Raw genomic sequence first — 947,643 nt, 5'->3', positions numbered from 1 at the left:
CTTCTTCTGTTAATTGATTGATACATCCATTCATTCTTTCAAATAAACAAAGGCCTAGAAGTTCCTAATATTTGCCAGTTACTATATGGAAGACACACACTCTTTACTCAAGTGATTTCAGTCCACTCTGGCCAGGATAAGTTATTGTGGTCAGCATCAGTGACAACTAAGGCCCAGTGGATTGATTTACTTGTGCAAAAGTTTTATTGCATTTCTTTGATTTTTAGTGGGAAGACATCCTTTCAGTTTGCTGATTTCTTTTAAGACTTTCCTTGCCCCTCTTTGTTTCCCCTGCCTACTGCTCACCCAAATATGTGCTGTCGGGCAAATTACTTAATCTCTAACCTTGTTTCCTTATTTGTCAAATGAGAGTAATGATTGTACCAGTGTCATAGGATTCTTGTCTGAACTTCAGGAGACATTGTATACTTAATGTCTCCATGACACTTTGTATATCATAAGTCAGTGCCTAGCACATTGTAAACACTCTGAAAACATTACCTGTTACTGTTATTACTTCCAGGATAAAAGTGAGATGAATCTTCTGTCAGTTGACCCAAAGAATGGGCAAGGTAAGAACTGTGTGTACTTTGCTCTGGCGCTCCAAGTCAATTTTTAAACAAGCTTTTTGCATGTTTAAACAAACAAATCTACCAGGTCATGAACTTTCTTCATCTTTCTTTCAAGAGTAGAAAAATAGATTAATTAGTATATGGATGGTGGGCTTTTGTTTTTCCCGAGGCATATTGCTGCTAAATTTTACACAGTTCTGCTGAGGCTTCAAAAGGAAAATATATGTCCTTAAGTTTTTTGTTCCTAGGATTTAGGAATGTTTCTCAATCAAAGAAATAGGAAGAATGATGTGCTAACAGTTATAGGTTAATGAGTTTAAAAAGATTCTAGGTTGCACCCTAAGGAAGAATGGATTTAGCTATGCTGGAATGAATTGACAAGTGTTGGGCTAGTCAGTGTGCTAATGAGCCAGCTATAAGATTCCAAATTCTGTTTAACCAAGCTTCTATTCTTATTTTTTCAGAGTCTTTCCCTTCAAGTTTTTATATACATATATATGTATATAAATTTTTGTCCTGTTCTGTCATAAGCCTGGTCATTAATTCCATATATTTAATTTCAATTAAAAATGCGTCAGTAAATTATGGGAACGTTATATTAAATCGAATTTTGCATTGTCTTGATTTACAAAGGCTAAAGATGTCTGAGTGACTGACAGATGTCAATCAATAGATTCTATTGTTCTAAGACTTGTATATATGACGTCAAAATTGTGAATAAAAAATTATGGTTATGCAATTATGACCACATCTACTTTACTTGATATTTTGCAAAAATGAATAAAGTATGAACTACATATACAGTCTTTGCACAGAAGCAAGTAAGGGTGGCATATGGTGAAATCACTTCAAGCTGCTGAAAAAGTAGCAAACTAAAATACTTGACTGCATTATTTTCCTCCGCGTGAAATCATCCTTTGCTGTTTTCGTTGTCGGGGTAAAGTCCTTTTGTTAAATCCTTGTCTTAAATAGCTATTAGATACTGAAAACAAAACCAAAACCCTCTTGTCCTCCAGCAGACCGGAGTGCAGGGAAAGAAGAGGAAGCCCTGATGTAGTTCCGAGCTTCCTCCTGAGGGAAGAAGTGCAAAGAGGCCGGAAGGTTTCAGAACAACCAGCAAAGTCGGTGAAGTAGAGTGAATCCAAAAATTCAGCAAACGACAAACCCGAAAGGAGACACGCCAGCTGCTCCCACTGGAAAGTTACCGAACGTTTATTTTGGTTCAAGTTTTATTTTTATATGAATAAGGAACAATAAGTTTTCTATGGGGGTGGGGAGTCATTCCTTGTGACATGAATAAGGACAGGGAGTTTGCAGCGCAGGTGGCTGTCCCCTTAGAGGCTGCCGCGCTCCCCCTTTTCCTACCGCCAGCCGCGCGGGGGGCCCTCCGCCGTGGGGACGGAGCCCCGGGACGCCCCTGCTCGTCCTCTGCGCTGGGGCCACCCTGCGCACCAAACTCGCGCATCTCAAACTCCGATCTCGGCAGCGGGCCACCAGCGGCGCGAGGACCCCTTTCCCGCCGGTGCCCCGAGGGAGCGGGAACAAAGGCGGCGCGGGGCGCGGGCGCGCGGCCCGGCTGCGCGCGGCTCTCCGGGGGAGGCGGCGGCGGCGCGCCCGAGCCCGCATTCCTCCGAAGCGCCCGGAGCCCGCGGCGCGACGTCACCCGCGGCTCCGCCCCCGTCCCTCCCCGAGCAAAGTAACTCTTGCCGAACGGGAGCCGCCTCGGCCGAGCATGGAGAGCTGCCGCGGCGGCCGGCCGGCGACGCGGGCGACGCCGGCGCCCCAGAGGTAGTCGGGCGACCGCGAAGCAGGCACAGGCGCCGGCGGGCGCCCCCCGGCCTCGGCCCGCGCGGCCCGCCGCCCCCCGTCGTGGATTGCGCCGCGATCCCCCCGGCAGCTCTTTGCCAAGCGGCTGGAAACTTCTCCCAAAGTCGACATGGATACGGCGGCGGCGGCGCTGCCCGCTTTTGTGGCGCTCCTGCTCCTGTCCCCGTGGCCTCTCCTCGGGTCGGCCCAAGGCCAGTTCTCCGCAGGTGAGTGGCCGGGTGGCGCCCGGAGCCCCGACGAAAGCCCCCGGGCTCGCGAGGCTGGAGGCGGCTGCTCGCCAGGGCCGGGGGCATGGATTTCGGGGCAGCTTTCGCGGCCCGGGGGGCACGGGGCAGAGGGAGACATGTCCCCAGAGTTGGTGCCAGGTGGGACGCGGGGCACGGGGCTGGGCGCGGCTTGGCGCAGGTAACTTTCCTCTTCGCTCCCCATTGTTCCGCTCCCGCTCGGGGCTCGGCCGGCCGGCTGTGCGGGTGCATGGGGGACAGGGCTTTTAGGGGACGCTGGTGGCCTCGGCGTCGGGCGCAGGCTGCACCGCGCTGGGCAAGAGAGAAAGAAAAAGTAGTTACGACTCCGAGGACGGCTACTCTGTTGCTCCTGGTGCGGGCTTGTTGCTGTCTGCTCCTAGAGCGTTCCAAAAACATTTCCCTGGGAAGCCATTGTCAGAAACGTGGAGACTCCGAGGGACTGACCTCGGCGCGCTTTGCCAGGTGCTTTTTGTCCCGGGAATAACCTCCCCGGACTATTGTCTAACTACTTCCCCGTCCCTCCCCCAGTCCCTTTCTCCTCCCCCGGCGTGGGGCTGCTCCCGGCTTTGCCCTGTGGTTCGGGCGCTGCACGGAGCAGGTTCCGTGTGTGTTGGCGGAACCTGGAAGATGTTTTGAAATACGATTCTAAGGATCCCGCCGAGCCATCCTGGGCAGCGAGGTCTGGGCGCCGGGTTGGGGAAGCCTGACTCCGGGGCCGGGAGCCCGCTCCTCGGGCAGAACCGCGGGGAGGCTGCCCCAGCTACTCCCGGAGGCGGCCTGGGTGATGGGGCTGCGAACGGCTGCCGCCCGCCAGGAGAACCCAAAAGGAGGGATGTGTGCGGTCTCGCCCGTTAGCCCTTGGGGATCTAGATGAAGCCACTTGGAGAAGTCCATGAGGCGCCGTGGCTCGCCGTCCCGTCCTCTGTTCCCTTCCAGTTTTGTTATCTTTCCTCTTGGTTGCTTCTTTCCTTCTCTCCTCTGGGGGCTCTGAAGTTTCACCAGGTAGGCGCTGGGGAGCGGGCTCCCGGGCGCTCGTCTGCCTCCCGCCGGTCCTGACAACTTTTCTGGCCAATCCGCCCAGCTCAGCTTGGCTGGTGAGCGCATCTGCTGCCTTGGTGCGCGGTGCAGATGGAGACGCAGAGGTGGCCGAGGGGTGATGGAGAGGACAGGGAAAGCGACAGCCGCGCTCCTGGCTGAGGCCGCAGGACGCGGAGAGCGAACTTATTTTGCACTTGTCAGTTTTTCTCGTTATTGTGGCTGCCCTGTTTCCTGGAAATAAACTCGAATTGTTGTGATCCGGAGTAATGTTTATTTCCCTTCCGTTCCCTCCCTCGCCCCCCTTTAGAACTCTATAAAAGGAGTTAGACAACAGACTCCGGTGGCGGCGTGTATTGTGCACTCAGGCAGATGATAAAATGCAGCGTGTAGAGGAAAAGCTTTGTATATCGGTGATGTATGCAGAGGACCACAGCTCTATGCAGTGAAGGATTCGATGCTTAATTCAATTCTTTCTGGCGTCAGCATTACTGCATGCATCTCTGACATACGCTGCCGTTAGTATTGGAACCGTGCTTGATGTTAGTCATTATATGCAGGCAAGTTGGAGTGGGTATTGATTTCTGCACAGTGTTTGTCGCTGCACAGAGGCTACGCTTGAAAAGACGTGTAGTTTGTTAATTGAAAGTTTGAATTCTACCAGTTGCATGATTAAACTTACACGTATTCAAGAGTGGCGACTATTAATGTCTCAACGGCTGATGGATATATTTTTAGCAGTAAAGAAACTTTTCTTTTTCTCTTTTCAAATGTTATTTACCCTTTAATGAGCAAGCAAATATTACGTTTCCTCCAGCAAAATGTGCAGATGAGTTCTGATCCCAGGAGTTCAGATATCTCTAATGAGCAATTGTATTCTTACCCATCCAGTTCCAAGTAATTTAACCAAATATGCCTGGCTTTTATTTAGCAACAAAGCAAAACATTTGACTTTGTGTTCTATTTAAGTAAAAGAATGTGCAGTCCTAATAAGTACAATTCTCACAGGACTGGATCTCAAAATTTTGCCATTCAACATTTACATATATGCTCAGAAATGAATGCTTTTTATGCCTATAGTTTACCGTCAGATTGTGGATCTGCCTTTCTCCATAGATTGAAAGTTTGTTTTGTAAAAATTTACATTTTCTTGGTATCCATAGTCATTGGGTATTCTATCATCAGCTTTTATGGCAGTCAGATTTGTGGCAAAGACAGAGATTCAGAGATTGGAGGTGTATCCTTTCTTGCTGTTTTTCCTTATGTTCAACTTAAAATGATGAACTTTTATTTCTTTAGAGAAATTTAAGTAAAAAGGATTTAGAAGTCCTAAACAAACGTATGTTCAGGATTTTTAAACATCCTGTTAAATACGTCTTGTAAATCACATTCATTAAGGCCAGTTTACCACTTTGAGATGTTGTGTGGTTCCTAATATAGTAAGCTTCAAAAGCAAATTTTGAAAGACTGAGGAGTGTTGGATCTTTGATTTGTCATGTGCTCATCCAGTCTGCTTTGCTTAAACCGCAAATTTAAGAATATTTTCATCATTGTGACTTTTTTCTTAGCTTTTGGAGTTTGTGTAAAAATTCTGCATGGTGAGCCTCTTTAAAACTAGAACTTCCTATAATATCAACTTACATTTGTATTCTTTCAGTTTGATCTCTCACTTAAACTGACCCTAGTGTCCTATCTGTGTTAGATTTGGGGAAACTGAGGCGTAGAAGCACAAAGATGTGCTAAAGTTTATTCACTGGGTTGTGTAGCTGTCATCTCTTGATATCATCGTGTAAGAAAGTTTTCTGTGCTAGGACTCAGATGATAGACAAAACGAGTCACAGATGAGGTAACTTGGAGACTCAGCGTTCTCATCTGTAAAATGGGGATAATAATACCCATCCTGACCTCTTCACATGGTTTTTATGAGGATGGTGTGAAATAATTTATGTCAACTGGCACTGTAAATTGTAAAGCGTTACACAGCTGTCTGGGGTGTAATCATCATCCATTAAGGCAGCTGAGCGCCTTGACTTCCTGTGCCTGCTTTCACACTCACCTCACGAGGCCAGGCTGTTCAGGAGTCTGTGTGTGTGTGTTTCCCTTGGCCAGTCACTCATTTATTCATTATTAAACATGAACAACCTCCCTTGGCCAGACCATAAGTTTATCAGCACAGTGAAAGAAATTATCCTTTATTTTTCAATTTTTTTTTACTTGCCTATTCTAAGTCCTTCCTTGAGCTGAACCTGTGGAAGAGTCACAATTAACATTCCTGGTATTCTAATTGTACAAGAAATATGTTTTTAGTCAGTTTCTTTGGCTGTTCAACTATTGGTTGTGCAGCTTTTTCATCTCAGTGTGGAGAAAAATATTCAGCTTTTTAGATGCAGTCTTATCAATGACCTAGAGAGGGACTATTGTCTCTCTGGTGTGATGTGAGCCTGGAAATGCAGCTCAAGATCCTGCTTTGGATGTAGTTTCTGGCATGCCATACTGTAAGCGTGCACTCATTTGATCCCATAGGACCTTGCAACTCATCGAAGCAGTGCCACTTTCTTAGCATCTGGTTCCTTGATGTCTCTGTATGTGAAGTTAATTTCTCTTATACATGCTACCTACCAGGAAGATACATCAGAGACAGCTTGTTTTACGGTTTGCCTGTTAGTTTTCTAGTTTTGATTGGCCAGACTCTCTCCAGATTTTAATACTGGTAATGGTATGTAACCAGACATTTCCAGGACTGGTTTTTCTCTCACAAGTCTCCTTCTATCTGAGGGGTAGATTTTCCTAGATCACAAGATGTCGTTTTTGTCTGGCCTCCCAGAGGGGAAGAGGCAGCGCTGGCCGCTGTTTGGGCTTTGGCATCTGTCTGCTGACAGCTCTTCTCTTTGTGCTCATAGATGTGAATTTGAAAAATAAATCAACCCCTCTGCCACTCCACCCCTCTCCCACACTCCTTCCCGCTCCTGTCCAGCAACAACAAAGCCCCCCACGCATCTACACAAAATCACAGCCTTTTTATTTTCGCCAGATATCTTTTGGTGCTGGACATGTTCTTAAAAACTGGAAATATGACTCAGCCACTACCCAGAGCAAATGCCAATCCTCCCAGCAAACCTCAAATTTCTAGCAATGATGATTTACTACATGTTTTTATGGTCTTTAAAAAACATTTAGTTCATGTGATATGGTCCTATTTTATAGAGAAACCATGTTGCCTACTATTACTTTTGAAGTGCACTGTTCTACGTCTGCTCAAGGTGGTATTAAAGACAGTGCAAATCATGCTAAATATGGATCTGCTTCTCAGAGGCATGGAAAATTCTGTCCTCATCTGCCCTGTGCTGTTCCCATACCCTGACTTCTCTTCATGGAAGGCAGGAAGAGGAATACTGGAAGATCGCTCAGGAAACATCAAGAGAGTTTACAGGTTGTTCTTAAAGACAAAACAAAGAGCACTGGGATTGTGTGTGTGTTTGATCTTTTATTTTATTTTATTTTCTAAGGAGGGAAAAAAGGCCTATTTTTGACTTGTTTATTGGAATCAGCCCTTGCCTTTGTCCAAACACCTTCATTTCTTCTTCTGTGGATGTAAAGATTCTCCTTTGGGTATTCCTCTCAGACTTTACCCTTGGATCATATCTGATTTCTGTTCCTTTATCAAATAGCGTTTCTCTTTGTCTAAAAAGGTTATAACTGCTTTTGAACATGACTTGTTTTTTCATCAAAACTCCTGCCTGCTGTTTGTTATAGTTACTGAATAATGGTATTTTATTAGTTCATGATATGTCTTCAAATGATGTTTGATGACAAAGTAAGTGAGTGAGTACATCACTCAGGCTAATTTTTTTTTCACTTGAAGCCAGGAACAGACTCGCAAATCCATGAAGTAATCTTTTAATGTCCGGAATATTTGTTTGTTTCTGCTTACATATCTCTGAGTGGAAGAGAGACTTTAAGTTCCTTTTTGTAAATGTGGTAGAAAAAACTTGGGTACCTTATTGCCTGATATTTTAAGATAAGTGGGAGAAGTTAATACATCTATGCTTTGGAACACTTAAAAAAATTATATTTGAATGTTTGATATCAGTGAGAACTCTGGAGGTAGATGGTTTACAAACTTCAGACTCCCTCGCAGTGGGAATGTGTTTATATGAAAAATGCTCTTAAAGAAACATAGTTCCACATAAAAGGTTTTATTAGTCCCATGAAGATTCTGTTGTGAGATGTATGTTTATTTTCCTGTGGTATTCTTGTGGGAATTCTTTTGATTTGTAGTTAATATTTTAGTAATAAATACTGAGCTTACATAATTAAATAAACTTAGTTTTATGAGGTTTTGCAGATTGTTGAGGTTCTGGGAAAACATTGGGCCTGATGTAAGGATCACATTGATCCTTTTGTGGAACAGTGCCATTTCCCCACTTAACTCTGGTTGAATTTTTTGGCATTCTCTTCTGTGTGTTGATAATCCATAAAAATTACAAGTGGCTTATTTTGTCACTTACAATTGTTTTAGGAGCAAATTAAGTACTCCTGAATGAAATTATCTGTGTTTCCACTTAATATGATTGTAGAGTTCTGTTAATAAAAGTGATGAACAGGGCGGTGCTGGCTGATTCCTTCTACAGGTGTCATTCTAGGAATTATTTTCATAAGAGGAACTCAGAAATAAAGCCAAATAAAATAGTGTCTAGTGGAGTTATAGTTTGCATTTATTTTGTTGGGAAGGCTGAAAGAAGTAGGTATGTAAAGATATAAATATGTAAATTTGTATCAGCAAATTCAAGAGTAGAGAGGGGAAGTCTTTCTAGGGCCCTCACTACCCACCTAGGAGTTGATGGCTGGTTGCCTCATGGTCACTGGATTCGTTAACTTCAAGGTGCCCTTGAATTTTGCTACTTGAATTTTGGTCCATGGACCACATATACTCACATCTTAACAATGATACACCTTTTTTTTTTGTGAGGAAGATTAGCCCTGAGCTAATATCTGTGCCAATCTTCCTCTATTTTATATGGGATGCCACCACAGTGTGGCTTGACGAGTGGAGCTGGGTCAACGCCCAGGATCCGAAACTGCGAACCCCAGGCTGTGGAAGTGGAGTGTGCAAACTTAACCACTATGCCACCGAGTGGGCCCCAACAATGTTAGAACTTGATATTTAAAAGGTTCAGGTGAGAAGGAAGCTAAGGACATCTGCAGATGGGATCAAACTCCTATACTTATATTCTGGAAGGAGTATTGAAAATAGATAATTATTTTGTCTATTTCATAGATGAAGAAACTGAAAGGGAAAATAAAGTATACGCTATATAATATATTGGACTCTACTATACTTTTAATAGGAAAATAATAAATCTTCCTCCAGATTGGTGTCTATTTATATAAACCCTTGTCAATGCAGCCGCTCCTTAACCAGCTGCTTGTAGGCTGATTCTCCAAACCCTCCCCAGGGCAGCAGCTGACCAGCTACAGAAATTCCCCTAATCCTTGTCCGGTGGTGGGGTGACCTAGCAGCTGCTTAACTGGCAGACTGGCCACAGCTCTGTGATGTGATTCGCCTTAGGTCATTCCGCAAATTCAAGAGTAGAGAGGAAGCCTTTCTAGGGTCCTCACTGCCCACCTAGGGGTTGATGGCTGATTGCTGCGAGGTCATTGGATTCATCAACTGCAAGGTGCCCTAGAATTTTGCCACGTGAATTGTGGTCCATGGACCACCGGCATCAGCATCACCTGGGAACTTGTGATGATCTTGTGATCACCTGTCAGAGCCCACCACAGACCTTCTGACTCAGAATCTGCCGCTTAATATAATCCCCAGTGATTTGCTTGAACATTTAATTTTGAGAAACACTGTTCTAGGACGAAGAAAGCATGGTTTGAAATGTTTTTCCACATGCACTTTACTGTAGAATTGTAAAAGTATTGCAAAAGGATTAATTACAACATGAAAACAAATTTCCCTGGAATTGTATTTCTGATCAGTATTTACTTAATTATAATTTAACAACTCAGACACATCAAAACAACACTATTCAAATTTTTTTAAAGAATACCTACTCAGACAATTTTGAAAGAAATATTTTCGTAAGACAATAAAAATAGGCTAAGTAGTTTTGGTTATGAACATGCTGTCTAAGAAGATTTAAAGATAAACGTATGAGGAATTGAACGTGATATATGCCAAGTCATTTTTACTTAGTATATTGATATGTTGATACAGGAAACAGTATTCCCTCTGACATTGCTAGTAGCAGCAGTTTCTCGTTTTACATTTCTCTTTTTCTCCTACGTGTAATTTAAGGATCTCTGTAATAAGGAGCTCATTTATGGGACAATCAAATTTAATGAATGGGAGTTAGGTAGAATGCATTAAATATCACTGGTGTTCTTTTTAGTATCTTTCTTGCTCATATTTAAGAACAGATAGTCTTGTCAGTTTCCCAAGAGAAAAATTATGATGTAACAGACAGTGTACACTATTCATGTCAAAACACAATTTTACTTGCATTTTATAGCTTGCTTTAGCATTCTTTTAGAAAATGAATTTTCCCAGAAGACCTAATTGCCTTCTTATTAATGAGCCTGTAAGTGTGTTTTGTTACCCATTTACTATTCTAAATGTGTCTACTTTTGCTGGCTGTTTCAACACTGAAGTCTCTGATTAAATCACGACTGCTAGATTGGTTCTTGCCATTGACTGGCAATTCAGAAAATACTGGCATAATGACATGGTTATGGCAGAGACTAATGAAAAACGAGAAGTATAAATTAGTGTTAACCCATAATAGTTGGTTGTGTTGTGTGATACTGGGAGCTGGAGTTTGTGGTGATACACAGCAGAATTCTGTGCTCATTTGACTGTAAATGAAAGTCTGCTTAACCTAAACTGTTTGAATTACAAAAACCATAGTTGCTGGATTAATGATTTCCATGGTTATTTGACACACTGGCATTTAAGAAGAGGTTTAATTGGAGACAGATCAGTGTTGGAGGAGAACTTGGAGATGGCGAGAAACTCTGAAAGGTACTTCCGTGTATCTTCAAGAGCTTCAGAGTCCGAAGGCTTTGACTCCTCGCTTTTTCCAATTTTACTCCAATTTCTAGAGTTTGCCTTTTGTGCTAGTTCTACTTTTATTCTTGTCAGCAATAAACAGGCTCGTTTATTCTCTCGCACATTGGAGAGGGGAGATTTCCCCAAAGCAATTGCAAAAACAACAATGGGAGCTGCCATTTACTGAATTCCTGCAACCTGCCAGGCCTTATGATCAATGTTTGACATAATTTTAAATGCTCACAATAATCCTTTAAGATTGGAATCATCTCCATTTTATAAACGGAGGTCCAAAAGGTTAAGTAACAACTTTCCTCGGGTGGTGGTGTGAGGAACTACCAGAGCCAAGATTCGTTATTAAATAGAGACACATATGTGTAGTCATTAGACATTCTTTTTGGTTGCATATTGGCAGAAAGTGCAGCCCAGACTGGTTGCAACAAAAGCAGAATTTATTGTCTCTCCTAGCTGACAGTTCAGGTGGCGCTTCCTTTAGGAGTTCGCACAATTCCTTTGGGATATGATCTCTCTGTCTGCTCAGCTTAGCTCTGGGGTGTTCAAGGAGCTTCATTTTTAGGCTCCGTGTGGAGGCGAGGTGGCTTTGGCAGCTGCCACATCATAAGATTCCAGTTCGGGTCTATTAGGAAAATGTGATCTTATGTGCTGGTTGCACCTGAAAAGGCCCTGAGATTCACTCTGATTGGATCCGGTGAATCATGTGTCCAGCCCCTGAATCAAAGGCTCTGACTGAGGGGCAGTAAGTGCCCTGATTGGCTTGGTCCACTAGGATTATGGGATCAGCCCCGCATCCCCACCCAGGTCACGTGTACTGATCAGTTGTCAACAGTAGGGGCACGGGTTCTCAAAAGGGAGCCAAACTACAGTGTAGTTGTTCCAGATGAAACTCAGGTGCGGTAAAAGCACAGAAAGAGCAGCGTGCACCTGTGTGTATTTATAATCCTTCTGAGGGGGAAGAAAGGAGATGGTAAGGAAGAGACACTTGGATGAGACGGTTCCCAGCTCTGGACCAATATAGGTGGGAACTCCAGGAAGATTTGGTGGTCTAAGCCCTCATGTCTAAGATGAAGGAGTTGGAGGAAGAAGGGAGGAAAGAGGCAACTTGTGCCTGGCAGGGTTGTGTGCATTGCACATCAGCCGATCATAATTTAGGGAGTGTTTCTTTTTTGGTTTTCCCTTTAAGCCCTGCTTTAAAACATAATTTTATTATTTTCATTATTTTATTCTCTTTGCCTCAGTATCGAAAAAGTCCAACGTTAAAAATTCATAGAACTTTGTGTGCTGAAAGGGACCTTGGAAATGAATATCCCTTCATTCAGTAAACTTGCCCAGAGTCATACAGCCTGGAAGAACTTGAACTCAAACTCAAGATTTTGATTTATAGGTCACTGTTTTTTATAACATATATGTCGTTTGCTTAACAGTGATTTATATAGATAATTATTTCAAGTTTTATTTAATTATTTTGGTTTGTATTCTGTAGTTCTAAAAGAATGTTTCCAAATGCAAAGCTGACTTAATGATTAGCTTTAGTTAGATCAGTAATCCAAATATAAGGTGATAGTAATTAATATAGCTGAGACTAAAAGAGACCATCTTCCACAACTGCTTGGTTCCCAGCTGTCCTACAGGATTTATGTATATATATATGTGCATGAATAGGTATTTGCACGTATGCATTTATTTTTAATAGAAGCCAAAGGGTAAGTCACACTGTGATAAATGATACTGATTGATACAGAGGATAAAACCTAGTCACTCTTCACTCTTTGGAAGGTAATTTCGAAAAACTCAAAGGAGGTGAAGGTGAACTTGTTTATCATTTTGATCTTCTCGGCTCTGCTGCCTAACTTTATAATACAAACCTGAGCAACACAGGGTATTCGAAAGAGTTGTTGTAAGAAGGTACTGAATAATGACTAAAAGGCAGGGCAGTAGCAACCTCCTCCTCTCACGTGAGGGATAGCGGACTGGTATTAGATACCATGTTTCTGCCAGTGGCCCAGAGCTGGGTGTGACTGAGGACCAGGGGCGCAAATGTGGCTGTGCCAGTTTAGACCAGAGTGTCATCCCCAAGCCCTTTCACGGTTGTGGATGGCGCTTCTCTGGCCAGAGCTGGCCCGGCATGTAGGATGCAGGCAGCGGGTGTGGACGAGGCATGTAGGGTGCAGGCATCGAGTGTGGAGGAAGGCTTGCTGAGTAGAGCATGCTTCCTTCTGTCACTGGGGCTTCTTTTCACAGCCTTTGTTTCTTATCTTAAAGAACTTAATGAATAATGATTTTCTTCCCTGTGTTTTGCCTGCTTTCTCTGTGACTCTTTTTTACCCCTTATTATATCCTTATCAGGTGTGATAAGTGTGACTCCTGAATGACTAAGTTGTAATAATTTGTCTGACAACCTGGCTAGTTGAAGCAGAGGGCTGTCTGGCCTCGACACATTATTGCCCCTTCATCCAAACTCACATTTAAGTACTTAGGGAATAGATGAGGTGCAGGGGTTGGCAGCCTCCTGCTTCAGAGAGAGCAGAAGGCTTCTTTGGAGATCCATGTATGAAACCGTTTTAGTGCACAGAGCATGGGGCTTGCTCTAAGACTGTGTTGTCCCCGTCTTCACTCTGTCACTTTCTGGCTCTGAGATTTGGAGGTAATTATTTTCTGCTTGATCCTTAATTTCCTTATCACTAAAACGGGACTATTACAATGAAGAGTGATTTTAATATCTTCTCTAGTTACTCAATAGGACACTTTTAAAGGTAAGATTAGTAAAATATGTGAAAGTACTTTTATAATGGTAAACTACCATAAAAATGTAAATTATTTTTTTGGGACTATAAACTTTGATAATAAGGAAATTTATTGTTGCTGAAGGCACAAAGTATATGCTGAAGAATGAAAAATGAAAACAGTAGATATCTGTTTGCACATCTAAGTTATGCACTGCTTATCTGAGTTGTTTGCATATTGAAGTTTTTGAGGAAAGTGATATGATAAAGAAGAGTCAGTAAGGATCTTGTGAATAGTGGGTAATCTTGTTATGTATCATAAAATGTAGCCCCCCAAATTCATTTTCACATATATGTATTTCTTATATATTTAAGTAAATTTTTCTCTGTAATGCTACAAAATAGGTTTTGTATTCTCACCAGATACGTTAATAAAAAATATGTGATTATAAAATATTTTTACTGTCAATTTTTAAACATCTGTTTTAAGGACTGAGATCACATATAGCAAGTTGTTTGTATTGATTTTCTTTTTGAATATTTTCATGAAGAGAGAAAAAATGCTTTTGCTGTCTGAGCTGGTTTGCCTAGTTGGTGAGAGCATGATTCTGTCAAGGTTTGTATCCCTTTGTTTATTCTTTGACTCCATGTATCTTTGAGCATCTACTACGTGACAAGGCTGCATCAGGTCCTGGGTATGCTGGCAGGTAGGCCAGGTATTGTCCCTGTGCTGTGGGAGCATATGTGAGTTTATTGAAGAACAGTAATCTTTGCATAGCTTCACATGTAGTAATTCACGGGGGAAGCCTGAGGTTATTTTGTAACTGACCATCCCCCTGTGGCTTGGCAAGTCTCAAAGCCCAGTCTGTCTCTCACAATTTGCTGGTCCACTTTAGACCTTGCCTGGGAGAATGCAGTGGGTCAGCCCTCCTTCCGCATCCTTGAGTCTACACACAAAAACCTAGGAGCCTACCAGAAAAGAATTATGTAAAAATTTGCCACAACCATAGTAAAATTCCACCAAGTGGAATTTCCCAAAAGTTGAGTAATCGGAAGTGTATAGACAAGTCGGGTAAAAGAGAGAGCATGTTTGTTTTCTGGAAGCTCGCAGTCACTGACTCTCCCTCTGGGAGCAGGAGCAGGAAGGTTGGGGGCATCCTCATAGAGGACAGTGCATGTAAATGTGCATTCACAATCTGAACGTTCTTACGCAGAGGCCGTGGTGGTTTGGCTGCATTCATATTTGCTGTGACCTACAGCTGCTCATCAACTGCCACTGTTGCCTCGACAGCGGTTTCAGCGGAGCGAGTTGTTCTGAGCAGTGGGCAGGCCCTAGAGAGGGAGACCAGAGGCCAACAGAGAGGCCTGGCGGCCGGGAATGAGCGTAGGCCATGACCATCCCTGAACTGCCCCAGTACCTCATCCCAGAAGCAGAGCAAGTTCTGTTCCTGGGGCTTTGGTCATTCATTTTGAGGGAAGCAATGGTGTTGTCATTTAAATACGCCCATTGCCCTACTAGAAAATCGAGATTTTGAAAATCTCTATGAAGGGAGGCCCACATGACTTGCAGGGTGTGAATTAAGAAGAAAAGTAATTTTGGAGAAGCGTAAATTTTTTCTAAGCAATATCAAGTGCCGAATTACATAGATGAAAGCTTCGGAAGTAGAAATTTAGAAAACTATTTTGCTTTATTCGAATCACTAACATTTTGTTGCCTCCTTTATGTTTAAGCAAAGGGCACTCATAGACTGTATAACATAAGGTTTAAGATCACAGATTTTGGAACCTGACTGCCTGAGCATGAATACTGATTCCACTGTTTTCTTGCTCTGTGACCTAACCACTTCCCTTCGGTTTCCACATCTATAAAATGGGATTATCCAGGAACCTATCCCAGACATTTGTTTTGAGGAATACTGAGTTAAAGTGCTTCAAAGAGTGCCTGGCACACTAATAAAATTCATTCACTTTAGCTTTTATTGTCATCATCATCATTTACTGGACTAAATTAACCGGTGTTTGCAAAATATCTAATCCCATGCTGTTATCTCCTAAAATTTCTAACTGCATTATCTTTTACTTTAAAATAAAACCAGCAGAGAGTAGAAATAGGAAGCCTGAAATAAATCAACTCAATATGTTGATTAACAAAGACCTGTGGAAATTAATAAACAGAAACCTCATTAAGATGGAGTTGGGATGCCAAAAGGGGGAGCTCTCACATCCTACCTTCCATAGCAGAGCCAAACAGGAAGAAGAAAGACCTCCTCTTCTTGACAAGCAGGAAGCTCAGCCAATGAGAGACTGTCACAACAGGGCCAGTGAAAAGCCCCTGTCCTTCACACTCTTAATTCCTCCGATCGATTCTTTGTTGACAACAGCCCTCCCAACTTCCTCTTCCCCTGTAAAAAAGAGTTTCTTTTCTTGCTGCTGGAGACTTGCACTTGGCTCGCCACGGTTGCATACTCTGAATTGCAATTCTTTGCTAATCCTAAATAAACCCATTTTTGCTGGAGAAATAACCGGCTGCCCATTTGCCTACAGTCAACAGACCACAGCAAGCACTGTAAAGAATATAATTGAATGTTTATGGAAACGAGGCAATTTTACATTTGATTCCTAAGAATCAGAATCTTAGGATGAAAGACAAGACAAAACAAAACATCCAGAAAAGTGATGGGTGGGGGAGCTCAGGTGAATGTGCCAAAAGCATCAAGTTTTAGGTATAAAATACCTAAAAAAATCTTTGGAAAATGCATTTAACGTTTCTTAGGTAGATTGGAGGAGGTGGGAGATTTTGGGCATTCATGAAAGTTTTTACCCCCTGGAGAGATTCAATCTCAGATAAAATATGAAAACTCTAATTTGGGAATAAGATTAAAATGGGAATTGACCAGAAAGTTGAGGAGTGAGAACAAACCACCTTCAAGAAGTGTCTGTCCCCATGAGACTAATGTCCTGTCTCGGAGTAGCACTCAGATTTAGAAATCAGATCGTTAGAATTAAGCAGAAGAGAGACCTCCTTAGCTCCTAAAGAATGTTGTTTCCCCAAAGGTTATAGGGTGAGAAAAGGATATTTGCACTGCTCTATTTGCATTTGACACCCAGCGAGTAAACGCGGTACTGGCATTTAGAACGTCCATTTGCCTATAAATTCTAGATAACGTGTTTTTGTTTTCTTTTCTTCCTTAGCCCAGTTAGTTTCAAATCCATTTAAACCCAAAGACTTTTTCAAGCCACTATCAACAAGGTAAAGCCATTTTAGAGTCCTGTGTACAGAGCATGGGGCTGCCTAAACTTTTGACAACTGTTAGCTCACTTGCAGAGTTGCTCCCTGGCCAGTGTCAACCTACAAAAACAGAAACCAGTTAGAGGCAAGGTATTTGGGATCAAAGAATTGCAATTCGGGGAGCACAGATTCAGATGGAAACTCAAATTGTGTCCTGATTACAGGAGAAAGGCTCAGAGTTGTTATGGGAAGAAGAGGGGAAGATGAGGTAAGTTGCATTAAAGAAGAGTTCATTGGTGCTAGATGAGGTAAGGCTAGGTGTGTACTTCATAGATTGTTTAGTGATTCGGTCATCAGCAAAGTCCAATTTTATCAGTCCTTATAAACAGGATATTCTCATTCTTACTGACTTATTGGAATGTTGGTGGTTTGGTCCAGCTTAGAAGGTAAAGAAAACAAGACGTGCAAGCCAATTCCTCTGACATGGCTGCTCTGGCTCTATTTTAATATGGCTTCATGCATGTCATCTTTCACGCCAGTCAATTCAGAGGAAAGCCTAAACTTCTCTAAGCTTCAATGAAGATTTCAGGTTTGATTCAGGCTTTCCATTTTGTGTACTCATTCTCTTTCTTGATGTATGTCTTCTAGCTTTAGTTGAAACAAACTTTCCTTTTCCATGTTATACTTCTGAAATTATTTGTTCTCCAGATGTAATTAAAAATTTCTGTCAGCTTTTGTATCAAAGAAACTCTTTGCACTGAAGGTTTGAATCTCGCTGAAATAAACGCACTTATAATATTCAATTTACCATAATAATGCCATTTTGTATCCTGACTGGATGCTCCCATGACATAGTTCTTTGTGATTGTGGTGGCAGCAAGTGTCTTCATATGCTCTTCTCCCTTTAAGGAGTCCGTTTCTTAAGATGCTGCATTTTGGTACACTGTTTGAACAGGTTCATAGTCTTAATATGAAGGAACAATAAAAAAAAAAAACTTCTGTAGCACATGTAAATTTAATTATGGAACCATTCGAAACAGGGGATGAAAACCTGGACTGCTTGTTTTGGGCTCCAGAATTGTGACCCAGTTATTGTTTGGAAAGCACACTAGCCCTTATATGTCACAACAAATATCTAAAGGATACTCAATCAGAAAAAGATTAATTGAGAATGTCAGACCTATTATGGAATGAAAACACTATATAACAGACAGTATACTTAAATATAACAATATATACAGGAACTATAAATTCTACCCAGTGTGGTTCAAACTGTGGCTTCCAGTGTTTTTTCATGAGGCAGTTGGAGAAGCCCTGAACCAGGCAATATTAGAGCAGATATCTCCCGAAGAAGCCAGGGGTTCTGAGTCCTCCCTTTTAAGGCAAAGTCACCTAGATCCTGCAGATCAGATCTTGTCCTTTTCTGGCCCCTTCCTGTCAGGAATGCAGATCCCAAGTGAGGCCTGGGAATTGCGTGGAGGGCTGTTTTTCACTTCTTAGCTTAGGTACAGGATTTTCCGCAGTTAACGTGCTGTTCATGTAAGTATCCATTTAAGATCTTTTCTGGTCTCTCAGCAGTTTGCTCACAGTTGGGAGTTGGGATACCAGGAGGCAGAAGCACTCTGTCCAGCCCCATCACTCGTTCATAATTGTACCACAAACTTCCCCAGTTGCTAACGCATTTTAGAAAGGCATGTAATTTTATTAAGATGTCTCCGGTTGCTTTCAAATATAGTCAAGTAAAGGAGAGGAGAAATGGGAGGGGCAGGATGACATATCAGCATTTACTTTTTCAGGTGTCAATGCCTTGAAAGCAGTGAGAGGCTTCCTTTGAGGTGGAGACTTTTGTTGTTGTTGACATCCCCATCTATTGTGGGGATTACAGTTTCATCGAGCACTGTCTTTGATGTGAGCACTGACAAAAAGGATATATCTATTCTGTACATTATGGCAGTGGACTGGAACTTTAATGACAGCATGTCAAATGTAATATACTTTCGAGCTTGTTAAAATAGGTGATACCAGTCTAAATTATTAGCCCTTTCTTTCTGGCAATACCTTGTCAGGGCAGGCAGCATTGATTTGTGCATTCATGTGATTGATTGGAATCCCTGGTAGAGAGCCGGTGAGCTAGTGGCCTCTTCTTTCAATAAGATATGTATGGCAGAGCTTGTCTGACTCCTTTCATGTTAATTTGGTTAAATTCACCAGGTATTTAATGGCTCTCCATTTAGTGCCTGGCAGTGCATTTAGCACAGAGGGCAAAAAGATGGAAAAGTTGATTAAGCCTCTGCACCCAAGGACCTCATAGACTCATTGGGGGATCTAGAAATAAATGTTATAATTCAGAGTGGGAGGAACAATGAGAGAGTGCCATCAGGACACGGAGAAAGGACAGTCACTGACTTCTAGGGTGATTTGTTAGGCCTTTCTGGAGCAGAAGGCCATCAAAGGCAAATTTCCCAAGAATTGGCACACAATGCTCATGGAAAAATGAGGAAGTAATGGTGATGGTGGTAAATGTTTAACAATGGATTCTCACAAAACAGACCGCCCCCATATTCAGTTTTTAGCATTTGCCCATTTCCACTGTGTAAACAATCCCACTGTGGCTGATTTCACATTACCACTGTGACATCCCTGAACATAGAGTTGGGAAGAGATGCATAATAGCACACCTTTGTTTAGTATTTCCACCATACAGATACAAGAGAAGTAAATAACCTCAAAACATAAATGTAATATAAGAGTAGTAAAATAATTAGGAAGTGATGAGTTTTGAGTTAATACCTGTGTTTTAAATATAATTTATTCAAATGTAAGTTTCTGTAATTTTTAAAAATGGTTGTGATTGACAACTGGCTTACAAAAGTGCTGAAGATTTTAACAATTGGCTGTCAGGTGCTGGTCTAGGCTTGCTCCAGCACACCACCCGATGCATTATAATCTTGGATGTGGGTGTGAGGGGCCCAGGGAGTGACTCCTCTTTAATTATGGGGTCTTTCTGTAACACTCTCCTCAAAGAGCATAATTTAATGTGAGAAAGACTAGTCCATCTTGAAACCCATTAGCAAAGACTTAGTTATCAACAAGGCTTGGGTTCATTGTTATAAAATGCTGATGTCAGAGGCTTTTGGAGCATCTGCCATGGAGCCTAATCTCAGGAAAAGTCCCAAGAAGACTGGCTTTCTGCTTACCTCAAGTTTCCTCACTGCACAGGGTGAATATTGTTGGTTGTAGGTATTGGTGTCAGTAGTCAAGCTCTCTTCAAGGACTGTTAACTTAGAGTCCTGTTAAGTCTACTTAAAGAGTAAGCTCTTAAATGCCTTTGAATTGTGTACATTTTCATGCTAAGCACCATCTTTTCCAGAATATTACACAGTAGGTGGTGTTTTTCCAGCCAATATAGCTTGAAAATTATTTTATAATCCTTGTAGTAACGTCCTGCCTGTGGCCCACAAGAGCAGCCAGCATTTGAGTTATTTAGAAATATTGGAAGAATAAACACGTCACTGAAAGTGAATGGATTTGCATCCCATTCTGCTTTACATTAATGATCTTTTATTATTATTTTCCACTGAATTCTACAGTTAGCTACAGTTACTTCTGACTATTTTACTTGGTTTAAAAAAGTTTTTCATTATTTAATCTATCCTAATGTCACATACAAGTGGAATGTTGTTTTAACACCTGCTTCTATAATCCTTATTTGCATAAGACAAGAATATTCCATGTTCTAAAAAATGTCCTGTAGGTTAATCCTGCAGTGCTAGATGAAAATTTCTATGCCTCATAAACGATATTCACACTTCAGAGTATGTTGTAAGGTATTTTTGAAATTGGCAGATTGTGAATATGTTGTACATATATATATATTTCTTCCTTTTAGTATGAGGGTGTGTGTGTGTGTGTGTTCATTGAATTTAGTAATATGTGACAAAGTGCTGACAGTCCCCAAGTGACTTGTTTTGGCAAAATGGATTTCTCTGTATGATTTCTCTCTGTATATCTTACATAAAATCTTTCATCTCATATCTGGAAAAAGAAATCTGTCTTCCCTGATATTGTTCATATAAGAACAATTTCAAGAATTTGGAAGCATTCCAAACTTCACAACTTAAAACTAGATTCCATAACAAAATTTTCCCAGTGTGTTCAAAACAGAATGTGGATTTAATTCTTCTCAATTGCTGGTCTCACTTCCTTGAAGAAACCCAAGTGGGAAAAGTGGTAGTGACAGATATTACTCAGTATTCATAAAGGTGTAGTACTAAGTTGACTGGACTTTGTATTTTCTGCACTTACATGGTTATAGGAAAGAGGCGTATGTTAATATAAACTCTTAGGGATTTACTTTATAAAATCACTTTCTGCTGTATAACCTGGAATCAGCAGACTTTAAAGTCAGTCTCTTACCTTTATGCCTACAATACTATAGGAATTAATTGATATTCAGAGTGATGGCTGAATTAGCTAATTGTAATCAAAGATTTAATTATGCTAGGTATATTGTAATTCATAAGGCTGGAAAGCTGACCAATAGTGGCCACAGTGATTAAAATGAAAGAATCTTCCCTCAATTCTGAATTAATCACATGATCATATTACGCAGGACAACCCATTTTAGAGCACCTGTTTCTGACAGACAACTTCTACTTTATCTTACTTTGTATCTCAACACTGTTTATTCAGCAGGGCCTGATGAAGATCTGTAATTCATTTCTCACTGTATTTACCCACTTCTTCATTGAAGCCCGATGACATGACACAACAATGCCTGGGCATCAGGGTTTTACCTGGTTGTGGATCAGAAGCTGGAGTCATTGGTATATATTTCTCTGGGCTGTTTATATGTCTTGTCTCGACTGTCATTTCAACGGCAAAAAATATACCCTTTTTTTAATGTTTTAGGTCCACTGGCCTATAGTGACATTTAGTTTTAAAGATATCATCTTCAGGGGCCAGACTGTTGGCATAGTGGTTAAGTTCACGCACTCTGCTTCGGTAGCCCAGGGTTCGTGGGTTCGGATCCTGGGCATGGACCTACATACTGCTCCTCAAGCCATGATGTGGCAGGTGTTCCACGTATAAAATAGAGGAAGATTGGCGTGGATGTTAGCTCAGGGACAATCTTCCTCAAGCAAAAAGAGGGAGATTGGCAACAGATGTTAGCTCAGGACCAATTTTCCTCAGCCCTCCCCCCCACCCCGAAAAAATTATCTTCAATAGCTAACATTTTAGTGTTCACTGGATCTAGCACTGACTAAATACTTTATAAACATCAGCTCAGTATTTTCAAAGTGCATGTAACCACTGATTTTGTGAGTACTGATTTCAATTCAGTAGGTAGCAGCTTAAAAAAACATGAATTAGAAGAGAATATAAGAATAGCAATAATAAAAGCAAGCATGCGTCTCATAGAGGAAGTATTGTTTCATGACAGTTTGGTTTTAATTAAATAGATTTATACATCTTTATGTCTCTGTGTACTGAGTCACAATGTGAAATGAATTTCTCACTATGGGTCTGACAAAAAGTGGGAAAGCCACTATACTTTTTCATATACAGTAATGCTCACTACAATCCTCTGAAGTAACCCAAGGTCTGTGATGGGCCCAAGGTCACACAATTGATAAACTCCAAGGTCATTCTTTATTATGCTCTTCCACTTCTGGTAGACTATAAAGAGCACAGGGTTTGCTTAATTTGTGAGTGAGGGATTTAATTTCCCCGTGCCTGTTTCCTTATCTTCAGTTTGGGGACAGCGCCACCATTACCCTAACTATTTACAGGGTTGTAAGGATCAAATAAAGTAATTGGTGTGAATATGCTTTTCCACCTTTGAAAGATCTGTACAAATGTGTGATTATTACAACGACTTACTCTTTGGCTCTTCAAACACTAGTTGATACCAGGTTTGACTGGAAATAGTTGGATTAAGTGCCTTTTGAAGTATTTTTCCAACTCAAAAGTCTACAATTCTGTTTCATGAGTAGAGATCCCTCCTGTTGAGTAGTTTTTTGTTTCTTGTTTATGACAAGATGTGGTGCTGAATGAAGAAGCTATGGTTTTTATTTATATTTACTTTTCCTATTTTGGTGTTGCTCTTGACACAACCACAGAAGGCAAATGTACTTTGGACATACCTGTACAAACTCATTATTCACATTTGTCTTCAAATAAACTTGCATCTTGATTATAAAAGAAAAATAACACTGTAAATAAAACTTGATTTTTAAAAAAAATTTCAAATACCAATAGTATACTCAATGGAACATCTAAAAAATTCTGAGTAAAAAGATATCCAAGACTTAAAGAAAAACAACAACAAAGGAACAAAACAGGACCACAAACCCTCCAATTGATTGTAAAAATTGTGAGTTGAGGTATTTCAGTGAATAAAAGTAGCTGTCTTCTATGTTTCTATTATTCTTTCTCTCAGTCATAGATCTTTCTATCTATGTGGCCATCTAGCGAAACTTCTTGTTAAGATATTTGTTTTTATTCCATACTTATGTTGTGGCCTAATTCCAGAATATATTGATAAAAATCTACATATTTTGCCTTTTGTTTGTCAGTATGGCATAACTTCATATTGCAGTATACATCCTGAAGGCTTAGAGTTATGAACAGTATCATAATTAAACGTATTTTGCAGTGGTTAGAGGAAGAGGCAGTTATCTGGACAGAGGAGCATTGATGCCTCTGTTCTCCATCAGTCCATGAGTCTAGTCTTACTAAAAGCAGAGGAGGATATTGGGATGCAAATTAGGTGGAGGAAGGCTCTTTGCCAAGTGTTGTTTATTGAACTGAGCAAATCTCTCCTCCATGGCTTGGAGGGAGCTGGTCAGGTTAAGCGGGCAGGAAGAGCAACATAGTATCCAGTGCTGAGGTTTCTCAAAGGAATATAGCCCAAATGTAGATTCCCTGGGCTCCTGCTGGAAGGGACAGGGCTGGAGGCCCCTCCCCATCCAGGAGCCCAGGTTGGGAAGACTGCCTGTTTTGAAACTGGGAACTGTCCACAGTTTGAAAGTTGGGGTCCTTGGAATGGAAGCTAGGCTGTGATTTATCTGTTAACAACTTGACAGAAAGAGAGTGAGTGTTAAGGAAATAGAGTGAGTACAGTTTCAGGAGGTTTATTTACAGTTCCTAAGAGAACTAATTGTTTTACTTTTTCACACTTCGGATATAAACAGTTCGTGTGCTAATAACACAGCATCCATACCTATTCATGAGAAAAATTCTCTAGAGGACTTACCTTAGTCACTATGTTAAAAAACTTATTGTTAGAAAAAATACTTCAAAGTGTAAGAAACATGTTCTTTTAGAGTGTCCTGCAATTCAGATCTTAAAATGATTCACAAAATCCCCTTACTCCACTTCCAGTTAATGAGATTTTACTGTTTATGAGTTAGCTACATCTAATAGAAAGAGAAAAGAAGAACCTTTCTGATAAGTGATAATCACTTAAACTTCAGATTGGAACTAACAGAACAGGGCTCATCAAAATATGGATGAGTTAACACTGAGAGGGAATGTGTAAGAGTGATGGAGTAAGACATAAAGGAGGGGAAATGGGAAGAATTCAGTTAAAACAAGAAAGCCGACATATTTCAGTGTATGACTCTTGTTTTGATGTTTACTTAAGTCTGAAATTTTACATTTACTCATTTCAGAGCAAGATGAAAATCTCAAGTATTTAGAGCAATTTTATTTCTGTCTAGTTTGTGTTAAAAGTACTATTTTTTCAGTGCAAAGCCAGGGATAATTAATTAAAAATATTTAAGAAAGAGAGCTTACTTTAATGTTATTTTCCTCATTCCTTCGCATCTTAAAACTATTAATATTAAGATTAGTGTTCTGCTAGTGACTGGCCCTTAGCTTGTTTCTTTTGTCCCTCTGAAGTGAACACTTACTTTGGACAGCTGGTAGTATAGATTCAGTCATCTCCAATTCTAACAATTGATAGAAGGCCACGTGATTGCTCACATCCTGTTGTGTATGTGGGAGGGCTGTGGCATAGTGTTATTTTGCTATCCTTTTTGGACGTTGCCCTTTTTAGTTTATAACTAACCGAATGTTTGTTCCCTATAATGTGTTACTCATTTCCGAGCCAGCTTGGCCTTCTTTAGTTTACTGTGCTGCAAGCACTATAAACGTATTCTGAGTAAAATTTTCTGAGGGAAACTATAGTCTTCTCTGTTTATAAAAATTTTTATTATAAAATGAGAACAATTCCACAAACCACACCTGAAAATGTCACATTACATCATCATTAGTTCATCATCACACCTTGTGTGACATTTACGCTTTCTGTAAATCTGGAAGCAGTGAGAATTGGTTTATTCAATGTTTATTTCCTTAGAAGATAATGAATTTCACAGGATGGTAATAATTTTAAAGGCTGTATGTGTTGTTACTAATGGTGAAGCTGAAGGAAGTTACATACTTTCGAAGATTGCTGTCTTTCTGATCCTCTAGGACAGGACATGTAAGGATTAAATCTTGACCTGGTCTCAGATCCCAAGATGCTAAATTAAATATCTTACTTCATTTTGGCTTAATATTTGTGTATTTAAGAATAGTCTTTTATTGAATACTAATTGTACGTATCGCGTATACCTAGAAATTGTCAACATATAAATTGTATGATAAATTCCTTAATAGATAAAGTATATAACAATCATAGACAAAATTTCGTTATTAATATTCTGTTTTCCATTTTACTACTGGATAGGGTCTTAGGACTAGCACCCTGTCTGTCTGTCCTCCTTTCCACCTCAAGATCTAGGAAAAGGTTTGTTCAGCCTCGCACGTTGCTGGACCCTAGGATGAGACTGCCTCGTTAGGCCTGCTTCTTCTCCCAAGGTTCTGGGGGCACTCACTGCCTCTTTAAGTATACATTGAGCTCCATTACTGTGGCGTGCTTTAGGGACTGACGCGTGGTCCTTTACATCAGGGTCCTTACAGTCTAGCCTTATAAGGATCATTCTGAGCACCGTGTGAAAAATGGTTTGGAGGGGGCCATGTGGATTTTGGTGAGACCAGTTAGGAGGACCTCTTTGTAACGTAAGTGAGGGATGCCGGTAGTCTGGATGAGGGTAGGGTGGGAGAGAAGCCAACACGTATTTCGAAGGTAGGAACGATAGGGCTTGCTGATTGATTTGTGGGGACTCGGTGAGAGGAAAAGATGAGAGGTGCTTTGTAAGCACGTGGGTTGAATTATGACATTTACCAAGAAAGAGAAAATTAAAGTTGAATTTTTGACCTTTGTCTTCGTGAGAATTTAAAAGCAAATTTGCATGTTGCTTTTTTCCCTGCATAATTCTGTTTTAGGCATCATGGCTGAATATTCTTATTTTTCAAATCATTTCCCTTTCTATTATGGTTTAAGGTATGTGTGTAAGTGTACGTGCACGTGTGTCTGTTGAAAACTTAAGTTGTTTAAAATTACCCATTTTGGTTCCAAACAACTAACTGATCCTTGCTCTCAGGCACTTTGCTATATTAATTCTCTCTCCTTTATAATTTAGCTTCCTTTAGTGATAAGCTTTACTATTTCTGGAGTTCTTCCCTTGGTAACTTTCTCTTCTTTGGAATATACATAAATACATATATATATGCATATGTATACGCCCACCCCTCCACACTTAGACACTTTCTTTTAGACTGCACTGAGTTGGTGTGTAATAAAATATGGAGAGAGGAAAAAAATTAAAACAAATTGTTTTTAATGGATTGTCTTAGAAAATGGACACATACTAGAGGGTTGAGAACTGAGAATTTTTTTGCATGTGAGAATAGCAAAGATTTTACCATTTGGCTGCTTCCTAAAGTCAGAAAAATTGGAATTCAACACTTATTTTTCCCCACATACTTTGAGGGCATTATGACAGTTTTAATGTGAATTGTAAAATGTAGGAGGCATACTCTAATTCCCTTTCACGCACATAAATCAAGTTTCAGGCTCTTTCGGAAATGTTTACTAGAAAACATCATGGGCAGATTTTAAAATGCTTTTGGATTGCATGACGGCATGGTGCCACTTCGATTGAAGGCTTGTAATATTTTTTCTTTCCCAAAGAGTCAAGATAAATCCTGTAAACATTTTTTCTCATTTTGTTGTTTCTGTTGGACCATTGTGTTTGGCTCTAACCTTTTACCCGCCAGGAAACAAAAGTGTTTTCTTACTCCAGGGCCCTGCTGAGGGCCCGCTGTTGGGCAGCAGTTTCAAGGTTGTTCCCTATTTATACACCATAATTCTGGCTGATCAGAACACTTCCTAAGTCTTATCCGAAGTGTAATACACTAATGTTAGGGGCTGTATTTTGAAGGGAAATCTTTGTCAAAATTGACCAGAATGCAGCTCATTTTATTTTTTTAATATAAAATCTAATTTAATTAAATTATTATATCCTTTAAAAAATGGTTATGATGAACTTCAACATAAAACTTAGTCTACCAAACCTCAAACAAATTCACCAAATAGCAGGTTCCAGTAACTAGTCTTTATTCATTCACCATTAAAACTAACAACAAATGTGTTAAGCCACTAGGATATGGTAGGTACTGGGTTAGGTTCTATTTTTGACGTTGCCCTGCAGGAGCTTCAGTCTGTTGAGAGAAAAGGATATGTTGATAAATGTTGTAACTACTTAGGAATGAGCTGCTGAGAGAAGACAGACCAGGGAAGGAACTGACTCTACCCGGAAAATCTGGGAAAAGCATCGTAGATGGGGGAACAGTTGTAAGTCTTATCCTTGGAGTTTCCGGATGAAGAGCACAAGAGTGGCTTAAGTATTTGCAGCATAACAGTATGATAAATTCGATAATAGTGTTAGGTTTGGGGCATGGTGGGAACACACCGAAGTGGCAGATTTCTCAGTTGGGGGTGGATGGATCAAGTTTACCTAGGAAGGGGTACCAGTATTGAGATCTGAAGATGTGCAGGAATTGGAAGAGTAAGAGAGAGCCAGTCAGGACTTTCTAGGCAGAGAGGGCAGCCCGTGAAAGGCCCAGGAATAAAGCAATGAAGACTGCTGCTGCGGTCTTCGAAGACACTAGGGATGAGTGGGGCAATTTGTTGGGTCAGGTTGTGAAAACCTTGGGTCCCAAGGAGCGTTGACTATCTTGGAGGCAGCCTGATGATGGAAAGATTTTAGGCAGGCGAGTGATAGGATCAGACTTCCACAATTAGAAGATTATGTTAAATTCTTTAAAAAATTGGGAACATGGGTGAATCATCCCCAGGGAAATCTTCCTCACTTAGAACTCTTCCTGCCTTGATGCTTGGGCTGTTAGTTACCTACCTAGCAGCCTTAGCTTTTGTGTCCTGTGCTTGTGGTAATTTTTACTACCATTGTCCTTGTTGCTGCCCGACATTCTCTTGTGCATCATGTTTGTGGTTCCAAGGCCCCCAGCGAGGATCAAGAAGGGTGGTTGAAAAAGGAACAGGGGAAAAAAATTATGTATCAGTGTAAGCCTAATGTTAATTTTGGTAGTAGATTTTGGTGTTCATATGAGTACTTGAGTCTATGTAAGTTAATCTGACATTCTCATCCCCGTTTTCCAGCTTGGGAATTAACCACGGGTAAAATAATTGGAAATTATTGGTATAACCCAAACTACATTACAGCTGCCAAGTGTAGATACATGGGAGCCAGGCTGCTTTTGTCTGCTTCCTCATAAACATTCTTTCCGCATTCTTTATCAGCACATAATCCTGAGGCACAAAAAGCCTTTGTGTCCCACTGGGAATGTGAGAAAATCAAACCTATATATTGGTTTTGTTTCTGGTTGGGAGCCACTAACATTTCTATGTTAACCACCCAAGTTTTGAATTGAGATAAATATTTTCAGCAAGATGTCTCCTACATTTCCCCCAAAGATATCACCATTCCAATACAAGATATCTTAAAGACAGACTATAAATGTTTTTCATCCACCTGATGCTGTGACTTGTGGGTCCTTGTTAGAAATGGAAATTTAATGGAGCTTGGCCTAATAGTAAGCACTTATATTGCACTTCCTATGTGCCAAGACACTTAATGTAAATTAGCACATTTAATCTTCAGCACAGTCATCTGAGGTGGGTATTATTGGTATACACTCTTATGGTTTGAACTGTGTGCCCCCCGCCTGTCCCCCCACCCCCCAGATTCATGTGTTGAAGCCCTAACCCCCAATATGACTGTATGTGGGGATAGAGCCTTTAAAGAAGGAATTAAGATTAAATGAGATCGTAAGGGTGGGGCCCTAATCCAATAGGACTTGGTGTCTTTATAGAAAGAAAAGAGACACCAGGGATGCATGCACATAGAGAAAAGGCCATGAGAGGACACAGGGAGAAGGCAGCCATTTGCCAGCCAAGGAGAGAAGCTTTAGGAGAACCTTGCCAGCACCTTGACCTTGGACTTCCAGCCTTTCTTGGAACTTCGAGAAAATAAATTTGTTGTTTAAGCCACCCAGTCTGTGCTTTTTTGTTATGACAGCTCTATCAGATTGATTCGGACAAATTTTGCACATGGGGAAGTGGAGGGCCAGAGAGAGATTAAGCAGCTGGCTCAAGGTCACACAGCTAGAAAATAACAGAGTCGGGATTCACACTTGGAAAGTATGATTACGTAATCAGTGTGGTTAACTGGGTCTCATGTGGATAGAGCTTCCCAGTATTTGGGCCTGAGTGGTGTGACTACAGATGCCTCAGCATTTTCCCTCCCCTCCTTTCCTTCACCCGTCCCACTGCTTTCTAGTCCGCCATATCCAGGGACTGGTCACTTTGGGCTGTACTGTGTAGGAATGATCCGTCTGCAGAATCCCTTACTCTTATCATGGTTGGTAATTTGCTGTGGCTCAAGCAGTTTCGTGGTTCGGAATGAGCAGGGTCAGCAAACACTGCTAAAATTTTTCTTGTCATGCATTAACTTTTCAAATAATAACAAAACTCACCTTCGTTTTTTCCCAGCGTTAATCTCATTATTTCTGTTAAAGGCTGCTTTTGTAGTATATCCCTGACTGTCGTCTTTTGGAAAAAAAATTCTGAGAAAAGACAGCAAGAGGGCAAGGGAGAGGAAAAAGAGAAGTGGTTTGAATTAAAGTGGCCATATTAATGCCCAAGACTGGTCTAACTGACGAACCGAGCTCTTTCTAATTATTTAAAAATATGTTTAATATGTTATGTGTTTTAAAATAGGTTAGTGTTTTGGTGGATACTTTTTTTTTTTAAATGTTTTTCCTTTTTTTTTTTTTCTTCTTAAGATTGGCACCTGGGCTAAAAACTGTTGCCAATCTTTTTTTTTTTTTTTTCTGCTTTATCTCCCCAAACCCGCTCTGTACTCAGTTGTATATCTTAGTTGCAGGTCCTTCTAGTTGTAGGATGTGGGACGCCGCCTCAGCGTGGCCTGACGAGCGGTGCCATGTCCGTGCCCAGGATCCGAACCCTGGGCCGCCGCAGTGGACCGCACGAACTTAACCACTCAGCCACGGAGCTGGCCCTTGGTGGATACTTATGCCTCAGTAAACCAAAGAAATGGTGCAGTTGTGAAAATGCAGTACAGTGACCATTGAAGGTAACTTGTGGGATCTTTTCTGAAAACACAAATACAGAATGGATTACATACATATTTACATTGAGATTGGCCTGGGAAATAATAAAAAATTTATTTCTGAGCTTACTAAACATTTCCCATGAATGTGCAACTGTGTAGGTGGTATAGGAAAAGAAAACTTACAGTGAACACCTGGACTCTTGTCCTGATCTCCTTTTAAGATGTAATTAAATGAAGACTAGTTTGTGTTCAGTGTCAGGGGCCTTTTATATAAGTGTAATTTGATACAGATATTTAGACACATACAAAGAATAAAATTACATTATATTAATCTTTACATTTTATATTTTATTTAATTTCATATGGTTGAGAGTCACATGGTAAGCATAGTTTAGTTTCTGAAACCATGTTGATATCACTTCACTTGTTATTATGCTAGAGGCTTGAGAATAGCATCATTTCGTAGTGAGATTTGCTCCCAGTTTATGGGCCAGCCCACTACCTGCTCTGTGTACAGGACTCTTACCAGGATTAGAAAAAAACAAGAGAATGTACTTTACTATTAAGTGTGAAACTCTAAACATAAACTGCCTTTGGAATGATTTATGAAGGTTTTTTTTCCTATCATGGAACTACTTTGTTATCTTGGTATTTCTGTGTATAATTCAGTAGAAAATATATTCCATTTTTCAAAATAAGACAATTGTCTTTTTCAGTTATCTTATTTAATACCTGCATGTACACTCCTCAATTTATGGCACTGAAATCGGTTGCTGTGAAAATATTTTCAAAACCCTAGGCTTATGGTTTGTGGAAAGTATATCAGAGAATCACATCAATTTTTTTTTTTTTTTTTTAAAGTATGCTCTTCTCTCAAGCCTACTCACAATAAAAATAAAGGATGTAAATTATGAGAAAAAGATTATTTTCATATATGGTAGAGTTTTTTCTTTCCCATTAGAGATGAATGGCTTTATGTCTCAGTGTAAATTTGTTTTATGTCTGTAAACTTGTCCTAGTTTTAAACTATTTGCCAGTGAAGGGTGAAAGAAAGTAATTCTTTCATTATAGCTGAAATTCACTTTTATTTTAAGAACTGACATCAGATTTTAAAGAATTAAATGACATTTACATATGTTTGTTGAAAGACTTCAGAACACACTATACTAATACAGGTGTAATGATTTTCTTCTTGAATCACACCCCTCTCAATCCCCACTCTCAGAAACGATAGATTCAGCCTACTTATTGGCAAATCTAACTGTAAATAGGAAGTTCTTCTCTGCATTTAAGCAGTTTTAGGGTGGAATTATCTAACATGCTTCTGATTTTGACACCAATTCCGATGTATGTTTTTTCAACACCACGAAGCAATTAATTCTGACACTATCTACCTGGAGATGTCTTCTACCTGGAGTTAGTCCTACAAGACTGGACCCCCCCCCCCCCCCCACTGCCTACCTTCAGATGGCCAATTGCAAATCCAGGTTGTCACCTGTGCTGCTGACAGACTACAGATTGGAGGTTCCCACAACTTCCTTCTTGGGTTCGATTAATGTCGTAGAGTGGCTCACAGAACTCAGAGAAACATTTTAGTTACTAGATTACCGGTTTATTATAAAATGGATGTAATGCAGGAACAGCCAGATGGAAGAGATGCATAGGGCAAGGTAGGGAGAAAGGATGGGGAGCTTCTATGCCCTCTCCACGCCACTCTCCCCAAATCTCCACGTGTTCACCAACCTAGATGCTCTCCAAACCCTGTCCTTTTGTGTTTTTATGGAGGATTCATTACATAGGCATGATTGGTTAAATCATTGGCCATTGGTTATTGAGTCAACCTGCAGCCTCTCGACCCTCCCAGAGGTGTGTGTTGGGGGTGAGGGTGGGAATGAAAGTTCCAACCCTCCAATCACACACTTGGTTCCCCTGACAACAAGTCCCCATCCTTAGGTGCTTTGCAAAGGTCATTTCATTAACATAAACTCAGCTGTGGTTGAAAGGGGTTTGTTATGAATATCAAAACCTTTATAGCTCTTACCACTTGAAAGATTCCAAGAGTTTTAGGAGCTCTGTCAAGAAATGGGGACCAAATATATATTTCTTATTATAAATCACAATATCACAATGCTCAAGATGAAAAGTGAGGTGGAACCCTGGTTTCAAAGATAATCATCTGCTTTTGTTTAGGATCCTAGAGAAGGCAGCTGTGGTTTGTGGATGCCCAGCGTCTTTTCCCCCTTCTGATGGCAGCATCCGCATTTTGCATTGGGAAGCTATACCTCCTGATTGTAGGCAGTCTTGGAGGAACTTTCAGTCAAGGTGTCCTACCTTCCTTTATCCAGGGCATAGGTAGCTGAGCCACACTAGAAAAATAAAAGCCCTTCCCTAGAATTTATTAAACTGGACGAGAAAGTCATTTACTAAAAGGTGGTGAAAACTCTAAAATTTAAAATATGAGAGCTCGTGGCATCCATCTTTCCTGCCACGTGGAGAAAGCAGTAGAAGAGTGTTAGAGAGAGGAACTAGAGATTTCACATCGTGTTAAAAATCCCTAATTCCAACTGTTAAAAACGAGACAGCAGGCCCAAAAGTGAGTCTCTTATGCTAAGCCCCACATCACCAAATCAAGACTTAACTACAATTTCCACTCTCCCAGAAGTGGAATCTTAAACTGGTCAATCAGGATTTGTCTGATAAGCACTAGTTAGGAAATCTGCCTGGTGGATCCCTGTCATTTCCTAAAGGAAGGTAACCTTACAGTAACCAATCCGCTTTTTTGCCTAGTATAGCTTCCTTGTTTCTGCTCCCTTTTGCCTGTAAAGGTCTTTCATTTTTTATATCTCTTCCTCCTCCTCCTTTCTATCTGCTGGGTTAGATGCTGCCTGATTCTTAAGTTGTTCACAAAGCCAATAAGATCTTTAATATTTACTCAGTTGAATTTTATTTTTAACTCAACTGTTTATAAGAACCGGCTTCTTTCTTGCACATCTTATGGTTTAATTATTCACTCTTTTCTTTAATTGCACCAGTCAATACATTTCTCCTTTTGCCTAAGCGAGTTTGAGTTCAGTTTCTGTCACTTACAACCAAACTGATAGTCACCTCAGTCAAATTTTTTTGTGTTCATTTTTTCCCCTCTCCTTTTCCATTTGCCTAAGTTATTTTCAGTAGTTACAATCACAGAACAGATACAATTTGTTTTCTGCTTTTTTCCCAATTAATACATCTAATAAATGCATTCTTTTTTCTGAGTTTTTTTTATATTTGTCATAAAAACCTGTATAATATATGAATTCATACTATAGTTTGCCATTTAACCTATGTTAAACACTTAGGTTTCCTTTCACACTTAATTTTTTTTTAATAATTAAAAATAAAGAACTTTGTGCATTTTTAGTAGTATTCCTTGGGTTAATTTCTAAAACTTTGATTATTGAGGAAAAAATGAGACTATTTTAATGTTCTTTAATGTAATTCCATACTGGATTCCTAAATGGATCTTTCACATTTGTATTGACAATGACAATATATCTTTCCATCATTTACCTACAACTGCACCAGCTTTGTTGATTATAATTTTTAAAATTAACACAGCATTTTAGTAATACAGTCTGTGTTTACTTACTTGTCAAATCCATGGTAGTTGTTTAGATTCTATGATCTCTCCTGTACTTTTAATTCTTAACTACCTGCACCCTATTTCAACCCCTTATCAATTTACTTATGTATTATTTCAATAAATTCCCAGCTATTATTTAATGTATTCTGTCTCTCCCATGCCACTTGTATTTCATCTCTATTACTTATTTAGTGCATAACCTTGAACAAGATATTAAATTCTCAATTAACTCATCTGGATGAGCTAATGATAGTACCTACCTTAGAGTGGTATAATGCACGTAGAATGCTTAGCATGGTGTCTGGCACATAGGATGTAAGTTAGTTGTAAGAAATGCACTGGGTATATCCTTCCGTTGGAATCAGTGTAATTGGCCTGCTTGAGGGACTCTGTCCTTGCTGGCTTATGACTGGTTTTAGTATTCCTGGGAGTCTCTTCTCTCTTTATAGGCAGCATCTTTACAGAACCCCCTTCTCTTTTTTGGGTACGCTTGGTTCACAGTCATTTGGAGGATAAAGACTCACTGACAACCAGAATATAGATATGAGGCAAGTATTAAATTTCTAGAAAGAATTCTAATGGTCTGACAGAGTCCTCATTCATATTAGGTGCACTATGTCGCCAAAGAAATACTGACTTTAGAGAGAAAACCAAATGTAGGGCAGAGCAGTGTTGGGTTGGGGGCCAGGCACTTCTTGATCTTATCACAGAATTCAGAATAATGGAGCGAGCATGGACTTTGGAGCCCAAATAAAACTGAATATGAATCTAAACTGTGCCAGTCACTGTTTAAGTTACATTAGTTAAAACCTTGTTTAGCTTTTTGTTCGAAAATGATGATAATGGTACCTGTTTTCTGGCTGTAAGAGTAAATGAAAAAATATTACCTAGATTTTTAAAAAGTGTCTTCAATATCTAAGAAAAACTGCTGATTCTTCTTCATTTCTAGAAAGTATTTTCCATTATTGCTTGTCTGGTTATTATTTATTAATTTATTCTTTAATAACATGTTTCCAGCAGGAGTGCCATTCTGTTGTTTAGGTGTATATTCTTTGTTGTGGGTCCTTCTAGTTGTGGCATGTGGAACGCTGCCTCAGCGTGGTTTGATGAGCAGTGCCATGTCCGTGCCCAGGATTCGAACCAATGAAACACTGGGCCGCCTGCAGCGGAGAGCACGAACTTAACCACTTGGCCACGGGGCCAGCCCCTCTGTTTTTTCTTGGACCTTGTCAACTTCCCTTTTCTGCTTCTGCATCCTTTCTGTGGTGATTATTTCCAATGTTGGTACCCTCGGAAGAGCTCCTCCCAATTGCTCCATGAGATCTCTCTTCGTTCACACATATCCTCAGTGTGACAGCCATTGTACCTTAAATAGTCTTCTTTTCTTTTCTTGTCTTTTCATTCTTCTTTTGTTTTACTTCATTTTATTTATTGTAACAACACGCAGGACTTGTCTGTGTGTCTCTTCTCCACGAATGGGACCTTGTCTTTGTAATTACAGTGCTTGCCATATAGTAGGCATTTCTGTGTATGTGCCTTTTTTCCTTTATTGATATATTTTTAAATAAAATTGTATCTATTTAAGGTGTACAACATAATGATTTGATATATGTAAGGAAATGATTACTACAGTCAAGCATATGCTTATGAACATACCAGCTCCTCACATCGTTACCATCTTGTGTGTGTGTGATGAGTGCATCTGAAATGTCTCTTACCGTATTTCCACTGTTCCGTACAGTATTAAGTATAGTCATCTGTATGCATTTTCAGTGAATGATTTGCTAGATGAAACATTTTAAAAATACTGATCTTCATAAGGTTACGATAGAATTGCATGCCAGGCAAGTTTTCTTCTTCCCACTCTATTTTTCCCCCATTGAAAGGAATTGTTAGAAATTTGATGGCAGCAGAACTGAGTGAAGACTAACTAGCACGAGCACTGGTTACTTGCTTAGAACCTGGTGATAAATGTGTAATGTGTGCTATTATAAATGATTGTTCTGTATTTAGAATGTCATTACTCAAGTTACTTAAAGTATCATTATGAGCTGATTGCAACAACCCATAGGTTAATATTTTTATAGACTGCTAGGTACTTCTGATAATTTTCCTAACCATATAGTTGGATTGTAATTATATGGCTTGTATTTATTTGTGGGTAGCATTAAAACTTCACGTAATTGACATTGTTATGTGTAGATCATTCTTTCTTTTTATTGTGGGTTCAGAGACTCCACTCTAATGCCTTTGATCCTGTGAGCATCCTGTTGAGATTGTCTGCTTGTTAAAATGGAAATTTAATTTTTATGAGGCTTGTATGTGTTTTGAAGCAAATTAAAATTACAGCAGTTAGGGTTGTGGATTTGATTTGTATTTTCTGAAAGGAAGGAAACTATTGAGTTTAAAAATGTGATTCGATTTGAACAAACTATGCTAATTAAATTTTTTTGAGGACACCATTAGTAGAAAAAATATAAATGGGGATAATTTTCCATTGCCTCTTTTTGTATTTCCTAAGTATAACTCAATATTTTCTTAACACTTTGTTTTTTAAATAGAGTATTAACAGAAGGTCATTTACAAGTGACTTATTTGTGTTTTAAAAGTTTACTTTACAAAGGATTACTCAGGAAATATTTTATTTCCTAGTTTACTTCTGACCATGGGCAGAAATATGTGTTAGTATTATCATTTGATAACCGGCTCAACAACAATGAAATCAGCATCACAGACTCAATCTTATTCAGATTTGTTGAGGCTAGTATTAGATTCTTTTACTTGTTACAAGTTGGAGGTCGATGTTTACTGAAGGTTAATAATTCACTTGAAAATTTAACTAAGATTATAAACAGGATTGAAAATAGCTGGTAGAAAGCATTATTTTTCCAAAAGAGTTAGATTATAATTTTACTGTTAGGAATTTAAAATGTTGCTAAGCATTTACTGTTAAGGCTTCTATAAAAGGAAGTGGAAAGAAGAGTTACTGGAACGGAAACCCACTATTCCAGAGAAACTACAGATTTGCTAACAGGTTACTGCTCATTAAACCTGCTTTATACTGTCTTGGAAATAATTTAAGACCAAGCATGATAGATAAGCTCATTAATACCATGTGAGAGAAACCAACTTTCGTTTTCTTTTCTTTGATAAACATGGCAATAGTAACATGTATATTTAGGATTGCTCAGTTACTCCATGTGAAAGACACTTTGATCAGTTTTTAGGATATGTTTCTGAGGAAGCAAGGGGCCTTGGGATGTATAATAGAACCATGAAGAGGGGAAAATAAATGGAAAAGGAAATGACTGACCCTGGAGATTACCAGGACATCCTGCCCAGGATGTCATTACCAAATCTGTGTTCCGTTATTTTTATAAAAAGATAAAATCCATACACGCAAGAGGACAATGGCAAACTGAGACGTAATTGGCCTGTGATGATAAAGGACATTGCATATCACATTAGTCTAGTACTTTTAATTAGAGTTTCAGTTTAATTACAGTCTAATTCTAAACTAGTTGTAAGCAGTGACTGTCTGATCATGGAGTACAGAGATTTTATTTAGGACTGGTTCTTCATATTAAGTGATAGCCATGCTTGTGTGCAAAATGGCATTGAATGCACAGATAGTATTCATGACCTGAACATTAGGGAAATGTGTGAGTTCCTTTAGTACATTAGATTTCTGTTACTTTTTATTTTCTGTTCCCTTGTTCATCTTTATGAATAAATTGTTACTCAGAAAGAGTCAGACTCGATATTATTATGCTTAAACTACACTCATTCATAAAATCCAAGGAAAAGACGATGAGAAAGAAAAGGACATGAAAAATCAGAATTATATTATTTTTGAATTATATTCTTTTTATGAAAGACATGCTGCCTTTTTGCTTTTAAACATTCAGCGTGGTGGAAAACAAGATGTGAATGAGTCAATAGGATAAAAATATGTTGGTAGAAAAAATACTGCTCTTGTAGGTCTGATAATGTAATACATCGCTCAAGCATTTAAAAATGAATAAATAGAGAAATTTCTGGGCTCAGTGTTGGTGGCATTTACTACACTATTGAGAACCCAAGTCTCAGTACTTAATAACTAGACGTTCACATTAGTAAAGTTTTATTTTGTCAAGAATCCTGCCTCTAAGGAAGTTAGTTCTGAGTTGGCTCAGCTATGATAAAAGCATGATGTCGATGCATCAAGTGGTTTCAGGAGCAGGATACCACCTGGTTCCTCCTTGCTCTGACTTCATTTGTTGTTGTCTGGAATAATGAGAACTCGTCATTGGCTTAATGCCTTTACTTGAAAGAGGCAGATGCTATCTGATCCCTCCTGTCAGAAGAATTCCCAGAATAAGCCATTCAACCAAGAACAATTGGTGTCTTGTTGATTGCAAACAGTAGGGAATTCTCTGCACTCTCTCACACCTTGCTTTTTCTGTTGTGTGTCCATTAGTGGCAGAAACAGTTCACTGACTGACTAACTAATGTGGCACATTGGTGGCTTTTGAGGAGATACTGCTTTTCTGTGATCTGGCTGTTCTTTATTACTTTGATGTAACCACTCAGTATCTAAAAACGTCCACATTGCTAGTTCATTTTTAGCATTTTTATTGAGCCTCTCGCCTACAGTGAGTTTCTGTTTGTCTCTTCTGAGATATACATGTGTTTTTGTTTTAGTGAGGAAGATTCGCCCTGAGCTAACATCAGTTGCCAGTCCTCCTCTTTTTTTTGCTTGAGAAAGATTAGCCCTGAGCTAACATCTGTGCCGCTCTTCCTCTATTTTGTATGTGGGTTGCTGCCATAGCATGGCTGACGAGTGGAGCAGGTCCTCACCTGGGGTCTGAACCCGTGAACCCGGGAACCCGGGAACCCGGGCCCCTGAGGCAGAGCACCTGCAGGGAACTTTAACTACTTGGCCTCAGGGCTGGCCCTGAGGTATATGTTTTATTTTAACCACGTCTCTATTTCTAGTCCTCTTTCTCTTTCCCCACCTCCTTCTCCTCTTATTTCTCATCCTGTGGCCACACATTATTCACAATTAGGATTTTCTTCCAGTCTGTTCCCATTTCAGAGTTCTTTAAGCCATACACTGTGGCCAAAAACAGTGTGCAGTGCAATATGAACTATGAGGAAAGGTAGATGGAGCCCGACCACCAGGAGAATATTTTTGATTTCACTTGTTTGCTGGGGTGGACATTATAGCCCTGGCTGTTTCACTTGGTACTTCATCTCTTCAAAGGGCTGGGGAATATTGTTCATTGTCATCCAGCATGGGTCTTATTAGGGTGCTTGAGTCCGTTTTCTTGTTTGAAGAAAGCAAGAACGTGCTTCCTGCCACTCGGGGTGAGTGTTCAAAACAAGCAAACAAACAATAACATAGAAGAAATCCTGTAAACTGCTAACTTGTGTTAATGCCTGAAATCCATGTAAGCAGGATTTATTTATTTATTCATTTATTTTTTTATATTTTAATTTGACAATGATTCCATTAGACAAAATTAAATTATGAGAAGAAAATACACAGCAGCCCGATGGTCCATTTTTAGAACCCGTCTTGAGTTAGTTAAGAAGCCTTCATTGAACACTTGTCTTCTGGAAAATAGTATGCCATATAGCACTAGAAGAGGTAAAATCCTGTAAGATTCAGTTCCTTTAAGTATGTAAATCTTGTTGGAGATTCTTGAGCTGCATATTTAAAAAATTCTTGGTAGAAACTGAAGACTGGCTCTCACTCACTTAACAATTAATATTAAAATTGAAAACAAATGAATTGAAAGGATGCATTGTTATCAAAATCTCTCTAAGGTAGCTGAAGAATGATTATTGAATCCAGTCAACAAAGAAGGAGCTAGAATTTGAACTGGAGGAGAAGTTGTGAAAGAGTTTCTCAGTAAAGGGGGCCTTGAGACCATGGTCTCTGTAATACAATGTTGCAGATGTTGCAAGGGCAAATAGGAAACTAATGAATTAATCCATGCTTAAAAAGTGAATCTCCCTTCATTCATTTTATCTCAGCCCACTGTCTCAAGGTCTTGACTCGGTAGTCTCTTTGGGATTGCCGCATGTTGTAGGCATGCAACACAATAAAGCAATAAAAATACAAAGCATTTGGTATGCAAAATTGCAAAATTTTAAAAAGATAAAGGTTTCATGTTCTAAATCATGGTGGAATCATTGGTATATGAGGTAAGTAAGACATGTCCAGTTAACAGTTAAACTTAAGTAGTTGGCTATATATTTAGTTTTAATGGTAAAACAAAGTTAAAGAACATGTATGAGATGATGAAAATACATTTTCAAGATTATTTCAAAGGATAAGATGTAATTAGAGCTTTTAAATGAATTCTTTGCTCTCTGAAATTTGAATTGGAAATGCAAACCTGTTTGACTCTCATGTTTGTCTTAAAACTGTTGTCAGGACTCAACCACATGTCAAAAAATAGAAGATTGTCTTTGTAGGATGTCTGTGTACTCTGACTCAACAGCAGGGTGAAAAATTATGTTGGTATGGGTTTGACAAAGAGAGTGACTTAGAGAAGAGGGCCATACTGATGAACACTGAGAAGTGGATTTGGGGAAGCAGTGAAAGTATTTTTAAGGGCTTGAATGGTACGGTGTAAGGTTTTAGGCCTTGCAAAGAGTGATGCATGAAGGCTCAGAGTGGGCCTTGGCCGATGGGTGGTTGATGTGATAATTAGAAGCATTCTTGTGCAGCGGGTACAACACTGGACAGAAAATCATGAACCCTGTGACTCCACCTCCACCTAAATATGTAAACCTCTTTGTGCCTTTGTTTTCATCAGGAAAATGAGTGTTTCATCTGTAAGTCGCCTTCCATGTTTTGTGTAGGTTATTCTGAGAATTCAGTGTAGTGGAAAAAACTGAAGGTGAGCGGATGAGCTAGGGACTTACTGTGAATTCATGCCTGAGGAGTAAGGGCTTGGGCTGGAGTGACATTGAAGAATGAAAAGGAAAGGATGGGTCAGGGAGATATGGCAGAGGGGGAAGTGGCAGAGTTTGTAGACAGGTTGAATACTGAGGATGTAGAAGAGGGAGAGAGTCAAACATAACTTGAAATTTTGGCGCCTAGGGGTTTGGGAGGACAGAGTTAACATTGACAGTTACAGGAAATTTGTGAATGCTTCCTTATTGTTGGGGGAAGATGAGCTCAGGTTTTCACTTCTCAAATTTCAGTTGACATCTCAGTGAGATGTCCTGCAGGCATCTGGAAGGACCAGAGTGAATGAGGAATGAGTGGGGTCAAGCCTGGTGGTGGCTCCTGGGTGTCAGCCACAGACTGTCTTTAGCACTGAAAGTGAACGAGTTCACTGAGGAAGGAATGGGAGAGGAAAAGAGCATTGGCTTAAGGTTGGAGTGAAGATGGGGGAAAATCCTTTGTGTAATTCATAGCCAATGGTGTGGAAGTCAAGGACAAAAATAAGTTAGAGAAATGGGAAAAGGCCAAGGGGACTGGAAAGGTTAAGAAAGCTGCTGGTTTTGATTATGAGATGGTAGGTGGCCTCAGGTAGTTTCCTTGGACTATTTCCAGAATATTGAAGTAGAAGGAAAAATTTTATGGAAGAAATGGAAATAATAAGAATAGATTTCTTATTTTAACCATGAGGCAGAATATAGAAGTTCTAATAAATAGGAAAATAGTGTTAAATAAAACCTGACACTTAATTTAATAGTGTGCTGAGAGAAAAGAAGAACTTTTTCCCCCTTTTAGCTCTGTCGTCATTGAGCAATTAACAATCCTTTCTAATCATTCCTCTTTCAAATCCTACTTTAACTGCACTAATGTCTTCCCAAAGAAAGCATATCCCTTGCAGGAAGGCAGAAAGAGAAAACCTTTGTGTGAAACCTCCTCTTTCACAACTGCTGAGATTAAAAATACACCCCTTCCCAATTTGTTTACGACAAAGAGGCCCTGAGCCAGCTGGGTTCGATCACCCCCATCTGTAAACACTATGTGTGAGTGAAGATGGATTTTGTTACAGTGGAAATTGGACAGTGGGCTTGAGTCAATACAGGATTTCATGCCTCTGTTTAGTTTGTAAATAAGAGCTTAAAGCATGATGTTGTAGTGAGAAACGTCTACCTGAGGAAGGCCAAGTTGACTGTTTTCTTCCCATAATTTTCAGTGCCATAATCATTTCAGAAGGACAATGTGGATTGTATTGTCCGTCTGAGACATCTAATTAGTTGCAATGACTTAGCGCCAGAACCATACAGTTTCATTGAAGCTGAGGTGATGAAGCTCTAGTGAACGATTGGACCGTTGAGTACACCACTAACACTGTGTAGGACCAGAAGTCTTCGGGGTCTTGGACTGGGGCTAGCCACCGAGAGCAGCTTTTCGTCGCCTGGAACAATCCCAGATGCACTCTGGTATAGGCAGAGTTTGCTGAGGCCTCACACCAGCTTCAGACCCACCCATTCACCACCGAGAGCATCTGGTCTTCTCTGTAGGCGGACGTGCATTCTCTGTAGATTGGGAACCCAACTGCCTTGGTGAGGAAGATTAAGCCGGGAGCATGGTGAAGGGGAGGCTGGTGTGGAGCTGGATGCTCCCCAGAAGTGCTGTAGAGAAGGCTGCTGAATTTTGTGTTTTATGTCTAACAATTTATCTTAGCCTACAATTGAAGGCCCTTCTTAATTTTCTTGCATTTAGCAAAACTTTAAAAATATTGTTTCACTAACTTTTTTTCTAGCTATAATACACCTTTTCTTTGATGCGGGCAGGTAAAAAGCAAAATAACTATGAAAATGTTCTCCAAACTACTGACTCCCAAGGCATGATGATCTTTCCCTTTGCTGAAAAACAAACAAACAAAACCCATGTGCATTTGAGATCCTGTCTCATCCAGAGTGGCAAAGACATCCTAAAATTGCAAAGTGGCCTGTATCCACACTCTTGTTTTGTAGCATCGTTTTTTTTGCCCTTGTCAGGATGAAGGTCATGTTAGGGTTCCCTGAATACGTGTATTCCACTTTCCAGAGGAGACAGGTGATGAGAGGCACGTGAGAGCAGTCCCGGCACAAGCATATTAAATAAAAGTACACAGCCGTACTTCACAGTCGAGGCTGTTCACATGGAGGGCGAATAAACCACTAAATGGCTGCCTCCGATGGGCGCATGCATCCCATTGCAGCCACCAAAGCAGACACGGTGATGGCTCGGGCCTGGCTCCGTGAGCAGGGAAAAGTGAAGGTCCCTGTATGCTGGTGTCCTTCTCAGAAAACAACAGCAGGGGGAGGAGAGAGGTGGGAAAGGTGGGAAGGAGTTTGTGAACCACAAGGAAGATTGTGCCGGTTCTTAAACTCTTCAATCTTTGTTTGACTTTTTTTTTTTTCCACTGACCACTGACATCAAACAGTGTCTCCGAAGATTGCCTGCATTCATTAATTCCAAGTTGGGAGGAATGCCACGCCCCCTCTTTCCGTTCCTTTCAAATAGCATGCACACATCTGCCTAAGGAAGGTGATCTGAAACATCCCATTACAGGTTGTGCATGGTTCTTTCTCAAGGCCCTTTAATTTGGTGACGGTGGCGATGGCATAGGGAGAATGATGGCAGGAGGAGGAGGAGCTGTTAATGCCTCAGAATTGAGCTGTGCCTCTTCTCTGACGTATGAAAAGAGGATGGTTTTTACACAGGAACTTTGTTACCCTCAACTTTGCTTTCTTTTTAATGGGAAAAGTTGTTTTCTGTGTCTAACTTGTATCTTTGAGTATGTTCTATGTTTATCAAGTTTGCATCACAAATATCGGGTGCTTTTTACACAAAAGAATTTTTCAATATCTGAGTGTTTTAGAAAGAACTGGGTAAGTGTAGCCTTTTCTTTGGGGCTTTTATATAATGTTAGTTGATTTATGGTGGTTACTCCTTGAAGTTGAGCTTTTAGACTTTAATTTATAGGTTACAGAAAAGAGATTGCAACTTCGTGGTAAATGTTGAATGCAACGACAATAATGTTCTTACCTTTCTTCCTCTTTCAGCTATAGTACGTCTGCCAGAGATTCGTAAGTGTCACTGTGTATATTTTCTTTAATAGAATTTGTTAGCTTCTTGAAATAAAATGGGCTTGCTTTATTTGTCATAAGTGTGTTACTTTTTCTAAAATTTAATTCAGGGTAATTTCACACCAAAATGGTAAACATTTTTATTCTTCCTGACTTTTCGTGATTGCTCTGACTTCCTTGTAAGATTTGGAAATCACATTTTAACTTTTTATTGCCTCTTTATTAATTTTTTTGGAAATTAAACACATGGAAACATCTTTATTTTACATATTGGTGGTAACAACCTAGTAATATTTGATTTTTTTCAATGTCAAATTGAGTTTTTAGAAATCAGTTTAAAGGGGCTGGCCCCATGGCGAGTGGTTAAGTTTGTGTTCCGCTGGGGGGCCCAGGGTTCACCTTTTCAGGTCCTGGGCGTGGACCTGCACACCACTCGTCAAGCCATCTTGTGGTGGCATCCCATGTAGAGAAGCTAGAGTGAGTTGCAACTAAAATGTAAAACTATGTACTGGGGCGTTGGGGAGAATTAAAAAAGAAAAAAAAAGGGAAAATTGGCAACAGGTGTTAGCTCACGGCCAATCTGCCTCACCAAAAAATAAAATAAAGTAAAATCTTTGAAAACTCTTTGTAAAAAAAAAAACCAGTTTAGAGAGAACCCATGCTTGTTGACGCTGATCATCATCTAGACGTTAATATCACCTAGTCTAAGTTCCTCAGTAATTGTTTGCAGGTTTCCAGGACTTAAATAAGTAATAATCCATAAACCTAAAAAATATGCAATAATTGGCTGAATCAAACCAAAATGATATTGTGCTTTATGAATGAAACTAAATTATTTAAAAAGACTACCAAATCATAGTACAAAGAGTGTTGAGATAAAACTAAATCTACATATTTTATACAGTTACTAAGCTAAACCTGCTTTAATAAAATGACTTTATGCGTCTCCAGTGTATTATTTATACATATTTTATCCGAAGAGTCACATCTGGCTGACAATACTGTTTAATAATTTTGCGTGAGTTGAGCTCAGACGCAAAGGATGTTCCCCAACACACAAGACCTGCTGGACATATTCATAACCAACATCTTACGTGAGATGTTTTTGAAGGCCTGTTTATATGACCCCAGTAAAAACTAGATCACCTCTGGATATGAGAGGAAAAGGTTCTGGTGAACACAAGGATTGCCATGGGGAGGTGTAGTTCTTGGGCAGCAGAATTAGATTAGCTCTATGGATGTCCTCTTTCAGGAATTATGGAATGATATAATGAATGAAACATAGCGGAAAACTGGTTGGTAAAACATCTATTCTAAATTTTTTAAGAAAAGGATTTGGTCTGTCAAAACCAGTGCTGATTTTGAAGAATAGATGCAGTGTGGATGGAATGACTTTTATATAAGTATAAAATACTGTACCAAAATACTTGACACTGAACATTATACTAGGGTTTGGCTGTAAACCTTCTCTTGTATTAGGCAGTGCCGTCTGTTTTTCTCTAACTAAATTTAAAAAATGTTTTTCTTATCAGTGCAATAAGATTGACTCTCAATCAAAATGGTGTCCCCACTCCGCCTCTCCTTTATGCTTCAGATCTGTTTCAGGCAGTAACCCCCAGGGCTGGCCAGGAGTGTGCCTCAATCTCAACAGGTTTAAAAGCACTTCTATTATTTGCTCTCAAGCATGCTGCATACCAGTCCTTTAGAGTTCCAGTTACCCAACTGATTCTTCCTCTTTAACTCCTTACACCAAATCCTGTACTGTCTCTTTAAAATTTTCCATTCCATGTACCCTCCTGCATATTTCAATACTGTTTTACTTAAGCCTCTCAGAATATCCTTCCTGGACTATTGCAGTAGTCTCTTTATCTGGTGTCCTGCCTTGGCTGCACATACGACCTCCTCTAATCAATCATCTTTTGCTATGCTCCCAAAGTGACTTATCTGAAACAAAAATCTGGTCATGCGAGTCCCATCTTAAATGTTCACTGCCTCCCTGTTGCCAACAGAATAGAGCTTTATTTTTACGTGGTTTCTGTGTGTGAGGCACTCTTTAAATCTATTATCTTGTATAATCCTCACAGCAAGTAAATGAGGTACTTACTAACCCTTATTATCTCCGTTTTTCAAATGAGGAAACAGACCTAGAGAGATTAAGTATCTGGCCCAGGGACACATAGCTGATAATAATGGGCCGGGATTTGGCCCTGGATCTCCTGTTTGTGAACTGTGCTATGATGCTTCTGACTTAGCTTCAAGAAAGGCAGGGTTTGAAATTCAAAGCGAACAGAGAGAAGAGGTACTCATTTTATATCATCATATATCTAGGTATGTAGTCTGCCTTGCCACTGTCAGTAAAGGAGATTGTTTTAAACTTTGAGTATAAAATTAATGTTGAAAGGCAATGATTCTTGGCTGGTATGTCATAAGTACTAACGGTTCTTAAGCTATTAGGTGCATTGTATGGCTTCAATTTTAGTTGTCATTTTTAAATGTCTTGCAACACCCCTACATGATCTCTTCCTTTTAGCCCTGTCTTTTCCTGCCCTTGTATCATTGACAGTTTGGGGCATACATTTTGCTCCAGAGAAAAATATAATGACACTGAACCTTGGTATGAAGATATTTCACTTCTTGCTTCTGCCTGAGGCAATCTTGAGTTTTCAGTTGTTGCAGAAAGTCCAGAAAACTTTTAAATTTTGATGGACAGAGCCACTGAAAGCATTCTGTCTTAAAGTTAAGTTTGTTTGAGAAAAAGAATATACAAATGTAAATATACAGCCTTGTTTTGCCAACTCCTTGCCATTCTTTCAATCCTCAGTTTATTCTAAGCATTTATTCTATTTTCTGAGGTCATTGATTTTTCTTCTAGTGTCAGATAAGTTAGAAAGATCATTTTTTCCATTGAAAAATGTAATCTTTTTTTGTCATATTTCAAACTATTGTGAATGACTTAAGTCAAGTTCTAATGCATGTTCTGTATGAGTCCTTCGTCTATTTCATGACAGCCATTAGGTCCCCCTGTGTGTCACCTCTCCTTTAAATGAATATTCAGGTTCCTCCCACAACATGACTTTCAGGCTTTTTACTATCATGGTCCCACTTTGAATTGGAAGACCCAAGTATATAAGTAGATATGGTTTAGTGTCACCTAGGAAATCAGTGGCAATTATCTTAAATAGAACCTGATTGTTGGCTCCTGTTATGAGCTGAATTGTGTCCCCTCCAAATTCATGTGTTGAGGTCCTAACTCTCAGTACCTTAGAATGTGTCTATATTTGGAGATAGGGCCTTTAAAGAGGTGCTTAAGGAAAACGAGGTCACATGGGTGGGCGTTAATCCAATAGGAGTGTTCTCCTTCTAAAAAGAGACCAGGACACAGATGCTTACGTCTGTGTGACCATGTGAAAATACAATGAGACGGTGGCCATCTGCAAGTCAAGGAGAGAGGCCTCAAAAGAAACCAAACCTGCCAACGCCTTGATCTTGGACTTCTAGCTTCCATAATGGTGAGAAAATAAATTTCTGTTGTTTCGCCCATCCAGTCTGTGTATTTTGTTATGGCAGCCTTAGCGAACTAATATATAATTCAGTTCCTAAACTTTGTGTCTTAGTTCCTCACACCCAAGATAGTGGTTATTGAACCATGATTCGTGGCCCTGGTAGGTTAAGTGGAAAGGAATGATTTGTGGGCAGACTCAAAATTGATATTATACAAAATATGTTAGGTTTCGTTTTTGTGTTGTTTTGTCTTGGATGTCTGTTTTCTACACTGTACTGCAGAAATGAATGTTCATTCTAGGGTGAAAATAATGGAAGTTTAAAAATGTAGCTTTTTAACATAAGTGGTAGCTTCATAAGATAAGTTTTGTGTCCTGATGAGCAAGAAATTTTGATGATTTGAGTCTTGAGAACATTTGTCTGAAGTGATATTCTGTAGCCTGAGAGACTTTACGACCATCAAAGTTCAAGAATTTTACAAGTTCTAACATTCTCTAAGAGATCCTTGAAGAATGGCTAGCAAAACATGAGTCTGATTTCTGATCATAAACTGATACTATCTTGGATTCTGTGATATTACGAATGAATTAGGAAAATTATAATTTTGCATTTATAATAGTGAAATTGATTTGGGAAAGAATCATCAGTGGGGACAGGAGAAGTTTGATGGAGAGCAGAATATTTACATGGTCTTAAAGTATCTCCCTACAGATTTTTTAATGAAATGCAAGGACAAAATATAGTACCTATATAGTGGAGAAACAGAACATGAAAATTACCATCATTAAGAAGGGGCAGACAGTTGTCCTCTGATCTGGGTATGATACCCTAAGAAGAACATAAAATCCCTTTTAGAGTGTTCTGACAATGAATGCGTTACCTGAAATTAATCATGAGGCAACATCAGATAAACCCAAATAGAGGAATATTCTAAAAAATACCTGGCTATTCTTCTTCAAAATGGCAAAGTCGTGAAAGATAAAGAAAGGCTGAGGAACTGTTCTGAATTAAAGGAGACTCAGAGATGTAACAATTGAATGTAATGTATAATCCCTGATTGAATCCTAGACTGGGAAATACAGTTAAAAAGGACATTATTGAGACAACTGACAATGGAATATGGACAATAAATTATATCAGAATCAGCAACATTTTTTCTGTAAGGGACCAAATAATAAATTTTTTGGGTTTTGCAGACCATATTATCTCTCTTGCAACAACTACCCAGCTCTGCTATTGTTCACATTCTTGCCACGGACTTTACAGAAAAGAATGGATATAACTGTGTTCCAGTAAAATTTTATTTACGGAATCAGTTGGCAGGCCAGATTTGGCCCACAGATTTGCTGAACCATGCATTGTGTAATAATATTGTATCAATGTTAATGTTTCTGAATTTGATAATAGTATTGTGCTTATGTAAGAGAATGTTCTGTGACTTGGAAATATTCACCATAGAATTACTGAGTGGTAAAGGGCATGTCATATGCAGCATACCATCAAATTGTTTCGGAAGCATAAATAAATTCTATAGAATTAAATAGAATAAAGATTAAATATATGAGAAAGAGAAAACAAATCTGACAAAATGTTGAAGATTGGTTAATTTGGTTAGCACAGGATGCACAGGAGTTCTTTCCATTATTCTTGCAACTTTTCTGTAAGTTTGAGATTATTTCAAAATAAAAAGATAAAAGCAAATTAAGAGAGTTCCCTATACTAAAAGGTGACAGGGAAGCAAAAAACAAAACTAACAACACGCACATGCACACACACCCACTCGCTGCATTTGGCTGTGTGGCACCATCTGTGACATACAGAACCATGTGAATAAACAGAAGCTACAAAACCAGGCTCCTGGGGGACTATTCAAATAAAAGGCAGAATTCATGAGGGGAAACAACAAAGAGCAGAATGAGGAACAAAGGCTCAGCAGAACCTCCTGATTTCACTTGCCTTTTCTGCTCTCTGGAGGGACACAGCCTTGGGGAGGAGGCGGGATGTGGAGGGGCTGAGGCTCCTGCTCTCCTTCCTTCTCCTCTCACCTGCCTCTCTCCTCTGCCCAGTTTCTTCCTGTTCTTGGCCTCTTTTAGTCTTCTCCCTCTCTTCTTCTGCTCTTCACGTCTCTCTCATAAGAAAGCATATGATTTGCTTCTAATATATTCTAATTACGCATGAACTCAGTTAAAATCATTGTTGAGAAACCATAATCAGCACAACTATGTTCAAATCATTTGATCCCAGCTCCAAAACTGCAATAGGCAAATATCCAGTGGGGACCTCACACCCACTCGTGTATACCTGTCCGACCTGCAGCTTGTGATTAAAAATAGGAAGGCATGTGCTTCACCCGAGTCCATTAGCTGGTCCATTTCACAGCCAGGCCACTTGCTCCTTATTGATTGGCCTATTTTTGTTGTGTGTATATATGTTTTGGAGGTTGTTTTGTATCTACTAATGCATTTCTGATTTCCTTTTTTTGCTTATTTCTAATTGTTTCCCTTTAAGACCTCTCTTTTCCCCACTAATACAGTCCCTGTCACATCTCTGTTGCCCCATCTGCACCTTGCCCCAAACTCTTCCTGAAGCTTTCTGTTTTTTTGCGTGAAAAGTAGTGTTTATTTTTAAAAGTGTACACCCTGATGATTTAATATACGTATACATTATGAAGTGATTACCACAATCAAGTTAATTAACACAGCTGTCATCTCACATAGTTACCATTTTTTTTGTGTGTGGTGAGAACACTTAAGATCTACTCTCTTAACAAATTTCAAGTGTACATTGCAGTGTCATTGACTGTAATCACCATGCTGTACATTAGATGTACAGAACTCATTCATCTTATGCTGAAATTTTGTGTACTTTGTTCAACATTGCCCCGTTTCCTCTGTCCCCCAGTCCCTGGAAACCACTGTTCTGTGAGTTGAACTTTTTTGTCATCAGTGGTTTTCTTCTGGAACAGGATTGTTCCAACCTTTGCTGCTCATCTTCCGTAATATCTAGAATCCTCTGCCCAATTCATTTGTCTTTTTCATATTCATTTCCTGCCCCATTGTCTGCTTTCAAATGTATTGAAAATCAAACATTTTATTTTGTCCGGTAAAATTTTACACAAAAAAATACCTCACGCTTATCAGAAACTGGATATCTTGCAACTCCCTGTACTATTTGGCATATTTACGACCGTGGTTGGGAAAATGTTAGATTTATGCACCCACAATGTTTTTAACTACTGGCGTTGACCGTCAGTTATTCTCAGGCGTATTCAATTCACTTAAGGCCAAGAGAACATTGTTGCATAAAGTTTACTTTTTCTTTTTTGCTTGAGGAAGATTGGCCCTGAGCTAACATCTGTACCAGTCTTCCTCTGTTTTGTATCTGGGATGCTGCCACGGCATGGCTTGATGAGCAGTGTGTACATCTGCGCTTGGGATCTGAACCCATGAACCCAGGGCTGCTGAAGCGGAGGACGTGAACTTGACCACTACGCCGCTGGGCCGACCTGCATACAATTTGCTTTTAAATGCTGTCCCTCAGTGGTGTTTCTTGAAGGCACTATCATGTATTCTAACACTGTTTTGACTCTCCAAATGAAAGGTAGACTTAACTGAACCCTTAACCTACAGCTTTAACTTTCCTTGTCTGGTTTCTTTTCAGCTTTTTGACACACTCTCTCTTTTTTTAAGAGAAATAAATTCACTACGTGGTTAAAAGCAATATATTTTTTTTTAACTGTACATGTTAAGCCATATAACCAGGATGTGTAATATTTTACAGGAAAGGCTTTTTAGCCATTTAAAAAAGAGATAGATTGTTTCTTCTCTAGATAATGCCTTATTGAACCTGTAAAGATCTGTTTGTAAAGAATTATTTAAAAGCCAAATTCTGTACTGTATTGATTTTTTTTTTTTACCTTGCCTCTTCTGAGATCACCACCACAACAAAAAAGCTGCATGAAATTCCTGTCTGAAGCATTCTTTTACTTGAACTTGGTCTGTTTGAAAGATGAGAGAAGTGCCGTGGTAAAGCAAGAAAGTTGCTATGAGAGACCTAGAATGAAGAGCAGTAGGTTATTATGAATAACTTGGTGGACTTCTGTCAGATTTATTTCAACATGACTACTTTCGTTAAGAAGCTCATCAGGGGTTAACAAAATGATTTCATAGAAAAAGTCAAATCTCGAAGAACACTTCATAATTAGCATTCGTAAGACAAGGATGCAAAGAACTCTAGAGCTCAAAGGAAACTTAGAATGTCTCAACGAACACCATTATATTAGAAAATAAGAAAACTGAGACCCAAGGAGAAGTAATTTAATGAATTGGTTTAGTGAGGTCTGAAGTAGACCATGAGTTTTTGGGGTTTTTTTAAACTACAAAGTATATAAAGTAAAATGATTAGTTTATTATTAGGCTTAGAAATAGCAGGATGTATAACATTTTTCATAGTTGTGAAGTATTATATTAGTTTTCTATGGCTGCTGCAACACTTTGCAACAAAGTTAGTGGCTTAAAACAATGCAAATTTATTAATTTACACTTCTGGAGGTTAGAGGTCAGATGGGTCCCACTGGGCTAAAATCCAGGCAGGGCTGGGTTCTCTCTGGAGGCTCCTGGGAAAGATCCATTTGCTTGCCTTTTCTAGCATCTAGAGGTTGCCTACCTTGCTTGGCTCATGGTTCCTTTTCTCTGTCTTTAAAGCCAGCAAGGTCAGGCCCAGTCCTTGTCACATTGCTGTCTCTCTGGTTCTCCTCTTCTGCTTCCTTCTTCAATGTTTAAGGACACTAATGATTACAGTGGGTTTACCCAGGTAATCCTGGATAATCTCCTCATCTCGGAGTCAGCTGATGAGCAACCTCGGCTCCATCTACAACCTTAATTCCTCTTTGCCATGTCATCTAACATATTCACAGGTTCCAAGGTTTAGGATAAAGACACTTGTGGGGGTGGGCATTATTCTGTCTATCACAAGTACAAACCTAAATACTCACGTTAAATTAAAAACATGACTAGAAGCATCTAAATGCTTATTTTTTTGAGGCACAGACCTAGATTGATTTGCTTATCTAGTGCTCATTTCCTCTGCTATCCTCAACCCTTGTGTGAGAGCGTCTCCTTAAAGCTACCCTAGGGTCTTAACAAATAACAACAATAGAAGAAATGGCCAGCATTTTGTTTTATTGGATTTGAAGTGAATTCCCAGGTCAGCATACAAGTTATTTTGGAGGTATTTTCAGATTATTGGGAGTTGAGGAAATCAGGCATGCTCTCCTTGTGTGCATTCTTACCTTATTAATTTGTAACAGCAAGTTCCCTTGGCTTACATATATCTACAGCTAAGTACACAAGATAACCTTTTGTTTCTTGATAGATGGCTTAGTATATGCTTTCTAGCTAGATAAAATAAGTAGAGGAAGCACTCATTTGTAGTGGCCATTTCTATTTTTTCAAGATGAGATATTGGTCTGGTTTTGTTAATCTTCACATGGATATTGGGGTCTTACTTTTCCACAAATGCGAAACGTACATTTATCGTTGCTGTCAAAACTACGTTGTTTTACAGTTGTGAGTTTTATTTATCACAGGGAATTTCTGTGGAAAAGGAACTTACACTGTGTTGGTGAAATCAGATACATTAAAACTTTGTTTTTAAAAGGTGTTTAATGTGTATATTGAATTTTCCTGGCCTGAGGCAGTGTTTCTGTGCCATACAAAGAGTTTAGAAAATTATTTCTGATTGAAGTAGAAACATTGCAACTTTTCAAAGGGTTGGAGAGACCTCCACTTAAGGGAAAGTGACAAATACTAGTTAGATGAAAGGTAGTTATGAAAAAGTAAAACAGAACTAATAGTAACCTGTTTCTTGGGGGTAGTGGGGCGTGGACATGTCTATAGATGAATGACGAGTGAGGAGGTTTGGGTGCTGTCCAGGAAGTCATGGAATTACTGCTGGATTTGTTGGGAAATCCTTTTCTGTAAATTTATTCCAGAACAATTTTATACTCATGAAACTTTATATCAAAGATAATAGGTTCAACAGTAATATGAACTTGGGCACTGAAAAAAAGGAGTCAGTCTAAACAGAGACAAATTATACTACTTGAAGATAAGCATTACATGATAAGAAATGTCCAGTTCTGGTATTCATAGGCAGTTAAATGAGGATCATAATAAACTCCTGCTGAAGGGTATAGTTAACTAAAAGCTTGAAATTCAAGATTTATGTGATATTTCCAGACTTAAATTTTGTCCAAGATAGTGTGTGTTTTGCATATATATTTAGTAAACGTAGAAATATCAACCTGTTAATATTCCGAGAGACTATGACTTCCAAATTAGTTTGTCCTAGTGACTCAATAACCAATGAAAAAGTCTTGTCCTCTCCATTGTCAAGTAAGATATCTCAAATTAGAACAGTCTTTATTTATTTGACAAGAACTTGAAGAATGTCTATGCATTGCCAGCCATTATGCTAGAAGGTAGATGCAGGATACTGAATATAAGCAAATTCAGTCCCTGACCTCATGGAGTTTATATTCTAATGGGGAAGAAACATGTTAATCAGTTAACTGCATAACATTAAGGTACATGATGCTGTGAGCATCTGGAAAAGCTTCCCTGAAAAGGTGAGCTGTAATCTGAGGGATAAATAGAAATTAATAAAGTGAAGAGAGCTGAATTGTGGGAGAGAAAGCATTCCCGTTTGAGGGAACAACCTTTACAAAGACTGTGTGGCTGAAGGTACGAGAGTTCACAGGGCACATTGGGAGAATGTGTTGAGTGAGATGAGGATGGAGGGGAAGGAGATGCTCAGGTTGAGGAGAGGCAGATAGGAACTCATTAAAGGATTGCAACAACGGGGGTGACGGTGGTGATAAAATTGGAGTTCTGTTTCAAAAGATCATTTTGGCTTCAGTGTAGAAAGCAGAATGGCAGCAGGTAGGAGTGGCACAGGAAACGAGCTGAAACCTCTGCAGTTATCCAGGTGAGAGAAATTGGTAACTTGGTTAGTGTTGGAGGATATGGAGAGGAAAGTTAGAAGGTAAAAATCTCAAGATTTGGTGATGGATTGGATGAGAGGATGAGAGAGAAGGTGGAGTCAAGAATGTATCCTGGGTTTTTCTGGCTTTTAAATCTGGATGAGAGGAGGTATTGTTACTAAGAGAGGGACCATGTTTGAGGGTGAGGATAGGGGTGTAGATCATAAGCTTGGACATGGATGTGTTTGAAATGCCTTTGTGACAGACAAATTGAGAGATCACTTAGGTGGTTGGATATTTAAGTTTAGAGTGCAAAGGAAATGCTTGGATTATGAGACATCTGCATTACCTTGTAATTGAAACTATTGATACTAATGAAAACTTCCAAAATTTAGTTGCCAATGAGAGGACAATGAATCTGCAGGGGAAACCTACCTAGGAGTGGCCAGAAAGATTGGAAGAAACTAATGGGTATACATCATGGAAACCAAGAATGTGAAGAGGAGGGCGTGGTCATCAGTATTGAATCGTATTGTATTCTGCTGAAACTTCAAGAAAGAGTTGAAAAATATGCATGGCATGGATGACGTGAAAGTTATCGGTAATTTTAGCCAAAGTGGTTTCAGTGGCATGAACCTGCAAGATTTCTGATGGTGGGGTGTACTTCTTCTGGGAGTGGATATGTAAACTTGCCAGAAGTGGTCATTTACTCTTTTGTAGAATTCTCGTCTATATGCAGGTTTACTTTCTTCCTCTTTTTTCTCCTCCCTCCTCCCCCCTCACCTCCTCTCAAAACTAAAATAGGATTTGCCAGTTATGAGCATAACTTTTTCTTGTTCCTTTTGCCCAAAATATAATAGTAAAAGCTTCTTTTGTTATTCTTAGTATCTTTCAGGAGTCTTAGTTCATTCTCAACTTTAGTCTCCCTGGCATTATTTGAGGATACTTTTCATTTGTATAATTTTACTCTCTTAAGTTTTATTTAAGTTTTATGCATATTAAATACCTTAGCTCAAAGAAAGTACTGTGAGTATTGCTTTTAAGTATACCCTACCTTTTCTAATTGATTCATTTTAATTGCATGTTTAGTTGTTTCTTTAATGAGCCATATTCCCTTCCTCTGTACTCATAAAATCATTAGGTTTTTTCCCATCCCCAATTAAAGATAATTCATTTTTTAAGTGTTGTATATCTGACCATACCTATTATTCCCCTCTCTACGAAGGAACCGAATTCTGTCCCATGTTTCTGATCACTTTGCATTTCAAAGATTTTCAAAAATTTCAAAAAATTTTGGCCATTTTAAGGCCTGTAATGCATCTACTGCCAGTTGTTACCCTGGGGCCAGTAGGAGTCCCTTGTACATTGTGCATAGGAAGCCATTCAACTGTAATTGTTTTATTTTCTAGATTAAAAAAAATTTTTTTTGGTATATTCTCTTTGCCGTTCTTTCCCGTACTATTGTCTTCTTTAAATTTCAGGACTAACTTGCATTGTGGTTTCTCTGGATTGTCTGACACATGGATTAATAGATAAGATATTGTATATCCAGTGTATTTTTCTTCTTGTTAGATTTCTCCTATTTGTAACTGTAGCATTGACCAAGACTTAGAGGTAGATATTATGAAGACAGAGTCAACCAAGAAAACCTGCAGTAGCTGCTACAAAAAAAGTTTGATAGTTTTCCTTCTTTAGTCTGAGTCACAATTGTCAGGGCTTGCTTCGTGGCCAGCAACCAGTGCAGTCACACAGGGCTTCAGTTTCAGAAGAGAGCAGACACTGGGGGTTTAATGCCCTGTGATTGCTGTCCTGAAATTCTTCTTAATTTTATCTTTGATTTGAGTTTTGAAAGTGATGCTCCATAGGACAGTGGAGCAAGAGATTGAGGCTTGGGCCCTCAGCATCAATGTGGTCCACCTCCCATTGCTTCTCACCCCCTTGGGATGGCTTCTTGGCCACCTGCTGTCTGGCCCCTGCCCAGTCCGGTGACTCTTCACCTTCTGTCCCCAGAGGGCGCTTGGGTGCCTGTGTGGGGTTGTTGAATCTAGTGTGTGCCTCCTGCTTATCGAGGTAGAGTACAGGGCCCTCGGCACCTGAGAGGGGCTGTAATTACCCCATGAGTGTTCCCATGCCCACCAGAGCTTGACATTAAATAACAAATAATAGATATTATTACAAGTTGAGACACCACGGAAGAAAGGAAGATGAAAGAATTTTTTCCTTCTTTTTGAACAGAGGTCTTACATTTTCCTTTTGCTTTTGTCAAATGATGTAGTTGGCCCTGACAATCATTAATAGTGAACTAGTGCCTAGAAACAAACTTCGCCTTTGCAACTTATTGACTGTATTATTAGCAACAAGGTAAAAAGAAGTTTTCAACATTTTCAGTTTTTTTGAAGTATGGTCTATCAGTGGATTTGGCTGTACTTAGAACCCAAATAATTTACAATAGTAGTTGTCTTCTGGTACATCATGCTGTTAGTCTTTCAATTTACTTTTCATTAAAAAAAAAGATTTTTGAAATTGAGCTATTTATACCCTCACAGTAGTAATAAAAAGAATTTGAATTTAAAATCTGGATGTACAAAATTAATACCAAATATTGTACAGTTATTTTTACCCTTTGTTGAAAAATAAGCTGCTTGATGGTAATTGTATAATAAATATTCTTCTTCATGATCTTATTTTGTTATCATTGCATTTCATGACTCAGTATTGGAGACTTCTTTTTAAATTGATCTTTTCCACACCATCACTGCCCCTCCCTGGCCCCCACTGTGCATTTCAGCCTTTCTTTCACCCTCAGTTGACTTGTTACCAAACTGCTTTTGTCGGAAGATATACTTTTTATTCGATTGTTTTGCTGAAAGTCATATTTGTTTTGCACAAGGCCTTTTAATACATAAGAGTCGTGTAGGGGTGCCCATGGCAAATTCTCAAACCTTTTTTCAGCGTAAAAATCAAACCCAAGAGAGAGAACAAATTGGATTTAATCTTTCCATCCATAACTTTCGTGACCTCTGTTATTCCCACTCCGATAGACTGGCAATCTTTTTGTTGTGTTGGTGGTGGTGCCTTTTTTTTTTTTTTTAAATCTCGATGACCCTATTTTCTTCTAAATTAAAAAATAATAATATTGGTGTTACTGTTTGAGTTTTCTTCTTTGTCACAAGTTGGAAGAGTTGATCTTGCTGGCATTATAGGTACTCCCTGCGGAATGTGCTGGAGCCATTGGGTGTCCATCTGTTGTCTTTTTTTAAAAACTAAAATAAAGCTTCTAAAGTGTTCCTGGTGAAATACATAATAATGAGATGTTCAAAGATTGCTGATTTATCACTTTTGATTTAGAATTGTATCAGTACAGCATCTTTTTTTTTTTTGTTTGAGATTTCAGAGATCTACTTTGTTGCTTTTATCCAAATTAGCTTTTAGCTTTCTTTAATGTCTGCTAAGGCAGATCACACAAATGGACATTTTGGGTTATTAATGCACTCCTTTCTTTCTCAAAAGTCCTAGAGATCTTAAGGAATTTCCTTTGGTTTCTCTGCCAGTATTTATCTAGTTTATGGCCTAGCTTTTTGTTTCCATCTAGAGGTTAGACTCCCTCTAACTTAATAGTTGAATATGTGACTTTTTAAATGATTTCACAGTTGAAACCACTGTTTAGTTGTATAAAGATATGTAAAGCTTTTGTGTTTATTGTAATTTGGCTTTTTGCCTAAAATACTATGCAATAATGAATAGGTGCTTGCATTCCAGGCATAATTTAGTTTACCTCTAATTTTTATGGAATTCAAGGGTGAAATCATTTATTTAAAGATCAAGTTTGACTTTTATAGAGAAGGCCAAATTATTTTGTAGAAACTGTAATAAAATTTGAATTAAAATGCTTCAATTTTCTTGCTTTCTAATAGCTACCTTAGTTTTATGTTGTAGTTATCTAGAAGGGCACATTATTTAAAGTGTAGATTTGTTTTATATCAAACTACTTAAGATCGAATACTAATGATGTAGAACTATCTAGTAATTAGGTGTCTAGAGTGGTTGATGAATATTGGCTACATGTGGCATGAAGGTGCAGTTCACAGATAAACTGAGGCTTTAGTAGTTTGAAGGCGTGAGTGTACATCACAGACATGCGACATAGGGTAGGAGGCAGAGCTCCACATCCCACACTGATTGTTAACCCTGGGAGTAGCGTGCTAGAGGCTACCAGGTGATGAGAACACTAACATCAAACATCTTTTCATTTTAACTGTTCTAATAGAGACAATTCAAGTATAAAAGAGCACAGTGCGAGTATAAGACAAACTTTCGGAAGGGCAGTGCTGGATTCTCCCAGGTGTGAATTGCCCACCCCCTTTCCCTATCACTTTATCTGCATTTGTCACATAGGGGGCATCACTTTCCAACTTAGAGTTTTAAAAGTGTTTTGGCTCCCTTTCTTAGTGATATTTTATTGAGGACAGACATATATTTTACCTTTCTGTATAGTGCCCTCAGTAACCTAGTCAGTTAATTCTACCATGTGCATGCACTGTGATAGGTACTATAGATGTGGGGCACAAAAAATGTTTACTGTCGAAATTGAAATCTGCCTGTTTTGACCCTTTTCTTCCGTTCTCCACTCTCTTTTCATTTGTGTTCCTCAATCCCTATGCTTTTTAACCATTCTCTCTTTTCTCTAATGTCCCTCTACTCTCTAAATCTGTGCTGTCCAAATGGTAGCAACTAGCCAGCTACATGTGTCTTTTGAGCCCTTAAAATGTGGCTAGTCCGAATTGAGATCTGCAATACGTGTAAGTTACACGGTGGATATGATATGAAGAAAAGAATGTAAAATATCTCAATTTTTATATTGTTGCATATTGAAGTGATAATATTTTGGATATATTGGATTAAATAAAATATTGTTAAAATTAATGTTATTTGCTTTTTACTTTTTAAAATTCCATTAAGTAGAAAATTTAGAATTACGTACATGGATCTAATTATATTTCTATTGAGGACTGCTGTTCTAGATTCTCTCATTGATTTTTTTACTAATCCTTCTAGGACACATCCTTCCTATTCTGTCCTCACCAGCCTCCCCCCATCTCCCTTTCCACCCCCAAATATTTTCTTAGAGGCCAGAAATTAGAAAAATGGCAAATATCCTGAAACTGTTTTTAACAATAAATGTTAGATGGAATATTCAGCAGTAGCAAGCCAGGAAGTACTGACCCACGCTACCACATGGATGAACCTCAGAAACATTATGCTAAGAGAAAGAAGCTCGTCACAATAGAACATATGCTGTATGACTTCAGTTCTACGCAATATCTAGAATAGGTAAATCTGTAGAGACAAAGTAGACCAGTGGTTACCCAGGGAGTGGGGAGGAAGGGGGTTGTGAGGAATGACTACTGGTAGGTAGTACTAGGTCATTTTTAGGAGAGATGCGATGTAAAATCACATAGTGGTGCTTGTTGCACAACTTGGAATGTGTTGAAAACCACTGAATTCTATACTTTAAAAGGGTGAATTTTATAGTATGCGAATTATATCTCAATAAAGCTGTTAAAATCATAAATATTAGATCCTTCTCATCACCTCAAAGTGTCATGGGTCAGTCTTGTCTGGTGTTCTGCTCTCCTTTTCCTGCTGCTTAGGGCAAATTTGGCTTATCCTTTATTAATCAATGTAGCCTTAGAAATTAAGTATGTTCTTGTTACTGTTAGTAGTAGTCAGGTACTTTTGTCTTAAAAAGTGAAAAACTAGGTCAATGTGTTTTGGAACTTTTGTAAGCAGTTACAGTCCCTTTTTAAAATTCGAGTATGTGCAAAACAAGTTATTTTAATGCAGTTTCCCCCCTAAAGGAGACTTGTTAGGCAAATGTATTTAAGTATCATTTTAATGCATTTTTATAGCTTTTTAAAATTCCTTTATATTTCCATGATATTTCAACATCTGATAAATTGTGGCTTTCCATTAGGACATCTGGATTTCATATATATCTACAAAAAGAATAACAGAAGAGAAAAAAGTCTTTTTTTCAAGATGGTTACACGTATCTATTTATACTACAAGTGCATAAATATGTATTTTTTTCTAAGGAACTCCGGACAATACATGGGTCTGTGTGCTGAAGAGAAACATTTTGATTAAATTGGTCCATTATAAGAAATGAAAAAAGATTAGTGTGAAAGAGTACTTTTAAACAATTTCTTTCAAGCTGCACTTTTTTCCTTTCACTGTTTTCCTTTAAAGATGGCTGCAAATTGCAGTATCTTAAGAAAGTATTATTTTTATATTTGTGCCTCTAAGTGTTCATTATTTTGTATCTGTCCTCCATTTTGAGGCACTTACTGTTCTGACCTTCAAAATAAATAGATGAGTAAATAGTTAACAACTAATATAAACGTTGATGGATGCTCCCTGCCCCTTTGATCCACTTGAACTTGAGTGAGAAAAAAGTGGAGACATGAAACTTTGATGGAGTTATCATTCCTTACAGAGGTCCATCGTCTTCAGGGGGGAAGTTTTTTCTTCTTGCATCTTTTTCATCAGCTGCAGTTGTGTCTCCATTAAATTAGATGGGCTTTGTTTCTACTAAGTGAAGAAATTCATAATCACTTGAATTGTGCCAGTGACTTAATGGGCAGGGAACTTAAAATTTACAGCTATATTCGTCCTTAATGGTTACTTCTTTTGGAAAGAAAAGGGCATTCTTCACAGGTTTCAGGCCACAGTTGGGCCATATAACAATACATAATCAATAACATATTATGACTCTTCACCTGTTTGCATCCCATTAATTGTAGAGTACTTGCTGTAGATGGAATGTCCATGTCCCTGTCAAAGTCATATATTGAAACCTAATCCCCAGTGGAATGGTATTTGGAAATAGGGCCTTTGGGAGGTGATTAGGTCGTGAGGGTAGAACTCTTGTGAATGGGATTAGTGTCCTTTTCGAAGAGCTCCCAGACAGCTCCCTTGCCTCCTTCCACCCTGTGAGGACACAACCAAAAGACGACCATCTATGCACCAGGAAGTGGGCCCTCAGCAGACACCATATCTGCCAGTGCCTTGATCTTGTACTTTCCAGCTTCCAGAACTGTGAGAAATGAATTTCTATTTTTTTGTAAGCCACCCAGTCTGTGGTATTTTGTCACAGCAGACCGAATGTCCTGAAACACTACTATTATCTTCTATGTAATGTCATTATTCTGATAGATAAGCACCATTATTGCCTTATTTATCAAAAATGGCAACTCGTGAAGGTTTATTACTTGGAGAAACTTAAAGAATGATAGTAACAGACTCCTAGTAGCTTCTTGTAGTCTGTCGAGAGTAGGGCCAGCCTGAGGGCCTGTGCTTTTGTCCAGATGACTCTGTTGTTGCTGTGATTGTCAGTTTGTCTTTTAATGGGAGCTCTGGATACAAAGGTTTCAAATCCATCTGTTCAGAGTCCATAGAAAGGGCTCAGATGGTGGGAGGATGGCCTGTGTCATTTGCCTCCAAGGTGCAACTTGGTGAGGTGAAATAAGGTGCACTTGTGTCTGTGGATTTCCTGCCTTCTTCCTTTTTCCTTTTGTCCCATTGTTAACAGTGGGCTTAAAAACTATAGGATATGATGAACTGAGCCAAGTTTTGGTACCATGTTGTGACGTTTCTAGAAACTAGGTATATTAATTAGTGTGATAATCTAACTATAAGGAGATGTTTTGATTTATTGGATATTATAACTTAAGGAACATAGAGACAATGAAATTCATTCTTCTCATTTTCTAAATGAGTCTACCAGAGGTCCCGACACCCTTAACGTTGATCCTTTTCTTCCTTCCTAATACACTGCTGATAATTTTAACCCATGGTACCTATCTTTAAATGTCCCAATCTTCAAGCTATGAGAATGGCTTTTTATGTACATATAATTTTAAGGTAAATGTATGTATTTCCAAAATTCTCTGGGCTTTAATAATCAAAAGAATATATAATTTTTAGTGGCCATGAGAAAAGTATTTGATCATTCTCTGTGTGTCTTTTTATTGGTGATAGAGATAGGTCCAGGGAATAATAAGGAGAAGATGCGCATAATGGATTTCTTTCATATGTTTAACAATTCCATGTAAAAATGCTCTGGTTCTTTCAAATGGTATGAAATGAGGTAGCCATTTATTTCTCATCAATATTCAGATATCTGGTTTATGATCTTTCCTGAGGTTATATTTTTAGTTTCTTAGTGTAGAGTTTATCTGCCTGTCTATCTATATATCATGGGTATATCTATCACGGGTATCTATATGGGTATACTCCTAATCTATGAGGAGATTTGTATCTCTTCATTAACTTTATTTTGCCTTTAGTTTATAATGAAGAAAATAAACTGTTTGGCTTGATTTCAAGGATAAGCAATGCCTGTCAGATAATTTACTCTTCATCTTCCCTTCTTTCCTGGCTTTGTTCCCATCTGTTCCACACAACATTCACATCTTTTCCAATTTTTAGTTTTGGTGGAGGGAATGGAGTGATTTTTTTTGTTGTTGTTATTATTCGTCTTTGCAGCTCACACCATTAAACCAAGGTGAGATGGAAGTAAATTGTCCAAATGCTCAAGTCCCTGTGGAGGTCGTGGTGTTGCCTTGGTAGAGAGAGTCGAGAATACAAATCAGGAGACTGATTTTCTTGCCTTGTCTACCACTTGTACATTTGACAGTATTAGGTATTTGAGGGCAGTCCATGTGGGAATGTTAAGGAGTTAACATTAATAGTACTGTGGCTAAACAGATGGTGTAATTAGCCCACAATGGGGAAGAACAACGTTTTCGTGTTTGGATAAAGAAGGCTCGCTGTAGGTGGGAGAGTAAGAGGTTCCAAATGATGGTACCTTCTGAAGATTAGGAGAGTGACAGTTTTATACATGTATATGGTGCATGCATGCATATATACATGATCTCCCAGTGTATTTTAAGTGTACTATAACCCTTGTTACTTTTAGGAAAAAATTCTCTGTAAGTGAATGCACAAATGCCTATTAATTCAGCTTAGTCCAGGAGATGTGGTTAAGTATTGTGGAGCATACAGAAAGGAATTTGTTCTTTGTATTCAAATAGCCAATTATCTGGAACAGATTTATGGGACAGTGGCAAATAAAGGACCTGACAAACATTATGACAGCAAAAATATATTGTAAATGATTAGCTGTATGAGTTACTTAGCCAACTTCTGTATTCTTCACAAAGAAAATATTTTCCTTTAGATGGTGGAAAGAAGTTAAAGCACTAAGTCTGTCTCTTTACTCATCTTACCTTGTCACCTTCTTTAGTGGAATAGAGTTTGCTTTTGTCAGATCTGATTTATTCTGAACTTGGTTGTATAAGTTTTTATGCAGCACAAAAGTGATGCAACAAATAAGAAAACAATCAAATGGATAAAAGAATACGGCAAGCCCTTCTGTTTGTGTCACGTGAAAATATTTTCCTCGGTAAAAATTCAGAAGTGGAAATTGGCTATGTTCTGTGCTGTTCAAATCAGTCTTTCTCAAGTTTTTATAATAATGTGAACTTAAAATAATACCCAACACTTTGGTTAATTATTAGAGAGGTATTTGCAAAGATTTTTCCCCTTGTCAGCCCATCTGCTCCTGTGGTACAGTCGTAATGCAGAAACATTGACATCTCAATTATTTCCATGGCAACAAATTGATGTCAGGATCTCACATTTGACTTCACTGCAGGACCAAATAGAATTTGGATTACAGGGGTGGGTTGGGAGTTCTTATTGAAGCACAGGTCTTTAAGAAAGAGAAATAGAAATATCTTTGGGAAATAATATTAAGTTAAAAAAATTTGTTTACTTTTAAAGAGGAAACTATAAAACTATACATACCTGAAACTAATATATTATATATCAATTATATCTCAAAAAATGCTATATATAAACTATAGAAATACTCTTCTGTCTATGTGTGCAACGACACAGTGAAGAAAATTTACTTTCTCTGTGACAGTTGGAAGTAAGAGTTTAAATCTGATTTAATAAATGTTTACTCAAAAACTTAGAAGAGTGAAGATTCAGGCAATTGTCAGTACAGAATAATGAAAATCCAGAACTACACTTTTATTTTATAAGGTTTTATTATTAATAAAAACCTTACTTTTATTTATGTAATGTATATAAACCACCATTGTATGGTACTTAAGCTTTAAATTATGGACTCTCTCTGTCTTTGGTTTAGGATACCATAATTACAGTTACTCTTCCGTACTGTATGATGGCATAGCTTCAGAGATTTTGTGGCACTTTGCCTTCCTTGTGTCATTTTGTGCTCCCATGAAGAGTATTTAGTATTCTATGACTTATTCCGGAAATGATTCTACTCATTCTTTATTTCTAACTCTCAGGGGAAACAATTAGATTTGATTCCCATGAACAAATTTCTGATGGAATCGAAAGTTATTTCTGATACTTCTCTGTTCTATAGCCCCTTGTATGTAAGTTGCCATGAGGCTGCTCTCATTTTATTCAAGGTCGTCTGGGCTTCTGTCTGACTCAGTCGTGAAGGCAGGGACTGAGTCTTCCTTATATTCCCAACGTCTGGCACATAGTGGGTACTTTAAGTCTGTTTGTTGCAGAATAGGTGTGATCTCACGGATTGTCAGGGCATTACAGATTCTCAGAATTACTGATGGTGTCACCCAATTTCACTGCTGGATCTTGAGTTTTGCAGGTTTAAAATTTTGATTTTATCTGTTTTGAGGAGACTGATTCGTCATAAGAGAACTGAAAAGAGACTGATTTTTGTGTAATTGGAGATAATTCCCTGATTCTGTCTAGCTATTAACTTCTTTTGATGACCAAGTCCATGCAAGGGATTACCTTACAGATTAGATGGCTCCTGGGTGAACCAGTCCTGCCTAGAGCTGGGTGCGTTAGGTTTTCAAAGGTATTTTGGTTGCTGTATAAGTTGTCTCTGGACATTTCTGTCCAGGAACGTGATAGCCATTTCTAGGATGAAAGGGTTCTCTTGCTTTGAACTGTACTGGACAAACACCACTGTGTTGGTTAATTTTTTTTTTTTTTTAAAGATTTTTTTATTTTTTCCTTTTTCTCCCCAAAGCCCCCCTGTACAGAGTTGTGTATTCTTCGTTGTGGGTTCTTCTAGTTGTGGCATGTGGGACGCTGCCTCAGCGTGGTCTGATGAGCAGTGCCATGTCCGCGCCCAGGATTCGAACTAACGAAACGCTGGGCCGCCTGCAGCGGAGCGCGCGAACTTAACCACTCGGCCACGGGGCCAGCCCCTGTGTTGGTTAATTTTATGTGTCAACCTGAGTGAGCTAAAAGTGTGCCCAGAAAGCTGGAAAAACATTTCTGGTCGTGTCTGTGAGGGTATTCCCAGATGAGATTAGCATTTGAATTGGTAGACTGAGTAAAGAAGATAGCCCTCACCAATGCCGATGTGCCTCATCGATCCTTTGAGGGTCTGACTAGAACAATAAGGTGCAGGAAGGCAGATTTGCACTCTGCTTGAGTTGGGACATCCATCTTCTGCTCTCAGACGTTGGAACTTCTCATTTCTGAGGCTTCTGACTCAGACCAGGACTTACACCATTAGCCCCCCTAAATCTTGGGTTAAATCTAAAACTCGGACTGGGACTTACACCATCAGCTCCCATGGTTCTCAGGCCTTTGAACTTGGACTGAATTATCTGACTGGCTTTCATGGGTCTCCAGCTTACAGACAGCAGATCATGGGACTTGAGTGTCCGTAATTGTGCAAGCCAATTCCTATAATGTTTCCTCAGATATGTATACATATATATATATTATACATATATCCTGTTGGATGTATGTAATATATATCCTATATAATATATATTATATTAAATTATATATCCCTGTTGGTTCTGTTTTAGAGAACCCTGACTCATCCAACCACCAATAATTGTGTTCCCCTAAAATGACTTGCATATCTTCGCCCTTCCTTTAATTATTACTTCAGACAATAGAGAGGGATCAAACGTGTAATAGTCCGCTTATGTCCTCATGTTCTAACCTTTCTGAGATTGCACCCTCGGACTCTGCCAACATATGTCAAAGGTTTACTCCGTGCCTGACATTGTGCTAAGTGCTGTATGTGCATCATCACATTCAAACTGTTTTGACAACCCTGGGAGGTAACTACTGCTCTCCCCGGATAGCAGAGAGGGAAGGAGAGGTGGAGAAACGTGCGGTGACTTGCCTCAAATCACATCCTGAAAGAAGTGGAGGAGCTGGGATTTCAGTCTGATTCTGCGATCAAGGCACTTGTCACTGGGCTCATATACAGATTGATCTTTTTTATTTTTAAGATGTGATATGCTACTTATGTTTTAATTTTTATTGTTTTCAATAAGCCATGAGCTTATTTCCAAATTCTGAGAACATGTCACTGGAGCCCCTCAGTGGTAATGGTCGCTTCCTATCTGCAGTATCCCTGCTTTCAAGGTCACAGAAGTGGAGAATTGGCATGAGGCTAAGAAGAAAATGAGCGTACTAAATGGTAAGAATTTGTAATGAGATTTTAGATGAGGGAATATACCCATTTTGGGTTCATTTAATTTTTTCCTATGCAGCTTAATAGCACTGCAGTAAAAACTTGCTAATTTAGATGAATTGTGGGCAACACCTGTCTGAATTAACAGACTGAATCACAAAATGATTTTATAGAAATTAAGGTTTATTATTTTTCTGAAACATATAATTAGCTTATCAATTAGGAGCTGAGGAAACTAAGCTTCCGAGTTACTTACTAGAATAGTTTATTTTACATTGGCACTCTGTCTTCAATCTTGTTTATACTGTTGTTTGACTTTTAAAATACTTGAATATTTTTACGTAGAGATCAGTTCATGTACAGTACCACCGTTAATCTTCAGCAGACCCTTCTTTGTGAGGCTAGTCAGTTTGGCGTGAAAGGAGAACAGTACAGTGATGTCTTTAGGATAGCATGGCTGGTTAGCCAGAGCCTGGTCTACAACCTCTGTTTTTTGACAAAAGACAGTTTATTGTCACTACACAAATCTGTACTGTCTAGACCATCCTTTTTGGATTAACGTCAAAATTTGTTTAGCAACATCTGAACTTGTGTTTTTTCCCACTTTCCCTCCTTCCCTCTTATCGTTTCTTCTCCATTTTCCTTCCTTTCTTCTTTACGTCCTTCCTTTCCTTCTATCTATCCATCCATCAATCTAGATTTATATTTCTGAAATATGCAGAGAATGTGTTGGTCTTGAGGAAATTTTCTGCTTTTTAATTTTTTTGGTGGTCATTTAAAGTTTTCATTAAGTTCTTGTGACAATTCAAATTTATACTCATTGGATTGAATCATTTCAGAATGTGGTTTAGTCATTGATTGCATTCAGCTTCTAATGTTTTGTCATTTGGGATATCTATCAATAATCAATCTGAAATAGTCCCTATTAGTAACTAGTAATAGTAATCGACTATTGCAGTGTTTTAAGTTAGGAATAAAGTAGATCCCTCTTTTGTTCTCTGAGTTCTACTTATATTCACAACTCTGAAGATTCTAGTAATAGAACTGGCATGGGCTATCCTGAGAAAATGGAAAAATTTGTTCCAAGGAAACTGGGGTGCCCAGTTATTAAAGGACAAAAACATGGTGAGTCTCAGCGTCAACAAGTCAGGAACTTCTCTGTTCAGCTTCTTCTGCGTCTCTGCTTCAATCATACCCTCTCTTCCCTCCTTACCCCTCCTGTCCCTGTTTACCCTTCCCATCCTCTCCTCCTTCCTGCCCTCCCTTATTCCTCCCTTCCCCTTTCTCCTCTCTCTACCTCTCCTTTTTCCCTTCTCCTTTCTCTTTCTGTCTTCTCTCTCCTCCTCTCCCCAAACCCCTCCATCTTCCCCCTCAAGTACTTTTATTGCGTTATATCTCAATGAATACAGTGACTAATTGTCTCACATATACTGGTGGTAAAATTGACCAGTGGCTTCAGGTAGTAAAAGCCTAATCGTTTTATTACAGGATTCCTCATCGACCTTATACCTAATGGTTTTGTCATTCATTGAGGACCATTGTCTTATTCTGTTAAGGATTGAAAAATGGAGATTTCCTTTTTATATCGTTCCTTCTCCATATATTATCTAGAATTATTTTATATAGAAGACCTGTTTGTCTGCTATGGTTACCTTGAAATGCAGTTGATAATGCGAAGGTGGGACAGTTGTCTTCCTTGCCTATCCATTTTCAGCATACTAAGTTGGATCCTCAGTATGCATTGTATTTTTAAAAATCTCTCCAGGTGATTCTTCTGTGCAGCCAGGGTAGAGAAGCACCAACTTAGAGCTTGGATATATTCCCAAATCCCGAAGTTTTATCACTTATTATAAAAGCAAGTTTACAAGATAGCTGTTGTTTTTACTACGTGATATATTCTTTTGCCAAACTTTATCACAATATATGGATTTTATTCAAAGCAATTTATGTAGAAGTGTTCTGGGTGGTGCTTGCTTGTTTTTGTTAAATCATAAATTAGAGTAAATGAACCATAGAAGAAACACTACAAAGGCAACCTGAAAATAATAATGCACTTTGTTGTTAGTGCTGTCCTGCGGATTCTGACTCCTAGTGACCCTGTGTACAGCAGAGTGTAATCTGCCTGATCTTTTTGCGCCATCCTCTCACCTTCCAGCGCTGATTCGGACAACACTCAGCTGCTATTCCTAGGGTTTTCATGGCCAATTTTTTCAGAAGTGAGTGGCCAGGTCCTTCTTCCTAGTCTGTCTTAGTCTGGAAACTCCACTGAAACCTGTCCACCATGGGTGACCATGCTGGTATTTGAAGTAGTGGTGGCAGAGCTTTCAGCATCACAGCAGCCTGCAGCCGCCATAGTGTAACAACCAACAGATGGGTGGTGTGGTTCCCTGAGCGGCAAAGGAACCCGGGCCTCGGCAGTGAGAGCCAAGCCAAATCTGAACCACTGGACCACGATAATACACGAACTTACGCTTATTCAGGGCTTATTCTGTGCCCTGCTTTGTGCTTAGCCCCTTACAGTCATTAGCTCTTTTGAGCCTCATAAGACCCATAAAGTAGATAATTTAATTCTTCATGCAACAGAGGAGGAACCGGAAGCTGAAATTCACCTAGTTGTCTAAAGGTGTGGGACTAGCGAAGGTAGGGCTGGGGCTGAGGGGTGCAGACACTTGGGACACCCAGAGCCTGTGCAGTGGATCCCAATTCTCTGTTCCTCTCACAGTGAGATATTTCATATGTTTGGTCACATCCTTCGTGTGGGTTTTTCCTGCTTTTATTCTGAGTCAAAGAAATGGAATGGCTCTGTGTTTTTAATTTTCAGAATCTGCCGTAGGAAAATGGACATATGTACAGTTGTATATAATGGTTGGAATTTTGATTAGAACATGATAGCTAGCATTTTCCAAATGGTTAAAATGTGGTTACTTACCTTTATGAGATCATTCAGTCATAAAATCTGCAGATTAGTTGTTGTTAGCTCTTTTTTTTTTTAATGTCTGAGGAAAATGGTTTAAGGAGGTAAAGTGCTTAATGTCACACAGGGAACTTTGAACGGAGGCTCCTCTGACTGCACGGTCTTTATTCTTAGCCACCTTATGCTGACTAGGTGGAGGAAGAGCTCATAGGAATGAAGAATGGTTTGGAGAGTAGCACATAACAGAAGCCATTTAGGTGGTTTCTCAACCACACCGGAGACCTACATAGCAATGAACAATACAGATTTTAGGGAATATGTTCCAGCTCACTCTCGCCATGTCAGAACTTGGTCATATCTCTGTAGTCTGTTATCATTGTTCAGTTACTGCCTAGTGTCAAACAGTGAAGGAATAAGGTGCCAACTAATCACGATCAGCTCAGAATTTTGCTGTGATTTTTCAGTAGGTGTTACTCATGGTTTGGAAATAAGCGCTCAATAATAGATCTTGTTGTTTCTTATTCTTGTATGGTTTGCCCCATTATATGTGCAGAATTTGAATTTAAGAAAATAAGTGTGTATTATTTTCTCCAGTTATTAAAGTTTAGGTTTTATAGGGACATAATTTTACCTTATCTAAAGTTTTTAAAATCTGAAAGCTCAGAGGATACAGTGATCCCTGCAACACTCTTTGTTAGTGAAAACACAATCAGTAACCAGCAACAAATTAACTCAGGGAAAAAAAAGTGATCTGAAGGTTATACCAAACACCCTAGTGTATACATTAAGTGGAAAGAAGGGAGGACTCAGATGGATGGCCTTGTTTGTTTAAAAGGGGGCACCTTCTATGTGAGAGTTCGAGAATCCGAAAAAGTGAAAGGAGACCAAAACAATCAAAACGTGGGAAATGTGATAAGCAGAAATTAACGGTGGCACTGAAACTGGTAACAAGCCTTCTGAACTGGTAGGGAACGGTGGCACAGACTTTGAGAGTGGGTTCAAGCTGCCACATGGCCTGTCCCCACATAGTCCTGGGATGACTAGGACATCTCCGTGTGAGACAGTAAGGCACTTGAGGATGAGAACCAAGCACTTCATCCTGTATCATGAGGAATTAACATGCTGCTTGGCATTTTATAGGTGTCTTTAAGTGTGCATAGGAAGAGCCTTATTTTGATTTTATTAGAGATTTGGTAAAAATCCTACTGAGAATCAGGCTGTCAAGTAGATAATGACTTTTTAATTTAGGTCAGTGCTTCTCAAACCTTTTGTACTAAGGACCCGTTTACAATCTTAAGAATTATTGAGGACCTAAAATAACTTTTATTTATGTGGATTATGTCTATCAACATTTACTATAAAAGGATTTAAAATTGAGAGATTTAAAAAACAATTAAAAAATCCATTCTATGTTAACATAAAGTATTTTTTTTTTTTTTTGAGGAAGATTAGCTCTGAGCTAACATCTGTGCCCATCTTCCTCTACTTTATATGTGGGACGCCTACTGCAGCATGGCGTGCCAAGCGGTGCCATGTCCGCACCCGGGATCCGGGCCGGCAAAACCCTGGGCCGCCGAGAAGCAGAACGTGAGCACTTAACCGCTGCGCCACCAGGCTGGCCCCAACATAAAGCATTTTTTGTGGGGGGAAAACCCCCCTACATTTCCAAAACAAAAATATTTAGTGAGAAGATGGGCATTTCTTTACATATTTTACAATTCTCTTTAGTTTACTAGAAGACAGCTAGGTTTTTGTATCTGCTTCTGCATTCAGTCTCTTGTGATATGTTCTTTTGGTGGAATATATGAAAGAAAAGGGAGGTATATTTTAATAGACTTTCCAAGTAATTGTGGATATTCATCTTTGATACTACGCTAGAACTCTACAGATTGTAATTTCTTAAGAGTTCGTTTCGGGGTTGGCCCTGTGGCCGAGGGGTTAAAGTTCCGCCTGCTCGTCTGGTGGCCCGGGGTTCGCGGGTGCAGATTCCCAGCATGGATCTACTCCCCTCATCAGCCAAGCTGTGGAGGCATCCCATGTACAAAGTAGGGGAAGATTGGCACAGACGTTAGCTCAGGGCGAGTCTTCCTCTCTCACACACAAAATAGTTTCAATGAGGAATCAAAAACTTTATTAGTGGACATTTTGTACTTTGCTACATTAAAATACATTGTTTTTTTTTGTACTTTGCATAGATCTCTTATTCATGCCTGGTTTTCTAACGTCCTGCTTTGGTCACTTGGAAAATATGGGCTCGGTACGTTATGCAGATCTTCTAGATGTTGATTCATTTCATTGTATAATATCAAACACTTTACATTTGTTAACATCAGAAAATGTTTTAAGTGTTGGAAAGCTGTCAAGCTCAGGATGGTGGATAAAATTTTCGAGATACTAATTTTCACTTAAAAGTTCCGTTCTTATCATTGGCAACAGATACTGTCAGTTATTTTCCTTGAAATGACAGGTACCCTTGCTCTTTTTCCCGAAAATGTCAGTCATACCCAATTCTGAATAGTTGGTCTTCAGTCATTCATTCAAGTAAAAAAACAGTGTTTCACGAACAGAGGGGCTAGTTCACCCCATATCTCAGTCTCATAAGTGCTTTTCCTTGAGACAGCTGTCCCATCGTATTTTGATAAGTAGCAGAAATGCTTTATACATGCTTCCCTTTTGTGTCATGTAGAATATTAAAACGGTATGTACTCAAGGATTGTGATTTTAAAAATTAACTAACTTTGCAGGTTTGTTACAGACGTTCTTAAGTGACACTGCATTTCATTTACTATGATTGCATGTCAATGAAGAGTAAATTCTGCTAGTAAAATTTGCTGCCCCTGCTTGGTTCATGCTAATGCTATCAACAGCTTGACTCACCATTGCTTTTGCACTATCAGTGAAAAAGATAATAATGTCTTAGTATCATTATGAAAATAGCTTTGACCTCATGATTCCTAGAAGGGTCCTGGGAAACTCAACACTTCAAGTATCATTGGCTTGGGGAAGTGGTTGTATGTACATGTAATGCAATTGTTCTTACATATAAAAAAATTATCTTGGTATGTATTTCTAACAGTAGGATTTCTTCCATGCATTAGAATAAGTGGTTTTGTTTAATTGGTTCTTTAACAGCTTGAAAAAATTAAACTGCTATTACAGGGAAGAGGATAATTTGTTTTTAATTTTCAAATAAATTAAGTACAATAATGCCTCACAGTGAATTTCTTAATAGTGATCTCACTCGTCCTTATAACAGTGTGTGTATCCTTGGAAGGAAATACCATTTGAGCAGGTAACATACTTCTTCACTGTCAAAGTATTAATCATTTCTCTGCTTTATAGATTTCTTGGTTTTTGTTCATGCTACTGCAGTTCCATCTTACACAGTACGTGTGTGGGCAAAAATAACTTAAGGGTGAATGTATTTGACTCTTCAGTTGTTGAATTCACATAGGGTCTATTCTACACACACTAGTATTAAATATTTATTTGTAATTTTGGTTAACAGTCAATTTAATAAATGGCACCTTGAGGGAAAAAAATCTTTTTTTTTTTTTTAACCTGGGAAAGAGAGATGAGATTATATAAGTCTCTTTCTGGTATTTTCTGGTTTTACCCTTTTCTTTCAGGTTTGTTTCTCTTTTTTTGTAGAGAAAAAAACAACACTGAAGTATTAGATAGAACCATGAGAGAAGTGTCCTTCTCACAATAATAATGCCTATGGTGCATTTTCTTTCCAAGTTCTGTAGGTGTGCTAAGAACTTAAAAGAGTTCTATAGATTGACATCAAACACTAGTAGTGACCAAAATAGTAAATTCTAATGAAATAATAATGTATAGGTATTAGTCTCTGTTTTAAATAATACAGTTATGTAGACAAAGGAATTGATTGTTAAGAGGGTTTTAAAGGAAGCTGTTTTCAACTAGGTACAGTATGAGATTTTGTGAAGCCCCCTCCTGATGGATGCACGTATGTGTTTTTGTTTAAAAATTACTTGAGTACAAGCAAACACATTTATAAAACTGAGATACCGTAAGAAAGAAACTGACAAGATCTTTGTTACTTAGGCAAGGCAAAATATTTTGTTAGGGGACCAGTTCTAAATGTTGTGCTTGATTAATATTTTTGAGTTAGGTTAATGATTAAAGTTTAGTAAATGATATTCCTAATTTCTTGTCCCTACCCCAGTCCAAACACATAGAGAACACATCTTTGATTCCCGATGGCAAAGAGCTAGCATCGTAAAGAGCCGCATCCATAAATAATTTATTTCCAATAATTATTTAGTGCCTCATAGATACTGTGCTCTGTGCTGGGTGCTCAAGATAAAAGAGGAGTAAGATAAGGTCTTTATAGTTTAACAGAGGGAGACGGTAGGGAATGTAAGTGGGGAAAGAGTGTTGTGAGGTCTGTAATAGGAATATGTGCAGGGACTCAGTAAGAGTTTAATTCTATGGAGAGGGGAGGACAGGAGTCAACCCTTATCCACGGTGGTTTTGCTTTCCGTGGTTTGTTACGCACGGTCACTTGAGGTCTGGAAGCAAATGACCCTCCTTCTGACATATCCTCAGAAGGTCAGTAGTAGCCTAAAGCTACATTACAATGCCTGTGTCATTCACCTCTCTTCATCTCACTGCGGAGGTATTTTATTATGTTACATCATCTCAAGAAGAAGTGTGAGTATGCTACAAAAAGATATTTTGAGAGGGAGCGAGAGACCACATTCACATAACTTTTATAACAGTGTGTTGTTATAATTGTTCTATTTTATTATTAGTTATTGTTGTTAATCTGTTACCGTGCCTAGTTATAAAATAAACTTTATCCTAGGTATGTTTGTATCAGAAAAAACATAGTATTTTTGTTTAGAGTTTGGTGCTATCTGAGCTTTCAGACCTCCACTGGGGGGTCTTAGAATATATACCCTCGGATAAGGGGGCACTAGTGTACATGAAATGAAAAGACTGGGAAACTCTTTGCAGAACAGGTGACCGATTGGAATTGTGTGTAACTCAGGTGACTTAATTATGAGAAGCAATGGTGTATTGATTCTCTAGAACCAAGGTTATAAAAAAAATTAATAGTTCTTCATTTAGTCTACAAACATTTATGAAGCATCTATAGCTTCTGTTATGTGGCAGGCCCTGGTGGTGCTGGCTTGAATGGCTTTGTCCTTATCATTGACGAGGCCACAGTCTGGTGGAGAGTCACATAATTTCAATCGATGTAGTAAGTACCCTGAAGGTGAAAGCACAGAGGGGCATCTGACATGGCCAGTGGCTGGCCAGATCAACAAGACATTTGTGCTTGCCACGTTGTAAAGAAAGATGTTTACTGAATCATGAAATAATTTCTGATGTACTTGGCACCAGTATTTCTAAACAAAGAGGGCTTAGCTTTTGTGCCGTACATATTTCTTATCATTAAGGAGCGTGGTCTTGATTCTGCGCACTAGAAAATGGCCAAAGTTGTCCCATACCTTCAAATACCCAGAACAGGTTCAAGCTGGTTCAAACTCTGGTCCCATCGCTGAGTAGCTATTAGGTTCTTGAGTCAGTTATCTAACTTCTCTGAACTATTCTTTCTTGAGCTGTAAATGAGAGAGAAAAATCATAGCTAACTCATAGGGTTTTGGTTAGCAAGTAATGAGAGAATTTATGGAAAGTGCTTAGTACTGTGCCTGGCATATAGTAGATGCTTGTTATATGTTAGCTATTATCATTTTGTCTTAAATAAAGCGCTTTAATAAATCGCATGGCAGCTAGTCCTGAAAACAAGTCCGCAATTGAATTCTTTCTTATTTCGGAGGTCAGGTGGTAATCTTGGCATTCCTGCCTGGCCCTGTGCTACCAACCAAGAGTAGCTTGCCCGCTCCAACCAGTGTTGGTCATGATTTCATAGAGAGCAGTGCTATCCAACTCCTGCCCATTGCAGTGGGATAATAAAAGTTTTCTAATCCCTCACTGCATACAAAGCACTGTGCTAAGTATTCTAGAGATAAGCAACTGGAAACTGAAATGATCTTTGTCCTTAAGAAGCTTACACTTATCATGATAAATAAAGCAGATATTCAAATGACCATGCATAGAACACAGTAAAAAGAAAAAGGATCAAGTATTGCTTGGCTTTGTCTCATTTAAGCTTTAGATTTTCTGAGGGGTAAAAAACACAAGATTGCAGTAGTTAGAAAAGGCCTTTGTTAAAAAGATGTTTTGAGCATTTTCCCCTACCGTTTTCCTTAGTTTTATTTGCAAGCTGGAGCAGGTATTAAAGATGAAGTGTTCTGGTGGGAGCGGTGGCCCGGGGCGCTTGAAGCATTGCTAATTTCAAACCTTGTAATTTAGTTAAATTGAAACATAACTGCATTTAGATGAATGGGCCGCTAGTTTTCCTTCCCAAAGCAAACATGCCAACCTTTCATTACTTCCTGTCTGTGCTCTGGCTTCTGTGCTGTTCAGATCTGCTCGTTTACACGTAATTGACATGTTCCGGTGGTGCAGATTTTTTTAGTTTGAAATAAGAATTAAAGAAGTTAGGGATGCTTTCTGTAGCAGATGCATCAATCATTTTACATTTTGAAGCAGGAAGGAGCAAGTGATTCCAGGTAACTTGGCATTCCCGGGGAAGGTGGTTTGCAGTTGGCTTGTGCTGTTACAAACCTGGGAGTAAGTGACACAGTAGGTCTGATTACAGATACAGTTTATCTTCATTTGGAATCCATGACTTCTATTAAATTTAATTACTTCCCCCGTGGCTTCTATTAAATTTAATTAATTTCCCCTGCAGCTGGCATAGTGGAGGTGCTGCTGCTAAATGAAGGTGATTGCTAATTGAGGGAGTTTTCTGAGAGTGGTTTTACTCTCGCTCTTGTTTATCTGGAAATCGCTTATCCGGCCACACATCTCAGAACGCTAGTAGAAGTTGCAGGTTGCAAAGTCATATGTGAGTTCATCACCATTTCTTAGGGAAATCTTTAGATTTATTTATTTATTTTTGTCTGATCCTTCAGTTAGCATTTATTTTTGGTGAGAGGCCAACCTGGGATTCTAAGCAAAGAAAACTGGCCCGTTCTTAACCTAGACAAGATGGAACGTGTTAGGCCTATCTACACATGGAGGTTTCTGGCAACTGTACCAAGGTTAATTGCTACTCAGTTTCGAAAACACAGAGGAAGAGAAGCAAAGAATTCAGCATTGTGAGCAGTGTTTTACCCATCCAACAATAGTTATTTGGGGTACTCTCAAACTAGAATCAACAATCTTATTGTTAATATGGTTTTTCTTACCATACAACTATAGTGATAATGTAAACATCAGTCTACGTTCCTAGTTCCTAAACTAAAAATTTCAAAGCATTTTAAAACATCAAGATATATAAATGTTACATACCAATTGCCATTGCTTTGTTTCTAAAAGTTGGTCAAATGTTAGGAAGAAAAAATTTATACCGTAAATAGATGCAGACTCATTTAATGCATTTTTATTCTCAGCCCTCTTTTTAGATTTGTTTAGTACTTTTTTGGTTGTTGTTTAGTATTTTTGTTGTTGTAGTTTAATATTTTTTTGAAAAAAATTTTTATTGAGTTAGTGATAGGTTACAATCTTGTGAAATTTCAGTTGTACATTATTGTTTGTCAGTCGTGTTGTAGGTGCACCACTTCACCTTTTGTGCCCACCCCCCCACCCCACCTTTCCCCTGGTAGCCATTAATCTGTTCTCTTTGTCTACATTTTTAAATTCCTCATATGAGTGGAGTCATACAGAGATTGTCCTTCTCTATCTGGTTTATTTCACTTAACATAATTCCCTCAAGGTCCATCCATGTTGTTGCAAATGGGACGATTTTGTTCTTTTTTACAGCTGAGTGGTATTCCTATTCTCAGCCTTTTAATTTATAATAGAAAGGAACTCTCATTTTTTGGGTATGTGGCAGAAATTATATATACATTATGTATACGTACATATTATACCCATATAAATTTTCTAGCAGCCCAATGAAGTATTCTTTACACATGAAGAGTTGGGTCTCAAGTTCTTGTTTTTTCTGTCGGTAGTTACTGCCCATTTAAGTGGTATGTGAAAATCCTGGCTTTGAAGGAGATACTATTGTTCTTTGAATGGACAATCCTCTTTTGGCAACAAGTTCCTTAGAAAGCTACTTCTTGTATTTTTCATAATCTCATTCTCTGTTTTCTCTCCTTGATAGTTTTATCTAGTATCTTAGCTACTAGTACTATCTATAAACCCATTCATTCCTCTAAATTTAACTCCAGTGCTGACCTCTCTTCTGAGCCTCTTAAAGAAAACCAGAACTGGAGAGTAGTTAAAGTGGTAAGAACAGATTTTCTTCAGGAACTACTGCGATAGGGGGAAGGAGAGCTCAGGGTAGAACTGGGCTTCATTTCAAATATAGCACAGACAAGTGGGGACTCAATGCCAAGGAGCAGGGTGGGTGTCAGTGCATGGAGAAGTACTAAAGGGGAACATCAGGGCTAAGGGGGATTCTAGTTGAACTGATTTGACAGGATTCAAGCTGAAGGCAGCCAGGGTGATCAGACACCACCGGGGGGATGGTGGGAGATGAGGAATTTGTTCAGGTATTGAGGTTGATCAGATTTCGAGGATGAGGGAGTCTCACTAAACTGACGTAGCAGAGTTTTTGCTAAAATTGGGCTGTGCAGGTCTGGCAAACATGGAGCTTAGTCGAGAAGAGGGCTTAGAGGAGCTTGTCTGAAGTTTGGTCAAGAAGATAATCTTTGTCAAGCCCCAGGACCTTTCTTTCACTTGTTCTGTATCTCAGTTTGGTTATATCTTAGGCGTAGCAAATTGAAATAATCCGATTCCTGGACAGATCTATGTTTTCTTCCTCTAGCCCTGCCTGCTAGCCTTGACTCAGTGGTTACTATCAGAAGCCTGGGAGTCATTCTCAATATCCCCCCTCTCCCTTATGCCTCTCCTTCAAGCATTGAGCTCTAGTTAGCCAATTGTCAGATCTTTCTTACATTTACCCCAACCTCACCATTTTAGTCTATGCCACCTAGACTTCTAGGTTTGCTCCCTAATTTATTTAGAGTTCCCTCAAATCCATTCTCTTCGTAGAGCATGCATCTTTGAATGTAATTATGATCATTTTTCTTTTCTTCCCCTCCTACTTTCCTCTTTCTCCCTTTCCTCCTCCTTTATCCCTCTGTCTACTCCTCTCCTATCCCCTTCTTTCTTCTTTTTGAATTCTCTTCGTCACTCCTTCTCCCTCATGTCCTTTTCACATCTCCTTTCTCTAGCACCTGGTAAATGGAATGATAAAGACTTACGTGTTTAAGTAAATTGTTTTGCTTATTACTGATTTAGACTGAGCTTATTTAAAGACAATGTACAAATTATCTGTGTTTTTTAAGAAGGACCAGAATGTTTTTCCCTGCCACCGTTTTAAAATTAATCCCTTTGTTTTTTGCATGTTTTTCTTTGTGAAATGCAGCTTCTCTTACTATGTTATTATAACTTGATTTGCCAGCTTTATTTTAAAATTGCAACCAACTTCTAAAGTTCTGAGCTTTAAAGTTCTACTAAAAATACACGTGTGTGCTGTCCACCCATGCTATCAGAATTTGAATTGCTTTTAGATGAGTCTGATTCTTCTTCACAATTAGTCTTTAAGGTTCCTGATGCCATATTAATGTACTGGCTACACTAATTAGAGCCATGAAGATGCAAGAGTCAATCAATGAATGAATTAGTGCTTTTCCTTAACCCTCTATGTGCATGTGACTGTCCTCAGTTGCTCTACTCAGGACCTGCCCTACCATTTGGGCACAATTTTAGTTTGAATGTATTTCTTGCCATAGATGAAAACATACTCTTCTTTGGAATCTCACTACTGTGTGGGAGAAATGACATAGTAATTGGTGGGGTACCAAGTATCTGACATGAGAAATGAGTTGGTATATTTTATGGGCAGGGATGGACCAGTTTTCTACAAAAGAGAGGCTTCTGGGTGGCCATGTGGTTGTGGGTGGGAGACCAAGGGGCCTGTTTTGAAGCTGCATTTGATAGCAAGCAAATGTTTATTTATTTGGAGTGTAGTTTACTTGAGGTGATTTTGGAGGCTTGAGAAAAGGGGAGTGGGATGCTAGACCACATATCCCTAATATATTCTGGTCCTGCCAATGCTGAAGGAAAGAAAGAGAACTATGGACAGATAAAATAATGAAAGAGGGAGCTACAAAGGGAATATAGTACAAGAGGGCATAGGCAGTGTACAGAGAAATGAGGTGGCTGTCGTGGTGGGGCTACAAGGATTTTATCTGGCATTGTAGGGAGAATTCAGTGAGGAATGTCCACCTCCCTAATTTATTTATGGCTCCAGAACCAGCTTTTGCATATGTAAACCTTTACAAAGCTGCATCTCTATTCAGAATTGTAAATAGTGTTATGAAGTATTTTGAGGACACGTCCACCAGTATTCATCTTTGCCTCTCTCTTTTGATATTTATTCAAATATCGATTCGGCACCTGAGGTCTGACCTTTGCCAACTCCTTGGTTGGTCTGGGTTTGGAAGTCTGAGGACTTTGAAGGGTTAGTTGCTTGTTCTTTAGACGTGGGACTTACTGTAGCTCCCGCGTGTTGGTGCTGACTGAGGTCTCTTCTTATCTATGTTTCTGTTCTGATGGCCTCTCTGGGGATGACGAACAGATGATCTGAGTTTTCCTAACCTTTCTCATTGCTGTAACAGTGAATAATACCAGCTGCCTGCTTTCACGTGTAACTGCCCGTATATGTCTGCTTTAATGGCTCATCTGGTGATTCCCTCCTAGGAGGTCAGTTTTAGTACATCTGTCTTGTTAATTCTTTTTTTGGAACTGACTGTTATCCCTTTATTATTGTGTCTTTCTTTACGGGAGATAGATCTGTGTGACTCCCAGGCTTACATAGATTAGTGCTTTTCTAGGTTGCCTGAAGGAGAGATGGAAGGCCTTCAGGTAAGGGAGGGAGAACGGGCCTTGGGGAGAGGAGCCTGAGTGTGAATTGTGGGCCTCACTAGCAGGAAAACAAATGCTCTTTATCAATTGGCTCAATTTTCTAATCTTTGGAGAGCACTTCAACAAAACCCCTAGGCCAGGTTGAGCTCTTTGCTGATTACTTCTGCCCGATAATATGTTTCCTCTGTCCTGCCTTAAGTTTTCATTTCACAGTTTCATGTTGTCTGAAATAGCACCAATTAAGGACTAATTTGGGTGATTAAGTCTTCTGAAAAACATCAGATGCTTTTCAGGGGTTTAAGTGGTTACCCCTATTAATTCATGAATATCAATATCAATATGAACATCAATTGTAGGTAGGATATGAACAAACCGTTTGTGGAAAAGGAAATACAAATTTTTAAGCAGATGAAAAGATGCTCAGTTACCCTTATAATAAAGAAATGCACATTAAAATGACAGAAGAAAACCTTTTTGTCACCTATCAGATTGGCAAATATGCAGAAACTTGATAATCCTCTCTGTTAGTAAAGCTTTTGGAAGCATGCATTCTCTTACATGCTGTTGTTTGGTAAGTGGGAACTATACGTACTATACCATAGAGGATAATTTAGCAATATCTATCAAATACAGATGGGTATAGCCAATAACACCTCCCCTGGGAATTTATTCAAAATATCCATATACAAGATGTTCATCGCAGTACTGCTTTTAATAGCAAAACATTGAGAAGCAACTAGATGTCCACCAATAGGGAACTACTTAAATCAATTATAGTCCATTCTATTGAAACTTAAATTAAAAAGCCATACTTTTGTGTGAGTTACTTTGTTTCTTTCTCAATACTCATGTGAAATCAGTTCTAAACAGGGAGAAAGTTCTGATTGGGATGGAAGAAGGGACTGAGCAATTGCAGAGCTTTCAGTTCTCAGGGGAGGCAGGATACCACCCATACGCCGCAACAGCGACATCTTGAAGCCTTTGGGAGACTTGAAAACGAGGTAGTAGGAGCTTTGTAAGAAAATGGAGCTAAAAGGATGCCCAATGGCTAATTTAAACCACTGAAATTTTGCCTACAGCCTGCTAACTCCCAGCAAAGCAAAAGATAGGATGGGGACATCCTTCCTCCTTATCCATCCGCCTGCTTCTTGTATGAATCCGAATTTAAATCAGACTCAGAACCAGAATGTAAAGTAGTGCTTTGAATTAGCACATGGTTGAAGTATATTACAGGCCAAATGTATTTCATTATCTACTCTGGGAACCTTCCGAAGGTTCAGAAGTCTGCATCTGGTTGCAAGTGCTTTTTCACTTTCAACAAAGTAACCCTCAGGAAACTTTTGGGAGACTAATTAGGAGCAGCGTGTCATCATCTGCAGGGTCATCGACCCTGTCTTCATTGTGGACTTTACTCCTTGGTGTTTGGCCTGTTTTCTTGGTACTTTCTGTTTACCCTAAAACAGAGATTTAAAAATTCTGAAATCGTAGCAGACATGAATTTAGAGTGTTAAAGAGATTCAATTATCATAAACCTCCCATATGTGATTCTTTTTGGGTTGAATTAGCGCTACATACTAAGGCTCATTGTTTCAAATGACATCAGTGTGAATTGTCTTTCTTGATTCTTTTATTAAAAATATATATCGACCACTTGCCATGGGCCAGATTTTATTCATGACTCAGGGGAACTCGCTGGTGAATCAGACAGTTTCTGCCTTCATTTAATTTGTAATTTTATAGATAAAGGTGCTATCTTCTTCCTTCATAACCACCCAACAACCCCTTTGATAATTTCATTATAAAATATTGTGAAATAAGAGGGAAGCGGGAAGATGTTCAACTGTTGTTTCTCTCCTAAATATTCAATTCCCACTTAGTAAAGAACTTTTCACCATTTATTGGAATCTTGGTCTCCTAAGAAGTGTTCCCGTATTTTTAAAGCAATCGCTTGATTGCCGCAAAGTACCTTGTGAGCAAATCTCAGTGTGCGCCTGGTGTGAGAGATACATCATTCTGTAATGGAAAGAGCATGAGATTTGGAGATCTGATTGGAATACTGGTCTATCACTTAATAATTATATGATCATATTTATTTTTTTCTTTGAACTTCAGTTTCACTGAGAAAGCAAAAGTTACCTCCCAGAGTTGATGCAAAGATTGGAGCTATCTCCTGTGTTCCTGGCACACAGTAGGAGCTCTGTAAATGCTAGCCTTTATTTGGGGATTAATTCAGAAGCAGCTGATCAGTAAGAGCTTAAGCGGTGGTACAAGTATTTGGGAATGTGTTCAGGTTTCCTTAACTTCTTTTTCTTTAGGCTTTTCTCATCCTAACTTGGGACCCGGGGCAGTCCTAGTTCACTGTTCATCTCTCTTTGTAAGTTGATAATACGTTGCATCTGAGGTGGGCAGCAGCTCCTTGATTTGGTCCCAAATCAAAGGAGGTAAGATGAAGGCAGATGAAGAGAGCCAGAGGTAGTTAGTTGAACAGAACTACAGAGATGAATGCTGTCTGGCTCTTACTTCTCCATTCCCTGCCTGTGGCAAGTAGCCAGCTGTTTCCTTAATTCAGACTTCTCTATGCCCTGGCAGTGATAAAGCACATTCTTCTCAGAGAAATCCCCACTGGCAATTGCCATTTCAAAGGAGAAACTTACAGTGGAAGAATTATTATGGCTTAGAGTGTGTTAATGTGTGTGTGAGAGCAGGTAGAGGGAAGAGCCAGGGATTGGCATCTGTTTAAAAGTTGCATGCCAAATCTTCACATATTTGCTCACTCCTGAGCAGAGGTGGAAGTGTCAGTGGAGGTCACCCACAGAAGCCTCTCTTTTGAAACCCCCGTGGTGTGAAGTGGTTTACAGCGAATCAGCTCTTACATATACTCCGTTGAACCCTGCGGCTCTATGAATAGCGACACCTTCTGGCCAATGGGAGGAGCTCTCTTTTTCAAGTTCTACTCATTCACTCTCCTCTTGGCCCACATGCTACATCCTTGTGGCCCCACCCAATAGGGATGACACTGCTTGTACTGTTGCTTTTGGGCATGCTTTCCTTATTTATCCACTTTATGTTCACTTAATTTTATGTCATTCTGTTTCTTTCCAGCAAGAATTTATTTAACTCCATTTTTTTTCACTCTTGCCACTTTTGGCCAGCTCAACTTTAGGAAAATCTTTCACAGAAGCAATATAATGTAATGGTTAAGGCTGTGGAGTCTGACTGCATGTGTTTTAATCTTCTGCCTATCTGATGATTTTTGGGCGAGGTAGCTTGTACTCTGTGCCTTTGCTTTCTATAAAATGAGGAAAATAATACCTACTTTACAGGCTTGTTTTGAAGATAAAATAATGTATGTGAAGTTCTCAGCATATCACTTTATTTGAAAAAGTTCTTCAATGATTGTTAGTTTTTATTATTTAGCTGCCACTGTGCCCTTTCATTTATGTGCCATAAGCAATCTCAACTGATGAAATTAGTGTCAGAATATACTCAAAGCATGGGAAAGAAAAGGTGTTTTAGAGAAAGTAGCTAACATCATTTTCCACAGTGAGCAAAAATGTCAAAAGTTGTCTTCAGAAACTTCGTATATCTAAGTATTCCTCCTCCAGAAATTTTCAAATTTGCTTTTCTTTAAGCTCCAACAGGTGAGATACATTTTAAAAGATTCCTTTAGAGGCCGGCCCCATGGCTGAGTGGTTGAATTCACGCGCCCCGCTTCAGTGGCCCAGGGTTTTGCCGGTTTGGATGCTGGGTGCAGACATGGCACCGCTCTTCAGGCCGTGCTGAGGTGGCGTCCCACATGCCACAACTAGAAGGACCCACAACTAGAATATACAACTATGTACTAGGGGGCTTTGGGGAGAAGAAGAAGAAGAAGAAAAACATTCAAAACAGATGTTAGCTCAGGTGCCAGTCTTTAAAAAAAAAAATTCCTTTACTTAGATTATTTAACTTTTTTAATTGCTAATCTTGCTACTTTATTATTTTCTGTCATTTTCCAATTCAACTACAAAATTTTAAAACTATGCTTTAAAACTGGACTTAAACTACCTACCAATCTTTAGGGGACTATCCTAGGAAACTAATTATTGTTTTAAACAATGTTTTAGAAATATTTTGGTTGAGACCCCAAAGAGCAACTTACAAGTTATCTTTTTGTATACAGCCTAAGGGGAGGTCCTTTGTCACTTTACCTGTGACTCCAAAAGGTCTAAGAAGTATAATTCTTGTTTTGTATATTGCCTGTCTTTTTTTTTCATTTTGGCAAGCCACTTAGTTGGCTTCTCAAACTACATTCAGTCGTAATGCCAAAATCCTGATTTCTGGTATGGTTTATTTGAGAGCTTAATTTTTTTTTCTTTTTTTGAGGAAGATTAGCCGTGAGTTAACATCTGCTGCCAATCCTCCTCTTTTTGCTGAGGAAGATGGGCCCTGAGCTAATATCTGTGGGCATCTTCCTCTGTTTTATATGTGGGATGCCTGCCATACCATGGCTTGATAAGTGATGCATATGTCCCTGCCCGGGATCTGAACTGGCAAACCCTGGGCCACCAAAGCAGAACATGCAAACTTAACTGCTCCGCCACCTGGTCAGCCCCGAGAGCTTAATTTTTATTAAAACACTTTTGATGACTAGAAAGCACATAATGGCTTATTTTCATTCTAATTTCTGAGTAATGGCTTTTCTGAATATTTTGGTCCAGCGTCACATAGTGACCAAGCTATTATAATACTAGAGGGGTGAACGTCTTAAAATACTAAAGAGATTGACTTCTTCACAGTCACGATTGCTCTCCTGCCCTTTATCAACTCTTTGTGACCTGTCTCTTAAGAGTAGTCTCTAATGATTGTTAGGGTCAGCATTTCTCTTTCAAGTGACAGATAAGGAACTGCTTTAAAAGCACCCACTAGCAAGATGGAAAACTATCATTTTCTTCAATTTCATCAGCCGACCCAGGCTGCTCTGTGCGACTCTTCGACTTTGCCCAGCCTCTCCCTGAATGCTGTAGTAAATTCACATCTAAGCCGTTGGCTAGTTATGTTGAGATCATTTCCACATCAAGAAAAAAATAAAAAAAATAGGCCCATACTCAATGATACGTGTATTATATACTTCCAGTCAAACTATTTCATCCTCAAAAGACCAGTTAATTTAGAAGAATCCATTTAGTTACACATTGGTGGGAGTCATCTAACATTAGACCCTGTCAGGATGGCCATTGCAAGCCAAGCTTTTGGAATTTTCAAGCTTTGAAATTGTTTTAAACAATTGGAGAACCTATTTGGGAGAATCTCAACTGTGGGCATTCTCTCCATTTTTATGATAAAGACAGCACACTGGCGAGGTTTACACATGGGGAATATTTAAATTCCTTTCTTGAAATGAAATAATTCTATTTATTCAAGTTTAGTTTGGAATGGGCCAGCATAAGAGAGATTCCAATACTTCAGATTTGCTGTTTTTGTTTTTAGCTAGTTAATATTTATTGAGTTTTTAAAGTGTCAGTCATGCTCCACATACATGATCTCATTTAATACTTCCATATATATATAATACATATAATATTCCATATAATACATACACACACACACACACATATATATATATATATATATATATGAGGCAAGTTCTGTGCCCCACCTCTAAAGCAAGTAAATAACCTGGGATTTCAGCAGGTGAAGCAATTTGCTCAAGGTCACGTAGCTATTAAGGGGTGATCCATGCTGCTATTGCTCACAGGCATGCTCTGCTGCCCTCTGCCTCGTGCATCTCTCCAAAAAAGGTAGAAGGGAGGTCCAGAAGTATCTAGTTACGCTCTAGTATAAGTCGTTTTGAAACTGAGTAGAAAGATTTATTTAGGAAAACCCCTTATGCCGCCTTGTTTATCCACGACTGGTTTGCCCAGGAGAAAAAGCCCAGTTCTGTGCTTGTGCTCAGAGACCGTGGGTTTTAGTATATCCACCTGCCTCCTCAGAGAGGCTGTGAATTGTCCTAGAGATGAGATAATGTTGTTGCTTCAATTCATCAGGATGTTTTGTTGGCTGGTTTGTCATCCTCCTGGAGGGGCACTTTTGCCCATGTAGTTCCTAGATGGTTGTCTAAATAGTTAAAAAATAGGTCTGTCAGCCACACCTAGCTAATGATGGTTAAGATGAAATATCTTCTCTAGGACTGCTCGGGAGATCTTGGACTTGGGATGTGGGCGGCTCCACACAAAAGCTCTCAAAAGAAAGATGTCCTTCTGTCTTCTCTGTTACGGGTTGTGGATTGTGTTACCGTGACTCTATCTGGTATGCTCGAGTGCCTTCCTCCTGTCTATTCCAAAGGGGACAAGAGTTATTTAGAAATTTCACAATAAACTATAAGAAAATGCTATGGAAATTAAATAATTGAAGAATAAAAGAAAATATTTAAAATAATCTTAAAATCGGAGTAAAATAAACAAGTTACAAAGTCAGAAGACAGTGACATGAATGGAAAGGATTAAGGAAAGAAAATGTGAAATAGTAAGGTAAATCCTAAATAAAAGTTCATAGTAAAAATATAAAAGTAAAATCAAAGAAACTGTGTTGAGTTAGATATGTACGTGTGTGTCCGTGTGTCTCTGAACACAATATACCGAGATGCTGGAGGCAACGTTGGTTTAGACTAATCTCATGCTTCATATTTTTGGTCAAATGACTCAACTGAGTCCTTTGTGAGAATATTAAACTTTGAAGATCTTGAATTGAGCCACCTGAAATAGTTTCATCCTGAAAGTGAAATACGCACGTAGGCATATTTTTGTGTGGTTCCGATGAGAGCTGATAATCTTAATGGTTTGTAATGGGTTTGAATGGGTTCTACTGTTTAGATAAGTGTGTTGAGTTGTCAAGGCCCATTGCTGCATAACTGTAAAGGGACAGAGTTCCAGGATAACAACTTGTATTTGTTTAGCCCTTTGTCTCTAAGAACTGCTCTCAATGACATTATTGCATTTGCAAATAACACCAAAGGTGCACTTTAATTTTACATATTACAGTAGCAATTCCTAAAAGGTTAGTTTATATCAGCTTTTTTAAAAAAACTGAATCATGTTTAAAATATACCCGAGTATTCATACAATGAAAAGTTATCAAAAGTTACCTATTTTGTAAGTGAGGAGCAGTGTTTTTTTCCAGGGGGATTTTTGAATTTCTGTTTGAAGTTTTAAAAACAAAATCTTTTGAAAATAATAGTTATAAAGGTGATCTGTGGTGGTTTATGACAATTCTAACAAATTATATTAGATAAAATTGTAAGGAGCTATGTTTTCTAACAGGCCTCCTTTTCTACCCTCCCCCCTTCCCTTTCTTCCTTCCTTCTAGTGTCAGAGGTAAGAGAATATATAATACATCTTCCTGCTATTTCTAAAAGGGATGGGGGTGGAGAACAGTACATTTTTTCATGGAGAATATCAAGCTACCGTGATAGCTCCATTCCATCCTTAGGACAGGTCTCACTCATTTCTTTTGGCTTTACAAGGACACAGTTTTACTGTTAGGTATCTGTGATTTAAATGGAGGTCTCATATTAAGCTTTAGTGTGTTCCAGGCACTTAAATGAGGTTTTAGAAGAGACTGTTGTTTTATTAGAAAAGATAGAAGGAAAAACAAACAATTGCATCCAGTAGAATGCTGGACTGTTTGTTGGTTTAACATGGGCACGTCTTGAACTTTTCCAGTGCTGATGAGTCTTACCTTAAATGAAACGGCATTTCATTTCAGTTGATACGCTCTTGATATTATTTGTACTGTCTGACAAATTTTAAAGCATATTTAAAGAAAATCGTTTCATTCTGACATCATCACCTGTGACCACTAGTTGCGCTGGAGAGATTGGAATATGCAATGTTTCAGACTGCTTTGCTCACAAAGATAGTTTGTATTGTTTTTCAAAACGTATTTTAGATGTAACAGACACTTGTGTTTTAAAATTGTATACTTAAAATTTATACATAACTTCTCTGGAGAAGATTTCTAACACAATGCAAAATATGCACATTTGTGCAGTAATTGAGAATAATTTAAAAATCCCCATGCTTATTCATACTTATTTTTATGTGGGAGTGTGTGATAGGCATTGGGGAGGGAGTACTAGCGTACTTGCTAGAGTACTTGCTCTTTCTGGAAGATCCCATGTATATTCACATCTCTAGACCTCTGCCTGGGCATACTTGGTGCCGGTCCAGAGCCCAGCAACCACTAGGCTGATGAGTCAATATTTATTGAGTTCATGTCTCCTTTTTCCTGATACAGCCTTCTTTGTCTTTTTGCCATGGTAAATTCTTGCTTATATTTTAAGGTCAGACGTAAAAGTTATCCCTTTGTGGTTTTCTTTCTTTTTTTTTTTTTAAGCAGCATTAAATTTTTATGTGTTTTATTACACTCTCGGGATAGTACATACCATGCTGTGTGAGTTATTGTGTCCTTTCTATCTTTTCTATCATTAAAGTCATGTAACATGTCTTGGTCACCATTGCATCACCAGTATCCATATGCTTCTTGACACAGACACTCAATAAATGCTTGTTGAATCAAATGAAATTGAACAGGGTTCCAAAAAGGATGACGTGGAAAGAGAACTAACCAGTATTGACTTCCTAATATACGTTAAGCTCTGCCTTAGTTACTTTAGAATTCAATGCCCATATAATATTGCAAATAATCTTGGCAGAAAGGAGGTATTATCCCTATTTTCCTTAGATGAGGAAACTCTGTGGCTAACAAGTGTACTGTCCAGGGCTTTCTCCTCTTACTTCTCCTAAAGCTTCATTAAGCTGTCTCATGAGAGGTTTTTTTGCAGCTTTTTTCTTTTTCTTTCTTAAATCATGGTTAAGCTGAAATGGTAGTCTACTGTTTTCAAATCTAAGTTTCTTCACTTAAATTGCTCATATTATAAAACATTCCCATTTTTGCACTCATTTATTAAGGTGATTCCATTATTTCTACAAGTAATAGGAGTTACTTGTAGTAATTCCTACAATTCCTTTTTGTTGTCACAATCACATGTAAATCTCTTACAAACTACTGAGGTTTCAGTTCTGATTTTTTTTATGCCTAGAAGGCTACACCCAAGAAGTGGATTAAAAAATGCAAACAACACTTATAATTTAAATTAAACTTTGTTATATAGCATTGAAAATTATGCAGACGTATCTCATCATGGTGGATGTTCTCAGTTGTGTTTGGTTTTCATTATTCTAAGTCTTTCAAGGCAGAAATCATCTAATTAATAATGCACACTTCATTGAGTAGAGCAAGTGTACATTCTGAATCATTAAGGCCAACTTCTAGAAGAGCCTCTACAATATGGTATTTTTTTTTTTTATTAATAGATGCCTCTTTAAAACACTTCTTTCTTTAAACATTTCTGCCCGTGTGTCTCACCGCTAGAATGCACTGGAATGCGTGATAAGGGGATACATTTTATAGATGAGTTGGATGTGAATATGTTTTTAGTTGTTAACTTTATTTTGCTATTACTTTGGAAGTGGCACTATTACCTTTGTTTTGTCATAGTGTAGCCCTTGCTGTTAAAAGGGTAGCTTTTAGTGCCTTATTTCCAGATTATTCTAATTTTTTAATTAGTAGAACAGGATTGGGGAAAATGAATCTTTATTTTTAAAGATCTCAAGCAGGTTTTGATATTGGTACTCAGCTCAGTTGCTTGGAATAATGTAGTAGGGTTTGAAGTCATAGGTCTACCAACAGGTGTACCATTTGGTGACCCCTGAAAGGTTGCTCCCACTTCAGGCGTTTTGTGCTTGATGTTTGCTCTGCCTGGAATGACTTTTAGCCACAGATCTTCACATTGGCGTCCTTCTTCCAGTCATTCCAGCTCCTCCTCCGGGAGGCATCTCCTCTACCACTCTGTCTTACATTCCCAGATCTACCCACCCTTGCTTGTGGAATGTAGACTCTCAACATTTCATTGTCTTGTTGATCTTGGTGTGCTCAGAACAGTGCCTGGCATTTAATAAATATTTACAGAACAAACTGAAAGCTTGTATAGCTAATGGTGTGCATCACATCTTTTCAGTAGTCTACTAATGCTGTACATCTTAGATTGCTAAGATTGCTTTCCCCTAGGCTCAGGGTGCAGTGCTCTGTGATAGGGCAGTCCCCTCGAGAATTCCAAGCAGCTGGTTCTTCAGTAGAATAGACTCAGTGTTATCCCTGAGCAAGTACGTCCATTGAAGCCTTAGGAAGAGGATTCGTCAGTCCACAGTGTCTACTGATTCTTATATGATTTCTTCTTTTACCGTATATGGAAAGGGCAGTGCTAAAAGTTTTTTTATATATTGTCTTGCTAGCTGATGGAGGTGGTTGGTACCAGAAGTGGGGAGGCTGGCAGAGGGAGAGGTTAAGGAGAGAGGACTGATTCTGGTGTAGCAGTTATCCAGGAATTGACAGTTTTCCAATTTTACTTGGAGGAACACAGAGGTAATTGATAAATTAAATCTATTTAGTTAATCTAAAATCTATTAATTCAATCACAAAAGTTTTGAAAATCATGTTCATCTTTACACTGTGTCTTCTTCCCAGCAGACATCCTTCACTTGTCTATGACAGAGCACAGACATCATTGGTTTCCAATATCTTTTTTTTTTTTTAAAGACTTTATTTTTCCTTTTTCTCCCCAAAGCCCCCCGGTACATAGTTGTGTATTTTTAGTTGTGGGTCCTTCTAGTTGTGGCATGTGGGACGCCGCCTCAGCATGGCTTGATGAGCTGTGCCTTGTCCACGCCCAGGATCCGAACCGGCGGAGCCCTGGGCCGCCAAAGTGAAGCATGCGAACCTAACCACTTGGCCCTGGGGCCGGCCCCCCCAATATCTTGACATTTCTTCGGACTGTCAGTAATGGCGAGAAGTGTGCTGGGTAGTAGGAGTGGTTCTCCAAACCGTGAATGTAACTGTCTTAATAGAAGGCAGGCAGGAAAGCATGATGGCTAAGGGTTTTGGCTCTGGAGTCAGACCACCTGGATTAAAATCCTGGAACTATCATTACTAACTGTGGGAACTGGGATAAGTTATGTAAGACCTCCCTAGGTTTTCTTATTTGTGGAGATAATAATAGTGCTTTCTTCATAGGGCTGTTTTGAAGTTGAAATGAGTTAGTGTCTGTAAAGCACATAAGCAACCTCTGGCACACTGTAAGTGGCAGTAAGTGTTAGCTATTATTGCTGTTATTATTAATACAATCAGTGTGAGCCCTACACCCTTAACATGTGCCTGTTTGGTGCTAACGCACATTAGAACATATGATGGGGAAATACATTAAAGGAGGGGCATCATCTTTCAACTTCTTGGTGTTTTATGCTTTGAAAGGAGAACTTGTGCCTCACCAGTTGTGCTGCTGGCCATGTGGGGCCTCCTCATGGAAGGTTGAAATTGGTGAATAACCGGAAAAGTCATAGCTCTGAAATCTTCAGAGTATACTTGCTTCAAAAAAGAAAAATATTTCCTTGACAGTTCTAGCTTGAAATAGGAATGTTGTGTATTTAATTTCAGGTAAATCAAGAAAGAATGACTTTATAAGGTTATCTTATGCAGAAACAAATGCTTTCCTTTGTTTTCACCTCCTCTCCCAAAACATGGGTTATAAAGCCTTTTTAGTGACAAATGACAAGATGAAGTAACAGAGTGTTCAGTAAAACTTTAAAGCTACCATCTTTTCTTTTAAAAATATTAGATTTTGTTCCTATATGATTTTAAAGATGTGGTGAGTATTGGAAATGCTGACTCTTTCTGTTCATTTTCTCAAAGCAGGGAGCATTTGGGGGAGCATGGTGCATGATAGGGTCATAGGGGGTTATCAGAAGTTATAAAAATTAGGCTACATTTGAATTTTTCACTTAAGAAATAATTAAACCCCACTGTTGGGTGCTGAGAAGAATAAAAAGAGGAATAAGGCCCAGATGCTGCTTTCAAGGAGATTATAGGGATAAAATAAAATACTAGAAAAATAGTTTTAATGGAAAGTAGAAGGTGGTAGGTACTGAAAGAAAAGTAGAATCGGTGTTCTCTGGGAGGTATTCCAGCTAGGGGCCGCAGGCAGAGCTTTTAGAATGAATGAGCGTTTGAACTGAGCCTTGAGTTGATAAATACCAGTGCACATTGGAGGCCGTGAGAGGGGAGTGCATCTTCAACAAAGGGACTAGAATGTGCAAGGACTTGAGACAGAAAGCAGAGGAATAACTGTGAGGAGCAGTGAGTCCTAGTTTATTTCCCCAAGAACGCTAGTCTCCAGAGATCACATGCACGAAGAGGTTTCTATGGTGAAATTAGTTTGGGAAACTTTGGATACTATTCATGCCTCTTAGAGATGTTCAAACATTAAGGATTCTGAGAAGTCTTAGGTTAAAAAATGTATTCAGTGTTATTTATAGTCACTTCTTTAATCATAAAACTCTCTTTTTTAGTAAAATGTACAAAAATGCTATGAAAGATTTTCTTGCAGACCCTTCCTGGGAAATGTTGCTCCCCACATGGGGGTTGTGGCAAGGTGGTGGAAGGTCTGGACATCAGAGCGAAGCTTTCTCGTGTGGGTGAACCATGATCTGGTGTTCCCTTTAGGAGAGTCAATCCGGAGAGTGTGTACAGATGAGATGGATTGGACACTGGGAAGAGATGCGTGGAGGGGCCTCCAGCAGTAAGTCTTTCTCAGCAGACATAGGTCTAACCTGAGGTGGTTGTGGCAGTAAGAGGAGGAAAGGTTTGAAAGAAAAGGGTCTTACTGAAGTAGACCCAGCAGGTCTTTGACGTCACTTGGTTGTGGTGAATGTGAGACAGACTACAAGACTGGGTTTTTGATTCTAAAACACACATTTCCTCCTCAATGTTTAAAATCTCTGAAATCAGGAAGTATTTTACCATTTAATCATTGTTTAACTACCAATGCCTTTCATTCTTAGCGGTATATAAATTTAGGTTAGTTAAAATAACCCTTGTTGTCAAGGATGCTTTTGAGGTAAAGGAATAACATAGCATGAGAATAACTTGGGGTTTAGCAGTTTCTAACAGTATGATGTTCTCTACTCCTTTTGGAAGAGAGGGGATGCTAGAAGAGTGTCTTCCAGTCAGTTGGGCCAAAGGGAATGTGGATTTGATTCAGAGAAAAAGAGACACTGAGCGTCACAACCACTTTCCCTTGTGACTTTTGCCATAGGCTCTCTTGAGCTGTCAGTAAAAGGGAGGGAACCCTGCTCAACTTCCACAGGGATCACTTACTTATTTACTGACTTAGTCCTATTTTCTCCCTCCTCTGTGAATAGTGCGACTTTAGGTAAAATGCTGCTTTGTTGAGAAATAGGACCTTACTCTCAGTCTTCCAGATACTAACTTGACAGGGTAAGCAGACCTGAACTTCCTGTCTCAAAGTGAGTTTTCAGTGGCTGCTTTTCTTTCTCTTCAGTAGATCTTTACTCTCTAACTATAAAAATAAAACATTTTGTACCGCAACATTTCATTTGCTATAGTTCTCTTAAGAGTAGTCTGTTATTTTTTCTTACAGATTCAAATTAATTGAAATGTATGTTCTCTGCTATGCATTTTCTTCTGATAGTCGAAAGATCTCAAGAAATATTTATTAAAGAGAGAGCATCAGAAAAACTCCCCAAAACAAAAATAGTGATCCAGCAATTATGAAAAGCCATAAGGTTTATTCAATATATAATTCTTAAGTTTCTCTGAAGTATATTGTTTGACTCTATATACCTGCATAAATGTTAATGTCATGAAACTCGTGATCATATTTTTTTCTTCTTTTAGTCTCCTGCCCCTGCCACTTTGATGAAATAAAACAAAACTGATAAAAAAAAAAATAACGAGAAACTGTCCAGAGTGGTTTGATAGAGTTTAGGCATTTTTTTAATGTAAGCTTTTTTTATTTTTAGGATGATAATGTTCCTAGGTCATGAGAAGAGTCTGAAAATACATTTTATTCATTGCTAGTCACAGCTGTTATTACTAACCAATGGTGAGATCCTGCATTAAAAAAAGAAAAGAAAAAAAATTTACAAATGATTTCCTCTTTTTAAATCAGAAAAGCTGGACTTTCCAAGGTTTTTCCTCCAGGCGTTTTAATTTGATTTTAAGTGCTCAGAAAAGACCACCTCCGACTTTACTCATCAAAAGATTTTTAATTGCCAGAGAAAGATAAACTTGTGTTAAGATGACAGTATGCTTGTCTTGACTTTGAACCACACAGATAAGGAGGAAAGAAGAGTAATTCTGACAGTTTTGGTTTTAGCGCTGTATGTGTATACCACTGATGCCCAGGTTATTATGCTCGTCGCTTCACCTTCTTAACCTCTGTTTTGTAGCATTTCTAAAGAACAGAAATGCTCAGTTTATTTTTTTTAAACAACATCTGTGATACTTTTTATTTTGAGTTCTTTGGGAAAAAAGCATTCTCCCATGCCGTAACGAATGGGACCAATAATGTGTTACTTAAGAATCTTTTGATTATAGACAAAGATCTGACTGTTTGGAGGGGAAAAGGAATATATTAGAAAGCTATGTGGGAATCTAGTGAAGTCTAAGGATGAACGGAATAATAAACAACAAACCATGGGGAGGTCACGCATGCAGTCTGACCTCTGGAACAAGGAGAACTGGGACACAGAACCCCTGAGGGCGCCATCGTCATTTCCTTCTCTATTTCTCTTTGTGTGTTGGCTTCATTTTTCTTTCTTTGAGTTACACTCTTTTTCTCCACATAATAGTACGACCATTGAGAGTTCCAAAATTTCATATCCTAATTTCTCTTGATGGAGTGAGTCTCAACCAGGTCCAAAATTTCAGGCAGGAAATTCTGATGTGTTGGGTTAAGTCCCACCCTTGTGCCAATTCACTGTGGTAAGGGAACAGAATCTGTGGAACTAACATGGAATAACCATGTTGATTAAGGGTGAGGATGCTGTAGAACCATCTAGAGATAGTTGCTGGGCAAAAATCCCATGAGAGGCCACTGGAAAAATAATGACTTGCGTACGTTACTTGATTTGAAGTTTTCTGAATAAATCATCAGTAATTGTATCTGGATGAATTGCCGTAGTGGCACATGTTTTTCAGAGTAAGTATAAGAAGTTTCTTTGGTACTTCAGATCTTTCACAGAGAGAGACTTATGTTTGTTGGGAGAAAGTGGAGGGGAGAGGATTTTTATTTTAGAGTGATTATAAGGTCTCAAACTCAGTTTATACACACACACATGCACGTGCACACACAAGAATGACAACATTAAATTTATACCTTAAATAACAGATTAAAAACGTGTGTATGGGGAAAAATAATGCATCATGAAAAAGTAAACATAACCACTTATTAACACACTTAGACGATCTACAACATGAAACAAGGGTTGTAGGCAGGGGGAACTCTGAGTAGAAGTACAGAGCAGCTCTCTTGGCTCCTGGTTGCTGGCCTGGGCTCTGAGGTGGGTGAGCCTTTGTGTGTTGCTTAGTGTGCGTGTTTTTTTGTTTGAATGGATCCGGCCTCATGAATCATGAATTGTTAGTTTACAAGAGTAAGGTGTTCTTTCAAGCCTGCCAAAACGGTAACCAAACCCAGACTCTTTTTACACGAGAAGGATTAAGAACAGAATTTTAGCTTCTCAGATTTATTGTGGAGCTTAAAGAAATATTATTTGATGATAATTCTGTCATTATAATCAACCTCTAACTCTCTACTTTTTGTATACAGATCTTTATGATTCCAGCTAAAAAAGAACAACAGTACTAATTCTAATATTTAGCAATTCATTTTGGGTGTATTGTGTGGGGTGGGGGGCGGAGAGGGGCTCTCTTGTGTAGTTACTGAATCCTTTCTTCCTGAAATGGATGGTAACTCTGGAAAGGCGAATCCTTGTGGAGTCTTGAATGCTTTGTAAAAAATCCTGTTCTTACTAGTCAACAAGTTTTGAATCTTTGTCAGAAGAGTATTTCTATTCAGTTTAAAAAAAGAGAGAAGAAGAAGGGAAGGAAAAAACCCAACCAAACAATAAACACTTTAATTTTCCCACTCCTATCTTATTTGCACTCTTTTGGATAAAACGCTGACTGATATCTTCTGCCACAAACACCAGTGTTCTTTTTAAATACTTATGGGACAGTTTCTGACAGCCAGTCCCCCTCTTCTGTTTTCATATCCCCTTTTGCTTCCACCTTTCCAAACTCATAAACTCAAAAATTCTATTTTCCGATTTTGTTCCGTGTGAGACTTCCCCCCAAAAACCTTTGTTGCTTTATCATTTTTAAGATAAAATATTGTAATAGTTTTCTTTACCAGTTAATGTCCTAAAAATCCAGTGAACTTTTATTTGTTTAAAAATAACAGCAGGGGTGCCAACCCTGTGGCCCAGTGGTTAAAGTTCCGTGTGCTACACTTCGGTGCCTGGGTGTATGGGTTTGGATCCTGGGTGCAGACCTACTCCACTCATCAGCCACGCTGTGGAGGCATCTCACATACAAAATAGAGGAAGATTGGCAGGGTGTTAGCTCAGGGCAAATCTTCCTCACACACACATACGACATAAACATAAGTAAATAAATAAATAAAATAAAACAAAAATGACAGCAGGAAAAACAAACCTGTCAGATTTGATAAATATGGATTTAAAGAATCTGAAAATGAATAATTATATTGTTTACAATAAGCAACTAGAAACCGATGTAGCAAAAGTGATGAAGGTTGAGAGTGGCAGATGTACCACTGAGGTAGGAAGGTAGGGTATCTTGCCTGGGCACAGGAAGGCTTTGAAATACCCAAATCGGATTTTGTCATGTTCCCCACAGTTGAAGATGATTATCTTATACTACGAACTGCTATCTTATTTCTGTCTTTATCTACCACTGTTTTTCTGCTTCGAATACAAGCTACACAATGCACTATTCCCCAGGCACACCTTTGGCTTCTGTCCTATGCTGTTCTCGATTTGAATGTTCTCCTTAGGCTCTAGTATGGCTTTTTCCTAGTGCTTCCATTTCCATCACATCTTCCTGACCATAAGTGGCAGGTGTAAAATTGAGTGACTACTTTCTTCTAAGCACTTACATGATCTTGCTTGTACTTTCTGTTGTAATTACCACAGATTGCTCTGTGTTGTCATCTTTTGTATCCATGCCCAGTCTTCGCGGTGGAACTCTAAGCTCTCTGAAGGCCATGACAGGCTCTCATTTGTCCAACCATGTTCCACATATCTAGTATAGGATCTTGGATTTAGTTGGTGGTAATTAAGCATTTATTGATTTAAAACAACAGTAGATTCACAGATCAAAAAAGGAAAAAATATGCATTTTAGCTTTTTACTAGGAAGACTTTCAGGCAAAATTGGGCAGATAATTCTGTTTAGAGCCTTGTGCTTATTTTAAACAATTACTTCTACTATGTGTAGGGAAAAAGTCTGTTCTCAGAATTTTAGCCTCATTGAGCCAATTTATGTTTTTTCTTTTTATTCGATGTAGTCATTTGAGATGACTGTCTTTCTCTAAACTTCATAGCTAATGACAATCTTCCCTTTCCTCTTTTGGGGAGAACAGGCATCCTATTTTAAGAAATGTGTGAGGCAGACCAAGTACATACGATCTGAGTTTGGAAATGTAATGGCATAAACTCACAACAAAGTAGATCTTATCCACGTTCCGTGTTCTGTATGATTATTCATTTGCTCTGTGCTCACTGGGCTTCAGTACTCAGCAGCTATTATGAAGGATTTCACACCTAACTAAACCAACCTCCTGAGTTTCCACAAGGGAAACGGGTTGTCCTGGGAAGGCTGGAAGCACAGTCTTTGGATCTCTTCATACTTTCTTTTCTGGAGGGAAGCCTTTGGAGGAACACGTTTTTCTAACCGTATTTGCTTTTTGTTGGGAATGCAAAGAACATGTGATCCTTTCCAACACCAGAATCGTTCTTGCCATGGCTTCTCCGCCCTGGCAGTGAGGGACACCCAAGGGCAGCAAGCTTTCTGGAAATTGAAGTCTTCAGTGGGTTCTCAGGTTAGTTTCCTATCGAATTCCGGTTCTGTGTTTTTTCAGTTTCCGTTATTTGAAAGAGGCAGCTAAAGGTCACATCTACTCCTTTTAGCCTTCATTTTCTTCCTTCTTTGGTCTGTGATACACAAATGAGTCTTATGCTTCAAGTAATGAACCCCTGCCCCCAAATGGTTTTTACCCCCAAATATTTTCTGAGCTTCAGGTAGTAAGATCAAAAAGAACCCTGTTGCTACTATTTCTACTTTATTTGGGATTATTGGATACTAGTTATTTGTAGACACTTGGAGACTTCTCCATAAAGTGCTGATAAGAATTTTAGAAGAGAAGAAGGGCAAAGCCTTCATGTAATTGATTGAGTGTATTGAGGGAATGGTGTGGATGAGTATATTACAGAGCTAGCGAGAATCGTTAGAGTGAAGTATTTGTGAACAGGGAGACACATCAAAAATAGGGATAAGAAAAGAGAATGGTGTAGACAAGAAGTGGTTTGTTTAAAAAGTCAGAGACACCGTAATGCAACATTTAAAATTTGGTAGAGCTATGATGTGTCCAGGTTGGTTCCTTGCTGCTTCTTTTTAGTAGTGTTCTGGTACTGGGCGGGAGACAGGCTGATTCCCAGGGACATGTTTGCAAGGCAGGGGTGCTGCAGACATATGCTTGTGGTGCATGCTTGAGGACATGCAGAAAAATGTTTTAATAAGGACTATGGTTTCTGGTTCAAACCACATTTTTTCCTAAAAGAAAAATTTTATTTGGAGTGTTTGGAATTTTGAGGAGCCAGAGTTTGAAGGAGCTGTGACTATGTTAAGAAAAATGGTTATAACTTGGTAATAAGTAGAATTCATAAAATTCTAGTATTTTTGTAGTATTTATTTTTTTGTGACAAGATACACTGTCTTTACAGAATGTTAGCATCCATTTTTATATTTTTTTTTTTTGAAATCTTAATTAAGAAACAAACACACTCACTTGTACCTGAGCCATTTTTACTTGCCCTCTCCTCTCTGGACGGGTGTCGGTAGCAGTAATGCAGTCTATTACTCCAGACTGTGAAGAGTGGGAGAGAGATTGCTGAGAATGTCTCTGGGAATTAGAGATGAAAAGGACCATGTTCTTTTTGCTTTTTTCTCACATCAGGTAACTGAGATTTACTGTGGAATGCTGTTTGTTCCTCCGGGAGGCAAGGTGAACTGTGAATTCATGGCAATATTATTAGGAATGAGAAAAGTAAGGAAGAGGGACTGGGTGACAAAAATACTGCTATGATCAAAGAAATTATCTTGTTATTAAGCAAATCAAGATGGAAGGCTCAGTGTTATTGCCTAATTATTAAATATTTGTTTGTTGGTGAAGTTGGAGTGATTTATAATAGTGATAGATACAAAAAGAACCTCTGATGATACGCCAACAAATTAGTTTTCTTGTATTACAGTGATCTGTGCCTGTTAGCATTATTAAATGGTTCCCATGCTTTCCATTATAACATTATTGTTTTTTGAATTTGCATTATTAACCGGTACATTTTTTTTCTATGTATAAACAGTATATTAAACTTCTCTTTGATATTTAATGGCCTATCCTTGTGTAAGGCTGCGGGGAGAATTGAGTTATCCATAGAGCAGTTTTGAAATTAGAGTTAACTCTCTAACAATGGCTCATCCTTGTCATAGTATTTTAATTCCTAGGCTCTCTTACCCCTTATACATACCACATAGCTTTAATCGTGGACCACTTGTTAAATCTAACTAGTTCGTGGTCTGAAAATGTAAACATTAACCCAAGGTAAAAAAAGAAATTATTTCTTCATTGTATGTTGGAGTACTATATAAAGCAAAAAAAGAGGAAAATAAAGAATTTTATATAAAATTTTCTGCTTTGCAGGATTTATGTCTGTATCTATATATATAGGTATGGTATATGTAAAAGTATGATTTGTCTTTACTTAGTAAATATCTACTGAATGATGTGAACATTCTCATTTGTTTTCAAGTGTTTTTTCCTCTAGTCTGAAAGTGGAAAGAATAAATGTATGACATCTTTATTTTAAGATAAAAGAATTCATAGGAAGAAATTTGGAAAATGTGAAGAAGCTTGTAATCCTACTAGTCTGAAAGAAATACTGCTAAATTTTGTGACCCGTCCTTTCCATCTTTTTTGCATACACGTGTATATGCATACATGTGTATGTTTTTGTGTATCCATGCGTTCTCCTCTAATTTCAGTTTTAAAGGAAAGCCAAGACTTATTGGATGTGTAAACTTCTTAATTTTTAAAAAAATAATGCCTATCAATTTATGGTTTTATGTTATTTTCCCGTCACTTGCAAAAAAGAAACATCTGTCCACCACCGTTCTAAAAGCAGGTCTGATTTTACACCTGTTAGTTCAGACCTTCAGCAACTCTCACCCAGACTATTGCAATCACTTCTTCATATCTTGTCTTTGTGTCTCGTGTGTGGCCCTCTACAATCTGTCCATTACACTACTGCTGACATGGTCTTTTTAAGACACATGTTTCACTTGCATCCCTTACTTATAAGGTAAGTCCTGGGTCCTCGGCTTGGCATACAGTGCCATTTGTTACTGACTATTGTTTGCCTCTCCAGCTCTTCTCTTAGCATCCGTCTCTTAAACCTGCTACTGCCCCAAAACAAAGTTAATCCCATTTTAGTTAGCTCTGTTTTTGTATGTGCTGTTTTCTTTGTCTGTCAGTCTTCATTCTTCCTTCAAAACTTAGTTCATATGTCAGATTTTTTGTGAAGTCTTTGTCGAACACCTACCCAAGTATAGAGGTTCTTAATCACTTATCCTGTTACTATATGCACGGTGTATATTCCTCATATTGTAATTATTTACTTATATTTCCCTGCCCCCTTTATGCAGCTACTTGTTCTTCTCTGTATTCCCAACCAGTGCAGTAATGGTGCTGCTGGCGGTTCAATAAATGTTTATTGAGTTGAGTTCTTTACTGGTAACTAGGTTCATTGAGCTCTGATGTTACTGACAGATATTATTAGCCCCAAATATTTAATCCCAACTGTCACAAATTTAACACAACCAAGTTTTTTTTTTAGTCACACATACAAGAAGGAAGTTTTTCATCTTATATTTTCAGTCATTTGCAACAGCTTTCGTTAAAGCCTTCCTTTGTGCCTGTACCTTGCTTTATTCACACAGGCTACTGTGATTGAGTGAATAAACACCTAGAGTATTTTACAGATGGGGACTTATTATAATCATAACAATTGTTGGATTAGGGTTCATTTTTTCGTGGCATTATCTTCTACGTGGCTCCTCGGCTGCCTCTTGGGTTCAGGTGCTTCTCCTTAGTCTGTTCTCTCAGTAGAGAAGGGGACTTGACACGTGGAAATTATCCTCAAGAATCATCTCTGCCTAAGTGATTTGTGAGAAGAATGTTTTTTTCTGTCAATATACATTTCAAATGGCACCCTTTTCACTACTGAAATACGAATGTTCTTTTGTGTTTATTAAAATAATAAACTGTTATTCATTCAAAGGAAAAGCTTGGCAATTGTCTTGTGGCCTTGGACACTAAACACAAGTGAAGTTTTCATATGATGCCTCATCCAGATTTTTCTCAAGAATAAATACCAAAATTCTTAGAGGAAAATCTCTTTTCCTTGTATTTTTCACGTAGAAGCCTTGGCGTGGGAGAATTCTGAGATTGTTGGGAAGCACGTCTGGAAGGTGACGTGCAGAGAACAGCTCTGTCAGGCTGTGCTGACACTTGAATCATGTGAGCAAATGAGCAGAAATTGAAAAAAGCTTATCAAAGCAAAACCACAGCTGCCTGATTTAGTAACACTTACCTGATCTAGACCGTGTGCTCGTGAAGAGTCTCCGCCGTTGCCTCATGTTGCCTCATGTGGTCAAGACCCCAGTTGCCGTTGTTTTTCAGGTGGATTGGAAAGTACACAAGCTTTGGAATCAGAGATACAGGTTTCATTTTACCAATTAGTAGCTTTGTGGTCTTAGCTAAATCAATGAAGTGTACTGCATCTCAGTTTTCTGAATTGTAAAATGAGAACATTTTCACTGACTCTATTTGTAAATATTAAATATCCGTATTAAATGAAATAGTTATGGAAGTGAACATTTGTAAATATTAAAGGAAATAATAGAAAAGCAAATGAAATGTTTGTAAATATTAAATGAAAGTGCTACCTATGTTGTCAGACACACAAGATGTGATTTACAAAAGATACTTAGGTTTCTTTCTTTTTAAAAAAATCTGATCTTTTCTTGAAGCGTTTGCTTTCTCATATTCTCAGCCACATCTAGAAAAGCTTAGAAATGGCTTTATTACATTAGATTGACTGGACAGAGCAAGAAAAGAACTAATCTCCAGAAGATGAGGTTTTGAAAATAAGTAGTGGCAAAGCAATCCAAGTTCTGGCCTATTTGATTCATTTTCTTTTAAATTAGGTGAATGACATACTATATCTGCTGTCTTTAAAAAATCTTCCACTCTGAAGAAACGTCATATGTGCTCACTCGTAAAAAAAAATATTTTAAAAATTAAATTGGCTAATGGAGGCAAGCTGAACAATAAGCATTGCAAGGTGGTGTGTGATGGAGAAAAAAGAATTGGTGCACTAGGGGTAGGGGCCTGGGATGGAGGCTCTCTGTCATTATCTGCTGAGTCTGGGAAGGTCAGTTAACCTTAGGGAGTCCCCCTGTGAGAGGAGGCACCACCTGGAGACAGGGAGCGGATTCCGGTAAAATCTTACATCCCTTCTAGTTCTGCTACTTCCATACTGGGAGTTGGAGAAAGCGCAGCCTTTTTCTATGAGCATTTATTTTACTTAATATTACAAGCATGTTTAATATGAATAGGGTTATACCTTAGAGTTTGGGGAGTAGCACAGAGAATTTGTTTCTCTGTGCAGTCACTCTTAAAGGCTGAATGGAGCCAGTTTCTTTGTTCTCCAAGTTGTGACCCATGAGACATCACAATCCCAAGATTGTACTTTCTGCTTCCTTTAGTGACCTACTAACTTTTATTAGTCTTTTTTTTTTGGTCAGGATTTTTAAGGTCAATTAAATGGGCTGGAAAGAGAATAATTAAAAAGTCGATATCAGTTTGAATAAGAAAAAGTCCCCAGAAATGAAGCTTTGTTTTGAAAAGTTGGCTCAGTATGGGAGGGTAATCCTCATACAATGATGATTATAACTTAAACCTCCTACTTAAGTAAACCTAAATTGTGGGCTAGGTTAAATGAAAACTGACCTGTGCTTAAATGACCCTTAGAATCCTTTCCAATTCTGCAGTCTAATGGCTGAATTAGACTTGATAGGATGCAGTCTTGGGGAAGATTGGATTTCTCAAGTGTCATGCCATTCCATCTGAATTGTCAAGTGAGTTCAAAGCCATCATGGTGGAATACCATTGATAGCAAAGAAGTCCTGCCTTAAGATGAAGGGCGTGAAAATATCCAAGCAGATGCGGAGAAGCCATCTGTCCTGAGATCTGGGGGACATTCCTGTACTGGGTGGAGAATTGTACTCAGTGGGCTTGAGGATCTTTTGCAACTCCTCACATTTTCAAATTCCTTCATTTTAAATAAATGAGTGTTTAGAACAAGTGGAGCCCTGCATTTTCCTGGAAAACTAGGGTGGACTTCATTGAGGTGAGGGACAAATGAGTGTTCTTTTATACACTGGTCTGAGGAGCACCGTATGCAGGTAGACACTTGGCAGATACCCTTGATATTTTGTTTCTTTCTTTATGGGATTACTTTGAACTCAGAGTCAGGTTAGAATGTCACTGCCTTGTCCTGCTTTAGCGATATGTAGGCGGGCTTAAATACAGTCACCATCCTCAAATAGCTGGTTCTAGTAAATTAAATGCCCTCTACTACTGAGGAAATGTATGGGTTGTAGATGCTGAAATAAACCAAGTTAAAAATATTTATTACACAAAAGAGATGCTAACTGAAAGAGGCCTGTATTCTTGTTCTCCCAACAATTTCTCGCTTGTAAATGGCATGTCTGAAGAGATGTCAAATTCCTGGTGTGTGCATGTGGAGTAGACAGCTGAGCCACAGCTGCTAAATGAGACCCTGCCTCCTTCCCCTTCTCTAAGAGAAGAAACAGGGAGAAAGAAGTGAAAGAGAACTAGTGCCAGTGGCTTACTTAAAATTCATTGACTTGAGAAGTCTGTGAGTTTGTTGGGCCAAGAGGAAGCCATTATGCATGAAATCTGCTTTTCCTAAGGGAACTCTTGCCATTGGCCATAGTTTGTGCAAAAACGTATTTTCTTTCTCCAGAAATCTTTTCCTGCGTTTGTAGAAATGCCCATGGTATCTGCCTATGGTTTGTGGCTGCTTGTTGAGTCTGCATTTTTCACTTGGTAATACCTGGCTTTCCTGTTGACTTTCTCCTCAAATTTGATGTTCATCTTCCCTTTGAAGTGCTGATTTCTATCCATTTCAAGAAAGTTCAGAAATGCCAACTTTGCTTGGATTTGGATCCTGGATTGGAACCTGACTGGCATTATGACCTTGAACAAATCACTTGAGCTCAGTAAACTAAGCTTACCTTAGTTTCTTCATCTATAAAATGGACATAATGCTACTACCCATCTTTTTAGGTTGTTGTGAGGATTAAATGAATGACTTCACGTAGAACAATGCCTGCCGCATAGTAGCTGGTCATCATTAGCTGCTCTCATTACTATTGCTGCTGCTCCTGCTGCTGGGGTTTCATCTCGACCAGAATGGCATCTATTTCTACATCCATTTCTGTCACCACTTCTGACACTATTACAGCTTCTGTCGCTACTCTTACCTTGAGCCTAAATATGCCATTTTGGAAGGAGCATTGAAGATGAGTGGAGAGAGACGTTGATCTACTAATAAAGCAACGGTCTAATAGGAACAGCACTAGAAATTAACATGTGTTCAATGTCACCATTATTAATACGATTTTAGAAATTCTTATGGATTCAAATAAATATACACACACATACATACACAAAGGAGAACAAACAGCATTATTTAGACATTATGAATTTATATTAGAAGTCCCAGTAACATCAACTGTAACATTATTAGATTTAGATGATTAGAAAAATGACTGGGTATATAAATTTTCAAAAAGTGGGTGGCTTTCCTAAATATCAGCAGTTAGCAGTAAGGAAATATAATGTTTGAAAACCTAGAAAGAAATATGCACCAAAATGTTAGCATTGATTATCTTTGGTTGGTGGGACTGTATGTGATTTTTTTAATTAAAAAAAGAAAACAACTAATGTTTATTTAGTACTTACTATGTGCTGTGAACTGTGTTAAATATTTTTTGTATATTAAAAATAACTGTTGGCTTTACACTGTATTTGTATTCTGATCAAATATTTTCATTAATCCCCTCTGAGATCCATACAGCCTTGCTGTGTTTTGTTTGTGAATTCTAATGCTTCTAAAGATTGTAATTGCAAAACTGCAGACCAAATGGCACATATTGTAATTTGTTGTTACTTATATCTGCTTGAAGCTGTCAATATGTAGAGAATAGATTTGATCATAGGATTGAAATAAAACTGCTCTCAATTTAGGAGTGGAAACTTGAAAAATCTCCTCCTCCTTTCTCTGTGTGAAAATACATGTTTATATGTTCTGGTGTATAATGTATACGATAATGTTGACTGCTTTAGATCTGACTTTTCTCCATGGTAACACTGAGATTTGGAATAAATGCCGTATGCCTGGCACGCTGGGTCCTTGGAGAGATTTACTTTGTGTCTCAAATGTTTAAGAGGGGGCGTGTGTTCATTTGGTTGTCTTTGGAGGCTGTCGGTGTTATTGTGATTATAAGTTTAAGACTGGGAAGAAAGTTTTACCACTGAAGGCTAAGCCAAGTTAGTGACTGGGCAGCAAGTCAGCTCTCCTGCCTCTAATTACTTACCCTGCAGGTCCCTTCCCCTGCGACTTCTCGACCAGTGTTTTATAGTACTATAAAATTTTATTCTTTGACTCACACAATTCTCACTTCACCCTTGGAGGTGTAATTAATGCCATTGAGTCAGATTCAATAGCCTTTCACTCATTGTGGTCTCTAAAAAAATCACACATACCTCAGTTCAGGACTTCATTTTGCAGACGTTGCCACAGCCTGGTGCAGGGCCACGTGACCAGTCGCTAACTTTTAATGGCTTTTAATGTTTTGGTAAAGATAATTTTTCTTGAAAACATGATCATGTGATTGTCAATATCTCTACAGCAAAAAGAAATCTTTTTGTCTGTTTTACAAGATGCTTCGAATAAATGAAAAACAAATCCTAATATGAAATGTAGCCAGTCCTTTTTATGGATTACTAGGGGGAGGGGTGGGGTGGACTGCAGAATCCTATAAATCTATGATTGTCATCTTATGGGGGGATATTTTCTTGTAGACCTGATCCCAGCAGGGAGAAGCTTCCTAACCTCACATTTCCTTTTAGATGAGGCAGTTCTTAACAGGTTGGGGATTAAAACCTGTTGAGCAAGAATCTGAATGCCTCTTACTTATCTAAAAACCTTTTGTGTATTATACTGGCAGTTCTTAAGGAGACACAATTCATGGTATCATGAGTGGTTACGCCAATTACCTCAATTATGGTTTTGCCACTTAGGTTGTATAGGTCACAAAGTCCACTCTCATGTCCATCTGTGGCTCACCTCACTGGACTCTCACCCCCACCCTCTGCCCTCTTGGACTCTTCAAGCTCTTAGTCTTTAGCACAGCTTCCCCAGGGCCCCACCCCCAAGTCTCTCCTGTTCCTACCCCAAGAGATGCTTTCATGCCCCTGGGGCTCTATCATCTATTTTCTCTAGCCCAGCAGTACTTCCTGTTACTAGGCACTCTGCAGAGCTTTTCCTGAAGGAATCTTAGTCAAATACAATTACTTGGAATATCAGCGGATTGCTTGCTCAGCACCGTGATTTTCATTTTCATGCCTCACGTCCTCCGGCACTACCTCCTCCGCACGTCATCTTGATCTAAGTAAATCTATGGTAAAATCCAAATTTTAGGCTAAAATGAAACATAAAATTGAGTGATAAAAGGAGTGATTAGGAAGGTACTTGAAGTTGAAAGATATGTTTGTGTTTCCACTAATAAGTTTAACATGTGATTTCACCAGTTGATTGAATTGTCTTCCACTAATTGAAAATGCTGTTTCTAGGAATAGATTCTGTTTTACTAATATCAGATTATTAGAAAAATGTGGAATTAAATAATGTTATGAGTAGTAGCTAGACAGTGACAATCATGGTCCAGGCCTTTCACATGGAAATACACCTGTATATGCATTCTCTGACAAAGTTGCAAACCCATTCATTGCAGATGAAGTAGCACGGAAATGCTTTTGACCTGTTTAGTTCTCTGTTAGGCCTTAATCTGTTTTTCATTCTGGTTGTACCTTCAGATGAAGCCTGAAGTTACCGACATGATAAGTGAAAAAGTGCTAAGTTATGTTATTAAAAGTCAGGAGAATACTAGGAAGTTATACTCAAAGCTATTCTTTTAGATAATTTTATTTTTGGCTGACTTACAATGCTATTGCTATAATCAATCTTATCTTGAGTGTTTTATCATAAAATGTTACTTCTCATAAGTAGTTTCCTTTTGTTTGTTTTTTCAATCTGCTTAAATATCCAGTTGAAGGAGTTGGTGGCTGGGGAACGATACTTGTATGTCATTAATCTTCTATGACATTTTCTTCTTTCCATTTGTGCAATTGGTTCAACATTTCTTTACCTCTATAATATCTTTGGATCTTTTTATTGTCTCAACATTTGCCAAATACTTGCTGGATTCTAGACTGCCTTTTAAAATATGTTTTGTCTTCGTCTCTGCCAGTTGATAAAGTTGAACATTTAGGTGCCTCATGTGAATTAACTATTATAATACCCTACAAGTGTTCATTCTTCTAAAGTTTGTGATTTTATTTGCAAGCAGTTTGGCTGTAAGTGCCCTTCAAGCTTGAAGGTAGCTCCGCTGTCTTTGGGTGTCATTGAAAAGACCCATAGATAATTTGTTTTTGTTTTCTGTGGGGGTTGGTAGCTGTAGCCTGTATTTATAGGATTTAGGACTGCACATATGTGAACATTTATATAGGGTAGATTGCTAGAAGTGCAATTGCTGGATTAAAAAGGAAGTGATTAAAATCTTCAATAAATAAAACCAAATTGCTACCCCTAAAGAAAGTGCCTCCTTTTGCTGCCCCGTGTACTGTCAACTCTAAATGTTATCAATCATCTGACGTTTTGCAAATGATATGGACAAAAGTGCTCACTTTTGTTGTAATTTACCATTGCTTGGTGAGTGAGGATGACAGACTTTTCATAAATTTATTGGGACATTAATTAGGGACAATTTGTTTTCACTAATTATTTGCTAAGATGACCTTGTAAACTCCACGTTGTAATAACGTCTTTATTTTATCTATTTTTAGAAGATACTATGGCTTGAGGTGCCAGCCTTCAAATGCCACCTTCCCACTGTGACTGATTGTAATCTATTATTCAAATCTGATTTGCCAACTTCTCACCCCCCCATATGTTTGAAATGAAAGATTTTCAGGTTTTTATGTTTCATTCTGAAGAAGCGTGTTTGCCTTTTATCAGTAAACTGTACAGTTTGATAGATTTAAAGTCCATCCTTCTGTTTTAGAGCAAGAACTGGAGGGAAAAGTAAAGTGAAGAATGTTAAATAAATGAAATACAGTGCTTCGGCTAATCATCTGAATTTGATAAGGCAGGGATATTTCAAGTCTGTAGATAGTTTTATACCTCCTATTCTTGGGAACTGTAAGCCCCTGATCTGCATGGCATTTTCAGCAAAACAAAGTTAACTTCATATCTCTATTAAATTATTCTTCCAGGCCTAGACTGCTTTTCTGCACTGAAGCATTTTTCGTATTTTTGAATTTCATATGAAATTCTAATCTAGGCAGAGTCAACATCTTTAAAATATTTTTATTATGTAAGAATAGTTGAATTGTGATCGTTTACATTTTAGGAGTTCTACTGGGGAGTGGAGTCAGTGGTGGCATGAAGTTCTGACATACACCTGAATTTATTGCCATAGAGCCACTTTATCTTTGCACAAAGGCTCAGAAATGATGGACTATTGTTGTAGGCTCATCTTGCGTTTTATAATCCTCCAAATTATTGGTCGCATTACTTTAAAGCATTTATGTAAATATAAAACAATAATAAGGATCTACCTAGATGTTTTCCTAACTAAAATCCTAACTTAATGATGCCTTCAGTGTGTATAGCATTTTGCTTTAATGTGATAGGATATTGTGGAGAGATTTTTCAAATTAATTGGCACAGTATTTGTATGTAGTAGGTGGAAGTAGAGATGGGAAAGTGAAGCCAAATTGTTTTTCTGTTGGTCTAGAGATGAGAAAACAAAGACACAGGGAGACCTCGATCTTGATGAGGCCTTGTGTAAAAGCTTAGTCACCATTCTCTTAATTAAGACTCTCTCCATTAGGTTAGAATGGCCATTGGCTTAGATGTCCCTTAAAGGTCTGTGTATAGCAGTGTTTTTTGCTGCTTGAGATATCTTTATTTTACGTGGTGATTCCACAACATGGTAGCCATATGCACTCTCCTAAGAAAGGCGATTTGAGAAGAGAAAGTTATTGTGATTCAGGCTTTCAGCACTGACTTGGTCAGAAGTTGACGCTTTTAAAGGCTATAGCAAAAGCCTCACAAAAACTTTGGTTAAAGCCCAGAATGCTGCTTTTACGAGAAAAGGGGCAGAGATCCCTGACAGCAGGGTTTCTGACATCACTCAGTATTAACGTAACGATTTGCGTGTGTTTGTGTGAGTGGCTTGTTTGCTGTGGACCTGGGAGAAGGCCAAACTGACTCTTCAAATGATGCTTAGAAAGAGAAGAACTGGTTAATACGTCCGATATCAGTAGTTAATATACCAATTGAAATGATGATATCCAACTTTCTTTTTCTAAATAAAGAAAATGGCAGAAAGAACCATAATTCTTTACTCTTAAGAATGTGTTTTAAGAACTATGAAAAACCCAGACGTTGATCTGTATACCTTCTACATTACAGCAAGTCTAGAAGAAACATTTCGATTAAAAAAGGGCTTCATATTAATGAAAAAATAGACAGATATGTATTTTTTTGCTTTTGAGATGCATTTTCATTACCTACGTTAGCTGATTATCAGTTCCTTGAAGTGTATTTTGAAGTCTTACAAAACTGAATTGTTGACCTTCTTAAAATGTAGTTGAGTATATTTGAGATTCCTTTGCCAATCTGATATAAAACTTTAAATGCACAGCCTCATGGCAGCTCTTTTCCCTTCTTCTCGGAGGCCGGGTTATGGAATTCTGTTTTACATGGTTTCAGCATTTCTCAGAACTCTCTTCGTAAATGAAAGTGATCTATCACTCATCATGCTCGAGCTGAGTCAGGAGCCACTGCTGAAATAAGCCAGGCTGGGTCTGATATGGGTGAAGTGGAGCCCACCAGGATCTCTCCACGAGAAACAAAACAAAACAAAGACATGTATAAGTGTGAGCTTGGGTGGTTTCCAATTTTACTAAAATGTAAATATGGCTTCAGTTGGGAATTTTATTTTTCAGTACATTTACTCTCTATTACTTTGTTCAATGGGTTTCTTTAGATTGTATATCTAATGCAAAGCAAAAAAGATGAGATTCTAGTGGAATAGATAAAAGGAAAAAAAATAGGAAAAGAGACTTGGGTAAATACATTAACAATCTTTGGAAATACACCTGGTTTCTGATCCTAGGATTAGAAAGACACCCATAAATTACCCAGAAATGTGAGGGCTACTGCAATAAATTGCCAGAACAAAATTACTTTTAATTTATTTTAATGTTTTTGAAGATAGAAGAGCCACTTGTTTATACATGTTTGGGGTGGATGAGGTGCAAAGTGAAGGTTATGAAGCAGGGATGATAGGATAGTGTTCTGATCATACAAATTCTCAGCCTTAAGTCACCCTATTTACATAAACTTTCTTGCACAGGTTAATCAGCCAGCCTTTTGTAGCTCTGTCCAATAAAGACCCATTCCTACCTGTGACGTAAAGCCTGAGAGACTTTGACATGTGATGGGGTTCAAAGTTCACTACACTTTATCCTCAAAGGGGGCAGCACCACCATGCCCTCACATGGCTGTGTGGATAGTGGTCTCATGGCTTGAGGTGATGCCCACTGGGGGAGCTGTACTGGACGATTCCGAAAATGTCTATTCCCACCTGATTTTGAGGAGTTTTTAGTGTAGTGGCTAAGAGTGAAGGACCCATAGTGCCTGGGTTCAGATCCTGGCTCTGAGACTTTCTTGCTCTGTGACCCTGGGCAATTTTTATTTTTTCTGCTATAAGGTACCTTTCATTAGTATGTTCCTTTTATATTTTAATAAACCTCTTTTCATCTGTGAAATCACTTCTATGGCTGTTTGGCATGTAATCATCCATTAGGTCCGTAATGAGGTTGGATGAAGTCACATACAGACTGTCAGGGCCGTCTAGGTCTCAAAAGCTTATTTTTGGCGTCCACTTGTGCCTGAGACCTGAAACTTGGGTATAGGGACTTGCATTGCTCTCACCTGTCTTCTGGGTCTTCTCCCACAGTGGACGTGTGCTCACAGGTATTGGAAACAGAGGATTACTGGCCTGTTTTCTTTTATCTCCTTCCCTGATTCACACAACTTCTCTTCATTTCATTTCACTTCTAGAAAGAAAACTGGACTAGTGACCCACACTAGGAGATAATAAGTGGTTGAGTAAATCAGTGTATTTGTGTGTCCACACAAACTACCTGTATAAATATTTGAATTCTTGTGTGCATGTATTTGTTGTGTCACAACGTGAAATGTATTTTCCTTTGTGGTCTTAAAAATTTGAAGCCTTTAGACTTGAGGACCTTGAAAAGTGTCTTTAGCTCTCTCATATTCTCACTTTCTGACTTAACCTCTGCCCAGACAGATAATCTAATTTGGTTTCAGGCTGCCCTTCAGACTCCATTTCTAGTTCAGTTTCCTGTCTGTGTTTTGATATGTGGGAAAGAAAATTGAGTCATTTGGAGGTAATGCCGAAATCAGAGACCCTTGGTGGTAAGCTTTTAACCAGACTGTGTACTACCTATAATTTTCAAGTATACTTCAGATCCGAGTGATCTAAACCAGGGGTTGGTGAACTGTGGCCCAGGGACCAAATCCAGCTTGCCACCTGTTTTTGTAAAGAAAAGTTTTGTTTGAATATAGCCATACCATTGGTTACCGTTTGTGACTGCTCTCTTGCAACAATGACCAATTACGGAGTTGTGGCAGAGATGGTATAGCCTGCAAACCCTGAAATATTTATTAATTGGCTTTTTACACATTGTTTGCTGACCCCTGATCTAAAGGGAGGTATTTCCTGACTGAAAGCGTGTCTGGTAAGTGTTGGGGGACATCTGGGTATGGTAATATGCTAATATTGCCTTTCTGGAAACTCTTAGTCTTTCTGGGTAAATTATATGGGAGCCATTTAAGTTTTTTTTCTCATTTAGACTTTAGCTGTTGAATACATGCATAGGGTTGCATCTGTATAGCATATATACAGAATAAACTGTGAAGAACGGGGCATGAAACAAAAATAAGGGTGCTGTTAAAAAAAACTTGTTGAGTGTTAAGGGCTTTCCATGCATTATCACTAATCCTCATACCACCATACTGTGGCTATTATTAACTTGATTTTGCTGTGGAGGAAATTGAAGCTCAAAGCAGTAAAATAGCAGAGCTCTATTTAACCATCACTCCATTGCTGCATCTAGAAACACTGTCTCTCTTCTGCCACCTAAGTGGGTAGTGTGTGTCGGTTCCTTAAAATTCCTTAAGTGTTACTGATTGACGTTTGGGAGATTTTAATATTGCCTTTCTGCAAAGATGGAGGGGAGTGCAGCTGGACTTGCAACTCTGTTCTGGTTAATTCAGTCTTATTAAAGGAAGATTACTCAGTCAGTTGGAATATAGTGTTTGCTTTGAATCATAGACAATTTGTAAAGAAGTCTTTTGAGTTAAATAGTCTTGTATTATATATATTAAACATATATTCTTGGCTAGAAATGGAAGTCTAGGCATGAATAATTAGATAATTTATGGGTGTGTTTGAAATGAGCTCTTCTTTCCTCATTAAGAGTCATTTGCATCTATCAATAAATGATGGGTTTAGATTTCCACAAATGTTTCTCAAGTTCCTTTTGCTTTATGAAGGAGCCAGGCTCAAATAATGTTTTTGCATACTAATTAACCACTAAAAGGGCAAAGGTTTTTTTCTGGGTGTGAAATGGTTATCCTTTTACAAAGTTTTATTCATAAATTTTCTTATTTTGGTGTTTAACCAGAGCAATTTATTATGACCAGTGACTCATACTTATGCCCTCAAAGGCATTTGTTCTTGCATCTTCTTGGGTTATCTTTTCCTATTTGAATTTCAGTACTTTAATTGAGCAAGAGTGTTGCTTTTCCTTACAGCAGATGTAAACTACCTCAATATTGATCGTGGTATGTCAATTCTTATTTTGTATGTTTAGTATTCCCAGAAGTGCGGAGTTGAAAGGGGGAAAAATCTATTAATCCCAGTAGATTTCAGAGGAAATATGAACTTTATTTAAAAGTATCAATTTTTACACTTTTTCCAGTAATCTCTTTTTCTGGGAGTGGACTATATTGACTCAGAATTTAAATGGAATTACATTTAAGATAGTCGGTAATAAGTTCCTTTCCTGTTCTTTTGAGTTTTTTGTGAAGTATTTGCAGCTTTTTTGTAATAAGTTTTAGGGATTATAGGAGTGAACTTAGTTTATAGTTTCTCATTAGCATAGATAAAAATGACCTATTCAGAATGACCTACTTTAATTGTGTAGTGCGTGTGTCTTAATGTCATGTATTCAACTTTTTTTGTGTCCTTAATGCAAGAAAGATCATTCCAAAGTTGATGATCACTTACACAAACAAATTTGTGTTTCCCAGCTTAATTTACAATTGGAAAATATTGTCCATTTTTGAGGGTCATAAAACAACTGTGCTAAGGAAATTGTATTTGTCAACATATTTTGTCCAGAACTCTCCTCTTACTTTTTAAAACCCTGCATATTTCAAATGATTTAAGAAAATAAAAAGAAAAATGGTCTGTATTTTTAGCTGAATGAAGCTTGTTCTTTACGAACAGTAAAGAACTGTGAAAGATAATTCTGTATGTTTCTTGCTGTTATTCTCAGTCATGAAATTAAGACTGCCTTAGTGCCCTGGAGGGGAGAATGTGGAAGATCCTAGTACAATATCTTTTGAAAGAATGTCCTTCACAAAATGTTCAGAGCCGTCCAGGACCTTAACTGACTTTTTGCTTTTCTCCAGTTCAACTTTGTTCTAAATTAATCTGACCCTTGGTTTTATTGAAAGGTTTGACTTCAGAAAGAGTTTGATTTTAGTATTCAGTCTTTCGTGAGTTCAGAACGGATCTCTATTCCATGCTTTCTCATAGAGCTACCACCATCTGTTTAAGTAAGCACTCAAGACTCTCTCCAAGTGCTAGATATTTAGGCAGTATAGTTTTGGGGTAGGGATGCTTTTTTTTTTTCTTTTTTGCTGAGGAAGAGTCATCCTGAGCTAACCTCCATTGCCAATCCTCCTCCTTTTTTGCTTGAGGAAGATTAACCCTGAGCTAACATCAGTGCCACTATTCTAATACAATGTTTTTTTGTATGTGGGACACCTCCACAGTGTGCCTGGTGAGTGGAGTAGGTCTGCACCTGGAATCCAAACCTGTGAACCCAGGCCGCTGAAGCGGGAGTGTATGGAACTTTAGCCACTCAGCCATGGGGCTGGACCCTGGATACTTTTCTTTTTTTTTTTTCCAGTTTATTTTTTTTATTGTAGTCATAATAGTTTGTGACGTGAAATTTCAGTTGTACGTTATTATTTGTCAAACACCATGTAAGTGTGCCACTTCACCCCTTGTGCCCGTCCCTCACCTTCCTTCTCCCTGGTAACCACTAAACTGTTCTCTTTGTAAGTTTGTTTATGTTCCACAAATAAGTGAAATCACATGGTGTTTGTCTTTCTCTGTATGGCTTTTTTTTTTTTTCAAGATTTTATTTTTCCTTTTTCTCCCCAAAGCCCCCCAGTACATAGTTGTATATTTTAGTTGTGGATCCTTCTAGTTGTGGCATGTGGGACGCCTCCTCAGCATGGCCTGATGAGCGGTGCCATGTCCATGGTGAGGATCCAAACCTGTGAAACCCTGGGGTGCCACCGTGGAGCACACGAACTTAACCACTCAGCCACGGGGCTGCCCCCTCTGTCTGGTTTATTTCACTTAACATGATGCCCTCAAGGTCCGTCCACGTGGTTGCGAATGGGACTATTTTGTCTTTTTTTACGGCTGAGTAGTATTCCATTGTATATGTGTGTGTGTGTGTGTGTGTGTGTGTGTATAGCACAGCTTCTTTATCTAATCATCAGTTGATGGGCACTTGGGTTGCTTCCACGTCTTGGCTGTTGTGAATAATGCTGCAGTGAACATTGGGGTGCATAAGCCTCTTTGTATTGTTGATTTCAAATTCTTTTGCCAGGGTAACATTTCTTTTTTAAATTAAATTTTAAATTTAAAGATTTTTTTTTGATACCTAATCTTTTTTAGTACCAGTCCTTTCAGAGAGCAGCTTAAGAAGGGAGAGAAATTTGGCAAATCCAAAATAGCTGGATTTTTCTTTTCAGGTGAGCAGCTTGCAAAGCCCTCTAAGTGGTTTGCCATAGTGGAAGGCAGACCACTGCAATGGTAAATCTGTCCCTCAACTGGCTGATTAGCAGAGAGGAATTAGCAATCTGTGGCATGGCTCTTCAGAAGTCATTTTCTTCCAGAGGTCAAGGAATGTATGGTCACCATTCTCTGATGTGATTTGCTGCAGTAGTCTTATCACCAGTAGCAAATACAACAACTGGAGATATAAGATGTTTTCTTGCTCATTTTTCATCCCCTCTGCCTAACTAAATTTCTTAAACATCATTTCAGTATTATCTCCTTTTGTTTTGCCATCTAGCTCAGTGAAACTTTAAATTCACGAGTTATGTTTTTATTTATGATTTATAACCTTGCTAAGATATTTCTCTTTTACATAGATTACGATACTGTATATGAAGATGTCCTGAACTCAGGAATGTGTATATAGAAGGCTTTGTTTTTAGGGCTTTCTAGTGAGCCTTAAATGGTAAACATGGATTGTATGTAATGGAATTAGCTCAAGATGTGTTATGTGCTATCTGTATGTGGTTGAACCAAATTACCACCTTCGTTTCCCCCCATTTCTCTTTAAACTCAAAGTGGCTGCTAGAATTGTTATTATTATTTTACTTTTTATTTTTAATGTGGCTTGGACTATGTCATACTCCTGGGTAAAATCCTTTAATGGCTTCTGTATAACTATACAATGAAATCTACACATCTTATGATACCTAAAATCTTTCATATTTAGATTTGTTTCTGCCTCGTTCCCTGCATAATTTTCATGCTCATTGCACAGAAGTTTTTGAGAATATTTGAGATTCCCCAATATATCATGTTTCTTTAGGAAATTGCAGTCTTATTTTCATTCTGGCCTGGCGCATCCTTATTCATCTTTATAGGCCTAACTCCATGAAGCCTTCCTAACCAACCTGGGTGTAGGTAGCCAATCATTTGTCATTTGTATTCTCTGTGACTTTGGACATACTGTTACTATCCTTTATAGCACACTGTATTTTATTTATATATATATAATTTTCCCCTCTTCCTCTCCTACTTGTCTGTCCATGCCATACCATTTATTGGGCCAGGAATAGTATCTTGTGTATTTTCTATCATCTTCTCCAGTACACTGTATTAGTCCTTAACATTGAAATATAAAATTCTTTACAAAAAGATAATTAAAAATATTTTACCAAAGTTTTATCGATATGTTCTATATGTGGTAAACAGATGTACGGTACCTCTTAGATTAGAACTTAGTTTAAACTGTAAAATCTTCTTTTAAAATTTTCTTGTCACTCAAGTCAAATAGACCAGTAACTGTTTCCAAGACTCTTGACTGATATGGCAGTGAGGTGCAACAAGCAGCAGGGGCTGACCCACTTATTTTGTATGGCTACTCCTAGTTGTTATTGCTAATAAGAATCTTGGAGTCTAAAATTAACAATGGCTATGAAGGACAGCAATTAAGGCCGTTTGTCTTCCAAATGAGCCAACATAGGTTTGACTGGCACTTTAAATTTATAGACAGAGGGCACTCACACTGTTATCAAGGGCAATGGGGACCCTGAAGGCATGTGTTGCAAAGCATAAGTCATTTTAGGGTTGTGAGAGCAAATTGTATTTTGAGAAAAACTTTCCCTGTGCCATGTGAAGATGCATTTCCTAGCATCCTCTTTTCATTGATTAATTTTAAATTAAAAAGTACATCATTTTTCATGAGAGCATTTATAAAAAGGCTGTTTTAGACAAATTGAAAAGACAATATTAATCTTTCAAGGTGCTAAAGTTTGGTTATTTTGTAGGATTGATGTGGTTTAAGTGATTCAAGGATAGCCACATGCATATTCTGCTTTTGAAAAGGTCATTAGGACTACAATGTCGTCTGGACATCCCTGATTTTAACTTCTTTGCCTGACATGCTGGCTTGTCTCCGTCATTGATGAGGAATATAACTTATTCATATTCAAATTCACAAACTTTTGATGAGGAAAATGAATTCCTTGTTTACAGAGAAGAATTTATAGTCCTGAAGTTTACCACTCCCAGAGAATTCACTGAGTTTCTTGACAAAGATCCCCATGGAAACTAAACAAATAAACTGCTTGAAAGGAGACAAGTTATTGGTTTTTCTCATTAAACCCACTGCTGGATTTTCATTAGTTCTAATCCATTTTCTTTCAAGATTAGACATATAGGCCAGTTCTTATTTTCATGATTTGAATAAACGAAATGTGTTGGGTTGTGCATGCCTGTATGTGTAGGCTGAAAGGCAAAAGTAATCATTCTAGTTCTACCATAAAATTATCCCTGAAAATAAAGCCAGAAAAAATGACTGATGTAAAGAGGAAAAGCTACCTCCATTTTTAAAAAAGAGGTTACTAAATAAAGTGGAAGTGGTGAGAGTGATTATAGCTAATCTGATTGGTTATAGACTTCAGGTTTTTTCCCCCTCTGTTTAAGTCATAATTGTATATGAAAGTAATCTGAATAAGGTATGGAAGAGTGTATCACTAACTTCAAATACCTTAGACTCTATGAAGCTTTATATGTTTCGTTTGCTATTAGGAGTAGATTTCAGAGTGTTCCTTTAAAGCAAGGAATTTAATAAGACTTATGTATTAACTTTACCCTTTTGAACTTACATTACAAAGAAAGACACTTTTCATTCTTTTCCTCCCTCCCCTTCTCCCCACTAAAGTTGTTAAAAACTATTTAGATTTTAGTTGGTTTGTATATTTCAAGAAAGCCTCACTATATGTGTATCTTCTATTATTTTTAATATTTCAAAATCTGTGCCTCAGCCTTCTGAGGCTTAAACTGGTTTCTTATTCAGACAGAAGCTACTGATAGAAATTTTATATTATGTGAAAACTTAATGAGAATAGTGATATATGGGAGTACTATTTATTATTATACTTATGAGTACCACATTATGTATTTCAATGTAACCTTTCCCTCTCCAGCGCCTTCTGCATTTTTAGCAAATGTGTTTAGAATGTACCCATGGTTCTTCTCTTCTCCATTTAGGTGGCTGTACGTTTGATGATGGTCCAGGGGCCTGTGATTACCACCAGGATCTCTATGACGACTTCGAATGGGTGCATGTTAGTGCTCAAGAACCTCATTATCTGCCACCCGAGATGCCGCAAGGTGAGAATCATTTTGGTTACCCAGTGTTGGGGGAATCACTTTGGATTATGTAGCATTTTCTTATAATATTTTATTTTTTTCCTTTTTCTCCCCAAAGCCCCCTGGTACATAGTTGTATAGTTGAAAGTTACTGAAGGAAAGGTGAAGAGTACATTAAGGCTCCTTGATGTGGTCAAGGAGCTTGACCACAGGAGAGTATTACAACGAATTATTTTGTTGTACCTAAAATAAGAAAATATGAGGCCGGCCCCATGGCCCAGTGGTTAAGTTCTCGCTCTCCATTGCAGGCTGCCCAGTGTTTTGTCGGTTTGAATCCTGGGCGTGGACATGGCGCTGCTCATCGAGCCATTCTGAGGCAGCGTCCCACATGCCACAACTAGAAGGACCCACAACTAAGAATATCCAACTATGTACTGGGGGGCTTTAGGGAGAAAAAGGAAAAATAAAATCTTTAAAATGTGAGATCAGCAACCTTAGTTTCTATTTGATTAAATTACACAGGTTTAATCCTAAAAGACGAAGGGAAGGACTTCTATTCCCTGGTCGGGGGAGTGCTTCTCTCCATGTCCCTCTGGTCAGGAGCATGCCAGTGAGCATGCCAGACTGAAGACAAAATTGTCCGATATGGGAGGTCTTTTCTGAGTAAATTGCAGAAAAATAGGGCTGAGCCCTGTTCATTCTTCGCCTAAACTTTGTCATAGGCTTTGATTTTTGGTTTTATGAAATAATGCATTTTCTTATTGTTTAAACCAGTTTGAGTTGTTTTCTCTCTTACTTGTGAAAAACACATTAACTAACATAGGATAGCAGCAGATGTATACTGTTTTATATACTATCAGACCAGTATATGTGCCTTCACTTAATATTAATTTGAGACTAATTCCAAGCTCTATGTATATATGTTTGGCAATAACTTATTAAATTGTAAAAATTGAATATGTAAACAGGAATATTAAAATATAATAATGAAGAGAATGCACTATTTTCATTCCAATATTTAGAAATGTAATATATATTTATATAACAATTATGTATATATAATATACCATATAATAATATTTAATAATGTAAAATATTAATATATTATGGAATAATGTAGAATCATTATATAATTATGGTATATAATCACATGTAATTGTTGGGCTGATTGCCTATTATTAAGTTTTAAAATATATTTTCAATATTTTTATTATGATTATTTTAAATACTTTATAATTAATTTTTCTAAAAATTCAGAAAGACTTTCCTAAACTGAGTGTGATTTTAGATATGAGAATATTAGACATTGCCATTAGAGATAAAAATGTCAATTCTGGTGATGGAAGGGAGGAGATTTTATTGGTAGTACCCCTGAACTTACTAAGTAATATGATATAAAAAAACCAAAAGGAAAAATAAGTCAACAGTAAACAACAGACCTCAAGGGCACAAAGTAAACAAAAACCAACCTAAAAAGTTACATTTTCCAATTACAATTTGTAAATGCATATAGTAAATATATCCTTTGGAGAGTTTTTTATTGGTTCTCCCTGTGATGTGTTCTTTGAGAGAAAGGTGAATTAAGTCTGCTTTCTATTCTGAATTGTCCCCTTCCGTGGCTGAGTAGTCAAATGGTTGTTTCTGAAGCTGGACTGAGCTCTGACTTCCTTTCCAGAGGAATAAATTGGTACTAGGCAGCTGGCACGCTTGCTTCGTATCTTTGCCCTATGTTGTCAGCAGACTCATTTAGTTTTGTGCATAGGTTTGTATTTTTCTTTCAAAGGTACATAACCTTATTTTCCTGGTACATTTTAATTAAGGAGACTCTTGTAATATTTCACCTGAGTTTTCTCTGTGGTATATTTAGACTGAAGTTTTTTATATAAAATTAAAAGGGGTGGGCTGGGATGCACACATTTTGACTGTTTATCATCAGAGAATAATCAGAAAGATGTTGATTTATGGAAATGTTACCATTGTTAATTACCGTTGAAGATGGGTAATGAAAAGCTGAAGAGATGCTGCTCAGATGACCTTGTTGGCTCACCTTTGATGAACAGCTTAATCGGTGGTTACAGTACAGGATGATATGCACGGAAAATGAAAGTGTTTGAAATTCAGCCACATCTTCCAATTAATAGGACATTAAGTAATTAATCATGCAGAGGAGGGAAAAAGGTCATGGCCACTTTATTTTTGCCGAATGTAACTTGTATTTATCTCAGAGAAGGTGAAAGAAAGCACTCATGTTTATAGTCCTCTTTTACTGTTCTCTTTCTACAATTTATACTATTTTTTTCTCCATTTTCCTTCTGATATTGCTTTAAAATGCTCACTGAACATTATCTGTCATAAATTAGAAAAGAGAAGACTTTTAGGTTTATTTTATTAAAATTTTATGAATAATCCATGTATTTTCAAATAAACAGACATGCTTTTTCATTTATTAAAAATAAATTAAACATTTGGTAACTAAGTAAGAAGGCTGGGTCTCTGATGCAAACTTGTTATTGAACTATTGAACTCTCTAAACAGTATTTGGACTTTGTTAATTGCCTTCTGCTTATTCATCTTTTTTGGACTGGAAACATAGAAGGGAAAAAGAAAGACGGTGAATTAGTAAATTAGAATCAAGGAAGAATGAAGGAGGGTGGAAGAGAGGAATAGTGAAAGAAAGAAGTGAATTCTCCTCACTTGAAGGCATATGCTATCGATAATGGCTTAAAATGTCCCTCAGCAGTTCCTAGCCCTGTACCACCTTTGTCAGGTGACAGTGATGGTCCTGAAAGGCTTGCCAAGTATGTTTAAAACAGCATACAAAAGAATGAGTACTATATTCTAATAGCTGAAAATCCTATGAAAATATGAGTGCCCACTCAACTCAGTCTTCAAGGAGATGCAAATTAAAACCACGAGGAGAAACTGCTATACGCTCAGCAGAAAGACGCAAATCAAAATTTCAAGTGATGGTGAGACTATGGAGCAAGTGAAACGCCCATAGCCTGCTGGTGGTGTATAAATCTGTACAACGACGTTGCAATCCAAATGACCCAACAGATCCACGCACGGGTCTAAGCCCAGCAGAACTAAGTACACGTATTCTCCAAACGACATGCACAAGAATGTTTACAGCATCAGGATCCATAATAGTCTCAAACTGAAAGCAATGCAATGGATAAATCAAAGATGACATATTCATAGAATGGAATATTACCCTGAAATGTAAATGAACAACTTTATATAAATTTCAAAAACAGGCAAAACTAGATGATATTAGAAGTCAGGATATTATTTACCTGCAGGAGGGGTTGGCAGGGGTTGGCCATGATTAATGCTTAGAAGGTGGCGTGAGGGAGCTTCTGGATGCTGGCAATACTCTATTCTTGATCTGGATGGTGTTTTCACAGGTAAGCTAAAACTGAAAAGTCAGTGAACTGTACAATTGTGAGTCGTGTACCTTTGTCTATGTATCTTACATGTTAATAAAAATTGGCAAAAAACAAAGTAAAATAAAACCAATGCTCACAGGGATCTATAGGGAAACTAAACTAATAATTTAAAAAGATGTTATAGGTTAGAATAAAAGCTATATATATTTCTTCTTTTCCACCAACCTGGACCCCCGACTCCGACACTCAAAGATACTGCGCTCTTTTGACATCTCTGTTCTCTTCCCTCTGCTTAGAAACTTTCGTGTCCAGTTATCCACTCACCAAACTATTACGCCTTCTTATGCTACTAAAGATTTTCCTGACTCTTACATAATAGTCTACCCTCACATCTAAATGTGCTCCCCACTGTACTTTGTACATATTTCAATTGCAGCTATTACAGTATCATTTTTTAAAATGTCCTTCTCTCCACTAAACTATAATGTCCTCATGAACGTAAGCCATATTTTTCATCTTTGATTTCCCAAGACATTATTTCATTTTACTTGGGCAGAAATGTCAGCTTATGTAATGTGGTTTAAAATATTTTGGTCAAGGGTTAAACAAAAAAGGTTTTTCTTTCTCTCACTAAAAAATTAATTGAGTAAAACAATACCGCATTTCCCAGGCATCGTATTCAGTTCAGATTTTAATGTAATTAGAAGACCTGCACATAATTCTTAATATTTGGCCTTTGCCTTTATAAATGATTTCACCTATTTATTTTGGATATAATTTTAAATGTAATTAGTGCTACCAAGAAGGAGGTCCCTTTTAGGATTTCTCCCTCGCCCTCTCTCTCTTTTTTTTGTCTTTTGCTTTTCAGATTAATCCGCGTCTTCTCAAAGTCTGGTATATAAAAAAACAAACCCATAGAGACTGAGAGATGTTGCATGGAACTAGAAATTGTGCTTTGATCTCAAATACATCTGTGCCCATGACCTTGTTTGTCAGGTATTCTTTTCTAACTTATGACCTCATGAAACAAATGGATTGGGCCGTTTTCCTATATATTCTGTCCTAGATCTGAGAGTAGGGATCATGATTGACATCTCGATACATTTACCTTCTACTGTAATTATAAGTGCTTTTTCTTTTAACAGGTTTTTGTAAGTGACTAATTGAATTTTAGTTGAGAGTCTCTAGAGTACCCATCTGACAGTATTTAAAATCATGACTGCGTCGTCTCCTGCCTTCAATCTGGTACTTTTCACTGATAGTAATGTAAATCACTATGCAGAGTTCCTCTATAAAATGCACACACACACACACTCACACTCTCTCTATATATATAAAAATACACATGATAAAAATAAAAGCCCTCCGTCATTAAATTAATCTGAAGATTGAAACTATTTCTCCTCTGTTATGAAACTCAGTGAGGTGTGATTCAATAGCTTAAGCCCCTACTGGATCTCAGTTCTGCCCCCACACTAAAATGTGGAGAGCAAATGACCAAACAGAGGACGATGAGGAATGAACAGTGCTGTTCAGGAATGTGCCTTTATATTAATTTATTACTTTTAGAACTGTGTATACTTTTTTTTATCTCAGAGTTTAAAGATGAATTATTAGCCAGGTTGTTAAAATAAGGCTTGCCTTCTTCAAATATTTATTTGGAGAGACTTACTGTGATTGTGTATTCAATAGGGGGTGTGCACGGGTCACCTGATTTTGTGCCTGGCTCTCTTCTGATAGTGTAATGTAGTGAAAATCAAATAAAACATTGGTGTCCACAATTTGATTCATATGACGTTTTATAGGTAACACAATTTCAGCTAAGTTTTCTATTTAATGATACTAGTCTCTTAGTTTTACAAGAGAAGACAGTAAAAATTTACTAAACAATATTATGTAGGTAGTGTATCACCTTTTAATATATCTGAGGAGAAATTTCAAGGGACTTTTTGTGTTGACTTACCATTTCTAACGTATACTCTATCAGTCTAGGAACCTTAATCGCTTGTTAAAATGAGTGGATCACTTGGCCTAATATTTTCATCACTTTATTATAGATAGTTGATAGGAAGACATATGTTTCTACAGGTCATAACTGCCAAAATTTTACACATCTGAACTAACAGACTTATTTGACAGCACATCTACCAGAGTCAAACATGGCAGAGAGTGGGAGAACAAAGTTATGTACATATAGCGTTAGTAATGTGATTTTTGAGTTAAAATATTATGGCTAGTTTTGTTTGTGTGAGAGGATAGAGCAAATCAGACCCAATGTTGGTTTATTTTCCTTTTGTCATCTAGTTAACATTGTCTGTTAATACAACCAAAGATAGTGTGTGTGTAAGCCTGTGCAGTTGTCTAAGGAGAACTGAGAGATGTGTGGTCATGGAGAGAAGAAGGAAGGGAGACAAGAGGGCAAGAGAGGGATAGGTAGAGAATAGCTTGACATCAGTTCATTACACAGGTAGGAAAACCTCTAAGTGTGGGATACAGGCATTCGATTCCAAGAAGGTGAGAGAGCTCGAGAACCTCAGAAGTTTAAAGCTGGAAGGTTATGCAACATTTGGTAATTTTCAGATGTTTTTTAAACAGTAGAATTCTGTTTTTGAAAGTAATATTCCCCAGTACTCAAATATATAAAATTGGTAGCAAAGAACCAATTGTCCTGGAACGTGCTTGCTTTGTACTCCCTATATCCCTACCCCAACCTCTTTCCTTCCCGCCATCCCAGCTCACTCGATGTGGCTTCTGTGAGAAACAGTTGGAGATGTAAGGCACCAAGGGACAGTTGGCAAACGATGGTTCCATGCACACTAGCACTTTCAGGTAAGCATCTCCGAGATGAAGGTACTTGCTACCATTAGCTATGGCTTACTGGTAGCTTCCTGGGTTTTACTATCCCAGGGACATGATCTATTCTTTTAATCCTCACATGAACCCTACAAAATCAGTGACATTTTAGGGGTAAGTAGAGTGAATAACTTATGTAAAGCCACCCAGGGTCAGGATTTGAAATTAAGTCAGTCTGTCTAATATCAAAATTACTGTTAACACAATACCATCGTGCTTCATAATTATGGTGTAGCTGACAGATTTCCTTGACTTGGTCATGGACATTTAAATCCACTGTAATGAGCTGCATATTCGATTTGATCCACAATGATTTTCTCCTACTTCATCTAAAATACTATTTCTTTCCAAAATCTAAAAGCTTTAAATGACTGTCTCTTTGGAATCTGAGACTTGCCGTTGTTTGGGACTGCTGCTGAGCTCCAGGGTTTGCTCATGATACTCTGATCCCCCAGGGAGATGCTTTATCTTTTCTTTGGTTTACCTGAATGCTATTTTTAGTTACTTGATGAACACTTGCCACCTGTCTGTCTAAGCAAACCTTTAGAAACACATATATTATCTGCCGTCTCAGAGCAGGTATGGTAGGAGAGAAATTCATGGACTAAAGGACTCAGACTAAAGTTTAGGGTTTGAAAATAATTTAAAGACTTTGTTTGCAGTGGGGTATTTTTGGACTAGAATTATGGGCTTATTTCAGTGTGCTCTTCCAAACCATGTTATCATGTGTCTGTTGGTGCTTTTTGCCCTCAGCACAGCCAAGAAGGTTTACCACATTTGAGTTGCTTATTAAGAGCAGTGGGAGTCGGAGGCAGTGCGGGGTCAGAGAGTGAAAGGCTGTAATGGACCACGTGAAGGGGAAGCCACTTCACGAAGGCTGGGTCTTAATGTAAGGACTCTTACCCTTTTGGACGTAAATGCAGCATGAAGAATGTCTAAATTACAGTGAACAGAAATGGCATGCTGAGACAGGAATATTTTCCTGATATTTCAGGTACATAATATATCTAACTTAGATGTGTCCCAATATATCTCAGGTGGAAAAAAACAGTCTGGTATTAAAAAAAGGAAAAAAATTAATATTAGTGTCAGTGTGGGAGAACTTCCAACCTCCTAAATGAATTAGGGGTAAGAATACAGAGTAATTTCAGAGACTAGACAGTCTCCCTTCACAGGGACCTTAAAATCAATACTGGTCCAAAGTAACAAAATTACTTTTCCTGGGGGAGTGAGAGCAAAAGTACAGTTACAACGTTGTACTTCACTTCTCCAAAAATAAACTTGTCTCAGGATGGCTACGGAACTCTCAAAACGTTCTCCGTTTCAAAGGTCTTGTCTTTCAAACACAGAAAGAATGACAGCAAAAAAATCAATGACAGATACGTGATTAAATTAGGGATTATTTAAAAATATGGGATGTTAATTACCTCATGTAGTTAATATTGTTAAAAATATAGAGCTAGGCTTATAGATTTAATTATCATTACATAAAAAGATGCTTTTAAAATCTTGGAAGACTCTCTTCAAACCTAAATTCTGCTGAGAGTACTGTGGTATGTTGTACAGACTTCTTCCTCTCCCCCAAACAAGAAATTATGGATTGAGAAATATTCGTCAATAAAAAGTGAATGTTTTGTATACCTAGAACACATGACAACTTAGAAATGCCAGCACCATATGAAATCTTCACCTAGGGAAACAGGTTAAAAAGATATGCTGACTTGCTTCTTGTAGTTATGAGAATAAAATTAAATAGGACAGTTTCAGAAATTTCATCAAGTTGATTATGTATTTCTATACCTTCCTCCAGTTCTTAAATAGTTGGTAAATTAAATAGAAAAGTGGGGGCCGGCCGGGTGGCACAGGGGTTAAGTTCACATGTTCCACTTCTCGGCAGCCCGGGGTTTGCTGGTTTGGATCCCGGGTGCGGACATGGCACAGCTTGGCAAAAGCCTTGCTGTGGTAGGCATCCCACATATAAAGTGGAGGAAGATGGGCATGGATGTTAGCTCAGGGCCAGTCTTCCTCAGCAAAAAGAGGAGGATTGGCAGTAGTTAGCTCAGGGCTAATCTTCCTCAAAAAAAAAAAAAAAGAAAGAGAAGTGGACTAGCAAATTTGGCTATTCAGAAATTATGTTTTGAGTGTGTGATTTTTATCCATCCCAGGCTAGACTTTATTGGATATTTAAAAAATTGCTTTTCTATCTAATTCCAGGCATTTAAAAATGTTACTTCACTAAATTCTCATAAAAGCCCTTTGAGATCTGTATTAACCTCATTCTATAGATAGGGGACTGAGGTTCAGACATGTTAAGTAAATTGCCAGAGGTTTCACGTCTTGGGAAAGTCAAAGTTAGGTGTCTAGGTATGTAGAGATATAGGAGAAAGGTTTGACTTTTGGACTCTGGGTAAACAAGTATAAGTAGAGATCCTTCTTTAGAGACTACAGAAAAAAGCTTCAGGGCTGACTTGGAAGTGTGGTGAAAGTTGTATCTCATAAGAACTCCAAGTTCTATCTCCAGCTCCAAGTAGTGAAAAGCCCAACTCAAAATATCTTTAAACCATAGAGAAAGCTGCTTCCACGCACCAAGAGATCCAGGATTGGCTGATTCAGGGGCTCCAGGATATCCTCAAGTATCCAGGTTCTTTCATCCCTCTGCTCCTCCATTCTGATAGGTGCTCTTTTGACTTCAGGCTAACTCCCCTCATGGCTATCAGATTGAGAAATATTCGTCAATAAAAGTGTATATTTTGTATACCTAGGGCACGTGACAACTAAGATGTTCTAGCACCAGCTATTCTAGTTATTAACTTTAGACATGAAGAAAAAGAGATTGTCTCTCCATTATTTTATTTTATTTTTTTAATAAACATGAAGAACTTTTCTGAGGTGCCTATCAACAGATTTATCTTCTTGTCTAATTGGCCAAAATTATGTCACATATTCATGCCTAAACCAATCAGTGATGGGGAGAATAAGACATGATTGGCTTTACCTTTGGCCCCCCCGCCTCCAGTTGGAGCCTCCCCTGATGCACATGGCCAGTCAGATTGTAATGGAATAAGGATGGGGTAGATATTGGGTACGTAAACAACAGTGCCTGTCCTAGAACTATTGGATGCAGATATGATAGGATGGATATGTAGGTAGTAGAGCTGAGAAGCTGTCAGATTTAGAAGAGTAGACACAGCATTTATTAGAGGAGCATGATATTCCCTAACTTGAGGAGCAGGAAATCTTCTTGCCATTAGTAAATTTGTTTTGGCTTTCTAACCTGCAACTGTTACTATTGAGAACTTTTGTATTCTGTCTTCTCTTCCTCCTGAGTTTTATGACATCGAAGAAATAAGGTAACATACTTTATAAAAAACTCAAAAACTGTAAATGAGTCAAGTGTTACACAGTGTGGATAAACACACATGCTAAAGATATATTGAATTCGTTAATGAGGGAAGCAGCAGGATGATAAGGCTGATTCAGAAGATTACAGGTGCAAGGAAAGCATTTACAGTCACTGAAAGAAAGATTGCTAGAATAAGATTCCTAGTTTTTTTGGTGTTTTTTTTCAATTTATTTTATTGAGTTCATAATAGTTTACATCAATGTGAGATTTCAGTTGTACATTATTTCTTGACTGTCATCACATAAGTGCTCCACTTCACCCCCTGTGCCCACCCTCCACCCCCTTCCCCTGGTAACCACTGAACTGTTTTCTTTGTCCATGTCTTGTTTATATTCCACATATGCGTGAAATCATCGGGTGTTTGTCTTTCTCAGACTGGCTTATTTCGCTTAGCGTAATTCCCTCTATGTCCTTCCGTGTTATTGCAAATGGGATGAATTTGTCTTTTTTTCTGTCTGAGTAGTATTCCATTGTATATATATTATCACATCTTGTTTATCCAGTCATCAGTCTGTGGGCACTTGGGTTGCTTCCGTGTCTTGGCTATTGTGGATAGTGCTGCAATGAACATAGGGGTGCATATGTTACTTTGGATTGTTGATTTCAAATTGTTTGGGTTGATACCCAGTAATGAGATAGCTGGGTCATATGTAGTTCTATTTTTAGTTTTTTGAGGAATCTCCATACTGTTTTCCATAGTGGCTGCACCAGGTTGCATTCCCACCAGCAGTGGATACGGGTTCCCTTCTCTCCATACCCTCTCCAACATTTGTTATTTTTAGTCTTAGTGATTATAACCATTTTAACAGGCATAAGGTGGTACCTTAGTGTAGTTTTGATTTGCATTTCCCTCATGGTTAGTGATGTTGAACATCTTTTCATGTGTTTATTGGCCATCTGTATGTCTTCTTTGGAAAAATGTCTGTTCATCTCCTCTGCCCAGTTTTTGATCGGGTTGTTTGTTTCTTCATTGTTCAGTTGTGTGAGTTCCTTATATATTATGGAGATTAACCCCTTCTCAGATATATGATTTGCAAATATTTTCTCCCAGTTGGTGGGTTGTCTCTCTGTTTTGATTCTAGTTTCTTTTGCGTTGCAGAAGCTCTTTAGTCTGATGGATTCCTACCTGTTTATTTTTTTTGTTTCCCTTGTCTGAGAAGACATGGTATTTGAAAAGATCCTTTTTAGTTCAGTGTGAAAGAGTGGGCTACCAATATTATCTTCCAGGAGTTTTATGTTTTCAGGGCTTATCTTCAAGTCTTTGATCCATTTTGAGTTTATTTTTGTGTATGGCATGAGATAGTGGTCTACCTTCATTCTTTTGCATGTGGCTGTCCAGTTTTCTCAACACCATTTATTGAAGAGACTATCTTTTCTCCATTGTATGTTCTTGGCACCTTTGTTGAAGATTAGCTGTTGGTAGATGTGTGGTTTTATTTCTGGGCTCTCAGTTCTGTTCCATTGATCTGTGTGTCTGTTTTTGTACCACTACCGTGCTGTTTTGATCACTTTGGCTTTACAGTACATTTTGAAGTCAGGGATTGTGCTACCTCCAGCTTTGTTCTTTTTTCTTGGGAGTGCCTTAGCAATTTGGGGTCTTTGATTACCCCATATGAATTTTAGGATTCTTTGCTCTATTTCCATGAAGAATGTCATTGAGATTCTGATAGGGATTGCACTGAATCTGTAAATTGCTTTGGGTAGTATGGACATTTTAACTATGTTTATTCTTCCAATCCATGAGCAAGGAATCTCTTTCCATCTCTTTATGTCATTATCAATTTCTCTCAGTAATGTCTTACAGTAAGATTCCTAATTTTATCCTAAATAGATTAACGTCTAACAGGGCAATAAAATAAAAACTTTTGAGGTTATCTTTACTACAAACAGGAATCTTTGCCTCTATACCAGACAAAATTTATTTACATTATTATCATATAGGTATCATTTGTATTGCATGAGCTTTCTACAAATTAACATCTTCTCTCAGAGATTTATAAAATATGTTAATCAATAGGGAATAGTGACTCAGACAAATAGTATCAAAGGTAGACACACAAAGAATTAGCTAATCTTTGGGTTATAGATATACAGTCAATTTTTGCATAGTTCCAAGTTTTGAACTTTTTCTCCTTAACAGTTTCCCCTTATGACCATAATTAATCTCTAAGGATAATTCTTGTTAAAAACAACCAAAAAAGATGGTTTTGTTTTGTTTTGGTCTGATTCATTTACATAGGTACAGCAAGAAGTGCTTATTAACAAATGCAAACCTTGCATAGGATCCAAATGGCTAGTGCCATACAGTGTGAAACAGCTACTAAGGGCAGGACATTGACTTCTGTTTGGAGATTTCATTAGAAATCTAGGACTGTATTCTTAATAGTTTCTACTACTCTAAATTTTTTTCTGAAAAAATCTCTTTTATTTACTCTTCTATTCAGAAGCTAAGAAACCAAACTCTAATTATTCATCTCCACCTGGGTATCACCTAAAGTACCTATAAATGTGAGTGATCTCTCTCTCTTTTACGTCTCCCAAATCAGCTGAGATTCCTAGCCTGCCAGGAGCTAACCTTCTTTATTTCCTGTCAAGCTGAGAACCTATAAACTTAGACCAAGTAACAGACAGGATTACTGAGAGGGTTTTGTAGGTGTTGGTTCCACATATGAAAAATAGCCTTTGTCCCTTTGGAGGGCTTGTCATACATGTTTCAGTAAAAGTTATTCTTAGATATAACACTCCATAAAAGTCAAACAGTTTCGTCACACAGTTGATTTGTTAAATTACATTCTGGTAGAAAGAGGGGCAGATTCTTCTTGTACTTATCCTGTTAGCTACTTTGCCATTGAAAGTAAAGAAATTTAGGGGCTGGCCTGGTGGAGTAGCGGTTAAGTTCTCATGCTCTGCTTCAGCGGCCTGATGTTCGCCAGTTCGGATCCTGGGCATGGACCTAGCACCGCTTGTCAAGCCATGCTGTGACAGGTGTCCCACATATAAAGTAGAGGAAGATGGGCACGGATGTTAGCTCAGGGCCAATCTTCCTCAGGAAAAAGAGGAGGAGTGGTGGTGGATCTTAACTCAGGGCTAATCTTTGTCCCCCCAAAAAAAAACAATAAAATTAAATAAAAAATAAAAGTAAAGAAATTTAGAAAAAGAATGTATTCCTGAACTTCTGAGGATCAGTGAGAATAAGATATCATTTAAGGTTCTGTCAAAGTAAGGGTTAGAGGTCAAGAAGAATGAAGAACTTTATCCCAATAAAAAAATAGAACATTAAAAATATACCAGTGATCTTCCATACAGAAATTCCAATTAGATTTTCCTTATCAGTTATTAAGTTGTACTTAACTCATTGGTAGTGTCTTGAATTTGGGGATTGCCGTCTATTTCAGGAAGTCATCAGCCCTGGAAGTTCTGGTCTGTGTCCTGCTACAGTCTGCTGATGTGTAAAGATTATCAGCGCTGAAGCCTGTACCCGTGAGGCGAGTCCTTGAAGACATCATAGTTAGAAGTATCTAGTCCAGTCCAATCCACTGAGGCCATTAGTTGAGGACCCAGTTTCCAGAACCTATAGTTTATAGCGGAGCCTTTAGTCAGAGTTTGGGAGAAATGCAGAAGCCACTTGCAGATAAGCCTGAATGGCTGTGATTAATTTATTATAGTCACCAACAATACCTGGGTGGAGAAGAGAAAAGTTCTCTGTCGGGTACTGGACTTAACTATTTCATAAGGATTTGGTTATTGTTTCCCCGGAGAGAAAAGATATATGGACCATGTGGGTATTAATAATTCTCAGGATCTTCCTGTAAATTGTATGATCTTGGGCATATATTTTATTTTAATAACATTTACTTGAAGAAAATTAATGTACAGAGGTTGAACTTTTCTGATTTGAAGCTCTTCCTATGCAAGCCTTGCAAAGATGTTGAGCTAGTTAAAATATGTGGAGCACACCAGACAAACTTAATTATTTTTAGCTTCCCTGGGCTCATAAGGTAAGGGAACAAATCTTTTTGGTTGTTCAAAGCCCTATAGGAAATTCCACAGTTTATAAGAAAAGGCTTCTTGACATTTCTATTTTTCTGAATTTAGCAGGCAGAATCAAAAGTTATTTGTAGGAGATTGGCCACTTGACTAAGATAGTAGCATAGGTGCCTGAGAACAAAGAATAATATCAATATTTTAATGTAACTATTAATATTTGTTATGATAGTAATTGTATTAATATAGTAATTGCTATTAATATTTAGTATTTAAAAGTAAAATAGCAGAAGGCAACGTAATTATAAGAAAACTTAATTGTTCCAGTAGTAATGAAGTTGTGTTTGTTTTTAATGATGAAAACAATAATAAAGTCAACTTAATGCACAAGAAATTGCTCTGGAGACATACAGAGTCTCTGCTCAAGTTAAACAGAAAGTTAGGATAGTTTTTACAACCCCTTGTTAAGAGGGGATTGAAATTACTGGGATTAATTTGTTATTTTAACAGAAAGAAAACGTAATTCCAGTCTAACAATGTAACATTTGGAAGTAAAAGTTTGAAAAAAGAAAAGACAAAAAAGCCTATCCAAACCAAGCCAACTTTGACAAGAGTTTTAACACAGTCCGTTGCTCGTTTTTCAGACTCGTTATTTGCAGGTTTTGTACTCCAAGATAAATAAATTTCTCTCTGCAAACTTGTTACAATTTCTTATATCCACTGAAATTTTGTCTTTGACAAGTTGCTTTCACATTCTGAAACAATCGTATTTTATTTTCTTTAAGACAAAATTTGTTTCTTTTTTCTGGCACATGATAGGTTATCATTTAGTTTACAGGAATCTCTCACTTAATGTTGAAAATCTGTTTCTGAAAATCATATATTCTGTGTGAAAATGCCAACAAAGAGTCAGTTTCCTGTTATTTTATTTTATTTTTTTTGAGGATTAACACTGAGCTAACTGCTGCCGATCCTCCTCTTTTTGCTGAGGAAGACTGGCCCTGAGCTGACATCCATCCCCATCTTCCTCTACTTTATATGTGGGACCCCTACCACAGCATGGCTTGACAAGCGGTACCCTGTTCGCACCCGGGATCCAAATTGGTGAACCCCGGGCCGCTGAGGAGTAGAATGTGTGAAATAACCACTGTGCCACCGGGCCGGCCCCAGTTTCCTATAATTTTAAATGGGAAAAATTGTGATGTTAGATCGCTAACCAAAATGCCCAACCAGTTAATTAAAATGTAACTAAAACACAGCATACATAATAGATTTTCAAAGTAGGCGGAGTAATACTTAAAACATTTTTTCCTAAGCCAAACAGTTGATGTGATCCAGACAATTAGATTTATTACAGAATTGCTTTGTATGGAATACACGGCTTTGTATTCATTATATTCTGCACACACAAACCGTTTCTAGTTACTCTGAGATTTTAAAAATATTTACACAATTCTGATGTTTTACTAACTGTGTTTGAACGTAACTCATAACTCTTTCCATGCATAGTTTTAGTTATATCCTGTATTGAGTTTTTGAGTCATTAGTAAACATGTTTTTTCAGAAAAATAGTATTGACTAAATATCTTTGTATTGAGAGATATCTCTAAGTTGGGTATTAAACCAAAAATCATTCTATTGATAAAAATGTTAACAAGGGAAACATTCTGTGGAATACCCCTTGTATGGAATGTATCAATTATAAGTTAACCTGAAACCCAAGTATCAAGACAAAGTTATTCTATAATGAGAAAGGAGTAATTTTTAAGAAAGGAAAAAGTTGATTTGAAATTCCTGATTTTACTGTTGGTAAGGAGCAAGCCTATTAAGGTATGAATATATTTCCTAAATTAGTATTTACGTTAATAAATAGATTATCCTTCTCTGAAATGTTTAAGAAATAAATTCAATATTAACTGTCAATAGCATTTGGATATTTAATTTCTCTCATGGTTCTAGTGTTTTACTCTATACATGGCTAAGAAATAACTTAGAATTTTATAGAAAATAAAAATTTGGTTAAACTCTAAAAAGTCTTCTGAATGTAACCCTACTAATGTTTTTGACTTACCAGTTTTGTGGCTTAAAACAATGATATCTGAAACAATGCTAAAGGATGTGCTAGTGTTCGTAAAATGACATCGTTCTTGAAAATAGTTGAGACTGATACTTAAAATGGGAGGATAAGATGAAACAAAACCACCATGACTTTTGTGCAGTTTAGTGCTGTGTTTGGCACATAGACCTGCAATTAATCATTGTTGAATGAGTGACTCAGAATCTTTTGAAATATGAATCAGCTTCACTCAATTTTTTTTCTTGAGACCATATATTAATTAATCTTGTAATTCAGATTATTTTTGAATGGTGATATTGATGAAAAATAAAACCGGGGTGTTTTAGGAAATGATTCAAATTACCAGCTGTTGTTAACTGGCCTTTAAGCATTTCCGTGTAGATGAGTGGGAGGGGTCTAGTTACCAGGATGGCCTGAGTGAGTTTAATTCCAAACTTTTTTAGGTCTTCCTCTTTCTATATTTAGAAATGATCTCTGGTACTCTCTCTTTTCACTTTTTATGCTGAACAATTTCTAATGATTAACACTATAATACTATTTCATTGTTTGTGTTTATGCTTTTTTCTATGTGGTATGTGAAAGCTTTGAAATTTTAGCTCTTTGCAGCAGTATTGGAAGGTGATATTTTGTTTTATGTCTTAGAGTTTAACTTGCCTATTGAGAGTATAATTGTGACAGTAAAACCTTGGTTGATGTGATAGGTACTGATTTTGATTTTTTTTTTCTTTTACCGGATTACTGAGGTATATTCATTGCCACTGAAATCAAGAAACAGCATCTCTTTAGCTTGTAGAGGTGACTGTTTCTTCTCTTCTCTTTTACTCAAAACTAAAATCAATGAAGACAATAAGCCAGTGGGAAGAGCTAACCATCGCTGTTATATGTCACATTCCTCATCATAAAGTCCAGGTTTCTCTCTCATCACAATGTTTATACCACCCTTTGTACTGAACTCCATTTTAAAAGATAGGACAGCTTTCATGTTATTCTCTTAGCTGTGCAGGCTGTGCAATTTTTTTACTAGACCAATGGCAGTGGTTCAAAAGTTACTTGGAATTTTAAATGCTCTATATCTGTGTTTAGAAACTGGACATCTACAGGCCCCAAGAAATCATTAGAATGGAATGTATAAACAGAAATGATTACCAACAAAAATGATTTATAATTTTCATATAGGTTTCCTTCAGGCTGCTTTTAAATGTTTGCTGGGGTTTTTATGGACGCTTGGCAATACGTGGTTATACTATGAGACTATACTAGACTAATGATAGTATAGCATAATAGAAGACACATTCCTTTGTGCTCAATTTTCCTTGTGTTTTGACACATGAAATCCCAAATTCAGTGTATCCTATAAACTTGTTGGGTAGTAGAACCATAATAGTGTCCTTAACATCATGAAAATGAGTTTCCATTAAATCTAAAAGAGACTTTAAAAATTATCTCTAGTGTAACCTTTCATTTGCAAAGAAAATAATGTAGAAGTAGGTAAACTGACACAGGAACCAGAGTAACCTGAATTCAAATCCAGGTGCTTTTGCTTGCTATTTGGTCATGACACATAACCTTTCTGAGCTTCCGTTTTCCCATCAGTAAATTGGGAATAATAAAACCTCTTTCTCTCTCTATTTTGTTGTACCAGTGAACGGAAATAATGTTTATGTACCATTTGGTAGTATCTAGCATGTAGTTGATACTTAATAAGTATTATTTCTCTTCTTCCCTCTGGTCCAGACTGACGTGGCTGGTTAGTAATCTCATTAATCTGTGAGAAATTGATTTGAATTCCTTTCACTTACTTTTTAAGCAAGTAATAAATTGCATTTCCCCACTGTAATTTTTCATCAGCTCATTAGGAATTGTTTTATGTACAGTTCAGAAAATTACTTTTCCTACATAATTGTTCGCTGAATGCAGGTGCTTTGCACTATGACACATAATGGTATTTGAAAATGATTTCCATAGAACAGTATTGTAGGTTAACCTGAACTTTTCAAATATTATTCTTAACAAAGATAGGATGTTTAAGACATGGAAATAATTTGGAAAAAGGTTTTATTTCTCAATTCCTTAAGACTTTTTACATAAGTTTTTCTTTGGCTTACTAAATTGCTTTGTGATCATTCTTATTCTAACATTTTTTAAATGAGATACGTCATTTTACTTTGGATTTTACTTAATGTGGAAAGCAGCCGCAGCCTATAATGTCACAAAGACATAGGAAGAAGACATACGGCAACATTTGAAACGTGGAGAAACTGGAAAAAATGGTTAAAGGTATCTTGTGCTACAAAAACTGCGTGTCTGTTATTATACAAATATCTTCAAGCAAGCACCACTAAATATGTAGATTTGAAAAATTGAATCTCTGTCTGATATGGCTTATTATTATTTTTAAAATCTGCATTTTTCTATCATGCAAGCTGATTTTGGTTTTATAGCTTAAACTAGAGCTTGTACAAGTGCTTATTTGACATCTACATATTTGGGGAAATTTTTAACCTTTTATCAGAGAGTAGAGATATGCACAGGTTGCTAGTTGTGAATTCTTGTTCTAATGAGAAAATAGATTATGCTGGCTCTTCTTATGCTTTGGTTCCTCTTTTCAAGAATGAAAAAAGGGTAAGTTCAATTCTCTTTGCTTTTTATATATCTCATCTACATATTGTGTTAGTAATGAATTTTTAGGGGGTTTATGAACCCTTTAAATTGAAAATATTCTATTTGTGTGTGTTGGTATGTATCTGTGTGTAGGGTATGTATCTGTGTGTAAGTATGTATATGGTTTCCCAGGAAAATATTAGATACTGACTATCAGAAAAATGACACAGAATAGTATAGAATTCTGCAGAGTCCAAAATTGGACAGTTCTGTAAGGCACCGTCCTTAGGGGAAGCTTGAGTTTGTAATGGGGAACGAAACTCTCAGTTTACTCATCTCCTGGTCTGGGAGCTTGTACTGACTCAATCAAAGATGATGTCTGTCTGCAAAATCTCCCCTGTGTCATTTTAATTTCATCTCCACTACCTCAAAGAGAGTCAGTCATCTCTAGAGTTTAAAGGATTTAAAATTCCTTATTTTTGAGATTTTTCTCTGAATTTTTTTCCCTCCCAAGAATATATTTGTGGATTATTTCTGTTATTAGATGAACCCATTTTGTGATCGTTGTCCTGCCACACAGTTGGGATTGACGCTCCGTGTGCAGGGGTTTACGTGTGGGATGAACAGGAGTTAGAAAGTCCCTGCCCTATTTTTTCTTCCAGGTACTTGCCTATTGTCCATAAGAAAGTGGGTAAATTACTTTGAGCTTCATTGTATTCTCATTTCCTGCAAATAATTGTTGATTATTCTAGGTAAAGCTGTAAGTAAAACAAATAAAATAAACAGGCACAAAAGCTTTGTTAAACAGCAAAATATTAAATAGCAAACATTATTAAACAAGATAAACACCCAGGCAGTTTGCTCTCTTCTCTATGAAGTGAATACCCTACAAGTCCAAAGCTTTTTCTCCCTGATCTAGCCAACTAGTGTTAGGGGGAACATATGACTTACTAAGCATTTCCCAAGAGTCTGAGAATGTCTACAACCTCTTAAGGATTTGATATTTTTGAGAGATATACCCAGTACCTTATGAAGAAGAGGAAGCCATCAAAGCATTTTCTACTAAGAGCTTATTATTTTGGAAGACTCAGGCTCTAGATTCAAACATTTACCAGTTGGACGTAAGTCCACATGTTGTAGACAAATGGTCCTCTCTTTAAAGGTAAAATCAGGACATTGATAGTTGCCCTTCCTTTCCCAGAGGGTAGTTGTAAGAATCAAAATAATACATGGTTGTGAACATACTTTGAAAACAGTGAAAGTAGATTTTAATAACCCCAACAAGTAAGAAGTGTATCGTGTTGGTAATGTAAGAGGATTGGAGCTTGTATCTTTAATTATTCCGTGTCATTTTTCTAGCCAGTGCTTCAAAGAACGTGAGTGAATTTTATGGTTCCTAGCACTGCATTCTATAGCATTTAACTGATTCACCGTATTCTATCCTATGACTGTAGTAGCAATGGCGGAGAGTAGGAAGCAAGAACTGGAGTATGTGGAAATAAAGCAAAATTGAGTTGACCAAGTTCCAAAAGGAACATAGTAGAGCTTTTAGTCAGAAACTAGACAGACTAGTAGAAGAGTATCAGGGAGACAAGGCAAGTGGCCAATAATTAGGTACTGTGTTTTAGTCTTTCCTTTCCTGATAGTACCTACAATGGTACTTTGCTGTGATAAATACTCAATAATTAAAATAGCCTCATAAGTTTAGTCTCTAAGATCATTTTAGCCATAGGAAATAACTCATCATTTCCTGCTGTTATTTCCAATCTTATTTGAACCTTAAGTAGTGTAATAATTATATTAGAATGGAGGTAAAGGTAGACAGATAGTTATATATAGGTAAAAATAGCATTTTTAAAAAGAAAATAGATGACACCAGAAAGTGACTAAATTGTGTCCTGTAAAATTTCCCCCAAAGTGAAATATACATAATTTCCAGTTATATTAGCATATTTCACATGAAATTCTTTGGGCTTCTTTGAACAAAAGAGATTCAGCGTATACATTACGGTAATTATTTTGGAGTCCAGTCTTTGTTTTCAGATTCCTGATAGTTTTCTCAAGATTTCTTCTTTATTTGTATTTTCAGTGGAAATTCTTGTCATGCTCATTTTCCTCAGATTCTAAACTAGTACATGTTGGGCCTGGCCTAGTCATGTGGTGGTTAAGTTCGCGAGCACCACTTCAGCAGCCTGGTGTTCGCTGGTTCAGATCCCAGGCGTGGACCTACACACCACTATTCAAGCCATGCTGCAGTGGCATCCCACATACAAAATAGAGGAAGATTGGAGGGATGTTAGCTCAGGGACAACCTTCCTCAAGCGAAAAAGGGGAAGATTGTCAACAGATGTTAGCTCAGGGCCACAATCTTCCTCACCAAAACAAAACAAAACAAAACAAAACAAAAACAAACCCTAGTACATGTATAGTATACAAAAATTTAAATATCAGAAAACCGTAAAACAGTCACACACAAATCTCATTACCTAATACATTATTGGTATTTCCTCATCTTCCAAGATAATTTTGGGATGAGTACCACATAAAGATTCTTTATCATACAGAAGTGGCATACTTTTTAAAATGTTTCCACAATACTATGCATATATAATTTCTTTCTCTTTTTTCTCTCATAATTAATGCTGCAATAAATATCCTGAACTTCTATAGTTTATAATTGTTATCTTTGAGAAAGTTGGTTCAGTAGGAACTACTCAGTCTTGTCCAGAGGCAAAACAGAACTTATATTTTATTTATCTTACTTTATTATGTTCACTCTCTAGTACGTAAATGTAAAAATTTCTTAATATATAAATGAAAGTAACTTCTGATTCATAGTTATTAAAATATAACTTTCACTTTAACATGTGTAGTTCATTTGTTGCATTTCTGTCAAGATTTGTGACGCTGCACATCCTAAAAGGCAAACTGTGGAGATGGATGACATCTTGACTGTATTGGAGTTACACAGAACAAGGGCCAAGTCCTCTTTCTCACATTGAGAAAAAAAGAGTTTTAATGTGTTTAAAATATAACCTAATTTATATGCTTATAACAGTTCTGAAGTTGATTAAAGTCTGTAGAGTGAATGAAAATTGCATGTAGTTCTCATTTTAGTTGACCTTCCATGTTAATTAGGACATTTTTTTCATTTATTTTGGAGCTAAGTACATTTTCTTTGTCTAGTAAACTTTGATTCTGTGTGTGTGTTTTTTTTTTTTTGGCTTCTTGCTTTAATGAAGTTGATCACCTTCAGATTCCTTTTAACTTCCCTCGAGATTTTTGAATAACAAATCAAACTACTAGGGTGAAGGTAATTTAGTCAGTTCTGGTCACGTATTACTTACCAACTCATTCATTCATTCACTTCACAAATATTCGTTTAATAGTATATGTGCCAGACCCTTAGGATAAACTTATGAGCAAAACAGATGAAATTTCTGCCCTCAAGGAGCTTATATTTTGATGGGAAGAAAGATAATGAAAAGTTAGAAGTAAAATGTACAGTGTTTCTGAGTGCCATGGAGAAAATGGAAGATTTAAAAGGTGTGAGGGAGCGAGTCATGCACCTCTCAAGGGGCAGAATATTCCAGGCAGAGGGATCAGCAAGTGGGAACTCCCTGAAGGAGGAGTGCACCTGGCATCGAAGAAACAGAAACATGGGCAGTTTGGCTGAGGGAGGGTGAGTGTGAGGGTTTCTAGTAGGAGATAAGTCAAGGTAGTAATAGTGATTGGAGAGGCCCATCAACAGGACTTTGTAAGGTTTTAAGTGGAGTACACGATCTGACATATCTTGACAGGGTCAAACTGACTGCAGGCTGTAAAGAACAGACATTGGGATAGAGCAAGAGTAGTCACAGGGAGCCCAGTTAGGAGCCTGTTTTGATAATCCAAGAGAGACAAGATTGTAATTTGGGACCAATATAATCAGAGGAGGTGATTAAACATTAGGGTTAATTGGATTGGGTGACAGATTGGATTTGTGGTGTCAAATCTGAATAAAAAGTGTTCTGGCCTGAGTACTTGGAAGCCTGGAATGCACATCAACTGAGATGGGGATGTGGGAGGGCCAGATGTTTGGAGAAGAACAGGAGTTTGGCTTCAGAGATGTTAAATCTGAAGTACCTATTTGATATCCACGTCTGATATTCAGAGGAGAAGACCATGCCAGAGATACACATGTGGGAGTCTTCAGGATATAGATAATACTTGAAATCGTGAGACTAGATATGATCACAATGGTAGGTATAAATAAACAGTTCCAAGGACTGAACCAAGCATTACTCCACTGTCTAGAGATCAAAGACGAGGAGAAATATACACAGGAAACTAAGCACTGAAGGCCTGTGTTGTTAGCGGAATATGTACCATATTGAAAACTCTGGTGACAGATATTGGGAATGATGCAGGTGAACTTAGAGCACAATAGAATTATCACAAATCTGTCTACTTTTCTATCTTTATCGATAAAAGAAGGAAAATTATATGAAACAAGGTGTGAAATTAATATTAAAAGGTACCCTGGAGAGGTCCTGGAAAATTGTAAGATGGGGACTATATATTCATTTCTGAGATTTTCTTTCTTTTTTTTACGTAGCAAGTGAAAAAAAAGAAATATAATTAATTGCAACATACAAGAAAAGATAATCACACATACAGTAGAAACAATTTTTTTGCTTAAGAGAGTGATAACTACTTCTAGCACTGAGACCTAGGGGTGCCCCTAGGCGGGCAAAAGTGTTGTCCCATAAACAGAAATTCGGAGTGACTAACACAAGGACAAATGGATCATGAGAAACCTACATTCTAGACCGCTATACGTGGACACATTTATTGTATAATTGCCTTTAATAATTTGTAATATTATATTATTATTTGGATAATGGAAAACTAGGATACTCAGTCTGGGAGGAAAGATAATTTCAAGTAACATTTAAGTTTTAAGACAATTGTGAAAGACTGTTTTCAAAACTGGCAGCATTTTAGAATAGCTGAGTATTCTGTATGAAGGATTGATCCCATACCCTCAGAAACTTTAATTGGCTCGAGTTAGGGCCAGGGCATAGATACTTAAAGTCCCCCAGGTGATATTAATGTGCAACTTCAAAGTAATAAACATCAAAGTAATGGGAGCAAAGGAAGTGTGTATATGTGTGTTTTGTGTAAATCATTTCTAGCACTTTGTGTTACAATAGGTCATCCTGTTTTTGTTTATGATGTGTTGAATATGCATTAGTGCCTAATCGATGTATATACTGCACTTCAAAATGTGAATGAACACAGCTTTGCAAGGAATATAGTCCAAGGCCTAAGCCTTGAAATGATATTTAATTATATAATCATTTGGTGAAAAATCGTAAAAATAACATGAGAACATTAGGAATAAATTGCGTTGGTTGACTAGCAGCTTTAGTACAAAATCTTTGGAAGGAACTTATGGTGTTTCATGTATACCTTACTTTTGCTTGTAAAGACTAATAAATATATTGGAATGTTTCCATTCTTAGGTCACCATTTCCTTGAATTTACCTCTCATTATTTTCCAACCTTTACAGTGTATGGTGCATCCATATGGCATTCTATACACACCCAAATTCATATACACATAGATACATGAGTCTTTTCTGTTCATTTTCCCATTCCATGTTTGTGTTCAAAATTTGGCAAGGGGGAGTGAAAAATTTCAGGACACTGACTGACCAGAAAAGTCTTTGTGATGTTCCAAGAATCTAGACTTACTCTTCTGAGAGCAGGGAGGGGTATATTCTGTGTCCCGTGGAGTAAGTCATTCGTGCTCATCAGCGTATCATGTGTGAGCACTTAAAATACAGCCTAACTAAAATTATCTGTCTTCATTATCATTATCCATCCTCAATGACTTAAAACCAAGCAGGAAAGACCAACTACAGATAGTCCTTATTTGTCTTTAGGTTTCTGGCTTACATCTCAACTCTTTTGAAATTCTCTTTAAGGGTTACATGAACAACGGATACAATGTGCCTACATCCGTTGGTTTTCCCAGATACACTGAATATTGGAATGGATTGAAGTTTATTATTTGGCTTGATTCTTTTGTTCTTGGATGATTGTGTGGATGAATATCGTTTTAACCACCACATCCAAAGCATTAGAAAATCCTTTCCTTTTTACAGAGGCTCCTTCAATTGTACTTCTTCATTTCAAATTTGCGTTTGTCCTCATTCTCTGGTATCCTTGTGCCATGCCTCTGAAGTCCATTCCTTTGTTATGATATAAACAACTGGTAGCACAGCTGTTCCTAGAAAATCTTACCTGATAGTTTAAAATAGAAGTCATCTAGTTAGAACTTGGACATAGAATAAGAAGACTTTGCCTTAAGACTAGGTAAACCACTTAATTTATGTGAGAGAAAGGGGTGCTAACTGGTTAACTGGGCCAGTGTTCATTTCCTGCAGCTGTGTGCCCCTGAGTTGCTAATCTTTAAGCAGCTTCCCTTGCAGTAAAATGCCGTTGAACTCAGAGCTTAAGCAGATTCGTTAAAGAGCTGAGAATTTGGGGATGAAGAATGAAACCTGGAACAACTTGTATTTCTTGGGATTAAATATACATTTACTTGTTATTTGGGGAAGTAAAGTTTGGTGGTTGGTTGGGTGAGTTAGTGGTTATGGTGCTCCCAGTATCCCATTTTGAGCTTCTTTTGGAAGGAAGGAGGCCGTTCAGCGGAGAGAGAAATGAGCTAGAATAGAAATTTGCCGATGAGGCATGAGAAGGACAGCAGCAGATTGTAATGGATTTTGAAGTGTTCCAAGTTGTTATAGTAACTACCAGTTCAGACCTATAAGAGTAGTGACAATGTTAGAACTGTAGTCAAAATCTAAATAGATTGCACAAAAATATTTCTATTACAATGTATAAAATGAACATATGCCAACAAGCTATCCAGTTTAGGTTAGAAATGCTTTGAAATAAAAGTGTTATTTCATGTGATTGTTATTGAAGTAGCTATTTATTTTTACTAACTCCACATTGTAGTCTAAAGGCCAAACTGATTAAACAGATGTAACTAATAAAATGAATTGGCAGGATAATAACCGTGAGGAAGAAGAATTGAAGACAAAGCAAATGTTTTTTGAGTTTCCTGCTGATGGGGGTGGTGGGAGTGGTAGAGGGTGGAAAAGCATGGTATAATTCATAGACAAACCCCAGTATTTCTGTTTATTCAGTTTCAGTTCACTGAGTTGTCTGATTATAATTGAATTGTTCATCTTGTGCTCTTGAAATGTTTTGAGGCAAATGAAATCTTCCAAAAATTCAATTATACTGAAACAATAGCCACAAGACATGGTAAAGTCATTGCCCATGCTAACAAAGGGCAAAATGGGAAAACGTGGTTCGTATTTAGTTGTGTTGGAGCTACTGCTTGGAACCAAATACTTAAAATAAGACTTATTTCCAGGACAAACTTCAACTTAATAGTGAATTTTTTGTAATAAATCATGAAGGTAATCTTTTCATTCTTAAAGTAATAAAAGTTCTCTTTAATGAGGCAAATTGATTCTTCTTTTTCTGATGTAGTAACAAAAGACTAAAACTAATTTACAAAATGATGGGTTTTTTGGGGTGAGATTTTATATAGAAATTTGGAATGTTTAGGTGATAATTTTGAATTTAATACTTGAGTTTTCTTGAGTGGAAAATTTTCATCAGAAAAATAATGTCCATTTAAAGTAGGTTTTAAAATAGAAAAATGAAGACTTGGTATGATGAATTATCTTGATGTTAAAAAAAGCACTGCTTTATGAATATTATTATGAAAAACTACTTAATACCCCCGAAGGCCTATAAAAGAGAAATATTTTATTTAGGAAATGAAAAAAAAAAATATCTGGAGCAATAGCTTGGGGAACCCTGAGTTCTATTCCCTATTTTACTGTTAATTCTGTAGCTGTGAGCAACTAATTTAGCCTTCCAAAACCTTTTCCTCATTTGGATAAAGAATGAATAATACTTTCCAGCTACATCAATAACAGGGATGCCCTGTGGAAGATGCTGTTTATTTAGTACATTCAGCTCTGTAGGTTGGAAGGCAAGTACCACAATATGAGCAGAAGCTGTTGTCGTTGAACTGCTTGTTTTTTTAAAAAAAATGTTTTCCTATAAAAATATTTATTTTGAGTCCGTTATGTGCAGGGGACCAAATGACATGTCCTTCCCGGTAGATGTTATGCCTCTGAAAAGCAGCTTCCATTTTTTACTCATTATTGTATCCCATTCATTCAAGACCTTGTTTTAAATCTTCTACATGGGAATAATCAGCACATGTTTATTGAGACCGTAAATCTGAATGATGTTGTCTTATAAATATGCCATAGACATAAAGAGTGTATGTGTGTGGGGGCGTGTGTCTGTATGTGGGGTGGGGAGAACTGAATTAGAAGCAACTTCTGTTTTGAATAAGAGCTCTAAACTTTTGTTTGCCTTCACTATTATTTCCTTCATGATTAAACTGTTTTTCCCCCTCAAATTTTCAAAATCCTGTGTGCTTTTTTATTATTCTGAGCTTTTGTCCAATTTTGAGTGGTTTGTTCCTCTACAAGGTTGTCAGTTTTAGAAGAAAAGGACTCATGTTCCCTCCTTTCTACTTACCTTCCATCATCAGATCAAAGGGCACAGTCCTGGAATAGATTTCCCCATGAGAGTAGCCATAGAATTGTCTTCAGAATCACGACCTCCCCATCTGTGTGGCATGTGCCCACTGGGTAGATATTAAAATGTAAGAGAAAACAGATAAATATATTTTAAAGAATTTCTAAAGCTTGTTTTTTTTTTTTTACAATTTACTAAATTTTAATCTAGCTTCTCAATAAATGTACATTGAGTTTGGAAGAAAGTACTTTCTATAGGTTTATTAAAATTTGATCTACCAAATTTAATTCTTTGGACATGGACTACGCCTGAATTGCTTTTAAATATCCACTTCTATGTCAAGCATTTAAGAATGAAGAATAGTTAATTTTCATCTGTAGCATTTTATTTCGCCTAGTGAAAGGCAAAATTAAATTTAGATTTATCAGACCAGGGCCTGATATAATTTAAATGTCTTGTAAGACGTCTATCTATACTGTGCTTATCTACTGAGGTTTTACTTAAAATGCTCAGTGTTTGAACCTTATTTACATATGGAACCTTTTCATTTTCTCTGCAGAGCTCTTCGAAGCTAAACTGTACTTTGGAAGAGCCTGCTCTCTAAAATCATTATGATTGGACTTCTGAAAACTGCATGTCTTCTTCAGGAATATAAAAATAGAAAATGATTCAGTGAAACTTAGGTTAAGAGTGGTGGGACAGTGAGGGGGCAAAATCAGTATATACATGTACTTTCAGAATAACTTTTTTCCCCTTGGTGAAATGCTTACTATATCTCAATGGCAGAAAGCTTGGCTTGTAAAGTGGTGGTGGAATTTAAATTTCATGCAAGGCCAGCGTTCCTTAAAAGAAAGTGAACTAAGTCAACTGTGCAGTTTTGCACTTTGGTGATTTTTGTTCTTTTGAAGAAGTGAAGAGTTTTATTCTTATAGCTTTCCTGAATAAGGGAAAGATTTTCTGGTACCTGAATTTTAAAAACCATTATTGTAATCTATAATCTTACAGTACTTAGGAACTGGGGAGTTCTTTAGAAACCAGTTCGATTTCCTTACTTTACAGACCTGAAAACTTAGTCTCAGAGAATTGACCGTACTTGCTTGGTGAAGAGCACAGAGCTCCTTAGATTTGGGTTCCAGGCAGGGTGGCTGGTCCCTCACTCTGGTCCTGTGACCCTAAAGAGTTAAGGAAAATGACTTCTGACTCAGATACTCCTCATTCCAGTAGTTGCAATCTTGGGTCGGTAGCACTTACTTTGTGTTAAAAATAAATGGGAAGTAACTTGAAAAGAATGATAAAGCTTCATTGGGGGAAAATTAGGATTACTCAAAGGAAGCTGCAACTAGTCAGAGGAAGCAACCAGTAAAGACAGGATCTTGGTCATTGGCCTTGTCACAGATTTGCCTGCATTATTTATTTGTTTATTTATTTTAAACAGAAGGGTTAATTGTTAAGGCACTTCTCCCTTAAATGGAATTGTCTGACATTAATTGATTTTGTTTTGTTTGTTTAAATAGAGTAAGTGCAGATCATGGGCCTGTCCTTTATTTTCTCATCCCAGATCCTCCTTCAGTTTATTTTCTCTGCTCTCTGTCACCCTAAATTCAGTTGTTCTCTCCTTCAGTCTCTGCTTCCTGTTTTCCCTGCCTCCTCCCAACACCCTTCCTTTTCCACATCTAAATTTCAGTGAAGTTAGTTTTCTAATTTCCTGACGTCTGTAGATTTAAACTCAATGACTTATAAAATAAGCTCAGCAATGGAATGAGATGACATCTATGCGTTTTGTATTACTTTGGTTGTGGACGTGGGGAAGGCTAGGTATGCACATTAGAGAGTCAAATCTCAAAAATTAGGTAATGGATTTGCTTCATTTAATTGCTTTTTAAAATTGAACTAACATTGTAACTCATTAAAGTGAGAATATTTTTTCCCCAAAGGTTCTCTCAAACTCTCAAGAAGGGCATTACTCTGTATTTTTTATAGTGGTTAATGGTTTCCATTTTAGCACTGCTGTTATGTGCTAAGAGACCTGGGTTGGATGTAGGGACCTAGTATTAATGAGGCCCAAGTTAGGGGTTTGATTTATATATGAAACAACTTAGAAGGAAAGACACTCTCTATTGCCATCCTAACTACTATCGTTTATTTTATTATGGGCCTTCTGTCCACACTTAACTCAGAGATTCAGCAAAGGGCAGTGGTGATCACACCTGCTCAGACTCTTTGGGATCTTAAAAATACCTGTGCTGGTCCCACGTGTGACCAATTAAATTCAAATCTCTAGGGGTAGGGCCAGAGTACTGCTATTTTTAAAACTACTCAAAGCTGTATCAGGGTGGAGAATATTGGATTTATTAGGAAAATCCCTGGATTCAGCATGATTTGGATTTGAGAACGCTACTGTTTTGGGTCCAAGTGGATGTTCTAATGAGTGATTTTACATATCTCTAAAATTCTAGAATCCTGTGATATTGATAATCTCTCTTTAAGTAAATGTTATCAAACTGGATAGAATTAATGGTGGAGGGGTTGTGGGGGCCCCTGGATAATTCAGTATTGTCTATTGCCAACGTTGGAAAACCAGCAGGAAGAATACCACATACAGTAGACTTGCATTTAATTTAACCATGCATCAACAAATATTTACTGAGGCCCTACTGTGTACCAGGCAGGGGAGTTTGAAAAGTGAACAAAATAGTACATATTCTCCCCTTATGGAGTTTAGATCCTCGAGGAAGATGCCACATAGCAACCAAGGTACTCTTGTACACCAGATGCAACAAAGCTCTTATCCCCAGTGTTGGAACACTTTAGCGTCAGATGACTGATTAGCTTGGAGTTAGAAGCCCACTTCTGTGAAGATACGTATCTTCTAACACTTGGAGTCATCTCCTGCATCTAAAGAAGCTGATGCTGTGAGAAGTGGCAAGGAAGTGACAAGATGACGGGAATAGCATATCCGTGTCTGTTGTCTCATATGCTTGCTCATTAAATCTGAAAGCAGGCAAACTGCCACCATGACTCTAATTCACTCTCTTTCCTGTTTCTTGGACCCACCCAGTTGATTTTATATAATTTAAATACATACATGAGGTGCTGCCACATCCTCATTGTGTGTCCTTATTGCTGTAAAACTGTAAGGCATTGTGGACATACAGGCTTGGGGGCAGAAAGACCTGGTTCATTTCTGAACTCTTGTTTCCTACAGTGGAGAAGTTACCTTAAACTTCTTTAAGCCTTTATTTACTCAGCTATAAAGCTGGTAAAATGATACCCACTTTGTAGGGATCTTATGTAGGTTCGACATGTGTAAAGCCCTTAGCCCAGTACTTGGTATATGTAGATGCTTAAGGAACCGAAATTTTTGTGTTATTATGAAAAGGGGCAGCAATTTTTATGTAATACTTAACATTTAGAAATAGGGAAATTATAATAACTTTACTGTACCACAACAAAAGAGATGTGAGGTATAATTTGTTTTGTGTAAATCCTTTAGTCCAGCTTTAAGTGTTTTAACTAAATCTGTTGTATTAGTTAGAACTGCTTTGGATAGCTACAATGTTTTTGCCTAAGTGATTCAAGTTTTCTTTTTTGCCGACTTCTCCAAAAGTATGCCCTCACATCTACAGTGTAGCAGCTGAAGAGCTGGTCAGAGCGATAATCTACTCCCAGAAGCTTCTAGGGTTCATTTCCCTTCTGTGCTTATCTTGGGCTTCTCTGTTTGACCCCTGAGCCCTTCTAATGTAAGGGCTAGTCCACCAGGTGGACTCTGTGGGAGCTTATCTGTCTTCTACTTAAATAACTCATTTCTTGTGACGGATTGGAACACACAGGAAATCTCCTGGCTCACTTCTCCCACAATGTTTGCAAAAAGATTCAGAGACTGGGAAAACTACTCTCTGTGGCTTACAATGTGGGTGGCAGGTATCATAGTGACAGCACTACTGTTCTTTTGAGAGTACTAATGAATGCCTTAGCATTTGGATAGCAAACCTGATTAGGTTTTAAACCAATCTTATCAGGTTTTCTCTGTTCTTGATTTAACCGTTACATAAGACCATTGTCTTGGAAAACATCCAACCCTCAAACTCAGAGAGGGACCTTCTCGCTCTGTTCTAAAAGACTGATATTGACAAGTTGCATAACAAACCCATATATACAGTCCCATAGTGCCAAAATGCTGTCAACGGCCGAAGCTAGGCACACCAAGGCTGATGGGTATGTACCATTGAGGTACTTGTGGCTTGTGAGTGGTCATGGTCACTGGCTAGAAGAATGCCAGTTCCACTTGAGGTCAACTGTAAAGGCTTTGGAAGGACTCTTATAATCTAATTTTGATTCTCTGAAATTATTTACATTTTGCCAGTAAATTTGTTCGTAGTTAAATATGACCTCAATTCTCCTTTCACCTCAACCCCTATTCAAATGAAACTAGCCTCAAATGACACATTAGCCCTCAAACTTTAAACCCAGAAATGACTTTTAAACTCACTAAATATCTTTGATTATTTATGGCTGTGAAGATTTAGATAAGATTGTTAGGAAAAAGAGAATTGAGCATGCGGATTATATACCTGACTAGCGCTTGAAATTGGCCTATGATGTTTGCAAGTTTTTATTCACAGCTGTGTCTACCTTGTGTGGCATAATGAGTGAGGTTCTGTAGGAGACTTCTAAGAAATTAGAGATAGGCTTGAAGCACAGTGTTCCTTAGACTTTCTTTGCCATTTTCAAAGTATATCTAATGCAGATATATGCAGGTACAGCATATTTATAATAACCTGTTCTCAGATTTGCCTCTAACAATACAGAAATATAGCTCATCAGAGTCATACCATGACTAGGAAAAGATGAAATCATTGATTTCACCATAACAGTCCTGTTTAATAAACTCAGACTTGGATCTATGAGATGGCAGGAAAAGGAAAGTGGTTGCTTTTATAATTCATTTAGGATATTATAGACTTTATAGGCCTCTGGGTCACCCTAATAGGAAAACCAGTATGCAGTAAAAAGGATGAGACTATTCATTAGTACATTTAAATTACAGTGTGCACATTTAAACATATTAAACATAGGTGAAAAGAACAAGTGAGATAGCTAATTATTATCTGTATACTTTAAAATAAAATATCTAAGCATTGCTTCTTAGGAAAAAGTTTATTTATTTATTTGTTTAATTCATTTTGAAGAATTCATTGATCATTATTGACTCTAATGAAAAACTTAATAGTGTCTTCACTGTCCTTTTCAAATGTTGCCAACAGCTTATCAAGATGTGAGAGATATTCATGACAGTAAACTGAACCTGTTTTCATGCAGGCAACAAATCAATTAGGTGTTTCTAATGATATGTTTTTATAGTTACCCTGTATAAACATACAATACATGTTGAATTCAGTAGAATAGTAGAAGCTTCTATAAACTATCTGGCAAGTTTATGTATGGATCTTTTGCCTTCCATAATAGGACAAGTAATAAAAGGCAATTGTTTGAATGGCATGTGCATCTAAGAAAATACCAAAATTTGGAACTTAAAATTGAGGACATATAAGAAAAATTAGGCCTTGAGCAAATCCTTCATGACTCAGAATCACAATATGTTAGACTTTTATTATATAACAGTATAAAATGTTTCCACATTTGAGTACTATATATAATAATTGAGATAAAATTTGAATATGGTCTGTTTATTGGATAAAGTGCTAGCTAATTTGGAGGCTACAGTAACACCAAAAAGCAGGATTTTGCTCTGCTTATTACTAACTCTGAGGCCTTGGTTTCCTCATCTACACAATGGGAGAAGGATTGGCTAAATGATCTGTTCTACTTCTGAAATGCTGTCACTCTGATAAGAGAACTAACCGTGAGTGTGAGTATGGAAATGCCATTTGGAAGGGTGTTAGCTATCAAAAGCAGCGTGTAAAAAGACGGTGTTATAGCCTTAAATTCTGGGCCCGAAAGAAACACACAGGACAAACAGATTTACAAAAGAGGACTTTCCTCTTTGATGGGCTTTTTTGGAGGACTATTTGAGTTGTTTTGTGAATATTTTTACTTTGCCATGATTTGATCAGCCATTAGTGGTAAAAGTGGTAGATAGAAATGAGTGATCAGAAAACTGACCCTCGGAAAAGGAGACACAATAGTTATGACTGTTTCTAGTGAGACTGTAATTTATGAGTCAAAATATAGGGGCGTGAAGGAGGCTTCCACACATGGAATGGAATGGAAGCACATACTATTTACCAAGTAGCTTAGAATAGACCGTTGTTATGACCGTCTCTTTGATTTTGGAAGTTCTTTTAGTTGAGCCTCAACTAGATTTTGTTGTAGTTCGTAATTCACTGTGCATTCAGGGACAATAACAATTTATTTCTTCCTTATGTTACGTGTCTGTCGCACGTCCTTGAGGTCTTTGTATCCTGTAGTCATTCAGAGACCCATGCTGCCTGAGGCTGTCCATTTTGGTAGTTGCACCATTTGGAACACAGAACTTTCTCCAGCTTAGTGGTAAGAGAAGATAGGGAGTAGAAAATCTTCGTGGGTGTCCTGCTGCTTTATTCAGGAAGTGACACATGTCACAGCTCCTTGGTCAGAAAAAGTCACGTTACACCATCTAACTACAAGTGGGATGGGAAGTGAGGGCAGTGAATGGAATGCTTATGATGCATGACACAAAGAAAAGCTACAGAAGAGGTTTCCTGTCTCTGTCTATCTTTTGTAAATTTAAAGAGTTGTAGTAACTAAAACAAATTTGATTTTTATTACGGTATTTGCAGTAATTCTTTTCTTCTTATCTTGACTTCTCTGTTTTGGTACCAGTTCTCTTTGGTTTATGATGACCTATTTCATTACAGTCAAATTTTTGGTTCATACTGTTTCCTTAGCACACTGACATCTCTGTGTGAGGGGAAGGTATGTGTACGTTTGAAACTTACATTTAAATTTATTGTCCTAATTTATGTTTGGTGTTCTCTTTGTAGAAAAAGTATAAATATTATACTCTGCAATTTTTCTTTTTTGCAATTTTGGCGTGAAAAGTGGTCTTTACCTCTATTTGTAAATGCTATTTTATTTGATGCTAGCCCTTTTAGAATTTTAACTTAACGTTTAAAATTGATGTCAGTAAAATTGGAGATTCCGAGGTTCTCAGTCTGTTCTCAGTTTTAAGCATAGGAACCAGAGTTTCAGTGGTGCTGTGGTAAAAGTTGCACAGCTATTCTTTGTCTTAATTTTTGGTTAAGGAGGAATCAGAAGAGTTACCTTGATAAATCACTTTAAGAAAATAAGTTAGATTCTGGTTTATAAATCCTTTCCAGAATAGTAACGTACTTAAAATGAAATGACCTGATTATACCTGTGGACTCATCATAGACTTGAAGACAAATGAAGTACACGAAAGATTTCCTTCTGTGCTCTAAGATATGGAAGATAGACTTATTTCAATAGGAGTCTGCTTTATATCATACTCTGTTGAAATGTTGAGATAGTGTATGAGTGGGAGTAAGCTGCAAACTATGAAATGTGTTATTTGTAAGGCAGTTATTTGATTGACGAAAACTATCTTTATTTAGATGAATTAAACAATTCCTTAATATATTATTTAAATATACAAAATGTTTCATATTAATTGAAAATTATACATTTTATGACTTAAAGGATCATCCAGTGTGTTTAATGGCCTGCATAGTCGCAGCTGTCCTGTAAAAAGATAAAAACAAAACAAAATAGAAGGCCAACCCCAGGGGCATAGTGGCTAAATTCCATGCTCTCCACTTCGGTGGCCTGGCTTTGGTTCCTGGTGCTGACCTACACTGCTGGTCAGTGGTCATGCTGTGGTGGCTGCCGACATACAAAGTAGAGGAAGATTTGCAACAGATGTTAGCTCAGGTTGAATCTTCCTCAGCAAAAAAAAAAAAAAAAAGCTAGATTCTGGTTTTTAGTTTTTAATGGAGAAATATAGGTTTAATTTCACAGAAGAAAACAGGTAACCATTCATAGGTACAAAATGGGAAAGCAGATTTTCTCATAGGCAAGCCTTTTTCTTGCTTGACATAGTAATTTTATGAGTATGGTTTTGTCCAGGGACTACCTTTATATAGAGTTTATAAACTGAATAGTTGAAACAAATTCTGGAATCCTATAAACTGTACTAATTATCAAGCACTCTAAATAACTGAAAAACTAGTCCTTATAGACTTAGATACTTGACACTTAGCCATATTCATTTCAAGTGGTGAATGATTCTCAATTGGCTCTGGATTCTTAAGTGTAAGAAAGCAATGATGGGTAGTGGGTGTCCTAAGTCCCATTTTCAGTATTTCTGAAAAATCTAAAGGCTGTTGTATATTTATCATTGTAAATTTGTTCATTTTGTCTAAGGCGTCAAAATTCTCTGATTTTTATTGAAATTATATTATATCAGAATGGTGACATAAGTTATTTCATGTTACTCAGAAGCTCTGGACTGGCAGTAGTTATATATCTGAACCTGAAAACCTTTTAGTGCAGTGATGGTATGTTGAAAACAAGCTCAGGCTAGCTTTGGTTGTAAGGGAAGTGGAATGCTATTGCCGTTCCAACCCTGCTTCGTTTCCTAGCTGTTAGTTTCATCAGTGTTTACCTAAAAGCATATTAAAAGCACATTAAAGTTTTATCGATGCTGAAATCAACATGAAGGTAGTCACATGGGGTCCTGTGGATCATAAACATTTTGGAGAAGTAGTCTAGGAGTTCTGCCAAGGGAAGCAGAAGACGTAGAGTAATGGGTTTGGAGGTGAATTATGGGCTTCACACTCATCGTACATATTAGGTTACTACTCTGGATGTGTTTTTCAAATGCTAATTAGTGACTCACCTTGACATTATGTAATAGCAGCTGTCATCACATCTCAATGTGCTCTGACTACTTCTTTGCCTGTGATTGATGAGATTTCAAGAAGGTAGTGTTGAATAGGGCAAAGTTTTGGAATCCTGTCTGTGCCACTTCCTGGCCTGTGACTTTAAGACCATTGCTTCCTCATCTGAAATACAGAGATTAAAGGAGAATTAAATGAGATAATATATGTCATGGTTTAGTACTCAGGCCTTATAAACAGTAGGAGATCAATAATTGTTGCTTGTTTTTATGATAGTAATGTGAACCATCCCTGGAAAATAAAAGGAGTTTACTTTTCTTAAACTTTTTAGATTTATCTTAAAATGATGGAATTTTATGAGATGTTCTCTTAAGCCTTGTCATTCTCAAAAGATCATGCATTTTCTCAAATGGCTTTTTCTATTGCAAAAACTCTGTAGGATCTAACCTTGAGCAACAATGAATGCAAAAATGCTTACATTTGAAGAGAAATAAGAAATTTCTCTTTTATTTTGGATAAATGTGTATTAGTGAAGAAGGCCTTCTCCTAACTTGCATCGCTTAGGAAGCAGTGAGTTGAACTACAACAGTGGAAAATGTCTGCGAAAGAGATCAGCCTTCCTTTGAGTCTAGGCTAAAGGATGTTGCCAGCTGAACATCTCCTGAAATCTTCCTGTGTAGCCTATGGCTCATTCATCAGCTATCAGTTGAGCTAGCAGACACTCACTCACAGGCGTGTTATAGATTTTGTGTTGAACTGAAACGAACAAAAAATAATTTTCACTTTTAGATTACTATTAGATGTTACAAAAAATTATTCTTTAGGGAAAATTGAATTATACCATTATTTAGAGATTAACAGATTATATTCAAAGATAGAAAATACTTTTAAATTGAATAAAATGAAAATATTAGTAAATTTATAGAGCATGAGTACTGTTGCAAATTTAAAACAAGAATTTTTGCAGGCAATTGAAATGCATGGTTCTTAAATATTTAATCATGTCTATAAAGTACAATAGAATATAGTCCAGGAGGCACAAAATGCAAACATAAAATAAGTGAAATAATATCGTGTGGCTATCAAACTGAAAAATGGAAACCATTTCTAAAATTAACTGTTTCTTACTTGATAAAACTCTCTGAAGTTCAGCAAGGTAGTAATTTTTCTAGTGTTACACAAGCCGGCTTTCTTAAAACTTCCTTTAAATTATCCACTTTTTGTTTTCTTGGGCAGCCAGGGATGGTGAGGGCATAGAGTACCAGGGAATCATGTCACTCTTGCTCAAATCATGACCCAAGGACGCCAGACATCAGAATTTCTTTGGATGCTTAGTTTAAAAGGAAGATTCCTGGGCCCAAAAACCCGATTGTGGTAATAGGAAATTGTACTTTTTAATGAGCAACCGTTGGGTTGCGTGGTTGCCCTCCAGTAGAATTCCGTGCCGCATTTGAGTGCCAATACCCCGAGGGAGTATGCGTCTCAGTGAAAGCAAGCTAAAGAGGATGTTGCCCACATTGCACATCCTTTCTAATTAGCTCATGCAATGGGAACCGTCAGTGTAAACACCACATAGGTAAAGACTTTTATCCATATGTATATCAACCTTCCCACTTTTCTCCTTCTGCCTTCAAATCTGAGCAGTCTATTATAATTTCAGGAACTACTCCTCCCAACTGAAACATATTGCTGCTCTCCAGCTGCTGCCTACAGATATTTGAAAATTGAAACAAGCATCTCATTTCCTGTTATCTCTCTGCCTGCTCATGTGTTGAGATAATGCACTGGATACTTTTGTCATTCAGCTGAACAAGTTCTATTTGCATGACTTATCAGGATAATTATTTGCTTTGAAACAACAGATTTAGGAAGACATCTCACTTCCAGGTGATCTGCTACTGAGGACTGAGGACGGCACAGAAGCACTGAGTTATTCCGTTGTCCAGTGAGAATTTTTGGTAGACTAAACCTCCCAGTCTTTGGGAAATTCCCCAGAACTGTGCTCGAGGTTCTCTGGCTGAAACCTAGGGATGTTCAACTCCCTCCAATAACCTCCCTCTCTGGTCGCAGCAGGGTTTTCATTCAGCTGCGCACAGCTGGTTGTTCTGAGTAGGTAGCAGGTAGTGAACTCTTCCAGTGCCCAAGAGCCATGAGCTGTTTGTGTGGAGAGGAGGGGTCAGCTTGATACAAAGGTGTCAGGGAGCACTGCCACCCCCTCCACTGAGGGCGTCTGAATGGGATTATAGGCTCTGGCCTGAATGTGGCCTCTCCTCCAGGCTAAGGACCGTTATAGTAAATAGTGATTATTATGGGACAAGTGGAATTTGGTCTCTACTTTATTACAACTGCTTAGAATATCATGTGGCTGCTCTTATCACTCTTTAACTTTTGAATAAGTTAGTCTGTTTTGATGTGTTTGAGTATTCAGGGTTATAAAAATACATTGAATTTAACTTTGAGATTAGTTTACAGGACTGAAATAAAATTATAAAATTGGTACTGGCTCTTTGAATGTGCCTATTCTCTGTAATTATTCATGTATTTCACAGAAGTTTGATAAGCACGTAGGGTTGGCTGAGAGAGGTGATTGAATAGAGTAATGGTTACATAACATTGCTACTAGTTATTGTTATAACATATCAACACATCATCTATTCATAAATGTGATACTGTACCTTCAATTTGTAGAAAAGAATGCACTGATGAAGGAAATGTTTACAGCCAAGTTAGACAGACAGATATAAACACTAGTTATAGTGCAATATGATATATTGCCAGTATGATATGGTCAGTATGGTAATTCTAATACAGTGCTTGAAATGGAAATATTGTATCATTTTTCTATCATTTTGAAAAATAAAGACAGTTGCTCTTGAAAATTTATAATTAATTATAATTATGAATGATAGGTATGGATTTATAATCATTCACATAAGTATGAATATTTACAATTATTTGGGTGGTGTTGATCTCCTCCTCTGGTTACAGAGAGCTAGCTATTCTATAAATATAAATAGACTGAGGCTGGGAATGGTGTGTACTGTGACAGTGGCAGAAGTGCTGAATTCTTAACATTCAGGGTGGAACTAGGTATCGGGGAGCTGGGGCTTCCCAGCCAGGTGCTGAAAGATAGATCTCTCCATACTTCTTTCCTGCTCCTGGCTTTTTTGCCCTCTTATGGAAGTGACTACTTCCTAGGTCATGTTGTACAACTTGTAAAAGGCAGTTAGTAATCAGGGGTCCATGATCTCTGTCTTTGCCTCTTTCCTTCTGCTTAGTATTGTGGTATCATATGAGACTATTAAAATGTGAATTCATAGCTGATTAAATAGTTCCTAGGTTACAACTATATAATGAACATGCTTAAGGCTCAGATTTAATAGCATGATAGTTACAACCTTGCATTGCTTTATTCTGTAATTGAAAATACAGCAAAAAGAAAATGTAGGAGATGAAAAACAGTCTCATTTTCTTGGTTTATGAAGGATGGATCCTTGTGCCCTGTCTCATTTGCAACACTTCCGAGCCTCCTCTCATTCTTAAATTGTGTCTGGAAATTTTAAACCCCCGTAATTTCCAAGCTCCAGCTTCATCATGAAGTACTACCCTCATGTAAAGTCCTGACATTCAAATTTTTTCTATTGCTTCTTTGAAATTCAGCATTTCCTCCCTTGTAGAACTAGGGAAGCTATGCATTGTGTTAAGAAAAGCATGGAACTGAAGTGGAGTCAGGAGGCACAGCTTACAATGTCAACTCTGCTTCTGGTTACCTGTGTGACAGAGAGCAAACTGAAGAATTTCCAGACCTCCGTTGTCCATAGTTGTTTGGAAAGTGATCTGAAGTAGAAATATAGATTTGTACATCATCAGCACAAATTGGTGGCTGAAGCCATGGGTGTAGAAGATTGTCTATGAAATATTGCAATTTTTGGTGTGAAGAAAGACAGAAGAAAGCCAGATGAAAATCTTTAACTGAGGGATCAACAGAAAAAGAGGAGGCCACGAGAAAATTGAGGAGGGTCATCAGAGCGGAAGCAGGACAAAATAGCACTACTGTTAGGGAAGTGCATACGGGTAGAACTGCAGGTTGGTGGAAGAATCATTAATGGTTCTTGTTACTGTGCAAAGATAGAGTTAAGATGAGAAATGAAAAATGCCTCATAAATCCTTAATTGATGACTCATTGGTGACCTTGGTGGAACAAGTTTCACCCACAGAAGGAGACAAGAGCAAGGTGGCAGTGAAGTGCCCCATTGACTATGCCTTCAATAAGCTTGGGTTGGGGAAGGGAGAAACAGTAGATGGAGAGGAATCTGGACCTAAATGAGGGGCTCTTGCTGTTGCTAAGATGGAGGAGATTATATGCAGATCAGTCAAAAGGGATGGACTAAAGAGACAGGAGAGAAGGGGGATAACTGATGGGGAGAGGACCCGGAAGGGAATGCGATCCTGCACCTGGAGAGAAGGCCTCGCCTTGCACAGGATGATTAACACCGGTGGCTTAGATGCTTCTCTCTTTGCCTAAGTTAAACACACTGTGTGGACTGATTCTCTGTTTATTTACTCCCAAAGCTATTTTCCTTTTAGTTGGCTCACTGATTTTTAACAACTTCAGAGAAGGATGGTTTGAGAAGGATTAGGGAAAAACTGCATTCAGCAGCATTCTCAAATTGTGAAATTCTAGTCGAAAAAATGTTTGTGGGTAGAAAAATTGGGAACTTTGGTGAAAAATATTTTTTACAATTCACTTGAATCTTTTTCTTTGCTCTCCCATTGCTGGACTTTTACAATATGATACATACACACACACACACACACACGTATATTTATGTGTGTGTGTGCATAAATACGTATTATTGGTAAAGAGAGGCTGCTCCACACACATGAGGCCCTCTATAAATGTTTGGACTGTGCCTTATTGAAGGCGTTAAAAATCTTCTTTCTTTAGGTAAGAAAGGAAAGGGAAAGTAAAAGACTGACTTAGTAATCAGTCTTAAGTATTTCACTTCTACTACTTTAAATTTCAAATAATTATCCATCATGGATAGAACTGTACTTTTCTGTAATCTTTGGTAAAATGGTTTGCAAGCAGCTTCAGCCTCTACTCTCCCACTTTTGGAAACAGTGTCACTTACTGAACTCCATTGTTATGCACATAGGTGTAGGAAAACTCTTTCATCTTCACAGCGTAATATTCAGACTGTAAATATTACTAAAAAGAGAATGTTTAACCATAATGTACAATAACGAAGTCAATATACCTTTAAGAGCTTTAGAGTTAGCTGTTACCACAAGGAAAAAACAAATTTTTATTTCTGTAAAAATAATCCTAACCCTCCAGTAAAGTATTAAATTCATTCAAATGTTTACTATGCTGTGTGTCATTCCTTAATTTTCATGAAATATTTGCCAATGAAATAACTGTATTTATTTTAAAACATGCTATAATTTGGACCTAATTAATTCAGTCTGACCTTGAATATGTTAAGGGCTGACTTCCAGAGACTGAAGGCATGTGGTTGAAAGCCCGAATCTGCGCTCCATCATATATCAGCTGTGTGATCTTAAGCAAGACAGTTTAAACTCTCTAGGCCTCATATTTCATGTAAAACAGGAATAATAATAGGACTCTCACATTGTCATAAGAATTGGATGAGTTAATACTTATGAAATGCTTAACACGTTGCCCTCCTCTTTCTAATGATGTTAGCCATTCTTATTGCTGTTTATATTGATTCCTATGTTAGGTAGTAAAAGAAAATTGAATAAAAAATGTAACATTCAGAATATGTTATGTAAAGAAATGTGGTTTATAAGAATGAGTGTCCTAGGAATCTAATTTTGTTTGAGGGAAAAGTATTTCCATATATAGAAAAATCAAATATGTTAAAATGAAAACAGTGGTTATCTCTGGGTGGTATGATTATGAATGCTTTTAATTTTAGCTTTTTTGCATTTTTCATATTTTCTATGAGGAATGTGTATTACTTCTGTAAAATTTATATAGTAAATGTTAGGAAATAATACAGATCGTTCTACATATGAAATATTTGGAAATTAAATGCACAGTTAACAGGAATACAAGATGAGTCTTTTTATACGTGGGATGCAATTCCCTTCTAAGAAATTGGAGCACTTTCTGGATTTAATCAATGAGAATAGTAATTAAGTGGACGTTTTTAGCAGATTTTACATCCTGGGATAAGATTCGTTTGCCACCCTGTAGCTCCCTTTGTGATGGCTCATCCTGATGTGAGTGGGTGTCTGTTCAAGGAGTGAAAACCAACACTTTAGCATGGAAATTAGTGGGTAAAGAAGAGTGAAGTTAAAACAAGACCAAGCCAAACCAAATCTAAAACCCACCAAACCATCTATAAATTATTTCTGCAGGACTTTTGTTTCCTATTTTATTAACAATAGATAATCTCGAGGTAATATTTGTACAGTTTGGTGTTAACGTGGTTATTAATACCAGTATGCTTGTGTGTGTGGTTTCTTTTTAGGCTTATGTTTTCATAAACACTCCTCAGAGCTTCTCTAGATGTTTGCATAAGGAGGAAATAAAGGATCGATAAAGAATGATTTGGTAATAATGCCAGGAAAGTAGGAGATCATCTACTAGGTGGAATATGGAACAAGTGCGAGCATTCCTCGCTTTATTGTACTGTTTGCTAGTCCTGCAGCAACACACCTCAAATTTCAGTTACTGTGGTCTCTTGACCATGAGTAATTGCATAAAGCACAAACCTTACTGCTAGGTCGTCAGCCCGCAAAATCACCGCACGAGTCACAGAGGTGCAGCGCGATCAATGGATTGGTTGTCACCTCCTTCAGAGTCTCTTGCTGAGTGGTCGCTGCTCATCTGTCGTACACTCAAAGCAGACAGCAAGTGTGTAGTTGTGTTGCTTCCTTGTCTTGTGGTAAACCGACTTGACAGTTTATAGAAATGGGTAGTTTAAAGAGGAAATTGGCTGACAAAGATGAAAATGCAGCGATGAAAAAAAGGGGTAATGCTGGAAGTCAAATTTGAATCAAACCTAAATGGAGTTATGGAAGGTATTGCCGACCATGGGGATGTCGACCTTCTTGCTATTCAAGAGCTTCTGGATATGTGGCCAGAGAAACTGTGTGAACATGAACTTAGCAGCGTAAATGAGAAACATGGTTGTGACCAAAATGAGAATATGTCCCAGAAGAAGTGACACTGGCAAATTGTTCACATTAAAGGAATTCTTGGAGATATTTTATCATGTTAAAAGTGCAAAGGATAAAATGTTGGAAGCAAATCCAGATTTGGAAAGAAATATGACAGTTTGTTGAGGCATAAAATAGATGCTACCTCTATATTGTAAGTTTTATGCAGAAAAGAAGGCAAGCACTGTTCACACTACTTTTGACCATGTTTTTGTTATTTATTATTTTTTATTGAGGTAACGTTGGTTAATAACATTATATAAATATCAGGTGTATTTCATTATATTTTGATTTCTGTGAAGACTACATTCTGTCACTGTACACATGTACCCTTTTACTCCTTGAATGTTATTATACCCCCTGATAACTTTTTAATTCTGTTTTTAGTTTTGACATAATTGTAAATTCACATGCAGTTTTAATAAATAATACAGGCAGCCTTTGTGTACTGTTCCTCCACTTCACCCCAATGACACCCCCTTACATTTTGCATAACTATAGTACAGTACCACGTTGATACTGGTACAGCCTGACCTTTTTCAGATTTCAGCAGTTTTACATGGACTCCTGTGTGTGTATATGTGTTTGTGCACCTGCGTGTATGGATATGTACTACGTTCTGTGCAATTTTTATCACGTGTAGATTCACGTAACTGCTGACCATGGTCATGACATTGAACATTTTTGTCACCATAAAAATTCCTCAGGCTACCCTTTTATTAGTCACTTCCACCTCTCCTTGTCCCCCTTGTCATTACCCATTGGGAAACACTAATCGTTTCTCCTTGTCAGTAATTTTGTCATTTCAAGAATGTTATGTAAATGGAATGTGTACCTGCAAGTGTGTGTATGTGTGTATATTATGTATATATGGTATGTACTTTCTGGATTGACTTTTTTCACTCTGCATAATTCCCTGGAGATCTGTGCAAGTTGTTGAGTGTGTGGACAGTCTGTTCCTTTGTATTGCTGAGTAGTATTCCATGTCTGTATGTACCACTGTTTCTTTAAGCATTCTCCCACCGAGGGACATTTTTATTCTTTGCTCTTTGGCTATTATGAATATAGCTGCTACGAGCACTTGTCTACATATTTTTGTGTGAACATAAATTTTTTGGATAAATATCTAAGAGTGTAATTGTTGTATAGTATGACAATTGCATATTTAGTTTTGTTAAAAACTTGTCAATCTATTTGACAAAGCAATTTTACGTTCCCACCAGCAGTATGAGTCATTTTCTCAGCATCCTCTCCAGCACTGAGTATTAACACTATTTTTTATTTTAGCTGTATCAATAGTTGTTTAGTAATTTTGTTGTGGTTTTGATTTATATCTCTCTACCAGCTAACAATATTGAATATTGTTATTGAATGCAATATTCAAATGTTATTGAATACAATATTTAAATGTTATTGAAAAACAATATTGAATATCCTTTTGTGTGCTTATTTGCCATCTGTGAAATGTCTTCAGTAAAGTGTCTGTTTATGTCTTTTGCCCATTTTCTTTTTTTTTAAATTTGAGAAGCATTTTTATTTTTTTTTATTAAATATATGTATATATTATTTTTTTTTTTTTGAGGAAGATTAGCCCTGAGCTAACATCTGCAGCCAATCCTTCTCTTTTTGCTGAGGAAGACTGGCCCTGAGCTAATATCCGTGCCCATCTTCCTCTACTTTATTTGTGGGACACCTACCCCAGCATGGCTTGCCAAGCGGTGCTGTGTCCGCACCTGGGATCCGAACCAGTGAACCCCAGGCTGCCAAAGCGGAATGTGTGAACTTAACTGCTGTGCCACCAGGCCGGCCTCCTGCTCATTTTCTTATTGGCTTGTGTGTTTTTTAAGTGTTGAACTTTCAGTGTCCTTTATTAATGTTTTCTCAACATTTGTAATGTTTTATATTTCAGTGTAATAATTATTCCACTATTTTTTTCATTTCCCTATAAAATTATGAATGAAAATGAGTTATTTACAATTTTGACAAAAATTTCTAAAGGACATTGAACAAATATAAGTCTTCTCATTGATTATACCAATTTATTTGCACAGTTTCAGCTTGCGTGTTCATTTTTACAGTCCCATGCTACCGAGCAATGCGAGGACTGCAGTTATAAAACGTGATGTGTGCTTTGTTAGGGGATGTCCAAGATGCTGTGGAAGCACACAGCCTTTGAGAATGTGGTGTCTCTGTTGAGATGTGCACACAAATAGGAGCTAGCCAGACAAAGATAGGTGGGAGGGTGACCTACCAGGCAGAGGGAGCTGCATATGCAAAATCTGGAGTTAGGCGAGAGCATGGCACTTTAAAGGAAATAAAAGAAGTTCTGGATGGCTGGAGCAGAAAGTGCAAGAAAGACAGTGGAGCAACTGCAAAGACAGGAGGAGGCCAGGTCATAAAGATATCATTATCTGTCTTAAAACACATGCTTTTATACTAGGGTGGTGGGTGAGACCCAGTTCAATCTGGAGTTCACAGAGATCGCCCTGACAGCAGTCCGGAGAAGCTACTGTAGGACAATGCAACTAAAGCATTTAGTACTTCATCGAAGTGTTTGACTTTCAAAGGTATTCTAGTATTGGTGTTTGTGTGTAGTGGATGATTTTTATTAGCAGAATCTTTCAAATGATTATATACTAACCTGAACGGCCAGTACCAAAATGTAAAACTGAGTAATTTGAACTACTCTGCTTAAAATTGAGATGGGTGGTCCAGACTCAGAGCACCAGCTGATTCCCCATTCCCACATCCAACCAGATGTTGACTCCATCTCTCCAAACCCTGAATACAGTGTCCCTTGTAAGCTGGAGGGCAATGCAAAGACGCCCCTGACCGTTTCAACCTTGACATAGTAGCTTTTACTTGCTTTGTGTGAATTTCATTACGTAATTTCATTTTTACAGAAATTCTCAGTGAAGAAAATATTTGAAAGTCCTTGTTACCCTTTGGGTTTTGGGAATTCAGCTTGGTAAATTCTAATTTAGAGAATGGAAATTTTAGGCTCTGGGGTACATTTTTAGTAAGAACTGGGTGAGAAAATGCACTATCAGGGACTTTCATTTAATCAATTTGACTTGCGAAAATTATCTGAGAAGCTGATGATCTGTCCTCAGAGATATTTTTTCTTTTTAAGTTTGTTCCCGTGTCCTTTGCAGTCATCTATCAAACGTTCCTTCAGATCTTTAAGGAATTAATACAGGGATGATTTGCCTCTGTCCTACCTGTCTGAACACGTCGTGTTTAAATTCACACTTCATTTTCTACCACATAAAACACACCAATTTCCTTGCCTATATAAAAAGTAGGAGTACTGTTGTTTTGGATTTGCAGGTTTTTTGTTTTATATTTATGTCAAGTCACCACTCATTTTGACACAATGATGCTGCCTCTTATTTCTTAAAGTTCTGAGATTCCTCACTCTTGATTGAATTCCTCATTCTACAGGCCCTTGGACTTCAGCGAGTAGGAAGTGGTAGAAATTACTCCAAGATTGAATGAGTTATTTTTCATCCACAGGCTCGATGCAGTGTCTTTCAGATTCCTGGCTAATTTCAGGGTTTGCCTCTCTGGGATGACTCTCCACCTAGCAAAGCATCACACGTATTTGCATGTACAGATGCCTGGAATTGAAAAAGTAGACAGAGCTGAAACCATCTTTGCTCTCACTTTTTTTTTAACTTGTAGGTTAGAGGATTAGGGACAGAAGTGTACCTCGTTAAACTGGAGATAAAAGACTAGCTTTCTGCCTCCAAAGAAGTTAATTTGATTTAAAATTCAAAGTTCTGCCAGGCCAATAGATAATAAAAGCTGGCTTAGTGATAATTTGTCCGTTTAAAGTTTAAATACGAAAGAGTATTGCAATCCACAGTTTCTTGGCACACAGAAATGTAGGCCCGGTATTTCTATAACTTTTAGCTATTCTAGAGAAGCTAGAAATCTCGATTTTTATGTTGAAGTTGCCTTTTGAAAGTATCGGCTTAAGTGTTTGTAAAGCAGTGTGCAGGCCAAGCAAAACACTTCTGTGGACAGATTGCACCCTTGATCTGTCGGTTTGAAAACCTTGATCTGGTATAGACATGACTGGATTGTATCAATGTTGGTTAAATCCATGGTTGCCTCTGGGGGCCCTCATTCTTACCTTCTGTCCTCTTTTTCTTTAAGGGCATTTCGATACTGTTGATAAGCCTGCTTGTCCTTGAATTTTAACAAAGTTAACTCCCCTCGATCCTCTGCGTTTGCACCCCCAACACGTATAGTATCTGCTGGCTTGCTTTTTACAACAGACTGAAGCCTTTGAAGTTTAAGAACATTTTTATATCCGACCCTGATTGGTACCTTTAGTACCTTCTACCTTGGCTGTGAGCTAGTCCATAGGTACCCTATAAAAATTGAATGTCTTTGATCATCTGACTCCTCCTCCTGGCCTGTTATTTCTGGCTCCTCTCCTGTTGCCTGGAATTTTTATTTTTTCCTTTCTGCTGTCCCCATCAAGTAGATGCACCCACATGGACTTACGTGATTTTCTTTTAGTACTGGCCACAACGAAAACGCTGCTTCTTGTTCTGAAACTGGTGGGTAGATTGCCCACATGGCCTGCTTTTCCTGGGTGAGTCTTGGTTCATATCTGTTGCCTGGGCGTCATTGTTACTAGTGCCCCATTTTACTCTGGGTTTGGGTTTGGAGGAAGACCAATCTGGTCACCCAACCTGTAGGCTTTTTATCTTCCAATCATCTCTAAGTTTCCACTGTTGGAAATCTAGCCCAAATCCCAGTGCTCCCGTAGATTTCAGATGCATAAAATCTCCTTGTTGCTTAAGTGAAACAAAGCAGACAGAATCTAACACCTACATCTTTTCAACAGCACTTCCTTTCATCAAAATTCTACATGTATTTTACAAATAAAGCCTAGTATGCACACTGAGTTTTGTTGAGTAGTGTGACTGGTTCTGCTATTATTCTTTCCTTCTTAGCAGCACCGGCTTCTGAAGATACGCTCATTTGTTGTTAACTAAGGCAGTAAAACAGCAGAAGCTCTTTACCTAAATTGTCGCTGTGGGCCTCACCTCACGTTTCATTTATTCATTTGTTTATAGTTGATACAAATAAAAAGAAGATAAGGCAGAGATCATGAAAGCATGATGCTATAATGAATTTCTGTATTTTCCTGTTGATAAAATCTCTCATTCATCTGCAATTGTACATTTAATTATAAACCACTATCCGAGAGATTTAATTCTTGAAAAAACAAATTCACTGGGGAATATTTATGGGCAAATTTATTTCTGCATTTTGTTTCCTGCTTACGTTTGATTAAGTGAATGAGCCTAAGAGGTGTGAGGAATAGTAACATCCCCTGTTTTTGGTTCTGCTGTAGTATTTCTCATTGCCCTTAGTTGGCTGTGAAATTTTTTTTCTTTTTCTGAGTCTCACACTTGAATTCTTTGGGACTCTCGTGAGAATTTTCTCTTATGCCTCCTTCATACCTCTTTATGATTTCTCATTTACCTTCATTTCTTTCTTTACCTGTAATTGCCTTCTTGTGTAGTATAAGGGAGGGTGGGTATGGTATGGAAATCTCTGTTTGCAAAAGCCCGTGGCAATTACTGGCATTCTTAGGTGGGTTTTCATTTGCTTTCTCATTTAATAGGGATATAGTCATTCCTTTGCTATGGTGCCCACATATTTTTATTCATAATCACCAAATTAGTGATTATTTTTCTTATCAGTGTTCAACAGGATGTTTGATTTGCTCCACCTCCAATTTAGAAGTTAAGCAAATTGTTATAGAGCTTCCAAGTTTTCATACATGACTTATTAAAGGCATAGCTGAAAATACTTAATGACTAACTGAAAAGTAATTCTCTTCAATTGACTGTGAGGATTATATTGCCACTAAAACTTCCCATATAGTGGGAGTAGGAGAAAATAAAAAGTGATTGTATATTTTGTTAAAATAAATAGAAATATTTCAATTTACAAACTGATATTTGGATTGTAATTCTCATAGAATTTTTTTTAGTTGTTATAACTTTAATATCCACTATGAATAAAATATAATACGCATAGGTCTTAACTGCAATCATATTTTAAAGATTTGCAGGAGGATTTTGTTATGTTAACGTAACTAAGAGAAATTAGTTTAATATATCTAACAACCATTTTATTTGCATGTGGAAAATACTTTTTCATTGGCTTAGAGAAGGGTAGGCATTGAATTCAAAACTTTATCTGTCTTCATCAGCATTTGCCTAAAATAACTCATTTTTGGCACAATTTTGTAATTTGGGGCTCTGTTTAATCAGACGTGTTAGTTAATCTTACATTGTTTTTCATATAATGAGTTAATTGGAAAATTTATTTGCAAATTCTGTAAATACAAATTTGGAAATAATATACCTTCGTTTGATGTTTCCATACTAATAATGCTATGGTGACTTTTGAATATTATTCTTCACAGCTTTTTTCAAAGCATCTATGTTTGTGTGAAATCTACACTAGATGACCTATATTGAGACCCATGTCTTAATATTTTTTGTTATAATCTTTGGGTTATTGACATAATCTAATTCCCATGGGTGCTCTATTGCTGACAAAGCAAAATTTCAGGAACTTAGAATAAACTTTTTGAGCAACAGTGAAAACAGCTAATTCATGGACTGTTATGTTTTGATGCTGGATTGCACTTTTAAATTTTAATTACATTGTAGAGATTGGAGTGTTATAAATACATAAAACGTGGGAAACTTTTAGATTTCTTGAAGAGTTTATTTGCAGAGAATGGAATTCACTAGCTGCATTTGTAATGGGTAAATATGAGTATACATATATTTTAACTGTATTTTGTATGAGGATAGGAACAGTAACTAAGCTTAAAAACATATGAGATAGGAAATCCCTTACGTTTGTGTGCCCCTGCTGCCCCCTCCCTCTCACATACATCCTCAGATACAGACTTTTACAGATTAAATGAAAAACTTAAAGGTCTCTGATAGAGGGTTGACTTTTGTGGTTTTAAAAAACAGATAAGCAAACAAATGAAAAAAATAATCTCAACATGTTATATTGACCTTTCTTGATGATAGATTTATCTCCAGTTTCTACCAGTTCTGAGATACTCAGAATGGCAGTTGGCTCTACAGTGAATTTAGTTTGCCTTTCAGTTGCCTGAATTAGCAACACTTTTAAGGTACCGTTTAACAAGGAAGAAGGTATAAACACTCCCTTGATGATATTCTCATTGTCTCACGCGGACAAAATCACACTTCGCTCAGAGTCAGTAGACAGTGCCATCATGATTGAAATGATCCGTCTTCTCACCTATCTTCCCATTGCTCCCACTGTCCCACCAAGCTTGCTGGTGAATGGCTAAAGTTTCTTTCACAGTCATAGATCAAAGATTAAAATATTAATTTATATTGTTTCTGGTGAGGTAACATTCTAATGGTTGTTAGGAGCCTCATTGACTGTTTCTGGTGTGCTTGAGAGTCAAAGTATATCACTTAAGGTCAGTCTTTTGATGCATGTCAATTAATATTTTTTCATTTCTTTCCTGTTGTTACAGGAATAGCAAGCATGGCATTGTCGTTTGTTGTAGACTTACTGTGTGCCAAGCCTCATGTGAAATGCTTTGCGGGTGCTCTCCAATATATTCTTCATGCCAGTCCTGTGAGGCAGGCTGCATTTTCCCTGTCTGATAGAGGAAGGACCTGTGCTTCAGAAAGGAGACATAATGTACTCCAGATCACACCCTTACCGTGCGTTAAACTGGTTGGTCTGAGCCCATCCATGTCGTTGGGAACAATCGTAAGCTTTATAAGTGTTTTATCTTTCCTGAGAGCTGTCTGTTTCCTGAGGGATGAGAATCTGCACAGGATTAAGTTGTCAGGCAGCTGAAAAGGAAAACAATTCTATTTCATATAATTTATGAAATGTTTTGGATTGGGGCTTTACGGCAGACTGTCTATTAATAAGATCGTTATACTCAGGAAATTAATTATTTGAAGTTTTATTATGCTATAGGATGTATCAGAAAATTGGCTAAAAGTTTCAACTTTTTATGACAGGATTACTCACTATCAGGCAAAAATAAAAGACTTTTCAGTTTTCATCTCTGTGTTTTAGTTTCTTTCCTTGAATATTTACAATGTTTGTCATTGAGATATGTCACTTAAATTCAGTGTTTTCCAGATTTTTAATCTGTAAAACATGGCAAATGAAATGATCTGTAAGCTCTCTAAATCCTGCACAATTTCATGAGATTGTGGCCACTCACATGACAGAGAAACATCAGGAATGTAGTATCCTTGTATCTCTCTTTTCTTTCCTGCTTCTGATTGTTACTTATTGGAACATTTTTGAGACAGCAGGTGTATACTAAGGTGGAAGTATGTTCTTTTCCGCTTTTCATTAAGGTGAAAGTAGATAAATAAGGCATTTATTGCCTGAGATATATATCTTTTTAAAATGTAATTTAAAAAAAATAAATACAGTGGGTATTAAAAAAAACCCTACCACTTTCCTTTGTAGTTAAAATTGAGTCTATTTTGAGGATTAGATATATATAAGTCTAATGGAAATAAGGCTTATACATTTCGATTCATTATCTCAGAACATTTGGTATAACAGGCAAGGTTGTATTAAACACCTTCATGGTAACAAGATGTGTCGGTGAGAAGGGATAAAATGCAAGGAGTGTAGACTTCCCTTGCATGACAATTAGCACATATGTTATCTCTCCAGTCTCAGTTATGTACTGAAGAGGAATCCTAGACAGTGTTGGAGGAGAAATAAATTGGAAAACATTCTTGTTTCTTCTGAGGCTGAGCTTCACATCATAACTTAATTATTTGTGTCTCAGATGTTGGGATTGTCTCAAATGTCAGTGATTCAATTAGCCGATCCTTATTGATTCCTGACCTCTTCTTAGTACAACGCTGGATGCTGTGGCTTGAAGTAGAATAGGATGTTGTCATCAGCAAGATGACTTGTCTTCTTGAGGAGATGGCAAACACACACAGAATAATTAAAAAATAGACAGCAGGATGAATGCAGCTACTGCTCACTTGATACCTACTTTGTGCCAGTCTCAGAGTTAAGTATTTCATGTATATAATGGGAACAAAAATGCTTCTTCTTTCTCATACCTAAAGGCTCAATTCCCTTTGGTGTCACATCAATGAGAATCATATATTCCTTATCAAAAAGTGTGTAAAATAGCATGCATTCACTGAAGACTCCTTCACATTTATGCATATGTATATATGTATCAATGCGTTTGTGTGTGTGTATGATGTATATCATAATAAGCGGCAAACTTGCTAAAAAAGGAAACCCTCTTTCTATGACTCCTCAAAGTTCCTTATCACATAGTAGTTGCCCTAATTTTGTGTGTCTCTGCAAAAAGTAATCACTTGGCTTTATATTTAGAGACCTACCTTTCTCCCCATTCCTCTACATTAAGGATAATTGTTTTCTGTTCCTCAGGTAACTTTCTGCTTTTTATTAAATAAACAAATTTATAGTTTCTCTAGATTAATTAAAAAATTCCCCCCCTTCATTCTCCCGGTCCGCAGAGGTGTGACAAAAGGTGAGGAATACAAACAAAAATCCTCCTTAGAAATGAGAGGTGATTGGAGAGAGTTGAAGAGAGACTGTGAATAGTCATGGTTTAATTTGGTTGAGTCTGGCAGCATATGTCTTACATTATAGTGTATCAGCTTATGTTTTACAGAATTTTGGCAAACACAGATCTCCAATTGTTAGCGAATTCAGGATAAGGATCCTGATATAACTTCAGTTAGTTTTTGAAAGATGAGTGTGATTTCTTTGGGTAAGTGATGATGGGAGGGTTTCTAAGAGCAGGAGCAGCATCGGTGGATGTAGAGAGAATGGTGTAAGAAACATCTTCACCTTGGTCCTATTGATCAGGATACAGTTGACTTGTTTACAACAGGGGATCCACGTGAGGGAGTTAGGCTTCCTTTTGAGTGAGAAGAGTGAGGAAGTATTTTTGACTTAAGAAATCAAAGCACAGAAATTTGTTGTTGTTGTTTTTTGTATGCAATATTTGAAACATTTAAAGGGATAAGTATATTCCATGTATGCCTCCCAAAATTTCTATAAGGCAGGTAATTATCTTTATTTTGCAGATAAAGAGCCCAATTCTGTAAAGTGGAAGTGAGTTGTGAAGATCACTTAACTTGTAAGGGGTAGAGCCAGGATTTGAACTAAGTTTGATCTGACTTCAGAGTTCATTCTCCTAACTATATGCTTAGAAAAATAGACAAAATTGCAGATGTTTCTTAGTTTAAGATCTGTCTTGTTTATTTCAACTGGACTTGGGAGAAATAGGAACTTTGCCTTTGTATGTTTTGTCAAGCAGCTAAATATGCAAACTTTGTTTCACATAATTTATGAAATGTTTTTGGATAAAGCATTTAAACAGCTGGAATTTCCATTTAAATTTTTTTATTCTAAGGAATTGTTAATAGAAGCCTTACTGTGCTGTAGAGTTAACTTATATGAATAACCTTTTTATGTAAATCAGGTCATCTCCTATTTCTTCGTTTTATATTTTTCCTTAAATGTTACAAAACCTTGTATTATTTTTTTTTTTTTATTTTAAAGATTTTATTTTTTCCTTTTTCTCCCCAAAGCCCCCCAGTACATAGTTGTATATTTTTCGTTGTGGGTCCTTCTAGTTGCGGCATATGGGACGCTGCCCCAGCGTGGCCCGATGAGCAGTGCCACGTCCGCGCCCAGGATTCGAACCAACGAAACACTGGGCTGCCTGCAGCAGAGCGCGCGAACCTAACCACTCGGCCACGGGGCCAGCCCCAACCTTGTATTATTTTTATTGATAGCAATCTATTGATTTTTTAAAAAAATTTTATATAGACATTTATATCATCTGTCTGACTTCATTGTTCAGGATATCCAGAACAAAGTTTGATAGAAAAATAGGAGACATCTTTCTTGCTTTTCTGAAATTAAAAGAAATATTTGTGAATTTTCACCAATGAAAAATGATGATCTATGTAGGTTTTGAATAACTGTGCTTTTTCAAAATAAGAAAGATTTCTTCTAATCGAAAGATTTCTTCTTTGAAAATGTGCTAGAATGAAATTGTTAAAAAGATGACTTTTAAAAGTCTCCTTTAATTTATAACAGTTTTTCCTGTAGTTCTACCATTTTAATTTTGTTCACAGTTTGAATTTTCTGCTTTACTCTAAAAGTGGGGATCACTTTACAATTTATAATACATTTTCATACAATTTATAAGACCCTATCATTCAGCCAGTACCCAGCTATTCAAGGAAGATGAGGTGGTGTTGGGGCAGAGCTATATGACTACGTGATAGGCTTTTTTTTTTTTCCTTGGCATAACTATGTTCAGTTTTTAATATTGAGATAAATAACCAGTAGATGATTTTTCTTCTTCTTGGATATAGCTTAGCAGGCAATCACAATTGAGTGTCTTCTCCATTCACGATTTTATATAGACTCGGCTTTTGGGCTGTTGCCAAGATGGTATAGGCACTTAGGGAAAACTTGTTCTTAGTAACAAGTGGGGGCTGTCTTCATTTACTAATCATTCCTTATTTAATTCATCTACTTTCTTAAACCTTACGTTGTCACGTGAATAATTTGAAGTGACTTACTTCTAAGATAGTTACCCAAGTGGCGAAGATAAATAAGGAAAGAAGATACCTGATATGTAAGAATGCAAACATGATTGTAAAATCAACTTTCCAGCAAATAAACGTAAATTTTCCAGCCACAAAGGCCTACATTGCTGCCCTAGTTGAGCCCAAGTTAGATGCAAGTTCTGGCACCAACTTGAAAAGGAAACACGTCGTTACTTAGGTTTTACTTTACGACTTTAAGGGGGAAGGAAAGCCTTTCCTGGTATTAAATTCTAAAGTTGAGGGTGAAGAGAAAGGCATAGAACATCAAGTGGTGGTTCCTATTTTAAGGGAGTGAATCCCTCCAAATGTGTTTTTTAAAAAGTGTTTTTCTTCAGAAAAATTAAAGTCCTGGGTATTCTTCCAAAAAAAAAAAATGAATTTAGCTTCATGTAGATGTACTTTTGTTCCAGTGTGCTTTTGCTCCTGTTTTCTTACTTTCAGTTCTCTGGATTGTAAGTGATAAGTTTTCTTTGGGGCTGAGTTTATTATTAAGTGAGCTAGGGCAGTGCTTCTCAAACTACAATCTATAAAAATGTTCTCTGAGTTCTATGAAAGTTTTAAAAATTGTATGTTTTTATTTTTGTGAGTCTAAAATTTAATATACACATATTGAAGAGAGTCTGAGTGAATGAGAAATAATTCAGAGGTATTATTTCCATTTGTGTTGATGTTATGTCTGTGTTAAATGGAAGTATGAACTGCATATTTGTTTAGAGCACATAACAAAGTTTAACAATGGTTCACTTAGAGAAAAGTAATGGGAGACTTTAGTTACCGCGTGGCAGATAATACCTGCCACAAACATAGGAAATTTGTCATAAACTGTGATAGTTATGCCAGCCAGTATCACTGTTTTTTACCGTATATACTGTGCGGCTGCTGAATTTGTACACATTAACTTGAAAAACCTCGTTAATAAATAAGTAAACACTTGAGGAGAATTTTTATTAAGCAGCTTAAAATTTTTCCTATGATTGTATTTTAAAATGCATTATTAAATTTATTGGTCCATCAAAAGCATGAATCACTGGCTAAAAATCACTATCCAAGAAAAATAACAAAGATTATAATATCATTGACTCAAATGATGTTTTCTCATGAGCAAAAAAAAAAAAAAATCAAACCCAAAAGTGAAATGTAAAATATAAAATAAATATATATTGTTCACTATTTAATCTAATATTTGCTACTTTGATTTCACAAAACATAATTTATGTTAAATAAGGATTGATTTAAATACATTGATTTTTACATTTGTTTGTATGAGTGAACTCTTACTCTTAAGTTAGTACTCAGATACTTATCTATGCATAGTTTAAGTTAACGCTGAGGTCTGTGAGAAAGTTTTCCTTTTTAAAGATTGGAATTTTACTCATGTTTGAGAAACACTGAATCAGGGGTTTACTCTTAAACTGTTTTATGCCCACAGGGATTTAACAGAGCGTGCTTTCTTGCACATTTGGAGGTTTTTAAGATAAAAGTAATGATGCTTATCCACTTTCTGGGTCTCTTAGAAAGCAGTGATTCCATAAAGAAATTGTCTTGAAAGAAATGTTCATCAACAAAGAAAGTCCTGAAACCCTATCTGCTTGCCGTGTTTATGTTATGAGCCATATGGGTTTACTCTGACAGTTCAGACCAGCGAATTCTTAGCTATTTTTACTGATTTGACAGAGATCCAAGAAATAGTTTATACTTAGACAAAATGACTTATCTTAGGAGGAAATTCTAGCCACTGGAGAAATCTTATCCTTCTTGTAGGTCATCTGGACAAATCTATTTAGTTTGTCTAAGAATTTGATTCCTCGGGCTTCTGCCTCTTCCTTTTGCTCAGCCCCTTAACAGCTTGCATCTCTCCCACTACCACCCTCCTCCTCTGGTTTTGTTTTGGAGGAGGCTAATGGTAGTGATTTTGAGCTTTGGATTTCATCCCAAATGTGATCCTGGACAACTAGAAAGGTGGATGAAACCACTCTCCCCATTACTATCCTAAGGACCTTGACCATGAGGTCATTTCTACCTGTAAAAGAAGAATCAGAGGGGCTGGCCCCGTGGCCGAGTGGTTAAGTTCGCGCGCTCCGCTGCAGGCGGCCCAGTGTTTCGTCGGTTCGAATCCTGGGCGCGGACATGGCACTGCTTGTCAGACCACGCTGAGGCAGCGTCCCACATGCCACAACTAGAGGAACCCACAACGAAGAATACACAACTATGTACCAGGGGGCTTTGGGGAGAAAAAGGAAAAAATAAAATCTTTAAAAAAAAAAAAAAAAAAAAAAAAGAAGAATCAGAGGCCCTGTGGTATGCTAGTGCCCCTTGTGGGACCTTTTCTAAATCTAAGGACCTCCTTGGCCCCAAGTCCTTCCTGGACTCCCAGTGTTGGTATCAGTATGAAGTTCTTCACACAGCAGATGGCACTGCAGCTGGCTGATCACCGTGCACTTGTTTGTTACCTTCTCATTTCTTTCATTTTTCAGGTGTGGAAGGATATTTATGTGCTTTTCTGTGTTCCAGGAAACAATTTTAGGCCCAAAACTATTGTGGAGAGGAAAATCACAATGGTATTTCCATCACAATTAGTTCAAATTTTGTCTCTCCGGATACATATGTATGTTTTAGCGTCTTGTCAATTTTTTCTTCCCCAGAACACATTGTCTTTTAAATCAAATGTTGATCAGGATAAATATACAACACACTCAACAGGGGATTTTAGTTTTGTATTTGAAAAAATAAATCAGGGGATGGCTGTTCAGATTCAAACATGTGTTTAGTGAGGGTCAAGAGGTGAGTATACTTGAGATACCCACACTGGTGGTATGTGCTTGTGAGTACATTATTAAGTGGCTTTCAGCCAGCTGCAGACAGAGTCTGTTGTGGGGTCTTGGAAATCACCCAAATTGTTCATTGCTGTTGAAATAACATTTTGGTAAAAGATAGTAAGAACATTTTTAGTTATCGGAGTTAGCCGTAAAGTTAGAGGTTTAAAATGAATTTCTCCTGTGTCTTCTGTAGTATTTCTATCACTCTTATTGATAAAAAGGTTTGCTACTAGATTGCTGCATTCAGTGTTCCATAGTAACGTACAGTGTGGCATTAATTCAACTAATTAAATTTACTCTGTTATATTTGTAAAAGATTTAAGATTTTGTTGAAAAGTTTTAAAAAAGCAAAAAACATCGTAGTATTATGGAACTTACATGTGTAGATATATGTGCAGATGATTCACAAATGTGTTTATGGTTAAGATCTTTCCTCTGCAATACAGATTCATATATCCAGCTGCCTACTTGACGTCTTCTCTGGTATGTCTCAACGAAATTAATGTCCCTTCTTCCTTAGATAATATTTATTATTCTTTTTGGCAGCCTTTTCTATATTTGGTGAGTTTCTTGCCTTGTGAGTTCTCATGGCCTGAGAAAGAAGTCAAACGCTTACCTTTTCAGCCGTCTGTATAGCACAAGATATCGACAGATGACCAAATCTCCGCCGTTCAGACCACCCAAAGGAGCTTTGACTAGGAAACTGTTGACTGCAGAAAGGAGGCTTCTTGAGGATATCCTTCTGCAGAGATTGGAGGCCTAGATATCCAGGGACAGCAAAGTACAGGATCCAACCTGGGTGTTGGGAGCAGTGTTATGTATGTCCAGCAGTGTGTCTCCATTGGAGGGATCCTGGTATATTTTGGTCATTTTGGGGGCTTCCTAATGTCCTTTAATAAGTTTCTTTTTTTTGCCAAAAATGATACGGTAGATTCTACTATTTACAGTAAAGAAGTGGAACTGACCTTTTCCCCAGGGTTTATCTTTGTCCAGTATGCTGACTCTCAGGGAATGACACCACTGTCTATTTGGGTCTATAAGCAGGAAATAGTTGTACATTCTGGACACCTATCTCTTCTTCACTTCTGTGTCTTATCATTTTTTCTTCTAAATCTTCTTCTATGTCTTCACTTTTATATGTAACACTAATTCTTGCTGATTTTTACCTCTCATTTATTTCTTTATTTTTTTGAGGAAGATTAGCGCTGAGCTGACATCCGTGCCCATCTTCCTCTACTTCATATGTGGGTTGCCTGCCACAGCACGGCTTGGTAAGCAGTGCGCAGGTCCACACCTGGGATCTGAACCGGCGAACCCTGGGCCGCCAAAGCAGAATGTGCAAACTTACCTGCTGTGCCACTGGGCTGGCCCCTGATTTTCACCTCTCATATAGGCTTTGGATTGTTGCTTCACATCCTCTCCATCGTCTACTACCATCATTAAATACAGTTTTTCTCTGCCAGAATGGTACCACTATTTCCTAACTGGTCTCCTTTATCCACTGTGTTCACTACCTCATCACCGTTTTGTTGTCTACACGGTCGCCAGAGTATTTTTCCAAAATGTAAATCTGATTTAGAATAGCAGCCTCCACTTCCCTCAGCTTAAATCTTTCCTGTGTCTTTCTATAATTTTTAAGATAAAGGCAAAACTCCTTATCTTTTCCACAAGGCCTTCTTGGTCTGTTTATATCCTGCATCTCCATCCTCCTCTCCCATTTTCTTTTATCCAGCCAAACTTTCAGTCTGTCTTATTCATTATAATCCACCCTATGCTAGGTCCCGTGCACAAGTGGTTTCTATTGCCTGAAATGACCTTCCTCATTCTCTTCAGTTAATAACCCTCTTTCACTCTTCAGTTCATAGTTCTAATCTCACTTTCCCAGAAAGATCTTCAGACCTTCTGAATGAGGTCATCTCTTCCCATTATGTGATCTCATAGCCAACCTCTCTCTTATAGTGGTTTCCACAGTTTTGTTTTGACATATATTTGTTGATGCTTTGATCATTATATGATGCTTCATCCATGTGGAAGAAGCCCCATGAAGGCAAAGTGCTGAAATGGTATTTGTTACAGCATTTTAAATCCATGCTCACTAGGTTTTCCATGCAATTTAAAAATATTTAAATTATATTATTCATTTGTAAACTAGACTTGTCCACTTTGATAGATAGTATAATATAGAAGCTAAAGAAGATAATTTTAGTATTAGATTTGGATTGACTTGTAAGCAAGTTGCTTAACTTTTCTAAACCTCTCATTCTTCTGTGTAATATTTAGTGTTTTACATATTCTATATCTCACTAGAATGTTGGATGAATTAAATAAGGTATTTTTACTGTTTTATGTAGTTCTATTAATTAATATAATCCAGTTAGCCTCCATCATCATTTCCATCAATGGAATATCTGCTGTGTGTAGCTCACCATGCAGACAGGCATGATAGAAGCAATAGTTTTTCAGTTTACTATTGAGTTTGGAAAATTCCAGACGTCTAGCCCTACAAGGTAGGAAATGTAAGATTTGTTAATTATCTACTAAGTGTATGATCAATCATAGGAATTCATGAGAAGGTGGGAATTGAGCTCCCTGGGGAGAAAAAGAGAATACAAGCCTTCTAAGTAAAAAGGAGGGGTAAAACAAGGCAAAAATGTGTATTGTATCTTTATGAATTGTGAACTGTGAGTTCACGCTGGTAATTCATGGCAGGTAAGCACTGCAAGGTTTGTGCGGACCCGACCTGCTAGGACTTTGCGTTCCAGACGGAATGCATGGTCTTCTCTGTGTCTGGGCATGCAGTCGATTGCTTCGCCCAGTAGATCGTGCTGCCTCTAGTAGTTAGCGTGATCACTGCCCGTTCACAGTGCTTGCAGAGTTTAGTCACTGCTTGTGGTGCCATTCAAGAGCAATCCTTTTTTAAAAATTTAAGTCACTTAATCAATTATTAATGAGATAACTTGATAATATTACAGTTAGAAAAAATTGTTGGAGACATAGCCTTCTTTCTGGTTATTCTCAAGGGAGAGAGATTTGATTCTGTTCTTAAGGTGTTTCCATTTATCTTATGAATCTAACTGAAATTCTGAAAGTACATCTCAATAGTAAGTTGAAAGATCTGAAAGTCGAATTGTTGAAATTACTGAAGTTCCCTCTTCCTTTCCATAAAAGAAGGGCACTCCCCCTTGGGGGAAGGTGGGGAAACACCTGTGCTTGATTGTTGGTCAGAGCTCCCACTGTTCCCTGCATTGGCTGAAACTATTTCCTATTTTAGCTGCTGCAGTACACCCCAGAGGGAAGCTTTAAAAAGGCTGTGTGGGAACTGAAGCTCTGCAGTTTCTCAGTGTTTGTGTTCACCCATTGAGCCTTAAGTTAGCATTTGTGAAAACATTAAAGTACAATCTCTGGTTGCTCTCAGGGCAGAAGGAGTGCTGTTGGAGTGGAGGTCACTTGCATCATGCAGCTTTCCTGGTTATGTTTCAAAGGAATGTTTTGTTGGAGGACTATCCTTGGGTGATTGTGTTTGTTAAGAGGAAGTTGACGTAATTGTATGCCAACAGTCAGAGGAGTATTTGCATGCTGCTCCTTTCCTCACCATTGGCGAACATGGCATTTCACAATTGACCAAGTGTGTTTGGTGATTTTTTTAAAATAACAGCTGGATTGGCACCACTGGAGATGCAATAGCTTATCCTAGAGAACAGTGATATGACTGAGTATTATCCTTTGCTCTAGTATTGGGAACTAGTAATTCTGTTAGAGCTATCTTAAATTAGTGTAGGGTCAGGAGACTTCAGAAGGGTCTCAGTTTTTTTTTTTTTTTTTAATTTTACATCAAATCTTTGAATTATAGTAGATGAATCATCTTGTGACTGAATGCAACAATCTTAACGTTTGAGGTGATGATACCATTTTCTCTTGCCTTTTTATTTTCTGGGACCTTAGTTTCTTTTTTCATATTTGGATGGTTTCATACTTGGAAGCTACTTGGGGAGACAAAATAAATTATAGCCCCATTTTGTCTACCACGCTGTTCTTCCTTCTTTTCTCCTGTCTTCCCAGATCTTACATTTTAACGTGTAAGCACGTAATTCTTCTCTTTTTCTGCTCTCACTTGGACTCTTTAGTGTTCTGTGCTCAGTTTCTCGTTTTTTCTCATATCATATGCTCTCAGCCTCTGCTTTTCTTTTCCTTTGTTTGTCTTAGGCAGTCTAAGGCAGGCACTGTTTTCAAAAACAAGCAGACACATTTTTGGTTTAGATCATACTTTGTAAATAGAAATATAAAAAGATTTTTATTTTACTTTGATAGTTCCCATTTCTGTACTCCTTACAACAACCTCTCAAGCAGTACTTTTATTATATCTGAGATGTTTCTCTTTTTTCTGGGCCTGAGATTTTCATCAGTAGAGGAGAGGTGGATAGTTGGATTTGGTATTCTCAGAGCCAGGCTGCAGAATCAGGTCTCTGGCTTCGGAGCCTGAATTCTTAACCATTTCATAGACAGGAATATGATTTCTTTTGGATGATAGTGGAATATATGTCATTCCTTCCACTCAGGTCTTTTATGAAGTGTCTTCTATTGTAATGAGGAACTTTAATGGTCCAGGAAGCAACTTCCTTGGTTGGACTGCTCCTTTAGCCTGATTACCCTTGAAACTGAGAACCCGGTTGAGAAATTGATCTTTAACCGCCATTTGCTTATTCAAGAGTAGTTGTTGTCTCTTATTATTAATTTTGAGTCAAAACAAAGCCTAGCTTTTCTAATATATTAAAATAGATTTTCAGTCCCTTTAGACATACTGTAACTGCTGAGTAGAATATTTTGACTTTGGGAATATCCAGTTATATGGAAATATAGAAACACTGTACGCTCATTCTCTGCTGACCTTGAGTTCTGGCCTTCCATTATTAATGGTGCTGAAGTATATCCCGACAACACGCTGGAATTGTTAGTATGATATTTAGTCTTCAGGCACTTTCCAGAGACTGCAGGCTGTACTACCTTCTCTTACTTTTCGTTGTTGTTTCCAATCTTGGTTCCTTTGAAGAGGCAAGTGGTGATTGCGAAATTGTCCGCAGAACAACATCTTTCTTGCCTGTTGGGGCAATATAATTCTGACTATTCTCTCTCAAGTTGCTTTTCATTTTAGCAGCTCCTTCTCAAAACATTTCAGTACCACATCACATAAGAACTGTGCAGATTGGAGAGCCCTGGGGAGAGTGCTAAGATTTCAGAAATTGGGGAAATCTTAGAACAGGAGATCTTAAACTTAGGGCTGTGAATTCTTTACAGTTGTTGGTAAGGTGGTGTGTGTATGTGTGTTGCCAGGTAGAGTATTCTCTGTTTACCTCAGATTTCAAAGAAAGAAAGGGTGAGAAAGGAGGGTTAGAAAGGAATGGGAAGGACAGAGCTCAGAAGGAGGGTTGACACATTGGGATGAAAGGGTGGAGGTGGAGTTGGGAAGAAATGAAAGGGAAGGGTTGAGAAAGGTTCTGCTGTCATTGAACTGGAAGTTTCTATGGGTACTACTCTTTAACATCGTCATCTTATTTTTTACCTTTGAAAAATATTCTTTTCATACATTTTTCCATGTTATCGTCTCTACTGTTCGATAGGAAAGGAATGAATATGTCCTAAGGAACAAATGTTAAGGACTTCTCGAATCAGTGTGCTTCAGCACCTCATGCAGACAATCTCATTTAGTGCTGACGGCAGAGCTCAGGAGTTTAGGCATCTCAAGATAAGGAAACTAAGACAAGGAAAGGCTAAAGTATTTGCCTGAGCTAGACAGTTAAATAGATGGGTAGGAGGTGGCGAAAACTGCAGTTTTGGAAGATCCTGGAGAGAAAAGCACAGCAGATTATGAAATTAGCCTCTTCTAAAGAGGAGGTAGAGGATGTTACCACTTGTAATAATCATCTTGCACAGGTTTTCTACATGATACAGATGAAAATGAAAATTTGTGTGGTCAAAGTAGGAGCCAAGTAGATTCATGCTTGTGCTTTCTAAGATATTGTAGGAGGAGGAGATTGAACTATAGCACAACGTTTGACTCAGTTCCTAAATCTTAACATGTATCAGATAAACTCCCTAAGGGCACTAGTCTCCCAAGACAGAGAAATATTGTGCTAACTTGACCTGAAACCTTTGTAGTGTTTTGTGTTGTCTGAAAGTTTTAGAAGCTGCTCTCTGAAATCAAGACATTTTTCTATTTTCAAATGTAAGTTGGCTACTTAGACCGAATAAATACGAAGTCCTTACTCTCAGGGATTACAAGAAATTTTATTCCTGTAGAATGTGAATGAAGCAGTTTCTGTTTTGCCAGGGCGATGAGTGGAACATTATAGGGAGAATAAAATTGGGAATAGAATCCTGTGAAGAGGCCAGTTCAGTCCTGTTGTGTTGAAGTTTGAGGGCTAAGTTTGCTTTTTCTAATCTGACATTTTATAAAGTGTGCCTCATTCTGCCTTTTGGAAACAAACTGCATGATATAGGGGGTGACCTCCCTTAGAAGAGAAATGTTATCTTAAGAAGTAATAGAATGCAAAAATTTGAAGAATTAATCATAGACTGTGCAAAAAAGTGAGAGAACTTGTGTCAACCTTACCTAAATAATGGAATCTCTTGGGGAAGCGTCAAGATTGAGAGCATTGTTGAAAGTAATTTCAGATTCTATGATTTTTTTACCTTTTTGTTCTGTGGTTGAAAAATCAATACTGTTATTATTTTTGAAATTCTTCATTTTTGCTTGCCTTCAGTTAAGGTCACCAAGAGTTTACAGGTATGAAATCCCTCTGTCTGGTGCTAGGAGGAAATGAGGTTTCTGGTCTTGAAAAGCTTGCACCAGGGCTGTGTGATGCGCAGGTAGATATGGTATATTTGGTACGTAAGAGAGCATTATAAAAAAGAGAGAGAGCATTATAGACATGATATGGATATGCAGAGCAGGAACCACAAATAGATGGTTATCAGATTTTGTCATAAAAACATTCCCCCCCATAGAAGTCAATGCTCCAGACATTGTGCTAGATTTTTCGATGAACAAGATAAATGAAATCTGAACCTTTTGTGAAGTTTTTCAGTCAAGTAAACAAATAAATTTAGTAAGTTGCAAGTACTTTGAAGGAGATACTAAAGAGTGACACGTTAGAAAGAATCTTCAGGGGCTGTCCGGGTGGTACAACGGTTAAGTTTGCACGTTCCACTTTGGTGGCCCAGGGTTTGCTGTTTCGGCTCCCTGGTGTGGGCATGGCACCGGTTGTCAAGCCATACTGTGGTAGGCATCCCACATATAAAGTAGAGGAAGATGGGCACAGATGTTAGCTCAGGGCCAGTCTTCCTCAAAAAAAAAAAAATCAATAAAAATAAAAATAAATAAAATTAAAAAAAAAAGAAGGAACTACTTTAGTCAACAGACCAAGGGATACTTCACTAATAAATGGCATTTGAGCTGAGACCTGAATGATGAAAATAAGGCAGCTGAGGAGAGAGCATTCCAGGCAGAGGGAAATCCAGTGTAAAGACCCTGGGCAGGCAAAAGTTGGATTTTTTTTTTTTAAGATTGGCCCTGAGCTAACATAAGTTGCCAATTTTCTTCTTTTTTTCTTTTCTCCCCAAAGTTCCAGTACATAGTTGTATATTCTGGTGGTTAGTCCTTCTAGTTCTTCTGTGTGGGATGCCAGCACAGCAGGGCTTGATGAGCGATGCGTGGGTCCATGCCCAGAATCCAAACCGTCAAACCCTGGGCCACTGAAGCAGAGTGCATGAACTTAACCACTATGCTACTGGGCTGGCCCCTAGAAGCTTGGATTTTTAAAGGGCAGATGGAACTTCCACTGTATCTGGACCGTGTTGAGCAAGGGGAGAATGGCGTAGGAGATAATGTGAGAGAGGAAGGCAGGGGCCAGATTATGTTGAAGCTGATAGTCGAGCAAAGAGTTTGGATTTTATTCTCGTCGCAATGTGGGGATGAGAAAAGATTAATGGTATGTTTTGAAAAAATTAGTCTGGCTGCTTGTAGAAAACTATTGTAGGGCTGCTAGTGTGGAAATCTTGAAACCTCTTGGGGTGTGTTCTAGTTGTCCTCCTGAGAGGTGACAGGAGCTTGATAAACTTGTGAAATGAAGAGAAGAGAGTGGATGGAGGAAATAGTTTGGAAGTAGAGACAATAGGAATTGCTGGTGGATTCCAAGAGCAGAGTGAGGGAAAGGGAAAAATTAAACTGATTCCTAGGTTCTTAGTTTTAGTAACTTGGTTTATTATGTTACCACCTAATCAGATGAAGAAAAATGAGGTGAGGAAACGAAGCTCGTAAAAAGAAAATGAGAAGCTGAGAGATACTATGAACGATAGGTCAATGGCATTGCCTTCAGAACAAAGGTAACAGCAACAGAAATGCTGAGAGATGTTAATTTTACAACAAAGAAAAAACTCATCCCAGATGGGCTGGGACCCAAATCGTGAGTTCACTTGCCGCTCTTCTCTGTACCCAACAATCCTGATTATTGCTTCTTAAGCTGGCTGGGCTGGAAACTGTCTTCCTGCACAGTGTTTTCAGTTTTTTCACACCAACAGTTTCTGGCATGTTCTCTGTTTCTACTAGGAAAATCTTACTCAATGCCAAAAACTAACTGTTTTGCACAGTGTGTTGGTGCTTTGGTACCTATTCAGAGTGGTCTTCGGAACATATAAAAATGCTTTTCTTGTTAGGGTAGAATAAATTAGCCTTTGGACTCAAACTAGAACTATACCATTGACTCTCCTGGGTCTGGACTTCTCAGCCTCCATAATCGCATGAGCCAGTTTCTTGTAATAAGTCTCTTTCTGTGTGTGTGTGTGTGTGTGTGTGTGTGTGTGTGTGTATACCTTATTGTTTCTGTTTCTCTGATGAACCCTGACTAATATACCCTTTATGTTTATACTGATGTAAACATATTCAGGTTTTTCAATTTTCATTCTCTAGACATCCACCATACCGGGGAAGAGTTTAGTTTCATAGAGTACATCTTTATACCCTGCAGAGACCAAATGAGTGAAGTAGACTCAACAGAAATAGAAGCATTGATATTGTTCTCATTACAGCATGACGGTAAAAAGAGTTATATGCAGTAAATATAGTGGTCGCCACATGTGCTCCAGGTACCACTTTGAGTCCCCAAGACCCTTTCAGGGGACCTACAGGGTCAAAACTATTGTCATAACACTAAGATGTCATTTTTCCTTTTTTTCTCTCCTTTTCTCATGAGTGTATGGTAGAATTTTCCCAGAGGCTACGTGATGTGTGATATTGCAACAGACTGCATGCAGGAGTAAAAATGAGAATCTAGGCATCTTCCGTTAAGTCATACATTACAGAGATTTGCAAAAATATAAAACAGTGCCTCCCTTCCTACTAGTTTGCTTGGTTGTTTTGGAAAACAGTAATTTTTCCATAAAAGTACGTTATGTAAGTTAACATATACTGGGTTTATTATTGTTGATATTAACTGAATTAATAAATGTTTTAGAAATTTCTTAGCTTGAATTCCTAATATGGTCAATATTGATAGATACAGGTTATGGAAACCAAGGCTCCTTAATGTCCTCAACAATTTTTAAGCGTGTAAAGGGGGTCTGTCCTGAGGCTAAAATGTTTCAGAAGTGTTCCCCTAATAGAAAGTTTCTTATATGCATAAGAGTGGCTCTGACACAAAGGTTAAGTGCGTACTTCCAAACATTATGCTCTTCCATCAAATGATTCTGTCTGCAAGCAGCGTAAAGCAGTTCCAATAGTTTGTTTTATTTTTGTAGTTGTTTTGATGTTTTCTGATCATTTATTTCACATCTAGGTGAGACTGGTGCTGCCTCAGCAGTTCTATGTCGTTAGTCTCTTTATCTCCTTCTTATTCGTTCAGTCAACTAACTACCCAACTAACCAATTGCCGAGTATTTATTGAACTTCTATAATGTGCAAGGCCCTTGTTAGATGCTGTGCCAATTATCAATTCATGCCTCACAGCTCCAAATTTGCCCTTCATGGACTGCTCCATGATAGTGGGGCTTGGCCCTGTAAGCATTCTCTTTTGTAGCCATCCCAGTGTTACGCTTTGCCAGTAGAGGGTGCCGAAGGGGCATTTTAGTGGGAAGGAACTTCTCCACCTGGTTGACGAGTGCTTCTATTTTAGTTTCTTCTTGCTGGTACTGCTGAGCTGACAGTTGCCCAGTGATGTGCCCAGTGCCTGCAGTCCCCATGTGAGGTTGCAGTCCTAGTCCTGGCCTGGTGACCACTTGCTGTGGCCCTCCCAGGGTGCACACAGCACACCCCCTGCCTCAAGGGAGTGTTTCCTGCTTGCCCAGCAGCTGTAGACCAGCTCTGGCGTGAACGACCCAGCAAACTTCTTCACCATGCAGTGGGCTGCAACCACACTTCAAGGCAGTTCTGCTTCTCAGTGATCTCACTCCCGTTCCACAGCTGTTCCTTCCTTGGGTACGGGGGTTATTCTTTAGTGTTCTCTTTACAACTTTAGAGTTTCTACCTTCTTCTAGTTAGTAATTCTTTATATGACACTTTCACTGTTAGATTTCCTGTGCACCTTCTCTTTTCTGATTGGACTCTGAATGAATCGAGTGCCTTCTAAGAGAACATTATTACTCTTCTCAGGGAGATAAACAGTCTCTATATATGTTATTTAAAATTTGTACCAATTTTAATTTTACATAATTAAAGGCTAGAATCAGAGAGGCAGAAACCGTGTATCAAAGGGCTTAAGGCAGAGAAAGCTCAGCGTGGGCTGGGGCTGAGGTGGAACCATGGCAGAGACTTGGCTAGGGGCTGAGATGAGGGGAGGCTTTCTGATAAGAGCTTGGGCCCGTCCTGGAGAAGCCAGCTGGCACGGTGTGTGGAGAGAGTCATGAGGACTCTGTCCAAGTGGAGGAGATGGTTGGGAGGAGAAGTAGTGGGAGGTAGTCACAAATGCACTTTGGGGCAAATCATGCAGGCTTGTCAATACTAAGCTGAGAAGTGGAAATTTCTCTCGGTTTAGTTTATAAGGCACATTCAGTGGATTTTGAATAAGAACTGACAATAAAAATCTTATGTCAGTGTATAACAGGATATATATAAGTAAGGAAGTTTTAGGATGAAATTTGGGAACCTACTTATTCATTATTTTCTTTGCAGTTAATCCTGTTTCCTGTGTTGCCACGTTATTTCTAGAAGTATAGCTTAAAAGATAAAATTTCCATTAATACATAAGATCCATAGGGTATTATTTATTCATCTAGATACTAGACTATGGTGTTTATGAATATGGGACTTGCTTTCTTTGGCTATCCTCTTAAATAAAAACTGCTGTTTACTCTAAGTACTTGCTACCTCTCTCTCTTTTTTAATGAATTGAAATAAGAAGTTCCTGAATTTGTATTGTGTTTTTTGAAAGCCAGGATGCTGCTAATCTGGAGGATGCAAATAGGATTTATTTTCAAAAGACAAAATACCTGTGTTTATTTCCTAAGTATTTATCATTATTCTTTTGATGTTCCTCGTGTAAGATAGCATTCATACAGTCTCTCTTCTAAAAAAAAAATGCAATTCTAATGCATGTTTCTTGTAGAACAGTCAGGCAATGTACATAAGCAAGAAGAAGAAAGCAGAAGACAATTACAGCTGCTCCCAATAATGTACTTCACATTTTACTGTATAGTCTTTGTTTTTCTTCAGTCATATGTGCTGCATGTCTATGTGTACCTATATGAATGCACACACATTTACACAAATGTATTTATTTAACATAAATATATACTTATCATAAGTGAGTATAATATTTTATAGCCTGCTTGTTTGACTTAACATATTGTGAATATCTTCCATTACATGGTTTGAATAATATCGTTCTTAATGACTGCCTAATTATTCATCAAACTGACCATGATTTTACCAATTGCCTATTATTGGATATTTAAAATACTTTTGTTGTTCTCTATTTTAAACAGTGTAGTGATGAGATGAGCATCTTTTCTAAGCTATACTTTTGTACATACACATGACTGTTCATCCAGTCTATATTCTTAGCTTTGGAATTGCCAAACCAGAGGATATATTTGTCTTTTAAGGTTTTTGATTCTTATTGCCAAATTGCTCTCCAGAAAGGTTACACTTTTTAAAAATTATTGTAAGCATGTAAGTTTTTCTCTTCTGTCTTAAGTGATATATTAGAGAACTCCATTGCTCAAGAGACTTTAAGGAATGTTTGTAAGGCCACATTAAAGAAGTTACGTTAATTGCAAGTTAGTAATTATCTGTGTGTGCACACAGATATTTCATTACTAATTCTCAGGAGAGCTAAATCACAGCGAAATAGAACTGAACTCTTGTTAGAATTTTGAGGGATTAGTTGGCTGGTAGAACAATAGTAAATAAGCTTAAATTATAACGTAAAGAATGAAGGAAGTGTATGTTGCAGAATTTCCTGACTATAAGGGTTGGAAGCTATTCTGGGAGACTGTAGAAGTCATTTTCAGGAGTTGATCAGAATAGCGTAGTGTTCTCTGTGTTTGAGATGATGGAAGGGAATCTTGTGTCAAACCAGCAGCTCCCTCCACGGGGCCTACCGGGGTAAATTGCGGCTATACGAAGTCAGTTGGCAGCAGGATTTAGATAGCTTTTTGTTGCTAGTTCTTGCTTCTTCCTTTCTGGAACTGTGCAATATTATAATGCATATTATTTCATAGCACTCGGCAAATGCAGCAATAGTCAGATTGAATTGAAAGAAGCCCATTTAGCAGAAACATTCTATAGAAACGAAATATCAGCACTTTAAAAAAAACTTATGTAACTTGCATTGAATGCCCTTGAAATGCTAAATAGTTTGGACAAGGTTTTATTTTGTGACTTTTTGTCTTTCTAATGATCAAATTGGTAATTCCTACAAATTAATATACTTTGCTCATTCCATTTTCTTAATAGGAAAATTATTGTAGCTTAAAAGTGCAACTGGCTGAAAATTGCTAAATGGTCTTAATGGTAAATATCATACTATATAATTAAAATGTGAGTCAAAGTATATTTTATTCCAAAGTTTATTTTATAATGGAGGAAAATAACTCTTTGAAAGCATGTAAGTCATTTAGAAAGCACTACTTTAAACCTAGCAATCAGAAGCCATAATTGATGCAGACTTGTAAAAATAATTTAAAGCCACTACTGCCATGCCATGTCACTGAAAAAAACTGTTGTAGCAGGGAAGAAATAGATCACAGTGTTGTGAAGAAGCTGAGGCCCAATGACGCTAAGTAACCTATGCAAGATCTCAGGCCTGGTCCTAGTTAAAAGCAGTAATTGGCTGCTCTGCTGTGGTGAATGTGAAAGACGCCGGGGCAAATCAGCCCTGGACTTCCCAGTGTGACCATAACCCAGGGGAGAAGCATCCTGATTCGATAAATTGGGTTGGGATCCAAGATATCCTGTTTCAAAAAAGACATCATTTCTCCAAAAATATACATGGCCGATTTATTTGTTAGTGTATATCTGTGAGAATCCAGAAATAAAGGAATTCCAGGTTACATGAGAAGATGAGGACTGGGAAAAATGAAGTGAAAGTAATGTCAGTAACTATCACTGTAGTAAGCTTATTCTGTGCTTTAGCTGAAAGCTCGTCATAGTGTCATCATATGAAATCTTCACAGAAGCTCTGGCCCCTAGTGACGCCCTCATGGGAACTGGTCAGACTTGAAATTTTGGTTTCTTGTGTAGTTGAAGCCCTCTTACCTGCCATGATTTGAACCTGCTGTTGGGGGTTAATTGGACTAGTTAGAGTAGTGTCAGTGAGAGTTTAGTATGTGATGGGTGGAAGGTTTTATGTTTTAGGGAGCACACACAGAAGGTTGGTTCATTCTACAAGTTGGTCAGGAAGAGAGGTGCAGGCGTCATCCTTGTAACACTGGGTTCTCTAACAGTACACCTAATGCGTTTCGGGTAAGTTACATCTAAGGCAAAAAATATTTTACAATAAAATTTGTGTTCTACTTTAAGTGTGATAAATAGGCATATGTACATTTTTTTGTGATGTGTGTCTTTGTTAAAATCCACAGTGATGTGGGAAAAACCAGTGGTTTTTCTGCAGAGGTCCTTGGGCTAACAGCAGCTGATGGTCAAGTCCCATTTGTGTGCTTGGCGCTGGGTGACCTCTGCCTGCAGTGCAGATATCGTGCTGAGGGTGGAACTATGAGGTGTTAGCAGGTTGGGACTCTTTATGTCCTGTGCCTCCCCATGACACATAACCAATGAATACTTATTAAATCAAAGGTAATGGGGTAGATTAATGAGTTTCAAGCCAGGTTCTTGCGGCTCTAGAAGAGCATAGGAACTATTGCAGAACTGTGGCCAATGGCAATGATGATTAGCTGATAGTTTCGTGGGCGAGGCTCCAGGTAGGTGAAGCTACTATGTGTCAGATTCTCAGCTCTAGGAATTTGACATTTTTAAGTTCAGTCCTCACACTTACCCTGCAAAGTATCTTTATTCCCCGAACTGAAGTTCAGAGTGGTCAGTACATTACAAAAGGTCACACAGCTTGTATAAATGATGATCTCGGGATTTGAAATCGGAAATGATTCCAGTGCCTGAACTCTTAGTGTTATGGATAGTCAAGAGGAAAGAGGCACCCTCTATGAAAACCAGGCCAAGAAGTTGTTGCTTTTGTTGGTTCGTTTGATAATAAAACACCTCTGTTTAGTAAGACCAGGGAGTTTTTAGAGTGAGATCTGGATTTGAACGAGGCTCTACCTGGTCTGTTGACTTTGAGTAAGTTACTCATTATACCTCAATTTCCTAATTTGTAAAATAGGAATAATAACAAGTTGTTTTGGAGAGTAAATGAATTAGTACATGTTATGTACTTTGAACAATGTCTGTTACCTACTAAGAATTCAATTCACTTACTTGTTTTATTTCTTTCTATGGGTCTGCTCTGGAGGACATAGTCTTTTTGAGTTACATTTAATACTACTCAGAATGGATTGGTATCGTTTTTAGTATTCTTTCTACTACTATACATTCCCTTTTGCGTATATATCTATTTAGCTTAATTATATGTAATGTCATTTCAGGTTCCTATATGATAGTGGACTCTTCAGATCATGACCCTGGAGAAAAAGCCAGACTTCAGCTGCCTACAATGAAGGAGAATGACACTCACTGTATTGATTTCAGTTACTTGTTATATAGCCAGAAAGGGCTGAATCCTGGCACTTTGAACATATTGGTTCGGGTGAATAAGGGACCTCTTGCCAATCCAATTTGGAATGTGACTGGATTCACCGGTCGAGACTGGCTTCGGGCTGAGCTAGCAGTGAGCACCTTTTGGCCCAATGAATATCAGGTAATCGTCTGTGCTTTTCTGCTTTATGCTTTGAACTCGTTGTATCTCACTGTGGATGTAATACTTGGAGATAAATGCTAGCTGCTGCGAATGAGAGATTGTCTCTTTAGCCCTCCTCCAGCCCTGTTCTTGAGGAAATGTTTGAATACATTGGCACGATATCATCAAAGCAGAGAAAATATTTCCACATATAGATAAAAGTAGCTTTAGGTACAAAACTGGTTGGTTATTTGCCAAAGAGCTACTTATTGATGGATATTTCTGTGTTTCTGTGCAGGAAGAAATAGTCTTTTTGAGTTGAGTGCAATATTCAGACTGAATTGATTTACTGGCTTCTTGAAAATAAACATGAAATAGTGTTTCATGAAATATGTTATCTGAGCGGGAATCATTTTGAATAATTATTTATATTTTTGTTAATTATATGGAGTATAAAAATAAGCAAACAAAAATAAGGAAAATCTGTCCATGTGTCTTTGAATTTTTTTCCCCCAGAAATGTTTGATTTAGTTATGATTAAACCAGATAGTGAATAGTGTAAGTATCTACTTTATGTTTTGTGTGACTGATATTATACGATTTAACCAAAAGAGACCATTTCCCAGTTTGGAGAATCGCTCAGTAATCCTCACTGGGAGGTCCAGTACTTGGAAACAGAAAGTTACCTGTTTTGAAAGTTCACTTTTGTGTTAGATCTTGAGATTTAAACTTTTAAAAGACCTGCCCATTTGTAGTTTTTTATAGAGCCTAATAAGAATGCATTTACGTAAAAGTGTATTTTATTATGATAAGTGAGTAATTTGCAAACTAAGAACAGTTTCATGTCTGTTTTTTAAAAGTGAACGATTGCTTCAGATTAGGGTTGTCTTTATTCCTGAGGAGGGACGGGGCGGGGGGGGGGGGGGATGCAATGCATTGTTTTAATTGCTTTGTCTTGAGTTGACTTTTCTATTGTATTAAAAGCCTCTTACTTCATAGCTGTGGTTCCCCAGGTAAGTTCTCCGTTCAGGATTATGTGTCTATTGAGATTTCACTGGATTTGCAGCACATTCCAGTTGGTTCCATTATTCCTGAACTGAAGGATGTTTTTCTTTGGTTTGGGAGAGCCCTCTGCTTTTTCAGGGCCCCCAGCTCTGGGAGAGCTGCATATGCAGGAGGTGGGTGGGTGGGTGGAGGTGTGTATACCTAATGCTAACGTGCTGGGTGCAAGATAAATGGGCTCCTCTCTGACAGCACTGGGCTAATGGCTGTCATTGCTGGTTCACCCTCACATCACATTGTCATTATACCGACTTCATGAGAATCTGTTATTGGAGCTTAGCATAACACTGAAAAGAAAAAGCTCTGATTCAATAAAATAAAACTCTTGATGGATTCAGCCTCCTTAAAATAAACTAACACCCAATAACAAATCTAGCAAAATTGTTAAAAATTTCGATTCTGGAGTCACATTGCCTGTATTCAACCCTGTTCGCTATTTGCTACCTGCATAGATCATTCTCTAAGGAATCAAATTGTTAGTTGTACCTAAAAAAAAAAAACAAAACACAGTCATAGAGTAGATTTTGATAAATCGAAAAATAATATATCTGTGATGTCCTACTTCTGTTCCTTCATAACTAAGAAATGGCGTACATAAAATTACTTTTTCCTAATTTTCTGTGAGCTCTTAGAATCATTGATATTAATAATATTTTCTTAAGGCACAGATTTCTCCAAAGTTAATTCTAATGTTGAGTTAGAGCACCTGGAACTAGAGGAATGCTTCTTTGTTCAGTCCATTTGCATGACAAAGCTCCCTGGGTGACAGGACCTGGGGTGTTTTTAAGCGAGCAGTGCAGAGTGCCTCATGCGTTTCAACTTGACCAGGGAGATCTCTTTGGAAATCTCTTGTCAGAGAACAACATTACTAAATACACAGAACCTGTGGATAAATGTTGCCTTGTTGCAGATTGAACTTTGAGCCATAGATCATTTCTTAAGTGATTACTTTGCTTCCACATCTTTTTCCTTAACTTGCAAAACTTTAACAATCAATGAGGGCAAATAACAGAGCAGAATGTTTTTTATTCATGTGCTTCGTGGTCAGTAAGTTACTGATTGATGTTTGCATCGATTCTGTCCTTTAGATAGCTGGTTGTACCTGGACATCAGTGATTAGAAACAACCAGGATAACATAAACTGTATTTATGGAGCATTTTGCTATTAGGAAATGACATGAAAAACTTTTGACTCTTGCTTAATGCAGAATCTTTATGGATTTTTAAAAGTTAAAATATAGCCATTGCAATGTGCCGTGTTTGAAGCTTATTTATTTTCATTTTGAAAGAAACACTGCCTGTTTTTTGTTTTTTCCAGACCCTAGATTAAGTAGAGTTATGATATGCATAGAAATCATGCTCCTTGGTTTCACAGTTTACTCAACTTCTCTTCTCCAGAGAATTTACACTCTCCAAAACTTCTTTTTCACTTTTTTCTTTTTTACCTTTTCATTTTTCTAATTCCTTTTTCCTTCATATTTCTGGTGGAGAATCCTCTCTTTTCTTTGTTGGAATCATTCCTTATCTGACCACCCCTCAGATACACCCCCTTCTTACTCAGCTTTAACGAAAAAACAATCAAAAAGAAAATAGCCCCAGAGTGCTACTACTTTAATTGGTATAGGATAATTTCTGTATAAAAATAATACTCCTAGAAGTGAAAAAAAATCCTCTCTGCAAGCTAGCTCTTCTCTTTTCCATTTTTCTCTTGGACTAAAAATTTGAAATACATATAGTGTATTTTGCTGTGATTTGCCTTCCCAGAGAGTCTGTCTTACCAGATGCCTAAATAGGAGATTGGTGTGGTAATTAAATTACTTATACTGTGGACTAGTCAATAATGAGGAGATCTCACTTTAACCCCAAGAAGCTTAAGCTCTGATTTGAAAAAGGAAAAATTAGCATACATGAAGTTGAGAAGTAAGGCAAAATGATCCTCCAAATAATGAGTTTTGGTTCTCTGGCAGATTAGGATGAGGCTCGTGGCCTTTGGGGCCAGCCTTTCCCCTGTGACTCTTGGCTCTACTGCTTAGCAGCTGTGCAGCCTTGGGCATGTTCTCTAATCTCTTTGACTATAGTTTCCTCGTCTGAAACATGAGGATCACAACAGTACCTGCTTCATTGGGTTGTTGTGAGTATTGAGTGAGTTAATATATATAAAGTGTTTAGAGAAGTTGAGAGGAGGATAGAGATTTCCCATATACCCCTTGCCCCCACACATGCATAGCCTCTCCCATTATCAACATCCTCCACCAAAGTGGTACATTTGTTACAAGAATGAACCTACACCTGACACATCATAATCACTCAAGGTCCGTAGTTAATCTTAGGGCTCACTCTTGGTGTTGTACATTGTAAGAGTTTGGACAAATGTGTACCTGTATCCATCGCTATAGTATCACACAGAGTATTTTCATTGCCCGAAAAATCCTATGCTCGGCCTATTCATCCCTCTCCCTCCATGCTATTCTTTTCAGGTTTTTTATTTATTAAAACGTCTACTTACTTGACACCTTATTAGCATGAAGTCACACCATGCTAACCCCTGGGGATAGCACAGGCAATGTCCCTCTTCTCCTGAAGCTTACGGTCCAGCATGGCATCATAGAAGATAAAAACGTAAATCAGATGTGGTGTCTGCCCTTAAGGGGCCTAGTCCAGAGGGGAAATATGAGATAGACATAGATAAAACTTGAAACGGTACAGCAATTGTTAAATGACCTAAGAGAGAGAAATATAAAATGTAGTGGGGAAAATGAAAATAAAAGGCAGATTTGATTCCGAAGTAATTTGAGGCAGAATGGGACTAGAATTCTTGCCTCTTGATTCCTCTATTCCTGGATTAGTATGCTTTCCACTGAACCACATGATTTTCTTAAACCGCAGTTGTTTGGAGCCAGCACTTTCTATAGTGAAACAGAACAGGCAAATGTAAATTTTGTTTATGACATAAGAATTGCAGTGATACATTAATATATAAGGAACTCTTTCTCACCTATGTCTTCAGAACAATAGGTGTCTTTTCAGCTCGGTATACTAATTATAGAAAGTATCATATTTATTTTATTTGCCATGGTTATAAGTTTGTAATTCTACCTATTTTTATAGGCCTCAAGTAAATACTGTAACTTTTTAAATTGATCGTTAAATAGAAGTAAAAAGAAAAAAATCCCCAAACATTGTGAGAAATTATCTCAATGTTAAATTTCAATTGAAGATCAGCACACCTCTAAAAGTGTAATGTTCTCCACTCTGGAAATCTGACTTGTCTTGTATGCCTAAAACTAAGTTCTGCTTTGGGATTAAATCCATTAGTTTCTTACTGAACAGTGAGGTTGTTACCAAATGAGGCAGGCAGACATAACTTCCAAAACTATTAGTGGAAACCTAATCTGCTGTTTTCCATTAACTGGGTGCACATCATTAATCACGAAAATGATGCGTGATGAAAACTACAGGGGTTTGGCCAGAAATTGGAAAATGATAATATAGCAGAATGTGCCCTTTTTTTCTCACCCCCTAATTCACTGAGAAACAAACACTGAACTTATGCAACCCATTTTCTTCTTAACATTTTCTATAGGTTTGAAAAAATCTAAGAACTGGACAGGCATGGGCTTTTCTGTTTTTGTCTCCTTTTTAAAGGTTTCTGTTAACATGTATTGCTGTCATATTTTGGCAATAGAATGACTTTTACACTCCAGAGATACTGCTGGCTTTCGATCTAAGAAGATTGGGACTTACACCAAGTGACTGTTTACTCAAATAAAAAGTCTCTAAAAGATTGCTCTTTGGGGAAAGAGGCTGAAGTAAGAGCATGCTCACGAACCAGCCATGCAGAGAGTGAGGAAAAGACATCACGCCTGTGCGATCGCTCTTGCAACTTCCAATTTATCCTGGTCCTCAGTCAGCCATGTCAAGCCCCCCTGAAGAAGGGAAGGTGGCACGATTTTCCTTTCCTAGATGTATTAGTTAGTCTGCTCTGGCTGCCCTAACAAAATCCTGTAGACTGCGTGGCTTAAACAATGGACATTTATTTGTCTCAGGCTGGGAAGTCCAGAGGTCAAGGGCTGGCCTGTTTGGTTCCTGATGAGAGCTCGCTCCCTGACTTGCAGATGGTCACCTTCTTCTGTGTCCTCACATGGTGGAGAGGGAGACCTCTCGTGTCTCTTCCTCTTCTTAGAGGGGCGCCAGGCCTGTCAGATCAGGGTCAGATTGTGGCCTCATTTAACCTTAATTACTTCCCACTGGCCCCATCTCCAAAAACAGTCACGTTGCGGGTTAGGACCATAGGAATTTGGTGGGTACACAGTTCAATCCATAGCACTAGATTAGATCCATAGCACAGATCCTAATGCTGTAACTTTATTTATAAGCATTATAAATGCCTCTGGCTCATTATCTTGTATAATGGTATTGCAGATATTGTTAATTATCTATTCAACAGTCATTTTTTTTCCACTTTCTTCCACGTTCTCAGGACTCTCTCCCACCTTACGTACTTTCCTAACTTCCGTTGCAGGTAAAACAGGCCTGTGACAAAATTTTGGCTAATGAGTTGTGAGAGAAGTTCTGCTAGGGGACTTCTAAGAAAGATGCTCCTCCCAGTTAAAAGGAGAGGGACATGTCGTTGCATGAGAACATGATGCTTGGTGCTACTGCAGTTATCTTGTAACTATGAGGAAGGAGGTGACAAACTGAGGGTAACAGAAGAACGTGTGGAAGGATCCAGGGTCTTAGTCTTAGGCAATAATAATAATAATAATAATAGAAATAAAAACTATTTTTTAAACAACTTGTAGATGAGTATTCTCCTATGCAGCCAAAAGCATCCTAATACACCATGTCACATCTTTCTTGAACTTTCTAGCAATCCCACCTATTAACTCATACTGTTATGGATAGCACATGTGAGACATATAGTAGAATGAAGAGTATAGTACATATCTGTCTATGAAGGAAACAAGTCATATTTGTGAGTCCAGTTGTAGAGAGAAGACAGAAGTGTACTTGAAAATTAGATAAGGCTGCAAGACAATGAATCGATGACTGAAGGGAGTAGAAAGAAAGGGAGGGAAGACCACCACCTGTTGGGTGTCTACCGTGTATAAGACACTGTGCTGGATACTTCCATGTATGTCACCTTTAGTTTGTTTTAATATTTGATCAAGTGCTAAATGAATGTTTCTGATCTTCACGCATGGACTGAACTGCTGGTTATTTAGTGGTCAAAATTATTCCTCCTTTTCCTCTTTAGTAATTTAATCCAGCTATTAAAAATTTGGACTTTAGCCGCATCAGTGACTTCTGAAGTTAGTCACAACTAGATAGACTTATTCTAGTTGTGGCATCAGTAATTGCCTACCACTGGCACTTCGGCTCATGTTACACTGGCAAAATGCCTTCTGTTTGATAGGCTATTTACAAAGCAGACTTTTGCTGCTGATTTTTCTTTTTTTAAAGATTTTATTTTTTTCCTTTTTCTCCCCAAAGCCCCCCGGTACATAGTTGTATATTCCTCATTGTGGGTCCTTCTAGTTGTGGCACGTGGGACGCTGCCTCAGCGTGGTTTGATGAACAGTGCCATGTCCGCACCCAGGATTCGAACCAACGAAACACTGGGCTGCCTGCAGCGGAGCGTGCAAGCTTAACCACTCAGCCACGGGGCCAGCCCCTTGCTGCTGATTTTTAATCCTAATGATTCCCTATTTGTTTCATTTAAAGTACCCCAAATGAGTTTGGAATCACTCCCAGGTTATCATAGTCATTGTTTTCTTAAAACTTAGAACCTGTGCGGGTGACTTCTCTCTGATTCCTAAAAGTGATTTGCTTTTATTATAAAACACCTACTTTACTTTTCTTTTAGACTCTGTTTCTATTGATTCATTGATGAAACTTACAGTTTGTAAATAAATGTAAACAAATGAAGAGAAGAGTCCTGCTAGATAGCGCAATAATTATTACAAGTATCTGAGAGCAGTCTCTTTTTATTCTGCTAAATCATACTTGTTTTTATTTGGTGTAGCAGGAGCTGTCGAGTGTCCCTTCACTAATTCTTTTGAGAAATGTTTCTGTGAAATTAATTCACTTCCTTTTTTTTTTCTTTTGGTGAGGCAGATTGGCTCTGAGCTAACATCTGTTGCCAATCTTCCTCTTTTTGCTTGAGGAAGATTGTTGCTGAACTAACATCCGTGCCAGTCTTCCTCCATTTTGTATGTGGGACCTCGCCAGAGCATGGCTTGTTGAGTGCTGTGTAGGTCCACGCCTGGGATCTGAACACGTGAACCCTGGGCAGGCAAAGGGGAGTGTGTGAATTTAACCACTACACCACCCGGCTGGTCCCTGAAATTAATTCATTTCCTTTTGAATAGAATATTAAAAAAATACTGAGCAGTAAGGAGAGTTGGGCAGAGTTTGTTCAATTTATGACACTTTTTCTTTAGGAATTTGTTTTATCGAGACTGGGGAAGACAGAGGTTCCAAAGAATAGTAGGAGAGATGCCTGTTCTTCCCTTGCTCTCTCACTTGCATTCTGCCCAGCACGTGGGATCTGAATTAACGTACTTCTGATTCCTTGTTTTCCATACTTCTGTGTTAATTATTTAGCATACATTTAATGGGCTGATCTTTATGTACCAAGATTTTTAAAATGTATCCTCCTGGGGCAGGAGTCCTACTCAAACTAAAGAAAAATGCAAGAACCATTTCCTTCCAATCAGTTTAATGATGTTTCTGTAAGTGCTGTACCATATAAGAAAAATATAGATAGTTTAAAATCAGTTCCTTCTTCAGTTACTTTGGTAGTTAATTAGAACTGGTCTTTTTTTAGGGCTTTTGAGTTTCTGTGCAACTTGAATTTCCCTGTGACCTCTTTGTCCATTTCCATTTCAAAGCCTGCTTTTTCCTCCTTCTAGACGGCATGTGGTATGTGAACAAAATATTGGCTATTCATGAGAAAAACAAAACTGAGTGATATTATGTTTTTATCTAAGATTTAACTTTTATGCTGTGGTGATTTCAGTTCAATTGTTAGAACATAATGGAAAAATAAAAGGAGGTAATTATCTATTTTAGTACAAGTTTTTCAATTGAGAGAGTATAGTAGGAAGGAAATATAAGGGAAATGTCAAAAATATTTATAATCTGTGTTTATTTTACTATTCCTTTAAGTAATATTATACAGAATCTAATTATTCTGTTGTCAGTAATATAGGCTGGAATATAAAGGAAACAAACTTTGGAGACTTAAAATCAAACATCCACTTATGTATCCTAGTGGACAATTTATGGTTAATTTTAACTATCTTGATTTTCAAAAGGTGTTTTAAAAACTGTCATTATAAAACTAGCTGCTACATTGTATTTCTGCACTTAGTTATATAAATAACCATTTTACACACCACTAGAATTCTCTGATGAGATTTAGATTCTTAATATTCTTTGAATGATCTTTTAAAAAATCATTCTTCTTAGCTTTCTGGAAGCATTAAATCAGTTTTCATTTTATGTTTAAAAATAAGGTCTGTAGTCATAAATTTATACCATATAATAATTCAATAAAGTATTAAAGAGTAGAAAATTTGTAGCATCTAAAGATCAAAGTTTGGTTCAATCATCTTTAGATCCTAGTGTTTTTCAGGAACAGCACAAATATAATACTTGGAAACAGTTGCGATGACTGTCTGGGTTAATATTTATTGAAAGACACTTTGGTTTGGTTGTAAATTTTAGTAATGTAAGGCTTACAGAGGGGTGAAGTCAATTTAGTCCCCAAAATACCAGGGTGAATTTCTATTTGTTTTTGTTTGTTTGCTGTTTCTTTTCATTTTCTTTCATGGTTCTCTCTCTTCTCATTTGTTTTTTCCCCTTGTTTTAGGGAGAGGGCACTTGTAAGCAGAACAATAAACACATAACCAGGTAGCTATTCATTTACTGAGTATGTATATTATATTAGGTTTTGTGGCATGCTGCATGAGAATCAGAAGTAGAAGTTCTCATTTTTTTTATGTTGGTAGAAAATAAAGTTGAGGCCATTTTATGTATTGGGTAAAGGTTTAAACCAGATGTCACTTGGCCTGTGTTCAATCCTAGGTCCATTGCTCAACACCTCCTTGCGCAGAGTCACTATTTTGTGGGATCTTTTGCACCTCAGTCTCTGCAATATGGGATGATAGCTAGTCTACTCAATGTTTGTGTCTTGTATGAGCTTGAAGGAGGCAGTGAAAGCTGCAAAGTAGCCTATTTAAAGCTCTTATCTACAAATGAAAGACACCAACTAAGCTAGCAAAGTCAAAAAGAGACAGAATTGAAAAGATGTGGGATTATCTCACAGCATGTAAGGGAAGTGGAATATCCAAGCCTGAAGAAGACTTGGGACCCAGAGTGGCCTTGAGGACAACTGCACTGTTGACTTTCTCTCTGAAGGCCTGCTATGAAAGACTGCTTGACTTATCCATTTGACAAGCAACCGCATCTCTGCCGTCCGCTGTTCTGGCTGCTGGGAACACACAGTGCTGAATTAGTCTCAAGGTTCCTGTTCTCCCAGGAATTCCACTCCAAGGGTTGGCGAGGGAGCGGGGGAGGTGGGCGGAAACCAGATACATAAGTAAATAGGAAACAGATCAGAATGCAATAAGTGCTAAGCAGATAATTAAAATAAAATAATGTGAGAGTTAGAGTCTTGGAAACCACCTCAGATCAGGTGATTCAGGAAGAGCTGTTTGAGAATTGGCCTTCACCTGGAAATCTAATGACAAAAAGGGTGGGGGCATACAAAGATCAGGGAAATGCATCAGCAACAGAGCAAACAGCTCCCAAAGGGGAGATTGGCATCCTGGAGGGACAGGGACAAGCATACTGGTCAGAGGGGACCTTTTGAAAGATGAGATGAGTAGGTTCTAGTTATGTGGAGCTTTTTAATCATACTTTTTTCAGGAATATAAAGTCCATTCAGGATTGGACCTGTGTTGATAAGTTTTGATGGTAGGTGATGGTTAAATGGGGTTTTGTTCTACAATTGTCTCTAATTTTATATGTTTTAAAATGTTATAGTAAAAAAAATGGGAAAGAACTGAAAGTCCTCTGAGGGAGATAAAACATCCCTATTGGCTGCCTTTATTGGTATTTGATTAAATGCCCAAAAGAGTGAAGAAAACAGTACTTTTAAAGGAACTTCAAGAAGGAAGCAACACATAGGCTAGCTCTGTGGTCAGACAGAAATGGAGCAGGATCTGGGTATGTAAAGGCAAGAGTGAAAGGGGTTTTAGGTTTTCCATTGACAGGGCATAGATAACGCCCTCGGCTGGTTGGAAAGGCGAATGAGCATACCGTGTGAGGGGACAGCCACACTGGGCTGGCTGAAGTGGAGGGATTGAAATGAAGGGGAATGGATAGGTTCCATTGAATAGGTTGGGCCCTATTATTCAGAAGTTTCCAAATCCAGATTGTGAGGTTTCTTTGCTAATTTGATTCCTAAGTGCTTGTGGACCACTCAGAAGAGTCTAATCGGTACAACAGTGTGATGACAGTTGATGATTTTTAAAAGTCATTCTTTTAAGACTGAGCTCAGCAGATCAAAGGTGGGCCTTAACTCAGCTGTTATTCAGGCCCCATCTGTTCAAACTAGACTCTTTTTTTGTTGTTGTTCATTTTTTTTATTGAGTTAATGATAGGTTACAGTCTTGTGAAATTTCAGTTGTACATTAATGTTTGTCATTCGTGTTGTAGGTGCACCACTTCACCCTTTGTGTCCACCCCCCACCCCACCTTTCCCCTGGTATCCACTAAAGTGTTCTTAGTCCACATTTTTAAATTCCTCATATGAGTGGAGTCATACACAGATTATCCTTCTCTAGCTGGCTTATTTCACTTAACATAATTCCCTCAAGGTCCATCCATGTTATTGCAAATGGAATGATTTTGTTCTGTTTTGCAGCTGAGTAGTATTCCATTGTATATATGTACCACATCTTCTTTATCCATTCGTCTGTTGATGGGCACTTAGGTTGCTTCCATGTCTTGGCTATTGTAAATAATGCTGCAATGAACGTTGGGGTGCATAGGACTTTTGGGATTGCTGACTTCAAGCTCTTTGGATAAATACCCAGTAGTGGGTTGGCTGGATCGTATGGTAGTTCTATTTTTAATTTTTTGAGGAATCTCCATACTGTTTTCCATAGTGGCTGCACCAGTTTGCCTTCCCACCAGCAGTGCATGAGGGTTCCTTTTTCTCCACAACCTCTCCAACATTTGTTACTATTATGTTCAAACTAGACTCTTGAAGTTGTGACGTTCAACATTTTTGGATGATGACCTGTCGGGGACAAGGCATATTTTTATTACTTAGTTCCCTTTCTGCTAGATATTTATTTATTATGAAAGGTGATCAGGTTTTGGCAGACAGACTCATATTAAAAAAAAAAAAGGTCTATTCAAGGATTTTGCCTTTGTCAACAGAATTGCTAAATTTTGTTCTTTTAAGCTTATTCTTTCTGCTGGGATCACTGGGGAACTTTCCCTTATTATAAAGGATGAAGGATGTCCAGATGATGCTCTTCTCCTCCATCTGCCCATTAAGTCCTTAATCTCCTACACCTGGGTGGCTTCTAATCCTTTATTTGCTTTGTGTACCAGTGGTTCCAAGTTGGACAAGTTCTTTGTCACATATGCCAAGTAAGTTTCCTTATGCCATAAAAGGGCATGCTGTGCCCCAAGATCTCCTGGAAAATAAAGTGGGTTGCTGTTCACAAATGGACCTGGCCAGTTTTAATGCAGCCCAGTTAGTAAATGGCATTCACTCTCTACACAATCAAGAGGGCCCTACTCATTGGCAGCAGGGAGCTCCTTGTTCACGTTGAGAGTTCCTTTTGCAGCGTAGCCAGCCCCTGAGAATTGTCAGTGTGCTGCCTTTGTGATCCTTTCTGCTTTTCTCATTGCCATTTGCTTCTGAGTTTGGAGCCAGTTGAGTTACTTAGTCAGGGGCCTGAGTTATAAGGCACAGAAGTTTTAAGTGAGTTTGTTCTTGGATCTTCCTTGGTCAGGGTTCTTTTGGAAAGAAAGTCAAGCAAAGAATACAAGAGGCAAAGTTATCCCAGGCTTCTTAGTTATCATTGTACTAAGTTAAATTCAAGGCTACCTTGTCAAGAGGTTATGCCCTGAATTGAATTTCAGCCTTGAACCCCACACTAGTTCAGAGAGAGCTCATGTTGCAGAAGCAGTTCTGTCACCTCGGTCACATAGACTTTCCTGACAAATTATCTCTACACCCAGTGAGATCATGTGTGGCTATCAGCTACCTGGGGAATAACTGGGAATCAGAAAGAAAGGCACAATCCACTTCTTCTGTTTTCCAAGTAAAAGCCTACAAAGGTTATCGATAATTAGCTTAGTAAGGGATGGTGGTTGTTAGGTCAAGACAGGGTATAGCTCACTAAGCTTTAAAAAAAAGAAAGAAAAGAAAAGAGCTGTTCATTATCCAGTACCTGTGCATCTCTGATTAGCCGTCATATGAAAGGGTGACAGTGGTTTGTGGAAGCAGACTCTGGAACTTTTTCTTTTCTTTTTTCAGTTTCATGGCCACTACAAGAAGGAATTGGGTAGGGAGATTACTGAAACCATAAATTGTGATCATATTGCCTGGAGAGAGTAAATCGGTATCAGTCTGAAAATGGGAAATTTTCTGTGAAAATGATGCTTATTAACTTTAAGAAAGAGAAAAACAATTATGAATATTTTAATTTGGAGGGAATTATTTGGAAAATATGCATTGAGAGACATTTGTACTTTTTCTCACAACCCACGGAAATGCTTTAATTTCTAAGTGTTGTTACAGTTCTTTCCTTCAGCAGTGCAAAGAGGTTAGGCCTATGAGAAGTTACTTACAGCCCCTGCTGTAACAGACTTTTGAGGCAGTAACCCCCGCGAGAGGAGGAGCAGCTGGCACACCCCAGTATGGCTCTTGCTTTGCATAGGGTCGGAGCCCTGCTCACACAGGAGGACTGCTGCATCTGGTCTCTGACACTATTGCACTGTTTGGATGGTTTCTGAAGACTTATGACTCTCCCTAGACTCTGAATTCCCTCACCTCTCTCCATCTTTATCCTTGCTCCCAAGGGCCCCATCTACACCACCACTCTTGTTCTGTCCCTAGGGGAGCACTACCCTCCTTAGGACAGAATCTTGTCCTTGGAGCAGACGGTGGGAGAAATGAGGAGTGGGAGAGGTGATGCATCTCTGATACCCTTTAAGATGACCCTTTAAAAAGTCTAGTGAGTGCTCAGTTGGATTAGACTTTACGGTGCATTTTTAAAAAGAAAGGAGCAAGGTTAACTCAAGAGGCGATTCTGCAGCAGAGTTGTAATTTATAGCCTGTTGACTATTTTCTCACTGTTGAGTAAGACATTTGATATAGGGAATAGCAAGCTTATCATTTTTAATGCCCAAGATTAGAATATTATTTATTTAAAAGTGACAAATAATCTCTACAGTCATCTCCTTTCTCCTCATCTTTGGTACCTTTCTCCAGGCCACCGTGATACATACCATCTGCCCACTGATGCCTGCCTCCCTCTCTGCAAACATGTAAAGTTTCATCCGGCTGAAAAGAGTTTGCACTGGCCTTCCATGCGCATCTCTTCCTCATAGCCCAACTTCTGCAGAGGGTCTTTTGTACTTGCTGCCTCTAGTTCCTCTCAGGATGCTCTCTTATGCCTTGTGGCTTGGTTGTTATTCCTTTCATGCATCTGAAAATTAGTATCTCAAGATGACGAGATATCTCTAACTTTTTCCAAGTCCTTATTTCCCTTGGCTTCTTTGTGACATTCGACATTGCTGGACTCTGTTTTCCTTCCTTAGCTCTAAAAGCCTATATTCTTCTTTTTTAAAATTTCTTTAGTTTTTTATCTCCCCTTCTCTAATCTTCCTTTTTTTCTCATTCTTCTAAATGTAAGCAGTTCTGAGTATTTAGTCCGTTTTCTAAGTATTTATTTTTAACAAAATATTTTATAAATATATGACTATGCACAAGATAAAAAACCGTAGAACATACACATACCCACAGACCAACTGAAATAATATCACCAGAATTCTCTGAGAATATCTTTCCATTAAAACTTTCTTTTTTCCTTAACTTACTTAAAACAATTATTATAACTTTTATATGTTTTTGACATATTATATAAATGTTATCATGTTTGGTGCATTTTTTTGGCCACTTGATTCCTCCCTCCCCAACTCAACTTACGTTTTTTTTGTGTGTGTAGCTGTAATTCTTTTTAATTGCTGTATAGTATGCTATTTTTGAGTATGCTAAAATTAATTATCCGGTCTTCCGACTATGGATATTAGGGTTGTTCCTGGATTTTCTAATTGGTATATCAGAAAATAGTGTTGTATGTGTGTCTTTGTGCACATGTATAAGATCTTCTCTAGTAGTGAAATTGTAGAGTCATGGGGCATATACATATTTGACTTGATAAGACGACACTAAGTTGTCTGCAAAAATGATTGAACAATTGGCATTCCAACCAGCATATTGCAAGCATTTGCATTGTTACCTATTCTCACTAATGTAATGATATTTGTAGTGTTAGACTTTCAGATTAGTATTCTTAGATTTTTCAGATTTTTTTTATTAAGTCGATGTAAAATTGTTATCAAACTCTGTATTTCTTTGACTATTTGAATTTCTCTGATTACTGTTGAGGTTGAGTGTGTTTTCAAATGTTTGTCATCCATGTTTTTAAACTTTTTTCAAGGGTCCATTTAGCACATACTAGATAATTAGTGCATATTGGTGGATTGATTAGTAGAAGGATACTAATTTTATGCAGTTGTATTTGGATTGTCCTAGGTGAATTTTTAAAATTTTATTTGATTTGGGGAGTTGGATTTTAAAAATTTCTACATGAAAAATATTGCTTAGGAAAATTGACAGATTCTGTATTTTTCTGAGAGATCCAATTTTTCAATCTCCATGGAGAGTCTTTCCTTCCTAAATTACGTGTATTTTTAACTATTAGTAAGTGGTTATTTTCTATTTTTCTTTTCTTGATTTCTTTTTTATTTATTTCTGTATCTTTCTCAACTTTCTCAGTACCACTAGAGGAATAATACTTCCACATTCTAGTGGATTTCTTTTCTTTTCTTTCCCTTTTCTATAAACAGGCCCAGTAATAGTGAAAATGCCTGGACTAGCTATTCAAGCCAGATAGCGGAAAAAAGGAAACTTTGTCTTCTAAGCTACTAATGATGTAGAAGGTGAAGCCAGTATTCTTTGTTGATTCATGGAAGGTAGGAAAAAAGGAAAAGAAAAAGCAAAATCTGGTTCAAGCCTCTCCATCAGTCAACTTTATTTCAGCTATTAATTGGTCTGCACCGAAACGACAGGGATAAATCAATGAAATGGTGGCTTTGAAAAGGGGGTTCTTAAAAAATCTACTAAAAGGCATATCAACATTTCTTTTCTTCTTTGTCAAACTTACTGTTTAAGTCTCCTCTATAGCAATCAAGAAGGAAATACTTAGAAGACAAGTAGAATAAAGAGCTATTTTTATATTCAGAATCATTTTTATTTAAGAAAAGAAACATAGAAATAGCAAAATAGGTATAGAGCTGTGCTCTCCAATCCATTCCTTAAATTGCCATGGTGAGTTAGAATGACTTCTCATAAATTTTGTTTTATACAACACATGCTTCTTCTCTTTTTCTTCTAGATTATCGGTCCGTTACTGTCCTCTTGGCAGAACTGAGGAACATATACTTAATTGTATGTTAAATGAATTCCCTGGGAATTTAATACTCTTAATTCTCTTGAACAAATAAATCTTGAAATGCTTTTCTTTGTGCAGAGTCGCATTTCTTAATAGAGGTAAAGATGGCTTTTAAACTTAGCAATTGGTGTAGAGTTATACATGTTTTAAACTGGAATGTTTTAATGATTATTTGATCCAACCTGATTTTAGAGACTCATAGAGGCCACATAATCTGTGCATGTCACACACATAAAGATGTCTGAGTGACTCAAGATTTCCTCTTTGTTCAATTTCTTTCAAGATAACTTAAGTCATTTTATGCTTTTCACAATCAAGTAACTTTTTTCCCCTTAAGCAAAGAAAAGAGTGTTTTGTGTATTTTTATCATGTGCATACCTGTTCTATACGGTATAATAAATCATGGGTAATTAAGTAAATTAAAAATAATTGGTAACATTTTGCCTCCCTCATGTTAAATGCTGGTACCTTCAGTAGTAACATTAATTAAAGGAAACATTACTTTGAGGGTCATCCTAAAACATTTTTTCTCATAAAGAAGTGTGTTCCTCCCTCTTAGTATCATACTTTGGTTTTGCTTGGCAAGATTATGCAGAAAGAGCTCTTACCTCACCCGCAGTTTACTACTGAGGAGCAGAAGGCACCAGCGTTGCTCGTAGTCTTTTCAGGTGAGCCACAGGCAAAATATGGAAGCTTCTTTGTAGTAATTTTAATGCTCTAGAGTTGCATGAGTCATGGGCTATGATCGGCTCTTCCATGATGGTGTTTTATTCTGACTACAGTGCAGCTTTTGTTTTCTGAGGGTGAACTCCTCTGTTGTTTCAAAAGCTATCTAGACTTCAAATAATTGTTAAATGAGGGCTGTAATTGAGATAATTGACTCTTGGAGCTGCAGTAATAATGGAAATCTTCTGTTCTTTAAATTCTATGTAAAAACAGTGCAGGTGTTTCAACTTTCCATTTTAGAAAGAGAAATTTGCTCGAACAATTTATTTTAATGGAATAAAATTAAGCAATGAATCTTCATGCCACAGCTTTAACTTACGTCTTCTTGCTTAAGAAAATCACTTATAGGAGAGATTAGGTTAACCTCTTGAGGCAGTAAAGGGTCAGAGTCATTTCTACTTAGAGAATATCTGATTTATAATAGTGTAATACGAGTGATCATTGAATGGTCCAACTCCTATTAAATCACTTCATTGCAAAAGTAACCCAGGCAGTGGCATGGAAGAGAACTGATGAGAAATATAATGGGATGAATACAGTAGTGGATGTGATCTCCAAGTATTTATTCTCTGTTCCACTCTTCACTCGTAGAGACACCTTCACACATATCCCCTCCACGCACCAGGGCATCTTCCTATAGACTGACAGAGTGACCCCTTAAAGGAATTCCAGTAATAGGTATCCCAAGTAGAAAGTCCCAATGAATCTAGAGGTAAAGTCAGTGGACGAAAAAGGGGGGCTAACTTTGGATGATCTAGTTGGTAATGGGGAGCTGATAAGACATCCTGGAATTAGCCTGCTGATTTTGTAAAGTCCTTTAGTAGAGAGATCAGAGAGAGAGACAGAGGACCTGAAATAGGTCACTAATAGTTCAGACTTGAGTGAAATCCATTGATTTCAGAAATGGCTTGGAGATGGAATGGATAGGAGTTGGAGGTTAATTTGACTTGTGCGGTTAGAGAAAAAAGATAGAAGTGATGTCTAGGTTTCTAATTGTGCAAGGGTAGTGGATTGTTACACTCTTTACTGAGATCTGGGTTATTTGAAAGGAGGCAGATGGTGTGTGTTGTGTGTCTGCTGGGAGTTGTAGGGGTGGAAGATGCTGATTTAGGTGACTGTGGGCTGTCCATGTGGAGCTGATGCATAGTTTGGATAGCCTAAAGGTCAGGAGAAAGATCTTAAGAGAAAAAGATTCGGAAGTCATCAGCGTGAAGATGCTGACAGACATCAGAGGAAGCTAGTGTTGCCCAGGGAGAATAGACAGAGTAAGAAGAGGGGGGTCTCATGAATGGCCAGCTCGTATGGTGATCTGTGGAAAAGTCCAGCAAGTCAAGCCAGCAGAGGAGACAGAAGGGAGATACTAAGAATTAAGAGAAAACCATGAACCTGAGTGACAGGAAATGTAAGAGAAGAGAAAGTTTTAAGAAGGGAAAAAGTAAGAATATTAAATCCTGCAGAAATCTCAGAGAAGACGGGAAAAAAGGGGGGGTTTATTGACTTTAGCATGGAAGACTTTAGTTTTAACTTCTTCCAAGTCCATGTTTTGAGTAAATAGGGTGACTAGAGCAAAGGAGGGTAGATAGTTCTGGGCAGAGGGTACTCTGGTTTTTTCCCTGGCTTCTTATAAAACTGAGAGATTTTTTTGATTTGTTTCTGTTCGTTTTTAATTTAGTAGCAGAAGCTTTGAATGAATGAAACTACATGCATTATCTGTTTAGTAGATGTTTTTGAATGTGCTACAAAATAACCTACCTGTGGCAAGGAGGACAATGTAAATCATTTTATTATAGCTTAGCTAGATCTAAAACATAAGTCATTGAAATAATATCATTATTCTAAAAGGCAGAATAAAATAATATAATTTTCCAGCAGTAGAAACAAGGCAGTCTAGTTAGTGAAGAATATATCAGCAATGATGACTCCTTCTCTAACTCTAAAGTGGCCTCAGACTATATATATATTAAGACAATATTAAATAAACTGTATTTGTAATAGTTAGATGTGCATTTGCAGAATTGCACTTTCTTCTAAAAGGAAGAAAAAAGGCTTTTTCCTTTTATACTTTAAGTGAATCAATATTATTGTCTAAACGAAGATACTACAAGCCTGAAATCATAATGTATTTTTGTGTTCAACATTTCTCTTAACTTTTTATTTTTTATTTTATGTTTTAAAGCAAATAACAATTAAAACACAAAATTTAGCTACTTTTGAATATGATATGTACTTTTACTCAACATCTTTAAAATATCAAGAGAGTGATGAAAAATATTTTGGTTTCTGTACTTAGCACCAAGCATCAGGGCATTTGAGAAAACTGACAAGAAAATTTCTAATTTTCAGATCTAAAAAAGACAGTGTGAGCAAAAACATTATTATTTTGGGAAAGATAGAATTGTATTAAAAGTGATGCTAAATTTTTTTCCAGTCGTACAATCGGTATATTTTTATGCCTGTGTTAAAAAATTAGTGATATTTACCTTTGAATAAGGCAAACATCAATTCATTTATTCAACAAATATTTTTTAAGAGCCTTCCTCATCCCGGTCACTGTTCTGAGTACTTAGAATGTACCAGTGAATGAAAGAAACAAACAAATCACTACTCTGAAGAAGCCTTTGTATTATGGGTGTCACAGGAGACAGAATAAACAACTAATGCTATAAGTAAGACTAAAAGGTGGTAACAGCTGTGGAGAAGAAGATAGAGCAGGGTGGGAGGTTGTTGAGAGTTGAGGGGCAGGGGCAGGTTGTAATTTTAAATTGAATAGTGTAGATTTCACTGAGTTGGCTCTTGGGCAAAGATGTATAAAGAAGATGAGGGTGTAAGCCACATGGGTATCTGCCAGAAGAGCATTTCAGGTAGAAGGAGAGCCAGGACAGAGGCCATATGGTGGAAACATGCCTAGTGTGTCCAGGAGTAGCGGCTCTGGAGGCTCCTGTGGCTGGAGGGCAGTTAGCAGGGGAAGAGGAGAAAGAAGTGAGGCCAAGAAGCGACTTGGGTCAGGTCACTTCAAAACATGTAGTGCCTGGGAAGGACTTGACATTTACTCAGAGGGCGTGGAGATTTATTGGAAGCTTTTGAGTAAAGGAGAGACTTGATTTTGGTGAATTTAATTGTTTTTCATGTTCTTTGGCACACACTCTGTAAGGATGTAAATTTAAATTTTTTTTAAAAATTTAATGTTTATGACAGTGTGCTATAAATAATTGCTACAGTGTAGCCTACTGGCCATGTGTGGAATTGCCAAGTGACTTTACAGGGTCCGGAAGTGTAAGTTATGTGGGCCTTGCATTTGCCTCATTTTCAGAATCCTGAAAGTTTAACTTTGGAGAATTAAGATTTTACTTAAAATAATAACCTTAATTTGTAGTTGTGGAAACTAAGTTGCCTAAGATCACTCAGCTGGATTTGCTAGAGCTAGGGTGAGGGTTCATGTTTCCTGACTATAAATGAGAATGAGAAGCAAGAACTAAAAACTACTTACTGTGATCAGGTTTGTACGCAGTGCTTTACTTATTTTATTCTAATCCAGGCCATTTTCCCCACTGAAATGACATTGCTGCATCGTTTACACATCTCTTTGCCCAGGTGTGAGGATGTCATTACTTTTACTGCTGAGTCTTTCCTGTTAATTACTGCGTAAAAATCAATCCTTTTTTTTCTGCCTCAGGACCAGTGTGCTTCTTGATAGGTACTTATAATCTCTTCCTGCCCTATGATTTTTCCATATCCTTCAGCAGAGGTTAGCAAATTATGACCACATCTGGCCTATGGCCTGTTTTTGTATATCCTGATTCAGTAAGCGTTTTTGCATTTTTACATGTTTGGGTAAAGAAAGAAAAAAGAAAAGAAGAATATTTCATGACATGAAAATTCAGTGTCCATAAATAAAACTTTGTTGGCACATGGCCAGCTCATTCTTTTCTCTATTGTCTCTGGTGCTCTTGTGCTACAAGGGCAGACGTGAGTAGCTGTGACAGACAGCATGTGGCGGATAAACTCTTAAATATTTTCTATCAGGTGCTTTGTTGACCTCCGTCCTGGAGCAGTGCTTCTCAAACTTTGCTGTGCATGGAATTGCCAGCTGGGCTTGTGAAAACCCATGTTCCTAGACATCACTCCTGGTGGTTCTCATTCCATCAGGATAGGGCAGGGCCTGAGATGAGACTCTGCATTCTGCTCCCAGGTAATCCAGATCTTGTCAGGCTGCAGACTGGTCACACTTTAATAGCATTGCCCTAATGAGGGCCTTCTGGAACTTATCTGTTTTGGAGGAGGGAGGTAGAAGGGGTTGTCTTTTTTCTTTTCTTTTTAGGAAGATTAGCCCTGAGCTAACATCTGCCACCAATCCTCCTCTTTTTGCTGAGGAAGATTGGCCCTGAGCTAACAGCCCTACCATCTTCCTCTGTTTTATATGTGGGACACCTGCCACAGCATGGTTTGATAAGTGGTGTGCAGGTCGGCGTTTGGGATCCGAACAAGTGAACCCCAGGCCACCAAAGCTGAGCTCGCGAATTTAACGCTACATCACTGGGCCAGTCCCAAGGGGATTGTCTTTTAATGAACCTTAAAACAGCCTAGTCCAAGCAGCAGACCTAATGCAAGCATATTGAATCTTAGAAGTTTATACAGACTATGTATTGTACTCTCAACATATATCTGAGTGTACTTTCATATAAAAATATCCATTCCTCCTCTTCTACTCTGTCCTTCATACATAAAATCTTGTATATTTATAACTTAGATGCTGTTATAGAAACTTCCTGATTGTCTTATGTAAGTGACTCTGCTAGACTGAATGGGGGATCACATTACTGATACTTTACATTTCATTTTTCTGAACTATCTCATACTTCTTGGACTCGTCAAGGTTTCTTTTGTCTTTTTAAACAGTATCTACAGCCTGGTACTGTAAAGTTTTTATTAAACTTTTAAATTCGAAGAGTAATAGTTAAAAATATCCATATGTTGACACACATAGTTTATTGCATAGTTTGTCTCAAATGCAGACTAATCATATGTAACTTACGGAGGAAAATCCAACATTAATAACTAAAGGACTCCCAAATAGTATAATGAAATCACATATGGGATTATGTACCTGTTTATGTAGGACATTATATATTCCTGTTTCATACTGTAATTCTGCATAAATATGTTTTTTAATGACTCTAGCTTTATTCCCGAAGGTCTATGATTTCTTTTTGAGTTGGTCTGCCCTCTGTCACTTATTCATATTTGCAAAATTATAATAATTTATGCCCTCGTAAATTATTTAATAAAACTTAATTGAGTTTAGGATAAAGCAGAGGCGAGATATATATTATACAAATATTATGTAAACTCTGCTTAACATGTCTGAAGCCATCATAGTAGATAAGCAAAACTTGGGCTCGTAGCCAATGTGATTCTTAGCTAAATCTTAAAATTTTGTTGGTTACTGCAGGTATATTTCAGGTTATTTTCAAATGTACTCTCTGTCTACCAAAATGAGACAGGAAATGCAATAAACTTTATCTTTTGCCCCAAAACTTTAATCTAATAAATTGACTTAAAACTCAGTATGCAAAATGCAGGCAGATATTTATAAAACTCACTAATTACAGGCAGAAACAGGAAGCTAGAGTCTGTGAAACCCGCTGGGACCCCAAAGAAGACCAGCTTGATAATTCAGGTGACAGAAGAGAAATAGACATCAAACAGAATTTGTACTTCAGGGTGCACTGGAGGGAAAAAGAGGAGAGGGATTTCTTTACACATGATACCAAGAGAGGTGGGGAGAAAATGGTGTCTTGAGGAAAGGCTGTCATTTAATCTGTATTGGACACCCTAGAAAGGTTATTAGAACCAGGGTTAGGAATAACAAAATGCTCTGTTCATGTAGCAAACATTTATTGATTGACTGTTTTTAGTAATATTTGTTTACATATACTTAAATTTAGTAAAATAAACTAAAATTATGAAATTAAGGAATGTACTTAGTATACTAATGTATCAAATAGAAAGATTTTGATTATCCTTGTGGAAAATATGTAATATGGTGGAGACTGGGAAACATGTAAAAGTAATGATTAAAAAATAATAATAGGGGCTGGCCTGGTGGCATAGTGGTTAAGTTTGCACGCTCCACTTTGGCAACCCGGGTTCTCAGGTTCGGATTGCGGGCATGGACCTACACCACTCATCAAGCCATGCTGTGCTGGCGACCCACATGTAAAATATAGGAATTAGACGTTAGCTGAGGGACAATTGTCCCCACAAAATAAATAAATAAATAAAAATAATAAATAATAATAATAATAATAATAGTGATCCACACCTGCTAATAGAAAATCTCCATCACTGGGATATCAAGTAGGCTTTCTCAGATTCTGTTGGTTGCATTATTGTCTGCTTGTATCCGTCTCATCACAGTGCATTGGCAGGGAACTGAGTCTACCTTCTGTTTGTGCATCTCCCCTGTGATTTTTGCACATGAGTTACCTGTGCTAGGAAGTCACAAAAAGATTGCTGAAATGAATTGAACTCTACTTTCATCAGTGGGGTATCTCCTTGTTTTTCATATAGTTTGATGATGATTATTATTTAATTTTAGTAGACCCAACACCTTGTAACTTTTTTGATCTGGTTTATTGCTATGGAAAATTTTACTTTCTCTAAAATGTTCGTAGGCACTTTCCTTCTGTCATGCCATAGACTGGTAAATGATGTTTCGCATTTCTGTTAAGCTTTCAGAAATCTCAGCCAAGTGAAAGAGAGTAAGATCTGTGAAGGTCTGAAATACAGAATCATTATTATTATTATAATAATTATTATTATATTATTATAATAAATATTAACCATTATTATTATAGCAGCTATCTCTCCTGTGTACTGATATCTTTACTTACATTATCTACTTTGACTTTCACAACAACTGGATGAAGTGAAATATTAAGTCAAATTTATAAAGAAGGAAACTAAAGACTTGGTGAAGTTTACTTAACCAGGGTCACAAAGCTAGTAAATCTAAGTTGTACGTTGAACCCCAAACTATCTCACTCCAGTGGCTATTCTTTGACCCACAGGATATTTTTTTTTTCCTTTTTTCTCCCCCAAAGCCCCCCGGTACATAGTTGTAGAAGGATATTTTTGTTTAACAAAGGTTTTTGGTATTCTTTCTGCCAGATAGGCATTTGTGTTAGGTGTTGGGATAAAAATATGGAGTACCCACTGCTGTTGTCCTAGAGTGGCTTCCTGTCTTGTGGGGGATACAAAGGAATCAAGAAATAATTACAGCAAAATTCAAGTGCTGTAATGGTTGTTTGTGGGTGTAGTGGGGAGCACAGAGGAGGATTATCTATTGCCTGAGATTCACGAAAGAGGAATTCACAGGGTAGATACACTCTGTCCTGAATGGGGCATTATATTCTGTCTTTGGGTAAAGGGGGAGGTTCATGACAAATAGAGAATATAGCACCTCTAGATCTAGAGGTGTGGAAGAGATGTTTGGGAATTGTATTTCTCTGTGTCTGGAGCCTGGGAAAAGTAAACGTAAAAGACTATTTGACATAGAAGTCAGTGTTTCAGAGAGAAAGATATATTAAGTTCTCATTTATACACGTACTACTTTTTTTTCTTGATAAAATTGCAATTATAATATCAACAGGAGTGATCTTTAATATGTTTAAAAAATATTTGCTCCTCATCTAAACCAGTAATTTTCAAAGTCTTTTTTACAAAAATGCATTTGACACTGCTCATCAAACCACGCTGAGGCGGCGTCCCACATGCCACAACTAGAAGGACCCACAATGAAGAATATACAACTATGTACTGGGGGGCTTTGGAGAGAAAAAGGAAAAAAATAAAATCTTAAAAAAAAAGAAGATTTATGTTTATGATATATTGCATAATTCCATGAGAAATATATGCATTATAATCATGAAGTCAACAACACTGGATTGTCTAAAACATTTACATATGTTTTCACAATATAATTCACAAGAAAAATAAAACAAATATTAGTGTATTTCTAATGTAGTGTATATTATATCTAATTATCTATTAGATAATATCTAATTATCTATCTAATTATATCTAATGTAGTGTGTATATATATATTAACACATTGCTTTGTGTATTCTCAATTACTTTTTGCAAGTCCATTAAGTATATGCTAAGATTTCTTATGGACATCTGAGAAAACAATTTATTTAATTCAATTTTTTTTTAGTATTTTATTGGTAGCTAATGATATGTTTTGCAAAGAATGCCATTAGAACTTTTCCTTTCTATCAGTGCTATATTTTATTTCTCTTTCATGCTATATTGCATGGGCATGAACTTCTAAAACTATAGATTTTTCCCAAGTGGTCAAAGGAGTTAAAAGTTCTGGTGAGAGAACTTCACCCTTTATCTAGACAAGGATGGTAAAAACAGGGCCCGGCCCAGTGGCCAAATGGTTAAAGTTCCATGTGCTCCACTTCGGGGCATAGACCTACTCCACTCACCACCCACACTGTGGAGGTGTCTCATATACAAAAAAAATAGAGGAAGATTAGCAAGTTCTTAGCTCAGGGCTAGTCTTCCTCAAGCAGAAAAAGAGAATGATTGGCAATGGATGTTAGCTTAAGGCAGTCTTCCTCAGGGGGAAAAAAAAAGAACAGTAAAAACAAATGCCTATTAGAGCCAAGCTGATAGCATAAATGTGTGAACTGGGTCAATTGTAATAAAATAAAAAGTGACAGAACCAGAGAACTAAAGAGTATTCTTTAAAACACCAGGTCTGCAAGCTTGGTTCAGATAAAGGATTGCTGATAGGTAATCGCAGCTGGGAAAGAGTGTAAGACTCCTTAAGAGATCGCTAATTGTAACCAGAGCAGCAGTAGAAATATCAGTATGCTGTAAGAGCTACATTAAATATAGGATATAAGTGAGTATTGTTGGGAAGACAACAGGACCCAATGGAAAAAATCCGAATTCAAATTATATAGCTCACCCCCCTCCTAGTGATGTGGCCTTGAACACATTACTTACTGTATTAGGTTTCTATTGATGCCATAACAAATCACCACAAATTTAGTGGCTTAAAACTACCGAGTTCATGAACTTATCCTTCTGTAGGTCAGAAGTCTGACATGGTCTCACTGAGCTGAAATCTAGGTGTATTCAAGAGTGTGTTTCTTTCCAGAGTTTCTAAGAGGGAATGTTTCCTTGCTTTTTCCAACTTCAAGAGACTATCTGCCCATATTCTTTAGCTTGTGGCCCTTTCCATCTTCAAAACCAGCAATAGCAGGGTGAGCCCTTCCCACATTGCATCCCACTGAGCTGTTCTGTTACATGCCTCTGATTCTCATCTTCCTCTTCCACTTTAAGGACTCTTCGTGATTACCAGAGTAATCATGGGCCCATGGGCCCACCTGGGTAATCCAGCATACTCTTCCCCATCTCAAGGTCAGCTGATTAGCAACCTTAATTCTCCTTTGCTGTGTAACATAACGTGTTCATGGGTTCCAGGGGTTAGTAGGTAGATGTTTTCTCAGGGCCATTATTCTGCCTACTACACTTATCTTTTATTTTCAGTTTCCTTGATTGTAAAATGATACTGTTGTGAAGATTAACAACCAAAAAATTAAAGTATATTTAATGCCTTATCTAATGCCTGTGTGTAGTAGAAATTCAGTAAGTGGTATCTGCTGTCGTTTCTTGCTTCCTGCATTGCATTTCCTAATACACTCTCACTTCCTGTCTTACTGTGCTCTCTATTTCTAAACTCAATCTTCAGATATTTTCTCTGGTGTTTTGGATGTGTTGCTTTTATACCAATAAGCATAGAGAAGGGCTTAAATAAGTGAGAAATTTGGGGAGCTTAAAAAATTAAATTGCTTATATGTAGAATCCTTTAAAGTGTTTTCTAATTCTCTATCCTACAGCCTAATGCTCCTTTTCCACTAAACTCTACACCAGTGTTCTCAAGCTTGAGCAGGCATCAGAATCCCTGGAGTGTTTGGTAAACTTAGATTACTGGGCCCCATCCCCAGAGTTGCTGACTCATTAGGAAGAGGGAAGGGCCCAACCATTTGCATTTCTAACAAAGTCCTAGAGAATATTGAATTCTGTTTGTCTGGGACCGCACTTGGAGAATGACTGTTCTAGAAATAACCATGAAGAAAACGAGGTTAATTTGATTTTCTTCCAATGTGTAGTGAAGTGTATCTCTGTATTTGGCTTGTTTGTTTGTTTTGTGTTTTGGATGCTAGCTCCCCAAATATTGAAAAGATCTAGATGGTAGTGGAAAGTGGTAATTTCTTTGGAAATGCATAAGCATTTTTCTTTATCCTAGAATGCAAATCTGCTCTCTAAAACACTTACCTGAAGTAAAGCTGATTTTAACCGTAGAGTAGAACAGAGGGTGCAGTGGAATCAAGGTTACAGGTAAGTGAGGAATTGAGGTGATCAGTGGTTGGGTTTAAGGTAAACAAAGGATTGGAAGTCTCTCTGAGGTGCAAGAGCAGAAGATGAGAGGGGGTTTTAAATGATCATCCGTGGGAGGAACTCTGCTTTTTCTCATGAAGGATTAACTGCTGCAGGAGTTGCAGTTCTGAGCACCAGTTTCCAGACACTGGACATCAGGCAACACAGTACTATAATCCCTGATGGAAGAGAAAGAAATGAGGTGATGTGTAAGGTTGTCCAGGTTTCTAGCCTGGAGGTAATATGCAGGCCTGGCACAGGGAAGGGAACCTAAACAGAATCCAGCACTTTCACCGAGTGGGGAAACTGAGATCAGCGTTTGGGAGGCTGAGGTGGTGAGAATTTGTAGGACAGAGAAGTGGAGGGAAAGATACACAAAAAGAGACAGTTCTGGAGATTTGCAGAGGGGTCTTTTCAAACTGACATATACATGGGTGAAACTCTAAGTGGCAGGATAAAGGACTACTGAAAACAGCCGGACAAATAATTCTCAGAATTCACCCAGAGCTGAGACTAATCTGCGTTCCCACCAGCCAGGGCAGAGCACCTTCATTATACTCGGAGAAATGGGTAGTCCTCAGAACAATATCGCCTTATTTAAGGCAGTAAATTGACCATATTGTAAAGGCTGCTCTGGATGCACCATAACAAAGCTTAAAACTACCTCTTCTGAGGATCATATTGCTTCATACATAATAGTGTGTCAAAAAAAAGCTCAATATTCTTTAAAGGGATACAACAAAATCCAGCACCAAACAACGTGAAATCCACAGTGTTTAGCATCCAACAAAAAATTACCTCGCTTGCAAGGAAGCAGGAAAATATGAACTATAGTAGTGGGAAACAATAATCAATAGAAACATACCCGCAAGGACAGAGATGATGAAATTTGCAAACAAAGATGTTAAACTGCTATTATATGCATATGTGCCATATGCTCAAGAGACAGAGGAAAATATGAGCATGACAAGGAAAGAAATGGAAGACTGCAAGATGAACCAAATGGAACTTTGAGGGATATTCCTGTTGTTATGAAGTCATAGCAATAGAAACTATTGAAAACGAAACATAAAGAGAAAAAATGTGAAAAAAAATGAAGAGAGTCTCAGTGAGCTGTGGGTTGGTATCGAGTAGTCTAATAGGTGCAGTTGGGGTCCCACAAGATAAGAGAGAACTGAAAAATATTTGGAATGCGATGACCAAATACTTTCTGCATTTGGTGAAAACTATAAACCCACAGATCCAAGAGCACAATGAGTTTCAAGCCGATTAAATGTAAAGAAAACCACGCCAGAGTACATCATCATAAAGTGGCTGAATACCAGTGATAAAGAGAAAATTTTAAAAGCAGTCAGAGAGAAAAAGGCATAGCCCCCACTCTCTGCTGTGGGAGGGCAAGTGCACAGCAGAAGCTGGGCTGGAGCCCAATTTTCACCCTGGGATGGGTTGAAACAGCCGGCAGCATCATGAGGTAGGTGACTCTGGGTCCTACACAGAGGGGAATTTAACAATGGCAGGGGTCTTCCGGAGGGCATGTGGAATAGGGTTTTTTTTTGTTGGAAGAGAGAGAAGGGAGTCATTGAGATTGAGCAGAACTGTGAAAACTAAGAGGGATCCTCTGGTACCTGGATGACCAGAACTATGATGAATGGCTTCAATGTTCCTAACTTTGCTTTGTGACATTTTGATGTTAAAACTGGTTAAGATTCTCAGACAGTGACCAGTGTGACTTAGGACATTAATGTGATTTGCTAGAACATTTGCACAGGGATGGCAAAAATCAATTTTTAGCTGTGCTTGTGAAATTTTGGTAGGGAGAAGAAAACTATCTGCCTCTTAGTATTGTGTGTGAACAGAGAGTATTGGTATGGAGACCCAGAAAAAAGGACTACATTTATTCAACTTTATATTCTCATTGCCTAGCACAATGCCTGGCCCATAACTTAGGACTTAATAAGATATTTAATGAACTTTTCCATGCTGTCTCTTAATTGGTGGCAGTTCTTTAATACCAGAAACAAATTAAGATTTTAAAAAAAATCACAACAAACCCTACATACTTACAAGCCAAGCACAGTAATGATAGCCTGAAGGTCTGTTAAATAATTGTATGGTAGAGCCTTATGGAAATATTATTTGCAGTCTACTTGCCTTAGTTTTAAAGACAAGATGATGCTTCTGACCTACTTTGTTTGTATTATGAACAATAATTATAAAAAGTCATGTACTTTATAAAATGTTCTGTAAATGCATCTTTTCTATAAATATGCAGATTTTTTAAAGTAGGTCATTGTGTTTTTGTCCTTCTAAACTCTAGTGAAATTGAGAATAACCTTTAGAAGTTTTGTTGCAAAGTAGTAGTTTGTTGCATTTGACAACATTGTTGAGTGAACATTTTAAGCAGGGACCACATGAGACCTGGAGTTGTAGAAGGCAGTTTCTGTCCTTTCAGAACAGACAGATAAAGGTCAGTATCTAGAGTCAAATCAGAGTAGGAAAAGTGTCATGTGATTAGTGCAAGATATGTGCTCTGACTGAAGGGGCAGGGAGGTTGAGGATGGAGCTGGGCATCTAATCACCATGATGTGGAAAGATTTTAAGAATGTGGAGGCCTTTAATTGTTAGGATTTACTCCTAGGAACAGGGAGTGGCATTTGAAAAGGTGTTTTGGGAGTTGAGAGATAGGCTTTTTCAGTGAATTACAGAAGTTCAATCGAAATAGAATTTAGGATTAGTTTTGGAATGAGAGTGAGAACATAAAAGACTGAAGGGGGCCAGATTGTGAAGAGCTACGAATGCCAGGCTAACAAGTGTGAGCTGTATACAATAACAATAAAGAGAAGCGCTCTGAAGGTTTCCCCATAATGAAAATCTTTAGAGCGTTGCTTTAGGGAAATATAACTTTTGGCCATATCTAGGCCACAGGGAACTTCAAGGAGTCAGACCAACTTGTTAGTGGGCTGGGCTGTTGTCATAGTCTAGGTATGATGTGCTAAAGGCCTGAGAAGAGATGTGCGGGAAGCAAAGTCAAGCGTGGGTACCAGAGATATTGCCAGGAGCTGTGGATACTATATGACAAAATGAGGGAATCCTTGGATGAGTGGCTGCGTTTTTGCTGCCTTCAGTTTAATTATTTCTATAGCTGTTTAGTCTATTTTCTTAATAAATGCTATTGATTTTAATCTTAGTGTAAATATGCGTTTTGCTTCTATTTATATGGTTTTTCAGTCCATATTCCTCTGTCTGATAATGATCGTTTAGGAATGATTAATTTATGGAGTAGAACATTGAAAATTATTTAACATAATAGGCAATGTTTATGAATTTACAATAGTAAAGTAGTGATTTGCATATAAAACTACATGCTTTTTAAAATGGTCCCCCTCATCCTCCATAAAAGCAATATTACTCATATGAGAAGAAAAACTATTTTATATGTGCCTTCATAACTGTGAAACACTTCTCATAAATCAAAAATGTACTAATTGTATTTTTAGCTCCCCTAAAACCTTCTACTCCAAGGTTAATATATATTTCTGACTCCTGTTTGTTGGCCGGATTGGGCTCTCTTGCAGAGCTTCTCCTTTTTGGTTCCCTGTCACCTTTGTCATTTTCTAGATTGATTGGGGCACCCCTGGAGGAAATGGTCTGTGAAGGACGTCTGCACACTCAGGACTCTGTGGCCAGGGCAGGTAGGGAGTGAGCCAGGGGGAGGGCAAGTCGAAGACAAGCTGGGTTCTGGCTGCACTTGTCCTCCAGGAGAAATCAGGACACTTTGTGAGGGAAAATCTGGCCTGTTTTAACCCCTTGTGGTGGGCTGGCTTGTTGCAATGCCCATAGGAAGCCCTAGCCTTTGTTACATTTGTGGGACCAATGTCACCATATTTCTTGTATTTAGTCTTTTCTCCAACCCCTTTCAGCAGTTATCTCGTTCATTTTGATCCCAACTGCCATTTCTTTTTACTCTCCTAGCTACATTATTGCCTCTTTTCTTTCTAGTATAATAAATACATGGTGTTTGTGTGGTATGTTTGGAAAAGAATTCATAATGCTTTCTGGAGGTATCTACTAATTAATCTTTACAGAATCCCTCAGAGATAGAAAGGCCGGATAGGGTATTCAACACACAATTCTCTAGACTATGCTGTCTCTCTATTCTGATAGAAGATTATTATTATGTTAAAATGTTTGTACACGGAGTACATAAATTTGTGGAGATTGATGTAAACCGAATCCCTTGGCAAAAATATGAACAAGCCGGTAGCATAAAATTGCAATTGTAAAGCATGCTTTATCAGCTTCTGGTGTTTAAAGAATTATTCCACACTAAACCTCTGTTTTCGAGATTGTTTCCTTTATCTTGCCTCTTGGGGAGGGATGAGGGGGCAGTGAGCTACTGAGCTGGCATTCCAGCAAATGACAGACTCAGGTTCTGATAGCATTATTAAAAAATTACAGCAGGCTCCTCTGGTGTGTGTGTGACTCATTTGCATGTATGTAATAGCTTGACTGACTTGCAAAATTAATATTTTTATGTTGATATACTGGTAACATGTATTGAAACTGAGGTAGATGTTTTATGCTTTTACAGAGTTTGATGTGGCTTGTCTGGATTGCCTTTTCTCCAAAACAAGAGAAAACACCCTCAAGACTTTTCCCCTTAAGAGAGGAGGCTCCACTATGTTTCTTAATTGAAAGCAATATATAGTTCTAAAGTATCTTAGTGTTTCCTGCTCTTTATCATATGGGTTCACTGGGAAAACAGCAAATAAGCCAGGGGGTGGAAGGGAGGCTGGAGAGGAGCCCTTTCCTATGGCTTCTTTCCCCTTTTTTCTCACTGTATGCATTTGTCTTTCTCTCCTCACTCCCTTGTCTACTTCTTCCTGCTATTGAACAAGGAGGAAAGTACTGTTCTTGAATTCCCATTCAATCTAAACACACAAAGATAGCAGATCAGTTCTGGTGGGGACTTTTGGGTGTATCAGAGAAACTTGAGTTAGAAGAACGTTGAGTTTGTGTGTAAGTATATGGCGCTGCCCTGCACCTCTCTGTCCTCTGTTAGGGTCACAACAGAAGGGGATGTTTGATGGGTTTGCAGACAGTGGGATGATAGTGCAGAGGGATGGAGTTATAATTCGCAGGCACATGGGCTCCAGGTTGATGAGGGTTGTTCTCTTATCACTGAGGTACAGTCTGTCTCCTTTCTGGGAAGGACTAATGGAAAATGGGATTCCAGCATTACGTGAGTCCCTGATTCTGTACTACTAAGTGCCAGGCATAGGCGAGTTGCTGGAGTTTTGTAAGGGTGATGAAAGTGGGACGATACAAGTGAAATTAAGGCAAAACTAGTTTATCATCGGCTTTGCCTCTGAGAGCCTTCCTCTTGGGCTCCTGAGCTCCCTTTCACATTCTCTTGGAGCGACCATTTTGGGAGGAGGGGTGAGATGGGGTTATATTCCATATTAAATATGCCTAAGATACAGCTTATTTCTGAATAGACAAAAGACTAAAGATTCTCTTCTCTGCCCTTAGACCCTAAAGCCCAGCCCTCGCCTCCTGCCTTTGCCTTGTTAGGAGCAGTCCCATCTGGACTTGCCCTGTTCTCCCTTGCTCTCAGCGGCCTGGGCTGGGGAGGAGGGCTGGAGGATCCCGGCCCGGCTAGGCAGGGTTTCCGTAGGGGGGCTGTTAGTGGGGTCATCGTGACGTCAGAGGCCTTTCTGTTTTCATGGGAGAAATAATTGCTGCTCTGCTGGGAATGTGGCAGGACTTTTGCAAGTAAAGATTTCTTTTACCTCCTTTAATCCTCTTAAAGTGTCATAATATGAAATCAGTCTCACCTAGATTTTTTTCCCTAGAAGTTTAATTTGCTTAAGTAGCAAAATATTTTTTGGAAAAGGATTGTCCTAGTATGATACAGAAAGTACGGACAGTAGATTTTAAAACTGTTCGAAGTCCCAAACATCTAACATAACTACAATTAATATATTAACATTTTCTGGATGTTTCTAAGTGTTTTTCACATAGTTGTAATCATAGTATAAGTACAGTATCATATCCTGTTTAAAAGTTTAAATATTTTAATATAATAAAATTTTTCTGCCTTAGTTCAACATTTTTTTTATGATCATAGTTTTCAGAATGGAAAACATGCTTGAGAAAATGTTATAGTTGACTTAATTCTGTTGATTCCAATTTTCTCTTAAATTTTACATATATATATATTTTATTTTACTAAATATTATTTTCTTAGATGTTAATTCCCCAAGGATGGCATTTGAACTCAGAAAGGATGGCTCACGAAGTATGTTGTTAAATTGCTTTCTAAAAGTAGGGTGCCACCACCAGGTATTTTTTAAACTTCTGTTTTATTAGCTAATATTATTTTCTTCTTTGATAAAATTTCCTGATGGTATATTTACAAAAAAGAGAAAGATAGTGACAATTTTATGGCCACTAAGGTCATATAGAAACAGTGTTTTCAAATGTTTTTACTGACATTGAGAAGCTACTATGTACCCATCACTGTGCTGGGTGCCAGGCCGCCAGGGCTGTGTCTGCGTTGGCCTACCCCTAACCCTGCGAGCCTGGAGGGACACTGGCCAGAAAAGACTAATGTAAGAGATGGAGATGAGGTTGGTCTTTTTTAAACCTTGAAATTTATCTTAGGTACATAATTTTTCAAATGTTATTGCTATTAATAAAGGAAAGCTTCAAAAGCTTCTCTCTCTCTCTTTTTCTCTGGGTCTCTTCTAGTAAGTCAATAATTAACAAAGCCTTTCCTGCCTGATCTTGGTCTTGTTCAGGTTGCTGGTAACTGTTATTTATACATATACTGGCAGTTAAATGCTGGGAAATGGGTTGGGAGGGAATGTGAGAAGGTTAATAGTAAAGGCTTTAGCTTTTATCCACGAATTCTTTCCTCTACCAGCCAACTAAAATTTGGGAAGAAAACAAATAGCAGAAATCATATATGGCTATTCTTGTCAAAATCAAAATAAATAATATTTTAATAGTCGCTTTGGAAAGGCATTTTTGCATTCCCTTTTATGCTTAACTATTTGAACGTTTCAAAAGAAACTTGGTGAAAGTACTTTCTTCCAATGGTTTCAATTTAAAAAAAAAGAGGGGGGAAACCGCCAAATAGCTCTTGAGTCTACCATGGGGGTATATATTTACTTGGCTTCCAGCTCCATTGATCCCTATCGAAGTGGCTGTGTCTGTGGCTGTAGCAGATGGACCTGATAAGCAGTTCTGTAGTCAGCTAGGGAAAGCCATTCATTGCAGAATGAGTCCATTTACTTTGCGTTTTTAATTAAAGGTGTCTAATGCTAGAGTACCTGTTGCTTTCCCATTTCCTCAAAGATCACAAATCAGTTCTTTTTTTTTCCTTCTTAATCTAGAGTCTGATTTATATTATTTTTTTGTTGTTGTTGTTAATTAGAATCAGGCTGTAACACATTCAAAGAACAGAGCTTAGTCCTAAGCAATTTTTTGGCATCTTTAAAAAATCCGCCCTCAGTAGAAATTTGGGAGAATTGTTCCTCCGGGGGATTGGTATGATTCTCAGCTCTAAATTCTGTTATATTCAACTTCTAATGGCTCACAGCGTGAGGTACTTCTCAGTCTAAATAAGTGCTTAGGCCATATCTCAGGGTGATTAATCACCCAGTGGGAAAGGTAAACACAGCGCTTTGAGGACTGAAGACCAGCACAACCCAGTCTGATTCTGCTCTCACCCCTGGCCTCTTGGCCCAGAGCTCCTTCCTGGATTATTCGTATGACTGATGAGAAGTCTCCACTTTTTTATGTACGAATGTGATGGAGTGTAACAAGAGCACTGACCTGAGAAATCAGGAGGTGTGTGTCTGAACCAAGGATTGTACATTGTTGCTAATACATTTTATCTTGTTAAATGTATCTCATTATCACAGCCTGTTAAGAATTTTTTCATCCTAATTTTCTCAGCCAGGGCATTGGGTATTCTTTTCAGTCTTGTGTGTGTTTGATCAGTGTTAGTTATGTTCTCTTTCAAGTGTTTGATAAGAATAATAAATACACTAAGGCTACAGACCCAGCCCTCTGACCCTGGGCAGGATGGCCCTTCCTGGTTGGTGACAATGCATTTGTCAACTCTTTTTCCAGTATAGAGGTTAGACTAGTCAGAGAGTGATAATACTGCATTATAACCATCTCTCATCTCTGCAATTTGCCCATAATGGGAGCGTGAGAGATTTTGCCAAATGCTTTATTGAAATATGGACAAGTCAAGAGTGGCATCATTTCCTTTATGTACTATTCTGATACTTCTAGATTTTCTTTGGGAATACTCAGAAAATATTCATTTAAAATATTAATAGAATTTCACTGAGACCTTGGAAACACTGGTTTGTAGGATTTTTTTTAACTCAATTTATTCAGTTTTTAAAATAATGGGACTGTATTTGTCCCCATTTTCACGTCATGCTTGTTTTTATTATTCTCAGTATGAGCAAATAGCACATTGGATCATTCAGCCATTCATTCAACAAATAGTTTTAAGTACTAGAGAGGCGATCAGGTACTTCTGCAAGTTTTCTCCATAACTTAGGATATACTTTGTTTGGACTAGAAGGCTGGAGTTAATTTAAGATAGCTATTAATGTAAGCCCTAAGCGAATGGCTGAGGTCATTTCATAAATCATGCTAGAATTTTATTCTAACCACACAGAAACTAATGTCTGCCCTTTCCTCAACCTTTACTTCTTTGGTCAGGAGTCTGTTGTGAGCTATACCAGAGCTTAACCGAGACCCCCCACCCCAGTTATTGATCTCATTTCAGAGTCTGTGTCTGCGTTACTATTTAGAGTCGGGGCCAGCAGGAATATTATTTTGAGAGAGCGGGTCACATATTTCATTAGGGTAAAATATGATTGTATTCTGACCTCTCTTCTCTTTAAATTGATTCTCGGTGTTTTGACAGAGCTCTTGCCTGCCTGCTCTCTGACAGCGACAAAAGATAACCATTTTCTTATAGAGAGTTTCATAGTTTTGTTATATCAATCTAAAAGTGGCATAAATTGACAACTGATCTGCCGCTGATGTTATTTTCTTTGATCAATGTACTGTGGATGACTTTTCTTGAAAGACCCGTCCAAGTTACCTTGGTTTACACTTCACAGGTAGTATTCTTAAGCTTAACTCCAAGTTAAACGTTCAGTGTGTGTTTTATTAAATTACTTTCTTTAAATCCACTTAAGCAGACTGCTGTTTTCACGTTAGTGCAGCTCTTTTTCAGAATCAGACTGTTGTGCCAGGCTAGGTGGAGTAGACTTTCCAGGAAGCAGGTGATGCATTGTCTTTCACTTAGAGAAGATTTAGAAAAACTTTTCTAAGGAAATCTCTGTTCTTGTGGTGTTGCACTCAACAAAGGAAGGACACCCTTTTGGACACGGTCACGTCTTTTGAAGGCTAGATTCCTTAATTCTCATAAGAGTATATGAAGTCTGTATATGTAATTTCTTCAGATTTAAAGTTTGTTGAAATATGTGCATCTGTATTTAAATGGCGTTGTTGAATAGAGAAACAATGTTTGGAGAAGATTGCTTGAAAGATATGTGATCCTTTATGTTTCCCTCTTTATCTAAAATCTTTCCCTAAGTCAAACCAGATCTCTGGAGCCTGGCACAAGGAACACATTCATTTGCCTCCCGATGGAATTGTTTTACTGAATGAAATTACACCGGGAGCTGCATGCTGCATTTCTTGCTAGAAAGCTCAGAGCCAATTTATGGCTATTTAATAGGAGGTATATAAATGTTTATGGTAAACATATTTGAGTGTTATTTCTGCCTCTAACTCGAGTCTTCATTCTCATTTTTCTCCTTTTTTCCCCTCTGATTTTACACTCGTGGAATTTTCTTGTGGTTAATGTATCCTTTTAGCTGACTTAAGTCTTTTCTAGAATGGAGGCAGAATCTAAATAAACAAATACAAAACATCTGTAAGCAGAAAAGAATAATTCAGAAAGATAAATAAATTTGTTTTCTTTTTGAACTTCTGTGGTTAAAGACAATAGTTTTGTTGTCTTAAATATGATGTCCTGGTAAATGCTATTAGTAGACATAAACAAGGGAATTTGTGTTTAAATTACAGGTATCATAAAACGGAATATATGTTGCCTCCAGCAGAATCTTATCCTCTTCTGTATTCAGTAATTATGTGCATTGGCATTTGTAATTAAGATAGTACTGTCTTATATTAACAAATGATTTTAATCATTTAATATTTTAAAGATTTAATATTATGTGCATATTTTAAAATTTCAAAAAGGTTTACATGTACCATCACACTGATTAAGCTCTACAAAATAGTCAAGGTTTATATATATTACCTCCATTTTAGAAGCTTGATTGGGTTATGACTTGCCAAAAAAGAAAATAATATATATATCACGTGGCAAAGAAAATAAGACATAATTTTGAAAGAAACTTGCGTTATAATTCATCAACTGTAACAAGTTGCCTTTTAGACTTATCAAATATTACTGCTGAAAGGAACCTCAGAAAACATTTGTCCTGCCTTCTCATTTTATGGGTGAAAGCAGTTGGGGTCCTGAGTTTCCACTTATGTGATATTACGCAATCAGTTATTGACAGTGGGACTTGCAATCGTACCTCTCAGTAACTGGTCCAGTTCTCTTTGTGTTATGCCAGGTCTCCTGTTGTCATAACCCGTACTAATTCCAGAGCACCCAAGTGAATACTAAATCCCTGTGTAAAGTATACTCGTCGGGACCATGCTTACCCCCTGGATAACTTCAAATAGGGTTGAGTGGTCTAATCCTTATTCCTGATGATTACCATCAGGACCTTCAACTCCTGGGTCAGTATTTGTCTCCTTTCAGCCCCTCATTATTGCAACTGTTCTTAACAATAACTGCACTGTGCTCACTTATCACTTTATTAGCTCTTTTCTGTTTACAGCCAAATAGACCCAGAGGGGGCTACAGACCCTTAAACTCCTTTACTCTTTCCAGGGAACGTTATGGAGTTTGCCTGTTGGTTATGAATAAATAAACAGATTAAAAAGCCACAAGTAAACAAATAAATATAAACAGAGTTAACCATCTCAGGGCTCTGAACACTTGGCTTTACATTGAAAAAAGTAAACCGACATATATAGAGATAATATTGCAGCATGGTGTGCAAACAGGAGCACAGGCTTTGGAATCATTTGAGTTCATTTACTGTTGAGTCAGTCAAGTTAGTCAACATCTGAGAAGCTTAGTGTCTTCCTCTCTAAAGTAGGGATAATAGCTACATTGTAAGTGTGTCATTATGAATGAAATGGAACAGTGTCGTGTGTTGCCCAGTGCTACTGAAGTGCAAGGTAATGTGCTTGGTAAGTGTTCATACTACAGTCCAACATGTTGCAGTCCCACAGACTGACTTATTCTTCACTTTGGAAACAGGAACATAACTTGGCTTAGGGTGTGACTGAATTGATAGTATTGCAGGGTGTTTCAAATGTGAGTCTATTGAATAATTTTAGTTGTTAGACCTCACTAGCAACAAAAAGGCCATGTTCATTCATATTGCTTTTGTTGGTTAGCTTAAACCAGAAGTTTGCCTTTTGACTTTTTCTGTGATGATCTAGAATGGTGAAGACACACATTCATTTTATCCGAATCAGACTATTTCAGTTTATACTCTTCTGTGAGCTGGCCTACAAATTTAGTAGTGAGACAACCTATTTGTAACTCTTGGGAGGTATTTCTGAATCATTTGTCTGGACCCAGAAGAAAAATCCTCTCATGTCTGTTTCTGTGATGACCAATGGAACAACCTGGGCTTTTTTTTATCTGAATGTGAATGCTAGTGATTACCTCTGTAGATATATCTGCCTGTGGGACTGTGACATAAAATTTTAAATTTATTTTGGTGAGTTGTAAATCCGAGAAAGTGCTTTATTATGCTATGGATGGTAAATTTTAAAATGCTCTCAAAAGAATTTTCAAATTATGGTTTTAATAATTTCTAAGTTATCTTTATAGACCCAAGTAATAATTTACTTAGCCAAACACTTGATTATAGTTGTAGTTTTCTGATTTTTACAGAATGCCAGTTTCTTTAAGAGCTGGAAAGTGCGCTGTAGTTATTCAGAGACAAAGGAGGATGCACCCTATGTCCTGTGTCCTAGAGATACAGTTCTTCCAGGAAATTAAAAACGATAACATTTAGTGTTGTAATTTGTCAAAATCTTATTAGAAATGATGGGTCATTATTTAGGCTTGCTTTTCTATTGCCCTAACATTTTTTCTTATACTTACATGATAAAGGTAGAATTCAAACATTTTGAAGAGGGGAAATTTACACCTTGCGTAATGAAATCTTCATCTTTTAGTGATGTTAGTCTGGTAGTTTCTGTTGTTTTCACTCTTACAATAATAAATTCAACAAACTATGTTCACTAATAATAAAAAAAGGAGCCCTGGCTTATCTATCTGTATATCTATGTCTATATTTGGGAAAGAGAGGTGATATAACTTTATAATAATAATTTTTATTTTTTTGCTGAACAATTATTTGATTTTGATGATGAGAGGAAAGCTTGATAAAATTCATACTATTACAGGGATTTTGAGACATTACAATAATAAATTGCTACTTCTGTATTGATTAGTATTCTCTGGATCCTTTTTTTAGAATACTTTTTAACTGGGGACTCCATGAGTGGTTTTAGGTTTTTTTGCCTTAAACATTTTTGCTGCAAACATTTTATCACCTACCTAATTGGCTGTAAGGCAAGTTTGCCGTAAAAGATAAAATCATGAAAAATAAAAAAGGGACATTAATTAAAAAGGATGTAATGAAACATGAAAAAACGAGTCATAAAATTGAAAAGACTTTGTGGCAGGGGCTGGCCCCGTGGCCCAGTGGTTAAGTTCGCGCACTCTGCTTTGGCTGCCTAGGGTTCTGCCAGTTCGGATCTTGGGCACAGGCATGGCACCACTGGTCAGGCCACGCCCACATAGCACAATCAGAGGCACTAACAACTAGGATATACAACTATGTACAGGGGGGCTTTGGAAAGAGGAAGAAACAAAAAAAGAAGATTGACAACAGATGTTAGCTCATAGCCAATCTAGAAAAAAAAAGACTTTGTGGTGAAATACAAAATATTTGAATACATTTAAAATGTGTGTGTGTATCATGGTAATACTGCACAAGTAATTGATTTTATTTCATTTTTTTCTGGATTGTACCTAACTAAGCACTAGTCTCTGTTCAATGGAAAGTGTGGCTTCAACCCTGCACCCTCAAAGATGTGCTCAGCCCTCTTTCTCCTCCAATGTAGTATGTTTGAAAATAAGAAACCAACTCCTGGGGCAAATCATTGTCATCTATCAGCTTGATAAAGCCATCAATAAATGTGCTAACTGGAAGAAATGCTAACTGTTTTAAGACCGCCACCACCACCACCACCATGTCTACTTGGCACTGTGTAGACCAATTACTAAGTTTTGTATCATATAAAAGTGGGAATAGCTTCTAGAATTTTGTCAATAGAGAAATGAAACGACAAAAACCAAAGTCAGCCAGTTATTTTACCTTTTATGGTGATTGATTCATCAATGGAGAAATGAAGCAAACAGAAAACCAAACCGTTGACGAGTTATTTTATCTTTTATGGCAAAATTGCCTTACAGCCAGTTAGTTATGCGGTGAAAATATTTGTGGCAAAAATGTCTATGGCAGTAATGCTTGCAGTGAAACTATCAGATATGTCCACGAGTATATGCAAAGGGGATAACCCTAGACATGCCTGTGTCCAAAATAGAAGGACTCTTGGTCCGTGACACCTAGACATGCTTTGTGTTCAGTCTTGAAGTGATTATAGGAGAAGATTTTACATATTAGACTATAAATCTGAAGGAATTTTAGAGATTCAGTTTCATAATCTGGGATCTATGGATCACTAGGTTGTCCAATTTTGAGCTTCAAAGGCTTGTGAACCCAACTTTACATACTCCATTAGGATGGTGGATCCATGGTTTCCGTAGAATGGGTTCTGGGACTTCACAAAGATTAAAGTATATTTCTTTTTGGTGAGGAAGATTGGCCCTGAGCTAGCATCTGTTGCCAATCTTCCTCTTTTTTTTTTCTCTCCCCAAAGCCCCAGTACATAATTATATATCCTAGTTGTTAAGTCATTCTAGTTCTTCTGAGTGGGATGCTGCCAGAGCATGGCTTGATGAGTGATGTGTAGGTCAGTGCCCGGGATCTGAACCGGTGAACCCTGGGCTGTCAAAGAGGAGTGTGCGAACTTAACCGCTTGGCCATGGGGCTGGCCCCACAAAGATTAAATACCACTGTTTTTTGTAAGCATTTGGTATTTCCTTTAACTTCATATTAAAAATTCCATTATCTGTTGTTTTTTTTACTTTTAATGTCTAATTCGTATGTGGATAAATACATTATAATCAACATGAGCAAAAGTTCATTGCAGTTGATATTAAAGTTGTTTTAGGAAATTGAATTATTAATATAATGAGTGCCATTAATATGATAATACTTATTTTCCTGATAAACTTCATGTTAAACCTTTCAGATTGATAGTAATCTTAAATGCATTTGTTCCAACTCTTCCAAATAAAGCAAATAAACCAACTTTGCTAAGGACGCACAGCATTGGCCAGAAATTATGCATCAGTTATCTGGGAAGAGAACCAGAGATATTATAATCACAGTTTGCCAAATCCGAGTAATGATGTCTTCAAAGTTGAGAACCCCCGGGTGCTAGTGTTCTGTGACTGCTTTTTAAACTTGGGTCAAGGAGGGGGCTTCCGAGCTTAGGCCAGGGTGCCAATAGAGACTTGTACCTGATCAGACCTTTCTTTTTTTTGAGTAGATAATAGCTGCTTCTGCCAAAAAAAAAAACAAAAAAAAAAACAGATCAAAGCATAGCAGGGGAGATTACTACATCGGTTTTATCAACCGTTTTCCAGCTACAGCTCTTATAAAGCTGATAACAGGGTGGGGGTGGTAAAATCATCTGCTTTCAACCTCCCTGTGGTGCTTTCATCTTGATTTGTTTAAGAACCAGGGAGGACCTTTTCTACAGAGTGGACACCTGGTCAGTCCCTTCTCCAGCCCTGTCAAAGTTTAAAGCACTTAGCTAGTAATCACTGCTCTGACTCTGGGGCAGGAGGGTACCATGTTTCCTTTGCTGGTAACTTGGCAGCTGCTGTGGCTTCTTTGGCACCTGGTCGTCTGCCAGCCATCTCGGTTTGCTTGGATTGGACTACAGAGACTATTTTTTTTGAGATTTTGTTTCTCCCACTATTGTCAGGGCAGAGTCGCAGCTTCTATTTTCTCCCTCCATGGACTACAGCACTCATGCAGCCTTTGTCTGCTCTTTATTCCTTTAAGGCTGCTTTTGATGTTAAGGACCTGAGTAAAGCAAGTCTTACTTGCCAAAAATTGACAATTGAAGCCAGAATCATAGCTCTTTAAGATAAGAAACAAAAAAGACCTTACGACCCAGTCCTGTCCTCCCGTTTTGTAGAGCATATATGCAGCAAAAAAACAAAGTGGGAGTTACAATCTTGGCTCTTGATGCCTGACTGGTTCACTGATTCCTCTGTGACAAGATGCTACACTGGTTACATTGAAACAGAGTGATTCCAAAGATGGTTTTATTTCTCTTTTTTCATGGAGAAATTAGTTAAAATTTTCCTGAGTAGCACTTTGAAGAAACGTACAATATGTAAACATACAATATATAAATAATCTCCAAAAGTGCATTCTAAACATTGACTATTGGATGCTGCATATTAGACATTCTCTAAAGACACATGTATAAATGATGTTTCCAAGATGCCTAGTGTCTGTACTCTATGTGGAAGATGCTCAGAATTGAATATGGTAGAATTGCCTCTTTCATCTGGAATGTGTTTACTTTGTGATATATTGGATCTTCTCTTGTAGTTATTGTGTACTTAATATTTATGGTCATTGTATGTGACTTCGTAAGACTGGGGAGTGAAATGTAATAGAATGTTAAATACCTTGACTTTTTTTTTTTTTTAAAGATTTTTTTATTTTTCCTTTTTCTCCCCAAAGCCCCCCGGTACATAGTTGTATATTCTTCGTTGTGGGTCCTTCTAGTTGTGGCATGTGGGATGCTGCCTCAGCGTGGTTTGATGAGCAGTGCCATGTCTGCACCCAGGATTCGAACCAACGAAACACTGGGCCGCCTGCAGCGGAGAGCGCGAACTCAACCATTCGGCCACGGGGCCAGCCCAATACCTTGACTTTTGAACCAGTAGAACTCAGATAAAGTCCTGTTTCTGTCTGTAATACACTGAAACCTTTTGGAATTTAGGCTATGTATGTCTTTTATCTGAAAAAATATGGTGTTGCAGTTTAGGTACTTTCTAAGGTTTCCTCAGTACAAAAATACTAGGAGATGACTTGGAATGTAATTTTACCATTTAAAATGGTTATATTTTTGTATTATTATATATTTGCATTTTTTTGTTTTAATAATATATAATTGTCATTGTCATAATTTACTGATGTCAGAAACTCTACCCAAATTATAACATCTTTCCTATGGGAAAACATAATCCCCCTACAGCCATCTGTAAGATGTGGTTTCCAGGAAACCATCACGGCCCAAAAGTAAGGACTACCTGCTATGACTTAAGGATAATCGACTAGCAAGTACGATCAGCAGAAGGGAGAGTTAATTTAATTGGTTTAAAGACTTTCTTGCAGCCACAGAGAATGCTAAATTGATTTTGCTTTATTACATAGAAAAACTGCAACAGACTCATTATACAGGAGGAGTTGCTTTTGGAGAATATATTACCTTCTACATACTATACCAATGATTTTAAGAAACTTGAAAACAACTATTCCAAATTTAACATCTGTCACTTCTTATTCCTTGCACTTATTCAGGTAGTAAAAGAAATGCATAAAAATAAAGAAAGATTTTACATAAGTATAGCTGGCTATTTTATGTTTTTAACTGTCAATAAACACAAACTATTTATATTTACTCTTTATACTCCAACTGTGTCCCACTTTCAACATTTCTATCAGTGATGCTTGTTCTCAGAATCTCTGTTGCTGGAAACTTTGTAGTTGGAACTGACTCAGCTTTCATCACAACCCAAACTTCACATTTTTTCATATTAAAATCAGTTAATGAATGACCTTGTCTATGTGTAATGTGTTTCATATGTGGGTAAAGTTCTCTATTCCCACCACCATCTTGATTTCTGTCTGTTTTCCCCTTGATTAGCTGGCCTCTCTGGCATCATATACAAAGTTAGGGCATTCTGCAAACACTTTGGGGAATCAGAATCCTTTGCCTGATTTTCACGCCTCTCTAATCATACCCTTTTCTGCTTTCCTGTTAGTCACACTGTAACCTTCCTTTGAGTCTCTCCAGCTTCACCTGACACTTAGTCTTTCCTCTGCATTTCCGCAGGTTTATGTAGCTACATCTGTCATAGTCCATATAATGTCACTTTGTAACTACCCTTGTTCTACTTCGTCTCTGGTTCCTGGGCTATTGGGATTGTCTTCGTATTAGCCTTGTAGCCCAGTGCCCTGATGCACTGCCTGACACATTATAGGTAGATGCTTTTTGAGATCATTCTTCTGCTACTGAGGACAGGATCTGTGTATTCTACTTTAACTTCTGTTCTCCATGTTGCCTTGCACCGTGCTGGGCACAAAATAGGTGCTAAAGTTCAGAATTGCCCCTTGAACCCTTACCGCAATTTAAGTACTTATGTATTCTTGATTCATTCTATGTAATGACTTTTGTTTCAGAGATATTTACCTGTTCAGAACATTATTAGTTTTATTATTTAAAATATCACATAATACTTTTTATACATGTAATCGTGGAAATTTAGTTTTTCTTCATATATTTTCAGTAACAGGTTCACAGCATTTACTTGTAGTTGTTGGCTTACAACTAGGCAATTTAATTCTCATTCTAATAATGGAGAAATTAATGAATTTAATGAATGAAGTAGTAACATTTTTGCAGAACAGATAGATTCCGGTTTCCTTTTCTTATAAGATTGATAAGCTCTGGAATTTTAGAGCTGAATTTTGGAGGGCATTTTGTTAAACTGCCTTTATTTTATCAAAGAGAATAAATTCCTGGCTTCTGGGACTTTTCTGTAACTAATTAGCCCTTAGCATGTGAGATATGAGACACTTATTACCACGTTGTTCTCCTGTCTGATTTTAACTTGACAAGGTTATTACTGATTGATGTGGTCTCTCTTCTGTAGGTGACATCAGAGTGATAGCTTATTGCTTATGAATTCACCTGCATTGTGTCTTTTGCTGAGGATTATAGCACGGGAAATGATTGAAGAAGATCACATGATATATGGACAGTCACAAGTCATCTTTATTAAGAGTTCATATTTACATTTTATTGATGGCAAGCAAATGATAAGACTAATGACTATTCCCTTCAGGAATGTTAAAAATATAGTTCTATCTTTCCTACCAAGGAAAGAAACTTGAAAAGTATCTCTCAAGGCAATATATTAAATTTTCTGCTTTTGTTCATACACTCATTGATAAACACTTTAATGATCTTATTTTGTCCTCAGAGAATATATAGCCAGCAAATAATAAAATAGTAGGGATAGGTTCAATATACTGAAAATATTTTCCTTTAGAAGATGTTTATATTTAAAGATTGCTTAGTCCTACAGATAAAGGACTGATTCAAAGGTAGATGATCAAGTTATTGTAGAGTAATTTACCTAGAGCCATTGTGTTTTAGAGGTTGTAAAACAAATGAATTGTTAAAAATAATTTTACTGTTCACTGGGGCACAGTGATTATTGCAGAATAACGATTTTCTAGGGTAATGCAGTGGGCTAATGTAAGTAAACTGTTTTACTCTTTTTGTCTGTCTTTGAAGATTATTTGTCTTTCTGAATATGGACCCTGATCGCAAAAAAGGCTGAAATTGCAAGTATTTTTAATGGTTCTCTGTCTTCTTTCATATAAACTTTAATTAATGGTTCTCTCACTTTCATTGCATTTTATGTTTCTTCTCAGGTAGAAAATATGACTTTTTGTGCTCAATAATGGATGACCCTTGGAATTTAGTGACAAATGTAGGGTTAATTTAAGTCATCATCATCAGTTTAACAAGCACCTCTGGTAATACATTTTCCACTTCTAAAAAATTGTATCATGAAGCAAAATGTGTTTCTCTGGGGAACAGCAATGATGATAAGATAATCACACACCTCCAGGGCATAAGCGTGGGAAAGGTACAGACAAATGTATCTATTCCTTTGACATAATGATTATTTCACAGTACCTGAGTGCTTGCATTCTAGTCTTCCCTGCCACCACAATCCCATTTTTCCCCCATTCTATTAGGCTGAAAGAGGAATAATAGGATTTTTCTTGTGTGCTAAAATATGATTCTGGTAGTTTTATGATGGCTCAGTATATGTTTCAGCTGAACTGTACATTTCCTTATAATCACTAGAAAATCGGAATGGCCCATTAGCCCAAGTAGTTGATATAATAGAAGAAATAGATTTTTCTTGAGCTCTTTTGTTCATGCCTTTTCCAATGACTTACCAGATCTCCTTTTTTCAGAAATCTCCAATTTGAACTTATATTCTATTGCTGCTGACAATTTTGATGTACAGTCTTGTGTTTGTGGTCTGGTACTGTCCTTGGGTTATTTAAGCTAGAAATGCACATTATGCTCGCTGTTTCAAGGCTGTACATAGCCACAGTCCCAAGACCACAGAGAGGGGAGTTTTTATGTTGTTCTTGTTAACTGTGGAGTCTTCTGGGTTGTTTGGCCAATTACTTAGTATAAAATTTTCCAGGAAGCTGTTTTGTGAATTATTGGTAGAGGCTAAATGTTGGAGGAAGAGTTAACAGTCTTTAAGATCATAGGCTTTAGGATCAAATCCAGTTATAATAAAATCCTAGCTGAATTGCTTGCTGTCTCTTTTCTTGTACAATGTATTTATTGTGTCTAGGCTTCAAATTTGTTCAAAATTGCCTCAGGCACTGTCTGGCAGCTATTGCTTGGTGAAGAGCAGTTGTTTGTTTTTTCCATCTCATGTTGCCATCTTGTCCATGAGTTTGGTTGGAGTTTGTGTGTTGGATGGGTGGGTGGGTTCAAGGTGATGGTTAATAGCTTTGTATAAGAAACAGGAATAAGGACACTGAGGCATTGTTCTTTTCCTAGGGATAATGTGAGTGACTCAAGAGATTGCTGAGTGAGGTCAGTGTAACTCTTTCTTGTCAACAGACTAGAGGCCTTTGCTGAGACCGTGGTGTGTAGGAAGCCTCACTGATGCCACGACCTTTGAGCAGGACTCTAAGAGGAAATGGATGTGTCGAATGCCAGCTCCACGTTAGAACAGTTCACATGTTATCACACGACCCCTTCAGGTCAGCCCTGTGTTTCAGAGGATGAGAAGGGCTGTGGGAGGCTTATGTAGTGTTCTCAGAGTCAAACAGTAAGCGAGGACCTGGGATCCCAGCCCTGGTGTGTCAACCTGAATGATAAACTTAGTAGGAAATCTAGGCTTTATTTACAAGGTCCACTTTAAAGGTTTCTCTTTTGGTTAGGATGTTTTCATCACTTTAGAAGATAACATCTCATGTGCACTAAATTACCTGATTGCAGCTGCTTTTGGTTTGTATGTTTTACGTAGATACGTGCCCACATGTCTTTATTGTGGATATGAAGAACAAATATAAATAAGGGAGAGTTTGTTTCCCCCCATGGAATACGTGAGTTTTAAATGTTGTAGCGGCCAGCAGCTTTTGGTGAAATAATAAATGAGAGAGAAATAAGGGAGAGAAAATAAAATAATTCATATTTTATTGACTCACCTAGTGATTTCAATTCTTGGTAAATTGGTTGAAGAAATGCATTACATTTTTGCCTGTTCAAAGGTGCATTTATGGCATGTAGATGAATCGGAGACTTTTCTTCTTTTTCCGTTTGCTTTGTACTGACTCATCACTGACACTGATTTGTTATTTTCTGGGTGTGTGCATTAATATGTGGATACTTTTGTTTCTGCTTGTTCCTGAAAACCAAAAGTAGCATTTAATTGGCTACACTTTTATGAGATTAATAACATAATAGCCAATATCATAATAAATTATAAAATGTTATGATATTTATTGATAATTTCTACAACAGAGTGAGATATAATTTTCACGTGGATTGCTTAGCAGTTTTTTTCCCCCCAGAAATTACTCTCGTCTATATTCCTTCACACCTTACTTCAATTTCATATTTTCACTTAGTTCCACCTGCAAGCCCTGTTGATTAGGCAAGCTTGGAAATGCTTGGAAACGTGGTTTTTAGGAAGTGCGTAAAAGCTTCTGAGGGGAGAGCTGGTTTAGCACAAGTTTGTTTTATTTCTGGTACCCTGTAAGCCTTGCCTGAATTCTTCCCTTTGGCATCATTGTAAGCTTAGATGTGTAATCACTACGTTCCTCTTCCAGACATGTTGCCTTCCTGGTTGGTGAAATAGACTCATGATTCTAGAATTCTAGACATTGCGGTCCAATGATTTAATTTCATAGGAGAATCATGACCTGGAGAGATTGTTTGACCCAATATCACATAACTGTCAGTGGCATAACGAGGATTAGAACCCAGGCCTGACTCCTAAAGCCAGTGCTCCTTAGCTGATACCAGCTGGGTAGGCCTTTGAGTGTATTCAGGTTTTGGCTTTTAAGTGAGCTTGTCATTTCGTTTCTCTCAGCTTCATTTTTACTATCTATAAGACGTGACTATCAATAACTGTTCTGTCCACCTGGCAACTCTTTTGTGCAGATCAAATAAAGGAACGTGCATTCAGATACTATAGTGTTACTATTCTTAATAATGATGACTTTCATATTTAGAGCACTTTATGGCTCTTCGCATTAGATGTCAATCTATGATGGAGAAATGATGCCCACACAAAAATGGAAAGACTACATGTAGCACCATTTGCATGATAACAGTATTTAAAATAGACTGTTTTTCTTTAAAGGAAAAGTTGTCTTTGTTTATTTTCATTTTCTTGTTATCAGTGGATATCTAACACAGTATTCTAAGTAGTAACACCTTAAGCTTGTATGTAACTGGTTTGTTGAGAGGTTTCAACTCAGGGAGGATTTGACCTAATTTCCTACCTTTGGCCGTTATTTTCAATGCACTCTTCCCTGATTCTTAATGACGTGTTGGACAAATGTCATAGTTTTGGGTCATTTTCGGTTATTAAAAGCCAGGTCAGTCCAGCATAAGTGTATCTGCTCTTATTATTTCCCTTCCCTCCCCCTACTGTCACCCAGACTTGCAGCCTGGCCCTTGAAGGAGAGGAGTCAGTGCACAGGCAGCTGTTTCTTTTGTCTTCTTGCCAGGACTGGGTTTGGAAGCAGACCTAAAGGAGGCAGGTTCTTCTTCCTTAACTGGACTTAATGTCACATGGCGGGAAGAAGGACTGCTTTTACTCTGACTTTTCTTCTTTTATAGCTTTTTAGCTTTGCTGCAAAGCCCCACCGACGGGTGTGGTCCTTCCTTATTGCTGCTATGGGGATGGCTTCCTTGGCATGGCATTCTGCTTCACACCAGCCCCCTCTGTCCTCAAGGACCCCCTTGGAAAGGGGCTGCTGTGTCCCTCCAGGACTTCTCCTACCTTTCCAGCAGGGGTGGCCCCTCACTTAGCCACTGGAAAGACCTTAGAGCCCCAGTACCGCCTCCACAAGGTGCTCCATGTCGAGAGACGAACCTCCTCCAGGTCCTTAGGACAGCAGGGAAATGCCCAGTCACCTTCTCGGCACACTCGTGGTGTGCAAGAGCTGGCTTGGACTGGATCACAAGAGCCGATTGTTAAATGTTCAGGAATTTTGTGATCTTGCTGTTAACACAGCCATTACTAATTACATTATGTAAGTGAATAATCAAATAAATTATATTAAAAACAAGGTAACAAATACTCAAAGCTTATGACTTCCTAATTGTTTTACTGTGTTTTATCATCTATGCTCTTGATGCTGTTTGTGTCTGTTGTCCTTTTATGTTGAGAAATACTATGTAATAGCGTGCTGCCACATCTCTTCGCACTCTGCATTCAGTAACTTCACATTGGTAGCTTGAAATTGGCCATAGTGGGAGGATTTCTATTACTGAAATCAACAAGAGCTGCAAACCAGGATCTGTCATCCTCCCCTCCTCCCAGTCACTTGTTGAACATTTACCAGTAGACCACTGGGTGGGCAACTTTATGGACCCTTCTGGTCCTACTGCTACAGGCCACCATAGCAAATGTCTCTCCATTAACAATCTCCACAATGAGAAAGGAACAGCCTCTTTGTTCTTAGGGGATTTTTGCCAAGTCCTCTCAAGGGATCTCTCATGGAGCATTTGTATGGGAGCCACTTGCCAGCCTCCCCTTCTCGCAGACACTCCCAATCTTGATGAGTGATTCTTTTGGAACCTTCCATTTACTTGGCCCTGGAAAGGTTTCTGTGGGGTCAGCACCTGCCTCTCCTCCCTCCCGGAAATGGGGGTGCCCATCACTGTCAGTAATGCACTTCTCTCCCTTGTCCTGTGTTCTGCCGAGATTGGGTGTCAAAGGTGGTGGGCTGTGGTGGGCCTGGGTCTGCCACCGCTCACCAAATATTGAAGAAAGGCCCCAGTCTTTCACGAATTCTCTAGAATGTAAAGTGCTTAGAACATTTTTTGCCCTCGGTTTTGGACTGCAGCTGCAATTTCTTGGAAAAATGAAGTACCAGTTAACTTCCTATTTTACATATATACACATATATAAGAGCCCTAGTCTTTTATAGTTTTTACTTATTTCACAAAATAGACTTTTCATGTTAGTGCTTCATATTGACATATAAACTAGTGAAAGTACAAGGTGGGAAGGTGGATATTCCTATTATCTAAGGCTCTAGTCTTAAACTGATTTTCCAAAGCAACTGACAGTTTAGATGGTTTGGGATAAAGTGTCTGTTACCTCTCTCCCTCCTTCTCTGCCCTGCACCCCTCCACAGCCCTGTAATTGGGGATAATTTAGGGTTTATCTTTCTAAAGATAACTTAAGTAAATAAGCACTCTAATTTCTTTCCTTGGGAAGTTAGGATTCTCTTTGTATGTGGAGAGTTTAACACTTTTCAAAAGAGTTCACTCCTGCAGTTAAAAAAAAAAGGCCAAAAGTTTAGGACTGTAAAATACTGATATTGATGATCAATATTTGTTTTAATTTAAGACTAAGATTCTCAATTTGATTTCCTTAAGGTCAAAATCCCTTTTCAAGTGAGTATAGTTTATAATGCATTTTATTATATATTGCTATATGAATATATTTGGTTTCAATAATTTAATCTTGAGTTTGTCTCATACTTTTTGAATCTAGGGAGAAAACATACTGGAAACTGGACATTGGTGGATCCACAATATTGTGGTGTAGTATAACTTTCACCATGTAGCTCAGTTTGTCTTCCATAAAGTTGGGGTGAAATCCAAACATGGAAAGTTGTATTTGACTATTAGTGAACTGCACAGCATTGCGTGATCCAGAGAAAGCACCCGTGACCGGGTCTGTCATTTGCACACAGAGGGACCTTCCTCAGACTGAGGAACTCCTGGGATTGGATTCTACAGTTAGTCATGTCACCCTTGCTTCTTGATGCCATTAAATAATTAGTTCATCATGTGAGGGCTCAACTCAAAGCTTTCCTTAAGAGTAGAACCTACATCCTTGATTCTTATGGAATATATATTACTCTTCTATGAAAATTTACTAGGACACTCCAATTGCTTCTTTTGACTTTTGATTTTACTATCATTAATACACCTCCTAAATGCTGTTCTCCAAAGTTGTTGAAATTCATATTTCAGAGCTCCACTGTCCAGTGAGGTAGCAAGTAGTGAGATGTGATTATTTAAATTTAATTAAAATTAAGTAAAATTAAAAATTTATTTCCTCAGTTACGCTTAACACATTACGAGTGTTCAGTGCCCACATGTTGCTGGGCCTAGGACGGATAGAGAACATTCCATTGTGGGACACAGTTCTGTTGGACAGCTTTGTTCTAGACTCAGAAGGTCCCATGTAGTCCCTGTCCTTTAGTAACTGTAGACATGTGGCTACATTGTATTGTATTTTAAACATTTTACTAACTCAGAGTTAAGGACATAATGTATCTTATAAAGAAAGTATAATAAAAATAAGCCTGTTACCAGTGTACAGTATACTGTTTCACCTTTGTTATGGACTAAAATGTCTTAAGGGTTAGCTTGGGAAATTAACTGTTATTTGTAATATTATTCTTTTCCCTCTAGAAACATTATCCTCAAACTTCAAATCCGTATAACCTATTGCAAAATCTTTATGAATATTGATTTCTGCTTTTGCATCTTTAATCATATGAGCCAAAGGAAGTAAAACAATGAATCACCTAGTCTGTTGAAACAGAAATGGAAGTTTTTGGGGAATTTTTATTTTAAGAATTAGGCTTGATATATAGAAAAAAAGTAATGACAAGATGGGATTTATATTTGTTCAGGTAGAATAGAAAATGAAGTTCAGATCTGGACAGAGTGACAGATGTACTGGGGTAAAAAGAAATTACTGCTAAGCAAGCTCAGGATAAAAACTGATTAGAGACCTCAGCCTATGGCTAAAATGAGAGATGGGAAAGCTAAGAGAATGCAAATCAGTTTTGTAATTTAGGTTAATTTTGTTTCAGATTTTAGAGAGGAACTATACCATTAAATGTTAAACTATTAAAGCAATATTTCTCGGGTTCTTCGAGAGTAACTCATTATGACTTCATATTTTTTGTGGTATCTTCTAATGTATTTGAAACTTCAGTGACAGCATGTTTTCATCCTGGAGTTGAACTGAGAAAGAGGTTTGTTGTAAAATAATTTTCACCTCACTTCCAAAATAAATTATAATTATTACTTTGCTTGATTTAACATTATGTAGTGGTCTAATACAGAAGTTTTAAGAGATTTCTCAGAATTTTTTTGCCGGGGGGGGGTGGGTGAGGAAGATTGGCCCTGAGCTAACATCTGTTGCCAATTTTCCCCTTTTTGCTTGAGGAAGATTACCCCTAAGCTAACATCTGTACCAATCTTCCTTTATTTTGTATGTAAGATGCTGCCATTGCGTGGCTTGATGAGTGGTGTGTAGGTCCGCACCCAGGATCGGAACTGGCGAACCCTGGGCCGCCGAAGCAGAGCGAGTGAACTTAACCACCACATCACTGGCCCGGCCCCCATCAGCTATATTTTTTTTTACAGAGGAAAATAGGTACAAACAGGATAGACATAGGTAAACTAGTGTTATTGTAAAAATGAATAAAACTATAGTTTAAGTAAAAAGGAAATGATTTTATTTCCTGTAACATTCCTTCCTGTGCATCTTCTCAAAATAGCATATTTAAATAATTCTCAGTGGTCCTAACTGACTTCTGAATAGAATATATTCTGGCTATTTTTCTTTCTGCCAAGATTTGTTATGAGCTTATCACCAGTAAAGTTTAGGTCTGTTTACAAATCAGAAAACCCTTTGTTCTTTGAGAGTGGGAACTTTGAATTAGATTAGTTCAGTAAATTGTTGTTGGTTTTTTGGTGACATGTTAGTATAGAGAAAATTAATGATGAATTTTCACCACTCTCCTGTCTATGAAAACTGGATTTAACAGACAGTGAAAGGAGTAAAAAGTCTGCATTTTATTACACCAGCCTCACTCACTGTTTTATAAATCTTGCAACGAAGACAATATTTATGACTTTATTTTCTGTCTCATATTAAATTTAAGTAAAACTGCTTTAAGATTATTTACCTTAAACACTGTTGCCTTGTTAGTAACATTTTGGATTTAAGAGAAAAATGAGCAACATGCACACACACATACACCTGTTTTCCTGGAGATGTAGTAACACATACTTGTTCACTCCGTAACTATATGTATATGAATGTAGAGATGGAGTCTTCTCACATCATTGTACGTAGTCAGCGTGCAATAAATATTTCTTGACTGGCCAACTAATACCCAAGCATGTTTAGGTGTCACTTTGGATGTTTAGGTCCTTCTGATGGGATTCCAGTCCTTCAGTCTGGCTGTTGGTACCACAATGGCCTTTTTTTAAGATGCAGATCCACATCATCTCATTTGTAAAACCCTTCAGAGAAGTTACAGCACCTTCAGGATAAAGAGCAGACTCCCGCTTCTGGCATAAAAGTCTCTGCAAGATAAGGGTGCAGCCTCCTATCTCCCAGGCCTTATCTTTGTTCTTTTCTTCTAACTATCCCTAAAATGTCTATAAATTCCCCCTGCCAATAGGTCAAGAAATTTCCTATTGTCCTACTTTTGCAAATGGACCTCATTTGATCTGTAATATGTCTGTTTCTCTTTGTTTGCCTTATGTTTTAAAACTCTTCTCTGGAATCATTTCCTTTTGAGTCATTTTCTGCTTTCCCGGAGAGAAAATAATTTGTCAACCATTTCCCTTGTTGTCTGTTACACTCTCCATAAGTCACAGATCTTTGCCTCCTGGTAATTGTGGCCCTGCCTTTGATGCATCTCGGTATCCCTAGTGGCTGGGATGTTTAGAGCGTGCTCACTAAGTGCCTGGGGGATGGAGAAGTATTCCTTTGACCACAGAATCACCCAGAGATCACTTTCTCTGAAGTCTTTTGTTCAGAGGAGTAGTTTTCTCCCTCCTCTGAATTCTCTCCTATCTTTCTAACTCGGCTTTATCACAAATAACTATGCTATAGTTGTTTCCTAACACATCCATTTCTTTTGCCGCATTGTGACTCTTTTGACGACAGGGCTTAACAGTTAGATCTTTCTCTCTTTCTAATGTCTATCAAATATTAAGCCCTTCATATATTTTTTGATAAATAAGTGAGTGGCCAATTATTTAAACTTCTAAAAATTAGTGTTTTATATAGTCGTATCTGTATCTATAGATTTATTTTAGCTGGGTATCTGAAAAAGAAAACCCATGAATCCAATCATGAATTGATTTTCCACACCAAGAAAAAGATATGAAGCAAGTAGACTGGTTCTTAGAACCTAGTCTTCCGTTACTAACTGTAGGACTAAGACAATGACTTCTGGCTCAGTTTACCTCTTAACTATCCTATCGTGGGTCAGCTTAGATGAGTGCTTCTCAGACTTTGGCCTGCATCCGAATCACCTGGAAGGCTGTGGATCAGAGTTTCTGTGGGTGGGGCCCAAGTATTTGCATTTCTCACAAGTCCCTCGATGTTGCTGATGCTGCTGGTGGCAGGACCAACATGCTGGGAACCATCCGCCTGGTCTCTCCAAGGTCTTTTGCAGCCTTCAACATCTATGTGATTTGTTGATACTTTAATGCCAATAAGTGGAAGCACTGCAAACTTTAACTAGGTTAAATGTCTCCTGAAGTCTCTGGAAAGGGCCTTTGCTTTTCATGAACTACTTCTAAATTCACCTGAGTGACTCTTTCACATCACCTGAGTCACTTTATGTTGAATATTCTCTTCTTCATTAAAGAAGTGTCATTACACTTGGTCATTACAGTGTATGTCACGTTCCCTCATCTGTAACTAAATCCTGCCAATAAAACTAAGACTCTCCCTCCTTGGCCATTCCCTGTTCACGATGAAGATAGCATTTGTCTCTCCCCATTCGTCCTTAAGGCCCAATTTTGTTCCATTCCTTTTGTCTTCTGTGGGTAACAAAAATGGTTCATGAATCAGTCACATTTTTTATATAGTTTCAGGCTTTTGTCCTGTACAAAGAGTTGTAAGGATTTCTTTCTCATCACTATGGTAATTTCAGAAATTTTCTGCCTCAAATAACCCATTTTATTGATTGCCAGGGACCCGGAGAGGTTATAGGTATTCTTCAAAAATAATGTTGACTTTATGATAAGGAAAAGGATGTCATTTTACTTCCTTTTGACTGAGATTTCAGAGTTCAGTCCTAGCTAACTTCAGATCTCTGAATATTCTAGATAATTTTTTGTTTCAAACTTTTTCGCAAGAAATATTCTTAAATTTACTGTGCCCTTTGCTGATTTATGACATGTGATCATTTTATTAAACATATTAACAAATATTTGAGTTGATATTCTGCAAAGAATTAAGTGAAATGTATACTTTTAGTTAATTGACCTTAAATCCATTCTTTTTCTTTTTTAGGAAAAACAGTCAAGGCAGATATAGCTGTGCATATTTATTTGTAGGTACTCATTTTTTAGCAGTGCTAAGATATCTTCTAAAGTTCCCCATTATTTTCTTCTGTGGAAGCTGACTGTGAAATGTATTGTCCACTACTTCACCTAGTCAAAGTGTTTGAGTTTTCCCTAGGCTTTTTACTAGCTAAAAGCATTGACATCTTAAATTATATAATAATGGCTAGTTATATAGGTGGTATTTAATCCTTATAGTCAAAGATATCTTTGTACTTGCCCATTTATTTGTAAAATAAGATAGGAAAAAAAATTCATGGACTTTTCCCCCCTAAATTCAACTGAGAATATACGAACTGGTTACTCTAATTAACTTTGTGTAAAATTCTCTCCCAACCCTAACCCTAACCTATTTGTTCAAGAGGGAAAGCTATTACTTAATTCTTGAACCAATGTGGTGAAAGTAAAGAATTCTCTTTTTACACGTGGTCTTAACCAAACAATTACATATTAATATGTTTGCATTTGTGATAATGAGAGCTCAGAAGTTTAGCACCCAGTTGAACCTGGCCTCTGTGTAGACTGATCTGGTTATACTACCTGTTGGGAAGAAATTAATCACTGAGCTCACTTAAAGCTTGCCTTTCTCTATAACATAAATGCATGCTATCAACAGATTTCATAAGTTAATAGCTACTTTGTGTGATGGTACATATAGGTTGCATATTAATTTTAATTTTTTTAATTGAGCTCCATGATTATAAAGTAAAGCTCTTGAGAGTCCCTTCAGTTTGGTGAGGAACAGACTTAGTGTGTTGGTTTGAAAGTATTTTTTCAGATACAGTTGTGCAAGTGATCTACTTCTGCTGTGGGGAAGATTGGACTGTTGGTGCTAAAATTTAAAAGGTTCTGCCTGTGGATGTAGGAAGACAAATGGCACATCTCTAGAAGCGAGGAAAAATAGTGCTGTAATTCAGTGTCATGTTGATAGAAATAGCAACCTTAACCAGTCATCTTTTATTTTTGGCTCAGACAACTGACTATAAAATATAACCCAGATGGTGGAGCTATGATAGTAAAGATACAGAAATGACATTTTGCTGATGAATTTTCTGCTACCCTTTGCTTCTCCACTTTCAGTTTTACATCAAACCTTTTATGGTGTAAGTTGCTTGCCTGCGTGTCTATGGACAGACCCACAGAATGAAAAATATGTTTCATGGCATTTTTAGATCTTGGATTATTTCAGTTAACTTTTGTTTCATTTCCCTCTTCTAATTGTCTTTTTGATTTTTCTCTCTTTTGCTGAATTTATACTCTAACATAAATTAGGCTGTGCCATGAGTAGTTGGTCCTATTTCAATTTATTTCTGAATACGTTATAGGCATTTAGAGTGTAGCATTATGTTCTGTCTGTCTGCCTGCCTCTCTCGAAATTGGGGATACCTTTAAAGAGAGCAGAGAGTTAGGCACATTATGCTGTGGTCTCTGGCCTCAGCCATCTTCATCATACTGGGCTTTGAATTGAAATGATAAAGGAGTCAGTGTAAGGGTAGGTTAGTGATGTGGGTGTGGGGTGCTGGAAACGTTTTACATTAGAGATTAGGAATGGGGAAGGTGGTCTGAATGTGTGGTGCTGAGTTTGTTGCAGTACTGAAGAGCTGAGAGGTGTTTTCTCATGGTCTCCAGCATCAGTGCCACCTGGAGCTGCCTCCTTATTTCTCACCGGCTCGGATCTTAAGGTACTACCTATGATGAATAAGTCCCTGGAGAAGGACAGGAAAGTGAGAAAGGGGTTAACATTTATGGAGAACCTCCTAAATTGTGTATAGTCTCTTTCAATCCTCACAATGACCCCATGAGGTCAGCACAGGGATTTAAGTTGAGATCTATGACTCAGAGTCCAGGCCGTGCTTGATGCCAGTGGCCACTTGTCTGTGCTGTGTGTGCATGCAGTGCATGTGTGCGTGTATCTCCATTATCATAAAGGCTAATGTCAAACCCTTTGTTGGGAAAGGAAGATATACCTTTTTTCCCCCAAAGGCATCTTAATGGTGTAGAGAATGTGCAGAGAGCTCGAAAACTCTTGGGTTTATTTTGTGAGTGTTATTTATTTTTGGTTCAACTTTTAAGTGTATTTGTTTTCAGAAATGAAAGGTTTGTCTGGGTCTCTCTTAGCCACATTATGGATCATGCGTTTTTAATGCATGTTAACCTACGTCAATATCTATTTAAAGTAAAAAGACCATTGACAATTTTTTGCAAGTACAAGATTTCAGGAATGAAAATTAATTTAAATAACTAATGGACTATAATTATGAACTTATACATTCTAGCATAAGCTCTAAAAGTGATTATTGTTAGTTCCTTTATTTAGATCTAGATACTCTTGGTGATTACATTAGAGATAGCCAACTCCCTGGGCTAATTTCAAGTGTAGGAGTGGACTGTGCTTGCATCTGCATTCCACTGTGGAGCCTTCTGTAAAGCATCTTCTTTGGGCTTTTATTTTGTACAGTCTACTTTTGTGTGAAATCTCTTAGGTTTTATTTTCTCCTTTTGATCTGCGGTCCTGCATTTTTAGTGTTTCGTGCACACTGGCGTGTGCTTTGAGTCATGTTCTGTTGTTGATCAGGCACACACAACATCACCCTGAAAAAGGTTTCAGTTGAATGGAAGCTCTTGTTCTTCATGCAAGTGCGGTCTTGGTATACCCAGTATATTGCAGACCTGGTATATTGTCATCCTAGTATACACCTAGTATAGTGTATACCTAGTGTACCTAGTATATACCTAGTATATTGTCATCCACGTTTGGTAATGTGGCAATCTCTCTCCTCCCTTAGGCAATTGATAATGCCAAACCTCAGGATATTTTTGTAACGTTGACATTTTATTTAAGAATTCTTGGCTATACTATACATAGAATTTGCATTCTAAAATCAACTTAAGTCACCATTATGTTATTATAATTGTTTGGATAGATAGGACTGTACATGTGTGTGTTTGTATGAAAGAGAAGAGAATATTTAAACTCATACAGCAGCTTCTATTGAGTGGCAGATCCTATAACTATACGAAAAGTCTGTATATATTCAGGTAACAGAGAGTAGATTTTAGAATCTCTGGAACCTTAATTATTCTCTGCAGAGTGTAAAGTCCTAATGTAAAGTCTTGACAGGACTAATCCTTCTAAGAAACTGGCCATATTTAATCTCAGGACATCTTAAGGAAAGTAATAACTGATTTTGAATTCTTATGCACCTGTAAGTCATGGAGGTGCTAAGGATAGCTAAAATCTGAAATATGAAAGGGTTTTAGATGAAAAATCTATTTGGGCTTGATTATATGTCTTAACTGCCTTCCCAATTTAGTTAGCATATAATTAGAATCCCCTAATTACTCTCTCAAGCAGCTTTAAAGCTGAAGAATGTACCAGTATTTCCATGGCTTATATATTTTATCTGTGTACCTTTTTCAGTGGCAGGTGTTTATCTCCTTCAGGAACTACACAAACAGGTAGGCAACCGATAGGCAAGGGCTGTGGAGTTCATTAGTTTTCAAAGCCCCACGGCCTTTACTGAAGGCATTTTCATGCGTTGCACTCTTACAGATCAACTATTCCAGGAGTCAGTTGGCAAGCCAGCCTGGCTTGCAGAGGTCTGACAGGGAGAGGCTTCTTTTCTCTAACACATTCAGTGAGTCTTCGTTGAGAAAGTAGAATTCCCGATTGACAGCGCCTGTGAGAGGAGCTACAGTGAGTGACAGCAACTGGCAGTTGTGCGTTGGACTTTTGCTATCGCCTGCCAGTTATGTGTATGTTAATCTTTAAGTATGAACAGAAATAGAATATTCACATTTGAAAAGAAGCTAGATTCTAGATTTTGAAACTTCCACGTAGATATTTGACTTACTCGGTATAAGATCTTCTGAGGCCTATAAGTAGTAATTTATTCCTTACAGCACTATTTAACTATTCAAGGGAAGTAATTATGTTTTCATGATTTCTAAATTAGCTTGGGAAAGTTATCTGGGACTTTCTCAAGGAGGAGTCATTTTATTATGTCAACAAATTTTATAAGTCAGGTAAAAGTGAACTAAATGCCTTATCCCATATTTCCCCTTGAGGCAAAACTATGAACTAAACTCCACTTATATTATTAACTTGTTTTCTGTGACATACCGGAACTCTTTCCAGCCCCAGCTTTCAACAGAATTCCTGTGGTTCAGTGATGCTGTGGGAAGTAAGACATCACCGCCCTCAATGAGCTTATGTTTTAGTAGGGGAGTGGAACCTTGAAAACTTATTTATACAATTAATCAGGTAGTTTTAATCATACTCTGTTTGTGGCTCTAGCTTGAGGACGCTTCTTCCCTAACAAGAGCAGATAATAATTCCCATGTAACTTAGGATCAGTTCAATGGATAGGAAACACTCTTGCTCCTTTGAGGTTCTTTTCTTTCAACCATGCCATCATCCTCATTGTTGGCTTCCACTGGACCCCAAGTCATTTTCTTCTGTTCATTGTAAACTTTAGTGCTAGTGTCAGAGTTGCTCTGTCCACTCCCAAGGCCCACCATCATCCTGATGACTTCAGTGTCTTTGTACTGAAGAGAGTCCCTTGATAGTTGCTTCCCCTTCTTATCTCCAAATGCCACTGTCCTTCTTTTGCCTCATCTCCCAAAATCACCTACTTTATTTTAACCCACTGCTCTGGTTAAACAGATCTTGTAATATCTCACAAGTGTCTGACTTTACCTGTAAACATCTCACTTTCTGACTATATCATAAACTCATCTCCTTCTCCTTTATTCATTTTACTGGGATCATCCATCAACCTCATAGGGAGCACTAGTTCATCAAACCATCTGTCTTTTGCCAATTCATCAACTTGCTTATCATATCAAAATTTGATTTCATCATCATCTTTATTGTTACATTTGCCATTCCCACTCTTTGCTTGCTTTTTTTTTCTGTCTCCTTTTTATGGACTTTAAATCAAACTCTTTAAAAAAAATCATACTTCATGGTAGATTGGGATCCCTAGAAATTCATAGTCACCAACTTCAAATGCACACACAATACTCTGAAATCCTGCTACATTTTTCTGTTCAATTCCCTTTCTCATTCTCCTCTCCATTTGATTCTCTCCAAACTCCAACCACCCCTCCTTTTCACTAGCCTATCCCTTATAGCTGAGAAAATTGAGGCCATATACTAGAAACTCCCTTATCTACCAATCCTACAAATTTACTCATATCCTCACTCATCCTTTCCTTCTTTCTTCAAGTTATAAAAATAATAGAGTTGGGGCTGGCCCAGTTAAGTGGTTAAGTTTGCACAGTCTGCTTTGGTGGCCTAGGGTTTGTGGGTTCGGATCCTGTGCGCAGACCTATGCACCATGAGTTTCCATTTCCCTGTTATATCTCCACATACTTTTTCACCCCCCCATCCTCTCTGTCATTTTTCAGGCTTATGTTTCTTTATCCTACCAGGGTAGAAAGTATGGCAAAAAGAGAATGCCTAAGATGGATCCTTGAGAATCCAATGTTTAGAGTTTACTTGAGAGAGAGAAGTCAATTGTATTTAATGATAGTGGCATACTTTGTTCATATATTGTAGATTGTGTATATATTTGTATATGTGTATGTTTGTGTGTATATACTTTGTTGTTGTTCAGTTTCCCTCTGTTGCATGTCTACTATGTGCCAGGCACTATGAATAAGCTTTGAGAACACAAAGTTGAGTCCACCTCAGCTCCTGATTTTAAAGCCTCTCATTGTAATGAGAGATGTAGACAAATGTGCTTTATCAGCACTGATATGGATGGACCCACAGCCTTAGTTATCTTTCTGTGTGTTACAGATGACTATTTTATTCATTATCAAAATTTGGACATGAATATTTAGAAATAGATTTTTATTCTAGTACATTTATTCTTTGAAGGCAAATGTGTAATTTACTTTGAACTTTATATTAGCATCATTCAATGTTTAAAAATTCAAATGGCAGAAACACAAGTTTAAGGAAGTTAATGAGAATAAAATACCAGTTTATTCTATATTTTTTCCATTTGGGGCAGGGGTTAAGTTTTTGATGAAAGAGAGAAGGGAATGGGAAGAAATTTCACTTTAGTGCATGTGTCCTTTATGGATATTTTCTTCCCATGATGGCAGGGGTGCCCGTTAACATGGAACACTTACTGTGTGCCGGGAGCTGTGCTAAATGATTCATGTGCAGTGTCTCATTTAATCCTCCTGGTAGCCCTGAGGTGGATACTAATAGTTTCTTTTTACACAAAAATAAACTGAGGTGTAGATTTTACATGTTAAAAGTTACGTAAGTAACTTTACACGTGTTTTTCCGTAAGTTAAAGTTAGACTTAAAGAATGTGAACTAGATGTATATCTGACTTTGGAGCCTACACTTTTAACACTATGATATATTGAAAGAAAATTAAGAGCAAAATATTTTGAGATTTTTCTCTTATCCGTAATATCTTGTATTATGGGGTACTTCGTATATCATTTAATCATTTCACATATACCATTTAGTCTTCACAACAAACCTGTGATATACGCAAGGCCAGTATTGTTTAGATGAGGCCAAGAAGACGCAGTTAAATAAATTGCTTGGGTTACATGTGATAGCAGACCAGCAACTAGGTCCTGGGCTTCCTGACTTCGAGGTCAACTTTCCATTATATGAGGTACTTCCTGTCATTGATTCAGTTTGCCAAAGTATAAAGTTGTGCTTGTTCTTTAGGGTTTGCCTTTCTTTCCTCCCTCTACTTGAATTTGACTTTATTTCACTTATTTAGTTAATAATCCAAGAATGTTGCTAGAGTAGCAGAAATTTGATTAGAATCATCACCTTCAGTATTTCAGGTAATGGAGTGGAGTGAAAACAGCATGAAAAGCAGAGCCCATTCGTTCTGTTCCCAGGCTGGCCTCCTGGCTGGGTTAAAGTTGACGTCTGGTATGGCTGCCATTGCTCTCTTCTCCTGGGAAGCTCTAGTTGACTACTTGACACCAGGCATTAGAGCTGACCCAAGCATTAACCCAAGCAAGCTTTGTGCAATACAGCCACTGAGATTTGTTTCCCCTGACTGGACACAAGAGCCTTACAAGGTGAAGGCTCTGTTGAAGTGATAAAGCTGATTAGATCTTAGCTGTAGAGGAATCTGATCTTCGAAATTTCCTCTACCTCTCGTTAATGAGGCAAAGACAACACTTAGTAGGGAAAATGAGATCACTAAGAAAGAGACGCATTTTTTTTTTCTTTAATAAAGAACTGATTGTTTTTGCTGCTTTTAAATCAAGACCTAAATTTATTGTCCAGAATAAAGCTCCATTTAGGTGAGCAAATAAGAAACTTTTTCTCAGGGGTATAGTAAGCTTGTTTAAATTTATCCCGTATATGAAATAAAGGAAGTTAAACAATTCAAGAAAGTAAAACTAAGAGAAGCCTAGAAATTAAGATAATTTAATTAATGCTGACTGTAACAAAACTGAAATAACTAACATTTATTAATTACATGTATAGACTCGTGGTCTAGTCATACGAATGAAAACAATTTTTAAATGATCTTCCCACTTTTTCTTACTATACCTTCCTTTTCCTTGACCCACCATTCAAGCAAATCAAACTTCTTTTCCTGGGATCCACCTCTACAAATCTCACATCCTGACAATACTGATAATCTTACCTTTTGGTTTCTGTAGCACTTTTAGATATGCTTCTGTTTAAACCTCATAAAACTTCGTAACGAAAGCTGTGTTAGATTCATACTATGGAGTTGGAACTTGGCGCTAAAAGGTTATGCGATTTGCTCTAGAATTCGTAAACAGGAGAGTTGGGAGTCAGATCCAAGTTTTCTCACCCCCAAGAGAGTGGCCTATACCACAGTTGCTTGAAGTTATACATTATTTAAAGTCTCTGATTCTCTCCTCTATTTCTTGTTAAGCCTTTGTTCCTATATTTAGAAAGTGACATGACACTTGTTTTCATATCAAATACATTTATATGAAATGTAAGTCACATGTGCACACACATATATGCATATATTTATTTCTGTGTTCATAGATTAGCCATCTTTGCATCATGCAGCATGTCTCTTCCCAGAGAGACCCCATTCTCCTATTTCTTAGCTTCAGCTTATTCCAGTGAAATCAGTAGACATAAAGGGCAACTTGAAGTAGGAAAAAAGTAACGGTGGAGAAAGTTTATGATGGGAGTGGATGGATGGGAGATGAGCCATCCACCCAGCCTACTGTGTCCCGTTGTCATTGACTTTGGGGCGGATGTAGGCGTATGGTATGAGAATGGGGAGGATGTCACGCTGATGATACTGCTACTTACTCACACTGGAGAGACTCTGTCCTCCTCAAATTTGGCTTCATCTCCAAGCCATTTTTTATGCAGACATCCAATGTTTTTAAATTACATTTTTTAAATTGGTATTGTAATTTACCCGGCCTTTTCTAAGGTGGGAATGTTGACCTACCAAAGTCTCCTGATACTTCTCTTCCTTCCTTGACTATTATGTCCAAATTGTGCTTTTCGGGCTTTACAGAGGAAGACGGAGGATGACTGTCCTCTTGCCTTCCATTTCAGTGGTTTTTTCCTTCTTTATCTTCCTCTGCCATCTTACTCACCTCTCACCTTAGCTTCCAAATCTAGAGCTTTCTCATTTCCGTGATGCTGCTTTCCAAATCGGTAGTTTTATTTTAGACCCATTCCTTCTCTTCCAGATGTATCTGTCTAGTTGTCTCCTAAGCGTTTGCCCCATATGTATCCTAGGCAAATCAACTTTGAACTGTCTGAAATGTACTTAGTTATCTTCTCCCTCATATTTGTAGCATTTTCTGTATCACTAGACTTGGCTAGGGATCCTGAGAGCATCCTCCTCCTAGTCGCCCAAGCCAGGAGTCAGAATTGTCCTATATTTTGCCACAATTAATGAGTCAATAAGTTCTATTTTGTCTATATTCCTAGCATTATTTTTTACTTCTCCTTTTTCTTCTCATCTCTCTGTTCCCACTGCTACTAGCATAGTCCCTGACTATTTCCAGTCTTAACTGTCTATTTCCAGTCTTATCTTCTTTTAGGCCATTCTCCACCTTACAGACTAATATATATATATATAATTTTATGTGAGGAAGATTGGCACTGAGCTAACACCTGTGCCAATCTTCTTCTCTTTCGTATGTGGGATGCCACCAAAGCATGGCTTGATGAGTGTTGTGTGGGTCCACATCTGGGATCCAAGCCTGTGAACCATGGGCTGTTGAAGTTGAGCGCATAGACTTAACCACTATGCCACCGGGCCGGCCCCACAAATATATTTCTAAAAGACCGCTTTGATTATATTATATTCCTACTTTAAGTATCAACTTCGATTGCATTTCCTAAAATGCTTTGCAAAATACTCCAAAAATAATCTATGTCCACTAATAAAGGAGCCCGTAGTCAAATAAAATGTTGAAATGCGGCATGCTACATCTATTTTGTCTTGAAAAGTCACAGCACACGTTATGTGTTAAAAGAAATGCTATATGAAGTTCTGCTATTGACTGCAACAACAAAACTCTAATGTGAGCTCATATTTGAACGTGGAAATTTTTGTTTGTTTAGTATTTGTTAATGTGGAACTATTGACAGGATATGCTCCTGACTTCACTCCCAGGATACTTAAAGCCTTCCATGCCCACCTCTCTAACCTCATCTCTCCCTTTTTGAGCATTTGTAGCCATACTTAGTTCCCCAAACATGCAGCTCTATTCTGTTCCTTGGAGTATTATTATTCCTTTTGCCTGGAATACCACCAATCTATCTGATGACTTCTGTCTTTGAAAATTCAGCTCTTTAAAAGCTCAGATTATTTCCTTATTCGTTTGATGTCTTCACTGGTTAGAGCACTGCTTGGCACATTGAAGATGCTCAACATATGTTAAATAAATAACAAAAATGGAGAAAATCAGTAAGAGAAAATTTAGGAATATGAGCTTTGCTATATCTGCCTATTTCTTCTGCCTATATATTGCCCATTCAGGCAATCTAACACCACGTAATAGTAGTTGCTTAAAAAATTTAGTAAGAGTTGCTTGACCTCAGTAATTTAATTGCTCTTCAAAAAAAAATTCTTTGGTTTACTTGTACAAGGTTTAGGAAATTACTCTACGTTATAAGATAAACTTTTAATTCTTACGGGACAGAAATCAAATTTAACTTTTTTAATCGTATTATAGCTATTCTTCTTCCACTGTGAGAATTTCTTAAAAATGATTGTTGTAAATGTTTTCTATTTCTTCCTGACAGGTAATATTTGAAGCTGAAGTCTCAGGAGGCAGAAGCGGTTATATTGCCATTGATGACATCCAAGTGCTGAGTTATCCTTGTGGTAGGTTGTGATTAAGAATTGTATTTTTCTGTGTCCTTTCAACACGTGTCTTATATTGGCAGTGACTGTTTATTACTTGGTCATTGCTCTCTCTTTGTTGTTGTGACTCTTAGCCTTCTGTTCAATTTTAAAAGAATACTGAAATATTTGTGGTTTTTGAATCAAATATTTTTCAGACTTGCAACTAATTGTTCACACATTAAAGGATGCATTTAAATTGTTCAATTACTGAGAACAAAATACAAATGTAAATGAAATTCTGGGTAGGACTTGTTCCATCTTTTTGGTATTATTAAATTGTCTAGGAAAGCAAAGAATAACAAATCAGAGTTTAACGGAAAGGAAAATCAAAAGAAGCCTCAGTACCTTATGTGATCTGCGAAGTTGAAAGTTGGAGTGAAATGAAGAGAATGAACTAGTTCACCTTATTCCAAATTTAGGACTAATTTTTTTAATAATAGAAGTCTGGTTAATCCATATTAGACAACAAAACAATAGAAAGCAAACAAAACAAGAAGCTTGGTTTACATAGTTCTGTTATGTCCTTAGATGCACATTGATTGGTCTTCAGATGGCGCGAGTGTTTGTGTTTACATCACATTCCCTGAAAGACAATTATTGCATGCGTTCAGTAGAGCCAGGCAGAAAACAGCTGGTGTAAATTCAAACTTTACCTGTATTTCCCAACAGCAGCATTTTATAGAGCCCATGAATTCTGGATTATCTGTTCAGTAATTCTCCTGGTAGAAATTCTCTAACTCATTGTAAGCAGCGTGCATGGGGGCACCATTGCAGCTGGGGTAAGGGTGGGGTTGGGGGAGGAGTGGGTGGGTGGCGGTGGGCACGGCTTGTGCTCCTCCTGAGTGGTTGCCACACCCTAGCCTGATCAGAATCACCTTCAGGTTGTGGCAGATCACAGATTGCTCCATCCCTCCCCTGGTTCTGACTCAATACTTCTGTGGTGGGGTCTGACAATTTGCGTTTCTAAGAAGTTCCTAGGTGATGCTGCTGCTGCTGGTCTGGGTCTGGAGTTCACAGTTTGACAACCACTGTTCTAGCTCATGTTCTTGTTTGAGCATTCATTTTTTCTCAAGTGCTTACTGAGATGAGGAACTGGAGAAAGACGTTGTAGGCAAGGGTCAAAAGATTTATTCCATGTGGTATATTCTAAGAAAAAAGAGAACAAAATTATCTCATTCAAATTTCAAGTGGTTTACTAAGTTCTTTCCATCTATTAGCATATGTGAACGGTGTTTCCATCTACTGTTCATTTTCACTTGTTGAAAGAGATGTTAAAGAAAGGCTTTCATGAGTAAACAGATTAGAAAAATATGAATTGAGCACCACAGCAGTTTCATTGTGACGTGGTCCTCCATGAGCTTTCTTTACTCACTGAGTCTTAGCTTTTCCTGTCTATATTTCCTTTCAAAAGTTGAAAACATGCATACAGCTTCAGTTTTAAAAGCTACTTATAGAGCATGCTTGCTTGACAGTCATATAAGCCATGCATATTTTGACTGCAATCATCATTTTTTGTTGGTCTAATATTCCTTTTTGGGTAAATTTCTTAAGGTTATAGAATCATAGGAAGTGGATTAACAACAGTTAAGTCGTTGTTCTATTTGAGAGAAATAAAAATATTCCCTTGTCCTTTGAAGTATGAGAGGATGGTAACTATTGACGTTAAAAAAGAAAAAGAAAGAAAGATCTAACGTCTCAAAGTGTGGCTTAATCGTTCACTGGTCATGTGTATGTCAGTATTTTAGATATCATTATATGTTTTCATTATATTTTTCTCTGATGCTCTGGTTTGTGCCTATGTGATCTCCTTGGCTTGCTTTGACTGGTAATTGTTTTATTATCACCCATATGCAACATGCTCTGGCGGTCTTTCTGCAGGAGTTGTTGAGTGCTCACTCTGTATAGAACAGAGTTTAGCAATTATGGGGCAGTAAGTAATGGAGCGATTGAAAAAAGAACTGTGAGAGGGAGAGAGGAAATGGTATCTTTCAGCAAAAAGAAAACTCAATTTTCTTCCATATGATATTAGTCTTGGCCAAAGGTAAAAGTATTAACAACATTATTGTGTTGGGAAAAAGTAACCCGGCATGTTTTCTTCGTGTGAAAAAAATAATTTTTTTCCTGCCTCCACAGATAAATCTCCTCATTTCCTCCGCCTGGGGGACGTGGAGGTCAATGCAGGGCAGAATGCTACATTTCAGTGTATTGCTACAGGGAGAGATGCTGTGCATAACAAGTTATGGCTGCAGGTAAGGCCAAGTGGGCAGCAGAGCTAATGGGTACCCTTGATTTAAAAAAAGTCGCCAATGTACTGTTTGTGGTCTCATTCTTTGTGTGTGTGAGACAAGTTGTCTTATGTGTAGGTTTCATTTAGTTGGCTGCAGATTCCTTTTAGATATTTCCATTTTTGGAACATGAAAAAAATATAACAGTATATAGTTAATAAGTATTTGGATTAATTTCTAGTGAAACCTGATTCTCTAATGTTATGTATGAACTGTAAAAACCGTTTTTCTATATCCATTTGAAATAGGAAAAACAAGCAAATTTCCTAATTTAATGTTTTGAAAATTCAACTTACAGGAGCACAGCGTTTAAGGAGAAACTGTCATACTCTCATAATTTTTTAGAAGTATTTTAAGAAACCTTTGGGAGTAGTTCTGGAAATGTGAATTGGAAGAGAGCAAATTAAATTTTTTTTTTCAGAATTTTTGTGTATAAGGGTTAATCACAGATCTGAGGTCAAGGCATTTGCCTTGCACGTATTAAATCTCAATGAATATATTTTTAATGAATTGCAATTTAGCATATGTTTTAGAGAAATGTAAATGGTGCATATAAAGGGCTTTAAAAGAATCAGAGAGAAAACAATAGACTAAAGAATGTGCAAAGAGCAGCTCTAAAGCCACGAGGCAGGACCTGGGACAGATGGCTGTTGACCTAAATATTTGAAGCTAGAAAATAAGTAATAATATTCTCTGAGTACCTTTATTATTATTATTTTTGGTTCTATTCGTATCAGGATGAGGAAAGGCATTTAATTAGTTGGAATTTTAAATTACTGAGAATGCCGACAGAGACCAAAAGGAAAAATCATTGTAAAATTATCTTAGTTCCTTGAACATAGACACCAGGATTTATTTTACTATATCTTTAAAGAGGTGAAATTAGTGTTGGGGATAATTATTAGTTTGCAGGTGGTTGGGGCAATGATTATAATAAATGATTATCGAAATCATACCTAATGTAATGCCTAATGTTTCACTAGATGTTGTGTTATTTCATCTAATTCTCACAATCCAATTGGATGTTGTAGCAGATGTATTTCATATAAATCTAATTATCACTACTTTATAATTTATTTGAAATGCAGGCATCAGGATACCATCCTGAATATGTGAGAAGGAAATGATGCCCCTCCCTTTTTTTCTGTGATTATGCTAATTTCCCCTACAGATATTGAAATATAACATTATTATTCGTGGAAAGTGTATTGTATAATGTGCAGCCTGGTTTATCAGCTAAATGTCAAGTCAGAATCCCTCTTTCTTTTTCTCTCTCTCAGCCTAAATAAATTAGTTTTAAAATGTTTTTAGGCATATTTTCTAATTATTTTGCTAATTATTTTTCATTAGGTAGGAACATTTGACTTTTGTTGTGATCCATATAGTTTTGTCTTGGAAAACCAGGGGCTCTGCAGTCTGCCCCTGGTTTTATGCCCCAGGATGTAATGTGACATTGAAATCAAAAGGGTTTTGTGTACTCAGACAGCAGCTGCCTCTTGGCGACAAAGACTTTCTGGCCCTGCAGGTCTGAGTGGGTTGCAGTCAAAAAACTGCTTATTTGTTGTTTGTTTCCTACTTCATAGATTGGCTCATTGCACAACGGTTTCTTAATATTTTTCTCCTGCCATTTTTCAAACAAACATGAGGGAGAAAAATATTCTGTGAGACTTCTATTCTGCTTTCTTTTTTCTATTCTTCCCTGTCTTTATATTTGCCAAGGTGAATTTGTGTATTTCTCTTCTATTTTGACATTGAGATTGCACAATTTCTCAGCAGTTTACATATTCACCTTATTCATTAAAAGGCTTTCCTACCTTTTTCAATAATACCACTTCCGTTAACTTACTCTCTTAAAGAGTCTTCTCCATGTTTAAGAAATATTGAAAACTATCAATTACTTATTTTAGGGATGTTTTCAAATGAATAAGACTGGTTATTATACATATGTAGAATGAGTCAACCAGAAAGTGGTCTTAAAAATCTTAACCCATCTTTTGCTGAAAGCAGGAAGAATCTTGCTTCCACACTGAATCTACAAGCCACCTCATAGAAGTAGACATCAGGTCATGTTTACTTGGTGTAGAATAACTTCCTGGAAATCAGGAGGCCCATCTTAATTGTAACCTTACTTCTAACCCAGTTAGTTGTGTGAGTTTAGACATTTCATTGAACTCTTCTGGGCCTCAATTTCCTTATCTATAAGAGGACATGTTGGATAGAGACTAAAATCCCTTTCAGCTATAAGCTGCTAAATTAGGTCTTTAAATTATTTTTAATGGCCTGAAACATGGCCTTGATTACCTTTTTTGTTTGATGGAAGAATGTATAATTTTTATGTCGTTAGTTCTGTATGGGAAAAAATTGTCCATTAAATTAAGTATCATTGTGAGAACAACTGTTTAAAATACCTGCTGACAGTACTGAGAATGAATGTACTCGAAGCAGCTCAGTGAAAGGCCACTGCATCTTATCACGGAAGTAATGAAATAATGAAGTAAAAAATGGCGATCAACTTTTTGTGTCCTCCAAATCACTTACATTATACAGCATTGTGCTTCAGTTGGTAAAATGTTGTCTAACTGTGGGATAAAATAACAAAAACTAGAAAAGCAGCCAATTTTCCATGTTAAAGGAAAAATGGTACAGGACAACTGCTATGAAAGAAACTGACCGTTATAGCTAATAGTATTTGATATTTAGAATAATTTATGTATGGGAATACATTTAGAGACTAAATTCTCTCACTTGTTTATTGTCTTTGGCTTGCAATTCATATTTCAACCATTCTCTTGTTTAAAATAACATACAAATTAGGTAAATTAAAAACTGGAGCACAAAAAAAGCAAAGAAGTTACTTGAACTATCTAGGATACCTTATATAGCATATCATAGTGGTTCTGGATGCCTCTTTAGGGAGTGTTCTTTCCTGTAAGATCTCAGATTGTGTAATTATAGTCTTGGAAGTAGTTCATTCACTCTAGACATTTAGGAAACAGTGACAAAATATATAATCCAAATTAACCTCCTCGTATATGCTGAGTGAACTACTGATACATAAAACAACATGGATGAACGTTTTCAGAAATCTGTTGAGTGTCAGCAAACTAGAAATGTGGTGAAATCATGAGCCTTTCTGAACATAGTTTTAACAAGTGTGTTATGCAGTTCATTCATGTTGGATAAGGGAATAAAGTCTTCAGTTGCTCTTAGAGCATTTCCAAATTCCCTTTCTATCATAAAGCTCAACGAAGTAGCTTGTATCTAGATATAAACACTTAACAGTTTTTGGTCAACTTAGGATTTGCAGTTTTGTCCCACTTGAGTAGATGTTTTTCAATTCTTACAAGTTTTAGAACTAAGCCATTTTGTGTCCCTAAGGAACTCCCAATGGTAGAGAATTTATAGTTCATAACTTAAGGCTAGGGTAAAGCACAGGTTATAGGAAATAAGATCACAAATGAAATTTAATGTATAATTTATACTGATTATATTACCAAGTAAAATAATATAAACAGCTGGTTATAGTTCTGATGAGGTAATTTTCTCAGAGGAAAAAGAAAAATTAGGTTATCTAGTTTTTGTAGGTTAAAAATTTTAGTCGTTCTCTTTATTCTTACGAAAGTGAACAGTAGATAAAGTGATGACAGGAAAAAGTAAATGTATAAGCCAACAATTAACATACGACACAGCAGTTCTACTCCTAAGTATTTACCCAAGAGAAAGAAAGGCATGTGCTCATAAAAAAAATTTGTGCAAGAATGTTTATCGCTCATAATAACCTATAATTGTAAAGATTCCAAATGTGCGTTAGCAGGAGAATGGATAAACAATTTGTGGTTCAGTCAAGCAATGGAGTGCTACTCAGCAATAACGAGGAATGAGTGATACATGCGCTGGCATGGGTGCATCTCAGCAACCTTTTGTTTTCAGAAAGAGGACAGACAGAAAAGAGTGCATCTTGTATGATTCCATTTATGTTAAGTTCCAGGAGAGACAAAATCTATGGTGAGAAAAATCTGAACAGTATTTGCCTGTGGGGGATGAGGGTAGACTGGAAGTGGGCAGGGGGAGAATTTCTGAGGTAATGTAAATGTCATATATGTTTATTGCCGTGTCGGGTCTATAGATGTAAGTGTGTTTGAGAGAAGTTAAGGTCTGTCAAATTCACTGAATATGAAGTTTACCTCAATAAACCACGAATGAGAGAAAAAGTGAGTATATGAAACATTTTATCAAATAACCAAATTACTGGCAGTACTAATCAAGCTATAGATGGCAGTAACCTATAAACATTACCTGCATTTTTGTCCTTCTTGGCCATTTGAAGTGATTTGATTAGGTTCAGAGGTAATTTTTAATCATGAGTTTAAGCTGAAATATAGATGCAAGCATGTTCTGAGTGTTCTGTCATCAGAACATATTATAACTTTTGGGAATGTGAAAGAGTTGAAGCAGGGGTTGGACTGTAACTTACAAATTAGTGTTCTTTCACGAAGGGCCAGTATAAGTGGACACCTATATGGCAAATCAAATAGAGCCCATTGCTGGAACATCTGTCAGACCATATGCTTTGGCTTCAGGTTCAGTGTAGAAACTAAAATGCTAATGACTCCATCCGTCATTACAGAGCTTGGCGGGCATGCATCATTGGATTGGACAGAGAAATTCAACGGTGGAGTTGTTGAATGTAGGGAATTGTGTGGAGAGCTTTGGTGGCACCATTTGTTTTGGTGAATTGAGACGAGGCTGTTTAATGTGTGACTGGTAATCCTATGCAGATTGCCATCAAAGCTGTGGCAATTGGGCCAATCTGTCAGCAATTGCCGCAGGTGCTGGCACTGTGCCTCCTCAGTGGGGCTGCCAAAACAGGAAAGTCAGCCACCACTTTGCCCTTCGTGAAGCTGGTCACCACTAATGTAGTGTGATACGTCTAGTTTCTCGGCCAAACGAAATGTCATTCCTTGTGGAGCAATCGATAATTTAAGCTATGGATTGAGAGTAATAATTGGAGAGTAAAATTAGTAAAATGAGATGCAAATTGCTCTAAAAAAAACAACCAGAGAGAGGCCGACCTCTTCCAGTACCAGCTGTTGTCAGCTGAGGGTCAAAGAAAATGGTTGGTCTGAAACTTCTGGTCACGTAGAGTTTTATCTGTCCAAGCAAATGTCGTAGCCTTGTTCCTTTACTACCTGTGAACATCATCATGGGACAGTAGAAATCTGAAGCATAATTTTTAAAAGGATGTGTTAATTTAAAAGTAAAAAAGATTAACTGATGAAATATATCACTGCACTGTGTCAAATGCCAACCAGTCACTGCTAACAGAGCTCCTTCTGATGCCCAGTGCTATAGTATTTTCCCGTGCCTATTTATACCATCGTATGAAGCACCTGGCTGTTTGAAGCATATTTGATTTCCACAAGAGATTTTGCTATCTCTGATACTGTCTCTTGTTGAGAAAAAATTCTTGTAATTCTGCATTTATTATAATGAAGGAAAGTTCTTGGAAGAAATTAATCTATGCCTAGAAACATACAGTTTGTGGTGGAGAATCCATTGAAAACAATTCGAGAGGAATTTTTCAAAGTTAAATTGATTAAACATGTAATATATGATCAGCTCACATGGGATACCATGAAATAAAAGAAATACAGGGCTAAGGTATAGGGAAAATTGTCCTAATGTCTAGACTTGGTCAAACTTGTGAGATTTTTCTAGGTCATTAGCTTTAAGAGTATCTGACGTATATCTAAAATATTAAAATAACAAAAGGCAGTATATAATTACCAGGACAGTGAATAAAGTTGAAGAAAAGATGTCAGAATGTCTAAAAGGATATATTATAAATATATCTTGAGATTTGTGGGAGACTGGATAAATTTCTTAAAATCTTAGAAAATTGGGAATATAAAAGAGGGATTTAATTTGTTCTTTATAGATGCTAAAGCACAATAAGAACTAATGGTTTGAAGCAATTTGGTGGGAGATATAAGCTGATAATAAGAAAGAACTTCGTAATTGTAGGGCTGTTGAAACCTAGAGTGAGCTACTCCAGGAGGTAGTAAAATTACAATTAGTAGAAGTACCCAAGCATAATCTCGATAAGCACTTGCTAGAGATGTAGAGGATGTACAAGCATGGGGCTGAATGCTTTTTAAGATCCTTGCAGCCCTGAGAGATGCTTCTACAATTGCGTAAGAAAAGACCATATAGAATCTAAGCACTCTACTATTTCAGAGTTGAGAGAGAGCAAGACAGAATGGAGTGTTTGCTGAAATAATTAAGGAAGATTTGATTGAGTCTTTGAGGGACATAAAAAGGACTTGAATACGCAAAGATTAAGTGGGCATGGTTATCACTGCAGATTAGTGTATGCATCAGGGTGGGATAGGAACATTACGAGATGGATCTTATTGAAGTGGAAGGTTCAAAATAGATAGCAGAGGTAATATGGTTTAAGGCAGGGTTGGGACTAGGCCATGATGGAGACAAAACTACTGTTGGCAATACAGACATCAAATAGTGAAGGCTTGGGATTGGTCAGTGCTGGTGGATTTGGAAGATAGGTGAGTAGGGAAGGAGAGGGCCAAATGAAAGAAGACAATAGAATTTTGAATCTGATTGGTACCAGTTGAAGGAATTTGGGAAGATGTGAGAACGAAACAATAGAAACAGCTTTCTGAATTTCCTCAAAAGCTTATTTTGTAAAGCCTGTGTAAAGTCGATGAGTTTGTTTTCTCATTTTCTGTCTTGGAACTAATTTGTCTGTTAGATCCATTTATTTGCTTTTTTCCTTTCTATCTTCATAATTGCATATAAATTATCTTAAATTAGAATGAAAGATGGGGAGACATCCCCTTTCCTTTCGGCTCTTTTTAGCCTTAATAAAAGTTTACCAAGACAGTGTGAAGCTTATGGCCAAATTATACTCCTGAGTGGTCCTGGGTATCACTTAGGAGAATTAATCTATGGGAGGGCTATTGGCGCTTTCTGTCTCGGCTTCTGTTCCTTGTGGCTCACAGAATGGGAGTAATGTCAGAGAGGAGTGCTAACCATGTCTCTTGTGCTTTCCTGACTTGTAAACTGCTCTTGAGTAAAACTGATAGATGAACACTAGCCTGCTATTTAATTCTAATTTTCTCTGTTTATCCTTAGTTTAAGCAGTTTAAGCGGTAGTGATTTTTTTTGTGTATATGCTGATTTACAGTTAATTCTGCTCTACTTAAGAGCCACTGTTCTGTTTGGTAGCTAATAGCTATCACTCTTGTCAGTCCTGTTTTTCTTCAGGACGTTGGTTTATTCAAGTGCATGGCATTATATTCTTCCTTCATGGCTTCATGTAAAGAATTATGATCATTGGTCTTGAATTAACATCACTGACCAAGTATCACGGATTATAATGTTTGTCTTCTACCTTTGGTGTTTTGCGTATATGTTTGTAACAATGAGAATCAGAAAGTTTAATCATATTTAATTTTTAGGATTGTTAAATATTCCTGAGGTCATTTTGGTTGTCTTTATGTGAAGAGCTCAATGCCTTAAAAATATAGGGTGTTATTTTTTTCTTCAATAATTCATAAACTCTGAGTTTGTTGTCTACAGATTACATAATTGATTATAGATGAATAATGTGTGAAATATTCTTTATCTTCCTTATCTATCCCTGGAGCATGACTGTAAAGCCTGACAGTCATAGAAGCTCAAGGATTTCTTCTTATCGATATCTATAAATAACAGTTTACTGCTTTCCTGTGCAAGAATAATGCACTCTCCTGCTGTTCACAGAGCTGCCCTTTCAGTGTTTTCCAGATGTGTCATGTCAAGCACTTAACTTTCCATTGAGCTGTGATCAGTGTTACAACATGGGGGCTCTGGCAGCAGGTTGAATTTCTTCTTTATGAAAAGCAGTCTGATATAAAGATCTAATATTTATAAAATCACTTTATTGCAATATAAAACATAGATATAAAAAGCTACCCCAAAATGAAAACTATGACTCAATGAATTTTCATAAAGTGCATACCACCCAGGTCAGGAAAGAGACTTGCCAGCCATTCTAGAGGCTCCTTACAAATGCTCTATCCCAGTCATAACTGGGGCATCTCCCTACCCCTGCAAATAACAATGACCATGACTCTTAGCCCGTGTATGTTTTTTTCAGTTTTTTCAACTTAGATGTATGCCCCTACACACTATAGATTGTTCTCATCTGTCTTTTTAAAACATATCTTTTAAAGTCTCTTTTAATCGGTGGGTTTGTCCTCTGTCCCTTTCTTTCCCTCACAATTTCTCTGTTGAGGAACCCAGGCCATTTGACTTGTCATTTCCTAGTCTGCATTTTACTCATCGCATACAAATACCCTTTTCTAGTTCAACATGTTCCTCTGAATTTCCTGCAAATTGGCAGCCAGAAGCAGAGTCAAGTTTGATCCTTTGGCAACACTAGAGGTGGTATTTGGTGTGATTACAGGAGGCACAAAATGTCTTGTCTTTCTTTTTGTGATCTTGGTAGCCATTGATACTTAATGCCAATATTCATTCCTGGAGGCTGTAAATTGTGATATTCTTTCTTTTGCGTTTGTTTAGTTAATGAAAAGATACTTCTCCTTGCTTACTAATTGGCTACCCAGTGACAGTTCATTAAGGAAAGGGAAGATAAATGCTCAAATCTTTGCTTTATTTGCTAGTTTTTAATATAATGAGGTGGTTTCCTATCATCCTCCAAAGGTGACTGATTCTTATTTTTTAAAATATTGTGAACTCATGGAGTTAAACATATTTGATGGACTTCATTTCAGTGCAATTATTACTATTATTAAAACTCATATTATCTCATCTTTGGCCAGTGGGAGCCTCTTCAGAGTCCTTTAGACATGATTTCAGTAGTTTTGAAGCTTTTTTGCTTTCTGGTTTTGTGAGATGTTCTAGTGTCATCTTGTGCGTTTTCTTCACCAGACCTGGCACCCTCTTTCGTTTTAGTGAGAAATTGTATTTCAGGACCATCATGTGGATGCTGAGGTGGGGTACTCATTGCTAGACCTTTTCAGTGAACAGAACTAAGAAAAACATATATATATTTAAAGATAAAATACCTATGAATTCATATTGATATTGCAAATTCAAGCCTAAAGATTTTCACTTAATATTTTCTTTGTTACGGTTTGTCAGTTATATCTTCTTTTTTCCACCCTAATATTCTTGGTTCTCCATGACGCAAGGAAAGAGAGAATTAGAATACCCCATAATTACTTATGTTTTTAAATCTCATGTGATTTTGAATGCTTGTACCACATCTCCACTGTTAGTATATAGCCATTGTATTCTGTACTCTCTCCCACTTTGCCCTTATTTAGTGTTAATTCTATGTGTAGCTATGTTTTAATGTTCATCATCAGTCCATATGTCATGTCTTCCTAGTAATTTTAGTTGTCTGAAACTCATTGTCTAGTAGATTCCTCAGAAATAGCTCGTGGAATTAATTTCCCCTGAGTTCTTGGGTGTTGATAATAGTTTATTTGTGCCTTTGATTCTTAAGTCAGTTTTGTAGGATATAACATCTTTCATTCACATTTTCTTTCCTTGAGTAACTTAAATATGTTACATCATTTTCTTCTGGCATAAAGCCTTCCTGTCAAAGTCTGATGATAAATTTACTTTTCCTTATAAATCATCTACCTGCTTTTTCTAGCTATTGAAAGTGTTTCTTTTTTTCTTTAAAGATTCTAGTCTTATCAGAATATGTATCACTGTGGGTCCTTCTGGGTTACTATGCTCAGGTATGCAGTGTGTTCTTCTATTATGTATTTTATAACTTTTTTTAATCTTTGAAAGTTCTTTTTTTAATTAAAACTTTAGTACTTTTTCTGTTCCCTTGCTTCTGTATGGACTTCCGTTATCTCTGTTTCATCTTTGTGTGTCATTATTAGTCACTTTCTCTCAAATACTTTTTGTTCTCCCTATTTTTTAAATTAAAATGGTCTCTGTTTTTCACATTCTGTTTTGCTTAAGACATCATATGTTGAATTTATTCGCTCTTGTTAATCACAGTTTCTAAGATGATGTTTTCTTTCATTTCTAATTTTTCTTAAGTTTTGTCTCCTCCTTTATCAGTTTTATCAATTCAAATTTGTACTGTTCTTTCATGTCAGGAATAATTTTCTTAGTATATTTTAGCTTTTCTTGAAATATTAGGTTCCAGTTTTGATCTCTTTTGTGGACATATTCTTCTGACTTATTTTCATTGACGTTAGGGATCATACTCTGCTCCTTAGTCTCTGTTAAACTTAGAGTAACTTTAGATTGGATTTGACCTTGATGCTGTTAAGTTGTTTATTTTTAAGTGAAATAAGTTTTCTCAAAATTTTAAAATGAGGTGGGGTTCAGGAGAGCATTCCTGATTTCACAGAATCCCTCTTCTGTTGCTTTGAGTTACCTTTAAAAGTATGGCTGCTTGCTTTCTGGAATTTCTTTGTTTTCACCTTCATTTGGTCTGGACCTTCTCTTTCCTTACTCTCTCTTGTTGTCCTGTCTGTTTTTATGTAGCAGATTCAAAAAGAGTGAAAAACTATGCTACTGCCACCAAGTTCTCAAAATCCCCCAGATGTAATGGTTTAATACATTGGCCTCCTTGCTCTACTCAACTTCCCTCTTACTATGAATTGTGTAGTTTTATAATTGTAAACTCACATTCTTTACGTTCCCCACTTTCTCCAGTGCACTTTGAAGCAAGCAGCCAATTTGTCTTTAGCTGAAAATGATATTTAAGGTAGTGACTTCGGCCGTTCTGCCTGAGTTGCTCCACTTTCCTTGGGGTTTTCCCATGTATACATGTTATAAAGCTTTGCCTGATATTTCTCCTGTTATTTTGTCTCATGTCAATTTAATTCTTAGACCAGCCAGAAGGACCTAGATGGTAGAGGAATTGTCTTCCTCCCCTACACCATTATATTCCTTAGTTTGTCTGAAATGTTCTAAGGTAGCGAACATGTGGTCATCCAGAACTTTACCTTCTATAAATATTTGATTAGGAATACCTAACAGTGATATTTTGCATATATATATTACTACATCATGCTATGGACTAGCAGTGTCTTCTTTACCACTGGCAGTAGACTTATTAGTGGCTTTAAATCTAATCAGATTAAACAACCAGTTCCAGAAAACCCAGAACGAAACCACATCAGAAAACTCATCCTTAAAAGTCTGTTCATCTAGAACAATTTCTGGTAACAAAATCATCACTATCAGTCAGGGTTTAAATATGAAAAGCAGAACCAGTAGGATATATAAAAATATTTTTCAAGTCATGTATTGCAAGGAAATGGTTTATGTGATTGTGGGGCTGGCTAGGCAAGTCTGAAATCTATGGGGCAAACCCTTGGGAAGGGCAGGCTGGAGGATTCAGGCACAGACTGAAATTGCTGTTCACAGGTGGAATTTCTTCTACTTTGGGGAACCCTCGGCTGTGCTCTTAAGATCTTTTCAACTGATTGAACTTTCAACCCAGATTATCTAGATAATCTCCCTTCTTTGTGTCAATTGGTTATGAACTTTAATCTCATTAGCAAAATACCTTCACAGGGACACCTAGTTTAGTGTTTGATTGAATAGCTAGCAACTGTAACCTAGCCAAGTTGATAGATCAAAAGACCATCTCGGTTATCAAATGTATTACTCACTTAGATATTGTTTAATTATTGTCTTCATAATATTGATATTATCGGCATTTGCAATTAGAATGTTTGCACATTATCTCACCTAATATTCTTAGCATCCTTGTTGAATAAACAGGTCCAAATTGATACGCCCATTTTTAGAAGAAAAGTTGGAGATCTTGAGAAGTAATGAGAAATAGTGAAGCTAAAAAATACTGGTCAGGGCTGGAATGTAGATGTCAGCCCCCCCGGCCTGGTTCAGTCTCTGCTCTCTTTGTGTGGCTCCTCATATTGGTTATCTTCTCCCAACACTTCTTAGGTTAAAACTCCTTTTCTTGTTTTATAGCTAACTTTATTTTTTGTTGCAATTGAAGGAACAAAGTTAATGATCCCGATTCTAATAATTTGCTATCCTCAGCACATTTTTACCCTGCTTTATTTCAGAATTAGAATATTTGCCACCTGTCTCTTTTTGTGTGCTAAATATCATCCACCCTGTTTAATCCTTTCATTGCCAAATAGTAAATACTTTGGTGAACTTAATATTGTCATTTTCGTGTAACTTTTTCCTAGAGGAACACTATTTTCTTATGAAGTGCTTAATGTATTGAAATGAATATATAATAATTATATCAATAAATCATATATTAAATATAAATAATTATATAAATAAATAATTTCTAGTGGATGTAAATGGATGCTTTTCTCAAAATAGTAACATAGTGTTTCTAATTTTTGAAATTTCTAAATTTCTGAACCTTTATGTTTGCCCTGATACCCTTTCATGTTTCTACAATTCTTCAATTTAATTGTTCAATAATAATAAGGGTGATGATGATAGCTTTATCATCCCTGTGAGAAAGCAAAGATTTCTTATGGGAGACAGGTCTTGGTAAGGAACCCTCATGTATTTGGGATTAATTGGGTTGAATTGTGTGATTCATTCAACCTCAGGTAATTAGAGTGTGCAGGTTTACTTTGGGATTGGTTTTGGGAAAAAAAGGACAAGTCCTGACAAATCATATACAGTCCTCTTACTGCTATTCAACAGGGACCTAAATACCAAACGTACGAAAACACTGTCTTTCCACTTTCTCCAATTCTAAAAGGGTGGAGGAGCCATATATCATGATGTGCCCAGGAAAAGCAGTAAAAAATAAATAAAACAATAAATGTAATTTAAGTTTTTCTTTAAGTCCGTAGAGTGAAATAATCTCTGCAAGTGTTCTAGGTGCCACATTATTTAATTTAAAATTAAATTGGATTAATTTCTTTCCTCCAGCTTTGAGAAGAGAAGCTGAAATAAACTGTAGCATATTTTAACTGTACCATGTTAACTTTTAGGATTTCAAGCTGAAAGTAATAGAAAACCAAATGTGTTATGTCACTTAACAGGAAGTCCAAAACAAAGGGGGCTCTAGGAGATGTTGACATCATTTCAGACACTTGATCAGGAGCCTGATTCTTTCTCCTTGATGTGCATCTTCAATGTGTCAACTTTTCCCTCAGATCAGGCTCTCTTATACTGGCAAGGCAGCTCTTCTGGTTTTTAGGCATGAGAAAAAGAAAAGGTGACACATTGTGTCTTCTTTAGTAGTAAGGAAACCTTTCTAGAAATGACTTGGCCTATTCCTATGGTGTCTCATTGACCGGAATCAGGGTACACATCCGTTTTTAGACCCATCAGTGTTAATGGGAATAGGACCCACATGATTGTTCCCAACCAGTGTGTCTCAAGTTGTAATATTTTCATGCATAACCTAGGGATTGTGTTAAAAGGCAGATTTTGATTCGGTAGGTCTTAAGTGAGCTCTAGACTTTGCGTTTGTAACAATCTGAGAGGTAATCTTGATGCTACTAGTCTGTAGACCACACTCTGAATAGTAATGGGTTTAGTTAATACCCTGGTTATTATAAATGTTGGGAATTAACCAATGTTACTATTCCACTACTTTATTCTGGGAACTGAACTTGTTACATAAACGCTGCATGCACCCTGCATGATGAAGCTTACTTAGGTTAATAGAGGAGTGATAATGCTCAGGGATTCTGTTGATTTGCCCCGGGTTATTTGGTAAGAGACAAGTCTCAGCAACTCATACTTGGAGGCAAAATAAGAAGAAAACATCAGAAGGACCCTGGGGGAAGAGGAAGAGGAATAGAAGAAAGCAAAATGCTAGGTTATAATTCCTGGAGCATATAATTTTGTGATTCATTTCTTAGTATTTCTCAGAGTTGGTGATATTTGCAATGGAGAAATCACATAATAATCTCAAAGCAGGATAAAGAACCTGGAAATGAAGACTATAAAGGCAGAAAACTATACAAACACTGCTGCATAAGAGAGAAATTTACCATTACTTCTTATTTCCTTCTTTGTGCTCCTGCCTACTCTGCTAAATTGATAGCTTCTTGTCAGCAAAGACCTATTATTTTGGATTATAAAAGAAAAAGTTATCATTTTTTCTGACTTCTGAAATGTACATGTCATCAATTGCTACTTTTAACTGTAATGCATTACTGGAAGCTAAGTAAATAAAACAATGTCTAGTATAGTGCATTATATTTTCTCATTGCTACAATGCACTGATCAAGGCCCAACAACAAATCATCAACTCATGGGACTGGACCTATGATACAAGTGAAAAACAGCTTTGATTTAGTTTAGAGGAAACACTGCTGGATTTTGTGCCCTCAAACCTAGTTTTGAGTTTTAATACTCCTACTAACAGGCTATGTATTACATTTCTAATTTTTCTGAATCCTGATTTTACAGTCTTTAAATGGAAATGACTATCATAGTGGATTTGTATGAGAGAGCTGTGACAGAACCAAGATAATAGGTAACATAACATGAGGTGCAAGGAAGTTCTTATTAAATGATCATTGATGGTAAACCTGAGTATTATGACTCTATAATATTTCTTTTTAAAGATTGGCACCTGAGCTAATATCTATTGCCAATCTTCTTTTTTTCCTTCTCCCCGAAACCCCCCAGTACATAGTTGTATATTCTAGTTGTAGGTGCTTCTGGCTCTGCTATGTGGGACACCACCTCAGCATGGCCTGATGAGCAGTGCTAAGTCTGTGCCCAGGATCTGAACAGGTGAAACCCTGGGCTGCTGAAGTAGAGTGCACAAACTTAACCACTTGGCCATGGGGCTGGCCCCTATAATAATTTTAATTGTTATTTTATTTCAAGAGATAAATAGTGCCTGTCTGCTATACTCATTAATTATATAAATAATGTATATCCTATATAAGCATATATATATTATAGGTATGTTAGTATATTAATACACACAAATGTCACATGATGTACTGTAAGCAGCTTTGTGATCTCCTGATAGGATCACCTTAAGCAGGCCCCTCAACATCTCTGAGTTGTGATACAGTTCAGAAATAGCTTGGTATAAATGATGTCTAGATGTCCTTGAGGTTCTGTGTTCATGTAGCTTCCCTTTATTATTAATTTAATTAATATGTATTATACATTTTGTTATAATAATTTTTGAAAGTCTAAGGAGGATTTGTGTAATTCTTGAAATGGTTCAAATCCTATCCTGGCAATGAATAAACAATGTAAAGTTAAAAAATCTAGGAATCTTTCAGGCTAGTGAAAACCTCTTGACATGGCTGCTTATAAAGTAAAAGGTCAGAAAGTGAGGTCTCACTGATGATGCCAATTATTGAAGAAATAGGAGATGGCATCACCTGGGCAGGTGTGCTTCCAAAGAAAACTATCACAGCACAAGAAATTGGGTGTTATGAGGTGGTAGGAAGTCTGGTGGGTCCCACTGAGGGTGGGGTGAGTTTTGGGATCACTGAAAATATTCACGGGACTGTGGTGGAGAGGATAATTTGGACTGATAGACAACTGTGATAGGAAGGAGATTTGGGCATGCTGGGCGTTGTGGAAGTTGCATAGTTGTTGAGTGGGATAGTGGAAGAGTGATCTGACAGTTAGGAAATAGGATAATGGCAGCCTTCTCCAAAGGGAGGCTCAGATAGCAGAAGAAAATGTGCCCTCCTTGGAGAAAAATTTAGAGAAAAGTGGCATTGTGAGATGAATGGCAATTAAGATGAAAAGCTGGAATAATGATTATTAAGAGGGAAATATTAAGGGTACTTAGAATCTCTTCACAAGTCAAGACGAGTTTTTGAAAGGCATGGTGTTAAAAGATGTGGATGTATGTGTGCATGTGCAAGATGACTCAGATGACTCAGAAGGAACGGTAGGCAGCAGGAGTTGGCTGGTCTTTCAGAAGAACTGTGAAATACAAATGGTAGGGAGAAAGGTGACAGAAGGTTGAGAGCACAAACTGGAGGGGTAAATTGGAGGAAAATGAAGTGAGGGTGTGTACAGCTATACGGAGTGCCGAGTCATGGTCAGCCTTCCATTTAGAACTATTGTATGCAATGATGTGATAATTGAAAAAAATACAGTTTGAGATGTGCATGTGTAATGATTTTTTGTTTATGTGGTTTGTAGGGAAAGAATTTAGGCTGGATTTTATGAATGTATATTTAGGGCTTTTGGGTATAAGCTGCATTTTCTCTTTATTATTATCCAGGGGAATGAGCAGGGGATCTTGGTGCAAAAATCATGGAGTTGGGTGGGTAAGGAAAGAAGAGCTAACTAAACACTGAATGAGTGAAAAATTATAAAGTCATAATTGGAACTTTATGTCCTAAGGTATATATGTATTCATATGCTTACGCATACACATATATACTACATGATATGCACATATATATCATTTCAGATATGGAGAAGGCTGGCTAAAGATACTGTGGATTTTAGGATTTAAAATATTAAAGTAATAGAATGATCCCTTTATTATTTACTCCTTTAAAAAGTACAAAAGTATTTCAAAAATACAAAAAAATTATAGAAAACAACAAAATAATCACTGATGTACCCAGCACTCTGAATTAATAGAAGTCAGCATTTTGCATTTTTATCTCATATCTTAATTTTTGTTAAGGATTCTTTTTTTTTTGAGATTTAAGCATGCATACATGTATTTCAAGTTAGTGGCATGCTGGCGTTGTTCAACCTTTCTACCAGCACACTGCTGGTCCTAGTTTGCTTAGTTGAACTGCTACATTGTATTTTGTTGAATGGATACAACTCAGTTTGTTTATGCACTACTCAGGAATATTTGGATCTTTTTCATTACAAATGATGGTGAGTTCCACATTCCTGTTCGTATCTGCATGATCGTGTATGCAAGAGTGATTCACACGTAGAAAGGTAGAAGTGGAACTGTTGGGCCTTGAGGTTTATGCATCGTCAACTTTACCAGATAGTAACAAAGTAATTTCTAAAATGACTTTAGCAGTTTACACTTCCACTAGTAATTTTATGGTTTTCTTTTCTGTAACTAATAGTATGAAATGATATGTCTAGTAGTGTGAAAGGTCACCAAGGGTAACCTTTAGCATTTCCCCAAGAAGAAATGAGGTTGAGGGTCATGACCAATTCTTTCTCGTAGCTGTGGCTTTTCTTTGCCTTTTGTGCTGTCTTTGACATAAAGAATTTTTAAATTTGGTTGAGGATCTCTTTTCATGGTTATTAGACATATACATTTCCTCTTTTTATAGCCTGGCTGTTTTTTGATAGGGTTATTTGTCTTTTTTCTTATTGAACTGTAGAAGGTCTTTACATAACCTGGTTATTTATCTTTTGATGGTTATTTCCATGACAAAGATCTTATCACAGTTTGTGTCTCATTTTTTTTCACTTTATTTATGATGTCTTATAACATATAGAAGTTATAAATTTTGTTATAGTTGAATTTTCAACCATTTCCTTTATAGTTTACCCTTACTGCTCTTGTGTGAGGCACCCTGATATCGTAAATATGTTTTCTGATATTTCGAATGTTGACAGATATTCTTTTAACATTTAGGTTCTTTTGATTACTTTTAAAAAATTCCATAAATTGGCTATTATTAATGTCAAAGAGATAAAAGTTTGCAAAGAACACAGAGTTTAGTTTGATCTAAATTATTCATCAGTATTTTATTGTCATCCTGTGGCTATCACGTGCTACAATTTAGAAGACTGAGATGCCTCCATCATGGTCTCATTCTTCTGGAGGGGACAAACCTGTTGGAGCCCATGCAGTAAGGTATAAGGGCTAAAAGAAGCTTGTACCTGTATATACTCTGGGAGAAGGGGGATAGTGAATCATTTACCCCAGAACCATTAACTGTCCTGTTTTGTTTGTTTTTTTAAGATTGGCACCTGAGCTAACAACTGTTGCCAATCTTTTTTTTTTTTTTTCTGCTTTTTCTCCCCAAATCCCCCCAGTATATAGTTGTATATTTTAGTTGTGGTCCTTCTAGTTGTGGCACGTGGGATGCCGCCTCAGCGTGGCCTGCTGAGCAGTGCCATGTCCATGCCCAGGATCCGAACTGGCAAAACCCTGGGCTGCCAAAGCGGAGCGTGTGAACTTAACCACTGGACCACGGGGCCGGCCCCTGTCCTGTTTCTTCATATATGCTGTGCTAACAGCAATTTTATGGAAAACTGAGATTATGACTATAGTGTCAACACTGTGCTCCTTAAAGGATACCAGTATTTGCTTACATACTTCTCCTGATTGAATGGCAATGGTAAAAATTTGTGGGCTTACGTAGGCATTTTCCTCCTAATTTAATAACAAGAATAATTTATCACAGATGTTGGTTACTAAGATACTTTAGATTTACGGAAATGTTAAGAACCTGTTTTTTAAAGATTGCTTTCTGTTTGCAGAGACGAAATGGAGAGGATATACCAGTAGCCCAGACTAAAAACATCAATCACAGAAGATTTGCGGCTTCCTTTAGATTGCAAGAAGTGACAAAAACTGACCAGGATTTGTATCGCTGTGTAACTCAGTCAGAACGAGGTTCTGGTGTGTCCAATTTTGCTCAACTTATTGTGAGAGGTAATGTGAAGTTGCTTTCATGTCATGAAATTGCATGTCTTTAGAAGAACAAAAGCAAATCTGTAGATAATTGGATTGAGTTTTAAACCTAGTGTTCGAGTCACTAAAAAAATCATATTATTATAAAAGTTCTGGTAATATCTTAAGGTAAAATTAAGACTGTAGTTGTATGGTTCGCCAGACAAGTTTTCAGCAAGTGTTTTCCATCCAAAGGAATCCATTTTAGGAAGCTCTGATAGAACTAACCTTGTAAAACACTTTGTTCCCTATTGCTATCATCTAGTTTGCATTTTAATTTAATTTGTTTTTCCTTTTTAAAACAGTTCCCCAGATATTACATTTGTTCTTCAAAGCTTTGTGGCAATGAGGTCAATGTCAAAGTTTCTATCCCCGTGTAGACCTGTAAATTTTACCAGTATCAAAGGCCAGTGGTGGATGTTCACCAATTCTGGCCCCTGTAGAATCTTAGATGGTTAGACTTGCTAATGTTCTTTGGATACTGAGATGACTAGAGAAATTGTGAGGGATTATGACACAGTACATATCTGAGGTGAAAAGTGGAAAAATAAGTACAAGTGCACAGTGCATATTACATCATTCAGAATTTACTGAGTCTTTGTTATATTCCATAAACTGTTCTAGGCTGTGGGGATATAATTGTAAATAAAATACAAAGTCCCTGACCATGTGGAGCTTAACACTAAACTGTGTTAGGCACACTATATAGAAAGATGTGGAAAATGTATTATCAAGTCATGGTATATGTTATGAAGAAAAATAGACACACAAAATGGGGAGGACTGATATTTTAGTTAAGATGCTCTGGAAGGCCTCTCTGAGAAGGTGACAACTGAGCTGAAACATTAAAAAAATGAAGACATCAGCCATGTGAAAATTGAGGAAAAGCAGCTCTGTTGAATAGACTGTCAGGTGTCACTCAATAAGGACCCAAATGAATATAAACCAGGAAGTGTCTTCAAGGAGAAGTTTGGGAGGTCCTAAGAAAAACATCTACACTGGACTGAGACTTGTCAGAGGCACCAGGGAAGGCCTTTGTCAGTGAGTTTTCTTTGAGATAGCATTTGAAGGTGTTGGTTCACAAACTGGTCCCCATACACGGGGGGCAAGGAGACCAAAGAAAGAGGCACACCGCTCCAGGTTGGTAGGTGGCGGGTTTAATAAGCAAGGGAACTTATTGACTTACAAGGCTTGTTTTGGGCGGCCACAAGACGAGTAGATCTCTGTACCCGCCTACCACAATCTTAGAAGTTTATATAGCGGCTGTAATTGGGTTCAGTCACATATACCATCCAGATGGTTGCAACAACACCTTACTTCCTCAAGGCTACGTCTTTGGAATAGCTCCTTACTGTGGGAATGGTAGGCAGAGCGTACATTCCAAGGGCAGAGGAGGGGGTGAGAAGCCTCTGATTGCCCTGGTCCAGCTCGAGGGTCAACCAGTGGTGGTGTCCTCTTGATTATCTCTTCCAACAGAAGGTTGGGAAAAAGCTGCCCAGGTGAGGGATGTGGATGTGGGGGCAGGAGTAAGAGAAAAAACATTAGCAGGCAGAGAGCAAGGGATGTGTCAAGGCCGAGAGGCTGGAAGGAGAAAATGAGATACATTCATATTCAAGTTAATATATTTTATATTGCTTGACATCAAATGTCTTTTACATGTATTATTTCATTTTAAGATTTACTGGGTTTTAATGCTTTAACCTTCAATACTTTTAGAGAGAAGAAAATTAAAATTCAGATTATTTGATAATTGCCTAGAGCCACAAAGATCTAATAATTGAGCCAGAATTTAACCCCATGTTTCTTGACTCTCAGTGACACAGCTGTATCTCACATTAACATTATTAAGTACTGCTGTTAGCTGCTTGTAATGCTTTTTTCTTGAGAGATCCTATAGCTCATCAAAAAAAAGTTGATCTTTATAGATTGGATATGACTCTATTTTAAATAAAACTTCCCTCATGTCTCCAGAGTCAGCTCATATCACCCGTCTAAGCTCATGAAATCATAGCCCTAATTAATTGAATAATAAGAAAATATGATAACATTTGGCTCTGGTATTTAGGTAGAGAGACGGTTTAACTGTGTTCATACATGCTTGTATATTCATTTTTGTTGAGCCCGGTCCCAGCAGCTTTCTCACCTGAGCCTAGTTTGAAAGCCTGCGGGTGTCCTTGGTTTTCTTCAGAGTGACAATATACTGTGGACACAGGACAGTAGGTGTGCTCTTGAGTCATCATGCTCACTGTATCTTCATGGTACTGTATGTGCGTTCACGACGTGCGGCCCCTGAAGAAGATGCTGGCTTTTCATAATGCAGGTAGACTGCTTCTGAATACCGGCTGGTTAGATAGAGATAATTTTTTTTGAGGGAGTGGCCCTATGATTTGTTCAGCAGTTTATAGATGGCAGAGTTGAAGCTTTTATCCAGGCGCTCCCTTTAAAGATCTTTCTTCTTTTCTAATGTCATTTAATGCCTGTTTATTTCAAAAGAAATTACCTGTTTATCTGAAGCGAAAAGTAGATTTTACCATTTTATCAAAGTTTGGTTTTCTTTACCCGGAGACAATTGCATTATGGCTTTTCCAAGAGTGTCACTTGTGGAAGAAATAATTATTTCAATGAGATTTATAAAGGGAGAATCCTTGAATTTCATAGAAAACTTTGGCTTTTTTTCTTTCCTTTTTCTTTTTTTAAGGAAGTCCTGCCATTTAGCCTATATTCTGTTTTAGATTTTATATTGTACCTGTTGGGTAAAATATGATGGGGCTTTGGATGTGCTATCCAGAGTCTGTTAACATTTTAGAAACATATTTTGATAGTTTTGGCAGTTTAATTTTTCTTTTCAACATTTTAGTTTGTTATATATCTAATACTTACAGGTGATACTGAGCTTGGTGTTTTATTTGAAAACTAAGATAGAGCAATAAATTTTCTTGTTTGTCCAGATAACCACCAAATAAATATTGCTAACCAAAGAACATACCCTTCGGGGGCAGCTGTCCCGGTGTTGACATAGTGCTGAGAATTAACTATGGTGACAGGTCCTGTCTCTCATTGGCACTTCCAAAGCTGACATTCTGTTATGTGGATGCAAAAGATGGTAATTTTAAAGGAAATTTTGGGGGCAGTGATATGACTAGTCTTTAATAAGAGCTGGCATAGTATTGCCTGTTGCCAATGATGACCCAAGGGTAAGAGTTTATTAGTGCATTTTCTGCTAAACTGAAAGTGACAGGCATGCTGAAGGCTTTTTTGTTGCTGTTTGTTACAAATGAAAATTTCACTGCAAAATTCTCGTGTTGAAGAGTATTGATCTCTGTGTTTCCACAGCCAGAGGAGGAAAAACAAGAGTTGAAACACAATTTACTTGGTCATGACTTTAACATTGCTTCCAGATCATTTTGAGTAATGATAATGTCTTCAGCCTGTGGAAGCCAATCTTTATTGACAAAGAAGTTTTTACAGAGATGAGATGAAGAGCAGATGTTTTTGCTCGATGTTTCTACAAAATTGAAGTGTAAAAAATGTGAAATACAGGTTGAAATGGTGTTTACAAATTTCAAACTAAAAGCACCAACTTTGTAGCCTGAGTTACGTTATAGATTCTCATTTGCTACCTCATTTGCGATCTGCTCCTGTCCTTTCCAACTGTCTGAATCAAACACTCACATTTCTAACCAACTACCCACAATAAACTTAGACAAAATTCTCTGATTGCTTCAGTGACAGTCAATTTGTCTTCCCAGTTGTTAGTTATGCTTTTATATCTATTATTTTTATCTGTGAAATTCCAATTACATGTTATTTAATGTGAAATCGTAGTTTTTTTGTTTGTTGTAGGTTTGATTTTTAAATTTTAGTGTCAACTATTAGCCAGTATCAAACTGCTCTGGACATAAAAAGTGTTTAGGTAATATTTATATCTATTCCTAATGATTACCAGTAACCTCTAGCTATAAAGTAAGGTGAATGTCAACTCATCTACCCAGTCTTTACTCAGTGTAGCTGGACCTGAAAAACAAAGTTCAGTGTTTAAAATCATAAAGAATGTGGATTGTTGTTAATACGTCCCTTGGTAAGACAACACAAACTAACTTAAAAATAAGGGTGTGTAATGACCTTCTGTAACTGGAAAGTGCAGGAATAAGCTTCAAGGTTGGTTCATTTAGTCATGAAGGATCCAGATCTTTCACATTCTTCACCCTGCAGTCCACGGCTTTGGCTTCTATCCTAAACCAGGTCTCCTTATGGTTATAGGATGACAACACGGCTACCTACTTCCTTAGTCTCATCCACTTGGGGTTGGAGAGGTAACTACCTCCTACAAGTATGAAAAATTGCATAGCTGCATACAATGACACAAGGAGAATGTACAACTTAATCTTGAAAGACATACAGAGTTTGGAATTTGGTAATATGGGAGAACGGTGTTAGAAGAAGTCAGATAACAGTGGGATCATAGCTTATTTGGTGAATGGCAAGCTGTTAATGGAATCGGTTGCTTAGTACCAGCTATCGAATGAAGTTGTGAAGGAGGGAAGAAGTCCAAACTAACCCTAGGTTTGCATTTAAACCTTCTGGATTCTGCTCTTCTTGTACTTATTTGTAGTTGATGTTCCATCAGAGCCTGTCTAGTTCATCTTTGTTTGCTGCACCACCTAGCACAACTTTACGTAAAGACAATTGATAATTTTCTAAAAATTAATAAATACAATCGTTTAGTTGAAGACAGAGCTGTGGGGCTGACCATAAAAGATGCAGGGTATGGATGATGAACCACATACCCACCCCTATCTATAGCTGGAGTGAAGATTGCTGACATACAGGAAAAAAGGATGGCAATTGTTTGTTCTAGTGTCTGAACCAATGTCTCCTTTCTCACGTGGACTAGGAGGGTGACTTTAAGTTTAGCATGACATTGTTTTCACCTGAAAAATAATCTTGATTTGCACAATAAGTTGTATTATAGTCTTTTTGTATATGCTAGTTAAAAATTAGGTCTGAATATTTCATTTTAATATTTTTACATGAGAAGCAGGGACATTTGGGAAGTGGAAAACACAACATACTTTATTAATACTTTTGTTAGCTGGTAGTTAAAGGCCGTGGAATTTCTAGCTTCAGTCCTTCAGCAGTTTGCTTAATACCACACACTGTTGACTTTTACTAGTTTTCATAGGACAGCTCTCAGACTCATGAATTCATGTAAAGATCTTTTTTCTTAATGGTGATTTGAAAATCCCTTTTCTTTGCTTCTATTGTAAAAACTAGTCAACTTGACAGAAAATTTAGTTATCTGGAGGATTCAATTTAAACGTCTATGTTTTGTAAAATCTAAACATAATGAAAGTCTAACCACATGCATAAACCACGTACTAATTTTCCCCAACTGTCCCTACATAGTTAGGAAAGCCCATGCAATCCGTCAGGGGATACCAAATGTCTCAAATTTGGAGGTGACTCCAAATGTTGCATATCAAAAAATTTTACTTTGCGACCTTGAGTATGATAAAGGAAACATTTGGAGTCTCCTTTCATTCACAGTAGCTACTTGTAATTCAGGTGATTCAATATACAAGATGTCTGGTACATTTTTAAATTCTAAGTGGGCGAAAGGATGCCAGATGACCTTATTTAAGGTAATGTCTTATAACTGAAACTCCATTCTGTCCACTTTGGTACACCATTATTCCAAATACTTTTTCCTATTTACTTGCTGCTCCTCTGAGTTTCCTTATGCTCCTTCATGCAAATTGTAGAATGTAGCACATGTTTTGCCTGAGTGGTTATTTTCTTGTTATTTATTTTCTCGTTGTTTTAGAAATGAAAATGCAGTGAGAATTCTTCCCCGAAGGGTCTCTGAGTGTGTCTGCATAGGTGATTCACATGGAGAGCTCTATATAATGTTTAGCAGTTGAGGAGCTGGTCGCTTTTTTGGAGTGACTCTTTGGGGATTAAGCTTTTGTTGGAGCTTCCTCCTAAGGATTTGAGAAGGATCAAAGAGGAAGCAGAGTGACTCGCAAGCCAAGTCATGCTTTCTCTTGAACTCTAGGGAACTTGATTTCAGAGCCCTGATAGTAGGTCTGTGCTTTCCTTCTGAGCCTATAATTCTCTTCTCTTGGAGTTTGTTATAAATGTAATTTGGGTCCACTTATTCCAAAGGACTTAGATCAACTTCATGGACTAACAATGTCTTCATAATTTATATTTCCCTCCCTGTTCACTATTTTTCTTTTTCTTACCCCAAACCAAAAAGGAAGCAATGAAGTCCATTTGCAACTTCATTGAAAAATCAGCTAGCAGCTTTTATTGAGTACTTACAATGGTAAGTAGTAGGCACCGAGAAATTACAAAGAAACAGCATGTGTAGTCTCAGCTCTCAAGCAATTTAGAATTCACTTAATTTTATAGGAAAATGTAGAATTATTGAATATTTTGGCATCAAGTTTCAACTTTGATTTTGGTCATATTTTTAATTCTATAGGAAAAATAAGATCCCCTAACAAATAGAAAATACCACTCCAAAGAAGCTATTCCATTAAAAACTCTTTGTTAACCATAATTTGGTAAATAATGTTGTAATGTGAGAGTCATATAGAGTGTTAATTAAACAGAAGCTCTATAGCTGACAGACTGAAATCAATCAGTGAGGCAGAGAGCTAATTCATAGTTTTTAGTGGGACACTGAGTAAAGATGGCCATGTAGGTGTTGTGGTGGGACATTACTTCATTAGTTATAGTTTTTGAGTCTCTCACACTCTCCATCACTTCATATTCAAGAAAGTCCACAATAGCAGGCTTCCCTACCAGGGTATGACTGACAGGTGATTTTTTTGGGTTGAGCTTTTTGCATCTATCATCAACTGTTTGCACTTAGATGGTCACATCTTTTTAAAAGCTAGCTGATACACATTCTGCTTACTAGGAAATACACAGAAAACAGAAAACACTCCTGAAGTGTTAGGTAGAAGTCTTACAAAGAAGACAGAGGACAATATGTATGTATTTATTATGAATAAATCAGTCAAATCAACTTGTTCAACAAAGCTTTATTGTAGTACCGCAGAAAGCACTTTCCTTTCCATTTGAATTAGTATAAACCATGTTATTCCCTTTTCTAAGAAACATTTGGTGTAGTGAGAATTAAAAACAATCATAAGGTCAACACCAATAAGTGCAGATAAACATTTATATTTTGTTAGTCCTCAGCATGGATTGTATTTAGTTCATAGTTATTAGTTTTTATAAAAAAGGAAAACTTTTACCTTTTTAGTGTTAAAAGTGAGGATTTGGGGACTGAGGATTGGACAGAGATTAATTAATTTTGGCACAATATGTGGCAGCATTCCTCAACACATTGAATCCATAACAGCCTCTCCTTATACGGCTTTATCTTAGCTATGATCCTTGTTTTTTATAGACATTATGGCCTACAGATGTGTTCTCATCTCTTGTGAGGTAGAGGGACAAGGTTACTTTTTAACTTTAGGATATAATTTGGAAGAAGGCTTTGTTTTGCTCTCCATTTTCTGCTTTCTGAGCCTTAAACTAGGAAAATATTTTGTTGTCTTTCTGTTATGTTGCACGATTTGGAATCAGATTTAGTTGTGATGGCACAGAATCTGTCATTGTGTTAAAACAGAGGAACAATAAATGAATAATTACCTTACCCTTCTTAGGAAGAAATTGTACCCACATGGTTATTTACATCTTCCTAATTGCCATTGACATTTTCTTTCATCTTCATAAACATATGGAGGAAACCATTGCTACGTTCTTGTTACTGTGTCACCCCTTCCAATGTCTTCCCTTCACATTAAGGAAAAAAAATCAGTCTTTTTCTGGTCCAGAAATCCTTAAATGAAATATCTCCCAAGTACCACACAAAATTTATTTCTTATCCCTAACCTCCTTCCTTATTTCATAGCAGGCATACCAACTCTTCCACGCATACTCCTGCCTTAGGGCCTTTCCACTTGCTGTTGCCTCCACCAGCACTTCTTTTTCCTCAAATATATGCATGCTTCCACATTCATATTTCATTCAGGTTTCTTCTCAGTTTTTTCCAAAACACCTCTAGGCCAAATGATAGTTATTTTCTAGTACAGAAGAAAATCCATCGATTTAGTTTTACAGTTTTTTCTCCAAAGTTATTTAGCTCTAAGCTTTCAAAAGATATTTATCTAATACCTACTATTAGTATGTGCAAAAAAAATATTTGTACAAGACAATGGTTTCAAATATTTTTGCGTTGTTGATGTGGATATAGCAAATAGAAATAAATATGTTATTTGACTGCTTCATTCATTTGTCTGAATTTTATTGCATTTCGTCTGGGTTCCCAGAACTTTCTTTACCTTCACTACCATCAATTTCATCCATGTCACCACCTTTTATTTCCTATTCTTCTATAAAAAGCCTCCTATGTGGTTCCCCACATCAGCACTTGCCTCCTCCAAGTCAGTCTTCACTCAGCAGTAAGAATGATCATATTACGTAGAGTAAATCAGAATGTGCTCTCCTTGTTCGTGCAGTCTGAATCTTGTGTCTCATCACAGTCTCCAAGGCCCCTCGTCATCTGGCTTTGCCCACCTCTCCAGTCCTTCATGAGATTGCCCTTTGTTCACCGAGTTCTAGCCACAGTGGCTTTCTTTCACTTGCTTTAGTGCACCGTGCTCTCTTCTACTTAGGACCTTGGCTTTTTCTGTCTGCAGTGCTTCTTCACCGGTCTTCAAAATATTGCAGCATTCCTAACATCTGCCTCCACCACTAGACTGAAAAAATCAAGGACTGTCCCCGTTTGCTCATTCACTGTTGTGTTCAGTAGCCAGTACCATGGCCAACACCCAGCAGATATAATCAAATAATTGTTGTTAAAGAAACAAAAACAGCATGGCTTGTAACGTGCCATGTGAATGGCGTGGTCTAATGTGGAGAGCAGAGGAGGACAGCCTCCTCCCTGCCTTTGGTCATCAGGGAATGTGTTGGGGAGGAGGCGAAGTATCATCTTACCATTGATGGATGGGTAGGATTTGGGTCATTAAGTAAAGGGCATTCCAACCAGAAGGCATGATGTGGGAAGACACATTCTCTTGAGGAAAAATAACATGCTCTTGTGGACTAGTATTAAATATTGACCATAACAAAGTATTTTCCAGGGAAGAAGTCTGAGACGAGCCTGAAAGTATACTTTGAGGCCTAACTGTGGGGCAATTTGAATGCCAGATTAAGAAATATAAATTTATTGAGTCATTTGACTTGGGAACATTTGGGCATTTTGGAATAGATTATTCATGGCTTCATGTCTATCTCAGAAAACCAGGATGGTAGATGATTTGGTGAATGATGAATTTGTAGGGAGTAAGTTTAGGGGGCTCTAAAAAGCATAAAAGCTTGAGACAGTGAGGCGTCCTTGAGAGGGGTTGTGGTGGAAAGGACGGGTCAACGCAGAGAGATTATAATGGAAATCTCATTAAGAACATTGTGGAATGACAGGAGAAGGAGGAGTCAGCCTGGCATACTAGGTGAAATACGGTATTAGGGATAGAAATTTGGAAGGCTTGTAGAACTTATTTGAGAGCATAGATGGTAATTTCAGTTGTAATCTCTTGATTGGGGTACTGGAGAGACAGATTTAAAAGCTTTAGGCATCTGGGAAAGGCTTCGACTAATTGCAGGGTATTAAATAAGGATTCAACACAAGATGAATTAAACAATAGGTACTTAGTGCATAGAAATTCTTTGTATTTTGTAAGCTTCCATTTCACAGCCTTTAGCCAATATTATTAGAATTTTTCATGTTGTTAAACTTAGGATAAAAGCAGATGTATTCAATTAAATGAAAATTTAGAAAGAGAACCCTGACATAGTTAAGTATAATGTCTTTTTTTCTTTATTCCTGGCATTATCCACATATAAAAACATGTAAGATATATCATATGTAAATATCTTTTCCCTGCTGCTTCATGTAGATTCTTGGTTGGATTTGAGGCTGTAAAAAGAAAATCTTTTTTCTTTTCTTTGTAAAAAGTTGTTACTTCATAGAAATAAGGGAAGTTGTCTAAAGACTTCTCTACTTTCTCTGCTCTTCAAAAATTTGATTGCCCCTGATGATAATGCTCCTAGACATGTCTTTTTCTTACATCAATTTTTTAAAGTGTTAGAAGGAGGGGGATTTTCTTTCTAAGACTTTTGGCCCAACAGCGTTTCTTGAGCCTCAAAGAATGTCATTCACTGCATCGGGTAGTTTAAAAATATTTACTTAAGGGTAGATAAAGAGTTCCCGCCTGCCATAATTTTCCTATGTTAAAATCCCCGCTAGGTTTGACATTTCTTTGTATTGTTCAGGACTGTTAAAAAGTAGTTACCATGAGCAGACTGGTTGATGCATGGTAATGATGAAAAGCAGGGTGTTTGGGATTCAACATGGATGGTAGAAATGCAGGATGTCAGAGAAGCCATATATTAAACAGAATTTGAATTGGAAACCGAATCCCAATCTGCCACTGGGAACATTTTGATCATTTTGATTTATTAAACTTTTATAGCAGCATTCAGATAGAGCGGAATTAAAACCCGTTAGTCTTGGATAGTTTATGGTATACCAACCACTGTGTAACTGGTATTATTTTTGAAGGTTTTCTTAGCAATCAGTGAAGAAGGAAACAAATAGGTGAGTGAGAGATTCTTTTAAAAGGAAGTTTTCCCAAATATTCTTGCATCTGACTTTAAATCTCTCTCTTTTGTTTGCATTATGTCAAGGGTAAACACACGTTTTGCAATTTCAACATACTGAGTACCTTAAAGATATGAGTTTTACTATCAAACATATTGGAAACTCTGATTAATACATTTCAGATTGAAATATGGCATTTATATACATGTTATAGGTTATCTTTCCTTTTTGGTGTGTGTACCTTTGCACTCAGAGGCATTTACGTCTGTATTTAGGTTTATGTGTCGGAGTTTTATGAATAAATATTAAAATTGAAATACAAATGCATTTCTGAAGCCGAACTTGCAAAACAAAACAAGATAATGCATTTCTCTACAACTATGGGGATTCTGTAACTTGGGTCTTTTAAAAATCATCTTTCAGCTTTAGCAAGCATGAATGGTCTTTTCTGAACAGTGACTCCATAGTAAAGAGAAATCAATTACTATTAGAGAGGCAGTGCAGGTTAAAGGCATTACAGGTTCGCATTTAGTTTTGCAGCCGGGAGAGGGTACTTAGCTGTGAATCAGGAATGATACAAAAGATGGATGAGACAGAGTTCAAGGAGCAGTAATGCGAGGGTCCAGGACTATCGTTCCAAGCTGTCTCCGCAGTCATGATGGATGGTTTGGTGGCAAGAAGTAATAATACCAGATGATGGAAGATGCATCTCAGCATCTTGAGCCATTGCATCCCAGCTACCTGTTTGAGTTCGGGGCATAATGATTCCTGATTTGCAACCAAATGGATTTGCTGCATTTAGCAACCCAGATTTTTGGCAGCTGTGAAGGAAGCAAGTAGCATATCAAACACTCCTGCACATTGTAAATTTAATTACCTCATATTTATGCATAGTAGTTGTTGACAGGATCTTGTAAGCTATGCTAATAATGGTAGGTAATTTGTTACCTCCAGAAATCACTTTCCATGTGTCTTCTGATCATTATCGTGGAACATGATAAATGATCTAGCCTATGAGGTATAAATGGAAATGAAATGGATAATTGGATTCTATGTCTAAATTGTGGCTGGAATAGTTGCAGCAATTATGTTTGAATTCATCTCATAAAAATGAGTTTGGCAATATATTAGTGACCTTTCCTCATCTTGAGCCTAAAGTATTATATGAAATTACTCTTAAGATGATTGTAAAAAGTTTATCACAATTATCTTTTAAAAATTCTCTAACACTCTACATTTCTCTTTTCTTGGCTTACTTGCCTGTATTTTTAAAGTCACTTGTTTATCTACAGTTGGTTTAAGCAATTGATACTGATAATCTTCTTTTGATGTTGAAAATAAAGTGTTTTGTTGTTGCCAATGCCTTGATTGAATGACTTAGGAAGAGTGCAAGATATAATTGAAGTTGTTTTTATGAATACTTTTTATCATTAGCAGCATGTGTCTTTCTGCTGGGTGATGGAAGTGTGCCCTCTTGCTGAATGTGTGTGTTTTCTTAGATTCCGGTGAGAGAATGTGTCTGAAATACCAAAACCAAATAGTTTGTTTTGAAGATCATCAGACTTTTATCCTTTCTCTCTCACTTCTCTTCAATTCACTTTAAATAACAAAAACTATCTTATTATAAACATAAAACTTTTATTCACTGTTTTGATTAACATTGTTGAGCACTTACTGTAAGTTAATCATTATATTTGTTGCTAATAAAAATGACTAAGACGCATGATCTTTAGGGTCTTATAATTCCATACGTAGCTGTGGGAATATCTAGTGTTTAAATTATAACATGAATAATTTCTTAATCTAGTTCTTTCCTCTCCTCTAGTTTCTTTCCATAAGGATCTAAGAAGCCATTAAACCCTCTGTTTATACTTTTTCTTTCTATTTCCAGCTAAAAGTAACTGTTCCAGATTTAGTTAATCACAAGTATATGAAAATTAAAAAGTTACCTGCAAATGAGACTTTTCTTTGCAATGAAAAATGTCAATAAGCAGGGCATGTCCCAGGGATTTGTTTTTTCTTCTCAAATTTTTATGCTTGAAATTTCTTCACTTACCATATACATTTGTAGTGAGCGTAGCTTAGCACCAACTCATAAGCTTGTTTTAGTAACTGATTGACGTAACAGGAGATAATGACCGCGGAATAGCTAGTTCTTCTTTCTAGTAAATGTGAACTTAATAAAACAGAATATAAATGTTTAGTGTAAGTTGTAATAAAAAACACCTATTTATATTACATTTACAATGTGCCAGGTGCTGTGATAGATGGCTTACATACATTATTTCTCTGGTTTCATGACAAGAACTCTTAATATCCCCATTTTATGCACAGGAACCTAAGTCTGATGGGTAATTTGCTCAGTTCAAGTAGCTCAAAGGCATTGGTCCCAGCAGGTAACTCAAGTGTGACTCCAGAGCCCACACTTCTTTCACAAAATCAGGGTCTAACACTGTGCTATACATAACCAACTAAATTGACATAGTGGCTTTAGCAAAATGCTACTGGAAGCAAGATTTAAATAAGTATCAATAAGAAACAGATTTTTGAGATTTTCCCCATAAACTTCCAGGATTCTAACTACTATGTAACTATGATTAATAAAATTTTATTGTCACTTTAGAAACAGTACATTTACTTTGAGTTGGTTGGCTACTGTTTTTAACTGTTTCCTGTCCTGACAAGTAGCATTACAGCTCTAACCTACCACTTTACAGCAGAGATTCTCAATAAAGGAGCAGGAGATATATGGCCCTTTTTAAATCAAATTTAGGGTATTTAAAAAACTGTGATCTCCATACATGGCCGTTTCCCCGATTCTGATGTACTAACAGAAGCATGTGCATGCACCCATGTACGCACAAGCACATTTGTGTCCTTACTCTGCCTAGATTCCAGCAAGCCTGCCAGGGCTTTGTTAGAATCTAGGCAGAAGCTGGCACTGTGTGGGTTCTGCAAAGCTAAGAAACTATTTGGATATTCTTCATGCATTCTTCTTCCCCTCTTCCCTAAACATTCTTCTTGGATTTTATACCAACAATTATGAATTGCCTCTGTAGCTCCATAAAATCCTTGGAAATATTTTAAATGTCTGTAATAATATCGTAAGATTCTCTGGATTTCAAAGCTTCTCTGATTATGGAAAAAATAAATCATTCAGAATTTAGTGGTCTAGCCTCTTTCTGAAGTCAGTCCGTTAGCACTTATCCTTAATTTCATATGAATATTAACAGCTTGAGACAGCCTCCTGGACAACACTCAGTAAGGTGGATTTTTCTATGCTCCAGCCATCTTTGATCAAGTCAGTTGAAAATCTCAGACTTTCTGGCTTGTTTTTTCTTTTTTTTTGTTTATTTACAGACTACCTCTATCATCTTATTATTTTCAGCTTGGTGAAATAGGATTAGAAAACTTCTAATGTATGCTCCAAAGGAAATTTTCTCCTCCACTTAATCTATTTTTATGTTCAAGGTAGGGATGTGCTCTGAGTAGCTCTTCACATTGAAAGTCAAATCACTTTTTCAAATGACTCGCTTGTAGAGTAGTTCCATTTCTGTGTCTGCTACCTGAGTCAAACTCTAGAGAGATGCTGTTAGGTGGGCTCACAGCGTTTTCCTGTGATCAGTGGCAATGCAATCAAAGTTCAAATAATGTCAAGACACTAATGACCTAAAATTGGCATGATTCCAGAGTAATGTTAAATAAGAGGAAATTAGAGGGATGCTATAGGAAATGTATGAACTTTGTAAAAAAAGTATATCCTATACAGATGAATTCAAATAAGTAATTCTCAAGAACTTAGAGTTACAAAGCAGAAAAAAGTTTCCTTGATGCCTTTAGATGATGTAGTCACTTCATAACACACTTAACATACAAGGTGACTGTGGAGCTCAACTCCTCCCTCCGAGATGAGCTTGACCCGTCTTAAAGACAAAGATTTTAATGGACAAACTTTTGCAGATTGACATCCTCTTGTTTCTTTGAATTCAGAGATTCTCACATTTTGGAAGTCAATACTGGTGCAATGAAGCATGTAAGAGAAAAACAGATAAGCTACTCTTTGTGAATGATTTAGGAATTTTCAAGAGAAATTTTCACCAAATTAGATTTTTGCCATAAAAACTGACTTTAAATTGCAAAGCTCAGTTAGGATGAGATTCTAATCATAATAATGGTTCTTGAGCTGTGTGTGTGGGGAGATGTGTCTGGACAGGAGTTTGGGACCAATTAAATACATAATTACCTTTCTCTTTTACTTATTTTTTAATTTCTTGTTTATAGTATAGACATACAGAAAATTGCACATTAAAAATGTAACTTCATAAATGTATAACGATGAATTTTCACAAACTGAATATATGCACAATCCACCATCAAAAAATAAAATATTACCAGCACCCCCAAATCCCCTCACTCCCTTCCCATCACTAACCCCACTCCCCCAAAACTACATACTGTCCCTGGCGTCTAACAGTAATGAATAACTTAGGGCAATGGAATTCTATAGTTGGTACTCTTTCCTCTGTCTTCCCTCTCCAACATCAAGTTTGTGAAGCTCATGCATATTGTCGCATGTAGCTGTAGATCACTTGACATCATTATTGGAAATCGTCTATCTTGTGATGGTGCTTAATTTATCCATTTTACTGATGCTAGGCATTTGATTTATTTTCACTTTGAGCTGTTTATAATGATGGTATGTGAATGTTCTGGTACCTGACTTTTGAGGAAGAGATCCTCTTTTTGGGGAAGCCTGTACCTGGAAGCGGAATTGCCGGGTAATAGAGTATGCTTATATTCAGCTTTAGTAGGTACTGGCAAACAGTTTTTTGAATTTGTTGTATCAATATATATTCTGACTTGACGTGTGAAAGTTCTAGTTGTTCCATAGCCGCACAAACACTAGATATTCTCCTACCTTTTGTTTTTAATTGCCTCTTATGTCCCTTCTTTCCTTTGTTCATAAATGCATTCATTTAAAAATCGTTGATTGCCTAATATGCCAATCACTGAAGACACCAACTCAAAGACAAACAATATGAAGTTCTTGCCTTCAAGGAGCTAAGTAACTAGAGAGAGAGAAAATATAGAATAATCCATTACAAGAAAAGTTGCGTTTATTTCAGGCTGGAGAGAGTGTGCTGAGGAAGGTTTATCAGAGGCACTAATAAAAGATCTGAGATTTGAAGATGAATGGTTTTCTAAGTCTGTAACTGGTGAAAGGACACTCCAGGCAGCATCTAATGGGTAAATGTGGATGAGAAGAAGATTTGCCTGTAGAAAATACAAATTGTTACATATGAACATGTGATTGGAGTTGGAGAGTAGTAAGACATGAGGCTAGGTAGGTAAGCAGGGGACATATGAAAGAGCAATGTATTTTATGTTAAGAAGTTTGCATCTTTCATTGAAGTTTACCTTCAGCCTCTTGATGAGATAGAGCGTCCCATTTATCAGCTGTGTGATAAAATACTCCAAAACTTACTGGCATAAAACAATACCCATTTTATAATGATCGCAGATTTTGTGGGCCAGAAATTCAGAAAGGCACAGCGGGGATGTCTTTCTCTGTCACATGATGGTTGTGTCCTCAGCTGAGAATGCTCAAATTGAACAGTTGAAGGAGACTCAAACTCCTGGAGACAAGAATCATCTGGAAACTTCTTCATGCACTTGCCTGGCAGCTAGGCTGAGATTATTCCGCCACCTAATTGAACTTTAACATGATGGGTCAGGACTTCAAAGGCAAGTGTGTCAAGTTCCAGTGAAGAGAGGGGAAGACATATCTTCTTTTGTGACCCAGCTTCAGAGTCTCATATATCACTTCCTCTGTACTCTACATGTTGAGGCAGGTTCAGGCAGAGGGAGCACAGACCCAACCTGTCAATGGGGAGGGTTCTCAGAGAATTTGTGGCCATGTTTTCAAACCACCACAGTGACTATATTATTTTATGTTTTCTTTTTGGAATTTTCTGTATGTCATCCATAATATTGTGTTAGTCACGAAAGCTATCTAGTTTTTTTTCCCCCCCTGGTCATTTTGCCTATAATATGAGTATCTCCCAATTGGCACCATGTCTTGGAAAGCACAGGCTTGACCATTGACCTGGTCCTCACCACCTAATTGACATTGATTTTATAAAGAGAAGAACATAAATTTATAATCAGTAAAATATCTATTTAACATGTTTTGCATTTATATATTAAAATAAAATAAATTTTGAAACAAGATAAAAAATATCCAGGTACCAATTAGTGCCTTAACATTTTACACTTATCATTATGCCTTATGGGAATAATATATGTGCTATACCTCTGTGATTAATTTCCAAAATAACTTTCTTGACCTTTTCGCAATGTCAGACTCTTAATTGAAAACTTGGACATAGATATAGGCTTATACTTATACTTGAAAATATATTTGAAAATATAAGCGTAAGGCTTTGGAACAAGAAATGGTACTCTCTTCTCCTCTTTGTATCACTTAAAATGGTAGGCTTTCCTACCCAATTTTTATTCATCACAAGTCCACTGATGGAGGTACTGTTTACAAAATTCTTCAGTGGCCATGAAAATGTCTGCACGTTTTACTTATGTTTTCTTTTCCCCTAGAAAATTTTCACTTGATCTGGCTAAAGCGGGAAAGTTTGAAGTTTGCAAAAGAATACATGAACAGTCCGGGTCAGTTGCTGTTTCATGCGCTTATTTTTAAAAGGTATGATGTTTATCAGAGTAGAATAGAGAGGTTTCTTGTCACTGAGTAGCAGTAACTGTGAAAGGAGGATTTAATAGCATTACTTATGGTCTTGACACCCTTTATTTTACTATTCTGGAAACTTTCCCTTGCTGTGCACTGAGTGGCACAACTAGGACTGCCTTCCAATATTTTGTGGTGTAGATGATGTAATTTATTTTGATATTCTGAAGGTCTAGCTGTCCCTTTATGGTGTGGAAGTGGGCGTGGTCGAAGGCAATGGAAATAAAAGTTCTCTTGCTGGCTGAGCTGTCACACTTGTGTAAAATGTTCTTGAGCACGTACCCGTTTACATGGTTAAGTATCTTTAAAGTGTCACTGTCTTGTTATTTCATCTGATAGGTCTGGAATTATTCTTGTCTGCCTCCTGTTTCCATCTGATTATAAAACTAGGTGTGGTGACTTTATTTTTGATGGCACTTTGACTATTGGGGACAGGTATTTTGGCCCCTAAAGGAATGCTAATGGAACTGGATGAGTAAAATGATTATTCAGAAGTCCTTGTAATTGTGGTGACCACATTGATGGCTCTATTTTTATGGCATTGTCTTTTTTTCTTCATTATGCCTGTACACTCTCGAGTTACCCATAAAAATCTACTTTTCTTAGTTCAAGGACTTAAATGGAAGTGCACAGAAATCTGTCCTCTGGTCCCTTGTTCAAATATCCTGAGTCTTTTATTTAGTTTCTATCAGGAATAGTTGATGTGAAGTCATTGACCGCTTCTGCTGATCTCATTCCACATTAAAAGTTCTCTATCTCCTGATTTAATCAAGGGCATCTAATCCAGTAGGACACATAATTGTTTTTTGTTTTGTTTAATCTAAAAATTGAGGAAATGTTCTCTAATTGCTAATTTATATCATGTGTGCTTTGAAATGAATATATATTGGGACTCTCCACATTACAAAACTGAGTTGGATCTGTATAGGCTAATGACACAGTTTCTTTGCTATAAGATTTTTAAAATTTCTGAAGGTTCATGCTTTTTGAACTGAAAAATGTCCTAAAATTACGACTACTCTGGAGTTAGTATTGCATACATAGAGCCTATTATCTAGAGGAGTTCTCTATATGATTGAAGACATGTTCGAGTGTTTTTACTATGTCATCATAAATTCTCTTTCATAAAAAAACTAAATACCATATCACTTGTATACGTAGAGGAATATGACTGGCTAAAAGATGGCTGCTCTGTCCCCTGCAGTCATGTACCAATAACAGGTAAATAATAATTCTCCTGATTAACTTGAGGTAAACAGAGTCTTGAATTTTACCTGCCTGGAAGTCAGCCGTTGAGTGGAGAGAGCGGGTAGTAGCTCCTGATTCCATGAATGCACTGAGTCATTACGTTGAAGAAATGGCCATCTGTTGTGGCTACATATGCATACAAGCTCCTGCGTCATTTTGAATTGATTTGGAATAATCACAAAGTACGTATTCATAAAGAACATATGCTTATTACGAGTCAACACAACAAAGTATTTAGACCCCAGGATCAAGCTGGCAAACTTGGATTGTGTTTGGTTTCAATTAAATGTTGGGAAATTCTTCAAATTGCATAGTTTTAAAATTCCTTAAGATTTGGATTTTTTTAATGTTCTTATATTCTACATGTGGAAGACTCAGAATATTTTTAAATAATATTTTTTCTTGCTTATGTTATACATATTACATATAATGTACATATATATGTGTATATATAGATAGCTAGATAGATAAATATAGAGAGAGCGAGGTATGATAATCTCATTATAGAGATTTTGCAGTGGAGTTTTTTTCTTTTAATTACTATCTCTTGGTTTACTGGAGTCAGCTATTGTATCTTAATACATATTAATATAAAATGAATATATGGTGTTACTGCAACTCCCTTGGGCCGTAACCTAGAATGGAACAGTAGCCTGTATAACCGAGGCATATTAAACATGTTACTGGTGCATACATTGTCATTGCCAGACTCAGTTCCCCACCTTTCTTCTACCATTTTTTTATATTCTCCTCCCTCAGACAGGTGACTGCTGGGATGGGGAGGCGATTATCTGTTTATGGTCCTAGACTTGAGGGAGCCAAACAAAGAGTTGAAGGCTTTCCTGGTTTAACTACTGACCTGATTGTTATTCTTGGAATCAACTGGATGTTCTTTCCTTGAAATGCATGAATAGTTTGAGCTCTGATCGAGCTCAAATGAGGGATTAAACAGCCATAAGAAAAATTTTCTGTGTTAGCTTATGACTCAGTCAAAGGGATCCATAATTTTCATCATAACGTATGTGGTTTGCTGCCATATGAATTGTGGTACTGATAGAGGTCTTTGTAAAGTTGTTGAATTATTGCAATAATTCAAAATTCTGAACCAATTTATTGCATAGCTGTCAGTGAGGCAGAGTGTAGTTTTTAGACAAAATGAGACAGAAATTTGTAGTTTTCTCATAGTTAGATTATATAGGCTAAAAAGCAAATAAACTTCATTTTTGAAAATCTCTTCACCTTTTCATATACTCCAAATATGAAGGCTAACCTTGTTTTTAGTTTCTGCTGACAGATCTAAAACAGTGTGCTGCTGCTGTGCCTTTTTATTTCAGCAGGTAATAAAGTTATTGCTGTGGTGTTTTCAAATCAAGATGAATAAAATGCCATGGTAATGCGTAGGATATAAACTTCAATATGCAAAATTTGCAGTTTCATTGCTGAAATGATTCTTCTTATTTCAGCACTTTAGGCCACAGGAAAGAGCCGTGTCATTGAGATTAAATACTGTAATTCCACAGGTCTTGCAGTTAAAAAAAGTGAATCTCTACCACACAGGGATTAAAAGACAAAGTAAGCTGTTTAATATGAAGAGTGGCATATTTAGCATCAGAATTTTCTCCTGCCCCAATTAAATTTTTGTTCAAGAAACTCAAGTTATTGGTATTTATTCTAGTATTAGTGCAATTGTATATTTTGATAATATTCTTGATCGATAATGTGTATTCAAATTTATATATATGTGTACTTTTTATTTTTAAAAAAATATTTAATTGATCTGATTTGACTAAAAGACAAAAGAGAATTGTTATATAGGTTTGTAGCTGTGCTTTTTTACAAGCTGTATAAATAATTTGATGCCACTTGGTCACTAAGCAATTGCTTAGAAAGTATTCTTTTGTTCCAGTCAACTAACTTCTTTAATTAAATAGTAACATTTTGTAGGTGCTGTGTATCAATGTCAGAGCAAATGGCTAGCTCCATGGTTGAAAGCATGAGGTGGTAAATCTTGCATTTTAAGGACTTAATTTCAGCATCTGAAAATAAATAAATAAATAAATAAATAAATAAATAAATAAATAAATAGACAAAACTTTACTATTGCTGTCTCCAAATGATGGTTCTTACATTTCCTTGTGTGGCATTGGTAGAATTATGTAGGTCATGTTTTCTTAGAGTGGCATGGGTAACTTTTTGTGGGGGGGGGATTGTTGAGGCAGTCATTTACACTAATACAATATTATTGAACTTTGTCAGGCACTGTAACAAATGCTGAGAATGCACTGATGAGACATTTTTGTGAGTGCATTACAAATTTTGCTGGAAAACAGAGACAAAAGAAAAGGCAAAGCCACTCCTGGTCTCACAGTTCCCTAATCGTTGCTGTTAGCTTTTTGGTGCATTTCCTTCTGGTGGTAGTTGTTGGTTTTGTTTTTGCTTTCCCTAGGGATGCACTTTTACCTTTTAATTTTTTAATTTAATTTAATTTTATTTTGAGGAAGATTAGCCCTGAGCTAACTGCTGCCAATCCTCCTCTTTTTGCTGCGGAAGACTGGCCCTGAGCTAACATCTGTGCGCATCTTCCTTTACCACACTTTTTAAAATGAAAGCTGCAATAATCTTAAACTTTCAAATGTGCCCTGATGTTTGTTGTATAATTTTCACAACTTGAGTTCTTGAAGTTTGTGTATAATTATTTTGAATAGATATACCATAAAGTGCATCACCATTTTCCTATTGTTGAACATTTTGATTGTTTAATTTTTTGCACTTCTGAACAAAAATTATCTCCTTATAAGTAAATTCCTAGAAGTGGGATTATTTCGGTTTTGAACACATTTTTATTTCTTGATATATATTGATGGATTGTTTTCCAAAAACGTTATTGGTTCACTTCCTATGAGCAGACTGCGTACTCAAATGCCCATTTGACTGTACCTCATTGGCCGTGGTCAAGCCTGTGTGAATGTGGATAAAGATCACCTGTTCAGGGTTTGTAGCCTCTTCCTCAAAATTCTGCTCCAATACTTTTATGAGAAATGGAATTGTAAGTGATGTAATTTTGGGTGAGCATAAGCCCAGGATTGCTGAAGAGAAATTATTTTTAACATGGTTGTGGTGTTTCTCCAAAGGAGCCTCTTGGTGTTTTGAACTGGAGAATTCTTCACTGTGTGGGATGACCTGTGCATTTTAGGATCTTAAGTACTCCTGGGCCCAGCCCAGTGAAAGCCAGTAGCATTCCTCAGTCATAAGAACAACTGCCCTCAGTGGAGAACAACTGGGAGGGGGCACAGAAACTGTTGTTTAGCTGGATATAATTAATGCTGATAAAAATATGTAGTATAAACAAACATATTTCATTAAATGAGGGTTTTGTTATTCAATTGCAGTGTTTTTTTTTGTTTTTTTTTTTTTACCTACTTCCAGCTGTGGAATCATGTATGCTTATTTCATGGTTCTCAGAGTTTTTTGAGTGAAATATTCTGAGCTGGGGTAATGGGGCACAGTGCACTTTCCAGAGACAACCATGACTATATGCTAACACCCGTCTAGCATTCCATGGAGCTGATACTAGGTAACAATAACTCCTTTTGATCGATACTTGGTCTAGGTGCTGGCATAGGAGCCTTGGGTTCGACAAAATCCAAACTTTGTGGTGTCATATCATTAACTTTAGCTGACCAGTTCAAGCTTGTGAGCCACCTGAATGATAGGATTTGAAAAAGCTATCTACCGACTGGATTGTTGGATTTAAAAAGGAATTTTAGTATATTAAATTTAAAAATTCTTTGACTTAAAACAATCTGTCAATGCACAAATGTGTGAACATAATTAAAATAGTAATTTATCTGAAAGATAATTTATAGAATTTACTGACTGCCTCATTGATATGAGCAAAAATTATGAGATAGTAGCTAGACAGAGGGAAGGGAGAGGTATTCGATGCCTATGGAATTTGTTAGGACTGGAAATCTGAAATATCAGAAAAATAGAGTGAAAAATCATGAAAGAACTATTATTCTTTTAATAAATATATTTGCATTACAGTTTATAAGATGTGGGTGCAAGAGAAACCTTGTTAAATAAGTCTAAAAATTTTCAAGTGTGTACTTCATGTTTTAACATGTAAGGAAAAGTGAAACAAATTACCTTGTCATACATGCAATATTAAATGTCCAAAGAAAATGCTTCTAGTTATCTATAACCTGCTTTCTGTTTCTTATGGGAGGAAAAGCCATCTCCCTATTCATCAGTGTTACTGTTTCAATTTTCTTGAAACCCTCAAGTACCGTTAAACTATACCGTTATCCTTTTGAGGCGTAATTTAAAATCATTTAAAATTATTATAGGGCAGCTGATAAATAAATACTTGCATCATTTGGTACACTGAGGTCATCCTTCCAGCTTTCAGTCTCTACTGTCTACTCCCCTTTACTTCAGCTTTCAATAGGTGATGAGGAAGAAAATTAAACATGAAGCATGAAGTAGAGAATCTTCTTTTTTAACTGAAACTGGATCAAAATTTTAATGATGGAAACAATAAATAAAATACTGATTTTGAGGTGATCCATTCATTTAAGTAAAAAAATAAAAAATAAGAAAATATCTATCTCTAAGGCAAATATTCTAATAGAGATTTTCACAGGAGTTTAGATATGGCAAGGGAGCATTGACTACTGTAGACATTTGAGTACTAATTTGCATCATCTGTATTTTCATTTCATTTTGCAAAAAATAAATAGAAGAAAGAAGACAATGTAGATAAATTATTAGCTCTTTGATAATTTCCACTGCTCTGAATCTTGCTAGGAAACTTGATGAGAAGTATTTTCTGCTCACAAGCTTCCTACCAACTGGAGAAAAGGTGGAGCTGAGATGTCTCCCAGGTGGAAGAATGAGATCACGGTCTGTGTCTGTGGGAGGCTGAAAAATGGTCCCTAAGATTTCAGGTCCTAATGCCTGGAACCCATGACTGTCACCTTCTCTGGAAAATGGTCTTTGTGGGGTGATTTTTAGGGGTCTTGAGATGGGGAGAGCATCTTGGATTATCCATGTGGGCCCTGGATGCAATTGCAAGTGTCCTTATAAGTAGAGGGCAGAGGGAGATTTGACTACAGATAGAAGAGGAGAAGGCAGTGTGAGCAATGAGGTAGAGATTGCAGTGATGTGGCCAGAAGCCAAGGAAGATTGGCAGCCAGCAGATGTTGGAAAAGCAAAGAACTGATTCTCCGCTAGAACTTTTGGAGGAATGGGCTGCTGCCTTGATTTCAACCCAGTGATGCTGATTTTCAACATCTGGCCTCTAGAACTTTGACGGAATAAATATGTGTTGTCTTAAGCCACAAAGTTTGTGGTAATTTGTTACAGCAGCCATAGGAGACAAAAGTAATATCATTGCCTGCTTCTCTAGTGGGGAGGTTGATCTCGAGATACTTTGTGTCAAAGACTCTTTGACAAACACATAAAACAATTTGGAAGGAGCTGGGATCGAGTTGCATTTAGTTTGTTTAGGTGGAAAGCTGAATGTAGCAGTGTCGTTACCTTGATGTTTTCTTTGTTAACTGACTTCTCTGGCTTTGTGGCTTCTATTTCTGATTTTGCATTTTATTAATTAACTGAATTTTAATAAATGACACATATGTTTGTAGAAAAGCAGTGTAACAGGAATAGTTGGGTGAGAATATGCTTTTGTAATGGCTTATCTTGATTTCAAGACACTTGAAAATTATTTGAAATAAAAAGCAAATAAAGCAATGTGAATGTATAATTGCAATTTTATAATAGGTTTAGCTCTAGAATAATGAATGTAAGTCATTAATTGAAAGTTAATTGGTAACATTGGCAAAGTTTATCTTGTACTTTGGGGATTGTACGCTTCAGTTGATACCTAGTGTACAACCGGGATTTATTTGCACCACACCTCTGAGTCTGAGAGTGTATTAAGTTATGAAGAATATTAATATTGCTGCAAAACAATTACTTGTTCATTTGCTAACTGATTAAAATTCATGCATAATTTATTGAAATGAATAGAGATTTTATAAATAAGCCTCCTTGTTCTCAAGGGCCTAAAAACAAAATACATATGCTAATATGAGGCTACTTTTTACCTCCAACATAAAAAATTTAATACGTAGTGATATATTAGTCTCATTAATGGTAGATTTCACTTCTTCTAATCATGCTGTTTATCAAGATATATGCTTCTGAGCCTCTCTGAACATTGGCACGGCTGCAGATTTGAGCTATGGCTTTGGTTCCTGGGCTGCCCCTCTTGTTCGCTTGACCACAGCAAGTGAGATGTGAGGCTGCTCGGAGTGGAGTGGCGCCCTTCTCTGGACTGAAAACCTCATGGCATCAAGCTCGTACATGAAACACTGGTGTTGAATATTAATTTTCAGTTTTAAAATTTGTGTGCTTTCTGGCAAAAACAAAACAAAATAGATCAAAAGTAGGGCTTGTTGACATATTTAGAAATGTAAAGTCTTTTAAAATTCTGAAAATAATGCCTAGTTTACCAATGAAGAAATTGTAACACCAAGGAAAGTTTACCTGGCTATCAGCATATGCATTTTTTGAAACCAAATCTCCTGACTTCAAATTTCATTTTCTTTTACATGTCATATCCTTAAGAATAGAAATGAAATAAAAAACACTATGCTTTACTTTTTCACTTGTTTCTAATACTACATTTTGCTGTAGCTCCCACCCCTTTCTCCCTCCCATCTTTTGCTCTCTTCTTGGGTTTTCTCTTCATTTTCTGTGGCAATGATATGCAGAGTTTGATGGGTAAGATTTAGCCTTCACTAATATGGGCTTTTAGGTCAGGTTTCAGAATACCTATAAATTTATAGATTAACCAAGTTTTGTTATTTATAATTCATTTGGCAAATTGTTCCATCATGTTAAATATCAGACCTCTTCAGAGTATTGTTCAGCTATAATGTGAGGCATCGCTGCTCTAGGCGAGAACCCCAGTAAGCTGTGAATTTAGCAACATTTCCTACTTAAATTAGTCAGTATATGAGCCATCTGGAATGAAAACAAACATTGCACATCTGAGGCAACTCAGTTTATTCGCGAAATACAGACTGCTTCTTAAAATATGTTCAGCATTTAGATAGTCTAGGAAGACATTTGCATTTTTTCTATCATGCTCATTTCTCTATTCAGTTTCATTTTAGTTTAAGGTTTAAAAAATGTATCTACTTTCTCTTTTCCTCTGTCTACCTAAACTTTTGTAAACTTGGAATATAAAAGATGTTAGGCTAGTTGGTGAAATTTCATGCTATGAAATGTCTAATTCTGTTTGTCTTTAGCTGATAAATGAAAATTCTAAACTATTTTTGGTTTTATTTCAGCTTTTTCTTCTTGAGTGGCTTCTCAAGTGAAGTCAGTTGTGGCATTGAAATAGTTCACCCTCTACACAATTTGACTATAAATTGTTGAAACAATTTTCAAACTATAAGGAACAGATTTTGTAGTTAAAGTTTATAAATCAGGTGTTAAGAACTACTTTTCAAAAGAAATAGGAATAATCACAAACATAAACAGTTTATATAGCACACATTATCTTATTCAAGCTTAGTTTTGTTTTCACTTTAAACATGAGTGTAGGGAAACACAAGTTCATACGATTCTACCAATAGCTGGTGTGAAAGCTATTGCCATAATGAGCTCTGATTAATGATGGGAATAACTTATATTCTTCAAATGATTTTGGATAGAAAAATAGTGTTACTCACTAGATACTCTCCCCCCATCTGTTATTCTTTATCACAGTATGTGGTTTTTTTTTTAATATAACTCTCAATTTAAAATAATGAATTTGTTGATTTATGGTTCCTCTGTCTCCCTTGCCATATTAAATGAATACTCAATGTGTAGAACAGCCTAGCCATTAGTAGTCACTCAATAAATATTTGTCACATGAACTTTGGAGGAAAATTCTTGAAAATGACTTTAGCTTGTAGAGATCTCGGCCAGCTCGGCTCATCCCTTACGGCAGAGATATTTGTAACTCAGGGGTACATAATGTGGAAACTATACTTTGAAACAATCAAGGTTTAAGAGCGAATCCTGGGCTACAATGGAGAACCTTTGCTTCACTTACACCTATATCAGAAGGTAAAACCTATCTATGGGGTTTTTTGCATTGTTTCTTATGACAAGCATGCATTATCATTAAAAGAGAGAATCCAGTTTGAAAGCTCTTGGCTGTCTGTTCTTACCTCCCCTGTGTCTGCATCTTCTCCACTCTATCCCTACCTGGGGTGAGGCTGAAGGGGGGATTGTGGAGTTGCATCTAATAGTTTTTCTTTATATAATTTACTTTGACTCTTAAAAAAAAACCTTTTAAAACAATTTTTGGGCAGTTATCACTTTATTAAAGATTAACACTCTCCTTTAAAGTCTGTTGGCTTCCCAGAGAAGTGTTCTTGTAGATGTTCAAACAACACTCCGCCTGATCACAATGTACCAATTAGAACTTTTTCACGACACAGCCTTGCCCGTGGACAGACCATAAGGACAGAGCTAGAGCTGTGGAGTCCTTCATAAAGCCCAGGATCAAATTTCAGCTACAGTGTTGTTAAGGAGGAAAAAAGGGCTCTGATTCATCATTCATCATTCCCATAAGTTCAAATATTGAAATAATGTTTCCCAAAATTTCTTTCAAGCAAAATATCTAAGCTATCTAACGTTAAATTGCTGCACACCTTTGATATTTGAGTTTAATATTTGATGCATTGCCTTCTCACATGCCACTCCCAAAAGCCAATGATACATCATGATTTGCGATTTTGCCTTGGTGAAAATGTCAACTTCCTATTCCCAGAGGTGGGTGTATGGAAACAAGTCAGCACCTGGCATCAACTTCGGAGTTCTGCTTTGCTGTGCCTTCCTCCTTATCTCATCTGCAGGAACTCTGCAGAAGTAAAAAGCAAAGCAAAAGCAAAAACACCAGTTGGCCATCTTTCATGAATGAAATAAGGAGTTACAGCAATATTCATCAATTTGAAGATTTGTAGAGGTCTTAGGACCTCAAGGATGTCAAAGATCAACTGTACTCTGTTAATAGCTATCCATGTCTAAATATTTTCTCATTATTTCCTTTGGTTACTGTTCCTGCACAATTTTATCTCCTGGAGAGGCAGGTTTTAAATAAAAGAAATCTGTGGTAAAAGGGTCATATCCCATCTGGGAAAGTGTTTGCTCTTTAAAAGTACAGTTGTCAGACCACTCATGTCCTACTTTTCTTTTAAGTATTTATTATGTACTCCTAAATAAATTATTCATTAAACTTTCAGGCTTTGAGAGACATTAATGTATCTATGTACTATAGTCTTTTGGATTTTTAACTAATTAGATTGCGCATTCGTCTCTCCTAGAACCACCAAGACCCATTGCTCCTCCCCAGCTGCTCGGTGTGGGGCCTACATATTTGCTGATTCAGCTAAATGCCAACTCCATCATTGGCGATGGTCCCATTATCCTGAAAGAAGTGGAGTACCGAATGACGTCAGGATCCTGGACAGAAACCCATGCAGTCAATGCTCCCACTTATAAATTATGGCATTTGGATCCGGATACTGAATATGAGATCCGTGTTCTACTTACAAGACCTGGTGAAGGTGGAACAGGGCTCCCAGGACCTCCGCTAATCACCAGAACCAAATGTGCAGGTAAGACTGGCTAGCAGGCCGCTCTGCCTGGTGAAGGAATCTAGTATAAGATGTACAATATACGCACAATTCTAAAAGTTCTAATTTTTGCTACATGATATATTCACACTATTCCAAGAGTTCCAGTGAATTTGGTAAGTCATAGCCTTGATTATGTCATAATTTAACTCATTTAAGAGCCATGTGACTGTTTTTCCATTATTGTTCAGTATTATTATGAGTCCATATCTTTTCTCTCATGGTAATTTTGCTCAGCTTGCTTGTACTAAGTGCAAAATCTCTGAGAGATGCAGGTGAAAGGATTATTGAGGGACAAAAACCTTGCAGTTCAAGCAAATTCTGAATACCTTTCTGCTACGTGGAAATTGTCTTCCTCGATAATTTTGTTCTAGTCAGTGCAGAGGCCGTATCTGATAATATAGACGAGAAAAGTTACCCTGGAGCAAGCCTCTATGAGATAACTCATCTCTCAGAAAATCCTGTTGTTGGAGAGTAAATGAGCAGCTTGACAGCCAGCTGTATAGGACGAGAGGTTTTCCTATGTTTTTAAGCCTTGTTACTGCCCTCCCCATGCCGGACACAGAGGGCTGAAAATAATAGTGTCTGGAAAAATCACAAAAAAAAGAATAAAAAGTGAAATAAAAGGTGCTATATAAACATACATCCTAGTTCCTTATTGTACTCTGCTGTCATAATGGGAGAAATTGTTAGCTATTTGTTAAAAGCCACTGAACAGTTATTAGAGTGCTTTTTTTTTAGTGCACTGTTTATTTTAGTATTGAAAATAGTTTAATTTTTAGTTTAGTTGAAAGAGACATTTTCTTATCCATCAAGCGTTATGTTGAAATATCTGCAGAGCTAGCACATGGCTCTGTGCATCTTGAACATTTAATGACGTACGTTCTGAAAATTGAAAACTAAGACTGTGGGGATCATTGAAAATGTAAATGCCTATAAATATCTTCAGTTTCTTGAACATCTCTTTAGCATATATAGTATTCTGGGGCTATCCACCAAGAGTTCTGATCTAAAATCAAAGCACAACCTATTCAATTACCAGATACACTATAATCCTTAAATATTTTTAAGTCCAGCTCAATTTTTAGATATATCAAGTGTGCCTATTGAAAGATGTTCACTAGGAAGTCTAACCGCTCGCTCGGTCGTCTAAGACTTAGACAGTGTACTGATTTGCTTGGTGTCGTGCATTGATCCTATGGCTGAAAAGCACTCTAACCTAGAAGGCATTGCGTAAATTTCCACAACTCAGCTAATTCACAGTTTGCTTTTTAAATTTTCTGTACTGCTGAGTCCTTTCCTTTTAGGTAATGTGACACATTATTCTTACTGGAGTAGATGAACTTTCTGAGAGAGAAACAAGTTGACTCCACAGCTTCAACGAGTCAAAGAAATAATTTAAAGCAGAGACAGTGTAGAAACTGGAAGTCACTCACTCTGTCTTCCAAAATTAATATCCCCTGCTAACAGAAAAAGGTGGTCAGTGAGTCTGTTTTACTGGGGATATTGCTGACATATGTTTCCGAATAAATTTAGCTTTCTTTCTACATTTAATCTTTGTAAGGTATAAGCAAATTAAAATGACATATGGTAATTTACTGTTCCAGTGGTCTTCCTCCTGACTTCCCAAAAAGGTGCTCAAACTTTTTATTTTTTTCCTAGTGAGGAAGGTTGGCCCTGAACTATCATCTGTGCCAATCTTCCTCTATTTTGCATGTGGGATGCTGCCCCAGCATGGCTTGATGAGTGATGTGTAGGTCTGCACCCAGGATCTGAACCTGTGAACCCCAGGCTGCTGAAGCATAACTTGTGAAGTTAACCACTGTGCCACCAGGCCGGTCCCCAAACTTTATTCTTTTAAATATCTCATCTTCCTTTTTTTTTTTTTTTTTTTTTTGAGGAAGATTAGCCCTGAGCTAACTACTGCCAATCCTCCTCTTTTTGCTGAGGAAGGCTGACCCTGAGCTAACATCTGTGCTCATCTTCCTCTACTTTATATGTGGGATGCCTACCACAGCATGGCTTTCCAAGCGATGCCATGTCTGTACCTGGGATCCGAACCGGTGAACCCCAGGCCACTGAGAAGCAGAACGTGCCAACTTAACCGCTGTGCCCCCGGGCCGGCCCCTACCTTTTTATTTTTCAGTTTCATCAGAATACACCATTTAAAGTTAGCAGTCCCAAACAATGTATTCTTAATAGAATGTAATTTTTGTTTAACCTAGGAATTATGTGAAATTGGTCATTGGTGTGAGGCCCAATGGAGATCTGAAGTGAATGAGATTAGGTTTTAAAGCTAGTTATGCTATATTAAGTGGATGAAAACAACATGTTAATGAGCATTGATTTATCCCCCTCAAATGCTTGAGTTCTGAATGTATATTGAACTGCGGTAAGTAAAGATATGACTATAAAGTGCTTTGAGGTATTTTATTTTGAGAATAACCTTATCTGTGTGGGAGGGGCTAGAGTAAAAATAACTTACACTCATAGCTGCTTTCAAATTTATAATGTCTTGACATTTTGGAATTATGTTGGTCTTTTTTTCTGATTCTTTATTTGAGAAACATTTAATTTGTGGACTCTGTGGCATAAAATGCTGTGAGGTTCACTCGTAGCTTTACTTCCAGCTGTAGAAAGTTTATTTGTTTCTAAAATTATCTTTCACGTGTCGTCTTTGTCACATATGTTTATTAATTTATTAATGTTCTCATAAGGTGTGTTTGGTGGGGGTTTTTGTGGTAAAACAAAAGTGCTTATAGACTAAATTTTTAAGTACATTGTAGATTTAAGAGAAACTGTGGTTATTGTTTTATTATTTATTTATATTGTATTTATTTTTAATCAATCTCTGAAAAGCAGAAGTTGACTATGAGATCCTTCAGCCTTTACCAGCACATCCCTGGGCTCAGCCTGAGGTCCTCTAACAGCAAAGTAGCACACAACTTAATGCTAGCTATGATGTTAGCTGATATTTAGTACAGATTTCAAAAGCCTAATAATTCTTCATATTCTGGGGAAATGACTTCTTTGAGACCCCACACATAACCTTTGGAGAAGTTCCCATGTAACCGTGTTAAGTTGTGCAAGCTCTGCATACTGGTTTTACAGGTGGCACTGAATACTGGTTCCATACAAAGACTGGGAGAATGCCACGCCGTAGTTGTAGTGTTTTACCGTTAATACCGTCAGATTGAATGAATGTTGATTATTTTGAAATAGCTATTTTAATACACCCTGCATGTTACACCACCAGAGGAACGATTTTTGACTACTAAGTGCCAAAGAGTAAATCAGTATTCACTGTGTTAAAAATTTCGTCTTAATGGATTTAAGCCTTTGAAATCCTTTTTTTTTTGAGGGAGATTAGCCCTGAGCTAACATCCGCCGCCAGTCCTCCTCTTTTTGCTGAGGAAGACTATCCCTAAACTAACATCTGTGCCCATCTTCCTCTACTTTATGTCTGGGACGCCTGCCACAGCATGGCTTGCCAAGTAGTGTGTAGGTCCACACCCGGGATCCCAACCAGCGAACCCCGGGCCACCTAGACAGAGCACGCAAACTTAACCACGATGCCACTGAGCAGTCCCCAAACCTTTGACATTTTATTTCTGGCAATAGTAAACTGTTTTCTTGGTGGAAATCTGTCAATAAATAATTTTACAGCAAGTCAATTAAATGGCTTTTCTTATGTGTATTAAGAGTAAATTTTACATTTTCAAATGCAAATGTAGATTTCCATAGTTAAGTATTGATTAATACTGCTTTATAATCAGCATATGAAGTGGATCTATCTTGATATTTTATTTTCACAACAATTCTGTGAGTTAGATGTATTCTTATCCCAGTTTTATAGCTGGTGAATCGAAGACTCAGGAAACACAAAACAGTGACTTATCTAGTATCAGACAGATGGCCAGCGGGGTCTCATACCCATTGTCTGGTGCTTGAAAAGCGTGAATTATAACCCCTCTTTCTCCCACTATAGGTGATGTTTTTTCCCTTTTATAGTAGTATAGCATGAATAAATGAAAATACAATAGGTAAAATCGGGGAGGGTTGTTCATTTTTAAACGTAGTATCTGCACGGCTAACTTACTTCCTGAGAAAACATGGCTTCATATTTACCAGTTCACTTTTGTTGAGAGCACAATTGATTAGTGTGCTTAACCCTCAAATATATGCTGTGTCTCAAGTATTTTAAACAATTGAAGAAGTATAAAAACAAGTTTCACTTTATTCTTTTTGAAAATACCCTGCCTCGTTGCCAGAGCTATTTTTTTCTTTTCTTTCTAAAGTACATTAAAATCGCTTGGTAAATATAGTTACCTGCTTCAGGGTCTCCGAAGCCAGGAAAGATGGTAATTACAGCCTCTGGTGGCTGTGGCCACCTACGCTTGCCTCATGCTTCTCTGTGCACCTGAGGGGTATGATTATTTCACTGTTAGCTTACAGCCTGACCCATGTTATTGTTCACATAATGCTTCTTCAGGCATTTTATAAATTTTAAAAAAGGTGTAAATGAGAAGTTCTCTTAAATTGGAAGTAATTCAAAAACTCCACTGAACAGTCAAAGAAAGTCTACTTGTTTTTTCCCATGTGTATGTTTCCTCTGGGTATACCATCTGGTGTAGAAGCTAAGAAAATAGTTTCTCTTTCTCTTATTAAATGGAAATAAAATATGCCATCATCAGAAATTGACTGCATTGCATGCTTTGGCAATTGCATGTTAAAATTGCTCTTTTAAATTGCCTTCTGCTTCTGGGTAACCCATCATGGCACTGCTTTATGATTAACTGACATTTTAGCAGCATCTCCCTCATAGGGAAGGTCAAGAGTTCAGGGTGTCCAGAACATAATATATTTACACAGTTGGAAAAACTACTCTCTGCTCTTATATTGAAGTTCAATGCTCTTGGCAGTTTTCAGTGAAACTTGTAGATCTATGAAGCAGTGAAAAGGCGACTGTCTTATTTTAAACGTAGACATTTACTAAAAGTGCATTTTTTCTCTCCTAAATCCAAAATGGAAGGAAAAAACCAAAACAAAACAGTACTCAGGCACATACCAGAAACCACAAGGTAAAGAATTAAATTTTGCCTTTTTGGTTAGTTTCATCAGCAAAATGGAACCATATATTGATTTTTACTGTTGTCCAAGATAGTTATCAATCACAAAGGCTAGTTATCATTGAAACTCAGCCTTGAGATTAAAAAAAAATAAATAAACAACTCTTGTAATAATTGGTCTGGTTTAACAGTGTAAGGAGGACACACTATTTGGTTTAAATTGAAGGCTTACATCAAAGCTTGTTTCAGAATTTTCTGAAATGTATCAATTTCCTATATATGATCTTTATGTGGCTTCTTTATTGCTTTTGAGCAAGAATTTTAAAAGGCAATGCTATTATTATTGAAGTAAAAAAAGAACTATAGATAAAAAGCCATAGGAAAGTGATGAGAAACAATTCTTCAGTTTTCTCAAAAATCTGAAAGAGTAAAACCTTTTTTTTTAGATTTCTTTCTTTGTAGTGAATAGTAACCTGATTTTGTTTTTGAAATTCTGTAGAGAATATTTCAGTTTGAAAGACATTTGTTTATTAAATATTCAGTATAAGAAAAACTTTTATCGACTTCTTTCTTTGTTAACAGCACTGGGTTCCGTCTCAGGTCTTCGAAGCTATGCAAGCAATGCCTTGCACTTAAGCCCCTTGAAGTCACCAGAGACAGACCTATAAACAAAGAGTAAAATGCAAAGTGATAGGAACTTAGAGGAAGAAGCTGTTCTTTAAGAGAGAGCATTTCAGAGACGCCGTCACCAGGAAAGGATAGCTTTTAAACTGGGTCTTAGAAATTGACTATGAGGTTTTGAGGCAGAAAAGAACAGAAAATAGAATTAAAAACAGAGGGAAGCACATGTTTAACCCAATTGCAAACATTGCTGATGTTTTTTGGGTTCAGAAAATAGATGGAGCATTGGCTAACTCTAGGTTGTGATAGAATCAAGGCCGCAGGTGGGATGTGGCAGGGCCTCACATGATCCAGGCTGCTGTTCCGTTGTTCGTAAGAAGCTGACTGACTGCTAGATTTGCCTTTAGAAAGATCATCTCATCTCTGTGGAAGACGAGTTAGAGCTAAGGAAAGACTGGGGGGCAGAGAGATCATGAAAACAATCTTATAATAATAAAAAAAATACACTGGCTATAATCTTCTCTGCAGCATGTCTCTCTCATTTTAGATTAGAAAGAGGAAATCTGTAAATTCCTGGAAAATATCGTCATCCGTAACAATCAAGAAAGTTCCTTTCAGGGGCCGGCCCAGTGGTGCAGTGGTTAAGTTTGCACGTTCCGCTTTGGTGGCCTGGGTTTCGCCGGTTCAGATCCCAGGTGCAGACATGGCACCACTTGGCAAGCCATGCTGTGGCAGGCATCCCACATATAAAGTAGAGGAAGATGGGCACAGATGTAAGCTCAGGGCCAATCTTCCTCAGCAAAAAGAGGAGGATTGGTGGCAGATGTTAGCTCAGGGCTAATCTTCTACACACACACAAAAAAAAAAAAAAAGAAAGAAAGTTCCTTTCATTAAAGGGATTGTAATGAGATTTTATAGGTGATCTAACTTTGTTGTTTGATTTACTTTTCTTTTTAAAATAGATGGGTTGTCGTTAATATGCATGTAAAATTCATAGGACAACCCCTTATTTTAGAAGAGAAAATTATGAAAGATTGGAGAGAAACTCAAGAGCTACTGTGTATCTGATGGGATATTTATTTATTTCGTAAATTTCATTGAGGGTCAAAGTTGTATACATTGCCACCTTTAGGACTGCAGAAGATACAACGTTAATAAAATAGGATTCCTACTCTTAAGGAACTGACAGTCAAGTGTTAGAACCATAATAAGAATAAAAATAATAAGTGATATAATAAAACTACAAAGAACTTTGGAAATCCAGAGATAAGGGGGAAAATTTCTGACCAAAAAGTAATTTTTCCCAAGCAGTGTGTTCGAAAACAACATTAACTTTTCTTCTCTGAAGAGAGTTGGATTGACACTTCTGTTGATCAAACCCATAGCGTTGTCCCTAATTTCTTAATTCTGAAATAGTGCATAGAACAATATGAAGCCAGTAGCCACTGTAAGGATGACTTACCTTCTCTTTTCCTTTCCACAGAGAGGAAATGTATATACAGATGGAAGAATTAAATAGAAAATATAATTCATATCCTCATTTAAATCATCATTGTAATTTGTTTGGTTGGTTTTGAATTCTTTGGGGCCCATAGACTATAGAAATGTTATTCTAAATTTCTGGGGAGCAATATATTCTAAATTTCCATAAAGAAGAGAGAGCTATAAAATAATCAACTTCTGTTAACCCTGCTAATGATCTATAGTGCTAAGAAATCCCAGCATGAGTCATGAAATTTGAACAAATATGAAATCATTTTTCAAACTACCTTCTTTGTTTTCTACCTCAGGAGTGAGATGTACAGTTAACCATACATATAGTTCACGGCACACTTCCTTGTACGGATATTAGTAGCTGTGTAATTAACTCAGTAGAGTTGGTTGCTTTTGGCTTAAAATTGATTTCTTCTGACTGACTTTGTTGCTAAAAAAGCACGTGGTAACCAGTGAAAATGACACTATTTTTATTTATCCATTGTACTTTACCACATGCTGAGTCTGTTAACAGTATCATTAAGTACTCTTTTTATTGGCTTCATTTGTTTTTATTGAATTTTGCATACTGCAAGAAAGCGGACAGGTGGCAGTGATTTGAATAGCAGCATCAGTCCCGTTAAATGTCCTGGATTTCCCCTCCGGTCCTAGGTCTTTTATTTGATATCAGAAAGTAGAAATAAAAATAAAATGGCATATTAATAATATCTTAAATGATAATAACACAAGACTGTCTGAAGAAGAAAATGACCTAGGTGGGATTAAAAGCTGTGGATCAATATGTCAAACACTAGGGGTTGTGTTAATTGTGAAGCTGAGTTCGAAAGACTCAGCCTGTGATGCACGTCTTCAGACCTGTCTCCCATGGTGCCCTTGTGGTTACATTAGTGCATGTACTTGTCCTGATTTTCTTTCTTTTTACCCAGAGAATCTACCTCTGCTTTCAATCGTCAGTCCTGCTTATTTCCTTACTTGAATTATAATTTGTTTTCTTTGCGTTGGAATAAGAAAGAAAACTCTTAGAACTCAGGTTTTCTGGCAAGAAAAAAAATTGCAGACACATTTTCTTGGGCAGGGGTTGGTGGGAGGAGTTCATGCTTATTTTTGGAACTTACATGCTTATTTTGGTCACTTATCCAGACCCAACCTAGTTATAATTAGCATTTTTGGAGAGTGTTGGTCACTCCGTACAACTTCTTGAATGGAAAAAATGACTTTATCAAGATGTATCTCGTTATTTTCATCGTTTAACTTGACTCTCAAAGATGGGATCATCATCTTAGAATCACTTTCTGGTCTTCCTGCAGGATATGGCCATATTATTATAGCTAATAATTCCTGTAGGGACAACTGCTCCATCCTCTTTCCTCTCTACCAACCTGTGTATAAGCTGCAAAGGGAAAGAAGCATATTCACAGGAAAGAGAGAACGAGTGAATTCTAATCTCAAGTGTTGTAAGTTATGCTATACTCTGTGAACCCAATAAAAAATGAACTTCAAAGGAAAGAAATTCATGCCGTTCATGTCACCCTAAGCAAGATGTGTGCAAATTCAGCTGTCACTACGTATGATATGGCCTAGAAATCATTGAGAGATGTCCATTTTAATTGTCTCAGTGAAATCATCTAGGTGAAGTTTGAGTTTCAATAACTCATCTTCCATTGTCTTGCTTTGTTAATATTTCATACCTACATAGTCCTTCACAATAAAGGAATAATAATCAGGAAACAAAGATTTTTACAGGTTAACTTACTTTATTTTTAAACAAATACTGTATTGTCTTGTTAAATCTACCTCTCAAAATATATAAACTTCATATTTTTTGTACTAATGGTACATGTGAATCTATAATACTTTATTGTCAAAACAAGGTTTTGTACATTTATATATATATATATATATATAATGGGCTCCCCCTTTTTTTTTTAAAGATTCTATTTTTTTTCCTTTTTCTCCCCAAAGCCCCCCGGTACGTAGTTGTATATTCTTCGTTGTGGGTCCTTCTAGTTGTGGCATGTGGGACGCTGCCTCAGCGTGGTTTGATGAGCAGTGCCATGTCTGTGCCCAGGATTCGAACCAACGAAACATTGGGCCACCTGCAGCGGGGCTTGCGAACTTAACCACTCGGCCACGGGGCCAGCCCCAATAGGCTCCCCTGTTAACTGTAGTGATAGAAGGAAAGTGAAATAAATTCTGTGCCAATTATTAGGTGTTTCTTAAAGTCAAGAGCACCTAAAACCCTTGCTCAAGATTCAGTGTAACAGTTATTGGAAATCATAATCTATTGCTTTGCTGGAAGTTTTTCTTCTGTGAGGTAGACCTTACAGGTGACTAAAGGAATGGATATCTAGTTTTGAAATATATATGGCAGTAATCATTGAAAAGTTTGCTTAGATACTTCATTAACTTTTTACTTCTTTTTTGCCATCCAGTAAATTATAACAATATAAGTATATGTTTTAAAATTTTAATTTCTCCACTACGAAACAATATTATCTTAAGCTGTTATTCATTTTATCACCCTTATATGGTGGCCTTTTAAAGCACAATGCTTTTGGGAAAAATCTAACATAACTTAAAAACAAACTGGTATATTGATGAATTTTTGATTTTGGGACAACGTATCAGAGCTCTCTCTAGTAATTGAAGAACTACAAAATGAAGGCAACAACAGCTGTTCTCTCACCAAGGAGATGACCCCTTCTTGTGCCCTCATGAAACAGTAGTGCTGTAGAGCATGAAGCTTTGTCCTTTTTAAACAAAACCAATTTGTTGCTATCAGATGATTAACATGGACTCTCATGGGTTGGGCCAGTGATCCTGTTTTCCTTGATGATTTAGCCCCTGAATTTTGGACTCCTTCCAGGCTCTGTGGTAGAGCTAGGCATAAGGTGGTGAAGAGAAGACAACGGTTCTCATTTATCTTGTTTTTAAAAGTAAAGTTAGCAGGTAGCTTAGTTAATATGTACATCCCCTTCTAACAAGTGAACAGAATGTGGAAACTGACTCATCATTCCACTTAATTTCACTTAAATGGGTTTTTTCCCTCTGTTTTTCCACCTCACGTAAAGTACATCAGTGGAATACAGAACTCTGCTTGTTTTTGAGAGCAACTGGGAGAAGAGTTTTTCTCTGAATCCTCCTTCCAGCTGGCTCCAATAATCCTTGAACTTCTGCCTCCTCCTCACGTCTGGCTTGCTCTCCACCAAGGAAAAATCTCATTGTTTTAAGGCTAAGTTCCATCAAAGACCAGTTACTTTTTGAAAAGGCTAGCTTATTACATTACATTAATATTTGTGTTTTCAGCTTAATTGAACAAATGTAGGCTTTCTTTTAAAATTTTGCAGTCAATTTTAGCAATTTGGACACCACCTGAAAAATTATATTACTGAGGAATACTGAAAAGGGAGAATCCCTGTGACAGAGTTCCCTTTTGTGTTTCTCCATTCTCTCTGGTGAATTCTGCATTGCACCTATGTGTGTGCGTTGTGCATGCGTCTGCTCTCTAAAACAACCCACTCCACTCTGCTCAGGAGGAGAAAATGTGACTGTGACGGGGTGCACTAGCTATCACTAAGCTTAATTTTTTTGGAGGTCCCTTGCTGGAAGTTCTAGATTCGTTAAAATTCATACACCCAAATTGTTTTGATAAATTATACAAAACAAAGCATTACACTAAATTTCACAAATAGAATCTTTTTAAAACACACTTATAATGCTACAATGTTTCTACACCTGTATATTGTAATTTTTGTCAATGCAGTTTTATTTTTCTCTGTGCCTGTGGTTTTTTCTGCCAGTTGTAAGTATGAGATGTATATAGTTTTACGTTCTGCTTATTTTACTTACCATCATATTAAGTCATTTCCTGCGTTTCTACAGGACATTCTAACCATCATCTTTAATGATTGCTTGGTATTCTATTGGGTATATGTACTAGAATATATTTAACCATTCTTCTGTTAGTGGAAGTTTGGACTGACTCTGATGATTAGCTATCGTAAATGCTGCAATGGTGATTGGGCATATATCTTTCTCTATATGGTTGAAAAGTTCTTGACACACACTACTCTGTTAGTCTGTAGGTGTTGTATCAATGCACTTTACTGGCACCAGCAAGGGCATGTGTGCAGTCGTGCAGTTTTAGCACAAGAAAGTACTTTATCGTTAAGCAAATCCAACTCCCCCATTTGTCACCATTCTGGGCACTTGGACTCAGTAGTGAAGAGGTTTGATCAATATCAAACAGCTCTTTGACAAGAAAACCAAGACTATCCTTCATATTGTGTTGTCTTGTTTTCTCTGACGGGAGGGTCTCCTATATGCGAGACACTGCCTTAAGAGCTGGGTATTCTAAGAGGAAGACTGCCCTGCAGCCTTGCAAGTCTAGGGGCTCGTGGTCGTGGCAGTTCACATGTATTGAGTGCTTACCACGTGGCCGGCACTAGTGTAAACTCTTAGATGCAAATCCAGGCTGCCTGAGTGCATTTCTATGCTGAGCTGCCTAGACCGATTATAAGATAGGCATGTACGTAAATAATTAGACCAATAAGTGGTATAATAGATGTGCTTTAGGCTGTCTGGGAACACAAAGGGGCCCTGAAGTATGAGTAGAATGTCATCAAGCAGCATATCATGAGATTAGCGGTTGAGAGTTAGGATTCGTGAGTCAGTAAAATCTAGGTTGAAAGCTCGCTCTAACACTTAGTACTGGGCGAGTAACTTAATGTCTCTAATGTTTCGTGTTGTCATTTGTAAAAAAAATGATCAATAGTTGAACCGGCCCAGCTTGATATTTGTGAGCTAGTCAATGATTTGCTAAAGCTGAGAATTGATTAAGTTTTAACAATTATACAATTATATTTCAAACAAAAGTAATACATATCTAAAGCTTCCTAATTATTTTAATATATTGCACCATTATCTATGTTCCTGAGGCAAATTGTCTATTTAGTCTGTATTTTGGAGATACTACATAATGATACACTAATGCTCATCTCTTCCAATTCTGTCTTGGGAAGCTTAAAACTGTTGTGGGACTGTTACAGCATAGAAATTGGCAAATGCCACAAATCAGAGCTTTTTTCCCTCACCACCTCCTCTGTTTTTTTTTTGAGAGCTGACAAACATGTTGGAAGTGTTAGACGTTTTCCTACACACCACTAGAAATAATGTGTGCAAAATGATTACTTAGCACATAAGAAGCCCACAGTAAATATTAGCCATTGCCACATTATAAGCCATTTCATTAAAAATAACTTTTCTCTGATATTTTCAAAATTACATTCAAAGAATTATGCGGTGAACACCCATGTATCTACCACTATAACTTCACTGTATACACAATGTCATCTATCTATCCACCAATCCATCTTTTTATTCGTTCATCAGCCCATCTTGATTTTTTTAAACTAATACATTAAAATATTTTGTTCAAGAGAGTGACTTTTAAAGGATGATTAGTTTGAAGGATTTTTATTAAAATGCTAGAATGATTTGCTTTTTAGAAATCTCTCTCGAGTGGTAGTTTAGGAAAAGGATTGAAAGGAGATTTCAGGGAGACCAGAAGGCTGCTGCATTACTCTAAGCAAAAACTGATCAGGGCTGGAACTGAGGCGGTGGGGATGAGAACGTCAATGAGGAGGCAGCGTTGAAAGAGATTTGCAAGGTGCAATCAGTAGTTTGTGACGCATTGGAAGTGAAAATTAAGGTATAGGGACAGGTTTTAACTTGAAGTGGTAAAACATGGGGGAAAGTGTTAGAAGGGAAGTCACTATGTTAGTGTTGGAAATGAGATATTAGCATTTCGTTCATGGTGTCAGAGTCATGGGTATGCTTTTCTTGAATTAGAAATTTAAGTAGATTTTATTCAATCACATTTAAAAAATTACACTGTTTTTGGGGGAGGTGAATTATAGTGTATGTATCAGTATCTTCTTGCATGAACTATTCAGATTACTCAAACTGTTAACGTTTTTACAGAGAAACAACTTAAAATATAGAGCGCTCAAGGGCAGAAACTGTTCATGTTTTTCCCTAGAACCAATTTTAAAATGTCCAATGGCTGTCTTATATTTTCAATTGCATTAAACTTGTTCCGTCTATGCTTTATGAAGACTGATTAGTTTGTTGGATTGTGACATCCACAGGTGCATTTTAAGTGTTCCCAGTATTGGGCAGCTCAGAGCATTAGGCCAAGGGCAGAACTAAAATAGGATTTAGTGTTCTTTTTCACCAGCTGATCCTATGTGCACTTGCAAATAGGCTAACATCATTGAGTGCCCTTCTCTCTTTTTTCCTGAATTGCTTTCTGACCTCTCAGGGTACCTCATCTCAAAGATTCCTGGTGCTCTTCTGCAGAACGTGCCCCCTTCAGGTGTCTCTACATACCACAGGAGAGGATCCTGAGCGTACCTACGGGGAATTAACAGCAGGGCTGGCGTGCTCGTTCTTGGGGATGCTACTCTGAGACAAACAGTGTGGCGCTGATACCTTACCAGAACTTTGAGTTATAACAACTTATTTTTTCTACTTTGTATCAAATTCTACACTTGAGTGCTTTGAAAATGAACTAAAATAATTAGTCTGATTCTGTAAACCCTGAAGTCAGATGCATCTGTAGGGCAAACTTAAAAATCTATACATTCCTAGGATTTTCACCAGAGCAGGGGAAATAAAGCACCTCTCTTGCTTGAGTGAAGAGCAGCAAATAAGTGTTTCTACTTTGTCAGGTTTTAGTGGAATGTTCTTATAAACTAAAATGTAGGTCAACAAGACTGAGATTGTATTATAAAACAGCAGGACAAATATCATCTTAAGGAAATGACTCTACAATTGCCTATTATTAAAACAAAAACAGGGAGAATTTTGTGATTCATTCCTTAAATATTCCTTTGTCTTTGAGTATAATGCTAATTATATGGACAAGGTTAATTGGATTTCTACTTTTTTAGCTGATTGCTTTTTCTTGAAGTTACCTTTATTTCTTTTTTTTGCTGAGGAAGTTTTGCCTTGAGCTAACAACCATTGCCAGTCCTCCTCTTTTTTTGCTTGAGGAAGATTAGCCTTGAGCTAACATCTGTGCCAATTTTCCTCTATTTTTGCGTATGTGGGACACCACCACAACATGGCTGTTGCGTGGAGTAGGTCTATGCCTGGGATCCAAACCTGTGAACCCAGGCCACCAAAGTGGAGCACGTGGAACTGTGGAACTTAACCACTCAGCCACAGGGCGGGGCCCTCAAAGTTACAATATTTTGATAATTGTAATTTTGTAAGTAATCAGTAAGCCCTTTCTTTTTTGTTTCTTTCTTTTTTTTCTTGTGAGGAAGATTGGTCCTGAGCTAACATCCATTGCCAATCTTCCTCTTTTTTTGCTTGAGGAATATTAGCACTGAGCCAACATCCATGCCAGTCTTCCTCTACTTTCTATGTGGGGTGCTTCCACAGTGTGGCCAATGAGTAGAGTAGGTCCGCACCCAGGATCCAAACCCGTGAAACTGGGCTGCCGAAGTGGAGGCCATGAAACTTTAACCACTTGGCCATGGGGCTGGCCCTGAGTAAGCCCTTTTTAAAGCTATGTTTAGTCTAGTCAATTATTTTGTTGGGTACAATATCAGTGAAAAGATTCTCAAAATACATTCTAAAATTAGTTGATCAATTTCTGTAATATGTTTTAATAAAATGAGTTATTATCACCTCTATTATGAAAATGGCTGTGAGAGGAAGTGTCAGATTTGGATATCTGCTAAGCTGGAAGTATGCTTTGACAGAAACATGTGTACATATATTTGTAACAGTAAAGTTAAAATTGGATAATATTATTAATATATTAAAATCAAAAATTGATCTGATGAAGAAATTCAGAGTTAGAAATATTCTTTTAAAAAATAGAGGATGTAGTTAGAGCCCTTTAAAATACCAATAATCAAAAGTCAGAATAATAGGGAAAATACTGTGTGCCTGCATGTAGCAGAAGAGTGGAACAGAGCTGCTCCTCTATTACAAATAGTACGTAATATTTTAATTTTCATGGTACTAGTAAAGCATTTGTTGTATTGTGATTTTTAGCAAGGAATATGGCATATGTGTTCAGTTGAAAATATATTCTCAGCTTGGACAGGTGGTATTTAAGGAGTTTGGAGTGAGAAATGGTTTGGCACCCTAACAAGGCATATTACAGGTGCCTACCTTGAAAGGAAAGAAAAAGAGATAGACATTTTCCATTACTACCTACTGTTAAGGTGCTTGCATTATCCCCTAAACAACCTCATGCTTGTGGCAATAATCATGTATGGTCATTTTTATTTGTACTAATATGAAAGTGCAATTCAATCTTTTTGACAAACACTGCATCATTTTTGGCTTGGCAAATTTTCATCACTCAAACCCAGTTGATGTATAAGTAGGTTGTGACACACTGGCTGAAATGACTTTGGATTAGCTGTGTTGAGGAAAGTAAAATTTTACTTAAGGTGTTCTTTTTCTCTCCGTTTCCCTTTCCTTCTCTCCCCACCCCACCCTATCGTCACTCTTGCCCTGTGTTCAGATTCATCCTACCTCCTTGTCCCGTTAGAAGCTATATCGTTATACTAAGGAAATGGCTTACACTGAAACTGAAGGCGTTTTCCATGCAAGTGTGTAGTTTGTTGCTTTGTTTTATTATTTTCTCAATTTTGTGTGTACATAAATGTTCACGTACTCTAGTGCACAATCTAAGGGATTCACAATTTTTTTGCTTTCTTGCAGGGACTCTGGTTCTAAAAAGCCCTATTATACAGTTTCTATAACCCTTGTCTCTTGAAGTCATTCATAATCTATCATTTGGTGTGAAATATGAATCTTTTGCTTTTATGATGTTATAGCTACAAGTTTTGTACTCCTAAAACGTCCTTTGCAATCATGCGTGGTGTAGAAGTAGTTGTTTTAATTTTTCTTCTTTACTTGTTATGTCTGTGTCACTCATGGAGTGGAAATGAAAGGTTTATTACATTATTACTTTAAAAGATGGCACATGAATTCTCAGTGCTAACTCCCAAAGTGGCACTCCTGAGAAAGAGGTCATTTCTCTGGTAACTTAATTTGTCAGGTCAGACCTGTTTGTATTTTAAATAAAGTTCCTGCATTAGGAAATATTACCTTTAGAAAATGCAGACTAAAGTCAATAGTTTTTCTAACCCTCCAAATACGACTGCAAAGGAATTACCCATGTCTTCAGTCTCTTTATCATTTTCTCCCAGGAGAATAGGCTATGCTGAGTAAAAGCATAGAAAGAGTTATAGATATGGGTAGATAGAATTTAAAGGTAGCTATTGATAGTGAGATGTAGATATCTTCCCACTCACCCTTTTGTGACCTCAGGGGCGTTCATCCCTGCCTGGTACTCGCATGCCTTGTGGGCATCACTCAGGGGCAGCCTGGTCTACTTGGTGATAGTTATGGCATACAGTTTCCCATTATAGTTCATTTTGTGTTATTCAAAATTAAGATTTTACTTATTATATCTGAACTCGTACTTCAAGAAAACCATATTACCATTTAAAATGTTTGTTCACGGTCTAAATAAATTTTGAGTAATAAAGCAATTAAAACAGAAGAAACCTCTTACTATAACTCGAAGACATTCATTCCCTAGGATCCCAGCATTTTTGTCACTGATAGTTTATTTTGTGTTTCAAATCAGATGTAAGTGGTTTTTTCCTATATTGTTCTGGAAAGTGCGTGACGTTTGTTATCAAAATGTTTATATTTGTCATCTCGATTGCGGTATTAGTCTTAAAATTGCACACACATGCATGCATACACACACACACAGGCATCTTTTTAAAATAATGTGGTATATAGTAGTGGAAATTGGAAAGAAACTAAATGCTCAAAGGGAAGGAATGGTTTTATAAATTATGTTATCCCCATATTAAATAATGTATAGCCATTGAAATTATATATTATAAAGTCTTAATTTGAAATATGAATATATAATATTAAGTGAGAAAATCAAGATATGATGAAATAAGAATAAAAGTCAGGTAATAATTTTATAGGTAATTTTGTTATTTCTTGACTTATTTGAAGACATTTCATTTATAAAAATAAATATTTGTTAAAGAAGAAAATTTAGGGGCTGGCCCCATGGCCAAGTGGTTGAGTTTGCGCGCTCCGCTTTGGCGGCCCAGGGTTTGACCAGTTCGGATCCTGGGTGCAGACATGGCACCACTCATCAAGCCATGCTGAGGCGGTGTCCCACATACCACAACTAGAAGGACCCACAACTAAAATATACAACTATGTACCGGGGGGCTTTGGGGAGAAAAAGGAAAAATAAAATCTTTTTTTTAAAAAAAAAGCAGAAAATTTACCAAAAACAAAGTAGAAAGAAGACATTGGGCTTTAGCAATGGATGTGAATTTAACTAGTTTATGGTTCACTTAAGCCTCTGACTTCAGTTTCCATATCTTTAAAATTAGGATGATTACACTAGCATAAAAGGTCCATTTAAGGACTAAATATGGTAATGATATTGCAAGTTAATATTGAAAACTGAGTTCAGGATACACATACACACACATATTTTTCTGAAAGTGGATATAATTGAGGGCTTTATAAATTTATGTACTTGGAACTACGCAATTAATTTAGGCTTGCGGCTCTTCTTATTTTGAGCAAAATCCTTTTCCCTTTCATTTCAGTCAAAATGTGTGAGAGAATGAGATTGAACTGTTACGTATTTAGGAGATGTCGCAAGATTTACTAAGATTCCCGCACTTGTGGATCATCCAGCAGCATTTTCATTCCAGTAACTTAGTCTGAAGGGGATTTCAGCTTCTGAGGGCCATTTTCTGTTTTCAGGTTTTAAAAATATCACTTTCCTCTGCTTTTTGAATGTTGTTTTAAGTTAGATTTTTAAAAATTTCAGAACTGAAAATATTTGGCCCCAGGCTAGAACTCAGTTAAACTTTTATTTAAAGGTAGCTTGTTGGTGACAATAAGTGCATTGACAAATCTTTAAATCTTTATTTAGTACTTAATGCAGTAAAATTCTTGGACGGGTGCAGCGGGTAGAATCAGTTCCTAAATTGAATTTGGAGAAGACATATAAGTAGAAATAATATAAGGAAGCAAATGCATCAGTTATGGGATGGGAATATTATTAATAAGTACAGCGTATGATAATAGCAAGAAGCAAGTTTATGAAGTGTCCTTTCTGCTTTTAAATTTTGCCCTACTAGAATACTTAGTAGAAGAGAATCTTACTACATTTGGACTGCTTGATAATGAAATTTCTCTGAAAATTACCTAGGAATAATTTCTTTATAGGAAATTTTGCTGTAACCCACATAGTTGTATGATCCACTTACCTTTCATTAGGCACCAAGTAATGTAAAGTGTATTTTAACTCTCTTGGGGAGGGGAGAGTGATATGGAAATACTGAATTGATATTAAACACAGTCAGTGCCAGAATATCTCAGATGAAAAAAAAGACACCAGAATAGCAAATAGGAAAATAATTTTATATGTTTTTTTTGTTCAATTTAGAAATGAATCATCACAGTCGATTTTCAGGGGAAATAGTAATGTAACAAACTTTTTTAAACTTCTGGTATAATTTTCTATTTAACCTTGTATATTTAAGATTTACTTCATTTGTTAGACTGTTTGCCATCAAATAATATGTTAATGTAATCTTTACTATTAAAAATTGGATTAGTTTTTCCTGGATGTGTACATATTTCTGCGCCATTTTGCTTTTTTCTCATCAACCAAGTTGTCATAGTATTTTGCGTTGTGGTGAGTTTTTCATTTGTATTTGTGTATAAGGAATAGCACAGGCTATGTCTCCAGTAAAACATTGGACTGATTTCAAAGTGATTCTTTGTTGTTATTATTATTGATTAATTTGGGGGAAGTTGAATATTTTATCCTAAAGGGATTATACTTTTTTCCTAGTTGTTGCCTGATGCTATTGATAACCCAAGAGATCTTAGGTAACAGAAAACATAATATCAATGTTAATTTTAAAGGATGTAAACATTATTCAAATAGCCTTTATTTTATTATTTATATATTTACATAAGGATATATGTATTGTTTACATTCCTCTTGATTTCAAGAATAATTTGAGGTGGTTTACTAAAACATACAAGATTGAACAGAAGTATACTAAATTGATAAATAACTTGGGGAAAAAAAAGACACACCGGGGGAAAAAAATTCATGAGGTAATAAGAGTAATCAAACGTTATGGCATGGATCTGGTGTTATTAGAGGAGACCATACAGTTCATTTTGAGCTTAGTAGTAGTAAAAGCAAAATCTGTATCAATTAATAGCTGTGATATTTATTATTATTTATAATAAAAGAACTAATGTTTATCAATCACTAATAGCATTCTAAGAACTGTGCTCAGAATTTGGCACATGATTATGTTGCTTAATGATTGCAATGATCTTGCAAAGTGGTAATGTTCTTATATTTTACATATGCAGAAAAATCTCAGAGAAGTTAAGTGTTTTGTTCGAGGTCACACACAACTATTAACTAGTTGAGCTGGGGTGCAAATCCACGCACTTCTGATTCCAAAATCCATGATCTTATCCACGGAAGTCACAGTTTTCATAGGATAAAATAAATCAGTTGCTTCGGAAAAATATATCTTGTCTTAATTCTGAGCATAAGAAAAAAGTATCTTCTGTGGGGCTCGGGCTTGATTTAGGGATAAAATGAAGCCTGTCTAGGGCAATGTCTGTAATGCATATCCTTCAGGCAATCCTTGTGAATATCTCTTTGCTCTTTGTTACTACCAGATTATCTTGTCTTGAGGCTCTGAGCAAATTGATTTTCTAAAAGCTATGTCTCCTATGAGCAGTTAATATTAAAGCCAAGAGGAAGACTTGCTGGTCAGAATTTTGGTAGCTTTCTCCTTATCAGGATCTAGAAGAAATACTCTTATAACTGAGAGCTAAATCCAGGAATTTATCTATGACATAGAATTTCGATAAATATCCAATGCTATTTTTCAATAGTTTTAAAATTTTTTTTGTATCTGTTTTACTTTTCTATCATCTTTTGCATACTATTGAACTACAATTGTTCTATGATATAAACTTTAACAAAGAGGATAGGTTAGGTTTTATTTTCATTAATTTTTAATAAACGCTTGAAGATTCATTCATAGTATATGAATTTATAACAAATTTATTACTGATTTTATTAAGGCAGAGATAGATTTAAAAATTTAAGTGAAGGTAAAAAATTTTAAATCATCTTGTTAGTTATAAAAATCTCAGTTTATTTACTTTCTTAACTGTGTGTACATTTTGGGTCTGCTTTGTACTACTTTATATATGTAAATATTTAAAAAACAAAGTTCATATCTCCTAATCATTTTCAGTGCCCATTAAGTTAGTTTTATTTTTCTATTGCATTTCTACCATAGTGTTAAAGATAGAAAGCAAGTATATGAAGAAGAAAAAAACAAAATCACCCAAAAGTCCTGTCAAGCAGAAAAAATGATCATTAATTTTGAGTGAAATTCATTTCATACATCTCTTTCTCTTGCCGTGTGTGTATGTATGTGTATGTGCATAAAGAGGAGAAAGAGAAGGGAAGGGTTAATAGTTGGATAAAGTAATTTGCAAAATCTATTCCATATGCACTTGTTCTTAACAATAAATATTTGATTTTTCAAATGATAATAAATAGGAAACGAAGGTAAAACTGAAATTACTGTCAGCCAGGTACAATTTTCCCATCGCAAGTGTTTCCTTCTTTCATTTTTTTCTTTGGTTCCTGTCTTCATTTAAAATTTTTTAACGCAGTGCGTCAAAAAGTCCTGGGTGATTTCATAGCAATTATAAACATAACCTTGCACGCATAGAACTTGCAGGAGATATATATATATATCGATGCAAACATAAGTAAAATTGCATCTGTGAGATTTGTATGGAAGAGAGTTATGTTTGTGATAATATGGGTAAACTAATCTAGTCAATGAGGTCGGGTATATTTTAAATATTGGATGTGTTAAGAAAGTGTATTACGAAACATCTTAAAGGGTCAAAATGATTCTTTTTTAAATTCAGTTTTTATTTTGGATGGTAACTCTTGACTTTTTGGTATAAACATGAACATCCTAGTTCAGTACCACTTATTTATTAAGTAATGAATAACATATTAGGTACATTGTTATTTTACATTGTGATGTTATGTGACATTTGCCTTCCATTTTGTAGCCATAATTCTCACTGCTTTCTCATCCTGCTTCCCCATTTAAGCACTTATCACAGTCATTTTACCATGACTTATCTACCCCTGTGTTCTTTATTTGATCTATCCCTTTTGACTGAATTTTTTCCAGTAGATTGTTTTGGAGAATGTAGTGTTCTGAAGGAATTTTTTTTAAAGTATTAAAGTATAAACAATTTTATCACATAACTTTTCTCTTAGTTTTAGGGTTTTGATATTTATCTGTATAGAAACATTAAGCTAGTTTATTAGTTTCATGGCTGAAAAATTATCTCACTCTGTGACTTGTCATTTATGTATCATTTCTGTATTGGTGATCATTTAAATTATTTCCAGTTTTTCGAATTATAAACAATGCTGTTATGAACATTCTGTGTATATATCTTTTGTAAACATAAAAGACTTTCTGTGATATATAACTAAAATTGGAATGGTAATGTCATTTGTTATATTTATATTCACTTTAACTAGAAATTGTCAAATTACATTCTAAGGTCTCATAGTTGTTGATACTCTCACCATCAATTATTAGAGTCCTAGTTTCTACACTTCTTCACTGGTATTTGGTATTGTCAGACCTTAACTTTTGGCAGCCTGAGTGTAAAACTGAATTTTTGGTTTTTTATTTACATTTATTTTAATTATTTACCTAATTATCCCAATTTGAACATCTCATTTGGTTGTTAGCCATTTGGATTTCCTTCTTAGTAAATTATGACAACTTATTTTTCATCCCTTTTGTTTTATATGCGCTTCTTTGAACTATGATTGTTTATAATTAGAGAGTTTTTATTGTCCGAAATGTATTTTAAAATATGAAAGACACTTAAATAATTCTCTGTTTTTCTTTGGCTGGTTTTGTTTTTATGTGTTTTGTCTGCCTTCTTACAAATATTCCTTTCCTCTAGCCTTCCTCCCACCTTCAACAATGTCTTAACATATTTTTAATCTTCCACAATCCCCAACTGTATCTTTATTTTATGCTTGTTTTAAAAGCAGTATTTATTATATGAACATCAGCAAACCAGTTCATTCCAGCTAGTGATTAAAATGCAGAAATTAACTTGACACAGTTTTTTATTTAATAACTTTTTAAAGATGGAGATATTAATTCTGTATTAATGGTTTTGAAGCAGGGTCATTATATGTTTTATCACAAGTTAGAGGTTTTGGAGAGTTGTATTTTTACCAGAATAAACCGTAATAAACTGGACAGCCAATTTCATAGTAATGTCAGGTACAAAACCAAATTAAAGTGTAAAGCAATTAGTAATCCAGTATAACCAGTGGGTAAAGATTTGTTTTATGAAGAAAGCAGCTGAGAGCTAAACATAGGGGCATAAGTTGTCATAACTAAGATTACAGGATGATGCCTCATTCAAGAACAGTAGTCGTTCTTCCTCATGATGAAAGCTGTATCTCTGAATTTGAACAATTATCTCAGAGTATTGCGTGTATCTCTGACTCATCATTAATGTTCCCTTTCAAATATCTTTATTTATACATGGATGTGTATATATGTATATAAGAGCTGCCATATAATGGCATCAGTGATGTCCATTATTAGGGGGTGTATAATTAGAGTTGGTTACAGGTTGTCTTCCAGAAGATGATGAGGAGTGAGGGATTTGTGTGTGTATGAGATGAGAGTGAGCTGTAAGGGAAGGTGATGGAGGACACTTGAAAGTATTCCCCTGAAACAAGGGTTCTTAACCTGCATGTCCTTGAATTGATCTCAGGCCACTGGAGAACTTGTACATGAGAAAAAGTACGTCTTATTTCTGCTAATCTCCAACTCTAGTTCAGTATTTCCTTTAATTGTGAATATAGGTCACAACCTATGATACTGTTAGTAGCGCTCATGACTTTGTCTCCAACGAACATCACAGATATTCTCCTATGACATTATAGATGTTGCAGTTACCTTGAAAATATCATTATCACTACTATGAAGTTACGGTAGTTATTAGACCTGCCTCTATTGAATGCATTACTAAATTAACACATTTATTAGTGTATCACATATTTAAAAGATAATTTGATAGCTATGTTCCCTTAGAACTCATTTCAGTGCAAGTGTCTGTATTTTCTCATTTGTACACCTTGTTCTCTCATAAGAGGACTGGACTTTAGTAGATTGCCAAAGGCGGCTAGGGCATAAAAAAGTGTAAGAACCTTTGCTATAAGAGGTAAGCTAGGGGCCGGCTCCATGGCCGAGTGGTTAAGTTCGCGCACTCCGCTGCGGCGGCCCAGGGTTCGGATCCTGGGCGCAGACATGGCACCGCTCGTCAGGCCACGTTGAGGCAGCGTCCCACATCCCACAACTAGAAGGACCTGCAACTAAGATATACAACTGTTTACAGGAGGGGTTGGGGAAGATAAAGCAGGAAAAAAAAAAAAAAAAGGAAGATTGGCAACAGTTGTTAGCCCAGGTGCCAATCTTTAAAGAAAGAGAGGTATGCTAGCTCAGCTTGCTTATAACCTTCCTTCTTTTCCAAATATGACAACATCTCTCCATTTTGCTCTGTCATCAAGCATAAAGTTCTAAGGGAAATTGAGAAATATTTTTCTACTGAGCTGTCTAATCATGTTGTTGTCTTAATTTTATGGAGTAAATGTACCCCGTATAATGGGGGAAAGGAAAAAATGATAAATTATTTACATCTGTTCCAGCACAAAGACATTTAAACATACGGTGAAGAAAAGGCAGAATGGTAACTGCATTTTCAAAAATCTCTCCTTAGAAGAAAAGGATTTTGTTTTGATAAATGATGGCGTAGAAACATTCCCAGGTTCTATTCTTTAATAGTCTTAAGTTTCAGTCTGATGGTTTGAAATAATTCTAAGAAGAATAACTGATACAGTGATAAAGTAATAAAGACAACTAAAATTGTTCTAATCACATAGAAAAGAAAACAGAAAAGCCTGTCAGTGTAGACGTCCACGTTATGTTTTTCTCTGAGGTCTTGGTCACCATTTCTAAGAAGGATACTGTGAAGATCTTGTCAATAGTTGTGGCTTCCAGCAGTTTATCTCACTGCTCAATTTTCCACGTTAATGGATCTCACCGAGATAGAGTTAACTGGGAAGAAAGAGTCTACTCTTTCCTTTATTAATTGAACACATAAAAAGATAGTTGGTTCATTCTTGAATTGAAATGCAGCCTTCACTCAGGATTTGACAATTAATTATTTCTAAATATAATGGGATCTATTACTTTCACCTCGGGCTCTTTCTCTATATGTGAAAAGTGTAAGACAGTATCAGTGAATATATCAGCTGTGCCCACACTCAGGCTTTCCCACCACATACAGCTGTGGTAAAGCCTAGAAAGATCTAGCCCAATGTCTTTTCTTTCTCTTGCACACACAAAAAACACCTACAAAGAGAAGAAAATGAGATAAAAAGAGTAAAGTTAGAAAAAAAACGTAAGATTCAGCTCATTGGTAGTTGTGTTATATGTCATACATTTTTATTCACACATGTAAGATTTATGTCTTGAATAATATCAAAAATTATTTAATCCACTTGTAGAACATCACAGTCTTACAGTTCTACATAATAAGATAAACATCAAAACTAATATCTCCGTTAGGTTGTATAACAGTATATTGGCACTTATTGTTATTTATATGTCATCTCCACTTTCTTATTGTAGTGCTGATAACCTTGTGAGCTCTAAATTGTCTGGAAGTTAATGGTCTGTTATATGAGTATTATAGTTCTTAGTGAAAGAATATTAGATTATATTATGCAGTTTGAAATGTAACTTGATCTCTATCTCATAATCATAAATAATGACATAGTCTTGGTTGAAATTAAGGACATTTGTTTTTTTCTGCTGATGCTATACTTAGTGGAAGTGAAGGATTTTTATTTTTTATCTTTATCTTGGTAAACATTTATTTGCCCATCATCACACTGTGGTTTAGGGGGAAAAGAAGAGAATGAAAATGAGCATATGTTCTAAACGGATAATGTTCTTTGTTAAAATCAAAATTTGACAATTATTACATTAAAGTTGGTAAATTTAGAAGCATTACTTTCTGTCAGGACCCATATATGCCCTTGTCAGGCTTTGTGAGAGTTTTATTTTTTTAAAATTTTATGAGTTAAATTTGAATTGAGGCTAATGTAACTGACAAGAGGGAAATAGAAGCAATTGGCTTGCACTAAACAAGTTTGAATGGTTGTTAATGTGAATGACTTTCAGGCAGCGAATGTCAGAGAACAGTAGATTACTTTCTTTACCTCGGGCATTTTAAGCTATCTCCTGTGGTAGACTGACATAATTTCTCTCCCTCTCTCTTGAAACTGGGAAGCAAAGTAATTGGAGGCTGGTAATTTTGGCCTATGGCTGATGAAGATAAATCATAATGAACTATGGAATACACACTGACAATTCACATAGGGCTACTAGAACGTGAACTTTCAGTAATGCATTCATCAAATATTGTTTCTTTCTAATTTCTATTCAAGAAAGCCCTGGAACTGTTAATTACGAATGCAACCATCATTTGTTGTTTTTGACAAAATTTCACTTACTAAATAAATTGTTTCAAAATGTAAGCTATAGTGTCCTTTAGAACATGGGCTCGAAGTTCTTATCCTTTCCATTGTATCCACTATAAATGATTTTAAGCTGGCACATTGAACACAAACTATTTGAAGTTTGAAAATAATAGAGGTGGAAGAGAATTCAAGACCATCTGGTCTAACCCTCTCCTTCAGGCTCAGGAATGTATAAGCCATCTCGAACAGATGGAGGTGTAGTCACCTAAAATTTTATAGAAATAGAAGTTCCAAAGCTTCCTTCAATAACTCATTTTTTGAATTTGATCACTCTGATTGCTAAGGGAGTCTTTTATATTCAAACTATTTTAATTTAAATCCATCTTCTAATCTCTATTTTCTAGGCTTTTGAAGACTAAATCACCTTAGTGTTTCAACTGGTCAATATAAATCTGTTAAACTAGGTGCTTGTTAATATTTATTTCTTTAATACTACATATTGATTGTTTTCAATGTGTTAGACTCTGTCCTATGTATTCATTTACATTATTGCATTCAGTTCAACAATCTGATGAGCTTAGGTATTATATTCATTATAGATTTAGGGAAGTGAGGTTCAGGAAAGCTAAGTAATGTGGACAAGCCACATGTCTAATGAAAAGTTGAGTTGTAACTTAAATCCAAGTTTCTTTGACTCAACTCTTTTTCCACTGAACTATCTCCTCAGTGTTAGAGTCCAAATTCCTTCTTCCCTCCTTGAGTTAAATTTCCATGGGTTTGTGGTTCCTCCACATTGTATCATGTTACTGACTCCTTTCCTTAGCTGATGGTGGTACATTCAGTGTTTCTCAACGTTTTTTTAATTGTCACCTACTCCTCCCAGAGCCATTTTAGAATTTCTTTTATCTCATCACATGAAATCTTAATTTCACGAATATACTGTATATTTGTTTATGTACTGTATATAAAAAAGTAGTATTTTTTGTCCCCTGCAAGAACCAATATTCACCCCCTTAGGGGTGAAGTTACTCCACTTGACAATGAATGTGGTATATCTCTTATTACTCTACCTTTTTGATTGCCTAAGTGTACCTTTCTTTTACTTAATATGAACAATATGTTTATTTGTTAATGTATGAGGAGTCTTAAAAAAATCAATAGTAATCATCATCTTTTTCAAATTGAGCTTTTCAGGGTCGTGAAATAAGAATAAGTTTGAAAAATTGTGTATCAGTGCATAAATGCAATATAATACTTCTATAGCAATATATAATTTGTACTATTGATAAAATCCTCAAGATATAAATAAATGTGATCTGGCCTGTTTTGTGTATTCTGTAGACCTTATGCTAAATTTTGTTTTTATCTCCAAACGTCCCACTCTAACTATAAATGCGTATTCCTCTCTGTTTTGACATCACAATCCATTGCCATCGAAATGATTGATACCATACATTTATCTTCCTGTCTTCACAGCAGGTTCACAAGGAGATTGTCAGGAAAAAAAAATAGACTTTATTGGCACCAGCAGACTTTTAAAGATAATGCTCCTCTTTTTATATTCATCTTCATCTTCCTTTAAAATACAAGAGTTGCAAGTTGGTACTTTAGAAAGTATATAAACTTGGCTTTTCATTCTGTGATTTCTTTCAAAAACCATGTTGGATTATGGTGTTTTATAGAGAATTCAGATAATGGGTTTTGTACAATTTTTACTTTGTACCTTAACTATAAAATGAGCTTGCAGCCACTGGCTAAGAAACTGTGGTAGCTGGACATATCCAGCTTTATCTTGTTCTGGGAAAATAGAGCAGCAAGGAGTAAGCCTCATTGGTAGATTCTTATACTGGGAAAGAAACTGGAAAATGGCAGAGGTTACCTGGAGCTTCCTTATGTAGTCTGTGGAAAGTTTCTAGTCTGGAACTTTAATCTACTTCATTTGCTCAAAAACATGAAAAATGGAATCTTAGAGCATTTTCATACCTTCTTGGAGGAACAGTCAATATTCCTGTATTCAGATAGATGACACTGACAACTTAGGTTTTAGAATCTCTTCCTTCTTTAATAGTCTCCACTTCTTTTTTCATGAAAAGTATTTTTGTTTTCTACTGAATTTTGAAACTTTTCAGATCAAAGAGAGGTATTTCAATAGTGTCCTTTGCCACCCAAAACTAATTTTGACCTCCCTGACTACTCCATATACGTTCAAAAATGAAAAGGAGTGTTATATGAATAGTAAATCTAGTGCTGTACACTTGGCCCCAAAATGATTTTCACGTGTATTAGTCCTGATGAGTTCAAAGGAGCTTCAGAAATGATCACCTGAGAGGGGAGACTTTTGCCAACTGCTGAATTTTCCAGGTACCTGTAGAAAAGAAGGATAGTATATATCTAAGTGAATGAAATAGAAGAATTAAACAGTTTTCTAGTTCAAATAGAGAGAAAGAAAAAAGATGTAATAAATGACTCTTTGATAAGGTGTGGAAAGAGGCAAGGAGAAACCTGAAGTGGCCACAGTGCCGATGTGTTTTGAGTCACTCCAAGAATCTAGTCGGTTTGAGAGCACTGTTGCTTCACGTAGAATTAGATGAAGAACAAGAACGAGAAATGGGAACTAGGAACTGGGCAGTTCATGTAGACTCTGTAATGTAACTCCTGGTGATTTATTTGGAAATGTCTGCGTGCTGTGGATGAAGCGTTCAGACTGTCCTCAGTGGCCTGTCCGTCCGCTATTAGATGTGTGCTTTCTCCGCTTTCCAGGGTGAACACAACTCAGTCAATACGAACTAGACAGAGAGGCCATACGTTTAAAAAGGTCTCATTTTATCATGGATGCTTCAAAAATTATTTTTCTTGAGTTTTACATTTAATGCCTTTGGAAGAAAGATAAAGTTAGGTATTCAAATGATTGTCAAATGTTTTTGACCATTCACAAGCTGCATAATAGTCCAAAACAAATAATCAGGTCACTCAGAGGAATTTTTGCTGCATGTGTTTTTTACTCAGATGTGATGTACTTCAAATATTTACTTTACATTTGTATGCCAATATGATATACATCAATAAATGATAATAAAGAAAATAGTATCATTTATCTGTTTTAAGAAACGAGATAATCTTGACAAGTCTTGAAGTACCTTTCCCATTTAAAAAGAAAAAGTGCTAGACAATTGTTGAAGGGACACAATAATATTCGCAGGATTTAAAGAGGCTTTGTGAAAAATCAATAGCCTATGCTCTGACATGAGAGCATAAGAATTCTCCGGTGGGGTCTAGAGCAACGTTCTGTGATCAGACACGGTAATACCTTTGCAGAAAAACTAAGGGGGGTGGTATTAAAAACTATAAACTGCCTCAGCGTAGTTCAGAATTTGGATAAATGTTTATGCATATTAACTCATTTAAATTCTCACAATAACAGGATGAGGTATTATTTTCACCCTTTTAAAGGCAAAAAAAATGAAACAAAGAGGAGTTAGGTGAGTTCTTTTGAGACATGCAGTTATTAAAAGAAGGAGCCAGAATTTACACTGAGACAGCCTGGCTCCACAATCCATGTCTTAACCATGATGCTACGCTGCCTGGCTGACATACATACCATATATGTGTGCATGCGTACAGGCAGGCAAACTTATACGTAAGCAAGCAGTTAATGAAGAGCTATTTAGAAGTGGATCCTGAAAGTTCTATGCATTTATGTGATTTTTTTAAATAAAGTTTATATTCTCATAATAACTATTTTATGTTGTGTTTAATTTTTGTTGCTAAGGGATATTAACTGAGTTTTCTAATGTCTAGATTAAACAATTTTATTGATGCTTGTAAATACCTCACATTTAGTTTGTTTTTCTATAAGCTCCACATTTGGTATTTTTAGTTTAGGTACAATTTATAAAGTATTAGCTTACACTAGGACTTGCAACTTTGAGATGACTGAACACAAAACACTTATAGTAAATCATGAAGAAAACAAATATAATCAAAACTGTAAAACTTAAGACTTTACAGAATTGCTACATGGGCATAGAACTCACAGTTCTTAAACCTGGTGTTTGTACCCGGGGACATAAAGACTGCTCACGGAATTATGCTTCCTGATGTCCACCTCAGCACTTAGGCCTGCTTCCTAACATTCACGTGGTCTGAGTGACATCTTGCTGGTCTTGCACTTTTTGATTTATCCCAATTTTTGTGGCTCTTTGGAGAAATGACTGATACCACATCTGGAGCAGGAAATGCAGTTTGAGCTTGGCACATCTTGTAACACCAGAAAATAAGGAAGCTGTCAAAGATCACCCAGGTTGTGTCACAATGACTGAAAAGCCAGCTTGATGTCGCTCCCACTGGTCAAAATGGGAATATTTTGAGGAAAAAGAAAAAAGAAGGAAGGAAAGAAAGAATAACGTTTAAGAAAGGGAGGAAAGAAATGCAAGATATTGAATCACATGGAATATATTAAAATGTGTAAGTTCATAATAATACCTAAGAAATTGATATCCTTGATAATCTTTGGATGATCCTAGGAAACCAACATACTTCTCTGAAAACTTGTAAATATAGGAAAAGAATCAAACATTTAACCTGTATTTTCTATGTTAACTACAACTCAGGGTAGCTAGCTGAAGAGTGAGGGCACTCTTTATAGAATTATTTCAGCTAATGAATAAAGAAGAAATGATAGAACTATAATATCTTCACGTTGCAAAACTCAGTGAAAAGAATGGATTTAGCTGATGATCATTGATGGCTATTAACATCACAAAAGGAAAGACCATTGAACATCCCATGCCTCCTGATAGACATATACAACATCTATGATATATTCTTGCCAAAGAAGTCAAACTGGGTCTGATTGAGCTCCCACAGCTAACCACCAGTTTATAGGAAATTCTGGGCATTGAGAGATGTGTAAATAATGTTAAGCATATACAAGCAGAAAAATCTAGAATGTAGGAAACTTTATAGGATAAATGACCTAGTTGCTTTGATTATTAAAATGCAATATGAAAGAGAGAGCAAGGACTTACAGATTGAAAGGGATTTAAAAGATATATCAACTGAATGCAACATGTAGACAGTGTTTAGATCAAGATTTGAACAAATCAACTAAGTTATTGAAGCTAGGTACATGAGGGTTTGGTACTTCATTCTCTCTACTTTTCATACGTTTAACATTTTCCGTAATAAACATAAAAATGAAATATAACTTTGTGCATATAATTGTATTTTCATCGTGTATCACTACCCAAGCAACAAATTATGAGAATTTTTCATAGCGGGAAATTGGGTTATCAATTTTGTTATTTTTGAAATTATCTCTAATTGCATTTTTACTTCCTCTTTGATGAAGTAGTTTCTTCGGTGAATCATTTATTTTTTCAAATCTCCAGTTAATTTCAATTATTTGCATTACATTGTGGTCAGAAAATGAGGCAATGCAATTTATGCCTTTTCAGAATTTATTAAACTTTTCTTCATTAACCAAGTAAATGATTTTTTTGCACAGATATGTAGTCTCTTAAAAGTGGAAATTCTCTTTTAAAATGTGGTATTTTTATCATTATTCAGTCTTCCTTGTCATTGTATTATTAAGGTACGCTATATAATTTTTGATTACAGTCATCTTTTAGAGATGCTAATGATGGAATTATCCATAAAAATGAATTTTGATCAGTTTCTTCCTTCTTCACCAGTTTTGTTTTGCTGTTGACATTCTGATGCTGTATAGTCTTCAATACATAAATATTCATGATGGTTATACCTTTATTATGCATTGAATTGTCTTTTTTTCAATATACAACATCTCAAAGTTATTAATACATTGATTATGTATTAACAAATGCCTTTAAGAGATGTGATATGCAAATGAAATCACTAAATTATACACAGCAACTATGACCTATGTGTTAAGTCTTAGCAAATAACCCTGACTCAGCTTTCTCTGTCTTTCCTATGGAATTTTTCTGTCATACTCATAGCCTGCTCCAGTCATAAATCATTTCTTAGCTAAAGAACACATGCTTCTGAATTCCTAATCTTCCATCATCATTATTGATAGCGTTTATGGAGTTTCACTTTTTTCTTGGGACCATGGAGAGTGAAGCTTATTTTGATAAATGGAGACCCTCACTACACCTTTATACTGGTTATCGTAAACCCTTTCTAGCTATTTTAATATATCAGGGGAAGAGGCCATTTTTTTCATGGGAATATTGAGTGAATAAATTTCCATCACATGAAATCATTAACAAGGCCTTGCTGAATTTCATATTTTTCATTTAGCAGGCATTGTATCTAAAACGTTGTCATTGTCTGTCAGAACACCAATATGATGCCTTTATCTTAAATTCTTTTTAAACTGGCTGATTCTTAAAGGAGAGGATAGTGTATTTACTTATATTCATTGTGACTTGAAAGATGGATTTCAATCTGTAGAGCTGTGGTGAAAAATGTAATGCTAATTGTAGTTTGAATGGTCCATCACTTTCTGATAGTACAGTTTTACACCCAAGTAATTTAAATCAAATTCTGGAAAACATATTTTCTTTCCTCTGATAGTAAATATATAATATGCTCTGACTAATAGAAAAACCCACATGCTAGAGAAAGATGAACATGATTAAATAGATTTAATTATTTTTCTGATACTATATATTAATAGCTTTCTCGACCATGCCCCAGTCTCTGCGGCACATCGTGCTATTTACCTTAGTAAGAAAATCGTCCCTTTTTATCATATGGTCTTCACTATCTTGCTGGTCTCACCTTTCCAACTTCAGCTTATTGAAATCCTCTTTCTCTTGTGTCTCTGATACTCTTTTGATTTTTATTTAACACATAATACACACACTTTGTCTTGGTAATCCACTCATTTCTTCACGTGTTTTATTTTTCTTCGCAAACATTTTTGTATTTTTGTTTTCTTCGCAAACATATTCTCTACTCCTTGGAGGCAAAACCTGTCATAGATTCTGGGCCATGTTCCTCAGTATATTCAGTTTTTGAGAAATGGAAAGCACATGACAAATTCTAGTTTAGTTGAATATTTAATTTTAAAAGGAGCAGTTGGTGTTGTGAGGTCAGTTTTTCAGATGTGTTGGAATCCTACCCTGTCCCAGGCAGCTCACTAAGTGCTTCCCCTGAGACTTCCTCGATGCCTGTTGATTTTCTCTCACCTTCTCTCTTCCCTGAGTTGCTCCCCGTTCATTAGTCAGGACAGCTCTTTGATCGTGACCCGCCAGCTCTCAGACTTTTACATTCTCAGTCACCATGTTGCCATCTAGACCACGCCTTTTCCCCTAACTTTCCCTCTACTACCATCATAGGTGACTTAACTAGCCAAATAAGTATTTCATTTCTTAAGGTATTTCTTTTTCAGTGACCACCTGTGCACTCCTTGGACCTTTTGATTTCTAGCATTAAACTTATCCATTCAACCTCTTGCTCTCTACTACTCTGATTTCTGTTTTTTCTAGTCCCATTATAAACCCCAATTCCTCAGTTTCTCTCTATCTTTCTCCCCGAGTCTCCCACCACCCAATCTCATTCTGCTACTTGACTGTTTATTTCACCACTGTGCTCACTCTGTCTAGGTTGCCCCTCCCTCTTGCCAGGCCTCATCCTTGAATAAACCCCACAATCTGCCTTCATGGTACCATGTGCCCAGAAGTCCCCACAATCCCCCTTCGTGATACAGTGTGACTAGAAGTCCTTTTACTGTGCTGATAGGCTAAATTTAGTATAAGTCCAGGTTACTCTCAATGCTTTCATTCATCTCTGTTTGACTCCTTATTTCTGGGACCAGCTGGTGACCCTAATAATGTCCCTTTCTTTCAAACACCTAAACACTCTCTTAACTCTCAGTTGAAAAATCTTTTAGTGAGAAAAATTAAAGATGTGTAATTTAAACTCTGTGATTGCTCCTTCTTTCCTGAACAAAACATTTTTCAGAATTTACTCCCTCCTACCTTCCTCCTGACCCTGTGGCAAGTCCAGCCTATGTCCTTTTCAGGTATGGTACCCCCTTCCTAAATCCACTTAATCCTAGCTGCATATCTTTCCACTGACCTTTTCCTTCAAATAGTTCATCTTATATATTTCTCTTCATCCATTACATCAGTTCTTCCAAACCGGCTACAAATATTCGTGTTCTTAAATCTCCTTATCAAAGGAAAAGACCGTTTATTTTTGACCCCAATTTTCCCTCACTGTGCTCTAACCTTTTTTTCGTTTACTAATAAGGATCTCAAAAGATTTGCCTTTTTATACTATAGTTTCTGTCTCTATAGTATTTACTCACTCATTAATCATCTGTTATTCTGTTTCTTTGACCGCTCCATTTAAATTCTGTTTTCAAAGTTTGTAATAACCTTCTAATGGGCAAACCCAAGTCATTCCTCTTAAATACTATCTCCTCTGCAGCAGAAGTTTTTGTGTAAAATCCAATAAGTATAGAATTATAAAACATGCGTATCACTTGTATTATGCTACTTTTAACTATATATTCAAGCACACACACATATGTATATAGAGAGAGAGAGATGGATTTTTGAAGAGATATTTGATCTAAGATTTTCATCTATGAAGAATTTATTGTCTTTTCTACTGCTTGTTGCAGATCACCTTATTAAGTGAGTGTTGATCTCTGTCATTTATATTTCCTTCTCATATCTAATATGACAAAACAATCTTCTAAAGAGATGCCTAAAGCTACAGATTAGAATTAAGGACTGTCTTTCTTTAAGAATGTCTTAATTTGCTCTCTCTCTTTCCTCTCCCCATTTTGATTAATTATTTTTTTATGGCTGTATACATCCGTAAAATGAAATAGTATAGTAATCATATAGGATTTTCTTGATTTGTTATAGTTTAGAATACCTTAAAAATGACAGAAGTAAACCTGAAATCCATAAAATGGGGAAAAATCTTTCTTCCTATTTTGCTTTTCAAAATTCTGCCCTTTAACTCCTAGTTTAATTTCCAACAGATCTGAAATTCAAGCCAATTTAGTAAACATTTACTGAATTCCTGAGTGACAGTTTTCATATTTCTGACACACCTATCAAAATTACTTTTTTTTACCTTGAATCCCTTTAGTAACTTGTTTTTCTCCTACCAAAGTGCTTATCACGTGATATTCCATATTTGAGTATTGACAATAATCAAACTAATAACTGACATTTTAAAACAGAATTGTCTTTGCCAAATACTGCACTAATCGCCTTACATGACTTATGCCAATAAATTAGACCTAATCCTCAATACAAACCTGAAAGGGAGATGTTCTTGTTCTCTTGTAATGATGAGTAAACATAAAAAGTTCAACTAAATTCTCCCAGATCATATAGATAGAGTCAGGCTTTGACCTTGAAACTGTCTTTTTTGTAGCCCTGCACTTCGTTCCTCCCATATTTGTATGTTATAAACTTGTGACTCCTCAATAAAAATGTGTGATCAAAGAGGGAGGGGATAGATAAACAGATGTTTATGTAATGTGATAGCAGGGCATGTTTTCAAAGCATTGATAGCAGTCAACTGTTTGAAAGTTGCAGTGAAGCAGGGAAGGCTGAACAGAAGGAGTGGCATTTGGAATGCCCCTGGAAAGATAAGCAAGACAGGCAGAGGAGGGAAGGCATGACATACTCCCAAGAGAGGGCGTGGTGAGTGCAAAGGAGAGACCCTGCAGAGTTCAGTGTATCTAGAATATAGGACGTATACCAATATAGTTGTTTTGGATTATTTGCTTCACAAATAATGGAAGAGTTATGTAGCTTCTCTCCACATCTAGTTTTTTTGGGAACACTCAATTTGTTTGGCCTCTTGCCTCGTATGTATTTGTGTAAGTCAAAAGGAATAAAATCAGAAATGATTTTATGTGCTATTAAAAGCTTATAAAAGCAGCACTAAGCCCAGTGTAGTAATTGTGGATGTGTTACCTCATCTTCACTCCAATCCCTGGGGGTTTATATTTTGGCTTGCTGCTAGATTGATTGTAGCAAAAATTACAGCCGAACCCACGGAACTTCTTGGCATTCCCTGTAACCCAAATTGAAACTAATGAATGTCTTAAGACCACATCCTGCCTCTGTCCCATGAGCAAGCAATCTCTCTCTTTCACCGCCCAGGAAATGATAAGACTCACTGAGGGTTACTGAGGAAGATCCCATAATTCCTATGAAATCCTGGCATGTTATAAGTCCCAGAACACCATTCCACCTAGTTGAATGTCTACAATTGCTGACAATGATCTCAGTTTTAAAAGCATTCAGCAATGATTATTTCTTCTCTTACCTATCATTTATTCGCACATAAATCCAAGCTGATTTAGCTTGGGCAGAAACAAAGAAAGAAGGGAGAGTGATGACAGTAATACAAATGAGCTCCAATGTTTCAAAATGGAAAGTTATTCTGCCAACATTATATAGAGCTTCCATTTATTGAGACTTTACTTGAGTGCTAGGTTCCTTACCAAGTACTTTGCATACCTTATCTATTTTGATTCTTACAACTTCCTTATCATGTACATATTATTAACCCCATTTAAAATAAATGAAGAATTAACCTTAGTGAGATTTGGTGAGTGTCACCCAGTGAGTACTAGATTGAATTTGGACTCTATGCCCATCAGATGCCAAAGTTGTTTATTGCATTTATGCAACACTATATTGCTACTGCAGCATAATAACTTCAAAAATTAAAGTATTGTTCTTAAATCAGACAAGTCTAAAACACCAATATAGTACATTTTACATTTGGTGTATTCTATTTTAGTGTTATTATCAATGGTATTATTATTTCATTAGCTGTGCTGCGCCATAAAGATTTTGTTTGATATCCAGTGACAGCCTGCACCATAATATCAAACAGGCTGATTCAGTTCTTGGTTCCCTTTGATTAAAATGCATCAGTCATTTATGTAAGATATGGTAGATGAATTCCCCTTGAAATCATGGAAACAGGTAATTAAATCCTGTCATTTTCCCAAACTTTGGCTTTGTTCTTTTTCTGGAACGACATTATATAATCTTAGAGTAAACCAGGTCTCATTCCCCCAAAGTTAATTAACATGCAAATAAATTTGCTACACACTAGTGATTGTCTTACTAAGTAAATCAGTGTTGCTGGAAACATTTTTAAGCAGAACTTAAGACATTTTTTTTCATAAGACTAAAATGTTTTGGAGGATTTACAAAGACAGAAATGGAAGGCTAATGCATTCTTTTTGCACAATTAGCCAATTCTTGGTTTCAGGTCTGATTGTACCTTGAAGAAATGCTAATAATGTATTGGTAACCTGTTAAGGAAGATCAAGTCACCTCAGGAAATGAGTAATAAAATGCTAATGGTCAGCATTAACCATTTGAGTTGGAAGAGATTATAGTGGACCATTTGTATATTCTTCCTACCAAGTGAGGATTGCCTCCTACAATTATCCAACACAGGAACTACCTGTACTGCCAGATCATTGCTAGAGTAGAAATTCTTCGATGGAATAACTTTTTTTTATTATTACTAACCGTCATTCCATACTGCCTTACATAGCCTTTTACATAATATATGCTAATGAAATTCTTGAATGAATGAATATATTTAAATTCCAATAATCAGGATTTTCTACTTCACAAAGCAACCCTTTTTATTTTTAGACAGCATCTACCTACTTAAGGAAAATGTATTCTCATTCATGCTTCTGGCAGAGATAGCAAAACCCTAATTCTTCCACGATGGTCCTGCAGATGTTTGTCATTCAAACAAGTTCATTGGCGTCCCTCTTAAAATATGGCATTGAGAACTGAACTCCTCGTGTGGTGGTTCAGCCACTACTGGATGTAATGGTTTTCTCCTCCCTTTTTCTGGTCACGAAGATTACATTGCAATTCTTGGCAGCCATTCTTTGGTTCAAGTTTAGCAGCCAACTCAAATTCCTGTGTGTTTTGTGTTGTTTCTCTCCATCACGGTATTATTATATAAATTGACTTTTTAACCATCTCCACAACAAGGAAGTTTCCATATATTGTAAGAGCAGTGAAATGGGGGGTAATCAAGCAGGCAGAAAAGCCTTTGCTTTAGTGGGTGGAGGGAGGAAGGAGGATTGTGAACTTATTTTAATGATTTTAGGACCATGGGCTGTTTTCTTAGGCAGAATGCATTCTCATTCCTAGAGTTTTATTGTTTGTTTTGTTTTGTCCTTTATCTTACATGGTTTTCATATGAACTAATGTTGAGCCAGGGCAGCCTCATATTTACTTGCATGAGAGAATTTTAAAAACATAACTACAGCCATCTGTGCTCAGCCCTCACACTCAATGAAATGCTACTCATAGGAAGATTTCTCTGGATGAGTATTGAAAACTTTTGAGATTTACTTTTTTGCATCCATTTTCTTTTTTTGTTTGTTTGTTTTGAGGAAGATTAGCCCTGAGCTAACTGCTGCCAAACCTCCTCTTCTTTTGCTGAGGAAGATTGGCCCTGAGCTAACATCCATGCCCATCTTCCTCTTGCATCTGTGTTCTTTATAAGATTTGGTGTTTATTCCTAATGATATTATGTTTTCTCAACTGAAGTCTTAGTACTGTATGAAATTCATAGATATTTGGAAATAGCTTCTGCCTTGGAAGAGAGGCATTGATGAACTTGTTTGATGAACATCTGAAGGATCACCCAGGACAAAGAGTTAGTTTTGCTGTTGAGTGCCCAAAGGATGAATGGTTTCTCTGAAACCATAAAATCCCCCTGGTTTCTTAGAATTTTAAATACAAAAACTATTTTAAAAAGTGTACTATTTAGCCTTAAGCAAATTATTACTTTACTAGACTGTTTAAACGTTTCTAAATGTTGTCATTTTTATTCATAAATATCTCCCATATCTATCTGCATAAGTCATGTGTAAATTTCTTATTCTATATGGCATACATTTTTATATATGGTAAGTAACAAGATAGTTACTACTTAAGCAAATAGTTAAAAATGGAAGTAATATTCTTTTTATACAAAGCAATACCTCAGAAGATAACAGGAGAGCAAACTGATGTGGAAGAATGAGCTAATAAGATTAGAATAAGAGAAATGTTCCCACTTTGGTTCTCCAGTGCCTGTTTTCTCAAGCTATTCATTTGTATTAAAACATGTTCCTAATCGAAGCAATTATATGATGCTTATAGATTGTGCAAACGAGATATGAAATTGTTGAGTATTATACACTGCTCCCCAGAATGATATTAAAGTATTAATTTTAATACCTTGTCATGGCCTCTTATATCATATTTGCAAATTAGAATGCAGAAAAATACTGTTTTGCTGAATTGGTGTGTATATTAAAACAATATGGGAAAACACAACTCCAACAAATAATGAATTATGTAAATCAGTACATTGGATTTTTAAATTTTAAAGTGAGGTTAACTGAGATATAGTTAATATAGAGTAAAATTTATCCTTTTTAGTATACAATCATGTGAGTCATCACAAACCACTACCATAATCAAGCTGTAGAACATTTCTGTCACCCCAAAAATCTCTCTGCCTCTTTGTAGTCAAACTTCAAAGGCAGTAGCTTTACTGTCTCCCATCTTACATAGCCATCCCCAGAGAGGGAAGGAACCTCTAACCCCAGATCTGGTGGAAGGGCCCTGATTTGCCTGGCCTAGGTCAGGGTCACCGGTCTACCCATCATCCGCCTTTAGAGGGCTAGGGTACCAAACCTGACCCAGCTGTGGCTAAGGCTGGGTTTATGAGGAGATGGAGCGCCCATCAAACCAAAGACAAGGAAGAAGGAGCATTTCCCAGAAGATGGGTGCTGTTCCCAAAGGCACAGGCTTAGAGTGCTGGGAACATAAAATAATGAATGTCTATCATTATACTAATTTGGTAAAAGTTAATTAACTTTCAACAAGATAGTTACAATTAATGTTTTTTAAATAAGAAAGACTTTTTAATATGTTAACTGTGAGATACCTCTGTTGTGAGGTAACAGGGTATACATTACATCTAATGCAAAAGAAAATTTATTTATGGCAAAAATACAGTCTGAAAGGATTTATGTTTAATATTTATTAAAAAATAAGCGAAATCTATTTTGATCATTTTTAATTCCTCCAAATATAATAGGTTTTTCACTCTTGCTTCTTTACCTCAAGAATAAGAAATGTGGTGTGATTTTTAAATTTTAATTTATTTTCTTATTATTCTGAATTTCACCTAAATATGTTGATTGTTTAATGTAATGAGTTCACAGTAAAATCAGCTTGAACTGAAATCAAATAGACTCAGCTCCTTTCATAGTAAAGGAGCAATAATCTTATGAATTCTCCTCTAATTTTCTTGAAAGGAATGTGTTTTAATTGTCCATGCCTTCATTTCATCAGGCATTTCTTCTGTATAAAAGCTTGTTACAGTTGACTTCTTCCCAAGTATCTTAAAGCAATTGTAGATGCTTGTTGTTGTATAGCTTTTGTGAAGTAAACTTTATTTTAACAACACACCTAACAGTTAATATGGAGCCCCCACCACCACGGTACCATGTTTCCTGAGAGTCAGAGCTGATGCTTGGTATTTTTTTCCTAATTTTGGAGCACATGTTAAAAAAGAATTAAAAGTATATTATTGTGAAAGAAACTGCACATCAGCATTTACGAAATCACAGAAACTTTTTCCATTATCCAAACACCTGTGATAATACCGTACTAGTTATCTTTGGTTACATCTTGGGTGAAATTCCTGCTTTCAATACCATTGAACATCTACTGTGTGCCAGGTAGAATTTAAATGTGGGGAACTCAGTAGCAGAAAAATAGTCATTGACTTCATGGAATTGTCTTATATTCGGAGAATAAACATTAAAAAATCATTAGGTAAGAATGGCAAGTAAATTATAAAGCTTATGAAGAAAAATAACACAAAGGGATGGAAAGTGACAGCAAGGTTTTATTATTTATTTTTATTATTTTTGCTGAGGAAGATTCGCCATGAGCTAACATCTGTTGCCAATCTTCCTCTTCTTGCTTGAGGAAGATTCGCCCTGAGCTAACATCTGTGGCAATCTTCCTCTATTCTATATGTGGGTTGCTGCAACAGCATGGCCACCGATAAGTGGTATAGGTCCACGCCCTGGAACCTAACCCAGGGTGGCTGAAGTGGAGCACACTGAATTTACTTAGCCACTAGGCTAAGGCGCTGGCCCCAGGCAAGATTTTATTTTGCTAGATAACATAGGAAGGTCAGGGAAATCCTCTCTGAGGTGGTAAAATTGGAACTCAGGTGAATAAGATAAGGAGCAAGGCTCTCTGGGGGAGGAATATTCCAGCAGAGGAATCAACCAGAGTTAGGCAGTGCTGCTCAAAGTATGCTCACTGGGCTGGGGTCTGTGACAAGCTATTTATCAGTGATACACAACAAGAGAAACAGAACTTGAGAATAAGATCTTGTAGCAATTTTATATAGTAATTGTGTATGTTAAATCTGATATTTGATACATAGCACGTCTTTATTTTTTACTTTATTATTTTGTAGTTTATTTTTATTGTATTTTACAAAGTAGAGAGTCACACTAGATTGGGGTATAGGAGCTGGTCCTTTGCCACAGATGATTTGAGAAGCACTGGGTTAGAGGAAGAGAACCACTGGGGTGACTTAGGAGAGAGAGGATCACACAGCTGCTGTAGGATGATGACGATGTTCTCTTATGAGTGAAAGAGAACCAAGCTATAAGCAGCTAAGAGTGAGAGTGAGGAACAGAAGAAAATATGAGGAGGGAGATTCACATGAAATAACCCTCCAGGAGAGTGACTAGATCACAAGAAATAGTATGGTTGCCTGGCTGTGCTGAGGACCCGCCTCAGATTTGTGGTCAAATATTGAATGTGAAACCAGTTGTCATGGTTATGCTTTTTTTTTTTTTCCTTCAGCAACTTTCAGCTACTTCATTTCAAGTGCAAAATAGTCAGAGAATAGGATTTAACTAGGAATTGGGATTTCTCCAGGAAAGTATTAAGAGGAACAAAAGAGTTGAGAGTTTATGAAAGGATGTGATTATAATGATGTGCTTTGAATTCAAGCTGGGTGAGGAGGGAAGGGAGGTCATAGAGGATGAGAACCAATGAAAAGATGGCTGGATCAGTAGATTAGGAGTCCCAGTGAGGTGAAAGAAATCCTGGAATGCGAGCATTGGAGAGCATGAGCTGATTGGTGAGGACATGAAGTCACTGAGAGGGAGGCCCAAATTGTTATGGAAATGTTGCAATTATTGGTAATGATCGAGGTGGGAAAGAGGTCCTCATAACTGTGGGAATATGCTAAAATGCTGATAGAGAGCCTCATTTTCAGATTTGCGTAGGACAGGATAGCATTGCACTACCATGTTTTAGGTGAAGTCAGTCAGATTAAAAAGAAAAATATTTATGTGTACTAACAGCATTTAATGTTTCAAAGCATTTAGTTAAAAAGGATTTCATGCAATGCTTTTCTTAAGTGAATAGCCAGTCCCCTTCCAGTGCTGTGTCTGGTGAGAGGTGAACCGTGTCGTGTGTTTGGTGATAAGTCGAAGAACTGGAAGAAAGGAGAGGGAGAGAGAGGGGCTGAGTTACAATATTTGTGTCTGTTAGCATGGAGCTTGATGCCCATCTCTTGCTGTTTCCTTTAGCTTCTCTGTGTCTGGGAGATGCAGAGGAGGCATTTATAGTGGGGGGATCTACTTTATAGGAGAGAAAGCGGGGGGCGATGTAGTAAAAGTCAGGATCAATCGATTTTGGAAAAATAATACTGAATGTTCTGATTCCTTCAACATGAATGAGTTTTGAAAAGTATTTGAGAAATGTAACTGTTTTAGATCAGAGACCAAAAATATCTTGAATAGTTATATTACAATGATATGAAATTATCTTAAAAAGCAATGTACCAAATTATCTCTATTTGGCTGTGGCTTAAAGTGTAGCCTATCCTATATATGATAGTACCAGAGCTTTCCTGTGTGTGAAACATGCATTTATATGTATGATAACAGGATTCCTTGGTGCTGTGGTCTCTTACAAATAGAAGAGTATTCACATCTTATTAAATTGAGACTGTTTTTGTGGAAAACTAAGATTTACTGGTATTTTTCTTTTTGTTTACAAATTCTAATTTTCTTGAGTTCACTTCTCTATGAAGAAGAAAAAACACTTTAAAATTTTCCTCTCTATTACCATCTCCAAGAAATGCATTTGCATTTGGAAGATGTATGTCTATGAAAGCAATATATATATACTTTGTGGTATTTATATTACAGCTTCCAGTGGAATGTTATATTCATCACTTCCAATGTACTTCCAGTGTTTGACTGCCTGGGCGAGAGTTGTGACGAATTTGTTCACCTTAGATGATATTTATTCCTTTTACTTCATTACACATAATCCACCTGTGCAAGATCTTAAGGCCCGTGCTAGACTTTATACTCTACTAGTCAGCTTATCAGCTTCTCTGCAGGCTTCTCAATTTGAATTTTAAAGTAAAAATGAATGAATTTGTGTTGCTCGTTGAGCGCATGTTCTGAGCCAACGTCTGCCCTCTGGTTCCGCGGTGATAACTAAAGAATGGAAAGCAAGTTCATGGGTTGTCAATTACAATGGCTGTATTATATCTATATAGTCTTTAAATATACATACACACATATACGTATTAATAAGATATATAACAGTATATAACTATGCACACATATGTTAATGTATTTTTTGGTTTTTAAGGAGTAAAGGAGAAGAGCTGGTTATTGATTATCAGAATTTGATGCTTGGAAGGAAGAAAAATTTATCTTAATTTAGATGGAGCAATATATTTCACCAAATCTGCTTTGCAAAAATGAGCCGTCTTATAATATAAAATGAAAGTAAAACTGAAAAATCATTTAAATGTTTTTCTTCTGGCTTCTATATGAAGAATCAAAAAAGATGGTTAGAATACATCCCACTACATAAAAAATGGGGAAAGTATCAGAGACCCAAGGCCAAGATGAGATGCAGCAAATTTTTTTTTTTTTCTTGGTGAGGAAGACTGGCCCTGAGCTAACATCTGTGCCCATCTTCCTCTGTTTTGTATGTGGGATGCCATCACAGCATGGCTAGGTAAGTGGTGGGTAGGTCCACACCCAGGATCCAAACCTGCAAACCCCAGGCTGCCAAAGTGGAGCACATGACTTAACCACTACACCACTGGGCCGGCCCTGAGATGCAACAATTATATAATCAAAACAAATGAACATAAAATGCTTTTGCAACCAAAATTGAATTCATACATCTCTAGCCGCTCAAAATGGTTACTTTAGCACATAGAACAGCTATTTAAAATATAGTCAAAAGGCTGTACCTCAGGTTTGCCTTCAGATCTATATCTTTGTGATACTTTTCTAGCTGTTCAAAGACTGTATTCCCCAAAGCTCCATGGGATTTTAGTTGAAGAGTTTTGTTTTATTTATGCTTTTAATTTTTTTTTAAAGTATACTTTATTGACTAAAAGTATTCTAAAATCATCCTCTCACACTCATTTTGTTTAGAAGAGCTTATTATTTAATATGTTGTTTGCAACTTTTATGGTGGTAGTTGGAGATAAATAAGGATTTGTCCTACTTTGGTTTATAATACATATGTCTCTTTCTCAACATATGTAGAAAGATACTATTTCATCTTTGGAGATATGACAATATTAGTTACTAGTTTGTACTGAAATTTTAAGTTTCTTGGTCAAGATTATTCCTTTGAGCTATAAAGAAATTTATATTACTATAATAAACAGAGTAAAATGTTAGTTATACATTTTCAAAGTTCTTTAATGGTACAATAATTTTAAGTGCTATTTAGTAAAATAGAGTGCAAAATAAAATAATCTAGATCCTCCTTTGTAGTTTAATTTCATCAACACTCAAGCCTTCATGGGCTTAAGTTTTTCTCACCAATCGAGAAATCAAGTTGTGTTTAATAGACAATCAGAATGCATTGAGTGTAGACGTGCAAGTTCATAGGCTTTCTGGAAGGAAAGAGAGAGACACAGAGACAGGCTTCCAACCACAAAACCAGTCTCCTGTGTGATATTTGCTTCTGAGTAGAGTTTTCTGCTGTCTGGTAAAAGCAGAATCCTGTGGTCATCTTTGGATAAGTAATCTTCACGTTTAAGGGCTATAGATCATTTCTGCCAATAGAAGCTTATTTCATTAAAATCAGAACTAAGCTTTTGTATGAATTTTAAAGTGTTTTCAATTGCAAAAGCCAAGGAAGAAATTAAACCTGGAAGTCCAGTTGCATTTATCTCCCGACTTCATTTGGAGCTGGTCTTTTCTCCTGAAAATGTTTACCTATAAAATAGACATCCTAAATTCTACCCATAATAATTCTGAGTGTATTCATTAGCTCACATAATAAATTTGCTCCTCCTTGAAAAAATAATTTTTCTCACCAGTCATTGAAAAATTACATATCTGTGACTCAGTGGTCAGTGTATTCAAATCAGTTTTGCTGTAGCAGTCAAGGGATCGAATGACATCATAGCAACAATTCAGGCTGGGCATGGGACTAGTAAGACTAGCATGTCTTAAGCAAGCTCTTGACATTTATTGTGGGATATTTGACTACTGTAATGTATACTTTGAGTTATTTCAAAGGTGATGCTTGAAATTAAAGGAAAAAATGCATATATATTTCTTAATTTACCAATTTCAAAGTCCTTTGCACAAATTATCTCTCGCTCCTATAGAATTTTAATATAGTCTTCTCATTTTGTTTATAAGACTCTAAATGATGACTTGTGGTTAGGGTTATTCTTCAAAGTGGTGTGAACAATAATATATAGAACTGTCATAAATGTTGTTCATTTACGTCTAGACTGCCAGGTATACAATGAATTCTACAGAATGCCATTGTTAAAGAGCCAGGAAGCAACATTATGCGTCTGGATAGAAGATGAGGGTGCAGTAACATTTTAAACAAGAAATGAGGAAATATCTTCCTTCACTGCAGAGAAGTGAGGATGAGATGACAGTGTCTGAGTGGTCCATGATTGTTCACAGCATTTGTTAGCATCTTGCTTTCTGTTCTCTCAGATTTTTTTTTTAAATCAATGGATGTTCATTATATCTTTGATGGTGTCAAATGATTTGATTTGCATTTTTATTTTTTTATTTTTATTATTATTATTATTTTTTTAAGATTGGTCCTGAGCTAACGTCTGTTGCCAGTTGTTTTTCTTCTTCTCCCCAAAGCTCCCCAGTACATAGTTGTATATTCTAGTTGTAGGTCCTTCTGGTTGTGCTGTGTGGGACACTGCCACAGCATGGCTTGTTGAGCCGTGCCGTGTCCTCGCCTAGGCTCTGAACTGGTGAAACCCTGGGCCACCGAAGTGGAGTGTGTGAACTTGACCACTAGGCCAGGGGAACCAGCCCCCCAATTTTATTTTTAATTACTCAATGCCAGTTTACTTGCGTTAAAAAATTGTTGTTAGAGAAATAAAAGCAAACCACTGTGACCTAAAGTATGGAATTATAGCCAAGCTATTGGTATCTGACAGCAGTTGAATTTGGAGAACTGGAGCAGAGTCTCCTCTCATTATCTTTTCAGTACCCCATAGTTTACAGAGCTCCTGGATGTGGATCCTGAAGTCCACACTGCTCATCAGAAACTGTCAATGAAGGACAGCCTGGATTTAGACATGTTTGTAGAATTAGTGTTAGAAAGACAGAGAGAGAGAGGGAAGAAGGGGAGAAGTGAGGAGAGAAGAGAGATTTATTGACTGCATTAACTTTACGATAAAAAGGAACCCTAATCATTCAAAGGACCCCCTCAAAGTTTCATATTTCTTTGTTAGTGTAAAAGCCTATTTTCCTAACTATAATGATCTCAATAGGGGATCTTTGAGAGCAAAAAGAAGATAGGAGTTCTTTAAACCATAGTTTCATGCAATTCCACATTTTATATGTTAGTGACATGTCTTTTATGTGACATTTTATTCTTAAAATGTCTGAGATAACTATAAAGCTATTTAGGCTCTCATCACTTCACACATGGACCACTGCAGCTGCTTCCAAGACAACCTGTCCTTTCTAGGCTTTCTTAGGAAAAAAAATATCTGTTCTGTAGACCAACAGATTCATCTTTTTCTTATATTGCTTTTAACATACTTGATTCCCATGCTCAAAACCTGCAACGGCTTATCACTGTTTGCAGGGAGTCCAAATTCTTCATCCGCTGTTTAAGATTCTCAAGGACGTGGCTGTTCCCTCTCTGTCTAATTTTACCTCCAATTGCTCTCTGACCAAAGCCTAAACTCCCAGCAGATATATTGTCTTCCTTCCTCACTGTCTCCTGACCACAGGTTGGCTCAGCCTGTTTCTCCAGGCTGCTCCAGCTCATGCTATTCTCTGAAATCTCACTGATGGATACTCCTGCATGAGTTGCTAGTTGCCCACCCCTCACCCTGTTTGATTGAAGTCTCTTGGGGAGATAGAAGCCTTGCCATTTCTTTTGTATTTCCCACATCACTGCTGTGATGAGGAGTGCTGTCTGCAGAGAAAGCACTCAAGTGATTATAGAATCTGTCCATTAAGTTTCCCCAGTACAAGACCCTTACTTTATCTGCCATTATGCTGCCACTCTGGAAACTAAGCAGAGGGTCTGAAAGGCTCAGGATTGCTGATGTTCCAAAGGCAGGATGCCTGGTTCCCTGGAGTCCTAAATAATGGGTGGAAAAATCATTGGTTCCATATAAAACTAAAATTGATTAGCAAATCAAATGGCAATAAAGATAAAAGAGGATGATTTAACTTAATTGAAGGAGATGTGAAAATAAATCAAAAGTAGCAGTTTCAAAAAGAAAAAGAAAAAATCAAGGTGATAAAAGCACCACGGAGAATTTAAGAAGAAATTTTGCATGAGTCAATTGAGCAGTAATCTCTGAGATACAGCAGGTGTGCCAACCATTTTGAAAAAGAAGTGAAATTATGGAAATGTCATACAAATAAGTGAGATTTCATGAGATTTCCCCATCTCTGTTCAGGAACCCACACCCAGTTGGCATATCTCTTCTTCCCTATTGAAAGGCAGGAAAGAATCAAAAAGGTGAAGAGAGAGACATGTAACCTAATTGTATGGCTTGTATAACTACTTTATATTCATCTGGGATTGGCCAGAAAACAGTCTCTTCTAGGCAAGATGAAATTGTTCTGGCCAGTGTCAGGTATTTAAAATGACAGTACATGTTCAACATCTCTTCCCTGTTTCTTTATTTCTAAACAAGAAGAACATGTAGATGATTTCCATTTCTAACTTGGGGACTGAGTATGTATTAGCTCTTTTAAGAAAAGTAATTTGGCACAATCCAGATACTCATCTTCCCTTGATAATAATAAGCCTTTATGTTTATAAAGCTATATATTTTGAAAATGAAATATCTATTGCTTACTGAATATATTCCAGGTGTTTATATTTCAAATGGGCAAGAGAAAACCCAAAGTGGCAGATGCTAATTTTGTGGGATGATCCTCGTTTGTTTTCTTGATTAATGCTAGGTATTTTTGACATAATTCATGAGAGATATATAATCTTTGCATTCACTGCTTGGGAAGTTTCATGTGATCTAGTAAATTTTGCATTACTAAATTATTTTAGCTTGTGGGAGCATTTAGTATAATTGCTTTGGCTGTTCACCATTAGATTGTAAGCTTCCCTTTGCTTCATAAAGAGCATCTTGGATGCTGTTTGGGTTTAGTAAGTAACGATTTGTTACTATTAAGAGATTCTGAGATTTCTATTTTTAGATGGTGTTTGGCTGGCAGCCCTGGACTTCCACTAAATTGACTATGAAGTCCCAGAAAAAGATGACGGTTCACAATATGGAAAACGTAGACTGATGATCAAGTTACTGCCAGAATTTGGGAGGAATTCTGGATTTTTAAAAATTTAGTTAGTTACATAACATGTCCAGACCATAGCAGTTGAAGTAATTTTATAGTGAACACCTTTATAACCACCACCTAGATTGTACTGTTATCATTTCACTCTGCTTGCTTTGTCACACCTATATTCATATCTCTGTTGTTGGAACTGGATTTTAAAATGCAGTTGGTGGGTTACCTGTGCCATGCTTCTGGAAATAGAACTAACTAAACTCACCTTGAAGCAGGAAATAAAAGCTATATTGAACCTGGCTTAAAATAAAAGATTTCCTCAAAGTGAAAAACTGGCCAACTACTCATATATTGTAGAGATTTTGCTGTTCAAACTAAACCCCATCTTCAAGTACCCACCGATCAGTTTTAAACTCCAAGAAAGTAACTGAGAATAAATGAGAAAAAGGAAGGAAAGAACTTATGGTTGCTTACGGAGTATAGTTCCCACAAGTGGCACGCTACAACCAAAAGAGACGGGAAAGGCCAGGTGGCAGTTTATGGAGGAGCTTCTAGTTTTTTAGGTATTCCAGCTGTTCTGAACATTAGATCACTGGGCCATGGGAGAAGAATTAGATCCACCTCGGGGCTGTGGAGCTTCACCAGACTATAGTCTACTAGATTCTGAGGCTTGGATAAGGAAGCATGCATGTCAATTAGTCATTCGGTTGTCCATCTGAGGAAAGGATGCAGCCATCACAGAAGGAGTATGGAGTAGGGCCAAGAGCCAAGGATGAATTGTCTTTCTTAGCTGTCACCCCAAATTCAGTCTGGTTTCAGACTTGTCCAAAGCTGCATAAACTGAAAGAAGTAGCATAGGAGCCTTTTTTTAAAAAATAAAAATACTGCAGAATTACTCGACAGCAATAAATACATGAACAAAATGCAACGGCGTCTACTATGTTTTGAGGAAAAGTAGTGAGCCAAGAATTTTATACCAGATCAAATTAGTATTTGTTTGAGAAGGCCACAAAAGGACATTTTTATTAAGCAGGAGTGTAGAAAATACCCCTCATGCAACTTCTCTGAAAAAAGTAAGAGCCTGAAGGTGCCTTGCTATTCAGTGAGTTGGGCATCTTCCCGTACATATTCAGAGCCCAGATCTCAGGAACTTACTTGGGATGTGTGTTTGATAGGTCCATTGTGTTGTCCAGGAAGAACTTTGAGCCCTGTCTGTAATGCCTTTCTCACACACATACAGAGAGAGAGAGAGTGAAAGAAAGATTTATTTTAAAGAATTGACTCATGCAGTTGTAAAGGCTGGTAACTCCAAAATTTGCAGGGCAGGCTAACAGACTGAAAATTCTGGCAGGAGTCGATGTTGCAGTGTTGAGATCAGAGGCAGTCTTGAGGCAGAATTTCTTCCTTTTTGGGGGACATCAGTCTTTTCTCTTCAGGCCTTCAACTGATTGGATGTAGTCCACCCACCTTATGGAGGGTTTACTAAAAATCTACTGATTAAATGTTAATCACATCTAAAAAATTCCTTCACAGCAACATCTAGATTGGGGTTTGCCAAACAGCAGGGCACCATGGCCTAGCCGAGTTGACACTTAAAATTAACCATCAGAGGTGACTATGAAAGGTTCCTGAAATTTAATTAATGAAAAATACAACATTCACAATGCAGGAGTAGAGCATAGTGTTGACAATATTATAAAAAGCCACTTTGGAAAATATCATATTTGTATTCCTTAGTAGAATTTTTAAAAATAATGGCTGTAACACAAAGAGCAGTTAAAACGCAGGAATATTTTTTAAGATTGTGCATGCCTAAGAGAAGCCATAAATATGCATCTATGTTTGTTTTGGCATCACATAGATGTATTTGGGAACAGAAATGGAAATATATGCATCACCACAAATATGGTTTACTCTGTTGCCATCACTGGCCAATATTTTTGTTAATGGATATTACAATAATATTATTGTTGGAACAGTTCAAGGTAAAACATCAGAACTCATAGTTTGCCAAATTTGTTTTCCCAATTTGATTGCAAGGGGCAGTGTTTGAATCTTAAAATATTTTAAATTTTATGCCATTCTAATGATTTGTAGGTAGAAAAAGCTAGATGGTTTGACATCGGGACCATTCTGGGAAATAAAAGACCTAGAGTTGCTATAAATATTTGAGATCCACAACATCAAATGTATTATTTTTTTATTGAAAAATTTTCTTTAGTCATTATTCCATACAGATATTTATTTTATATTTGCCCTGTGGCTTTGCTGTTTAATGGCATACTTATTAAGACATCCAATTTGAATTTGTTTTTTGTTTCTTGTTTTGTTTTTGGCTAGGAATATTGACCCTGAGCGAACATTTGTTGCCAATCTTCCTCTTTTTGCTGAGGAAGACTAGCCCTGAGCTAACTATGTACCTGTCTTCCTCTATTTTATATATGGGATGCCGCCACAGCATGGCTTGTTGAGCAGTGCATGGGTCTGCACCCAGGATCTGAACCAGTGAACCCTGGGCTGCCGAAGCAGAGCGCACGAACTTAACCACTTGGCCAGGGGCTGGCCTCTCATTTTTCAACATTTGATTTTAAGTAGCTGTTTTGAATTTCTTCCTATAAATACCCTGAGCTAAAATTTTCAGCATGCTCCTCTTTTCCTTAAGATTGCATTTTTTCACTAATGACACCTTGTTAGAAATGTCGTTTTCACTTCATTTTGTAACTGATGTGATAATGTGAATAAATCTGACTCTCTCAGTAACTTTTGAATGTCTCTCTGTGGAGAGTTGCTCTCTTACTGGAATGGGAGATGTTGACACCTAGGTGTTCAAATCTGGCTGATGGGAAAATTATGACCATTCACTGGTTTATATGGCTTGAGAAGGCTATTAATGTTTGCCATTTTATCATTTAGACTTGTGGTGGCATAGGTAGAATTCAGGTTGTGTGGTGGAAAAATTTCAGTGGAAGATAGAATTAGTATGATATTCTTATTCTAAATGAAAATCTAGAATGCCGTAAGTTTAACTAATATTGCTTATATTTTGTCTGTATAGTAGTGGTATCATCTGTCTGATTCAGGAAAGATCTGTGATAAAGCTCAATATTAGTAGTGTTCTCCAGAGAGGGTCTTAATTGGCAAAAGAGAATCAGAACAAGCCACTATAGCTGATGACGCTAGTTCTTGTTTTAAAAATGAATAACCTGTAACTATTTCTATACTTGACCTTTTATCTTACGCAATATTTTTAGTGTGCATTTTATTTCATCGCTTTGATTATAGACGTAGAGTTTTTTGTAGTGCGGTGATGTATAGTTATTTGTCTCAAAAAGATATTTGGCCTTTGAATACATGATTTATGTACATCAATGGCAATAATTATTTAAATAGTTTATATACAAATTGTTCACCGGTATAATATTTTTCTTTAGTGTACAGATCAGAGCTAAAATGAAAACACTAATGACTCTGTTTGCAACTTTTGAATCACATTCTCCCAGCATTAGTGGCCTCAAACTTAACATTATTAAATGAATATAGTGAAAAATTACTTGTTGAAGAGTTTATCATGCTTTCTTGTAAACTGGGAAATGGTGGTCTGGAGATATCTCTTTTACAACTCAGTCTCATTAAAAGAAGAAAAGGCACTATTATACAACTCAACTTGACTTGAAGGAGGGCATTCTATTCTGCAGGTGTCCTAATTTCGCTGCTGGCTGGAGGGGCATTGGAAGATTTTCAGCCAAAACTGCAGCGAGAGTTGGATATCTATCCTATACTGAGATGCAGAGATGCCTGGCAACAGAAGAGAGCTAATTTTACTGTCGAGCAGTAGTTAATAGGCTACCTGTGGCCAGACGCACACCTGCCATCCGCCCTCAAGCAGATGCAGACTAGAGCATGCTTAGTGGTGGCCTCTCACCTGACGTGGCTCCCCGTAGATTTTTATTAGGTCATGTGACCTTTGCTCAGCCCCCACCTGATCACCCATGTTTTGCGACCACAGAAGTAGTTTTTCAAACAACACATAGCTGAGATTTGGAAGATTGCCAAAGTCACAATTGCTGCTTTATCTTCCAGTGACTTTGAAAGAAAGCCATGGCATGAATTGAATGCTCAAAGCTCTATTCCGGCGCAATCTGCAGTGTATTATTTCACTTATGCTTTTTACTGCTTCATAGGGAATTGATTTTTCTTTTCAATGTGCCACCCTCTCCTCAATTCTCTCTTCTTAAAATGGAAGCAGGAAAGGAAAAAAACAGTGCACAAGGTGTTTGGGAAGAGAAGCAGAAAGGAGACATTTACAATCCCATGAGGATGTGAAATGGATGGAAATTATAACACAGAAGACAACAATTGGTCTCTCATGCAACAGCAAATTATATAATTCTGGAATGGAGAAGCTGACCCCAGAATGTTCTGTCTTTCAAACCAGGTTCCTTAAAATATATTCAATTATTCAGTTGTTCAAATGGGTTTCATATCAAGTGTTTCCTTATTTGTTAATGTGTCTGTATCCAGAGTCTTGTGTGTCTAAATTAGAGGTGAAATTCTCTCCCCATTTCAATATATTTTCCATACCAGTGCTATCCTTTTGTTTGTGGAAAAGTAATTCATTGTTTATTCAGATACTCCCCAAGCGTTTAAAGTAATTGCCAAATGAATTTTCCAGATGTGGTTTGGGGAGTTACAATGACAATAACCATGTTCAATTGTTTAATGAGTCTTAAGGTAAATAACCTTATTTAATTTGTCTAACTGGGCATTCCCTAAATAAAATCCATTACTCCATAATACCTATTTTTATCTTATTATCTTGGATTAATGTGTGGGTAAGAGAATTGCAGAGATTCAAAAGATACAGAAAGAAAAATTGATAGGACTTGGTGAGAGAGGACTATAGAGGTAAGGTGAGCCAGACTGCTCGGTTTCCAGCTTGTAACTCAGGGTTCATGGGACCATTCACTGAAATGGGATGCTGGATATATCTTACAACATTCACAGGTGTCCTGGCAACGAAGTGAGACTATTGTTCTTGCTTTGAAGAAAAGCAAGTCAATCTGTACATTGCAAGATTTGTTATTGAAAGCACATCCTTAGAAGAAATGCAATGTTTGCAGAAATAGATTTGGTATTCTAGCTATGTGAGGAAATTGAATTTAAAAGTATGAGAGAGAAAAATTATAGCCAGCATAATTAGAACAAATTATCTTCTGTGTTAAGGTGCCTTAATCTTTTGACCTAAGCAATGATTTAATTTCTGCATTATTGTCATCTGAAAGTGTTCTATGATTCAGACAAAATATACCATATCATAGTTCTTACTGCATTCTTAAATCTTCTTGCCCAGCAATAGGAGCAGAGTTGTACATTCAGAACTGGCAAGATGGTTGTTTGAATGTGACATTATCTGATGACACTCAGAAAGCCTTTAAACATAAAAGATATAGAGAAATGCCTCATTGCTTTCATTGGATGGCATTTTTTTTTTCTTTGAGTCTAAGCAAGATTAATGTTCTCAACTGACATGATGACACATCTGGTCGTGAAATGACAATAAAGTGTATACAAAATGGGAGTAGGGACATGCCTAATAAAATGCACTACCTTAATTTTTTTTATAAATACTATTAGTTTGAGATTGTTCTGAAGGTAATGATGTTCAACTTGTAAATGGGTTGAATATGCCATTATGTTTTTACATTTATGTGCATATGCTCTTTTTGTTAGCAATGATAGATCGCCTCACTTTTGCCTCCATTCCTATAACTCAGAAAAGTGATGGCATTTCTTATTCCCTTAGTTTCAATTTAGCAAACATTTATTGAGTAATTTCCCTGTTTAAGGTACTGTGAAAGTGCCTCTTGTGTGAATGTAACAAAAAGGAAGAGAAGAACCTGATAGCATCAACTTAATTTAGGCAAATACTTAATTTCTGGTGATCAAAGCTGATCGGTGGTCAAATGGAAAAAATGGCTAGCAATATTACATTAAAGCAATAGATTCTAGAGCAATAAGGCAAGACACAGTTTTTTTCATACAAGTCAATTTATTAATGAAAACATGCACTACACAGGAATAATAGTGATGACAATTATCTTGAGTAGCTATGATTAGATAGCTTACTCTGAGAGGTATGGAAAAATCATTTGAACAGACACTGAGCTTAAGTGTGGAATAATCAGAATTAAAAGAAATAGTTATAGACAAAGTCACAAGCCAACTTAAACAGTTAAAGGATAAATCAAGGTAATGTAAATTGTATAATTTTCAAAGCAAGAAAGAAGACCTGGACTAAATCAAGATCTCTGGCTCTACAAATCATGAGTCAAATATGCAGCATATGCAATTAGTGGGAATATTTCCTGATGAAATCAATAGGTCCCTTTTAGCCTCGCTTTTCCAAATGGTCACTGGTAGCATCTTTTCTAGAAAGAATGCCTGTTGCAGTACATTGAAGTACTGGTTCATGTCATTTCTATGGCTTATTTAGCTCTCATTTATCATTCATTCCACAAATATCCATTTGGTATTTTATATTAGCTTGTGAGTAAACAAAAGTAACTTAACTGTCACACTTTTCCATCAAAGATCTCTAGCATTAGAGAAGAAAGGCTGACTACCTCTGGGAGAGTTGTGGGTATAGCCTGACTTCTTCATCTCTAACAGGACAGTTCCTTTGAAAGTTTTTACTTTATCTTAAAAATTCATATGAATTTTTCATTCTTTCTCCTGGCATGATCACCACAAATGGTGAACCCAGGTGGCAAGAAGTAATCATAAAATTTCCTGTATTAGGTGAAACTTTGGCTCTGAGTGGTCATTTGGGGTATATTACTTTCATGCTATTGGCAATATTGTCTACATGGGTTGAAAAGACACATTGTCCAAATATGATTTGTTACTTATTATTAATCCTTATAGTCTTGACTCTTCCGTCATCAGATTTCTTCAGGAGTTGTGTAGTAGAAAAGTATTGATTTCAACTTACTTGAAATATTTTAGTACTAAAATTTAAATAAGCAATACTTACATATCCAGTAAGTATTGAGGCCAGTAGATTTATTCATTCTGCAAGTGTTTATTGAATCTCTGATATGTACCATGAAGTTGTTCAAGGTGTTTGGGACACAGTGAACAAAACTAAGATCCCTGACCTTTTGAGGCAATAACATAGTAAATTAATCAATTATATTATATATTGGAAGGTGATAATAAGGGAAAAATTCTTCACTGTGAGAAGAACATGAGCCGAAGATATGTGTCTCAGTTTGATTTGAAATTTAAATGAATGCCTTGAATCATATAATAGTTCTATCCTTTCCTTAGGATTGACAACAAGGTAAAGATGTCCTTTTTACCACCCTGTTTAACATCATACTAGAAATCCTGGCTAGTGCAGTAAGGCAAGAAAAAGATATAACATGTATACAGATTGTAAAGGAAGAAATAAAACTATCCTTTTTAGCAGATGACATGATTATCTATGTAGAAAATCCTAACGAACCTACCAAAAATCTCCTGGAAATAATAGTTAGTATAAAAATATCACACAATGCAAAGTTAGTATAAAAAAGTCAATTACCTTTCCATATACCAACAATGAACAATTGGAATTTCAGATTGAAAAAATATCATTGACAATAGCACTACCCCAAAAATGAAATACTTAGGAATAAATCTAACATAACACATACAGGATCTGTATTTGGAAAACTAGAAAACACTGATTAAAGACATAAAAAAGGACTAAATAAATAAATAGATATTCTGTGTTGGAATAGAAGATTCAATATTGTTAAAATATCAGTTCTTCCTAGCTTGATCTGTAAGTTCAACAAAATCCCAATCTAATCCCAGCAAGCTATTTTGTAAATGTTGATAAACTGATTCTAAAATGTAAATTGAAAAGCAAAAGACCCAGAATAGCTGTCGTAGTTCTGAAGAAGGAAAGCAAAGTTGGAGGACTTCCACTACCCAATTTCAACAATTATTATTTAGCTACAGTAGTGAAGATAGTGTTGTATTGGTGAAGAAATAGACGCACACATGGAAAGAAATCTACCCAAATGTAGTCTACTGCTTTTTGGCAAAGGCACAAAGAAAGTTCAGTGGAGAAGGCATAGTCTTTTCAACAATGCACATTCATACAACAATGGAATACCAATACACAGTTATTAGAATGCTAATATCCGCAAAAAATGAAAGTACTAGTTGTTAGCAAGGATGTGGAACAACAGACATTTTATTCATTACTAATGAGAATGCAAATAGCACAGTTACTTTGGAAGACAGTTTGGCATTTCTTACAAAGTTAAATGTAGTCTTACATACTATCTAGCGTTTAAAATCTTACCTATTTGATTGGAAAACTTACATCTGCACAAAAGCTTGCATGCAGATGTTTATAGCAGCTGTATCCATGATCATCAAAAACTAAAAGCAATCAAGATTCCCTTTAATAGGTGAATAGATAAAGAAACTATGGTATATCCATGCAATGGAATAGTATTCAACAATAAAAGGGAATGAGCTATCAAGCTACACCTAGACATGACTGAATCTTAAATGCATATTGTTCAGTGAAAATGGTCTGAAAAGGCTAAATATTGTATGATCCCAATTGTACAACATTCTGAAAAAGGCAGAACTATAGAGACTATAGTTGTTATAGTCAGCGTTCTCCAGAGAGAGACTGAACCAATAGGATGTGTATGTGTATCTATATATAGAAAGAGATTTGTTGCAAGGAATAGGCTGGCACAGTTATGGAGGCTGGCAAGTCCAAAATCTGCAGTTTAGGTTGGCAGGCTCAGGTCCCAGGAGAGCTGATGGTGCAGTTTCGGTCCAAAGGCCAGCAGGCGGGAGACTCAAGAAGAGCAAGTGATGCAGATAAAGTTTGAGGCAGTCTCCTGGAGAATGCCCTCTTGCTCACAGAGCCTAATCTTTTTGTTCTGTTCAGGCCTTTAACTGATTGGTTGAGGCCAACCCACGTTATGGAGAGGAATCTGCTTACTCAAAATTCAATGTTTAAATGCTAATCTCGTCCAAAACATCCTTCAAGTTGACACATGAAATTAACATCACAGAAGGTTAAGAGATTGGTGGTTGCCTGGGGTTTGTGTAGGGGAAGAGGTTTGAATAGATGAAGCAGGAGAGATCTTTTTTAGGGCAGTGAAATAATCCTGTATGATACTGTAATCTAAGTATATTACAAATGTATGAAACAAACTCTACTAAAGAGGATGTGGGGAAAAGGTGCTGACCTAACTAACTTTGGAAATTAGTGGCATCTGTAAAACTAAAAGCTAAAGGAACTGTACATTATTACTGTACTCTAGTTGATAAGGTTTTGTCCTGAGGGATAAAGGTTAAAAATTCTATATCTGCTCTACGTGCCTACAAGAACTGAGGAATTATGTATGTAGGTGGCAGATGGGGGAGCCAGTTTTCTCACTGTTGGAATGGGAATTTTCAGATAAGCAATGGGAGGAGGTGAGAATGATCTATGTGGTGATAGATTAGAGTTGGAGATGTAAGTATGAACTCATCGTTAGGTTAATGTAGATACAGATGGTTACACATAGAAATGTGTAAACAGAATGTGTATGTACATGGGTTAGCATACACACATATATTTTCTTGCTCTGTCAGCCAAGAAGACTTAGAAGCAATGCCACCCCAGTAGTCATGGGCATCCTTACCACCGAACACCAATCTCCAGTAAAAGGAACCAGGACTCCTTGGAAAAATGGCTGATTCTAGGACTGGGGCAGGAAAAATACAAGATGATTCTGGAGCCTCTTATAGCGCCAGAAAGTAAGGAAGTGCTCAAAAAAATCCCGCTGTGGTGGAGAGGTTATGTCGGAAGTGCTCAAAAAAATCCCGCTGTGGTGGAGAGGTTATGTCAACGGGACATAGGAGGCACTGAAAGAGCTCTCAATTGCCAAAACAGGAACAATTCAAGCAAGACAAAGTTTCGTTGGATTATAACTGAGGAATGAAAAAAAATATTTGTGAGTCCCTATTGATATCAATGATTGAATAAATAATTGAGGAAGAACAGATAAGTCTCCAGTGCAGAATAATTCCAAATAATTTTTGTAGATAATTCTGCCTTCAAGGAGGTGGAGGGTAACTTCCCCACTCCTTCAGGTTGAGCCTTACCCAGTGACTTCCTTCCGAAGATTATAGTACGCAAGTGATGAAAAAAACAGTAACGTTATAGTGGAGAAACCTGACGAACACTGCTGCAGCCAGGTGGTCAATGTCAGCATTAATAGTGATACGTTTTGTTGATACTGTGTACCCTTGACATGGTGTGGTGAGAATGACACTGTACCTCTCCCCCACCCCCCCACCCCCCCACCTGCCCCAAACCCATAGACCCAGTCTAATCCTGAGGAAAACATCAGGCAAATCCCAGTAGATGGACCTTCTTCAAAATATCTGACCAATACTTCTCAAAACTGTCAAGGTCATTAAAAGCAAGGAAAGTTTAAGAAACTATCTCAGACCTGAGAAGATGAAGGAGGTATCATGACCACCTGTGATACAGTATCCTAGATGGGAACCTGGCACTTAGAAAGGGCACTGGGTTTAAGCCAAGTAAATCTAAGTAAGACTGAATGAAGTAAGGAGTTTAGGTAATAATAATATATTAATATTAGTTCATTAATTCTGACAAAGGTGCCGTATCAGGGTAAGACATTAATAATAGGGGAAACTGGGTATGGGATCTATGATAACTCTGTACTACATTTGCACTTTTTCTGTAAGTCTATAAGTTTTCTAAAAGAGTAAAAAGTTATGATGGTGCTTGGGCAGTGTTATTGAAATGGATGGCAGGGCTGACTTGAAAAAGACCAGTGCTAACAAAGCACCTCCTAACCATGTGTGTTGATTTTCTAGGGCTGCCTTAACAAATGACCACTAACTGGGTGGCTTAGAAACAGCAGAAATTTACTCTCGCACAGTTCTGGAGGCCAAAAGTCCGAAGTCAAGGTGTTGACAGGGCCATGTTCATCTGTGGAAGTTCTGGGGGAGAAGCCTTGCTGGCTTCTTCAGCTTCCAGTGACTCCTGGCTCTCCTTGGAGTTCTTTGGCTTGTGCCTGCATTTCTCCGCTCTCTGCGTCCATCTTAGCCTTCTGTCCTGTGTTTCTCTGTTTTCTCCTTTTCTGCCTCTTGTAAGGACACTCATCAGTGAATTTAGGACCCACCCTAATCTCATTTTGGGATCTTTACCTTAATTAACCTCTTCAAAGAGCCTCACTCCAAGTAAGATTCCATTCTGAAGTGCTAGATATTGATAGCTGTTTTTGGGAGCCACTGTTCAACCTACTTATACCATGCCATATCCGTAAGGTTTTCAAACACCTGCATAAACCTTGCAAAAGAAGCCTGTAGAAAAGCAAATTAATCTGCAGTAATAATGAACATACTGGTGGTCTACCAAGTGTTAGAATTATCACAAAAATGTTGATTATAATAATAATAGGTACTCATTATTGAACCCTCACTATGCTAGGCACAGATGTGAGTGTTCTACCTGTGTTCTCTCTCTTAAGCTTCATACTTCAGTTATCCTTAATGTATAGATGATGAAACTGAGGGAACTGGGAAGTGAAGAAACTTTCCGAAAGTCACACAGCTGGAAAAAATTTCAGACCTGTGTTAATAGTGTTCATTACAGTTAGAATATTGCAAATAAAATGCATATCAAACATTTGCTATGTTTCAGTTAAGAGTTCTGTATCCTTCTGTGGAATCTGAGGAGTCCACTTTAAGGCTTAAAGCCATGAGGAGCGTTGAATGTTTTTTCAGTTGCTTGGTGTGAAGAAGATTTATCAGTCCCTTTTGCTGGGGCTTCCTTGTGACAGAGATCAATAGTGCTTTTTTAACGCATAGGATTTCAGGTTGGATTCTGTCTTAATTATCCAGCTCTCTTCCAATCAACTCTCACCTTCTCTATTAAATTTCTATTTCCCTCTGACAGTGTTTTACTTTCTTATTTGAGTTTCCCTCTCCCTAGAATAATTCTGCCCCCCTCCCAGCACGTGCACACATCTGCTTTTTTATCCATTTTAATTTCGTCTTCCCCGAAAGACTTAAAAATTCCATCCTAATAAAGACTTACATACCCTGCTACAAGCAAATGTAGCATTTCTAGAGGCTAGTAGAAGTATGTAGATGCCAAGTAAATGTATATGATGAAATAAGTGATTCAAATAGAACAATTAACAGATGGCCGGAACAATTACGTATTCATACTCCTGGCCAACAGCATTTGGTAGATATAATTACCTTACAGGTGTTAACTGCCCTTCTCTCAAAGAATGAGATGTCTCTGAACACCAGAGAGGCACAGTTAAATGACTGATGGCCACAAATTAGTAAAAATTTTATTGGCTCATTTTTTAGACATGAATCAGAAAGCTAAATTCAGTTCTTGGAGTCTAGGGCTAAGTTCAGAATAAGTGAAACTTGAACAGGCGAGCAGGTGTGGTGTAATCTTAGCATTGATTGCTGGGGTAGGAAAAAAACCCTGAATGTTAAAAGACATTTAAAATTCACTCAACATTTGGAAGGTATAAAGTCCAAAAAGGCAATCATTTAGGAAAAATGAAGCAGCTGTTATGAAGTATTCCTTTGAGTTTTTTTTTAAATTACCTGTTTCATATGCAAAATAGTATTATAATACTGTTTTCAAGAAAAAGTTTCTGTGTAGATAAGTTTGTATATGTTTCTTTATAGCCTTAGGAATATTATTGTAGAATGAGGAGAAAATGTAATTTTTAATGCTATTATTTTTTGGGTTTTAATCACTTTGACAGGAAGTATTTGAAAACTTAGACATGCACACACAAATTAGGTCATTCAAGCATTGTCACTGTTATTTTGCTTTTGTATCATGAAGAGTAAATATTGGGTACTTCCATTTAGCATTTCTGTTAGTTGGAGCTATCAGCCCAGGGACTTGGTAAATAAATCTCAGTCTTCATGGGTAAAGATAGAGTCTCATTAAAATCGGGAGACTTCCTCACTTCTTTTCTACTTTCCCGTCAACTCGGAATCTCTGAATTTGAGCTATACTCACTACCAGAAATTAATGCTTATTTATAATACTGTCATTTATCTTTTCAAGTTATGCTTTTTTAATTTTTGATTTCATTGTTTTATAAAGTAATGATTTCACAACTATTTTGTAAAGTCCTTGAACAAAAGTATGAGTCTTCTCAAGTATCTTATTGCTGGACAACAGTCATTACTCGATAAATAATTTTTTGTTCTCTTTTTTTAAATGTATTTTTTTATTGAGGTAACATTGGTTTATAATTATATAAATTTCAGATGTACATCATTATATTTTGATTTCTGTGAAGACTACATCATATTCACCAGCAAAAGTCTAATTGCCAACAACAGTTATTACTCAATGAATAATTTTGATGGATTGATAAAAACCTATTTTAAATAACGATTTTTTACTACATTTCTTCTTTTCCAATTCTGTAGAAGAAAAAGAGAATGGAGTTTTTCCTCTTGAAGTTAGGAGAAAAATATTCCTTTATTTAGTTTGGTACTTTGAAATATATTGTTTGGTAACACGCTTTTAAATGTAAGTTGTGCACCTAACATACAGAGACATTGTTACAGGGGAAGTGTTTCTTGTGCTATATTCCTTTTTTCCTTGGAATGAAAAGTTTGTTTTGAGTAGCATAAGTGCTGTTTTGTTGAAATACATTATAATTTTTCTTTAGCATTATATTCTTCATGATAATAGTTGAAATCAAGTGTGTCTTGAAATAGTTTTTCAAAACAAAATTAAACTAAAAAGCAGATTTTCACTTTTCTTTCTCCCACAAACCTGAGTTTTAGTTTTCACCTTTTTCTTGTGCAGGTAAGGATATGATACTTTTCTGACTTGATCATGGTGAATATTCAATAAGTAAAGAAACTTTTTCACAAACGTTACATACGTGAAATACAATCATTAGCACACATCGTTAGCGCACGTCAAGAGCTCCAGTCTGTCCTGGTTTCTAGGTTATGAGTTTGATAATGCATTAGCATTAAAAAATTATCACGCCCCTCACGCAATGTGTATCCAGTGTCTATTTGATAACTTTTGAAGAATGGAATTACTGTATTCAAAAGAAATAATCTATAATTGATACAAAAATGTATGTTCAATGACACTCTTGTTTTAGGTCAGAAATAGCTCAGATGTTTCTAAGCTGGGAATTGCTAAATAAAAAAAAGAAGAAAGTTGCACTGCACGCAGAGACCTTCACAACTAATATTTTCAAATATTTCTTAATATTAAGAGCAAAATACCAAAATTGTTATTGCAAATATAATCTCGATTTTTAAGCCTATGAGGAAGAGATTTGCATAGAAAAAGACTAGAATTAGTATGCAAAAAAAATTAATACTAGTCATCCTTGAAAGTAGGATTTAGTTTAAAATAATGAGTGCAACATCTGAAAAAATTGAAGTCTCTGGCAAATTAGTTAAGAACATTTATACTGTAAACATTTTTCAGATTTCATTGGATTATAATATTGAAGAATCAGACCTCTTCCTGCAATACTGAGACCTTGGACAAAAGGTATAACCTTATTTCTCATATGGAGATAACATGAGAAACAATCTTATATCTTGTTGGAATTAAAGGAAATGACAGGGGCCGGCCTGGTGGCCCAGCTGTTAAGTGCACGCATTCTGCTTCAGCGGCCCGGGGTTTGCCAGTTGGAATCCTGGGTGCGGACACGGCACCGCTTAGCACGCCATGCTGTGCTAGGTGTCCCATATATAAAGTAGAGGAAGATGGGCATGGATGTTAGCTCAGGGCCAGCCTTCCTCAGCAAAAAGAGGAGGATTGGCAGCAGTTAGCTCAGGGCTAATCTTCCTCAAAAAGGAAATGACATGTAAACAATTAGATAGGTTCCTGGTCTGGAGCTGTTGCTTCATACGCGGTGTCATTAATTAATTCTTAAAATGTGTCCATTATTTCAGTTGAAAATAGGGGATGTCTAACATGAATATATTAGACACTGTTCCCATAAGCACTGTAGTTACTGGTTTTCCATTGTACTTAAGCCCATCATGGTGTTGTGAAATTAATATGGAAACAGGAAAAAATCACGATCATGAAACCTATATAGGGGCTAGCCTGGTGGCACAGCAGTTAAGTTTGCGCATTCTGCTTCAGTGGGCTGGGATTTGCCAGTTCAGATCCTGGGCGTGGACCTATGCACCTCTTGTCAAGCCATGCTGTGGCAGGTGTCCCACACGTAAAGTAGAGGAAGATGGGCACAGATGTTAGCTCAGGGCCAGTCTTCCTCAGCAAAAAGAGGAGGATTGGCAGCAGATGTTAGCTCAGGGCTAATCTTCCTCAAAAAAAAAAAAAAGAAAAGAAAAGAAAAAAAGGAAACCTATATAAAACTGAAATCTTTCTCTTTTGGGATAAAGTCAATTTGGTCCTTGAGTAAAGTTACCTTTCCAGTTATCATTTTCTCATGGACAGCTTTAACTTCTTTCTGGAAATAACTACCAAAGTCAGCAGCACTATTAGGAACAAATCCTTTGAGAAGATATTTTCAAGCCACTATTATATAGTTCTGAATTTTTTCAATATGCCTAAAGAAGTTTGTGAAATGTTTTTTATCAGAAAGTAAATGTTCACAACCTTTTATATTTTAAGAGACTTTGTATTCTTAATTAGAGGAATAAAATTTGTGTAAGTATCAATCCATCTAAAAAAGCATGTCATTTTGAACTTTGAAAATTTGATTCAAAGCAATAACAATGAAGAAGAATAAGTTTTTTTAACAGATCCATGACCTGTTAATTTTTTTGTTTAGTTATGTTTTTATGCTAAAATTTTTTAAAAGTATGATTTTATTACTGGAGAGAATCAAGCCCATTTAAGTATGCTTTACTAAGATAGTAAATTTCATTTGATTAATGGATTATGCATTAGGCAGCAGATGGGTGAAATTTAAATTTACTCATGTCACTTTAATTTGTTTGCCTGGCTTTTTCAAAACAGCTGATTTGTACTATTAGAATATTTAAATAATGTTTCTGACTGTTCTGTTTTAAGACTAAGTAAACCTTTACCTGAGAGAAATCCAATAAATGAAGTGGCTTGACAAAAGTTATGTATGGGGAAGGGAAATTCTTCTGTGGTTCAAACTTTTGATAAAGCTCTTTACAAGGAAGACATAGCTAAGGAAAGCTGATGCCCAAGGACCAACAGGAAAATTCCCTTCTCAGATTTCAAACTGTGGAATGGATGGAAGCAAGCCTGGAAATAGATGGCTGATTTTTCAACTGGAAAGAGGTTAATAGGGGGTACCCTCAGGATCAATTTTAGTACTGAGGGTATTAGACTTATTAACGATTTGGAAGACAAGATGGAGAAGTTTTGCTAATGTCATCGTTTTGTTTATCATAGTAAAAACAGGAAAGATTAAGAACACAGCTAAAAAAAGTACACTTTTTTTTTAACTCATAGGTCATTATAAATGTAAAAATTGAAAGAACCAATTCCAAACTTCTGGCTGTCCTATACTTGCATTTTAATAGCTCAAAGGACATTGATGGGGGAAACCTTTTCAAGTTTTGTTGTTAAGAGAAGTTATATGTAATTCAGCTTTCTTCTCACTTTTCTGAATTCTGTATTTTATATTCATCACAGGAAGCCTTCATATTAGAGAAAAATAATATTTACATACATATCAAAATTTCATTGAGAGCAAAACTGCTTGTTTCTTTTACTTCCAGAATTGGGCCTGGAGAGCTGACACTAGTGCCATGGTTTTTACTCACACAGATGTGCCACAGTACAGATCTGTGGTAACCTAGGTTTGTTACCATTGAGTGCAAATTGAGTCAGAGATCCCTTTACTGGAAAGTCTGATGGATAGAAGAATAAATGGAGTTATTTTGAATCATAGGTCATTATGACTATTATTTTTTAATATCGTTATTGTTTGCCTGTGAATGTTGTTATAATCAAAAACCTTTGCATGCTGCGTGAATTCCTTCTCCTCTCCACCCTGAAGCAGTTTCCTTGTGGAATTGGTGCATTTTCGGGCTCTTGGATCATATTTACTCAATCACAAATAAATAGCTTAACTATGAAAATACAAGAATCTTTAGAACAATATGAATACTTAGATCCTGAAAACTAGACAACATTTTTTTTCAAAAGCTGCATAAATCTTAATGGATAAAAATAAATTAGACTGGAGACTTAAAGAAAGCTGCAGAATGTAAATATAGCAGATAATAAAATGTCATCTTTAGGAAATACCTATTTCTGTAGCCAGTGCAGTCAGAAGTATTAATTTAAGATTCTTCCTTCTAAAGCTTGGAAGTCTGCACAGGTAAAAATATTATACCCCTTTCACTGTTATTATCTAATCGATTTGTTTTGCTCAATTGTTATTGAATACATACTGATAATCACCCCAAGTTATGATCACATGAAGCTTAGCATAGAAAATCGGTTTTCCAACTGCATTTTAGAGACCTGTGTCTCCCTGGAGGAACTGTAGGGATCATGAATGCTGTCATCCATAATTCCGGAATTCAGACATAATTGTCCATCAAAACAGCTTTGCTATTCCCATTTGTTAATTTATACTTAATAATTCAGTGTTATAAGTTTGAAATTTGAAGCTGAGTTTTAATAATAACAGCTTTATCTTTTCTTATATTCTTGCTCAACACAAGATCCTCTCTCTACCAGCATTTTACAGACGAGGGAACAAGAGCTTGGAGAAGTTATGTAAGTTTTCCGCAGTCGCACAGCTAATCCTGGATCTGGATTTGAATCCAACAGTCCAAATGCAGAAACCTTGCTCTTATCGACTGCATCCTATTGTGGCTTGCTAGCTTAGGTATAGGACTGTGGATTACCTTTGCAGCCTTAGAAAGAATAATTTAATTATTTTTAATTCAAGTTTTGGAATTGTACTTCTGTGGTTCTGCTGCATTGTATCTGCCACATCCTATCTAGCCCTCTTTGGTTGTGCCATATCTTATTGCTTGAAAGATTATTGTTGAGAAGACTCCTGATTTTCCCCCAGATATGTAGCTATCAATATATTAATGTGTATTTGTAGCATGACCTTCCATAATCAAAGAATAAATTAAATGGCTTGATATTTTAAAGAAGGTATCAGATAATATCGCTACTGCATTTCAAAGATTAAATATAGATAATATTATAAATTCTTATAAATTTTATTTTTAAATTATTAAAAAATAGTTTTTTAAAAAAGACAAGAAGTGTATAAAATTTCTAAGAGGTTATGGGTTCTAAATCTAAATTTAGATAATTCTGTATCCCAGTTAACCGTAATCCATCCCTCACCAGCAGCAGATACTGTAGACAGAAGAGGACAGATTAGAGCTCAAGTAGAGAAGATAGAATTAAAAGCATCATAGATTCTCTAAGAATACAACAGAAATAGAAGAAATCTTATGAAAGGCAACAAATCACTGAGACAAAGCTGTGACTTGCAGGTATGTTAACAGTAGTCTGTCATTAGATTTAGGGAACAAGGCTGAGGGAGGCTAGGAGAGGGAATTCAGAGCAAGAGTGGAGGAGGGTTTATTTGTGTCTGTATACCATGCTATATATTTGTTTTGCAATTAAAAAAACACTTAAACAAATTTTGTTTATGACTAGCATGCGTTAAGCCTGGAAGAGAGAAAAAGATATGCATTGCATAGCAAATTCAATTATTTCCCATCTACAGTATCTTTACGATAAAACTTGTTCAATATAAGAGCATGTGAACATTGAGATTTTTAATTCTAAGCTCAAAACTAATAATAAAATACACATTTTGGACATATTATATTTTTAAAATCCCTTTCATTTATATTGTTCCATGTCATAATCCTATCAACCTTGAGAGTGTTGTAAGATAGATATTAATGTTCCCATTTTAGTGATAGGAAAAAGCTTTCTTAAACTTATAGTGTGAAATTTCTCTCTTTGCTCTTTTAATTAATCTTTCATGGTTTCTATTATATACCAGGTACTTTCAAAGTTCATTTTTATAATGATAAAATCATTTCTCTTGTGGCTGTTTACATTTCTGTATATTTTTGGCATTCTGCACCTTTTTACCTAAGTGTGTTTGAATTTTGCCAGGGAGACGCACGTGGGAAAATAGAGGCAGGCAGGGTGGAGAATCCTAATTTTATATGTAAGCACAGAGGGTGAGTTGCCTGGAGGACCTGCTGCAGGAACTGGGACCTTACTTCTGGTTGTCCTACATGTATGAGCCAGAGGACCCTGGGGGACAAGTGTGTTTGACTCAGACACACAGAGAGTAAGTGATTGTGCCCACTCAGAGACACAGAGCCGTTCCGGTTAGGCTGGAGCCCAGCATGATTGGGGGGTGTGGTGAGAGGTGCAGGCCAATAGCCAGAACTCTCCCACCATGCAGAGTTTGTGATGTGCTTTCAGGGCTCTTTGACATTTTCCTGAGTGTGATAGGGAGACGAGGAGCGACATGAGGGGGTTACATTTTAGGAATATCACCATGGAGAATGGCATTTTCATTTAATTTTTTTCAACCACAAATGAAAACACATGTATAAACAGACTGGTGATTGCAGAGAAACATCAAGACTGTAATCGTTTACGTATGGCATAGCTTGACGTGGGCACCACCTCTTTCACAAGCCACATTGCCAGCACTCTACTCTCCTGTTTCTTTGTTCCTGCCACACCTGACTTTATTTCCCTGGCCGCTCTGGGCTGCACTGTGCTCTGCTTCTGGGCCTTCACACTGAGCTGCCCGCCTGGAATACTGCCCCCAACAACTCTGTCTGATCAACTCCCACGCATCCTGCAAGGTACAGCTGATGTGCTCCTTTTTCAAGGGAGCCTTTCATGATGCCTTATTACCCATCAAAGCTCCCTTGTTGTATGTTGTCATAATTCCTTTTAGTTTTCCTTTATAACACAAATCACAATTCTCATTAGATAATACCAGTAGGAAATGTACATTATATGATTAAGGGTAGTATGTATATGTGTGTATATGTATATATGTGTATCTGTTATTGTGTGCACATAAAAAACAACTAACAACAACATTTTGTGATTCTTTCTAGATGTTTTTCTCCTTTCTGTGAGTAGGTATGTGCATTGTATTGGGGTGTAGTTGATTGGCACAGCACCGTAGACACGTTTTTGTGTCCATCTTTCAGTGACTATTATACTAAGAGTATTTGCCTCAGTAATTAGAAACAAGGGGAAGACAGACAGTACTGGAGGTAAGGATATTAGTTAGGAGGCGATTTCATTGTTCTAAGTGAGACCTGGGAGTAATGAGGAAGGGATGAATTTTAGAGTAGCAAATAGAATTGGGGTTTGATTTGATGTAAGTGTATGGAAGAGGGGAAAAAGTATATCTAGGGGGACTCTTGGGTTTGATCAAATGAGTGGGTGACTGTAGGGTGGGGACCAGTTTGGAAAGAGAGAGAGCGAAAGAGATGATGATTTCAGTTACTGACATGAGTTTGAGTGGCCTGTAAGAAATCGAACTGCATTTACCCAGTGAATGAGGCTATTGTAATTCTCCACTAAAGTGAAAGCAAAGAATATGGCCTCTGAACTCTATGTGTTAAACTATATTTAGGTACCATGTTTGGAAAAGCCTTAGTGAATTATTAAGGGAGATTATTACTCCTCTTCCCCTAGAGGCATTTTTTAAGTACACAGAAGCATTTGTCTGCTGTGTTTTGAAAATGATCTTGCCGGGGCAAGGGAATTGCCAGCCCAGATAACTTGTCAAAAGAGAGCTCTGAACCTGTGGTACACTTACTTTTATGTTGACTCTGTTACATGCTTCTAGTGTGCCACAGTTTTCATAAACAGATGTTTTCCATTGGCTAAGCCAATAAAAATTCATTGTAATTTACTAAAATATGTTCTCTCCATCGTGAAAATAATGCTGAGATCTCATATTAACTTAAAAAGTACTAATTCTTTAATACCGTGGTTTACTTTTTAATGTGTTTTCATCCAAGAAAGTTATAATATATACTTCAAAAAACAGTATCATATATATTAGTCTTGAATGCAGTTATTTTTGCATGTTTTACCCCGGTCTCTTCATTAAGTTTCTCTTTAGTAAATCCAAACTAAGTCCGGAAAGCAAGGGCTTGGTGCCATTAAAATAAAATACAGGGGCAGGCCCGGTGGCACAGTGGTTAAGTTCGCACATTCTACTTCTCGGTGACCCGGGGTTCCCCGGTTCGGATCCCAGGTGCGGACATGACACGGCTTGGCAAAAGCCATGCTGTGGTAGGCATCCCACTTATAAAGTGGAGGAAGATGGACATGGATGTTAGCCCAGGGTCAGTCTTCCTCAGAAAAAAAACAGGAGGATTGGCAGCAGTTAGCTCAGGGCTAATCTTCCTCAAAAAAATAAAATACAAATTGAGAATGGTGTATTAAAAAGTTTGAATATTAAGTTAAAGTCAATTTCTAAAAGTAATTTCTTTGTTAAGAAAATCTATGACTATCCTTATCACCAGCTGTCTAGCTCATCAAGATTTACTTTACCCTGCTTCTATGTGGATGGTGAGAATAGTGACTGGAAGAATAAACTTATTAAAGCTATAAAAACCTTTACCAACACCCTCTCCCCCATCCTCACAGGTAAAATGGAGCAGTCATTCAGTCATAAATCATTTATGGATGTACCTACTTTGTGTCAGATATTGTGCTGGATTCTGAGATATAACAATAAAAAAAGTTAGAGGTGCTCACGTTCCACTTGTAGAGATAAGCATATGCATTGATAATTTAAAAGCCTAAGTTCCATGTTATTAGTATCACAAAACATTATAAAGGCATGTAACTGAGCAAGGAGAAGACGTGAGATTAGGGAAGGAATTCCTGGAGAACATCTGAGCTAATATAAAAATAAAAAGCCAAGTGATATTATTGGGCTAAGTGATATTAAAGGATAGCCATGAGGAGTTAGCCAGATGGAATGGTTGAATGAGGGAGGAGGTATCAGAGAGGGAAGTATCTTATATCAGGGAAAACAGAAACAGAATTATGGAAGTAAGAAAAATGCATGTGGATATGGAGAATGACAGACAGTTTGGTATTCGAGAAGCATGAAGGAGACAGTGGTGAGATGATGACGAGCGAGGCTGAGCTGGGATCAATGAGGGTATTATCTGCTTTGCTAGGGAGTTTGAACTTTACCCAATATATCAGTGGTTTTCACAACTTTGGTATCTACAGATGACATAATGGAGGTTAATGAAACTTGGAAAACACAGTTATAGGTAAATTTTTAAACAAAAGTAAAACTATATATATATTGTTTTTCTTGATGTATAGTTGACATACACTATTATATTAGTTTCAGGTATACAATATAGTAATTCAACATTTATGTTCATTACGAAATGATCACCTTGTTAAGACGAGTAACCATCTGTCATCATGCAAAGTTGTTACAATATTGTTGACTATATTCCCTATGCTGTACGTTACATCTTGTGACTTATTTATTTTTATGACCAGAAGTTTATACTTCTTAATCCCCTCCACCTATTTCACCCTGTCCCCCACTCCCCACCCCAAAGTAAAACTATATTTTAAAGTAAAAGTAATATTTGTTTCATATCAGAAAAAATGTCATTAATTGCAACTTTCATTGTTATTTGTATGTAGATTTAAGATGAATATTCTGAACAGAATCTTAAGTTCTAGATCTGTTCCATGTTTTCTCTTTTCCTTGTTTCCTCTAACTTAGTAAGTACTAACTCCTAATTATAAGTCAATGGGAATGATCTCTAGTAAGTGTTTGGTGACTATGAATTGTGGATGTTTGGATCTAATGTGGAACCAGAAATGATGAATAGATATTTTATTGGTAAATACTTTTAGCAAATTGTCAGAGTCTAAGTTGGCAAGCATACCCTACTCAAGCTAGAGAGTTAAATGTTTTAGGACATACTGCCAAATCAATTTTAATGTAGTCGTGTTGAATTCAGGAGTAAAAATTATTTTTTCATGTTTTGTTGCAGCATTGGATATGTTTTTAAATATACCTACCGATGGGATATGAATCCCTTTCTCTAAAAATAGAGAAAACTATTGTGTTTTGAATTCAGTTAATCTGGCAACAATTTGTGTCATTTGAATCACTATTCAGTCATCTTAAGAAACCTTTCTGATCCTCAGAATTAAGTATGGTGATATTTTGGCCTGATGTCATAGGTTTAGGCTTTTAAATAAATTGAATATATTGCTGAAATTTGGCAATTTGGGCATACCAGTTGAGATCATTGAAATGGTCTTTAATAGCATGATCAGTGTCAGGAAGAGATGTGTTTATTGCATCCATTGTTTTGAAAACCTGTGTGAGCCTCTTTCCCCTTGATAGTCAGCATACTTCAATATGTCAAGGCAGTCTTGTATTCACTTCTTGTTTCTTCACTCAATACATGAAAAATACAAGATGGTTGTATTCACTATTTTATTATTTCCTTCAGTACTGAATCAAGGTCGGGCAGCATTATGCTTGACTCTCGGCTATTCTCAAGGAAAAAATATCTGTATTGACATTTGAGTTTTATTTAATTCTCTTTTCAAAATGCCTGCCGGCTTTCCCCTCTGCATACATAGGTGTGTTCCACTAGTGTTGAATTCACTGCCTTGTTCCTGCATGTTGTGGTTTTCGGGGATGACTGGTACCAAACTTATCAAGTACTGTGTCCTCAAATTTATCCCACACATCCATCAAGAGCATGTCCCCTGCACGTCAGTGGTTTGTTCAAATGTTAAATGGAATGTCTGCTACTACTTCTGAGAGACAGGCATTGCTCTCCTACATGGTATGGCTCCTCCATGTTGACGTCATGCAACATCTAACAAATGTTCATTGATGTAGACATTTTGTCAATAGCTTTTCCTGATTTTTTGAGGGCATAATATTTATCATTAACTTTCTTAGTGGCTTGACAAGCCTCTCAGAAATAGTGTGAATTTGAAGTCTGCTTTTGGTCCTTCTCATCTTTGGTGACAAGAATTCTTGAAATTTTCAGTGCTAGTGTTTAATGCTGTATTGAAAATTTCACTTGTAGAGAAAAAACGTTTGCATTCACATAGGAAAATGAGTGTGAGCTTGAGGGACTCGGTTTAGCAGAAAAGCTTTATACTCAGCAGCTTTATCTAGTCTTTGGTAAAGTTTTCTGTTTGTTAGATTTCTGTTAGATTATAGGGCTCTTTTTATTTCAAGTTAGATGTTTTCCCTGGTATCTTACACATGTGTTCTTCAAGCATCTGAAGATGGACAGAGTAATCCAAAAACCATGCTTTTTTTCAAAAATTATTTAGCTCGACATTTTGAAAATTATAAATGAATGCTTTTACTTTCTTCGTGGGACATAGAAGATAGATAAATAGCCATAGGTGACAGGGAATTCAGTTTAGACAAAAAACCCTCTTCTCAACTCTCTAGGGTTTTATTCTTATAAATGGTAATGATAGTAGATCACTAATATAGAATTATAATAGAATTAATAGTTACATTTTGTTTGTAAAAAAGGGCAGATATTTTTCTAAGCACTTTACATATAGCATCTTATTTTATCATTACTACAATTCTTTGTAGGTACTATTTTTTTTCACCCATTTTGTGGATTTGGGAATGTTACGCATGGATGTTACGTAACCTTATACTTAAGTAACCGGAAGTCCGATTCCACAGCCCATTCTCTTTCATCTGTTTCATTCATATATGTGATCGTTTCACGAATGGAGGTTTCTGCTCTCCTATTGTGCTTGCTTTCAGTAATTTAGGAAATGTACGTGTCAACTTGTGGCCGAGTGGTTAGGTTCCTGTGCTCTGCTTGGGCCACCAAGGGTTTCACTGGTTTGGATCCTGGGCATGGACCTGGTACCGCTCATCAGGCCATGCCAAGGCAGCATCCCACATAGCACAACCAGAAGGATGTACAACTAGAGTATGCAACTATGTACTGAGGGGCTTTGGGGAGAAGAAGGAAAAGAAAAAGCAAGAAAATTGGCAAAAGATGTTAGCTCAGGGCCAATCTTTAAAAAAGAAAAAATATATATACCACATGTAGAAATACATAAAGGCTAGGAAATATTCTTCTAAAACTTGTTGTAGGTCACTGAAATAAACAGGCTAGTGTAAGTAAAGCAGTGCCCAAAGATTCTTGACCCTGGGCATCAGAGAACATGATTGACAGTAAAGTCTTGGAAAGCAGTACCGATGCAGGCTCTAATTAAAGAACTAATTCTTTAGGTCTCCATGTGAGTGAAAAAGATGTTCAATATGCGTTTAATGACACCATCTGTTCTACAGTGTAACCCAAAACAAAATCAATTGTTCATAAATTAAACTCAATTTTTACAGAACATCTAATTTTTAAGCTGGAATATCAAATAATCTAAGATACCGAAAGTTTATTCTTTCTGTGCTTTGAAAATAACATCCATTGACTTCAAGCATTTTTTTCTCCATCTTGATGAGGTTATTTTGATATTTAATGTTCAAAGCCCTTAGATTTCATAACAACTCCTTTAGGGTAAAATTGTTTAAAGTTAATATATTCATTGCTTTCTTACTCTCTGCTTAGCACTGAATAAGAAATAAGTGAAGTAGTAAATATGTTCCTTGCCCTGCAGAAACTTGCTCTCTAGTTGAGAAAATAAGAAAAATACTTGAAAGAGCAAAAAACAATAAAAGGCAGTTCGAAATGAGTGTCATTAAAGCAGCCTGATATTCATGCTAGATAAAATTTTTAAAGTACTTTTCAAATTTCCAACATTAAATATATACTTCCTTCTGTCAGAGATTTTCCACCTTTGTTTTTTTCTCAGGTCTACAATAACCTTTTCCTCTCCTGTCACTTGTTTTCTCCTAGTCATTTGACATTTTTGTTATTCAAATTGAAATCTTTACTTTGCTTTTTAAGCGTTAAAACATATGAAGCCTATTTCTAGAGGATACATATGGTCAGTAGTTTAAATTTCATTTTATAACTACATTCAGACACAGAATTTTAATGGTGGCTTTTCTCTTATTAAAAGTAACCTTCAATTAGCAAGAATTTGTAGCTCATTTATTATATTAGGAACTTGCTGACGGCAGAAGATAACAAAGATCCATTAATTTATATATTCATTCTTTGATTAATTTATCAACCCAAATATTTATTGAGCAGCGAATTATGTACCAAGCTTTTTAGTATGAGAAGACAGGAAATAATAAAGATAAATAAGTGAAATGTAAATGATATAAGATGACAGTAAATGCCAGAGAGGAAAAAGAAGCGGTAAACGTACATTGGATTTTAAATAAGATGATCGAGAAAACCTCCACTAAGAAGGTGACATTTGAATAAAACCCTGTAGAAGGAGAGGGAGGGAGACAAGTGGATATCTGAGAGAAGAACCTTCTAGGCAGAGAGAAGAGCAAGTGCAAAGGCCCCACCAGAGGCAAGAATGTGCCTGGCATATTTCAGTGGAGTGTGATGGGTGGAGTAGATGGAGATAGTGAGAGATGAGCCCAGACAGGGAGTGAGGTTGGGGGTGGGCTGGGTAGTAGAATGTGCAGGACCTGAAGCCCATCGTGCTGACTCTCACTCTTACTCTGACTTAGGTAGACAGTCACTGGTGGGCTCTTCAGGGTCCCTCTGAGAACTGTGTGAAAGAGGGGCAAAAGGAGGCAGGGGTTCATTTTGGTTTAGTTTGGAGACAGTTTCACTGATTGCAGCTCCAGGTGATGGTGGCCAACGTCAAAGAAATAACAGTGGTGGAAGTAGTGGTAAGGGATCAGCTTCTATGTGTACATTGCTGAGAGAACAGATAGCATCGATGATGAAGTGGATGAGGAATATGATGAAGGAAAGCCTTTGGATGACTCTAGGGATAACTAAAATATGCAGTTATTTTATTGAGATGGGGAAGACTACTAGAGGAACAGGATGTGGAAGAGAATTAGCTCAGTGTTGCAGATTTTGGTTGAGATGCCCGTTAGACAGCCAAATTAGGTGTTTGGTAGGTAATTGGATATATGAATCTGGAGTTCTGGGAGAGATCCAGCTGGAGATTAATGTTCAAATGTTTTTGCCTTCCCCATGCACGCTTTTCTCCTCACTGGATGAATACGGAGATAGAGAAATACTGGACGTGTGGGTGGAAGTTCCCCACTGTCCAAAATGGCAGCGAGGATTCCTTGCAGACCCCGTTTTTCTGAAGGCCCTTCATATCCACTCCCTTCACAATGAGAACACCTAGTCATCCTTTCAAAAGAGGTTGATTGTTACTACTATGGTGACATGACTTATTGTTCCTAGCATCAGAGTCTTGAAATTTCCTTTACCTCCTCGGTCCGATAGTGCTTTTATTCTTGCATTAAAATACAATTTACCTCTGTGTGGGCCTGCACCTTCACCACATTGTGAGCTGTGCAAGGAAAGGAGTCATGTCTTGTTTTTTTTTTTTTGTTATCCCAAGGAACTAGTCTAGCCCATTTGTATTTACTTGCTAAATATCTGTTAAAGTTAATTGTTCTAGGAGGAACTGATTTTGGAGTTTATTCTATGGTTTAAAAACTACCTATATATTGCAGACATATTAGCTGATTATTTTAATATGTATTTATTTAGCACTATTTCTTCAAGGCCCATTTTACGTGTACTATTTATGTAGTATATAGGACATAGTTTCTGATTTCAAATTTACATATTAATTAATATAGGAGACCTGAACACACAGACACACAAAATGAGTGGAAGATATTACGCATTAAATGCCTTAATAGAGGTGTAGATAAGTGGCTCTGAGAATTAAAGATCACTTACCACCTTGTCAGGCTTCCTGGGGCAAGCTGTCACTGGGAAGATATGTGTTTTTAACTGAACATTAAAGTGCTTCAATAGGGAGGTCTACGGGGAAGATACTCTAAGTAGAGAGAATGAAATGGACAATGGGACATATATTGGGCAGTTTACGTTAGCTTTGGTATCTGATGAGCAGCTTGCATGGAGTGCAGGGTGTTGGCAGCAGTATATGAGAGAAAGTGGTATTAGGAGACCCTTTATACACTGTGTACTGGGAGAGCCTGGGGGTCTAGGACAAGAGTTTTGGTTTTGGTTTTGGTTTTGGTTTTGTTTTTTGCTATATTTGGTTAGCCTAGGAAACCTCCAACAGTGTTTTGAATGGGCAAATCATGGAATTGCAACTGCACTTTGGAAGGCCTGCATGAAGAATACATTGGAAAGTATTGGTAGTAGCAAGAGTTTCTAATAGTTCAGGCGAGAGAAGAGTAGGCCCTGGATTAAGAGGTTCAGAGAGCTGCCATAGATTTTATGAAATGATGTAAACAGATTTGGTAACTGATGAGGGGCTGTGTGGGGAACAGTGGAGCCAATGATATCACCAAGGTTTTAGTCTAAGGCCTAAAGCCTTTAATAGAAATAGGGAGGCTAGAAGGAGGCACTCATGAAAGGAAGGTGATGAGGTTTGTTTTAAGAGTATTGTGTCTGAGCAACAATAATCTTCTCCAGGGAGTTTGAGTTTATGAGCCAAAATTCAAGGGATGATTTGGAACTGCTCATACGTATTTGGATATAGAAAGAATGTGATTATGAAAGGAGCATATACACAGAACAAACATGAAATAATTTCTCAGTGCCTTTACACTTTTGACACTTTCTCTTTCATTTACTGTTCTTCTGTGAATATCTAGAGATTAGGAATTTCTACATAATACTTCAAAATTTACCCTTCCTTGATGTTATTTGTGGAAACAAAGGAAAGCATTCTCCTAGGTTGTCATTTCTAGGTGTTATCACCATTTTATCCTCTCCTATGGAGTCATCTGAAAATATTAGTAATAGAAACTATCTTTATCGAATATCTTACATAAAGAATTTAATGATAAATAGGTTACATTTTCATTTATATGGTTTAAGGGGGTTTCATTTCCTTTCAAGGCCAATATAAAACACACTGGCACATTGGTCTAACCCTGTGGACTGGCTCAAGGCAGTCCATGCTCTAGACTTCATTGTTAAATAGCTTTTTGAAGGTAGGAAAATGAATTCTTCAGAATGAATGCCAAGATGAATCACCTTTCACTTATTTCTGCCTTATGTATCATCATATATAGGACTTATACAGATCAGGGACACACTCAGAATAATGAAAGATATTTCACAAGGAACAAAAGTAAAATAATATTCATAAAACCATAATAGAACATTAAAAGAGAAAAGTAAGATTTTGAAGTTGGCAAATATTAGCTTCCCTAGGATTTGTTGATTGTATAGATGTTTATTAATTTTTTTCTGAACAACTTCAGGCTTTAAAGTTGTGGACAAAAAATATACAGCAGTGCTTTAAAAATTTTTAAGGTGGGAATATTTATAAAGCAGATTTGGTTATGAATTTTATAGTCACTAGGTTATTCGCTAACTTTAAAACGATATTTCTTTTTCTAGTAATTAAAAAAAAGATGTCCTCATTCTTTTATCTTAAAAGAAATCGTAAATCTTCAGTTTTAAAATAAGCTTGAGTTTTCCAGGTAGAGTTAAGGAGTTCCTTATTCTTATCTCTGTCAATTTCCTAATTTACTAATGAGCTGAAACAATTAATCCTTGCAAGTTTCCTGCATTAATTATAGACTTGGGCAGGTTTCCTTGTGGTTTTGTAATTCTTTCTGTCACATTTCCACTGTGTTTACTATCTCAGCTTGATGCTTGTTGACATGCTGATTCATGTTTTGGTACACTAGATAGATTTTATTCATCTAGAGGAATGAGTATAAAGAGGTCACAACTATAATCACACTGGCATTTCTAGTGTGTGGAGGCCATATATCTCCTTTTAATTTAATCTCTGAAAAATGTACAGGGATTTCTGCAGCTAAGCTGTACAAATCGATAAAATTTATAATCAAGGCTGTCTAATCTCTAAACCTAATATAAAACTTCACAACTATTGATTACATGTGAAGGATCTGCAAGCTGTGAATCATGCATGAAAGCATAGAATAAATGGTGGCTTCAGAAGAGGAAATGGACAAATCATCAGCAGCCCCGTGCTCCTTACCTGTCTTTCTGTGCTCCCGAAGCAAGCCTAGTACCAGACACTTACATTTATAAAGTCAAATGATGTGTTAAAGTGTGTCAATAGCCATTATCACTTTTGAAATTCATATACTATTGCTTTTTTCTATGATAATTTAGAATAATTTTCTTTTTTCTTCAGAAATGTGAACTAAAGCAAATTAATCTATTTAATAAGTGTGCAGAAGGAATGAAAGAAGGACCTAAATCGATGTCTTAAAATCCTAATCTGGGGCTGGCCTGGTGGCGCAGTGATTAAGTTGGCATGTTCTGCTTCTCAGCAGCTCTGGGTTCGCCGGTTCAGATCCTAGGTGCAGACATGGCACTGCTTGGCAAAAGCCATGCTGTGGTAGGCATCCCATGTATAAAGCAGAGGAAGATGGGCATGGATGTTAGCTCACGGCCAGTCTTCCTCAGCAAAAAACAAGGAGGATCGGCAGTAGTTAGCTCAGGGCTAATCTTCCTCACAAAAAAAAAATCCTAATCTTTGTAAGGAGCAAAATGAGCCAGATATACTTGGATATCACTGTAATGCAATTGTTGTAGGTTTTTTGGCGGGTGACGTGGGGGACTTCATGTCATAAGATAACTTCACGTAAAATGGGCCCTCTTAACATTTCATTAACTGAGTTTATAACAATTTTCCTAGTTTAAATTGACTGATTCATTCAAGGACAGGTATAAGATGTTGACAAAGGAGTTATATAATTGGGGAAAACGTACTATTTCTGCATCTAAGCAGTGTTAGAGGGGTTTGAATAAAAAATGTATATGTAAGTGTTATTTTTTCTGTCAGACATCCACTTGAAAGTAAAAAAAATTTAGACTCTTGCAGATTCACTTTTATATATACCTGCAAAGTCATATTGATATAAAAAATTGAAGTATTTTAATAAGTGTTATGTTGCAATGATGGAATAGTGTACTAGAAAACTACTATCTCAATTATTATAGCTTAGAATAAAGTATTGACATGTCTTATCACTCATAGAATTATTAGTCCAACATTTAATAGATTAGTATCAGTGGGAGCATAATGAGGAAATGAACCTACCTTGAAAGAGCATTTGGAAACAAAGACAAAAACAAATTCATTTAAAGTCATTCTTTTAAAGCGTCAATCATTCTACCAAAGTATCTGGCATATGTCAAGCACTTAATAAATGTTTCCTATTATTACAAAAATAGTACTAAGCAAGCATGTAGTGGCTCAGTACAACTCATTAATGGAGAAAGAAAATTTGTATAGTACTGTTCTATGGAGAGATCACAGACACAGTCTTCACACAAATATTAAGGTAATTTACCAAATGAGGAGAGTAGGAATATAAACTATTTCAAAATGCTGAGCAACAGCTATCCACACAATCTCGTCAGTGGCATAAAGCAGGCATGTATTGCTCCCACTTCTGGAATGGTTGGCTAGCAGCCTCTGATGATCTTGGCTGTCTCACAGATCTACCGCTGTTGGATGATCTAGACTGAGCTATGCTGGTACAACGAGGACAGCTCAGCTGTGCTCCACATGTATCCTTTATTCTGGAAGTGATGGTGAGGTGTAAGAGCAAGCAGGAGCTCACAGGACTTTTTGAGATATAGCCTGAACTGTCACACCATCACTTTTAGCTCATTCTGTTGACCAAAGAAAGTCACAAGGCAAGCCCAAAATCAAAGGATGGGGAAATAGACCCCACTTCTTTGGTGTGAGGAATTGCAGAGTCACATGGCAGAGTGAATACGAGGAGAGGTGAAGAGTTGGAGCCATCACTGTAACCGCTACACAGAATTAAGTTCTTAGGTTCTGTTTTCATTAGCTCTTGAACTTAAAACATATTAAAATTATTTGCTGTATTTTTCAGAAAATAAAATTTCCAAGCATGTACAATGATAAACACTGTGCTTGGCATACAAAATATTTACCTCATTTTTTAGGACAATCTAAGCGGTGTATCATTATCTTCTTTTTAGGGATGAAGATGGCACTGAAAATCACCTCTAAAATTTGTCATTGTTATATACAGCTCCTCTAAAGTCACCTTGTTTTTAATCTGTATATTATGAAGCATTGTTTTGCGTATTACTTTTTTTCAGGGTTATATACAAGTCACTCTTCCTTTTTGTGTTCAATTAATGCTGTTGCTAAAAATTTTTATGAAAAATAAAACTTGTTTTTACAATTGGAGTAGATTATTCTTTTTTGTTCTATAAATTACGAAAATTTTGTTTCTGTTTTCCATTTTGTTTTATCCAAGTTCAGGCAGTTATGTATAGAGAATGTTTTATTTTTTTAAATTTTATTTAAGTTATAACACATAAGTGGAATATGCAATATCAGAGATGAGTTGAAGTGGATTCATGAATTGTAATTACATGTTTCTTCCAACACAGTCTAATATTATTACATAAAAATTTAAGTGAAAAACTTTAGAGTCCCCAAATTTTCAACTGCCCATATTTTGAAAATTGGGTTTCGTGATAAGACATTAGGATAGTAGGATTTATCTATTGGAGAAAAAATTATCTTTGTCTTTTTTCCCTGGCACTATGGTATTATTGTTCAAAAATCAAATGATTTCCTTAGCGTTATTGTAGAGAGGATGCAGTTTAGTTTATCAGAATTAGCTGATGAACTTCGGTCAGACTCTTGAGAACAGCGAAGATGACATGTTTTGGTTTAATTTGATGATGTGCTTAGTATTGTTCTGATGGTACTGGGTAAATATTACTGTGACTCTGCATAGCACTGAGTGAGCCATGCACTCCCTGTCATTCTCTGTCCCCTGAGTCCAGGCATGTCATTTCAATAACACAGCCAGAAAGCCAAAAGAGCTGACAGTTGGTTTGTGATTATTCCTGGACCCGAGGCTCCCTCATGTTACAGTATTAATCAAGTCATCTCACCAACTTATCATTAACTCAATTTGACCCATGGGAGCAGAGATGAAATCTTTTTGGCAAGACTAATGATGCTACAAGATTGAAAAGATGTGCAATGTAAAACCTTGATTATCTTCCATCCTCACCACGAGGAAAAGAATAAAAATACAAAGCATCAATAGGGAAAAGTGAGGACAGTGTCTTCCAAAGACCTTAAGTGTTTTCCTCCCCCAAGGTATGCCAATGTGTTTTTCCTTTTCCCTTTTTAAAATTCTCCTTTGTTCAGAAATTTTGTCTCAATTATTTTTTATTTTTCACTAACAAATATTTTCCTCTAGCAGTCAGGAGATTCACTCTTCTGTATTTGTTTTGATAAATGGAATGGAAATTGTGCTTTGCAGTCAGCTTCTAAGATTTCTGATGAAAAGGCAGCCAGGAGCACCAAGCTCCCTGTCATGCTTCAGTGTTCTTAATTTGTGTACATCTTTGACAAGATCTTGCTTTTTTTCTTGGCATGAGCTTTGGGACTTCTTCTATTTTTCTCTGACTGACAGCTGGATAATAAGTTTTATCATTAAAAACTGATTCTAGGGAAATATGATCCCTGCCCTTGGTTCTCTTGTAGCTAGCTGCTAAAGCTTTTGTTTTCACAACTCTTTCAGAATTAACTAGAGATTAGCACTACAAAAGGACATGGATATTGACCTGTCATGTCACGTGTTGTTTAGCAAGTACCAAAAAATTGAATTCCCTTTTATCTGTTATCTAGAACCACTTATTAAATCATCTTTCTATTGAGAGGTGACTCTAAGTCAACAGGTTCTGTCTGTTTATGTTGCCTTTATTTTTCTTAACCTTCAGAGAATTATTAAATATTTCTTCATTTTATCCTATCAAGTTGGGTAAAATATTTGACACAAAAATTATTATGGGCAGAAACCCCATGCTGGATCTGTTTAGAATTTTATTGTGGGCGGTGATGTGTTACTTCCTTATTTACCTGCTAATTGTATAATACTGGTTGTAAATTTGATAGGTAAATTTTCTGCCATATCTTTTTATTTCTTCTTGATTTCATGTGTCCTTGATCCCTGTAACAGTTAGGAAATAGGTGAACAATATAAAGAAAAATGGAGTGGCAAAAGTTAGTAAACCTGGCTAATCAACATTTTGCAGAAAGGATAATGAAAACCAGCTAATACTGACATGTCTTATTGCATATATATTTATACTTTTTAAAAAATCTAATAGTTAAGTGTTTTCCTAGGATTTATTGGAAATGAATGAAGGCATGGAAGAGAGAATGGGAAAGGACTAGATTTTGCCTGTCAGTTCTTTCACCGGCTTCTTAGTGTTCTTTCTGCGCCACTCCCACCACCACCACCACTGTGTTCTCCAAGTATATCACACGTGGCCTTGAGCCTTTCTAATTCCTCTGCTGGTGTCCTCAGTCCTTTCACCCAGTCTGAACCCCTCAATTGATGATTTAGGGGAAGCAGTTAGATTAAGTTCTGTACTGAACACACAGATTTCAAAAAGTAAAATGATCTAGGGGCTGGCCAAGTGGCGCAGCAGTTAAGTTCACACATTCTGCTTTGGCAGCCCGGGGTTCGCTGGTTCAGATCCCGGGTGTGGACCTATGCACTGCTTGGCAAGCCATGCTGTGGCAGGTGTCTCACATATAAAGTAGAGGAAGATGGGCACGGGTGTTAGCTCAGGGCCAGTCATCCTCAGCAAAAAGAGAAGGATTGGTGGCAGATGTTAGTTCAGGGCTAATCATCCTCGAAAAAAAGAAAAAAGTAGCATGATCTAGGAAGTTTGACTTCATGCTTTTTCTTTTACTGTCTTTACTGAGCTGTTCTTGACTCACCAATTTCCAACCTAAAGTTACCTCTATTCTCTATTGAACTCACACTCCTTCTTGGCCCCTTATTCTCCTCTAACACGTTGCAATCTTTGGATTTCTCCACCTCCAGTGTCTGCACATTTGACACAACCTCTAAATGAATTTTCCTGAAGAAATTAGCTGATTATGTTAATTTCCTACTCAGTGACTTTCTGTAGCACATTAGATCAAGTTCGATATCTTACCATGACGTCCAAGGTTTTCCCAATCTTTTCCCAACCAATTTTTCCTACATAATCTTCTACTAGATAACTTGCATAGCAAACACATGGATTACATGTTTTTTCCAATTGTGTTCTGCCTATTTATTCACCTTATTTCCTCTGCTTTTGTATCATTTACCCGAACTATGTCTCTAGATCTTGTTGCCTTGTCCATTGAAGCCTAATGCAGATGTCTCTTCCATTTGACAGGTGAAAGTTATTTCTCCCTCTTTTATTCCTATAGTATATTGTTCCATTCATATACCATTTATATCATACTGTTTTAATTACTTTTCTTTTTTTCTTAGCTTATCTTTGCTAAGTAAATGTTAAGCCCCTTGAGGTCTATTATTTTTTTTTTTAAGATTTTTTTTTTTCCTTTTTCTCCCCAAAGCCCCCCAGTACATAGTTGTATATTCTTTGTTGTGGGTCCTTCTAGTTGTGGCATGTGGAACGCTGCCTCAGTGTGGTTTGATGAGCAGTGCCATGTCCGAGCCCAGGATTTGAACCAAAGAAACACTGGGCCGCCTGCAGTGGAGCGCGTGAACTTAACTGCTCGGCCACGGGGCCAGCCCCAATGTCTATTATTGTTTTATTCATTTTTGCATTCTCCACAGTGTCTGGTGTTGCATACTTTATGTAATAGGCAATCTATTTTTGTTTTGTAATAGATGGATGACTTGTTCAGAATATTTCAGTGTCATCCTTTGCTGCATGAAGGTCCCTCCCTTGCTGTATTCCTTCCCAAGTTTCTGCCACAAGTTTGCCCCACAACTTTTTTCAATTTCTTGTTTCTTTCCCAAATTTCCTTTTGCTAGAAAGGCAAAAACAAGAGAAAAAGAGAGAAAACTGTTTTATAAAATCACATGTATGGAATACCTAATAAAAATTTGCAAATAGAAAGTAAAAAATTGGGAAGAAGAAAGAACATTTAGTAAATTTGAAAACATTTGACAGACAGTGCATTGATGAATGTGACCTCCATTGTTTTATCATCATTATGGTTATTTATGTTGTTTGTTGTAAATATTATTTACTGTGATTCGTTTATGTGCTATTCACCCTACTAGGTCATGTCTTTACCTTATTTAATCCTTAAAACAGCACTTATGCCCAGCTTGTATATAACATAGTGACTTTTGAGCAATATCATTCTGTTTCCAGTTATTCTAGGGCAATTTAAGTAATTATTCCATTTAGAAAATTAAAATTTTTATTTATGTATTGATATCTTAGAAATTCAATGCAATTATTGGTAAGGGGCAAGAATAATGGATCAGGGTGATGAATTTAGGTAATTTTATTGTTGACTTCTTTGATAGAATTTTCTCTGAATGAATTTCATAGTAGTAGAACAATCTCAAGGCTCTGCTGTTTATACTCTAATATAAGGATCCACGTGTATGTAGTTGTCAGCCCTAATGGAATTCAGAGGAGTTGCGTACCAGAGTGCCTATCATATGTGTGTATGTATATGTGTGTATATATATGTATATGTATATAAATGTACATGCTTGAATACATATATGTATGCATTACATATATATATATATCTATATCTATATCTATATATATAGATATATATATATATAGCTGAGAAGGTCTCACCTCAGTAAAAACTGGAAAAAAATATAAGGCACATGCCAATTAAGAGAAAGTGTAATTAGACAGTGACTGCCTCTAAGTTATTGGAAATGTCATATAGCTCGAAATAACAGCTTTGACTTTGGATGTGTCTGTGTGTTATCTGTGTGTGTTTACTTTGCTGTGTGTTTGTGTTTCTGAATATTGCCCTAGGTGACACTCAGATTATGTTTTAAGGCACTCTTTTAGTAATAACAGTGCCGTTCACAGCATTTATTCAGGCCATTGTGAAAAATATAGATATTAAATACCATATTGACCTTGTGGAAAGATTCTTTGCCTCTTAGAAGACTATTTCTTTTCACAACTCTTTGTGTTTTTTGTACCAGTTAATAGAGTATTGTTACTGAAGTTATGATGGTGGTTTATACACATATGTATACCATGTGTAAACCTGCCCTTTCGTCATTTTAAATGAAAGTTTTTAAATATAGTTTATGTGAGTGTCATAGTAAGCAGCATTTAAATACACCAAAAGAAAATTCTCAGAGTGAACCCCGTGTAGTTTTGTACATAATACACAGTAAATATGTCTTTTACCAACTCTTAGAAATGTAAATATTGAGGATGTGAAACTACTACTCTGTCTTCTGTCACGGCCTGTGAGCTATCTAGGTGTGCTTTGATTTCCATTTATTTATTTATTTAATGTGGGAATGAAAGAGTAGGGGCTAATGAGTTGCTTCTGCTTTTGGCACTGGGTCCCCCAGTATGGACATATCTGCGCCTCTTCTTGCTCTTCCAAGGCTGGAGAAGCATCAAGTTTGTGCAAACTATGCCTTCGCTCCAGGGCTGTTCAGGACTTCAAGTAGTTCCAATAACTACTCAGCTAGCTGCTGCCGCGGAGCAGAGAGATTAAGTAGCGCATCCATTCCTGTTTTCAGTGTTACATAGAGAGGTCGTGTGAAGGAGGCCAGAAGTCAAAAGAAATTGGATATAATGAGATTAGTTAGGAGAAGAAAATTTCTATTTATTTCTATAATTATTTTAGTTTATAAATTGCGAAATAAATTATTTAATTATTTTATGATTCACTTAGGAGAAAATGTAGAAATATAATCAGCGATATAACAGGCAGATTGAAGAGGCTTTTCTTAAGGTTCTTAGAACATAAAGTGTTAAATAGCTTCTTTTTCTTTCTTTGCCACTTTTCATTTCCCCTTTGTAACATTCATATATCCACTTTCTTTTTTTTGAACAAGCCTCTAACTTTGCTGTTTAGAAATATAGTCTGTCTATGATTATTCCACCTTAAAGTCATGTGTGAACTTTAAATCATTACTATGAATATCCACTGTTTTTTTGTTCGGTGTTGTTTTGTCAATAGTCTCTACTTATTTCCTAGGTTACTTAGGTAAATTTTTCCTCCACTCCCTTAAATGAAGTTATGTCATACATCTGTAACACAGATTCTTTTTTTTAATTTTTAAAAAAATTTTAATAAATGTATACCCCCTTCACCCATTTCTCCCACCATCCAAAACCCACCTCGGGCAACTACCTATCTGTTCTCTGTATCCATACGCTTCTTTGTTTGTTTCTTTGTTTTAAATTCCATATATAAGAGAGATCATACAGTGTTTTTCTTCCTCTCTGACTTATTTCACTTAGCATAATGCCCTTGAGCTCCATCCATGTTGTCACAAATGGCAAGGTTTCCTACTTTTTTATGGCTGAATAATATTCTATTATGTGTGTGTATATATATGTATTATATTGTGTATATATATCGTGTATATATACATCTATATACCACATTTTCTTTATCCATTCATCTGTTGACTGATACTGAGGTTGTTTCCATATCTTGGCTATTGTAAATAATACTGCAATAAACATAGGGATGCATATACCTTTTCAAGTTAGTGTTTTCATTTTCTTCAGATAAATACTCAAAAGTAGAGTTGCTGGATCATATGGTATTTCTGTTTTTAATTTTTTGAGGAACCTCCATACAGTTTTCCATTTCCACCAACAGTGCACAAGGGTTCCTTCTTCTCCACCTCCTCGCCAACATTTACTTCTCATCTTTCATTTCTTGTCTTTTTTATAATAGCCGTTCTACCGTGTGTAAGGTGATGTTCATTGTGGTTTTGATTTGCATTTCCCTGGTGTTTAGTGATGTACATCTTTTCATGTACCTGTTGGCCATCTGTATATCTTTGGGGAAATGTCTGTTCAGATCTTCTGCCCATTTTTTAATCGGATTGCTTATTTTGCTGTTGAGTTGTATGAGTTCTTTATAATTTGCATATGATTATGATTGTTTTCCATTTAGTAGGTTGCCTTTTCATTTTGTTGATGGTTTCCTTTGCTGTGCAGAAGCTTTTCAGTATGATGTAGTTCCTAGTTATTTATTTTTGCATTTACTTTTGGTGTCAGATACAAAAAATCATACAAAGACCTATTCAAAGAGTTTACCACCTGTATTTTCTTTTAGGAATTTTATGGTTTCAGATCTTATGTTCATCTCTAATCCATTTTGAGTTAATTTTTGTGTATGGTATAAGATAGTGGTTGAGTTTCATTCTTTTGCATGTGGCTGCCTGGTTCTCCCAACACCATTTGTTGCAGAGACTGTCCTTTCCCAATTGTAAATTTTTGACTCCTTTGTTGTAAATTAATTGGTGATATATTTGTGGGTTTATCTCTGGAATCTCTATTGTGTTCCATTGATCTGTGTGCTTATTTCTATGCCAATACCATGCTGTTTGAATTGCTGTAGCTTTGCAAGGTAGTTTGAAGAGGCAGTGTGATGCTTCCAGCTTTGTTCTTCTTTCTCAGGATTGCTTTAGCTATTCAAGGTTTTTGTGGTTCCATACAAATTTTAGGATTATTTGTGCTATTTCTTCAAAAATGCCATTGGAATTTTGGTAGGGATTGCATTGAGTCTGTAGACTGCTTTGAGTAGTATGGACATTTTCACTGTGTTGATTCTTCCAATCCGTGAGCACAGAATATCTTTCCATTTATTTGTGTCTTGTTCAGTTTCTTTTGTGCTTCCTTTCTTATGCTTTTAAAATTGTATTAGAATGCAAGTGAAAATTTTTCAATTGAAAAGTGAAAACTGAATAATAGGATAAAATCAAAAGATGGATGAAAGCGATCACTTGGAAATGGAGAAATTTATAAGGGGGGAAAATGCCAGATTCAAAATGAGGGGCGTATGAAAATAAGAAAATAAGAATATAAATGCTAGACCTAAAAAAACTAAACCAGAGGAGTAAATATTTATTGATATTTTCTCTCATTGCTGTATGGGAGATTTTTCTTTCATATATTCCGAGTATTTTCTGGGGAAATCTTACTTTTTCATTCTAGATAATTTTAGAAAAAGTATGGCCTAACCTGAAAATGGCCACTAACTTGTATGTGCTTGCTGTCTAGCAGGCAGCAAAATGATGGTTTATCTGGGAATTTTAGGATGATCCTACCTAACCAACCACCTAGTCAGCTGGTGGACGATGGTGCTGAAGACTGTGCTTTCAGTCTAAGTAGGCTGAAGTGAAAGTGTCATCACCTCACTCTTGTGCCTGGTGGGGAAAATGTTAGCACAGAGCTGGACGTGTAAAGAGATTTCTTAAATGATTAGAAAACCACGTCTGTCTTCCAGCTGACTTTATCAGCTGACTACAGTGCTTCAGATAAGACACATGAAACAAAAGTGGTAAAATAGCGAGACTGGATACTGTGAACAATCAGAAGACTAGCAGACAGCATTTAAAACCTAAGCGTTGGATTCTACCAAAGATTAATTTGCATGTATATATATATGTAGTTTTGAATTTTTAAATTAAATAGCCACCAGCGTGTATTTCAGATCTCACCTTAAATACATTGAACTAGAATCCCAATTTGGGCTTGCCATCTGTGTACCATGCTGATTATTTTTACAGAACTGAGATTTTAATCTCAAAAATGAAAATTTATAAAAACATCCAAACTAGACTTTTGGTGTTAATTATTTTCTTCTTTTTTCCTGACTGATTTTCCTTTAGCAAGAGCATTGTCTGTCCTTAGTGAGTTAAGGGAGGCACTAACAAGGTCTTGACCTTGGCCTTGACATTAATCTACTGGTCAAGTCAGTGTATTAAAGTTTTGCTGTGTGTTGGTTTGTTTACTGTGTAAACTGTGCCATGGCTGTGACTTTCATAGAGTAATTATTTTGATTAAGTTAGATTATTAAAGTTAGTCTTGCATGAGGAAGGAATACACTTGGGAAGCAGTGACGGATGGACTCCAGTCTTTGGAGTGTTTAGTTCTACCAGCATTTTCCAGTTGAATGGAAATTTACCTCCCAGTTTGGTTTGGGTGACAGTGAATGGATTGTCAGACTTGAGTGTTTCCTAGAAAGAGATCAAGAAGGATAGATGACAATGTGAATATCCACGTGTGTTCTAGTAATTTTTCTCAGGTTTTCTTTTTTGCTTTGATGAACAGCATCATTACTGAAATAATAAATGTTCATTAATATCAGCATCATTTTTCATAAATGGTAGTTTGGTGTTACAATTAGACTAATTAGTACACAGCATAGCTTGGTGACGTGACAAATCATAGAGCAGAACGTGTTGACTCTTATCAACTATGATATATTAGTTAATTCACTTGCTCAATAATGATAAAAGAAAAGAAAAGTGGAGAATTGGACCATAACAACAGCAACAACTGTAAAGGCATCGTGGCCACATTTTCAGGTTTTTATTTTTCTGCCATGTTCCTGAATACTATGGACGGTGGACATTTTACTTTCCTTTTCTTTTTCTATTGGTAAATCACGGCCCCTGACCGAAACCTTCAAGAATAAGATCATGAGTATATCAAGAAAATGAGGATAAAAGATGGTTTCTGGGGGGCCGGCCCAGTGGCACAGCAGTTAAGTTCGCGTGTTCTGCTTTGGCGGCCCGGGGTTTGCCAGTTCGGATCCCGAGTGCGGACATGGCACAGCTTATCAGGCCATCCTCTGGCAGGCATCCCACATATAAAGTAGAGGAAGATGAGTACAGATATTAGCTCAGGGCAACCCCCCTCAGGAAAAAGAGGAGGATTGGTGGCAGATGTTAGCTCAGGGGTAATCTTCCTCAAAAAAAAAAAAGAAAAGAAAAAGATGACTTCCAGATTTTCCTAGGTTTACACATGCTATGTCATGCTCAGTGTTTTATTTTTCCAAGATTGTTTATTGTAAAATTGACAGCAATCTATGTCTTTGATTTATTTTTCAGAACCTATGCGAACCCCAAAGACTTTAAAGATTGCTGAGATACAGGCAAGGCGCATTGCTGTGGACTGGGAATCCTTGGGTTACAACATTACTCGTTGCCACACTTTTAATGTCACTATCTGCTACCATTACTTCCGTGGTCACAATGAGAGCAAGGCAGACTGTCTGGACATGGACCCGAAGGCCCCTCACCATGTTGTGAACCATCTGCCGCCTTATACAAATGTCAGCCTCAAGATGATCCTGACCAACCCAGAAGGCAGGAAGGAGAGTGAAGAGACAATTATTCAAACTGATGAAGACGGTATGCTCGTACTTCGTTATTTTAAAAAGTGGGAATTATATAACAAGAATTATGTAATTGCTTACAGTTTTTCCTAGAGTACCCAACCTTGAAGTGGATTCTGAAATCTGCTAAATAACTCTTGACATGGTTAACGTTGGAAGGAGTCGCCTTTAACAGAAAAGCTTAATATTCCTCAAAGTAGCATCAAACACTAGAGGAAATGTACCCTCTACTCTTTTCTGTTTTTATACATTAGGGGAGTGTCAACTACACTGAAAGTTTAATAAAGTTTTCCTTATCAAATGTTCAAAATAATTTTTGCTATTCATGACACTATATCGATTACCTATTGGTGAAATGCACTTACTTAAAATTTAGTTTTTTGCATTTTACAGACCAATAGAGGGTACTTTCATTTTCCTTAACATTTGAAAATAGCATTGTTTACCTATTCCATTCATTTTTAGACGGTTTTATGTGAATCTAAATATAAAAGAAGGCCAAAGTTTATATCTTTAAGTCTAAATAAAGGCCCTTATCACATACCGGCTAGCTATCATCTTTTATCCCTCTTATTACCACTCAAGTAATTGAACTGTATTTTGTCCAATTTCTATGTGTGTGACTTCTGAATTATTAAATAATAGGAGCAAACATTTATATTAATATTATAACATGCACACCACCTGCTATAGCACTATAGTGTGTCATTAAAGCAAACATGAATACATTTTCTCATTTAACAAAAATGTACCCTATACAAAAAAGTGTACAAATGGTGATCTAATAATAACAGTGATGTATTCTTTCAATGTAACACATTTCATTTTCAAAATTTCCTTTTATGAACGAAACCATGTGGGGAAAAATAAGTGTGCTTTATAGTGAATTGAGGCAAAACTGAACTGCAAGTCACGAATCATGAGTTTTCAGCCCTGGCTCTAATAATTCTGTAACCTTCCCCAATCTTTCACCCTTCTAGTTCTCCCTTTCTCATCTCTGTGAAAAGTTTAAGTTAGATGATCTCTATGCTTCCATCGGCTTCTAAAATTCTCCTTGAATAGTTTGTCAGTAGGACTATGTTTTTATTTGGGTTTTAGAAAATAGGATGTATTGCATACCGAAGTGTTCCCAATTTCCCTAAAGTTCTGAACTTTAGGCTCAGATGTATCTTTTGATGCCTATCAAATATGAGATTGCCATAAAATAGGTCAATGTGCCGTAGTTTCCAGAAATTCTCCTTATCACTTCAAGCTCTCTCACTCTGAAAAGTGGAAATGACTCTGGTTCTGTTGTTTATGTTGTAATAAAAGGAAGTGAGAGCTTTTTAACATCATTTAGCTGAGAGTTTGAAGGAAACAATTAATATTGTCTCAAAATGATTCATGAAGTTATTCCCATATTCCTAAAATTTCAAAGAAGAAGCCTAAGACTTATTCATGATAAATGTACTTTTGTCATGTTTGAGGTCACCAAACACGATTACTTCCACCATCTGGTTGGAACTGGCACCTAACTGAAGCATTAGCAAAAATAAACACAAACCCTGCTCTAATAGAAAAACACGCAAACACTCATATTAACTCCCCCAAACACACCATGCCCACTCAACACACACCTCAACACATGCATATCCAACAAAGAATGGTCAGCGTACTTGTGTCATAGGTGGATGGTAGAAACGGGAAGTCTAAGCGTAAATTCAAAAGCTGTGAAAAATCTCTATCTCATTTCATAATGTGGGATGAATATTAAAATGTCTGTTTTGCACTAGACATTTTGTAATTCGTGTTTTTGGTAATAAGAATGTACTCAAGTGGTTTCTTGCCTGCACTTAAAATTTTAAAAAACGTGATATCTTAATTGGTAATATTAGACTTAATTACATGAATTTTGTGCTTCTTCAGCAAATCACTCTACAGTGTCATTCATTTGATGGTATTCTTTGGTATGATTTTTTACTTTGCCTTTCTTTCCCACAAACAAAAGAACGCAGTCAAGCTTATATAATCTTTTTCATATTCCATTAAGTTTCTGACTGTATTTTTGGGGACACGTATGACTAGGTTAATAATCAAGAAGTGAATTGCTATGAAAATTTAAATTATGTCCTAAATTGGTCAAACTCATGACTGTGTGTATTTATTTCATCTAGAAATAGTATTGTAAAAGTAAAGTGACATTCACTATATAGACTAATTCTATCTTATTTTCTATCCTAGTTTTATTTTAACCTCTGTTTTGAAGAATTTTTTTATTATTTGTAATGACATTGAGTTGCAGATTATTTTTCATAGTACAGTCACAAAGTAACTTCTTCCACTGTGAGGGTTTTTTTCTTTTTGTTTTATATAAAGACTAAATGATTGAAGTACCAACTTTCCGTGAAGTATTTGCAAGTAACTCAGTCTTCACATCTGCCCATGTGAGCTCTAGTTTCTACATGGAATGCTTGATGTGTCTCAGTGTTCCTGAGAGGGGGGACATAATATCTAAATCATAATCTATTGTTGCGAAGATTGATGGATTATGATGATCTAATTAAGTCAGTCTTACTAAATTATTGCTGCCCTATATACATAGAAAAAGAATAAATTATCAACCATCTAATAAAAGAATATAATTTCATGAAAAGAATTCTTGGGACATCCATAAATCATGAGAGCAAAGCTAGAATGATTTCCCACCAGAACCCTAAGGTAGAATTTATATTTAATTTATTGCATGCATTTTTTAATGCATGGGTAGAATTTTTTGTATGAGATTTTGTTTTCATTTTTTATTCCAAGCATTCATAAAAATCAATATTATGAAGTTGGCTCAGCAGAAAAGCCTGGTTTGGGGACATTTTTTGCTAATACAAAGCTATTTTTAAATGTACATTTATTATATTTTAAAGGCTATCATGCTTATTTAATATAATCTTGCCCCACCCACATTTCATTTTTCCTCTCTTTTTCATTTTGAGAGTTATATTTTAAAGGACTTTCTTATACACACAAAAATATTAGCTGAGACAGCTCTCAAATAAATCACAAGCAGGGGAATTAAAGTCAGCATTCTGTCTCCATTAAAAGTTGTTGACGTGGAAATGTGAAGTAGCTGTCCCTGCAATGTGAAGACTGCTGTGATGATGGCCTTGGTGACTTCCCGTCGTATTTACACAAATCATAAGTGCATGTAGATATTGTCTGTGTGTACACAGACATCGTTTTCCTCCACACGTAGAAAGTTATTGAATGGAATTTGCCTCTGCCACACCCCCTGCCCTCACATTTTTGTGTGTCTGTTTTGTTGTTCACCTAAGTGTGGTTCTCTCTCTTGTCCACTGTACTAGTCCTGGTACCAGGTCCACAGTAGGCACTGTCTTGTCCGTAATTTTCCCACACCCTTCTCCTCTTACAAACGTGACATGTGGGTACTTTAAGGGAATCCTGTTGACAGCGTAGAGCAGGTATAAGAAGAGCAGAGAAATGCACAGATTCTAGGGAGACTTCTTTCCAGGTCTACCTCCTTTCCAATGTAGAATCGTGCAGACATTTTAAACTGTCCCTATTTGTGAACAATTTGAAATACATCCATGCCATTTTGTAGTATTTGCAGGCCAAACTGTGTTCGGTGAACACAGGCAGTAATTATAATACCATCAAATAAACATTTATAACTAATTGGGATTTTGTCTCTTCCTTCCCCCAATAGCCATCTTCTATGAGAGGTATGGAAAGGTGGAGAAATACTTTTCCTTAATTACAGTCACAGGCTTATGTCACTTGAGTGGAATAGAAACAATAGGTACCGCCCTGGAAAACAAACTAATGCCCATGGCAGCCTCAGTAGGTGCCACAGATTGCACACAGGGGCCATGACGGCTCCTCTGCCTTGATTGACTGCATAGCCTGTGCCAATACTGTGGACCTAGGGCAGTGAGGGGGCAGGGCCAGGCAAGGGGAGTGGATGTCTTTGGTTAACTTCTCCCTGAGTCCTCAGCTGACAGATGCATGAACATATCTTCTGAAGTTAGTGCTGGCCTTTCTGTTTACTGTAAGTTTCTTTCCTTTATGAATTTATTATTAATGCACCAAATTATGTTGGCTGTCCCAGAGGTCATAACATCATTCATCATCTCCTTGTAGATTGAAATAAATCTTACTCTTTTGACATATCATTCAGAATTTCTTGATGCTGCTAGCCATGATGCAATGCATTTCCTTTGATCCAGTGATTTTTAATTTATTTCAATCCTCAGAAAATTGCTGTATGCTCTGAAACTACATTCCTAGATAATGTCATGTATAGAGTTCACTGAAATGTTAGATTAAGGGAAAATATTAATTAAAAACCATACTTACCCAATATTGGGTGAATATTTTCAAAAGAAAGCATATTTTTTAAGCAAAGTAGGATGGAGAAGCTGTATTTTTTTAACATTAGCAGAATAAGAAACTGGATATTTATGTGAATAAATGGCAACTATGTATTAAAATATATAAAAGGAGAATACACAATAGCAGAAGTATCCCATATATTGTGTTTTGTCAGTAGAAGCTGACACATCATTCATTGCTGCCACTGAGTATTATGGTATATGACATTTGCAAATAAGACCTGGAATGACGGTTCCTCGAGTCTTGTCATACCTGGGGACACTTCAAAACCAGTTATGCTGATTGTTGAGTTCTAAACAGGTCTGATATGATTCTTAGCTTTGAAAAAATGAATTTCACTTAAAAAACTGATACGATATTTGAACCTATTCATCTTAAACCATTTTTTTAAAATTGTGATAATGTTATCTTTTTTTAATTATAGAGAGTAAGTATAGCTGTAAAAGTCAGATTGACTGTTAATGGGAATTTCAATTCAGTACTATATGATTTGGGTTTTGAGTCTAAGGAGTGTTAATTATTACTATAATTCATTATTTTATGAACTTCGTTTATAGAGATTCTTTAGGGACTTATAATCCTTAAAAAATCTTTCAGGGAAATACAGCTCTGTTCTTGAAACAAATTACAAATGAGATGTTCATTTGTTATTAGAGGTATACAACAGAGGAAACTAGACTACACAATTTATTCAGCTCTCTAAGGTGATAGAGTGTTCTTTTGAATAGAAATAACTTTGCAGTTATACATTTTCTGTATTCGAAGCTTAGAGACTTATTTTGAATTCCCATTCTCAGAAAATTGGTCATATAGCTTATTTTCTTTTCAAGGACACATTTTCATTTTATTTATTTATTTTTTTATTTCTTTTTATTTATTTATGTTTGAGGAAGATTAGCCCTGAGCTAACATCCGCCACCGATCCTCCTCTTTTTGCTGAGGAGGATTGGCCCTGAGCTAACATCCGAGCCCATCTTCCTCTAGTTTATGTGTAGGACGCCTGCCACAGCATGTCTTGACAAGCGATGCGTAGGTCCACACCTGGGATCCGAACTGGCAAACCCCTGGCTGCCGAAGCGCAACGTGGGCACTTAACCTCTGTGCCACCGGGCTGGCCCCCTCATTTTCTTTATTTTTAATTTAGCTTACCTAACTTACATGATTTACTCTTTCTGTTTCTGATGTAAGGAGTCTTATAACCAAAAATGTATATATTTGCAGTGCCTGGCCCTGTACCAGTCAATTCTCTTCAAGGCACATCCTTTGAAAATAAGATCTTCTTGAACTGGAAAGAACCTTTGGATCCAAATGGAGTCATCACTCAATATGAGGTATTGGGAGAACAAGGAATTTAACTGAAATGTGGATTGAAGGGAGAGTAAAAAAAGAGAAAGGGAAATGATGGAAAAGAAGTGAGGATTAGCGCTTTGAAGTCATTATTAGTTCTCCTCTGTTTTAATTTACAAATTCCTTGATCTCAAAACTGAGCACCCAAACGCATATTGTATAACACCTAGAATTCTCAAATTCTTAAAGTAAATATATGTTATTTTGTTGTTTTAGAGATGCAAGGTTAGGCTTGTCAACCAACTGACTCATGGTTGTAATGAATGAAGTTTTATAAAATTAACAAACTCATGTTTCGTCCTGTAACAGGATGGAGGCCATTGAATGTCAGTTGAGTGAGTGAGTAGAGTGAGGAATTAATGTCAAAAAAGCTAAATACAATATAAACCTGACATCCCAGAGCTTCATCTCAACTCTGAATGTAAATCATTTTCTTATTTTTAAATGTGAGAAGCTAAAAAGAAGACAAAAAATTATTTTAATCGTGCAAATGTCTAGTTCTGTTCCTGTGTAGTCGGTGTTGATTAGAGCAGAAAATGCTTGAATTTCTAGCGGCTACAGAGTGCATCTGGGGATGGGAATCACCAGTGCAGTCTTATCATTTGTGACTATATTAGCATAGTTGAATACTATTGACATGAAATTTGTTATGTAACTTGGACAAAGTATAGAATAATGTTAATTTGTTGAACCCTTCTTTTTTTCTTTTGGTGAGGAAGATTTGCCCTGAGCTAACATCTGTGCCAGTCCTCCTCTATTTTGCATGTGGGATGCCTCCACAGATGGCTCATGACTAGAGTAGGTCTGTGCCTGGGATCCAAACCTGTGAACCCAGGCTTCCAAAGCAGAGTGTGCAGAACTTTAACCAGTTGGCCATGGGGCCAGCCCCTGTTGAACATTTTTTGTGTTTCATGTGCATTAAAGTATATAACCATAAATTTTTGTATGTATATCTTTTCTTTTTTCTTTTTCTTTTCTTTTCATTTTTTTGGTGAGGAAGATTGTTCCTGAGCAAACATCTGTGTCAGTCTTCCTCTATTTTATATGTGGGACACTGCCACAGTATGGCTTGATGAGCAGTGTGTATGTCTGGGATCTGCACCTGTGAACCCTGGGCTGCCGAAGCAGGGTGAGCGAACTTAACCACTGTGCCACTGGGCTGGCCCCTAATTTATCTTTTGGTGGAAAAAAATAAATGTTTATTGGTCCACTCAGATATAACTCTAGGTATATCTGTGGATGACTAGATCGATCGATCGATAGATAGATAGATAGATGGAAGATAGATGCAGAATGACAGTGAATTAACTGTATCAAAATGAGAAGGAAAAGAAGTGAAAAAAAGATGTGATTCACTCCATAGAGATGTCCTTGAATACTACCTTATTTAAAAGGGCTTTGTTTAGAATTCGTTATCACTTATATTGGATATGTAATAGGACATGTATTTCTTAAAACAGGTCAGCTACAGCAGCATAAGGTCGTTCGATCCTGCAGTTCCAGTGGCTGGACCTCCCCAGACTGTATCAAATTTATGGAACAGTACACACCATGTCTTTATGCATCTTCATCCTGGAACCACCTACCAGTTTTTCATAAGAGCCAGCACAGTGAAAGGCTTTGGACCAGCCACAGCCATCAACGTGACCACCAATATCTCAGGTATGCCAATGAATAAAGTGCAAACAGGACTGGTTTACAGTAGTCTGTCCTAGAGTCTCATATACTCTGAGTGTAATTCATCTCACTTATTGAATGTTTAATACACATAGTTATTCATGATTGAAGGTACTTTAAAGAATTATTTGAATACAGATTATTATTAGTTATATATCCAAACCCAAACGCATCTCAGATAATTGCTTTTAATTCACAGTGGTGTTTTTAAAAACTGCATTACATCTTTATTAGAAATCTCTCAAAGTTCATAATATATGCTAATAGACCTGTTATACTTTTGAGGAATTGGTAATTATTACAGTTTCAGATATGTACTGTAAATGGATTTTATCAAAAGAATAGTAGAAGATCCTTGATCTACTATTACTGTGCCACATGCCTTGTCGCTGTTCCATTTTCCCTGACATTCTGATAATTTTAAACAAATACGAGCTTTTCTTTCTCATAGGAGTCTCACATAAATTCATCTAAATTTCAGAAGGCAAAAGTGTTAGGTTGATAAGCAAATACTATTAAATTTTATATTATGTTATGCATATAATTTCATAGTTTGCATTTGACTAGATTGTTTACAGATGTGATTTCTCCTTCAGTCAGGTCATCAGTTTAACCTGATTAAACTTTTGCCAGGAATTAGCATTGTTGATATGCCCTAAATCTACTCCAGCTTATGGAATGTTTTATCTTATTTATTTAAAGTTACTAAAGTAAATATGTTATATATGGAACTGAAGAGTTAAATTTGAAAAATACCTGTTTTAAAGGACCAACCACTTAATATGTTAAAATACTAATTTTGAGTTTCTAAGTTCTTTTTGTTCCTTTATGTTCATTTTTTATGCTAGTTCTACATGGTATGATATTTTATTATATATGTATTATAAAATGGTATTTTACTATATAACATAGCATAGATATGTTATATTACATCCTTAAAAATTTCTGCCATTGTTGTGAATTTGTAACATTTGCATCAAAAGGAAGCAATACTCTGTAATTTTTTTTGTCTAAAATTTTATTTGGAAATATTTTGAATATAATACAAAACCTTAAAATTTATATCATGAAAAAATTAGCTATTTCTGTATGAGCCATGAGTCCTTTGCATAACATTTGATTTATCTTAATATTCTTCTTTTTCTTTTTTTAGTGAGGGAGATTGGCCCCGAGCTAACATCTGTTGCCAATCTTCTTTTTTTTTTTTTTTTTCGCTTGAGGAAGATTGTGCTGAACTGACATCTGTGCCAATCTTCCTCTATTTTGTATGTGGGTTGCTGCCACAGATGGCTTGAGCAGTGCATAAGTCTGCACCCAGGATCCGAACCCACAAACTCTGGGCCACTGAATTGGAGCTTGTGAACTTAATCACTATGCCACCGAGCCAGCCCCATCTTAATATTCTAATAAAAAAGAATTTTAAAATATCATTGCTTATGTTAGAAAATAGCAATGCATTGAAATTGTCAATTCATTTCCTGATGGAACAATTCTAACCCATCAATTTAAAATATTTATTGAATCGCTTTAGTAGAATCTATGACTTAGTGATATGGTGATCATGTTTCCTCCCCTTCAAAATTAGCAGTAGTGCTAGAAATGAGGAAGATCCTTTAATAGAGATATCTCCCAAATTCACATAAGCTTGTAGAATTGAGCAAATGAACATTACTGAGAGCAATATTTTCTTATGGGTCAGGCACAATCTTTTTTATTCAATAGAAAATTTATAGTTAAAGGCTGGAACATGCTAGATGCATTTTCTTTGAATTATTTAACTGCAGTTTCAGTTGCATCAACCTGTATACATGAGTACTTGATTTGAACTCTAAAAACTTGTTTGCAATCCCTGTATCTCGGAAACACGTAGTAATCAAGCTAAGAATTATAAAATTTATGGTTAGTTTGTTTCTGAGAATCACTTGAACTTTTAAGGGAATTTATTGTTATTTTATCCCTTGAGTCCAATAATTATATTTCTCAGCATTTTAAGAGCCACTTAAATAAGTGGGAAATCAAGTTATCTGAGGCCTGATGCTTGGGGGCATGATTTATATGTGTGTGTGTGTGTCAGTAGAATATACATACTATATACAATATATGTCTATAATACACACAAATATATAATACACATATACATATTGTGCATATTTAGTATCTGTTGATTCTACTTCTTAAATAACTCTCAGATAATTTGCCTCTTTCTAATGTCTGTTTTTTCATTTCCATCTAGACCATATTTTAAAAAGATTGTTGACATATGTTTCTTACCAGTGTCCTTCTCAGATCATTTGCCTCTTTCTAATGTCTGTTTTTTCATTTCCATCTAGACCATATTTTAAAAAGATTGTTGACATATGTTTCTTACCAGTGTCCTTATTTTCAGACTCCCCTTGCTTCGCTATATTTTTCTACTGATCTTTATACAACATATATTTCCTACTTAAGTTTTTTCAAAATCTAATAGGATATTATACCCAGTATCATCAAGCCTAAACATCTATGCATAATTAACATTTGTGGCCCTTCATCGTGTGGCTCCTCCCATCCTCCACCCCTGTTGATGAATCTGAAGGTCCAGGCATAGCAGACTGCTTGTAGCTATTGAAATACACCATCTCCTTTCAGTGATGATGTCTTCAAATGTTGTTTCCTCTCTCTGGAGTTTTATTCCATGCTTGCTCTTCCTGGTGAGTTTTGACTCTTCCTTTAGCATTCAGCTCTAGCATCACCTAACCCTGTTTCATCTTCCCACCTCCCAACACAAGTTGAGGCTAGTGGTTCTCCAAGTGTGGTCCCCAGACCAACAGCATGATGATCATGTGGAAACTTTTAGAAATGCACCTTACCAAGCTAGCCCTATGGAATCTGAAACTCTAGGGGAGAGGGGCAATAATCTGTTTTAAGAAGCCGTCCAGGTGCTTCTAATCTCATTCATTTAAGAACCACTGCTTTGGCAGATTAACCTTCTTCCCGTTTGGGTCCTCTAACATTTTGTTATATTTTTGTTGTACTTTATAAGACACTCACTTCTGATAAAATGTGAATCCCTACTTTTAATTCTGTGAATGTCAGACACCATGCTTCATTTATCTTTATATTTATAGCACTTCTCATAAAATTTGACACATAATATGGATTCAGTAACAGTTCAATGAATGAATGAAATACTTTAAAAATTTTTATTAGATGCCATTTGTTCTCCGATTTTCTGACAATGCACACATGTCACTGGTTATACACTCCTTTCAACATCTTTCTAGATGGAAATAATCAAAAACCGTTTGAGGTTACATTTGAGTTTACTTTTTCACCCAGTTCAAGATTAGGAAGGCCCCCTCCCTAAACATTAGAAAATATTTTAAAAATTTATGTTTCTTCTTTTCAAGAATCTGGCAACTAATGCACTAGTTTTTGGTAAATAAAAACTAAGGTTCCTATTCCCATTCACCACACTTCCTTGATGTGTTTCTATTGTGACCACAGCAATGAAAAAGGTCCAGATGTGAATCTGGGTCATTCCATAACACTAGATCACAGACGGCACTGCCTCACCGGGACCCTTTACTGTTCCTGCTGTTCCCATGTCCACATCTCCAGTTGCAACTACAGCCAGTACCCCCCAGAGTCTACACTGTTACTGCCTTCCTCCCATCCCGTCAATGCTGATTTCAAGGTCTCAGGATGCTAAAAGCTAAAGCATCTTCACAAAATGTTTGGAGTCTGTGTCACAAGTGGCCAGATTATAGTTTAAATTTCAACAACAAATCTTGGCTTCATATCCCCCGCTGCTTTAGGTTCCCAGGGTTAGCATGCAGTGGCATGTGTTATTCTACCACATATGGGATAGTTTTAGATAATTAAGTATTAAATTGATTTTTCTCTCAGTCAGGATCATGTCTTCATCCTGAACCATGATATATTCCTGTTAATTGACTGAAACTTTTTTTCCTCATTATTCACTTCTCAGCTCCAACTTTACCAGACTACGAAGGAGTTGATGCCTCTCTCAATGAAACTGCCACCACGATAACTGTCTTGTTGAGACCAGCACAGGCCAAAGGTGCACCTATCAGGTAGGAGGGGAAAAATAATACCTACAGGAAAACACACCCAGTAGAGAGCTATTTTCTCACAGTTGCTAAGCAGTCAATATAGTGGTTCATTTCTAACAGAGATTCATTTGATAATTATTGTCAGAGGGGTTTTATTTTTGTTTTGTTTGTTTTTCATTTGGACAAAGCCTGCAAATAGACTTTAAGAGTAAAATTCTAAGGGGATTTTTGAGATATTCATGAACTGAACCATTCACCTCTCTGCTTGGTTTGATTTAAGAGTGTTGCTCTTTTTATTTTTTTCTCAAGTCCCATTTCATTTCACTTCCTCTGTTGGTATTGATGGTATATGAGCTTTGAAGGTATTTTTCAGAAATGGAATGAGAAAATAACTCCTGTCCAATGCAGTAAATCTGTAATAAAGAATTTCATATGAGTGATTGAAAAATAGGAAGCTTTGAGGAAATAAAAGAAGAGTTTTAATGAGTGCAGCCTCTGTGACCTTTTAATTCCTAACTTGTTGTTTATCAGGAATTCTATAATAAATATTAAAATGCAATTTGCCATTTCCTTTATCTTTTCAGTATTAAATCTCCCGTATTACCTAATATCCCTCATCTTGCAGAAAATTATGAGCCGTGTTTTCAGGAATTGAATCGAATTATTATAATGATTTTAATTTCTGCACATGTGTAATTAGATAAATGCCCAAAACCTTAAACAAGTTTCCATGTGAAACTTGTAAATTTTGTGGATACTTCTGTTTTCATACTTCTACTGAGAAACAAATCGAGGCACAGGAATCAGCCCAAGCATTTCATAATTGAATCATCTCAGATTGTTTACTTATTCAGTAAAAAAAATAAAATTAATCTTTGTTCCACGGGTAAAATGAATACATTTGACCTTATGAGCACTTATTAACCATCCAAATAATCCTATATCTCTGGAAAGGAAGAAATATTTTCCTTAATTAAAAAAAAAATTGATAAAAGAACATGAGTCCATAAAGGAGACTCTTAAGTCCTGTGGCTAAAATCATGGGAATACCACACCAGAGAAAAAGAGGGATGACTGAATACACTTGTAATATAAACACTTGCAAATCCCTGGCCACTTGAAATTGCAAAGTAAGTATATAATGCTATTCATGAATCACTGATCTGTGAGTGAGTCTGATTGCTGATCCGAAGGAGAAAGAGAAAATGCCTGCATTCAACATCTTTGTCTATGGACAAGTAATCAGGTCAATCACATGTTTCTTCCTGTGATAAAATTTACTGTGTAGGTGTTCCATTCTGCTACTGCTGTTTAAACGAGTGGCTAGGTACTTGCACATTATCTTTTAAGAGCTAGATATTTGAGTGAATTCAGCTTTACTTAATGTAAGTTGCAAACACCATGTATTATTATTGCGTAATTGTGCTACATGACATAACTTCCACTAACTCTTTATTCATTTAATCAATTTATTACACAAACATTGACTGACCATGTACTGTGTGCCAGGCACTGTGCTGGGCACTGTAAATTAAAGATAAAATGATCACAACAAGACACAGGGCCTGTGCCCAGAGTTGTCATGGATGATCAAAGGTGCCTGCAGTCTTGTAAATCCTTTGCTCATAGCTGGCCTTCAGGAACTTTGTTGAATTAATGACTATGTTATCAATAACACATTTTTAAATCAAAAGTTTTTCTTTTACTTTGTTGACATTTAGTTCCCACAAAATTTCTAATTACCAAGAATTAATATAGTCTGAACTAATGGTTACACAAAAATCATCCTGGATAGTCATATATCCTCTTTTTCGGACACAGAAATGAACCTCTTAGTGTTTGTTGGAAAGACATATGACCTTTTCTGGAATTGATCCCAGTGGCTGAGAACTCTAAATTTTACCCTGTAGGAGATTAGTGCTCAAAGAAAGAAATTTAAAACCTGGAATTTTACAAGAAGAAATGATTAAACGATATATGAACAAATAAGTATTTTTAAAAGAATGTTATTACCAGGAAAAAAGTCAATTCTCCAATAGATTGATATTCTAATTGCACCTTGTCCGTCTTTAGTTTTTTGTGATGACTTGCCCAGCTATCTGGAATCACCCATAGGTGGAGGCCAGGTGGCAGGACCAGACTGGTCTAGTCAGGTGATTTGGCCCTCAGATGATTCCTGCCTCCTTTGTTTTCTGAATCCTCTAGTCAAGAGCCCTATCTAGGAGCCGGCCCGGTGGCGCAGCGGTGAAGTTCACATGTTCTGCTTCTCAGTGGCCCAGGGTTCGCTGGTTTGAATCCTGGGTGCGGACATGGCACCGCTTGGCAAAAGCCATGCTGTGGCAGGCATCCCACATATAAAAAGTAGAGGAAGATGGGCACGGATGTTAGCTCAGGGCCAGGCTTCCTCAGCAAAAAAGAGGAGGACTGGCAGTAGTTAGCTCAGGGCTAATCTTCCTCAAAAAAAAAAAAAAAGCATCCTATCTTCTTTCCTCTGACCATGTTCTTACCGTTGGTATTGCTACTAGTAACTGGAGCCTTACCTTGAAGGTTATTTTGTCCAGTGCTCTAATTTCTTTGCAGATTTGACCCGATCAATTTTCATAACGCTGTATTTATAGTCTGGTACTTCAAATCTTTGATCGGATCCTCATCACTACCTTCAGATTCTTGAAACTATTTGACCTAATTTCTTCTTTATTTATGTCAGCCTATCGGAATTTCTTCTCTGCTAAAGCTTGTTGCCAGTGCATTCTGTCTATGGCCCATCTCCTCCCCTCCAAGAGAAGCCAGATGTATATACCACCTAGCTAAACCTCCTCAGAGCATCCATCTGTTAGGTTGGTCTGCTATCATAGGCTCTAAATATTAGGTTCTATCTTTCCCTACTTTATAGTGTAACTAGCCTCTGCCAGATGGTGTTTCACCATCCATTTGTCCCAACTCCAGTGGAAATATCTAATTCTTTCTGCTCTGGTCTTCCCAATGTCAAACAAACTCTAATTCCAAAAACCTTTGTCATGGCACCTGGAAAATCCTTGTTGGGTATAGTTTGATCATTTAGTTTAGTTTTATTAAGAAATCTAAAATTACCTCTCATTTCTAGAAATGCATCCATTCAATAACATTCAGTCTGTGCCAGGAGGTGAGCTGGATACTTGGAATAGAAATCCACATAAGGTGATTTAGCATGTGCCCTTAAGTGGTATATTACAAGGGAGATAGAACATGGTTAAAAATCGAACTTGTTAAAGTTAGTGCCAGGATTTTGAGCTTTGTTGATTCAGAAACTGATAGTTCCTCTTACAGAAATAGGTAAGTCATGAGAGACCTCGCTTGAGCATTTAAGGAGCAAAGAGATGGAGAGCAGGAAATACAATGGTAACCAAAATGATAATCAAACCTTTATTCTGTGGATCATCAAAATGTTGGCAATGGGGCAGTACGAGCAATGGTGGCTGTAGGATCTTGGGAAGTCTGTTTATAAGAGAAATAGCAAAACATTGGAGCTGGGGAATTTCTCCTGAAGCTTTAAGGAGACATTTCAGATAAAAAGTAAGAATAACAATTCTATGATTTGTTATTTGCTATCACTAAGAAGTTTTGGAAGCTAAAACTACAACAATTTACAGAGGGTTTACTTACTATTGGGTTAAAAAAAATCCATGGAAGGCTGTTATACGTAATTTTGGGTTCAGCTCCAACATTTTTAAACATTAAATCAGGAAGACTATCTATCACATGTATCACGTAATCGCTTTTTGAGCTAATGGCAAAATCACCTTATGTATTTTCTTATAATCATATAGCTGAAGGGAAATTGTACGATGAGAAGTCATCATTTGGCCTCCCACAAAACAACAAATGACTACATACCAGTGTTTAATCAAATTAGATTATAGTATAGTGAAATCATTTTTAGTTTTTTAACGTAAGGAAATCATATTTTAAGTATTGAGTGAAGATTCATAACGCCGGTATATTGATTTTAACTTAATTGTGGAAATATTTTAAAATTTAATTAAAGGAATGGTGAATGTATGAAATATGGGTAGAGTGAGTAAAACTCTTCGGGTGGCTTTGGAATATTTTAAATTGCTGGAGTACTAAGCTCAAATAATATTTAGATCTAGCTCGCCTTAAGTACCATTAGGTAATTAGACAACCACAAGGCTGAATAAGCACGGGCCCATTTCATGCAATCAGTCAAATCACTTCTAATTTGATTTCTCATTCCTTATTTTCTGTCCTTTAATTAATTTGTATTGATAAATAAGAAAGTAGCAGGAGAAAAAACAGATTAAAAAAGTGGAAGCATGTGGTTGGAAAACCATCTGCCCAGACAAATTGAACAATGAGGGCAAGATAATTTCTTTTAAAAATGAACTTTATAACTTTCAATTTGGGGCTCCATCTCAAGTTCGAGTTCTTTCCCAAAGAGCAGATTGCATCTGTTCATCATCCACTCCTCTCCAACAGCAGCAGTTTGCTTTGCTGCTGGTAGATCTGGAGATACAGGCTGTCTTGCCTGAAGTTTCCTAATGTGGAGTGTACAACCTATGTCCATGTAATAGAATTAGTTAAGACTGAATCTTCACTAGATTGTCTGGATTTTCCTAGAGGTATGGGATAATTAACAAGGAATTTATTTTTTTAAGGATCAGGCTAAATGACTAACAAGGGTGGGTAATTATCATTATTGTGCATTAGGGCAAGAATGTGAGGTGCGACTTGTTTGGGAGGTATGCATACGTGAGTTTATCTGTGTATATGTATGTATCCACAGGATTTGCAAATATGCAACATACAAAGATGGATTCAAAATGGAAAATAAGCAGAAAAAAAAGACTAGGTTTGCTTCACATGGCATATGTCTACCATGATCTTTTCTTTTTTCTCTCCAAGGGCCATGCTTATGTATTTCCTGTATTTTAAAATTGACAAGTGTCTGCTCCGTGACCCCCTCAGAGTACAGGTATCTTGTCAGTAGCATTCCTAGGAGCTTAGAGACCCAGCTTGGCCGAGGTCCAGAGAATGACGCAGTACACATAATTCCAAATAGCATAGACTTCTGCCTTAGTTACTTGCCCCAATCTCGACTTCTGACATTAATATAATTTCTGTACTTTTCCTAAAGGAAAAGAGATGGATACCACCCTACCAGTTTCTTAGCAATATTTTAATGAGAAATGGGAACATGAATAATTAGGGAGAAAAGAAAGTTTAATTTGTAAGGCTCCTTTCTTTTTAATCTATGAAGCTCTTCAGTTTGTAGGGCTGACAGAGTTTATATTAAGTGAGGGTTTTAAGCCAGATTCTAACCTGGTATTTTTCTTGGTATCTAAACTGGTAATTCTATTTTTAATTGTCACAGATGCAAATTCAATCTCTCTTCCTCCCCTTTTCTTTTTCTTTTTATGGAAGTTCATTAAGGAAAATATTCTATTCCTGCTGGAGAGCCATTGAATAGTGGCTCTTTCCCCATATAGAATGAGCATATTTGCCTAGAGACTCAAGATTCGAACATACAACCCTACACACAGCTTATTTATATTCAATTTATTTCAGCGACCGCAATGCATTTCCTAATAATTTTCAGGAATTTTGAAACATAATTCTTTCAAATTCCTTAGTAATATATAAAAATATATTAATAACATCAACTTTATTAGGTGTACATTACCTACAAAATGTTTGCCTAAAGAATGCCCTATGAAGAAAGAAGATTATGAATATACTAGTTTCAGAAATTGATAAAAAAATTATTAGTGATTAGGCAGATCTTTATTTTAAAGTTGCATTATTCTTTCCTTTCCTCTGTAAAATAGCAGCTCTCGTAGAAAAGTTTTTAAGAAAGGCATTGGAAGGTTCAGGTTTGAGCTTTAATAGGCCAAATGCCATCTGTTTCTACAATTTGTAACATTTTATTATTAACAGCTCTAGAAGAAGGAGGCAGTCTATTTCGGTGGCGAGGACAGATTTCTGTCCATCTGTGCCCGTATTGCAGCATGTCACTTGTGCTTTAGATCTGCATAGCTCTGAGCCAATGTTGATGCCGTGGCAAGGTCAAGAGGTGGAAGAGCCTGTCAGCACATTCTGTCTCTAACACGTTGACAAGGCAAACTGGTGCTTCAAGCTCCGCCCTGAGGCAGCCATTCTGCTGGGCCTTGGAGCTGGGCCTTCCAGACCCTCGTTTCAAAAGAAAATGTTAGCTTTAAACATTTAAAAATATCAGACAAAGAACTTAATCTATTATGTGTCTCTGGTTAATGTCAGGTTCCTTATTAAAGTGGCTCATTTCTCAACATTTAAAAATGTGTCAAGTTCTGTGGTGATTTTTCTTACTTTTTTTCAGTTCCTTAGTGACTACGATGGGGTTGGAATCCATGTGAAATTCTCTTTTATTGCAAAATGGCCAAAAACAAGAATGTAGTGGGTTTGGACTGACTTTAAACTTTTACCTGTTACACGTTAATATTAAGTACTTCATTTTTTTTTTTTTTTGAGAGATCTTAATGTCTAGAATCTCTGAATGTGTGCTTTTTTTCTTTTTCCAAAAAGTGCCTATCAGATTGTGGTGGAGGAGTTGCACCCACACCGAACCAGGCGAGAAGCCGGAGCGATGGAATGCTATCAGATTCCCGTGACCTACCAAAATGCCATGAGTGGGGGCGCCCCGTACTACTTCGCTGCAGAACTGCCCCCGGGGAATCTTCCTGAACCTGCCCCATTCACAGTGGGCGACAATAGGACCTATCAGGGCTTTTGGAACCCCCCTTTGGCTCCCCGCAAAGGATACAACATCTATTTCCAGGCAATGAGCAGTGTGGAGAAGGTGAGCTGCTTCCAGGATTTGCTTTTTCATTGCCCTGAGGAAAAACAGCAGTCAAATTTTATAAATCCTCGGTAGCGTTTGTCAGGGGAAAAAAACGCAAAAACAATTGGTGTGTAGGGGGTGTTTCTGTTCCCAGCAGTGTGCACGTTGGGGCCTACTGTAGGGCTGGGGCTCCGTGTCAGTTACACCGCACGAGATTGCTGTTTCCTAGTAACTGTTTCTACTTGCGCCTCCTTCGGGAAAGTCCGCAAGAGCAATTGTGAGTCAAATGATTTGAAAAGGTGGGTGTGCTGCTGCTGCGTGCGACTGCAGCCCCAGTAAGTGTTGGGCATTGTTCTGTTGTCTTTGCTCAGTAGCGGCACTCTTCAGAAGATTAAATTTACTGCAGGATAAACAGAATGGGTGTTCCGCAGCAGGCTAATAAACCCTTATAAACTTTTCAGGGGGTACAAGCCAAATAGTAAATAACAAGTAACAATTCTCTGATTACAAAGTAATAGGGCGCCTGTGGTACAGCTGACAGCCTAAACAGAAGGCTGCCTGGAGATGGCGGGTTCCTGGGCCGTAGAGGAGCCTGTTTTCGATTCCCCTGGCTGCCCCTCCTTTTCCTATTTTGGACACAGTTGTTTTTGAACACTGCCGCTGATCCCAAATGAATATTGAAGAGGAAAACACAACAGGAAGTTAGAAACTACCAGTGGTTCCATATGTAGGCAAATAACCTGGCCTTTCATGCTTCATGCTGTTCTCTTTCAAAGATTTTTCTTTCCTAAAACTTACTTAATTTAATTTTTTTCAGAGACGAGTAGAAAAAAAATGTTAATAGAAAACTCCCACAATGTAAAAATCTTGTAGAAGCGTGACATTTTTGTGTACTTGTAGCTATGTAGGAAATTGCTGGGTTTGGGTAATTGAATCCCTGAGGTGGGTACCTGGGACATGATGTGAAATATGTGATATCCGATTGCAACAGTTATATCAGATCTCAGAATAGTTGAATTGGAAGACATAACAATCCATTTGCATTTCTGCAGAGGCCATGAGAACTTAGGGTATTGACTGGCTGCTCTTGAATGAAAACTGTCTCTCTGCTTACCTACATGGTTGGCTTACAGTATTTGCCAACGAAAAATGCCATGGCATCTTCTAAGATGTACTCCAAAGCCAGAGGATGCTCATGGTTGAAAATATTCTTCTCATCTTCTAGTTTATTTCTACATAAGTGGGAGTGTTTAAAGGCAAGTCAGCTACCCACTTCCTACCTACGCATCATTCCGTACCACTGGTGCAATTGGGCTGCTCAAAAAAGAGAAGACTATGGATGTTATTTTTCCAATTTGGGTGTAAACTAGCGTGGTGGTGAAAACTTAGTTCTGTGTTTGGGTATTCGTCTTTAGAGAGGTGAGAGACTCCAAATTAACTTTTGTTACTTGGTCTATGGTATGAGAGGAGTGTTAATGAATGTCTGTTACTTATAAAGGGTTTTCTCTGCCTCTCTTTAAAAGCCTTGATAGAAATTTTCTCTTCTAATTGTTAATGTATCTTCACGTTGTTTAATCAAAGTACAGAGTAGCAACAATATATTTCAGTTATCTTGGCAAATAGTTTCAAAATTGACATGACTCCCAACCAACAGAGGCTGGTAACCCTGATACTGTTAACAGTGATTGCTTTTCAGAAATCAAAATCCTTTTGGGCCTTTATGGGAATAGGAGACAACTCCTGGAGCTTTCTATGAAGGCTCCAGGTCACAATCAAGTAATAGAAGTGCAAACTTTCATTTTTAATTACTAATCCCCCCTCAATGCTTTATTTTGTTCAATTTAAAAATAATAAATGCTTAAGAGAAAATTATAAACTCTTGGTTTATCAATATATAGAACTACTCAAGATGGAGTTACAAATGCATCTTGAAAACAAATAGCCTCTGTTTTGTTCACTGGCTTTAACATATTTTCCGACCTCTCGTGTGTTCGAAGATATAAGCTGAATGAAGGAAGTCCCAGAGGTGTGGGCCCAGAGGTGAGTTCCACCTCCTAGTGCCACCCCAGAACATTTAAGAAAGAAAAGATAAGAAAATAACATAAATTGAAATAATTCTTGATCTTTCCGATTTTGACTTCTGCTTCCTCTACCAATTTGTCTAGCAAGAGGACGAACATAACCACACTAAGAAATATTTAACCCCTAACAACTGAACTACAAAGGAATAAAGAACAGATAAATTATAGTGCAACTGTGATGCAATTTTTTGTTGATCTTTCCTTCTGTCATATGGCTCTTTAGTCATGCTAGGATTCAAGTGAGAGTATGTGATGTTCAGCTTTGGTTTGAGTCTACAAGTATGAGGTGAAAATGAAGTTTATATTTGTGTCTGATTTGTATTAGCTTTGCAAGTACATTTTTCTTTCTGATTATTCAAAAAGTATAACAAATGCACATAGAATGCCCTACCACTTGTTCCAGACAAGATAGCCTATTTCATTAAGAGGTGAAAACAGATTCCTAAATCTTTAGGAAACACGGAAAAAAAATTTCAAATTTTAAAGTTCTTATTTCATGTCTTTTAAAAATCTCCCTGAAAATACATATTTAAAAAAAGCAGTTTCCTTAATTCTGCAGTTCTGTTCTGTATAAACCTACTTTATAACCCCAAGTTGATCTTCATAGCAGTTATAGTTTGTGAAATAGGAAACATTATCTATACACTGACTACTTTCTTTCACTTTTATTCCATCAGGAAACCAAAACCCAGTGTGTACGAATTGCTACAAAAGGTAAGAGGTTTGCTTTTGTTCCAAATTCCATTTGCCCGCTTTCTAAAATGAAAGAGCTTTGTTCCCTGCTTCAGGGCTAATCACATGTGGCACTTCTATTCCAAAGTGTTTGTAGTCGGGCCCCGTTAAACCGCCAGCCAAGTTCTCTTACTCACTTGGGTGTCTAATTTAACACAAAAGGGGGCTGCTTTCCGTCCTCTAATGCTCGACTGGAGGAATCTTGTTATGAGAATAGGAAGGATTTAGAAAACCTTAGAAGGGTTTATTTCTGCTATTTAGTGTCTGAAAGGTCTTGTGCTACTGATCAACCAATGTATTAGGAAAAGCTCAGCAATATCAGCTCAAACCAGCAAGTTCTTGTTTAAAAACGTGTGTTCCTTTCTGTGGTAGACACTTAAAGATGAAAAGAACCGAGCTAGTCTATGCAGATATAAGAGTAGGGGTGAGGGGACTGGTCCTTCTCCTCATTGGTAGCAGTGCGGTTTGATTGAAGATATTTTACTAATTTTTTACTTAAAAAAATGTGTTTTTTAATCCAGCTGATGCCAAGAAATTAGATCTGTGATGGCTAATGGCCAGGGCAATTCCTGCTGACTTTGCATATTACAGCTTAGTTGCCTAGTTTCTTTAAGGGAAAACATGTTCATCTTTGAATGAGTATTTGGAGTTCAGAGTGGGAGAAAATCTCCTGCATTCACTATGTTTATAATCCTTCATTTAAGAGTTATTTGATTGTGCCAACAAGGGAGAGAGAGCTACTTGGTGTTTTCTAGCAAGAGAAACAAGAAAAAGCTGTCCGCATGCAGACGTGGGGCTCTGCAGAGGGTTGGTGCTCAGGGTCATTTGCTGCCAGAATTAGTATTAGACCCACATTCATGAGCAGTAGTTGATTCATTTGGGATATAAATGAATGGCCATATTCTGTTTGTGCTGGCATCTTTCCTTCCATCATTCTTCTCCATCTAATCACCAATCTGCTCAATTAGGCATTTGTGTTTTACTCTTGATTTGTAAAGGCAATAAAGACAGACTTCCCCAGACTCATGAGAAGTAATAAAAAAGCTTCACAGGAAAGGAAAAAGAATACACTTTTTCAGTTCAGATACTAAGATTTTTCATGATATTTTAAGAAATAAAGCAATCCTTAATAAAGGGAAAAAAGAAAATATATAGAGATGCACATAATGTATAATCATTTATTTTATTTTAAAAACTTAGCTTATGGATCGAAAGTTAGAGTTGAAATTTTTAGAACATAATGGCAGAAGGCGTTTAGGTATACATCACGTGCTTTTCCAGATTTAAAACAGAGCCAGAAATGTGAAATGGTCTCTCATTAGTTTCCAAGAAGTCCTTCAATATGGTCATGTGGCATTTCTGTAACTGAGAAAACATAGCTATAAATTATTCTGAAATTTTAAATTTTCTTGTTCAGTTAATTGTTTGCATGAACATGAGCTGTTTAAGTGTCATTTTGTTCCCCAGTGCAAATAATATCATGATGACAAATATCATATGGTCTTTATACTGCAAGAGAGCTGAGATTATGGAAATTGAATTTACCGTGTTGCATAGAGTATTTGCCAGAAACTCACAGGTGGTAAGAAAGAGTCTATCTGTGGTAGTTTCTTTGTCTAATAATCTAGCCCTGCTATACTTCTGGATCTCAAGTTGACAGTGTGGTTTAATGAGTCAGATAAAAGGACTCTGGCCCTAGACTATCTGGGTTCAAACCCTGACTTTGCCCCTTACTATTTTTTAGCATTGAACAAATTATTTAACCGCTCACTCCCAAAATAAGAATAACAGAGTACTTACCCCTTACTATCATTGTGAGGATAAATATATATATGAAGGGCTTGAATAGTGCCTAGTATATTGTGACTATTGCATTAGTTAACTGCCTTTTCATCATAATTATTATAATCATTTTGTACCTTACTTCAGAAGGACATAATTTGTGTTATGTGGTTACAAAAGAGATATGTATAAAAACAAAACTGCATTTTCATGATAGAGATTACATGGAGGGAAAGTAAGTTTTTAAATTTTTTTTAATGTTTCTATCCAGATCAAATGTAATTCTTTCTCTGAACATTTAGCGTTTTTCCACATATGAAAAAAAAAACACATTTATTAAGGTAAAATCAACTTATTGCCTAACTATATTTTAAACTAACACCTTACAGTATGGTCGGCTTTAGTATAAAATTCTTCAGTGTGAAAATGAAAAGTTTTCTGGCAGGGCATTTTGAAGATACAATTAATATTTAAAATGGCATAACCATACTGACTAGGAAGGGGCATGAAGGAACCATATGGGCAAGGAATGGTTCAGTATTTCACAGGTGTATATACAGGTGTATGGATTGTGTGAAATCCATTAAACTATATACTTAAAATGTATGCACTATGCTGATTTACAGCACTGAAAATTCTTGTGAAAGAATTGAATGTGAAAGGATTTAAAAGCCAAGAACAATTAGCATACAGACTAGAATAGCATGATCACTTTGAAAATTTTTAACATGTAAGAATTGTTCTAGAAGCTTTCCTGGGTAATAGATTGTTTCCTGCCTTCTGAAACTCATACCTGATGGCAGCCAACACATAAAGAGGATATAGACATTGGCTTGACTGTTAAAAAAAGATATGAAGTAAATAATTTCATAATGTCTAAAATAAATAGTGATGTGAATATATATTATGAGACGAGTAAAAGGGTTTGGGAGTTATATCCATTGCAGTTGAGATCAGTGGTGCTCCTCTCTGACTTGTATTTAGGTAAGAAGTCATTAAGAAGATGTGTGTCAGGAATGGAGTGGAAGGGTTTATCGAAATTATATTGGAAATCATGAAAGTCATTCCATTTATAAAAAAGCATATATCCAAAACCAGAATTGTTGTAACCACAAGAAGAGGAATTTAGTTAGCTGTATCTTTGAAAAGCAGAAAGGAGAATAAGTCTTAGGAAAAGTTCCTGTGATACATCAGGAAAAAGGGGCAACACTGGAAGGTTACTTAGACAGTGAGGTGGGAGCTGTGCAACTTGCACGCTCAGCGTGTTTAGGCACAAGTCTCTCTAACCTCCAGTGAAAGAATACTGTTTTAGCTTGTTTGATATTGGTTTGCTCTCTGTCTTTTTACATGTAATTTGTAATACTGCCCTATATTGGTATACACACACAATTATTTTTAAATTGGTAGCTAAGAATCTTGTGCCATGGTATCATAAAGAATTTATACTGCAATAGCTTTATTTTTTCTTAAGGAAATTATTTCAATGAGTAACATTTCTATAGTTAGATTTAAACATTAATGATTCATGTAAATATTATATAAATTATAACAAAATTTACTCAAAGGATTTTCAAAAGTACTTCTCTGTAAATATGCTTTATCCATATTAAACTAACAAGAGATGCATTTCAATTGAATTTTATTTTGTCCAATAATATTTAGCATATTATGCCATTTAAAATTTTCTCAATGGATAATCATTTATGGAACCATGTACTCATTTACAGAAAATAACTCTTAAGCAAGCAAGCATTGATAAGAAATCAAGATGTTGAATAATTCCTTGCAATAAGACTAAAAAATCAGACCAATAGTATGTGAAATTGAAAGTATTATAATCTGTTTATATTAAGTAGCTCACTTTTTTTTTTTTTGGAGGAAGTAGTTAGCCCTGAGCTAACTACTGCCAATCCTCCTCTTTTTGCTGAGGAAGACTAGCCCTGAGCTAACATCCATGCCCATTTTCCTCTATCTTATACGTGGGACGCCTACCACAGCATGGCTTTTGCCAAGCGGTGCCATGTCTGCACCTGGGATCCAAACCGGCGAACCCCAGGCCACCAAGAAGCTGAACGTGCGCACTTAACCACTGCGTCACTGGGCCGGCCCCAAGTAGCTTACATTTTGACACTATTTTTGTCATTCTAACGGGTGTAAGGTGATATCTTAGTGTAGTTTTGATTTGCGTTTCCCTGACGATCAGCGATGATGAGCATCTTTTCATGTGCCTATTGGCCATCAGTATATCTTCTTTGGGAAATGTCTGTTCATGTCTCCAGCCCATTTTTTGATTGGGTTGTTTGGTGTTTTGTTGTTGAGTCATGAGAGTTCTTTATATATTATGGATATTAAGCCTTTGTCAGATATATGACTTGCAAATATTTTTTCCCAGTAAGTGGGTTGTTTTTTTGTTTCAATCCTGTTTTCATTTGCCTTGAAGAAGCTCTTTAATCTGATGAAGTCCCATTTGCTTATTCTTTCTATTGTTTCCTTTCTCTGAGAAGGCATGGTGTCCGAAAAGATCCTTTTAATACTGATGTCAAAGAGTGTACTGCTTACGTTTTCTTCCAGAAGCCTATGGTTTCAGGTCTCACCTTTAGGTCTTTGATCCATTTTGAGTTTATTTTGGTGAATGGTAAAAAAGAATGGTCAATTTTCATTCTTTTACATGTGGCTTTCCAGTTTTCCCAGCACCATTTGTTGAAAAGACTTTCTTTTCTCCATTGTATGCCCTCAGCTCCTTTGTCAAAGATAAGCTGTCCACAGATGTGTGGTTTTATTTCTGGGCTTTCAATTCTGTTCCATTGATCTGTGCACCTGTTTTTGTACCAGTACCATGCTGTTTTGATTACTGTAGCTTTGTAGTATGTTTTGAAGTCAGGGATTGTGATGCCTCCGTTTTGTTCTTTTTTCTCAGGATTGCTTTAGCAATTCGGGGTCTTTTGTTGCCCCATATGAATTTTAGGATTCTTTGTTCTAATTCTGTAAAGAATGTCATTGGGATTCTGATTGGGATGGCGCTGAATCCGTAGATTGCTTTAGGTAGAACGGACATTTTAACTATGTTTATTCTTCCAATCCATATACATGGAATGTCTTTCCATCTCCTTATGTCATCATCGAATTCTCTCAGAAAGGCCTTGTAATTTTCATTATATAGGTCCTTCACTTCCTTAGTTAAATTTACCCCAAGGTATTTTATTCTTTTTGTTGCAATTGTGAATGGTATTGTATTCTTGAGTTCTTTTTCTGTTGGTTCATTACTGGAGTATAGAAATGCTACTGATTTATGCAAATTGATTTTATACCCTGCAACTTTGCTGTAGTTGTTGATTACTTCTAACTGTTTTCCAGTGGATTCTTTGGGGTTTTCTATATATAAGATCATGTCGTCTGCAAACAGTGAGAGTTTCACTTCTTCCCTTCCTGTTTGGATTCTTTTTATTCCTTTTTCATCCGGCCCCGACATTTTTAAAATAGGGAATCTCTTTTTGGTGTCAGTCTAGAACATTAGAAACACGTTTGCTGCCTTGGCATAGGTACTTTGGTGGGATTTATTCTCCCTGGGCTCCAGAGAGAGCCGGAAAGGAGGAACCCGGATGGTTCTCCTAGAAGCCATGGAAAGGAGGGAAGTCCACTATCTAAGGCATGCATAGCTGCATTCCCCCATTTATTTAATATCAGTTTATTTATTCTTTTGATACCTGAAGTTGATGTGTGATTGCAAAAGATGCCTGTAAACTGGGTTTAATTCTTTATTTTATTTATCCCCATTCCAGGGAATGGTCTAAGTCAGATTGTTATTAGTTAAGCCTATTATTTATTTTGAACAGTGATGATATAAGTCCTTCCCGAATGCCTCAAAAATATCTTGACTTCAGTGCTAACATGCATTTTAAACATACATTCCAATATTAAGAAAAATTCTCTTGTCATAAAAGAGTTGATGTATGTGGAAGATTTTATCCAAAATATATGATAAAACATGCTGACACTATTCTTTCTTTGCTCTTTTGCTGTCTATTCCCTAATTACTGGATAAAGAGTAGGGGTTTTTTATAACGTTTTCTTCATAACCTTAGTTTTGTCTCATGCTGCTTCTGTCAAGTCTTTCATTGGTGCCCTTTTCTCTGAGTGTGCAGATGGATCTAGTGCCTTTTCAAGTGATCAGACATTCAAAAATAAACATGAGAAGAAAAAGAACACTTAGTCTGTCAAGAAGTTACAGTGAAACCATGGAAGCTCCGTTTGGTTGCACCATGTGCATAGAAGCTACTTGACTGAATTCATTCTCACCGTATTTACCGCAGATGAACTTGAACTTGAGTCCAACTCAACAATCCAACAATCCCAGCTCTTGAATTGCAACTTTTTTTTTAATTGGCTTTTCTTTCTTTAAAGATTGGCACCTGAACTAACATCTGATGCCAGTCTTCTTTTTTCTTCTTTTTCTTCTCCCAGAGCCCCCCAGCACGTAGTTGTATATTCTTGTGGTAGGTCCTTCTAGTTCTTCTGTGTGGGACCCACCTCAGCATGGCCTGATGAGTGGTGCTAGGTAAGCGCCCAGGATCCGAAACAGGGAACCCCTGGGCCACCAAAGTGGAGCGCATGAGCTTAACCACTCGGCCACAGAGCCAGCCCCGACTTGTACTATTGTGCTTTATCCATTACAGAGCTGACAATGTGGTGGAGAGTGGTTTGAAAGCTGGGGTGAGGTCTAAAGAAAAAAATATATTTCCTTGGGTTTCAGGGTCTAGAATTCTAACCTTAATTTCTTAAATTGCACTGAGATACTTTATATTTTGCCAGCTACATGTTGAAGGAAATGGTAAAGCATGAAGAAAAGATTTTCTGATTGTTCTATACCCCTTTTTTAAGCTGGTGGAAACCAGCATCAACTATGATAGTTTAGTCTGGCCATTAAGAAACTCTGGGCAGAGGTGTGACTTGGTCCCAGGATGGGGTTAGCTTTGAGGAAGCTGTTAGCCCTTCTGAAAAACTGTAATCAGTGAGAATAACCATCTTGCTTTTCCTCTGAATGCCTAAGCACTCTTGCTGGTCTTCACACATCTTCCTCCTGCTAGGGAATGCGTGTGCATCGTTCTTCCTGCCTATTGGATCTATACATTAGTTTTCAAAAATTAATCTGATTTGGAGTTTCATTTTTCTTGAACTCATAAGGGAGGAAACTCCAGAGAAGTATATTAGTAATAGAGTAATAGAGTAGAGCCTGAGGGAAATGAAAGCATATCTAAGTGAAACCAAGCTGAGAACAAGTACAATTTTAATAAAGCTTAAATCAGTGGTTCGTGGCTTGGAACTAACCTCTGTTAGGCACCACTATTTCCTGATGCTTTGTCAAAGGCCTTATTGTTGTAAATTCTTTTTTTAAATATAGAGAAAGCTACTAAGAGATTAACAGCTAGTAGATTTTTTCAACCTGTTTGCAAAACTATCTCTTTGATTTTGAAAAAGAGTAGAATAAAAAGGTAATATTTCTACAATGGATTCAAAGGCTAATGATTGTTGAAATTCTTTATTAGTCAGAAATTTCTTAGGATGAAAAACTGTCTGGATGGACTTTATGAGGAAGGGGTGACAATCTGCTTGTATTCCATAAGTCCATGCCTGATATTTAATATAAATGCAGTCAGTCTCTTTGGGATGAATGAATGAATGAATGAATGAATAATGACTATTGCTATCCAGAATTATTCCACTCTTCAATGCCCTGAACGTATATCAGTTGTCTTTTTTTCACTACATTTTTACCTTATTAACATAATTTAGAAATAATTTTAAGTGCTTATTTTCTTTTTAATCTTCCATAGAAAAAAAAAAATGAATAAAAATCTTGCTGTCTTAGTGTTCCAGTCAGCTTTTGCTTTCCTTCCATCTAAACTGTAGTACACTCTTAGAATGGACAAAATGAAGAAGACAAGTTTTGCCTGAAATATTAATTTCATTATTTCTTATATAAATATTCACCTTTTTTTCTGCATGAGGAGAATAAGCTTAAAAAGTAGTTAAACTTTTACTCTCCCCTCTACTGGGTAGGGTACTTAATTACTGGGTAATCGTTTGTAAGGAGCAAATGATACATAAGCCCTTAACTTTGAGAAGCGTATGGTCTGATTCATGACACATATAAAGACCTGAGAAAAATTAAAGACTAGAAAAAAATGCCATAAAATTTGTGTATGTAATGTAAGTATGTATATTAGATAAATATTCTACTAAAGTAATGGGGAGTTTGCAAAATCAGTAAAGTTACTTATGGGAAATTTCTGGCAAGTGGTGAATTCTTTGTCTAAGAAGCCAATTGAACTTTACTTATTATATTCATTATTTTATTATCACTTTAAGCAATTATTGCATATGTTACAAAGATATTACTAGTTTATTTTGCATACATTTTAGGGATTTCAAGAGCATTTACTCTACTTTTGTAATAAACTGTTTTTAAAATTGAAGACAACTAACATATACAAACCGGTTATACACAGATCTCTTACAAATATCTTTCCTTAAGTTTTGCTTATTTGTTTCTATGTTTCTTTGTTTCTGAAAAGATGTAAAAATAAAACTTCTCCTTTTACCTCTGTTTTTAAGTGTATCTTGATATTGCAAAGTGAGTTGCTATTGAAAATGTGCAACCAAAAGAACATTAAAATAAATAGGTTCCTCAAATACTGCAGGTACCTCTCATAACCCCTGATTTCAAATCTACCCTTGAACATCTCTCCTGTTTTCACTGATTGGCTTTATAATAAGTGATGCAAATGGTATTGGTAATAAGTAAATTTGAACTTATGAACTTATATCAATAAAATACTAATGTTCCATTTAGTATTTCTTTTACAAAAATGATTTTATGCTAAAAGTTTAGAACCCCTGACTTAAGTCATGCCCTCATTTTATGAATGAGAAAACTGGTGTTCGTTGATGATTCAGTTTTTTCCAAAGTAGAATAAACTGTTGAAAAGTGTAGAACTAGAAACCAGTTCTCTGTGCTTTTTTCAAAATACCACATTTATTCCAAACTGCCTGTCTGGAATCACCAGTTTAAATACTAATATATGTTCAGTCTTCATCTTCATGTCAACCAAGGCTGTATGATTACCAGAGGTCCACTATAGTCATCATTTCTCTAATGTGATTAAAGACTGTTCCAGAGATTTTTACTTGATAGGTGAGGAGATTTCCAAGCAAGTGTTGAAGGTGCAGAAGTTGTAAAAGCACACACACTTGTGTGTATGTGTATACATATTTATATATACATGCATATGTATGTGTAGAGACAAATATACACATTCACACATACATATAATTATATACATATATAATTTGTTGATATTATTGTTATCTTTATACAGTGGCAATACAGATTCCCTAATTTAATCCTTTGATTTTGAAGAAGGCAAATGCTAGATTAAAGAAAACTTGAAGTATTTTTTATCCTTAGCAATTAAAAACAGGTCTTTAGAGTGAATGCCCACATCAAAAGATTATATTCGTTTTATTGCAATATTATAGTACCATGAGCTCTGCCTCTCTTTTTTCTATATTTATCCTATTGTAGGGAAGAAAAGATTAAAATCCAGTTTGGCCTCATTGAAACACATTTGCAGAGTGTTAGAGAGCATTGGTTTATGATTATTGCTCCATAATAGACAAAGTAGTCTTTATCCCCTGTCAGTTTAGTGTCTGAAATTATGCATTCTATTCAGTTTTTAATGAAATGTGGATTACTTTAAAGATTATCTCTCCGATTTAATAAATGGCATTAGAGTACAAAGTTAATTGGATCTTTCTGGAATGAGCAGCGACCGCTATGTGTGATTGACAGAAGGCAAAGATAGTAAATGACATTTAACTTATGTTTAAAACTTTTAGATTAGTATTTTTTGTGATCAGTTTTCTCAAGTAAATTATGTAATCCCTATTACACTTATAAAAATCCTGGAGAAATTCTAATTTGTCTTAAAATAAAAATTCCTCAGATTGTCTGAAAATGAGATATAAAAAATGCCACATACGTGAGCACATAGATAGATTAGTGTGTTTTTATTGTAAAGGCAGAAAGTGAATGTTATCACCGAAACATCTAAGTAAATCTCAATTTGTCACCTTCTGTTTTTGACACGTATCTTGACTGAGCTTCAAACTTTGGAATCTTGTTCACTTCTTACATTTTCTATTCTTTATTCAAGAGCTCCTGCTGAATTTATTGGTAAAGAGATTACAATTTCTGCTTCATTGTTTAAGGAAATGCAGAAATTTGTTTGCAAATATGATGGTGGAGGTAAAAGTGATCCCTGCCACATTTTATATATCTCTCGTAATAGCAGGAAGAAGTTCACAGTTTGAGTATCACTGACCCTTAAATAAATAAACAAATTGTCCCTTTAGAACAATGCTACTCTTCCTGATAGATGTCTGTGTGTGCAGGTGTGCCTTCCATATTGCAAATTCAGAAAGACGATGTTTTAATTGCTGGCTGCTGCTGTTATTTACAACACCTGGCTTTGCATCTGTGCCTCTTAAAACCCCAGTCTTTGCCATTGAGGAAACGCCAATTTTTGTATACCTCCTGCTTTCTTGGTTTGTTTGCTTATCTTATCTTCCAGATGAAAATCCAACTGGGCTATTGCTTTTGAGGTAGGGTTTCACTGTACTGGTAAAACTTTCCTCCGCTCACTCTGATAAGCATCATCTCGGTTCTGACTCCTTTATCACAAGCTGCTTTGTATTGGCCAGTGATTATTTTTCTGACAAGTTCAGCCACTAGGGGAGATAGTTTGATGAAACGTGGTTCATTATAGGTGGTCTAACAGTGTTCTAAAGACTAGAGCAAATAAGAAAATTTTGGGGGAGAGGTAAGGAAGAAAGAAAATTAAAGATTCTAAAAAGTATGGAGCTCAGACATCACCTCATGCAGTTCAGGCTTTTCTCTCAGCTTTCCTGCCACATCATTTCTCAGAAGTGATACTAGTGACAACTATTTTATTAGTGTGTAATTTATTTTTTAAATTTGCATTTCACATCATCATGGTGAACAGCATCATCCCTTGAATGCATCTTTGTCCATTGCTTCATTTCCTATAACTAACTCCTCCACTGGCTGCTAAAGAGTGGGAGTTTGGTCATCCACTCGGAGTAGATTTAATGTGTGCTTACTCTCTGTCAGGCACTAAGCCAGATATTGAGCTCCAACGAAGAGAGTTGTGGGATGGAGGATGTGACACCTATATGCAGTTACTATGCAGAGCAGGTTTGGGGCAAAAACAATGATTGGCCACATCTGTCTTAAATTATGGGTTCTCATCTTCCACATGGAGATTCCTCAACTCTGCAAGATCTTTTCTTGAAATAGTATGCTTCCCTTTTCATTTTAGTAAAATATTTCTAGTCTGTGTTATATATTTGCTATAATTTATAATAATCTCCATTAAACATATATATTCTTGTCTGAAAACTACGTAGACAAAACAGATCTTATAAAACAGTTTTTATAAAACAAATCAGCAATCTAATGTTGTACTGTAGAGTCAAAGTTTTATGTATTTACCTAATGTGGGGGTGGGTTCTCTTGCCGACTTATTTATGGTTAGGGAAGCATATCTATATTTCTGTTTCCACCTAGAGATTGAAACATATGCAGATTTTTATATTACTATCATCCTGAAATGGTGATCTGAAGCCTGCTTTTTTTTTAACCTAAAATGTCTTGGACTTATTTTCAAGTTATAAAATACAGATATTCCATTGTGTGAATGTATGTTCAATCCTTCCTCTATTGATAGACATTTGCATTGTTCAAATGTCTTGCTATTACATGCAGTAATGGAGTAAACATTCTTAGCTTCACATTGTTATAGGATAAATTCCTAAAAGCAATATGTCTACGTCATATGACATATATATTTTAAAATAATTACAGTCAAATTACACTCAAAAAGAATTATACAAATGTACATTTCAAACAATCTATTAGAATGCTTGTTTCTCCATACCCTTCCCACTAGTAATTGACACCAGTCTTTTAAGATTTTGCTTATCTAATGGGCAAATACGGTTAACATTTTATGTTTTATTGTTAAATGATTTACAGAATGATAACACTGATTGTTGTTTTAAAACTGTCCCATAAAGAATGGAGAATCACATGAACACAGCTAATTATTCAGTTTATGTGGTGCATTTTGTTTCAAGTTGATGAATGAAAAAAATTAACAAACATTCCCAGCTCTTTTATCAAAGGCCACTGCTAAGGGAAAGTGTGGAAATAGTTTATTTTGCTTTGCAATGTGTTTAAATGCATGGGGGTTCTGTCACATTTCTTGAGCTGCAATAGATTCTGAATCATTTTGGTTTATCATCTGCTTTTATTAATTACCAACCGTCTCTGATTTCAGAATTCTTTAGACATTCTTACATTGAGTGTGGCAGCATCGCTAGATGTTATAAAACTACTTTTTATTCATTGAAAACAAACTAAATGCATCAAAAACTAATCAGTGTGGAAGAAAGCATGAGTAGCCATAGGAATAAGTTGGGATTCGTTAGGTGAGCCAGTTGGCAGAGGCAAATGTAGAGAGTATTTCTAAATTCATTGGTAAGAGAACCTTTTTTTAAAAAATCCAGTTTAAAGTAGCCATTTGAAAAATTAACATAATACTTTGCAGAATGACAAGATAAATATCATAACAACCATAAAAAATACATAAAGTAAATTAGTATTTTAAATTTCTTCTGGAAAAAAATAGTTACATCTCTTCTAAGATATATAACCAAGTTGAAAAAAAAAGTTAGAAAAATATGCACATTGCCAGTTAAGTTCAGTGTGACTTCTGTTTACCAGATGTTTTGTTGGAAGTCTTTTTCAGTGTTCAACATAATGATGTCTGTGAAACATTGCTGTGAAACATCTAAACTATGTATCCTGTTTGTTGATAAAGAACATATGGTTTTGGGAATCAGTGTTAAAACCACATGGAAATTTTTTTTTGAAGCAAAAATTTCAATTTTCCTCTGAATATAATAATTATTTTAAAAATCTTAAAGAATAAAGTCAAGTTTCACCTTAACATATATGGTGTCTCAAGTAATATATTGCAGAGAAAATAGAATACATCACACTGCTAAACTATGGAATACTTCTTTTTTAGTTTCAGATGAATTCAGTTTTAGAATTGACCAAATAATCAGTGATGTGCTCATCTCCCTAGTCCTTTGTCATGATCACAAAATATTTATTTATCAAAATGATGCTGAAATGATTTTGGCAGATACCCTAAACATGACTGACTTCTCTCCATTTTTCTTTATCTAAATAAAGACTTGATTGAAATAACCATGTAGTAAAATCCTACTTATGCTAGACTTACTTCCTGAATATTTTAGGGTTATATGAATCATAAAATCTAAATTTGAGTTTCTAGATATTATTTTAAGTTATACATTCTTAAGCCTTGGTAGGCAAATGATCCAGGAGGCTGAGAACTCTGGAGCTTCAATTGGGTAACTCTCTCAGAGGACTGCCTTGCCCCACATTTGCATCGTGCTTTTATTTGGATCCTTTCACAGGAACAGTTGCTCTTCATGCAGGGTATCAGAAAATGACCTAAATTAGCTTTTCTGCAGGAAGGAGAGGGACCTCAGGATAGGAGACTCCAGTTTCAAATTTCCTCCGAGATGTAAATGACTTAGTATATAATGTCTCTTGTTTCTCCCAAAAAGGATCCATCAGGGGCAGAGACCAGGTCCAGTGATCAAATATACAGGACTGCTTACTGAGAAGAGGCAGAGGATCTGATTGGTCCTGAATAAAAGGGTGGGTGTAGGTGGTGGCACTGTTAACAAGACTCGCTTCCAACCACAATGAAAAGAATGAGTTAGGGAGGAGACTGAAAGAAATCAAGTCATTTACTTACCAAAAAATCAGGGATCATTGGTAGACCTTTTCAAGGAACTGTTATAATTTTGTGATGTATCTATTTTTTGCCGTTTTGTTCGTTCTTTACTTCCCATATTTATTTCAATATCTTCTTTTATTAAGTACTTGTCATGCTGTGTATTAAGTATAAAGAGTCTCAAGAGAACAAAAATGACTAAGATGTTTATTGACCTGTAGGCACTCCTTCTCTACAATCCTTTTCTTGTCATATTCCATTGATGAAGGTTATCTTCTCTCTTTTGTTTATGGCTAATAACTATTAATTCCCCTCTGAAATCTTTTTTAAGTAATTATTTCTTACCTAGAAGGTTAGTGTTCTCTATACAACTATGTTGCTGGCAACCACCTATAAGATGGTTTAGTTATCCCAAAGATTAAGTATTTGTCTCCAAAGATCTCTCAGATTTAACTGCTCCCAAGGACATGTGTGGCCACCACAGGAGAGAAGATCTTGTAAAACTCAGGGGCTTTGCTGGACTCGGACTCCTGGAGCCGTGGTTGCCTGTGCCTCTCCTTGCTCACACCTTGAGGCATGTTTATGAAATGGATTCTCCCCAACCCTACCGGTCCCCAATAGAACCGCTATTTTGTAAGACCTTCTTCACTCTCATGAAACAAAATCCATTCAGTGTCCCAGTGTACATAATTTCAGAGTAATCTGTAAAATTCCAGAACGTTAGTACAAAGAAAAGCTAAAGGAAATCACATGAAATGTACTTCATTACCTAAACGATGGGATACAGCCACACTAGAGGGTTTCAGGAGTGCCCCCAAGTCTGCTGCTAGTCTTAGAATCATGGAATGCAACAACTCTTACTGCGGTCTCCCCTGCCTTCCTCCCACTGAGTATTATAGAGCCTTAGTCACTGGGAGACCTGTACGTCCCTACACATTTTCTAGATGCCTCCAGAAGTCACTGTCTGCCCTATTGAGAGTCACTGTTCTAGAGCTGACCCTTCAGTACCAGTGCTTATTTTTGACATCTGTCTCCGTTCGGTTGCTCTGAGGAAGGTTTTGCTATGGAGCTTTCATGAGCGCAATCTCAAAATATTTCCTTTTTTCCTAGTCCCCAAAATAGAACCCAGACCTGCCACATTTGGGCATGATATTATTTAGTGAGTTTATCTTCAAGTGGCAGATCATACGGTGAAATTGCTTGTATTGTATCATTACCATATTGCTGTCATGTGTCCAGATGATATTGGCAGAGACCACTCACTGAAGGATTTGGTAATGGTTCATAAAAAGGGAATTAATATAATCATTTTTAATAGGTAATGCCCTTTGGGAGGACAGCATTTTAAGTGACAGGAAACGAGAACTCCATGAATTTTCTTGAACCAGCACAAACAACATGAAATAAGTAGTTTCAAAATCTTTATGTCTATTTCACTTGCATCGTTTTCCTTTCTAACATGTCTTGTTCACATAGCTCACGTAGCTATGAAACACAGTATTATTTCAGATGTGTGCTTCTTTAACAAATTTTCACTGTATACCACTTTGCCTTAAACATTTCACTCAGTTCATCCCCAGGTATTTATTAAAGACTTATATACTTTACATAGCTCCAGTTCACGTCTCAGCCATCAAGTCTTGCTCATCTGCTTCTGATTTCCCAGGCCTTTTTCTTCATGCTAAAGATAAGACAAAAATAGTATCCAACACAACTACTCCATTCTCCAAAGAGGAATTGTAAAATACAAAACTTTCCGTTTTAAATGCTAAAACTGTTGACGTTTAAAAATGTTAAAACATTTTGATGGTCTATTTTAAAATCCATGGGGACTGTAGGTTTCCCAAAATTCAGGACCCTCTTTCTTTTCATTTGTATCAGGCTCTGCATCACCTCCTTTACTTTACGATACCGTGGATCATTAATATTTTTGTACTAACTACGTGAATAAATGAATATAACTTGTTATATAACAAGTTGTTTTATATATATATATATGTATATATATCAACTTTATAAGGATTTAACAAGGAAATATATTTCTTTTATTTTTTTTTAAAGCTTGGCACCTGGGCTAACAACTGCTGCCAATCTTCTTTTTCGTTTTTTTCCTGCTTTTTCTCCCCACATCCCCCCAGTACATAGTTGTATATTTTAGTTGTGGGTCCTTCTAGTTGTGGCATATGGGACGCCGCCTCAGCATGGCCTGATGAGCAGTGCCATGTCCACACCTGGGATCTGAACCAGCGAAACCCTGGGCCACTGAAGCTAAGCGAGCAAACTTAACCACTCGGCCACAGGGCTGGCCCCGGAAATATATTTCTTCAATGAACATTTTAATGATTTGTTTCCTTTAGCAAAGGGAAGCTTGTAGTAAACACTTTGGTTGGAGTGCTACTGATCAAAAATTGGTCACCAATTTGGAGCCGGCCCTTTTGTGTAGTGGTTAATTTCATGCACTCTGCTTCGGCGGCCCTGGGTTCTCTGGTTTGGATTCCAGGCGAGGACCTACTCGCCACTTGTCAAGCCATGCTGTGGCAGGTGTCTCATGTATAACGTAGAGGAAGATGGACACAGATGTTATCTCAGGGCCAATTTTCCTCAGCGAAAACAGGAGGATTGGCTGCAGATGTTAGCTCAGAGCTAATCTTCCTCAAAACAAAAAAGGGAAAAATTGGTGACCAATCTGAATGCATGTTATAGCTTTACTTTCACGTTGTTGGAACGTTCCCAAAAACAGGAAGGAGATGTTGATTGGGCTGTCTTAGCCACCTTCCTCTGTGAGGCACAGTTAGGCTTTAGTTACTTTAACTGTATGTACAGTTCTGTTTATTTTTTTTAAATGCACTGCCCTTTGTATAAAAAACATAATATGGTTAACAATTTTGAGGATGGTTTAGTTATGCTGTTACGTAGTTATTGATCAGGACATAGCTCATACTGGAGGACCGGTCTGGCTTCAAGGAGCTGCTCCTAAATGTAAAGTATTTCTTTTTATACAAAGATGTGTGATACTTAAGGGGTTCAAATCCTCATTGGCATTCATAGGCTCCTAATCAGAGCCAATATTGTGTACAAAACTATTCCTGACATGTGAAATTGACCGTTAATCACTAATTTTATCTTATAAAACAAAATATTTCATTAAATGTAAAATCACCATTTCATTTAACATCTAAATCTGTTTGTCAGTAAAATAAAACAAAAATTGATCTTATTGCAGAAATAGCAGACTCATGCTGTTCTAAAATCCTCAGAAATCTGGCAAGATGAAAATTGTGAGGACAACTATGATCTCATGAGGTTTGAGTATAGTGCTAAACACTTTGGAAAGAGATTTGTCAGCTGGGTTTTCATGCTCCAAATCTGACTTCAACAATTACTGCCTTCGACCACAATTTATCCATTATACCCCAGTAGCTCCAGATAGTCCCCATCAAAGTCCACCTTCAAATTAAGAGCATGGCTCTGGCATCCATGCCAGGCTGCAAGGGTCACCCTCATGTCCCCAAATCAGTAATGCTTTGCTCAGTGACTCCTCAGGGAATACGAACACCTGGAAACAGTTGGGAAATACTCAAAATGTGTTCATTCTTTTCCTACCTTCTTCACATCTCCTGCCTTCTCCACTTCAGAAAGCAACGTATTGTCTTCACCCACATTCCCAGCAGTTGTTCAGACATAGAAACTCAGCTGCTTTCTCCCTGGGAAGATCACATAGCTTAGAACTGGTTCAGGGTACACCTCTGGGTTATTGGCATTAGTCTTTTAAAAAGTATTTATCATCGAAGGGAATAAAGTCTGGTGTCAGGGCCAGACAACACTGTCCCGGGTGTGTTTCTACTCCTCTCACGGTGAACCTCACCGCTGCTTGTGTTCCTTCAGTCACCAGACCTCCATCTGCGACACATGCTACTGATTCCTTTCTTCATGGGATTGATTTAAAATATTAAAAAATATAAAACCTGTGGAACCTTTCAGCCCTTGGAAACCAAAGTTAGTACATCGATTCATCCTTCTTAAAGAGGTGAATGTTATCATCCCGATAGTTTGACTCTTCATATTTGGTGTCTGATTTTTTTTTTAAAACCTACTTGCAATCAGTTCCTAGGCAAGTAAGACATAATAAATAATGGCCCATATATTTGGTTGAAGATGTCTTGAATTACAACCAGAGCTTAGAATTACTGTCCTAGTAGTATAACTTGATGAGGCTATTAGAGCCATGACCTTCACAAAACTTTAACAAAACAGCGAATCTCCTGTTACTTATCTGAATTTGGTGACTGGCTAAGCTTGTGAGAAGCAGTCTGACCCCCCACATGGAGCCAGAAGCCAGAAGGAGGAAAACCACAAGATCGCTGAAAAACACAGCAGAGAACCCAGAAGCAGGGGGTAGGGTGGGACAGGAACCAACCAGCGTTGACTTGGAAGGGAAGATTCAATTGCTGTGCACAGCTTACATGGAGTCCAGAGGTGAGAGACCGCAGCCAGAGCAAGCCTCAGCTGTCTGCCTTATGCAGAAGCTGGAAGTTAGGAACAGGTCAGAGGTCAAAGTCAGACAGGATTTTGAGGTCAGAGCAGGCCCAACAAACCAGAAACACTTAAGCTGTTCAGATAACGCCTGCCTTCCACAGGAAGTCCTTGGCTTTTGTGGCTGCTGGAGCCTGAGACAAGTGCAGTGTGGCAGCTTGTCACACCTACCCAGCCGTGACTCTGGGTGAGGCTGCAGAAAAAGACAAGGCATGAGATGGAAGACGTTGATTCAGGCAGGTCACTACACCTTCTGACCGGTCTGCTGCTTTTCTTATAGGGAAAGAAAGTCGCAGGCAATGCATCTCTTTGTCATTTTAAATTTTAGTGTTTCTTAAGCTATCTTAACTTCGTTCAAAATCTACCAATTAAAAGATCAAGGAAGTGCATCAGGCTTGGAATCAGGTGGCCTGGGTTCCAGGAACCACTTGTGTGGCCTTAGCCACATCACCAGTTGGTGTGTAGGTTGTCTGGACTGTCAATCAGTTAGATGAGTGGTTTTCAAGGGTGTGGGGCAAGATGAAGGCAGAGCATTCAAGGCTTGCGTTCCTCATCACTGCTTCAACTACCGTGTCTGCCCTCTCATTTATTTCAGATCAAATTATGTCATAGTTTTTAAAAATTTCTCCAGCTATTAAAAGTTTCACTGATGTGGTGAAGTTTAGCATCTCTTCCAAACTTGAAGTTTCATTTTATTTCATCATGTTATCTACCATATCTTTTACATGTTTGGACCTGGTGTCTAATAAATATTTGTTGGGGGAGAAAATGAATGCTGTGACTCAGTGTTGCAGTGTTCAGATGTTCATCACAATTTCCACAGTGAACGACATCGTTGACTCTTGAGGAGAATTCTTCTCAAGTCAGCTTGAAGTTCTTCTTGAACATGATTTTTGATTTAGGGAAGTAAAAAGCAAACGGTGTGCACATGCTTTGTGCAGAGAATGGGCTGCTTCTAAGAGAACGATCCAGCTCTATCTGATCAGCCATGTAGGACTTATTCTGTGGAAATGAAAACACCTTCCTTTTTCAGTTCGAGTCACACACAGGAAGGTTTTGATAAGATTAAAATAACCCAAGGAAGCAATTTCAAGATGCACAGCTAGAAACAAGAATGAAGACACGTCCATGTCTCACGTGGCACAGTCACCTAATGGAAGAATCAGGTTTTAAGGACCTTCTACAGATAGTGTCAGGATATACAGATAAATATGAGCAACTGCTGGCTGAGCTGGAAACACTGCTGGTTAGGTCAGAAATCTTATGATGTGTATCTTTCAAAATGTCTCTTTTCTTGCTGCTTTATATTCTTTTGTAAAGAGACAATTATGGTGTCACTTTGAGCTTAGAGGTTGTGCTTTAGGAGCTAGGCACTTTTGGAGCTCTGGCCAGATCCCTTTTGCGAACCTTGTGGACCCATTCCCCAGTTTCTGTGAGTGTGAGCTGCTAAGGGCTCCTAGCTCTCCTCTTCAGAATCACTTACAACTGAAAAGCATTTTCTTTGCCCAGGGCTTTATGAGCCCATCTCTCAACCCTCTCTGCTTCCAGCCAATGACTTACTGCCATGGGGGTACAAAAAACCAGCTCTCTCATTTCAAGGTGAGGTCAACTCTGGGGCAATTCATGCTCCAGTGCTCCCCCATGAGATCAGGCTGAGAGTAGACTCCATCTGAGATCACATTCTTACTTAGCCCCTTTCCTCTCCCATCGTGCTTCCCTCTCTCCTTTCCTCCTGAGAACACTCTCTTAAATCATGTGCACCTGAATCCTTGTCTCAAGCTCTGCTTGTAGGGAACCTAACCTAAGGTAGTGATATATGTGAGGGAATAGGTCCTATTGTCTTTTTTCTTTCATCCTCACTCTCCAGCACATCTGGAACTTGATGCTAACAAGTATTTTGAAGAGTGAGCAAAGTAAGAAATTTGACCTTCCATTGGCCAAGTGCTCACAGAGAAATGGGGATAATTGAAGTCACAAGCAGTCCAGCACAATTCTAATCTTACTTTGAATCGGAATTCTTAGCTCACCAAAGAATCAGCAAGTTGGCAGAATTATTATAATGTCAACGTGGAATCCAGTTAACATCCTAACCTGAAATTGGAAACCATCCAAACATCTTATCAAATAAAAAATATTCATACTTATGAAAGTATGCAAGAATATTTAATTAACACTGTTTTGTTGCACACCTACTCTCTGCCACGTTAAGAGAATAAAAATAGGATGTGGCTCATGCTCTCAAGGAGTTGTGAGCAGTGAGAGAGCCTGACAGATGGGCTAATAACGTGATAGAATGTGCCTACACATAAAACAGATTTCTGTACAAAATGACATTTGAGATCAGCCAGCAGAAAGGACCAGAGACCATATCTGTCATAAGGAACAGTATGAGCAAAGGTACGTAGACAGGAAAGTTAGTGGAATGTTCAGAGAAGAATTTGTAGAGAAATTAGGCTAAAAGATGTGTTGGTTAGGGTTATGGAAGAATGATAAGACTCAGGATTAAACTTCATCTTGAGAACAGGGGCCAGCTACCAATACTGCTTCAGCATTTCATTTTCCCCTCTGTTGGAAAAATTGTTAAAACAACATAGTAACATTAATGTTTTGAAAAAATATCCTAAAACAATTCTCATTTTTTGCTTTTTTTTCTTTTGTCTTATCCAATGCTTACATAAATATTTTCCATAATTGCAGCAATTGTAATTTCTAATTATTTGTAGCTACTTTTGTATTGTGAACTTTTCCAACATTATGTGTTTTCATTTTAAGTGACTAAATACTGTTATAAAAAGTATATTTACTTTAATTTACATTCCCACTTTCATTTTCCCTGAAAGTTTTCTAGGCTATTAAACTGGCCAGTCATAGGATCATATTTGGGTTGTAGAAAAATCACACATGAAAGCTGCAGATAGATAGAGATGAGTGGGGTGTGGAGTCAGAAACTTCAGTAACGGAAGCTCTGCCAGGTGGGCTAGGAAAGAGGTGATACCAACCTCTCTGTCCTCGTCGTCATCTATAGAAGAAGATGCAAATACCTCCCTCACAAGCGTCACAGGTGCCTGTGAAAGTTAACTGAAATAATATATTAAAAGAACTCAGCATTTATGAAGCTCTTAAATAATCATTCATTCAACAGAGGAAGTTGTGAACAAATGTTTCGAAAGGTCACTTTGACTTTTAGGCATGCAATTTCCTGAAAGACTCTTTGAACTCTTTGAAGGCGGGTGCTGTCTTATTCATGTGCTATCTATACCATTTGGCTTGCCCCAAATACATATTTCTTCAGTGAATGAACTCATGAACAGCCAGACAATAATTACCTGTGTACTAGACGAACACACAATTATGTCTGGTGGTACGCATGCTAGTGGAGTCTGCTTTTAAAGGAAATGATATATGCACTATTGCAAGAAAGGATGAATTCATGAAAATACTTCAGTCATCACATGGTGATAGATATTTTCTTCTCTTGCTAGTGAAAGTATGTGTTGTCTGTGTACATTAATGGGGCCAGACAAGGGATTCTTGTAAATTACGTGATAAATGATGAGGTCCATCAAGAATCCAGAAATTCCCTGGGCACTGTGGAATACAAGTCAACTCTGGAAAAGGAATGAGTTTTCGTTTTCCTTTGTGGCACTAAATTCAATTATAACTTTTTTGTTTAATGTTGGTCTGGTCTTCTGGACTGCAGACTCCACGAGAGCAGAGCTTGGGCCAGACTTGAAACTGTTTGCCCTTAGCAGCTGTCACAGCAGGTGCTCGAAAATATTTATTATATAAATTAATGAATACAAACTGAATGAATGAAATGGGACAATGGTTAGAATGTTGGATCAGCCACAATTTCAGTGTGAGGATATGTTCTGCTTATTGCAATGGGAAGGAAAATAATAAAAAATGAAGAATAACTTCTTCATCTACTACTGAATCCCTGCTCCATTTTAAAAACAACAAAAAAAAGATTTTCATAAGACACGCTATGCAAAAAGAATGCCAATAATATTTTCCAAACTTAGGTAATCCTGCCAAGGTATGTAATGTGTTGCATGCCAGTAATTTTTTACTCACTTATATTGATACTAATAACTATATATTACGTCCTGCTATGTGCCAAGCACTTCCAGGTATGTTAAACACATAATCAGTAATCTTCAAAACAAACCTAGAGAGCAGGAATTATTTATCTCATTTTAAAGTTGAGACAACTGGGCCTCAAAAAAGCAGAATAACTTGCCCCAGAGTACACAGCAATTTTTTCTGACTCAGATTTTTCCTGCTGTCTCTCTGATCTGTAGAACAGTGTCATACCTCATCCCTTGCCTATTGTAACAACAGAAAAACAAACCTGAAACTGATTCTGAGATATTTAGAAGAGAGCTCTCATAAAAATCTAAGCTAGTCATAATATGATTTTCAAATACAAAAGCACATATGTAGATAAATTTTTCAGAGACCTTATTAAACTTTGGGGAAACAATTGATAATTTATCACTGCTTTTTCAACTTTGCCCCAAAAATGCTCCATGTCAATTTCTAGTTGTAGTCTGTAAGTGGATTATAGGTTTTAGATGTTTCATGCTTAGTAATTTATTTATTCAGTGCATGAGATTTAAAATTACGTATCTATTTTTTTCACTTAACAAAGAATTTAAGCCTTTTGTTCAGTTTGGAAATGTCCAAATAAACATGTCCTTTGGCCTCTAGTACTTAAAAATAACAATTAAAAATAACATTTTGGGTAAATACTTCCCCTGTTTATCCAAACTTAGAATAGAACTAAACCGAGAGTTTTGCTTTTCTTGGCTTCTTCCATAATACCCTACTATCTTGGGTTTTTCTTTTTTCCATGCATAATTTCTTCATGTTTTCTGTTAGCTCTTACTCCTTTAGAGTTTCTCACGGCTTGGATGTGGGCCCTCTTCTCCTCTGACTTACGTTTTTGCTACAAGATTCCGCCATAGCTGTAGTCGTGTTTTGTCCTAGGCCGGCTTGCCAACCTGTTCCTCTTATCTCAGACATCTCTTCTGAGTTGTCTGTAATTGCATTCTCTCTCTCTCACTGGCACATCGGACTCAAGAACTTCAGGACTAGTCTAATCATTCCTGCCTGAAACCTGCTCTTATTCCAGTGTTCTTTATCTCACTGCCATCCACTGAGTAGCTCAAATACTTGGGAATTATGGTTGACTCCTCTCTTCCTAATATCCCCTACCCAACCAATCATCAGGCAATATTGAGTCCACTGCCTAAACTTCATAGATCTGTCTGCTTTTCTCCCCCGTCTCTACTGCCACTGCTGCTAGTTGAGTCCAAGCGCCCTTCATTTCTTGCCTGGACCACTGTAATATCAGTGCAGCTGGTCCTCCTGCGTCTGCCATTGCCTTCTTCCAACTGATTCTCCGTATGACAGTCAGAGAGAGCATTTAAAAATGCAAATCTGATTATGTCAGTTGTTTAAAATACTGTCGTGATTTCCAAATGCTCTTAAAATAAAGTTTAAAATCTTTAGTCTGGCCTACAAAGCCCTGTATTACGTGGTTGTAACCAAGCTTTCAAGTGTGGCTTACGTCACTTTCCACTAGTTAGCCATGCTAAGCTGTGTTTAATTGCTTACTGCAAGAAAGCCTTGAACCTGTCTGAAATGCTTACCCAGCCCGTTACCTTCATTTCGAACTACTCCTCAGGACTTGGATCTGGGTCCTCTTCTCTTGTACTTTTGCTACAAGATTTCCTTATGGCTGCAATCACTATGCTATACCAGGATGGCTCGCAAACCTGTTTCTCTTATCTCAGACGTCCCTTCAGAGTTACAGCCCAGTGACCGCAATACCTATTTATTCCACACCTTTGTCTCACTGGCACACTCTTTTTAGGCCTCACTATAATTATCCTTTCCTTATTCCCCAAACTAGATTAGAGTTTTATTTTATGTTTTCTCATATTACCCTGTCTTTTACATCAGAGGATTCATTACAATTAGTTATAAAATTTTATTTACTGTCTCTTTCCTCCTTTAAGTTAAAAACAAGTTCTGCCTCTAACTGGCTGATATTTCCCCAGCATCTCCCCAGTGCCCGGCATATAAAAAGCAGTCAAGTACTTGTTCAACAAATAAAGATTTTATACTTCTTGGCTTGAATAAAATAAATTTATCTGTGATCTATATTTTGAAATACAAAAATAGAAATGACATAGTATTTGAATAGCATGTATTATTTGAATATACACTTAAAATCGTTTTGATTTTTCCAAAGAAATAATATCATTTGGAAGACTAAAGCATACGCTTTAATGTACTACTTGAACAGTTATTTCTCCTCTTTGAAAGGATAATTTTTGTTCTGGATAGCTATTTAAAATACCGGTTTCAAGTATAAAGTTTGTTTCTCTTTAGAAATTCAAACCCTTAATAAATAAATAAATACAAATAAATATTATGCCTCTTATAACTCTTTTTTTCACCAGGAATTGGAAGAGATAATCTCTCTCCTTTATAACTTGACTGGAGAAGCGAAGTCATGTAATCAGAAAGTTTGCCCAAAGTAGAGAATGAGCTTAATTAATTGAACAATTATTGAGCCACAGCTGTATGACTGTCTCTCTAGCAAGATGCAGATGGAGAGGGAGGGGGATCAGAGCAGAGCATCAATTTGGAGTAAGACACTCCTTGCCGTTAAGGAGCTTACAGTGTAATGGGCAAAATGTGCGTCTGTTTAACTAAGAATAAAACAAGGAATAATCAAGACTTTTTTAAAAGATTATGAGATTCTAATAAAAAAATGACCATGAGATTCTGATATATGAAGTGATAATATATAGCCAGGGCCAGTGGTGAAAGCTTCATGGAAAAGATGGGTTTGAGGTAGACGCTGAAGGAAGCAACAAAGGAGATTGGACTTGCAGAGGAGAGGCAGGGCAGGACAGCAGCCTTGTTAAAGGCTGGAGATGCAAATGAGCTTAAAACATGTGAAGAAGCAAGAGAAACTGGGGCATTGAACTCCTGCAGTTTCAGTGAGGGCTTTGTGAAAATAAGATTGGAGTACATGAATGATTCTCATACTCTTCCAAATGTAGCCCTTCAGTTGTTGAGATACAGCTGTTGTGACTGGATTGTGTTATCTTACCTGATGAAAAGGAAAGATCCCATACACATAGAAGAGTAAAGTTTTGAAGCAAATTGCAAGCCCGTCTGAGTCTACTAGGTGCAAAAGGATGTGGAGGATGAGGAGAAGTTCTGTTAGCGATAAAAACAAATCACTAACAGTGGGAAAGAAGAGAAGTAGACTTGCCTACGACATCTGTCAAATGTGACAAATGATACTCTGTCTTCCCTTGTTCCTTGTCACTCAATACCATCATCTTGGTCTCTCTCTCATGGGATTCTCTTGATTACTTAAAGCATGTATCTTGAAAAATACTGTTTAAAACATGCTGCAAAGCATACAGATAGTAGTAGGCTGAATAATGGCCACCTAAGGATAATGTTGGGCCCTAATCCCTGGCACCTTTAAATGTTACCTCATAAAGAAGAGTATTTGCAGATGTGATTAAGTCAAGGATCTTGACATGGAAAGATTATCTTGGAATTAACTGGGTGGGCCCTAGATCCAATTCCCTGTATGTGATAAGAGAGAAGCAGAGGAAGATTTGACAGCAGAAGAGGAGAAGGCAGTGTGACCACAGGCAGAGACTGGAGTGATGTGACTCCAAGTCAAGGGCTGCTAACAGCCACCAGAAGCTGGAAGAGGCAGGGAGCTTATTATCCCCGAGAGCCTCTGGAGGGAGCGTGGCCCTGCCGATACTTTGATTTGGGCCAAATGATACTGCTTTTGCACTTCTGGTCCCCAGAACTGTGAGAGAATAAATGTGTTATTTTAAGTCCTCAAGTTTGTGGTTAATCTGTTACAGTGGCAACTGGAAACAAAAATGTAGACAGAAAGTTCTATTATGACCGTGTTGTTTAGGTATAAGCTGTTTAGTCAGCATTTTATCTTATTTGAGCAAAGATAGAACCAGGGTTTTCTAATATACAAAACCATTGATTCTCATCTTCATTTAAATATGTTTATTTATTCTGTCTATTAGATAGAACAATTTTGCAAAAGATTTATAAGAACGCTTTGGTCTCCTTTGAGGTTCAGCCTAAATAACATAGGTATAAGGAAAGTTGGAGAAAACGATCTGTCTGAATCAGAGACTTTGGAATATGAACTCATAGAAACTAATGAAGAAAAACAAAACTTAGCCTCATAGGGAGAGAATGTCTTATGCAAATCTTTGTCATCAGCCAGCTTCATACATGAAGAGTGCAAAACTTTGTTTCACTGTTGGGGATTTGGAAATAACTTGAGATAATCTAATTTAAAAGGGCTGGCAAATTCCTTTAGCTTTGTAGAATTTATTCCACATATGTCAAAGTTATACTTATTGTACCGCGAAATAAACTAGCATTGTACGTGACCTCAGTTAAAAAGATAAATATTGCAGTTTCCATTTTATTTTCTCATATTCATTTTATTGGTGCATGTTAATGAACTGCAGCCATATAGTGGTATGCTGCAAAGTCTAGTGATAAATTCTGGGGATTATCAGAGGTTGGTTAAAATGTAGTTCTGGTTTTGTACACTGAGAAAATATTATTAATTTCCATACCTGATACTCAATTTACATTTATTAGAAGTGCAAACATATAATAGGGAACCATTATATTTTCTTTTTCCTTAAAAATGTTCCTGGTAAAGACGAGGATTCTTAAGATCGTGGTTTGCTGGTGCCATACCAACATAATCTTATACTGAGAACATCATCTGTTATATGCAAGTGGTTGTGGTCATGTGCTTAGAATAGACTTTCAGTTGCTAAAGTACTTGGTGGTGTGATAGGGTAGGATGTATCCAGATGTTTATATGGCTCTTACAAGGAATTATGTTAATGTGTTCATACGGATTGAAATGTTATGTGTTTAAAGGATTGAATTACTGTTGTGACTTGGAATATTTAAGTAGCTTTGAACTTCAGGAGTAGGTTAAATGCCTATTTTGAAACGAAAAGTATGGGTGAACGGAGATTGAGATCTGTGAACTATCTGATTGCCCTAGAGATGTTCCCTGTTCGTAAAAACAAGAGCTCAAATAGTTCTGTTTTAAAATATACTAGATGGGAAGTGATCGTTTCTTTGTCTTTATCATAGTTTTGAAAAAAATACTTTCCAGCGGAGTTTTAATGGGAAACCACAGGCAAAATATGGAACATGCAAACAGGCTGGGAGCAAATTCAGTGGTGAAGATAATATGAAGGGTACTATGTAAGTCAGTGTTCTCCAGAGAAACATAACCAACAGGATATAGATATAGAAATGATGTATTATGAAAAGTTGGTTCACATGATTATGGAAGCTAAATCCCACATCTATTGTCTGTAAACTGGAGACCCAGAAAAGCCAGTGCTGTAATTCCGGTCTGAGTCCAGCCTGAAATAGAGGAGAATTGATGATGTAAATTCTAGCCCCAGTCCAAGGGCAAGTGAAGACCTGTGTCTCAGCTCCTGCAGTCAGGCAGAGAGATGGAATAGTCAGGCAGAAAGAGGGAATTCTCCCTTCCTCTGCCTTTTTGTTCTAGTCAGGCCCTCAAGGATTGGTTGAGGCCCACCCACCTTGGGGGACCACCCAGCTGCTTTACTTGCTCTAGGGATTCAAATGCTAATCTCTCTGGAAACACCCTCACAGACACACCCAGAATAATGTTTAACCAGATAACCAGGCACCCATGGCCCAGTAATAGTTGACACATAGATTAGCCACAACAAGTAGGAAGAGAAAGGTGACCACACCAGGTCTAGGGCTGAAAGAGAGTGGAGAAGGTTAGGAGGGCTGAGACTGTGAATCTAGCTTCCAGAGAGGTTTGATGGATAAAATTTGACTTTAGGAAGGTGTGAATTCAAGGTCAGAAGTTAGTACCTGCAGAGAAGGATGACAGAACAGATGAGTGGGTCTGAGGTCGTTGGTGCTCTCTGAAGAGGGGTACTGGTTTCCATGTCCATGTTCGGCTACACAAATTCCTGAGGGAGTGGTGGCCACTGATCTCAGATGGAGGCTCTCTGCCTTCCTAGGAACTCAATTCTTAAAGGAACATTGACATAGCTGGGCATCCTCTCAGTTCCTGTCCAGAAGTGAATCTTTTCACTTAGCTATGCAAAACAGTTAAAAATATTTATTCTTACTGTCGTGTGCTTCCTAGAAGTCCTGGGAAATTCTCTGGTAAATTCTGGTAGTTTGCAGAGATTAGTTAAAATATAGTTCTAATTTTGCACACTGTGAAAATATTACGACTTTTTAAAACTTGATACTAAACTCACATGTTTATTGTATTGCAAACGTATAATAGGGAACCATGAATGTTGTCTTTTTTCTTAAAAATGTTCCTTGGAAACAAGAGGATTCTGAAGGTCAAGGTTTGCTGATCCACTTTAAGAGCCAGAAGGCTTTCTTATATCCAAGAAAATGGAAAATTCAGACCCATCCCTTCCCAACCATGTATCCACCCCATCTTGTTCCACAAGACTAAGTGGTTCAGATTGCAACATAGTTATCCGAGGTCCTGTCCTCAAGGAAGACTGTAGAAGTATGTAAGGGTGAAGAAGGAATAAATAGGGGATTTTCGTTGACTTAAGTGTCCTAGTTCCTTTACCACTAGTGAGAAGCATCCTTCTATACTTGCACTTGCCGTAAGAGGTTTCCTTTTAAGGGCACTTCCTCCTTCTCTCCCCATTCCTTCTTTCTTAGCCATACCCTGAGAGTCTTCAGACTCACTCCTTCTTTCAGAAATCATCAAATATCCCCTTCAAAGAATGCATCACACTTTGGATCCTTCTTTCATGCAGCAAGCTAGAGCTCTCAGTCATTGGCCACATGTTCCATTTCTTCAGATCTGTGGGGCAGGTTAGAGGATGTAAAGAAGGGAAATTGAGGTGGGTTATAATATCATGAACCTAATCCCAGCACAGTTTCCTATCCAGGGATCTCCTGTGATATAAGGATACCTTGCAGATCAGAACATTTTTTTTGCTTTGAATACAGTACAATTGAAACCCAGGATAGAATCTTACTCCTGTCGGCATGGTTTTGGCCTCACCATTTAGTTAAATCAGACCTACCATTCCCACTGTCCATTAGTAGGTAAACATGTCCACCACTGTGCAAAGAAATGTGAAGAAATGTGAGGCCCTGTTCGCACCACCTGAGTCCTGCCTGTTCACAAGAGAAGTGACACTCCTTGTCATTGCTCATTTGCTATCAGGGAGGGACAGCGCCAGCTTTCATTTGCCAATTTGGATGAGATTCCTTTGACTCTGGGTCTACTTCTGCTGAAAGAGATGGAATTTTGCAAGTTCGTCCCCCCCATAAATGGAGCTTGGAAATGGCAGATGCAGCATGGGTGTGCAGGTGAGAGTGGGGAGCCACTGTGAGGCACCCTCCACACGGCTGCTCTTGTTGGCTCCAGACACCAGACCAGGTTGTTTGGAGTCATCTCGTAGATCTGATTTGCTGTGGAAAGGAGATGGAGCACACAGAGTGAACATAATCTAGAGGAAATGAAAGGAAAGGAAGCCGAAAGAAGGAAATGAGAGAATTCGAATGAAAAGTAATCTTTATTCTTGCAAAATTGAAGGAATACTTGTGGTGCAAAAGCTGATAAAAAATAGAATAGATCCTATATTTTCATCTGATTCTTCACTTAACTTCAGCTTGTTTTTTGTCAAGGCAATTAGAGATCAGTGTCCAGCTAAGAATTTTGGAATAATTGTTAATATGCACACATGATGTAATTAATAATTTATTGAGTGTCTTTACGGATCTCTGTTTCTCAAATTACACTTGGCTTTTCAGATTTAGTCTTGCTTTACTTCTTTTGCCTCTTTCCTTGCTTCTGCACATCCCCCTACTCAGTTCACTGCAGGTCAGAGTTGTTGTTCAGTGTTTTTAAAGCAGAAAAATGTATTGAGGCCGGGATTTTATAATACATATAAGTTTTTACTCTCTGTGTCAGGGCTTCTTGGTTTATGCAGTGATCTCAAGTCACTAAAGTTAGACGGGATCTAGCCCCTGATCTACCAACTATGTTAAACTTTGGAGAAGAGCACAATTTTCCCTTAAAATGCTTGGCTGTCTATACCCCCAAAATATGAAAGCGTGTTAGCTTGGTGGGCTTGAAAAGAGAAATATGCCCATAAAATCTAAGGCTTAGTGAAGCCCATGAGAAAGAGCAAGCTTACTTGGAGGTTAATGGAAGAAGAGTTGATCACCATCCTCCAGGAAGGTGGGTCAGCCAGGAAATACTGAGGACTGGGAGCTGAGCTGTGTGACCTGGTGATACTGGGGGACCATGCCTCAGAGCTCTCTTCAGAATAAACGCAAGTTTTCTCTTTCTCTATAAGCTAGGAGTCCTTGACGGTAGCAGGACTCGTTTGGAGTGGGTCACTTAGAAACCAGCTTTAAGGAATTCAAAACAGTAAGTGGAAGAAGTCTGAGAAGAGTGGATTCAGTGAGCTCGGAGGTACAGTCATGTACCACATAATGCTGTTTTGGTCAAAGATGGACTGCATAATATGACAGCGATCCTAAAAGATTAGTGCTAGATAGCCTGGTAGGCTCTCCCATCTAGGTTTGTGTAAGTACACTCTGTGATGTTCACACAACAATGAAATCACCAAAGACACATTTCTCAGAAGATATCCCCTTTGTTAAGCAACACATGACTGTAATTGAAAAAGCAAATATACTAAAGGCCAAATAAAAATGAAGCCACTTGTTTGACGGCTGCTGAGAATTAGATTTTAAGAGAAGAAAAGTAAGGGGTCAAAAGTTGGATGACAAAAAGATGCAACAACAAACAGCCTCACAGTGTTTTAAAAATTGGTCGCAGTAGAATATGAAGCAGAGATAAAGGAGAAAAGGATATTGCTCAGAGTATGGGAGAGCTAAAGGCATGTCTGATGGGCATTCTTCTGAGAGTACATTTATGCCAACTACCCAGCTTTTGGAACAGTAAGCAAAAGGTTAAGTAGCCTATTTGCATTTACACTCTGTTTCCCGAACAGTAGCAAGCAGATTATTGGTGGTTAAATCCCTAACGTAAGTGAGGGATTTGGAGATCAAATATTTCTGGAATTCCTGTTCTTTGCCAGAGAGTGGAGATGCTGGTGTGCCCTCAAAGAAAAAAGATATGAAAAACACACACAGAGAGCAAACTTTTATAGCTGTTTGAAAGATTGTCTGTTTTAATTCTTAGAATATGTATGAAAGAATATTATTGCCCGTTTTGTAGAAGAAGAAACTGAGATTCAAAGAGGTTATGTAACTTCCCCAGATCCATATAATCAGTGAATGGTGACCTCAAAAACCCTTGTTCCTCCTAAAACTGCCCCCTACTTCTATTAGGTCATGACTGAGAAGACAGATAAGAAATAGAACCAATAAGTGCCTAGAAGTTCAGAAGAGAGACTGAAGGATGGGGGAAGTCTTCACTGAAGAGATGGAAATTTCCTGTTGAAAGGGTCCTATTTAGACAAGGGGAGGGCTTTCAATATAAAAAGAGGTTTGTTATCTAGAAGTGGACAAAATGTAGTCAATTAAAGTATCTTGGATCTAAGTGTTTGCTAAACATTTTGAGGAGAAATAGTGAAAAATAGCCAGTGTTTAGATAATTTTAGACTATCAAGAATCATTTGAAAATGTGGCTCCTATCTGTTCACTCAAGGCCAAAGATATTTTAGGTTTAAAAACCAATCTCAAATTCTAAACCATTTATTAATAATTTAAACTTTATACTAAATTATCTTGGAAAAGCTGGAACTCAAATACAGTCATTTTTTAATCTGGCTCCTCTGTACAATATTAAGGCAGTCTCTAATTTAGTAAATAAACACCTGTGAAAATTGCAGTGCAACCTCTATTAATATGATTTAAACCATGTTATGTGTTCTCCTGAGATATGCCAGATTAATGAATTATCCAAGCCTTGGTGGAAAATGACCTGCTGAAAATGAAAGTAGAATTCATAACTAAAAGCAGCCAAAAAAGCAGCTAATCTTAACCCTTCATTTTACAAATAAAGAAAGTGGAAATAGGTTAAAAGGTAGGTTGTATTTATTATTTTAGATCACGTCACATCCTTATAACTTGAGTACTATTAAAGGCTTTGTTTGATTTCTATTTTATTTCAAATTATATTACAGTCAAATGTGGGAGGTTTGGGGTTTTTTTTCCTGTTTATGCTTTGAATGGCATGTTTGGATGACTGGCCTAGATCTGGCATTCTGAGTTCTGTGCCAACAAAAATGTCAAGTGCATTTGCCTTTTAATTACATGCAGTGCCTGGATTTTAATATTCCAGTTTTTTCCCTGAAGAAGAGACTTTCCTGGTCCTGTAGTTTATGAGAGGCAAAAAAAAGAAAAAAAATCACTGACATTATCATGAAGCTTTTTTCCCTTAACATCTCCAGATAGACACATATATCATTTTATAAACATTCACCTTAAGGTTCAAATTTATTTGTTCTGTGGACTACTTTGTTACAAACTCTGTGTGGATATGTGATTCAGCATTGTTTGTTTTAACTTACTCCTTTTATTTTTCAGTAATCTTCAGCTCACTCTATTTTACTCTGAATAGGCCGTTGCTCCTTGGATGTGCCACACGTAATAATCAGTAGAGGGAAGATGTGATTCCTGATCATTTACACTTTCCTTTCCCTTCCAATACCTTTAGCATAAATGTGGTCCAGCTCGTTATTCCCCAGGGTCATGGCATTATATTATTGGTCTTCTTATTTTTTTACTTCCCCAAGTTAATTTTAATTCTACTCTATTGTTATTTTCTCATCTCCTTTATTACTTAAGGTTAAAAAAAAACTTCTTTATCGACTAGACAGCCCCATAGTCTCTGAACTCCCTTTAAGGCCCAGTCCATAGACAAGGCATTCAAAGCATTTTGCTATTGATATGCTACACTCTCTCATCGCAATAAGAAGTCCACCATCCACCTCCGTGTTTTCTTCGGAGAGGTTTTCCCTCCCATTTGAATCACGATGAGAGCTCACTGTGTACACTATCTCATCCCCCATTTTAACTCCCAGTATAGAGTTTCTCACGATCACACGATGCTTGTTTCCTTGTGCATCATCTGCTTCGCAGCACAGGCATGTAAACTGCACAAGAGCAGAGTTATTCTCTGTCTTGTTCACTGATGATTCTGTAGAGCCTAGAAATATGCTGGGCACGTGCCAAGGACAACAGATAATTTATTGGTGAAAGGATGGAAACCCATGCCTTCTTCATGGATTTAAGATGGGGCATGGAATTTATATTTTCCTCTTTTTTTTTCTTCCCAATCTTTTATACCTTCCTCTAAGAACCCTCCCAGATTCCATCCATCCATCCATCCATCCATCTATCTTTTTTCTAGAAAGGATTTGATCTAACTGCCAATTTATTTGTATTTCCCTGTCTCCAGCTTTACTTGTTTCTTTTTGTTGGGTAGTGTTTGAGGTTGCTGCCTCTCTGGTATCTCTCTCTCTCTTTGAGAAGATAGTGGTGAAAATATTCCCAATGCGGGTGACTAATCACATTTTTCGCAAGTAAAAGTGCCAGATGGGAGTTAGGAAGCATGGGCTACATTTTTAATTGTGTTAATAACTAATACTGTGACCGTGAAAAAGCCGTTTACCTCCTCTGAGTTTTCTTTTAATCTAAAAACCAGAGTTGGACTTTGATGCAGAATGATTCTAAGGATATCAGCAAACCAGATACAATTTTATCTCCCTGTGCAGGAGCCCTGCTGGGACCTCTTTTTGGTACTTGCCATATTCTGCTAATAAGTCTGGTTATTGAAGTGCTTCGCTCTGCTTCTAGATTAGACACTCTCTGAAGGAAGAACATTTGTTCATCTCTCTAGTTTTCAGCCTAGTACAGCCTTTCGTACCCCTGAGGTGTTCAGCAAATACGTGATAGATGATGAAGAAGAACATTGATGTCTCTGTATTTTTAGAAATTGCACTTCTCTCCATCTGATGCTATTTATTTGAACCCATATCAGCTGTGGTTCAGATCTCTAGATTTGGAAAAAGAATTTCATCTGAATTGAATTATATACACCCTAACACTCTCTGAGACATTATACCATGTATCACATATTATCTTAAGCACTTTATATATTGTAACACTTTTAATCTTTCCATCAACCTACAAGGTAGGTAGGTATCTTTATCCTTTCTATCTTACTCATAAGAAAACTGAGGAATGCAGTGGTTAAATAACTTATTCAAGGCCACCTGGCTAGTTCCACCTGGCAGAGCTGGAACTCAAGCCCAGATCAATGGTTTTATTATAATAAAACTATTTAGTGCCACCTGATTAGAGTGTTCCCCATTAGTATATTTTCCAGATATGTTGAACTTCTTTACCAACTTCTACTCTGTAGAACAGAATTTTCCTTAAAGCACGGTCATAGATTTCATAAATTAATTCAGTTAACTCTAGCATTAATGTATTTGTTTCAAAAATGTTAAAACTTTAAACAATATATTGTAGTTGATGTATGCTTTTATGTAGAAAACACACTTTGACAAATGTACATTTTTACTTGTTATTCATTCATTAAACTGAAGTGTTGGTCACTGTGTAAATCATTGGATGTAAAAAAGATGAATGAGATTATATCTCTGTCCTCAGTTGTCTCCCAATCTAGTATATGTTGCAGACATTGAAAGATATTTGCAACACAGATTCACATGTGGGTTATGGGCAAATAACTAACTGGTGTTTTACAAGTGAGAGTGTAGGTAAGGATAAGGTCTTGGGAAAAATAAAAACATAAAATCCCATGATCTGGGGCCAGCCCGGTGACTGAGTGGTGAAGTTCATGCACTCTGCTTCGGTGGCCCAGGGTTTCACTGGTTTGCATCTTGGGCGTGGACATGGCATCTCTCACCAGGCCATGCTGAGGCAGCGTCCCACATAGCACAACCAGAAGCACTCACAACTAGAATATACAACTATGTACTGGGGGCGCCTTGGGAAGAAAAAAAAATAGATTGTCAACAGTTGTTGGCTCAGGTGCCAATCTTTAAAAAAAAAAAAAAAATCCCGCAATCTGACTTCCACTTTTGGAAGCCTGGCAGGTTAGGTGCTGGGAGGACCTCTGCAGAACAATCCTACCCAGATAGGACACACCTTTAGATACACTGCTGGGTTCATATCACCCAGGGGAGGTCTCTAAGGACCCATTGTTCTGCCTCTTCCCCTCTCCCCTGCAAGGTAGATGACCGAAGCTGAGAACAGTGAGCAATAGGCAGAAGGAGGGGTTGGTAGTCCCTGAAGGGGGATGCTGAAGCACAATTGCTCCCGAGACACTGATCTGCGGGCTGGTAGTAAGGGGGTTACCCTGCCTGGGACTCCCATGTAGTGCTGGTGCTCTTGAGTAGTGCAAAGGCAGTCTGAGTCCTGTGGTACCTCATGGGTACTGGTAGAAGCTGATGCAAGTTCTTTTTTAAATGAAAGCATCATCAATTTAGGCCTGCAGGATTCCCAGAGACTAACATAAAGCAATTAACTCTCAATCAAAGGTCACCAAGCATTCAGGAAAGTAACTCACTGTGAGAGTTAGCAGAAACAACAGACCTAAATCCCCAAAGGACGGCAGGGACTGGGGTTATCAGGTACGGAATACAGAAAGGCTGTGTACAAAATATTTAAAGAAACAAAGTACAAATCATAAAGCTTAGCAAGATGCTGTCAGGAGTAACTAAACAAAGAACCATTTACAAGGAACCAAATGGGAACTTTTAGGAAGAAAAGGCATACTGGTTCATAAAAAATAACTCTTTGGATGGACTACCTAGTGGCTTTGACAGAAGTGAACAGATAATTTATCAGCTAGACTTTAATCTGAAGAAGTTCCCCACAGCAAAATATAGAGATGAGCCGAGATGCTCAAGAGGAAGAGGCTAGGCATGGGAACATGCCCATCATATATTAACAACATATTAAAGGGCTATAGTAATTAAAACCGTGTTATATCAGCACAGAATAGATATATTGCCTGTTGTAAAATAATGGAAAATCTGGGAGCTAAATTCATGCATTTATGTAGTTTGGATATAGGACAGAAGTGGTTTTGTAGATCATTGGATCGATTCAAAACTTATCCACAGGTAACTGGTGGCTATTTATGCAGGTGGGAATGGGGACCTGAAGTCTCTTCCTACTGCATATCGTACTCAGAAAGCAATTCCAGATGAATCCAGGACTACATATGAAATGCACAGTTTTAAAGCCTTTAGAGAAAAAAGAAAAGATTGTTTTTATGAATTCAAATAAATGACTGATATATTTGGCTTAATTAAAATTAAGAACTGCTATTCATCAAGATACCATAAATAAAAGAAAAGTCACCCATTAGAAAGTATTTGCAGCACATATAAGTGACAAGGGATTAGTATCCACATATAAAATATTTCTATAAACCAATAAGAAAAAGATGAGAACCAAATACAAACAAATGGGTCAAAGTTGTGCACTGAGTATTTCAGGGAAGAAATAGGCATAAATATTTTAAATAAGTATCTCAAAAGATAAATTCAGTAATCAAATGCATATTAGATATCATTTTCTACCACTAACTTGGCAAAAACCACAAAATCTGATAATACAAAGTGTTAAGATGTGATTTAAGTGAAGTTGACATGCACTTCTGTGAGTATGTAAGTTGGTAACAGCTTGATGTTATCTTGTGAAGTCGAATATTTGCAGTCATATAATAGTTGCAGTCAAAATCTACTGGATACAACCCATGGGGCAACAGTTTGTCAGACCCTGAAATAGATGGAGGAGTATTTGAGTAATTGGGGAATGGCTGATGCTTTTCAGTGACTAGGGTATATGATACCCTAAAGGAATTGTCAGTAGATGAGATTGAATAGGTTGATTAAAGCCTAGTTTTGAAAGGCCTTATATGTCATACCAAGAACTTTTCCCTCTCCTCTTGAATGGAAAGCAGTTAAAGGAGTCATTTAATCACATTTGCATTTTAGAAAACTCTTTCTGGTGCCATTATAAAGGATAAATCTGATGGGGCCTATGTGTGAAGCAAAAAGTCTTAGTAAAAAAGCAAGATGACGAGATCTTGATCTAAGTCAGTAAGAAGATGGAATGAAGAATTAAGGACAGATTTCAACAGTAGCTTAACAAATAGACACAACTGTTTTAAGAAGTCAGAGAACACACTAAGGCTCTATTTTATCCAACTATGTAAATTTAACTAAGTGGGAAACTTAATGAAAAATTCATACATAACAAAATATTTGCCCTTCATTAAGATACTTTGAAGCAAAAAACATATTACATTTTTTTAACCTTTAAGTACATTCCTGAAATGTGATAATTATTTATTGCTTTTTTAAAAGGTGTTTCTAGGGGCCTGGGGGGAGGGCGAAAGGGTTTGTAAAGGGGGACATTTGTATGGTGACAGATGGAAACTAGACTTTTGGTGGTGAACCCAATGTAGTGTATATAGAAGTCAAAATATGATGTACACCTGAGAGTTATATAATGTTATAAACCAATGTTACCTCAATAAAAAAGTATTTCTATCATTTCTTCAGAATTGTATGTAACATTTTGAACTGTGGTTTTAAACCACAACAAATTTAGAGAATCTAAGACTACAAGAAGATGCCTTAAGCAGTGTGAAATTAACTTTAAATATTTGTAATATGAATCTATACTTTTATTTCATAGTTGTTTAAAGTCTTCTATTTTCCACATCAGAAATTTTCAGTTAATATCCATATCTTTATTAAATAAGAATAAACTATATTCTAGTTACCGTTTAAACAAAATGTGTGATGTGTAGCTGTTTTCATTTTTCACTAATATAAAACCCTGATAGACTCTGTTTTTTATTGTCAATAACCTAAGACCAGACAAGTTTCATAAGATCAGGTGACATGATGAAGCAAAGTGACTTCAAAGAATCGTTGACTTGAATAATACATGCTTCAAGATGCCCGTAAGGCTTAGCCATCCACTGTGGCAGACTATTTAATTAATAACATGTACTTTACAAAACTCATCATTATATATTTATACAATAGACTGCTAAGATTTTTTTCAGTAGTGTCAGTTCTCTTCTTCATAATTTTTAATTTTTATATCTTGGACCCAAAGGACTAACATCTAAGCTATTTCCAACCAGGGCAGCAGCATCTACTACTCCTGCTACTATTACCACTGTTTCATAGTTTATTAAAACTTTTCCCATCATTATGTCACTTAATATTCCTAAAAGCTATGTAATAAAGGTACTGTTATTATTTTTATTTTTTGATGAAGTACTAATTCTAAGAGATGTTGACTTGCTCATTGTCACACAACAAGAGAAGAAGCCAAGAATTAAAATAGAGTCTTGCTGATATCAAATCTCTTGTATTTTCTATGCTGCTGGAATTTCCCTGCATTTGGATTTGGTGGTAGACTGTGGCAGATAGTAGAAAAGGTTAGTCTTGTGAAGGAATGGCTAGCAGAGAACCTTGAAATATCTGGAGATAATTCAGAAATGTTTGTACCAAATTCATCTTATGCCAGTATCCAAAAACCTCCAAGATTTGGGTCTGATCAAATATATCCTTGTGTTTTTTTTTTAAGACAACTGATTTTCTATATGCCCTTACAGTCTATACCATAGGCAGGTTTAGTGTCATTCTTTCATTCATTCTACCAGTAGTTTTTGTACTGTTGCTCCTTTCCAGGACCTGCTAGAAACACAACGGTAAGCAAAATAAACATGGTCCTTGCTTTCATGGACTTTATCTTGACAGCAGTGGGAACCCATGGGAGGGTTCTAATCAGTGGGGTGACGTGATACAATTGAAGTCTTAGAAATACTCTGTGCTGCAATGTGGGTTTTGATGTGGATTAGGCAGAGAATGAAGTCAAGGAGATAAGACAGGCCGCTGCTGTGTAATCTGGTGAGAGATGATGTTGACCTGAATTAACGTAGTAGCCGCAGAGATGGAAAAAGTAGAGACAAGAGATATTTAGGAAGTAGTATTAGGAAAAGATATTAGGAAGTAGTAGTACTTTGTAACTAATTGTATGTGAAAACAAGTAAAGTGACCAAACATCCCAGTTTGCCCAGGACAATTCCAATTTTTGCCTTTTGTCCTCTCATAATTATTAAAGATATCCCCTTTCACTTGCAAAACCATCCCAGTTTGGATGATAAATTACAGGTTAATTCTAGAGATAAGGAGAGAGAGGAGGATTCAGGATTGATGCCCAGGTTTTTGGCTTGAACAACTGCATAGGGAGCTGTGCCATTTACTGAAAGGGGATACATTAGAGGAGGAACTGGTGTGAGGATTAAGAGTATGAGTTCAAGTTTGGATGTGAGGTATTGAAGGTGACTGTCCTACATTGAAGTCCAGACATGTAACAAGTGTCAGATAAATACGTGGTCAAGAGTTGACGTTGGAACTCTTAGTTAGAGATATTTTGATTTGAGAATGATCAGCATGGATGGTAACTGAAGTGATGGAAATGGATGAAATCACCATGCTAGAAAGTATGAAAGGCAGTGTCAAGAGGCTCAGATCCTTTAGGAACTCAAAGAAGCACCTGTTTTTAAAGGAAGCAAGAAGGGCTCACAAAAGAAATCTGGAAAGGAGAGGCCAGAGTCATAGGAAAACTGGGAGATGACCGAGTAATAGCAGCCTCAGGAAAGGAATATTTGAAGGAGGAGAGAGTGGACAGCAATGTGAAACGCTATCCAGTGGTCACATAAAATGATATGAGAAAACTGCACATTGAACTCCATAACTAGTAAATCATTAGAAATGTTGGTGATGGTGAGTTGGTGGCGTTGGGGGACATAAGCTTGATTATAGGATTTTTAGTAACAATTAGGAAGCGTGTAAACAATTTTCCAGAATTATAACTGAGAAAGAAAGAAAGCGCTCATGAAATCCCTGAAGGCTTTGCAGAATTTGCAGGGTGCTTGGGTCTCTGAAGCCGCTATGCCATCACCTGATATATTGTACTTAGAGGCTTCCGTCTCTGCTATCCATCATGAAAGTGGAGGAATGGTTTTGTATGATTCCAGCTATTACATAATTTTAATTTTTAAAGTAAATTTGTGTATTTTTTAGGTATTTATGTACTTTCTACTTAAATTTTTTAGGTAGATTATTTTTAAGTAGTGGGAGCAAGAACACAATTTATAAAGTTACTTTAACTATTTTTGCAAGGAAAAAAGCATCTCATAAATTTGCTGAATAAAAATGAAATACTGCCTTAGTTTTTTTCTCCCTATCCAAAGAATTATGCTGCTCTTGGCTTGAGGACACTGGGGACTCTTCGAATATTCTTTGACAGATAAAAAAGGTAAAGATTTATGGCAAAGGAAAGCATTTCTGAAAAAGGTGCTCCACATTGCCTTTGTGTGTGTGCATAAATTATACACAGGGCTCAGAGGCACAGTCATTATAATAGCTTTTGCTCTCTTTGAAGAAAATAGAAAATGCTCACTTAGGGCCTACTGCTTATGTTTCCATTAATGAATCTTCTGAGCTTGAATGATTTTAAATAGGATATTTATGTTCCTTGGTTCTAGTAGGCCAAGAACTAGAAAAATACACGTGATTAAAGTATCTAAAGTAATAAATTAATGCAGACATTTAATTAAAAATACTGTTAGTAGTAGTAGTAATAATGATAATAAAATACGTCATAGCTAAAGACTTTGAGGAAGATTCACAGTCAAGGGAAAACAACCACTAAATCGTATGTTTCTAGAGAATTTGATAACCTTCTGTACCCAAGTTTAATAGTGATGTGGAAACATCAATGAACAAGTCTTTGCACAAGAGTTGTAATCATGACAGCCAAGCACCTTACCCAACCCAAATGAATGAACTTGGTGTTTTTTCTTTTTTTCTTCATTTGGTAAATATTAATTGAAGTCCTGTGCTTAACAAAGACATATGACTATGACTTCAAAGTAATAACACTGTTTTACGTAATAGATTGTAAAAGTCTCACTATTTTACACCCTGAATACACCTGCAGGGTTGTATTTTGGTCGGAAATTTACTTTTGGATTTGGCTTTTTGCTTCTGGAAATATACTTAGATTAATTCATTAGCAAATCTATACACATACTATTATCTGATAATTTTCTGAAGATTTTATGCCATAGTATGTGTTTTATTGAATTAAAATGGGATATTAAAATATATTTACTCATTGAACAAGAACTCTCCCAAAGAGTTTCAGAAACATTTAATTCTGTGAGATGTCAGAAAACCACAAAGGGATTATTATCATTACCCTCAGAAAGCCAAGTGTCACATAGAACCTAATGAGAGTAAGCTTTAATTAGTGAGTAGCGATGTCTTGCAGGCATTGAAGTTTTTGCTAGGAATTTCTACATAATTTTTTTCTCTTCCTAATGAGGCAATAACTGTGTCAAATCAGTCCAATTTGAGAGTTACAAGCAATATATATGTTCTTGTTAGACTTTATATCCAACTTTGGAATATGTTCCACTTGGTTTTTTGTGTGCGTGCCTGTGTGTGTGTGTTTTGGAGAGGAAGATTGGCCCTGAGCTAAGATCTGTTGCCAATCTTCCTCCATTTTGTATGTGGGATGCCACCACAGCATGGCTGGATGAGCGGCCTGTAGGTCCATGCCCAGGATCTCAACTCCTGAACACCAGGCTGCCAAAGTGGAGTGCACAAACTTAACCACTATGCCACTGGGCCAGCCCCTCCACTTGTTTTCATTTTATATATATGTATACATCATATATGATGAAGTATATATATAGATGGATATATATACAGATTTAAATTTGATATATATATATATAGATATAGATATATGGATATATATATATTATATATAGGTATATACATGATATAAGTATCTATTTCTAAATGTGTAGTTTGGAATGTGGTAATCATCCAACTACCTCTAGTCATAATTAATGAAATTGGAAATTCCCTGAAGCCTGGGTATATAGAAAGTGTGAAGTCAGAAAAGCAAACTCCCTTGCTTACCAGAAAAAACAAGCTGAAGCCCTGCTTTTCCTACTTGAGAATAACAGTCATCAAATACTGGTCCATGGGGAAGCTTTGTTCTATCCAATTGCAGCAGGATAAATTCAAACAGTTATTGTGAATTGTTTTACAAGGTTAACTGTGTTCTCTCTAACACTTTTCTTCAAACTCTGTTTCCTACTTGTTTAGCTTTAGATTACCATTTTATGAAATAGTATTGATATTACTTCTTTTTAACGTCCTACTTGGAAAAATTAAAAGTTAGCAACCTTGTATCAGCCTGCCTTTTGGGGGACTGTGGTGGCTGGGAAACTGGAGCAGATATTTAAATGTGCAGAACTGGGGGTAAAAGCCGGGGGTGGAGGTAATGAAGCCGAGAGAGAAGCTAAAGAAGAAAGAATGGGAATGTAGAAAAATGGATTTTTTTTTTTTAAGGGGGATTAGCATATTATCCTTTGGAGAGGTCTGAGGTTAGACTTAGGGATTCATTTGTTTATTCATTCAGCCACCATCTCTTGACCCTGTGATGGGTGCCTTAAGGCAGTTCCCCAAATTTGGCTCATCCTATGAATCACCTGTTCTCTTGTCACACAGATGCTTAGCAGGAGGGGCTGTGGATCTGAAGACATTGAGAAATGCTGCTTTAGAAGATAAAATATGTGTTAGATTTTGTCTCTGTTCTTGAGCAATTTATCATCTCTCCTTATCTCTCTAAGACTCAGTTGTTTCATCTGTAAAATGTAGATGATGATACTTTCCTTACCAGTTTTCAAGGTAAACGAGGTGAAACAAAAATGTCTTCAGAGGGCTACTGGAGCTTGTAAATTGATTAGAGTTTATGATTTTAATTGTGTGTGTCTATGGGGATGGTGGTAGCATTGAGAAAGAAAGGAAGTGAGGGGGGATACAAAGAATTAACAACAAAAAGAGCAACGAAAAAAGCCGTTCGTCTTCTCAAAAGCCTATTTCTCAGGTTTATTATCTGGGTTTTATTTGTTGAGAGAATGTGAAATATTCCTTAATGTGTCTGTTTTTCTTTTCTTGTTCTTTTCTTCCTCCAAACCAACTATTCATTTCAAATCTTCCGCATCAAATCATAAACTCACACCTCTAGCACTTAGACTAGACGTTTACTTAGTGTCACCCCTTGTGTCCCAGACAAGGGCGGAGACACTACCTTAAAGTGCCAAAGCCAGCACTTTGCGCCTGAGTTGAGGTGTTTGCTGCTAAACAAGTGAGTCTCTAGAGCAACCCCATCTCTTTCCAATGTACAATTTGCTAAAAATCTTGTCTTCTGACTTTTAAGCACATTTGGAGAAAAATAATTTACCATTCCCTTTGATAGTTATTTCTAGGTTTTTGTTTTATTTTTTGCCTTAACAAAACCCCTATTCAGAAAGATTTCCCTTATCTTGACCCTAAATCTCTCAGGCTGTGGTTTAGCTGGCTTCTGTGTTTATACTTTCAGGATATTTTTATTCAAATAAAATAAATAAGTTGTCTTTTGTAGTTAACTTCTAGCTGGGAAGAAGCTTCCTTTGTATGATAATTAGCTGCTTTCAGTAACTCATTTTTTTTGATTCATTTAGCAGCAGCAACAGAAGAACCAGAAGTGATTCCAGACCCAGCCAAGCAGACAGACAGAGTGGTGAAAATAGCAGGAATTAGTGCTGGAATTTTGGTCTTCATCCTCCTCCTCCTAGTTGTCATATTAATTGTCAAAAAGAGGTAAGGCCTGATTTTGTTCTGTCCCACTCACTTACCACTTATAATCGCTAGTTTTTAAACACTTTGTGTTTCCTTGAGCTCTTTTAAATTAGAGCAAACAACAAGAAGAATTTTAGTTTAACCATGTTGCCAGTATCTGAGTCTGTTTTTCATGCTTTTAAAATAAATTCTCATTGGTATTTGCAGTTTAATTTCTGATATAAACATAGATGTTTTGTCAAGTTAACCTTGAAATTAATGTATGAATTTAAATTTCTCAAATGCACAGATACTTGAGATATTAATTTATCTTATATTTGAAGTGTTACTTAATAAGAGTGGCAGAATAAGGATTTAGTATGATAGTTGGGTTATGGTCTATGAATTATTTTGTATTCACTCTATTTTTCTAAATGTTGGCTACAAGTAAGGTATGAGAAGAATATAAACATTACTTTGTGAAATTGTATATTAAATATTCACTGACTAAATATTTCAGTACTTCAATATGAAGTGTCAGTTTTTAAAAAATTGAGCATTATTAGTCTTTTAGACTATATCAACCAATATCGCCATCTTCTGGAATTATATGAAGATATTAAGACTTAATGGAATTTAAACTGAACTTTGTTGTGGAGATTAAAGTATACTCCTGCTGAAAAACATTTCAAAGTATACAGATTTTATAATTTGAACTTTTGTCCATCTGTAAAATGTCATTATCTGTAAGACATTGTCTTAGAAACTAATACAACTTTCCGGTCCTTCCAATCATGTGTTTTAGATAATACTACAATTTGGAAGAACTTTTAAAAAACTTAACATACAGAGTACAGTCCTAAAATAGTTTTGTGTATAGAAGTGTTTGTAATTTATGAATTATATTGAATAATATAATATTGATGTTGATTACGTTACATTAAATCATATACTATTATGATTGTTATTTTGTACTCAAAATAAATCATTAACATTATAGATAAGACTCATACTACGTGTTTAATGATTCCATCAGAGTTTATTTTAATGTATTGCCTCTTTACAATTATCCCCTGGAGATATATATGTTGGAGAAGACACATCTGCATTAGAAACATTAGGTATGCATTATAGTGTTCTGTGTTAAATTAGCTACATACGTGCTTCCCCCAATAGTGCTTTCTCTTTTTGCTGTTGTCTACCTCTGTGGTTGGAAAATACATCATATTTGAGGCAGGAGGATTAAGGAATTTTAGTACTACAAGTTTATCAATCGAGATCAATAAATTTATTGGATATAACCTTCAGATCTGATGTCTCTATTTAGTTGAAATATATATTTGGAGAGTTAACTGAACTAAACACTTTAGAGAGTTAACTAAACTTTGCTTCACAATTAAAATTATTCCAGTCACTTCAGATCGGATATGAGAGCATGAAGATGACCTCTGATTATGTCCTCACTCAGTTAGAATTGGGTTAAACTTTCGGTTTTTATTTGTTGCTTATTTGAAAACATTTGTTATTGTAGCCTTCCTTATCCATGGCCCTCTGTTTTATAAATAGCAAAATTTACTGTATAAATAACATAAATTTTCTAAAGTATACCAAAACAATCTACACATGATTTTCTTGTGGGTAAAATGCTGTGACAACTCTGGAAAATTGCATAATGTAACAAATTCTTTTTCTGGTTCATATTTTAAATGGGTGGATCAATGAGCCTCTCTGTTAAAATGTTTACTGTTTGAGTTTTCATAATTATGCTTTAATTGATTGTCTTCTGATAGAAAGTATGGTGGGGCTTTTGTTTCTCTTCTTTACCACTACCTCTGTGACTAGGAAAAGTGGCAGTTGTATAGATAGATAGAGTTACATATTTAGATATATTACCTTCTGATATACAATAACTAAATTATTCAAATCCCTTATCTAAGCAACTTTTTAATGAATTTTAATCATATGCAGTGTGTCACACATGTATGGTGTATGATTTAATCACAAATATGTTTATTATACACACACAAAATCATAGAAATTATAACATTATTGGATAGTATCAAGTTTAAATAAATTTTAGTATGTAATATAGTTTCCCTTTTAATATACAAGTTTATAATAAAAATAAAGGAATAGCAAATTATTTTAGTGTCTTATGATCTTTAGTTTTGTGGGAAATTATTAGGTTTCTCAAGACTTTAATCCCTCACTGGGAATAATATACATAGATATATTTCTCACGTTAAAAAAAGTTTTGTGTATTTTTGGTGGTGGTGAAAAGAAATGGTTTGGAATTCAATTTAGTAAAATTCTACAGCTGAGGGATATATATATATATATATATATATATATATATAAAGTAAGTTTATAGGCTGAGAAAAGGGATATTGCATCTTCCAAAACGCAATGTCATTTTTAATTTAATCACTGTTGAATTATTTCCAAATGTATGCCATTTTTTTCATTGATTATGTATTATATTTTAAATGCACAGCATGAATACATTAATAATTCCAAACATAAATTTGAAATTCTTTCAATACAGTAAATGTTTGTGAATTATAGTCACATACATCTACTGTAGATATATCTTTGTGTATTTATAGTATATGGTTCATATATATATTCACATAATATATGTATGTACCTCTGTATCATTAAGATATAATGACTTGTTTATAGAAATTTAGGTGTCATTCTGCATATATTCTATATTAAACTAATAGATCTTTATGTTTATATATAAAGAAAAGTAGGTAATTTAGTCTACAAGTTCTATACGCAGCTGTTACATCTATCATGACATTTAGATGGTAATGGATGATATTATGCTTAACTGCATGTTGAAAATACACAATCCATTTAATTTTTCAATTTTTTTGGCAATAAAAGAAATGTCAGCATGTTATTTTTTTCCAAATTATGTATTTTAAATTTTATTTTTCTATTGCATATCTGTTTAATTGCATGGCGAAAGATCTCTAACCAATGCATGAGCAAATTGAAATGCAAACCAAAAGAACATGAATTTTATTTTATTTTATTTTATTTTATTTTATTTTTTAACGCACATTTTTCTGCTTTATTGAATGTGACAGAGTCACGCTTTTCATTCACCATTGCTTCTCTTTTTCCACTGTCTGTGATTTGCTTGCCAGGAGGAGCTACTATTCTTACTCCTACTACCTGTAAGTAGAAAATGGGTGATATACGACTTTACGTGTGTTAAAGATGCAGTATCCCTTTTCAAAAAAAACAAAAACAAAATGCTTGTGATTTTGGTGACATTTCAAAAGATATGTTTTTCTGGACTCTAAAACTATAAAGTTCACCTCTTAATTTATTTTGTTAATCTTTTTAAAAAGGGATATTGTATATCTGTATGTTCAGCTACTTTTAATTTTTATTTACAATTTTCCATAAGTAGCTTTAGTCTGCAGCCCAAAACATCATTTATTTACTTAAGTCAACCTGTACCTTATCAATATGATACCTCAGTCATTTGGTAAAGTGGAGATAATAGTTGTAACTTACTGATCCCTATCTTTAGGTAACACTTATATTTGACAGACTGACCCAACTGATGTATTCATAGAAGAGCATTGAAAATGCTTCCCAGTGTGAAAATCAGGTCAGGTCTGGCTGTGATAACGTCTTTCCACATTTCCAGGAATCCAGGATGAGTTGTAACCTCAGAACACCTTTGGTCTGGCCATCTAGGCAATCAGTATGCTCTTGTAAAAATAAATGGACACAATCATAACGTTGCAATGACAAATAAATAAAAATTCTTTTTAGAGAAGAAAAATGAATTTGCTTATTATAACTTAAATAGGACAATGATTTTATAAAACCAAGACCGAAAAAACACCCTGTCAACCTACACAAAACACACATAGGTGTCACATATCTCCTTTTCTCTTCCAAAGTCTTAGCTCATCCTATACTCAGATATGGAATGCTGTTTTGGATAAGGATGGAGAGCATTAACCACTTTATTTCCCTAGTCATTTTCAGTTTATGACCTCAGATGCCAGGGTATTCATCCAATCCAAAGGACTTTTACAACAAAGTATTCTTGGAGCTTGCTTGATCAATATTTGGTCCACCGAGTTTTAAGCCTTAAGGATTGTGATTAAGTATGTTTGGGGCATATATCTCATAGTATTTATTTCACTGGGTAAATCTAAGCTAGCTTTACAACAGAATTTGATAAGAGTCTCAATGACTGTAATAGAATTCTATCAACATTTTAAATGTTATAAGCATTTGGCTTCTTAAAATCTGCTAAAACAGGCAGGTGTAAACTAACAGTGCTCCTAGCTTATTGTGATGAATCATAATACCCTTGTTAAATCATGTTTGATGAAGCCAAAAGTAATTAACTGTACCATTTCATACAATGATGGAGCACTTTTCCTCTTTATAGCCCACCCATATATCCACCTGCAGAAGTTTATGCTGTTGGCTGCTTTGATAATGAAAGTCATTTGCACATCTGTCAAACTCAAGTAGTTGCAAAATGAATTGCTTAACTGTCCTGAAGTGCATATTATATATGATGGTTGCTCAGAGCAAGACAAAGCATCAAACCTACAGGAATCAATAAGTATTTAATTACCATTAACCATTGATGTATCTATAATTTTAGAATGGGATTGCTTTTTGGTGGATGGATAACATTTCTGTATTCTAGACAATGTAGTAGGTTATGATACTGTTATTGCAATACTTAGGGCTGCTGGCATTATCAGTCGTAATTACAAAGAATGTCACAGAGATACGCTTTTAAAGGCTGCTTAAACATGCCTAGTGAAGCTAATCTCAATTAGAGATTTTTTTAAAATAAAAGTAGAGATAAATTAGAATAGAACTTAAAAGAAAACCAGATGCGATCTTTGAACTAACATTCGTAATAACTGTCAGTTCTTGATCAAAAGACTCAACTCTGATGTTAATTTTTTTATTTGTTTTGGAATAAACTGAATTAAAGCCTACCTCACAGGGTTGTTGTGAGGATTAAGATATAAACCAAGCTGATAATGCATGTCTGGCAGATATAACAAAGGTTATATGCCCCCATAATTTGTCAGCTAACAAAGGTTCGTGAATCTGAAGAGTGAAAGGCCTTCATTGCCATGAAATCTTTTACCTGTCATGCATTTGACAAATTCATTACTTCCTATTTCTCCTCAATCATTTCCTTTATATGTATAAATTATATATGTTTTAAACTAAAGCCTCAAAGTTTAAACACATCTTTTCTATTTGCTTTGAACTGCCCATCTTCAAAATTTTAACATAACTTTTAATCCAAATTTCAAGTTGTGTTATTTTTATCGAATTCAATCTCTCACATTTTTGAGGAATGAATTCTTTCTCTCTTCTTGCCCAAGAAACAAAGATTGGAAGTTATTCCTTAAGCTGTTTTAAAATTTTAAAATGGAAAAACATTTGTGCTGTATTCACATTCTTATTCTCAAATTTAAAACAATGAATGTTTAACTCCTAGATGCTTTATATTACAGTACACTTTGTAAAGTGGCAATTAAAAAAAAACAGGTCAGCCACCAGATATAGTATAATAGCTTAGTCCTTGGGACCAGGTCATTCTTCACTGCTTATTAGATAAAGGACCTTGGGCAGGTTATTTAACTTGTCTGAGCCTCAATGAACTCATCTATACAATTAGAATCCTTATGCCTTTTTCAGTAGGTTCATGTGAGAATTAATTGAGTTAACAAAAGAAAAGTGCCAAGCACAAAGCGGGCCTAATTCATCCATTCAACAAGTATTTATTGAATGCCTGCTTTGTGCCACACACTGCTCTAAGTGCTGAGGGTATACAGATGGTCCGTCCCTTCATGGAACATACAGTGGGGAAAACAATGAAAAGGATACTTGTGATGATATGTGCTGAGTGTTATTCTGGGCAGAGAATATAGTGCTACAAAAACACCGAGCAGGGAAACCTAACCTGGGACAGGTTGCATTGGGATCAGTCGGAGAAGCCTCCCTGATGAGGCGAGACGGAGTGAAAGTGAACAGATAGTAGAGGTACAAGAATGTTGTAGGTCAAAGAACTAATATCCTATATGACAGCCTAGAGGTAAGTATGAAAAGTGAAACCTATAGACTAAGATATGACCTGCTGATGTTCAGTTTGCCCCGTATACTGTTTCAGAAAATAGGACCACTTGAAAAAAATCAGGAATTTTAACAAAAATATTCAGATTCATGGCTTCTCTTTAAAAGTAATTTAAAAATCAGAAGCTCAACACTGGGATCAAATGCCAATAGTCAGGAAGCAGGTTGCCACCTAGACTGCTCTCCAGTTCTCCATAGTACCCTCTACGGTGGTGTCTTACCACTGGCAGCAGCACTCGCTTATATTAACTGTCTGAAACCTGTAAGATTTTTACAGGGTTTTTACCCCCTAGACTAGAAAAAAAGAGCTAATAGCTCTCTAAGTGAATAGAGCAAGCATTGCTAATAAATGATGGCGGTGGTGGTAGTAGTGGTTGTGATGGTGTAGGGGTAGTGGTAGTGATGGTGGCGGTGATAGAGGTAGTTCTTGTTATACTTCTGTCACTGTTTTCTTATTTACTAGTACTGTCATTATCATCATCATTATTTCAAAAACGAAATTAATGCCATTTCCATCCCTAAAGCTGACTAGCATATTTAGGTGTCAGATCTGCTGTGTTGATATGTTGGATGCGTAGGGTATGTACCCCCTGAGACCAAGTACTAATAATTCTTAGAAAAATATCCTACACAGGAGCAGCCCTCAAGTTGCTAGATTAATTTTTTAAGGGAAAAGCCTTTGGACATAAACACAACTATTAAATGAGCCTTTTAAAAGTATTTGTAGTATATTTACTACAGATACTAATGAGAATCAGAAGAATACGTCCTAGCTCACAATCTTGCTGAGAAATGGTATTCTGAAAACAACTAAAGAATATTTCCAAGGCAACAAGGACTACTGCCATAAACTTAGAAACGTAGTCTGGGTACTCCAGGCTTTCAAAATCCCTTTATTTATATCATATATAAATTGCCTTGTTAATGTGATGTAAATGTTTTAGTAGATACCGTCCATGGTTATTGTCCTCGTATGTTTAATGTGTAACATTCACAAAGAACCAGAATGTATTTCACATCCTTGAAATGTAAGATAAAGACGTCAATAGTTGAATAACTCAAAAATGTGACTCTGGTAATTTCCAAATTCCCTAAATCATTTGCCCTGCTGCATTTATAAAACATTTCTGTAGTGGATAGTTTTCCATGTGGTTCTAAAACACATTTTTAGGATTTGAACATTTCCAAAGTTCAAGATTATGATCATATGTATAGTGCCTCTACCTAGTATTTTCCAGGCTTTTCTCGGAGTTATTTTCTTAAACAGTCTATAATTTTCCCATATGTTCATGTGTATTTGCTTTATATCTAGCTGTGATTGATTCTATAAGTCTCTTAAGATCAGATTTGGATTAATGTTGTAACAATATAACAATTGCTAAATAAGTTGATGCTACACATGTTGCATTTTTACTTAGTAATACAACAGAGAATGAAGAATAAGACATTTCTTTGTCTATTTTAGTTGGATGGCTCTAGTAAAATAAACTTGGAAAAGTAGTCATGTTATTCCCCAGAAGAACTTCTAAAAGTTGATCAATAGAATTAATGACCCAGGAGGAAAACCAAAAGTTAGCTTTAGCTTAAGTTTTCTTTGAACAGCCTTACTAGGGAAGTATTTATTTATGATTTTAATAAAATATAGTTGTATTTTATGATATATTTATTTTAGTGATAAAATATAGGAAATGATGAGAGATTTGGGTTGACAGCTTAAATGTGAAAATATCCATATGGCAAATAAAGTAGTTTTATAGCAACCAAAAATATTGTTTGAATGTCAAACTTAATTCCTACAATTATGATCAGTTCTTAGAGTTTCTGAACGACAACTATATCCTTATCCTTGGGCTCTCCTGAACTGCTTACTGCAGGTGTCAACTCTCCTTCAAGCCTCACACTAAGGTTTCCATTTTGTATTTGCCTTGGCAGCAAACTTGCTAAAAAACGTAAAGATGCTATGGGAAACACCCGGCAGGAGATGACTCATATGGTGAATGCGATGGATCGAAGTTATGCTGATCAGAGCACTATGCATGCCGAAGATCCACTTTCCATCACCTTCATGGACCAACATAACTTTAGTCCAAGATGTAAGTTCTTCATTAAGATTTTAATAAATGATTTTGAAGCTCTTTAAGTCCACTCTGAATTCTACACATTACATTTTGAATAGTGAGACTAAGAGAGAGAGAGAAGAAGCATCTAGAAAAAGAGAGAATATTATGGAATTTACAGGAAGGTTTATTTTCAGTATTGATATTGGATTTAGTTTAACTTCAAATTATATGTTTTATTACTATATCATAAGAGATATTCCAAACATATGCCATTCAGACCAAATGATATGTCATTGCTTTAAGTTAAAAATACTTGATTGCCTACAGAAAATTAGTTCATGTCAGAATTTATTTATAATTATTTTGTCATTTGAGTCTTCCTTTGTGTAAGATAAAGTTCCTTTTGAGACAAGAGGAGACATCATAATTCTTTCTGGGAATTATTGGCATGGGTAAAATTATTCTATCAAAATATTCTGCCAGAGTCTGGTGAATTTCAGTAATAAAACGTTAACTAGGGGAAAGATCAATCTGCCTGCTGTTAAGTGTCTGGTGTGAAACCCAAAAGGTTACTTGAATTGAGGGATTGGCAGGGAATGGTGAAATCCATTCATCCATCCATCCATCTGTTCATCCATCTTTCCATCCGTATATACACACATAGAATTCTAATGTTGATCTATGAAGATAAGACTTTTAAAATATGTCCACTGAAGTACTGTCTAATAGATAATTTTAAAAATTGCCCCACAATCACTATTACTGTTTATCTTCAAATTTCCTATGAACTTTCTATTCTGTTCTATAGTGCTGTGTTTAAGTTACTAAAATTTAAGTTAAATTAACTGACTTTGTTTCTTCAAATTCTTAAATAAAATTGATGCTTAAGGAAGGCAAATCCTGTTCATCCTTGGCCTTGTGTACATTAGAGGCATTCGGCCACATATCCCAGAGGTTTGCTTAACCCACTTTGGAAAACGTGTATAAGGAAAGAAGTAAATAATAGAAGCATTATTTTCTGTACAGATTATAAATATATGTTAGTGATAAGGTTGAAAAATAAAGTATTTGTAGGTTGTATGCATTTATGTCTTTTCAGAAAAGAAAGTCTTTTTCTGAAATGTTCAGCCTGTGAAATTTTTCAGTAATTATTGGCCCTAAATGCAGACCAGCATTTTCCCTGATATGTATCTACACCAAATTAGAAGTTAGAAATTCTGTATGAGTCATTTTGGAATTAAGTTTTAATCATGATAGGGCCTTTTTGATCTATTTTATTTTTATTTCACTATAAGCTAAATGATAGAGAAGAACATAAAATACTATCATTATTGAAAGGAAGTTCTGCTGAAAATTTGATGTACCATCTCTCTAACCACTTGATTTGATATTTAATCAATTAAGGATTTGAAAGCACTTTTGTCCCCCAAACTTTTCTATCTATTGTCTATGTTAGTACCTTATTAAGAAGCTTAAATCCAGGAGTGTGATAATAAATATTCACTTATGAACTTGGAGAAAGTATTAAATCCATTTCTCACAGTTAACTGAAAAAATTTATTTCAAGTGAGTATGAGATAATTATTTCTCTACGTACCTTGCACTAATTTTATAATCTTTATAATGTCAAGTTGAATCTTGCTGCCTTTTTGAATTGAATAGATTACTCACCTATAGTTATAGATGTACCTTTCCTGGTGTTTTGAGATAACCCAAGCCAAAAAAGAGAATTTTACCTCTGCAGGGTATAGTAATCAAAGAAAGTTTAATAATTATGTTTCTTGAGAAAGCATAAATCTATTTTAAAGGAAAGAAAGAGTGTAAAATACAACTTTAGGGTAGTACATTCCTTCATGAGCTCTGTTTTCCTGCAGTGCCCAATGATCCGCTTGTGCCGACTGCTGTGTTAGGTGAGGCCCTAATTCTTTATCACCCTTTTTTGCATGGATCATGCCTCCTTGCATGGGTTATAGTTTGTCTACACAGTAATTATTTACAGTGCAGGAAGCAGCTTAATTTTGAAAACGTAGTCATGATCTTATCAAAGAACGCAACTGCGGTCTACCCAATCAGATCTAGCAAATTTCGAATTAGTAAGCTATACTTTTTTAAAGCAACATACTTCTTTAAATTCTTGGTTCTCTTAGATTTGGAGCAAAAGTACAATGGCCCTTAATATATGACTAATGTTTATATATCCACATTAGTAGAATAAACCCAAATGCACACATCTCAGGCCAGTGCTACCTGAATAATTTGTTTATATATAAAAATCTTTATGATGGAAAGTGATTTTCTAAATCCTCCTAGTTTTATAGCAACTAAAGAACACATTTACACGTAGACATTAGGAATGTGTGCATTTGCTTTAGTTTTGTCTTTATTAAGAATGTATAAATGCAGGTAGTTGCTGTAATATTGATGTGGAGTTTTGCATTCCATATACACCTTACATAGTAAGTGTTATCTTTCAAGAAATTTAGAATAAGCCAAGATTTACCACTATATAACATCAAAGACAGCTGGTATTGCTAGTGATGAATAAGGACTTTTCAGATGTTAAAATTACATTAAATTTTAATCTAACTGTATATTTAAGAGTAAAACCAATTTCATTTCAATTTGCACTCTCGTCTTTGACTAATTATCCACCAATGGTTCAGGACCAGCTTGCTCATGCTCATAAGTTCTGTATCACTTTACCCCAGTGTTGCTAATATTTAAGATTTAATCAAAGAAATATGGAAATATATAAATGTATCTTAGAAGTTCCCAGTTCTTATGTTTTATATTTAAATTTCTTGTGAACATAAAAGTTTAGCTTATGGTTTATGCATGCTTTTGTTATCCATGTATTCAACATTTCATTACATTTTAAAGATATTTTGGAACAATTCAACTAATTCAGTTAAGTAAAATACAACTCTTTTTCACCAAAATAATTATTCAAAGTTATAGTTTTATAATATAAAGAATATATATTCTAAAAGAATCTGAAAGTCCATGTTCTCCGATTGCACTGTCCTTTTGATGTCCACGCGAATAATGACAGGGACGTGAACTGGGAAATTTGTCCCAAGGGGGTGGCCTGATCAAGAAGGGAGGGAGCTAGGAATCATGATCTTTGGGGAGGCACCAAATCCTCTGAAAATGTCATCATCTGTGGAACGCTGTAGAATGCTGTCTGTCTGTTGAACACTATAGAATGCTGTCAGCATCAAATTAATAAGCAAAATTCAATTAAAATGTTAAAAACTCACTGGAAAAAAATTAGCTGCCCAAATGTTAAAATTTCATTACAGTGATATTCTGAGAACATGTACATTGGGTCCAAGTGCCAGTCCTCCTGTTGACTCACAATATGAACTCATGAAAATACCTTACATCTTTGCTTCCCCATCTGTAAACAGTGTAATAATTTCTACCTTACCTTTTTCACACAGTTTTGTAAAGAGATAATGAGATAATGTATTTGAGTTTTACAAACTATAAAGTTTAGTACTTTATTGCAGTAATTTTCCCTGTGAAAAGGGATATTTATGTTTAAGGAAGGCTAGAGTTAACACAATAGAGCCATGAAATCTAGTTGTAGAAACAGTCATTATGCATTTTATTTCATTTGGAAAGTCAAGCTGGTTGGGTTTTATTTTTGTTTTTTAATATTTTTTAAAAGCTAACTCTCTCATTAATCATAGCAAATGTAGAAAAGATTTATTGCATTCTTCATCATTCTTGGAATCATGGTGTTTATAGTTGTTTTGCATCCAATTGATTTTATATTTATAAAGCAATTTTTGAAATCACTTAAGATATTGCTTGATATTAATGTCTACTTACTGATTAAAAAGGAGCTTAGAAACTTTTCATATTGATTCATATTTTTGTTTTTTGTGTTTTACTGCTTCATTGGGTTAAAGTCCCTATAACTGGTAAGTGTATTGCAAAGAACTCTAGAAAACCTTTTCGTCGAGGAAATATTCGAAGTTACTATTCTTAAATGTGTAATAAGGATAATGATTAGTACATGTACTCTCACTGCTAGTCACATTATTAGGTGATTTAATAAGATGGAAATGTATTAAGATTAATAATTCATATGTGATTATTTTAAAGACTACTGATCGTTGTACTACTGTATTAAAGCTTAATGCAAAATGAAAGGCACTGTCTATTTTATATTGGGACACAATAATGTAAGATTTGGAATACGGGTGAATTCTGTGTTTCACACTCAGCCTTTTACAATTGTAAATATTCTGCTACTCTAGCAGGTACAGTGTGAGCTCTGGGGCTGCTCCACAGAGCCCTGGCTACCTTATTCCAGCTTAGGTGATTGCGTTTGCTTCTCTGACAATATCTGTTCTCACTTCTCATCCTAAGCTGTGTATTCTGTGATAGTGCCCAGACTAGTGGCTTCTGAATTTAATTTTGCTGGGGAGATGTATATATTCTTTATGTCAGTTTATTGATTGTAATATTTTAGCAAAGGTAGATCAGTTGAATATAGTCTCATAGGAAGAAGAGAAATCTCTCATGCATCATGTTTGCTAGTAAATGTTTGTGTGTAGAAGGGCAGGCAGAACCTGAGTGAAGGGCATACATTCAGTTGGGTGGTTAGGTCACAGCAGGGTCCATGAGGGCTTTTTTTTTTTTTCTTATTCAGTGTGATATTTTTAGAAGTAAATGCAAAAAAAGGGAAAATGCATTCAGCCTAATAAGAGAAAGTAAAGTAAATGCAATCAAGCTAAATTATAGAAGCACGCAAATCTGATTGTGGGGTTCTTTTTTTTTTTTTTTCCCTTCTCCAGGAAGAAAAAATGTTTATCATGGGGACAACAATTCATTTTTTGCCATATCCTATCTGTAGAGTTGGTGATAGAACAGGCAAATGTACCAGCACTTGAAATATGTTTAACTGTTAATTACATATCGTTCTCTACAGTATGCATTATCATTAAAAGCAAAAGTTCCCCTCAGAGTGTATTTTCTCTTCTGTTAACCAATATGGCAGTATAATGCTTTTCAAAGTAACATCCCTTAAAACATTTGTGTTTTTTTTTTAAAGTGGTAAGTTTAAATGTGATAAATATAAGCATGCTTCTTCTCATTGTAATGATTAGTACTATGGTCATTAAAATAATATTTATTCTTCATAGGTAAAATGTTCTTGTTCTTTTCTTCCTTCTTATGACAGAAAGAGACTTAAAAGTTTGTTTTCATTTTAAGCTAATAACACAGTCGGGATGGGGCCTACACTTAAATGTGGGTGGTGAGAATTCAGTTGATTTTAACTAATTCATTCATTGAAATATTTATTGAGTGACTGCCTTGAGCCAGGCACTAAGAATAAAAAGAAAAATATGACTCCGTATGCTGTAAGCATTCAGAGTTTAGTGAGGAAAATAGACCAGTAAACAAAAGATTAAAATCCAGAGTCAGTGAAATGACATGTAGAACAGGAGGCCATGGGAACAGAAAGCAGGAGCTGGGTAACGCAGCCTGGATGAGCCAGGGAAGAATTCCAAAGGAATTACCTACGGATTTTACCCCAGAGACATACCCTGGTTCCTTTCACACAGTAGCCAGAAGAGTCAAAATAAATTAGCAATAAAAACAACAGCAATAATAATAAACCAAGGCAGCAGAGATTGAGTGTAAATGCACGTCCCCTGGCTAGCAGACAGAGCAGCGCCGGGGGGTGATTCTGTAGAATGCCCACAGTTCCCAGTCTGGAGTGTATCATGGTAAGAAACCCAGGTGGTAGGTCACAGTAAGGCCACACGGGTGAGGAGAGCAGCCCTATGCAGATGCGTGGCCTAGATCTGGTCCATGAGGGAGGTTGGGAAATGGGTGGGAAGGAGTTTGACCAATTGAATCAACAACGAAAACACCTCTCCAGTTGACAACTTGATCTTCTGGTCCCACTCTATACTGCTGTGACTGCACATACAAGGAAAAGCAAGAACTTAGCAAAATCTCCGACTTACACTTTTTAAAAGTGGGTCAGATGTCTCTCTCTGTCTCACAGCATCTGTTATCTTACTGATATAAACCTAGTGCACTCTGACCTCACACCTTGAGCTGAAGTGAAAGACTTTGTTTCTGTGGGGATGCTGCCTTGGACCTATACTGTATTTCTTGCCCTTCTTCCTGTTATCAGAAAGATCTTTAGGTCGTAAAATCTTTTTTGCATAGATATATATTAAACAAGATAACTTTGTCTCTTTTTTAATCTTCTGGAATCTGAAAAATGCCAGATGAGAACCACAGTGCCACGGCGGAGTCCAGTCATCTTCTGGACGTACCTCGCTACCTCTGTGAGGGGACGGAATCCCCTTACCAGACGGGACAGCTGCACCCAGCCATCAGGGTGGCCGACTTGCTGCAGCACATTAATCTCATGAAGACGTCAGACAGCTATGGGTTCAAAGAGGAATATGAGGTGAAGGTTTCAATACTATGCTGAAGTTTATTTCTAACCATGATACTCAGTGGAATTTAACAATTTGTCCTCGCTTTAACCTAACAAGGAATGGAATACTCTGTAGACCCTCTAATCTTGTGTTTATGAGTGTACAATCAAGTGTGTATATGGGGAGAGCCGGTAGACACAGTGAAAGAAAAGGGCACTTCCCAGGGAAATATCTGGGTCCAAATTTGTTTTAAGAATTAAAAAATGTTGGATTCCATAATTTATCTTACTATGTTATTTAAAAATCACTTTGTTAGACCTTATGTTTCCCCACTCAAAAATCCATGGCGAGATACCTTGAGTCCCGTTGTATCATAACAGGTTCTATCATTCAAGTGACTTCAGCAGTAGGTACTTGGCTGCCACTTTGCTCGTTGACCCTCTGTTGAAAAATGGGGTCAAGCTTTGTGTTCTAAATGTACTGCTGGTCACTCTTTGTTTTATTTTGTGGATGGTTTGTTGAGGGTGGCTGGGAAGAAAACAGAACACCACAAATCCAAGCAACATTAAGCCAAAAGAAGGATGTGTAAAATTCTTCTGACCTTATTTCCCCTTCCTACTCAAGCAAAAATACCAAGATTTAAACTACAAAGGAAGTGATTTAAACTAACGATCCCAATAAACATAACATTAGCAAAAGTGAAAAAGTTCCTTTGCCAACCTTCACTTCCTGAGAAATACCAGTCTGGGGCGTACAAGGAAGCTCCTCCACTGGCATATGTGTACCACTGTACAGGCACATTTAAAGTGAAAGAATCCAGCAATACTCTACTTTGAAACATCATTCAAAATATGTCCAACTTCACGAAGAATCTTCTCAGCTCTACATTTTATTTATAGATTATTTGCATACCCTAGTTTGGGAATAACTAAAATCATCTTTGAATTTTGAAAGTTGATCTTAGATATATGCCGGAAACACTATGCTGTGCTAACAAAATAGTGCAAGGAATTATAATATTCTGCCAGAGATGGTTCTTTGTGTTCATTTCAAGTGTATTCTTGTGTACCTCACTTCAAAGACCGTTGACTCTTTGAAGACCCCATTTCCTGTCTTGAGCAAAGTTTGAGTTTTTCTGCAAAAAGAAATCTATAGCCATATTTTAAATTGCTGCATATGGTAATTAAGCCAATCAACAAATTCATCTGTTCCAAGATTCTTAGAGATGGTGACTCTTTTTAATTTTCATATGGTCCCTTGTCATAGAGATTCAGTCCTTTTCATGATCTTCAAAGAAACTGAAATGTGATGTATTGCACACAATTTAATGAGTAATTATGGGGGAAAACAGGTTTTCTTTTTCCTGTTATAAATGCTAAAGAAAGTATGTTTGAAAGATACTCATTAAAAGTAGTTTTGAAGTTTTTGATGCTCTCTCTACTTCTGTCTCACAAAGTTATAGTGATCTTAAATTTGAAATACTTTCAAGGTCCTTTTTTTCTTTAAAGTGTTTTCTTGCCCTTAACTTGAACTCAGTCCAATCCAAGACGAACAAGTGGGAGTCCAACAAACAGGCTCTGTGGTCTGAAAATGGAATTGTTTACCACTGGAGGACTCCCTTCCTCCCTGAGAAAGTGGCTTTACTATTTTGGTCTTCAGAACAGAGAAAGCTGATTCAAGAAAAGGCATTAAATTCAGTCTGCTTGTTAATTTTTTTTCCAGAGCTTCTTTGAAGGACAGTCAGCCTCTTGGGATGTAGCTAAAAAAGATCAAAACAGAGCGAAAAACCGATACGGAAACATTATAGCATGTAAGTTCTCAGACAATTCTTGGTGAGTGTAAGTATGGTGTGTAGAAGATAAGTAGTAAGTTGCACTTCCTCTCTGTATGGTTTAAAACCTTAAGAGAATCCCAGATGGTGGCACATCTCTTTATAAAGTAATCTATTTAATATTAAAACAGCATTGGCTATTAGCAGTGACTCTGAAATTGTCATCATCCTCATTAATTAAATTGACTCAGACTCTTCACCCTGTGGAGATGAAATTCTGTTTGATTTTATGTTTGCACATAAATGCATGAGGGTATTATTAAACAGCTGAGAATATCAGGATAATGAAAAAAAAAGATCTTTTCAGTGATGAATAGCTCTAAGACTTCCGGGAAATGTATTCAAGGTGGGAGTGTGTTTCTTTTCACATAACTTTATTCCTTCCTTGGAGCCAGTGTCTGAATTCCAGTTGCTCCTTGTTATTTATCATTAGGGACTTCCTCCTCATTAAGTCTTCAAGATGTATACGTGGGACAAATAAATTGATTATCATATGAAACCACGGAAGCAGTAAGGAAAGTAACATAGTTTAGCTTGTCACTAGCTACTGATATACTTAGAACACTCTATTCTCAATTTAAATTATTTTAGGGTATCTTATGAATTCATTAAAATTTAACCTTGACTCTCGGGAAATAGAAAGGTTTCACATTCACTCCCTAGTTCTGTGGCTCTTTTGCTGTAAAATGCAGGCAAAAAGGATCCCACCCATTTAAAATCATGCCTAAGAAGCAAAATTAGGAGTTAAGGCAAGTTCAGTTCTTTAGACAAGTCCATGACTCAAATGATGATTTATCAGACATTGTCATTTCCCCTAAAAGCTTCCTAACTATGACGATGCTGGTCATTGAAGCTTTATTAACAGAATATTATATTGTAATAAGTAATAAGCTCATTAAGGTTCTTACGTTTCTTCAAATGAGTGATGTTTAAGGAAATCTTGATAGTATATTATGAATAAGCTCTTACCAACCATTGAATTATTTTAAGTCTCTAAGTGTCATCAGGGGGGATATTTAATAGCTTTTATTTTATTATTTAAAAATTTTAGATGATCACTCCAGAGTAATTTTGCAACCTGTTGAGGATGATCCTTCTTCAGATTACATTAATGCCAACTATATAGATGTAAGTATCTTGATAGTTCAGTAAGTCCAATTTGTTGGCTTATACATGCGAATCTTTTTGCTTGTTATTACCTATAAAGTAATTGCTAGTTTTTTAAAATAAAGAACAAACTGTACACTTTTCCTTGTTCTACGTCCTAGTACTTACTGACGTTGTTGTGCTTTCTTTCACACCTGACTTTGGTTTGGGCTGTAGATTTGGCTGTACAGGGATGTAAGTACCACTATATGTAAATAACAGCACCCTATTATAAATATTTATTGTAACTAGTCTTAATTACAGTTATTACTAATGCTTACTACTAGTTATCTCTGCATGCTTCACCTAACTAGTCTCATGCAGTACATCTATGTTCATTTTTTCGTAACTCCTTTACATGTGTAAAGATCTCTTTTACTTCCTTCCTTTTCTATGTTGAGACAGACAGGACCATTTTTAGCTTTTGACAAGTTCTTATGTACTCGAGTTTTATTTGTTGATGATTTCTGTTTCTGGCTTTTATTCTTACCCTTCCCCAAACACATGTGAGAAGCTGGATAGTATGATGTGTATTAGTGTTTCTGAAATTTTACTTTTTACCTTTCACTTCTGATGTTAAAAATGGGTGGAGAGACTATTTTGTGGTGTGTGGTATTGGTTTGTAAAGTATTAAAATTACTTAGGCAAAATAATTACTAACTTGCATTTGTAAAATACACATATCACACATATATATCGAATCATACAAATCAAAAAGTTTGGTTTTTTTAATCATATACTCAACTATTAAATTTTGGTTACAAACATATCTACATGTAGATTCTTTATTTAATGGAAAGTTATTATCAGATAGAAGATAAAATATTGTTAAGGAGGCAATATGTTATGTATACATATAAGAAGGACAGGCTCTTTGTTCATACTTTCTGGTTGAAAATCACACTGGAAATCTTGGGAATGTTACTTCATCTCTCTGTGCCTCAATTTCCTCATCTTTACAGGGGGATAATAATAATAATAGTACTAACCTCATAACTTTGTTGTGAGAATTAAATAAAATAATGCATGTTGAGCATTTAGCACAATGCCTAGCACATATTAAGCACTCATTAAACATCAGCCATATTTTTTTAATAATTCAAACCTAGGTGTGCTAAAATTTATCAATTCAAAATATGCATTAATTGTAAGGTAAATGGTAGAAGCATCAAAAATTGCAGCATATATGTAGACATTTATATATATCAAACATGAAAACTAGGACCCAACTTTTTCCAATTTCCGTAAACAGGGAAATAACTTTCATCACATTTATTAAGTTCATGGTTTACAGTTATTTAGTGAGTTGTCTTCATTTATATATTTGAATTAATGAATATTATTAAGTGTAGACTCTGAGTATATTGGTTAAATTTCTGATCATCGTTTTACTCTCATTCAGTATTTTAAATTTATCAGACATCTCAATATGGAAAACTAAGCTAATGGTCTACTCTTTAGAATAAAATAACCAACAATTATCTGATAAATTTGCACTTGTTCTTACTTGTTTAGTTGAACCTTGGTTTCCTGCCAAAACATACACACTGGAGCCCTGTAATAATACTACGTTACGGTTCCTACGCTGAGGCTGTGTTCTAAATAAGACTGTGTCGCTATCCAGTCTTCCTGTTAAGACCCCGGTGTGTTTTGGCTAATTACTAACAATTTCATAGTTTTCCCTCTCCCGTTAGTTTATTATACTTAGAAGACATCTTCTGCAATTGGTAAATTTTTCATGAAGAACAGGAGATGAAATGCTTATAAAGCTTAGAAAAGATTTCTTCATAAAACATTGTGCTATGTTGGTATATTAAGAAATGGAAAGCTTCCAAATTGGCAGCATTGTAATCCTCAACCTATTAAGTTTAGATTGCGGATCTCAGTTTACATGCGTATATGTCTATTGAGTTGCCTGCACCAGAACGTGGACAAATTGTACCACAGGCTTTTACTAAAGCACTTTGATAAATACGAAGCAAATTCAAAGCTTAACCCTATTAGACCATTAACATTTTTGCTATTTATGATCTGTTGGAATTCAAACCAATTGAGAGCAACTAACAGCTTATCAGGAATAATCTCTTTATTGAAACTATATTAAATGTTGAACCACATAGAACTCTTGGCACACTAAAAAAAGAGAGAAAAAGTTCTAAACTTTTTGTTCAGGATAAGAGGCATTTTATAAAACTCTTCTTTCCCTATATATGTGTGTACCTATAATTATGTGTGTGTAAATTATCAGCGCACGCAAAATAGTTTTGACAGATTCCTGAACATATTATAGTAGGAGAATATTCTCTAAAATATCTCGGCAGGACTTTGACTTCATGCACACATGCATTGTCCAGCTCTAACATTGGAATGTTCTGTTATTTTTTTATGGTTCTAATATGTCGTTGTCCATTTGTAATGCAGTGTGTTGTACTTTTGGATGATAAAATGAGAATTAATATTTTTGAACACAATTTTGCCAGGAATGAATGACTAAAGATTAACATGAAGGCATAAACATGTTAGTGAAACCAAACAAAATCTATGAGGTTATTCCCTAGCAAACAAAACTCAATTATGCAATATATATTGTAATCAGAGCCCTTAAAATATTTAATTTTTGTTTTATGTTTACCTTTCAGATAACTTAGGTTTGAGAAGTGAACTATGAGTTCACTACTCATTTCTGGACTTTTTACTATAACTTAATCTTAACAGGTGGTTGTCTTCATCTTTTTATGCCTTCATTCATTTCTTTCTGATACTGATGTAAAATGATAACCAATCTGTTGTCCTATTTTAGGGCTACCAGAGACCAAGCCACTACATTGCAACTCAAGGTAAAACTTCACCTTTTTAAACAATATTGAGCAATCAGACTTGCTTATTCATCCATATGGTGTTTTTTACAATTTTATCTGACCTCACTGAAAGAAAGATCAGCTCCTCTGAGTAGCGTTGCTCGTTATTCATTTGTAGAATACAAATTGTTTATCTATGTAAAACGTATAGAAGTTAAAGCTTGATTATTTTTTAATTAAAAGTAAAAGAGAAGCTGCTGATAAGTGATTTGGTTCTTGGTGTTATGATGGCCCAGAGCACTAGCCAATCGTGCTGGAGAGAGGAATTACTTATTTTTGACGAAAGCCAGAGAGGTCCCATCTTATGTAAGTTGCCTGCTTTCTTGTAAGGTAGTCTGTCGGCTGAGACTGTAATGGTACCCAGACCGTTATTGTTATAATGAGATGTGAGACTGTCTTCCAGCAATTTTTTTACAAGTCAAGACTGAGACAAATAATGGTCTAAAGAGAACTTAGTCAAGTTCATTCTTCTTGGAAAATAAGAAAGTTGGAAAATCTTGTTACAGTGACACACTGAGGAATAGAAGTATCCTAAAACACCTTTAGTTATTGCTCCAAATTGACCACTGGCCATCACAAGAGACCCCTCCCATCTATTTTATAAAAGAGGAAAGTAAAACAAAAGCTGTTTCCTCTTTTGACAGAGGTCATTTTCTAAGCATTTTCACATACCTTTGGATTAATTGAGTTTAATTGCAAACTCTTTAAACTTAGAAAGATCATCCGTGGTGAACAATATTCTAGGTTTTTTATGGTACTGAGTATAACCCAGTGGATGCTTTTGCAATTTGGAGGTGATAATATAATAAAGTAAGGGTAGGCTGTGTCCTTATATGTGTAGATTTTTCTTTATTAACCCCTAAACATGCACTGTTTGTAAATGATGTGGGTATATTTAATTGGTAATATTGCTGTTTGGTTGATGGTAGTATAAGACTTCCTATCGGGGCCAGCCCGGTGGCACAGCGGTTAAGTATGCACGTTCTGCTTCAGCGGCCTTGGGTTCGCCAGTTCGGATCCCGGGTACAGACATGGCACCGCTTGGCACGCCACACTGTGGCAGGTGTCCCACATATAAAGTAGAGGAAGATGGGCACGGATGTTAGCTCAGGGCCAGTCTTCCTTAACAAAAAGAGGAGGATTGGCAGCAGTTAGCTCAGGGCTAATCCTCCAAAAAAGAAAGACTCCCTATTTTTCACATATATCTGTATCTTATATATATATATAAGATGCATTAAACTAACTCAGTGACAGATATAAATACCTTAGAAACTAGTGGTACTTCCTTTTGAATTGGGAAGTATAGACAGCAAATTGAAAAAAAAAACCCCAAAATTTGTATATACCTATAGTTCTTCCTATAGTGTAAATTTATTTAGATATGAACTGAATTTAAGCATTTTCAGTGACATTTTGTGTTAGACATTTAATTTTCTTTTTTGGTTTATTTAGTTTACTCTGCTTTCACTCTTTTCTATGCTTCTTACTACTTACTTCTTCAAACAACAAAATTTATCTGATTATATAATATTCAAATTAATTTCTTCATAGGCCCAGTTCATGAAACAGTATATGATTTCTGGAGAATGATCTGGCAAGAACAGTCTGCCTGCATTGTGATGGTTACAAATTTAGTTGAGGTTGGCCGGGTAAGAGAAAAAAAGACTCTTTTTGTCATAAAACATGAGTGTAAGTTGAGTAGCAAAATATAACATGCTTAAAATAGAATATCATTTAATTCTTTAAATAAAATTCATAGGCATAGCATTTCAAATGAGTGCTCCCAAGTAGACTTTCAATGATTGAGAAATTATTTGATTTCTTGTTGAGTGATAAACTAACCTTTGATTTTATACTAGAATCTACTTACATTATCAGGCTTATATATTTTTATGGGAGAATACAAAATTTTTCTATTTATCATGTAACAGATTCTTTTTTCTCATTTATAGATTTTTTTTAGCTGTATTTTAACTGTGACTTGAAGAGTTATCACTGAAATTAGGTCATCTTGGTTAGGGTATATTCTATATTCACGTCCACCTGTATGTTCTTTTTGTCATTTAGGTTAAGTGCTATAAGTATTGGCCTGACGATACTGAAGTTTATGGTGACTTCAAAGTAACTTGTGTAGAAATGGAACCACTCGCTGAATATGTCGTTAGGACATTCACCCTGGAAAGGGTAAGTACCTTAAAGTTCTGTTTAAAAATATGTGTATTGAAAGTGTTTTTTCTCTTAAAGTCCTTGTCAAAGTTTGTTTTGATGATGCTATAAAATCCATTCATGCATTCCACAAATATTTATTTGAGAGTATACCATGTGCCAGGCATGTTTCTAAACCTTGGGACACATATTAAATCCATAAATAATTTCTATTTTGAAAGACAGTCTAGAATCATGTAAAAATCATAAAACTAGAAAATCAGAGAAAAATTAGTAGAAAAGAAAAATTAAATAGAAAATAGAAACAAATAAAAAAGAATAAATTAGATCAAAAAGCTAGTTCCTTGAAAAGATCAATAAAATAACTAAACCACTGCCAGTTCTAAATGAGGAACAATAAAACAAAATATGCAATATTAGAAAACACAACAGGGATGTAACTACAGTTATACTTGCTATTGGGAAAGTTATAAAAAGATTGTGTGTAAATTTGGAGATGTAGATTTTAGTCAAAATACACTCATATTCTAACAAATAATAATTCTCAAAATTTGACCCAAGGAGAGTTAGAAATCTGAACAGATGATAGAAGAAAATAGAATGTTAAAATTTACCATTAAAATTGCACTATGGTTTTATAGTTGAGGTTTCTCTAACCTTTAAGGAATGGCTAAAGCCTATGTTAGTCAAACTATGTAGGCCATAGAAAACCGTGAAAACCAATGAAATACATTTTAAAAGTTAGCCTAACTGTAATAACAGAACCAGATAAGGATAGCACTCTCTCAAGCTCTTCTCTCTGTGTCTCCCATTTTTTTGAATTTTCTCCCTCCACCCCGTCTCTCACTTAATCAAGTGTGCACACACACACATTATAGACCAACTGCATTCAAGAAAATGCTTGAAAACATTTCAAAATAAAAGATTGAAAATGTGAGCCTAGCAGTGAATTAAGAATACATCACATGATCTATAGTAATTGTTTTTTTAAGAATGTATGAATATTAGAACTGTGGTAGCAAATCTGGCAGGATATTTCATTATGTCAGTACATTAAAGGAGCAAAACCATATATTTTATTAATAGATATTGTAGTGCACTTAATTTTATTTAAATGACATTTATAGTAATACTCTAATTATATTAGGGAAATAAGGAGACTCCCTAAACATGACAAAGGAGATTCAACAATAGCTAGTATAGCACACATGTTAAGGAGTGAAAACCAAAAGGCGTGCTGTTACAGTTGGAATGTGCACATGTTAAGGAGTGAAAACCAAAAGGCGTGCTGTTACAGTCGGAATGCGATGTGGATAATCATTCTCACTCGTATTCAACATTTTTGGAAACTCTATCAAATGAATAAGACAACAAAAGGAAAAAATTACATAACTATCAGCAAAGACAAAATTATTTTAAGATGAAATGACTTATACCAAGAAAACTAGAGATAGTATTTTTTAAATGGAACTAATAATCATTTATTTAAGTGACTAATTCAAGATAAATATTCATAAATCATAGCTTTTCTTTATGTTAGCAATAAACAGAAGTAGACATTTAAAATTCTCTGTAACAATAATAAAAATTCTGAAGTATCTTGGAATCTACTTAACAAGAAAGATACAAGTCCTAAGTGAATAAAACCACAATAAGTGTATCAAAGGACATAAGATAAGATGTGAATAAATGGAGACATGTGCTGTGCCCCGGAATGGGAATACTTGATATTAATACTACTTTATGGATTAATGCAATGTTAAATGGAACATGATTGGGTTTTTAACTTGTTTTCTTGTTATTTAGAACTGGAGAAGAGTGTCATGGGGGTTTTTTGGGGTTTTGTTTTGTTTTTTTTGGTGAGGAAGATTGACCCTGAGCTAACATCTGTAGCCAGTCTTCCTCTTTTTTTGCTTCAGGACGAGTGGCCTTGAACTAACATCTGTGCCTGTCTTCCTCTATTTTGTATGTGGGACCCACTGCCACAGCTTGGCTTGATGAGTGGTGTGTATGTCCGTGCCCGGGATCCAAACCTGCAAACCTTGGGCTGCCAAAGCAGAGCATGTGAACTTAACCACTATGCTGCTTGGCCAGCCCCAAAGAATGATTTTTTTTTTTTTTTTTTTTTTTGAAAAACCACATATTTGAAAATTACTCAGGAAAATTTAAATAGGAAGAATGATAAGGGAACATGTGCTGCCAGATATTAGAATTTACTAAAAAGAGCAAGGCTCTCAGAGCAGCTCCAGTAAAAGGATTAGTGTAAAGGAAGTGAAATAATGTCTAAAATCAGGTCTTAGAACAATTTATGACCTTCCTCACTAGAGTTGACTTGAAAACTGGTAAAATAAAAAGTGACTTTTCCTTTTATGTGATTCCATGATGATGTTTATCATTGTCACTGTTATAATTATTTGTTGAGCCCTGCTTTGTGTAGAGTACTGTGCTAGGACCTGGAACTAAAATGAGTAATAAGATATGATCAGTGGCTTCCAAGGTTTTGGTGATATTGGTCCATATAGGATAGAATCTAAAGTGTAACTTTCTCAATTTGGTTCATTCCATACGATTTTTCTGCCTTTCCTGATTGAGCAGGTGAGATTGAGATTTCACAGATAGCTCACCATAGAGTTGGAATCATATAGATTATAGTGGAGGGTTCTTTTTGCTACAAATATGGATTCTTCAAAATAAATTCTGTAGCATTTCATCTGTGCTCTCCAAGCTGTGCTACCACAATCCACAGGCTTCTTTAACAAAAAGAAAGGAAAAAGCTTTGAAATGTGCATTTAAAGAGTTCTCTTTAATTAACTCAATAGGAGAGGGTCACAATAATGGATGCTTCGCCTCTTTCATTTTGTATTTCTGATACTATAAATAATGCTCTGTGTGCTGAATTATTTCAGAGTTAAGAAAAATAGTTTGCCCAAAGAACAGTTTAGCTGTCTGTATATTGTTACAAACCAATCTGGAGTAGCAGTGTCCTGGAAAATCCCTACAAGCTATGTTTCAAAACCATTTTCAACATGGGTGAGCAAGGAACTGAAATCTCTTTGTGAGATGAGAAGCTAGAAAGTTGCTTCTGTATGCCACTGGAGAACTCAGTGCATTGGGTCAGTAGGGCAGCATTTGAGCTTTCCCATTTCTTCCTTTTCCCCTAATAATTTTATGTGTTGTCATTCCCAGTAAGGAACAAACTGTCAAAGCACATAAAATTTATCCAGACTTACAGAACTGAGCAAGGCTTCTAAGTTTCTTTCTTTGCCAGTTCTCTGACAATAACGGTAAGCTCCTAGGCCAGGTCAGGCCAGGATCCTTTTTCAGAAAAAGCATGATCTTGGTCGATTTTTCATTTTTTTCATTGCCAGGCAAGTCTAGTACCCATGATTGTGTGTAATGGTTTTATTGTGGTTCTTTGGAAACCCTGTTTACACAGAGGGGGTACAATGAGATCCGTGAAGTGAAACAGTTCCACTTCACCGGCTGGCCTGACCATGGAGTGCCATACCATGCCACAGGGCTTCTTTCCTTTATCCGGCGAGTCAAGTTCTCCAACCCTCCCAGTGCTGGCCCCATCGTTGTGCATTGCAGGTGAGTGGTGGTCCAAATGGTGTTGACTCTCTGCAGCCAGCTTTCTAAAAGTATCAAGACAAGGCTTTTAAGCACAAAAACTAACACATGCTTACAAGGTTCCAGCTTGCATGTATTACAGATAAGGTAAAACAGCAATAAAATAAAAGTTAGCTGTAAGGAGGCTATAAAATAGAAACTTAAATAAATGTATTCATCCTAATGTGTGGCAGAGAAACTCTAGTGTCTAGACACTAGTCACTAGACACTAGTGTTTTAGTGTCAACATCTGTGTTTTGTTTTTTATCACTTTTGCAAATCCCATATTGTATGGAATGGTATGTTAAAATAAAGATTTCTTACCAATTTAGTAAATTTCCAATTGAGTCCCAGCTTTTAAAACTAAATTTGAGACATACAGAGTTACTAAATGGCCTAAATTGCAAGAATTTACACTGTAAAACAGCTATTTAAGAACTTTTTTAAAAACATCCATCCATCAGTGGACCTTGAAAACTACATCAGTGAGATCCAGCAAATATATGCCAGAAAAACATGAACATTATATCAGACTTTCTTCTGATTAGAAACTTCTCTTAAAACAAGCATTCAGACACGCTAAAGGCAAATTACATGGTCTGATTTTGAGATGTGAACAGAAACAATATGTACTGAATCTGAAAAGCTTTTCCTCACTGCTGCATACCATTCTCAGATATTGTCCCCTCCAAGCTATATAATAGACTGTACTTAAGTATTTTTTTCTTCCTGAAAATTCAACCTATTCACTATTTAAATGACCATGTACAAAATGGGGGAAAAAAACCTCAGAGAATGAAATAGAAGTAAGGCATCCCGTAAGGATCAGATACTGTGTACCTTAAAAAAGATCTTCAATTCGATCCTTCTCAAGAAATCTGATGTACTTTTCAATTACTTTCCTGTCTTAAACCCTGGGAACAGTGATTGAGAAGATGGTAGGCAAAACAAAGAAATAGAGATAGCTACAATATCTTTTACTTAAATTTCTTAAAGAACAGTGGGTTTAAGAGAAGTGACCATATCTGAACAACAAAGAAATGTTAATAGCCCATCTGTGCAATTAGAAAATGAGATAAACAAGTTTTCAGTTCAGGGATGTCTTGACTTATCATAGAGGTTTACTTCCCTATGAAATGCTTGCTTCAGAGGTGCTCCGAGATTCTCAGATACTCTCTTGAAACACAGGTGTCATTTTCCACTTACACTCAGGTATCTCTGAATTTATGGAAAAGAAGAAGCTGACTACAAAGTGAACTCCCCCCCAGAAATCCCAGCTATATCTTGTTTGGTCCATTGACTTCTATTATAAAATTGGAGAAACATTCCCAAGGGGTGAAATAATCAACGGTGTATTATGATTCAGTTACTGAATTAAATACAGTAAAATAGTGGCTATCTTTGTGACCTGTTAAGAATTACATTCTGTACCTAACAATTCATTTTCATTTTTTTCTTCAGCTTGCTATTCATATGTTCTTTCTACTATTGGTCTCCTCCCCATTGATAACCACCATTTTCTTCCCCACCCTCACCATTAGCACTTCCCCTGACGTGTGACTCCTCAGATTTTCCATTTAAAGGTTTTGGAATTAATTTTCTTTTACCTTGGTATTTACAAAAGTCTGTTTAAGATGTTGAGCCAGCATTCTTGCAGTTTGCCAGAGGACCCACAACTACATGAGTATAAGAGCCTTTCAATTTGAGGTTAAATTTTAAAGCATGAATCCACCCTTTGATCAGTTCTGTGAGCTTGAAATTCTGTGTATTTGATTTACATAAAATGAAGACTGTGTAAGCAAGCTATGGAACATGAACAACGTATATACAGTATTTTCAAAACACAATTTAATTTACAAAGTTTATATCTTTTAATTTGGAACTCTTGTTCCAATCTTCACTTGATAGCAAAGCAGATACTCTACCTGAAGTTATTTGTACACTGGTAAGTGTTTGCACAGTATGTACAAATGTTGTCTTGTACTTTGTTAAATCAATTTGATTCACCTGTCTGAAAGTCGAAAGGATCTTATTTAGGTTGCATAGACGTGCTTCCTGCAATTCTTCAGATTTGTTTAATTTTTTTCAGCGCTGGTGCTGGACGAACTGGCTGTTACATTGTGATTGACATTATGCTGGACATGGCTGAAAGAGAGGGTGTTGTTGACATCTACAACTGTGTCAAAGCCTTAAGATCTCGTCGTATCAATATGGTTCAGACAGAGGTATGTTGATTGTTGATTTATCACTAGTGGCCTTTTTTTTTTGCCCTCCAACATTTGTCAAACTAAACAGAAAATGTTTTTCACATAAGTCAATATTAGCTCATCAAGTCGTATAGAAAAATATTGATATTTTATTAACATTTCCATATGGAGAGAATTATTTGTATTCTCCACCTTTGATGTCAGAAAATTTTTTTTAAAATAATACGAATTTTTTTTTTCTTTCTTTTGATAGGAACAGTACATTTTTATCCATGATGCCATTTTAGAAGCCTGCTTGTGTGGAGAAACTGCCATACCTGTCTGTGAATTTAAAGCTGCATATTTTGATATGATTCGAATAGACTCCCAGACTAACTCTTCACATCTCAAAGATGAATTCCAGGTATTTACTATTTCTAGAGCCTCTTTTATGAGCAATTCGTTACATGTGTTCTGGGCATTATTAATTCTTCTAAGGAAGGTCTTTCAAGTCAAATTTATAATATTTGACCCTATTTTAAGTATAATGCGATACCTGTCTCTTTCATTATACATATTCTGGAATCACTTTTGTATTAATGAGCTCATATCTGCTGTATCTTGAAGGGCAAACAAGTTCAGTCTCAGGGAACAGTATGGAGAAAAGGTATCATAAAAGTCAAATTTGGTGGTGATTTGTGTGTATTTACAACTTGTTTTGTGCAGTCTTACGGATTTTGGCCTTGTTTCTTGTCACTTATGATGTGAAGTCAAGCGCATTGATGATAATAGCTGAAGTTTGTACTACACCTTGTCTCTAAATAACCCCAAATGTTTTCACTGCCCTTAAAACATCCCTGAAAGTATGTGAATGTGAAGTCAAGAGTAGCTCTAGAAATCTACACTTTGCTTCTTGCCCAGTGCTCTTTCCAACATGTCGCAGCCTATCTTCAATTATGGCATATGCCAAAATGTGATATAAAGGATAGTTCCCAACTTTGAAGACAGGGCATCATCATGGGCCGCTCTAATTCTATTTCCTTTGGTTGGGCAATGCATTTTGCAGGTAACTGTGTTTATCTTTCCTTTTCCTTTAAGAAGCAGCACGTTGAACAATGTGTAGATTGTTTCTTTGTCACTTCTCAGGCTTCATTAGCTTTAACTACAAAGTCTATCAGCCTGTCATCATGGCAAATGCCGTTGCCTGTACAAATCCTTCACTTTCTACTTGGCCTCCTGAATACTTGATGGATCTGTGTTATGCCATCAGATGGGTCACTGTCTTTTAACCTGGGTTCCCTTTTCCTTTCAGACATTGAATTCAGTCACCCCTCGACTACAAGCTGAAGACTGCAGTATAGCATGCCTGCCAAGGAACCATGACAAGAACCGTTTCATGGACATGCTGCCACCTGACAGATGTCTGCCTTTTTTAATTACAATTGATGGGGAGAGTAGTAACTACATCAATGCTGCTCTTATGGACGTAAGAGACTGCTCTCTTTGTTAGTGTAAAGTGTCATAAAAAGCTACATAATACGATGAACACTGGCTAGTTTTATTTTCAAGAAAATTGAAATGAACTAAAAAGGAAAATTGGAAACTTTCATTGAAATACCTTTGTTCTTGGAGAATGATTTTGAATTTCCCCTACAGGGATTCTTAGGAACCGTAAGTTTCAGGCTTTATTGTAAACTTGGAGTTTGATTGTCATTTACTGTATTCTGTACAGGAACTATCTGCAGGTAATATTTTTCATCTTAATTATTTTCAGAAAAGAAAATCATGCTTACATATTTTGAATACAGTTAGGAATGAATTTTTAAAATCACAGAATGCCATCCTACTAAAGTTGTGTTAATTTGCAAAATTTTTCTCTCTGATATTTAATGTTCAGTAATTTATAGCTTATTTGTTTTATTTCCCATCAATTAACAGAGACTATTTATAAGTAACTAGGGAAGTCATGGAAGATATCATGTTAAGGCATCCATCATAACAAAAGAACAATCTGGCCCCACTCCACACTTCATAAACTGTAGATAGAAGAGCATGCATTCAGCATGTTAGCATCCCGTAGACAGGACAACATGGAAAGAGAGTTTTAAATTATGTCTTTGGCCACCTTGCTTTGATTACCTTGGGAAGAAGCAAGAAGGGTATCAAGGTTCAGAATCCTTTTAAGTAGTTTATCACCTTATTTCATAAACATTTCTAGTTTTTGCCTTTAGCCTATGGAACCATAGCAAGGAGAAATTAGAAGTCAGAGTTCATTCTTTTGTGACTAATAATGAAGCTTTCTAAGTTATTCCTCCTATTGTGTTTTCCAAAATTAGCTTCTGATAGTAGAGGCTTAGAAAAGCCCACATTCTACTTCTAAGACTAATCTTTTAGTCAGTTACTTTGCTCTTTTTTGTGCTGCAGAGCAGAATAGTCTAAAGGCAAGCTCAGGAGAGAAGTTCTCACCTTTGCCATGATGAGAGTCTTGCCCAGCCATTAATCATAGCCACTGAAATCAGATTGGATCCTCATTGTACCATTTCTTCCCATTTTAGTTGTCTGGAAAGGCAAATATACTAAATACAGAGAAAACACACAAAATCTTTTTGCTTCTGAGTCTAGATTTGGAGTGAATAAAGGAGGTGTGAAAAAAGTAAAGAGAAAATAATAACATTAGGAAAGATATTGATGCCTTTCAATTTTGTCTTTGCCATCTCTGTCAAATTTTTCTTAATTTCCAGGTGGTTTTCTAGTTAATATGAAGACTGAACTTTGTACTCTGCCTATTCCTCCTCTCTGCTTAATTCCTGTGATTCAACACAGATATATTTCATAGTGGAAACTGTGCTGTGGATTTGTATAGTAGTATAGTTGGGACTTCAGAAAAGTAAGGTTTGGTTTGGCTTCCAAGAACAAGGCTCATTGGTCAACACTCCCTGCTTCTCCTGCCCTCTCTCCCACCATTCCTGTCATACACCCTTTTGCCATGCCCGTGAAGATTTTGGAGGAGGGGCCAAGGATTCTATGATTTAAAAGCCTTAGATGTGCTCCTGTACTTAGAGAGGAAAAAAATAGGAAATCTTCAGTCTTCTCGCATGTCATCTCCTCATCCATCTCCCCTCCACTGTGACTCAAAAAATGGAGAAATAGCTTTTAGCCTCATTTGACTTACCGTCCATGGAGCAGACATTTAATTGAAAGAAAGCTTCCTTCTTTCTTCTGATATTTCTCATGAGCCTTCATACCTTTCTTAGGAAGCACTCACTCCAGCTGCAGATGTAAGATCTTGAGATCCTTTAGAAGCAACCAGGTGAATCACCATCTACTCAGATTTATCCTGCAGTCTTCCATAGAGTGGAATGCCATGGTTAGAAGTATCTCCCAAATGGTGATAGGATCAATGAAGTTCAAGGATCAGTTTCTACACTGATGTTAAGACACTTGAAGGACTTAAAGAGTAGTGTGATACAAATGAGTTAGGAAATCACTGACAGTGTTTATCAACATTAGGGAAATCTATCTCAGGCAACTGTCAAGTTATTTTTTAGAAACCCTTAGTTTAGGTTATTACATAGAAATATATATTCCTATTTTAGTGTAGATCATCAGTCTACAGAATGACAGATTGCCCAGGCCAGATGAGCATTGCCTTTACTACTCCCTCCTTCTGGAAAGATAATGTAGTGTGTCCCAATCAAGGGATGCTTGGCAAACAAGGAGCCACTCCCTCTTAAGTGAGGCCAAGAAGTGCATTGATTTTATTCTTTGGCACTTGAAAAATCCTAAATGATTGATACTATCATTCTGACCATTGATATACATTAGAAATGCCCAGGAAACTATGGGAAGTGGATTCCCTCCAAGATGTGCAGAATGTGCTCATGATATCCATATAATGTAAAAACACATGAGTTTGAGGCATGTGTGGTTTTTCTTATTTGGAGTGGAGGAGAGCTGAAAAGTTATATATATAACAGTCGATAGATGATTGCTAGATAGATACACACACCCACTACCCCCAGGGAATTTTGTGCCTACTTTGCCTTCAACCTCTCAGGCAAATTAACTTTAGAAAACTGAAACAGCCCAACAGGTACTTCATGGAGGATCTTAACCTCAAGAAGTTCTTCAGTTTCTTCTTTTGTATTCATCCTGTATTTACTTTCCTCGACAAAGTAAAACAAATTCTTGACTTAAATTGCTATTGAGGCATCGAAGTCTTACCATGAGATTGACTAATTACTAGTCCCAGCACATTTCAGTGGTCCAAATCTGTTATTCCATGGCTTCTGCAGCAGTCTGGCTCCATCTCCATGTGAAGCTATTATGTCTTACTGATCCTACACTGAAATTTATTGAAGCTGCTTGTACAACTGATCATGCATTTTAAGTTCTTTGTTTCTCCATCTACCTTGTTTCTTCACAGAGCTACAGGCAACCAGCTGCTTTCATCGTCACACAATACCCTCTGCCAAACACTGTGAAAGACTTCTGGAGATTAGTGTATGATTATGGCTGTACCTCCATTGTGATGTTAAATGAAGTCGACTTGTCCCAGGTTAATGGCTATGGGTTGCTTTTGTGTACTTACGCAGAACTTAATAAAGTAGTAATAAAATGCTAAATCTGCTTTATACTTACTTAGAAAAAATCATGCTCATTTTCTTTTTCTTTCAAAATGTTCGTAATCTAGGGCTGCCCTCAGTACTGGCCAGAGGAGGGAATGCTGCGGTATGGCCCTATCCAAGTGGAATGTATGTCTTGTTCAATGGACTGTGATGTGATCAACCGAATTTTTAGGATATGCAATCTAACAAGAGTAAGTTAATGTTTAATCGTTGTAACTGAGCTGATCCAAAACAGGTGATCCTAACCATGATGGGGCATAATTCCATTCAGACAAGAGGGAGAGTAGAATTAATAGACATTATGTAATCAATCTCAAAGCTAGTAACCAGCTTATACCTTAGTACTAGAACAAAACTGCATTGTAAAAACAGGCAAGCAGAAGTGCTGGAAACTAGGTTTCCTGGTCAGTTACTGGACTAACATATTCCATCTATAAATCTAGATTCAGATGCACTGGTTCAATTGAGTTTGATTGCCTGGACCTGGCTGCTGATCATATGTAGACTTATCTCAAGGTTGACTGCATGTGTTATTAGTATAGACAGCCCAGAAAAGGCGTGCAATTGAAAAATAAGAATATAATAATAATAATAATAATAATGACAGAGAAGATGCTTGACCTCGGGAGTAAAGGTTATGTCAGATCCACCATTATAGAAGGGTTCCATGTCACTATTGCAAGTCCTACGTGTGAGAGAGAACTCCAGCCACCATTGATTCTCCTCCCACCTACAATTTCATTTTCTAGACATCCCAACATCTGGCTCTGCCCAGATCTGTAGACAGAACCAGTGCTGCTGCCACTTTGCCTTTCCCCAGGAGCTAAGTAGCAACTGTGTCCTTCAGGAATCTTCCTTTCCTTACTTTTCATGCGCTTTGAGCTAAGTGACAAATTAAGCTTGGAGTCTCTCTCCTTCCAAAAACAAAAAATACTAATAAAAAGTGTTTAGATTATGTAACCAAATAGGAAGCAGAATTTGAAAAGAAAATATTAGTAACTTCCATGTAATGACTTTTTTCTTAAAGAGAAAGCCTGCTTTGATTTTTAGAGCAGCAGCTCTATGTATGTGTGTTATTTTAAGCGTGTGATTAGGATTGTGGTGTTTCAGTGTTCCTCATATCAAAATGGCTATATGTGTTTCTGGTTAATAAGTCTATATGTATATAACTATAAGCAGAGGATAAAATTATATCCAATTCTCTTGCTCATTTCGGTGGAGAAAAAAGGATAACTTCAGTGTCATAATATTCATGCATATCTTAGATGTTAATTTAAATGGAATCTCATTATGTCTGCACATCTGTGACATGATTCTTGTAATATTTTAGCTGAGAAACTGTAGCTGCTAAACTAAGAAAGTAAGACTTGGATGTTAATTGAGCTGTTTTGTATGAAAAATATTCTGGGAACAGGAACTGAAATCTGTGCTACATTTTTTTGTCAGCGTATTTGTTTATGTTTCTCTGTATTAAGTGTTCTGGTCGTTATTAGTGCATGCTTTTTTTCTGTTCTAAATCTCATTATTTAGTGTTATTTACTTCATCAGACATTTAGTATGCACCAATGAGAGTTTGGGTGTTGTACTAGGTAGGTCCTTGTCCTACCAAAGATTTATGAGCCCTTACCATGTGGAGCTTCAGATCTGATGCCTTATGGTCTGGTTTACTCATGTATTGCATATTCTTTCTTACGTTTTCATTTGAGGGTTTAAGCTTTGGGCTCATTCATTCAACAGTACTATTCTCTGGATAGTATTTTGCTAGATTCTAGTGACACAGAGTTTAGGGGAAAAAGAGAGATTTCCTGTCTTTAAAGAATTTTATTTTATCAGGGAGCACAACTGTGTAATCAATTATTTATAAATAATCGTTAGTTATGAGTAATTAGTTGATTAAACTAATTGTATAATCATTTATTCACAAATATGAGAAATTTTATAGAGAAAAAATACAGAATACAGAGTGTTTGACTGAGTGATCTGACATAGCTGAGTGATGGTGATCAGAAATGACTTCTTTGGGGCTGGCTCCGTGGCTGAGTGATTAAGTTCGCGTGCTCCGCTGCAGCGGCCCAGGGTTCAGATCCTGGGCACGGACATGGCACCGCTCATCAGGCCACGTTGAGGCAGCGTCCCACATTCTACAACTAGAAGGACCTGCAGCTAAGACATACAACTGTGTACAGGGGGGGTTTGGGGAGATAAAGCAGAAAAAAAAAAAAAAAAGGAAGATTGGCAACAGTTGTTAGCCCAGGTGCCAATCTTTAAAAAAAAAAAAAAAAAGAAAAGACTTCTTTGAGGTAGTGATATTTAAGCCAAAATTTGAAAAATCAGTAGAAGCTATTGGGGGGTGGAATAACCAACTATCCTGGTTTACACAGGACAGAGAGTTTTCCCATGACATATGAGTTTCAGTGCGAAGACCAGAAAAATCCTCAGCAGACCCAAGACAAGTTGGTTACTCTCTTTGGGATTGAGAAAGGCAAACAAGAAGGAAATGTTCAAAGCAAAAGGGAAAAATGTGCAAAGTCCCCAAAGCAAGAAATGAAGTTGATATATGGATTAAAAGGCCAATGTGTCTAGAACTTGAACAGTGTGTTAGAATAAAGGGATGGTTGGAGAAGGAGGCGGAGCCAGATCATGTTAGGAGTTTTAAGCTTTAGCAGCAATTTGGATTTTATGCTAAGATCATTTGGAAACCATTAAAGCGGGGAAATGACAAGATCCTATTTGCATTCCAAAATAATCCTGATGCATGCAGTAAGAGCCGTTTGGAACGGGATCAACTAGGAGGTAATTATATAAGTTGTGATTGGGAGTGCAGTGGTGCCAGTAGTGGAAAAGAGGAGACAAATTTGAAAGTTATTTAACTAATATAATCATACAAATTGATTATTGGATAAGGGTATGAGAGAGAAGCTTGCATAAAGGATAATTCTCATGTTTCTTGCTTCTGTAACTTAGAATGTTTCTGCACTAGTATGTACATATTTCAAAGTTACATCAGCTAGACTCGTGTAAAGGTCATTTATATCATGGTGTAGGTTAGTATGCACTTTTTAGTAAAAATTCTAGTCCCAACTTATTTACGTAAAAATACTTTTCTCTCAACAGCCGCAGGAAGGTTATCTGATGGTGCAGCAGTTCCAGTATCTAGGGTGGGCTTCTCATCGAGAAGTGCCCGGCTCCAAACGGTCATTTTTGAAACTGATCCTGCAGGTGGAAAAATGGCAAGAGGAATGCGAGGAAGGGGAAGGCAGGACGATCATCCACTGCCTGTGAGTGCGGCAGCGTGGCCTGGCTGTGCAGGGACGTGGGGCTCACTTCCTCATTAGCCTTCCCATTGTCTATGCCAAAGAGTGTCTGACTCACGTCTTAACAGACCTTTGTAGATATTATTTTAAAATAAGCTTGTGTCTCATTAAGTCGCGGCCCTCTATGCCCATGGCGTATTCCTAGGCATAAAATACTGAGCTAACGTCATCTTCATGTGTCCTTCCTCTCTGCCCTGTATGCATACATGCACACATATGAAGAAAAATTAAGACACAAATGGAAAAAAATTTAGAAGATAATGGAAGCGAATTTCTTTGCTTTCAGAAATGGTGGTGGGCGAAGCGGCATGTTCTGTGCCATAGGCATTGTTGTTGAAATGGTGAAAAGACAAAACGTTGTCGACGTGTTCCATGCGGTCAAGACACTAAGGAACAGCAAGCCCAATATGGTGGAAGCCCCGGTGAGTCACAGGGTTTTAGATGGAGAAGGGTGGATAGAGACTGGTCACTCATATAGCTGCTTATTGATTTGACTTCATATACACATCAAGAATTAGATGTGTCAGTGAGTCTTTTGGGACTTTCTTGCCTAATTGATAAATTGCTGAGTATCCCCATCTCCCCACATGAGCTTAATCACATATCACATAAACTGCTAGTGATGAAGAAAACTGTTTTCACTTAATTTTGGGAAATGTATAGGATTTTCTTTCTGTTAGAGGCAATAAATATTTGCAGCAGTTAACTTTGGTAAATGGTTTTATATTAAGAATAAATCCTGCTATCTAGGCTTTATTCTTGTTTATTTTTATTTCTTAAAGCATCTTGAGTTAACTGGTAAATATTAATCTGAGGGATATACTCATAGGTTGCATCAGCACTTTAGACGCCCGAAGATTTTAAAGGGCAACTGAAATTTATTTTTGTCATTATCTATAATTCTTCATTTCTGTTTGATTTATAAATTTTTACACCGTTGTCCTTGACAGTTTTCAGCTTTTACCAATTATAGAGTGTAGTTCGTATGATGCTACTTGAATTTGCCAGGGCTCATAAAATCAGAACGCAGCTTAAAAAACAAGAGCAGGTAGGGATGTGTATGTGGGAGTTCATCCGGGTGAAGGTGTATGCAGAGTAAGAAAGAAAAACTTCTCTAGCATATTTTACTTCTAAAAAGAGTTGTCTGTGGCTTACACATCTGTGCATGGTGGGATAAGGTCAGGAGCAGCTGTGTAGTGTGTGCTCACAGGAAAGTAAACCAGAAAAACCAAGGCATCATTGTTGCTTGCCCTACATTTATCGAGATGATCAGATAACTAACATGAGCAATTCAATAAACCTTTAAAGTATTTTCACCACTTCCTGCTCATGGATTGTTCACACAAGAGCTGCATTGCTTCCTGAGACAAAAATCTAAAGAGTTACATTTATACTGTTTCACTTTTAAGAGTGGTGACAAACTTCTTCCCTCAAACCCCCTTCACCCTACCTCATCCCTCAGGCTACTGCAGTCATCCAGATGAGAGGGTGTTGGTTTTGACTGGGGTATCGGCAGTGGAGGTGGAGAAAGGGGAATGGATTTGAGGGAGTTTTTGAGGTAGAATTCTCAGGTCTTTGTACAAAATGGATGGGTAGTGATTATGTCTTTAAATTGTTTGCAGTCTGCAGATTTCTTAATGTAAACTCTGCCTCTCTCGCTCAGATCAAATCTTAAAATCATCAATGAGGTCACTTCTGGCCTCAGAATTCAAATTTTACCTCCAAATTTAATTCTGATTTCCCACCGTTACTTTAAAAAAAAAAAATCTCTGGTTAAACTCTGCCATTCTAGAACCTTCCAAAGAATTACTGTTTACCTTTATGTTCATGTCCCCTGAATTCTGACTAAACACCCCACCCTCTGATTTGGGTTTGATCAGGGTTAATGATTAGTTCAGTGTGCTGTTGAATTGAACTGTGAGGTTTGGTAAGGAAATTTCCAGTGTAAACCAAATTGCTGGAGGCTTAACTGTTTTCAAGCACTTGTTGGTCCTTCAGACACACTTGCCACAGAGGCAGGCTAATTTAAAATCACACCTGCTTGATATTTAGGGTAGGATTGATAAAGACCTCTTGGGGAAAGTTATTACCCTAGTTTATTGCTGGAGACACCTGGAAGTTCTCTTTAGAAATAATACATGTTTTAGATTGGGAAGTTTTTAATGAGTTACATGTTGTAAGTCATAATTTTTAATACAGTCTCTGAATTTTTCTAAATTCTTCATGATGGAGCAACAGACAGATGGACTTAAAAGGAAAGGCAGTTTTAACTCAAAAATTTTATTGCCGATCAAGTTGTCTGAAATATATAAAGCAGCAGAAATCAATTTTGAGGTATAAATAAGCTCAAAAAAATTTAAGAACTACTAACTACTCTTGAAAAATTTACTTAAATACTTTGATGAACCAAAAACTGTTTCATAAATTAAGAATTTGGAATTGTGAAGAAAGGCAGTTTGAAATGACTGGCTTTTTTCACTGCTAAGAAAAAAAATCTGAAGTGTGGAGAAGAATATTTGCACATGTTCACTGCAGCATTATTTATATTAGAGAAAAAATAAACCCAGTTTAATAGTCAAACAATCCATATGTTAGACTTTTATGTAGTATTAAAAGAGATGTTAATGACCTGGGGAAAAGAGGCATAACAATGTTAAACAAAAGAAAACAAAATATAAAATTATATCCTCAAGTGCATGTATGTAATTATATTTCTTCTAAAATAATAATTTCAACAATGCGTAAAAAAGGACTGAAGCAAAACTAAGTATTTTGACAGCAGTTGTTTCTGATAATAGAATTATAAAAACTCTTTTTTCCTTTACTGGGAGATTTTTCTGTAGTGATCAGATACTACTTTTATAATCAAATAAAAAATACTGGAGATTTAAAAAAAGTGATAGAAAATATGAGGCACAGCTAACCTATCTTTTATATCAAGTTTATTTTTCTTAAGCAGTAATCATTAGACTCCAATGTAAAATACATATGCCCAGATATTAAACTTGTATATAGAAAAAATAATTTTGTAATTCTTGAATAATCTAAATTGGTTGCCCAGTGTTCTTTCGGTAGCTAGGATTCACCATCAGTCTCCTCTGTCGTAACTTTCCTCAACCCTCTTGTGTAACGCCTTTCAGGAGCAGTACCGCTTCTGCTATGATGTGGCTTTGGAGTACCTGGAATCCTCGTAGAAGGTGAGACTTCACAGTGCGTCCAGCTCAAACCTGCTCGTCTGTTGAGCCCGCGGCTGTTGCACCTGTGAGACCTGTGCAGAGAGATTTTCCTGTGGGGGGTGGGAGACTTTTACATTCGAGAGGTGAAAGTATTTTTCTTATGAAGTTGTGTATCTTAATAAAAAGGACTCAATTAATTTCTATGACTGTATGAAAGCATCAACATTTCGTGCCACATAAATTATATTTAATAAGAACCAGATTCAAACGAGGACTGATCAGTGTTTGTACAGTGAATATGCAGCCTTTTCTCTCCTGGTTTTGGTAGAGCCAGCCACCATGTTGCATGAATTAATACTTTCTATGTGGCATTTTTCTCCCTTTTCTAGATAAAAGATGTTAAATCTTTAAAGGAAGAAGAAAGAAAAGCTGTGCAAATTCATAGTAAAGTTCATTTTTTTATATGTTTCAAGTGTAGCAGATCTCTATATAAATATATAAATATATAGAACTGGCTTATTTTCTTTTAATGTGCAATGATGGCTGGATCATTTAAAGTTCTTTTTAGAAAAAAACATAAGCCAAAGACTCAAGTGTAAATATGTCTATATGGAGAAAGCACATTCTATTTATTGGTTACTTACATTCCTTTTTTGATGGCTAAAATACTACCACCACACAATCATTTTTTTTTCCTGAGGAAAGCTTTTTCTTTCACTAAAATCAATTGTAAACGATTTTTGTAGATTATTTTTTGTATGTTTTAGTGTAAGTAGAGGATAAACTTTTTATTCATAAACCAGGAAGCGATGTTCTTTATAGTGATTCTCTTGTGTACATGCTTGTGAATTAAATTTATGTAAAACACCTTGGTGATTGGGTCTTTTAATATAGGACCAAATTAAAACATTTTGCTAGAAATGAGTAATTTTTCACCATTTCACTAGGTAAATAATGGTTTGGTGATCATCTATGAGAATTGCACACATTCAAAGGCCTTGCTGATGACTTGTACAATGTTGAACATAGCCTTGAAGCATCATTTACATTTTAAAGGGATTGATCTTTTCAGCCTATGACCGAGCACGGGTCAAGAAAACAAGATGGCAACATTTGTGCTTTTAGCGTCAAGTTTTAGCAAACTGTAAACTGGCAAGGTGATAAAGTGTTTCTTTTGATGTTTACATACACAAGGTTTGGTTCTGACCATAGGAAGCGTGAACAAATCAGTGCCAGATTCCTGTTTTGTGCATTGTTACGGGATCTCAAGTGAACCTTTCTAAACGTGGTCTTGTTCACATGCTCCACGTAGCCGTACCTTTCCATCATCAGCTTGCAGTGTGTTATTGACTAAAGCATTCCAGTCCCCTTTCTAGATTGCCAGTACATGACATGGTGCTTATAAAGATTTAATTAAAGTAAGAGTGAAATAAAGTTTTTATAATTACAATAGCTATTGTTTGCACACCATTTTCTCCTCTTAATTTTCATCCCTTCACTCCCAAATGAATAGTCTATTCTCATTGATGGAAGTAGACCGCAAAAATTCTATTAAAAGTAAAACGAATGTCCAAGCACTAATTTCTTCCATTTTTATTTCTTTAGTTGAACGTCCAAAAGTCCAGATGAGTGGAGGGGGGAAAGGCCAGGAGATTGACGTCAAATTTCTTTTTTGTATTTCTGTATTTTTGTGTCTCTATCCTTTTATGTAATATACATTTCCTTACTTCTTTCTCATAACAAACTTGGCAAATAATAATAATCATCCCTGTTTTACCAATGATGAAACTGAAGCTAATGAAAAAGTAAATGATTTGTCAATAGATTCAAATCTGGGTCTGACTGTCCACTAAAGACACTGCTTCCCAGTGACATGACGAAGAAATCTGGCACTTCATTCTTATTGTTCCTCATTAATTGATTTTCTCATAAAATGTTATCATTATGGGCATCTTCAAACTTCCATTCGCTGTGTACATTATTGGAACATTTGTGACTTTTATTAGTAAGAACTTCGATAAGAAAAATTTTATCTTTTCGTAGGAAAACTTACTTTTCATTTAAACGTGGATGCATTTAACAAAAATTCCACAAACTCACCCACAGTTTCTTTCCCTGGTGCCATTCACGATCTTAATCCTATGGAGGATTCTGCTTTGTTGCGTGACCCTGATTTCGTTTCTACTCACGATTGCACCCACATACCACCAACATCACCATGAGCGCCACTGTCCACAAGACTCAGGAGGTCCGTGTGGCCCCCGAAATTCAAGCAAAGAACAAAAGGAGTCCTCTTTCTCTCTAACAGGAAATGCAAATGTCATGCTTGCTTTGTTTGGGCACCACAGAGGCCAGTTCATCAGGAGACAACGGAGTGGGGAGACCAAATCTGTTCTTCTCAAAGCTTGTATTCAACAAGTCATAGTTTATACCCTTGTGGAGCTCCCTGAGTAGTCCCATGCGTGGTCATGTCCCACTCAGTTGTGGCCCTCTGGGCAGGAGATGTTCTGGCAGAACTCTTAAAAAGTGGTCGTGCTTTCCCAAGGTAAAGGCCTCCTATCTCTGTATCAGTTATTCCTTAAATGGCTGTCATGAACTTGAATTTTATAGATTCCTTTCCCATACATTATCACTAGGGAAATATTGGAAGTATGTGGGCTAGAGACAAGCAACTGGGAATTTATGTATTTCAGCCAAGTACTTTTGAAAATAAGTGTTAACCATCTAATCTGAGCTGCCTAGCCTTTTTCTAAGGTTTAGTCTTTGGAGAAAGGAAAGGTTTTTGCATGAATGTGTTGCTGTATTGCAGCCAGATGATCTCTGACCTTGGGAGATAAACAACAACAGCAAAAAAGATATTTTTGCCTGGACAAAGGAGAGCACAGTCTCACTGTTGACCTCTACACTGATGTGCTGATGTGCTCTTTCAGCATTCCCCTCACTGAGACTCTCTTGGGTTCCAGGTACTCATGTAATAAGCTTAGGAGTCAGATATCAACAGCTGCTCCCTCTGAATTCTGCTCCGTTGTCAGAAAAAGATATAGATAAAGAAAGGTTCGTAGCATCTAAAAAACTTATAGACACCAATAAATATTAAAATGCAGGCAAGAAATGACTGTAGCTCAACTAGAAATATGAGATAGTCTGTTAGCCTTAGAAGATCGCCTTTGAGATTTGCTTCACTTTCACAAGGGAGTAACAATTGTACATTTGTATTTAATTTCTGTGTGCTTCAGCAAGCAGTCTTTTTTCATAACAAAATAGCCAGAAATCAATATTCTGTCTCATACCCGAGTGTAATATGTAGAATATTTACTCTATAAAATATTTCCATGGGCAGAAACTCGACAGCCTCCCTGGAATCATTTCAGTGTTTTAGTAAACAGCCCTATTTAATGTAGGAACAATATGCTATTTTATGCAATATTATCCTACGTGAAGAGAGAAGACAGCTCAGCTGTGCCTCCTGTAATAATTTCTCCTTAAATATTATTTCATAAAATCTCCCCACAGTTTAGGGAGCCTTGAAGTGGGAGACATATTATCTGAATCTCTTCACAACTCTTGTCTGTTCAAGTGGTCTGCAGAGGATTAGAATATTATCTCTCTGAAGCTAAAAGGAAAAGCTCTGTCCTGGGATCTATTTTAAGTAAGCTATAAGTGGCTTTTGGAATATAAATTGTCCAAAAATCAATGGAAATGTGGTAGATATATAAGACTTCTGAACTTCCAGCTTCCTCCAAAGTGAATTGAAATGCTAACCTGGAAGATATCAAACACCATAGAGACACTGTTGTTATCATATCCTGAAAGAAACCGACGGAAGGGGTTTTTTAAACTATTGAAACAAACATAAAGTCCCTACTGAATATCTGAGTGCTCTTTCTTTAATGTTCAGATCTACTCAGGGAGTGGGGCGGGGGTGTGGGGTGGTAATTTTATGACAAATACTATCTCTCATGATGCATCACTGATAGAATGTCTTCATTCAATACCTAAAATCTAACCCAGAAAATTGAGTGTTGATTTATTCTGATGTAGTTATGTTCATTTTAACATAGTCTTACTAGACTTATAAATGTTATTAGTCTTGATTCAGTTAGAGGATATATAGCATTTAGGCCAAAAAGAAAAAGCCCAACAAAAATCCCTCAGTACTTAGATGCAGTCTAAGTAGATGCAGAATATAAAGAACAAAAATGTCTAAATTGAGTCAGCAATGAGTTCTTTCTTAAATACATGTTAGAATGTACACACGGGCGAAGTCCATGCATTCCCACTATGTTGCCTGGTCTGAGACAAAATCAGTTTGGGAAAGTAGAGAGAGCAAGATGGCCATGGCATCCATTTGCTATGTGCTTAGAAAGAGAAGAGGCAAACTCAAATGTCTGCAAGGCCACTGGTACTGTGAGTGAGGGAAATAGGCCAGGTATGTTTCAGAATGGCCGCTCAGGTTGTACTATTATAGCAGACATCCTTAGCTTGTGCATTTTCGACTAGGAGTATTTTTCATCTCTATGAAAAATAACTGTCTCCCATTTTTATTGTGACATATATATCCCTCCTGGTCTGTCTTGCATTTTCCCACCTTTGATTGAAAAATGGATACTAGATGTTCTGCCATCTTCAGTTCTACTACTGGGAACACAGTAACAAGGGACTGATGACAAATGACAACTGTTGTTTCATATGGGGACCAGAGGGAACAAAGTAGAAAGGCTGCTCCTCTTTGGACTGGAAAGCATTTATGATGCCCAAGAGAATGGCACACTTACTTCCCAGCAGCCCTTGCTGCATGGGAATATGGACCCAATAGTGTCTCATCTCTCGAGTGTGAAAATGCAAATTTTTATGTGAACTCCTAAAATGTTTGAATGTTGGCAACCAGTTAAATACAAAAACAAAAATAAACTTCTGGCCCAGCTCTGTGGAAAACAAAACCTGTCAGAGGGCTGTATCTGGTGTGGTTGTAGAAGGGCCGCAGGCTTCCGGTTTGTCACCTCCATGGTAAAATAACTGTTATTTTCCTCTTTTGACCTTTTAAAAAAGTTTTTAAAGAAACAAAAATTTTGGTTCTCCTAAAATAACCATCATAATTATTTTTTCACACTTATTCTTTGGTTACTATTTGCCTTGCTTTCTCACGTACTTTTTTCTGTTTTAAAAATATGTGTAGATGGATCTCAACACCTAAGATGGGAAAAAAACAAGGTTAATGTCTTTCTACTCTCTCCTACCTGGACTCAATTCAAAACAGCATATTTCAGAAAGTAATTCACACATTTCACCTAGTAAGCACCCCCAAAATGATGACTAGAAAATAATTCTTCTGGAAATAATAGTATTGAGAACTCAAAAGAGGAGTGCTTGTTGTGTAAGCCATGGGGTGGCCTGAACCATTTGACTCACAGGTGCAGACAAGCATCTGTGGAAGCACCACACTTCCAGATTGTGATGGTACATGCTGACTTCCATGGCAGGTGCAAAACAGTATGGGCTCTTGCCAGCCCACAGTGGGAACTTGGACTTCGGTTCCCTAAATCTAATTACCTAAAGCACAATCAGCAGACTGAAATTGATTTCTTTTCACCTTCGTGTTATATTCTTGGTATGATAAAGCTAGTAAGTATTCGTTAATTGCTTACTTTCCAATGTCAATTTCTGTATTTTCTGAATTCAAATGTGGTCATTCAGGGAAAAAATCTACCTTCACATAAGAAATGAGAGGGTTGCTTTTCCTCATGAAATGATAGCAGTTAGAGGGATATTTGAGATTATCAAATGCAGTCCCCTTATTGTTTAAGAAATTAAATCCTGGAGAACTCATATGTCTATCAGTAAAGGGCCAGATAGTAAATATTTTAAGACTTGCATGCCATTGGTCTCTGTTACTTTTGTTCCTATACCTACACTTAAAGAATGGCCAAAGGAAGTTCTTCAAACAAAAAAGAAGTGAAAAAAGGAGAAATTTTCAAGCATCAGAAAGGAAGAAAGAACAATGGAAAGAGCAGAATTATGGGTACGTACAATAGAACATCCTTTTCCTCAAATATTTGTTTTATAAATTATTTTTGATGATGGAAACATGAATTATAACACCATCTGATATTCACAAAAATGGTATTTAAAAGTTATGAAGAAAAAAGGATCTAAATAGAAATAAGGTTTCCATACCTTACTCAAGGTAGTAAAATAACGATACTCTAGATTGTAATAAATCACATATCTATGTGGTCATGCCCAGAGAAACCACTGAGAACTAAACCAAGATATGTGATCAAAAACACTATAAATGAATCAAGATGGAATCTTAAAACATGTTCACATAAACCACAGGAAAGTACAGAAAGAGAAACAGGAATAAGGACCAGAGAAAATAAACAGAAAACAAATAATGACAGACTTACAGGCTAACATATCAATAATTGCTTTAAATGGTCTAAAAATGCCAATAAAAAGACATAGATTCATTTATTGGATTTTTTCTTTTTTAGACTTTTTTTTTTTGGAGGAAGATTGGCCCTGAGCTAACATCCATTGCCAGTCTTCCTCTTTTTTTTTTCCTTTTTTTCTCCCCAAAGCCCCAGTACATAGTTGTATGTCCCAACTGAGAGTCAATCTGGTCCTTCTCTGTGGGAAGCCTCCACAGCATGGTTTGATGATTGGTGTGTAGGTCCACGCCCAGGATCTGAATTGGCCCTGGCCACTAAAGTGGAGTGTGCAAACCTAACCCCTCAGCCTCAAGGCCAGCCCCTATATTCGATTTTTTAAAAAAGCATGATTCAGCTATATACTATATACAAGAAATGCTTCATATTCAATGAAACAGGTAGGCTGAGACTAAAAGGATTGATAAAAATATATCATGCAAACATTACATCTAGCAAATAATGAGTGGCTGCAATTAACATCTGATAAAGTAGACTTATGAGCAAATAAAACTACTACATACAGGGACATTACATAATGATAAAAGGATCAATTCACAAGGAAGACATAATGATGTTAAGTGTGTCCACACCAAACCACAGAGCCTGAAAATGCATAAAGCAAAAACTGATAGAGGTGAGAGGAGAAATAGGCAAATCCACGATTATGGTTGGGAACTTCAACAGCCCATCCCCAACAGTAACTGATAGAACTAGTAGATAGGAGCTCAGCAAAGTTGTAGAAGATCTGAACAACACAATCAACCAGCAGGATCTAATTTAAAAATACAGAACACTCTACCCAGCAGCAGCAGAATACACTTTATTCCAGTAACCATGGAACATTCACCAAGATAGCTTACATCTTGGGCCATAAAACAAATTTAAAAGAATCCCATAGAATTCACTAACAGAAAGGCAAAAGGAAAAATCTCTAAACGTGGAAATTAAGTTGTACACTTCTGAGTAATTCACAAGATAAGGAGAAAGTATCAATGAAAATTTTTAAAACAGACCAGAAAAGAAATGAAAGGACAACATATTAAAATATGTGAGATGCGGCTAAAGCAGTGCTGAGAGGGAAACTTATAGCATTGAATGCTTACATTTGAAATGAGATAAGATCTCAAATCAAGTCAAGTATCTAAGTTCCTTCCTCAAGAAAATAGAAAAGGAAAGACAAAATGAACCAAAAGCAAGCAGAAGAAAGGAAATAAAGATAAGAGGAGAAATTGATGGCAATGAAAATAGGTAAACAGTAGAGAATATCAATGATAACAAAAATCTGGTTCAAGGGCTGGCCCTGTGGCCGAGTGGTTAAAAGTTTGTGCATTCTGCTTCAGGGACCCAGGCTTCATAGTTCAGATCCTGGACGCAGACCTACACACCACTCATCAAGCCATGCTGTGGTGGCATCCCATGTAGAAGAACCAGAACGACTTACAACTAGGACATGCAGCTATGCACTGGGGCCCTTGGGAGGGAAAAAAAAAAAGAGGAAGACTGGCAACAGATGTTAGCTCGGGGCCAATCTTTCTCACACAAAAAAAGCATACCTTAAAAAAAATCTGGTTCTAAGAAAAATCATTAAAATCGAGAAGCCTCTAGCAAGACAGACAAAAATTATAAAGAGAATACGTAAATCACCAATATCAGGATTGTAACAGATGGCATCATTACAGATACTGCAGCCATTAAAAAGATAAATACTATAAAAAAATGTATTCTCATAAATTGGGCAATTTAGAAAAAAGGGTCAATTCATGAAAAACCACAAATTGAAAACTCAAGATGACATAGATAATTTGAATAGTCCTATAACCATTAAAGAAATTGAATTTATAATTAAAAGCTCCAAAAAGAAGAAATCTCTAGACCCAGATGATTTCACTGTAGTATTCTATCGAACATTAAAAAATTAATGCCAATTTTATACAATCTCTTCCAGAAACTAGAAGAGGAGGGGGCACCTTAGAAGTCATTTTATAAGGCCAATATAAACCTGTTACCAAAACTAGACAAAGACAATATTTTTAAAAAACTAAATTACAGACCAAATATATATCATGAATTTTACAAAAAAATTCTCAACAAAATATTAGCAAACTGAATCTAACAAAGTAAAAAGGAATAATGCACATAACCAGCTAAGATTATTTCCATGTATGCAAGCCTGGTTCAACATTTGAAAATCATTGTTCTACACCAGATACCAACAAACTGAAGAAAAAAAAGCATATGACCATATTAATTGAGAAAAAGCATTTGGTAAAATCCAGCACTCATTCATGATAAAAACTCTGGAGGGAAACTTCCTCAACTTGATAACATCTAAAAACTTACAACTACCTTCATACTAAATGGGAAAAACTGAATGCTTCGCCCATAATACAGGGAAGAAGACAAATACAGTCTCTCTCGCTACTTTATTCAACATAGTGCTGGAATTTCTAGCACTGCAATAAGGGAAGAAAAAGAAACAAAAGTCAAACAGATTTGAAGAATAAAATGGAACTTCCGCTATTTGAGATGAGTTGATTACCTATGTAGAAAATCCCAAAGAATCTTAAAAAGCCCTAGAACTAATAAATGAGTTAAGTAAGTTCATAGGATACAAGATCAACACAAAAATATCAATTGCATTTCTGTATATTAACAATAAACATGATGAAACTGAAAAGCATAATACTGTTTACAATGGCTCCAAAGAAAATGAAATACTTTGATATATACTTATCAAAACATGTATAATATTTGTGCTGAAAATTACAAAATGCTGATAAAAAATCAAAGTATAACTAGATAGATATATTTGTTTGTAGGTTAAAAGATTCAACATAGTAAAAATATCAGTTTTTCCCAAATTATAGGTTTAATGCAATTCCTATAAAATCCTAATGGAATTTTGGTAGATATAGACGAGCTTATTCTAAAATTCATATGAAAGGGCAAAGGCCTTTTGATAGCTAAGACAGTCTTAACAAAGAATTAAAAAGTAGGAGAAATCACTCTACCCAATATGAAGACTTACTATAGTGCTATATTAATACGAAGAGTGCAGTATTGGTTTTAGAAAAAAAAATAGAAGAAAATTTTCTGGATTTAGGGCTATGCAGAGTTCTTAAATTTGGTCCCCAAAGCATAATCTCTAGAACTAGAAATTGATAATTTGGGTCTCATCAAATTAAAATCTTTTGCTCTGGGAAAACCCACGTGAAGAGGACGAAAAACAAGATTAGAAGAAAATATTTGTAAAGTACATATTCGATAAAAGGACCAGCATCTAGAATATATAAAGAACTTTCAGAACTCAATAGTGAGAAAACAAACTATGCAATTAGAAAATGGGCAAAAGAAACAAACAGACTTCTCACTGAAGAAGATATACAGATAGCCAATAATCACATGAAAAGATGTTCAACATCGTTAGCCATTAGGGAAATGTAAATTAAAACTACAATGAGATATTACTACACACCTATCAGAATGGCTAACGTAAAAAATAGTGACAATACCAAACACCAAATGCTGGTGAGGATTCAGAGAAACTGGATCATGCATATATTGCCGATAGAAATGTAAAATGGTAGAGCTGCTCTGGAAAAGAGTATGGCAGATTTGTATAAAACTAAACATGCAATAATATAGAACCCAGCAATTAATCGCACTCCTAGACATTTACCCTGGGAAAATGAAAACTATATTCACATAAAAACCTGTATATGAATATTCATAACAGCTTTATTTGTAATAGCCCAGAGGTCTTACAATAGGTGAAGGGTTACACACACAATCAGTGAAGGATACACACTGTTGTACATCCATATTATGGAATACCGCTCAGCAATAAAAAGCAACAAACTATTGATATAGGCAACAGCTAGAAAGAATCCCCAAGGAATTATACTAAGTAAAAAATGCCAATCCCAAAGGGTATATGCTGTATGATTCTATTTATGTAACATTTTTAAATGACAGAATTTTAGAAATTTAGAACAGATCAGTTATTGCCAGGGATTGGGAGTGGGGTTGGGATGGGTGAATGGAAGATGGGTGTAATTATAAAACACAACACAAGGGATCCTTGTAGGGATGGGACTGTTCAGTAGCTTGTCTATGGTAGTGGATGCACGAACCTACACGCGTGACAAAACTGTATAGAACTAAATACACACAGACACAAATGGGTAAAAGCAAAAGAGATTGGGGGACTCTGTCAATGTCTATATCCTGGTTGTGATAGTGTACCTAGTTTTGAAAAGACGGTTCAAGCTTCCACGAAGGTGAAACTCAAAGAAAGGGATTCTTCTGCTGACCAAGGATATGTATGCCACAGCACACACATCACCTATGAGGTGACCCAAATATATCCAACATACAACTATAAAATTTTCCACCACTCCACAGGGGCAAATAATCCAAAGCCATCTCCCCATTTATTGAATCAAGAGGGAAATATTAGGTAGTCATTAACTCCTGAGTCCATAATCTCTCTTTCCAATGGAGAAAGTACCCCTTTCCAGCATATTCCTTCTCTTACTGTTGGAGTGTAATAGGATCCAAAAGAAAGAGAATATGAGACAGATTTTAAGCCAAATCTTGCATTTGTCGAAAACCGGGCCTAAGAGAGTGAAACCACATAGAGAAGACAGAAAGGTGAACAAAATATAAAGAGTAAATAAACACTCAAAACAGATGGATAGTAATGCGTGCTATGCAGAGGACTACAATAGATGATGTTACAAGTGACTGGGTAACTGCAGAGAATAAGTGAGAGAGTCCTTTCAGCCCAAGGATCCCAAATGGGACAAAGCTGGATGTGTACAAGGAAGAGAAAGTGACCAGTGAAGCTGGAGCACACTGAGAAGAGTGGTACAATCTGAGGTCAGTGAGAGTGGTCTACAGCTTGTGGGTTTACTAAGCCAGAGCCAAGAGTTTGGATATATATTCGGCTTGGTCCTCCATTCTCTCCACCCTCACACTGCATAATCCAGAGCTTAATACATGGCACTGTTACATGGCAGATTTCAATAAATGTTTGTTAGATATAATTTAATCCAGACCTAGAATCCGGGCTGCTTCTTTCTTCTCCTGTTTTCCACAAAACATCATACTGTGTCTCTGCTTCTGAAAAAGCAGACAAAGAAATGAAACCCACAGGCATCTGCTCCTGGGAGCTTTCCAGGATTATCCTTTGAGTATACTGGGTAGCTCATTCACTGAAGTACTTTGGAACTTCATTTATAGTATTCATGAATTCAATGGGCTCTTTAGTAAGTAACTCGACTCAGAAACATGAGAAACAAAAAATAAATCTGGGTCTAAGGAGACTATGGCAATTCAACCAGTTCAATATCACTGATTGAATATGAGCAACATCTTTATCCATTCCAATCCAAACACATAAATGATAGCAACGTATAAACATATTTTATAAACACAGAACCTACTATGAAAAGTAGAGATAAAAATTTCATCAATAAGAAATGGAAACGCTTGCCTAAAAAGCATGTAAAAAGCCATAGCAGTAAGCAAGCGATTGAGCTGTGTGACCTGGGTGTGGCAGGTGAGATGAGCAAGACCAGAGCCAAACTGAAGTCACAGGGCTGCCTGACAGTGAGAAATGGGCTCCTTGACCACACCATGTCTGCACATCAGGCCCTGAACCATACCAGTGCAGGATAAGAATAGACTGCCCTTGACTGAAAGATGCAGTTGTCCACCTCTGCCTAATGGGGCCTGATAGCCTAGAAGCATGTCACATACCCTAGGTAAGAGTCCTGAGGTTGTATTCAACTTTCACGGCTGCCACAACAAAGTACTGCAAACTGGGTGGCTTAAAAACAACCGAAATTTATTGTCTCATTTCCGGAGGCCAGAGGTCCAAAATCAAGGTGTCAGCAGGGCCATCCTCTCTCTGATACCTATTCAGGAGCATCCTTCCTTGCTCTTCTAGCTTCTGGGGGTTTGCCAACAACCCTTGGCATTCCTTGTCTTGCAGCTGCATCTCTCCAGTTTCTGTCTACATGTTCACATGGTACTCCCCGTGTCTCTTCTCCTTTTATGGTACCAGTCATATTGGAATGAGGGCCCACCCTACCATACTATGACCTCATTTTAACTTAACTTATTGCATCTGCAATGACCTATTTCCCAACAAGGTCACATTCTGGGGTATGGGGGTTAGGACTTTAATGTATCTTTTTGGAGGGCACAGTTCAACCTACAAAATGCAGCAATGGATAACTAACACACCTGGCCAAATTCTTCAAGGGTGGGGGTAAAATAAAGATATTTTCAGACATAGTCAACCCAAAACAGTTATGTTTACAGAACTGCATTCCATTGGTCACTACTAGAACATCCTTTCCCTACATATTTATGAGTCCATAAAATATGGTTTTATTGGATTTTTAAATGTTATATAAATGTTACAGTGTGGCTATCCTGCTGCTGCTTTCTGTTTTTCCACTTACGTCCTTGAGATATTTATTTATGTTGGAAAGCTAGTTCATTTTGTAGGTTGCTATATGGTATTCGATGGTAGAGATACAACCTATTTTATCAAAACTTTCTCTTGTGGATGAACACGTATTTTCTATTTGTTTTTCTTCCTTGGCCTCTTAAGAGCCTTTCTCTGCCCGTCTCTGCCTGGCCGTGTGTTGTGGGAGGCTGACCTCTTGGGACTGCATCACTGGGACTCCCTTGTTCTCTGACTTAGGGTTTGGCCAAGGCAAGGCACCAACTGAGAGATCAGCTGGCAGGAGGCCAGGGAAGTGGTGCTTTCTCTTTGCTGGTGCACACTTATTATAGTGGCTACATTCCTCTGCCAACCTCCTGGAGCTCCGCCCCTCACCCTGTGGCTTCAACTCTCTTGATTCCAGCAACACGGCTTCCTCCTCTGTCTCCATCAGGTCTAGGGATGGCAATGACTTTTAGCCCTTGCTATTTCCTGCTTCATCAATGTTTGTTGGTCCCCTAAACTTGCTAGTGCCACAGTAAGTAGTCTTTTAAAAAAAAAAATCCCTCAATTTACCATTTGAGTATGCCATTCGTTTGTTGCCAAAATCTTGACTGATACAGTAATTGGTTCCAGAAATGGCCCTAAGACACAATCCATCAAATTGGACTGTGGGATTGGGTCCCTCCTACATGTGATGAGCGCATAGATAGATTCTTTGCCAGGGGAAATGGGACCTTGGTAACCTGAGGCAAACAATAGCTGGTATCTTTACAAAAACAATTCCACCCCTGGCATGTGATATGTACCTACTACCTAGCAAACGCTTTCCCTTTAGTTTCCATTGGTAAATGTATCCTGCAACATCTCACCTTTGCCCAGAGGTTCAGCAGTACTCTTTCACCGTCTTTTTATCAAAGCTATGTCTGATCTCTGTCATGTTACAGTCTAGACTAGAGCAGTGATCCTCAAAGTGCCATCTGTGAGCGGGTTTCTGGTCCATGTTTCTTACTTGTCCCCAGTGACTTAAGGAGTTTGCACCAGAATGTGAACTATGTCACTAAGCACACGGCTTAGCTCAGCGGACACTTTTTTTCTTAGCAATACTTCTTTGATAAGGAAGCAGTAATTGATTTACATTCCAGTGCCAGCTCTTTACCTCCTCATTGCAGACAGGTAATTTGAATAGCTGGTATTCTGATCTAGAGGGACCTTGATCATCTCGATGAGCAATAGAATATTATGTTGGGGCATATTAATTTGACCATGTCATCAGGAAGAAGCTAACAACCAGATGCCTTACGAAGAAAAGGCATGAGTGAAGAAGGGAGACAACCAAGCGAAAGTTCACAGACCTGTGAGATTATGAAGTTTCTAGGAGGACCATGATGTGAAAATGTCAAGATATTCTCCTTAAATGAGAGATAAGTTGCCTCAATCAGCACAGTTGACAGCAGAAAGAGCCCTAGCTCTCGGTATGTCTAAGGGATTATATTTGGATACACTGCTCTGATCCATCCACCAGGTAACCTGTAAGGCTTCCTGTTCCAAGAGATGTATAGAGCAAGAGAAGGTCGCACAAGCTGACCTGCCACTTAGGCCTATGACTCAGCAGACTGAGTGGTACTTGAATAATTTGTGTCAGAAAGGGATGAAGTATGTAGCCAGCAATAGTAACATCATAATGCAGATCCCTGAGGTTTGGGGAGAAGGCTAATTCGTCTTCTGCCAACTACTATTTTCCATTGGTAAAGCTGCTTTGGGTTTGCTACTTAGCCCTAGTAGAAAAGGAAGAACTGAGTATGGTATGGAACATCAAGTAACTATGAGAATGGACTATAAGAATGGCTAGCATTAAGAGCTGAGTGTTACCTGAACAAGGAATTATAAAGTCAGATGTGTGCAGCAGCATTCCATTATGAAATGTGGTTGGTTTGGGTAAGACTGAGCCTGAGCGGGTCAAGAAACCACAAGTGAATTTCAAGTGTGGTGGCTCAGACTCCCCTGACATCTGCTCCTACTCTTCACTTCCCCTCCCCTAATTCACACCCATGGCCTTGTTGAGATGCTAAAACCATTGTGGTTTTATTAGCTAGGGAGCAGATTGTCTGTTGGCATGTCAGCACCATTTTCACTCTTCTTGTTTTGCAGGGTGTAGAATGAGGATTGGCAAACAACTGCCTGTGGGCCAAATTGAGCCTTCCACCTGCTTGGTACTGCTCCCCTGTTGAGAATGCTTTTTATGGTTGGGGGAAAATCCAAAGAAAAACAAGAGTTCATAGCAGTAAACATTATCTGAGATTCAAATTTCAGTGTCTCTCAATGCTTTCCATGCTATAATGGCAAAGCCTAAAATATTGACTACCTGACCCTTTACAGAATAATTTTGTCGATCCTGATCTGGAAGTCTGGGAACTATATTACCTAAAATTCCTAGTAAATTAGATTCCTAATGAGAAGTGCTCCGAAGAGATTTAGAAGGAAGAAAAGAAGCAGAAGGTAGTATTCCCCAGGGGTGTAAAGAAGCTTCGTGGGCTTTGGCAGGCAACTGATAGGAGGTTTTGCCAGCCGCTTCTAGGCGTCCTCTTATGAATCAGCCACAAAAGTCCAGCAGAGATCACAAATGACTCCTTCACTTTATGATCTTCTGAATTCTAATGGCAGTTTTCCCACAGGCTTCACTGTTCCTTCTCACCCCCAAAGACTTGCGTAATCTTTACATTCCTATATTTAATCGCCTCTTCCTGGAAATACCTGCAGTGGGTATTTCTGATCTTCTACGCAAGCCTGGACTGAGTCAATAAGAAAAGCTCTGAATCACTAAGAATGGGTGACTAGCACAAAGCTGTAGCATAACTGGAATTATGTGTTCTGCGAGAGCAGATAATAAAGAAATACTTGCCTCTTCTGGGGAGTCAGATCAAGTTTCCCTGAGGAAGTGAAGACTGATTGTACAAAAGAATAAGAATTAACTAGGCTAACGACTGAGACTTTCAGGCCAGAGGAAGTGTTATAGGAATGAGGCCTGGTATTCAAATCACCCTGCAGGAGGAAAAATGTGGTGTTACAAAGAGAAAAATGCCAGTCAGGTTGAAACTTAGAGAGCGAAGCGCAAGATAGCGTTGAGGCACAAGAGAGGCCACGCAATACAGGACCTCTAGGCTGTGTTAAGGATGTCTTTCTCCCATGAGCAATGGAAATATTTTCATGACCTGTGTGGTCATGAAAACTTTATGAAAGAGATGACGTGAGAGATGGGGCTTGACTATCTGGTGGGAGAGCGGTGAGAGAGGAGGGCACTCCAAAAAAAAAGACAAGAGATGGTAGTGAATTGTCTATCAGCCCATTTAACTGCAGCAGAGTGGAGTGAAGATTAATTTAAAGATGAAGGGTGGAGGGCCCAACCTGGCAGGCATTTGGACTTTATTTTGCTGTCAATAAAAAGTTATCCAGGCAACCATAATGACACTCATCTGGAGATTTTTTTGTGTGATAAACAAACTGAAATATCAAATTTGAATTTAATTTGAGAAATACTGTTGGCTTTTGTTAATGATAGTGTTTTGTGGTTCTTGAAATGAGGCAAAGAGGCTTAAAGATACAGGAAATTGGTGGCTTTGGTAAAGACTTTGCATTGTTTCATATTAAAAGGAGCTGTTGCAGGGTTTTTCTTTATGCCATGGCTGTAGAAACAGAAGAAATACATTATGGCATTTTTGAATGTTAGGTGGGTAGATGTCAGATCTCCTCGGCTGTATCTTCAGCTACCCAGCTCTGGCAGTCTTATCTTCTGAAGAAGCAAGGAAAAGGATGCTAACTGAAATTTGACGCACAGGCAGTCAAGCGACATGAACGAATCATTCAAGTATACATTTAAAAGTCCTATTCCTTGTCTTAGAAGGAATAAAATTAACAAAATAATTTAGTATACATTTATAACAGCCAGGTGAGAACAAAAGAAGTATTATTCTAACAGAGTTGGGAAATGTTGTGGGTCAGATTCCCTAAAGAGAGACCCTGACCTGAAGATTAGAGTGCAGGCAGTTTATTGAGGGAAGTGCTTTTGAAAACTGCGGACGTAAGGGCTGAAGAAGGCAGGATCGGCCAAGGGAGGCGTTTAACCATGATGCAATTGCAACAGAGCTGGGATGGCCCTGCACAGTTGCAGGTTGCCCCAACTAAGGCAAAGAACCCAGGCCTTCGTATGCTTGCATTGACCCATCATTGGCTGAAGCTACCTAGAGGGAAGGGGTATAACGTTAGATGAGGAAGTCTCCACAAACCAAGGGTAATTTCTAGAGAAGCCCTCAGTTAAGAGCTGCCAATACTCAACACTTCTGACAGCTGGGGAATGGGTGCATAGGCTCTGAGAAGGGATCTGGGTGGGACACCACAGCACTCATTACAGTTCACCCCCCATGTGGCTCTTGGAGCCATTTGCTTCATACAATGAATTCATGCCATATGGAATCAGCTCTTCCAAGATTCTGGTTGGCCTCTATTACCAGGAAAACTTACAAGAGGAAGATTGATAGCACAAACTGCAGACCCCACTGCTACAGCTAATTTCAGGGATATGTGCCATCTTTGTCTACTAGTCATTCTAGATTTGCCTCATTCTTGACTAGCTCCTCTTCTGGTCTTGACGGCTTTTGTGGTTGAGTGATGCAAACTCACATCCATGAGGGATGAGACCGCCACTAGTCCCCATGCATTTCCCAAGCCATAGCTTCTATGCTCAATTATTTACTGTCAATAATCAACCTAGGAGAACCAACAGATGCCCCAGTGGATCACTTGGGCACCAAACGAATTCTTCCCTGTCCTATTATGTACAAGCAACCTTGCCTCACCATGAAAATCAGAATCAATTATACCTACCATGATGGTGACACCATTGTTTGCCTGCTGAACTCTGAGTACAAGGAGTTTGAAGTGGCCAGGGGTCAACTTTGGCTTAAAGTTTGATAGGACTCTTACTGTGTCCTCTTGTGAAAGTGTTCCCTCTCTGGGAACTAGAACTCTAGAGCTGTAGAGCCTAGAGTTGAAGGTACAGGAAGCAAAACTCCAAGTAAGTCATTAAGATTAATCATTATTAGATTACCTACACTCTTACCTACACCCCTTGGTTCCTGTACCCATGTATTTTCATAGTGGGGACACAGTGCAATGTAATGGATGTTGATGTTTTAAAAATTTTTATTGAGTTGATGATAGGTTACAATCTTGTGAAATTTCAGTTGCACATTATTGTTTGTCAGTCGTGTTGTAGGTGCACCCCTTCACCCTTTGTGCCCACCCCCACCCCACCTTTCCCCTGGTAGCCACCAATCTGTTCTTTTTGTCTACATTTTTAAATCCCTCATATGAGTGGGGTCATACAGAGATTGTCCTTCTCTATCTGGCTTATTTCACTTAGCATAATTCCCTCAAGGTCCATCCATGTTGTTGCAAATGGGACGATTTTGTTCTTTTTCACGGCTGAGTGGTATTCCATTGTATGTATATACCACATCTTCTTTATCTAATCATCTGTTGATGGGCACTTAGGTTGCTTCCACATCTTGGCTATTGTAAATAATGCTGCAATGAATATTGGGGTGCATAGGACTTTTGGAATTGCTGACTTCAAGCTCTTTGGATAGATACCCAGTAGTGCGATAGCTGGGTAGTATGGTAGTTCTATTTTTAATTTTTTGAGGAATCTCCATACTGTTTTCCATAGTGGCTGCACCAGTTTGCCTTCCCACCAGCAGTGTATGAGGGTTCCTTTTTCTCCACAATCTCTCCTAATGGATGTTGATTTTGAATAAGTTTCGCATCATGAAGGATAGTGCCTTGTTATCCAAGATGGTGTCTCATCTGCACATTCAGCAAGCGATTCCAGCACTCCATCAAGCTGGTAGTTTCCAGGTAATGAGTAATGTAACGGGACCAATGGATTCCATGACCACATGCTCACTGCAGAACCACTTTTGCTTTAAAATGCTTCCTTTGGTTTTATTTGTTGTTATGAGAGACCTCATGTTAGTAGACCAAAACTTTATAAGTAAGGTCTTTCTCTTTCTTTTTTGTTTTTGTTTTGAAGAAGATTGGTCCTGATCTAACATCTGTTGCCAATCTCCCTCTTTTTGCTTGAGGAAGATTGTTGCTGAGTTAACATCTATGCCAATATTCCTCTATTTTATGTGGAATGTCACCACAGCATGGCTGGGCAAGCAGTGTTAAGTCCATTCTCGGGATCCCAACTGGTGAACTGGGGGCTGCTGAAGCGGAGAGCTCAAACTCAACCACTACACCACTGGGCTGGTGCCAAAACTATGTAAGTCTTTGGATAGTGGATAGTGGCCCAAAAAGCAGTAAAGGTAACCCATACCCAGGATAACTGTTGGTTCTAGTCTACATAAATCACTGGTTTTTGCAGTGTAGATGGAATCCAGTGTACTCAACTTGCCACCAAATGACTGGTTCATCTCCTCAAGGGATGGTACCACATTGGAGGCTCAGCATCAGTCTCAGTTGCTGTCAGGTTGAACATTTGCCAGTGGCTAAGCACAAAGGCTGTGTAACATCAATTAGCTGTTTAATTCTGACCAATGGTTGTGGTGGACATTCTCTGGTATTAATATGCCGTACTAAGATCTTTACACTCCACGTCCTCTCTGATAGATGTAGCCACATGGATCTTCCAAAATCTCCTTATCTGCAAGCTTCTAATTTTCTTATTCCAGGACCCCAAACAAATAGCCAATCCATTCGTCCCTATCTATGAATTCGGGTGTATTCATACATGGCCGTTTCTCTTTCTGTACAAAGTGGATAACTAGGAGAACGGCCCAAAACTTTATTGAATGCTATAATTTTCTCTAGCCACTGTCTTTCAAGGCCACCACTAAGTGGGGCTGTAGCGGAAGAGCAGTTTATTTTCAGCTTGCACCCATGTGCTGAATCAACCAATTTATGGACTTAGCTTGGCCTTTTTCTCCCCAGCATTAGCTAGTCACTCCTCATCAGCTATAGCTATTCAATGAGAGAAGAGTGCTGGTGCAACAGTAGAGGATGACGTGGGGGTCCGCGCTGCCTTATTTTGCGGTTTACTTGTCTTTGTTTACTTGTTCCAGGTGATACCACTTCCATCTTATAATGAATTGATTACAGCTCAGCCTGTCTGACCTTATTACTTGGTGGGTCCAAGAGAATCCAATTCAAGGTGGATAGCTCTGTCCTCTTTATTGCTTTGTGTCTATGGTCAGATGCTCCATTTCTAGCAGGGCCCAGCTGCACCCCAAGAGTTGTTTTTAAAATGATTAATTCTTCGCCGCAGATAACATGGCATTGCTCCAGAACTCATGCTGTCATTCTCCTATTTGGTTACCCCAAATGCTACATGGTATCTTTCCCACCACACATAACGTTAGTACAGTGAGTCTGCCAGGTTTCAAGGCCCAAGCAATTGGGATGCCTAACTGTGGCTTGGACCTGCTTGAGAGCCCTTTCCTTCTCTGGAGCCCCCTCAAAGCCAGCAGCCTTCCTTATCACTCAGTAAATACACTGATGCAGTTTCCAAAGCACGTGGTGTGCTGTCTCCAGAATTAGAAGAGTTGCCCTAGGCATTGCACTTTCTTCTCCTTGGGAGGTGAAAGATGCGCTCTTTTGTTCTTTACTTTGGACAGTTCTTTGTTATTTACTTTTGGATGTCTCAGCTTGCCCTAGACCATTGGAGTCCTAAAAACCTTACTGATGTGGCATGCCACTAAATCTTTGTAGCGTTTATCTACCACACTCAGGAGTTATTATTTCTCACCAAGGCCTACAATGTACTTGCCGATTCTTGCTCATCAGGTCTGATTAGCATTTTTTTTGATTAAATAGTGAACCAATTTGATCTTTTGAAAAATGTACAATTGTCCAGATCCTTTCAGACAATTTTATGTCAGAGAGCGGCAAAGAGCTGCAGCTCTAGGGCAAGACCGCACAGATGTGCTACTGTTCATCCCGTGTGGCTGTGAACCCCTGGTTGTCCTCTTTCCCGATAGGCATGGAAAGAACTAATTTTCCAAGTCAGTGGCCACATACCACATTTCCAAGCCCACGTTAATTTGCTCTAGTAAAGATAATATATCCGGAGTGCCAACTATAATTGGAGTTACTACGTAATTGAGTTTGTGGTGACCATTGTTTCTAGAGGATCCATTTCATTTCTCTAGGTGCCTGATTGGTGAGTTAAATAGGGTTGTGATAAGGACCACCACTTTTGCATCCTGTACGTGTTTAAGAGTGACACTAATGTCGTCTATTTCCCAAAGTTGCAATATTTTTTAACAGTTTTATTGAGATATAATTAAGATACCATTCAGTTTACCCATTGAAACTGCACAACTCCATATTTTAGTTTACTCACAGACTTGAGTAATACTGTTTTTGACTTACCATATTATGAGGAAGTTTCAGAGGATTGACCTTGTTTTTCTCTGCTACAATAGATTTTACCTCACAGATCAAGGAACCAATGTGGAGATGCCATCATCTCATAAGATATCTATTTGAGTCAGACATTTGGTGACTAGAGAAATGACCACTATGTGTGTCCATGGACTTAGGGAACTTGCTATGAGTGGAATTTGGGCCAGACTCCATTTACCACTTGAGCCCATTAGCCACCAATCTAATGGGGGTAGGGAATGAAGATGCTTCTGACAGGCCTCTAAGTGTTTGAGTATTTCTCTTTCTCCAATCTACAGTAACAAAAGTTATGGTTCCCTTGGGGAAAGGACTGGGAGACTTATTGTCTATACACCTGTCTTCATGCTGCAGGTTCCTTCCTCATGGTTAACCAGCCTCTTCTACAGTTGATGAGTTCCCAGCTCTGAGAACTAGCTCAGGTCTGGAAACTGGATAGTGATCATGACTTGTCATTGGGGTAGCCTTCTGATAGTGAACCACTGACTTATTTGAGTTGCATGGATTGAAGACCCATGTGGACTGTCTACTTATCTTGCTCTGGTAACACCATGTTTTGTTAACTACCTTCATAGCTCTTTGTGTTTCAGGCCTCCCTCCACCTCTAGCACATTCTACCGCTAGCTCCGGTTTATAAAAGGCAGCTTCCAGTAAACTCTTAAGATGTCACTACCCTTCTCCCAAGCACATTTTTTATCTTCATTGGAGGTTACTCTGGGACCTCCAATAGAATATGGTCATCTGGTGATTTTCTTGGATTTATGTAGACTATCAAATCTACTATGCCAACTTTTGAGCTCTTTAATTCTTTTCTTCACTATTCATCCTGACAGTCTTGATATTTCCACTTCACTTAGTGTAGGCCATCATTTTCCAAGCCTCCTATAGTCAATCGAGCAGTGTAATAGCATTTTCCCAAGTTCTGGCCAGTGTATTAAGTCTTGTAGTGATTTATAGCAATCTCATATTAATAAAAATGCTGTTATCCACCTTTGCATTCCACCCTCTTTGCATTCCATCCACGTCTATATGCATTCTCAAGATGCAGTCTCATATGTACTTACAGCTCCTATCCACACATGTTGCCTAGGTCCCTCAGTGCCTTTGGTATCTAGTGAGTGTCTTCTCTTAGCAGGCCTAGCACTTTCTTGGTCTGGTTATATTGTGACCCAATACTAGCTGTAGGAGAGAAGGTGGGGCTGTGTCTTGAGCAAGGAAGCTGTTGCCCTTCAGATCAGATACCTATGCTTTGTCTTCAAGCAAGCGGAGAATGCAACCATTAAGAAGGGGGAATGAGATATTGCTGCAGCCCAGATGTTCAGAGGATTCTGGTGATTCAGGATCCCTTAGTATATTTTCTCAGATGTCTCCCTTCCAAGTCACAGGGTCCCACTCTTTCTCAATCTGTGTCTTGACCTTGGCGTATAAAGCCGCCAGGGTTAAGAATTCAACCTGTTCTGGAGCAGGTCCTCTTATAATTAAGCCCTTGGTCTGACCCTCAGCTTTTTCTGCTCTCTAGCTGCAGGAAATGAAAGTCTCTGCATTGTGTCAAGGAGACTCACTGATTTTACCACCCTATCTTATGCTGGTGATTAATCACCTTCAGCTTTTCATTGCCTTTTCCCATTATGTTCATTGTCCCAGCAATGACCATTTGATTCCATCATTCTTATGATTATTTCCCCCCAAAACTCACCAAATCTTACGATATTACACCTGCCAGGACATTCCATATTACATTTCACCAGTTATCTAATCCCAGTTCACCACTGGTAAACATTCTAGGAATTGCACTGCAAGTGATGGTGTCCTTATTGCCACTCGGCCAACAGTGGATCTAGTTCTAAAATCATATTTTTGAGTTTGCTTCCTAGATATACTCTTGCTACAAACTGTCTTAGGTTAGGTTCCCCGGGAAATAGACTCTGAGACTTGCATGCAGGTTTATCAGGGAGTGCCTTTCCTGGGGAAGAGCACAAGTGAGGGATAGAGAGGCAAAATAGGGCAGAGGATGATACTGAACTGTGATGAGTTGCAACAGAGGTCTCACCTGATCCTATGGAGTTTCTGAAACCGAGATAGCCCTTCAGAATCACCTCAATTGAGTTTAGGGCATCAAGAGCTTTGTACCACAACTTTGACTACTCATAAAATTCAAGCAGCCCTTAAGGAAGTGTCTTAATATTGACAAGGCTGTTTCTTTCAGTCAAGGATAATTCCTAGAGATGAACTCAATTGGGAACAATTGGCAGCACAACTCCTAGTAGCTGAGGGAATGAATGTACTAGTTCTGAGCACTTAACATTTATTTCAACTGGAGTGTTACTAAAGTTAAAATCAGAATTATGAAGCCAGTATATATTTAGGCTCTTAAAACAAGGAAAATTTGCAGAAATATATAATCTTGTAATATTTGTATTACGAGAAGTAAGTGTAAAGATAAAAGAACTGAAACACTAAGCCTTTGGGGCCAGTCCACCTTTAATGATTAATATTTCCCCTCCAGCTAAATTTGACTTTAAAGAAATCCCTGCCCACCATACTGGGTTTGAAGACCCAGAAGAGACAAGCACTGAGAATTTTATAATAATGCTATAATCAACTTTGGGCAGAGGAAATTTTTCAAAACTGACACCTCTGGCATTAGGAGGGCCGGGTTCTTAAGGAAACATGGGGAAACAACTCTCTTATAATTTCATAACTACTTTAAAAAATTTTTGACTAGTTCTGTTTTTCCCCTTGAGGCATTTCTTTTACAGAAATATTAGAGGAAGCATAGACTGAATCCGGACTCCTTGGGTTCAAGTCCTGTCTGCCGCCTACTAGTTGGGTTACAAACAAATTTCTTAATCTCTTTTTGTCCCAGTTTCTTTACATGTAAAATAGACAGGAATGATAATGAACCTCCCTCATGTGTGATTGTGACAGTTAAATGGGTTTAGTAAAGTATTTTGTACAGTGACTGGCATCACTCAATCAATGATCGTGGTTATTATTTTGTCATCTAGTAGATGTTTTGCTACCCCTTCATACATAATCTTGATAATCTCATGGTCTCTTAGCAGACTGGATATGCCACCATGTCTTTTTACTGTATCAGTCTTTCCCTGTATACTGATACAGGAAAATACAGAATTCTGTATCAGTATATAGTATACAGTATTTCACATATGTATACAGTATTTATATATGTATACAGTACATGTATACAGTATTTCACACATGTACACTGTATACTGTATTTCACAGTATACAGATTTCACATATGGCTTTGGGTACAGATACAAAATGGTTGGCTGAGATTGGGTGTGGAATCTGTATCAAAAATAATCCAGTTATGCCAGGATTGACACTACAAACCTAGATCCTTAGTACCAAAATAGGAAGTAGATTCCCAGCCCAGATTTTGCCATATTTCAGTGTTTTTAGAGATCATGAAGATTATACTATATTCCTTTGTAATTATGTGCTTTCTGATATAGTTATTCTACATATAGTCTGAGCATTATCATCGTAACTTGTTTGTAGAACAATCCAATCTTGGTAGGTTAGAAGAAGGAAAGTTTAATTTTTCTTCACCGCTGCTTTCAACATGTTTGGTTTGATCTTGCCTTCTTCCCTGGATATTTAGGGCAGACAGATCCCACAGCTTTCTGAGAACTTTCAATTAAAAGAAGTTGTTATAAGTTCTAGAATGGACTACAGCATGCCTTAAATCTTGATACAGTTAAAGGCCACTCCCTTCCCTATCCCAACTCACGCTGACCGGGGACTTTGCAGTTAGTAGAGGGTCTGTTCATTTACTCTTCCTCTCTCTTACCTGACATAAAGGAAATCTGAAGCAGCATAGTGAAGGAGAGGAGAGATTAGAACTAAGGTGTAACCTTTTTATTTATTTATTTTTCACCTCTTTTGGCCCTGTCATTTTATTTCCTCTTGGCTACTACTGATAGGCAGTCAATGCCTGCTCTGCTACAGACATCCAAATGCTAACTTGTGCTGCATTTCATTCCTTGGACAACTTGTAGGGAGTTCTGCATTGGATGGTTTCCTAGTATCTATGATGTCATCTCTGACTGACATCTGGTCAGGCCCAACTCAGGTCCTTCACCTGGCAGGTTTATCCCTTGGTCTCTCACTTCTGAGCTTCCACTGTCCCAGCAATCCACTTTGATAAATGGGGACCTTCAACATGGATTCATCCTGGCTCTGTCATGGAAAACTTCTGGGAGTGATGGCTGTGTATGGCTCCCTGTCTTTGGCCCTGCTATCAGGGGCAGCTTCAGCTATCAATTTACCTTCAGCATTGTCCAGGTGAGAACAGATATCTGATCCTATGTCCATGCATGGTCCCAAACTCCAAGGACACAGGTTAAGCTATTAAGAATTCTCTCATTGCACCTCATGTTTGGTGCAATGAGCTAGGGAGAGTCTGTGAGTTTCTGAAGCTCAGCAAGTATGAGAGTAAGATGAGCATCTCCAGATTGTTCTCTTGTACAGCATAACCCTTAAAAGGAGGGAAGATGAGGGAAAGAGGAGAGGAGATGGGAAACCCACAGCCCTTTCCATCAATCTAGTAATGACTACCAGGAAAGAACTACATTATTTCCAAGAAACCTCTTCGAAATTCCTGGTCTTTTGTTTATATACTTATGGACATGGGTGATGGTCAGATGATGATAGGATTGTTTGACATACCTTCTAAAAAAATCCTACAGAGATATGTATATTGGGTATTCTTTAGACCGAATGGATTCCTATCATTGATGGATGGTAATTTAGCCAAAATTCCAAGAGATCAGAAAAAGTCCAGTTTATCTGTGGGAGATGTGCTATTGCTTATAGAAGCATTCCTTCACCTTTGTTACTCTATAGTATTTCATTGTATGAATATAACATTATTTATCTGTCCATTCTACTGTGATGAACATCTGGATTGTTTCCTGCTTTTCTCTATTAAGAACAGTACTACTATACACCAGTGCACATGTCTTTTCACGAGCATATGTAGTCATTTCTGCAAAGTGTATATCTAAGCCTATACCTAGCAGTGGAAAATACACATTTGCCATTAGTAGATAATGAGTGCCAAGTAGATTTGCAAAGTGGCTGTACCACTTTGAATACTCCTGAGCAGCATTTGAAAGTTCGAGTCACTCCACATACTCACCAATACTGGTTATTATCAGCCTTTTTCAATTTAGTCGTTGTTGTGGGTGTGATGTGATAAAAATAGCTGTTAATTATAAATATTGGCTGCTTGAAATCTTAAACTCCAAGTTTTGTTTCTCTAGCACCTTGATATTTTTGAAAGTTCTCTGCCTCTTTGTAGTTGCCCCCTGACCAAACCCTGTGTCCAGATTCTCGGGGTCTCATTGTGCTTCAAAAATTGCCAAGTGCCCTGAAGGAAATATCAGTTTTCCATCTTTTTTTGTGCGTGGCTTAAAATAACAATCATTATTTTGTTATCTCTCACAGTTTGTGTAGGTAAAACATTTGGAAATGTCTCAGTTTGGGGTCTTCCTGGAAGTTGCAGTCAGACAGTGATGCGGACTGGAACAGCTGGGTGCCGGCTCCTCAAGTCACCTTGGGGCCTCTCTCTTCATGCAGTCTTGAGTCTTTCCATCTGAAATCTACATGTGGTCTAGCTTGGGCTTTCTCACAGCGTGGTGGCCTAAGGGCAGTTGAACTGCTTACGTGGTGGCTAAAGAACTTGGATCCTCAAATTCTGTATGCCTCAGCAGTTCTCTGCTGAGGACCACTGCTGAGTGTACATGCATACACACACACATTGTAGTCAGAAGTAGAAATAGAAGTCTTACTTGATGAGCTCTTGTTCATTTGTTCCTAGGAAAACTTGCAAGGACTTTTCCGAAAGAGAAAGGATTTTTACTATTTTGTTTGTTTGCTATGTTTGTTTTTTCTAGAGAGAAAATTCTAGCCAACATAATCTCCAAAGATTATACCTCTTCCACAGGAGAACTGATATAGAATAAGCTATTCTGAGATTTGTAGACTTCCAACTCTAAATGAAGCATCATGAATTCACGCTTATGGCTTTTGGTATAACCCATTTTAGAAGGGTTGAGGACAGCACTTATAATCCACGGTATACATCACATACCCTGTGTTGATCTACAGTTTAGTAGAAAGGCAGATAAATGTGTTATCATTTTGCCATCCACAAACCACTAAATGTATTTCTGAAAGTGTTGAAAAGAGCACTGCAGTGGTAAGTACTGTATTTGCGTTGAGCACTTAAGGCGGAAGAGAAGAAAATAATCCACTCTAAATTGCTTTAACCAGGAGAGTGGGTTTTTTTTAAGAAAGCAAAAAACATTAAAGGAGTTAGTTGCCTTAGAGTCACAACATTCAAAGAAATAGTGAGTCAACAAGACAAAAAAATAAGATGAATCATCAAGCGGAAGAAAATGTTGAAAAACAGACATAGAATTATTTTTTCGTTTTTTGGTTTTGCATTTTTTCAAATAAATTCTTTGGAACTTAAGTAAATTCTACTCAAAGGGTAAAGAAATGTTCTATAATTTTTTAAAAAATCAAATGTCACACACTGCTATTCTATTATCAAATTCCTAACGCCAGTCATATCCAGGAGTTGCTAACAACTTAAAACATGCTGTACTGCACGAATAAAAAAAATAAAAATAATCTATGTTTAGCTTCTAGAACCTAAGAAAAAATGGATCAGGTGCTGAGAAAGGAGACGTAGGGGTTGCGTCATTTTTTTCTCTGATCAAAATGGAAAATATAGGAGGCATTCATATCAGCGATCTACAGAATATATGTTGTTTTCCTCTTCTTACCCCAGTGATGAGCATCTTCTTGTCCTTGGTCCACAAGTACCTCTGCTCCTTACAGAAAAAATATTTGAAGTTGCTATTTTCTTATCTGTGCCTGTCTAACTGAGTGAGGAGTACCATCCTTTGAGGTGGTGGCCTAAAGCGTAAAGTTCAGACAGACGTCTGCCCCGGTCAGGAGCTCCCTCTTCCCCGACATGTCCAGTAATCCTTATGTGTTTAGTATCGGCCAGACTTGCCAGTCCTGTTCACTCCCAGATCCCAGAGCTGGTACTGGCCCCCAGTGGAGGCTCAGAGATTGGAGAATGCTCTGTACCCACCATGCCATTGGCTTTCTGAGGTGCTCTGGCATTTTGCTAGACCACTAGGCCTGAAAACTGGCATCAGAATTACTGGAGCAGGCTGGAAGAGCTAAGTGTTTCCTCCTACTGCCCAGCACAGATGGGCCTTCAAAGAGGGGAACTCCCTCTGACTCCCTCAGTATGGTGTCAGAGAAGTTCAAGGCCAAAGCTGTTTCGGGCTCCCAAGGCTACAGCTTCTTTTATTATAATAAAGTTTTGTCTCTGCCTAATACAGTGCCTACAGTGAAAAATAGGCAATATTAACAGTAAACATTTATTATATTGTTATTTAACCTCAGCTTATACAACAGACATGACATGGGTACCATTATTAACCCCATTTTAAAGATGAGAAAATAGAGGCACAGAGATGTTGAGTAAATTACACGAGATCATATAAGGTAGATGATGAATTGCCCACAGTAAATAAGTACCATCACTGATGGTCAAGTTCAGAGATGTGGTTGGATTACTCCACTTCTCTTGCCACTTTGATAGCTGCAAGTACAGATTTCTGGCCTGAGCAAAGGCGATAACCCTACCCCTCCAGAATTACTGTGTGAAGAGATCTCCATGCAAAAGCTGGCCAGGGCCGTCAGGGCCACAGTTCTTTAGATGCATGTACTGTCCCAGAGCATTAGTCTGTTTTGAGTCAGATCACCTTCCAGTTTTTCTAGCTCAGAGGTCAAAAACTTTATTTTTTTTCTTTTTCTCCATTCCAACCCACTGCTTCTGCCTCTTGTGGCAATTTTATTTTAGGGACTCCATTGTCCTTCTCTGTGACTAAACCTTAGTCAGGTCTTCTCTTGCTCTTACTGAAAGGTTTCCTTGGTTTTATGATTTTCTCACCGAATGGAATCCTGGAGATGATGCAGTGTGCAAATAAGTGTAACATGATGATAATGGTGATGATGATGATTATGATGATGACCATGAAGAAACCTTCCTGCCATAAAACAGCTTTGAGTGAAACTTTGGTCCATAGTATATAACACTCCACATCTGCTAGTATCCATCGGTTCTGTCTGTTTAGAACTTCAACATGAATAAGCAAGTAGTTGAAGTATTTACCTAAGGCTTGGATATGGGAATTTTATATTTCTTTCTGGTTGTAGAATAAAGAAGAGGGTTAATTTCTGAGTTGCCAAACAACTACACAAAGTTTTTGATGCTTCATGTTTGCTGGACACACCATTGGCAAATATTTCCTCACCGCACAATTCTTCCCTCTGAAGGACTCCTAAGAACTCTTGACTGCTTTTCAGCCCAGAAGCATTTTTGGAGCGCCCGTGTATGTTATATAGAGAGTTGGGAGACACAAACATGAGTGAGACAAAGTCCCTTTCTCCAAGGAGCACTTTTGCTCAGCTTGGGTAACAATCTGTGAGTCTAAGGATGAGAGAAATCTAATACAAAAGCATGTTTCTTCTCTCAACTAAATTTCATCTAACAAAAAAAGGCATAAGTGTCAAAAGGCCAGCTATCTGATTTTTAATGGTTAGCAAAACAGCCAAAATGTTTTTAGGTTTAACAGCAAAAAAGACATTGGGTTGCCAGGTAATTACAAAACACTCTATTAAATGTGAATTTCAGATAAGCAATGAATATTTTTTATTTTTGCTTGCTAAATCTGGCAACTCTAATAAAGTGAGAATGTGTGTTAATTCCTGTTTATAGTAAATATTATCGTTTTTTTCAAGAAGGTATGAGGTTTGAAATCAACCAGATGTAAATTAAAGTCTGACTTTATCGGTTTCTTGCTAGGTAACAGTGGGAAAATAATTTGTCTCTGAACCTTGGTTTTTTCATAAAAATGATACTAATTATGATTAAAGGTTGTTGAATGGCTCACTAATAATATATAAAAATGACCAGCATGTAGTAGGGACTGTATTATTTGTACTTGCTAGTGGTAATAATAATAATTAACAATAATAATCACGGCTAACATTTATTCAACACTATGTGCTGAGGACTTTACATGGATTACCCCATTTCAATCTCACTACAACTTCTTGAGGTAGAGGAATAATTAGTTTTTGTTTGGAGGATAAGACAACTGAGGCAGAGAAAGTCGCATGGCCAGTCTGTGTTCGAAACAGGATTTGAATCCAGTCTTAAACATGATGCCACAGTGTCTCCCCTCTGTATGCTATTTAGAAACAATGATTTTAGACAGACCAGTGTGACTTACAGCAATACAACTATTTGGTGGCTGTTGAAGGTCAAAGATGCTCGAAAGAACATCAGCATGAGAGGCAGAAGCACGAGCGTGGAGTCCTCTCCCAGCCAGGGCCAGCAGAACTAACCTCAGAGTTACTGGTCTTTTCAGTTACATCTTGGGATGGAGGTGTTTGTCACTGCTGCTGCTGCTGCTAATCACCATAATAATAGCAGCTAATACATATTGATCATTTACCTTGGGCCCAACCATATTCTGAATATTTTACGTGATTCACCTATTTAATCTTTACAGGATTTACAGATAAAGAAACGCAGGCTCAGAGAATTAAAGTAACTCACACAGTCTAACTCACCTCTCTTACTTCAGCAATGAACCTTTTATCAAACCTGATTCTAGTTATAATTAATCCTTTATTTCTCTATGTGCCTGTAGAATTAGTCACTTTTAAACTACTTCTCATAACATTAATTAAAACTCTTTTCTACTTTTTCCTTGAGAGAGTGGTTCTTGTTTTCTTTTCTTTGTATCCTCCCAGTGCGTGACATTGGGGACTGTTGTTCTGGTTATTTATTGCCATGTAATAATCCATTCCAAATTTAGTTGCGTAAAACAATGTTGTATTTTTTCTTTCCTGGGTGTTGACAGGCCCCATGGTTGGTTCTTTCTTAGGGTCACTCACATGGTTGCAGTCAGTTGGCCTGTGGCTGGAGTCATCCAAATCTTCCTCACCCACATGTCTGCCACCAGGGCTAGTCAGTCGTCTCTCTCCACATGGCCTTTGCATGTGGCTAGCCTGGGCTTCCTCCAACGGTGCTAGAGTCTGGGCCATCGAACTTCTTGCAAGGTGACTGACTTCCTTCAGGACGAGCATTTCAAGAAATAGGAAGAAGAATCTTGCAGTCTTTAAAGGCCTGGTCAAAAAATGCAACAACGTTATTTCCACTTTGTCAATTGTTTTAATTGGTCAGAGCAGTTGTAGAGCCCCCCTAGACTGAAAAGAAAGGGAAATAGACCCCCAGCTCCCAATGTGAAAAATGTCAAAAAATTTGTGGCCATCTTTAATGTACCCTAATGGCATTTCTCAATAAGTGTTGGGTGGATGGATCAATGGATGAATAAATGAATAAGATCTAGGCCAAAGAAAGCAAATGGATGAAAAGAAATAAGGGGTAAAGATTAAAAGTGAAAATACTTACAAAAAATATTACTATTTAAAGTTTAAAAGTACATACCTGGGAATATGTATCATAGTCTAGATATTATGATGTAGAATATACAAATAAAATATATAATGCATATATATGCTAACAAGTGGATGTAAGGCAGATCTTTCCTTTTCATACCAATACACTGGAATGGAGGTATCTGGAAAATTTTAACAGACGTAACGGCTCTTGGCATTGCCTTCTGATCAGATCAGCTTATTCTTCTCTCCTATTTTCATTCGAGTATTTCTTCTCCACTTAACAGACTTTACTTTTGAAAAGTCAGAGACTTAGAGCACTTTATCATTTTTCTCCATGACTTTCCAACTCTTTTGCCTAAAAATTTTAAATAATAAATTGGTTTTATAGATTTATTTTTTTGTTTCCCTAAATGTTAAAACTGATTCCAGTCCTCAGCTTGCATTTTATTTTTAGGACTTCTCCATAGTAGGTAGAAAAACTCAACTATTTTATCCTCATAGTCATCATAACCAGAACAAAATTCCTTGACTCCTGATATCTTCATCAACGCTTCCTTCTCAAACCTTCATCTGTCCCCAGCTCAGAAATTGCTTTTTAAACTCAGATGAATTATTTCAACTTTCTCACTGCTTCCTAGAGAGGAATAGAGGCAAATGTGGGACATGAACGGGGATATAATGAGAGAGTAAAAACCACCAGGACTTTAAATGTTAAAATCAACAAAATATGCAAAATGCCTTGAGGCAATGTAATATCACTGTCTCACAGAAGGCAGAAAATTACTAGGAGAAATTTAAATTATGTGCTGGAGAATGTCAACTGCATTCGGAATGGAGCTTTGAATTTTTATAGGAATTGAATACACATTTCAGTCATTAAAATGAAACACTTGGAAATTGTCTCAGATTGAACTTTACATAGGCCGAGGAAGAAATTACAATTAAATATATCATGCCAAGTTTTTAATTTATGAAACGAGACATGGGGTTTTCTGAGAAAGGAAGTAAAATGCAAAGTTTTTCTCTAGAACTCCTTCGATTCCTAAGGTGTCGAAGTTGGGGACCACAATTGCACCTCCACATTCACCCCATTAAAATCTCATGGGGAATGATGTGGGTATGATCTTCAGGGGTTTCTAGAGGGTGAATTATAACCGAAAGCAAATAGTATTAAATCCTGTTTGCAGTCATCTGCTTTGGCATGTTCCTTATTAATCGCCCAGGAACCAAAGTCACGATCTTCCTTTTGCCTCATCATACCCTTCTACTGGGGTTATGGGCTTTACTTGGTCACCACATTCTGCTTCTCTATTTCTGATATCATTGTGGTTCTATTTTGTTGTTTTTGCTTCCAACAGAACACCAATGTGTATGTGGGTTTCTAACCTAAATCCAATTCCTTGTTGCCCCTCTAATTGATGATGTTGATGAGGCATCCTTGACCTTGGACAGTAACTGGTTGAATGACACACCCAGTTAACAAAAGAGGCCCAGGCCCTTCCTCGGGAGTCTCATGAGACATTCGCTTGGGAACTGGGCCTTTGGTGCTCCTGCCCGAAGAGGCACAGAATCCCATGGACAAACAAGGGGCTGCCAGATTATCACTTCCTTTGCCCTGCAGATGGTAGGAGCTTAAACCTGCCTAACAAGAACAATTCTCTGAGTAACACAGGTAACACTAGGGATTCTTGACTATGGTGACACGATCTTTTATGTCCAATCATCCACCTTCACAACAAATCTTAAAAGTTCCTTCCTGAATGCATTGTCAGCATGTTTCTTCCCCCTTGTTTCTGCCAGACTCCATTTGCTACCTTGGGTTGTCTCAAGGTTCTACTCACCACGTTTTTTAATATCATTTGTTTCAATAATACAACCCAAAACAACAATTAGAGATTTTTCTTTAACTGGGGAAAGTGAGTAATTCTGTCCGTTAAAAAAAAAAAAAGAAGTGTAGTTGCTTACCGCATTATGATGTAAGAATCTGGCTGCATAAGATAATGGTCCTGCTTCAGAAAGAACTTAGTCCTTTCTATGACTCTTCCTTTTCTCCATCCATCCATTCTTCTCTCATACCTCTGACACCCAGGATACCCGTTATCATTGCCTTACTCTGCCAGGGAGTTTTAGAAAATCATATCAAGAGTAATTTAACCACATAGAAATTCTCCAGATGCAATAAGAAATCTGGCAATAGGTAATCCAAGATAGGTACAGCACCTCTGTGATACTCTTGGGGCGATCCAGGTCTTTCCGTATTCCTTTTCTTTTAAACAAACTTTTTATTTTAGAATAGTTATAGATTGACAGAAAAATTGCGAAGATCATACAAAGAATTCTCACATATGTCCAATTTCCCTTTATTCATATTTTACTTTAGTATGTGCATTTGTCATGATTAACAAATCAATATTGATACACTATTATTAACTAAACTTTATTCAGATTTTATTAGTTGTTTCCTACTGTCCTCTTACTGTGCCAGGATCCTAGCCAGGATACCATATTACGTTTACTCGTTCTGACTTCTCAGGCACCTCTTTATTGTGGCAAATTCTCAGACTTGCCTTGTTTTTAATGACTGGAATAGTCAGGTATTTTGTAGAATGTCCCTCGATTGTGATTTGTCTGATGTTCTTCTCGTTATTAGGCTGGAGTTACAGGTTTTGGGGAGGAAAACTCCAGAGGTAAAGTGCTATTTCTATCACATCATATCAAGGGTACATGCTATCAGCATGACTTATTACTGTTGATTTGACTTTGATTACCTATTTAAGCTAGTGTTTGTTACGTTTCTCAACTGAAAAGTTAACCTTTGCCCCTTTCCAAATTGTACGTTATGAAGAAAGTCATTACGCACGTGACACACTTAAAACATGGAGAGTTATTCTCCACCTCCTTGAGGGGGAATGTCTTTATAAATTATTTAGAATTCTTCTTCAGAGGATATTTGTATTTTCCTCCATTTATTTATTTATTCAATCATTTTTTAATATCAGTGTGGACTCATGAATATTTACCTTATACTTTGAGTTATAATCCAATACTACGTTATGTTATTTTTTTCAAATTTTTCCAGATTTGGCCATTGAGACTCTTTCAGTTGGTGCCTGTGTCTCTTTGACATACCCTATCATTGTGTGTGCATGTTCTCTTTTGTTTTTTGAGTACTTCCTTTCTACAAAAGGAGTACTTCCTGTCTACTACAAAAGGCTCCTGCTCATCTTCTCATCTTACATCTTTTTTGTCTCAGTCTTAAATCAGTCATGCATTTACTTAATTGTTTAATACCAGTACACATGTGCAGCAGTATCAGAATTCTTAACCCATATCCTCATGGGAAACAATTAAGTAAATGGATAGTAGTAAGAACCACTTTCTCACTGTTGGATTGGGAGGTTAGAAATAAGCAAGGGAGGAAGCTAGAATGATCCATGTTGTAATAGATTAGCATTGAAGACATAAAACTATGAACTCATGTATAACAATATAAATTCAAATATATACAGAAATATTGATAAAGATGTGCATATATGCAGAATACTATACACACACTTGTTTCTTTACTCTGTCTTCTGAGAAGGCATAGAAGCAATGACATCCCAGTAGCAATAAGCACACCTAGTACTTGGTGTCTAGTCCCATCCTCCAATAAAAGGAACTAAGACTCCTTGGAGAAATGACTCATTTTAGGACTGGGCCAGGAAACATACAAGATGAGCCTGGAGCCTATATTTGTATTTGATTAGTTTTATCATCTTGCTTCCTGCCTTTGAAAATTAAAGAGTCCAAAGTCCTCTTTTAATTTTCAATTTTCTCAAATACAATTCTTTCAAAATGCTATAGGCTTCTTGTGTATTAATTTCTAATTTATCTCACTAGACAAAAGCCACACCCCCAGATCTTTTCAAGATAAATGCTTTTCTACCTTGGGTTTACCTGTGAGGCTGCTGAGGGTTCATGACCTTAAGATTCTCAGAAAACTTTTTGTTTAACTAAAAGGAATACACACCCTTTAGGTCTTTTGAGGCCTTTTTGTCTGAAAAGTGCCATGAGGCACTCCTTAGTTCTTTCATATATTCCTACACTCACATTTTAGCTTTGATCTTTGGCCTGAAACCCTTTTCATTTTGAGAAGCTTTTATTAACTGAAAAGACTATTTGGGGAGCCTTTGCATACTTTTCAAATCCAATTTAAAACCTGAATAGTTTGTTTTATAGTTCATCTCTTCTTTCATTTTATGATAGGCAGCTAGAAGAAACCAGGCAGCATTCACAACATTGCCTGGAAATCTCCTCAGCTAGATCACTAAGTTCATTGGGCACATTTTCTATTTCCCATGTTATCTCAGATGGCAGCTTTGCTCAACTTTCTGTCACTACATGAAAGGATCTCCTTTCCTAAAGCTTCTAATAATGTTTTCCTCACTTTCCTTCAAGTTTTCACAGACTGCCTCCTTCAGGTGTTTTAAGATTCTGCCAAATTTTTCTCCCGGCTCTTTAGACTTTCTTTTTCTTTTTTTTTCTTTTAATTTTTATTTTTTTCGGATGTACATCATATTTCAAATTCGGTGTACATTATATCATGTTCACCACCCAAACACTAATTATAGTGCATCCCCTCACATGTGACCCTAATCACCCCTTTTGCCCTCCCTCCTGCCCCCTTCCCCAATGGTAACCACCAGTCCAATCTCCAATGCTATGTGTTTTTTTTTTTTTTGTCGTTTTTATCTTCTACTTATGAGTGAGATCATATGGTATTTGACTTTCTCCCTCTGACTTATTTCACTCAGCATAATACCTTCAAGTTCCATCCATGTTGTCACAAATGGCCAGATTTCGTCATTTCTTATGGCTGAGTAGTAGTCCATCGTGTATAAATACCACATCTTCTTTATCCATTCATCCCTTGATGGGCACCTAGGTTGCTTCCAAGTCTTGGCTATTGTGTATAATGCCGCAATGAACATAGGGGTGCAAGTATCTTTATGCCTTTGTGTTTTCAAGTTCTTTGGATAAATACCCAGCAGTGTAATAGCTGGATCATATGATAGATCTATCCTTAATTTTCCGAGGATACTCCATACTGCTTTCCATAGTGGCTGCACCAGTTTGCACTGCCACCAGCAGTGAACAAGGGTTCCCTTCTCTCCACACCCTCTCCAACATTTGTTGTTTCCTGTCTTGTTAATTATAGCCATTCTGACCGGAGTGAGGTGATACCTCATTGTAGTTTTGATTTGCATTTCCCTGATAGCTAATGATGTTGAGTATCTTTTCATATGCCCGTTGGCCATCTGTATATCTTCTTTGGAGAAATCTCTGTTCAGATCTTTTGCCCATTTTCTAATTGGATTGTTGGTTTTTTTGTTGTTGAGCTGTATGAGTTCTTTGTATATTTTGGATATTAACCCCTTATCTGATATGTGGTTTGCAAACATCTTCTCCCAATTGTTAGGTTGTCTTTTCGTTTTGTTGGTGGTTTCCTTTGCTGTGCAGAAACTTTTTAGTTTGATGTAGTCCCATTTGTTCTTTTTCTTTTGTTTCCCTTGCCCGGTCAGACATGGGACTTGAAAATATGCTGCTCAGACCAATGTCATAGAGCATACTGCCTATGTAAGACATTGTTGAAAGAAATCGAAGAAGACACAAAGAAATGGAAAGATATTCCATGCTCTTGGATTGGAAGAATTAACATTGTTAAAATGTCCATACTTCCTAAAGCAATCTATAGATTCAACGCAATCCCTATCAAAGTTCCAACAACATTTTTTACAGAAATAGAAGAAAGAATCCTAAAATTTATATGAAACAACAAAAGACCCCCAAATAGCCAAAGGATTCCTGAGAAAAAAGAACAAAGCTGGAGGTATCACACTCCCCGATTTCAAATTATACTACAAAGGCATAGTAACCAAAACAGCATGGTACTGGCACAAAAACAGACACACAGACCAATGGAACAAAATTGAGAGCCCAGAAGTAGACTTTTCTTAATAGTCTCTTCAAAGCTCTTCCAACTTCTGCCTGGTCCTCCACCCAAAGTCACATATTTTTGGGTTTTGTTATGGTACCTACTTTCAGGTACCAAATTCTACTCCAGTTCTCCATTGCTGCCTAACAATTTATGGATCAAAATTGACAACAATAACTTTATTAACTCTCATGGTTTTGGTGAGTCTGGAATTTGGGAAGGGCTTGGCTCTGTAGTTCTGGCTCAGAGTTTCATGCAGTTGCATTCAGAGAGCGACTGAACGTGGAGCAGCCGAGGACTCGCATCTCTCTCTCTTCATGTTGTGCTAGGGCATCTCCACTCGTGTCTCTGTGGGGGTTGGTTTGGGCTTCCTTACAGCATAGTGACTTCAGGATTCTTGGACTGCTTATGTGGCAGTTGAGGGAGCCAACACAAGAGTTTGAGTAAGCAGGAAAGAAGATGAATTGCCTTTGGTCATCTATCATCACAATGTACATAGCATCATATCTGCCACATTTGATTGATTTCAAGAGAGTCACAAGCCCACAGACATTCAAGGGGAGGGAAATTTATATTCCACCTCTTGAAGGAGGAGAGAAAGAGTGGAAACACACAGTTTTATTTTGTATACCTGTGATTAGCACAAAAAGCTTTTAACTTTTGCACATAAAGATGTAGAGATGGTGGACCTATTGGAAAAAGAAGGCCTGGGCCCACTGAAAAGCAAGGCCCTCTGCTACCTAGGAATAAAAGTTAGAGATAACTACTTCTCTGTGTGATAAAATATACACAACATAGAATTGACCACATTTAACTGTTTTTAAGTGTACAATTCACAATGTTGTAATAAGTACATTCACAGTGTTGTATAACCATCACCACGCTTCAATAGAGATCGTTACTTTTGAGGGAGGACCAGGTTCAGGAAGACCCAAACCAAGTTCAATGACAAGAGACCATGAATTCTAAAGAGGAGCTGTGCTAAGATAGAAAGGAGGTTTGGGGCTGGTGGCCAGGGCTTAGTGGGAGGGTTGAGGGGTGCTTCATCAAGTGCTTATGTGTCTCTGAGAAATCCTGCTGTTAGCAGCCACGTGGCAGGTTCTGGGCTATAGAGAGGAAGAAAAGTAGTCAGACAAATAAAACATATTGTGACTATATTTTATTCTAATTTTGTATAACTCATTGTACTGATTACTTAGAGTTGAGTTAGTATACTAATCTTCAAAAACTAGAGAAAGTTGACTTTGAATTTAACTTTCAGTTTAATATATTCTTAGAAACTATTTTCACGAGAGTGGCAGTTATTTCATTTCTGACTCCCAGTAACTCAGACATTAGAACAGATAAGGAAAGTGACAGACTTGTTTTCATTCTAGTATTATTATAGCTCTTTGCTGTCAGGAAAGCCAACCTGTTTTGCTTCCCTTCTGTAGGAAATTGTCAGTTGATAGGCAAAACTTCAAGAATAATTAAAGAAATAAGATATGTACACTTCCTTGGGAAAATCAATCTTTTGCAAATGTATTTAAATGAATTCAGAATCCTTTCCTTTTAATAGTGCTTATCTGGGCAAAAACATTTATTTTAGATTTTATTATGGCACCCTGAAAACTATGATGCCTCTTTAAAAATAAATTATAGTATAAAAGACACAGAGGGAGCTGATTGAAAAGAAAAAATCTCAAGAATATTTCTTGTGTATCTCCCGCTGTCTTATGTGCACTTAAAGGATGCCAAATAAATCTCAAAACACTTCCTGTTACCTGAGACTATCTTGAAGTGTCTCAGTAAATGTTTAATGCATCCCTATCTCTTATTCAGCATGGCAGGAGGAGAGAGATTTGTTTCTGGCAGAGGTTGGCTTTGGCAAATGCCACAGGTTAATTCAGCAGGTACCATTGCATGTGTGTAGACTGGGAGGTTTGACAACTGCCCAGAAATACTGGCCATTCTCTTTGGGAAACCACGTGGATACTTGGATTAGGTCACAAATGAATGTCAATTCGTCTGTTCACCTCACTTCCTCCTCCACAAGAATGCTAAAAGATTGTTTTTGTCAATATAAATATCCTTGGTTTGAGAATGCTCAAGGCTGAGGCATTTGTGCTTAGAACTGGAGATGGCATGGCAGAGCTGTGTGGTGGACTGACATGGGAAGAGCAATTCTAATAGCCCTAGTCCCATCAAAAGTTTTACCATGCACTGGTGCACTATGGACATCGTGTGTGTGCAATATGTCATTTCACTCTCATGGCAAGACTGTGTGGGTGATACAATTACTATCTTGTTTTAAATAGAAGAAAATCAAGACTTGGAGAGTTTAAATGACTTGCTTAGGGTCTGCCTAGCGAGGTGCAGAGCCAGAACCATGTGACTTCATGGTCAATGACTCCACCTACTATATTATGTTGGAAAAGAAGGAGACAGAAGGGAGGAGGGAAAGATGTGGGCCTTCAAAACGCTATTCATCAATCTCATTTAATACATGTTCATTTGGTGCAATTTACCAATTAGTAAAACATGAAAGGAGTTAGATTTGCATAGCTGATTTTAGTTGCTCTCAAGGCAGAGATAAAATGAAGTAGAAATTGCTCAAAACCAGAAGTCAAAAGGTTTGGATTTCAGTTCCACCTCTATTACAGACTAAGTGAACGTGGGAGGGTTACTTAGACTCTTTTATGACGTGCAAGGAAAATAAAAATGAAAGATGGATAGAGAACACTTTAAGTTCCAGGTAGTTTTTTAACTTGTGATTCTAGTTTTTACCTGATCCCCAGTTGCAAGCTTGCCTTTAAACAACTCTGAAACTTTATAAAAATTTGACTCTTCAGATTCATCTAACTGGAATTGGTTACTGTTACTTTCAGCTAACACAGCAGGAAATACTGAGTCTGGTCCAATTTGGGTTTAACCACATCAATATTTAAGAGCTCCACCCTCTTTGTAGACACACCAGGTTCACAAGTGGAGCATTCTGAAGACTCAAGGTTTGTATTTACATTTACAAGGTTTATATTTACCGTAGCCTCCTTGGCTGGTGGTGGGGGGGAAGGGCCCTTTATGGCTCCCTTCTTCCCTGCAGGAGAAGAGGAGAAGATCTGAGTAGCTCCAATGCCCTTATGCAGATAATAATCCTGAGCATCAGTCTCTCTGATCAAATGTACAGCTCTTTGCAAGATAATCCTTCTTGCGTAAGACTCAAGGGCCACAGTTATCATTGGTTTTGTATATACTCTCAGAGTTGTCTTCTTTCAAGTAGCCAATTACAGAGACTTAGCCAAAATAAAAATACTACTGTTACAGCAGAATCAGGTTGATAATCATTTTCTTTCTTTAGGATTAAAATGTCAATCACAGGGCATGTGTTATTCATGGGTTAATTTATTTCTAATGATGGGAGTCTGCCCATTGGAGTCTTAAGCACCAGTTTAGAGTTAATGATGAGGTACTCTCTGTACTGGGATTAGGGCCTATCAAGAAAATTGCTTCTAAGGTTAATTTCAGCCATGCGCAATTCTTAAAAACCATCACTGAATCTCGTAATAAGGACCTTATCTAGACAGTGTAGTGGTTAGTGTCTCTCAGATATCAATGAGAGAAGCTGACATGCTAACTCAAGCAGAAAGAGGAACTTTATTAGAAACATACTATGATACCTCATGAAATCCAAAGAAATGTTGAACCATTAGGCCTTTAGAATGTGGAAACCAAGAAAAACAGGTCTTAGGGCCAGGGATTTGTGGCTAGTTCTTTAAAAGTTCTCACTTTAATGACACTTAATTCCCAATTTCCAGCATGTCTTTTAGTTCAAATTCTAAATTTTCTGGGGAAGAAAATCCGATTGGCCCAGATTGTCTCAGGAATTGGTCTTGCTTCAACGGACCACCGTCCACAGAGTGATCATACAATGCAAATGGTGCTGAGAGGGGCTCCCCTCCTGATCATTCCAGGAGAAAGGGAATTATGATCAGGCGCTGGGCAGATAGATGTATGTGAAACACCGGTCATCCCTAGGAGCTCTGAGGCAGGAAGCATTTATAACTGCTGATTTGGGAGTCAACATGAAAGACTAGGTATAGCGCCCATACATTCTGAACGCTGCTGCCCTTGTTCTTGTCTTGTTTCAGCATCTTATCAATTCTATATACATTATCCTTCTAATAAATTCCATATAAAGCAATAAATTATTGCTTTAATTAGCATTTCATATGTGTTGCTTGCAATCGAAGGACTATAAATGATACAGATGTTGGTACAGAGGCAGCTGTTGTGTAGTACGGTCCCAAAATGTAACTAGAGGACTGGCTGCATTCCGCTCTCTTGACTTTGACTTCCAGACCACATCTGAGATAGCTTTGGGCAAGATTTGGGGACCATCCCCCTTTTGTAACCCTTCTCCTATAGTTTGTGAGATTTGGGATTATTTTAGAGTTTGAATAATCCAACACTTCGTCATTTTCGAGGCTTCATTTTCTCTAGAAATACAACTCATAAGTTTTTTGGTTACTTGCTTGTGTCTATTCCCATTTTCCAGACTCTACGGACTAGATTTCAAAACCAGTGATCTTGCGAATCAAACTCTTTGATTCCAGTCCTGGCCTGGGAGTCTCTGTTTCTCATCAGTGGCCTTGAGACTAGGTGTTCTGACCTGTCCATCCTCTTAATAGCCTTCATCTAGTACTATGACTTGGTGAAAATGAAACAATTGCCTGGTGGTACGTTATTTAAGTTCCTTGGCTGCAAGCAACAGAAATTGACTCGGGCTTAAGCAAAAAGAAAATTTATTCTAAGCACATTGAAGAGTTCACTGACTCTTCTAGAAGATGAAAGTGCCAGATTTAGAATCTAACTGTGAAGCAGGAAGTCATTAACTACCTTGTCTGAACATTCCTAACTGCTGAAATGAATGAACTCCATCCATTTTATTTTTCTTCCTTTCTTTGTCTTAATGTTCTCAAAATGTAAGGTTCCCGCAGAGAGGATGTGGTTCTAACTTTGGTCTTCCTTCTAACTCTTTCCTTAGGTTTATTTTTTCAATAAAGGTATTTAATTGTAACGTAAAAAAATATAGAAATTTTTTCTAACGTTTTCTCCATATTTCAAAATAAGAAATAATTTTTAAATTAAACAAATATACGGCTAATTTTCTGACTCTCTCTGGATTTCCATTTTTCATAAAATAGAACCTCTATTTTAAGTGCTAGGAAAAAAGTTTGCCCATTCTTCTTACTTGTTCCTCCCTTAGGAGAAACTTCTTTTCTGGTAAGATTGGGATAAAGGTTGATGTGTGGTTCAGTCTCTCTCTCCAGCCCCCAGGCAGACCACTTTATTTGTCTCTGTCTTGCCTTTAATTAGTAAGCATAGCCAAGTCAGCGCCCCAAGCGCTGTTTTCCAGAGATAGGCCTGAAAGTCTGACTTGTGAAGGAGGCTGTGAATTTTCTTAAGTTTCGAATATGGAACTTTCTCTTTGAGAGAAGGTGATTGGAGGCTGTAGTTTTAGTGCCTAGTCTCGGATATGTTCTCTAGTCCAGCTGAACCACAACAAACAACAACAAATAAGTACTATACTATCATCACCATTTTGCTTCTTGTCTGTTTTCAATTTTGTTTGTTCCCAAAGAGGGGGTATGATAAGGCCCATTCAACACTCCCAACAAAAGCTTTAAAAGGATTTTCTAAAAGTACATTTCCTATAAATAGGGCAAAACATGGATCCATCAGTTATGTAATATTATAATGAGGCTTTAATATATGTAAAACTAAAATAATATGGACTTGAGAATAAAATGCTGAGGAATAAATTTAACCAAGGTGGTGAAAGACTTGTACACTGAAAACTATTAAACATTGACAAAAGAAATTGAAGAGACACGTAAATGGGAAGATAGCCTGTGTTTATGGATTGGAAGAATTAATATTATTAAAATGTCCATTTAACCCAAAGTGATCTGCAGATTCAATTCAATCCCTATCAAAACTACTATGGCTTTTTTTCACAGAAATAGAAAAAACCATCTAAAATTTATATGAAGTCACAAAATACTCCAAATAGTAAAAGCAATCTTGAGCAAGAAGAACAAAGCTGGAGTCATCACATTTCCTTATTTGAAATTATATTACAAAGCTATAGTAATCAAAACAATGTGGTACTGATATAAAAAAACAGGCACATAGACCAATGGAACAGAATAGAGATCCCGGAAATTAATCCACACATATACAATCAACTAATTTTTGACAGAAAGGCCAAGAATACACAATGGGAAATGGATAGTCTCTTCAATAAATGGTGTTGGAAAAACTGGATACTCACTGTGAAAGAATTAAACTGGACCCATCTTACATAAAATCAACTCAAAATGAATTAAAGACATAAGACCTGAAATGTAGAACTCCTAGAAGGAAACATAAGGGAAAAGCTCCTTAATACTCGTCTTGGCAATGATTATTTGAATCTGACACCAAAAGCACAGGAAACAAAGGCAAAAACAAACAAGTGAGACCACATTAAACTAAAAAGTTTCTGTACAACAAAGGAAACCATCAACAAAATGAAAAGTGAATCTACAGAATGGAGGGAAAATATTTGCAAACCATCTATTGGATAAGGGGTTAATATCCAAAATATATAAGGAACTCAGACAACTCAATAGCAAAAAAACTCCAAATAACCTGTTTAAAAAATGGGTTAAGAACTTGAATAGCCATTTTTCCAAAGAAGACATACAAATGACAACAGGTGTGTGAAAAGCTGCTCAATATAACTAATCACCAGAAAAAGCAAATCAAGACCACAATGAGATACCACTTTAAGTGGGTTAGAGTGACTATCATCAAAAAGTCAAAAGATAACAAGTGCTGGCAAGGATATGGAGAAATGGGAACCCTTTTGCATTGCTGGTGGAAATGTAAATTGGCACAAACATTATGGAAAAAGAGTTAGGAGGATCCTCAAAAAATTAAAAATAGAACTACCATGTGATCCAGCAATCCCCAATTTTGGGTATATATCCAAAAGAAATGAACACAGGATCTTGAAGAGATATCCGCACTCCCATGTTCATTGAAGCATTATTTACAACAGCCAAGATATAGAAGCAACTTAAGTGTCCAGTGGTAGATGAATGATAAAACAAATGTAGTATATAAATATATACACACACACATATGTATTCAACACTAAACAAGAAGGAAATCCTGCCATTTGTGGCAACATGGATGCATCTGGAGGACATTATGCTAAGTAAAATAAGCCAGACACAGAAAGGCAAATATTGCATAATCTAACTTATATGTGGAATTAAAAAAAACAAAAAGTTGAACTCATAACAGAGACTAGAATGATGGTTACCAGAGGCTTGCATGGGGAGGGGCGGGCCGGGAAGGGAGATATTGATCAAAGGGTGAAAACTTTCAGTTACAAGATGAATAAGTTATGGAGACCGAATATACAGCGTGGTGACTATAGCTAATAATAATGTATACTTGAATGCTATTGTACACTAAGAGAGTAGATTTCAAGTGTTCTCACCGCAAAAAAAGAAAGAAAAGGTAATTATTTAGGTGATGGATATGTTTGTGATTGTGATTACCAATGATTGTAGTAATCATTTCGCAAAGTACATATTTATCAAAACATCACTTTGTACCCCTTAAATTTCTCACCTTAAATAAATCTCAATCATACCACAAGAAAGCTAGAAAAAATAATATGGAAGTGAGTCTAAAAATGGTTCAATATCAACAATGAACAGGTCCGTGGGTTCACTGGTTATATATAAAATAAAGTCAAACTGTGTTTCAAGTCACTTGCTCTTCTGCTAACCAAATCATATACATCTATAAAGTGTTATACTTTGAATTTTATCTGTAATATTACTTCATTTCAAACAAAATAAGACTCAGCAGAGGCCATACAGTTATGTCTTGACTCCATTGTAGAAAATGTTCCTTTCATTCCTTAAATTCTATCATTATATGAAATGATATATAGCATAAGGGATTCATGCCATAGAGATTTACAAGGTGGTAAGGAAAAGGAATATAAATTTTTCTTCGTATCTTCACAGATATGCCCTTATAGGAAGAGTAGTCTAAGACTCAGCATCTACCATTTCTCTGTACTGTGCAGTAACGGGTTTGAGAGCAATAATTCCTCCAGATTAAGTCCTAGGAAGCACACAGTCCTTGATTGTCATTACCAATTCAATACTGGTAGTCCAGAAATGTTGTACACATGACTGAATTCTAAGGTGTGAGCTATAAAATTTCACTCAGGAGAAAAATATTTAGCCTCTTCAGGTGGTCGATATTTACTTCAAATACAGATTAAATAATGCTTTGGGATTAAAAGGCTGAATTTATAGTCCTACGTCAACTGAGAAGTCTCTTGGTGAGATAAATGCCCCAGCATCGGCCTGTGTCCAGGTCTGGTCATGATTTCCTCTGTCATCTTGAGGAAAAGAAGAAAAAGGTGGAGCAGAACTTAACCTGGTTCAGTTCCAGATTATTCAATTAAATATGACAAATATGTGAAGGCCATTCATTTGTTCTTCTAGAAAATACTTCTTAGCACAGTGTTTGAAGCTGTAAATCACATGCAGCTCAATTAGACACTGACTCTCCCCTTAAGGAATTACAATCCAGAAACAGAAAAAAAGCATAAAAAGGTCACATAATAAGAGATGTTCAGCTGATGAGACTTCTGTGAAAGAAGAGAGAATTTTGAAAATGGTATAAAGATCAGAAAAGGCTCATGGAGGTAAAAGAATTAGAGCTACAACTTAAAAGATGAGTGTAGGAGAGTTATTTTTTCCCACCCAGTATCTATTTGCCTTTCTCTGAGGAATCACTTCCTACTTCACCCTCCATCCAGGTGTTTTATGTCCAGCGTCAGAATGAGCCTGCGACCTAACCTGACCAGTCAGAGCATTACAGACACCTGGCCACTGGACGGTGTTCAGGGATGGACGTCTGATCAGTCAGACTGCTGAGAAAAGCACACGATAACAATCTTTCTTCACTGGATTAGTGACGTGTTCCTGGAAGAACAAGTGGTTCCCTTTGCTTAGGCAACAGCATTCATGGCAGAAGTGCTGGAACGTGGTAACTTCAGGCTGGGTTCTGGAGACCTTAACTTCCACACTGTGTGGGTTGGACTTTGTAAGACAAAAAACACCATTTTGTGTGAAAGGCACTATTACAGAACACCAGAAGGCGATGACAGTTGTCATATTTTCAGGAAGATTATGGCTTTTCCTCTTACATTGACTTAATGCTTTTAAGCTTTTTCAGTTATATATTGTGTCTATTAATAATTCACTTTAGACCACAGAAGTTGGTCGTAGTCTACATTAAGGGATTAAGTTTTCCCAAGGAGGGGTTTGGTCTTCCAGTGAGAATTTCTCAGACCAGTCCTGGACATAACGGATTCCTGACTCTGAGATGATATGGAAATTTGGGAATAACCAGGTGACTTCCAGAGCTTTTCTATGCCCTTAGCCGAAGCACATGCCTCTGGGCTTGAGCAAGGAGCGGACTGGCTTCCAAAGGTGAGACAGGCCATTAAGCTCATGACATTTTTGGAAAAAATTTCATATTTCCCATTGCTGGCAAACAAGCAAACTTCAATCTGTCAGCTCCGTGGGTGAAGGTATCATATCTACTTGAGGTCGGCAGAAAAATTTACAAAAGCTGGTTCAATGCCTGGCAAACGGTAGTGCAATAAATACCTATTAAATAAATGAATGGATGAGTATACTGTGTCTGTTATTTAAACTTTATAATTTAAAGTAGATAACCAAATCCAGTAACATATGTACTTATTTAATAAGTTTAAATAATAATAAAAACAGCTATTGAGCTTAAGGAATAGACCATTACCGCCAACTTTGAGGTCCTTGAATACGTCTCTTTCCTTCTTCCCACAATATTTGTAGTATCCTGACTTTTGTGTTGCTTATTCCTTTGTTTATATTACTGTGCCTTAATTGAAATATACTTTTTCCTGTTATATGTAATCATATTTATATTATTTTGTGACCTCTTTTATTCTTATTTTTGAGATGCAGTCATGTTGATGCATGCAGCTGTGCATCATTCGTTTTTCACTCTGCATAATATTTCATGGCAGGAATAGGCCCCAAAGTACTTCTTCATTCTACTATTGTTTTTGATTCTCTGAAATTTTTTCAATTTCCATACACGCATTTAACATGCATTTAAGTATTTCCGGACAGCAAAAGATAATTATTTACTGGGAATTTAATATTCATATGTACTTTTCTGTCTGTCTTCTGTATTTTAGAAAAGATAATTAAGCATCTCACTGCTAAGTGCTACAGAGCTTATAAAAGTGATGACTGCCAGGGGAATGCCAGGATGGAATTGAGACTGTGATGAAAGAATCCAACTGTATTATTATGTATAATATGTGTGTTATGTAGACAGTTATTACATAACTGCATTATGTATTTATGTATAAATGTATGACATAACTTTAATGAAGGAGGTGGAGAGAAAGAGGTGCTGACCTAAAGTAAATTTGGAAATAACTGAAAACCGTAAGACTAAAGACAAAAGGAACAATAATAAATTGTGTACTCTAGTTGATAAAGTTGTTTCTCACAAAGGTACCTGTGTATGGGCTAACACTTCTGAAATCTCTGACACATATGCTGGGATTGAAAAAGTAAGTAATTGAATGGCAGATGGTGGGAGACAGGTTTCTCATGGTTGGAGTGGAAGGTTACAAATAAGCCAGAGGAGAAGGCTAGAATGGACCACATCACACACTGGATTAGAGTTGGGGACATCAGTATGAAGCCATGTTTAGCTTAATGTAGATACGGACGGATACTTATAGACGTGTATATACAACGGTCAATGCTGGAACAATTTGAGCTACAAAATGATAAAAAAAAACAGTATTAGATTATACCCCAAAGTATAAAATAAATATCCATGAATCCATACTGATGAAAACACATGGTTGAATTAATACATAAATGAGGGAGAAGACACAAGTCTCTTGTTCAACAGAGTCCCAAAATATTTATATAGATACTTCTCCCTGAAGCAGCTGGAACATAAATTTCCACCACTTAAGTGTAGACTGTGCTTAATTACTTTCTTCCAAAGATAATAGTATGAAATGAAGGGAAATGTGACTTTACTGTGGAGAAACCTGGCAAACACTACCTTAGTCGGGTGATTAAAGTTCATTTTATCATTGGTGACAAGTCGTATCAGCAGCACATACCCCTGATATGACGGAATGAGAATAATACTTCACGTCTGTGGTATTCCTCCCCAAGCCCACAAGCCCAGTCCAACCACGAGAAAAACATCAGACAAGCCAAACTGAGGGAGGTTCTGCAAAATACCTGACCAGTATCTCCCAAATTTCAGTCATCAAAATCAAGGAATGTCTGAGAAACTTTCACAGCCCAGAGGATCCTAGGGAGACATGAGGACTAAATGTGATGGAGTGTCTTGGATAGGATTCTGGAACAGAAAAGGGACTTCAGTGAAAAAAATAATAAAATTCTAGAAAAGTGTGGAATTTAGTTAATAATCTCTCAATATTGGCTTCCAATTTGTGACAAATGCGCTATAGTCACGTAAATGTTAACAAGAGGGCAAATGGGTGTGGGTGTGGGGTGTATAGGAAATCTCTGTACTATCTTCGCAACTTTTCTGTAGATCTACAACCTATTCTAGAATTAATCATTTAAATATTTAAAAAATGATGGTTGCTCTACTTTCTAAGCTCTATTTTAAATGTGAAGTCCCCTAATCTTTGAGGCGTGGTCAGAGTAGGAACAGGTTTCCCAGTGCCTTAGTCTATTCAGACAAGTTTATTCCGGGAATAATGTTGCAGGAAATAGATAAAAATATTCAATTACTTTTGAATATCTACCACCAGAAAACAAATACTCACATAATGTGGTTGTAACTGTTTATGATATCAAGAATTGTCTTCCCTGACAACAAACTCTGGAAGATAAATTCATGATTCCTAAGAACGAAATATATACATCTAAACAATGAGCTTGGAAAATGATGAGGCTGGCTGCAAGGCTCTCAGAGTTTAATTGGAAAACACAGTCACTGAGAAGGTAATTTGAACTATGACTATAAATCTTTGTGAAAAATCATCATCTATAACAAACTTTTACTCTATTTATTCTTAGCTAGTTCATGTATACAAAAAAAAAAAAAGAAATTGGATGCATTAGGAAGTAATGAAATCTAAAGTCATTCTTCTTCCATAAAGTGGTGTGTAAATCTCTCCCGTTGCTACTCTCTTTCTTTGAGATTGTTACTTGGTGGGGGGCGGGCTGCGGGGACGCAGTTTCTCAGCAGATTGGCTTCTTTCCGTAAGAAGTTCTTACCCCAGGTTTTCTTGTCACTAAATCTATAACTTTTCCAACTTTGAAAATGATCTCAGTCAAATTGTGGATCATGTTCTTAGTTGTAAAATAGAGGAAGTTTGAGAAACATAATGTTTTCAGCCATGTCTTACTTATCTGCCAAGTGAGCAAAGTACGTTCTTCAGTTATTAGAATACTTGAGGAGAGTACACCTGCTTTATCCTAAATAGGAGGCAATAGGCAGAACCCTAAGCAAAACAACCAAGCAACAACAAAAATACCTCATTTGAATAAAGCCTCCACAAGGTTAGCAAGTGCAGCTACCTAACTGCCTCCTTAAGGTTAACCTCAGAACACTGTTCCTCAGGAAATTCATTCCTAACTCTTCAGGTTCCTGGGTTGGGTGTCTCTCCTTTATGTTCCCACAAAGTAGGCTGCTCATCTCTGTGGAGAAGTTTGTGCACTGGATTGTGATTCTTAACTGGTGTGCATGGTCTGCCGAAATGTAATCTCTCTAAGGGCTTATTTATATTCTCAGCGTCTTGTATAACGACAGGCGCAGAGCGAGGTTCAACAAATGTTTGCTGAAAGAACAATTAAGTATTAGAGTAGCAAAAAGGATGATCAGAATGATAAACCTACTTGGGAAGAAATGTGAGTCCTACAATGAGCTTCGTTCAAAAGGAGAATAAAAATGGCAGGAGGCAGGCGCTTCTTTGAAAACGAGGCCATGATGAAGGCACGCGCTCACAGGGCTTACACAAAGGCTCACTGGGGAAGGTGAGAGGTTTTGATTTAGCAATGCTTTTAAAGATATGCCCATGTGGATTTTGACAAGATAAATAAGTTGTTTTACAGCAGGTTTAACTTTCTTTCTGGATTAGTAAAATAATTCATATGCATTCTTATACATTAAGCATATACATAATTATACCTCCAGTTGGAGATGGAAGAGCAAGGTGATCAAAATACTGCAAATAGGGAGCCATGTAGCCATGGGGACACATAGGGTAGGCATAGTATGATTTTGCCCATCAAACACCGATTTCTCCTTTTTTCGGGTAATAGCACACTGATTTTCCTCTGAGACCTCTCCTTTCCCATCTCTATCTTCATGATTTGGCTAGGGCACCGGCCTAACAAAATCCAAAGTAGAGCACATGAATCTAACCTGGGCAATTAGCATATTCCATTCCCTTAGTCACAGTGATTGATTGAGAGATAGACATGTGATCCACGTTGAATTAATCAGAGCTGATCCTGGGACTTTTCCTGGTATAACTAGGAGAAGACAGTCTCTTCTATTGCACTCGGATCTGGGAAGATATAAGTCTCCAGTTGGCAGGGGTTCCCATAACAGCATGAACTCCCAGAAACGCAGCCTGTGCAGAAGAAAGCTGAGCCTGACTCTCTGATGGTATTGTATAATTTCTCCAAATATGTTTATCTTATAGCTAGAATTGCTTCTTAACTCATCAATGGCTTGAAACAATAAATCCCACATTTTAATTAAGCCAAACTTACGAAGTAATTCCTATTTTCTGGACACGGCCTAATTTTTTTTTTTTTTTTTTTTTTTGAGCAAGATTAGTCCTAAGCTAACTACTGCCAGTCCTCCTCTTTTATTGCTGAGGAAGCCTGGCCCTGAGCTAACATCCCTGCCCATCTTCCTCTACTTCTTTTATATGTGACATGCCTACCACAGCATGGCGTGCCAACCGGTGCCATGTTTGCACCCAGGATTCGAACTGACGAACCCCAGGCCGCTGAGAAGCGGAACGTGCGAACTTAACCACTGCGCCACCAGACCGGCCCCTAATTTTTGTTTTTTCAAAAAGAAATAATGAGGGGAAAGTTTCAGAAAATGAAGAGATTTAGATACCAGTCAAAATGATCGATCTCTAAGGTTTAGTTTTCACTCAAAGAAATACTGTTATACTCAAATATTAAAATATTGCTTTTAAATCCCTGCTTTGTTGTTTATGTAGTGAGATTTTTTTTTCATGTTCAGCTAGTTCTGCTTATTTTTTAAGAAAGTAGCTACTGAGAGTTTACAAAAAGAATGGCTATCTTATGCAAGGCTCGTTTTTAGCTTTTCTTTATTTTCTTTATTTTTCTTTTTTCCTTCTTTTTTTTCAACAGTACGTCTCTTAGGGCGGAAATCATTGGCAAGGAGGACACTATAACTCCCTCATCTCTTTTCGGGGGGTTAATGGGCAGGTCCGTCTCTGTTCTTTAGTAAAAGCATTGAGGAGCAAGTTCAGTGTTTGAACAGAGATTTTTCTCTAGAGGAACTTTCCAAGCATATTTAAGTTATTGGAATAACGTGAAATGCGTCTTTCTGAGAGAGAGGCCCTCAGACATGGTGATGCTTACCTGAGGACAAAAGCTTTCAGTCACAAGTATTTATTCCTTCTTTTCCTCAAAGAAAGGACCAAATATCACACGTAGGATGTTAAATCTCTAAAGGGGTCAATTTTGGCCACAAGTCCTGTGGAGCAGACTGTTTGAGTTGAGTTACTGTCACTTGTAATCTATTTTAACAGAGAGACTTTAGAACAAAACCACTGAAGAATAAACTGCTGAGGAGTTTTAATAAGGGGAATGACTTGGTCAGATTCACACGTTAGAAAGCTCACTCAGGCCTCACAGCGAGGAAAGAAGTTGTGAAAATTTAATAAGCTAAGAACTTTCACCCTGATGTAGGCAAGAGATGGCGGTGGCCTTTATTATGTAGGTGCAGTAGGCTTGGGGAAAGGCGGCAGACTTGAGAAATGTCCCAGCAATAGACTTGGATTTCCTCAGTGACTGGTAGAGGGGATGGCAGAGAAGAAGTGTCACTAATAAGATGCAGGATTCAGGCTTGGAAAATTGGATTTGAGGGTGATGCTATTTATTAATGAGAGAATATAGGAGGCGGCAACAGATATTGGAGAGAGACATGGACGGGAGTGGGGAAAGCAGAAGAAACGAAATGTTCAATTTGGGGCATGTTGAACATAAGGTTTGAAAAATATCCAAAAGGTTTTATGTAGATCTGGATCTCAGAAAAGAGTTTGGGCCAGAGACACAGATTTAGAAGCCATCAACATACCCATACAGGTCAGAGGTCATAATGGGCAGCCCTTTGATTTATCTATTTTTGGCCAGCATTTCCTTTTCCAAGAATAAGCTGCACACTTTTAGTAAAGATGAGGTAATTTCACATAAAAATATTAATTTTGCCATCACTTTTAAAAGTGAGAATTAGCTGAAACATATAAAGGTGATTTCACAAGAAGAACATTTTGAAAAACTAGCACCATTGGGCTTATGTTCTTTCCTGACTACAATTGGCTAGAGATGTTCTCCATGGGGCCCATCGCCCCTTGACACCATGTTCCCTTAAAATCAGCCCTTTCAGAGATTTATGTTGCCTTTTGCAGCACATGTAAGATAAAAATTGTGTTTGAATACCCAAATAGATGTTGTGAGTGAGAATACAACAATATTTAAAAGCAGAAAAAAAGGGGGATGCAAATTTCACCTAGCAGGAGCAGATAGAAAAATAGAGTGAAAAATGAGGGAAGCCAAGTGAAGATAGTATTTCAAGGAAAAGAGTGTGGTCATGAATATGAAGGTAAGATAAGGAATAAAAAATGTCCCCAAGATATAATAAAGAGGAAAAGGTAATAGGTGGCTTGAGTGAAAGCAGTGCAAAGAAAGTACTAGAAATGACAGAATTAATAGTCACCTCTATTTGCTCAAGAGAAAAAAACAATATTTCACTCACTTTCAATCTTTTTAAATTTTTCAAAATAAAAACACACTCAAGCACATTAAAAATATAAAATTTAGTAGCTATTCTAGATTGTGTTTTCTATGCTGCTTCTCCTCTAGCTCTAATTTTTAACATTATATTGTTAGCATTTTTCTCATGGCAACAATTTTTTCTTTGAAAACACGCTTTTTAGTGGTGTCATAGTATACAATTATGTGTATAATTGATGTAAATAATCTCCATTCTTGTCCTTTAGGTTTCTTTCCTTTTTTTGTTCTACCATTAAAAGTAATAAGTGCTTTAATTAACAGTATAAGTCAATCTTTGTGTGTATCTGATTATGTTTAAATGTAAACTCACTAGATCAAATTGATTTCAAGGCAGACCTCATCAGTTTGCAGTATATATGAGTGGGTATATACTGCACCCTCAGCACCATGGATTTTATGATTCTAAATATTTCATTGTTCTATCAGCAATTGAACATATGTGTAAATATTTCTTACTCTGATGGTGGATTCTCTACCTTCTTTTCATGTGGTCAACTTTTCTTTAGATACTTTGGAGCTGTGTTATTGGGTGCATACAGGTTTAGAGCTGTCAGGTCTTCCTTGTCAATTGATCACTTTTTCATTATTAAATGTCTAACAATGCCTCTTGTCTTTAAATCTACTTTATCTGATATTGGTGTAGTTTCATGAGCTTCCTGTTGTTTAATGTTTTCTTGGTGTATCTTCTTCCATCCTTTTACTTTTAGACTTAAAGCCTTCCATTCATTTTATCTCTCTGTAGATAAGAGAGTACATATTTTCTATTCTTCTATTTCCAGTTCAACTATCTTCTCTATCTGTCCAAAGTACTGTCAAATCCAACTACTGAACTCCAAATATCAGTTCTTGTATTTTTCAGCTCTAGAATTTTCATTTGATACTTTTTATACATGGCAGTCCTCCTCTGAAATTCTTCTTCTTCTCTTCTAGTTTTGAACGTGTTAATCAAAGTTGTTTTAAATTGCATGCCTGATAATTCTAATATCTGAGTCACCACCATGGATTTGTTTCATGGCTTCTTATTTCTCTTCTTGGCCTGTTTTCAGGTATGCTTTTTTTTTTTTTTTTTAATCCTAGATGCTGTGTTTAAAAAATTATACAAAATTCTGGTTGATTTTCCCCTAAGGGAGGATTTACTTTTGCTTTTGTCTGGCAGCTAAATGGGATAAATCACCTTCATCCAATCAGAGATTGGGCTAAATTTACCTCAATTTTGGTAAGCCCTGCTGTATTTATAGTCAACCCTTTCTTTCAGGGGGTGGCCGTCAGGGGCCCTAGCTGAAAGCACTGAACACTTACTGGAGCTCCCTCCCCACTCAGCAGGCCCAGTCTTCCCAGTTCTATAGATGGATGGAAAGCACGGCTGGGCTTCTTCAGCTTCTCACCGGCCATTTTCTTAGTGGTGACTCATACAATCCACCTTGTACTGCTTTTGAGTGGGTAAAATCCCCAAGGAGAAAAGTGCTGAACAACTCACTTCTCTGGGTTCACCTGGATGCCTTGCCAGCTCCAGATTCCAATTTTTGTCTCCGTAGCCACGTGTAAGGGCTAAAGACTCAACTTGGCTTCTCTGCTGCTTAACGACCACTTTTGCTCTTCTTCTCAGCCTCTCTCAGTGCCAATTACTAATCCACAAGTGCCTTGAGGAGAAAAGAACTGCAGAATACTGGGTTTCCCTCACTGTGTTTTCCTGCTTTTCAGGATCTTGGCCTCTGTGGTCATGGCTGCCCTGGTAGCTCTCCTGCTCCTTAAAACAGGTTTTTAAAAACTCATCCACTTTTTGAGATGCCCTTTGTAGGAGAGTTGGTCACATACAAGCTCATAGCCAGAAGTCGAAGTCCTTGAATATATTTATTTTGAGTATCCATTAATAAGTGATTTTTATAGATCCCAGACATTAATTCTTTATTTGAAGTATTTTTTTCTATTTTGTTAAAGCTCCTTTTTGATTTACAGAAGGATGTCATATGTCTGTTGTCAAACCTGTTAGTCTTTTTCTTTAAGACTTCCATTAATGCTTAGAAATAGTTCTTTTCTTACTCTGTCCAGGCACCTTTCTGTTTTTTTAATTTGGCTTATTTTTACTTAAACTTAATATTTAGATTTATTCTAAACTTAATTTTGTTGCATATAATTTTGGGAAACTTTTATTTTAAAAATTATTTAATGACTATTTGTTGAATAAAATATTCTTCCCTACTGCATTACAATTTTACCTTTTTCATATAGTAAATTATTATTTATGCTTTGGTTTGTTGCCGAACTTTCATTAATTTGACTGTTGTTACACCTGAAATGTGCTGTTTCAGTTGTTGAATTTTTATCATTCATCTTATTACCTGGTGGTTCAAGTACCTTGACAACACTCTTATTTGTCAATTTTATCTTGGCTGTTTGTGCCAGGATTTCCTGGCCTACAGTGTCAGAAGTGATTCCAATCTGGACTGAAGTAGTAACAGGGAGGATACAGAGCAAGAACAGAGTGAGTGATGGTGATGTTGCCATCCATAGGGCTGGAGGGGTGTGGAGGCTGGAGATGGCATCTCCATGACGCAGCCCTCTGCTTTGGGAAACTAAGAGAATAGCAGTGTCTTAACTAAGGTCGAGAATATAAGAGACTCAGATTGTAACAGAAATCGGGGGTCATCTGTTGAAAGAGCAAAAGCAGGAGTAGCATAGATACTGGTAAGATATTGGCGATACTTCGAAATGGCTTCTTTGGCTAGTAGGGTAGAAAGTTGACTTAGGAAAATTAAAAAAAAAAAAAAATCAAGTGCCATCCAGCTTGGATTAAGTATCGAACGAAATCTGTTGTAGCACCAATTCTAACAGATGTATGATTTTTAAGGAGAGGTCCACAGCAGCTTTTTTCAAATATTCAACCATGTGAGATATGCTGCTAGGCCATAAACGATGTTTGTAGTCGGCTGAGGAGCCTAAACGTGAGGGGAGGGTTGCAGAAGGCAGACTATTTAAATTTGGGAGATTTGGGGGCAAAAAAATTTGCAAGTGGGAAGGTAAAAGCTACTGGTGAAAAAACTATTGACGTGACCCCATAAATTCTAGTTTTGTAAAGAAAGCAATGAAGGCAGGCAGATTACTATAAGTGTCGAAAGGACTGCAACAGCTGAAAGAGTTTTGTAAGCTCTATCAAAATCAAGCAGTACGTTTATTCCTAGGTCATTTCCCTGAAGGAAATGGTGGAGGTGAGAGGCGCCCTGACCCTCTCCACCTGGCTAAGCTCTCTGCAGCCCGACACTAAACAATTCCTAGACAGGGAGCCTGGAGTCCAATTTATAAGGAGAATGTGCAGCTTCTCAGCATCTTTCACCTGTTTCTATACCAACCAGTCTTCCTTTATTCGCCCCTAAAAACAGTACAAAATGTCACCTTCAGTTATATACTCTAGCTCTAAAACATTGTTTCAGCCAAACACAAAGAATCGAGAGAGGAATGTTTTTAAGAGATGTGTTTTCATGAGGTATCTCTTGCCTCCTTTGACTTTGGGCATTTTTCTTCCCTAAATTTGGACCACAGGGTCAGAATTGTAGAAGGTGGGCTTTGGAGGAAATTGTACAATTTGACTCCTTCTACTTTTTTTCCATGTAATAAATGAAACAAATGAGGAACAGAGAAGACAAGGCTGAAGTCATGTGTAAATCAAAATCAGAGCTAAACCCAAGAAACCCAAGCTTCCTAATAACAGATTTAGATACTTTCACTATAGGGTGGTGATTACAGAATTCATATTAACTTACTGAATTAATTTACTGTATCGCTTTGCATATTACTCCCTTCCCCCACCCTCCTTTAAGATTCAGCAAAATTTTTAATGTGGAAGAATAAAAAGTGGTTTCGATCCTCTCTCCAGAGTATCAGATTTCTGAAAAGAGCTGACACAAAGCACTTTCATAACCAAATTTAATATAAATGCACTGAGTATATGCAAATAAGGCCCAAAACCAAACTTTAGAAATGAAGTAAAGAGATAATTAACGTGGTGCCATTTTTAAGATGAGACTTCAGTCCTGTACTCCTGTTCTTCTCTGGCCGACAAGTCACAAGCAACTCTGACCCCAAACAGACTTGTCCCTGCTGCAGATGCACACCTGGACCAGCAACAGACAGAGTGAGCTGCTTATCACGTCTCAGTTTTTTGATAGTGTGTGTTCAGACATGCTCACCCCACCCCCATCCTGTTCTACTTCTGTGTCAGAAGGAAATGAAGCCACAATGAGAACAAAAAGCTGTAACACCTTTTGTCTCCTGCCTCCTCCCTCCTCCACTCTGATCTCCCTACATAGAGCTACTCCAGCTACTCCACTGCAGTTGGGCTTTAGTGTGACATCCCTGCCTACTTGAGGGAGGAATGATGAACAGGGACTGCAACTGCAGACCAGTGACACCTAGAAGCCCTAATCCTCTGTAAGTACCAAGTCTGCACACCATCCAAGTCAGAGCAATGGCATTGTCGCTGGAAGAATTCATCCACGCCCTTGACCTCAGGACCCTCCCCAGGGTTCTCGAAATCCAGTCAGGCATCTATTTTGAAGGTAAGCACCCTCTTGTCTCTTGGCTGGCTAGAAAGTGCTTGTAGGAATTGGAGGAGGAGATTTTAATAAAGACTAAATGAGTTCTGAAAGGTCATTGTAAAAGAGAGACAGTAACTAAGTGACGCATGGTCAAGACCCAGTAGCGTTGGAGAAGGGACCAACTAGTTTGGACTCTGGAGTGGATGGGGACAAGGAATTAAGTGAAGCTTCTTGAGCTTTCATAGGCCTTCAAATGGTTCAACAAAAAAGGCAAATTATTTCTGCCTTTCCTTTGAAATTGGTTGTAATCAAGACTAAAAGTTATCCGTATTTATGTTTCTAGAATATAAAAGATAAAATTTAGTTTTTGTAACACAAAAGCAACTATTAAAAGCACAGTGTTCAGAAAGAAAAATTTGCCAAACTCTTAAATCACTTCTAAATGTTGCTTATGTCACCGCTTCTCTCGCTCTTTCTGTAGTGGCCTAACTCTTAATTCCTTAAATAATGACATTCTTGTTTGAAGGTATAGAAATTAATGTCTACTAATGACAGGATAATTTTTAAGAATCTATATTGATAAGCCAGAGTTCAATTAAGATTACTGAATTTATTGAATTATTTATCGAATGATTGAAGCTAACGTGTTTAGATGTGCTTACCATGTTAATTTGGTAAAAGAACATTAAAGCCTATGAGATATACCCTAGAATCTTTAAGCTGTTAGTTTTAAGCAGGCAATCTTTTAAGCAGGCCAGACAAAGTCAGTTTCTAGGCAAATATATATTTCTGCTTGCAAGAGTGGTAGAATTGAGGCAGTAGTCAAATCAGGTCCAGACAAACTTCTGGGAAAATAACTCAAAGAACTGTTGGTAGGCAAATCTGTCCCATTCATAGAAAAAGAATGTATTAGCTATCATATTATAAAATAAAACAAAGGTTGACAAATGTCAGACTTGGTTCATACATACATACACACACAAACCTGCAGGCGATGAATTGGTGCAGGCTATTATCAGTTTAGTATAGGGTTTGGTTTAATTCATTTGTAACTGGTTATTTGGAATGAGACCATGTTTTTCCATGTATACAGTATGATGAAATGTCTCTGTGCTCTTAAGCCAGCTCCAAATAATTTCTTGTCTCTTGGTTTGTGCTTCTGAGGCTTTGTCTAAGAAGTCTTTCCATATGTCCAGGTTGCAAAGATATTTTCCTACATTATTTTATATCAACTTTACAGTTTTATATTTCACTTTTAGTTTTTAATCCATTTGGAGGATCAGTTTTTTTCCGTATAGTAAACCTGACTTCCCAGTATCATTTACTGAGCTAGCACCCTTTCTCCATTGATTTGTGTTGCTGCCTTTAGATCATGTTATATGCTCACATCTGGATTAATCTGTCTCTGAAAAATCTCTTCTAGTTCTGCAGTTTATTTTTTCTCAGTTGTGTCAAAATCATACTATTTTTGTAATTTTTTCTCCAGAATAACTCTTAATACGTAGTTCATGTATAGACCAATCTCTTGTTTTCCACTCCTTTTTTTCCAAGTTGATGTAGCTATTCACAGACCTTTCAAATACGTTTTTAAAGAAATCAATTACTTACTTCAGAAACCCAACTGGAATTTGTATTGGATTATGCTGATTTTATGGATTAATTTGGGAAGAATTAACATTTTTATATTATCTTACAAAAGAACACAGAATGTCTCTCCATGTGTTCAGACCATCTTCATTCCTTAATACTTTACAAATACGTCATACTTCAATTAAGAGAAAAAAAAGTGTACACTCTGATGAATTTTCACAAAATAAGCATATTCATGTAACCACCACCCTGGTCAAGAAATAGAAAATTGCAAGTATTCTAGAAGTCTCATCTTGTGCCCTTTCTCAAGCATTATCCACTATCCTTGCCAAAGGTAACCCTTATTATTATGACTTTTGTCCACTTATAAACTAGAAAAGTATAGAATGTATTCTTTTCTGGTTGGCATACATATTCAACATTATCTTTGTAAAATAGTCCATGCTGTTCTATATAGTTTATTTCAGTGGGTATAATATTCCATTGTGTTAACATACCATAATTTATTTATCCACTCTACTGCTAATAGGCTTTCAGATTATTTCCAGTTAGGAGGTGTTACCACTAACGTCGTGAACATTCTTATACATGCATGTTCATTTGTATATTTGTTCACTTGGGTATGTAAATAAGTGGAATTGCCATGTCATATGTGTGTGTTAAACCTTAGTAGCTAATAAAAAACAATTTTCCTAAGTAGTTATACCAATTTACAATCCCACCAGCAGTATATGAGAGTTCTGATTAATCCTTATCCTTGACAACACTTGATATTATCAATCTTCTTAATTTTAGTTATTCTTGTAAGAGTATAGTGATAGCTCATGGTTTTAGTTTACAACTCCCTGGTGACTAATGAGACTGAAAATCTTTTCTTATGTTTATTGGTCTTTTGGAGAGGCTATTTTATGAAAAGGTTGTTCATTTCTCTTGCTTATTTTTCTATTGGATTTTATAAATTTTTATCATTGACTGGATGAAATTTATATGTATTGGACATATCTATCTATCTATCTATCTGTCTATCTATCTATCTATCTATCTGTCTATCTATCTATCTATCTATCTATCTATCTATCTGTCTATATAAAAGAGATACTGACCCTTTGTCAGTTATCTGTGTTGCAAATGTCCTCTCTCAGACAATAGCTTGACGTTTCATTTTTTAAATGGTGTCTTTTGATGAATGGAAGTTTTTAATTTTATTGTTAGTGTAGTCAATTTATAATTATTTTCCTTTTTCTGTGTTGTCAAAGAAATTTTTCTTTACCGTAAGTTCATGAAGATATTCTATATTATCTTCTGGAGATGCCATTTATTGACTCTCTCCTTCAGATCTGCAATCAACTTGGCATCAATTTTTTTGTATATGGTATGAGGCTGAGATAAATGTTTGTTTTTTCTTCTATGGAGCCAATTGGTGCAGTCACATTTATTGAAAAACTGCCTTTTTCCTACTGTGTTACATTAGTCACGAACAGTGTCCATACACGTCTACGTCTCTTTCCACAGCTTCTATTATGTTCCATTCACCTACTTGCTATCCTTATACCAATTTCACTCCATCTAAATTCAGGTTGGCAACAATATATAACTTATATTATATTTAATACAATAATATGCTACCAAGCTGTGGTTCTCAAACTTGGTTGCACATTGGAAACACCTGGGAAGTATTAAAAATATAGATGCCTGGGTCTCTCCTTAAGAGATAAGGATTTCACTATGTAAGCAATAGGAAATCACCATATGTGTTTAAAAATCTCCTTGATGATTATAACATGCAGCCAAATTTTGGAACTACTCTTGTAGAATAGGTTTTGATTATTATTCTCCTTTAAGTTTCCCGTTTGAATTTTCATATATATTTTAGAATTTACTTATCAACTTCCACAAAAGTCCTTTTGTCGTTTTGATCAGCAGTGCATTGGTTTGGAGAGAACTGGCATCATCTTAAATTAAGTTTTCTGATCCATGAACCTGGTATAGCTATCTAGTTATACAGGTCTCTTTTCATTTCTATCGATAACATTTTATAATTCTTTTGTGGAATTCTTGCACTTTTTCAGATTTATTCTTAGTTATTTGATTTTATCATTCCATTATTTTGGATTTGTTATGTACACATTCATGTTTTCTGTGAATATTGATGGATCTTATTTCTTCTTTCTAATGATTATACTTTTTTCTTTCTTCACTTAAAGGACTGGCTAGTACTTCTAGGATGATATTGAATAGGAGTAATGATAAGGGACGTCTGTGTCTCATTCACAACCGCACAGAGAAAGTTTCAAGTATTCGTTGTTAAATATAATGTTTGCTTTAGGTTAAAGACATTTCTAGTTTTCTAAAAATTTTAAAAAAAAATGTGAAAGTATGTTTACCTTATAAAATATTGTTTCTGTAACTTTTGTGATGATTATATGATGTTTTTTACATTGATTTTTTAAATGTTAAACCTTTTACTTGTGGAATAAAACCAATTTGTCCATATAACACTAAATTTGGTTTACTAATTTTTTATGCTAGGATTTTTTATGTCTTTTAGTGAATGACATTGGCTTATATTTTTTATTTCTTGTAGTGTTCTAGCCAGGTTTTTGTATTGAGTTATATTGAACTTATGGAAGTTCTTGAGTGGAGTCTTTCTCTATTCTTTGAAAGATGTGTAAATTTGGTGTTATTTCTTATTTAAATATTTAGTACAATTGCAAATGAAACTTTGCTGAACTGGAATTTTAATGTAGAAATGTTTTAAATTATAACCTCAATGTTGTAAATAGTAAGGTCTTCCCATCCATGAGCGTAGTTTCTCTCTCACTAAAAACAAACAACAAAAACAACAAAAAACAAAAAAACTCATCTTCCAAATCATGTATCAAAGTTTAATGCAAAGTCTCCATAGAGATCTTGTGTATCCTAGACTAGTTCCTAGAATGCGCACACATACACATGGGTGTATATATATATACATATAAAGATTGCTATATCGACTGGTGTATCTCTTCCATTTTCTCATTGGTTATCTCTGAAGTGGAGAAGTACAAGTAACTATTATCATCAGTACAATGACCTTTCTTCTTTATTCTAATAGTTTATCTTTTTAATTTCATTGGTTGACTTTAAATAGATATTGATATTGTTAGAAAATATCAAGAGTTGTGTCTCTTCCCTGCTAAGTTTTACAACTGTCCATTTTTTCTTACCTTTAAGTTTTTTCTTACCTATAGACCAGGACCTCCAGTACTATGTTAAGTAGTAATGGAAATCCTTGTCTTGTTCCTAATCATAAAGAAAATGCATCTAATATTCCTCCATTAAGTGTAGTGCTCTAAAATTGGAATTTAACCTTCACTAAGTTAAGGAAGTTTTCATCTATTCCTTGCTTTCTAGGTGTTTTCATAATAAATAGGTATTGAACTTAATCAATACTTTTTCATCATTGATGAAGATAATAATGTACATTGCTTTTTTTAGTCTGTTAATGTAAATTACCTTTAAAGATTTTTTGAGCTGAAGAATCTTTTCATATTATATATACATTTTCAAAATACAATGTAGGAATTTGACATAATATTTATTTTTTGTGTTTAATCATAATTGAAATGAGCTAATAGACTCATCTGGTTAGATTCAAGATAACACTAACTTCCTAAAATGAGCTAAATAGATTTTGTTGTTTTCTATTTTCTGAGTTAACTTGCAAAAAAAGAAAAGGTTTTAAACTCTTCCTTAAAATTTAGCAGAATTTTCCTGAAAGAACTACTGACGTGGAATGTTTTGGAGGGAATTTAAAATTTGACTTTATTAATATTCTCTGTTGTTTTGCTTCTTCCACTGATTTCTGACCTGATCTTCAGCATTTTCTTTTCTTGTTTCTCTGTCTGCTCCGTTGGTCCTTTTCTAGCTTCCTAGATTGTATCGGCAGTCATTTTAAAACATCTTTTGCTTTTTGATAAATGTGTTTAAAACTATATTTTTTCTCTAAATACTTCTTTGACTGTTTTTCATGAATTTTGCTATTTAGTGTTTTCTCTATCACTCAGCTCAAAGTACAATTTATTCCTTTTAAATCCAATGCTATTTATTTTATGACAACATAGGTTTCCCTCAACTATCTTTTTGCTTTTAATTAGTAATTTTATTGTATGTTGTTAGAGAATAATAATCTGTATTATATTGTTTCTTTGGGATTGATTTGAGGCTTCCTTTACACTGTGAAATGTTCTATTTTGGAAATATTTCATATATGCTCAAAAAAAGCATACATTGTGTTGTTTGGTATAACATCTCTCTCTATATACCAAAGACTTGAGTTTTTAATTGTTTTGTTCAGATTTTGCTCTCACTGCTTATTTTTAATCTGCTTTACCCATCATTTTCTGAGAAGGTCATGCAAAATATCCTTCACGGTTGTTCATTTATCTAGTTCACTCCTCATTTCTGTCATTTCATCATATTTTTGAGGTTGAGATGTTGCATGTGCTTATGTTAATGAGGGTTATATCTTCTTATGCTATTACTATCATCCTTTCTTCTATATGATTTTTTCGTTAAGTTCTATTTTGTTAGAAAATAATATTACCACTCTAGTTTTCTTTTGAATATCTTTTTCTAAGCACTTATTTCCAATATCTTGGTGTCTCTTGTTTTAAGGGCAAGGAAACACGCGCTTCATCCTCTTTCTGCCTCTTGCGTCAGTGCAGGCAGTGGAAGCAGGTCTCACCCATCCTGTAGGGATGACTCCACGGCAAGAGATTTTCGGAGAAGGGAGGTTTGAGGGAATTTGAGAAGGGCTGACATGAAGTCATGTAAGGTTCTGGAGTACTGGATTGAAGGCTGCCAATTCACAACCACAGTGATAACAGGCAGCATGATACTCTTAACGTGGTGCTCAAGCACTTATTAAATTGCCCTGTTGATATGAAGCAAAGGGTTATAAGCTCAGGACTGTGCCTCCTGGCTGTTACCAATGAGCGGTGATTCCATGGTCAATTTATAACATTAAACACTTGCTCAGTTCCTCTCTTAAGAAAAAGAGACTTCATCATAATCCTGAATGTTGATGTGAAGATTAATTGAGATATTGTATATAAAATATTTAGCAAAATGACTGGCCCATAGAAATCTTGCACTAAATCTTAACTATTATTATGATTGTCATGATGTTGGTATATTGTGAGGAAAACTGATCAACCATTTTTAAAAAGTAAAACCAAACTAATTTGAATTCCATTACTGCTAACATAAATTAAATATAGAGAGAAAATATAAAAAGTTATAACATTAACAGTCAAAATACTCAAAGAAAACATAGAATAATATTAAGCTAGGGACTTAAAAAAGTGAAAAAGTTGAACTTATGAAATAGAAAACTTCCTTATTGAAAAAAACCCAAAATACATAAACGTGGATGAAAGACGAACTACAAACTGGGAAAATATTCACAATCTGGACAGTAGACAGAATGTAAATATCTTAAGTATATGAAGAATTACTGAATAACAATAAAGAAGGATGAACATAAAATTTTAAAATGAGAAAAAGATATAAAAGGCAGTTCACATGCCAGAATCATATAAAAATTTTTCAAATTTACTAACAACAAATGCAAATAAAGCAATAAATCACTCTTAATTATCTCTTAATTCACAGATATTGAAAAGATTCACAAAATCCAATGTAGGTAGGAATGTGCAGAAATGAGGGGAGGCACAGCTGGTGCGTGTGTAAACTGCTACAGACTTTCTAGGTATCAACTGGGCAATATTCATCAACACACAACATGTGCATAAAAACATCTGACCTCTAGAAATTAACTTAGAATATAATTACAAAAAACAACAATAACGATTGTTTTATAGACAAACATCAAATGAGCCTCAGCATGGAATACGTTTTTTAAATTACAATAATACAGTATCAAGCATTGTTCAAAAGGCTAGAATTACAGTGGGGGGAGAAAACAAAGACCCTAACCTATTGGAGCTTATATTCCAGCTTATATATCAAACAAATGATAGATTTAAAATGTATACAAGTGCCCTGAAGAGCTAAATAGCTAGAAAGTAAAGTGAGGCAGAGGGAAGAGAGGATCTTTTGATTGGACGATCAGGGCAGATATCTCTGATGAGATGAACTGAGCAGAGGCCAGAATCAACTGAGGAAATGAGCCTTGCACATATCTGGAAGAACATTCCTGCTGAGGACAGAGCAAGTGAAACCACCTTAGAGCTTTCTTCAGCTAGTTAAGAAACAGGAAGGAAGCTGGTGGGGATGAAGCAGAGCAACTGAAGGGAAGGATAGTGGGAGGGGAGGCTGGGGACATGGCGGCACAGATTTTGTAGGCCTCAAATGCCATAGTGATAGGTAATTTGGTACAGAGTGCAGCTGGGGCAGCAGATGGCGACCTGTAAGATACGGTGGTCAGGGAAGGCCACATACGCTAAAGAGCTGAATTAGGAGCAGAGACATCAACGCTGAGAAGGAATCAGCCACGGAAAGATCTGGGAGATGAGTGTTCCAAACAGAGTGAACAGCTAGTGCAAACGTCTGGCGACCAAAAAGAGCTTAGTCTGTTTGAGGAAGAGAAAAATAGCTGTGTACCTCATACATACAGAAAGCAGGAGAGGAGAGTCGTATGGGAGGAGGTTTAAAGAGTGGGCAAGAGCATTTCAAAATTTTACAAGTGTCAATGACCAGTTTGAGACAGGAGATAGACAGGATCTTATTGCCATTTTAGGAGAGCCATTGGCTGCTCTGGGGGGATAGGCACTGGTGGGGCAAAAGTGGAATAAGGAGACACAATGGAAGCTGAGCAATGATCCAGAAGAGAAAGCGTGGTGCCTTGATTTAGTCTGAAGAGAAATGACCATTCAGGATACACTTTGGAAGCAGACATGTGAGGACTTGCTAATGGACTTGACAGAGGCGTGAGGAAGGAGACGACTGAAGGATGATTGCAAGGATTTTGACCTAAGCCACTAGATAGATTTTGACAGAGTTATGAAGACCAGGAGAGGAAGAGTTTTGGTGAAGAAAGCAGAAATCCTGTTTTGAACATGTTATTTAATCACAAACCTCATCAGTTAAAAAAAATGAACATGCACCTTAGATATATGTATTTCTTTATTGATATTTATGCTCACTCTAAAGTACACATAATAAAAATTGTAAAAGGATAAAGATAAAATTAACAAAATTTTAAATAAGTTTTATTTTTTGTCAATAATAAACCCATTTTTCTCTCATGAAAGTTAACTTTATTATAATATATTAACTATTAATATATTTTAGTGAAAGCAATATTACCAAAAATTATTGAAAATGTTAAATATTTTCATTACTGACTGCTTCAATATTTACGAAAGTGTTGACTTAGTATCATGTATAAATGATTCAAAGACATGATTCTGATTTATTTATTTCAGTACTTGTTTTGAATGATAGCTCTTAAAGATACCTCACAAAGATCCAACATACACCAAATACAATATACACTTAGAGCAGGTTTATCATTAATGTTGGTGGCTATCAATCTATATATGAAATAATCTTCTTCATAAATCTTATTTTGGCAGTTTCTTTAGATAGCAATTGTATGCAGCTGATGACAAGTTTGTACCAGGAATAGAAGTGTCACTCTGCCATCTTCTTCCTGATAGGCTCTGCAATCTTCAATTTTCAAAGGTCTTTTAGGCATCTTGCAAAGTTATTGAGTATTTTGTGAGAGTTAGTATAGTTAAAATTAGATTATAACAATTCTTAAATCAACTTAACTTGACATATGTAAAATGTATGAATTAAGACAATTCTTTTAACTCTCACTTTTTGGAATTCCCAATCTGTCTCAGTATATTGTGGACTATACATGTCATGTGACCATCTGATGTAGGAATAAATTAGGGTTTTTAAAATATTAAATACTAGTAAAGTTTAGAATTAAATATTAGAAAACTTTTATATTGAATACTAGTATATTTTAATTTTCTTATTTGTTCTATGTAGAAATGAATATGAATTGAAGCCTAATATTCTTTTCTCTTACCTCACATCTTGTATGTAGGTAGCCCACTTTAGAGATCCCTTTGTGAGATAACAACTGCCATCATAAATCCCAGATTAAAGCACTGAGTAAGCCAGCTCTTGAGTAATTATGATATACATCGTAGATAACTTGACCTGTGTCATCATATCATCTTCAGTTCTTTGAAAGAGCAGTTTATAGCCAAGGATCAAATCTGAAGAATAATAAAAAAGATTGGTGTTCATTTATTCCAATTTTCTCCTTATTTTGAGTACTTCATAGGATTGTACTTTCTGACCCTTTTGTAGCCATAGGACTTGCATTGGCCAACGTCATGAGAGAAGCAATGTGTATCATTTGGAGGCAGACACTTTAAGAACCAGTTCATAAGTTAACATATTTTATCCTGGTAGACAACTTCAAAATGGAGCCTTCAACAGCCTGTGCCCCTAAGTGACAACAATTATTAGAGACCCTGCCCTCACCCACCTGCATTGGACGTGTATGGAATAAGAAATATATATTTTTATTGTTTAGATCTCTAAGACTTTGAGCTTGTTTGTTTTCTCTGAGTATGTTTTAAGGATAACTTAAACTTTCCTGATGGATAAGAGTTATATTTATTATGATTAGAACTGCACTTATTATCAATTTAAAAAAATTAGACATCAGACATATTCTGGAGAGAATCATATAAGGCCAGGAAAGTAACTTGGGTAATAATGCTACCGCATGTTCATGGGAAAGTGAGTTCACCACTCTGTATTCAGGAAACAATATCTGTTGCTTCTTTGACCGCTCCCCATATTGCTAACATTACCGTTTATCACTCTTTACTTCATATGTATATAACCACATTGGCGTTGACTTAAAAATTTGGCAAAAACATAGTTATTATGCACTATGAGCCTGTTCAATGAACTGGATATTGAAAAATTATTTTTTGCTTTATAGAGATAATACAAGCACATGACTGACAAGTTGGAAAATGCAGAAGCACAAAATTACCAATATCTTCATCAAACAGAGAGAAATACTACTAACATTTTGATGTATTCTCTTCTAATTTTTGTGAAAGTACAAATTAACTTTTAAAAATAGAAAAATGGATGCCAAAATTCCTTGCCCTGTGCTTTATGCAGTATCTCACCACTCACTACAAACTCCATCTACCCCCTTGGTTCAAGCCCTCATAATTTATTGCCAGGATGATCAAAATAGCCACCTAACAGGTCACCTTGCTTCTGCTCTTTCACTTCCAAAGTCTGTTTTCAACATAGCATCCAGAGTCATGCTTTTGCCTCGAGATAAAAGCCATACAATGGGTAGTAAGGTCCTATATTTTTTTCTCCTTGCTCTCATTATTTATCTGAGTTTATTGTTTACTAATCTTCTTCTCCTTCCAGTCACACTGTTCTCCTCTCTGTTCCTCAAACTTGGGGATATTCTTCTGCCTTAAAGCTTTGATCACGCTCTTCCCTCGGGCTGGCAAGCTCTTCTACCAGATGTCGACTTTGCTAACTCCTTTCTCTGTGAGGGTTACCCTGACCACTCTATTTAACGCTGCAAATTTTCCACCCCCTACCTCGTATTCCCAAGCTCTTTATTATGTTTTTCATTTTTTTTTGTACCAAGCACCTATTGCCTTTTACATATCATGTAAGTTACTTATTTATTGTTTATTTTTCTATCTTTTCTCATTAAACTTTTCTTATAGCTTCATTGAGGTATAATTTCCTAAACTGTAAAATTCATCCATTATAAGTGTACAAGTCAATGATTTTTAGTAAATTTATAGAGTTATGTAACCAGTGCCAATTTTAGACCATTTCCATTGTCTCAAAAAAGCCCCTTGAGCTATTTGTCAATAGTCATCATTTATTTTTCCAGCCCCAGGCAACCACTGATCTGCTTTCTGTCTATAAATTTGCCTTTCCTGGATATTTCAAATAAAATAAATCATATAGTACATAGTCTTTTGCATCTATCTTCTTTTATTTAGCATAATGTTTTGGAGTTTCATCCATGTTGTAGAATGTATAAGTACTTTGTTCCTTTTTATTGCTAAATAGTATTGTGTCATATGGATATACCACATTCTGTTGATCTAACATCAGTTAAAGGACACTTGTATTATTTCTATTATTTCCCCTTTGGAGATGATATGAATAATGTACCATTTTACGTTTCCACTTAAATGTATTAGGATTCTACTTTCTCCAAATCCTTACCAAAACTTAGTATTGCCTATATTTTATATTATAGCCAATGACATCTCATTATAGTTTTAATTTACATTTTCTTAATGATAAATGATGTTGAGCAATTTTTTCTGTGCTTATTAGCCATTTATTTGTCTTTTTTGATAAAATATCTCTTCAATTTGTTTGCCTATCTTTGTTTGTCTTCTTGTTATTGAGTTCTAAGAATTATTTCTATATTCTGTAGGTTTGATTTGCAAATATTTTCAGATATGTAAGTGAAAGTATTTCTTCCCTTCTGTGGCTTGTCTTTTCATTTGCTGAACATTGTCTTGAGGCAAAAATGATTTAAATTTTGATGAATTTATCAATTTCGTTTTCTTTAGGGCTTCTGCTCGTGTTATCAAGTTGCCTAACCAAAGATCATGAAAGTTTCCTCCTATTTTCCTCCTTTGTTTCCTCCTATGTGTTGGGGTCCTCCAGATCACCATCAGTTCTGATGATTTTCTAGAAATATAGGACTCAGAAAAGTGATCATACTCAGCATTATGTTTTATTACAGGGAAAGGATACAGATTAAAGTCAGCAAAGGACAAAGGCATAGAGGACAGAGTCCATGAGAAGACAGTTATCCTCTCCCAGTAGAGATATATGGATAGTGCTTAACTTTTCTAGCAACAATGTGTCACAACGTGCACAAAGTTTTTCCAATTAGGGAAGCTCATCTGTGCCTTCACGTCCAGGGTTTTTACTGGAGCAGTCAGAGAGGCATAGAATATTTGTGTGACTGACCTTAGCTGCTGAATCTCCAGTCCCTTCAGAGGTCAAGTGGTACTCTGTGATCCAGGACCCCAGGTGAATAAAAAACAGGCATTCACTATAAATCACGCTGGTAGCATTCACTATCTGGTGTGGCCCAAGTGCCCACATATACAAAAACACTCTTATCTGTCAGGATATTCCAAGGGCTTAGATGTTATCTCTCAGGAGCCTGTCAAGGGCTGGTCCTTTCTTTGGAATGTGCAGGGTTTGAGCACCCCAAGCCCATGGAGTTAACCCTTTACTGCACAGTTTTCTTTTAGAAAAGTTTCATTTCTTATCCTTAGGTCTCAGATACAGTTGAGTTAGCCAGAATTTTCTAAAGCCTTAAATCCAAGTAATGGAAGAATTAACCAACTTTGTACACAGTTACAAAGCATGTTGGGAATGACTCAGGTGGAAAAGGCTCTCTCTAGTTGACAGAGTTCGTCAAATAGGTATCTACGTGAGTGCCTTTCCAAGCTGAGAGAACATCCTCAGCAAAAGGTTATGGCAGGAATGTGTTGGCATATTTTAGAAAAAGTGAGAAACCAGTGAGACCGGAAGGAGGGAGAGAGTGATCAGAAATGATATCAGGGAAGAAATGGTGGAGAACCACATATAGTCCTTTCTGACATCGCAAGAGTTTCACTCTTAGAAGAGTGAGGAACTTGAAGATACCCATTTAAATTAGCAAAAATAACATTAATGCTAGAACTCTTATCTTTACTATGAATTTAGATACCATGAGCCATTTCTTTTCCCTGTTTATCAAAAAGGAGAATGCTGATAAAACCTTACATACATTTGCAGAAGTCAGAGAATAGTTTTGCTTAAATGAGTGCATAAATATAATGTTCAAAAGTATTTCTTATAGGGATTTTTAAATACCATGAAGATATTTTCCCCCCTTGGGAGGTAAGATTTTTAAGTACCGTGTTTTGAATATATTAACTATTATATTTCTTTTTCCTGCCAAAATATGTTAAAATCATGGAAATTATTCCCTAAAATTATGTACCTATCTCCCTTCATTTCTTCCTTCTATTCTTTCTTCCTTCTTTCCTTTTATAAAATGAATAAAATATGATTCTTGCCCTTAAGGACTCCATGGGCCAGTGAAAGGAGAGATTTTTTTAAAGATTTTATTTTTTCTTCTTCTCCGCAAAGCCCCCCGGCATATAGTTGTAGATTTCTAGTTGTGAGTCCTTCTAGTTGTGGCATGTGGGACACTGCCTCAGCACGGCCTGATGAGCAGTGCTACGTCTGTGCCCAGGATCTGAACCGATGAAACCCTGGGCCGCTGAAGCAGAGGGCGCAAACTTAACCACTTGGTCATGGGGCCGGCTCCGGGAGATAGATTTTTTTAAATCAATATTTACGATACAATGTGAAAGGTGCTTTAATAGATGTAAAGTGTTTTGAGAACACTGGGACAAGCACAGCTTACACCCAAGAAATCAAAGAAAGCTTAACAAGAGGTGGTGATGGATTTCGCTGGGGTTTACAGCCTGTACAGAAGATGAACAGGTAAATAAGAAATTTCCAGAATGAGAGAAAAGTTTTTAGAAGGCTATACAAATTTGAAAATTCAAAATATGATCCAAGAACAGCTCAGGGAATAGTAGGTAATCAGGTAATTTGTGGTCGTATTTTAAATGGCTTCTGAACTATAATAAGGATATTGAATTTATTCTGTAAGAATAAATTCAGGAACCTATAAAATGATATTATTTTTATGATGTGTTTTCCAAAGTGTAAAAGTAAAACATGTTCATTGTAAAACGTTTGAAAATTATAGAAAAAGCCAAAGGACTTCTGAGCTATTTAAGGCAAAAAGTTGAGTAGATAGACATCCATCGTAGTAGAGGTTTACAAGATGGATATGAGACAAACAGCGAGGAGCTAATTGCAGCTAGAGAGAAGGGAAGAGACAGAATTCATGGTCTTTTCAGGTAGAATCTTCTGAACTTGACAGCTTATGAGAAGCAGCGAGCAAGAGGGAGGAGCTGATGACAAACCTGAGGTTTCTGGACTACGTAAACGTGGTAGATGATAAAATATTACTTGAAAGAGTTCCTACAAGAGCAGCAGAGGTTTTCAGTTGGAGGCGTGATTCAGTTACATTCTTACGAACGTGAAGCCTTATAGGACATTCAGATACAAATGAGCATTAGACCACCAAAAATGCGCATCTGAAGGAAAAGGAGTCACGAATTTGTCAGGTTTAACAGTACAGATTGGTAAGTGGGTGAAAAGAAGCCTTGTTATTTCAGGGATGACCCTATGGTCCGTGTGACCGGTCAGAAGAAATATGTGGGTCTCAAAGAACAGTGACATAGAGGAGGAGCCTGTCAAGCCAAAAAACCCCATCTCTGTTGGAGAAAAAGGAGAAACGGGGGTAGTGCATTGATGAAAAGAAATGACATAGCGCTAGACCAAGAGAGAAACGTTTGCTTCAGGACATAGTTTGTAGTAGATTATTAATTATATTACAGCCCTAGATATTGAAGGCTTATTATGTGCCACGCTCTCTGCATATAGATTTGGGTGTGTAAATATACATAATACATACATGAATATATTTTATATATGTGCATGTCTCTACATAAATATATGTGAATATATATAATGCAACACACGTAATTAATACTTTATACATGCTCATCTATACATAAATTTAGTGTTCATATGTGTATAGGTACAAATATATATTTAATCTTATTTAAATTATTTAATTCATTATATTTATAAAAATTTTTAATCCTTGAAGGTATCTTGTGAGAGTATTATTTCCGTTTTCAGGGTCACCTATTTGCCGTAGGACCTACCTCTACCCCAGGGATGAAACTATAAGTTTATTCTCGCTCTGCCCACCTGAAGAGTTTACAAAATTCTATAGCGAATTCCACCCTTATAGAACCATCAATGATTTTAAGAAGTTTTATAATAATTAAATGAATGTAGTTTGACTATACAAATTGGGTTGCTAAAGTAAACACAAACAAGAAATAACTAGCATTAGTTACACGTTTGTTCTGTCTTTTAATAACATCCATTATTACTGATTTCACCTTCAATTTGATAGGTGTGACATTGGCGAATTAACTCTAAAACTGGCTGAATAAGTGTATTGAATAATGATACTTAGTGAATTATGCATTATATGAAGATGACTTTTACAGATTTGATGCATGTATGAGAATTCATGTGGCAAAAAATTATGCCTATTTTAATGCCAACATAATTATTTTATGGCTAATTGAATTTAATTTTCTTCAGGCTTAATTTAGTCAGCCAGGGACTTGGTAGCAAAATTGAGAAAATCTGAAAATTATAGTGTAGTATTCAACTTGCATTTATTCATATTTCATAGGTTTTAAATATTCAGACAAAACAAAAACTTTTTCCACTTTTTATGTATTCACAACAAAGATATTGCTTCATACAGACTCAAGAGGAATGAAATTATGTAAAATTCTAATGAAATATGGCCTGTCAAATTTTTTAAAAAGAATTTTAGCCAAATGAAAACAGAGCACTAGAATCTCTCTATGTGAGCTTACATTCATAAAGATTTACTAAAAACAAGCATTAAATGTCTAAAGTAGAGTTTTTCTCCATGTTTACAACGTGTTCTGGTGAGCTTCATGGGTATGAAGCTGCTCTTGAGATCCAGGACAGCCAAAATCCACAGATGTTGCATTTTAAAAAGAAGTCAAACTTATGATGTCCCCAAATTTAAAATGGATAATAGTTTATTAAATAAATATAAATTTTCTCTGTCTGTGTCAGTGGCCTGTGGTTGAACACTTTCAGAATGAAATTTGGTAAACTTAGATACTGAGTTTCATTTAAAAAATTTACTGGAATTATATTGATTTGTTAACATGCAAAAACTAAATGTGTGGCTACATTCTTTAAGGCATAATCTGATTTGAAAAAAATGTTGAATGTTTTTTCTATAAAAACTTTGGAACCGGGACCGGCCCATGGCCAAGTGGTTAAGTTCTCGCGCTCTGCTTCGGGAGCCCAGGGTTTCGCTAATTGGACCCTGGGTGCAGACATGGCACCGCACATCAGGCCACACTGAGGCAGCATCCCACATGCCACAACTAGAAGGACCCACAACTACAATATACAACTATATACTGGGGGGCTTTGGGGAGAAGGAAAAAAAAAAGATTGCCAACAGATGTTAGTTCAGGTGCTAATCTTGAAGAAAACAACAACCTTGGAAACATTTTTTGTTATTTAAGATCTGACACCTCAGCTACTATATGATTTGGCTTCTAGCATACCTTTAGGCCATGGACTACAGGTCAATAAGAAGTTACCTTTTCAGCATAATTAAACATTAGTTTAAAAAAAATATTTGAAGTTTAAAATGTAAAAGAATTTTAAAAGTTTAGGGCAGTTTTGTGTGTGGGCTTGAATGGAATGCTTTTTTTCCCTAAAATTTACTCAAGCAGGCCTTATTTAGGGAAAAAGTTTATAATAGGTACATGAAAAATAAGCTAAAGAGGTTCAGATAAGAGAAAGTTCAGCTGGATTATTTTCAAAAGCTGTAGAGGAAAATAACTGCTAGAAAAGTTTTCGTGTTGTTTATCGAAGTGGAGATGTTCCAAAATGTGGACATTTTTGCACAATGAAGTACATTATTCATAAGTATAGTGGGGTTGCACACTTAAAAATTTCTAACTTATTTGTTGTTAAGTACCAACCTTGACTACGCAATGCAAAGTTAGAAAATGGAGTGCTGGCACATGTTTTTGCATATAATCATATAAATATAGATTATTCATATGCTTCCTTCATTTTATAAGCAAAAAGAAATGACTGAGCAAGAGACTAAGTAAAAATTATATTTTTTATTGGCTGCTAGATTTTCAAGTGCTGTGGAATGGATTTCCATTTTAGTTAGCAACATTAATTTCCTAAATTCATTTTAATGGGTACAAATTATTGGTCAATTATTTAACACTGAACAATATTTACTAAAGGAAAAAAAATTAAAATTTTTGCCTTAAGTTTAGTAGGTTATGTTTTTGTATATTATGATACTGATAAATTTTGTAGGCACTGCTAAATGACTAGTAAGTGTTGAAAATGGGAGAGAAAGTAACTTCAAATAAGGTGCAAAAAATTCTGAAAAATTATTTTTAGAAATGTCTATCTTTGATGCAATATTCAAGCTCTTGAATTTAAAAACTTTACATTTTAATTGGGACATCTACTTTGTTTTAGTCCTAATAGATATTTGGAACCATTGCACCTTTTTAAAACTAAGATTTTAGCAACAGCCATGAGATGAAATTTATTTAAATAAAACATACCTTTTTCACATGAAATAATACTTCTAAAATGACAACAGATAGTTATTATTTTACAAGATTTTGTCGTTATTTTAAAGAAAAGTAATTTATTAGGAAACAGGGCAAGTTTTCTACTAAGCTATGTAATGAAATTAGCTGTCCAGCTTTCTGATTCTCATAAAGAATACTCAGGTCTAAAGAGTTTTACTCTAGGTTAGAAGGGTTGGTTTTAGTGATTCAGCATATGCGTCAGTTAAGGAAAGAACACCTGCCCCCTTACCATGTGTGAACTCTAACCACAGATCAAAGGACATTTTTTTTTTTTACTTCTCTATCGACATCAGGAAAAGTTTAAAACATTTTTTCCCAGAACTCCTGAAATCAAATCACTCGAGTTTTGAATTAACTGTTCATTAGCAGAAAGCACTCTGATTTTGAACATGAGTAACGGTTACTAATGTAAACATATTCCCATTTAAATTCCTGTTTAAATATAATGTACGTATTTATTCCAGTAATTAAAAAAAATCCACAATGATTTAACGTGTTCAAAGAGTCTATAGAATCTTCACAAGAATGGAAATCTGAACTTGTCTTAGATCAGACACAGGCTGGCCCTTCCTCTTTCCCTCCCTCCCTCCCTTCTATGCCCCTCTACTCAGTCAGATAAGATTGGATACATTTACAGATGCTCTTTGACTGTAACGTACTTCGAGTACCCGTTCTGGGCTGTAGTAAAACACGAGGAAGTGGGTGTAAAAAATAAACCCCACTGCCATCAAGTTTTTCATTTAAAGAAAGGACAAATAATTAAGAGGATAGTAATAAAGACGGCACCTAAAAAAAATTCCAGATCAACTCTACACGCACTGCATACTTTAAAAAATCAGAGGGACGAGGTGGCTGCGACCCTAGGGACCAGGCTAGACCGGCGGCAAGTTCGGCCAGGAGCGGGCTCCGGGGTCCCGTTAACGCAGGCGCACCTCCCGTTGGCTGGTCGGGAAAATACACCGCCGTGGGACCGGCCTGGAGATGGCGGGATGCAAATCTTGGGAGACCAGCTCCTCAATACACCTCGGGTCAGAACGGAGGGGCAGCTGCAGCTCCTGAAAGGTCAGCCCACGCTGTGCAGACGCGCTGCGCCGCGGTGCACGCCTGCGCCCAGGTCCTCGCCGCCCGCGCTCCCGCCGCCGCGCGCTCTCACCACCCGCTGCCTCTCCAGGTGCATCGGGGCCGCCACGGCAGCGGGGGCTCACCCAACCTCCCTCCCTAACCGCCCTGGGGATCCATTTTCTTTTTTCCCCTCCACCCTGCCCCCGCATAATTTGCCCATTTCATTACAAAGTAACTTTCTACATTTCTAGTAAATCTGTTATTTTTAGAGTGAGGCAGTACCCTAGATCAACGGAACTAAGCTCCTCGTTTTATAAAGGCAGTGAGCTATCCAAAGGCATGTTTTTGTGCAATTATTCCCCTCACCGATGATTAATAAAAACATTAGAAATTTCTGTTTCAGAGTTATTTTCAAATAGGATCAACTTTTATCATTCTTAATGGTAGTTACATATAGGGGAACAGATAAATAATCAAATGAATAAATGAATCTCCAAGAATAGCCATTTATTCAGCTAACACTGTGAGTGTTAATACCTGCCTGCACTGGCAGCAGTCGAGATGGGTAAATCACCGTGGCTCTCTCAAAGAAGTCAGGGTGTCCTCAAGAAGTCAGACATAACACTTACAGTGATGTTATGACTTGCTCTGCAGTGACCTGTGCTCAACAGATTTTGTGATCATTCCTGGACTGATACAGTTTTTGTCAACTGTTAATTAGAGCATCTGAATTTTCAGATAATATATCTAAGATAATTAGGTATCTGAATTTTCAGATAATATACCTAAGCTAATAACCATTAAAGATAAAAGGAAGAATGGAAATTTTAATTTCTGCTATTAAGAAGGTTCTCTTCTTACTTGGAACAATAAACCATTCATTGGCAAGTCCTCATTAAAAAGTTGACAGTGAAATTAAACACTGATAGAGGGCATTCATCTGACAAGTGATCTGTAGCGTTGTGTTTTTACTGTTGGCCTTCGTGCTAGTTGCTTTTCTAATTCAGATTCCTTTGAAAAAAGCAGAATTATTCAAGGAAGCATCATGTTTTTAAAAAACCACAGGCTCACTGCTCAGTAAAATTCAGCAGCTCCTTTTTACTAAAGTAACCTGTTGATGAATGTTATTTTCATCCTATTTATTAAGAGCAACTAAAAAAAAGAAATCGTGCCAAACTTTCTGGAGAAAATAACTTTTGTTGCAAACTGACCAGAATTGATTTGGAAATTCATTATTATTAGGTTATTTTTGGTAGATATTGATAGCCTTCAGTCCTTGGAAATACATGATCTCATACAGTGAAAGAAAACCTTAGATCAAATTTTGCCAAATGTAAAACACTTATTTGCAAGCGGGCCTGTGTGTCAGTTTGATGTAGTCTCAGTTATTTGTCTTTTTAGATGCTCTGACAGCACCTTTCATGAAAGGTTCATTAGAGACTTCTGCAGCAATATTCCAGCAACAAGATCCAGCTACCCTTCTAGTTAGGTGAAAAAACTGCTTTGAATCAGCCGCTGAACCAAGACTGTGAAGCATAGCGCCTTTGATGGGCTCACTCAATTCTGGTACCCCTTTGCAAGATCAGGAGCGCCTCTGCTACATTTGGAACTAAGCAACACATCTCGAACACCACTCATCTCACCAATGAAGCAGTCTTGCTAATGCCCATTATTCTACTTAAGAAAACTTCTGTGTTAATAGGAGATAAATGTAGGTGGCATTTGTGGCAATTGTTTCAAGAGTATGGACTTCCAATTAATCTTTTTTATTTTTTTTTTAAAGATTTTATTTTTCTCCTTTTTCTCCCCAAAGCCCCCCGGTACATAGTTGTATATTTCGTTGTGGGTCCTTCTAGTTGTGGCACGTGGGACGCTGCCTCAGCGTGGTCTGATGAGCAGTGCCATGTCCGCGCCCAGGATTCGAACCAACGAAACACTGGGCCGCCTGCAGCAGAGCGCGCGAACTTAACCACTCGGCCACGGGGCCAGCCCCCCAATTAATCTTTTGAGTGTTAACTAGTCACTCTGGGTTTATATTTCTGATTAGTGTACTTCAAATATTAACATTTTCCTCATCTCTTCCCCAGGGCTATAGTTTAAAACTATCGAATACATACAGATGTATCTCATTGTCTGTGTTGAAGCACTGTAACTAAATTACACACACATTATGATAATATTAAACATTTATCTTGGCACGTGTCTCAGATGTTCTATTTATCTCACTCTTGGTGGAGCAAATCTATCCATAGAGTTGCTTTTGTTTTGTTTTGTTTTTACATTTATAGTTTAACTAACTCCTAAATTTGTAAGTTTCCCAGGGTGATATGTAGTTCTGACTTCCCTTTATCTGTTTAGTGATTTGTAACAATATTTCTCAAATCTAAGCAAATTTTGGAATCTACTAACGAAATTTAAAATAAAAAATTCCTGGGTTCCACCCTGGAGAATCTGATTTAGAATTTCTGTAGTATAGCCCAAGAATCTGTATTTTTATATTTTTCCCAAATAATCCTGGTCCAGCCTGTTGACAAACAGTTGTTTAAGAGGAACCAGGTAGGACCATCTCTGCTTAAGGATGACCATTTGCTATTAGAAACAATAGATCAAGAACTGAGCTTGGGTTCCCTTCCCAAGTTTTCCACATCTTAGTACGCCTCACTCTCTTCGTGCCCCAGCATAGCAGTCTGGAAGTCATTTTGGTCTCATTTTCTACTTTTCCTTCACCAGTTTGTGGAAGGCCATTTCAGTGTGTGCAGCTGCCATGCCACTCAGTCCCTCGTCACTGTGTACTTACATCACCGCAGCACCTGTCACACATCTCGTTGCCGCTGGTGTCTTTTGTTACTCTGCAAGTAGCTCTCAGGAGAACTTCCATAGCACAATAGCACTATATTGCCTCCAGTTTGAATCCACTCTCTTTAAGTACTCTTCAACCACTCACTTTTTATTTTGTAGTCAGATCATCTTGGAAGGACCCTTGATGCCAGATAATCCTTTAACATACATTAGTTTAAATCTAATAAGTGATGTTTTTACTTTCTGGAATGCCTTTTCTATCAATATTAATAACCAGTCTTCCAGAGCAATCCCATTTGACCATAATCACGCGTCAACTACTACATACGTAAGAGGTTATACTTCAGGTTGTGCATTGCTGACTTCATTAGCTTGAGAGGACCATCAAGGTGACTTGAGGATGCCCAAATTACCAAGCTTTAAGCACGTTACCAATAGCGAAACCTAGGATTGCATTTAAGCTTCTCTTTTTCCTTTTAGTAGAAAAAGGAAATGCTGTTCAATACAGTAGCTAGTAGCCATATATAGCTACAGTAATGCTTCTCTTAATGACGGAGATGCTTTCTGAGAAATGCGTTTTTAGGTAATTTCATCATTGTGCGAACATCATACAGTGTACTTACACAAACCTAGATGGTACAGCCGATTACACACCTAGGCTATATAGAACTAGTCTTATGGGATCACTGTCGTATATGCAGTCAGTTGTTGACTGAAAGGTCGTTATGGGGAGCCTGAATGTATCTAAATTTAAATTACAGGTGAACAAATTAAAAAATTCGGTTCCTTAGTTACATTTGAAGTGCTCATGAGCCTCATGTGGCTATTAGCTGCAGTGTGGGGCAGCTCAAAGCATATGTGCACCATTGCTGAAAGTCCTATTGGACAGCGCTGCTCTAGAGTCCCTCTGGGAGTCCCAAAGGTGGGAAGAGGCCACATCTATCAACATCACCCACTGCCTCTATCTCTGCTTTCATCACTCTCTTAAGGATTTATGCAGTTTGAGGGTTGTCAGTTTTCCTCAGCCTGCTTCTACTACTTCAGCTGGTCCATGCGTGTTTCTGTGTTTGATTCAGGCTTTCTCAATCTGTCCCTAGTGTCAAAAGTTGTGCTGCAGCACATGCATAGTACACGCACACACGCTTATTTAAATTAAACTTTATTTTGAGAGGATTGTAGATTCATGTGCAATAATAATAAGCAATAATATAGAAAGATCCCATGTGTCCTTCACCCGGTTTCCTTCAATCATAACATCTGACAAAACCATAGCATAACGTTACAGCCAGGATACTGACATTGATACACTCGAGATACAGAACATTTCTACCGTCATGTCACTCCTGTTGCTCTTTTATAGACACATTCACTTCCTTCTCACTTCCCCCATCCTCTCCTTAACCCCTTTCAATCATTAATCTGTTTAGCATTTTTCTAATTTTGTCATTTCAAAAATGTTACATAAAGAGAATCATACAATATGTAACCTTTTGGGATTGACTTTTACACTCAGCACAGTTCTCTGGAGATTCATCAGGTTTTTGAATAAATTAATAGTTCATTCCTTTTTATTGCTGAGTAGTATTTCATAGTACGGATGTACCTGATTTGTTTAACTATTCATATGTTGAGGAACATTTGGTCTGTTTCCAGTTTTGGGCTATTATGAATAAAGATGCTATAAACATTCGTATACAAGTTTTTGTGTGAAAATAATTTTTTATTTCTCTGGGATAAATGCCCAGGAGTGAAATGCTGGCGGTTGCATGTTCAGTTATTTCTTAAGAATCTGCCAAACTGTGTTCCCAACCGGCTGTACCATGTTACATCCCCACCAGCGCTGTACAAGTAATTCAGTTTCTCTGCACCCTCACTGGCATCTGCTGTTGTCATTATTTTTTATTTCAGCCATTTTGATAGATATGGAGTGATATCTCACGGTGGTTTTAATTTGCACTTCAGTGCTCGCTAACAATGTGCTCATGTGCCATCTGTATATCCTCTTCAGTGAAATGATTTTTCATATCTTTTGCCCATTTTCTAATTGGATTGTTTGATTTTTTTTACTGTTTGATCTTGAGAGTTCTTTATAAGTTCTAGATATAAATTCTTTACCAGATATATGATTTGCAAATAGTTTCTCCCAATCTGTAGTTTGTATTTTCATCCTTTTCACATTGGCTTTTACAGAGCAAAAGTTTTGAATTTTTGTGAAGTTCAATTGATGAAGTTTTCTTTTTTGTGTGTGTGGATCATGCTTTTGGTGTCAGTTCTAATAACTCTTTGCCTAGCCCTAGGTCCTAAAGATTTTATGCTTTTTTTTGTTCTAAACGTTTTTTAGTCTTACATTTTATTTCATGATCCATTTTGCGTCAACATATATATATTTACAATGTGAGGTTTAGTACCAGGTTTATTTTTTTTTTGCCTGTGAATATCCAATTGCCCCAGCATGGTCTGTTTAAAAGGCTATCTTTCCTCCATTGAATTGCTTTTGCAACTTTGCCAAAAATCGGATGGGTTTATTTCTGTGGGGCTGTTTTTAGGTACTACTACATTTTGTTTCATTGATGTATCTATCTATGCTTGGGCCCCAGTATCACAGTCTTGATTATGGTAGTTATACTGTAAGTCTTGGACTTGAGTAGTGTAGTTCCCTCTACTTTATTCTTCTTTTTCAAGTTTTTTTCCCAGCTTTTCAGTTTCGTTTCCTTCCCATATGCATTTTAGAATAGTCTTGTCTACTTTTACAAACAATCTTGTTGGAACTTTGATATGAATTGCATTAACCTTTATACCAATTTGGGGAGAATTGACATCTTTGTTATATTGAGTGTTCCAATCCATAAGCATGATACTTCTCTCCCATTTTTCAAAGATCTTCTTTGAATTCTCACATCAGTTTTATTTTTTTACTTTTCAGCATACAAGTCCTGTACATGCTTTGTTAAATTTACAATTATTTCGTTTTTTTAAGAGATTATAAATTATATTTTCAATTTGAGTGTCCACACATTCGTTGCTAGTTATAAAAACGCAATTGACTTCTGGATGTCAATCTTGTATTCTCTGACTTTGGTGAATTCACTTAATAGTTCCCAGGAGTTTTTCTGTTGATTGCTTGAGATTTTCTAAGTAGATAATGATGTCATTTGCAAATAGGGATAGTTTCGTATCTTCTTTTCTGAGACATATGCCTTTTCTTTTCTTTTTTTGTCTTATTTCACTGGCTAGACCTTCCAGGACTATGTTGAGTAAGAGTGGTTAGAGCAGACAGCCTTGATTCATTCCTGATCTTAGGAAGAAAGCATTTGGTCTTTGACTATTAAATGTAATGTTAACTGTAGGGGTTTTTCGTAGATTCTCTTTATCAATTTGAGGAAGTTGCCCTGTACCCTAGTTTTCCAGAGAGCTTTTAAATTATTATTATGAATGGATAGTTAATTTTGTCAAATATTTTTTCCGCATAATTTATCTGGTCGTATTATTTTCCTTCTTTAGTCTGTTAATATAGAGGATTACATTGATTGCTTTTTGAATATTGAACCAACTTTATAGCTCTGGGACTAACCACATTTGGTCATGATACATAATTATTTTTATATATTGTTGGATTCCGTTTGCTAATATTTTGTGAAGGATTTTTTTTTCTTTTGCCTGTATTGATGAGGGATATGGTCTGCAGTTTTTTTGTAATGTCCATCTGTTTTTGCTTAATGGTAATACTAGCTTCACAAAATAAATTAGTAAGTATTCTCTATTCTTTTATTTTCTGGACGAGAGTATGTAGAATTGGTGAAAATACTTCCTTAGAAGTTTGATAGAATTCTCTAGTGGAAAAAATCAGGGCCTGGAGATTTCTTTTTTGGGAATTCTGTAATTAGGAATCAATTTCCTTAATAGTTATAGGACCAAAACAGTTATCCATTTCACATTGGATGAGTTGTAGCATATTGTGTTTCTTTCGAGGAATTGGTTCATTTCACCTAAATTGTCAAATTATGTAGGTTAAGTTGTTCATAGAATTCTCTTTTTACCTTTTTGATGTCTGGAGGGTCTATAGCAATACCCTCTGTTTTATTCCTCCTGTTGATAATTTGTACCTTCTCTCTTTCTTTTTCAGAGTTGCTAATGTTTTATTCCTCCTGTTGATAATTTGTACCTTCTCTCTTTCTTTTTCAGAGTTGCTAATGGTTTGTCAATTTTACTGATCTTTTCAAAGAATCTTTTCTTTGTTTCATTAATCATCTTTTTTTTCTGTTTTTCTTTCGAAGTTCTTGAGGAAGGAGCTTAGATTATTGATTTGAAAATTTTGCTGTTTTTTAATACAAGCATTTAGTACTACACATTTTCCCCTCAGTACTTTCTTATCTGTGTCCCACAAATTTTGATGTGTTGTATTTGCATTTTCATGCAGTTTAGTGTATGTTTATATATATGAAATGAAAATGAAAAATATATATTTCATTTAGTTCAATATATATATGATTAAAAACAAATTTCTCTTGAAATTTTCTTTTGGCTTGCAGATTATTTGGAGGTATGGTGTTTAGTTTTCAAGTGTTTGGAGAATTTCCTGTTATCTTTCTGTTATTGATTTTTAATTTAATTCATTGTGATCAGAGAATACTATGATTCAATTCTTTAAATTTGTTGAGATTTGTTTTATGGCACAGGATATCTTGGTGTATGTCCTGATGGGCATTTGAAAGCAAGGTGTGCATGCTGTTGTTAGGTACATGTTCTGGAAATGCAGATTAGATCCTGTTGTTTGATGGTGTTGCTGTTCTTCTCTATCTTTACTGATAATCTGTCAAGTATGTCTATCAATTGTTGAGAGATGGATGGTGAAGTTTCCAACTTATAATTATGGATATGACTATTTCTTCTTTCAGTTATATTAGTTTTACTTGACATATTTTGTATCTCTGTTGTTTGGTATATACACATTTAGGACTGCTATATCTACTTGGTAGATTGACTTTTTTATCATTAGGTAATGACCCTCTCTGTCCATAGTAATTTTCTTTGCTTTGAAGTTTACTGTATCTGATGTTAATATAGTAATGCTGCTTTCCTTTCATAAATGTTTGCATGATACATCTTTTTCCATCCACTTTCTTTCCACTTGTCTATATTTAAAATGAGTCTCTTGTAGATAGCATATATTTGGCTCATGTTTTTTAACCTACCCTGTCAATCTCTGTCTTTTTATTGATGTATTTAGACCATTTACATTAATGTAACTACTGATACATCAGGGCTTAAGTCTTTGATACGTTAAGGCTATTATATCTTTGGTTTTCTGTTTGGTTTCTGTTTTTCGTTTCTTCAGCAGGGGATGGGGTGTGTTGCCTCATTACTGCCGGGTCAGGTAGAAGTTCAGGTTCTCCCTTCGGTCTCTGTTGACACCTGAAGGGGAGAGCATCCTTGTTACTGCTGGTCAGAGTGGGAATACTGGCTCTGCACTAGGTTTTCACCAATACCACCCTTGACGAGAGGGCTAATATTACCTCATTACTTTTGACCTCATTACTCATGTTCCACACATGACCTCCATTTACACCACGTGGTGGAGAAGTGCCTCATTACATTGAGCAGTAGCAAAAGTCTTCAATTTTTCACTGGACAGGCTCTGCCATCATGCCAGGGGGGAGATGAAAGAGCATCTCAGTACTGCTGGGTGGGGGTGAAAGTCCAGACTCCCCACTTGCTTTCCCTGACAGAGGATGGGGCTTATTACTGGCTGACAAGGATGCAAGTCCCGTCTCTCAGTTTGCCTTTTCTGACACCATCACAGCAAAGAGTGGGTGAGCGTCTTAAATACCTCATCAAGGGTGGGGTTCTAAGGTCTCTACAAAGCCTTTCCTAGTGTGGGTAGTTGCGAAACCAAAATTTTTTCTGTGGTATTTGGCTTGAGTAGAGCGTTTATTGTAAAAAAGTTTGCTGTCTTACTAGGCTATTACTTTCCTGATCTTTTGGCTAGAGAGAAAAGGATTTGTTGGAGTTTCTTTCTGTTTTTTTTTTTTTTTTCTGTCTGTACCCAGTGGCATTTCTAGGTTGCCAGCTTCTTCAGCTTCAGGTCTGGGATATATGAGGCTAGGAAAATGTATGTCTACTCCATCTTCCCAGAAACCAAAGTCCCAGATGAAGCCTTTTAATAAAACTTTACTGCAAGTTTGAGATTAATATGTCTGACACTTAATAAATATTTGTTGAATGGTTTAATAAATAAATAAATAAAGACATACTCTTCGTGGAGCCTAGAAACCCAGGCCCTTTCTCCTAGTTTCATGCAATTTTCTTTCATAGTAATAATCATTTTGTAATCATATATATGTATGATTCTTGATTAATATCTTTTATTCCAATATATTAAAGGTTTCATGAAACCTGAGACTACATATCATTTGTTCACCATTACATCAGTAGTACTTTCCATTGTTCTTTTTTTTTGGCACATAGCATGTGTTCAGTTAATTTGTTGAATAGATTAAAAATGAATAAGTTGATAAATAAATGAAATATCTTTCAGGGCTCCTTTCTGAATGACTATAGAGCTGTATCCTTGCCTGGTGTAACAGTTACTTTTCATGCAACCTCCATATGAAAGAAAGCAGCTTATCTTTTCCATTAGTAGTGCTCCTGGACCATTCCTCCCAACTCTTTAAATTATGTCAGACACATATACACAATAGAAATATTTGTTTGGCACATGGGGTAAATGGACAAGGCAACTTGCAGCCAGAGGTCACCAGCCAAACCCACCAGTCATTCCAGACTCACCTGAGTTGGTTACTTCAAGGAATGAAAAGTTCAATATGGTAGCACATTTGTAACCTATTTGTGGCATACCAAAGTTCATTGGTACAAGTTGTGAAAAAGGTGAGCTTGAATGTATCTTTATTCCAAGTCCAAGTCCACCTTCTCAAGTCCCTATTTTCTCTTCCATAGCTTCTCTTTCTTAGGATTATTGACAAAGAAAATGTCAATGTTTTGTTCAGGGAAAACCTCATCCCCATAAGAGGACACTTATCTTTCATCTTGACCAAGAAAATCACACCAGCTTACAACAGTATAACATTATACTGAATTATTCAGTCTTAACCAACATCATATGAAATAATTATGACACCAACAATGGCTAACATTTATTAAGCCTTAAATAGATGCCAGGTGCAGGCTATGCACTTAAAAATTATTTAGCTTTTTTGATCCTCAGAACAACTATTTGAGGTAATATTACTATCATCATTTTAAAGATAAGGAAATTGAGGCACTATTCTAATTTACAGATGAAGATATTACCTGTACAGATGAAGAATACAGGTCACACATCTATTAAATGTAGATCCTGGGTTTGAACTTGACTCTAGAGAAGGCATTCTTATCTGTCATATTTACCTAGTTAAATGCCTAGAAATGAATGGAGAGAGGAAGTGTGTGCGTGTTTGGCAGTTGTATCTCTTGAGTGGAATAAAGATCAGCCCTGAAATTCCATCTTGCAGTCTCAACCTCAGGAACAGACCTCCTGTCTTTGGTGTTTCAAATAAAAATATACATTTTTTCCCCCATAAGCCAATATAAGAGTTACAGGTATAGTGTGGCCTAATTTAAATCGTGATATATACACACCTTTCTCTCAACTTTTGGATCAGAGACCGTTAGCTGTTCCCCTAACTATGTCTGTTCTCTCCTTCTTCCGTAGTAACAGAGGTTAAGCTGTGAACACAGCTGCATAGCTAAAAATGATATTGCACAGCTCTTTTGAAGCTTAATGTGGCCTCTTTAAGTTTTGGTCAACGGGTGGTGTTGGTGTTCGATGTGTGAAATTTCTATTACATGCCGCTAAAACAAGAAGAATGTTTCCTCCTCTTCTCCATCTTTCTTTTTCACTAGTTGAAATTCAGACATGATGATAGGAATTGGAGCAGACATCTTAGAACATAAGACAGAAGTCTGATGTTAAAGAGGCCAGAATAGCAACATAGACAAAACCTGAATCCTATGAGGATTCCATATAAATGTTGACAAGTCACCACTGCGTTGTTACTTGAGGGAGAAATAAACGTATTTCTTGTTTAAGCAACTGCTGTTGGGATTTGTTTCAGCAGCTGAATTTGGGTTCTTGGGGTGGGTTCACAACCATTTGTTATTCTGTTTATCCAAGTAGAGAAAGAGTTTTGACTTAAACATACCAATTAATATTAAAGAGAAATCGCTTGGCTAAACACAGCTGCATTCAAGTCAATGGTTGCCTCAACGTTTTCTCAAGAGCAAGGATTTATATTACCAAAGGAACTCTAGGTTTTTTCCCACCAGAAGAAAGGAACAGTCTTCAGAAAGCAGTAGTCAAATCTCCTTTTCTATAGCACAGAAAACCATTTTTTCTTGGCTACTATCACTTGTATCAAAGATTCAAAAAACTTTAGTAGACTTAGCCACCATTCTTTGTGCTTGGCATCAGTGTCTACTGGTTTACTTGTTTTTGTTGTTTGCTATTTGTATGTGACTTCTATCTTCAGCTACCTAGAATGTAAACTTCTCAAAGAAGAGGGATCCTTTGTTTTTGTTTGTTTGATTGATTGATTGTTTTCTTCTGCCATCAGATGGTTTGTGGTATTATGCTCTGCATTGTGTAGGATCTCAGTGTACTATCTCAGATGATAGTGACGGATTAATAAGAGTACTGAAAATGCTTTAAATATTATACGTGTCAGCTCAATTTGGTGAGAAACTTTCCTCATTGTTTTCACAACTTTATAGAAATATGTGGACAGTGAGTTCTTTCACAGAAGGGTGATTCAATATTCAGAATGCACTTTAGAATTTTATTGTATTTTAAAATTTCTCAATCTGACTCTTTTGAACATAAAGTTTAAAAATATTTATCATTCTTAAAAATAAGTGATATTGAAATTTTATCTGTTGCAGATTTGTTGTGATGAGAAAAGCCTTGTAAGAAAGAGATAATGTGATCTGCAAAAATAAGTTATGCTATTAAGTCACATAGCTATAGAATGATGTTAATCAGTGTTTATTTTAGAATTTTTCCTCACTGAATAAAACTGTAGACATTTTGGGTAGGCGACTTATAATGAATATTGTACTTTATAGAAGGACTTCAGTACATTTAATATATTTTGAAGACAAGATAGATCTTTAATCTTCTCTCTTTACTGTATCAATCATTTTTTAAAAAATTCTTCAATAAATCAGAAAACAAGGGAAGATAAAGTAAGGCAAAAAAAAAGAAAAGAAAAAGAAGAAAACCTACAGTATAAATCAGATACAATATTTTACAAATGTAAGAGGGATGAGTTTCAGGACTGTGCATTTCAACCCAAATACAGATAATGAACACTTTCCTTATCAAATCATCAGTGCGCTTCTGGGAACCAAGGATCCCACTGTCTGTTACAAATGACCAGGCATATTAAAAAGAGAATGCAAATGCTGTGTAACTAATGTGAAACTGAAAAAGTGAAATTTTTCACAAAGTTAAAACATCACTCCCATATACACATAAAATGAACATGTGAAAGATTTTGTTTAACTCTTTAAATGAGAAAACAAGTAAGATATTAACACCATTTCAAACACACACACACACACACACGCACCCAAAAATACAATCAGAAACGCTGAAATGAATTTTCCAGTATTCAAACCCAATTATCATCCTCAAATATAAAATATTTAGGGTTATCTTTTCTGTAAGGCATAGGTCAATTGTATATATACTGGAAAAAATTATTTTTGTTTCAATGAAAAATAATCATTTGCACTGCTATGGCTAAGTATCATTCACATTTCTACCAATTTTCTATAGGTCAGTATGATGTCTCAAATTTGCATACCTCCATAGAATCAGATAATTCTCAAAATGTCTGCTAGATAATATATAGTTCTCTAAGGAAAGGGCATCTATTATTCTTTTTTGCTCTTTACAAGTCTTGGACAGCTTTTTCTTGACAAGCTTTAACAAAGTCTTGAGACATGGTATGCAGTAAAGCGTTGACTCCGCAGGCCTTGGGTGTTCAAACTCTGTACGTTCTAGAGAAAGGACTGGCCTTTGCTCCTTGGAATATCCTGCCTGATAAGAGTGTCTTTGTATACCTTGGAACTTGGACCACTCTAGATGGCTTATGTTAACAATATGACTTATTGTGAATGCCGGTTCTTGTTTTACTGGGGCCCTGGGCCATGCTGTATAAGTTTGACCTCCGAGGGGCTTGCTGAACATTCAGTAGTTAAGATCAGTCATATGGGCCCTCCATGACTGTGTGACTGACTTTGAATAAAATCCCTGGAAAGCAAGGCTCAGGTGAGTTTCCCTGGTTGGCAATAGTTTGTATATGTTGTCATCTACGATTGCTGGGAGAATTAAGCTCTGTCCATGTGACTCCACTGGGAGAGGAGTGGAAACTTGTCTTGGACTCTGCTCTATGTGCTTTGTTCCTTTGCTGATTTTAATCTGTTTTATCTCTCTGTAACAGACTATAAGTGTAACTATAACAGCTCTTCTGAGTTCTGAGTCCTTCTAGTAAGTTGTCAAACCTGAGGGTGGGTGTAGGGACCTCTGAAATGTATGGTAGATGCATCATTTTTGTGGGACATTCAGGCAGCCATTTAAGGAGGCCCTCAACAGACAGAAGTGAGAAGATGAGAAACTGAGCTTGTTTTTTCACATTAATTCAGTGCTTCTTAGAATGCTCATTTGTCATAGACTGCAGTCACAGCTTCCTGAAGCTGATCGTAGAGGATGTGGGGTAAACTATTTACAGCGGTCTCTCTATTTCTCCACGTGATGTCTCCACATTAGACCCAACTAATCTTCTCCAAGAGTACTCACCATTGAACTCACTTCTCTCCTTCCCAGCTGGTCTCCCAGAAGATAACCCAGAGAATAGACTCTTCTATTCTCTTTATGAATTAATTTCAAAGTATAAATTCCATAACCTTCTTCCTTAGGACCTAGCTTTTATTACTCTCAACAAGAAATAGCTCTTGTAAATCAAAAGCTTTGATTTACAAAACTTTTTTTTCTTGATGTGTCACAAAGAGCAAATTTTGGAAGTAAAAAATAGAATACTGGATTTCTTTTCATCTTTGCAATTTAAAAAAAATCCTAATTTTCTTTGCAGCCAGAAAGAAAATTCTTTTATGTCATGCGCTGAATCCTTGTCTACTATGTACTATGTGATATCTTCCATTATTTGATTCTTATATTTATATAAAAAAGATTTTGGCAATTGTGAAATACATTTTCCCCTTCCAGTAAAGTGTATCTTTTCAAGATTATTGTCTCCCAAGTATTCAAAAATTTTTTGAGTCTCAGAACTAAACAATGACTAAATCTCTCTCCTTTCTTGGGGAAATAATCTTCATGTCTTGTCTTTAATGGTGGAAGGAATTCAGGGGAAGAATCCAGCTGCTAGTAAGGTATTATTTCCTTAAACTTGGCTTTAGAACATCTTCTATAGGAATTCCTTTGACTCATTGGTTTGCAAAGCCAAATGTTGCTAGTATGAACTGTCTGCCTTATTCCTCATACAAAGATTTTTAGTTGCATACCAGGAAACCTCCTTTGAACATACCTATCGCGCCTCCCCTGGAATGCTCAAGGGCACACATTTTTGAGAGGCATGATACCATGTTGCACACCTCCAAGAAAGCCATTCAACTCCATGTAAATTGTGTTTCAAGTAGTTTTATAATGGGCAACCTGTGCTGCAAGCCTTGGCCCTACACGTGTTTCAGTTATTTGACAGATTGATTTGTTATAAAGGACAATTGGTGATAACTATCTTCAAACATTTTAAGTCTGCTATGTAGAAGAAATAGTTGTTTTCTGTATGATTTCAAGGGCTAAAAATAGTTCTACTGTGCATCCTTTTTTCTCAAGGTATGATTTTTGATAAAGAAGATTAGTCCTGAGCTAACATCTGTTGCCAATCTTCCTCTCCTTTTTTTTTTTTTTTTTCCCTCTCCAAAGCCCCAGTACATAGTTGTATATCCTAGTTGTGAGTCACTCTAGCTCTTCTGTGTGGGATTCTGCCACAGCATGGCTTGATGAGCGTTGTGTAGGTCTGGGCCCAGGATCCAACCTAGCGAACCCCAGGCCGCTGAAGTGGAGTGCGAACTTAACCACTCAGCCACAGGGCCAACCCCTCTAATGTGTATTCTGTAGGAACACATATAACACTTAACAAAATACAGAGCTTTTCAGCAGTGAGAATTGCTCTAAAGTAGAGCAGGGCACTTTAAAATAGTTGGATTTCCATCAGTGAAAGTGTTCAGATATAGTTTGGATAACCACTTGGTAGAGATATTGTATAGAGACTCAGTCATTGTAACACATTAGTAGGGTTAAATGGTATTTAAGCTTCTGTCTGCCTCTGAGACTCAGTGATTCAAGAGACCATTAGAATCAATGGCACTTTGCTTACAGATGTAAATGAAATGGAAACTCATCCTACAGCTGCTATTGGGCTGTATAAAGTTGTGATTATTATCAAGTTAGATGTTTTATGCCTCAGTTGGGAGAGCTGCCCTGAAAAAAATGATGGATTGAGGGAGTCTGTTTTCTTCTGCCAGATTTCTTTTAACTAAGCCTTTGGGAGTAAATTAGCCCAATCTGAGGATTAAAATCTTTGAAAATAAATATCAGCCAAGGAGGTTTAAAGAAAGCAAGATAAGTCATAATGCAGGACTGGGCTGGGAATAATTTATACCTGGCATGCCATCTTCAATTGATGGATTGTCACCAGGAACTTTATGTTGAGGAGGATTATTAGTCCTCATCTGGATTCAGCTGGAAATGTGCCATGGATGATTAGGGAGGGGAGGGAAAAATGGCAGAATATAATCTCTCTCACGGAGAATACCTAGAACACTAGTTAGACAGAACTCACAGAATTCATCTCCTAGAGGATTGCACCTGCTTGTGGCTTTGGACCTTAGCTGTGTAGGTCCAACAACTCAAAGCATCCAGGGTCAATTAGGTTCAAGCGCTGCCTCATACAACTCAGAAGAGTATAACATACAAATCAGAATGCCAATGTAATAATTTGCAATTAGAACTATTACTGTCAAGTTGATTAAAATTTCTGTGTCTTTTAGCCAGGGTACTCATGCTACTGGTGACATTGAGATAGATGAGTTAATAATACTGATTAAGACTTTGTGTATTAGGTCATAACTTTTGTTTTGCAAGTGTGTCCAAATTTTGCTCTCTCTAACTCCCTGAGACTACGTCTTAGCTCCTTGCACTGGCTGTGGTCATCTATTTTTACTTAACGTTTCAGGGAAGTGCTTCTCAAACTATGTGTGGTGAACGTCCAATTTATGTTCTTTTCCAATCCATTATGGACTGATACTTTAATAAAATGCAATATAAATTAATTATTATAAAATAAAAGTGAAACAATAAAGACATACAAAATAAAGCTTATGTTTTATTATTTAGTTTAATGGGCATAAAATAACCTCAAAATTCCTATAAAAATTTCCAAACCTTTACTCTCAATTTCTAAACTGCATTTCATAAGCAGAATAGTTAATGAAGTGTTCCATGCTGATGAACTTAGGGAAGTTTATAACATACTGAAGCTTTATTTTGTATGCGTTGGATGAACATATCATAGTGCTTTGGAGCCCATGTGTAATCAATTCAATCAGTATATTTTTATTCATCAAATGGGATGTAGAGAACAGGTTTATGATTTTAAATGGATATAGAGGTCTAAGGTAGCTTTGTTTAACATTTAGGATATGAAACGTAGGCAAGTATATTAAAGTATATAAAATGTGCTTGAAACCAAATCTTTCCTAAAACAGTAAACCAACTCCTAGTGCAATGTTTTTTATATAAGAAATTATAACATTATTTATGATGTCATTTTGAGGGTTAAAATTTAGGTAAAATGTGCGTAATATGTAGTTAATAATAGCTTCAGGAGATGCAGAACCACTGAATTGTTCCATTATCACGGGAAAATGTTTCGTAGATGTGTAGGAAGGATATGCATTTCGTACCCACACATCCCATATCGCTTTGCTCTGATAATTGTTAACACAGAGAGCTGCAATGATGACTTATATCATGACACCAACTTGCAAACCCTCTTAGCAGTTTTATTTAATCTATTAAACTGATTCTGCCATTAAACAAACATCAAGTTGTTAGCAGGTGTATGAAACTGTGAATCCTCCTTCCTCAACCACTAACACGTAGTCATTTCAATGCGACACCCTTCATTCAGAGTGGTTGAAAAGTCCCGCAATTCCTGCTTTCTGGCCTCACTTCTATTTTAATCCGCTTTATTGACTCTCAGGCTCCAGCCTTTCATTGTTTCCCTATATTCAGTCCTTTTTAAGACTCACCAACATTCACTATAGTCTCTAGCACATTCCTTTCTTTAAACTTGACTTCCTGTATAACAGTTAAACCCCCAGTTCACAAGAAGAACCCCATATTCTTAGCGGTAAGAGAGATTACATCTTAGCTCTTCTTAGTGTGGCCATGGTTTTTCTTACTACCTGTTGCCAAGGTTTTGCCCTCTTTATACCTATATTTTGGCGAAAGGGAAGAGAGTTTCTATGACCTTGAAAGACCATTTCCTATCAGTGTTTAGCTATATCTCTTGTGGTATACCCAGTATCTAACTGGTAGAATTTACCGCTAGGAAAGTTGCAAGCTTGCTGTTTAACTCTTACTTATTTGCACACTGCATTCAAATATCTATTTGCTCATCTATTCTTAGATATATTCTTCACATAGTGGGAATGACTTTGTCTCTGCCTTACAGGGGATGGAGACAGCTGTTTATGGAAGCCTGGCCATGTATATGTCTGTTCCATCCATGGCTCACTTCAAGCTTCATTCTTATGTTGAACTATCTAGAGATTCATTCAGACAATTGAATGTAGCACTATAACAGTCTCTTAATGCCTTATCAACCACCAAGTCCAGGGACAATATGGCCAATAAAATAAGTTCACACTTACATGTTTGCTTTGTGGAAATTCTCCTTCTTGGTAATTTATCCTATTCTTAAGCAAAGAATAATCATACCTGATTGTGAGGAGCAAAGATACATCGCCACTGGCATCCCTAGTCTCATGTGATTCTATACACACTGTCGTACAATATCAATCATACTTTACAGATATAATTTCCTAACTCCTCCAAACGTATCTCAGACCATTTCAGGAACCTCACCCTCAAGTCCTGCAATATAAAAATAGTGAACATATGGTAAGGTAGCAAACGTAACAAGTAGAGATGTGTATTATAGAATGACCCACCTTGATGCTCCTTATCTAGGGAGTTCACAAGGTGACCAGCTAATTTCACATAAGCTTGCACATTTGATACTAGACATACCAAATGAAGACAGAATCCATGTCAAAGCCTTGGGTTGACCATGCTTTAACCTCTGGTGTAGAAGGACTTCTACTATAGTCACAATAATTTATTGTCATTTTACAGTAAAGCTAAGTTATAGCTTAACATTCACTAAGGATTTACTAAGTGACAAAACCTGCTGTATTAGCTGTGTGTATGTGAGGAGGTGTATACACATAGTTAAGATGATGTCTCTTCTCTAGGAACTCATAATAAATCCTAAAATATACATAATATCAATGGTCAGAAAATAATATCCTGATAGCAGGCTGTGATAATAATCGCACAGTTGCTATAATGGAGATATACACAGAATGCTATTAGAGCACAGAGGAAAGAATTAATTCTTTCTTAGGTCTCGAGATCAAGAAATGCTTTGAGGAAGACGATGAATATGAGCCGAATCTGTAGGATTGCTTGAACTTTGACAGGCTGTTGAGGGATGAGTGGTCTGGTATGTCAGGGGAGGGAGATGGAGAATGGAGGGAATGGGTGCCTCTTGAGTAAAGGGAACAAACCAAACAGTGTAAGTTTCCTCTTTCTGACTGCCACGCATTTTTAACTTTGTAGAGGAAATGGAAGAATCTATTGAACCAATTGTTTTGGCTGTTCTGATGTGATCACAGTGTTGCTTATGTGGATTGTCAAATAAGGGATGAGCTCATAAAAGAATATTAATGTGTCATTTTTATTGAGCAAAGTAGCATTACAGAAAAGGTGATTTCAAAGGCACATGGATCTTTCATTATAGCCCTCAGGGGCGATGTTTGATCACTGAAAACAGGCTGCTTTGTTCCAGTTTCCTCTGATGTCTGGCATTATCCTGAATACATATGCTCTGACTTGGAAAGAATCAGTCTGGAAAGATTTAATAGATTTGAGATTCGCATATTCAAAATACATGTCTTGTGGTTAAAATGAAACGAAAACTATTTTAATGTCTATACCTACATATACAAAAACGTAGTTCAGATACACATCTCAGAAAATTTTTAAAAGGCAATTACACATAATATATGTGCTTGTTCTGAGATTATGAAAGTTGGCTATTTTTAAAATTAACCATATTTATTTTCACTGAGGAGAAAATATGTTTTAAGGGACATCATATTGATGATAACAAAGTACAAGAATCCTTCCAGTTTCAGGCATTTGAGATTTGCTGGATTTTCTTGTCACCTATCATGGATACCACTTTTAGTGTTGGGCATCGCTGCCCACACTTTATTCAAAGTGAATTAACAGCTTTCTTGCTTGGAGAAAATTAGAAGTCACAAATAATTAAAGATAAATATTAAAGATTAGCATTTGCATGAGGTTCTTTTTCTTTTAAGACTGAAAGAAATGATTTTCTTTTTTCAAAAGGAGAAAGATGCTTGGAAAGAGAACTGAAGAGTCAAAAGCTTTTTGTGTGGTGACTAAAACTCACAGTATTTTCTCTCCATAGAATTCTCTGGCTTCTATTCCCTGTGAATTGATGTGTAATCTCACATAAATTCATCTTTTAATTTGGAATTCCAAAGGAACCTTTGAAAGAAAAATGGCACACCAAGTCAGTCAGTTTGATATACATTACGTCTACAATTAGACGCTTATTGCATTGAAATTAAGCCAAACAGACTTCAGCTGAAACGGGATAGGTTAAATTACATTCTATTTCGCGTGACAAAGAAAAATCTCACCATGTCACTTTCTTGTTTAAAATTCTTCCCTTCCCCTGTCCCCATGTACAACACCCTCCACCTCAAGGACACTGAGTGCTTCCTTTGCCTGGCCTGTCCTTCCTTCTATGGTTAGTTTTGCAACAATCTCAGAACAGAAACTATTTCAGTTACACATTTGTTGCCTAGACCAGTGCTTTTCAAACCTTAATGTACTTATGAATCATCTGGGGATCTTGTTAAAAATGCAGGTTCTGATTCAGCAAGTCTGGGGTCTGGCCAAGATTCTAACAAGCTCCCAGGTGATGTAGCAGACCGCATTTTGGATAGCCAGCACCCAGATACATATGACCTCTCATTAAATTGGTATTAGTTCCTGGTCCCTGATAACTGAAAATGTAGATTCTCTGACTTAGGTTGCTTCAGACTCCAATTGGCTTTTTTGGTCATTGGTAATTTCATAAAGACGCGGCATGATCTGGACTCTTTCTACTTTGCTAGTCTGCTTTCTTACCACTTCCCCTTTCTTACTTTACATTTGAGGTGTAAGAAACTACGTAAAGTTTCCAGATTGTATCAGGCTCTTTCGCATCTCTGTACCTTTTCAAATACTATTTCTTCTGCTTGTTCTAACATCTTGTGATGGTTCCTTTAAAACCCGGCTCAGTTGTCATCTCCTCGAGGAATTCTTCTCTAATCTCTTTCCCATGTAACTGCCTAATTAAATGTTTCCAATACACTCTCACAATGCCCTGTATTTCCTATATCACAACTTTCTCATAATCTGTTGCAATTTTCTGCAAACTTGTCTGTTCCCTTCAAGACAGTGCTTCTGTGGGGGAAGAGATTATACATTTTGTCTCTGATACCTATTGCCAATCAAAATGCCTGACACATAGTAGGTTTTCATGAAAGTTTGCTGAATGAATGAGGAAGGGAGGTTGACGTAATTATGCAAAAATATAATGTAATATTTTCTTTCCTGAAGCTTAAAATTGAATTGGGAGTAATGAAAACTAGAAGTCATAAAAAGTTAAGCACAGGATGAGATAATACTGAAGATGTAAAATGTTAGTATGTGATTAATTGCCAAATGAGGATCGTAGAAAATAACTATTCTGAGTTCATTGGAGGAAAATGTCACTACAGATTTATTACTCTTTTTTAATATCCCAATTTGTTCCACAAAGCATTTGAGATGGCTGACAACACTATGTATTGGATTTAACGAAAAGTATGAATACACGTGTAGTGAAAAGAATAGCATGGAAAAAGGAAGGAGTTATGGACGTTTATACTTAAAACTTGAGGAGTAGATATATTAGCATGTCTGCAAAATGGTCTCCATTAAATCATGGACAGTAAGGTTGGTGGCTGGATTTTCATTTCCACTCTCTTCTTGGGAGGCTTATTTCTTCAGGGGCATCAGCAGCTCCCTTGTGCTCTGGCTTCTGGCTGAATTTGGCCAATGGGGTGCCCTGGCAGAGGATCAAATGGAGGGAGAAGGGTGAGGTCAGGACATTTATATTCTTGCTTTGCCTAAAACCAACTGTGCCTCTGGGTAAATTGCCCCTTTGTTAAAACCTCCTCAAACTATTCTCCTTTGAGTGTGCCCCTGCTCCCTGTTGAGACAGATACAATCACAGAGTTCTTTAAAGCTAGATTGGATGCTGGTTTTAATAACTTTTCTGATAACCGTTAATGCTCTAAAAATGTTTTAGGTGCCTGCTATATATCAGGCAAAATTCTGTGACGAGGGGGCTCAATAGACAAAAATTCAGAAAGCAAACCAACCTGAAATCTTGTGCTCATATTGTTCCTGTTTTAGCGTAGTAAAGAGGATATAAATCATATTGGAGGTAAGGAAAAATTGGTATATTTCAACCGCTATAGTTCTGTAACATTTATGTACATCAGCCTTTAGTTTACTCTTCAGTTGTAAAGTGATAATATCCCAGAGATGTAGTTTTCCGGTTGTTTCTTTTTACTAGGGATGGATTATCCAGAACTTTTGCCTTTCTTCTTTCCCATTGCTTACTTTCTGGTTATTTCACTGCTCACCGTTCTTCCATCAGGAGATATAAAAAGGAAAACAAATGGCTGAAAAGCTTAACTTTAGCATCTATGATAAAAAATTTGTTAGGAAGGAGACTGCTATTCTGAACTAAAATGAAGCTTTTCAGTTTATCTGGGCTGGTCTGCCCCCTACTGCCGTAAAGATTTTGAGAGTTGTTTCCAGCTTGTCAAAAATCAAGAAATAAAATGGACAAAAGGCCTTATATTCACGACGATGAATAGAACAAGGTCTAGTAAACAGATATGATGAACCCTGGTGTGTAAACTGTCAGGCTTTAGATCTTGGATTGTATTACAATCTTGTTTGCAGTACTTACTTAGATCATTGTTGACTCATACGAGCCTCATTCTGTGACCCAGCAAAAATAGATCATAAATCCCAGCAGGGGAAGACATGTTTGTAGTTTGACCTTGGAAAGATGAGCTAAAGGTGCTGAGAAAACCATAAATTCTATTTACTCTAATAACAAAAATACGATTGTTTATATTTTGCCCAGTGGATGAAGTGCAAATCTAATATTTTTCCTGGGACGTGTTGTACATTTTGCCAAGGTTGATTAAATTCCTATTAAGTAGGTAGCTAAGAGAGAAACTGAATAAAATACTTCGTATGAGGCTTTTGACTCCAACTTGGTTCTTCACTATTGAATCCTTTTTTTAAAAGCTCCTTTTACTCCTCTTTTTTGCAGGTTCTATTTATGAAATGTTTGGAAATGAATGCTGTTTGTCAACAGGAGAAGTGATTAAAATTACTGGCCTCAAAATTAAGAAGATCATAGCTGAAATCTGTGAGCACAGTGAAGGTTCTGAGTCTCCACAATCGTTCGAACTGCCTATGAATTTTCCAGGTACACTGTACTGTCACCATTCCTTATTTGCAAAACTGTATTGTTAATAGATATAAACATCCATACAATGGAAAACAATGAAAAAGTGGTCTTCTTTTTTTAATTCTACAGCAGTGAGTGAAAAAAATCAGAATTCTTATAGTTCAATGATTTTAAGGACTAATAGAAGGCAAATATTTTTCCCCCTTAAAAAACATCCTTTATATAGGACTTAATCTTTTCTGTTAACAAGTATTTAGTGGGTTCCAACTATATGCACCGCTAGCTGTGTGCTACGTAGTGGGAATGAAGAAATTAGAGGTATACTTTTGTAAGTTATGCAGAACGAATTAATATCTCTTAAACATATCTACCTTCTTTACTCTTATTTCATTATTTTGGCTCCCTGGATCAATGCTAAACTTACCTGTCCGATCTTACTGGCGAGTTGGTTTGCTCTTATTTGCCTGGTTAACTCTACTCAGTCTTCCAAAATTAGCTCAAATATTATCTCCTGGAAAATTTGCTGACCCTGTAACCTATTCTAGATATTCTAGATATTTTTATGTTCCCATAGTATCTTGGGCACCATAGTTGTTGATGATTTTCTTGTTTTTCTTATTCTCTAGACCACGTGTTACCAAAGTTTTTAAATAAAGGAGCAGGTAGTAAATATTTTAGATTTTGCCTCCAGATGGTCTCCATCACTACTCCTCTTTGGTGTTGTAACATGAAAGAGACTATAGATAATACATAAACCAATGTGCATGGCTGCGGTTCAATAAAAATGTCTTTATAAAAGAGATGGGCAGCAGAATTTGGCCTGAGAACTGTAGTTCGCTGACCTCTGCTCCAGACTAAAACTTGCTGACAGATAAAATATGACATATCTGCCTTTGTGTTTCCAGTCCCAAGCACATTTTCCGGCACAGAGAATGTGCTCATTAATTATTTATTGAGTGAATGAATGAATGATTAGTGGAAGAGAAAAATCTAGTAAATATTTACACTATAATGTGATTGATGGTATGATTGAAGTATTCATGGGGTCTATGAGAGTCTGGAAAAGGAACATCTTACTCCAGTTGGTCATGTTTCAGAACATGGATTTTGGAGTCATTATATTTGAATCCCAACTCTGCCACTTCTTAGTTGTGTAACCTTGCCGATTTATTCACTCTCCTCTCACTTGAAATGGCAACAATAATATTATCTATCCTCTAGTTTTGTTGGGAGGATTAATATTGAAATATGTTTAAAGTGATTAGAATGGTACTTGTTACATAGCAAGAGCTATAAAAAGTGTCAGCTTTTATTACCATTATTATTATCATCATCAATGGAGTCAAGGAGAGCTTTTCAGAGAATGTTATACTTGATGTGAGGTTTGGGGAATGAAATAAATTAGCTATATGAGGAGAAGATTCTCCCAAGTGCTCCAGTATCTTCCCCCTTTCAACTGAAATCTTATTCATTGTTCAATTCTAACTATTCCTGACTCACCCCCATCCTTTATAGCAATGGTACTCAAACTTGGCTCCCCATTGGAATCACTTCAGTAGTTTAAAAAAATCCTAATGCTCAGACCTCTTGTCTAAGATATTCTGATTTGTTTGGTCTGGGATTAAGTCTGGTTATCAAAGTTTCCTAAAGCTCCCAGGGTGATAAGAATGAGCAGCCCATGTTGAGAACCATTGCTTTAGAAGAAGCTTTTCCCAAGTACTCTAATTGGATGTAACAACTCTCTTTTGAACCACTATAGTCTTTCATGCTTTAATCATTGCATTTATTACATTTTGCACGTAATTGAAGTTATTTGTGTGCTTGTCTTGTGAGCACCATCTGCTTAATAGGTCACAAGCTTGCTGAGGACAGAATCTGAATCTCATTTGTTGCTCTAATCCCTACAGTGTTTAGGAAAAGATATACATAATAAATATTTAGTAAGTTAGAGTAACTAGAATCTTCTGGTGGAAGGAGTGTTTCTTGTTGGAGTAGTTAAAACACTTAGCTTTTGACTAACAGTTTAATTTGGAGAGTTACTATTTAGAATATCCCTTTGAGCTTTCGATTTACGTGATAAGATTGCATTAACTGAGCAACAATTTGAAAAATGTGTTTACAAACTGGTTTGCTTGTAAAGATCAGGGTTAAAATGAAGGGGTAAAGTGATCGGTGATGATTAGGGAATACTTTCAAAGAGGATCTTAAGTGATGATGAAAGAGATCCCAGATATAGGAGTAATCCCTGTACATCAGCAGTAGGGACGAAGACAAAAATCAAGGCCACTAATATTTTTCATAAATTTCAACAGAAAATCTCTTTATTTGTACTTTACTTAAATCTTTCACTTGAAGCTCTTAGATTTTAAACTCAAAAAATCCAATATATTTTTTAAAAAATCTTTCTTTATTGTGAATTTCCCAAATTTCCTTTTGTTATTGATTTCCATTTCATTCTATTGTGGTCAGAAGACATACCTTGTGTGATTTCAATCCTTCTAAATTTATTGAGACTTGTTGTATGGCCTAACGTATGGCTTATCCTGGAGAATGTTCTGTGTGCACTTGAGAAGAATGCATATTCTGCTGTTGTTGAGTGGAGTGTTCCACAGATGTCTGTTGGTTTGCAGTGTTGTTCAATTTTTTTATTTCCTTGTGGATCTTCTGTCTAGTTCTATCCATTATTGAAAGTAGAGTATGGAACTTTCTAATTATTATTGTTAAATTGTTTACTTTTCCTTTCAACTCTGTTAGCTTTCGCTTTACATATTCTGGGAGCTCTAATGTTAGGTGTATATGTGTTTATAATTGTTATCTATTCTTGATGGAGTGACTCTTGTCATTTTATAGTATTTTTCTTTGTTTCTAGTAACAATTTTTTTAAAAAATTTATTTCGTCTGATATTAGTGTAGTCACTCTACTTCTCTTTCGGTTACTGTTTGCATGGTCTATTTTCTTCTATTCTTTTGCTTTCAAACTGTGTCTTTTAATCTAAAGTATGTTTTATAGACAACAAATAGGCAGTCTTTTAAAATCTATTCTGCCACTCTCTGCCTTTTAATTGGAGTGTTTAATCTACTTATATTTAATGTAATTACTGACAACATAGTATTTACATCTGTCATTTTGCCATTTGTTTTTGGTATGTCTTAGGACCTTTTGTATTCATCTATTCCTCCATCATTGTCCCCTTTTTTGTCAAGTATTTTCTAGTGTATCATTTTAATTATTTTTTTTATTAAGACAATTTTTTTAGATCAGTTTTAGGTTAACAGCGAAATTGAGCAGAATGTACAGAGATTTCTCATATACTACCTACTCCTAAATATGCACGTCTTCCCTGTATCAAAATCCCACAATGTCTTTTCATGGTATGATAGCTTATTTCTTTTTAGTGCTAAATAATATTTCAGTGTCTAGATGTACCACAGTCTATTCAGCCGTTCACCTACTAAAGAACAACTTGGCTGCTTCCAAGCTCTGGCAATTATAAAAACAGCTGCTATAGACATCCATGTTCAGGTGTTTGTGTGAATATAAGTTTTCAACTTGTTTGGGTAAATACCAAGGAACATGATTGCTGGACCATAAGATAAGAGTATGTTTAGTTTAAAGAAACCACCAAACTGTCTTTCAAAATGGTGTATCATTTTGCATTCCTACCAGCATTGAATGAGAGTTCCTGCTGTTCCACATCCTCAGCAGAATTTTATGTTGTCAGTGTTTTGGATTTTGGTTATTCTACTACGTATACACCTATGGTATCTCACTGTTTTAATTCTCAGATCTTTAATGACGAATGATGTCGAACATCTGTTCATATGCTTATTTGCCATCTGTATATCCTCCTGGGTGAGATGGCTGTTCCGATCTTTTCCCAATTTTTAATCAGGTTCTTTTCTTATTTTTGAGTTTTAAGAGTTCTTTGTATATTACGGATACAAATCTTTTATCAGATAATTCTTTTGAAATATTTTCTCCCAGTCTGTGGCTTGTCTTCTTACTCTCTTGGCACAATTATTCACAGAGCACAATTTTCTGCTTTTAACTCGAGTCTGGCTTATCAATTATTTCTTTCATAGATTGTGTCTTTGGTGTCCTGTCCAAAACGTCATCATTAAACCTAAGGTCACCTAGATTTTCTCCTATGTTCTCTTTTAGGAGTTTTATAGTTCTGCATTTTACATTTAAGTCTATGGTCCATTATGAGTTAGTTTTTGTGAAAGGTGTAAAGTCTGTGTCTGGATGTCCGATTGTTCTAGAACCATTTGTTGAAAACACTACATTTTCTCCATTGTATTGCCTTTATTCCTTGGTCAAAGATCAGTTGACTATATTTATATGTGTTTATTTCTGAGCTCTCCATTCTGTTCCATTGATCTATTTGTTTATTCTTTCACCAGTACCACATGGTCTTGATAACTGTAGCTTTATAGTAAGTTTTGATGTCAGATGGTGTCAGTTCTCTCCTTGTTGAACTACCTTTCATAATGTGATAAATCCCACTTGCTTGTGCCATAAATTTCTTTTTATATATTATTAGATTCAATTTTCTAATAATTTCTGGAAGATTTTTGCATCTGTGTTCATGAGAGATATTGAGCTGTAGTTTTTTTTCTTGCAATATCTTTGCCTGGTTTTGGTATTAAAGTAAGACTGATCTCATAAAATGAGTGAAGAAGTATTGCCTATCCTCTATCTTCTGAAAGATGTTGTAGAGAATTGGTACAATTTCTCCTTAAATGTTTGGTAGAATTCACCAGTGAACCCTTCTGGGCCTCGTCCTTTCTATTTTACAAAGTTATTAATTATTTATTCAATTTCATGAATAGATATAGACTATGCAAATTGTCTATTTCTTCTTGTGTGAGTTTTGGCAGATTGTGTCTTCCAAGAAATTCGTCCATTTCTTGTAGGTTATCAAACTTGGAGTATAGAGTTGTTCATAATATTATGTTATTATCCTTTTGATAAGTGATGTCTCCTCTTTCATTTATGATTTTAGTAATTTCTCTTTTTTTTCTTAGCCTAGCTACAGGCTTATCTATTTTATTGATCATCCCAAGAGACAAGCTTTTGGTTTTGTTGATTTTCTCTATTGATTTCCTGTTTCCAATTTCCTTAAATTCTCTGTAATTTTTATTATTTCTTTTCTTCTGCTTACTTGGATTTAATTTGTTCTTCTCTTTTCTAGTTTCCTAGGGTGGAATTGTAGATTATTGATTTTAGATCTTTCTTCTTTTCTAATCTATGCAGTCAGTTCAATTTCCCTCTAAGCACTGCTTCACTGCATTCCACAAATTTTGATAAGTTGTCTTTTCATTCTCATTTAGTTAAAAATATTTTTATATTGCTCTTGAGATTTCTTCTTTGACTCCAAGTGTGTTTTTTAATCTCCATGTATTTTGGAATTTTCCAGTTATCTTTCTGTCATTGATTCTAGTTTGATTCCATTGTGGTCTGACAGCAGATATTGTATGATTTATATTCTTTTAAATTTGTTAAGGTCTGTTTTATTACTCAGAATGTGGTCTTTCATGGTGACTATTTCATGTGAGCTGAAGAATAATATATAATTTACTGTTGTTGGATGAAGTAGTCTATAGATGTCAATTATATCCACTGATTGATGGTGCTGTTGAGTTCAACTATGTCCTTACTGTTTTCTGTCTGTTGGATTTATCCATTTCTGATAGAAGGGTCTTAAAGTCTCCAACTAGGATAGTGGATTTATCTATTTCTACTTATAGTTCTCTCAGTTTTTGCTCCCTGTATTTTGACACTCTGTGGGTGGGCACATTCCTCTTAAACATTGTTATGTCTTCTTGGAGTAGTGGCTCTTCCTCATTATGTAAAGCTCTTCTTTATCCCTGATAACTTTCCTTACTCTGAAGTCTGCTGTGTCTGAAATTAATATAGCTACTCCAGCTTTCTTAGATTAGGGGTAGCATGGTATATCTTTATCCATCCCTTTACTCTTCCGTATTTGTCTTTACATTTAAAGTGGGTTTCTTGTAGACAATATATAGTTGGGTCTTGTTTTTTGATCCAATCTGACACACTTTGTGTCTTAGTTGTATTTAGACCATTGACATTCAAAGTGACTATTGATGTAGTTGGATTAATGTCTATGATATTTGTTACTGCTTTCTATTTGTTGCCTTTGTTTCTAATTTTGTCTTCCATACATTTTCTGCCTTTTGTGGTTTTCATTGAGCATTTTATATTCCATTTCCTCTCCTTTCTTAGCATATCAATTATACTTATGATACTCTCTTTTTAAATATTATTTAGTGGTTGCCCTAGAGTTTGCAATGCACATTTACAACTAATCCAAGTTCAGTTTCAAATAACACCATGGTTATTGCTTCATGGATGGTGTAAGCACCTTAAAATAACAAAATATTACTAATTTATCTCTCCTGTCCCTTGTATCATTGCTGTCATTCATTTCACTTATACATAGGAATATATAATTTAATACATTTTTGATATTATTATTTTTTATTGAGTTATTGACAGGTTACAATCTTGTGAAATTTCAATTGTACATTAATGTTTGTCAGTCATGTTGTAGGTGCACCACTTCACCCTTTGTGCCCACCCCCCATACCACCTTTCCCCTGGTATCCACTAAACTGTTCTTAGTCCATAATTTTAAATTCTTCATATGAGTGGAGTCATACACAGATTATCTTTCTCTCGCTGGCTTATTTCACTTAACATAATTCTCTCAAGGTCCATCCATGTTATTGCAAATGGAATGATTTTGTTCTGTTTTGCAGCTGAGTAGTATTCCATTGTATATATGTACCACATCTTCTTTATCCATTCATCTGTTGCTGGACACTTAGGTTGCTTCCACGTCTTGGCTATTGTAAACAGTGCTGCAATAAACATTGGGGTGCATAGGACTTTTGGGATTGCTGACTTCAAGCTCTTTGGATAAATACCCAGTAGTGGGATGGCTGGATCGCATGGTAGTTCTATTTTTAATTTTTTGAGGAATCTCCATACTGTTTTCCATAGTGGCTGCACCAGTTTGCATTCCCACCAGCAGTGTATGAGGGTTCCTTTTTCTCCGCAACCTCTCTCACATTTGTTGCTATTAGTTTTAGATAGTTTTGTCATTCTATCGGGTGTAAGGTGATATCTTAGTGTAGTTTTGATTTGCATTTCCCTGATGATCAGCGATGATGAGCATCTTTTCATGTGCCTATTGGCCATCAGTATATCTTCTTTGGAGAAATGTCTGTTCATGTCTCCAGCCCATTTTTTGATTGGGTTGTTTGATGTTTTGTTGTTGAGTCGTGAGAGTTCTTTATATATTATGGATATTAAGCCTTTGTCAGATATATGACTTGCAAATATTTTTTCCCAGCTAGTGGGTTGTTTTTTTGTTTCAATCCTGTTTTCATTTGCCTTGAAGAAGCTCTTTAATCTGATGAAGTCCCATTTGTTTATTCTTTCTATTGTTTCCCTTCTCTGAGAAGGCATGGTGTCCGAAAAGATCCTTTTAATACTGATGTCAAAGAGTGTACTGCCTACGTTTTCTTCCAGAAGCCTTATGGTTTCAGGTCTCACCTTTAGGTCTTTGATCCATTTTGAGTTTATTTTGGTGAACGGTGAAAAAGAATGGTCAATTTTCATTCTTTTACATGTGGCTTTCCAGTTTTCCCAGCACCATTTGTTGAAAAGACTTTCTTTTCTCCATTGTATGCCCTCAGCTCCTTTGTCAAAGATAAGCTGTCCATAGATGTGTGGTTTTATTTCTGGGCTTTCAATTCTGTTCCATTGATCTGTGCACCTGTTTTTGTACCAGTACCATGCTGTTTTGATTACTGTAGCTTTGTAGTATGTTTTGAAGTCAGGGATTGTGATGCCTCCGTTTTGTTCTTTTTTCTCAGGATTGCTTTAGCAATTCGGGGTCTTTTGTTGCCCCATATGAATTTTAGGATTCTTTGCTCTAATCTGTAAAGAATGTCATTGGGATTCTGATTGGGATGGCGTTGAATCTGTAGATTGCTTTAGGTAGAACGGACATTTTAACTATGTTTATTCTTCCAATCCATGTACATGGAATGTCTTTCCATCTCCTTATGTCATCATCCAATTCTCTCAGAAAGGCCTTGTAATTTTCATTATATAGGTCCTTCACTTCCTTAGTTAAATTTACCCCAAGGTATTTTATTCTTTTTGTTGCGATTGTGAATGGTATTGTATTCTTGAGTTCTTTTTCTGTTGGTTCATTACTGGAGTATAGAAATGCTACTGATTTATGCAAATTGATTTTATACCCTGCAACTTTGCTGTAGTTGTTGATTACTTCTAACAGTTTTCCAATGGATTCTTTGGGGTTTTCTATATATAAAATCATGTCGTCTGCAAATAGTGAGAGTTTCACTTCTTCCCTCCCTATTTGGATTCCTTTTATTCCTTTTTCTTGCCTGATTGCTCTGGCCAGGACCTCCAGTACTATATTGAATAAGAGTGGTGATAGAGGGCATCCTTGTCTCGTTCCTGTTTTCAGGGGGATGGTGTTCAGTTTTTGCCCATTGAGTATGATGTTGGCTATGGGTTTGTCGTATATGGCCTTTATTATGTTGAGGTAGTTTCCTTCTATGCCCATTTTGTTCAGAGTTTTTATCATAAATGGCTGTTGGATCTTGTCAAATGCCTTCTCTACATCTATTGAGATGATCATGTGGTTTTTATTCCTCAGTTTGTTGACGTGGTGTATCACATTGATTGATTTGCGGATGTTGAACCATCCCTGTGTCCCTGGTATGAATCCCACCTGATCATGACGTATGATTCTTTTGATGAATTGCTGAATGCTGGTTGCCAAAATTTTGTTTAGAATTTTTGCATCTATGTTCATCAGTGATATTTGGCCTGTAGTTCTCTTTTTTCGTGGTGTCCTTGTCAGGTTTTGGTATCAGCGTGATGTTGGCCTCATAGAATGTGTTAGGAAGTGTTCCATCTTCCCTAATTTTTTGAAATAGCTTGAAAAGGATAGGTATTAAATCCTCTCTGAAAGTTTGGTAGAATTCCCCAGGAAAGCCATCTGGTCCTGGGGTTTTATTCTTTGGGATGTTTTTGATTGCTGTTTCAATCTTTTTCCTTGTGATTGGTCTGTTCAAATTGTCTGCCTCTTCTTGAGTGAGCTTTGGGAGATTGTAGGAGTCCAAGAATTTATCCATTTCCTCTAGGTTATCCATTCTGTTGGCATATAGTTTTTTGTAGTATTCTCTTATAATCTGTTGTATTTCTGCAGAGTCTGTTGTTATTTCTCCTCGCTCATTTCTGATTTTGTTTATTTGAGCTTTCTCCCTTTTTTTCTTTGTAAGTCTGGCTAGTGGTTTGTCAATTTTATTTATCTTCTCAAAAGACCAGCTCTTTGTCTCATTGATCCTTTCTACTGCCTTTTTCGTTTCAATAGTATTTATTTCTGCTCTGATTTTTATTATTTCTCTCCTTTTGCTGACTTTGGGCTTCATTTGTTCTTTTTTCTCTAGTTCAGTTAGGTGTGCTTTAAGGTTGCTTATTTGGGATTTTTCTTGTTTGTTAAGATGTGCCTGTATTGCGATGAATTTTCCTCTTAACACAGCTTTTGCTGTATCCCATATGAGTTGGTATGGCATGCTATCATTTTCATTTGTTTCCAGGTATTTTTTTATTTCTTCTTTAATTTCTTCAATGATCCATTGCTTGTTCAGTAGTGTGTTGTTTAGTCTCCACATCTTTGTGCCTTTCTCAGCTTTTTTCTTGTAATTAATTTCTAGCCTTATAGCACTATGATCTGAGAAGATGCTTGTTATTATTTCAATTTTTTTAAATTTGTAGAGGCTTGCCTTGTTTCCCAACATATGGTCTATCCTAGAGAATGTTCCATGTGCACTTGAGAAGAATGTGTATTCAGCTCTTTCAGGGTGGAGTGATCTATATATGTCTATTAAGTCCAATTGTTTTAGTTTTTCATTCAGCTCCACTATTTCCCTGTTGATTTTCTGTCTGGATGATCTGTCCATTGATGTGAGTGGGGTGTTGAGGTCTCCTACTATTATTGTGTTGTTTTTAACATCTTCCTTTAGGTCTGTTAATAGTTGCTTTATGAATCTTGGTGCTCCTGTGTTGGGTGCATAGATATTTATAAGCGTTATTTCTTCTTGATGAAGTGTCCCTTTGATCATTATATATTGTCCCTCTGTGTCTCTCTTTACCTGTCTTATTTTGAAATCCACTTGGTCTGATACGAGAATTGCAACACCTGCCTTTTTTTCCTTGCTATTTGCTTGAAGTATTGTCCTCCACCCCTTCACCCTGAGTCTGTGTTTGTCCTTGGGGCTGAGGTGTGTTTCCTGGAGGCAACAAATTGTTGGATCATGTTCTTTAATCCATTTTGCCACTCTGTGTCTTTTTATTGGAGAGTTCAATCCGTTCACATTGAGAGTGATTACTGATGCATGTGGACTTAATGCTGTTAATCTGTCACTCATTATCTTGTTTTCCTGTGTTTCTTTTCCTGTTTGCTTTAGACTACCCATTTAATACTGCAATTTCTTATGCTGGGTTTCTTAGATTTTTCCTTATGTATGATTTGTGACTCTGTTCTGTACTTTATTTTAGTGTCTACCTTGAAGTTTGTATTTAGAATCTCGTGTATAATATAGTCTATTCTCTGGTGGTCTCTTACCTACTTGACCAATACTGATTTAGACCCTTTGCTCTTCCCCTCCTAAATAATTATTTTCATTTTTTATTCCAACTCGTCTTACTAATTTGTAGTTCGAGTGCTAAGATCGTCTTTGCTTTGGTAGTTTCCTTACCTTTACCCTAATGCTATAATTGAATATTTGCTATCTTGTTCTGGTTCTATCCATCGGTCTCCCTAGTCTGTGGATTGTGTCCCCTTTCTCCCTTTTTTCTTTTTTCAGGTATGAGAGCCTTCTTGAGGATTTCTTGTAATGGAGGGCTTTTACTTACAAATTCCCTTAACTTTTATTTGTCTGGAAAAGATTTAATTTCTCCCTCATATCTGAAGGAAATTCTTGCTGGATAGAGTATTCTTGGCTGAAGATTTTTATCCTTTAAAGCTTTGAATATGTCACTCCATTCTCTCCTAGCTTGTAGGTTTTCTGTAGAGAAATCCACTGACAGTCTGATAGGGGTTCCTTTATAGGTTATTCTCTTTTTTTCCTTTACTTCCCTGAGTATTCTCTACTTATCTTTCCTATTTGCCAACTTTACTACTATGTGCCTTGCAGTAGGTCTTTTTACATTGACAAATCTAGGAGAGCTAAAACCCTCCTCTACACACATTTCTCCGTTGATCCCTAGATTTGGGAAGTTCTCTTCAATAATTTCGTTAAGCACACTTTCTGCTCCATTTTCCTTTTCCATATTCTCGGGAATTCCTATGATCCTTATGTTCTTACTCCTCATTGAATCCATTATCTCTCGGAGATTTTCCTCATTTTTTTTAATTCTTAGTTCTCTTTCTTCCTCTGTCTGGCGCCATTCAGACTATCTTCGATTATGCTAATTTTCTCCTCTATATTGTCTACACGGGCATTCAGGGAATCCGTATTCTGTTTTATCTGGTCCATTGTGTTTTTCATCTCAAGTAATTCTGTTTGATTCTTCTTTATGATTTCAATCTCTTTTGTAAAGTAACTCCAGAACTCGGCTTGTTTCTCTATCTTTCTCTCTACCTCATTGAGTTTTTTGATTATAGCTGCTCTGAATTCATTATCACTTAGTTTACCTAATTCCAAGTCCTCAGGACTTAATTCTGTGTTTTTATTGTTTTCCTTCTGGTCTGGGGCTTTTATAAATTGCTGGATGGTAGAGGAGCGGTTTTTTCTCATGGTGGTAGAATTCAGTTGCAGTTACAGCCTGTCACCACTAGATGGGGGTCGAGAGCGGCGTGTTAGCTCTCCGCCTTGGGGCAAGATGGCTGCGCCCACTGGCTTTGCCGGGGGGGAGAGGCTGTTACTCACACGCGCTGGTCTGGGTTCAGATCTGTTCTGTTCTCTGGTCTCCCAAGGCCCTTGATTTATGGGGTCCCCGTGGACGGAAGCTTTCCCCCCGTCAGCGGGTCTCCACTGAATCAGCTGGCAGGAGTCCTGGATGATCCCCCGGTCGTGCGGCCCCTCCCCCGCTCCTTCCCGACCCGCGCCGCAGCGATCGCAGACTCTAGGGGAGGGAGCGATGTTCTCTCCTACCGTTCCAGCGCCTCCGAAGGTGTAAGCAAGGTTTATGATCTCCACCTTCTTGGTACTGTAGGTCTCTAACGAGCTGGCATTATGTTTATTCTCTGAAATTCAGTTCTTCCAATCTTTTGTTGTATTTTGGAGGGGAGAGAATCCCAGGTCAGCTCACCCCGCCATTTTGCTCTGCCCCCTCCTCTTGATATTATTATTATGAATAAACTTTTATATTTTAGATCAATTAAGAATAAGAAAATAAATGTTTTTATTTTACCCTCACTTATTCCTTCTCTGATGTTCTTTTTTTTTTTTATGTAGATCCAAGTTTCTGACCTATATAACTTTTCTTCTCTTTGAAAGAACTTCTTTTTACCTTTCTTATAAAGCAAGTGTACTGGCAAAAAATTATCTTCATTGTTGTTTGTCTGAGAAAATCTTTAATTCTCCTTCACTTTTGAAGGATAATTTCTCAGGATACAGAATTCTAGGTTGGTGACTTTTTCCCTCAACACTTTAATTATGTCACTCCACTCTCTTCTTGCCTGCATTATTTCTGAGGAATAGTTGGATATACTGCTTATCTTTGTTCCTCTGTGAGTAAGCTGTTCTAGTCCTCTGATTATTTTTCAAGATTTTTTCTTCATCTTTGATTTCCTGCAGTTGGCATAGGATATTACTGTGTAGCGGTTTTTTTTTTTGTTTTGTTTTGTTTTTTTGGTATTTATCCTGGTTAGTGTTCTTTGAGCTTCCTGGATCTGTGGTTTGGTGTCTGAGATTAATTTGGGGAAATTCTCAGTCATTATTTCTTCAAATATTACTTCTACTCCTTCTTTTCTTTTCTTTCTGGTATTTTCATTATGCATATGTTACACCTTTTGTTGTTGTCCCACAGTACTTGAATATTCTGTTCTGTGTTTTTCTCCTGTTTGCTTGTTTTTTGTACTCTTTACTTTTCTGTTTTGGAAATTTCCATTGATATATCTTCAAGCTCAGAGATTCTTTACTCAGCTGTGTCCAGTCTACTAATGAGTCCATAAAAGGCATTCTTCATTTCTGTTACAGTATTCTTGATCTCTGTCACTTCTTTCTGGTTTTTTCTTAGATTTCTATCTTTCTTCTTCCATCGCCCACTTGTTCTACTTTATCCATTAAAACCCATAGCATATTAATCATAATTGTCTTAAATTTCCAGTGTGATTATTCCAACATCCCTGACGTATCTGAGTCTGATTTGGGTGCTTACTCTGTCTCTTCAATTGTCTTTTTTGCCTTTTAGCATTCTTTGTAGTTTTTTCTTGGTAGCCAGGCTTGAGGTACTGGGTAAAAAGAACTGTAGTAGATAGGCCTTTAGAAATGTGGCAATAAGGTGTGGCAGAAAGGGAAATATTCTATAGTTCTATGATTGGATCTCAGTATTTTTGTGAGCCTGTGCCTCTAAGCTGTGAACTTCACAAGTGCTTCTCAGTCCTGTTCCCTACCCCTTAGGTGGGACAGAATGGTTAGAGTGGGTTGGAGGTGGGTGTTTCCCTTCTCCCATGTGGAAGACTAGAGTGGGTTAGAGCTGGGTATTTCCCTTTCCCCAAGTGGAAAGGCCAGAGTGGGTGTTAGTTGTGTATTTTCCTCTTCCAGGGCAGTTAGTCCTAATAAAACACCAATAGTTTCTCTTGAGGACAGGCTTGTTAAGAAGAACAGAATGCTCTGGTTTACTTCAAAATGATTTCTTTAACCCTTCCCCTGCCTGAATCATGAGGGGATTTTCTCTGAAATTCACTGTGAGAGCCTGGTCAAGTCCCTGGAGGTAAAATTTACAAAGTTGTGGGAGCCTCTATGAGAGGGCCTTCCTGATGTTTTTACTTTCAGACTTGTCTATTCTGAGTTTCTAGCAATTTATCAATTACAGTTCAGATTGTCCTACCCTGGTACTGGTTCTTGTAGAGTTTTCTTCTTTGGTAAGTCATAATTCTCTGTACTTGCTTGTCTGTCTCTCCAATTTTGGAGGCAGTAGTTTGTCCTCTGATATCACTTCTCTGATGGATCTAAGAAGAGCTGTTAATTTTTCAGTTTGTTCAGCTTTTTACTTTTTGTTGGGACAGAGCAACAACTTCCAAACTCCTTATATGCCACATCAGAAATCAGAAGTCCAATGCTTTTTAAAAATATAGACATATTTTTAGTATTTTTTTCAGTGGTTGCCTGGGAATTACAATTAATGTCTTAATTCATAACAATCTAGTTTGGATGAACTAATTTAATTTTAGTAGTATATAACATTCAGCTCCTCTATAGTTCCATTCCCTACCCCCTCCTTTGAGTTGTTATTATCACAAAAATTACATCTTTATATGTGCCCATCAACACAGATTTATAATTATTCTTTATGCAATTATCTTTTAAATAAGGTAAGAGAAATAAAGATTTGAAAACAAAAAAGTACATTTAAACTTTCTTGTATATTTATCTCTGTAGTTACTTTTACCGGTACTCTTTATTTCTTCTTCACGTAAAATAGAATTACTGCCTTGTGTCTTCATTTTAGCCCTAAGAATTCTTTTTAGTATTTCTTGTATGGCAGGTTTGATAGTAACACATTTTCTTGGTTTCTGTGTATCTGGAAATGTCTTAATTCTCCTTCATATTTAAAGGATAAATTTTCTGGATTGAGAATTGGCTGATACCTCTTTTCTTTCAGCAATTTAAATTGTCAGCCCAGTGATTTCTGACTTCCATGGTTTCTGAGTAAAAATTAGCTTTTAATCTGATTGAGAAATCTTCTACATGATAAGTTTTTGTCTTTCGTTCTTTTCAAAATTCTCTATTTGCCTTTGGTTTTCAACAGCTTGATCATGATGACATGAATCTCTGAGTTTGTGCTACTTGGAGTATATTGAGCTTCTTGAATGTGTAGATGAATGTTTTTCATCAAATTTTGGAAATTTTGGCCATTATTTCTTCAAATATTCTTTTTATGCCTTTCTCTCTCTTTTCTCCTTCTGGGACACCCATTATTCACATATTGATATGCTTGATGGTGTCCCATACATCTTTGAGAATCTGTCCATTTCTCTTCATACTTTTTTCTTTCAATTTCTCAGAATGGATGATTGCAATTGACTTATCTTCAAGTTTGATTTAGATTCTCTATTTGATAAGACTTCATTTTCCTACTTCTTTTTAGTTCTGTGGAAGTAGTTTCCTTTAGTTCTTTGAACGTATTTAAAATAGCTGATTTAAATTCATGCTCTGGGAAATCCAATGTCTGGGTTTCCTGAGGGTTATTTTCTATTGATTATTTTTTTCCCCTGGTTTATAGGCCGCACTTTCTTGTTCCTTTGCCTGTCTTATAATTTGTTGTTGAAAGCTGGTTATTTTAAACAATGTAATGTGGCAACTCTAGAAATTGGATTTTTCCCCCTCCTCAGGGTTTGTTGTTATTGCTGGTTGTTTAGTGACTTTTCTGAATGAAATCTCTAAAGTCTGAATTCTTTGCCATATTCAGCCACTGAAGTCTCTGCTCAGTTAGCTTAGTGGACAACTAATGTCTGGACAGAGATTTCCTTAAATTGGAACTTAGAAGTCTCCTAGGCTTTTTTGAGGGGCTCTGTGTTCATTTGGGGTCATGCCTTCAACACTCAGCCAGGCAGTTGAAAATTCTTGCTTAGCCTTTGCTTCTTGCTCATGTAAAGCCTCAAAGTCAGCCAGAATTGGGAGCTTAGAACCTTATCAGGTCTTTCCTAAGGATGCACACATGCTTAGGGCAAGTGCACAGTCCTACACATGTATGTGGTCTTCTAGATTCCTGGGAATATACTGGAACTTTTCATTGTCCTTATGGACATCTCATTCCTTGGCTTTTCCTTTTAAGCTTTTAGATTAGCCTGTTGTTTTTCCCGACTGTTATACACCACTGCAGGCAGCCACAAAAATTAAATAATTGTCTTTCATTGTTTTTGAGAAGTGCCCTGAGGAAAAGTCTTTTCCCACTGAGTAAGCTCAAAATAAAATTAAATAAACACAGTTTCACAAGTGAATCTTGCAGGGAGTCACCAGACATGTCAAATAATGACAGTTCTCTGAGAATAAACTTTGGAGGAACTCCAGCTCCCTTCTGCCCCCTCTTGTGACTGCCAAGCTGCTGATTTTGCCATAATTGCAGGCTGTTGGTTTTTAAGGCTACTGTGGCATTGAAGGGGGTGGGAGGAATGGAAATACAGCAAGTTAAAATGTCACAAGGTTTGCTGTTTTTGCCAAAATTCAGCCACTTTTCTGTAATAAATGGTCCCCAGATTGCTCCAATCCTTTAGTTAATTTCTGGAGTTCTGAAGAAATTAATTCTGACAATTTTTTAAACCAGTTTCTCCATTGCTTTTATGGAGGAAACAATTTTCAGAGGTACTTATTCCACTATTTTTGCTGGCAACATCTACTCTTCTGTGTTAAAGTAAAGTATATTAACACAAATCCTTAATTTCTCATGGTATTTCAAAGTTTTGTTGAAGATGATTATAACCTTGACAAAGTGCCCATAGATGATTTCTTTGCAAATAAAGATGCTTTATTGAAGAAAGATAGCCAGCCTTTGACCACTAAATATAGCTTTACAGAAGAAGCTCCAGCAAATGGAATCTCAAGCAGCAGTCAAGAAAGGAAAGCTTTGTAGAGATTTGGTAAGGAGCCTTTCAGGGGACAAACTGGAAATTGAGTTTTTGCTAACATGCGAATGGAGAGCTAAACTTGGAATATACATCCCTAGTTGCATCCCATATTAATATTATCTTTTCATATGTCTCTATTTTGTCAACTCAAAAAATGTTCAATACACTAAAAGAGATAAAAAGTAATAATTTCAGTTCTTTATGGAAATAAACACACCACTTTAGAAGCACAATTTGTTCTCTTACAAGATAGTTCTCTTGGCTGAGCGTTTTTATGAGCTAGAAAATGTGCTATTCTTGCCAAACACAACTAGAATATATTCTGATGTTTGGTAGTTGATTGCGTTATCCCCATAGATTGGTATATCATGTAATGTTTGGGTTATAGCGAAGTTCCAAATTTCTGGATTACTTCTGGAAAGATGTATTCTTCCTCTGTATTGTTATAAAGCATGAATAATAAATGCCTTCTCTTTAAACATGAGAAATATTCTGCAAGAATGTGTTTCAGTACATTTTTCTGACAATCAGGGTTTTTTTCCCCCTCCTCCTAAACAGCAAGGTTATATTAATGTCTCTAAACCATATGTCCAAGGAAGGTTGTGTTTGCATCTGTAAAACCATCATTAAAATTACAAGCCTAGACTGAAATTTTTCTGTTTGAATTTTTAGATCATACTCTATAAATTTTATTACTGTGTAGAAATTTTGTTGCTGGAGGAAGAGACATAAAAAATGTGACAGTAGAGCTTAGAGATGGCATATTCACTACCACCCTACACTCTATCCTGCCAATATCATCCACTCAAATGAGAAGCCTCATGATGTGTCTAAATACTTTTACATATAAAACTGTTTTAAACATTTTTATGTATATCTATAGGTTACTAATTGAATTCATATTTTGCACATGAGAAAAAAAGTGACTTACCCAAGATCACCTAGTTAGTAAGTGGTTGTGTCGAATCTACACTAGCACCGTCTGGTAGAAATATTTGTGAGGCCATATGTTCATGTTCATTCATCCAAGTTCATTTATGTAGCTGTTCCAGGAGGCTTCAGTTCTTTGACACATGGTTCACTCCATAAGGTTCCTCCTAAATGAATGATCTGAGGGCAAGAGAAAGCCCAAGATGAAAACCATAGCCTTCTACAACCTAAGCTTAGAAGTGACATACTGCCACTTCTGTTACATTCTTTTGATCACAGACAAATGCTGGTGCAGTCTGGGAGGGGCCTGCACAAGGATGTGACTTCCAAGAGGCTATCTTGGAGGCTACCTAGCACAGATATTTAAAAAAGTGAAAAAAAAAGTGGAATTAATTTTAATAATATATTTTATTTAAAATATTATCCTTTTAACCTCTAATCAATATAAAATTATTGAGATATTTTACATTTTTCTCACACCACGTCTTTAAAATCCAGCATGTTGTTTTCTACTGATAGCACATCTCAGTTCAGGCTATGCTAATGTCAAGTAGCCACATTTCAAATACTCAATACAGTGCCTCTGATGGTGGCTCTCTCTTGGAGAGCACCAATACAGAACTAAACAGTGTGGTTCCAAAATCTGTGTTCTGAAGCACTTCTTGCTTAATCATAGAAAAAGAGCGAAATGGTCTTTTTGTCAATCAACATCAATGTTATGATGAAAATACAAGATCCTCTGGATCTGTGGCATCTTTTCTAATTTTTCTGATATAGGCAGTAAGCGTTGCAATGTTAAAAGGATTTAAACTGATGCCACTCCTAAAATAACATGAAATAGTAACTTTTAGATAAATGTTAGAAAATTCACTAAATATAAAATTTCTGTCATACGTTTAATGGATTTAAATCATGCTTTAAATATAAGCTTCAGGCAGTGCTTTCTACTTAAACGAATTTCTGCTAGATAAATGGATAAATGGATTTTACCTGTCAAGTGGTCAAGCCATCCCTAAGCAGCCGTGTAGCTGCCATACTGACTTGCCATACTTTCGTAAATTAGGTCCGTAATGAAAAAATGAGCCCAAATGAATGTAGCAGTTTATTTCTCATGGCACAGCAGACAGCAGGAGCTTCACACCTTCGCACTTCTTGAGCCCTATGTCCCAGGGGGTGCTATAGAGCAGGGTCAGGTGGGTGCCAAACACACAGTGGAGGAGCCTAGGGAGGGAATCCCAAACGTGTAAGAGGCTGCTGGCAAACCTGCCAATCTTTGCCCACTAGGAAAGCATTGTCTTTATTACCCTGGAATGTAATAAAATTTCCTTCGGGGAGAAGAGAGAGTCTTTACTATCCTAGAATGTCTCTCAGGAGGGAGATATTCTGTATAATTTTTATACTGGTCAGGAAACAAATCTGTTCCCTCCATCTTCTGAGACATGTAGAAAATGCCATGGAGAATTCCCTCCCAGCATATCTATATCCCCTAGCAGTGAGATTCTTTTCGAAATCATTTTACTTATAAATGTGAAAGATAGAGAAAAGTATTAAGAACAATCAATTACAAAGATTGGATTAATAAAAATTATTTCTTCAAGAAATTTATTAAGACTCAATGACTAAAATTTATGCAACCTGCTCCTTCAGGCCTGAGTACCAAAATAGCTAATACATTAATGTTTTCGAGATGAAGTTCCCCATGGTTTCATTTGGTAAACTATATACTTAACTAATAAAAACATATACTATTATATTCAATGGTCATTCATTTTATGTTTCATCTACCATTGAAATGGCTAAATCTTTCATGTTTAGCCACTTTATGATCATAGCTAATTTTTTATTTGACTAAAATATATCTGCTTCTAAAAGGACCTGATAAGAAAATTGTTATGCAAAAATATTTAAAATATATAATAGCTTTATAGTGAATAACCTTTTTACATTCTGTTTTTTTGAAGATCTTTTGCTAAAAGAAGCAAGATATAAGGCAGAATTTGCTCCTATTTTTCCATCTGGATGTTATGATGACACATAATTCAGACAAGCCCTAAATAGGGCTCCCTGCCTTTTGGATAATTTACTATTCAAGGAATCACCAGCTATTCTTCCAAATTTTCTGGGTCAACTTCTCTTAAGGCATCTTTTCCCCACTGGGCTCACTTAAGCAAAATAAATTCTCCTGTGTCTATTATATAAAAAGGGGTATTCTGAATATACCATGCAAGAAAATGTGAAGTAATTTAAAGGTGCAAGAAATTCAAGATTTTACACTAATTTCCAATTCCCTTTTTTTGGTCTATTTTTTCTTCTACTCTTTAGTATATGATCAGATTGTTTCCCTAAGTCCTTGGTCCTTGGATAACTAGAATGTGTATTATCTGGAAAACAAATAGACTACAGTCCTAGGTTAAAATGTTCTTTTCACCCACCTGTGTACTTTTTAGCATTAGACTGGAATTCTGTCAGAAAGATTATTTTAAAATAGGCTTTTCCATAACTGGCACTGGTCTATAAGTTTGCGTAGTTTTACATTTTATGCACATCTTCTAAAAATCTATCTCATCACTTTTTGCTCTTACCATCCCCCTTTCCCACATATGCAATTCCTCTAACACTCTTCATGGTGTTACATCAACAGTATCACCACAGAGGGTCTCTCAGGAGAGCAACCAGACCATCCTTAGAAAGCTGTCTACTCGGGTCTTCAGTTCTGACTCTCTGAACTGGACGTTGGTAAAGCGCTTTACTATATTTATGCACTATTACATGTCAGTGACTTAAAGTTTCTGCCACTGGAACAAAAGCTTTTTTTTTTTTTTAAAGAAGACTTTTTTATAGCAGTTTTAGGTTCACAGCAAAGTGGAGCAGAAAGCACAGAGGTTTCCCGTGTGCCTCTTGCTCCTACATATGTACTCCCTCCTTCATTATCAAAATCCCCCACCAGAGTGGTACACTTGTTATAATTGATGAACCTACCTTTATGCATCATAAGCATCCCAAATTCATGGTTGACGTTATGGTTCACTCTTGGTGTTGCACATTCTATGGGTTTAAACACATGTGTAGTGACCTGTATTCATCATTATAGTTGCACTCTGAGTGTTTTCACTGTCCTAAGCATCCTCTGTGCTCCTCCCGTTCTTCCCTCCGCCCTACAACCTTTGGCAATGACTGATCATTTTACTGTTTCCATAGTTTTGTCTTTTCCAAAATGTCATAAAGATGGAATCCTACAGTATGTAGCCTTTTTCAGATTGGCTCTTCTTTCACTTAGTAATATGCATTTAAATTTCCTCTCTGTCTTTTCGGGGCTCAATAGCTCATTTCTTTTTATAGCTGAGTGATATTCTATCCTCTGGATGTACCACAGTTTATTATCCATTCACCTATTGAAGGATATCTTGGTTGCTTCCAAGTTTTGGCAATTGTGAATAAAACTGCTACAAACGTCCATGTGCAGGTTTTTGTATGAACATAAGGAATATAATTTTTTAAACTTATAAAATGTATTGATTTTTCCAAATACCACATATATCTTGTAGAAAATTAGAAAATGGAAGAAAATGTAGGGAAGTAGATTAAAACTCCCAAAATCTCATTCCCAGAGCTACCTGGCATTAGTATTTGGTATATTTCCTTTTATTGTTTTCTGTATATTTTATACCCAGACACATATATACAAATGCTTTATTATAGTGGAAAACAAGCCTATTTCTGAGGACTTGCCTATGTTATTATTCTTCAAAACATAATTTTTATTTTCTCTGTAATAGTCCGTCACATGCATATATCATAATTAATAAATCCACCCTGAACGTGTTCATTTATGCAATTTAGGCTATAAGGAGCAGACTTTTAACTGGAATTTTGTCTGCACTTCTGATTATTATAAGAGTTTCATATACATGAAATTATGACTTCAGAAGTAAAAATGTTTTTAAAGCTTTTGATGCATATTGTCAAATCACATATCATAAAGACTCTGCCAATTTATGTTCCACCACGAACTAATCAGAGGGCTAATCTAACTGCTTTTTTGAAGCTTTTACTTAACTCTCCATCTTTCTCCCTTCTCTCATTTTTAAAAATTAGCAGCTTTATTGAGCTATAATTGACATAGCATAAAATTCAGCTGTTTAAAGTATATAATTCAATGGTTTTTTTTGTAACCCTGCCTTAGATTTTTAGGAACATAGTTTAAAAACCTTCAGATTCCTGGAAATTGGCAGAGCCTGACACAGAGGGTGGCAGCAGGTCACACTATTAGCTGTGCACTGGGGGAGTCAGGTATAGGCACCAAGTGGTAAAACTCAGTGAGTCATGCAAAGAAAGAGTTGTTTTTATAAGGGTGTTTGTTTTACCCTTATTTAACACATCATGGAATTAAAGTAAGTAAATACATCCAGACACAAATAAGTTAGAAAACTTTTAGAAATGAGGTTATAATCATTATTTGCAGTAAGACTGTCCAGAAAAACCAATAGAATCAACTGAGACAAAAATTTTAAATTTGTTAGAATTAATGTGTTTAGTGAGATAGAATAAAAAGCATACAAAATGAGTACATATAAGCAAATATATATAAAATATATAAATAAAATATAGACATAAACAAATATATATTTGTATATAGACATATATATAGTCATAACTTTCCATTTATAACTATTTAGAATATATGAGTAATCTATTTTAAAAGAGTAAGGTAAAAGCATAGAATGACTAGGCTTAATATCTTTATACCCAGTATAAGGAATATTATGAAACTTTAACTCCTTTATTTACTTAAAAGTATTATAAAAGCTTACTTATTTTTTAAAAACAAAGGGACATTTTAAGTGCTTGTATCAAAAACCTGAATATTGTGTATATATCAATTGCACATGATTAATTTGTGAGATTAATGCAATTATAAACATAACTCTCATACTATGATCATAATTATTATCATGTTAGCTCTTGAGAAAGTAATTCTAAAATTCACTTGGGAGAATAAACAAGTGAAAATATTCAAGCAAATATTTAGAAAACAGAACAATAAGGGAGGACTTGTCCTGCCAATATTAAAACCTATGACAAAGTTATAAGAAATTATTCAAAATGTTACTTACAGAAAATCAAAAGCTGAATCAATAAATTAATAATAGTGGTGCTAATTGTTATAGAAGCGTCGGAGTGGTGTATTGAATTTAGCTGTAGTGTCCATGCACTTAAACATTTGCTTACGGCACTAAAACAAGACCGTAGAATAAAGCATTACTGTCTGTTTGATGAAGTCAGTACTACACGTCTGGGGTTAAAGGAAGAATTATTTAGGAGACAATTGTAATATAGTTATCAATTTAGAAAACAATAGGTGAAATTGGACCTATTTCTTACACCACATAGCAAAGGAAATTTGGAGTAGATGAAAAAGTTACATTTTACATAAAACTATTTTGTGTTTGTATTTGAAACAAGTTTCAGATTATAAATGTAATGAAAAACCATAAAGAAAAAACAGATTCAATTACATAAAATGGAACTTTCTGTATACCAGGAAAGTAAAAACAAAAAGAAAAGTTTAACAGTAAAGTGGTACAATTTAAAAAAGACTAGATAACACTAAAATGTAAAACAAACAAAAAAAATCAGTTAAATAATTGAGTAGAGCACTAACTGGGAAATGGACAAAGGACAAAAAAGTTCAGATGGCTTATTACCACATAGAAGTTAGTTCGGACTCAATGTAAATTAAAACAATAATGACAACTTTTCCACATATTTATCAGCTAAGCTTTTACAGTTATGACAATAAAGTTGAGAAAGCTATTGTCAAGTGGTCACTCTCAAACCCAACTGAATGGTATATGGAATATTATAACCTTACCGAAAATAAATTTAATATTATATTTCAAGAGCCATCTACCAGTCAATTGGCAAATATTTCTTTTGTGCATGTGCAGAGATAACGATTGATGACAGGGACATCCTTACATCTCAGTCCCTACCTTCCCAGAACCAAGAGTCTGCTGAGAAAAGGGTCTTTAACTCAGTGGTTCTATTTATTAGAAAAAACTCTAAGGAAATAATCATCCTAGAATTATTTGTAATAGTAAAATAATGGAATCAATTTAAATGCCCAACAGTGCAGAAAAAGATAACTTTTGATACATCTTTTACAACATATTATACAGCCATTAAAAATCATATTTGTGAAAAATATTTTAAAACATGAGGTTTAATCACGGTTCAATGTTAAATGAAACAAGTGGGATCCAAACGAATGTATATGGTACAGTTTCAATGTTGTTAAAACATTTCTATCTATGTATATGTCAAGTTTGAAAAAATACCAAAATTTTAAAAGACTGGGGACCTCCTTGATGTGTTTTAGTGCATCAGTTTATTAATTTCCTCATCTATAAAGTTGGGAAATACTAATACTATTTATCTCACAAAATTCTTCCAAGAATTGAATAAATGAAATGAGGTGATCATTAAGTGGTTGCTACAAACCTTAGCCTATAGAAGCACTCAATGATAACTGTTGTTCCTATTTTTCAAAAATCTAAAGAGGCGCCTCTGTTTCATGAGATGGAGCGTGGATAGACCTCCGATGTTCTCATTTCAGCTCTATCTTCTTTATTATGAAAGTAACTTCTGGCGTTTGGGGCAGTTGGTCTGTTATTCTTAGTTATTGATGATGCAGTAAGTTTTCATCTTTTTCTATCAATATTCTGTGTGTTTTTTGTGAATACTTTATTGGGAAGTCACGGACTGTCATGACTAGTCTGCTAGACAGTTGATGTTTAAACCCCTCTTGATCAGATGTAAACCATATGAAATTCCAGTTTGTTTACCTTCATTGTCTAGCAAGTCCAGTTTCTCTGGTCTTTCCTGCAAGCTACTGTTGGGGCCAATCTTTGAAGAGTCTGAGGCAGTCCACAGATGTTCCCTGCCCCAGATGTCCCTGTGCTCTGAGGAGGCTCATCTCAAAACTGCTCTTGAGCTCTTGCTAACCAGGTACCAGGTACCAGCTACCAAGTACCAGGTCAGATCTTCTGTCTGGGGTCCAGCAATCTGCTTTCTAGAACAAATCCAGTGGGAATAGTGGTGGGCTAGCCAGTGGAAGAACCCACTGCCGATTTTAGTTGGGACTTTCAAATTCATGTTATTTGAGTTAGTTTTTTGTTGCCTAGTAATATGGAATCTAAGGGATGCGCTCAGGAAGAAAATGTTCCTTTTTACATGCGGATGAATTTAGAAAAATAAGAGTACAGTCTTCTTTATATTGCAAATCAAAATCTACTTAAATCATAAGCTCTGAAATCCATTTAAAACTTATGGCTACATCAGAAAATCATCTCTTCCTAATTTGAATTTAATGTAAACTGATTTTTAATTGTTTGTAGAACCATGGGTAACAGATTTTTTTGAACACTGCATGGTAAAAATCAGCAAATATGTCAGACAAAGCACAACATTAAAGGAAACATTGCAGCATATGTTGACAGTTATAGAAGAATTGCTGCTGTTTTCACCCTTCACACCAGAATAATTTTTTCAATATTTACCTCCCATGCGTAGAGAGGGAAACATATGGGACTTTACATAATCGTAAGCATAAACAGGTGGCTACTTAGGTACATTTAATTTGCAGGCAACATCAATACTGAACAACGCCATCAGTGCCACATGGGCTCCCAGGCTCTTTCCACTAACATTCCATTAGCGAAATTTAGATCATTAAAACAGAGGGAGGATATACTCCTCCCTCAACTGGCTTCAGCTACCTTTCAGAGCCATGAATAAAACACCTTTTCAAAAATGTCTTGGCAGTTTGCTGTTGCTTTTTTTCAAGGGAACTTCAGCAATTGTGTATAATGTATACCTTGAGAATAACTACAAGCAGTATGATATTTGCATTTAAAATGTGCTTACATCTCTCTATAATCTGCTTATTATGGGCATGAAATTATGATGGTTAAATTCTAAGCAATTTATCAAAGCATGAGGTCAAACTCCTCAAAGCAACTTTGAAATATTTTCTCTAGGTAGTCCACATAAAGCGATCACCTGAGGCTCATTTCCATATTCAGACACTGGTGAAATCTATCGAAATGCTCATTGCCAGGATTTTTTGCTCAGTCTGTGTCAGACACTGAATTGTGGATTCTATATATTTTGTCTCATTTAATATGCTCTAGACTGGAATGTCTGGTTTGTCCACTTTGGCCCTGTTAGTGCTAATCTCTGACCTTATATCCATCCTGTAATGGCTGAGAATTCCAGAGTGAAAAAAAATGAGGAGAAAGAATAACGATTATTTTTCGTTTCTTGCTCTTTTGGTTCTTGCTGTGTTTTAAATACTGTCTAAGCATTTCATCATCACATTGACTTTGTGAGGTAGATTATATCATTTTCTCCACTTTACAGGAAAGGAAATTGCAGCCCTGAGAGTTTAAGTTCTCAGGTTTGCACAGCAAGGAAAGGGCTGAGGCCAGAGTTAAACCCAGGCTGTCTGAACTAACAATTCATACTTTTAACCACTCCACTTTACCGTTGGGATACTTGTGTGTTTCTGGCCCTGAAAATTCTATTGCCTAAAGTCACTCAGCGCTGGAAGTAGTAAATGTGTGGTATTTTGAATATTCTCCTAACAAGCTTAGTCAGAGATATGGGGTGCCGAAGGTCTGTGGGGGTTCTTTCCAGTCCTGATGCCTGTATGTGTCTTCCCAAAATGCAAGGGGTCATGCTCTGCAGAATGAAGAGTCCAGGGAGCTGTGCTCTCCCCAAGGTTTATGAGAAGAAGAATTTCTCACATCCTCTCTCCTCGCCCGAGGTCTCTTACTCCTTCTCATTGCTTGGGAGAGAGAAAGCTTTAACATGAACAAGTATGTAGGACATTTATTAATAAGCTATGATTATAAGAGAGCTTTAGGCATAGACATCAAGTTATATCGTTTGATTTCAAAACCTGACATTATTAATGTAAATTCCATGTTAAACATCCCAAATGGTTGGATATTGCATACTCTTTTCAAGGAGTTTAAATGTTATTGGGAAAAGGAGGGTGTTTTTTTTTTTCATGCAATGATTGAACCAAAGAGGTAAAAATGAGTTGAACTATGATTTGTTCTTTTTACCTCCAGGTAAAAGATCTATCAAAAACTGTTAATGGCTATTATAGACAATTCCTACATGTAAAGACACTCAGACATAGGAATTTTCCAGCCTCACTTCCTCTCCTCTAACGTTGAACAAACTTGGTCACCATCTTCAGTATGTCTTCTCTCCTTTGAAATACTCAGTTAATCTGCCGTGCAAAATTTTCTTATCATGAACTTTGACTTTCCTCACATTCCTTGTTTCTGTTCTTAGAGACTCTTCTATCAAGATTGTTGCAATTGCTCATTAGTTGATGATGTTCACTAATCCTATAATTGACTCTCAGAAATATGGGGAATTTTCTTGTAGTTTGGACATTATTATTATATGTTCTAATACTTTGCTCAAGGATTTTGAGTTTTTCGCTTGGATAGAGCATTTCCTGCACTCCATTTCAATGTAAACTTGAGTAGAGATGCTTGAGCTACGATTTGGAAATATTGGATTTGGGATGGTCTTTAAGAAGATATTTTTTGTAGATATGCTGACCTAAGAATTGTCTTAGGAATGTAAAAAAGTGATGGAAAAGTCACAAGAAGCATGTGAAATGAGAAATCTATAGAGGCAAGTATAAAATAACAAGGATGGTTAGGAATTTGGTTGCAGAACAAACATAGTGCAGTTTTTTAAGAGGCAGAGGCACACAATCACAAAAAGAAGTGAGACGCACTTTGTTTTCTTGGCAGAGAGATAAGACACATGATCCAGAAATATGTAGCAGTCTGATTTGTCTGCAAATCTTCACATAGCTCAAACCACTAGAAATTTTTGAACATGTATCTCAAATATATATTATTTAAAATTGTGTGTGTGTATTTGATGTATCTTTACCTATATCTCAAGGGCAAATTTCCTTATAATGATAGTGGATATGAATCTATATTTTGATAACTTTGAAGTGGCAAAAATGTTTCAGTAACTTTTCATATTTTATTAGACTAGAGTATCATTGTTTTATCTCATAATATGGCTGAAGGAAAGCTTGAGAGGGAGTAGAAATGTCAACTCTGCCATTTTTTTGTTGTTCACTTGTGTTTATGGTAGTTTTATTTTTAATACATGGTTTCTTGGCAATTTAAAGCCATTTATCCATTTTGTAAGAATTGCTTTATTTAAAAACTATGATAATACATTCTGGAAACCCACTTATAAATGGCCAGGTGAGCTGCAGCACCTGACAGTGTATGAACCTGTGTGGGCAACACTGTCAACCCTTCCCTTTGTGTAGTTCCCCGGCCTCCCTCGGAGGCCTCACCTGCATCTTCAGGCACAGGGCCTTCTGACGTACGAACAGATGAGACTAGTGCCGATCAACATCTTAAGTATCAGTGAAGTTGACTCTCTTATGTTGTTTGATTTAAACAGTTCTAAGACTTTCTGCACCCAGAAGGAGGGTGGACTCTTACCTTGGAACCCTCCCTGTTAGCTAATGAAAGGCTGGACAAACAATTTATGATGTATGATAATAGCAAAAGGTTGAAATGTGTAACTCTGTGATTAAGCCCTTGATCTTTAGAGACACAAAAACCTACCATGTGTCTTGTGAGCTATGTGATGATGGAGAATTTATGCTATCTCTTCAAACCTTCATGTGCTTATCTGTAGCATGTTTGTGTTTTATTTGTAGCTGCCTCATATTGCTATTTGGAAAACTAAATTATTATAAGTGTAAATTTCCTGCACATTCTAAGCTGCTAATATTTTAATAATCTTAATTTTGATGACGGGAGAGGAGGAAGAGAAGTGGTAGGTAAAGTTCACTCTAAGATTCTTCATCTCAGAGATAGAGGGTATATATTTGGTTGGAACTGAGAAAGCAAGCTTGAGATTTGACTAGGAAAAAAGACTGCAAGCTCTTCACAATGATCTTATGCTATGTATATTAAGTGATATTGTAATACACAGTTGGAAAATTTAATTTTTAAAATTACTCCCTATTTGGAAGGGAATTGATGAGATAGAAGAAGAAAAAAGTAGAAAAAAATCCAACAAGCATAAATTCTGCACAGTGAACCAGGAAATTATTCTTGCTCTTCTCATATTGGAGGGTCTGGAAAAGTTCATCCATGCAAAGGGAGGGCCAGCTCGTGAAATCTATATACGTGTTTTGTGAAGTAGAATAAAAATGTTTTTATAAGCAATGTCCTTGTAAGTCATATGTATGACAGGGGGGCAGCCTTAAGCATGAGATTTAGGTCTGATTTGAGATTCTAGAGTCATGACTATGAAAATCATGACCATTTTTATACCCCCCAGCAATAATATTTGTTTTACTGTTCTTAAAAGATTATTGTGAGGATAAATGATACATATGAAAAAAATCACTCAAATTTGTAAATTTCTAAATAAATTTCACTTCTTACTATTAATAATAATGATTACAGAGTATTAGGAATTAATTGAAAATATAAACTCTCCCCAAATCTAGGATTCATGGATGTAAAATCAAAGCATAAATTTACTCATTGACTAATTTTCAACAGATTAATTGCATTTCTTTGTAATCTTTGTTTCTCAAGTGACATGCTCTTTATGAACAACTTCTAATTTAAAAATAACAATAATATCCATTTTAATAGGTGACAATCAAATTTGGAAATGGAAATCTATTTTCTTTCTGCTTTTTAACTTACTTTATGAAGATTACATATTGGCTTACTTTATAATTACCATCATGATCACTCAGCTCCTGAAATGGGTTTTGTTTTTCCTTGCAAGTATAAGAAGTCATATTTTCTCCAGGATAAACCTATTACACTCTTTGTGAAAAAGATGGAGGAGATAATGGTAAAATTTAAAGCTGATCGGGCCTATGCTGCTTTAGTTTATTGTAAAATTGAAGTTCCAATATGACATCATATTTCTATATATCAAAAAAAACCTCGCCCTTGTTCGTATGGCATTACGTGGCTGTTTATGGGAGGGACTCTTTAGATTGGCTGCAGTAGTATATGAAGAAATGTTTATCATATAGTTTTTCCTGTTCTCTGCCACTTAGTATGTTAAACTGTGTATTTAATCATCTTCTAAGGGAAAACACATAGATTCATAGATAGATTCTTCTTGCAATAGAGACATTCAGCAAGATAGCTCAGAAGTGGGTGATTAACTTGAAATAATGGTGGCCCTAAGGGTTTCAGGCTTTTTCTACTTGACGACATTTTAGGTCTGTTATTATCTTAGGTGAACTCAATTCCCCAAGAAAGAAGATGCTGAATTAATTCTTCTGTGACTTATGTCGTCAACATAGCTGGGACAGAAATAAAGCTATGTGCCTCTATCATTTATGAGATTCTAGGTAGCTATTTTTTAAAACTTATTTCACAAAAAACTGCTTAGTTTCCTATACCCTGATAATGATTGTGGGCTCTTAGAAATAAATCTTCACACACAGACAAATGAGATTAAGTATGTGCACGCATGCACACACACACACAAATTCATTTACTGTGGAGAATTCAAGAGTACTATTTTATTGGATTTTCCCTGATACAAGACATAATAAAAAAGAAGTTCCTTCAAAGTAAATGTTTGCCTCCCCGTCTTCAAGCATCCCATGCAGTGGATGAGCCCTATTCAATCTCTTCAGGTTTTCAGGACGGACCACACAGGCTACCTGACTCATTCCTTGCCAAGATTGCGTCACTCACATTTTTTCAGGAAGTTTAAATCTAAAAATAACCAAAATCCTATTTTTGTGTGTGCGCAAAGATCGACTACAAAAATAACTGATCGTAAATGTTTGTACAGTGACCCAAAATATACATAAAAGATGTTATAACCTGGTTAATAATGATTTGATATATATAGATGAATTTAATTGGAATGTATTTCTTGAGTAAGCTAATGCATGCTTTTTCCAAGCTGTATGATTCTAGTGTTTTTTTTATACATTGTCTTCTTGGTTCATGTTGGTGTATAATATTATCATTAATTTACTTTTGGATTAAGGAAGCAATTATTTAATTTCTTATTTGTTCTTATTTTGTCTGGAATTATTAAAATCTACTCAATAAGTAAATTTCTGGAAGTTCTACAAAGCAAATACCCCCATAGGATAGAAGCAAAATAATTCAAAGAGGAGCATTAAGCTTAAACATGTGTTTCAGCATAAAAAGCATAAAAAGCTGTGTCTTAAATAGTAAAAGTTCATTGTATTAGTGACTATGCCGACTGTATCAGAGGGAAAAATTTCAAATATTGAAACTGGTAAAATGAGAGAAGCAAAGAAAAGAAAGGATATTATATAATCAAGAATATTCAATCCAGAGCAACTACCTAACCTGGCATTTTCCAAGGAGAGCTATGTGGAGCACTAATCTATCATGATATGCTATGCTGTAATTTATTAGTGGATGTTTCCACAAGACTTTTATAATCAAAGAAATCTGAGAAATTCTTCATGTTCTGAGTCACAGTGTATCTAAAGTTTCCGAGAAGTCTTAAGTTAATTGGAAATTTGTAGACATTTTTTATTGTGGTAACATACACATAACATAAAATTTACCATTTTAAAGTGCACAATTCAGTGTCATTAAGTACATTCACAATGTTGTACAAACATCACCACTGTCCAGTTCCCAGCTATAATAGCTTTGTAATTGTTAATTTGGCCTTGGAATAGTTTCTTCTGGAATATTTAATAGTTTCTTCTAGAATATTTAATTTAATTTTAAATATATTTATGGAAATGCTGATCTAATCCAGTTCTCTCATTTTAAAAATTAAAAATATGAACTTGAGAAGGGCTGGCTCTGTGGCCTAGTGGTTAAGTTCAGTGTGTTCTGCTTTGGCAGCCTGGATTCAGTTCCCCAGTGTGGACCTACCCCACTTGTTGGCAGCCAAGCTGTGGTGGCATCCCACATACAAAACAGATGAAAATTGGCACAGATATTAGCTCAGGGCAAATTTTCCTCAAGCAAAAAGGAGAAGATTGGCAACAGATGTTAGCTCAGGGTGGATCTTCCTCAGCAAAAAAAAAAAAAAAAAAAAAAGATCTTGAGAGATTAAACACCTTGCTCAATATCATGCAGGTAGTTGGGACACAGCCAGTATCTCATTCAGAGTTTCCGTTTCCAAGAAGAGGGTCTTTTCTCTTTCAAGGTATTTTTCTCATTTCCATTTATCTTGCTTCAATCTAACGATCAGTAATCTACAGAAAATACATTAAAATTTTACCTGGAAAAATTCAGGATTAAAACAAATATCTCTAATCTTTAAAAAGGTACATTACTTTAAAAAGCTATATTGTACTTGTTTTATAACTCTCTGTCTGTGATTTTCTTATGAGAACTTTCATTGTAAGAACTTTCTTTAATTCACACAATTCTATTCTTAGGTCTTTTTAAGATTGTGGCTGATAAAGCTCCATACCTTACCATGGAAGAAATTACAAGGACCGTCCCTATTGGACCAAGTAGACTAGGGCATCCTTGCTTCTATCATCAGAAGGGTATAAAACTAGAGAATCTCATCATAAAGCAGAATGAACAAATCATGCTGAACTCAGTTGAAGAGATTGATGGAGAAATAATGGTGAACTGTGGAGTGGTAAGAAATCACCAAAATCACTCATTTACTTTGCCTTTGTCACAAGAAGGAGAATTCTATGAGTGTGAAGATGAACATATTTATACCCTAAAGGAGATTGTCGAATGGAAGATCCCCAAGAACAGAACACGAACTGTGAAACTTACAGATTTTTCAAATAAGTGGGACTTAACTAATCCATTCCCTAAAGGTTTCTATGGTACTCTGATTCTCAAGCCTGTTTATGAAATTCAAGGTGTGATGAAATGTAAGTATCCAGTGCGAATAATGCTCTATGGACATGAGCATTGTGGGGTTTGGGGAGGAGAAAGTATTTAGAGTCTGAAGAATGAGAGTCTGTTCCTGACTTGTCCATTAAGGCCCCCGGGAGTTAGATTCTCATCTATAAGTAAGCAAACCATGTATTTTGGGCAAGGATCCAATTGAATAATGTATATGAACGCATGTTATAACTTTGTGTGGTGCTATCCAAGCGTAAGGTGCTGCAACCGTCAGGTACAGAAAGATTGAAATGCCAGTTCATTTTTATCACCTCCAGTTACACATGGTCAGAAAAGAGCTGCTTTTTAGAGTATTCATGGCATAAAGCATATTTTGTTAGATAGAAGCTTTCTTGTATGGAGGTGGTAAACAAAGAGATAAGGATGCACAGTTTTCTTAATGTGTCCCTTACTCCTATTTTTGGGACAGACCCCCTCCCACCTTATTTTTCCTTCCGGCATCCATTACTGGTCATAAATCTTCCTATTAGCTGGGAGTCTCTTTAACTTAAGGGAAAACGATGTGACAAATTAATTCACACAAGAATGTGTTTTAATATGTAATCTTCATCGGATTATTTGCATTTTAAACTAGGAATAGCTGAAACGAGCATTGTTACCCCAAAGGAATTAATACTTTAAATTTTCAAGATTATGGCACATAAGTGGAACAAGAATGGAGCAAAGAGTTCTGTATTTGCAGTCAAAATTCCTGGATTCTAACTCTGGGTCAGTAACTTCCTAGGTGGCGACTTTGGGTAAGCCATTTAGACTGTGTCTATGCAGAGGGAAGGATGAAACCCCTCTTGCCTGCTTCTTGGAGTTCTTTTGAGAAGGAAATAAGGTTCTCTTAAGGTACTAAATATAACACACTTGAGAAAGAAAAGCACTATGTAAAAATGTTTGGTCAAAGGTTACCCTTGGATATCTCAAATTCTATTTATCTCTGCTCCCGCTAGTCTCTTATACAGCTATGAAAAATATTGATATGAACCTTTGAGTAGGTTTTAGAACTGCATGTTAAATTTTGTTACAAATATTTAACCAATAATTGATTAATTCATTTGAACTAAATGTATACGTAAGGAATCCCACTCAAATAGAGATTATTTTTTAATACTACAAAAAATTGAGGCCGCAGCATAATTGTTTTTTAATAGGATAAAGAATTGAAGTCACAGCAAATTTTAGACCTCACATAGTGCTCTGTTAGCTATCCCAAAATGTGCAATCGAAATTGACAATTGAGTTTTCCTCAATTTTCATAAATAATGAATAACGTTTTCCTGCTTTAAAATTTGTTAATTTTCTGAAACCACTGGCATCTCCTGTCACACAGCTGCTTGTGAAGGGCAACCCAGAACATAAACATGTGAGCAAGGTGGTTACAATATCGAAAGAATTTAGATTAAGGATCAAGAAAGTCTTCTTTGAGGAAATGGCATTTAAACTAAGACCTGACGGATGAATAGGAGATAGTCAGGCAAAGAAGGAGGGGACAACGTTGGAGGAAGCTGTAGCAGCTTGCATGAAAGCAGGTAAGCAAGATTGGACCTCCAGTGCAGCTGGGGTGCAAAGAGAGGAGAAGGCAGGTTGAGACAATTATCAAAAGATGCAGTGAGGGAGTAGAATCAGTCCTGGAGGGTCTTGAAATATATGTTAAGTGGCTAACATTTGTCCAAAGGACAAACCAATAAAGGTTTCAGCTGGGAGGAACAAGGTGAAAGGAGTGTAATGAGGCTATTGAGTCCGTGGCAAGGTACCTTGGGGTTAATACACTCAGAAGGATATTAGAGGAGCTGTTAGTCTCAATGGGTATTGAAGAAGTACAACCAGCAAGATTTAGAGGTCTATTGGAAGGGAGAAAGAAGTCAATCTGATTCCCAGGCACTGGCTTGATCTACTGGTAATGGTGGTGCAGTTTATTAAATATAAACATTGACAGAAGAGCAGGAGGTATTAACCGAATTGTTTAGATGGAGCTAAATATGGTTTCTGCTAACCAAGGTCCCAGAAGAAAGCCTTTAGTTGAAATAAAGTCCTTCCCCAAATGCATTAGTACAATTTCCATTCTTTCCTGATATTAAAATTGAATTTTGATTTTAATTGTTTTGGATCTTTAATTTCTTAGGGATTATTTTAAACATTAGTTCTTATTGTTTAGCAATTTTGGGACAGACGCTGTATGAGACTGTTTTGTATGTGTCCTGACTGCAGAATATCCCTGGAAATAGAGGACGGGTGTCCAACACAATAAGCCCAATTTTAAAAATAATTGTCATTGTAAATATTTTTCTTCTAAATGCAGACTACTTTTTAAATCAACTATGGTCTTGTTTTCCAATATTCTTTCTTATATTGAAGATTCAAACTTGCCTTGAGGTCAAGGGCATGTTGCTTGCTAAGTTACCTAGAGGTCAAGAGCGTGTTGTTTTCCAGTGGCTTTGAGTGTCAAGCAGTTCAAACCCCTCGTGGCTCGAGTTCTTCCTTTCTAAGGTGACAAGAAAAAGCACAGGTCTGAGCCAGGGATAGGAAGTTTTAGAGAAACCTTAGGGGAAAAAGCAAGACGAAAAAGATTGAGAACTACAGGAAGCTATGAAATATTGATTTGCTGAAAAGAGAACATAGCAAGTAAATAGAGAAAAGAGAGAATATGAAACCTTTACTCCTAATGCTAGTTTCTAATATGTTATTAACGTGAAAATTTAGGTGCCATAAAGAAGAAAAGTAGCAGAAAGTGTTTAAATGAAATATTTGTTCCTGGAAATTCTTGGTTATAATCCCCGTGACAGGCCTGAAGCCCCTCTAATTGGCACCATACATTTAATGATTTTTAAACTATTTTATGTCTTTGGGAAATAGATATAAATAACAGTCCAAGGCCTTTAATTACTGGTCTCATATAAGTCATAGCAAGATATTTTTGTGTCTTTCATAGGAAGATAAATTTAATATTAATGTAATAAGTGAAATATAGAATGGTTGCAAATGAAAAATTGAGTCAACTATTTAAAGTTGCTTTCAAAACATCAGAAATCTTGATCGTTAAAACTTTTTAAAGGTGTTATGTTTCGATGTATAGATTGATAATTATTTCTTCCTTAACAGAAATTTTAAGAGTTGGAAAGCTGCGTATCAGTTTAGGAAAAAACTCAGGGCCTTCCAAAATTTGGAGGTACAGTTTTTGCTCAGATATCTGACATATTAATTCATTTATAAGCGGAGGACTGAAATCACGTGAGCAGAAAGGAGATATCAAAAAGTCAGTATGTGAATGTCTTATAATAGGTGATAAATGAATAGGAGAAAAAATACATTGATCTTTTAGTGTTCTGAGACTTCTTCTTTCTCTCATTTTATTTAAAAAATTAATTTCAATTTTTGTCAAAGTCAAAAAAGTCAAATAGTGATAAAAAGACTTATAACAAAGTCATCAGCAAACCTTGTGCCCTTGACCAGTCCCAGATTTCTCCCCCATTCTGCTACTTCCTCCTCCCTTTCCTCATTCTCTCGATATATGGTAAGTTGCGGTTAAGCATAAGTATTTTCATTATTGTGACTATTTGTTGCTCAGTCAAGTGATGTAAAATGTCTAAATAACTCTTTGTTTTTCTGTAATGATGACCTTATTGTTTCACTGTTTTTTTCAATCGTCTCCTAAATCTTGTATTCTCTAACATCTTTATGAAAAAAGCCATTCAATGCAATTTTCCACATAGCCCAAACTGTCAGGAGATCTACCTTTTCTGTTGTTTTTCCTCCTGAAATACCTCCTGGAATCCTCCATACTCATGCTCCAATCTGAATTTGTTCCTTTCCACTGCGTAAGTGCTTGTCTTGGTCAGCTTGGGCTGCTATAACAAAAATACCATAAACTAGTAGGCTTATAAGCAAATGAAATTTGTTTCTTGTAATTCTGCAGGCTGGAAGTCTGAGATTGGGTACCAGGATGGTTGAATTCTAGTGAGGAACCTCTTCTAGGCTGCAGACTGCTGACTTATTGTATCCTCACACAGTGGAGAGCGGAGAGGGGAAGCAAGCTCTCTCCCTACTTTCATAAGGGCACTAATCGCATTCATGAGAGCTCCACCCTCATGACCTCATCTAAATCTAATCATCTTCCAAGGGCCCCGCCTCGTAAGTCCATCACATTGCGGAGAAGGATTTCCATGTGTGGATACCGGAGGACACAAACATTTAGTTCATAGCAGTGCTGTCCCGGGGCTTCCATTTAAAACCATCCTGCTGTTTCCACTTTGACGTGATTCTGTGTTCGCTAGCAGTTTCTGGAATCAAGTAACTTCTTCCTTGGTTTTCTTCCAGTTTTGAGGAGCCCATCCTTCACTTGCTTCCTGATAAAGATGCAGAGAATATTAATTAGTTAAGTAAAGGACCTGCGTCTTTGAAAAATATTTATTTTACACTCGTAAGATTGGTAGTTTGGGTACTTATAGAATTCCAGGCTGAAAATAACTTCTCAGAATTTTGAAAACTTTGCTCCCTTTATCTTCTACCTTCCAATATTGCCTTTGAGAGATTATCCAGGGCCTTGAGAAGTGTCCCAGTAATGTGCTCTGTGGCCGGTCTGTTCTTTCATTGTGACGGCATTTTTCAGTCTGGATATTCAGGTCCTTCGTTTCTTGGAAAATTTCTTTGGTAATTTCCTTTCAACATGTTTTTCTCTTTTCGCTTTCTGTAACTTCTAATCTCACGTTGCAGCTCCTATACTGATCTAAGACTATTTTCTTTTCTACTTTATGTCTGCTTGTCTCTGGTTTACCTTTAGGGAAAATTTCTTCACTACATTTCCAGCTGCTTTAATAAATTTTTCATTTCAGCTATCAAATTTTTAATTTCCAAGAGTTATTTCTTGCATCATTTTTAGAATGTGACTGTGTTTTTGTTTTGAGGATGCAATATCTTATCTCTCTCAGACTATTTTACAATTTCTTAAAGTTTTCAACTGTTCCTTGCATTTTTCTGCCTCTTTTGGGCTTTTTTTTTTTTTTTTTAAGTTTTGGTTTGTCGTTCTTGTTAAGTGTTTTCCTCAAATGCCTGGTGATTATCTGCCATTTGTTCCTTTTTACATGTGAGACACTTTTTTTTTTTTAATTTGTAAAGTAGGCACTATTTATATACAAGCTTTTGGTTTATGAATTGTAGGTTTCATTTTGCCAGCTTTTTCATTCGAGCGTTACCCAAATTCACTTTCTGTGAGTCTTTCCTCTAGGACTTGTTCAGTTTCACCTGAGAAGAATCTTCTTGATATCTTCTGGGGGTTATGAAACTGTTGTGGCCCAGTGGGGAGTCGCTGAGGGTTTCACCATCCCACAGGTTTAGGGGGTACCTCCCTCTCTCTCAGTCCTATGCTTCTCCCCTACTCACCTATGTCCAGTTTCCAGAACCTGAGACCCTCTGTCTCCTGTTCACTGCAGAGACAGAGGCAGAAGGGGTGGTTGCCCATCTTCCCCAGGTTAGAGTTGGAGACCTGGGTTTAACCATTCTTCAGACATTCACACAACGCCCTTGTTTTTTCCCCTTAGCTCCTCTTCCACCTTCAGAGGGGCCTTATGCCTCCAGTTTGTAAGCCTTTTGGGGGTCCTGTGGGGCCAAAAATGCTGACTTATCATCAGACTCTGACTCCTTAGGCACGTGGGCTTTCCCTTCTACTCTGCCAAACCATTTCCCATTCTGCCATCTGAGTTCTGTCTTCATTTAGTTTAAAGATTGCAGATGTCTTTTAAGTTCATTGGAACTTTTTCTCTTTTTTCTTTCCTGTTTTCCTTTTTACTTTTGTAAATTTGAGAAGAAAGGGGTAGAAAGCAACATATGTCACCCATCAACCTCACTGCTTAATTAAATTAGTCCTAGCCCAGACTTTTTCCTGGACCTAGTATAATCCTAAAAAAACTGGTTGCTAAAATTGCTCAATGATAAGTGTAATTTATAAATAATATTTTTAATAAAACATAATTTTCAGTAATTTATAAAAAGACTAGAGTCAATTTCTTATGTATTTATTTTTGTCTTCTCAATGCTTCAGATAAAGTTCAATTTTCAATAAATCAAATACATGAATAAGTGAATGAATGAAGCAACTAAAATAATTGTTTCTGTGTAAAATAATTGTACAGTACAAAGTTCCTATTTAGGTAACGAAAGGGTTTTCTCACTCACCATATCCAGATTTGACTTATTACAGTGACATAGTTATGAATTTAATAGCTAAGGAGAATGAATATTCACTTCATGGCACCAAGGTTGATATTATTTATATTTGTCTAACAGGTTCGATTTTTGTCAGTGATGCTTTTCCTAACATGTCTGTGAAAATATTGTTACTTAACATGGTATTTAAAACCAAGTGGATACTCTAGTCAGCTCCCATTTTGTTTTCCTCCTTTAGGCACTAGTCTTATTGCTAATAGAAAAATCAAACAGCAAGAAGAAGAAAGCACAGTTTTTACTCTGTATATATATTTATTTATTCTTACACTACCAACTATTAATGTTTTATCAGTCAGAGTTCTCCAGGGAAAGAGAATATGTATATATATGTTTAATGTTATATAAATTTAATATTATATATTGTATATAATTATACATAGTTGCATAGATTAATTAATTAATTTTAAAGTCTTGGCTCATGTAGACTTGGGGGTTATAAGTTCTACATCTATAGGACAGGCTGGCAGGCTGGAAACTCAGGCAGAAGTTGATGCTGCAGTTTTGAAGCAGGATTTCTTCTTATGTGGGAAACCTCAGTTTTCGCTCTTAAGGCCTTCAACTCATCGGATGAGGCTCACTTACATTATCGAGGGTAACGTCCTTTACTTAAATTCAACTGATTTAGATGTCAACCACATCTACAAAAATACCGTTACAGCAACACCTAGATTAGTGTTTGATTAAGTAATTGGGTGCTATAGCCCAGTCAAGGTGACACATAAAACTAACAAACGCAAATGTCAATGTTGCAGTTTATTATCCAGTATAAGAAAATGGCTATCCACTTTTTTTAGCTTTAATAAACCAAATGAAAATGTAGAAGACAGAGTAGTGTTACAAATAAATCCATATCAAATGCAAGTATATTCATTTTAAATGATGCTTGATTTTTCTGCTATAAATGTTTGAGAGGAATCCAAAAGGCATTTTCTCTATTTATAAATACAAACAGCAGAAGAACCAGAGAAGAACCATCTAACTAAGGGGAAAATTCACAGTATAGCTTCTCTAAGTTGAAACGAAGCTGAATAAATGGAAGAAAGAATAATTCATAGAATATTCATAAAGAAAACTGAGACCAAATGAATGAACTGGAAAGCATATTTTAGTTTAGAAGTCTAGAATAAGACAGAGCTCAGAAATTATTAGTGCATCTAATAATCACCATATAATAAAAGAGTATAATGTGATGCAGAAATGTAAACAAAACAATTCACTGAGTCGTTGAGAGCTGGAGATGAAATTCGTGAAAGCACTTTTGAGAAAAGCAATTATATTCTTGGAAAGTAAATGACAAAGAAATCAAACTTAGAAAGGGAACATTTTAGTGAATATATGAATTATTATTATTGTTAAAAAATAATATCAAAGGAACTAGAAATTGAGAGAAATTGCAGGGCTAGAATTTACAAAATGTGTTTAGAAAAAAAATAGGTAGAAACAATCACCTTGCCTTAAGCCTTGAATAAGATTATCTCAGCAGATTTCCAACTCTGTACTACTAGCTCAGGTCCAATTGCAAAGGATAAGTCCTCACATGCTGAGTTGAGACTGAGAGTATTCCAGAATTGAATATTAATTATCTAAGTAAACATGCATTGCCATCATTAACCAAGCATAAACATAAAAATTTTCTTTTTAAAGATAATTTTTAGTGGGGTCCCCAAAATTCACCCTTAGCTAAAAGAATTGTTGCAGAGGAAAATGCAGAAAAGCACCACGTTCTGATTAACATTAGCCCTAACTGTAAAGGGAGTTTCCCTGAAAGAAGAGGCAGAAAGACAAAGTTTAGTGAAATGACTCAGCAGCATAAAGGGAAAATCTATGCTATCGTTTTAGAGAAAATAGAATGGAAATTTTTTTCATGAGAGCTCCCTTTGGATAACCAGTAAACACACCCAAGCAAGCACAATTCATGTTCCCCTAGAAAGAAAATTTGGGAAGTCTAAACTAAGGTTCTCTGAATAAATATTGTTTTTACTTCAAATTAATTTATCAGAAATTTTGTAATAGACACCTCCAGGAATGTCTCTCGTGCTCTGAGTTGCTGCCTTCTTGTTTCTTCATCATTTTGAAGTCAGGGTAACTTTTTCTGGAAATTTTTGCAGTTAGCTCAACTCCATAGCCGGCCTTTTTTGGGGTGGAGGCAGTAAGAGGGAGGATTACGCTTTCCCAATTGTTAAATAGTAAATGATGTTTAAATAATTTGTAACACACACACAAACACAGCTGGAATTGTATATACCAAAATGTAAGCAGTGATAATCTAAAGTTGATAAATTTATAAAGCATTGTAATGTTTTTTTTTCCCCACTTATTTATTTATTTATTTTTTTGAGGAAGATTAACCCTGAGCTAACTACAGCCAATCCTCCTCTTTTTGCTGAGGAATACTGGCCCTCAGCTAACATCCGTGCCCATCTTCCTCTACTTTATACGTGGGATGCCACCACAGCATGGCTTTTGCCAAGCAGTGCCATGTCCACACCTGGGATCCAAACCAGTGAACCCCAGGCCACCAAGAAGCAGAATCTTCGAACTTAGCTGCTGTGCCACTGGGCCAGCCCCATCCCACTTATTTTTTAAAATATTTTTATAAGAGCATGTAACTTTTTGTTTTATAAGAAAAACAAAGCAAAAGATGTTGATTTTTTAATCTTACTCTTGGACACTTACATAGAGATAATAAAATGTGTCACAAAAATTAGTTAAGCCTATTCCAGTTTAAAACCTTGAGGATGTCATTTCCAAATTCTAGGTCACTTTAAATGAATCTATGTTTTTATTTTAATTGGCTATGGAGAACTTAAAACCTGCAAGAGTAAAGAGAATAGTTTAAAAAACCAAGAAGAGTTTTGTTTTAATGTATTAACAGACATGAGAGAAAAATACATAAAATTTGAGGTTGATGCAAAAGTTATTAGACAGATTGAGTTGTCACTATCCTTGGGCTTCATGCCAGTTAGTAGAAAAAGACAAATGCTCTGATTTCACCTTCTCTTCCCATTATGCTGTCAAATTAATCTACCAAACTCCTAATTTAATTTGGTCATTCTTAATCTCGACTATTTTGAGTTCCTGTTGAAGTAGTTATACCTTCCTCTGCCTGGCATTTGGCAGTCGATTCATCTTCATAGCCTTACCTTCAGCGGGTCTCCTGTCTAGACCTTGTGCTTTAGTTTAAAATCCTGAGCCTGGATTACACTCTAATCACTAACACCCTATTTTTTCTGCCTCCTTATCTTTGATCATGCTGTTCTTACCATCTGGGATATTCTCTCTCCTATCCTATCTTGGATTGGAATTTCCTCCCAACCTTAAAAACTCATGTTGCAGCCACATCTTTCTTAATATCTATTTTTATCCCCATCCCAAAACTAGATGTGTTATTTCTCTTACTCTTTTTCTGCCTACTGTGGTTTTAATTAAGCCATTTATATGATTCCACTTTTTCTCCTCTCTTAGCATATGAATTATGCTTAAACAATATTTTTAGTCATTTCCTTGGAGTTTGCAATATATATTTATAATCTAAGTCTGCTTTCAATGGCTGCACCACTTCATGGGCACTGCAGCTACCTTATAACAGAGTATTCCCAATTCTTCTCTCCCATCCCTTACAACACTGCTGTCGTTCATTTCATTATCCATGAGCTATAATCATCAATATATTGTTTTTATTATTATGTTGAACAAACTGTTATCTGTTATATCAATTAAAAATGGGAAAACAAAATATATTTTTGCCTTGACTTATTCCTTCTCTAATACTCTTCCTTTTTTTTTATGTAGATCTGAGTTTCTGAGTACCTTTAGCTCGAAATAATCCTCATACCAAAGTGGTGTTATTTTTAAGTGGCATATTCTTGACTTTTGAAGGATAGCTTCACTGGACACAGAATTCTGGGTTGGTGTTTTTTTCTCTTTCAACACTTTAAATATGCCATTTACTGTCTTTCTACTTTCACGGTTTCTGAAGAGAAGTCTAATGTGATTCTCGTCCTTCTTCCTCTATAGGTAACATGTTTTTTCTTCTGACTTCTTCAATTTTTCTCTTTTCCTTGATTTTGAGTCAAAGTTTGAATATCATATGCCTAGGTGTTGATTTTTTGGTATTTATCCTGCTTATTCTCTAAGCTTCCTTAATTTTGCGACACTCTCAGCAATTATTACTTCAAATATTGCTTCTGTCCCTTTCTCTCTCCTTTCTTTCTGGCATTCCCATGACATATATGTTACACTTTTTGTAATTGTCCTACAGATCTTGGATATTCTGTTCCATTTTTTTTCATTCTTTTTTCTTTTGCCTTTCAGTTAGCAAAATTTCTATTGATATATCTTCAAGCTCACTGATTCTTTCTTTAGCTGTGTCCAGTCTACCAATGAACCCATCAAAGTCATTCTTCATTTCTCTTACCGTGTTTTTAATTTCTAGCATTTCCTTTTGATTCTTTCCTAGAGTTACCATCTTTCTGCTTACATTACCCATCTTTTCTTGCAGTTTCTTCCATTAGAGCCCTTAGCATATTAATTGTATTTTAAATTCCCAATCTGAAATTTCCAAAATCTTTGCCATATCTGAGTCTGGTTTTAATGCTTCCTTTGTCTATTCAGACTATACTGTTTGCTTTTTAACACACCTTGTAATTTTTTGTTGAAAGCTAGACATGATGCATCAGGTGAAAGAAACTGAGGTTCATACTATAATTAGGTCTCAGCTTTTTTGAGGCCCTGTTCCCCTGGCTTATGACCTTCACAAGTGCTTCTCAGCTTTTCTCCTCATGCCCCCTTAGTGAAACAGAATAGTTAGCAGGGGCTAGAGTTAGGTGTCTCCCTTCCCCCGCGAGGAAGGATAGAGGAGGTTGAGTTGGGTATTTCCATTTCCCCACACGGAGGGCTAGAGGGGCTGGAGTTGGGTAATTCCCTTCCCCCACGTTGGCTAGAGGCTGGTAAAACCCATTGGTTAGGCTGTGGTAAAGAGTTTTCCTTGAGGGCAGCCCTTTGTTAAGGAGACCCTAATGCTCTGGGTGTATTTCAAAATGGTTACTTTCCCCTGCATCCTGCCCAAACCATGAGGGGATTTTTCTCCAATTTTCACCCTGAAACCCTGGTGAGCTCCTGGAAGTAAACTCATGAAAACATGGGGGGATGTCCCTAAGACTGGCCCTCCAGAAGTTTTATCTTTCAAGCTTGTCCATGCATAGTCTCCAGCAATTAGTCAATTACTCTTAAAATGTTCTCACCAGTTGCTGGCTCCGGCAGTGGTTTCAGCACCCACTTTGCTGTAACTCTCTCTATTTACTTATCTCTCTAGTTTTTACGCTGATGGTTTGCCCTGTACCCTTGCTTCTCTCTGATGGATCTAAGAAGAGTTGTTGATTTTTCACTGCATGTGGTATTTCCAGGTATTTCCATGAATCTTCTCTTAAGGCACATGCATCATGATGGTTTTTATACCTTAAAATGTCTAGATCATTATTTTGTAGAGATTAAACAAAAATATTTATTGCATTGAAAAAACCGTTAAGTAAGATAACTACAACCTAAAGGGACATGTCTTAAATGCAATATATAATATTTTCTATGGCGTATAGCAGGAGTTTTAGCAGTAGAAACTATTTGTTTCCCAATGAAATTTTACGTGGAACTCCACTTATTTACTGGATCACATCCTTTAGCGCTCAATCAAGGACATTGTTCTGGCAACTGTTTTTCATTTATTCAATTCATTTATTGACTACCTACTATGTGCCGGTCACCATTCTAGATATCGGGATATATTGGTGAACAAAACAATCAAAGACTTCTGTCCCTGTGGAGCTTATGTTCCAATCTTGGGAAGCAAACAGTAAACAGTGGTTATAATAAATAAACAAATTATATGGAATGGTTGAAGGTGAACCGTGACATGGAAAATGAAGAAATAGACAAGGGCAGGGGATAGAGATAGTTGTAATTTTAAATAGAACACTGTCTTAATCCATTCGGTAACTATAACAAAATACCATAGATTTGGTGGCCTATAGACAATAGAAATTTATTTCTTACAGTTCGGGAGTCCGAGAGCAAGGTGCTGTCAGATTTGGTGTCTGACGAGGATCTGCTCCCTGCTTCACAGACAGCCATCTTCCCACTGTGTCCTCAGGTGGTGGAAGGGCATGGGAGCTCTCTGTGGTCTCTTTTATAAGGGCACTAATCTCATTACCTAAATACCTCTGAAAGGTCTAGTGTCCAAATACCATCACACTGGGCGTTAGGTGTCAACATATGCATTTTAGGGGGGACACAAACATTCAATCTATGGCAAGCATTTGTTGAGTAAATCTCATTGAGAAGATGATATTTAAGCAGACTTGAAGAAGAAGAGTTGACCATGAACATATCAGGCTGAAGGATGTAGCAGGCAAAAGAAACAGGCCATGCAAAGACCTGATGAACAAGAAGGAGGCCAAGGAGGCAGCAGTAGGTTAGAGTGAGGTAACTCAGTGGCAGGTGAGATCCAAGTGATGCGTAGGAACATGGCAAAGGCTCTGACTTTTATTCTGAGTGAAAAAGACTGCCATTGTGGGGCTTTGAACAGAAGAGAGACGTATCAATTTGGCAGTCCTATACAAATTTGACTGTAAGAACTCTACTTAGGAAGCCCTTGCAATAAACCAAGAAAGAGATTATGTGGTTTAGATCAGGGTAGTCCTGATGTAATAAATGTTAGATCCTAGAAAAGGAAAGAAGCTCTGAGATTTCTGACTGAACAAGGAGAATGGAGTCCCAGTAACTGAGATGGAAAAAGCAAATAGACTAGGTTTTGGTTGGGAAGATCAGAATTTTGGTTTGGGCATGTTAATTTTGAGACATCTATTAGACATCCAAGCAGAGATCTTAAGTAGATATCTAGAGTGTGGGAGAATTGTTTGGCTGGAGACATACTTTGGAGAGTCATCAGCATACAGATGGTACTTAAAGACATGCGACTGACTGTGTAAGCTCACGGTGGGCGTGAGTGTAGATAGAGAAAGGAAGAGAACCAAGACTCACTAAAAGGTGTGTGTGTGGGGAGAGTGGGTGGTGTGTAGACAGAAGAAACCAGCAAAGAAATTGAGAAGAATCATAAATAAGAAGGAAGTAAGTGAGGAAAATATAGCAAAGAGGAGAGTCCAATCCACTCTGTCAAATGCTGCTGACAGATCAAAGAGGATGAGATAGGCTGGCACACCTTCCATGGATTTAGGACAGAAGTATTGAAGATAGGCCAGGAATTACATGCATAAAATTTAACAGAGGTTAGACAGCCTGGCCTGGAGGTTTTCTCTGGCAGAAATAAAGTCTTCCTAAGGTATTAAGACAATTTCTTTCCCACAGTACCCACTATGCCCAAATATAGATTGGCATCCAGCTTGCTTTAGAGTCCCTATGTTCTGATGGATCAATTTAGATCTCCCAGAAAGTTCTTAATGGTATCTATTCAACCAAAGTCTAGGTGTTCCCTAGCTAGCTCTACAATTCTTATACCTAGTTCCTTTTGAACCACATAACTGAGATTTCAGAGTTTCTTAAATTACCTTGGGTTCTGTGGCAACAATCTCAAAAGTCTGGATATGCTAAACTTTATAAAATGAACTGATAAAGGTAAGAAGTGTTCTTTTAGCCCCTCTCTCTTTTTTTTAAAATGAGGAATCTTTACAACCTGCAGCCTACAGACAGTAATTGATTTCTTCTTTTTTCTTTTTTATATTCAAGACAATAAGATGACACTTTTTTTTGTGTGTGAGGAAGATTGGCCCTGAGCTAACATCTGTTGTCAATCTTCCTCTTTTTGCTTGAGGAAGATTGTTGCTGAGCTAACATCTGTGCCAATCTTCCTCTATCTTGTATGTGAGATGCCACCACAGCATGGCTCGATGATCAGTGTGTAGGTCCACACCTGGGATCCGAACCCACGAACCCTGGGCTGCCTAAGTGGAGAGCACAAACTTAACCACTTTGCCACCTGGCTGGCCCCAATAATACATTTTCATGCTGTGTCTTCAGGAAGTTGTTACACAGCATGTACAAATAATATGACACAAATTATAGAGTTACAGTTTTCAGATGCTGCACAGTTAATAATATAAAAAGTAATAATATAGGTAATGTTTTATAAGAAAAAATTTTGTTTTCTAAATCTTCCAAATCGTTCATTTTCAAAGGCATGCAAGGAAGAAAGAATGTTAACAGAAGGGTGGCTAGAGATACTGGGAAACAGTGGCAGATCATGAAAATGCTGTAAAATATTAAGTGTTAAGAAACTGTCGAGAAAATAGAAACCACTATAAAATCCTGTTAATATTAACATGTAACTTTATTTTTTAATGTAAGATCATTCATAAGTATATAATGTGGGAAAGTACATGGAGAGCAGATTGTTTCAAGACAATGCATTGAGTCTCTGTAGTCTCAAAGAATGACTTCTGGGACAGTGGACTGTTGGAAAGAATATAGAGAGTCATTAGTGCAGAGGGACACATTAAGCAAAGAAGACATTGATAAGCACCCACCAGCGTACCTAGGGCTCCTGAGTGGCTCCTCCCATTGCGACCCATCCTATGCCAGTCCTTTTTCAGGTGTTAATGCAGCACTGTTGGAGAAAGAAATAGCTTTCACATTGGAAAAAGATTCCGTCTTAGTATCCATTTCCATATATTAATCTTAAGTACCTTACCACCCTGATTTTACAACGTGGTTGTACCCAGAGGCCAAATTTTTGTGTAAAAAACGTATGTTTTGGCCTTATGCAGGAAGGGTCTTATTTGATGTACCAAAACTTTCTTCTAAGATAATTTTACATATAATGTCTAGATCTCAAGAGCATGACTTAAAATGATATAATAAACCTTCTGGAAAAAATGCATGGACATATGCATTTACACCCATGCATATATATTCCTGTATGTTATGTATGATAAAACTATGAAGAAAAACAAGGGGATGATTAACACTGGAATCAGGAGAATGGTTACCCTTAGGCTACAGTGAGGAGGATATGATTTTGGTGAAGTTCATACGGCCCCAAGATGTTGGTTAATTTTTTAAGCTGAGCAGCAGGTTTATGGGTATTGGTTTTATAGAAGATCTATTTGTTTTTAAAATTTGAAAAAAGGAAAGTCACGTATAGGAAAGGTTATATCATGAACATCTGAGTTTGTTTTTTTAAATGAAATTTCTCTCTAGCACTTGGAGAGATTCTTATATCTCCCCACTGCAACATTTTGATGCACAAAATGTCATAATCTATTTTTTTTTCTTTCAGTCCGAAAGGATATAGTCCGCATCCTCCCCAGTTTAGATGTTGAAGTCAAAGACATTACTGACAGTTATGATGCCAACTGGTTTCTCCAGCTCTTATCTACACAAGATCTTTTTGAAATGACCAGTAAAGAGTTCCCCATAGTGGCCGAAGTCATAGAAGCATCTCAAGGAACCCAGCTACCCAGAAGCATCTTACAGCCAGGAAAAACCATTATGATCCACAAAAAGTACCAGGCATCAAGGATCTTAGCTTCAGAAATTAGAAGCAATTTTCCTAAAAGACACTTCTTGATCCCCACTAGCTATAAAGGTAAATTCAAGCGACGACCTCGGGAGTTCCCAACCGCCTATGACTTAGAGATAGCGAAGAGTGAAAAGGAGCGTCTCCACGTGGTGGCCACCAAAGCCTTTCATCCTCCTCATGAAGAGCTGTCATCCGTATCTGTCGGGGACCAGTTTCTAGTGCATCACTCACAGACGACTGAAGTCCTCTGTGAGGGAATCAAAAAAGTGGTGAACGTTCTGGCCTGTGAAAAAATCCTCAAAAAATCTTATGAGGCGGCACTGTTCCCTTTGTACATGGAAGGAGGTTTCGTCGAGGTGATTCATGATAAGAAACAGTACCAGATTTCTGAGCTTTGTGCGCAGTTCCACTTGCCCTTCAATGTGAAGGTATCTGTGAGAGATCTTTCCATTGAAGAAGACATTTTGGCTGCTACCCCAGGACTGCAGTTGGAGGAAGCTATCACAGACTCTTATCTACTCGTAAGTGACTTTGCCAACCCCAGGGAATGCTGGGAAATTCCTGTCGGACGCTTGAATATGACTGTTCAGCTAGTTAGTAACTTGTCTAGGGATACAGGATCACTTGTAGTCAGGACTCTGGTTGAAGAGATCACAGAAGAACAGTATTACATGATGCGGAGATATGAAAGCTCTTTCTTGCACCCTCCACCTCGCCCTCCCAAGCATCCTTCAGTGGAGGAAACAAAGTTAACCCTGCTCAGCTTAGCAGAAGAAGGGACAGTGGGTCTGCCCAAGTCTTCCAAGGTAAGGCTATCATTTTACTGTCGTTCCTCTCAAGTGTTTTTCTTGAGGCAATTTATTTCAAATCTCTTCTGAGTTTGTGTTTTGCTTACTTTTCTCTTTCATGCCATATTTGAAATGAGCCTTTCTGATGCACAGTAGATGAATGAACACCAACAGAGCATGAGCTGTCACAGCATTTTGTATTTTGATGCTTACCCAGTAGATGTGACAAGAAGTTGATATTGGATTAGAAATAGCAGGGATGACATTTGGATATGATGACCCGAATTGCCATTTCAATGGGTTTTGGTAATTAGGAATGTTTTCTAAGGTGCCTCAGAAGCAAATCTCTTTTATTTTGAAAGTGCTGTTCATTTTTTCTAGATAGAGTTGTTTTAATACTTCTTCCAGGAAATGAGCAGACAATAAATCCCTCCTTCTCCTGGGGGGTTACAAATACCATGCATCTATAACACATGTCTTCAGTTTACTTTATGTGCAGAAAGATGTAAAAATATCTTGGCAGAACTGTGTGTGAGCATATGAGCATCTGCCCACATTCTGCCTATCTGAGAATTGTAATCTTTAACAGTTCTATTGAAAAACAAAATCAATAAAATCACATACAGTATGAGATCGTTACAGAACCAACAACTCCATAACCACTCCAAAGATTCTGGGAGGGGGTGAGTTGCAGCTTCATTTCTACTTGAAGTCTTTGCCTCTCGAAGACTGCCTGCTGAGGGTTGGAAAGCACTTGTCCTTCCACTGGGAGCAGAGGTCGTTTATCTGGCCGGGAGTGGTTCTATGGTGTGTGGAAGAAGTGCATTCTGGCCTGGCAGATGTTGTGATGGCAGCTTGGGGAAACAAAGCAATTAGTAAAACAAAGAGAGGTGCTGTGTTTACTCTCTATATGCAGGAATGATAGCAGCCTCAGGCTTCAAGCACTGGATATGGAAATGGTTTTAATTCTACATTTCAAAGATGGCATTCTGATTGTATGCTGGGGAAATCCAGTAAGATCTTCAAACTCATCTTCTGTCAAAGATAAAACCAGCAGAAGTTTCCTTTCCAGAAAAACAATTTTGAAGGAGTTATTTCAAATTAAGTTGTTCCCAAATAATGTTGATTAGCAGGCTGCTATTAAGGTGGAGGGTGTCTGGCTTCTTTTGTTTAATATATTTTTACTACCGAGTTGAACGTGGTGAGAGATGAAATGCTCTTCTCATTTTTAGTGGTAGCAGAATTATGTCCTGTCCCCATCTGCACCCCTTCACCCCTCCTAAGGTCCATGTCTCAACCTCCAGAAGCTGTGAATGTGTTCCATGGGATGGCAAAAGAGATTTTGCACATGTGCTTAAAATTAAGGACCTTGAGATGAGGAGATTATCCTGGATTATCCAAGTAGGTCCTTAGAAGGACCTTTACACAAGAGGCCTTAAAAGAACCTTTTCCAATTGAGGGCAGGGTCAGAGAGAGCTGTGACTACAGACGAATGGTCAGAGGGATACAACGTTGCTGCCTTTGAAGATCTGGAAAGGGAGCATTAAGCCAAGGAATGCAGATGGTCTCTAAAAGCTAGAAAAGACAAGTAAACTTTCTTTCCTAGAACCTGCAGAAAGGAGGGCAGCTGTGCAGACATCTTGATTTTAGCCATTAAGACTTGTGTCGGATTTCTGACTCATAGAAGTCTAAGATAATAAATTTCTATTGTTTACGGCACCAAGTTTATGTTACAGCATCAAAAGAAAGCTAATATAGGACATGAAGTTGGGAGGGAGGAATAAGTACAAACTTTAGATAGAAAAACCTATATTTAAGTTAGCACTTGTTTTGTAAGCAAAGTAGCTTATTTTTCTTTTTCATTTTGAATTGATTAGCTCATGGAGAACCTAAGGGTGCAGCTAAGCTTTGGGGACAATTGGAGACAGGATCTTGAACACGGCCAGAGTGGTCCTTACTTTTCATCACATATTTGTTTATTTTCTCAGGCTAGCTTTATTCACAAGAGGCATGCTACTGCTAACAGTCCTGCATCTCATAGTTTCATCACTAGAGAAGAATATAATCTCTTTGTCTGTTTCCAATTTAAAGAGAGAAGGACTTTGGGGTCCAGCCCAGTGGTGCAACTGTTAAGTTCCTGCCCTCAGCTTCAGTGGCCCTGGATTTGCCAATTTGGATCCCGGGTGTGGACCTACATATAGCTTATCAAGCCATGCTGTGGCAGGCGTCCCACATGTAAAGTAGACGAAGATGGGCATGGATGTTAGCTCAGAGTCAATCTTCCTCGGCAAAAAGAGGAGGATTGGCAGCACATGTTAGCTCAGGGCTAATCTTCCTCAAAAAAAAAAAAAAAGAAAAAGAGAGAGAGAAGGAATTTGGGTCACATTTTCATCTCTTGGTTCAATCAACTCCTTGGCTGCTCCAACTCCAGCCAGTTGGTGAGGAAGGGGATAAGGACGGGCTTTCTCAAATAACAGAGATGTTGGAACAGGACATGAAGATCTGGAGACGCAGAAGAATAGATGTCCATTACAATCAGAACTGAAGGAATCCAAAATCCTGAACTATTAAGAAAGCATTCATAGAAGCGCCTCCAGTCCTCCTCCTGGGTTTCTTCTTTACTGTCATGCTGCTACCACACTCACAACACTTCTGACGCCAGATGTGTGGGGCTTTTCCCTCCCCAGGCAGTTCTTCAACGCCAGTTGCATGTCCAACTCGGTTCTGTCACATCTACCTGGAGATAGTGTTAGGTCTCACAGGTTAAGGGCTCAGTCCCACAAGACTGCCCCCTCTTCAGAAGCCAATCGCAAATCGTAGGTCCCCAGATTACCCACAACTTCTGTCTAATTTAGCTACAAATCAGAGGTTCTCACAACTTCCTCCTCAGGTTTGACGAATTTGCTAAAAGGGCTCACAGAACTCAGGGAAACACTTATGTTCACCACTTTATTAAAGGATATGATAAAGGTTACAGATGAACAGCCAGATGAAAAAATACATAGGGCGGGGTCTGGGAGGGTCTCCAGTGCAGGAGCCTCTGTCCCCGTGGAGTTGAGATGTACCACTCTCCCGGTATGTGAATGTGTTCACTAACCTGGAAGCTCTCCAAACCCCATACTTCTGGGATTTTTATGGAGACTTCTTCACACAGGCATAATCTCCATTTCCAGTCCTCTCTCTTCTGTGGAGAATGGAGGGAGGGGGGAGTTGAAAATTCCAAGCTTCTAATCATGGCTTGGTCTTTCCTGTGATGAGTCCCCCTCCAGGAAGGTTCCAGGAGCCCACCCAGAGTCACATCAGTAGAACAAAAGATACTCCTATCACCCAGGAAATTCCAAGGAATTTAGGAGCCCTGTGTCAGGAACTGGAGTCAAAGACCAAACGTTAGAACAAAAGACGCTCCTAGTGTTCTTATCACTTAGGAAATTATAAGGGTTTCTGGAGCTCTGTGTCAGGCACCAGGGACAGAAAACAATATACATATTTTCCATTATCTCATAGCTAGTAAAATGAAACTAAGGCAGTCTTTAACTAAATTCATACATGTAGGATTCTAGATCAACTTAATGATTCCTGACTGCTTGTTCAGTTGTTGGACCCCATGTGGATTCTTATGTCCAGTTCTGAGCCCCACTTCAAAAGAATATGGGTAACTGAAGGTTTTTAAGATGTTAGGAGTTGTTTGTTAAGATGTTAAAAGGTCCGGGAATCATTTTTCATCCGAGCTTGAGAGAACTGAGTAATAGTCTAAACTTAAATGACTTGGTACTAGATGATATTAGTTATTTTATACGTTTAAAGAGCTACTCTGTGGCAAGGAGTGCATTCTTATTTTCCATTATAACATTGGTAGAGAGTCAAAGGGAGAACAACTTTGGTGTAATGTGTTGGAACAGATTTCTTGTCTCTGAAAACGTCATAACAGATGCTAGGAAACCCTGGGTCAGTGATGTTGTTAGGAGACTCCTGCTTGGTTCAAAGTTTATCAGTCAGTTGAGAAGGGCCTATGATTCTTTGTCTGTGATTAGTTCCTTCAATTCTACTGTGGTAGATAAAGAACTATATTTTTTTGAAATCATTTAAAAATGTCAGAGGATGCTATAATTTACCTGTGTTCAGATCTGCTGACCTTCTCATTTTCGACAATTTTTCTCACTGTGAAGACAGACATCCACTTAGTGGATCGTTTTTGGAATATAAACAGAAACTGTCGGTTTCCTCATAATATTCTCAAAAGTCTTGCAACTATTTTTTATTATCACAAAGCCATCCTTTCATATATTTCTTTTATGTTTCTTCTGACATCTACGTTAAAGCTCTTCTCTCTCTATGTGCTTTTGAAGTGATCAAATAGAACATTTTTTATACTCAACAGGCAGGAAGCAGCCATTGAAAACAAGTCTCTAAGATTTTAGATTGTGTGTGGAATACTTCTTTACATTTAGAGAACAATTTGTAAGGGTTATTCAGAGTTTAAATGTTCAAACTCACTTAACTCACTAAAATATCATATTACATACGTAGAGAAGAGTATCGGATGCTTCATTACATAAATTTACTTTTGCCTTCCCAGCAGGTCATTAGCGTTACTAGATCATTTCTTGCGCTGTTGACTAACAGGACAGATGTACAGGCTGTCTAAGAGCGAGAAACCAAACTCACTCGGCGTTAGCCAAATTCACTTGTGGCAGGCATCCATTGTCAGTTATGAACCCTACAGTTCATCTAAGGAGTTTAGAAATTAAGAATATACGAAGACAGGTTATAGGAACTAGGATAAATAGAAAGAATTGTTTTCCAAAGTAAGATTGCCAACTGTTCCCTAGCTTTAGAAAAACCTAAATAAGAAAAAAACCAATTGTAGTAGAAATTTGAGAATTCTAATGTGGATATGAACAGGGGCAGGTGAGGGGGGGATGGATATCAGCAGAGACGACAGCACATCGTAAGGCCGTGAAATTTTACACTGAAGGATTTTGTTGTTGTTTTTAAAATGTGATTGTTAACTGTTTGGGAGAATAATATATGGGGCCCAAACAAAGGGAAGAGAATATACCAAGTGATCCCTTAAAATTCCTTTTAGGCTTGTGACAATGTGACAATGTAGAAATAGTGTCTTTCAAGATGTGTGCATTCTGACCCTTTATTTATTTTTTTTGTGAGGAACATTAGCCCTGAGCTAACATCTGTTGCCAGTCTTCCTCTTTTTGCTTGAGGATGATTGTCACTGAGCTAGCATCTGTGCCAATCTTCCTCTATTTTATGTGGGATGCCACCACACCATGGCTTGACAAGGAATGCTAGGTCTGTGCCTGGGATCTGAATCTGCACACCCCGGGCCGCCAGAGCAGAGTGTGTGAACTTAACCACTATGCCACCGGGTTGGCCCCCTGATTCTTAATCAGATGAAAACAATATTATAAAAGGTCTAAATCAATGAGCTTGGGCCTAAAATTGTATCCTAAATAAGAATGTTGTGGGGTAGACTCTCCTTCCTTAAGGGTTAGTTTCTATGTCAGAAGTAGTTTCAGATAGTTTGAAAGAACATATACTCACTGGGGTTTTTGCCTGTCCTGGATATATATGGCTATGATTTCTGAGTGCCACACAGGAGAAATGTAACTTCTGTATCCTTATGAAAGAGCCTATAACCAGATAGGAAAAACAAACCGTTGGTTGAAAGATGAGATATTCCACTCCTTCAGAGACTGCAACAGGGAGCAGAAATCTTGCATTTCACTAACTCTGTTTGGCCATTTAATGCCCAAGTGTCCACTTTGCTGCCAGAATTTCTAGACTTCTGTCAGACAAGAACACCCACAGGAGACATTAAGGCAGAGAGCAAGGGAGGCAGTAATGGCAAGGTACTGTGAATTGAGCAGAAAACAAACCCTGTAGCGGAATGAGAGTGAGGGCTGGAAAAGACAGAAGGAGAGCACTAGTTTTGGGGAAGTGTAGAGAGACACTTCAGCAGCTGCTGCTGCAGGGTGTGAAGACTTGCTTCTGATCTGGTGTGACAGTTAGAGTGGCTCAAAAGTGTTAAAGAAACCCACGCTCCTGGGCTAAATCCTGATCTTTAGAGAAGAGTGTTACAATCACTCATGTGTCATCTATAGAATTCGGTCATAGATAGTGTGATCTGGTCTTGTTTTTGTTAACCTGATGTGCTGTAAAGACATTAAGAGTGTTTGGATTTGTAACCAATGCCGAGCTTCTGAACACTGATGTGGATCTAACCTGGGTGTCCTCTTGGTCTAACATAGAAGTTGGAAGGCTGTTTCCCTGTGAACAGGGAAAATTATTTTAGCAATTTTAAAAGACCATAGGCGATGAAGGCAGACGGTAGGCTTACTTCGAATATTGGGGTTTTAGAGACCAGCCCAGTGGCATAGTGGTTAATTTCGTGTGCTCTGCTTAGGTGGCCTGGTGCTCACAGGTTCGGATCCGGGGTATGGACCTACACATCACTCATCAAGCCATGCTGTGGCAACGTCCCACATACAAAGTAGAGGAAGATTGGCATGGATGTTAGCCTGGGACCATCTTCCTCAAACACACACACACAAATATAAATAAAAATAAAAATATACTTAAAAAATGGGGGCTTTAAATCTGGATAATAAGAAACGTAAAGGGAACAAATGATTTTCCTTTAAAAAAGTTGACATATTTGAACTCTGAGATACAATTTCAGCATATTTTTGGCTGATATTTGAGCTGTTCTTAAAGCAAGACACATACAGATGAATTCATCATGGATTTTTGGTTGCCTGAGGTTACAGTTTAGTAAATGGCATGAGCCTGTAAACAACCAGCTATAATAGGCGGAAGTGAATAAGATGGGAGGAGAGGGCAATGGATGATTAAAGGAAGTACTGAGTTTAAAATTAGCCAAACTTGAGTTCCAACGGAAACCTTGCAGGTAGAAGTCTGTGCGGAATGGGAAGTGCAGAATATTTATAAGCTCTTTTTGTGCTTCTGGAAGTGGGCAAGTAATCAGAACTTTTAAAGTTTTACTGTAAGCATGACTTGTACTACATTAATACCTCTAGCTGGGTAGCTGAAGAATGGTTTAAGAGTTTTAAATGAAAAAGAATTGGGCAAAGTAAGGCATTAGGAAACATTGCTTGATTTTAAGAGAATTTCAACAAAAAAATGAACAAGTTCTTAAACTATTACTAAAATACTCATCTTTCTCCAGAAAGTTTATGTCCAGTGAACTTTGTTTCCATTCTGGGATGACTAAGTACACTTCTAGTGGAAATACTTGAATGAACCAAAGTTTTGGCCCTCTTTGAGCTTATAACCAACTGAGAATGTTCTCACAGGGAGAGTGAGGAAGAACTGATGGAAAACATTAATTAATACTGTTCCTTGCCTCCTTCTCCCATCTGTGGAGTCAAGAGCTAAAATATCACCAAACACATGATTATCATATTTTCAGTGTTAGTGAGTTTTACTTTTTAGCTCCAAAAAAGTGTGAATTAAAAAAATGTGCTTATTTTCCCAGCAATTGGCAAAATGATTGAAAGAAATCTGGAGCAAAGCATTTCACATTAGATTTCTGGTTTTTATGAAAGTTAGAATAGTTTTCATTTTCTTAACTGTCTATCTCCTGGAAATCCCTCTTTAGAAATGACCAGCTATAGCAGGAGAATTAACAGTTTGGAACGTTCAATGCACAGTATGTATAAAGTGAGGGCATTTCAATTGCCAAGTTCTTATAATCCCTCTAGGGATTTTAGTGTCCAGAACCATTGAGTTGAGTGTGGGCTCACTAGATATTTACGTTCTGTTCTTTGAGCTCGCTACCTTCAGTTTTGTTTTTTAAATTAAAAAAAATCTAAAGAATAGTTGGAGAAATCTATAGAAGGTAGGTTCTAACTAGCTTTGTAGTTTTCAGAACTGATTTATCTGAGTTTTCCATTACTATATTTATCAGTTATGAATTTATTTTAGAATAAAAACTTTGCCTAAAAATAAATTCATAAGATAAGCTATATATTTGGGCAAATAAGTTTTGCTACAACTCCCCACTTTCTTGCAAATCAACCATTACTTTTAATCTTTTGGCAGTGTTTTCGTTGATGTCAGACTTGCCTAAATGAAAACATTTGTGCTTTGCTTCCCAAATGAAATTTCCTGAGTAAGTGTTAAGATAGAAAATGAGTATAAGATGGCTATGAAAGAATGCATAAGGATGGGCTTCTAAAAATAAGTATTTTTTTCAAATTTTGATGAGTAGAAAATGTAAGAAGAAAAAGATTTATATGAAAAATAGAATAGTAAGTAAAAATTAACCTTGAACTTAAGAGACCACAGGGTCCATAAAGACTCTAAAAATTTGTAGAGAAAGAAAAGATTTATACAAATGCCTTAGCCAACATTTTACAACACTGAACTCCTCATATAGTACTTCACGCAGAATCTAACTTCAGTATGATCCTGTCTTAGAATGCCTCCACCCAGTACTCATTATCAAGATACACTTCTAATAGAACAAGTTGCTCTTAGCTATTTTGTAAGATATGCCAATTGTTTAAGACATTTACCATGAACCAATTACATAGTTACTTTTAAATTTGATGAGGAGAGAAAAAATTAAAAGAAATCCTATAAAATCAGAAGGCCATTGACTACAAAATTAACAAAACAGGAATAAATTTAGGTATCAAATGACCACAGCAACTATATAGTAAGTCTCTGTTATTTATGCAGACACAGTTCAGGGTTGATTGTAAGATTATGGACTTACATAATATATAAAAAGCAAGAAATATCTGTTCCCCTAGTGTAAGAGATAAGGACGTAATTTTAACTTGTAACATTATGCTTATTTAGATTACTAAACTTTATATACTATTTGTCCTTAATGGAAGTTTGTTGTTTTCAACTGCCTTCCCAATCTTAACTAATGTTTAAAAAGTACACAGTTACTAGTTGTGAAATAAGGTAAAACTCCAAGTCATGTGAAGTGTGTTCTCTCAATGGTGATCCAAGGATGGGAATTGCCTCCCCAAATTATTTTTCTCCTCTTTCTCTCTGGATGCAGTTTCTCCCCTGAGCTGTAGTCATTTCTACATTTTCTGTTCAAACTAGGTTCTTCCCCAGCCAAATTCTCTCTCGTGGGGTTGTCAGGCATCCTGTGTTCAATAAAATATTGTAAGGTCTTGGATCCAGACTGGTCTCAGACTTCTGTAATTAAAAAACCACCTGCCCATTACTGAGTTCTTCCTCTGTCTCTGGCATTATCTAGCTGCTTACATGTATTGTTATCTTATTTAATCCTTCACACAGCTTCATGAAATGGTGCTGTTATTATCCCTATTTTGCAGATGAGGTCATTGAAGCTGAGAGGTACATAATGTGTCCTGGTTACCAGAAATACCTAGGTTGACAAATTTTATGGTCGATCCTCAGTCCTCATATTACTTGAATACTGAGTGGTAAATGGCACAGTTGAATAAGACTACTTTTTGAAATCCTTTCTTTGTCTTCTGGAACATCATGTCCTCCTGATTTCCTTATGCTGCAGTGGTTGATTTTCTCTTGAATTTTTTGCTGGCTCTGCCTTAACTGCAAACGTTCCAGTGCCTTAGGGCTTAACCCTCAATCTCTTCTCTATCTATGTTCACTTTTTAAGTTCCTGTCCACTCACAGATCCCTTATTTTATACATACAAAATAGCTCTCAGTAGAATAAGTCATATATCTGGATTCATTAAGGAAAGTAACTGGAAATGATCTCATATCTTTCTTTTAAAATCTATTTAAATGTGCTTCAAATCTGTCATCTTTTAAAGAAACTTCAATGTCTGAGAGATGCCAGCCTATAACACTGCCTCTGGTCTTTAGCAGTTACAAAATCTTCAACTGTACCTCTGGGTGATATCAAAGCTCAGGGAAGTGATCAGGTGAGGAAAGACACTTCCTTCTGATATGCTATTCTTGTAAATGTACGTTTTTCACGCTAAGGGTTTTTCTTTCCTGATCCAGTGATTAGAAAAAGCTGGAGAATACTTTAACTATCCAAGAGCTGTTATAATTTAAAGGAAGGCCTAAGGCCGTTCCTGGCATCAGCAGAAAGCCCTTCGGTAACAACTCAGCTGTGGTTGAAATAAACTTTAAGAACTAGAACTAAGAGTAGGACTAGCACTAGTAATTTTAGAATTTCACATCAAGTGAGTGATAACATAAGATCCGGAGAGAATACGAAGCCTTTTCTTCATTAAGAGAGATGTGGATCCATAAAAAGAAAAAGGCTGATAAGGATTAATATGTTAAGGAGCTCAGAATAATGGACACATTCTTAATAAGCCAAGAAAAATTCAGAATATATGACTGCTACAGAGAGGAAAACTGGAACTATATACTTAGAATAAAAGATTGAGGAGGAAGATTTAAAAATCTATTGGTTTGCATTTCTTTAAAATTACTCTAATTGTACATTGTATTTAAAATGCTTTTAAATTATTTATATCTATAATTATTTTAGATGATAAAATTATTATTATTATTACAATTGTTTGCACCTATTTTAGTTCCATAGATATAAATGCTTAATTACGTGTCATTTGCTGTGTTAAGCACTGGAGACACATTAGGTGAATGAAATACAGTATTTATGCTCAGGGGGCTTCCTGTCTAATGGATTAGAAACAGGAGAGCAGACAATTACACTATGGAAACCGGAGGGAGGAGTGCTGTTGGAGGGTACGGGAATTTGGGAGACAACGGATTAAGACCTCCTTTGGAAATTTGAGACTGAACTCAGAAAAGACTATTTAGATGTTCAGGTTGAAATAGGTAAGTTTAGACAAGTAGAATTATTCAGCTATAGAGTGATGTTTAGTGTGATACAGCCGGAAGGAGCATCATGTGTTGGCCATGGTGTGTAGGCACAACTCTGTCAGGATCGGGGAGAGGTTTAGAATGGCTGTAGCACAGAGTAATAACATAAGGGTGGAAGAGCAAGAAGGTCGGATCAGGAGACGTGTGTCATTACCACATTTCTTAGCTCAGGGTTCACTTAATCATTCTTTTACAGACGGGCAATGAGACTTCCTCAGAAGCAATTTATTAGGTTTCCTGCCACACCATGCTCTCCCAGTGGTCAGAACTCAGTTTTCGCCTGTCCTTTACCTAGTTCAGCCATCAGGTAATTACATGACTGTGGACCCCTCTTTGGCTAGTTTCCTAAGGATTGCTACTATGTTCTTGGGGAACTCACCCATCATCCCTTACCTTTCCTCCTTTTAGTCATTTCTTTTCTTTTTATATTTCGAAGAGGTACCTTTTTTTCTGTTACTTTTACCTCTTCTTTGACAATAAATCCTGGTGCCGTATTGACCCCATAGCTAAAACTTTAGCACCTGAAACAGACTGGTTCTCATTTTCTCTTTATCCTCCTTGGATTTTCTACAGAGGAAAAATTAAGGCTATGTAGCATTTCAAGTAGAGAAATAACAATAAAATTTCTATTTTAAATACAAAACATCTAGAAGAGGCAAGTTTATAGGGACAGAAAACAGATAAGTGATTGCCTAGAGCGGTGGGTAGGAGCAGAAATGAATCGCAAACAGGTGTGGGGCATGATGAAAAAGTTCTAAAACTGGAGAGTGACCATGATTGCACCACTCTGTAAATTTATTAAATTCATTGAATTATACACTTAATGATGGTGAAAACATTGATTATACCTCAACAAAGAAAATCACTCTAATTATAGAGCAGATGATTGATTCAAATACAAACAGGCAGACCAGCTGTAAAGCTAAAGTATTCATATAAGAGAGAGAAGATGACTGCCTTCACAACCGGAAGAGAAATATTCAAGAGGATTTTAGGAGATGGTATCTGTAGGATGTGCAGTGGATGAAATGTAGGGGATAAGAAAGGCACAATATGGGGAAAATATCTAGATTTCTGATATAGGTGTCAGAATGAGTAAAGGTGGAATTCATTAAATCAGGAGCACAGGACATAGACGGGAGGACGGTTTTGCAGAGGCAAGGTAGGAGTTTAATTTAAAGTATGCTCGGTTTGAAATATCTGTAAGATGTCTAGGTTGAGATGTCTAATATGAAGTTAATGATGGTCTGTAGTTTAGGAAAGAATTCCAGGCTGAAGTTGATGACTCAAGTGTCAGTAAATATAATTGGTAAATTATATATATATATATATATATATGATTTATATATATAAATTATATATAACCCTAACCCTAACCCTAACTTCTGTGAGAAGATGAGATGAAGCTGGAGAGTGTGTAGCTCATGAGAAGCAAAAGATAGATTTTGGTGAGAAAGTCCAAAATATAAGGAATAAAAAGAAGTAAATAAAAAGCAATTAAAAATTAAAAATAAGCAACTGGAGAACTTTATTAACTAAGTGCTTCAATGAATCAGTCACTATTCTAAGCTTTTTAACTGTATAGGCTCACTTAATCCTCACAAAATCCCAGTAAAGTTAGTGCTAAAGTCATTATCTCGATTCTACAGATGATTAAGGCTCATCAACTTTGGGTAACTTTCCAAGACCAAAAGTCTGGATTATTGCCCTTCAGGTAGAAATAATGAGCAATGTTTTAAGAGACTGAGTACCGTGGAGAATATTTATGATTTTAGGATTAAAATTCACACTGTAGTTGATTGATGCCTGTTGTTTTTCCTAAGAAAAATTGTGGAAATCATTAATGTACTTAATTTATATGTAACTTAAAATTTCATGAAACTGTGAGTTGTCAAAGGAAAATTTTCTGAAACATGGCATCCTCTGTTAGGGACTCACACTGATGGAGGCTCCCTCTTCTGGAACGTGACCAGTTGTCGCTGTGTAGGGAAGTGAAGGTAGAGAATCACGAATGGACAATAATGCACTGATGAAAGATCTCTCTCTAGCTCTGTCCACTGCACTTATTTAATTGGCCAGAGAAAATTATAGTCTTTATGTCTATTTTGGGGTGAGAAAACATAACTTTCCATTACGCCTCGAATTAGAAAACCGGGTACTAGTGAACAATATAAGAACTAGTCTACTGTCCTAAAAAAAGTAGTCCCAATAGTCAGTCCCACTAAGCCTCCTTCTGTATTTCTTATCTTTGCAAATGCGACCACCATCCGCTGGGTAGCCTAAACCAGCCATGTAGGAACAGTCTTTCCTTTTTTTCCCTCTTCTCATTTATCAATCATTAAAACCTGTAGATTCTACTTTTTTAACATGTCTCGAGTATACACCTCCCCATTTCAGGTCTTCATCATTTCTCCTTTGGATTATTGAGACCATCTCCTAACTTGTCTTTTTATTTCTGGTCACACTATATTCAAATTTATTATCCACATCACTGACATATTGATGACTCTAAGAGGAAAATCTTACCATGTAACTCTCTTGCTAAAAATCCTTTGTGGCTTTCCTTTTAATTTTTTATCATCTGTACCTTATTTATTTCTCAAACTTTACTTCTTTTCATACCACGCCTCACATTTATACTTCAGCCATACAAAATTTGCACTTTGCAAAGACTTTATTTTCTCCTGAGTTCCCAATCTTTCCAAATTTTTATTTTTAGCAACCGTTTATTGGGGACTTAATAAATTCTAAATAACTAAATAATTCTCAAATTCTTGGCATCCCTATGAGTGTTATTATTATTCCCAACTTACTTTTGTTAATTTTTATTTTTTAATATAGAACAACAGGGTGACATTGTACAGCATTTTGAGGCAAAGCTTTTTTTTAATGCTTTTTCTTTGTTGAGGAAGATTGGCCCTGAGCTAACATCTGGTGCCGATCTTCCTCTTGTTTTTCTCCCCAAGGCCCCAGTGCGTGGTTTTACATCCTAGTTGTTAAGTCCTTCTAGTTCTTCTATGTGGGATGCCACCACAGTGTGGCTTGATGAGTGGTGCATAGGTCCTCCCCCAGGATCCAAACCAGTGAACCCCAGGACACGGAAGCAGAGCAAGCAAACCTAACTGCTCAGCCATGAGGCTGGCCCCCTAATATTCTCAACTTATAGGCAAGGAAACTGGGGCTCAGAGAATAGTTGCCCAAGGAAAGAGAGCTACCTGTAAGTGTTAGAGCTAGAATTCGAAAACAACCTTTATGCTTTATATCTAAAACTACTCTCTGCTGTTACTCTTCTAAGGAAATTTCCTTCGCGCTCCTTACCTCCCATCCCCCAGCTCACAATCTGTGTTCACGGCTTCTAACTTGGGTTTTCATAACAGGACTTACGAACCGCTGTCATAACACTTACTGTAAAGTGTTATGACGGCTCTTTGACTCATCCACTGTACTGATTAGACTCTGTGCTTCTTTAGGCTGGGAATGTAAATCTGTGCTTTCTTCCTTAGTGTTTTATTAAAGTTCCTGGGACAGAGCAATCACTCAGTAAATGTCTATGGGTGGAAGGAATGAATTTTATTTTATTTATCTCTTACTAAATTCCTTTGCAGTCCATATATTTAAAAAACTCTGCAAATCTGTCACATTTTGGGGTATTTTCAGACTACTTGTTCTTAGTACTTCTATGTAGTATTAAATTTTTGTGCAGCCAAATGTGTTAACCTTTTCATTTGTGCTTGCTTTTATTGCTTTTAAATTTATCCCCATTCTAGTAATCCATACATGTTCATCAATTCTATTTACTTATAATTCTTTTTATAACTTGATTTCAAATATATATTTAATGTATATGCATACATACATAAGTATGTATGTACGTATGCATATATGTGTATACACGTGTGTGTGTATATATATATATAGTATGTGTGTATTATACACTATTAAACCTGATTTTTATTATGAAGGTGATTCCAAAATGTGTCAGTACCATTTATTAAGTAATTCATCTCAATTTTATGACACTTTATCACATAATAAATTTCTTTATATAAAAGTCTGCTCCTGGGGGACTGGCCCCGTGGCCGAGTGGTTAGGTTTGCGCGCTCCACTACAGGCAGTCCAGTGTTTCATTGGTTGGAATCCTGGGCGCAGACATGGCACTGCTCACCAAACCACGCTGAGGCAGCATCCCACATGCCACAACTAGAAGGACCCACAACAAAGAATATACAACTATGTACCAGGGGGCTTTAGGGAGAAAAAGGAAAAAAATAAAATCTTGAAAAAAGTCTGCTTCTGGGTTAGTCATTCTTTTTCAGTCATCTATTACTTTATTTTTGAACTAAGATCACACTTTTAAAACAAGATGCATTATCATGTGTTGATATAGATATGCTTTTAAAATGGTTTTAAGAGTAAGCATGCTATTTTAGGAAATAGAGAAACCAAAAGGAGAAAGGAAAATCACCACTAATATGATCACGTTAATATTTTGTTCTATAAATATTACGTTTGCATTATTCATTAACATATAGACTCAGACACACATGTATGTATGGTTCTGTATGTATCTGTGTCTGTGATAAAGTGATGTATGGACATTCATGCATATGTACCCATGTGTGCAGTCCAAAGATTGTTACACTTGACTCTTGGTCTTGGAATTGTTCCAGAGGCCCTAAACCTGAGAACTAAATGTGAGCCCATGAGCCTCAACATTTTAAAGTGAGTTGTTAGACTATCGATGAAGGACTTGGAAGATGAAAGTTCTACAGTCATTGCCAACAGCATTACCAGTCTCACATTTTGGAAGGCAGGAACAAATGTTCTTTAAGTGCAGGGGCATTTCTCCTCATCTCAGGTCAAGAAAGAGAAAGGTTAAGAAGTTAGCGAGCTGAGGAAAGAAGATTTGTTTTGCAAAGAGTTAACCATACCCTGTGAATTTTTTATCCCCAAAGTTATGGGTAAAGGAAGTTGGGTTTTTCTCCCTCACCTTAAGTTATGTGATGGAGTATTCAGGTGACCCATTTGGGCACCTTGTCAGTGGGCTGTGGGAGTTTGAGGAAAACAGGAACTGGCATTTGGCCCACATCTATGAAGTCTAAAGGTCAGAGGCTATGACTGGAGAGTCCCCCCTCCTGGGATAAGTGATATTGAGAGTAAACTGCACTGCCATCAATGGCAGAGCAAATGTGTGGGTTCTTTGGGACAAGATGTGAACTTGGGAGAGAGGAAGGGACTCTGACCAATGGATGTATTTCTTGAAGTCTAGGAGCTGAGGGTGACAGTTGTAAGTGGCCTTAGACAGGGAAGCTACAGTGTGTTTCCCATTTGGGATGGTTTCCAAGTAATCTGCAAAAGTATCCCACGAATGAATGGCTCGGCTTTTAACATGTGCCATGTCCAAATTTCAAAAACATCAGCAGTCCGAGACTGAGTATCCTTTCTCTTTACTCCCTTTTCCCCCTAGACTCTATGCTGGAGAAGTGAAAAAGAGAAGTTAGTGAGTAGGGGAGGATGCTAGAGAGTTAATAATTAAGAAGTCTACCGTACTTTCTTCTCTTTTGTAGATTTGGAAGCCTCAAAGGGGCTTAAGCTACTACAAGAAGCAGCCTTAAATTAGGGAAGGTCTCTGAGCTCTGGTTATTATACTAAACAGGCTGGGAGTTAAGTGGTTATTACACAGATGTGGATTATTATGAACCATTTGTTCACTAAAAGCTATGGGATTTCCCAAGATTTTATGCAGAGTTAGAACAACCACTAGTTCACAGAAATTTGAAGGGATATGAAAGAACAAGAATGAAGTTGGTTCTTGCTTATATCTTATCAAGTCCAAGTATGCAGGTGCGTGTATATATTTGTATATGTATACTACCCATGTATACACCCATGTGTGCATATCTCTGTATATGAGTAGGTATGTGTGGGTGTGTGAAATGCAATTATCTCCTGTTATCCTTTTGGATGTCAAGTTTTTCTTTTTGTTTTTTGGGGTTTTTTGGTGAGGAAGATTGGCCCTGAGCTAACATCTGTTGCCAGTCTTCCTCTTTTTGCTTGAGGAAGATTGTTACTGAGCTAATATCTGTGCCAATCTCTCTCCATTTTATGTGGGATGCCACCACAGCGTGGCTTGATGAGCAGTGCTGGGTCTACGCCTGGGATCCAAACCTGTGAACCCCAGGCTGCTGAAGCAGAACACCCGAACTTAACCACTATGTCACTGGGCTGGCCCCAGGTGTCAAAATTTTTAATGTTCAAATAAGCCCTCAATTTCATATAAGTTTTGACATTCCAGTGCCTTCCTCTTTTATTTCCAAAAATTTTTGTGAGAGCTTTATATTTTCTTCTCTAATCTCCTTTGCTCTCTTGCTCTTCACTCTTTTTTTCCTGAATTTTATTTTTTTATTTTATATTTTTGACATACAAAAAGCTGTACTTAATTAATGTATATAATTTGATGAGTTTGATAAACACCCATGAAACCATCAACACAGTCTATGCCATAAACCTATCCATCACGTCCAAAAGTTCCTCTCGCCCTCTTTATTGTTGCTTTTCATTCTTACTTCATGTTGATATTTCATCTCAATATTTCATCTCATCTCAGGTGTTCTAACTGCATCAGATTGCTCTGGTCTTTAAAAGAGCCCTAAACTGTGAAGTCAATTTGTTATCTTTGATTTTTCAAGGACTTGTGGGTAAAAATGAATTTGCTGAAGGTCTGGTGGTAATAACTAAGAATAGGAAGTGAAATTTCTAAACCTAGGTAATAAGAGAACCCAGGTTATGCCGAATGACTGACCCTTGATCTTTAACTCTCTTCAAGTTTTTTTGTCTCACCAAATCAATGCTTTTCTATCCAGAATCATCTCATATCAGTTGTTTGCCTTATAATAATAATAACAATAATAATAATAAATATTATTGTTAATTTAATGCATTCAAAATGCTGACTGTCATAATTTAGTTATGTAGTTTTAAGCTTGGAAATCTTGATCTGCCGTAAAATCAGATCCCTTTATAATTATTCTAAATCTTTATTTTTTATTTAATATCTTAATCCACGAGGAATTTATTTTATATATTGCATTGCATATTGTATGAAAAAAACCTTTTTTTTAACAAATGGTTAATACATTTTTCTAGTACCATATATTTACTAAACTATTCTTTACTCATCTGTTCTGGAGGCAGTTTCTCAATTTTTTACTCTTATTTCTTTGATTTACCTTGTTTGTCTTAAATCAGTAGTTTACAGTGTAGTATTTTCTAGTATGTCTTAGTATTGATATATATTTTTTCTCCTTATCACCAATTATTTAGGTTCTCGGTTCCTTATTCTTTCAAATGAACTTTTAAGCCACTTCATTAACTTTTGTGAAAACATCTTGTAGGGCTTTTGACTGAAATTGCATTAAACTTAAATATTAACTTGGGAGAATATAAATTTTTACGATACTTGGTTTTCCCATCTTGGTAAATGGTTTGATATTCCATTTAGTTAAATCTTCTCATTAAAGTCGTGTGTATCTTTCTATCAATTTCTGATGTACTTCTGACGTTTCTTGAAACTCTAACATTCTTCATGTCAGATCCCTTCCTTCAGAGGTAGGAACACTCAGTGCTGTGATGCTCTCTTTGTGATGCAGGATTTATTTACTTCCATCTGAGTAAAACCAAAGATTATGTCTTTTAACATGGCGATCATCTGCTTTTACTCGGATTTCTCACTCAGCAAATATTTCTTGATTATTATATTTTAGGTACTGTTTTAGGTGCTGCATACACATAAGTAACAACACACCTTGGTAAATGGTTTGATACTCTGTTACTGGTACATTCTAGTCGGAATAAATAATATAGAACATTAGAGCATGAAAAGTGCTATGGGAAAAAGAATAGAGCAAGATAAGCAGGGTTAAGAGTGCAAGGGGAGGGTCCAGCCCGGTGGTGTAGCAGTTAAGTGCACACGTTCTGCTTAGGTGGCTTGGGGTTTGCCAGTTCGGATCCTGGGTGTGGACATGGCACCGCTTGGCACGCCATGCTGTGGTAGGCATCCCACATAGAAAGCAGAGGAAGATGGGCATGGATGTTAGCTCAGGGCCAGTCTTCCTCAGCAGAAAGAGGAGGATTGGCAGCAGTTATCTCAGGGCTAATCTTCCTCAAATAAATAAATAAATAAATAAAGAGTGCAAGGGGAGTAGAATAACTTTAAGTAGGGTGGTCATAGTATGCCTTATGGAGATCCTTGTCCAAAGACTGGAATGGATAAGATGAGCTATGCAGAAAATGGGGTGTGGGGTATGGGGTGTGGGATGGGGTGGGGATTCCAGACATAAGAAAGAGGTAGTACAAACCCTGAGGCAGGAGGGTAGCTAATGTGCTCAAGAATCAGCTGGAAGGCCAGGATGGCTGGTTAGCATGAGCGAAGGAGATGAAAGGAGATAACATCAGAGAGGAAATACAAGAGGCAGATTGTGGAGGTCTTTGAAGGCCACTGTCGAGATTTTGGCTTAAATTTTCATGAGACACAAAAGTGATTAGGGGATGAAGTTGGGGAATGACAAAAATGGACTTACATTTTAAAGGGCTCATTCTGACTTCTGTGCTGCTGTTAGGCAGTAAGGAAGCAAGGATGGAAACAGGAGGCCATTTAGGGAGGCCTTGCCATACACAGTGCCATGCGTGGACCAGGGGGGTAGCAATGGAAGTAACAAGTGGTTATAGTTCTAGCTACATTTTGAGTCCAAAGCCAAAAGTATTTCTTTCTGAGTTGCGTTTTTTCCTTCTACTTTCAGTAAGAAATCTTCATGTTATAACTCTCTACAACTGACCTTTTAAATTTAGTTTATTCTTACCTGGGCTCTCTTATTAACAGAATTTTCTTCTCTGGATCTTTATATAGGTACAGTCTTCTTCTGAAAATGTTGAAAATTTAATCTTAGATATCTAGGGGGAAAAGAAAGGCTCTCTGGAAATTAGGAGAATATGATTTTTTCCTGGCTCTGTTACTATCGTGCCATGTGAACTGGGGTAATCTTAGCATCCTTGGCTATAAAATGAGGTTAGAGTAAAGATCATTACTATTTCTTTGAGCCTAAATATTCTATCAATCTATGATTCTTTATCTATACACTGGTCAGTAAACAGTTAAAAGTAACTGAAAAATCTTCATTTGAGTCCCTTGAAATATCAACAGGTTGCTTTGCTATAGCTGAAGATTTTTAAAGAGAAGATATAGGAGGTATCCAAAAATGAGCTTATGGTGTTTTGGGGGGATGGTGGTCTTCCTGGTGACATTTCCTATAAGTTTCTCTCTGTCTTTGCCATCCAAAGAGGAGCCCTTGTCTGTAATGCTTGATTTAGTGGGAGTTGCTTTATCTTCTTAATCCTGCATTTAGTAGGAACTTGGTTCCTGTTTTCTCTTTTCTTACCTTCTCCAAGACGATTTTACCGGGAACTGGCTCTTTTCAGAATCCCCCTTCCCTCTTTCAGTCCTGCACTTCCACACCTGATTTGTTGTGATTGTGTCACTCCATTTGATATGCGCACAGCAGTATCCTCATCCACCTTTTTATCTGTTTTGACTTAAAGTTTCCCTGTATTTGACACTCCTCTTGAGATCTCTTTCCAGGGCTACCAGCTCCATCACCATGTTGCCTACACTAGCACCCATTTTTTTTCTGTGTAACTTGTCTTTCTTTTTTCCCACGTCACAAATGCATCTGATTCTGTGCAGTGGTGCAGCCTATTCCTTCCTGAAGCTAACTCAATTTGTTTTCAAACAAATATAACAATATTGTTTTCCCCATCTCCAGGGTATTACATTTGTGACTCTATTTGGCATTGAGAAATCAGAATTAAGACACTAAGAGGCTATGGAATGCAAGGCAGAAATAGCTTGTTCTTGCAAATGGAAAGAAATTTACCCCCATTTAGCTAAAAGCACAAGACCTCTCTAATCAAATATTTGACATCATGACTAGGCCAGGGAAAAAATGTACCTGTTCACTTATAATTGGTTCTGCTCACAGAAGTGGATTTCTCATTGTCTGTGCAGCTACAGGAAACATAGTTAATAAAAGCACATGTCAGCCTCACTGAAGCTGCTCTATAAAGCCCTGCCAGACCACGCTGCAAAACTATTTCCTATTATGAAAACTAAATCTTGAACCATGGTTGAAAGGTAATCAGCCTTCAAGAGAGTGGTCTAGAGAGTTAGGCAGTAATTCAGATTTGATTGGCAACATACGCTTTTTAGGGAATAGTTCAAAATGAGAAGCATTTTGAAAGAACCAGAAACACAATCCAAAATGATGATTCTCAGAATTTTCCTAACATCGGGTTATTGAGAAATATGTTACCAAATGTTAAAGTTGTGTCTTTCCAGCAACTATAATAATACACAGTGGTTTTGTGTACGCCATCTCTTCTGACCCCTGTAACACAACCTTGTGATACAGGTATCATTGTCACCATTTTATAGCTAAGAAAACTGGGGCGGGCCGGCCTGGTGGTGCAGCGGTTAAGTTTGCACGTTCTGCTTCAGTGGCCCGGAGTTCGCTGGTGTGGATCCCGGGTGTGGACATGACACCGCTTGGCAAGCCATGATGTGGTGGGCATCCCACATATAAAGTAGAGGAAGATGGGCACGGATGTTAGCTCAGGGCCGGTCTTCCTTGGCAAAAAGAGGAGGATCGGCAGCAGTTAGCTCAGGGCTAATCTTCCTCAAAAATAAATAAATAAATAAATAAAATAAAAAGAAAAAAAAATTTGCCCAAGGTTCCCATTTGCAGTCAGTGTCAGGGTGGGCCTTTCTTCCTGCTCTCCTGCCAGTACTGCTGACGCACTTCTAAGGGTCCCATGATGCCCCCTGGAAAAGTGGTATATGAATGCCTCTATTAACTTTTCTGCTCTATTGTTCGTCGCATGGAATCCATTTTTATTGCCTCCATCACTGACAAAACAGAGCAGTAGCACCTTCATCACAGGGTAGTTCCAAGGACAAAATCCAAAGAAATAACACATGCCTAAAAACTAACATATCAAAAGGCGATTAATATAGCCCCATTTAAAAGATAGCTCAATTTTAGCTGTTTTATATGCAAATTTCATGATTTGAAATAGCTGTTTCCTTTAGGTGAAAGGCATTGGGATTAGACACATCAATAACATAGATTTAGGAGCAGGAACATTTTTCTTTTCACACAAAAATGGTGCTGCTGACGCACGGTTGGAGAGCCAGGTGTATAGTACACTGTTTTCCTTGTTGGATCTGCCCTGATTCTGCGGGTCTGTGCGCTAACCAGGCAAGCAAAGACTGTGTTAAGCCAATACACCTGGATTGTGTATTGCCATTGCTACCGAATTTTTTTTGAACTTTATAAAATTAATGTCTCTCTACTTCTGTCTTCCTCCGAGATAGAACGGATCTAAGTTTCTGGATATTCCTTACTTCACTCAAGAGAATTTTCCAGTTTGGACCAAGTCAAATGATCTTGACCACAGTTTACTTGGAATATCTTAGCATTTTATTTCTTAGCATTTTAATTTTCCCTTTTGCTGCTTTATTTGCTAACATTAGTATTGATTGAACATTGATGTACATATCTCCTTTGTTAGGCCTGAGATAGTTTGTACAGCAAATACCATGTTTTGAATGAGTGTATGGCCATCCTCAAAAGATGCTTAATAAATCTTTGTGTGGAGTTGAACAAGAGAACAATTTGGATTATATACAGAATGCATCCAGTTTCAGTGCAAAGCTAAATAACTCATTTCTAAGCTACTTGCTAATTATACTCAATTGTTTATCAAACCATCTATCAGTTGGTTGGAATATGTAGATAAAGCAAAACAAAACGAAAGAAAATAATTAGCAAAAACCAACTGTTACCGAGGATGAGCCAGCCACGTAGGGTATTATAGGCCGTTGAAAAGACTCTGATTTTTTTCTGTCACTGACATGAGGAGCCCTCAAAAGGTTTGGAGCAGAGATATAGTATGACCTGATTTATGTCTTAAGAGAATTGCTCTGGCTGTAAGAGGGTGCTAAACGATTAACATCAGCAATGCCGCAGACGCCGAAGCTTTGTTTCTAAAGTGCGACCTACGTGTTAGGGTCATGTTGTTCCAATTCGGAAATTTATTTGAAAATATTTTTACTGTATCAAAGTAAAGTCAATTTTACTTCTCTAATATTTGTTCATGTTCTCGGAAAGTGTGTGGAAGGTGATAGGGATCAAGTGAAGTAGCCTTGTCTGAAAAGAGTTTATAAGATACAAAAATTTCCTGCTTACTCAGTGACAAAAAGGGAGAATTCTGCTGGTGTGATCGTTTCTGTTGTATTTTTTCAAGAAGAGATATAGGTATAAAATGTGAAAATAACTTACTTTCAAATAGGAACTACAATCTGAAAATGTATTTTAGTACCATGTTACTGCCATAAATGATTACTCTCAAAAGTTCAGGTAGTTCAGACTAAGGTAATGATTATGAATATCATTGGTTTGTTTAATGAAAATGTCAAGAAAGCATTTTACTTTTTCCTGATGGAATGAAAAACTTCCTTTACATTAGTCTCCCAATCTTTCATTATTCAATAGTAGAAAGCTGTACAGTAATTCAGGAAAGGCCGCCAGACCGTCTAGTCTCAAGCCCTGGGTCTGATTGTTGAAAGATGATTCTTTGTGAATGCCTTCATGTGACCACGTGGTCCAAACTTTCTGAGGAAAGACAACTGGCAAACCTGGTTAAAGGATGACTGAAGAGCAAACAAACCCTGGAAGATAGAGACAGTATATTGCTTCAGAGAGATTTAGAAATGTATCTATTCTGTAGACACTTGTTACCTCCCAGAATAAAACATTCTCCTTCTCCTGAGAGGATGTTGGGTCAATGTACAAGCCAAACTCTAGTGTTATACTTTTTTGAGTCTGTGGTACAGTCCCTCTGTCTGTGCAGGGTAACATCAAGCTCTCATAACCTCACCAGTGCTAAGATGCTCTGCAAATAATTAACTGTGTTCTGATCTGGAGACTTTGTGTTTCTTGTCAATCTTGCTCTCTTTCATCCTCTCTCTGCCTATCTATTAACCTATCATTTACCTATCTCCCCACCTATCACTGTGGCAGGCTGACTTCTTATCTTATAAGTAAAGTCTCAGATCCTTCACAATTTCAGATTGAACACTGATGTCTTCCTTTCCTGAGGCTCGTGCCACATTGATTCATACTGATGAAGAATGAGACTTATTTTATGGTATAAGCTGTCAAGATATTCTGTATATCATTTGTTCTCTATGATACGTTCAAAAAAGAGATCCAAGAAATAATGTGTGTATAAATAGGGAGTTCTTCACATACACGTACTTTCAGGAGTGTTGAGATGGAGGAGTGAAAGCATTTCCCTGGTGGTGATGATGAGTGTGAATTTCATTGGAACATACTGAGTTTAAGGATAATGTCATCCAAAGAACATGGTGACATGGGTGCAGCAGAGTGTCATGCTGACAGACCCAATAGATTGGTGATCTCTGGGGCTTTTTATCTGCATGAGTACACATGCAAGGTTTTTTGCTTTCCAGCGAAAGGAAAAAAGTGGTGTGGTATGTGGTGTGTGTGTGTGTGTGTGTGTTTGTATGTGCATGCAGGCATGCTGGAGACAGCTAGAGATAAATGAAACAAGAAAGCTGGGGGGATTTAGAATATGGAAGAGATAACCTGATATCTTATATCTTGATTGCCACAACTGGTATCACATATTTGGGAAGATGCAATGTTAAATAATTTCTCCTGATTGTTTTCAACAAATGTCCTAGAGGTAGAGCTGTTGCCACAGAGTGTGTGGTAGAGCTGTCCCACAGAGTGTGTGAAGTCAGGTCAAATAATGACAAGTCCTACAAAAGTGGCTTTTCCAGGGAGGTGCCTGATCAGTAACAGTGACAATACTTTGAGAATGAGACTTTTTCTTTAAATTGTTTTATTGTGGTAAGAAAACTTAACAATTGATCTACCTTCTTAACAAATTTTTAAGTGTACAGCACAGTATTGTTGAATTAAGGTACAATTTTGTACAGCAGATCCCTGGAGTTTATTCATCTTGCTCAACTGAAACTTCATGCCCACTGATTATTAATTCCCATTTTCCTCTCCTTCCAGCCACTGGCAATCACCATTCCAGTCTTTAATTCTATGAATTTGACTACTTTAGATACTTCATATAAATAGAATAATGCAGTATTTGTCTTTCTGTGACTGACATTTCATTTAGCTGAATGTCTTTCAGGTCCAATAATGTTGTCACAAATTCATAGGATTTCCTTCTTTTTTAAGATTGAATAGTATTTCATTGTGTGTATATGTCACATTTCCTTTATCTGCTCATTTGTTGATGGAATTTAGCCTTTGACACATCTTGGCTATTGTGAAGAGTGCTGAATGGATATGAGAATGCATATATCTCTTTGAGATCCTGAATTCAATTAGTTTGGATAAATACCAAGCAGTGGGATTGCTAGATCATACGATAGCTCTATTTAAAACTTTTTGAGGAACCTCCATAATGTTTTTTGGGGCACTCCAGACCCAGTGTGCCACTCTGGTGACTGAAAGTTTGGTTTTCACAGCTACTGTGGTTGCAAAGCTGCTGGTTTTCAAGGCTGCTATAGACCTGGAGAGACGGGAATAGGACTAAAGCCAGTCAAGACACCACAAAGCTCACTGTTCTTATCAAGATTCAGTCATTTTTCTCAAATAAAAGCTTATTGGATTGTTGCAAATATTTAGTTAATTTCTAGAGTCCTGACAAAGTTGATTCTGATGCTTTTTCCAGTGTTCATTGCTTTTATGAGTGAGTGCAATTATGAAAAATAATTAGTTATTTGCCCTCTATTCTATAAAAATATTAAGCATAATATTCATGTAATGATTCACTTCATTAAAGATATTCTTACTTTTCTTTTAGGCTATATTTTTTAGTACTCTCAGGGCTCTGATTTTTGAATAAGCAAGAAAAGATACTTATATTGGTTTATCAGCTGATTTTCCTCTTTAAGACTTAACTGAGATATTTTAATTTCAACACTTTTAAAATATTTTCATATTTTAAAGATTACACCAAATCAAATCTAAAGAAGAGACATGTACTTCATACAAAACTTTCTAATTGGAAGATACATAATTCTTAAAAAAATTTATTTCTTCACAATCAATGTTTTTACTTAACTTTACATAGCCTTTTCACGTATATCATGGATATTTTATATATACGTTGATAGTGTGATTGCCTTTGCTATCTGATGGTTTAGAAATAAAATGCTTTCATAGATAAACCTTATGATGGTTAGGACTCTTTCAATCAGTGGCAAAAAACTCGCCCCCAACTGGCTTTAGTCCTATTCCCCTCTCCTCACCTCTGTAGTAACCTTGAAAACCAGCAGCTTTACAACCACCAGAGGGTCACACTGAAAGTGAAGAAACTAAAAAAGATATTCCATGCAAATTGGAACCAAAAGAGAGCAGAGGTGGCTATACTTATATCAGATAAATATATTCATCAGAGCCTATATATTAGAAAATTAGATGTTAAGTAAAAAACTGTCACAAGAGACAAAGAAAGTCATTACATAATGATAAAAAGTCAATTCAACTGGAAGATAAACAAGTATAAATATATATACATCCCACATCAAAACATCTAAATATATAAACCAAACATGGACAGATCTGAAAGTAGCAATAAACAGCAATATGATAATAATAGGGGACTTCAGTAACCCACTTTCAATAATGGACAGATCATCCAGTCAGAAAATCAGTAAGGAAACAGAGGACTTGAACACCACCACACATCAAATAGACCTAACAAATATATAGAGAGCTTTCCAGCCAATGGCCAGCACAATACACATTCTTTTCAAGTACACATGGAACATTCCCTAGCATAGATCACATTCTAGGTCACAAAACAAGTCTTAACAAATTTCAGAAGCTTGAAATTATCTCAAGTACTTTTTATGACCACAACGTAAAAGAACTAGAAATCAACAACAGAAGGAAGTTGGGAAATTTCACAAATACGTGGAACTTAAACAACACACTCTTCAACAATCATTGGGTAAAGAAGAAATCAAAAGAGAAGTTAGAAAATATCTTGAGATAAAGGAAAATGAAAACACCCTCAAACTTTTGGGGTGTAGCAAAAGCAGTGCTAAGATGGAAGTTTATAGAGATAAACAACTACGTTAAAAAGAAAAAAGATCTTAAATAAACAATCCAACTTTATACCTCAAGGAACTAGAAAAAGAACAAACTAAGCCCCAAATTAGCTCAAAGAAGGAAATAATAAAGATCAGAGGAAAGTGAAATAGAGAATAGAAAAACAATAGAAAAAACCAACAAAACTAAGAATTGGTTTTTTAAAAGATAAACAAAATTGATGAATCCTTAGCTAGACTAAGAAAAGATGATTGATGACTCAAATAAGTAACAAATGAAAGAGAGGATATTACAATTGATGCCACTGAAATAAAAAAAAATCACAATGAACTATTATGAACCATGATACACTAACAAATTGGACAACTTAGAAGAAATGGATACGTTTATAGAAATATATGACCTACTAACACTGAATCAAGAAGAAATAGAAAATCTGAACAACCAACAATAAATAAGGAGATTGAATCAATAATCAAAAACCTCCCAACAAAGAAAAGCCAAGGACCAGCCAAGCATGGCTTTAAGGTGAATTTATGAAATATTTAAAGAATTAATACCAATCTTTCTCAAACTCTTCCAAAAAATAGAAAAAGAAGGAACACTTCCAAATTCATTTTATGAAGCCAACCTCACCCTGATACCAAAGCCAGAGACACTGCAAGGAAAGAAAACTATAGGCTAATATCCCTGATGAATATGGATGCAAAAATCCTCAACAAAATATTAGCACAACAAATTCAACAGCATATTAAAAGGATCATACACCATGACCAAGTGGGATTTATCCCTGTTGCACAAGGATGATTCAACATATGCAAATCAACCAATATGATACACACGTTAAAAAAAGGAAGGGAAAAGATTACATGATCATCTCAATCAATGTAGGAAAACTATTGGCAATATTCAACACTCTTTTATGATAACAACTCTCAAAAATTAAGTATAGTCAGAACTTAACACAATAAAAACTATATATGAAAAGCCCACAGCTAACATCACATTTAGTGGTGAAAACTGAAAGCTTTTCTTCTAAGATCTGGAACAATGAATGCAAGGGTGCCCCTCTTTGGTAAATGGTGCTTGGAAAACTGGATATCCAAATCCAAAAGAAAGAAATTGGACTCTTCTCTTACACCATACACAAAAATTAACTCAAACTGGATTAAAGACTTACATGTAAGAACTGAAACTATAAAACTCCTAAAAGAAAACATAGGGAAAAGCTTCTTGATATTGGTCTTGGCAATGATTTCTTGGAGATGATACCAAAGGCACAGGCAACAAAAGTGAAAATAGACAAGTGGGACTACATTAAACTAAAAATGTCTGCACAGCAAAGGAAACTATCAACACAGTGCAAAGGCAGCTTATGGAATGGGAGAAGCTATTTGCAAACTGTCGACCTGATAAGGGGCTAATTTCCAAAATACATAAGAAATTCCTACACCTCAATGGTAAAAAAAAAAGCCAAAAACCCAAATAACTTAATTAAAAAATAAAGAAAAGACTCAAATAGACATTTCTCCAAAGAAGACATACAAATGGCCAAAAAGGATATGAAAAGGTGCTTTACATTGCTAATCACCAGTGAAATGCCAAGCACAATCACAATGTGATATCACCTCACACTTGTTTGCATAACTATTATAAAAAATAAAAAATAAAGATGGCAAGTATTGTTGAGGTTATGGAGAATTTGGAGCCCTTGCACATTGTGGTGGGAATGTAAAATGGTGCACCTGCTATGGAAAACAGTACGGAGGTTCCCAAAAAATTAAAAATAGAACTACTATATGATCCAGAAATCCCACTTCTGGGTATCTATCCAAAGGAGATGAAATCGGAATGTTGAAGAAATGTTTACACTCCTATTTTTGTTGCAGCGTTATTCTCAATAGCCAAGGTATGGAAACAACCCAAACATCCATCAACAGATGAATGAATAAGATGTGAAATATATGTACAATGGAATATTATTCAGCCTTTAAAAAAAAAGGAAATCCTATGAATTGGAGACAACATGGATGGACCTGAAAGACATTATGCTAAGTGAAATAGGTCAGTGAAAGAAGGACAAATACTGCATGATTCCTCTTATATGAGGGATCCAAAATAGTCAAATGTATAGAAGTAAACAATAGAATAGCACTTATCAGGTGATAGGGGGACAAGGATATGGAGAATTATTGTTGAAAGGATAAATATTACAGTTATACAAGATGAGTAAATTCCAGAGATTAATGTACAACATAGTACCTGTAGTTAGCAATAAGGTACTGTGCACTTAAAAGTTTGTTAACAGGGTGGATATCATGTTAAGTGTTCTTCTGACAAAACAACAGCAACAACCAAAAACACAAAGGGACACAGGAAACTTGGAGATGATGGATATGTTTATTACCTTGATTGTGGTGATAGTAACATGAATGTATACAGATGTCAAGCTCATCAAATTGTATACATTAATTAAACGCAGTTTTTGTATACCAATTATACCTTAATAAAGTTGGAGGAAAAAATAATCTGGCTGGATGAAGTACTGTCTTCTATAACTTACTAAAAATAAAGTGCAATTGCATGCTCTGTACAATAAAGAAAATGAAATCTTATGCTCTGGTGTTTCCCTTTTAAAGAACAAATGGTTTATACATGACGAAAAGGATCACTGTCTTGGCATACCTTTAATATTCTGCCTCTTCTATGTAAAGGGGCTGATAATTTAAAAAAGGTTAAACATGTGAGAAATTTTCAAAGCTCATCTGATAATTAGATTCCTAGAAAGAGGTGGCACCGATAATCACCTTAAAAGTAAATGGGTACACACTCCAATAAAAGACAGGAATTCTCAGACAATAAAAAATAAAGACCCAGCTATATGCTGTCTACAGAAAATATATTTTAAACATAATAACCCAGGTTGAAAGTGAAAAAATGGAAACATATGTTCTTTGGTTATGCAAATATCCACCACTGGGAGGGAGGAAGAGTTAAAAAAAGGAAAGGTAATTCATTTCTAAAATCTAATTCAGTCTCAGATTCATTTCCTATATCCTGTGCTATAGGGAAGATTGTCAGAAAGCATCTATCTTTCATATTTGCTTCTGTTCATTAAATAGTGCTGATTGATTTGCTTCTTCTGAGCCTTGGTGTATGTGTTTATATATACACACTGTTATTTCACTTGCTCAATAATTCCTCCAGTAATGAGAATGCGTTGAGATATCTATATTTAGTGTAGGTGGAAAGCAACCAACCATTAGTATGTTTGCATTTGTGTATCTGTGTGTCTGTAATAGTAAATAGAATAACAATCCTACAGTCTTGATTTCACAATGAATGGATTCTGGTGACTCATATGTTAGGGAACCTAGTCACTCCTCCAGAGACAATTGTAAAACTAATGGATATCTATGGGCTTTCTACATGTACTCTAAACTGAAAGAGAAATCTTTAATGAATTCTCCTATTTGGAAAGCTCAAGTAATCCTTTTAAAATAATAAACAAATAACCAGCCCTTTTATCATATAAACAATTTCTAATTGAATAGAGAGGTATTGAAGAATTTGAAGATAACAGAGCACAGCCCAAGCACAGTGGTGTCTGCCCACCATCTGGTAAGGAGCACTTGCCTTCCAGTTGTTGATCTAGCACTAAAAATATGTTCATAGCCTAAAAGAAAATTAATATGCTATTCTCAGACAGCTAAAATTGTTTTTGAAATTATTTTTATTAAAAATATAATTATTTGCATAAAGATTTAGGCCTTATTAGGCTTTATTTTCATATAACAAATCTTTGCTCTGTTTTTTATATATGGGGTTTTTTGGTGAAGAGATTGGTCCTGCGCTAACATCTGTTGCCAATCTTTCTGCTTTTGCTTGCAGAAGATTGTCCCTGAGCTAACGTCTGTGCCAATATTACTCTATTTTTGTATATGGGATACCACCACAGCCTAGCTTGATGAGCAGTGTGTAGGTCGGTACTTGGGATCTGAACCTGCAAATCCTGGGCCACCAGAGTGGAGCACACAAACTTAACCACTATGCCACCGGGCTGGTCCCTGTTTTATATTTTAAGTACTGGAAATTTTCAATAAAATTTGTTTTCCTGGTTATGATGTCTCAGGTCTTATTATGAAGAATAACATATAGATCAACACTAGCATAATATTGTTTGGAACAACTCTGTCATAAATTACAGATGAATATTGTAAACCCTAAAGCAATCTCTAAAACTAAATAAAAGAAGTAAAGCTAATATGCTAGTTGTGGAGATAAAATCTTAAAATATTTTCAATCAATGTAAGGTAGGAAATAAAGAAAAAAGATGGAACAGATAGGAAACAAAAACAAGGTGGTAAATTTAAACTCAAACATATCAATAATCACTTTAATGTAATGTAATTAATAGGCAGAAATTGGCAGGCTAAATAAAAAATTCAGACCCAACTGTATGCTATCTACAGAAAATGCATTATAAATATATTATAGGTTAAAAGAGAAAGGATGGGAAAAAATATACCATTCAAATGCTCTTCAAAAGAAAGCTGGAAAGTCTGTATAAGACAAACAGAATTTAGGGCAAGAAATATTATCAGATATAAAGATAGAAATTTTCTAACCTTAGCAGATTTATTTACCTAGAAGATTTCATGGTTCTTATACATGTATGCACCTCATAAGACAGTTTCAAAATACACAAAGTAAAAATCTATTAAGTGAAAAGAGAAATGGAAAAATCCACGATTGTAATTGGAGATTTCAGCACTCCTCTAGCAGTAACTGATAGAAAAAAGAAAGAAAAAGTTAACATCTAGAAGAATTGAACGACACTATCACCAAAATTAACCTAATTAATTTTATTAAAAACTTCACTCAAAAATATCAAAAACACACATTCTTTACCAGCCATGGAACATTCATTAAGATATATAACCAACATCTACATTAATTATCTATTGTTGCACAACAACTTATACCAAAACGTAGTGATTGAAAACTATAAACATTCATTATGTCACAGTTTCTGTGGGTCAAGAATCTCGGGCAACTCAGCTTAACCTCAGAATTTTCTCAGATCTGTGACTCCTATGTTGAATGGCAGTGTCTATTGTGGTTCTCCTGATTCCATCTCTCCATTGTATTTTGAGTGTGTGGGACCGCATAGCTTGTTTCTTTATTTCATAGTCTTCTGCAGAGGTCCCCTGCAACTAACCTCAACTGCACCTGGACCTGATTTACATCAAGTATGATTTACACCAGTATGATCCTGGGCCAGCCCAGTGGTGTAGTGGTTAAGTTCACATGCTCCACTTTGGCGGCCTGGGGTTCATGGGTTCAAATACTGGGAGCAGACCTACACATCACTCATCAAGCCATACTGTGGTGATGTCCCACATACAAAATAGAAGAAAAATTGGCACAGGTGTGAGCTCAGGGACAATCTTCCTCAGGCAAAAAATCACCAGAAAATAAAAAAATCTTTGAAAAAAAAGTAAAAAAATAAAACTTTATCCTGGTGTTGAAATGGGATGAGACTTTGGGGGTTTAGGGACATTGGTAAGTGTACAGTATTTTGAAAGTGTGAGGAATGTGCATCATCTTTGGCCAGAGGACTAACTGTGGTAGTTCCTCTCCAGAGGAGGCCACTATTGTGACTTTATTAAATAAGCATTTGTTAAGGAGAGCCCCAGGGTGTCAGATGGTGAGCTGAAGTTCAACAGAAGTCACCAGAGAATTGAAATAGAGACGTTTATTACTCACAGGTCCTGGAGAAAGTACACAGCAAACCTGGAGGGACCATACAGGGAGGTTAGGGCAGGGTGCAGCAGAGAGAGCTGGAAGACCAGGGGACCATGTTTTATTAGGGTCCCAGGGTAAGTGTTTTGGAGTTCCTGGACAAAGGTGGATTGATCAATTTAAACCAAAAAGAGTGAGGTTTTGGTAAGCTCTGTGGAGGCCTTATTTAAAAGGTGAAAAGGGGAAGACCCTGGGAGGCAGAGGAGGCTGTCTGTCACAGGGCCTTTAGGGAGGATGTATCAGGTATTTGCATTTACTTGTGACTGTAGGCTCTTCTTTAGGACTTGTGCTTCCGTGAGCAGCCTAATGGCAGTTTAAGTCTCCTGCAGGCTGCCTAACCAAATTAAATGGATGCCAAGGCAGCAATACAATGGAATAGAATAGCTTAGCTAAACTCTCAACATCCCCCAGTGAACCACGCATCCTGGTCTTCCAGCCTCTCTGTAGTCCTCAACCAAAGGGGATCTGCACTTGACATGTGATTTGCTTTAACCAATTGAAAGTGGTACAAGTGCCACTAAACCAGTTGCTGGTCTAAGCCTTCAGAAGGCCTGGTAGGTTCTGCTTTGCTGTTAAGATGTCCCTGAGCTCCTTGTAAAACAATTGGCTATCTTGTGGAGAGATCATTTGGGTGTTCAGTTGTCACAGCATCCCAGCAGAGCCCGGCTTTCTTCACCAATGCGTCAGGCATGCACGTAATGAGCCATCTTGGATATTGTAGACCCAGATGACATTACATGCAACTGGGCCTAGTTGATTTACAGAACACTGAAGATACAATGATGTTATTTTAAACCATTAAATTTTGGGGTGATTTTGACCACATAAATTGTGGGGGTGGGGTAGAGTAGGCTATTGAGGGAGTTAATGGTTGAAAGTCTGTGTAAAGGTCATTTGTTGAGAGAGTTAGAATGAATAGCTATCGGGTTCTGAGGGGCTCCCTGAAGACTTGTTACTGAGACAATGACAGATACATTCCTTGCAAACTTATGGTGTATGATCTATGACCTTAAAAATTTCATTGGATTGAATTTCACCTTTTACTTCCTTAAACAACAATAAAAAGAAGTGAAACTGAAAAAATAAATTTGGGGGTGATTTGTTATACAGCAACAGACAACTCAGACGTTCATATGGGCCACTAACTATGCATAAGAACATAAGATTTTATAGAATAAAAATGAATAAATTGGCCAATTATGATTTTCTCAGATGGAACTTGAGCTAATCTTAACTCTTTTTTCTCTGGCATGTAAATACATTGCCACCAATGTTAGAGTCATGTACAGTTGTTGCTATATTAATTATCGTTCATTACGTTGTATGGCTTCTTTCTTAAAATTGCTTTTTATAAAGTTAAGTGATAGTTTGAGTCATTTATAGATTGTGGCAGGGAAGAAGATATTAGAGTCATGTATGTGATGAAAATATTTGTAGTTTTCCTGTTGTCATTAAAAAGTCTTTTAAAATCCTGTAGTGGAAGTTTAGATTTGTAGCTACTTATCAGTCACAGGAAAGCAGTTACTTTTTTTTAAACGCACAAAGTATTTTTAAGAGATGTCTGAGTAATTTAACAGTGTTTTCATTTTATTTTTATTTTTTTATTTTTTTGAGGAAGATTAGCCCTGAGGTAACTACTGCCAATCCTCACTTTTTGCTGAGGAAGACGGGTGCTGAGCTAACATTCATGCCCATCTTCCTCTACTTTATATGTGGGACGCCTACCACGGCATGGCTTGCCAAGCGGTGCCATGTCTGCACCAGGGAACCAAATCCCTGGTCGAAGGAAAACATGTGAACTTAACCACTGCACCACCGGGCCAGCCCTTAGAGTGCTTTCATTTTAATGATGGAAAATGAGATAAAGAGGCTCAAACATGTTCTAAAAATGTAAATTTTTCTTTTGGAAGTTTCTAGAATTAGAGCTTGGCAATACTAGTCATGCTGAAATTGATGGAGCACGTGTGATGATCAGAAACTGTTATTCTTTGATAAGTTGGTATTCAAAATATTCTGAAAGGTCTCAATGCTTCCACATTAGTTTAATTATATGAGACAATTATAAGAAGCTACATTCTTTGCCTTGTTCCCCAAGGGCGTGCATTTCAGACCAAAGTTCTATTCTCTTATCAGCAAACTGTTGGGATTACCTCTAGCTTCTTAATTATCTTTCTATCTGCGAAATTATGCAAAGAGCAATTTAGGGACTTTAGTTACTTTAGTTTGAATCTGCACATCTTTATATACATACAGACACTGAATTCTGGAACTTATCCAGTGCTATCAACTTGATTTAGCATAACTTCATTTTTATGCTAAGTAGATCATGACTGGCAGAGCCAAGAGAAGTCTAACAGACAAATTTTACTTCTTATAGAATAAGAATTCCTTGAAGACTGAGTCTCCCCCCCACATTTTAGTGAGCTACCTAAATGAAAAGATTGAATCTCCAAATCATTTGCTAGAACTTCTTGCAGTTTTAGACTTCTCTGGGAGTGTAAACATTCTAATGACATTAGAGTCAAAAGACGTTGCTGATTTTCCAAGAAAAAGTCATAGGAATTAGAATCTGTTGGCAAGCATACTTATGAAAGAGGAGACGAGTATAGTCTATGGGATGATAGAAACAGGAAGATATTTGAGTGATCCTGGCTGTGCAAAAATGAAACATCCCATCCAAGTTTTTTCCAGAAGATGATTTCAAGAGCTTAATCGTTAGGCAATTAAATTATAAAGAAAACACTTCATTAGTTCAGATATGAGGACTCTTCCTTAAATATCCTCTGTGAACAGGTTAACACTTTCTGAAAAGTGGGCAGATGATATAAATAGAATATTTACAGAACTACAAATGACCAATAAATATGTGAAACACTTCTTAATCTCACTAAAAGTCAAGAATATGCAAATTTAAAAATAAGATGTTTTAATTCACAGGGGAAAAAAAGAAAGATAAATTAAACAGAGAGTGTGAAGAAATAGGTTTTATTATACTCTGTATGATTGGTTTTGACCTAGCAATTTTGCTTACTATTATCTGTCTTAGAAAATTCCCCTATGTGTGCATTCATAAGAATAATCATTGTTTCTAAATAATGAACACATGGAAGCAATACAAATGTCTGTCAATAGGAGAATGATTATGTATTCAAGAATATCCATATTATGAAGCATTTTAAAACAATGAGACAGAGGTAGATGTATTGAAAATTAAAAGTGTCTAAGATACATTATTCAACGAAAAAAGCAAGTTGTAGGGGCCAGCTCCATGGCCTAGTGGTTAAAGTTCTGTCTGCTCCATGTCTTTTGTCTGGATTCACCAGTTCGGATCCTGGACATAGACCTATACCACTTGTCAGCCATGCTGTGGTGGTGACCCACATACAAAATAGAGGAAGATTGACGCAGATGTTAGCTCAGGGCTAATCTTCCTCAGCAAAGAAAAAAAAAAGCGACTTGTAAAACAAAATACACATTATTTTTCCATTTGTTAAAAAGATCACAAAACAAAATTATACATGTCCATATGATCATATATGTATTCTGATACATATATGTGGGGTGATACATACAGACCACGCTGATCGTGGTGACCGAGAGGAGGGAGGAAAGAGAAATAGTGAAGTAGAGGCCCTGTATATATTAATTATTAGTAGTTATGCAGAAGCAGAAAAAATAAGGAAAAATCACTGGTACAACTTAAAAGAATCCCATCTTTGGCTTTAAACTATGTTTAGGTGAACCATAAATAAGTAAAGGCTTTCACAGTTCCAACTTTCAATATGAGGTTAGCGATTGCTACGGAATATAAAGATAATTTTTGAAGTCCTTTGTCTAATGGAGCAGAAATAAACTCTTCTTATGGCAGAAGAATAAGCATGATGGGCAGTAGAAGGCAATGCCTGAGTATATGGACTTAGTGACATTGAACATCTTGCTTCACCTCTGTGCCTCTCTTTCTTCACTTGTAAAATGAGGAGATGATATTTGCCCAGTAAATTCCTGGGAGAGATCAAAGAAGATATTGTAGGAAAACATTTCATACAATGCCAAGCACATAAGTCCTCAAAAATTGGTACCTATTTTCATTTCTTCATAATAAACGCAACAAACTTAGAAGTTTAAGACAGCTCCCTCAGTCACCAATTAGAACAAAGTGAAGAAAGCCAAGGAGCTTTAACTCAAATGATTTACCCAATTTAATAGGATCCTTAAAAATGTTAGTTTTATCCCAGTCTATTATTTTCCTCATTAAATTTTTTATGTGATGTGTAGCTTAAGAAATCAAATAATTCTTCCGAATGTAAATAATGTCTCCAGCTTCCTGTAGAGTCATAAGTTGACCAGAATTCAGAGAGCCACCTGGTAAAGGGAGATCTGCGAAGTGATTTGGAAATGAATGTTGTCTTCTCATGATGTGTTTAAAACGCTGTAATATTTGCTTTTTGATTGAGCTTAACTTTGTGTTGCTTAAGGTTAGAAGATTCTTCAGGGTTAGCCACGTGATAAGCAGGAAGGATTGATTATGTGCCATAGGAACTAAGACCAGGACTGCCAAAACAATTAGGAACCTGTTAGGAAGTGAAGCCAGTGTGATGAAAGTAAAACGATGCTCTTACATTCAGCATTGAGTTATAGCCAGGTAATTTTGTAGAAATAATGAGTAACTTGGGGACGTTTGTTTAGAAATGTTTTCATATTTTTGGAACTGTTAAATTTCCAATCAGAGTAATTGTCTGAATATATAAATAATTCAGCTGATGATTATGATGTCTGATTTTCAGATCCTGAATTTTAAAAGTATAATTAATACTGTTTTAAGATCTCTTTCACATTTTGCCTTTATTCTTTCACAAAATACAGTTCCCTTGTCTTTTTGTTTTTGAAGGAAGAGGCATGCACATTTTAAAAGGAAGCAGTGATTAGCTTCCTTATTCTATTGTATTTGTTGGACCTTATGGTTTCTTTTTAGGTAAGTCAATTCTCCCTTTAAACTGAAAAACTGATGAGGAAGCAAAAATATTTGCACTTTGAAGTCAGAAGGAACAGCTTGCTGGGTTGACAGAGGCAAGGGGAGGGAAATGCGCCTGGAGTTGTTAACAAATCCAGAAACACAGCATGGTATTTAAGTTAGTTAGAAGGAATGGAGGATGAATCCCCGAATACAAATAATGTTAGTTAACATTTATTTTTCTCTGAAAGTACACTTCTTTAATTAAGTGAAAGGAGCATCACATTCTTCTACCAATTTATAATCTGTGTGAGTGGAAAAATCATTAAATAGCTAGGCTCAGAACTAAATAGGGGAAATTGTATATTTGTGTGCATGTGTATGCTACAGTTCACAGAAAGAGATTGTAAGAGGAAAGCGGAAGAAGTACTTATGAACATTTGGGGGCTCTATCATAAATCATTAATAAATACTCTCCAATGGTTATATTGGACATGTTGAATATATTTTCCTTACCTGAGGAAAGGAATACTCTTATTTCTGGAAGTAGAATAAGAAAGAGGCTAACTCTGTGTCTAGTAACCAACTATTTTTACCAAAGTATCATTCAATTAAACATTTGAAAAAAATATTTCCACATGCTGCTTATGGTTCATGTTACATTCAATAAAACTGTTGTTTACTGCATCAAACAAACAAAAAAACTACAAGCGATGTGTGAAAATCACTTTGGGGATTCCTGGTGGGCATCACAAAAATATAAGCAGTCATTAGAAGAGCTAAGACCACAGTGTAATGGGCCCATTGGAGGATGATTGAGAGTTTGTTAGAATTCTCATTTTAAGGGACCACGGAGAGAGAATATGAAAGAGTGATTTCAGTTGTGTACCACAAATTGAAAGTCATGAGGACAGATGCTCTGAATTTTGTGTGCTGAATTTTGATCCATTTGCTTGTACATTAGCCACTCCAGAAAACCTTGCTCTAGATTGATTATTAGTGAGGATTTATTTAAGAATAACTACAGATTTCTTCAAGGAACACTGTTATGGTCAGCTAGCATTCAAATATATCCAATACAATTCAATTTTGATTAAAATGCTTGAGTAATTCCTTACGTTTGGCATTACAAAATGTTCTTCATTAGTTTGCAAACCATCTTTAGGCATGATAACATGCAATAATTTGTAATTTACCACAACTTAAATTGAATCTCCCATGCTTGGAAGCTGGTATGCTGAAGTTAGCTTCCCCATCCATTTTTCCGGGTGGGCATTCCATCTCAGCTTGGGCATTTATTGTTCTCTCTTCATCATCTTCTACACAGTTACACTCAAGACATGATGAAAACTTTGTTGCTTTGTGAAATAGTTCCCAGAAAATAGCCTACTGATAATGCTGGTGAGCAGTAAGAGAGCTAAGAAAGTGGTAATTCTTATCCCTCAAATAGCTTCATACATGATTTTGGCTTTGTGTTTGTAGAGCCATTAAGAGTCTGAAGAGACCACTTACATTTCTTTTTTTTCATTCCTCATTACTGAATTTTTAAGGAAGAAATTATGTGCTATAATAGTATTCTTGACTTTGAGAATTCTTGAAAGTCTCGTGGTGTATCCCTTGAGAATGCAAGGGCCTCCCATAACAGGATTAGATTTATGGGACACTTGTAGTTTACGTGAAGCTTTGAAATTCACAGTTAGGAGGTTTCCCTGGTGGTGGCCCGTACAAATGGAGACGTCAGAACAAAATGAAACATAAACTCCTGCTACAGTTGAGGGGGTCTAATTTTATTATAATGTGGAAGACGAGAGAGAGCAAAACAAATGACAACATTTATATTAATCTCTTCAGGAGCTTTTAAGTAAGAAGTAAGAGAATACAGATACTCAAAATCAAATGAGAGAACGTGAAGACCAAGACAATGCACAGGCTATTATGGAACCCAGTGTGATTACCAGTGCTCGCCACTGCCTTAGTATACAGCCAGCATGCAACACCCCTGCTTGGGCCTGTCCTGGATCCTTACCATGTGTGTTATTTAGGAAATAGGGACTTAAATAGTCAGGGTGCAAGTAAGGAAGGTTTTAGTGGGCAAGCTTTCCAGTCAGGCCCTTCTCTGAGGCTATTATATTTCTGTACATTTTTATATTTTAATATATAAATAAGCAGTTTATATTTTAATCTTGCTTATCATAGGATTCTCCTGCACATATACATTTCATAACCACTTTTACTTTTTAGTGTTTTAATGTTACTTTAGTACTAATTTTATCCCAAAATTAAAGGGAAGTTATTGGAGTAAAAAAAAATCCCCAAGTTTGCAGATTGAAACCAAATGAAAGAGAAAGACAAGGTAATTTTTGGCAAATGACCATGGAAAAATATACAGCAAATGGCTTTCATCCTGATTTAGTCCCTACCTCAAAGGGATTTTATGAGTATTAAATGAGGTAAAGCATGCACAGTGTCCGGTATCCGCAAACACACAGTAAATGTTACCCATTGACCTTTATCAGACAATCTTAAGATCCAGATTATGTTGCATGCTTTCCTGTGTCTTTCTAGGCTGGTGATAGATACCTGTGTTCTCATTTCTATCTTCCCTAATTAAATCTAATTAAACTAGAATTTATGAATGTAGATTTGTTTATTATGTTCCCTTGCAGAATTGTCTATCAATAGTGATATAATATGAGCCACAAATGTGAGTTATATAAGAAACTTTAAAAACAGGTGAAGTTAATTTAATTTATATACTTTATCCCAATATTTAAAAATATTAATTTCATTGATTTACATATAATCAACATAGAATTATTAATGAGAGATCATTTACATTCTTTTTTTAGTTTTAAAAATCTAGTGTGTATATTATACTTACACACATCTCAGTTCAGACTAGACATATTTCAAGCATTCAATAGCCACGTGTGAATACTGGTTACATATTGGATAGCCCAGATCCATACAATGAGAGTATTACTTTAAACTAAGGGAAGTTCTCTCTGATTACATATTTTCAGTCATTTGCAAGTGGATGAGGTAACTTTTTTCATGGCTCATGATAGCTAAGCAGAGTAGAAAAGCTAGGAGAAAGGTCTTTTTTGTTTTTTTTGTTTTCAAATCACTTCTAATAATAACCTACTCTATTATGCAAAAGCCTGGTGTTGCTCAGAAACACCTGCCTCACACAACCATCAATTCTTTTGGGTATTCAAAATTAACTTTTGTTTAGGATCACGTTAATTAGTTACTCCAGTTACAGCCGCAACACAAATCTTGACTTTGATGATCCAAGGAGACAACGTATATGAAAGCATTCTGTAAACTATAAAGCACTATGTAATGCATGTTAAGGATCAGGAATAATTTAATCACCCAGAAAGTTCTTTGGTGAGTGTACTTAAATTAAAATAATAATGCTCTTCCTTTTCTTTCTAGTGGACTTTCCATTTACAAGTTATGGAAATCAGGCAAATTCTCTTCTTTCTCAAACTCTTATGTCTCAAATTCATAAGTGAAAGAACAAACCCAGGTTGGGACTGATTCACAAAGAGGACACTTGAAAGCATTCCACTTGTCTTTCTTCCCACCTCCCTACCCAGGTGTTTCAAACTCATGTAAGATTCTATTATTATCTAGATAGTGGAGTTATTTATCCCTTTTTTTAGTGTGGATAAAGAGTCAATTAATTAGGTTTTTCTTTGATTTTCGTGGCAGTAACTTGGTAGACAAGACTGAACAACTTCCTTCTGTTTATTTAGCCTAGAATTGCTTGGAGTAATAGCAGCAAGAAGAGATAATGTAGAGGAGGTGATTGAAATGATAAATTCGAGTAAGGTCAATGTCAATTTTTCAGATTCAAATTAATAGTTTTCACCTGATGAGTACCAAACATTGTTTAGATAGGGTAAAGAAAATGATAGGGATGGAGGCAGCTATTTTCATTAATTAAATAGAGAGGTCAGGGAATGAAGTGAGCAAGCCAGTCATGTCTATTTCTGAGAGAAGACAGAGGCAGAGGAAACACACAATGTAAAGGCAGAGGGAACAGCCAACACAAAGGCCTTCAGATGATAAAGTTCTTGCCATGGCTGGAGTAGAAATAAGAGGTAGCATATCAGATTTGAGAGTTAGCAGGGGACCAGATATTTGGGCAGTGGTAAGAACTTTACTATTCTGAGTAAGATAGGATGCTAACAGAGGGTTTTGCGTAAAGAAGTAACATGATCTAATTTACAGTTTGACATGAGCCTTTTAGCTGCTCTATAAAGAAGAGATGATAAAGGGTAAAGGCAAAATAAAAAATGTCATGCAAAAAGTCTCTTAAATAGTCTTAGGAAGAGATAGTGGTGGCTTGAGCAGGAATGTAGGACTGGATGTGATGAGATGTGGCTAGATGTTGGATATATTTGAAGATAGAGTCATCATAATTCAGTGATGGACATATATGAAACAAAGAATCAAGGATGACTCCAAGGTTATTAACCTGAGCAGCGGGAAGAAAAAATTTGCCATTTACTGAGATGGAGAAGATTGGTAAAGAAACATGTTTGACAGGAGAGGAGGAATTAAGTTTAGGATGTAAGTTTAAAATGCTGTTTGGACATACAACTGTACTTGTTGGAGGGTAATTAAGGAAGAGATTATAGTTAGAGATGTAATTTTGAGTGTCATTAACCTCTGTATGTGTGACTGATGACAAAGCAAACCTCAATGTTTGCCTATAACTATTATTCATTGATTAATTTGATTAACATTTATGAGATCACTGTGTTATGTTCTAAAAGTTTAATAATGACAAATATAAATTTCCTTGAATTAAATCCCTTTATTTTAAAGTATTAAATTAATTTCCCTATATAAATTTATACTTACATATTAAATCTCCTTTCTTTACTTATTAAAATAAAAGTACTCTTCCAAAATTCTGAAGACTATAACCAATTCCTGGATGTAAGACATAGCCGTTTTAAAAGGGAATATGTAATATGACTTCAGTCTTTCAGTATATTTCTTTCACAGCTTCTTGACATCTCTAGCATTGAGTTCTTTTGTTAACTAACTATTTTGTAAGTCCTCAAAATGTGTGTAGAACTGCACCAGCTACCTAAGTATCTGCTTTAAAGTACACAATTTGGATGAGAAAGTCTTGTAAACTTTTATTGTAATTCTGATCACGTTACTTACCCAATAAAGAACCAGTTTCTTTTTGCATGAAGTGATCCAAGAATTCTCTTTTTCTTTCATGAAAAATTAAATGTTGTAGCCCATCCATTCCTCTATATACTCTAAACTTTTTCTCTGCAACGAGTCACACAATTAGAAACCCCTGTATGCACAAATATTTATATATTTACCTTCTTGTAGAAAATATGTTACTTTCTTGTGCTTTAGTGTTACACATTAAATGACTTTATGTTGCTGCTATAGGAAATTCGACATTCCTTTTTTTTTCATTCAATAAATACCTACAGAAAGCTAACTAGGCATTAAAGGTATTTGTTTATTGTAGTGATATGTATTTATAACCTATGTTTATTTCAAAGTAATTGCTAAGGAATTGGTTTTTCATTATCACATAGTGTTTCATAAATTGTTGTACCAATAAAAGCTCTATTTCTCTAAGGAATTGATTTATTTTATGATTAGTATAAATGTAAAATTATTATGTATCCCTCTTTTGGGATACTAGGAAGTTCTTAATCCATTTTACAACCCCATTCTATCAACTGTAAAGAATCTATGATTTGATATTTTATACTCCCTCTTTTTTTGACTATATCGTATTATCATTGTATGGTCAATTCTTCATTTTTTGTTTTATGCCGGTTTTATACATAATTGTTAATCAATTCAAATCTCTTTTGTAATGAAGCTGTGTAAGTACATATGCATATACACATATACGTGTATGTATATACGTATATACATACACGTATTTGTGGGTGTTTATATCTATATCTATGTATGTATGTATCTGTAGAGAATAAATTGTATTGTCTATTTGCTGCTCTTCTCTGTCTGATTCCTCTCTACTGGGTCAGGTTATTCCTGAAGGAAGATGATATTCTCAGTACCACTGATATTAGACTTGTGCATGTCTCTTGACTTGGCCATTGAAATGTGACATATGTGACATATGCCACTTCCAAGAAAAAGCTTTGAGAGCCAGTACATGGTTTCACCATTGTTCTTTTCCATCTGCCAAAAAATTAAGTCGTATGTAGTAGCCAATCCTTCAGCTTGGTCTCAGAGCCTAGCCATAGCTGAACCATCAATAGCATATAACAAGAATAAGGAATAACCTACATTATTGTAACCCACTAAGAACTGGTGGTTGTTGATACCACAACTAATTTAAACTGAGTAATACAGGGTGTATGTGTTTGTGTATATATATATATAAACATCAATGTATCTATCATCTACCTATATCTATCTGTCTATCTATCTATATCTATCTTCTACACAGTTACACTCATGACATGATGAAAACTTTGAGTGAGTTGATTCCTCTTTACATATAAAGAACCTAAACGTATTAGTGCCTTTAGAGATTGTCACATTTTTAGTATATTTTTTATCTATTCAAGAATAAATTTATATATATTATCCAAGGCTTAGATACATCATCAGTAACTCTGATGATAATTGTAGAAACTACTAGTATATCACACCACACATCATGGCTAATATGATCACTAGCCATATGGAGCTATTTACATTTACATTAATTAAAATTAAAAATATAGTTCCTTAATTCAACCAGTCACATTTCAAGTGCTCAATAGCCACATGTGGCTAGCGGCTATGGTAATTGACAACACAGATATAGAACATTTCTATCATTCCAGAAAGTTCTACTGGAATGCTCTATTATGGAGTAAAAGAATGTTCTTTTGACTTGCAGTACAGATATTTTTTATTTCTTACTTTTCCCTTCTAAAATAAGGTGTTGACAATTTCTTTTATTATGGTATTATTTTATTTTATTTTTGCCACAAATCACAAATTGGCCGAAGCAGTCTAATGAGGAAATGTCTGAAATGAAAAATCATTATATCTGTTGTCCATTTAGGAAAAAAAAACAAGATTACTTGTGGCAGCATTTCTGTTAAGATATAAATAATTGGACTGCAGAGCAGGCACATTTTGGAGTTCAAAGTGACATTACCACTCTCTCATAAAAGCTAAACAATGAACCACTCTGATGAAACTTACTTTTGGAATTAATTTGACTAGCATAATAAATACCAAAAAATATGCTGTCACTCTAGGCTTCATTTCTTCAGCTAAATAAAGTAGCTGTCATATCACTAAATAGTTAATAATTAGTGAAAAATACTAGAAGTTGCAGTCGATTGACAGGTAGAGGAGTCAGAGGAAAAACCCAAAAGCTTCATTAAAAAGTGCCAGAATGCTTTCTGAAATGTTTTGTACACTGATCATTCTCATCTCCTTATTTTATTATCATCTTGTCAAAAGTAGCCATTAGAGGCAATGGGCATACAACCATCTCAAATAATATTGCATTTGGTCATGGAAGTATTCTGTTAGAGAATATCATACAATAGTTTTTATCTTTTGTGCTGCTGCAAAAGTGAAATTGATTAGTAATAACCTTAATTATGGTAAAATTTGTCTATTATTTTACAGTAGTATTTGTGGCATTGACCTACAAGTTAACAAGATGTTTGTGGGCTACTTTTTTAGCCTGACATCAGCTCTGTACAATTGTTTTTCCAAAGCCATACAAATGAGTAGCTTCTTGCATATTGATATTTTTACATGTAGATTTTTAGAAAGTTAAACTAAACAAGGTTGAAATGACATTCCTAACTTTTTATAGACAATGATGATAAAGACTTTTTTTTAAAAAAGGCGGATTATTTAATGACATCCCTTGATTACCCTGCATCCTTTTCTGAACTTGGATAAGTTAGTGCTGAATATTGATTGCTGAAGTATGACATGTAGGATGAGAATGTTGCTGATTTTCTGCTATTACTTTGATTGTGGTGAATATTTGTGCAACACACAATTAAAAGTTATAGTAAGTTGATACCAAAGTAAAAAAAAAAACTTTAAAAAGTGGTATCTTGATATGCCAGATGGATTCTTCCAGCATTCTGTAGGGTGACGGAAAAAGTATATTTGGGATCAAAACAAGAAATGTCAAACATTTTATTAGAAACCTCACAATTCTTGCTCATTGAAATCTCCATAGCTGTCTCAATAGAAATCCAAAATGTATCTAGACTGGGAAGCCAAACTAACCAGTCCCTTGTAATAAGATTTAATTTGGAAAGTATTTAGGTCTTTTAATTTAGGGATTGAATGCCTATCATGTGCTGTAACCTCGAATTGTGTTGCCTGAGTCATTGATGATGAAGATACTAATGCCAAATACAGTTTTGGAGCCTTATAGATTCATGGAAGACATGTATTCTGTAGATGCTGGCAATTTTAGAGGAAAGATCATTTGCTTACTAGCAGACCAAAATTTTTCTTTAAAGAATTTATTTCCAAAATAACAAACTGTCTTATACTTTTTAGGAGGTCTTTTGAAAAGAACGGATGTGCTGGAGTTTTAAGATAATGCTTAACTTGATTTCTTGGGAAAATTCTCCAATTAGTTGCAATAATTTCAAGAAACATACCCGACATACATATTTCATTGTGAACATTATGAGCATTCCCCAAACTATCGATAGTTTATAAACAATTCACTAATTTGAACCATTGCCACTACTCACCATTTTTTCCTCATCTGTTTTTATTGCCTCTTCTGCTGTCCTGCTCAAATCCTGGAAGCTGCATTCTGAGTGCCCAGAATGCATTTCTGTCTTCCCTCTTCCTAATATAACCTCCATTTTTTAAACCTCTCCCAAACTCTGGGGTTATTTTATGATTCATTTAAGGCAATTTCCCTATCAGCCATTATTGGTCTGGCGATGAGCATGTGATCCAAGTTTGCCTGATGAGACTGAAGGGAGGAAATTCTGTTCCTCAGTTGAGGGAGAGGATTCTCTGTCTTCCAGTGGATGTGAATTAAGAAGCATTTTTGTTTAATTGTGGCTAGTAGCTATTTTGTGACCGTGAGGGGAACTGGACAGTGGACAGAATTGACATGCTGAGATAGCAGAGTGGAGTGTTAGCAGGAATTGGGTCTATGATGGCATCATTGGGCTAAAGCATATTGAGTTGCAACTTCATATACATTTCATCACTTCACCATAAGAATTATATATTAAATATCAGTTTGAAAATATTATTTGTACTCAAGTTCAACTCTATTAAAACTGTTGTGAATAAGACAGGAGCCTAGACATATATTGAGAATGCCTTTTTATTTTTTAAAGATTTTATTTTTCCTTTTTCTCCCAAAGCACCCCCGATACATAGTTGTGTATTTTCAGTTGTGGGTTCTTCTAGTTGTGGCATGTGGGATGCTGGATGAGCGGTGCCATGTCTGTGCCCAGGATTCGAACTGGCAAAACTCTGGGCCACTGAAGCAGAGCGTGGGAACTTAACCACTTGGCCATGGAGCCAGCCCTGAGAATGCTTTTCTAGAAAAATTCTCCAGATCTCTTTACCCAAGTGTAGGAATGCAACCCCTTTGTAGGTTGGGGGCTGTTTGTATATCTATGCCTTGTAAAGTATTTAAATAATGTGAAATGAATATTAAGCAGCTTCTTTATCATATTTTAACTTTCCTATAAATTTCAACCATTAACTTAAAATTGTATCAGTGATTGTCTAAACAGAACAAATAGATTTTTTCCTGCCTCAAATCAGACAAAAAGACCAAGTCTGACTATGTTTTGTGCCACTGTTAAGAGAATCCAAATCCAAACATTCGTTAGGAGAACAGCTCTCATATTAATGATACATTGATATCCTGGTTTAGAACTTGTGACTGGACCTTAATGAAATTGTGCCTATAATTAATGAGTTGTTTTGTGTTTTCTTTTCGGACTGACCATAAAAAATACTGTATGTGGTATCTATAAAAATGAACAAAATCAGTGCCTGAGAGGTCTGTATGAAGGGACACTTTGCATGTAGACTAAGGCTCTGACAAAAACTATGTTCAACTCAATAGAACAATACATAAACCATAATATTTCCTTGTTTTTCTCCCACTTAAGAGAAAACAATTTTTTTCAACTAAAGATGATCAGAATATGCTATAATTAGTAAAAGACACCAGTAATTTTCCTCTCCCTTGCAAGGACAGCTTTTTCATTACAACCCAGGTCCAGAAGAGTTAATTGACTGAGATCTGTACAGAAATGTGTAACATCCTCTAAAAACAATGATTGCAGTGAGGCCATTGACACTTTGTTTGTGTAGAACATTTCTGATAAGCATTTCCAAGTGGCCTAGGAGATAGTGCCTGCATTCCATGAAGAAATGAGCAGAGGTTAGGAATAGATGTTTATTAGTGTCCCAGAAAAGATCGAGCAAAGTACCTTTCTACCCCCTTATTCTTCTCGCCAACCCCCTCAGTACGTAGTTGTATATTCTAGTTGTAGGTCCTTCTGGCTCTGCTATGTGGGACGCTGCCTCAGCACGGCTGATGAGTGGTTCTAGGTCCATGCACAAGATCTGAACTGGTGGAACCCTGGGCCGCCGAAGTGGAGCACACAAACTTAGCCACTCGACCACAGGGCCGGCCCCCAAAGTGCCTTTTTATTAGCATCTTGATCAACTCAGAACCCAAATCTATTCCTATATTCTGTAAAATTCATGACATGGTATTATTGCGGTGAGTGGAGCTGGTTGCAATTCTCCATGATGTATTATGCTCTAATAAACTTCCAGTTCAGCTGTGTCCAGGCCATAAGGCCTATTTTATGGCTTAAGCTTCATCTTCAATCCAGTAAGGTCCAGGAACATTTAACCTGGTGGCCTGGTAATTCTATGTCTGGGTCTTATAGTAAGATTACTTAATTGGAGTCTTAACCTCCTTTCACAAATTCTCTAAAAAGCGTCTGGTCCTAGCACAGCATCCATTTCAGACTCACCTGAAAGTTTACCGCTTAGTTAAGGATGCCACTTCCTATGAAGACAGATGGTACATGCAGCAAAAATCCTAAGGGAGCACCAAAAATGTATAGAGCCTTTTTATGAATATGAATCATTTTTTTCTATTTCAAACCTTCTTTCAAAATAACCTGCTGATGTGCAATGCTTCATATCTAGCTTCATGAAGGCTTTTCTTCCCCATTAACTTGACGTAGAGAGCATCAATCCTGTGGTTTGAATAAATATTGAGTTCAGTTGCTTTGCTTACAGCCAATTTATAATCACTAACACCTTTATGCTCTTGTCATATTTGAACAATGGAGGCTAAAGAAGTTACCCATACTGTGACGGGCATAGACTGAATGATTACACCTTTTCCAGGTAAATGAAAGAATGGTTTTCATCCTGTGGTGAGTTCTAGATTCAATGAGGCATAATATCCCCAGGGCTGGGTCAGGTTTTACATATGAGGGGACTTTTACCGATGGCAATACTCTGGCATATGAAGTTGTTATAGAGGCCATACTCAAAGAGCCATGGCGTGTAAACCAAACGAGATCTTACAGTTCATCGTATCCCACTCCTTTGTTTATGGATATGTTATCAGCTGCTAACACACTGTCTACCCCAGAATCAATAAAAAATTGGGAGAGGAATTGAGAATGAAACTTTCAATCTCCTGGCTTTCAATTCACTTTCACCATGAAGTAATTTGAGATATGAACATCAAAGTTTAATTCAGTAAAGCATCTAAATATTACATAATTATATTATAGGTTAACATGAGCTTCTGAGAAATTGTGACTTTCCCAAGGTTATGTAGTAGTGGTAATAGAACTGAGATTAAAATCTCATTTCTTGACTCACTTTTGTGCACTATCCATAATATTTCCATTTGGCCATCAAATCTTCATTATGTGTATTAGTAGAGCAGACTCTTCAGGTGACTAAGTCCAAATGACTGTAATCTACTTAAGAGAGGCAAGACTACTGTCCTAGTAGCAGGAGATCCTGCCAACCGTTAACCCCAACTCAGCAGCATTGTGAACTGTAGAGAACACCAGCAGAAAAATGGAGTCCGTTCTTGGATGTGCTGTCTTCATAACATGCATTTGTTTTTTTTGGAGGCTGTTGACAGATTAAACAGTTCTTATGATTCCCTTGGAAGTTTACTTTCTTTCTTTCTTTCTCTGTTTATTGCTAGTTTGTTTTCTGTGCAAGTGTGTAAGAGTGTGTGTGTGTGTGTGTGAGGAGAAGTGTCTGATAAAAAGAAGTGTCTAAGAGAGAATAAGAGAGAAGTAGGGAAACATACACAATAAAGAATTAAAAGGAGATTTCTCATGTCCCTCAATTGTACATTGACAGAGCGTGAAGAATATTCAGTGTGAATTATGAGCACCATCCTCTTTTCATGCTGACATTACTTATCCTAATATTATTTTAAAAATGATTTTACTGTATGAGTAGTCTTTTATGCAAAAATGCTTATTGTAGAAAAATATTTTGAAAAAGAGATAAACAGGAACATAAAATTACCTATAATTCAATAATTAGTTAATTTTCTTAGTAATTTTTATAAATCTTTCAGTTTCCTTATCCTCTGCTCAATTTGATTTGTAATCAGCTCTTTTCAACTAATTTAATATAGAGCCAATATTTTCCATGCATTGTATTGTATTTTATGGACATACTATAATTTATGTAATCAGTTTTGTATCATTGGTCATTTATTATTTCCAATTTTCTAGTATTAAAAACAATATTTTAATAAGCAGTGCTTCCTTGTTGTTAAATCTTTCAGCCTATCTTTGATTTATTACTTAATATAAATGACTAGAATTGGCATTTCTAGATCATATTCCCAAATTTGTGACTGAATCATCTCACATAAGTTGAATTAAATTTCAAAAATGCTGTTAATCAAATATTTCTTGTACATCTATTTTGTGCAAAGCACTGTGATATGTGCTGTGGGAATATGATGAAGAGTAAGAACTGCGTGGCAGATTGCTAATTGTTTTCTAACTGTTCTTCTGTGCTTCCTCCTCAGTAATACAAATTTCTGGGTTTTAGGATATGGCTCCCAGTAAAAACACTATCTTTCTCAACTTCCCTTGCAGGTAGGTTGATTATATGACAAAGTTATGACCAGTGAGATGTAAACATGAAATAATATATGTGCATTCCAAGAACTGTCTCTAAAGAAGGGGGTGAAGGGCTGGTCAGTGGAGTGACTGTGATGGTTGGATCTTCAGCAGCTATCTTGCCCATGGGGAAGGTAGAGTCGGGGAATAATTTAAGTTCCCCCAAGTTAGATCAGTGTGAGAGTGCTGTTCGGGTCAGCTTGGCTGAGTCCTTTTGAAGATAAAGAGAGGATTCTGTTGAAATATCTCTAAATATCAGGAGCCATGTTGACGTAAGTTCCGCTGTGTTTCGTTTTCTTTATGCTGGTCTTTTCCCTTTCATACTTTTCTGTTGCACGTTTGCTACAGTCTGAAGGGTCTAGGGTAACATAAGGATATTAAAGGGAGTTGGGGAATTGAAGGAAGAGGAAGGAACAAGATGAGAATCCTAAAGACAAATGTTTCCACTGAAGATTTCCACAGGATCAGGCCCTCTTTAACTGTCTGAGCTAAGTCACGAAATGACTCTGGCAAACCCAATAAAGACCTTTGCAGCTTCTGTAACTTATTGGAGAATAATTGCCTGGAGCAGACAATGAACAGTCTGTTCTAGGAGCAACTCTTATCATTGTACTAGATATCAGATATTGGAAAGTTGGTCCATTTCAATAACTTAATAAATCTTTTATTTCCAGATCTCAATTATTTATCTTTACTACTTAGTCTTTTTTTTTCTGGGCCCAATGCAATTTTCAAAGGGTAACACATTATATTGTTGGAAGTAAAATCTAGTGAGTTGGTATTCTTTTACCTACGGACACACTTGTAGGTATAATACAAAAATGACTAGAACAATATTGAAAAACATAGACCCAGGTTTCACTATTTAGACAATTTTTTCCGTAGAACTTATTCTAAACACAAGATTTGCTTTTATGACACGTTGTGTACCTGAGAAATTTGGGTTGAGATTTCTGAAAGGCAGTAATTTAATCATAATCTTCATCATCACACATTTGTCAAGCAGCCTGGGACACAATAAGATGTTTGTAGTTTTGTTTAAATTCAGCATCTGCCCACAAAGCTAACACCATAGCAACTCAGAAACACTGGTACATCTTTCCTAAGAGAGACTCTATCTTAAGAAACCTATTATAGTCCATCCCCATTATGTTTAAGGTCTGACTAGTGCATCCTCTGAGCATTACAATTCTGTCCTGCTCTTTCTCCAGATGCCTCATTCTTTAACTCCTCCTAAACACCAAGTATATTTCTAACATGAACCTCTTGCCTTCATTCCATTCACATTTATAAATTTCTAAATGTCAAGCTGACTTTTTCATTTAATTTGGATTTGGGTGGGAGAAAAATTGAGGGTGATGACATTTTCTCAATCTTAAGACTTCCTACCTGGAATGTTTGGTGCCCAGAAGATTAGCAGCCAAGTCATACACTTGAAATTGAGAGGCTTTAATGTAAAAGTCTCACCAGAGCTGAGATATCGTTATTGTAACCTGGGGAAGACAGTCACCTAGTTGTGCTCTTGCCTTCTAGTCTGCTCTGGATCACTTGTTAGCATGCTGCTCTTCCTCAAGAGAGCAGCCTACTTTCTCACTCTTCTTTATTTTGTGAATCATCTTTTCACATGCTGTATATTATTTCCAAGATAATCTGTTCTTTTTGATGTTAACCTTTCTAATAAATGATTTTTGTAAAACCCGGGAAGAAATATTCCTCGTATCCTTTTTTCATTGTGATAGATTGTATATAACATAAATTTACCATTTAAATCAATTTTTAGGTGCACAGTTCAATGGCATTAAGTACATTCAGATTGTTGTGCAACCATCTCTGGAATTTTTTCATCTTCCCAAACAGAAGCTTTGCACCATTTAAAAAATAACTCCTCATTCCTTCCTCCCCCAGACCCTGGCAACCACCATTCTGCTTTCTGTCTCTATGAATTTGACTAGTCTAGGCACCTCATGTAAGTGAAATCACGCAATATTTGTACTTTTTGTGTCTGGCTTATTTCACTTAGCACAGTATCTTCAAAGTTCATCCATGTTGTAGCATGTATCAGAATCTCATTCATTTTCAAGGCTGAATAATATTCCACTGTGTGTATAGTCCACATTTTTTTTTCTCCATTCATCTGTCAATGGATATTTGGGCTGCTTCCACCTTTGGCTATGGTGAATAATGCTGCTATGAGCATTAGTGTATAAATATATATTCAAGTCCTTGCTTTCAATTCTTTTGGAAATGTATCCAGATGTCACATTGTTGGATCATATGGTAATTCTATGTTTAATTTATTTAGGAACCACCATACTGTTTTCCACAGTGATCCATATCCTCTTTTCCCCCTATATTTTATGTAATTCTCTTGGCTTCCCTGCAAGGAACTTGTTTAAATTGTTTTCATTTATTCATCCTGTTTTGTCATTTTTCACTGCCGCCAGTTTAATATTATTTGCTTGAGCATCAGCCGTCATCTGATGAAAAAGCATATGATGATTTCCTCTCTCTCTCATCTAGCTTGAGCAACCTCATGTAACCTTAACCCGTTACCTTGGCCAGCCAGTAGCTGTTATTCTCTTTTTGCATATTCATAAACTTATTATTATGAGAATGTGTTGGTATAGTAAAGGCTTAACTGAAAAGCAGAGGAACCTTAACTGACTTCCACAGGTCATTTAGAGAACTGGAGAAACTGGTTATAAAATCAAAATTTCTAAATTCCTAACTGAACACTTCCTACTGTGTCTCTAGATTTTTGTGTGCTTCAAGCCTCAAGAATTCATTCTAGAACTGCTGCATATCCTTAACTGGCTTATCCTCCTAATTCACTCTATTTTGACTCTTTTATTTTGTTATGGAAGAGAGTTCATAATATATCAGGCAGATTGTTCCTCTCCCTATGATTTTAAGTTTCCAATATTGCCAATGAAATTTGATAAGCAACAGCAAATGATGCTATTCTATGAGCTATTTTCAAGATCAGAAGAAACACCAAAGGAAGTAAAAATGATAATTTTATACTTAAATGAGGTATATCATTATTTGAACCTTAAAAGTACTGAAAACTCACCAGAAAACACAATAGCAAAGTTTAAAGGAAATGATAAGCTTACCCATATGTTTATAATTTATATATTGTGGACTGTTATCTTTTGCTGCTTCTGTGTTATTAACCACATGTTTGTTGAGAAATAATGACATTGGATAGTATGTTTGCAGATTTAAAACTGAATTTCCTACAGAGCTACAGGATTTGTAGGTTTTATTGGTTCCTCATAGATGGTATCTATAAAATTTAAGTACTTTTCAGGGGTGGGTAAGCAAACATGTGCAAAAGTGTCTATATATATGATGGAGGGGAAGAGAGAGGTGGAAATGTTTTCAAACATGATTATAAAAGCAGAAAATTTTTAAAGCTTTTCATTTTTAGGTGTTAGCACACTTACTAGTGATACAGAACATACATATATACATATATATACACACATATATCTCTCATAAAATGCCCCCGAAATTCTTATTTCTTTTTTCTTAAAAAAAATTGTAGTAAATGGTTTATAGTTTGTATCTTGGTGTCCTAGTAACTCATAAATGCTCTCTGGCAGTCTAATGCCGTGTCCATCACAGATTGCTTCAATAAATAAGTCTTCCCCTTCTCCACAGCCATTTGTAACCACATACTAAATTTATTTTCAGATAGCAAAAGAAAAAAAAAATGGTCAAGTTGTTGATGCTCTCGTGTCTTTCTGTAGCAACTCAGCAAAATGAGGCTGGGCTTTTTATGGTCACCATTTTTTAAGACATTGAAAGATTTTAGGCCAATTGAGAGCCACTTTGGGGAGAATCAGTTGGGTTGACTATGCAATTGAGTTGACTAAAATCACCTTATTCTTCACTTTGGTCCCACTTTTTGATTACATTGGGCTATGACTATAGACAGTTTGAACTTTATATCCAAGAAAAATTTTTAGCAACATACAAATCCACTAGAGGCTTCCAAACTTCAGTAGTATTTATCTGACAAGATGCTCTCAAACTGGTCACAAAGTGGTCGGTTCAACCCTGGAATCAATCACAAATATGGTCCTTAGCTTTTTTTTTATTATCTATCTTGAGCCCTGCTTCATGGGCTCTGAAGGTATTTGAGTTTCCAAGACCTAATTTAGTGGGTATTTTAAATGATTTTAGATGTCCTTTGTGATAAAATATACCCACCTGCTCAGAAAAGACCCATAAAACAGAAAAAAAAAAACCAATTAGGTTCCTGTTGCCAAAGCTTTATTGTCCTATTTCTTGCCCTGGAGGAACTGGGGGAGAATCTCTGCCTCAAGGTCCAGGGATCCCTTCTCCAATGGCTCTTTTTTCCAACCCTGTCTTTACAGGCCCATGCATACAATCAGAGATGATACTGGAGAAAACTGGTATGGGCACTGCTCATTCAGAATACGCATTACCGGAGCGTGAATGCTCCTCTGCTCGATACCAATGCACGTTGGCTGAACGTGAGCCCTTCAATTAATAATATTATAAACCACTTCGTGCTTTTAATGATTAGTATAAGGGCATCTTAGAGGACGAGAATACTGACAAGGCAGCAGATTGCAGATTCATACAAAACTTCATTTTAAGTTTATTTTAGGTTTACAGCTTTCAGCAGTCTGCCCAGGCTCTCCTGTGTCACATGCCACCTCCTCCTTCCCCCTAGCTGGTTCTTCCTATATTCTTAGCCCTTGGAGGTAGTTGGAAGTAATTTCAATTTATTTTTGCCTCACAATTTGCTTACTCTCTCTCTCTCAACAACTTTGTTACTTGGAAGTGGAAATTCATTTTTCGTCTTGGGCTTCCTATCCACCTTTTGGATCCAGCTCTCCAATGCTTCTCTCTGGACTACATGTGTTTGAGGTCTCCATCCCCAAATGTCCACAGCATTGGCTGCTCCTATTTGCAGGACCAGAGTTCATTGATAGAGTCTGTCTCCCAAATTATCCTTTGTCTCCTTCCCTTTTGTCTCCTGCATCCTCTTGTTCTCTAGGAGGTGTCAGTTATTCGTAGCTCACTTAGCAAGAGCAATCCACCTGTGCACTATATGTAGACGTTCCATTTAAGAGCTATAAAAACGTCTGGGCTTAGGTCTAACCAAGAAAATATTATGTTGGTGAGAGATACCCTGAACCCAGTTTGGGCTTTGTGTTCTCGTGTGATTAATTGTTTGCTTTCAAGTTGTGGTGGGCTATATGTGACCCCTAAAAAGATGTCCACGTCTTAATCACCTGAAAATTGGACTATTACTTTATATGGCAGAAAAATGAATATTTCCTTATATGGCAATGATATGATTAAGTTAAGCATCTTGAGAGGAGGAGGTTATCCTATTTTAACTGATTGAACCTAAATGCCATCATACATAGCTTATAAGAGAGAGAGAGTGATAGAGTTTAGGCACACAGAACACAAAGGAAAAGGCAACTTGAAGATGGCGGTAGAGACTGGAATCATGCTGCCATGAGCCAAGGAACACCAAGAAATGTCAACAGCCAACCATTTTGTTGTAATTGCTGCAGTGGTCCTAGGAAATGAATATAATGCAGGTATTCCAGGGTCTCCCAAGGAAAAATGAATAGGCGTATATTTCCCAAGCATTTGGGGATTTTACAGAAATAGCCTCGTCAGACAACTAACCATGAACTGCTTAAGTGATTAATTAATCCATCACATATGTGTTGAGGACTCACTGGAAATGTCAAAGACGAACAAACCAACAGACTGCGAGAAGCACACTATATAGCAAGACGGACTTGCAAACAAGCAAAGTCAGGTCCTGCCCAGGGAATTACAAGTACAGAAGGGGAGGTGTGAAATGGGGCTGTGGAATAATCTTTAAGGTCACAGAAAGTAGTCTGGAATTCATCCTTTAGACTATAGAACGGAAGTTATAGAGAGATTTTAAACAAAGAGGTTAAATTGAAAACTTTTTGTATGACAAACCTATGACTCTTTACCATTGAAATAGGATAGAACTTTCTGTTTTCTAGTAGCGTGAACAATACTACAGCCTCTCCTTGTTGCATTGTTTACCTGAATAATTTTGTCCCCAATTCCCCATCCATAGAAATTTTTCCTTTTCTCTGCATAATGGCATCCACATATGCTACAGCATTTGGCAACTGGATTATAATTCCATTCTCAGTGGATGACTCTGAATTTAGTTCTGGATAATGAGTATTTTTTTTACTTAAATTTATACCAAATTCTAACACTTGCTTTATGTTATGCATTTGAAAAATAGTTTAAATTCTCTAGATTTGCAGCATACTGCCTTGCGTGGAGTAGGGGTGAAGGAGTGAGAACGAGAATCTCGGGCAGGCTAGAACTTGCCTGTAGCTTTGTACAACAGCTTGTGCTTTTCTCTTTTAGGTGTGAGTAGTGTAGGGGAGGCAAAATAATTTTCCCTCTACCCTTTTGAGTTCTTGGCTGAGACCCCTGTAATAAAAGACAGATAAACAAAGGAAAAGCAAACAGAAGTTTATTAACCTGTAGACCTTATGTGTGCTTGGGAGATACCAGCGAAACCGAGCAACCCGAAGGGGTAGTTTTAGAAATTAAGCTTAAACCATCTTAATAAGGAAAGGGGAGGAGGACATAGACCTCTTAGGGGAGAGAAAGTTATTTTTAGTAAAGATGAGTGGACCCTTAGAAGAACAGATGGGCGGTATGATAGTTTGTGACAAAGTTTGTCTGGGTGGGGTGTTGACTTCCAGTCTCCTCTCCTGTGACAAAAGTCAATCTTTGCTGCTTGATGAAACTTCCGGGAGGGGATTGATGACAATTCAGTCCTTTTTGGAGGATCTGTCTTTTAGGCAGATAAGGGGAATTCAGAAACAGATTTTTCCCCTGCATTTGCTGTCACAAGTGTCACAAGTGATTTAAATACCAAAGTGGCATATTTTGGGGTGGCATGTTCTGAACTCCTACAGTCATATTTTGGGATGGTATGTTCAGCTACCCTTCAGCAGGAAAAAGCTGAGGTAATAAGGACAGAGTGCTGCCTCAGATATGTTTCTCTGAGTCACCATCACCCCTCTGCCTGAGAGGTCTCTTTCCCCAAAGCCCTTGGCCCTGCGCAGGTGCCCTGTGAGAATGTTCATAGCCTATTCCCTATAAAAAGTGTAGACAATATCTAGGATTGTATGAATTCCCATGTTGAAAACGTAGTCCATGTCAGGGATATGGATTTGTCAAAAGTACAAGTTAAAAATAAATAAGTTGGAAAGTGAATTAAGGTTCTCTCTAGTAGTATAGGGAGTGGAGGAAGTCTCAATTGTTTATAATTCCTAAATGCAAATGTCACTGCTCATTGAGATAAGCCTTTTATTCTGGAATGATTTATGATATATTTGTGCACATATAGTTAGAGAGTAAAATTCTCAAAGCTAACATGTTAGTCAAAATGTCTCAAGGGCATATGTATGAAAAAGGTAAAACTGAATGTATTTACATAGCTTCTTGCCAAGAAAATGAAAATGTTTTAAGTAAATACTCTAGGAGCTGAGATTAGATGAGAATACTTGAGATGCTGGTGGCATTTGAATACTTCTTACTTGGCTCTGCTTTAGGAAATATAATACTCTGAAACATTCCCTAGTGCATTTACCAGCCTTTTGGAGTCTTGAACATCAAGAAAAGGTGCCAACTGTGATCCTGAGAAGCTCAGCCTAAGCCTGGAGTTTATGTAAATAGCCTTTGTCCCAAAGATATATATATGACTTGAAAAAATAAAAAACTCTGCCCATGGAAGTCTCTTTTCAAATGAGAGAAATTTAATCCTGGAGCCACAGAGTCCTGGCAGATTTCCCATATTCAAACAGAGTACATAGATATAATGTCACTTGCTTTTGTCAGCAATAGAGAGCTAGATTCTGGAAGGAAGATGCCAAAAGCCAGGGAAGCCTGCCATCTGGTGGGAATACAAAGTTACTACTAAAACACTTTGCTTTATCAAGTATTTGTTTACAATCTAACTTTTAAGGCAAGAGTAAAATAGTATTTTAAATCAAACACGACCTGTTTTAATTAATAACCACGTCTTTATTATTGTTTTGCAAGTGCCTTTATGCTTTTTGTTCTATCGTTGTATCTTTTCTCTGACATAAAAAAAAAAGGCTCTGACAAATATTTTTCTTGTATTCTATTTGTTCTTTCAGTTTTCCCTACTCATCATTTTCTAGTTTTCAGGAACCAGAGTAAACCCTCTCATTACAATAAGGGCACTAATGTAATACACAACTCAGACTACATTAGGAGATTTAGAAGAATATAGAGGAATTAATACAATGGAAAGGAATACAAGGAATCTGAACATAGGTCTGAAAACCATGGGCCTTTAGCCTAGACTCTGATCTTGTTTGCATTTGAGGAACGTGTTTAATCCTCTTGTACTTGAGTTTCATTTATCAGCTTTGGCTCCTCTAGTTTCTCCATCAGCTGAGTTTCAACTTGGCAGATGATAATGACAGATCACGCACCTGTGTAGAGATTTTAATATATTTAAAGTGCTTATATGATCCTGGGGTTAGACTCTGGTGTCATAAAGCCCATATCAATAAATGCTCAGTTCTTAAATATCCCTTGTCATCAATTTTACTCTCTACCCTACTGAATTTCTCTCTTCAAAGTAAATGTGGGGTTGGGTTGAAGCATTTTCTACAGAGCTTCAAATGGTATGTATGAATCTGTGTGTATATGTATATATATATGTCAGCTATACTTCATATTCAATATTTTCTCAGTATGAATTTAAGATCTTTCCACTTAATGTACACATTACATATAATAAAATTAATTTCTTTTCAATACAAGACTTTAGAGATGCGTTACTAAAACATCAAAAAAGATGACATGTCTAAGCTTTTGGTTCTCTATTCAGGGAAAATTTCAGATATAGATGGGAAAGATACCTGGGCCCAAACATCCTTCTCTTCCTGCTTTATTCCCTATAATTAACCAAGAGCAAATGCCATGGTGGACAGTGAGCTTGCGCACACTGGAGGGTCTGGTCTGTGTTATTGTCCTGTAACAGTTCCTTCAGAGGAGGTCCAGAGCTATGTGACTGACTGTTCTGATTATTTCATTAATGAAGAATGTATGTAGCATAGAGGATTAGTGCCCCAAAATCTTCAACAAGCACACATACTAGCTGATTTCCCTAGAGTTTCTTGGGAGAATCATTGATCATCACTAAATAAGTAAATCTCCATGTTCCACATCCTAGAGCAGGTGACAGAGTTGCCCGTGTGAGAAACAGTTTCATCACCCATTAATGCCTAAGTTCGGAGAAGCTGCCCTATTGACTGTCATTGAGGGTTTTCTGAGGCTGTCGGTATGCAAGGCAGATTGTTCCTGTCTACAGCGCAGGACCTCATGGACAGTGTCAGCTGGTTCAGAAGTTGTCTAGCTTGTTCTTCAAGATGCCTCTCATGATCCCCATGTTGACTTTGAAAACATCATGTAGCCTATATTTATTCATTTACTCAGTCTTGTTATTAAATTGCGATCTCAGTCCCTTACGTTCTTCCCCACTCCCTGCAACTTTATCCAAACTGCAGCCTCTTGTGTAACTTCTGGAAAAGTACAGTCTGAAATTCTCCTCCTCTGAGACCACAGGAGGTCTAGTTGTATCATCCTAGCCTAGTAATAACCACCAACCTCAACTTTAGGCGGATGAGATGATTTAAGAAACTATCGCCTATTTTCTGAAATCCAGTATATTTTTTTTATGTGTCCTTACATTGTACATAAGTTTATTATGGTCTTGATCTCCAGCCAGGTCAAACTATTCTGGAAATTTTCAAGTATGTGCAAAAGTAGAGAGAATAGCATAATGAACCTTCAGGTATCCATCATCCAGCTTCATCAGCAGTCAACTCAAGACTAATTTTCTTTTACTTATGTCTCACATTCTTCAGTGCCACTGGTTATTTTTTGGGGGTTGGGAGGGAGACATCATTTCATTTCATTTCATCAGCAAGCGCTTCCTTAGCTACCTCTAAAAGGTAGCGTTTCTTCAAACAGTATAGTTGACACATCTGAAAACATCAGCGATAATTCCTTAATGTTATCAAATATCAAGTTAGGATTTAAATTTGCCTGTTTGTCTCATAAATATTATCTTACAGTTTGAATCAGGATCTAAATAAGGCACATATATTGCAACTGAATGATATTTTTTGAGGTCTCTTTTAATTTCTAGACTTCTTCCTATTTTTTCTCAATTTATTGGAGAAAGTGGATTTGCTCTATAGCATGAATTCCCACAGCATAAATTTTTACCTATTGTATTCCTGTGGCTGCAAGTGAACAGAGGTAGAAATGGTTTTTCTTTTGCCAGTTTCATGGAGCAACTTGTATAAAAACTGGAATTAACTGTGATGCTTTTGTGACCTTTTTTTCCAAACACCTTCCCTATTTCTAGATTCTTTGTACTTCTCATAGGATTTCTGTATATCAGTTTCTTTCCTAGTGTGCCACATCCCATATAGTCTAGATGCCATGTATTCTAGATGTCCTATAATCTAGATGCCATATGTTCCAGATGCCATATATTCTAGATATCATATATTTTAGGATTGTTTTGCCTGTGAGTGCGCTTCCTTTGGGGATGTTCTTCTGACTTGTTTTTCTGTTGGTTTGTGGTTAAATCTTGAACCTTGATAAATTCAGATTTGACTTTTTGGAAGGACTACTCTATAAAGACAGCTGTGTATTTTCCATCAGGAAATACATAACATCTGGTTGTTTTTTTGTTTTTCTTTTTTGATGAATTCAGCAGCTGTTGATGGTCATTATTAGCTCAAATTATAGGGCAGTTCTGGCCACTAGATCTTGTTTTCGGTTTCCAGAGATTGAGTATCTCTGAGACTGGAACCCTGCTATGTACCCTGCCAAGAGTACACAGTGGCACCCTTGATTTCAGAGCATGGTAAATCTGCTATTCTGCAGATTTGATGAGCCTGATTGAGTTGTTTGAAAATTGTATTTTCTAGTTTAAACAAAATCAAATTTTACAAAACAGACAGGTATTTTAAAAAATTACAAAAAAACCCCCCATTGATTAAAGGTTCAACTACTAAAGACACCATTAAGAGAGCAAAAAGGCAAGCTACGGAGTGGGGGAGTTTATCTGCAAAACAGATAAGGGATACTAAAAAGAACTTGTATTTACAATATATAAAGAACTTTTACCAGTCAATGACAAAAATACAGACAGCACAATAGAGAAAATGGGCAAAACACTTGAATAGTTACTTCACAAGACCAATATAGCATTGAAAAGCTATTTAGTCTTATTAGTCATCTTGGAAATGTAAATTAAAACCACAATGAGATAATAGCATAAAATCACAGAATGGTTAAATAAAAAGACTGACAGTACCAGGTCCTGGCAAGAATACAGAGAAACTGGAACTTCATGTACTCCTGGTGAGAGTAATTCTGGGATACCATTTTGCAGGATCTTTAAAGCTGGGCATACACATACCCTACGACCCAAGAACTACATGTCTATGGAAGGGGACGCATGTGTGCACCCAAAAGAAATGTGCATACGTGTCAGCAAAAGACATGTGTAAGAATATTCACGACAGGATTATTTGTAATAGCTGAAAATTGGAAACACCTCAAATGTTCTTCAATAATAGATTAGAATAATAAATTTTGGTATTCAGACAATAGAATACTCAATGAAGTTATGGATAAAAAGAAAGAAACCAGACACAAAAGAGAATACACTCTATGTTTCAAAGAATATAAAGTTTCCAAACTAGAAAGAAAACTATTGTAGGACATTAGAAGTCAGGGTCGTGGTCAGCTTTGGGAAGAGGAATTGGAAATGTGACTGAGTTGAGGAAGCTGCAGAGAGGCTATTGACATTCTATTTCCGGATCTGAGTAGTAGTTACACAGGTGATCCAGTTCCTATCCAGTCATTGAGCTGTCCTTATTATTTGTGCATTTTTCTGAAAGTATTATATACTTCAGTAAAAAAATTATTAAAATGTTGTACTTATAGTGTAGGCAAAAAAAAGAGTAGAACTGGTAGTTTTCACACTTATGTTTCTCCATCAGCCACATTAAGGGAAAAAAAACAGAAAATGAACTAGTAATACCCATCAAGATGTCAGCCAAAAAGTTGAAATTATCAAGAAGATTGAAATGAAGATTTACAAACACTCTAAGTGACAACAAACCATCATATTTTATGCTGTGTTGTGTGACATTAGCCACTGAGAAAATGAAACTGTGGGGATTAACAATGTATTTTAAAACGAAGCAATAAGAATATAAAGACAATTGTCTATAATTTTTCAGTGCTGTTTATAATTATGTTATAGTCAATCATGTACTTCATTACATTTAATATTCATTAAAATTAACATTAACCTTTTGAGTTTTTTTAATAGTGGTGAAGAAAAAACTACGTATTATAGAGTAAGCCAGTTCTTGCTAAAAATGGCTAAAGTAATACAAAGAAATGATATGGTGACAAAACCATTTCCTTTTCTGAAAATACTCTTGGACGATGCTTAGAAAAAAATGCTGAAGATTTCAATAAGCTAATCATGTAACAGGTGTAGAATAGGGCCTGACACTTAGTAAGCACAAAATAAATGTTACCTGTTATTATCACTTGTGTGAACAAATGACTCAGTGAGGAAGATTTTCTACAAAGTTGCATGAGAATTCAGTTTTTTCCTGACATATATGTTTATTATATTTGCTAGATTATGCTTCAATAATGAACTCCATGGAGTACTTTTTAAATGTGTCAGAGAAGCCATTATTCTATTCCTTAGTGAATTCTTAGTGAACGCGCTGCTTTATGGATGAGCTGAGCACACCTACCGAGAGAGCTGCTACATTGCCCAGAATTTTTAAAGTGATTGTAAAGGAAGGTTAGAGAAATGAATCCACATATGAAATGTATTCCCACTGTCACTGTACGCACTGTACTGAAGGAGAGAAATTTACAAAGTCCTGCAAGATGCTTTGAATATGGTTAATTTACGGAAATGAAAGTAAGTAATATAGAGATCCTCATGACCCTTTGTGAGATGGGGGGATGATTATGGCATTCTTTTTATTTTATTATTTTTGAGGAAGATCAGCCCTAAGCTAACTGCTGCCAATCCTCTTCTTTTTGCTGAGGAAGACTGGCCCTGAGCTAACATCCGTGCCCATCTTCTTCTACTTTACATGTGGAATGCCTACCACAGTGTGGCTTGCCAAGTGGTGCCATGTCTGCACCCAGGATCTGAATCCTCGAACCCTGGGCCACCAAAGCAGAAAGTGCGAACTTAACTTCTGTGCCACTGGGCAAGCCCGATTATGGCATTCTTTTGTACCATATAAAGACTTGCAGATTATCTTGTGGCAAACAATATATTCCAAACTTAAAGATATATTAATAGTAAGATTTATTTTACAAAAAGGTGAGCATTCAAATGTGCCTACGTAATCCACGATTCTGGATGCCTCTCAGTAGTCTGTTACTGAAAGGAAGACCTGTACACACATTTGAGCTGGCACTTCAATTAAAAGGAGAAGAAAATAACTATAATGAAAGAGGTATCCTATATAGGACATTTTGGAAATGGATTGTTTTGAAATGTGCTTTCATTCCTGAAAACAGTGTGCAACCAACTTATAAAACCTCTCATCTTGGAAACTTCAAAAACTTGGAAACAAAATTTCTAAACCTTTATAAAATCTTCCAGAGAATTTCAGTGGGTTTTAAACCCAATAGTTACAACATTAATTAATTAGCTATCACCTCAAATCTGTGTAGTTTTCAAAAACAATTTGCCATCAGGGAAGATGGGGTATTATTAGCCAATTTCAACATTACCTTTGAAAAATTAGTAGACGTTGTTGAAAAATATGCATCCTGACTTAGTGAAAGCAATTAACAATGTACTTTTTCATTTAGATTCATATATCTTTGTGAAGCATCGTTTTTAGTGGTGACACCTACTAAAACTCGGTATATAAATTGACTGAATTATGAAGCAGGAAATTGAATTACTGTATCACAAAGTATTACGTTAAGATTTAAAAAATAATGAAAACTATTCAACCGTTTTTCTCAATATTGTCAATAAATGAAAAAAATTTCTTAAAATATTTTTGCTTCAACTTTATTATTTTAAAGTTTCTACCTTGAGTTTGTTTTATAATGCACATGATATATTAGTAGAGTCAATGTATATAACTACATGTGTGTTAGTAGAATATAGATATAATTTTATGTGTATATACATGTATCACATTTATGTTTTATGCTTAAAATTTTTATTGTTAAGAACACACAATCAGAATGGCTTAGAGATCACTGATTTAGAGATTGGGAGGAAAGAGAAAAGATAGCAAAAGAGATGAGTGAATGAGGATCTAAGAGAAAAAAGAATGATGAGAGGACAGTGTTACTTGAGACTGAGAGGAAGCATTTTTAAAAAAATGATGAGGTGGTTAACAGAGTTATGTGCAGCAGAAAGCTCAGGAACCACAGGGTCTGAGAAAAGGCCATGGGATTTATGACTGGTGATTAGCAAGTTATTGGTGGAAATATTTTTAGTCAAGTGGTAGGAACAGAAACCAAATTCCATGCAGTAAATACTCAGATAATAACTGAGTGGGAGGGAAGGAAAAGGAGCAGTAAGAATAGATTTATCTTACTCAAGTTCGACAGAAAATGAACAAGGCAGTGGAGAGGCAGAGTCAGAGAATACACTAGAAGCAAGTAGAATAATTAATTAAGTCAAGGGGAAGTGGGAGAGAAAGTGTCACAGTCCAAGGAAGAGGTACTTATTTTAGAAGGAGGATGGGATACTTTGTAAGTCAGTGAGAAAGAGGAGCCATCAAGTGCATTTCTAAGAAAAGACAAGGAAAGCTGTGGGAATGGATTCCAGATGGCCATGATCTCAATGAATTAAGTGATTAAATAACTTGCTAAGATTGAGGAATGCCAGGTTGCAATTGTGAGCTTGAAAAAGGAGGAAGAGATTTGAAATCTCCTTTATGAACCCCTCACTGAAACCAAAGTTGAGATTCTCAGATAACTGAGCAACACTGAGGACCCGGATGTCACCAGACAAAATGAATTTATGCCAGAGACAAATAGGAAAATTACAAGATTTTTTTTTTTTTCACCAGCACTGAACTATCTTTGGGGATGAGAGAGCAGAAAGTGATTTTTAGGGATTGGCGAATAGAGTAGAATGGAAAGTGAGGACCTTATAACCACAGTGAGAGAACTGTTAACAAGCAGATATTGAGAACCCCGTGGGTTGGAAAAACAAGTGAGCAAGATGATTCTGATAGGCAGAAGTGAATTAACTGAGAAGGAAGAATAATGTTAAGTAAGTGTGAGCTGAGAAGAGACTGCTAGAATCCAAGATCTTGATGATGGAGAAATTCTGAGGGACAATCAGGTCCAAATTCTGATTGTACTTACAAAAGGCTAAAAAAGAGCAGAAGAAAGTGTTCAATGGGTGTGAACATTAAGGTCCTCTGATGTCATGTTGGTAGAGGGATAGCAAAGAGGAGGACCTGAGCCGAAGAGGGCATTATGAGCAAAGTGGGGAAGGATTCTGGATATGACTGAAAGGTCATACCTGGATTCTATAGAAATTTAGAGAAGGTGTTGGATGGCAGTGCTGGACAATACTTTATAAAGGCAAAGAGGAATAGGGTGTGAGAATAGGAAGAGGTGAGAAGGGCAGCCTTCATGGGAAAGGGTTTCAAAGAAAGGTCATTCGTCTTGAGATGAGGTGACCTGTGTGAAGCACCCTTCAAGGACCATATCCTATGCAGGGCACTTCACAATAGCACCAACTTTTTGCATTTTAGCAACACTTTGGTGGCAAGCACACCATTTAAAATTTCACATGATGTGAATGCTTAAAGAAACAGTGAGATGAATTATACTTATCAAAATTGTTTCTAGCTCAAATAATAATACAGCAATGTTTTAAATCAGGTTGCCAGGATGCACACTTTTCAACCACTCATGTGAAATGCTGTGTTTTAATACCGAGAAGGTTAGAATGATTTGAAATGTAATTTTTAAGAAATGAATTTAGAATACTTTTCCTAGATACAGAACCATTATATGGTACACTGCAGTTCCCATCTGCCATGTGCAGCAAGCCTTGCTCTGCTGGACGCTTTTCAAATGCTATTCGTATGTCCACTGATTCAAAACTAATTTCACCAAAAATTAATCTAAACAAAAAATGTGTCACATAGTTTATTCTACTGTAATTTCTGTTTCTCTAATTCAAAGTAAGATTAATTTTCCTGCCCTTTGGCCACAAAATACCCTCACAGAGTCTAAGAGTTATCATTTTCCAATTAAATAGGAGTTATGACAGTTATAACAATAATCATGTGAATTAATAATTGCAAAGTTTGCAGGAAGGCAAAATAAAGAGAAAGAGGAAAATTTATTTATACACAAAGAGCTATTCCAGTGCTCGTGATATCAACATTGCAGTAAGCTGACCTTGGTATTTTGTAGGGGAGGAGCTTGTCACGGCAGCTCTAAAATAGCCAACCCTTTTGCATACATGTCCATTATTAGGAGTGATGGGCTGACATCTTTGATGGTGGCTGGACTTCTCATTTATCTTCTCAAGAATAACTAATGAACAGATTAGCTATCTCTTCTGACCTCATTTTAAAATAAAGATGTGTTGGTTAAGCATTGCTTCAAGCGTCCATTTCGTTTTTTGGCTAAATTCATAGAAGATTAGAGTAGCAGGAAGCAGATTGAACTGAGCTCGACAGAGGGTGGGAAGAGGTTCTCCACCATGAGTACTCTGGAGGACAATTCTTAAGCTTGTTTCCATCAAACAAAGAGTGTGAGTATATTGAGTTCTTCCTGCATCCAGGACCTAGGGTTTGGTTTTTCCCAAGAGGGTGGTCAAATCAGCATCAAATCTGGATGGTGGGACTTCTAGATGTCAAATTGTCTAGTTCTCAGTTTTCAGCAGAGAAAACAGAGGAGGATGCAACTGAAATACATGAGTACTTATAATATCTTCCTTTAATACAGAATATCTTCTGGAAACATGTCTTTGAAAGCAAAGGTTTAAAGCAGTCTTAATAGTAAATGAAGGATTTCCTTCGCAGAGAACATGGTATGGTCTTTGATATGTGATGCATGATAAGGTCTCTAATCATAATTCCAGCAGGGCTAGCTTTTCTGGGATCTGGTCCTAGCAAGTCCAGCAGGGAGAGGAGGACCTTGAAAGGCTGAGATGGAAGGCTGTCGTCTCTTATCAGGTCAACCAGGGAAGCAGATACAGGCAGCTTTCTTTTCCATGGGCCGCAGGCATGCACCTGTGACTGCTGCTGAGGCCCCCTTCCGGCTCAGAGCCCAGCCAGCATAGTCCCATTTAAAGAAGAAAGTATGCATGGTTGAGAGGGGAAGAGCATGATGAGGAGGGTAAGTGATGCCAGCAAAGAGTCTCACTTGGGAGGGTCAAAGCCTGAAGCCCTGGGAGAGGAGGGAGAGATGGAAATGGCCTTGTGATGAGCAAATGAAATGAGGCCAGTCAACCACAGTTCTGGGCAACCCCCTGCAAATAACCCAAGGCTGCAAGGGACAGGAAACTTGTCAAAGATGGTTTGTCTTTGGGATTGGGGAGAACAAGCTCAAAAGCATTCTCTTTCAACAGGTATGAAGAACATATTCTGGACAGAAAAGGCAGCTTATTAGCATAGATGGATAACTGTATGAAACCTCAGATTATCATCTGAGAAGACTTTTTATATGGATGATTACCTTTAGATTATTTTTCAGTTTATATTCTTGCTTATGCAAGCCTTATTTGCCCTTGGGGAGAAGAGACACAAGTGAATATAATCATGAACTGGGAATCTCAATGAATTGTTTGGAAAAGGATGGTTTTTACCCAACAACATGACCATAGGTATGAAATGAAAGATAGATTTGAAGAAATCTCTCAATTTTTTTCATGGACATCTGGGTTAACTTTTGGGGGTAATGTTTATTTGTTCCTTTCTTTGTTCATAAGAAAACATTCAGTACCTTATAATTGGATCATTGCTTTCAGCAGGAACACTAAAAGCAGCATGCAAACTACAAGCCAAGAACAACATGAAAAATAATTTAATAGTCATTTTACATTAGCAGACACAATCCTAATGACTCATTTCTAATGACAAGTTAAATGGAAATTACACAAAATAAACAGGATTTATTTTTGTAGTATAACTATAGAGTGATCACAAAGAGCTGATGCATGCAAGTTCAAACTTACCTGTGTTCCTCTTTATTCTTTGCACACATTTTATTTTTCTAATTTTCCTCTGGACCTGATCTTCGGGTAGAAGGCTTGACATCATTGAAATGCTTACAGAGAGTTTTATTTCTTCCATTATTGTCAGGCCACAATCCCATGCCTCGGGAATACGGGAACACAGGGTATACATACTCAGTTCTCTAGTTCTCACTTTCCCTGACATCACCATTGTTTACTTTATAATTTCCATAGATAGTGACCAACCCAACTTGAATCAAAGAGATATATTATGGAATACTATATAACTATATAAGTATTCGCAATGATTGCAGCGACGAGTTTATTGAAGGCACAGTAGAAAAGAAGAAAGAGAAAGAGAGGGAAAGGACAGGGAGAGGGATGTGTTTAATGGAGGCCAATTGGGTAGTGAAGAATGGAGCATTGTGAGAATTTTATTGTAGCAGGAAATCAATACCTGGGGATGGTTTGGTGACCCAAGGAACTGGAGGGAGGGGCTAAGTAAATGAGACTGAGAGAATGTGACAGGGTCAGTAGCTTAAGAGACATTTATCTCCCTTTACCTTAGGACAAGGGTACAAGGGCCTGCCTATAATAAATAAAGCAAAGGAGAGGTTGGAAAACTTGACAAGGCTTGACTAGAGGAGGAGATTGCCTCCAGTAAAGTGGGTTCTTAATTATTGAGATGCTAATATGCTAAATGTCCAGTGTGCCAGAGATTTGCATTAAGGAGCCCTGGGCCTTTGCAATACTTGACTCCTGATCAAGCAGTCATTTTCTCTCCTCAGTGTTTCATGTTAAAGGTTTCAGATCTAAGGATTTTAGTTAAATTCTCCATTTCCTCTTTAAAGTATGGGATATAATATAAAGCATACTTTGCATAAACTTCCTATATTTCCCCCTCAATGTTCTAATATTATCAGTTGAATTTGTTTTGAAAAAACAAGAAGCTACATCCCCCGTTTAATCTAGTTTATTGCTCAGTACTGAGAAATTGTGACTTAAAACTCATCTATTAACATGAATAATATTTTCCAAAAGTATGTAGTTCAAAATCCTGAAGTCCTTAGATGCTAGCTGAATCTGCTTCTTTCCGAAGCTATGTGGTAATACAATAATGACAATAAATTTAAAAATTCACACTGAGTGATGGACTTAGGTTTTTGTGTGATGTGGATGGGTCAACTATAAACAAGTGTAGTGATTTAGTTCTAGGTAATACCAACATTCAAACTCTGATCTTTTGAGTTGTTCCTGGTAGCATCACCAGGATCCTATATTTTGCCATTGGGAGAGGAATTTGAGAATTATCTACAAATGACTTTATACACTCTATTTCAATTCTCTGTTTAAACAATTTAAGAAATTGTGTTTGAACAATTTAGAGTCTGAAACAATGTCATATTTATATTTGTATTCTCACACTACACCCAGTATCTGGGATACTATAGATAAATGACTGTTAGATGTAGCAGTTATTTATCACCACATGAGGCTGCATACTCACCAGGAAAACTTAATGGCATATGGTCAAAACCACATTTATTTAGTTCATGAGCCTGTAAGATTCAGTTGACCTGAGTCAGTTTCAGTCAATGAAGGCTGGGTTCACCCAAATGTCTGGAGTTCCACTGCCTGTTGGTTGTCTCAATTCAGATGGCTGGGGTAACCTGAATCTGATCTTTTTCCTGCTCAGCCTCCAGCAGGCTGGTCTAGGTATGTTGTTATGGCATAGTGGGAGGTCAAGAATGAGAAAAAAACAACTGTGCAAGCATCTTTCAAGTCTCTGTGTCACAGGTACCAACATCCTGTTGGTCCAGAAGAAGCCACATGGACAAGTCAAAAGTCAGAGTAGGAGGGTACTGCAACACTATATGGGAAGAACATGAATACAAAAGGGGTTGAGGAATTGGGGCCACCAGAGCAACCATTCCACCACACTGAAAGAGGAAATGAGCAAACGGATCACAGAGTGACATGAAGAGCACTGGACTAAGGGCCAGGAGATATATTACTGAGGCTTGGCCCTGTGCATTTTGTTAATTTGGGTAAATTATTTAGTCTCGCTGGACCTGAATTTCGCTATTGCCTTTTTCCAAGCTTTAAAGACTTTGATCCAAGCTTTTAACGAATGTAATGCTATACGCAATCTGTAGAAGGAACTTAAAGAAAATTGTTTACTCTACTATCCTGTAGTGAACCAAAAGGGCTAATGTATATGCCCAAATCTGACTGGCTAATTTTGACTGTATGAATCTTTGAATAATTTATAATCATGCTCAAACTGAAGAACTTCTAGTTTGAATATGAGTACGAAGCAAAGTGCTGAAAATTCAATTTCTATTTAAGTCTTTAGTTTTTACTCCTATCTGATGATTCTTTTGGAGAATACAATATGTCAGTATAATATCAACCACTATGACATCTCTTATATGTGAGATGAGTTTTAGAATCTCTTGATGTTATGCCTTAATAATTCATTGTTGTAATGAATTGTTATTCTTAAATTGACTAGAGGAGCTTTGCCAAGTTTGCATAATGCTGATTAAAGTGTAGGTTATTTTAAAGTAGATGTTATGATTTGTTTTATATAAAGAGTACAGAGAGTACAGATGTGAAACCTGCCCTTCATTATACAATATGTAATTATATGATATATAATGAAGTGCTGGATTATTTAACTATAAGAATAAAAACTGAGTGAAAATGTTCTAAATGGAAAATATATTATTAGCTTCACGTGAAAAAAGTAATATACACAAGTAGTCTTTGAAGATGATTTTCTGAGGTGACTTCATATTTTAGTCACTTAGATTACCTCAAAAATTCTGCAACTAATTTACCAAAATATATTGATGAAAATATAATTTGGAACTCACTTTGACATGGAGCATGTTCTGTTTCAGATTTATGTAAATAATTTACCACATGATAAATGTTCATCCTTTTCATTATCTCTGGAAAGCATTTATTTTGGACTGATAATTTGCATGTGAAATGAATCACTCTGGCCCATGTCATTTCAGAGTCTCCATGTAGACATATCCAAGAAACCGCACTCAAATCAGCCTGGCCTGGATTCAAAAGCTCCAGTTGGTTGTCAAAATGATTTGGCTGTTCTGGAGAAAGAGAGAAGCAAGAGTGGGCCAACTGCAGTCACAGGCACCAATGCAACCACAGGTCAGTTCAGCCACCGGGATTGGTTTCAACTGCCTACATGACGAATGCATGGTGTGCAGATTCTTACTACCACTTTGTCTGGAATATACGGCTCAGTCAAAGTGACCACCCTGCCTGCAAATCTCATTGAAATGTTGTTTTCAGTGTAGCATAATAGTGAACATTCACAATAATGATAGATCTGTTCATTGTTTGCTGTTATTAGATTTTTCTCCTCATTTATGATTTTCATGGCCAAGCAAGTGTATTTTAAGACTGCTTGTGTTATCATGATAATATTTTGAAATTTTTGCTAGAATTAACTAGAAGGATTAATGGCTTGAGAAGATGTTAAAATAATTGAGATGTTTTTAATGTAAAGAATTGTTGAATATTTAATCTAAGCAGACCTGAGTGATGATAGTTTACTTTGTAGAGATGGTGATCTGATATTTTTCATCTCTACTGGAAGCAAAGCAAGAGCAAATGGGCTTGTGGAGAAGTTGACAGCATTCAATTAAGCGACCCAGACTGACTTCCATATTGTGGAAATGTAGGATGAGTTAGCAAGGGAAATGAGAATTTTCTTTCTTGGCAATATTTTAGACACACGGAACAGCTCAGTTTCTGTTACAATTTATCTTTGAAACTTCACATTTCGTTTGTAGGAAAATTGAAACTGTAATTATTCTTAAGCATACGGTTTGTGCCTTTCCCCTCCTTATTCAGTTTAGTAGCCAGCACTTTTTTCCTCCAAGGGCATGAAAATGTCAAAATATGAGATACAAAGTCTCTGAAGTGTTTCTGCTGAAACTCTGTCTGTACATCTGGGTTCTTTCATGTAGTTAGCTTACTGGCTTCTGACACTCCTATAAAAAATATCCCATAGAGCTTTTCTTATTACCTTTTCATTGACTCTCTCTGAGTGATAAAAATGAAATTCTGTAAAGGGCTTTGAAAACCATGCATATTGCAGTTCCTCCAAATTTCAAATACTGATCAAGTGTGACTATAAAAGAAACAACTACTACAGTGAAAACTGTTGCAGCATGTTGCGTCTCAAGCTATTATTAATTCATTGGAAACAATTTTTTTTCCTTAAGGTTATAGGTTCTAAAAAGTACCAGGTAATGCAGTTACTGAGATCAAAGTTTTTGTTTCAATCATAGGAAAACTTGTTATCTGATCTACCCCTGTGTGTGCATCTTCCTGGGATGGTATGTGACATCCCCAGCCTTGTACCCTGAATGAATACTGCAGAGTATGTTACAGACCAGGGCAGCACCTGCTTTAGCATATTGCCTGTAAGTGATGGTTTAAAAAAAAAAGGGGACCTGGAATTAAAGTAGTGGTTCTAGGCAAGCGAGATTTCCTAACTTTATTCAAGAGAAGAAAATAAAATCTCCTTATTTAGATTAAGTTAATATCAACATACATTTCTTTAGAAATTATTTAGTATGCTCCTCTGGGCAATATTTCATTTGCTTTCCCAATTTGTAGTAAATCACAGAGTCTGTCTTCATTATGAATTAGAGTTGCATGACAATCCTTAAGTAAAAATACGAAGTTAAGTATAGCTGAAATATAATTCTTCAAACCTCACTTTTATCTTGTCTACTGAGTATGTTTCTTCATTTGAAAAAAAAAAAACTCAGTGGATCTCCACTTAACCTTGACCATGCTTGGCATGGATATAGCTCCTCTCTGAATATTCGATGACCACCTTGGAGTTCAGGATGGGCAAATGATACCCTTTCTGAGCTTTCTCCTCTTTTTAATGCTTAGACTCGAACGAGTCACTTCCCAAATTCACTTTGGGTGAGAGTGGCGGCTTTAGAGTCATTGTAGTGTATCACAGACAGAAGCAAAAGCAAGAACGAAAACTTTGTTAAGACGGGGGTGCTGCTTTTCTAGTCTTGTCCTTCTGGACACCCAGATCTTATTCTTTCAGTTAGATGAAGGGCAACTATTTTAAATACGTATCTAATAATTATGCTAAAGGGAATTCTTTATTTTGGAATTCAATGTAAACAACTAGAAGGTTCGCCGTGAATGGCTGAACGCACGTAGTATGACGAGAGGTTTCTCTCTTGAGGCCAGGAGTATAGCCAACTATACCTCAGAATCAGTACTGTCAGCCCCACTTCCTCTTCACTAAGAAACTGATGGAAATGTCCCACCAGATCTCATGGATGACCTTCTCTGTGTCCTTGGTTCCCTCTGTTTGCCCCACAAGTCCCATGTCTTATTTTAGGAACATTGTTTTTGAGTCTGCATGATATTTTGTCCATAAATTACTGAAAGAACAGTTCTCTGAAAGGATGATTAAGTGGTTAACCTCTGGAGTCTGACCTCAGACTGCTGGGTTTAAATCTTGGCCTCCCACTTGCTGGCTGTGTACCATGAGCAATTTGTTAACCTCTCTATCTTTTTATTTGTAAAATTGAGTTAATAATAGCACTATACTGTAGGCCATTTTGAAGAATACATTAAATAAAATAGGTTAAAGTTAGTATAGTACATAATAAATCCCAATTGAATCATAGCTACTATAATTAACTTCTACATCTCTATGAGTTGATTGCTAAGGAAAACTTTGCTTTCCTGACAGTACGTTGTGCCAAGCGCTGGCTGTGCACACCTGATGTGACTCTTGCAGTCTCTGAGTTTCTGTCTGCAGTTTTTTCCTATAAGAACTGTATCCTCTTGGGAATTTCATGGCCTTTGTGAGTCCCATGGTTGTGGGAGGTATTAGAAACCCTCTTTGGAGACGAGTCACTGGCTCCTCTGAGTCCAAAAGTCACTGCAATTGTGCAGAGACGTGGAAGCCCTGCCCTTCTCTAGTGGCCCTCATCCCTGTCTTACCTTAGCTGCGGTAGCTCAGGAGGAGCACAGGGCTTCACTGTTTAATCAGTTTAAGAGCTATTTTTGGCAGATGACGTGTTCAGTGCAAATGTTTGTTTTAAGCTATTGGTTGCACGTCCAGTCCCCAGGGTGGACTTGCACAGGGAGGGTTTACTGGGAAGTGCTCTCAGGAACAACACATAAGGCAGAGGAACCAAACATGTCTGGGCAGAGGGAGGAGTTGAATCATAATGCAGTCGCAACCCAGACCTCGGCTGATCTCACAGGGAGCGCTGGAGCTGGAGTGGCTCTTCAGAGTTGTCCTGTATTGGGGTGAGGGGGCCAGGCTTTTATAGCCTTGCATCAATTAATCATTGATGCAGCTGCCCTGAGAAGGAGGAGTGACTGTGGACAAGGTGGCTTCCTTCAGCCAAGGGCAAAGTCATTTGGTATCAGAGGATCATCATTTAGTTGTGAGAAGGATGTGGCTATTATGTAGGTCGCTCATTAATTGCAGTGATTGCTTCTGGTGATCTGACTGGCTAAATAGGAGGCTGGTTTCTTTTTCCCTCTTTATGTGTCTCTTTAAAAACTACAATCTTTGCCAGGACAGATAATCTTTTAAAATATGCCTGTTTGATTTTGCCCTACGTAAGTGTTCTCTACTGAGCAAATTTTGTACTCTCCTGATCAAACTTTGATGGAATTTCCTTTCACCAGAAAGCTTCAACTATGTTCTTCTAATTATCCCTACATCTTTAGAGTGACCCCATGCCATGACTCATCCTTCATGGATTAGACTTGTCAAGCAATGAGATGAACCCTGGGCCTGAAAACAAAACACAGATACCCTAAGATCTAGTTCCAGCTATGCAAGACCTGGACGTGTAGCCTTTCACAAGCCTTTTCATTTTTTCTGAGTCATACTTGTCTCACCAAAATAGCGAGTGTGCGAGGTGACCTTTATGCTCTGAAAATTCTGAAAGCATGTGGTTCTATGGCCTAGTCTGATATTGTAGAGTGATGCGGCTGTTGCTCATCTCTAAGTAAGACTCACATGGAAATGATTCACCACATCTAAGAACTTACTTACTGTGGTAAATTAAACAGAAGAGAGGCAACAAGCTCTATGGGAAAACTCTTCACTGTGGTCAAGGTGGAAGCTAGAAATAAAGAATGCATCTATAAGAAGATAAAGAAGTCTTTCTATTGAGTTTTAATTTAATCTGAATGTTTAACCTAAACTTCAGATTTTACTTGTATGATGGGAAACCAAACATAAGTCAGTTCCCTATCAGGACTATTTTGAAAGTGGGGATTCTATATTAAAGACTTTGTCTGAATGACTGAGTATATCGAGAGGTAGGTACTTTGGATATCATAAAATATATTCTTGTTTCTCAATTTTAATAAAGAAACACTTCAATAATTCAGCGTTATTCTTTCTTTCTTTTCTATTTGGTGAGGACAATCGGCCCTGAGCTAACATCTGTGCCAATCTTCCCCTATTTTATATACGGGATGCTACCATGGCATGGCTTGATGAGTGGTGTTTAGGTCCACACCCAAGGTCTGAACCTGCGAACTCTGTGCTGCTGAAGCAGAAGGCACAAACTTCACCACTACACCACCAGGCCGGCCCTCGGTGTTATTCTAAGCAGTGTGTAATGCTAAGCTCAATGATTACTTTTACTCCAAAGACTAGAAAGCATGTTATTTAAAAGAGTGGATAATTTCAAACTGGTGATCTGAAATCTGGTACATCTTTTATCCTTCTATTTAACATCGATATAGCTTTTTCGTAACATAAACAAAATAATGACGCTAGTAGAACTTCCTTTACATTTCCAGGGGATATTATCACAGTCTGGAAATACTGACAGCCTGAAGTGAAATGTTATAAGATTGCACTTCATTTTATAGCTACCTGCTTTCCTCTTCTCAGGAGGTTTACATGTTTAAGAATATTCTGGAAGGAGAACGGCAGTCACTTCATTCTTTGAAAAATTCTGAAATATCATTTCCTATTAGGCAGTCGTGTGAGTACTGACAGCCTTGCCCCACTTCTTCCCTAGAGATTAATTTATTTCCTGCAGTGCTTGCTCTTCACGGAAAATCTGACTCGTCAGCCTTCACCAATGGGAGATCTCATTAGCAGAATGTTAATTATAAAAGCAAAACCATACACCATATTGAAAAGGAAAACAGTTCTCTAGGCAAAGCAATCTTTTCTTTTTTTTGTTTCCCTCCATTCTCTCCTCAATCCGTGGCTGGACAGGAAGAGTAACCACTGGGGAAACAGCCTGTGAGATGGTGGGGCATAGAGGAAAATGTTCAGGCTTTGCAACCAGGCAGACCCAAGATTCGGTGCTCATTCAAAGAATGTCACATTTCTTTGTGATTTGTTTCCTTTTTGGTAAAATGAGGCTAAAAATGTTTCACATGAAATTGTGTAATGAGACTGGCACAGAGTAGAGACTGGCACAGAATAATCACTAAAAAATTATTTTATTATTATCATAGAACTCAATCAACGGCCTTTATTTGGCACCTACTGCGTATTGATTCCTGTGTTGTCGTATTAACTGTGGCTCACATGTAACATGAACCCTGGGCCTGAAAACAAAATGCAGGTACCCTGAGGTCTAGTCTCAGCTCTGCACAACCTGTGTAGCCTTTCACAAGCCATTTCATTTTTCTGAGTTATACTTTCCTCACCAAAATAGGAGGTGTGCCAGGTAACCTTTATGACTTGTCAATTCTGATAGCATGTGATCCTATGGCCTCTTCGGATATCGTAGAGTGATGCAACTCTCACTACCATGAGACACTTAATCTATTAGAGATTTGAAGAAATATGTCCTTCAGCTCTTAGGAGCTAGAAGTGTCAGATGGAGACAGGTTATTGAGGTGTCCTGTTTGAAATCTTGCCTACTGTCCATGTCCTCTCTCTTCTTATTACCGCTTTCAGAATGTCTGCTAGAGACATATGAACTTATTTTCTTTTCACCAGTGAGTTCTTTAAAAAATGCAAAAGCTCTTTGCTAATAGTTTTAGATCTATCTAGTGGACTTAAAACTGCATTTGAGTGTATTTTTAAAAATAATTTTCTCTAAAATAAAAATTGTCATTTTCTATTTGATTCAGTCTCAGAAATGAAACTTTGATGAATTAAATCTTGAGGCAAAGAAGACAATAGTATGGCAGAAAAGTAGCGATAGGGTTGAGAAATACGTGCTGGATTAAGAAACAAAACTAATTATTTTAAACCCAGAATGATCGCTAGTTCAGTAACATGATTATGATTAACAAGTCCATTTAAGTGAATTAACTTTTTTCTTATTTCCTCCACATTATTTTATGATTTGAGTGTAAAAGTAGAAAGAAAGAACAATTGAAGCACTAGATGATAAAATAAAAGAGAAGAGATGTCATTGTGAAAACCCATGACAACTGAGACCTAACACGGGGCTGCTACAAGCAGAGATGAGGCACGTACGTGATGCACAATTTATGATAGATGGTATTCTTTCATATGACAAAATAGTATATTTTTAAAGACCATCAACAGTATCTGAACTTGAGTAGAACAAGGGACTGCATATTTATGGTGGTGACCTCTGTCTTTGACATCTATGGAGTCATGTATAAATCATTGATTGATTCTTTTTCATGGTAAATGTATTTTTTTTTAAAGTGTGGAGGTTACTTCTAAATAATAAGCTTTTGAGCCTCTCCCCAATTCCATAATTTTATTCATGAACAACTTTCAGTCTTATCATTTTTAATTTCTTTCCCTCTTTCTTCTACTCTTTCTTCTTGGCAGGTGACAATCTTTCTTTATTCATTGTTCCAAACGAATTATAGTTCTTATTTCACTCAAGAAGCCCATCTTTGTTCTGACCATGAACTAAGCAAAGCAAGAAGGAACAAATGGTGATAACTAAAATTTATCTCAGTAATTTGCTAACTTCTTGTGGATAAAAAAAGTCACTTAATGAGCATGTTAAAAATAGATATTCTTGGGGTCTGCTCTCTAGAGCAGCATTGGCAAACTCTGGTAGTGGTCAGATCTGTCCCATGCCTGCTTTTGTATAGCCCATGAGGTAAGAATGTTTGTTTTGTCATTATAAATTGCTGGGAAAAAATTAAAAGAAAAGGAATACTTTCTGACATGTGAAAATTAGATGAAATTCACATTTCAATGTCTATATAGAGTTTCATTGGAATACAGCTTCACTCACTCATTTACATTTTGTCCATGACTGCTTTCACGCAGTAGCAGCAGTTTTGACAGAGACCGTGTGCAAAGTGTAAAATATTTGCTCCCTGGTCCTTTAGAGTAAAAGTTTGCAGCCTCTGCTCTAGATAGTATGATTCAGAAGCTCTCAGGTTGGAACCTGGAATCTATTTCAACATGTTTCTTGGGTGATTCTGATGCACGGGGTCTCTGGATCACACTCGGAAAAAATAATGCACTAGGAGAATTGAGAACAACCTTTCTCTTCTTCTCACTCATCACATCCACTCCATCAGCAAATCCTATCTGCATTATCTTCAAACGATATCTAGAATATGACCATTTTTACCATGTTTGCTGCTATCAACCTAGTCCACAGCATCGTCATTTCTTGTCTGGATTCTTATATTGGCTTCCTAGCTAGTCTGTCTGCTTCTGCCCTTGCCTCATACTGTCCATCCTCATCACAACAGCCAGAGTGAATGTGTGTACATCTTAGTCAGATGACGTAACTCCTTTTCTCAAAATCCTTCAGTGGTCTCTCTACTTCTTCCCTTTTCTTACCGTTCTAGCTATATTGGCTTCCTAATTATTCCTCAAAAACTCTAGAGGTGCTCCATCCTCAATGCTTACACAGGCTGTTTTCTCTAAGTGGTATAATTTTCCCTGCGGAGAGCCACATGACTTTCAGCTTTGTCTCCTTGAGGTCTTTCCTCAGCCATTGCCTTCTTGGTGATCCCCTCTCTAACCACCTTATTGAAACTGTAACCTTCCTAACTGGGACCACCTATCTTCCCTATACCATCTAACATACTATACACATCATCTCTTTATTTATTTATTTATTTTTGGTGAGGAAGATTGGCCCTGAGCTAACATCTGTGCCTATCTTCCTCTTGTTATTTTTTTTCTTTTCTCCCCAAAGCTCCAGTACGTTCTCGTATATCCTAATTGTATGTCATTCTAATTCTTCTATGTAGGATGCCACCACAGCATGGCTTGATGAGTGGTGTGTAGGTCTGCGCTCAGGATCTGAACTGGCAGACCCTGGGCCACTGAAGCAGAGCGCAAGCTTAACCACTCAGCCATGGGGCCATCACCATCTCTTTATTTTGTTATGGGTCCCCTTCCCCATATGAGGGCACCATGAGGGCAGGGATTTTTATCAGTTTGCTCTATCCTTAGATTCTAGAAGACTGCCTCACTTATTGTGACCTCTCAATAAATATTTCTTGAATAAAGAAATGAAACCCGTTCTGTACTTGACAGATAATGAGTGACATCTATCAAACATTTTCTGTATGCCAAAACAGTTGTCAGGAGTATAAATATAAGACTCACTTCTGAAAAAATGATGCATATCCACTTAATCGCTACAGATGAGAGGAAGAATAAAGCAGCTATTTCAATTTCAACCAATTATTTAATTACAAAAGGTGTTAATGAAAGGAAAGTAGAGGATGGGTACAAGGATGAAAATGGGTACAAGGAAGAAAATCCTGTTGAAAATGTTCAGAAGAGATTCCAGGAAACTGCATTTCACAATCAAGCTGCCTCCTAAAGAGGGTAGATGTGCTCCCTGTAGGTTTGACTGTTCACCATCAAGTTGAGCAAGTTGAGGAGACTGGTACCCAAGTTCCCAAAAGGGAAAACGAGCAGAGTGTGACTGGCCTTGTTTCAAATAAACTCTTCAGGGAACATCAGCTTTATAAGAGAATGTAAAGCAGATTTAGGTACACTTGAACTTGATTCCTCTAAAATAAAAGAAAATGGAGACTTTCTTTGACTCAATCCTCTCATTCAAAAAATTTCTCATCTAATTTTATGTATATAAAGCTTCATTTTGTGGATTGAACAGTAGGTTTTTCTCACAAAGATGCAGATTTTGACCATTGAAGGACACTTTTGACTAGTGAGAGATATTTTTTAGAGAGCAAAGCAAAATAAAATGAAATTGCATTCTATATCTATGCCTCTGTGGATGAAGTGTTTGGCTAGATGCCTGAAGAACTGAATGTACATGATTCCACAGTCTTCAGTTGATTTGATCATCTAAGTAATTCTGAATATTCAAAAGTAATCAGTGAATATTCAATTCAGTGTAAGAAACATCACCTCCATATTAAGTTTGTGACATTTCCAAAAGGAATGGTTGATGAATGCCAAAAGAGTTGAGGATTTTAAATCAACTTGAATTTTGAAACCTAAATAATTACCAGAAAAATTAGTTCTTGCACATTTTGAGGTTTCTTGAAAGCTAATGCAATAAAAGACACAGTTTCTATTCAATATGAAATCTGCTCTGTCAACTTGAGCCAGCCACTAGAGCACAGATGTTTTTTAGAACCTTCCTGTACTGGGAGGAAGATTGGGCTAGATCAGGCAGAGAGAGGTGACTTGTAAGGTCCCTTCCAAAACTAAGGTTGTTTAATTCCTATTATTTTATATTCAAATAATTTAATTATCCTAATTCCCTCACCTCCCATTTTTCTGCTTAACTATGTACTATCTTGAATCAGTTTATTGACAAAGGAGAGTGGGACTAATAACTGTCAAGATGACAGATTGAGCTATCAAATGACAGGCTTATAACAGTTTTATGTGAATATTAGGTGGTAATAGCAAGTAATATTTCTGTAGCACTTTACATTTTACAAAGCATTTGCAGGTCCATTATTTCGTTTGATGTTTCCTCTGCTCTATGATTCAGTTATTACTCTCAAAACTCATTCACAGATAAGGAAATGGAATTCCGAGATGCCTCAAGACACACAGCCAGTAAGTCTTAGAATCAGGAGTCAGACGTAGGTTTTCAGGTTCTTCTTCTCTATGCTCTAATCTATTTCATTTGCCCTCACCCCACTTCTTCCCCCAAGAAACGCGACACTGAGAAATACTGCTGTTATCCCTTTTTACAGATATAGTCACAAAGATAGTAGGTGATAGGAGTGGGAATTAAATCTGGGCACACTGCCTAAAAATCCTGTGTTCTTTCATCTATAATGCTTATTCTACAATGTGTAGTTTTATTGCTGTTTGTGATGTAAGAAAAGCTTAGAAATCGAAAGGCAGCAATTGGGGATAGCAGATGATGAGGAGAGAGCATGAAATCGAGGCGAGCATGGAATCCAGACTTCCTTGCTCTCATCAGGCCACTAACTACCCTCACCCGACCCCAGCCACCAGCCCCAGTTAACACCAAGGGGAGATGTTGACAGAGAAAAATAAAATCAGGTTGCTGGGGAAATTAACATGATATGTGGAGAAATTCTGTTTCTTTCTACTTTGGCATCTCCTTTCTTCTTTCCCAATTAGTCTGTGAGCCCCTCAGAGGTCAAAAAACTATATTTTGCCTTTCTATTTCACACATATAATAAAAATAGCTAACAGTGAGACAGTAAAACTCTTCACTGTAAAACACCAACTGTGTACATTTATTAACTTATTTAATCTTTGCCATAAACCTATAAAATAGGCACTATTATTATCGCCCCTCTTTTTTTTAAAGCTGAGGAAACGAGGCACATAAAACTTAGATAACTTCCTTAACGTTATATGGATTTAGTATGTAGTGGAAAAAGAGGGAAGGAAGACAGGAAGGAAGGAAGGAAACAGAGAGGAAGAAGATGGGGAGGGGAGGAAGGAAAGACGAGAGGGAGAGAGAGAAGGGAAGAAGGGAAAACAAAGGGAAGAAAGAGAGAGGGACGGAGAGAGAAGGAAGAAAGGAAGGAAGAAATGGGAGGAAAAAGGGAGGAAGGAGGGAAGAAGAAAGTCTTAGGCTAATGGGCACTCTGGGGCCAGAGCCTCGGAGTGTTCCTCTCCACATCCACGTAACAGCACTTAACAGATCACTAGTACAATATGTACAGGTGTGGGAGAGCTAAAGAGAGACTGATTTTTGGTACCTCTTGACCATTAAGTATAGTGCTTGTGTGTGCTATCAGGATTTTTTTAAATCACCCTTCCCCATGCTCCACAAAGCCATAATGGAAAGGACTGAAGTGTCTTGCCTGAACTCAAGATTTCTATTTGCAATGTAGCTTTTTTTACCTGAGAGTTTGATATGTTGTTGTGTTAGAGTCGAGTCAGTGTATACGTTAACAGAAGCTTTAGATGGTATAGCTCATGCTTGAGACCTGCTGCTTTTTCTTCAGTTTAACATTTATAGTTCGCCTTTTTCTCCTCTGAAGTCTTTAGAACTGGAGTTCTAGGTCTGAGCTCTATTCTGAAGGCATTTTACCCCAGCCAGAGTGTTGGGTCTGCAATCATTCAGTTTTTTTAGAGCACAGTCAGCTTCAGTCTCTTACTAGCTGAGTGATTGCTCAGCAAGTCTGTTAACTTCACTGCGGATTCAGATTTTTACTTTACATTACCTGTATAAAGAGTTTTTATATGAGCTGGCCTGGTGGTATAGTGGTTAAATTTGCACACTCCGCTTCCACGGCCCAGGGTTGACAGGTTCAGATCTTGGATCCTGGGGTGGACCTACACACCTGTCATCAAGCCAGGCTGTGGCAGCGTCCCACATACAAAATAGAGGAAAATTGGCACAGATGTTAGCTCAGAGACAATCTTCCTCAAGCAAAAAAAAAAAAAAAAAGAAGAAAAGGGAGTTCTTATAAGGATAAACTAAAATGCAAAGAACAGTACTTTGTAAACTGAACAAAGCTTCACAAATTGAAGGTATTATCTCTTACCTCATTTACTTTGTTTCTAAAGGGTTTACATTTCTTCCTTTTTTTTCCCCTGACTCTTCTTATTTTCCTATCAATTGTTATTTCAAAAGCTTATATGCAGGTGAGTGTCTTATAAACAGTATTTAAAAGCAAGTATTTTCCTTCCTGGCTATTTCGGATACATATTTCTGATATACTCCTTTTATTTTTCCTTTACTTATAGAAATCTTCAAAAATGAAAAACATCAAAAATAATGAGAAGTGACTGAAGCCATTTGGGCAGTGAACATGAATGTTGCAATGGAAAAATAAGCCTAGCTTTCTAGTTGAAAAACAACTATTCTCCAGCGGATCCCAGAAGAAACCTGACTGGCCACTGCAAAGGAGAGAACAACCTTCAAAGGTTAAAAAGCTAAAACTTAAAGAGAAACCTATGCTGTGGAATTCCCATAGCCTATTTTGTTGTGCCTAAATTCATATGTATTGTTTCATTGTTGCTTAGGCCGTATTTATTTAATGTGCAAATTTTGTTTGGTTCTTATTTCCACTACCAACAATTAAGCAACTGAAAGATAATTTTGTATTTCAGTTTCTGAGTAAGACCAGTCCAAAATAGAATAAAAGCCCACCAAATATTTTTTTTCAGAATTTGTTTTGCCGTTTTTCTAGTGTTATCAGCATTCCTGTTAAAAATAACTTAAAAAATAATTATATCCAAGAGCGATTTAAAATACTCAGGTTTCTTATCTGATTGCCTTGAAGCTGTGGAAATGAGTTTGACTTCACGTTCTCAGTTTGCTTTAGAAACTCACTGTAAATAAGTGTGTTTGAGGATTAACAGCCAAAGTCATCATGAGTCACAGGAATTTTCCATAACTTTCTCCTCTGCCCCCTAACAACCAAAGTTCGTGACTGCAGTATCACAAAGGTCTCATAATATGCCTTCTTATTTTATGTACTGTGTACCAGGTCACCCTTTAGATGAATGTTTATTAGGGTTGTAGGAAGACCATTTCATTCATGTATTGTTATGTATTAAGTATACAGGGACAATACCAAAATGAAGAGACAGAAGTAATCTCATTAAAATTACACAGGAATTTAATGGTAAGCTTTGGACTTTGTTCCTAGGTCATACTCTTTACAAAAACTGTTAGCTAATCTCCTATGTCATAATTCTTTTACATTATCTGTAGAAACTATTCAGGAGTTTGGTACCAAGAGTTTCTGAAGACAAAAAATCACGAGACAACTTTTCAACAGAAAAAATAATTATGGTTAGAGATATTTCAGTCAGTGTTAATACTCTGATTTAGCTTACTTCCACTTACCTTTGCTTTTCTTTTTAAGCAGTAGTGAATCCTGATTCCCCATACCCTAGAAGTTGTTTTGCGATTTGATGTGGTAATATACTTTGTTATTTACAATTTCTGAAATTTTCTGAGGTGGTTTCACTTTTATTTATTTTGCTTATTTTTGGCCAAAAGAACAAGAACTTTTCAAGATTTATGTTCCTATGTTTGATTATTGAAGTCCACAGAGAATCCTTCTTCAACCCAACAACTCTGACAAACTGGTGTTTTTGGACTCATAGAACTCATAGGCCAATTTGTTATTTTTTCAAGTAATAATGAATGCTTAGTATTTTTTATTCTGTGTATGAGAACAATTAAATTTGTCCTTTTAGTAAGTACAATTCTTTGATTAGAAAATCAAGAGAATATATGTCTTAGCTTGACTGCAAATCACCCAGAGCTTTCCAGTGGAAATCATATACAGCATTTCTAATTTAATATGCCCTTTTATGTACTGTACTTCCAGCTTTCCCGATACTAAAAAGTATAATAAACTTCATGCTCATTTATGGAAGATTTTGGGAGGTTGAAAATAAATTTCTAATTTTCCTTTGTGTGTGTGTATGTGTTTTTGTCATATTTAACTGTGGAATAACTGTCTTCCTATAATAAATAGTTAAAATATTCTTGAGGGGGCCTCCCCATGGCCAAGCGGTTAAGTTCGCTCTCCACTTCAGCGGCCCAGGGTTTCGCCAGGGTTCGTGAGGGTTCACTTGTCAAGCCATGCTAAGGTGGTGTCCCACATGCCACAACTAGAAGGACCCACAACTAAAAATATACAACTATGTGCTGGGGAGTTTTGGGGAGAAAAAGGAAAAATAAAATCTTTAAAAATAAAAAACAAAAAATAAAATAAAATATTCTTGAATATTCTTGAATTAGAACTGAAATCAATTCTTCACTACTAAGGAGGAGGCTGCATGTGTTAAAGAAGCCAAGAGGACAGAGACGCTCCCTCCGTACTTTCAACCAGGGACCTACAGTGCTGAGCACAATGACCTAATTTCACCATATTGTCAGGCTGCCTGGGTCACCACCAAGACTACCAGTTAGTAACGGTATCCTTTTCCCAATTGAATAAGTCAAGCAGCTTTGGGAACGGGATGGAAAGGGAGTGAGAAATGGAGAAAGAAAAACGTTCTTCTTTGAGATGTGTTTGGCTCTAACAACCAGAACTTTAATATAAAAAGTGTGTGTTTTAAGATCAAAGTCAACATTAATGAGACTTCTTGATGTTTATCCAAAGGCTTAAGATACAAGTTACTCCTACAAAGAAGAGGATGTGTAAAATTTGTGGGAAGGAAGAGTCAGAATTAGGATCCAAATATATCTCAATAGGCTGGAATACTAACAATGGAATCTAATAGAATGAAAGTATTCCTCTGATTTTACCATCAAACTATTTCCACATTTTACCACTTCTTTCTGATTCCACTTCTGCTACTGTGGCCCAAGCTTCAATCAGCTCTTCTTGGATTGCTGCAGTCACCCTGTAATCATTCTCTTTATTCTTGTTCTAGCTACCAATCAAGGTACTCTCAATGAAGTAGCAGAATGATTTCCTTAAAATGTATCATATTTCTTTATGCCACAGTCGCTTCCCACCTCAATCAAACAAAAAATTCCCGAAGTGATCTACAAAGCACTACACGATCTATTCCTGTTACCTCTCTGGCCTCTTCTCCTCTCACTATCTTATGTTTGAGGGGTGATAAATTAACACTCAGAGACTGAGATTGTCTTTGCCAATAATTTATTCAACACAGGTTCACTGCAGGAATTCTCATAATTTCACAAGCCAATAGCATACAGGATAATGTCTCTTAATAAGCCAATAAAGAAATAACGTGCTCCAAACCAATAACAGACTAATTACGCTATTGTTTCAGGCAAGGGGAAGATGAAAGAAACAAGTCCAAATTTAGTTCTAGGTGTACCTTTCTACTGGTACTCAGGAGAGATGGCTTAGCCAACTGAGTGCTGATGTCCAGCTGCCAGCCCAAAAGTGAGAGCATGTTGCTAGGGAACGGCAGTGCCAGTATTGACAGGCAAAATGATCTCCTTTGAGGGCCACTGCATGGCTTTAACCACTGCTGGTAAAAAGAGTCACCTTTCTCGTGGCAGGAGCTAATGCCCCGTGGTCTTCGGAGAGCTGTTTAGATCAGCAAAGGGTAGCCATGCCCAGATGGAGCATTCTCCTTCAGTCCTTACAAACTCTTGGCATTTATAGTTTAAATGTTCCTTCATCATAGTTGTTTCTTCAGATGTTCTTATGGATAAGCCCCCAGCGGTGCCCCTCAGCAGCTGACCTACTGAGTGTTACTGATAGCCACAGAGGTCGAATGATGACATCCTGACACAACCTCACTCTTAGATCAAAACAGTTTCACTCTTAAAAACAACTTGTTGTAAACAAGTGGATTTGAAATCATATCAAACCAATACACAACACATTCACTGTGCTCAGGTCATGCTAGCCTCCCCATCATTCATCAAACAGGCCAGGACAGTCTTGCCTCAAGGCCTTGGCATTTACTTTTTGCTCATCTGCAAGTGCTTTTTGCTCAGCCATCCACACAGGTCACTCCCTCACTTCCCTCAGGTTTTATACAAATGCCTGCCCTGACAACACAACCTCAAAGTGTAACCTCAACCCCACGCTTCTTCCTGTCTCCTTCCCTATTTTATTTTGTTTTTCTTCCTAATAACTGATTCTATCTAACATACTATACATTTTCTTTAAAGCTTTGTGGATGGCACTAATTTCTGCCAATATACCTGGGATAGGACATTGTTTTATGTTTACTCTATTGGCCAGAAGTAAGTGAAGTTAGTTTCAAGAGATTCAACTCAGCTTTTTCTACTAGAATAACTCTTTCTCCACAGACCAAGGAATCATTTCTCTGGTTCCAAGAACCACTATGTACCTCTTTTTTGATTATAACTTGAGAAATGAGGAAATGCCCACTGGTAGGGTCTGTGGAAGCAGTGGGCACCCTGTAAGGTGGACATGGCCCAGAAGACTCTATTTATTATTTGATCTACTCTAAGAGGAGTTGTATTATTTATGAAAGGACAGATCTAAGCACTCTGTGCATGATTGTCTCAATGGTTTATTGTATATATGTAATATATATATCCTGTCATTAATGTACTGAAGCTGTACTAAAGAGTGCAAGGTAGATACACATCCCTTTAGGTGACTACTGAGGTGCTTAAGCTGAGGAGCCTTGGTTCCCATAGTTTCCCTGTGCTGATGTTACTCACTCTCGTAACATCTTCTTGTCAGTCCTTGAGAACAGTGCAATGATTGGATACATGAGATACTGAACCCGGGTGTTTGAAGGCCTCAGGATTTTGTTGCTCTGCATAGTACTTGCTATCTGTTTTCTACCTTTTGTTAAAGCTAAGTAAACTTGGTGCTGGATAAGCCTATTGAGCTTTGTGTATTTGATTGACAATCTAAAAATAAAACTCATGCTAGTGGTCCTGTCCTTACAAGACTACAAAGAAACATAAAAATGCTAGAAACAAAATATATAATGATAAAAATAATAACATGTTAGGCACAACAGAAGAGAGAGTTGATGAGATGGTAGATCTTAAGTTCTCAGGCAGAATGCAGCAAAGAATGACAAGACAATGAACATATAAAAGATATATTCAAAGACACTGATATGACTTTAAGAAGGCATAATATTTATTTTAATTAGAGTTACAGCAGGAGGAATTGAGAGAATGGTGAAAGGTGAAGGTGAGGTAATATTCAAAGAGACTATATCTGAGAACTTTCTAGAATTGATAAAAGATGCCAATTCTCTGAGTTAGGAAAATATGGCATATCTCAAGAAGGATAAAAAAAGTACTTCCCCAAACATTGTACAATACAATGTGACTATAATAGTGAAATTTGAGAAGATAGATGCAAAACTAAGGCTGGGACATCAGTGGGGCAAATAATAGATTTTGAGGGCTAAAATAGAAGGTGGGACCCAGGGGACTAAGGGAAAAAACTTTCTAGACCGTGAACCCAATTAAATAATTTAAAAAAGTAAGAATAAAAAACTTTTACAGATAAACAAAAACAAAGAGGAATTACAATCAGTGAATTCTAAGTACAAGACTATATAAAGGACGTACTCTAAGAAAAAAAACACATCTGGAAATAAAAACTGAGAATCAAGAAGGAATGGTATGTTAAAAGAGAATTCACAGAGTGGGAGGAAATATTTACAATGTATCCTTGCAACAAAAGAATTGTATTCAGAATGTATAAATAACTCCTACAAATCATTAAGTAAATGCAGACAACCTGATTTTAAGAAAGCATAAAGGATTTAAGCAGGCATTTCATAAATACAGATATCCAAATCGATGATGAACATATGTAAATGTGCTCAAAATCACAGCAGTTTTAAGGAAAATGCAAATTAAAACCACAATGACATATACCATTACAAATCCACCAGATGGCTAAAATTTAAAAAAAAATTACAAAAGTAAGTTTCGAAGAAACTGTGGAGCAATCAGAACTCACACATATTGCTGGTGGGAGTTGAAATTGACACATCTACTTAGGAAACTGGCAGTATCTACTAAAGCTAAACAGATATCTCCCCATGACCCGGAATTTCTACCCTTAGATGTAAATTCAACAAAACTCAGTGCATTAGCCTACCAATAAGATGTGTACAGAGATGTTTGTGTCAGCCTTTTATTCATTGTAGCTCCAAACTGGAAACAATTCATATCCCTGAGCTGTAAGATAGACAAGGAAATTGTGGGAAATGATGCACAACATGAGTGCAATGATACATGCAACAACACAACTATATTTCAAAACTATAATGTTAAATGATAAAAGTCAGACACAAACATAGTCTATGCTGTGTGATTCCATTTATGAGAATTTTAAGAACAGGCAACACTGCTTTAAGTTAACGGAAGGAAGTATACTGTTTACATTTGAGCTGCTCATGCTGGCCATGTTCCATACTCAATCTGTGTTCTGGTTACGTGGAGACACGCATAGATACAAAGTCATCGAGCTTCACATTGAAGAATTGGGCACTTCCCTGCATGAATGTGATAAAGCAAGGGAATGATAAACACAAGTTGTGGAACAATACTTACCCTTGCTAAAGGTTGAGGAGAGATTGGAGTTGGGAGTCTAAGGGCCTTGAAGTGTATTAGTAATGTTTTCTTTCTAATGCTTGTTGGTGGGTAAATGAATATTTTTTAACTTTTTATATATATGTGTACATCACATGTATTCTTTATATCATACTTTTTTATTCTTCATATGTGAGTGTGTATCATATCAGATTCTTTGTATCTTTATATGTGTAACATAAATATATGTTTTGTATATATGAAATATTATATAATAATTAAAAGAAAAAAATGATGAGGAAAACATTGCTTTTTGATTTAGCCAACAGAGGATGTAGATATTCAGCAAACCTCCCTTAAGATACACATTAAAAACCCTTGCGTGCACTTTGTTTTATCATATGTCGTGTTATGATGCATATACTTTTGCTCTTCTATCTTGGTGGAATTCGTTTTTCTATTAGGATGATCTCATAAATATTTATTTATATCTATCCCACATGCTAATAAAAGATAAGGAATACATTTTCTCTACCATGTTGCTTAAAATGCCCCCAAATCCTTTTGTTCAAAATAAATGCTTTCTACATTATATGCCAAATTCTTATCTTTGCCAGAATTCAAAAGTAAGAACTGGATTGTTTAGTCAGTGTTATCAAAGTATTTAACGCATATGATGTTTATATTCTTTTATTTATAATCTTGACATTTAAATTTTTTATTTTATTTATTTATTTTTGCTTCTGTTTATTCTAAGGAAACCTAAAGCTTAGGTTGAATACTTCCACTCCATGAAAAGATATATTAAAAATCAAACTCTACATATTGAATAAAACAAAGCAGAAAGATAAATCTGTTGCAAGGCTTTTGACCTGCAAACCAGGGAACTCAAGGCTAAGGGAACAGTGTGTTCCAAGTTGCTTACAGACCAGGGCATTATGGGTTATTTGGCCTTTTCAGCTGATTGGTTGCCTAGATGTCTTCTTTGTCGCTTGGATCAGGGTAGCTGAGTGAAGGGAACAAGGAAGTCTGGAGATGGCTTGAACAGAATTGGTGTTTGGGGATTGGCTGGGGTCCTCTACTGATTTCTGAGAAGAGCTGTGAATTCCTGTAAGGTGAGGTTTGTTTTCTTTTATGTGTCTGCCTTGATCATCTCCGTTCTGTCCCTGACCTGAGTGACTCCATTTCAGCTTGATTCTACAGATACGTGAAGAGTTCTTATTTCTAAGTTAGAGATTCGTAGTGATAGAGTAGCAAAAATGTTTATGAGTGTTTGTATCCTTGATTAGACTAATACTTGCTATTGGAGGAGTACTGCTGTATTATTTCCCTTCTCCCATTACGTGGGAATAATTGCTTCAGAATACCTGCATCAACATTACTGGCTTATGTGTTAAACATATTGGAAAGTAAAAGGTATCCATATACATTTCTCATTTAGATTCTAAAAGTCTAAAATATAAGTTCATTTTATCAGAGATTGTTACAAATAGGTTTCCCTTTTGAAACTGAGAATTAGGCAATATATTTTATTTTATATTACTGTTGGTGAATTTTGTCACTAGTTTGTGTTCGAGTAAGTTAATTATTTTATTTTTGTATGAGTACAGAAAGATGTACTCAAAATAGTACTACGTCCTATTCTCAGATGGGGCATAAAAAGTCATGGGAAACTGACATTTTGGATATCGGTTTACAAAGTCCTGGAACCACTTGATAGGTCGAATCTAAACACAGGGTTAATACTCCAAGCCATGGAAATTAGAAAAAAAGGTAGATTTTAAAGAAATTTGTAAATCAGGATCTGTGGAACTGAGGAAAAAATAAACCTGCCAAAACAGAGTTTTCAAATTCCCTACGGATATCAATACTGGGGATTTGGGAATAGGAAATTGGAATTCCTGCAGAATCTGGGGAATTCTTCAAATCATAGATTTTTCATATATTTTGCAGTAATAATTTATTTATGTGTTTTAAAATAATAATCATTGTCCATAATAATAAATAGTGAGTCATTTTGTGTGGCAGAGTATTACATTAAGAGGTTTTCAGTTGAAAAATAAAGATTAGATGATAAATGATGGTTGATCATTCTTAAGAGATAATATACTGTGATAAGAAGTAAAAATGGTGTCTACTTGAAATAACTTGATATTAGAAAATAAAAAAGAATATTAAAATAAATGTCAAATAAAAAATATTAAAAATTAAATGACACAATTGTGTATTATTTAAAAGTTATTATTCTTAAAATAAAATTTCATAGTACATGAAGCAGTAATTATCCTTATCCATAACCTTGATCTTTGTTTTGAGACAAATATTCCAGACACAGAAAACATTGCAGTCACGTTGGTTGAATTATTCAGATTGGTGGTTAGGGTACATGTTGTTGCATATAGACCCACTTCCAGTTTTAACAATGAAAGTATTTTGTCTGCGTGTCCTGATTTTGATTTTTCCACTGACATTGCTATTGCTGAGGCTATATTAGATTGTAGGTTAGTTTCTGATTTCAGGTCAGAGTATTCAACAACAGCATTCCTGTCTTCTCTCTGCGTTTCTTCCGCTAAAGTAGTTACAAAGAGCTGCCGCCTAGAGCAAATGTTTAATCACTGGAAAGGCCCGGCCACATTACTAGGATCCAGTAACATTTCAACCTCTGAGCAAGGCTACCAGGACACCACAGAATCATGTGTCGAAATTGCCAAACTAAGGGCTTTTTTGCTTCAGAAATTTGACATTTTTTGAACACCATTCATCAGTTTTATGAACGATGCATGTAAATTTGTTATTTTGAATTTTCTTCACAGGAAAACCTCACCATTAACAGCAATGAGGGCCACAAACACTCAACTGTAAGGTGGTAACACAAAAGGAAAGAATGAATGATTAGATTGTGACCACTTCTCTCCTACGTGCTCCTGGTCTGATCCATAGACATGTCTGCCTTAAAGTTTGACTCAGTTATGTCAAAATATAAGCTTAAAGATCAGTTATGAAGAAGGAAGAAGGTCTGTGGTTTCCCCTGATTTCTAAAAATATGAAGCTTACTGATATTTATGTTTAAATATTGTTTCAAGTGTCTTGATCAATAAATTTATTTTAGCATATCAGCCATTTGTTATGTTACTTCTACAGAGTATATTTAAGCCACTCCTAAATGAGAATTTCAGTAAATTTTTAAAAATATACTTTTATATTGAATAATATGCCCAGAATTGTAATTAACATTTGGAATCATTCTAATTTACTTTTTCTAAATTAATTGAAAAATTTAGCCACTAGGAAACAAAAGCTCAGTTTTTATTTTCAAATGTTTCTGTGACTAGTTAGCTCTATATTCCAACAACTGGCAGCTATGTTAATTACTTTTAATGGTAAAATTATACTGATATATTAGCCACAAAATTAAGGCAATCTTTCAGTAATGGTTTAGATTTCATTACCTATTTTAGAAACTTCCTGGACAATAAGAATAAGGATAAGAAGAATGACATAGAACTTTAAATAGCTTCTGTTAATAATTAGCCGAAATTTTTGTCTTGTGATATGAAAAATCAGAACAAAGTTTTGAAAAAAGATCAAAACAAATTTATTTTAATTAATTTATATTACCAATGAACAAATATAAAGTAATATAATTTTTAAGTACATGAAAAGCTAATGACAGTAAAAAAGACAAAGAAAATGGAATAAATATATTTTTATATTTATTCATACTTAAGACAGCTTTTGAAATATAGTTGACATACAATAAAGAGTGCATATTCACAATGGAAAATTTGGACATATGCTTACACCCATACAACCATGCACCTCCATCAACATAATGAACATACCCACGATGCCAAAAAATTTCCTTGTGTCCCTTAGTATTTGCTCCTCCTGTTTCTCTTTGTCCTCCCTGTAGGCATCTACTTTCCATCTTCTTGCTATAACTATAAATTAATTTGCATTTTCTAGGCTTTTTATAAATTGAATCATGGAGTATATACTCTTCTGTCTGCCTTCTTTTACTCGGTTTAATTATTTTGAGAGTCATGTATGTTATTGCATATATCAGTTGTTTATTCTATATTTTGCTGAGTGCACTGAGGTTGTATGGATATACTGCAAGTTGTTTATCCATTCACCTGCTGATGGACATTTGAATTGTTCTGAGTTATGGCTATTACAAATGAAGTTGCTATGAACAATTGTGTACAAATCCTTCAATGGACATATGCTTCCATTTCTCCTGAATAAATATCTAGGAGTGAAATGTTTGGGTTGTATAGTAGATATATACTTAACTTTTTAAGAAATTACAAAATTGTTTCCCAAAATTGTCCTATTTTTCATTTCATTATGCATGTATGAGATTTTTCAGCTGTTCCACACTCTTGGTGGAAGGTCTAGTGTGTGTGTGTGTGTGTGTGTGTGTGCACGTGCGCCCACGTGTTCATGCATGCGTGCACAGGCAGTTCCTTAACTACTGGTGAGGTGGAATAAACACACACAATTTTCAGTCACCATGGTGTAGTTAAGTAACCACAAGTCACACCAGTCTCCCAACAACACAATTCAATTTCAGTTTCACAGTAAATTAACTGAGTGCACAAAGGGCAAACATTGCTCCTAGCTCATCAGTCCACACGTTCCTTTGTAAATAATACACACACATATTGATCAGTGACTAATCACATCACTTCTTTTAAAGTATGTTGGTGTTGGGTTACTCACTGCACATCTGTTGTTCAGTTGACACAAGGACAATAAAGCACATAGTTATGTTGCTTCCTTGTCTCCCAGGGATAAACTTACATGACATTTTACAAAATTGGATAATCCAAATGAGATATTAAAGAGGCCAACAAAAAGGAAAGAAACGAAAGGTGATAACACTAGCAGTGAGATTTGACTCAAACATGAGTGGAGTTGTGGAAGAATAGCTGACTGTGGACTGTTGGCGCCGCTCCCACTGGAGAGACTCTTGGTGTGCAGCCAGAGGAACTTGGTGGACGCCAACTCAATGCCGTAAACGAGGACGGTGCGTGTGACAGAAAGGATGAAGAGGTCTCAGAGGAGGTGGTGACAGCACATATCTTCACATTACAAGAATTCTCTGAGATATCTCACAACATTGAAAGAGTACAATGTTGGAAGCTGATCTAAAATTAGAAGGAAGTATGAGAATTCCCCAATTATGCTCACTCTGTATGGTAAGATATATGATGAGAAGAATAAGGGAAAGATTGTTCACACTTCGTGGTAAGTTTTTTACAAAGATATATGATACTTTTATTCTCACTGTTCCTAATGTTTTAAATGATAGTGTGCTAGATAAATATTAGTTTTACTATTCTTTTTCATTTCTTTATACAATTACAACTGATAGTAAGATTTTGTAATGTTTAGACAAAATTTTTAAAAGTTATAGAACAATTTTAACAGTTCCCATTGATGACTAAGATCACTTTGCACAATTTCAGCTTGCACAGTCATTTTTATGGTTGATTATTACCATGTAAATAAGGAGTGAGTGCCTAAATTGTACAGGTATATAGTTTAACTTTTACAAATAACTGAGAGTCAATGTTACAACTATATTAAATAGTAAGTGTTACCAAAATAGGAAATGAATAATTAGTGACCATTGGGAATGGTGTTGAGGAAAGGGAACATGTCAGGAACAGATTAGACCAGTTAATGAGCAAGAATCCACAGCTTCTTCTCATCAGACCAGACTCTCCTGCATCCCAGTGGCGATGCACATTCCCCATTACTCTGTGGCCATGAGGAGTTATTTCCCTTGATGCTTATTCCTTTCTAAATCTGTCTCAAATCCATCTACTTCTCTCCAGCTCTTTCTTCCCTTTACGTGCACTTCTCTTTCTAACTGGCATGATCTTTTATCCTGCCTCAGTCGAGCTAGTGAACTGCAGAGTTCAACCATCTCCTCTGTGAATTCTGCAGGATTCAGTCAAGCAGACAGCATCATTCCCTCCTCTCCTTTACCACTCTGTGCACGTGGGACGATAGTGTGTCTTCAGTACTGTGAATACCTGTTTGCATACATTTTCCCTGAGTTCCTGGTGTTCAGGCTCTTTCTGTCATTTGTCTTTGTGGCTGCACTCACATATTGTAGGTAGCTAAAACATGATTTTTGAATGAATGAATCTCTAATGCTGTATAAATTTAATAATACTTTACCACCTTTAACTTAGATTTGTATCTTAAGCTTTATCTTTAATTGTGGATATTTAGATACCGGAGCTCTACATTTCCAAGCAATATGTATTTTCCCTTTTCGTGTCTAGCAGTTTAAAAGGTTGTAATACATTTTAAACGTGCGTGTCTTTCCCGACTAGACGGTAAGATTCATGAAGATGGTGACCTGTCTGTCTTGTTCTCTAGTCTCATGAGGCCCTAACATTGTAGTTGAATAAAGGTGTAAAATGAAGGGCTTTGTTCACTAACAAATAGAAGTCAGACTTGGCCAATGGGGCGTCTTTCAAGACAACATCTGAACCTGGAACCATTTTTTCCAGAGCTTGCAAAACAATGAGAAGAATAAAGAAATGATGATATCATTTTTAAAATTTTTTGCCCATACTGTGAATTTAGTCTACGTATATTATTTGATAAGCACTGAGAGCATCAAATTTGGAATCAGATTGGGCTGAATTCGGATCCACTTTTGTCACTTACTAGTTCTGCGATCACAAGAGTGGGACTCCATTTCTTGATCTATAAATTGGTGCTGAGGGGGGCAAATGACATTCTGTCTCCAGAATTGTCATGCAGATGAAGTATGATGGCAGATGCACACAAAGCATTACCCAGTGTCTGGCACTTGAAATGTCCATAATAAACGTTGGTTTCTTTCCTGCATTTCTCTCCTCTGTTTTCAGATTGCCTCTATGTTTTCAGTATCAGGGCAATATTACATTATCAACATTTGAATTATGTTAGTAGGAATCATCCCATTTCCTGAGTGTTTTTAATCTGTATTCAATTTGATTATTTATTTGTGGATTTATTTGTGGACATAAAGAAATATAAGTATTTTAGGAAAACTTTCTTCTCTCAGGCAACCACTGAGTAATTAATTATTAGCTGTGATTATTTCTTAATATGTGTATTATCCCTCACTGCCAGATTACATTTATTAAGCATTGAAACCTGGTGTTCTTACAGCTCATTTCACACACTTAAGTAAAAGAAATAATGGTTCAAAATCCATGCCAATTTTACCAGTTAAGACGATGGAGAGTTGTGTCTAATAGGAATCTTAAAATGTTAATTTAACTTTTAGGGTTAAAGTTGATAAAATTAAAGTTCTATCTCCTTTATATAGAAAATTACAACCCTTCTTATGACAAGTAAAGCAGCTGAACACTCTATAATACTCAATGTATTAAATTCTATTGCTCATAAACCAAATAAATAGTTGTAAATAACAGTATATGTATTGTATGGTTATATTACATATACCTTAAAACTAATACTTAAATTTCAATTTATGTTGTTTCATGTATTTTATTTATTTATTTATTTTACTTAATTCAAAATACCTGCCAAGACCTTTGGCATGTGACTGAGTTCTAAGCATCAGCAGAAATGAAGAGAGAGGTTGATCGTGGGACCGACCACTAGATGTTGCTGGTTGTCTAGCTGATAAATCTAAGCAGATGTAGTTCTCAAAAGCTTACTTATCGCTTTTATTCACCAATGTTTTTTCAAACACAATATCTAATCTAACGCTAACTTTCAGTAAAATTGAAACTCATAAAGAGCTTTAATTCGGAACATCCAAGTTTCCTTAAAAATACTTCTACTTCTCCGCCCAATCTCTTTTCTTTACATTCTAAAAGGTAAGAGAGAGTTTATACCATCTGAATCAGGAATATAGATATGAGATCTAAAAAGTTATTCTTAATATAATGTTTAAATGTGTAACTTCTCTCCTTGCATGACCATATTAATTTGAATATTTTTGCTGTAAGGACTACTATGGATTCAATTATGTTGTAACTTGGTTAGATTTGGCACATTTATTCAGGAATTAGGTTAAATGAATAATTTTCAAACGTTCAGTTACAGACTGCCTCTGTTTCTTCCTTTGTTGTATAACCTAGGATTTGAGGACGGGCTGGAGCAGAGCACTAGGATTTGGGGAAAGGGGTTTTGGTTATGTCTGAAATCTCCAGAACTGGATTGGCTAAACTCTGGTAAGGCAGCTTTAATTATCGCTCCACTAGTCGGGCAGGTTTTGTGTTTAACTTTTTTTCTGTTCAAGAGCAATGAAGGAAGCAACATTAATGAGCCCCAGGAAAGCAATAGAGAGGCTTCACATTACCTCCAAGTCAGTCGACGAACATGTTACAAGAAGCCTGCTGCCTGAGCGCCCCAGGGAGAGGGCAGGCCAGCTGTGGGAGGGCCAGAAGGTGCCCATGCCTGCTGTTGCAGAAACAGTGGATGAAATGACCTAGAGGCAGTCATACTTTCTTTCTCTGATCATGAACTGAAATGATTAATATCTATGATTAAACTTCTAATTCTTCACCCATCCATGCCATACAATGGAAAATGGATCAAATAATATGTAGAATCTGTAGAATTAGGTGCTTTGTGGAGAAAATTCAGATCAGATAACACTGTCCTATAAGTTAGCAAAGTCACTAATGGAGGAGTCTATCTCCAGTAATAAGAATCCACTTTGACAGGTCCTTTGCTAACAGATTTCTTATTAAGAATGTAGGAGTGAAGCCTGCAGTCTACAAAGACAGCTTAGCTTTTTGCAAATTCTACTTCATAAAGTTGAAATTTTTAAAAAAGTAGAAATAAATGCAAAGTAACTGAGTTTTTTCTGGATCTTGCCTTCCTTAATTTTCAAAGAAGATGATTAAATATTATTTGCCAAACTAAGGGCATAAGTTCAATAAGCAGAATATATATTTTGGGAGATGCTGGTAAGTTTAATTTTTATTCTTTGGAATGTGAAACCAGATTATTAGAACTTTAAATTTATGTTTAATTTTTACTTATTTCTCCCCATGTAATAATGCTCAGCATAAGTGAATACATACCACTGTTTAGGGCCATGACTAAATAACACTTGAAACATGGAGTTAAAAAACAAAGATGGGGGTTGGCCCCATGGCTTAGTGGTTAAGTTTGGGATGCTCTGCATGTCAGCCTGGGTTTGGTTCCCAGACATGGACCTATAACTTTTGTTGGAGGCCATGCTGTGGCAGAGACCCAAATACAAAATAGAGGAATGTTGGCACAGGTGTTAGCTCAGGGCTAATCTTCCTCAGGAAAAAAAGAAAAAAAAGCAAAGATGCTGAGGCACAATTTCGGCTATAATCTGGCAATTGTTTAAGTAGAAATTCTTTGCTAAAACCAGGGAGCACTTAGAAAGTGAAGTATCATTGAGAAAGAACTTCTATTCCTTCTTAAAAGTGTGATAGTTTTCTAGGGACAGTCTTCCCCAAAGCTAGCTTTCCTCTCCAAAAAACAGGATTTCTTCAAGGGAAATCTTAAGTGAAGATTAAATTTTAAGCTGAGTGAATGATGCTGCAACTGTCTAATCTGTACATCAGCCCAGCTGACTGTCTGGGTGTGCAGCAAGAGCTCCCCTGTAAAATGCTTTGCATGCTGTCAACTGAAGAGTCTAAGTCAAGTTAGTCAATGGATTTACTCAGTAATCAGCATGAGGAGTTTGAATCCTGGGAAAACAGTTCAACAGAGAGCTCTTAAGGAACTGATCCCAAGTGTGTGAGTTTAAGTGCATCTTATGTCTCTTTCATAAACAGTGCATGTGAAGAGGAAAAGAGAAAAAAAAATTATGGTTAGAGTTCATGTATGTTAAACACAAAAGGATAGAGCACATCTTGACTTTTCTCTAGATTATGTACTGAAGGCAACATAAACAAGAATTTCTTGGTTATACATCAAGAAGTTCAGAGATGCTGACGTTATCTATGTGTGGAGGGAGGCAGGACCGGGACCATTAATTAGTTCCTCAGTCTCTAAGAAATGCAGCTGGCAAATGTGGGAGCAGGTACCCCTTTACCTCCTCCTGCTGTGATCTGTCCGGCTGGCATCTTCAGTCATGAGATGTGGGGCTGCAAGGTCATTTTGACACAGGCTGAGGATGGCCTGCACAACATGGATTTTCTTGTACTGACCTAAAGCCTATGCAGTTTGTTTGCTAGATTCGCTTGTTAGACCAGGGAGAAGGGTCCCCAAAATCTGTCCACGATGCCATTAGTTCTGCCATGAGTCCCCTGCTTACCTGGCTTGCTAGGTGAAATTCAATCATCCTTTAAGACTGAGGAAATAGTTCATCTTTCAGGAAGCTTTCCTGTGCCCCCAGAGCTGACTTAATCACTTCCTTTTGCTGGAAACTCATCTGGCTCAGTAGAGACTATGTATTTACCTGTTTATTTCTCCTATAAGAGAGGAAAAATATCTTTTTCTTCCACTCGTTTAAATTCTCAGCTAGGGCACCTGTAACAAGAGACAGATTAACAAAAGAAAAGTTTATAAATTTATTTAATAAAAGTTTTATGTGACACCAGAACCTTCATAAGGAAATGAAGACCTGAAGAAATAGTTAAACCTGAGTGTTTTTATGCTGCATGCATTTGATGAAGAGTAGAAACATCAGAGGACAAAAGATATGAGATAAACGGCGTTAATTGGGGGAAACGTTTTAGCAAGCCCTGTTCATCCAGATCCCTCCCTGTGTCCCTTCATCTTTAGAGATAAGGGTGCTCCATTCCTCCAGATATAGGGAGGCCACCTCTCACATGAGGGTGGTGTGACCTGCTTCAGGGGAAGGTCAGGATGTCTTTCCTGTACACGTCATTTCTCAGATTCCTTCAGCTTGAAATTTTCAATATGTCAAGGGGCCATAGTTGGGGTAGTGTATCCTGAAACTCCCACTCCCTATCGTGAACAAGGATTGAATTCTTGTTGCTCTCTGTATCTCCCGTCTTTAACCATCTGGCACTGTATCCAGTACACAGCAGCAGCTTAGTTTATGTTTCTTAATGTTGAATAAACAGTAACACTACCCAGATGAGTGTGCTTGCTGTCCCTTTGGCATCTGATTCTGGTAGGACCCTATTCTCTGCCTCTCTACTACCTTCTCCCTCTAGGAGGACTTGGTAAGCATTGAATACAATTTTTCTTTTAAAAGAACTCACCTTTAGAGCACCTTTAAGTTCACAGCAAAGTGGAGTGGAAAGCACAGAGCTCCCATATAGATCCCGACCCCACACAAGCGTCGCCTCCCCCACTATCAACATCACATACCAGACTGGTACCTTTGTTACAATCAATGATACTACACTGATACATCACTGCCACCCATAGTCCACAGTTTACATTATGGTTAACTTTGGTACTGTACATTCTATGGGTTTTGACAAATGTATGATGACATGTATATACCATTACAGTGTTATACAGAAGAGCTTATTGCCCTAAAAATCCTCTGTCCTCCACTTATTCGTCTCTCCCTCCATCGTAAACCCTGAAGTTTTACGTTTAGATCGATGATACATTTTGAGATAATTTTTGTAAATGGTGTAAAGTTTTCGTGTAGATTCATTTTTTTTTGCATGTGGATGTCCAATTCTTCCAGCACTATGAGTTAAAAAGGCTATCCTTTCTCCATTGTATTCCTGCCCTCCTTTGCCAAAGAGCAGTTGACTTTATTTGTGTGGTTCTATTTCTGGGCTCTCTCTTCTGTTCCACTGATCTGTCTGTTCTTTCACCAATACCTCATATGCACACTGTTCTGATTACTGTAGCTTTATAGTAAGTCTTGAAGTAGGGTGGTGTCAGTCCTCCAAATTTGTTCTCCTTCAGTATTGTGTTGGTCAGTGCTTTTTTCAATACACCACAGCTACTGGTCAAACACAGGAGAGTAGAAAAGTGAGTCTCTAAGTATTTTCATTAAGGACAGCAAAGTCTTAATACACACAAATCTGGACATGAAGTAAACTGCAGGAGAGTTGGCAACACACAAATGAGGAAGAGATGAGGATAATAGATAGATCAAGACACAGAAGGCAGGCACAAAAATAAGAGTGAAATTCAAGGGAAGCTTCCTAAAGCCATGGTGGATGACAAAGGAGTTGGGCAGAGATTTGAAGAGATTGCCTAGAGGAGAAAATCGTAAAACAGAAAAAGATATACACCTGACAAATGTTTAGTTCATACTTACAACTTAAAGCTCTGTATCAGCCAGTGTTTGGTCCATGGCCACAGCCTTCCCTTGGCTTGGCAAGTTAGGGTTCAGCTTTGGCTTTCTTATCTCAACCACACAACACCTTGTTTGTGATTTCCTGGATAGATTTCTGCAAACTATGTAAAAGTTAAGGATCCTTCAGAAGTAGTCTGAGGGCAGAATCCTTCTAGAATCCACCCCCCAAAATTTTTATACCTGATTTATTTCTAATATGACAGCAATTTTTTTTTGGTCTTCTCTTTTATTGAGACTTTTCAGAGTAGGTCGAAGAAGTACTTTTTATCATCTATGTATAGAACATTAGATTAAATTAAATTATTCATATAGCAAGTGAAATTGGCATAAAAAGTGCTTTCAGGAACATCACAACTGCCATCTGGTATTTGGTAAGTCACTTGGAATGGAAGCACCTTAGAGACAGAACGTTCTTTCTTTGTTTGTCTGTTATGTACAATTTTGCTCTGTGGAAACTTCCACTATATTGATGTAGATGTTTGTTGAATAGATTAACTCAACTAGGGCCAACTGAAACTGATGACAGTTATGATTACAATCTGCATTCAAACAGTGACTCTCTCTCTTGAGGACAGCTGACCTTGGATTTCAGTCCTCATGCATCCTGTACAGTAAATCCCAGCCTCAGAAGGCACCCAAGTCAGAGTTCTACCGGGACTCATGTATCTAACTACAGTATCTTCTACTCAAATGACTTCATCCTTGACCTTTCTTCTGGTGCCTATGTTTATCATTTCCTTATTCCTTTTGGTAAATATTACCATTTTAACTTTTACCACTTTACTTTGGTGTTCCTTATGTTCATTAAATTTATGAATGAAACATATAAAGTTTGTATTAACATGTTTGTCATTTTGTGTTTTCATATCATAAATTACTAATATGTATCTTGGTTTTAGTCTTGTTTTTCTATTAACTTATTGTCTTATTTAATCATGTGGTCCCATTGCCCAGCACTTTTCCTGACACACAGTGGGCAGCATATATAATTATGTTGATATTAAGTGTTCTGGGTACTTTTAGCTTCTACGATAATCTAATTCCACTTTTTATTTATAAGAACATCCACTTAGAGAACTTTATGATTCCAAATAATATGCAAGTATAGCTTGGACAAGTTGGTTAATTTATTATTTTTATTTATAGAAAAAAATCTACTAAGAGAAATCAAAGAATAACTAAGAAATATAGAGATATACTGTGCTCAAAGATTGGAAAACTCATTATGGAATACATGTAAATCTTCCCCAATTTATTTATCGATTTAATGCAGAAGAACTGAAATCTCAGCAGGATTTTCTTTTTATATGTAGACGAGTTGATTCTCAAATTTATATGGAATAGCAATGAGAATGTCAAAGCTGTAGAATAATTAAACATTTTTTAAAAAAATAAGCATACATTTAAAGGGATCACATTATCTAATTTTAAGCCTTTGTACTAAGCTGCAGTTGTTAGTGTGATATATATGAAAGAGGACACAGATGGATGGAATAGCGGAGAGACTCCAGATATTGACCCACTGACTTCAGAATAGACCCAATAAAGCTAATTGACATTTGACAAAAGAGTAAAACCAATACCACGGTCAAAGCATACTCTTTTAAACAAACCTGTTGGCAAAATAGGCCATCCATGTGTTAAGTATCAAAGCTTTATGTGACACTGAACATAAATGTTAACTCAAAGGGATCATAAACATACATGTAAAACTATAAAACTTTCATAGGAAATATACAAGAAAAACTTTGTAACCTAGAGTTAGGCAATGAGTTCTTAGATTTGATACCAAAGTCACAATTCATAAAGGAAAATAATAATAAATTGGATTTCATCAAAATTAAAATGTTCACTTTACAAAAGACAGTTAAGGAAATGAAAAGACAGAAAAGCTACAAACTAGGAAGAAATACTGGCAAATCACGCATCTAAAACCCACTACTTGTACCTGGTACGTACAATGAACTCTCTAAACTCAACATTTTGAAAACAACTCAACTGAAAATAGGCAAAGAACTTGCATAGACGATTCTATCCAAATAAGATACAAGGATGACAAATAAGCACATAGAAAGATGTTAAATATAATTTGCCATTAAGGAAATGCAACTAAAAACTATGATGGCTGCCACTATGTATCTATTAGGATGTCTAAAATAATACTGACTGTATCAAATGTTGGGGGTGATGCAGAGGAGCTGGGACACTCATACCTTGTGGTGGGAATGCCAAATGATATACACACTCTTAGGGGTTGAATTATGTCCTCCCCAAATTTGTACTCTGAAGTCCGAACCTCCAGTACCTCAGAATGTGAGCTTATTGGAAAATAGGGTCATTGCAAGTGTAATGAGTTAAGACAAGGTCATACAGGAGTGAGGTGAACCCCTAATGCAACATGACTGGTGTCCTTATGAAAAGGGAAAATGTGGACACACATATGAGCACAGGGAGAATACCAGGCAAACGTGAAAGGTAAGATGATACAAACCAAGATTGTCAGCCAACCACCAGAAGCTGGGGGGCAGCATGAAACAGTCTCCCTGACTGCCTCAGAAGGAACCAACTCTTAGGACACTTGGGTCTTAGACATCCACCTTCAGCAGTAAGAGACAATTAATTTCTGTAATTTAAACCACCAGTTTGTGGTGCTTTGTGACAGCAGCCCAGCAAACTAAGAAAGCCACTTTGGAAGCCCTTGGACAATTTCTTATAAAATTAGACACACACCTAACAGTGACCTTGCGATCCTACTTCTGGACACTTACTCCAGACGAAAGAAAATACATCTTCACACAAAAACTTATATCTGACTTTTTCCAACAGTCGCATCTCTAATTGCCAAAACCTGGAAAGAACCCAAATATCCTTCAGTGGATGAATCGGTAAACAAACTGGCACATCCATTCAGTGGAATCCCACTCAACAAAAAACAATAAACATAAACAAACAGAAAACCAAACAACAACAAAACTCAACAACTTCGATGTGCACAACTCGGCGAAGCACGAAGGCTCAGTGAAAGAAGTCAGTAACAAAATATCACACTGTGTGATGCCGTCTATATGACATTCTCAGAAAGAAAAAGCTATAATGATGCAGTACACATCAGTGGTTGCTGGAGTTAAAACTGGGGAAAAGTGGTCATTATAAAGAGAGAATATGACGGAATTTGGGGGAAGATGAAACCGTTTTGTGTCCTGACCATAGCGGTGTTTATATGAATCTACACTGGTCTTAAAATTCATAAAGCTGTGCACCAAAGGAAAAAACAGTCAATTTTACTGTATTTTAATTTAAAGATAAAATAAAGTCTTCTTAGATGATCACCATTTCAAAGGTCAAAGGAAAAGAGAGAATATTAAAAATTCTTTGCCAGATAGAAGATGAAGTTTGAGTAGAAAAACAAAGTGACATTAAACTTGATTAGAAAATGGAAATTGGTAAAAACAGCCAAATTGCAGAAGATATGAAAAAATTTGTCAACAAAGACATGAGAATTTATTCCACCTCACCAGTAGGTAGGAACTGCGAATTAGAAATAGAGAAGCAACGGGGTGACATTTTTTCACCCATCAGATTTGCCAAGTTGGCAAATATTAGAAACAGTATGTTCATAGACGAGAAAATGCAAATTTTAAGTACATAAATGAAAGTGTGTCCAACCACACTAATGGGAAAAAGCAAATATAAGAAGCCCAACGAAATGCCATTAATTCACCCATCAGATGGAATACACTGAAGAGAAAGAACTGGCTGTGGAAAAAATGATGGATGTATCATTCTCACATGTATTGCTATGGACTTTAAATTGCTATAATATTCTTGGGAATTATTTAGGTAATATGTAGATATTAAGAAACAGACATAAAGTCTTTTGTTTAGCAGTTCTCAAGTGAAATTCATTCTAAAGTATTCAAAACTCCCATTATAAAGCTATCCAAAAGAGAATATTTACTGCAACACTGTTTGTGGTGCCAAGAGTGGATGCAACATCATTAAGTGTTCATCAGGAGCAGCACAAGTCTTAAAAATATATTTAAAATTTCTATTTTATGATCTATTTACCTGCAATATTTGCACACACACATATATTTTTTATTTCAGGTGCAGACCATTAATACCTTTGTAGACTTCCTAAAGTTGAACTTTTAAAAAATTTTCTCCTACAGAATTCAAAGGGAAAGTGGACTGAAAAAATAGGAGAAAGGTGATCTTAATTACATATCACAAAGATCTCTCTTTCTGATCATAGCGAGGTAATTGTGCTACTTCTGTTCAACCCATCCTTAATTGGAACATGTAAATCAGGTGGGGCTATGTGAGCCATTGCTCTACGCTGTCAAGCATGAATTCATGATGGGGGCTATTTATGAGATAGGCAATAAACAGGCAAATCTATCTAATGAATTTATCCAAAAATTTATCAAACATACACATAATAATGACAAATATTCTTGGGTTACCCCTGCAATAACTTGTGTGTAAACAGCTTTTTTTCCTCTTAAATTTATTTACTCTTATTTGTAACAACTCTTGGAATGTTGGAATTAGAAAGCCCTAATCACGCTGCATAGCTGGTTCTCCTTCCATCATCCCTATGCTCTCAAGAGGATTTTCCTGTTTCAAATTCGTAGATAAAGAAAAATGGGCTGAGCAATTGACCTTTTGCAGGATCTGCTGATATCAGTGAGATATGGATTTCTGCAGTATTCTTGCACCCTGAGGTGCAGCCCTGAAGGACCACGGGAAGAGGCAGAACTTCAACAGGGCACCTGGTCATTCACTTTACTTGGAAGGAGACATGGTCAGAGGGACAGTTCTCCACACTTTCATTGTCAGTGAGCAGAGGCTTGGAAGAACACACATGCTGATGGTGATATGAGGGAAATCCTACATTGGGTTGGACGAATTCAGCCTCCTGAAACCAAGGCTGATCTGACTCTCACCACCGGTGAGTCCTCAACCTGCAAACAACAGGAAACTACTCTGAGCCCCCAACTGGGCAAAATCTTCTGAGAGTATCAGCCAGTGCTCTGGTAGTAGATGGATCATAGTGTATTTCTTCCACCATGAAAGCAACAGGAATTTGTACTCATTGAAATCAACACCCTGGATAGGCAACTTACAGTCAAAGGAATTTCAAAGAGATTCTGGTCTTGCTATGTACTTTCAGTGGAAAGGCCTATTGAAGTCTCAGCTTAACTCCACCTCATTGGGTGGTGGTGCTGTCTTGTCAGTTACAGTATCTGCTGTTAAGCAAGACTAATATATGCTGACTTTTCTTACACTGCTAGAGTAAACATCCTGTGAACCAAGGGGAGGAAAATGCGAGTGGTTCCTTTTTTTTTTTCGCTAACAGACCACTCATAATTTTTCTGTTCTTATCTCCTTAATTTTGTTCTCTACTGATTTAAACGCCATACATACCAAGACACACAAAAATGTTTCTATTGAACGAAAAGTGGGACTGTCACATAGCCATTTTGGGCTCCTTATGTTACTGAAACACCGGGAAAAGAGGAGGGTTAATGTAGCTTTAGGGTGATTGACCATAATTATCCAAGAGAATTAAGATTCCTGCTATACAAAGGAAGCAAGGAGAGATATGTCTGGTAGCAGGGAATTCTCTGGCCAGTTCCCAGATGCAATAGTAAAAAATTAATGGGAGTCTGCAGCAAGTCAATACCTGTGGGAATATTATAGGCTTAGACACTTCAGGAATAAAATCTTGGGTCATTTCACAAAGAAAACTCTGAATGGGGTTGGAAAAGGTAAATTATAATTTTCGCATGACCAGTTGCCTTAATGGCTACCATTGAAGATAAGCATTTTTTCTGTCATTGATTATTTATGAATACATATCATTTAAGAGACTTTTTTATTATTCCCTATTATTTCCACATAAATTTGACTCTAAAATTTTGACGTTGGGTTGTAGGATGTGAAAGGAGCAGTTTGATTGAACTAGAAGGGGAAAGATCATCAAACAGAGATGGGTCCAGAAAGTGAATGACAAACTTGCGTTCCCCACTTTCTGGAGAGAAGAGCCTACATTCATTTGTAAGAGGCTTGGTGACATCATGCTTTATGGAGCATGACCTGTTCTTACTATTAGCATTTCAAAGGATAGAGGGTCTATATGTATACTGAGTTAACAAAGGTGGGGACTTTACCAATTTGCCTATTGGTGCTTCATCATCATTCTTAACCCCTTAGACTGGTACAGGAACTACATTTCTTTGGTTCACTTGTGACGAGAGTTCTGGATTTGATAATCTCAGTAATTGGTACTCACGCAAGATTTGAAAGGAAGAAGAGAAGGAGAAGCCCTCATTCTTCTCTGACCAATGTGGGCTGACGTTTGGGGAGACCACAGGTGAAGTCTGCATCAGACTGGGAATTCTCCTATGAAAAACCTGCTTCAATATTGAAGATATCTGAGGTCATGGTGGTATTTTTCTGTAATTTCAGCCTCCTGGTCTTCTTGATTCGGATGGCAATCTTCCTGGAGCCTTGTTCTCCTAGCCCAAAAATCAGTGCTTTGAGCACTTATTTATAGTATTAATTGTTTTCTTGCTTGAGAGATCTAACTTTATTCATATTTTGCTGACTGAATTCAGATTGACAGATTCACGTGTCAAAATATTTTCTACCAATTGTGTTCAGTCTACATTTCCAGGTAATTTTCTGTATGTGAACATATGTATGTATTTATTTTACTACACAAAATAATTTTTACATTACTTACTATGTAGCATGTTTTTGCCCTATTCTTGATGTTGAGATAATTAGTTGATACTAAATCCTCACTCCATTGTGAGTTGTTTAGTCAGTATTTTAACTACATTCATAATTATAAGTATATAATGATAAAACTCAAAATATTTCAGGATAAGGGGCTGGCCTGGTAGAGCAACCGTTAAGTTTGACGTTCTGCTTCGGCAGCCAGGGGTACGCTGGTTTGAATCCTGGTTGGGGACCTGTGGACAGCTTGTCAAGCCATGCTGTGGCAGGTGTCCCACATATAAAAAGGAGGAAGATGGGCATGGATGTTAGCACAGGGCCAATCTTCCTCAGCAAAAGAGGAGGATTGGCAACCAATGTTAGCCAAGGGCTAATCTGCCTAAAAAAAAAAAAATTCATGATAAAATGAAGGATTTTGAGTGGTGTTCAATACAATAAAAACATATTAAAAGCAGTTTCATAACAAGTACTGAAACAGAAAAACTTAGCACAGTCAATATTTTTCTATAAACTTTTACCAGCCAATCCCCATCAGAGTTTTCCCCTAGTGGGGTTTAGTGTAAACTGTGTAAAATTCATAATCAGAAAAACTGGTTATGGATTCCAGCTTCTGTACCTAGATGGTCAGTATTTTTTTGTTTGTTTCTTTGAGTGCAATTGAGCTCTAATTTGATTGCCTTTCAATAAAATAGAAAGCTAGAAGTTTTCCACAGTGTCAGGCACTCTGGCTCTTTCTCTCTTCATTCTCTGCACACTTTAGGTCTAGGCCTCATCCACATGATTCAAGATGACTTTTTACCACATGAGCAAACCAAGTAGCCTCAAGGAAGAAGAGACCCTTAAATCAGCAATTAGCAAGTTTTGAGATTTACACATCATTTCTGCTTCCTTCCCACTGGTCAGAACTTTGTTACAGGGCCACACCACTAAAAAGTTTCTTGGAAGAAGGGAGTCTTTTTTTCAGGATGATGTAGGTTGTCTTAGGGGAGGACATATCTAGATAAAAGTGTAGGAGCTGTATTGCCAAGACATAAGGGAAAAATGGACACATCGGATGTCTACAGCCTTTGCCACAGGGTGCTCTTTGGCTACTCAAACCTTTGCCATCACCCTTGTTCTACAACTATAAAGTTCTCGCTCCTTCTGCCCCTAAGAAGAAACCTCAAGGCCCCTCCACTTCCTGTTAGTCAGTGTTGACAATCTTTGGGTGATGGATGGTCTTGCCCATCTGATTCAGATGAGCCTCCTCATTGATTGATTAATTTTAAACAAAGGGACCTATTTTCTCCTTAGCAAATACCTAATACACTTATAGGACTATAAATAAACGCAATAGCATAACTATAATAAAACTTCCATCCAGAAAAGGAAAGAATGGGAAACCCAGTAGTCAGTTCTCTGTAGCTGTTATTCAACCCTCATGGCATATACTCAGGCCAAGCACAGTGTTGCTTGGTATTGCCCTCTGAGAGGAGCTCCTTTGTCCATTATCCCTTGACCTCTGAGGCACCTGACTTTCTTTTCTTGGTGGCTCTCCCTTGTCCATAATCCTTCATGGCCACTGAAGTTGAAATCGGAGACTATGACCATATGGAGGCAATAGATCTTAGATAGTCTGTCCCCTCCAGGTAGTGCAGAACTAAGGACCCAGGGCTTGTACAGTCACAGATGCTGCAGATCACGCTTGCGATCTCTTAATGCAATCTCTTAAAACTTAGAGACGTTTTAGTCTTCTAGCTGCTGGTGTGATTGGCATGAGAGCGACTGCAGCCAAAGTCTTCTTCTAGGCAGTTTCCAAGCCTAAAGATTCTAGACCCTCCCTTACTGTCTTCTGTTTTCAGGCCATCTCTCTTTAGGGTTTCCAGCTTTCCAGACTGAAATATCTGAATATTTCCCACTTACCACAAATATTCCCACAAAGCCAACTCTACATAGTTTGGATTCTGTCGTTTGCTACACATGCTTTGGGAAAAAATCCTTTAGTAGTTAGCTTTAGATTTATCTTCATGTAACAGAAATCCTAAATATCTGTGCTTTAAACAAGATAGGATTATCTTTGTGTTCAAATAAAAGTTTAGAAGTAGGCCCACCAGGGATGGAGTGGTGGCTTCACAGTTTTAGGGATCTAAACTTATTGTTTCCTAGTCTTCTGTTATCAGTAGGATATTTTCTTAACACTATGAATGAAGAAAACACACCTCCACATTCCCCCTCTAGCCAGCAGGAAGAAGGATGGATCCATAAGGGAAAACTCCTCCTTTTCAGGAAGCTACCCTTAGAGAAGTGCAGACAAACCATGCAGTCATATCATATCAGTCAGAATTTATTCATATAGTCTCACATCATTTTAAACAGCTTCTGGATTGTTTTCCATTTTTGGCATTAAAGTTGCTATTGATGTACAGGTTTTTTCAAAGTAAGGTGTTTTCAAATCACATGGGTAAATACCTAAAATTGCCGGGTCGGTCTTATAGTAAATCTGTGTTAAACTATAAGAAACAGATAAACTATTGGCAAACAAAACTGTGCTGTTTTGCATTTCCACTAGCAATGAAGGAGAGTTTCTGTCAGTCTTCATTCTGGCCCAAATTTATTACTGTCAGTTTTTTCCCCTTAATATTAGCGATTCTAATGGATGTGTATTGGTGTTTCATTGTGCTTTCAATTTACGTTTTCCTGTTGACAGTGATGTTGACCATCTTTTCATGTGCTTATTTGTTACCCATGTATCTTTGGTGAAGTGTCTGTTCAGATCTTTTACACATTTTTAGTTTGCTGTATTGTTTTCTTATTCTCGAGTTTTAAGTGTTCTTTGTATATTTTAGATATGAGACCTGCAGCAGATATATGATTTGCAAATACATTCTGTCAGTGGCTTGTCTTTTGCTGTAGTAACTGTCTTTGATGACAGTTTGATGACAGTTTGTCTTTGATGAGACTAAGATTTTTCATTTTGGAAAACAATTTATGTATATCTATGTTTTTTTTGTTTTGAGTTTGTGCTTGTGGTGGTGTATCTCAAAATTCATCACTAAACTCAAGATCATGGGAATATTTTTCTATGTTTTCTTCCAGAAGTTTTATTGGTTTGAATGTACATGTAGGGCTATGATCCATGTTGAGCTAATTTTTGCATAAAGTGTGAAGTTTATGTCAGGATGTGTATGTTTGCATACAGACATCCATTTATTCCAGCACAATTTGCTGAAAATACTCCACTCAACTGCCTTTGCAACTTTGTCAAAAATAAGTCGACAACATTCGTGTGCATCCAGACTCTCTATTTTGTTCCACTGACCTGTTCTTTAATCAATACAACACTGTCTTGATTAGTTTAGTTTGATAGTCTTGACACTGAGTAGTCCTCAAACTTTGTTCTTCTTGTTCCGATTTGACTATCTGGGTTACTTCATCTTTCCATATAATTCTTGGAACCCACTCAGCCATGTTTACAAGAAACTTGCTTATATGTTGCTTTGGACTGCAATGAATGTATATATCAAATTTGGGAGAATTGACATTTTAGTTAATATCGTCTTACAATCAATGAACACATATATTATTATGTATAGTTCTGGGTTTGGAATTTTTAGTGGTTGTTTTAGGGTTTATAGTGCATTATTAATTTATCGCTGTCAACCTTCAAATGATTTTTATATCACGAAATGTATAGTATAAGTATCTTAAATACTATGCATCCATTTTTTCTTCTAGGCATGTGTTGAACTTACACATAACTTCTAAACCTCAGGCTACATTGTTATCCTTTTTGTTCAAATAGCCAATTATTTGTAGAGGCTTTTACATTATAAGAAAAAAAATATATTTATCCATTCAACTGCCATTTATAGTGCTCTTCTCTCCTTTCTGCAGATCCATATTTCCATCTGCATTCTTATTCCTTTTGCCTAAAGGACATTCTTAACATTTTTGGTACTATGGATCTGATAGCGATGAATTCTTCCAGCTTGGGAATGTCTGAAACATTCTCGATTTTATCTCTCCTTTGTAAGATATTTTTACTGGTCATGGACTTCTAGGTTACAATTTATGTATGTACATATTTATTATTTTAAAGGTGTTTCACTGTTTTATTGTGTTCATTTTTTTGAGGGGAAATCAGCTTATCTTTGTTTTTCTGTATGTAATGTCTTTTAATCTCTCTACAATTAAAATTTTATCTTAATTGCTGGTTTTGAGCAATTTCGTTATGATATGCCTTGGTGTAGTTTCCTTCCTGCTTATTGTGTAAGAAATACATTCAGCTAGTTTGATCTATGGGTTATATTGTTCACTACAGTTGGAAAATTTTCAGTCATTATTTCTTCAAATAATTTTCTGACTTTCCTTTCTTTTGGGACAACAATTGCACGTATGTTAGGACAAGTGGAGTTATCCCAGGCTCACTGATGTCCTTTTCATTGTTTTATTCTTTTTTCTACTGTGTTTCTTTGAAGCAGTTTTTTTTGTTATATGGTCAAGTTTACTAATGTTTCTCTCAGCACCATATAATTGGTTGTTTATCTCACAAATTGTTCATCTAATTGGTGGTACATGTTTCATTTCATACGTTGTGGTTTTCTCTCTATGAGTTTGATTTGAATCTTTTACGTATTTTCTATGGGTCTACATTTTTTGATGTCATACTTGGAGGTCGTAGAAAGATATTTGATCTTTGTCCCTGGTTCCTGGCATAGAACTCCTAAAATTCTTGGAATTTCTTGAGTGATAAAAGGGCTGCAAATCTTTTTTGTTCTAATGAGGTGATTTTTGGAGGGCTGATTCATAGCTTCAGGAATGGGGCCTTCACGATGTGGCCTCATTACCAGGGAGACCAAGATTTGGTTAGAAGATTGGAACTTTCATCCCTATCCCTAACTTCCAGGGAGGGGAGACGGACTGGAGATTTAATTAATCGCTAATGGCCAATGATTTAATCAAGCATGCTTATATACTGAAACCTCCATATAAACCCCTAAAGGATGAGATTCTGTGTTGGTGAAGAAATAGAAGTGTTAGGACGGTGTTGTGCCCAGAGATGGCATATTTTTCCAGCCACTCCCTTCTTCCTTGCCCTATGGATATTTTTCATTTGCTTTCCTGAGTTTTATCCTTTATATTAAACTTGTGATAGTAAGTTAAGTGCCTTCCTGAGTTCTGCAAACAATTTTAATAAATGGACAGACTGGAACCGAGGAGATTGTGAGAATATTTCAACTTTCTAGACAAGTCAGACAGAAGTGTGGGTAACCTGGGACCAGATACTTGAACTGGCATCTGCAGTCAGGGCACTCCTTTCGGACTCAGCTCTTAAATCTGTGGAGTATGACTAACTCTGGATACTTAGTGTCAAAAGTAAATTGAATTGTAGAACACCCAGTTGGAGACCTGGTTGATGTGAGGAAAATCCCCTACACATTTGGTGTCAGAAGTGCTATGAATAAAAACAGCTCATATAGCCAAGAAATCACTGCCAAATTCAATGTCATGAAGCTTTTACCAAATGTTTTCTTTCAAGAGTTTCATAGTTTCAGCTCTTACTTGTAGTTCTTTCCTCCATTTTGAGTGAATTTTTATGTATGGTGTAAGGTAAGTATCCATCTTCATTGTTTTTGCATGTGGATATACAGTTTTCCATGCACTGATTTTTGAAAAGACTGTCCTTTCCCTATTAATGGTCTTAGCATCCTTGTCAAAGATCGTTTAGGGGCTCTCTATTCCCTTTCATTGGTCCATACATCAGCTTTTACACTAGTATTGTAAGCTTTTGCTTACTGTAGTTTTGTACTAAGTTTTGAAATCAGGTGTCATAAGACATCTAAGTATGTTCTTCTTTTCCGGGATTGTCTCCATACCAATTTCAGGATGGATTTTTCCATTTCTGCAATCAACACCATTGAGATTTTGATGGGGATTGCATTAAACCTGTAGATCACTTTTAGTAGTGTTGACATCTTAACAATAGTAAGTCTTCCCATCCCTGAACATGGGGTGTCTTTCCATTTATTTGTGTTTTCTTCAGTTTCTTTCAGCCATATTTTGCAGTTTTCAGTGTGCTAGTCTTTTGGCTCCTTGGTTAAGTTTATTCCTAAGTATTTTCTTCTTTTTGATACTATTCTAAGAGAATTATTTTCTTAATTTCTTAGATTATTCATTGTTAGCATATAGAAACACCATTGGTTTTTGGGTTTTGATTTTATATCCTTCAACTTTGCTGAATTTTTTCATTAGTTCTATCAACTATATTGTGAAATATGTTTTCTTCATATAGGAACCTGCCTTCAGGGGCCGGCCGCATGGCTGAGTGGTTAAGTTTGCACGCTCTGCTTCAGTGGCCCAGGCTTTTGCCAGTTCAGGCCCTGGGTAAGGACATGGCACTGCTCATCAGGCCATTCTGAAGTGGCATCCCACATAGCACAACCAGAGGTACTCACAGCTAGAATATACATTGGCAACAGATGTTAGCTCAGGTGTCCATCTTTAAAAAAAATGAACATGCCGTCAGTGAACAGAATCTTTTATTTTTTTCTTGCCTAATTAGTTTTGCCAGCACATTCAGTACTACGTAAAAAGAAATGGGGAAAGTGGGCATTCTTATCTCCTTCCTCTTTGCATCATTATCTGTAATTGGATGCTAGATATGCTATAATTCTATTTCTTCCCCTATATTATTGATTTTATACTTTTACGTTTACATGTTTTAAAACCCACACTATGTTATTATTCTATCCATTGATCAGTCAGTTATCTTTGAAAGAGATTTAAATAACTTTGTTTAAAAGGATCTTAGATATTTATACATGTAGTTACCATGTCTTGCAGTCTTCTGTCTGGTAGCATTTTTCTTCTTGAAAAGTGTCCATTAATATTTCTTGCAGTTAAAATCTTGTTTTGATATATTCTTTCAGTTTTTATTTGCTTGAAAATGTCTTCCTTTAGCTTTCATTTCTGAGAAACGCTTTTGGTGTATATGGATGTCTATGTTTTTTTTCTTTTAAGTGAGTTAAAGATGTTTCTCCATTGTTTCCTTGCTCGTCTTGTTTCCAGTGACTCCTTTGCTGTGGCCAATTTTAACATTTTCTCTTTATGATTGATTTTGATATTTGTAATTTGATTATGATATGCCTTGGTATTTCTTGTCTTTTGGTTTTTTGAGTTTTGGATCTGCAGTTTTCTATTTTCAATAAAACTTAGAAATGTGTCAATCATTATTTCTCCAAATACTGTCTCCACTTTGTTAGGGACTCCAACACATCTATATAAAATTACTTGAAGTTGTGTTCCAGGTAAATAATAGTCTTTTCGCTTTTTAAAATGTTCTTTTCTGTCTGTGTTTCTTTTGAATGGTTTCTATTGCTATGTCTTCAAATTCATTCACCTTTTTTTCTGCAATTTCTGATCTGCTGTCCATTCTGTTTTATTCATTTTTCACTTAATACATTGTAGTTTTCATCTTTATTATTTAATTTTTCAACTTTAAAAATTCTCTATATCTTGTTTCACCCATTGAACATCTAGATTGCAGGTATAACAAGTGATTTTTTCTGTAGTTTTCTTTTTCTTGCCTAATTGCTCTGGCTAGGACTTCCAATACCGTGTTGACCAAGACTGGGGAGAGTGAGCATCCTTGTCTTGTTCCTGTTTTAGAGGGACAGGCTTCACTTTTTCACACTGAGTGCGACGTTAGCTGTGGGTTTGTTGTATATGGCCTTTACTATTTTGAGATAGTTCTATACTTGTTTTATTTAGAATTTTTATCATAAATTGCTGTAAATCTTGTCAAATGCTTTCTCTTCATATATTGAAATGATCGTATGATTTTTATTCTTCATTTAGTAAATGTGGTGTATGATATTGATTGATTTGTGGATATTCAACCATTCTTGCATCCCTGAAATAAATCCCACTTAATCATGCTGTATATTCCTTTTAATGTAATTTGTATTCAGTTTGCTAATATTTTGTTCAGGATTTTTGCAACAATGTTGATTGGTGATATTCATCTGTAATTTTCTCTTTTGTGTTGTCCTTGTCTGGTTTATCAGGGTAATGTTGGCCTTGTAAAATGAGTTAGAAAATATGCTCTCTTTTTCAATTTTTTGGAAGAGTTTAAGAATGAGAAGCATTACACCCTTGAATGTTTGGTAGAATTTACCTGAGAAGTTGTCTGGTCCCGGACTTTTGTTTCTTGGGAGCTTTTGATTACTGTTTGAATCTCATTAGTAGTGATCAGCTTGTTTAGATTGTCTATGGCATCTTGATTCGTTTTGGAAGATTGTATGATTCTAAGAATTTATCCGTTTCTTATAGGTTATCCAATTTGTTGGTGTATACCTTTTCATAATATTCTCTTATAAACCTTTTGTATTTCTGTGTATCCATTGTAATGTCTACTCTTGCCTTTCTGATTTTATCAAAACCTACTTTTCTTTTTCTTAGTCTAGCTAAAGGATTGTCATTTTTTTTCTCTTCTCAAAGAACCAGCTCCTAGTCTCATTGATCTTTTCTCTTGTCTTTCTAGTCTCTATTTCATTTACTTTGGCTCTGATTTTTAGAATTTCCTTCTTTCTACTGACTTTGAGATTCGTTTGTTCTTCTTTTTCTAGTTTCTTTAGCTGTAACGCTAGATTGTGTTATTGAGTTTATTTTTTTTCTTGAGATCAGCCTGTATTGCTGTAGACTTCCACCTTAGTACCACTTTAGAGGCATCCCATACATTTTATGTCACATTTTCATTTTCATTTTTCTCCAGGTAATTTTTAATTTCTTCTGTGATTTCTTTGTTGATCCAATTTTTGATCAGTAACATGTTGTTTAGTCTCCACATATTATGACTTCTTCAGCTTTCTTCCTGTAGTTGGTTTCTGGTTTTGTACCATTGTGGTGAGAAAACATGCTAGAGATGATTTCAATCTTCTTAAATTTATTGAGACTTGTTTTGTGGTCTAACACGTAATCTATACTGGAGAATGTTCCCTGTCCACTTGAAAAGAACGTGTATTGTGCAGTTTTTGAATGACATGCTCTGTATATATCTATTAAGTTCTTCTGGTCTAACGTGTTGTTGAAGGCCATTGTTTCCCCGTTTTTTTTTTTTTTTTTTTGTCCGGATGAGATACCCATTGATGTAAGCGTGATATTAAAGTCCCCTAGTATTGTTGTATTGTTATCAGTTTCTCCCTTTAGTCTGTTAATATTTGCTTTGTATATTTTGGTGCTCCTATTAGGTTTATAAATATTTATGAATGTTATATCCTCTTCTTGGATTGATCCCTTTAAAATTATGTAATGTCCTTCTTTGTCTTTTGTTACAGTCTTTGTTTTAAGGTTTATTTTGTGTGCTCTCAGTATTGCTACTCCAGCTTTCTTTTTGTTCCCATTTGCATGGAATATCTTTTTTCACCCTAAGCTTCAGCCTGTGTGTGTCTTTAGATGTAAAGTGAGTCCCTTGTAGGCAGCAGACAGATGGGTCTCATTTTTTTATTCATTCAGCCACCCTATGTCTTATGATTGGAACATTTAGTCCGTTTATATAAAGTAATGTTAGACAGATGTGTCCTTATTCCATTTTTATCAGTTGTTTTTCATAGTTTTCCTCTGTTCCATTCTCCTTATCCTGGTCTCTTTTCTTATCATTTAGTTGTTTTATTTAGCATTCTATTTGCCCTCCTTTCTCTACATTTTTTGTGTATCTATTGTAAGTTTTTGGTTTGTGGCTACCAGAGGGTTCATGTATAACAAGTTATGCATATATACCAACCTTTATATATATCTAGCAGTCTATTTTAAGGTTCGCTTGCTTAATTACAAACACATTCTAAATGCACAACATTTTACTGCCCCTTACCATGTTTTTTGCTTTTCACATCATGTTTTACATATTTTTATTTTCTGTATTCCTCAACAAATTATTGTAATTATACTTAATTTTACTACCTTTGTCTTTTAACCTTCATGCTAGCTTTTAAAGAGGCTTATCCATTGCTGGTACTAAATATTTGCCTTTACCAGTATAATTTTTTCTTTCATATACTTCCTTATTTCTAGCTATGGCCTGTTCTTTTCTGCTTAAAGAAGACTAACATTTTTGTAAGGCTGGCTTAGTGGTAATGAACTCCTTCAGTTGTTGCTTGTCTGGGTAACTCTTTATCTGTCCTTCAATTCTGAAGGATAACTTCGTCAGGTAGAATATTTTTGGTTGTAAGTTTTTTCCTTTCAGCACCTTAAATAATCAGACCACTCCCTCCAATCTTGCAATTTTTGGCTGAAAACTCAGCTTAGAGTCTTATGGGGGCTCCTCTTGTATCTGCCTTTTTGTTTTTCTCTTGCCACCTTTAAGATTCTCTCTTTGTATTTAACTTTTGCCATTTTAATTATATCTTGGTCTGGATCTCTTCAGGTTCATCTTGTTTGGGACTGTCTGTGCTTCCTGGTTCTGGATGTTATGGAAATTTTTAGTGATTATTTCTTCAAATACATTTTCTGCTCCTTTCTCTCTCTCTTCTCCTTCTGGGACACCTATAATGGGAATGTTAGTATGTTTGATGTTCTCTCAGAGTTCCCTTAAGCTGTTCTTATTTTTTAAAATTCTCTTTCTCATGGCTGTGCTTATTGGGTAATTTCCAATATTTTTTCTTCAGATGACTGATCTGTTCTTCTACATCATCTAATCTGCTATTAATTCCTTTTAGCATATTTTCATTTCAGTTCTTGCATTCTTCAGTTCTAATTGTTTCTTTCTTATATTTTCTGATTCTTTGTTGAAGTTCTCACTGTGTCCCTCCATTCTTCTCCTGAGTTTGGTGAACATTTTAATGAACATTACTTTGAACACTTTATCAGGTAAATTACTTATCTCTGTTTCATTAGGATTTTTTCTGGGGTTGTACTTTTTCTTTCATTTGAAACATATTCCTCTGTCTCTTCATTTTGTTTGACGTTCTGTGTTTGTTTCTATGAAGTAGGTAAAATAGCTCCCTCTCCTGTTCTTGAAAGAGCAGCCTTGTGCAGGAGCATCCCCTGTGTAGACTGCACAGACTGGTTGGCTTTGGCAGGACAGCTGGTACTGGAGTGGGGCACCAGCTGGAAAATTCCAGGCTGCTCTGTTCCTGGGATTGCCCTCGAAAGGCAGCTGGAGCTAGAGCTGGGTGCCAGGAGTGATGTTCTCGGTCCGTCTTCTCCTGGTGGCTTCCTGGGGTGGCCTCAGCAGGTCTGCAGCATCTGGGCTAGGCTCCCCCCTCAAGCTTTTCTCTCCCCAGAGAGAGTCCCAGCAGTTCCCAGCTCCTTTGACTGTTTCTGTAGGGTTAGTAAATGGATTTCCTTCCCATATAGTCTTGGTGCCCTTTAAACCACCATGTTGTTTGCTGCTCCCTGGGCAGGCAAGCCTGGACGTGGGCCCCTCCACACTATCCCTTCTCTGCAGAAGGTCACTGCACCCAGAGTTAAGTTCCTGTTAATAACCTGTCACCATCTCTCCTACCCATTTCTATGTGGTCCCTCTAAGTACAGAGCTGTTCAGTGAGCCCTCAGTTCTTCTTCAGGAGGAATTGCCTTATATTTAGGTGTCAATTTTGGGTGTTTGTGGGAGGATGTCTGTTCAGCCTTTTCCTATGCCACCATCTTGGAACCTCCCCTGCACACCTCTCATTTTTTGTTCCTCTCTTGCTTTCCTTTTCTTTCCTTTTTACTTTTTTTTAGTGTCATTTGGGAGAACTTTTAAAGAAGAATGAAAATATTTATTTGGATTAAATTTAAAACACTGGTATAGAAATACTGATAATGTTTGGTTAATTTAAACTACAGAAAATAAATTACTATCTGCACTCCATTATCCATGCAAATGACTTGCTTGAAACATTTTACAATATCTTTTAATAATTTTAACTTCTAAATCCATATTGGCAGATGCCCGTTTCTTTACTCATCACTTATGCAGATTTTCATTGGTCAGTGTGTTATTTGCCCAAAGATTCATTCTCCAACTGGCAAAAGGAATGTTTGATTTCCGTCTGCTATAATATTCATCACAGTTTCGATCTAGGCTTAAGAACAATGGGCATTGAAGATGTGGTCTTCTTTGGTGATCCCTACTTTTCTTTTCCTGAGCTTCTTTTCTGTAGGATTGACCCAAAATCCAGGGTCAGCCACAGAAGAAGATGACAACTACCTTCCTTTCTGGGACTAGATTAGTGGGGACATAGCAGAATATCCAGTACACAATAACAAAACCATCATTGATCCCTGGAAGTACCTGGATCGACTGCACATGTTAAAGATTCTCATAAGACAGTCAAACAAATACTTTGCTTGGTTTGGAGAAAACAATAGAGGCAATGTGCTGTGGATACACCCCATATTTTATGGAAAGTTATATAAGATGGGTATGTACATTTTAATGCTTTCCAAGGAAGGTTGCTTTTCTCTTTCTTCATTATTGACACTGTTATTATAACTGATGTGTTTAACTGATACTGTCTGAATGCTCATGGAGTGTATAGTTGACACAATTGTTTATCTGACAGTATTCAAACCTTCTTATGACCTAACCAAAGAATCCTTTAGGTTGGTAAAATTATTTGGCATATCCTTTTTACAATTTTAGAATTTCCGGTTAAAAAACAACACAGTTTTAAAATATATCGCTGTGAGCTGCCAATCATGTTGCTTAGAGGAGAAATGTCCCCCTCTACACCCAAAATTTTCAATTTTTGAGAGATTTTCATCTTACAGTCTGACAATCTTCTCAGAGAAATGTGGTACTATAAATGCCTTTGTTTCATATGATGAGATGATTATAGGAAACGTGGCCAAAGCTTCTTTTGGGTGATGTTTAATATAAAGTAAGGGACGGAAATTACTTGACCTTAAAAGCCTGGGGTTTCCTCACATAATATTAATGGAATGTGTGTCTAAGATAGGGCTCTCAATACACAGTCTCCTTCCCGTTACTTGTTAAATACAGGAAGAAGAAAGGAATGAAAACAGAGAGGAACTGGTCTAGTAACTAGACTTGTACTGAAACAAGGATTGTAGAGAGATGAAGGAGACATGTGAGGCTTCAGTTTGGAGCTCTGGGCTTCTGAAATCTCTTCTATTTTCTTCCTGTGTTTAGGTGAATTTCTCCATCTGGCTTTTACTCTTTCTAGTCTCTGTACCAATTTTATTATTCCCGATGTTTCCTAAATAAACCAGATTTCCATTTTTGTGAAATTCTTTTCCAAATTGTCTTTGGAAGTGATTCGACTTCCAAAAAACTCAGACTGAGCAAAGAGTGAAACAGCATTAGAATGTGGTACCCTGGTATAGACCAAGACTGCTTGCACATTTGAATTATGACAAGCGGCTCTTGGTTTGTTGAGGATGAATCAAGTGACCAAGAGAGGCTGCCTGTAAAGAGACACTCTGCTTCTCCAGCTCAGTCAAGAAGGGGTCTTTACATACTGCCATCTCTGAGAAGCTTCCAGCTCTTAAAGTGTGTGACAGCAAATGAAATCTATGAACGGACCATATCATTAACAGGAATATTTTGAAGGGGAGCATATGTGTCTTTTTCATGACTTTTTATTAAAAGTTTAAAATTATATCTGAGACTTTTTTTTATTTTGCCTGCTCTGTTTACTCTGCAGATCGATTTTCAGAACCCCTCAATAGTTCAGTCTGTGCTTATGAGGCTGATGCCCCTGGCTGCATATCCATCAACAGTGGCTGGGGAGGTAAGTGTTCGATTTGCCTCATGCTTCTTTTTTGATCTGTGGTTGTGAGGCATACTCATTCTGTTTTTATACACGGTAGGATAATTTGGGGTAAGTCCTGGTATTGCCATTGTAAATTTATACAATTTTCTATGCAATTTCCCTGGGGAGTTAGAAAGTTAAAAAGCCATCTGAGGGGACAGTCCTGTGGCCTAGTGTCAAGGTCAGTGTGCTCCGCTTCTGCAGCCCAGATTCGTGGGTTCGTATCCCTGGTGCTGACCTACACCACTTATCAGCCACGCTGTGGTGGAATCTGCATACAAAGTAGAGGAAGATTGGCACAGATGTTAACTCAGAGCTAATCTTCCTCAAGCAAAAAAAAGGAGGTGAAATTGGCAACAGATGTTAGCTGAGGGCTAATCTTCCACAGAAAAAATAAAACACAATAAAGTAACCAAAGGAGAAAGATAACCTCTTACTACAGACATTTCTAAATTATGGTGTACACCAGATTATTAATTTTAGATAGACACTAAAGAAGAAGATGATTCTTTAAGGTATCCAGTGTTGCAGTCTTTCTGTTGCTTATTCCACATGTTCCCAGCCGCTACTCAAACTAGGTACTATTTACTCCTCCCTGCTACATCCCAGCACCTGACTTAAGCCCTTAGAGGCATATTTTAATTCAATCCTTTCCATATTTATATTAATATCCTTGTAATAAAGAGAGTCAAACAGAGGTGGAGTAATTTTTCTCCTTTCACAAAGCTAGTAATCGATTCTTAACACTCATCTTTCTATCTTTAAAATTTGTTTTATTGATCACTGTGCTGGTTTGCCTTCTTAACCCCTAATCTGTAAAAAGCATGATAATGAGTTTTCATTTCCAAATGTAAGACTTATTTGAGGCCTTAAAGACCAATGCCACTGTAGCATCCATCTAATATATCTGCTGCTTCTCAATGATTTATTCAGAAATATAAATTCACTAGTGACAAAATTTTGAAAAAGTGAATCTTGTAAATGCACATTTCTAATAAAGGTCATATTTGGTAATGAACAAAGTCTTTTAAGCCCAGCATAGACAGACCAATGTAAACTTTATATTGGTAGCCATCCATTCAATTTTCAGGGTTCAGGTGAAAAGCAGAAACAAGACCAATGAGGTCACCTAGTTTACAAAGTTTCAAATCGTGAGAAGATGACGTCATCCAAAGGACAGAAGAACATTCTTGGAGATTTCTGTCTATTATTTGTATTTTCTCCCTTATGTTTTGTAGTACTAGTTATCTTGGCTTCTCCTTGACAGTTAGATTAACAATCAAAGTAGTCCTCTGGTTGTCAAGCAGGAACATGGGAGGATGTCTCATTAACAAGAAGTGTTGAATCGTGCCTGTGACGCCAAAGCCAGGCTGAGGAGTGGTGCTGGGAGTAACCCAGGCCTGAGAGCTACTAGAATCCTGGTAGACAAGATGAACACTGGAATCAAGAAATAGATAACCAGTCCAAAGACAGACTATGCACCAATACTCCAGTAGTACTTGGTTGAAATGAATTCACGTCAAGAACCAGAAGAACGATATCAAACAGAAAACTGAGGAAATGTTGATTGGAAAGAGAGTCAGAAATCCTTTAAAAAACTGAGAGGATAGGACAAGATAGTTAATTGAAATGTCTTCGTTGATTTAGGCAGAATCTCCACAAGTAACATATTTTGAGCATCATCGACATATATACCCAAATTGAGGCAAATGCGTTTGTCAGTCAAACCTTGTTATATACTTCCTATTTGAGGAGTAAATAAACATAGAGCTGGATACTTTGGGATTTGCTTGAATTGGGCAGATTCATGGCAAGTATCTGCATCCAAAGTGTGCCCCTGGTGTGGGAAATTCCCTGACTGTGATTGACCCCAAGTTGTCCTAGTCCTGTTCATTTCCTGAGCCAACAAATTGAACAGAATGTTTTGGGGGCTAAACTGGTTAAATTATATAGGCTGAGCCTGAGGCATTTTGCTAACTCCATTTATGAATATACAGTTAATGGTTCCACACAGCTTTCTTCTGTTACATTACAGGCATTAATTTCTATGTGACTGTTATACCTTTCCTTGCTGCAACTGAATCTGGGTTTTTGAAGAACTTACCGCATGAGGTAGAATTTGTATCTTGAGAGGAACACAGGTCTAACTTCTGTTATTCAATTGCGGAATGCTGTGCCTCAAACCCACAAATTATGGATGCAGCCAACGTGTTTTATCAGGTAAAAGAGTATGACTATTCCCTTTCTGAGTGGATGAATGAAGACGCTGAAGCTCTGTTATCAGATTCATGATGTAAAAATAGGTAAACTTCCTATTTACATGCGTATGAAACTATAAGTGCAAAGTTTTGCCTGGCCCTTCTGGAATTCTTCCTATTCCTATCCTGAAATGATCTAAATGCATAATTAATAGCAAATTAGTATAATTTTATCTATAAGAAAGCTTTTTCAGTGGAATTTCTGTAACAATTACCAAATTATGTTTGTCTATGCAAATAAATTGGAAAAATTTGTTTGTAAAGAAAATAAGTAAAAGTAAATGACATCTTCAAGTATTAAAATTTATTTCAAAAATAAACCTACTTCTAGATAACTAATTGAGTATTTCACAGTATTCTATTTCAGGAATTCATGACATTGATGAATAAACTTATTTTAATTTTACTTTGAAATCTTCTATTCACATAGATCTTATCTATTCTGTAGTATTTGGAGTCCAGGAAGAAAGTTTTAACTATTGGAGATATTCCTAAGTACGACACAGATGAGGACACAGCCATCTTTTACGTGTGGAGGATGCATCGAGCATCTTTTGATGCCGCAACACCCAAGTTCAGTGACATGTAAGACAATTGCTCTATGTGATACGATTAACTCTTCGTTTCTGCCTGACATTGTAAAACATAATGTATAAGTTTTTGTTGTGTCAAATATTCATTTCTCATATTTTCCAGAATTTCTTAGAAAAGATTTTTTCCAATTTTATTTGCAATTCATCTAAGTGTCTTCTGATCCATCAATGAAGGTATAGAGAAAAAGATGGCTGTTTGTTGACACACCTTCCAAAGGGAAATTCCATGACATTCTTTCATAGTACAGTTCATAGTTACTTAGTTGCTTATGTCTAATCAAGTTCTTTTAATGAGTGCAATATGCAATTAATTTCTGTTCTTTGATTCTAGCTGTTTATATAAAGTGGCTACGCAAAGAGAGTGGTAAAACATTCTGAGTGAGATCTCAACTTACAACACCACCTCTCACTCCCAAAAAACAAAAATGGTTTGAAGTACTTGTTTAGTATCTGTTCATCATTTGGCAATGCTATGGAGTCCACCCAGTCACCCAATTCCTATAATACTTCTTAAGGGATTTCCTAAAGAGACGGCCATTTTTCTTTCTTAACAAATAAAAATGTAGTGGGATAAACGATGTGAAATTTTCGTGCTAAACATAAACCCAGGCAAATACAGGAAATTTCCTTTAATGGTTGACGATGGCTACAGTGGGGTCTCCTGCTAAGTATCCATCAGCCTTATATGGGTATTGGTAAAATAAAAGCTGTAATAGGAGAAGTCCAGAATCCCAGTGCTGGTCCTGTTTCTCTTCGAGGCCTTTTGTCTGTGTCTGGTTCCAGGCCATCCTTGACTCCAATTGTCAGCTGCTGTGCTCCTGCCCGTTACCCTGTCAATGACCTTCTGATTCTCATGAGTTATTTCTTAGTATGAATGTGAGCTGTAGAGATTTAGATTACCTAAGTTTAGCCTTTAAACATGAGATTTTTTCCTTGAAACAGACTTCAAAAAAATTTTGGTGTTGTTATTGCTAAATGACCATACGTAGGTATGGGAACCTCAGAAAACCCTGGAGAGATAATTCTTCTGAACTGTAAATATCACTGGTAACTACCTTTTGTAAAGTATGTAATATTGATCTTTTGAGTGGGATGTATTTTGATTTAGATGGGATAAAATATATACTCAAAGGTGAATGGTCTTGGCAAAATCTGCTAACTCATCCATAAAATTCTCTTTTGCTACTTTCCTCTTGCCGCTGCAGACTCTTTTTTCTCCAGTTCTCATCATTCTATGCCTATTCCATTGTCTTTCAGCATTAAAGTTGTCTGCTTATAATAAATGTTGACACAATACAATTTTTTTTGTCTAAGCAATGTCATGCCCACTGCCTTAACATTTTTGTTTTAACCAGCAGCTTGAAACTCATTTTAAAAGCATCTTCACCATAACATTAATAAATTAACCTGTACTGCTCTTTATGGTAAATCGTTTAATCTTTGAGTGATTCTGTGGACCACGGATTGTGCCTAGTGCTTTTAAGCAGTGTCTCACTTACAGTTTTTCCAAACCCTTACTTGTAAGGGCCGGCCCTGTGGCCGAGGGGTTAAAGTTCCACATGTTCCACTTTGGCAGCCCGGGTCCTGGATGGGACCTACTGCACTCATGAACCAGGCTGTGGAGACATCCCACATATGAAGTAGAACAGGATTGGCACAGGTGTTAGCTCAGGGCTAATCTTCCTCAAGAAAAAAAAAGAAAAGAAAAAGAGAAGGATTGGCAATGGATGTTAGCTCAGAGCAACTCTTCCTCACAAAAAAACAAAAACCAAAAAAACCTTATTTGTTTTAGAGAATTGAGCAATTTTAGATCGACTCATTTTGGCTTATAAGTATTACAGTTAGAACAGGAATAGTGAGATTATTGTAAATAAGGAATCCCTTAAGAATGAAATTGGATTCGATGAGGAAAGCGTGTGTATTTTACTGTTCAACATCCTTCAACCAGGTTCTCTATCCCTGAGTTCCATATGCAAAAAGGACTAGTTTGATCACTATAACTCTTAAGCCAGAAACAGAAGAAAATATTGATAATACATTTTTACTGATAACACAGGTGCAGAGAAGAACACAGATTGTGAGCGTTCAAGTCAATGGGTTATCACAAAATAAATGCTCCATGTGTTACCAACCACCAGGGCAAGAAACAGGAGCTAACCATGACTCCAGGCACTCCTTTCCTCCTTTCAGTTGCTACTCTTTCCCTTCAACCCAAAGGCAGCTACTATTCTAACACCAACAATTAGTCTTGCTTGTTTAGTTTTGAATGAATGGAATAATACAATAACCATTTTGGCTTCTTCCATTGAAATTCGAATGGTTGCAGTCATCCATGGTTTTGTTTGCAGCAACACTTTGGTCTTTTTCATATCTGTGGAATGACAGATTAATATATGTCAGTTTAATTAACCATTCTACTGTACAAGAATGAGTGCAATATTTTTAATTCTTGACTATTACCAATAATACCATCATGAACATTATGAACATTCTCATATAAGTCTTTGAGTGTGCTTATGTCTGAATTTCTGATGAAGAGATTTCTGTGTCAAAAGGATATACAGCTTGAAGTTTAGTACATAGTACCAAATAGTTTGATTTTCCTACAAATTAGCACTTATTCCAGCAGTATTGATAGATTCCTTTGCTCCATATCCTTTCTTATACTTGAGGTGGTTACTTTTCATACTTTTATCCATTCTTTTAAATAATAGTAGCTAAATGTGGCAATTATTTAAAAATTCCAGATGACTTAATAAACTTGCAAGATTTTCCATATTTTGTAAACTATGTAGACGCCTTTTTTGCAAAGATGTTTTGTAGTTTCCTGTGTCAACTTCTTTAACATCTTTTATTGGAATTATTATTACATGTTTGATGATTTTGTGTTATTGTTAATGCTATTGATATTTCAACTTAATTTTTCAACTGTGTTTTGCTGGTATATATAAATTCAAAAAGGTGATTGTTACCACGAAAAATTCTTAATCCATTTCTTATTCCTTATGATTTAAAAAATAATTCTAAGTATATATACACAATAAAGATCAGAGCCAACCGTGTATTTTGTTGCAGAATTCTCAGACATTGCTATTAGATAACCTTCTACTCATTATATTGGCTCATTATACCCAGTCCCTGAGCTTCCTTTGTGGAAAATAACTGATGCTAGGAGAAGAGAAGACATAGGAAGTAGACACAGGAGGATTACAATGAGAAATCACAAAGAATAAATCTGATGGAAGTAAGAGGGATTGGTTGGTATGCTACAATTTTTAAAAATTGTAATTCAAAATTGAGCCTTCTCTGTTGCTGTTCAAAAGATTCTCCAGCCAGGCACAATGTAGAAGATACTATGGGGATTAATTACATCAATCTGAGATTGTAGGTTCTTATGAGTTAGCTATTGAATAAATTACATAATCACCCTAAGGAATATAGGAGAAAACACACATTTGGACTTTGATTTGAATTTAAAATGAAACATTTTTAACTCGTGTTGCTAATAATGTGTCCCTCTTTTAGATTATTTTATTCTTCTGAAACTGAAAGAGACTTCACCATAGACTTTGCACTTGCCGTAGAATTATGTGAGGATGCAAGATATGGCCCAGACTTTGAAGGTTCCGTAGATTTTGCAGTGGGTTTCCCACATAGGCAACTCACAGATCAAGATCAACACATTCTTACAAGCGACTTCAGCATACGGGAAAAGGCACATTTGAGAACAGTAAGACTCGTTGCAAAAACAAACGAAATCACAGGTATGACCATGAGCTATAATACACATGATGCTTAAATGGACCAAAGTCGTAAGATCTATGTATATATAATGAGTCCTTCAACAGAAATTATTGAGTACCTACTGTATCTTATATATATTGAATATAATTAGATTAATAGATAAAAATTACTTTTCTAAGATCTCGTGTCTTAATAGATAAATTACATACATAAATAAGTAATCACAATGTACTTTCGTCTGTGCAATAATAGAAGTATACTCAAAATTTACTTCTATGGCAAAGCTTATGCAAAACCAGGAGGAGGTGTAAATTACTCCCCATATAAATGGCAAAATATATATTTAATTGTCCTAGATTTTTCCTTTCTCCTCAGCTTTTCAGGATGCTACCTGTCCTCAGCCTCCTGCTCTTCTCACTCTTTACACATGAAACACCAAAGCACATTGTTGGAGTTAGCACCAATAAGATTATTGTTATCTCTAGCTATGCCCTCAGTGCTAAACATCAACACTGGCAAATCTCCCTTTCAAATCTCGCAGATATTTCACATTTGGCATATCTAATTCTCACCATGTGCCGCATACATCATTTCTCCTAAGTTATGAAGTCTTACCATTTGCCTCCTTATCACACTTAATTTTGTCCCTTCCTCCTCAACATCTGCACTTTCTGAGGACAAATCTTTATCATTCCTTACCTAGTTTTCATCACTCTCCCCCTAGTTGATCTAACCACATTTTATATAAATTATCCTCAATATATCATCTGGCTACTGCAGTAGGCACTGTTCTAAAATAAATATTTTATATGATTATTCTTAAAATTTTTATTGTTACTCTAACGATATTCTAGGTTTTGGATTAAGACTCAAACTTATTAGTCTGTGAAAATCAGGCCCTTCGTTATTGGCGTGTAACTCTCCACTGTCCCCCATAACATCATTGCCTTGCAACCTAACTCCTGCTGTGCCCGCACAAGTCATGCTGCCTGGAAACCTCTTCCTCCCATTGTTTAAGTGACCAATTCCTGCCCCTCCTTCAAATTCTCTAAAGGCTAATTTCCTCTGACCACTCCCTTGACCATTCCTCTGGCTAACCTAGGTCAATATCAAGGACTGCTTTCTCATCACTTTTTATATTCAAGTAGAATCTCCTACATTATCCTTTTCATACTGTGCAATTATGCAATGATTGACTTGTTAGTTTTTCATACTGGGTTGAAAAGCATAGGGTATTTTTGTTACTCCAGTACCTAAGCCAAGTGCCACAACTGGCCAAGCTAGGAGCAGGTGCCCAACTTTTGATCATAACTATAATAGGGGCATGGCCATATTAGAGGGTGGCTTCTCCATGTAAATCCTGAGCCTAAAGCAGAGGAAGAAGACAGGTTTAAGTAAAGATGGGACTAGGTAGCTATAATAGCTGGAGGAGTCGCTGTAAATTGCACAGTCCTCTCATATTTGAACTGACTATAGAAGTGCTAGGAGCTTTTAAGCAAGGACGTGATGTGATTTTTCACCTTAAAAATCTAAGAAGATTGTGGATATTGAGGGTGAATTGTAAGAGTCTGAATCTGGAATTCTTGCTAAGGCTTAAAAAGAATTTAATATGGCAATAGCAGTGGGTGTCAACGTGAGAGGGTAGTACTGAATGGACGTGAAGGCATCAGATCAACAGGACTTAGCAATAGCATTTGCGGAGGGGGAGGTAGAGATAATAACTCTCAGTGGTTTGGGTTGATACTGAAAGAGTGTAAAGTGGTGTCAGCTACCAAGATGGAGAATATAACAAGAAATAGAGATGGTTGGATAAAAGAGGAAGAGCGGGTGCAGAGAGTGGTAGTTTTATAACATTTATGAGCATCAATTAAATAATGGATATTAAACTGAATGCCTTCACATATCATTTTATTCACTGTCCATAATAACAGTGTGAAATGGGGGGCATTGTCCTCATTTTTGAGCAAAAGAATACACTGCAGTTAAATAACACGCTTGAGGTGATACACTTTGTAAGCAGCTGAAGCAGAGTTGAGCTAGGAGCTGTCTAATTCAGTCCTCGTGGGTTTGGTTTTTCTTCACTATTCAGTATTCCTTTCCTTGGAAATTTGAACATGTAAAAGAATTAATGAATACTATGCATATAAATCTCAGCATTTTAGAATTAGAACTGTGTAGCCCCTGTAGCCAAACCCATCTTTTCATAGACTGACTCGAAGGCCGGGGAGGCTGAGATGCCAAACATCACTCAGTTTTAGCACCAGTAGGAAAACAGCCAGGTCTCCTTCCTCCCAGAAAAACATTCAGTCCAATAAACAAAACACTGTAAGTGAGGGTAGGAAGAGTGTAACCGTGGGTTATTGAAGGAAAATTATAACAAACACTTCATTGTTGACCTTTTTGTATTCCTTAATTTATCGCAGCTAATGCATTATTTGAGAATTTCTTAATAGCTCAAATTCTCAAATAGGGTAAATAGCTCTTTATTTATGCCATTACACTGTCCAACACAATGCATTTTCTTTTATTTTTTGACAAATATAAGTGTCAGGCAGAGCTACTAATATATTACAAATCCCATAATTAGAAAATTTAATTGACTTTATTTTGTATATTTTTAGATTTCTAAATTTATTTGTATTTTTACTAACTGAAATATGGATGTTTCTATTTTCACAGGAGTTGCATTTTTAACAAGTTGGAAGACGGTCGTGAAATCAGGAATTGGACGGGCTGGGGGACGACTCCTCATTAAGAGGCTACTCTTAATACCAAGACTTTAGTAGCTTAAATTATGCTGGTATCGATTTAAGAATCCGTAATAACAAACTGATGCTGTAGTTGATCAATTTAATTCCATGATTAAAAGCAATTAAATGTTATAATTACTATTTTGTGAAAATTTCTCTGGTTCTATTATTCCTTTCGCATCTTTGTATTTTCCCACGAAATTTGAAGTTACCAGCCAATAATCACCCCTTGGTGCCCCTGGAATCTAGCTGCATTTCTGGTGGAAGCCTAATTAATCCTTTAGATTGCCTGAGTTACACATGAATATGCAAATATCTATGTCGAAGGCGGGTTATACTACTTAATGTTTGGGTACTTTCTTCAATGCTTACTCCTCGATTGCCAGGTAAGCAAGGCAAATTCTTCTCTAACAGATTATTCTTACGAGATACAAGTTTTGGCACCTGGAATAGAGATTTTACAGTACTTTGTATTCTAGGACTGAGCTCAAAATACCTTGTGATATGAGCACCATTGTCAATCCGCATAGTGAAAGAGGCCGTTTCCTTAGTGTCTGAGCTCTTGGAGAAGTAATTTTCACTATCTAGTTGGAAACTTCTGAGCTCCTCCAATGTAAATCACTCAAACTTATACTTTTCCTTTTTTATATAATTTTTGCTACAGCTGAAGCCCCATTGTGGAAAAAGCACATATTAAAAACATGAGTTAAATTTATCTAAAATGGCCCGTCATTAACTCTTTTCTGATGGTATTAATGAAAACAATTACATTAGGTTAAGTATCTTCTGATGTTTCCAGGCACCAGTTGTACCTTTTCCCTATAATGTGTCATTCATTTATTTCCCACAGATCTCAGTATTCTTTAGCTACCTCTCAACCCAAATTGTCTCTTATGAACAGAGGTGACGTTTTTTATATTATCACTGTTGCTTAGGAGATGGCTTGAGTAAGCAAGAGCCACTGTTCAAAAGTCTAATAACAGGTTGATCAATGTCTGCATGCAAGTGAGACTTTTCCACATAAAGAAATAAAACTAATAAGTGGAGGCAAAGGACAAAATGTATGGAATTGCAAAAAATTTCAAATAGCCAAAGCAATCTTGCAAAAGAAGAACAAAGCTGAAGGCACCCTACTTCATGATTTCAAATTATATTACAAAACTATGGGAATCAAAACAGTATGGTATTGTCATAAAAACAGATGCATAGATCAGTCAAACAGAATAGAGAACCAGAAATAAATTCAAGCACAAGTGGTCATTGAATTTTTGACAAAGGAGCCAAGAATATACAATGGAGAAAGGATACTCTCTTCAACAAATGGTCTTGGGAAAACTGGACAAACACATGGAATGTGTTGGAATTGAACTACTATCTTACACCATGCGCAAAACTCAACTCAAAATGAATTAAAGACCTGAACATGAAACCTGAAACCATAAAAATCCTAGAAGTAAACACAGGTGGTATGTTCCCTGACATTGAATTTGACACCAAAACCAAAGGCAATAAAAGTAAAAATAAACAAGTGAGGCTACGTCAAATTAAAAAACTTCCACACAGCAAAGGAAGCTATCAAAAAAATGAAAAAAGAAGCCTATAGAATGGGAGAAAACATCTGCAAATCATATACCTTTTAAGGGGTTAATACCCAAAAGATATAAAGAACTCATACAACTCAATAGGAAAAAAAGCAATCTGATTTAAAAGTAGGCACAGGAACTGAATAGACATTTTTCAAAATAAGATATACAAATGACCAATGGATACACAAAAAGATGGTCAACATCACTAATGATCATGGAAGTGCAAACCAAAACTACAATGAGATGTCACCTCACAAATGTTAACATGGCAATCGTCAAAAAAAGCTGATAAGTATTGGCGAGGATTTAGAGAAAGGGGATCTCTTGTGCCCTGTTGGTGAAAATGTGAATGGCTGCAGCCACTAAAGAAAGAAGTATGGAGGTTCCTCAAGAAATTCAAAATAGATCTCCTGTATGATCCAGCAAGTCCCCTTCTGGGTATCTATCTGAAGGAAACACAGTCACTATTTAGAGGAGGTATCTGCCCCCCAACGTTCACTGTGGCATTATTTACAACAGCCCAGACGTGGATACAACGGAAGTGTCCACTAATGGATGAATGGATAATGAATGTGTCCTATATATACACTATGGGATTTCATACAACCGTAACAAAGAGGGAAATCTTGCCATTTGGGACAACACGAATAGACCTTGAGGACATTATGCTTCATGAAATAAGACAGACAGAGAAAGACAAATACCGTACATGTGAAATCTAAAAAAAACTGAACTCATAGAAAGAGATAACAGATTGGTGGTTGCCAGAGGAGGAGGTTGAGAGGTGGAAGAAGTGGATGAAGAAAGTCAAAAGGTACAAGCTTCCAATTACAAGATAATTAAGTCCTGGAGATGCAATGTGCAGCACGATGACTATGTAATAATACTTAATTGTACATTTAAAGTTGCTAAGAGAGTAGATCTTAAAACTTCTCAGGACAAGAAAAAATAATTTGTAACTATGTGAGGTATTGGATGCTAACTAAACTTGTAATTATTTTGCAATATATACATACATTAAATCATTTTATTATACACCTTAGACTAATACAATGCTTTACGTCAATTATATCTTAATAAAAGAGGGAAAAAATAGACCAAAAAAAGTATGCAACAAATATATCAAAAAGAGTTTGTCCTTATGTATAAATACTACAGTTCTATAAGGGGAATACCAATATTCCTGTAAAAATTGATAAAAGATATGAAAATCAGTCCATAGAAAGATACAAGCATGCTGGTTTTTACATTTAAAAATGGATATGATCAAAATATTTGAGACTAGAGTACTAACAAGTTTATGAGACTATACACACTCTGTCACTGTTAAAAAACTAACATTGGCAATACTTTTCAAGAAATTAAAATTCCACTTACAATATTTTTATCATTCATATATTATTGCCCAATGGCAAAATAAACTCTATAAAATGACTGACTGGGAAAAGAATAAATGGGCCAAACTATGATTGAAATGGTTTTGATATGTATATTATTGCAAATTCATACAAGAAAATTCAATGCCATTTGTGAAAAAGAATGGGTACACTGTCACGTAGTGATATGTTAAAATTGTTTTTAAAAAATTTCACAAAATTGTATTGTGTATATTATGCATTTTTCTCCTTGTGTTTATAAAAAGGTTCGATAGATTTATATGACACAACGCATATACATTCACACATTGAAAAAACATGAAAGGTGATAGACTTACGTATCAATATTTACTCTTTTTCTACTTTTACATCAAGAATGAGGAAATCATACAGGGAAAAGATTCATGATGTTCATTTTGTTTACAAGTTAAGTTGTGCTAAGTTGCCTAATCATTTTTGCTAGGTGGAACAATAAATCAGATTCAAAATCCCTCAGAGCAAATTCTTTACAGGATCATACACATCTAAGGGAGGATGTAGGGAATATAATTGTAATTACTCCTTGTGTAATTATCCTTGTGAAGCACCACTCATCTGCCACCTATGGACAGAACATATGCCAATTCTGGCTCTAATAACTGTGATTTTGGTTCCACAGGATATGTAAGTTCTATTTCAATTCATGCTACCCTGGAAATGAGGCAGAAGCAGTTACAACCAACTGTGACATTATGAGTGAGATCATATCAAGTTTAAGCTAGCCATAGTGTTCCCCAAGATGTAACCTTCTAGTTTGGACCTCCTGCACACCTGGCCACTGTCCTTCAACTATCAAAGATTCCCTTACAATCATAATGTCAGGAGGTCCTTACAAAATGTGGGTACATGCTGTGGTGAGCTGAATAATGGCCCCCAAAAGATTTCCACATCTGTTATGGGTTGAACTGTGCCTCCTCAAAGCTCATATGTTGAAATCTCCCATCCCTCCAAATGTGAGAATAGCGTTTTTACAGAGAGAAGTTAAAATGAAGTCATCAGGGTTAAGTCCAATCCAATACGACTGGAGTCCTTATAAAATGGGAATTTGGAGACAAACATACACAGAGGGAGAATGCCGTGTGAAAAAGAAGGCAGAGATCAGGTGATGTTTTCAGATGCCACGGAATGTCAAAGATTGCCAGCCAATCACCAGGAGCTAGAGGAGAGGCATAGGACAAACTCTTTATCACGCCCTTGGAAGGAATCAATCCTGCCGACACCTTAATCTTGGACTTCTAGCCTCTGAAACTTTGAGAAAATAAGTTCTATTGTTAAGGCCACTCAATTTTTGATACTTTGTTAAGGTGGCCCCTGCTAAACTAATACAATCTCTGTGTCTCCTGAACCTGAGAAGATGATACCTTACCTGAAAAAAGGGACTTAGAAGAGGTGATTAATTTAAGGATCTTGAGATGGGGAAATTACCTGAATTATCAGGATAGGCCCAGTGTAATCACAAAGTCCTTATAAGCGGGAGACAGGAGGATTAAAATGAGTAGAGGTAGATGTGATGATGTGAGTAGAGTTCGGAGTGATATGAGGAAGGGATCACAAAACAAAAAACAAAGACGGCTCGCCTCTAGAAACTACATAAGGCAAGGAAATGGATTCTTCCTTCAGAGCCTCCAGAAGGAAGCTGTCCTGTCAATACTTTGAATTTAGTCCAGGGAGGCCAGTATTGGGCTTCAGCCCTCCAGAACCATAATGTAATAAATTTGTGTGGTTTAAGCCCCTATATTTGTAGCAATTTGTTACAGCAGCCATAGGAAACTAATACACATGTCCTGGCACAGGGCCAGTAGCAAGCATAATGCTTCATCAGTTTAGTAATCTACAAAGTCCATTCCTTGATTACTTCATGGTCTTTCCAGTTACCAAGTGCTTCCACTTACTTGGAAGGAAATTTCTCTAGTGTCTCTGAGTTAACTAGCGAGATCCTGTTGTCTTAACACATCAGACCCAGTTCCCAAGGCCACCAGGTCTGCTTAGTATGTTGGGAAGACTGGTGTTGTTTTTACTGAATATTACATTTCCAGAAGACATTTCTCTTTTCTGTCTACCTCTGCCTTACCCTCTCCCAGTAAAACAAATCCTGGGAAAACAGCTACCTTTACGTTTCTGGATTCTCATCTGTATTCTTCTGTTTTCATGACCCTGTCTCACTGAGGTGAGTAGTTGAGGCTGATGTTGTTTTGGGGTCACTCAATCAAATAAGCGCAGGATAAGCCTCAAAGGAACCCACATCTCCTAAACCACTGTGGTAAGCTCCAAGACTCTCATATGAAGCCACATGATTAAGTACAGGAAATGATTTTGTGACAATTGAATTTCTTAACAGTAGAAACTAGTGAAGAAATACAGTTTGAGCAAGAAGAGGTGTGATTGGCTGACAGTTTTTAGTATTTAACAAATTCAATATAATCCACAGATGAGAAGAGAGTAAATGAAAGAGGTCAAATGATAACATTTGCATGTTTTTCCTTTTCTTGTGTTTTATATCAAAGTGAATTTGCTTGTTATTTTATTTTTTCATAAAAGAATAGTCATTCTAGCAAAGAGGCGAAGTATCATTGAGATTGTCATCATAAAAGTGTCAATACATTTTCTAGTCTGCTGTTGCATATGTTCTTGTTCCACTGAACCAATGTTACCACCAGCTCTTTGTTCCTGAAGTCTTTACAGAAAATTTTGAAGCTGGTTTACGGGGATGGTTCAGCTCCATTAATGTGTGACTCCCTCAGTTGCATTGAAACGCACATCCAAAGATATGCAGGATATACATAACTTTCCCCAGTGTAAACCAAGACATCCTGAAAAATCAAACTCATGACATAAAACAGAAAAGAAATAACAGGGAAGTGAAATATGGATAGAGATAGTGATAGGTTGTGATTAGAATGGTAAATTAGTATTATTAGACCATGAATACATCAAATACACCATGCCATTCGTGTTATTTATATTATGTCATAGTAAATGCTTTTAACTCATGAATTTTTAATTCATGAACTTTTAACTCACAAATTAAAAAGAATTCTCAATATAGAATATATAAGTCTAACTATTTGTACCCTATACCAATAATACTGAAGTTTTTGGTGATAGTATTGGAGGCCATAATACGCCACCACTACTCATAATTCTCACCATGTTATTGAGAAACAGATGAAGAATATTTCACCCATGCAGAAGATTATCACCCCCAGCAGTTGTAGGCAGATCTGTTCAACGGCAGGCCTTGTCCTAAAGGGGCAGGTCACTTATATCATGGAGGAGAAAACTGTGTGTCCCTGGAGAAAGGCTGCTGGCTAAGAGGGAAAAGGAGGGAACTGAAGCCTCACTTGCATACCCGTCCTTCTAATCTCACCCAACAGTGAAGTCCTTACTACTCAAAGGAGAAAGGTGATCCACCTGTTAGAAATGTAGACCCTCAAGGCCCACTCCAGATCTGCTGAATCAGAATGTGCATTCTAACTAGACCCCCAGGTGATGTGTTTAAAACTTTGAAAAACACTGGAAGTCACTCCTCCTCCTTGGGGGAAGAGTGAGTGAGTGGGGGAGCAGGGATCCTCAGATATGACTACACCTTAGAATCACCCCATAAGCTCTTTAAATCACATATTCCTGGGCTATGCTCCTGAAAAAGTTAAATCAGAATTTCTCTGGCCCAACCTGGGAAAAATAATTTTTATTTATCCTCCTCAGATAATTCTTATGAGAAGATAGCGTTGAGAATCTCTGGTTACAGAGTCTGGCAGAAGCTGCTCTTCAGAAAATGGGGTGTTTATACTTTATGAAGCAATGGAGAAACTCTGAGGGGAGATGAAGCTTTACTCTATATTCTTAAAAGTATAATATATATATATATAATATGTAAGCTTTTTATAAATTACAAAATTTATGTTATGTAAATATATAATTATGATTTAATAACTCTATAACTGTAAAATATTTTTTAGTTCACTTACTCAATCAGGCTTAAACATTCTATTTATGTTCACCATGGTTTAGACTAGTGGTGGGAAGAGACCAGAACTAATCAGAGCCATTCTGCTTCCATCTTCATGAGCCCACTCCTCAGGCTGCTCTAAGCAGTAGAGTCAGCGCCTCAGGAATCTCCGAGAGGAGTCCCAAAGAGCACATGAGGTGAAATCATTCAAAGGCTACACTGTACTTCAGGCTGAAATGCACAAAACTATTCCACCTATAAATAACTGCATCACTTCAAAATTCACCTAGTTTTACTCTAAATATTTTGTACTGACCCACCCAGAATTTCTTCCCATTCCTTAACACTTTTCTGGAAAGCAATTAGCATTCCGGGAATGAAAGCGCACTTGTTTAAGGGGCTGTATCTGCAACTTTAAGAGTGTTCTTATCAAGGATTAAAGGTCCCCAGTGGGTGTCAATCTAGCTTGCTTCTGAAATATTATCTCTCTTTCTTAGATTTTTGGACTTCAGCAACATCTCTGTACTTGTATTTACTAGAGTATTTTAGATCATTTCATCCATGTTTAAAGCACATAGGAAAAGTTATACCTCCTTCTTTCCATATATCTTGCCTAACTTTCAAGATTTCATATCATGCACTTAATCTCTATCTAGAATATCTTTTATGAGTAAAGGTCTTCTTATAACTAGGCTTCAGAATATCAACTTTGTCTAAGATAATATTTTTCTTAAGGTCAGCAGTGAACTGATAAAAAAAAGTTATCTCCCTGGCTCTCCCTGTAGGAGTTGGCTAAAAGTCCAGCAGAGAGAAGAATTATGGGGTTGGGTCTTTTGATCTTGAATAATACAGAGCTGTCATTTTCTAAAATAAAAATGCTACCTATGGTACCCAAACACTAAAAATTTGCCTCTGTTATGGGTGTTGTTCTACCAAGATCTGTCAGTACAGTCCTTGAGAATGAAGTACATAAAACTCTATTCCACGTGCTCCAAGTTGTCAGTTTCAGAAATTCTGCTTCTACCATTACAAAGATATCCCAGCTGGACTTGCCTTCTGCATAAACGACTAAAACCTTGGATAGAATATATAAAATTTGCTTTCAGGCATGGGAGAGCAATTAGAAGAAGGCAATAATCATTCAGAGAAGGAAAACAAATCTAGGAAGGATTACAGCAGCCATGGTTTTCTGCTTTTTGGCAAGTTCAGGAGGAGAAACCTCAAGACTCCAGAGTTTATGCTGACTTGAGGAGAAAGAGATTGGACTTTAGAGAAGCTGGGGCTACCAGAATTTGCAAAGGAAAATACCAGAGAAAAAGGGAGGCATGCAAAATAAGAACCCCAGAAAGTTACATAGACTTCTCCTTGAGTCTTTAAGCTGAATAGCAGTATGCATGTGTGTAGAGTGAAATTCTACAATCCAAAGGCAAAATAGTTGCTAGTGAGCTTAAGCCTTCAAATTCCCCATGTTCACAGAGGGCCAGGACTCAGTCAGGTTTCTTTGAACATACAGGAGAGATATTGTTGAATAAGCAGAGCATTCAGTGGGCACCTACAAATGTCAGTCCTTAGTAGTAAGGATAACTAGCCCCAAGTAAAAATGACTCTAGAGTTGCTCCCAAAAGATATTTTAAGAAGCATCCAAAGGATGAAGCTAAACCTTAAGTGAATTAAATATCTGCCATAGAAAAGGCACAAGACTCTTTAAAGGCAGACTATGATATCTAGCACTAAGCAACATAAATATCAAAATATTCATCATCCAGTAATAAATTACTAGATATGAAATAAGTAGAAAAGTGTGAAACATATCCAGGAGAAAAGTTAGTCAATGAGAAAGGACCCAGAAATGACAGATATAGGGATTAGAAAAAAATTTTAACACAATACTGTAAATAGAATAAATATATTTAAGTATTTAAGAAGAACATTAACATAAGGAAGAGAAATATAGAAGACACTAAAGAAGATGAAATGGAACTTCCAGAAGTAAAAAATATAATATCTGAAATTATACTATCACTGAGTGTAATTAAAAGCAGGTTAGATGAGGGGCTGGCCCCGTGGCCGAGTGGTTAAGTTCGTGCGCTCCGCTGCAGACGGCCCAGTGTTTCGTTGGTTCGAATCCTGGGCGCGGACATGGCACTGCTCATCGGGCCACGCTGAGGCGGCGTCCCACATGCCACAACTAGAAGGACCCACAACGAAGAATATACAACTATGTACCGGGGAGCTTTGGGGAGAAAAAGGAAAAATAAAATCTTTAAAAAAAAACAAAACAGCAGGTTAGATGTTGTAAAGAAAAATCAGTGAAAGTGGAAGACATAGTCATAAGAATTATACAAAATGAAGCACAGAGAGAAAAAATACCAGAAAAAAATGGAGAGACATTCTGAATTTGGAGACAATCTCAAGTAGCTCAAGGTAATTGTAGTTAGTGTCCAGAACAATAGGTGAGAGAAGATGGCACAGGAAATTTTTGAAGAAATAATAACTGAAATTTTTCCAGTTTGATCAAAATTGTAAACTAACAGATTTAAGATACCCAATGAACATAAATGAATCAAACATAAAGAAAATTATACCAAGGCAAATCAAAATTAGATTGCTGCAAGTCAATGATAAAGAGAATTAAAAGCAACCAGAAGTAAAAAGAACATGACATACAGTCAGGCAGTGAAACAAAGATAATCAGGAATGGAAGTTTCTTACCAGAAGTAATGCAAGGCAGAAGAAAGTAAAATCGAATTTTTCAAGTGCTGAAAGGAAAAAAAACAAAAAAAGACCACTTATAATTCTATTTCTAATAAAAGTAATTTCTAAAACGATGGTGGAAAAAAATTTTTCAGAAAAAAATAAAAAGAGACGAGAATATTCACACCAGTAGAGCTACATTTCAAAAAATGTTAAAAGAAATTATCCATTCAAAAATAAAATGATATCAATTAGAAACAAAGATCTACACAAAGGAAGGACTAGCACTGAAAAAAGTAAACATGTGGGTAAACGTAAATGATATTTTATCACTTTATATTTTAAAAAGATAACTGTTCAAAGCAGAAATAATAGCAGAAGTACATGTCTGACATCAATACAGAGGGTGCAGTGGGTATATTGTTGTGATTTTTGTTTATATTATATGTGAGATGGTATAATATTATTTGGAAATAAATCAACTAAAGAAGAATATATTGAATCACAGAAAAACTAATAATAAAGAGATATAAATAAAATAATATAGTTATGAAGAGATAAAATAGGTAATTTATTGGAGATAAAACAAGTTATTTAAAAGTACTTGATAACAAGGGGTAAGAAAACAAAAAATAATTTAAAAAGACAAGATAGGGGCCGGCCCCATGGCTGAGTGGTTAAGATCATGCACTCCACTGCAGGCGGCCCAGTGTTTCATCGGGTCGAATCCTGGGCGCAGACATGGTACTGCTCATCAAGCCACGCTGAGGCAGCATCCCACATGCCACAACTAGAAGGACCCACAACTAAGAATATACAACTATGTACCGGGGGGCTTTGGGGAGAAAAAGGAAAAAAACAAAATCTTTAAAAAAACAAAAAAAGACAAGATAACTATTAAAAATAGCAAAATGATAAACTTCAACCCAACTATGTTAATAATTACATTCAATATAAATAGACTAAACACATTATTTAAATGTCTGAGAATGTGAGACTAGATAGAAAAGCAAAATCTAACTAAATTGTGTCAAAAACTACTGTAAACATAAGGATAATAATAGGAAAAAGTGTCTTAAAAGTGAAGGAAAAGCAAAATATATAATAGGCAATTGCTAGGCATAAAAATAACAGTGGTTCTATTAAAATCAGATAATGTAAACTTTTATATAGAATGTTATCAAAGAAAGAGAGGGGCATTTCATAATGAAAATGTAATTAATTAAGCAAGATGCCATAAAATATCTAATTGTGCATGTACATAACACATAGTTTCAAATGCAAGAAGTAAAATATAACAACAGCAAAGAAGCAAAACATTTATAATTACAGTTGCATATGTTGTTATCCTTTTTTAAAATAGAAAAAATAATCAAAACTAGTGAGGAATCAAATGATTTGAACATTAACAAACAACTTCACTTCACTGACATTTATATGTTAACATGAACATAAATAGAAGAGTACTCATTATTTTCAAATGGACATGGAGAATTCACCAAGATAGACTATTTGCTTAGACATAAAACATGTCAATAAATTTAGAAGAATTGAAACTTTGCATAGTATCTTTGCTTTCTTATCACACCAGAAATAAATTAGAAAGCAAGATCAAATATGTATCTGCAAAATTTTTCTCAAAAATATTTGGAAATTAATAAAGGAATAAATAATTCATGAGCAAAAGAAGATATGACAAAGAAAGTAAAAAATAATTTTAACTGAATGAAAACAAAAATTTAACAGTCCAAAATTAGTGTAATGCAGCTAAAGAAATGATTAAAGGGAAATTTATATTTTTAATGGCTATATTGGTAAAAGAAATGAGGTCAAAGTCAATGATCTAATATTCCATGTTAAAAATGAGAAAAGTAAGACAAGGTAAACTCAAAGTACGTGGAAGAGAACAAACGAGGAGTCTAATGAAGGAAATAGGAAATGCAAAAGAAAAAATAGAGATCACAAAATCAAAAGTAACTTCTTTAAAAAATATGAATAAAACTCATCTAGATAGCCTAATAAAGAAAGCAAGAAAGAAGACACAAACGATCAATATCAAGAATTTATGAGGGAACATCACTACATATCCTATAGACATTAAAAAATAATAAGGAAGTATCATGAACAAAATGATCCCAATTTGACAACCTAAATAAAATATACAGATTCCTGGCAAGAAACTAATCACCAAAACTGATTTAAGTAGATACAGAAAAATGATGAACTCTGTTTTCTACTAAAAATTTTGAATTCATGATGCAATAACTTCATTCAAATAGGCTACATGGCTTTACTGGTTGCTTTAGTCTGTTTAGTCTGTTCAGGCTGCTTTAGCAAAAATACCGTAGACGGGGTGGCTTATACAATCATGTGGCATATAATGACTTTTTGCTTAATGAGAGACTGCGCATACAGAGGTGGTCCCATAAAATTATAACAGAGCTGAAAAATGCCTATTGCATGGTGACATCATAGCTGTCATAATGTCATAGTGCAATGCATTACTCAAGTATTTGTGGTGATGCTAGTGTAAACAAACCTACTATATTTCCAGTCATATGAAAGTTTAGCAAATACAATTGTATACAGTACATAATATTTGATAATGATAATAAACCACTTTATTGCTGATTTATGTATTTACTATGCTACACTTTTTTATCATCATTTCAAAGTGTACTCTTTCTGCTTATTAAAAAAATAGTTTCCTGGGACTGACCCAGTGGCATAGTGGTTAAGTTCACATGCTCCACTTCCACAGGCATGGGGTTTGTAGGTTCAGATCCCGAGTGCTGACCTAGCAGCACTCATCAAGCCATGCTGTGGTGGTGTCCCACATACAAAATAGAGGAAGATTGGCACAGATGTTAGTTCAACAACAGTCTTCCTCAAGCAAAAGGAGGAAGATTAGGAACAGATGTTAGCTCAGGGCCAATCTTCATCACAAAATAAAACATTTCCTGTAAAACAGTATGCCATGTTTTACAGCCCTATGTGTCTCATGTTTACTACATCTCTTGTTCACTTGATTTTCTCCTGTGCTTGATTTAATCTCATGTTGTTTTGTTCTTCATGGCCCCTGAGCATACACAATTCACTGCTAATACTGCCACTAAGAGGCCACATCAAGTGATTGATCTGGAAACAAAATGGAAAGTGATTAAGGACTAGAAAATCAGTGATGGTTATTGCTCACAAGTCAGGTATGTCCCATTCCACCATAGCTATGATCTTGAAGAACAAGAACAAAGTGACAGCTGTTAAATAATCTGCTTCAAAGAAGAAAATGAGACTAAGAAAAATTTAAGAAGGGCCTATATCAGACATGGAGAAACTTCTAATGACCTGGATTGAAGACCAGACACAGAAGTGTATCCCTCTCAGCACCGTGATGATCATGGACAAAGCAAAAATGTGTGTGATGTTGAAAGGAAAGGCTAGGCCTGACTACAATGGTGAATTTACTGCTAGCTCTGGGTAGTTTAAATGATTCAAGAATCATTATTCATTACATAATGTAAAAAAGTTTGATGAGTCTGCAGGTGAAGGCTGATGTGAAGGCAGCTGAAGAATTTTTGGAAACTCTGGATAAACTGATGATGGAGGAAAATTACTTGCCAGAACAAATATTTAATATGAATGAAACCTCTCTATTCTAGAAACAGATGCCTGAAAATACCTTCTTTCTTAAGGAGGCTAAGTCAATGCCAGGTTTCAAGGCTTTAAGGACAGGATAATGGTCTTGGTTGGGGGCAATGTTGCAACCTACAAATTGAAACCCTTTGTGATCGGGCACAGTGAGAACCCCAGGGCCTTCGAGAATCTCAATAAGCACACACAGCCAGTATACCACAGAGCAATAAGAAATCATGGGTGACCCAGCTCCTCTTCAAAGATGCCCTCCTGAATTACTGTGCTGGTGAAATGGAGAAGTACCGTTTGGAGAACCTTTCAAGATTTTGCTTATTGTTGATAATGCTCCTGGGTAGACTCCTTTTACTGGTGATCTTCATCCCAATATCAAGCTTGTGTTTCTCCCTCCAAACATCACCTCTTCAATCCAACCAATGGTCCAAGGAGTTATAGCAGCTTTTAAGACTTACTACCTGAGGAAGACTTTTGCCCAGGCTATTGTTGCAACTGAGAAGATACTGATGCAATTCTGGAAGGATTACAGCATCTATGACTGCATCAAGAATGTTGCTGGACTTGGGGTGATGTCACCAAGAAGTGTATGAATGGCATCTGGAAGAAGACACTCAAGATGTTCATCCATGACTTCAAAGGATTTACCAAAGATGAAGAGGTTGCAAAAATCAACAAGGCTGTGGTTTAGTTGGAAAATAGCTTTAACTTGGGTGTAGATGAGGATGACATTGAGTAGTTCCTAGAAGTAGTTCTGAAGAATTGACTAATGAGGAGTTGTTGGAACTGGAACAGGAACATAATTAGAAACGTTGGTTATTTCACCAATGCTTTGACTGGAATATCATATTTGAGAGGGACATGTATAAACTAAGATATGACAAAACAGCTTTAAGGATATGGTTTATTCCATGAAGCCAATAAAGTCCCTTGTAAGAATAGCCTGGTACCTTACTTACAGGCTTCTCTACAACCTAACCAGGTGAATAAAGAAGATCACTTTCTGGCAGGTGCAAGAACTTTAAGATATGTTGGAAGCCTCAAGAAGAGAGGAATTCACCCATATCTACAGGTGTTGCAGGCAGAATATTTGGCTTGACTTTTTAGCCTCAAGAGGCTGTTAAAAGTTCATTCTGGAGACTCCTTATACAAGTTCCAGCACAGCAAATTTAAAAGAGCCTATAAGATCAATTGCTATTCTTGCAGCAATCACGTAAATAACTAGGCCAATTTTTATGAAAATAGGCTTATTTTACAAACAAATTAGTCTTATCTATCTCCGATAAAATAAGTGTTATTTTAGAGAGAAATCACGTTTCCATAGAAACAAAAATATGCACTTGTGAATATTAAATTCTAGTGCTATTAATTTTTCTTGAAGTTTGTGATTTACCTAAAAACTAGACTGGATCCTAAATTCTTCTAATTTCCTCAAATATTTGGCTAGAACTCTCCTAACAAATGTTTCCAATTTTTCTTCCCCTTTTTACTGGGAATAATTTGGAATTAAAGCTGTCCTTTTCCCTGAAGCCCTTCAAACTGAAGCTGAACGACCTGATATAAAATTAAGAGAGATTTCCACAACAGCCCGTGTATAGGCAATTTTTCTGCCTGTTGCTGAGTAAGCCACTCAAGAAGTTTGCCTGAACGCCCAATGACATCACCAGAGATGTTTCAAACCAGAAAAAAAATGCTTCAACCTTGACGTCTAGAATCTTCTTGACTGGATGCCCGCTAGGCTCAGGAGCTTGTTTATAATTTGCTACAGCCGTTAACCATTATTTTTCTTTGTTTCCATAGAAATGCCTTTTATTTAATGCCTAATTGCTTGCACCACAGACCTAACTTTGGAAGCCCATCTGCATCACTGCCTCCTGAAATGAGGCACAACTGTTTAACTGAACTGATTTATTTTCCAGACTAAGAGATTAATTCAGTGAAATAATAAAACAACCTACCAATTCAACTTTTTAAAACTTTTTTTGGTGAGGAAGATTGTCCCTGAGCTAACATCTGTCAGCCAATATTCCTCTTTTTGCTTGAGGAAGACTGTCACTGAGCTAACATTTATGCCAATCTTCCTTTATTTCGTATGTGGGATGCCACCACACCATGGCTTGATGAGAGGTGCGTATGTCCATGCCTGGGATCTGAACCTGTGAACTCTCGGCCACCAAAGTGGAGTATGTGAACTTAACTGCTATGTTGCTGGGCCAGCTCCCCAACTCAACTTTTAATATGTGAAACTTCCATAGAAGTTTTAGAGGAGGGAACTGTTGGGCCCCGGGGAAGACTACTCCAAAATGTCCCACAATAGCATATTGGTTATTTTGAGTTAAAGTTACTTGAGAAGCAAAAAGAGGATTCTGACCCTCCTGTCTCTGGTCCTCCTGAAAGCAGGAAATGAATCTCCTATGTGAACCGTGCTCTCCCTGCATCCTTATCACCAGAGCAAGGAAATTCAGGGCCAAGAAGCTTACATAAACAAACTGCCAATTTACTACCTCAAATCTAAACTCTGCTTAAGTTCCTCACTATTTATGTACCCCAAACCTAAGTTCTTTGTCCTGTCAATTCCTCACAAGTTTATGTATATTTGTGTAAAAGAAGTTTATACTGCCTGCTTTGTTCACTCTCTGAGTATCATTTCTTTATGATTTTCAATATGTACATTTTAAACTGGGCTTTTTCTCCTGTTAATCTGGTTTTGCATCAATTTTATTATTAGTCCAGCCAAAAGAACACAAGGGAAGAAAGAGGATTTTCTCTGCCCCAACAAAGGCCATATTTGATTCATGTTCCAGCCAACCAACCAAACTAGCAAACTGTTAGAACCCTTTGCAACTCCTGAGCTGGAACCTTAAATGTAGAATTTCTGCTTAGTGAGCCCATATCAATAATTTTGGCCTGACCCAACTTTTTATTCTTTCCACAATTGTCCCACACTCTTAATACCCATCCCCACATGTATTCCCCCATATTTCTCCTTGTATAAATTAGCAAACTCAAGTCATTCTTTTGGAGTATAATGTAACTTCTCATGGGTCACACACTTTGTGCCTCACCATTAGAGGCCTGCTGGAGCTTGAATTGAGTTATAGTTGTAGAAGCAAACAAGGTGATGAGCTGGATCCTTGAGTAGAATGAGCTTTTGTCTTGCATGACAACTGCTTCAGGAGAGCCATTCCCATTTCCTCAGGCTATGCAGATGGAAGTGGAAAGGCCAATATCACTATGGGTAGAGATACCACTGAGTAGGGAGGCCTCTATCATTTGAGGTGGGGAGGTGATTTCTGCTAAGGTTTGGACCCTCTGACTCAACATTGGGACAGGTAACTAGACATCTATTCCACAGTCAGTCTGATAATTGTGAATCATTTTAAATTATTCTTCTGAAGATTACTTTAGAAATTCTAATTTATTTCCTTAGGACCTTAAGTAATTACTACACATATATGCAGTGTTGGTGCTTTTGGTGTTGACGCATGATACTTTAATTTTACTGAAAATGTATCTTAATTTACTTTTGAACTGCTATTTTATACGTTGTTTATGGGAATTCCAAAAAAGAAGAATATATGAATGAATTGAAAAGCATTTCAAGCTCCTGGTTGGAAGACACAACATCATCAAAATTTTAACATTCCAAAGATTATCTGAAATGTAATAGAATCCCAAGAAAAATGCTGATTGGATTTTTTTTAGAAGTCTAACTTTTTTAGCAGATTCTATATTTTGTCTGGAAAAATAAACAGGAAAGGAAAATCTCTGAAGATGAAGAAAAATGAGAGGGATGTTATGACATATATTAAAACATATTATAAAACCTCATTATTTACAGCAATGTAGTATTAGGAAATAACAGACCAAGCAATAAAATAGAAGATAAAGTCCAGAAAAAAATCCAAATATGTAAAAAATCTAGCACAATATTTGATCAGTGTAAAAATGTCTTCTACAATAAGCTCCAATTAATGATTGCATAGCTTCCATTTGAATCATGCTAGTGGTTGGAACCTTGGCCTTCTATAGCAATCCATTGTATTCTGATGGTGTTCATTCCATTCCACTGAAGTTCATTTCATTCCAATGCAGTTCTAATTTTCAAGTCCTTTGAGGAGAAGTAAACAAATTGACTTCTGAAAACTTCCCATAGAGTAAATAGAGAATTTATAAATAAAGAAAAATGACTCTCTTTCTCTCTGTCTCTTATACACACACACACACACTCACACACTCAAATTTCTGGATAGGCAATATTAAGCACTGGCTACAAGAGTGTTGATACATGATTAAACATGTTTAAAGTTCTTAAAAATGTTTACTCGTGTAGCCTTATAATAAATCTAATAATAAATTTGTATCACATCATGTGAGTAAAATCCCACATTGGCAACCTTATATTGCAAAGGAGGCACCCTAGTTTCATTGGTAAGGCATTCCCATCCCCACCCTGTTATCACTAGGAAAAGGAATGCAAAGCTCTGATTGGCTAGGACATAAAAAATACCTTGACTCCCTCCTCAATTTCCCAATAAAAGCCTTGCCATTATCTCAACCTCTAGCTTTGCCACCATGCCTCTCCATCTTTCTTGGACCTCTGTAATAGTTGGTTGTATTTCTGCTTCCTTAGCTGGAATATTCAATAACTCAGATTTATATCCCTGTCTGTGGAAAGAGAGTTCTGGTAAGTTCAATGACTACAGGGTAGAGAATGGAAAATATGTTGATATCTGGGTATATTCTGAGAGAACGAGGATGTATAAAATCCCAATGAACAAGGTAGCCAGGTATTTTGAAAAATTTGTACACAAAAATGAACAAAATGTCAGGGCCAGCCTGGTGTCACAGCGGTTAAGGTCGCACATTCTGCTTCGGTGGCCCAGGTTTCACGGGTTTGGATTCCAGGTTACCTCTACAGCATGACTGGCAATATCATTCAGGTAAGAAGACTCTTTTTTTAATTTTAATAAATTTCTATTATAATGTAAATGAATAGGGATATCAGGTTTTTAAAAAGTGATTATTTTTCTCTGTCTTCATCACTCCATCTCGTTTCTGCCTCATATTTTCCCATGACTCCCATTTCTTCTCCTTATTTTTCTGAATCAAGCATTTAAGGAATGACCTCTGTGTTCAGGACTTTGTACCCAGGACTGGCCAATAGAACTTTCTTCCCTGATGAATATTATGTATATGTACTTTCAAGTATGGTAGCACTATCCACGTATAACTATCGAGCACATGCAATGGAGCTAATGTGACTGAGAAACTAAATTTTTAATAATATTTAATTTGAATGAATTTAAAATTTAAATGACCCAAGTGGCTAGTGACTAACTTACTGGAGAATACTGTACTAGACAGTGGCTGCTCACTAAGGCAAAACACAAGGCTGCCAACCTCTGAAGACTTAGACCTCGTTCATTCAACAATGAACAGCTACTAATAGAATTTGTGTTACGTGTCAAGTTCAGTTCCAAACCCTGCGAATACACCCAGGCACAAAATACAGATTGTATACATTACTTAAATAAGACTGTATAAGCTTAGTCTGCTATATCTGAAATTCTCTGATTGGAGTGACGATGGAGAGAGAGCCTGTGTTGGAAAATCTTTCTCTATAAAAGTTCTCCTCCTCTTGAAAATAGCATCAACACTCAGGAATTAGATTGGAGGTTTTTTTGGGACAAAAATCATCATAAATCTAGAGTTATCTTTGTTCTGGCTAACAAAAGCAATTCAAGAGGTAAGTGATGAGGACCAATGAGAAAATTTGTATTGCTTTTTGAAAAAGATTGGAGAGGAGACCGTGGTGATATGTAGTAACCGGGACCTAGAATTTACTGAATAATTATGCCCATTGACTGTTTGCTTCTTGCTTGGTTAGCACGGGACTTTTTAAAAACAGCATCATCAGTCATGTCATCACAATCAAGACAATGAACGTATCTATTAACACCAAAAGTCACTTTAAATCCTTTGTAAGTCCTTCCTCATTCCCCTCTCTGCCCCAACAGCCTTGCTCTAAGAAACCACTTCTCTTCCTTTTGTCCCTGCAGTTAGCTTTGAATTTTCTAGAATTTTGTTTAAATGAAATCATACAAATATTTTATTAATGAAGAATCCTTATTTTGAGATTTACCCATCATATTGTGTGTACCAAAAGTTTTCACTTTTTTGTGTAGCAGATAGATTTTAGTAGAAAAAATAATGAAGCCAGTAAGGCAATATTGGGAGGTTATGCCAAGACAAAGAGGTACCAGGGAAGGAAAAAAGGATGAAAAAAGGAAGGGGCACTGAACAACTAGTAATTTGTTTCATAATTTCATGTAGAAAGGGAACAAGACTCTGACTTTACATCGTGAGGTGACATTTCCTTTTACCTGTCTGGTAGCTCAATTCTAAGGACTGTAGAGAATATATAAGGAATTTAAGGGAGTTTTTCACGACTTTCCTCAAAGAATTATACATTGCTGGAAAAGAAATCTAGGAATAAACCAACCATTGGACAATAAGAGACCAAAGTATACAGTACTGGATAGTGGTTTTTTAAAGGAAAAACTTAGTTTTTCCCAACTGTGTCTTTCTAACCTGTGTGTCTCTTTTACTCTCACACTACTACCACACTCACACAGAACACTTCCCTTCTGACACGTCTAGTCACCAAACGTGTCTGGGGTTTTTCCCCACACCAAGCAAGTCTCTGCAGTACCAGGTAGGTGTCCTACAATCTAACTCAATTCTCACACTATCTGCCTTAAGATAGTGCCACATTCCACAGGCTAGGGGCTCAGTCCCACAAGACTGCTCCCACCCCACTTCTGCTACCAAGTATAAGCAGTAGGTCCCCAGGTTACCCACAACTTCTGTCTGACTTGGCTACAAATCAGGAGTTCCCACAACCCCTTACTTGGGTTCAATTAATTTGCTAGAATGGCTCACAGAACTGAGGGAAACTCTTACTTATGTTTAACTGTTTATTTTTTTATTTTTATGTTTTCCAGTTTTATTGAGATATCATTGATGTATATCATTACATTAGTTTAAGGTCTACAAATAATTATTTGCTATAAGTATATATTGTGAATTGTTTACCACAATAAGCTTAGTTAACATCTGTTATGTCATATGGTTATGGATTTTTTTTCTTGAGATGAGAACTTTTAAGATCTACTCTCTCAGAAACTTTCAAATATACAATACAGTATGGTTAACTATAGTCACCATGTTATATATTGCATCCCAAGAACTTATTTATCTTATAACTGGAAGTTTGTAACTCTGACCTGCTTCACTCATTTCCCCATCCTCCAACCCCTGCCTCTGGCAACACCAATCTGTTCTCTGTTTCTATAAATTCAGTTTTTTGAGATTCCACACATAAGTGAGATCATACAGTGTTTGTTTTTCTCTGTCAGACTTATTTCGCTTAGCATGATGCCTTCAATGTCCATCCATGTTGTCACTAATGGCAGGATTTCCTCTTTTATGGCTGGATAATATTCCACTGTATATGTATATATATTTTCTTTATCCGCTCATCTGTCAACACTTAGATTGCTTCCATGTCTTGGCTAATGTAAATAATGCTGCAATGAACATAAGGGTGCAAATATCTCTTTGAGATAGTGGTTTCATTTCCTTTGGATATATACTCAGGAATGGAATTGCTGGATGATATGGTAGTTTGATTTTTAACTTCTTGAAGAATCTTCATAGTGTTTTCCATAGTGGCTGAAGAAATTTACTTTCCCACCAACAGTGCACAAGGGTTTCCTTTTCCCTACATCCTTGCCAAAGCGTATTACCTCTTGTCTTTTTAATAGTAGCTATTCTAACAGGTGTGAGATGAAATCTCATTGTGGTTTTAATTTTCATTTCCCTGATGATTAGTGATGTTAAGCACATTTTCTTATACTTGTTAGCCATTCGTATGTCTTGTTTGGAAAAATATCTATTCAGTTCCTCTGGCCATATTTTAATTGGATTGTTCAGCTTGTTTGCTATTGAGTTGTAGTAGTTCTTTATACATTTTTCAGGTTAGCTACTTATCAGATATATGATTTGCAAATATCTCCTCTCATTCTGTATGTTGCCTATTCATTTTGTTCATGATTTCCTTTCTGTGCAGAAGCTTTTTACTTTGATATAGTCATACTTGTTTATTTTTGCTTTTGTTGCCTTTGCTCTTGGTGCTAAATCCAAAAAAGTCAGTGCCAAGACTAATGTCAAGGAGCTAAGCTACTTTATTTATACCTTGTAATTATTTTCCCCTCACATAGATTGTTCTGAGACACCTCCCAGGAACAAAGATAATCCAATTATTAATCTTACAATAACTTTATATCACCTGACTTCAAGATAAAGCCAAATCCCTTAGAGCTGTAGGAATTTTTTTATTGAGTGCAATTTCCATATAACATTGCATTAGTTTCAGACGTACAACATAACGATTAGATATTTGTGTATATTGTGAAACGATCACCACAATAAGCCTGGTTAACATCCATCACCACTCATAGTTACAACTTCTTTTCTTATGTTGAAAACTGTTAAGATCTACTTTTAGCAACTTTAAAATATTCAATATAGTACTGCTAACTATAGTCACCATACTGTATATTACATCCTCATGACTTGTTTATTGATTATAGAGGCAGCATACCTTTACCAATTTATTAAAAGATATTATAAACGATACAGATAAACAATCAGATGAAGAGATATATAGGGCAAGGTCTGATAGGGTCCTGAACACAGGGGTTTCTGCCCTTGTGGAGTTATGGTGCATCACCTTCCCAAGGTGGATGTGTTCACCAACTTGGAAGCTCTCCAAACCCCCTACAATTGGGATTTTATGAAGGCCTCCTCACATAGGCGTGATCAATTATTCACTCTGTTTCCAGCTCCTCTCCCCTTCTGGAGGATGAGGGTTAAGGCTGAAAGTTGCAAGCTTCTAATCATGGCCTGGTCTTTCTGGTGACCAGCCCCCATCCAGGAGCCCTCCAGGAGTCTGCCCAGTCACCTCAGTAGAACAGAAGATGCTCCTAGAGCTCTTATCACTTAGGAAATTACAAAGGTTTAGCAGCTCCGAGCCAGGAACTGGGGACATAGAGCACTATATATATATATATATTTTCTATTATCTCACAAGTGTGATAAGATCTTCAGAAGAAAGAGAGGGTTGTATGCTGAAATAATCACTGAAGGAAAAGAGAATTGGAGTAAATCTTAAAAACTGAATAGAATTTGGATGGATAAAAGAAAAGGAAAGAAGAGTAATCCATGTGGGAAGAAATATTATGAGATTAAAAAAAAACAAGTTTGAAAGTATTGTGACGTGAGTGTGTGGGGGTGTGTGTATGTGTGTGTGTGTGTGTGTGTGATACCAAGGAAGAGGGATAGAGAGGAAAAGCCTAGCCCAATCAGAAATACACACAGTGTACTTAGGAGATAAGTTAATTGGAATATTGTGTAAGTAGGCCAGGAATTTGAGTTTGAAACAGTAAGAAATACCAAATTACTTTGTGTCTTGAAGAAATAGATATGACAAAAACAGTTTTCTTCTTCAGGATTATTGGAAATGAGTGTTATATTAACTAAAAGAAAAAAATGAAATCATTGAGACCAGCTCAGACACTGTAGAACTAATCCAGGTGTGAGGTACAAATGTGGATTAAAGAGTAGTCAAGGGAAGCAAAACAAAAAAATTTTAAAGGAAAAAAAGAGAGGATGCTGACATAGATTGTCCAATAAGGAGGGAAGCAGAGAGAAGGATGCCTAAAGGAGTGGTGAAACTGAAAAAGAATTTATTCTTCCAGCAGAAAGAGGAAAGTTCACAAAGGAGGCTTACTTGTGTTGAAGACGATGAGTTCAGTCTCAGGCGTCAGTCTGAGGTGACATGAAATCACAGACAGAGGGGCTCTGTAGGGATTTGACCAGAACAGAACTGGAGCACAGCGAGGACTCAGGACAGAGGACCCAGATGTCAGCAACGTAAGACAATCCTTAGGTTAGTATAATGTGTGATGGTCCTCAGAGAGTAGGTTTAAAAGGAGAGAGAGTCTTGGAGGCAGGATTCAGAACAACCCTCAAAGGAGACGAAGTCTAAAAACCAGTAGAGGAATGTGACACAGACTTGAATTTTATTCCAGTTTAAGAAAAGAAGTAATGATTTTGAGAAATTTATATGAATTAACAGAACTACTCAGATCTTTACTCTTGCCCACTTGAGGGTAAGCAGGTCAAGAAGAGCCAAGTGAGAAACTAGAATGAGATGGTAAAAGAGAAACAGCATAGCTTCGTGGGAAACAGACAGGCACGACTGGTGACATAGTGAGGACATAGTGAGTGTAGGGGACTGGAATGAGAAGAAGAAAGGTGAGAGTTGCTGAAAAACATCTTTAGGAGAAAAGAGGAGGATGTATCCAGTGAAGGAGACAAGTAAGATGAGAGGAGCAAAACTCAACCCACCGCTTAGGAGAGACTTTGAGAAAAGAGGAAGCTAGCAAGAGTAGAGAGAATAAGCCCAGTATAGAAATGGTTGAAAGGGGGAAAGAAATGAGCATAGAGTGGGAAGATAACTGAAGGCATATGCAGGGACTATACACAGAAGGTACAGTAGATTAAAAAATTTAAATTGTTTTGAAGTTTTGAAAATAGGAAATAAGAGAGGATGAAGAAAAAAAGAGGAAAAAAAGAATAGTTGCTAATATTTATGTGCACATGTTCACTACACTGAGCTCTCAATATTTCCATCTTCATTTAACACTCCCTAAACCTGTATCAGGTAATTATAGTTAGTGTCCTTAGTATCTAGATTAGAAAATTGAGACTTGTAGAATTTTTTATCCAAGCTCAAAGAAAATGTTATAAATGGAATAGCACTATATGTAGCCTTTTTAAAGATTGCCTTTTTCACTAAGCATAAAGGTCTCAAAATCCGTCTAAATTATTGTGCCTATCAATAATTTCCTCCTTTTTATTGCTGAGTAGTATTCCATTATATGGACGTGCCAGACATTTATACCAGACACAGCTGACAGACATTTGAGTTATTTCCAGTTTTTTGCTGTTAGAAATAAAACTACCATGGACTTGTGTAGTTCAGGTTTTTTTGTGAATGTAAGTTTTTATTTCCTTGGGATAAATGCCCAATACTGCAACTGTTGGGTTATGTGATAAGTGTACAGTTAGTTTTGTGAGAAATTGTCAAACAATTTTCCACAGTAACTGTACCATTTTACATTCTTACCTGCAATATATGATTGACCCAGTTCTTCTGCATCCTTGCCAGTACATAAACATAGAATTTACAGATTTATAGGGGCAGAGCTAGAGATGGGAGTTAATCTTGTAGGCATTTTTTATCTGTGTAAGTGACAAAGCATAAAACTGGGGAGCCCCCAAACTGAAATCACTGCCTTGAGAATAGCGTTTGTTCAGAACACATTGTTCTGAACACATCTGTTAATCTGAATTCAAATCGCACATTAGTGCAGGAAAAAAGATAATTAGGATGCAGTGTCTGAAGGTTTCTTGCCCTCCAAAAATAAATTCTGTGTCTTCTTTTTCCCTGTATCTTTAAAATCATTAATTAAGTTTTGGGTTGGGAAAGATTGATGATTCATGTAAATCTGCTTTGACAGTTATATTCTTTGTAAGATATTCGTGATAAGAGAAATGCCAACAAAATACACATTGGCACACCATTTCTTTACTCGGAAATTAGTAAAAAGCTGCGCAGCTTAAAATCTTCATTACTGGTTGCAGGACAAATTAGCACAACACCCACAGAAGAATCTGGCCATATATAACAAAACAACATATATCCTCACTTTAAAAAAACTTTTTGTTTTGCAATAATTATACATTCATAGGAAAGTGCAAGGAAATGTACAGGGAGGTCCCAGGCACCCTTCACCTAAACACTCCCAATGTTAACATTTTACATTATCAAAACCAGAATATTGACATTGGCTCAATCCATACAGCTTATTCAGATTTCACCAGTTACACCTGCAATGAAATGCAAATTTATCATATAAAATTATACATTTATGCATAAAGCTTTGTGTAATCACTACCATAATCAAGATACTTAATTATCCTATTACCACAAGACTTACTCATCCTTCCTTTTTAGATCTATGTTCAGCTTATCCCTTCCTCTACCTGGAGCCCTGGCAGTGACTAATCTGTTATTCATGGCTATACTTAATGTTATTTCACAAATATTACATAGTAGTAATAGTAGTAGTATGTTTCCTTTTGAGATTGGCTTTTTTCTCAGAATAATTTCCTTAAGATTCATTCGAGTTGCTGCCTATATCAGTGGTTTGTTCCTATTTACTGCTGAGTAGTATTCCATGGCATAGATATACAGTTTGTTTATCCACTCATCCACTGAAGCCACTTGGGTTTTTGGCTATTACAGTCTTTGACTGTTACAAATAAAGCTGCTATGAATATCTGTGTACAATTTTCTGCACGAAAATATGTTATCATTTCCCTGGGATGTATGCCTAAGGGTTTAATTTCTGGGTTACGTGGTAAGACCATTTTCAGCTTTAAAAAGAACTGTGGTACTATTTTCCAGCGTGGTTGTACCATTTTACATACCTACTAGCAATGTATGAATGATCCAATTTCTCACATCCTTACTAGCATTTGTGTTATCACTACTTTTATTTTAGGCATTCTGATAGGCATCCAGTGATATCTCACCGTGATTTTAATTTTCATTTCTTCAGTGGTTAATGATGTTAAACCTCTTTTCATGTGCTATTTCATGTGTTTATCTGTATCTTTTCTTCAGTAGAAAGTCTGCTTGTATCTTTTGCCCATTTTCTAATTGGGTTGTTTGTTGTTGAGTTTTGAGAATTCTATGTATAGTCTGGATACAAGTCTTTTGTTGGATATGTGGTTTGCAAATATTTGCCCTCAGTCTGTAGTTTATCTTTTCATCCTCATAACAGAATCTTCCACACAGGAAATTTTTTTTATTTTTCTGAGTTCAATTTGTCAATTTTTCTTTTAAGAATTTTCACTTTTAAGTGCTTTGGAGTCAAGTCTAAGAACTCTGCTTTGTCCTAGGTCCCAAAGATTTTATCCTATGTTTGTGCTAGTTTTATGTTTTACATTTATGTCCCTGATGCACTTTGAGTTGATTTTGTATAAGGTGTTGTGGATTAGACTGAGGTTTATTTGTTTGCCTGTGGATGTCCAATTGCTCCAGCACCATTTATTCAAAAATCTATCCTTCCTTTATTGAATTGCTTTTGCAATTTTGTCAAAAATTCATTGCACATATTTGTGTAGCCTTATTTCTAGCTTCCCTATTCTGTTCTGTTGATCCATGTATCTCCTCCTCCCACGGTACCACACTGTCTTGTCCACGGCAGCTATGCAGTAAACCAGGAAGAATGATTCTTCCCATTTTATTCTTACAGTGAAAGATTGTTTTTACTTAAAGGGTCTTTCCCTTTCTGTATAAATTTCAGAGTAAGATTGTTTACATGTAGAAAAAAACTTATTAGAATATTAATAAGAATTTTGTTAAACTTAAAGATACATTTAGGGAGATTGACATCTTTACTATATTGAGTTTTCCAAACCATAGGTATTGTTTGTCTCTGCAAGCATTTAGGTCTTTGATTTCTTTCATCTTGAAGACCTTTACACGTTTTCTTACATTTAAGCCCCAGCACTTCATTTTCTTTGGAGTGCTTATAAATGGTACTTTAATAAAACTTGGTTTACAGTTTTTAGTATATAGAAATGATTGATTTTTGTTTGTTCATCTTGCATCTTGGGTGATTTTCTTGCTGTCCTTCTGTTATTGGTTTCTAGATTGATTTCATTGTGATCAGAACATACTTTCTATGATTCCAATTCTTTTAAGTTTGTTAAGGTTTTATTGTCCAGGATGTGATCTATCTTTATGACTGTTACATGGGCACTTGAAAAGAATTTATATACTGCTGTTGTTGGGGGAGTGTTCCTTAAATGTCTATTAGATTTTGAAGCACTTTTATGATGGCTGGATTAAAACTCCTGGCAGATAATTTCAACATCTGATTCATCTCAGTATTGGCATCTGATTATAATTTCTCATTAAAATGATTGTTTTTCTGGTTCTTATGATGTCTGGTGATTTTCATTGTATCCTACACGTTTGGTTATTATGTTAGGAGACTCCTAATCCTATATAAATCTTCCATTTTATCACAGAATAGCCTTATTTAGGTTTAGCAAGTTGTTTAGCAGTCAACTTTTGTGTGCTTTAGTCCAATGACAGTTTAGTTTTCTCAGCCTTTACAATGTTATTCTTGTCTATTGTGTTCTTCTGGTGCTATTGGGCTCCCACTCAATATTTACTGAAGTCACTTCTCTGAGTCACTTGCTGTCACTGAGAAACAATCTGGGTGAGGGCAGAAGCTGCAGGTGTGGAGGGTATATAGGCACAGGGCTTCACGCTGCTGGCCTTTTGGAGGATGGGACTACCCACGTATGCCTTGGTTGTGGAGTGGGAGCTGCCTGCTCATTAGTCTGCCTGCAGCTGTTCAGGTTGTGGAGTGGGGGCTGGGACCCCACTAGGTCTCGGTTGGGCCTCCCCTTTCCTGGTCCTTGGCCAAAGAGAGCAGCTTTTCTTGTTCCTGTGTATTCCTATTGGAAGTTCCAGCTTGCAGGTCTCTCTGGCTCCCAGCCTTGGGTTAGGTAGAAAATGAATGAAAACTCAGAAAACTCATCACAATGTCATTCCTAAACTCCTGAGCTCTCTAGCCAGTCCACATTCTTCTATCCAGCATTCTGAGTCCTTTTATCATGGTCTGTAGAATAATTTCGAGGGCATTTCATCCTCTGTAGAGGGGTGAATTAGGGAAATGTGAATCTATGCCCTTTTGTTCCAAAATCACAAGTTCCTATGCACTAATCTTTTGAACAAGCAATTTATCTTCTGGGAATTTACCTAAAAGATTCACCTCCTAAGAAATGGAAAACATTATATATCCAAAGTTATTCACTGTGATATTCTTGGCATTTGAAACATATTGGAAAAAGATCTAAATGGCCATACATAGCATATTGGTTGAGTAAACTTTGAAACATCCACACAGAGAAGTGCTAGGTAGTTATAAAAACAAACAAACAAACAAAAAAACACTTTTTAAATGAAGACTATCTCTATAAGGGCATATATAATAATTTCCCAGAGAAAAATTTAAGTGAAAAAATTAGGGCTCCAAAGAGTAAATATAGTATTCTACCTTTTGTAGAAAAAGTAAGAGAATAATAAGAGACAGATACATAAATATAGAAGTAGATAAATAGATAGACACAGAGATATACTTATTTTTACAAAGAAAAAGAGCCAGAATGGATAAACTGGAAACTAATTGGTCACTCATGTGTGAGTAAACATGGGTTAAGCATGGATAACAAAAGGAAAAAGTTTGCGGTATATCCTTTTCATATGGTTTTGACATTTAACACATTAATAATTTACATTAAAAATAAAATTAAATGAAGATAGTTAAAAACAAAAAACTGAATCTTAACATAGACAAATGAACCTAACAGTATATCAAAATGATAACACACATACAAAAGATTGCCTTTGATGGAAAATTACACAACAGAAACAGGTTAATCACTGTTTTTATTCAATTTTACAGCAGAGATTATAACCAAAGTGAGAGAATTCTAGTTTTGTGCCTGAAATCTGTGATGCAGCAAACTACCTCATGTCCTGGAATATTACAGTGATGTCCTTAAATAATTCTTTGGCCACTACTGTTCTAGTAACAACACAATTCTGTATCACTATATCATCCCTTTATATAAAGGACCAATTTTTTTCTTAGGTATATTTGAAGACATTTCAACACACTGAATGTAAGAAGACACATCAAATTTGACAAAGAAAATGTGAGTGAAAACATATTAGATGCTTATAGATAGTTAACCAAGAAAAAATATTGGCAATTAAACAAACTTTCACCTGATTTTGTTACTGAACCAAAGTGGATTTGCTTCTCGGTGAGGTGAAATCAAGCCTTTACCAGATGTAGTGGTCACACAAAGTACACTTTATTTGCAGCAAATAAGGAGACCACAGGGAATCTATTCCAAAGCCATGGCTCCCCAGGAGAAAGGAAACAGACCCTTTTGTTTGGATGGAGAACGAATATTCAAAAGTTTTGTCATCACGTGTATAGGTGGGTATAAGCTCAGATAGGCATAGTTTGGAAACGTTTGCTTTCACATACATCACATGTTATGCTAATAAGGCTTAAGCTCCTCCTGGGGCAGAAATCTTAACATTTAAAAGAAGCAAAGGTAACTTTTGGACAAATCTCAGCCCGTCTGCACAGGCGTCGCTCTTGCCATGGGGTTTGGACCAGTTCAGGGCAGTTGGCGATTGTATCTCTTAACATTAGTTAAAAAACAGCTTTGGGAAAGAGTTAGGGGCTTTCAAAACCTCCTTTGAGTTACTTGGGGCAGTTAGTTGGTGAGAATTTCACTGCCAGGTTATATTAAAATTCTGTATAAATTAAAAGTGGTTAATAAGTGGTAGCCAATCTTTCCTGGGCCTGTGTCGTTACCCAACTCAAGTCCACAAGCATCAAGTTTCACTTTAAGGATTATGAAACAGCTATATAGCAAGGAGGATGAATAAACACAAACGGCAATAAAAAATGTTTCAATGTAGCCATTTGGTACAGAACAATTAGCTTAGAACTGAAAATTAAGAGCTACTGGTTTCTTTTTTTTTTCTTTCACTGCTCTATTCACAATATATCCAGAATACAATCTCATTTGCTAAAGTCAAATGCAATTAAATGCATTAAATGAAGACCTGTTGCATGCATGGCAACGTGCATGGAAGATTCATAGAAGAACAGACACTTGAACTGGCGTCTTAGCAAGCTACAACTCACGCCTGGAACTCACCTGAGTGCATACAAATGAGCTCTCCCTCACACTGTACTTATCACTTCATCTCTCTTTGCATTCCATTTTCAACCGCTTCAAGATTTCCTTCCAGGGCAAAGCAAGTTATATGGAAAGGAAAGCTATGTATGTAAATAAAGATGGATTCTAACTCAGAGGCCATCTGCTCTGTAAAATCTCCCTTTACCTGATGTCCCATTGCCAACTCAGACCTACAGATACCACTCCCTTTTCAGAACTTTTATAACTCTTTCCTCATAATTTTCTTGAGACATTTTTTAGCCCTGAGAATAAATGTTATCTGAGTCTTTTAAATGTTTTCATTCTCCATAACATATCACACTTATTTGGTGTTCACTAAATGGATAATTAATCAAAGAATGAGTGAAAGAATGAAGCAATGTCTTCCTTCCAGAAGAAATGAAAAATTAAACTTTCCATTCCATCTAGATTATTGAGGTAAAAAGTTGTTTAAAAGGCCATCTTGAATTGTTAGGATTAGTAATGTCAATATTGTCTAAAAGACTAAGATAATAACAGTCAATATATTATAATTCGAAAAAATTCCTGACAATTATGCATAAACCTTCCTACTCCACGGACAGGATTCTTGAACATTAAGATGTCTTCCTCCATTACAGTCTTCCAGCATTGCATATGTGTTTAGTTCTCCTCTGTGTAATAAGAAAATGTAAATTATAGGAAGAAGTCAATGGAATATTATTTAGCCATAAAAAAGAAATCTGCCATTTGCAACAACATGGATGAACCTGAATAACATTATGCTAGGTGAAATAAGCCAGACAAAAGAAAGACAAATACTGTATGATCTCACTTATATGCAGAATCTAAAAAAGTTGAACTCACATAAGCAGAGAGTAGAATAGTGGTTGCCAGGGACTGGAGGGTGCAGGAAATGGGGAGGTGTTGGTCAAAGGGTACAAACATTCAGTTATAAGATGAGTAAGTTCTGGGGATCTAATTTACAGCATAGTGACTACAGTTAATAATACTGTATTTTATACTTGATATCTGCTAAGAAAGCAAATCTTAAATATTCTTAACACACATACACACAAAATGGTAACTATATGAGGTGATGGATGTGTTATTAGCTTGATTGTGGTAATCATTTCACAATATATATGTGTATCAAAACACTATATTATGTGCATTAAATATATGCAATTTTGATTTGTCATTTATACCTCAATGAAGCTGGGAAAAAAGTCAAATTGAAGGTAAAGTTCATCTATCACACAACAAATTACTTTCCTTCATTAGAGATTAAATTTTTACAGTAATCTTCTGTTGAACATCTCAGAGACTCTTTCTACTTTCTACTTTGTTCCCAAAAGCAGGTCACTGCTGATGCAGCACCAGGAATAAGGTCACTGCTCAATGAATATCTGTCAAACTAGGTCTGAAGGTTGAGAATGATTTTCTAACCAACTCACTTTGGTTAGAATAAACACACAGCACACATATACAGGGAAGCACTGGACTTGCATGAGCCCATGGCCTGCATATTCCCAATTATGGCCCGTAGTTCAGGTCACAGTGCAGGGGTTCTGAATTGACCATCTCTGTGCATCACTCCTGAATCCTCTTGGATTCAATTCTGACTGCAGCCACAGCTGCAATGATCAGTTCCACACAGGCTTTGACTTGCTTCATGCAGGTGCAATTTACAGCTTAATTTCATCACTCCTTGTACCTCTTACCTACTGTCCTGGGTTCCTTCACTTCTGCTTCTACATGGGACACCTGCAAGAGCCCACTTAACACACTGGACTGTGCAACCAGAACCACAGGAGAGCTTCTACCCTTTGGGTCATCTTTGATGAGTGGATGATGAGAGAAAATTCTTCTCGCTTCCATCCTCAAGGCCAGTGGTTCTTTCATAAGAATGTTCCATATTAGTCCAAAGACAACATAACACTCTTACCCTTAGTGGAGGGAAGCCAATTATCTCTTCTTGTCTTAGCTTTTCCTCCTTCCCTTTTATTCTTTCTCCTTTTCTTTCATTCTGTAACCCCTGAAGTAAACTACCTGGACACAAGGCTTTGGATCAGATCCTGCTAATGAGGATTTTGGATTGACAGGTCTGACGTACACATCTGGACTTGCACGTGGCTGACAATTAAGAGAGATTTGGTGAAGTCCCAAATATCATTAAAATGTCTTCCAAATTCTACCTAAAATTACTTACTTTATCATTTACATTGCTGAAATCCCACCAATTAGAGATTATTTTGGATCAATAGTCATCCTTTAAAATACAAGTACCTCTGGGAAGGACATCTAATTTATTATCATAGTTAGTATGAGAGACAGACGGATAGAATACAGACACAGAAACAAATTTAGGAAGAAACCAAGTCTTACTAAAAATTCTAGAGACTGATACATAGTCAACATTATTTTTTTGGGAGATGGCTAACAAGTGAGGTATCCTATTATCTTTGGCAAGGTATTTTTTTTTATCTCCGCCCTGTCATTACCAGGAAAGAGAACTGAAAGCATTGATTGGAAGAGGTGTAACAAGTAATATGACTTCCTCCTTTACTTCCCAATAAAAGTCCTGTCATAACCTTAATCTCCAGGTTAAACAGTATGGCGCTCGATCTTTCTTGGGACTATGTAGTAATTGTTTGTATTTTTGCTTCTTTGGCAGAAACGTCCAATATCTCAGATGCATATCCCCCTCTGTGGAAAGAGAGTCCTGGTGAGTTCAGTGACTACAAGGTAGAAAATGGAAAGTATGTTATTAATGTCTGGCATTACCTTGAGAGAATGGGGACATATAAAATCCTATTGAACAAGACAGCCAAGTATTTTGAAAAATTTGCACCCGAAAATGAACAAAATATTTTATGGGGATTGCCTGTACATCATGGATGGCAATATTATACAGGTAAGAACGACTCTCCTTCTCATTGCAATTACCCTTTGATCTAACTTTAAAATAAATAGAAAGTAGTAACTGGTATATATACTACCACCTTTTTGAAAATTATTTTTTTCTCTCTTTCCCCTTCCTATTCCCTTTCCAGCTATTCTTTTCTCACTCTTCCTCTTCTATTTTTCTCCTCATTCTCCCGTAATCTCTCTGTTAAGCATTTATGGAATGCCCCCTGGGTGCATGGTTTTTCTACCCAGCAATGTCCAATAGACCTTAAAAATCCTCTGTAGGAAAACCTTTCTCTCATATGTTCTCTCCCTGAAAACTGTTTCTATGATCAGAAATAAAAGTAGAGATTTATTTTGGAGCAAAAATATCATAAATCACAACCTATCTTATTCTGGCTAAAAATGTCATTCAAGAAATAAGAGAATTTTATCAATAGCTTCCAGAAAACAGTATTGGAAGAAAAGAATCACTGAGAAAGTGGATGTGTTGTGGGAAAGATAAGGGAGGAGACTCTTCAAGGTCTGATCTATGATAACATCCTAAACTAGGGTAGGAAGGATCTCCTGCCATCCAGTATAACACCTATTCTTAGTCTGTCCTTGGCATGGAGAAGCGGACTTTCTGAATTCCTGAGACATGGTTCAGGAGAAGCTCAAACATAAGGTCCACTGTAAACAATAACCAACACTCTCGAACGGGATGTACATCGACCCTTAGGAAAGTTTTCTATTCCGGGTCCAGTAACGAGCAAATAGCAAGAAAGAACGTTTGACTGGATACCTTTCAAAATTTCATTTTCATTTATGAACATAATAAGTGAGATTCTTCTCTTTTTTAAGTGATTGATTTTACTTAGAATTTAATTGAGTTGAACTCTGACATAACTAGGGATAACCAAAATAGGATCAAAAATTGTGAAAGTAGCCCATAAAGTTTTTTCACCAACAATATGCGAGGTCTGAAACCGAAGATAATGACCATAAGTACAGGAGCAGCTCAGGGAAGAGAGGTGACAACCATGGGCTGAGATTATCCCAAGAATAAAGTGGGACCAGAAAGCTTGATGGAGGTATTGCTAGAATACAAATTACAAAGATGGCAATGACAGCAGACTATATTGGGAGCAAGACTACTGCATTGACAGGAAAATTAGAATGTGCAAAAGAGTAGTGGGTGGTAAATTTGAGATCAATTAGGGCCAGTTTAGGAGATATTTTTAAAGTCAGATTGAGGAATTTTAATTGGGCTCTTAAGCAACATGGTTTAGTTTAGTAACAAGGACCTAATGTTTATGCAATACTTGAGCACTTTAAATGTTTCTTTCTTTCTTGTTTAGCAGATTTTTTTAAATAGCTTTATTAATATATAATAAACATACAATAAACTGTACATTTAAAAATGTATTGATAAGTTCAATATATGTGTAAAGCCTTGAACCTATCACCACAGATAATTATTTTATGCGTCGCTCTATTCAGGGCTGGCCTGGTGGCACAGTGGTTAGGTTCACATGCTCCGCTTCAGTGGCCCGGGGTTTGTGGGTTTGGAGACCAGGCGCGGACCTACACACCACCCATCAAGCCATGCTGTGGTGGCACCCCACATACGAAACAAAGGAAGATTGGCACAGATACTAGCTCAGGGACAATCTTCCTCACCCTCCAAAACAAATTCTTTTCCCTTTGTGTTCTCATCTTCAGGAACTTCCTTACTCTCTATGTCCATGCCCTCCCTGCCCCCTGAGTCACTCAACTCCTCACCCCGCCCCATTCCCCAACTACGCTGGTAACCACTGATCTGGTTTCTATGATTGCACATTAGACAGCATTATCTAGAATTTTCATATAAACAGTTGTATATTCTCTTTTTGTTTGATTTGTTTCAGTTGTCTTGATTACTTTGAGATTCATCAATCTAGTTGCATATTCACTCATTATTAGTCAATAATTAATTGAATTAATAGTCAATATTCATTCATTTTTATTGCTTAGCAGAAAGTTTAATTGGAAAAATGTTGGAATCAGGAAGAGAATATTGGGAGTCAGACACAGGATAAGGAAGTGCACCAAAGAGAAAAAGAGATGAAAAAAGGGATGACTGAGGCAAACATAAAAGATATTTACAGTAGATTTCATGACTTCCCAACATGATTAGGAAGGAAAGTTAGAAATGATACAACCTAGAGGACAGTTAAGGGGAAAACATAAGATACCAGATAAAAGTGAGAGTGTTGTGAACTGGAATAATCTAGAAATAGAAGTTTTGAAGTGAATCTTGAAAAAAGGATAGAATGTTTATGAATTAAAAAAGAAGTAATCCATGAAGAAAGAAATAGAATGAACTAAAGGACAAAGTTTGGAGTTAGTGTGATATATGTGAGAAAACAAGAGAGGGAAATGTTGAGAGTACGGGAGATGTGTAACTTTTGTTAGGGACATGATATAGTGGGGGAATAGAGTAAGTTCACAACAGAAATTTGTGTTTGAATAGTAACAAATATAGCATTAATTTTGTTCTTGAAAAAATGGGTGTGACAAAAACCAAATTTTGATGAAAGGTATAGAAAGCATTTCTCGCCACGGGAAGGCAAGAAAAAAAGTCTTCAGAGGATAAAACAACAGGAGAACACAGTTTGACTATAAAGAAGGGGAAAGTGCTGAAGATGTCTAGAAGAGTAGTGAAAATCCTCTGGCAAAAAACAGAAAGTTCATGAGCAAGCCCTGATTGCCTAGTGGTTAAAGTTCGACATTCTTACAACTTTGGTGGCCTGGGGTCATTTCCTGGTCTTGGAACCACACCACCAGCCTGTCAGTTGGTGACTCTGTGAGTTGGAGATTCACATAGAAGAACTAAAGAGACTCACAACTAGGGTATACAACCATACACTGGGGCTTTGGAGAGGAAAATAAAAAAGAGGAAGATTGGTAACAGATGTGCAACAGATGTCAGCTCAGGGTGAATCTTTCCCTGCAAAAGAAGAAAAGGAACTCTTAAAAGAAACAATGGAAAGTTCATGAAGCAGTCTTCCTTTACTGTCAAGATGAAGAGCTCAGTCTCAGGTGTGTTCAGTTGGAGATAACTTGGAATCACCACTATAGGAGTTCTGTGAGGGATTGACAAACATGGAACTGGCACACAGTGAGGATTTAGATCAGAAGATATGGAAGTAAGCAACATAAAGAAGTCCTTAGGTTAGCATCATGGGTGAATGTCCTCAGAGAGTGAGTGGACTTAACAGGAGAGACTCTTGGAATTACAGTCAAAACAACTCCCAAATGTGAGAAAAATCTAAGATTCAGGAGAGGAACATTTCACATATTTGAATATTATTCCAGTTTAAAAAAGGAATAACAATTTTAAGAAATTTATATGCACTAACAGAACTACCCAGATCTTTACTCTTGCCGAGTTGAAGGTAAGCAGGTCAAGAAGAACCAAGTGAGGAACTAGAATGAGAGAATGAAGAGGAAACATAATAGGTTCATGGGGAAAAAACAGGTAGAACTGGTGAGAAGGACATCATGAATATAGGGTCAGGAACAAGAAAGAGAAAGGGAAAAAACAGAATAATGGCTAATATTTTTAGAGCACATGTTCACTGAGCTGAGCACTTTGCATAGCTTTCTTCATTCAACATCCCTAAACCTTAATGAGGTAATTGTTATTAGTCTCCCTAGGATGCAGATTAGAAAACTGAGACACAGAATTTATTTATCCAGGGTAAAATATGGCAAGCAATGAAAAAGGATTTGATTTTAGGCAAATAGAGTATAGATTTTGTTCATTATACAATATCAACTCCCTGATGTTGAAGATAAAGAGTAGAGGAGTTAGAAAGTAGAAGAAATAAAAACTATAGAGGTTAAAAAAATAAGGTCTAGGAGAAAGAGTAGATTATTGTAGGGATATTAAAGAAAAGGAAGGAATATAAATGGGAGATGAGAAGTAAAATGTCAAGAAGTGAAGGAAAAATAGTGCTGAGAAGGCTGACACAGTTCTTTCAGAGAATAAAAATTTTATGCATTCTTGTAAACATAACGTACCTACTTTACATACAGCTTAAAAATAGGCCAAGTAAACCCAATTCTAGATCCTCTCTCTTTCAGGCAGGTTAGCTGATCCCACCCAAAGGACTGGCTGCGGCCATGAATCTGGGGATCATCTGTGCATCTCTGTGGACAGTTGGTGGGCCGGTGAGTTTGATGTAAGAGTCAAACCTCAGATTGATGACCTTTCCACAAAGAATCAATTCAACCTATAATCTCAGTTAGGGGAAAAACCCCCAGAATTACTACTTTTACAAAAATAATCTGTTTGACTCAAATCTTCTGAATGTTTTGAGATGGATTTTTAGATAGATATTTTTTAAATTTACTAAGTACCTTATCCAATTATGAAAATATCAACCAGAGAAAACTTGTAAACCTCAAAACTTTCTTTAAATACATAGAACAGAAGTAGGAATTTGTGATATATTATCAAACAAAATGTTTTTAACAAGAAAAAATCTAGATACATACTAGAATATTTTAAAGGTACATCAGATTTTCAAATTCAGAATAAAAACTCATAGAGTTTTGTATGTGTGTATTTTTGTATGCACAGCATTGTATGGATAAGTAACTAAATTTTCCTTTTTCATTTATTGTGCTTTAGAATTTAGTGTTTTTAAATTTCAATGTAATTATTATCTATGATTTAAAATAATAAATCTACAACATAAATTCATTCTGCTTTATGAAAGCAGAGTTTTTAAGAAAAGCATATTCGAGTTGCATATAACACTAAAGGAAATTTTTGATAAAGTTTCTGAAGTGCCCAGAACTACTGCTTAAGTTTTACCATGTTTCTAGATCTGTGGATTTACTTTTATGGTAGATTTCTTTACTTCAAAAACAACCTCTTTTATATGTTAACATTAATAATAACTTTTTGTTTATACAGACTTTAATTATTATCTCTCTGCAATGCCCTTCCTTGCTGCGATTGATTCCGGCATAATGGGGATATCATCAGACAATGTCACTTTTTTGCCACCATCCAAGGATCAGATGAGTTTTTGTTATAATGTTTCTAGCTGTCATTCATCCTTTCCAGAAGCAATGAAAAAGTGGAATGAATTTTATCAGGTTTTTTTTAGTGTTTTTATAAATACTCTTTGAAGGTAGCAGATAATTTTTCAATAATATTTAATGTAGATTTTTTTGTGCATTGAATAATATGTTCCTAAGGAATGCAGTTCTTAAAATGAAAAAGCTTATTATGATGACAGCAATATTAGTATGAGTAGATTACTGCATGCCATCGTATCTCATTAGTACCCTTATGACCAATATAGAATTGAGGCTGCCCTGTCCACTCTTCTCACACCAAATAAATTATATACAAACACCTGAGCCTGGAGAAATTATGGCTTCATAGTGCATGAAGTATCCTAGATCACCACAATTTCAGGTCAACTGAGCAATAACCTATATATAAATACAGTTATGGAATAGACTGTGGGGAATTTGATCAGCTTATTTCATAAACAATTATAAACAATAATATGATAAACAGTCATATATTAGTTGACTGAAATGGTCATTTGACAATCAGAATCGTATATTGATATCCCAAGCAAAGCATCATGGGTGAAAGAGTAAATATCCAAAGATCCAATTTCCCTTTAGAGACCTTGTTCATTATATTGCATATGATTAGATAAAATACTCTTATTCTTCCCATTTCCCCCAATTCTGACTCTGAAGACTTTGTGGAAAGTTCATTGCATGGCAAGAGAAAAACAAAGAAGTAAAACACTAAAGTTCTAGTTCTTAACAGTATAAAACTCTAAACATTTCAAAAGCACATGGTTTATTCCTTCCAAATGGATCAGTATTACTAGTAATTAATATAGCTAATATAAAGCTCTTTACGGAGTGTTGAGCATTAACTCTTTCATACTTTAACTCTTGGAAAAAATATTCTCCCCTCATTTAGAATGTTGAAAAATTATATTTGTAAATAGAATTGATTTTCAGGAATACAGATTGTTATAATTGCCTAAATATTAACAGCGTTTTACTTCTTGAACAGCATGTAAAGTCATGTTCTGATAACCTTGATGACCTGTTGAAGTACTTATGGGCTGCACATGTCTCGTCTTTGAAAATTGCTCATAAAAATTTTCATGATAGGTAAGAATGGATCTAAAGTTATTTTGTTTTAATGTGATAACAATCTTTCAATTTTACACCATTTTTTTCCATTGAAGTCTTTTGCAATTTACCTATTTACCAATATGTCAAACATAGATGAGTATTTGATAAAGAGAAAATTGGCAAGAAAATGTTTTACTTGATAAATTTCAAAAGTATTTTATAACTAGGGAGGGAAAAATATGAAGAAAAGTAAGCTTGTAAAACAAAATATAATGAAATAAAAAGCAATAAACCAAGTGAAACCAGAAGTATAAGACCAAAAAAATGTTATTTCAACATGAACTGTTGTCTATAAACCAGAAGGATGTAATAGCAAGTAATTATAGGACCTTTACATCATTTTGATCAGAGATAATAACTTGGTTAACACATATTTGGAGGGAAATATTCAAGAAGCATCTTGGTTATCACGCCAGATAGCTGAAACAATCTCAAAATTCTCCCCATTTTATAGCAAACTAGGTTGAATAAGGGAGCATGAGTTGGTATGGAAGTGAATGACACTGTAGTAGGGGTATTATCTGCCACCCAGAGTGAGACATTGTGAAGAAAAAAGGAAAATAGATTAAGTGGTTTAAAGATCACATGCAAACTGGCTCACATGTTTGAGGTCTTCTTGTTAACCACCTACTTTTGTCTTTCTTAATGACCCCAAGCCCAACTAAGATAAAAAAAAAAAATCAGAGTCAGGAGACTTATACTGCTTTGTATATTTTATCTCTTGGTATTGCTTCAAGGGCTAATTTTTTAATTGGTCAATGGGACGGTTCATCCTCTTGGCATGTCTGTGAGAGGAATTAGGATTGTAGCCATTATAACATTTTTTTGTTGTGGCTCAACTTCCCAACCTACTTCTGATGACTGACAAAAAGGGGTGAGGTTATCAGCCAAAGAAGTATAGAGGGAGTTGACAAAATCAAGATTGGAATTGAGATCAAGCCATTATAGTTTATAGAACATAGTTTGTAAAATAATATTTTTTCATTTGTAGATTTTCCCAATCACGTGCAAAACTAAATTCTCCTAGGAAATAGCATTTTTCATGGCAACTCTCAAACGATGATGAGAATAGCACCCAATTTCTGAAATAAAATGACAAAACTGAATTTATTTCAACTCTAGGAAGAGAGAATGTCAGTCAGGGACAGTATCACTGAGCAGAGCACTCTTCTCATCTTGTGATGGGTGGTTAGGAGATACTGAGTTCAGGGATTGGTAGATTTTCAGGCATTTAAGTGAATTGAACCATCAGTATAAGAGGGTTACTCAGGTGAGACAGTTGTCAATTGTCAGTAGAATCATGTTTATACAGGGAATCCATTCCTGGTTGGCTGACCTTCAGAAATAAGGGGATGTCACTAATTGAAGGCTTGCAAAAACCTGTTCATGAAGACTAGTTTTTGTTGATTGATTGAAGAAGTCTAAAATGGTTTGTTGGCCACTTATTACTATGTCTACAGAGCATTTGTGTTTTCCTTGGGATGAGAGAACCTGCTTTTATGCTCACAAACATGACAGTACTTCAGGTAGTTAAATTTTAAGGATGTTGCAGATAAGTTTTGCTTATAGATATAATTTCCGTCATTTGCTTAGTTTTTCATGCTCATTGCATTTATTCCTAATTATTGAATAATCTGGAAATACTTGACTCATTTTTCAATATATAAAATTAATAAATAACCTAGAAAAAAGACATCCATATGAATTGTTTGGTGAATAAGTTTAAATGTGTATGTGCCTGTTTTTTTCAAGCACCACCTCAGAATTTAATTAGTTAAGTAAACAAACCTACCCTTCACACTTACTTGATTGCATCTTATATAATCTTTTTTCTTGATTTGCTTCCTTATTTTTGTGAATCCAATTTTTCAATGGAGAAGAAGGGTTGATGGAAGGTTAAATTTGAGTCTTTACATATCTGAAATTAACATTATTCTATCAAGACACCTGACTGATAATTTAGCTGAGTGTAGAATCATAGATAAAAAATAGTATTATAGGTATTCACTTTTTTCATAAAGCTTCTGAAATTTCAAGTAGTTGTGATTTAGTGTGTTATTTTCCATTCTTCTTGCAGAGTGCATAGCCTAAAACTCCATTTTCTCTGTTCTACTGTAATTCCTGTACTTCTGTGTCAAATCTCCTACATCATAAATCTAATTGTTCTAGTTTTTTTCCTCTTGCTTTCCACATTTCTGTTTTTTGCAACTTTCTATCCAATTTCCTCAACTTTATCTTCTAATCTTTTTGTTGATATGTTCCTATTTAGTACACCGTTTTTATAATTTCATTCAGATGTTGTATTGGAATGTGTTAAGATAATGATCATTCTTTGATACAGTAAAACTTTTTAGTGTTTAAAATAATTTTCATTGAAGACAAATCTAAGTATTGAATCCTGAATTTTGGACATGAGAAATCTCTAATCACTTTTTCATCTGTAAAATGGGAATAATAACACATTAGGGTTGTTTTAGAAGTACATTCATAGCATAATAATTGCCATATAATCTGCAATCAATATAAAGTGACTTCAACTATTATTTTTTTTTCAAAAAGGATATGTAGGGTAGAAGTTAAGTATAGGATTCTTTCAACCAGAACATCTGGTCTCAAATCCTAGATCTACATATTATTAGTTGTAGAAAATTGGGTTATTTTTTCTATGTGACTCCACTTCTTTAACTATTAAGGAAACAATTTGGGTGGTACTTCTGGAACAGCAGAGTGAGGATCTCCCTAAATTTACTCCTTAATAAAAGCAACAAAAATGCTGTCAAAAATGGTCAAAATCAACACTTTCAGAATTATTGGAATTCTCCAATGGCTTGCAACATCTGAAAAATATTTGTTCAACAAAAGTGATAAACTTAGGTAAGAACAGCAGGGTTTGTGGTCTTTTAACTTGGCCTATCTCATCCCATTTCCCCTAGTTCTGCAGGAGCCTCGAAAAACAACAGCCTTGTAACTAATGTAGCTGTGAAAACCAGCAGCTGTGCAGCCACCAAAAGAGCATACTCGGTTTGGAGATCCTCAAAAAGCCGCACCCCCAGAGCACTGTCACTATTTGACCTGCCTCACAGCTCCCTGGAAAAATTTTATTCTCAAGGTGTTGTAGTTACTTAAGCTACACATTCTGTGGCCAAAGTTCTATACCCAAGGCATTTGTGGAAAATCAATCAGCATCAATTGTTTAACATTTCAGCTGCCTGAGACTGCTATAGCAGTTGCAGCAAACAAAGGCCAGGCCAAAAACTTAAAAGGACAATCTGGAGGATAAGATGCCCATAGGGCACTTTGAAAAGGCCTGAAATATCCCTGGGGATCTAGAAGCCTACACTCATCAACAGAACTGAGGACATACTTGGGCCAAAACTGAGAAGACCCCAATATCTCTCCTCTGGCTCACATTGAGGCCCTGAATAAGTAAGAAGTAAAGGCTAAGGCAAAGTTGTAAAAGCCCTTACATTGAAGGTGTGCCCCAACACACAGAGTTCCTCAGCAAAGGGTAGAAGACGTGCTGATTCAAGGAATTTAAGAAAATCTTTAACCAATCATTGGCTGACCATTAAGCTTACTGAGCAGGGATTTCAGTGATGACTCATTACAGAGAATACAGACTGTATAACAGAATTAGTCCAGGCAAATCAATAAACAAACTATGACAAGAGGACCAAGCAACTGGTAAGAGTGGGAATCTAAATTTCAAAGTTGCCATTTTATATTGTCTGGAATGTCTAGTGTTCAAAAGAAAAGTAAAATATGTGCAAAAAAAACCCAATAAAATATTGCATGGATGCATACATACACAGAGAATCAGTCAATAGAAATTGTTCTTCTGTGGGCTCTAAAGATGGACTCATTAGTACAATTTTTGAATTAGCTATTATGAACACATTTAAAGAAGTGAAAGAAATCATGTTTAAAGAATTAAAGGAAAGTAAGACAACTGACAACAATGTCTTACTAAGTAGATAATATCCATAAAGAAATAAAATTAATAGAAAAAATAGAAATTCTGGAGTTGAAAAGTATAATAGCCAAAATGAGTAATTCACTGGAAGGATTCAAACGCAGATTCAAGCTGGCAAGAGAAAGAATCAGTGAACTTGAATATAGGCAAATCGAGATTGTCCAGTGTGAGAAAGAAAAAGAATAAGGAAGGAAGAAAAATTAAGAGAGCTTCACACACCTGTGGGATACCAGCAAACGTGTAATACATATGTAATGAGATTTCAAGAAGGAGAGAGGGAGAAAAGGGGCAGAAAGAATATCTTAAGAAATAATAGCCAGAAATTTCCCAAACTTGATTTTAAGACATTAAGCTACACATCCAAGAAGCACGATAAACCCTAAGTAGCACGAACTCAAGAAAAGCTAATTTAGAATTTAGACGAATTGCCATCAAAGTATCCAAAGCCAAAGAGACAGAAGAAATCTTAAAAGCAGCACGAGAAAAATGACTCATTGTGTACAAGGGATCCTCAATAAGTTTAAGAGCTGATTTCTTATCAGAACCCATGAAGGACAGAAGACAGAGCTATGGTATATTTGAAGGTTTAAAAGAAAAGAAATGTCAACCAAGATTTATATATACAGCAAAACTATCTTTTAAAGATGCAGGAGAAATTAAGACAATTCCAGATAAGCGAAAATGAGGGAATTAATTGCTAGCAAACTTGCCTTTCAAGAAATAATAAAAGGTGTCCATGTTGAAGTCAAAAGGACACAAGATGGTAACTCAAATGTACATGAAGAAATAAACAGTTTCAGTGAAGGAACTACATAGGTAAGCATAAAAGAAGTGTGAATGTATATTCTTGTATCACTTTTGTTTTCCATTTGATTTTAAAAGACAACTGCACAAAGCAATAGTTATAAAATTGCTTGGATGGGTTTATAATGTGTAAAGATATAACTAGTATAACATTAATAATACAAAGGAGGAGAGCAAGAGTTGAACTATACTGCAGCAAAATTTATGTAAATAATTAAAATGTTACTATTAATCTGAACTACATTGTTTTAAGTTAAGGTGGTAATTATAATTTCATCAGCTAAAAGAAATAGCTAAGAAAATAAATTTTAAAAAAATGTAAGAAACCCCAAAGGAATAAAAAGCTGCACTAGAAGCTATCTGTTTACCACAAAAGAAGATGATAGTAAAGGAAAAGAAGGCAAAGACATAAGATGTAAGGACAAATAGCAAAATGACAATATTACTCTGATACCAAAACCAGACAGGGACTTCACAAGAAAAGAAAACTACACACGGACATTTCTTATTAATATAGACACAAAAATCCTAAACACTATACTGGTAAACAGCATCCAGTGACATACAAAAAAAGCTATAAACCATGACCACATAGGGATTTATTCCATAAATGCAAAGTTGTTTTAGTATCTGATAATCAATCGATATAAGACACCATATTAATAGAATAAGGGACAAAAACCACAGGATCATCACAGGAGACACAGAAAAAGCATTTGATGATAACACTCTTTCATGATAAAAACACTTGAAAAACTAGGAATAAAACAAAATTTTCTCATCCTGCTAAAGGGCATTTAGAAAAACCCACACTTGACATCATAACGGTGAAAGACTGAATCCTTTCCCCTTAAGATGAAAACCAAGACAAGATTTCCATTCTTACTACATCTACTCAAGATTATGGTGGAGGTACTAGCCAAGGAAATTAGGTAATAAAAAGAAATAAAAGTAATCTAGATTGGAATGGAAGAAGTAATATTTTTTCTCTAAGAAATCCACTAAAAATCTATTATAATTAATATGCAAGTTCATCAGCCTGGCGAGATACAAGATCAACATACAAAAATCAGTTGTATTTCTATACATAAGTAATAAAAAATACCTAAAATGAAACTAAGAAACTAACTAAATGATACATTTACAGCAGTATCAAAAAGAATAAAATACATAGGAATAAATTTAACAAAAGAAGTGAGAAACGTGGCTACACTGAAAAGATACAAGATATTGTTGAAAGAAGTTAAAAATCTATTTAAAGGGAAAGACTTCTTGTGTTCATGGATTAGGAGACTTAATATTTTTAAGATAGCAACACTGCCTGAATTTATTTACAGATTCAATGCAATCTCTGTCAATCTCTTACTCTAAAAGTACAGTAATCAAGACAACATGTTGCTGCATAATAATAGACATATGGATCAATGAAATAGAACTGAAAGTACAGAAATAAAAGTTGACTTTCAACAAGGAGGTAAGACCATTGAATGGGTAAAGAATAGGCTTTTTTTTCCTTTCTTTTTTTTTTTTTTTTTTGGTGGGGGGAAGATTAGCCCTGAGCCAACATCTGTGCCCATCTTCCTCTACTTTATATGTGGGTTGCCTGCCACGGCACGTCTTGATAAGCAGTGCATAGGCCCACATCTGGGATCTGAACTGGCGAACCCTGGGCCACTGAAGCAGAGCACGTGAACTTTGCTGTGCCACCAGGCTGGCCCCAAGAACAGTCTTTTTGACAATGCTGGAAAACTGGAAATCCACATGCAAATGAATGAAGTTTGTCTCCTACAATACAACAAACAACTCAAAACGCATCATAGACCTAAATATAAGACCTAAAACTAGAGAAGCCGTTATAAAGCTTTTTGACTTTGAGTTAGGAATTTTCTTCTAAGATGAGACATTGAAAGGACAAGAGACAAAGAAAAAGCAGATAAAACGGATTTCATAAAAACTAAATAGTTTTAGTGCAGCAAATGATACCATAAGAAAACAAAAGACATTACACAGAATGGGAGAAAATATTGGCAAATTGTGTATCTGTAAAAGACTTGTATCCAAATTATATTTTTAAACTCTCACAATTAGATAATAAAAAACCAAATAAACCTAATTTTTCAAAATGGAAAAAGGATTTGAGTAGGTATTTCTCCAAAGAAGATATGCAAATGGCCAATAACTAGATAAAGAGATGCTAAAAAACATTAATCAATAGAGAAGTAAAAATTAAAACCGTTAGGTAGCACTTTACACCTCCTAGAATGGCTAAAATCTGCAAGACAGACAGTAACAAGTGTTGGAAGGGTGTGGAGTATTTGGAATTTTCACATGTTGCTGGCAGGGTTAGAAAACAGTGCACTCACTTTGGAAAAAGAGTTTAACACTTCCTCAAAATTTTAACGTAGAGTTATTATATGACCCAACGTTTCTATGTCTAGGTAAATACCCAAGAGAATTGAAAACATATGCCCACATCTCTTTTTTATCTTCTATGTGCTATTGGCTCTCCTATAATTTATGCAATGTCTAGTTGTGCTATTATTAAGATTGTATGACCCCTACTGAATATCCTTATCTTTCATATCTTCTCTTTCTTAAATTTGAGATTTGGCTATGATGTTTTGATAAAAGCATGGTGTGCTTACCAGTTTTTCTATAATCAAGAACAGGGTAGATATTTCATCTTCTGTATTCCCATAGCTCCATAGAAAGCACATATACACAGGTGTGTTTCTTTCACAGAGGTTAACCACAGGATATGTTCCAATTTCTTTCTGAATCCATAATACCTAGATCCCCATGTCGGTATCAGAGTAATGCCAGAGGAAATGTAACAAGCCTCATGACTTCCATAGAAGTCTTGAAGGACGTTGGGCCTAATAAGCAAGCCATATAGTATAAAATATTTCAGAGGGAACAAGCATGGTTCAAAATAGCAAGTTGTTTACATACTCAGAAGATTGCTAGAACAGGTGATACAGATTACATAGATGTAAAATTATTCATTATAAATTTAAAATTTCTTTCTCAATAAGAAGAGAAAGTGTGAATGTAAATTAGGGCAATCACTATGGAAAACAGTATGGAGGTTCTTCAAAAAATTAAAAATAGAACTACCATACGATCCAGCAATTCCACTTCTGGTTATTTATCTGAAGAAAAATGAAAACTCTAGTTCAAAAAGATATTTGTACCCCCGTGTTCATTGCAGCATTATTTGCAATAGCCAAGTCATGGAAACAAAAGTGTCAATTGATTGATGAATGGATAAAGAAAATGCAGTACATATATGTGACAGAATATTACTCAGTCGTAAAAAAGAAGAAAATCTTGCCATGTGCAACAACATGAATGGACCTTGAGGGCATTATACTGAGTGAAATAAGTCAAATAGAGAAAGACAAATACAGTATAATCTCACTTATATGTGGAATCTAAAGAAAAGACAAGCTGCAAATACAGCAAACAGATACAGAGATACAGAGAACAGATTGGTGAAGGGGGTCAAAATGTTCTAATTTCCACTGATAAAATGAATACTTCAGGGGGATGCAAGGTATCAGGGGGATGCAAGGTACAGCATAGTAACTACTATAGTTGATAATACTATATTGCATATTTGAAAGTTGCTAAGAGAATAGATCTTAAAACTTTGCATGATAAGCAAAAAATTTTGTGACCTTCGTATGGTGATGAATATTAACTAGACTTGTGGTAATCATTTCCCAATATACACAAATACCGAATTTGTACGCTTTATGAAAACAACAAAATATTTGACTAAAAATACATATTTTTCTAAGATGGAAATTTCCAGATTTAAAATTCTAATAACATCTCTTCAAATGTTCAGATCCAGAGGCTAAAATCAACACCATATATTCAACACTATCTTCTAAAATGTAGAACAATGTAGTTGTGAACAAATCTGTTTTAAAAATAGAGTTGGCAAAATTCTGAGTAGACTAATTCTAAATGCCTACTTTTCCCCCACTTGTCTATTAGGTTAAAATATTATTCTAAACAAGAAGCGGATTTTGAAAGAAGCTGGGCTTTGTTCGTGGATTATTTAGCTCCACCACGCTTTCCTACAACTTTAACTAGAATGTATGAATTCCAGAAGGGCCTGCCGACACGGATGCTTGCTAGTGGGGATATAGCCCCTTTCATCAAGGACTTTACTGGCTTTCAGAACACAGTCCTGCTTGCTCTAAATTTTATCCGCAAAGTGCATGAATATACAGGTAAGAGACCTCAAGTCATTATTTTTTTGTAATTTCTATACGTTGTGTTGATTTCATAGGTAATGAAATAACATTAGAATCATAATTATAAATCATTACAGCAGGCTATCTAAACAAGGAAATGTTGACTTCCTATAGGTATCTCTTTCAAAATTTTAACAATAATCCTTGTGGGCTTATGACAGGTTTTATTTAATGAGCACATGTTATAGTCTTTTCCTCTCTTGGAATGTCCTCTCCTCTGAGGTCCTTGCACAAAGACAGCAGATCAATATCACTGCATCTTAGTTCGGCCAGAAGGTAATAGGAATCTTTATTTCTTTCTTGGATAAGTTTTACTATTTTATTTTATTTTGGTTTGTTTTTAAGTGAAAAATGTAATAAGCATGATAATGACACTTGCCATGATTAACAGAACCATGAAATAAATTGTTACAGGAACTTTCCTTATTCAGTTCTGCAAGTTATAGACACAAAGAAATCTGACCCCTCAAAATTCCCATTTTGGAGGAGGTATATTTCTCTAAATTTTCCAAATCCTAGGTTTACTAATAGTCGAAAACATAATGGTAAATTTGAAAATTACTTTCTTCTATTTCCCAGGTACCATTTACCCTTGTTCTACTGAGGAAAAAATATATATTTATATATTTTTATAAATATATATTAATATGGGTGCATACATGTATACACACATATATGTGTGTGTGTTTAATTTCTATTTCTTAAAGCAAAATTAGAAAATAAGATCTGAGTCAAAATAAAAATGAATACATTGTATATTAAATTTAAAAATTGTGCATGCATTTCTCAGGCTAATACTTGCTGTTTTAATAAATAAACCTTCAAATCGTAATGGCAAAACCCAATAGCATTCTATTTCTGGCTCACATGATGATTCAGGATGTTTACTGAACTAACAGGAGCCTTTCCTCCATGATAATTCAGGGACCCAGGATCCTTCCCTCTGTGGCTCCATCAATCTTCACAACTTCACCATTGTGCTCCCATTAAAAAATTAAAGGAATTAGAGAGCTTAAAGGGGAGTCCCTTTTCTAAGGCCTAGAACCAGAAGCAACAAACATAACTTGATCTCACATACTTTTGTCAAGAATAGTCATACGGCGCCACTAGATGGGGAATGGAAGGGACTTGGGAAATTTAATCCTTGTCTGAGCTCCACCGACAGAGAAATCACAAAATCTGTTGATCTGCCAGTCATCTTTGCCACATTGTTAGATATACAAAGTACAATCTAGGCCCAGATGATATAAACAAATTCTGACGTCCTAGCATGTAATGAGTGAGGGACTGAGTGGATGGTTAGACTTGATTTCATTTAAAGATTGTATATAAGAGATTTCTAGATTTTTTTAAGCTTTAGTTTTACTAAAATTAACTTTAGATTTGTTAAGGAGTTTTGAATTTTCTCTATAGGTTACAATAAAAAGAAAAAGAAAAAATGACAAATTGGAGTATAGTTAAACTAGCTATCTTGCTTCCTAGCTTCCTGTACTAAATGCGTGCTCACAATGCTCAGAATTCAGAAACAGTGCTGAAATATTTTTAATTAACACAAGTATAGAAAAACTAATAGTAAGTATAATATCATTAATAAAAATATTTTTGCTATTGAACACATTTTGTTTATAGTCAGTAAACATATATTGAACAAACTTTTTAACATAATATTCAGCTACATTTTTGACAACAGAAAATTCAAGATTTTGTTTTGCACCAGAAACTGGGTTGAATTTCCTTGTATTTTAACCTTTATAGCTTGATATTTTTGAGATTTCAAGTCTCCATTATTCTGGCATTTTTTTAAGTAATTATTTATGTACCTCGACCAGAATTGGGAAAAGCCACGCAAGGGAAAGTGTAGTCTAAGGAATAGACCACTTACTTTTATGGTCTCCCTGCCTCACTGCTAGTAAAATAATATGGGGGAAAGAGTGATTCCTGACTCTTGAGACTTTTGATAAATAAGCTCCAACCAATTGTCAGCCACCCATCAGGAACCTCCACGGAGAGGCAAAGGGCCAGGGATGTTAAGGAAAATAGCTGCTCATGAAACAAAACCATGGGAAATAAACATGATTTTCCTGACAGAGAATCAATAGCGGGAAAAGAACAGTAGGTCCAGGTTCAAAACTTCTGTATCTTTCTTTCTTGCTCATTAACTGACCAATCCATTCTGAACACGTTTGTTCCACTCAAAATTCACACCACTACTAAATACTTCTCCATTTCTTAATAATGTCATTTTTATGGCTATAATTTTATTTATAGTTATTTTTAAAATATATTCCATATGACTTTTATTAAAAATTAAAACACTACAGAAAGTTATTCAATGTAAATAAAACTTACTCTTTCATAATCATCTCTTAACCTCATACCTTGATTTCTTGCCTGATAAATTTTTTTAAAGTTTCAGAATCACTTCTACAAAAACGTATTCACATAAATTAGTGACTATAAATAAATGAATAAATTATTTGACAAAATTGTGTTGTTTGCATAGAAGACATGATAGGAATGGCACTGCTCTGTGCTATATCTTTTTCATTAACCATGTATATTTGAGAAATTAGCAAGTCAGCAAATATTGACAGACATCATTCTCTTTAAATAACAGCTTTCCACTGAATGGATTTATATTCTCTCCAGTTTCAGGCAATGCAAAGGTGCCATTCAATGTGTTCTTTCATTAGTCTAATTTGTTAGAATAGTGACACATTAAATTACTAGGAATGAATTCATGGGCCAGGTATTGCCAAATGGCAGTTAAAGAATGTGCTATAGATTCTATCCATGTCAAAATAAAAACAAAACAAAACAACACAAACTGTTTATTAAGGCTCAAGTTTCTGCAAAGACACCAAAAAGTAGTATTAGTAAATTTTTTAATTTGCAACTGTCTGATATGTGAAAAATATCACTTCACTTTTTATGAGTTTTCATTTCTTTAATCATTGCTGTATTCATTATTCTCTTTAGTTACTTATGTATCTTATAAGTTTGAATGTGAAGGCATAAACTAATTTTAAATAGCGAACTATGTTTTATTAAGAATGAATATGAAAACATGCTGATTTCATACTAACTAAATTAAATTTTGTTTTAAATGATTTCAACATTTGGAATAAAAATTAAAATTTTACCTACAACTTTTAAATATCTTTATTTTTCTAGGAACATTGTCTTTTACTGTATGGAAAACTTTAATGAAGGTAAAAGTTGCAAGGAAACTGTTTCTAGAGATTTTGGAATTCATCCTTCACTTTTTTAATTAACTGCTTCTCAAAATTTATCCATAATGATAATTTCTCAAGGAACAGTATTCTCAAAGATTAGTCTTTGCATGTTTGCTTAATTTTGTCACTGTCTGTGCCCATATTTTAAAATTTGATTTAATGTTGCTGTTAATTTACTTAATTAATAATTATGGAATTAACATTAATAATAATTAAAGTTTAACTTCCCAATGTAGATTGGGTTAAATAACTGACAAATGCTGTTAAATTAATAAAGGTCATAAAAGTTTCTTGGACTTTTGGATTTTGTTCTACCTAAATTAAGTTCACAAAATTTGAAGGAATGGATTTTCATGGTCAGTAGTCAAGAGGCAGAAGATTTTAAAAGGATATTTGGATTTCTAAAACGCTTAAAAATGAACTATTAGTTTATAATGTATTACCTGATTTATCAATGTTTTGGGAAGTTATTAGTTCTCTCAAAGTTAGAAAATTGTGTTCTGAGCATCTCTTTTTCTAGTCTATATTTTTAGAGTACTTCAGGGTCACAGAGGGCAAAATTTCTTTCCTTTAAGAAGAGACAGGGTGGCTGGCCCAGTAGCTGAGTGGTTACGTCCACGTGCTCTGCTTCTCAGCCCAGGGTTTTGCTGGTTTGGATCCTGGGCACAGACCTAGCACCACTCATCAGGCCGTGCTGAGGCAGTGCCCCACATAGCAGAGCCAGAAAGATCTACAACTAGGATATAAAACTATGTACAGGGGGGCTTTGGAGAGAAGAAAAAGAAGACCAAAAAAAGATTGGCAACAGATGTTAGCTCGGGTGCCAATCTTTAAATAAATAAATACATAAATAAATAAATTATTACTATAGCATAAACTTCAGGAATACAAAACCACAAAGTATACCCATATTGAATTACAGCAGCTCTATCATTCATAGAAATCTTCATTTGCTAATAACTTTTGTATTAGTTTCCTTTTGCTACTATAACAAATGACCACAAATTCAGAGGCTTTAAAACCACACAAATGTATTATATTTTTTAATATAGTGCTGGAGATCACAAGTCTGAAATGGATTTCACCGGACAAAAATCAAAGTACTGACAGGTCTGGGTTCCTTCTGGAGGCTGAAGGGTACAATCAATTCTCTTGTCTTTTGCAGCTTCTAGAGCCTGCCTTCAGTCCTTGCTTCATGGCTCTTTCTTTCATCCTTGAAACCAGTAGCGTAGTGGCTTCAAATCTCTCTGATTCTGACCGTTCTGACTCCATTTTTTTGCTTATAGGGACCATTGTGATTATAACAGGTCCACCCAAATTACCCAGGACAAGCTCCCATCTCAAGATTCCAATTCGGTCACATCTGCAAATCTCTTTTGTTGTGTAAGTTAATCTATTCATGTGTTCTGGGGGTTCAGACATGGATATCATTTAGAGGCCTTTATTTCTGTTCTGTAATATATGTATTCAAGGATAGCTATAAGAAAATGGCACATTTGTGGTTGCAATGCAATAAACACATGACAAATTTCTGAGTATATCGTTACAAAATAATACATATGTTTTCTACTGATGGCTTTAATCCAGTAGGAATTGTTCTGTTCCATATTAGAAATGATAGTTGGCAGTATCTTGATTAGTGATTATATTACTAATTAAAAATTAAAGTAATTTAGCTTTATGGAGTGAAATAGGCAAAGTAAATTAAGGAAAAAAGGAAGAGGATTTATATGTAGTACAATACTGCATGAAAACAGTGGGATGAAAGGGCAAATGGTTTTTATTAGATATTAGAACCAAGAGCTAAAAACTCATCAAGAACCAAATAAAGTGCCCTTTATATTTCTTGAACTTTCTGAGAACTCATTTCTATTTCTCTCTGTGCATTGAATCTATTCTTCCCTTGCTATATAGAGACTGATTCCTTTGCTCCATTTGAGCATGAATCATCATCATTTCTCCCCAAAGTTCTAGAGCCTACATCAGTTTACAAGTTATGCACTCACAGCCCACAACTAACTGACCTACCCTTGTCAGAATATAAATTTCCTAAAGACAGAGCTTGTTTGGTGGGACGTACCCGCTGTATTGGTTTACCTTCTAGTTGTACATGCTAGCTCCAATGAAACTGTGGACAACGACTAACACAGTCATAGCATAAAAATAATTGGCAATAATCCTCCATTTTACACAGACAATAAGTGGGTTATTTTCAGAAAAGAACATATGGACTGAACAGTCATGTGCAAACTATTCACAGATGCCCACCTACATCTGCGGTTCAGATCAAATAAGGAAAAATATTGAAGTGAATTATTGGTTCAGACAAATTATTTCTTTTCTTTTCTTTTTTGTGAGGAAGATTGGCCCTGAGCTAACATCTGCTGCCAATCCCCCTCCCCTTGCTGGAGGAAGACTGCCCCCGAGCCAACATTTCTGCTCATTCTCCTTCACTTTTTGTATGTGGGATGCTGCCACAGCACAGCTTGATCAGCAGGGTGTGGGTCTGCACCCAGGATCCACGTCCATGACCCCTGGGCTGCTGAAGTGAAGGTGTGCTAACTCAGCCACTATGCCACCAGGCTGGCCCCAGACAAATTATTTCTTAAACTTTATAATGATGGTTAAGTTTATGGGATATATATAGCCTAAAAAATCCATGAAAAAAATGACTCCAAAAATGCTTTCCATTTTTTTTTGTGTTCTCATATTTGCACTACTGCTTTAGGAAAAAACAAATTTTTGAGTAGAAAAATTTAGAGACTGGAAATTCTTAACATATTAATCTCTTGATCATTTTCTTCCATGATCTTTATCGTTATTTTATGTTTACACCATATGATTGGGTCTTGATTTTTTTTATCCAAACAATCACAGTCTTGAACTTTTATGATTAGACCATTTGCATTTAACGTAATTTTAAATGTTTAGGTTAAATCTACCAAGCTCAAAGAGATATGTTCCTTTTTTATCACATTTATCACTTTTTGCCCTTTTTTGCAGTGAGTACTTTTTATGATTTCATTTTAACTCTACTATTTACTTACTTCATACTACTTTAGAAATACAAACTATTTAAAGGTAAAAATTGGTTTCTCCAAGGACTGCAGCATACAAATTTAATTAACTGGTCTATCATCAAATAATATTGTGTTACTTCATGTGTAGTACCAGAATATTCTCATTTTGTTCTCTTCTTTGTGCTATGGTCATAAATTTTATTTTTACATATGGGATAAACAAATTGCTGTCGTTTTTATTTAAATGAGCGATTGTCTTTTAGAGAAATTCCTGAATATGCAAATTTTACTTGCTTTGCTTTAACTTCTTTTGTAACGTAGTCTTGCAGGTAATGGATTCTCTGTTTTGTTGTCGCCAGCTGTAATGGTCATAGTAGTGGTGGTGGTGTTTGGTTTCAGTTTGCTTCACTGAAAACATCTTTATTTCTCATTCATTTATTTTTTTTTTTTTAGTACACAGGTTTAACTCTACAATCCAGTTATCTGTATAGTTTTAGATGAGACATCTATTGGGATCTTTAAATTTATTCTTCTGTATGTAATTTATCTTTTTTCTCTGGCAACCTTCAATATGTTCTCTTTATTTTTAGATTCCTTCCAGTGTGAATACAGTGTGTCTAGGTGTGTTTGGGGTAGATATTTATTCTTGGTGCTCTCTGAGATTTCTAGCTCTGGTGATTGATAACTTTCTTTATTTTGGAAAATTCTCCACCAATATCTGTTCAAATATTCCTGCTCCATTCTCTCTCCTGTCTGCTGTGAGATGCCATTTATACCAATGTTAGATTGTTTGATATTATCACACAAATCCTTTACTCTCTGTTCTGACTTTTTGCTCATTTTTCTCTTTTGTTTCATTTTGAGTAATTTCTATTGACCTATCTTCAAGTTCATTAACTTTTCCTCAGCTGTGCAGAGTCTGCTGGTGAGCCCATTAAAGGGATTTTTCACCACTATCAACATGTGTGGTGTTGAAAAAATTTCTAATACTTCCCTTTGATTCTTTCTTGTAGTCTTAAACCTCTCTGCTGAAATTACTCATGTTTTCATATTGTAGTCTACCTTTACCACCAAAAGCTTTAATATCTTAAACATGTTTAATTTAAATTCCCTGCCAGATAACTTCAACATCTGGGTCATATAAGACTCTGATTCTGCTGATATTTTTGTCTCTTGACAGAGGGTTATTTTTTCTTACTTTTTTTATGTGTGACCCATAATTCTAGGTTGAAAGCCAAACAACATGTATAGGAGAGTAGAGATCAGGGTAAAAAGTGTTCATGCTTGGAAGTGAGCAGGCCCCTTGTTCTGATAGGCTTTTAGTTTAGAGGAAGTGAGCAAATCTAGCCAACAATTGGATTTTGTCGCTCCTACCATTATTCTCAGTGCATCACTGACTTCACATTCCTCTAGTGTCTCTTGTGCTTAGGGTGAAACTGGGTTGCTGGAGGGTTTTTCTCAATGATCCTCCTCTGCCCTCAGCCTTCGGTATTTTCTGCATCAGTCCGTGCTTCAGTGAGGTCTCTCTCCATGTTTTTGCTCTTCTCTGATGTTAGAAGTTTGTTATTAGTGATGATTGCTAGCCTGGAGTGGGTGGGCAGAATCATTTTCTGCTGTCCTGGTTCATCCTCTGTCTCACTCAGGCCATCACTGGGTCTCCAGCCTAGGACTTTATCAGTGACTGAGTACCCCCCGGAGGCAGGAAATTTCTAATGATCTGAATGCAGATTGATTTCCTGCTTCTCCAATAGAGCTAGGATTTCTGTTTTGTTTCATTTTGTTTTTCTGTACCCTTCTCTAAGTTGCAATAGGGCAATAGGACTTGCTGCCTCTCCACCAGCAGCTTAAGGATTTTGTACCATAGAGGAGATATGGGGAGAAGGATCTGAGTGGATTGTGCCTTTCCAGCTGCTCTCTCTTCCTCCAAGCATACACCAAGAAGGAGCCTTTCTCAGTTCCTTCCATGTCCCTGAACTCTCTAGCAAATACCCAGGAAGATCCATGGAAAAGAACATTTCGTTGGGTAAGAAGTGCCTTTACATCTGTGGCTCCCATGCATCCTAGTCTCTCATGTTAGCCCATCCTCAGCAACATTCCCTCCGGAGCACCCTGATGGGTTCCTGGGACTTTGTAGGGCTTGCACTAGTTTGACTTGTATCTCTGTCCAGTTCTACTTCCGCCCCCCTCTTCCTTCCAGGGTATTGACCTCTATAAAAGCATTAACTTCAAACTCCATCTCAGCATATGGATCCAGAAAACCCAACTAAAATATTTGTAAAATTTAAAAATTTAGATTTGTATTTCTAATGTTGAAAATTTCCATTTTAATATGGCTGAATAAAAATATCTTTGACTATTCTATTCCCTAACCAAACTGAGCCCATCTAGGAAAATTTTGTTTTAAATGTAAATTCTTTCTTTTCTAACACTAGGAATTACTTATAAAGCAAACCACTTAGTGTAACGAAGAAATCTGTCTAAGGGAGTGAAAATGAACAAGAGAGCAAGAAAGTAGCTAAGGAAGAAAGCAAAACAATGATTCCTTTTTGTATCAATGAAATCATTATTAGCTGATAGTTGCAGGAAATCTCTAGACACTCACTGATATCACAATGTGTTAGAGAGGTAAAGACTAAGTAAGAAAACACAGGCATGCAATCTTATCAAATGTTACAGAATTTAGGAGACAATGTTTCAACATGTCTCTACTAATTCAAGAAGCTACTTATTGCTTGACTGAAATAAATGCTTATTGAATGCTATAGTGTGGTTCTAATTATGATGAGTTTGGGGGAAAAAGAAATGAATAATACATGATCCCTTACCTGGGGTGATTTATCATTTAACAAGGAAGGGAGAATAGACAGAAAATAGTTTGCATTTCTAATGTATTTTACACATCAGAAATTTTATTACACTTAATACACACAAAAAAATTGTTCACTCAGAAAATACTCATCTGTACCTACTACACCAGAGGCACTGTCCTAGGCCCTAGTTATATAGTAACAGAAAAATAGACGGAAATCTGTGAACTCATGGAGGTTATATTCTCATCAGTGAGTTGGATAATAAGCAAACCTGATAGTCTCAGTAAATATTAATGTTAAGGAAAAAATAATTTAGGGAAAAATGATAAGGAATACTAGAAGATATTGAGCATACAAAATTTAAAAATTAAACATTTTTAATTAAATTTTTTTAATTTAGAAATTAAATTTATTTTTTTAAATAAAAATTTTAAAAGGTTCATCAGTGAGGTCTTGCTAAGAAGAGAGTATTTCAACAAAGATATAAAGGAGGAGAGAGAATGAACCTTGAGGATACCTGGGGTAAGACTATTCCAGGAAGAGCACACACAAAGGTTGGAAGCTGGGAGCAGGCCTGCTATGCTCTTGGAAGAGCAGAAAGACCATTAAACGAGGTGAAATAAGTCAGAGATATAATCAGAAAACTGATGGATTTGAGAGGCCTAGGGTTAGGACTCAGGTACAAAAAGTAGACCATGTAGCATCTTGTAGTCCATCATAAGGACTTTTTTTTTTTAAACTTGGAAAGGAATGGAGAACATAGAGAAATTTTTTTGAGCAGAAGAGTGACCAAACTAGCTTCTCTGTTGAGACTAGACTCTTCAGGTAATGGGAAAGTGGTAAGGAGGCTATTGAGATCATCCAGAGGAAATATGGTGTTATCTTGGACCATAATAGAAATGGTAATACAATCGTATTCTGGATATACTTTGAATGCAGTGCCAACATGATTTGTTAATGTATTGGACATGAGGTCTTAAAGGAAGACAAATGTTATAAATGGTTTCAAGTTCAGACTCCTTCATTCCCTTCCTTTCCCGAATAATTCAGTGAATAATACATTAGGTAGACTAGGCAAGATAAGAGTTGGGGACAGGAGAAGGGGAGTCACGGTGACCCAGCATGAAGATCCAGTGCCCAAGCAGGATGGTTGATGTGTACTCACAAAGGGAAGGCCCAGGTATAGGAAAACAGAGTCCAAATCTGGCTAAAAATGCATTCCCTGAGAGGAGAGGCCCAGCAAAGGGAGCCAGAGCCCAAGCAGTATCAAGAGGGAATTCATTGATAGAGGCCACATAGCATAGAATATTGGAGCTCAAAGAGGGTGAGGAAGACATCCATACAGAGGAGGAGGTTGTGGCACAGATGATAGATTGACTTATGTACAGAAAAAATAATTAAATAAATAAACATTTAAGGCTAATAGAAGCCAAGTTTTTTCACTGTAGAGAAGGGAGTTACAAACATGAAAAGTGTGATAAATAACCCCTGTTCTGCTGGATTAGAATTGGAGGTATGGTTGTGAATTCATGATTTTCAATAGAGATAAATTAGATGATAGGTGATTATAGTTACAGACAGATAGATAGATAGATAGATAGATAGATAGATAGATAGATAGATGTATCTACTGAGAGGGTCTGTGAGCAGAGACATCCCAAAAATGATGAACACATATACCACTCAGATCTTGACTTCAAAATAGCATTTTTCAATAAATGGAACAAGGATGCCTTGGAGAAATGGCTGATTCTAGAGTTGAGGCAGATAAAGGAAAAGATAAGCTTGAAGTACCTTGTTATTCCAGAAAACAATAATGTGTTTTAAAAAAATAGACGAATATATTGTCAAAGTAGGCTTCCACTGGCCAATACTGGGAAAACGGAATAGTAAAATAAATAATAAAGTATTAAAACTCATGGAATAAAATAATAAAACAGAAATATAGAGAGATATAAATAACTGAATGATTACATTTAAAGTTTGTTGAGGAATAGGATATTTACATAGGTTCGCAGTATCTTCCAAATATGTATCTATAATACATATATATGTACATATAATGTGTACATATGCATACATATATATGTATATATAACACATGCGCATATATAGTGCATAATACATATAATATACATAACATGAACAAATATAATAAATATAAGTAACAAACATGAAACATAAGCAATAAAAACAAATAAAAATATTAATGCACATATAAATAAAATATGAATATATAATAAATACAAAGAGGAAAAGAATATGATTTCATTGGGGAAATCTGGCAGACTCCACTTTAATTAAGTGAAGAAAATGGGCATCATCAGTAATGAGACAAATTACAATTGCGTTCTATTTTACCTGATGCACTGGAAGAACACAGTAGTAATTAGGTGATATTTCTGCCAAATACACATAACCCAAATCCAATTATGAATAAACATCAGAGAATCCAATTGAGGAACAGCTACCAAATGGCTGGCCTATATTTTAGGGAAATAGTCATGGAAATGACGAAAAGATAATGAATTTAAGTGGGAGAAAATGTGAATTTGCCCAATTGACTATAGTGAGCAAGGGGAAGTGACCTTTCATAGATTCTCCTTTAGCACACTGGACGATGTTGGACTACTCTCAATGAGGGAGAAGTTGACAAGTTAAGGCTTGTTTAGGAGAGATGCCACTGCTGTGTCTGGAGGTTGGGGTGGGCAGCTGTGGTTTATTGACAATTTTTTAAAAATTGTTTTGGAACTACAGTACTCTATTGCAATGATTTAGAGAAGGGTGAATGAACACAAAGTTTTTACAGTTATACAAGACTCGCAATCTCCTGGCAGCTGTGATTGCATTCCTTGAAATGCTGAATGTAACTGAGAGGTTTCAGCAAAATTTGCAGTAAAGAAAGTAAGTTAAAGTGACCACGTGAGTGTAGCCCTTAGGCCTAATCCCAATTTTTGGTTTCTTATGCATTGATCTGTGATCAGTTCACTTCAGGATATCAAAAAACCCAATCACCCTTCCAAGAGACTGTGTTACCTCTTACCTGGGAGTCAGGGGAGCAGGAAGTGGCAGGTGGGCTAGGCTAGAAGATGTGATGGTGGAGCCATCAGAGAAGCGTTTTTCTCTCTTTGGTCCCTCAGTTCTGTCCTTCTCAGTACGTAGGAATGCCCTGGCTCAGGAACTCTTCATTTCTGCTCCCTCATGTGGTACAGTGCCTTCCACCCTACAGCCCATGGCTTTGCCCACTTCTGCTAAGCATCCCTTTCCCATATGGGACTGAGCTCCAACAGGGCCATAAAGAGTGAATCCCTCGCTGCCTTTGGGGTTCCTGAGCATACGTAGGGCCCTACTGTCAGGGATGAGGAGACTTTGATCCTACCTCAAACCCCTAGAGCAGCTGAGATCAGGACAGAGGGAAGCAAGGAATTGGTGGGATGCAGAGAATGTGTCTCCATACCAGTAAGAAGACATATTTATGGTCAAGCTGGGGTAGAACAGCCCACTTATAGTTTTCCTCCCATTTAAAGCTTTACATTAGCTTTTTGAATTACTTAACCTTTTTCTTATCATCTGGAAGAAAGTGCAATTAAAAATGCACACTGTCAATGTTTTGGCCCATACAAATCCCTATACCAGCTATTGGGACTCCTGGATCCTTCTCCTCCAGCCTGGGGGAGGGAGCACAAACAAATGAGCTTCTAATGCTTTCCCTCTGCACAAAACAACAGGAACTCGGGTATCTGTAGACACTCTCTTGCCCCAATTAGAGACAACATTCAAAAGTCCCATTCAGGCTGCTTGTTTTAACCACCTTCAACCACCTTCCTTCGTTAAAGGGAAACAAAGCAGAGTCTCACATATTGCCCAAATGGCTATAGAGTTTGCTCAGATATAGCCACTGTCACCATCACCTCTATGTTCTTTACAGAATCTCTTCCTTGTCTCTCAGAATTATTTAATATAATTATATAGTATGACATATATTATATATATACAAATTATATATCATATGTAATATATACATAATATATATTATATCACATATGTGATATAATATATTATATATATAATTTTGCATTTCATTATTCATGTACATAGAATTTTTGACAGAAAACAAGATGCCTCTGGATCTGAAAACAATGCATTTATTACTCATAGAACATCATAATGCCAGTTCCTCATGCCCTAATTTCCACAGAATGATGCAATGAGGGCCAGATGTTCACCTTGGCATGCAGTGGAGTTGCACCACAGGAAAGGAATCCCAAAATAATAAGGTGTGGAACTTGCAGAGCAGCTGGCATTCTCTATGCTCACTCATGCAAGAGAGAGAAGAAGAAACTTCACCTTTACGTTGAACAGAAGCTGGGGTGAGGTGAAAGACGATAAAATTCTTCTACTACATATTCAAATTACTTTCTTTCATCAGAGATTAAATTTTTCTGGTAATCCTTTGTTGAACATCTCAGAGAGAGACATCTTTTCTACCTTGTTTACCATGGCAGCCCAATGCTGATGCAACACCAGGAATAAGGTCACTGCTCAATAAATATCTGTTGATTAAAGTCAGAGGCTTGGGAATGATTTTCTCATAGTTTTCAGGCAACTCACTGTGGTTAGAATAAGCACACAGCACATACATACAGAGAAGTGTTAGGCCTGCATGAAAGCACGTCCTGCATATTCCCAATTTACGGCCCGTAGTTCAAATCGTATTCCAGGGGTTCTGAATCAACCATCTCTTGTGCATCACTCCTTAATCCTCTTGGACTTAATTCTGACTGCAGCCTATGCTGCTATGATCAGTTCCAAATAGGCTTTGACTTGCTTCATGCAGGTGCAACTTAATTTCAGTCACTCCTTGTACCTCTTACATACTGCCTTGGATTTTTACAGATATGCTGCTACCTGGGGCACCTGCAAGAGCCTGTTTGGTACCTAGACTTGTACAACCAGAATAGCAAGAGATTTTCTACTCATTGGGCCACCCTTGTTTGAAAATTATACCTAGGATTTAGTTTATGGAGGTATGATTGAAAGAGGACAGGGAGAGGCCAATGACACTGAAAGAAGAATATATTACTGACATTTCCAGAAATAAGTGAACATGCCACACCACACAGGGGCACAGAGGAAGCACCGGGATGGTCAGGAGGCAGACAACAGGAGTGAGGAGAAAGCATAGGTCAGACCTCCACTGAGGTTTCCTTGGGAAAGGTAAGACAGAGCAGAGTAAACAGTCTAAGACTCATTTTGGGAAACAGGGGTGGTCTCTAGGTACCTGGCCCTGGAATGATTTAGGGCAGGAGAAATGTTGGCTAGGCGTGTGAGAGATAAGAAGGTGGTGAGGGGCTCAGACTTGGATCCACAAGGCTGTACAGGAAGGCATGTTTCTGGCAAGCTGTCTCCCATCCCCAAGAATTAATTGCCTCTGAGAGAGGCAGTGTCTCTCCAGGTCTATAAAGGCCCCAGGAAATATCAAAACGTCATAATATATGAAAATAAAAAACATAATTAATGTACCTTGAACAATGGATAATGAAAGAAGGATAAATGCTTCTTACTTCCACATCTCAAGGCCAAAAGTTGGATGATGCCTTTCAAAATATTCCTCATATATCCCATGACATTAAACGATCTTACTTTAGTGGTGGCAGCTCAATCGTCTCTCCTTGTATTAGCTTTTCCTCCTTCCCTTTTTCCTCCTTTCTTTTCTTTCATTATTTTCTTGGGATCATGTTCCCATATATATTACCTGTGTACAGGCCTTTGTCTCAAATCTTGCTAAACTTCAGACAGGTCAGAAATACAGGTCTGGGCTTGTATATAAAGCGAAACGGAAAAAGGATTCAATAAGTGCTAAATCTCACAAAAACCTCTGCTGAATTTTGTATAGAACTGTTTATTTTATGTAGTTATGTTGCTGAAGTCTCACCAATCAGAATCATTTGGATTCACAGTGATCCTCCACGAGAAGTACACACACTCGAGGTAAAAATATGTGACTTATTATTATAGTTGCTATGACAGACAAGACAAAGGGACAGAAATAAGTAAGTCCTGAGACCAAGACTTACCAACATGCCTCAGAAATTGACAAATACTTCACTTTATCTGCAAGGCACAATGTGTTTGTTGGTAAGGCATTCCCATCTCTACCCTATTATCAGCAGGCAAAGAAATTCAAAGGGTTGATTGGTTGAGATATAAAAATCTCAATTCCAGAGTGACGTCAGCATCATAGTAGAGTTAGTTAGTTCCTTTGTCTCTCCGCTCTAAGTTACAAATAAACGGACATTCATTAACCAACAGAGGATTCCCTACACAGCACAAGAAGACACCTGAGAGATCCACGGAGCTATACGTCTTAAAGTGAGTTGACAGGATCCCTAGGAAGCAGTGGAATGAGATGAGCACACTCCTCCCCCTCCCTGGCAGCAGTGAGCCAGGTCGTGGATACTCACACAGCAGCTAGCACAGTGCAACTGTAAGTGGGGTCGGGGCAACCTGGCCACACATGAATGCTTTCAGAGTGGTAGCCTGGCACACAAGAGTGCCCACCATGCCACAGTGGCCCCGCCTGTGGGAATGCTTCACACTGAATGGCAGTGACTCAGACCCCACGTAGGTACACCTCCCACCTAGCATTGCAGCTCAGCTCATCCCCTGCTGCAGGCCCCACCTGCAGTGCACAATCCACCCACCAGATACAGAAACTCTGCCCATGTGAGCACAACCTGCCAAGCAGCTGCAGCCAGCCGACGCAAACACAGAGTGGCCCTCCTGGCACAACCACAAGCAGGTGGGGCGAGATTAGAAAACTCAGCTCCTACTTCCCCCTAGCGGTAGCAGGTGGAATCTGCAACCTGATGTTACCATAAATGTGCTGGCAAAGGATCAATTCATCAAACACCATGAAGAACTACAGTAACAAAAGGAGAAGAAAAATGACAAGTCTCCAAAAAGCAATCTTGAAGTCACAGAAGTTTACAGTCTAAATGACAGAGGATTCAGAATAGTTGTCATAAAGAAACTTAAGAAGTCACAAGAAAACTCAGAAACACAATTAAATGAGCTCAGCAATAAAATTAATGAGGAAAAGAAATACTTCACCAAAGAGGTTAAAGCTCTACAAAGAAACCAAACAAATTCTGGATAGGAAGAGCAAAATTAATGACATAAAAAATAATCTAGAAACCATAAAAAATAGAGCTGATGTTAGCGAGGACAGAATTAGTGAATTAAAGGATAGAAATGTATACATGCTTCAGGTAAAGGAGGAGAGAGAACTAAGATTTTTTAAAAATGAAGATATTTTGGGGGGAATATCAGACTCAATTAGGAAAAGCAATATAAGTATTATAAGTATTCCAGAGGGAGACTAGAGAGAGAAGGGAGCAGAAAGCTTTTCCAAAGAAATAATAGCTGAGAACTTCCCAAACCTGGGAAAGGAACTGGACTCACAAGTACCTGAAGTCAATTGCATGAACTCCTAATTGCATAAATGCAAGAAGACATTCTCCAAGGCTTATAATATTAAAACTGGCAAAATTCGATTACAAAGAAAAAATATAAAAGGAAACAAGGCAAAAGAAAATAATCTACAAAGGAACCCCCACAAGGCTTTCAGTGGATTTCTTGGCAGAGACCTTACAGGCTGTGAGAGAATGAAATTTTATATTCAAAATACTGAAACAAAAATTTTCAGCCAAGAATACTCTATGCAGCAAAACTATCCTTCAGATATGATGGAGAAATAAAAGCTTTCCCATATAAACAAAAGCTCAGGGAGTTCATTACCACTAGACCTGCCTTACAAGAAAGAATGAAGGAAGCCCTCCTATCTGAAACAAAAAGGCAAAGTTTTACAAAGCTTTGAGCAATGAAATAAACAGACAGACCAAATCAGAAAATTGGAGCTCTCTTTCAGAACAGGTTAGCAAACACTTCACTATGACATAAAACATAAAGGGAAGAGAAGCATTAAAAATAACTATAAACACTTCAATTTAGTCACAAACTTACAATACAAAGCAGAATAATTTTTGACAGCAACAACTCAAAGGGGAAGAAGAAAGGGATGGAACCTCCTTAGGCTAATGGAGATAAGAGGCTATCAGAAAATGGGCTATCTCATCTATGAGATCTTTTGTACAAACCTCATGGTAACCACTAAACAAAAATCTCAGAGAAGAACCACAAATCACAAATAAAGAGAAAACTGACAAAACCATCACAGAAAACCACCAAATTGAAATGGCAGTCAGAAATACAAGGCAAACAAGGAAATATAGAACACTCAGAAAACAAGAGAGAAAATGTCAGTATTAAACCCTCATATATCAATAATATCTCTAAATGCAAATGGATTTAATTCTTCAATCAAAAGACAGAGTTTGGCTGGATGGATTAAAAAACAAGACCCATGGGCCAGCCCAATGATGCAGTGTTTAAGTTCACATGCTCCACTTTGGTGGCCCAGGGTTCACTGGTTGGATCCTGGGTGAGGATCTATGCACAGCTTATCAAGCCATGCTGTAGCAGGCGTCCCACATATACAGTAGAGGAAGATGGGCTAGTATGCTAGTTCAGGGCCAATCTTCCTCAGCAAAAAAAAGAAAAAAAAAACATGACCCAAAAATATATTGCCTCTAGAAAACACATCTCAGCTCTAAAGACAAACACAGGCTCAGAGTGAAGGGATGGAAGACAATACTCCAAGCAAATGTTAAGCAAAAGAAAGCAAGTGTTGTCATACTTATATCAGACAAAATAAACTTCAAGATAAAAAAGGCAATGAGAAACAAAGAGAGACAATATATAAAGATAAAAGAGGCATTTCACCAAGAGGACATAACACTTATGAATGTATATGCACCTAACAGAGGAGCACCAAAGTATACAGAGACAACTATTAACAGACCTAAAGGGAGAAAATGATAGTAACACAATAATAGTAGGGGACCTCAACACCCCACTTACATCAATGGATAGATCATCCAGACAGAAAGTCAACAAAGACATAGTGGCCCTAAATGAAACACTAGACCAGATGGACTTAATAGGTATATACGTAGAGAGAGAACATTCCATCCAAAAATAGCAGAATACACATTCTTCTCAAGTGCATATGAAACATTCTCAAAGATAGACCATGTTGGGAATCAAGGAAAGCTTCAATAAATTTAAGAAGATTTAAATCATATCAAGCATATTTTCTGACCACAATGCTATAAAACTAGAAATCAACTACAAGGGAAAAGCATAAATATGTGGAGACTAAACAACAATTGGGCCAATGAAAAAATGAGAGGAGGAAATCAAAAAATACCTGGAGACAAATGAAAATTAAAACACAGTATACCAACTCTAATGGGATGCAGCAAAAGCAGTACTCAGAGGGAAATTTCAAGCAATACAAGCTTATCTCAACAAACAAGAAATCTCAAATAAGTAGTCTTAAACTACACTTAGCAAAACAAGAAAAAGAATAAACAAAGCTCAAATTTAGCAGAAGGAGGGAAATAACAAAAATTACAGCAGAAATAAATGAAATTGAGGCTAAAAAAACAATAGAAAGGATCAATGAAACAAAGAGCTGCTTCTTTGAGCAGATAAAGAAAATTGACACTTAGCCAGACTCATCAGGAAAAAAGGAAAGAAGGCTCATGTAAATAAAATTAGAAATGAAAGAGAAGAAATTACAATAGATACCACAGAAATACAAAGGATTATAAGAGAATACTATGAAAAACTATATGCCAACAAATTGGATAACCTAGAAGAAATGGACAAATTCTTAACTCATACAATCTCCCAAAACTGAATCAAGAAGAAATAGAATATGAATAGACCAATAGCAAGTAAAGAGATAGAAAGAGAAATCAAAAAAACCTTCCCCCCAAAAAAGGCCAGGACCAGATGGCTTCTCTGGAGAATTCTACTAAAACTTTCAAAGAAGAGTTAATCCCTATCTTTCTCAAACTATTCCAAAAAACTGAAGAGCGTGGAACACTTCCTAACTCATTCTATAAGGCCAACATCACCCTAATACTAAAACCAGACGAGGACAACACAAAGAAGGAAAATTACAGGCCAATATTGCTGAGGAACATAGATACAAAAATCCTCAACAAAATATTGGCAAACTGAATATAGCAATACATTAAAAGGATCGTACACCATGACCAAGTGGGATTTATAGCAGGGACACAGGGATGGCTAAACGTCCACAAATCAATCAATGTGATATGCCATATTAACAAAATGAGGAATAAAAACCACATGATCATCTCAGGAGATGCACAAAAAACATTTCACAAGATCCGACATCCATTTATGATAAAAACTCTCAATTAAATGGCTATAGAGGGAAAGTACATCAACATAATAAAGGCCATATATGACAAACTCACAGCCAAAATCATACCTAATGGTGAAAAACTGAGAGCAATTCCTCTAAGGACAAGAACAAGACAAGAGTGCCCACTCTCACCACTCCTATTCAACATGGTACTGGAGGTTTTGGCCAGAGCAATCAGGCAAGAAAAAGAAATAAAAGGTAGCCAAATTGACAAGGAAGAAGTGAAAACCTTGCTGTTTCAGACAACAGGATTCTACATATAGAAAACCTTGAAGAATCCACCAGAAAAAATATTAGAAATAATCAACAACTACAGCAAAGTTGCAGGGTACAAAATCAACCTACAAAGGTCAGTTGCATTTCTGTACATTAATCATGAAGTAGCAGAAAGAGAAGTTTAGAAGACAATCCCACTTGCAATTGCAAAAATAAGAATAAAATATCTAGGAATAAATTTAACCAAGGAGGTGAAAGACCCATACACTGAAAACGGTAAGACGTCATTGAAAGAAATCGAAGAACACATTAAAAAATGGAAAGATATTCTATGCTCATGAATTGGAAAAATAAGCATGGTTAAAATTTCCATGTTACCAAAAGCAATCTAAAGAGTCAGTGCAATCCCAATCAGAATCTCAATGACAGTCTTCATGGAAATAGAACAAAGAACCCTAAAATTTATATGGAACAACAAAAGACCCCAAATAGCCAAAGTAATCCTGAGAAAAAAGAATAATCCTGGAGGCATCACAATCGCTGACTTTAAAATATCCTACAAAGATAGTAATTAAAACAGCATGGTATGGCACAAAAACAGACACACAAATCAATGTAACAGAGTTGAAAGCCCAGAAATAAAACTTCACATCTATAGACAGCTAAGCTTTGACAAAGGAGTCAAGAACATACAATGAAGAAAGAAACGTCTCTTTCATAAGTGGTATTGGGAAAACTGGACAACCACGTCCAAGAGAATGAAAGTAGACCATTATCTTACACCATACAGAAAAGTTAACTCAAAATGGATTAAAGACTTGAATGTAAGACCTGCAACCATAAAACTCCTAGAATAAAATATAGACAGTACACTCTTTGACATCAGTCTTCGGAGCATCTTTCAAATACATGTCTACTCAGGCAAGGGAAAGAAAAGAAAAAATAAACTAATGGGACTACATTAGACTAAAAAACTTCTGCAAGGCAAAGGAAGCCAGGAACAAAACAAAATGACGACCCATCAACTGGGAGAAAATTTGCAAATCATACATATTTGAAAAGGGTTAATTTCCAAAAAATATAAAGAACTCATACAACTCAACAACAACAACAACAAAACAACCCAATGAAAAAATGGGCAGAAGATACGAAGAGACATTTTTCCAAAGAAGATGGCACCTGAAAAGAGTTCAACATCACTAATTATCAGGGAAATGTAAATCAAAACTATAATGATATATCACCTCATGCCTGCAGGAATGGCCTGCATTAACAAGATAAGAAATAAGTGTTAGGGAGCATGTGGAGAAAAGGGAACCCTCCTACACTGCTGGTAGGAATGCAAACTGGTGCAGCCACTATGGAAAACAATATGGAGATACCTCAAAAGAATAAGAATAGAAGCTACCATATGATCCAGCTATTCTGCATTTCTCTTCTAGGTATTTATCCAAAGAACACAAAAACACTAAGTAGAAAAGATATTTGCACCCCTATGTTCATTGCAGCATTATTCACTATATATATACATACATATATGCATACATACATGCATACATACGTACACACACACAATGGAACACTACTCAGCCATAAAAAAGACAAAATCGCCCCATTTGCAACAACATGGATGGACCTTGAAGATATTATGTTAAGAGAAATAAGCCAGACAAAGAAAGACAAACACTGAATGATTTCACTCATATAAGGAAGATAAACATAGGGATAAGGAGCAGCTTAGTGGTTACCAGAAGGGAAGGGGGTGGAGGGTGGGTAAAAAGGGTAAAGGGGTAAGGGGACACATATGTATGGTGATGGATAAAAGCTAGATATCGGTGGTGAGCATGATGTAGTCTATATCGAAATTGATATGTAATAATGTACACCTAAAATTGCACAATGTTATAAACTGATATGACCTCAATAAAATAATTGAAAAAAAAAATCTCAATTCCCAGCTTCAGCATCATGGCTTTCCTTGCTTGTGGCTTGTCTAATCATTGGTTGTCTTTTTACTTTTTTAGCAGGAGCATCCAGTCTCTCAGTCGTGAATCTGCTTCTGTGAAAGTAGCGTCTTGCTCAGCTCAATGGCTATAAGGTAGAAATGGAAAGTACATCATTGGTCCCTGGCCATACCCTGAGAGAATGGAAATGTATAAAATCGTAGTAAATCAAGCATCAGTATATTTTGCAAAATTTGCATCAAAAAGGAACAAAATATTTTATGGAGATCTTTTTGGGAATGTCATACAGGTTAGAATGACTCTCTTTTTAAATATATAAATCCTTTGATGTGACTGAAAAAAAATTAGGAAATTTTATTTTGCATACGCTACACGAAGTTATTGAACGTTGATTACTTTTCTGCTCTCTTCCCCATCTGTTCTTCTCTCTCCTCAGTCTTCATTGATGCTTTTTTATCAAGCATTTATGGAATGCCTACTGTGTGCAGGATTTGTCTACCCAGCTCTGTCCGATAGAACTTTCTGTGATGATAAAAATATTCTACATATGCACTGTCCAGGATGGTTGCAGAGGCTACATGAGGCTATTATGCACTTGAATGACATTTTTATTTCATTTAATTTTAATTAATTTGTTTTAAATGGCCACAATTGCCTAATGGCTACTTTATTGAATAGCACCAAGTACTATAGAGTGGACATTCACTGAGGCAAATACTGAGTTGTCAACTTCTAAAGTCTTCCATTGTAGTTCATTCAACGTTTAACACATGTTACTTTGGCACCTGCCATGTGCCAAGATCAGTTTTAAGCACTGGCAGTACAGCCAGGAACAAACATTCAGGGTGATATATATTTAATATACAAGTACAATACTATTAGATTGCATGATCTATTTAGGGTTGCACTATCCATAATAGTGCATTATCTATTAGATCGCACTATCTATCATTTGATATGGTTTGATCGATGTTACTTCTGTGGAATCTTCACTACATTTAAGATAATAAGCATGTCCATCATTCCCAAAAGTTCCCATGTCCTTTAGCAACCACTTCCTCACATTCTTCCCCACATCTCCAATCCCCATGTCTCCATCAAGGCAAACACTGATCTACTTTCTATCACTGAATATTATTTTTAATTTTCTAGATTTTTTCAGTAAATGGAATCATAACAGTAAACACTCTTTTTTTTGCCTTGTTTCTATCATTAAGCATAAAACTTTTAAGTTCAATCAAGTTGTTACATGTATCAATAAGTCATTTGTTATTTAGCAGAGTGTTTTCTTTTCATGGAGGACTTCTCTTTTATTGGCACTTAGGAATAGTGTGGTCCTGGGGGCCTGAAGGCAGCTGTGACAGTAGAGAGAGAGGCACAACCGCCCAGCACTGGCAGAAGACTCACTCTCAGTTGGTCCCCGCTTGGTCTATACCACATACTGCTTCTTTCTCTGGTTGATTTTGTCTTATAGAGAAATTATAATTATTTATACTCTATATAATTATATTCTATATTACATATAATACCTGTTCCCTAAAGCAAAAGTTTTAAATTAAAGTCAAATCCAAAATTAAGAAGTAAACCAAAAAAATAAAACGAATGCATTGTATATTATGTTGAAAAACATTGTGTCTATAATACTAAAGGTAACACTTTGCTTTAATAAATAAACCTCTAAGTTTCAATGGCTTAACTCAATGGAATTCTAGTTCTGGCTCAAATAATGCTTCAAGGATGTTTACCCAAATGTCAGGGGCCTCTATTCCACGGTGGGTGATTCTGGTATCCAGGGCACTTCCATCAGCAGATTTAGTCTAAAAGAAGGAATCACCTCATTTTAAACGCCTAGAAGTGACCAGTTGTTTTATACATACATATGATATACACTTTATATATATACACACCCATGCATACATATATGTTATTTCCTTTTAAAAAGTCCAAAATCAAATTGAAAAATAGAATCTGAATCATAGTAAGAGTAAACACATTATATAGAACTGTTCACATGGCGCCACCTAGCTGCTTGGGCTGGGGCTGCGGGCTGGGAAGATTGGTTTTTTGTCTGTGTACCACTGACAGGAGATGGACAAAATTTACTGATTTGCTAGTTATCTCTAGGTTTTTATAAGCTTCAATTTTATTGAAAGGTAGCATTGGGATTGCTATGAGATTTGAGTTGTGGCTATAGGTTAAAAAGAGAAAATGAGAATGCGGAGTTGAATAAAATGGGAAAGCACAATGATTCCTGGCTCTTGGGACGTTTGATATATAAGCTCCAACCAATTGCTGTCCATCACCAAGGTGCCATCTCACCTTCAGGGAGAGAAATGAAGGGTAGGGCAAGGGTCCAGGGATATTTATGGAAATATTTCCTTGTAGAAACAACAAGCAATGATGAATAAACGTTAGTTCTGCCAAGAGGGAGAAGAGAAGTAAGCCTATGTCTTGCATCCTTCAGGACCATTATTTCTTGTCCATTAACTGTTCTATCCGGACACGTCTCTTCTGTTCAAAATCAATGCACACTGTCATTAAATACTGTTGCTTTATTTCTCAATAATATCTAATTTTCACATGGCTGTAATTCTTTATTTTATAGTATATTTAATGTTTTTCTATTATTAAAATTCAAAGTCTACAGAAAGTTATTAAATGAAAATGAAACTTACCCTTTCTAATACTACTTTTCTGCCTGCATGGCTTGATCACCCAACCAATATTTTTCAAAAACATTTGGTGCTCACTCCTGCAAACATAATTAAACATATGCCACTGAGTATTCAGTGAATGTAAACAAATAAATTATTTAATAAAGCCTTTCTTGTTTGCAAAATGGGATTATGTTCTTCATATTGTCCTATATTGACATAAACATCATTCTCATAAAAGAATGCATAGCTTCTCATCAAATGGATTTACATTATGTCTAGTTTTATGCTCTTGAAGATAATACACAAGTGACTTTCAATGTGTGTTTTATTAGCTTCATTTGTGAAACTAATAATAGAGTCAATTAGTGGAAACTGATGATTTGGCTATTGACAAACAGCAATAGAAATAGTGTATTGTAATTCTTTCTCCTGCCATAAATGAAATGTTTATTAAGATTATTGTTTACCCATGGCCATTGACAATGAAATCAGCAAACCTTTACATTTTTGTCAGTCTGTTATGTGAAAAATGGTATTTCAATGTTTTGTGAAGTTTTCGTTTCTCTAACTCTGATTGTATATATTGATGTTTATTCACATTATCTACTTATGTTTCTTATAAGTTTGAGTATGAAAACATAAACCTTAATTTTAAACATCAACATTTAGTTTTTTATTACAGAGCATTATAAATATATATTAATTTTGTGCTAATTAAATTAGTACAATTGAATTTTGTCTTCAAGCTTTCAACATCTGATGAGCAAAATCACATTTTGAGTCACAGCATTTTAATATCTTTACTATTTATGGGAGCATTGTCTTTGGCTATACAGAAACTTTTATGAGGTTCCAAGTTGCAAGAAAACTTTCTCTGAAGATTTTAGAATTTATTTTTCGTCTTTTAAATTAAAAACTTCTGAAAATGTGTAATGAAATAAAAACTCAAAATGGCAACTCCTTAAGCAACAGTACCTTCATAAATTAGTCCTTGGTTTATTAAAATTTTGTCATACCTAAATATTTAAATTTGAAAAAATGCTCAATGTCACTAATCATCAGGGAAATGCTAATCAAAACCACAATGAGCTATCACTTCACATCTCTCAGGATGACTATTACCAAAAAACAAAAGACAACAAGTACTGATAAGAATGTGGAGAAATTGGAACTCTTGTACACTGTTGGTGAGAATGCAAAATCATGCTGCCATTATGGAAAATAGTATGGATGTTCCTCAAAATACTAAAAACAGAGTCATCATATTGCCCAGGAATCCAACTTCTGGGTATTTATCTGAAAGATTTGAAATCAGATCTCGAAGAGATATTAATACTCCCATGTTCATGGCAGCACTATTCACAGCAACCAAGATATGAAAATAAGCTAACTGTCCATTGACAGATTAATGGGTAAATAATATGTGGCATATATATACAATGGAATAGTATTCAGCCTTTAAAGAAAAGGAAATTCTGCAATATTTAACAACATGGATGAGCCCTGTGGACATTATATCAAGTGAAATAATCCAGTCATGGAAAGATAACTACTGCATGATTCTACTTATATGAGGTATCTAAAGTAGTCAAATTCATAGAAGAAAAGAGTGGAATGGTGGTTGCTAGGGGCTGAGAGGAAGGAGAAATGGGGAATTAATTCAATAGGCATAAAATTACAGTTAAGCAAGATGAATAAACTCTAGAGATCAGCTGTACTATGTTGTAACTATAGTCAACAGTAAAGTACCATACACTCAAAATTTGTTAAGAGGATAGATCTCGTGTTAAGTGTTCCTACTAAAATAAAATAAACACTTTTTAAAGTTTGAATTAAGCTTGCTGTTAATTTGCTCAATTAATAAACACTGAGTTAATGATCAACAATATCTAAAATGCTGTGGTCCAATATATATTCAGTTGAATTACTAACAATTGCTGGTAAATTAATAAAATGCCATAAAACCTGATAGACGTCTGATTGTTCTCCCATGTTAATTAATTTCATAGAATTTGGAGAAATAGGTTTTTAAGATCTATAGTCAAAAGAACATTTTAATAGAAAATTTTGGCAATGAATTTGCATTTTTAAAATACTTATGATTGAACTGTTCATTTACCGTGCATTGCTTTGTTTGCCAATATTTTGGGGGTTGTAGATGCCCTCAGGTTGGAACATTTGCATTAGAACTTCCTTTCCTTTGGTCCTTCTGATTCCATTTATATAATATTCTCTGAAAGACTATATGATGAAGAACAGATCAGTGGTTGTTGCCGGAGTTTAGTGTTTGGGGGAGGGTCTGACACAAAAGAGATTGCACAAGAGAATTTCTTTCAGTTGAACAATCAGAGTTTTACCCTGACCACTGTGGCATATACAGAAATCTAACATGTAATAAAATTTCATAGAGTGAGATTACACACACACACCAGTCAAACAAACAAAAAGAGTACATTTATAATGTGGTGAAATCAGAATAATATCCATTGTGTAGTTAGTTAATAGTATTATATCAATGCCAATTTCCTAGCTTTTATTATTTTACTATAGTTATGTCCAATTTTATTATTGGAAAAAAACTGGGTAAGGGTACAGAGGAGCTCTCTGTACTTCTTTTTTTCTAACTTCTAAGTGAGTCTATAATTATGTAAAAAGTTTAAGAAAAGTAGAAATGATAGTAGTACTGGAGTGAAAACCCAAGTCACTTCCTTTCAAGTAATGGTCTTTCCACTATAATAAATCACTTACCCCCAGAGGGACTATGGACTTACTTTAGGCAAAGAGATGAATAACGGAAAGTCATCTCTTCAATAAACGGTGCTGGAAAAACTGGACACCCACATGCAAAAGAATGAAACTGGACCACTATTTCGTGCCATACAGAAAAATTAACTCAAAATGGATTGAAGACTTGCATGTAAGACCTGAAATCATAAAAACTCCTAGAAGAAAACACAGGCAGTAAGCTCCTTGACTTCGATCTTGGAGATGATTTCATGGATTTGACACCAAAAGCGAAGGCAAAAAAAGCAAAAATAAACAAGTGGGACTACATCAAACTAAAAAGCTTCTGCACAGCAAAAGAAACCACCAACAAAATGAAAAGCCAACCTACTGAATAGGAGAAAATATTTTCAAATCTTATATCTGATAAGTGGTTAATATCCAAAATATAAAAAGGATTCATACGATTCGATAGCAAAAAAAAAATCCAATTTAAAAATGGGCAGAGGATCTGAATAAACATTTTTCCAAAGAAGACATACAGATGGTCAATAGGTACATGAAAAGGAGCTCAACGTCATTAATTATCAGGGAAACGCAAATCAAAACCAAAATGAGATATCACCGCACAACTGTTAGAATGACTATCATCCAAAAGACAAGAGATAACAAGTGTTGGTAAGGATGTAGAGAAAAGGGGACTCTTGAGCAATGCTGATGGGCATGTAACTAGATGCGGCCACTATGGAAAACAGTATGGAAGTTCCTCAAAAAATTAAAACTATCATATTGTCCAGAAATTGCACTTCTGGATATTTTTGCAAAGAAAATGCAAACACTAACTCAAAAAGATATCTGCACTTCCATGTTCATTCCAGCATTATTTATAAGCCAAGATATGGAAACAACCTAAGTATCCATTTATGAATAAATGGATAAAGAAAACTTCATGTATATATAATATATAAAAAATTTCAATCAGCTTGAAAATTTACCACAGTGGTAAATCTGACCAGGCACAGTCTGTGTCATTGAAGACTACTAGTTTTGGGAGTTTGCAGAATTTTGAGAAGTTAAGTTACTTCAAATTGACGCAACAGAACAGGGAGAGGACATTTGCAGATTCTTTTCTTTTTTTTAATAATACCTTCATTATATATCAGCTTCAGTATGATTGAAAGTGTGGGAGTCCGCGTACATGTCCAGGCTGTTGAGGGAAGAGATGTATCAAACAAGTTGTCATCCCTGAAAAATAACACAGGCCTTTCATACTATCACATCTTTAACAGAGAGTCACAAGAATGAGTTAATCCGAGACGACAGCATAGAGAAAAAGAAGACAAATGGCTAGATTTAGAGTTAGTTTGACAGACCAGCCAGCTTTTACCTTGGAAATCAGGCACTTGGATCATAGAAAGCAGAGAACCAGTTGAGTGAAATAAAGAAAAACCAGGAGAGATTCTGAGTGTGGGGTGCGGATAGAGAGAACAGGTTTGAGTTAGGGACCAAAGTGCTGTTGTCCACTGAAGGGATGAAATGAGGATATAAGGTGTCTGAAGATGTGTGGGTATGAGAACAAAGGTGGGGTGCAGTGGTAAAGATTGGAGGCTGCGTTCAAATTCAGTTTGAATTTTGAGCTAAGTTTAAAAGCCTATAAACCACTGAGAAAAGAGTTTCTCAGCACTCTGTGTGTACTTAAAAGTGAGAAACTAATCTAGCTTGATCAAGCACTACAGAGATTTTTACACGCACCTCATCCGTGGGGGCAAGTTTCCTGGAAGCCAAAACAAAAATTCAAGCATAAGCTTCTTAGTTAAAAAGAGCTGCCTCCCTTCTCTCTCGGCCTCCGTGATTCCCATGGGACGTAACAGAACGCCATCCTGCCAAAAATGTGGTTCAAACAATGACAACATTTCACTGGGAAAGACACAGTGAGACCTGGTGCTGCAAAACATTGATCAGAGTAGTAAAGCTTTTGAAAACTTAAGCATTGATATGTACAAATCTACAGTGGCCTCAGTGTATAAATTTTCTTTACTCAGAAAGACGAATAAGAGGGTGGGGTTTTTTTTCCTAATTAGTATGCATTGTTGATCTAAAACCCAACATTGTTTCATAAGAATGTTCATTGCCAACATAAGAAAAAAGGAAAATAATTTACTGAATAAATGGAATGGAAAACCCTAAGTGTGAATATGAATGCTGATTCCCGATGAATACCAGGAGATTTCTTGGTCATCTCTAAATTTTTCTTGAAGGAGGGAAGGGAGTAGAGATGAAGTATTGCAGGACATGCTGCTTTCTATATCCTAGTGAAACATTTTTAAAATGTTTATTAAGGTGATCCATAGTGTCCTTGACGCTTTATAGCTTAGCTATTATTGTTATTTGCCAAACATGCACTCTACCAGGAACTTTCATGTAAATTTGTATATGCACGTATGTTTTCCAAATTTTAACTTTCCTAAGATAAGCACTGAGACTTGAACTAAGATCCGTGTGAGTTCAAACTCCAGGGACTTCATCACCAGGCACATGGCCTTTCCGTGCACTGTGCTGGGGTTCTTTACACCTTCAGTCTCTATTAACCACTCAGTTCTTCAACACTTATTGAGTGCTTACCATGCACCAGAAATGGTGGTAGGTTCTGGCGAGATTTTCAGCTTCTATGGAGAGTGGCAGTTTCTGCCAGCAAGGAAAAGAAGTGGAACAGGTTAGCTAGCAGGCAGGTAACTAGGAGTGGCTGCACACACCTAAAAGAATAGTTAGCGTTTTTTTGGTTCTGTTTTTTAATATGGATGCTGCCTTATATCAAAGAAATGAATGAAACACTAATATGGAATTTCAAAAATCCAAGCATATAGGAGATCAAATTTAAAGAAACAGAAAGGCCTTTTTTCCCTGAAATCTCTCCATATACAGAGTGTAGTCATATGCTTCATTTATTGGCACCCTTGGGTCAACATCCTCCTTCTTCGTGGAGCTGCCCCCTCTCCTCTCTGGTCACATGCTTTGAATGGGAGCTCCTGCATTATTTCAGATCTGGTCGCCAAACCCCTACACCTCTAGTGATGTTGACTGCTCCAGGATTAGGCTGCATCAATCATGGCACTGTGGCCTCTTGACCTTGGCTGAATACCCAAGGGTGAGCCTATGACATAAAAGGAGTGACTCAGAATCCTTCCCTGGGGTTTTTTCAAACTAGAATTAGCAAAAGCCAGCCAGTGCCTCCCTGGAACTGGGGGCACCATGATGTAGGATGCAGGTGCGGAGGAGGCAGGACAGGAACATGGCCTGAAAAAAAAGAAGCTGGAAAGCAGAGAAGCAGAGACAAGAGGTGGAGATAGAGAGTCCTGGCAGCATTCACGTCCCTGTATCCAGCTATTCCTGGAGTGTGTGACAGCTCTGCTTTCCCAGGGGCTGATTTGTCACACTTCTTTAATCACATTTGACAAGGTATCCCTCCACTAAATGCCCCCTCTTCCCCCCAGCTAGTTTGATTTGGGTTATTGTCACGTTAACCAAAGAAATTCTTACTAATCCAGGTGGTCATTCATTCTATCCATTCAAAAGTGTAGCCAAACAGTCTGAGTCCTTATTTCATAATAGGTTCAAGTCAACTCCCATCATACTTAATAATACCAGAAGAGGAAAAATGCAAAGAATCCCAAAGGTAAAGCAAGGAGTTAATATATTCAAAGTTTGTGGTTCATTAGGACTAAGTACTACCTTGAAGGGATACACCTCCTTGGAAATGCCAAGCCCTTTGTAAAAGGGTGCATCGCTTCGGTTCTAAAAGTCTGGACAGTTCAGCACTCTCAGACATTCTGCTACTAGGGATTTCAGTAGTTTTCGAAGGTGGATGAGTGTTCTGACTTTGCTTCATTAGGTTATAACGGTCCTGATTCCAATCCCTGTAATCTAATTGAATAAACATTTATTTTCCAGTTATTTACACACTCAGAAATTAAAGACTAAAAGAATTTCAGGAGACTCGGTTCTGGTGCAAAATCCTTAAGCAAAAAAACAGTTTGAAAGTTCACTTCTGGGGCTCTCTCTCTCCCCCTCTGGGTCTCACTTTCCTTCTTGTTCTGTCTCAATGGAAAAATGTAGGATCTGAGATTCCATTATGCCAATGTGCTGCCTATGAATGTAGAGTCCTAAAATGGGAATGTGGCTAAGGGCATAGGGCCAGGGAGAACCTGGGGACTCATCTATTAGTTTTATGACTCCTTTAGTCACAGAAGAAACATACCCTGAACTAATTTGGCAGTACAGAATAACTACTCTGCTAATTAGCATGCTGATCAAATTACAGCCTTCAGATACATGAAGAGCACCATAAAACATAAAACATAAAAGCAAGACTTGAAAAGGACAGGTTTTTTTTTTTTACTGTAAAAATTTTGTGTTCATTCACCCTCCTCTACCTGACTGCAATAAAGAGTACTGTGGGTTCAAAGATTATTTTTAAAAATTATCAATAAACCACAGCTACCCACCTCACATCCCATATATATCATTTTCTCTTATCCCAAACAAGCTTAAATTCTCGATTTCTCCCTCATTGGGAATGGCCCCAATATTTTCCACTTCTTAAAAGATCACAGTATTAGGAATGTCTGCAAAATGCCACTTCTCTCCAACCACTGTAGTTAATTCAGCCAATTCACTTTTTATCCCATTTGAATTAATTACTTTCCCTCCATTTCCATAAGTATTTTCCTAAACCAGATCTCAATGATCTCAGATTGGATTACAGCAATACCTCCTTTACCCTGGTTTTATCTTCCTGAAAGTTATCATGCTCTGCCAGCTAATTTCGACTCCCTTCTTCAAGTATCCATACTATATTCCTGTGGCTTTCATACTAAAACGAAACTCTTCTTTGGCATCTGTAACCTCTATCGATTCTTTCTTACTGCTTCAAACTTCCATCTTTTATTCATATATTCATTCTTTTAATTATTCAGATAAGTAACAATATATTTGAGTGCTTACTAAAATCTTCTGTCCTGGATCCCAGGGATGCAGCAGCAACGAAAACAAAGCTCTACTGTTATGTTGATCCCACAGTAGGTGGAGGGTGAGGGGGGAGGGCAGACAAGAAAAATAAATGAATACCAAATATGAAAAGTGGAGATAAGTGCTATGAAGAAAAAAATAAAGCATGGTAAGAAGGATAGGGATTGTTGAGTGAGTATAAATTTATAAAAATAAGTCAGAGAATATCCTGCTAGTCAGAGAAGGTGACATGGGAAAGAGACCAGGAGGAGATGTAGAGAGGAGGCAAGCAATGATTAGGGGGAAGAGCGTTCTTGAGAGAGGGAGACAATGCTTCAAAAGTCATGAGTCATGAGTGCACTTGTAGTGTTGGAGGAACAGTGTGAAAGGGGAAAGTAAGACAAGAGCAGAGTAGAAAGAATGAGGGAGCCGGATCATGCAGGGCTTCGTGAGCCATATATGTGCTTTGGGTTTTACTTTAAGACAGATGCCAAGCCATTTTAAGGGTGGAGCAGAGGAGCGACATGATGTGACTTATAACTGAAAAGATCACTCTGAACACCATGTGGACATTAGTTACATAAGAAAGAGGGCAAGGGTAGAAACAGGGAGATCCTTTTAGGTACCATATGAGTTTCCCTTGGACTGGTGGCAGCAGTGTAAGGTGGTGAGAAACTTTCTATTTGGGATTTATTTTGCTCCTAGAGTGACTTTTTTTTCTGATATTCAGTGGGGTGTGTGTCAAACAAAATATTCTTTAGGTTATCTCAAGCCGTCAGTGGTATTCACAGTATAAAAGTTTTTGCCTGTGAAAGTTGCTAGGATTTACCAGAGATGGTGAAAGAAAACACCACACTCTAGAACATTTTCACTTTGAGTCAGGCATTGTTTTGCTGCTCAAGCAAGGTTTGAGATTATCATGGTAATATAAATTGATATGTCATTTTTTCTTAGACATTTTTATGCAAAAGGAAAAGAAAAAGCAAAGAAAAATGATAGCCAAGAAAACATTTATTCAGATGAAGGAAATTGGTTTACACTCAAATTCACTAGCTCAAAATATCTAAATTGTGTTACTCTTTCTGATAGGTACATTCACTAAACATTTTCCTCCTTCTCTTTGCTTTCTTCCACTCTTTTTTCATTTGTGAAGCAATTTCATATGATTCATTTTCAGAAGAGAACCAAAAGACTTTTCATATTCTTTACTTCTAAAATAAATTTAAAGGAATCAATGGAAAATCTTTCAGAACTTACAAGAGCATTCAGCTATGCAGCAGAGACAAAAATTAACTGATTATAGTTTCTATACATAGCAATAAAAAATTGGGAAGTATAGCTGAAAAAGATACCATTCATAATTAAAAAACAAATATTTTTGAATACCTGAAAATAAAACCAAAAATAAAAATGCAAGATTATAACTAAACAAAAAAACCTGAAACATTAAGGACTATTTTTAAAAATCAAAATCAGTGGAGACACCAATCATATTCCTATATAAGAATATTCAAATATTATAAAGGTACTAATTTTTCTAAATACATATGTAAAATCAATTAATCTCAGCAAGACTTTTATAAAAATTCATGACTGTGATATAATATAAAAAAATATACTTAGTCTTTGTTTCTGGCACAGATTTTTAAAAACTCTTGGAATTTCATGAGTGATATTTTGAGTGTCCCAAAGACACTTCAGAGTGTCTTTATTATGGTAACAAGCTGACTCCTGGCTGACCCCAACATACCTTCATGATGGGGGCTGGTCACCAGAAAGACCAAACATTTAATTAGTGTAATTAGAAGTTGGCTTAGGCCAGTCCAACCTTCAGAGACTGGAAGGGCCTGGAGGTTGAGTCCAATCTCATGGCCAGTGATTTAATCAATCATGCCTACATAATGAAAACGTAATAAAAACTCTGAACCTCAAGACTCAGAGGAGCTTTGTAGTTGGTGAACACATTAATATGTTGGGAAGGTGGTGTAGCCAGATTCCATAGGAGAGGGCATAGAAGCTCAGTGTCCACACAACAACAACCCCTGATACTCACCTCCAGCTTCATAGACCTTGTGCTATGGGTTTCTTCCATTTGGCTCTTTTGATCTATATCCTTTATAATAAAACTGTAATTGTTAAGTATAGTACTTTCAGTAAGTTCTATGAGTCATTCAAGAGAATTATTAAATCTGAAGGAATGTAGGAGGTCCCAAACCTGTAGTCAAGTGGGCATGACTGTGGATGGCTTGGGAATACCAAAGATTTGCAACTGGCATCTGAAATGGAAGCAGTCTTATGAAGGATTTTGCCCTAAAATTGTGGAGTCTGTGCTAACTTTAGCTAGTTATGTCAGATATGTCTAATTATGTCTAGGTAGTTAGGTCAGAATTGAATTGAATTGTAGGATACCCTCTTGGTATCAAATAATTGGTGTTGGAATGCAATGACCAAATTCAAAAGTTCACCTAAAAACGAAAATAAATGGACAAGAAAAGACTTAAATAAATAAAGGAGATTTGCCCTACAAGATATCAACATGGACGTGAATTCATAGTAATTAAAATGGCATATATTAACATAGAATAGATCAAGGAACAGAGTAGACAGTACAGGAAATACTTATATTGATATCAGATTTTAGAATATAATAAAAATAGTATAGTAGTTAAAAGTGTGCTCAGGGGCTGGCCCAGTGAGGTAGTGGTTAAGTTCACAGGCTCTGCTTCTATGGCCCAGGGTTCACAAGTTCGGATCCTACACACTGGTCATCAAGTCACGCTGTATCAGAGACACACATACAAAACAGAGGAAGATTGGCACAGATGTTAGCTCAGGGACAATCTTCCTCAAGCAAAAAGAAGAAGATTGGCAATAAATGTTAGCTCAGGGCCAATCTTCATCACTAAAAAAAAGAAGAGGGTGCTCAGTATTTCCCTACTTGAAGTAAAACTTTCTCTTTCTGGGGCTGGTCTTCTCTATGTTCTACAACTTCTCTTCTATTTTCTGTGTAATCACCTTCACCAGCCTCTCTGCTTCACTGTGGGTTCCAGAACTGTGATTTTAAATTTGGAGACTTATACTTTATTTACACATGTGTTAGTCATGATTCTCTAGTGAAAAAAGAACCAATAGGATAGTGATAAATTGATAGATATATTAGATACATAGATAGATACATAGATAGATGATAGATAGACAGATAGATGGTAGACAGGAGCGTGAGAAGGACAGAGAAAGAGTTGGTCTGGCAGGCTGGAAATTCAGATAAGAGTTGATGTTATAGTCTTGAGTCTGAAATGTGCAGGGCAGGACACACACGCTGGAAACTCAGTAAGGGTTTCTATATTGCAGTCTTGAGACAAACTACTCCTTCTTTAGAAAGCTTCTATCTTTACTCTTACAGCTTTCAACTGATTGTGTGAGGCCCACCCACGTTATGTAGGATAATCTGCTTTACTCAGTCTTCTGATTTAAATGTTAATCACATCTAAATGATGCCTTCACGACAACATCTAGACTACTGTTTGAGCAAACAGAACACCATAGCCTAGTCAAGTTGACACACAAAATTAACCATCAAAACACATAATAGAGAATTATAACATTTTCTATCTTTTGGTAATGCTAAATGCCTGGTTAAAGATGCCTACTGTCAGCAAAAGTGAAACTTCCATTTCTGTCTTTCATGTTTTTACCATTTTCACTTCATTCAGGAAATAGAAACAGTAAATATATCTTTATTTAGTCATCTTCAAAGTGGAAATAATACTTTTTAATATTAAAATCTACATGCTACTTAGTTTTAAGTGTTATCTATCTGCAAGCAGCATGCTGTTAAATTTTGTATTTTTATCTAATATGAGGATATTTACCCCTTTGAAAGGAAATTTTGTTCATATATTAATTTGACTTGACTTTGCCATTGTAATTCTATTTTTTCTTTTTTTCTTTAAATTTTTTCTTATTTTTCTATTTTTCTGTGTAGATTTCATTCTATTGCTTTACTCATCTCCAGGATTTTGGAAGGTATTTCGTATTTTCCTCCATCTGTTTTATACTATCCTGCATTAGCATTTTTTTCTATAACATTTTTAAACCTGTGCTTAATTTTAAAAAGGTCCATGACAGAAAATAATTTCACAGCTATTTAAGCATTTTCTCATTTATTCCCAACTCCTGGTGTTTGTTCTTTTGGTCTGGTGTAATTTTCTGCTTTAACTGAGGTTTTTTCAATGTTTTTACTCAAGATGTTGATCTGGAGCTCTCAGATAAGGAGGGTTTTTCTTATTTCTCACTGAAGTGCTTTTTTAATTTAACAGTATGCCATGGAAATTACCCCTTATCAGTTCATAGTGATCTTCTTCATATTTTTTTTAATAGCTGCATAGCATTCAAGTTTTTAATGCAGCCACTCTCCTATTTGGGGGTGTTTGGGTTGTTTCTGTTAATTTGCAGTTACAAACAATGGTACAACACATAAACTTGTACATTTATATTTTGCATTGTTGGAGGTATGTCTTCAGGATAGATTTCTGGAAGTACAATTATAAGGTCAAAAGGTAAATGCTTGTGTAGTTTTGTTAGATCTTGCCAATTTCCCCTTCTGAAGGATTACACCAAATTACATTCCCACCCGCGATATTCCATAGTACCTGTTTGTTCACAGCCTCACCAACAGAATGGCCATCACATATTTTAACCTTTGTCAATCTGGTAGGTTAGAAATAGGAATTTAATGTTATTTTAATTTTCATTTCTCTGATTATGAGTGAATGTAAACATTTTTCCATGAGTCATTTTTTATGTCTTTTTATATCATTTGTCTATTTTTGGTGAATTATCTTTTCAATGTGTTTTCACATTTTTAATACCAGGTTTTTATTCATTTGTCTGTCAAGTTTAAGAGTTCTGTATGTATTAAAGATGTTTGCTCTTTGTCTGTGGTATATGTTAAGAATCTTTTCTTCTATGTAAGTTGTATTCTGACTTTGTTTATGCTGTTTTTGTTATGCAAACATTTTCAATTATTATGTAGCCAAATCGCTCCTTTTTTTATTGCCTCCAAGCCATAAAGCTAAGAAGCCTATTGCCCACACCAAGTTTAAGAGGGATTCACCCAAATTTTTCCTTCTGCATAGCTATAGTTTCATTCTTTTGTATTTGCATAGCAAATTGATGAGTTTGTTTTTGTATAAGGTGTGAGAAATGGATCTAATTTTATCTTTTTTCAAGCGGCTATCTAGTTACCCCAGCATCATTTACTAACAAGACACTCTTTACTCATACAATATGAGATTCCATGTTTGTCATATACTAAGTTTCCATGTGTTTTGGGGCCTACGTATGAACTTTCTATTCTATTCTTCTCATATATTTGTTGATTCTTGAGGTATTATCAGATTTTGGTTGTTTTCCTATCTTTCCCTAGTATAACTCATTAAAACTTCATTTGAGCTTACTCTCCCTTGGGCATTTCAACTTATGCTTTATTTTTTTCATTTCTCTTATGATTTTGTCTTTTTCATCCATTTCTTTCCTGAGTTTTGTTAGCTCTGTTTCTTTCATTTCTCCATTTTTTATTCATCTCCGTTTTCAGTTTTTAAATTTCTGATTCAAGTTGGTTTTCATAGCCTCAAAATCTTGTTTGAGTGTATTTAATTCTGTTTAGAGTATAGACTTACAGTTTTCTTTTACTTCTGTGTGATTTTTCTGAGAGAAATTTCTTTAGTTGATTTATGTGAAATTTTATTCCTGATGTTCTGCAAGTGTTCATTGTTGATTTTCTTTTCCTCCTGTTCATTTTATTACTTTATAATGTTTTACAAAATTTCTAATTAATGATACTTAGCTAATTTTTCTAGTTTTCTGTTAGGTCCGCTAAGTCCACTCGCGTTAGCTCTTTTTGTTTCTTGGTTTACCTGTTTTGACAGTGGGGGCGCAATTGAGAGTCATCTGAGTTTGCAGTTCTCTTTTATCTTGAGGAGCACTAAATTTCCTTCCTTTTCTTCTTTTCTCCTCCACTACCAAATTGCCAAAGGACATGTCTTCCCTTTTTTTCACTCTTTTTCTCCATCAGAAATTATGTATTTGGAAGACTGTCACTTGAAATTGTGCCTGTCCTTTTAAATCAATCTTGATCTTTTAAAAGAGTTTCTCTCTTTAAATCACAGCCCTATCCTTTTAAATTGTATTCGTTCTTTGAAATCTGCTTCCTTCAGTTGGGCTCCAAGGTACTCTGATCTGTCCATTGCTTTTTAGTATTTTCAGAATAAAGTTGGGTTCTGATGGTCACTCCATCCCAATCTCAGGCTCCTTTGCTAGTATCTACCCGCCTTGGTCTACTCCATAGTTTCTCTTGCTCCGCCTTTGCTTGCTGGGATGGGGTCAAAGCCTGTGTTACTGAGACATTGGTAGTTGTTGATTTTTCTCTTTTTACTGGGAGCTCTTTTGCCTTTCTAGCATTGTCTGTCTTCAAGTAACTTGAGGATTTGGTTTTGTGTAGACATTTCGTAGATGTGTAGTTATTTCACATGATTTGAGGGGAAGATTTTGGAAGCATGTTTACTACACTACCTCTGTTGTATACTGTATCAGGAAATTTTCTGTGTGTTTTTGGATTCCATAAAAACTCATTCATGGTCTTGGCTCATCAAAGATGTTTTTACTGCCCCAACAATACAGCACGTCATTGATCTCTGAGCACAATTACTGTGACAATTACTACCTTGTGTGGACACATAATACTCATTGGGAAGATTCCTAGTCATTTTATAGTCATGTTTTTATTGACACCTCAAACTAATTCTGCAAGTAGCTTTCATAATCTTCATTTTAACAATCACTAGACTGAGGCATAGAGGGGACTAGAAAAATTGCCCAAGTTCACTCTGCAAAGCAATTGAGATTTAAACTATAACTTTCCTACTCCAGTGTCCACATTATTCAAATCAATTTATCTAATTTCTTCTTCAAACAGTCAGTGGGTGGATTTAGTCTGTGTACGAGGCTCTTAGGAAAACCTTCATATAAAAGCTTCTTGTCAGCTCTGGATGTCACCATCTCCTGGCCAGTGCAATCTCTCTCCAAAAAGAAAGCAAGCTTGACATACTTGACCCTTAAGCATTCATTATCAGGTGTGAACCAAAGGAGGGGAAGCTTAGTGTTGTAACTGTTATAAACTTGTGGTCAGTGAAAACACACAAAAAACCCCTGACAAATCAGTTATGTATTCTAATGCCAGTTCAGTTTTACGAGTATGAAAATTTTTAATTGACTGTCTATTTTATTTTAAAATGTTATGGGTTTTTGCTATAAATCAGCAAATTACATTACTCTAAATTTCATAAAATTAGGTTACATAGAATAACAACAAAAGAGCCATATAATTTTAATGCTTGTTTACTAATTTCTCAGTGATTTTTGATAGCTTAATGCAATCTTCTTTAGATACTAAACATTTTAAGTATTGATGAAGTCAAAAATCAGGAATTATTAACTGAGCAAAATAATCACAGCATTAATTTTAATTTAAAGTTAGGAATGTGTGAACAAAATCCTAACAAGTAAACCTAAATCAAAAATGCCAGAAACAAGAAAACTACATGATTGTGATCATGTTAAATTTTGACATTATTGTTGCTGAACAAATTAGAATTGTTCATTTTTAATTCATTAATTATTTCCAGAATTAAAGATGTCAAGAATTGCTTCCAAAATCTCTAGAACTAGCTTCCTCCCACTTTCTGTTATCGTTAAAATTTTCCATTTGGTCAAAGATAATGAACGTGGAAAAGATATAAAATTATTATATGTAAATTTAAATTAATACCCAATTATTAAAATGTTTATTTTAAACAAAATTCTATGTATTTTGCATACAAATATTAGTTGTTCGTTACACAATAATTACACACGTAAAGTTTTTAAATTACAACTAATTGACCAGCCCTTCATATAAAAATCAATAAGAAACACAAGTAACTAACCAGAGAACTGGGAAAAGCACAGAAACACATTCAAAGAGTTGTAAATTTATATAACAGTGAAGTAGCATTTTATACATAACAAACTATCACAAATTATAACAATTGCTATGTAACAGTAGGTTGAAGAAAACAGAAACCTTAATTCATAGTTTTGTAATAAAAATGTAAACTCCTGAAAACTTTTTTGAGTACCATTTGGCAATATACGACTCGTCCATTTTAATTCATTCCTTTCTACAAATTTATTGGTAAAATCATAAATTATGCCAAGAAAAATATATATAAAACGACACTGTTGCCTTATTGCCAGTAGTTTATAACTGAAAATAATGTCCACGGTTATGGTAAATTCATTAAGTGAAACACTACATATCCTTTAAACAGAATGAGTTGGATCAATATATCTTGACAGGGGAAAAGCTCTAAGATTTTCTAGTAAAAAAAAGTACCAGGTAGAGCAGTGAGTATGATTTCATTTGTGCAAATGTGTTTTATTTATTCACTTATTTGCACTGTTTGATGTATAAAAAAATTCTAGAAATTGGTGCCAAAGACTGATTTTTAAAGATTGAGTGAAGGACCAAGACATATAAGTAAAGGAGGGTGACGAAGGCTTTTATTTTCGTCTAATAAATGCTTATACTCTTTAGACCGCTTGCAAGTTTGAATGTGTTAAATATACTCCAAAATACACCAGCAAGGGCTGGCCCTGAGTCTAAGTGGTTAAGTTCACGCACTCCGCTTTGGCAGCCGCGGGTTGGCCGGTTCAGATCCTGGCTGCAGACTTCCATTTGTCCAGCCATGCTGTGGCAGCATGCCACATGAGGAACGAGAATGACCTACAACTAGGATGTACAACTATGTACTGGGGCTTTGGGGAGAAGAAAAAGAGGAAGATTGGCAACAGATCTTAGCTCAGAGCCAATCTTCCTTACCAAAAAAAAAAAAAAAGAAAAAAGAAACATTTGAAAAACTGAAACCTCAATTTTAAAAAACTAACTAGGGGCTGGCCCCGTGGCCGAGTGGTTAAGTTCGCACGCTCCGCTGCAGGTGGCCCAGTGTTTCATTGGTTTGAATCCTGGGCGCGGACATGGCACTGCTCATAAGGCCACGCTGAGGCAGTGTCCCACATGCCACAACTAGAAGGACCCACAATGAAGAATATACAACTGTGTACTGGGGGTCTTTGGGGAGAAAAAGGAAAAAATAAAAAAAATCTTTAAAAAAAATAAATAAAAAACTAAAAATAAATCAGTAAAATTTATACGGATTAAAATGCATTTTAAATAAAGAGAAAATAAGTTAGAGTTTTTAAAATCAATTTTTGAAGAGAAGAAATATTTCTGGTTAGATCTGTTAAGGTACAAGAGGTAAGAGAGTGCAAGTATCCAGAACACTTGGTCCCTTTTTCTTCCTAGACTCTTTGGAGATGGGAAGACAATGCTAAATTTTCATGAAGAGCTATTTTCATCAACATCTTTTACTCCATTCCATGGAGATGCTGCGTGTAACCTGATTGGTAGTGAGAGAATTTGGTTCAGGTTTCTCAACTGGCTAGATCTAATCTATTAAAGTCTTGAGATCTAAGAATAGCTCTTTTTCTCTTCTTTCTACCTAGACTAGTGAGGAAATAATACTAGGTTATGTGGTCTATTCTCACACTTAGACTTTCCCCAGGATGGCCTTTCCCATGTCTAGAGTAGGGTCGGGAGCAGGAAGAACATCGTTGCTGCACATCTAAATCACAGTCTCCAACTGTTTTCCAGTATTAAAGCCGAGGTTCTATCTCCATTCACCTGCTCCTTTGTCTATCTCAACTGATTTTGATTTTAAGTGGGACAAAAAATGTTCTATTGATCCCTTTCAATTACCAATACTCATTCCTTGAGGATTTTCACTCATGTGCATAACATTAATCACTACTTACATTGGAGGCTGCAGAATCTAATGCCTACAGAGGCCAAGAAGGTAACATAAATGTTTGAGATCAGATAAATATAGAAAATTAGTAATGGTGGTAGCTATAAAAAACTATTTCAATAATAGGCAGCTACCACTCTAGACATTTGTTGACATGCAGGAATGTGGGCCCACTGTACCCTGTATTATAATGTTTTTTAGGAGAGTCTCAGAAATTTAGATTTTTTTCATGAAATCTCTCATTATTATATCTTCACAAATAATTTTATTTTTTTTTACAAGTTAATTTATTTATTTTTTGAGGAAGATTAGCCCTGAGCTAACTACTGCCAGTCCTCCTCTTTTTGCTGAGGAAACCTGGCCCTGAGCTAACATCCATGCCCATCTTCCTCTACTTTATTGTGGGACGCCTACCACAGCATGGTGTGCCAAGCGGTGCCATGTCCACACCTGGGATCCGAACCAGCGAACCCTGGGCCACTGCGAAGTGGAACATGCAAACTTAACCACTGCGCCACCGGGCTGGCCCCTTCACAAATAATTTTATATTTGAAATATTAATATTTTTAGACCAAACAAAAACGTTTTGATCCATTATTGGGTCAGTGGTTTATAAATTCTAATACTCTCCAAACTAATCTTTATCCAAGATGTTTCCTTATTGACTTTCTCTCTGGATTATTATCTATTGGTGAAAGTCATGTATTGAAGTCCCCTACTATTATTGTATTGATGTTTATTTTTCCCTTTAGATCTGTTAATATTTCCTTTATATATTTAGGTGCTCCTGGTTTTGGCATATAAATATTTGCAGTGTTATATCTTCCCGTTGGACTGAAATCTTTATCATTATATTATGATCGTCTGTTTTGTCTGATGTAAGTATAGCTACCTCAGCTTTCTTTTGCTTTACTTTTGCATGGAATCTTTTTTCATCCCTTCACTTTCAGGTTGTGTGTGTCCTTAAGGCTGAAGTGAGTCTCTTGTAGGCAACATATAGTTGGGTCTTGTTTTTTATCCATTCAGCCACTCTACGTCTTTTGATCAGGGAATTTAGTCCATTGACATTTAAAGTAATTACTGATAAAGATGGACTTATTGTCATTTTGTTAATTGTCTTATGGCTGTTCGTAATTCCTCTGTTATTTTCTTCTTCTCCTGCTCTCCTCCTTTGCAATTTGATAATTTTCTCTAGTGGTATGCTTAGAGTCCTTTCTCATTATCTTTTTTGTATCTACTGTAGATTTTTGCTTTGTGGTTACCATGAGGCTTACATAAAACATCTTATATTTCTAAGATGTTTTTTAAGTTAACAACTTAAGTTCAGGCACATTTTAAAGCTCTTCATTTTTACTCTCATACTCCCTACATTTGATGTTTTTGATGTCACAATTGACATCTTTTATCTTGTGTATCCATTAACACATTATTGTAGTTGTAGTTGTTTTTACTACTTTAGTCTTATAATCTTCATACTAGATTTATAAGTGACTAACTCACCATCATTACAACGTTAGATTGTTCTAAATTTAACTATGTTTTGCCTTTACCAGTGAGATTTATACTTTCGTATGCTCTCTTCTTACTAATTAGCATCCTTTTATTTCACCTTAAAGGAGTCCCTATAACATTTGTTGTAAGGCTGATCTAGCAGTGCTGAGCTCTTTCAGTTTCTGCATGACTGGAAAACTTTTTATCCCTCCTTCAATTCTGGAGGACATCTTTGGTAGGCACAGTATTCTTGGTTGGCAGCTTTTTTTCTTTCAGCATTTTGAATATATCATGCCACTCTCTTCTGGGCTGCAAAGTTTCTGCTGAAAAATCTGTTGTTGGTCTTCCGGGGGGGGGGGGGGTCCCTTGTATATAACAAATTGTTTCTCTCTTATTGCTTTTAAGATTCTCTCCTTGTTTTTAACTTTTGACAATTGTCTTGGTGCAGGTCTCTTTGGGTTCATCTCATTTGGAATTCTCTGGGCTTCCTGGATATGGATGTCCATTTCATTCCACAGGTGAAGGAAGTTTTCAGCCATTGTTTCTTCAAATAAGTTTTCTGTCCTTTCTCTCTTTCTCCTTTTTCTGGGATGCTTACAATGAGAATATTGGTCTGTTGTTGTTGTCTCATATGTCCCCTAAACTACCTTCACTCTTTTTCATTCTTTTTTCTTTTTGCTCATCTAACTTGATGAATCCCACTGCTCTGTCTTTGAGTTCACTGATCCTTTCTTCTGTTTCGATTGTCTGCTGTTGATCCTTCTGTTGAATTTTTCAGCTGGGTTATTGTATTCTTGAGCTCTGTGATTTCTATTTGCTACTTTCTTATATTTTCTATCTCTGTGTTGAAATTTTCACTTTGTTCATGCATTGTTCTCCTGACTTCAGTGAGCATCTTTAGGACCTTTATTTTGAACTCTCTTTCAAGTAAACCACTTATCTCTGTTTCATTAAGATCTTTTTCTGAGGTATTATCTTGTTCTTTCATTTGGAACATATTCCTTTGTTTCTTCATTTTCCTTGACTCTTTGTGTTTATTTCTATGCATTAGGTAAAACAGCCACCTCTCCCAGTCTTGAAGGAGTGGACTTGTGTAGGAGATGAATCTTATTGTTTAATCTGTCCTAGCTCTTTGTTGTTTCTCAATCCTTTATGATTTTCCAAGCAGCTTTCTTTGTTCTTAGTGGCTCTCAGTAGTTGAGGGTGTACCAAGACCTGTCAGCATCCCAAAGAGGAGGATCTCAGTTAGAACCTAGATGCAAGCTAATTGTAAGCTGGATCTTCAGGCAGCAGCTTTTGTTAGTTATAGTCCTGTGGAACCCATAAACTTAAGCCCCACTAGCCATTAGAGCTGGGTGATCGAGTGGTATCTCCTGGGCAGCAGCTGCAAAAAACAGGGAACTAGATCTGTGCACAGGCTCCTTTCCAAGAGATACTGGCAACCTGGAGCAAGGCAGAGGGAAGGAGTGGAGATGGCACCCACTGGGTCCCCAGTCTCTGGAGAGTTTTGCAGTCAGCCACTTGATATATGTTAAATTAGAAGACTGTCCCTAGGTCTGTAACATTAAGATAAGCAGATAGGCCTCTTTCATGAAAAGACTGGGCATGTTTCAATGTGTTGCCTCTACTTTGGGTCCAGTGGAGTTTGCCATAGTGAGTTGGCCCAAGCTCTTTAATAAATGTCTCTTAGTTCACTTTAGTCTTTTGGGTCTTACGGATGCAAACCCTGTTGGCTTTCGAAGCCAGGTGTTTTCAGGGACCATCTCTCAGGTGGAAATTTTAAAAGTTGGACTGCTAGATGTGGGGTCCAAACCTTTCACTCCTGGGAGAAGCTGGGAGTTGTGAGATCCCTCCAAGTTGTGTGTTGCCACACCAGGATGGGGTGGTGTGGGCATGATGGCAAGATCGTGTCACAGCTTCTCTTTCCTGTTTCAATGTGAGTTTTTTTCTCATTCACTGGATGTGTAGGGGTCACTCAGCTAGTTTCTGAATTTCTGTCAGAAGGAACTGTTCCATATGTAGCTGTAGATATGGTACGTTTGTGGAAGGAGGTGAATTCAGGAGCCTCCTATGGTGCCATCTGAATTAAAGCTGTGGAGAGGCACAAGCTCATTTCCTCCCACCTCTTCACGAATCACACTTCAGCAAACATTTGTCCCCATTCAAAGAAAGGAGGAGGTGACAAAGACTGCATCCGAGGGGGAAGTGATGAAGACCTTTTTGGTAAGACTGAGGATAGTAAGGGGGCAACTGACCTCAGCCTTGAATCATGAAATTTAATAATTTTTTAAAGTACTTTGAATTATATTAACATGAATCATCCAGCTTCTGAAGTGTTGAAGCTTCCCTCAGTCTCCATTGTTTATTTTAATATCACCCATGAAAACAACATAAAATCTAGGCAAGCTTTCTTTTCCTATTATTTATTTATTACCTAAAACTATTTCTCAACTTTAATATGAGCTCTCTACTATGAGAATTTGTGTAGTCAAGGATTAAAACCTCACACTACTATAGAGGGAGAGGTAGTTGAAAATTTTACATAATTAAAAATGAAAAACTCCATACCAGTTCTTACTATCAGCAAAAAATGTTGAAGAGCTAACTGGAATCCTTAAAGGGTTAATTTTATTTGTATATTCAAAGAATTTAACTCACGTTTCTTGTGAAAAGCAACATAAACTACTTTTAGAGACTAAAAAGTAGCTAAATGATACTTTAAAAGGATTTTGTAAGTGTGTGTATGTATTTCTATTGAATATCAACTAAAAATGCTCATTTTAGATATCATTATTTATTTTTTACTAATGTTTTGTTTTCAATACCTCTGTTTTCCCTATTCTCTGCTTATTTGAAAATTCCAAGGACTTTGGTACTATGACTGAATTCTGAGTGTCAATAGGAGCATGGAGAGTGGTTGGCCATGAGAATAATGGCTAGATAACAGTAAATGCCCCATTATATGACATGTAAGCTATTGTGATATCAAGGCTCACTTCTTTTTTTCATCAGTAGTTTTCAAGTTTCAATCTCCTATTTTTTTCTTGTGATAGCAGCCCAAAATCACATGTTTAAATCCAAAGCTAAATTCCAGTAAGATTGGATATCGTAATAAAATATTGCAGTATGGCACTTCCAAGCTTTCAAGGAAACAGCTTCTAACTCTGCACGCAGTGCCTCATGTTTTCATCCTAACAGGAAAGAGCCAGCTTATACAGTCCAGGCCTAGAATGCAATTATACTATGTCATAATTTGGCAGATATGGCTAGGTGACTACCAAAATTCATGCTTCTCCTTTCACAGTGTAAATTTGTCACACAAAAGTGGTTCTCAGGCAACAGCTGAATTCCCTAGCCCCTTGCATCCAGACATGAAACAACTCGACTATTTCATACCAATAGAGTATGAGATAAAATGATAGAAATGTACAGGCCTTCTCCAAATGCTATATTTCTGCTGGTGAGATGTAGATAATATAGAGGTCAGGGCCTGGAAGGACCACAAATGGAAGGATCATCACTCTGCTACTCACTGTGTGAAGGAACACTCCCACTGACTGAGAACACTGCCCCAGAACTGGAGCAAGAGGAAACTTCAATTGCATGAAGCCTCTAAAATGTTTGGGTTTATTTGTTATTCTAACTAATGCCAATAAAATTTAATTTACTTATGTTTACTTAGCTTTTATATCTTTCAGCTTCATCTTTTGGGTTTTAGAAATACAAATATGTTAATCATAGTTAAACTTTGATTCACTGCATAAGAGGATATCTGGAAAATTGGGATGATGTGGTCACTCAAATTTGCAATTATAGATTCCTTCTGTTTTTCACTCTGTCAGGAAATCTCACAGTTGAGGTTCCGGAGCAGAATACTTCTTCCATGACTAGTAAGGCTGGATGGAGGAAGCTTACGTAAGTTAATTTGCTAGATTTCCCATTAATCATGGCAGGTTTTCTTTTGAGATTCCTATATTTGTTCTAAATGTATAAGTGATATTAAGGTGGGAAAAAAAAGGACACTACAAGAACAACAACAAAAGATTATATCTGAGTTTGTTGATGAAAAAAGTGGATTTGAGGTAGTCTGGTGGATTCATGGGTCAATAAAGACTCATGAGAAAGGACAAGCCATGAGTGGAAGGAGCAAAATGTATAGGATGGATGCCCATAGGAAATCATGGCTTTCTTTGAGAGTGTGTGTTGTGACGATATACATCTCTGGTATCATTATATTTTCCTTTGTCTATTGAATATAATACTGATTTTCTTTAAGATATTGTTTATAAGGCTTACCTGTAGACTCATTTATTTTGTAAAGAAGATTCATACCAAACAGGACTATGTTCTGTAAGTCAGTAAAGTCTCTGATGAATGGGGCTTTATCCCCACTAACAAGAAGTCGTGGTGGCAGGCCCTCCTGGAATTGATACACTTTAGTCAAGGTTGTAGGAAAGCGAGATGCAGCTATATAGTCGACAGCCACAACCCAACTTCTTCCAAACTCTGCTTCCGGTTTAGAATAATATTCTAACCTAAAAAACAAGTGGAAACATGTACAATTATAATTAGTCCACTCAGAATTTCAGCCTCACTGCTCTCTAGAAAAGATCATCATCTGCCAACAAACTAAGAATGCTGTTCTTAGTTTTAAAATGTGATAGCTTGAGCTCCTACCTTTGAGAATATGAATATGGGTAAATAAAATTTTAAATTTAGAAAGAACCATCTCGTAAGTTGCGTGCATTTTATTTTGAGTTTTTATCTCTTTTACCCAGACACCTTATACTTGAATATCATATAATAACCAGATGTTAGACCATGACTAAGTAATACTCTTTAGAAATGTACAGATAAAAATCAAAGTTTCCAAGACAAAATTTTTGCTAGACTATAACATCTTTTGTAAAACTGTTGACTTCCTGAAGTCAGAGGTTCCTAAAACATTGAGCATCCTAGAAACATAGGTGTCTGATTTCTTGTCTGATTTTCTAAATACGTGAATTTTTTCTACGGGAGGAAGGCTGCCAGGAAGCCAAATTCTCTCATCTATTTGGAGAACAAATTATTACAGTAGAAAGATTAAAGGTGTAGTAAATAGTTTTATAGCTACATAATTCACAGCTCCTGTACCCATCCACTGTCTGAGCATGCTGAACAACTTGCAGGGGTTTTGGGGGGGTTTTCTTTTGCTTGGGAAGATTTGCCCTGAGCTAACATCTGTTGCCAATCTTCCTCTTTTTGCTTGAGGAAGATTCGCCTTGAGGTAACATCCATGTCAATCTTCCTCTATTTTTGTATGTGGGTTGCTGCCACAGCATGGCCACTGATGAGTAGTGTGGGTCCACACTCAGGAAACGAACCCAAGCTGCTGAAGCCGAGTGTGCTGAACTTAACCACTAGGCCACAGGGTCAGCTCCAACAACTTGAAGTTTTTGAACAGACTGTTCCCCCTGAAGCATTGTTATTCCCTGCTTTGTTCACCAGCTACATTCCCTTTCAAGTCTCACATAGTTGTCACCTCCTTCACAAGATTTTCCAGCCCACCTGAGGTGGAATTAACTATGTCTTCTTCTTCTATATTCTCAAAGCACTATATCATTCATATATTTAAAAGTTTATTTTCTCTTTAGATTATATTCAAATTTCTAGAAATTACATTATTTTCTGATTTCTCTGTTTCCATAGCACATATGTAGGGATCATAAAACAGAAAATACTTGTATTATGTTTGTCAATGTTAAGTAAACTGTAACACAACCAGAGGAGAAAACCTGTTGTGTGTGGCTCCCAGGCTCGTGGTCATCTTTCTGCCTCCAATAGCCATAAGTCGAAGAGTGGGTACAGTGGACCCTTGAGAGAAGAGTTTGGTTTGTATTCACATTTTATTATCTTTAGTCTCATCCCAGCTGACTGTGAAGTAAGGATACAAGGAAATGTGAATTCATGAGGATTTTGAGCAATGGCCACAAAGCCCTAGCAACAGTGGATTAAACAAATTGCAAGGGAGTCAGCAACACTAGTTCGAGGAGGAAAGAGATGAGGGCACCAGTTTGAGACACAGAAGGCATATGAGCAGGAGTGAAATTCAGTGGAAGTCTTTGAAATGATTCAATTGGGTGTGTTATTGGATGATTTATCTAATAAGTCAGTTAAGAAGTAGTCAAGTAAAAAGATAACACATCTTAAAAGGCTCATTTTAGTTTAAAACATAGATATACATGCACCAGCCAATCATAGGATCCAGGACCACAGAATTTTAATTAAGTATTTATAGACTACAGTATTGTCAATACTACTTCAGTGTTGACTTACGAAGATAAATAACCCTTTGTGTATTTTTTTACTTAAAGAAAGTAACACATGGGATTTAAGGAAGTTTCCCAGACTATAGTCTGGATTGCAAACGTGGACCAAATTTTTCAGTACTCTCTATGTCCCTGGTTTTTGACATGTAATTTGATGGTAATTTCTCTGTTACAGTGGGTAAAGGGGAGAGGGGAATACGTATAATTTCCTGCTCCTGGCTTAGCCATCTGATTTGATTTGGTTAATAGGATATTAACAGACTTGACACAGCATTAGCTGGAAATGCATTTTCACAATTTGGTTTCTCCCTCTTCTCATTCTGTCATCACTGTGGTAAACACCCAGGCTTGCCTAACAGAGAAGAAGAGACAAGTGGAGCAGAGCTGAGCTTCCCCACTGATCCCTGCGTGACCAATCAAAATCAGCCAACATGAGATGAGCCCAGAAAAGATCAGAACTGGCCAGCTAGGCCTCTGACATATGAGCAATAAATGCTTACTGTCATATGACACTGAGGTCTAGTGATTGTTGATTGTGCCTCACATTCTCAAGAGAAAAACCTCGAGGAAATGTGGGGCCACACACTTAATTAATTGCAGAACCAGGATTTAAACCTTGGCCATCTGGCTTTAAAGCCAGATGTTCTTTACAACTACCCTCTACTGCCTCTTGTCATGATAACAGTCACTTTATATGGAACACTTCTCATGTACCAGGTTGTGTTAAGCATGATGCATGGATTTCTCAATTAATCCCCCAAATTACCAGATGTAGTAGGTACTATTGTTATTACAGGTTTAAAGATGAAAAAACTGATTTTATCCCTGTTTGGATGCCCTGGTCAAATAGAATCAAATTTGTTTGACCCCAAAGCACAAGATCTTAACTTCTACATCATTACTTTATTTCAAGGAACAATTGATAGCCTAGAGCCTCTCAAATGAATTTTAGAACTGGACATATCAGAGGGAACGTAAACAGGCATTTGAAATCCTCCATCTTAATAATCCTTAAAATATTCACCTTCCATCAGTGTAAGGTGTCAGAAGAATTCTATGTGGCTGGGATCCTATTTTCAAAGTTTCTAGTGAGATGAATCGATAGAAAACTTTTCTTCTTAAACTCAGCTAATAGTAAATCAATTTATAAATTTATCTATAATATAAACAGACCGCATGGAAATAACCTATTGAAAGAAACACAGAAGGAAAATATCTCAATTAAATAGAGAATTAAATAAGGAACAAAGGAAACTATCTCAATTAAAGAAACAGCAGGATTTTTGAGTAAAAACGTTTATTTTTATAAATGCATAAACTTTGCTACCAGCAGCAAAATCCCCATTAAAATGATAGTAGTAATGAATAAATTCAGAGGATTGGAAGAACAGGAGGGGAATCTGGAATAACAAAATTTTAGAAGCTGGAAATCAAATAGAACAAATTAAAAAGATTTAAAATAGTCATAAAACTGAATCCTAAGCAACAAGAGAGGGAAACTGAGAAATAATGCTAATGTAATTTGTCAAAAATCTCCAAAATCAAGACTGAGTGGAACCCTTTGGATGAAGGGAAGTTGATAAAATCAAGGTGATAGTTTGAAAGTCTGTCATATGCAAGAAGCAGTCATATACAAAGATTCACTCCTGGACTCCACATAGTGGATAACTACCACTTCTCACACTCAAAAAGGTAGAGCAGAATGTCCCTAACCCAGGTAATCTAGTCACAGTTGAAGGCAGGAACATCATGTTGAAACAAGGAGTATAAGTGAATACAATACACTGAATACTAAGATCCCCCATTCCTCTCCCTCCTTCCTTCCCTCTTTGGGCTTAAAGAATACCAGCAGCTGGGCCTTCACTTTTGAAGCAGGTGACCAAAGTGTCTCCTTTGGAGAACTGCGAGACTCAAGAGAAAAGACACAGTTGTTACTACTTAGCATCTCCAGTTAAACACTCCAGCAAGATCATCCTAAGGGAGTGTTCGTAGCAAAAAAGCTCCATTCACACACTCAGAACTACTAAGTGGTCCACTTTAAATATGAGTAGACATCTGGGTATTACCAAATACCTGAGGAAAACCTCTACCATGGATAAGAGATACCAAAACAAAATAACAAACTGAAACAAAAAAACAGAAAAAGAATGAGAAATGGGTTACACACAACAGATCAGGAATTAGACTGGTTTTAGGCTTCTCAGCAGCAAAAGTGAAGCTAATACTTACTGGAGATATGCCTTCAAACATCTTAACTATTACCAGTGTAGATTTTTATACTCACCCAAAGCCTCAGCCAAAAATTATGATGAAATAAAGATATTTTAAGATATGCAAATTACCTACAAATTTTTTTCTCTTACAACTGTTCTAAATCCATTGGCATGTGAGTCCTAACACAGTAATCCACGAAATGGAAATTGATGGGTTACTAGAAATAAGTGATTCAACACAAAAAAAGAGGCAAAGGAAATCCTCAGGGGGGTAGTAGAGAGCTGAGGATCATATCTGGCTACCAGGGGCAATTTAGAACAAGTCCACAGCTCTTAAAGAAATCTCTCCAGAAGAAATTGATACCATTCTTGATGCTTTTGAACATCTTGAGAGGAAACTTTCCCGGTTCACCAAAGAATTGAAGTAATTAGTGTTATGTGCTACGGAAAGCAAACACAAAATGCAGAACAATGATTACCTCTAAGAGGAATAAGGGATGAGCAAAAGTGAAAGCAATCAGTTTGCACGTACCCAAGATGTGAATAGTGATAATAATTAAAATAATGTAAGCATTGAATATTGACCTAACAAAATCACTAAACAACTACACAGAGAAAACAAGAGGTGGAAAGAATGTGTGAGGTGGGGGTGAGGTGAGCTAAATGGCAATTTTATACAGTAGTGTTACAAAGGATAGTACCTAAAGCTGAAAATCAATGTGCTATGGGAATCTATTTTAGAAATGCTGTAGCTAATATCAAAGTAACCAGGAACAAGGGGTCATATGGTATTCTCTTTAGATACAGCTGTTGTATTTATTTTTGGTGGGAGGGATGGCAAAAATCTCATAGAACCATTTGACTCTTTAAAAATGATTTAAAGAGTTGACATATAAGAAATAGATAATATACAAACTAAAAATAATCCGAAATAAAAAATAAGAAAGTACACCTGAGTTCAGTATATAAAAAAAAAGATGAAGGAAAGAAGGAAGGAAGGATGGAAGAAAGAAAGAACTTCTGAAGAGTTCCTGAAGTAGAAATACCAGCATCTTCAGGAAGACTCTAGGACTGTCTATCCACAGCTCTGGACTCCTAGGGTGAGGATGTCCTGCTCACACTCTCCAGTGAGAGGGAGGGAGAAGAGACGTGAATGGGCATTTTGTTCAGTTAAGTGATTGCATCTGTGGCTCATTTCTCCTCCAGTGAAAGATTCTTCATAAAAGGAAGTGAATCTTATCTTTTATTTCTGCCTCATTTGTTTCTGCTTCATTATACAGTGAAAAGTGGAAGGACATTTTTTTTTCTGAGGAGGAAGATTCACCCTGAGCTAACATCTTTTGCCAGTCTTCCTCTGCTTTGTAGGTGGGTTGCTGCCACAGCGTGGCCACTGACAAGTAGTGTAGGTTTGCACCTGAGAACTGAACCCAGGCTGCCAAAGTGGAGTGCACCAAATTGAACCAAGAGGCCACTGGGCCAGCCCCAAAAAGTGGAAGCATATTTTTTATTGTTTAATAACTTTTAATATCTTTTAAGAAAGGAAGAAGAATCTTGGTAGATATTGATCTCTGAAAACTAGTTGGCAGGCCACACACACTGCAGGCAATACAACATACAAGATAGGAGGATGGGCTATGGAGTCACAGGGTTTTTATATGCCAGCCCTGCCATTCACAAACTATAAGATTTTTAGCAAGTTACTAAATAGCTCAGTTGCATATTCATGATCTGTGAAAAGGAGTTATTTTTAAGTGAGATATTATATTAAAATACTTAATGAAATTTCTTTTACTTATTGTACTTAAGAAATGGTAGCTATTTAAAAAATTCACTTAAGAGGGTCATTCATTGACACCTAAGTGAAAGGTCAAATTAGAAAGATAGAATTTCACAAAATAAAATAAAGTTAATAAAAAACAGGTGTTATAATTAGTAAGGAAAGTGCTTCTAGTAATATCAGAAAATTGATTTTTAAAAAATTTATATGTTTGTGATCAACATAGTCATACATAGATTTAAACTTATTCAATAAAAATTCATATGGTTTGTATTTTGGAGCAATTTTTAAATAAATTTGGCCTGTTGAAAACATATTTCTTTCAAAAGCAGTTTCATTATATAAATAGGAACAAATACAATACACTTAAAAGTCTAAGTTCACAAGGAAAAGGAAACATATCTTTAAGAAAAAAAATTCTTCAATCTCCTTAACTAAAGTACTCTTATGTTTCATATACAGAAAATTGCAATTTCCTGTGATTTACTTTTGTATATGAACCTGAAAAACCTGTAAAAGAAAAAAACAATCTAGGAAGATGGTTTGCTACCAGTCAAATCTTGAGGTTGACAATCCCAGTTTGAAAGCCTCATCTGGTAATCTCATTCCTGTTTCCTGTCATCAGACTAGAAAGAGCAGTTGAGTTACAACTGTTGCGATGGCTGCCGACCCAAATCATATCACTGGCACTGCTAAGAGAAAGAACTCCTCCATTGCCCATGTTAATACCTAGTTGTAGAAGCCATACCAATAGGTAGAGGAGGAAACATACTGAGAATCTGCTAATCAGGTGATTTATTTACCTTACTGGATGGTGGAGTCAGTTGGAGAAACAACAACCAATGAAATATGAGATACTCAAACATTTCTGCTGAATTTACAAATTTACTTGTACAATACCAATGGGCCCTAATTTTTTTGTTCCTGTTTTTCACCGTACCCAGATTTCTACCCCACACCTCACTCTACGTGGTTGACTCCATCCCTTGGATAGGGTCTGTGATGGTTGATATTATGTGCCAACTTGACTAGACCATAGGATGCCCAGATATTTGGTCAAACATTGTTTGTGGTGTCTCTGTAAGGGTGTTTTTGGAAGAGATTAACATTTAAATCAGTAGACTGAGTAAAGCAGTTTGCCCTTCATAATGTGGATGGACCTCATTCAATCAGTTGAAGACCTGAGTAGAACAAAAAGCTAATCTTGCCCTGAGTAAGATAGAATTCTCCTAGCTGATGGCCTTCAAACTGGGATGTATGGTCAGCTCAGTGGTGTAGTGGTTGAGTTTGCATGCTCCACTTCATCGGCCTGGGGTTCATGGGTTGAGATCACAGCTGTGGACCTACACATTGCTCATCAAGCCATGGTGGCTTGCTGTGGCATGCTGTGGCAGCATCCCACATAAGAAATAGAGGAAGATTGACACAGATGTTAGCTCAGTGGCAATCTTCCTCAAGCAAAATGAGGAAGATTGGCAACAGCTGTTAACTCAGGGCCAAATTTCCTCACCAAAAAAAAAAAAGCACAGATCTTTAAAAAAAAAAAACAAAAAAACCTGGGATATAGGCTCTTCCTGGTTCTACAGCAGCTGCTGGGCTTTGAACTTGAAAAGGACATCAGCTCTGTAGATTATTGACTTGCAGCCTCTATAGTCATAGGAGCCAATTCCTTATAATAAATCCATCCATCTATCTACCTGTCTCCTATTGGCTCTATTTCTCTGGAGAAACCTGACTAACACACAGTGTCATTCACATCTAAACACAAATCCTTCTTATATTTTCACAGCTAGGTGTATTATACTTCTAGGTGTACGAGTGGAGTGACTTGATAATCTTCTAGGCTATTTTATATTCTAATCCTGATGCTAGCTGATTTTTCCCCAAGTATATAGCTACCATATTATGTGTCTGTGACCAAAACAATGAAGATAATGTATTTTCTCTCTTTTTTTAATAGAGAGGAACTGGTTTATGTTTTACTTGTTGGTTAGCTGGTTAGTTGGGTGGTTGGTGCAAGATGTTTTTTCTCAAATTTTTGCCCTTTCTTCATAAAACACTTTAAGCCTGATCATAAGAAAATATTTACACCTCATCATTAAAATCCTCAATGATTAGATATATTATGTAATAGGAAGATTGACAGTCACTTTAGAAGAAAAATGAAAAGGCATAAATAAGACTAAAAATCATTTGCCAAGTTAAATAGAAATGATTTGGGATCCATTCTTACTTATCTTCAAAAAGTCCATCAGCATCTTCTAAAGATGAGACATGTGCAGCCCATAAGTACTTCAACAGTTTAGAAAAGCTCTGAGAAGATGACTGCAAACGCTGTCATATAGAGGAGAAATTTATTCATATTTGAGGGATATCACAGTTCCTCTCTCTACAGTTTAATCTTGTTCACATTTACAACTTAGCAATATTCTACCTGAAAGGAGAATTTTGTTTCCGAGAATTAATTTGTGTAAGCTGTTAGTGACTAATGCTCTGTAAAGACTATAATAATTAGTAGCAGTACTGATATTGAATGCATTTATAAGAAATGAACAAGTATTTTCCAAACAGTCAATATTTTATACTGGCCAGGAGGACTTTATTTTTTGTTTGTCTTTTGTCTTTCTGCTACCATAGTTAAAGTTACCACAAAAGATTAAGGAAAGGGGACAATTATTAGAATATTTAATTTAACCATATCTAAAATAATAAACTAATAATCTACCAATCCTTCCAGCATTGATCTTGGTCTATGTCTATGCTTAACAAATGTATTTTATTTTGGTCATTGAATATTTGGTTTTGATGGCCAAATAATTGATTAGTTCTATTAGTGGTGATTTATTAATTCAGTTGAAATAAGTTAATCGACTGTTCTAAAATGAATTTTATAATCATATTTCTCTCAAGATTTATCCTTCAGTTGACAAGAAGTTTCAATTAACAAGATTAATCTCTTCATTCAGTAAGATATCCTGTGCACTCTCACATTCATATGTAACAAAATATTCATGTTGTTTATTTAGGGTGAGATGAGTAAATAGATTTTGTGTTAATTCTGCATTGGTTTAGAGGGTGTTAATGACATGCTGCAATGTAATAATATTAATATAGCTTGCCTAAAAATTTACACTTTTATACACAGGAAAAAATATAATACTCACAAAAACCTAGACAAAAAACATTATCCAAAAAAAAATTCTTGTACCATCTCCTAAGAGAATAAATTACAAAACTTAAAAAAGGAACCTGATAAAAGACATTCCACATTCTCATTGCCCCAGTGAAGGATGACCGACAACTAGAAACATTAAGACAGAATTCTGTCTGATCTTTGGGTGGCGGCAAAAGCACGACTTGGTCTGATGATATCCCCATTATGCCAGAATCAACCGCAGCAAGGAAGGATATTGCACTTAGGAAGTAATTTATATCTGTAAGAACAAAATACTTATTATTACCACAAGTACTTATAAATGTGATAGAGGATATCCTTAAGTAATCTGTAAATCTTTAAGCAAAAACTCATAGATCCAGACATATATGAAAAAAAGTCACTGTAAAAAAACTGAAAATCTCCCTAAGGATCATATCCATAACTTTAACATGTTTCTGTTAATTACCCTATAATCATAAATAAATGTGGGTTAAAGTGGTTGCCTATAATATTTTAAAACAAAAGCTGTATTAAAAGATTTGGTAATGTTCATTTTGTTAAAACCTTAGGTAAAAAAGAAAGAAAGGCATCTACTTGTGCACAGAATGCTGCAACACCTCTAACCGAGGTTTTACCACGAAATGTGATTTTTTTTCTAAAATATTTTAATGTAGTTATAGTATAGATGTTTTATATTTTATCTAACCAAGTCTAATGTGCAACACGATAGCACAAAGTCCTTGTCTTCTATTAGGTTCTTAAAGCAAAATTGTTGGATAAGTTTTGACAATGAATCTTTGGATAATTAAACTGACAGTGAATTAAGAGTTTTATTTCTCCAAGTATAACCTATTCCAACAGATTTAGACATTATAATATGGTTGGCTATAAAGCTTATAGAGGTTCCCACTGGTGACGCAGAATATTTTTCATCATAAACATGCACTTTTTAATGCAGTTCCATGCCCCACTGTAGCAGGCTGATACTCCAAACTACTAAGTCAACCTAGGGGTAAAGAAGCCTGAATTCCAGATTGTGGCCATGACTTTGAAAAGAACCAATGTGTGTGTGTCACTCAGAGAAAGCGAAATTTAATGTGGTCTTGTTTCTGAGTATTGGGAAATATCTCTAAGAAATTGTACATAAATTAACTTCATTAGAAAACTCAAAATAAAATTAAAGAATTACAAAATATTTTTTGATGACTTTAGTATTAAATATTTGACTGAAGCCTTAGATTACTGATTGATAAAATGATTTGTGGTAGATTTTTCTGTGGCATGTTTATGGGTTTAAAAGTTAAATGAGAAACAGTATTATTTTCCTATTCTCTCATTTCTCATCCTTTCTCATCCTGGAGACTCCTTGTCACTAGGGGGACCTCTGACCTAACTGCCAGTGCATTGTCCTTTGCAGTTCCTTGTGTCAGTCCTTCTGTGAAAAGCTTACTATGTCCGAAGGAATCATTATTGACACTGTGGCTGTTAAATCCTAGAACATGACATAAAGGCTACAAGATACATGATGAAGTAGATTCATTTATACAAAGGAATAGCACTGCTTTTGTTTTGTCCCTGTCCCTAAGATTTTAGGTTGAATACTTTCTTTAGGGAATGGTTATTACCTACTTCGCTATTTAAATGAACCTACCAGCCCACCAACTATCCACAGAGATGCACAAACGATCTCCAGATTCATAGCCACAGTCCGTCCTTTTGCTGGGATCAGCTAATCTGTCTAGAAGAGAGGGGATGCACGGATTACTTCTTAGGCACATTTTGAAACGGGTTATAATTGTCACTTAACTAGGTGCACTTTGTTTGCAAAGATGCACAAACAGTTATCTTCTGATGACTTGTGTTTATCTTCCCATCACTCTTCATCCTTGATTTTCCATCTCTGAACCAATTTTTTCTCCTTTCTCTAACATCACCACTATTTTCTACTTTTGAATTATCTGTCTTGAATATTATCTGCTTTTGTAATTATGCTTTTTTCTACTTCCTTCTCTCCTCCCCTACAACATTAGGGAGGCAATATGCAAACCCCTTGAAAGAGGCCTAGAGTCAAACCACACTCCTGTCCCATCATTTACTAGCTGGACCTTTGCTAAATAACTTACCACTTATACCTCAGTTTTCGTTTCTATAAAATGGGGATAATAATATTAACTGCATCATAAGGTTGTTGCATCAAGTGAGAAAAAGCATGAAAAGTGTTTCTGCCAATGAATATAGTCCTTTTCCTCACCAAATGACAATTGATATTTTCTCAATCTCCCTTTCTGATTTTTCATGTTTTTGTGTGATTTTCCCACCTCCCTTGCCTATCCTTTGTTCACCCTTATGATTGTCTGTCATACTTTCTGTCCCCTTTGTTTGCTTTTGTTTTGCTTTGTTCATTTTTTACCTTACTCACCTACAAGCTTACTCTCTCCATGCCTGCTCACTTCTTTTCCCTAGTTTCCACATAAGTAAGTCAAGGACTCGTTCTCATTTACTTTTCCTACTGCTCCCTTGCCTTCTTGCCTCTGCTGACCAATGTGTTGCATCTTCTGCTTTAGTTTCTACCCCTTCTCTTGTGTGCTCACCTTCTTTTCCTTCTGTTTCTCTACAATTTCACCATCTTCATTCTTTCCTTTTGCTAGCTACCCTCATCTTCCATTCCTATCTTCAGTTCTTTTCTTTTTCAATTAATTATTCCTTACCTCTCAGCTTTCTTTAACCTTATCATTCTCAAAGCAATGATTGATAAGAATTTGTTAATGCTATTTTACCTGTGTGAGTATTAGAAGTGTGAATTTGCCTAATTGACTATTCCTCAGACTGCTAAATTAGAGTTAAAGATAAGTCTGTAAAACACTCCTCCTCTGTTTCTACTCTTTCATTTCCTTTGGGGGTTCTTCCAACTCCTCTTTCCGTTACTCCATCTCTTTTTGATTTCACTTACTCCCTCAAAGAGTTCAGCCTGTATGACACCTCCAAATAGCACCTTAATGTGGGTAACAATTATTCTTCAGCCCTGAACACCCAGTTGAGCATATGTCCTGTTTAATCCCTTCTCATCTCCAACTGAACATGCCTGAAATTGTGTACTAATCTTGATATCCACACAAGGTAGAATATGTCTTTTCCGTTAAAGGCATAATATTTTGCATTCTTTCATTTCAGCATCCTGAGCTCATTCTTTTCTTCTGTACCCAATCTGAATCCATGTCCTGTCATTTCTCCCTTTGAAGAATCTTTATAGCCTTCACCATGGACATTCACTCATGCAGATTCCTCATGTCAGAACTGCATTATCTCCAGAGTATCTGAGCTTGGCCCAGTGACACCAACACCTTATTTTAATCCACCTAAACCAAAAAGCCTGATGAAAAATCTTTTTGTAAAATCATACTTGTTCAAGAGCTTAAAGAAGTTTTATATCTCCTGAAACTTTAAACCCAAACTCTAAGCTTAATTTACCCAATATGCCAATAATGTGAATTCTTGAATATCAGTAAATATTCTGCTTTAATTTGATCTGTTCCTCTTTCATTGATCCCCACAACTCCCTCCCCTCAGCCCCTCTCTTTGAATCTTCCCTTCCTTTTCCTGTCCCTTTAACACACACACACACACACACACACACCCTACACTCAATCACATATCCCTGTGCCGTGCTGTTTCCAGTCTCTGTCCTTTAGTTTAATTTCCCACATTATTTAACCATTATAAAATTTCTGGTGGTAGACCTACGCATTAGTTTTTATTAAAACTAGGCAGTTATTTTCAATGTGCAGCCAAGAGAACCACTTGGCTGAGAACCACTACTCTTGTTCATTCTTTTATTCTCTATAAAATTCCTTTCGATTTCCCCAGTGAAATTCTGTCCACACTTCAAGCCTCAGTTCAAATCCAATTTTTCCTGATTATTCCAGCTGACTCACTCTGTCCCTTGTTTTGCACTTTTAGCTTTTATCCAAAACTTATTTATTGTTCTCTGTTTAATTTCTGCTATCTTTCCAGTTTCAATGTGTTGTAATGTACTTTCCATTCTCCACCCTGTAGTCACTGAACTGACCAGGACTCTCCTCCCACAGAGGGGGATACAGGTCTGAGAGACTGGAGTCTCCTGCTAAAGAAACAGAAAAGCAACCAACTAGTACACAGGCCCAAGGAGGAAGGAAACCCATTGTGCCGAAGCTGGCTGGGGATTGAGATTGTGGCAGAGCTTTTATTGGGAAATGGAGGAAGAAGTCATGGTATTGCTCTTATCACAACACGTCAAAACTTTGTGTTTTTTCCTGGGGACAGGAGAGTGAAGATGGAAATACCTTGCCAGCAAAAATAGGGTGCCTCCATTGTTAAATAATGTGATTAATATAGTTTGTTATTCACCTGACAGTTGAAAAAGACTATGGAAAATTGCAATGTTTAATGACTATTTTAAACACTTTATGTTTACATTGTATTTTTATGCCTACTAAATTAAGTACACACTTGCACATATATCTTGACCTTATTCATCTAGAAATTTAAAGATGTTGGCATTTACTTATCTTTGGAGAAAAGAGTTTACAAACTAGGCTTGAGATAGCTATCATTGGAAGAGTCCACTGGCAAGGTTGGCCCATGGCTCTTAAAGTTCCCAAACAAAAGTCAAGTGACAAGGGAGATTCACTGTGCCTAGACTGTGCAAACAATATGGTTTATGCTAAACACCTGCTGTCCTTGTAGAGTCTGAGATTTTCATACATGGCCAGCCCCCAGTAAACCAAAGGATGCCCACATGACCAGCCCCCAGTCAACAGCTTGAGAACTGCATCTTTAATGAGCATCCCTGGACAGAAACATCACACACATGTTGCTGCATTTTTGTTACTAGGGAGAATGTATGCTCTGTGTGACCTCTCATAGGAGAAAGAATCACATGGAAATCTACACATGCGTTCCTCCAGACTCTGCATGTGTCTTTTCACTTCTGTTCAGTTGTGTATCCTTATTACAACACTATAAAGCATCTTAGCCATGAGGATAACGATATGCGGAGTCTTGTGAGTACTTCTAGAGAATGTTTCAACATAGGCCCATGATGGAAAACCTTCACATACCCATTAGATTATCTTCACAGAAGGCTAAGCAAAAACTTTTTAAACATTTATTCAGTATGTTTATTGAATATGAAAAATGCTTGCTCCCATACTGAATCATGTATCTCTGGATTCTAGAGAAAAAGACCAAGTTTTTAATAGGCTCTAATTTCAGGTGTGTAAGTTTCAACTAATATAAAAAAGAAATTCCTGATGATTATAAGTTTTTATAAAGGAATGGACTCTTAAAAGGGCTGAGTTTTCTCCATGCAGAGGCCATATAACCAATGTTGAGGGTGGGGGGGTTGTGGAGAAAATTTATATGTTGGCTAAGAATTAAAATAGTTGAATTTTGGAACTCCTTCTGTGTCAGAACCTAAAGAATAGGTTAGGATGGCCTATAATATTATAGATTAAATACTGTCTACAGGAACTTCCCAGGTGTTCCCTAGCCTACATTGTGATTACAAAATATGTTACCAATGATATTAGGGTGTTCCCTTCTCATTAAGAAAAAGTTTTAATGTACAGAAAATATGAAATAAGTAGAAGTCTAGCATACTAGGATTTATAGTAATGTGTAAAGATGTACTGAAAAATATGTGAATATCCACTTAATAGAAGTTTCTGTTGCAAGGAAAAAAGTTGAAGTATGCCTGTATGTCCAATAGACCAAGCCTATTTTTTGGTTAAATCTCCTAGTTAATTCTCAACTCCCCTTCCTCCTTAGAATTTTAGCTGGGAATATGGACATCTAGAATCAAGGCTACATTTCCAGTATCCTGTGCACAAGCAACCATGTTACTAAGTGCTGGCCGCTGTAACATAAATGAAAATGGTACCCCATGTCCCTTAAAAGAAGAGGACATGTCACTTTCTCATCCCTTACTCTATGTCATGGCTTAGATTGTGGATGTGACGGCTGAAATTCCGTCTTGACACTTAAGGACAATGATACTATCTTGGGGATGGCAGAATGCAGAGCTGGAGGTTATATGAGTCCCGGAGAACTGTGGAGCCATGAGATATTCCTGAATCCTTAAATCCGCATTTTACCTGAGAGGGAATCAACTTTCTATCTTATATAAACCACTGTTATTTGGGTTTCACTTACACATAGCGAATATTATTGCCTCACTAACGATTTCCAGCAGCACATTTGGAAAGCCCAATTATTAGCATCATTAAAAACATCTGTTTCATAGCAGGTCACAGGTATGGCTTATTCCTGGCATGATCCAGATTAAACATCCCTCAGCAGGATTCTACTCCCTTCTCCTGTTAATTTATTTACCCAATAGCCCTCTGATCACTCATTATTCAAATTTCCAAACATATTAATAATATAAAAGGGAAATGGTGGAAATTACTGCTATGTAATTTAAAATACTGTTATGTAAAATTTAAAGGCATTAGTTAAATATGGAAAAAATACTTAAGAACACTCATAAGGGATCAAAAATAAAATTCAACAAGTTTAAGTCATGCCTGTTCTTGGGTCGGAAGACTCAAAATTATCAAGACATTAATTTATAAATTTAACACAATCACAATGAGAAATGTTAACAGAATTTTTAGAAGCAGTATAGTTAAGTTTAAATTTTTTAAAAAAAAATAAAGTAGAAAAACTCTATAAATAATAGAAAAAGTAATGAAAGTAAACTTTCCCTAACAAATATTAAAACCTATAATAAAAATCTCAATAATTAAAGTAACATTAAATTTATCAATGTGTACAGTCATCAGTGGGATACTGTGACCAGATACACATAAATAGACAGATCATTGGACTAATAGAAAAAAGTCTTTTTTGAAAAAAAAGACGTGTATACAAATGAGAATTTAATGGGGAACTGTGGGGCTAGATCTGCACATTCCTTATATATCCACTGGAGGGATAGATATCGGATTTCTGTATACAATGAGAAAATAAGAGTACAAACTAAAGTAAGATATGTGTTGAAGATATATAAGAAATCATAAAGTTAATATCAGAAACTGGATCTATTGATCCAAAGATTACGAACAGTGCATGTAGATGTGTCAAGCTAGTCAAAGAGAAGATAAATTTCAAATAAACAAATAAACTTCAAGTGAAGATCAGACTTATCATGGTATGGACTGCTAGTTATATATCCCAATATTCATTCTTCTCTTCTTTATTAGTAAGAGTACCAATGATTTTTTAGTGCAGCTGGGTGTTCCTAGAATAAAGATTACGTTATCTTACCTCACAGCTAAGTGTGGCTATGTGATTAAGTTCTGTCCAATTAATAATAAGCCAAAGTGTTAGTTGCAACTTTCAGAAACCTCCTTAAGTGACAACTTGTCCTTTCTTATTTATTCCTTCTTCCTTTTGCTGGATGGAATAACTTGAGACTGAGAAACTTTCTTAGATTATGAAGTAGCAAAAAGGGTAGTAATAATAGAGAAGAGCCTAGATCCCTGATATTCATGGAGCTTTAGACTACCTACTTCTGGACTCCAATTTCTAAAAAAGAAATGAAGTTTTATCACAATATTTTTTTTGCAAGATTTGTTACTATCTGGAACCTAATCTGAACTAACACTGTAATTATGTCTTTTAATATCTCTCTGCCTCATTTTCCTTAACTGTAATGTAGAAACAGCATTACATATTCCTAAATCCACTAATTATGACTAGTTCAAGTTGTTTGAAGTTTGTGATAATAGGATAGAAAATTTGTATTAGATTATTGGATAAAAAATTTGTCTGTAAATTTGAGGCACAAACACTAAAACAACTCAATCTGTATTTGTGTTTGAGGTACATGCACACATAAAATAGCTCAAACTACAAAAGATTAATATGAGATGAATACTAATATCCTAATTCATAATAGAGACACTGAGTCTTTTCAGGGTCAAGGACTTACTCAAAGTCAGTCTGGATGCAGATGGGAAACAAGCTAATTATTTCCACTAGCGTCCCAGCTTCACTTGGAGGGATACAGACTCGAAAATTTTCAAGAATATACATTCAACACTGAGAAGACAAGCAAGAAGGAAAAACCTAGGAAGAAATTTTTAATCTGGATGTTACCAAACAGACAAGAAATGAATAAATTGGGCAAAATAAAACCCTAACTTTACCAGATTAATTAACTTGCCCATGACAGGGCAATTTTTACCTTTCTTTACAACCTTTATATTTTATTTACTTTTGTTTTTAATTACATAGACTAGGGCCTCTAATATAATGCTGAATTGTATGAGGGACAGGACATTCTTATCTTGTTCCTGAATTTAAATAGAATATTTCCATTATTAGGAATTATGTTTTGTATAAGCCTCTGGAAAATACCTTTTATCACAAAAAGGAAATTCACATCTGTTCAGTGACTGCTAAAAACCTGGTGTCATTCATTGAGGCAGAATATTATCCAATGATTTTCATCTATTAAGCTATTCTGACCTTTTAACCTATAAATATGCTGAATTAAATTAGCATATTTTCTAATATTAAGCAACTTTGAAATTCTGAGGCAAAACCCAGTTTGTGACATGTGGTCACATTTTACCATATTTTCAAAAAATATAATTAAATTTAAGAACAAAGACAATTGGTTAGATTGCTTCTAATAAAAAATGTGATGATGTTTATAGGAAGAACATCAGGAAAACTAAATTCAAAACAGGAAATTCATTTAAACAGATTTATAAGCTAGGAAAAAAATGCAGTACAAAATATGAAATCCTCCTCTTTCACGTTTTGTATTGTGTTCTTTTCTAGTTTATAAATCTGACATGGAAAAGAAAAATAGTCTGGTTTAGCGTTCCAATTTAACTTCTGTCTCTGTAACATTTAATTTTCCTCTGGAAAACAGACAGTGATGGGACGAAGGGAGTATAAGTAACTTTACGAAATTTATATAAAGCAACACATAGCAGGTAAAGAAAACTTCAGTAGCCTGTGGGGAAAAAAGTTATTTTACTTTATTTCACAAAATAATAAAATACGAATGCTTTTTTACTACACTAGTCTGTAGGTTTTATCTGAAATAACATATCAGTCATAACAATGACCTACAAATCTTCCTTTATTTAAAGTATTCACTGATTCGCATGGTGTTATTGTGAACTCATCTATCAAAATGATGACAGTTAAGCATTTATTACCATTTTTATAGGGCAGACAGAGGAAACTTAAGAAATTACATATTTTTCTATATTTAGATCTTAATCCTCTAAGTAATGAGAAATAATTTTGGCATCTGGATCAAGATTGACCTGGTCAAGTTTTCTTTATAAGGGATATTTTATGACATATAAATTTAATGCTGTAAACACAAGCCCCCTAGCACAAGTTCAACTGGCCCCATCTTCTCAAAATAATAATTGAGTGGTCTTTTAGGAAGGATCCCTTGTCCAATTCAGACCAGTTCAGATCACTAGCCCATCAACTAGGCCTGTGCAAATGCCTGATAAGTGACTTTCTGACATCAAAGGGCTGAAAACTCCACCCTCAGATCACAGTAACACCACCATTCGGTGAACATGCATCCTATGAAGAGGCATGATGCTTGACTATGCTTGTGCAGATTGTCAATCACCTCACTTCTCCTTACCTCCAATCATCCATCTCCACACTTAACACTGCCCCACCCTTCATCTCACAAATTTTTCCCCAAGCCCTGGATCAGGGAGACAGATCTCAGGGCATATGCCCCCTTTCACCTTGCATATCAATCTAGCAATAAAGCTGGTTTCTTTTCTCAAAAGCTAATGCTATAATAATTGGCATTTTTTTATGTGCATCTGGTAGGAGAACCCCAACTTTGTGTGGTAACAATTTTGAAACCCACAGAAGGACTAGGTCCTGTGACTGCCCACCCAAGGCTCTGGAATCCCCAGTGGAGTGCATGATCTTTTTGTTGACCCTAAGTGGCCACCCAGATAATTTTCTCTAGAGGCTTGGCTGATTGGATTCTGTCTCCCATTGTGGCACTCTAGACCTCTTGGTGCCTTTTTCTTTTGGAAGAAGAAACAGCTTCTGGGGCAAGATGTCTTTTGGGTGAGTGGCTTTGTTAAAAATTGTCTAATAATCTCATCAGGATTGTGGGTTAGAGTCCTCACTGGGGAGATTTTTGCTGGGTTACAGTCCCAAGGCTAGAATTGTGGGTTCAAGTCTCATTCCAAGGGAGACAATATAAAAGGGTACAGCCACTGGTGCACTCAAAGGAACAGTCTAGAGTCCTAAATTCTGAGTTAGAGTCCCAGAATACCCTGGGTTACAGTCCCAGAATATTGGATTTCTATGTCTTTTCATGTTTGTCTATCTGACTGTTTTATTTGTTAAAATTAGCTGTTGGGGGACTGAGTTTCTCAGTGATGGTAACAAATTCTCTTTCCAAATAACTTTGTTTCTTGCAGCCACCTTGGGAAGAGCTGCCTAAATTGGGGATAACTGTAAACAGCTGGCAAGATAACTTGGGATAATCTAAAATTACAGTGGCCAGTTTGGGTTCTTTTCAAGCCTCCAAACCAAGAAACAAGAAAAATCTTTAATCTTTAAAAATGTCAAGTGCTCCCATGATCTTGCACAATTGCTCAGAACCTAAAGGTATCAGAAGTTGAAAATATTTACAAAGAATGCAAAATCTTACCAAGCTTGTTTCATGCCCTGAGAGCTTGGCTTGATAATCATCTGCTTGGCGGGGGTTGGGGGGATCCAAAGAATATGGTCAGACAAAAATGTGGTTGCTTCTCATTTTTTGGTCAGAGATGGCTGGACAGAAATGCAGATTGCATTCCCTTTTGTGCCTAGGGGTCCTTCCAAACTGCTGTCAGCCTCAGGGGAATTACGTCGGCCATTGGAAGGAATATTCTGACTAGATAAGATCATTTAAAAGTTTACTTAAAAGCAAAGACATCAAAATTATGAAGTAAATTTGTTGAAAGTTTTGTGACAAAAAGAAAATATAAGTTATAAAAGATACCTAAAATAAAAGCCTATTAGGCCATGGCTTTACAGACATCCTTAATCTACCTTCACAGGAGGGCCCAAAATGAGCCCCTCTCAGAGTTAACAAGACTCAGAGACGTTTTTGAATGCTTCTAAGATAAAGATTACCAGAATTGTTCAATACTGCCAGGTATAATTACTGCTCACCCCAGCTGAAACCTGACACGATATTTGAAAGGAGTTAGCAACTAATGATCAGAAATTCAGCCAAACTTGAAGCTGATATTTAGAGCCTGATGAGAATTTTCTTTCCAGGCCTTCTTCCCTAAATTAAAGTAAAACTAAGCACCCAGAGGGAAAGAAGCAAGTTAGGATGATGTAGTTGGACAGGTAGATTGAGCTATAATGCCATTTACATTACAACCCAAATTTCTGAGGAATTGAGAGCAACTATCCTCAACTTATAATCCTTGCAAGACTGGAAATGCAGCTCTAGAGGCAGTTCAGATTCTACCCATTGCCTTTATCCCAAAAAGCTTGTAACCTCTGTGGGGAACTGTTATGTAGCTCCTCACCAATTCCTAAAACTGAAGAAAAAGAAGAAAAATGGCTATAACAGCACCAACAACCAAAATCTAGCATCTTGAGTGTTTTCTCCATAGATATTAGTAGAAAAAGCTTAAAAAGATTTGAATTCAATTGTGCTTTCATAACTACTGAGCCTTATATTACTATATCTGATTCATGGCAGTAATTTTACAATGATAGCTGTGGAGTCTTCATGTATGTGTCTATATATCTATGTATATGTATATGTGTGTGTGTGTGTATGTGTGTGTGAGAGAGATTATTTTTTTACCCCTGGATGGTATAATTTCTACAAGAGCTCTATTTAATTGGCTTAAAGTAAGCATTTATATAAATGTGATAGAAACTAACTCCAATGTTTCTTCAAGCTAGCATAATACAAAATAATCTTTGGTAAGTGAAAGTTTATTTAAGTTTGTTAGTTTGATTGAAATAGACATGTCCTCATAGTTATCAACATTGGATATGATTGAGACATGCAGCCTTTATTCTGCATTTATTGGTCAAATAAGCTCATATTATCTCTGTTACAAAACTGGTTAGCAAAAAGAACTTAAAATGATAGCTAATTTTGCCTAATGTCTCAAGAAGTTTTTAGGCAATCTGAATAATTATTGAGAACAATTGAAATAGATGTGAAAAAGATAAAAGTATTAGGTGAACTTTTCAACAATAACTATGTGTTATAGTGAATGTACTTAACTTCAAAATCTCCTTGGTTACTTAAACTTTTAAAGTTTTGCTAGGTTAAGTTAAATGATGGAAAATTCATTCAGTGCTTAGGTCATTTTCAAATAAGATAAAATACTGAAACATTATGGCTAAACATGTCTAAGTTTAACTACTTTTGGTTTCTTGTCACTGAAAAACAAAAAAGAAGATGTTTGAGTCTATTAGTAAACATGTCTTATATTTACTATGAAGTAGCATGTTTCTAGAAATTATGAAAAGTATTTATAAACTTGTCAAGCCACAGAATGCTAATGTAAAAAACAGTTTATAATTGCCCTCTTCTTAGTTTTCACTAAAAATTAATGTCTGTAAGGGTTAAGAATTCTAATTAATATATATGATCAAAGCTACTAAAAATTAATAAGGAAAACATCTTTGTATTCAAGGAAAGTAAGATGTATGTTTTCAGTAAAGAAGGTAAAAAGAATGGAAATATTTTTGTTGTTTTGTTAAGAAAGATAAATTGGTCCTGAAGTACGAAGAGGAAAGAAAGAAGGCATGGGACAAATTCTGAATGTAAAAAGAAATTTATAGAAGATTTGTGGAAGAGTAATCCTGATTAAATTGTTGTATACATGGTCAAGTTGGCTAAGATTAAAATGAATTTAATTAAGTGAATAAGTTTTAATGTCAAAGTAAACTGATAGAAAAATTAAAATTTGGTTTTTCCTCTCTCTTAAAGTGTTAATTTTCCTAGACTTTTAGTCAGTTCTCAGCAAAGAGATTATAAAAGGTTTTTCTTTATTTTTGGGTAAATCTACCTAAAAGACAGAAAACCTATGTTTTGTCAAAATAATTTCCTATGATCAAAAAGCTGAGGTCTCTCTATTGGGACAACTAAGGGATTTTGTTGTTGTTGCTGTTGTTGTTGTTTAACTCTCTCTGCTTTCATTTAACATCTTCTGTTGTGCCCTTGGTTAAATAGGTAACTATGCCTTGCTTCCTATCTGATCAAGTGTTTTAAAATCTTTTGATTTTTTTTGCCAACTTCCCCAAAATTCAAACTTTGAGAATTTCCAATGGGGCACTGGGACTTCTCAAGGAATTTGTTATCTTTTTCTGTAGAGAAAGAGATATTAAACTAATTAGGCTTATTTGGTATGTCAAAATATTGGGAACCATTGTCAAATAAATGATGTTAAACCTTCTTAGGTTATATTACATGGGCAAATGTTATTAACATAAGAGTTTTTAAAATTAAATAACATTCTTAAAATTCTGATAGGTCCTGGTTATCAGTCATAATTATAGCTATTTTAAATTATTGTATGTCACAGACATAACCAAGTTTCTTTGTCAAATACCACTTTTAAATCTTTTGTCATTCACAGATATTTAACTATTTTTTTACTCAAGCTTTTGCAAATATGCTTCATCTTCAGAGAGATTCATGGAAAGGACTCTGACACTTGCTCTAGAATACAGGTTTCTGACAAATTTTCAGATTATAGAGCTGAAGTGGGTAAGAAATTAGAGAACTCTGATGGAGAAACTGATGACCTCATAATATGGCTAACAGAAGATCAAGATCAGGAGTTGATTACATGGGAATAAATGAAGTGATGGGGATGATTATAATTTTTATCAAATTTTGTTTGAGTTATTGCTGATTTTTAAAGTTTTGCTTTTCCAGATTTAAGGAAACCTTTTCTCTTTTCTTTTAAGCTAACTGTGACCTATAGAAATTTGGTAAATTATATCTTTGTAAGCAGAATTGAAATATTCATCTTTTTCTCCCTACCTGACCCCTCCAGAATTTGCAAACTCTTGATGAGTGAGTATTCTTTTTTTTTTTTTTAAAGATTGGTACCTAAGCTAACATCTGCTGCCAATCTTCTTTTCTTCTTCTTCTTCTTCTCCCCAAAGCCTCCTAGTACATAGTTGTATACTCTAGTTGTGAGTGCCCCTGGTTATGCTATGTGGGATGCCACTTCAGCATGGCTTGATGTGCAGTACTACAAATACTCCCAGAATCCAAACCAGTGAAAGTGGACTTTGCCACCAAAGTGGAGAGTGCAAACTTAACCACTTGCCCATGGGGCAGGCCAGGATGAGTGAGTATTCTTGTTTCTATGGCAATATAGTTATTTGTATAAGTGCAATAAGAATCTGTTCTCCTTATAATAGGACACAAGTGGAAGAATTGGTTATATTACCAAGGCTTTGACTGGAATGTAATATTTGAGGGAATCATGCATAGACTCAGACATGACTAAACAGCTTTAAGGAACATGGATTGAATTTATGGAATAAAGCCACTTGAAAATATTGGCCTGGCACCTTGCTTACAGGGTTCCCAGCAACCTTACCAGGTGAATGAATAATATCACTTCCCTGGAAGGTGCAGAGAACCTCAGGGTATTTTGGAAACCTCATAAGAAGAGAGGAATTCACCCAGATCAGTAGGTATTGCAGGCAGAGTCTGACTACAAGTCCTTGGCTTGGGTTTGCTGGTCTCAAGAGGCCTTTAAAGTTCAATCTGAGATTCCTTATAAAAAGTTACTGCAATGCAATTTTAAAAGAGTCTATATGATCAATAGCTATTCTTACTGTAGTTATGTAAATAATTTGGCCAAGTTTATTGAAATGAATTATTTTGCCAACCAATTAGTCCTAATTTGGCTATCTTTGGTAAAATGAGGGTAAGGGGCCAGGCTGGTGGCACAGCAGTGAAGTCTGCATGTTCCACTTCTCAGCAGCCTGGGATTCGCCAGCTCAGATACCAATTGCAGACATGGCACCACTCGGCAAAAGCCATGCTGTGGTAGGCATCCCACGTATAAAGTAGAGGAAGATGGGCATGGATGTTAGCTCAGGGCCAGTCTTCCTCAGCAAAAAAAGAGGAGGATTGGCAGCAGTTAGCTCAGGGCTAATCTTCCTCACAAAAAAAAAGAGAGAGAAAAAAATGAGGGTAATTTTAGAGAGAAAAATTATGTTACAATAGAAACTATAGTACACACTTGTGGATATCAGATTCTAGTTCTGTTAATTGAGGTTTTTGTTTTCTATCTGTAAACTTGACTGGATCCTGAATTCTTCTAGTCTCCTAAAATATCTGGCTACAAATCTCCACACTAGCATTTTCAATTTATCCATCATTGTCATTTGGAATCATTGAGAGCTGAACCACCCTTTTTCCTGAGGGCTTGCAAAACTGAGGCTGGACAACTTGATATAAACTTAAGAGAGATTCATGCCTATTGCTGTGTAAGCCACTCAGAAAGGTGCCTGAACACGTGATGACATCATCAGAGACATTTCCAACTGCAAAAGATGCTTTGACCCTGACATCTAGAAATCTTCTTGACTTGCTGCTCCCTTGGCTCAGAAACTGATTTATAATTTGCTCCAAATATTAGCCTTATTTTTCTTTTTGTTTCTTTAGGAATGTTCCCTATTAAATACCTGGTTACTTGCTTACACAGTATAGGTCTAACTTTGGGAGCCCACATGAATCACCACCTTACTAAGAAACTGGTTCAGTGAGATGGAACAACCTCTGCTCTTTATCAGCAAGAAGAAGCTGGAGTGGTTGGTCATCACACTACATCCCTCAAGATTGAGGAATGAACATCACAAAAGGGAAATTTGTAACCACAGGCCCTCCATGACCAGTTCAGCTGACCCCATTTTATCAACAGAGCAATTATGAGTGGTTTTTCAGGAACTGAGACCCCTTTTCCAGGTCAGGCCAGTTGAGACCACCAACCCATCAACTAGGCCTGCAAAAATGCCTGATAATTGAACTTATGATGTCAAAGGTCTGAAAACTCCACTCTTGCGTCATACTAACACCACTATTTTGTGAAAATGAGTCCTATGAAGAGGCATGAAGCTTGACTATGCTTGCACAGAACATCAATTATCTCACTTCTCCTTACCTCCAATCACCTATCTCCTCACTTCAGACCACCCTGCCCTTCATCCCATAAATATTTCCCCAAGCCCTGGATCAGAAAGACAGATCTGAAAGCATATGCACCCTGTCTCCTTGCAGATCAATCTAGCAATAAAGCTATTTTCTTTTCCCAAAAGCTGATGCCATAGTAATTGTTGTTTTTTTAAATGTGCATCTGGTAGGATAACTCCAATTTTGTGCAATAACAATACAATCTCGACAAATCCAAAAGTAATGATTTGGGCACTTGGTCAAACGTTATGAAATTTGAGTTAAAGAAGAAGCATGTGAAAATAGCCCAAAATATCTGAAATATAAGAGCAATAGTGGAAAGACATTGCTTTTCAGTCTGCACTGGTGAAGCCTTTGAGATATATTTATACAACACAAAGTAGGGAATTTTTTCTATAGTGATAAAAAATATTACTTGTTTCACTTTTTAATCACAGAGTCCAGAATGAGGTTGAGTTTTGGCAATGATTCTTTCCACCTACACACACATCTACACCCATACACACATGCACATGCACACAAAGGTATTCATCCTGTAATCCACGTCTATAATCAGTGATGAATCTCTATGCATGGTGTGCCTGTTAAAGAAAAATTTTTCTGATACTTTTTAAAATGGTAAGGAAGACTTTATTCAAAACTATTGCAATAGAGGTATTGAAACCAGGGAGAGAGATGGAGCTCAACTCCAAATACAGCAAAGTCAGCTGGAGATTAATAGCCAAGGAGATGAGTGAGGTCAATGGATGGAAAATTACTAAAAGGAGACATCAAAGGTAAGACAATTATTGCTGCAGTGGCCTACCAAGATTGTTGTTAAAGACAGGTCAAGGACTTAGACATCAAAGGTGGGGGACAAAGAACTTGATCAGACATCAAGGGTAGAGGATTGTCTCTAAATTGCTTTGTAGGATTCTTGTTAAAATTAGACTTAGCAAGGACATATACCAAAAGCCAAGGTGGAGGCCTGATCAAGAAGAGGACATAACTAATGCTTGGTCAAGGAGAGTGTCTTTTTCATGCACCATTCATCATTGTTCTTCACCATTATAAAGTTATCTCACTATAATGCATAAACCTGATTTTTCCCACTTCCAGAAGTATACTCTCTAGTTTTTGTCAAAGCAATAGCAACCAGAGCACAATTTATAACACTCACTGTGCTCCAGGCACCCCACTAACTGCTTTATATACATTCTGACACTGAATCTTCCCAAACTCTATACAAGATGTATTTTCATCTCCTTTTATACATGAGGAAACTAAGTTTTAGAGAATTTAAATAGCTTGAACAAGAACATCTAGGTGAGTAATACTGAAATTTAGAATGTCTAACCAGAAGACCTATTTTCTTAATCTTAACTGACCCAATGATTTGTTTATATTGATATATGTGAACATATAGTCATCTCACACAATGTTTTCACTATGAACTACAAATTTAACAAGAAAAACAAAAACTATGTTTACCATAGCACATAGCACAGAAAACCAATATAAAGTTTTTCAAAGATATTTTTAGTTACTATTAAATGTGTGTGCTCCATATATTTAATAAAAGGCAAGTGCATTTAGAAGTATCTTTTATGAATAACTTTTAGTATCATTCTGTGATGATATTGAGGATTAGTTAAAACATCAGCTGCAGGAAAGCAGAATCATCAGATGGGGAATAAGAGATCATTATTAATTTATTCTTTTATTCCAGACTTGGTGCTAGGTACCAGGAAGAGAATGGTGAACATGGAAATTATGTACTGTCCTACCTACTAGCACATTCACATGGTGACAGTCTAATTTCCTAAAACTGAAATACACCGCCTTAAAAGGATTCTTCTCTCTCCCTCATCCACCCAGCCTCAGAGAACACGTGAATCACACATTTTACTTTTAATTTTAATAAGAGACGGCAGGAGTAATTTAAGAATTAGTATTGCTACATCTACTAAGACAATAAGATAAAAAGCACAATTAATTGTAGAAAATATTACCAGTACTGAAATTTGCTCTGAAGCTAACTAAATTAATGATAAAGTTGTTCTAAAAGTTAAAATGTTATTCGAAAATATGTATAATTTTTATACATGGCAATTGAACATTAGATATTATTTTCTTCTGTGTCACAGAGTATTTTCACAGAAAGGCATTACACAGCACACAAGTGTTCGTGTTCGTGGCATGTAGGTCTCACCTAGCCATGCCCCTCTGATCATACTGTGGTGCACAGATCGAGGTTTTGCCTGAGTGTACGTGCCCAGGAGGAAATGGAGGAGCAGTGTTGAGACGCTGCCACCATGTGGCAAAAGAGAAGAGGCAGTGGGTCCCAGCTAAAAGACAGAGGAGCAAGAGAAGAAACTGCCTTCATTGGAGGTTTTGAGGAAGTTGTCGCCTCCCACCACTGAAATAGCTAATCGCTAAATAACTACTGATATTTTAGGTTTACTATACCTTAAGGATTATTAAAACAAATCATGATTATGTTTATATACAAAGGTCTTTCTATTAATGATTTTCCTTAACATAGTTTTCTGATCATGCTATTTGGGAAAAAGATGAAAAGAATAATTCTATTTAGAGAGTAGGCAGTTAAATGTTTGATAATCCAACCCTTCTTAATTTATTTCCTTAACATTTATTCATTTATTCATTGATTTAGTTCAGTGGTCCTAATGATAAGAAAAGCAAAACAATTTAATAGTTTATTGGCAAAATTTTGGTGAAGATCCTTCATTTTCTTTCAGATGCATTCTTAAATTTCTTTTAACAAAATGGAATTATATTATCCAGTTTTTCAACTTAACTGTTGTTACATGTAATTTAATCCTGTATATTCTCTAGAAATATTGCTACTTTTTTTAAGTGCCAGCTCTTATAAATGTAGTTTATTCTTTCTAAGGTTGACATAATACTACCTTGTAAGTACATATAACCAGCCTCTTAGCATGGGAATTTTAACTGGTTATGAATTCTTATATCATTTACCATTTTATTCTCAGTATCGCACATAATAGTTGACAATGAATATTTACTAATCAAAAAATGTGTATCTTCAGTCGGAAACCTTTTCCTTTAGGTTAAAATGTATATAACTTTAAATTTTGAGAAGTGTTATCACATGGAACTTCAGGAAGGATATATTAATTTACACAACTACTAGCATTAAATAAATTTGCACACCTCAACAACTCTGATGCTATTGTAAATTATTGTAATCTTTGCAATCTAACTGATTAATTACCTAGTCACTTTATTTACCTATTTTTCTATTGAGTTATTTATTTTTCTTAATGATCTATGAAATCCACTTAGATGGTCTGGATATCAAAATTTAACATAGAATCAAGAGGAAAGTTAACAGAATATAACAGAGTTGATATACAAGGAAGACACAGAACAACAGAATTTTGTTCAACATTTTGGCCAATGATGGTCTACATAGCAAAGGAGACAGAGAGAAGATAGGAGACACAGACAACAAACAGACTAGGCACAGATTGAGTGAGGAGCCCACTAATGATGTACCAAATCCTGGGGACAAACACCTCTCCCTGTAGAAATTTAATGGACAAAACCAAGGATGGGTGCTCCATCGGCAAACTCTAAAGTCCCAACATAGTGGCACTGTGTGCCACTCGCAGATTTCTGGCTGGGAAACAAGGCAAAAGTCAATGAGAACAGTAAATATTCTGTTGCTATTGAGTTATCACCACTACAAACAGCAGGCCCCAGGAACATGGACTCAAGAGGCCCCATCCTGAACACCTCAGGCCCTGTGTTGCTCTAAACCAGTGGTTCTCAAGGAGTGGCGACTTTGCCAACCAGGGGACATTTGGCTGGAAACATTTTTGGTTTTCATACCTGGAAGAGAGCATGCCACTGACATCTAGTGGGCAGAGGCCAGAGATGCTGCTAGGTATCCTAGAATGCACATGACAGCCCCCATAATACTTACGTGGCCCAAAATAGTGCCAAGGTTAAGAAATCCTGCTCTAGATGAAGGAAAGCTAATAGATTCACTCAGTATGATCTCTCATTAAAAGAATGTCAGGGTCAGCCTGGTGGCGCAGCTGTTAAGTTCGCACATTCCACTTCAGCGGCCAGGGTTTGCCAGTTCGGATTCTGGGTGTGGACATGGCACTGCTTGGCAAGCCCTGCTGTGGCAGGTGTCCCACATCTGAAGTAGAGGAAGATGGGCACAGATGTTAGCTCAGGGCCAGTCTTCATCAGCAAAAAGTGGAGGATTGGCAGCTGATGTTAGCTCAGGGCTAATCTTCCTCAAAAAAAAAAAAAAAGAATGTCAAAGACTGTCCATCAATAAAACGAACACTGAGTTTCTTCACTTGCTCAAGCAAGACAAAACAGCCCAGTGTAGAACTTCTTTGAGTGACCATCCAAAGAAGAGAAGAAACTTTTATATGATAGAAATAGAAAGTTTACTGTGGTTAGACTAATTAAAGGATTGAATGTTGGACCCTGCAAACTAACAGGATTAGTACATACATCTATGTAATTGGTTAAAACCCATCCTATTTTTCACTGGCCATGAAGGCATCTCCCATTAAGTCCAGTGAAGATCAAGTATGTCACTGGACTCTAGTATACTTGAGTTTATAGTAGTTAATTATCTTTGGTTAATGCATAAATAAATTTGTTCATCACCTTTAGATGATTAGAACCTATTGTGGTTAAACATAACACCCAGTTTTTTTTAAGAATCTTTTTTGTTTTGGAATAGTTTTAGGTTTACAGAAAAGTAAAGAAGATAACATGTAGGGCTCCTACATAGCCCACACTCAGTTTACCCTCTTGTTAATATCTTACGTTAGCATGATACATTTGTCACAATAACGAGCCAACATTGATACACCATTAACTAAAATCCATTCTTTTTTGTTTTTTCTGAAGAAATATCACCCTGAGCTAACATTCGTTGCCAATCCTCCTCTTTTTTGGCTTGAGGAAGATTAGACCTGAGCTAACATCTGTGCCAATCTTCCTCTATTTTTTTGTATGTGAGACGCATTCACTGCATGTCTGGTGAACGGAGTAGGTCCACACCCGGATCCAAACTCGTGAACCTAGGCCACTGAAGCAGAATGCACAGAACTTTAACCACTCTGCCACAGGCTGGGCCCGAAAATCCATTCTTTATTTAGATTTCCTGAGTGTTCATCCCATGCTCTTTTTCTCTTCCAGGATCCCATTTAAAATTACATTTACTTGTCATGCCTCCTTAAGATTCTCTTGACTGTAATAGTTTCTCAGACTTTCATTGCTTTTGAAGACCTTGAAAGTTTTGAGGAATACTGGTCAGGTATTTTGTAGAACGCCCTTCAATTGAGGTTTGTATGACTTTTTTTCATGAGGTTATGGATTTGGGGGAGGAAGTCTACATAGGTAAGGTATCATTCTCATGTCATCATATCAAGTGTACATACTATCAACATGACATCGCTGTTGATATTAACCCTGATCATCTGGCTGAGGTTGTATTTGTCAGGTTTCTCCATTGTAAAATTACTCTTTTCTCCCTTTCCGTATTGTTCTCTCTGGAATAAGTCACCATATGCAGCCCACATTTATGGTGGGGAGAGTTATTTATTCAATCTTTGTTTATAGTAGTATGGACTCATGAGTATTTGCTTCTTATCTTGGATTCAATCCAATACTATGCTATTAATTTTGTTGCTCAAATCGTTCTAGCTGTGACCAAACAGAGCTCTTCCAGTTGGTTCCTGCACCCCTTTGACATGTCTGCATCATTGTGTTTTATGTTTTATGTGGATTTTTTGCTCTTTGCTTTTGTTTTTTGTTTTATTTTGTTTTAGAGGTAGGGGAGAGGGGTTAGAATACTTCCTTGGTTTCTGGCACCACATGATTCCTCAGACTCATCATGTGTGTTCCTTGCCCCTGTCTTGGAATCAACCATTTCTCCAGGAAGCCCCAGTCAGTTCCTTGTATTGGAGGAAGAGTATTAGAAACCAAGATCTGGGTACTGGGCATGCTAGTTCTTACTAAGCTGTCCTTGTTTCTAAGCCCTCTCAGCTGACAGATCAAGGAAATATATGTGTATGTACTAATCTATATTTCTATAAGTATTCCTATAAGTAGCTGTCTGTATCTATATTAAGCTAAACATGAGTTCATATGGATGTATCCAACTCTAATCTATTACACCACAGAATATCCTAGCCTTCTCCTTTTGTTTGTCTGTAACGCCCCATTACAAAACTGAGAAATCTCGCTCCCACTATCCATGATTCACTTACTTAATTGTTCAGTTCCCATGTGTGTATAGCAGTTGCAGAATTGTTAACCCTTATCCCAATGGGAAACAAAGTTACCAACTGGAGTGTAGTGTATATATGTAGTTCCTTCTACTTTTAGTCTTACAGACTCCACTTGTTTCCGCAGTTACATAGGTTAGCATCTTTTGTCCTCACATCCTTTAGTGAGATTATTTCATAGTTTTCTAATATCGCAGTTTGCATTCCATCCTTAAATCCCCCTAAACTCCTGATTTTTTTATTTGAATACTTTAAGGTTCATTCTTTGTGCTGTAAAGTTTAATGCATAGTGTAATTCATCCACCATTACATGATCATACAGGATAGTTTCACCACCCTAAAGTATCCTCTCTGTTTCATCTACCCAAATCTCCCCACACCCCAAACCTATGGTATTCATTGATCTGTTTACCATCTCTATGGTTTTGCTTTTTTGAGAATGACACGTAAATGGAATCATACAATACAAGCCTCTTCAGACTGGTTCCTTTCAGTTATTAATTTAAATTAATTAATTTACTATTTATTAATAATATCACAGATTGTCAACATCTACAAAAAGCTTACCGAGATTTCGACTGTGATTGCTTTGAATCTATAGTTAAGTTGAGGAGAATTGATGTCTCAACAATAATGAATCTTCCAATCAATTAACATGGACTATCTCTCCATTTATTTTGATTCCTTTCATCACTTTTGTGTAGCTTTTCACATACACATCCATACAGATTTTGTTGGATTTGTATCCAAACGGTTCAGCTTTTTGGTGCTGTTGTAAATGGCATTGCTCTTCTCATTTCTAATTCTAATTGTTTTTGATGGAATATAGGAAAGAAATGGACTTTGTATTGTGCAACCTTGATATACTCATTTATTTCTTCCAGGAAGGTTTGCTTATTTGTTTGTTTGGAATTTTCTACGTACAGAATCATGTCAGCTGCAGATGAAGATAATTTTATTCTTTCCCTTGCGCTCAGTATACATTGTATTTCTTTTCTTTGTTTTGTTGCGCTAGCTAGGACTTCCTGTAAGATGTTGAACAGGAATAGTGAAAGAGAACATCCTTACCTTCTTCCTTATCTTAGGAGAAAATATCCAATTTCTCACTATTCAGTATATAGTTAGCTATAGATTTTTTTGTAGCTGTCCTTTATCAAGTTGAGGAAGTTCCCGTGTATTCATTGTTTTCTGAGAGTTTTTGTCAAGAATGAGTATTGAATTTTGTCGAATGCTTTTTCTGCATCTATTGATATGGTCATATGATTTGTTGTTGTGACAATTACATTAATTGATTTTAGAATGTTGAACCAGCTTTGTGTTTCCAGAAAGAACACCACTTGGTAGTGATGTATTATTATCTTTATGTATTTCTGGATCAATTTGTGAATATTTTGTTAAGTGTTTTTGTGTCTATGTTCATAAGAAATATTAATCTGTGGGATTGTTTGCCTTGTAATATCTTTATCTGGTTTTGGTATTGGAGTTATGCTGACATCCTAAGATGAATTGGGAAGTGTTCCCACTGCTACTATTTTTGGGAAGAGATTGCAGAGACTTGTTAGTATTTCTTTGCTAATTGTTGGATAGAATTCACCTATGAAACCATCTGGACCTGGTGCTTTCTTTTCTGAGAGTTTTAAATTATTAAGCTAATTTCTTCAGTAGATACAGGGATAGTAATGTTATTTTTTTCTCCTTGAGTGAGTTTTGTAGTTTGTGTCTTTCAAGAAATTGGTCCATTTCATTTAGTTATCAAATTTGGGGACAGAATTATTCATAATGTTCCCTCTTTGTCCTTTGAATGCCCAAGGGATCAGTAATGGCAATGCTTCTTTCGTTTGTGGTATGGTCGTTCTTGTCTTCTGTCTATCTGTCTCTCCTTTTTTTGTTTTGTCTTGGTTAGCCTTGCTAGAATTGTATCCATTTTATTAATCTTTTCAAGGAACTAGCTTTTATTTTTTGTTTCCTCTCTGTACTCTTTTTCTATTTCCAACTTTTCAAATTTCTGCTTTCATTTTTATTATTGCCTTACAGAGCAAATTTAAAATAATAGATTTCAGACAAAGTATGTTCTCAGACCACAATGGAATTAAATTAGAAATAAAAACAGAAAGTTGACTGGAAAACCCCCAAATATTTGGAGACTACAGAACACACTTCTAAATAACATGGAGGCCAAAGAGAAAGTCTCAAAAAAATTAAAATATATTTTGAATAAAATAAAAATAATTATATAGCTAATAAAAATTAATAATATACAGTAAAAATGGTGCTTAGAGGGGAATTTATAACCATAAATGCATATATTACAATAGGAGAAATTAGGAATGATCTAAAGTTAATAGCTTACAATTCTACTTTAGGAAACTAGAGGAAGATGAGTAAATTAAATCTAAGAAAGCAGAAGTAAAGAAATAATAAAAATGAGAGCATAAATTCAAACAGATGAAAATGGGAAAACAATATTAAAAATAATCAAAAGCAAAAGCTGTTTCTCCAAAACGATCAACAAAATGCATACACCTCTAGCAAGGCGAACCAAGACAAAATGAAAGGGTGAATTCCAAGCACCATCAATATCTTCTTAAAAGATCTTTTGTGCAGTAGCTTTCTAATTCTAATTGAGATGAATTGTATGGAATTTAAGTAATCTCAAAAATATCTGCCTAAATTTTAGCTTTCAGTTTTTGAATAAATTGGTTTTATTCAAGGTTGCTTAACAGCATCAGATAAGGTCAAACAAGATGACTCTTTGAGTAATGACAAGGACTGCTACTTCGCTTCTATATCCCTACCCATCACGAGAAGTCTAAGCTCTATTATTATAACAAAGTGTATTTTTGCCTCAGAAATCTGAGTAGTAGGCCTCAGCTTCCTATAGCTTTATTTAATGCTACTGCAATCCTTTCAAGAAACCTAGGTTCCCAAGCTTCCTAGTGGTGCTGTAACTAACCTACTTGTTCAGTGGTCTCCAGAGGCAGCCTGGACAAATGAAAGGAAGGGAAAAAATTAGAAATTCTCCTGCTCCAGTGGGGTAAGTTCCAGGCAATCAGGAATTCTAGTTCCTTTTTGCATACACATTCCAGACTTTAAAGACAAATAAACTTTGTCCTGCCTGGGTTTTTGTTGTTGTTGTTGTTGTTTTTCTTTTAAGGAAGATTAGGCCTAAGCTTACCTCGGCCACCAATCCTCCTCTTTTTGCTGAGGAAGATTAGCCCTGAGCTAACATCCGTCCCCATCTTCCTCTATTTTATATGTGAGACGCCTGCCACAGCATGGCTTGATGAGTGGTGAGTGGGTCCACACCCAGGATGCAAACCTGCAAACCCTGGGCAACCAAAGCAAAGCACCCAAACCTAACTGCTATCTCATGGGGCCAGCCGCCTACCTGGGTTTTAACCTCAATCAAATGACACCTTTTCATCTCTGATGTTGTTTGAATATTCAGAGATTACATGTCCTCAAATCTCCTTACTCAGAAAACCTGTAAAAATAAGGCACACCAGAAATTCCTAGTCACCTAAGGTATAAAGGTATTCATACCAGCTCCTGGAAACGCGGCCTCTTTCAACTTCTTTTCTGACCTCCTAGACTTTCTGAGATTCTAGTAACCCCAGGCCTGTCGTTCCTATGCAGGATCAATAAGAGGAGGATTGTCCTGTGGTCCAAATGCACCAGTCACCAACTGGAATGTAATATAAGGAAACACGGCCTAGACTGTGTATCATTTCCCCTCAGGAAATTTATCATTTGTGTGTGATGAATAAAATGCTCTTGAAGGAGGTATGGGTTACTATTTTAACTCATCCACCAGGTAGACATAAATTAAATGACCTGGGGAGAAAAATAAAACACATATCTGGGCTAGGACTTAATTTCCCAGCAATCATGAGTTGACAGGTACCCTGCCTGCCTCATTCCCTCCTCCCAGCAGCCAACAGACCATGATAGTAAGTTATAAATTAAAAGAGAAGGAACCTTGAGATGAATGAGAATTTTAAACTTTAGAGCAGGAAGTGACATGAAATATCATAAAATCCAAAACACTCATTTTATGTCCTAGGAAACTGAGGTTCAGTCCAGAGGCACTGATTTGCCCAAAATCACATACTGGGTCAGGAACAGAACCAGGCCTAGAACCCAGATCTTGCAGTTCTTTCGTTTGTAGGAGACGTGCCCTACATTTAAAAGGCTGTAGCAGTGGACTAATCAGGAGAGCGAGCTGGAGATGGTCTGGCCATATGGAAGAAGAAATGGCTCTAGGAAACAGGGGGGCCCTTTCCACCAGCAGAGTGACCTCACCAGTGAGGCAACCTGCCTGCAGGGGGCACACAGCTGCTTTCTTGAAAAAAATAGCAATCATCCTGGAAAGTTACCAAGATGGTAAATCTTACCAACCATGATCTGTGTCATTGAAGCCTGCTTGTTTGGGAACTTTGCAGAATTTTGAGATGTTAAGTTACTTCAAATTGAAGCCATAGAAGAGGGAGATGATATTTGCAGACTTTTTTTTATAACACCTTAGTTATGTATCACCTTCAATATGATTGAAAGTGTGGGTGTCAGTATAAATGTCCAGGCAGTCCAGGGTAGAGATGTATCAAACCAAGTTGTCAGTCCATGAGAAATAACACAGGCCCTTCATATTATCTCATCTTTATCGTATAGTCACAATAATGAGTTAATGTGAGCATAGAGAAAAAGAAGCTAGATTTGGCTAACTAACTCACTCCAAGTCTATGCCTATATTTGGACTTAGTTTGACAGATTAGCCATGTTTTACCTTGAAAATCAGGGAACTGGCTTGTAGAAATCAGAGAGCTAGTTGAGTGAAATAAATAAAAAATAGGAGAGATTCTGAGCATGGGGTGCTGACAGAGAGAACAGGTTTGAGTTAGGAACCAAAGAGCTGTTTTCCACTGAAGGAATGAAATGAGGATATAAAATGGCTGAAGATGTCTGGGTATGAGAACGAAGGTGGAGAGCACTGGTATAGGTTGCATTCAAATTCATTTTGGATTTTGAACTAAGTCTAAAAGCAGAAAAGGGTTTTTCAATGCTCTGTGGTGTACTTTTAATTTGAGAAAACAATCTAGTTTGATCAAGCATTACAGAGATTTTTATACTCACCTCATGCACAGGGGCAAGTTTCCTAGAAGCCAAAACAAAAATTCAAGCATAAGCTTCTTAGGTAAGAAGAGCTGTCTCCCTTCTTTCTCAGCCTCCAAGATTCCCATGGGATGTAACAGAACACCATCCTGCCAAAAATGTGATTCAAACAAAGATGTCATTTCACTGTGAAAGACACAACAAGACCTAGTGTTGCAAAACAGTGAACAGAGTAGTAAATCTTTTGAAAAATCAGATATCAATATGCACAAACCTACAGTGGTCCCATTGGAAAAATACTTGTTATTTGGAAAGAATAATGAGATAGGGTTTTTTTTTTCCTAGTTAATATGCAGTGTTGATCCAAAATTCAACATTGTTTCTTAGGAAGGCTCTTTGCCAATATAATAAAAGTAAAATAATTCATAGAATAATTTGAATAAAAATTCTTTCAACACACGTGCTTAGTTGTCACTTCTTTTGGAAAGAGACAACCTATTCATATTCCTATTTTCATTTTGGAGCCACTGCTCCTAATCCAGTGTTAATTAGTTAAGCAGGAAAACATTTTTAAGTGAGCTACCCTCACTGATGTGTGGTAAGACCTGAATTTTAATACATCATTTGCATCAGTCTTTATAGCTTAAGGGAAGATTCACTTATGTTTTGACATTTGAGAATTAAATATGATAGATTTTATCTTTTAAAAAATCTCATTTCAAGTAGGTTAGCTGAGCTGATTTGTTTACTTAATTCCCATTGACATTCCAAAGAAATTTTAAAACATTAAGAGAAATCAGAGAAAAGTCACTTCAAGCAATTTCTGGAAGACACGCTGCTGATAAATTTAACTTGGTGAATGGCAAACCACCCAGCAATTCACTAGCCCACCTGGAGAGCCAGTGGATAGTTTTCAGAAAGTTGTGAAAACATAATCAAGCTCCAAGCAGCAGGGAATCTAGGCAAGCTTAGCCTGAAGCAGGGCAGATGATGAGTGGGGATGGGGAAAGGGAGTTCTCAACCACGCCCTACATACACCCTATGGAAGCATGTGGCTGCTGACTCACAGGCTACCATTCCTGTCTTACACTTGGCCCAAATGGTGCACCAGTAACTGAATCCAACAGCAAATATATTTTGTTGAACAACAAAGTGCAAATAAACCTATCCATTCACATTAATGAAGACTATAACAAAAATAAGATGAGACTGCACCGTTTCCTACTGTTGTTCAGCATTGTTTAGAAAGTTTTAACCAAGAAAAAAAGAGAGAGTAAGGGAACGGGGAGGGAAGATGGGAAGAAAGAAGGAAGGAAAGAAGGGGAAAAAAGGAGGGAAGAAGAAAGGAAATCAACAGGATATACATATGGAAAAAGAAGGGTCAAATTTATGACTATTTACATGCAATATGATCGTTTACCTAGAAAAGCCAAGAAAATCAACTAACAAACCATCAGTGTAGATGAGAGAGTTTAGAACAGCAATGTGTTCCTGGAATAAAAATAGAAAATTCAAAGCTTTCCTATCTTTGAGAAAAATAAAAGGTAAAACTAAAGAAAGAAAATAAAAGAGTAAACAAGACATTTGGTAATGGTTAAAGCACAAACTGATAAACAGAACAGAAAAATAAACCTAGAAATTGGCATAAATATTTGAAACAACTTGGTATATGATAAAAGAAGGATTTCAAATCAGTTTGATTTTTGAGTAATGTATTGGTCTAAGCAACTAAAAATCAAGGTAGATTACTACCTCAGAAAAATTAATGCTACATCAAAGACAAAAAAAAGTATTTTAAAGAGTTAATGAAAACATTTAATTAGACAAACACTGGAATAAAATATTGATGAATAATTTCAGGTGGAGAGAAGCCTATCAAATTAAGTTACCAAAAGCAGAAACTAATAATCCATTAGTAAAGAAGATTCTTTTTATTAAAAAATTGTTTAAAATGGAAGTGAAATTTGAAAAATGGGATATGGAAACCCACTGAAATCCATAATTTTTTGGATACCCTTAATGTTGGGGGCTTTCCCATTTCAAGTTAATGAAGACTTTTCCTGGTGTTCTGCTAATGACTGGCAGATAGAGCAGTTCTAGGAATTTCCACTACAGGTCTTCAGATACACGTTTCTCAGCTTTGGAATAAATATGGTCCTGCTATAATCTGCCCAAAAACACTTGGACCAGGGGCCATACAAGGCAGCTAGTAGAATATATAACTCAGATAAACAATGACTCAGGGTATTTCAGAGGTCTCGCAGCACCTAGTATGCCGGCTGTCAAAAGAAACCAGACATAAAGGTAACACTAGGAACTTGCATTGTTCAGATTTTCTAGAAGTATCCTTCTATTTATCTCTTGGATGTTAATATATTTAGATGTTCTCCAGAGGTCTGGCTTTATGAAGATCAGAGCATCGAACAGCTTGTCTAGAAGAGGATTGGTGAAAGTTAGCAAAAGTCTCTCATGACACAGCATTAAGGCTGAAGAAAACATGCTAGACACATATTTATTCAATTTTCTTCTTCATGACATGTATTGGAAGAGCTCAAGAGGAGATGGATGGCACATGATTGATATATTGTACAGATGTATACATATAACCTGGTACTATGCATTGTGGAAGAGAAGGGTGATGGGGTCCCATATTGAATAATCTCTTTCCTCTCCACACTCACTGAGTCCAAAAGAATTTGTAAAACAATCCTTTGATTCAGGTTTTAATCATATCTTCCAACATATACACATTTTACAAATAGTGAAGTATCAGAAGGAATTTTTCTGCCACATACAAATTATACTCAAATCATCAAGGGTTCTGAGATGTTTCATCTAGGGTCTTAGAGCTATGCAGTATGGCCACTATGCTTGTTGCCAGCAGAGAAGAAGAAAATTTCCTCTCTGGGCCCACTGTCTCTTCTCTCCTCTGCTCTCAACTCCATATGTCCCTTGATTCCTCTGCTTCTACTCCCAAGTTCATGCCTCTTCTTCTCAGCCTGCCTTGGTACATGTCATCAAGTGTTCCACTCCATCCACCTCCAAGGACCTGGAGTTACAAATGGAGCAGTAGAAAGCAAGTGGGAATCAAGGAATGCTTCCTCCTTGCATGTCTCCTTGGGGTTATTATGTCAAATTCCTCTCTGCCTCTTTCCCTGATTTACATTGTGTTTCCAAAAGCTAATTTTTATCTAAGATTTGCTTTACACTGGGTCCTAGAAAGAAGGATAAATGTAGGAAACGCGATCACCAATAGTTGCAAAAGCTACCATCTCCGGCTCAGGGAGTGAGGACAACAATTTAGCATAGAGGCTGGTCTCTCCATTGCGTGCTCCCTGGGTGAGGAAAGTCTTCTGCCTCATGGTAAATGACACACTGAGAAAGAAATCCAGGTGCCTAATATGATGGAAGAAGAGTAGGGAGTAGTAGAATGGAATGAAAATTGTGGGCCTGAAGGAAGCATGGGCAGATGTATGCAAAAGTATAGTTGCAAGTTCTCCTGGAGGTGTTGGTCCTATGGGTTTCCAGCAGGAAACTGAGGCTCGAGGAAAATGTGGGAAATGTCTCCAGAGAACATAGCAATTTAGAGTTGATTCTCACGCAACGTCCACAGGGGGAAAGTGGGGAGGATTTCGTCAGCATCAGGGCCCTCATCAGAAGGGACCCATTTGGAGAGTCCTCTCACTTGGGATGATGCTCCAAAGAGAGGATAAAAAGACCACATGGAACCAGAGATTTGGTTCACAAAATGAATTAAAGCACACCCTCTTCCCAGATTCATCTCCCCTCTTTGAATTATCCTACAGAGTCTCTGGAGAAAGAGGCCTATTCTTCTTGTTTCATTTTGTTTCCATCATAAACCCAACTCAGCTAAGGGCTGGGGTCCTGTCAGCATTAGCGATGGGCCCAATCAATCCCTCGTTTTAAAGATGGGCTTCAGATGGAGTCATGGAGGCATCTGTGCTTCTAAATTTTCAGCTCAGATGAGAGGCAGGGCCAGGCACTGCTGACTCAGGCAGGGACAATTCCACTCTCCTGGAGTTTGGAGGAGGACCCCCGACAGCATGGTGAAGATGAGCAGACACACCCTATCCCTTAAACACTCCTACTTGGATCTTTCTCTAGCTACACTTATCTCTTAGCGTCACTGAATTATTTGTAAAACTGTTCCTGGTCAAGGCCAAGAGCAAGCTAAGCTATGTCTTGCCATGAAGAATTTGCTGAATAATAGCATTATTCTCTTTTATTTTTCAAGGCTACAGAACACACCTATAGGAAGCCCAGGAATCCTGCATTCTGCTTGGATACAGAAGGGCTCTCCAGTACACTTTCCCAATCAGGAAAATATGATCAAATGCCACTCTTTCAGGCTCCCCAAGATCTTGAGCCCTGAGTGTGTATATGAGTATTGATTCTTGATGCATCCCAGGAGATTCCTGGATCACCTCCAAATTTCTCTGGAAGGAAAGGATGGAATAGAGGGGGAAATACTGCAGGAGCTGCTGCTTTCTATATCCCTTGTGAAACATTTTAAAATTGTGATTAACGTGACTCAATTTTAAATAACTGCTGGGAAGCCAGATGGTTTCCATAAATATTCCAGATATACTTAGCAAAATATATCACCCGCACATTTATATGAAATTAAATATATTAAGGACTACAGGTGTATATTTTAAGACGCCATTAAAATCTTCTGTTTCCACATAAATGAGATTTACATTCAAAATATATCTAATTTTAAATATTACCACTCAATCAACTACATTTATCAGCCCTTAGTTTACCAATGCCTCTAAAAACTGTTCTCATGCCGCTGGTTGATACGGGAATTGAAAATGGAACTAATTAACAAGCTGGAGTAGCAACTCTTTCTTACCTGAAGGAAGGATAGAGTAATATTTCCACACATAATGAAATCTTGTTAGCTCAAGGGAAGAAAACATTATGTTCAAGTTACCTGCTTTCTCATGATTTTTTCCCCTTGTGGATCATATCAACATTTGAATGATCTCATCAAATAACTGGAGTTGTAAATATTAGCCTGATTTCAGCCTTTAGAGCTGAAATCAGGCTAATATTTAGATTAGATTAGAGATGGTATGGTGAATTCTCTAAAGATATGCAAATCTCTTGTTACACATCTAGTACTCCAGGGACAAATTTATTGATCACATGCACTATGAAATATCATTTCTGCAATAGAAATGTAAGTTTATACTAAAAATCATCAAATGGTGTTGAACTAAATATGATCTTAAAAATATTCAGTCAAGTGGTTAATATTTTTATAAAAGGAAATTAGGTTTCCCTTACTTTAAAAATCGTGCTGTAATATGTAGAAATAATAAATGTTAGAATCACATTGTTTTAAATCACGCATTTATAAAAGGGAACAGCATGGCTGCATTGATCCAAATTGGTGAGACTGGAGTAGACACGTGGATTCAGAACCAGGTTGACTGACCAGCTCTGTGCCCTGTGGCTCCCCATCTCCTCTGCTAGAAGCAAATTGCAGAATAGCTCTCCTGCTGGCCTCTGGGATGAGCAAGTGCATGCTCAGAAAAGGCCGCTAGTGCATACCTACATTTTACCTCGTTCATAGTAGCAACTATGTGATTCCCAGAAAGACGACTGTCTGTCTTACCAAACTGTTGCAAGCCTTGAAATCTGGCTCATTTTATACTGCATTTGAGGAAAGATGGCTATTTTCTGTAAGAGAACTTAGCCACAATTTTTTAAACTTCAAAGTTATTGTCAACATCAGCATTACAAAGCTGGTTTACTGATTATTAATTGGACTGATACTTTAAAGTATGCTGTTCTATTAATAGACCCATAAAATAAGTAAATTTGTTATTTCCAATTTATGATACCTTCTTAAAGATTACATTAAGCAAAACTTCCTCGGTTATTAAAGTGAAATATGAACAAGGATGAAATTCTCCAGATTACCACTAGGTGGTACCATGTAACCTATTAAATATAATCTATATGCCTGTTTTTGCTGCTCTGTTTCAGACCTTTCCCAGGTGACTTTTTAATGAATGCAAGTCCAATTATAACTAATATTTATTTAATAACGTCTATAGACACTGATCAAATAGTTTTGCACTAGGAGGGTGGTCTTGGACAAATCAGTTAATCTCCCAGTGCTTCAGTTTCCTCATTGATAAAATGAGCAGACTCTTGGTCCTCATGCAGGACACTTCACATCATGGCCCCTTGGCCTTGGCTGAATACCCAAGGGTGAGCCTATGACCTAAAAGGAGTGACTCTGAATCCTTCGCTGGGGTTTTTTCAAACTCAAATTAGCAAGAGCCAGCCAGCGCCTCCCTGGAAGTGGGAACACCGTGACGTAGGATGCAGGTGCAGAGGAAGCAGAGTAGCAAGCTGGCCTTGAATAGGAGAAATTGGAGCTGAAAAGCAGAGAAGCAGAGACAAGAAGCTGAGATAGAGAGTCCTGGCAGTGTTCATGTCCCCTGTTCCAGCTAGTCCTGGAGCTTGTGACGGCTCTGCCCTCCCAAAAGCTGATTCGTCTCACTTCTTTAATCACGTTTGACAGCAAGGTGTCCCTCCAATAAGTATCCCTTTTTGCTCCAGCTAGTTTGATTTGGGTTACCATGACTTTGACCAAAGGAATTCTTACTAATCCAGATGGTCACTCATTTTATCCATTCAAATGTGTAGCCAAACAGTTTAAAGTCCCTACTCCGTAATTTGTTCAAGTCTAACTCCCATTGCATTTAATAATACCAAAAGAGGAAAAACTCAAAGAGAGTAAAAGTCAAAATAAGGAGAGTTAACAGCAAAGTCATCTCTTCCTAACAAGCTTAACTTCCCACCTTTGTCTTTGTTAGGAGTGGCCCAAGTTTCCAGCTCTCTAAGATAACAGTATTAGGACTTCCTATGGCATCACACTTCCCTCCACCCACTATAGTTAATTCAGCCAATTCAGTTTTTGTCCCATTTGAATTCATTACTTCTTCTCTTATTTCCACAACTACTTTCCTAAACAATATCCAGGTGACCTCAGATCAGATTACAGCAATCCCTTCCTTACTCTTTATTTTCCTCAGATTTACCCTCTCTCTGACTACAGGTAACCTCTACTCCCTTCTTCAAGTGTATCTCTGTTGATTTTCATCTCAAAGCAAAACTCAAACATTTTTGAGTGCTCTCTAGGGTCCTCTGTCCCGGGTCCTAGGGATAGAGCACTGAAAAAAAAAAAAAGAAAAGAAAAACTCTACCATCTTGAAGCTCCCATTCTAGAGTGGGGAGGCAAAGAGGCAGATAGGAACCAAATCAATTAATACAGAATATGTTAGGTGGAAGTAAGTGCTATGAAGGAAATGCTAAAGCACAGCTGTGAGGACAGAGCTTGTTTGTTGAATGGGCACAAATTTGTATAAAGAATTCAGAATATCGGGATAGTCAGAGAAGGTGACATTTGAAAAAAGACCAGAGGAGGTGTAGAGACGAGGCAAGCAATGATTTGGGGTAAGAGTATTCTTAACAGAGGGAAACAATACTTCAAAAGTCATGAGTCACAAGTCCTTTTGTAGTGTTAGAAGAACAGCATGGAGGCCAGTGTGAAAGGTGAACGTGAGATGAGAGCAGGGCAGAGAGAGTGGAGGAGCCAGATCATGTAGGGCTTCGTGAGCCATATATGTTCCTTGGGTTTTGCTCTGGAAGAGATGCCAAGCCATTTTAAGGGTTGAGCAGAGGAGCCACGTATGTTCTGAAAAGATTTCTCTGGCCTCCATGTGGACATGACCTACACCAGAAAGAGAGCAAGGGTAGAAGCAGGGAGATCTTTTCAAGTAAGTGATGATTTCCTTTGGACTGCAGTGGTTGCAGCGAGAGTGGTGAGAAATGGGTCTATTTGGAATTTACTTTGTATTTAATGCTGACAAGACTACCTGATTGCTTGAGACGGTATATAAGGAGAAAGAGAGGATTCAAGAATTTTGAATCAAATAACTGGAAAGATGGAGTTTCTACTAACTGATGTTGGAAAACTGCTGAAGATACTCAACTATTCCATAACCAAAGAGATGCTATATCTTTCACCTTGACCTCCTTCCTTGCCCTTGTCTATATCTCTCATTTCCTTTGCTTAGATTCGTCCTCTCATCCACAACACTATCATTCAATTGAGAAAATTCATGAAGCACTCACAATTTGCAGAGCCCTGTGCTAGAAACTGGGAAGGATGTAAAAATACGTTAGATGTGGCCGCACACATTCCTAAAAATCTATATGAGAAAACTATATATATATATTTGTGATAATATAACAATATTATTCAAGTATGCAAATTTTTATGGATAAATAACCTTTCGTGAACAAAGACAGTGAATAGGTACAGAGGCACATAGGAAAACAGCTGAGAACAAGACTCAGCCCCTCTTCTCAAGAAGTTCATAACCGATGCTGAAAGTGTGATGGGTGACGTCATCATCCCATGGCTGGGATGTAGTTTTCCATCAAGCACTAAATGAAAAAAATGAAACATCAGAATTAAAGTGAAAAGAGATTACTGTCAGCCAGAGAATTCAACAAATGGGCAAAACCTGCAGTTCTTTCAAAGCCAGCTTAAGCCTTGCTATTCCATGACGTTTTGCCTAACTCAATGCCTCGCGGGTGAGTTTCCTCAACACCTGCATAAAATTCGCACTGGTCTGGTTTGCACTTACAGTTTATGTTTTCTTAGCAGTATACACTAGTTCTACTCTAGGATGTAAACTTGAAGACAGGAGCTTCATCTTATTTAATTTCCTTTGAACTTTATAAATACTAAATAAATATTGTGAAAAAGTTATAAATATACCTGAACATTATAAAATGTCTTACATTACTCTAAAATGCTTTTGGAAAAGAAAGGTGAGAGGGAAGAAAGAGTCTTCCCAAAGGTCCAGAAAACTTCCCCCTTTTGGAATATATGTATATTTTTCAGCTCAAAGTAGGAATCCACTAAATATTCAAGAGAATTATTCAAGTACTTGGCCTCTAATTTTAGTTCTCTGACTTTAAATCAAGCAATTTTACTATTTCCATATATTCTGTACAATTTCTACCAATCATGAGATGTGTTATATAAAATTTCTGTTATGTGGCAATGCCTGTTATTTTAATTTCCTCTGAAGTATTTCTGACTTAAACCACTATCAGTTTGTAATAAACATAAAAAAACCGACAATGTGTGGAAACGTTACCAAGTTTAAAGCATTCTGTAAAGGTAGCATATTTTCAGAAACCTCTAAAACCTGCTATCATGCTCCTTCTGTCCCCTGGTAAGATGCTCTTGGTCAGAATGGGGCATTTTACCTAAACTGGCTGACACCAGACTGTTGCTTTGCTGATTTTGCTTTTCACACTTCAGAAGTACATGCTTATGTGGGGTGTGTGTGTGTGTGTGTGTGTATGTTTCAAACAAATATTCTTTAGATTTTCTCAGGCATTCATAGTATGAAGTCTTTGCCTTTCAAAGATGCTGAGGTTGACTAAACGTAACGGAAGAAATCACTGCACAAAGCTGATGTTTTCACTTTGAGTCAGGCACTCCTTAATTGTTTAAGCAAGAATCAAGATTATCATAATAATGTAAATTGACATATCATTTTTTTCCTTAGGCTTTTTATGTTAAAGGAAAAGAAAAAGCCAAAAAAGACAGCAAAGAAAAAAATCTTTCAAGTAAAGAATCATTGGTTCACATCCACATGGACTGGCTCATAAAATTTACTTACTTTAATGGGTTGACTCAGTGAATGTTAAGCTTTTTCTCTTTGCTCTCGTTTTCCTAATCATTCATTTGTGTAACGATTTTATATTCTTCATTTCTAAAGGAAATCCAAAAGGCTCTTCACAGGCTTCTTTCAGAAAAGAAATTTAAAATAGTAAAAGAAAAATTATAATTTATAAGATCACTCAGCTACATCTCAGAGACAAAAATCAACTAATTATAGTTCCATATATAGCAATAAATAATTGGAAAACATAGTTGAAAAATGTGCAATTTACAATTGAAATAAATATTTTGAACTACTTGAAGATAAAACCAAAAGACAAGCACAGGACTATAACAAAGAAACATTGTTAAGGATCATTTTGAAAAATCAAAATCAATGAATAGATTGTTTCTATGAAAAATATTCACATGTTATAAAGACATTAATTTTCTCAAATAAATGTATAAAGTCAAATAATCACAACAGGATTTCCATAAAACTTGAGAAGCTAATTTTAAAGTTCATATGAAAGAGAAAATGGAAATAAATAGACAAGAAAATATTTAAACAAATAAGAGGGGACATCCCCTACCACATCCACATGGCCTATGAATTCATTGTAATTAAAATAGCATACATTAGTATGGAAATTGATCAATAAACAGAGTGGATGGTACAAAAAAGACATCTGTTAATACTGAAATTTAGAATATTATAGAAATAGTATGATAGTTAAGACTATGCATTCTGGAACAGGACTGGCTGCGTTCAAATCTGATTCCAACACTAATTGACTGTGTCACCTTGGGAAAATTATTTAACCTCATTGAACCTTGATTTCCTAAGGTATAAAATGGGGGTAATATCAGTAACTGTCTACTTTTAGGATTAAATTAGTTAATTCACATAACTAATAAAAGGCTAGACTCTCCTTATCAGCAACCAAAAGATGTTATTTATAATCATCATCATCATCATCATCATAGTAAGAAGAACAACAAAGATTACTATTATCAGGCCAGTGGAGAAAGGATAACCTGTTATTCATTTATTAAACCATATTTAAATGACTACATCGTGTCATTCACAAAAATAACTTCCAGATTTATTTGAAACAGCTAATCATTCAAAATGAAAATGAAATTATATTTGAAATTAAAAATATGCATGAGAATATAATTATAATTTTCTAATGAGAAGACCTTCCTAAGCTAGATGCAAAGCCCAACAGCTATAAATATAATGATCGAAAAATACATCTGTGGAGGTTCTCGTCAAGATGGTGCTGTGAGCAGACGTTGAACTCGCCTCCTCCCACAAACACAACCAGGTTACAAAAATTTTAGGAAGAATCACCCTGGATTGAAAACTGAAAACTGGATAAAAAGAACCCCCACAACAAGGGACAGTCCTGACGAAAGCAGGAGAGGCAGTAACTCCGGCCAGAGAGGAAAAAAGCCACCTTTGGGAGCAGCAGAGCTTCTCAGCTGGCCAGGCGGGAGCCAACCTAAGAATCTACAGCTAATTGGACATTCACCGATTAACAAAGGATATCCAGACAGCATCTCAAGATGCCTAAGAGTCTCGTGCTACTATACATCGGAAGGCGGATGGACTTCCCGCCGGGAGGAGATGGAAATAGGTGAAAACTCTCTGACCCCTGACCCCCAACCCCCGGACAGCCCAGTTCCTGCAGGAGGCTCTCTTCCAGTGGACTCCCCCACAGCATCACCACACACCAAGGGCGGGAGTGTGCACTCACCAGCGGAGCGTCAGTGGAAACAGGTGACAACAGCCCTACTCAAGCCCCCCACGATTACACCTAAGCCCATGGGGAATCCCCAGGGTCCCGCACCCACCGGCAGGGAAGGCCTCCGCTCGCCATTAGCAGGGAGGCCCCGCCCAGAATCCAGATCAAAGGGAAGCTCCCGGCGGGTGGATTCCCCGGCACAGCACCAGACCACAAACTGCTGCTGGGTCCACAGTCTCTGGTGTACGGGTCCATGCAGGGGTGCCCTGACTTCCCATAGACGTGCTTGGGGACACGGTTGGAGGTCCAGCGCCCAGCTCTGTGGCCCGGGGGGAGGCTCCGGGGTCCTGCACCTCCCCAGCAGGGAAAGCCTCTGTTCACCATTAGCAGGGAGGCCCCGCCCAGAATCCAGAACAAAGGGAAGCTCCTGGCAGGTGGATTCCCTGGCACAGCACCAGACCACAAGCTGCTGTTGGGCCCACGGTCTCCTGCACAGAAGTTGGTGCAGGGGGCACCCAGACTTCCCATAGACGTTCTTTGGGACATGGTTGGAGCTCCAGCGCCCGGCTCTGCTGCCCGGGGGGAGGCTCCAGGGTCCCGCACCTCCCCAGCAGGGAAAGCCTCTGCTCACCATTAGCAGGGAAGCCACGCCCAGAATCCAGGACAAAGGGAAGCTCCCGGTTGGCAGATTCCCTGGCATTGCACCAGATGGCAAGCTGCTGCTGGTCTCCGGTGCAGGGGGCACCCGGACTTCCCTTGGATGTGCTGGGGGACTGGGTGGAGCTCCAACACCCAGCTCTGTGGCCCGGGGGGACACTCCAGGGTCCCACACACCCCCCCAGCAGGGAGGGCCTCTGCTCGCCATTGGCAGGGAAGCCCCGCCCAGCGTTCGGAACACCAGGAATCTCCCTAGAGCAGAATTCCCCACAAGGCAGCAGCTTACAAGCCACTACCAGGCCCACGGACTCTGGCCATGTCCCAGACGAGGCAAGGGGCTCCCAGAGATCCTGTGAGAGTGGAGGGGGGCAGAGTGGAGCTCCGGTGAAATGGCTACGTAGCCCAGGGGGGAACTCCAGGTTCCTACAGCAGCCTCAGCGAAAGCCTCTGCACAGAACTAGTGGAGAGGTCCCAACTGGCAATCACAAGGCAGGAAGGCCCTGGGGCAAAAGTAGCACAGCTAGGTGTGCTAACGACAGACTGCAGAAGATACTCGTAGCTCTGCTGGGACCTATAGTGGGCAAGTGTGATCTTGTGGGCTCTGTTGGGGACAAAGCGGTGATTATAGGTGATCCTGCTCCTGGCTGCTGGGAAAGCCCACAACACTGCTGCAGACCACAAGGAGGGAGTGTGTCTAAGTGGGCTGCAACAGTAGGCACCAGCAGCCTGAGGCCCCCTTGCAATTACCCCCACAACCGACGAGGGACCCCACAGGACCACTGTGACTACGAGGGGTCCAGGTCCACTCAGTAACAGCTGACAGGATTCCTGGTTGGTGCAGTCTAAACAGCTGCCCCCCGACACACACCAGTCGCAACAAGTGGAAGCAGTGACAACTCTATCTCTATGCGGAGGCACAAATCCACGCCATCAAGCAGTATGAAAAAATATGTTAAATCTCCAGAACAGAAGGAAAATGATAAGCACCCAGAAAACAATCCCAAAGACAATGAAATCTATAACCTAAATGACGATGATTTCAAAACTGCCATTATTAAAAAACTCAACGAGTTAAAAGAGAATTCAGATAGACAACTCAATGAGTTCAGGAGCTATGTCACAAAAGAGCTTGACACTATAAAGAAGAACCAATTAGAAATACTGGAGATGAAGAACACAATGGAGGAGATTAAGAAAAATCTGGACTCTCTGAACAGTAGGGTCGATAATATGGAGGACAGAATTAGCAATTTGGAGGATAGGAATATAGAAATGCTGCAGACAGAGGAGGAGAGAGAACTAAGACTAAAAAGAAATAAAGAAACTCTCCGAGAATTATCCAACTCAATTAGGAGATGCAACATAAGGAATATAGGTATACCAGAGCGAGAAGAGAAGGAGAAGGGGGCAGAAGGCCTGTTCAAAGACATAATAGCTGAGAACTTTCCAAACTTGGGAAGAGAGTCGGAACTTCATGTGACAGAAGCCAATAGATCTCCAAACTTTATTAACGCAAGAAGACCAACCCCAAGGTATATAGTAGTGAAACTAGCAAAAGTCAATGACAAAGAGAAAATACTAAGGGTGGCCAAGCAGAAGAAAATAACTTACAAAGGAAACCCCATCAGGCTATCAGCAGATTTCTCAGGAGAGACCCTACAGGCTAGAAGAGATTGGAATGAAATATTCAAAACTCTGAAGGACAAAAACTTGCAGCCAAGAATACTCTACCCAGCGAAAATATCCTTCAAATATGATGGAGAAATAAAAACTTTCCCAGATAAACAAAAGTTAAGGGAGTTCATTGCCACAAAACCTCCTCTTCAAGAAATGCTCAGGAAGAACCTCATTCCTGAAAAATCAAAAAAAGGAAAGAGGTTACAAAATCCAGAACAAGGAGATAAGCCGAAGGACAATAACACAAAGTAACAGCTCTCCATCAGGACAAAATGCAAAAGAACCGGAAACAAGTGATAAAGTGGCAACAGTAGGCCCCCACGTTTCAATAATCACTCAAAACATGAATGGATTGAACTTTCCAATCAAAAGGCACAGAGTGGCAGGATGGATCAAAGAACAAGATCCAACAATATGCTGCCTCCAGGAAACACACCTCAGCCCCAAAGACAAACACAGACTCAAAGTGAAGGGATGGAAGACAATACTCCAAGCTAATAATGAACAAAAGAAAGCAGGTGTTGCCATACTTATATCAGACAAAGTAGACTTCAAAGCAAAACAGATAAAGAAAGACAAAGAGGGGCAGTAATGATAAATAGGATGCTACACCAAGATGACATAACACTTATAAATATATACACACCTAACACAGGAGCACCAAAATTCGTAAAGAAACTATTAACAAAACTAAAAGGAGACATCAACAGCAATACAATAATAGTAGGGGGCCTCAACACCCCATTAACACCAATGAACAGATCATCCAGACAGAAAATCAACAAGGAAATTTTAGAATTAAATGAACAATTAGATCAGATGGACCTAATAGATATATATAGGACTCTTCATCCAAAAACAGCAGGTTACACATTCTTCTCAAGTGTGCATGGAACATTCTCAAGGATAGACCATATCTTGGGAAACAAAGCAAGCATCAATAAGTTCAAGAGTGTTGAAATAATATCAAGCATCTTTTCCGATCACAATGCTTTGAAACGAGAAATCAACTACAAGAATAAAGCTGGGAAAGGGCCAAAAATGTGGAGACTAAACAACATGCTACTGAACAAACAATGGATTATTGAAGAAATTAAAGAAGAAATCAAATATTATCTGGAGACAAATGAAAATGAAAACACACCATACTAAATGATTTGGGACGCAGCAGTCCTAAGAGGGAAATTCATTGCAATGCAGGCTCACCTCAATAAACAAGAAAAATCTTACATAAACAACCTCAAACGACACCTAACGGAATTAGAAAAAGAAGAACAAACAAAGCCCAAAGTCAGTAGAAGGAGGGAAATAATAAAAATTAGAGCAGAAATAAATTATATTGAAACAAAAAAGACAGTAGAAAGGATCAATGAAACAAAGAGTTGGTTTTTCGAAAAAATTAACAAAATCGACAAACCCTTAGCCAGACTCACTAAAAAAACGAGACTGAAGTCTCAAATAAATAAAATTAGAAACGAGAGAGGAGAAATCACAACAGATACTGAAGAAATACAAAAGATCATAAGAGAATACCATGAAAAACTATGCGCCAACAAATTGAACAACCTAGAAGAAATGGATAAATTCCTAGACTCATACAACCTACCCAAACTGAATCAGGAAGAAATAGAGAATCTGAATAGACCAATCACAAGTAGAGAATTAGAAACAGTAATCAAAAACCTCCCCAAAAGTAAGAGTCCACGACCACATGGCTTCTCTGGAGAATTCTACCAAATAGTCAAAGAAGATTTAATACCTATCCTTCTCAAACTATTCCAGAAAATAGAGGAAGATGGAGCACTCCCGAATACATTCTATGAAGCCAACATCACCCTGATCCCCAAAGCTGACAAGGACAACACAAAGAAGGAAAACTACAGGCCAATATCACTGATGAACATAGATGCAAAAATCCTCAACAAAATTTTGGCAAACCGAATACAGCAATATATCAAAAAGATTATACACCATGATCAAGTGGGATTTATACCAAGGACACAGGGATGGTTCAACATCCGCAAGTCAATCAACGTGATTCACTACATTAACAAAATGAGAAACAAAAACCACATGATCATCTCAATAGATGAAGAGAAAGCATTCAACAAGATCCAACATCCATTTATGATAAAAACCCTCAATAAAATAGGTATAGAAGGAAAGTACCTCAATATAATAAAGGCCATATATGACAAACCCACAGCCAACATCATACTCAACAGACAAAAACTGAAACCCATCCCTCTCAGCACAGGAACAAGACAAGGGTGCCCACTTTCACCACTCTTATTCAACATAGTACTGGAGGTTTTGGCCAGAGCAATTCTGCAGGAAAAAGAAATAAAAGGAATCCAAATAGGCAACGAAGAAGTAAAACTCTCACTGTTTGCAGATGACATGATCTTATATATAGAAAACCCCAAAGAATTCATAGAAAAACTATTAGAAACAATCAACAACTACAGCAAAGTTGCAGGGTATAAAATCAACATACATAAATCAGTAGCATTTCTATATGCTAACAATGAACTAACAGAAAAAGATCTCAAGAACTCAATCCCATTCACGATCGCAACAAAAAGAATAAAATACCTTGGGATAAATTTAACCAAGGAAGTGAAAGATCTATACAATGAAAACTACAAGACCTTCTCGAAAGAAATCAACGACGACATAAAGAGATGGAAAGACATTCCATGCACATGGATTGGAAGAATAAACATAGTTAAAATGTCCATACTACCTAAAGCAATCTACAGATTCAACACTATCCCAATCAGAATTCCAATGTCATTCTTTACAGAAATTGAACAAAGAATCCTAAAATTCATATGGGGCAACAAAAGACCCCGAATTGCTAAAGCAATCCTGAGAAAGAAGAACAAAGCTGGAGGCATCACAATCCCTGACTTCAAAACATACTACAAAGCTACAGTAATCAAAACAGCACGGTACTGGTACAAAAACAGATGCACTGATCAATGGAACAGAATTGAAAGCCCAGAAATAAAACCACACATCTATGGACAGCTAATCTTTGACAAAGGAGCTGAGGGCCTACAATGGAGGAAAAAGTCTCTTCAACAAATGGTGCTGGGAAAACTGGACAGCCACATGTAAAAGAATGAAAATCAACCATTTTTTTCACCATTTACTAAAATAAACTCAAAATGGATCAAAGACCTAAAGATTAGGCCTGAAACAATAAGTCTTCTAGAAGAGAATATCGGCAGTACGTTCTTTGACATCAGCTTCAAAAGAATCTTTTCGGACACCATAACCCCTCACATGAGGGAAACAATAGAAAGAATAAACAAATGGGACTTCATCGGACTAAAGAGCTTCTTCAAGGCAAAGGAAAACAGGATTGAAACAAAAAAACAGCCCACTAATTGGGAAAAAAATATTCACAAGTTATTTATCCGACAAAGGGTTAATCTCCATAAGATACAAAGAACTCACACAACTCAACAATAAAAAATCAAACAACCCAATTACAAAATGGACAGGGGACATGAACAGACATTTCTCCAAAGAAGATATACAGATGGCCAATAGACACATGGAAAGATGCTCATCATCACTAATCGTCAGGGAAATGCAAATCAAAACTACACTAAGATATCACCTTACACCTGTTAGAATGGCAAAAATATCCAAAACCGAGAGTGACAAATGTTGGAGAGGCTGTGGAGAAAAGGAACCCTCATACACTGTTGGTGGGAATGCAAACTGGTGCAGCCACTATGGAAAACAGTATGGAGATGCCTCAAAAAGTTAAGAATAGAAATACCTTATGACCCAGCCATCCCACTACTGGGTATCTATCCTAAGAACCTGAAATCAGCAATTCCAAAAGTTCCGTGCACCCCTATGTTCATCGCAGCATTATTCACAATAGCCAAGTCATGGAACCAACCTAAGTGCCCAGCAACTGATGATTGGATAAAGAAGATGTGGTACATATATACAATAGAATACTGCTCAGCCATAAAAAAGGACAAAGTCGTCCCATTCACAACAACATGGATAGACCTTGAGGGTATTATGTTAAGTGAAATAAGCCAGACAGAGAAAGACGAACTCTGTATGACTCCACTCATAGGTGGTAGTTAACATATGGACAAAGAGAACTGATCGGTGCTTGCCAGGGGAAAAGGGGGTGGGGGGAGGGCACAAGGGGTGAAGTGGTGTACCTACAACATGACTAATAATGATGTACAACATAATTTCACAAGGATGTTAACTTTCATAACCTTAATAAAAAAAAATAGAACTACCATATGATCCAGCAATTCCACCTCAGGGTGTACAACTAAAAGAATTGAAAGCAGGATCTTGAAGAGGTATTTGTACCCCATGTTCATAGAAGCATTATTCACAACAACCAAAGAGCAGAAGCAACACAAGTGTCCATCCATGGATGAAGGGAGAACCAAAATGTGGTCTATATGGACAATGGAACACTATTCAGCCTTAAAAAGGAAGGAAATTCTAACACATGCTACAATATGGATGAAGCTTGAAGACATTATGCTAAGTGAAATAAGCCAGTCAAAAAGGCAAGTAGTGTGTGATTCCACTTATGCGAGGTCCCTGGAGGAGTCAAAATCATAGATACAGAAAGCAGAATGGTGGTGGCCCAGGACTTGGGGGAGGGGGAAGTGGAGAGTTAGTGTTTAATGAGTTAGTGTTACAAGATGACAAGAGTTATGGAGTTGGATGGTAGTGATGGTTATACAACATTTTGACTGTATTTGCTACCACTCAACTGTATACATAAAAATGGTTAAGATAGTTAAAAAAAATACATCTGCATACTAATTAAAAATTTTGTGCAAAACAATATAAAGTCAAGAGGCAAAAGGCAGTCTGGAGAAAATATTTATGAATAGAATATAGAACAATTTATTATCTAGAATATTAAAAACTCCTGAAAATCAATAAATAAAATTGAATCCAATAGAAAAAAAGGTAAAAAAGATAATGAGGCAATTCAAATACAAATGATATATAAAAAGATGCTCAATATTACTTATAATCAGGGAAATGTATATTAAGCTAAAATGATATATAGTTTTTTACGTAATATAGTGGCAACAATTAAAAAGATATCTACTTTTGACAAAAAGGGGAATAATAATTCCTCTCACGCACTTAGTAGGAAAATGCACTGCTAATGACATTTTAGAATGTAAAAGGACAAATCTTTAGAAGATTAGAGGAACATTTACTTTAATCAGTAATTCACTTCTGGATATCTATTCTACAGAAAACACAGGTGCACAAGGGCATATGTACAAAGAAGTGGAGGGGTTTTTTGGTAAGGAAGATTGGCCCTGAGCCAACATCTCCTGCCAATCCTCCTCTTTTTGTGGAAGAAGATTGACCTGAGCTGACATCTGTGTCCATCTTCCTCTATTTTATATGTCGGACACCTGTCACAGCATTGTTTAATAAGCAGTGCAGAGATCCGCGCCCAAGATCTGAACTGACAAACCCTGGACCACCAAAGTGGACTCAACCACCACGCTGCTGGCTGGCCCCCTAAAGTGGGGTTTTTTTTTAAGATTTTATTTTTTTTCCTTTTTCTCCCCAAAGTCCCCCAGTACATAGTTGTATATTCTTCGTTGTGGGTTCTAGCTGTGGCATGTGGGACGCCGCCTCTGCGTGGTTTGATGAGCAGTGCCATGTTCGCGCCCAGGATTCCAACCAATGAAACACTGGGCCGCCTGCAGCAGAGTGCGCGAACTCAACCACTCGGCCACGGGTCCAGCCCCAAAGTGGGTTTTTTTGCATTACTATTTGTAATAAAAAGTTAGACAATATAGATGTCATATATGTTGGAATATTCATAGCATGGTATACTAAGTAGCAACTGGAGAATAAGGAAATCCATATGACTTTTAAGGAAAGACAACTAACTCATTGTTAAGTCAAAATAAAGCACTTTGCAGAACTGTATGGATAGTATGACCACATTTTATTTGTAATAAAAATTCATAAGAAAGACTAGCAAGCATATACACTAAACTGCCAGCAATTATCATCTTTGTGTTGGGAAATAGAACACGGGGGAGATATGAAGGTAGACTTTCACTTTTTAGTCTATGTATTTCTATATTTTAAAAATGTTTTACAATAATATACTTAGGCACCACTTATATGTAAATAAAATAAATAAATAACCCTTAGTAGACTATCCTATTCTATAAAGCTCCTTTTTGGCCAACTCTATGATATTTTTGCTGCCCCATAAAGGGCCCAATCTCGTTGATTTCTCTTTCTCCATCTAAGATTTTCCACCACGCAAGGAACTTCAACCCCTTCCCCAACTATAATGCAAAACAATTCAACTCTGCCCCATTTTGTACCTCAAATCCAATGTGTAGAAATATGAAGGGAGTTGTAGTATAATCCCTTTTTTTAAAGCATATAGTTGAAGAATCTCAAAACTACTCTGAGAGTGTCTTGGTACCATTACAATTATGGCAAGTTTATTATAGACTAATCGACCCTCTTCAAAACTCTCCATCCACTTTCTTTCCCTTTAGATGCTGTGTCATGATGTGATGCCTTAAACCAAGACAAGATACTGCTACCACAGCGGTAAAGCCCAGGGAACGTTAGAGAAGGTGAAGCAAAACCTTAACATTGTTGAGTCATGAAATTAACCATTTCTGGGACTGACTAACTCTGGAAATCTGCAGACAAAAGTATCATAATTCATGCATCACACAATCAAAATAAATAGGTGAGTGGTATTTCCACTGATCAAATTCCTGGGTTTTATTTTAAAGTTTAAACTTCATGTTTCAAGATCTTTTTTCTATCACTGCCTCATACGGACTAGAGAATGCAAGGAAGCTAGAAATGTGTATCTAAGTGGTCCCAGCTGTCCTGGGTGGCCCCAGGTCCCCCCCATTCTGAAAGTTTCCACTCAGGACCCTTCTGATTATCAGCATGCTTTATCCACTCCCTGGGCTCCTGCTTATCAGGAATTCAACTTGTAGTGGCTGTATTAACTCCAGATCTCTAAATCTGAATTGATATCTCAAGCCCATCCCTAGAATTTAGTTCTGTTACCTGAGAGCACCCAATTTTTTCTCCTTTCTATTTGCAGTGAAAGCTGCACAAATGTTGAGAATTCTGGGGGTCTTATGGATCTTTAATGAATTTGTAAATTTAATGAATTTGTAATTACATGAACCAGTAATGATGTGGGGTCAATTGTTCCATCATTTACTCCAATTGAGTCGGATTTTTTAAAGTGTATCACACACAGTACTGTGGTATTCTTGTCATACGTAGATGATAGTCTTTCCTCCCATTTACTAATTTCCGATCAGAATTTAGCTAAGCATCTAAGCATCCTATAGACTCTCCATATTAGCAACCACCATTTAAAAGTTGTCAGGTATTTGATTCAGAGAGAGAGTCATGGTTTGCCTTAAGACCGAAGTACACATCTGTTGTTTTGGCATCTCAGCATCAATAATATCCCATTCTTTTGGTAACAGAGCCTTAATTTTCCTTTGGAAGACCACAAATCCCCCATTCTATTAATGTGGACTACTGGGATTGACCCTGACACTTAAGGTTAAGCAGTTAACACGTGGTGCAGAATTGGTGGTGATAATTGCACAACTCCACCACCAACGCAAGGGTGAACTCAAGACCCAGTTTGGAAAATGAGAGTCATGCCTGGAATTCCATTGGAGCAACTAGAAAACAGATGTCTTTACTCTCCAAAGGTTGCTGAGCCTGGAAGTGCTGGTAGTCCCCATGAATGGAGAGCCTGCTGAGATTGAAGTCAACACCAAGGAAAGCAGAGATAGGGAGGAAAAAGACAAATGGGAGATATGTTTTGAGCACTAGAATCCGGGTATGTCAGCTGTTCCTGAAGCCAGTTCTGCCCCTAAACTACTTTTTTCTTGTACTCAGGGTTAACTACTGTTCTGAATTTTATTCTTATTTCCTTGCTTTTCATTCTAGTTTCATTTCTATGCACACATCCCTAAATAATATATTGCTTAGTTTCATACGTTTTAAACTTACATGTGTAAAATTTTTTGTGCATGTATTTTATGATTTGCTTCTTTTGCTTAGCTCTATATTCTTCAGAACCATCTGCACTGCTGTTTATAGATATGGTTCATGCATTTTCACTGCTCTGCAGTAATCCATTGAATAAATATATCACAATTTAAGTTGTTTAATTTCTAGGATTTTGGCATTACAAATGTCTCTATGAACACACATCCTGGTAAACATACGAGAAATTCTATTCTTATGATGGGAGGTGCCACATTGTAGAAACCATGTTCCTTCAACGTTTCTGCATAACATTACATTGTTTCTCAAAGTGATGACATCAACTTATAATTTTACTTAATCTTACTTATTTATACTAATTTATAAGACTTCCTGTTGCCCCATATCCACTTAAATATTTAGTTTTATCAGACTTTTTAATATTTTTGAAATATGATAGGTATGATATAGTGGTCACATTTATTTGTATTTTCTTTTTACAAATAAGACTGAATATGTTTTCTATATTTCTGGGCCATTCATGTTTGCTCTTCTGTGAATGCTTATTTGTGTCTTTTGACCATTAAGCTGTTAATCTTTTTCTTATTGATTTATAGGAGCACTTTGAGATACTCTGAATACTAATCTTTTGTTATAAATTTGAAGCAACTTCTCCCAGTTTGTGACTTGTCTTTTCATTCTTATTTTCATATTATCTTTTGATGAACAGAAATTCTTATGTTTAATAAAGTCTAATGTACTAATCTTCCCATTTGTGTTATACACTTTTTGAATCTTACATTTTTAAAAATCTTTCCTTATCTCAGACTCAAAAAATGTAGTTCCTAATCTTTCTTTTAAAACTGTTATTGTTTTGCCTTTCACATTTTCATCATAAATCCATTGTCAAGTGGGTTTTGTTCATGATGCGATATAGTGGTCCAATTAATTTTGTTTCCATAGACTTACCATTTGTCTTAGTACAATTTGTTAAATAATCCATCATTTCCTTGCTGATTTTAGTGCTACTTCTGTTGCTTACCAAGCCTCTTTCCTTCCTCAGGCGGCCCAGGTTCAGTTCCCCAGCACAGAACCACATCACTTGTCTCAGTAGCCATGCTGTGGTGGCAGCTCACATAGAACAACTAAAAGGACCTACAATTATGATATACAACTGTGTACTGGGGCTTTGGGGAGGGAAAAAAGAGAGAGAGGAAGATTGGTAACAGACGTTAGCTCAGGGCAAATCTTTTCCAGGGGTAAAAAAAAAAGAGAGACTTGATAAAGTGATAGAGCAACAAAAAAAACTTTAAAAAAAATCATTATACAGCAGGCCATTGTCATTCTATACACTAACAACAAGCAATTAGAAAATGTGCTTAAAAAGAAGACACCTTTGACAATAGCATAAAATATCAAATACTTAGGAACAAATCTAACAAAGAATGTATAAGATCTCAAAACCAAAAAGAAAGTTACTGAGATTCAGAAAGACAATCTGCATTAGATAAAATTATTATTGATTAATAATTATTAAGTAAATAAAAAGATATATCATGTTAATGTGGAGCTAATATTAGTATCATAAAAATAATAATCCCTTCAATTGATTAATATGAAATTCCAATGACAATACCCACAGAGAAAATTCATTACTGGTAGTGGAAGAAAGAACTTAAAATGTATGCTTTTTCTTAAAGTAGACACTTCAAGATCAGCACCATACATAAAAGATATGAGGTTGTGAGAGACATAATAATGTTAAAGTCTGAGTTCAGATCTCCTCTCCATCCAGGAGGCTGCCCAGAATGGATCACATCAAATGACTCCATAGCCCTCTGGATTTAATTGGATCAACGAATGGAAAGCCCCAGCAGGAGACCAGAGGCAGGGAGGAGAATGACATCATCTTGGGCTGACTGTGACCCAATAGAAAATCACTGTTCTTCTCAAGGTGGCATGCTCTGCACAAATCTTTTTTTTCTAGTTCCATTGACCACTCTGTTCTCTCATCTTTTTAGTACTATTGCCAATGATGTCCAAGTGTGGTGATAGCTCCTACTTGTTACTAAAATACAGGTTATTGAGGTATCCATTGTGGTTTCTCCTACATCTAATCCACATCTCAGAAATACTTCCATTGTAAATAAACCCTCTTCAAATTATCTTAAATTAAGTGTGCTTGAATGAACACTTACATACAATAAACATCATTGAGTGAAGAATAAATCAAGTCAAAGTAATCAGCATCCTGTCAGGTAAAAAAGTGCCCTGATCTTGGCATAACATACTATAGCTTACAAACTTAAGTGACTAGACGTTGAATAAAAATCTTACTGATATTTAAGAACAACAAGGAAAACAAGATATAAATTTTAAAATATAGGTGACACTTTGTTCATTTTTTCTATAAATGGACAAATTGAATATTAAAATATTACCTCTGCAGTTTACTTAACAAATATGGAGTATATAATAATGCAAAAACACTACCAGATCCATTTACAGTTAGTAGGATCTTTGTTTGATTACATCTATGCAGAGGACTCTTAGACATTCTTTACAGACAGCATGGAGGAATGTAGGAAGTAGAAATGAAAAACTTCTACTAAAATTTCCCAGTGAAATGGATGCCATCCTTTTTGGTCAACATAATGAGAATTAGCCTACAGTACTCATATTAGGTTAGTTTAATTAATTTTTTTTAAAGATTGGCCCAGAGATAACATCTGTTGCCTATCTTTATTTTCTTCTTCTTCTTCCCCCAAAGCCCCCCAGTGCATAGTTGCATATTCTAGTTGTAGGTCCTTCTAGTTCTGCCATGTGGGACGCCACCTCAGCATGGCTTGAGGAGCAATGCTAGGTCCGTGCTCAAGGTCTGAACAAGTGAAACCCTGGGCCACTGAAGTGGAGTACAGAAACTTAACCACTTTACCATGGGGCCGACCCCTACGTTAGTTTAATTATTGATGAAGGAGGATTTAGAGTAGGTGATATAACTGATTATTAAAGCATTGCTATAGAAAATTTGACAATTCTGAGTTATTAAACTAGTGACAGTAGGGGAACTTTAATGGTAATCTTAAATGTGGATAGTATTTACATAATAACTACCTGACTTGTTAAAAAATCTCCCACAAGATTAAGATAAGATTGAAAATGGGGTTAGGTTGAAATCAGACATCCCACAAAATTTTGGCTATAATGAGTGGTTAGACATTAGCTTGAATTACCAAGGGTGAATATTCATGAGTGTTTATAGAAAGAATATAATGAAAGTTTGACTACAAATACCCAACTGCAAACTTAGACAACAGCAAAAGCACAAGTCACTAAAACATTCATGGTGGAGTAGCAATTTCTGCCATTCACAAAGCAGCCTTAACCCAATATATGAATTAAGCTATTAGTTTTAGGTCGTAATGTCAAGTTATAACATGCGAACATTTACTCTGAGAGATTGTAGAATATACTTTATTGAGATGCCTGAAATTAGGTTAAACCCAATGTATCATATGGTTTGGGTAGCCTGCTTAGAGATAAAAAGATGAATCATGGTGTTTACAGCCCAAGAAGTCTATGATTCATGAGTTATTATCTAAAATGTAATCCAGAAAGCAAATGTGGCTTGTGACTGCATACATGTCAGTAAAGGTCAAGAAAATGGCTATATACAAGCTAAATTACTCTCCAAAAACAGATGACATGAAAATATAAGTTTTCTCTGTCACTAGAAGTCTACCAATCAATCCAGCCCCTCCACTGGCCAGCCTCTCTGTGCCCAACTCCCTGCTAGAGATAACGAGTGAAACAGGAGTATTATTTTAAGATATTTACCATTTGTGTGGACAACTACAAAATAATCCAAGACTAACCAAGTATTTCTAACAGTGTGACATTATTCATTAGTTGTAGAAATTCAGAAATGGTAGAATTTGGTGTAAATTATTTTAATAATATTCCTAAAATATGAATAATGACAATAATAGCTAACATTTATTGACAGCTTACATTGCCAGGCACATAGTAATTGTGACTTATCATTATGATTATTGCATATCCCATGCACTGTGATAAAAATTACTTTCACCATTTTATAATAATAATCACATAAATTTGGTACTTTTAATGACATGCATTCAACAATATATGTTAAATGTACAGATAAATGAATGAATGAGTGAGTGGAAAAAAACCGAGGCTCAGAAAGTTTAACTAACTTGTCTAAATTTGTATGACAGAAGGATTTGAAACTTAAGCTGAACCTTAAAATATGGGTAGCTTTTGAACAGGAAAGGAAAAGGGACGGGCCAAATGTGGAAAATGGCAAGAAGAAAGGTTGCACAAGCAGAACGAACTCCACATGCTTATGAGAAAAAGAGAGACTAAGTCTAAGTAGGACAGAGAGTATGTGTGGTGAAGTGTTAGAGAGTGCATTTTGGTATAATTGGGGACAATGCATCATGAACCTGATGCAGTGACTGTAAGCAGAGTAACGTGAGGAAAATTTTGTTTAATAAAGGTGTAAACTGGCTGCATTGGATAGTGTCGATTTGGCAGAAAGAAACTATGTCATAGAGGAAGAATTTACAGCAGTCTAAACATAGAACTATGAGGGTCTTAATTTTGGTAGTGATTGTGCAGGAAATAAAAAAGAAAAAGCCTAAAAAATATTTTGAAAGAAAAAAATGGATATAGAAGAGAAAGGAAAAGATTAAGCAAGGAAGAAACTAGTGTTTAGTGGGAAAGTATATCAAATGATTTCACTAAAAGAAAAATAGATATAGAATATATTGTTTTTCTTCACTAAAAGAAAAAAAGATTAGAAATTGATATCAGTTGGAGGAGAGAAAAAAAATTGTATATGGAGTTTGAGGGGATAGTGTTATCTCCAAATGTAAATAGTCTGTGATATATGAAAAGATCAGATTAAGATACAGGTACGAAAATAGCCTCAGAGATACAGATTTCTAAGTCATGGTATGAAAAGAGGCATACGGGAAGAATACAAAAAGCAGACTTGATGGAAGAGAGGACCCAAGTTCAAGTTAGGATTGTGAAACTGAACTTAAGTTGCTTAATATCCCTGAAACACAGTTAGTCCATGTTTTAAGTGGAGAGGATAGTATCTACTTCACAGTATTCCGAGCATACAAAGAGAAAGGGCGCTGCAAACTCTAAAGCTATGTAGATAAAGATACTTTATATGCTTAAGGTCATGAATATGAAAGAGTAGATACTTTAGGCGATGTATTTCTTAAGGGCTTTGAAGTTGAGACTTCAGCCTTCTTTCCTTGATTGAAGATCCACGTCTTACTGTGTTACAGAGTGGATGATTCATTATGACAGACTTTAAAAGGCCAATTGGCCTGTCTGCTTCTGCAGCACAGTAAAAATAATATGAAAGCCTTTCTAAATTCTGACCAGTTCTTTGAAGAATCATCTTTGGGGTTTGCTTAATTGGAGAAATATAATTTTAACTAGCAAAACAAGGAATAAACCAGATAAATTTCCAGTTCAAAAGTTCTTTTAATGGCATATTTACGTGAGTAAAGAAGCATCTTAAATACCACTTATATTTATTCTTTATTATTAGTTTTCAACCCTGAAATTGTATAACACTAAATTATAAATTGACACTTTTAAGCACATTGACCGCTTGATTTAAGTATGCATGATAATCTATTCTTGATTTTACTAGACTTTTTAAAGTTCCTAATGCATTGAAATAAATAATGCTACCTTAGGAAAAATTTGAAACATAAATACTTGAACAGAGTGCAAGTTCTTAGAGAAGAGGGATCAGGTAGGTTTTGTGTTCTCAGAGTACGTTTATAATATCATTATCTTATTTTTAAAGATTAATCAGAAGAAATATTTTTAGTTGAATGAGATCTGTGGATCTTGATATTTTTTAAGGAAATCACAACTCAAGTGTGAGTATATAATGACAAATTGCCTAATTTAAATTGTGATTACATTTTACTTTCTTATTTTTCTTTTATTTTTGATATGCTGTCAAGGTCTGAGCTATTTATCATGGATGTCACAGACATCACAGTTCAACTTGCCATAAGTATTCATAGAGTTATATGGAAATTATCCCAATTCTCATTCATAAGCTTGAGCCTCCCCAGAACAGAATTATTTCTTAATTTATCTTTGCA

At 36.7% G+C, this 947,643-nt stretch overlaps 4 protein-coding genes across 22 annotated transcripts; all 4 read left to right on the top strand.

Moving 5' to 3' along the window:
* Window positions 1-2,152: 2,152 nt before the first annotated feature.
* Window positions 2,153-505,808, top strand: PTPRK (protein tyrosine phosphatase receptor type K). 13 transcript variants are annotated; one of them, XM_008524376.2, is made up of 33 exons: window positions 2,153-2,605; window positions 119,615-119,737; window positions 192,288-192,559; window positions 259,088-259,169; window positions 261,324-261,439; window positions 279,896-280,070; window positions 308,161-308,454; window positions 399,283-399,585; window positions 405,174-405,283; window positions 406,760-406,961; window positions 410,947-411,052; window positions 417,590-417,863; window positions 420,604-420,640; window positions 464,597-464,735; window positions 472,773-472,933; window positions 474,775-474,810; window positions 476,818-476,829; window positions 479,158-479,342; window positions 481,036-481,123; window positions 482,196-482,272; window positions 482,468-482,485; window positions 485,091-485,127; window positions 486,700-486,797; window positions 487,216-487,332; window positions 490,751-490,905; window positions 493,013-493,148; window positions 493,384-493,533; window positions 494,422-494,595; window positions 497,536-497,667; window positions 497,803-497,928; window positions 500,852-501,015; window positions 501,338-501,473; window positions 504,192-505,808. In XM_008524376.2, the coding sequence occupies exons 1-33, from the start codon at window positions 2,509-2,511 to the stop codon at window positions 504,243-504,245; spliced, it is 4,386 nt and encodes a 1,461-aa protein (XP_008522598.1). In that variant the 5' UTR covers window positions 2,153-2,508; the 3' UTR covers window positions 504,246-505,808. The 13 variants fall into 13 exon arrangements, with proteins under 13 accessions (XP_008522598.1, XP_070413130.1, XP_070413133.1 ...); XM_070557029.1 differs by lacking the exons at window positions 474,775-474,810; window positions 476,818-476,829 and adding exons at window positions 465,773-465,814; window positions 467,852-467,881; XM_070557030.1 differs by lacking the exons at window positions 474,775-474,810; window positions 476,818-476,829 and adding exons at window positions 465,773-465,814; window positions 467,852-467,881 and having other exon boundaries at window positions 2,277-2,605; window positions 464,600-464,735.
* Window positions 505,809-562,469: 56,661 nt separating this feature from the next.
* THEMIS (thymocyte selection associated) lies at window positions 562,470-740,089 on the top strand. Of its 3 annotated transcripts, XM_070557020.1 has the most exons (6): window positions 562,470-562,819; window positions 604,479-604,637; window positions 636,906-637,364; window positions 652,892-653,940; window positions 726,293-726,446; window positions 738,409-740,089. In XM_070557020.1, the coding sequence occupies exons 1-6, from the start codon at window positions 562,729-562,731 to the stop codon at window positions 738,438-738,440; spliced, it is 1,944 nt and encodes a 647-aa protein (XP_070413121.1). In that variant the 5' UTR covers window positions 562,470-562,728; the 3' UTR covers window positions 738,441-740,089. The 3 variants fall into 3 exon arrangements, with proteins under 3 accessions (XP_070413121.1, XP_070413122.1, XP_070413123.1); XM_070557021.1 differs by lacking the exon at window positions 726,293-726,446 and having other exon boundaries at window positions 562,497-562,819; XM_070557022.1 differs by lacking the exon at window positions 636,906-637,364 and having other exon boundaries at window positions 562,535-562,819.
* A 5,498-nt stretch (window positions 740,090-745,587) lies between these two features.
* Window positions 745,588-786,881, top strand: LOC103559644 (protein LEG1 homolog). 5 transcript variants are annotated; one of them, XM_070557023.1, is made up of 9 exons: window positions 745,625-745,767; window positions 747,466-747,666; window positions 749,447-749,905; window positions 752,776-752,868; window positions 777,290-777,376; window positions 779,433-779,617; window positions 780,104-780,240; window positions 783,774-784,012; window positions 786,672-786,881. In XM_070557023.1, the coding sequence occupies exons 6-9, from the start codon at window positions 779,591-779,593 to the stop codon at window positions 786,773-786,775; spliced, it is 507 nt and encodes a 168-aa protein (XP_070413124.1). In that variant the 5' UTR covers window positions 745,625-745,767; window positions 747,466-747,666; window positions 749,447-749,905; window positions 752,776-752,868; window positions 777,290-777,376; window positions 779,433-779,590; the 3' UTR covers window positions 786,776-786,881. The 5 variants fall into 5 exon arrangements, with proteins under 5 accessions (XP_070413126.1, XP_070413124.1, XP_070413125.1 ...); XM_070557024.1 differs by lacking the exon at window positions 752,776-752,868; XM_070557026.1 differs by lacking the exon at window positions 747,466-747,666 and having other exon boundaries at window positions 745,643-745,767.
* Window positions 786,882-804,592: 17,711 nt separating this feature from the next.
* On the top strand, window positions 804,593-858,197 carry C9H6orf58 (chromosome 9 C6orf58 homolog). The gene is made up of 9 exons (XM_070557013.1): window positions 804,593-804,718; window positions 819,668-819,907; window positions 824,011-824,097; window positions 824,849-825,033; window positions 825,983-826,083; window positions 834,890-835,128; window positions 839,675-839,771; window positions 856,822-856,895; window positions 858,086-858,197. Exons 1-8 carry the CDS (start codon window positions 804,607-804,609, stop codon window positions 856,892-856,894), a joined length of 1,134 nt encoding a protein of 377 aa, XP_070413114.1. The 5' UTR covers window positions 804,593-804,606; the 3' UTR covers window position 856,895; window positions 858,086-858,197.
* The last annotated feature ends 89,446 nt before the right edge of the window (window positions 858,198-947,643 follow it).

Source organism: Equus przewalskii, chromosome 9, assembly GCF_037783145.1.
Source record: "Equus przewalskii isolate Varuska chromosome 9, EquPr2, whole genome shotgun sequence".
NCBI lineage: Eukaryota > Metazoa > Chordata > Mammalia > Perissodactyla > Equidae > Equus > Equus przewalskii.
Note: the sequence above shows the minus strand (reverse complement) of the source record. Positions and strands in the feature narration are given on the sequence as shown.

Excerpts from the sequence above, each read along its gene's own strand:
- PTPRK (XM_070557029.1), top strand. The coding sequence starts at position 2,509 with ATGGATACGGCGGCGGCGGCGCTGCCCGCTTTTGTGGCGCTCCTGCTC. Across the intron at positions 420,641-464,596 it reads TGTACGAATTGCTACAAAAG|CAGCAGCAACAGAAGAACCA; the intron begins GTAAGAGGTTTG and ends TGATTCATTTAG. Across the intron at positions 501,016-501,337 it reads AGGACGATCATCCACTGCCT|AAATGGTGGTGGGCGAAGCG; the intron begins GTGAGTGCGGCA and ends CTTTGCTTTCAG.
- THEMIS (XM_070557020.1), top strand. The coding sequence starts at position 562,729 with ATGGCATTGTCGCTGGAAGAATTCATCCACGCCCTTGACCTCAGGACC. Across the intron at positions 562,820-604,478 it reads GTCAGGCATCTATTTTGAAG|GTTCTATTTATGAAATGTTT; the intron begins GTAAGCACCCTC and ends TCTTTTTTGCAG. Across the intron at positions 726,447-738,408 it reads AGGCACCAATGCAACCACAG|AAATCTTCAAAAATGAAAAA; the intron begins GTCAGTTCAGCC and ends CTTTACTTATAG.
- LOC103559644 (XM_070557025.1), top strand. The coding sequence starts at position 779,591 with ATGGATGCAGCCAACGTGTTTTATCAG. Across the intron at positions 780,241-783,773 it reads ACACCCAAGTTCAGTGACAT|ATTATTTTATTCTTCTGAAA; the intron begins GTAAGACAATTG and ends TCCCTCTTTTAG. Across the intron at positions 784,013-786,671 it reads AAAAACAAACGAAATCACAG|GAGTTGCATTTTTAACAAGT; the intron begins GTATGACCATGA and ends CTATTTTCACAG.
- C9H6orf58 (XM_070557013.1), top strand. The coding sequence starts at position 804,607 with ATGCCTCTCCATCTTTCTTGGACCTCTGTAATAGTTGGTTGTATTTCT. Across the intron at positions 824,098-824,848 it reads TGTGGACAGTTGGTGGGCCG|ACTTTAATTATTATCTCTCT; the intron begins GTGAGTTTGATG and ends TTGTTTATACAG. Across the intron at positions 839,772-856,821 it reads CTGCAAATCTCTTTTGTTGT|CAGGAGCATCCAGTCTCTCA; the intron begins GTAAGTTAATCT and ends TTACTTTTTTAG.